Source organism: Anolis sagrei, chromosome 3 (genome assembly GCF_037176765.1).
Source record: "Anolis sagrei isolate rAnoSag1 chromosome 3, rAnoSag1.mat, whole genome shotgun sequence".
NCBI classification, from domain to species: domain Eukaryota; kingdom Metazoa; phylum Chordata; class Lepidosauria; order Squamata; family Dactyloidae; genus Anolis; species Anolis sagrei.
The window spans coordinates 38,452,048-39,574,996 of NC_090023.1; the positions used below are offsets into that span (position 1 = coordinate 38,452,048).

The following is a 1,122,949-nucleotide window of genomic DNA, read 5'->3' on the forward strand; positions in this document are numbered from 1 at the left end:
AACTATGGAAAATTAAAACAGTTGTAAAACCATACTCCAAATCTTCAGGCACTGAGAAAATAAAGCCTTTGCCATTCATAAAACCTACCTCAACTAACCCTCTTATTACTACACTTGGGCTTCAGATAGAAAACAGGTTTTTTGGAGAGATAAGATTGCAAAAATTCCCTTTAAGCCTTAGAGACACAGTTTGCTGCCAATTATTTTTCCTTAAAGAGTCTACAAATTTATATTAGTGTCTGCTAATTTTCATATAAGCACAAACCATCCAACATTCTTTCACACAAGGTTAATGGCAATTCAGGAAAAGACAGTGTAGTTTGCTACAAATAGAACAGATTTAGAAAAATATCCAGTACAAAATTGGAAACACGGGGTGTATGAACATCTGTTCATAGTTGCCTGATCAGGCCCAGTAAGCCACAAGAGACTGAGCAGTTGCTAGAACCTGAATTAGAAGGAGCCTAGAGTCATCTGCATTAAAATTACGGGATTCCTGAAACAAACTTATAGTGGCCATTAAGGCAATGCAGGTGAGGTCAGGTGAGGGATCCATAAAAACACAAATGGGCAACGTTAGTGGTGAGGTCATCCAAGGTTCAAGCCTAGCTCACGCTACTAAAGCAAGAAAGGAGGATGAGGGGAGAGGGATGAGGACAGGCAAGGAGGTATGTAAGGGTGAAGGAAGAGGAGGAGAAGACATTTACTGCCCTTCCTTTTCCCCAACTCCACCTCCTTGCTTGAAAAAAAGTCAAATATTATTTGCACCTTAACCTTCCTACAGAGTTTGGCTTGCAATAGGATGGATCCTCTGTAGCCCTGGATTCAACCATCTACAGCTTGAATATCTATATCTGTACCTCTCAAACCTTGACTGTGCCATTTTACACAGTGGACTTCATTTTTCTATGTCCTTGTACATCATGGGATTTGGGCATCCATGGGTTTTGGTATCCACTGTGGGACCTAGAACCAAATGCCAGCAGGGTTGAGAAGGGTGGGGTATAAATATGGTAAATAAATATATAATAAATACTGATGGCCACTGTATTTTACTTAAAGGAGTTGATTTTTATGTTCTTGGAATTTAGGCATGCCCTAATTGTTACTGCTGTGGTATAATTGGTCTTCCATAGCGACAGATTTAACCATCCAATATTATTTATTTATTTATTGCATGTATATACCACTTTTGTCACCCCTGGGGGGACTCAAAGCAGTTCACAACATAATAATGGCAAAATTCAATGCCTCACATTTTTAAAATAAATCACGTATCTAAAATTACATATAACTATATATTAAAAACCAATTAAACTATGAAACAACACACATAAACATAGACATAGACATAAAACAATTGTAATAGCACCAATCCCAAGGTTTTCATTTAACCAGTTCAACATTACCATCGCTCTCCAAATGCTTGCTTGAATAGCCAAGTTTTCCATTGTTTTTCTGAATGCCAGAAGGGAGGAGACTGATTTAATCTTACTGGGGAAGGAGTTCCACAGCCAACGGGACACCACTAGCAAGGCCTTGTCTCTTATTCCCCCCAAACACACCTGCGAGAGTGATGGGACCAAGAGAAGAACATCCCCAGCTGATCTTAATGCTCTAACTTACTTATAAAGGGAGATATGTTCAGATAAGTAAGCTGGACCAGAACTGTTTAGTGATTTATAGGCCAAAGTCAGCACTTTGAATACTGCTCAGCAGCAGAGTGGCAGCCAGTGGAGCTGACACAATGGAGGGCAGGGGGAGGCTGTATGCTTCCTATACACCACTCCAATGAGCAACCTGGCTGCCACCAGTTGCATACTTGAAGCTTCCGAACAGTCTTCAAAAGCAACTCCACCTACAGCACATTGCAGTAGTCTATTTGAGATCTAGCAAGAGTGTGGACTACTATGGTCAAGTCTGATATTCAACAAAAGTTTGATTTGTATACCTATTTTATAGACTTATTTGCTAGGCTTGTTTGATAAAAATGGTTCAAAATTCATTTCAGATGTAGGCTGGTGGTTTAATTCGGAAGTCACTTCCTTTAAAAAAAATTCAAAACTTTCCGAAACTTCCAAAAATTGCTACAGTGGTAGAACACATGGACCACTGCTAGCTCACCAAATTTCATAACTTTTGACTTATCCATGGATTTCTGATGAATTTTCAAAGTTTTTATAAAAAAGTTTTTAATAAACTGACCCAGCTTCCAACTGCTAAGTAAGAACAAGTTCTGAATGGAAATTTCATATAGATCAGCCCTGGCTCAGGGAGAGTGTGCCAGCCTCATAAGCAGAAGTCTGTGGGTTCAATCCCCTGCTAGGGAATTTTTAAAAATATCTTTTAAAACAATAAAAGAAATATGTTCCTGGTTTGAATTTTGAAAGTGTTATTTCCTGTTTCTTTGGGTTCCTGTTTTCCTTTGAATGTAGTTGTTCTACTCCAGAAACTTTGTGTGGCACAAACTGTGCTAATTTGGGGGAGAACAGAAATCATATAAAGAGCAGACCCCATCAAGGTACATCTAGACTGACCCCCTTCTTTGGGATCAAGAACATGGTTTCCCACCAAAGGGAAGGGAATGGGGTCTCAGGAGCACAAGACAATGAGACAACAGAAGATATGTGAAGCTTTTGTGGCAATTTATATGCATGAGAGATGTAGTTTCCCAAAGTGCCTTAGCAAGCCAGACTCCCCAGTGCATCAATCCTAGGAGACTCTAAAGAGATGGATGAAGGAAGGAATATCTTCAAATTTTGGGTGAATTGGGGCTAGAATTACCCCACTACAGGAAAAAGGAGACCTGGCTTCCTACTGAAGTAGAAATTTTGATTTGGTTTTTTTACAGGGCAAGTGTGGCTCAGGGAGAGTGTGCCAGCCTCATAAGCAGGAAGGTTCGTGGGTTCGATCCCCCTGCCAGGGAAAAATGGGAAAAAGGAAAAGTTGTGGCAAATATGGCAAACAGCAAGGGGCAAGGTATGGGGAGCCAAGACACATGTTTTGCTGAAAAGGAAGGTGTGGAGAGTCATGGAGGCTCCCCTTTGTGGTGAATACATGTACTATCTTTCTTGCAGGGAAAGGGTTAGGGTTGCTTATTTGCTTTGCTGCTTTCTCTCTAGACACCTTTGTAGATTCAGTTTATTTTATATTTAGACTAAGGCTGCTCTACCATTTTGGCTAATGAGCAGCAAGGCAGTGTGGGAAATGTAGATTAACAGCAGGACTTTTTGCAATCTCTACCATTGGGGGCGTGGCCTTCAAGAATGGCTGTGCTTAGCCACGCCCACCTCATCCCTCTTTGCATCATCACTCGCCAAGGAAGGGAAACCATGAGATTTTAAAACTGTTTAGGCTTTACCAAAGTTGCTTAATGGTTCTGAAAATCAAAATAACGTTGGGAGGCATCCAAATATTACAGAATAATTCTGAACAAAATGGGTAAGTGGTTCAAATTCAGATTTTCTCCTCCCTCTTTTCCTGCATGGTTCGAAACTGCTTCAAAAGCCCATATTCGGTAGATTTTTCCAAATTTTGGGTTTTTCCGAACCAAACCTAAACAAGCTTATTATTTACCCTGGAGTAATGTAAAGATTTTTTGAGCAACAAGAGATTGCAAGCTGAAAAGTTTTAAGAAGTTCTGGTATATACAGTTATGAGTTTAACAGGCCAGCACCTCAACTCAATATAAGGAAACTTCTCATATTCCTTCTTCTAATAGTGGGAGGCCTGTTTGAATGGAATGGCACTGAGCTTGAAGAATCAGGTATACAGTTGAGATATGTGATTTGAGAGTTTTACTCATGGATTTCAATATGGCTGTGTTGCCTTCTTTTAGCAGGAGACACTTTGACTGTTCCAGATTATTCTGGATGGGCACAGTAACACACACATTTACAGAATTGAACATCTCCAAGGATGGTTGGCACAGAGCTAACCTCAAAATTTAACTTGGAAATTTCAGTCATCAGCTAGCTGGTTAATATTCTCGTTTGTATAAAGTTACATATAGCTGATAAACAACTGTGTTTTCTACAATGAGGTCAAGATCCTGCATCAAAGTGTGTGGAGCATTATGCTTTTCAAAAGGTAGAGGCATGCTGCTGCCCCCATCCACGATATCACCTGCTTTGAATGTGATTTTCCTGCTTCTTGGCAGGGGCTTGGACTGGATGGCCCACAAGGTCTCTTCCAACGCAATTATTCTATGCCTAGCCGAATATCTGAATGCCCTGAAAATATGTCAATTTGTTTGTTCCTCTTCAGAGGAATAGTTGGGAATAGTTTGGATATAATATCTAGGGTGCGGTCAGCAGAATAACTCACTCCTCCTTCTGTGTTAATGTCAGTGCCCTATATGTATGTAATGCATGAATAGGGCTAAAGGTTATCACTGTGATCTTCTGCCTTTTTAAAGCCTGTGATGAAGATGTTCAATTCTCAAAATGCCCCATTCTTCCTTTAAAAGCACCTTAGTGATTTACCTCAGCATTTTCATGCCAGAGCAACTTTGAGCACTTAAATATGCAGTGCATTGACAGAAGTGCATTTTTCACCTTCAGCTTCTCATCAAGTGTCTCCTCATTTTGCAGTATGAGAAGAACTGAACAGCAGGGGCTATTCCATCACATTATACTAACTTGATATCAGTTATGCAAAATGGCCATCTCATTGTAAGGTGGGAGCTTGAGAAAGATGACTTAAAACCTTTTCAGATACATTCAAGGTAGTGTGATACAACCGGTGCCACCCATAATGTGTTCACAAATCTCACAATTTCAGACTGGGGGACCCACTTATGCATTACTGTTCCAAAAAGACATTCATTTGTATATAAATTATATGTTCTGCTTCAAGTCTACATTTAAAAACTAATCATACTTAAATAGGAATGATCATCCCACCATATCAGAGAAGCCTGTAATAAGAACATTTGTCATGTATACCTGACTTATTGTCGAAGGCTTTCATGGCCGGAATCACTGAGTTGTTGAAGGTTTTTTCGGGCTATATGGACATGTTCTAGAGGCATTCTCTTCTGACGTTTCGCCTGCATCTTTGGCAAGCATCCTCAGAGGTAGTGAGGAGTAGTTCTAAGGATGCTTGCCATAGATGCAGGCGAAACGTCAGGAGAGAATGCCTCTAGAACATGGCCATATAGCCTGAAAAAACCTACAACAACTTATACCTGACTTGTTTGTTCCTCAACTACAAACTGTTGAAGGAAGACTTCAAGGCTTCTGCTTAGGCAGATAGAGATAGAAAAAACACCAGAAAGTCTTAGAAAACAAATGTCAAAATCATGTTTTTAAGCATCAAGAAAATGTCACGTGCACCAGATACTGTTTTCTGTGCAAAACAATCATGTGTGCATTTTGCATAGATCAAGCCCCTAACTGTGGATGGGCTTCAGAAACTGTGTTTTTCAAAGACTTTCTCACAGCAGAGAGAACATTGATAAAATTACTTATTGCTTCCTTTGACAAGAAACATAATGAAGAATAGCATTCTTACTGACAAACCTATGTCACAGGACTATAACAGTCTATCACAGATTTGGTCATTCCATGTTCCCATGCTGAGTGTGGCAACAGCTGACAGGGAGTTCTGGCATGGGCTGGTCCATGAGGTCATGAAGTGTCAGAAGTGACTGAATGAATAAACAGTAACAATATTCTCTTTCATGTCTTTAAAATGGCAGTGTTCAGGTTTTCAAATAATCTTGGGCAGTTTGTGCATAGCAGAGCCTCTTGCCTGAGTAGACCTATCTCTTTACCACTATCCATCTCCTTGCCCTTTCACAACCTGTATCATTGCCCAGAAGAAAAGGATAAAGTACTTTATAACTGCTGCTCCTTGATTTTGTAGTTTCTTGTAGAACTGGAAGAGAGTCATGTACAAAAGCAATGGTAAGCAGAATGAGGAGACAAAGTATGACATTTCTTCTTTTTTGGTGATAGATGTTTAGTTACCATAGAAGACTTCTGAGGTAATGTAAGTTGATTATTGACTGTCAGTCCTTCTTAGAAGTAGGAAATCTAAGATATAATTCTCGTCTTTAGCAGTTACTCAGCTTTCCACATATGCTTGGGTTAGAGGCACAGGGCCTCCACAAACTGAAAAAAACCCCTCAAATAATAAATTCTCTCTCTTTTTTAACTAAAAGAACACCTCTCTAGGAATATCTAGTTTCTCTGGCATGACTCCATTTCCATGAGATCATACTGGAGGACCTAGCAATTCCTAGAGGGGAAATGTTTAATCTTCTCTCGGTCCCATCACCCATTCTTGGTAGAACACAGGAGAGGGCTTTTTCAGTAGCTGCTCCCAGGCTGTGGAACTTCCTAAAAGAGGTCAGGGTGGCCTCATTCCTACTGGCTTTCCTCGAGCAGGTCAAGATCTTCCTCTGCCAACAGTTTTTTGGGGAAGGGAAAGGGAGGCTCTGGGGAGGGAGGTGGGATTTGGAGGATATAAGTTTTAAAGGCCATTTTAATGATTTTGCTTTATTTTAGTTCTGTTTTTAACCACACTGTTATTATTTTTTAAAATATATATTTTAAACTGTTTAGTGTGGAAAGAGTCTTGAGTCCTAATGGGGAGAAAGGCAAGATATAAAGATAATAATAATAATCATCATCATCATCATCATCACCTTTGAATAATCAAATCTGAAAAAGTCAAATCCACAAATGTGGAAGGCCAACTGTATTTGCCAGGCTCAATATTGGCTGACTGGCACCCTGTTTGAGATGTAAGCAGGTTTATAATGAACATATGCTTTTCTATCATTGCAGAGGCTGCAATTCTCCATCTCTCCCATATAATTTACATCCCCAATATTACCTCCACAAACCTACCTTTTTCATATTCCCTTCATAGAGATTTAGCTGCTGATGTAGAACAACTTAAAAGTGTCTGGCTATCTGACTATAACTAGATACACTACAATGGAAGCATCCTCCTGGACATCCTGAGGGTCCTTCACAGCTTCTTGAAGCTGATGGTCATAGGTGGGCTGTAGGAGGAAAGGGGGAGGAGAGATGTAACATAGTTTTGATGCAGAATTTTGATTTATTGTCTCTTGAGATATTTGTATTCAGTCAGCCTTTCGTGATTTGCTGTTCTGATGTGTGATGCTGTTTGATTCTGATTTATTTTAATGGTGCTGCTTGTTTTGTGAATTTATTGTTTTTAGCCATCTTGGAGAACAATATTTAAAGAAGATACCAATCTACTTAAAAATTTGAATGGTTTCCTACAAAAGAAACTAATCATAGAAAACTACTCAGGCTTTCCCTTCTTGCTCAGCAAAGTCAAGAGTGTGAAACATTATTCTACTGAGGTTTCCTTACTTTTCAGAGTGGCATGACACTGACAATTGGTTCACTTATTTTGTTTAGTGATAAGGATGTTGGATCCAATTTCCTCAGACCTCAAGATGTTTGCTAATTATTGCCCGAGGCCCTCCTGGTGAGAAGCATACTCTTCTCTCTCTTCACTCTTTCAGTAGCTCTTCCCCCCTTGGAAGATAATAGGTTCAGTACATTTCTAATTCAAGCTTTCAATGTCCCCACTACAGAAGGCAAGGCAAATTGGTTTCCATGCCAGTGAAGAGGCCTAGGTGATATGCAATGAGAAGCAAGGAAATGGGTCAGACATTGTAACTTGGCAAAATAGCACATTCAATCTCATTATGGAAAGAAGAAAAAGGAAAGAGAAGAACTGAGTAGTTTTCTAATTAGATTTCTTTCAACCAATATATCCATTAGAAGTTTGGAGGATTTGTCTCTTTACAACAAATTCCTTTGTAACAAAGCAACTTAAGAATCAGGCTGATAGCACCTTACTGTTCAGACAAACAATTCCACCTTGCAATCCAATATTTTGGCCTTAATCTACTTTCCTCTGTGGATTAAGAAACTGACATTTAAAATCTTGGTTTGGATAGGAATAATCATGGAATTAGACTATCAAGACAATGTTAAACGTGAAATATTTTAGGATCTAATTACACAGAAGGTGAACTCCATTTCTATATGCTTTAAAGACATCCCATGGATCCCATCAAACAACTTCTTCTATGGGTTGCTCATGGGCCTTCGTCTCTGCAGCATCTAGAAATGGATGGATCTCAAAGATGGACTAGAATTGACTCCACTCATCTCAATGTGCTTAGAAACAAGTGATTTTCCATGCAGTAGGAAGTGGTACATTTGCTGTTTTCATGTCATTTTGTGACGTGTCAGTGTGGGCATGCATTGTGGGAGATCTTTTCATGCTGTTCAATGCTCCCTCTGTTGCCAGTACTCTTTGACACAGAAAAGGACCTTGATAGTTATGGTAAATAATTCAATCATTTTTAAAAAAAATTTTTGCTGTAAATGTGCAATTTTGAACTTTTGTAAATCTGCCGTATTGATAATTTCCTATTTTGTATGCATGTTTAGGTTTCAATGCTTTATTGTTTTGGTCTCTTCCATAATTGTCATTTTTTAAAAAAAAAAAAAAAGCTGTGATATCAGCAATCCATGGATGATCTAATGGGATGAGACAACAGTCATCTGTGTGATGAGGAACAAAGTGCATGGGTTAACTAGAAATGGGCAGAGTTGCATCCTGTGTGATGGGTATGAGTAAATTCTCCATCCTCTTTCAAGATGAAATACCATAGAACACAATGGGAGAAGAAATGCTACTTCCCACTTTTCCCACTTTATGATGAGTTCCTTATAAGATATCTTATTTGATTATGTGATCAGTGATAGTGATCATTTCTCTTTTTAAAAAGAAAGTAAGTTTGGTTTAAAAGAACATTGTCTATAGATGATATTCTTCAAAATCCAGGACACATTCTCTTACAAAAGGAAAGCATGTTATCCTCCCTTTTGGCCATGTTGTCTGCAGGATTCTGGGAGTTGTAGGCAAAAAAGGTAACCTTCCAGGTTCTTTGTCTGAGCCAGGTTTGGTCCCTGCTTAGTACAAAGAAAATTTTAAAAAAGGAAATAAGTGCTGCATAATTATAATAATACATTAACCAAATAGCAGATTTATATTATATGACAGTGTAATGGGCAGCTAGAACTATATTACTCTTGATGCTTTTTAACACCCTGTGTCTCTAATGATCAGACTAGAGAAGCAGTATAAATGACTTGAAGTTCTTCAAAAATGTGTTTACTTTTTTAAAATGACCCATTCATGTTACACAACCATACTATATTCCACTTGTTTTTGTAGTTTAGGAAGAGGCATTTGAAATTCCTTGCTAGAATGCTTGAGTAGTTCACTGAACTCCAACTCCCAAGGTTCTGTTGGAGTTAAAGTAGAATAATAGGACTATGTTTGTGTAGTGTGACTGGACCCAGGATCTGCTGTTAAATGTAACCATGGACCAAGGCCTGTTATAGATAACACATTTACCTCTGTTGAAACACATGAGTTGTTCATTCTGAGAAGCAAAACTTGAAAAATTACTCATCAAACTAATTCTTTGTTTTTACATTTCTCAAATATAATGAAGTTACAGTGTACTTTTGTTTGCTTAGTTTTTAAAACATATGGATGCTTTTCTTTCAGCAGTGTGTGTCAGTATTTGAATCTTTCAACAGTAGTTGAACCACTTCTATTATTATTGAGGCAACATCCCCATGGCTAGAAAACAAAAAAGATAGAGTTATACTTTAAAACATTGAGGTGATATCTTGTTAAATTATTGTTACAATACAATATACCTTCATTACTGAGGAATTGTTAAATTAATCACAGATAACTATTTATTTATTCCAGGTTCAAATGACACTTTTCTACTATACATTGACCTGGATTGCATTTAAGTTGCTGAAAGAGTTCAATTGAAAGGAGAGGTTTGGTTATTTGATTGTTGGTGTCAAAAAAGTTCTTGAATACTTATGCAGTCTTGCTGGGCCTTTTCCATGGCATTTTCTAGGGTGAAGAAATAGCTGAAAGGGTGCTTAAATTACCGGTTTGTGGTTCCTCTAAATTCAGCTGCTGAATTTACTGCATATTTCTTCCAAAAGAACATTCATGGAAGTTATGTTAGAGAGTGGGTGTATAATCCCCTAGAGAGTGAATTGATCCCCTGATGGCTAAAGCAAATATGTTCTCCTCCACATAGCTGGCTTTCCATCTGGCAAGAGGCTGCCAGCATGTCCCAATGAAATGTCCCCATGATGAAATGGCTATATATAGTATGTGTTTGTTTACATATTGTATTTCATGTTTATTTTGCATTGCATTTTATTCCACCATTCCTCCAAGGAGACAAAGCTTTAATATATTAGTTTTTCTCCTTGCTCATTTTATTTTCAGCATAGCTTTGAGAGGTATGTTAAACTGAGATAGTAATTATCAGAAAGTGTCAAGGATTTGAACCTTGCTCATTGTCATTGTAGTCTATTAGTCTCAGCAATATGATGATAGAAATATAAAGTAGTGAAACCAACCATCTATGTCTTTTGAAATCCAGTGCTGGAGGATAGAGTTCTGTATATTCCATGGACTGCCAAAATATCCAATAAATACTCAAGAGCGAATCAAGTCGAAACTCTACCTAGAATTCAAAATTAGCAAACTTAGTATAGAATCCTTTGAACAACATAGTGTACATGAGACAACATGACTACTTAGAAAAGATGATAATGATTAACAGGAACCAATGGGAAAGCAGAAGCCAACATTTTAGGTAGATAACCTCAATCAAGGAAGTCACAACCCTGAGTCTGCAGGACCCGAAAAGGGTTGTTGATGACAGGGTGACTTGGAGGTCTTTCGTTCATAGGACTGCAATAAATTGAAGCTAACTTGACAGAAATTAACAATGATGATCTATCTATGCATATATTTAGCCTAGAAAGCAAATTATGAATTAAATTATTCATTAAATGTGAACAATTATCAAGATCAACAACAATTAAGACTGAGATCATGTTTAAAGTGAATGAAGCATAAAGCATTGTGACAACATACATACACAACTAAGGAAGAAACCAGTTCAAAAGTAGCTTGGCTAGATACTACATGGTCAACCATTGTCCATTCTGTTAATTGGAAATGACCAATATTCTGTCCATCCATCAGCTACCTTGTACATTGGCCAATCTTCCTGCAGGCATACAGGGAACTTCTTGAATGTAGATGTACTGGAGACTTAGTGCACTATAATGAATGTTCCTCTACTATAGATGAGGAACATAGGCTGCATTTGTTGTTCTCAAAGCTTTCTCTTGATCACAATGAGTACTTATAGCCTTTAAACCATGAGAGGAGTTTTGACAGAGAAGTGGAGTTTTAGCAGACAGTGAAGTGTGAAGATACCAGATAAACTACTATAAAGATGTTGATTTATATGATCTCTTCACATTTTTCCAAATATACGAACTTTTTGTAAGATTTCATTTATGCAAAAGAAAAATCTCAGCAACCCTTCATTGTTTTAATATAAAAATAGCATTCTTCACATGGAAAATATGTTTTACACAAATATGCTGGGGGTTGGTTTTTTTTTTTTGGTTTTTTTTTTTGTAAACTGAGGGGGAGAGGAACTTGAATGTATTCAAAATGCACTGAAAATGAAAGATTCTGATCTTTTCATTCTCACTAGAAGAGGAAAAATGTGGTGGTTAATGTATTGTCGAAGGCTTTCATGGGTGGAATCACTTGATTCTTGTGGGTTTTTTCGGGCTATATGGCCATGTTCTAGAGGCATTTCTCCTGATGTTTCGCCTGCATCTATGGCAAGCATCCTCAGAGATAGTGAGGATCCCCAGAGGTACCTCACTACCTCTGAGGATGCTTGCCATAGATGCAGGCAAAACGTCAGGAGAAATGCCTCTAGAACATGGCCCTATAGCCCGAAAAAACCCACAAGAACCTCATGGTGGTTAACATTTTTGCGTGTGATCAATACTTTTTTATTGATTATGAGATAATGTGAGAATCAGCTTTACATCCCTGCATCCTAAGTTCCTCTATGAAATGAAGTGGAGAACATTGTCATAGCACTTGTGGTGAACTAGGGAGGGAGATTTTAAGTTCCATAATGTCATTTATTTCAAATAACTGAAATATTCATATAGTCTTGAGATCTACCATTATGATTTAGAAAACCAAAACATATTGAGGTCTCATTCATTGTAATAAGATGGCTATTGAAGTACATGAATTAGCCCTGGAAAAAGTATACATTGGCATCAAATCATACTTACCAGCAAATCAATCTCTTTAAAACTTCTGACCAACAGATAGTCAGTTGCTAAAAACCTATCTGTATAAAAGGTAGAGAAAGACAGCAGGCATGGAATTAAATATCTATTTGGAAGAGAGTTGAATAATCTATAAGCAAAAACTAAGGTGTCTCTCTCTTGTGCCTGCAGAAAGCATACCTCTTGAGATGAGGGAAATGAGAGAGAAAGAGAGAGAGAGATCTTCCCTGCCTATCCCAAAGGCCATGCAAGTAGATTATGGTACTGAAACATTTTGGTAGTGATGGCAGAGAACCACGAGGAAAGGTCACCCAAAAGAAAGCTATTGAGGGATGTATGAAGCTTGCACGTTGCCCATATCTTATCTAAGGTTTAGAAGAACTTTCCCTGTTACTCTCAATGTAAATTACCTTTTTTTCAGAAATATTATCACTTTTTCTCTTTTGACAGAACAAACCATAAAGAAGTAGAAACTGAAAACTGTGACTGCCTTTGGAAACTATGAGAGTCACTCCAAAAGTAATGCATATCATTTTTAAAAAAGAAAATCCAAATTCTTGTACATCAAGGGATAGGAAAGAAGAGATAAACACAAAATGTACTTGAACTAAAAATATTAATTCATTAGATTCCAAGGTGCACCAGAACTGGAATCTAGTAGCATCTAATTCCAAATAGTGTCTGACTGCCATTTTGAACAATTGTTTGGCATTCACCTATCATTTTGAGTAAACTTTGTGACACATGCATCATTTGCATGTTGATTACATTTCAAATTGATTTTACATGCACAGTTTTATTAATTTTGCACATAAAAATTAAGAATTAGAATTTTGCAAGTCACAGAATTTGTATCTTGACCCATTCTTAAGTTTTATTAAACCAATGAAAGATACATGACAAATCTTGTCAAACTTCTTGTTTCACTGGGGTTCTACAAAGCAGCAAGAGAAATGTATAGGATGTCATTTTAAGGCTACAGGACTAGATTTTAGCTTTTTGCGTTTTCTGCACCAACTGAAAAGAAAATTATAAAAAGTTCCATGATATACAGAGTTAAGGCTCCCCCTCCATCATTCCAGTTCTCCTTCAAAGGCAAATGAGATCAAAGTTTTATCATTTCCTTGTGGTTCAGAGCAACACTTGCCAGGATTAATAGGCCTCAATTTTTCAGAAATATTAAAATTTGTTCTCTATTGTCAGGACAATAAATCTTTTAACCAGCAAAATTGTTCTGCTCTGGGAATGACCAAGCGATTACTGACCCCAATTACACAATTATGCCTCTGAAATAATACTGTTTGATATAAAAGAATTACTTTCCTCATATGAAAATATCACAATGCTCTTACAAGACAAGAGATTATTAATAATGCATCTACACAGGTTCCATTGTCTGTTAATAATGAAAGTTTATTGAAGCGTAATACTTTGTGAAGTCTAATAATCCCATATGATGCTGATATATACTGACAATTACAATTGTTAACTGGTTTAAGAATTTTTAGTAGATTATTTCTCTGGCTCATAACTAACTTATTGATAAAGTTGCTGATTAAAATATTATGACATTCAGTACAGTTAATGTTTGAAGTTATTTTAGCCTTATTCTCAAGCCTTATTGAAGCCCTATCCTAAACAGCTTATTTGAACCCATAAGCATTTGGTGCATAATCCAGCTGCAAATCAGGATAGTTTGCACACATTAATGCTCTTTGCTATTTGCCCTGGTCCCAAAATCTACTTCCTTGTCCAAGTAGAAGTGCTGTTTTCTCCATTAAAGCCCTAATTGGCTTGAGATCCAATGAATACTATTTTCTCCTGTCCTGTTTGTATACTTTTGAATGTTTAGGTCTAATCCTTTGAATCTGAAGGTCCGAGCAGATGAAGCAAGGCTGGTAACTAATAAAGAAAGTGGGTTATGAAATAGCTTCCCCAAACAGCTTCACCATAGTTTTTGATGATAGATGAAGATGGTTTTATACATCTAGAACATTTTAATATTTTATTTCTCAGAGTCTGGTCTTTTCAGAAATCTGTACCTGAATTGTGTTTCAATTTTAAAAGGTTTTACTTGTTTTATACCTTACTTTATTACAATTCAGCCATGCTCTTTTATATTCTCTTGTTCTTGTGTGATGTAGAAGCTTTGTGAAGAGACAGTGTACACCATGATGCCAAAGTCCATTTGCTGCTGTCACACACAAAAAGTCACAAGAATATTGTGCTGTGATAGTGTTTAGCAGAAATGTTCTTGGAAGAGAGGGCCTATGTATCTCACTTCCCTTATCTTTTCCATGGGATGGCACATTTGCCACCAACTCCAACTGTCAAGCAAGTGGCAAAGTGCCTTAGGTTAGTGCCACTGAAATAGTGGCCTAGAACACAGACAGAGTAGATATTAATTCTAATTCTTTCCCTTGGGGCTAGAGCAGATTGACCTAGGCCTTGCCCTAGCCTCATCTGCCATGGAACAAAATAGGCACTCTAAGAACAAAGCTGCCACACCTGTATAAACAGGGACTCTGTTTTATAATTGTTCCAGGGCCCCAGCCCACAAGGGATGAAAAGTAGATGAAAAGTAGACAAGGGATGAAAAGTAGATTCACAACATTACTCATTCTCAGCAGTAGATATTACCAGCAATTGGGAGTATGAGAACAAAACAAGGAACACTGTGCTTTGCCATAGTGTATAATCATGTGCCTGAGGACAGTTTTTCTGCATCTTTTCCTTACATGGTAGGCACAAAAGGATATTCCAAAGGCCATGAACTCATCCAACATTTCTAATTTTTAGCAACACATACAAGAAGGCAACAGCTGTCACAATTTTCCTAAGCAATATGTGCAATGTATGCAGTTTGGAGAATTTATGCACACAACCACAAAAACAAGTTGCATATATTTCTCCTTAACACTATCACAGCACAAGATACCTGTGATAATTTGTGTGTAACCATTGCATGAATTTTCTCACAACCAACAGAAAATATCCTGCTCATGTCACAGACGAGGATTTACACCCCAGAGGAAGTGTTACTAGTATGTATAGTCGATCACTCTGGAAGTCCTGGAAGAACAAAATCCAAATACAGCAAACCAGTTAAATAAGTTGATATGATTAAACAGAAATTTGCAACAAACATAATGACCAGTCCAACTTTCAGTTAATTGGAGGGAGAAGCTTTAGGAATATATGAAACAATTGCTGCCATACTGCCAAAAAGTAGTTCACACATTTAAAAGTTAATCTCTTGTTTGTGTTTTCCTGAGGTCCATTAATATTGCATATGTGTACAAACAAAGTCTATTAATAGTTAATATGAGTTAAGACATATACCCAAAGGACTTTAATAATTACATTTGCTTTTCAGAACCCTCCAGGAAGCTAAAAAGAATGAGCTTCCAAATATGCACCTGATGCAAAAATGAAATCTTTGTGCCTGTAGCCTCCATCATATATCCCTGTAACTTTATAGATGTGATTATTTAGATGCCATAGTGGGGTTTTTACAATAGTACTTTTCTTTTTACTCACTTCATTCCATTGCATCAATACTTCTCTTTTAATCTCACATCATTTTTTTAGCCTAGCTACACTAACAGAATCCTTTATAGTAAAATCCCGTGGTTGACATCTCTCCTTTGCTCTTTGCCTTTCTCCTGGCGCTCCAGCATTGGGAAAGGCAACCCAATTGGTAAAGGCAATGGTTGCCTGACACGATAAATAAAAGCATTGGGAAAGGAAATAAAAAAGGAATGATGCAGGGAAGTATGTTGCAAAATTTCTGAGGAAAGCTATGTATCCAAAGGATTTACATCTCTCCTGGCCATGTTTCAAAATCATCCAATAACATGCTAGTTCTGGAGCGGCCATTATATTTCTCTCTATTTATGTGAGAAAGAATTTGTTAAAAGGAAGAAAAGCCTTGGCTCTTAAGAGACAAAGAAGTAAACATTCTCTCTCTCTCCCCCCCCCCCCCCCCTCAGTCTGTTTCTTTTCACTCAAACATAGCAGTCTGTGGCGATCATAGTATTGGATTGAAACTTTCCAAGATCAGGAATAGAATCAGCTTTCCCATTACTCCTATCATAGTAATAAATGATCTATTTGTGACTGAATGATGTTGGAGTTGTCCACTGCATACACACATGCCCACTGTTAGGAACAAGCAAAGTTTAGCTGATAGTTGATGTCCATAGATGTGGGACATGCATTATTCAAGCAGTGAGGAAGACTAGGGGTGAAGGTTTAAGAAAATTGTTTCTCCAGTTTACTGTTGTAGGCACTAATCGCTGGCAACTCTAAGATTTTCCTGGTAATATTTGCTTTCCTCTGAGCTGAGAGAGTATTTCTTGCCCAAGGTTACCTAGTGGACTTCTATACATGAGCAGAGATTCAGTCTTGGGCTCCAGAGTCACAGTCCAACACCGCACCATCCTGCAGTGTTCCACCCTAAATTAAGTAGAACCATTGGAACAAAGTTCCAGAAGTCTTTCTCTTGGGACTATCCCTTCTTTTTGAGAGCCCTCTTGCTTTTGAGGAACCCTCTTAGTTCCAAGAAGCTGTGTGTCCATCATTTAGTGGCACAATATAGTACTGCAAGCTACAGAGAGTTTTCAATTACTTAAAATTATTCAGTTTTTAAAACATATTGACCTCAAGATGCACTCTCTTTTGGTCCCCTTAATATCAGTGGCAGGTTTAATGTTTCTGAGTGTCAGATTATTGAAGTTATGGCAGAAAATTATACTCCTGTTCTACTATTACTCTCTCTGTGTGTGTGTGTCATTACTACTACAGATGGAAAATCCCTTATCTGGAATTCCAAAACATTCCATTTTTCTTTCTGCTTTCTGATGACTTGATGTACACAAACTTTATGGCATGGATAACATTATTACAAAGATTGTGTATAAAATGCATAGAGGGTGTACATGAAAATATGTGTATATAGTGGATATGAAAAAGAAATTATTTTCATGCTTTGGTTTGGGCCCATTCTCTAAAGTATCTCATTATACACATATATGAAAATTCAGGCATTACAAAATCCTAAAGGCTCCCAAACATCCAAAACATTTTTGGCCTCAACCTTTTTGGATAAAGGATTCAACCAGCACTATTACCATTATTGATACTGTGGTGGTTATGTTGCAATTTATATGGAACCCGCCTGAACTAAAGAATTCAACATCAGAGCAACAAGCAAGTTCTTGTACTGAGGAACCTACAATCTAATTTTTTTTATGACAAAAGTAAATATGGGAGAGGAGAGGTAAAAGAATGTGAGCAAATGCAGTTTTATTAGTCTTTCTGATGATATTCAGAGCTTCTTTTTTTTCTAATACACTAGAACTTCTCATTAAGATGTTATCTTGATGGAGCTCAGCAACTGCTATTTCCTCTGTCCATCCAGAAGAAACATAAATACTTATGAAACTGCCATCCAAGCAACCCTCCTTCTGAGTGGTGCTAACAAGAAATATTCAGAACTAATCATTATTTGGACAGGTGAGTACTTCCCAACTAATCTGATTCCACTTGAGTAGACAGAAATAGGGGCACTCAAAGGTGAGCAAAATGTTTCTGAATGAATGAAAGTTGAAAGATTATAACAGAAACCATGTTAACATCTTTTTACTCTGTTTCCATGAGTTATAGTCCTTCTAAACAAGACTGCACAGGACAGTGTTCACAGGGTCAGCAAATTTTATGTAAGTACTCAACAATATTTGCTACAATATTTGTCCTGTATGAAGGTGCATCAATTGCAGCTCGCAAAATAGCAACAAACAGTCATTTATACCTAAAGGAAATCACAATCACAATGGGTCATACTCACTACCCAGAAAGTGTGCAGAGTGCAATGAACAGGCTGCAGCCAAAGAATTATTTACAGAGTCTGCTCTCCAAACAGTTTCAAAATGCCAAATAAATTTCACAGGCTCACGAGCTGCTTGTGGAGAATTTCTGACAAGAAGCAGCAGCAAAATTAATCAAATAAATTATTCAGAATGGATGAGTCTCTCAGCTCTAATTAAAACCCTATGAGATGTAAATAATAAATGCCCTCAAAAACCTTACAACCAAAAGGTTTTGCTGTGTCTGTACTACAAACTTTTTTTTTCTTCCTGTGACAAAGAAAGCGAATCAGGCATGGGGTACTAATGGACTTGGCGGGTGGGGAAGGATATAGCAAAACTGGTATTTTTTTTTAAAAAAAAAACACATACATCTCAAACATGGTTTCTGCTATCGTGTGGCTGAAAGAACTGGGAAATTGCCAAATTATTTTATAGAAAAGTGGGTATCTTTGAAAACAAGTGCCTACAAAGGATTCTGGCTTTAGATTAAAAGACTTGCATTATTATGGCAGAGACTGAACAAATCACCTGCCAGCAAACTTTTTTTTTAAAAAAACCCAATGGAAATAGCTTCAAACATTGAAAATAATCAACAGAGAAGGACTACAATTCTCTTTCTGTGTAAATTCGCTTGCATGGGGAAGAGAGAAGTGCAAGCTGTTTCTTCATCCAAAGGGGCCGCATTCCTTCTTCTTGAGTTCCCTCTTTGAATTCTTCATTAAAACGAGGATAAGTAGAAATGTGACTCATTTGTTCTTTCTCCTCTAAAGCTTCTTACCTTCTCTTGGATAAAATGTGGGACATATTCAGGACACATTTCTGGGATGTGTGATGCCAACCCCAGCTGGTAGCTGTCAAAAAGAAAGAAACCTCCTGCCAAGCCTACCATTATACAATGGCCACATGCAGCAACTGATAACTGAAAAAGGAACAAATTGTTGAAGATTTGATATTCTTGTACTTTTAGTGATGAGTATAAGGAGGAAAGATTTAGGAATTTTTGCAGACATAAATGAAATAATTTGATCAGATCTGAAGCAATATCTTGGGCCAGGCCCATAGCCAGGATTTTGATTCGGGGGGGGGGGAGGTGTGTGAGTATTTTTCAGGGGGGTGGGGGGGCTGAGTTTCGGGGGGGGGGGGCTGAGTCTGAGTGAAAGAGGGTCTACCCTAGCAAACCTTTTGTATCATTACCCCAATAACCCCATGCATAGATATATTGAGTATGGTGATCAGATCATGATATGAATAAACATAACAGTTTAAATAATGCACCAGTAAGGCCTTTTCATGAACCACCATGAGAATTTGTGGGGGGGGGGGGGGGGGCTGAAGCCCCTCAAGCCCCCCCCCCCCCCCCCCGGCTACATGCCTGTCTTGGGCCATTCTAAAACATAAGCCATTACAAAGGAGCACTCATGTAAAAAGGAGATGAGAGTAACATGGATGTAATGGAAACTGCAGTTGGTGGTTAGACAAAGGAGAAACATTTCTGTTCTTGGTGGTTTTATTAATCCAGAAAGGAAGTACAGTAGAGTCTCACTTACCCAACATAAATGGGCCAGCAGAACATTGGACAAGCAAAAATGTTGGATAATAAGGAGGGATTAAGGAAAAGCTTATTAAACGTCAAATTACATTATTATTTTACAAATTAAGCACCAAAACATCATGTTTTGGATATTCATATGGATTGTGCTTTTCAACACTGATGGCCAATGATCCATACAGGAGAAGGAGGGTACAGCATACTGTGTTGGGATTCTGAACATCATTTTTAACTGCTAGTAAAATATGCTACCCTCAGAGTATGGTGGAGGCTGGATGGCCAGCGGTTGGGAGGGCTTTTATTGTGTGTTCTTGCATGGCAAGGGGTTGAACTGGATAGCCATTGTGCTTTCATCCAATTCTATAAATTTGTAATTCTAAGGCAATTATACTATTTTGTCTTAAATGTAAATTACCAACTTGAGAAAAAAGAAAAAATATATATATCTTCCATCTCTGCATATTTATTATGCTTCCCAATGAAAAAAGCAGGGTAAAGCCTACCGCTTGACAGAGTGAGGGGGAAGATTTAGGGTGTCATAAATGGATAGTAAACTGTAAAGTTTCATTTATTTATTGTTGTCGTGGACAGGATGAGGTATTGTTATGTCATTCTGCCTCATGTGCCAAAATAACATAGCTGACTTTAGGTACTATGCCTTCTGATTTAAATAGGGGAAGGAGAGGTATTTGCTCTTCTGCTGCGGACACCAAAATGTATGAGAAATACCTCAATTTCTAGAAAATGTGTTCATTTAACAGATTTTTAAGCTTCCTTCCCTTTATATAACCCTATATATACAGAATATATATACACACACACACACACTGCCTTATAAAATAAAATCATTCACAGCATCTTTTTATGTAAACTGGCAGAACTTTTTCTCCTTCATCTTCCTCTTATCGAGATTCCAGACTGATGAAAAGAGATAGCATTCAAATCCCCTGTCCCATACCACCTTGACAGAATATATATTGAATGAGACTGGCCATTATAAATCATTTCTATAGCAATTAGGAACACATACCAGGGAATCCAATTGAACTCAGCAGGAGTTATTTCTCAATAAATATGCTTAGGACTGTAATCCTAGATTGTAAAGTGTTCATAAACTTTACTTAGCTCACTTTCATGACTCTTGTAAGGTTGGTTATTAATATTCCCATTTTATAGATTAGGAAATAGAGCTGAATGAAAGGAACGCATTTCCTCATGGCCATCTGATGTGTGGACTCAAGTCACTCCAGCCATTTATATCCTGGTCTTTCAGACATATCTACCATAGCATCCAACAGTGTATTTTCCTTTGGCAGGTCTTGGTTCTCATCCCTCGTTGCTCACCAATAAATCGAGTTTGCTGAGTCAAACATTTTTTACTTCTTGTGGCTTTGATACACATCTTCATTAATCATGCAGTTTTGAGGCCCTTGGAAAGTTGTACCAAATAGTATAGATCTGACGTCCTTCTGATTAGAGAGATGACCATAAAGAGAAAACCAGACCTCAGGTTCATCCCAACCAGACCTGACAATAATGTCCACTGGTCTCACATCCTCTATGTTAATGCTCCAACGAAGTGAGAGAGAAGAAATGGTGCATCAAGGGATGATTTAAATCCAAAGCCCTCCTAGTTTCTGATCTTGCCTTTAATGTTAGCACTGGCAATGCTTGCAGAAGGAAGGAAAATATTCATTTTCAGCCCCCAAAGTCCACACACCGTCCCGTCCCCCCCAAATCTTTCAAACTGATTCTGGACAAAAAAAATGTTCTCAAACAACCCATTGACCTGAGAAAAAAATGTAGTGGTTAGAGTTCCCTTGGTCCCACTGCTCTCACAATTCCAGAAAAAAATATGAACACAAGTTATTAGGTTGATACCTAAGCAAAAAATAAACTGTCATCACTTCTTATTGTTGTCAGGAGCAATAACATGACCTGTTGGAAGAGAGCAGAGGGACGGTTTCTATTGTATTCCTGTTGCCCATCCCAGCCCTAAGAATGTATCCAAGGTTTCATGTTGAAATGCACTGAAGAACACAGCTAATAACCAGAAGTAATAGCCAAAGGTTAAGTGCTACATGGAGATGCAGTTCTCTGGGTGGTGGCTGGGTAGAGATCTATTGCTACCAACCAAACCTAGGAAAAAAAGTTGAATAGTGCAGAATACAACTGAATATGCATGCTTTTCCATGACTTCACACCATCACATTCTCCACCACAACCCCAACAATGTGTTAGAGAGTGTTGATGAGATTGTTGGAAGCTATAGCTGATGCTAAACAAAGTATAGTTGCTTTCCCAACATACTGTCCCCACCCATCCACTTCCTACTTAGTCAAAAGTATCTTAAATCACATTGGAATAATTTAACCCATCCTGTTCTGAATCCTAAATAAACTGATCCAACTCACTCTGGATCTAGTCCTCAATATGTTGGTACAGTCTTGAATTGGAGATTTTTCTTTCAACTCTCCTCTCAAAATTGTAGGGGTATTAATATGCCTTCACTCCTGACTTTGCAGATCTTGCTGGTAGGGATCTGGTTATATTAGAGACTCTGAAATTACACCATTCTGACATTCCAGACAGCTTTGCCATGTCAATAAAACATAAATAAAACATCTGAACATGTGTCACTGAAATCAACGATAGTTCCTTTAACATAAAAGTGACATAGGACTTCATCCCATTGATTCCTGCCTCCATTTCCATGGAGGCCATCACATGATGTAAGGGCACTTCTGGTAGGACAACATGGGACTCTGTTTCTGAAGTGCATAAAAACAGAGCCAAGAATGCATTTTGAGGAGTCAGGTGATACATGACTCCAAATGGAGGAAAGCGTGGGAAAGAAGGACCTTGATGGAGAAAGGATGTGGGATCCCAGAAGATGGGCCTTGAAGAGAGGGAATGGAATAAGACTGTTCACTTTTCCATTTTCCCCCACATTCCCTCAGCTCATGAGATGAGGTCCTAGGAGTAGAGCTTGACAAAATTAATTTTTGAGATACAACTCCCATGATCCTGAGGCATCATGCTTACTAACCATGCTGACTGGAGGATTCTAGAAGTTATCTTCAAAATTACATTTGCCAAGCTCTGGTTATAATAGGATTTCAGAAACTGAAAATATGAGTGAAGGTAGAGACAGCTGCATATGTTTGAAGGCGGCCCATTTATTCCTTGAATAGTCCAGGGAGGTGGAGGTGTCCATATTGTAGAAGTGTGATTTTATTATAACCGTATCTCCGTATGCCTGATAACTCCCAAGAGGCATTCTGACCCTCTCCTGTCATCTCTCTGCTTCATGTAGACAGTGCCAAGTCATTTAGAAAAAAATTCCTTAGTTCCCTTGAGAACATTTGGCCCTTTGTATTCCCATTCATGAGTTTCCTTTCCATGTCTCCCTTCCCCTCATGTGGCTTGCAAGTCCTTTATCTGTCTCAAACCAATCACTCATTCCTCCTTCTTTCTCCTTTTGACGAAAAAGAATCTGAATTTAATAAGAATGTGTTGTGAAATATCAGTGCTAATCCCCTTTGCCTTCCTTCTCCTGCCCTCTGGGGAATGGTGCCAGTAGAGCTCTGGCTGTTTTTATTGGCACAAAATCATATTTGACCCTCTGGAACCCTTCTGATCACATAACAGGTGTCTCAGGCTGACAAGATAAACATATTATCAATTATGTGCTCTCACAAGTTATGCAAGAGCCCATCTTCCTTCTGTTTGTTTCATCTCTTGACATGAATTTGGGAGAGAGAAGAAAATAAAATGCTGGTGCTTACTCTTCTCAAAACTCTGTTAAAAAGCCAAATGACAGATTTTCTTTTTCACTTAAGCCATGAAATGTCATTCCTTCAAATCTACTCATTAATATGCCATGTGTATATTATAGGAATAAAATGTAAGAACTGAAATGTGGCAGAGAGACTTCATGAAGATTGCAAACTTCTGTTATAGGATGAACATAGTTGTGTTTCCTGTCTTTATTGGGATATCTTGATACATATCCTAAGGAATAATATAAGGAAATGTGATGGTGTCACTTTGGAAAGGGAATTAATTAAATAAAAAACACTAATACAGTCATCCGCAAGTCTACACAAAAGTAAATCCCATTGTGTTCAAGGGAATCATAAATATGTCTAGGTGTGTATGCATATTTACTTAGGGATGGGTATCTATTTCTACCCTCTCTGATGTAAGATTTTTATTGTTGCAAGACAGGGAGTTGCAAATACCCATAATGGAATTCCTTTTTGTTAGTGTACAAGGTGTTTTTGTAGCTGTTTTTTAGGTTGTTTGTAGCTTTGAGCAGCAAACCACTTTTTAGGTGTGAAGGTGCCTGGGGAACAGTTCCAAGAAAAAACAGTTCTGAGGAGTTTGCTGTTTGGGAAAAAATCTCAATGGGGACAGAGTGAATGAAGGTCAAGTGGATTTATGGCATCAATAAAAGCTGAATAAGTGCAAAATTGGCCATAATCTGCCCTCAGTTACACCTGAGCAGTGCGAATCTATTGTTTTTAGGTAGGCTCCAAAGGTGTCATTGAGAACAGTGTATGGCACATTATTTATCCTGGATAGCTGAAAGAGAAAAAAATCCTTAATAAGATGGTTAACATGACCACATCAGCAAGTACTGATATGTAGCATTTTACCTAACTCATTTCAAAAATAAGGACATTGTTTTTCATCCCAGGCCTGTTCTAGTGCTCTTGGAAAGGTAGCCAGTGGTAGACAAGCCCATCAGGGCAAGAAATGAATACAAAAATATGGTACAACACACTCCTCCTCTCTTGCATTATTTCATGAATTTGCCTTTCCATTTTAAAAAAATATACTGGAGACAACATACTCTGGAAACCCAAAAGCCATTACAAATGACAATTAGAAACAGAAATCTAAACATAACATATTTGGATTCAGTGTTTGGGTCTTAAACTTTTTTAAAAAAATGTTGAATGATCATCAGCAATGTCATAATAATTGATACTTCATGCTATAACAATTTAGCTGTAATCCTGCCAATTCTTCTAATATTTGAGGTAGAGATTTTATAGTTTTATAGGTTGTTAAAGCTCCAAAATATGTTCACTTCTTTAATTATGATTTATTGGTTCACATTCTTGTGGAATCCCTTTCCCCATTTCATAACTTCAGTTTGAAACTAAGTTGTTTTGATCTGGATTGACACACAGTGGATGCTTACAAGGGTTTTGTATGCCTACCCAGACATACTGGGTGCCCTGTGTTATTCTTCTCAACAGTGTGAATCTGTATTGTTGCTTTGTGCCTTCAAGTCATTATTGACTTAATGCTACCCTAAAGCCGTGTTTTATCACTGGATTCTCTTGACAGTTGGTTCAAAAGGATTTGTCTTTGCCTTCATCTGGGGCTGAAAGTGTGACTATTCCAAGGTCCTGTACTGGGTTTCCATGGCTAAGTGTGGATTTGAACCCTGGTCTCCAGAATCGTAGCCAATGCACATACACTGGCTCTCTACAGTCTTAAATTTATGTGTTCCAGCTGCAACTGCTCTGTCACTTGGCTCTTTGAATTATCTCACTCACCAAATGAATTTTATAGTCCATTGGGGGCTGTCCATGCTTGTTAAGGTGATATTTCCATCTCCAATGTGCCGTGGAATTTCATTCGCCATGCAATTATCCCTTGTGCCTGCCGGCTGCCCATCTCACTCTGAAGGAAACCCTACACCTTGAAGATATTGTTGATGAGTGGTGTAAAAGCACATGCGCATTTTCCAAGGAGTCAGATGAGAAATGTCTCCTGCGTAATAAGGGTGAGAGCCAATTAATCTAGGACCCTTGCTCAAAACAGAATTGTATCTGTCCGACTATAGAGAAGAGTTATGAGGAGAGTAGAAGAGGTGGTTTAGAGCCCTATATTAGCCAATAAAGAGAGAGACCCCTTCTAAATTTCAGTGCAATATTGCTTACTGGTAATTTCTGTAGATAGACATAAAAACCAACATGAGTGCAAGTTTTAACCAGCTGACTAAATCTTAACATGGAAATTTATTTGTGCAGATAGCAAGGGAAATGAAGTAGAGACATAGGGTGCATTATTTGAGCATTTGCTCAAGCAATAGAGTATAATTACTATGTCTCTTCCATTGTTTTCTCTTTCTGCAAGCACTTTATATAAACTGCACAGTTTACATTGCACTGAGATCTGGATTAGAGAATGAAAGCTGCAAAGAAATGTTTGACAGAAAGAACACTGTACAGAGATTCATGGCTTTTGGAGAGGGGTGTTAAAAAAAACACCTCATAGCTCTTGAGGTTTTATATAAATGTGAATATCTCAGCATAATGAGTCTGCATTGCAAGCATTGGGCAACCACCTTGAGAGCTCTTCTCTCTGTCATGATACTGAGATGCAGAGGTTTTTTGTTGCAAACTCTTGTTGTAGAAAACTCCTGCAGGAAAAGAAATACATTTCCCCTTGCTGAATATACAGAGCAAGCATTGTAAAATGGGCTAATCAACTGCTGGTTTTAGTTTATACAACCAGCCAACAAAAACTTCTCCCAAAAAGCATATGCACACCAAACAAAAATTATATATTAGTTTTCTTTAGGATTCCTCTTATAAAATGCATGCTATTTTGCAGTGGCTTACAACAAGGGGGGAAATTAATTTTTCCAATTTCAAGCACAAAAGCTTTCAATAACCCTAGTACTTTTACATCTCATGTTTTTCATTATTCTTAAGCAATTCTTGATTGGATTCCTTTGCAGCTGATAAAAATTTAGCAATCAAGTCACTTCTGTAAGGAAAGAAAGGGATGAATGTTTGTCTCCTCTAGTAGGGCCAATGTGGAAACAAATGGTATATTTTGGTTAATAAAGTGAATATTTTTATAGACATTGCTTTGCTAACCTAACATTTAGTACCAGAGTATTATATATCTGCGAAGGAGATGAAGGACCCCTCAAACTTCCATACTTCTTGTTGGGGTGCTATCAAAATCCTTGTGGCAGAGGCTTGACTGCATCAACTTTCACCTCCCAGTTTAACCTCCTAATATCTCTCAGTGCAGTTGGCTGGATTTTAAATTGGGTTGGGGGAGGCAAATTGGAAGTCAGAGGTCAGATGACTGAATCTTGGCCTATATCTATATTGACTGAGGGTGGATCTAGACAGCCCCTTTATTGCAGGAGTTACTGCAATAAAAGGGGGGTTGTGCAGATGACATCCTGGAGAAACGCGCATTAATCTGCCACAAATCATGAAAATCATGGTTTGCGGTGAATTAATTTGATAGTGGGTTATTACACACCATCTTGGAAGGTGCAGGATAAACCCACTACTTCCAGTGTCTGGTCTGCAGAATACTGCAGTCCAGACAGTATTCCCATGGTTTTCTGAGCTAAATTACCTGGAAAACAGTGGAAATACCAACCCTTTCCCCAGAAGCCCTAAAAAAAGCCTTTAAAAAAGAAAAGTAATTACCTGGCCTCCATTGGAGAGCTGCCACAGCTCTCCTGTCATGTAGAAATGATGTGCCAGGAGAAAGGGGAGGGAGGAAAATTGCTCCTGCAAGGGGAGGCCAGGTAAATACTTTTCTTTTTTAAAAAGACTTTTAAAGGCTTGGGGGGAGGGGTAGAATGTCCCGGTGTTCTCCTGGGCCAGTTCCAGAAGGACATCTGGACATGGACAGGGTCCCAGGAACATTCACGTTTTTCAAGTACGAATGCTCCTGAGATAAAGCCCTGTCTGGAATGGCCCTCATTCAATATGATTTATTTCCTGGAGCAAAAATTATTGCACAAAAGTTTTCCACACCTCATTTTTATTCAAGTAACAATCTTGTATGAAAAGCTATGATTGGCTCAAGGTGATCACATGAATATTATGTTATGGGGTAGCTTGGATTTGATCTGATCTGTAATATGCACTAAGTTGTTATGGGGGGGGGGGGATAACAAAGTTGATGCAATAGAATGGAAAGCTATGGAGTGAGAAAGGCGGGGTATAAATGAAGCAAATAAATAAAATAATTTCAAAAATATATGATAAAGATAAGATATTGATTTTAGAATAGTGTTTCATAACATTTATTGTTAATCATGCTGTGCCAAAATATGCACATACACACAAGGTATTTCACAGGTTGTGTGTATGTGCAATACCTTGTGTGTATGTGGAAGTTTCCTGATCTGAAATTTAAAAATCCTCCAAAATTGAAAATTGTCCATATGGTTGGTTCAGATAGTGACACCTTTGCTTTCTGATAATTCAGCTTACACAAATTTTATTTCATGCAGAAATTTAAAAACTATACAAAATTATATGAAACATACATGAAATTTAGATTTGGGTTCTATCTCCAAGATATCTCATTATGTATATTCAAATGTTCCACACTCCTTAAAATCCAAAATACTTCTGGTTCCAAGGCTTTCTGGTAAGGTATATTAAACCTGCATTAATTTATGTTTATTGATTACATGACCATGGATAAATATGCTGTGTCTTTGTATCAGCATTTTGCATTGCCAAAGGTTTTTTGTTTGTTTGTTTTTTTCAGAAGAGCAAGTGAGAAAGAAGAAAAAGGGAAGAAAGGTTTCACCATCTTTGATCAGGAAAATGTTGATGTTCTCCTATTTCCAGTGTGAAAACAAATTAAGACAGGATTTGCAGCTCTAATTAAGTTGTTCCATAGCACAAGGGTAATTGCAGTAAAGACTTTGCTTCATAGCAGGGAATGATCGTTGCCATAGCCCTGCACAGATGACTAAAATGTGGACATAATCAGCCCTTTGATGCAACATATTTCTTGTCTCATTGCACATAAAGGGGCAGCAATGACGTTTTCTGAAAGCAGACCTTAAAGTTACCCTGCCATAATCACAAGACAAATGGCAAGAAAGGGAGCCGTCAGGAACCTACACTTACCCTATATCAGTTTTATGCCAGCAAAATGACACAGCTTCTCCCAATAGTTCTAGAATTGTAGTTTAGTGACTCTGATGAGACTTCCTCATTAGAGACCCTGCATGCTCCTCACAGATCAACAGACTTCAGGGTATACTAAGAGAGAAGGAGTATTTCTTAAACCATGTTCTATATTTTATACACAATAAATCCTGGATTGTGTTTTGGTACAAACCATCATTGCCCATTAGTTGTGTCATTAGACCAGATCAGACATAACAGAATATTGTGGTTTTCTTATATAAAAAAAACACTGCTGCATCACACTGTTGGGTCATGTTCAACTTGTTGTCCACAAAGACTCCAAGATCTTTCTCACATGTTCTGTTGTTGAGCCAGGCATCACCCATGTAACTTTGCTTTTTGTGATTTCTACCTAAGTGTAGTATCTTACATTTGTCCTTGTTGAAATTCATTTTGTTAGTTTGAGTCCAGATCTCTAATCTGTTAAGATCATTTTGAATTCTGATCCTGTCCTAGAATGTTAGCTATCCCTCCTAATTTGGTGTCATCTGCAAACTTGATAAGAGTGCCCTCTAAACCTTAATCAAGGTCATTAATAAAGATGTTCAACAGTACTGGGCCCAGAACCGAACCCTAGAATCATAGAATCAAAAAGTTGGAAGAGACCTCATGGGCCATCTAGTCCAACCCCCTGCCAAGAAGCAGGAATATTGCATTCAAATCACCCCTGACAGATGGCCATCCAGCCTCTGTTTAAAAACTTCCAAAGAAGGAGCCTCCACCACACTCCGGGGCAGAGAGTGTGGTCTCACAGTCAGGAAGTTCTTCCTCATGTTCAGATGGAATCTCCTTTCTTGTAGTTTGAAGCCATTGTTCCGCGTCCTAGTCTCCAAGGAAGCAGAAAACAAGCTTGCTCCCTCCTCCCTGTGGCTTTCTCTCACACAGTTATACATGGCTATCATATCCCCTCTTAGCCTTCTCTTCTTCAGGCTAAACATGCCCAACTCCTTTAGCCGCTCCTCATAGGGCTTGTTCTCCAGACCCTTGATCATTTTAGTCGCTCTCCTCTGGACACATTCCGGCTTGTCAATATCTCTCTTGAATTGTGGTGCCCAGAATTGGACACAATATTCCAGGTGTGGTCTAACCAAAGCAGAATAGAGGGTTAGCATTACTTCCCTGGACCTAGACACTATGCTCCTATTGATGCAGGCCAAAATCCCATTGGCTTTTTTTGCCGCCACATCACATTGTTGACTCATGTTTAACTTGTTGTCCACGAGGACTCCAAGATCTTTTTCACACGTACTGCTCTCAAGCCAGGCATCCCCCATTTTGTATCTTTGCATTTCGTTTTTCCTGCCAAAGTGGAGTATCTTGCATTTGTCACTGTTGAACGTCATATTTTTTAGTTTTGGCCCATATCTCTAATCTGTTTTGAATTCTGCTCCTGTCCTCTGGAGTATTGGCTATCCCTCCCAATTTGGTGTCGTCTGGTGTCATCCCTGTGGCACAGCATTACCTGCATCTACCAAGCTTGTAACTATCGAAAAAAACAAGAGATAAAATTAGTCTGACATGACTTGTTTTTTTAAAAATCCATGCTGACTTTTAGTAATCATAGCATTCCTTTCTAAGTGATTGCAGACTGCTTCTATAATGATATGCTCCAGAATCTTTCCTGGTATTGGCTGACAGGATGATAATTGTTTGGGTCCTCTTTTTCCCTTCTTGAAGATAGGGACAACATTTGCCCTCCCCCAGTCTGCTGGGACTTCTCCTGTTCTCCAAGAATTCTCAAAGTAAGACCAATGATGAAGCATGGTGGAATTTTCTGTGCCATACCATTTGAATGCCTGTATTTTTCCCAGTTCCAATTTAAAATAAAATTTGATAAAAATATCAGATTTGATAACACAGTTTGATTTTGATATTTAGTGCAAGACAGACAAAACACAGTTCGTGGATGAAGCTATGGGGGAGGGGAGGGGAAGGAGGAGGAGGAAAATGCAGGTACCTCCCTAAACAAGAATCCCTCTGTGAATTTTCATTCACTCCCCCAAATCCTATCATTGCAGACAGTGGGGCATTGAAAAGCATTTATACCTAGAAGTCCTATATTAGCTATATTTTATGACACTACCATGGTAAATTTGCCTCCCCCCCCCCCACTTTTTTTAGGTACCTAAACTGTATTTCTAAATGATTCACTGAAGTTTTAAGTTATTGTAATGTTAGAAGTCTGAGAAGTAAGGTAACATTTCATTAGGGGCACAGAATTCATATCTGGGAGGCAAGTATATACTCTACACTTATGGCACAGTTCTTCAAGGTCAGATATCACAAAGAATATTGTCTAAGTTAAAACAAGTAAACCAGTTAAGAAGAACGTTCCATTTCAGAGGGACTTTCCTTGAAGACACCCCATAAAACTGAACCAGGTGCACTCCCTGTCTCTGTTTTCACAGACACATAGATTATTCACACACACTTCTAATTTCCGTAAAACCCAGTATCACTATATTATGAGAGAAAAAGGGAGAAATGGGGAGGGGAGTTTAAAAGCAGCTGAAAAAGGGAAAAACAAAGGGTTAATTGGGACTGCTAATTAGAGACAGTTGGAGGGTATGGACCAAGCCACCCCAAAATACTGATGATATTAAGAAATACACATAAACAATAAAATATATACGCAATATACAATAGATATTCATAACAATATGTTATATGTGAAGAAATCTATTTTCCCTGCAGTTACTGCAGGACCTTTAGGCAAACTAGTGAATGTGAGGAAAATGTGATGTGGTGTCGCAGTTCCCTTTATGCCCAGCTTCAAGTCTGCAAAGCATGGCTCCATTACACCAAAAAGCACAACTCCTCTATATTGATAAGCATAGTTTGGTCTATAATCCTATAAACTGAAGTGGACAATTCTTGGGGACCTGATTGGTTCCCTTGGGACCCGAGAAGCCTGTAACTTCAAAAAAGAAAAAGGAAAAATACATATGTGTCATGCAAACTAATGCCCAGTGTCTCAGGGGGACTGTGCTTATTCTGGCCCTCTGAGTGATGGCCCCAAGGGTGTTTTTCTTACTATGACTTCAAAATGAACAGGCATACATAGGACTTCAACCTACATATTTACATAAGCAACCAAAACTGGCTAAATTTGTTCCATGATACTTCTGCTTCTATTCACCACAAGTCCATACTTTCTCCATTTTTTGGCATTCATGTATGTGTATGAAAATTTGCATTGAATACAGATTATAGTGTATGTTTTCTCAAGTGCAAAATAAGTATTTCCAAATTCAATTGCTTTCAAAAGAAGCATTCTGAAATGTTTTTAATGCATTTTATTGCCAGCATTTGATAAATGAGAGAGCCAGTGTTTCAGTCTGTACTGTACTTTCCTCCAGAATCTGTGGGTCAAAATGTGCAAAGTCTGCATTTCTTCTAGTGGTACTAGTCCCTCACATTGTATATAAACCAGTTACCTCTTATCATGAGTTTCTCTTTCTTCTACCTCCATTCATTTACACTTCTGTTATGGCTGTCTCTACATCCTACTGTGTCTGTGCATTGGGCACATGCTGGTTTAATGTCCTATTATTACCTATTTTCTCTCCTTTTTTCAACTACTGATCAATGAGGCATGTCAGGTGTTTCTGTGACAAAAGGGTTCCTCCAGCTATCAAAATTGCTAACTGCTCCAGAATTTAAAGTCCCTGTCTTGTATGCACTATGCACTACCAAGCTAGCATCCCACAGACCTTCCTGAATAGCCATTTCAAGATTCAAGGCCAAGGAAGATTCCTTTCCTCCTACAGATTTGAGAAACAATTCTGAGAAGCAGTGTTATTATTGCTTCACTGGATCAGCATTTCTGACATAGCAGTTTAACTGTATCACATTAACTTCATGTAACTTCTGCAGCTATGTGATGCTATGTCACATTTATGGCAAGTTTAGTACCTCTCCTGCAGAGTGCAAATAAAAACAAATTATAAATAAAATAAAACGGGGTGTATGAAAAGAACTTTGTGGAGAGGTACCATGTCAGTCGTTTAGCTAAACTGTATGTTTCTAGTGAGTTTAATCCTCTTCATAATTCAGTTCCTTCAGGTTCTTTGCTGCCACTTCCTTGGAATTAAAAAATAAATAAAGTAAAACTGTTGTAAGGGGAAGATGCTTATGACATGTTTGGAAGGGAGGAAAGAACAGTCTCATCTGGGGAAATAAGCAGCAACAAATAATACCCAGAATGTTTTACAGACCAATAGCTATCTCAAAAGAACTTTGTAAATAAGAGTGAATTAAATAGTACTGTGTCTATTGCTGAAATGGGGGTAACAAATCTTGGGCCAATTATATGGTATTTGTAGCAGCCCATTGAATATCACAGAAATTCATGGAAAGTATGAAAAGAAAGGCTCCAGCCTGATCTTCTTTAGGAAGGACCCGTGAATGAGCCAAAGATGGCCATTGCTGAATCTAACCAAGTGTAGCCTCAAGTCCACTTGGAGGTACCATCTGTGAGATTGGGGGATATACTGTCTCTTGGAGAATATAAGAAGAATTCTAATATATCATAATCAAAAACATATTTGATACAGCATTCTTTTTCTCACAGTGACCTACCAGATACCTCTGGGAAGCCTCCAATCAGGAGGAGAAAATACAATTTGTCTCCCACTTTAATACCACAGCAACTGGGTTTCCAATTTCTGAGACAAGCCCTCTTATCTATATAACCATCCCAGCTCATTTCTGAGAGATTTGCACTCCATGAATAACCCGTGTACAAGCAACCTGCAATTCACAATCCAGTTCAATACTTGGTCTCCTTTACTGTGGGCTGGCATGTGTGCCATGTTTTTCTTGTGTTTTTTTTTTTTTGTCAAATCACCACATTTTGCTGCCATTGTTCTGGACATAACAGGACATGGGGAGCAGGGGGAGTAATAACCAATTTGCTCATTTAAATCATGCTTCCCCTCACCTGCCAAACACTTATTTAAATTTCCCCTTATAAATGAGATTGTGGGAGGAGAGAAAAATGTCATTCTGTGTGTCTGTATGTTCCTATTCACATATTGAATCATGGATTTCGGAGAGACATCATGGGTCATCCAGTCCAATCCCCTGCAAAGAAGCATATAAGAGTAAGGAGATGGAAAAGTATAGTAAGTATAAAAAAGGAAAATTGAGAGGTGCTGAAAGAGTCTTTTCTTCTCTTGTCCTTTCCCAGACTTAGAATTAGGTATAGAATTGATGTGATTTAGTGATTTGAGACAAAGGTTCAAATCCCCACTTAGCCATGGAAACCCACAGGGTGAACTTGGACAAGTCCCACTCTCCCAGTCTCAGAGGAAGGCCAAAGCCCCTGTGAATAAATTTTGACAAGAAAAACCCATAATAGGTTCACTTTCAGGTTGCTATCATATTTCATTTGATCTTAGAGGCTAAGCAAAGTCAGTTCTGGTTAGAACTCGGATAATAAACCATCAATAAACACTAGGTTTATTGCAGGCAGATGGTGTGCAAGCCATATTTCAGAGGAAGGAATTGGTAAAACTACCCTTGAATATTCCATGCAAAAGAAAAAATCTTATAAAACTTGTGGGTTCACCATATGTTGACAGGAGCTTTGAAAACACACACACACACACACACAACCTTTTATTACCACTTCTTGTTGTCTTGATAATATTGGTCGTGATCAGACAGGGCTGGGAGAAATTACTTTTGGACTAAAACCTCTTGAATTCCACAGCCAGCATGATTTGGGGTACGAGGGGTGGGGGTGGGGTCCCAAAGTAACTTCCACAACTTCTGTGAGCATTGCAAATGAATTTGAATATATTGCAGGCAGATGGATACAACATGTTTTTTCTACATGTTTGTTTAGATTGGATTTTTTTCCTCAGCAAAGCTTATTAATACTTGAATCCCTCCTCATAGTGATTTATCTTAGCCATGCAGAGATTAAAAATAGCCTTAGTGACCAACATTCCATTTCATCTTCCTTAAAAAAGAACACCTCCCCATTATCTTTCTGTCCTCAAACTTGAGTCTAAATATTTTCAAAAGAAATTCTTTAATCTTTTTTTAAATTTCTTTGAAAATGACATCTCTTACACCTTTCTCACAACACTGCTTTCTTTGGGGTGGTTTGAATTAAAATGTGATAAGTGTTATATGTGTTGATAAAATATTATGTGTTGATAAAAAGTTGCAACGGCTGCTGTCTGCTGCTTACAAATGATTCAGGGAGTATCTCCGCCTGTTTTAGATAGGAAAACATTCAAAATATGTTGAAATTGGGTGACTGATATTAGAGCCAAGGGAACTTTTTCACCATTCTCTCCATCTCTCATTGTTCCACTCTCTGAAAACGATTGCCAGACTTAAAACTGAAGCATAGAATCTGAGAAAGCATATATATATATATATAGAGAGAGAGAGAGAGAGAGAGAGAGAGAGAGAGAGAGATAGGTATATTCTAGCAGTATTGATTCTATGCTTCAGTTTCATGTCTGCTACTGGACAGAATGACCCTCTCACCAGGAGCAGCCCTAACATTAGACACAATGAGGCAGTTGACTTAGAATATAAATGTAAGATGACAAAGGCCTTGGAAGTAAACATTACTTGCTATCTAGTCTACCTTGCTTCCTTAATGCTTTCTTATTGTCTTCAAGTGCAGCAGTACATGCTGTCCAATCACCAGTGCTGAAGAAGAGATAGACTGCTGGTCCAATCAGTCCTCTTTGGTTAATGGTATGGAAAGGCACCATCTTTATTTTTTTTTCCTGATGCAGCAAATTTTCTTGTGATGTCTCTGTTTTCCATAATTACTTTTTCAGTACTGGAAGAAGCACCAGAAGTTCTGAGTGTTGCCTGAACAATGGAAGCTTAAGTCTGATTGCCATGTAGATGATATATCAGCAACTCTGGGTCAACCAACCAGAAATTGCACACTTTCATGGTATTGGTTGTGACAAACTTTCAACCTCTTACTCTTCTTTATAGTACTAAAAAACAAGTAGTGCTGTAAGGTAAGGAAAATCCTGTAGCTGCTTTAAGGAAAAGGACTTGGCTGCGAAAGAACTGATCTGATTGGGTTACTATGGCGTGCTGAAGTTGAGCCGTTGTGCAACATCATCAGTACTGCTTTTCACCACCGGGACTGAAGGACTTTATTCTTTTATCAAAGAGAATTCATAGCAAACATCTAAACCCCTTTAAAACAGCAAAGTCTTAATCTTCTATGCATTCCAGCTCTTTGATGTGGAATCCCTTCCAGGGACTGGGCACACCAACAGAGCTCTATGGTGTGTGTGTGTGTGTGTGTGTGTGTGTGTGTGTGTGTGTGTGTGTGTGTATTTTCCTGGCCGCCCACTTCCCTTCCATCTTGTGTCATATGAGTTAATAGATGACAGGAGGACTGGAGCATCACTGCACTCAAGGCAATGAATATGAATTGCTTTGATGTAACTTCTTTTCACTGACAACAATCTGGAATCACCTGAATCAGTAATACATAAAAAGGAGGTACATTGTCATGGATTTGCTTACTCTGAATTAGAAATTCCAACTTTAAATAATCACAGGCAATTAAACACTTCAGAAGTCTATCCTGAGTATATTGGATTTGCATATACTCAGGATTTGTATCAAGGCTTGGTTATCTTATTCATGTACAGCCAAAGACTGAAAGGTGATGAAGGTTCTCTCTTGACCCTTGCACTCTTCAGAGTTGTGCAAATAGCAATTCCTTCTGAATGTCTAATAATTGCATAGATATTAGCAAAACATGCCTGAGCATCAGTAAGAGGCTCACGTCAGCCATATGCATTGACATTCCTTTGCTTTTTTTGAGCTAATAAAAATGTTTTGCATTCAGTCTGAGTCAAAGCTATTCAGCTGGACATTGTGTTTTGCCCTGTTCTCTCTTGAGCTTTTTGTTCTGGTGAACAGATCATGATGAAATGTATATAATTGGTTTGGATCTCTTTCAGAGGGAAGGAAATAGAAAAGCCCTTGGAAAGAAGAAGCACATCCTTAGGGGTTGTAATTTTGAGAAGGCAGGCAGAGATGCATCCTTGATCAGCTTTCATGGTTCCAATGAAACCCACATTTTTATTCTTTCTTTGACTTCAGGGCACAGCCATGTCTGAATTTAAAAATAAACACTTCCTTTTTTCCAGTTTCAGTCCAACCAATAAACTCATTATTACTTATTTATAATACAATCTTATTATATCTGATCCGAAGATTTAAATGAAATTGTTTCTCCCAACTATGATATCCTAGCCATGAATATTGCCTTACCAAGCTCTTACCAAACTCAGTGAGTCATCTCTACTTCAAATTAGTGGCAAAACACCGAGAATTTATTCCCAGATAGTATATGCAAAATTGGAGCCTTGGTAATTTTAATTCCAGTTTCTACAAGTACTCACTGATCAGAATTCACACTTGAAGACCTCTCTGATTTTTCTAATTTTCTTATTTCTTTATTTCAAATTTCACTGATTTTCCTTTTTTTCCTATTAGAGTTGGGCAGATGTCAAAAAGTTTGAACTGAAGGGGTCATAATGAGTGGCCTTGTCCAGTGATCACAAAAGCTCAGCTTTTTTTGCATGTCAACACTTTGAGCTTCCATAGAAGGCATGGGTTAATTTATGAGTTGAAACATTTCAGTACATAATGAAAAGAAATTGATAGATTTTCCTATCTCTAGTTAGGAGACTGGAGTTTGCCACTGTTATCTTCCCTTATTTTCCAAATAAATAATTAAAACCTTAGTGTACAGAAAAATAAGCAGCAAAAGAGGTGGGCATTAATGGTAGAAAAGGGATTTTACTGTTATTCTTGGGTACTAGTTCCTCAGATGAATTAAAATAGAAAGAGGATCTTCTTTTTTGCTACTTTTTAAAGTCCCAGAGTGGCGGGCTAGAAACTTCAGTGGGGAGAGCAGAAAATTCAGTTGAGCTTTGTATCTGAACTGACCTTATAAATTCTAAATCTTCCAAGAGTTTTCTCCCTCCTTCCACAAATAAATACTCACAATAAGTGTGTGTGTGTATATATATGTCCCCTTTTGCAGCTCTGCAGCTATCCTTTCCCAGTAGATCCTCCTGCACCCCATATTCTTAAGTAACTCTCACCATGAGGCTAGAAATTCTCATTTCTGGTGGGCATCAATTCTAGGGTAACCACTCTAGGAAATGTGTACATGTCACCTCCTGGCTGGAAGGACCCTCTTCACATGAGGATCATGAGTTTCTAGCCAGTAGTCTAGCCAGTAGTCCCCCATATGAATTAGGAACAAGGAAAGTCTAGCTTCTCAGAAGAGATGCTTGAAAGTCCATTTCTTCACAATGAGAAGATTTTAGCAGCAGACACAGCACCATTTCCATGTTCCAACACCTCAAGAGGCCATCTATGTCTAGAAGTGCTTGACTGAATTTTGGTGGTATTTGACCCTAGAGTGTTATTGGATTTGATTTTTGGCTTCCTTTGACCTGAATTTCTTAACTCTCCTGTAGGATGTAGTTTACTGTAACCTTAGCTCTGTTTTGTGTACCCTGGCTATATATTCTCACTGTCTGATCTGTCTGACAGCTATGCGAACTTTTACTGGTGTTGACTTTGGACTATCTGTCAGTAGAACATGTTCATCTGGAACCAGAACAGCATGCAGTGGAAATGTCCATTTTGGAAAGCCACTGCCAAATCAACATAGAGTGCAAAAGGGAACCTTTGGCCTACCAGAGACTCAAACATCCATCACCCACTCAGCATGCCCAATGGCAGGGGATTTTGAGAACTGAATTCATCTTTGTTGTAGATCACAGTGACCTCGATAGACCCATGTCTTAATCTATTTGAGGTAACTCCCCAGTGTTCCTCTTCTGGAAATGCTGATTTTGCCCCACAAATAGCTTTGAGTTTTGAATATAGATATAGATATAGATATATGCTTTTTACAGCTCAGCTCCAGACTATTTGAAAGCTAGTAACTCCCTATACAAACCTGCTAGAATCTTAAGGAGGGTTTTCTCATTTTCGCCATTGTCACAGGCTTGCATGGCGAAGATATGGGAGACAACTGTCTCAGTGACCACTCCCAACCTCTGCAATTCCCTCCCACATGCGACTATGCTGAAGCCACTCCTATTCTTTTTACCTGCAGTCAATGATCTTTTCTTCTAAGCAGTTTTTTAATATGTAATTGCTCATAGGGAGGGTCTTCATTGGAATGTCCACTTTATATGTGTTTTTCATTTTTGCATGAATTTTCAATAACTGTATACTATTTTAAATGCAATGATTTTATTTTTAAAAATTGTATTGTCAGATATTGACTGATTTCTTTGGTGAGGCAGCATATGAAATAAAGACATAAATAAATAAAAAGACAGCAATAAAAAACCCACCTTTATTAGCACCCAATGTTTGCTGTCTCACTTTGCCCCAGGACAAAGTGGCCTGCATGAAAAAAGAAGGAAAGAAAGAAAGAAAGAAAGAAAGAAAGAAAGAAAGAAAGAAAGAGGAAGGCTTTGACCCAATTCCCAATTGATGGTTTCCTATATAGGTGTCATTTGTTTTGGATAATTAGGCAATAAGTACTAGGGAGTCTAATGTAAACAGAAAAAGTCAACCAATTGACTTATGCAAATCAAAGTCAAATGAGACAGGATGAATAACCCCTTCTTTCTCCAACTCTTGCCGTCTCCTTGTTTGAAAATGTGCATTACAAATATTTCTGCCCACCATTTTATCCTTTACCCAGTTTTGCTACTCTTCCATTTTAAACACATCCACACATACAATTAATTACAAGCTTCAGATTTTCACTTGGGAAATGGGAGGAATAAGGTGAGCAAGCCTTTTAATTACAAGTACCCAGTTCAGAAGGTCAGGAATTTGAGCTGAGGGCAGATGCAGCAGCCTGACTTAATCCCATTTTGCTGAAAAATGTGGATGGAGGAGAATCCATGAAGGAGACATGAATATGCCTATAGAGAGAAATAAATTATAATTTAGGAAATTATTTTCCTCTCTTCTCATCCTCCTCTCTGCTTTAAAAAATATCCTGCTATATCTTTCCTTCCAGTCTTGCCAAATAAAAGATACACATAATTCCAAAGAACGCAATCACTGCAGTTAAGAAGATGAAGCAGAACCATTTAGTGTGACCCTGAAACACACACCATCCAGACTTGGATGCTATGTACAGGCAGACCCCAGGTTACAAACAAGATAGATTCTGCTGGTTTGTTTTTAAGTTGAATTTATTGTAAGTTGGAACAGGTATATTTTTCTCTCCACAAGGAGAGAAAAAGCAGGGTATAAATAAACATAACAACAACAGCAATAGTAACTCCAGCTAATTTGTTTCAGTTTTGGATCACTTAGGGAATGGCTAATATCCCCCCCCCCTTTTTTTCTTTTTTTTCCTTTTTTCTTTTTTCTAGTTATCTAGTTATTTCATCTCACTCTCTGTCCCTGTGACAATTGGACTTCGAAAATTTTGGCTTGTTGTGGAAACAAGGATTGGTGATAAAGCTTCAGTAGAGATACCTTTTTACCGTGATAATTCTTACAGGGATTAATTTCCTTTCCTAGGGGTAGATTTCCTCTCACTTCCTGTTGACTCACCCCATTTATTGTAATATTGATTGTTTACGTTAATTGTTATCAGTGTTATAATTACTGTTGTTACTGATGTTATGTTTTTGATATTATGTTTTTGTAATACAGGCATCGAATTGTGCCTTGTGTGTGTAAGCCGCCCTGAGTCCCCCCGGGTGAGAAGGGCGGGGTATAAGCAACCGCAATAAATAAATAAATAAATAAATTTATAACTGTCACATGTAAGTCAATGTTTGTTACTCAGAAACTGCCTGTACTCCTATGTCTACTTTCTTCAGTTATTGCAAATCACAGTTTTTAATGATATAAAAGTGGTTGAAGTAAGTGCCTCAGTTCACTCATGGACTTGCTCAAATGCTCTCTTTTTGTGTAGCATTTTACCTTGTGTCTCTTCCTTGTTTTCTTATACTATTTTCTACAATGGCATTGTACAACACAGATGGTGACTATGTAAATAATCAATAAAGTCAGAAGACAAAGGTAGACCAGATGTTTTGCACTTCAGCTTCAAGAAGCCCTAATGTGCACACTATTTGTCCCCCCCACACACACACACACATTGTGTTGACCCTGAGGCCAAGGAATCACATAATAACCAGAAAAGGTGGGAGCAAGGTTCCATATTCAGAAAATAGTTTTGATGGATTGCTCCAAAACATGACAGTACAGGAGAGGTAATTTTTGTGTCAATTCAGGGCTATAAAAGCTGAGAAATAATTTTATTTGAAAAACTAAAAGTTTTACAAGTGACCTCCAGTTTGACAGATATTATATGTCCACCCCAACACACCTATTGTTCTACTTATGTTTAAGTTTGATGGTCATTGTCTTTCAGAAAATAGACCACTATATTAGGTGAGCAACAAGATTTAATATCTGCTGTGATTGTAGTACTATAAGGTGTTTGTTGTTTTTATAGTACCCAACATTAATTGGAAGAATCATTAGCCAGCATGAATAACTATTTACTTTCAGCTGCTCTGGAGGATGATTGTCTCTTCTGGTTTTCAAGTATTTTTCCTACTGTCCATTAATCTCTATTGTCCTTGAAGAAGCCTACTTCTCCTTATTAGCTGGTATGCACAGAACTCTGTGTGAATGAAAACTAGGGTGCCCCCTGGAAACTCAAAGTGAATTTTGTGTACACTATTAAGGCAAGCCGTTCCAAACATACCCTCCAAATTTGGTGGCAATCTGCCCAGTCATTTCTGGATTATCTAACTATCATCTGCTTTATATTCTGCCTTTTCTCATAAATTGTGACACAAACAACAGATAATTTTTTTATTTATATAGAAATGTGGGTGGGGTTAGGTTGTGCGGGAAAATGAGAGTGAAGAAAAAAAAACTAACAATGCAACTCTAAGCATGGTAATTCTGATATCTTGTTGCCATCAACAGAACTTCCTGCTCGATCAGTTGCTGCGAATCTTCAGACTGAGTTGCTTAAAATAGGGGTTGTGTTGTTGTTGTGGTGGTGCATTTTTTTTTATTTATTTATTTATTTTTTGCATTTCAAGCAAGACTAAGACATTGTAGGAAGTTGCTTCAACAGAGCCATAATTATTTTTCAAAATTCTTAATTCTGAATGTGACTATGTGTTTTTCAGTAATGGCATTTTAATGCCCAACAACCCCAGGGAATGAAATCGAAGTTAACAGTTGATGGTATCTCACACTTTGCAATCACAATTTCACTGTATATGACAAATGATGTTCCATAAATATTTCACAATGCCATATTGTCAGACCATGTGTTTGTGCAGTCAAGAGCAGGGTGAAACAAATGCAGATGGAAAGGAATAAAGTACCAATGGTAGTGTCACTATTTCACAATAGGCAATTGCTGTTCAGATCAGTGTCAGAAGGAAGTGTGTTTTCATACATTGTACAAATTATGTCATTTTCTTCAACAAGCAGTAATAACTAGATAACTTTAAGGAGAAGTTATAAAAATTCATAATGGATAAAGATACCAATAGATATTAGTATTTTTAACTATAATTCCGAGAGTACTCCAGTCTGCACAGTCACGATAGCTAAAGAATTCTGGTAGTTTTCAAGGTGGAAAGGCAAAGCTCTGTGGAAAAACCAAACTCCTAACTTGTCTAATGTCATCAGTATTATATCTGTTATGGGCCTGACTACAAACACTTACATATGCCCATCAACATTTGACAGCAATTCATAGTAGTCATTCCTATTTCACTTTGATCATCAACCATCTGTTCTTTCATATTTGATAGCTTATAATAAGTAAATGATATATATATACATAATCAAGAAAAATCCCCTTCAATAGGATGCAGGGACACTCAACAGTTAGATCTCAAAATTTACAGTCACATTTTCATTATTTGAATTTGGGGATGAAAATTTGATGTGAATGTCTGAATTCCAATAATGAGAAATTTAGCGAGATTGTGTGACCTCATAATTTGAGGGAAGGTTTTGGAACCAAAATTATAGATTCTGATATGACCAATGGACAAGCTGAGGTTCATTTTGTAAAATGGTTGGATTGGGCATTGTGGTGGTGTTTGTTTTAGGATGTCCTGGGACAAATTAAGATATCACATTTCACCACCCTTTACTCAGAGATTGGTTCTTATTCGAGAAGAATTAATGTACAGTATTTACATTTAGCCATGGATTCTGGGGTAGATTCTAACTAAAAATAGATTTATACATTAAATATAGTCCATTCAAGTTCTGTTTTCATTATACTTAGCCTCCTGTGTCTAGAATATCTCTATTCAATCTTTACTGATGTGTATATGCAACATATGGGGAGGAAGACTATGTTAGTCCCATTACCAGCTATTCCATTACTGTAGTTTGCAACCTTCTGGGAATGAAGAATGATATGTCCAGATAGCCTCTGCTATCTTGAGGGTTCTCCACATAATTTGGAACCTGAAAAACCATGGGTCTAGCTCCCATGGAAAATCTCCATGGGTAGTGCAGATCTATGTTTGTATATAAATGCAAGTAATACTGGATTACTTTTGCATATGAATGCAGTTAATATACATAGATGTCCATTTTGTTGGAGTTTTTCATTTGTTAAATCTTTTATTAATGAACTCTTTCTTAACTTCCTTAGGGAAAATTCTTTCTGAAACTGTTTTAAGAGGAGTGGGTACAGTCACTTATTGACACACTGAAGGATTTGTCCCATTACCAATATTTTTAAGAGGATGTATTTCCAACAGGACTGCAGAAAACAAAAGGATTAAATTTCTCTTCCGTGTCTCCCTAATATTGAGTCCCACTTTTTGCAGATACGTGTGCTCACATACTCATTTTGACCTTTGCACTGCCTGCTCCAAAATAGTGGTCTATCTTTTCACCTACATTGAAAAGCCAAGCGATAATTGCTGCTTCCAGAATTTCTTAAGCTACCCACTTTGACATATTCTTATTAATTTCCATAATGCAGCTACACCTCACTAACCCACTATACCTCCAGCCTTTCACAATGGAGTCACTGACCCAGAGATAGTTGGAACAGTTTAAGGATAGGTTAAGTTTAACCTTAGCAATTTAACAAACATTTTTCTCAGATGATCACCATTCATGCAATTTCATATTACATATTCTTTATAAACAACTGAATCTTGGTATTAAATGGACCTCTTTAATTTATAGACCTCTGGTTGTTTTTTAACTGCTGTCCAATTGTGTTCACTTTATGATGACCCCATGAATGATAGATCTCCAGTCACTCTCTCATCAACACCATTGCTCAGGACTTGCAAGCTCAGGGCCAGAGCATCATGGATTGCATCTACCCATCTGTAATGTGTTCTTCCTCTTTTCCTACTACATTCTACTTTACCAAACATTATTGTATTTTCCAGTGAGTCAGGTCTTCTCATGATATGTCCAAAGTATGATTGTCTCAGTTTAGTCATCTTGGTTTCTAGAGATAGTTCAGGCTTGATTTGCTCTAGGACACAGTTATTTCTCCTTTTAGCACAAATACAATGAAGGTACATCCAGGGCCGTAGCCAGAAAAAAATTTCGGGAGGGGTTTAAATTTTCGGGGGGGGGGGTTGAAAATTTCGCGGGGGGGGGTTGAAACCTGCCTCCTAGCTCACGCTGAAGCAAAGAGCACAGCAGGGGGCAGAGCAGCCTTCAATAGCCTGCAGCTCCGCCCTTGTCAACCACCTCCACCAAGTCTGGCCTCCTTAATGAGAGCATTCAACACCCCCCCCCCCAACTTGGTTGCTTCACTACTGTTCTGTCACGCGTTGGGCCTGTAAATAATTGTCTTTAGAACAGGATGTGCAACCTTTGCCCAGCGGGAAGCCAGGGGGCCTAAAGAGAAGTTCTCAGAGGTTTCCACCACAAACAGTCTTTAGATGGCTTGAGAAGTACAACAAAGTATTTTATTAATGAACAATCAAACAGAAACTTCTCTTGTCTTCAGTAAAGTTAAGCAAATGATTCCAAGCTTTTAGGCAACTGGTGAATTCCTAATCTTGCCCACGAAGGACAGGCAACTGTCTTCAATAACTTCTTCTTTAAAGAAAAATCCCCATTTTAACTTCTCCCAGGCTTATTGTAATCTAACCCTTACTGATGTGGGCTCCGCTACCAGGTCGAACTGCGTCTCGAATGCTGAGTGGACCTACTAGCAAGGCTGTAGATGTTCTCCAGTTGGAGTTCTTTGGTCTTTAGGGCTGTTTTCCTGGAAATTCTTTGGAGACTCTTAAGACCTTTCTCTCCCGGAAGGTCTTAAGGGTTTAAGCTTTTGTACAGGGGAAGCTTGCACACATCCTATACATAAGCTTACATTCCTGAGACTAACTAAAAATGGCTCCCTTCCCTTCCCAATTGCCCTGAGCAAGGGGCGGGACCAAAACTTAACAATGATGGACAGGTGACTTGCCCTATGACTGCAACCAAAGAAGCCACCTATCTGCAGAGTCCCTGAAACCTAGGACTGCAAGCAAACATTTAATACAAAGCAAATAAAGTTGGAGCTCCTGGTATAGCTGTACCAGAACAACTACATTGGCTATTCATATTGCTGCAAGTAATGACAGTGTGAATAAATTGCTAATATTTGCTTGAGATAGTGCTTGCAGTTCTGGAGGGACTCTTGATTTTTTGCATCTCTTAGACTTAGCATGGGGATTTGGTTAACCAGTTAAAATTCATGAGTAAACCAGGTTTTTTTAAAAAAAAATCTGAAACATTTCGGGGGGGGGGGTTGAACCCCTAACCCCCCCCCCCCTCGCTACGGGCCTGGGTACATCTCTTGACAATTTTCTTCCATGGTTACCATTCTCTGTTCTGTTGATGTCTACTTTCTCAACAGTTTAGGTTCTTAGACAACATGCCATGTTACAAAACATTATCACTTAAGTCTTAATTAAGTAAGCGAAGAAACTGAACCATTTACATTAGACTACAGTTGTTCAAGCCAGCCAAAGCACATCCTTAGAAAATCAATTAATATGCAATTGCCATTTTAAAATTGTGAGTGGGTCATGATTGTGATGTCCTTCCTATACACCAGAATAATCTCAAGTCAGCCCTAAGTTAAGGAAAATAAAAGGTATTGAGACATCAGATCTTATATTGCTACAGACATCACACATGATTCTCTGCTGCTAGTGCTTGTGATTTGCTGAAAAACAACAAGGGAAGTATGCTGTGTGAGCAACACATTTCAAACTACTTTTACATAATTCAGACTAAATTCTGAATGACCCCATATTTTTGTAGGTTATGCAGTGAAGCCATCGTTGTTGCTGCTGCGTAAGGAACATGAGTCTAACTCTGAATCCTTTGTCAAAAATCCTTTGGCAATGATCCACTTCCAGTTGTATGATAGAACCTAGAAAATGTTGAGGGAGAAAATGTCCAAGGCCCAGTAATATACCCAGTTCTAAAAACCCTTATTGTAGTAGCCTTTTCAGTTGAAACGAAAGGACAGATATGTGATTAGTTGCTATAACTTGATAACAACTTTGTCTGGAGGAAAAATGCATTTATTATAGACAATTATGATAAAATATTCATTAACACCAATTCCCTCAGTCATTCTCCAGTGCTCTCATGTCTGTACCATCTACCCTCCCTTCTTTTTCCAGAAACAAAGAAGCTTTCAAATACCTTGCTGTGTTGATGTTTCTTCTAAGCATTTTTGAGGCCATTAATGAATCATATTTTTGTGCCTCAAGAGATACATATTTTTCTCCATCCAGTATGTTTGAGAAATCCTAAATTGGAAGATTATACTAAAAGCCAGAAGTTATAAACTATCTTCTTTATAAACACTCACCATACCTGACCTCCATTTAATATTATCTGTAGTTGTTAGCAGTGTTATTGGTTAGTAGATTTTATTTATTTAATAAACTTGACAACTGTTCTTTCTGGCATTTACTGTCAGAGGGAAGCTTATTATTATCAGTACAAATTAGAATGCCCAACAGTGAAATATAAATTATAGAACTAGATAAAATTATACAATCAAAGAAAGTAATTTATGCATAACCCCACAAAATAGAGAAAAACAAAAGTAACAATACAAAATGCTAGGTGAACTGTTGTCCTCAAAGGAAAGAATAGAAAGGGTTTGCTGTATTTCTACGTTCTCACTTTCAAATGAACATCACAAATAGGAAATAAGTTTTGCTAGTTTATACTAACTCTTGTGATAAAGACAACCTGGTGCAGATCCTGGCAAACTCTTGGATGCCTGACAACCTATGTTGTTGTTGTTGTTGTTGTTGTTGTTGTTGTTGTTGTTGATGTTGTTGTTGTTGTTGTAAATGAGCTTAAGCTGACTTAGATTTATGGCAACCCCATCACAGAGTTTTCTTGGAAAGAGTTATTCTAAAACTGAGATAGAATGACTTGCCCAAGGTTGCATAGACTGTCTCCATGGCTGAGTGAAGATTTAATCTGGTCTTCTGGAGTCCCACACTTGAACCACCACACTATGTTGGCTGTCTAACCCTCCAACTTTAACACACACACAGGAGGGAAGAAAGGAGAAGGAACACCACTGTCAACTGAGTCCATGAGTACTGGGTAATACCATTCATGAAATATGAAGATGTTCAAGTTTGCTCTTTAGATAGATAGATAGATAGATAGATAGATAGATAGATAGATAGATAGATGATAGATAGATAGATAGGTATTTCTATTAGCTGCCATAGAACCTCTATGAGAACACAAAAGTGAATAAATACGTTAGCTCACAAAATGATCCACCATGGAGGTAGCCATGGAAGACTTTCTGGAAGCAGCTAGGTTCAGTTCAATTATATTTCTAACTTGTTACATTGCTTTCAGGGGCATTTAAACTTCCTGGATGAGAACAATTATTTTTTAAGAGAAATAAAATAACAGAGTACTAGTGCCTTGACATCCAGACTGCTGTAATATATGAGATTTCTGGCAGCTAAACCCAAAAGCCCTACACCTTTATCAGCACAACACATTTAATAAAGTCCTTTAAGAGCAGAAATGATAGTTGGCAAGACAGGACCATCCCTGTTATTAAACAGAGTGAGGCAGTTGCTTCAAGGTCAGCATATGGTCAGAGTGGGTTTTACAGTGTTGGAAAATAAGAGTCTCTTTATTCCCCCTAAAAGATTGCCCAAAGCTGTCTTGCTGCCTGAGTGCGGTGCATTCGAAGATACTGTTCCTTCACCAGTTGATCCTGGTGAAGGAAAAGTGCCATCTTGACCTTTGCCTCTGGTAGCAGAATGTTTTGGGGAATTCAGCCCTTTTGTTCGGGCAGGCTAGATGGTGACCTTGATACTATGTAACATACTGGGAAATGAATGGAAATAATGAAGTGTTCAAACTTTACTATTGTTTGTGAAAGAAGTCGGATAGTAAGGAAAATAATCAAGCAGAGCCTAGTTAGTTCTTTTCTTTTCTAGGATCCTTACCTTGTGGAAGCCATTCTATAACACTGAAAATACTATTCACAGCATAATTTTAAAAAAGTGAGGAGGAGCAATGTGGTCAGACCTTTCAGAGGAATTGTTTTGTTGTTGTTGTTTAGCATGAACTTTCAAGGGTGTGGACCCATTTCTTCAGATGCAGTATTAAGGCTATACACACATACATACAATTGTGGGAATGGGACAAAATAGAATAGGATCCAACAAGATTTGAGATGACACAGGGGTTTCATATCTGTTATAGTGGACAGTTAGTTTAAATGTGTGAAAGCAATATATACACTTACTGATAGCAGAGGAATCATACATGTAGGTGTTTCTATATCACATACCTTTTTGTCTGCCAACCCCCGAAATAATGAAGCCAGACAACAGTTGCTTGGGTTAAAATATGGGCAACTTTTATTAAATGTTACCTATTTAACTTTTCTAACTAATCTAACTTGGCTATGTTCTTGAACTTGGTGTTGCAAAGCCGAGATATCGTTCGTATCTGGCCTATCCCTCGGCTATTTGGGTGAAACATCTGGGTCCCCTGGTAACCTAAACCCGAACAACCTCTAAGCAAAACATGAAGAGAAGTCTCAAAGATATCTCAAAGATATTGAGACCAGACACTCACCGTTTTAAAGGCCAATTGATTTCACCTCACCCAGTCCAAATGTTCAGCAAGTGAGTGTTTTTTATTGCTGGCCTTCACCCCTAAGGCGGGTGCCTGGGGTGTACACTGACTTTCAGATTTTTCCTATCTATTTACGCTAAAGCATATTTAAATACCACACCATCACAGCTAGCCCCTAGAACAGTATAGGATAGATGAAAAACCTTCCTAGAACATAGGAGAAGGAAAAAATCCTACCCAGCCCCGAATGGCAACGAATGATTATACTTTTAATGGGTGAGCATGGTGGGACATCATGCAGGATCAGAATCATACAATGGGGCTGGGCTATGCTATAAACCTAGCTCCACCCCCTTCTCCTCCCATCTCAATCTTCATGGGAGGAGGCAAATACCCCCCCCCCCCCAGTGCTCCTCTGGGGTTGGAAAGTACCCTTTCATTGCATGATTAGAAGCTCTGAGTGATTCTGTTGAAAAAGCTGTATATGGGGGGAAATTCTTCCTTGGACTGTAGTTCTCAGAATCCCATGTTGACTATGCTAGCTGGGATTCTGGGAGGTATAGATCAAAGCCCAAGCTATGGAAGTGACTCCAGGAATTAAAGCAAGAAGTGAGCATTTTCATGGTCCATATGTCCCTTTCTTGTGCCCCTATCAAGACTATATCCTTAAAAGACTGACATGAGCACAAATAAACAAAATGGTCCTCCTTTACTCCAGAACCCAAAAAGAGAATATCCTGATCTCATGAATACTAACCTTTACTTTTTCTCATTTGACTTTTAGACATCAATCTCATATTTAGAGTATTTGTGGGTTGGGGTTGTAAATTCAGTTCTACTTACACTTTCCATATGGCAGAAAAAGAAGCTTCTTCTTACCCCAAAAATAAATGCTAGTCACAGTAAACAAGAGATGAGTGGAATCTCACCCAGATGTGCAAGCTACAAAATTAAGGGTTTTAAATTAGTCTGCTTGTCTTCCCTATCTCTGAGTTAAAAGCAGTCAGTTAGAAAGGGACTAAAGCCTTAGGGAGATTCATCCTAGCTTTCATAAGGATAATTAAAGAACAGACTAACCAGAATAGACAGAATCCCTCTTTAAGGTGCAAATGATGCATTCTGTGTAAAAGGTATTTGGAGCCGGCGTCAGTTCTTTTCTTTCCTTTTTTCTTACAGATAAACTGCAAGTAATTATTTTTTTAAAAGGGTGGGGGCGGGGGAATACTGCAGTTTTATAACCTCTGTGTTGGTGCAGTACAGTGTTCTGCTGCTTCTCTACCACATACATCCCACCACATTTGTGCTTCATGTCTTGCCTATCTACCAGCCTACCATAGCAGGATTTTTTTGGTAAGGGTCTGTAAACTGTATATTATGTGACCCAGCCAAAATAATCTATTGTAGAGAAAACTTTAGCAGGATAACACCATTTGGTTGGGTTTAGATTCCAGTGGTTTAAGCAATGTGAAGTCCAAGCTGCTCATCTAGATCAGTGGTAACATTTCATAGTTGTTGTCATTTTTCTTTTTCTCATTTCACAATTGAGGGGAGTGGAGGGGAAGAGAAGACCACTTTGCAGAGTTTTACCCAATACTCTTCATTTTACTATTTATTACTTAGTAACACCCTTGTTTGACTCCTACCTTTCTCTATGGACCACAGTGACACCATGGCGATGCAAAATTGTGGCCAGAATATTCAGAAATTTTCAGATTTTTTTTCATAGGGATAGGTTTTCTATTCTTTAGGGAAAGCAGAAAGGCAAGTGTGTGTGTTTTTTTCAGGGGTTTCCATCTAGTTATTTTGTTTCCTAATATCAGATTTTCGGTGTTGTTGAAGGCTTTCATGGCAGGAATCACTGGGTTGCTGTGATTTTTCTGGGCTGTATGGCCATGTTCCAAAAGCATTCTCTCCTGACATTTTGCCCACATCTATGGCAGGCATCTTCAGACATTGTGAGGTTTGTTGGAAACTAGACAAGTTAGGTTTATATATCTGTGAAATGTTCAGGATGAGAGAAAGAATGCTTGCCTGTTAGAGGCAAGTGTAAATGTTACAATTGGCCACCATGATTAGCATTAAATAGCCATGCAGCTTCAAAGCCTGGCTGCTTTCTTCATGGGGAAATTCGTTGTTGGGAGGTGTTAGCTGGCTTCCTGATTGCTTCCTGTCTTGAATTCTCCTGTTTTTTGAGTGTTGCTCTTTATTTACTGTCCTGATTCTAGAGGTTTTTTTTTAATACTGATAGCCAGATTGTGTTCAAGGTTGCCTCCTTTCTGTTGAAATTGTCCACAACCTTGTGGATTTCAGTGGCTTCTCTGTGTAGTCTGATATAGTGGTTGTTAGAGTGGTCCAGAATTTCTGTGTTCTCAAAAAATATTCTGTGTCCAGGTTGGTTCATCAAGTGCTCTGCTATGGCTGACTTCTCTGGTTGAAGTAGTCTACAGTGCCTTTCATGTTCCTTGATTAGTGTTTGGACAATGCTGCATTTGGTGGTTCCTATGTATACTTGTCCACAGGTGCATGGTATACAATAGATTCCTGCAAAGGTGAGAGGATCCCTCTTGTCCTTTGCTGAACATAGCATTTGTTGGATTTTCTTAGTGGGTCTGTAAATAATTTGTATGTTGCATTTCTTCATCAGCTTCCCTATGTGATCAGTGGTTCCCGTGATGTATGATAAGAACACTTTGTCTTTATTCTCTTGGCTGTTCTTGATCTTCAGCAGTTTTTCTGTTCAACATAGTATTCATATAGATAAAATGTATGTGGGACATGCATTCTTTGAATGGGAGGATAGGGCTAGTATTCAGCTGCAAAAGAATTTTTTTATGAAACCATGAAACTACTTTTATTTGATGTCCATTTTTGTGGATGTCAGCCTACCTTAGGTGAACTAGGTTACAGTACATGAAAGCTGATACCAAATAAAACATGTGACTTTGTAATGTCCTGGTAGACTCTTTGGATATCTCCACACATTCTTTTTGCTTCTTGCAAATCGTTGGCTTATATTTAGACTAAAATCATTAGGTGCCACTGAAAAAAATATATCAAAAGTTAGCCATGACTGAATTTTATTGAATTGACTGATAACTATGGACAATGAATTTAGCCTAGGTCCATCCTATGTTTCATTTGCACCTAAGGAAAGATGGGAGAGAACCATTAATGGTCAGCTCTCCAGATTTGTGATGGCTTTGCAGACATAGTCCAGCAATGGATGATTTACTCATCTTGGTTTTTTTTTTTCTGAAACAGTTCCAAAGTCAGAAACATTTCCACATGGATGAATGTACAAGATTTTTAAGATCCAGCAAGGATTAGGTAAAAAATTAAATAATTTGAATTCCTCTAAAGAGGGTCCCAAGTATGAGGAAAATATGAGGAAAGTTTTGCTTCTAATCTAATTCCATTTAGTAATGATGGACTACTGATATTATTAAATATAAGCTTTAGCACAAGATTGGGCAATTTGCAGTGGCCACAGAGTATACCAACCCCGGGACATTGGAAAACCTTGGAGGGGGACTGAACCTATCCTACATATGCCATTCATCTGGTTTTCAAAGAAGTTTTCCCATGTTTGTAACAGGCCCTTGCCTCCTGAAAATATCTCAAAATGGTCAATGCCCCACCCACCTAATGGTTTCTCAGGATACAACTGGACAATTTCAGATCAAAGATGACTTGAGGATGAACATGTGTGGTTTAGCACCATTCAAAACATGCCCCTCTGTGTTCACACTTCAGTTCTTTCCATGTATGTACTGAGCACAGTTCATCAATAAATTCTTCTGTTTTACCACTATTTAAATTAATAGGCTTTGTACAAGATCCCAGACAATTCTGGAGGAGTGTTAAAGTGTTCCATGTAAATCATTCTATGTGGCAACCACTCAAGTAGCCAATTAAACTGCAATCCTGTATCAAGGGGAAGTAGCAGTAAACTTTTGTATTAAAGATCTCTGGGGAATATGTCAGACCCATTTGTACAAAGAGTGGAAAAGCCATTCTCTTACAATATAAGGCTGTGATGCTGCCATGTTGTGAATGATGTTTTGACTTTGAAATCAGTGGGGCTACTCACATGAGGCTGACGAGTAAGATAGCTTTGTAGGAGAAAGAATCCAGCTGTAGATTCAATTTGAACGATCATAATGTAGTATTAAATATAAATGTGTTTATCAAAGATGCTTTTTAATACATTAGGGATATTTGTTTACTTCACTGGCATAATAGAAAAACTTGTTCCCACAGGGTCTAGTAAGAAAGAAATACAATTGCTTTTAGCCTTTTTGTTCCCATTGCTTTTTATTTCTACAAACAATAACATGACCTTTCCAAAAAGTAGTACCATAAAGGGTATATTGTAAGCAAAAAAAAAAAAATCTTTGGTAGAATAAACTGCAGAAATGAAACTCTGCAGATCAGCAACATCCAAATTGCCATTGGGAGTCTCAGCTCAGTGGCTCCTTATCAAGGGTGCCCAAGACATTTTGATGCCTGAAGTGGAGCGCCAAATGACAGTTCTTCCCAAAGGCACCTGAGTTCTCATATGCAAAACAAAAATTCCTCCAGTCTCTTCTCATCCTTAACCATAAAATTACAATAACACAAATAAACAACTAGGAATTTGTGTGTCTTGTCTAGTTCTTCTTCCTTATGCCCCTCTCTAGTTTTTCTTTTTAAAAAGTATTTATTTATTTATCGTGTCAGGGGCAGACCAAACAATTGCATTGCATTTTAACAAACAAACAAACAAACAAACAGAACACAAAGTTTGCAAGCTTAAATTAAATGATTAAATGTCCTTTGACCAGTATCTGGCCACTTGGAGTGCCTCTAGTGTTGCTGCAAGAAGGTCCTCCATTGTGCATGTGGCAGGGCTCAGGTTGCATTGCAGCAGGTGGTCAGTGGTTTGCTCTTCTCCACACTCACATGTTGTGGATTCCACTTTATAGCCCCATTTCTTGAGGTTTATTTTATTATTTATTTATTTATTTAAAACACTTATATTCTGCCCTTCTCACCCCGAAGCTCTGCATCTTGTGGTGCCAGAGCACAGTCTGTTCAGCGCCTTCCAAGTCGCCCACTTTTCTGTGTGCCCAGGGGGGAGTCTCTCATTTGGTACCAGCCATTGATTGAGGTTCTGGGTTTGAGCTTGTGGACTCTCGCTTGCTGAGGTGTTCCAGCGAGTGTCTCTGTAGATTTTAGAAAAAGATTTCTTGATTTAAGTCATTGACATGCTGGCTGATATCCAAACAGGGGATGAGCTGGAGATGTCACTGCCTTGGTCCTTTCACTATTGGTTGCTACTTCCCGGCAGATGTCATGTGGTGCAATACTGGCTAAACAGTGTAATTTCTCCAGTGGTGTAAGGTGCAGACAACCCGTGATAATGTGACATGTCTCATTAAGAGCCACATCTACTGTTTTAGCGTGGTGAGATGTGTTCCACACTGGGCATGCATACTCGGCAGCAGAGTAGTATAGCGCAAGGGCAGATGTCTTCACTGTGTCTGGTTGTGATCCCCAGGTTGAGCCAGTCAGCTTTCGTATGATATTTTTTACTTGATATTCAAGCAGTGCTTCTTGTAGGTCAGAGCACAGTCCAAAGTGACTCCCAGATATTTGGGTGTGCTGCAATGCTCCCAGTGGTATTCCTTCCCAGGTAGTCCTCAGGGCTTGGGATGCTTGTCTGTTCTTAAGGTGAAAAGCACATGTCTGTGTTTTAGATTTATTAGGGATCAGCTGGTTTTCCCTGTAATAGACAGTAAGAGCACCTAGAGCTTCGGAGAGCTTCTGTTAATCCATCTCGAAGCTCCCTGCTTGAGTGGTAATGGCACGATCATCTGCAGTAAATCCAGGCATTGTCTCTCCACTTTGGTATTTTTATCTTTGTTCTTCCTCCCTTCCACAGAGTGTTAAAACAGGCAGGGAGTCCACAATGAACTGTTCATCTGAACATTCAAAAGATAAAATGATTGTAAAATTTCCTTTGGAAACTTTTTGGGAATTAACTTTTTTGCACTATTTGAGAATTAACTCTGAGAGATATATGAGGTGGTTGTAGTTTCTTGGATTTGCCATTCTTGGAATCTTTGAAAGAGGAGGCTTTTACTTTGTCCACTGTTAGGGTAATCTATTAAGATTTGTTCCCGGATGCCTTGGTATCTGCTGGGTTTTGGTTCCAGGTACCTTACGAATATCCTAATCTGTGGGTAATCAAGTTCCACTACATGTGTTTGCGAGTTAGTTTTGCAGATCTGATTATTTATGAATCTGGTTAAAATGTTCTCTTTAGGAATCTCCAGTCCTCCCCCTCCTAGAAATTGACCACAGTCATGCTAGACCTTGAGATTCCTAGAGAGAATGCCTCTCTAGGAATCTTTAAGTTCTCTAGTGTGATTCCATGGTCAACTTCTAGCAGAGGTTGACCATGGAGTCATGTTGGGTATCTAGAGTTTCTTAGAGATGTGTTCTCTCCGGTAAAAAGGAATAGCATTTTTTATTCTTGGTTTTTGACTTGTGGGACTTCCTGTGACCCTATCCTCAGTGAATGTGGAGGGCTAACTGAATATACAGTGATAGAGTAAAATTGTGTTTCCTAAAAATGGCAAACAGCTCAAATGAATGCCAGAGAAAACCTGAGAATATGTGAAATGGTAGGATACTATAGTAGGGTATGCCTACACAATTTCTTCTGTCTATTGTATATTGGATGCCTTGACCATCCACAGTCTAAGCTGTAGTCCCATGGAACACATCAAGTGTTTCTGACTGAAATATAGGTTCCTACTACTGTCCCCCATATACCCTTTCATATAACAGTCTCAGAATCAAGCTCTGAATTCTTCATAATAGTGAAGAGAAAAAGATCAAAAGCAGTGGCAACCACCTGGGTCATATAGTGCTGTTAACCTATCCATTATTCACTAGCACTATCCAGTCACTTCATATTAAAATTTGTGTAGCATAGTATCCTAGATCAATAGCACAAATCAAATCAATGTAACATGAGATTATCACTAACATGATGGGCCAGTTTATTTTTAGAAATTCGTTCGGTAAGAGTGATCCCTGACTTAGCTACCACAGGAAGATCATTACTGCATATATTATGGTAACTAATTGCATCAAGGTTAGTACTTTGTCCACTGTGAAATGGAAAAGAAAACAGTGAATCACATAAGTGAGCAGAGCTTGAGAAAGTCTTTGAACAACGTTTACCAGTATAACATAGACGCCAATGGTGTGCAAGCAGGTCACGATGCTTTTTAAAATATATAGTTAAACCAAATCATTGCTTATAAGAAATCCCATTTCCTCATCATTATGTACAGAATATTGACTTGATATGCAGAATACATTCTCATCTTGGAACATGTCAGTCCATGCCCCCGTTGACCTCTGGACCACAAGATGAACTCCTTTCCAATTAATGGTGTTTTTGAAATGGCAGTAGAAAGTGTACAAAAAACCTGAATTGTAGTAACTGCCTGGCATCCCACTATGCTGCAGTACAAACTTGTGCAAAACAATCCATGAAAGTCTCCACCTCATATTTTCCCCAGGCAGAGCTATAAGCTATCATGGAGTAACAACAACCAGCTCTTCAAAGAAACAGTAGATCCAGCATTTCGCCTCCAGTATCTTTCATCTGACTAACAGCAGGCAGAAATAGTGTGCAGTGTCAGCAAATATACTAACTACTAACAGGCAAAACTTGGTGAGAATAATGAGCTGAAATGCTGTCTTCAGATTATTTATTACAATAGAAGCTCTAACCTGCATGTTATCTGTAAAGATTTTGTAATCACCCAGATTAGCATGGCAAAAGCTTTAAGGTAATTCCTGTGAGTGGTTCCAGACCTTGATTCTACCTGTGGTGTTCCTATATAGAGGGAAGATTATCTAGTGTTTTCTTTTTGTTTCTTGCTCCAGTAAGTTGTCTGAAGATGTAAAAAATTATCTGCCCTCATCACTGTTTCTGACAAAATATACAACTGATTTACATCACTCTCAGTAAAGATGCAGAAAAAAAGATATACTAACTACAAAAATGCAAATTAATAATTATGCACATGTGCTTAAGTAGCTGTGTTTTAAATACTGATTGAGCATCACTTGTCCAGAATTTCAAAATCTGAAATACTCCAAAATCATTTATATGGGTGGCTGAGGTATTGATGCCATTTATTTCTGATGGTTCGGTATAGACCAATTTTGTTCCATGCACAAAATTATTTAAAACATCAGGGCATGTGTTTAAAGTATTATACTTGGGTCCCATTTCCAAGACATCTCATTATGTGTGTATATGTAAATACAGATATTTCCAAATCCGGGGGGGGGGGGGGGGAGTCCAAAATACTTCTGGTCCCAAGCCTTTCAGGTAAGTGATATTCATCCTGTATCATTATAAGAGTGGAAGTGATTCAGAATTGTTTATATGAAAGAGTTAGGTGCATAGAAAATTGGGGCACATATTTGAGCCCCTGAAATAATCTGAAATTTCTTGTTTTCCTGAACATCTCCAGCAACTGAGTAAAGGAGGAAATGGAAAATATATGAGCCTAGGAAACAGGATTTCTCAGCTTGAGAATATGACAGACTTTCACCCCATTGTGCATCAATCTAAGTCTCTACCTCAGCTGGTTATTCCCAAGGAGTAAACATGGCTTGTGGAGAAATATGTGCAAAACTGATGAATGTTGACAGGCAACCATCATCAAAAATTTCCATGTCTTTCATCATCTTTTTTGATACCTTTTTTTCATATTCTTGGAAGGATGGGAAAAGACAGGAATTCAGCATCCATTGCCTTTATGAGCCACAGGCAGATTCAGTCTTCAGAGGAAGCATTCATTGCCTGAGAACAGAATGTGAAATCTCTGTTGGTTCATTCAAAACACATTCTAAGCCTGGGTCATTCAAAATGGGCACGTGGTGATAAACTTCATACTTTAGATATAGAACTAAACACACATAAATATAGTATTAAATGATTCTGAGTACCAAGGATATTCTTACAATCTCCTCTGTGACAGCAACGGTCGCCTTTCCGTAATGATGGGTTTGCGACTTATGTTTATGCAATCATTTTGACAATGTACAAATCAGGCACTCCTATACAATGAGGTTTTGCCTTGGAAGTCTAAGCCTGTAAACAACAGGGTGAAACACTAAAAGGTGCTGCAAGTAAATGATGCTACTGTGCTGTCTGGGAGTCCAAAGTGACACTTCTAAATAAACACCTGCCAGCCTTGATAATACCATATAAATGAATCCTGAACTCTCTAGGTGGATGCAGGAAGATGAGATTTACTTCTGGACAGACTGTTGAGAATCCTAATTATGATCAATCAAGAGAAGAGTCAGTCAAGAATGAAGTGAGGGCCTCACATGGAGAGATAGCAGTGCAGGAGATGCATGACCAGGCAATGCTTCCCCACTTGTCAAATTCGTAGGAAACAATGATTGTCAAAATAGTCTTTTCCACTTTCCCTTGAATTATTATTATTATTATTATTATTATTATTATTATTATTATTTTGTCCATTTTTGTTGATTCTGCCTATACAGTTGTATACAAACTAGTAAAGAAAAGTAGCTTTTCCTTTCTGAGTTATAGTTCTCCTCTTCCTATCAGATATTTTCAGTTAGAGGCAGTGAAAGGATGGCTAATTTCCTTCCATTTAGATGCAGAATCTGGACACAGTTGGGATTCCTAGGATTGAGATTACAGAGCAAATCTATAGGAGCATAAGTCTAGGTCAAAAACAACTGCATTGTGATTTATGATTCCAGAATTCTGAATATCCTGAGTGCAACTGAGAAAAACTGGGGACATCAGTGTGTTAATAAATGGATTATTTTTGCTATTTTTTAATCTCTGAATCAAATTAAGATCCTAAGAAAGATCAGCATTCTTAATATGTACGATATATTTCTGAACTGGATATGTGGTGTTTCTAGGGTAGTCTTTCATTGTTGTTATTGTTATGTTTATTTATACCCCGCTTTATCTCTCTAAAAGGAGAATCAAAGTTACTTATATTAAAAGTATTACTACACAATTTAAAATATACAAATATGCAAACATTAAAAGAGAATTAAACAGAACAGTATTTGAAAATTCATTGTTAAAATCCATTAAAATATATTCAAACCTAAAATTTACAGCACCCCTGACTTGATCTTAACAATCTTCTACTTCATTATATTGTTCTACTTTATTTTACACAGTTCTACATTTGAAGGCCTGTCTGAGTGCAGTTCTGCATCTGCAGGGAAGAAAATAATATCTAAAGGCTCAAGGTGATAGATGAGAAAGAATCTTCTCAGATTTCCAAATACCCTAAGTCTTCCCAAACTCTTTTCTTGTCTCTTCCTATTCCTTTATAAACTGAAGGACTACTTTGACCAACCCAAACCAGCCTTACCTTCATCCTACCCACATGCGCGCATATACACAAAAGTGGGGAGATGGGGGCACCATAGCAAACAGCATTATCTCAGCTATCAGAGAACAGGCAGTGAGAACAATCTTCTTTGCTTGGCTGACCTCCCACATGGCATTGGTAGAAGAGGAAAAATAGAAGGCTATCATTGCTGGGTTCTCCCTATCAGGTGATTGCATGTGGAAGGTGTGGGGATCTGAGTGAGGGATGTAATGTGGATGAATACAGCTTTCCCCTCATCCAGATTCTACCCTAATGATACACTGAAAAAAAAGGATGGAAGATTCAAAAGGGCTCTCATCTCCCTGATCCTTGTTCATTGACCACCACCTTCCAGTGTTCCACAATAGGAGAACTAAGAGAGGATTGTGGAAGGCTATGACCTCCATGATTGTTACTTGGCTTCCCTCTATGCTCTTTCTTTTCCCATGAAAACTTTTTTGAAAATTGCATAGCTTTTGAAGATTTCTGGCAAAAAGGAGAAAATTGATTTAATTTTTTGGTTGTCTTCTGTGAACATAATTTAATACAGCCCATTTCTATTTGAAATTGTCCTGTACATGAAGATTGCCTAGCAGTCCAAGCTTGATTTAAAAAATGAGAACTATAAAGCGAGGGTAAGTAGTGGGGAGGGGGGTCTTCAAGTCAGCTGTCAATAGTTAGCATTTTGGCAGCAGACAGAACAGGTTTTTCATTGGGTATACCATCCCACCACAACAATATTTCTATAAAATATAACATTTCTATTAAATTACTGTATTAGAAATATTTATGCATTTCACTTTTAAGTATAAATATATAAAAATGTGTTTATGTAAATAAGCATATGCAAGTTTTATGTAGCTGTGCATCTTTTGTTATCTTTTGGGGCAATACATTCATTGTAGATTTTCCTCTGCTTTTAAAGGCAGATTTCTGCTGAAGTGTCTTTCTTATTCTGAAACTATGCTTTTCATCTAGAGTGTAAGAATGAGCCTTGTCAGGGTGGGGAAAAATGAAAGTACAAAATATGTAAGCATGAAGAGAAAATGAATAGAAAATTTAAGTTTTCTATGTATTAATATTCTGGCCCTTGTACAATTGTCTCTTGATGAAAGTCTCCCCCTTGGGAGCCCAAATGGAAGCAGCCTAATACAATTCCTAGCATCCAAAACTGTCTTTACTTATTAATTAATCTGCAATTACCTTCTAAGTAATCTAACTCATAGTGGTGTATGTATTGTGGCGATGGGAGGGGCAATCTTTAAATCATTTACTGCCCTGTACAATGCAATAAATAATATATAATGCAGACTACTCTGAATTCTTCTGAGAGACACTGCACTAAAGATCATGACTGAATATTGAAAGTGTGATAGAGTTTATAGAGCATAGAATGAATGGCACTGTGGCGAAAGGAAATTTTTGATAGTTACAAAAGCCTACAAATGTGGTGGTCTTAGCCATAGAAGTTTTTCTAGAAAGTGCTCACTTATAAAGGTACAGTTGTCTTTGCTGTGTACTTAATAGGATAGAAAGCTACCTCTAATTTATATTAGGAAATATTTCCAGATGTTCACATTTTCCTTTTGAACTATCCAGAATTAGTAAGGGAATTTTGTCATCAAACTAACCACTGAGATGTGCTTTTCTTTAGCAGATGATCCAAAATTTTCAGCTGATGCAAAATGGAACTACAAATGTGCTAATTAGACACAGAAAATCTGAAAATAAATAGCTCTGGGTTGTTGTAGGTTTTTTTGGGCTATATGGCCATGGTCTAGAGGCATTCTCTCCTAACATTTCGCCTGCATCTATGGCAAGCATCCTCAGAGGTAGTGAGGTCTGTTGGAACTAGGGAAAAGGGTTTATATATCTGTGGAATGACCAGGGTGAGACAAAGGACTATTGTCTGCTAGAGCTAGGTGTGAATGTTTCAATTGACTACCTTGATTAGCATATAATGGCTTGACAGTGCCTAGAGCAAAATCCATTTTTCGAGTACTGGGGTTTCTAGGGGCTCAAACATTTGGGCAATTTTTATGCGTACAAAATGCCCTCTGGGTATGTGGGAGACTTTTCCACCACATTTAGATGTACCATATACAGGCAGTTCTCGAGTTACAAAGATCCAACTTACAAATAACACATAGTTAAGAACAAGGATGACATAAGAGAAAGTGAGTGAAAACTGCCTCATTTAGAAATGTACCAAAATCATTTGTAATCTCACAAAGTCAGATAAACCTTTGAAACTGGTTGTTTTTATTTGTGAAAATTATTGAAAAGTGAGTTTCATGTTACTTTTTGTAGTGTCTCATGAAAGGTTTTTTATTGATTGTAAGTTCTGATTTTGCATTTAATTCTACTCATATATTTCTATTGATTTGCTATTAATATTGACTATAAACATTATCCTTATTTATTTTAATTATGTTATTTAAATTTTTAAGTAATGTTTTTTGTTATGGTCTTTTCTAATTTGAGAATGAAAAGCACTGTTTTTTCCATCCTTACTAATATTACATGCATCTTCATCTTCATCATCATCTTCATCATCATCATCATCTTTAATTACTTATTAATTGCCCTCCATCTGAGATGCTCCAGGCGATTTACATTGCAGAAATTATACAGGATAAAACGCATACATATAAATATTAAAATTAACATGGGTCAAATGCTCTAGTAAAAAGCCAGGTCTTAAGTGCTAGGATAAAATGCCCTAAGTCCCACATGGCTCTCAAATAGGGAGGCAAGGAATTCCATAAGGAAGGGGAAGAAACAGAGAAGGCCCTGCATCTGGTGCTCTCCAAGTGCACTTCCCTAGGACCCGGCATATAGAGCAAATCGCATTGGGATGGTCATGGTGACCTCCGATGATGGTAGAAGGAGAGACAATCTCTAAGATACAATGTACCCTGGCCAAATAAAGTTTTAAAGGTCAGGACCAGCATCTTATACAAACCACGATACTCAATTGGGAGCCAGTGTAGATGCTGCAGCACTGGTGTTATATGGCATTTCATGGGTGTTTTTGTGAGTAACCTGGCTACAGCATTCTGGACAATACGGAGCTTTTGGGTCGTAGAAATAGGAAGGCCAACATACAAGGCATTACAATAGTCCCATCTAGATGTGACCGTGGCATGGATGACTGTTGCCAGAGCCTCATCCGACAGGTAAGGTGCCAGTTGCCTCGCTTGTCATAGATGGAAAAAGGCCTGTTTGCTGGCAGCAGTGACCTGAGCCTCCATCGTCAGCTGCGAATCCAAAACGACACCTAGGCTCTTAACGGTAGGCGATGGAGATAGAGCAGCACCATCAAAGTTAGGTAACGGATGGGTCGGACCTATCTGGTGGCCATGCCACAGGATCTCGGTCTTCGCCAGATTCACCTTCACTCTGCTAGCACGTAGCCAGTTCAACAGAGCCTCCAGGCATAAGGTGAAATTGTCAGGTATTGATGTTACTCCAGGCTCCAAGCGCAACAGGAGTTGGGTGTCGTCTGCATATTGATAGCAGTCCAGACCGAATCTCCGAGCCAAACTGGCAAGGCGTCTAACGTAGATGTTGAAAAGAAGAGGGGAGAGAATTGCACCTTGGAACTTTTGGAGACTTGGTCCATATATTCCATGCACTGACTCCAATTTCGGAGGAATGAATTGAACCAATTGAGAACCTGACCGCGAACTCCGGACATGGCGAGACGGTGGATCATTAAATCATAGTCAACGGTGTCAAACGCTGCTGTAAGATCGAGAAGTACCAGAAGCGCCGATCCGCCACTATCAGACGACAAAATTCATCTGTAATAGCAACCAGGACCGTCTCCGTCCCATGACCCGGGTGAAAACCTGACTGGAAAGGGTCCAGGCCGGCTGTGTCATCCAAAAATTGCTGCAATTGTCCCAATACAGCCTGCTCTAGCACCTTACCAAAGAATGGAAGATTAGAGACGGGACGATAATTGCAGTTATGTTGCTGGGTATTTTGCTCTTAATATTGCTTTTATGTATTGTTATGGGATGTAGCCTTAGAAAGACAACTAAATATAGTTTGAATAATTAAAATAATTTTCACACACACACACACATATATATATGAGAAAAGCTAGACATGACCAAATTTACTGATGGAGGCAAATGTTTCCACGTAGCTATCTATATCCATGTATCAATAGAACAGACACTGCAAATGAAACAGTTCCCTCATCCTACAGCTTCTCTACATGCCTCTTTATGTTGTGAGCCAGGACTCTCCCAATACCAAGGGCTGAGGAGGTTTATGAAACAAATACAAGGTGAGCCAAGACCATATGTACTTTTAAAGAAAACTAAAATCTCTCAGAGGTCAGCCGAAATAATAGCATTTTAGCACACAGTCAGAGTAGCAATGAACACAAGCCAAACTCAAGAGTCTAATTAATGCAGACAAGCAGAGTACGACAGAGCCATTTCAGGAGCAAGACTAGACAATAGCCAAAGTTACAGTCCAATAGTCAGATGCCAGGAGTCCACTTATCAGAGTTCTTAAAATAATGTTCAAGAATTCAAGAGTACAAATTGAAGCCAGAGTTTCGAAGTCAAGCCAGATAGTCAAGGGTGAAGTTAGTCCATAATTCAGAGTCAAGGACTGAGGACACAACAAGGTTCAGAACAGGATTACAGGAAAAAGGTCAGAGTCTAGAATTCTAACCTAGGGCAGCAGAACCAAAATCTAGGACAAGCATATGATGGCACAAAGTTATCTGATTATCAAAGAGCTATTCTTTTCCAGAACATTTTATCAAGAGATCTCAGTTATTGCTCATTTCAGCAAGCCTTCAATGATAATCCCACAAACATTTGATGTTTTCCTTAAGGCGAAGGTCAGATTAACTCCTCACAAGCTTGCGGCAATTCTGAAAAGAGATCTTCTTTGCTGGAGACCTGCCCCCAGTAGCATCCAAACCATCCCAGACAAAGTGCTGGCCATGACACTTCAGAACCAATTTGAAGTTGAGGATCCAAAATCAGGAGAAGAAGAAGCTTCATAGGATTAGCTTTGGTCTACTCACATGAGCAGTGGATATCACCTCATGAGATGTTTTGTACAAAACATGCTTTCAAAATCCTAACATAGTAAGCACAGTTTTAATGGGAATGTGTTTGGCAGTGTCATAGTTGACTGTATCTCCTGGAAGATTAAAAAAAAAAACCAACCTGAGATCATCTCGGTGCCATCTGGGGGTATTAGATTCCATTACCAACTTATCCTAGAAACTAACGGTGGTACATTCTGTTTATAGCAAACCATCGGTAATTGTGACATTTGAATGCAGACCTTGGTTACAGATGTATTCATAGTCCAGTAGTATGCACTGCTGGAGATAATCTAGAAGAACTCTTGGATATTAGTGGCATTGATAAATTGCAATTTTATATAAATTTGCAAGACTTTATTTGGAATATTGAAATTAATTTCATATCGGTTGTTTAGTTGCCTCCCTTAAGCTCCCTTCCAGAGAATATCACATCTGTTTTTGCCAATGTGCATGTTAATTTCACATTGAGTGAATTCACTCTGTTTCCCCAAATCTACTAGCAATATTGAACAGTTGCATGCAAATATTTTTAAGAAGAATTTTTTTTTGCTTTATCTGTATCAATTATTTTAAATAAACTTCCATTTAGTGAACATTTTTTTCCAAAAATGAACATTCCAAACACTTTCTTTTCACAAAAAGAAAGTCATCTTCAACCTCAGCAAGACGGAGTGAATGAGGGATTTGAGGACATCCAACTCCAAATTGGGAAACAAGTCGTACAGGAATACCTGGCCACTCTAAATGAGTTCAAGTCCCCAGGGCCAGATCAACTACACCCAAGAGTATTGAAGGAACTAGCGGAAGTCATTTCAGAACCATTGGCAACCATCTTTGAGAGTTCTTGGAGAGCAGGAGAAGTTCCAGCAGATTGGAGAAGGGCCAATGTAGTCCCAATCTTCAAGAAGGGAAAAAAGGACGACCCAAACAACTACCGTCCGGTCAGCCTCACGTCGATACCAGGCAAGATTCTGGAAAAGATTGTTAAGGAAGCGGTCTGCAAACACTTAGAAACAAATGCGGTCATTGCTAATAGTCAACATGGATTTATCAAAAACAAGTCATGCCAGACTAATCTGATCTCTTTTTTCGATAGCATTACAAGCTGGGTAGATGCGGGGAATGCCGTGGATGTAGCGTACCTGGATTTCAGTAAGGCCTTCGACAAGGTCCCCCATGACCTTCTGGCAAGGAAACTAGTCCAATGTGGGCTAGGCAAAACTACGGTGAGGTGGATCTGTAATTGGTTAAATGGACGGACCCAGAGGGTGCGCACCAATGCTTCCTCTTCATCCTGGAAAGAAGTGACGAGTGGAGGAGATTCCATCTGAACATGAGGAAAAACTTCCTGACTGTGAGAGTCGTTCAGCAGTGGAACTCTCTGCCCCGGAGTGTGGTGGAGGCTCCTTCTTTGGAAGCTTTTAAGCAGAGGCTGGATGGCCATCTGTCAGGGGTGATTTGAATGCAATATTCCTGCTTCTTGGCAGGGGGTTGGACTGGATGGCCCATGAGGTCTCTTCCAACTCTTTGATTCTATGATTCTATGATTCTATGCTTTATTTGTAAGGAAACCAAATACCCACTCTGCAACCAGCAGGGGGCTGATTACACTCAAGTCACTCCACACACACACACACACACACACAAAGCTGCTAGAACCCTGAAAGCTACCAATCAGAGCGAAGTGGAAAAGAGTGAAGACAACAGGATAATGGATGTTACAAATTACAGAACAGATTCAGTCCTAGGCATATATTTGTCACCAGAATCTGTGAGCAATATTAGAACCAAACTCTTTTAAAATCACTATTGTCCATTCCATCACAACTCAAGTGTGTTGTTTTTCTCGGACAAGAGTAGCTTTTTGGTTGCCAATCATATTATAGAATACTAAATCGGAGACCCTTGTTGATCTACTGCAAAGCCTTCTGGGTCTCCCAAAGATCTTGATCTACTTTCATTCAAAAGATTATCTCAACTTATTTCAATCAAATAATATGTGTGTGTGCTTGTGAGGTGTTTGCTTTGTCATCCCACACCACCTTTCTCTCCCCTTTGATATATTCTTCCATGGCCGCTGATCTCCTAGCTTCATATTTTTAGAGTTGGCTGTGTCATTGAAGAGCCATAAGGATGGTTTTGGATCCAAAATAAACAAACTTCAAGGAAGATAAATACATTGAGAAAATCTCTTGGAATGCCTTTTTGCCACAGCTTGGCCTTATTAAGCCACTGAATCATAATTTATCCCTCCATACTCTACTCAGTTTGTAACTTGATGCAAAATGAATGAAGAATGTCAATAATGAACTGTGGTCTCTTAGACAACACCTGAGTTCTCTCAATTTCTCTTCCATGGAAGATAAAAGAAATGGTTTGGGTCCCTTGGAGAAGTCCATGTGCAATGTGTCCCCTTCTATTTCATTCTGAAATGGTTATCTTTAAATGTTTCCTGAGATGTAGCACATTTCATATTACTGAAGTGACTTCTGGCTACTTCACCAATATTTTGGTATCAGAGTAGATATAGCCCTCAATGCATAGTAGCTAGATGAAGAAATACTAGCAGCACTAAAGAAATAAATTAGCATGAATTCGTTATAAATAAAATAGCAGCAATTAGTACTATTTTGTAACCCAAAAGATAGCTAAAAAGGCAGGTTTGTTGTGTGGCTAATTGGGCATCAGTGAGAGCTTATGTATTCTTTTTATTTTGGTGCATATCCATCACTTAGGCGACTTTCAACAATTTAAAAACCTCTTATCAGACAATCCAAATATTTCTAAAATGCAACAATAAGAATGCATAAAATCTGAAGTTACCAGTAAAGCAATACATAAAACAGAGGATACTTAGCTTTCTGGAATAAAATACCTTTATCTATCAGCTAGCTAGAGGGTCATGTGAGGTCAAGGCACACCATAAAATTGGTGGAAATACTGAGAAGGCCTTTTGTTTATCATAAAGCATGTTTTCATCATAGAAGTTATATACTGCCTATGCCCCCCCCCCCTCTCTTTTTGGATGAGTAATATAAGATGGCTGCCATCATCAAAATGCAAACCATGTATCCCATGATACATGCAAATTACTGCAGAATACTTCATGCTGGAATATTTTCTTCTGGACTGGTCACTTACTCTACAGAATAATTGCATCCTTTGTCAAGAGAGTTTAAGAGGATTTTTAAACCAAAGAAGCCTTGCCACAAGGTGAGCAATCGTCATAATTCTCCAATGTTTACTTGTTCTCATGGCAGTACCTTTTGTATAATACGTATATAACAAGGGAAATTATGTATTTGCACTGTGTCAGTCTTAGATTATTATATTTTTTTATCATCTGCATTTTAAAATAGTAAAAATAGTAGCCTGAGAAAACTCAACAGGGCCCATCTCATCTAGTATTTTGTCTCAAATTATGCCATTTACACTAGACAAACAGAATATAGAACCCATACAGGAAGCTACACACTTTGATCGAAACTGTTTATTTATTTATTTATTGGCGGTATTTGTATACTGCCCTTCTCCACCCCGAAGGGGACTCAGGGCAGTTCACCGTGGTGGCAACAATTCAATGCCTTCGATAAAAACAGTATAAAACATCAAAATTGACCCTCCCCTGATAAAAATTAAACATTATTAAAAACTTCACATAGAATAACATCACATATCACACAAAGACATAGATGTTGTTAAATCAGATATACCAACCATCATTAGGGATAATGCAGCTACCTATCACAGCTGCAAAGCTATCATCTGTTCGTTTAGCTGATTTCAACTACATGCTAGCAACCACTGTCTTGTGCCAATAAGTTCCATATTTAAAATATGAGTTGTCAGTCCCTTGATACTTCCATTTTGTGGTTGCATATATATTTTTTAAAATGTCAATAGAAGTAAAATTCTGGATTATTACTATGTTTATTTCTACCTCACATTTTCTCTCCATAAGGAGACTCAAAATGGTTTATATTAAAAGTGTTTCAATACAATTTAAAATCTACAAATATAAAAACAGTAAGACAGAATTAAATATTAATGGTATTTTAAAAATCACGCTTAAAATCCATAAAAACATATTCAAAGCTAAAAACCACAGGATGTAATGAAGGCCTGTACCACCATGGCCAGATCTTGCTTCATAGCCAGGCCTGAAATCAGATTGAAATAGATCTAGATAATCTGGCAATAGTATGATAGCTGGGACCCTACGCTATGCTGCTTGTGGGTCTCAATTAGGGGAACATGTGTGCGAGTAAGCACGCCGAGTGGGAGACACAGCTGCGGTGGAGTCATTGCAATGGAAGGAAGGATAGAAAGGAGGGGGAAAAGACAACCAATGGAAGGAAAAAAAAGGAGGGGAGAAATACTGTTACATTACCTCATCATTATTCTGTCCCTCCTGAGTTAAATTGCTTCACTGCTATCTTGTCGCAGCTGCATCTCTCACTTGCTCCGCTGTCTCGCGTATGTGTTCCCTTTATTAATTCTGACCTGTGTTGCACAAGTAACATAGGGTCACAGTAATCATACTATTGCCGATAATCCATTTCATCCAGATTATGGACAGCACCAATCATAAATGACTAGCACATTTTGAAACAAAATAGGATTAAATGGATACTAGAAGTAGATAAAAATAAAAACGCCAATGAATCCATATAACAAATATTTGGTTTCCATTCACTTTTTCTAAAGAAATCCTTGCTTCCAAGAAACCTTTTGCAGGTGCCATTACAGAAAAAAGTAAAGGGCATTGAACTGATTCTCTGCTCAGCCCATTTGTCATCCCTGCATCTGTGCCCATTCAATCACTACTGCACATACTCTTACAGAACGTCTTCCATTGGAATTGCGCTTGCCTGTTCTCAGGTCATTGAGCTGCATGTTTCAGTGAATTATTTCTTCTCATTATCTTCTCTAATTGGGAGAAATGGAACTGCTTGGGACAGAAACTGTCAAAACTGTTTCTCTGATGTGTGTATAAGGAGATAAATTGGCAGCTTAGCCTTGACTGGAAATCCTAGGAAAGTTTACCAACTGTAGCTAATTGCTTACTCTATTTGGATCAAGTAAATGGGCCACAATCCCACAAATGAGAAAGCAATGCTCTTGGCAGGAGCTGAGTTATGCTTCTTTGAGGAGTACCAAAAGTGTTTCTGGGGGTACTGATTAGTCAAATTGCAGACCTTGCCTTCTGAGTGAAAAGTTTATTTTTGCTGCATGATATATTCTTGTTGCAGAGTGAGTAGGCAATTCATGAACATGAACATCCATACTGTCCAGAAATTATTCTTTTTATTCACACCAAAGTAAATAATCTATTCTTCATATTTCGTTTAGATTTGTGAATTATCCACAAATTAAAGATTTCTTCAGTGCATTCATTAGAAATTCATGGTCTCCAACTCACTGTTGAAAACACTACATGAGCAGATGAATACAATGAGGGTCATTCAACTCTTCTGACTACATAGGTGTAAATTGAAATATGTAAGGTTTAAAACCATCTACTTTTGTTCTGCTTGTGAATTTGTGGCTTTGCACATCTGTGATAGTTGCTTGATGTTTATTCCAAAAACCAGTATTTTCATAAATGGATTCTATTGGATCATAGCTCTGAGAAAGACATCCACACATTCTTTCAGAAAGTTTGCAGTCGTATGGTTTCATAGGATATTTGGGTGAAAGGAAAGAATAGCCAAATGTTCAAGCATATTCATTAAAGTAAACATTCAAAAAGCAGAAATTATGTTAGGTAATAAAATTGGATAAAGCAGCAATCAGAATATACAACCACAACCAGGAATATAAGAATGTAAAAAAGCATAAAATATAAGTGGCTTCTTATTGTTCCTTTGATCCATTTATCCCATTATTATTAATCCAGCCCTTGAGGATTTCAGACACAATTCTTTCCTAGCCTTTCTGAGAGAGCATTAGAGATCCTTCGTAGTCTTTCATAAAAGTACTAACCATCCTAACTCTGCTTAGCTTCTGAAACCAGATAGACAAGATTCAGTTTTTTAAAGGTGGAATGGTACTTTTAAGATGTAACAGAAAGAGGTAAAGATTGAATATCTTATTCAATCATTTTTTGTTCCCATGTTTCAGAATTTAGAGTTTCTACCTTTAAATCAGATTCTGAAACTCACCTCCATTAAAGCTTTGCTATCAAAACAGCCTGAGGGTAGAAAGAAAAGAACAAATGTATAATTTAGGGCTATTGAATATACACCTGTGAGACCTTTGTTCAAATCTTGGTTAAAATGAAAGCTTACTAAGTTGACCTTTGATGAGGAACCATCTGCCAGCCAAAGACCACAAAGACTTGTTGTGAAAGTAAAGTGAGAGAATCCACCCACTAAGCTCTTTGAGAGTAAGTTACAAGTAGAAATACATGTAAAATCCACTCATAATCGGCGATCCCATATGATTTGAGTGTGAGTGTAGGGTCTTGGTGGTGGGTCCGTACGTGACTGTATACCTATTCTTCATCTTCGTGTTCTTTTACAGTGAAGACATCAGTTTCCAGATAGAAGGCAGTCCCAGTAAAGATTGACTTGATACACCTTCCTCTTGACATGTTTCTCCCTTTCATTCTCCATTCATGCTTCTTCAAATTCCACAGCACTGAGTACTAGGTTTCCCAGTTCTCAGTGTCTATGTCACAGGTTTTAAGGTTAGTTTTAAGCCCATCTTTAAATGTCTTTTGTTGTCCACCAACATTTTGTTTTCCGTTATTGAGTTGAGAGTACAGTAACTGCTTTGGGAGATGGTGATCAGGCATTCAAACAACATGGCCAGTCTGATGAAGGATCATCACTTCAATGCTAGTGGTCTATGCTTCTTCCAGGATGCTGACATTTGTCTTCTCAAGAGATTTGCAGAGGTAAGGCTGTTGGAATTGCTCCAGAAGTTGAGTGTGATGTCTTTATACGGTCCATGTTTCACAGGTGTATAACAGGGTTGGGAGGACAATAGCTTTATAAACAAGCACCTTGGTATCCCTACAGATGTCCTGAACCTCAAACACTCTCTGCTTCATTTGGAAAAATGCGGCACTCACATAGCTCAGACAGTGTTTTATTTCAGTGTCAATGTTGATGATTGAGGGGGATTCAAATATATGGTTAGAGAGTTTGCTGTGTTCACTTCAAAGTATTAAGCAGCCAGTGACATCACAATAGCATTTAGGCCTTAAGAAAGCAAGAAGAAGGTGGGCTTGCCTTCACCAATATGTGGTATACTCCATAGAGTGGAAGACTTCAGATATTTCTTCTTTTCACAACTAGAGCTCTGCCACTCCTGCTTCTCGCAGATCTTCTGCAAATTGGTTGATGAAAGAAAAGGGACCAAAGAATTGGAATGTGGTCTGAAAAAGAGACTGATGTTTCCCCCCATTCCTAGATGTGAAAAATGAAATTGTTTGGCTACACTGCATAAGTCTTCCTGAGAAAAGATCTATTAGAATGAATGAAATTTACAATCTGAGTCATACCTAAACAAATAATTCATTCTTATAAATCTACTTCAAGTGTATCTACTTCAAGTGTATCTACATAGAACTAATTTTAGATGTAGTCCATAGTTAGTAGTAAACATATTTATTTATTTTATTTATTATTTCGAACATTTTTACCCCACCCTTCTCATCCCCTAGGGGGACTCAGGGTGGCTTACAATTGGCAACAATTCAATGTCGTCATAAAATACAATAGCAAAAATAACAATTAAAACCATGAACATTGAAATAAAAATTAAACAGTATACTTATGATCCATTTAGCTATTGCCAGTCTGGTGGCTATTTATCTAGCCATATACTAATGATAACCCCACTTCACTTATCCAAATCCACTTCCAAGCCATAGTCAAATATTATCCATTGTCCTTTAACCTGGTTGCCCGAAGGCCTGGTCCCACAACCACATAGCATATGTACTATTACTAACACTACTGAAATAAAATTAGTATTCAGAGGCAGTTACTCTGTAGCAGTATACAAAGGATTCTTGTAGGACCATTGAAGTTTGCAGCATAACCTTTCATAAATTCAGTCTACTTCATCAGATATATCTGATGCCTGAGGGTTTATCTCCAGCAGGCAGTTTAGCCTAATGTAAATCTTCTTCGGAGCAGCCCCAGATTCAGCACATTGGTGCCAAATTTGGGGCCACTGTCTAGATCAGGAATCCTCAAACTTTTAAAGGGCTGGTTCATGGTCCCTCGGATTGTTGAGGGGAGGGGGGAAGTTATAGATTAAAAAAACACAAACAAATCCATATTCATATTTCACATATTTTATTTCTAATGCAAAAAACATAAAAGAGCAAAAAAAATGAAAATGAAGAACAATTTTAACCAACATAAACTTACCAGTATTTCAGTGGGAAGTATGGACCTGTTTTTGGCTGATGAGATAGTCAAGTTAATTAGGATTGTTGTTGTTGTTGTATGTCTTCAAGACATTTCAGACTTATGAAGACCCTAAGTCTAAAGTTTAAGGCGGGGACTGGGTAAATGACACTGGAGGACCCCATCCGCCCCACAGGCCTTAGTTTTGGGGACACTTGGTCTAAATGGTCTGGATGCACATTCACTCTGCTGGGGCAAACCAGGCACCACATTCTGAGATCAGAAGAGATACTCCCAATGGCCAGGAACTTTTATGGAGCTTCATGGCAAGCTAGGAGCAATGAGGACACAGCCATGATCCATTCACCTTTCTTGTTGAGATGGCATCGGTGTCTAGTCTGCATAGCAGATTAGGCCAAATCAGACCTAACCCCAATGTTTGGGCTGCTCTGAAGCCATAGAATACTCCAGAATTTCCAGCAAACTCCAGAGTAGGGCAAAGTCAGTTTAACAAAATCTCTTGTACTACTCACTGAAAGCCACTGGATATTGAGGGGAAAGCCCATTCAGGATGAGCCTGGGTTTTGATGGCTGTATAGACAAGCCCCGAGTCTTCTTTTTCCAGTTCAGCTCAAAATGTTCCTTTGTATATTGAAATAATTGTAAGTAATGAAAAGGAAGTGATTAACTTGAGCTGATTTCTCTGCAGCAAAGACAAAGCAGAAATGATGCTTGATTGTAGCATATGTAACAATGTCAAACAAAGGTTCAACAAATAAGAACAAAATGTTAGGCTTTAAGAAAATAATCAAAAGGTTAGGCCAAGACATCCTCTTAGCAGCCACAGTATAGGAAAGAATAAGGCATTGAAACAGAGCAACGATTCCCCACCCTCTTCTTGCTCCAGTTCTCCTTGTCACCTAAGTGCTGTACTTACATTAATCAGCCAGTTTCACAATGAAAGGCTGTGTACTTTATGCAATAGCTGCATCGTGGAGTTCCTGTAGGAAATGGAGGCCTAGACCTTCTTGGCTTTTTAATGGGACCTGTCAAGGGAATTCGCTGCTGATGAGGAAATGAGCCTCATTCACTAGAACTCTGGCTTTAACCTCCCAATACCATGGTGAGTTGGGTTAAGTGCACTTTGTGGCTTTTTTCTCCACTGCACCAGCCATCTACTTAATGCAAAAATGCCACTTCCCAGCTTTAACTTGGCGAAGCAAAGTGCAGCATGACAAAAGCACAGTTGGAAGGGAGTGGAATGAGAAGGAACGTGTGCATGTTTATTCGTTCCCATTACAGCCCTGAGTTGTTCTAAACACAGATCGAAAGCTTTCCTTCCAAAAGGCCCCTCGGCACGTGTTTATTAGCACATAAATGACCGCAGGTTATTTATTTATCCCGCACAGCTGGCTTCTGCCAAAGAGGCTGTGGGTTATACCTGCCAATACATTAATACTTCTTTTTACAGTGTTCAGAGAATTCACCATGCCACAGGAGGTCAGAGAATCAAACAGTGTGGTTGGGTCATCTCTCTCTCTCTCAAAAGGGCTGTGATCATTTTATGGTACTTGAAAAGCACTTGTAGCTTCACACTGCTGCCAACTCAATAGAAGCAACTGGATCTCAACATTCTGAGCATTATGGTGATTACAACAGAGTCACAGAATGCATTGTTATCCTGTATCCTCTCTTTCTTATAGTGCATTGTGCAATATTGGATTTCTCTTGGGACACAAAAAAAGGAATGGTTTACTGTTGTCAGAAGGAAGTGCTGGGACATCAAATGATGCTTAAGGCAGAGTACCAGATGGGACAGGCTAATATATTATTCCCTTTCATCATTCCAACCTCCCCATGATGGAAGCTTATCCTGAACCTATTCTGATGCTGTTATTGTTTATTAGGCATTCTGAACCATATGGCCACAATACACGCCAGATCTAGCTCCTGTCAAAGGGTAATCTGCTTATTAAAAACCATTTATCTTGATTTTACTCATTACTGTTGTTTTGAATTGTCACTAGTTTACATAAATTTCTGCTTAAATTGAACTGTCACAGACTCTTTGCATTTCATTAGATTTTCCTGCTTGCTAACTTTTCCATGTTGTCTATCAGAAACTGTGTGTGTACAATTTGTATCCTGTTTTTTTTTCAACGTGGGGTGTTAAAGATGACTAACAGCAGTAACATATGCATTTTATTAATTTCAGTATTTATAAAGTCTTTATGGACCATACCCATCAAAATCAATACATCAAATGGAAGTGCAACTGTAAATATTGGAGCTTTTTTAAACCCCAAAATATATAGAATAGTATAAAATGACAAATGCCTGATAACTAAAAAAAACTCACATGCATTTAATGATGTGGATTCAAGTTCATGAACTGTTGCTGTTAATTCCTGAAAATGACTTAATTTTTTTCAGCTTTTTCTTTATTAATATACTAGCTTGGGGACCCGGCACTGCCCAGGTTATTTGACAAAGGAATTGTGTATCAAGTTTAGTCTTTATCAGTTATTTATATGGCTCGCAGTGGTCTCAGAAAGTTAGTGAAGGTACTGCAAGTCCCATCATCTGTGGTCCATCCTCCTCCAAACTGCACCAGGATGTAGAATGAATTATGGGGGCTCTGTGTGCCAAGTTTGGTCTTGATCAGTCATTGGATGAGGGTCGCAGTGGTCTCAGAAAGTGAGTTATGGTACTGCAAATCCCATCATACATAGTCTGTTCTCCCCCAAACCTCACCAGAATGTTGAGTTAGCCATGGGGGCTCTCTGTGCCAAGTTTGGTCTTTATTGGTATTTGGATGAATGTCACAATGGTCTTAGAAAGTGAGTGATGCTACCGCAAGTCCCATCATCCATAGTCCATCCTCCTCCAAACTGCAGTAGGATGTAGAGTGGCTCATGGGGGCTCTGTGTGCCAAGTTTGGTCTTGATCGGTCATTAGATGAGGGTGCAGCAGTCTTGGGAAGTGAGTGGAGGTACTTGAAGTCCCATTATTCATGGTGCATCCTCCTCCAAACCACACCAGGATGTAGAGTGTGTCATGGAGACTCTACATAATCCCATAATCCATAATCCATAATCTACATAATCCCATAATCCGTGGTTCATCCTCCTCCATGATGTAGAGTGGATCATGGGGGCTCTGTATCCCAAGTTTGGTCTTGATCAGTCATTGGATGAAGGTCACAGCGGTCTCAGAAAGTGAGTGATGGTACTGCAAGTCCCATCATCCATGGCCCATCCTCCTCCAAACTGCAGTATTATGTAGAGTGGGCCATGTGGGCGCTGTGTGCCAAGTTTGGGCTTGATCAGTCATTGGATGAGTGTCACAGTGGTCACAGAAAGTGTGTGAAGGTACTGCAAATCCCTCAGGCCCTTTCCTTTCCCCTGTTATCCACTTGAGAGTGTCAGAATGTTTTTTTCTGGCCAATCAGAAACCTTATACAAATTTCCTTTCCCTTCTCAACCACTTGAGAAGGGTAGAATGTTGTGGCTGGCCAATCAGTGACCATATGCAAATAATACCACAGTGGCAGCCAATCAGAAAGTTGCCACATACACTTCCATCCTTCCTCCCTTCCTCCCTCCGCATACATACATACATACATAGTATTATATACATACATACAAACATTCTCTTTTATTATATAGATATAGATTATCAAGCTGAGGACAATGGCTCCCTATATCAACCAACCTCTATGGCCTTTATGGCAACAGGAGAGGAATCAGACTGAGCATAGTCTGAAGTCCTCAGAAGCAAAGAAGGTGGGTGATGACATATTACAATGGCTGTGAAGGCAAAAAAAATGCTGCAAAAGATGAAAAGTCACTGGTCATCGGGTTAAACATGCCAATGGAAGGGACCCTTTCCTTTCTTCCCTTCAAGGGAACTTGGGTTTGAGGAACGGGGTTAAGGAAGCACCCTTCCTGGGACTCTTTCCTTTCATTGCAGTAAGTGGGGTCTGCGCCAGGAGAGGGGGAAAAGGGGGTCTCTGGGATTTAAAAGAGAGGGCCTTAATGGGGACTGGGGGTGGGGTCTCATCTCCTTAGCTTTGATCCCCATCCAGAGGCTCCTGCAGGGGGGAGATGCCTCCTTTTCCAACTTCCCAGCATCTAGGGTGCTTTTTGCAGACTTTAGTTTCATGTTTAACATAACCCCCCCCCCCCCCCCCCCATAGACTGGTGTCTAAACCTATGGATCTTCGATTGTCATATCCAATCTGTTCCTGGATTATGGACTTCTTGTCTTGATGTTCCCAGAAGGTTAGATTAGGTGATCATACCATGTCAGCTCTCATTTTCAACACTGGAATGCTACAGGGGTATGTGTTGAATGCTTTATACTTTTTACACACATTATTGTACTCCCATCCACCATAGCAATATTATTACCAAATTCACAGATGATACAACCGTGGTGGGGTTTATTTCTGAAGGGGATGTGTCTGCCTATCTGGATGAGGTGGATTGACTGCTCTCGTGGTGCAGGGACAGAAATCTAATTATTAACATCAATAAGACCAAGGAACTCATAGTGAATTATAGAACAGACCAGAAATCCAACCCTTAGTCATAAATGAGGACCAAATGGAGTGGGTGGCCAATTTTAAGTTCCTGGGTGTTACTGTTAAGGATGATCGGGCCTGGGGCATTCATACAGCAGCATTGGTTAAGGAAGTCCAGCAGAGACTGTACTACCTGAGACTTCTAAGGAAACAACAACTGAATGAAAAACTACTGGTGACTTTTTACTACTGTGCTATAGAGTGTCCTAATCTATTGCATATGCTCATGGTTTGGTAACTGCACAGTGACAGACAGGAAGGCACTCCACTTCTGCACAAAGAATCATTGTTTGCCCTCTCCCCTCTTTGGAAGAACTGTATAGGTCCTGCAGGCTTAAGAAAACTCATTATCGGGGATCCATCCCATCCGGCATGTTCTCTTTTTTTCTAAATTATTGCCCTTTGGCAGAAGGTACAGAATAACAAAGGCAAGGGAAAACAGACTGAGAGATAGCTTTTATCTTAGAGTTGTGACTAAGTTGAACTCCATGGCTTTGCATTGATGTGGCATTGGGGTCTGTGCAGTGATGGTTGGAGTGTGGAGGAATTGGTGTGTTCTTTTGTGATGTGTGCTGGGGAAGGCATTTAATTTCATTGTTCAATAGCACAACGACAATACATCTATTCATTCCCAAATGCCATGATAGGAAAAAGCTACTGTAAAAATGAGAAGAAAGGGTTAACTAAATTGGCATGCTAATGACATGTGAGAGATTATTCCCCAAGATACAGGAAAGAAGCAAGGTGAATTCAGAAGCATTTCCATACATTCAGTCATAGCTTTCACTGGCTGATAATTCAGCCATTTGCCCACAGATTGCATGGGTATGAACATGCATAGCTTCCATTACATTGGGTTTCCAATGTCAAATGTATTCACTTCGAATTTCTCTGCCATCCTCTTGGTGGCAAAGATTACTGATAGAGAAAATCCGTATATAGTGACTGCTCTCTTCATTGTTTGCTGTTGAGATGTTGTCAGATAATTTAATCATGACCCTCACAGCTGAAAACTCAGCTCTATTTTCATGAGAATTGGGGAGCAAGGTCCTTGAAAATGCCTCTTGTTTCTGTCTCCTTGTTTAGTCAAGTATCACTCCAGCACCTAGGAAGTTGTTGATGGAAGATGCAGGCCTAAACAGCAAGCTCATTGAAACTCAATGTCACTATGTAGTTTCAATGTTCAACAGCATTCTTTATGGTGCAACTAAATTGTGAAAGTGTGCCACTACACAGCAAATTCTTATGTTGCCATGTCACAAAAATACATTTCATGTCTTTATCCCCATTCCAAGATATAATGGCAACCATGATAGTGGAAAGCAAGTGCCTTTATTATATTTTACACTACAACTTCCACAATCTCTGATAATTCATTACAATCATTAGTTCTCTTATCTGAAGCACATCAAATTGCCCAACCCTTCATTAAGCCACTTTTCTTCTGTTTGGGCCTTTTCAAAGAACAATTATAATCCATTCAAAGACCCATCTCAACAGTGAGCAAAAACATAATCACATGGGGAAAGTGTCATGTGGTTCATAATATATATATATATATAGAAGTAAATTCAATTTAGCAAGTTTGTATAGTCAAAAAATTGCATTGTGGACTGAGTAGCGAGTGAGACCTCAACCCAAAATTAAGCACACAGGCCATAAATATTGACAAGTTATTGTCATAGCTTTATTAATTACAGTTTAATAGACTTGGCACTTACATGAGTCTGAATCCAGACATTCATCAACCTACCTACCAACTAGATGTATCCAGAATGACAGATATGGAAGTCCACAGTAATAGATTACACTACATGGTTTCCATGTTACTTGAGAATGAATGGAATCACCTGCCCACAACCTGGGCAGGATCCTTTTACCCACTCACACCCAAATCCCATAGCAAGTCCCACTATATTTATGGACACATAGACCCCCTTCTCTGCAAAACTGAATCTTAACACATGCCAAACCCTACCAAAATCCCAGAATAACCCAAGATTCCAGAATAATAACAAAATATAATACCACAAGTGCAGCATCTAGAAAAAAATGATAAAGGCAAAGGAGCATCCTAACTTAAATATCCTGAAAATGGGCAAATAGATAAATCCTATGCTTGGTCCAGCTGGTAGCACCCTTTAGCCAAATTTTCTTGTCCTTTCCCAACGCCTGCCAAGGTTACGATGGCCCCAAGGGAAGGGAGTTACCAACTTTGAAGAATCTGGTGACCAGTGTGCAACCAGTCTTAATTTCTCCCATTATTACCTAAGTATAACCTCAGTATCATCTGATCAAGATAGGGCAGCTCTGACCTAGAGCATCTTTAAAAGGCAGAACATTAGCTATTCTATTGTTTTAAATCAGCAATTGAGACTATGGCATGTAGGATTTTCTGTCCCATTTGCCAAAATAAACTAGATGGCTTTTGAGTATTAAATCTCTTGATCTGGGTGAATTATGGGGGGCATTTGCTGTTTTGCCACAGGCAACAATAAGTTTTAAGCTAGCTCTGGATCTTGAGTACTGCATAGTAAGTGAATAGTAAATGATGAAGATATCTTTAAGGAACCACCCATAGAAGGATTGAGGTCCTCAAAGCCATTTCCTCCAGACAGCCTGAAGATCTTTTGCTTTTCACTTCAAAGGTGCCTGAAGACTTTCAAGTGCAAATATTTGTATGCTGCACTTCAATGCGCTCAGAGGCAGTGGCTTCCTTTCTTTTTTAACTTTTCTTTCCCAAAGGTGACTTATCCCTTCTGATATTTTCATAAAGATTTTCAGGAAGGGAGATATGCTTCCATTAAAGAATCTATTTGATAGAACTCTGCTCCATCTCCTCCTCCCGGCCCAACCTTTCACAACAATGTGGCCCTAAATGTTGTGAGCAATTGTGTGTCTAGACCCCATGTTCTCTCAATCAGATATAAAGCAATTCCCATTTTCTATACATACAACAGCTCTTTCTAAGAAACTTTGTTCTATGATCCATTCCAAATGGTTATATCCCTATTAGGACATCCCAAAAGGCACCGCTTTTCTTTAGCAAGCTTTCAAAACATACGTTCCTTCACCAGGCAAAGATGCTTTTAAAATGTGCCCAAAAAAGGTGAGGGGAAAATGATAGTATTAGATCCACATGGCTATCTTCAGAAATGGCTGTCCTTAGACAATAGGAAAGAACAATCAGGCTAGGAGGTTCAAAGAATAGCAAGAATGGGGAGAAGAAACAAAAAGGCCTCTTAAAATTAGGTCAAATTTTATGGCTCTGAAATATGTAGTTTAGGCTCAGTCTCAAAATGAAACACCTAAGGTGCCAGAATATATCTAGCAATGTAAAAACAAATCCCTAATTTCTGAAAACATTTAAGGCCATCTTCAACTCAGATCTGTTTCTGATAAAATGCAGTTTTCTGAGCAGGCCGAAAATGTTAAGAGAAACAAGATGTAAGAGGTTTTTTTAATTCACACCACATTTGTCCTGCTGGATAGTTTCCTTACTTTCCATGCTACCATTACCAAACAGCTACAAAATTTCACGAGAGCTTGCTGCCATTGTAGGCAGCTCATACTATCAGCATCAGAGGTGCCTGTGTGACCAGGAAGAGGTAAGGGATGATCCAGAACTCTGTGGCTGTCTGGCAGTGATAGCATGGGCCTTTTCCATCTTTTTTTCCCCCTGACCTGATGAGCACAGAAAAAAAGGAGAAAGCAATGGTATTTGTATGGACAGTGAACAAGACTGAAGTGGATCCAATCCTGCTGCCACAATGGGTCAGACTCACAGGCTTGCTTTAGAATTTTGGTTAAAATGTAGAACATCCCCTGACTGTTTTCGCTGTGTTATTAGCACTGTTTACATCACAATAAGCACTGGAAGTTCAGGAATATCATGGAAACAGCCAAGAGCGACTAAACAGTGAGTATGGGTTATTAAGCCAATGTAGACAAGCCTTAGGGCACAATCCAATACAGTTAAATCACAGAAAAGGAATTTCCCCTAAATATTAGGAAGAACTTCAAGAGAGCTTTTCAACCCTGAAATATATACCCTTAGAGCCGGGGTCCTCAAACTAAGGCCCGGGGGGGGGGGGGGGGGTACGGCCCTCCAAGGTCATTTACACAGCCCTCACTCAGGGTCAACCAAAGTCTGAAATGACTTGAAAGCGCACAACAACAAAAACAACAACAACAACAATCCTATCTCATCAGCCAAAAGCAGACCCACACTTCCCATTGAAATACTAATAAGTTAATATTTGTTAAAATTGTTCTTCATTCTAATTAATGCATTGTTTTAAAGTGGGGTTTTTTTGCACTACAAATAAGATATGTGCAGTGTGCATAGGAATTCATTCATGCTTTTTTTCAAATTATAATCCAGTCCTCCAACAGTTTGAGGGACTGTGACCTGGTCCTCTGTTTAAAAAGTTTGAAGACCCCTGCCTTAGAGTGTGATTGATTCTTCTTCTTTAGACTACTTTAAATAGAGTGTTTTAGCTTTGAATTCCTGCACTGGCAGGAGTTGGACATATCATCCTTAAAGTGCCTCCCAATTCCATTATCCTATTATTTTGTCTGAGGACACCTTCTTCCTTACACACACATATGCACACACACATGCTTTGCATGCTTTAAAAATACATTTGCTGTTGAAGAAACTTTGGTTTTGAACACTTGAAAAGGAATTTCTGACTGATCTTATAAAAACATTATCAGAAGCTGGAATTTGTTCAGTTGACATAATTATCCATGTTTTTGTTATTTAATGCTTTATTTTATGTTACCCAACAGAAGAAATTGTAATTACCATTGTAAATGTGGATGACACTTTTAAGAGCAAAATAAGAAAAACATATGGTACTTGACCCATGAACAAAGTTTAGCCCAGCTGGTTCCCACCATACAATGCTGGCATGGCACCATGAGTGAAGGAGAGTCAGCACATGCCACTGTGCACTCCATACTCCTCCCCCCCCCCCCATGGCATCAGCTGGAAAAAGGAGCCTGGTGATGCAAGGTGTGATGTGCCAGGTTCCCCACACCCCCAATGAAGCAGAGTGACTCCAGCAGCCATGTGACAAGGTAGCCTGTATCCATTTTGTCAAAAGGAGAAACAGTAGAAAGAGGGAATGGAAACCCAACAGAAATCAGGATTTCAAATAAGAATAGTTGTAAATGAACTAACTCTACTCCTGCACTCATTTTGCAATTTTTAATTTGTTTGAGACCTTTTAAATTCTTTATTCAAGTACAACTATAGATCTCCACACACATTCCAGCCATCTGACCACTCTTCTTCCCCATTGCACCCCTTTACAATAAAGATAATATAACAGAGCACAACCAATAAAAACAGTAAATTCAACCATTTAACCATCAATACTCTGTTTAAGTAAAAGTAGAAAATAAATTTAGGGCCCAGCCTAGCTTCTCATAGCCTGAGAGTGTCCACCAAGGAGTCTCAATGTCCTATCTTTGAAGGAACTGAGAAAGTTTCCCCCTGAGGATGTGAAGAAATATTAGCTTTACAACTATATGCATGACTGCTCAGGAGTAAGCCTAGTTGAGTTCAGTGAGATTTATTGCCAGGTAAGCCTGATTAGTATTGTAACCTAAAATGATTTTTTAAAATCATTAAAAGGCAGGCATCCAGGATGGATTTGTCTCCAATTTCTCCTATGTGGTAAGCTCAATTGCAGAAATAGATTCCCTGCCTAAACTAGTCCTGAATCTTTAACAAAGATTGCGGGTGTCCAGAAAGAAATAAGTACAGGTTGATGCACAGAGTATATCAGACATTGCTGTCATGGGCTAGTGCCACTTTAACTTCCATAGTTCCATCCTATAGTATCCCAGGTGTGGTGCTTTGCGAAGTGCTCAGAATTAGAGATCTCTAATAGGCAGCTCTCGTTTAGGGAAGTTTTACTAGTATCTCTCTAGCAGGATTGTTCCAAACAAAAAAAAAATTGTCAAAATTCTGTAGGAGCAATCCATGACAGTGATATACATCAAATATACATCTGACACTGATCCTGAAGAACGTACCTGACCAGCAGGTACTCCATACCCAAGATTTCAAATGAGAATTATGTATGTCAGTCAAAGACCTTATTTTGTGTGTGTGGTGTGGTGGGAGATAGGTTAAGAAGATAAAGACCAATCTGCCCTTTCCCAGAGCATTTTCTACAATTGTTTCCCACTCAAACTGAACATAGAAAATGAATAATCTGCTATACCTTTGCTTTCAAGATCTATTGTCTTCAAATGTTTCATTTCCTGTCATCTTCTGGTTGTGCACACATGCAATTTGTTATAGGTGTGTCAACACCAACACATACTGATGTCAAACCCAGATAACCTTTTATTGCATCCTTATGAGAGTAGCTTTAAAAGCTGCAAACAGCAAAATAAGTGTGCAAAACAGTTCATCACTCTTACTATAGTATTTCATTTGTATTGAATATAGGCTTGTAATTTAAAGGATTAGAAAATATTGTTAAACATATTTAGCAGAACTTATCCCAACTAAAAAGGTAAAAGATTTTTTTAAAAAAAAAATCTGCCAGAAGCTTCCTTTATTCCTCCCTATGCCATTGTTACCCAGCTGTTTTTTTAAATGGGGTTGACATTTTTTGGCCTATATGTGGCTTATTGGTATCCTAATCAATACACTGCACAATTTCCTAACAAATATGTATGCTAAAAATGGACTGGGGAGTCTGATATTGTCATTGTACTGCCATTTAGACAGAGGTGATCCAACAAATACAGCCAATAGGTGAACTGTTATGGTAGGAGATACCACAGAAAGAAGAGGTGGTTCAGCTTGACAATACTACCTCTTTTGAGGCTTCTTTTAGCTTTTGTGTTTTTATAGAAGCCTGGAAGGCCCGCAAAGGTCACAACTGATTCCGATTTCTTTTTGCCTAGGATGACTTTTGTTCCTTGTATCTTGGCTCTCTTTATTTATGTTTCTCTTGTGCTCTGTTTCTGAAGACATGTTATCAGAGAGCAGAGCTCAAAAGTTTTCTCCAAAACATTTTCCCCACATGTACACCATTCATACAACACTCTCTGCCTTTGACAGCAAAATCAATTAATCATTCTCCTGGCATCTGTGCAGAAACCCTTTCACTTGGCAGACAAAAAAGAACACAGAGAAAAGGGTAAAGCAAATACATTTTCTCTTTCACACTCTCTGACACTCAAATGCTGGCTCTTGGCAACAGCAAAGGATTTCAGTTAGCTGCCCCCCTAGACTAGCATACCAGCTTAGCTACAATGCAGTGTAATAAAAGTTCATGGTTTGTTTGATATTGAAAAGTGTTGTTTCCAAACTGTATTTACTTTGGACTCAACTGTTTTGAGGTCTGCCTGCTTTAACATCTTTTCTACTCTTAATGGAGAGAAACTGACCCTCACTTTATTCAGAGCATGCCCTCTGTAATAATAATAATAATAATAATAATAATAATAATAATAATGCATTTGACTTGTGATTTTGTGATACAAAATCCAGCATATATATCTTGTTTGCTGTGTCATACTGGTTTTTTTTTGTCAGTAAAGCAATAATAACAACAATAACTTTATTTTTGTACCCACCTCCATCTCCCCGAGGGGACTCGGGGTGGCTTACATGGGGACATGCCCAATCAACATAGTTAACATATAACACATTAAAATTCATAAAATAACAACAAGCAAAATAAAACATTAATAAAACAGCAACAAGCAAAACTTTTCAGAGAGGAACCATGGTCTTAATCCAGTTGCTGATGTCCAACCACAAAAGAACTACCTAATCAGACGAATTTACACAGTTTACCAGCCATTAATTCAGTAAACTGTGTAAACTCGGCTATGCAAGCAACTAAACTGAAACAAAGGCCCCATCTACACTGCCATATAATGCATTTTGAAACTGCATTATATGGCAGTATAGATGGACTCTAATGTATCTGTTCATCTGTTTGCCTACATGCCCCATAGTGAATTTGCACTTAGAATTTTAGCATTCAGTAGTCCATATCCATCTACCCATTTACATTCCCTATTTCATTACAGGGCTATGCATAGGGGAAGGGGGAAATCAGTATTCCCCAATGCTCCCATTTGCCAGTCTGGAACATTTTCCCTTGTGTTACAAATTTCTGAGTGATTTAAGAAGACTGTAGGTCATTTCCTAGGTAGAAAGGACTTGTTGTTATTTTGGGGACTGTAAACTGAGTATGGAACAGTAAGAACTGTACAGAACTGTACGAAATAAATAATAGAATAGCAGAAACAAGAATCCTAATTGCTAGATCTCCTGAATGCACCATGTAAAAAGAAAGGAAATTTCACTTCTTCTTCTTCTTCTTATTATTATTATTATTATTATTATTATTATTATTATTAAAAATCTGATTGTGTGATCACAGGGTTTTATTGCATATTTCCCCTGCAACCTCCATTGCCTTCTGCTCCTTAAGCAGTTCTGTCACTTTGGTGTAAGAATGCTCCACCAATAAAGAAACAGACAGCCTGGATAAGGCAGATTGTTCAAGAATCAGAACATGGATGAAAGAGACTGCCTCACTCCTCTATGTGAAGAGCAGTATGAATTCTGAACAATTCTCCAAAAATACAAAACAAAACCATCATCCAACAGCCTTGAACTACCTATAGATTATTCAAACTTAATGCAGAGTAGATTTGATTGGTTAATTTCATCAAGAGACGAATCTCACCAAGAAGACAGGAAAATAATTTGAAGTTGAGTAAAAGAAGAAATAAACAGGGGAGTTAAAATACCAGAGGAAGTAAAAAGGGGGAAGACTGACAACAGTACATTTAGTTGAAAATGATTTTTTTACCAAATTTCTCACCAGCTCTTCAGTAGGCCTGGGTAACAATGGAAAAAATTGTTTCTAAACTTGTTTCATTTTTAGGGGGTCCATTGCATTTCGTTTTTTAAAAGAATTCCGAATTTTTCTTTTAAAAAATTTCGTTATTTACGAAATTTCGTAAATTTCGAATTGATTCGTTAATGGCGGACGTGATTGCGCAATATGCTAAAAAACCCTCCAAATGGGACAGGGGGAACTTCTGAAGCTTCCTTCTCCCTCTGTTGTTGACTGTTGGTGTGATAATTTATTTTTTATCACTGATAAAACAAACAACAACTATAAAACTTGCACCAGACATACGGAAATAATAACGAAACAATTTCGAAACGATTTCGAAACGATTTCGAAACGATTTCGAAACAATTTCGAAACGATTTCGAAACGATTACGAAACAATTACAAAATAAATTGAAAAATTCGTTTTGATTTTTAGTTGCTCCTGCATGGCTCAATATCGGATTGTAAGCTAATTTAAATACAAATCAATAACAAATTACGAAATTAACGAACGAAACTGCCCAGCCCTACTCTTCAGACAAAACCCCTGCAGTTTTGATGAAAACCCAAAATTAAAAGTTGTATATGGATGCATCCGCATGTTCTCCCAAGATTTTATGACCCCGGTTCATAGGGGAAATGTCATATGGGGGTGGGGGGGGGGGACTTTTGCAGATTTCCAAGGGCAATGAAAGTTCTAACTAAGTTTGTGAGGACAGAAGATGCTGGTAAATATAAGCAGATCCTAATTTCTTAGAAATGCTATATTGGGAGCCCATAAATGAGTACCTTGCCATTTTGTGACCTACAAATGTCCTAGACACTGTTATTCTGGAAAATTGCACATGTAAGAGCTGCTTTATTTAACCTGCTGCTTCACAGATGTTTGGGATTTCAGTTACTGTCATCCCCTTGGCATCATAGCTATTTATTGGAAATGATGGCAGTTGTGATCTACAAGATCTGAAGGGTATCAGGCTGGGGAAGTTTAAGGCAGAGAATAGCTCAAAAATATGATTATCTCCCACCTGCAGTTAATACTAATAAATATTTCTACTGCCTGTGATTTTCAAGAGGAGGTAACAAAATGTTAATAAGGTCACTGAAATTTCAAAAGGGTTGAGAGGGATTACCTATTGAAAATCCTCAATATAATTGAACTATGATTTAAACTATGTCTGGTTGGTGATTTGCTTCATCTTCCCACATCTGTTTCCAAGACTAATACAAAGCTTTTCTTCTTTTTTCTGTTGGGCAATATTAGAATAATAAATTATTTATATCAGCAACACATCTATGTAATCTTGAGATACATCACAGTGAAGTCAATGGGATTTTTAATAGGTTGCTATAGGCTTGTATGGAGCCCCCAGTGGCACAGTGGGTTAAACCACTGAGCTGCTGAACTTGCTGATCAAAAGGTTGCAGGTTCAAATCTGGGGAGAGGCATGAGTTCCCGCTGTTAGCCCCAACTTCTGCCAACCTACCAGTTCGAAAACATGCAAATGTGAGTAGATCAATAGGTACCGCTCCAGCAGGAAGGTAACAGCGCTCCATGTGACCATGCTGGCCACATGACCTTGGAGGTGTCTATGGACAATGCTGTCTCTTTGGTTTAGAAATGGAGGTGAACACCAAACCCCTAGAATGGGACATGACTGGAATTAATGCCGGGGGGGGGGGGGACCTTTACCTTTATCTATAGGCCTGTATAGATTTGTCCCAAACAACCCAAACTACCCAAGTAATTTTTTGGACTTGCCTTCTCTGTTTTTAATACTTAAAAAAAATAAAAGCCCACATTGTGCAATTAAGTATTTTAACTATCATTATCTTTAATGCAGCATGTGCTTTTTCTTTATATTCTTTGATTAGATGAACAATTGGGTAATCAAAGACCAACCAATTGTCCTCTTTCAATTGTTGAGTCCTCTACTGTCAATTTACACTCCTTTTCCATCTTTTCAGCAGCTGCCCTGAATCCAGGTAGTTCCAACTCTTAACGTCCAGTTCATAACGCTATGATTTATACCTTCCATATACTTTATTTCTTGATTGCTTCTGTTTTTGCACGGAGACCCTATCCTATGAGTGAAACAGAATCCAGCTTTTTAAATTTAGAAATGGAATTAGCTTTGATGGCAAATTGATTTTCCTTGGATTTGCATGATTTAGTTTCCATTTCTTCTTTAGGTGCCTAAGAAGTTGATAGAGACAGATGGTCTCTGTCATACCTCCCAAATTATAATATTTTTCCTCCCCGATTCCAAAAATAGTGGCATTCTTTCCTATAGCCAGGTGTCTTCAGAAAGAAGCAGCGGAGTCATCATATGGGTAATCACTTCAAACATTTAAAAACAGCCTAGAAACCTATTTATAGATACCAATGCAACCTGCAGTCTCTGCATTTGATATTTTTTACCTAACCCAAAATCAATTGTTCATGTGGCTAGACAAGTACACAGAGCTGCAAGGTGCCTTTCTTCTATGCGCTAAACCTATCTTAATATGCTAAGCACAACTAACAAGGTGATTCCAAAGGATCCTGAATGCACCTACCCTCAGGCAGATTGCTGTATTTTAACATTAACAGCTGGCCTTTGTGAGTGATGATACTATTACAACAGTACTATACAGCTTTGGCATGCCCCAATGAGAAGCCCAGCAAGGCTCGTAGGAAAGTAATCTCTAAGAGCTATAATGGCGGCTGCTACTTTACATCATCTTTTAAAAAGAGCTTCCTTAGTGAGTTCTGAGAGCTAGTAGAAGGTGTTGCACCTCCAACGGTAAAGTAAGTGGTCATGTCACAGCTGGCATCCCTTAGGGTCCCTATCTAGTAGTGCTGAATAGTCTTGTGCATTTGTATAGAATTGCTATCTGTATCTGTTTCATTTGTAAGGCACTGTTTTTGTTTTTGAGTGACTCTCCCAAAAACAGGTCCCTTTCTGAATGAGCTTTTTTTGTTCTAGATTCAAAAGAACGAAATATTTCAGACCATTGACCAACATGGGTGGCTTTCCCGGTCTCCCCTCTCTAGTGCTCAGTTTTAAGCGCTAGAGAGGTGAAAATCACCACACATGAAAGGCACATTTACCACTCTTAGCCCACCAAGTTTTATGACATTTGGTTCATCCTCAATTTTTAGGGATTTTTTTTCTTTCTATTACTAAAATCTCCTTTAAAACATTCACTCCCCCCCCCCACTGGCCCCGCCCTCTAACTTCTCCAGGAGCAGCAGCAGGAAGGAGAGGGAGGGCACTATGTCTTCCTTCCAAATGATGCTCTACACCAGTGGTTCTCAACCTGGGGTCCCCAAATGTTTTTGGCCTACAACTCCCAGAAATCCCAGCTAATTTACCAGCTGTTAACATTTCTAGGAGTTGAAGGCCAAAAACCTCTAGGGACCCACAGGTTGAGAACCACTGAGTTACACACACACCACACACACAGCCCAGAGCCCAGCCCCACTCACTTCTTCTTTAACTGGTGACAATGGGGTGGAATTCTCCTCCCCTACTCATCATTTTTGGCAATGGCATGGTTTGTCTTGGAAAGCTGCCACCTTGGATCCTTGCCTGTTTCTGCTGCACTGGGTGCCCCTCTCCTTCTCCATCTCTCATGCAAGGAATCTGCCTCCAACCCCACTCCTCTTCTTCCTTTATGTTTCTTACCCTCCCTTCCTCCCTCCCTCCCCCTCAGCTCTTGGAGTTGCTGCCTGCATCTTGGGTCACTACTGCTGCTGCTGCCTAGCTTACTCTAGAGTAAGAGGCACTAAGGAGGAGAAGCTGGAGGCACCTTCCTTGCATGAGAGACAGAGGCAGCAGCAACAGCAAGCAACAACCCAAGGTAGCACCAGGGCAGCCAAGGAGGAGGATCCATGCATACACTTTCCAAGGCATTTTAACGAGGTTTCCCACAGAGCGATGACCTCCTGAAAAAGGAGAGTAAATGAGGGTTTACTTTTTACTTGCTGGGAATTAATTAAAAAGATTAAATTGTGCTCATAAAAAGCAGGCACACAAACAGTTACCATTAAAACTTTCCCTTTAGTTTTGTGGTTATTTTCATACTGGAGGAGAGTTTATTGTATTGTGCCATCTGAATGAAAGAAATGGTACAAAAAACATGGATTAAATGGCAGAAATTGATACCGTGCACATGACTAGTGGTGAACTATGCAGCTCTGGCAGTCTAGGGTGCTGGATCAAGCCCTATTCCTTCTTGTGCTATTCTATGGTATATTTTCAGCCATACTACAATACTGTTGAGAAATGAGTCCCAATATCAATGGTGAGGTTTTAAAAAAAACAATAGGAGGATAAGCCAAAGATCAGAGTTTGTTAATAGAGAAACCCAAATTCTTAAGTCCTTGAAAGTCCAGCCAAAATAACAGAAAAAAACTAAAAACAAACCAATAAGGATGAGCTAAGCTGAGTTCCAGAGTCTGATTAGTGAAGTCAAGCCAGAGAAGAATAGAATCAAGTTAGGAACAAATGATAAACAAAGTCATAATCCAGGATCCAAAATTCTGAGAGTCAGGGTTCATCAGTAGCCAAGCTAGACCAGACTGACTGCTGGCAATGACAAGTATAGTCAAAATATAGGGTTTGTTTTTATCTGCAGTTTCAAGAATCTACAGGAGGGGTCTTGCAACATATCCCCAGTGGATGTGGAGCTCATACTGTATCTAGCAAAGTTTTAAGCTGTTGCTGCTTCTCCTCTCTTTTTGAAATTTGGATTCTTTCCCCTTTCAACAGGACAAATTTTGTCCAAATAAATTATAAAAGTTTGAGGATAAAATATTTAACAAAATAAGAAGAATCAATATGCACATTAAGAACACATACATTTGCTAAAGTGTGCAAGTAGATGAACCAGATTTTTAACTCAATTTTTTTTAAAAAATAATCTATTAGGTGCAGATGTGTAGAAATGAGATTTCACAGCTAGAACATTACAACAGAAAATGCCTTATTCCTTGTAGCCATCTACCTAATTTATGAAGATGAAAAAAACTTACAAGGCCTCTGTAGATTATCATGGTCTACAAACAGTTTCATATGGCAGCTCCTTGAAATATGTGGTTCCCTGGCTGCTTAGGCAATGGAAATATTACCACTGAAATCTGTCTAGAAGCAAACTAGAAGCTTGTGAATGGATTCCTTTAAAAAAACAACAACCAATGAAATGTATCTAGCACAGTATGTTCTGGTTAATAATGATGCTGTACTGTTCTGAAGTATCTGAATATAGCTTCTTAAACAGTCCCATGCAAACATAATAGAGTAAACTGGACCGGCCTTTATCAAGGATGGATAACTATGACATGCATATTAATTTCCTTTTCCAGGAGATGATGAAGTTGGGTCAGGGTAATGTTAGATTTACCTTCTGAATTCTAGCTGATGGCTTGTTATAACATTGTGGGGAGAGGGGAGGAAGAGGCTTTCACAAGAGTAGGATATCTAGATTCTTTTGGAAATTATTTGGATGTCAACATTGTAAAAACAATCCGAAATACTCAGTAAATAGCAATGGACCAAAATGTTATATATATTTAAGAGCCCACATTAGAACAATTTGACAGATTTGTCTTAATTCCCTCTTAAATAACCAGGAGGCATGATGGGATATGTCATCTGAAATATGAACATTTGCCCTAATGAAAAAAGCATTATTCTATCAGCTTTGTCTCCAACATAAGCGAATCCTGGCTCACTCGAAAACATGTTGCCACTGGCAATAGATGAATTGTCTTCCTGGGCTGCTGTTACATGAAATTTATTATTTACATCCCAGAAACAAAAGCCCTTTTGGGACCATTTAATTGATTTGGCAGGAGCTCTGCCTACCTTGAAGGAAATAAGGACATCAGGAAATTCAGGTGAGAAAGAACAGCACAAAAGAAAATACTTTTGGACACACTCAGGCTAGAAGTACTGCACCTGCAAAATTGCAGAGCAGAGAGAAAAATTGCTAGTGCTTACTAAGGGTGTGCATGGATGCTTTCTGTCAAACATAATCAAAGTGGTTTGAGAGCATGTATCCCCTCTGGCCTAGCAAGCAACCAATGACAAAGCTACAAGCTGTTGTTACCTACATTGTTTTGTGTGTGAGTGGAGAAAAGGTATTTGTTTTAACAGTCCAAGCTCTTGCCCTGTGGAATAATATCCTGCCCCCAAAATGTTTCTTTAGTTCACAGTATCATGCAAATTTTGTACTTTCTATCCAATACACAAATTAAAACTTATTTTTCCACTGCCAATTGCAGCTCTCCAGTTGTTACGGCAAAGTTCACCATTCAAAAAGACATTCAGTAAGGCAGATATTCAAGGAAAGTGCACACAAAAATGCATATATTCACAGAAATAATGTCCAAATTGGCAGTATATTCAAATCACTTCTTTAAAATGTATGCTAGATTGACCAAATTTAAGAAAGATTGGAACTTGTTTATCACCTTTGCACAGCAACGATGGGGGCAAATTTCTGTTGGATTTATGAAGGAGAGGAATGCTATTTAAAGTAGAAGTGTAGTTATATAGTGTTTTTTAAATGAAGCAAGGTAATAAGGAGTAAAAATAAACAGACATGAGCATTAGGTTTGTAGAAGAGTTTTAGTAGCTGTGTGTTTTATTAATGCAGGTATATTTTAAGTTAAGAGTTGTTTTAAAATGAGTTTTGTTAAATGTAGTTGTAGTGTTATATATTATGAACATCTGCTTTTCTATATTGATTTTGTTTTTTTCTATTTAAAAAAAAAATCTTCATAGAAATAAATTTAAAAATGTATGTTAGACAAAACTGCATGCAAAAATATGTGGAGAAATGTAAAGGCTTACCTGGTCCATCTGTGAATGAACAGCTAGCATGGTTTTGTTTTCTAAACTAACCAGACAAGATTGAACAGAGTTAGATTACAGTAGGCTCTGCAAAACTTAAACTAATTAGAATATTGAAGAAAACAATCGAAGTAATGCTATAATTAATTGAGCAATATCCCTTGTTGACAGTTTCATATATGCAAATGCATTTTGTTATAAAAGAGCCATAATGAAAATAGTATTGGCTTAGAAATCTCCCCCATAACAATCTCCTAATAAAGAGAAATCCAAAAAACTTTATATAATAACACTGAGTCTAACTGTTCTTTTTATTCCTCCAGCAGAATTAGGTGAGGAAATAATGTTGATTAGAGGCTGAAATGCAAATTTTGCAGTATTTGTTTAAATGAAGGGATTGCCTTACATTCTATGTACTGAATTTTGAGTGTGACTTGCAATGACTGATCGGATTAAGCTATGGATGAAGAAGTCTATAACTCAGATTTCACTTTGGCTTGAATTTACTGAGTAACCAGAATAACATTGCACTCTTTCAGCCTTACTATGTGCCCACCACCTGTCATACGAGAGTCAATAATAACGTTATGTAACAAAATTTGAAAAATCTTCTATTCCTGGTTTGAAAGTGTTATTTCCTGTTTAACTGTTCTGTACTTACTTTGAAAGTAGTTATTATACTCCAGAAACTTTGTTTTTGTAGTTGTCATGAACTATTTTGAATTGGCTGAGACTCTATGAGATATTCATTGAAAAACTATAGCAACATGTGCTGCAGGGTGTCCCACAAAAAAGTTTTTAATATATTTTTCCCATGTTTTTATAATAGACCCAGTTACGTAATGACATTTAACCCAGGAACAAAAATCTTGTTACATAGTGTAATGATTCATGTTAAAGATGTGGCAGCTAAACAAGTGTGATATAAGTGCATTTATTCATTTGCTTGCTTACTAGCAAGTTATCCATGGGAAAATATGGATCTGCTGCCTTATCCAGCATAATCACATGTTTTCTTAGTAGTAGTCCCCATTCTAGTCAGTGGGGATTTTCCTAAAAATAGTTGCAGATGTTGCAGTCTCAAAGCTGTGGGCAGCATTGAGAGCCAAACTTAAAGCCCCAGGTATATTTCTTATATGTTTGGATATTTCCCAGGTTTGGATATTTCCCTACCAGTCATACAAAACACAGCTCAATCCATATTTGTTAAAAGCCACAGAGCAATAGTTTCCTTTAGGACAAAGCAGCATTTACTTCCATGGAGGAAATCTGTGGGACTGTGATACCATGCAAAAGATTCCCAGCCTTTTACTGCATTCATACCCCTGATCTCTGATGAATAGTTAGAAACAAGAGCTAAAAAAGAGCTTATCGGCCAAATATGGAACTCCCACAAGGTTTTTTTAGCCTGGGCTCAGATGTTCTGCATTATTGTTTTAAGTTCAATGTTTTAATTTGGCTATTTTTATTATATTGCCTTCTGAATTTATTGTTACAGGGATCATAATATGACACAAAATGTTGTAACTGAAGATTTATTTTGCATAGAATGAGCACATGTTTGTTTTGCATTGAAAATAGAATGCTCTGCACACAAATCAATATTTCTTTAAAAAATACATAATAATTTAAGTATTATTTTCCACACAGAAAATACTGTTTCTTATACATAAAATGCTATTGTCTGCACCAAAAACCAGAATCCATCCTGAATTGGAAATAGCTATTGAAAGCATCCCTAGGAATATACACAACGATCACTCAAGATCAGGTTCAGTAATTGTCACAAAACTGTATTTAAAGATTTCTCTACAATAGTATTGAGATTCATTCTGCATTCCCTATTTCTATATTCTAGTAGCCCTCTGCAAATAACTCTCCTGACCTGAGCTTCTGACCACTGGGATGCTTTGGATGTCCTTCTCCTCCCCATGAAAAGACATAAGAAGCTTCTTTTAATCTTCTTACATGAGCTCTGATTCCTCAGACAATTCAACAAAAGGAACTAGCCAGTTTCCAAAGGGAATAAAGGAGATGAGTCCTAAGAGAGAAATACCTATAATTGTTTTTGCTCATGCTTTAAGCTTTAGCCCTTGAAGCTGCTATATTCAGGTATCCTCCTGAAGGGAACCAATTAAGGACAAAAGAAAGACTATTTTTTGTAATACTGACCCTGATGGGAGTCTGCAGAGACATAGGTTTCCACTCTAGAGAGTGTTCCTGTGAATTTGAAACAATGCTATTTATATTAAAATTTCAGTTGAAAATAGTAGCACGTTTCATTGGAGTTTTCCAATGACAGATGGATTGAACTGGTACAGTAGGCATGGGCAAACTTCGGCCCTTCAGGGGTTTTGGACTTCAACTCCCAGAAATCCCAGTCAGCTTACCAGTTGCTAGGAATTGTGGAAGTTGATGTCCCAAACAATTGGAGGGTCTGTGCTATACTTATCTCGGCACATTCCAAATGTATTGATCACAACTTTTATCCTTCTTAATATGACAGGCTTTGTGAATTTATTTTCTACCATTTTAGGTAACACGTTGCCTTTTGTCAAAACTTGAACCACACATAGTTAAAGTTGGCAAATGTTCTTGGTTTTATCTCTTGACATGATGTCAGTGATTTCTTGCTTGGGTCTATTGCATAGTCCCAACTTCAACCTGTTGTAATGGTCTAGGCCCCCTTCCACACAGCTGTATAAAATCCCACATTATCTGCTTTGAACTGGGTTACATGACATTGTGGACTCAGATAACCCAGTTCAAAGCAGATATTGTGGATTATCTGCCTTGATATTCTGGGTTATATGGCTGTGTGGAAGGGCCCTAGGAAGGGATCAAGAGGGCCATGGGCAGGGGTCCAAGGTCTCAGGGTTTGATCCCTCTTCTCTTGTCTTCGGGGGTAGGCAAGAAATTTCAGGATGATGGTGTATAAATATATCCCTGATTGATAGTCTGTTTAACTGGTTAATACTTTATGTGCTTAATAACATCACATGGAGCTGTCTGATGTGATACCAACAGTATTAGTCTCCTGTGATATAACAACATGCCATCCCAAGGTCTAAGGTTTTGCCATAAAATCCCATGGCCAAGGATAGTTCTGACCTAATAGTATTATCTAACAACAACAACACCACTTTATTTATATGCTGCCCTATCTCCCCAAGAGGGCAGTTTCCAAGAAAAAAAATGACAAACATTCAATGCCAAAATACACTAACAAAGAGAAATAAACACACACACAGAGAGAGAGAGAGATCCCAAAAATGCTAAGGAAGCATTGAGAGTGATAGAAATTGTGGCTACCTTCACTTTAGTTGTTTTTGGAGATATAGGAGAGACCACTGGCTGTCAATCTGGTAATTGCAAGGTTTGGAGAATAAATAGCCCAAAATCCATGACTGAACAAAATTACATACAAAATTACAAAAGTCCCCCACCCCCACCCGCCCTGTCCAAAATTCTGACACAATACTTTTCACATATAGAAATGTGTTTAAGAGTCTGTTTCTAGACTATATACAATATCATTTTCCCTCTATGTAAAAAACTGGTCAATCCTATTAATCCACTTTAAAATATTACATGATTTACTTTTCTGAACACATAGTACACAGTTTGCATTGTTTCTCAGAGTATGCTTTACAAAAATATTAATATTTCATGATGCATTTGGCATATTTCTTGAGCCAAAAATTCCATCACAGTATTTGGGGAAGTGCAATATCTAAAGGATAACTGTCTTCAGATCTGTACATTGGTCCCTTTCCATACTCTTTGTAATAATACTGAAAAAGGAAGGAGGAAGCAGAAATTGTCATCTATCTTCTTTCTGTATTTTTAATAATAAGGTGCGTGTTTTAGAATATGGTTGGTTGTGCTGTGCCCAACATTGCTTGTCCATTTAATCATACATTCTTTTATCAGATCTGTTTCCATTTCCATCTTTAGTAATACTTTATATATTTTACCAATATGATATTTTTCATTAGTACACAGTTCCTTTTCAAATTCTGATTGTTCTTTTTCAAATCTAATATTTTACTGTCTAGTGCAGGGGTTCTCAAACTTTTTCAGCCATGTTGCTGAAAGGGAAGGGGGAAGGGGCTTCCAGCACTTTGGCAGTGGGGGAGCGGCCAGCCGAATGGTGTATCCTTGCCTGCTGCTGCACACTTGAAGGGGAGGAGGGGGAAAGAGGAAGGAAGAGTGGAGCCTCTTACTGTGCTTCGTGGAACCCTAAGGGCTCCACGGAGCACTCTGTGGGAAACACAGGTCTAGTGTAAAGCTGTCTTTCAACATAGAATTAGATAAATAGGAAAAATGTTGACTATTCACTTAAAGAAAATTCTGTATTATGACCTTAGAAAAATGTTTTATAAAATGATGAACAGATGGTACCTCATCCCAGTGAAACGAACTAAAATGTATAAGGGAAGAAACAAGAAGTACTGGAAATATGAAGCACAAGAAGGAAATTTCTTCCACATATGGTAGTCCTGTAAAAAAGCAAGAGAGTTCTCAGGCAAGGTACAAAAACAACTGCAAGATTTTTTTCAATCAAAGATACAATTGCAGCCAAATTATTTTAATGGGGATATCAAATAAACAAACAAAATAATTAAACTATAAAGTATTGCATTATATGATAATAGAAGCAAGGATATTATATGCACAGTTTTGGAAGAAGGCAGACCTTCCAGCAATAGAAGAATGAATGGTTAGGGTTTTAAAAATAGCTGAAAAATGACAAATTAGCAGTGATGAACAAAGAAAAACACCAAAAATCTTTAGTAAGATTGGGAGCCATTTCTAAACTTTCTTTTTAAAAAAGGAAAAGGGAAAGGTTTTTATAGTAGGCTTCATAATTCAATCTGTTAGAATCTGTGTAAGGAATTTATATCAGGTCAGAAGGAAGAATAAAAAAAATGTAATAGGAAGGAAGAATGGAAATATATTAATGTCTCTAACCCAAGGGACGGGAAGTCATCAAGATGAGAGGGATAGGAGGGTGGGAGGGTATAACCAAATACGAATACTGTACAGATGTTAGGTAGTATTGTATTGTTCATATCTGTATGTGTGTGTATGTGTATATATATATATATATATATATATATATATATATATATATATGTTTCAATCCTTTTTATGAATATGTTAATTGAAAATAAAATGCATAGAATTCTAAAAATAAAAATTAAAAGATGGGTGGGAAGACTTTTCATAAATGCTGCACCCTTTCTTGTGCCGTCATTTTGAGTTGAAAAAATTATCCTGGTACTTCTAACTTTGGTGGAAAGGATAGAAGGTTTGAAACATTCCCAAGTTAACATACATAAAACTTTGTGTAAGCGCTAGTTCTGCACTAAGTACTATCTATCCATTTCTATAGGATTCTGGATTGGTCATTTCACTCAAACTAATTGAATTAATTAATTAATTAATTCACATTTACTGTAGTGGGAGAGATATTTTTATCACCGGAGGTGAATATATATAGTAGATTATTCCTTGTCTGGCATTTTAGCTACATATTAAAAGTTATATATTTGTAATTCAAAACAGATCCCTCAGTGCACATCGATATAGCACTTAGCTACCTGCATTAGCAGTTCTCATAGTGTGTTTGCCTTTCAGAATTCCCAAAGGAAAGCATTTCAAAAAAATGAATGTGGTAGAGAAATGAGAGTAAGCCTTGATGTTGTTAGCAAGACTTCCACCACCTTCATATACTTAGCACTTGTGCAGTGATTTCTTTATTCAAAGCACTTAGCAGCACCTACTAAACATCCAATCTTTGAAGTAGGCTAGTTACTATGTTAGCTTTATATCTTAAAGAAACAAGTTTAGGAAATTGTAAGAGAGGAATCATTTCGTTACTTCATCAATTGATCTTTCCCTGCAAATGCAAATGAAGTGTAATTTAACCAATTACAGCAGTGGTTCTCAACCTTCCTAATGCCGCAACCCCTTAATACAGTGCCTCACTTTGTGGTGACCCCCAACCATAAAATTATTATTATTCCTACTTCCTAATTGTAATTGTGTTACTGTTATGAATCATAATGTAAATATCTGAAATGCAGGATGTATTTTCATTCACTGGACCAAATTTGCCACAAATACCCATGGACCTTGGATATGGGCCTAACTTTGCAGAGATACTCAATATGCCCAAATGTGAATACTGGTGGAGTTTGGGGAAAATAGACCTTGGCATTTGGGAGCTACTGGGATGTATAGCTCCCCTGCCATCAAAGAGGGTGTGGAGCGCTGCCCCCACAGCCTTGCCTTGAGGGCAGCCTTTCTGCCCACCCCCCACACTTTTCCAAACTCGGAAAAATGTGGGGGCCAGGCAGAAGGCCATGTGGGCAGCCCTCCACCTCACCCCTGCGCCCTTTTGAATGCGGAAAGGTGCGGGGGGCGGGCAGAAAGGCTGCCCTCAAGGCAAGGCTGTGAGGGCAGCCCTCCGCCTCGCCCCCGCACCCTTTCGAACTTGGAAAGGCGTGGGGGGTGGGCAGTAGAATATTGGTGATTACATAGAATCAACAGTAGAATATTGGTAAATCTCCTTTCTACAAATATAATCTTAAATAGGAGGGCCAATACGAAATATCCTGGGACCTTGTACCATTTAGTCCCCTTCCACACAGCTGAATAAAATCCCACATATTCTGCTTTGAACTGGAATATATGGCAGTGTGGACTCAAATAACCCAGTTCAAAGCAGATATTGTGGGACTTTCTGCCTTTAAATCCTGGGTTATATGGCTGTATGGAAAGGCCCTTAGTTATCATTTTTCATCCTTCTTTTGTATTACTTACAAATCAAGGAAATGAGTTGTCTTCTATCTCAGAAATATAATCTGCAACAACCAAAATACCTCTATGGGAGAAAAGATTGAACAGTGCAAAAGGAACTGTTAGGCCCCATCCACATAACTGAATAAAATCCCACATTATTGATTTGAACTGGAATATATGGCAGTGTGGACTCAGATAACCAAGTTCAAAGCAGATATTGTGGGATTTTCTGCCTCGATATTGAACCATACGTCACCATTGTGTCTAGTTTATCCATTAAAATGTAAGTGAATCAACTTTCTTTGTTCATCTTCAAAAATATTAACTTACACTCATCTACTATATAATTGTGGCAAAAATATGTAAAAACTCTGATATGCATCATTATTTATTCCAAAGCACTCTGCCTGCATGCTTGCAACTATTTGGGACCTACATCGCTAAAGAGGGTTAATCTCACTTCTTGGTGTATAAATCCTACAACCTTATATTTATCTGTTTATATAACCATGACTTGACAATATGCTATTCCTATCAACATTCTAACATAATTGACATTTTCTCGTAATTCGTTGCAACATAATTTCATTTAAATGATGAAAGTTGGCCTCAATGTACAAAAACCTTAAGCTTTTGATTCATTCTTGGAATGAGAAAAAATTCAAGCCTCACCATCTGGGGGACAAACTGCAGCGTGTTCCAGACTATGAGGAAGATTTTGGCCTACAAGTCATGGCACCACTTGAAAAACACAATGGGAGAGGGAAATGAAAGAGCAACAGAGATATGGAGAACACAAATGGCCTGTCCAATATTTATCTACAGATTCATATGCTCAAATACATACTCTCATCATGTCCTTGTGTTCTCTTTTTTCTGTTTTGATTCCTCATGGTAGCATTCCAGCAGCCCTTTACAAGACTGCTGTGCAATTACAATAAGGCATTTTATGCCTTCACCCACTTCACATCTTGAGTGTATCTTGGGCTGCCAACCTCTTCCTAATTTACCCTGAAGCCCAGCTTCTGCTTTCTCCAAAGGCTTTTTCTTTCATTAAGTAAAACAGTTAAAATTGCTCTCCATCCTTCTGCAAAGCAGGCTGACAATGAATTTGCCACAACGCCAAGGGATGTGGTCAATTGATACCTCAAGATAAATATGGGCCAGTGTCTTTCACATATATGGTTTCCTTGAGGCTGCAGTATTTTGACAGATTTGCTGTCAGAGCTTACTAGCATTTTCCTGACCTTTTTGGCTTTGCCCCTTTAAATTTGACTTTTTGAAACAGGAGAAAGTTGCCAGGAGCAATGTTGGTGGTTTTTCTTTTTTGAAAGACATCCCTTTTGATTCTGGGGTGAAGGAGAGGGACCAGAAAGAAGCTGCAATTAACCGGCGGTAGCTGGGAAGCTATGCAAAGAATGATGCATATGCTTAATGCATAAATATAAAATAAAGAAGTTTATAATGTATATAGTATACATCAATATAAAAATGTGTACTTTTTGTGTCTTCTAGATCAATTTCCAGAAAACATTCCTACTTACAGCATTTACATACATTGTTTATTCATTCAGTCACTTCAGACTCTTCGTGACCTCATGGACCAGCCCACGCCAGAGCTCCCTGTCAGCCATGGTCACAACCAGTTCCTTCAAAATCAAGCCAGTCACTTCCAGGATACCATCCATCCATCATGCCCTTGGTCTTCCCCTCTTCCTTTTTCCTTCCATTTCCCCCAGCATTTACATATGAGAGAATCAAATAAGTATTATTACTGTCCTTTCAACCACTATGGTACCATTTCTAGTGGAGTCAGTATAAGAAATGGAGAAAAGGATACTTAGCCACTTCTCAGAAACCTGCTCAGAACTAAACTTATAACTTGAATGTGCTGCATAATAAACTGGAACCTGTATGAAAAGTTAAATTGACACCAGTTTTCAGATACTTTACAAATCATAATGATGAAAGGAGAAAATGGCATTCTAAGACATCTCCAACTCTCCTGCTCTTTATGGTTTCATTCCATAAAGGTAACACATTGACATTTAATCTTCACAGGGTAGTAACTTTCCATAGTCACCATTTTGATTTTGCTGATAAGATGTCACTTCCCTGCCAATTAGCATTCCCAGTGAATTCCTGTGTGTATGGTGGCACCTATTAGATAGTTCCTGTAATAACACTATCCACGGCTGACTAAATTTACTGACACTCCTGATCCATGCCACTTTAAAAAAGTTTTTTTCAAAGAAATGTTCAAAGCTCTCTGTCCCTCTTTATATTTTGTAATCTGACTTAATTCTCCAGGTATGTCACTCCATTCCAGTAGAAGCAGGTAGATAGGCTTTCTCCAGTAATGAAACACATTTGAAATGCTTAAAAATAGTAAGGAAACAGACCATCAAGAACAGATCATCTTGGAGCTTGGAAAAATAACTCTTTGGACTACAATTTCCAAAACCAGTATGTTGAATAGAGTTTGTGTTTTTGTCTGGAAACAAAAACATTTCCACAATGTACACCAATGTATGCACACTGAACTAAAATATGATGTGATTCTCACCTCATCCTCCCTCTATATCTACAGATAGATAACTATTTTGGAGAGTACTAGTTTGGGGTTACAAGAGTAGACTGAAGTAATTTTACCTTCATGCTAACAATTAAATATGCATAATTTTTGTCATCGGGAAAAATCCTAATATATTTTAAAATGAAAATCGATTAGTAAAAGCAACAATATTTCCCAGCCCTTTGTTGTTCTTTATTTGTTCACTTGTTTCCGACTCTTCATGGACCAGCCCACACCAGAGCTCCCTGTTGGCCGTCACCACCACCAGCTACTTCAAGGTCAATCCAGTCACCTCAAGGATGCCATCCATCCATCTTGCCCTTGGCCAGCCTCTCTTCCTTTTTCCTTCCATTTTCTTCCATTTCCCAGCATCATTGTCTTCTCTAAGCTTTCCTTTCTTCTCATGGTGTGGCCAAAGTACTTCATCTTTGCCGCTACTATCCTTCCCTCCAGTGGGCAGTCGGGCTTTATTTCCTGGAGTATGGACTGGTTGGATCTTCTCACAATCCACAGCACTCTCAGAACTTTGAATAGGTTGGGTGAGAGTATACAACCCTGTCGTAAGCCTTTCCCAATCTTGAACCAGTCTGTTGTTGAACCAGCCTTACAGTAGAACAATACATTGACATCTTGGTGAAGTATAGGAAAGCAAATGCTAAAGCTATCCCTAAACCCCTCCATAATAAATAACTATTACGATAGAGGCTACCTTTATTTTTATTACTGTCCTGGCTGTATAGGTCTTTTATTTTGACGTCTAAAGCAACATTGCTTTATTTACTCATAGTGCCCAACCTTCAAGATCCTGGAAAGTGGACTCCAGCAATACATGGAGTGAGAGTTACCAGATGTACAAGCCGGGTTTAGAAAAGGCAGAGGAACAAGGGACCAAATTGCCAATATCCGCTGGCTAATGGAGAAAGGCAGGGAATTTCAGGGAAAAAAATCTATTTCTGTTTTATTGACTATTCTAAAGCCTTTGACTGTGTGGATCATAATAAATTGTGGTAAGTTCTTGGTGGTATGGTGATACCAAGCCACCTTGTCTGTTTCCTGAGGAATCTGTATAACAACCAAGTAGCAACAGTAAGAACAGACCATGGAACAACAGACTGGTTCAAGATTGGGAAAGGAGTATACTCTCACCCAACCTATTCAACTTGTATGCAGAACACATCATGCAATGCACGGGGCTTGACAAATCCAAGGCTGGAGTTAAAACTGCTGGAAGAAACATTAACAACCTTAGATATGCAGGTGACACCATTTTGTTGGCTGAAAGTGAGGAGGAGCTGAGGTGAAAGAAGAAAGTGCAAAAGCTGGATTGCAGTTAAACATAAAAAACAAAATTACGGCAATCAGACTGCTTGATAACTGGCAAATAGAGGGAGAAAATGTGGAGGCAGTGACAGACTTTGTATTTCTAGGCACAAAGCTTACTGCAGATGCAGATGGCAAGCCAGGAAATCAGTAGATAACAGTAGTAAACATGAGTAGATGTTTACTTGTTGGGAGGAGAGCAATCACCAATCTTGATAAAATTCTGAAGAGTAGAGACATCACATTGGCAATAAAGATCTACATAGTTAAATCAATAGTATTCCCATAGCAACCTATGGATGTGAAAGCTGGACCATAAGGAAGACTGAGTGAAGGAATATAGATGCTTTTAAACTGGGGTGCTGGAGGAAAATTCTGAGAGTGCTTTGGACCTCAAGAAGATCAAACCAATCCATACTCCAGGAAATAAAGCCCAACTGCTCACTAGAGCAAAGGATATTAGAGGAAAAAATGAAGTACTTTGGCCAAATCATGAGAAGAAAGGAAAGCTTGGAGAAGGCAAAGATGCTGGGGAAAATGGAAGGAAAAGGAAGAAGGGTAGACCAAGGGCAAGATGGATGGATGGTATCCTTGAAGTGACTGGCTTCACTTTGAAGGAGATGGGAGTGGCCATGGCTGGCATGGGCTGGTCCATGAGGTCCCGAAGAGTTAGAAGTGACTGAACAAATAAACAACAAGTCCAATCTTCCCTTTGAACAAGTTATTAGAGTATGTGGTGGTCTCCCAACTCCAGGGGTTTCTGGATGAAACAGATTAGATAGATCTATTTCAATCCGATTTCAGGCCTGGTTATGGAACCGATACAGCTTTGGTCACCTTGTTGGATGACCTATGCAGAGAACTGAATAGGAGCAGTGTGTACTTGTTGATTCTCTTAGATCTCTCAGCAGCTTTCAATACCATCAACCATGATATCATTCCGATCCATCTTACTAGGATGGGACATGGAGGTACTGTGTGCGCTTTCTTGGAGGGGCACACCTAGAAGGTAGTGCTGTGTGACTCCTGTTAGAACTTCTGGTCACTGACCTGTGGGTTCCCTCAACATTCTGTTGTGTCCCCCATGCTGTTCACCATATACATTAAATTACTAGTAGAGATCATCTGGAGCTTTGGACTGTGCATATAGATGGCAGTATACTCCAAAACTCCAGATGATCTCTACCAGTGGTTTCATGTATATGGTAAGCGGCATAGGGGACAAAACAGAATGCTGAGGGAATCCATGGGGCTTTAAGCAAATTAAAGGGGATTTAAGCAAATTCATGTGAAGAAGGCTGTGAACAGCTGCTAGTATTAGAGACAGTGTCTCAACAACAATGTAGTAAAAATGCAAGGATGATACTGTACTTGGGTTTTCTTGTGGTTTCCCATGCACATCTTGATAAAACTGTGAGAACAGAAGGATGGCCTTGATAGCCCCCAATCTGATCTAACATGGCTCTATTGTGTCTTATGGACTGTTACACATACTGTTACATCCCTCAAAATTGGAGGAACTTCAGGGCTGACAATTTTCATATGTAATTTAGTACACATGAATGGCACACCAACTGCTCCTGTAGAAGTAAATTTATCTATGGGTTGACTTACATGTCTTTTTCACAGGTAAGATGTAAAATTTGGGCTTTTTTCCTAAATATATTTTTCCCCATGAAAGGAAGAAGAGAACAAGGGGAAAGCTGGGAAAAAGAAAGTGATAACCCACAGGAAAGTCAAACTATCTATTTATTTAGTTATGTGTTTTAGGTTGCGTTTTTGCATTAATCGCTGCCATGCACAGAAGCCCTGCAATTTATTATTGGTGATAAGTGTGGACAGTAGCTATTATTTCTGCTCCTGGTTCCACAATGTGGCAAGCAGGGATGCTTAGATTTATAGTACATGCATTATTCAATGCTCTGGGTCTGGACTGCTCAGCATGGATGGTCCCAGCACCCCACCCCCCCACCCACCCAAAGGAAAAAAAAAGCATTTTATTTTTTAAAGAACCCTCTCAAAAACCTTGCAGTTTTTGTCCTTTTACCTTTTTGCTTTGTAATCTCTCACTCTCTTGTTGGCAATGTTGACTAGAACTTTACTGAACAAATTTGGTATCTGCTATTATTCAATTCTTTACTTTTGGGATATCTTTACATTTCCTTACTCCCAAGAACTATTTTCTAAGGTCTTGTCTCCCTACTGAGCATCCTACCTTTTTGTTAAAGAGGAATAATCAAATAGAACATCTGCCTTCTTTTAATATGGTGAGTAGTCTCAGTATCAAGAGCAAGTAGCCCATTTTGTTGCCTATATCATAATGAGAGTGAATGCATTGAGGAGCTTCTTGAGTGGGCTTTCCCATTTCTTTTGTGCTCTTTTTTCTTATACAGAAAGCATTCCACAGTACAAAATACCAACTTTCAGCTAGAAGTGCTATGTATAGCCTAAGACAGTGGTTCTTGAGCTTTGGTCCTCCAGGTGTTTTGGACTTGAGCTTCCACAATTCTTAACAGCTGGCAAGCTGGCTGAGATTTCTAGGACTCGAAGTCCAAAACACTTGGAGGACCAAAGGTTAAGAATCACTGGTTTAAGACATAACTTTTGTCTCCTTGCCAAACCTAAACTGGTCTGGTTCTGTTCAGAACTGATATGGGAAACCCCCTAAGAATGGGTTTAACAATTTATTTATTTCGTATCAAAAGCATTGCATAAATTAGTATAAAACTGATAAAAATAGAAGGTGTGCAGGCAGCTAAATATCTTTTGACCAAAAACGGGCAACAGCAACTGCATTGTCTGTAGCCTCCAACAATTCCATCTCTGTACATGAGGCAGGGCACAATGGACAAGCATACAGATGCAGGGTTGTCTGTTCTGCTCCACAGTCACACAAGCTATGGGATTCTTTTAGGTAGTGCCATTTTGCCAGGTTGCCTTTTGATCTGCCCACTCCGCTTCTGAGTCTGTTCAGGGACTTCCAGGTTGCCCATTCTTGGTTTGCCCCTGGAGGAAGACCCTTGTGGGCGGCCATCCAGTTGGGATTTCCTGGTTTAGCTGCCCAGAGGGATACCCTTGCTGTTGCTGGAGGGATGCCAAGAGGAGTGGTAGCTCTCATAAAGCTTTTCCTTGATTTGAGTCTACTGAGAGGAGGCTGGTAGCCACGTAGTGGATGCCTTTACAGTGTTCAACCTTATTTCTTTCACATTTATCAGCAACTTCCAATCAATCACACATGAGGGGAGGCAATACCAGCTAGCTTGTAGAGTTTATCAACAGGTGTAGGTTTAAGACACCCTGTGATTATTCTATATGTTTTGTTCAATGCTATGTTCACCTGCTTTGCATGGGCAGACCTATGCCAAATAGGGCAGGTACACTCAGCAGTTGAGTAAGACAAAGCTAGGGCTGATGTTCTTATTAATTTTGGGTCTGCACCCCATGTGATGCCAGTAATTTTCGCAGGATGTTATTGTGTGCAGCTACTTTGTGCCTGGTGTTCAAGCAGTGTTTTCTATATGCTAGTGTTCGATCTAAGGTGACACTGAGATATTTAGGATGGAAACAATGTTCAAGTTCTTGACTTTCCCAGGTAACTTTAAATTTCCTGTTGGCTTCATGGTTGCGTAGATGGAAAGCACATACTTGTGTTTTGGCAGGGTTAGGCTTCAGGTGGTTCTCTTTGCAGTAGCTGGAGAGATTTTTCAAGGCATTAGTAAGTTGGATTTCAACTGTTTCAAAGTCTTTTGTTTGTGTTGTTAGGCCAAGGTCATCAGCATATATAAAGCTCTTTGTGAGTGGTGGTTGTGGCTGATCGTTAGTAAAGATATTAAACAAGGTCCGTGCAAGAATGATGCCTTGGGGTAAGCCATTCCTTTGCCTCCTCCATCTAAATGGTTTAACAATCATCATCATCATCATCATCATCATCATCATCATCATCATCATCATCTTTAATTACTTATTAATCGCCCTTCATCCGAGATGCTCCAGGCGATTTACATAGCAGAAATTATACAGGATAAAACACATACATACAAATATTAAAATTAACATGGGTCAAATGCTCTAGTAAAAAGCCAGGTCTTAAGTGCTAGGATAAAATGCCCTGAGTCACGCATGGCTCTCAAATAGGGAGGCAAGGAATTCCATAAGGCAGGGGCAGAAATAGAGAAGGCCCTGCATCTGGTGCTTTCCAAGTGCACTTCCCTAGGACCCGCCATATAGAGCAAATCGTGTTGGGATGGTCTTGGCGACCTCCGATGAAAGGCATATAGAGAAAATAAAGAAATGCAGAGCTAGCTAACAAAAAAAGAGGACTGAAGAAAAGCAAACATTGTCCCTCTCTTCAAAAAAGGCAAAACTACAGGTCAATCAGCCTAACCTCAATACCAGGTTGGAGGAATATTAGAATAATAGTAGAATATAAAGGAGTCACTCTGCAGGTATCTTGGTGATAGTGCAGTGATCATCACTAGGTGGTAATACAGGTTTCTCAAAAGCAAATCCTACCAAACTAATTAATTTTATATGTAGTTTAGTAGATAGTGGGAATTTAGCTGGATTTCAGCAAAGCACTTGATAAGCCCCACCCCCTAATATTTTGATTAGCAAACACATTAAATGTGAGATAGGTGGGAAGATGGGGACACTATCAGATGGATTTGCAATTGGTTGAAAAACCTCTCAAATTTAAAACTTCATAATTAATTGCAGTGCTTCAAACTGGAAGACGGTCACAAATGGAGTATCCCAGACTTCTGCCTTGGGTGTCATCATTAGTCTTCAAAATTTTGATCAATTACTTATATGTTGGGCAGAAGATAATCTTATCAAGATTTCAGATGACACAGAACTGGAAACGGTAGGTAACATCAGAAGACAAAAGCACAATTCAACAAGACCTAACTAAAATAAAAAATGAGCAAAAATTAATACAGTGCAATTTAATAGGGAAGAAAAAAATTCTACATTTAGCCCACACAGAAAAACAAATGCAGATATATAAGATACAGAGCTCAGCAGTACTAAATGCAAAAATGACCTTCAGATTACTGTTGGTCATATGTTTAACACAAGTCAGCATTGTGATGCTGTAGTTATGGATGTACAGTAAATGTTAATTTATCCTGTATTAAAAAAATCATGTTTCCAAGTTATGGAAAGTAATAGTTCCACTATCTTCTGTGCTAGTTAGGCCTCATCTGGAGTACTGCTTTTTAATATGGCTATAGACAAGTTGGAGTAGGTTCAAAGAAGGGCAGTGGTGATGATAAGAGCATGGTGAAGAAAACATATGAGGCAAGTTGAAAGAGTTGGTTATATTCAGTTGGGTCAAGAGAAGACTAAGGACTTACATTTTATTTATCATGTCAGAAGCAGACCAAACAGTTGCATTGCATTTTTAAACAAACAAACAGACAAGGTAGTTGATTAAATGTCCTTTGACTAGTAACTGGCCACTTGGAGTGCCTCTGGTGTTGCTGCAAGAAGGTCCTCCATTGTGCATGTGGCAGGGCTCAAGTTGCATTGCAGCAGGTGGTCTGTAGTTTGTTCTTCTCCACTCTTGCATGTCGTGGATTCCACTTTGTAGCCCTATTTTTTAAGGTTGGCTCTGCACCTCGTGGTGCCAGAGCGCAGTCTGTTCAGCGCCTTCCAAGTCTCCCAGTTTTCTGTGTGCCCAGTGGGGAGTCTCTCATTTGGTATCAGCCATTGATTGAGGTTCTGGGTTTGAGCCTGCCACTTTTGATTCTCGCTTGCTGAGGTGTTCCTGCAAGTGTCTCTGTAGATCTTAGAAAACTATTTCTTGATATAAGTTGTTGACGTGCTGGCTGATATCCAAACAGGGGATGAGCTGGAAATGTCTCTGCCTTGGTCCTTTCACTATTGGCTGCTACTTCCCGGCGGATGTCAGGTGATGCAATACCGGCTAAACAGTGTAATTTCTCCAGAGGTGTAGGGCGCAGACACCCCGTGATAATGTGGCATGTCTCATTAAGAACCACATCTACTGTTTTAGCGTGGTGAGATGTGTTCCACACTGGCCATGCATACTCAGCAGCAGAGTAGCATAGCGCAAGGTCAGATGTCTTCACTGTGTCTGGTTGTGATCCCCAGGTTGTGCCAGTCAGCTTTCGTATGATATTGTTTCTAGTGCCCACTTTTTGCTTGATATTCAGGCAGTGCTTCTTGTAGGTCAGAGCATGGTCCAGAGTGACTCCCAGGTATTTGGGTGTGCTGCAATGCTCCAGTTGGATTCCTTCCCAGGTAATCCTCAGAGCTCGGGATGCTTGTCTGTTCTTAAAGTGGAAAGCACATGTCTGTATTTTAGATGGATTAGGGATCAGCTGTTTTTCCCTGTAATAGGCAGTAAGAGCACCTAGAGTTTCGACCACGACTTACATGACTTGCCCGTTATGTAAGTGGGCAATGGAACCAACTGCCCAGACAAGCTCTGAGCATCTTCGTAAAGAGGCTGAGCAACTATCTGCTGAGGATACTCTAGCTCAGTGGTTCTCAACCTGTGGGTCCCCAGATGTTTTTGGCCTTCAACTCTCATAAATCCTAACAGCTAGTAAACTAGCTAGGTTTTCTGGGAGTTGTAGGCAAAAACACCTGGGGACCCACAGGTTGAGAACCACTGCTCTAGCTGGAGATCCTTTATTGAGAAGGGTGTTTGACTTGAGGGCCAATGAGACCTTTTCCAACTCTATGATTCTGTGAACCTATGATTCTAGTTATAGTACAATCAAATCTATAGAACAATAAAGCTATGTGAAATACTTTTGCCTGAAACAATTCTTTTAAAAATCTGCATTTTTTGTACTAATCAGTAGGTTGAAAAATACAAAGACAATTTATTCAAAAGCTGTAACATGAGAAATAACATTAAGAGCCTAATCCATCTATTTATTTACACAAAAAAGATCCCACCTTTCCAAGTGTGTGTATACAACTCAGGTAACATTACAAACATTCATAAAGAGACATGAATAATATCTTATATTGATTTAGCAGTGATACCATCAGTAGTGAATATTTGCATACCCAACATTAATTGTTGTTTCAGAATAATCTAAATAACAATATATGTGGTGGAAATTATTATTTTTTTACTTTGGATCATAGCAGAGCCTTGACACCTCCTGTAAATTATGCAGAGGCTGCTTCCCATTTATTTATCACCCTCTTTTTATGAATTACACAGAGACATTGTCAGTTTCATGACTTTAGCAGAGGCACTGCTGAGTTTATAAACTGGAGAAAGGGTTTGCTTAATTCACAAATTAAGGAAAGACCTTTATCTACTCCATGAATGCAGTGTTTTATTGTTCCACGAATGATGACCACATCCATAAATTTAGTTGCATTATGATCTCGTTATCTACTGATTTGATATCCACAATTTCACTCATTCATACTCCTAAAATATCACTGCAGAGGTGTTTGTGGGCCTCTCCAGTGTGATTTTATGGAATGCTTTTGGTCCAAGTACAAGCAAAATATTGGGTTTACTATTATCAGTGCTTTCGGTATCATGGTAATATCTCCTGTACACAGAGGATTAATACTGTACTTTTTAATGAGATAGTTAAATTACCCATAACTAATCTATGGTAGAATGTTGCTCTGAGGAACAAATCATCATCTTTCCAGCACTCAGTTACAAATGATTCCAGCATGAAATCATATTTATTTTTCATTTACTTTTCAAGTTCTTGCATGGGTTCTGCTGCTTTTTAGTGGTATACCTGAGGAAGATGTATAATCCATACAGATTATTTGGATGAGGAGAAAGAATTATTTAGTGGTCTGTTATTGTCTGTTTTCAGTCTGTTTCTCACTTATAGATATTCTGGGGTGAACCTATCATGGGAATTTTCTTGGCAAGATTTGCTCAGGAGGGAGGTTGCCTTCTCCTTCCTCTGAGGCCGAAACTGTCCCTTGGCCAAGATCACCCAGTGGGTTTCTGTGGCTGAGAAAATCCTGGTCTCTGGGGTCATAGTCCAATGCTCAATCCACTGCACCATGCCAGCTTACAGGTATATCTTTATGAAAATAATTCTATCCCTAGGCTTTACACCTTTAACAGAAATCTTGGTAGCAAAGGATGAAGTATTGTGGAGAGGATAGGGACAGATTTCTACTTCATGCATACACAAAGGAAGAACAGAATATATTTCTGCAGATATATATTTTTAAGACAACAGAGATACATATGTGACATGAATCAACCAGCTCAGGTAGCATTGCTTGGGTACACAAAAACATTTGGTATCTTTTAGAGACCACTTCAAGTCTTCTTCCAAAATGCATCCAGGGATATATTTTTTCTTTCACTAACCCCTCTTTTAATAATGTATACTTTGATGCTCAAAAGTATAGATCTATGTTTTTTAAAACTTGGAAGGAGGGGTATCTTGGGAGGTTTATCTGCTCTCCCCTTGTCTCTCTGTTTTGCTGTTTATAAATGTTCAGTAATGGATTCCCAAAGCATCTCCTGTCTTCCTTGCCTAGTGTTGGATCAGCTAGATTAGAACCCTGCTCTTTCCCTGTTCAACTTGCATAGTTTACTATATAAATGCTTCTGCAACCAAACACCACATGTTGGTGTTTGAGGCTGCTTTAAAAACCCTCTAGCTAGACAAGGATGAAGGAAGAGCTGGGCAAGCATAAGAAGACTTTGTAAAAAAAAAGAATTTCTTCCCAGAGGTTTTGTTAACCAAGATATTGTCTGTACACTGGATATCTCTGCAGCTGTGTTCCTTAGATTCAGATTAAGATCAGGTTTCTAGTTTAGAAAATTAATGTGTCTGACATTAACATTAAGATTAAATACAATACAATAAGGTTTGCAATCCTCTCTGTGCTATCCCATTTAAAATCAATTCCATGACATAACGTTTAAAGAACACGGGCCATTTGTTAATGGTAATGATTGTTTATGCAAAAGAAAAGTCAGGCCACTGAAAACTCTAGTATTGAGAGAAACATTTTTCTTATTTATTATGGTAGCTGTTACATCAGGCATGGGCACACTTTTTAACTCAGGGGCCGCATGGTGGGCCGGAGCAGGATGGATGGGCCAGGAGGGAGGGGGACCCCCCATGTCCACTCCCTGCCCTTTCCTCCCCTTCCTCTTTTCTTTCGGAGGCCGAAAGTGAACAAAAGACAGAAACGTTTACATTTCAAAAGGATTGGCCTTGGTCAGGATGAGATGGGGAATGGGGGGAGAAAAGGTGTATCCATTAGACCACATATTGCCTACTCTTTATAGAATCTTAGAGCTGGAAAAGAATCTCAAGTGCCATCAAGTCCAACCCCCTGCCATGCAAGGCACGATCAAAGCACAGCCTCTGCAGAAAAGTTTCCAGAGAAGGAGACTACACCACACCCCCAGGCAGCCTATGCCATTCTCCAACAGCTCTTACTCTCAGGAAGCTCTTCCTATTTTTTTCAGTCAACTCTTTTTCCCTGCCATTTGAACCCATTGTGGCTTGTTCTCGGTCTTGCAGCTCTTCTGAGGTGGAGTATCCATTCGCCTGTAGAGCCCAGTTTAGGTGGTTCAGTTCATCTTGGAGGAGGTGGGGTTTGCAGATTCTTTTGAACGGTCTGCCAAGGCTTTAATGGTGCTTCCACAAACGCCAAAAGCAACAGCCAAAACCAGAACTGGATACATCATGGACCATCATCAACCTGACAGACAGACAACTCAGATCCTGATATCATCATTCTCCCAGCAGACAAGGGGAATGCCACAATAATCATGGATACGGAACAATACAAGGAGAAGATCAGAAAACTCCTGGATCCTACTATATACAGAAAACTTAAACAAGACCCAACTTCCAAAATAACCAGAAAAACCAAAACTCTGATTAAGAACTTCTCAATCAACTGAGACATACGACAACAGCTATGTAAATCGGAAGCCCTTCCACCTAGACCAGTGGTTCTCAACCTGGAGTCCCCAGATATTTTTGGCCTATAACTCCCAGAAATCCTAACAGCTGATAAACTGGCTGAGATTTCTGGGAGTTGTAGGCCTAAAACATCTGGGGACCCCAGGTTGAGAACCACTGACTTAGACTTTATGGACTCCCAAAAATCCATAAGGACTCCACCCCACTCAGATCCATTGTGAGTGTCATTGGATCCCCCACATATGACTTAGCAAAATTTCTTGCTGCAGTTACAAAGCCATATTGGGCTCACTACACACTACATCAAGGGCTCAGCCCACTTCATAGAAAAAATCAGCAATCTCAATCTAAATACCAGTGACAAACTGATGAGCTTCGATGTGGTGTCTCTATTTACCATGGTCCCAGTAGCAGACACCATGGCACTAATCAACCAGGAGTTCCCAGAAGACATCACAGCTCTGTTTCACCATTGCCTCACCACCAGCTACTTTCAGTGGGACAATGAATTCTATGAACAGAAATATGGAGTAGCTATGGGGAGCCCTCTCAGCCACCGCAGTCATAGCTAATTTCTACATGGAACACTTTGAAAAACAAGCTCTTGAAACAGCAACCAAAAAGCCCACTATATGGTTCAGATATGTGGATGACACTTTCACCATTCGGAGCCATGGAGAAGAAGAACTAAACAGGTTCGTGGACCATCTTAACAGCATCCACCCAAACATCCAATTCACCATGGAAAAAGAAAATGAAGGAAGACTGCCTTTTCTAGATGTCCTAGTCATCCGCAAACCAGATCAACAATTGGGTCACACCATTTACAGAAAACCCACACACACAGATAGATATCTACATAAAAACTCCAACCATCACCCAAGTCAAAAAAGAAGCACCATTAAAGCCTTGGCAGACCGTGCAAAAAGAATCTGTGAACCCCATCTCCTCCAAGATGAACTGAACCACCTCAACTGGGCTCTACAGGCCAATGGATACTCCACCTCAGACATCAGAAGAGCTGCAAGACTGAGAACAAGCCACGAGAGTCAAGACAAAGATCCACCCAGAGGAAAAGTGTTCTTGCCATACATCAAGGGAACCACTGACCACATAGGGAAGCTGATGAGGAAACACAACATACAAACTATCTGCAGACCCACCAAAAAAATCCAACAAATGCTACATTCAGCAAAGGACAAGAGGGATCCTCTCACTTCTGCAGGAGTCTACCGTATACCATGCAGCTGTGGACAAGTCTACATAGGGACCACCAAACGCAGCATTGCCCAAACATAAATCAAGGAACATGAAAGGCACTGCAGACTACTTCAACCAGAGAAGTCAGCCATAGCAGAGCACCCGATGAATCAACCTGGACACAGCATATTATTTGAGAACACAGAAATGCTGGACCACTCTAACAACCACCATGTCAGGCTACACAGAGAAGCCATTGAAATCCAAAAGCATGTGGACAATATCAACAGAAAGGAAAAACCATGAAAATGAATAAAATCTGGTTACCAGTATTAAAAAATTACAACAGCAAAACAACAGAGAGGAAACAATCTGGGACATCTAATCACCTCTCAACAAAAGATGCCCCAGGCACTGCCAGGCCATCAAATGCTAATCAAGGTGGTCAGTTGAAACTTTCACACCTAGCTCCAGCAGACAAGAATCCTTTGTCCCACCCTGGTCATTCCACAGATATATAAACCTTTTTTTCCTAGTTCCAACAGACCTCACTACTAGGGCTGTGCGGTTTCGTTCGTTAATTTCGTAATTCGTTATTAATTTGTTTTTTTTTATAACGAAGCGATATTGAACCATTCAGGAGCAACTAAAAAACGAAACGAATTTTTCCAATTCGTTTCGTAATTGTTTCGAAATTGTATCGTTATTATTTCGTTATTATTTCCGTATGTCTGGTGCAAGTTTTATAGTCGTTGTTTGTTTTATCAGTGATAAAAAAATAAATTATCACACCAACAGTCAACAACAGAGGGAGAGGGAAGCTTCAGAAGTTCTCCCTGTCCCATTTGGAGGGTTTTTTAGCGTATTGCGCAATCGCGTCCGCCATTAACGAATCGATTCGTTATTGTTTCGAAATTGTTTCGTAATTTCCGAAATTTCGTAAATACCGAGCTTTTTAAAAGAAAAATTTCGGAATTCTTTTAAATAACGAAACGCAAAAACCCCCTAAAAACGAATCGAGTTTAGAAACAAATTTTTCCGTGGTTGGACAGCCCTACTCACTACCTCTGAGGATGCTTGCCATAGATGCAGGTGAAACGTCAGGAGAGAATGCCTCTAGAACATGGCCATGTAGCCCAAAAAAACCTACAACAACCATTTCCTTATAAATTCTACAATCTTCATGGGGTCACCATAAGTCTACAGGTGATTTGATGGCACACACTGACACATGGTTCAGAAAATGAGCAGGGATGAATTTAAGCATTTTGCTACCTGGGGCAGCAGTGGACGTTTTCTAATCTGAACACTTTGCACTATTAACACCTGCAGCTTATTCCAATATCTCAGAGAATCCACTTCAAATCCCATGATGGTTTTCCAAAGCAAAGGCTCATGAGGGCTCTGTTTGCCAAAGAAACATGAGAGCCAATGAGCCATGATTTTTGGTGGTATTCAGATGCTCTTTTTACTGGGAGGGTATAATATCTGTGAGACTACAAAAGAACCCATCCACACCCCTTTCAAAACTTGTCAAAGCAGCACTAGAGCTCAGTGGGAGGGCTCTGGAAAATATGGGTTATGATATGAAGGAAGAAGAATTCTCAGCTGTCTCAGGAGTTACAGCCTTGGGTTTTTATGAATTCAGTACTATAGAAAATATAACAGCTGTGTGCATCTTTGTGCCTTGTTCCTTTTCCTAGTTCTTTTTCCACCTGCTTCATCTCATCATAAATGGTTGAAATCATAGGACAATTTCATTTCTTCATCTGAGATTGTTGTTGTTGTTTTTGTTATATTTATTTATACCCTGTTTTATCTACCCAAAGGGGATTCAAAGCAGCTTGACATAAAAGCATTGGTATCCAATTATAAAGTATACAAATATTCGAACATTAAAACAGAATTAAATACAAACAGCACTAAAAACATAGAGTTAAAATCCGTCAAAACATATTCAAAGTTTAAAACCACAGTATCCCCTGAATAGATCTTAAACACTTTCATGAGTTGTTGCACATGAGTTGAACCATTGTTAGTAAAAAAAAAATTGTTACAACTGTCTTTCTTCAGCCTTGCTGGAGTACTCGATTCTTTTGTCTTTTAATTCTTGATTTCACTTCTTGCTCCCTCTCTATCTCATTCATTTTCTTCCTCGTTCCCTAATCCTTTTGTTTCTCACACTTTGCTTTTATGCACCAAGCTGAACATCTTCTCTTTCCCTTCTTTCTTTCTCCACTTCCAAGTTACATTCTTCTTCTCACTCCTTCTCTACTGCATATTCTCTCTCCCATTCTGTTTTTTTCCTAAAAGTTTTGATCTTTTATTCTTTTCCAATCTTTCTCTTTTTCCCCCTATTTCTCTTTATACTACTTCCTCTTCACCTGACTATACCAATATTCCATTTCCTTTCCTAGCTCATCTTTCTCCAATTCTTTCAGCTTCCCCCTGGCAAAAAAATCCCTTTGAAATATTGATTAGCAGAATTGCTTTGTTATATGGTCTTGCTATTTCAGTCTGTAACCCACATTATAATCTTTCTCTAATAAGAATATTTTGCAATTATTAGCAATATCATTATTATTATGATATCAGGGATGAGAAGGAACTCCAGAATCTGACAAGAAAGAAAGAAAGAAAGAAAGAAAATGTAGTCAGTCACTAAGGAGTAACTAATTAAAAATAGTCTGGAAAACTTTCTTTTTGCTTAGAAATGTCCCTTTGGCAGACTATAAGCCCCTATTCAGTGCTTAGAACAGAACTGAGGAAAATTTTATTTTCCCTCCTGTTCAGTGCAGAGCCTGGAAAACATTCCTTTGTTTCATTACAACTCTCATGTGCCACTAAAAGCAATGTTTGCAAAGGTGCTTAATGGAATACTATTTTTTTCCTTGTTCAGTGGTTGGAAAACCTATTTATTTTCCAATCAGAGAAATATATCCTCATTTGTAAAGCCTTGAACTTTTTTCATTTGAGTAACATAGTCTGAGAAACTGTGGTTGTTTAATGCTTTGTGTACATATAACCAGGACTTCCTGCTGCATAACATCAGACATCACTAAGGCTATTCCAATACCTCAGATTTTGACCCTGAACCAGATATTAGGATGTTTCTGGACACCAGTGAAAGCAGACACTGAAAATCAGAATGTTTTAAAAACCCGGCAATCGCAAAACCCAAGGTTGCTTTGTGAATGAAAACCGTGGATCAAGGAAATAGCTATGTTTACCATGACAGCAAAGCTGCAATGTAACATCATCTGAGTGACCATCACTCAGAGGTTGGGAGCCACAATGGTCCACAAGTAGAACACACTCCCCAGTGAAATTAGGTTAGCTCCATTTCTCCTCTCCTTAAGAAAAAAAAAGCTCAAATCATGGCTATGGTAGCAGGCTTAGCAGTAATAATCGCAATGACTCATGAGAATTGACAATGGACAGGCCTTGGACTGGACTCTGGACACTGAATTGGATTTGGATATTGTTGTATTGTTGTGAATAATGTTTTAATTCATATTTTAACCAATGTTTAACGTGTTTCTATTGCTCTTGTTTGTTTTGTTGTTGGCATCTAATGGTTGCTGGTTGTAAGCCTCCCTCTCCCTACGGGGTTGAGAAGGTCAGGATATACATATTTGTAATAAATAAATAAAATAAAGTGAACATTGCACCCCCAATTTTTGTCCCAAAATGCTTCACATTGCATCCTTCTAGAGATAATTTCAATACATTCTAAGACTTTCCAAGCCATTTTTGGTACACTACATGATTGAAAGTTTTTTTGTATCATCTTTATGGCATTGGCTGTTTACCATCCTTGTTTGGAAACCAATCCGAGATCCTTAGGGAAGATAGGGCAATTTATACATACAGTTATTTATTCATTTATTTATTTATTTATTATTTATTTATTTCCAATTAGGAAATGACATAAATATTCCTTATTGTTGAACAATGATTCCACTTTGGTTAATATTAAATGAAAAATTTGGGGAGAAGAATGTCATAAAAAGACTTTAAGGTTGTCCTATCTTGTTTTTAAAGATTTTTTAAAAAAATATATGTACAAAAAAAGCAAAAGAAAGACAGGACAAAAGAGAAGAGAGCAATTAAAAGCTAATTACAGGTAAAAAAATACAGGATGGTTACAACACATAATTAAAACAAACAAAAACACATATAAAATCAAAATGCCAGGTATATTCAGTACTTCTAATTTTGAGAAATAAAAAATTATAAATAGTCACTTTGTAAATGAATCTGCCAGTAAATAGTTGTCACATTCCTCTTCAGGCTCTGAAATTCTTGCTATAATCTGACTCGGAAGTTCTCTCTCTTCTGTTGCTATTAAAAGGACAGTGTAAAACATAATGTATAATATCTTCCACTTGAATAAGCCCACAGGGAAAAAGTAGCATTCTACAGGGACCTTATTAAATCTGCCCTCAAAATATGCAAAGGGTATACTTTGGAAATATAAACTTGTAAATTCTCATAAGGGGGCTCTAGTAAGGTCAATAAAGTAGCAAGGGATAGATTTATTTATTTTTCTTAAAGACAGAGTACCACCTGGAAAATGTTGGTGTGCTGGAATTGTCATCTTGATTAGCATCCTCAGCAAATAGCTAATCTTGAACTTTTTGAAAATATTTCAAAGTTTAATGACTTCTAGTGGTGAAAAAGAATAAATTTATAAAACAGGCAGCAGCATACTAGCCCACTTATCTCCTGCCTTAAGGTGCCAAAGGCAAATTTTAACTAAATGGTCTCCAGAGAGGCCATCCAGTTTCTTAAAATGCGTTAACAGTTTCAGGAGAATTCTTTCATGACCTAAAAGTAGCCCAACTTCCAATCTTGAAAGGGCAGCAGTAGTACACTAGGAAAGAAACAATATTGTCCTTAAAATTGTTTTAGTCTGCCTCTAACTGGCCAAGCATCTTCTCATTCCATTGCCATATTTCAGCCATATTTAAAAGTTATGAAATAACTACATCCAGGAATATTTTGAGGACAGGAACTATTAGTTAGCCATTAGGGCTGGTCAATTCGTTTCGTTAATTCGTAATTCGTTAAAAAATTCGTTAATTTTTGAATTACGAAACGATTACAAAACTTTTTTTTAACCTGGAAGTGTTTTTAAATATCGAAACGGCAGGCGCCAAAAAATTTTGTATTTCCGTCCATTTCGGAAATACGTAAGATGGCCGCCTGCCGATGCTTGCTGGGAGCTCTCCTCTCTCGGCGCCGGCTGAGCAAGCGAGCGAGAGGGCGAGCGAGAGGGGCGAGCGAGCGGCGAGCGAGAGGGGCGAGCGAGGCATTCTCTCCTGACGTTTTGCCTGCATCTATGGCAAGCATCCTCAGAGGTGAGGTCTGTTGGAAGTAGGAAAAAGGGTTTATATTTATGTGGAATAATGACCAGGGTGGGACAAAGGACTCTTGTCTGCTGGAGCGAGGTGTGAATGTTTCAACTGACCACCTTGATTAGCATTTGATGGCTTGGCAGTGCCTGGAGCAATCTTTTGTTGAGAGGTGATGTCCCTGATTGGGTTGTTGTAGGTTTTTTCAGGCTATATGGCCATGGCCTAGAGGCATTTTCTCCTGACTTTTCGCCTGCATCTATGGCGAGTGAGAGGGGCGAGCGAGCGGCGAGCGAGAGGGGCGAGCGAGCGGCGAGCGAGAGGGGCGAGCGAGGCATTCTCTCCTGACGTTTTGCCTGCATCTATGGCAAGCATCCTCAGAGGTAGTGGTCTGTTGGAAGTAGGAAAAAGGGTTTATATTTATGTGGAATAATGACCAGGGTGGGACAAAGGACACTTGTCTGCTGGAGCGAGGTGTGAATGTTTCAACTGACCACCTTGATTAGAGGGCCCGCCAGAGTGAGTGCCTGCCTTCCCTCCTTAATAATAATTTTAATTTCTCCTCCCTATTCTACTAAATTAATAATTAAATTTAAAAAATATTTAAAAAATATTGAAAAAAAAGGGCGCCATCTTTACAAAATGTTTTGTAAATATTTACGAAATTTCGTAAATACCGAACTTTTTTTTTGGAAAATTTTGTAATTATTTTAAATATCGAAACAAAAAAAAACCCCAATTACAAATCGATTTTAGAAACAAATTTTTGCGTTGTTACCCAGGCCTATTAGCCATCCTTAAGTGGAAAAAATATAATTGCTCCCACTAATCATCATGCATTAATAAAGACTGTTTTAATATATACCTTCCAGTCCATGGATTCTTGAAACAGAATGCCAAGTTATTTGAAAGAGATGCATTGTTGTATTTTCATCAAAGTTAATTCTGAGCTGTCCTTTTCACAATAATCAACCTGTTTCACTATCATCCTTCTAGGCTGAACCTCACCATAGCAGATAAGTACCGTATCATCAGGATATAATATCCATTTAGAGATGTTGGGGGTGTGCTTGGAGGATCATGACTCCATAGTTTGAACAAAATCATTTATGTATAAATTAAATTAGAAAGGTCCCAAATGACACCTGTCCTTCAGGGAACAAGATCAGAGAAAGGCCACTTCCACACAGCCAAAAAGTCTGTGCGGAACCAGGTTTAAAAAACTCATGTTGGGGCAGACTTTAGTCTACACATCAGCCCCAAAAGCCTGTACTTGGTGTCTAGATGCTCTCCTGGTGCCTTCCAGGTGGGCACAGAGATATCCAATACAACCCTCCCCCCTAAAAAAAAACTTTAAAAAATAAAATAACTTACCCGGCCACCATTAAATTTCTGCTGGAGCTCTCCTGGCACATAGAAATTACACACCAGGTGAAGGGGTTGAGGAGGAAAATCCAGTAAAACCACAGGAGCTCCCACATTATGGACCCTGTGTGGAAGGGCCCAGAATTGCAGGTTCATTTTTACCATAACCATTACATTGGTATGCAATTCAATCAGTAACCTCAGAAGCCGCCTATGAATATGTCTTATTTTAGCTATTCTGACAATCTTTGTTTCTCCATAGAATCATGCTGAAGTGAGATCAATAAACTCAGCGTATATCTGTTTGACTCAGTTGTTAACATTTGTCTCAATCAAGGTCTTCAAAGTAAAACAGTGATCAGCTGTACTATGAACCTTCTGGAAGTCCGCTTATTCAGAGTGTAAGAGTTTATCAATTTTGCCCAGTCATTAAATTTGTTCAACAGATAGTGAGGGCATAGCTTTGAGGATATGTTGAATAAACTCATTCAGTGATAGTTTGAAGGCTCCTGTTGATTACCCTTTTTATAAATTGGATAAATTATAATATATTTCCAGCCCTTGTAGCTTGTTTCTGGGATTGACACACATCAGTCAAATGAGGACTTATTAGTAAATATTTCAATATAGTTGGTAGTCTAGCCACATGTTTCAGTTTAAACAAAGATTTGATTTGTCTCCAAGTCAATGCTCCACTTAAGCTGATGTTTGACATCAATAGGACCTATAAAGTTATGCATATTACAGAATGTGCAGTGTATGCAATAAACAATACAATCAATGGCAAACTGTCACTCTCAGATTTATTGTTTATACCAAAAGAACAAATCCTAGCCTAAAGCTATGAAGAAACTAAGAAGTAATTGATGACACATGCATCAATAGTATTTAAATAGGTATAAAAGCCATGTGATTTGTCATAATGAAAACCATGAAGAATATAATGCCCAGATCTGTAAATCAGGTTGGGATATCTGGATTATTTAATGGTTGTTAATTATTATGTTTTTCTAATATTTTATGTCATAATTTGGAGTTATATAATTAATTTTATTTACTTATTTACTTAGATTAAAATAAGTTGACCCATTTTTTTCTTAAGAAAAGAAAAATATAATTCTTAAAGTTAATGTCTGTACAATACAGGTTGCTTACAATTCTTAAAGTTAATGTCTGTACAATACAAGTTGATACATACTTAAATCACTAAGGTCTTTTGTCCAAGGCTTCAGGGAGAAGGTGAACAAAGCTAATTGAATCCTGTCTGTCTCTTGTAAAACTAGCCAAACTATCTCAAGAACAGAAAAGTCTAAGGCATGAATCTAAACCATCACAATGTGAACATCCACCAACTTTGGAAGGACTCAAAATGCATGTTCAAAGCCAATTATTGCAATGAGAAGCGATATCTGTGTATTTTGAAAGGATACAAGCCAATTCAGTGCCATGTGGTTTGCCAGGAAATGGCTTTGGAACAGTCTTTTGGCAGCATCTCAAAGAGAGAGAGAGAGAGAAGAAGAAGCCATCCGCAAATACAGAGCTGTCTTGAAATATAATGATAGTAGATTTTGGATGGGATTTAGGAGATTATGTTCAGGGTAGATTCTGCTTCTGTTGAAGCTTCTGGTTTTGTCATTTGTGTTGTACACCTTTCATCACTTTAAATATCAGGACATTGATTAATATCTGCTACAATTTTATGGTACTTCCTACTGTGAAGATGATATTTTCTCTCATCATGAAATCTCTCCAAAGGGTATTTCTAGCAAAGCCAATGTTTTAAGGTTGCTAAATTGAAGTATGAAGGCCATTTGGGAAGGGTATAAGCAGACTGTGTCCACACAGACTGTAAGGGAGCATATATCACTGGTTATCCTGTAATATATGAATTACAACAAATACACTACTTTTGAAATGTAACACACCTCCATTTCAACACAGCAATTAACAATATGAATCACACTTTGAAATCTTGAAACTACACATATTAGGACATAAGTCTTTGGGAATTTCATTCTTGCAGGCAAGAATTAACCGTTTTTGTCATCTTTCTCCTCACTGCACCATTTAGAAGAATAGTCACGGGCTGGTTCTTATTTGTGCAAAACCATGTACTTTTTAACAGAAAGCTGTGGGTTTTATATGGAAAATAAGTTTCTCAGGCAGAAAATAACATTTTCTGTGCAGAAGACTCACATGTGTTTTTAATGCAGAATTACCTTTGACAGTTTTCAACTATTCCTGACACTCAAGAAACCATTTCCAACATGTTTTTCAGATATTTTCAAATATTCTTTCAATCCCTAATAGACAAATATTTCTAAACTTCATTGTCATACTACAGAATCATAGAGAAATGTTCCTGATTCTTCTTTAGCTCCTGATTGGCTTTGAAAGTTCTCAACACTTTAATCTGTTATTCTGAAGAACTTTCTCCATTTTTCCCAAAATAATACAAAGATTGATGCCATGTATCTATCAGATTTTTGACAAACAGTGGGAGTAGGGGCAGACCCAAGACATGTACATTGGTATACAGAAATTAAAAGGGGAGCTTCGGCCCCATCGATGCTGTATTATGCAGACAGTGAAGACTGATAATACAGTTCAATGCAGTTAAACTGCGCTATATGAGTCAACACTAATCATAATGCAGTATCAAACTGAATTAAATGGCAGTGTAAATAGTGACTAGTGCCTTCACCCCAGAACATCAGATTTCAGGTTCCATAAGTGTGCTTGGATATTGAACTTATATTAGCAAGTAGGGCTTATCAGCATTGTGATAATTTATAAGACGACGATGCTTCTTCCTGAGCTAGAAGAAAGGTTGCTGACTATATGTTCAATGGCAAGGGAGCTTATTTATTTATTTATTTATTTAGAACTTTTATATACCGGTCTTCTCACCTCCAACGAGGGACTCAGGCTGGTTTACAACAAGGGAGTTCATATACAATAGTTTAAAAACATCACATCAACAATACACTAATATAACACATTAAAGTACTATCATATAATTATATAAAGCCAAGTCGTTAGCATAAAAATCACTATTCATCCCCATCCGTCCGTGTGGGCAAAAGCCATTGCCTCACTCATCAAATGCCAGATTCCAAAGCCAGGTTTTCACCAACTTTCTAAAGGTCAGGAGGGAAGGGGCAGTTCTAATCTCCAATGGGAGAGAGTTCCAGAACCGAGGGGCCACCACCGAGAAGGCCCTGTCCCTCGTCCCCACCAGCCGCAATTGCGAAGATGGTGGGACCAAGAGCAGGGCCCCTCCAGAAGATCTTAGTTTATTTTAAAAATAAAAATGGCTACAAATAATAGTAAGTATTCTGGTTGTACCAATTTCAAACCTACAATAGAAAGAATGTTCAGGATTACATTCAAGAGACCCAGGAAAATCACATGTTCCTTTCAAAATCCCTCTGTCTTCAAATTTAATATTTCAGGAAGAGTGTTAGACTACAAGATCTTTTTCTAGCACATAAAGTGTCCACTTGAGATGAGACAAATGATCTCCAATGACCAGTCTAAGAACATATTATCACTTGGAGGACTTAAAGAGTACATACTTGCATGTATAAAAGCAGCCCTTGTTATCATTACTAATCACTTCTATTGCACTTATGTCAAAAGACTCAGTGCTCTTCTCTTTAGAAGAAACAAACAGATAAACAAGCTAATATAGAGAAAACTTGGTGTCAAAAATAAGGTATGTTGGTTTATTTATTTATCGCGTCAGAAGCGAATTGAGAATTCAGAATACGGTGATGTTGATATAAGCATCATTGTAGATAATGATGTATTTTCGAAGGAATTTTGTGACAAAGATATATTCAATCTTATAACTCCCACTTATTTATCTTCAATACAGATTGTTCCAATCCAGACACAGGTTTATGAAATTGATAGAACATGTGGCTATGGTTATATATAAAGTGGACCAGTCATTTTGGATGAGTAAATTCAAAATGGCAAGTTTTGTGTATCCTGGGTGGAAAGGTAATATTCTCTGTGAGTGCTAGATGTTTGACTTTTACTTTTCCCACCCCTCGTTCACTATGTATATGCAAATACAGTATTCTAAAATTCAATAAAATTGGAAATCTGAACATTTCTCATTCCAATCATTTTAGATAATGGAAATTCAACCTACATACAAGGTTTCCTAATCCAATGACTTCTCAGGGTGAAATTCCACTTAATACAGAACCAATGTTTTAAAGGTTTTTTCCATTCTATAGCTATGTTTTTTCCATTCTATAGTTATTGTCCTCAAGTAATTTTTGACATTTTGATCTTAAGGCAAACTTATCATAGAGTTTTCTTGACAAGATTTGTTCTAAGGGGATTTGCCCTTGCATTCCTCTGAGGCAGAGATAATGTGTCTTGTCCAAAGTCGACCAGTGGGTTTTCCATGGCTCAGCAGAAATTGGAACCCTTTTGTCTAGAATCCTAGTCCAACTCCCAAACCACTATGCCATGCTGCTCTCCATAGATACACATACTCAATTTAGCATCTAACTGATATAGCACTGAAATAAACTCCAAAATCTAGATAGAAATGACATTCTGTGATTCAAATTAGCTTTGAAGAAAGGGAAAGGCATAATTCAAAAATTGTTCCAATGTTTTTTCTTATAGCCTCTTACATCCTTTCATACCTGTATCTTCCACTGTCAGTGTGTAGCATCTTTGTCTTGGTTTTGCTATTCTGTCACAGATCCAAACAGGGCAACACAGGATGGTGCTGCTCATAATGGCGAGCATAATAATCATCCTTTTAAACAGAATATCATTAAATCAGTCAGAAAGCACCCTACAGCTTAATGGGAAATTAAGTCATTAGTCAGCAAATAAATGGATATGTCCAGGTACCTTCATTGTCATTCAGTCATGTCACAATCTTTGCCCTGCTTTGAAACTCTGATGTGAGATGGTGTAAAATGAATGGTAATTTTGGATGCTATAAGAGTAATTAAGTACATGCCTAGAACAAAAAGAAAATGGTGCATCTCTTTAACACTCTGTTGTTGTAGATCTTGTCTTTCCATCAATGTGTTCTGTATAATCAATTTCTTGTCCTCTAGCAAATACTGTTAAATGGCACAAAGCAATACCTATCAAAGGAATCCTTATTGCTTGCCTAGCCTGAACAATGACATCTCTCATATTTAGCTACCAAAAAAGAGGTTATGACAAAACTGAGGAATGATCCAATAAATCACTACAAATGAAAAGGGATATTTGCTAAAGAGCATCCATAATAAGGCAGGCTGGAATCCAGTTTCAAAGGAGACAGGTAAACTAAGCAAATTCATATGAACTTTTCTAATCCAATGGCTTCTCAAAGGGAAATCCCACTAGATACTTTAGCAATATTTCATTTGAAGTAATACCTGAACTGAAACCAAGTTTTTTAAAAAAATAAGTGACACCTAGGAAATTTTAAGAGAAGACAGACAAAAGTTTGCTCATTTGTTGCAAAATACAATCCTAAACTTGCACAGCAGCTATAATAGAGAATTGCATGGAAGTATGTGCTACAATTCTCCACAATATATAATACAGCTTCCTCTGTTAAAATAATCAGATCACTAGCCAACTAGACTATTGAATGATCTGCTCTTTGGAGGGAAAGACACATTCTTTCACCTGGAGTTCTCTGCAGTCCAATTTACCTTGGTTAACAAGGCTATTCTACTTAGAGGAAAATATCTCAACCAGAACTCCTTCATGGACTTCATAGAAACAGCAAGTAGTCTAATAATAGGACTGTTGTTAAAAGATATTGTGTTCGAATGAAAGTTTAACCCACCTGCTGCCTCCATTTCCATTTCTCCATGCTCAAAGCAATTGTACTGTAGAGATTTCCAAAAGGCCAAAAGCTTTGTACACGTACGGTATTGTGCATTCTGCCTGATGTTCAATTTCCAAAAAAAAAAAAAAAGAAAGAAAAAATCTCAGTTGCTTATAATTTAAGAGTGCATGAAAGAGTCTGTAGTAATAAGTGGTAGGACCAGTTGGGAAAAAAGGAGATGTGGAAAGATTGCAAAAGAGGAAAATGAATATAAAAATGTTAGTAACATTTTCTTTTGGCCAGCCAGCTAACATTTTCTTCAAAGCCAGTGTGGTATGGTGGTTTCAGTGGTAAACTGGTCATCTGAGAGTTTGAATATGCACTGATCCATGAAAAACTACTGAGCGAGCTTGGGTAAATTTCCCAACCCCAGAGAAAGACAGTGGTAAGCCCTTCTTGCTTGGGGGGGGGGGGTGACAAGGTTGCAATGGACTGGAAACTAATTGAAGGCAATACAATAATAACAACAAACTTTTCACCCAAAATAAGGCATTGTATTCCATCTGATTCTGAGAGATGAGCCAGATCAAATCCAGTTAGTACTTCAAGAGGAAACCACCAAGTAAGACTATTTTGTGTAGATTGTGTTTGTAGACAGGCAATGAAAAACCACTTCTAAGCATTCCTTGTCTAAGAAATTCCTAAATGATTCATATGGTTATCATCAATCAACAGGCAATTTGAAGGTATATCTACACACATTGGTCAATCTGGAAATTTGTTGACATCTGATGGCTTGAAGCTGTGGAAAATAATAGCTGCATGTTGCCATATTTTGACTGTCATAAATGCATTAAAACAAGAGTGCTCCGGTATTTTGAAAACAGAGGACCAGTTTGTTACTGCTCTGATTCTCCAGCCCAAAATTTGGCGGTGGTGACAGTTTTTTTTTGTACTGTTCCCATAGAGCCCGCCAGCTCCCATCACACACATTAAAAGTACTTCTGGAGCAGAATTGTCTCAAAATCTCTGTCAATGCAATAAAAATGCCAGCAGCGGATGATGGGAGGCTTCCTGTCTTTCCAGGAAAGATTAGTTTAGCTGGCTTAAAGAGGCTTCCACCCATGTGATGAGGTAGGGGAAAACCTGGGATGGTGCGGGATGCAGGCCGACAGGTCCCCATGCCTTCTCGGCGGGAGCTGCCAAAATCACCAGGATCTGCTGTGATTTGTGCTAGTTCTGATGGTTCATGTGACAAGATCTCAAGACTCTTCAGCATAGCACAGCATAGCACAGCATAACATAGCATAACAGCATAACACAGCATAGCACAGCATAGCATAGCATAGCATAATTGCCACATCCTTGGGCACTGAGAGAAGATTTACACAACCTGAACATACTGAGTGGAGGGGGTAGTACTTTTTAAATAAAAAGATGCCAGCTAACATTTTATTTTGATACCACAAGATTTCCAAGGATTGGCTGGTAGCATATTGAGAAAATGTCTGGGCGTGCACTGAAAAAAAAGATCAGGGTGTGGGCATACAGTGACTTGTCCCCGTCCCCCCCCCCCCGCCCCCGCTGCACTAGGTCAGTGGTTCCCAACCTTTGGTCCTCCAGGTGGTTTAGACTTCAGCTTCCACAATTCTTAACAGCTGGTAGACTGGGTGGGATTTCTGAGAGTTGAAGTCCAGAACAACTGGAAGACCAATGGTTGGGAACCACTGTGCTAGACAATAATCACTCAGCGGTAAAAATAGTGTCTCACCCTACACCCTCTAATAGAGATTTGACAGACTGAACTCTTTCATTACTTAAGCTTAGTTTAAGAATACTTATTAAACCCAGTGCAATCAGTAAGCACCCACATTAATTTTCCCCAATCCTTGGAATATTAAATGTATAAAACATCATGGAAATTTTTTTTAAAAAAAAAAATCATTATTCACACTGTCTTTTCCCGGAATTCCTGGAATTCCTATTGACATAGAGAGATGTTTCTCAGGACAAATAAGCAAAGCCTGGTTCTCCCCCACTCCTTAAGTTCATGAATGAAATCTGGTGGACTGCCAGTATGTTCTGATTCAAGATGAGAAGCTTATTACTAGACATGACTTCTTTTTATAAATGCTGTTCTTTTCACGTGCATGATTAAAAGGTTAGCTCTAAAAGATGTCATGGTTTTGGCATTTTTCCAACTCCCTGTCAAAAAATACCCCAATCTCTGGAAAAACAATCATATTCATTTTGCACAAAGCACCCAAAAGTGTCAGAGGAAGCATGAGATGATTTTTGGATTATATACCTGGCATTTCAAAGGTAGGCGCACCTAATGCTGGTCTCCTTCTATACAGTAAGAATGGGCAAAGTTTGACCCACATGTTGCATGCCATTTTTGTGGGCCCCAGGGAACCCTTGTGTTGCTCCAAAATGTAGTCAGGGGACTTTGAAGAACATTTTCACAATATTTGGAATTATGGAAAATCTGTTAAATGTCATTTTACATTAAAATCCCTACATGAATCCTGGGGACATTTCCATTGTGTGTGTGTGTGTGTGTGTGTGTGTAGAAGGTTAGAGCAAAGTGAGTTCCTTCTTTAAAATTGGAAGTGAATAGGAAGTGTACTCGGTTTCTATTCTTAAAAAGTTCTCTTTGGTGCATAGAATTTTCAAAAAAACATGATAAAACTGGCTCATGTGCCTCCTAAGGGTTGTTTGTGGGCATCTGAGAGCAAAACCTTTTTTTACAAGAGAGGGTAAATTGGAAGATGTGTTTCTCCAAAGTCTTCTGAAGAGCCCTTTCTTCCACAGTTGTCCACCATCACTGCCCTTATTTCACCAATTCTAAGGCACAAATTCCCCCTTGTTTCAGAGGCCACAAAATGGGGAGCTCCTTACAACTGATGGTGTTTTAGATTTGTGGGGTTACCTCCAAGAGGGGGGAAGAAGGGTTCACATCTCTATCATTCATACTGTAATATGACAGAGATTCCAGTCTTCACTAAAGATGCAGCATTCGGACAGCCTTGTCTAAAATTAGTTTCTCTCTCTTCCCTTGCTTCCATTTTTATAAGTAGAAATAGACATTATCAGCTCTGATTTAGAGAGGATTTATGGGCTTCTCCTTCAACACTAGGTTGTTTTTATTTTGCTGTTGTTTGATTGTTGTTAGGAAGGCATGACTAGGCAAAGTAAGCTAAAGGAACCTCATCCATTTGACCTTGATCAAAAGATCTCCCCTTGAACATATCCCAAGACTGGCTTGAATAATGAGGCTTGTCACAAAGGAGAGCGATAAAGACAGAGTATTTGACATCAGCTACAATAACATTTCATCATTGCTAAAAATGTTCCACCATGGGCCTCATAATGTACCTAGGGATCATGCATGACTTATTCCCATAATGGCAGCAGGTCTCTTTCAGAATGCCTTTCCTGGTCATGGAAAATCAGACTGGTGGAGTGCTTCTGCTTCATCACTTATCCTATCTGGGTGAAAAAGAGAGATTACACTAGACTAGAGACCAAATCTTGCCTTGTTGGCTGGAAAGCTGGGGGTGGAGGAGAGATGAAAAAATGTGTTAGTGGAAAGGAAGATTTGAAAATATGCCAGGAGAAGTAACAATAGAATTGTTTAGAAATATCAATATCAAATTGTTTTGAAAAGCAGTATCATTAAAGCAGCCATACTTTAAAGAGCAGTAACCCACCCTGGTCAATATCCTATTTCCCTTAGCAGCCAATTAAGAGGGTAGAAAAGGCTCCCAGACTGGTTTCCTGGGAAATTTCAATTCCTGAACATATCATAATAAACATAAAGATTTAAGTGGAAGAAAAACAGCTGCATGAATATTCAGCATTAATAACTGTTCAATCTTGTTTTGCTCATCCCTGCACCATCATCTATCAGAGAAGAAGCTGAAGTTCAGGGCTTATTATGCCTTTTAGTCAGCAGAGGCCTTCCAAGTTGCACACCATTCATTAAGGTGGCCTCTTGCAAAAACCCTGCCTGCTGAAATTTAGATCCAAGAGACCTTGTTTCCTTCTACATTTTTCTCTGACAGCATCTATCCTGCAGCTGGTGCTATTTAAAGAACTGCTATCCTATTACAGCTACCTCCCCACCAGGCTTGCTTGCAGGCCCAAAATCCACTTTGAGGATGCCAGGAAGCAATGATGCTCCTTTTATCTTACCAGTTCCACTGTTCTCCAGTGCAGAGATCCCTGATTTTAATTTCTTGCTGAAATGAATTCATCCCAATGAATACTAATCCTTCCCTTGTTCTTTTTTCACTTGGTTGCCTCTCTCTATTCTGTATGCATTGGCCACAGCTGGCATCAATTTTAGAACAAGTCATACTTATCTGTTCACAGCATTGATTATGGTTCTGGTTCAGAAGGTCCTTTCAGCCAAAGCTCCACCTCCTTCGCCTTCTTCAGTCACTTATAAATCTCTCAGACAATGGCCTGTGGGGTTATGATTTATTGGGATTGTTATCAAATCTGAGGAGTGAATCTGAGACAAAATACTTTCATCCATCTGGGAATCAGACATTTGAAAAATGTATTAGTTTTTATACTTCTTTTTATTAAATCACATATTGGGTACAGGTGGAAGCTATAAGGGTGCATCCTCTCTCTAATGAAGCAGTATTTATTTGTTTGTTTGTTTACGACATTTGTACCCTGCCCTTCTCAACCCCGAGGGGGACTCAGAGTGGCTTTACACATTGGCAATAATTAAATGCCATAAAGACATACAACTAAATTAACATTTGCGTTATAAACCAAAGAATTAAAACTTCAAACAATTACATCAATCACATCCAAGATTGTAGTCCAGAGCCATTCCAGTTGCCATTGCACAGATTCTACATTCATTTATTGCACTACAGCTACTCTCTGAAAGCTTGGCCCTATAGCCATGTTTTAACGTACTTTCTGAAGCCTAGGAGAGAAGGACTTGATTGAATATCAGTGGGGAGGGATTTCCACAGACAAGGGGCCACTACTAATAAGGCCCTGTATCTCCGTGTCTGCAAAGGAGGTGGGACTGAGAACAGGGCCTCCCCAGATGATCTTAACCTCCAAGATAGTTTATAGAAGGAAATACATTCAGACAGGTAAGCTGGGCCAGGACAGTTTAGGGTTTTATAGGCTAAAGCTAGAACTTTGAATTGTGCTCGATAGCAGACTGGCAGCTACTGGCAGTAACTATGCATAGGATAAAAACTTCTTTTCAGTCATTGTTTTTCTGATGTATTTCTTGCTGTTCATTACTGCTCGTGGAAGTGTGCAGAATGGGCAAATGTAGTCATAGAAAATGAAAGCCTTCAGTGAAAAAAATACAGTGCCTAATGTAATGATAAGTAAACTATGTGTCAAGTATTAGAAAGTCATGAGAAATTGAAATTTAAATTTTGTTTCTTGCATTTTATTTTTTCTTTCCAAGTGAGTAGATGCTATGGATAACTTACAGTGAAGAAGATAGCAAAGCCATAGGCCACAGAACTGGTGTCACAAAGCAAGTGCAATAGATGTCTAAGAAAAAAAGAAGCTCAGTGAAATGCAATACAAGTCCCATACCCATGAGTCAGTACCTCCAGTTTTACTTACCCACATCCAACAATATATGACCTCCAATGGTGAATTGGCCAGGGTGTCAGCTTGCCCAATGGCATGTGGACCCCCTTAAATAATAATAATAATAATAATAATAATAATAATAATAATAATAATAAAACTTTATTTATACCCCACTGCCATCTCCCCAGGGGACTCGGGCTGGCTTACATGAGGCCAAACTCAAGAACACATCAGTAAACAACAAAGCAATAAGCAAATAAAACAATATAATTAATATAACCCACATAGACAATAATATGCAAAAATTAAAAACATTAGGCAATATGTTAAAAATGTTAATGGCCTTTTATTAGCCTGAAAATCTCATAGAAGTTCCAATATTATTACTGTATGCAACTAAAATTTACATTACATAACTATTTTAATGAAAAAATTAATAAATTCCTTATAGTTGTGCCCCCCCCCCCCCTTTGTATACTAGCAACCAGTATTGTTATACCCAGTATCTCACTGCCTTCATGTGAATTTATGGAATGCTTCAGCAGGAATTTACCATAAAATCACTTTGAAGGACCTCGCAAAACTCTAGAGAAGATATCTCTCTAGGAATTTTCTAGGTCTTTCAGAACAATTCTATGGTAACACCTAGCAGAAGTTGCCATTCATTTCAAGAGACCTTGCTATTATCTGTAATTTCCTGTTTCTACTCTAAATTCAGGAACGTATCTACCAGGGGTACAGGGGTTATAATATAGATTGATTCCCTACATGTAAAAATAGACTGTAACCTCTGCCAGGCTCTGAAAGTTCTGGACCAAAATCTGAGAGCTAGGAATGGCCTTTGGTGATATCACAAAGTGTTTTCAATTAAATACCAATTGCAATTGTTCACTGAATGACATTCATTCAAACACACACAAGCTATGGTATCAATTCAGTGGTACTGTATTTCTTCAACTGTAAGACACACCCTAATTTCAGTACCAACAAGAACAACAAAAATACATAAGATACACCTGCAATTCTAAGACTCTGCTCATTTTTAGAGATGGCTATATAGGGAAAAAGTGTGTCTTGGGCTCCTTCCACACAGCTGAATAAAATCCCACATTATCTGCTTTGAACTGGGATGCATTGCAGTGTGGACTCAGATAATGCAGTTATAAGAAGATATTGTGGGATTTTCTGGCTTGATGTTCTGGGTTATATATGCTGTGTGGAAGGGCCCTTAGAGTTGAAGAAATATAATATATAATGTACATTTTCCTACACAATTTAGAACCCTTATCATATAGGTTTTTGTGGCCATGATTGAGGAGTACAGCTGCCCTCTTTTTGCTTCACTTACCTGTGCTTGAATGAAATGTAATGTCAAAACAGGGATATTGTTTACTGAACATGAAACTGATACAGATTTCCAGCACATATACACTTCCAGTTTTGGGTTACAGCATTGCATTTAGTTAAAAGGGGGGGGGGGATTGGAAAAACATTGGAAATGGCTCTTGATATTTTATCCAAGGTATTTTCTCCTAGGTAAACACCACCATCTTCATACAGTTGGAAAGTCATATTTGTATACACAAAAGTCTGATCTTATGATCATTTTTAAGCAGCAATGTTACAATGCTTCTGGGCTAATGCAAGTCCAAATCTTCAAACAGTTAATAATATACAAGAGAGGCTAGAGTAAAGGTGAAATTCCTCTTTCTGCATATCATTTTTTCCTTATAATGGTTATACTATTTCATATTCCATCACTCAATAGTGCCATCGCAACCCTTCCTTCTTTCTATTTTTCTATAAGAAGAATGCAGAATAAAATTAGAAAGTCATGTTTTCACCATGCTACTGCATTAACAATCTATCTTGAAATGTTTTCCATAACAAACTGCTTCTTCTGTTACCCATAATGCACAGGTATGAGACTTTTTCTCTCCTATGGGATTAAGAGTGCCTGACAGAAAGTGGGACACATCAACAAGGGGAGGAGAATGTGGTTTTTGGAGAACTGGAAGCAAATTAATTGTCATCCTGCTTGCAGATTGTAATAATCATTGCAATTTAATTTTCAGGAATAACTCCACGCAAAAGACAGAAAGTGGGGGAGAAAATTGCTAACCATATGTAAGCAGTTAATTTCCCCCCTCAATTTTCCCCCTTAATATGAGATGTGCATAAAGTCTGTGGTACTTTTCACTTTATTTATATGCAGTACAGATCGGTGACCTTCATCTATAAAAGCCATAAAAGCCTTAAGATAATGTTGATTTTCATATATATAGGTTTAGCCATGAATTTATCGACAACTGTGTGATTAACTTTTCAACCTTAATGTTGCATTAGTCCAACTTCAATTACTTGATTTTTGAACGACTAGGGAAAGACAGTGTCTTTGGGGTTTTCTCTCTGCGTTAACACTTTGCTGATATGATAGTGGATTAATATGAAGATCCCTATCTCCCAATCTCATCCTTCTGTCTGCTAACAGCAGTTCTGCCCTTTGTTACATCACTGGGGTAAAAGAGTTTGGAACTAATTTGCAAGTAAAATGACTTTCAATAGAATGCATAAGCTGTACATGAAGCATAGATACGGATACTGCAATGCTCTCACAGGTTTCAACCAGTAAGAGCTGTTGATGGAAGTTGGGTAGACACTTTTGGATCACAGGTCAATAGGAAATCATATACTGTACATGAAAAAGATTTCAGGTTGAGGTCTACTCATCTTCAGAAATGGTTCTGAAAGACTCCTATCTGACATCATGCAGAGCTGTTATCACTGACAATAGGACTGTTGGGTGTGTTCAGGACAAGGATTGGTGACACTCATTCATCCTACACATTCCATTCCCTCTGGTCTCCAGTACTACTGTGTCCCTTTGTTGACCCATGGCTTCTTTTCCCTCATTTGGCCTCCAGGCCTCACTTTTCCATATACAAAGGATAGACCAGCTATAATTCTATGGTATGTTGTAAAATTGAAGGTTGTATATTATTATGATATTATTACATTTTCTTTTAATGTTTATTTATTTATTTATTTATTTATTTATTAACAGCATTTATATTCTGCCTTTCTCACCCCGAAGGGGATTCTAATACATACATGGCAAACATTCAATGCCATTAAACAGACAGGACAGACAACAGATAGAGGTATTATGTCATTTTTCCCAACTTCAGCATCCTGGAGGTGATGCTTGATTCCAGCCACAGGGCGTGCTGTTGCTCTATCCTCTATGACAAAGCACCCTTGATCACAGACTTCCTCCTCCCTTTGATTGCCAGCATTTTTTCTGGTATTTCCTTTATGGTGCCATAAAATATCTCCCCACTTAAGTGGTTCCTAATTTCTCTACTCACAGCTGTTTTCGAACTGCTTAGGTAGACAGTAAGCTGAGCTGAAGGTCAGGTGCTCACCCCAACCCGGGCTTTGAATTGCCAATCTTTCAACTGGTAAAATCTATTGCTTCTGGTGATTAACCAGTTCTGCTAAAGCCCTGCCTGTGGATGTAAAAAAATGCATAAGGGTATTGAAGCACAAGTCCCCCTTTTGGACCAGTCCTCACACCCTGCCCCTGAGATCCCTGGCTCCTACTATAAAAATGATGCCAAAATAAAGAATCTTAACCCCACCCCAAGCTTTCAGGGAACATAATACTCCATTTTAAAGCAACTTGAGAAGTGTACCTCTTATGGGACTTGAACCAGTCTTCTTTCAAAATCGGAAGTGACTTAGAAGTATAGGCATATGGACCCAGAACCCTCTGTAGTTGTCAAGTTCTGGCCTAGTATCTCTAATTGAAAGGACCTGGTGAATCTTTGATATGGAAAACTTTGCTCAGAGGCCCTGAAGTACTACAGAAGCAATATCCAGTATTTCACACCAAGACAGATGTGTGATTTTAGTGGATCTGCTTCTATACTGTTAGTAACAGTAGAATCTGACTGCTTTCAAACTAAAAAAATGCAATATCATTGTAATGTATGGCAAATGTATCATTTTGTATGTATATATACTTAAGTAAATACATTTTTCTTTCCATCTAAGAATAGCCTGATGATTTATGTGATGGTGAAAAAATGCCAAGTACTACCATTTTACTAGAGTAAATTTGTTATTATTAATTAACATGCATTTGTCATTTATCAAGAAGTCAGAATGATAGCCGGAGTTGAACAATGAAAAATGGAGGAGTTGGAGCCAAGGGTTTTTTGCACTCCACAAACCTGGAGATGATAGGGACAGAATGGTCATTTGATCGCTTTTTCATACTAGTTTATTTCAAAGAGAAACACAAAAGCAAGGCCAGTTTGAGGGGCAGGTGGGAGGATCCTGCATGCTTTGAAAAAATGCAGTAGACTAATGCATTGAATGATTACAGAAGTGAATTTGCTTAGAATTTATGCAGCATTTGTTGAAAACTAGGGATGGAGTTGTTTCTGCTATCTTCTATGGCTTGAGCTAAATAGCGGTGGGGAGGAAACCCCACACCCATCAGGTAATTAAAAAGTATGAGGAAAAGACGAATATGTTTATCTTCCACCTGCAAAGCAGCGGAAACTCCTTGATACACAGGAGGTTTTAGTCTGTGACTTTCAATGTCTTCAGCAGCATCAAACTGATATTTCAAAGAGATTAAGAACTGAAGGGAACATATGATCCCCATTTAAAGCCAAGACTTCAGATTTAATGAGGGCTGTATCAGAATGAGATATGATCCAGATATCAAATTACATTTGTTTAGCCCATCACAGCTTAATAAATCACAGCAAACATTTAATAAATATTTATCTTCTTTTAATCACCATTTAGTACTTTCTCTCTGATCTCCCGTTCCCTTAATGGCTCACTCCCATATTTATTAAATGTGATTTCAATTTCTTAAATAATCAATATATCTTTTTTATTTTTATAATTCAGCCAGCTCCGCTGAACTTTTCCAAGATTTAATTAAGATTAAGTTTTAATCTTTAATTCCAATATATAAATTACCACACATTCACTATTAAGTCATTATTTCGTAACCTCGTTTGGTATTAAATCTCGGTTGGCAACATAGAGAAATTCAACCGCACTTACAGCACAGACATTTATGAACTGCAAGAGAATCATTGGGATGGAGGAGGAACTGGATTGCAATTACATCCAGTGACTGATGGGGATGTGAAATTAATATTATAAAGCAGGCACTAACAAAGGAGGAACTGGAGGAGCTGTGACAAAGCTTTCAACCATGCAGTGATCTTGTGCAATGGTATAGGTCAGAACTCAGTCAATTGCTTCAGCTACAGCAAAACAGGAAAACAGTAAATAAATAAAGGGGGACAAAGGCCCATGCAGGTTCAATGCTGAATCAACCATATGGAATAGCAAATTCTTGAAGAATACCACTCTTTTTAACTCTCTCTAACCTTGCATCTGGAGAAGTATTTTCTGATCCCAATGGGAATTTTATTATAGAGGGTTGGGATTGTGGATAAGGTCAGAGACAATATTATACATTTCTTATTTCCTGACCCCTGTTAGATTTACACTGTGTCCCTAAATGGTGCCAGTTTACCAACAACTATAGATGGTCACACTGACTTCATTGCTTTATGATTTATTGCAAAATGGCATGGTTAGGACAACAAAAGAGGCAGGGGTACTTCAACAGCGCTTCCTTGAAAGTTGTTTTCTTGAGTGTTTGGGGCTTGTAAAAAATTTTTATCCATGGCAATTGACTGACATTTTGAGGCATAATTACTATCAGTTCAGGTAATAATCTCACCAAGCAGCCACATTTTTTGTGTGAATTCTACAACAAATATGGCTCTCAGGAAAGAGAATGTTCTACCTTAGTGCATGAGGGTTAAGTAGAATCTGGTGGGAATATGGTTTCTAGCTGAAATTTCAGCCAAATAATCTTTGCATTTTGTTGACTTTGATGGCAGTCTAATGTGGAAAGATTAAGCAGATAAAGTAACTCTATTTAATCCCCTTTTGCATCCCAAGCACCTGCATTTTGGTTCATTCTTTAGCTAAAGGCACCAAAGAAGCACCGGCTAGTGTTCCCTAGCATGCCATAGAGAACAATTTGTAAATTGTGAAGGAGCGGAGTGAGACACAGGACATCTCCTTCAACACTAGAACTTTCCTTTTCTCAGAAGCCTGTGCAGTTTCTTGGTTAGAGACCATTCCCCTATACTCCCTTCTCTAGTTAGCGGGGAGCTTCATCCCCACCTCACTCTATGCCCTACTGAATCCAGGACCTCCTGAATCACTCACTCAGGATACATCTACACTGTAGAATTAATGCAGTTTGATCTCTTTTTAACTGCCTTAGCTCAATACTATGAGATCATAGAAGTAGTAGCTTTACAAAGTATTTAGTGTTCTCTGCCATAGAATTCTCTACAATTTCTAGCAATCCATAGCAATGAGCTATGGCAGTTAAAATGGTGTCAAGCTGCATTAATTCTACAGTATAGATGCACCCTCTAGCCTCTTCTCAGTGTCTCTTTTAATAGTTATCAGACAATGAACATCCTTTTTGTGGTAATCCATGTGGCCTCAACCTCAGGGGCATTAGAGTTAGAACCGTACCAGACTAGCACGGTTTGAGGGGGGGAAGTGTGGAAGCATTGGTTCTAAATATATTGGAACTAGAGAGAAACTTTGTAAGGTCTGACCTTTTGCAGCCTGCATAGATGGCAAAAATAAAGCAAGTGACACATCTTGATATTCTAGTGATATGCACATCTCTGAGCAATAGTCCACCTTCCCATCCCAAACCTGTCCCTGCAGTTGCAAACAGGGCTCTCTGGGGAATGCATTTTAAACTGGTCAGAAAGAAATGAATGCACACTTATTGACAGTGGAATTCCCAAAAGGAACTCAGGCCTTTTGGCTGCCTAGATTCTGTCAAAAGTATCATGAATCTTGTCAAATGACTGGATTGCTAACCTTTGGCTGCTGGGTTATAATCATCTGTCTTTTTGTTGACTACTTAATTGGGGAATTTTAGATCTCTCCCAGATTTTTTTCTTTAGTTAATTATCTATATATTTGCCCATCAATGAACACTGAAACTGAGTTTATAACAGTAAAATAGACAGCCTTGTAGCAACAATGACTGCAAACTTGGGCTGTGAATAAAAACATAAACCACGTGGCACTGTGCAAATTTTAGCAAATGAAGCCTTCTTCAGCAGTACTGGAGTATAATATTATCCTTCATACAGATGGATTTGTTTTTGCATTGTGTTGGTGCCAGTGTGTTTTCTGATCCCATGAGAATTTCAGTATATTGCAGATAATAAAAATATCCCATGTCCACATGATTGCTTATGGGTACAGAATCAATTCAATGCCAGAACAAGTATTCATTATATGCATACATAAACATTAAAAATATTTATCTCAATATTAAAATACACTGTTTAAAACTGTCTTGGTCATCTATACACACACAAACACAAACACACACACACACACACACAATTGTAGATACCACAATTTTGGCCTTTTTATATAAAAAAATAATTATTTCCACTGATATATGTTTTAAGCCCCAATACGAAATGCACCAAAACCCTAAAGAAGAGTAACTACTGTCATTTATTTGCAGGAAATCATAATGTTAAGAATATCATGAGATAATGTATTACCGCAGAAGCAAAATAGGTTTTTCTACAGAATGGATATCTCTTTGATACTGCTGTGATCCTAGCAAGCAAATCTGCCACATGTGGGGCACCATCTTCTAGTTTTTCTATTCACCGCCCTGCTGAAGTGGTAACAATGTACCCATTGATCTAAATGTTTATTCAGGTACAGGCAGAGGCTAACACTAGGATACATATGACCAATCAGCTACAGCCCTTTTAATGATCTAGTTCAGACTGAGCACATCTATATCCCTCATTATACTGGTTGACCATCCCTAATCCAAAATTCCAAAATACAAAACACTTCTAAATTGTCCGCACTGGTGGCACATTGCTTTATGATGGTTCAATGTGCACAAACTTTGTTTCATGAACTAGATAATTTAAAATTTCACATATAAAATTATCTACAGGCAATGCAGATAATATGTACATGAAACATCAATTTATTTATCTTTACATTTGGATCCCATTTCCAAGATATTTCACTTGCAAATACAAAATATTCTATCCCCCCAAAATATTCTATCCCCCCAAAATCTGATATTTTAAACACTTCTGGTCCCAAACATTTCTGACAAGGAATATTCAACCTATATCTCAAAAAAGAAATCAGCATATGCTAAGATGTATGAGGTGGTAAACTTTATTCCATATAGGAATAGCAGGTGTTCACTAGAAGATGGTCGTGAACATGCAAAATTTTGTGCTCTATACAAAAACTTAGAGGCAGAAAGGCTGAATTACAACAAAACAAAAATATGTAAGAAAACTGTAAATTTCTTTTGGTATAGGATATTTTCTGATTTAGGATCAGAACTTTCCTTACTGAATTTACATTAATTTTGTAACAATTTGGTGTTGTCTACAAACTGAAGTTTGCAGACGTCACCAAATTGGGAGGGATAGACAATACTCAAGAAGACAGGAGCAGAATTCAAACCATCTTAATAGATTAGAGAGATGGGCAAAAACTAACAAAATGAAGTTCAACACTGACAAATGCAAGATACCCCACTTAGGCAGAAAAAATGAAATGCAAAGACACAGAATGGGGGACGCATGGCTCGAGAGCAGTATGTATGAAAAAGATCTTGGGGTCCTCGTGGACAACAAGTTAAACATGAGCCAACAATGTGATGCGGTGGCAAAAAAAAAAGCCAATGGGATTTTGGCCTTTTATCTCAATATTAAAATAGAGTATAGTGCCTAGATCCAGGGAAGTCATGCTACCCCTCTATTCTGCCTTGGTTAGACCACATCTGGAATATTGTGTCCAATTCTGGGCATAACAATTGAAGAGAGATATTGACAAGCTGGAATGTGTCCAGAGGAGGGCAACTAATATGATCAAGGGTCTGGGGAACAAGTCCTATGAGGAACAATTTAAAGAGCTGGGCATGTTTAGCCTGAAGAAGAGAAGGCTGAGACATGATAGCCATGTATAAATATGTGAGAGGAAGTCATAGGGAGGAGGGAGCAAGCTTGTTTTCTGCTGCCTTGGAGACTAGGATGCAGAACAGTGGCTTCAAACTACAAGAAAGGAGATTCCATCTGAACATTAGGAAGAATTTCCTGACTGTGAGAGCTGTTCAGCAGTGGAACTCTCTGCCCCGGAGTGTGGTGGAGGCTCCTTCTTTGGAAGCTTTTAAACAGAGGCTGGATAGCCATTTGTTTGGGGTGCTTTGAATGCAATTTTCCTGCTTTTTGGCAGGGGGTTGGACTGGATGGTGCATGAGGTCTCTTCTTACTCTGTGATTCTATTATTCTACTTCAAAGCATTTCTTCTGCCCCCTGCAGAAGAAATTTTGATTTCCTCCGAATTTGGCCAAATTACTGGAGTGTATCATTTTCTCCTTTCAGTATCACAGTTCCCCAAGAAAGTGTGAGGTTCTTGGGGGAGGGGGAGGGGGATTCAATACTGAAATGTCAAATAGCTTTGTTAAGATTTCTTCCCCAGCTGCTTTTTTGTCCATTAAAAATATACAGCACACGTAGAACTTAGAATCATAGAGTTGGAATAGCTCTTGTGGGACATCCAGTCCAACCCCTGTCATGAAGCAGGGGACATGAAGAATTCTCTAGTCATCAACGTTGTCAAATGCCTATCTTGTAGGTCTGGTGCTAGGTGAATTTGCATTAATTTTGTAACAAAATATGACTCCAGAAGACTAGAATGTCCCATTTGGCTGGATAAGAATTGAAATGACTAAACCTCAATACCACTGGAGTTCAATGGTTTATTTTTTTTAAAAAACTGTATCAGTATCCATTGTCAGTCACTAATTTATTGGCTACAGTAATTCAGATAGCAAATATTTTGTAAGGAAACAGAAAACATACTTCATACATGGTACAAGAGTAAAGCGAAATGTGGTGCAAGTGCTTTAAGCAACAAGTGCTGAGGTTGGATAAGGAAAGGGTATATCATTGCCATTGCTGAAATGAGATTCAGCTGCCAGTTTAGTTTTTTTTTTCTGTACATGAAATGAAAGATGGATGCCATCTTGTTTCTTGCCTCAGGCAACGAATTGTCCATGTGGTATACTTCTAGAGATCATCACCTATAAATAATGTACAGAAAAAAATCTTTCCTTTGATGCTAAGATGTTGCCATTGAGATAATCTGCTCAGAAAATTGTTCCTAAAGCACTGAAAAGTGCTTAAACCATATAAAGCTATCCCAAAGGCAAATTGACCAGGTTTAGAAAAATGCCAACTTTGAACACAGCCAGGATGATTCACAAAACCTCAGGCAACATGACCATTTGTTCTCCTCTCAGAGGTGTTCCCAGAATGGTAGAAGCAAATAATAATTCTGGACTTGCATACTTTGATGCAGATTGTTTGTCCTCCGTGGCAGTTTGCATAGCATGCTGTGTAAGAAGAAAATTTTCTGTGAACAGCAATTCCTGCTCCTAATAATTTTGTTCCTTGCCTATATAAGTGAAATAATACAACATGATTAGGACATGCTGTTTAAGCAAAATATTTATTATATTTGGAGGTGAACCTATCCCAATGATAAGGACAATGGAAGTCACTGGGTGTTTTTGGGCTGTAACTGCCCATGATCCAACATAAACAGCTTCTTAGAGTAAGCCATACCCAGAGAGCCACATATTCCCAAACCTGGCATATATAACAGAATGATCCTTTAATAAAGATTTTGCTAAAGTATAAGACTAATTTGTGGACCTCTATATTGAATGTGGCAGCTCCCACCACTGCTCATGCTAACTTTATGTGCAAATTGCTTCAGCAGTGTATGAGATAATTTCTGATGAAATATACCGAAATACATTTAAATGTGCAGTATCCTGAACTTTCTTGGTGAGAAAAATAGATGGTGGGTGTATGAATGGAAAAATTTACATAAAATTATCTACATTTTATGTATGAGAGGCAGCCTAGAACTGCCTTTATTCAATACCAACTTGTATCCTTGTTTAAAGGTTTGGATTTATAATAAGGCCATAACCACCACTTCAGAGGTTCCCTTCCCTTTCTATTTCTTATGTTGATTATGAGCCATGTGATTTATTTGTGTTTTTTTTTTTTCATTTCTTACATTACCATCTGTATTATCAATTCCCAATACTATATACCATTATGAAAGATGGACAGTGAAGAAAGCTGACAGGAAGAAAAAAAAATCTCATTTAAGATGTGCTGCTGGAGAAGAGCTCTATAGCATATCATTGACCGAGAGAAAGACAAATCAGGCTCAATGTCTCTCTAGAAGCAAGATGTAAATTGAGGCTGTAATACTTTGGCCATAAGAAGACATGACACACTAGAAATGTTTATAATGTTTGGCAAGACTTGGAACAGTAGGAAATGATGGGGATACTGCATTCCAGACGAATAGAGTCAATAAACCATAGCCCTGAGGCTGTAAGACTTTCTGAGGATAGAGCAACCTGAAGGTCTCTCATTCATGAGATCACCATAAGTACAAGATGAGGTGAATGCAATGAAAAACCAACAACAATTTCCACTTCCCACAGTCCTAGGGCATGCTATTTAAAAATAAGCCAAATAAGTTTCCTTATAATTTCCTGCCCCAAAAAACCTACGTTGTTACTGCTTTTTGTCTGAGCTGAAGGCTCTTATAGACCAACTATATGCATGTACCATGTCATTCTACTTCCTAGACCCAATATATAATAGAGCAAGAAACACAAGAGTCCTGTCTAAATGATGAAGGACATTACAACTAATTAATGTACAAGTTCAACCATTAATCAGAACTAAAACAGAGAATTCCCCCATGAGTAGCAAGATGTCAGTATTTATCATCACTCCACTTCTGCAAACATCATGCTTTGTCCTGTGTTTCCTACAGCAGTTGGAAATGTTAAGGAAATTAAAGCAGATTCTTAAAGACAGAATTTTAGATATGGGGGCAGGAAAGACTTATTTTGCCTGAGAAACTTAAAGCATGGTGTCACAGTACTTGTATTAGGGTGAGTTACAGAAAATAGAGAGGGGAAAGTTCTTGGAAGATTTTGAAGTATATGGAAATTTCTGATACCAAACTAGAAGGGGCAGGGTTGGACTGGATGGCCCATGGGGTCTCTTCCAGCTCTTTGATTCTATGATTCTATCCCAGGATCAGGATTCAAAAGGACACTAAACGGTTGGAGAGGAGAACTTGTACTGAGAAAATTAATTTCAATTGGGATAAATGTACGATACTCCATTTAGATAGAAAACAATGAAATGAAGGAATATAGGAGGAGTGAAAATGGACTTATTGCAATACATAGGGGAAGAATCTAGAAGTCTAGACGAGAAGATAAATGTGTGATATGGTTACCAAAACAGCCAATGCAGTACTAAGCTGTATCAGAGTATAGAGTTTAGATCAATGAGGAAAGCAATAGTCCTACGGTATGCTATATAAGCTTTGGTTAGGCTTACCTAAAATACTGTGGCCAGTATTGAGAATTAAGTACATGTCAAAAAGAGGTTGATCAAAATGGTTTGGTGGTGTGCACAACCTAGGTGGATCAATAACTATGAAGCAGCTTGTTGTCCAAGCCTCTCAAAGATAATAAAACTACTGTGACCAATAATGGTCTCCAACTGCCCCCCAATGCCAAGCAGTCTTGTATGACATGCAGCCCACAAGGGGTCATTCTATTCCGCATGCTTTTTAACATTACATGAAACCACTGGGTGAAATCATCTGAAGTCATGGGGTGGGGTGCTATCAGTGCCCTGATGACACCCAAATTTATTTCTTCATGCCTTCAGCTAATGATTCAGTTTCAAAACAAAACGAAACTTCTAGATTAAGATTTTTTGAGGAGGTCCTGCTCTCAGCCCCACCAGCCTCACAGATGCAGCTGGTGGAGATGAGGGACAAGGCCTTCTCACTCCTGAGGAACTCCCTTCCCAGTGAGATCAGGTTGGCCCCCTCCCTCCTGACCTTTAGGAGACAGCTAAAGACCTGGCTATGGAACCAAGCATTCTGTCCATTGTAGGAATATTTAAAGTTAAAGTGAAAGTTGATAGTGTTTATGGACAATTGTTATGTCTTTGTGTGATATGTGATTTTATGTGCTCTGCTTAATAATGTTTAATATTTTATCAGGGGATGGACAATTTTGATGTTTTATACTGTTTTTTATCGATGGCATTGAATTGTTGCCAATACTATGAACCACCCTGAGTCCCCTTCAGGGTTGAGAAGGGCGGTACACAAATACTGCAAATAAATAAATAAATACAAGAAGAAGAAGAAGAACTTTATTTTTCTACCCTGCCTCCATCTCCCTGAAGGAACTCTGGGTGGCTTGCATGGTGCCAAGCCAGGCAACATACAATTAAAAGCAGAGCAATAACAAGACAAAGGTGCTTGCCCTCAAGGTCCTAACTTGTAAGTAAAGTTGTGTCAACCTGTTCTGGATAGGGTTACACTCCCCCTGAAAGACTGTGTTCACAACTTGGGAGTGCTCCTGGATCCATCTCTCCAAATGTCAGCCCAGGCAGATGGAAAGGTCAATAGTGCTTACTTCCACCTTCAGCTGATATTCCAGCTGTGCCCCTTTACAAAATCAGAGGATCTAAAATTGGTAGTAACTGTACTGGTAACTAAGTTTGGAAACTCCAATTAGTTCAAAACATGGCAGCCAGGCTAGATACAAGAACATCCGGGAGTGGGCATATTACAACTATACTGCAGTCACTCCATTGGTTGCCAATTGGTTTCCAGACAAAGTACAGTGTTAATTTTGAACTTTAAATCCTACATGATTTGGGTCAAGGCTACCTACAAAATAGCCATCAACCATTCAATCCACACCAGGCACTGAGGTCCTCTACTCCAGCCGACCAGAACTCGATTGGTAACCATCACACAGAGGACCTTTTCATTGGTTGGCCCAAAACTGTGGAATGACATGCCAAACGAGCTTTGACAGCTAATTGAGCTGTCAGAATTTAAGTGACAATTGAAGACCTATCACTTCCAACAGGCTTATCCAGTCAATTTTTAACTATGAATTTTAAACTCATGTCCTGTGTTAACTGAATTTTAATCTGGGTATTTTAATATATGTATTTCACAAAAATGTTTTAATAGATGTATTTTCCATAATGTTTCATGATGAAATGTTTTAATTATGTTGTGCCCTGCCTCGAGCTGTGAGGAGTGGCGGGTAAGAAATAAAACTATTATTATACTGACACAAAAACACAGTATGACACAGCAAATGAGATCTATATGCTGGATTTCATATTACAAAATCACAACTCGAACACTTCCCAAGCATTTAGCACAGTGTGATGTATTTTTGAGTGATGCACACAGATTCAAGTAAGGTGGCCTTTTGCAGTTAACAGATCATGTTTATTGTTTTCAAATGCCGGCTGAGATCTTTTGGCATGGCATCCAGTGTGCCGATTACCACTGGGACCACCTTTACTGGTTCATGCCAGAGGCTTTGCAGTTCAATTTTGAGGTCCTGAAAATGGCTGAGTTTTTCCTGTTGTTTTTCATCAATTCGACTGTTACCTGATATGGCGACATCAATAATCCAAACTTTTTTATTTTCTACAATTGTGATGTCTGGCATATTGTGTTCCAAAACTTTGTCAGTCTGAATTCGAAAGCCCCACGGTATTTTTGCATGTTCATTTTCTACTACCTTTGCAGGTTTATGATCCTATCAGTTCTTTACTACTGACAGGGTGGTGATATGTGACATAAGTTCCAATGAATAATAATAATAATAATAATAATTATTATTATTATTATTTGGTAGGAACATGCAAAAAGTTTCCTTAGCAATGTTTCAAACCTCTTTGTAATGTTACATGTGATTCATATCCACCAATATTCAGTTTATTCATGTTAGTAAATCAGTTTTAAGCATAGGGGGCATCAAACCTGTACTTTATTGCCCTAGGGAGCACCATGGCTGAAAACCAGAATTTTACAGTATTTTACTGCAGTGTTCTAGGACTGTCCTACAAGATTTTGATACCTAGATGTCAGTGAATATGGCTCTTAGACTATACATGGAGTCCCTAATATTTCCCCTAATATTTCCCCAATAATCTGGTCCACTGCCTATTGATATAGAGAGCAAGAGGGCTGTCTTTTTTTTATACATCTGACTATGCAACTCAAAGTCAGCACATAGGACATGAGTTACCTCACAGTCTACCCAGATCAGAATACAAGTAATGAAAATAGAAAAATGTATTTAATTTCTTATCATCTAGAACCAGACATCGTTTGGGAAAGGATAATAAATGATGTCTTTAATACTAACCCAACACCATTGATTCCCTTCTCTAACAACATCCCTGAGTGACCAGCAGCCCTTTACATCATTATTTCTCTCTCTAGCCATCTCGGATACCACTAACCTCTAAAAGTCTCTCCTCCCCCCCCCCCTTCTGACTTTCTCAGAGGACACTCTTCACCCATTAACTCACCATTCTATCCCATCCACCTGCTGTTAGCTATTAATCCAGTATCAGCCAACATTTCCCACCTGTCCTCTTTCTGACTTATCTACCATTCCTTCTCATTTGTCTGCTGTCATTCATTATTCCACTCATTGCTATATATATGCACGCACACTTATAGTAGTGTGAATATAGTAGTGAAGCTGGTTCATAACGTTTAGAAAAACTACATGAGTCTGGCACCACAAGATCTGGAGGCATTTTTTGAAGACAAGAGGTTGATGAGGGTAGAAGAATCAGAACAGGAGTCTTGTGGAAAGATACACAAATTATTGAAATAAATATCTCTTCCTGCTGGCAATTTGCATACACTTCTCCATAACAATCAGTTTACATTAGAAAAGACTCAGGAAAATATTTGATAGCAGTACTATTTATGTATTTGGGCTCTCCATTTTCATGAGGGTTGGAGTGCAGGAACTCTGCGAAAATGGAAAAACAATTACCATATTGACTTGAATCTAATGCCCACCTTTTTGGCTAAAGTACCTTCCAAAAATTAGGGTATGGATTAGATTTGCATAAGATGGTAATCTTAGTGCTGAGCCAAAGCAAAAGGGAAGGCTACTTCAGGAGCACTTGGAGCACCTGTTAAAGTGGATTCATTCTACAGCACAAATACACCCAAGGCTTTCTTTTCCATTGATGAAAGCTGTGGTGTTCTAACACTTTGATTTTTTAAAAAGGAATTATAAGCATGCAGCCACTGTAATTCACACTTTTTTGTCCAAATTACAGAGTGCACTTTTTGCCACTGCACATTACATTTGCCAGCAAATACTTCCTTTGGTTTCAGGGTTTTGAAAATTAAGGTGCACATTAGATACAAAGACTTATTAGATTCAAGTAAATATGGGTAATTTAAAATCCCCCATTTTTTTTTTACCTCTAAGAACCTCCTACCTCTCTAGGAATCTGTAGGTCCTCCAGTGCAATGGAAGCTGACTCCAGAAAGTTGACTATATGGTCAACATACTTCTGAAGAATCTAAAGATTCCTCAGAGAGACCATATCAATCAAATCTGTGAAAAGGTCATATCCATGTATGTGGAGAGCCAATTGCAAGTGTACGTGTATGTATATCTTAGAAATACTCATAGCAGCGGAGATATGAATTTTAATGTTCACATTAAACACTGATACAGGAGTATAAATTATGCTGTCAGTAGGAATCCCAGGTGGGTCAGTGTTGACCCTCCTTTCCTTCTGTCTTGTCTGGTAGAATATCTCTTCCAATACATTAGGTAACAGGAAATGCCTATTGGAGCTGACTTAATTTGGTTGTGGCTGCACTTTCTTTCTCCCATTCTTCCTAAACTGGGGCATGAGCCAAATCCGGATAAAGTCAATTTTTCAATTAGTGAATACTACACTGCCGGACACAGACAGCAAAAGTGCATATTGGTCATTAAAAGCCAGAAGAAGCAACAGGACTGAAGGGGAAACTGCCCTTACAAAGAATGTACTTCACATGCTCTCTGAATTAAAAGTGGCAATTGGCAGTCAAGTGAACTCACACCACTAGAGTACATCTTTTCACTGGAGAGAGAAAATGACACATGTCCACCAGGTAATTTGAATTAAAAAGCTGTGCCTTGTAGAGCTATAATTTAACTTTTAAAAATGTGGCTGTTTTCCTCAATTATATGCCTCATCACCCATATTCTCAAGATGAAAAAAAGGAAAGAAAGGAAAGGAAACAAAAGCCCAGACCTACATTAGAAGCAAAAATGCATTCTTACGATCCATTTATGAAAATGGTCAGAGCTTACTCAACCTGAAAGGTTTACATTTGTCCAGGTAGCTCTTTCTAATATCATTAAAATTGCTTTGGCATTGTTGATTTGCAAGGATGAATCAAGTGAGGTTGTTACGTTGGATTAAGTAGGTTCATTTTTTAAAAAGCAGGATTGTGCTTAGAAGACCTATTCAAAAGCTTATCGTATATATAAAGATGTTTCTTGTGTCAAATGGGTTTCTTAGACTAGGCTCCCCTACACCGTATTTCTTTTCTTTCCATCCTTCTTCTTGTAATATGTTTTTCACAAGGTTTGTCAGTGTATTATGCCAGCTTTCCTTTTTCACTTTCTGCTTTTTCCCCATTTCTCAAAGACAAATATAAAACCCACATATAAAAGAGATTTTCCATTACTGTACAACCCCCACAAAGGTCTTCTTCACACATCACAATTATAGGACTTTGATCCTAGTTTAACTGCCATGTTTCCATCTGGGGGTATCCTAGGATTTGTAGTTTGAGAGTTACTGGAGCTCTCTGGCAGAAAATGCTAAATGATTCACTAAATGACTGACAAAATTCCAGCATAGTATAAAAGAGATCATACTCAACTCAACATCATGCTGAATTGCATGAACATGTAACAACCAGCAAGAAAATCTGCCATTATCTTGCTGCACCATCTGCAAGAATGCATCCACACTTCAGGCCATCAGAACTAAGTATCCCATGGAGGAAGGAAGCAGCAGAAAACAAGATGAATTACCATATTTACTATCTACTGTAACTGCTGTTTTCATTCTATAAAGATACTGAAACTATACAATAATAAGGAGCAATAGGAGTGCCACAAGTTCTTCTTTACCACAGAGCAATGCTATCCATGGAATCATAGAATCAGAGGGTTGGAAGTGGCCCCATGGACTATTGAGTCAAACTCGCTGCTTAATGCAAGAACCCCACCCTCGCCAACAGGTTGCTGTCCAGCCTCCTTTTGAAGATATCCAGAGAAAAAGATATTGGACCCAGTCCAAATCCAATTTTAAACTAAGGAACTTTAAGAAGGAGGAGCCTCAAATGTGCATGAATAATTAGGACTTGGACAGCAGACTAGGAAGGCACACCCATCACAGGGTTGCAGCTTTCTATAAATAAAACATGGTGACATGCATTTCTATTCTATTTATAGGAATGGTTTCTATAAATTGTCATCCGAACATATGAATTAGCACTCCTCTTTTATGATATAGGTATGTGCTACTCTTTTATGACATAGAGAAAATTACTAATCATTTATTTATTTACAGTATTTATATACCCCTGGGGTTTACACATAAATAATGGCAACATTCAATACATTATATTGGGCACTGATACTATGCTAATACAAACAACTGCAATAGTAAAACCACAATTAAACATAAATTAAATTAAAACAATACATCAACAAGCATTAAAACAATAAGGAACAGCGCTATCTCTGGGGTGGGGTTGGAAGTGTAGGAATCTGATCCTTCCTGGAGACTTTTTGCCATTATAGAAGTATTGAAATTGGTCAATTCCAGTAATACACCAGAGACCCCATTCTAGAAGTCAGCAACTTCAGTCTGACCTTACAGTCAATTCCAAAAATGCCAAAATGCCTTTGTTTTTCTTGAGAACCTTTGTAGTTTCTACATTGCCTACAACATTCAGTGTATTAGCAACTCTGACTCATGTTTTCCATGTAAGGGCTACTGTGACATTCCAAAGGGTCCTTTCTCACTTCACAGTTATAGTGCTATGATTACACTTTAATTACCATGGTTTTAGCATATAGAGTTATGGCACTTGCATTTTAGGGAGAGGTAGCATTCAATACAACCCTGGAGATTAAGGTTCCATTCCCTACTGAACAATGAAAACCCACTGGGTCACCTTGAGTAAGTCACACACAATGCCAAGAACTACCAACCAATCTCTCTCTTATATCATCTATATAAAGTATATGAGAGGGTGGTATTAAATTGATTAGGGTCTGTTATTGAACCCCAGCTTATTGCACAACAAATGGTTTTCAGATCAGGGAAAAACTATGCAGCCCAAATTCTTAATCTGACTGAGTATATAGAGGAAGGATATGAGAAAGGTTGCATTACGAACTGTTTTTGTGGACCTTATGGCAGCCTATGACACGGCGCAACATAGAAAAGTGCTGCATAAAGTCTACCATAATACCTGAGACTATGATTTCGCAAAAACTAACCAGACCCTCCTAGAAAACCACAGCTTCTATGTGGAGTTTCAAGGCAGGAAAAGTAAGTGGAGGAGGCAAAAGAATGGCTGACCCCAAGGCAGTGTTCTTGCACAAAAATTGTTTAGCATCTTTACTAATGATCAGCCACAGCCACCATTCACAAAGAGCTTTATATATGCTGATAACCTTGGCCTAACAAAACAAGCAAAATACTTTGAAGCAGTCAAAAACCAACTTACTAATTCCTTGAAAAATCTCTCTAGCTACTGCAAAGATAACCATCTGAAACCTAACCCTGTCAAGACACAAGTGTGTGTTTTCCATCTATGCAATCGCAAAGCCAACAGGAAATTGGAAGTTACCTGGGAAGGCCAACAGCTCAAACACTTTTTCCATCCTAAATATCTCAGTCTCACCTTAGATCGAACAGTAACATTTAGTAAACACTGCATAAAAACCAAGCACAAAGTAGTTGCATGTAATAGCATCCTGCAGAAACTTACTAGCAGCACATGACCAGCAGACCCAAAATAATTAAGAACATCAGCCCTGGCCTTGTCTTATTCAACTGCTGAGTATGACTGCCCTGTTTGGCATAAGTCTGTTCATGTGAAACAGGTGAACATAGCACTGAACAAAACATGCAGAATAATGACAGGATGTTTCTAACCTACACCTGTTGATAGACTCTACAAGCTAGCTGGCATTGCCCTCCCCCCCCCCCCCCCCCCCCCCGTGCAATGGGAAGTTGCTGCTAACTATGGGAGACATAAGGTTAAACACTGTGAAAACCATCCACTGCATGGCTATCAGCTTCCTTCCACTCGACTCAAATCAAGGAAAAGCTTCATGAGATTCATCACTCCTCTTAATGTTCCCCCAGCAACAGCATCCCTATGGGCAGCTAAACCAGGAATCCCAATTGGATGGTTTTCCACAAGAGTCTGTCTCCAGGGGCAAACCAAGAATCGGCAAGTGGAAGTCCCTGAACGAACTCAGAAGTGGAGTGGACAGATCAAAAGACAACCTGGCAAAATTGCACTACCTAAAAGAATCCTCCATTTTGTGTGACTGTGGAGCAGAACAAACAACTCCACACCTGTATGCTTATCCACAATGCCCTGCCTCTGTACAGAGGAAAAATTGTTTAAAGCTACAGGCAATGTGGACGCTGTTGCCTGGTTTTGGTCAAAAATTATTTAACCACTTGTGCTCCCTCTATTTATTTTTTTCAGTTTTATACTTATATATGTCATGCTTTTGACACAAAATAACTAAAACCTTGGGTAAGTCACACACTCTCAGCCTTTGAGAAAGACAAGCTCCTTCTTAAGAAATCTTGCCAAGAAACCCCATGACTGATTTGCCTTAGAGTTTATGCCAAAAAAAAAAAAACAACCTGAAGACACAATGTTCAGAATTAGAGACAAGTGTCTCTCCAAATTACAAACAATGGGATTGCAAAGGATGCCGATATGGCAGTTAAAGTGGAATCTTGGTATCATGATTATATAGCATGAAAGAGCCATGATCTTCCTTTACAACTGGGATCCCTTGTTAAAGTTGGGCATCCTTGAAGTCTTTTAATTAGTGTATGAAAATAACTTGCCAATCCTGGCTATTTATTCTAGTGAGAAGAGTGTTCTGATCAGAACAGAATTCCTCCATAAATTCCAAAAAAAAAGGGGGGGGGCAACTAATTATTTAGTTCCAGTTGCTGGCATTATAGCCAACAAGAGTATGGACATTTGGGTCCCTTTCTTTTTACAGCTAAGAGGGTCTTTTCATCTTTCCTTGATCTTTATAAATGAGTTTCAGCATATGAATCTTTTGGGGGTTTTTTTTCCCCGAGATACTGCCTGAATATGTGCCAAGTGTTGATGGAATGTATGAAACATTTGCCAATGTTGTAGCGTTGTGTTCTGTTTTGTGGCTGCATAAATTATGTAACTGCTGGCCACATTTTAACAACACTGTGCTGCAAAAATGTTGGTTCTGAATATTCAGTGTTATTTGGTTTGGCAGTTGTGGCCTCTTGCTTCCAAAAGGAAAGAGTGTAATAGTAGCCATAGAGGCCTTGAAGTTGGTGTGCGCAACTGCAAACACCTGCTCAGTAATCTGTTGCTACGAAAAGACAAACAAACAATCAAAGGTTATTATTAAGGCAAATAAGGTATGGATATGTGAAATGAAAATGGTATCATAATGCCTCTATAACAGTCTATAGTGAATTAAACTCACATTGAGCCTTCTGTGTGCTGTATCAGCTGCTCGTCTTTAAATGGGTAATGGAGAAAACTTCATAAAAAGCAAAAACAATGCTATGAATATAAAAGATGTTCTGCTCTATGAATATAAAAGACATTCTACTTTAGAAAATATAAAAACAATAAGAACTGTCTGCTTTTTTAAAAGAAAGTAATAACAGGGAATTAGAACCTGGACATTATGTTTGTTTTTGCAAACATTCCACTTTAAAGAAAGGGGAAACTTGCAGTTAGTTTGTCTTCTAGGTAAGTAGGGCTAGATAAGTTTGGCATTCCAGGGCTTTTGGACTTCAATCCCAAGGTTACTTAACCATTGGTCATGCTGACTGGGATTTTTAGAGATTAAAATCTGAAAATTATCAGGGATCAAGACTGATTACCTGATAAGCATTGGGGAAAGTGAATAATAGGCACTCACTGAAAGTAATAAACATTTTAAAAGTGGGTTGCTGTGAGTTTTCCAGACTGTATAGCCATGTTCCAGAAGCATTCTTTCCTGATGTTTCAACCACATATATGGCAGCCAAACTCAGAGGTTGTGAAACTGTTGGAAACTAGGCAAGTGGAGTTTATATATCTGTGGAACGTCCAGGGTGGGAGAAAGAACTCTTGCTTGTTTGAGGCAAGTGTGAATGTTAGCACTGAATAGTCTTGCAGCTTCAAAACCTGGCTGCTTCCTGCCAGGGGGATCTTTTGTTGGGAGGTGTTATGTGTATGACAATATAGCTGAGGTTCATCTTCAGGTATTTTGGGTGCCAATTGTTTTAAATTGCCAGAACTTGTAATTTCAAATACAAATATTGTACCATATGATTATGGCTACCATCCTACCTCTGGTTACCTTAACAGGACATGCATAAAACTAAGGGGACTTAGTGTTTCTTAAGTAGCTGTATCTGGAAGCAGAAGACAGCTGAACAAACTTATTATATTTCAGTACTGAAGAGAGCCAAATTGGTATAGTGGTTTGAGCACTGGACTACAATTCTGGAGACTAGAGTTCAAATCCCAACTCAGTCATGGAAACCTATTGGATGACCTTATTTATGCCATATTATCTGAGCCACAGAGAGAGGAAAGGGACCTCCATTCCTGAACACATTTTGCCAAGGAAATCCCATGAAAGCCATAGATAGGAAATGACTTGGAGATACACAACAAACAGTTATTTCAATAACCCCATGGTGGTTAAGAGAACAGGAAAATGTATTGTCCTTAATCTAATCTGAATTCCATATCCCTAATATTTATTTATTTATGCCAAAATCTTAAGCATGTTCTTTTGCTTAGTCAGATAGTTACCTTGTCTTAAACACTGGTTACTTCTGTCTTGATCTGATCTTTGGAAACTAGGACATAAAGACTAGTATATAAGAATTATATAATAATAATTTTATTTCTTACCCGCCTCTCCTTACAGCTTGAGGCAGGACACAAAACTTATGTAAAATACATATATTAAAAACACAGGACAAAAGATTAAAATACAGTAAATACACAGGACATGAATTTAAAATTCATAGTTATGAATTCAATTGCATGATCTTTAGATAATAGGGATTCTTTCCACTGAAAATGCTGAATAGTATCTATCTAGGGAAGACTGTTAATATTTCAATCCATTTGCTACAGTATCTTCTTTTCACATATATTATCAAAATAAAGTGACAGATATGCTTTGCCTGTTGCTAGCCCTCAGCAATCCCAATCCTACTATGTTAAAACAGGAAAGCCAGTAAATCACACTTATAGAATACAGTAAGAAATTCTTTGGTTAAGAGCCAAACTAGTCATCACTGCAAATCTTCTGTCACTAGAATCACACAAAGAAGTAGCTCCCTGATCATCCATTATGTCTAGTGAAATGTTCTTCTTGTCATGACATTGCAACATCTTCTATTCCTCATTCCACATTCCCCATCTGTCCATTTCAAACTATGTGTGGTGTAGGAGATTAGCAATTATTTTCTTCCAACATCCCAGAAACCAGTGTTATATTTGTGTCCACTGGCTACAATTGTTTCTTTCTGCCCAGGAAACTTGCCAGGGACCAGCAGCCAATGGCTCGGAGACTGGCATTAGTCCAAGGATTGTCAATTTGAGTGCCACTACTCCACAACATTGGGTTCGGATGGTGAGGGATAGAGAAACACAAACACCATCATAGATTTTTTAGTAACTTCAATTAGACATGATAAAGTGAAGGAGCAAACCATTTTCAGTACCAGCTGCCTAATTGTCATCTCATCTAGTTTGGTCCTGATAAATGGAAGAGATGAAGCTTGAAACGGATGATGGTGAAGAATCATTACATTAAAATGAGTTATTCTATAGCTGGGTTTTGAAAAAGAAAGTATTGTGAGCAAATATGGGAAGGTGCAAACACCTGCATTTTGGGGAGGGGAGCAGCTGGTAAAACAAACAAGGTAAAGGTAAAGGTTTTCCCCTTAAATTAAATCCAGTCATGTCTGACTCTGGGGGTTGGTGCTCACCTCCATTTCTAAGCCGAAGAGCTGGCGACGTCTGTAGACACCTCCAAGGTCATGTGGCTGGCATGACTGCATGGAGTGCTGTTACCTTCCCACAGAAGCAGTACCTATTGATCTACTTACATTTGCATTTTTTCGAACTGCTAAGTTGGCAGAAGCTGGGCCTGCTTCCTGGACACGAAACAGCGACCTTTTGGTCAGAAGTTCAAAAGCTCAGCAGTTTAACCCACTGTGCCTTAAACAAACAAACAAACAAATATACAAATATACAAATAAATAAATTTTACTGGTCTTTCTGAAATACTTTTTGTAGGTTTTTACCTTGTTACCCCCAGATATTTTATTTTTATCCTGCCTTCAGTGAGCAGTGGGGGCTTTCCCTCCCTCCTTGCCCACTTCTCCTCCATTCCTCACAGTTGGTGTCACTCCCTCTGCTAATGTCACTGAGTGTGATCAGTACCCTCCACACAGCCCTAGTAATGCCACTGCAATCAGCAATTTACCTCCAGACCTTATACCCAGTCTGAGGAGTTTTGAACAGGAAACATTTGGGTAAAGGCAAAAGGGTAAAGGCAGAAAAATTGGCAACACAAGAAGTGAAAAACATATACCTCTCCATAAAGTGGCATTAAACCATACAAATGTGAAGAGATAAATTAGGTAATCAGAGCATCAGTGTCTGAATGCACCATAGCATCTCTTGTGCCATCTTTCAAATCTTGCAAAATTCACCAAATTATTCCCCCAACCATAAAGAGAAATTATCTATCCTTCCCAATTCCACTTGAAAAATGCTTCTTTTTTTTAAAATAAAAAACAACAACAGTATTTTGCTATCAGCTATATCTAAAAACAATGAGCTGGTCCTATTTCTATACTACAGTTACCTTCCACGTATTCATTTCGTAACATATATTTTCATATATATGGAAAAACAACACATCCATATAGCAACAATCTGGATTCTTTTGGCAGAGACACAAATGTGTATACAAAGGGTGATAGGTCTGTTCTTGTCTTCTATTGAGTCCAAAACAATCCTTTAACTGCCATACCTGAAATTGCTATTGATGGAACTGGCCACTTAACATCGGCCTATTTGTTTTCTGTAATGAACGAATGTTTAATTAATGTGCAATAACATGTGCAACTAAAAGTGTTCCATTGGAATTTACAGGGGGAGGAGCACCCTGAATATTAGCATAGTCTGCCAGAAGACTACAAATATATTATTAAGGTTTAAATATGTGTACAATGGTTTTTATATCTATTTGCAGAGCTGTTAAATTACAGTAAATATGTCCTTTGCCAATTGGCGGTTAATTACTATCCATTAACTTTCCATTCTCCACAGCAGTGTCTCGTTTAATGTGATTCACAGCTAATAAGGGGGAAAACACTGAAATATATAAACTTTCTTCCAGCGTACTTCTTTGGGCCTAAAGTAAATTGGAGATGTCTGGTAGGAAATATTTCAGTGAAACTGACCCAATAGGCAATACAGAAGATTTAAAATCTTCAGTGTGCCTGCTTTTCAATTATTTTTATTCATTTGCTAAATTTGCTCCAGCAATCTATTCTTGTCATATTTTCCTTTATGCCACAATGTTTGCAGATTGTCTGCAAAATTGGAAGCCTTTCACTCTTCAAAACAGCTTTAAAACTATCTGGTGTTTGCTTGCTGAATTTAGGAGGAATTTCTTTTGTTGCAGATAAAAAACACATTGCTGTTTTGAATGTGGGAAGATTCAAGCTATTTGAGAGCTCTCTTTAGTGCTGAAATGGCTAGCCTCCTTTGGCACGTGCAACAGAGTCTCTTCTTACTGAATTTAAAAATGTCTTCCAGCGACCACAAGGTGACAGTGTTCTAGCATGCTTACTATGAGACTTTTGATACAAGTGTTTAACTCAACCCATTTTAGTGTATTAGTTATGGACAGAACTGATTGTTATTTGTCAATAACTGAAGGTCAGTAATAACTCATGGTCAGTCCAATGTCAGGTTGTACAACAATCATTCAATTTATAGATGATAAAGAAATTCTTAAATCTGACACATTGGCTGAAGGTGTCTAATAATTTGTCACTGGGAGGGAATTTGTCTACAGATATGTAGTCCCAGAAAGCAAATTACAGTCATCATCGGAAACTCTCTAAATAGTTTTGTACAAGCTAAGATTCTGTGCTCATTTCATTATCACTCCTATAATACAAATTATGTTAAAGTTTCAACATTTTGATGAGCCTTTTCTCTCTCCTAGGTTATAGAATCAATGCAGTTTGACACCACTATAACTGCCATGGCTCAATGATATAGATTCTTGGGATTGTTTTTTATGTCAGGAGTGACTTGAGAAACTGCAAGTCGCTTCTGTTGTGAGAGAATTGGCCATCTGCAAGGACATTGCACAAGGGGATGCCTGGATGTTTGGATATTTTGATGTTTTACCATCCTTATGGGCGGCTTCTTTCATTTTCTCATGGGGAGCTGGAGCTGACAGAGGGAGCTCAACCGCTCTCCCCAGATTCGAACTGTTGACGTGTTGGTCAGCAAACCTGCTGGCACAAGGATTTAACCCATTGTGTCACTGGGGTGAGGCACCAACATTCTTTGGCACAGAAAACTAAATGACATATTAAACTACAACTTCCACATCACTGTGGAAGTGATATGAAACTATATTAATTCTACAGTGTAGATGCACCTCTAGTGAAAATGTAATGGCATTCTTTTACCTCGCACTCAGATAATAATTTAGTGTGCTTTGAAGGAAAGTAAAATGCACCACAGACTTTCAAATGCAGGTTAGGTTTGTGCCTTCCCCAGCATGTTTTTCACAAGTTTATTGTTGGATATTTACATCTAGGCTGTAAGTATCTAATTTCTACTTGTTCATATGCAACAATCACATGCTGTTTTCCTATACAATCACATGCTATAGCCTATACAGAGCTATGGCTAAAAACCATGGAGTGTCCACCTCTAACACTAGAAACATAAGAAAAAGGTCCACCTATACTGTAAACACAGTAACCAGTCATTACTTAAAGTCCTATTATTGCACTATGATGGTGTAATTTCTTCAGTAGAGGAAGTACTAGAGGGAGGGAAAAGGCAGTGGGTGGCAGTGCTATGAAGGAAAAAGATACTTGAGAAATATTCTGCTCAGAGCCAGAAGATTTTGCCTTTTCTCACTCCTGTTGTGTTTGGCAGCAACCATAATGCTCTGAACGGATTTACAGCAATCACATCATCATCATCATCATCACCAGCAGCAATAGCAATAGCATTTTTATCATCAATTACCATCATCATCAACAATAACAACTGCACGATGCTTTCCTTGCCAAGCTCTTCTTCAATGTTGATGCTTATCACTCTTGACATCTGTATCTTTCTTACAGAAGCGAAATTGAGATTCAGCATCCAACTTTGGGGAAAGGCATCTGGTTTGTAGATAGGAGGCCCCAGTTCCCATTCCTGAATTTCAATTAGCAAATCATCCCTAAACCACTGTACCCACCTTGTGCCGCAGGGCTAATATATGAAGGTTGAATCATGTAAGTTGCCCTATAATTGGGGTTAGGGTGGGGGCAGGCTCAGAGAAAACATAACACTATTAAAAGAGGAGAAATGAGATTGTTAGCCACCTTGAGTCTGCTAGGGAGAAAGGCAGGGAATAAATATAGTAATAAATAAATGAATAAATTCCTAAATAATGATCTATTTTGCAAAAGGTAAACAAAGAAAATAAAGAAAAATTAGAAGTGTGTGCTAATATTGGAGGAGCTGAGGAGCCTTCTAATCAAGATGAAAGAAGAAAGCGCAAAAGCTGGGTTGCAGCTAAACATAAAAAAACCCCAAGATTATAGCAACACGAATGATTGACAACTGGGAAATAGAGGGAGAAAACGTAGAGGCAGTGGCAGACTTTGTATTTCTAGGTGCAAAGATTACTGCAGATGTAGACTGCAGCCAGGAAATCAGGAGACGCTTACTTCTGGGAAGGAGAGCAATGTCCAATCTCGAAGAGTAGAGACATCACACTGGTAACGAAGATCCGCATAGTTAAAGCAATGGAATTCCCCATAGTCACCAACGGATGTGAGAGCTGGACCATAGGGAAGGCTGAGCGAAGGAAGATGAATGCTTTTGAACTGTGGTGTTGGAGGAAGGTTCTGAGAGTACCTTGGACCACACGAAGATCCAACCAGTTATCAAGCAGTCTGGTTGCCGTAATTTTGTTTTTTATGTTTAACTGCAATCCAGCTTTTGCACTTTTTCCTTTCACCTCAGCTCCTCCTCGCTTTCAGCCAACAAAATGGTGTCACCTGCATATCTACGGTTGTTAATGTTTCTTCCAGCAATTTTAACTCCAGCCTTGGATTTGTCAAGCCCCGTGCATCGCATGATGTGTTCTGCATACAAGTTGAATAGGTTGGGTGAGAGTATACTCCTTTCCCAATCTTGAACCAGTCTGTTGTTCCATAGTCTGTTCTTACTGTTGCTACTTGGTTGTTATACAGATTCCTCAGGAAACAGACAAGGTGGCTTGGTATCACCATACCACCAAGAACTTACCACAATTTATTATGATCCACATAGTCAAAGGCTTTAGAATAGTCAATAAAACAGAAATAGATTTTTTTCCCTGAAATTCCCTGCCTTTCTCCATTATCCAGTGGATATTGGCAATTTGGTCTCTTGTACCTCTGCCTTTTCTAAACCCGGCTTGTACATCTGGTAACTCTCACTCCATGTATTGCTGGAGTCCACCTTGCAGGATCTTGAAGGTTGTGCACTATGAGTAAATAAAGCAATGTTGCTTTAGACGTCAAAATAAAAGACCTATACAGCCAGGACAGTAATAAAAATAAAGGCAGCCTCTATCGTAATAGTTATTTATTATGGAGGGGTTTAGGGATAGCTTTAACATTTGCTTTCCTATACTTCACCAAGATGTCAATGTATTGTTCTACTGTAAGGCTGGTTCAACAACAGACTGGTTCAAGATTGGGAAAGGCGTATGACAGGGTTCTATACTCTCACCCAACCTATTCAAAGTTCTGAGTGTGCTGTGGATTGTGAGAAGATCCAACCAGTCCATACTCCAGGAAATAAAGCCCAACTGCTAATTGGAGGGAAGGATAATAGAGGCAAAGATGAAATACTTTGGAGAAGAAAGGAAAGCTTAGAGAAGACAATGATGCTGGGGGAAAAGGAAGAGGGGCCGACCAAGAGCAAGATGGATTGATGGCATCCTTGAAGTGACTCAATTGACCTTGAAGGAGCTGGGGGTCATGATGGCCAACAGGGAGCTCTGACGTGGGCTGGTCCATGAGGTCACTAAGAGCCGGAATGACTGAATGAATGAACAACAAATTCTAATGTTGTAGCTGATGTAGATCAGAATATAAATCAAAATGTCCTCCATTTTCATATTAAAACTATGTCCTCACTTAGAATTTTGCCTTCAGGGTTTTGAGGGGGATTTTTTTTCTCCTCCTCAGTTTGGAAATTATCCTCTTGTTGGTCTAGTTTACTCCTTAACCTGATAAACTGAAAGCAGAAGATCTCTGTGTGTGTTTTGTATGTGAAAAAAAGAGTTTTCTCTACAGACCTCATCTGAGTGGTGTGGGAGCGCAGAGAAAAGGGTCTGGGCAGCATGGGGGGGCAGAGAAAAAGGTCTGGGTGGCAAGCTACTCTTCTGGTGCTTAACCCTCTCTGTGTCGCTGAAGCACTATGTCTCCACAGACCATTATGAGGCCTGCAGACTCCCTGTCCTGGTCCTGTAAGCACCTTGCTACCTTCCCAAGGGTGTGCACCTACTTCTTGTTTCTCTTTCTCTTTATGTTTGCCTACTGCCTTTCCTTCCTTCCTTCCTTCCTTCCTTCCTTCCTTCCTTCCTTCTTTCCTGGGCTGGCTAGGAATTGTGGCAACCTGGAAAAAGTAAATTATCGACCACCATCGACTTAGATGCATCCCCAGATGTTAGAACAATTTTTAGTCCTTCCTTCAGATTTGGCATAAGTTTTAGATGAGCCCTAACATTAATGCAGTTTGATACCACTTCAACTGCCATAGCTGTTGTAATTTTACAAGGTCTTTTGCCTTCTATGCTGGTGCCTTACCAAACTACATGTCCCATGATTCCACAGCATTGAGTCAGGCAATTAAACTATTGTCAAACTGATGTAAAATTCTACAATATAGAACAAGAGGATTTAGGCCTATATTGCCAACAGTAGGATGTAAGCTAGAGTTATTAAGCTGCATGGATGCAGTCGTAACACTGTAGTAACAGAGAGTAGACTTTAAAATTAACAGTGAAGGAACATATGAGTGACATTCAGAGAAACACCATGTTGAGACAAGTTCACCTTCTTTGTACATATACCCTCAAATTCTTCTGAGTTAATGATTCCATTCACTAAAGAAGAAAAATATCCTGTTCTTGGCTGATTTATTTTAAATGGCATAGGCATTTATTAGTTTACCGGCACTGAGTAATCAATCGGTTGTTTTTGGCCAGTCTCTGGAATCAGTTTAGGCCCTAGAACATCTATCTTTACATATAGCAAACTTGTTCTGCTTTATGACTTCATCACATGTGGGACTGCAAGCATCGTAGGAGCATAGTTGTTCTACGGAGCCCCAAATTGCCCACCCCACGATGCAGGCTCACTTCTGGTGGAGCTCCATAAAAGAACTATGGCAATTGCATCCTATGACAATGTGCCCAGGGCACAGGGGGCTGCCCATGTTCTGTAAGGAACAATGTGGTCAGTGTGGGGGGAAGCCTCACAGTGATGTTTCCCCACATGTGATGGGGAAGTGTCGCTGTGGGCGAGGCAGAGCACAGTGTACCAGGATTGCTCCACTGTCCCACCTATTTGCCATGGGGGCTGGCAAATTGGCCAACAGCACCTCTTTCTCTGCGCTCCCACACCACTCAGACCCTTTTCCCTTCACCCACATGCCATCTAAACCCCTTGCCCATACCTGGTATATATACATGAATATGAAAATTTCTTGGGGCTCCACGATAAACTTTTGCTTCAAAAAGAGTTTAGTGGTTGAAAAAGCTTGAGAGCGCCTGCTGTAGAATTATTGCAGTTTGACACCACTTTAACTGTCATGGTTTACTGCTATGGAATCATAATTTTACAAGATCTTTAATCCTGTCTGCCCAGAAGTGTGGTGCCTCATGAAACTACAATTTCCAGAGATACACAGCATTGAGCCATGGCACTTACAGTGGCATTAATTTTACAGTGTAGGTGGACCCTGAGAGAGAGTGACTTCCCAGGCCACCTACTGTGAACTTCTTGATTTGTAGTTTAGTCTATATACTACCAGAGTAGATCAAGAAAACATGAGCTGTTGGTGATTATCCTGAACTATCAACCAACAATCTGTTTACCAAGTAGAATGGTTATACTGTAACATAGCTTTGCAGCATTCCACAAATTCCAAGTGTTTCCACACATACTACTAAAGCTTTTCTTGAGCATCCCTCAGTTTATGTGCTCATGCACAGGCATCTTTACTGTATAAGGATTTTAATGTTTCCAATTTTATTTAATTGAAGCCAAGCAAGAAAATGGGTGTAGAAATGCTCTAGCTAGCTAAAGTCAATTATTCATCATCTTCCACTACTACCAAAGAGCAATATGCAAATAAGATACTGCCCTTTACATCACTGCCTACAGATGAGGAAAACTTTATGAGTAAATGAAGGAAGGACTAAAGATTGTGATATCCTGAATTATAATTAAAAGAATTGTCAACAGGTTGTTAAAAAGTCCTTAGCCCTGATTTATCTTCTCAGTCGGGTGCTAATGACAAATTTCACTTATAAGCTATTACTGGAAAATGTGCTAATTCAAATTTTAGCACACACTTTTAAAATAGACAGCTGCACCCATCTGACACTCTAAAGCCTAAATTGCTAAATACAAATCTTAAGAATTCTAGGATCGAGTTATGGAAGTTGAAATGGTACCAAAGTGCGATAACTGCAGAGTGTGGAAGTGGCCTTTCCATCTGTTTCTGCCTGTTCTGAACAGCAAAATTGCTCTCTACTGGCTTTCTCTCTCACACACTCACAGTGTTTTGACCAGATACTGTTTTCTACAATGCCCAGAACATCCAAGTGTAGACCACAAAAGTATATTTTTGACTTTTGCTCTCTAACACATATACAGATATAACTGGCTTAGACTAGGGGCCCTTCCACACAGCCATATAACCAAGAATATCAAGGCAGAAAATCGCACAATATCTACTTTGAACTGGGTTATCTGAGTTCAAACTGCCATATATCCCAGTCCAAAGTAGATAATGTGGGATTTTATCCAGCTGTGTGGAAGAGACCTAGGATATCAGTATGTACACCTTTGGAACTGAGACTGGAACTACACTGTCCTATATCCCAGGATCCGATCCCAGGTTATCTTCTTATCCCAGATTACCTGGCAATGTAGACTCAGGCCGCTTTTACACTGCCATATAAAATCCAGACTATCTGTTTTGAACTGGATTATATAATGGGTTAAACCTCTGTGCCAGCAGGACTGAATACAGACAGGTCGCAGGTTCGAATACGGGGAGAGCACGGATGAGCTCTCTCTATCAGCTCCAGCTCCTCATGCGGGGACTTGAGAGAAGCCTCCCATAAGGATGATAAAACATCAAAAACATCCGGGTGTCCCCTGGGCAATGTTCTTGCAGACAGCCAATTTTATCACACCAGAAGTGACTTGTAATCTCTCAAGTCGCTCCTGATATGACAAAAAATGGATTATATGGCAATGTAGACACATATAATCCAGTTCAGAACAGATATTGTGAATTATCTTCTTTGGTAATCTAGATTATATGGCAGTGTAGAAAGGGCTTCACCACCACCCTTTCTCTAGACAAAAGGAACCCAATCCAAAGCCCACAGACACTCTATAGTTTCTTGCATACACAAAAGTATCACATGACAAAAAACTTTGGATACTTACCAGAAGTTTTTATGCATTTTGAAGACTTTCTGTTCCCAATACTGGGTGAGTATGTTTTTTTTTTTCCTGAGATGTTTATGCTGTCAGCTTCATTTTTTCCAGTTAATCTCAAAGGTGCTACCCTTTCCATACTCATACATATACAGGGAGAGGATCACTGCCTTCAAAACACTCAGGAGACCTTTTCAAGGATAAGGAAATGATATCATGAAAAGATATGAGCCTTTTCATACTACACAGTTATATAAGTATGATGTGCTTTAAGTGTCATAGTTCTATCCTATGTCATTCTCCACCAAAGAGCTCTAGTGCCTCACCAAACTACAAGTCCTAGAATACCCTAGGAAGGAGTGATAGCAGTAAAATGGTATCAAGTTGCTGTAATTGTGCAATGTGAAAAAGAACAGAGAAATGTATGTGAATTGGGCTACATAAATTGGGGGTGGGCTGTTGTTGAGTAATTCTCATGGGGTAGAAGACTGGTTGCCTTCTAAACACATCAACTATGTTCAACTTGCACACTTGGAAATTAAAGGAAATACTTTAAAAATAAAACTAACAGGGAAATACATAACTTAGTAATCACAGAAGATAAGGCCTGTTCTCTATACATTAATACAATTGTGCGGATAAACAGAGAAATACTAGATGACAGATAGATAGATAGATAGATAGATAGATAGATAGATAGATAGATAGATAGATAGATAGATGATAGACATATCAGAAGATACAGTGTCCTTTTGGAGACCTTTTGTCTGTACCTCACTTGCCTCTCATGCACAATACAATTTCTGTATCCTACAAATGCTTTTTCCCCCTTTGGCCAGTTGCTGATCATTGGTCAGTTGCTGCACTTCAGAACAGACAAGGAAAGCAGATGTTTCACACTGTCCCTGACCCACAGTAAACAATCATTTTAGACATGCCCCTATTATGGCCCTTTGACCATAGTAATAAGAGTTGTTGGAGCGGCAATTAGAAACGCAGTAAACTTGGGAGAATGCCAAAATGTGCTTCAGTGGTAATTTGGAGAGATATAAACAGTAGGAGGTACGCACAGTGAAGGGCAATTCTGTCTTAATAAATGTAACAGCTTGCACCCGAGAAGAGGAAATAAACAGCAGAGAGCCTGAGAATAAGTAGAGTACAGCCAGCTGTACTAGGCTCCTAAAGTAACTTTATTGTCACCTTTTTTTTCTGAGCAGCCTTTCTTTTTTCATATCACCAAGCCACTTGGAAGTGCTGCATGGAATATAAGTAGGCAAGGGCTATGTGAGAGAACTACCCAAGCAGGAATCTCAATCATTGAAGTGATCTCATTTTAATAAAAATGGAGACCTTGCTTAGTCCTCCCACACTGTTTCAGAGTTTGTATGTCTTCCTGCCTTCTTTGTGCTTGGCTTCCACAAAACAATCATAGGTGGAAGTGTGTGTTACAAAGGACATAGCATTGCTGCCAGCAATGGCAATGTCCATATTGAGGTTCTCCCCTCCCCATATCATTCACCCAATGTCATGATAAGGTGTATGTCTATGCCACAGTCACTAGGTAATTTTGTGGCATAGGGGCAGAGAAATGCACATTTTAGCATCAATGGGGCTTGGGTTCTTTATGATATGGGCCTTTGCCTTCTGTGGGTAGTATTTATAAAGGTCCTGACAATCACACCACTGAATAAAGTTTTAAAACTCTTACAATTCAGAATTAGGTCAAAGAATGGCCATCTAAATTTGTTACCCAGACATTCACTGATTCTGTTCAAGGATGAAATAAACTTCAAATGCTGAACTGTGGTGTATGTGTGCTTTAAGAAATATCTGAATTCAAATGCATGACCTTTGAAAGATTTGTCTCAAATTTAGCAGTGCCTCAATCTAGTATTTGAAACTGCAGCTGTTTTGTTGCTCCCCTTTAGTTGGGTGACTTGATTCCATCAATCAAGCACCTACAAGACTTCAAAAGAAAGAAAGAACATGAGAAATAAATGACAATATCAATGAGGTGGCTGCTAAACCTGAAGTCTTAACTTCGGGCCCTTCCAAACAGGCCCTATATCCCAGAATCTGATCTCAGGTTTTCTGTTTATCCCAGATTATCTGGCAGTGTGGATTCATATAATCCAGTTTAAATCAGAAAACCTGAGAGCAGATCCTGGGATATAGGGCTCCCTGGAAGGGCACTTACTCAGCAAATCTAACATTTGGGTTCTGGAAAACAAATCAATTATTCACCTAAATTCCAACCATGAAAATTTTTATCAGTCCAGATCTTACTGAAATATTCTTTTTCAGTATTGCTTCATATTACTTTGTATAAGTATATAAATATCAACATCAGTGTCAGAAAAGGAAATTATGTAAAGCGTCATTCAAAGGCAATTATGCTCATTTCTATTATACTTCAGACCTAGTACTATGATAGAAACAAGCTAAAACATAGAGTCATGTGGACTGGTAGACAGAATAGGTCACTACTAGTTCATAACAATGTTCTTCACACTACCAGAGAAGAGACATGTGTTTAAATGCTGCCTCTGGCTGATACTCATATTTGTATGTGTAATAAATGTTTTTTATGTGCATATTTCCAATCAAAAGATGTATACTCCCTGTTTGCTCTCAGAAGAGTTATAATACAGAAAACAGTATTACCCATTCTTTCAACATTTCACATACAAAAACTGGGATATGTGTATGGTCAAACTACCTCAGAGTACAGTCAAAATGGCCAAACCTGTAATGAGGAAGATCACACAAACTGAGAGAGGTCATATCAGTTTGCTTTTGCCTGAGTCTGCAGGGAAGGACAAGGTTCCAACTTCTCCCCTATTCCCTTCTCGGCAAAAGTAGGATAGCTGGGACCCTACACATAGCTGGAACCCATACACTGGTTGTGCAACACACGTCAGAATTAATTAAGCGGAGTCCGCTTGAACTGCTTCCAGCTGCTGGGGCTGCTTTCTTCAAAGGGTGGAAAGTGTGCTGGTGGCCAGGGAAGGTTTTTACAAGGCCCTCAAGTGAACAGAGCAGCAGGAACTGGACCCCTTCCCTTCCCCTCTTCTTGTGCTTTCCTCTGCCCACTTTCTGACAGTGGATGAGCCGGGGCCCTGGGAGGGTAGGACGTGTAAGCCATAGACCCCCTCCTCCTTCCTCCCTCACAGCTGTGCTTCTCACTCACTGCACTGTCTCACACACATATTCCCTTCATGAATTCTGTCCCATGGTGCGCAACCAGCTATCATCTTTTTGCCCCCTTCTCAGTTACCTAAGAGCAGGTTTTGCACTTTAAGGTCAATTTGCAGAAACTGAAGAAAGCTAGGCAAAGATAGATTCATGCCACATTAACTGTCATGGCTTGGTGACAGTGGAATTCTGGGATTTGTAGTTTTGTGAGATATTTAGTCATATATGTCTAAGTTCTGGTGCCATAACAAAGTACAAACCCAATAATTCCTTAACATTAAACTATGGCAGTTACAGTGGTGACAAATTTTTCTAATTCTTTAGTCTGGGTGACCTTAAAGATAAAAAGTGGGAGGTAAAAAGAGAAACCAGGACATTTTGAAAGAATCTAAAATGTGGAACAATATATCAGGATTGTCCCTGTCAAATTGGGACAGTTGGAGATGGGGGATGTATTACTTTGCGATTTTCTGCAAATGATGGGAATATCTATACTATGTATTTACGGTAGTTGGATACCACTGTAACTACTAGAGCAGTCTTTTCTGTTCCCCAGAACTATAACTCCCAAGTGTGAGAAGAAGGAAGAAGAATTAGATTCATCTCTTTCTATACTACAGAAATTAAACCGCTTTAATTAAACAGAATTAAACTGATTTATATGCTGTATAATCCAGACAAATACAAGAGGGATGCATAGCTATTTTTGTCAAGGGCTGACCTTTTTGTTCTCCTTTCCATATTACACTGTGACTTAGTATATACTATGGCAAAGTTATCATGTGCTGTGCCAAGCTTACTGTTCTGGAGGGAAAAGACAGGTGCCTAAGAGGCAGAATATATTATTTTTAAAGAGGGACAGGTGGCATTGCAGGAAAACACTAACAATATGACATAATGATGCATGGGCTATGGAAAACTATCCTATGATTTAAAAAACGCACAGAAAGCAAGAGATGTAGGCTAGTTTCTTTCTTTTGTTTATTGAAAGATGATGGCATTAAAAGGAGATAAAAAGGAGTGTAGAAAAACAGAAAAGAAGTTGTTCTTAAATGTAGTTTTTCTGAATTTTCCATGTGAATCATCCTTTGAACTCTTGTTGGTGCTCTGCTATAGTAAGCAACTTTTACACCATAAGATATCTTGTCACCAACCCTTTCAATTGACTTAAGCAATTGATACTTTCATAGAACAAAGCTCATCTGCATTGTCTCCTGTTCTTATAATTTCTTATAAACCTGTCATGTGTTTGGACAGAGGGATGGAGAGATGGATGGTTTTAAGAATACAGGGAGATAGATATCTTTATTGGAAAGATTGCAGTTATGAAGTTAATGAAGCTGTAAGAGCAAATCCAATCAGGAGGTGAATTCTACAGTTTCCCTTGATGTTTTTTAGCCGAGTTGATGAAGACAGCCTGCAGTGGGAGTGGTCTTCAACATTCCCAACACAGGCTTCTCCTTCAATTGAAATACGAGAGATCTCTCTATGCATCTCTGTCTCCATCCATTTCATGTTTATTATTATTTTCTTTGGCAGTCTGTCTTTTTTCTAGAATTTCCCATTTTCCATCTAGCTACTGTAGTGTACTCCATGGAGCCCTTAGGACTTCATAAGTAATCATGAGGGACTCTGAGTCAGGTGGCACCAAGCTGATTTCCTCCTCCTCCTCTTTACTCCTCCTACTCCCACCGTACTGCTTCCCTCCTCTTTTTCCTCCTGCTCCCTGGGCCAAGTTAAGGGCATTCAATGGGCAGCTGCCTTAACAGGAGGAGCCAACAACCCAAGTTACTCAGTCAGGAAATGCATGTGTTTGACAAGAGAGAGAAGAAGGCTGGAAGAAAATGGTAGCGGACCTTCACTAGCTAGAGGAACAATAATAATGAGGGTGCACCAGGCATTAAAATAAGACATGGCAAGGAGGGAGATTTCAGGGAATCTCCACTAAACTCTGACAAACTCTGCTGCAAGAAGCAGGCACATTTTTTACATTAACTTAGGGTGTGCATATAACTAGTTGTTATATCATTTTGTAAATTTAAATAATGGATATTGTCTCCAGTTCTTTTTACTATTATTTCCTTTATTAATATATACCTTATTATTCATACTTCTAAACACATATTGTGTGTAATATGCCTCATAGAACATAGACTGATAAAACTAAACACTAAACATGAGCTCCATGAGAAACTTTTGCTTCAAAAGGGGCTTTGTGGCTGAAAAGGTTTGGGAACACTTATCTTAGAGAGATACAGATGCAATGTTCTCTCTCAGTTAGAACCCAAGATCCTTCAGTTTGAGCTCTTTTGTAAACCATTCCAGAAGGGTAAATGGGAGGATCCTATAAGTGAATAATAATACAAGATTGGGACTATTCCAAATACATCTGAACAAACATGAAGATTCCCCCAGGCAGTAAGAAGCCACACCTTGAAAACTGCTAGGCCATTAAATGCTAATCAAGGTGGCCAATTGAAACATTCAAACCTTAAACAGACAAGAGTTCTTTCTCCCACCTTGGACATTCCACAGATAGATAAACCCCATTTTCCTAGTTTCCAGCAGATCTCACAACCTCTGAGGATGACTTCCATAGATGCAGGTGAAACGTCAGGAGAGAATGCTTCTGTAACATGGACATTCAGCCTGAAAAACTTACAACAACCCTGTGATTCTGGCCATGAAAGCCTTCAACAGCACATTAAACATGAAGATCTCAACTGGATTGCTTTTTATTAAAAGTCCATTCCTGGGCATCACTATTTTAAAAGTATGCCCCATTTGGTGTAAAAGGTCTTCTTGTAAAAAACAGATCTTTAAGATAAGTAAAATTATTATTACAGTGGGAACTTTCACAAATCAAAATACAGTGTTTTCTTTGTATTAACTGGGGAAAACACATGACTCTGAAGAAGTAAATTCTAGTGAATGAAAGCTTATATCATAAGAAATATTCTAATATTTACAGTTTGCAGTTTTCTGAGGGCACTTTGACCACTGACTTCAGTTAAGATCAATGAGGAAATGACTTTTTTCTGTGAGGAAATAGATGGTCCTATGGTGTATTTTAGCTTGATAGTGTCCATCTAATTTAAGCAACCTGTTCTGAATTCTGCCCTCTCATTTATACCAACTGTGCAAACTATAGGTTTTGAAGATATATACTATCTGCAATTGTGAATGCTTTTGTTGATATTGTAAATCCCTCTCAAAAACACATCTGTTCATGCCTTAGCCCCCCTTTGCTAGCTGTCATGAACAGTTAAGCAGAGGCAATAATGCCATTAGATCATGAAGAGGGGATACTGATTAGTGGACAATCAAGACCCCCATCCAAAAAAGTGTGTACAATCACTTTTTATGATTGTAAATAAGTGTATATATTAAAATGGAATATTATATTTTGACAAAATAAAACCTTTTTATAGCATAAACCTATAACCAAAACACATTGCAGGGGAGGGTATGCATGCCCCCTCCCCCGGCCAAACTATCAGAACAGATCTGATGACATTAAATGCCTTGCTGCTCTATACATGAAATGAGAAACCCATTCAAAACTGAGTGATCTCTTCTGAAAGTCTGTTCAGTGTGGCTAGATGGGACACAGGGATCACACCTTGATCCTAATTTCCCCCATTCACATATCTTCAAGCACTGCTTGTGTGAAAAGTAGTATCGTCAGCTGCTAATAGCACTCCTGACTTGACTCCTGGTGTCTGGGTGTTCAATGAGTAATGACAGGAAAAGAGGACTCTTTATAATTACAGCACATTACCTTAGTGAAAGTTTTCCTGGTGAGGCATTATGAGTCCATGCTCTTCCAAAATTGACTGCTGAAGGGACTGTTTAAAATTTAAAGCTTCTCATTGGGTGTCTCTTGTGGAATACAGATTGATCCACATTAGTACTGGAAACTTCATCACTTATTTCTCCCCAACTAGTCACTGATTATAACCATTACCATTCTTTTTCTCACAGCACTTCCTTCCATCGTGTGAATCTCAGTATTTGCTTTCCAGACTCAATGTTTCTGAACTGCTTTGCTTGTGGAAGATATTTTATATAAATGAACAGAACTGTCCCCTCTCGATTCTACATCATATCCTGAACTGAGATAATGGATGGGAATTAGATGGTACATTTTGTTGAATGTTCTCTGGAAGCAGGCAAAATATTCCAGTAGTTGAGGAGGAGGATTCCTAAAAGTCATTTGTCCGAAAATAAGATCAGATAATATGGAACAAAACAATATTATTGGTTTATACAGATGGAACAAGGAAACATTGATAACAGAGGGCCACTTGTGTCCATCTAGATCAGGGGTCCTCAAACTAAGGCCTGGGGGCCAGATATGGCCCTCCAAGGTCATTTACCCAGCCCTCGCTCAGGGACAACATAAGTCTGAAAGGACTTGAAAGCACACAACAACAACAACAACAACAACAACAACAACAACAACAACAATCCTATCTCATCAGCCAAAAGCAGGCCCACACTTCCCATTGAAATACTAATAAGTTTATATTTGTTAAAATTGTTCTTCATTTTAATTATTGTATTGTTGTTAAGTTTTTTTTTTGCACTACAAATAAGATATGTGCAGTGCATAGGAATTCATTCATGTTTTGTTTTTTTCAAATTATAATCCGGCCCTCCAACAGTTTGAGAGACTGTGACCTGACCCTCTGTTTGAAAAGTTTGAGGGTCTCTGATCTAGATCATGTTAGGCTACAATTCCTATCATTCCACATAATTGTCTGCTAGACTTGCACAAAAATTTTGGAAGTTTTGAAAATTGTGTTAAAATTCATTAAATCTGTACTTCCCAAGTGATATCTGACACGTGGCAGTGGCCTGTGCCTAAAATTGAAGAACCAAAACGTACCCAATCCTTTTTCATTTTAACTTTGTAATGCTTGGAAACCTCCTAAAGTCACTTTCATTTTCATAGCAAGCTGCCAAAAAGACATCCATTCCTCCTTAAATTAATGGCCTCTCACCATTAGAAGAGGAAAAGCAGGGAGAAAGCAGACTTCACTGGGAAAGAAAGCACAGAACTCTGGGAAATGTAGTTTGGGAAGCTGAGGAGAGCTACAGAAGAGAAAGGCCCTTCCCTAAACGATTTTCCAGAATTCTGCTCACATCAGAAAGCCCCAATCAGGAGAGGGGAGATATTTGTCCCTTCATAGCAGCAGCCAGTCAGAGTTCCAATGAATGGTTGAATCTGCAAAGAGGAGGACTGGCTAATACTTCTAGTAAGTAAATAAGAAAGTACTACTACTACTACTACTAATAATAATAATAATAATATTAATAATAATTTTATTTAAATCAGTTCTGGGCTGGATGGCCCTTGGGAGTCCCTTCCAAATCAACAGGGGAAGCATATTAATTAGTTTAGAGGCTGGGTGGCTATCTGTCAGGAGAGTTTTGATGGTGTCCTTCTGCCTGGATGAAGAGAGTTGGAGTAGATGGTCCTTGGGGGTCCCCTCTAACTCTAGGATTTAATGAAAATGTAGAATTGGTTGATATTGCTTTCTATTGCTTAATATGGGAAACATTCAATGAGATAGCTGTTGCAGTTTTTTTAAAAAAAATATTTTTGTCAAAACTTTTTTTAAAATCCCTAATATCAGTAGATGTATGAATATTTCTGAAAGCTGGGGGGAATGATCCCCTGTTGTTTTGTGTCATTGTAAAGAGTTAGCTCTGGTTTTTTAAAATGTTGTTTATAAAAACTTTGATAATTCCTCAAAACTCCGTGAATAAGTGAAACATTCTGAAATTTGCTGAGCTAATCGTGGTAAATGTGTTCTACTATTGTAGCGAATTTTACCCCTGTAGCTGTAAAAATGAGGGAGAAAAAAGCTCCTGAATTATAGTGCAACTACTATAAAGAAAAAGTAACCAAGTTTCATTATTCTTGTTATAGTAACAAAATTTTCACCAACTATACTTTAGAAACAAAACACCAATACACCCTAATTTTGTAATGATTTTTGAAACATTTTTATTGATCATACATGCCTTCTGCCTACAATAGCTAACACTGCTTGTAGCTTGTCCAGCTATAACTTGTAGTCTACCAAGCTGCTCAGCCTGGGCTAAGAGGATTGGAAGTAAAAGGGATAAAAGACATTGTGTCCTTTATCAATACCAATTGATTGATTCTATTTGATTTAAGGAGCTGTATTGTTTAGGTAGTTCAAATATAAGCTAAGGTTTGTGTCAGTTTATCAAGCCTGGTCACTGCCATCTCTTTTGTTCTGCCTTCTCCTTTCTTTTTCCCCACATTGGATTTTTTTGTTTTTGTTTATTGCTGTTAAATCCTCTCTTTCCAAGCTGATAATTGAGGAAACCCACAACTATAGACTCATTTTTTACTGAAGTAAAAAAAAAAAAAACCCTTTACTTTCTTTCCATTTTAACCCCCCCCCCCCCCCAATTGACCTACAGTATATGAGCATGAAGCAAATTGAAAGTGAAAGCAGAAAACTTTAGAGCTTCTTCTGACAACACTGTGAGTATGGACAACTGAATAGAACACAATATTAGGCAAGGTTCAAAACAAAAAAAATGCATTACAAACCTATTTTGGTTTGCTACTTATGGCTATTAAGTGGGTTTTGAGTTATGAGAATTCTATGAATGAGAGACTTCCAAATCATCTGTCATCAACAGGCCAAGGCTTATAAATCCAGGGCTGTGGTTTCATTGACTGAGGGCCCATCCAGACAGTACCTGATAAACTGTGTGAATACCTACCCCCTCCCCCAAAGCCCCCTACCCTCCTTCCTCCAAGCCCCCAGACCCCTTAGAAAAGTAATGAAAACTTATCCGGATTCCATTACAGACTTCAGTCAGTTCTCTCAGCATGTAGAAATGAAGTGGCAGGAGAGGGGGGGGGGGAGGGAGGAAAATCGCTTCCCCTCTCCCCCCCCCCCCTCTCCTGGCGTGTCATTTCTATGCACCGGGAGAGCTGGCTGAAGACTGTAATTGAGGTAGGGTAAGTTTTCATTACTTTTCTAAGGGGTCTGGGGGCTTGGAGGGAGGAGGATAAGGCCTCCAGACATTCTCTGGGGCTAGTTCAAAGAGAACATCTGGACACCCACCCCAGGAAGTGCACACCCACCCCAGAACATGGGGTCCGCCCTGAGTTTATCCATTTACATATAGTTTTCTGGTTTTCCTATTGCTTTCTACATCACCATGTCTTCTCATAGTATGTCTACTGTATGACAGACTCATCTTGGCCAAATCATCTAAGGCCTGATTTGCTCTGGAACTCAATTATTTGCCCTTTTGGCAATTCAGAGCCACAAAATTCTCCTTCAGCACCACATCTCAAATGAGTTGATACCTTTCCTATAAGTCTTCCTCACTATCCAGCTTTTTTTAACCACTCCTAGAAACTGGAAATTTATAATACAGTGGTGTTCAATGATATAATTTTACACTTGAGGATCTTGCCTAGTTCCTTTATAGTTGTCCTTCCAAGTCTTAGTTTTCTAATTTGACTCCAGATCCCATTTTGACTTATGACTGGGCCAAGGAATAGGAAATCCTTCATTTTCTCAATGTCTACTTTAAAGTTAAATAATCTACAGTCATTATTTGTTTTGTTTTGTTTTGCTTTAATATTAAATCTTTGCACTTTCTTCCTTGACTGTTCCAAGTATTTGCTATTTTCTGTTAGAAGATGCATATTTCAAATGGTTGATGTTCCTCCAGTTTTCACACCTTTCCCCTCAAAATCTAATCTCTTGCATATGATAGGTTCAGCATACAAGTTAAGCCAATTGGATGATAAATTTCAAGACCTTCTTGTGAATTGAAATCCATACTGCTTTCTAATACCATTTTAAGAGACATTTTTAATGGGAAATTTTCAAATTTTACTGTTAATTTATCACTGTTAAAGTTTCCAATCAAAAGCTAGCAGAATGTAGCAGGAAAGTTATGCACACTGCAACAAGTAATGCAGAAAGTTAACTTTGTTGCCGTAGTAATTACAAACAAGAACAAATGACTTTCCTCCCATATATTACAATAAATCTTGGAAATATATAATTTCTTGTTTCTACTGTTGGTAGGTACAATGGAGGTATTCATGAAGTTCTGTAAAACTCACGTGACCAATGGATTTTGTGGAATCTCTCATAATACCTATTGGAGCTGATATCTATGAGTACATACTCCACAACTTGGGAAATATAACTACTATTTTCTTTGTTGTCTTATCTCATTGTCTGGGGTTTGCAAAGCCAGTCTCAATCCATACTGAATACAGAAAAATCAAAAACAATTGATTGTTCCTATTTTGTTATTGATATAATTTTTAACCCACTTCCACATGGCTTGTTTTTCCTGGCAGAATCCACTTTTCATGACTTCTCAGCTGTAGTGAGTTAACAAAATGGACAACTGTGGCAAAATTTACTGAGTTTGATTCCAGCATATGAAAAAATTGGCCATAAAAATATAGACCTCTGAATCATTCCTGGGCTATAAATGAAAGATTACACTGTTAATACAAAACAGGATGTCCAAATTAAATCCAAAAAGGGGGCAAGAGAGAACACAATCAGTCAGGGGGGAGACTCTTAAGATGGTCCATATAAGAATTACCTTTTCTGGAGGGTTTTTCTCCCTATATTCCAAGATGGGGAAATAATCTCTTATTTGCTTGTTCTTCCTCTTGCTCCAATAAAAATGCCAACCTTGGATAAGTGTCCTGTTTTTCTCCTTGAAAATCAGTTCATCATATAAATGTATTTTCTTTCTTTCAAAAATCATAAACACCATCTGTAGAATTATTGTAAGCTTTTTCAGCATTCAAAATGGAGGTAGGTCATAGTTTCTGTGGGACTGCTCCAATATTTTATGTACAAATTCATCTATCAGGCTGTCATACTTAAGACTTTTTGACAGTTCACTTTCTACTGATACCATTTAAAAAATCCTGAGAGTCATTTTCTTGGCTCATCAGACACCTTGGATTGTTCTGTGGAAGCTACTATAATGGGTCCACCTAGGGAAATGCACAATACTACAGCCTTGCACTGCCTTTTTTCATTCAGAAATGCACATTTTATAGTAGCAAATGAATATATAGGCTGTTTCATTTCAACGAGGTATTGCAGCTTCTTCATCCGTTACTAACAGCCAATATCAAAATAGTCTTTAGGGGTCCATTGGTGTTTGTTAGGAACAGCCAGCCTTAGCAATTTTGAATAGGCCTGTTGAACAATGTTTTGCCAGTATTTGAGAAGTCGTTTCCTTTCTTGCAAGCCCATTATAAATAGCCTATGTAACTAGTTTGTGCAAAAGGAGTGGAGAGAAGAATTTGGCATGCCAAATCTGGAATTGCTTGTTATATATAATATGCAAGGACTACTGGAAGAGTTACTAGAAGGGCATGGGACATTTGCTTCAATCATCTTGGCTCCTTTTTCTGTGCATGAGCATTGTAAAAGCTTCTAGGGGAACTATGGAAATGCTGCAGTGTATAAATGTCTATCCTTGTGTTTTAGGCACTAGCCCTACATATATAAGATTCTATAATCTCTGAAATATTGCAGTCTCCAAGATCAATAACACCACTCTGCTTTACCTGTGAGATCTTCCTATTTGTGTTGGTTTTTAAAGGTCAAGATTAAGCCATGATGGGATGATTTCCCAATATAATAGTCAACCCCCTTATTGGAAATACATTCTCTACTGCACTTTGCAAAGTCTTTGAAACATTGTAGGCTAGAGAACAAAGAATACAAAAATTGAGAATTTTATTGGTGAAGGAGACTCCTAAATTCTGTTTCTAAACAATCAGAAATGTGTTTAGTTTGTTCTTTGTTTGCAGTTTGCTAGTATAGGATTTATCAACCCATTTTCAGATTCTACCAAAACCAGATTGATACATTGTTTTTAGCAAATTCTCAGTATCCTTCTCAACCTACTGAATCACATAGTAAATGTGATATCCTATGCTATGTGGCTTGATCACATATGGCTTTAGAGCCTTCAATAAGGTAGACATGGATGGAAACAAATTTTCCTTTTCAAATAAGTTTTGTGGAAATACGTTATTTTTCACAAGTTGTGAGGATCAGAAAATGAGCCAGGAACAAAATCAAATTATCTCAACTCTCTGAGCTGAGAGTGCATTTACAGTATATCATTATATCAATTTGATGCTATTTTAACTATCATTGAGATTTGTAGTTTGTTGATATACTCATTTTTGTTGCCAGAAAGTTCTAGTATATTTTTCTGAAATATTACACTAGAGCTCACTAGAGTGACATAGTGATGTCAAATTGCTAGAACGGTATAATATAGATACATACTTAGTCCCAACTAGAGAACACCCATTAAATCAATTAAAATTAACAAGCCAAGACAATTATATATAGGTTCTGTTGATTCAATAAGTCTCCTCTAATTAGAACTAACAATGGGGTTTGATATTACTCTGCAAGGAATAAGAGATCATAGAATCATAGAGTTGGAAGAGTCCTTGTGGGACATCCAGTCCAACCCCCTGCCAAGAAGCAGGAAAATCACATTCAAAGCACCCCCAACAGATGGCCATCCAGGTTCTGTTTAAAAGCCTCCATAGAAGGTGCCTTCACCACACTTCAGGATAGAGAGTTCCACTGCTGAACAGCTCTCACATTCAGAAAGTTCTTGTTAATGTTCAGGTATAATCTTCCTTTCATTTGAAGCCATTGCTCCGCATCCTAGTCTCCAGGGCAGCAGAAAGCAAGCTCCCTCCTCCCTATGACTTCCCCTCACATATTTATACATTCATGTCTCCTCGCAGTCTTCTCTTCTGAAGGCTAAACATGCCCCATTCTTTAAGCTGCTCCTCATAGGGCTTGTTCTCCAGACCCTTGATCATTTTAATTGCCCTCCTCTGGACACATTTCAGCTTGTTGAATAAATAGTGGGAGAGAAAATCCTGAAATATAAGAATGTGAGTTTTGGATTAGAACTAATGAGCAGAAGCACCAATGAAAAAGTCAGTAAAAATGCTTACCCTGGCCAATGCAATGAGCAGGATAGATAATCCTAGTTGCGAAGCTCTGATGACCAGAAGAAAGGAGAGAAAGCAAGAGGCCAAGGCAGGATGGATAGTAGTGCCAAAGGAAATTTTCTCTATGATTACCATCATCTGTTTATTTGAAGTCATGATGGCTCTGGCTTGAGTTTGGGTAATAGGTTTGCATTAAAAATCCAGACAAGGTCAGGGCACAGTGTAACAACAACAAGGTCTGAAAAAAAAAAAAAAACCAGGGGAATGGTACCTGCAAACCTAGTCCTTATATGGTCCTTATGGCTCATATTGTTGCCTATCTTTTATTTGTGGTTTCTATTTGCAGCTTTCCCTCTAGCTCAAATTATTTCTGCAATTTCTTACATTAGTGGCGTGAGGGAAGAGGAGCTGAAGGCTTCTACTTCTGGGGATTATTTTGTGACCAAACCAGCAAGGTAATTTTTAGTCTTCTGTCTTCCTCAGAGAGGAGAGAATATTCTTGCCATTTGTATTTCCATCTGGCCTTCAGCAGTTACTGGAACCTGCAGAAAGCTTTTATTGCCTTATTTCATCTTGCAAAACCCTCTCTTATTCTCCATATAAAACATATTTATGCCATTTTCCATGAAGTGCACCCTAAATATATTTAACTAGGCATTAAATTTAGATTTAACAGGATAGTAACTGCATCCTAAGTAAATACTCTAAGATAAGGAAATGTCTAGCCAGATTTAGCAGTTGTGTGGCAGATGCTACTCATATTGCATAATTGTTAATCTCCGACAAATATGTTTTCTTTACTCCACTGCTATTTAATTAACATATAATAACTCTTATTAACTGCAAATGAACAGCTTACATGATGCTGTGGAAAGAGGTATTCACTACTGCCTGTCATAGTTGTGCATTTCAGACTGTATTCAACTGTTTACAGTGGCAAGCTTCATCCCAGCTATGAGTTTCTTCACAATAGTGCCCTTGTCAAGGTCATATTGGACTACAGAGGAGAAAGCTTCATTATCAAATAGCATGTCATTGCACAGAGATCTCCATAGCATGAACTGGTTTCCAGGAGTACCCCTGCTACCTCCACCACAACAACAGTGTGCAAATTGAAATTGTTTTCTTTTTGTGTTTAAGATCTAAATTGGCCACTGGTTCTATATAACTTAAGTCAGTAAATGAGGGGTCAGTGGGAAATTTGGGTTATGTATATCAAGTTCTAGCATGCCAGCTTCCTTTGTGTAATGGATAAATAAGCTGCAAAAAGATGTTGGTGGGGACCTTTTTCTGAAAATTTTGTGGGAGCCTTCTTTTCAAAATCCAAATCAAAGAATGAGGTTTCCTATGCATAAAATACTCAAAGATATAGACAATAAATTCATGTTATTAGGAAAAAGAAATATAAAACCTAAAAACATATGTTTGCAACATATTCCTGTTAATAAAAATAGTTTTATGTTTTGCATAACAAAAGGATTTTTCTAACTCTACTGTTTGCATATTCCCACACCATATATATATAGATTCATTTTCCACTCCAGCATGGGATATCTGCAGGCAGAAATAGACTTAGGCCTGTACAGAAAACACAGATGCACATTTGCATCCACATGGCTGTGCTCCACATGGCTGTGCTCATCTGGTCTTAAGTTGGCTGGATGTGTCTATTGAATTGAACGTGAATTTGTCATTATCTAACAACTTTCGTATATGGCTAAATCTAGATCAGGAACATATCTTTTACAAGCTGGAACAAATGTAGCAACTTCCCTGCATATTCACTGCCACACTTACATGTAGCAGTGTAATAAAACAACTATGTATCACCAGCATTTACACTGTATTGTTTCTTCAACAAAAATGTGTATATAAACAAATTCAGATTTCATACTGATATATGGTGCAGTGGTTAAGATAATGGATCAGAAGTTATTCATATCTTTATTATTTACTTCACTTTTATTCCGCCCATATCAGCCCGAAGGTGACTCAGGGTGGTGTACAAATCGGCATAATTAGATGCCATATAAAAAAGTTGGGAAATTTAAATCCTCATCAAGCCATGAAATTCATTGATTAACCCTGGGCCAGCTTGGCTAATTCCATAGGACTGCTAAATGGGAAAGGGGGAATCTAGTCACATCAGACTATTGTTGGGTTATAACTAAGCATATAATGCATATCTGCATGTTAGTTTTTGTAAAAATTCAGAGCTCTAAATGTCTTCAGCATCTGGAAGCTGGAGTGGATGTTTAGGAACTTGGGACCCTTCCCCACAGCCATATAACCCAGAACATCAAGGCAGACAGTCCACAATATCTGCTTTGAACTGGATTATCCGAATCTACACTGCCATATAATCCAGTTCAATGTGGATTTTATACAGCTGTGAGGAAGGCACCTGAAACAGCCACTTTCCACATTAATCCTTTCTACCAGCACATGCAGTAACGTTGGTTATAGTCCACTTCCAGGCACTGACACCCTCTTAACACAGCATGGCTGCCTCATATATGTGAGCAGTATAAGGAAAGAAGGAGGCTGTCAAGACTGATTGAGCCATCATCACAGGCTGCCCTTCCCTCCTCCCCCGCTTCATTGCTTAATTAAACTCCCTCCTAGCACAGCGATGCTGATGGTGCATGAGCTGCTCTGTGAATGCACTGTGGGTCAAGTTGGCGAAGCTGCTACAAGGATCTGGGGCTCAGCTGCCGGTGCTGGCATTTGGGGAGGACAGACTAAGCATTCACACTTCAGGCAACTCAATGCTATCATTGTCTCCACTCCAATTAGACCCTTGCAGACCAGGGGGCACAGAAGAAAGACAGTGAGCGCCAAAGGAAGGGCTGGTCTGAAGGTGCGGCAGAGACCGTTTTATCTGGGAAAGGAAAATACAAGAGGAAGAAAGGAGCAATATCTGAGCCTGAAATGCTAATTGACCAGAAATATGTTCCCATCTTCATCAAAGGAACTAACCATTTCAGACTTCTCTGTCAAATATTTAGTGATTTCTTTTTTTAAAGAAATCTCCCGAATTCCCCTCCCTCCCCTTTTTATGTTTTTGCCTTCTACCATCTCCTTTCCCTTTTCTCATTTCTTAGGTAATTTCCCCCCTTCATTAAACTTTGAAGACATTACAATAAAGGAAGGTATTCAAATATAGAGATAGCCTTGTGATTACATTTCAGGAAGATTTTTCTGGTGCTTATTAATGGCAGCATAAAGAACAACTGAGCTGAACACAAGGAAAGCCAGAACAGTGGGACTGGGATCTGGGGAAAGAAAGTGCCAAAACGGTGCAAGCTAGTTTGGGATGTAGTTGAAAGGTGAGAGTGCAGTAAGATAGCAATTTAATAAGTAAGAGGGTATCAGTTTCTAGGGAGCGTGAGGGGTTTTGTAATGTTGTAGAAAAGCAATGGCTTACGGAGTTGAAGCACGAGGAGTTTTTGATTATTACGGATAATTTGTCATTTGGCTTTATGTTCCTTCTGTATTTCAGTAGGTGGGTGATAAAGTAGCGGGGGGTGGGGGCTATTAGCAAAATTTACAAAAAATGTTTACAAAAGATGCTAAGTACAAATACCTGCTCAAACTGCTTTGTTGGCATGAGTCAACAGAGCTGCCTGTATTTTGGAACACCATTGGGGCATGGTTGTGGGACTGTAAGCTTAACGTCCTATTCCCCCCCCCCCCAAAAAAAATTATCACAGTATTGCTCTCCATGAAGGCAGAAACAATAAAAAATATGAAGCAAAAATGAGGCATTGTGGTTCTCCAATCTGTAAAATAGCTGTACCACTGTAGTACACATTATATAGATATAGGTTTCCCCTTGACATTAAGTCTATTCATGTCTGACTCTCCATTTATAAGCCAAAGAAACGGTGTTGTCTGTAGATGCCCTCAAGGTCATGTGGCCAGCATGACTGCATGGAGCACCATTATCTTCTGGAGTGGTATCTATTGATCTATTCACATTTGTATGTTTTTGAACTTCTAGGTTGGCAGAAGCTGGGGCTAACAGCAGGAGCTCAGCCTGCTCCCTGGATTCAACCCACTGACCTTTGGTCAGCAAGTTCAGCAGCTCAGTGGTTTAACCCACTGCACCACTGGGGGCTCCATAGTACACATTACACAGAATGAAATAGTAAGACAAGACAGCAGTGTTCTATACTGTACTAGTTCAGGCTGCAGATGAATGGATCATATTTCTGAATATTGCCCTACATTAAAACAGGTATATGTTATGCACACACTGTGAGGAGAGCTAATGCTCAACGTCTTCCTCTCTGATGAAAGAGCTGAAAAGTTTGTTTTGTAGACTAATCTGCTATTGAAGATCACCCATTTACAGTCTAACATAGTACAGTACTGTATTCTGTTGCCTCTGTCTGCTACATCATTCTGAGTCACATGTATACATTTCTGAGCTGTTACATGATGCACTGCACGTACGAATTAAACAATTCATGACTATTACCAAAGTTGAGCAAATGAAGAGTCAATTTCATAGGATGAAAGTCCTAATGAACCCTTCCCTTGGTAAAACCTCAAGTAGAATGGATATCTAGAGTTTACCCTATGTGAAATACCAATGTTTCAGTTTCTTGATTGCATGCAGCTTATTTGTGGTTCTCACATGTGAGATCAATTTTTCCCCAGTTGATGAGTCATACAAATAGGAGTTTGTGTGCATTTGAGTATTGATAAATGTGTCAAGGCCAATAAAGTGCCCCCTCCCCCTCCACACTTTTTCAGTATGAACACTCAGTTGATAAATCCTATCACAGAATCATAGAGTTGGAAGAGACGACCATCTAGCCCAACCCCCTGCCATGCAGGAAAAGCACAATCAAAGTGCTATCATCGTTGCCACTTTCCCACTTTGCTCACATTATGCCCTCTTTTCTTTTATGGACCCTGTTATCTTGACTTAACTCCTACCCTTCTGGCAGGGCCTGCCAGCTTGGCACAGGCAAACCGTTGTTAATTGGCTGGTAGGTTTGCCAAGCTGTCAGCTAGCTCCTTCAGTCACCATGAACCATGGAAAAGTTTTGGAAACCATATGAGCTCCCTGAGTGTGGCAATTGTGAAAGATCAACTTAACCTGTGAAGCCCTCAGCAGTCTATACATCAGGCATGGGCAAATTTGTGCCCTCCAGGTGTCTTGGACTTCAACTCCCACCATCCCTAAGAGCCTCAGGTCCTTTCCTTTCCCCCCTCAGCTGCTATTTAGACTGATGAGGGTTGGAGGTGGCCAAAAAAGAAAGTTCTTCTCCATTGTCCCTTCCTCTCTGGTTTCCCTCCTTTTTTTCTAACTGCCTGAGAGCCCTTCCACACAGACATAACCCAGAATATCAAGGGAGAATAACCCACAATATCAATTTTGAATTAGGTTATCTGAGGCCCCTTTCACACAGTTGAATAAAATCCCACACTATCTGCTTTGAACTGGAATATATGGCAATGTGGACTGAGATAAAGCAGATATTGTGGGATTTTCTGCCTTGATATTCTGGGTTATAGGGCTGTGTGGAAGGACCCCCAGGTCAAAGCAGATATTGTGGGATTTCCTGCCTTGATATTATGAGGGCCCTTCCACACAGCCCTCTATCCCAATTAGCAAGTCAGAAAATCCCACAATATCTGCTTTGATCTGGGTTATATGAGTCCATACTCAGATAACGCAGGATTTCCTGAGTCCACACTCAGATTTTTTTTTCTGTGTCAGGAGCAACTTGAGAAACTCCAAGCCCACTTCTGGTGTGAGAGAATTGGCCGTCTGCAAGGACGTTGCCCAGGGGATGCCTGGATTTTTTTTTTGATGTTTTACCATTCTTGTGGGAGGTTTCTCTCATGTCCCTGCATGGGGAGCCAGAGCTGACAGAGAGCTCATCCACGCTCTCCCCGGATTCGAACCTGCCACCTGTCAGTATTCAGTCCTGCCAGCACAAGGGTTTAATCCACAGTGCACCAGGGGCTTCACACCGAGATAATGTGGGATTTTCTGCTTTGATATTATGGGATTTAGGGCTGTGTGGAAGGGCCATGGATTATATGGCTGTGTGGAAGGGCTCTGAGGGCCCTTCCACAGAGCCCTATATCCCAGGATATCAAGGCAGGAAATCCCACATCACTTACTTTACTTTACTTACTTAGATGATCCCTCGTTGTCCTCGGTGTACTGGACATGGGTCTGTAGGTGACTGTGGAGCCCAATTCTTGACCTGCATGTTCTCCTGCAGTGAGGGCATTGGTATCCAGGTGAAAGGTGGTCCCAGTTGGAGTTGTCTTGACGCACCTTCCTCTTGGCACATTTCTCTCTTTCGTCCTCCATTCATGCCTCTTCAAATTCTACAGCACTGCTGGTCACAGCTGACCTCCAGTTGGAGCGCACAAGGACCAGGGCTTCCCAGATCTCAGTGTCTATACCAGAGTTTTTAAGGTTGGCTTTGAGCCCATCTTTAAATCTCTTTTCCTGCCCACCAACATTCCGTTTTCTGTTCTTGAGTTCGGAGTAGAGCAACTGCTTTGGGAGACAGTGGTCTGGCATCCAGACAATGTGGCCGGTCCAGCAGCATTGATAGCGGAGGACCATCAGTTCAATCTTTGCTTCTTCCAGCACGCTGATATTTGTCTGCTTGCCTTTCCAAGATATTTGCAGGGTTTTTTGGGGGGGCAATGCTGATGGAATCATTCTAGGAGTTGCATGTGATGTCTGTAGACAGTCCATGTTTCGCAGGCATATAGTAGGGTTGGGAGGACAACAGCTTTATAAACAAGAACCTTGGTATCCCTGTGGATGTCCTAGTCTTCAAACACTCTCTGCTTCAGTTGTAAAAATGCTGCACTCGCAGAGCTCAGGCGGTGTTGTATTTTAGTGTCAATTTTGACTTTTGTGGTGAGGTGGCTGCCAAGGTAGTGCAAATGGTCAAGAATTTCTAATGTTACACCATTAAGCTGTATATTACCACATACAGCTTAAGGAGCTGGTCATGTTTAGCCTGAAGAAGAGAAGGCTGAGAGGAGATATGATAGCCATGTATAAATATGTGAGAGGAAGCCACAGGGAGGAGGGAGCAAGCTTGTTTTCTGCTTCCTTGGGGACTAGGACGCGGAACAATGGCTTCAAACTACAAGAGAGGAGATTCCATCTGAACATGAGGAAGAACTTCCTGACTGTGAGAGCCCTTCAGCAGTGGAACTGTCTGCCCGGGAGTGTGGTGGAGGCTCCTTTTTTGGAAGCTTTTAAACAGAGGCTGGATGACCATCTGTCAGGGGTGATTTGAATGCAACATTCCTGCTTCTTGGCAGGGGGTTGGACTGGATGGCCCATGAGGTCTCTTCCAACTCTTTGATTCTATGATTATCTCAGTGTGGACTCAGATCACCCGGTTCATAGCAGATATTGTGGGATTTTCTGCCTTGATATTCTGAGTTACATGGCTGTGTGGCATAAAGGGAGGAGAGAAAGGGTGAAGGGGTCCAGACCTGCAATTGAGCATATGTACTGCGCGCAGGCTGGTGGAGGGGGCCGAGAAAGGACCCTCCCCGCCACTTTCCCTCCTTTTTTGATTACTGTTTTGGGGTGGGAGAGGGGAGGGCACCGGCCGGAGGCGTCCAATGAAGCCGTTGTCGTGACAACCTTAGGGAGCTTGGATCAGTTAGAGGGGGCATTTGGGAATGAGGGAGCCTGAGGGAGAGCCCGGGAGGGGGAGGAAGGGGAGGAGGGAGGCGGGAGCGCGTGAGGGAAGGGGTCCTTCCCCAAGAGGCAGCCTGAGCTGAGGAGACCCTCTCTCTCTTCCTCCTCCTCCTCCTCCTCCGAGGCCGAGCCGCTCGCCCACCCGCCCGCTCCCCTTCCTCCCTTGCTTCCTCCGCTCCTTCTCCCGCTCTCCCTCCTCCTCCCCTCCGCCTGGGAAAGTGGGTTAGGAAGGGAGCCGAGGCTTCAGAGCCCGCTCAGCCCGAGCAGGAGCAGGAGCAAGAGCAGCCGCGCAAGCGGGAGACAGAGACAGAGAGAGGGAGAAAGAGAGCGAGAGAGCGAGAGAGAGGAGGCGGGCAAAGTCCTTCGCCGCCTTTTGAGGGAGACTGGCTTGCTGCCTCTGAGCTCTTTCGGACTTCTGGGCTTCTTGGCTGCCCGCCTCCTCCTCCTCCTCCTCCTCCTCTTTTCCTTCCCTTCCTCTTCCTTCTCTTTTTTCCTCCTCCTCTTCTTCTCTCTCTTCGTCGTTTTGTGAGCTCAGTCCGGATTGCTAGCAGCGAGAGGAGCTGGGGGTCTCTCTTCCGAACGACCACAACAAGAACAGCAAGGGCAACAACGCGAAAGGGAACAGACTTTGAGAGAGAGAGAGAGAGAGAGAGAGAGCGATTGAGAGAGAGCGATTGAGAGGGAGGACGAGACCCGGGAGCTGGGGAGCGCGGCGGAGGGAAAGCGCCCACCCCAGCCGCCTCCTCCTCTTCCTCCTCCGTCCGGCTCCATCGCTGGCCAGCCATGGTGGGAAGGGCTCAGCCCGAGCGGAGGCCGTTCCCGTGGGTCCTACTGAGATTGCTCTGCCTTCTCCCAACAGGGCTGCCGGTCCGCAGCGTGGATTATAACCGAGGCACCGACAACATCACCGTGAGGCAGGGAGACACGGCCATCCTCAGGTAGGGGGCCATCGGCCAACTTTTCCTCCCTTCCTTCTTGCTTCTTGCCTGTTTTGCATTTGTGTTTCTGCCCCGGATTCCTGCGTGTGAGTGATGCCTGTGAAGGTGAGACTGTCGCCACCGTTATGAACCGTCAGGGGATGCTGAAGGCTTGTCGCCCAGGCATGGACAAACTTCGGCCCTCCGGTAGGCTGTTAGGAATGGTGGGAGTTGGAGTCCAAAACCTCTGGAGGGCCAAAGCTTGCCCATGCTTGCTGTAGCCACTGTTATGAACCCTCAGCGGATGCTGAAGGCTTGAGGCTGTAGCCCAGGCATGTGGCAAACTTCGGCCCTCCAGTAGGTTGTTAGGAATGGTGGGAGTTGGAATCCAAAACCTCTGGAGGGCCGAAGTTTGCCCATGTCTGCTGTTGCCACAGTTATGAATCACCAGGGCTTTCTGAAGGCTTAGGGATGGGAGTGTCATCTTCCATTCAGAATCTAACTCTAGGCATGTATCATTGAACTCAGGATGCATCTACACCAGTATGAGTAAACTACGACCCTCCAGGTGTTTTGGACTTCAACTCCCACCATTCCTAACAGCCTCAGGCCCTTTCCGACCCTCTAGGTGTTTTGGACTTCAGCTCCCACCATTCCTAACAGCCTCAGGCCCTTTCCGACCCTCTAGGTGTTTTGGACTTCAGCTCCCACCATTCCTAACAGCCTCAGGCCCTTTCCATTTCCCCCTCAGCCACATATGCAGCTGAGGGGGGAAAGGAAGGGGCCTGAGGCAGTTAGGAATGGTGGGAGCTGAAGTCCACAACACCTAGAGGGTCAAAGTTTGCACATGCCTGCTCTACACCAAAGAGTTAATGCAGTTTGACATTGCCATAATCAAATGCTATGGAATCCTGGGAATTGTAGTTTTACAAGATCTCTGATTGCTGGTGCCTCACCAAACAAGAACTCCCATCATCCCATTGCATTCAGTCATAGCAGTTTAAGTGGGTTTTTCCCCCTGTGGCAGGAGCACCAAGAGGAACTGCAAGTCGTTTCTGGCATGAGAGAATTGGCCTTCTTCAAGGGCATGGCCCCGGGGACACCCAGATGTTTTGATGTTTTACCATCCTTCTGGAAGGCTTCTCTCATGTCCCCACATAGGGAGCTGACAGAGGGAGCTCAACCCATTCTCCCAGGATTCAAACCACTGACCTGTCAGTCAGCGGTCCTGCCAACACAAGGGTTTAACCCATTGCGCCATCGGAGGCTCGAATTTAAGTGGTGTCAAAATGCATCATTTCTACTGTGTAGATAAGGCATGGGCAAATGTTGGTCCTCCAAGGTTTTTTGGACTTTAACTCCCACCATTCCTAACAGCCCACAAGGAGTTGAAGTCCAAAACACCTGGAGGGTCAAAGTTTGCCCATGCTTGGTGTAGATGCTCTCTCAATCTGTGTTTTGGATTCTCTAGTAACCAAAAATATGGCTCTGTCAAAAGACAGTTTATTGTAAGGCAAACAGAACTGAATTTCCAGCCTGCTACAAGATCTAATAGTCACATCTCCCACATGATGCCACTCTCTGCTGATGCCAGCAAAAAACACCCTGGGTTTGACTGTCATTGTCCTTGTTCTGTCCACCCCGCTATCTAATTTCACCAGGACTTGTAGGAGGAAGATAGACAATACTCACCTTGCCCTTCATTGAAAATGGGTACATGGTGGCATATACATTTAGTGGAAGCAGAAAGTACCTGCCCTTCTTCCTCCCATTCCCAAAACTCCAACAGATCACACAGTTTAAAGATGGGCACTAGGAAAAGGACCCATGGAAGTATTTATTTGGTTCCCCCCTTTCTCCCATCCTCCTCTTTTAGATGTTCAGACACAGTGATCAAATGGTTTTCTTGCCATTTGGTTTGGGTTTTGTAACAAAATTATAAAACTCAGACTTTGGGTATTTCTGACTTCAGAATTGTTGGATGGTTTGAAGGGAGTGTCTTAATATGAGTAGTACCCAGTTCATTCCAGGCAATTTCGTTGACTTGTGTCTCTTCTTGGCTCCTTATTCTGCTGGCTTCCACACTTTGTTATGAATGAGTAGAATGTTTTATGAATGCATGTGTGATTTGGTTAGTTGGCAGTGTTGGGATGCCACACCTGAAAGAGTTTTAATTTGTGTTGTCGAAGGCTTTCATGGCTGGAATCACTGGGTTGGTGTGAGTTTTCCAGGCTGTATGACTATGTTCCATAAGCATTCTCTCCTGAGATGTGGGCAAAACATCAGGAGAGAATGCTTCTGGAAAATGGCCATACAGCCCAGAAAACTCACACCAACCCAGTTTTAATGTGTGCTGTCATCTCAAAACGGGGATTGCACTATTCCCAGACTGTTTCAACACTTGAAACCTCTCTCTCATTTATTTCAGTCAAGCCATCTATTGTTATTGTAATATGTTCCCTTCAAAACAGGATAACCGTCTATGCTGAAAACTGTTCTCTGTAGGCAATAAAACTACAGGACATCATTTAAAATAAATGTGTGATCCCTAGGGTGAAGCTAATGACAACAGCAAAGTTTTCATTCTGCCCCTCAAGAATTAGTCCTTGATGCTACCCTGAACTACACATTCCCTAATGGCATCTCCTCTACTTCTCTGTTTAATGATTGGAGAAGAGTTCCTGAATTCATATTAATGAGGGTGGGCTCCTCATGACTCTCAGCGCTTCATCTTCTCCAAAGATGCCAGGTGCAGGAAGACAGAGCATATTGTATTATCGTTATTCTTCATATTTCAAGCATATGATCATGTTAGGGCAGGGGATTGAGTATGCAAAGCTGAGTGTGTGAATTCCCCCTCCCCTTAATATCTCATGAACTGCAGAGTGTTCTGATCCTACAATATCCTTTCAGCAGGATCTTTTCCCCCAGCTCTCCAGACTTGTTAACTTGCATGTAAGGTTTATCCACATGGAGTAATAGGATTTGCTGAATAATTCATCTGCCTTGCATTTGTGATGGAAAGCTTTACCCAAAGCCATAAACACCGAACACTGGTGTTGCCTCTGACTCTTGAGCCTTCTTTCTGTCCTCTTGCCCTGGGGGGATTGGTGTCTTTGTTAACCCCTTTCAGCAAGGTTTCCCTATGCTTATTTATCTTCTTCCATTTTAAAATGCATGGTACCGTAATTGTAGTGGCTTGTTTTCTCCCTTTCCGGCAAAGCTCAGAAGGGGGTATGCTCAGCTCCACTGTGTACATATGGCAGAAGCAAATCATTAAGCTCACTTACCTAGCTAGGGGTCATTGGATTTCTATTTCCCACTTAACCTTGCAGCCCTGGAGTTTATCTAAAGATACCTGGTACTCAAAATGCCTTTGCTCTGAAGATATGTGTTGCTTGCATGGAAGTGATGTGTGGATCTAGATTCTGTCCCCTTGTGCAAGTTGCTAGGATGTGGATCAATGGTTATTTTCTTACTACTTCATCACATTAGAGAATGAATCCACTTTAAATCCTGCAGAATTCTGGGGCTTGTAGTTTAGTGAGGCTGTTAAAGGCTCCTCCCTAAACTACAAACCCCAGAATTCTGCAGGAGGCAGCAACTGGATTTAAAGTGGATTCATTCTCTAGTGTGATTTTTTTTTGTCATGTCAGGAGTGACTTGAGAAACTGCAAGTCGCTTCTGATGTGAGAGAATTGGCCATCTGCAAGGATGTTGCCCAGGGAACACCTGGATGTTTTGATGTTTTATCATCCTTGTGGGAGACTTCTCTCATGTCCCCGCATGAGGAGCTGGAGCTGATAGAGGGAGCTCATTCGCACTCTTCCTGGATTCAAACCTGCGACCTATCGGTCTTCAGTTCTGCCGGCACAGGAGTTTAACCCACTACGCCACTGGGGGCTCCTAGTGTGTTGAGGTCCCTAGAGTGTATATTGGCATAAACTGGCCTATAGTGGCAGGGAGGGAAGGAAAGGGCAACAGAAAAAGAGAAGAACTTTGTAGTTTACAATGGCATCCAGTAGAGAGAGACACAATGAAGAAAAAAGGATAGTACTTTTATCGACTCCTGTTAGGAAAGCATGTGTAAACTTTCAAAACCAACAGTTGAAGTAAGATAACCCACTGATGCAACAACTGTAGGAAACAGAGCTTCAGCATAATGGACTCAGAAAGGACTGCATGCTTTACAGCTTTCACTTTTTTTGCTTGTTTGCATAGCTGGGAAGGATGACCGTATGACTGCTGTGGCTAGTTCTTTTCCAGCTTTGCTCAGATGTTCATTTGAAAATAAATTAATGTGCAAAAAGGGAAGGTGGAGTTCCAGTCACTTCATATGCTCTGGGTATCTAGGAGCTATATTTGTGCATGCACTCCACATTTCTGGTTTGTACCCTGGAAAATGAGGGATATTAATTATTTACATAGAAACTACAGTTGTGGTCATTTGTAGTCTCATTCATGTTGCTTTTTGCAGAAATACCACTGGCATTTTCATTCTACCCCAATTGAAAAAAGGAGGGGCTTAAAGGCAGAAATGTTTCCATATTTTGTATGTTTATCCCCCTCAAATGTACATATGTTTTTGTCTATTAATTAAAGTCTTCTGTGCACATTTTTGAACATACACATATTTTAGCTATGTCTGTCCTTCTCCTTTGAACTTCATTCAAAGTGTTGAAAGGTTTCCGAGTCAAGATATTCTGATATTTTTTTCAAGGAAGAGCAAATAAATTCTTTTTAATTTCTAGCAGAAGCTTATGTCAGCAAACTGCACACAAACTGGACACTTGAATATGTGGATGTTTGGGAATATTATTGATTTCTAACCAACGAAATAGGACATATTCATTCTATTTTTATCTTGATGGAAATATTTGTTTTCTTCACCTCTAGAATTCTAACTGGACTCCTGAATGTGTGAACCAGAAAATTGGACAGTTCACATGTGTATGTTTTGCTAATGTTCTACTGGAAAAGACATGGATAGCTTTAAGCTTCAACTCTATAAAGAGAGCAGTACGTAACCTTCCTTTAGTGGATGAAGGTGAAGGAGGAAATCTATTTCATTGTTACTGTTTTTTTTTTTTTCATTTATGAATGGCAATAGAATCATATAGGAAACAGGCCTGAGGCTTGGCAATTTCCCCACCAGAGGTTTTAAGTGTGGCTGTAGGGTGCTAAGTATTTTGCATAACTCTGGAGTCAGCCTTCTAATGAATATGAGACAGGGGACTTCAAAGGAGAAGTAGATTAGAAGTGGTGGTGGTGGGGGCATATTACAATAGTCCCCTTTACCACAAATCTCGGTGATAGAGGAGTTCCAATAGTCACTCATAGCATTTCTTCTGCAGCCACAGGAGGTTATTTTGTTGTATTGTTTAGGGTTTGAGACCTCCATTTCTGAATCTTCCACAGAGCCAAAGTCCTCTGAGCACCACTGTAAAATGGTCTCAGTTTGGGCCAGTATTCTTTACAATAGAATGAAGCAGAACCAGTTAATTAAGGAGAGGGCAGAGTGAACGATCTTGCACCAAACACTGGGGATGTCCGAAGCCCCTTTCCATGCATTCAACGAACTTCACCATGCAAGGAATGGAACTTGATATAACTGTTTCATATGACTGGGACTATGTGCAAAACATACCAATATTGGTAGAGGAAGTGAGATTTTCTCCAGTATGAATCTACACATTATTTGAGTGATGTGAAAGCAATCCGAATAACTTTTATACCTAGAATGAGTAAATGTGAAGGGTATGGGAACCTGTTTTCCCATTACACCATGTTCCAAAATATGCAAAAGTAAATAAAACAAAAATAACCCCAAAGTAACACTTCTGCTGTCGTTAGAAAGAGAGTGTTTGGATGACTGTGGGCCTTATAAAACTTCTCCAAAAGCTTACATGTGAGGTAAGAAATAGCTTCGGGGTATAGCCATACTTTATCTGCCACTGATTTATAGTAATTCTCAGTGAACTCCAAACCAAGAGGATACATCTGAACCTGCTGACCAAGTTTCCTGGTTCTAACTGGAGCTGTCCAAGGTTCACCCAAACTCTTACAATTCTGCATGGATTTTCAAAACATACCCTTAAGTATGGCCATGAGGAAAGGACTGGAAGTTTCCATTTCTGAACTAATCACAGAAGATGTCAGAATATGACATTGCAGCTTGACTTTTTTTTCTTTTCATAATCCATATTTTTTAAAACAACAATAGCAGCAAGAACAGTCCTCCAAATTTAGATGAGTAATGGGAACCTCTAATTACTACTTCATCACATTAGAGAATGAATCCACTTTAAATGCGGTTGCTGCCTCCTGCAGAATTCTGGGGTTTGTAGTTTATTGAGGCTGTTAAAGGCCCCTCCCTAAACTACAAAGCCCAGAATTTTGGAGGAGGCAGCAACCGGATTCATTCTCTAGTGTGATGAAGTAGTCAGTTCAAGCAGAAGCAAAACATGAAATTCTTCATGTCCATATGTGTGGAGAACATGGGAGGTACACATGAGCCTTACTGCTTTATAAACTCCTGAATATGGTGGCTTCCCATTCTGACCAGACCAATTCAGATTTTTTATTATTTTTTAAACCTTTATATTTATAATTCTAATTTACGCTTGCAGTGTTTGCCAATAAAAACAATATGTATTTCAGTGTTCTTGCAGGAGTTTTTTTTAGACAAAATTTTCATGCAACGCTTTAGTAATTTTTGGCATCAAATACATACACGTAGGTGTTTTTCCACCAATTTGGGAAACCTTACTGGCATATGATGTGGAACATCAAGTTCTGGCCCAGACCTTTGAGATATTAAAAGGGAGTTATATGTGTATGTTTTAAACATGAGTTATTGAATATGGATATAGGTGCAGGGAGTATATGCATCCCTGATTATGCCCATCCACCTACATTTTTATGCTAACAGATTAATATTATTCAGTGCAAAGGATGCATTAATCTAATCTCATTAATTTTCATTGGATGAACTCAAGTTGGTGTTCCATTTGTGAATTTTGCATACCAAGTTTACGAAAGCTCTCTCCAAATTTGTCATCACATTGAATTTCATGAATATGCAAACTGCATTATGTGACTGTATGCAAACATAGCTGAAATGAATGTTAGGGTGGCCACAAATAAAATTCGAATAAAATATATTGTGACAAATAGTGAAATTTGAGCCCAAGGCAGGTATTTTACAGGGACAAATAATATTACGGTTTCTCTAAAATTTGAATTTGAATTCTTCTGTTGGTTATCGATAAAAGTATGATCTTGTGAATCTATAATCTGAATCTTCAAAATATATGATTGGTTCATTCTGTCAAGGCTGCTTCATACAAAATATTGATTATTTAAGTAACAGATACACAAGTATAAAATGATATAGAGAAAATCCAGGTTTTTCACCTTTAAAATACAAATAACAACCACAAAAATAAAGTATTCCTGTTTTGCATGTCTTAATACATCACTCATTTTACTTATCTACATCTTGAAGTTTTCTATACAATAATATAAATTTCTTAATAAAAGTAATAATCTCAGATTATATTTATATGAAATCCAGTTGTCTGTCAATATGATATAAATATATCTGTGTAGACATGCAAATGCAATATGAAAGATGCCATTTGAAAGCATTTTGTTTTTATTTGGATCAGTGGCAGAAATAGTACTTGGGACATGTTGTCTCTCTTAAGCATCTCAGAAGGAAGGACAGCAAAGTGGATTATCAGGCAATGGTTTTATACTAAGGACGTCTAAACATTAATGAAACCTAGAGAGCAATCTGATAGTACTCTCTTAAAGTGGCCGAGGAGCCAAAGAATGCTGCACACCTTCTACAAAGACATCTAGTGTGCTAGCAGAAATTGTCACTGATAATATTCTGATGATAATAATGAGACATTTCTGGGAGGTATTTGGGACATGTTATAGAGACCGCATATCTTTTGGATCCTATATCCCATCACTTCTAGAGTCTAGAATCTATACTTTCTTTGGAGCTAGTTCCATAATTTCCTTCCGTCTCAATTGAATAGAAACAAAATTCCTTCACTCAATGGGAAGATTTAAAATCACGATGTCCCTGTTCTATAGTGGCTAGCATCAGGGGTTGGAAAGTGACATTCCCTCTCCTGCTTACTGTTCACCTCTCTCGTTAAAATCCTGACTGGCAGGAACACAATGAGCAATACTTCTGACAGAAGACTAGCATTGAGTATGTATCCTAGGCATTTATTTAAGCTATTACAGTTTGAATCAAACAAAGCTGAACAACTAACAAGATGATAAAAGTGATGCCAGCTAAACCAATGATGATTTTTGAAGTCAAAGCTGAACTTGATTGTTTATATTCTCGGGAGGACAAATGTGAAAGTGTATAGTATCAAAGGCAACATTTGCACACATTCTTTTAAAACTTAATTATAGTAATTGTGGAAGAAATATAGGTGTTATGTGCCATTAGATAACTTCTTTTACTTGTAGGCACAAAGAAGGAGAAACACTCTAGGTTTAACTGCATTCACACTTATATATAACTTTTATTTGAAGTGGGATGTATAGAAATGTAATAATTTGATAAAAGCAACAGCTGACATTGAATTTCAATTCTGAGATTACAATGCTTAAAACAAAATCTAAGTGTTTGTACTATAAAATAGAAATATGTCAGTCTTTAATTTGGATTAGAGATAAAACATAAATATTGCCCAGAGCAACTGTAATCAGAGAACCAAGTCAAGAGAATATAAGATGTATTATCATTACAGAGATACAGTCTGGCTAACTAATGAACAAGGATTATCCCATGCTTCAAGTGGTGTCTTGAACTTCCTTTTGCTGCTTTGTTCTTTTACAAATGTTGAAGCAACAGCAAGGTGACTTGTTACATTCAGATATTTTTAAAAGCAACTAATTTAATCTTAGTAATGATTTCAGCTCCTTTTTTCAAAGTTACTTCTAATCTCCAGTAGTAATACAATAATAACAACCAAACAACTGAGGTGTGAGAAGTATAGTGGCAACAAATATAATAAATAATAAATATAATATAATAATAAAATCTACAATTGTGTTCTAATTTCACAATAAAATTTTGATTAGAATCAAAGATACAACCTTTTAAAAGATCTCTTGTATATATATTTTCACTTTAAATTGGAATATCTAAAAATCAAGATCTATAAAACTACTGGAAGCTTTAAAGCAAGCACAAATAGTTGTTATATACCTAAAAACATCATAAATTGTATTTAAACTTAAGTTTCCCTTGTGGAACTTAACCTGATATCAGTTTTGGTGGGTTACATCATGTTCATGTCAAAAATGTTGATTAAACATCCACAATGTCAAAACTTGGTCACTTCTACTATGTTGGCTATTGCTGCTACTGCAATGTAAACTGGCAGAAAGATAGGCAATGATAGTGTGAATAAATTATCAAAATTTAGTTGAGATAGTGCTTGCAGTTCTGGAGGGACTCTAATGTTTGCTTCTCATAGACCTAACATGGAGATTTGGTTAACCAGTAAAAATTCATGAGTAAACCAAATTTTTAAAACCTGAAAATGTTTTGGGAGTGTAAATCCATGACCTCCCCCTCCCCCATCCCATGGCTATGGGCTTGAAACATAGCTCTGCTTCCAAAGGAACACATTGAAAGCTTCTCAAGGAACATAAGAAAATCTCAAAGAACTAGCTAATGTTTTAAGCTAGAACTAGCAGTTTCTTAGTTGCAACCAAATGCTTCTGGGAATCCCATAAATTGGGAATGAAAGTTAGGTCCTCTCCCGTTGTTGCTTTTTCGATTATAGGTTCAGTTACTTACTGCCTCTTTACTTGGATTTTCCATATGGAAATTGTGAGCTTTAGTTCAATTTTCTTTCCAGATCTATTACACATAGTGGAATGAATGTAGTACCTATCTATGTATTCTGTAGCATTTTTTCCTGTTTTTAAAAGGTTTGAATACACAAGCAGAGAAATGCAGTGCAGGAAAATGATTAAAAGAGCCGTGTTCATTTCTTGGTTTTTGGCCTTCTGCTATACCTGTTTGGAATTTCGTCCACCACATTCCTCTTAAGGTATCTAAAGAGGGCTGACTTTTCTTCTCATATATCTTGTCTCTGCTCCATAAGGAATATGTCTACAACCTCAGTTACTGAAAACAAACTGTACTAAATTCCAATTCCTTTAACAATTAGTAGCAGTTCAAGGGTTGAAAAAGCATTTATCTGTGAGCTGATAGTGAGTTCAAATTAACTATCTTCGATTACACCATGAAAGCTGTTGATTTATTAGGAAGCATTTTGTTTATAGACAGTATAGACCATAGATAGAATGCTTCTTGGAAAACAGTCATTCCTTTCTTTTGGCAAGTGCCAAATCTGTTTGGGCTGCTATGACTTGTTTGTGAAAGATTACCCATGGAAACCATATTTGAAGAATTTTCCACTGGGCTTTGTAGTCACTAAAGTAACAAAATAATAATAAAAAGAAGGCCAATGATCTTTGGCAAGGAGAAGAAAGTGCAGTAGTTTGGAGTGAGCTGACCAACCACCAAGTCATGTAGCTTACTTAATACCAATAGTTCTTCTCTTTCTCTCCATCTCCCTCTTTCTCTCTCTTGTTCTCCCCTGCCCTGAACTATAATAAGATATAAATGTTAGATAACTACAAAAAAAACAAGATATGAAAGTTACACAGTAGCGTGGTAGCAGAACAATACTATATGACCCTCATATCCATGGGACCAATATGCATTATTTTACTTATAATCCTTTTATTTCCTCTAGGTATTTTCCAGGTGTTCCATTGCAATTCTGTAGTATGCTTCTGCTGGAAGTCGTTCATTTCAATAGACTTCACTTTGTTATCTGGCGTTTTACTTTTTCATGGTAAATCCAGTAGCATATCCCCTACAAATATATAGAATTCCCACTAGAGTAGTCAGTGACCAGGGACATATTTATGTAAGACAGTAGTGCAAATAGCCCATCTGGGATAGGTCCTGGAATGCCTGCTGTACTATAAGAAGAGAGGCACTGAGGAGAGCATGGCAAGTAAAATATAGTGGATGGAAGGAATGTAATACCAATCTACACTGATCTCTATTTTTCTTTATGTTATTTTCTATTTAACAATATGGGCTCTGGCAGTGGGAAAGTTCTTGCTATCTGCTTGTCCACAGTTTTGGGGAAAGCAGATGGGGAGGACAGATGGACATCTTAGTTCATTCAATCTCTCTTTCTTCATTTGTTGTTCTTGTGTGCCTTCGTGTCATTTCTAACTTATGGTGACCCTAAAGTGAACCTATCACGGGATTTTATTGGCAGAATTTGTACGGGGGGTGGGGGGGTTGCCTTTGCCTTCCTCTGAGACTGGCTGTGTCTTACTCAAGGCCACTCTATGGGTTTTGATGGCCAAAACATGGATTCAAACTATAATCTCCAAATGTTCTACCCCAAAACTCAAACCACGACACATGTTGTTTCTCTTTCACTCAGTATTTCTTAAACTAATGGGTCCTTCGTAACCTGTTCTCCAGTACATGCAGAAAAGGTTTGTGGAGAGAAGGCAGTATTGAGCATCTCCTGGAAGATATTTCCTGTCAAGGAGGATACAAAGTCATTTGTTAATGACTTAGATGAAGGGTTAGAAGGCATGATCATCGGGTTTGCAGACAGCACCAAATTGGGAGGCATAGCTAATACTCAAGAAGACAGGAACAAAATTCAAAATGATCTGAACAGATTAGAGAGATGGGCTAAAACTAACAAAATGAAGTTCAACAGTGACAAATGCAAGATACTCCACTTACACAGAAAAAATGAAATGCAAAGAAACAGAATGGGGGATGTCTGGCTCAACAGCAGTATATGTGAAAACGATCTTTGAGTCCTAATGGATAACAAGTTAAACATAAGTCCACAATGTGATGTGGTGGCTAAAAAAGCCAATGGGATTTCAGCCTGCATAAACAGGAGTATAGTGTATAGATCCAGAAAAGTCATGCTACCCCTCTATTATGCCTTGGTCAGACCACACCTGGAATACTGTGTCCAATTCTAGGCACTGCAATTTAAGGGAGATGTTGACAAGCTGGGATGTGTCCAGAGGAGGGCGACTAAAAATCCCTACTAGAAACAGCTTAAATTGCTGGGCATGTTTAGCCTGCAGAAAAGAAAAGGCTGAGATGAAACATAATGGCCATGTATAAATATGGCCTTCCTCTACTGGTGATCCGGAAGCTCAAGTTGGTACAAAATGCAGCTGCTTGGCTTCTTGTGAGAGCTCCGATGAGATGCCACATAACACCAATCTTACTGCAGCTGCATTGGTTACCAATTGAGTACCGGATCACTTTTAAAGTGATGGTACTTACCTTTAAGGCCTTATATGCTCTAGGGCTGATGTACCTGAGAGACCGCCTCACCCCCTACCAACCCCAGAGATCTCTCCATTCTGAGGACCAAGATTTATTGGAAGTTCCCAGTTTTAAAACCTTGTGTCTAACAGCAACTAGACGTAGAGCCTTTACAGTAGTGGCACCATCACTCTGGAACACTCGGCCACCAGAAGTTTGTTCCTTGCGGGATTTATAAGCCTTCCGCAGGGCTTGTAAGACATATTTGTTTTGACAGGCTTTTGACCTTTGATATGTTGTTTTAATTTGTGTTAGATTCCAGTTTGTTTTTGTAAGCCCCTCCGAGCCCTAGGGGAGTGGCGGCATATAATTTTGAATAAAAAAAATGTGAGGGGAAGTCATAAGGAGGAGGGAGGAAGCTTGTTTTCTGCTGCCCTGGAGACTAGGATGCAGAACAATGGCTTCAAACTACAGGAAAGGAGATTCCATCCAAACATGAGGAAGAACTTCATGACTGTGAGAGCTGTTCAGCAGTGGAACTCTATGCCCCGGAGTGTGGTGGAGGCTCCTTCTTTGGAGGCTTTTTAACAGAGGTCATCTTTTGAATGTGATTTTCCTGCTTCTTGGCAGGGAGTTGGACTGGATGGCCCACAAGTTCTCTTCCAACTCAGTGATTCTATAATTCTAGCATCAGAGTCATATGTCTTATCTGTGCTTTATGGTTACTTTTAAAACAAATCAGTTGAAGAAGGAGAGGAAATCCAAATAAAAGGCAGAATTGGCTGTTCTAAGAATGAATGGGCAATTTCTAATTTTAACAAAGATTAAAAATGTGAGGTGGAATATAATTGAGAAATTTCAGCCTAAAGGCATTCATTTTATGAAAGTTGCAAGTGTGCCTTCAAAGAGCGGCTAGGATTAAATTTCCAGTAATAACATGAATGCAGTGCCTTTTGGCCTTCAGATATTTTATTGATATTTTGGAGCTGTGCATGTGGATAAAGCTTCTTCAAGCAGAACAGTAACATGGCATTAAAACAAAGTTTGTGTCCTGCACAATCCAGATAAAGGGAAATGGAGAGCTGCATAGATTATAGCTGTTATTAGCATATACTTTATAACAGGAAATGCAGTGGAGAGCATTTCATTAAAGGGTGGCTGTATACATGCCCAGGTTATAAAACAGCTTAAATTTACTGACATGACTACCAAATAAAAGGTATTTTTATTTGAACAGAATAGGGCAGCCTCAAAACCAGGATTTTATCTACTCTCCACATTCAAGTACAATATACTCCCTAGCTCAGTAAGGATTTTTCTCTATTACATCCGCTTACCTGTCTTTATGCGGCTTTCTCAGTCACAAGACTATGCAATCCTTGGGTGTGTAATACATTCTTCATCTGAATTTGGATTTGTGCAGGTGAGCTGGGGACAATCAGATATGACTCTTGTCCAAAATTGATTTAAAAGTCAGGATCCGCTTTTTAAAGGCCAACCTAAGTTTTCTATTAAATTAATGTTCAATGGGGAGCTGAGCAAAACATGATTCCCTGAGGGGTTTGCTGTTGTGTGCCTTCAAGTCATTTCCAGTTAATGGTGATCTTAAGGTGGGATTATTTTATCAAGCTAAATTCAGAGGAGCATTGCTTTGCCTTCCGCTCAGGCTGAGGGAGTACAATGGCCAAGGTTATATAATGGGCTTCTATGGCTGAGCAGAGATTCACACCTGGTCTCCAGACTCCTAGTCCAACGGCCAGCCATTACATCTAGTTGGCTCTCTCCCTGTCGGATAATAACATATATTTATTACATTTACCTTTTTACCCAACATCTGCAACTCAGAATTTCAAGGTATAATGCAATCATTGCTATACAGTGAAGACATAGCTCCATCATGTCTCCTGAAACGTCACTTGGGAGCCCCTCAGTATATACAATATAGCAATATAAAGAAATAATAACATTGTAATGTAATATTAGTAATATATAAATATAAAATATATTATATCTAATATTAATGTACTCTATTATATATTAATATTGCTGTATAATGGTATAGTACAATATAGTATATAATAATAATATTGTGCTATGCTAATAATATAATACATTTTAAGTATATATAATATAATACACTATAATACTAATATACTAATAATACAATATAATAATATATAATAATATTGTAGTATAATAATACTAATATATTAAATATAATAATACTGATATTATATAATAATATATAATAGTAATACTGCTTTATTATTGTGTATTTGAATAAGTTGTAATGTTTTTAATTATGAGCCGCTTTGAGTCTCCGTATGGAGAGATAAAGCAAGATATAAATAAATAAATAAATACAGGGGCAGGTGGGGGAAGATATTGAAATGGAACGTCTAATATAGTGTTTCAAAAGCCCCCAATGGCACAATGGGTTAAGCCCTTATGCCGGCAGGACCAAAGACCGACAGGTCAGACGTTCGAATCTGAGGAGAGTGCAGATGAGCTCCCTCTGTCAGCTCCAGCTCCCCATGCGAGGCCATCAAAACATCTGGGCATCCCCTGGGCAATGTCCAGAAGTGACGTGCAGTTTCTCAAGTTGCTCCTGACACAGAAAAAAGTGGTTTAGAAAAAGTAACTCTGTGTCTTGCACATTATTAGTAATGCATGTTCCTCAACAGTGCTTCAAAATTGTAATTTGTAAAGTGTGAGTATTTGACTGTGAATTTTTAACATGTTAAACATGGTATCAGGGTGAATCTGGTAAAATTCTAATTGGGAAATGCATATCAGAGGTGATTCCTGTCTATATTGAGCTAACCATAAGCAGCTTGTCTCTCTATCCATTTTCTGTCCAATTATTCATTTAGGAGCCTACTTTTCTCCTCCTGGGTTTTAGAGGTAAAGGACAAGGGGATGAGAGAGAAGCTATAATGCCCTTAAGAAAATGCTCCTGAAAGTCATCAAACCAGTGTAGAAGTGGGGGGAAACCCTTCTAGATATTTTGAAACAGGGAATGTTGTTTACCTTTATCTATTTCTATAACTCTAGCTCTGTAACAGGAGTAATTGAAGATGATACAGTGGAATGTATCATGCAGGAAAAGAAAAGAAAAAAACCTCTGTGAATCTGCATAAATAATAGCATTAACAAAAAAAATCTATCACTTTTTTCATACAACACTATACACAAAAGCTCTTGTGTGAAGCCACTTACAACATAGCTTTTCAGAGTGCAGCAGCGAATAACCATTCGCACTATTCCCTGGGCAGAAGAGAAGAAAAATGGAAGCATCACTTATGTGCTTTGGGGTGCATATTGTGAGGATCAGATAGATAGGAATATGTGCATATGTGCATATGTGCATACATTTGTGTATACATACACACACACACATGCATATATGAGAGGTCATGCTGGAGATCATATTATTATTTTTTTTCTGATGACACCTTATATACCTTTAATACAGTACTAAAACTTTTAGTATGTGTACCAGGGGAGATAGGATGTTTCAAGATATACAGCCCTAGCAGGAGAGAAACTTGTAAAATCTATTTCCTAATGGAGGAGTTGAAAATCGTACCTGCTTGGAATTTGGAATATATGCATGCAAACTGTATGCTTTCAAAGACTTGTATAGGTGAGTTAACAAATCACAAGTGACACTTGCATGGGGAAAGAACAAAAGAGGGCTTCACTGATTGATATATATGCAACATTATAAAACAAAATCTGTACCTTATGTCAAAGAAAGTAAAAGAGGAGAAACTATGTCAGATTGTGTTGGTTGAACCTGTTCCCCTGAGTCTGCATACGCACTTCAATTTGCTGCAAAGTGCCATATGTTTCCCTACTTAGCTGGCATTAAAATTGATATAGCCATGCAAGGTACCCAAAGAGCATTTGAAACTGCATCTCCAATGCTTTACAGATGGGTCCTGAGAACAAAAATGGACTCACATTAGTTTACTTTATGCCTGCATCTGTCCTTTAACCTCAAGGAGTAATTTTTTTGAAGAAATGAGCATAAGCAATACATGCATAGTATATTCTCGCTTATTTCAATTGTGTTCATCAGAATGAGAAACATTGGGATTGTTTCTTTTAATCTACAAAATATATAAGCATTTTCTAGTTCTCAAACATGTTTTTTAATTTGCAAATTGTACAGACTGACACAGATTGCACAGAAATCATTATCTATGTTTGTGGCCTTGTTTCTTGAAATTTTATAAATAAGAAACAGTGGACAAGTTGTTGAAGGCTTTCATGGCCAGTATCATTGGTTTGCCGTGAGTTTTCTGGGCTGTATGGCCATGTTCCAGAAGCATCCTCTCCTGATGTTTCACCCACATCTATGGCAGTCATCCTCAAAGGCTGTGGGGTCTGTTGGAAACTTGGCAAGTGAGGTTTATATACCTGTGAAATGTCCAGAGTGGGAGAAAAAACTCTTGTCTGTTTGAGGGAAGTGTGAATGTTGTGATTGGCCACCTTGATTAGTACTGAATGACCTTGCAGCTTCACATATGTATAAACATCACTTGCATTTCTAACATACCTCACAACCTCTGAAGATGCCTGCCATAGATGTGAGCGGAATGTCAGGAGAGAATGCTTCTGGAACAAGGCCATACAGCCCAGCAAACTCACAGCAACCCAGTGGACAAGTTGCTTGCATCTTTTTTCACCAATCAACCAATCCTGCATTTCACAAAGGAGAAAGTCAAAAATTTTGTGCAGAGTTTTTGCATAAATTAGGTACATTTTGACATGGAAAAAAATTCTCTTCTTATCCTGGAAGTGAGAACTCTCACAGAGACTGATATTTTTTGACAGGCTGTCTTAACATGTTGAGACAGCCCGTCTAATCAAGAATGAGAATATTTTTCATATCCCTAATGCACACGGGCTAATTTATCTTCTGTAATAATAAAAGTCTATGTGTTTATCTTCTGTTTTCACAGTAGCTCTAGTCTGTAAAATACAAGTCCATGGAATTTTGCATACATACTAGGGGACCTTCAAGAGAATCATAGAATCATTGAATTGGAAGAGACCTTGTGGGCCATCCAGTTCAACCCCCTGCCAAGAAGCAGGAAAATTGCATACAAGATACTCACAAAGAACTTTGTGAGTACATTTTTCAAACTGATTAATTAAATTCAACTATCCCTGTGTCCTATTCATTGAGTCAGTAGTGAGAAAACAGCAGGCTTCTAAGAGTAAGGGCCTTCAATTTATCTCCACACTGGAGGGTCCACAGGGGCCATCCAGTTTAACCTTTTACCATGCATTAAACCATAACTAAAGCTATCTAATTTCTGATAAAAGACTTCCAAACAAGGTGTACCTGCTCAGAAAAATCTGGCTACCAGTATTAAAAAACTCTAAAATTACAACAGCAAAACAGCAGAGAGGAAACAACCGGGCACATCTTAACACCTCTCAACAAAAGATTTTCCCAGGCTCAGCCAGGCCTTCAAATGCTAATGAAGGTGGTCAGTTGAAACATTCACACCTAGCTCCAGCAGAGAAGAGCTCTTTGCCCCACCCCAGCCATTCCACAGATATATAAACCCATTGTCCTAATTCCAACAGACCTCACTACCTCTGAGGATGCTTGCCATAGATGCAGGCGAAACGTCAGGAGAAATGCCTCTAGAATATGGCCCTATAGCCCGAAAAAACCCACAAGAATCTAGTGATTCCAGCCATGAAAGCCTTCGACAATACATTAATTGTGTCTATCTGTTCTAGTCTACCTATTCATAATATACCACAAATGTGAAGTATGAGCAAATGATGTGCAGACATGACTGCCCAGTTTAATGGAACTAGAACATGCAAGAGTGAGCAAGCAAGAGATAACCACCTATTGAGTGGATAGTGAGGGATAAGGGGAAGCAAAAATGGTAGAGAGGAAGAAGCAGAAAGCAGGAAAGCAATGAACAAAAAGAAATTTTAGGGAGAAGAGAGAACTTAAATGAAACCTAGCCTCTGGCCCCTTCCACACAGCTGAATAAAATCCCACATTATCTGCTTTGAACTGAAATATATGCCAGTGTGGATTCAGATAAACCAGTTCAAAACAAATATTGTGGGATTTTCTGCCTTGATATTCTGGGTTATATGGCTGTGTGGAAGGGCCCTCTGTATTATCAATTGTTAAAGCCAGCTGAAATAAACATGAAGTAAGTAGCATATGTGTAACTGAGTGGAGATTGGGTGTTCAGCCTTTTCACTTACTATAGCTGGTGAAACAGTGCTTCCATAGATTTCTGATCCAAAGAGCAACAATATTTCTTTAACAAATCTGGACATGTTAGCTTTCCATTCACCCCTGAGTTGCAGCGATGGGATAAATCTGTCTCTGCAGTTCTTAAGCATACAGAAATGTGCATTTTAAATTTAGCATTGGCACTTGTATACTCTTGGTCACCACTGCAACTTAAAGATCTCCCCATCTAGCTAGAATTATGATAGATGACTGCATATGGCATAGGTGAATTCTATTATCTTCCACATCATCTCTTTCCTGCTATGCTTTTTCACACCAATCATTGTATGTAGGAACAGGGCAGAGGAGACAACTCTTTCAAACCCATTCACATTCCTTACTAACTTAGCAAAACAAACCCCATGTTGAAATCCACTGGCAGAAAGCATCCGTGGCTTTGAATAGTAAGTACAAATCTCACTCACCCTCTCCGCTATTAAGCTGACAGGCACTTAGCCAATTATCCAGTCATAGTCTCAGCTGTATTTATGGAGAAAGAAGAAGCATCGCAAACAGCTCCTGTCTTTGGGGCTTCAGCTGAGTCCCTGATGTGCTGTAGCATTTCCTCCCTTGTGTGTTTTCAGCTTGAGGAAAGAAATGAATGAAAACTATGGAGTAGGATTGGTAGTTTGAAAGCAAGTGACACATAGGATAGTATCTTATACAAGATGGAAACCTATTATAGAACATCTTTTCTTTTAAAACTAATGTTGCCTTCTGTGCCAACAGAATGTAAATGCTCCAACTATATAAACAAGAGCTGTAACTCTAAACATTGTGTTTTGTGCTTGGGTACTACAGACCTAGATAACAAATCCTTCTCAGCCACATAGCTTAGTAGCCTTTGGCAAATTACTCTCTCAGGCCTCTTCTACAATGCCATATAACCCAGATTATCAAAGCAGATAATCCACATTATTTGCTTTGAACTGGATTATATGAGTCTACACTGTCATATAATCCAGTTCAAAACAGATTTTTATTTATCGTGTCATCAGCAACCATTGTATTACAATTCTAACAGAGCAAAACAAACACAGAGATTAAAAAGGAAAGGAAAAGAAAAAAAAAGGAAGGAAAAAAAAACCACGCAGATTTTGCAAATTTGGTATTTGGTTAAATGTCCTTTGACCAGTATCTGGCCACTTGGAGTGCCTCTGGGGTTGCCGCAAGAAGGTCCTCCATCGTGCATGTGGCAGGGCACAGGGTGCATTGCAGCTGGTGGTCAGTGGTTTGTTCTTCTCCGCACTCGCATGCCGAGGATTCCACCCTGTAGCCCCATTTCTTAAGATTGGCTCTGCATCTCGTGGTGCCAGAGCGCAATCTGTTCAGTGCCTTCCAAGTCGCCCAGTCTTCTGAGTGCCCAGGGGGGAGTCTCTCATCTGGTATCACCCATGAATTGAGGTGCTGGGTTTGGGCCTGCCACTTTTGGACTCTCGCTTGCTGGGGTGTTCCAGCGAGTGTCTCTGTAGATCTAAGAAAGCTATGTCTTGATTTAAGTCGTTGACGTGCTGGCTGATACCCAAACAGGGGATGAGCTGGAGATGTCTCTGCCTTGATCCTTTCACTATTGGCTGCTACTTGCCGGCGGATGTCAGGTGGTGCAATACCGGCGCTAAGCAGTGTAATTTCTCCAGTGGTGTGGGTCGCAGACACCCTGTGATAATGCGGCATGTCTCATTAAGAGCCACATCTACTGTTTTAGTGTGGTGAGATGTGTTCCACACTGGGCATGCATACTCATCAAAACAGATAATCTGGATTTTATATGCCAGTGTAGAAAGGGCCTCCCTCTACATGCAGGTTTTGGGAGGGAGAGTTGCAGTAATGAGATGTTTTTATTTTGTAAATCTAATGTTCGTGGGGGAAATTCTTGGGTAGTTATCACATTTATATCTTTAATAATTTGTAGTATTTAAATATATATTACACGGAAAGGCTGCATGGTTGAATTGATGTACTGTTGGAGTTAAGCTTGGATTTTAATTTTTGTTTTGCCACACCGTGGCAAAATATGTGTTGTAGTAAGATGGAAAACAATATATTCTTGAGTGCCTGATTTATGGAAGCCCTAAGATAAACCTATCACAGGATTTGCTTGGCAATATTCATCTGGGGGGATTTACCCTTGCCTTTATTTATTTATTTATTTATTTGCTGCATTTGTTGACCGCCGTTCTCAGCCCTAGGGCGACTCACGGCGGTGTACAACATATAAAAACAGTTTACAATAAAGCAATAACACAACAAAATATCAACATAACTATCAATAATACCACAATAATATAATTACACTAAATCATCCGCTCCGTCTCATCGTAGAATCATAAACCAATCTCGTAAATTCTCTGAAACTCTGTACTTCCAGTGGGTTTCCATGACTGATTCTTAAAAACTTAGTTTTCCAGAGTACTCATCCAAAATTCAAACCACTACACCATTCTGGTACAATGAGAAAGTTGGGTTTTTCAAATTTACTCCACATTAATTAAACACCTGGAAAGATCTGGACCTTAAACTAAAGTCCGGATCTTTCCAGGTGTGAGCCCTATGGGGATTGACTCCCAGGACAGCTTCTGAAGTCCTAGGGGTTAATCCCCACAGCCATTCTCGTTCTTTGGCCTCTTTGGGGGGGGGGCGCTGATGGCAATGCAGATTCCTCTGTAATACTCCTGATGCTTGAAAAGGAGGTGGAAGGGGAGTTAAGGAGGGATAACCTACTTCCTTCTGGGTTTTAGGTAAGTGGAGAAGGGTCCTAAAACTACCCATTAGTTCTGACACCAATCAGGTACCACAGTCGGACTAAAATTCCTTCTCACATTCCTCCAGATGTTTCTAGCTCAGTGATTCCCAATCTTTTTTTGACCAGGGACCACTTAACCAGGGGCCATTCTCCAACACTAGTACCAAAAGGGTTATGAATCAGCTTTTGGTCAACTTTAGATTCAGTTTGGGGTGCTGGTTCTGAAAATTGCATTGGATAGACCACATCCGCTTTAGTTTCTGATACAGAAAATACACCATGGTCAGCAACAGGGCAGGAGTGGCAGGTGGCGTGAACGGAGTGGAAATAAAATAATAAAATAAAGAGGAAGGAGGCTCGCGGACCAGATTTTCATCCTCACAGCTCAGTGGTGGTCCACCGCCCACATGTTAAAAACCACTGTTCTAGACTGTGGGTCCCAGTAGCCATAACTAGCATAGCCAATGAAAAATGATGCCAAGAATTGTGACCAAAGAACATCTGAAGGGTTGCATGCTTCCTGTCCCCTAATCAAAAAGCATGACCTGTTGAAGTGGACCATAATGTATGAAAATTACTCTTTGTTGTTTATAAATGGGGAAAATAACATTTACAATGTTTTGCGTGTACATGCACTTCAGGGATTCCTGTTATATGCAGATCCTCCCAGCATACACACCCTAGTTGTCATAATGATGAGCATTTTGCTCATACATAATAACAGTGTTTAGATTACCACAGCTAACAAGTGATATACCACAAATACTTAACAATGTACTTCGAATGGCTGCTATTCACAGTTGTTTGCCATATTACTTGCTCAGAGCCTTTTATTAGAGTGGGGCAAATTCTCCCTCAAAAAGGTTCCATGAATGTATTGCTCCAATATAAAAATGAATTCACTTTGGCTGCAGCTGTGTTTCTTTTGTACGCTTCTGCTTGTTGCCCCCCCCCCCCCCTTGCATCAGGATAATTGAGCAACTGAGTTTTTAACTTGACTAATGTTCATGGAAATCACATTTAAAAACTATCAATAGATGAGTAAACAATCTGACTGTTGTCTTCTGCAGCTGGCATCACACATACATATGCACGTACACAAATGCACACACGGAGAAGTAAATGCTTTCTGTCAGTGACTGCCACTTCCACAACATAAGGGTGTTTTATGATTTTATGGCATATGTATTATTTTAGTATAGTAGGTGATAGCTTTCTTACAATAGTGGTGTCCCCATAAACAAGGCAATTAAATGAGCAAAATGTGGCTCTGATCGCAACTTGGATTGCACACACAATTATTTTATGTGAATGTGACAAGTGAAAATTACCTTCCAAACACTGCACCTAGCCAATGTTATGGTAGCCTGATTTTAATAGGAACAATACCTCAAGCAGGGCCTGTGAACCCCCTGAAAAGGAAAGGTTAATAATTTTAAAGCCCTTATTTGTTTCCACTCCCCAATAGTCACAGCTCCAGGGATTCCCTTAACACCTTCCTCTTGATTATGTCTGTCATCTCTGTCCCAGTCCCCATCCTATGCAATCGATGCATATCCACTAACTTCAGTAGATTTTATAGGAAATCTGGTAAAAAGTTGTTTCACTTGGCCAATCAGGAAATGGAAGTCTTTGATGTACAATACAGCATTGGACTTTTCCTTATTTCCTTTGGGAAAAAATATCACCAATTCTATATCTGTGTGTGCTTCTTTTTAATTGCATCTAGCTGAGCTCTTGGTTTGATTTTTTTTAAATAGGTCAGGAGGATTGATAATAGGCCCAGTGCTAATCTTAAATGTGAGCAAAGATAACTAATCCACTAGAATAGTAAACATTCTGCTATGATATTGAATTGGTTGCCATTGTTAACAAGGAAGAAGAATCACTGCTACTCACAATTATGTTAAGAGAATTCAGATATTGAATTTATATAAGGAAATGGCCACTTGCCCATAAGCATTGTTCAAGTGAACTGAACAGGTATCATTACAAAATTATTTACAAACAGTATCTAGATATACTGCATCCAGAATTAGAGAGATCTACAGGACTCTTGGAGTGCATCTACGCTTTAGAATAAATGCAGTTTGACATCTCTTTAACTGCCATGGAGTTGTAGTTCAGTGAGACACCAGCACCATTTGGTAGGGGAGGCTTAAGATCTCCCAAAACCACAACTCCCATGATTCCATAGCTTTTGGTCATGGCAGTTAACATGGTGCAAAATTGCATTAACTCTACAGAATAGATGCACCCTACACAATGGACTTCAGATAACTTGGTTGATTAATTCTGGGCTGAATCCAGATTTAGTCATGTTTAAAATATATTCACTGAAACGAAGGGAACTAAAGATCTTGTTTTCAGTGGGTTTTCTACAATCATAGCTAAGGCTTGATCATCTGTCCTTGTGGTTGATTCAACTTGCTGTAGGTGCATGAAGTGGTCAGAAATCTAGCATTATTAATAATATGGACTAGAGAACTTAACTAGTAATAGCCTGCAAGTTGAACCTGCCACTAGCTATATCTGCTGAATTTCTTTCTGCCACACAACTATTAAAGATACAGGAAAAGCAATGACAACTTTTCCATTTGGCCACCATTCACTGTAATTGTGAGATGTTCTCCTTTTCTAGTGATCACTCTGATTCACTGAGGTGAAACCAATACTGACATTTACCTTTCTGACATCTGCTGCATCTCATGGAACAGGAAGGTTCTCATCTATCCTCTATGGCTAAAGAAGGGTTTCAAACCCATAGATTCCTCCTCTCAGTTTAGATATAGGAAAGGTAGGGAATAAAATACTTAAACTAACACTGCTTAATTATGCCATGGTGTTAGCTTGCATTTTTCATATTAAGGGAAATAAAGCTGATCTTTAAATTTTGTTTTAAACATAGGCTATCTTCTCCCTCTGGTCATGATCTCTTAACCCTATGAAACTTCCTCAGACTGACTTTGGCTGCTCTGCTCCCAACTGTGTCAGCATAAGGTCATGAGAATATTGACCCTAGCAAACAACTCTATTTGCTTCACCGTTAGGGACTTGTAATAGTGGATATACTCATTGGTTCACCATCAACTCTTGTTTCTCAGAGACATACTAGGTTGTAATATAAACATAGATAAAGCATTAAGAAAAGTTTAACATTGATGCCTAATCAGCAGCCTGACCATATCCTAAGTGGAAAAAAAATGTCTTCCTCTTAAAAGCACATGTCAGTCTCTTTTTGTTTGAATATCTTGTTTAATTAATTTTTTTAAAGAACAATGATTGTTTTTTTACATATCTGACTGGACAAATGAGAGGTAATCTGAATTGGCCCTCACATCTCCATTACACCTTACTGTAAACTAAAATCACTGTACCTTGACACATCATTGTTGTTGTTGTAGGTCTTCATTTCATTTCCAACTTATAGTGACACCCCCGACAAACATACAATGAGGCTCCCTTCCCAAAATTTGTTCAGGGAGGGTTTGCTTTTGATTCCTCTGAGGCTGGGGGGTATGACTTGCCCAGAATGTTTCAATTGCTGGGAAAAGATTTGAATCCTGGACCCCAGGATCATAGTCCAATTTTCAAACCACTCCATTAGGGGTCGTCAACCTTTTTAAACAGAGGAACAGTTCACAATCCCTAAGACTGTTTTGGGGGTGGGGCGGAGGGGGGACTATAGTTTGAACAAAACATTAACAAATTCCTATGCACACTGCACATATTAATATTTATTATTAATTATTCATTTTTATCCCACTTTTCTCCCATGGGTGGGATTCAAAGCAGTGTACAAAGGTTTAAAAAACAAATACACAAAATACATATTCAACTAAAACATCAAATCCAATTAAAACAAATAACCCAATTTGTCTACACCATATACAACAAATTCATAGCCTTTAAAAAATCCCTAACCTCGGGTCTCATATCTTATTTATGGTGTAAAAAAAATGAAAGAACAATGCAGTATTTGACAGATTTAACCAACATAAACTTACTAGTATTTCAATGGGAAGTGTGGGCCTCCTTTTGACTGATGAGGTAGTCAAGTTAATCAGGATTGTTGTTGTGTGCCCTCAAGTCATTTCAGACTTAGGGGGATCCTAAGTCTAAAGTTTAGTTCGGGGGCTGGGTATAATAACCTTGGAAGACTGTATCTGGTCCAAAGGCCTTACTTTGGGGATCCCTGTGCTGCACCATGTTGGGTCTCTCCTGTGTTGTTATCTGTCTCTGTTTTTAAAACTTCTCTTCCCCAACCCCTCTTTCTTCTTTTGCATGTAAATTCATGATGGCTGAAATTTGTCTCTGGCAAGCTCTCTTGTATTATCAAATGTGTTCCTTTAGCTGCAGCTTAAACAAGGCTTGTCACTGCCTAAAGGGAAATGCAGGCAAAAACAAAAACATAATAGTGTACAAATCCTCACTATACGTGTGGGAACTCTAGATATTTTTGTTTGTTTTTTTTGTTTGTTTGTATTCAAAGTTTGTGCTGTTTGTGAAGAGACAGCAGGGAAAAATATTCTAAGCATATTGCTGTTATTCGAAAGCCTGTGGTTCAATTTATTCATGCAGATTGAGGAAGCACTAGTGGATAGCATTGTAAAGGGTGGGATGAGTCTTTTTTAACCATTAAAACCTTGACCTTCATAAAGGAACTTAATCTCATAGAGGCTTTCTAAATTGATATATTCCTGCAATCTGATGCTTTCCCTTTTGTGTGTGTGTGCGCGTGCGCGTGCAAGGGACTCAGGTCAGATTACAATGCACATATGCATGTCAAACATTCAATGTCATTAGACATACAACATATATAGACAGATACAGAGGCAATTTAACATTTCAGCTTTCTGGCTTCATGAGGGTATGCTGGATTTTGGCCACAGGGGTAGCTGCGTCTTCACCGTCCACTTGTGACACCAAGTCCTTGAAAGAGTACTTCCTCATTCTTATGCACACTGCTGGAAGGTTTTATGGTGTCATAAATTAGTTAGATCACATGAAAGAACAAGGTGATGCTGGAACATGCTACTTATCAAAGGAACATGTTCATAAGAGGAATTGTAAAATGCACTCTTTAAGGCAAGGGTCCTCAAACTAAGGCCCAGGGGCCGGATACAGCTCTCCAAGGTCATTTATCTGGACCTTGCTCAGGGTCAACCTAAGTCTGAAACAACTTGAAAGCACACAATTACAACGACAATCCTATCTCATCAGCCAAAAGCAGGCCCACACTTTCCATTGAAATATTGTTTGTATTTGTTAAAATTTTCTTCATTTTAATTATTGTGTTGTTTTAAGTATTTTTTGCACTATAAATAAGATATGTGCAGTGTGCATAACAATTCATTCGTGTTTTTTTCAAATTATAATCTGGCCCTCCAACAGTTTGAGGGACTGTGACCTGGCCCTCTGTTTAAAAGGTTTGAGGCCCCCTGCTTTAATGAGTACCATATTAAAACTACTGGAAACTACCTTATGACAATTCATTACAAGGGTATATCTAGTTTAGTGTTGTTTATGCCAGGATAGGCAAAATCTTGGGTTGGAGATATTGCATTGGACCCCCTGCATCCCACCAGAAATGTACCGTTGCTCACTTTGCTGCTACCATTTCTGAAATATGCAGGTAGCACTGAACTTCAGTGACATTTAAATTCAACAGCAGCTGTGGTGGTTCTATGTGGTGTAGGAAGATGTTAGAGAGCATCCTTCTGTATCGTGGAGTGCTGTGAGACTGCAGGGCATAAAGAAGTTCAGTTGCTTTCCTGCAGTGACAGAGAAGATAGAGTAGGGAAAAGAGTTGGTTAAAATTTTGATGGTGTTGTTGGCAACAGCAGCTGCTGCTGATTTGGCAGCAACAGGATACAGTATAGGCCAGGGGTCCCCAAACTTTTTAAACAGGGGGCCAGATTACTGTCCCTCAGACCATTGGAGGGCCGGACTATTTTTTTTTAAAAAAGTGACCAAATTCCTATGCACACTGCACATGTCTTATTTTGCTACTGTTATGAATCGTAATGTAAATATCTGATATGCATGATGCATTTTTGTTACAATCTGAACATAAAGCATAGTGATTAATCACAAAAACATAAATATAGGAAATAAATCTATATAAATAAAAATGTAACGTTCGTTTCTGGGATTAACAGAACTCAAAATCCACTGGACACCTAACAACCCAATGTATGTCCTTCACTCAAAAAAATGATTTTGTCATTTGGGAGTTGTAGTTGCTGAGATTTATATTTCACCTATAATCAAAGAGCATTCCGAACCCCACCAAGGATGGAATTGAACCAAATTTGGCACACAGTTCTCCCATGACCAACAGAAAATACTAGAAGGGTTTGGTGGGTAGTGTCCTTTGGTTTTGGCGTTGTAGTTCACCTACATCCAAAGATCACTGTGGACTCAAACAATGATGGATTTGGACCAAACTCTAAGAATACTCAATATGTCAAAATGTGTACACTGGTGGAGTTTGGGGAAAATAGAATCTTGACATTTGGTAGTTGTAGATGCTGGGATTTATAGTTCACCTACAATCACAGAGCATTCTGAACCCCACCAACGTATAGAATTGGGCCAAACCTCCCACACAGAACAGCCATGTGGGCCACAGCAACGCATGGCAGGGATGGCTAGTGCGAGCGTCTGGCTCGCACAAGGGCTGCACAAGGTAGGTAAGGGGAAAGCGGGGGAATGCGGGGGAAGGGTCAGGCGGTGCGGCTTCGGGGCAGCGCCGCCCGTCCCTTCCCCGGCCGAGCCTGTCTTCCTGAAGCCAGGGGAAGGTGGGGAGAAGGGGCAGGCGACGCAGCTTCGGAGGAGCGCCGCCTGCCCCTTCCCCGAGCCGAGCCTGTCTTCCCCTGGCTTCCTGAAGCTTGGGGAATGCGGGGGAAGAGGCAGGCGGCGCGTCTTTGGAGCAGCGCCGCCTGTCCCTTCCCCGGGCCGAGCCTGCCTTCCCCTGGCTTCAGAAAGCCGGGGGAAGGCGGGGGAAGGGGCAGGCGGCGCGGTTTCGGTGCAGTGCTGCCTGTCCCTTCCCCGGGCCGAGGAAACCACGGGAAGGCGGGGGGAAGGGGCAGGCGGCGCGGCTTCGGAGCAGCGCCGCCTGTCCCCTCACCGGGCGAGCCTGCCTTCTCCTGGCTTTCTGAAGCCAGGGGAAGGCGGGGGAAGGGGCAGGCGACGCAGCTTCGGAGCAGCGCTGCCTGTCCCTTCCCCGGGCCGTGCCTGTCTTCCCCTGGCTTCCTGGCTTCCACTCCTAGCGCGACTAGGAGTGGAGTGGGAGGCGCCCTGTGGCCGCAGAGAGCAGAGCGGCCGGAGCAGAGCGTTCCCGCGATTAGCGGAGCGGCGCCGGGTGGGCGTGGCCATGCCAGGCCATGCCACGCGGGCCAGAGAAATGCCCTCCGCGGGCCGCATACGGCCCGCGGGCCGTAGTTTGGGGACCCCTGGTATAGGCCATAAATCCACACCTGCTCTACACAAAAAGGTTTCAGGCAGGAGCCTTCCACAGGTTCAAGTGTAGATTCCAGAGATTTGATCTTTTGCAGGATGTTCCCTGCCACTTCATGATGGTCCTTTCCTACATTTGTTTTTCAGGCTTCACTAGCCAAAACCACAGATACAATATACATTTGTCCAAGCATTTGTTTTGTTCTGTATTATTACATGTTGCTTATGGTTGGCCATGATAATGATTTGATTATTAATCTTCAATAACTATGGTCTTGTGGATCCCCATTAGTAATACTGGAGCACTACATAACCGGTTTGTTACTGAACAACAGCCAATAATATTCCACTTTTGGGTTAGGCGCATACTAGATGGTGAGGAAGGTAGGAGCCAAGCATCCATCTTTCATCAATTTTGTGGTCTCCTACAGTTTGGAGACAAAGTCCCTTACACATTACTCCCAAGGAAGAAATACATACTTATCTGAGAACCAAAAAATATTGCATATATTTAAATAGTAATTGTTGATATTAATTTATTCATATAGATAAAAAATTAGAAATAATTACTATTGGGGAAGACTGTGATCTGATGGAATACTTGTCATCCTGGTCTTCTCTTCAAGTGCTGTCAATAGGCAGCTTCAGGGTCTGCTGATCTTCCTTGTTATGGTTCTTTATCTTTAAATTGGATTTAAACCATTTGAACTGATGACTATACCCTGAATGTTGCACACAAGGCTAATGTAGGCCCTGCATAAAAGAACTTCTTGCAACAGTTTATTAAAGAGCATAATTATTCCTCTGATTCTGTTGAGATTCTGTCTCTGTTCTATTCAGGACACAGAGAGTGTGGACCAACACTAGAACTCCTTGTTTACTGTTGCCGTGCTTTACAGGGTTTACGTAAACTTTTGTTTATAACCTTGTACTAAACTGTGCACTACTAAGTTAGGGACAAAAAGAGAAATTTATTTTAAAGTGAAGCATCCTACAGCAATTCACACTTCCCGGACTCATACACAGACTAGAATTCAGTCATTCTTGAAGAATGCACTTTCCTACAAATGACAGAATATAGCTTTTAGCTCAAATAATGTTTATTTTTTTGAGAAATGGATACAATTTAAAAGAAGATTTTCTTACTTTAAAACAAAATTGCATAAAATGGGAGAGAATACAATTATATATGAACATATGCAAACCTGGAAACAGGCTGATCTGATAATCCCTAATTGAAGTAAGTCAGGATGTGAAAGTAAGTAATGTAGTCATGAGTTGCCTATAACAAATGTAAATTAAAGTGTCCCTGGTGTGTAAGTGGAAATGAAAGATCTGTGTATGGGTGAAATTTGGTATTTTATTTTCATGAAACATGGCATTTATTTATTACATCGTATCCTCCCTTAAAGATAATCACAAACAAGCAGAAGTGTCTGCAATGTATGGTTCCACACCTTGGTTATCTGGTGCCATTAGATTGCAATTCAAATAAGGCCAAGTCAAGCTGGCCAGTGGCCAGAGATTTTGCAAACTGTAGCCCAGCAACATCTCAGGACCAAGGCTGGTATTGGCAAAAAAAAGTTTTGTTGTATGTTGTTACACCACAGAGAGCCTGACTGATTCTGTTTTGATTATACTATTGATAGAAGCATGCTTTGAAATAAAGTTTATTAGTCTTGGCCAATATTATGATTAAGAGATCCTTTGACCAATGATTCAATTGCCATTTGTTTGCTTTCCTGCAGATGAGGTGGAGATCATATTTGCAATGAAAACTCCCTTCTCAGTGAAAAATAACCAGTTTGGGTGAATATTAAAAAAGACTTTTCCTTTCTGACACCTGCTTTAGGTTATCAAAGCTTGCTTTGTTTAACAAAAGATTGAATTGTAGTTTTGATGCATACAGTAGGATGAAAGAACTAATCTTTTTCTATAATGTTTCCTATTCTTCAGACTGATACAGACAATGAAGGTTGTTGGTCTGATGACACTGTTTATTTGGACCATGTAGAAGTTCTTATCACTATACTAAGTGAATTTATTTCTTTTGCTTATGCTAAATGCCTAGTACATTTGGCTGGATTTTATCAATGTGTGAATAGAGTAGTAAAAAGCAGGATGGAGCACAGGATAAATATTTTTAATAAAATCCATCCCCACCTCATCCCCCAGTAGGACCACACTGTTTGATATCCATTCCAAATCCCATTTCATTTTTCTTTCCTCCTCATAAGCTCAGCCTTTTTAGGTGAGAAGGGAGGGAGTAGAGGAAAGAGCAAGCCATTTGATAATGTGTTAGTAACGGACATAAAGAAATGCACATCACCTTTCTCTTACTGCTTTAGACTATTTTTCTCCAGATTTAGAAAAGATAGGAAAGAGGTAATTTGCAGGTGCCCCACCCCATTCTCCAGAGGTTTAGGATAACAAGATCAAGCAGCCTTGCAAACTGCTACAGGGGTGGATGATTCAGCCACTTATTTTGCTCATGATGCTTGCAAGCACTTAGGTGTATTTCTGACAAAGGGAACTGATGAGTCTACAAAGTTATGTCAACTGCAGTAAGGAATCATAGTCATATTAACTCATACCTGAGGTCTTTTGGTTCAAGAATGTGTGGAGGTGTAATAAGAACATCCTTTTAAAAAATGAACTGAAGGCAATTCCTTACCAGTTTAATTAATATAGTGACATAACAGCACTACCTTTTACAGTTACAACTGGAAGTTAAAAAGCTGAGCAGAGTCAATCTGATGCCATTAATATAGCTAACGTCTAAAGTGGTGATGATAATCATTGGCCTTCCAAATGTTGGACATTAGATTAGAGCAGCCAAAATGAGCATAGCTAATAGCAACAAAATATTGGGAGCCATCCACCATCTGGAGGGTCACAAGATTTACACTTTAGGTCTGAAACATCCCAGACCTAGCCTCTGTATTCAAACCATGGGGGCTTCAATTCATCTGGTGCTGAGCAATGGGCTTTATCTATTAATATATGGTATAAAGGCAAGGTTCAATAGCCATTCAAAAAAGATATGTTGACCACCCTATCTTTCATGAGTAAAAGCTAGACAGCTGGAGCATGAGGCGTGCAGTACAAGACTTTTCCACATTTCTCGCTGCGAAAGATACGGGGCATAATATAAACTGAATCAAAATAAATTGGAATTGTAAAAGAGCACCTACAGAAGAGTGTCCTCTTGTAATCTCCAATCATTTTAATTTACCTTTTGATGGACAGTACCCAGGAAAGATTACACCTCAAAAGAGAAAGAGGCTTAGTTTGCTGGAGGTGCAACTTGAATTGCTTCATTTTCTCAGTAATAAAAACAATGTCCATTTTATCAACCTCCTTTTTTTGTATATTGCACACACTTAAACAAGTCTGTCTGTACATGTATCTCTATGTTCCAAGAAACTTTCAATCTATATGGAATCTTGGTTCATATGAATTCCCTGCCTTTAGTGACATTTTCTTCTCTTTTCTCTTGCACATTTATTATCTGTTCGGATCTGAGTCAAAATAACACATACTGGGGTCCTTCAAAGGTTTTTTTTTTCTTTGTCTCTGTGTCAGCAATGTATTTGTGAAATGGACAGACTTCTTCTTTACAGACTTCTTCAGCGATCTTAATTTCAATTTGTTGCATTTAGCAGTATTATCATACCAACAGTGCAAAGGACAACAGAAGTTTTTGACCAGCCTGAGCTTCACAGCAGAGAAGATTAAGACAGTTATAACAACTTATAATCTATCACTTTACACCAGAGGCTTTCAAAGATTTCAGAAACATGACTGCAACCAGCAAAATCTCCTTTTGTAACATATTGTTTTAAGTTACCTTATGATAGTTCCAGTTGGAGCTAACCCTTTATACATCTTGTTTCAGTAAACTCATTTGGTTATCTTTTCACCTTGCCTAAAGTGCCTTTGTCTGCTAAGAGTCTTAATCTTAACAGAAGGTATCAGATAGCCCCCGAGTAAAGCAGACAATATAGTTTTCCCGAAGGCTCGGGTGTGCCATCACACTTGCCATAAATCTATGACACATATGAAAAAGCAAAGACAACACAAAAACATATTTAAGAATGATCATCCCTTTCAAACAAAGCCCAAATGTGGCATGGAAAATATAGGGAAGGTGGAGCCATTCCTGAGCAGGAACCTCACTGTCTGGTCTGCTCAGCAAACCCAATCTTCATTTTGTACCAACCAGTATTTTGATTTGCTAGGCTTGACGCAAGTGTTATAGTTGTCTGTGTAAAGCTAAGCTGACCCCTGGAAAGGGACCCATGCTACAACCAACTGATCATTCACTTATGCCCTACTCAACTCCGAATAAGCTGGGATCTTCACTTTACAAGCTGGAGGACAAACAGACAAAGGCTTGGAAAGCTGAAAGCTAATGATATTAGCCAGTCATATAGGAAATTTCTGAAAGTACAGGGACATAAATGTCTTCTCAAAATAACTGTTGGGGCTTCCAAAGGAGCAGAAAAAAACTGAAGTGCTTCATGAAATTGGCATTAGCTTTATAAATTATTTGCATTTTCTTTTTTTATCAGAAAGTTCAGTTCAATGCACTGGGGCTCGTGGTCTCACCACCCCATTTCAGAGTGTAGTTTCCAAAGTAGAGCACTTTTACTGCTTTGATTCAGTGAGTGTTTGAGTCTCTAACTTTCAGAACTATTTCACTGTCATTTTTCATGGTGGCCTTTTGTTTGATGACACTATAAAACAAAATTCTGCCTCATTTAGAATTCAGACTGAAAGGATTTCTGGGATAGAACGAAGCGAAGAAAGACTTGCATCATTCTAGAAGTTGTATGCTGGTTTTGGAAATAGCACATTACCTCTTCTCAGAATTTATTTCACAAGAGATTTATACATGGCCAAGGGTGAATTTTGGAATTGATTGTCAAAATAAGCCATTCCTAATTCTGTAAACATTTCCAAGGATGTAGCAATGAACAAACATTCACTCTATTTGTTTTTAAAAAAGCTTTGGCACACATAAAGACCTAATACCCCTTGCATGTAATACAATTTAAAGAATGTATTTTCTCCTGATTCTTCATTTTAACTCTTCTTGCCCTGATTTTTAGATGAACAACAAAGAAAACCAATATCTCATTTCCATCTCTACCACAACATCCTCCAGGATGAGTTTGATTTAGAACTGGGAACAGCTATGGGGCCAACACAGTGTGAATCTTGGGGGAATTAAGCAATGGCAGAGCTGTGATGTGTTGTTATAGGCTGCTTACGTGCTGCAAGGGATAGCAGCTGATCCTTGCAGATCAAGAAAGTAGCAGTTTAAAATGAAAACAAGACAGCTTTCAGAAACAACAAAACAGCTAAATGGATGCAAAGCTCTCACAATTAGATGTGACAACTGCAAACAAGCATATCTAATGAGAGTGACTTGGGGGGACCAACAGCCCTGCAATCAGAAGAAATCCTGAACATCACAATAGCTACTTTCTATGCAATTTTTGATGATTCTTTGAACTTCAGCTGTATTGGTCGTACACATTTTGGTTGTATGGACTAACCAACCACCCAGACTAAGATTATTATGTTTTAGGGATAATAATCTATCTCCCCTGCCCCCACTCTATTTCATACACACACACAACCATAGGGTTTGAGATATATTACTGTTCTTCAGGATATGAGATACATCAGTGGTTATCAGAATCTGTGATCACAGTGGCTGGTGTTTCTGGAATTTGAAGTCTGGCACTTGGAGAACCGGAACAACCCTATGAGGTAGGTAAAGATGGATTAAGCAACTTGGGTCCCTGAAGCATTTCCAAATACATGGTCCATGTAGCATGAATATATGCGCTATTCCTAGAGTGGCATAATAGAAATTAAATGAAGGAATGAGTATGAAATAAATAAACTATAAAAATATAATAGGGCAACTTAAAAAAAAAAACAGTAGCTGCCCTTCAATTAGATTAACATCCTGATCTTTTGATTCAGTTAGTTTAAAAACACACAATGTTGATTGCCAGAAAAGCAGCAACTCACTACATTAATGGATTCAGAAGCTTACCTACAGAATTTTCTGGGAGGAATACATCCTTTGAAGTACACTGAAAAATGGTCTTTAGAACAGTAGCAAGTTCAGAGAGAATCCAAAATCTGGTCCTTTGCATGTTACTCACAAAAATCCAAATCAACCATAATAATCCCAAATCAATAGAGTTTACACAGAGGCAAGCCAGTAGCCAGGAGGTGGTGAGTGGTGGTTGTGAGTTCAACCCACATTTCAGGTTTAAAAAATCCTGATTCGCTTATGATTTTTAACTAGTTAACCAAAGCCCAATGCTAAGTCTATGAGATTTACTTTAAAAGTTTATGTTTTAATTTCTCTTAAACTATCAAGTATATGTATTTTATGTAGTTTCTAAATTAGTTGCTAAACCATTTGATATAAAGATGGAATACAAGTCTTCTATGGACGTCTTGTGGTTGGCTGAAAATGTCTTGATCTAACCCATCATCACGATAAAGGAAATAAATGCAGAAGAATTGAAACTAAGTAGCTAAAATAGAAATTTGATTTAATTGAGTGTCAATAAAAATATAGAATGAGCCATAGAATTTAAATTATTTTGCATTATGGGCCTAGTCTTCCTGATTTGCTAAAAAATTAAAAATTGTTCCACCTTCTCCCCACCCCATTCTCATTTTTTTCTGACTACTGGCCTCCACAGAGGTATGAGTGAGAGGCAGCACACACCACAAAACTCCTGCTTATTTGTGTCAATATGATAGTAGGAGAAACTAGAGGAAAACATAGTTTTAGGGAATATCCACATGCATTCCACATGCAATAATAATCATAACAGAATAATTCTAACAATTCACAAAAGTTATGCAAAAGTACTCCTCTGTGACTACTTCTCCCTCTCATTTCTGCCAACACTGCGCAAGTAAAGAAACTGAATCAAGACATTAAAATCTTGAGTACAAAATAGTTGGGGTCAGAGAGGAATCTATTTATCCTGAGCAGAAATCTTTTCATCCCACATTTGGTCTCTGTGCTGCACTATTTAGACATACATACACAGCTCCTTTAGAGACTTGTAAAGACTCATTCGCTTCTCATAGAATACATGCACAAACTCTCTCCCACCCATTTCACCTTTTGTGTCTCTGATTCTCTCCATTTACTGAGGATGCTTTTTGTTATTTCACTAGTAAGTGTATTTTTCTTAAAAAAAAAGCTTTTATCATGAGTGACTATGAACAGCTTCGATGTGTGATAATTTCACAAAAGAAAATTCTGGGTCCTGCAATGTTGCAGGAGACTCCTATATATTGAATTATGTAAATCCAGGAAGACAGTTATCTGTAATAGGCTTCCTTTATTTTGCTTTTGGAATCTGGCTGGAAAGCTGGAGAAATCTTCTTGTCCCATTTTTCACCTGTGAAATGTTGCACTGTATGATAAATTGAATCACTAATAATCTGACCTTAGAGATAGGCTGGGCCAGTGTTTCTCAAACTCTGCTCCTCCTGATGTTTTGGACTTTAGCTCCCACAACTCCTAACAACTAGAAAGCTGACTGGGATTTCTGGGAGTTGAAGTCCAAAACACCTGGAGGAGCAGAGTTTGAGAAACAGTGGGCTGGGCTAAAAGAGTAATTGATGCAAAATCATCCAGCAAGCCTCAAGGTTAAGTCATATTTTGAACTTAGGTTAGTTCTACACTGCATTATATGATTGGTATATAGACCCATACAATGCAATTTGAACTGCATTATCTGGCTCTACACTGACAATATAATGTCATTCAAACTGCATTATTTGGCAGTGTAGATCCAGCCTCAGATCTCCTTGATCTTAGTAGTGAACATTAACCATTGCACACAGTGGGCAGTGGAAAAAAGGTGTACTAATCAGCATCATATTCACCCTTACTACATCCCCATCTAAAAGAGATTTAAAGATACTGCCAGCAATCCTCACCAAAGAGACTGCCAGGGCTGTTTCACTCACTTGTCTTGTTGTCTGTTCTCATCCTGTTTCTGATTCAGTTTTCTTGTCAGCATTTCAGTATGCCAGATCACAATTCCTCTCTGGCTTATGCTAGAGATTTTTAAAGCACACACAGAAACTTCATCTTGGCAAGGAGAAGATAATCAAGGTGAATATTACCCATCTCTGAAGTGCAGACAGACCATGGCCTTAGCCAATTGCGTTGTACTGATTTATCACTTTCCTTCCTAAAATGGGGTGATCTCCTGCATAGTGGCCAGAGGAGCCAAATTCAAAGCATTTTCATTCTGTTCAGATTCACCGAAGGGAAAGAGAGAAGCAGGGAGAGAAAAACAGCTGCCCAGTCATAAATCTTCAAACCATTGCCTCATCTACATTTTTGTGTGTGTTAGTAATCTCTTCTATGTTTTAGGACTGTGAATTCTGAAAATCAGGATGCATGTGTCTAGACAACATTGCAGTATATTCAAGATGTTAAAAGTCACTAGTAGGAAAAAACTAGTAGAAATCTCAGCAGTTTGATTTTTCCTAAACTTACAGGGAACGAAAAATGTTTGCTCCTTCTCTCCTTTCCAGTTGAATTAACTAAGTGCATACTACTTTTTGCACTTTGAACTCAGACTAGTTCTGTGTTCACCCTTACAGAACATAAAAGTCTTTCTGATCTCAAAGTTATCAAGTTGTCCCTTCATCTTGGGGAAGCTGATAGGAAACATTCAGATCTCATATTCTCATACTCACAGATGCAAAATAGCAGAGCCATAATTTTCCAGATTTCAAAACAAGGAGTAGCAGCTGCTTGAACAGTGTATGTGTCATTGCATTTTCATTCTGTCATAGGTAGGACAACTGAACAGTTTTCACATCATACGCAGTTTGTTCAGCTGAGAGCAGGCTCTGCAAGAAAAGCTCTTTACTTGGCAACATTTTAAGGGGGGATAATAATTATGCCTCTCCCCATAACAAACTGAAGTTGCCAGGAGGACATATACCAAAGTAATGGGGAGCAGCAAGCAGATAGTTGAGATAAATCAGACCCCAATATTAAGCAAAAGAAAGACACCCAACAAATAAAATAACCCCTAAACTCTCTGTGTGTGCATGTGTACTTACATACAGACACACAGACACACAGACACACACACACATGAATATTATCACACAAAGTGCATTACCTGTATAGATTTCCTGTTTCCAGCATAATGGTCTTTCCGTTATGAACTCTCTGAGGAATCCCCTATTTTATTCCAAATGTATGAGTTCCAGGCCTTTTTCTGACAGAGAGGTGCCTCTAGAGGAATATGTGGGGGATTTACATGTGCTTTATAGACAAAAGCAGAAATAAAAAGAAACCATCTGTGCAATTCAAATATAGTGCATTGTTCTCCCTCCTCCAAATTCCTTCCTTATTACATCGTGTGTTTCCAGTGTTCCCATATTCTCTGATCCTGTCTAAGCTCTTAAAACACCTCTTCTGCTCTCCTGCATCTGCAACATCCGCTGAATTGTATTGTTGATAAATAGATTTTCTGTGCAATTTTACTGAGAGCTGCAGAAGATTTCTTTAGGGCTTACTCTAAAACACACATACAACTCTAGATACTGTTTGGTTAAGTAGATTACTAATACCAACGTTATTTTTCTTTGACAAGTACCTGCTTTCTTGTTGTGGTTGTCTGTCTTCAAGTCATTTCCAGTGTATAGTGACTCTAAGAAAGATTATGGGTACATCTACACCAGTGCTTCTCAATCTGTGGGTCCCCAGATGTTTTGGCCTTCAACTCCCAGAAATCTTAACAGCTGGTAAACTGTCTGGGATTTCTGGGAGTTATAACACACACCTGGGGATCCACAGGTTGAGAACTATTGATCTACACTATAGAATTAATGCTGTTTGGTGCCACTTGAACTGCCTTGACTCAATGCTATGGAATCTTCGGATTTGTAGTTTGGCAAGGCACCTGCATTCTTTGGTAGAGAAATCTACAGGTCTTGTAAAACTATAATTGCCATGATTCCATAGCATTGAACTATGGCAGTTAAAGTGGTGTCAAACCGTATTAATTCTACAATGTAAATGCATCATATGGTTCTGACATTTTGCATCTTTGAGTATGAGAATAAACACATTTTGTACATTCCCATTAGTAATAGTTGCCATTTGGGGGGGGGGGGGTTGGTTCTGGAATGTGCTATTTGATGTTGCTATGCCACATTGTATATATACTTACAGAGTAGGATTATACATTTTACCAATTAATTGGTTATACATGTCTATATATCAAAAAAGCAGAGAACAATAGCTAGGAGTGCTAATTCAGCAGTCGGAATTTCTGTTGCAGATGTATTACTGTGTGAACAATTATCTTGGATCACTCTTTTATCACAGTCTATCCAGTGCACATTTCATTAGGATAAGAAAAATACTGGTTTGATATGCTGTCTTTTTAGGGGCCATGATAACACAGTGAGTTAAACTGCTAAGCTGTAGAACTTGCTGACCAGAAGGTCAGCGGTTCAAATCCGAGAGATGGGGTGAGCTCCCATTGTTAGCCCCAGCTTCTGCCAACCTACTAGTTCAAAAACATGCAAATGTGAGTAGATAAATAGGTACTCCTTTGGCAAGAAGGTAATGGTGCTCCATGCAGTCATGTCAGCCACATAACCTAGGAGGCATCTACAGACAATGCTGGCTCTTTGGCTTAGAAATGAAGATGAGCCCCCAGAGTCGGGTTCCCCAGAGTCGGACCTGACTATACTTAATGTCAAGGGGAAACCTTTACCTTTACCTATGCTGTCGTTTACATAAGCTAGCTAATGGGGAAAAGTTGTGCTTGTACATATAAATACTCAGGTGGTGGACTTGTGGTCCTTCCTACATTGATGATCTGTTACTTCCATGATCATTCATCAGCAATGGGGCTTAAAGGAATTGAAGTTCAGTCAACATTTGAAGAAACACATGTTTCCAAAGCAACACCCAAGTTTGATTGCACATTTGGATATGCATCACACTAAAGTCATGTACAAGATGCATGCCTGCATAGCATACAAATTCACCTCTCAATAGGGGCAAGTGTGTAAGGAAGCAGTTTTCATTCCCATTTGAAGAGTAGGGTAAGCATGTGGACTATGTTTATGCCATCCCTATTGCAGTCTAATATTCATGTGTGAAAAGCACTATTCTTGGCAGTGTCAACCTTAAACCCCTTAAGAATGGCATAGCAATGAACATATGTGTTCATTGCCTCCAGATTCTCCTCCCCCCTATGCACATACACAAACATATTATGTTTCTGAACACATCAATCTTAGCAGAGCTATAACATCCACCTTAGAGAAAATAACCATAACTCAAAAAAGCATCAATTCACCCCCCCCCCCCCCCCCGATATATATGGCAAGTGCCAGCTATGGTTCAGCTGCATTGGTTACGATCTCTATGAAGGAGTAATTTTAAAATAAATGTTCTTTCACCAGAATTTGATAATTGCTTTCCTAGTAGGTTTGATTTATTGCAACAGGATTGCTACATTCAGCATATTGGAGCAACCAGCAGCTCAGTGGAAGAATAATCTCTCTCCGACCCTATGTTAAAATTACCATGTGAATGTCTTTGGGCAGATGATGCTTCTTCTACATCCCTCATTCAGATCAGGTGCTATTTGGTTGGACTACTGGACTATCAACTACTGTATGCCCAACACCAATCTATTGCATCTTGAATTCTGGGTACCTGTACTGCTTCTGGATCGCCCCTTCAAAGTGCTGGTTATGACCTTTAAAACCTCACACAGCTTTGGCCCTGACTATAAAAGACTGTATCTCTCTTTATGAGCTGGTCCAAATTCTAAGATGCTATATATATGAAGGGCTTTCTTCCTGTCCTACCACCTCCACATGGTAACTTCATGATAACATGGGAGAGAGCTTCTTAGTGGTTGCTCCCAGGCTGTGAAACTCCTTTCCACATGATGTCTAATTAGTCTCTTCCCTACCATATTTTCAATAACAGGTTGAGACCTTATTTAGACTGGTATTTCACTGATTTTGAAATTTAATGGTGTGATGTGTTTTTGTCTGTTTGTTTTAAATTATGCTTTAACAGTATTTCAGACAGTTTTAACTTCCTGTTTTAGTAGTCTTATTGTTTAATTGGTTTTTTAAACTTTCATAATGTACATTTCAGCCACTTTTATTTTAAATTTTGTAAGCCATTTTGAGTCTTTTGGTAGAAGAAAGTTAGGGAATGAATAGAATAATATATGGAATATATAAAATAAGGTCCAGAGTATAAGAATGCAATGTTTTCAGTGTGCTTATCAGATAAAGTTCTCCCTAGTAGTTCTAGGGAAGCATCTGGATATTTAAATAAGATTTGCTCATATTCATAGAACCACAGAATGGAGGACCTAAGGGTTTGTCAATAGATTGTACATTGATTGTCTGAGTTGTGGCTGTCAATTGCTGCAGTTCAAAGTGCTCTGTTTACTTTATGATTGAACTCTGTGTTCTGCCAGTATTCTGTAGAGACCTTGACCACCTGTGTCTTGGTTTTCATGCTTATACTGTCCTCTTAGTCTGAGCTTTCATATCTGCTTTTATACTTCTACTTAAAAGAGTTGGTGAATACCCTTTTCTAGCATCTGAGGCATTTACAGAAATCATCTTACATTTGTTCCACTGTAATGTGTGGTATAGGCTTCCAACTTATAATTTAATGAGAATAAAAATGTGTTGATAGAAAAAAATAAATTATTAACCTATTACAAACAGCAAGCTAAAGTGGTAGTGTTGCCTGTTTATTAGGGTATGTTGTTGCTGTTGTCATCATTTTTGTTGTTGTAGTAGTAATGACTCACCTTTCCAACAGAGCTTTACAAATATGAGTGAATGGAGCACCACATACTGATCATATCACATTGTCCACAATCATCATTCATTTAATGATTTGAGAAGACACTGAGATACAGTTATAGCAAATGGCACATTCCAACTATTCAAAGAAATCATTAGTTAAACATGCACATGCATTTTATTCATAATGATGGCACTGGCATCCTGTTGAAGAGTATAAATTATATAATTGTAAAACAAAATGCAACGCAAAAAGGATTTAATTACAAACATGACACACTCTGAAACATTTCAATAAACTAACTTATTCTAAGATGTTTTAGTGCTTCTTATAAATCATAGTTGGGTGATTCATTTCCTTTTTAAAATGCAGCTTAACATTCTGCTTGGTTTGACAACAGCACACTTTGAATTACAGAAGGATGTTTTTGATATATATTTTGGTGTGGGGAATCACACCAAAGAGTATCACTCCTTTAAACTGAAATTGAAACTACTAGACTTGATTTTTCATATAAGGAAATTCCTCAGTCAGAACTATATGCTGACCACAGATGTAATTGCTGGGAAGGTGGGGTAGATAGCAAGGGCTGACTTTACTTTATGAAGGGTGACATGCCATGCCAGGCTTCAGATGCTGAGGTACAGATGAAAGCAGGAAAGTACAGTATATCTGCATGGCATATGTAAGTGAATGGATGGGATTTCAGGCAACAACATTTCAGGGATAGCACTTTGGACAGCTCATTCCAAAATGCATTTTTATTTGCATGCAAATAAATCTGTAGATTTCTTTCATTTCTCATCCTGCCATATCATCTCTTTTTGCTTTCTTTTTTGAATGCACGATAACTGGTGGTACCAGACTCAAGCAGGTCTTGAAAAGTTGTTTTTATGAAGGATGAATATAATAATGTGTTGAAAACATCTTTAACTGAACAATGGTAAGATTATACTTTTGGATCAGGAGGGTCATCATATTACTCAGGCATGAGTGATTTCATCATGTCATTTCAGTTGCTCCTAAAGGAATATTCTAAGTTCTGGAATCAAGCACTGACAAAATATACCATACTTTCAAAGTTCTCTTTGTGTATCCAACTCTGTTTTCCTTCAGAAATATCCGCTTTTTAGCATTCCCTTAATCTTGGCCCATTCTTGCTATTTCCTGTGGTGAGCACCATCTATAAGCCTTCATACAGAGAAATACTCAGGTTATTGTGGGATTTCCTTCAACAAAGACTAAATAATAATGTATTAACAGTACAGGGTTTTCTGATATAAAACAGATGATAGAACTTCCAATATTTGCACATTAACAGATTTTCTTTGTTATAAATTCTAGAAAACAAATTGTCTCTCTAAAAGCATGCTCCCTCTCCTTCCTCTCTGTGTCCTAAAGCTCCAAAATGTTTTACTGGGCCCTTAATTAGACACACTCCCTCTGTTTATTGCCATTTTAAAGGGTAAGTGGTTAATGACTTGTGATTGAAAATGCCTGGTAATTAATTATTAATGCAGTAGCCTGGCTGCTTCTCTAACCTACCTTATCTCCAGTACCATCATGTGGCATTTATACATTAATTCTGAGTAATTCAACGATAAGAAAAAGCGAAGCACTTTTTAGACAGGTCAGGCAATTTAATCAGTTTGCCTCGTAGAGTTACCAACTATTGTTTAATTGCAGATATCCCTGCTTTCATGTCAAAGAACAAACTGACCATAAAACAAAATAATAATTCAGAATTGAACACATAATTGCACATATCACAGTGCAACTACTGAAAGGAATTGATTGCCAGAATTTGATAATGGAAGAGCTTGTTATACATTTGCCAACTGGACAAGGTTCCACACCAATTTCAGGAGTAAGGAAGGCAACAAGTGTGAGAATGTTGGTGCTACACATGTCACTCACCCATGTACTTTTTTTTTTGAGAGAGAGAGAGAAATTGAGAATGAGAGACTGGCCAAGCCATTGGTATTACCAGAAGGCCCAACCAGCCACCTAGGACATCCACATACACACACAGTAGGAGCCTAAGGAAAAAATGGTGAGCTTCCAGTTAAGTATGTGTACTTCTGTAGAATTGCATAGTCACTGCTCTTATCAATTGGAAGAATGCATCTCCCTCTACATTACACCTTGAAATTTAAGATCTTCTGGGGAGACCCTGCTCTCGGCCCTGCCTTTGGCGAAAACATGCTTGGCAGGGACGAGGGACAGGGCCTTCTCGGTGGTGGCCCCCTGCCTGTGGAACTCCCCGTGAAATCAGGTGAGCAGTGTCCCTCCTCGCCTTCAGGAGAAAATTGAAAACATGGTTATGGGACCAGGCCTTCGGATAGCTTGCAGATAATGATCATGTAATGGAAAATGGACTATGGATAGGTTTCCGATTGTGTTGTGTTCGCTGAATTCATTTTTAAACAAGGTTAGACAGCCAGTATTATTTGCATTGTTTATCACTGTACTTTTTTATTTTTAAACTAATTTTAAATTAATTTACTGTGTTTTTATATGTACTACTGTATGTATTATTTATATGCAATGGCATCAAATTGTGCCGGATGTAAGCCGCCCTGAGTCCCCCCCCCCCGGGGGGGGGGTGGTTTGAGAAGGGTGGGGTACAAATGTTTGAAATAAATACATAATAATAAATAAGATATTCACCTGTATTAATGTATATTAGTAATTTTCAGCTATTAGTATTACTCTTTCTGTAAGCAAAGTTAAACAAAAAAATGCCGTTTAACTCTATCTACTTCTGTTTAAACTAGTCAAAAACCCTCTCAGTCCCCATTAAATACCAATCTGTAAATCTGTCATAGCATCTTATATGTCTCTGGAGTCTAAACCATCCACAATTAAAATAACATGGCATACAAAACCAACCAATTACCAAATTTTGAAGACTTACTCTCCTCACATTGCAATGTTTTTTATCCACTTACAAACTTTACTTTCCCTACGTCATTTTTCAGTTTTAGTAAAGTTTCTGATTTCAATCTGGAACATTAAAGATTCTTAAAAAGTAATTCTCAACATCTTTCATATCTATATTAGAGGCAGAAAATCCACTAAATTGTTGATGTTACCACTAGGTTGAAGATTGCCTTTTATTCCTTAAAACCAAATATCAATAATACAAAAAAATAATAAATAAAAGAGGGAGTAATATTTCTTCCTTTGAGTCCATTAAGACTTGCATATAGCAGGATGAGTTTGCTAGATTTATCCCATGGTCTTCCCTCACATGGGCTGAAACAAACCCACAGTTGATTGGGTTTTAAAATCACAGGTCTTACCATAAGTGTTCCATATTTGTCCAGCAACGAAAGTACACATTTCTGTTGCTTGCAGCTGAAGCTGAAATGTGTATATATTTAAACTAGATTAATTTGGAAAATATCTGGTAGCCTTGTAAATCACATTATTCCATAATCACCCATATTCCAAACTAACAAGATGCCTAGTTACATCACCGGAAGTACAGCAGAGTTGTAGACTGAAGAAAAGAAAGTGATGGAACTAGTTCCAGAGCTCTATGGTAGTACAAGGTAGTACCAGGCCTCAGTATTTAAATCCTAAACACTACCATCAGTGTGAATGGTAGTATCCAGAAGTGCCCAGTATCCATGGCAAAATATTTGTATTGATACAAGGATTCTATGAACCATAGACAAAAAATATTCCTTTGGCTGACATATCTATGGATGCTAAACTAAGCCTGACTGTTATCAAGAATCCCTATAAGCTTCATTGCCCATCCCATGGCAACTTGAGAGAGAGATGGGAGGGTATGCCAGTGGAAGTCCCAAATGGCTCAATTAAGGATCATTATGATTCCACAGGTAGTGTAAAACTGCTCCTAAAATTGTCCTTGGAAGGAACACAAGACAACTGGAATTACAGCCCCTCTATTTTTGGACTCTGCCATATTATGACACAATAGACAAAGAAGTGATGCTTAGAAATACCTTTCTGTCATTAGTAATGTATGATAAAAAAACAACATTGGCAATTTAGACATCACTCCATCTTTCAATAATACTTTTATGCATGTTGAGAGATGAGAAATGGACTACTAAATTTTTACTAGCTGTAGATTTGGCATTTGTCTGTGGAATGCTGGATTTATGGAGATCCTTTTGAATGTAGCTACATTAAAGCACTAAGACACAAGATGACATCATTGAGCTTAACCATCTGCAAAATGTTCTTTAGTATGTACATTTGACCTCATGAAACAGATTTAGCACAAACTTGAATCTTTTGGAGTTTAGCATTCAAGTAAGTTGTAGCAAATGTCTTTGGACAGTCAGAGTTGCATAGATACTTTCAAAATAAGCCATCAAATGCTAATCAAGGTGGCCAATTGAAACATTCAGACCTAGCTCCAACAGACAACAGTTCTTTGTTCCACCCTGGGCTTTCTACAGATATATAGACCCAATTTTCCTAGTTTCCAACCGATCTCACAACCTCTGAGGATGCCATAGATGCAGGCAAAACATCAGGAGAAAATGCTTCTAGAAGATGGCCATACAGCCCGAAAAACCTACAACAATCCAGTGATTCCAGCCATGAAAGCCTTCAACAATACAATGGTATCGTTTTTTTGTGTCAAAATGCTGTGAGGATCTATACCATTTGATCCTGCACTGTGAGCCAAAACTGCAGAATCCTTCAAGATAAACATGTCTTAGGATTTTGCACTGCTAGGCTGTTGTATGAAGTGCATTGTTATCATGCTTCTTGGTGACTCAGGCCCCTTCTACACTGCCATATAATCCAGATTATCAAAGCAAATGATCCGCATTATCTGCTTTGAACTGGATTATATGAGTCTACACTGCCATATAATCAAGCTCAAAGCAGATGATCTGGATTTTTATGGAAGTAAAAAAAAGCCTCAGGTTGGTCTCTAGTTCCAGGACTTTTAATTACTGTTTTGGTTTTGTGGGAAAGCCTTTGTGGGTAATAAAACCAAAGCCCACAACTATGAAATCATCTCTCCTGCAAATGATCACTACCTTGTTGCAGTGCAGGAGCTTGAGCACCTCAATGAGGCCCCTTCTGCAGCTGTATAAAATCCAGATTATCTGCTTTGAACTGGATTATATGGCAATGTAAACTCAGATAATCCAGTTAATCTGGGTTATATGGCAGTGTAGAAGGGCCTTAACTTTGAATACAGTGGAATTCCTTGTGAGTAAGAAACCTCCAGATTGTTACTCAAATGTCTCCAGAGATGTTCAGTCTTTGATGCTGTTCATCTTGCCACATTTGTTGGATTAGGTTGCAGATTCATCCTGTATTTATCAGGATCATGATCCAGTTCATCTATTTCAGATGCAGGAATGGCAATAGTGAGGTGCATAAATTAAAGCAACAGCCTATGACCAACAGGAAGAATAGTTCTAGGCATCATTGCTTCTTTCTAGTGTCTGTGCTCCTTCCTTGCCTCTAGCACTTTTAAAGGTATCTGTTGGAGGTTCAGAAAATTATTTTGGACTAACCATGTGCTAAGCATTTTCTTTCCCTTAATGGCAATGTTTGGTTTAATGGGTACCTCATAAACCAGTGAAGTTTTAGTCAAATAGTACTAAGGCAATTTATATAGTGAGCTTGATTTAAGGGCAAATTTCACTTTCTGTTAGTACAATAGAAAATCAACTGTAGTGAAGCAAATCCCAAAGAATGATTAAATGTATGGAGGAACCGTTTCACGCACACTAAGATCACACTGACTCTGGGCAATATTCCCAACCCCTGAAGCAATCACAGTTAGGAAATGTTACACTTTGCTCTAACTTTTCCAAACTCTGCTATCGTCTACCTTCTGCAGGAGCTGCCAATTTGATCTGGCCTATCAGGAAATGGTCTTGTGGCACTTTTAAGACTCGGGTATTTATTTTTTCACAAGTTTACAATTCATTTCCTTAGGCACAGAGAGGCTGAGCTCATCTCACTGTTTTGTCCTTCCTGGGAGAAAGCAGCTGTGTCTTTTCTGTCTTCTGTAGGTTGTCATCCCATCTCCTTTGTTCATTGGCTCAACACACCATACATTTTGTTTGAAACCTGTTGGCCATCATTTATGGTTGTTTGTTTATGACTTCTATTTCCTTCCTGAAAATGGTTGTCAAGAATCAATCTTGTGTCCCCCATGCTAAGTTGATAGATGAGAATGCATCTGGGTCTAGACCGTACTATAGCAACTAAGTGCCTCTTCATACGTGTGCTCCTGTGGCTGTGTGCAAATCATTTTACCCTTCTGTGCTTCAGTCGCTCTGCTTCCTGACATGAAAGCAGAAATAACTTCTACTGGGTCAGTAAAAAGTATTTTTTCCAAATGTTTTCTTTACTATTATTAGTTTTTAATCATGCTGTTCCCCCTCCTTTTACTTTTCCTCCACTGGGGATTACAAGGCTTTGTGGTTTTGAGAGGAGAGTACAGTAAGGTGCTTTAAAAAAAATCAAAACAGTGTTGGAAGAAGAAGGAAAGGCTGTGGTATTTCCTGACAGTAATCCTTATGGTAATACTTGGCCAAATGTCTGTTTTCTCCTTTTGCACCAGTCATTGTGTCAGGAGAAAAACTGATGCAGAGCTATGATGATCAGGTGGGGAGAAGAGGAGGAAGTTGCAGAGAGGATTAGAAGGTTAAGGTAGGATTAGGAGGTCAACATTTCTTTAAAAAGAAGAAGCATGAAAGAAAGCAGAAAAAGTGAGAAAATGAAGTGTGATGTTTATGTCAGTAAATTGAAAAATACAAGTGCTCAGATACTGTAGACAGGGAAGAGAAGCTTTTATTCTTCTCAAATAGGCTGCTGGTTTCTCAAAGGATAACCTGCTGGAGTTAACCTACCAGTCCTTCGGGTGATTTCACAAACAGAATAACACTAGCTTGAAGGATGCTTTTTTCCCCCCCTTTCATTCCTAGATTCACTTGAGCACAAGTCAGACTAGGTTGTACAATAGCTACTCACTGGAAAATAGAATCATGGAGTTTGAAGAGATGGCAAGGGCTACCAAATCAAACCCCCCGCCATGCAGGAAAACACAATCAAAACAGTCCAGACAGATGACAATCAGGCCTCAGTTTTAGAACCTCCAAAAAAGGAGACTCTACCATACTCTGAGGTAGTTTATTACTTTGTCAAACCGACCTTAAATCAAGAGTTTTTTTTCCCTAATGTGTAAGGTGGAATCTCTTTTCCTATCGTTTGCATCCATTCTAGTCTATGGAGCAGCAGAAAGCAATCCTACTCCATCTTCAATATGACTGCTTTTCAAATATTTAAACATTTCTATCATGTCACCTCTTCACTTTCTCTTCTTCACACTAAACATGCCCAGCTCTCTTATCCTCTTTTAATATGGCATAGTTTTCAGGCCTTTTACCAGTATGATCCCCTCCTATGAATGTATTTGTCCTTGACAATATGCTCCTTCAATTATGATATTCCAGGTGAGGTTTGCACAAAGTAAAATAGAGTGGGACCACAGGAAGTCCCCGAGTCACAAACATCTGACTTACAAACAACTCATACTTAAGAACAGGGATGAGGCAACAGGAAGTGAGAGAAATATACCCCTCAGAAGGGAAATTCACTCCTGAAAGAGTTATCATGGGAGAAAGGCGTTGCCATTGAAGCTTTATCATCAATCTTTGTTTCTATGACAACCCAAAATTATCAAAATCCAATTATCACAGGGACAGAAAGTGAGGTGAAATTTTCTGAACAGGAGCACAGACAGCAAAACAAACATCACATGGGTGTTAGTCCTTCCCTGTGTGTGTGTGTGTGTGTGTGTGTGTGTGTGTGTATATCTGGACTTAACACTTTTAAAATGTAGCTATTTTAAATAAATAAATAATATACAAACCTACAGAACTTATATTGTACATAACTTGGGGACTGCCTATATTTCTTTCCTCCATCTTGACACTATGCAATATTAGCTACCTTTCCTAATTTGGTTTCATTTGCAAACTTGATGAGCATAGGCCCTCTATTCTGTCAGGCAAGTCATTTATAAAGATTTGTCTGGCATGACATATTTTTGAGAAACCCATATTGACTTTTAGTGATTGTGGCATTCCTATCTAAATTCTCACAGGCGGTCTGTTTATAATATTTTCCTTCATCTTTGGTACTGGTTTGTTATCAAAATACCAGAATCCCAAAATAGACTCCCAAACCCATGGCTCCAAGGGCGCCCAGAAACAAAGTTCGCAAATGACTTTTCCCCTACTTTCAGGTGACTTCCAAGCAAACTCGCCAAAGTTACACAAGCACATACACATGCCCACATAATGCAAACATAATCTCCTCACAATACACTGGAATGTTATATGGGCTTAAGGAGATCCACAGGGTTTTCCCCAGATACCATCAAGCCTTATTCCTGGGAACACCTTCCAATCCCAACCACCAAGCCGGACCTTCTCTCTGGGAATTCCTTAAGACTGTGCCAACAACCTTAGCACCCACTGTGTGACCAGTCAAAGCCCATTGTCTCATCCCAGGTAGACAAGATCAGAGCCATCAGCTCCATTAACACGGACCCTGCTCTCCCACATGACTCTTATGGGTGGACCAAGAAAATAGCCACACGACCTCTATTCAATCAATGACAGTTTGATGTATTATCAAAGGCTTTCATGGCTGGAATCACTGGGTTGTTGTAAGTTTTTCGGACTGTATGGTCATGTTCCAGAAGCATTCTCTCCTGACATGTCACCTGCTTCTATGGCAGGCATCCTCAGACGTTGTGAGAATGCTTGCCATAGACTGACTTTAATGCTATATTATTTGCACATTCTCTTACAAAATAATACAAGGAAATGAATACATATGAGGAGCTGTACAAAGCCATGAGGCATTTTCATGAATGATTCACTAACAGGAAAATAAGTTATTTCTCTGCTTATGATTCCAAGCCCAATACACACAACTCACAATGTGAATGCTTGCTCTTGCATTGTGATGTCATGGTTTTAAAAGTATATGCCTTCCTATTTTCTATGGCTCCTTATTTTTTTCTGTTTCCAAAACACTTTTATGTGGGGTCTTGGTACATTTTGGTCAGAATCCCCAGATTGTAGCTTCCCAGACTATATTCCCTCTGATAGTTAAGATCTCCAAATAGCTTTTAGGCTTTGTCTAATTTATATCTGCACCCAGACAGTGATACTTCATTTTTTTTATTTATATGTATTAATAAGCTGGTTTCCTCTGCTTTAAGTCATGAACTATGAGACTATTAAACCTTATCAGCAAGATAAATATGTCATCCTGATCAAATCCAGGCCAGTGAATCTGAGTGGCTACTGAGCATGCCAATCCCATGGCAGCAGAAAGGATAATTCACATATAGGCATAGGTGATATATTTCACTAGAGGCCTTGAAAGACATTTCTGATATTATGGGAGCATTCAGATGAATGCCTAAACTACCTTGGCTGTGTATTCATCTTGAATTATTAAACCAGGACAGGTAATTCATAGCCCTTGAGATCTTTATTTCCTGATAGCAGAATTAATGTATGCAAGACTGCTGGGTATCGTAGATTCCAAGTATGGTAGAACGTGGGCAGATAGAGAGTGTGGAGGGGGGAAATAAAGCCAATGGGTGAGAGAAACCAATTTTACATGACAGGAAACCCAATAAAAGAAGGAGCAATATAAGAGCAGCATACTAAGAATATAGAAGGAACTATACCAGATCAGACCAAAACCTTATCTAGTCTAGGATTCTTTTCTCATAGTGGTGAGTTGGTTTCCCAATGGTTGCTTGCCAGTAGCACATGGGTGCAGTAGCACCCTCACACTTGTATTCCCCAGCAGCCAGTACTCAGAGACATTTTGCTCCTGCTTCTTGGCAGAGGGTTGGACTGGATAGCCCACAAGATCTCCAACTCCATGATTCTATGATTCTATACTGAACCTAGTATATACTGTAGCCATTATGACTAGTAGCCATTGGAACACCTGATCTTCAAGAACTTGTCTAAACTCCCATTCAGTTTTTTCCACAAATTCAACGGATTTTATTTGAACAATATGTTGCAAGACAAAGAGTCATCCAAATCTTGCCACCAATCCTTGTGCTTCTGAGATAGAAATGACTAAAGTCTATAGTCACTTGGAAAAAGGTCAACATAGGTGAAATTAAGACTTATTTCTAAGTAGATGTCTCTGACATTTACCAAAGCTCAGTAAAAAGAAAACAATATGATGGCCCTCTTCCATGGATACAAAAATAAAGGCAAATAAAATAAGCTGCTTTGAGTCTCCTTGTGGAGAGAAAAAGCGAGGTATAAATAAACATAAGCAAAACATATTAGCTTAAACTAAATATTTCTGCACTCTATGGGACTTGCTGTTTGTAGTCATAACAACTATGCAGATAAAGTACAGCATTTTAAATTTACTTTGAACAAAACTCTCCCTTATGGAATTAAATGAAGAAAAATAAAAATGCATTGAGGAAGGATTTTAATTTTCAGGGGTGGAGAGAGAATAAGCAATCAGCTCCACATTCACTTGCTGTAGCACTCTTTTACTGTGCACTCCACTCAAAATGCTGGTTCCTAAATTCCATAAACCATTTGAATCATGGATGGTTTGATTAGCCTTTCTCAAACAGCCTGGAGGCATATTATGGAGAGCCATAGAAAGAAATCCAAAATTCTTCAGCTAGATTATCTTGTTATTGTTTGCATCACTCAGTTATAGCATGATGATTCTAATTCATTTTCCATGGCAGCATGCTTCAGAGTCCTTGGGATTGTAGTCTGGTGAGATGCTATTGTACTCTGCTTGCACTCAAGCAGAGTACAATAGCATCTCACTAGGCTGCAAATCATTGAAGTTCATAGTATGATAACTATGTGTAATGTGAACCCTTGGGTGAGGGTTCAATGTTCTGGAACATTTGGTCAACTTCCCACTTATGGATTGATGTTATTTTTCTAAAAAAGTTTTTATTTATAATAAAAAGAGGGGGAACATATCTGTGGTATAGGAAAGTAGGAAATTATGATAGTAGGGGTAGATAAGGAGGGTAAAATCAAGAGATAGGGTGGGGTAATGGTTAAGCATGAGTTATTATTATTATTATTATTATTATTATTATTATCAATCATTATGAATTGATATTGACAGCCTATCTCATTCCTTTTGTTCAGGGAACATCTCTACCTGTTAAATCAGTGTTTCTCAACCTGGGGGTTGGCACCCCTGGGGGGGGGGTCATGAGGGGGTTTCACAGGGGTCAGCAAAGACCATCAGAAAACATATATTTCTGATGGTCTTAGGAACTCCTTTGGCAGAGAAGGCTGAAGATCTCTCCGCCTGTCCTTCTCTTCCATTTTGGAAACAGAAGGCAAATCTTCCCACCAAAATCTCTCCTCCACTGTGATTGGCTGGCCTCTCTGCCAAAGGGAGGGCTGTTTCTGAGACTCCAAGCAGGGAGGGGAGAGTAGGCATGCTCAGCACATGGCAGCATGGTGTGCATGTGCAGGCAAGGGAGAGCATGTGAGGCTGGAGGGAGGCTCACACCACTGAGCTCCTTCAAGGCATGGGGGTTCTGTGTGGGAAGTTTAGCCCAATTCTATTGTTGGTGGGGTTCAGAATGCTCTTTGATTGTAGGTGAACTATAAATCCCAGCAACTACAACTCCCAAATATCAAGATCTATTTTCCTCAAACTCCACCAGTGTTCACATTTGAGCATATTGAGTATCCATGCCAAGTTTTGTCTTGATCTTTGTTTGAGTCCACAGTTCTCTCTGGATGTTGGTGAACTACAGCTTCAAAACGCAAGGTCAATGCCCACCAAACCCTTCCAGTATTTTCTGTTTGTCATGGGTGTTCCGTGTGCCAACCTTGGTTCAATTCCATCAGTGGTGGAATTCAGAATGCTCTTTGATTGTAGGTGAACTATAAATCCAAGCAACTACACCAAAATATCAAAATCAATCCCCCCCTCCCCCCGTTAACCCTACCAGTATTCAAATGTGGGCGTATCAGGTATTTATGTCAGTGAATGAAAATACAGCCTGCATATCAATTATTTACATTGCACTTCATAACAGTAGCAAAATTACAGTTATGAAGTAGCAACATACATAGCTTTATGGTTTGGGGTCACCACAACATGAGGAACTGTTTTAAGGGGTCACAGCATTAGGAAGGTTGAGAAACACCGTGTTAAATCCTACATTTCAAATAACTGATTATTGAATTTTCCCTGTCTTTGTTTATTACTGGCCAAGAAAATCTTCTAGAAAATGTTCAGTCTTGGGTTTTAATGTAAGGAATCATGTAGTCCAAGAGCTTATTCAAAGCTGTTTGACATAGCATGTACTCTCTCTCTCTCTCTCCTTCTCCTTCTTCCTCTCTGTATGAATGAGAATACATGCATGAGGCAGTATTGCTATATAAGATAATGGAGACTATGCAAAATCTGTTATAGGAACATTAGTCATTGCTGGAACTGCTTTACAATAAATGATGAATTTCTCTATATAAGGCAGATTTGCTGTTTTAAAAAATGACTGCTGGGACAGTAAAAAAATAAATAATTGGATAAAATATGCCATCCTATGCATTCACAAAATTAGATATTGGCCACACAAAACACAGTATTCATGATTTTACATGGGTTTTAATAGTTGGTTGTACTAGCCACATAAATGTTTAAATAAATAAATAAGCACACACATAGGTACTTTTATATGCAATGTTCAATGTAATAATAATAATAATAATCATCATCATCATCATCATCATCATCATAAATTTTATTCTTATGCCCTGGCCCACCATCTCCCTGCAAGGACTCGGGCTGGCTTAAAAGGGGGCAAGCCCATGTCACAAATAAAAACAGCATTAAAATCAAACAAATAAAAACATAACACAATCACAAAACATCATCTTAAAACAATAAGGCTGGAATAAAGTTCAAAACTGAGATAGGCTCAATGGGAGTCAGTATCATGTTTGAAAGATGCTTTGCCCACTGTGCTAGCTTCTATGAGCTCATTGTTTGCATGTCATGTCAGTGACCAATTTCTGAGGTTGAATGTTGCCCTTGTGCACAAATGCCACATTTGGGAAGGGCCACTGTGACAAAGTTAGAGCACTCTGATGTATATGCAGCACATAATTATGCTTGTAAGATGATTTTTTTTCACTGAAACTCATCCTTGTATGTAACTAGTTACAAAATGAAGTGGGCAATGCTTACTAAATTATATTGTAATTCTATTTGCTGTTACAGCACACTTTATTCTCGGATACAGCTGTGTTTTTGTTGATTATGGGCAAATTAAACGACTTACACATGTTTGTCAATTTCTTAGTATAGCAGAATGTCATTGTATCTGTTTGTGACTATCATAACACCAACTGAAAAAAATGAGAAGCTTTTCTCACCTCACATTGCACAACAAAAAATGGAGATTCTTTGAGATTTTGGGCTTTATTGCTTGAGGCAGGTAAACCAGCATTGTAGCTGGATCTATTGTTGTGTGCATCTCACTGCTGGTCTGCTTTCTCCCTTATGATCGTACCATACCTAGCTTATTGTGGGTAAAGCACATCGATAGCTCCCAGTTCCACAAATTTCCTGTCAACTATCTTGGTCTGATGGGTCTCTTCTGCTTCTGTTCAAGCATACCAGCAGTAAAGTGGTCAGAGGGGGTATTCTCCTCTTCTTTGTCTTTTCTTCTTGTTAAACCCTTCTGTCCCCCAATGAATCCTTATGTCATAGGATGAGATTCATGTTTTGTAATGGTTAGCATAAATTAACTTGAGTTTACAAGTCTCTTCTATGTGTGACTAAATCCACAGCCAACTCACAAGTCCTCAAGATTCCACAAATCCTAATGTATGTTTCCTGTATTAAGACACATATCAAATCCAAATTTAATCTTTCCATTATAAGCCATATTTTTGGTCAGTACAATATTAGGATAGTCACAGACAGATGCAGTGAAATTCTGCTATACTGGGAAGCTGTGTTACTCATCTCTTTTGCTCACAAACAACAAAAAACCATCTATATCCCAGAATAAAGTGCACTATAATAGCAAATGGAATTAGAGTATATGTAGTAGTCAAAGTGTGTTTGTTTGGGGGAGGGGGTTGTGCCACAAAGGCTCCTACATGTCTTGATGGTTCAGGACCAAACTTAGCACACATACCCTTCATTATTTACTTTAAAATAATTGAGGTGTAAATCCCACAACTTTCAGGATCAGAGCTGAGGGAAAGAAAATGGAGAAAGCAGATTGAATGCTGCTAGGTGATGTGTATAAGGGAAAGGAAGGGATGAAAGGAAAAGGGAGGAAAGAAAAAAAAGTAAATGACAGGAAAGAAAGGGAGGCAGAAAAGGAGGGGAAAAAAGGAAGAGCCAGAAAGAAAATGCAAACCTGGGTATAGTTAAGGTAAAGGTTTCCCCTTGACATTCCTGATCCCACAGCCAAGTTTTTACTTTTATTCTGAAGGCCAGGAGGGAGGGGACTGATCTAATGTCACTAGGGAAGGAATTCCCCGTTCAAGGGGCCACCGCTAAGAATGCCCTGTCTCTCATCCCCACCTTGTGAGGGGAGTGGAACTGAGAGCAACGCCCCCTCCCCCTGACTATCTTAATCTCTGAGGTGGTTCATAGGAGGAGATACGTTCAGACAGGTAGGCTTGGCTCGAACTGTTTAGGACTCTATAAGCTAAAGCCAGCACTTTGAATTGTGATCGGAAGCAGATTGGCAGCCAGTGGAGCTGACATAACAGGGGAGTTGTGTGCGCCCTGTCTGCTGCTCCGGTGAGCAGTCTGGCTGCCACCCATTGGACCAATTGAAGCTTCCAAACAGTCTTCAAAGACAACCACATGTCGAGTGTGTTTCAGTAGTCTATACAGGATGTAACAAGAGCATGGACCACCATGGCCAAATCTGACTCCCCCCTGTGCCACTGGGGGCTCCGGTGGGTATATATAGTAGTATATAACCTGGGCATATACACTAGTAATTTAATAAGTGTTGCCCACTTCATTTTGCAGCTTGTTACATGCAAGCATAATCAACATCTGTATGTAACTTAGTGGGCAAATCATTAGAAAACTTGTGCTACCTGCACTGGACACAAAAGGTATTTCAAGGTTAACAACTTATGTACTACCTGTTATGGGTTTGAGCAATTATGTTGACACATGTCTGACTGCAACAAATGGCTTGGAGAGGTTTGTAGACAGGATAGATTGGTGTTGCCTCAGGGCCAGCACAAAGAGATTGGATTAAATATCACAATTTGCCATTTCAACAGTACGCAGCTTCAGCAATATGTTAAACCTCCCCTTTGCAGGGCTTGTCTCACAGAGACAGCATGTATAATAATGGTTCCCAAGTTACTTTTGTTTCTAAGCTGCTAACAAGGATCTTCTGCTTTATACCTCAAGAACTCCCAATCATGCTTCACCAAACTCTCATAGAGCTGTTCTCATTTATGCATTTCTCTTTCTCATTCTTTCTTTCTCTCAGGAAGCCAACTCTACTTTCCAGAAATGCCTATCATTGGCATGGGGCAGTTGGGAAATGTATTTCCAGATTTCTCTTCTGCATCATATCCTTCTGCCTAAATCAGGGCTGGCCTTGGTGGAGCCCCTCAGATGTTGTAGGTCTAAATGTTCCTCCATTCCTCCCTTCTAGCTATCATGGCTAGGGTGGATGAAAGTTGTAGTCCCAAAGCACCTAAAGATTGGTTGCCATAGAGAGCACAGTCTAAATAGGTTATAGGTCTAAAATATGGGGGCAGTGAAACTGTATTGAGAGAAGACTGAAAGAAATGACCCAACATGAGTAAAGATTTTCACAAAATGTGTTTATCAGCTATTGAGATAGAACGCCTCCTAAAATCAGAGGAGCCCAAACTATAGTCACCAAGCATAGGATGGTATAGCAGGATGTGAAGATATGGGTGACACAGTGGGTGGGAGGTTAGTGTATAGACCAAAATATGTTGCAGTTAAGGGAAGAGGACTATCAGCAGAACTTTAAAAGAACAGTGTGTCTATGAAATGCACTTATGAAGTAGGAAAACAAAACAAAACTGAGAGCAACAATACTTGTTCTATATTGTGGAGCCTTCTGGTAGTTGTATTCCCAAAGGTAATGTTTCAAAACCCTAGATGTCCCCAGTCTTTTTGAACATTTATTGATCCCTTTCATGCTTGATAACATCCAATATCTTATTTTGCCACCACCTGCATATGGGGTGACCTATTTGGGAGAGAGTATTTCAGGTTGCAGCTGAAGGCTGAATTGTTGAGAACTTGTATTTATGGGTTCAAAGACATAGCCATGGTAATCTGGATCAGTGCAAAGGGTCCTTTTAGCACCTTTGGCCCCATCTACACTGCCATATATGCGTTAGTGTATATAATGCAATTCAATTCAGTTGAACTGCTTTATTTGAGTCTACAATGACCACATAATGCAGTTTCATACTGCATTATATGACAGTGTAAATGGGGCCTCAGTCTCAAAAGTGCTGTAAAATCCTGATGGATGGATGGATTTACAGATTGAACATTCCTAATCCATAAATCCAAAATGCTCCAAAATCAGAAATTATGTTTGCCACCAGCTGCTTACTTTTACCTTTGAGGTTGCCGTCTAAATACATATTCTAATGTTTTCCCTGAATAAAATATCAGATCCCTTATATCCTCATCCTTTTGCCAATCTCACATCTCATACATAGCACAAATACTGAATCAACAAGATGCAAAGCTGGAGAGGGATGTGAGGCTAGAGGGAGACATGAGGATCTGTGAAATGACGAGGGGCATGGATTCATGCCGAGCACTGTTTGGATTCCCACCATTTCACAGTCATTCCAAAATTTTAAAAATCCAACAACAGAAACACTTCTGATCCCAAACATTTAGGATAAAGGATAGTCAGCCTGTATTTATTTTGTATCTCACCTTTCTCTCAGCATGGGATTCAAGGCAAAAGACAACATTTGAAAAAGGCAGTACAATTAAAAGTACGTATAGTTGTTTGCTTCCTTGGCACACTCCAGGATAATATACCCTGAAAGCCAGGGCAAAACAAAGCCAAATGCTATGCCTTTTAATGCATGAACCCATATTCATTCAGTTCAAGGGATTTCTTTCTACTACTAATAGTTGGACAGCACTGCTGCTCTAAAGGCAGTTATGGCTGTAACAGAAAGAAAGAAGTATACAGCTCCTTAAGCTCTGTTTGAATATCTGGCTCAGAGTCTCCCCTGGGTCTCAAATGTTTCTGTTAGATTTCTATTAGGCTTTTTGGGGGGAAATGAGAGAGACAAATTTTCTATTGTTTTTCATCAGAGAACCAGCAGAGGTGGAAATGTTTTTCTTGAATTTTGCATCCAATGCTCCTCTGCAGGAGGTTTGGCAGGTTTTGGTATCAATACTGAAGAGTGCTTATTTGTAGCTCTTATATATTCCTCTCTGTACCATCTGTTCATAGAGTGGATTACAGGAGTTGCCAGCTAAAAAGCAGATTGCCTTGGCCCAAGGTTGGCATAGCAGCCCCAATGGTACCAGTGGATTTATAGTTTATGGTTAGAACTTACAGCCTTGCCGTTGCTGATTCATAACAAAACTTTGTTTTGTATCCTCCACTTGTCTACTCTCACACTTTATGCAGTGGTCTGTCTGTCCATCACCTTTCTATGTGTTCATTGCTCAGTTTCAGAAACAGAAAGAAAAGTTCTCACTGTCAGCTTTGATTTACCTTCAGGTGACACCCTGTGCTCAGAGACCTGTCAACACCGCAGTCCCAGTACTCATCTATGCTGATAGGAGGAATACCCTTTTATTAGCCAAGATATGCTGGGGACCTCTTTTGATAGACACTCTGTATGCTTTAATACTCCTGTTTCTGTGGTTGTTTTTTAGTGAGATATTAGGTAGGAGACATATGAGGAGAGAGCAGAGAAATACTGAAAATTAAAAGCCTCCTACTACATTCTGTCTAATCGGTTGAGCACAGGGGGAGAGAGTGGGAAAATTGCCCTTATGCATTATTTCTGTGCATCCTGTTCTGTGAAGCGTGCCCTTTCTTTGGCAAGAAGCAGATGCTTGTTTTTAGTTAAAAGGGATCAAGTAAAAGTTCAGGGGCACCTGCTTTTGTTCCCCACTAGGCAAGGGCAGATCAATACTTCTCTAAGTAACAAAGTATGTGCAAGACCCAAATTCAACTGCTAGGATACTGGGTGAGCACTAGATGACAGATCCCTTTCTTGGCTCAGGGGTCTACAACCTACTTCATTCACCCATTCCTTGAACAGATTATTGTAAAATGGTTGCCTCTTGTTATTATGGTTAATACTAGTCATGTGTGTCTGTTTGAAAAGTTTTCTTTGTGAAGTTAAGAATCATGCCATTGATCCAATGGGTCTAGTTTAGTTGAGGTTAGCAACTGGATTTAGGCCATAACAAAATGTGAGACAGCAGCATGATCCATTATTTGGACTATGGGTCCAATTTCTACCCCATAGTGATGCCACATTTCTGTAAATACCTGTTTTTTGACATTAATATTATGTCACAAAAGAAGTGACATTGTCTGTCAAATTGCAATTGTAATGGAGCTTAGTTATGTTTGAGTTTTTCGAAAAATTCTTGAAGTAAAGGTTTCTTCTTGACATTAAGTCTAGTTGTGTCTGTTTCTGGGGGTGGTGCTCATCTCCATTTCTAAATCTATAGATGCCTCCAAGGTCATGTGGCTGGCATGACTGCATGAAGTGTCGTTACCTTCCTGCCGAAGCAGTACCTATTGATCTGCTTACATTTGTATGTGTCGAACTGCTAGGTTGGCAGAAGCTGGGGCTAACAGTCGGAGCTCACCCTTCTCTGGGAAAAATACTTAGTTATTTGTAAATAGTCACTTGAAAGTTGAATATTAAGTCCACCATGACTGATGGATGTATTTTTGTTGGCTAGAACAATAAGAAAATTTTCAAGTGGAAAACCATTGGAGTACACAAGTGTGTGCATGTGAAAGAGCCAAATAAATATGTTAAAAGAAGGAAAGACAGCTCCATGTTGGAAGTGCTTTGGAGTGCAAGCAGGGAATTCCTCTGCAGATATCCCAGAATTTCTCTTTGATATATCCGATTAAATACCTGAAAGGCATTTATATGTTGCTTTCCACTTCTTCTGCATTTGTAAATAAATCAAATAGTATATAAATCCTGCAAAAATCTATTGTTCCCACCTTCCAAGAAAGCCAATCTTCTGGAAATTCCCCTTTTGAATTAATGGTGTATGCATTAAAATATATTCATTTTCTTGTGATGATTAGTTCCTTTTGCATTCAAATTTTTGAATGCCATGTTTGATAGGACTTCAAAACTGCCATCCACAGTATATTTTGCAGGAAGTTACTTAGAGGGCATTTGCGTTCATTGCTCCAGTTCTTGTGATGTCAGTGTGTAAATAAGGATTACTATTGACCCCTTCCTGTTCCTTTCCATACATCAAGGTTTATGTGATAAGCAACAGAAGTGGTTTCAAAGAAAGGAGCATGTCCTCACTCATATTCATCCCTTCTCCCCCTGTTTCATTTGTTCAGTGCAGTTATGTCCAAAGGCTGTTAGCTTTTGGACTCTGTTTTCTTTGGAGGACCTGAACCTTGGATTGCCCTGTAATCTTGCCATCCCTGCTGAGCACTCAGTATGTGATACCTCAGTAATGTACTTCTTACATTCCTTTCTGCCTTGATATACAGCTTTAAAATGAAAGAAGGAAAAGAAGAACCTCTGATCACACTAACTGTGCAAGACCTTGTTGGATTAGGAAGGCACAATCAGTTGTATAATAGAGTTAAGAGGATTGCTTTACCTTCTCAAACATATGACACAAATGAAATTTGTTGTCTGCATAGTCGGACAGGTGGTGGTGACCTAGAAGGAAAGGAGGGGGAATGAAAAATCCTCTGTCACAAGTCACCTTTTGTTGCTTAGCTTTGTTCTTCTTTCCAGAGGCGCAGTACTGGGATTGACTTCTTTAGTTGAAATAATCCTGCTGACCTGGGTTACTCTACCCTTCTTTTGAACTTGAAATATATACATTTTAAACCCAATTGTGTCTTCAATTGAAAGGTAACAGTACAGCCATCTCAGAACAGAGAATGAACATGCTGTGCTTCTGGATACAGGACCAAGGCAATATATTTTCCTGTCTGAGGCAAAGGACAAAATTGTGCTCTTGTCCATTCAGTGTACAGAATCCAGTTAGATTGGCAGTTGACCCTAAGAATGTTGTGGATAGCATTCCTCATCATGTAGAGGATAGCAAATTAGTCTAAAGGGTAAAAGGCAGGCAAGAGGGCATGCACAGCCTTGTCTTTCAAAGGGGGAAGTAGCATTGAGATTCAGGAGCAGATAGAGGGCTGCCCTTGCTGATCCCCAACACCTGCCAAGTGATGTGATTTGTGCCTGCATATCAGTAGAGCCAGCTTAGACCTAAGATCCCTGGAGCTGCACATGTTAAACTGAGATATCTGCAACTTTGCAAGCTACATGGATCTCTGTTCCAAGGACATGAAGATTCTATGGGAGATCACTCACGGCTTGTGCCAGACATCAGTACGTAGTAAAAACAGAGGAAAGTCTTCCTAGTTTCTCTATTTTTGAGGTTATAATGCGGCTGAGAGAGCAAGTTTTCATCAGAAATAATAGATGTACCACAGAGTGAGGTAGGCTATTATCTTCATTTTTACAGTTCTTAATGTTATCCACCTGCTGTTTCTAAACTACAGATGAAAATGCTTGCTTACTTAATTCTTCCATGCAAGGAAAAATCATTTAAAATGTTTTCTCAGTGCTGATCTTGGTTTAAAAAATTTCTGAGCATTTACCAAGAATTTTTAATATTTTTGACTTTTGATGGCATAAAAGGGTTTGATAAACAAAATCAAACTGAAATTAAATCCAGACAAGACAGAGGTACTCCTGGTCAGTTGCAAGGCCGAGCAGGGTATAGGGTTACAGCCTGTGCTGGATGGGGTCGCACTCCCCTTGAAGGCGCAGGTTCGCAGCTTGGGTGTGACCCTGGACTCATCGCTGAGCCTGGACCCCCAGGTTTCAGCGGTGACCAGGGGAGCTTTTGCACAGCTTCGGCTCGTGCGCCAGCTGCGCCCGTACCTTGGGAAGTCTGACTTGGCCACGGTGGTACATGCTCTGGTCACATCCTGTCTTGACTACTGCAACGCTCTCTACGTGGGGCTGGCCTTAAAGACGGCCCGGAAGCTTCAGCTAGTCCAGCGCGCGGCAGCCATGTTGTTAACAGGAGCAGGACGCAGGGAGCATACAACGCCCCTGTTGTTCCAGCTCCACTGGCTGCCGATTTGCTACCGGGCCCAATTTAAGGTGCTGGTGTTATCCTACAAAGCCCTAAACGGTTCCGGCCCAAAATACCTTGTGGACCGCATCTCGGCCTACGAGCCCACGAGGACCTTGAGATCATCTGGGGAGGCCCTTCTCTCGATCCCGCTTGCCTCACAGGCACGTCTGGCGGGGACGAGAGAGAGGGCCTTCTCAGTGGTGGCCCCCCGGCTGTGGAACTCCCTCCCTGCTGACGTCAGACAGGCCCCCTCCCTCATGGCCTTTCGTAAAGGCCTGAAGACTTGGCTCTTCGAGCAGGCTTTCAACTAAGTGCTATGTTAATGGTATTGACAACCGGAATGAACTATGACTACGAGATTGACTATGATTTCATAATATGACGGAGCGGATGTTTTAGTGTAAGTTAGATGTTATGTATTAGTGATGTTAGTTGTTGTTCTGAGTTCTTTGTAAAGTGTCTTTTTGTACTGTACACCGCCGCGAGTCGCCCTAGGGCTGAGAGCGGCGGTTAATAAATGCAAGAAATAAATAATAAATAAATAATAATTGTTTATTAATGAATTAATTTCCCGCCAAAATGTTCCAAAAGGCAAAATAAAAATAATCTCACATGGTTAACAACTTTCTTGACACAGTGCCTCAGTGTGTCAAAATGCCCCTCTAATCAAGATGAGAAAAATTGTAAATAGTTTTTACATCCGTCTTCTTTACATTTTTACTTAGTTGCCAGCTGAATAAGCTTTCTAGAAAGCCACTCTTAAGCTGCGTTTGGGTCTCCATCTCCCAGAAGCCCTAGTTAGCTTGTTCACTGGTCAGGAATTCTGGGCGTTGGGGGCCCAAACAGCTGGAGAGTTGCAATTTGAGGATGCCTGTTCCAGAATATATTCTAATGCTTTTATTACAGCCAGATGTGGTCTCATAGTGGACTATTGACAGGTGCGGAGAACCTGGAGGAAGCTTCTGCTTCATGCTGAGGTCTTGGTTCTTTGCCAGTTCTAAGTTTAGTTAGTCAAAAGAAGAACTGAAATATCTTCTATAATTTGTTTATAGTAAATCTAGAATTACGTGTTTTCAACCAACAACCACAATAGATTTTCATCTTCCTATTTCCTGTTTAGCAACATTCTATTTTGAACCCAAATTGTCTTCTAATCCTATGTCTGTGTGCTCTCCAAATAAGCTTACTATGGTGAAACTAATTATTTGTGTTTCCTTTCCTCTCTCTTCCATCTGTGGCCTCTACAATACTTTACTTATGGTTGCAGGCACAGGAGTCTCACAGCACAGCTGAGTAGCCTACATTCAGGCAAAGAAATTGAACTTGTAGTACATGTGCATAGCTATTGCCTCAATCACAGCTACAGGCAACAGATTAATGAGGTTCTTCCAGAGCAAGGCAAATGCATCTGGGCACTTCCTTTGATTCAGAAAAGTGTGTGTTTGTTGCTCTGAGTTAAGTGGGTTTGGGAGGTAGCAAAAAAAAGGAGAGCTGCTAGTTAGAAGGGGGCTATTAAAAACTGATAAGCTAATGAGCCAGCAATGGCATGTAATCAATATGTGAAAAATGGGTAATTCTCTCTAAAACCCTGCTAATGTTCTCATAATGATCTGTTGGGGAAGTTCAGGTAATTATTGTCAGGGCAAATCAGTATAGGTGTACCTAAGATGGCATGAGCTTGACAGAAGGCGGAGTGTTGTCTGAGGTTTGGCCTGATGTCCTTCTGCGGCTCTTACTTGACCACCTATAATGCTATTGCCCATTCATCAGTTTTGTTAAATTAACTTCATCACACTGGAGAATGAATCCACTTTAAATCCGTTTTCTGCCTTCTGCAAAATTCTGGAAAGAGCCTTTAACAGTCTCATTAAAGTACAAACCCCAGAATTCTGCAGGAGGCAGAAACCGGATTTAAAGTGAATTCATTCTCTAGTGTGATGAAGTAGCAAGTCAGCTGAATAATTTGTGACCCTGTTTCACTTGTGTGTTTGTAAATAGCTGAGTATTCCATCTTCTGTTATTATTCCTCAAGGTTGACTTCCACAGAGGCTCCATCTAGTCTGCCACATAATGCAATTCTATGGCAGAGGCCAGACCTCAGACAACATTCCACCTTTTGTCAAGCTCATGCTATCTTAGGCAATATATGAGTCTACACTGCCATATAATGCAGTTCAATACTGTTAAACTGCATTATGAAACTGCATTGTATGGCCATGTAGATGGGGCCAGAGTTTGTCACATGTGGGAAGAAGAAGAGATGAGTGATTTGTGCAATGTTTACTGCATTGCGCTTTTATTTAAGTTATAGCTGTTATGTTTAAGTTGTCATTTTATGTTAGGTTATTCTGGGTTATTACATTTGTACTTACTATTATTGAGGCACTGAAGTTTTGCCTTTTGATTGTTGGAATCTGCCATGAGTCCCCCTGGGGAGATAGGGTGGAATATAAATAAAGTATATTATTATTATTATTATTATTATTATTATTATTATTATTAAGTTTTATTATAGTGTTATATTGTGGGAGGAAGCAGAAGAAATTTTGTATAAACATTTAAATCCATTTGAGGCAGTTGTTAAAATGTTTCTTTATTCTTATTCTTCATCTTTTTTTAAAAAAAATCATATGCCTTGTGATTTATTTTGCAATTTTTCAAGCACTTGTCTTCTGCTGGCATGCTGGCTAGCTTTGTGGCATTTCAAATATTCTTACCCACTCAATTGTATATAAGCTGGCTTCAATAGTAACTACCTTGGTTTGTGTTATAGTATTGTTTAACCAGAAACTTGTGTTAATGTTAATGTTCAATGTCATATTTGAGCAAATATCTGACATATGAGATTGCTCAGAGCACATGCTGTTATAGAAGTTACATTTCATTCAAGCCAAAGCTGGAGAATGTATAGTCCTCTAGATGTTATTGAACTCCAGTGTCAAGACCCAGAAGCCTTAAATAGAGCCAAACACAAGGTAGAAGGTTCAAACACAGCTTTATTACACAAAAAGAGTCTTTTAAAGCACTTAACTTCAGTGCAGTGAACTAAGGTAGTAATTTGGCATCAAAAACGAAGCGATACCAGCAACAAAAATATAACCTGGATTATATCGCTGTTTAATCCGGGTTAACAGAAAAGTTCAGCAATCTGCTTGAGAGTTCACACAATTCAAAAATACAGTCACAGGAGAAAAGAAAACGTAGTCCCAGAACGATGCAAAGTCCAAACACGAAGTTAGCAATAGAGAAGTCCAAGAATCAAAAGCGTTGGTCAAACCGGTCCGTAGTCAAGCCGTTGAGTGAAGATAAACACGAGAACACAGCAACACAGGAATCTGTAGGACCCAAGCTCGAGAGTTGGCAGTAACAAAGATTCACATCCCAAAAGAGACACTTTGCCTTCTGCAAAGAGCCATACATTCAAAACCCACTTTTATCCTACAGCTCCTCATTAGAGGATGATGAGCTCCCCACCCTTTTTTCATCGCTCTCAGCTGCCTGCATCCCCGCAGCTGAACCCGAGCGCCCATCCCTCCACCTCGACCAGCATCTGCCAAGACTTAGATCTTGCCAAGTGCTCCCCGGTTGCCAATCCCCTGTGAACCCCTCAAATTTATCACTGGAGGTGGGTTGGTTACAAATGTCCCCAATGTGTTGAACACGGGTCCAATCCAGCTCATCCTCCTCTCCCATATCACTCCCAGACCCATCACTCCTTTCAAACCCCATGAAATCCTCGTCCTCTGTAGAAGCGCTAAGTATTTCCCAGATGTGCTTCCTCTGAAGCTCGCTTTACTCCCCTGCTCTCCTCCCCATCCCCCATTTCACAATCGGAGAAGCCCTCAAACATCTCAGTATCACTTGGGGCCATGATTATCTCCCTAATGCTCTTTTGCTGCTGCTCCTCCTCTAACACCTGCACAGACCTCTTCTCCCTTCTACCAGTAGTAGTAACGTTACCATCACGCTGAACTACAACATCCAGTATTTGTCATCACTAGTAGCCTCGTCTATGGCAAGATACAATAATTATCATTCACTGGACTTGGAAGAGCTAATTGTTTATACCACAGTTCCTGGACCTCTGCAGTACACCAATATTGTAGCATTTTAATGGCTGGGGACAGGGGCCAAGAGAGTTCTAGTGTGAGAAGGTAACTTCTCCAAACCCCAATAGATTAGTCCCCGGAAGGGCAAAGGTTCTGATTTAAACACAGCCATTTGAGATTCTCGGTTCATTTCAGGTGTAGGGCAAATCTATGATGTAATGGGAGATCCTGTAGGACATACTGACAAAGACATGTGTTTAGGACTGCAGCCAAGTTGTTGATGGAACTAATGCCCAAGGACTCCTTTCCCCGCTGGTGCCCGAGTGGCTCCAGTCACGGTAATTTTCTGCAGCCCATTGCTGTTCTGAGCACATAAATCTACAGAGTCTTCTGCATTGAGCCAAGTTTTCTGGTGCATAATTTTAAATTGCCACATGAAACAAGGGACCTTGCCTCTATTTTCATAAATCCTGGATGTGAGTCTCTGCTCATCTTGAAATTCTTCCCCAAATTAATTGGTCTGCTGTGAGATCATTACATTTTTTTAATCTTATTGTATCAGACTGCATTTATTGGTTTGATTTAATTTTCCTGCATAGCTGTTCAGGAGTGCAGAGAATACAGGGGAAAAGCCACATTCAGTGCTGCTGTCAGTGCTCTGCCTTTGAAAGCTATCTCTGTCTATGCCTGCTTTAAATCAGCAACAGTGGGGCTGTGTTGCATTTTAACTTCTTGACAGAGCTCCTTGAAGCTGGGAAGCTGTTGTTATTGTAAAGAAGGCAGCACAGGGATGATATATTTTTGTATAATACATTGTGAATGCCCTGCTGTGCCATATAGTATTCTTTTCTCCATACAGGTTTACACAGTGTCCAGGGCATTGATATATCAGTTCTGGAAAACCCCAAGATGAAAATATAGCTGTAGAGCTAGTTCACTTAAAGGCCAGAATATTATTAATAACTGATATTTATGTAGCATTTCATATCCAAGAGGATCCCAAACCACTTTATTCACCTTTGAAATACAGCCACTTCTGGACAGAATAGGGCAGCCTTTGTGTCCCATCTACACAAAGTTTTGTGTGAGGAAGTGATTCATAACAGGTTGTGCAGATTATGAGAGGAGATTTGGCAAAACAGGATTCTAAGAACGAAAATACAGAACTAGGGCTAGAATAACATCCCCACAGCACCTTTCCAATCACCTGGTAAACTAAGAATGCTTTCTTTGTCCCTTTTATTTTCTCCATCCATCTCTTTCCCCCTGTTCCCACCTTTGTTTCTCTTTGTTTCTTCTCACCATCCTCCAATGTTCTTGTGGAAATGCAGTGTTTCCTGTATTAAAAATCATGGAGGGTAGGCCACTAACAGAATTATTGTGTCAGGTGTGGCAGTATGTTGCCCTCCACATGTTACTAGTCTGCAGTTTTCATCAGTAATCAATTGTAAGACTAGAGAGCCACTACTGTCTAACAATATCTTAATGGCCACACATTTTCCATCCTTGCCTTTTATGATCATCCAATACAAAGTAGCATTCATGACCATAGTGTCCTCTGACATTTTTGCCTAAAGAGGTTTGTAGAAGCATGTTAGTTCTCATCAGAGCAAAACATCATTTGCAGATGAACTAGCTTTACCATCAGTTTTTAGTCAAGAAGCCTAGCCTCCCCCAGACAGTATAGCCCCCAGAACAAAATAGCCCAGCCCTGAAAATAGAACTGTCTGAGCCTGAACTCATTAAATACCTAAAGTGGGTAGAGTTGTAATAGATTATGTTGACATGGTTTGCATTTATGCATTAACTTTGTAGTACATTCCTAAAAAATAAGAAAAAATCCTTAAAGTTAACATGCAGAAAAGATAACAAAAAAGAAAAATATAAATTAATACAGTGAATTTTTAAAACATTCTCATGGAAAGGAATGACATGAGTCTTAATGCAAATCAAAGTGCTGGTATGTTTTTTCTGCACACCTTTGATCTTTGTATTTTTTTTCTATAGTTTGTCATTGTAGGGCATCTGGTTCCATAGTGGGAAAAATAAGGGGTTCACATTTGGCTCCATATTATTAGTTGGCCCCCCTCCCTCCTGACCTTCCGGAGGAAAGTAAAAGCCTGGCTTTTAGAACAAGCCTTTGGAAATGCAGTGCAATAGACAAATATGGAATTATGTGGAACTGATGATGTTTTTGGACAGTGAGATGAACAGTGAAGACATTGGTTTTGTATGTTTTAAATGTTTTTTTTTTTAGTGTGGATTTTATAAATTTATTTTAAATGTTTTAAATTGTATAATATTACGGCATCGAATAGCTGCCGGGTTGTGAGCTACCTTGAGTCACCTTCGGGTTCGAGAAAGGCAGGATAGAAATATCTTAAATAAATAAATAAATAAATGTCATCCCCTGAACTGGACCTATCCTGGAAAGCTGAAAATTATATTGCCAAAAGGCACTATAAAGGACAAAAAAATGATTCTTTTTATGAAAATACAAATTTCAGGCAGGAAATTTTGTAGTCTGTCAGTATGAGGAGTGATCCAATGTTTTAAATAACCTACCCAAGGCTAGAGTTGCACATAAAGACTATCATATAGAGATAGCATGTAAGACACCCCAAATAATTGAGCTAGCTCCACTGAATGACTTTTGAGAGGCAGCAGTGGCAGAAAAGATGAACTGGGTAATGTCCTAGAAGCTGTCTCAATAAATGAAGGAGCCTACTCCTGAAAGTCAAGTGACTGGATTGACTTTGAAGGAACTGGGGGTGGCCACAGCCAATAGGGAACTCTGGCGTTGCCTGGTCTATGAGCTCACGAAGAGTCAGAAGCGACTGAATGAACAACTCCTTAAAAGAGAATGGAGACAACAGAACCACATGGGATTACATAGTCCTTCAAAAGGTATCACAACCCCCAGGAATACAGACTAACTAGAATCTGGCATGGTGGGCTCCGAAACCTCCCATGAGGCCATACAGATTAAACAGAAGGAGTGTTAACATGATGAAATGATTGTCTTCATCTAGCTATGGCATTCCACCCTTCCTGCAGATGCTGAGTATTTTCCAACGGTAACCTTCAATCGAGTTCATTGAGGCTGTGACCATATTAGGTGAAAGATTAGACAGATATACCAACTGAAGGCACAATTGAAACACCAGCCAATGGTGCACAAAAGGACATCTGGCCGCAGTCACAATACTCTGGCATATAAGAACAGGGACACACAAACTACTCGAGTAAAGGAATTCTCCCCTCCTTTCTTAATTTGAAACTATTGTGATTTATTACTCAGGAGTAATAGCCTGTCAACAGTTGGTCACCAAAATTTAAGCATTTCAGGAAAAAAGGACTCAATACCTAAAAACAGAAAGAGGGGAGGGTGGAATGGGTGGGAGTAATGGAGAACTAGATCGGCAATTTTTGACACGTCAAACCAGGAAAGAGTAGAAACATCTTTCGGAATAGTAATGAACTAATCAAGCCAATTGACCAAGATAATTTGTAAGTTATATGATGTTACAAACTATGGGAATTGAAGTTTCCTTCAGTTATCATATATCATTGAATGAGGACTTGTGGGCTAATTCGATCCTCGATGGCTATCAAGATCGCCCCCAAGCGCAGACTCCAAGGAAGGAAGACAAGGCGCAAAATGAACACCCAAGCCCTTCAGGAGCCCTCCAGGCGAGCCCATCTCCAAACAGCACTCAAGGACCATCTACCCACAGAACACCCCGAAAATGTTGAGGAACATTGGAACAAACTGAAGACCTCCATCATCCAAGCCTGCGAAGAAACTATTGGATACCAAGCCAAGAAACTTCAAGACTGGTTTGATGAAAATGACATCGAGATTCAACAGCTAATTGACAAGAAAAGGAAAGCCTTCCAAGCATGGCAGAGAGACATCAACTGTGCTGCTAAGAAAAAGATCTATGCTAGTGCAAAAGCTGAGGTCCAAAGAAGGACAAGAGAACTCAAGAACATCTGGTGGACAAAGAAGGCCGAAGAAATCCAACACCTGGCAGATACCCATAATGCTCAGGGATTCTTCAAAGCCACAAAGGTAATCTATGGACCAAGAAACCATGGCATACAGCCTCTACGCTCATCAGATGGAACCAAACTCCTGAAGGACCAAAACTCAATTGCACTACGTTGGAAAGAACACTACCAAAGCCTCCTGAACCGCAGCTCCAATGTGGCCGAAGAGGTCCTCTCACAAATCCCACAACAACAAACCAGGGATGAGCTTGCAGCACTGCCTAGTTTGGAAGAAGTCAGCAATGCCATCAGCCAACAGAAGAATAACAAAGCCAGTGGACCAGATGGGATCCCTGCTGAAATCTTTAAAGAGGGAGGACCTGAGCTAACACACCAACTCCACCAGCTCATAGAAAAAGTGTGGGTGACCGAGAAAATCCCAGCAGATTTCAAGGACGCCACCATCATCACCCTCTTCAAAAAAGGGGAAAGAACAGACTGCGGAAACTATCGAGGTATCTCCCTTCTAACCTCCGCTGGGAAAATCCTCGCAAGAATCCTTGCAAACCGCCTTCTGCCCCTCTCAGAAGACACCCTCCCAGAATCCCAGAACGGCTTCCGCCCCTCCAGAGGAACCGTGGACATGATCTTCACTGCACGACAACTCCAAGAAAAATGCAGGGAACAAAACCAACCCCTGTACATGGCATTCATCGACCTTGCAAAGGCATTTGACACAGTGAATCGCAGCGCTCTCTGGACCATCCTCCACAAAATCGGGTGCCCTAACAAATTTGTGAACATCCTGCGGCTCCTCCATGATGACATGATGGCAACAGTTTTGGACAGCAGTGGCTCCCAAAGTGACCCATTTAAGGTGGAATCCGGTGTCAAACAGGGATGTGTTATTGCCCCAACCTTATTCTCCATCTTCATCACTATGATACTTCACCTTGTTGATGGGAAGCTTCCCACCGGAGTGGAAATAATCTATCGGACAGATGGCAAGCTATTCAACCTCAGCAGACTGAAAGCCAAAACCAAGGTTACAACAACATCTGTTATAGAACTCCAGTATGCTGATGACAATGTCATCTGTGCGCATTCAGAAGAAGATCTACAAGCCACTCTAAACACCTTCGCAGAAGCATACGAGAAGCTCGGCCTGTCACTGAACACTGAGAAAACCAAGGTGCTGTTCCAGCAGTCACAAGCCAATCCCTCTCCAATGCCAGTAATACAGCTTAATGGTGTAACATTAGAAAATGTCGACCATTTCCGCTACCTTGGCAGCCACCTCTCCACCAAAGTCAACATCGACGCCGAAATACAACACCGCCTGAGCTCTGCAAGTGCAGCATTTTCCAGAATGAAGCAGAGAGTGTTTGAGGACCGGGACATCCGTAGGGAGACCAAGGTGCTTGTCTATAAAGCCATTGTCCTCCCAACCCTTCTCTATGCCTGTGAGACGTGGACAGTCTACAGACGTCATATGCAACTCCTGGAACGATTCCATCAGCGCTGCCTCCGGAAAATCCTGCAAATCTCCTGGGAAGACAAGCGGACAAACGTCAGTGTGCTGGAAGAAGCAAAGACCACCAGCATTGAAGCGATGGTCCTCCAACATCAACTCCGCTGGGCCGGCCACGTTGTCCGGATGCCTGACCACCGTCTCCCAAAGCAGTTGCTTTACTCCGAACTTAAGAACGGAAAACGGAATGTTGGTGGACAGGAAAAGAGATTTAAAGATGGGCTGAAAGCCAACCTTAAAAACTCTGGCATAGACACTGAGAACTGGGAAGCCCTGGCCCTTGAGCGCTCCAGCTGGAGGACAGCTGTGACCAGCAGTGCTGCAGAATTCGAGGAGGCACGAGTGGAGGGTGAAAGAGAGAAACGTGCCAGGAGGAAGGCGCGTCAAGCCAACCCCGACCGGGAACGCCTTCCACCTGGAAACCAATGCCCTCACTGCGGAAGAAGATGCAGAGCAAGAATAGGGCTCCACAGCCACATACGGACCCACAGGGAAATCCATAATGGAAGACCATCTTACTCGTCCAACGAGGGATCGCCTAAGTAAGTAAGTAAGTAAGAATAAATATTTCTTATGAAATGCAAAATTTTTACATAGGAAAGCATAATTAGCAATACAGGTCTGGTAGTGTCAGCAGTTATCCCCACAGGCAGATATTAAGAAAACTGTCATAAGCAAACAAGACAAGAAATTTGCATTTAAATCACACAAAGTTAGATCTGGACATTGGGAGTTACTCACAAGCAGATCCCAAGATGTGTGTCTAAATGTATATAGAGTCATCACAATAAGCACCATGAGTTAGCTTTAATTCAGGTGGCTCCTAAATATTATTAGATAAGCAAAAATAATTTGGGATGGGAAAAAAAGGACTGGGCAGCAACCTAGACACTTTTACAAATTCTGGATTTGCCAAATCCATTTTCTCCTCAACTGAGATTTTCTGCTTGGTTTTCCCTAAGTGTGTTGGCATTATAGGAAGAGTCTATTTGAGGCTCTTCACAATTAGGAGCCCTTCCCCTTTTATGGAATTACAGGTTTTTTTAAAGAACTTGGGAAGAACATGGAAGCAAAAGTCACAAATGACGCTCAGTGCATGATAATACTTAATATTCTAATATAGTATCTAATGTATGTATACATCCAACACCTCTGAACAAGTAAATAGCAAAAACATATTTAACAATACAATGTAAAATGTAAGGCTGCAACAATTTAAATTACTCAAATCAAGACCATATTAACTTCATTATTTTCTATCCCTCCAGGACCTGTTAATACTGTGTTTTACTTTGACACTACAAGAGGAAACATAGCTACTCTGTAAAATAAAGGATTCTACCAAATAAAATAGATAAATAAGAAAAAAGTAAAAAATAAATTAAGGCCACAAACTTACATCCACTAACCTGGACTTAATGGGACCGATTTTTGAGTTAGTGTACATAGCAGAGGTTCTTCAAACATTAAAAGCAGAAGTTCATTTAAAAAAAAAAAAAGGTCCAGGATAAACAACCATTCTATTCGGCTTCATATATGACACTTAATTAATTCGCTGGAATAAACATGCTATTTTAAAAAAACTTCTGGGTACCTGCCCATTTATCTCAAATGTCCTTGTTGCTCTACATCCCATATATGTTGTTTAATGGTGGATTTGGCTTTGCCATGTCCAAGGGTTTTTAAAGCCTGGGGTGAAAACCTCAAGCTTCTCCTGCAACATAGATTTAAAATATATGAAAGCATTTACAATCTATGAAAGCATAGAGAAGATCCCTCTTTTATCAGAGGATATTTTTAACTGGGTGTAGGAGCACTAGCACCTGATCAACCGCTGAACACTCAGCCCTGAAACTTGCTTGTGCTTCAGGTAAAATATGTTCCTGGTTCATCCAATCAACTGTTTCTTTTTTGCAGAGATGGGCCACATATAATTTGTTAATAACACTTAGAAGACCAATAGGTGAATAATTAGATGGATCAGATCTTTTTTCTTTCTTGTATAAAGGTATGATTATAGCTAATTCCCAGTCATCCAGAATACTTCGATCAATGCCTTCAAACAAATCAGCTAGAACTGGAACCCACTATTCAATGTTGGCCCTAAGCAACTCTGGTGGGATACGCCTGAGGCTTTTTCCTGTTTTAGATTTAGAATAAGCCTGCAAATTTCCTCTACATTAATTGGGGGCCACTCTGGGTCAGCACTGCTTGGGGTCAGAGTGAGCAATTAGGCAGGTTGCTTGCTTGCAAATAGGGAATGAGAATGTTCTCTCAGAACTGTGGCTGGAATTACATATTCTATTTCTAGCAGAGCTAGTTTTGCCATCCTTTTGAGACACCTCTCCAGAGGGTGGCAGAATCTCTCCTCCCACAGGCATCTGTTAGATGTTGACATGTTTCCCTTTGGACTTGTTTCTTTTCACTTTAATCATACTTTTGTACTTCCTCTTAAGATCAAACCAATCTGTTGGTAGTGTAGGTAGATTAGCTGACCTGTATAACAGTGTTTCTGGGGAAGTTGTTTTTAATAAGTCATTGTGTAAGCCTTCCTCCTAATGAAGCTTCTTGGTTATTTCTTCATCCAGTTGGCCAGACCATCTAATATGGAAAAAATCTCAGTTCTGCCTCACCAGTTGTTAGGGATTCATACTCACCATTGTACATTATTTCATTTTCTTTCTTCTGGGCTAGACTCAAGGAAAGGTGATCACTATCCATGCAATCTAAATGGGACCTATTTCTGAGTTACTTTGTAGGCCAGCTATACATTGAACCATTAATGACTTTGTTTATAGAAATGGACTTTTCTCTTCCTTTAGAATACAGAATACAGACTACAGTAAATTCTGTAAGAAAGAAAAGGGGGAAGTGAATTCCTTGTGCCTTTGTCTTTTAGTAAACCCCCATCTTATAGTGCTCAACAGAAGAAACGGTTTACATGAATTAAACTTGTCTTTCACTAACACTAAATCTGAATACTTGTTTGACTTAACAATCTTCTCCTCTAAATAAAAAAAAACTCTGGAAGGTTCTTTCTTGAACTTCTGGAAGTGTCTTGTTATCATTCTTATCAAGAGTAAAGGTACCAATACAATTACTATTAGCAGCTGTAATTATTTTCTGTGCTGACTCAGCATCGCTCTTGAGAACAATCCTCCTTGCTTCAATGTGCTTTCCATTTGACATTGTGCAGCCTTCTGCCTCCTTTTAAAATTTAGGTTTCCCATATCCGGAATGAGGAACAGATTTTAAACATATTGCATGCTAGGTAAATTTTTCTCAATACCACCTGGCAGTGACCAGGATGCCTGCTCAAGCTGCTGTTTCTTCAGTGAACAAACCAGAGTGACAAAGATACAAAGGCATACATCTGTTTCCACTTCAATACATCTTTTCCCAGGACTCACTATGTGGAATTGTTGGAGTTGAGCCAGAGATCCACTTTGCCTCTTTTCTCATAGAAACATTTTGTTACAGAAGACAAAACTATATCTTCAGTGTCACCACTCTAAATGTCTCCTTTGCCATATGTTGACCCTTTTAGATATTGTTAGCTGACTGAACTGCATTTGCTTGGTGTTTCCAAAGTAAAGAAGCTTCATAAGTTTGACTAGATTGAATGTTGCTGCAGAACTAGAGGTCCTGGGAAGTTACACGGAGGCACAACCACTTCAAACTAGAGGTCTGCCATTAGAAAGTGAACCATCCATCTGGAGTAACCTGTCCTGAAAAGTAGCATGTATTAGCTGTGCTGCTGCAACGCACATTTAGGAGGCATTAGGTAACAGAGTATCATGGGTGATTTTCAGAGAAATTGCCATGTTAGTCTCTTATAGCATAAAAAGGAGAAAGGAAGGGAATCCTTTCACATTTTCTCCCAGTCCCACAATATAAATACTCATATGTTTTATAACCGAGGCCTTATTGCCACCCAGTACTACATCTGAAGAAGTGGTTTTATATCCATGAAAACTCATGCAAAAATTAAATAAATGTAATTAGTTTTAACTAATTGCCATATTTCAATTTTTCTCCTCCCCCTTCTTTTCTTTTTTTTCTTTTTTTTAAAAAAAATATCATGAGGTTCACTGTGTGGTGGATTGATCTACTATCTGAATTGTATGTTGCACAAAAACTGCAGGCCCATTTAAGCTAGCTAATATCGCAACAGGTATTCCAATCCACCTTTCTGCCCTTGATGTTCCTAGATTATTCATGCTTAATCATGCTGACCCATCTGAGCACAATTTCCCCCCACCCTTCTCATTCTAGAAAGGCTAAGCCACAATCATCACCACAGCTCCTATTAACATATTTTTAAGTTTGTGATGAGAATATACATCAAGTGTAGGAAATCTCACTATGGGTTTCTCTAGAATTTGTCTGTGCACATTAGCCATCCATCACCTCCACCACTGCCAGAGACTGCAACATGTGAGGTGGAGTGGATCCTCCAAGAGCCTTACAAGCAAGCAAAGTTTAATAATTATGCCAAGCACTAATATAATGCTGTGTATCCATAAAAGAAGCAACAAAGAACACAATAAATTGCCAACAACTGATGGGGAAGTAAATCTTTTTAAATACTCCAAAAAATATAAAGCTTCCTTGGTTCAACAGAGTGTACACTGGAGCTACTGCATATATTTTCATATATATACACACACGTGTGTGTGTGTGTGTGTGTGTGTGTGTGTGTGTGTGTATTCTTAAAAGTATCTGTACTACCTTCCATTAAAGATAATAGTTTTCAAGACAAAAAGAGCAAAACTGAAAAACCAAAATGATAAACCATAGAGTTGTAGTCTGTTCATCATAACTTGCTAACCTTGTTGGAGAGGTTTATTATCTGCTGACATTTCTATATGTCATTTCAATATAAATTGCCCCACCCCCAAATAGAGGGAACCATGCAATTTCTCTTCTGAAACCCACTTAATCTCATACATTCTATAGCAGTCATTCAGAAAACATAGCAGAAGGAAAGCTAAGTTATAAAGAGAAAAGAATAAAACAACAATTTGAAGAGTAGGGTGAGAACTAGAGCACACAGTTCCCATTGTGGACAAAATTAGCAGAACATGACTGAATCAGAAAAAAAAAAAACACAATTATACTTTATGGTAGGGGAAGGACAATTCTTTCTGAAATGTATTGTGTGAACAGCCATGGCATAGACAGCTGAAGGGGATGGGACCAAAATAAAATGATGGCAGCATCATCTTGCTTTACTTTATTTCAGGTTAATTCACTCAGCTAACTTGTGTCTTCTTTCTTAAAATATTAAATATAATTTCTTCTTTAATTATTTTAATTTCATTTTCTTTCATTTTATAGTACAGTGCAGCAATTGGTGGGCTATGATTCAGTACATCAGGCGCCCTTAAAATATCCCTCAAGTCTCACTACGTCTTGGAAGTCAGTGTTCACCTGGAGCTTGGTCCAGGACTTTAGTTCCCATCTCTATAAATGTGTATGAAATAACTCAAAGTCCTGTCTCATCTCAGCTGGAACTGTGGTGTAACTTTAGTGTTTACATGACAATGCCGTGATGGAGTAAAAACCCTCACTTACCATGCAAAAACATTTAGGTGTTCAACTCCTGAAGCTTGTATGACAACACCTTACATAGTAGAATTCTTTGCTTGGGCCCATAAATTAATCAACTTATTCCTAGTAAGCCTAAAACGGTGTTAAATTAGGTTTAACAAAATACTTAGGAAGGTAAGTCGCACAACCAGATCTTCTTTCTTTTCTGCCAAAGGACCCCTAGTTCCAGGATAATGGAATCTGAAATGTGAACTTAAAATCTTGGTTCTAATACTGCACAACCTAATCAAGTTAACATTTTGGACGGGTCAGGTCTAGCACTTTCCCCCTGTAAACCTCAATTGCTGGAATCCCTCATGGAACCACAGAGTTGGAATGAAACCCATGGCCATCTGTTCATATCCCATGCCAGTGCAAAAAACCATTGCTAAAGCATCACTGTTCTGTTTATTTGAAGTTGTGTGTGTTACGTGATGAAGCAATGCTGAATTCTTAGGCAAATCTGTATTGGAAAGTTGACCACACCAGCTGAGACCAAAACCCCATTAATTCAAAGCTCCATCTGCTGCAAAATATATAAAATGTTGAAGGTAAAACATGTGGATGCCCACAGGTTGAGAACCACTGTAGCTGGAGAGCTTGTATTGAGCAGTATTGGCCCATGATGCCTCTTCCAACTCTGTGGTTCTAAGAGAGATTATTGTCTACCCTTTCTTTAAAAGCCTTTAATGATGTATAGACAAAAACCATTAATGTAGTGTATTCCAATAAATATTACTCCCTGAATTGCATTCCAAAGAACATTCTATGGTATCTTATCATGGCAGTTAAAGTGGAATCTTCTTACTACTGTAATTGTGACCTGATTCTATCCATGACCGATAAAAATGGAAGCCCAGGTTGCAGCCATTTGGTTTCACTTGTTGGAAAGTGAGAGACAGAATGAAGAGAGACAGAGCAAAGGATGAACACATGAGTGATGAGCAAATGTAAACTTCCAACAGCAGGTCATCCCCTTCCTTTCCTTCCCTGTTCAATTAAAAGTTTGAGAACCACTGACATATAAAATAGATTTAGTAATATGCCTTTGAAATAATAGGTTGAATTTTTTTGCCATTTGCAAACTTTGTGCCTGCAATATTTACCCTTTTCATAGATAATTAAAGGCTCTATGTATTAGACTGGTGAAGATCCTTTGAGTATCCAAATGTTAACATTTTGCTTCTGAAGAAGTGACACATTTCCCATGCTTTTCTATACCACTGAGGCAGCATCGAATCCACAGCAGTACATTTTATCTCACCCCAGAACAGTTTCATTTCATTAATACAGCTTTGCAATTGATTTTGTCAGAGAGACATTTGGGAAAGATAAAGTACTCTATAAAAAAATAAATACACTATCTTCAGTTGCCAAGTCTATGCACTATGAATCTAATCCACAAATTAAAACCATATATGTGCTTATATCTCTCTGTCTCTCATGCACTCAAATATAATAAGGCCCACCTTCCAGTAAAACAATAAGGAACAAGATTGAACCCTTCAAACAATTGTGCTACGAACTGACCAGTTTGCAAGCTGCAACCTTCTTTTCTTTACACACCAGGATAAAGAAATCAGAAAATACTGCAAAGGTGGATTTATAACTATGAGTGGTGAAATAAAAGCAGAGTAAGCAGAAATAGTACTATTTATTATGGTAATTATTGTTGTCTTTAAATGATTTCCTATCTCATAGCAAATTTCAAAGAGTCTATTGCTGTTCATTTTTTCTCACCAGACAGCATGGTGGATTTGTAAAAGGTGTGTAGAAGAGCTTGGATCCCTTTTCTCCCCCATCTTTTGCTTCCTTCCCTTCATTGTTGCTAGAAGCTGATTGCTGTTGCTGTTCCTATGTAGTTTGAGGAGGAAGGAGGGGCAAGGCAGACTTTTTCACAGCGAAGAGAAGCAGACTTCTTGAAGCAGCCAACACCAGGGATACTCTTGAAGGACACTAGTTCACTTTGCCAAAAGAGCTGTGTGGGGTGGTTTTGACTTTCTATTTATTATCGCCCTTGAGAGCACTACAGGAACAAATCCTTTGCCAAAAGCACATATGATCCTGAGTAACAGATTTGACAAGGATTTGTCAGATTCTGCAGCATTTATTTCTTCTCTTTCATAACAAGCAACAAACAGGTGTGGGACATTGTTTCTGTAGAATTACCTATTATTTTTAATATATTTCATTTTTGCCTTCATTGGTAGATCTATGTATGCTTTGCACAGGAGATCATGTTGTTGTGTTTCTTAAATGACCTGTCAAAGCTGATTACCAAAGCTGTGGTAGGTTTGCTTTGGTATTTTTGGAGGCTGATGCTGGAGCCATCATCCAATCGGAAGTCCACCCTCCATGCAGTTCTTAGATCTGGGTTTGATTTGCTGATTGACAAGACTGCCACCCTTTTCTTCATAGATCTGTAAATCATGATTGCAGCAACTAGTCTGAGCACACTAGCAACTGTATTTAGATAACCAAGTATTGGACTCTGAAGCCTTTTGGAAACTGTCTGAGCTAGTTTCAGTTTATCTGCATTCTAATGCAGCCCAAGTCTGGTTTATATTACAGGTTTATGTGGAAAGGGGCCAGGAAGGACATGTCAGTATAATACTGTCAAACTTTATTCAGTAAAGTGATTGGATTAAATTTGTCTTATTTTGCAATCAGAGAGAGAAATTCTGACTATGAAACTTTTGGCTGACTAAAAAAAATCAATTTATTTATTTATCGTGTCAGGAGCAAACCAAAACAGTTGTATTGCATTAAAAACAAACAAACAAAACACAAAGTTTGCAGACTTGGTGTTCTACTAAGTGCCCTTTGACCAGTAGCTGGCCTCTTGGAGAGCCTCTGGTGTTGCTGCAAGAAGGTCCTCCATTGTGCATGTGGCAGGGCTCAGGTTGCTTTGCAGTAGGTGTTCTGTGGTTTGCTCTTCTCCACACTCGCATGTCGTGGATTCCGCATTGTAGCCCTATTTTTTAAGTTGGCTCTGCATCTTGTGCTGCCAGAACGCAGTCTGTTCAGCACCTTCCAAGTCACCCAGTTTTCTGTGTGCCCAGGAGGGAGTCCCTCATTTGGTACCAGCCATTGATTGAGGTTCTGGGTTTGAGCCTGCCACGTTTGGACTCATGCTTGCTGAGGTGTTCCAGCGAGTGTCTCTGTAGATATTAGAAAAAATCAATAAAATCCCATTTATTTGTATTGGAATGGTAACAGGGTGAACACTGAGTTTAGCTACCTCATCAGATAGGCCAATTTGCCTATTGTATGCCACTTCCTCTCCACTTTCATCATGCAGCCCATTAGACAACACACAGAGCCTTCCGGCTGGGCTCTGTGCCAAGAGAGGAGAGGAAGCAGAACACACCACTGCCACAACAACCTTCTCATGTTGCTTTACCAGCAATGGTAGAAGCTAGGCCATAACACTTCCCCTCATGGGATAGAGGTAATGATAAAGGTGGGCGATGCGAGGTGTGACACCATTTATTTATTTATTCACCACATTTATATCTCACCCTTCTCAACTCTGAAGTGGTCTCAGGGTGGCCTTACAAAGGCAACAATTTGATGCCATGTATAAATACATTGGTAAATAAACTAAAACATGAAAACCAAAACCAATGGGTTCCCCCTGCCAGGAGTCCTTGGATTCACCACAATGCATGGTGAATTCATGGGCCTTTGTGATGAGGTCCTAAATGGCTCCGGAATTCCATGTTATTGTGCAGTGAATAAATGGTTGCTGGGCAAGAACTGATGGTCTGCAAACAGACTTAGGGAGTTAGTATTTTCAGTTATGTATATAACTAGTTGGTTGTAGAATTCAAAATATTATTCTGCAATGTTTGTTAAATATCGTGTTTTAATATATATATTTTTGCCTCTCTTGACAGTTTAAAATTTTCAAATTTGCCTAATGAAAGCCTTTTCCTTTATCGTGTTAGTTAACCAGATTTAATCAAAATATGTTGTATAATATTTGAATGCCAAAGCATTTTAATTATGAGTCCCCCTGCAGGAGTGATAAGAGCAGGGTAGAAATGCTGTAAATAAATAAATAAATTATGGGCATGAAATCTGACATGGTCAAACCTTCATGGAAAACTACAAATAGTACAGATCTTTCTTCCATCTAGTTTTCTATATGCAGAGGTTGCCAAGGGTAAGGTTTGTTTGTTTCTTAATGCAGGAAATTCTGCCCTGTGAAGCATCATGATCAATTTGATTTCCTAGGCACAGCTTTTACCAGCTCAGTGAGAACTAGATTATAGTCATCATTTACCAACACCCTTCCATAGACTTGAAATCTGTAGTGGTTTCTTGTTGTCTTCTTAAAGTGATGTTAACATTTGTCTTCAAACCAGCATTTTCCACCTACAAGATTCAATTAAATTGTGCTCCATTTTTAAATCCCCTTGGTTTAAGCAATGACATAATAAATGACTTTTTACTTTGTTTTGTGATGTCCTAAGTGTCTAGATCTTTATAATGTAACTGTGTAACTCATTGGATTGGATACTTGACCCATGGTCTGTCTTAGGCTTTGTTTTGTTTTTGTGACGACAGTCATGGATGTGCCTAAAGAAAAGTCTAGGACTCATAATCAGCAGATGGGAGGTTATTTTAATCTCCAAAAACCTCTACTTGGAATTCATTGTGTGAGATTTATTTAGAGGCAAGTACACAAGAGCAGTTCCAAATATACAAGATGTGAGTTTTGGACTGCACTGTCAATAATTTTCAACCAGCAGGGTAACTGGAATTATAAAAGTTGTAGTCAAAAAGTAAATTTCCAGGTTTTGCTGAGAACAGACTGATCTGTTGCTTAATAGCCTTCTTTGCACTGAATCTTTCAGAACTGATGGCTGTAGTAGCTTGCCTTTCAAAATCAGTAGTGAAGATATACTTTTTGTTTTTGTTAACCAAAGGTAATGTTTAAAATATCTGTAGGGTTTTTAAAGGGGCCTAGTTACTTTATGCATGTCTCTCAGAAGGTTTGGGGTTCACTCTTAGACTTAGTCAACAGAAAGGTAAAGTCTGGTTCTGATTTCCCTATAGCAACAACCTGATGGCCACTTTGGATAAAGTAGTTTTCCTTTCTGTCCTTTTGACATTTCAATTGTCCCTAACATTACTTTACAGAAAAGAGAAATATGAATGTACATACCTTTAAGTAACATTCAAGGTAACACTTCATTCACCAAGTGAAGTGGGCTGTAAGCCACAAAAGCTTATGCCATAACAAATCCATTAGTATTTATAGTTGGTTTGTTCAAGAAACCTCTGGCTTTGCTGGGATTTGAGCCTGTGTTTTTCCGTTCTAAACCCAATTTAGTATTCTATACCATGCTGACCTTTACCATGCATTTCACAATGTATCATTTCCCCCATCACAGTTTATGAAACTGCCTTAATATTTTAAGACCATAGGCCCTACAAGCCAAACATTATTTACTCTGAGGACTTTCAGGTCACTTAGGTTTCAGGCAGTGATGTGTATGCGTTAAATGTGTTTGTTAAATGTTTTGATACAGCCAATGAGTTAATCAATAAAATGTATGTTTCGGGCAGTGGAGTCTTTGCCACCATGGTACCTGTGATCCTTAGGAACAGATTCAAACACATAGACCCCGTCATTTCCTTCCTTATCATCCTAATCGTGTTTCCCAATAGATAATAATAATTGCAGGATTCGTCCCAGAAACAAGAGACTTTTTTTGTTATGTGGAAGAGAGCTAAATCTCCCTTTCTCTTTGACATCAGTTTCCCTTTAAATGAATTGTCTTACTTCCTTCCTTTCAACATTTTCAAATAAAACAGAAAACAAACTTGTCTGTGTAGAATACATTTTAAAAACCACACTGAGTAAGAGTAAGAATGACAGAGAGAAGGCTGTCTTCTTACATAAAATCGAATCCCTCAACACTCCTAAGTGGCACCTCTCTCACCCACACGTACAGAAAATATATACTGCACAGATTCTATTAATGCAGATGTTTGTAACCAGTGACAGTGTGTGTCTTTTTAAAAGACATTTCTACTCACAATCTCTTGAAAAAATAGAGAAACCCTAAACTTGTTCACCTTCCCACCATGACAATGGAATGCAGAGGGACAATCCAATTGTATCACTTTATAATTTAAATATTCATTATAACTGTAGTTGGATAGATTAACTAGTCAAAGCAGGTTTTGTTAATATTTTATTCTGGTCTCCTCATATTAAATATCCCTATTGTCTACATATGGCTGCTTTCAGCACAGATTATGATTGAACAATAATGCAGTTAATGCTCCTCCCTTTTACTTGATTCAACTATTTTCCCCCAAAGAGCTTCTCCTTTTATGTGGGAGGGTAGAAATTTCTGTTTCCTGGTACTCAAATGCAATATATTTCAACTGGGTAAATATAGTCTCTAGGATACTGCAAGGTTGGCTTTGTTGTGCAACAATTTGGTACAGTTTGGATTCCCACGTTGGTGCAGCTGCCACAAGGTGAAATTATGAATGACCACCATATGGTACTTATATTGAAACTATCTTTTCTCTTATCTGCATCTCAGAGATAATGCTATGATAACTAAGGGTGTCCCCTTAACTATAACAAGGTCATATAGTAATATACAACACTTGCATACTACCAGTTCTTGGAAACTACTTCACAGTGATTGAATTTTTTGTTCTTGAAAACTGAACAATATCTGAACACATGGAAGCAATTTATGGCTCTTTGTTTTAAGCTGGCTTACGGGTATGGGAAATGTTTACAAAGTACATGTAACATTTCATATTTTTTTAAAGGAAACTATTGTGTATAGATGTACTCAACTCCTATTTTTTGTACTGTCTGCTTCTTTTATATCCCCTCCCATACCACTTAATAACAGTAATTTTGGATGGTGATTTAAGCAATGAAAATAGGGCCATAGCCCCAAATCACAGCAACCCTCACCCTCAATTCTTCAAACTGAAGCTTGAACAAACACAGTTATGTCAGGAATTAATATCTGAATTTACTTTCAATATTTCTTTTAATATTATTGCTGTTACTTCCATATGTTGTTGTATAATCTGTCAGAAAATGTAGAGAAAAGGTGGAAAAGAAATTCCATGTTTAAACACTCTTATACTTATTTAAGTTCAATACATGTTTAATCAGAACGGACTTTCCTGTTGTGGGAGGTAAGTGCTAAGGATTATATAATGATAAGTTGACAAGTGGTCATGCCCATGCATTTAGGCTTCATCTGGAAGATGGATCACTATTTCTAACTCTTTTAAGGAACATATTGATCAGGATAGATCCAAGCCAAGGTTAATCCATCAGGTTTCCAGATAACAGTGTCAGACAGACAAGTCCTTGATTCTTCTAACACTAACTGAAAGAAACAAATAATTAGCGATTTGTCAATGGCACTACAGCAAAATTTGGTTCTGCACACAGTTTTTGGTGGAAATGCAATGGCACGAGGTCATTATTATTTTCTGATATAATGCCCTGTGACAAATTTGGAGAAAGTGTTGCCCAATTCACATCATGTCTTTTGCTCCCAGGTCAGGAAACACAGATGATAGGGAATGAATTGATGTATTCCATTATTTACTTAGGGTAGTAACAATGTGATAATATGAACTTGAAAAATCATCATAGATATTTGCTTGCTCTTGCTTCTGAGAAATATCTCCCTTGAGGTGGAAGCCATCTCTTGTATCTACTTCACTGTGCCAGATGCAGCAAGGTAAAATGTGACCCCATTCTATTAAATCTATAATCTGAATGGATGTAGGCTTGGTGTAAGTGATTGAGAGGGTGCCTTGCATCTTGTATCAGGAGAACAATTAAATTAATGCATATATTTTGTCTATACTTTGCCACTTCATACAGTTACTACTACAGAGTAAAATTATGTTATAACATGGGATAGGCACATACAATGCTTCTCTGTATCCATATCTGATATGATTAACAATTGTTCTTGTTCTTCATTTTTATGCAATTTAAAGTAATATTGCTCCAATATATTTGTAAATGCTGGTTTGTGTTTCTAGCACACTCACTTTTGCCTTGTCAGTCAAATATAATTGTGGCAGTGTCATAGAGAAGATACAGTTATGCATCTATTTTATTTTAAGATGCATAGCCAAAAAGGTGCATAGAGGCTGGGAGTAACTGGCATGAGTTTTCCTTGACTAATAAGAAAAAATAACTTCTATGCATCACTGTAAATTGGTTACAGCACTCTATGTGATCTATATTCTGTGATGGGACAGGTGCCTAAGAGATGTCTGCCAAGGGACCATTGTGTCATACTATGTTTGCAACGGCCATTCATTCTGTTGTTGTCTCTGTGGAATCAAAAGTTCAGGATGCTGTTGCCATTTCTGATCAAAGAGATATAACGTTTCCAGTAATGCTTCTTTCAGTCGCATGCAAAGACTCCCTTGGGATCAGTCTCATTTAACAAGTAGTCATCTTCCATAAAGTGTATATAATGAATTGCCAATCTGGATATCTGTAATGTCCTGTTAAATGGTGGTGAGGATTTTTCTAGTGCCTTACTCCTCAAAGTTCTAATCACATACACATGTATGACAAAAGGTTCCTCATTACTAATCAGAATTTTACAGGTTATAGATTTACCTATTATCTCCATGTGTGTGGTGAGACCATTGATTACAGACATTTGTCTGTATATTTACTCCGGATTTTTTGACAATGTTTTCATATTGTATTGGAGTGGATAATGTGCAGTCTCAGAGTTGCATATGACCCCAAGGGTGTTTTCTGTGGCCTTAGATTCCTCCAGATTCCCTTGTCTTACGCCATTGACACTGCCATTCCCCTTTTAAACACAATCCAGGGCCGTCATGCACTGCTTTAACATATATTTTTTTCCCCCTAAACCATAAGTAAACTTTAGACCCCCTCCTTTTTTCTTTTTCTTTTGGCCATTTTAAGTGGTTTGTGTGGACATGTTTCCAGATTCATTGCAGTTGTTTATTATTATAATACAGTTGACTAGAATTATAGAATCATAGAGTTAGAAGAGACCTCATGGGCCATCCAGTCCAACCCCCTGCCAAGAAGCAGGGAAATTATATTCAAAGTACCTTCGACGGATGGCCATCCAGTCTCTGTTTAAAAGCCTCCAAAGAAGGAGCCTCCACCACACTCTGGGGAAGAGAGTTCCACTGCTGAACAGCTCTCATAGCTGTATTATCATCACATACAGGCAGTCCCCAAGTTGATTTGTGCTTAAGTTGAAGTTGTATATAAGTTGGAACAGGTACATTTTAAAAGTGTAACTTCAGCTAAAAATATTTGCTTTAGATAGCATAGGAGTTAACACCCCTGAGGTGTTTGTTTTGCTGTCTGTGCCCCTGTTCAGAAGATTTCACTTCACTTTCTGTCTCTGTGACAATTGGATTTTGAAAATAAAGGCTTGCTGTGGAAACAAGGATTGGTGATCAAGCTTCAAATGAGACACCTTTCCCCATGATAATTCTCTTAGGAGTGAATTTCCTTTTTGATGGGTACATTTTGCTCACTTCCGGTTGTTTCACCCTGTTTCCTAACTATGGGACATTTGTAAGTCAGATGTTTGTAACTCAGGGACTGCCTGTGCTATGCTATAACTGATACCTGCATTATAGAATATACAGGCAGTCACCAAATTCAACTTAAGAACAAACCTACAGGACCTATCTTGCTCGTAACTTGGGGACCGCCTGTACTGTATTTCAACTGTAGTTCCAAAAAGCATAGTGTATTATAAGTGCAGTTCTAAAAAATAAAATTCTAAATACCAATATTTTGATACATATTTCAAGAATAGAGTGAGTTTAAAGTTTGAAAGTAAAAGTCTTTTTCAGAGCAAAGAGGATATGATGGAATAATACTGAAGACCTTTGCAGATAGAGACTGTGAATAAACTGGTAAAACCTGGATATATTGTAGCAGCTCCATTCACCCCATTGCAGCATACAAGTCCAGGCATAAAAGAAAGTGGTGGGCAATAAAATGCTGTTCAACAGCCTTTTAAAAACTGGGAGCTCCATCAGCATCAGTGAACCTGAAAAGGTGCAGAGAAGGGCAACAAATGGAATGTAAGATGCTGAGAGTCCTCAGCAAAGAGAGCATTCTAAAAATAAAATCCTAAGCCTGATAACCTATGGAAGAGAGGAGGGAAAAGACCATTACAAGAGGATTTAATTGAGTGTAAAATCCTAAATGGTATTGTTAATGCCATGGCACGTTGCTACTCATGGGCCAGCTCAGAAGAGAAGACAGGTTGGCAGAAAGCAAGGAAATGATTTCAGCATGGCTTACCTGCCAATGCTTGTTTGCTCTCTGATTTTCAGTATGTTGGACAACTACTTGGAAGAGAAGGAATGCATCTAGTAGAAGGTCATATGGCAAAAAGAATCAGTACTGCTAGATGTGGTTTTTGAAAAGGATTGAATTAATACTCTGATTCATCACCAGTGTGATGACTTAGACAATTTGTGAATATATCCACCAGGGTACTTAAAGAGCTGTCTCAACTGTTACAAATAAAATAATGAATGGTCATAGTGTTATGAATCTGAGATCCTTTTAATACTCACAAGCTATACACCTATTATAGATGATTAATAGTTTGCATGTTTGTTTAGGTAAAAGCCTTATCTGAAGTATAGAAGTTGGTAGCAATATAGCATTATGTCTTTATATTTGAAAATATGTATGCTATTTTCCCCCTTGTTTCCTTATTGATGTAAAATTTGGTATCCATGTGGTAAATGTGTTCACCAAAGTGTAAATTATTTCACGGTTTTGCTAAGCAGAGACAATATATCTTTCTAATCCCATAAGAGCATCAAACTAGAAGTTCTGGTTTTCTGGTGGACACTGTCTTTGCTCTTATACTTTTGGATGGGTCACTAAAGGAGGGCAGATACTATACTATTTACACTGTGTCTCTTGCTATTAGGCCAGAGGACATACTTTGCAGGCATGCAGAAGTTCCCAGGTTCAATATCCTGCAGTTACATGTCAGGCTAAGGAAGAAAAAAAAAATCTACCTTCTGAAACGGTTAAGCACTCACCCAGTAACTGTAGACCAGGAAGAATTGTTCAGCCTTCCAGATATCGTTGCACTGAAACTCCCTATAATTCTCTCCATTGGGTATGTGAGTGAGGGCTGCTGGGAGCTGCACTACAATAATATATGGAAGGCTGTTTAATTCCCATCCTGGTGCAAACAAAAATGTTTTGGTTTTTTATAACGAAGCTTCTTCTAGTTCACTTTGACCCCAGTGTTGTGTTCTCAACTGACATAAGATGTACTGATTCATCCATTTTATACAGGGGCCTGTTGGTGTCTTCTATTTGTATGGTGTCTGGAGTGTGGGGTTATTGCTTTTTCCAAGGTCTGAAGGATTTTTTAACCTTCTATTTTCTGATGCTTCAGAACTGCAAAAACAAATATAATATCCAACCAATGTTTTTAAAATAGCCTAGTTAGTGACATGCAAATATATGCCATTTCAAATGAATTCCCAGGTGATCTGGGAAAGAGGACAAAGTCATTAAGAGCTTTGGATTTTGCCTCATCATGAATTTCAAAAAACTTTGAACATAATTCAGATAATTCTTTACAATTTTTAATGGTAGAGCCAAACCCATTCCATGTCTATGAAAATCAATATAATTTGAAAGCTACAGTGCATACTCCATTGAAGCTCTGAAGCTACATTGTAGTGGGATTTAGTTGTACACGGCATGTTAGAAAGTGCCACATCCTGCTTTTGTCACTTTTTGTCACTGTGTGAGCATCAAGTGTCAGATAGCCAGTGTGTTCGGTGAGCTAGTTGCCCTCAAAAATCCTACACAGAGAAGGATTTATATTATTTGTACCTTCCGTGACCAGCTCTTCTTCCCATCAACTCCCTTGCAGCAGAACTATTTTTTTCTCTAGTGTTTATTTGTATGTATGTATGAGGGTACCTAAGCTAGTAAATGAATAAAACAGAGATTCAGCATCTTGTTGCCATTGATGAACAAAAGGGAGTGATTTGAATCGTGAAGATGTGTTTGCCTGTGTTAGTCAGCACTTCCCCTGAGCATTACATTTCTTCTGAAGTTCCCCAAGGCATGTTTACTAACACAGACAAAAACTGTAAATCCTTTGCCATTGGAAACATCTGAGGAGGTTTAATTTGGCTCTAGAAACAGGGCAGGAATGAGAAGGACTAAGCTCACTACAATTTTTTCCACTCAAACTTTTCTCTTCCAAGATAGCAAAGCAGAGACAATCTTTGGATTTTTATATTGGGAAGATGTCTGAAATACTGATGAATGTTGTGCAGGAAATAAGTACAAATGTACTTGTACTAGGCGCAGTTCCTATAAGCAACTAAAAAGTCTTTCTTGTTTGGTGTAGCTGTTTCAGTTTATCCTGTTAACATACGTAGCACTCAATCAGGATGACAAAATGCAAACAATGTAATCTGGATGATGCCTGACTCCTTATCTTACCTGGAATTCATTTATTTAAAAGTATTTTGCAAGATGGGTTCACCTTTGCTCCTACCAATTTTTCATTTCCTCAGATCCCTTTATTTTGTGATACTTTCAAAGCATATGACCTTCAAAGGTTCGAATCATGATCAATGTAGATTAAATTTAATTTATATTCCCAGTTTCTCCCAATATAGGACCCACAGTGGTTCACAACATAGATTAAAAACTGATTTTAATAAGAAATGCATACTGTTAAAACAGTTACATTAACTATTCAAGCATATACAGCAGTAACTTTACATAGATTGAAATCATTAAAACATAAGAAAGCTGTCCTGATCCAAAATGGGTAATGGACTGGATGAAGGCAAACAAATTGAAATTTAATCCAAACAAGACAGAGGTGTTCCTGATCAGTTGAAAAGAAGATCAGAGAATAGGGATCCAGCCTGTGGATCCCTATTCCCAGGGTCCCCTGGTGGCGCACCAGGTTAAACCGCTAAGCTGCTGAACTTGCTGACCGAAGGTTGGCAGTTCAAATCCGGGGAGTGCAGTGAGCTCTCAATGTTAGTCCCAGCTTCTACCAACCTAGAGGTTCGAAAACATGCAAATGTGAGTAGATCGATAGGTACCATTTCTGCGGGAAGGTAACAGCACTCAGTGCAGTTATGCCGGCCACATGAACTTGGAGGCATCTATGGACAATGCCAACCTTTTGGCTTAGAAATGGGAATGAGCACCAATCCCCAGAGTCATATACGACTAGACTTAATGTCAAGGGAAACCTTTACCTTGACCTGTACTGGATGGGGTTAGTGCCAGGGGTTCTATGCAGTTATAAAACTCATTTCTTTCAGAAGTGTCTCTATTTGTTCTGGTTAAGAAAGCAGATATCCAGAAATACAGATGTAGTGGTCTTTTACTCGAACAACAAAACACAGAGATATCTTTCTTCTTTCTCAAATAAGCAGGAAGGCCTTTCTCCTTTGTTGCAACAGTACACAAAATATACAAACTTTACAGCTTCTTCTTTCTCACTATTCACAACAATAATTCTACAACACACTCTCCAAACCACCATCAGTCCCTCAGCAACTCTTAGCAACACTCATCAAATCACCACACCCTAATTACAGTGGCTTAACTCTTTTATAGGTAGTTAGGCCAGAGGTAGTAACTCTGCTATTGCTTAGAAAATGTCAGGTAATTTCCAAATCCTGACAGTTGCATTCCCTCTGAAGACAGAGGCCTGCACTTTGGAGGCCCTCCTGGACTGAGTGTTGAACCTGGATGCCCAGGTATCTGTGGTAGCCAGGAGTACCTTGGCACTTTAAAAACTTATGTACCAACTGTGCTTGTTCCTTGAGAGGCCTGATCTCACCATGATGGTACATGTCTTAGTTACATCCCAACTGGAGTACTGTAACATATTCTACGTGGAACTGCCTTTGAAGAGTGATTGGAAACTTCAACTGGTCTGAAAAGCTGTGGTCAGGTTGCTAATTGGCTGACTACAGAAAGTGGACAACAGTCCTATTGCAGCAGCTCCACTGAATCACTTTTGAAAATAAAAGGGGGGATTGTATTCTTTGGCAATATAGAATGTGAAAATGGACTTTTCAACACTGAATATTTCTGTTGTGAAATATTCAGACTGTAATGCTGTATTACTCTGTTTCCGGGTACAATTCAAAGTGCTGGTTATAACCTTTAAAGTCCAATATGGTTCAGGTCTGGACTATTCGGCAGATTCTTGCTCAGCTGGATTGATCATGTATTTATTTATTTATTTTATTTACAGTATTTATATTCCACCCTTCTCACCCCACAGGGGACTCAGGGTGGATCACAATGCACATAGACATGGCAAACATTCAATGCCATAGACATACAACATATATAGATAGAGACACAGAGGCTATTTAACTTCCCAGCTTCATGAGGGTATGCTTTTTGAATTCTGGCCACCAAGGAACTGTCGCTTCACTATCCACTTGTGACACTGATGGAGTATTTCCTCATTCTTTTACATGCTGCTGGAGAGTTTTTATAACATTGTAAATTAGTTAAATTAGCCTCCCCACATAAGTGGTACCTAAATTTCCTACTTGACAGATGCAGCTGTCTTTTGGGCTGCAAAGCAAGGTAGACAAAGGACTGGAAGCTCACTCCAATCCGGATTGGCTTCAAACTCGATCTCTCAGTCAGTAATGATTTTAATGCAGCTGACTCCAAACCAGCTGTGCCGCAACCCTGTCCTCTTCCATTCAATGTTGGTACTCTGAATGTTCTTAGGCTGGCAGTGCAGGTTTTTCCCCTGTTATGTTCTTCTCAAGACTAGATGACTGGTTTATTACGGCAATATGAACACTCTAGTTTCATATCTTCTATGTCAATACAAAGTTCTGTAGTAGGCTATCCTCTGAGTCCATGTATGACTCGCTAACAAAATACAGTATCCTTTAAATTAATACTTGAAAATGAAACACATTACTTTGAATCTTAATGTTTAAACACTAAAAATATAATGTGACTCTCTCTGTAGTAATATGCAAATTAGAGTAAAAATATTTGATAGAAATTGAAGAAGAGATGTTTTGATAAACTGAAGAAGCTACAAATAGAAATAGGTAGTCACAAAGCAGAACTCGTGCACTATGTGATTAAATAACACTGTTACAAAGCAAATCTTGTTGCTGTTTTAAAATTTGAAATAAGTCTCAATGAACACAGTAAGCCTACTTGTGAGTAAATGTGCATAAAATGTGGCTGAATAACAAGTTGCATAAAACATACTTCCTGTTGTGGTTTCTGCTGCTTTGGCATCTTGTTTAGTTTGTGTGCTCACACTGCCAAGAAATTTCCATTAGAACACACTGTCTTCATTCCTCCCAAGTTCCAAAAATCTGATTTCGCATTCTTACTGCTTTAGCTCTTGAGAGAGTTCCTCACACTTAGAGCAAGTCAGCAGTGTATTTTATTGATTTATCTGAGTAGTGCAGAAGCTGTTTTGAAAATTTGCTTTACCTACATGCAGTGATGTGAATTACAAGACAATAACTGAAGATAAATTAATGAATAAAAACACTCCTGGTTAATAAGAGTTTTTGTTTTGAGAGCGGGAGGTTCTTCGATATGATTTATAACAACATTGCTGCCAAAAAAGACAACACCGATATATTGAGAACTATCTTATTATAATAATTTTGAAAAGTGTTGTGAGCTTATTAGACTACTAGACTATATTCCAGTAGGAATTTCTGCCATATAACTTGTACTGTTTGCTTATATATATACTGAATGTAAAGAAACCTGAGTTTTACCCACTGAGGCTATTCTTGGAGACCTCATTCCAATTCAAGTCCAGGCTTTATTCAACAGATTTGGTCCCAATTCAGTCTGAATTAGTTCTATAATGTTACCATAAAGCAGACTCACGAACCGAGGCAGTAGCAAGAGATGGTTGACTTCTTTTACCATTTTGGTCATTTACATCTGGCAAGCTTGTTAATATTCTTCTTGAATTCTGAAATTTTAAAAACATGACAGAAAATTATCATTGAACCATAATTTTCATTGAACCACTGGCCTTGGGACCAGTGGTTACCATTATATAGCTCACTGTGAGGATGGTATTTACCAGCATCCCTAATCAGGATGACATGTTTGTGGCAAAAACAGATCTGATTTGAGATGTTACACATATATTCTGCAGCTTCAGGCATATATGTGTCCTATACTGCAAGGACCTTATCACAGTTATCTTTTTTAGCATCCTAGGAAATGCCGCTGCTTAGGAGCAGTGCACGGGGTGACAGAGTCATCTCACACTCATGCCATTTCACCACGGAGGCTGGCAAAACGGCACAGGGGAGGTTGTCTATGTGGTGAGGTCATATGTAACCAAGAAACCAGCTGGCTGAAGTGCAAGAGCTGTTAAACAATTCAGTCCAGGTCATTCACAGGTTCAGATGCCTGCCTTTGTGGTATTTACAGGACTTCTATTACAGGCTGAGCATCTCTCAAGCAAAATTCAGAAATCTAAGCTACCGCAAAATCCAACCGTGTCCACAAGGGTGGCTAAAATAGTGACACCTTTCTTTTTGATGGTTCGGTGTACACACACTTTGTTTAATGCACATCATTATTAATAACTAGCATATATACCCAGCATTGCCCAGGTATGCATTTTCTGTTATTTATTAAAAATCCCCATTGTTAGCTTTATGATTTTAGGGATTGTCCAATCAGAGAGGCAAGAGTGTGCCTTAAGAGGGTGCCTTAAGAACTACACATCTAAAGAGGTTAAAGTCGGAGCTCCAAAGGAAGCAACTCCCACCCACTTTCCAACCCCCTCCCCCCACTTTCAACCAGCCTTGCTTCAGACTAAATGTAAGATCTGTAAGTGAGGTAAGGCAGTTCTCCTCCCTTTCTTTCTATGTCACGCCATGCCACCTTGCCATATTCCTGTCATGATGGAGCCACATAATTTGGTTTTACCCCCTTACTGAAATCTGGACCTCTCAGTCTGTTCGAACAGCTTTGGACAATGCTATTCCACTCAAGAAGCAAATTGGGCGAGTCTTTTTGATCTCAAGGTGGTGTGAAGTGATGTGAATTGGCCCATTTTTATTTGAGATCAAGTCAAATAGGATACACAGCTCTAGTCAGTATATCTCCTTCAGCGCAGATACCTTTCTCTAAAGAATTGTAAAACATTTTTGCTACAGAGTAAATATATCCCCAACAACAATGATCTCTTTTTCTAAAGAGTTGTCAAATATTCATAGTGAAAAGTACTTGATTATACGTTTATTTGAATCTTAAGCACACACTCAAGATCCTTTTTGAATAACTTCAATTTAATAATAGTAAAGGTAATAATAGAAAATGGTCACAATTTAAGATTTAAGGATCTCTCTCTTCCCCCCCCCCCCCCCTGTTATACACACACACACTACCCCTACCTCCAGGAATCAGAGACTGATTCATCTAATTTTAGCTGGCATTGCTCTGAACTAAGCTTTTTCACATATTATAAATCCAGAGTCAGGAGGATTACAAGCACCTCTGCTTTTGATTTTTAATAAAAAGTGAACATTTACTTCTGAACTGTAGCCAGGAAGAAAGGAATTAAACCTGAAGAGAACCCACTGACCTTTATAAAGTGTGGATCCAGAGGGAAACACCAAAAATTGCATGCTTTTGCACACAGGCTATGCACACACTGTACTTTTTGATCACAGTAGGCTCTGTTACATGAATTATATATGTTTCCTTCATGAAAATAAACCAGCCAGGCAGAATAATTAATGTTAGAATATATTCTAAATAGGCAGCAGTGCGGGCAGCAGTGCAGTATGTTCTGCATCTACACTGTGTAAGAGATGTAGAATAAACCAAGATGCATTGTTCCAAAGCTTTGAGTTGCATGCAAACATATGGTTGACTGTTCTAAAGTGCAGATTGTATAAACTTTTCCCAATATCCTCTAAATTCTTTGCACTTTAACAGTCATTATAAAAATATTGAAAATTAATCTCAGTGATTATGCAAGCAAAAAAATCAATGGGATTTTCAAAAATCAATTATGTATATAAGAAAGACAGAGCATGTAATTTCTATTTCATGTTTGTGCTCTGTGATCAGGATCCTGCTTTTGGATTTTACTGCATTTGCCAGTGGATTTAGGGATTTCTTTGTCTACAATTCTCCATGTTGCCAAATCTTCTCCCAGCTCTCCATACCAGCTATTTAGGATACATAGAGGTTGCAGGAAGGAGGTGATTGCCTCCTCCCAATTCCACAGGTGTATCTAGTAGAAGCCAATGAAAGTAAATTGTAACATCTTGGCCTTTGTTTTTGTTCTTTTGTGAGATGAAATCCCCCTTTTTGTTATCTCTTTACTGTTTTGGTTACTTTAACATTTCAGTTCCCAAAGTACCATAATAATGGTGATGGCTATCCAATGCAAAGATAAGACAATTCTGAGATAAACTTTTCTAAATAATTTATAAAAAATAATTTGTACAAGTTGGTTAAATAATGCGTTCATGTAAAATCTTGTTTATATACCACATTTAATTGCTGTATAACATCACTAGCATGCATACACACTGAAAAAAATCCCATGAAAAATCAACTATGTTTTGTAGAAATGACAAATGTTTGAATTTGACAGTCTCCTATCTACTCTGTATTAGAAAGGTTGACAGATAGTGGCACGTGAGAACTGTACAATGTAAAAAAATGCAAAATTGATTCAGAATATCAAATGTATAGTGTACACACGCTTGAAGTGTGTATCAGTCATAGCCAAATCTGGTGTCCAAATGTAATTTGCAAATATCTGGACAGAATCAGAATTAAACTGGGTTTAATGTATTGTCAAAGGCTTTCATAGCTGGAATCACTGGGTTTTTGTAGGTTTTTCGGGCTATATGGTCATGTTCTAGAAGCATTCTCTCCTGAGATTTCACCTGCATCTATGGCAGGCAACTTCACAACCTCTGAGGATGCCTGCCATAGATACAGACCAAACATCAGGAGAGAATGTTCTAGAACATGGTCATATAGCCTGAAAAACCTTACAACAACTCAGTAAACTGGGTTTCTTCCCAGAAATCTCTGCCCAGTTTACCAGCTGTTAGGGTTTCTGGGAATTGAAGGCCAAAACATCTGGAGACCCACAGGTTGAGAACCACTGCTTTAAAGCAATCCCATCTAAAGCTAAAAACCACTCATGATTTGTTTAAAGTTCTTCTACGAAATGGATAGATTTTCTGGGTAGCTCTTCAAGTAAGGAAAACTCCAGCATAGGAAAATGGAAGTGGGAGAATATACACAATGTTATCTTTTATCTTATAAATACAGTTCAACCAGGGATCTTCTATGCCAGTGCTTTAGAAGAGAGATTGTGAAGTCATATATAGCAAGAGTCATTCTAGTGCATTTCCTTATCCACCCTCCCCCCCCCCCAACTCAAATTAGGGATGTGAAGAGGTGGTTTTTTAGGGCTTAGGGGGATGTGATTATATTATTTTAAACTATCACACTCCAGCATGCTTACAGCACAGATGTACTCTCAGAGGAAGGCCAACTAGGTGGGTCTCCATGGCAGTTGGAAAGGACATGGACTAAGTTCAGATCCTTTCTTTAAAGGGCAGACCTCTCTTACAGCTTTTGGATGAAGGAGTTTGACAGATCGTGTTGTCCCTGACAGAGTTCATAAATGAAACCTTTTTGGACTACAGTTCCCCAAATCTCTCATTTGGCACAGGTATCAGTCATACCATATGGATTCTGGAGAATCCCTGTGTAATTGTAATCCAAAAAAGTAACTTTTCCAAATTCTGATCCATGGGGACCATAAAATCGCATTTTGTATCTCTTAATTCTTGGAAGCCCACCACTGAATCACCATGAAAAGAACTCGTGGCTGATATTTATTTTGTCAGCTCCTCTACTGCAAAGAAAGTCTATGTCAGATATGTGTTTACGTGCTTTGCTGAGCAGTTTTACAGTCTGGAAAGATTCGTAACTCATGTTGGGCACATATATTTCTGAAGGCTTGAATGATTTGATTTGCATTGACATTTTATGAAGTTGTAACACTGAATTGTTCCATATTTGACAGAAGGAGCATTGTCTCCCCATCTGCAGGGCTACTAACTTCATAGGGAGCTGAGGCACCAGCTACGTGCACTGACCATTTGGAGTACTGGAGTCACTGTTATTTGAATGTGTTCAGCCATATCCGGCATTCCAGTCATTCCATGGTTGCTCATGAAGAAGGAGATGTTTGAGAATGGGCCTCTCTGCCCATTCTCTTTTCACATTTATTGATGAGACAACAGAGAAGGGAGAGAAAAGAAGAGTGAAAGAGATGGAGAGAGGAGAAATAAGAGCATGGGTAATAAAATTAAGCATGTGCTGTAGATCTTGGCACAAATAAGAGAACAGGTTTTGAAGCGTTGTAACACGTACATTCATTTTTATCAAAATTATTTATTTTCTCATAGAGCATCCAAGAAACAATATATTTCTTTTTCTTTTAGAGAACAGCAGCAGAGAGAGCCAGGATGTGCAGCCAATATCACAGTTATAAATTCAACAGTGGTGAACAAACAGAAAGTATTAGCTTAGCGCACAGAATGCTTTGCTTAGACTGCAAAGATAGTCACTGAGTTCAAGTCCCAATGGGGGTTCTGTTTTTATTAGAAATACTTCATATCTTTTATTCACTGTGTCAAATGGATCACCACACTTTCAGTACTTAATTATCTTTATCATCCAAAAATGCACTGCCTCTAATGAAAATAGTTAAATAACTCACTTTGTTCAAGGCAAAACCATAATTAGAGAGGACAATCCTGTCAAGTGCTGAGTGCCTTCCACTTCTAGTTAAAGATGCTTGAGACATTGAATTGCTGCGAATTCCAGTATGAACTGGCCTGATCTACACCGCCCAGACTAAAGTGGAAATCTGAATTCTATTATGCATTTATCACCTCAAAAACAGTATCAAGACACATGCAAAGGTTTGTGAGGAAAAATGTGTCCAGACAGGCATATGTTGAAAAACAATATATTTAGAAATATGTGTTTTGAAAAGCAATGTATTTAGAAATATATGTATAAAAAAGAATAGCATAAGAAAAAGGATTTCAGATGTGTTGGCTACAAGAAAAATGGTTTACAATTTACCTAGATTCTCTTCAAGATGTCTTCAGAAACGGGGATTTTTAAAGGTTCATGTACACTGTAGAATTAATGGAGTCTGACACCAATTTAACTGCTATGGCTCCGTTCTCTGGTATCATGGGAGTTGTAGTTTGGTGAGACATCAGCACACTTTGGTAAAAAAAAAAGGCAAAATACCTCATAAAACTACAACTCCTATGACCCCAAAACATTCCGCCATAGCAGTTAAAGGGGTGTGAAATTCTACCGTGTTGATGCACCCATTTTGTGGAGTGACTATCAAGGACAGCATTGTCCACATTTTTCTTCTCAAAAGTGATGCATTGACATTACTAGCAAAATGTTCTCAGATCATAATCCTACATACACTTATGAGTAAGTGACATTTTGTTCAGAGGAACTTATGTTGGTACTTTTAGTTGGCCTTATATACCAGAACATAATGTAATGAAGAAAGCAGTGCCTGTAGGTGGTTATGTGCTCTGGTTTTACAGCTGCTCACATAGTTATAAAACTAAGTCTCTGAATCAGCAAATGATTTCCATTCTAGTGTCAAATAATGGCGCATCCAGGAAGTAAAGAGCTTCCTAGACACTTCTTTTATTCAAGTTTGATGCTAGAATGTGCATGATTAATGTTTCTGAAGAGCAGGCGTCATCTTGTGAATGGAAAAGCATGTCTTCTGAAATATTGTACTACCTGTTTGGAAATGTTTATTCTTTTGCAAAGTATACTTGATTGGCGTAATACCCTGAAAATGTCTGGGTTCATCTAATTAAGAACAAAATAAGGCCTTAGAATTCTAATTTAGTCCTGCAGTTTTCAGTGTTTCTTTTGTAAGGACAGAACAATGGGAGAACCCTCTTGTGACTAATTTAACACCTGTGATTTCTCCTAAAGGGAAAGAATGATTGTAGAGTGTAATGGGTGATGCACATGTGCCCTAATTGGTGAACAAAGTAAATTCATATTCTGTTGATGATCATTGCCTTTTATTGAAGTTTCTACTAATTTGTTTCCATCTGTGAGGTGATAAATTAATTTCTATCAACTTTCTACAGTTAAAGTAGAAGTAAAGAAACTGTATAATGGAAATATTTCATGTCAGCCCTAAACTATTACAGACCCAGGAGGGTTCTAACTAAGACAGGCAACATCTCAAACTGTTAAAAATGGCCCCATGAAGTTTTTGTGATGTGTGTCTTTAAGAGTGTCATAGGTTAATTTCATTATTATAGTGACAGATCTGATGCTGTGCTAATCACCAGTTTTCATTCAACTCTCCAAAAAGGCAAAAAGGCAACTGGAAGAGACATAATTCCTAAAAGATTGTGAGCAAGTTCTATTCATATGAGTTTAATACATATGCCAAGATCTGTTATGACACAAATGCTGGCTCACCAGCTCTAACAGGTGTCTAGCCATGGCCAGAACAGCAGCGATATCAACTGGACTAGCTAGGACAGGCATCTGGCATCCACGGAACTAGCTGGAAGCTTCTGTCATCCTTTCCTGGGCCATACAGTGGCCTTCCCAGCATATTGGTAGAGAGGACATCTACACTGCACTATGAGAACCATTTGTGTAAAAAGTGTCCAATGTCTCTTTGCACATAAAGTGCTATCGTTGGATCATGGTTGGAGTAGTGGCAGCAATGATTGTGTGGGATGAATCTCCTCAGCCTGCCAATTGGATACTTATGGCACATCTACACTGACTACTAAATGCATTTTCAAGACAGCTTGACAGTGAGACGTTTGGATGATGCATGCTGTGAACGTGTGCAGCAACGCATATTTGGGGCTATTCCTCTGCAGATCCTGAAACTGGTTCAAGGCTTCAAGTACTGCAGAAAGAATCAGCCTGGATTTAGACATAGATAGAGGATGGCTTATGAGAGACACAACAGTGGTGGATTTATAGTCATGGCCCTATACTCTGAACAAATGCTGTCTGTATCTAATGTGCTGTCATTTCTAATGGTGCACCTGGGGCTGGTCCTTGGGATAAAATTCTCTGCAGTATATATAAGGACCATCCAGGCCTTGAACCATTCCAGGGCTTCACATGTAACCACCCACACAGACATACCAAGCTCACACCAATCTAAGTTATCAGTATGAATGTGCCCCTTATCAGATTAAGATGTGAATCCATTCAATATTTACATCTGCCAATGCTTTCATGAATTACCATGCTTGGGGAAAATGTTCTGTTCTAATTCAGAATACACCATTTTTAATTTTGTTAACATAATACTATAATGTATAATTGTGGCAAATTAAGAAATGAATCCAAACATTCATAAGAAATAGTAGCCGATTCTCCTTTCTAGATTTCTTCATTGGAAAGTGTCAAATTCCACCACAAGGAAAAGGGGTGTTAATTATATGGCCTTCATGCAGCCCACAGAAGCATTATTTGTGGTTCCCCAGAGTTTTGCAAGGTATTGTAACCCCTTGTGATTTTTCCTTAAAAAATGAAATAATGACTCCAGGCTGCATGTTTTCAAAGACAGTTCCCACGCTTGTTTTTCTTCCCAGATGACTTTTGCAGAAACATTTTCTCTAATCTCTCGTGATGAACCCTCTGAGGTCCATGGGGGTTGGAATTGGACAAATATGATTTAGAGAATTGGAAAGCAACTTGGAAGGGCAGGAATATCCCAAAACAACTTAGATGATTGTCTGAGAGTAAGGGAATGGGATGGATGAAAAACCCAGCCTTTAGAAATTTGATTATATAAAGCTTTGAATGTACATTAAAATATGCCTTTAACCATTCACAACAACAGTAATTTGTAGCAGTAACAGAGTCATCCTAGCATTAGTAAGTTAATTAACACGTGTATTGGAACAGAAAGCTGTTGTTTTCATACTTGTCCAAATGAATAGAACCAGGCTCCTTTAATATTTGCAACTCAAGATTGAAGGGGAAATGGAATCTCCAAAAACCACCTTTCATTTTGAAACCTAAATATGTGGTGTATGTGTACCTTTAGTAGAGGTCACTGTGCTCTTCTTCCTCAATATTAGACTATTGTCAATTTATAATTATTTGAAGGTAAACAAAAACAGTATTTATCAATACATAGAAACATTTTCTCACTTCTCTCATGATGAATTATAGCAAGAACTAACTCATCATTTCTTATGAGATCGGATACTTTGTTTCAAAGGAAGGAAATTCCATGATGACTGTAATTGCAAGGTGCTCTTGATATTCCTTTGAATTATTCCTTCAAATAATAAAAAATATCAGGAATTAGGTATGTCATTATCAATTATCTACAAGCCTTTCCCTACATTTACTCCACATGTGAACATGGATAATAATGGTGATGATATTTATTTATATTCCATTTGTCACCCAGACTAGAGACTCAGATTTAGGGTGAACTTTTCAGATACAGAATTTTTCATGTCCATACTCTCCATTCTGTAACTTATACCACATTGATCATGAGACTTTGACACAAAGATGAAACATTTTCTTCTTTTTAATTCTTGCCATTGCAAGTAGTGAAGTGAAGGCAAAGTGAATCTTGTCCCTGAAAGAATTTTATTTATCATATCAGGAGTGAACCAAGGGTACATTTGTAATGTATTTTTTAAAAGAAGAAAAAAAAAGGAGGAATAACAAATTGACAAAGGACTGGAGAAAAAGTAAGCCTGGATTTAGACATGGAAAGAGGATGGCTCATGAGAAACACAACAGCATAGTGGTGGATTTATAGTTATGGCCCTATACTCTGAACAAATCCTGACTGTTTCTACTGTGCTGTCATTTCAAATGGTGTGCCTAGGGCTGTACCTTGGGGCAAAAGTCCAGGACTCGAGTTAAGGGGCTTCTTAATGACCACTCAGAGAGGGACAGATGACTGTGACTGTGACAAAGATATCTTCTAGAAGGCGTGAAGACTGGCATATGCATGGTTGCAAGTAGCTGTTGTTTTATTTTTGCTTTGAAATATATTACCATTTTCCGTACAAGAAAAATGAGACCATTAAGTTCAGGATTTAATTTTTTTTCAGCTGAACCCCTGGACATTTCAGCCTGAAAACCTGTAGGTATGTAGGAATCTGCCTGTAGTGTAATACTCAGATCATCATAAGTTGTGGAAATGCAGTAATGTCCTTGCTGTTGTTTTGCTACTGTCTTTCTTGGCCTAAAGTTAGTGAGGCCATAAGCCGCCCCGACTGATAAAATAGAGTTTCTGCTGCGTCTTCATTTCTCTCAGATAGATCAATCCACTCTGTCCTGACCAATTTGCTCTGCTGTCGGATCGCTGCCACCCATGTCCTTGTTGCTGCTTTGCCGGATTAAAAATTAAACTGTGTTAGATGAGAGCAACCGAGATTCTTGCTTGAGTTTATTGACAAGAGTGTATTGACATCCCTCCTGTCCTGTTCCCCGCCCCCTTCCATCTGAGCTAAGGACAGAATGTAAAAGTAGGTCACTTGAATGAGAGTCCTGGGTGTCTTGTCCTCCAGTGACACAGATGTTGTAGGAAGGCTTATTTATCTTTTTCAGTGTTACGCATACATGCACATAAGTATGTGGAAGTGTCCTTATTGGTGAATATATGTCAGAACCCTTGTGGGATTTTCTATATATAGCATTTGAGTACCTGTATCCCTGTTTAAGTTCCAAAATGCTGAGAAACAAATACACCCAACTAAGAAATGCTGTATGCATCTGCTTATGAAATTTTAAAAAGATTTTCACTGAATCACTCAACCAAAATATAAACCATTTTGTCTGTAAATAGAGATTTAGAGGTGCAAAGTGAAAGGGAATATGGCTATCTTAACCCACTGGGGCATCAACTTGTAAGAAACCAAACATTCTACAAATATTTCAGAGTTTAACTCCTACTGTTTTCAGATAGGAATTATCTTCCAACACATATATACCAAAGCTGGTATATTTTAATTTGCTTTTAGGCTGTATATTGTAATGTTTACTCATGTTTTACTCCTTCATGTCTTAGTGGATTGTTCCTGTTTTGATTTTATTTTGATTCTCAATTCCTCCATTGTCAGTTTACTATTGTTACTATGCATTATTCCGCATTATTTTGATGTGTTTGTTTGTACCCATTTCAAAGCATTTAATGTTTGCCTTTTTTTATGTGTAAACCTCACTGAGTTCTTCCAAGGAGAGAGGGCAGTCTAGAAGTAAAGTTTTTTTAATTATTATTTATTATATATTCTATTTGTGTGATGATGCAGAGGCACACAAAGCCTGACAGCAAATGTAAATTCAAGAAAAATATCATAAATCCCAATCTACTGAAAAGCCAGTTTATTTTGTCATTAGCACATGACAAGTGATTCCACAAACGGTCTCTGTGTTCATTTCATTATACTATAGCTGTCATGACAAATGTTGCCTCTGTAAAGAAGATGGTGAAACAAAATATAAAACAAGGCTTTGGCACTTTTACAGTTACACCATGAAACCTTTTTAAAAAGTTGTTGGCCTCAAGCTGCTTCAGCAGATGTGAACATGCATCATTGTAGGTTAACCCCACTATGTTATCTTTCCTTATATGGAAGGACATCTACAGGCAGAAGCTAAAATACAATCTGCCAAGTAATTTTGTCACTCCATGAGGGTATTTTTCCTTACTTTGTTTCTTTCCTTCTGTCTCTCTTTTTCTCATATATTTCTGGCATAATCTAGTAGAATGTAGTTGTTGTTATTTTCCTTCTGGGATTGGAGTAGATTTTAGCAATGTTCAAGAAAGGAGTGTGTTTTGCAAGAGGAACTAAATTCATGATGGACCCTTTTACACAAACATGTTTCATTCTGATTTTGCAGTGCAAGGAACAATAGGAAAGTAATAAGTGCACTACTTTACTTACTTACTTAGGTGATCCTTCATTGGATGAGTAGGATAGTCTTCCATTATCTGTATTCTTGTGGATCTGTAGGTGTCTGTGGAGCCCTATTCTTGACCTGCATCTTCTCCCACAATGAGGGCATTGGTTTCCAGGTGGAAGGCAGTCTCGGTCGGGGTTGGCTTGATGCGCCTTCCTCCTGGCACGTTTCTCTCTTTCACCCTCCATTTGTGCCTCTTCAAATTCTGCAGCACTGCTGGTCACAGCTGACCTCCAGCTGGAGCGCTCAAGGTCCAGGGCTTCCCAGTTCTCAGTGTCTATGGCAGAGATTTTAAGGTTGGCTTTGAGCCCATCTTTAAATCTCTTTTCCTGTCCACCAACATTCCATTTTCTGTTCTTGAGTTCAAAGTAGAGCAACTGCTTTGGGAGACGGTGGTCGGGCATCCAGACAACATTGCTGGTCCAGCGGAGTTGATGGCGGAGGACCACCATCGCTTCAGTGCTGGTGGTCTTTGCTTCTTTCAGCACGCTGACATTTGTCCGCTTGTCTTCCCAAGAGATTTGCAGGATCTTCCGGAGGCAGCATTGATGGAATCGTTCCAGGAGTTGCATGTGACATCTGTAGACAGTCCACGTCTTGCAGGCATATAGCAGGGTCGGGAGGACAATAGCTTTATAAACAAGCACCTTGGTATCCCTACGGATGTCCTGGTCCTCAAACACTCTCTGCTTCATTTGGAAAAATGCTGCACTCGCAGAGCTCAGGCGGTGTTGTATTTCGGTGTCGATGTTGACTTTGGTGGAGAGGTGGTTGCCAAGGTAGTGGAAATGGTCAACATTTTCTAATGTTATACTACTAAGCTGTATCTCTGGCATTGAGGAGGGGTCGGCTGGTGACTGCTGGAACAGCACTTTGGTTTTCTCAATATTCAATGACAGGCCGAGATTCTCGCATGCTTCTGTGAAGGTGTTTAGAGTGGCTTGTAGATCTTCTTCTGAATGCGCACAGACAACATTATCATCAGCATACTGGAGTTCTATAACAGATGTTGTTGTAACCTTGGTTTTGTCTTTCAGTCTGCTGAGGTTAAACAGCTTGCCATCTGTCTGATAGATGATTTCCACTCCGGTGGGAAGCTTCCCATCAACAAGGTGAAGTATCATAGTGATGAAGAATAAAGTTGGGGCAATAACACATCCCTGTTTGACGCCTGATTCTACCTTAAATGGGTCACTTTGTGAACCATTGCTGTCCAAGGCTGTTGCCATCATGTCATGGAGGAGCCGCAGGATGTTCACAAATTTGTTAGGGCACCTGATCTTTTGGAGGATAGTCCAGAGGGCGCTGCAATTCACTGTGTCGAATGCCTTTGCAAGGTTGATGAATGCCATGTACAGAGGTTGATTTTGTTCCCTGCATTTTTCTTGGAGCTGTCTTGCAGTGAAGATCATGTCCACTGTTCCTCTGGAGGGGCGGAAGCCATTCTGGGATTCTGGGAGGGTGTCTTCTGAGGGGGGTAGAAGGCCATTTGCAAGGATTCTTGCGAGGATTTTCCCAGCTGAGTTTAGAAGGGAGATACCTCGATAGTTTCCGCAGTCTGTTCTTTTCCCTTTTTTTGAAGAGGGTGATGATGGTGGCATCCTTGAAATCTGCTGGGATTTTCTCGGTCACCCACAATTTTCTATGAGCTAGTGGAGTTGTGTCAGCTCAGGTCCTCCCTCTTTAAAGATTTCAGCAGAGATCCCATCAGGTCCGCTGGCTTTGTTATTTCTTGTTGGCTGATGGCATTGCTGACTTCTTCCAAGCTAGGCAGTGCTGCAAGCTCATCCCTGGTTTGTTGTTGCGGGATTTGTGAGAGGACCTCTTCGGCCACACTGGAGCTGCGGTTTAGGAGGCTTTGGTAGTGTTCTTTCCAACGTAGTGCAATTGACTTTTGGTCCTTCAGGAGTTTGGTTCCATCTGATGAGTGTAGAGGCTGTATGCCATGGTTTCTTGGTCCATAGATGACCTTTGTGCCTTTGAAAAATCCCTGAGCATCATGGGTATCTGCCAGGTGTTGGATTTCTTCAGCCTTCTTTGTCTACCAGCTGTTCTTGAGTTCTCTTGTCCTTCTTTGGACCTCAGCTTTTGCACTGGCGTAGATCTTTTTGTTAGCAGCACAGTTGATGTCTCTCTGCCATGTTTGGAAGGCTTTCCTTTTCTTGTCAATTAGCTGTTGGATCTCGTTGTCATTTTCGTCAAACCAATCTTGATGTTTCTTGGTTTGATATTCAATAGTTTCTTCACAGGCTTGGATGATGGAGGTCTTCAGTTTGTTCCAATATTCCTCAACATTTTTGGGGTGTTCTTTGGGTAGATGGTCCTTGAGTGCTGTTTGGAGAAGGGCTCGTCTGGAGGGCTCCTGAAGGGGTTGGGTGTTCATTTTGCACCTTGTCTTTCTTCCTTGGAGTCTGCGCTTGGGGGCAATCTTGATAGCCATCGTCTATCAGATTAGCCTGTAGTCTGTCCAGCAGTCATCAGCACCTGTCATGGCTCTTGTGAGGAGCACATCATGGCGGTCTCTGGCATGTGTGATTTCGTAGTCTAAGAGGTAAAATAACAAGAAAGATAGCAGCGTACTCATGCCTGAGTTTAGTAGTAGGCAGAAAGAGCTGCAATTACAATTTTATAACTAGCTTGGATTACAAAAGAATACTACAATTTCTGTTTTGAGTCCAAACCCACTCTTACCCTTGTGGAAAATTGTTGTTTAAGTGAGAGTTTTCCAAACATTTTATGCTGGTAACACATTTTTTAGACATTCATCATTTCATGACACAGTCATCCAGTTTTGCTAGCAAAACGGGTTAAATCAACCCTTTATAAGAGATGTGGACAATTATATAAATAATAATGAAATGTATGGGAACACAACAGATCTCACCAAAATATTTCATTTATATTTTAAAAATATATATTTCCTTGTTCCTTTCACATAAACTCAGAAGGTTCTTGTTTCATTGGCTTATTTCACTTAGACTCAGAAGTTTCTGTTACATTTACACAACACACTGCAGCTGACACACTAATATGTCACAATACACAATTCGGAAAGCTCTGGTCTAAGTATTCGATCTCTGAGGTAGTCATTATAAAAATGAGCCAGGCTCTGAACCTCAAATATGATTCAAATCACATCTGTTCTTGTGTTTATTCTGTTACCATCTTGTTTTAGTAGAGGTAATAGTATTTCAGTAGAATGGAATATCAGAAAGTGCTTGCGGGCCATGATGGATAAGAATCAATAGATGCAAGAAGATGAAGGTCATATACCACTTGGTACATATGCTTTTTCCCTGGGGTCTTTGCCCTCTTCTTTTACAAGAAGGCCATTCAATAGCAAGTATTATTTCTGCAGTTTTTAGTACTGTAACCATTTGCCTTTTTGGCACTTTGGCTCATTTATCATTTAGTCTAGGTGTTGAACTATACTGCTGCCTGGATTTGATGATCTCAAAAGTGTTTAGTGTGTGCATGTATCTCTCTCTATGTCTGTCTGTGTCTGAGAAGAGAAATAATGTGCAGACTAGCCCTGAATAGATAAAGATATTTTACATGATTTACAGGCTGACCTTAAGATGTTCTTGACTGCATCTGAAAGAAAGAGAAGCAAACCTTTCAGATGGACAGAGGTCTTCTTTTTCTTATCAGGGGGGTTAAAATAAATACTATTTCCATGTTGCCCTTCCTTGCCCTTAGTTCTCTTACTGATATAAGGAAGAAATATTTCCTATCAGACTGCATATTATTGAGGCTGGCAGAGATCAAGCATATTCACATAACATAACAGAAAATAAATGAGAAAGGAGGATGTTCTAGGTGATGACTGTGTGCATCAGAGAAAACATAATATGTTTGTGAGATCACAACTGTACATGTATAATTGGAATTTAATCTACAATTCCCTTGTTAATCAATAAAACAGCATATAATCCAAATGCCTTTCTAGAGCAGTGTGGATTCACACCCCTTTGAGCAGATTTCAGATATGAAATTCAGCTGTAAAAGTAAGCCAGCTATAATGGGTGTAAACAGTAAGAACAGATTGGATGAAAGGGACAAACATCTCATGCAGGCAAACTCTATAACTTTGGGAAAAAATTGCACCATGAAGCTGTGTATCTCCATTATTCTGCTTTGTGCCAGAGGGAGACAACCTTAATTCCAACTACAGAACAGCTGCCTGTTCTGTAGTTGGAATTAAGGCTGACTCTTCTGGTGTTATGGAGCTGCAAGGAGCAACTCCATAACACAAACTTCTTTTGGGTGCAATTCCTGTGTAGACATGCCACTTTACAGAAGGATAGTCAGGATAATGCCATTGGCACTTTGGAGCAGAGTAAACTGTGGTGGCCTTAGAGTTCCATTACAGATATTTATGCCTAGCACTGTTTTGAAACACGTTTGTGAGGCATTTGTTTCTCTTTGAATTATTTAGGGAGTTCCACTGGCATTTTGATCTTTTGTCTTCCCTTCTTTAGTCATGTCCGCTGGGTTGATAACACATGGCCACAGTTCTCTGTCTCTGTCTTTCCCTGTCACCAGAGAATTTCAAATGTCGCCCTTGGGTTTGACACTGAAGGGAATGGCCAGACTTTAAAAATCCTCTAGTTCCACAAACTTGCAGAGCCGATAAAAGGGAATTTATCAGTCTGCCCTTTTTTTGGCTAGCTCACATTGATATGTGAGGTAATTTTTTTTCCATTCTTCATGAGAGCAGGTTCAATGATTCCCTAGAGCATTGTTGCCACACAACTTTATTTGACTTATAATCTTGGAGTCTGCCTCTCAAATGCTTATATTCTGAGTGTATAATTCAGCAGAGTATGTGGATAAATTAACCAGTCATATAGACAAAAGCAAAGGGGGAAACAATCAGTATGAGTTTTAAATAGAAATAGCAATAGCAGTAGTAGTAGTAATCTTGTTTTTTTTTTACCTGCCTCTCCCTGTGGTTTGAAAGTAGGGAGTGGCAGATGAAATATCATATTCATATATTTATAGAAATTTTATTTCTATGCATTTATAAGTACTTGTTAGCCACTTTTCAAGTAACATACAAACTAAAGAACACAAGCAGATCCAAGTCATAAGAGTCACAGTCTGTATGGATTGTTATAGTGCTGTACTGTTGTATTGATATTTTGGTGTTAATTAATTGATACTACTGTTTTAATTGATTAATGATTTTGTATTGTGTTGTTGAAACTGGTTGTTAACCGCTCTGAGTCGCCTGAGGGCTGAGAACAGCGGTATACAAATGAAGCAAATAAATACATAAATAAATAAATAAAAATAGAGAATAGTTTGCCAAGTTGCTCTGTCCACACAAGTCCATTACCAATTCAGTTGAAGGCAGATTTAAACTGAGAAATCTTTATTACTTGTCTAAATATCTGCATAGAAGATGTTTGTCACAGAAAAATTAGAAGGGAATTTCAGACCATTGAACCAAGAAGTCCCATCACTTCTGTATGCCGGTCTAACATAATACTGGCCTTCTGAGAAAGATCTGTGACACAGAGCTTAGTATGCAACCAATATTACAAAGAGGAAGAAAGGAGTACTTCAAATAATCCAATCTCACATTTTCTTAAGTGAGTCTGAGCGTATTCACCTGATCTTCCAGGTTCATCATCTTTCAGGCTCACTTCATCCCAGGGGAGGAGCCAAGAAAGTCTTGAAGTTGTGGGAAGTGGTCAGCACTAGTGCCCTGCTTTCTGTTGATTCTCTGCAGCCCTTTCATGCAAAAAAAGAAAAAGAAAAAGAAAAGAAACTAATGCCTTCCAACTGTGAGATGCATGCAAAACACTTTTGACAACTTTTGTGACTTAGTCTGTTTGTGCTAGACATAGGTCAATCACTCCTGTTTTGAGAGCTAAAGCCTCCCCTCAACTTCAGTAGCATCCCCAAGCTAATGAAACAGGTAGCCTATATGACAGTCATGCATCCTTCTCACAATTCACAGTGCTCTGTTTCAAAAACTGCCAGAGGATAGTCATCATCCCCTATGTATAATCTATATTGCACTGTTGTGCTGGTCCCATACAAAGTACACCATAACAGTATCAAACTTTCTGGATTCTCTCAACAAACAAAGTAACATTAATTCTTTCCAGATTCTCTGCTCCCCACACTGCTGTGCAAATAACCTCCATTTCATTCTTCCTATCTGGATCAAGGTTAATTTCTATTTTGCCATATCTCTGACTGGCCTGATCTAACTCTTTTACAAATATCTATACAATTTTTTAAAATGTTAGTCTCCCATACCTCCGCCCCATTCTGTTTTATTGTGACTGGCTGCCTCTATCCAGGCCTGCCCACTTCTCACTTCACACGTTCTAAAAATAATAGCCATGGTACTCTTCATATAATAAGAAATACTACTGCATTCTGTCCAGAATGTCTTTAGGGACAGTCTCCTATGCTCTTCAGATTGTCTGATGCATTCAACTGACAGCTATTTATTTTCAGTGTGCAGAGACCACTGCAATATTTGTGCCCATTGGCTACACGTCTTGGTGGTGGTGTCAGTGTTGTTATTGCTGTTGTTTTTACTTTTAAGGAAACTCTCCACAGATCAGCCTCAAATGGCTCAGGGACCATCTCTGGCTAGGGACCAGAGTAGCACTGCAGTACTGTACAACAGTCAAATCAAAAAGTTATGAGAACATGCGAATATAGCTCTTTTCTAGGAAAGGGTGTAACCAGATAAAGAGATAATGCTGGTAATAGACATGCTTATGGCCATATGCAGGAGCATCCTGAGTGGTAAATCAGTTCCCAGAAGTAAGTGTTTATAGATATATATGTGATAGAGGGACAGAGAGGAGGAAGAAAGAAAGAAAGAGAAGTGTCAAGATGCACACATATTCTAAGTATCCAAGCCCATTAGCTACTGTTCCTTTCCATCTGCTGGACTGGTGTGATCAAAACACACTGGGGACTTGGGTGTCTAAATAATGGTCTTATATTCACTGCGCAGAGCTCAATAATACATAGCAAGCCCAACGGCTTCATTTTCCTCTGTTCTTGCCGCATTAATGACTAGCTTGAGGGAGGGAGAGAAGGAATGAAGGATAGCTGAGAGGGATCCAGCCGACATAGCTAACGAATTGCCTTATTAGAGACACTTTCCTAGGGCCTAAGCGGAGCCTTTCTGTCTGAGTCGGCAAGAAGTGGGTCATTTTCTTGGGCTGTCAGGCCTCAACATTCGCTTGAGAAGTGGTTGCAACATTTCTGCAATGTGCTGGCTTTTCTGTTGTATTTCTTTCATTAGGAAATTAGGCTCCTAAAGTATTGAGGACATTGGGGCATAATAAGAAACTGACTTAAAATCCATAAGGCTAGATATTTCATACATACTAATTTTGAAACTATATGGTATTCCTTCAGATATGAATTTTGCTTGCTAAGCTCAATTGAAACATAATATATTCCTTTGGATGGACATGTAATTTGTTCTTGTTTTTGCAGCTACATTTACATATCTTCCTGATTTGATTTGGCAGGGGCAGTCTTGGATAATTCTCTGTTGTCCCATCTTTTCAACTTCTTTTAAAATGTCCCAGTTTTCTTACCATTTTCTTAAATTTTTTCTAGCTTACTTCCATTGCTTCATTGCACTCCATTAACTAAGCAGTGGGGAGGGGGAATGAAGAGTTGGAGTCTTGCCTTTCCCAGTAGGTTCAGACAAAAGTAAATTGATTCAGCGTCTCTTATTTTGTGCATTCTTCTTAATTAATAACCACACACTGATTTCCTAGTTTTCATCTGTGAAATGTATAAGTTTAACTGGATTGTCTTTGTAGCTACATCTGTAATATTGCTACTGCCTCATTATAATATGAAAAACAATGATAAGAAGAATCATTCTAAAGGATTGAGGACACAACTTATCAGAGAAAAGAAGAAAAGTAAACAATTTTTGTCAAATTGTGGAACTCACTCCCGGGGGAAATCAGAACATCACCATCCCTCCTCTCCTTCAGGAGGAGGGTGAAGACATGGTTGTGGAACCAGGCCTTTGGGCAACCAGGCAATTAAATAAGACAACTAAATAAGACAATCAGATGTGTAAGATCAGCAGGATTGTCGAAGTGGACTCAAAAACAGATCTTTGAGTTAGTGTACACTGATGGGTAGGAGGAAGAATTAGGTTTGTATTGTTTTATTGATTTTATCATTTTATTGATTTTAATGGGATAATGGCCTGAATTGTGGGAACTTGAATTGTTGTACTTTTGTAAGGATTGTTTTGTGTGGCAGGCATCTAAGTGTGCCTTGCAGTTGTAAGCCGCCCTGGGTCCCCTTCGGGGTGAGAAGGGCGGGGTACAAGAACCCCAAATAAATAAATAAATAAATAAATAAATAAGTGTAGACCTGACTCTTAGCCTAATCTATAACCATTCAAGATTTGGGGTTTCTGGTCATGCTTTTTGAAAGGATTTCTGTTTCCATACATAAAACAATACAATTTTCCCCATCTATACCACCCCTGCCTGACTCTAGGAACGGGTAGGGACTACATGGGGTCGTATGAAAACTACATATGAAACTACCAGAACCTGCACAAATGTTGTAACTCTATAATGAATCTACACAATGTTCCAACTCAAAAGTCCCATCTGTCCTTGTTTGTTTATCCATTGGTGACAGTAATACAAGCTGCAGTTCAGCAACATCTGTGGTTACTGGTCACAGTTATAAGTAGGACAACGGTTTGTGTTGCCCTTTGTGGAAGACAGGATTCATATAGTTTGAATGAGCACATTATTCACATTTGGTGATGAAGATCCTCTACTACTAGCACTTCACAAAGCTCTTCTTCAAGGTACAGAATTGTAAACTGATAGTCTCTTTTCTGTTTGCACTGACACTTACCAATGCACTTACCTTTGCTTTTTGCAATAATTTAATTGGGCTGAAGGGTGCAATGGAAAATAATGGAATGAACAAAACAAAAGTGATGGCATAAGCCAACAGAAAGGGTTCTGACAAGAATTCCACTTAGACAGTTCAGGGAAAAGGGAAACCCAACAGGCAAATATTACTAGGGCCTAAACTCCAGAACCTCATTGAAAAGAAGGAGAAAGAAAAGAGGGGGTTTGTAAAGAGTTGGAGTAGCTAGCATGGTGAACTGGTTCAAATGATGAGCTAGGAAGCTTAGAGACCAGGTTGTGAATCCTAACTCAATCAAGAAAACCCATTGGATGAGAGAAAAGCAAAAACAAATCTTCCCTGAATAAATCTTGCCAAGACAACCCTATCACAGGGGTGTCATAAGTTGAAGTTAGCTTTGAGGCACTGAACAGCAACCATTGTCACCTCAGTCTGCTTTATAATCTTATTGTAAAGCTATGCAGAATTTCTTCGAAGCAAGAAGTAATTAATACAAGAATACGCAGGAAAATTCTCCTTGTCTCAGAAACACTTGAAAGAAACTATGTTTATTATTTCTATACTTCACTTCCTGTGTGGAGCATTCAGGGTTACTTAATGGACCTCAAATCCACTCTTGACTTTACTTTTGATCCCCCAGTTTACCTGCATTGAATGGGATTTTCCCCACTGTCTTTTCATAGGTTTGGCACTGTATACGTTTGAGCAGCTACAGGAGGAATAATGGCAAAATCATCAGTGGACTTGCTGACCCTATAGATGTGTTACCTCTAAAGACATGTTTCTTCATCATCGTTGTCATTCTAAAAAGGGACAAACACCTTGTGAAGTAGGTTAGATTGACAGACCTTACCTGATCCAAGGTCACCCAGAGAACTTCACACTTAAAATTTAAGGTTTAGAGTTATTTAGTCCTGAAATCTGCTTGTTGACAATATCTTACAACTTCCCTCCACATGCAGCCAGTATAAAATATGTCACTTATTGAATCTCTTTTAATATCTCTGGAAACTCCAACTTTTGATTCATCAAAATTATTCTAATCTATCTTGAACACTGTCTTAAAACAAATCTAGTGGTTCCTCTAACTCATTGGTTCTCAACAGCTGGTAAACAGGCTGGGATTGCTGGGAGTTTGAGAACCCACAGGTTGAGAACCACAGCTCTAACTGATATACGCACCTCCTTCTCTGGAAGGATGCAGGTTGAAAGAGGAAAAAAACCTATACAGAAATTCCCCTGCTTCTTGGCAGAGGGTTGGACAGGATGGCCCATGAGGTCTCTTCCAACTCTATGATTCTCTGATTCTATTCTATGATTATATGGCTTGATCAGATAGATAAAATTGGGGTTGCACAAATCCATTGATTTCTAATTAGATAATGAAACTGTAATGGCTGGGATAAAAAAGTCAGGTGGTGTGGACACTGTAAGGCAGGCCTGCACAGCCTGTGGCCCTCCAGGTGTTTTGAATTTCAGTTCCCAGAATTCCTGACCATTGGACAAGCTGGCTTCTCGGAGTTGGAGGCCAAAACACCTAGAGGGCCACAGGTTGTGTTGGACTGCTGTAATGGAAACCGGACCAATTAGAACATTACCTGAACAGTGCAGCCCTAGAAATATGACAGGATAAAAGAAAGAGGATGGGTAATAGAGTAATACACTCCTTTGTGGACGTCAAGGCTTTTTCTAACCGCACTAGCTCAGTTCTTTTCAGTTTTATTTTGCATTGTCCACTCTGCCTCATAATGAAACAGTAGCACTATTTTTAGATCTGAGCATATTCTGAAATGCAAAGGCATTATTTAATTATGGTGTAGTGACCTTAGTAAGATGTGGAAAGTGAGCTGAGACATGCATACATGAGAGAGTGGGATAGCTGTTGGAAGGTTGCTTTACAGTAACGGGAACTTTGCCAGTAACATTCATGCCTCATTCAAGGACTTTCATTTCCCAGGAAGGCCTGGGGATTAATATAGCACCTGAAGTCCATCCTGCAGAGAGACGTGTGTGCTGAACTGCTGTATTCTTTGTTAGGTGCCCTGGAGTCGCACATCCTTGTGCTGTCTGTTGAAGATCAATGGAAGTGTGTGTGGTTGCATCAAAAAACATGAGCAGAAGGTTGAGCACTGACAACCCTATCAATATTCTGTAAACCTGTGTGATTTGTGAACTGGCAGCCAGAGCATTACCAAGGAAAATAATATTTGGAGATGAGCATTTGCTTTGAAGGGACTATATATGTATTTAGAATTGGTGTCTAATATATTTTACCGAATATCATTCGAAGTTTAATCCCTGGCATCTAGTGGGATCTCACCGTAACAGCTGAAAAGAAGACCTTGTAGAGCTGGTACTTGCCAAAATAGACACTGAAGTATATGGTCCAGTGGACTGATTTGGTTTAAGGCTGTTCAATATGTAGTGTTTTTAATAAAGTCATTGTGTTTTATTGTTTCACTTCATGGGTAAAAATCCAGAGTATTTTTACAGAATAACTCTTTAAGTCAGTGGAAGGACTGGAAAAAATCTGCTAACAGTATTTTTGAAACTGCATATCCTTAGGCTGAAGATATAAAATCACATTTTAGGAACAGCACAATCATATGATAGGTAAGAATCCATATAGAGTAGTTTCACACATCCAACAACACTAGTAATATTTGAAAATGGTGTAGATAATGAAATATGTGAACTTGCCTAATTCACTACAGCATTAAGGATGGTGCTTCTAGCAAACTGCAGTCCTTAGAAAGGCATGTGTAGAGCTTTAAATGTCATCAGAGGAACCTTGAACAGTGGAAAGACTATTTTATGGATCCTAAGTGAAATCTACAGTCTAGTTCTCCAAGTCATCTTCAAGGGCAGATCCATGTGGAAAGCTTTGTTCTAGTTTAATCAGGAAGTTACCCGTGCATGAACTACTGTGCCTGGGTTTTCTTTCTAGGAAATGACATGACTAGTAGACTAGCCAAAGCTGACACCGAGCACTCTTGGGTATGGTATTTACCTGGGCCTCCAGTAACAAAGATCTAGCAGTATTCCCATACTATACATCTACTCTTTCAAGGGAGTACAGTTCTATCTAAGACATGTGGCTTACCCAGTTCTTACCCTTTATTCTTCTGAAGTCTTGACAGATATTGTTTCTCTGAAGCTACTGTGTGGATTGATGTCAATGTAAGATTTTGTTTACAATGAAGACTGCATAAAAATATAAAAAGGGAAATACTGTGTTCACCTACAGGTATTTCTAATCCAACATTCTGTTCACACACTAGCCAACCAGTTGCCTATAGGGCACCTGCTGGCAGAAGTGAGTGTAATTGCCACTGCCCAGCTTTAAAGAAATGTTTTTGTCAGGACCCCAGGGATCGGGAAAAGGTTAACTTCCTCTACCTGCTGTGATTCTGATAAATAGTGCCATTCTCCCTTCATGGATGCTATTTGCATGTAAAGACATCCAGGTTAGAAACAAATACATATTTTTATCTCTTTGTTCCGAAATCTTTTAAGAAATAATGTAAGCTTCCACCATGCATTAAACAACTTCGCTCCTTCCTAAATGCTATCATTGCTTACCTCAAAAGATTAGCTTGAAAAATCCACTTGGCTTTTGGATGACACACATTTTGTTGAAAAAAGGGAGGTCCCTTTGTTCTATGTCTTCTTAGTGACCCCACTGTGTTAATTGCTAGATAATTAAATTAGATTCAAAGGTTGTGGAGCCTTTAGCTTAAGCACCTTTGTCCAGCACCTGAACCTCACTGCATTGATTTCCTACACAAGACCACTTCAAAAGCTATTTTAAGTTTTCCCTGGCTTGATTATGGTAGCCTTGTTAACCCCCCCCCCCCCCCGAATGTTGGGGGAGAAATAACCCATCTCTATGAACTATTATTAGGAACAAACTAAAGTCTTTTTTGTCTTTTTTTAACCCTGAGATCAATAGGTCATTTTGTCTCAGGAGAATGATAGCTTAATGGCTGCTTCACTATATTTCTCATTGATATTCCTAAGCATACCTAAACTTTCAGGGAATGTTAAAGTATATTTGTTTCAAGTAAAGATTGTTTCCACAATCAGTACAACACAGAGAATCTCCCATGATAGCTTAATGGTTGCTTGACTAAATTTAAGGAAAACACAGGCTGGGTTGACTATATTTGAGGAAAACACAGGCTGGGTTCTCAGGGCCATCTTGCCATGGTAGATTGTATTTAATTTAGGGCATGGATCCATGATGTCCATACTTGGCATTGCTGAGCTGCTACTTTGAGAGTGGTTGCAATATTGAGACACATGCTTAGAAACCATAGGCTAGCTCATCTCCCAGTCAAACTGGTTCTTCCATTTTTCTAGAGGTACATTAACAGGGTACAATAACTGAGATGGAGATCTTGTCACTTTTTTTGCTAGATTTCTTTATATTATATAATATCAGTAGCTTTATTTATTCATTATTTATTTCCAACATTTCTACCTCACCCTTCTCAACCCCCGAGGGGGGACTCAGAGTGGCTTACACGGGCAACAATTTGATGGTGCAACATACAATAGTCTGTATGGGGCCATGGTGGCACAGTGGATTAAACCACTAAGTTGTAGAACTTGCTGACCAGAAGGTCAGTGGTTCGAATTTGTGGATGAAGTGAGCTCTTGTTGTTTGCCCCAGCTTCTGCCAATCTAGCAGTTTGAAAACATGCATTTATTTATTTATATTTATTGTGTCAGGAGCGAACCAAACAGTTGTACTTAAAAAAACACAAAGTTTGCAAACTTGGTATTTTATTAAATGTCCTTTGACCAGTGACTGGCCACTTGGAGTGCCTCTGGTGTCACTATAAGAAGGTCCTCCATTGTGCATGTGGTAGGGCTCAGGTTGCTTTGTAGTCGGTGGTCTGTGGTTTGCTCTTCTCCACACTCGCATGTTCTGGATTCCACTTTGTAGCCCCATTTCTTAAGATTGGCTCTGCATCTCATGGTGCTGGAGCACAGTCTGTTCAGCACTTTCCAAGTCACCCAGTTTTCTGTGTGCCCAGGAGGGAGTCTTTCATGTGGTATCAGCCATTGATTGAGGTTCTGGGTTTTAGCCTTTGGATTTTCGCTTGCTGAGGTGTTCCAGCGAGTGTCTCTGTAGATCTTAGAAAACTATGTCTTGATTTAAGTCAAGAAATATTTCTCGATGGGCTGGATATGTCACTGTCTTGGTCCTTTCACTATGGGTTGCTACTTCCTGGCGGATGTCAGGTGGTGCAATACCAGCTAAAGAGTGTAATTTCTCCAGTGGTATAGGACACAGACACCTCATGATAATGCGGCATGTCTCATTAAGAGCCACATCCACTGTTTTGTGTGGTGATATGTGTTCCACACTGGGTAATGGGTATGCATATTCAGCAGCAGAGTAGCAAAGTGCAAGGGCAGGTGTCTTCATTGTATCTGGTTGTGATCCCCAGGTTGTGCCAGTCAGCTTTTGTATGATATTGTTTCTACCGGAAAATGTGCAAATATGAGATTAATAGGTATCGCTTAGGCAGTAAGATAACGGCGCTCCATTCAGTCATGCCGGCCACATGATTTTGGAGGCGTCTATGGACAACTCCGGCTCTTTGGCTTCAAAATGGAGGTGAGCAGCACCCCGCAGAGTCAGAGTCGACTGGTCTTAATGCCAAGGGGAAACCTTTACCTTTATGGTTCTTTACTATAAGAACCTTCCTTATTTGTGACGAGCCAATCCTTTGGAAATAACATGAATAATCTTAGTCACTGATCCATGAGTGTAACAAAGTTTTATCTACCACTTCTAACCCATGTCAATGACATTTCCTTTACCAGGTTTATCCAGCATTCCTTATTCATTTCCTACTATCTTTAATAATTTCCCTCTTGAATTAGAAACAGTAACTGCTGAATTGTGTGTTAGTTTTATTTGTCACCTTATTTTGATTTCAGACACACAGATCATTCCTTGGGTGATTCTGGGTTGTAATGCTTGCTCTTCAGATTTCTTAAAAGGTGTTCTGGGCACACTACTACAGTTCAGAGTTCAATCTTGTGGGTAGATGGACATATAAATCCCATGGCAGTGTTTCTATTGTGTGCAGCCCAGTCAGACATTTCTTACAGGCAAGTCTCTTATTCAAATACTTGTATTTTTCAGCTTCCTTTTTATGCAAACATTCTCTTCAAATTTACTTGACATATTCCACAAGAACCTGTCCTGTTAAAGCCACACCGATATAAATGGGATTTGTACAAAGCACATTGAAAGAGTGCTGAAAATCATGTCTCTGATTGATTGTAGGAAGGTTCACAAAGATGCATATCCTCAAAGAGACTGCTTTGCAAACACAGTGGCACATAGAGACACAATTTTGCATGTTGCTCTTTCATGTTAGTTACATGTGGTAATCAAAGATAAAGTGGACATCTTGGAAAAGAACATGCCATTATTTATATTTTTAATTTATTATTGGTTTTATGTTTGTCTTTCTGCTGAAATATATTAATAAATAATGGCAGTTTTGTAGAAGAAAAAAATTATGTAAAAGCCAAAGCGAATAAAAATATCCTTGGCACTGAAACGATAATAAGAGGCTCTTTCTATACCAAAAATTCCTCAAACTGAATGCTCCTGATGAGAAGGAATTTATTTTCCCTTTTTGCTTCAAAGACAACGAATGGACAGATACTACCAACAGTAGTTGTATCATAATCAGGTAGATAAGGCGATAACTAGTGTGGTGTGTGTTACAGTATAACCAGAAGATATAAATATAAATCGCCTCCAAAAAAAAATGGAAGATCACCAAATGACTTTGGACCAATTAACATCTCTCATCTTGACCTTACATCATACATTGCTCCAATGATAAAAAGTACTAAGTGCTTTGCCTTGGATTACTTGGAGAAAATGATGAATAATTATGGTAAGGTTAATTGGAAACACATTGACAGCAAAATTTAACCACTGAATTTATAGTCATCTCTCTTCAGTTTCACCAGTAATGGTTTTTACTGTCCAAACCAGTGGTTCTTAACCTGTGGGTCCCCAGATGTTTTGGCCTTCAACTCTCAGAAATTCTAACAGCTGGTAATCTGACTGGGATTACTTGGAGTTGTTGGCCAAAACACCTGGGGACCCAAAGGTTGAGAACCACTGATCTAAACCTTTGATTTAGCTTGCCTCTGCTTTAGCTTAGTACGATATCCAAACAGCATATTAGGAAGAAGCATGGGCTCTCTCATTTGCTACAGCTGTATATTTTGCTATCTCCCACTGAAAACCAAACATGCTCAACTTGTCTGAGGCCTACAATCATTAGTATCTTCTGAGCATTTACCCGTACTACTAATTGAACAGATTGCCCAATGAACACTGTTAGGGATCGTGAGAAGTAAGCTTACATCTAGGTACTATCATTTTAGACTTTGAATTGTACAGAAACCCAGCTTTTCTTGGAAAGAGGTAGAAAGGAATGATACACAAAAACATCCACAAATGCTGCTTCAAACTGTAACTGGTGGAGGAAAGTGGATAGAATTCCACTGATAGCGTCCGAAGGCAATGCCAAGTGTTTATTATCTTCAGAGGACATGCAGGGAGGCATTTATCTTCATCTGCCAGGAAGACTTATTCCTTGCCTATATTGGTCAGTAATTATTCATGCTTCGTTTGAAGCAAAGGGAATTCTGCTTCTCAGAGGGCATACCTAAAGGTTATTTTTGAAATGGGATGGTTATAGAAGATGGCAGCCCCATGCCAGATTCTCCTATTCCCTGTATCATGTTTAAGTCTGCTTATCCATGTCAATTCCTTTCCATCCCCAATTGGCAAACAATTATTTGGAGTGGGTGTGGATAAACAGATAGAGAAGATTCAGTCTACTTATTTTATGCAAAGCTTCAGATTTTTTTAAAAAGAATAACCTTCTTTGCTGAATTGATAGGTAAGGTATATGTGAATTTGAATTAGGCCTATACTTTCATTGGGGATAACATTTGTTTCAGAATCTTGGAAAGTGTCTGTCAAAGACAAATGAACTTGTTGATCTTAAGCATTATTATACTGCTGCTTTAATTTTGTTTCCTAATGTAACAGTATGACTACCTTTGACTTTCTCTTGTGAAATACTCATCTCTGTTTATCTAAATAGTCATTTTTTTCACTGACGTTAACCAAGTTTTAGTTTTATTGGGTTGTGATAGTGCTTGGCTGTAGGAGTCTTTAATATTTAAGTCTTGATTTTCATCTATTGTTGTCTTTAACTTAACACAATAGTGAAAATATTGCAACATGCAAAATTGAGTCCAATATGTTCTAATCATATGCATACATACACAAAGATTAGTAAGCGCCACAATTGATGTAACCTGGAGTCATCTGTGCCTTTTGAACAGAGTCTAGAATGCATCCAAAACAAAATGAAAACTTCAAGTTAAACCAAAGTGTAATGGAATTCTTTAAGTGATTGTCAACGTGGGCCAAAAAAACCCAGACTCACTGCAAATAAGCCACTGACAGGCTTCACTACACACAGCAACTTCCATTGACTATATGGGGGGAGGGGGGGGGAGTTGGCTTTAATCTGACCTTGCCCCATTTTAGGCTAAGTCAAGGGATACTCTGGAGTTGGCTTCATTCCAGAGTATCCTTGGGCTTTTGAACAGTCTCAATCAATTTTAGATTGATCCACTGATGTTTTTTGCTTATAACTCCCAGAAATCCCAGTCAGTTTACAAGCTGTTAGGATTTCTGGGAGTTGAAAGTCAAAAACATCTGGGGACCCCAGGTTGAGAACCAGTGGTCTAGAGAGATAACACTGCCATCACCCTTTTCCTGAGGTAATCAGAGTAGTGGTGGTGGGGGAGGTGGCTCATCCCCATGCCCCCACTGCCACTGATCTCCACAGGCCATAGATCTCCTTGCAAATGGCTGATCATTGTGGACACATCTGCTGGTGTCAAAATGTGGTGCCCACATAACCAGCAAGAAGGAGTGAGATCACCCTTCTTTCACTTGCTGGTTGCACAGGTTCCTTATTCTGATAGTAGCTTGTCTGCAATAGCTAGGTGCTTTGAGAGAACTGTGTGACTGCCTGGGAGTGTCAGTGGAAACATGGAGAAGGTGAGAGCTCTACTGATGCAGTCCTTGCCCATCGGGACAACAGCATATACACTGGACCAACCTGCCCAGTGTAGACACGGTCTAAGTTCAATTACTCTTGTGCCCATGTTACTTTCAGGTCTGAAGGCTTTGTGTAATCTCTATACCTTTTGCTTAGTTTTTAACACAGTACACTGGAATGTTTACTCTGATTCATGGGAGGAAGGAAAATATCATGAGCAAAATACTAAGTAGGAGTATCTCCCATAAATGCACCGAAGACGAGCATTTTCATCTGATAAACTAACCTCTAGATTGATTATCCTTTCTGGCTCCCCTCTAAATATATTGCTTCATTGTAAGTATATTGCTACCTACAGAGCCACATCTATGATGAGTCCATCAAAAGTTTTCTAATGGAAAGAGTTTTCCTTTTTCAAACAATCATTTTTCCAAATAAAAAATTATGAAAGATTTTCCACCCTGATAAAAAATCTTTCAATTTTATATAAAAAAAGAAAGGCAAGTTTTGACAAATGAAAGCAAGACTTGTCAGTACTGGTACATTTTCTTCCTGCTGGAAATCAAACATTTTGGGTTATCAGTTTTTGGGAACCATTTTTTAAAATATGAAACATTGGAAGTGTATGCACATTTGAAAGTCATCAAAGAAAAAACCGCACATCAATTGCATTTTAAAAAAATGCTATCAAAACCCATTGTGATTTTCAGTTAGCTCTCTCTTTATTCTTATTTAAAGAAGTTCATAAATTTGGTTGTATCATGCAATGCACTGTAGAATTAGAGTGCTTTTAAATATTTTTTGTGACCATGGTATCCCCAAAATAATTTGCGTTCTATACAGCCTTTTGCTAAAGAAAGCAGATTGTGCTGAACTGTCTGTCATTAAAATTAGCTAGATTAACCAGGTTAGTTTGTCTGTATATTCTTCATATGGGGTTGGGAAGAGGTTTAATTTTAAATGTTGGGGACAGCAATCAGAGATAAAGGATAATCTTTTATTTTTAACATGAGACACCAAACTTAGTCTTTATATCAGGTATACTACAATTCAGTAGTAACTGGTTAACTCCCTTATTTCTAGAAGTAAGTCCCATTGAAATTCCAAGTTGGTGGAATTGGCCTGGTACCAGTGAGCCTTCTCAGTAAGTCTTTAAATAAAATCCATCATCGTCACATCAGTTTTATCCCCGTTTGTAATGTTGAAGCATCTGTCCTCATGTGCTTTATCATATTTCTGTCTAAGATTGGTAGTACCTGCACCAGCAGTGGTAGAGATGCTTGGAATATCAAATGTCTTCCCCAGAGCCTTCAACAAAGCAGCACCTGCCCATCCCTCACCAAAATCAAATTACACAGTAGCTCAAAGCTTTGATTTGGGACAGAAAATTCCAAAAATACTTTTCCTACCTCTGGTACTAAAACTAGAGCAACAACAAATCAACTTGTTCCTAATTCAAGATGCCTCATGTCTTGCATCTGAGATGGCTGTCTCATTTTGACTAATGAGAAAGCATGCCCTGAACACCTCCTCTTCCACAATTAATGTAGTCAAGAACAAGAGAGAATTTCAATTCTAGAGGGAAGCAATCACACTTTTACAAGAAACAGCTGAGAGAATTGACCCAAATAGTCATTTTGAGCAATAACAGTCTTCTTCTTCAATATGCCATAGTTAATATTTACAAAGGGCTTGCAGCCGCTGCTCAAAATTCAGTGTCCTTACTTAATGTAGATTAAAAATAACAATTAATGATACCTCTATGCCTTTAAAGCAGCAACTCTCCTTGAAAGTGATAATCATTTGAATCCAGGACAAGGACTCCATAAAATCAGACCTAAAATCCCCATTCCACCATTGGATCACATTCTCAGCCTAGGAGGAAGGCAATAGCAAACCAGCTTTGAATAAATCTTGCCTAGAGAACTGTGTGGTAGGGTTGCCAGATATGGGAGTTGATTTGAACACACATAACTTGGGAGGAGAGCAATGACCAATCTTGGTAAAATAGTTAAGAGTAGAGGTATCACACTGGAAATGAAGATCCCCAAAGTAACCTATGGATGCGAGAGCAGGGCCATAAGGAAGACTGAATGAAGATGCTTTTGAAATGAGGTGCTGGAGGAAAATTCTGAGAGTGTCTTGGACCACAAGATCAAACCAGTCCATACTCCTGGAAATAATGGCTAACTGCTCACTGGAGGGAAAGATGTTAGAGGCCAAGATGAAGTACTTTGACCACATAATGAGTAGACGGGAAAGCTTGGAGAAAACAATGGTAGAAAAAAGTAAGAGGGTCCAACCAAGGGCAAGATGGATGGATGTTATCCTTGAAGTGACTGGCTTGACCTTGAAGGAGCTGGGGGTGGCGATGGCTGACAGAGACCTCTGGTGTGGGCTGGTCCATGAGGTTATGAAGAGTGGGAAGAGACTGAATGAATAAACAACAACAAACAAACAAACAACAAAGACCCCTTAAACTCAATTTCACTTACTTATTAGCTTATATGAATAATATTGTTGAGAGTTGTACAAACATCATCAGAGGCATTTTTATATATTCCAGGTCTCTAGTTATCTAATAGGCACATCTCCACAAAAATCCCTTAGCTTTGGGGAGCAAGGAAATTTTGAGGTCGAGGAAACCTTCCTGAGTGAATGAATGAAATCATAATCAGTGTTTCTTTATAAACCCTCCATTTATCCCATGGGACTGATAAGAGCCTGCTCCTTACTCTAATTATATTCACAAGGGCTACAGTTACGCTATAAGCTGTAAAGAAATTCTCAGGGAAATCATGCTTGATTTGTCATATATCCAAACTTTATGAGCTGGACTAATTAATATTCTGAAACAGATAATTAGAACTTCAGTGACATTATTATACTCCAAGTCAAAGGTACGCTATAGCACCAGCACTGGAATACATGCCTTCAGCCCTGTTTCTTGATATATGTCCCTGTGCTTTAAACCGACAATCTTAAAACAATGCATCAGTTCATATAAGTCTCTCTTCTATAGCTAATGCACAAACCAAACAACATTTGTTCAGGTACATAACCACCCATTTTCTGTTCTTCTTCCATGCTCATGTATCAGTTTGACACCCACATTCACACATAGTGAAAGAGACGTACTGTATGTTGTTTATTTTTTTAAAAAAAATAAAGAATGAAAGATGGGGACGGGGATAAGCAGTTGTTATAAAATTAATGAGAAACAGTTTTGTATACTCTGCAAGATTCTGGCCAACATACTCTTCAAAGAGAAAGACATCCTTTTTAAAACTCTGTTTTAAAAGGCAGTAAAAATAGAAAGAACCCCTAGAAGGACAACAAGGATGATTAGAGTCTTTAACAGGCTTCCTCATAAAGAGAGATTAAAAAGATTAGTCGTATTTACTTCAGCAGAGACAAATAAGAGGAGACGTGATAGAAGCGTGAAAATAATGAAGAGAAATGTGAAGGTCAAACTGCAGCTTTCTGTTTACCCTCTTAGCAGAGCAGAAAAGGGGGTCATCAATTAAATTAAAAATGCTTAAAAATGCAACTGCATAAAGGAACTCCTCTTTTGCAATATGCAAACATTTGCATCAGTGGAACTGACAGTCAAAAATGGATTGAGGCTAAATGGTTAATAGGATTCCAAACAGGTTTTGATACATGTTTAGACAATAATATATTTGTTGTTACAATGGGTAAGATGAAAATAGACAAAAACAACTCAGTCACAAGACAATACCCATCAGGGTGCAGATAACATCATTACCAATGGAGACATCATTAAATCATGTTATTATTAGATGATAAGCCATTATTTTAAGTTGTTACATTTTCTTATTAGCCCCTGACAACACAAAGCAAAGCAATTTATTGCTCAGTTTCTAACCCAGTATTGTCCTGGATAGTTCCCTATAGATTTCAGTGTATAAACAGACTTAATTTTTCTATTGGTAATGGGACACCATAGTAAAGTTTCCCATAAACAGGTCTTATGCTCAGTTTGTGTGCTTTGCTTTGTCCCAGCTGGGAGAATACTGTTCCTTTGGGTCACTTTTTAAGCTCCTTTCCCTTCTCTATTTATTTATGTTTACGTCTAGCCCTGCTGTATAGAGATACCTTTTCATGCTACGCATTTACATATTGATTAATTCAACCCTGATGAGCTGGTTCTGCTTGACCTGTTTATTACTTCACAAGAAGTTTGTTGAACCCCTTTGTATGATCAGGCCAAATCTTAAATAGTTTCACCGTTTTGCCCCACACCCAATTTTTCCCTAAATCTTGTAGGCTGAACTGAAGTGATAGATTGCCTTTAAAGAATAATAGGCATGCTTTATATATATATATATATTTGCTTCTGATGTGATTTCTGTACACAGTGACACACATGTTCATTTCTCTCTCAGTGACCCATCTGGCAAGCTTTGTGGCTGTTTTGAGCAAGCTAATTTACAGCTCCTATTAGCCATGCCTCAACTGAAACCAATTTATTTGTTTGAATAAATGGCAGTGTTTTGAAAGTGCCGCTAGTGATGGATTGATATCTAGTCATCTTGGGAAATAAAAATAGTTAACCTTTGGGTAGCAGCACTTTTATTTACTTATTTTTAATTTATATTTGGCGGCTCATGGCAATGGTTGATAGTGCAAAAGAGTTTTTAAAGATAAAAATGGATTAAGAATACAGCTTTCCACTTCATTTCCTTTTCAATCTTTCTTTGTCAATGAATAGTTGGAAACACTAACTTTAATCCTGAAAACACTAGATAAATTGGAGATGGGTGAATGGGTCAATTTCTGGTCCTTGTCAATTTCACATATATCTGCTTAAAGGTATATTACATCCTCTTTTTGTATCTCTTTGAATGAAATTTTGAATACTACTGCTTATTTTGAACCTGTTTTCTTTTAAAAACAGGCATTTATTCCATCTTTATCCATTTATCAGTGTAAACTTTCAAGATTTGCCTCTTAAAATGCATTGCAACATTCTAAGAAGTGCAAAGTTTGATGGATAGTGATGTTCCAATTCACACATTAGTTTGAGAGTTGCAGATCAGGTCAGTTTTGTTACAATTTGCAAAGATCAACTTCATCTGGCATCCCTAAGATGGGTGAGAATATGCAGAGGGATTCCTGCTCAACATGTGAGACTTGATGGTCTGAAAGTTATATAAAGCTTTTGGAAAGAGAATGAACAGCAGGAAAATTAATGTATTCTACGCCAAATTAGAATTTTTTAAGTAGTAGAAGTAATTTGTGTGACTTTGAATCTCTTGTCAGTAGAAATCTACCCATGTTTATTAAAATAAGGGCTTTTGTTCCTGCAGGTAAATCAATCCTGCCAACAGACAAAGAGAGAGGGGGTATTTCTTAAAACCAGGAAAAGAACATTTCGGGGTAAGAATAGCTGCCCAAGTGCCTGACAAATAGCAAGAAGACATCCATCCATCCATTCATTCTTAATGTGGAATCATTAAAGGGGGGAAATGGAATTGTGAAACCCTTTGTCTTCTCTTTTAATTAATTAATTGATTTCTGTATCTGCTATCCTCGTTCACTTAGCAGAAGATGTATTTACCTGCTAGGAATTTATGGAAGGGTGTTCTCCCAATGATATTTTAAAACAACTTTGGTGAAATCTAGGTAAGCATTTCTGCCCAGCTACACATGAAACATCCTATCTCAAGGCCTTCTTCACCTGATTCTAAAGAAAAAAATTACCTGTTAGAGCTATTACAGTTCAATGCTACCATTTCAGTCATGGTCCCATGATCTTACTGTGCAGAGGGAGAAGAAAGCTGTGAATTCAGGATCCAGCTCTAGTAACAATATCTTTAATGTTGATGTGAGCCATTTTATTTTGTGGCACTGCTATAAATATTTGACTTCACATTTGAAGCAAGTGCTGTTCTCTTATGAAATAGTCACAATCTAATTAACAACAGGAAGTTTAATCAAACTTGAAAGATGGTTAAGTTGATTGCCAAGAAAACATTGGTAAAAGCAGGTGTGGTGTGTTTATTTTTCCAGAAGGAATTCTAATGAAGCAGCTCTCACCATCCCCATTTCATTCAAAAATCAGATTATCCCTATTAAGATACCAGGAAGACTAAATGTACTTGGGAAAGTAGGAGGATCACTGCCTCAACCTCTGAGTATTCATCCATTCTTCTCTTCAAAGCTTCCTGTGCATAAGTTGATCATGATGCGTTTCCTTCAAGGAACATATGCTGCATTCTGGTTAATGTGGTATTAAAAACAACTTTCCATTTAAACATTTTTTTATTTAAAAAAATGGAAATTGCTTAAAAGTTTATCTAGATAAGATAGATGAAGGGAAAACATTAACTCTTAAGCCCAATCCAAAGGCAAAGAGGGATCCAGCCATCACATTATACCAAAGCAAATACCAGAATAGGATCAATTTTTCTAAGGACAGCAAGAAGAGATGAAACAGATTAATTCTAATTTATATTTTCTGTTATCATAACCATTATTAGCCACATACACACCATGTATGCTATTTTTAGTGTTCCTCAGCATCTGTCTGCCAGGGAGAGGACAGTACAAGGAAAAATCCAGACACAGTTTTAGGTTAAAGAGGCCACAGCTTTACCGATACAGTATAATTTTGCTATTTTACAAGGGTGCAGTTCCAAGACTCTGATTGACTCGCCTGCAAAACATTACACTTCCCATCCTGCCTGCTGGGAAGAGGAAGGATCTCACTACAGTATACCTCCCCCATGTCCTGAAATTTCAAAAGGCTAATACTTGTTATGGAGGAGGGGGAAAAAAGAACACCCATGCGTAAAGAGACCATTTGATAACATTTCTTCCCAGACCTGGAAATATCAAGACAATGCCTTAGTAGCAGAACACAACTTAATAGTGAGTGCGTGGATGGGAAAAACAACAGCAACATGGTGCCAAGACACTTTGGTGGCAGACTCGAGTGAAGACATCATCTATATCTGTTGGCTACCAGCTCAGGTCATCTGTTTGGCCAGCAGAAAGTGGAGGTCCTAGCATTCAAAGTGGCTGCCTCAGGTGCCAGAAGGAAAAGGGGGCGAGGATCTCAGCCACAGATTAGCTGAATACCTCATCTTTGACTCTATGGTGAAGAGAAGATACTCAGCAAGCAGGGAATAGCGATTACACTATGTAACATGATTTGTTCCTGGGTTATAAATGTCATTTCCTAATTGTATATATCCTTAAAAAATGGAAAATATTTATTAAACCACAAAAACATTGCTTTTGCAGGACATTGCTTTTGCAGGACAAATCTCAAATCCAAGACAAGCTCAAACTACTGTAAATTAAGTGGATCCAGACTGTTATAATGAGTTAAATCAATCCAGGCTCATAGTAAAACATACCTTACAATATTTCACAGATAAAAATCAAGACACGTGGATAAGAAACTATAGCACTTACTTTAAAAGTAGTTGTTATACTCCAAAAACTTTGTTTTTGTGGCTGCCACAAACTATGTTGAATTGGTTGAGACGCTGAGATTTTCATTGAAAAAGTAAATATCAAACCAGGAACAGATTTTTTTAAATGTTGATACATTGTGTTACTTTATAACAGCAATGAGGAGCATACCCATGAAATGCTATAGAACTGCAGCTCCCATTATCTCTCACTATCGACTGTGTCATTTATTACTGATAAGAAATGCAAACCAATTATATGCAGAGGGCTATATTTTTCCACCCTTGTTTTGAGACATGCACATTAAATGCAAAGATATATTTGACATTACGTCTAACTTGGCACTTAGTGAAGAGAGTCCTCTGACTTCAAAATTTTGATTCATGTCCAGTAGTTTATAAATAGCTTATTATTTATTTGCCACATTTATACTGTGTCCCTTTTTCACAAATTAAAGTCTTGGAACAATTCAGTGAGGTGGCTGAAAGATGTGAACTTGTTTAAACCCACTTAGTGAACTGCACAGTGAAGAGGGATTTAAATCTCAAATCCAAGACAAGCTCAAACTACTGTAAATTAAGTGGATCCAGACTGTTATAATGAGTTAAATCAATCCAGGCTCATAGTAAAGCATACCTTACAATATTTCACAGATAAAAATCAAGACACGTGGATAAGAAATGTCACAGTGTGGTCAAGGTGGCAATATTTTATTCATGAGGAAGGACACACAAGCAAGGAGATACTACAACAGTTTTCTTTTGCCTGAGCTTACTGGAAAGGGAATGCCTTTGGCCCCTTCGCTCACCTCTGCTGAGTTAAATGAGTGTAAACTACTTTTCCACATTGAGCCCAGTTTGCACCAATTGAAGTAAACTGATAATAAAGACGGAGAGTGACAATAAAGAGGGAGAGTAGATTGGGGCATTTAAAAGCAATTTGTAAAAGTGGTATGACACAGGATTTATTAAACTGTACCAACCAAATCAAGATAATTATAGGGCATGACAATGTTCAGGTGGTTGCTTTACAAGTGACTTGATCTGAACTGGACAAGGCAAAATTCATTTTTGAATTGTGGGGTGGCCCCAAATCAAAGAAAGGGGTTAAAATTCAATGGTATAGTTAGAATGGGTTGGAAGAGATATGGCTCTTAGGCATCCAGTCAATTTCTGCTATATAACACTGTTATTCTCCAAGCCTAAGTACCCTTGTATGCTTTGTGATTGGATGCCCAAGAATGCTGGTTGAGAGAGGTTTTTCATGCTAGAAATCAAGAATGCTCAACATTAAAGAATTAAACATTAGCTTGCGTAACTACGGGAAAATTTGGTTCTAAACTCGTTTCGTTTTTAGGAGGGCCCTTGCGTTTTGTTTTTTTTAAAGAATTCCGAAATTTTCCTTTAAAAAATTTCGAAATATACAAAATTTCGTAAAATTACTAATCGATTAGTTAATGGCGGACGCGATTGTGCAATATGCTAAAAAACCCTCCAAATGGGACAGGGGGAACTTCTGAAGCTTCCCTCTCCCTCTGTTGTTGACTGTTGGTGTGATAATTTATTTTTTATCACTGATAAAACAAACAACTATAAAAATTGCACCAGACATATGGAAATAATTACGAAACAATTACGAAACAATTTTGAAACAATTTTGGACCAATTACGAAACAATTACGAAACAATACGAAATAAATTGGAAAAATTGTTTCGATTTTTAATTACTCCTCACAGTAGTCCTGCATGGCTCAATATTGGATTGTAAGCTAATTTAAATACGAATTAATAACGAATTACGAAATTAACGAACGAAACCGCCCAAGCCTATTAAACATGTTATAGAGAGAACAAGATATAGTGGAAAGGAATGTTTCAGTGATGTAGTCTCCTCATATCTTATCCATATATTCTGACTTTGCTTACTCCAGTGGTTCTCAACCTGTGGGTCCCCAGATGTTTTGGCCTACAACTCCCAGAAATCCCAGCCAGTTTACCAGCTGTTAGGATTTCTGAGGATTAAAGGCCAAAACATCTGGGGACCCACAAATTGAGAACCACTGGCTTAAACAGACATTCCCAGAGTTAACTCTACCCTTTTTCCCTGCTTTTAGCTTATCTTAGCCTAACACCCTTTTCAGGAGCTTTTCTGTTTCTAGCAGAGTTCCTATATATTTTTTAGTTTAGTTTGCATAGCTATTGCTGTTAATGCTACTTAATAACTAGATCTGTGCATGGATCCATTTTTCAAAATAGGCTCCGGCTGTTTTGACCAGCTGTAGCGGCACAGGTGCCTCTGCCATTTTTTACGGCTGCAACAGACCACGTGGCTGCCGAAAATGGCTGTTGTCTGTTTATTTTGGATATAAATGGAGTGCAGAAAAGCAGCTGCACACCTGCACAGGTTTCCCTGTGAGGCCGTGAGTCCTGCTACTTGCCTGAGCCAATCAGAAGAACAATGCCACTCACATGCTAGCTAGTTCTGTGTTATATCTCAGTGCCGTTGCTGCTCTTAGGATTGCTTCACTTGCTTTTGGACTCAATTCCAATATTTTCCATTGGCAATTTTTTTTATTTTTCCTTAGTTTAATATCTTTAATTTCTTCTTTTTTTACTATTTTGCTAGGAAAGTGAGGGCGGGCATGCATTCGGGGAGCAGTTAAAGGGCATTGGGGGTGTTTGTTTAAATATTGGGGTGTCTTGCTGAAGGGAGAGGATAGCCTGACTCCCTTGAGTCCTCATGGGGAGAATTTAATTCCTCCCCAGGTCTAGTTAGAATCATAGAATCATAGAATCAAAGAGTTGGAAGAGACCTCATGGGCCATCCAGTCCAACCCCCTGCCAAGAAGCAAGAATATTGCATTCAAATCACCCCTGACAAATGGCCATCCAGCCTCTGCTTAAAAGCTTCCAAAGAAGGAGCCTCCACCACACTCCGGGGCAGAGAGTTCCACTGCTGAACGGCTCTCACAGTCAGGAAGTTCTTCCTAATGTTCAGATGGAATCTCCTCTCTTGTAGTTTGAAGCCATTGTTCCGCGTCCTAGTCTCCAAGGAAGCAGAAAACAAGCTTGCTCCCTCTTCCCTGTTGCTTCCTCTCACATATTTATACATGGCTATCATATCTCCTCTCAGCCTTCTCTTCTTCAGGCTAAACATGCCCAGTTCCCTAAGCCGTTCCTCATAGGGCTTGTTCTCCAGACCCTTGATCATTTTAGTCGCCCTCCTCTGGACACATTCCAGCTTGTCAATATCTCTCTTGAATTGTGGTGCCCAGAATTGGACACAATATTCCAGATGTGGTCTAACCAAAGCAGAATAGAGGGGTAGCATTACTTCCTTAGATCTAGACACTATGCTCCTATTGATGCAGGCCAAAATCCCATTGGCTTTTTTGCCGCCACATCACATTGTTGGCTCATGTTTAACTTGTTATCCACGAGGACTCCAAGATCTTTTTCACACGTACTGCTCTCGAGCCAGGCGTCCCCCATTCTGTATCTTTGCATTTCATTTTTTCTGCCAAAGTGGAGTATCTTGCATTTGTCACTGTTGAACTGTTGAAGGATATTAGAGGAAAGGACCACAGAAAAGGTGGTTTCTTAAGACTGATAACCTAAAAATGATGGAAAAGGGGAATCTCGGAAGTTTCCCCATTGTCACCAATGGGCCAGATCTTCCCGGAGTGAACAGACATCTTTCGGCTGCTGGATCAAAGAATTGAATTCCCCCCCCCCCCCCCAACTTCGGGATGCTCCCAAAAAAATGGATCAAGAGGGGGGCATTGAAATTTGAACACCAAGAACAGCATAGGGTTTAACCAAATTGCACACCCCTATTAATAACAGTACCTCACACAGTACACATGCATTCTCTGTCATTTTATATTAATTGGTACATGATCTTCTTTGTCAGATATGTTGAGCAGTGAACCTGGGACCTTCTAGTTGCAAAGCAGATGCTCAGTTCCCTTTCAAAGGATGGTCCATGCATGATCTGAACTGTTGGATATCATGAACATCTTTTGCAAAGTTACCTAGAATCTGCACCCTCTCCTCCTGGATTTTATTTATGATTACACATTTCCTTATGAATTGGTGTAACATATGAAAAGCTTGTGTTTGTTAACACACTGGTTCTCTAGCATTTTCTTAACTTTTCTGCTCTCCCAAAACTAAACTAAAACATTCTCTTTGGTAGACATTCACTATACACATCCTTTAAGGTGCTTTTCTGCTGTTTTATCCTTTCCTTGCTGATTCAGTGGAGATTAGTGCCTTGGTTATTGCTTTTTGCCCCTCTAAGGTCCCCTCAGACATATCTTACTTGCCTACATCTGGTTTGTATTTGTTGAAATTTCAAGCTCACCTTTCTCTTGACCTCCCCATGTTTTTATGCTTTGGTAACTAGAATAAATATCTAAAATTGGCTTTGACTTCAGGGTTCCTAGATATTTTGAAATCAAAGAATATGTTCACCTGCTTCTTGGTTTTGTCGAGAAGGAAGATGGCAGTTTGTTGTAAGCTTGTATTAAAATGTGTGGTTTTTTCCTTGTTGGCAATTGCTTTGAGCATCTTTCTTGTACTGTAGCTCTCACCATTCACTGTTTGCTGCAGGGGATAGAAAAAGCAGGGAGCACACAGAAAATGTCACAGCTGAAAGGTTTTCTCTAATCCTCCAACATATGTTAAACATTAAAGCTCCTTCAGCAAGTCTGATGTGCTCACAGTCATCATGGGACCAGCAGTTAAAGCGCCCCAGCGCTGCCAGGAAAACGTTATCCTGGCCCTAATTGAGAGCGACTTAACTAATGTTTCATTTCCTAATTAGTCCTTGTCAGCCCTGGAAGGCCATGGATGCTGCTGGTGGCATGGGGCCCATCGCTGCTGCAGCTGAAGTTGTTCTGACAGTCGGCAGCTTTGGGAAGACCTGCAAAATAGGTCTCATGGTTTGGGGATGAAATAGATTGTAGTGTGGGGAGCTACAGTCATTCCATAAACAGACTTGCCCTTAAATAAACTAAACTGAATGTAAATATCTAGCAACCATGAAGATGCATATAAATCATGATATGATCACTTCAAAGCTATCCGTTGGCTGTCCATTTATCAGACTGGCCAGAAAAGGACCAAAGCAGGACAAAACATAAAACGCTGAAAATGTCCATTTCAGATAAATATTGGGAATGTTCATTCCACTTAAATTAAAGCTAACTATATTGAACATGTGTTCCCCAATGATACAAACACCTGAAACAAAAAAGTAACATTCATGCATTATTTAAAAATGAAAATCAGGAAACTATCAGGTGAAAATCTGAGCCCACATTATGCTCCTTGTCTAAGCCAATATTGATATTCTTATATCTAAACAAAATGGCACTGGACATCTATTTCTGCATTTCTTGTCGCTCGCGCTCTCTCTCTCTTTGTTGGCAAAAGAAAACACAAAAGTTTGTACCCCATCTATGCCATATATGGTAATGAAGCTTCAAACTGCATTATATGGGCAGTGTAGATGCATATAGTTCAGTTTAACTGCATTGAACTGAATTACAAGATAGCATTCATCATAAAAAACACTGAAAGACTGTGTTCACAGCTTGGAAATGCTCCTGGATCTGTCTCTCCAAATGTCAGTCCAGGTAGATGCAGTGGTCAGGAGTGCTTACTATCATCTTTGGCTGATCCACCAGCTTTGCCCCTTCCTAGATTTGGAGGACCTGAAGTTGGTAGTGCACACACTGATAATCTAAAGGCTGGACTTCTACTCTTGTACCAAATTTGGAAACTCCAGCTGGTTCAAAATACGGCAGCCAGACTGGTTATGGGAACATCTAGCAGTGAGCATATTACACCGATCCTAAAGTCATTCCATTGGCTGCCAATTAGTTTCCAGGCAAATTACAAGGTGTTGATTTTGACCTTTAAAGCCCAAATGGTTTGGGTCCAGGTTACCTACAGGATTGCCTTCACCTGTACAATCCACCCCACACAATGTTCTCTGGGGGGCAATTACTCCAACTAGCCAAAACTTGACTAGCAACTACCACCCAGAGGACCTTTCCATAGTCCACTCCACAATTGTGGAATTACCTGCTGGTAGAGCTCTGACAGCTGAATCATCTTTTGGAATTTAAGATACAAGTGTAGACTTATCTCTTCTGGCAGGCCTACCCAGACTGTTTTAATGGTGAATTTTAAACTCTACTGTATATCTTGTTTATATTTTTTTGTATTTTGATACATATTTTATGGAGGTATGTTTTAATATGTGTATTTTACAGAGTATTTTAAAATGATTATGTGTTTGTTTATGTTTTAGTAATGCTGTAACCCATCTCAATCCATGAGGAGAGACAGGCAAGAAATAATAATAATAATAATAATAATAATAATAATAATAATGCAGTTTCACTCTTATTATATGTCAGTATAGATGGGACCTTGGAGAACACTTTGTTTCATGGCCACAGTACAGTTAGAAAGAAATTGATTATTTTTCACTTTCTCCAGTGCAAATTGTCTTCCCTTTCCAGATTTTTGCTTAAATGCTGGGATACAGGGTTATTAAAAATTAAAAGTACAGTACAAATAGCATTCAGACATACTGTGGTGATCCATATCCTGCAGCTAATTTTGTGGTCAGAGGTCTATTTGCTACACTTGTAGGGCATCTAGGTACCTCATAAATGGTATAAGACTATAAATTACCATTGGAATCCCTAAAGTTACACCAGTCTTTTGTGTTTCATCTTTCTCAGTAGCTGAGAATTTCCAGTGCCAAGTTATATTGGTCATTATTATTTATATTGTGAAGTAAATATCTTTAGACACATGCAATTGTCACATCTCCTTCAGGTGTTCCAGAGCCTGGTTGACTAAAAGTGCTCAATTTTCAATTCCAACAGTAAACACTTTCTTGACCTAATACATTTTACTAACTCTGAGTTTGCCATTTTGTGCACACCAGTATAATTCTAAACTCTCCAAAGATCCTCACTTCTATAAAAAAAACCAGTCAGGAGAACTTGATTCTACTTTTCATTCTTAGTTATCACTGCATCCTCAGCAGTCTTCATGAATTTCCTTACATGGGCCTTGTTCATTCATCTTGTACCATCTATCACTTTTCTACCTGTCCTCACTGCAACTCTGCAATCATGACCACATGAATGGAAATAAAACACCATATTTGTTATGCAGTCCCTCTTCTGATAAGAAGCATGGCTTTGGACAGATAGGCTAAATACTCTGAAGGTCAACAAGATATCCTACCCTTTTGTTTTCTTTTTGGGGAAACAGGGCTGCACATACAATGTTCAAAGACAAACCCCATTATTAGAGAAATCACCACTACTGCCATCACCATTATTGTCACCATCTCACATTTGTATCTCAGAGGATATCTAAGTGCTTTGCAAAGCTACTTCCACATACACAGATGGTTGCATTAATTACACAAATGCCTCCACCTCTAGGGTGAAATCCTGTTTAATTAATATGTATGCAGCAAGCTTGGAATATTCATTTATCTTTCTTAATTGTGCAACTACTTACTCACGTCAGGTGGGTGCTCCTTATACCATTTTAGCTGCTGCCCAAATTAGCACTAAATCTTTACAGATTCCCCCATAAGCTTTGCGACTCTGGGTCCAGAAAGAGAGAAATACACATTTCTCAATGTAACTCTTCTTCATGAAATATGTAGTGGTTTCCCTCCTCCACACTTGGAGTGCTCACAGCTGAAATTCTGTTTCTTATACAGCATTTGACAATATGCTGGCCCAGAGCAAGATACATGAACAAATCAGCTACCTAATTTCAGGGTGCCTTGAGGTGTGCCATCTTCTCTTTAATGACTGTAATATGCTCAAAACCCTCATGAACAGTGAATTGCTTTGAATGGATGCCCCCTTACATCCCATTCGTGCAACCTTGCCTCCAAGGGAAAGGCTGATGGAACCAAGAAAGCAATAATGAAGATGCATCTTGACTTAAATAATGTAGCAGGAAAAGAGAAGAAAGAAGAGTTGACAGACTGCACACAGAGCTGTGGTGCAGCAGAAATGAGAGACAAAGAGATGGGGCCAATAAGCAAAGCTATTTTTCTTGGTATCCCCCAAGGAAGGGCACACTGCAGGGCAGCCCAAGACCCTGGTGCATTATCCTCTGACCCGGTATCAGTTTATAATTTGCAGCATGTAATTAATAATGTTTTAGGGCCATATGCTAGTTACCAAGAATCATTAAAAGGAGCTTCGTGCAAAAAAGTACCTCACTAGAAGCAGAGAAGCAAGGTTTGCTGTCAGCTATGAAACTGAATTGAAGGGAGGGATGCCAAATGGGAAAGCATATGGTGTTTTATTTCCTTTCTGCCAGTCCCATGTTACCAGATGCTGTTAGTACTCTGAATAGAAAACTGTGAGACTGTACCTAATTCTGCCCAGGTTCTGCCCACACCTGAGAACAATTTCACTGGTGCCAGTCTTTTTTTCCTTCTGTGTTAGCTTGTCATGCCAATGTTTCTTTAACTTGTCATGCTGATAATCACTCTCTGAATTAAACTGAATTGCTCCCACCCAGAGGGTTCTCCTGAGCAAACATCAACCTGATTTGGAAAGATGTGCCCCATCATATTTATGTGAGCACTCATGCGCACCCACATGTGCTCTGTTTCACATCACACACACAAACAATATGCACATTGTGATGGAAATCAGAATAATAATTAGAGTTTACGGAGATAAATATTCAATATATTTATTTAAGTGCAATTATTCCAACTCCTTTATATAAATTAGCCTTGCTTAATTAGTGCAAAACAAGACTTTTAACAATTTATTTTAATTAAAGAAATTTTCACTTAGTAGCAATTTTCCAAAAGAAGAAGAAGATATAATCAGTTGGAAATGAATATTACATTACAAGCAAAATATTGCAGTACTTCAGCATGATCATGCAATGAGTGAATTAAGCCAATGTTGGAAGGGTTGAGACACCGTTGGAATATACATATGTATGTGTTTTGAATGCTTTATTTTTTAAAAAAATTACTAAATATGCAGTGACATGAATTAGCATTGCATAATTGTCAGGATGAGGAGAGTAGAAATACTATGAAGAGTTTTGTAATTCCAGGTTTTACCTGTGGCATACATTTCATAAAATTTTCTGGCAGTTGTAATGCAATTCACTAACTTATTAGATCCAAAACTTCAGTTATTTTTGTGCATTAAATATTATCTAAGAATAAGTTATTCTTTTTCAGCACTTTGGCCTGAAGACCATTTTGAGGATTATAGTTCTAATACCAAATCTGTGTGGTAGATGAACAGGTAAAGGAATTTAATCCATGGATGGCTTTCTCTTGATAAGCAATTAGTTAACAATGTAAACATAAATATGAAAGGCTGACAGTACCGAAGTCCCACATTTGTTCCATATACTGTTATAACAATTCCTTGGGGGTATGAGTACAAGTACTTATGTTCTCATGTATAAGTGTAGGAATCTTAATTAAATAATCAACCCAAAAAGTGGGTCTACGTATTCATGGGTAAATGTGGGTACTATGCCTTTACTCTTATTAAAAAAGGAATCATACCCTTCTCTGTGTAGAGTGGTGAAAGGCAAGAGTTTAGTCCACCTCAGGAGAACCTATAAGAAATATCAATAATTTCTACTCTCCTCATCCTGACACTATTTCTGGCTCTTTTGAATGCCAGGGCAGGTAAATGGTGGCAGTGGCCAGAGGTAGCTCACCCCCTGAGGTGGAATTGGTGCTCCCCTCTTCACAAAATGACCATTGACTTATCCACCAGTCATATCAAAATCCATAATTTTGGTCCCCATATCTGCACTTGAGTTATACATATGATTGACACACACAAGGAAATACTGTTAAGTTTTTCTTCACACAGGATGTTGAAGTCTATATTCCAAGGTACAGTATTAGTTATCAATTATATACTTTAAAATGGAGAAACAATAAGGCTCTGAAGAGCTACCAAAATGCCTCTTTCAAGTAGTAGCTAATAAATATAATTGTGATTATGTTCTGATCTTCTTACACATTTCATGGTCCTAACCCTCCCCAAAATTTCTGTTTGTAATGACAGAATGTAACTGATCTGTCTAAACCTTAGTCCAGATCTACCACTAGCAATAACATCATAATATGAATTGGTTTCAAGCTGGTTTGTGTCTCTGTGTTTGCTGTGTCTATTGCCATGAAAGACAGGGGATAATTTGTCATTCTATTTTGTGTGAACACACAGGCAGAGTCAGCTATAACTAATTTTGGGAGATGCTTCCACAGTTCCATCATCCTCCACATGTCTGAAAACAATTTGTATTTAGGTGGTATGCAGGATAGTTCAGTTATTATGCTAATACTGTAGGTAGGCTATTATCTTGGTAGAATAATTTCTTATGTTCTTATAAAGCATTTTCAAATGCATGTATCAGATGGCATTCTAAGCTAATTCTGCTTTAACTGAAATTTTATATTTTCAGAGAAGGGAAAGGGAAAATTACAGAGGCTAGATTTGCGACTTACTTGCTAATTCACATGCCTCAGGAAATCCCTCCTAGCGATTGCTAGATCTGTTAAGATTAGTTTTGCTCAGGTACTGATTTACCCATTGTTAAATTTGTTCCATCCAGTTTTTGTACCAGTTCACAATTTTTCACCTGAGTCATACAAAAATTAATGCATTAATTAATGCATGAATTTTCATCATGTTTTCCATATAAAACATTTTATATTCATTATACAAATTTATCTATTGTTTTATTGAATGCATTGTGCTTATTTGGATTTTTGTACTGCTTGTTTCAAATATATAGACTTGGTACAGCTATTTTTTGAAAAAGTATATATTTTGTACACATTTTGTGAACCACATTAGAAACATTTGAAAAAGAGCAGATTTCAAGATTTAAATGGATTATGGTTCATGTTTAACTTTTCTCCTTCCCATAAGTAGTGCAGTGGTCTACTGAGATGGTGAAAAGGTTATGTGCAGTATACTTGGAAGATGATGGATTTTTTATTCAGTACATGCTCTTGTTAATGTATTAGATCATATCCACATTCCAGATTTAAAACTTAGGATGTAATATTTAATTTATTGCTTGCCTACATTGAGTGATTAAAAGTGAATTTTATCTAAGAAAAGTGCCACAACAGAATTCTTTGTGTTTATATGTGCATGTGTTCAAAGTAATATATATTAAATGCAGACACACAATTACTGTTGGACTTATTTTCTCTCCCTCCAAGGCCAAGGTGGTGGTATTTGGCCTTTAATTTTCTTCTGGGCTTATGCATTATTTCATCATTATGTGTAAAATGATGAAACCCTAAGCAATCTTCTGATAAAATAGAAAAGACAAAATCATCCACATCTAAACCCAAGAAGTTGTATACCAATTACCAGAGAGAAAATCACTTCCTGCAAACTTCCTGTATTCTAAAAACTCTCTGTTTTAACCCTCAAAGACTAATGCCACTGCTTTTCATCATCCATATATTTGTATCTGTGAGAGCTGAGTTCATTATTTGGTTTTACTTTATGAAATGCTGTATAATCCAGTTATATACATCTAAGGAACATGGAAATCCATGTCATCGGAATCCAAACTACCTTGCATTTCTATCTATATCATTACTTTAGTTTTAGGTACTGAGAGGAATTCAATGGAGCTGGTTACATCAACAACACATTCTTATTACAGCCACTTCACCGGCTACTAGCCTGGTTTCTAAGCGCAATACAAAATGACACTTGATGTATGTGTAAAATGCAAGTATTCTTATTCTTCTTGTTGTTGTTGTTTATTTGTTCAGTCGCTTCTGATGCTTTGTGACTCCATGGAGCAGCCCACGCCAGAGCTCTCTGTTGGTTGTCACCACCCCCAACTCCTTCAAGGTCAAGCCAGTCGCTTCAAGGATACCGCCCATTCATCTTGCTCTTGGTTGGCCCTTCTTTCTTTTTTCTTCCATTTTCCCCAGTATCATTCTCTTCTCCAAGGTTTCCTGTCTTCTCATTATGTGGCCAAAGTACTTCATCTTTGCCTCTAATATCCTTCCCTCCAGTGAGCAGTTGGGCATTATTTCCTGGAGTATGGACTGGTTTGTCTTCTTCCAGTCAAAGGCACTCCTAGAATTTTCCTGCAACATCACTTTTTTAAAAGAGTCTATCTTCCTTCTTATTCTTATTACCCTGATTTTCTCAATCAACATATGGGTGTAGTACATATAGCATAGAGACAAGTCTTTGCAACGTGCACTAATACCTTGTATCCTTATGATAAATATTCTATTTTAATAGAGTACACTACCAAGTGCTTTTTATCATATACTGCTGATTTTGCAGCAATTGGATGTCCCTTGGGCATGCTTTCACAATAGCAAGACTATGGGACAGTGACCTAGATTTTTCTCCATAAAATGCAGTTGCAAAGCAATTTGGTAGAAGTCTATATTTCATTCTGTTGAAATGATGCACATGGTACATCTCAAGTAGGTGTACCTCTGCTATAGCATTGTAGAACATTGATATTCTTCTAAAGATAGCACAGCATAAATAAGTGAAAAGAAAAAGATGTCGTATACCTGAATACTTAGTTCCAGTCACTAAATAGTGCATCCTCTAGAAATATATGCAACATATTGTAGCTGGAATATAAGAAAGCTGGAACATTAGACTATTTCTTAGCAATCAGGTTCACTGGTGCTTTGTTATCTAGAAGATCGATAATAGTAAATAATTTACCTTCATGAACAGTGTTGTGCAAATGTTCTGTGTTCATTGTCCATCAGTTTTGAATGAGCTGAGTTATGGTGCCTCTCTGTTCTGCTTTGGTTAGACCTCACCTGTGTCCAACTCTGGGCACCAGAGTTCAAAAGAGATATTGACAAGCTGAAATTCCCAGGGTGGTCCGCGGGAAGGCCTTACTGGTACATTATTTAAACTGTTATGTTTATTCATATCATGATCTGATCACCATGCTCAATATATCCCATATGCATGGGGCTATTGGGATAATGATACAAAAGGTTTTCTAGGGTATATCCTCACCCCCCACTCTTGAATCAAACTCAGCCCCCCCCCCAAATCAAACTCAGCACCCCCCGAATCAAAATCCTGGCTATGGGCCTGACAAGCTGGAAAGTGTCCAGAGGAGGGCGACTAAAATTATCAAAGCTCTGGAGACCAGACCCTATGAGGAGTTTCTTAAAGAACTGGGTAGGTTTAGCCTACAGAAAAGAAGGTTGAGAGGAGACATGATAGCCATGTATAAATATGTGAGAGGGTGTCATAAGGAAAAGTGAGCAGCTTTGTTTTCTGCTGCCCTTGAAAGTAGGACTTCGAGCAATGGGTTAAAATTACAGGAAAGAAGATTCTACCTGAACATTAGGAAGAACTTCCTGACCGTACAAGCTGTTCAACAGTGGAACTCTCTGCCTTGGAGTGTGGTGGAAGTTCCTTCTTAGGGAACTTTTAAACAGAGACTGAATGGCCATCTGTCTGGGATACTTTGATTGTGTTTTTCTTGCATGGCAGGGGTTTGAACTAAATCGGCCACGTGGTCTCTTCCAACTCTCTTATTCTATGATAGTATGATTTATTTCTTTTGGAAATGTTCAAAAATTTATATAATAATTTTATAGTAACTTCAAAACATTTCATATTTACCCATTGTGGATCTATTGCGATAGTTCATTATTTTCATAATTGTTTGATGTGCTCTACACCCCCAAATGTTATCACACAAGTAATTTCAATCCCAGTTGCATGGCATTTTCCTTCAGTTACTGAGGTAACTCTTCCCCCAATGGTAGAAAATATCCTGGGATCCTTTCACCCTAACCCTGAGTTGCTATGGTTAGAAAAAAACAGGTTTTTCCCTATCTATAGCTCAAGGTTAGCTTTGGAGATGAAGTAATGCTCAATAATATTCAATAACTCGTTATCTATCTATAACTCAATTGCTCACTTGCTATCTATCCATCTCAATTAGACCCAATGTTACTCAATCATATCTCAATTGCTATTCTATCTATCTATCATCTATCTATCTATCTATCTATCTATCTATCTATCTATCTATTTATCTATCATCTTTCTCAATTACCTTCTTTATCTATATAACTCAATCGTACTTACAATGATTTTTTCAGAGCTACCTGCCTGATCAACAGCACATCTGAAGCTTTCTTTCTCTAATGAAGGAGGCAGGGAAGATTCCAAAATGGAGATCTCAAACCCTAGGAAAAAGGGCGGTCTTTAAACCCAAAGAGATACTTTCCTAAACCAATAGCTGCAAAAGGGTCTGCAGGCTGGCTTTGCAGACTCTGATACTGTTTAACTTCCAGGGTGCTGCTGGGTCTGTAGCAGCCCTGGGGAAATGCAAAAGAACACTAAAAGGTAATGCAAACTATGCTCCTGGAAGACGGAACAATGGCATACTGGAGAATTTGGGACTACTGCAGGTTAAAGAGTTAAAGCATTAACAGCAATTAAGATGGTTATATGCAAAATAACTAAAATAGTCAGAGAATACAAATATCAAAGAATGTATGGGGCATGATAATAAATACTTCCTCAGCTGTGGTGACTGCACAGTAGATATGTCAAAAGACTTGCAGCATTATTTGTATGCATGTCTGTATACTATAATAATTTTTGAAGCGGAAGTTATTCCGAACTATACTACACGGTCCGCATTCTGCTCCAGAATTCTATACACATCTGGAATTAGACAGAATATTTCCAGGTCAGAGGGCATGATGTACAGACAGGTTTGAGCCCTAGTAATGCTCACCTTTAAAAATAAATAGTTGACCTTTATCCAGAGAGTTTTATATTTCCCATCAGATACTTAAGGAGGAAAATCACCACCCTTCCTTTATAGAACATTAGGAAATAGCTGCTGCTTGTAACTTTCTGCAGTAAAACATTCATCCCCTTGGTTCCTGCCCAGGTGTTTTTCGTCTCCCTCTGCGTCAATGAAGTTGCTTGACCTCCATGGCCTCTTGTAAAAGTTCTGAACAGAAATGCAGCATAATAAATTCCCAACTCATCATGGTTGCCTGTCAGACTGAAGCCCCTGCAGTGAGGTGAAGGGGAGAAGAGGAGGCCTGTGTCTCCTTACCAGAGCATGCTGGATCTCTAATGCCCCATTAGCATACCACACACTAGTGTTCTGCTTTTAATTAGTTACGTGGTGAGATAATTAAGTAGAGTTTCTCTACAATTTGCCTCTTGTTGCTGAACTGAGGGGTGGGAGTTGTTCAGGGAAGGGTGGTAGAAGTTGTTTTAACATTCTGAGTAATTGTGACTCTGGAGAAAAGCAGCGAGCAAAATTCAAACTCTCTGAGGGAAGGGAGGGGGTAGTTTTGTTAGGTGTGTTCCCCCCATTCCAGCATTTATTTCAGATTTACTCTCGCTCCTTGCAAATTCTCAAAGGGTAATGGAAATCTCCCCTGAAATGCAAGATATGCACATTTAAAAATTCTGGCAGGCCAAGGATGAGGTCAGACTTCTCCTAGATTGACAGCTGACTGTAAGAGTATAGAAAGCAAAAAGAAGACTGAAGGTAGGAGGTGTGAAGAATAGACTTTCATGATATTAGAAAACACTGCTTGGAAATGCAAGTAATATTATAACTCAGAAAAAGGAAGTAGTGTGTTAGGTAGGAAAAGTTGCATGGCATTGCACACCATAATTATAGCACCAACATTAGTTGTACTTCAAGGATTTTGCAATGGAAACTACAATTATCAAAAGTTCAAAGTATAAGTATATTGATGGAACAGAGCTATAGTGCTTCAAAATGCATGTCAAGGCTCATGCTTTGAATATGTTTTTGTTTATTCATTCAGTCATTTCTGACTCTTTGCAACCTCATGGACCATCCCATGCCAGAGCTCCCTGTCGGCCATGGCCACCCCCAGTTCCTTCAAAGTCAAGCCAATCACTTCAAGGATGCCATCCATCCATCTTGCCCTTGGTCTGCCCTCTCCCCCTTTCCTTCCATTTTCCCCACCATCATTGTCTTCTCCAAGCTTTCCTGTCTTCTCATGATGTAGCCAAAGTACTTCATCTTTGCCTCTAATATCCTCCCCTCCAGTGAGCAGTTGGATTTTATTTCCTGGAGTGTGGATTGGTTTGATCATTTAAAACCAATGATCAAACCAATCCAAGGCACTCTCAGAATTTTCCTCCAACACCACAGTTCACAGCTTTTGAGTATGTTTCCACATTAAAAAAATCAGAAACAAAACAGCAGCCTGGACATATATAATGGATGTGGGTTTGGTCAGTTGCAGTTATCTGGTGGATGAAGGTAAACAGAAATGGTGAATGAATTTAATCTGGATGAAGCCATGATGATTGTGCAGTAAGGTCAGCTAACAAACCATTGTGTCATTTATACAGCCTGCAGAACTGTGCATTTGGGAAGCAGATGGTGATTCCGTGAGCTTTCCACATCCTGGCACATGTTTGGATTTGAGGAGTTACAGTATCATGGAAGCGGCAGATGTACGTTTGTTAGGATGTAAAAGCAAATGCAATTTCATAATGAACTCGGCAACTACCACTTCCCTTAAATCTGTTCAAAATTGTCTCCATTTAACAGCTCCCCAATTACTTATCAGAAAATCAAGCCAAAAGGAGTCTTTAAATGCTACGGGCAAACTGTCTGTTTTGGTGATGCAGGCACAGATGGCAGCCCTGGGAGAATCCTTTCATAAATCACCTTAATACCCAGGGAAAACTAGAATTATGTTAAGCATTAAGTGTGTGCTTCAAACTAATTTGGTCCATTGCATTATTTGATGTTTGGACATCATACATCATGGGCTTCCTCACTGTCACTGTACTTGTAAATCCATGTTAATAAAGTTAGTACATAGGTGAATTTCATAATGCTCTGCTAAAAAATAATTCATCTTCTTACTTTAGTTTTGGTGGTTCCATCTCATGAGGCCTTTCATGAAAGATGTCAAAAGATTTGTTAGCTATTTCCATTGGTCAACACTTGTTTCAGTAGGTAACCTTTCATTCAACACAAAGGAGCTGGTAAATATGTAGTTAATACAATTGCCTTATGTCTACCTGGGTCAGTAAGAGAAGCATCAATTATTTTCCTATTATTCACTTTCACTTTTTTAATTTTTTCTTTCCAGAAAAATGTGCTATGATTTAATTGCATTTATGATTCTTCTGGATCCCTTCTTATATGTGGTCCCAGTAAGATTTGTTACCTTAAGAGAAAGCAAATTACCAGAAATCAAACAGCGAGAGCTTTATGTCTGACTAGGGATTTGAACCTGCGTCTCTATAGTCCTATTCCAATAGCTCATTCAGACATTCTTGAAAGAAAATGCCAGCAGTCAAGAGGATCATTGTAGAGACTAAGAATGTAAATATTCATAAATTTCAGTTTCATAGACAAGAACAAATAATTTTGCAGTTTTTCTCTTTGCTAAGGTGATGAAAACTATGCTGTTTCTGAAAACCGTTTGCATTGCAGTGTATGTATGTGTCCGTGAATGCATACCTAGAAGTTTCCTGTCTGTTTACGGTGACCCCATAAATTTCTTAATTTTTCCTTAGGTAAGGGATATTCAGAGGTGATTTCTCCAGATGCATCCTTTGAAATATAGCCTAAACTGCATCTGATATTCCTTGGCAGCCTTCCATCCAAGTGCTAACCAGGGTTGATTCTGCTTAGTTCCAAGAACTGATAACATCTAGTGCCATTGGAGTTCCATGTGGGGTTGTTTTGTACAAATGACAGATTTCCAGGTAAAATTTTATGTGCAATAATGTTGTATGCTGTTCTCAAAGTGCTGTTTTCTGGGTAAGAAACATATTTTCTCTGTGTGTGTGCCATCCCCTTGCCAACTATGTTTGCACTTTGAATTCAGTTTTAAGTAACTGAAGTAGTCTGAAAACAAAGAGAGAAAGTGTGAGATGGTGAAAGTGCGAGGCAGAGAAAGAAAGAGGCTGGGACATTTTAAAAGCAGCTGGAAAAGTGAGATGACAGGGGATTAATCTGGTTTTTCCCTGCCAGATAAGAACAGCAGAAACATATGTATGCTCCTTCCTGTTTTAACTACTAAACTATATACTCATGTATAACACAAGAAAGTCAAAAGTCACAACATCAATTCCAAAACCTGGGTCAACATATCCATAGGTCAATGTGAGTACTGTATCTGAACTCTTACACTGACTAACACAAAGTTTGGTGCCTCAAATGTTAGCCCTGTTTCTGGATATATTTGACCTACTGATTCCAGAAATGGCACCAGTTTTCTTCTATCAGCTCTCGTTTTTGAGATACAGAATAAATGCCACCTACCAGTCACCATCTGCTCACCTGTAGAAAATCATAGCTACCATATATTAGAAACTAGAGCCGATATGGTCTATCCAATGCAATCTTCTGAATCAGCACCACAAATAACCCCAGAAATGGGTTAAAACCAAGAAAGTAAGTTTTTTTTGGTTGAGCTGTGTTATCAAACTGTAAGGAAAACAGTGAAAGGCAAGAGCTTAGTCCCTCACAGAACCTAAAAGTATCTTCTCTCTCTACCATGGCACTGCTTCTGGTCCTTTTGAATGCCTAGATTTTGGAATGGTGGCTAGCCATTGACGGCTGCCCTTCTGAACTGGCCTTGTTGCTTTCCTCTCTCTACCATGCTGGGGCTCTTCTGGACGGGACCCTATATTTTTGAGAGAAGTGATGGTAAAAGTATCAGAAACCAATTAACTAATCATTTTATCATATCAATATTACCTTCTCATTTCAACCAGAAATAGCCATTTCAGAATAACTACTCTCAAGACATATATGCATATTCCCTTCACAGCATTACAGTTTTTCTTATACCTGGAGGATTTTTTAAAAAAAAACCCTATCTAATTACAAAAAATACCTTGTCAGCTCCCTTGCCATAGAATCTACTTACTATGCAAACAGGCTCAGTAAGTGTTACGCATGATCCATGAAATTTTGAACTCTGTGTTGGCACACATGGCCAGCTACAAAAGGTGTAGAATAAAAGGCTATTTGACTTCAGTGCACTTACTCTGGGGATTGTGTTCTGTCAGCAAAGAAAAAGTGATAAAACTGAAATAAAAACTCTATAAATTTCAAAATGTTGAGGAACATTGGAACAAACTGAAGACCTCCATCATCCTAGCCTGCGAAGAAACTATTGGATACCAAGCCAAGAAACATCAAGACTGGTTTGACGAAAATGACATCGAGATCCAACAGCTAATCGACAAGAAAAGGAAAGCCTTCCAAGCATGGCAGAGAGACATCAACTGTGCTGCTAAGAAAAAGATCTACGCCAGTGCAAAAGCTGAGGTCCAAAGAAGGACAAGAGAACTCAAGAACATCTGGTGGACAAAGAAGGCTGAAGAAATCCAACACCTGGCAGATACCCATAATGCTCAAGGATTTTTCAAAGCCACAAAGGTCATCTATGGGCCAAGAAACCATGGCATACAGCCTCTACGCTCATCAGATGGAACCAAACTCCTGAAGGACCAAAAGTCAATTGCACTACGTTGGAAAGAACACTACCAAAGCCTCCTAAACCGCAGCTCCAGTGTGGCCGAAGAGGTCCTCTCACAAATCCCGCAACAACAAACCAGGGATGAGCTTGCAGCACTGCCTAGTTTGGAAGAAGTCAGCAATGCCATCAGCCAACAAAAGAACAACAAAGCCAGCGGACCGGATGGGATCCCTGCTGAAATCTTTAAAGAGGGAGGACCTGAGCTGACACACCAACTCCACCAGCTCATAGAAAAAGTGTGGGTGACCGAGAAAATCCCAGCAGACTTCAAGGATGCCACTATCATCACCCTCTTCAAAAAAGGGGAAAGAACAGACTGCGGAAACTATCGAGGTATCTCCCTTCTAACCTCTGCTGGAAAAATCCTCGCAAGAATCCTTGCAAACTGCCTTCTGCCCCTCTCAGAAGACACCCTCCCAGAATCCCAGAACGGTTTCCGCCCCTCCAGAGGAACTGTGGACATGATCTTCACTGCACGACAGCTCCAAGAAAAATGCAGAGAACAAAATCAACCTCTGTACATGGCATTCATCGACCTTGCAAAGGCATTCGACACAGTGAATCGCAGCGCTCTCTGGACCATCCTCCAAAAAATCGGGTGCCCAAGCAAATTCGTGAACATCCTGCGGCTCCTCCACGATGACATGATGGCAACAGTCTTGGACAGCAATGGCTCCCAAAGTGACCCATTTCAGGTGGAATCGGGTGTCAAACAGGGATGTGTTATTGCCCCAACTTTATTCTCCATCTTCATCGCCATGATACTTCACCTTGTTGATGGGAAGCTTCCCACCGGAGTGGAAATCATCTATCGGACAGACGGCAAGCTATTCAACCTCAGCAGACTGAAAGCCAAAACCAAGGTCACAACAACATCTGTTATAGAACTCCAGTATGCTGATGACAATGTCGTCTGTGCACATACAGAAGAAGATCTACAAGCCACTCTCAACACCTTTGCAGAAGCATACACAAAGCTTGGCCTGTCACTGAACATCGAGAAAACCAAAGTGCTGTTCCAGCAGTCACCAGCCGTCCCCTCTCCAATGCCAGAGATACAGCTCAATGGTGTAACATTAGAAAATGTCGACCATTTCCGCTACCTTGGCAGCCACCTCTCCACCAAAGTCAACATCGACGCCGAAATACAACATCGCCTGAGCTCTGCAAGTGCAGCATTTTCCCGAATGAAGCAGAGAGTGTTTGAGGACCGGGACATCCGTAGGGATACTAAGGTGCTTGTCTATAAAGCTATTGTCCTCCCAACCCTGCTATATGCCTGTGAGACGTGGACTGTCTACAGACGTCACATGCAGCTCCTGGAACGATTCCATCAGCGCTGCCTCCGGAAAATCCTGCAAATCTCCTGGGAAGACAAGCGGACAAACATCAGCGTGCTGGAGGAAGCAAAGACCACCAGCATTGAAGCGATGGTCCTCCAACATCAACTCCGCTGGACCGGCCACGTTGTCCGGATGCCTGACCACCGTCTCCCAAAGCAGTTGCTCTACTCTGAACTCAAGAACGGAAAACGGAATGTTGGTGGGCAGGAAAAGAGATTTAAAGACGGGCTCAAAGCCAACCTTAAAAACTCTGGCATAGACACTGAGAACTGGGAGGCCCTGGCTCTTGAGCGCTCCAGCTGGAGGTCAGCTGTGACCAGCAGTGCTGCAGAATTCGAGGAGGCACGAATGGAGGGTGAAAGAGGAGGAAGGCGCGTCAAGCCAACCCCAACCGGGACCGCCTTCCACCTGGAAACCAATGCCCTCACTGCGGAAGAAGATGCAGAGCAAGAATAGGGCTCCACAGCCACCTACGGACCCACAAGGAAACCCATGATGGAAGACCATCTTACTCGTCCAACGAGGGATCGCCTAAGTAAGTAATTCCCTTCACAGCATTACAGTTTTTCTTATACCTGGAGGATTTTTTAAAAAAAAACCCTATCTAATTACAAAAAATACCTTGTCAGCTCCCTTGCCATAGAATCTACTTACTATGCAAACAGGCTCAGTAAGTGTTACGCATGATCCATGAAATTTTGAACTCTGTGTTGGCACACATGGCCAGCTACAAAAGGTGTAGAATAAAAGGCTATTTGACTTCAGTGCACTTACTCTGGGGATTGTGTTCTGTCAGCAAAGAAAAAGTGATAAAACTGAAATAAAAACTCTATAAATTTGAAGTGAAATGACATTTGAATGTCTATGTCATACTTTTATATCTAGATTCATTATTTAGTTTTAAAAATTGTCAAAATCCAGATTTCTTTTTTTTGGGGGGGGGGGATATTTAATTGAACTGTGAATGCTAAGAGTTTTAAGGGATAGTAATCATTCTGTTGGATGTGAAATTATCATAAAGGCAACTGGCAGTACGTGCTTATCAGGGATTTTTTTTTGTGATTTGATAATCCAGAGAGTCACATGAGTTGTAACTCTGTCCATACAAACTAGTAGTCCAATATTCTTGTTCTTCCAGACCAGGATATGAGGGATACATTAGTTGTGTGAACACCTTACCACGTTCTAGCTCTAGCATTAAGTAGTGTTAGGCAACAGATTTGAAGTTTCAAAGGGCACCAAATTTCTAGTTATTTAATTCATTAGCATTTAATTTATTCTGGAGTGGGAGGAAATTGTGGGTATGTATGCATTAAGTTAAAAAAAACTCAAACAGCTTAATATACTATGCATCTTGGAGAAGGAAATCAATGGCCGGTCCACCCCAGACAGTAAAATACCATATTTACTTGAATTTAATGCTCACCTCTTTTGACTAAATTACCTTCCCAAAATTAGGGTTCACATTAGATTTGTGTTATATGGTAAATACTTTTTGGGTTTAGGGGTTTTGAAAATTGAGGTGTACGTTACATTTGATGGTGTATTAGACTCGAGTAAATATGGTTATATTTGGCTGGTCCTTTACTAAAATAGAGTAATTTATTTCAGTATTTACAGTTTACATAATTACCATAAGGATAAAAGAGATGTTATAAAAGTAAGAGCTAAGACCTACATCTGTAGAACTCTAATGGCTTGCTTGACTCATTTTAGTTTAGCTGAAGTTCAGAACGGTAATTCCTGTGGTTGGCAGTCCACCTGTTGCATGACTAGCACTGCTTCCAGCCATTAATGTGGCACAAGGGGAATAGCAATTTGCTCTGGAGATTCCAGAAGGCTTCTAGAAAGTTTCAGAATCATCCCAGTGATTTTGTGGTGTGGACCACTGTGGTGAAGTGTGAATTTTAATCTACAGTTATGTATGATTATAGATAGGTGTTTAAAAGGGTAAGTATTTAAAGTAACATAACTGGGGGGGGGGGTGGTAGCCAGTGCAGCTCACTCTGAGCTGGGTTGCCATGGAAAAGGGGCGGAGCCAACTGCCACTTGGCAAGGGAGCCATTTTAAAACAGTTAGTCTGTAGTCAGCGAACTACAGGGAGGGCTGGTTCTTTTGTGTTGAGGACCAGTAAGGTAGTCTGTAGTCAGCAAACTAAAGGGAAAGGCCGATTCTACTGTGTTGAGAATCAGGAAGGTTTTGGCTTTTAGCCTGTGTAGTTTAGATAGATCAAGTTGACTTATGTATATTATTAGTTAGTGTATGAGCAAAAGGGGGAGAGAACCCTAATAAGAATCTTTACTGCAACAGAAATAATATAAGGAAAGAATAAGCTTGTACCTGAAGTAATTTGTTAAAGAAAGAAACACATTTTAAAGGAAAATAAGTTCAAAACCTGTTTAATGAAAGGAATAGTCCTCTTAAGAGTTGTTTTATAAAATGTTATAAATGTAACCTCTGAAGATATGTGCCTCTAAGAGTTAAGAAACATTGAAACCATCAAGCTTCTTCTATACTTCAATAAACTTTTTACATTTCTTCTAAAGCCAAGTCTCTGTTACAAATACTTTCAAGTTAAGCCACGCTACATATTGAAGAAAGACCAATTCAATATTACAAGCCATTAGTTGTGTTGTCAATTTAGTAAGTCCTTACAAAGTGGTGGCTCCTTTACAAACCGTTACAAACTAGTGGCATCTTTACAAATTGGTGGAATCTTTACAACGACAATCTGGCCGAATCTTGACCGATCCAATCAAGCCAGCCCATTGCTGTATTGCTGGTTAGAAGCAGCTCTCCAGCAGATCATTGCTGCAAGGTCACTTCTGCTGTTCACATGACTGGGCACACTATTGTGACCAAATCAGAAGAAATTTCTCCAGGGAGCTGCTTTAGCCAGTGAAACAATAGCCGCGGCTCAAATGCACTCAGCTTGGCTGGCCTTAAGGACACCAAAGGCAATCTATGTTCCACTGAGTATAGTGAAGTCACTGTATAACAAAACTATAATAAGAAATTTGGGATGCATGAAAATTCATCAAAAGATTCCAATTGCAATATTGTCAGTTGGAGACTCAACACAACCACATGTCAGGGGAAAAGGATAGAACATTATGCAGCTTTAGTAGAACTGGAGATATAATGCTGTTTTCCCTTCTGGGTGCCTTCACAGTGGACAGATGTAGATGAATTGGAAAGAATTCAGAGAACAGCAACAAGGATGATTAAAGGGCTCAAGGGATTGACTTATTAGGGAAGAAGATTAAAGGAACTAAATATGTCTAGGTTGACTAAATGGTAACTTAAGACGGGACATGAATTATAACCACCTAGATGTGTTTGAAGGATGTAATCAGCAAGAAAATAGGCATTTTCCAGGGTGGTTCAAAGGAGAAAGATGTTGGCATTTTAGGGAGTATTGGGAAGCATCTAGCCTAAACATTAGACAAGAAGCATTGTAAAAGCTCTCTGAGAAAATTATGCAATTTTGCTCATTTTATTTTAATATTTATACATAACCGTTAATATATAATTAATGTGATCCTAACTTTGCGTATCTAAGATGATGATTATGATGGCAGCAATGTTGAAAATGTGTAAAACCTGCATGAGAAAACAAGGCCTTTTGGCTTGCTTGACATGAGTTTATGCAAATGTGTAAGTTTTCCTGACTTTTCCTGCATACCTCTTACATTTTAACTCATAATGCTGAATTCAGGTCCATGAGTGTTTAGAGCAATGCATCAAAAAACAATGGTCACTAAAAAAAGATAAGGGAATATATAAGCGTGCTTGAAGGAATGAGACTTACATGAATTTTAAAACAATCAAAATCAAAGGGAATTTTTTAAAAAGCCCTCCGAACAGCCCAATGTGACTTTGATTTCTTAGTATTCACCAAATGTTGAGTGCTTATTATCAATTAATACTAGGATCCTGCTCACACTGCACTATTAATCCACTTTACCTGCCAGCAGTATTTCTTTATTTCTTCACCAAACTACTGTTGGCATAAAGTAAGAATTACGAATTCGGTCTGTTGATTAACTCTTATTTTGACAATACCTGACATCTCACTTGTGGCCTGTATTGTTTTACCAAACTCCATTTATGCTATGTGAGAAATGCTGTAACTGCAGTATCATGTGCCCAGGGCCATCCCATCTGATGTTATGGCTGCAGTAGCAGACCCTAAGAAAATCTTCATAAACAACAATCTCTGCACCCATTCTGTGTAGGTTTCATAAACCTGAGATAAGAATTACCACATACGTGTTAGATATGGCTCATGCACACTTTTCCTTTGTAGCTCTGAAATCTTATAAAATATTGATGCTTAGAATAAGCTCTATCCAAACAGGTATTGTTACTGTGTGGAACTGAAAGCAACACTGTGCTTGGCAGTTCCTTTGGCCGGAGTTATTGTTTGTTATCTATTTGCCTTCTGGTTCAGTTTCATGTCTCTTCCTGGCTTCATGTCCCACCTGGGAGGATACTGTGTGGCTGCTATTTCAGTCTTACTCTTCAGTACAAACCTCAGGATTCCATAACATCTTGCCATGACAGTGAAAATGGAATAGACTGCTATAACTGTGAAGTGAATGGGCCCCACAGGAATGGAACAGTGTATACTGGAGAATGGCTGACAATGCAAGGAACTCCAGCTGATAGTTCATTGCATTCTGTTATACACCCAGCTTGTATGGCTCCTTCCTTTCCATTAGGACTTCTAATGTCTATTTAAAAAAGTCTTCTTTTGTGATATGTATAAACACTCATAAGCATGCTTATGGTGGTATATGTTATTCATATGGAGATTCAGTCTGTTGCTTTTTCTTCTTACAAGTTTTATTTGGTTATATACTGTAAATGAATTATAATGTTATCACAATTCCTTTACCAAAAAAAATGTTACAATTGGTTGTGGAATCTACTTTGGATTTTAGCCTGAACTTTTCTAAAGGCAATGAACACTACTCTCAAAAGAGATTGAGCCTTTCAATAACTCCCTTTTAAATGTTAGAGCAGGATCATCAGAATTGCTGATATGTGAGCTATCATATCACTACACACAAAAGTAGACTGTCTTTACATATATTCCCTTTATGTTAGACCACAAACATGTTGGAATATGGTGCTGGAAATTATGAATAGAATATTTCCCTGAATACAAAACCTGAGATATAGCTTTTATGCCAGAGCTGTGACTATATTGAACTCTATGGTTTCACACTTATGTGGGATTAACGATTGTGCAATAGTGATTAAAATGTGGAAGGGTGGATATTTGTTTTGTAATTCTACACATATAATGTATATTGCGGATGGCATTTAATTTTGTTGTACAGTGTACAATGACAATAAAATTAATCTATTTTATACTGGCAAGAGTGTCTGATGTGCATCAGGGTACTTAATATGCACTGTGGGCCTAATGTGAATTGGGGTTTTTTAACACATCAGACTCAATTCACCACAGTCCCATTATGCATGATTACTAGGTGCAATTTGGGGAAACCATCCACCATTTTTGGTGTCCCGATTTTGGTGTCCTCCTGTATTTTGGGAGCTTCCCGAATTTGGGAGGGCAAAATGCCATTTTTTAATCTGGCCACCAAAGTTCAGTTTTCACTCTGTGGCGATCTGGCCCATTGGCGACAATGAAGGAGCTTCCCAGGCTTCCTTTCCGCCATTTTTAGAAGTATCAGAAAGAATATTCTGGTCAAAAGGCATATTTTTGAGTGGAAACCTGATGATAAGAATATTGTCTGATGAAAAATTTTGGAGATCAGGACTTATTATGATAAATTTGCATATGGCTCTTTCACACAAACAGCAGCCTTCTCAGGAAATGAAACATAATTCTTTGTGTAGAAAATAATATTTCAAGGCAGTAATATAAATTCCTGTGTAGAAATCATTATTTTGTATGCAGGACTTAATATTTCTGTGTTGAAATATTTTCCATGCACAATATTCTGTTTCCTGCACAGAAAAATGTTGCTGCATGTGAATTTTACACATAAAAAAATTCAGTTAGGTTTTTTTGCATAAAAATAGATTTTAATTCACATTTCAGTATTGAAATATTCTTTTCTATTCAAATAATGCTATTTCCTGTCCAGAAAATTCTGTTTTCTTTTCAAAACAACGATGTGTGAAGACCTAAATTGTGAATGGTCTTTGAAAGCAGTATGTCTTTTGAAGGCTTCCTTGCAGGAAAAAGAAAATTGCTGATACACAGTAATAAAGACAGAGACCTTTATATATGGCACACATAACTGCCATCCTATACATAGACTAGATCTACACTGCCATATAATGCAATTTGAAACTGGATTATATGGTCACCCATATAATGTAGTTCAATGCAGTTAATGACAGTGTAGATTCAGCTATAGTCTTACCTTGTAGCAGGCTGAGTTACTTTTGAGGAAACACATACTATTGTCTTCTAAATGTGGGAAAGCTACTGTGTTGCAGTTATAATGTTTTATGAAAGAGCATAAGTCAGCTTTAGAACTAATTTTCCAACTGTTCCAGTACACATGGTACATCCATTTTCTTTCTCTTTCTCTTTTTCCCTCCCTCCCTCCTTCCCCATGTTTGCCTGTGTATATGTATGTGGGAGACCAGAGACAATTTTGAGAAATTACTAGGGAGTGTTGGGGATGGGGAGCAGATTTTGCTAAATGTTTTATAATGTGCCAAAGAACCTTTATCAGACATTTAATCCCAAACCTGGCTTTGAAGCACAGAGGCATACAATTCTGTAATTAATTTTTTTACCTTCTTTTGCTAATCGCTGATAAAAAGCTTAATTCTATTAACAACTCGACTTGACAAATTGTGCTGCTCAACGGAAGCGTTTAGAAATTAATTACGCATTTTATTGCATTAGATCGGATAAACAGGGGAGTGCCAAGTGAGCAGACTGAACTAGAAAATGGCCCGGTGCAAACATTTTTGGAGGGTAACCATTTTTTAAGCAGATATTCCATGTTCGCAGTTTGCATGGCAGGAAAATTGCTGACATAGCTGAAAGGGTTTGTTTATTGGTCAGTTTGTTCGGATCTTTTTACCAATTGGAAACATATCATGTAGGAAGAGTTCTATTTTGTACATGTGAATTGCAAAGCTCAGTGAAATCTCAGCTAAGCAAAAAATTGTATGCAAAGAAGCCCTTATGAGGCATAACCAAACTCTTGCTCACTCCTTCTCTGATGTGTAGAGGGGAAAATACAGGATGTGTATAACATGACTTTTTGTAAGGGACCGATTACTGGAAACAAAACACACTTAAGCAACACAATTTATAAACTAAATTTATGTGAATGTTGCATGTTTTCTTATATTTTCATAGCGAAATACACAAGATTTCTGACATTACCAATGGGACCTATCTGTTAAAGTATTGTTTGAATCTGAATGTTTGAGTTTGAGTTGTAAAGTTGTTTTTTCTCCTTTTTTAACACCTCCATTCTGTATTATTTATTTTAAAAATAATGACATTTATAGTTTGTGTGTTGGCAAGGTAGCCTTTTCTTCTTATTTAGAAATCTATGTGCTTTTCCTTAAACTACACAGTCCTCCCTGTATTTTTTTTCTTGGTGTCTTGGCTTTTAGGCCTGTTCCTGGGGTTATTTAGGACACTGATTCACAAAATTTCATTGAATAGACCATGTTGGTTCTAGTTTGTTAGATGTGGTTATCATGATTTTCCATGAGTAGGCAGATGATGAGTGGTTGATAGCATATGTTCTTCATTTCAAAGACCAAAGTGATAGGGGAAAACTGGTGCCATTTTTGAAGTCAGCAGGTGAAATATACGGAGAAACAGGTCTAACATTTAAGGCACCATAATTTGTGTTGGTCAGTGCTAGATTTTAGTTTGCATTTTAATCTGATTTTATTTTGCTATACAAAGTCTTTCCTTCTATTTTCACTTTAAAATATTGCTTCATATAATGTTGAATTAGGAGCCAACTCTTAATTACTTTTTTACAGATTGAGTTGCACATGAGTTGTGGCTTGCTCAGAATGCTCTTGTTCTAAGCACACTCACACAGTTGGTAGTTTCCATGCGTTTTTCTTCTACAAACAGTTCCTAGGACAAAATGTCCTGAACAGCTAGCTGCTTTACATGTGAACAGGGATGGAAGAATTCTCTTGAATCAAGCCTTTAAAAAATCAAACATGAAAAAATGGCAAATTTGGTAGATTGTTTAGAATGAATCAAAATTCTTCCCCAATGACCCTTGTCAAATGGAATAAGTGTAGCAGTTGAGGAGACCATCTTGCATATGAAAGAATGAGGAATGTTTCTGGGGGAAAAAGGAAATAGTTCTTATTTAGAGCTAAAATGGTTGAATACACAACTATTCTAGTCCAGGGTTTTATAAGCTGTGAAAAAGATGGAATGGAAGTTCGGAGACTGGACGAATAAATGTGACAGTTTGGGTGAGTCCCAAATTTGACTAGTTATTTATCCACTGAATATGAAGAAAATTTCAAATATGTGTAAATTTTTATCCAGAATAAATTAAACCAATTATCTACTTCTGAACAAGTTTGTACTTTACTGCTGGGTTGGTGTTTGAATGGCCACAAGCACTATAGTGCTGCAAAGCACCTATAGCACTGTAGGATATTTATCCGCAGTGATATCGCCAGTTTGACTAACACTGTAGGAATCAAATGTCCCAGGAATATATAGCAATGTAGAAAATACCAGGGATATCCCACCAATATATGGCAATGCAGATAAATAGCAATGAGGATAATTATTTTCTACTTGAAGAATTTTGGTTTTTTTAACTTACTTTTGCAGTGTTTGGCATATAGTAAATATATATCTTTCATATGGAGATGCAAATGCAAAAATAATTACTGAATTCAAAAACAAAAGACTAACATGGCTGGAATGATCCTTTGGTAAGTATTTAATACATATTCTACCCACGTTTTGCAGAGACTAGTGTCTCTCCTTTTTGGCATTTGATTTAGGTACCAGAAACACTTTCAGGATAATGCTTTACATCTCGTTTTCCTTCTTCGACATCTATGAAGAAAAAGTAACTCAACAGAAAGTACAATTTGGTGCAACAGCATGTGGTATTTATTAGATAAATGACAGCCAAACTCATTTTAGAAGTCATTGCACTGATGGAAATAGTAAATAAGAATTTAGCCTTTGTAAATGAGGTTGAAGATACAGCACAATGAAAAGCTAAAAGGATACTATGTGATTCTGGCCCTCTGATTCTCAACATATTATGTGGAAATAAATCCCATTGATTTCTCACAGAGGCTTAGCACATTTTGTGACTTGGAGTAATTTGCTTAAAGCTCTGGTTCCTGCTGTCATTCGATTATTTATTACCTTCTTCTATGTGTTTCTTGGAGAGAGAAAGGGGGGTGCAATGTAACTCATGCGTTTACAGAGGATAGAATAATAGGATTATAGAGTTAGAGGTGGACTTTGAGGGCATTTTGCCAAAACCTTTGCTAGATGCAGGAAATGCAAACCAAGTCAGTTCAACCTCTGCTTAAAGACCTTCAGCAAAGTTACATTAGGACCTCATGATGTTCATCTGAAATCTAAAATCTTACATTTAAACCTGTAACATCTAGTCTTTATCTCTGGACCAACACATAATGGAAAATGTCTATCATGTTATATTCTGTCTTCTTCTTCTTTTTAATCACCATCAATTTTATTTCACACTTCCAAATATACCATTGGTTATTTTCCTCTTAACTCATTACATTCCATCTGTAATTTTCTCAAACATTTCTACGAGACATTTCTACTAGAAATAGACACAGTACTCCAGATAGGGCCTGAATACATGGTCTCTTAGTACATCTTAAAACTGTTTGGGTCTGCTGGCTCATGTTCATCACGTAAATGACTAAAATGTTAAAATTTATTTCTACTCTCTTTGTGCACAAGTCTTCCCCATTCCATACTCATGCATTTTATTCAGGGTTGATGCTCAACTTTGCATTTGTCTCTGTTGAATTTCATTTTGTTAATCCCACCTCCTAACTAAATAGAAGAGGATGCTTCAGAAGAGGTTGCTCAGGACTGCCATGGGGTAAAACAGGTGACATTCCTCCTCCATGCCTGCTGTGATTTCATTATCACAGACATACTCCAGGTCATAATATTTACATGTTTTTAAAATCTGAATGTAAGGTTTAAAGGATACATAACAGCATGTTTGGTCTCTAGTCTTTTACCTGCTAAAATACACTAGCTCCAATCATTCTATTATTTTTTTAAAAAATCTGCTGGATCCATTTAGCTCAACTCAAGAGATGAGAGAAAGAATTTCAATAGACCAAGCCAGACAGAACTTCTGTTGAGAAGTCCAGAAATATGCCCCCAGCAGTGCAATCAGCAACTGTAGAAGTCACCTGCTGTGTTTCTGCCCTGTTCTTTCCTCACTCTGAGAGATCCTTTGGTATGCTCTGATGAGATGTCACATTCTTTCCTTGTCCATCATTTTCCACAGTAACTGGTAGCCAGTATTCAAGATATTTCTGCTTAAATTTTGATTTCATGATATTTAAAATAGTTGTTTCAGCTATTTTTGTTTGTGTCATCTTCACCTCATCCACTTCCTGATCCTCCTCCAGGAGGCAGAACTTTATTGGAAATGCAACTCACAAAGGCATGGTGTGCACACCCAATCCTGACAGGTATCCTTCAACTTTTTAAGCTCTTTTTGGGGCAAACAAATAGCCAACTATCACATACAGAGCACGGAAATAGACAGCTTTGATAGGAATTAGCAATTGTGTTATGCAACTAAGAGGATGCATGAGAAATATTAAATTCCTGGTAATGAACCTTTTTTCATAAAATAAAAGATGTCATATTGTCTCAGCAAATAAGGACAAAACTAGATCTGGCAGGGAACACAAGGCTTCTGCTCAAACCAACAGCCCTTGTTTTAACATGTACAGATAGTGAACATATGGCTTCATATCATCACATTGTAATATTTTTTCAGTTCCCACAAGTGACAACCAGTGAAGTTGAAAAGGCTGTGGGGATCATGTTTTGCAGAATATCAGTAGGTGCTACAAAAGAAGGAAAGATAGCCTGGCTAACCTTGTATGTATGAAGATTTGTATGTATGTATGCATACATACCACTCATTCTGATTACGTCTAAATGTCATTTCCATCTTGGATGAGTTTACTCTGGAGGAAGAATTGGAGCTTGCTAAAACAAACATCATTGAAGAGCTGTCTCATATGGCTTTGAAGAAGAAAGGGGGGGGGGGTTAGTACTATTTGGTACAGACAACTTCTCTGAGTTGTCTAGGAAATATGATTGCAAGTATCCAACCTTGCAATGCCCTGTATAATCTCTGAAATACCACATATGTATTCCACTCATACAGCCAGAAATAGAAAGGACTCTGAGTGAATGGAAACTCCTGTTTTTCATCATACAAATAGCATCTTTTGCTCATTCTGTTGAAACACGAGGACATTTTTCATCTATCCCAATGTATCTCCTTCTATGAACCATCACAAAGCTTAAGATCATCAGGAGAGGCCCTGCTCTCGATCCCACCACTCTCGCAAATGTGGTTGGTGGGGATGAGAGACAGGGCCTTCTTGGCAGTGCCCCCCCCCCCCGGTCTGTGGAACTCTCTCCCTAAGGACATCAGGTTGGCCACCTCCCTCCTGTCCTTTAGAAGACAACTGAAGACCTGGCTCTGGGGCTAGTTGTTTGACTAGGGGATAGCGGAAATAGGAAAAGGAATTTTGGGTTTGTGCGACAATGGATTTCCCTGACTTGGTTCTGGTTTTACTGGCACGTTAATTTATTGTTAAATGAATTTATTGTTGATGTTGTATAATGCTTTAAAAATAAAAATTAACTGTAATTTTTAATGGTGTTATGTTGTTAGCATTATCAGATGCTTATGTGAGGCCGTCCTGAGTCCCCCTGTGGGAAGAAGGGCAGGATAGAAATGTACGAAATAAACAAATAAATAAATAAAATTTAAAACTATGTAGAACTGGGGAGAGTCAGGTATAAACCATCCTCTTTAATTTCCTTCAGATATATTTGACTAGAATTGCACTTGATGCCTAACTCAAATATTCTTCTCACCTTTATCTTCATATGCAGATGAATTTGCCTCTATCATCTCCAGAGAAAACAAACCAGCCAATAGGAACATGGATACAAATAGCCTTAAAAGATATGCAATACCTTCTTTCTAGTGTATACATATAATAATAATAATTTTCTCTGGGCAAGTAATTTCATCCAGCTCCTAAAATGTGCAGCACGGGATAAGTAGAACATCTATAAGGACATGGGATAGGAAAATCTGTCACCTTTCATATTTTTAAAATATGAAATTCTGCTTTGAAAATGAAGAAATTTGCTATTTTTTTGTAAATTCTTCAGTGTTAATTGAAATAATAATAATAATAATAATAATAATAATAATAGCAACAACTTTATTTATAGACCACCCTCTCTCTCCAAGGGGACTCAGGGTGGTTTAAATTTTCCAGAATTGGCACCAATCAAATCCAAACCCTACAGCTATCTTTCCCAGATGTTAAAAATTGGTAACAACTTTAATTCAGTCATAACAGAGTTAGAGAATATTTAGTGTGCAGATGGGGATTTAAATTTATGGGTAAACACTGAAAGTTGCATCCTGGATAAAACAAATGGTCAGCTCTAATTCCGTCATTTAAAATATTTTTATTCTCAAGTTCTTTCCATTTTGAATATGAAAAAGTGGCAAAACCTAACACTCAAATTCTTATCAAAATCAACTACAACTGCATTCTAATCCATCCATAGTTTGAGAGTTGTTTTCCAGTGGATAGCTATGAAACAGCAGCTAGACACATTTTTGGGCTTCTCATATCTTTTGTAATGTTTAAACAAGTGATGAAAAATAATACTGTTTTCCTAATTCTCTTTCATTATTCTGAAAGTCTTTAGTTCATGGAGCTTTGAAGTGGTATTACAATATCTACTTCTGACATGCTGAGGCTATTTTATTCTTATTTACCATTGCTCTAGCAGCTGTAAAGAATACCTTTTATCTCCTTTAAACCTAGCACAATGGTAAGAGGAAATTTCGGCTGATATAAATTAGGTGGTGAAATCAATTAGCAAAGTCACCAAGCCCAAAGCTGTTATACCACTGTCAGCATTTGAACTTGGGTCTCCCAGGAATACCTTCTTCTAACAAGATCACCAAGGTCTAAATCCATCTATCCCTTCCAAATACATCATGCTGTTTTTGATGGTAATGAGATTGTTGCCTCAGCCCTTCTCTCGGTCCCAGAGACAGGTAGAACAAACAGTTTTGCAAGAGAATCCTATCCAGCATTTATGCTTATACAGCCGTCAAACACATTCAAGCGCTGGATGGATTTCTTTTCTCCTTTCCAACTTTTGGCGTTTAAGCCTCTAAGCTTGATGGAGCGTGGCAGAGTCTGATGGCAAATATAAAAATAACAAGCGAAAAATTTCCATCCTTACAGTGCGAGCCTCAGCAAAACAGTCCCTGTCTTGCCCGCGCTGGTCATGTGAGTTATTGACAGAGGAGGCTTATTTTTTCATATCATATTCCTTGTGCATGCTGAACATATGCAAACACTCTCATTCAATTCCCTTCTACTTGTCCAAGTTAAGCATTTTTTGAATGACAATAAAATAAACATGCACACATATTGCACATATCAAAGGCAGCATATTAAAAAATTGTCATCTTAGAAACTCATATTTAATTTGTGATATGATTTACAGACATTGCTGTGTTATTCTGGAATACCAGTGTGCAAAGGGATCTTACAGCATCTTTGAGCTGGGCTAAGATTACATTTACATTGTAGAATTAATGCAGAATGAAACCACTTCAACTGCTATGGCTTAATTCTATGGAATCCTGTTTGTGGTTTATGGTTTGGTGAGGCATCAGCCATCTTTGGAAGAGGAGGCTGAAGACTTTATAGACCTACTAATCCCATATTTCACAGCACTGAGCCATGGCAGTTAAAGTTATATCAACTGTATAGATTAGGCATGAGCAAACTTCAGCTCCCCAAGTGTTTTGGACTTCAATTTCCACAATTCCTAACAGCCAGTATGCTGGATGGGATCTGGGAGTTGAAGTTCAAACCACCAAGAGGGCCGAAGTTTGCCCGTGCCTGGTGTAGATGCACCCTTAGCCTGATTCATCAGATGCAGGGAGTGAAGTCCCCGAAGATGGACATTTACACCTATGTATGACCAGAGTTTTGGAAACATTTTTGTTCTGGCATTATAATTGTACTTTAGCACAGCCAAAGAATGTTGGGTTTTCAAAATAAATATGTATTCTTTTTCAATTCACATCAAATTATAACCATTTGCATATTGCCTTTAATCTCTGGACTTGAAAGAGAAAGCCCTTGTAAATGAACAGCTTTTTATATGCATAGATACATCACTAGAACTTTGGGACAAGGTTGTTTACAACTGTAGCCTCTAATCCTGGTTAGCCTGGGATACATTAACCATAGTTTATGAGTTCAGATGTTTTGCAAAGCAATAAACCAAGAAGGAATTATGTGGCACACAAGGGGAGGATGTTACTGCAAAGAGGGGGAAAAAAACCTTTTTTTTTTTTTTTGCAACTACGGGAATCATGCAACTATGGAGGAATTGCCACTAGTCATACTGGCTGAAAGATTCTGGGAATCACAGTGCAAAATGGATCTTTTACAAACTCCAGGCTCATTCAAATAAAATTCAAAATTATCATCTGATGTTGCATGTGAATGTGTAACATAAGGCTGTTAATGATCAATAATATCAATATTGTAAAAGCATTCTTTATTTGCCTTGTCCCGTGCCCCCCCGTCTCCCCCCCCCCCCAAAAAAGGAAAGAAAATGCCTACAGCTTTAAAATGGCAAGACTAAAATTTGCTCTGTTGGTTGGTATATCAAATAGTAGCACTCTTTTTCCCTCTTGATTGGATGGTTTCCACACATTGAAATGTCTGCATTTTGGTAATTGTTACAGCTTGTATAAATGTGGGGTTTTTTTGTTGTTGAATGTTTATTGATACAAATTACTACAACTCTAGATGTAGTGAAAACCTGGCAATAAAAGACCAATTACAATATGCAAGGTAGTTTGGATGGAGGGACAAATATATTTGCTGCCAAAATATAGCAGTATTATATTTGAGAATTTTGGTCTTCACTAGCTGTAAGAATTTATGTATGTTGTGATAGAGCCAACAGCCATTTTACAGATATTTCCATTTCGGAACGAAGACACCTTTTGCTACTTCGATTCTTACTCTATATACTGAGTCCCAACTGCTAGTAAACCTGAAACTAGATAGCCTGTGTGGTCCCTTCCAACTATTATTATATGATTCTGTGATATAATGTTCACCAATTTTTATGTCACAGAATATAATTGGACTTGAGAACTGGAAACCAATGTGGTGTCCTGGAACCAAACTCCAGCAGACATTGAGGGCCCACTGTAATATAATATTATAAAAGAGTTTCTTCCAGTGCCTAACTGGCCAATTAGAAAGTGATGTGGAGAATTGTTTACAATTCCTTTTTGCAAAAAAATAAAATAAAATAAAAATTGTCTAGTGAGTTTTCCTGGCCCATTATTTTGCCAAGTGGGGTCTAGATCCAGGCCCATTCTACACCCTCATTTAAAATCCTGATTATTTGCTTTGAATCAGTATTTAGCAGTGTATACTCCTATAATCCAATTCAAATCAGATAATGTGGATTATCTGCTTTTATAATTGGATTAAATGGCAGTGTAGAAGGGGCCCTAGTTGCTAGTCTCAACTGCAGTAAGTCAATGTAATTGATGGAGTTTATGTAAGTGTTGGATTACTGAATCCCACTGATTTTGTGAAAAGTTGAGGATTGTAGCCTGTGGTCTCTTCGAGTCTCTAAGGGTATTTCTGAGTTCAACAAGCCCAACAGCAGCAGCAGCAGCAGCAGCAACAACAACAACAACAACAACAACAACAACAACAACAACAGGGGACCAAAAAGCTATCTACTCAGAGTAAGAAGCAATTTCTGGATGAGGGGGGAGTTGAATTTTCCCACCTTGCTCTGTCTTAACTATATAAAAAAGCTAACATAATCCCATTAAGAATTTTGACACCACCACCAAAATTGTTTTCCTTCTGTTCATAGCTGAAAATGAAGCAAAGCATCAGAAGAACTGTACTATGAGTAAATCTAATAACCTACTTGTTTTAAGCGTGACTCTACTTAGACACTTTACAGTAGTCATACTTTCTTGAGGTAAGCAGTGATTTTGGGGGGTGGGTATTCTGTTTAGCCATGCAAAACAATGTTAGACTGAGTTTCAGAGAATGACCAAATATACTATAGCACAGTTATTAGTTTGTCGTGTATGTGTATGTACATACTTGAGTATGCACAAGTTTAGGATGCTTTCATAAGTGATGATAAGACTATTCTTTTACTTCTATTTCTGAATGTGAATCTTACGCTAAGAATTTGGAAAGTATTCATTTTATTTGTTGATGATATCTTTTCACACAGCTGAATAAAATCCCACATTTTCTGCTTTGAACTGGAATATATGGCAGTATGGACTTAGATAAACCAGTTTAAAGCAGATATTGTGGGATTTTCTGCCTTGATGTTCTGGGTTATATGGCTGTGTGGTAGGGCCCTTGGATTGTGAAACTGCATTTTCCCTGTTCCTGTAAATCTTTTCAAACCTGAATAAGTAATGCTTGATCTCAGTTTCTATATTTACATGCAACGTGCCCGCCAGTTCAGTTTTGTACTACAAACCTTCTAGTCCAAGGGCCCTTCAGCACAGCCATATAACTCAGACCCCTTCCACACAGCTGAGTAAAATCCCACTTTATCTGCTTTGAACTAAAATATATGGCAAGGTGGACTCAGATAACCCAGTTCAAAGCATATATTGTGGGATTTTCTTACTTGATATTCTGGGTTATATGGCTGTGTAGTAGGGCCACCAGAATATCAAGGTAGATGATCCACAATATCTGCTTTGAACTGGATTATCTGAGTCCATGCTGCCATATAATCTAGTTCAATGTGTATTTTATAATGCTGTATGGAAGGGGCCTAGTTGTGAGGGTCAGAATTTATGGTGTTTTTTACCAGTACTGCATAGTGTTTTGGGATTGGAATACATCCTAGCTGTGTTGAGCTGAATGTCCAGATTTTGGCTGAGTGTGCCATTGTTCCCTTATATCTTAAAGAACTGGAGTGGCATGCTCACTGACACCATCTCTTTACTATTGTATGAAATAAACTGATGATTGCTAGCACAACAATGCAATGCTATATTTATAGTAAAAAGATCCAAAACCTAAATACATAAAGTATTTACCACAATGAAGTGGTTGTGAGAATCAGCCTGTTCATGGCTGTGTGTAGTTTATTTTCCCCTCTATCTACAATGTTTATGTTTGCCTCTCTGTACTGTGAATGCAGCCTGTATACGCAATGGCCACTGGCCATTGTGTGAGGTGCACAAAAGATGTATTTATCAGGGTGCATGATGCATACACTTGCCTATGTGTGTTATCAGCTTGGGGAGAGGTGCATGTTGTCTTTTGCTTGTGTGAGAACCGTGTGCAGGCTCAGCATGTCTAAGTATATGGCTTGTTAATCCTGTTTACTGCTAGCAGCAAGAGGGGCAGGGAGACACTTAACAAGAGCTGACACATGGTTGTGCATTAAACAATTCATGAGGTTTGAGGTTGAGTAAAACATTTAATGAACATTGGCTTGTTTAAACTACCTACAACTGGCTGCTTCCCAGCAGGGCCAAATACATTTGAAGAAGAATAGAAGATAGGCTTTAAGTTTGAAAGCTTTCTCTAGAACGAGGGGAGGAGGGAGGAGAAGAATGAAATGAACAAACAACATTTTCTGCTTGCTAAAAGGAGATATTGGTAGATAATGGTAGCTCACTGAGTTCGTACCACTGGCACAAACAATGGCAGGTTTGCAAGTGAAGTCACAGCACAGCTGAAGCCTGGAAGTTATTGGTTCTTCCTGTAAAGGCAGGAACGAGAGTGCTTTTTAGGCAGTTAGTTAATTTGCTCTCAGTAGTTCACACAAGATCTTTCTCATGAAGAAAGAGGAGCAAACAGGGAAAATGTTATAGCAATACAAGCAAAGCATACAATCAAATATACAGTCTTTCCTTGTGATGGGAAGTATGCCTGTATGGGGAGGAGTGAGAAAATACAATTGATTCTTCCTTTTCCTTATCTAGGTAAATTCTTCAAAAAGATACTTGGAAGAATGAATATAATCCCGGGTCGTGTGATCATTTTAATGTCAGTGGGACAAAGAATTCATTCTGGGCTGAATTCATTTTTAAGGGAAATATCCAAGGTGCTGAGAGAAGACACTGTGGTATAGTGGTTTGAATACTGGAGGATGCTGGAGGCAAGGTTCAAATCCTTGTTTGGCCATGGAAACCCACTAAGGAAGCTTGGGCAAGTCACATTCTCATGCCCTCAGAAGAAGAACAAAAGCAATTGTCCTTTGAACAAAACTTACAAGGAAAACCTTGTGATAGAGAGTGCTTCTCAAACTGTGCTCCTCCAAGTGTTTTGGAGTTCAGCTCCCAGAAATCCTAGCCATCTTACCAGATGTTAGGAATTATGGGAGCTGAAATCCAAAACATCTGAAGGAGCACAGTTTGAGAAACTCTGCCTTAGGGCATACATTCAAAATAACTTGAAGGCACAGGTAGAAAAGGAAGGAGGACCACCCAAGGTGCTCAACCTATGCCTCAAATAGGCTAAGCCACATAGATGCTTTATTTTAAGTTCAGATGACAACCTGGAGCAGATTCATCATCCTACAAACTTGGAAGTCACCCATACCCCCTAAAGGAAATACCTACTATCTTCTTTTCTTTTCTTCTTTCTTTCTTTGCCTTCAGTCATCAAACTGTGGCTTGTGCATTGTGTCAGGCCCCTGTCCAAAGGGCAATTAGCTTTACTGGAAACATAGAAAGTTTCCTTAAACTAGGTCAGACCATTAGCCTTTGTACAGGTTTGCATTATCAGGACAGAGGACACTGATTGTCAAAACTCTCCAGGGTTTCAGTTAGTGTTCTTTACTAACTTTTCTTAGAGATGTCATGAATTTAACCTGGAATTTTTGGCATACAAAATGTGAACTCTACTACTCAGCTACTACAGATTCAGCTAAATTATATTATTCTATACCGTAACTAGTTTGCATGGCACCTTATAGAACAATAATAAACATAACTATCTATAAAACCTGCAGTCTAAAAACTGATGCAAATAAAGATTACAGAGTCGAGAGCAGCAGGGGGATAAAGATATGAAAAATGTGCATTAACCCAAGTTTTAAGATTTGAGGTAGCCATTGAGCAAGATTCCTTCAGAATAGTATTTTTCTGAGTGAACCAACCTCATAGAGCTGTAAGCTATTTTAACTTGTTGGATGTAAGGTGGCATATACATGTTTTAAAATAGATAGAATATTGTTTGTTTTGTAAAAGAACCCCAATATTTTGGCTGTCATCTCATTGTTGGTTTTCAGATGCTTTTTTATGAATGTGTGTTGTAACTAACAGGATTTGTTAAAAATACTTTTGAGATATTGAATTTTTTGAAAACCATTTTGAAGTTGAAGGTAAGACATGGTATACATGTTTAAAATTATAGCTATGCCCCTAATCAACTTGGAAGTCCATGTTAGGGTAACACATTTATTATCCATATTAGAGTAACACATGTATTAGGCTACCTCAAAGGTTGCAAAATTGTGTACTAGCTTGGGGATTCTGGAGATTGTAGTTCATATAAGCAAATTTTCTCAACTCTTTCTGTTTTAATTTCTGGATGCTTGGATCTCATTTTGTAACACAATACAACAACATTAAGTATTCATAGTGAAGATTCTACATATCATGCAATGGGGAGCAATGCTTAATACTGAGGCTTCCTTCTATGTTTCCACTTCTGTAAAACCAAATGCTGAAGGTTTTTCATCAGAATTTAATATTAATTAGTATAATGTAGCAAATTGTTGTTGAGAAGTTCTTTTTTCCAAGCCAGCAGAAAATGTTCAGGATCTCCAAACTGTTCTGTGCCAGGGTTGATGGACATGCAGCTTTAACTCCTCAAGTTATTGACATTATCATTCTCTTATGCATTTCTCAGCACCACCCCATTATGCCCTGACTTATGCAAGACATTAAGCATGCTCCATCCCATCAGATTTTCAGCTTCAGAATTGTTCAGAAGCTCTGAGAGTGATGCTTAGGGTTCTCTGTCATACGTGCTATAAAAGAAATGAGGATGGCAGCTCTTACTAGAGCAGATGGCATTGTACTCTTGGCATAGGGTAGTGTTGTTGTTTTTAAGCAAACCAGGACCATGAAAATTGGCATTCATGTCGACACATACCAGTGCTACAAAATCCTCTTTGCTTTGCAAAGTACTTGGAAATGTTACATTTTTGGACTGCAGGATTCTCCTCACCTAACTTGGGGAGCTGCAAGGTGTTGTACAACAAAACAGCTTTTCTATGTTATCAAGGAGAAGAACTGGCTCATAAAAAAGCTGATAATGTGATTATAGCACTCCAAAGTGATAATATTATACATGTACATTTATATGACAATGATATCACCCAATACCAGCAAGTGTTGGGCTCAGTATGGAGTTAGGTGCTGCTTTGCTAAGATGGGCATACAAGGAGCTACCAGGATTGCCAGCCACCTGGTTTCTTGGTGTGCTCTCTAGCATTTCTACTTAGCAATAAATTTTATTAATCCAGAAGCAAGCCCAGGCCAGGATAAACAGAAGAATAGCAAAAGACAAAAAGAAAACATACCAGACAAGCCAAATTGATTGGAGGAAGGAAGAGACTTAGAATTCAAAGGAACAAGGCCAAATTATTGACTATGGCTAATCTATGAGTTGCCAGAATATTGGCAGAGCCATCTTGCTTGCCTGGAAACTTCTGTGTCCTGTATATGTGGCTGTCAATCAGGAAACTTGTTAATTTCAGCCCACAGAGACACCCCCTCCTTATTAACACATTACTGATAATTACCATTTTAGACCTGTTTTGACTGTTACAAAATGCTGTTTTTTTCAAAATAAGCTGATTAAAATGGGCTCCTCATTAGCATAAGCTCCTTGCTGTTCAGCCCTCTTCCTAATTAAAAGCACTCATCTGTGGAGGCCTCGATTCTCTCCTGTCCTGAAGGCTGAGTTTTTGTTTTGTCTTGTTCTGGTTTTTTGGACATTTCCCCTTTGTAGTTGGGTTTATTTCACTCTTTCTTCTTCCTACATACACCACCTCCACTCCTCATTTGCTCTACCACTAACAAATGGTAAGGACCAAAATAAAACTCAGCATGACTTCACTCACCATCACCAAACCAAGTCAGGAAATGTGTGACCCACAGCTATAATTCCAATGTAACATTTATTCATTTTATCTCTGGTTAAAGTCTGAAACTTTAGAATTAGAAATATGTAAACTGTCTTTGCTTTTTTTGTCTTAAAATACTACACCTATGTCCTAGCATTGGGCCTTTGGTAGCCTAGAATGTAAGAACAAAACAAAATACAACACGACCTACATACCCACAGGGCTGGTTCCCATGGTTTCATCTACAGCATCCAACAAAGTATATCCTCTCTAGGAATATTTAGGTTCTCCAGGCAGTTCTGTGCTAGGCTTCTTCTGGAAGTTACCATAAAGTTTCCTTGGAGGACCTAACTAATTCCTATCATTGGAAATTTTCTAGATACACCAGGTAAGCTATGGAAGAAGTAATTTTTTTCTGTATGGTTCACTATTATCCACATTCCCCCCCCCCTTTTTTTTACAATAGGTTTAGGAATATATCCCCTACAGATACGGAAGTTGTACTATATAACTAAAATCCTAATAATGAAATGTTTACATACAGTAAAGAAATAATTCAGTTGAAATATATTTTGGCATTAAATCTCTACCCAATGTATTTCAAAAGCAAAAGTGAACTAGACAGTATTGTAAAGTGCTTTCAGTAGGCTTGGGCGGTTTCGTTCGTTAATTTCGTAATCCGTTATTAATTCATATTTAAATTAGCTTACGATCCAGGAATAGTGTGAGGAGTAAATTAGATTTGAAACAATTTTTTCAATTTATTTCGTAATTATTTCGTAATTATGTTCGCATGTCTGGTGCAAGTTTTATAGTTGTTGTTTGTTTTATCACACCAACAGTCAACAACAGAGGGAGAGGGAAGCTTCAGAAGTTCCCCCTGTCCCATTTGGAGGTTTTTTTAGCATATTGTGCAATCGTGTCCACCATTAACGAATCAATTCGTAATTATACGAAATTTCGTATATTTCGAAATTTTTAAAAGGAAAATTTCGGAATTATTTAAAAAAACGAAACGCAAGGGCCCCCTAAAAACAAAACGAGTTTAGAACCAATTTTTTTCTGTGGTTACCCAAGCCTAGCTTTCAGTCCTTCTAGTGTTGTGGAGAATGGGAAAAAAGCTAGAACAATTTGGGAACCAGAACTTACATTTGGTTTCAAGACAAAATCCTTTTATAGACCATATAAAAACATTTGGTAAAATCTGATGTGCATTATGCATGAATAATGGAATAAACTTCTCAGAAGGTAACTAGAATGCAACTAGATTCTACTGGTAAATGCAGCAGAGGGGAGCATTTCTCTCAACATATTTTACTAGTCCTTTCATAATGTGCACAGTTTGTCATCCTGTTCTCAATTACTTGACCTATGGAAAAGGCCAAGGGTTGGGAAAAACTAAGTGATTGGTCTCTACCCTACTTTTCAACAACACTAACAAAACATACATACAGTGAGAGAGAGACAGATGGAGAGAGATATATCTGATAGGGCATACTGGGTGTTGAAGGCTATGATGTCATCTTCTATGTGAATATACATGCCTCTCTTTAATAAACTCATTTTCATTCTGCACCACCTTCTTAGACTGTGATTTTAAGGCAAAGGGTGTGCTTGCTCTTCTTGAATTCCAAAACTTTGGACCGAGATTGTGGATAGCCAAGTTCAGTTGCAAAGGTGCATGCATTTTGAATGGAAAGGAAGGGCCTTGCATCAAAATATAACAAATACTCTGAAATTAATTTTAAAATGTCATGTTGGTTACACACTGTCAAAAGCTATATTTTTCAAGTGATTATTCCATTACATTTTGTATGCATGCAAGTCTACGCTCATAAAAGGATGAGTAAATTCTGTAAGTCTCTGTGTGTGGAACTGTAAAACTGCCTTAAGTCATCACCAATACTCTTACCCTACACGCTTTATAGGCATGACATGATTTATCCTGAACAGCAGAGGAGGATAGATCATATGAGATCTTACAATCAGTGTTTTCATATAACTCATTGTTGGAAAGCCAATGATCCCTGCTAGAACAAAGTGTTCTGCAGAGATTTCCTGATACTGCTCAGTGGACTCAGCTAATTGAGCCGAAATGGTGATGGTGGTATGTATTTTCACAAATATTTGGCTGCCATAGCATGCCTATTGCTTCAGTAATTTTGAAACCCTTTGCAAAAAGCTGTGAAGCTGTTTTCAAGAGGTACATTCTGAAATAATGTAGTTACATATTCCATGGGTACAAACACATTCATCTGTGGAGACCAAAATATTACGGTGTTATGGCATCTTTTTAAAAAACCATGATTTGTTTAGTATAAGCTTTCATGAGTTCCAGTTCAAATGCATATGATACAGTGGGCGACAGTGCATGAAAGGCCATTCCAAATAATACTTCTTTGTTGTTAAGGTAGTACAATATTTATTCTCGTTCCACACTACATAATTATAGCAGTTTGATACCACCTTAGCTTTCTTGACTCCATCTTTGAGAAACTTAAGATTTGTAATTTGGTGATGGACTTAGAATTCCCTAGTCTACCCTCCTAAACTACAAACTTCAACTCAAACATTCTGTATAATTGAACCATGTCAAATAACGTATCAGAGTTCTATAATTGTGCGGTAAGGATGCACATTGACTAGAATGAAAATTCAGGTGTATTCCAAATGCACATCCCACTGAAAGAAATACTATCTGCATTGGTGTGCATTATGAATGTGAATCTTGTCAATCTGCATTGCATTAATGTCATGGGGTTAAGTAGGTTACTTGGTAGAAAACTTCTTCCAGCCTGCAATTCAAATGGTCCAATGCAAAGAAATTATCTTCCATTTTGAAGAAGAAATATTTCTTTATTTCCCAAGAACCTCATACAGATATGGTCATCTAAATGTGGTTTGTTGCATACTACACTAGCTCTTTCCAAATTCAGAAAGAATCAAACTTCAAGAGCCAACTTGTCATTTGTTGTGCAGGCAATATAATGCACTTTGTGGCTTCTTGGCCTTTAGAATAGGGGAACCTCGTGGCTTGTCTTTTGGAAGCATTAGATTCAGTGCCAGTGCAGCTGCAACTGTTATTTACAATGGATGATTTGTCTTTAATAGATATACACTCATTTGCTAAGTAATGTTGTTCCCTACACAAAGAGAAATGCTGTTTCTTGGCAACACTCTGGACAAGCTAACTCAAAGTTTGAGGTTGAACATGTGCTGAACAACCTTCTGAATTATTTTAGACCTGAGGCTTGTATTGTTGTTGTTGTTGTTTTCTTGTTTGAAAATATGTTCTAATATTATTTTTGTTATCTTTATGTCAAGGTGCTAAAATCATGCAAAAAGCCCAGAACAGTAGAAATTATAGTCCCCTATGCCATATCTGAATATGCCATATAGAAAAGGGACATGAATAAACTTGGGACTTGTGTGGGAAGTCTGTTTTTGTATGTATGTAATTATGTAATTAATCAGCAAATGATTGGAAATCTGAAAAACTTCCTTTTTCTTAATGCATGTCTGTTTGCATTTTCTTAAATAGCATCTTTGACTTACCCATAAAGGGGGGTGTAATTTGCAGCATATGAGCAAAATTTGTGTTATTTAATGGTCTCACCTGCTGCAGACAGGCCATATTCCTTCTAGATGAAACAGGGGTCAAAGCTCCCTACTTTTGTCTTCTTAATCTAGTTTTGAGTCAATACTAGGGACCTTATTACACAAGGTCTGGGCTCCACCCTAGAACACTTCCTAGACAGAGCCAGGATGGAGGCCTCCTGAAACCATCACATGATACAAGACTATTTCCGGTGGGGCTCCATCTGGCTCTGTTCTGGAAACATCCTAGGACAGTGTCCTGAGAATATGGGAGGCTTCCCATGTTCTTATTTGGTAATCTGGAAAAAGCATGGGGGGAGAGCCGGGCAGGGACAATTTCCCCCATTGAATGAGGAAAGCGATGATGCTGGATGCAGGGTGATGGTTTACCCCACTGCCCGTCAAATGTGCACCACTGCTGCACAGATGCCCCTGCCTTCCCCCAGCTTGAGGACCTCAATGTGATGAGGTCCTAGGTGTCACGTGTTAATCCTAAAAGTGTGCAACATAATATATGCTTCTGGACTTGTTTTAACACATGCTTGTGTGATTTGTAGTGGTATAATTTCACTTTCATATACTGGATTAGCAGTATAGTTTTCCCTTAACAAAGAAGGAACAATCTTGACCTGTAGTGAATTGGATGTATCACCAAAAAGTATGTAACCCAGATTTGTATTTAGTATAAAGTTTCTGAAGTAGAAACTAAGTTTTTAAAAAATGGTTCAAGGAGCAAAGAATTTTTAATCCTCATGAAAATATGCCAGTCAGCAGTCACCTACAGAGTATTTCCAAAGGAGATTATTCAAACAGACTCCCCTCTCATCCATTTATCTCCAGCTTCATCTCCAACATCCGGTCTGTACTGAGGGCAGCAAATTGGGGCAGGTTGGGATGGGTGTTACAGAATTGGTTTCAGAGTACAGGCATGATTAGTCTCCCAAGGCCTTTTGACCAGGTAGAGCTGGGAAAAGCACGTGAGCCAGGGTTTGGTCAAAATATCTGCTGCTTGAAGTCACAGTTCCTTACACTTAGCCCTGCAGGAGCTGACACAGCTAAGGAGAATGAGCCAGAGTCAGTTTTACTTCATGCATCAGCAGTAAAACTGCCAGCTATGATCCATCTGCAGAATCTTTATTACAAAGGCTGATGTAAGAGGCAAAAAGAACCAGATGGATTTTCTGATCCCAGGAGTTGTTTTCGGGTGCTGGTTGGTTTGAAACACTAATTCTTGTCTCCAGTGTTATTGCAGTAGGTCCCGCAAATTGCTGAAGGGCTTAAAGTCATTTGAATCCAAATCATCCTAAACTGCTTGTTATCATTTTAGTCTTTTTAAGGAATGTAAATACTTGAGACTTAGTTCAGTATGATAATATTCCTCCAAAGAGAAAAAAAAGATGGGGAGAAACAGCATTTAGAGATGTGTGTGAGTGTACACATTAATTTTGCAACAACAGGAACAACAAGAGCTGTAATAAAGTAGAAAGGGCTACAGCTCGCTTGACAGGACATGTGTTTGTGAGCATCTGCACTGTAGACTTAAAATAGTTTGATACCACTTTAACTGCCTTGGCTCAATGCAATGGAATTGAGGGAATTGTAAATTTACAAGGTCTTTAGCCATCTCTGCTGCAGAGTGCTTGTGTTTCATCAAACTATACATCCCATGATTCCATAACATTGAGCCATGACACTTAATCTGCACTAATACTACAGTGTAGGTGCACCCTAAAATTTCATTCCTTGCAAGTGTATAAAAGCAATAGAAATGTTGCTGTCTTAAACCTTGGATAACTGCTGCCAGGCAACATATAGAATGCTGAATTAAATGGACCAATGGCCTATCTTCCTGGCCATAAATCATTTTAGCAAAATTTGCATGGATTTCCCTTTCCATCTCAGGTTATGTTTTCTACATATATTGCTCTTTGCACTAGAATCACCACTAACACTGATTCAGCACAGCTGAACAGTAACAAATGCCTTTCCCCTCTTTCATACATGCGGTGAGCCTCATTCGCTTCTTGATCCTCCTTGCTTGACTTTCCTCTTTGATCACCTGTGCTGGTGAAGGCAGTCTGTAGAATGTGTTCTGCCTCAGGCAAGAGGCTGTACTTCCTCCTTTTTCAGAGATTATTGTAAATAGGGAGTACCACAGACTTCAGTAACATTGCTCCAATTTAAAAACCCAACTGAGATTAGGCCCAGGGTATGCATTCAAATACAATATTGATAATATAGTGGGATATTAAAAAATGACGAACCGTGTTTTTCAGTTCTCCTGTGATATTTTCCACTTGTTCATCTTGCTTCTTTTTCCATAGATCTCCGGCAACATTTGGGTCTAGTAAAATTCATTGGAAGCATTTATGGTTTTTTATGGGTAATATTAATGCAGGACAAATTCTATTGTTATACAACTCCTATGGGACTACCTCAGTATATCCAGATGCTCTTTTCTTTAATCTTGAGCATCTGTTGTCTGTTTTGCCATGATCACTCCCTTGTGGGAATCAGAATATGATGATCTACTGCACCATATATTATTCCTTTTGAAGCCTTTGGATATGGTATCATCTGAAGAGAACAGGTTCCTGGTTGCATGGAGGCTTTCCACATTAACAAAATTCCTGATTTTCCTGGATTTGTGTTTGCTTGGAATGCCTCCATGTGAACTACAGATGCATTGCTTTCAGTGTGAGGAAAACAACAAAATAGGAAGTGAAGCTAGAATCTCACCTACAATCAAAGAGCATTCTGAACTCCACCAATGATGGAATTGAACCAAATATGGCACACAGAATTCCCATGATGAACAGAAAATATATATATCAATGATTGGTTGGGGGGGGGGGGGCAAAATACTGTTTGCTTACCATTAAAAATTACCTAGGGCCGCCTCTGGCTAGGAGCATGGATAAAAGGATCCATGCCTGGTGAGTATGTTTTCCCTTCCCAGAAGGGCCAGGACAGAGTAACAACTCACCAGGATGAAGACAAGCCACAGGGCTTTATTACAATTCGGTCAAAAAGGATGCAAGTACTTTTTGTACAAGCGTAAAGATATAGGGAAATGCAAGACATATTACAGTTCTGACAACTATTAATACCTCCTGCTCCCTCCTCTGAGTGGCTAGAAAAGAGGCTGGCTAGGATCTGTGCTGGAATTGGCCAAAAGCTCAGCTGAGCTTTTGGCATGGATTCCTTTGGCGAGGAGAAGGATGTCTAGGGATTGGTCAGTCAAAGGACAAATCAGCTGTTGGGATGCCACCTGGGATGGCATGAACCAGTAAAAGACACTTTTGATGAGCTTTTGATTAGCTCAGCTGTCCAGATCTGTGTTAGATAAAGATATGGAGCTCAGAAACAAAGGTGTGAGACTTGGATGACAAAGGTGCCAGTTCTGGGCGATCAAGTGTGGCCTGTCAATAAAAGAGTTAATGAATGCAAATACTCTTAAGTTTCTGTTTCCACAGGGGGGAGCAGGCTCTCAGCATCAGGTGAATCACACAAATGTTTTTGGCCTAATGTGGTTGGCACTGGAGGTGACATCTTTAATGAGCCTGATGAGTGCCCTTTGGGGTGGGAAGGGCGGGATATAAATACAGTAAGTAAGTAAATCTGTCTTGGGAAACTCCTTGTCAGAGCGGTCTGCCCAATCTTCCTATTCTCAGGAGATTATTTCAACAGGGTCATGAAGGTTTGACTGTCTCTGGGGATACATTTTGATTGATTCTTATATAGCAGTTCATATATGTATAATTCAGGAAATGGATACAGCATACGGTTAAAAGATACAAGTTACACAAAAATCATAAAATAGACATGATTTATTGAAGAGTTGGATAAAATATAGTTTTCAGTGGTTCCAGCTACTACTGGTTCATTCTCAATCTTCTGATGCTTCAAACCTGTGCAAGTCCAGAAAAGGTCTTTTTAAAAAGGAAAAATGTATCTACTTCTAAGCCCTTGGTGAACTATAAATCTCCTGGGGGGGAGTTTACCGTGGTTCGATCACATAGCATCTGATCAGGACTTAACAGAGTAACTGTGTGGAATACAATGCATTATGAAAACATATAACAGAGAGATACTAGATCCAAGGTTTATCACTCAGCTGTGGACTGCCTTTTCATGAATTTCATACTGCATGACCACATTCTCTACGTATGTAGAAAAATGCTCAGTGGTTAGAGCATTGGTTCTCAACCTGTAGGTGCATAGGTGTTTTGGTCTACAACTCCCAGAAATCCCAGCCAGTTTACCAGCTGTTAGGAGTTCTTGGAGTTGAAGGCCAAAACATCTAAGGATCCACAGGCTGAGAACCACTGGGTTAGAGGACCATACAATGTAACCCTTTCTTTGTCTCTTCTTCTGCTCATGTAGCCAGCACCTCTACCATCAAAGACTTTGAAATACATTGGAAAAGCAGTCCACGTGACCCAAGAAAGATAAGTTCTCATGTAATAGACCTCTCCACAAATCCATCTAGAAGACTTTTGCACATGTACCAACTTTTTTTTACAGTACATTTCAAATGTATGGAAAGGTGGTGTTACTTCTGTTTGAGGGGAGTGTTATGTGTAAACACCTTGGTTATTTGTGGGTTTTGTTGTTTTCATGATCTTAATGCTTCTTCAGGTGCTTACTGGACTCCAACAGTGTATTTCTGGTGCTGGCTGTTAGGCTCTCCTGCTGTTTGCTTCCTCCCCAGTATCCATCCTTTTACATAATTACAATTATTTCAGCTTGCCTCTGAGTAACCTTGAGCTGGCAAAGACAAAATAGCAAGTACAGGCATGCAAATATAAGTAAATAAAATGTCAGGGTCAGGACAGAGGGGTAAGCAGTCAGAAGAAAGCAATGTTACACATCAGACTTGCTGTAAGGCCTCACTCAGTTCACCATTACATTGTGCACAGCAATTCTGCTCCACAGAATGCAAGGCATCTTAGGTCTTGGCATCAGTTTAAACAATTAGCCTTTTTTCTGCTTTAAACAGGAAAGATAAAAACTTGGCATCAGATCTAATTAATAATAATAGAAAAGCTAATTTCACAGCCCATTACCTGACATAGCCAGGTAAAGGGAAGGAAAAGAAAAAGGGAGTGGCTTCAACAAACATGGGCGTTTGTACTTGTGGCTCGCATGATTAGCAGTGGCCAAAGTAGCAGCCACCTCTGATTCACAAAGTCTCTCTGCCAGCCAATATTTTTAGAGTCCATTAACCTGGAACCCAAGAGAAAGGAAGAAGAATTGGAGAACTATCTTCCCAAACCCGACAGCATCATTTTGCTTCATTAGCAGGGGCCTGGTGCCTCTTCACTCATCCCTCCCATCCTCCTCCCTTTCCATTTCATTCAACTCAAAGGCAATTCGTCTCATTTTAATTATTTCTTCCTTGCAGCATTATCACCCCAACTATAAAGGCAAAAAGTTGTGTATTTTTTAATTACAAAGCTAACGGCATTAATTACCAGTACAGTAAATGCATCAATGCACGAGAGCCAAGTGGCGTTCACAAGCACTGAGGCAGTGAGCAGCTATGACAGCTGCAAAGGTTTTCATTGAACAGCTTTTACAATGGGGGAGCCCTTCTTTGGCAAAAGAGCCTGGGAATTTGGAAAGAAAGAGCAGTGAAAGGCTCTCTGACTTGTGTGACTTCTGAAGGCCAGGGTGTATGTGTGTGAGATGGTTATCTTCTGAGTGCCCTATGGGGCAGAGTCCAGAAGGGTGAGTAATTTAGATCACTTTCTCTTTGGAAGTATAGTAACAAAATATCTTTGATTCAGCAGCCTTTGGGTAAGCAGAGGCAGCAGTGATGAAATATAATGGGGTCTTTACAGTAGTCCTAGTTAAGTTTATTGTATTTTGGATCTCTAACTTGAAGCTTCTGTCCCATTCATCAGCACTGGCTCCTTCATCATGAATGAGATACAGCATGATGAACGAGCCAGCGCTGATTTCATTTACGACTTGTGTGCCGATCCTGTTTCTTTTGGTACTCCCAGGAGCTCGTAACGGTAAGGACCCTTCCAGTACAAAAACCCACCCGCAACGAAAGCACACAGGAGCTGATCTCGGCTCCTTCTCTCCGATTTGACGTCACAGTTTTATCTTTTTGATGTTATTTTATTTTCTTGATTCTTTTTATTTAGTAGGACTGACTGGGAGTTGGGGACCTGAGGGATGGTGGGTGGGGTGTGCACATTTGGGGCTTTCGCCCTTTTAGCTTCTTTTTCTCCTTCCCTTCCTTTCCTTCAGAAAATACTTCTAAAAGATAATAATTATTAATAATAGTAATCTCAGGAAAAAAAAACAGAAGCCTAATTCTCCTCTAGAGTAGAAAGTAGAAACTGCTTTAAGGAAGCAAAACCCCAAACAGAACGGAGATTGCAGGCAAGAGAGGGGATTTTTAAGGTAATCCAAGGAGGATAGCTCCACTGAGCTCCAGGTCAGCCCTCTTACTTTCTTGAGTCTCCTTAAAATGCCTAAGTTGGAAAGCTGCATAGCATGTTATGGTGCTGACCCTGGGAGAGAAAGGCACGTACCCGACTCTCCTCTATAGTACAGCACCTTTCAGTAGCATTAAGCCCCATCTCCTTCTCTACAAACAGAAGGGAAAGGCTCCAGAGAGTGGTAACTCTGATGCTTTTAAAAATCCAGGTCTTAATGAAGGATATGGAAGGGGAGCCTGTGGGAAGTACCACCCCCCCCCCCCATAATGGGCTGGATAGGGTGTTTTCTTAATCCAATTGCTGACACTCAGGCTCCCTTGAAGGAAAGAAAGAAAAGGCTCCCAAAGGAAAGGGGAACATCGTAAGTTCCCTATTGCTGCCAATGGGCCAAAAAGAACCTTTTTTTTTTCAGATGCATAACAAAAACGCCCATTCAGCAGTGCTTTTTCTTTGGGAGGTGCTGGAAAATTGATGTTGGACTTCCAGTAACTGGCAAGCAGAAACAGATAGCGATTCACCTGAAATGCACTAGCCTAGCCAGTATGTTGGAGTGGTTTCTGTAGCATTAGCAGAATGCAATGGCAACTCCCTCTGAAAAGTCTTGCCAGTAAAACCTTGTGATGAGTCCTCATTAGGGCTGTCATAAATCAGAAATGACCTTACTATTGCTGGAGACAAATTTTCATCCGTGACCTAGAAGAGGAGAAAGAAGTAGCATTGGTGTCCTACTTGCTTCTGATGTGTGTAAGTGCTATCTCAAGTAAGACTGCAGGTCAAACACGCAAATGCATTCCCAAAATGGAATACATTTGAAATATGTGAAATCTCTATACTTTACAGCAGAAATTTCACTTTCACATTCCCTGCTCATCTATTGTGTTTATAATAAAGACCCTGAGGATAGGTTTGCATGTTGGAAGCAAGTGGCAACACTTGCTTCCAGTCTTCATACAATTTATCTCAGATTTTGTGAAGTCACTGAGAATATGTGAACATGTTGACTTTGTAGGCATGGACAGATAATTATATTTGCAAGGTGTCTGACCAGCTGGCTCATCCTTCATGTGTATGGTTGGCATGTATGGACTAATGAATGGACATGAACCTTCTTCCCAAAATGCATGTTCACCATATGTAACCATAAAAGTTGAGAGAATATATGTAGGATACGAAACAGCGCCAGTTCAGTATATATCTCTTAAGAGACTATAACCCCCTTAGGGCTGATAAGTTTATAATTAGGGGGAAATTGTATATGTTAAGAGCCCATGAGACACTGGAAACTCAAACAATGGTAAAGCAGATGGTATAGCAGTGTTGAAGAACCCTCCATAGGTTTCTGGACTCTAGCTTCTAGAAGTTCAATCAATATAACAGTTGCCAGGGAAGGTGGAAAGTCAGTTTACCCATGCCTGCACCAAAATAAGGTTTTTAGGCATAGAAGTTTTATTTTACCACATACTTCATAGTCAGGAGTATCCATTAAGATTATGTTTTGGACTCAAAGCAGACACAAACCCTCCACCTACAATAAGAGAATGATCCTGTGGTGCTGATAATCCTATAATGTCATGCCTCCAGGGCTATCTGTTAATTCTGTATCTTCAGCATCCTTGACCCCATGATGTTAGCTAACAGTACCTGGTACAAGCTTTTGCTACATTATTACAATGATACTTGAATGATTTGCATCTAGATGAGAGGATGATTGGGAAGAGATATGGGAAGCACACATTGGTCTTGAGTTATTAAAGTGGAACCACTGTGCAGTGTGCATGCTTGGTGAAGAGAAAAAAAATGCTTTCTTGAGATCTATTGTATACATGCAGATAGTTGAACACTTATGGGTTGAATGACTCCCAGGTTCGTTTTGAACTACCTCGAAGGAAAACTCACCAAATTAATGGGAGGTGCAAAAGCTAAGATCAGCAGGCAAGCTGCTTTAAAAATAGCTTATTAAAATCACAGGAGGTAGCACCAGACCCTTGATTTAAAATTAAAAAGGCAGAACAATGGGAGGGGTGAGCGGAGAAAAAAAACTGGAAGTGCTAAGCGCAGTAGATACATGTAACCTAAAAGGGGATCCTTTAAAGATAGATAGTCAAACAAGAGAGCCAAGTAGCATGCAACATAAATTTTGGCAGGTCAAGAAATAAATAAAAATTAAGAAGAAATCTGAAAAAACAACAGCTTGACATAATATAAGCAATAATAATAAATGTTTGCAGTACCAGAAGAAAGAAGCCCAGGGAGAGTTAGTAAAGGGCACAGTCAGAAAAGATAAAGAGATTGTGGGGAGCTAAATGAGTTTTTTTGACTGGCTAGGTCATAACTAAAGAGAATAATGGCCCATATGTGCTCTAGTAATTTATCGTGTGGGAAGGAAAGAAAGACTTTGTCCTCAAACTATGCACATACAATCTCAAAGCCCACCCAGGATGGAGGGGAAATACAATTAACTACCAAGATTTTGCAATGAGACTCCTACCACCCCAAATCATAATCATCCAGGTAATCAGGCACCTCCTATTTAGTTCATTATAAAATGGCCCTTAGAAATAGCACATCAATTTGTCTACAACTCTGATTTGTCCTCTGCATAAATTTGTGGGTGTACCATATAGCAAAACAGCTTTTCTGGTGTCTGGTATGTTGACACCAATGGGTCAGACATGAGTACAGCTATTATACTATATAATACAATGAATTCAAAGAATGTAGAAAAACATAAAGAATGTTGAAAACGTAAAGAATGTTTACCTCACAACCTCCGAGGATGCTTGCCATAGATGCAGGCAAAATGTCAGGAGAGTATGCCTCTAGAACATGGCCATATAGCCCCCCCAAAAAACCTACAACAACCCAATGTTGAAAACATTTAGAACAAGCAGCCTGATGTAGCATACAAGCTTGTGCTGCAATGACTGGTATTTCTTTTAACACGGTTATGGTTGTCTATAACTATAGATCTCCCATTTAACCATCCCCTATTGATTTTAACCTTAACAGCAGAATTATCAGGCAATAATAGTTCTATTAACATTGTAGACACACAAAGGGCTAACACATAAATCATTGGGATCTGATCAAAGGTCTGATTATATGGAAGAGCCTACAAAGACAAAGTCAGTTCTAACTCCAATCCTATACCCTAACTTGTAGGTGTCAAGGAAGGAGACATGCATATATCTATATGTATGTGCACATGCGCTGCTGCACACATGCATAGGAGGAGCTGTGCAAAACTATGGATGATTCCTCGAAATGTTTTCCTTGCTATTCCCTGCATCTCGATATATCATTTTATGTTAGGAGGTGATGGATGGATGAGAAGTTTATGAAGGTCTGATATCTAGTACTTTAGCAAATGTCATTATTCCAGAAACAGTGTGACAAAGAACAATGTATTTAATCTAGATTAAAAATATAATTTCTGCAATATGATTGTTAAAAAATAAAAATGAAAAGTTTTGGATTTAAAATTATAGGGGCAGAATCATTCTAAAAGCAGTAGGACAAAGTCAGGAGGTGGCTATTACTTAAATAGAATCTGTAAAGACATATTGAAATTCTTTTTCTCTAAAATAAATGTTCAGGGCTCAGTAATCCCATATGTGAAGCTGGGGACATTGGCAAAGACCGAGATCGATACAAGAAAAGATGGAAAACATTCTTCAAAGCATTATATGCATGTATTAATAGCATGGGAAATTATCCAGGGGTCATAGCATTTCAGCAGGCTAGGCGTACATGAAAGGAATCAGTTGACACTATTCTGGTTTCTCAGACAGTTTCTTGATTCCTAGTGATATGCATTTATATGACACTCTTATGGCAGGGATGGGCTTATCATCCAGTATATGTAGTATAGTGTATCCTTCCTGTCTTCATTTTCAGTTATGTTACATGATCTACATCATTCATTTAGAGGAGATTTGCCATTGCCTTCCCCTAAGAATGAGAGAGAATGACTTCCCCTAGGACACTTGGTGGATCTTCATGGTGAGCAGCAGGGTTCGATCTGTACATATAACTTATATTCCCATAATGGCTGTGCTCAGACAACATAATAATGGTTTAATAGGACATGAATTAAATTGATTATAATTTTGGATGTACATGTTAGTAGTTATTAAGGGTTTTCCTCTTGTCAACTGAACAGTGACAAGTGACCTACCTTTTTTTTTTTTTTAGCTACCCTGTTGGTTCTGCCACTTTGATTTTGGAGTGCCCTTTCAAAAAATCTCTTTTAGGAGTCATCTTGGGGTCCAGTTTCTGGTCTCCCCTAGGTTCTTGGATTTCTCTGTTGCTCTGAGGATCTCTCATGGATCTGTGGGACTCTTACCACTAGGTCTTCCTAAACCCTAAATCTTCCCAAGAGGGTGACCATGTAATCATCTGTTATAATCACATGGGCATCCAATTCTCAGCAGATGTGATCACAACAATCAGGCTCTCGTAGGGAGCGTCTTGGTGTTCAAGGAGCTGCAATATCAACACAAGGGCAACCCTTCTCTGCACTGATCAGTGCATGAAAAGGGTGGTGGCAATGGTGTGGACAGTGCTTTGGGACAAATGGAGCCCATTCCAGCTGTCCCCATAGTTGCAAACTCCAAGGACACTCCAGAGTTTCCTGCAAACTCTGGAATATACCCCAACTATGCTTACTGAAAAGCAACGTCAAGTTAAGAATGAAAGGTTCAGATTCTTGCCAGAAATGGTTGTGCCTCATGAAGACTGAAAGTGCTGGCTTTGGGTAAATGTGGGATTTTTTTGTCCATGTAGACATGACCATAATCAAGGTTAATCACAGTTCCTCGTGAAGGCAAACAAGAGGCCATCTTTAGCCTTGAGCAAAAGTAAAAGCTTTGGAATTCATCCTTTTGGCTATTGGGAGATAGAAGAGAGAAATGGAGCCTAGGAAGATGCCAATGCCCTCACTGCAGGAGAACATGCAGGCCAAGAATAGGGCTCCACAGTCACCTATGTACCCACCGCCAGTACACCGATCTTGGAAGACAATCCTACTCGGACAACGAGGAATCACCTAAATAAGGAAGATGATAGGCTTATTCTTTTCTCACTAAACTAGTTCAGCACAGCTTCTCATTCAAGTTGTACCAGTTGCCAAAGGGTACTGATTTTGTATCCACTTGTGAAGTTTATATGCAAAATGTTTTCACTAATTATTAAGAAATCAATTTTCCCAGATTTAATAAAGACTGAAATCTGAAGTTCTGAAGCGTTAAGTACTTAGTGACCAAAATATTAATAAAATGTGTAAATTCATGCCATTTTAAAATATACTGAAAATACACTTCTTTCATGGTAAAGAAATGAATAGCTTCAAGTGCATATGAAAGGGAAAGAGGAAGTAAGTTACTCATTTGGTTTACTTACCACCAGATTATATACCCTTTGTGTGCTTAATGTGAAGCACGACTGTTTGCTTTATCCTTTGTTAGAAGATAGGCTTGGAAGAAAAGTGTGCTTTTTTTTTCTTTTTTTTTTACAAAAGAAAGAATTTGAAGTACAGAAGGATGTGAAATGAACAGAAAAGAAAAAAAGGCCTCAGATTAATTATGTTTTGCCAACACTTTGAGTCTCCATACCGGATTTTGTTTTTGAGAGCTGCATCAAATTTTCAACATTAGGGGGTAGTAATTCCAATAGTGCAGTGTTTTAAAATGAATGCAGTATGGCTACCAGCAGTCATCTCGCATTTGTCACGCTCTTAGGAAAAGAGGATATGAAGATTATGTTAATTACATGCACCTAAAAGATGGAAATTAGTAGTGGCCCTTTGGCTCCTTGCATATTTATAATGGGCCCAGATGTGTTGAACCGGTAGCTTACCTCTGTTATGCATTTATATCCCTGCCACCTTTTCAATTTTGTTCCACATCTCTCCTCCTCCCTATCTTTCTCTCTCCTTCTTTTTTTTCCAGAGAAGTACATATGCAAATGAAAAGGGGGGAAATGGAACGAAATTTAATTAAAACGTGTCTGTTTCTTTCCCTTTGAGTGCTTTAGGGTGGAATAGCAAATTGTTAAAAAGGAGAGCACTCAGAATAAGGTTAAAGAGCTGAAAACTGATTACACCCTATTCAAAATGAAAGCAGAGGAGGGGTTGGCTGAGAGGTTGCAAATTTAGATAGGTAAAGGACTCTGGGAGTCTCTTGCTGAAGACAGGGACATTTTTTTTGCTGCAAATGGCATATGCTGATATACTGGAAATGAATATAGGAAAGTCAGCAGCTTTTCCAGAGGAAGGGGAGGCAAGACAGTCAAAGAATCAGGTCACTATGAAAGTGGGGAGGAAGACTATGATAAAAGCCGAGCTTGCGATACATTTACACTGACCACTTCAAGCTGACTCCAAGCTGTGGTGGATAGAAAATTCATGCCGCCAAAGTGTGCTGCAGTGGGAATGAAAGGGTTTAAAGTGCATAAAGCCAAGTTGGTGAAAGGTCTTCATTTTATGTCTTGATGTTCTTCAGAGTGCTTCCAGTGTAAACTTCATTACACAGTGAAGTTGGTTTCACAGAATGTGAAGCACATTGTAGACACCCGCCCATGCTAAAGTGCATGTAAAATTTGGAATGGGGCGATTGTGTGAAAAAATTGATGATGATGATGATGATGATGATGATGACAATAATGATAATGAAAGTATGGATTGTCGATGTTGCAATCCCAGGTGACAGCAGGATTGAAGAGAAACAACTGGAAAAGCTGATAGGATATGAGGATTTAAAGATCGAACTGCAAAGACTGTGGCACAATCCCGTAAAGGTGGTCCCAGTGGTGATCGGCACACTGGGTGCAGTGTCTAAAGAACTTGGCATGCACTCAAACACAATCAGTGCTGACAGAATTACCATCTGCCAGCTGCAGAAGGCCACCTTACTGGGATCTGCACACATTATTCGCCGATACTCACACAGTCCTAGACACTTGGGAAATGTCTGACGTGTGATCCAATACAACAGCCAGAAGAGTGTCTGCTGTGGACTCATCTTGTTGTGCTTCAAATATGGATGTTGCCATCCCAGGCAACAGCAGGATTAAAGAGAAATAACTGGAAAAGCTGACACGATATGAGGATTTAAAGATAAAACTGCAAAGACTCTGGCACAAGCCAGTAAAGGTGGCCCCAGAGATTATCGCCACACTGGGTTCAGTCTCTAAATACCTTGGCTTGCAAGGTAAACTTTGTATTGCCAAAGGCTTTCATGGCTGGAATCATTGGGTTGTTGTAAGTTTTTTGGGCTGTATGGTCATATGCCAGAAGCATTCTCTCCTGATGTTTTACCTGCATCTATGGCAGGCATTGTCAGAGGTTGTGAGATGATGTGAGGTGCTTCTGGAACATGGCCATACAGCCTGAAAAACTTACAATAACCCAATAATTAACTTTATTTGTATACCGCTCTATCTCCCTGAGGGGGCTCAGGGCAGTTTCCAGCATAGGTAAAGTATTAAATTACCAACGCAATGTCATATAGATTAGCCATTATAAAACATAAACATAATACCCAAGGAATAGATTACTCCATGGGACAGGCAAATAATTATCTCAATTTCTGTCACTCCCCCTTTCCTCTTCTTATCCTTTGGAGTGTTGGTGTGCATCTCACCCAGAAATGGGGGGAAATACTGCAGATTCTGAAATTGGTTTGAGGCCACCTTCCATGGATAATGTAATCACTTCCCTGCCTCGAACCTTTTGCAGACATATCAGACTAATAATCTCTGCAGTGAAACTGGTGTCTGCCAACCCAGTTCCAAATTAAGTGGTCATTGTATATGTGCCCTTTGGGCCCTTCCACACAGTCATATAACCCAGAATATCAAGGCAGATAATCCACAATATCTGCTTTGAACTGCATTGTCTGAGTCTGCATTGCCATATAATCCAGTTCAATGTGGCTTCTTTACAGCTGTGTGGAAGGAGCCTTTTTTATGCTGAGAACTGCCATTTCCTCCTTTCATTATCACCTCCTGAGCTTTTTGATACCACAAAACTCTGGTGGTCCATCATGGGGCAGACCTTTTACACTGCAGGACTGTATGCAAGAGAATAAATAGGATGATATATGAGGAGAGGGGCTGCTCTCCTTAGATGCAAAGTTTACTACTGCCTATGGCAGCAGTTTTTGAAAGAGCTGTTTTTCCCCCAGCAATGCTATTTTAATTCTGAATGCGACTTTGTAAAAATAAATCTTTGCATCAGCAACTATTGTGTCATGTGTGCTGCAGTTGCTTAATACCATTTACTTCTCCTTTCAGAGGTTAAAAGCTAGTGCAGAGTCTTTGTAGAGGTACAGGGCTTGTAGAGGTACAGAGGAGAGAAGGGGAAGAGTTAGTCTTGAATTGGCTTGGAAATGAGCTGGGTTTATCCCCTCCAAGCTCATATCCAAAGATTGGAAATTGACTTTATTTTCTGAGTTAAACTGGTATTCAGGGATAAGTATATCCTTAGTATCTTTCCTTTGTTTCCATTCTTCCAAATCCGCCATACTCTTCTCCTACGGACTTGTATCATCCACCAAACACTATCTCTTCTTAACCTACCATCTCTGGTAGGAACAGCATTAATGAGGCAAGGGGAGAGGAAAGGGGAGATTTTTTTTTTACTATGGTGCCACTACAAGAGGTCTGTTTTGGACTGGGGTTTCATATTTGGTGAAATCATGGGGAATGATAAGGCTAAATTTTAAGTTTGTGCTATCCTGAATTGAACTACGGAGACCTTCAAACTGTTCTTGTATTTTATGTTCATTCTATTTGCTTGCTCTTCTGCAATCTGCATTCTTTTAAAAAAAAAGGAACTTAACTTTGAGAGGAAATGTAGCATGTAAATTGAAAATGGAGATCAACTGACCTGTTAGATCTCTGAGCTGAATAGAGCTTTGAGACATCATTTCTGTAGAGGTTTTTTTTTAATGTAATGGTTGGTGTAGATTAAGCTGAGAAGTGTTGGCTTTCCTCCCAGTGTATTTCATGATAGAGCAGGAATTTAAATCTCGTATTCCCATGACATAAACTAACACGCTGTTTAATATATCACACTGACCCACATAACAGTGTTTTTCAGTAGTGAATTGAAACTCACAGATGAAGTGTTCCTTAATGTACTATGTTACAATGTTGTTTAAAAATTTTAAGATCTCTTTAAACTTTTAAAATGCATTATTCAACAACATATAATCCAGAGGTTGCCATTTCTCCCAAGAAATTGATCCTTAAATTTGGAAAAGACAACATTAGGTGCATCTGCACTGTAGAACCAATGCAGTTTGACACCACCTTCACTACTGTGGTTCAATGCTATGGCATCCTGGGACTTTGTAAAACTATAATTCCCACAATTGTATAGTATTGAGCCATTGCACTTAAAGTGGTTTTTAATGGCATTAATTCTACAATATAAAGCAGACATGGACAAACATTTTAGGAAGGGGCCACCCCGCATGGTAGGCAGGGTGGGCTGAGGGTTTGTACAGGGAGGGAGGTTGGAGGGGTGACTGGTGTGAGGGGATGCCAGGGGGGTTGATGTGAGTGGGAAGGGTGACAAAGCATGAGACAGGAGGGAAGGGATGAGAGATTGCAAGGCAGAAGACAAGGGAGGATGAGAGAAAGCATGAGGCACGAGGTAAGGGATGAGATCACGTGAGGCAGGAAGGGAGGGAAGAGGAGAGAGCACACTAGGCAGGGAGGGAGGGAGGCGGAGGAGAGCAAAGGTATGCTCAGCGGTGACAGCGCCTGCTCCCTCCCTGAACTCTTCCTTCTCTCCCCACTTCCCTTCCCCTGAACTGGATACTCTGCTGCCTGTCTTCCCTGCCTCCCTTGCCTTGCTGTTGCTGGGAAATATGGCCCCTTGAGATCGTTCATCCACCCTCTGGAGCCATGTGTCACTCCCTCCTTTCAGCAGGAGTATGTGGTAGCCTGTTGTATACTCCTGCTGAGAACAGGGTGTGACACATGGCTAGCTCCCTGGGCCAAGGCTGGAGGGATGACCCCAAGGGTCCACATCCAACCCATGGGCCTGGGTTTGCCTATGCCTGATACAGATGCACCCTAGGTTATGAACTATTCAAAACCATTTCACAGACATTCTGCAGCTTTCTGAGTCCTGTAATAAATGATATTCAGAGCCACATCTGCAAGCTATCCTAACCTCAAACATTTCCACTAAATGCAGAGGACATGATCCCAAGATTTCCAAGCAAGGTCTACTAAACGCCGTGTATACTGCATATGCAGTGTGTATGTTCTACCATAGATGCAACACCCAAACCCATTGTTGATGTTTTTGGCCTACATTTCCCATCAGATCTGGCTTGCATATTCAAGGATTATGACAGTTGCAGTCTAACCACCTTATAACATGAGCCAGGTAAAGCATCTCACTTTGCTGAAGAAACAGAAAGGCAGCAAAGGGCATCTTGCTTTGCTGAAGAAACAGAAAGGCAGTGAGGTAAATCCATCATCCTGCACACCACTCTCTCATGGAGACACTTCCCGATCACATGTGGGAAGCATGGCCTGAGTAGTGAGGATCCGTCCTGATGCCATTGGAGTTAGCACAACACGTGATGGTAGGGTAGCATCGTACCACTTCCACTCCAATTTTGGACAGGGCCCCTGCGGGAAGTCAAGCATCATCATGGGATGGGCAGCGTGCCCATCCATCACTGGACTGGTGGGAAAAGCATCCTAGGACACTTCCCAAGACCCTTCTGATGTGATTGTTATAAATATAAAATATGACAAAGTTGTTCAACCCTGCCTAAGAGGCTTTGGACAATGAAGGAATAGATAATAAGTCACTAATTTTTGTTTTGTTGAAAGCTTTCATGGCTGGAATCACTGGGTTGTTGTAGGTTTTTTTGGCTATATGGTCATGTTCTAGAGGCATTCTCTCCTGACATTTCTCCTGCATCTATGGCAAGCATCCCCAGAGGTAGTGAGGTCTGTTGGAACTAGGAAAGGGAGTTTATATATCTGTGGAATGACCAGGGTGGGACAAAGGACTCTTGCCTGCTGGAGTTAGGTGTGAATGTCTCAACTGACCACCTTGATTAGCATTTTATGCCCTGGCAGTGCCTGGGGCAATCTTTTGTTGAGAGGTGATTAGATGTCCCAGAATGTTTCCCCTCTGTTGTTTTGCTGTTGTAATTTTAGAGTTTTTTAATACTGGTAGCCAGATTTTGTTTATTTTCATGGTTTTCTCCTTTCTGTTGAAATCGTCCACATGCTTGTGGATTTCAATGGCTCTCTGTGTAGTCTGACATGGTGGTTGTTAGAGTGGTTCAGCATTTCTGTGTTCTCAAATAAAATACTGTGTCCAGGTTGGTTCATCAGGTGCTCTGCTATGGCTGACCTCTCTGGTTGAAGTAGTCTGCAGTGCCTTTCATGTTCCTTGATTCGTGTTTGGGCAATGCTGCGTTTGGTGGTCCCTATGTAGACTTGTCCACAGCTGCATGTTATACAGTAGACTCCTGCAGAAGTGAGAGGATCCCTCTTGTCCTTTGCTGAATGTAACATTTGTTGGATTTTCTTGGTGGGTCTGTAGATAGTTTGTATATTGTGTTTCCTCATCAGCTTCCCTATGCAGTCAGTGGTTCCCTTGATGTATGGCAAGAACACATTTCCTCTGGGTGGATCTTTGTCTTGACTCTCGTGGCTTGTTCTCGGTCTTGCAGCTCTTCTGATGTCTGAGGTGGAGTATCCATTGGCCTGTAGAGTCCAGTTTAGGTGGTTCAGTTCATCTTGGAGGAGGTGGGCTTCGCAGATTCTTTTTGCACAGTCTGCCAAGGCTTTAATGGTGGTTCTTTTTTGACTTGGGTGATGGTTGGAGTTTTTATGTAGATATCTGTGTGGGGGTTTTCTGTAAATGGTGTGACCCAGTTGTTGATCTGGTTTATGGATGACTAGGACATCTAGAAAAGGCAGTCTTCCTTCATTTTCTTTTTCCATGGTGAATTGGATGTTTGGGTGGATGCTGTTAAGATGGTCCAGGAACCTGTTGAGTTCTTCTTCTCCATGGCTCCGAATGGTGAAAGTGTCATCCACATATCTGTACTATATAATGGGCTTTTTTGTTGCTGTTTTCAGGGCTTGTTTTTCAAAGTGTTCCATGCAGAAATTAGCTATGACCGGGCTGAGAGGGCTACCCATAGTTACTCCATCTTTCTGTTCATAGAATTCATTGTCCCACTGAAAGTAGCTGGTAGTGAGGCAATGGTGAAACAGAGCTGTGATGTCTTTTGGGATCTTCTGGTTGATTAGTGCAATTGTGCCTGCTACCAGGACCATGGTAAATAGAGACACCATATCGAAGCTGATCAGTTTGTCACTGATATTTAGATTGAGATTGCTGATTTTTTTCTATGAAGTGGGCTGAGTCCTTGATGTAGTGTGTAGTGAGCCCAATATGGCTTTGTAACTGTGCAGCAAGAAATTTTGCTAAGTCATATGTGGGGAATCCAATGGCACTCACGATGGGTCTGAGCGGGGTGGAGTCCTTACGGATATTTGAGAGTCCATAAAGCCTAGGTGGAAGGGCTTCCGATTTATATAGCTGTTGTCGTATATCAAAGTTGATTGAAGAGTTCTTAATCAGAGTGTTGGTTTTTCTGGTTATTTTGGAAGTTTGGTCTTGTTTAAGTTTTCTGTATATAATAGGATCTAGGAGTTTTCTGATTTTCTCCTTGTATTGTTCTGTATCCATATTTACTGTGTCATTCCTCTTGTCTGCTGGGAGAATGATGATATGAGGATCTGAGTTGAGGTCTCTGGTGGCTTGTCTTTCCCTCCTTGTTATGTTACTGGAGGGAAGTTTTGCCTTTTTCAGGATCCTTGCTGTTTCCCCTAATTTTTCAGAATCCTTGCTGTTTCACTAATTTTTGTAATTGCAAGATTAAGTTATGCCACATCTTACCGCAAAACTAGGAGATAGGCACAACTCTTTTACTTCTTTCTTTATAGAGGTTTTATACACAAGCACGCATACACACCTCAGCTCTCTCCACATCCATGCAAGAGTTTCTTAGGGACCAATTTGATTTCAACTTCACATACCTATAATAGGAAAATCCCTTTGCTGTGATCTGGCATAATCTCCCTAGTTTTGACGTTCGCAATCGCTCTCACACACTGTCTTTTTCCCCCTCTTCTCATTATCCTTCTGATTTGCTTCCTCTTATACTCATCTTTTCCCTGCTCATGTTCATCCTCTGGGTCTTTCCATATATTCTTAAACTCCTTCTACCCACACTGTTGCTACTATATGAGAGAGAAAAATAGGAGAAAGAGAGAGAGAGAGGAAGAGGAAAAACACATTTTATTTTCGTTCTTTCTCCTTCATTTCCTTTTTGGCTCTGAGATGGAGGATGATTTTCATTATTAGCACCAACATTATCTCATTCACTTTGCCACAGCACACTTCACGGTACGCAGCTGGATCTCTTTTGACATCTGGGGTTTGTAGCCTTTGACCCTCCTCTAATGTACTCACTTCCCTAGCTTTCTGAGATTGCCCCCGACTTCTTTCAAATCTTTGTACATTTTTGCTATCAATGACTTCTACTCTGTACAAATTTCTGCATCTTTAAGCCCTCTTTATCAGACAAGCTACATGATTCATTTTTTCCCAGGTGTACCAGACTGGAAATAGCCTCTGGCTGTATCACACCTCTTCAGCAGACTATGTCAAGAAGAAGCAAAATCCTGCCTCTGGGAATGTGTTCCTTTCCTTAGTTTTATTCTACTTAGTTACAATCTCAATCACTTTTTTTTTACAGAAATCATTCTAGCAGCTCATGTTCTATTTCCTCACCCTCATCACATTGACATGGACTTTATTATTTGGCTTCCAAATTTAATCTCTTTGCAAGGATTGTTTGTGTCTGTTCAGGGGTGTATACAGCTCTTACAAAGGTATTTCTGTTTGCAATCTCATACTCTCAAACTGTCCTGATCTAGCAGTCCCAATTAATCTTCTACCATAACACTATTTTTTAAAATTTCCACATTTCTCTTTACCCTTCTAATTCCTCCCTTTGTCCTCAGTTCACTTCACCTATTGTAAACTGGTTTCAAAGTGCAAAAGTAGTTTGCATTCAATTAATTTAGCGGAATGGAAGGGGAGAGTAGAGTCAGAAGGCTCAGTCAAAATCAAACCACTGCAGTTTCTCCTAGCTTTTATTATCTTTCTCATTGGTTATTGTTGCCATGATGACCACACTCCAATATTGTTTGGTGACTGAGTCCTGGTTTTATCTGTAGCATGTTGGAGAATATCTATTTGGAGTCTAGGGAAAAGATACTCAGGAGCTCATGGTTTTCATGAAGTCAGACATAAATCAGGAGCAGCCTTTCCTTCTGTTTCAAAAATTCAGAAGAGTGTGTTCTAAGAGGAAGTGTTTCCCTGAAATCCTAACTTTGTACTCCAGCACCTTTATTTTGCTTAACTTGTAACAGAAGCACACAACCCCCCTATTGGGTTGGCTCCACTGGCTGCCAGTTTGCTACCGAGCACAATTCAAAGTGCTGGCTTTAGCCTATAAAGTCCTAAATGGTTCCAGCCCAGGCTACCTGTCCAAACATATAATCCCCTACAAACCAGCATGGAGACTAAGATAATCTGGGGAGAATCTGCTCAAGAGCCTCACAATTGCAGCTGACAGGGTCGAGAAGCAGGGCCTTCTCAGTGGTGGCCCCTTGGTTGTGGAACTCCCTCCCTAGTGACATCAGAGCAGCCCCTTCCCTATTAGCCTTCAGGAAAAGAGTCAAAACCTGGCGCTGTGAGCAGGCTTTTGCAAACTAGGGCAATGCAGTATTCTGAATCGAAACATTATGCAATTTGACCTTGGAATGGACTCAGGCCATGAACTTTGGATAGTGTGTTTTTAATTTTAATTCTGTTTTAACTCTGTTTAATATGTTGCAATTTAAAATGTTTAGGTAATTGTTGTTGAGGCATGATGTTTGTGCCACTGTAAACCACCCTGAGTCCCCCTGTTGTTCCCCTGATGGGGTACAAGTATGGCAAATAAATAAATAAATAACCGAGATTAAGGGAGACAAATGACACATCTGTTTCTTTAGGAAGCATGTTGTACCACAGTTTTCTTCAGCTTCCTGCCAGAACTTGAAAACAATAAGTTACAAGTAACAGTTGCCTATAACTAAGTTTGGGAGCAACAAGTTTGTATCAAATTACCTTTTGGTAGTCATATATTTAATACGCTATTGATCTAACAAGTAGTGTAATAGTTTATGGCTATTTTTTAAAAAAAGAAATCAGGTCCTTTAAAAGATATTTTGAAAGGAATTATTTATAGTACTTTCCTGAAGTTTTCTCAAAAAAGTGAGTAGAAAGTGAAGAAAAATATCAAAAAAGAAATAATGTAACAAATTGCTGTTTCAGCATTGCCATGAACGATAGCATTTGATGAATTGGTTGTGGACTGAGTTCTGTACTAAATCTGTGAGAGACTAGTGTTCAAATCTCTGCTTAGCCATGAAAACCCATTAGCAGATCTTGAGCAAATCACCCTCTCTCAGCCTCAGAGTAAGGCAATGGCAATCTCTTCTGAATAAATCTTATGAAGAAAACCCTATGATATGTTGAAGTCTGTTTGAAGGCAGTTAACAATCACAACAATGAAAGTACATCAGACTGTTTTTGAAATACTGTAGTGAGTAGCAGAATTACTTTCAAAAAGTAAATGTCCCAGTTGCCAGATGTCATCTGGATCTGTTAACCTCCAACTTGACCATCTCCATCCAGGATTACTAGAGATGTTGAATGGCCTGAGGCCACCCCTAGTCCCCCCTCAAGGGTGAGAAGGGTGGGGTACAAGTGTATGAAACAAACAAACAAACAAACAAACAAACGTTCAGCTCCAGCACATCTGGAAGGCCACAGGCTGGGAAGGCTTCTCTACACACTCTTATGGCTGTAAGAGACAATGCCTAGAAACAATGCTTTCTGAATGAACTGTATACTTTCCTTGGATGAGATCACATCTTTTGAAGAAAGTTTAAAATAAATTTCAAGTAGTGGGACATGAGATGTATGTGCATATTAGGGTTGCTCAAAGCTTCAGAGGTCAGTTTCATAATTCAGAGATTTGTATGATTCGTTAATACAAATCTTCTAATTACTAATCAGAACAGGACCCCTCTGAAGCATTATGAAATAAAATGGAAGCCTCCAAAACGCTTCAGAGAGATTTGTTGTGTTTCAAGCTGTGTTTGTTTAAAAATGTAACATATTCTACAATTGCCTAGGGTGGGAGGGAGCGAGGAAGCTGATGTGATTGACAACAGCAGCTTCATGCTATTTTTTTTTCTTTGTCAGCCAATCTCATGGCTTTCTGCAAAGCTAGTCTCCTCCTCTCAGCATCTATGTTACTTTGTGGCATTAGTAGAAGAGAAAAAAAAAACACTTTTAAAAATTCATAAAAATCCATAGATGAACAAATTGTTCTGAAACTTTGCAGGATTGTTGCCATGCTTGTCTTGTCTCATTGTGCAGAAACTAATGGGGATACCTCTTAGAGTGTGTCCTTTATTTAATCTCTGTTTTGTATATTTTAATACATATTTTAAAGAAATGTGATGTAATATGTATCTTTTATAGAAATACATTTTAATATATGCATTTGTAGTATTTTTACAATGTGTATGTGTTTTAATTATTCTGTAACCTGCCTCGAGCCATGAGGAGAAGCGGATAATAATAATAATAATAATAATAATAATAATAATAATAATTAGAAACACAACAAGATGAATCCACAGCAAACAAGATCACTCTGCTGGCTGTTGTATTGGATCACACATCAGATACTTCCCAAGTGTCTAGGACTGTGTGATGCATCGGCGAATAATGTGTGCAGATCCCAGTAAGGTGGCCTTTTGCAGCTGGCAGATGGTAATTTTGTCAGTGCTGATAGTGTTTAAGTGCAGTCCAAAGTCTTTAGGCACTGCACCCAGTGTGCCACTCACCTCAGGGACCACCTTTATGGGCTTGTGCCAGAGTCTTTGCAGTTTGATCTTTAAATCCTCATATCCTATCAGCTTTTCCAGTTGTTTCTCTTCAATCCTGCTGTCACCTGGGACTGCAACATCGATGATTACGTTTTCAGATGGTGATTTTTTTGTCATGTCAGGAGTGACTTGAGAAACTGCAAGTCACTTCTGGTGTGAGAGAATTGGCCGTCTGCAAGGACGTTGCCCAGGGGACACCCAGATATTTTGATGTTTTATCATCCTTGTGGGAGGCTTCTCTCATGTCCCCCCGCATGAGGAGCTGGAACTGATAGAGGGAGCCCATTCGCTCTCTTCCTGGATTCGAACCTGCAACCTGTCGGTCTTCAGTCCTGCTGGCACAGGGGTTTAACCCACTCCGCCACCAGGGGCTCCTATTGGTGATAAAAGCATGTTTTATAGGCATGTCCTTCTTCATTCTCTCATTTTCTGCCTGATCATATAGTGTTCCAAACATGGGTGACACCATTTTGTAGCAGGGTGAGCACCCATGGGATTCTCTATTTCTTTCACTAGGTGTTTGATGATGAGTACATGTGATGTATAGATGTGTAAATGAACTTGACAACATCCCTGTCAGAATATTAGGGCTGCATCCTAATAGTCTGCTTATTGTTTCAATTCCTTCTATCTTTTATTCAGGATGGCTCCTGAATAAAAGGAGCAACTTCTATGTGGCAAAAAGTGTATGTGACTGTATATAATGTACTATAATGAGGACCACCACTAGAGGGCACCCAAAACACCACATATTCATCCATGCTATATGCTCTGGGAAATAAACCCAGAAAATATTTTTTTATGTAGAATAAGGAATGCTAAAGCAAGCAAGATGACTGAGCCAGTAGAATTGCTGATCCAAGAACTGCTCCCCATTTCCACCATCCCAAATGCAAAAGCCTGGCAGGTTGCATCCGGAGCTTGTTAATCTTCTCTTTCCATCCTGGTTTTGGAGGCTGTCAAGCTGCCGTATTATGCAAATAGGACTTAAGCAATTAAGGCGATAATGTTTCCCTTGAAGAGCTTGACAAAGCAGAGAGAACATGGGCTGCTTTACAGACAAGACTTCAGTTGTATATTTACCTGAAAACAAAAGAGAGTTAGAGAAAGAGAAAGTGAAGGAGATACACATGTGTGCACTAGAAATCCAGCCTGGTCACATTTCCCTACTATAGAGTCTTCCCTCTCAGTCTTGTCCATGCTATAAGTATCTGTTCGCAGATTCAACATATGCAACAATCAATTCTTGGGTGTAGATTTATCGACAGAATCCAGATCTGGTTTGGCCAATATGTGTTCTATGTACTGTAGTTGACAATACATAGAACAATCAGTTATTACAGTCAGTAACCTATTGGGATCCAGGAAAGAATGACAGAGATGACCTAAATACCCTAAAGCACACAGTAAGGCCTGCAGGACAGATCTGGTCCATCACATCATTTTATGTGGGTCACGAGGTTTTCACTGTCAGGGCAACATAATTATATTTCTACAATCTTACAATTACAACCAACCATTTAAAGGCAACTATAAGGCTGATGTGGCTGCTGGTAAAAATGAGTTTGACAACCCTGCTCTAGAAGAACCAGATCCTGTCTGATCCTGAAGCTAAAGGGTCGGTTCTTGTTCGTACTTGGCTTGGAAACTGCCAATTAATACCAGATGCTGTGGGCCATATTTCAAAACCGTCTCTAAGTATTTCTTGCCTAAGAAAACTCTATGGAATTCACAGGGTCACTGTGAGTCAACAAGCAACTTGAAGGCTCATACACACAAAAAGAAATTCACCAGAATTATGAAGGGATTGAAGTATATATACATTACATAGAAGTCACTGGCATCTTCAAGTATGATCTGGGTAGGGAAGCCTGGATTTCAGTGTGCCTGTGTTTTATTGTCTTCTTTGAACTGAGCAAGAACAGAAGGCTCACTATCAGGATTCTGGACACTGGTTCATTTATCCCTGAGCTGAGAAAAACAGAGTTTCTAACATTTTTCTTTTCAATGTGAATAAGTCAGAGTTCTGCTTTGAAATCGTCACTCCCCTATGCAAGGCAAAGCAGAAACAACCTGAGGTGAACATACGGGTGAAGTCTGACAGATCCTCTGCTGCTGGTCACTCTAGGGAGGATGACATGAATGAGCCTAGTGTTCCAGTCTGGGAGCCTGTTGCTAAGATGCCTAATAACAGAAAGACTTCACAACTTAAGTAACTGTAGACTCGGATGGGTGATTCTACAGCCGTTGCATGTGTTGAGAATTATGAAGGATTCAGGCTGCCAGTGGGGATCACTGAAACTAATGGAATGGGTTGCAGGTAGAGTTCCTGGATTACTGGTTGCTGTCACCTGAGCTTGGATAACTAGTTTCAAAAGTAGCTTGGTTCTGTTAGTTATTACAGTGTGGTTGTAGACTTGTATCTTGAGAACAAAGCAGACTAATGATAAAAAACCATGCAAAAGTCTGTATCCTAGATACAGTATACACATGAGGATTCAGAACAAGGTCCATTTGCCATTTCCAAAATGCAAATGTTCCAAGATCCAAATGTTCATATTTCTCTTAAACCAACGCAGACAGTTGTTTTATATCCTTGTGTACTTGTCTTCAAGTTCCCTGTTGACTTATGGCAACCCATGGATTTCATAGGGTTTTGTTAGGAATGCATACTCAGGTACTTTTGCCAGTTCCTTCCTCTGAAATACAGCCTCTACAGCACTTTGTATTCATTGTTTTTTTCCATCCAAGTAATACCAAAGCTGATCCTACCTAGCTAGCAAGATCAGATGTAATCTGGTGCCTCTAAGAAATCTGGATTTGAATCTGTGTGTTCACAAGTCACATTAGAGCTGAATTATATTAAGTTTTGGGGAGAGCAACTCTTTTTCAGCATCTACAGGTACATCGACGGGTACAATGTAGGCTCCTACCTTCTGGAAATAACTGCATCTGTTTGGATTTGGCTGCTGCAAATGGTAGAGAATTTAATGTTGCTTTGTTATTGAAGCATTTTCACAAACTTATTATGTGTTCCCATGCTTGGGATAGAGAAAACTAGAAGTCTAATAAACAGAAGTTTTGGAGGAAAAGAAACAGGTTTCTTTATCTCCATCTATGCCCCATGTCCTTTCATAAAAATCAGAATTGACAGGTATAGATGGCCAATGAAACATTTGCTACAAGCCCTCTTTATTCCCCTTTCTCTATATTTTTTCACTCCCTCATGGGGGTAAGGGAATGTAAAATAATGAGATTTCCTTACATGCCCATTATTGAACTACATTACTATATTCAGCAAGAGAAGAGGATACATATTCAAACATTTGCTATGCTGTAGTTACCAGCTTTGGATTCTTTTCACCCTATTCCCTTTTTTCCCACCCTTCTTGTTCACACACCTTGATTTGATTCAGTGGCTGTTATCTACTGATTTGCTGCTGAAATGCTTCCACTTTTGACTATAAGCTCTTGCTTCAAAAAAGGGGGGGGGGGCTGCCAGCTGAGCATTTGTTTGAGCTTGCCACCCTTCCCTTCTTTCTGGGTTGCCCCCTCCCTCTCCCCTTAGAGACAATGTGGACAGTCTGACAGCTGTGTAATGAGCTTACATTTTCACAAAAGGCCAGATCTGATCGTGACTTGAATGGCAGCTGCCAAACAGGTATAGGAATACATTTTTCAAAAGCCTTCAAAATTCAGCAATCAATTGCCACTGGAGTATAACCCAAGCTCACTCGAGGCTCGATCCTATGAGGTGCTAAGCATTGCTCATAAATAAACTTTTGCCACTTCAGTTCATTGGAAATCATGAACCATCTCCATCTCTTCTGATATGCTTAATGTTTCTTGGGAAAAGCTCCTGTGTGTATATGTTTAAACTAGCATCAGCGAGATTAGATGTGCACACTGGGTAGAGAGTGGCTCAGATTTCAGTCCCTCAAGAGTTTTGTTGTTGTTGTTGTTGTTCCTATTTCTGTTGGATTGTTAGATTCTTTCCCCTCAACCCCACCTCTCCTCCTTTGCTTGAGATATTTATTTTACAAGAGTTGCATTTTGTATTCCCCTACAAAGGATTTCCTATTTTCTGCATGCCTGCCAGATCTTCCCTATGCAGCACATGCAAGCCACTGGGGACTGCAAGGATTTCAAGGGTAAATACTGAGCACTGGAAATTGCTTAAGGTGGCACACAATGCAACATCATTAGGAAGTAAAGGATATCATAAAGGAAACGAAAAGTATGGGGAACCACACTTCTGTCAGTGTTGCAACATAGTTCTCCGTCTTTCCCTAAATGAAGGAACAGGAACATGTAGTTTTTGAAAAACCTATTATTGAGCAAACAGGGCAGAGTTGTGCAGTGCAATTTATATATTCAGTTTGATATAGTTATAGTCCTCAATGTTTTTCTGTTGAAAACTATGATATATGTGTCCAACAAACTTCAGATTTTCCCATACAGCAGGGATTATTGGAGCTATCATCCCAAATGTAGCTCTTAAAATATCTGTTCGCAGCAAGCAGTGATGTAGTTTTATTGTATTTCAGTCATTATAGATTATGCTTGTTTAATAAGGAACCACTATGTTGTGGACTAGTAGATGACAAAATCTGTTCACTTTGATTCAGAATGGGTAGAAATGATGAGCATTTTTTGAAATTTTCAAGAAGTTCCTCCACCACCATCTGATAAAGCAAATATTTATTTCACCATGTCCACTGCACCCTTCACAGTTACTTAACATTCCAATTTGTCTTGCAATATAATATGTAAAATTGGTTAAGACATATTTCTTTATCATTAAATGTCATCTGTTCATTGTCCAAGTCCCAAATACCTATTGCTGCTCATACAGAGTTAAATAACCACCTTGCTGGGTTGTTGCAGGTTTTTTCGGGCTATATGACCATGTTCTAGAGGCATTCTCTCCTGACATTTCACCTGCATCTATGGCAAGCATCCTCAGAGGTGGTGAGGTCAACCACCTTGTTTCTTATTGTTTTGCTTCATTCCACATTAAAACTGAAAGAATTCCCCAATTAGCATGTCTGGTGGTTTCCGGGGGGAGGGGGGATTCTGGATTTTGGATTATAATCTTAAAATATAGATTTTCCAAACTTTGGTTCTGTAAGGTTTCAAGACTAGTGAGCAAGACACGGCTATTCCCAAGACATGTGGGAAAGACTTGGTCCCCAAGTCTATTTTAAGAACCCCTAAAATTTGCCTTCATAGGATGTCATCTCTGAAATTATATTTCATGTGTAAGTGTGGTATATACAGTCCTATGGTGAGTTTGCCAGAATCATATTGCAAGTCAGGAAATGGTGAAAGCTGAAGACATCTATGTTACGAATCTTGCTGTATCCAGTTATTTGTGTCATGAGAAAGGCAGGGAAGTGGCTTCCCTATTTGAAATTTTGAAATGAATGAATATATATATATATATATATATATATATTCTTTTAAGAAACTTCCTGCTTTAACTCTGTCAGCTAAAGAGTGGAGAACTGTCATGTTTTGTGAGAAATGTTTTCATTTTCATTTTAAAAATAAAGAATGAAATACAATATGTGAGAGAACCTAATTTCAGAAGATTCTGGCACAGAGAGAGAAGAGGAGATAGGGTTCATGGGCCACATCAGTTTCAAATGAAATATTTTATTTTTATTTTTATGCTGATTCGAAACCAGAAGAAAGAGGGGGAGAGATAAAAGTAGCCACTACTCATGGGGTGGGGTGGGGTGGGGGGGGGGTCTATAGGTTCATGTATATGAAAATGAAGAACCCTTCAACAGCATCTTTATCTTTCTCTGCCAAATGGTGCAGGTGCCCCAACAAACTACAGCTTCCATGATTCCATAGCATTGAGCCATGGCAATTAGAGAGGTGTCAAACTAAATTAATTTAATAGTGTAGATACATTCTTGGTCCAAGGAGAAGGTGGGTTCTTTATCCCAAAGTGGTGAGATGTACCCACTGCTAAGCCTATGAGCTCCTAGCATTGTATAGTCTGGATTTATCAGCCTTGGAAGAGACTGCAGGCCACTCTGCCTTATCTCAGCAACAGAGGCAGAGTGAAGTTACATTATTAATGCTTACAAAGTGTTCTGAATGGAAGGCATCCGAAAAGGACAGAGCACCGTTATTATCCCAAGATCTAGTGTTTCCATTTAAAGGAACACGAAGAAAGAAATGTAATACAAAAAATCACCAATACATGAATCTGAATATCAGATAGCAGACACAAGCCAAGAAGAAAATACACTGAAAGGAGTGCTGAGAATTTTTGGGGGTAGAGGAAAAATCATGTTCCTCAAACACTACAAACACAAGTTGCTAGAGAATCTACAAAATTATTGAAACGAAATGCAAACCAGTCTCAGCTTTTACAAAGGCAGTCAATGGCCCTATGGAGATATGTGAAACACAAGGTATGTCTCTATGCATTTCTTCTACACTTTTCATGGAGACAAGGAATACCTAGCAGGCATCACACCCATGGCTGTAACAATAAAATATGGTTGTTAATTAAACAATCTTATAATGTATGAGCAAGATTTGCCCTTTCTTCTTTGACTAGAGTCAGGCATAAGATAAAAATCTTCCCATTATGAGTAATTATACACCACTGAGACAAACATGAGAGAGAGTTACATTCCACAGATCTTACCAGAATCAACCCCTAGAGCCTGTTCCTCCTCCTTGGTTTGTTCTCAGGAGGGGATAAACAAAGAGGGATTAATACAATAAATCCACAAAAAAATGATACCTTTATTGGTGAGCCAAAATACACAAAATACATCCCATAAGCGTTCAAAGCTACACTGACAAAACAACATCTGATACAAAATATACTAATATACGTCTGTGACTTTTTCTTCTGTATTTAAAAATGTTTTGCCTATTGAAGAAACCAGGAGAGCTTCAAAAGCTTGCCTGATGTATTTTGTGCATTGTGCTACATGGCCAATGTGACCATCACTGAAGAAGTATCACCGGGCTGAAGACTTTCATAATTAGATTGACAGCCTTGCAGGACCACATGCAGTCCATGGGCAGTTGATCAGCACCCACTTGTTGTAAAGTTTACTCCTTATGTAGTTTGAAAACTACAATCCATAGCAGGTGTAGGCAAAATAAAGTCCTCCAGATGTTGGCAAGTTGACTATGCTCATTTGTTCTAGTAGAGTTGTAATTTGGCAACAGCCAGAAAATTTCCTATTGCCCATCCTGGGCTAGGGCACATCTACACACATATATTAAAATCAGAAGCCTGGCCAGAGTAGCAATACGCAGTGCTCATCTTGGGGACAACTACACTGTTCAGTTCCATCCCACTGCATCAGGATGAAGTTGACACCATCCACTGGGCAGTCATTTTACATTGGCTATCAGAACTGTCACTACCAGATGACCATAGAACTCCAGGAGAGCTCCTGGCATCAACAAAGATACCCACATATTTTAGGTTGCACTGGTACCCTTCTTGATATCTTCAGAGCTCTGTGGTTGTCTGCTACCATGACAGGAGTGTGACATCTCCTTTTCCCTACACTCTGCAGTGCAGGGGAAAGGGTTGGCATTGGATAGTGGACCAGTTCAGATTAGAGTCAATCCATCTGTCCACTCTCACCCCAAAATGTGAAACAGCTATGGAGTTTGAGCAAAATGTATAATGCAGGATAAAACAGGGGAAACCCTATTTGTTGTGTGCTGTGGACTAGAAGTCTTTGGACAACATTTCATCATCCAGGAGTGACTTCTGATCCAATGTGGGGTTTGGAGCCTGTTTCATCAAGCCCTTATAGGCACCAATTTAAAAAAGTTTTAAGTGAGAGACACCAACAAAAAATGCATCAATGTATTGTCGAAGGCTTTCATGGCCAGAATCACTGGGTTGTTGTAGGTTTTTTCAGGCTATATGGCCATGTTCTAGAGGCATTCTCTCCTGATGTTTCACCTGCATCTATGGCAAGCATCCTCAGAGGTAGTGAGACCTCTGAGGTCTAATCTGAACTGGTCCACTAATCTGAACTAATCTGAACTGGTCCACTATAGATGCAGGCGAAATGTCAGGAGAGAATGCCTCTAGAACATGGCCATATAGCCAGAAAAAACCTACAACAACCCAATAAATACATCACTGAGTTTCGATTTTTAGACCTATGACCAGTGTTGAGGACTTTTTTACATGTACTGTACACCTAACACACAGAGTATGAATGTGACAAACATATTTTTGCAAACAGATATATCATGTACTTCATGGAGAGCTGGGCTTGGCTGCAACTCCCTTTAGAATCATTGGTTGGTGGCAAACCCTGCTTTATTGCCCTGCAGGGTCTTACATGGCCATAAGATTAGGGAATGTTAGGAAAAAAGGGCATCCTTTATAGAATCTTAGTAGAAGGCATCATGAGAAACCTTCAGTGTTCCTTCCAATGACGCTGTCTTCTGAAACAGGCACTTAATCAAACCTGTAGAATCATTGGATAGTGACAAACCCTGTTTTCTTGTCCTGCAGGGTTTGCCACAGGCCACTAACCAAAAACAACAACAACAACAACAACAACTGCATTGTTTGAATGTTGTTAATTTAGTGGTAGTGAATTTGGCTTATTTTCCTTTTAATCTTTTTGCTGAATTACGTAGACTGAGGTTGTTCCAGGTCTTGGAAATAGAAGCCTCTTGCCCTGCCCAACAGATCTTTTGTGACTGTGAATGACCAGTGGCCCTTCCCCTGGATGGAAATCTGGGCTCAGCATACTATGCTTATTTGAATGCAGGAAGGAGGCTAAATTCTTTGCAGTTAGATGGAATTTGCCAAGTCGCCTTTTTTGGATTATCGGTTGCCTGCAAGAAAGGATTGATCTACCCGCCTCAGGGTTTATTTACCTTCATAATACTTTTGGATCATATCTGACACCTTGAAATTTCCTTTTGTTCTCATCAGTTTCCCCTACTGTTACACTGAGCAAACCGGATAAAGTTAACACAGCTAATTCCCATTGATATCAAAAGGAATTAAATACTTAACCGGGTGCATAAATCCCCAATGTGAATTACAGATATTTACATTTCTGTGTGTTATGATCCTGAAGACTATAAGTGAGCATGATTTTCTTAGTCAGATCTAAAATGGGTCGCTTTGAAATCCTTCTTCTTCCATGGCTGACTATGAGACCACTCATTGTCAAATTACACAAGACAAACTTTATCATGTTTGACAGCAATCTTTGTGGATATATTGCTGGGCTAAATTAATTTACATTAACATAAATAAGGTGTGTTTTCGTGTTTTCAGAATAAGGAAAAGTTGCATTTTGATATTTGGACTTTTATTATATAACTCTTAGCAGTGGAAAAGCTATAGCTTAATTGGCCTTATTTTCAATATATGCTAGAAAAGAATCCTTGGTCATTTTGCTTTGGTCAAGATACCCCTTTCTGGAGATCAGTTTCAAAATAATCCTTAGGCACAAGGGAGCAAATGAGAAAACACACATTTGTGCCACTGTGTTGTGGGCGGGGAGTAGCAACAGCAAAATAGAGCTTCTAATTAAGGAAAAAATAGGTAAAAGATGAAAAGGACTCACAGAGCTTTATTTCCCTTACATGAAGGCATCTGTCTATCAGCTGGATTGCCTTAATGTTTCCACTAACAAGACTTTGCCAATCCACACATGGTCTTTTTCTTTGATAACAGCCACGTGCTCTTTATTTTCTAGCACGTTACACTTTTTTGTCTGTGCCTTTAAACTCTAAGGATTAAAGAATCAGGCTATATATATATATATATATATATATATATATATATATATATATATATGAATGAGCTGATATTTCATGCAGTTGCTGCTGCTTTTGATTTACCTCCAGAACAAGATCATTATTCGCTTTTCAAAAAAAGAGAGAGAAAATAAGTAGTCTATTTCTATCTAACTTTCTTCTGCAAGATGTTCTGTATCTTTGGTGAAGGTATATATAAGAGAAGAAGAACTATGTCCCCTAGAAAGGGGAAGAGCATGCCCTCCAGCTATCCCAGTTTGGCAGAGGCAGCTCTGATTAACCTCCTGACATCCCATTTTTCTACTGGTTTTAAAATGTCCTAGTTTCTGTCTACTCCTCTCACTTTCTCCTTTTTGTCCTCAGCCTACTTCTATTGCTCAAATTGAGTTCAATATGCCAAAGTAGCTTATACTCATTTAACTCAATGAAGGGAGAATAATGGGTGAAAACTTGTTGTTCTCTGTAAATTCACATGAAAGCAAACTACTCTCCTTGTTTGTGTATCCTTTCTCATTAATATATTTTGCCATCTTAACAACATTCTGATGTTGCTTGGCTCCACGTGTACCAGTTTGCATCTGTGAGAAATTGGAAGGTTAGAAATGCTACTTTTACACACCACTGATTTTCCATATCACCTTTGTCCCAGTTCAGTGTTACTCTATTCTGTCATGAACAGACAAAGGAATCTATAATGTAGCAATCAGATAATGGTGTCCTATGCAATAACATGAAAAGTATTCATCTGGAATCGTTTTCTTTATTCCTTAAAAAAACTATGAGCAGAGGTCTACAAATTGTGGCTGGATTTGGGAGATAACCACCATTTTTTAGTAAACTACTCATGATGTCCAATGTCACCATGACACTAGAACAATGTTCTTTGTACTTGTCAAATCCAATTTTATCTGTTCAGACTCAGTGAAGACACATAGGCTTTGTTTAGGTTAATGATAATATGCCATCTTTTTTTTTCCTTTTATGTTATTCAATGTATTTTTGTCCTTCTTTATAAAAGTTTCAAAAACAGTCCAAGGAAACTTATTTTCTGGCATACAATCCAAAATACTGAGGAATTGTGGATTTGAGCACTAAGATGCTTACCATAATTCCCTGATTAAGACATCTTCATTATAGAAAGGAATGAGGAATGGCAGACTTCTCAAGCTGTAAAAGTCCTGTAGCACCTTGAAGAAGAGCAGGGTTTTGTTTTTTTTTTGTCATGGGTATGATGAACCCATCATGAGTAACTAACTAACATTAATTCAACAGTGGTTACAAATCCTAATGCATAGTAGCCACTTTTGCAACTATGTTGTGTACAAGTTTCTTTCTACATATTACAAACTGCCCATCTCAAAGTGGGACATTACAAGTCTTAAGAGCCTTCTTCTACTAAGAGTTTCAAGAGCAAAGCTCAGGAACTGTGGCAAAATGCTCTGCAAATTATAATTGTGAATGGACTTCCTGAAAGATTTTTGGCTGGCCTAATACAATGCAAAAATGTTGCTGTAATCCAACACAAAAAAGAGACTTTTTTGTCTATCCTATTTTACTGCCTTCCCAGTGACAATCCTGCAAAAAACAAAAACAAAAAAACCCAAAACCCAAACATACCCATAACCCTTCAATATAAGCAGACAAGAAAATCCAGGCTAGTTACACATAGGTCATCTGGAATTGTGGATCTAGGTCAAATTTAGCACCTTTATAAGATCAGGTAGAATTGGAATTGCCCAAAGTTTAGCCAAACTAACAATTTCAACATCTGCCTCAAACATTTTGCAGATATAAACTGAGACATATGCAGCAAAGCATCATCAGAATGTGGTCAAGATGTCAACAGTTATTTATGAGGAAGAACACACAAGCTAGTAGAGTCTGCAGCAGGATTAATCTTGAAATGTCCTGAAAAATCAGGGTATGCTCCACTTGTGTTATTGAAGCATAGCAGAGAGCAAGTCTGGCTTTGGGGCGAACATCACTGGGCCTGTCATGAGCTCTGGAGCCAAGCACAGCTAATCTCCAGAGCTCCCTAGCTTTCCTTCTTATTACTAGTCTTAATTCACTTTCTGTCTTCGCACTGGTGAGTAGTGATAAGAGCATTCGCTTTACTGTTGCCTTCTGAGTAGTGGTATGGATTGAGGCCAAAGTCAGATAGCCAACAGTGTCAGAGGCCAGGCCAATAACTCTATCCTGCTATCGTTTTCACATCACTCAACTTTCCAAGTTTCTCATCACTTAAGACAGTGGTTCTCAACCTGTGGGTCCCCAGGTGTTTTGGCCTACAACTCACAGAAATCCCAGTCAGTTTACCAGCTGTTAGGATTTCTGGGAGTTGAAACACATCTTGGGACACAGGTTGAGAACCACTGATTTAAGACCTCTCTCAGATGGTGGTACAGTAGACCTACAGCACACTTTGTAGTGATTCTTTCTCTCACTGATATCTGAATGTTTCTGCTCTAGCTTTCTCGGATGGTTGGTTTTTGGAAAATACAGATAAAACTTTTTTTCCAAGCATGTGACATCACTTTGTAATAGGAGGAACTACACAACACTAGGCAGGGACAATATGAAATGTCTGCATTTTATGTGGCATAATTGCTGTGACTTAGAAGTTGGTGCAAGGTTCATAATTAGAATGGACAGCTAATACTGATGAGACAATCTTAAAACATCAGGCTGATTTTATAGGAGCTGTCCAAACTTGTGCCAAGAAGATCTCATGGTTTGTGCTGCCACAATTATAGCAAGAATCACACACAGCAAGCATTTGCTGTTTTTCCTTCCACCTGGGCTCACGCATGTTATGCAGCTGTTGCCCCAGCTACCAACAGAAATATAATTAGGTTAACATGACCTCCAAAAGTACAGCCTTTTAAAGGACAAAGCTGTAGTACAACATAATCTAAGAAAAGTTTGATGTGACCCTTTTATTTCTACAAAGCAATCCCAAGTAAAGTTATCTCAATTTAGAGCTTTATTCCTTTCTGTTCTTGCTTATGTTGTGCATTTTCTTAGTTTACCGATAGAAGGATCATGAAAGATAGCACAGTGCACATGGTCTATCCCAAAAGTAATGATAATGTTTCTTTTTTTATTAAACATACATGCAATTGCAGATTATCCCCTTCAAATCCTGCTTCTTGTGATTGAATCCAGTGATTCTAGCATTTCTGCAACTCTTCACAGTAGGGGAAGTCTTGACTTGAGATGTTGTTCAAAGCCTTAATTTCAACCACCTGGACATTTTCAACTGCCCCAAAATGATGTCCTTTGATGTGGGTTTTGAGCTTGAGGAAAGGAATCACATGGAGTGAAGTTAGGGCTGTACGATGGGTGGGGAAACCTTCAGAACAGCCTTTATTATTATTATTATTATTATTATTATTATTATTATTATTATTATTTCTTGCATTTGTTAACCGCCGCTCTCAGCCCTAGGGCGACTCGCGGCGGTGTACAGTACAAAAAAGACACTTTACAAAAGAATCAAACAACAATTAACATCACTAATACATACATCTACCTTACACTAAAAATCCGCTTTACATAAATAACAGGGACACTGCTCCAGATTCCTCTCCATTTTTGCCTGTGACAAGACACAAAAACTACTATGCACTTTGCCAATGTACCAAAAGCTACAAAGGCACAGACTCAAGTGAGGAAGGTCAAGATATATCCTCCACTTTCATTCTTTCCTGCTCAATCTGCGCTGTGCAAAAAAAAAAAAAAAACAAACCCTCATTACTCTTGGGACATATATTTAAAAAGGAAAACCCTTTTGTAATCACATTTTATACTAGCTGGTAAACTGTAAGTGGTGTTATAGTCAACATTTTATAGATTGTTATCTGCAAGAATTAGCCTGAATCGGCATGAAATGTATGATGAATAGCAGAATCCAAAGGTATTTTTTCCAGCTTATGAAGACATGTGTCTTAATAAGCTGGTGTGTTTATTAAGATATGTGTCTTAATAAACACATCAACTACACATATTCATATCCCATCTGTGCCTTGCTTTCAATTGACTTAGCAGTTCTTCGGCACATTCAATGTCTTAAATATGGTTCGGATGTATTTGGAGAGGACCCATAGATATAGATGGAACACATGTTTTGAATGCAGATTACAGGTTCAGTTCTTAGCATTTCCAATAAAAATTAAACTTAACAAGCATGGCTGAAAAAATTCATTGCCCTGGAGAAGGCTTGCCAGTTAGAGTGGTCCACAATGGGCCAAACAAAATGATAGTCTGAATCCATTTTAATTCAGCTTTGTGTGTTTATCTGTATGATTGGCAGGTGACAATATTAATTGATATTGAACTCTAAATTTTAGATAATCCTGTGTTAAATGCAAGCTATCTGATATCTGTTTCTAAATAGCAACTAAATTATAAATAGCAACTAAATTATACTTTCCACTGTTTCTATTAAAAAAGAGGAAAATGTTAGCCAGACATTAATAAAATGAAATTCAGTAGAGACAAATGGGAAAAAATATACCATATAAAACAAATGTACAGCTACAGGATGGAAACTTTTAAACAGAGGCTGGATGGCCATCTGTCAGGGGGTATTTGAATGCAATATCCCTGCTTCTTGGCAGGGGGTTGGACTGGATGGCCCATGAGGTCTCTTCCAACTCTTTAATTCTATGATTCTACCAGAAGTTCATGGCTCAGTAGAGCTACATGCACAAAAGACTAAGGGAATATTACTAATTATAAATTAAACATGAGCTAGCAGTGTGAGGCTGCTGCAAAGAAGGTAGATGCTACTTTAGTCTGCATAGTTTGGGAGTCAAGGGAAGTAAGAGTTCTACTGTATCAATGTTTCTCTACCTGGGGGTTGGGACTCCTGTGGGGGTATTGAGGGAGTTTCAGAGGAGTCGCCAAAGACCATCAGGAAACACATATTTCTGATGGTCTTTGGTATCCCTTTGGCAGAGGAGGCTGAAGATCTCTACAACAGCCCTTCTCTTCCTTTTTGGAAACAGGCAGTGAATCCTCTCACCAAGAGCCCTCCTCTGCTGTGATTGGCTGGCCTCTCAACCAAGGGAAGGACTGTTTATGAGACTCCAATCAGGGAGAGAGCAGGCATGCTCAATGCATGGCAGCATGGTGCACATGTGCAGGCAATGTAGAGCGTGCAAGGCTGGAGGGAGGCTTCCAACAGTGAGTGCCTTCAAAGGTTTCTGTGTGGGATGTTTGACCCAATTCTATCACTTGTGGGGTTCAAAATGCTCTTTGATATTAGATTAACTATAAATCCCAGCAATGACAACTTCCAAATGTCAAGGTCTATTTTTCCCAAACTCCATCAATGTTCACATTTGGACATACTGAGTATCCGTGCCAAGTTTTGTGTAGATCCATCATTGTTTGAGTCCACAGTGCTCTCTGAATATAGGTGAACTACAACTCCAAAACTCAAGGTCAATGCCCACCAAACCCTTCCAGTATTTTCTCTTTGTCATGGGAATTCTGTGTGCCAAGTTTGGTTCAATTCCATCATTGGTGGAGTTCAGAATGCTATTTGATTATAGGTTAACTATAAATCCCAGCAACTACAACTCCCAAATGACAAAATCAATCCGCTCCCCCAACCCCCATCAGTATTCATATTTGGGCATATCGGGTATTTGTGCCAAATTTGGTCCAGTGAATGAAAATACATCCTGCATATCAGATATTTACATTACAATTCATAACAGTAACAAAATTACAGTTCTGAAGTAGCAACAAAATAATTTTATGGTTGGGGGTCACTACAACATGAGGAACTTCATTATACAGCATTTGGAAGGTTGATAACCACTGCACTTTATTCTTGTGCTGGTCAAGTCCTATCTGGAGTACTGTATTTGGTTCTGGATGCTTCCTTTTAAGGAGGATTTAGGCAGTTGGAGCAGATTCGGTGAAGGGCACCAAAGATGATAGGAGCTTTGAAGAACCAAATGTATGATGAAAGGTTGAAATAGCTGGGCCCAGGCATGTAGCCGGGGGGGGGGGGGGGGGGCTTGAGGGGCTTCAGCCCCCCCCCCCCCCGAAATTCTCATGGTGGTTTGCGAAAAGGCCTTACTGGTGCATTATTTAAACTGTTATGTTTATTCATATCATAATCTGATCACCATACACAATATATCCCATATGCATGGGGGTATTGGGGTAATGATACAAAGGGTTTGCTTGGGTAGACCCTCTTTCACTCAGACTGCCCCCCCGAAACCCCCCCTGAAAAAAATTCAGCCCCCCCCCCCCAAACAAAATCCTGGCTACGGGCCTGGCTGGGCCTGCTCAGTTTGGTGAAGAGAATCCTGAAAGGTGTCATGACTGTACTCTTCAAATACCTCAAGGACTGTCACAAGAGGGTAGGGACAGGACTGTTCTCTGCTATCCCTCAGGTTAGGACCTGGTGTAATGATATAAAATAATAGAATAGATTGCAATTAGAATGAACTTCTTGACTTTAAGACCAGTTCAGCTATGGAAACAATTACCTAGGGTAGTGGTAGAGACTCCTTCTCTGGATATCTTCAAAAGAGGCTAGACAGCTACCTGCTGGGGATGCTTTTACTGGAGACTCTGCATTAAGCAGGGGAAGGGGTTGAAGCTGATGGCCCATGAGGCCCCTTCCAACTCTACAATTCTATGATTCCTTCTTCCTTTATGGTTGGACTAATCTTTCCCTTCATCTCTATATCTGCTGATACAACAAATTTACAGGTGCACATATTTATGCTTGTTCTGGCCCACTCCAGGTGAGCTGCTCAAAGGAAAATCTGTGTAGTATAATTGCATTTGACTTGGGCACTCAGGATGGGTTTGAGTCTTTGTTCAGTCATGACTTACTCTTTGCTGCCACTATAGAGAGCTAGAATCTGCTCTTTACAGATTCATGCTTTATCACTAGAGGTGCCCTTCCAGGAGTAATTGACAACTCTCTAAAAGCACTGTCTAATGACAAAGTCTGATAACATGTATTCTGTGTCAATGGTGTTTTGGTGATTTTGCTGACTAGATTATCAGTATTCTGATTTTTTTTTTTGTTTCCCTTGCCACTGTTTGATGATAAGCAACTGTTCTTGAGCTGTGATCTGTCTGCATTTGTAAAGGAGCAAAATTGGCACCGTTTCCACTTAGAAAAACTCCCTGACAATTTTATCATAGTATTGGACTCCAATTTGGCAAGAACCATTCTCTGGGATTTATTTAATAGTTAATGCAGTTTTGCAGCCTGAAACAAACTCAAGCATACAACTCACTGACCCAGCTAGAGAGAGCCATCAATATACATTCCCTAATCAATATGTATTTGCTCACACATATAGTAATACTGGCAGCACACTCAACAAACACCTAGGAACAGAAATAAACATTAAAACACATCCCTGTGAACAGATGTATTCGCTCACTTAGATGTGGATGTGCCATAGAATAGCAGCTTTATTTGTAGGTACTTTGTGATTTGGTCCTTGCCAGCATAGTGAGGGGAAAGTGGAAGCAGACATTGCAAGTTCTCATAATCTTAGCCAAACATTTGGTATAATACCTAGAAATCATAGAGAGTTGAGTTGGGCTATTTTAAAAAATGGAAATTAATGCATGCTCTTTAACCATAAGGTATAATGATGAAGTTCCAATTTGAATGGCAGTTCCCAAGTTATGAACAACATAGGTTCTGTAGGTTTGTTCTTTCATTGAATTTGTATGTAAGTTGGAATGGGTACATTTTAAAAGTGTAACTCCAGCAGTGTGTGTGTGTGTGCATGCTTTGGATAGCATAACAAAGTGTTAACACCCCTGCGGTACCTGTTTTGTTAGTTCTTCCCCTGTTCAGAAGATTCCACCTCAGTTTCTGTCCCTGTTTGGCTTGTTGTGTAAACAAGAATTGGTGATAAAGCTTCAGTTGAGACACCTTTTCCTCATAATATCTCTTTCAGGAATGAATTTCCCTTCTGAGAAGCAGATTTCTATCACTTCCTTTTGTTTCATCCCTGTTCTTCACTCTGAGTCATTTGTAAGTCTGATGTTTGTAACTTGAAGACTGCCCGTATATCAATGCACGTGTATATTCCATTTAATGGATCAATAGGTTCATTCTTTACCTAGTGCAAACAGGCAAATAGAAGAGGACTGTGTCATACTGTACCACCTAAAATCAAATTAACTCAGATTTAAAGATTACTATGTTGCTCTTTATTTCTGTCTCCAAGTGACATCATGTGGTTCTCTTGGTATACCTCTAAGTTTTATATTTTCAATAAAATAAAAAATACACGTGGAACAATTGTCATTATTGTATCTACTTCTTCATAATCTTTAGTGCAAAACCAAATTTGTTTCCCTGCAAGCAAAATCTAATCTAGTCAAGTTTGTACACCTTTATCGACTCTTAAAGCTGTTACAAGCGGCAGAAACTGGAGCTTTAACAGCACGTTCTGCTTTTTCTTTCTTCTATCTTTTTCCAGGCTCAATAACTCAAAATCTTTCTCATACATTTGTTACATTTTGTTTGGTCTCAGTACAGAAGGGATAGGAACCATTCAGCACCCAAGACATTATTAGACTGCAAGAACTTATGGGTTTTGTAGTCCAATACCTGGAGAATCCTGCCACCATTGTATGGCATCCTTACTCTACTTAACCTAGCATTAAGTTCTTTAGCTCTGTACTAGGATTGTTAGCAATAATGATTGACATCACTATTTTGTGCAGGTCTGAGATCCAGAGGGCAGGACAGAAAGGGCTGGTGTCAATGTTCTCTTTGTTACCCCTCTATTTTTTTTTAAAAAAAGCAAACATATGAGATGTTTGAGAGCAGTGAGCCATGCATAGAGGTCATACTACAGGGAACAATGAACCCAGAGCTGCTGTCGGAGAAGTGCTTTTATGAACTAGTAAAAGCTTGGTAGCTTGCTCATTCTTTGGAGGCATCAGGGCACAGAGCTTTTACATGCAGCATAAAGAGATTAAAAGCTGGTTTAATAAAATTCCAAGGACTGTGACGGCCAGAGGATGATGAAGGAGATGGGGAGGGAGCCACAGAGTTCTCTCTGAGGCTTCCATCACGATGCCTTATTACAGAAGGGCACACTGTCTTATCTGAAGGGCAAAGCTTTATTTCTTCTTCCATGGTCACAGATTTTGCTCTCCTGTTTGAATGCAAGCTGTCATCCATATTGCTTGTGCCAAGTTATTTCATTCAAAAGTGTAGTGAGGGGCAAAACAAGCATAGCATCATACACAGAGGATCTGAGCTCTGCCTTAACACTGACAGGGTTTAGAGTTTAGGTGCCCATTTCAACATTTGCTAGCAAGAGTACCATGTTAGCATTTATACTGTCTGAAATTTGAAATTTAGATTTTAAAATGTTTATATATAAATGAGCATGAATTTCAGTATTTCAGTATGCAAAGCTGTTTTTGTTTTTGTTTTTTTTACTATTATATGACGGTAAGATTGTCCATAAAACAGAAAAAGACATCCTGTTGTTATGTGATGTGATTTCAGCTTCTGCAAGTACTGCATGGTTGGGGCCTGGTGTGTTGAGCTTCCAAAAGCTAAACACACCAGATGAGTTGTAGGCAAAATCAGAGGTTTATTCTCAATGGCCAAAGAGGATGTCAGTGGAGACAGCACTCCAAAGAACTGACATACTTCAACTGCAAGTACAAAGTATATTTGTTTCACTTGACAACTATTGAAGATACCCATGCTAGCTCCTGATTGTGTCAGAAACTTTCCAGCTAGGATCCACTTCAAATTGGTCTGGGATTCCCTCAGACATCATCATTGTTTGGTCCCTGCCATAGTGGGAAACTCAAATAAACCAAAATTGGATTATTTTGAAGAGGCTATCCATTTATTGATCCATTGTTGAAAGGGATGTGATCAGAAAGGAATTTGATGTGGCCACTGATGATGGTTTTAATATCTGGGCTCCAGTGAAATCAATGGTGTTCATCCTGATATACAATGGGTGCTTTAGGGTGATGATCATCTCAATAGGTGTCACAAAGGATTAATCTGGCTTGGGGCATGAAAAAAGGAAATGTTCCCAGATAATATTGGGTGAAAACAGGATAAAGGACCAGGCTCTAATGCACATTCATTGTGTCTCCCCATGTCTCCCAGTTCATTGTGAAAGGATTATGATCATTTGAGAAAATTATCCTAGACTTCAGGATAAGTGTGTTGGACAACATTCCAGAGCAATTCATGAAGTGTTAATACAGGACAAGAGTCTGCATACTGGCTGTATGTCTCAATAGAGCCATGTCTAGAAATCCATATAATTCATAATTTAGGATAACTCTGGAACAATACAACTGATGGCTTCCTTATATATTATACCTTGTTCATCCTTACCTCCCATGTATCCATTTTTTAAAAACAGGTCATGCAATAAATTCAAGAGTCCTGGAAACGGTTAACACAAAATTTTATTTTAAAAACTACTGCACCATCCCCGCTTTTCTGTTCCACATATATTCAGTATCTTATTGTGATAGAAAGTCAACACCTCTTTGTGTGCTGAAACCATTAAATTGTAAGATTATACTTCTGCTGCTACTAGAAATGTATTTCTGTCTGCATATTCATTTTGCAAAGCCTTGCCTTCTGAAGCTTCAGTTGAAATCTAGAATGAAAAGTTGGACAATTACTCTTCAAATCCCTTGGGCCATAATTGATGGTAGATTCAAATAACCAACTTTCCCAGCCTTAATCCAAACATAGACAGGAAAAACTGGGATTTTCCAATGACTCACCAAACTGAACCCAGTGAACTACCACCAGATGCCTACATATTCCTCTGTTTTTATCTATCTATCTATCTATCTATCTATCTATCTATAGATATATATAGTGGTTTCTTTCATTTGTTTGGTTTTTCAGTTTTCTAGACAAGCTACGGAATAAATGTTTCATTGAACTGCTAACCCCATTAAGCTCAAGTTGGTGATGTTAATTGCGATCAAGTTGCTTTGACTTATGATGACCCTATGAATGAAGGAGTCAATGTGATGCAGTGATTTGAATGTTGCTCCATGATTCTGCAAACTAGCATTTGAATCCTTTTTTAGCCATGGAAACTCACTGGATGATCTGGGCAAATCAGATTCTTTCAGTCTCAGGGAAAGGCAAAGACAAATTTCCTCTCAACAAATCCCACCAAGGGTTTGTCTTAGGTTCACCATAAATTGAAAACAACTTGAAGGTACCCAATACCCTATTATTAGCAAAACAAATCTTGCAAAATCAGGCCTTCTTTGTTTGAGTGTATATACCTATAGTGTAACCTTCCTCTTTTCATTTTCTTTTTGTCCAATGTGAAAGTTTAATCAGTTCGACTTCCAGGAGGAGTTTAGGCTTGATTTGCTCTTGGACCCATTTATTTGTGACACTAACAACAACAATATAATTGCAGTTCTCACACAACTGAAGTTACTGTTCCAGATTTTGCTTTTGTTTTATGTCCTGCTTTTCCTTTCTTCCCTACCAGTTCCCTACCAAATATTTGGATACTGGCTTCTTTTTTCGAAACAGTGGATGTGTTCTTTTAACCGGATGCACAAATGACTGGTGAAAAAACCTATAAACTTAAATGTTTGTCCTTTAAAATCCAGTGCTAATGTTAATTGCTGATTTTACCAAAAATGTATGAAGTAATCATTTTTATTTTTATTTTTTCCCTCCACACATCTGCATCACCTTAGTACCTCATACAATGTAAGGATTCTCTGTACTTTTGTCTAATATATGCAACCATGCAAAATAAGGATAGGAATGTGATGAAATATTCCATCATCACTGCTGGGGAAGGGTGGTAATTTCCAAAAAGGAAAAAGCATTCCAAATGGTGATGTGGCAGCAGGATCTATCAGTCTATCAATCACATCATAATCTTTCCACTTATGGAAACATTTCATTGTTGTTTGTCAGAGTCAGCTTTTAAATGTCTATCATTCTACATGGATGGCAATAGTTACTAGTTGGTTACCTGTAATATGGAATTATATCTTCAAGTGAATAACAATTTAAGTTCCATAAACCCCACTTTTTTCAGTGCATGGATAAATTTGTGATTCAAGTACTATTGACAAAGTTCCAAGATAGTGGTAAACTGGAACTAAACACAACTTTAAATCTACAATAGCAAGCCATACCACACCATACCCATGTTGCCTAAGTATCTTAAATGGCTGAAACTTTCTGGCATTTTGGAGCTTGTGTGAATATTGCCCGACCTAACATTATGTGTTAGACTTAAAGAAAGAAAAAAAGAAACCCTGCAAATCTTCCTAGTACCAGTTTGTTGAATACTTGTCTGAGTTAGCACAAGGTGCTTGTCTTTCATGTCAAGCTGTACATGCTCCTCTTCCTTCGAAGTGTAGTCTAGCCTAATAGGCTGACATCAAACCAGAGATGGAATGCTAGTCACCTGTGCCCCTCCAGCCTCTAGAGGATTCATCCATTTGTCATGTTGCTGTGCAACTCTTTAGCTGCCTCGTATCCTTCAAATATGTCTTGTCACAGGAAACTCATGGGAGAGCAATGTTATTGCCTGCCTTTAAATCACTTTGGCTAAAATACCTGATGGATTGCATATGTCGTATCCTTCTTTCCTCCATGTTGGCTTTACACCAATGCCCCGGTGTCAGAAATAAGGTACCCTCCCTACTTTACTATTGATTGCAAAGAATCGTGTAGAATGCAGATATAAGTAGACAGGATACATCCTGGGCCTCAGGCGTTATATTCCCAATGTGTTGCTCATCCAGGACAGTGGAAAGGAAAAGAGGGAAGGGACATGGTTTGCTTCATTCCCTCAGCACCACTGCTGCTTTTTCCAGCAACACTCACCAGAGAAGAAGAGGCTTGTTTTGGGGAAGGCAGTAACAGCCAGGACTTGAAGGCCCCTCAGGAAGGAAGCTGAGAATTCTTCTCTGGCTCAGAATTTTATCTTAGCCATTGAAAAATCTGAGTACATTGCAATCTCATCTGCCATTTGAACTGGGCTTTTATGAATTCTTATTTGGAATGAGGGACAAAACTAGAAGGACTTATATTCCAACTAAGCACCAAATGATGTGAATACCAAAACGAAATTGAATAGCATGCTTGCTTTTTAAGGAGGGCAAAGTTGAAAAAATTGACTCTAAATGTCAGCTTTTACAAAACCTTCTGTTCTAAATAATCATACAACAACACCTACCATATACCCTACAACACAAGCATTCTTATATTTTACACAAATACAATTCCAGTTTGCAGTTCCTCTTCCCCCAACCACACACACACACATCCTTGCACTAAACCATTGGGTCTAATTTGTTTTATACAGATTCACACATGTGCTTGGTTTTGAATTGGTTTTGGCTTCCTTTGAAGTTGTTAAATAATTTAATATGTTTTAGCTGTCAAAATCATTTTACTGTTTACATTGTTTAAAATGTACATTGTTTGATTTTATTGTACACTGCCTTGAGATACAGGATGGGATTTCAATATTTTGATTGATAAAAAAATAGAGTTCCTAGGATTGATTCAGAAGAGGGAATCGTTGTTCAGCTGTGTTTACTACTGTTAGTGAATACCATCCATGTCTACATTCTGTTTGATCTAATAGCTTCCTTCTCACCCATTTTATCTGGATCTGTGGTTTGTTAAGCCCCCATTGATCCTCGTTCAGGACCTTTCATTCCTATAATGGTGCTACCTGTTGCCTCTTCCTTATCCAATAATATTAAACTTTTATGTTCATACCTAGCAAAACCTAACCTCTCACTAATGTTAAATAAATGCTGCATGTTCAGCCTCATCTTGGGACTACGGTGCTTACCAGTTGACTTCTCTCACATGATAACTCATCAGGCCCTCTGATTGATCCTGTGTAGTTTTTGAGATTTTTCTAACCAATACATATTGATATTGGGCACCAAGGCGGAAAACTCTTGCACATGGTTAAATGTTCCTTACAGGGACTTGTTACTGAATAGGGGTCTAAATAATTTGGCATGGTTGTGGCTCTGTACATTCTAGTTCAGGCTTGGGAGACTGATACTCTTCAGATGTTGATGAGCAACTAAAATCATCACCACTAGTTTTGTGCCACGCTGGCTTGGCTAATGGGAAATACTGTCCTACTTAATCCAGAGGGCTGAAGTTCCCAAATTCTTTAATATATTATGTTTTGCAGCCTCTGTAAAGAAAAGACCAAAGGGGCATTTCTGCTGAGAGCTACAGTTCTCAAACTTTTTCAGATGCAGAGCCCTTTTTGAAGCAAAAGTTTCTCATGGAGCCACAAGAAATGTTTACGTATTGTATTATATTATATATAATGTGTGTGTGTCTGTGTGTGTGTGTGTGTGTGTGTATATATATATATATATATATATATATATATATATATCAGATATGAGCAAACTTTTTGACACACTGCGTTTTAAAATTTGACAGATGGGTTGAACCAGCGGCAGATGGATGCAGAGTGTTCATGTGAACTAATTGAAAAAAATGAACAAATTCCTATGCACACTTGTTTGTAGTACAAAAAGAAAGAAAGAAAGAAAGAACAATACATTATTTAAAATGAACAACAATTTAACCACCATTGTATTTCACTGGAAGACCCCAGGGGCCATCCACTCCAACCTCCTTCTGCAATACAGGAAAAGCACAATCAAAGCATCCCTGATAGAAAGCCCTCCAGCCTTTGTAGTAATAAATATAGTAATAGGAACAACCAATCTTGTTTGTAACTTGGGGACTGCCTGTAGTAGGCAACAAGAGTGACTCTGGGTATGGCAGGCAGGCAGGTGCTTTCACAGATGGGCAGATGAGCAGCTGCAGTCAAAGCAGCAACCCCCTTCTGCTTCACCCTCCTCCCTCACTTCTGTTCCAGCTCCTTCCCTGCACTTTTGCTCCCAAGGGTGGTTGCATCAAAGCCAGAACATGGTGGCAGTGGAGCAGGCCATCAGAAAGATGGACACCCACCCACCCTGACCTTCCTCCTCTGAAACCTCAGGAAAGGCCCTGCTGGGCCCAATCCCAACTCCCCATGGGCAGACCCAGTTAGAACTTCCTAAAGAAAAGGCACTTTACTTCTTGAAGCTCCTCTGGGCCAAAAAGAAGAGACCCCCTCCTGTCTGCGTTTCTAAGGAGGGCAGGCCAGAGCCCATCAGGATACTTCATGGAGCTCCAAAGTCTCACTGGAGCACAGTTTAATAAGTGCTGGTCTAAGCTATTTGATCCTCATTCAGCAGCATTGTGCAGCTGAACAAGTCATCAAATACACAATTGAATGCTTATCATTGCCGAATTCAGCAAGGACAGATAGATACCAATGACCAAAAATGTTCATGTACAATAATACCATATACAGTATGTAACTCCATTTCTGCAACCTTGAAATAAATGCAGATATTGTGTGTGGTTCAAAAATGCCCTTCTGATTCCATAGAGGAAACATATGCAATCATAAGACACTGACAGGACTTTGGCTTAAGTGTACTACTTGAAATGTTTCACATAGATTATGTCAATTGTCCTTTAAAGAAAATCCTGTGTCAGCAGTATTATTATCAAAGTGGAGAGGACAGGATTAAGGTCATCTAGCAAATCCATGGTTAAAAGGACATATGAATCAAGGTCTTCTTCAGCTCCCAAACTACTGTCTCTGACATGAGTCTGGCATGATTATGTACAAGCCACATCTTTACACTTCTTTGGTAGCTTCCAATAGTTAAGCCTTTTGATTTCCTTTGTACAAAAGAGTTTTGGATGATACTGTTCGATGCTATTCTTTTCCATCTCCAAAAAAGCATTGCGGCAGTAGTGTGTGAAGCAAATGCTTTAATATAAAACCTGTAAGACGATTTCAAAATCCCTTCGAATGGAGCAATGCTTTGTAAATGAAAGAACTGTAATGATTTTTATTATTATTTAATTACCGAGAATGTGCCTGTGCCATAGACAGTGAGAATTTATATACTGCAGCCTTTGCTGTCTTAGATACTGAGAAATAATCTTTGGAGAACTAATAAAAGGGGGGAAGTCTTCAGACAGCTAACCTGCTGTGGGAAATAAATGGAAGCACTTTGATTTTTACCTGTGACAATGCAGAAAACTGGCATTTTTTGATTCTGAAAAGTTTTCAGTCTGGAAATTAAACTGTCAAAACTGAAAAGTATGGGACACTGAAGTCCAAAAGGGGTTTAATCAAAGTGTCCAGCTTTTTTTCCTTCCAAAAGGGCAGGAGACAGATTGTCCAAAATATAATTGTGGTATTAGGACTAAGGAAACACAAGAGACAAGGGAGAGCAGTGAGAGGACATAATGCAAACTGAATGTTGCTTACATTGTTTGGCCCAACATTTTGACCTCTATCCATGCAGATGAATTTTTTTCATATATAATACATGTCATACATCATATTAAGAACACAATGAACTACAAATAATTCTATGGATGGATTGCTTTAGCTGGACATGCTATATAGTCATTAACACAGCTTGGAAATGTTACATCAATGCCTATGCTTAGTTACACATTCTGCAAGTTATAGTTCCAAGAATAACTTTCCCAACCTCTTGCCATAAGACCTCCCTGCCTACTTTCTATAACATTTCTTTTCATGGCTGCCCTAAATATGTTTTCTGGATTTGATGATATTAAATTTGCCACAGCAAGGAACATTTTAACAAAAAGATTCTTTGAGGTTTTTATCTCCAACAAAGGCAGAACTCTTTCATTTTTATCATCATTGCCTCATGAAAAAGCAATTGAATCTTCTAAAGCTTGACAGTGCATTTTTTTTTTGCTGTTTGTTTGGTCAACAAAGTGATCACTGTTTTGTGGATTTTGTTGTATTTGGCTGATTACTTACTACTACTTAGGTGATCCCTTGTTGTCCAAGTATGATGGCCTTCCAAGTGTAGTGTCCTGGTGGTGGATACATAGGTGACTGTAGAGCCCTATTCTTGACCTGCATGTTCTTCCACAGTGAGGACATCAGTTTCCAGGTGGAAGGCAGTACCGATCAGGGTTGGCCTGATGAGCCTTACTCTTGGTACGTTTCTTCCTTCCACAGCACTGCTGCTCACAGCTGACCTCCAGCTAAAGCACTCAAGGGTCAGGTCTTCCCAGTTCTCAGTGTCTATGCCACAGATTTTAAGTCAGCTTTAAGCCCATCTTTAAATCTCTATTCCTGTCCACTAACATTCCATTTTCTAAGTTCTTCTGGGTTTTTTTGGGCTATATGGCCATGTTCTAGAGGCATTTCTCCTGACGTTTCGCCTGCATCTATGGCAAGCATCCTCAGAGGTGAGGTCTGTTGGAACTGGGAAAAGGGGCTTATATATCTGTGGAATGACCAGGGTGAGACAAAGGGCTTTTGTAAGTTGGGCTATTTTTTCCCTCAGTTCTTGTGGGTTTTTTCGGGCTATATGGCCATGTTCTAGAGGCATTTCTCCTGACGTTTCGCCTGCATCTATGGCAAGCATCCTCAGAGGTGAGGTCTGCTGGAGCTGGGAAAAAAGGGGTTTATATATCTGTGGAATGACCAGGGTGAGACAAAGGGCTTTTGTAAGTTGGGCTAGGTGTGGATCTTTCAACTGACCACCTTGATTAGCATACAATGGGCTGACTTTGCCTGGAGCAAACTCTTCTTGAAAGGTGATTAGATGTCCCTGTCTGTTTTTCTCTCTGCTGTTTTTGCTGTTGCAATTTTAGAATTTTTTAATACTGGTAGCCAGATTTTGTTCATTTTCATGGTTTCTTCCTTTCTGTTGAAATTGTCCACATGTTTGTGGATTTCAATGGCTTCTCTGTGTAGTCTGACATGGTGGTTGTGAGAGTGGTCCAGCATTTTTGTGTTCTCAAATAAAATGCTGTGTCCAGGTTGGTTCATCAGGTGCTCTACTATGGCTGATTTCTCTGGTTGGAGTAGTTTGCAGTGCATTTCATGTTCCTTGATGCGTGTCTGGGCGCTGCGTTTGGTGGTCCCTATGTAGACTTGTCCACAGCGGTACATGGTACATCTACCGTGTACCATATAGCCCGAAAAAACCCACAAGAACTTAGTGATTCCAGCCATGAAAGCCTTCGACAATACATTCCATTTTCTGTTTTTGAGTTAGTTGGGAGACGGTGATCAGGCATTCATACAATGTGGCCAGTCCAGCGGAGTTGCTTCTATGCTGCATGGCCATCACTGCGACACCTGAATATATATTTTTACACAAGTATCCTTAACATTGTTGTATATTTTCGTGTCTAACTGCCCACAGTGTATGCACAGCATGCATGCCATAACTGGACTGGTAGAGTGAGGAGTGTGTAGAATCCAAAGGGTAATTGTATTCTACATTGCATGTTTCTCCAAGAAATGCAAGTTTGCTCCATTTACTTTAAAATATGGATGAAGCAAAATTCTCTAGCATCTGTAGCATGTGGATGAAAACTGTGGATGAAACACAGTATTCCAGCATCTTTTGGTCTGAAAAGTGCTGGTTGTGAATTTTAGAATGCAAAAAGGAGACATTATGTTTGTTTATTGCTATATAGTTTTCATTCAAATTTCCGAAGATGGGGAACTGTTCTATGTTTCACTTGTAAAAATACGCTTAGTCCAGGTGATTTTTAAGTCTCCTACCAGTTCCTCCTTCAATTTAAGTCCAGTTTTCAGGCTGCTAGCACGAGTTCTGCTCTAATAACTACCACTCTACCTCCCTGTACATTTGTTGCATTACAGGGTAATAAGGATGTCTGATTGTACCCCTGAGCCAGAAGCACATTATCAACCTAATTTCATTGCTGAGTATTTGCAATGAGCCAGAAACATTGTTGCATATTGTTGTTCTGACATTGACCTCATTTTGGGAGGAGGATAAAATCACTTTGTTCTTTTTGCAATCCCTTTGTGTTAAGCAAATTCAAAGAATCAGAATGGGAAAAAAGCCTTGCCTCTGAGACCTTAAATAAACAAGGCAGAGGAAATAAGACACAAGGGCATAAAACGTATTGGAGCAAAGCAGTAATGGCTGACAAAAAAAGCAAAGACATAACCCATGATCACCTTTTGGACAGCAAATTCAAATTGCCCCCTCCTTGCCTGAAACTAAGCACATAGTTAATTGTGCATTTAACTTCTTTGGAAATTGGTAGACAGTTATATTCGCTTGATGGTACCTGAACTATGTCCTTCTAGCCAGTTTTAATGGCTGCTCTTGGGATATATCTATGAAATAAACATGTCACCTTTATGCCACATTTGCTGTCATTGTTTACCACAAAATACTCTAGCAACTGTAATCAAATAAACATGCACAGCTTTTTCTAACTTTCCTGAAGGAAGGGAAGTCCACAGGGCAGCTGATGCAACTGCACTGGGAGCAACCAGGCTACCTTTAAATTGCAGCCCAACCTGTCTTTTAAAGATATTTCCAGTAAAATCATACTAGAGAGATCTTTCAGGGAAAATAAGTATGATCCTGTTTAGTTATCCTTCTGAATGTGAGGAAATATATTTTTGCATATGAAATGGTTTTGCATATGAGATGCTTACTTATTTAGGCGATCCCTCATTGTCCAATTAGGATAGTCTTCCAGGGTCAGTGTGCAGTGTGTGGTGGGTCCATAGGTGACTGTGGAGCCCTATTCTTGATCTGCATGTTCTCCCACAGAGAGGGCATTGGTTTCCAGATGGAAGGCGGTCCCGGTCGGGGTTGGCTTGACGCGCCTTCCTCTTGGCATGTTTCTCTCTTTCGCCCTCCATTCATGCCTCTTCAAATTCTACAGCACTGCTGATGACGGCTGACCTCCAGCTGGAGCACTCAAGGGCCAGGGCCTCCCAGTTCGCCATGTCTATGCCAGAGTTGTTAAGGTTGGCTTTGAGATCATCTTTAAGTCTCTTTTCCTGTCCACCAACATTCTGTTTTCCATTCTTGAGTTCAGAGTAGAGCAACTGCTTTGGGAGATGGTGGTCGAGCATCCGGACAATGTGGCCGGTCCAGCGGAGTTGATGGTGGAGGACCATCACTTCAGTGCTGGTGGTCTTTGCTTCTTCCAGCACGCTGACATTTGTCCGATTGTCTACCAAGAGATTTTCAGGATTTGCTGGCAGCGCTGATGGGATCGTTCCAGGAGTTGCATGTGACGTCTGTAGACAATCCACGTTTCGCAGGCATATAGCAGGTTTGGGAGGGCAATAGCTTTATAAACAAGCACCATCGTATCCCTATGTATGTCCCAGTCCTCAAACACTCTCTGCTTCATTTAGAAGAATGCTGCACTCGCTGAGCTCAGGCGGTGTTGTATTTTGGTGTCAATGTTGACTTTGGTGGAGAGGTGGATGCCAAGGTAGCGGAAATGGTCAACATTTTCTAATGTTACAGCTGCATCTCTGGCACTGAAGAGGGACCGGCCGGCGACCACTGGAAGAGCACTCTGGTTCTCTCGATGTTCAATGACAGGCCGAGCTTCTTGTATGCTTATGCGAAGGGGTCCAGAGTTACATTAATGTTTGTTTTAAAGCTATGGGCTTAATTACAATTTGAGGCTCAATACAGTAGCAAAGTGCAGCCCAAAGATTACCTAAAGCCCCTGGAGGCATTGATTTTTTTCCCCAAAATGCCACAAAAAACTCTCTAGTGGGTGTGGAAGAGCATTTTCATCATGTTTGGAGCCCTTCTAAGCCCCAAGAATCAAAATAATCTTTGGAAAAACTTTTCAAATGTTTTTGTTTTGCCTTAATTTGTCCCCTAAATAACCCCTAAAAAGGGCCATGAACAGGCAAAAGCATGACAAGAATGCCCCCTTTTCACCTACATTGTATTTGAGGTTCAATTTTTTTATTTTGTTTTTGACAGAACCAGATATAGTGGGAGTGCAGCTCTCCAAGGAGTTCTTGCTATCTACAGTTGCTCATTCTTGGCCTAATATGTGTATTTTCTGAATGATGGTTTTCTAGATACTCCTCCTCCTTGTCATGGTCAGCTCCGACAGTGAGGATGAGGAGTGGCTAGAAGGGCCAGTAGTGGAGGTGGAGGCCAGCAGCTTCCAGAATCTCTCCAGCTTAGTTCAGTCACTGCGGAGGATGACACACTGTGCTGTCACGCGCTGGGCCTATAGCAGTTGGCTTTTGAACAGGACATGCTCTTTGTGCCCAGCGGGAAGCCGGGGTGCCTCGAGTGAGAGGCCCTAAGGATTTTCCTATGCAGAGTCTTTAGAAACTTGAAATGTTTAACAAAGTCCCTTGATATTGCTTAAGCCTTCAACAAACAATCAAATACTTCTTGGATCTTCAACAAATTAAACAAATGCTTTAAGGCTTCGAATCAACTGGTGGCTTTCTTAATCTTGTCCACAAGGGACAGGCAACTGGCTTCATGAACTTTTTCTTTTTTTTAAAGAGGAAAACCCTTTTTAGCTCCTCCTTGGGCAATCTACTTTCTAAAATTTGCTGGTGTGGGCTCTACTCCCGGCTCCAAACTGCTTCTTGGGTCCCTAGTAGACCTACCAGTCAAGGCTTTGTAGATTCTCCAGCTGGAATCCTTTGGGACTGTTTCCCCCCGGAATTTCCCCCGGATGCTGTGAGAAACGAAGCTTCTCTACAGGTGGAGCTAATCCACTCCCTGTAGCTAAGCTTTCCAATGCAAGACTGACCTAAAATGGCTCCCTCTGCTCCCAGAGCCCTGGGGAAAGGGGCGGAACCAAAACTTAACAATGATTGATGGGTCATTGGCCCTATAATTGCAAACTAAAGGAAACCACCTTATTGCAAAATGCATTGAACTTTGGAATACATGCAAACTCTCAAAGAAAGAAAAGTTGGAGCTTTTGGTACAGCCATACCAGCACACACTCCCCAGCAGTCTGAGCAAGCTGAGGCAAATTTAACAGAACCATCTTTTTTTATTTAGTTATATTTACTTACTTTATTTACTTCATTTCTACTCCACCTTTCTCGACCCCAGAGAAGACTCAAGGCGGCTGACAAATCTGGAAAAATAGTGAATGCCCACAGGCAACAATAAAACACATTTTCTAAAAATATAAACAATCTAAGCCTATAAAAAATTAATATTCATAACAATCTATCAAACAAATTTAAAACTATATATTAAATGCTGAGTCATGGTCTCATATCCTAATCGTTTTCCAAAATCCATTGTCCATTATTCAAGCTGTTAAAGTCTTATTCCGCAGTTTCCTGTTCACTGAACACCTGCATAAAAAGCCAGTTCTTAACTTTCTTTTTAAAAACCAGGAGGGATGGGGCCTTCCTGATGTCACTGGGAAGGGAGCTCCACAGCCTAGAGACCACCACTGAGAAGGCCCTGTTTCTTGTCCCAACCAACTGTGCTTGAGCAGTTAGGACAGAGTGCAGGGCCTCCCCAGCCGATCTTCAAGCTCTTATAGGCTCATAGAGGGAGATTTCCATTTTCCACAAGTAGAGTGCCACCACTGAGAAGATCTTCTCCCACTTCCTCCCCCAGCAGATCTCTCTCACAAAAGAAGACCCCTAATAACTCGGCTCCTATTTTCTTGCCACCATTATGCCCTGGTATTTGGACATTGGCCTTGATGTACATGGAGATCTGGGAGGGGCAAACATCATGTAGTGCTATGCCTCTCTGTGCACCAATGTACAAGCACTCAAAAAAAACAAAACAAGGGAAAGTCGGACTTCGTCATGACCTGTAGGTGACCCTCCACATCCCAATGCTGTGCCAGCATTGGCTATTTCTGTGTATTTTTTTCTCCCTTAGGATAACTTTTAAGAAGAAACTAAGACTATATTCAGACGCCAAGACTTGCAATTTTATCCTGACATTTCTTCTCCTCCTGCCATTTCCCCTTCACAGTGATACTGTGTGGTATAAATAGGCTGAAAGTGACTTTCCCAATGTAGTCTTCATGGCTGAGTGGGGATTTGAATCTGAGACTCACTCTTCAGTTGCATATGAGTGATGTATATATTATGCCCAGTGGGTACTTGAGTCTAGTGTGTCATAAATGTGGCTTTCAGAGTTCAGCATATTAAAAGAAAATTGTGTTTGAAAGAGAATGGGTTTCATGGGTGGGTGAGGGAGAGATGTCAAGTCTATCTCACACTGTCTGTTATGGTTGTCACCTTTCACAAGAAGAGGAAAATGTCCTTACATCTGCAGTTCTTGTGCCTTGGTTTTATGTGGAGATGAGGCAAAACAACATTTGGAGAACTGCACATTTTCCCTCCTGAAATTCACATTTGGGAAGGTTTGGAGAATGACCGATTACTTATTTACTTAATTATGCATTTCTATTTCTACAGATTTGCAGAGTGGGAAAGCATAGTACAAAGTTGATTGGAGTCAAACAGCCTGAAGTTGTATAGGGTCTCCTGCATGTTACATTATACTTGGATTTGGCCCCATGGTTCCAAAGTTCCAAGGAAAAGATTAATCACTTGGTAGCTTTCCAAGTTTTTGTCTATTGTTGTTAATGCTCTAAAAGCAATAGTTGATACACCATGTGGTAAAAACTTCAGGGAAATAATCTTTCTGCCAGAACCTGAACAAATTCATTTTAGTACTGCAACTCCTTGAGATCTGCTTACAATTGTACAAATACAATATTTTGTAAAGTATTGCTCATTTTCCACTTATGCTCTAATCCTGAAATTTTAGATCCTGACATCAGTATTATCTGTAATACTTTTATCAGTATAATAGGTACATTCTTCAGTACAGTAGCCAATATTGTAGTCTTTAAGTGTTCAATTGTGTGTTTCTACTCCATTTTAATGTTGGGGTGAAAATTGCTGGAAGAAACATTAACAACCTCAGATATGCAGATGACACCACTCTGATGGCCAAAAGCGAGGAGGAGCTGAGGAGCCTTCTAATCAAGGTGAAAGAAGAAAGCGCAAAAGCCGGGTTGCAGCTAAACGTCAAAAAAACCAAGATTATGGCAACAAGAATGATTGACAACTGGAAAATAGAGGGAGAAACCGTGGAGGCCGTGACAGACTTTGTATTTCTAGGGGCAAAGATTACTGCAGATGCAGACTGTAGCCAGGAAATCAGAAGACGCTTACTTCTTGGGAGGAGAGCAATGTCCAGTCTCGATAAAATAGTGAAGAGTAGAGACATCAGACTGGCAACAAAGATCCGCCTAGTCAAAGCCATGGTATTCCCTGTAGTAACCTATGGATGTTAAAGCTGGACCTTAGGGAAGGCCGAGTGAAGGAAGATCGATGCTTTTGAGCTGTGGTGTTGGAGGAAAGTGCTGAGAGTGCCTTGGACTGCGAGAAGATCCAACCAGTCCATCCTCCAGGAAATAAAGCCCGGCTGCTCACTGGAGGGAAAGATACTAGAGACAAAGTTGAAGTACTTTGGCCACATCATGAGGAGACAGGAAAGCCTAGAGAAGACAATTATGCTGGGGAAAGTGGAAGGCAAAAGGAAGAGGGGCCGACCAAGGGCAAGATGGATGGATGGCATCCTTGAAGTAACTGGACTGACCTTGAGGGAGCTGGGGGTGGTAACGGCCGACAGGGAGCTCTGGCGTGGGCTGGTCCATGAGGTCACGAAGAATCGGAGACAACTGAACGAATGAACAACAACAACACTCCATTTTACTGTGCTTAAGGTTGCACCTCTACTTATTCTTAATATGGGTAAGGAATTGTTTTATGGGTGATGGTTCATACACCAGAAGCCGTAATTCACAGGACTTAAGCTAAACAGGCTTTTAGTAAAGTAAAACTCACAAGATCTGTTTTGTGGGGAGCAATACCTGCTCCAAAAACAAAACTAATAAGTATAAGAAGTCCCTGTTCTTACACAAACCTCCTCTTCAGAGTGAAGCCTTGGACTTTTCACAGACAAAATGTAATGCTAGAAACAACACAACATGTAGTTTTGTCCTGAAGAAATCTGGTGAGCTCTTATCTTTGCTGCTCAGATATTGTGCTTTCGGATGTGATCCCATGATATAAAAGCATTGTTGATGATGCAAGAGAAAATGATGCTCCATTGACCCAGAAAAGAGGAGAGCAGAACAAAAAGGACCAAAAAGAAACAACCAGTAATAAAAAAAAAATCTAAACTAAACTTTCCTCCATGGAAGTAGAAAGTGTTTAATCTGGTGCTTGGAGGGAGCATGTGAATCTAGGGTTTGTTTCACATTACTCCCTTATTTAACTGCTACAGTTGCATCCTTGGGTTTGCAATTGCAGCAAGCACTAGCCTTATGGCTGATAGTTCCAATCACTTCCCTCTAAATTGCAAATCCCAGAATTGCATGTGGTCTTTCAATGGCAGTTGAAAATAGAATCAAAATGCTATGTATTATATAATATGAAAAATTTCCTGATGTAGGGGACCCCCTGCTTGGGGTCCTTGCTGAGTCCGTCACAGAGGGCAGCAAAATGAAGAGAGTCTAGTCTCCAGAGGTAAAGCAGAAATCTCTTTATTTCAAGTGTGGCCACACAGGGAGAAACAACCAAGACAAACCAGTGTCTTCAAAAAAGGCTGTCTCTCATATTTGGATATTTCAGTCACCTTATATACATGTCTTTTCACTGTGTCATGGGCACACACCTCTCTTATCGGATCAACCATTCAAAAACATGTTTTTCTCATATTTTGCCACTTCAGTGTCTTTCACTGCTAACCTTCTACAAACTACGTAAACACACACATTATTGTTACAGATAAGCATTTTGGGTGTTAACCCACCCTGAGTACTCCCTAGGCGAACTTGACAATACAGTATCTTGTGTCTTCCAGATTCATTATCTCCTCTTAGCTTTTGGTCTTCTGCAGGCCAGAGGAGAGGGACAAGCCTCTCTTTAGGTTTGCATTTCAGCACTTAAACACTTCTAAGTTCTGTTAACCCTTTCACTCCTCCCTTTTCTTTTTGCGAAAGCTGATCATACAGAAGCTGAAGCAATATCAATATCTAGTTATAACATTTTTACAATACCCTGGCATTTGGGAACCGCACTTGTGGTGAACTTATAACACATCCTCATGATGATGGGAAAACACATCACAATTATAAAAAATACAATAATCAACAGGACAATACCCAGGAACAATCCCTTTAGCCATCCGAAATCTGGTAACCCTGAGGTTAGCCAATTCCACCAACTTTCACCTGTTGGGGAGTAGATAAATTGTACCATAGCAACAATCTTCTCACAGGTGGGGTAATGTCCTAAATGTGTACTAACGGCAACTGTAGTATTTAGAGTCACACAAGTTTCTTCTTGGCACAGGTATGGCATCAGGATGCTACAGCCTAAGTCATAGAATCATATCAGAATCACATCAAGGAGAGCTCTCGTGCACACACACATTCATTCATACTCATGCACACACAGGCCTCCTCCGGCGAAGATGATCAGTCTTTTCCGAGGAAGCGTGGACGCTCTGTTGCTGCAGTTCAGGAAGCATGGAGATTGTCAGGGGTCCCCTGCATTTATAGGCCAAAATCCATTTTTCTTCATTTCAACAGTCAGGTTGCTCTGTCCTCTTACTAAAGGACAACATGTCTTTGTTCTCTCCAAAGTTCAAGACATTCGCATTCCAGGCCTCATGACTTATGGGGTACCTCCTGCACTCCTTACATGCTCGGCCGCACACCTCATTGTCCATTGTTGTTCAGTTATGCCTTACTGCCTCCTCGCTTCGACTGCCAAGTTCGTCCCATATCATAACTCCACGTTGGTTTTTCTTCAGGCCTGTTTCTTCTCTTTTCCATGCATTCAAACATTCATTCCTCACATATTCCTCCCCTTGATACATAAATGCTAATTTATCGTATCACATACATGATCCATACATGATAAGCAATTCAGTGTTGGTTATACTTATAATCAAACTAGATTAAGTGTAGAGTATATATGTTTAGGTTAATATTGAACTTGTATGATTAATCAAACATCATAGTTCATAATTGTGTTTCTAAACACGTTAACTTGTTTTCAAATATAGATAATCGATTTGTCAATCCTGTCATTCGTCTAAGAGGCCATAAGATCCAAATGATTAGCAGCAATATAAGTATCCCTATACATACTATTGGATGTATCCTGTGAAGATATCATACCAGTGGTGTTCTGTTTGTGTTTCCCCATCAGACCAATATAAATCATTAGGTGATATAGCACATAGGCATTACATTCCATTGTCATATACCATGGTTTTGGGCTTTAGCTTTTGTAACCTGCAGATTGCATCTGCCATTTCCAATGCACATGGTTCAACTTGTTTTACTGTTAAAGGACATACATATCCCATTTCTCATTTATTGCATCTATCAATATCAATTGTTTCATTCAAATTTGTATATTTGGACCTTGTGCATATGGTTTTCTTGGATAACAAATATGGAACCCAGAACCATTTCCCCACATGCACAGGCATAGGAACTATATCACAAACCAAATTTTCTTCAATATTGACCATTTTTCCCAAGGTTTCCAGTTCCAATCTTAGTATATCATCTTCCCAAGAACATTTGACGAGCTTACTTCATCCTTTATAATCTGTTCTTAACCAATAATGTAATTTTGTTAATTCTAGGAAGGCTTCTGAGTGTCCTCCCATTATTAACATCAACATTTTTCTCTCCAATCTCTCAAATTTATTTCCATAGTCAAACAACTCATAGACTTACTTATTTGTTGTAAGGTTTCATTTTTAGCTTTCATTAAAGCAACCAAGGATGATTCAGCTGGTCAAATATACTTAATTGCAATCCGGCAGTAATCCCATGAGTCCTGAATGTTCCCACAAACATTTGCTGGGGGACATGAGAGAAGCCTCCTCGCAGGATTGCAAGACATCCGGGCGTCCCCTGGGCAACGTCTTCGTAGACGGCCGATTCTCTCAACCCAGAAGCAACCAGAGACGACCAGGATTACCACCTCACCCGCCTCATAGGAAACCTGCTACAAAACAGGAGCTTCTTTGTTGAGTTCCAGGGCCAGAGAAGCAAATGGCGGAAACAGAAGAACGGCCTGCCTCAGGGGAGCGTGCTTGCTCCATCCATGTTCAACATCTACACAAATGACCAGCCACTGCCAGAAGGGACAGAAAGTTTCATCTATGCTGATGATCGTGCCATTACTGCTCAAACAGGGAGCTTTGAGATGGTAGAACAGAAGCTTTCCGAAGCTCTAGGTGCTCTTACTGCCTATTACAGGGAAAACCAACTGATCCCTAATCCATCTAAAACACAGACATGCGCCTTTCACCTTAAGAACAGACAAGCTTCCCGAGCTCTGAGGATTACCTGGGAAGGAATCCCACTGGAGCATTGCAGCACACCCAAATACCTGGGAGTCACTTTGGACCGTGCTCTGACCTACAAGAAGCACTGCCTGAACATCAAACAAAAAGTGGGTGCTAGAAACAACATCATACGAAAGCTGACTGGCACAACCTGGGGATCACAACCAGACACAGTGAAGACATCTGCCCTTGCGCTATGCTACTCTGCTGCTGAGTATGCATGCCCAGTGTGGAACACATCTCTCCACACTAAAACAGTAGATGTGGCTCTTAATGAGACATGCCGTATTATCACAGGGTGTCTGCACCCCACACCACTGGAGAAATTACACTGCTTAGCCGGTATTGCACCACCTGACATCCACCGGGAAGTAGCAGCCAATAGTGAAAGGACCAAGGCAGAGACATCTCCAGCTCATCCCCTATTTGGCTATCAGCCAGCACGTCAAGGACTTAAATCAAGACATAGTTTTCTTAGATCTACAGAGACACTCGCTGGAACACCCCAGCAAGCGAGAGTCGAAAAGTGGCAGGCCCAAATCCAGCACCTCAATTCATGGGTGATACCAGATGAGAGACTCCCCCCTGGGCACTCAGAAGACTGGGCGACTTGGAAGGCACTGAACAGATTGCGCTCTGGCACCACGAGAAATGGGGCTACAGGGTGGAATCCTCAGCATGCGAGTGCGAAGAACAAACCACTGACCACCTGCTGCAATGCACCCTGAGCCCTGCCACATGCACGATGGAGGACCTTCTTGCGGCAACCCCAGAGGCACTCCAAGTGGCCAGATACTGGTCAAAGGACATTTAACCAAATACCAAATTTGCAAAATCTGTGTGGTTTTTTTCTCTTTCTTTCTTTCTTTCTTTCTTTCTTTCTTTTCTTTTTCTTTTTAATCTCTGTGTTTGTTTTGCTCTGTTAGAATTGTAATACAATGGTTGCTGATGACACGATAAATAAATAAAATCACATTTGCTATTTGAAAAATCCCATATACCAAAGCTGTACTTCTCTATTTGAAGCTCAATATTTTCCATCCATTGTATTCTCTGTCTTTCCTTCTATCACTTGGTTGATCTGATTCAAAACATAATTTCATCCTTATTTTTTTTCTATACCCTTTATACAATAAATCTTATACTTTATACCATATATTGCTTTCATTTGTGTTAGAGCAATTGTTCTTTACAAGTCATGTAAACCAATCTTAGCAAATTCTGCACTTTGATATCTCATTTGCTTTGTTTTTCAAAAAGGTCTGATGCTGAATAGCTCTGGCCTCTAGAAAAACAATTGCCAATAGGTTCTGGTACCAGATAATAATATGAGTCACCATTATTATTATTATTATTATTATTATTATTGCACTCCTTAAAAACTATAAAACACAAACAATACATATATTTACTGTTCCAATTAATAGTCCAATTGCAATTTTTTTTCATAAGCTTTGCATCCTTTTAATTGGTGGCCAGTTGCATTCCTGTTTAGAAACCAAATAAAGGGGGATATGATAGCCATGTATAAATATGTGAGAGGAAGCCACAGGGAGGAGGGAGCAAGCTTGTTTTCTGCTTCCCTGGAGACTAGGACACGGAACAATGGCTTCAAACTACAAGAAAGGAGATTCCATCTGAACATGAGGAAGAACTTACTGACTGTGAGAGCCGTTCAGCAGTGGAACTCTCTGCCCCGGAGTGTGGTGGAGGCTCCTTCTTTGGAGGCTTTTAAGCAGAGGCTGGATGGCCATCTGTCAGGGGTGATTTGAATGCAATATTCCTGCTTCTTGGCAGGGGGTTGGACTGGATGGCCCATGAGGTCTCTTCCAACTCTTTGATTCTATGATTCTATGATTCTATGAAAACTGTTAATTAACTTGCACAGCTTTCCAAGTTTTTCCTGGTTCGGATGAACCCACTTCTGTTTGTCATTAGCCTGTAATCAATAAGGATGAGGGTCTTCTGCTCAAAACTGCAAACACTTTATGAAAACTATCATCAATAAGAGTGAGACTAAATAAAATCTAAAATTACATATGTCATGAATGACTTTTCAATGATTTTAAAGCATAGGTTCTTTTTAGTGCAATTTCCAGTGTGAGAAGGTATATAAGATTACAGAAAACATTTAGACAAAGAATGACATTGGACATACAGACATACAGATTCTATGCAACTACATTGGATTCACAATTACATTGGTTAACAAACAAACAAAGGGGAATTATATTTTCACTCAACATTCATACACATGTACACGCATTCATCCACATGCATCCAAATATTACCATATCCTTTTCTCCCTCCTTGGAGAAGCACCTGTAAGGCCAGACCCTGCTTTCCTGCAGCCTGCCAATGCACAGTTCCATAACTTCCATAATGCCATAACTTCAAAACACTGAAATGCCAAAACTTCTTTCCCTAAGCACAATGCCAAGGACCAGACCTCTGTTTTCCATACAGCAGAACCTGACTTCCTGCACAAAATCTAAGACTCCAAAAGCGCACTTCTTCCTCTTCCCTTGAGAAAGAAGCCCCAAAGTGTCCAGAATCATGCTTTCCCATAGCATATCTGATACTCTCTAAATACACTACCTCTGTCCTTCCCATGGAGCAGAGCATGTAAGTACTGGAGTCTGTGTCTATTTTTTCTCTGAAAGTGCCTAATGCAACCTGTCTCACTAAAAGCGGAATAAAAGAACCTATTTAATGTTTTTAAAAGTACTTATGACACATATGGTCCCTTTCTGTATCCAATTCATCCTGCCTTTCCTTCGGTTAAAACCTTACATACATTCTTGAATCTAGATGGTTGGCAGCTATGTAACGAAGGCATTGCCTTACTATTTTCAAATCATAAGTTCCGGTTTCTGGCCATCTGGGATTTGAATTAAATTTCAGCCATTCCACCTGACACAGAAATTGCAATTTCTGGGCATTGTTACATCCTGGCATCTGTTGCCTAAACTTAGAGAAATTCTTAACCATACATTCCAATGGGCTTGAGCATTTCTTACTCCCTTTTTGCCCCATTTTCCTAAGGGTGGTGCCTATTCAGTTGTATCACACTCCCAAACAGACAATACTTTCCAACCTTCCACCCTTCTGGCGCCTGTTTACTAGTCTAGACTTTCCCTTTCCCCAAGAAAAACTCTACTCGCCTGGTCACGATGACTTGCGTTCCCTGACATTCCTGGGGATGAGATTTCCAACTTTCCTCTCAAGTAGAGCGTTCCTGCTGACGAGGGCACCCAACAAAGATGAACAAAAGGATCGGTCTGTTGTTTTGGGATCCCTTCTCGACCTCTGTTGATACATCCCAATTGGGCAGCCTTCGCCTTCAGGAATGGGTTGCCAACAACCTCTAGAAACTCATCAAACCGGCACCTCTGCTATATCTCGGCGGAACCTCCAGAAATGTAGGGGACCCCCTGCTTGGGGTCCTTGCTGAGTCCGTCACAGAGGGCAGCAAAATGAAGAGAGTCTAGTCTCCAGAGGTAAAGCAGAAATCTCTTTATTTCAAGTGTGGCCACACAGGGAGAAACAACCAAGACAAACCAGTGTCTTCAAAAAAGGCTGTCTCTCATATTTGGATATTTCAGTCACCTTATATACATGTCTTTTCACTGTGTCATGGGCACACACCTCTCTTATCGGATCAACCATTCAAAAACATGTTTTTCTCATATTTTGCCACTTCAGTGTCTTTCACTGCTAACCTTCTACAAACTACGTAAACACACACATTATTGTTACAGATAAGCATTTTGGGTGTTAACCCACCCTGAGTACTCCCTAGGCGAACTTGACAATACAGTATCTTGTGTCTTCCAGATTCATTATCTCCTCTTAGCTTTTGGTCTTCTGCAGGCCAGAGGAGAGGGACAAGCCTCTCTTTAGGTTTGCATTTCAGCACTTAAACACTTCTAAGTTCTGTTAACCCTTTCACTGAAGCCAGTTGGGTTGCCCTTTTTCACTGATTTTATTATTGAAGGGGGCAATATGTAATTTTAGGAATTTTCTTCTTGCTATTTTTAGAAAGCTATTCACGGTTGGGAATTTAATCTGCAGGAAATTCATACATGGTATTTTTGCCCAGAAACAGCTTTTTTTTTCAGCTAGAAAAATACTAGTTCCCTGTAGAAAAGAATTAAGTGCTAATTTTGCATAGAATGTACAAAATCCTCTGAACACTGAAGATTCTCAGTAATCTGCATTTATTTTTGCTGGCTTTCCTTTACCCCAGAAAGCATGTTTTTCAGGCATTGTCCAAATGCTTTAAATATATATATATATATTCAGATCCTAGGAATCCACAGCTACCTGCAAGTACTAGTCAAGAGTAGTGACCTTATGTACAAGTCTCCTTCCAGAGTGCATAGACCAATAGCACACAAGAATCATGGCTATTTTCTACTCACAACAATAATTACTCTCCGCCACTCCCTATAGTCTACCATGGCCTAGTTCTCTCTACACCATGCAGACCAATTTGGGCCTAAAGCAATAGAATGCCTATTCTCAAATAAAATTATGTTTGTTTTCTGAAACATACTTAACATTTTATAATGGGAACATATACAGAGATCAATATTATCGCTCCAGGGCATTTACTTGGCTCAATAAAGGGTGGGATGAACTGCTTTCCTATTTCCAGCTTGAGTTCCATGACCTGAAAATTTCCTCAGGATTTACCAAGAAGATTGTTAGATGTTTCATGGCTTCATCCATTGCTTGAACACAGGTGGAAGTGATATCTCTTGGACCAATTGAGAACACTGTGAAAGTTGCATTCTGTTTCTAGAGTCAGAGATAACATGTCTCTGAAAGCAAGTGCCAAGAAACAAGAATGGAAAATGAGTCTTTTTTCTTCATGCCTCACTGGCAGGCTTCTCTTAGGAACTGGTTGGTCACTCACAAGAGACAGGCCACTGGACTTATTCCACCATCAGAAATCTGCAGATTTCCTCCATTCTATAACTAAATTTGCAAGTGGCAGTGCAAGAATGCACACAGAGACACACACATAGAACTTTTCTAGTCATTTTAGAACTCTTGGGGAAGAAAGAGGGTGTTTGAAAATTGAATGACAATGCTCACATTCTGCAACATAATTGATTTGAGCTTAGGGGAATTTTCACATCACTACTACAGTGTTTATTTAGGGATATTACAGCGGCTTTATCACCTTAGAAACAGAAGTTGGTGAATGTAGGTCCTTGGCTCTGGAATGGTGAACCCATGCCAGATTTAGGTGTCAAGTTATTGATTTGGTCCAACTCATTATGGAGACAATTGCTACCTGCAAACAGAAACCTCAGGTGCGAATCCCCTCACTTTTGTGGTCTGGCTACTATTTTCAAGTTCTTGTTTGGCAAATGCAAAAACATGTGCACTACAAGAGCTAGGTGGGATTCCATTATTTCTCAGGCATATCCCTGCAGCCCTCACCTTTTGTCAATGGAAAAGAAAAGTCACAGGTTTTATCCAGTTTTCCTAAGGAGATGTTGTTGCTCTGCCTCTGCGCTTACTGCTATATATATACATATATACTCACACACAAATGGCACAATGCTATCTTTAGCTGAGCAGCTGATTAATCCAGCATTAATCCACCTCCTTAATTGCACTTTGCTATTTTCTCTTTCTTTATCCTTCAATTGCTCGACTGGGCAGGGGGTCTGGAGGGCAAACATATTCATTATGTTCCCAGCAAACAAGATATGAATCACACTGCAGGGGACAAAATTAAATTTACAGTTTCCCCTTGTACATGTCATAAACTATTGATTTAAAACAAGAGAGGAGAGCAGCAGTAAGGGAGAACACCACTGCAGTTTTCCCTTGTTATTTTGGGAGGGCTGCTGGTCACTGGCAGCTGAGACACAGATGGTGGGGAGCCATTGAATCCGTTGTTTTTCCTCTCCTGCTGAAGAACAATAGGGGATTTACAAATTAGCTAAGGGGAAATGGGTACTGTAGTCCCATTTACTGATAATCTTCCATGCTGTGGGGTATCTCATGGAACTGTCTGTGCTAACACAAACTATGGTAGATTTCTGACAAAATAAAGCTGTTCCCTGGTATTATTTGCATCCTTTCTTATTCAGTATTCCCGGGCTTCCTTCTAGCATCAAACCTGTATTTTGTCCTTTTTAAAAATCTGTCTAAACCAAGCTCTTCCTTCTTAAGTCTAAAGTGCTTTTCAGAATTGGCATCATTTGCTGAGCCTGCCATTGGCTCCCCCTGTGGCCTTGGTTAGGTTATTTTAACCTCATTTTTGTTCCTATATTTTTGACTGCATTTCGGTGATGTTTTGAGCCTTTTATATAATTTGTTTTTTAGAACACAAGAAGTATTGACTACCAGTAGGTCCAAAGAGAGCAGCAAGTAGCACTGAAGGCAGCAAACCACATTGAATTATTATTATTCCCTATGGCATATGTGCCAGGGAGAACCATGAGTTACGGACTTGTCTCCAATTCAATTCAGCATCTATAAGAAGCTCTTAGGCTCAATCACTAGTTATTGAGGCTGAAACCCCACTGAATGCAAACTTATTCTGTTGAACTTGAAATCAGAAGAATTTTACTTAGTTGTGACTAATTTTACAGTGGTCTGGATCCTATCAGCATTCCTAAGTAGAGTAGGATCTGCCTATTTCTATCTCATGAACAATCCAGAGGTCCACTCGCATTAGGACAAACCAATGAAATTAAGGCTTTAGGGTCAGGGTCCCTGTAAGTGTTTTTAAGATGGCTGGAATCAGTCAAGACAGGCACATTATTATTAATTTCACATACTTGCAGGCAAAGATCAGGTTACTTTTCCAATCCATTATCACTGAAAATCCTTAAATGTGAAGATGCTTGCAAGTATAATGCATACACAGAAGCACCATCTGTTACAATGTGGTTTATTTCCATTTATGTTTACATGAAATAGGAGAGCTGGAATGGTATAATAGTTTGAGTGTTGGACTAGATTGGCTCTCTCCCTCCTGGTATTCAGGAAAAAAAACAAAGACCTGGCTCTGGAACCAGGCATTTGGGGAGTAGTGTAATATGGAATTCAACTGAAACGCAGCACAATGAATAAGGATGACACTAGGTATTGTTTTAATCTGTTTTAATCTGTTTTAATTTTATTTATATGCTTTACTGGTTTTATTGCTCATTGTATTTTTGTTTTTTGTACTTATAAGGCAGCATTGAATTTTGCCATAACTGTAAGCCGCACTGAGTTCCCTTCAGGGTGAGAAGAGTGGGGTAGAAATGTAGTAAATAAACAAACAAACAAACTAGGACTCTAAATACCAGGGTTCAAATTCTCATCAGTCGTGGAAACTCACTGTTTGATCTTGGGCAAGTCATACTCTATCAACCATAGAGGAAATGAAGACCAAACACTTTAGGGTTGTCATGAGTTGAAAATGACTTGACATCACATAACAACACTTTGCAGTCAGCTTTTATTATAACTACACTCAGGCAGAATGACAACAACTGACTTCATATTTCTTAGTGCTTGATCTTTTAATATACTTCTGACTGATAACTCCTAAAGTGCAACTACATAGGAGTTTGGGTGGAGGCATTTTGGAGGCATTCATCCCAGCAATCTAGCCTTCTCTGAGTAGTATAATAATAATAAAATATTTTTTATTTATATCCCATCCTATCTCCCCATGAGGACTCAGGGCACTTCATGCTTAGATTTCAGTATCATAAGTATGTTGATTTACATCACTGTGATGACAGTCACCTCTGTTTCCCTGAACTGAGAGAGACCATCCCAGTCTAAACTCCAGACCCTGCAGTGGGATGGAAACCGAATCCTAGCAATAAATGGTGGTTCTCTGTGGGGGTGGTTCCTGTTTCCAGGATTTACAAAGATTGTCTGTTCTGAATAGTGCTGCACTTCCATTTAAAGAGTGAGCATGTAGTTTGGGGATACTTAGATTACAGTGGCATCACTGTCACTGGAGACTCAATCTGCTGTAGTAACAAGAAGAATCTTTCACCAACTTTGTGCTGTGCCTCAGCTACAGCTGTTTTCAGACTGTGATAACTCAATACTGTGACCTGTTCGCTGGTAACCTCATGACTAAACTATTGCAATGCAGTCTTAGTGGGCCTACCCTTTGGAAAGTGATAGCCAATCTATAAGGTTATAAGGAGCTTGTAACTGATACGCTTGATGTGATACTTTCTCCTTTATAGTAGACCTCCTTGACTGCTGCAATTGCCAAGTAAGGATATATCAATCCAGTAGATTCCATCTATATTCTGGAAGAAGTTCTTTTTGTAGTTGCAGCCACTCTTTGGAATACTCTCCCCCCAGAAATAATATACATGCCAGTTTTGATTCAGTTTAGGAACTCAATTTTTTTTATTTCCATCCATATTCGATTATTTGTGCTCTAGGAGTTTCCTACTGCACACAAATTGGCACACAACTTTGGTATGTTGATTTAAAGATGAATTAACTTAAGGAAATTGTGAGACCATCTATAATGGGTTAGTGTGATAAGAAGATGGCTTGGCTCCTACAACATCATATTTTCTGGACAGATATAAAAAGGGTTCCTTGTGCTGTTATGTTCATTCTAACTTCCCAGGTTCTGAAACTGAAATATGTTTCATGTAAATTTATCTCTCCATCTATATTTTAATTCCACCATCCCTGCAAAGAGCACAGGTTGGTAAGCATGGCTTCCCCAAGAATTTGCTTCACACGACCCTGTGATATTATTTATATAGGATGTGAACCCATCTCCCTCCAGTTCTAATCTCTATTCTATCAGGTTGAGAAACTTGGCATTTTCTGATTATAATTCATTGCCACAGTAATGTTGGTGGGTTGTTGTTGTGTGCCTTTAAGTCATGGCAGCCTTATTGTGAACCGAAGCCACAAGTATCGTGGGGTTTTCTTGGCAAGATTTGTTCGGTGAGTTTTGTCATTTTCCTTCCTTCAAATCTGAAAGAGTATGATTTTTATCAAGGTTCTTATGACTGAGCAGAGATTTGAATCCTAGTTTCCAGAATGATAGTTCAGTGTCTGAATACTATATATTGCAATAGCTCAATGCTGATGGTAAAATATGCAAATCTTAGATTGAATCACCATGCTCAGTCCTAAATCAAAGGATTTATCAAAAGTCCCTCCCCCTTCCTTGTTTTTCTGATATCCATGGATTAATGGGAAAGAAAAAAAGACCAATGTTGGCTGTACAATATCTGAGGTGAACCTGTATTTCCTTTCCTGTTGTATTTCTTTTGGATAATGGAGATTCTTTTAGCATATTTTTTCACATTCCTCACTTCTGTTATCCATCATATTACAGTAACCCAGTACTCATCCTTAATACAGACAGGGAGAATAGTTGGCCAGCATCTGTCCTATGGATAGCTCATCTTTCTCTCTGTAATTGGTTTCACAGATATTGCTCTTATGAAGAGGCTATCTCCCAATAAGCTGGCAACAACTGCAAGCAGAAATGGAGGGATGCTATAATCCATTGAGAGCAGGAATAGGATGAGGGGGTGAAAACAATATTAGTGAAAACAATAGCAGGGACATTATCACTGATAATAACTAACAAAAACACATCACTGGTTTGGATTAAAGCAGTGGCATAGTTTATTTATTTATTTATTATTTGAACTTATATGCCCCCACTCCCCTGGGGCTCGGAGCAGCTTACAAGAATGGCTAAAATCTAACAAAATTTAAAAGCAATTTAAAACAATTTAAAAACAGCAATATCAAACATTAAAAGCCTGTCGAAACATGTATGTCTTACATGCCCTGCAGAAAGCTGGTAAGTCCCGCAAGGCACGGACTTCAGGTGGCAGAATATTCCAGAGTGATGGTGCCACTGCTGTGAAGGCTCTGCGTCTGGTTGCTGTTAGATGCAAGGTCTTGACACTGGGAATTTCCAATAGATCTTGGTCCTCAGAATGGAGGGATCTCTGGGGTTGGTAGGGGGTGAGGCAGTCCCTCAGATACATCAGCCCCAGACCATGCAAGGCCTTAAAGGTGAGTACCATCACATTGAAAGTGATCCGGTGCTCAGTTTAGTACAAGGAATAGGAACTAAGCAGTTTATTTGTTTGAGAGCATCTTCAACTACAAAAGGTATCAAGTCCAAGTCTATTGGAGATTAGGAGTGTGTGACTCAGCAAAAAAGTACAATTTTTGGTCCTGTTTTGGCTGCCCCCCCCCCCTCCCCCAGTTCCATTTACTAGGAAATTCCCAAAATCGGTAGGGGAATTTCATTTTTGTTCCAGTAAGTTTCAGAACATTTCACGAATCCACTGATTTTTTTGGGAAATTATTAAAGTTTTTACCATAACATTTTTATTTGAAAAAGCTGTAAGAGGAGATTCTAGGAACTGAAGTCCTAACCAGCATGCACCACAAGTGGGCAGGAGAATAGACATGAGAAAAAAACATGGGAAACAGCAAGTGAAAGAAAACTCAACTCTCATCATGCCCCGGGAGAGAGCAAAGAGGCTCCTTTACTGTGGAAAGTGCTGCTGAAAAATCAAGTTTCCAGCGGGGCCCTCTCTGTTGGAAAGGCCTAGGGAAACCTGTCTCTCTCCTCGGCCTTATTTGCCTCAAGCGGGCACTTCACCAAGGGGGGGGGGGTGTCCGAAAGGGAAATAGAAGGCTACAGGGGAAGAAAAGAAGAGGAGGAGCCACCGGCTCCAAGCACCTGATTTTACCTGATTTGCGAAGCCACCCAAATGCCACAGACTGCCTCAGATAGAGTGCTGCTCAGCCCCATTAGTCCCCATTAGCTGAAAGATCTGGCTGCTAGTGATCCCTTTCTGCTGGCCTTCAGCTGTTCCCTGTCCGGTCTTTTTTCAGAGGTCCAGCAACAAGATCAAATAATTTTCCCAAATCCAGTATTGACAAATGGAATCGTGCACACCCCAAGTAGGGACATAAAGAACGACACTACAAGAAGGCAGAGCGAATGACATGGGTTTGTGAATTGATTGGTTGATCCATTGGTTACTTACTTATTATTTATTAATCTTTTTTTAAAAAAAAATGCCGAAACAATGATGCCAAAATGGTGTACAGAAATCAAAATAATGCCATGCAGTGCAATGCAACACAATGCAATGCAATACAGCACTTCAGTGGAATTAGTAGTGTCATTCTATTCTGCTTTGGTCAGATCTCCCCTGGAATATTGTGCACAGTTCTAGGCTAGGCACCACATTTCAAGAGTGGTATTAAAAAGCTGGAATATGTCCAAAGGAGGGTAACTAAGATGAAAAAAGTCTGGAAACTAAGCCTTATGAGAAACAATTTAGGGAATGGGTGTGTTTGGCTGGAGAAGACTGAGAGATGTCATGAAAACTACTTTTGAATATTTGAAAGGATGTCATATGAAAAGATGGAGTAAGCTTATTTTCTCCTGGTCCAGATCTTAAAACATGAAGCAGTGGTTTCAGATTTTTTTTAAAAAAGATTCAACTTAAACATTAGGAAGACTCTTTTCACTGTAGCTCTATTTGACAATGGAACTAATTTCCTTGGAGGTGGAGTGGGCTCTCCAACTGTGAATGCCTTTGAACAGATATTGGATGGGCATCTTTGGAAGCTGCCTTAGTTCTGTATTCCTGCATGTCTGAAGATGGCCCTTGTAATCCCTTCCAACTAAAATTCTTGAATTTTAATATAAAACAGTACATGCAATCGGTATACAATGTGTACATTAAAATCCACTTAGAAGGCTTCATAGATAGGCATGTATGTTTTCAACAAGTACCTCATGTTTCACCATTCTGATAGATGAAGGTACCACCACACAAAATACTCAGTTCTTAATGTTCATGCAATAAACAAGGCACATAGGTCACTTAGTCACAGAAGTATGCTGTACTTCTATCTAAATGAGAATAATTATTTCTAAATTTGTATCTATACATCGAAATCACCATATGCAAATTTTATGCAAATTGAGTCCTCTCCTGCCATCCTTCCTGCTGATGCACTTCCTCATTTTTAGAAATGCATAACTGCCCTCCCTTTTGTATGTACTCCCCAAAAAGATTCTGCACAAACCCCTCCCAATGAGTTCATTATGACGGATGCTTATTTCAGACATTAATTGTATGTGTGAATGCCAGAAACGTGACTCACAATTCCTATTTTCTAACTTTCATTCATCTCTGAAGCTATGCTATCATTCACATAAATGACCTTGAGGTAAATTCATACACTAGAGTTTTTCTGATTCAATAAAATTAGAGTTCCGGTATGTGGAATGATTGTGACTGACTGTTAATAATTTCAAATATATTGGTGCCTGATAACATAATTAAGTCTTGCTAAAAAAAAAGTGTGCTAGTCCTACCATCTTGTGATCGTTATTAGAAATGTATTTTTATATACTGATTAGGCGTCAGAGTGATTCCAGTCCACAGAAACATTCAATTACTAATCCCCCCCCCCCCAAAAAAAAAGGTTTCATTACAAAGATGTCAATCTAGGTGTCATATGGAAAAGCAAAAACATCCTAAGTAATACTTTTTCTTACTAGAGCAATAAAATAGAAACGTGTGTTAAGAATGATGTATATTTAAAAAGAGCACTATTAATATGTTTATTACCTTTTCTACCATTTGCAACATCTCTGGGAAGATTTATTGGATGGGTTATAAGGCAAAAGATCTCATATTTTGTATAGAACAGTGGTTCCCAACCTTTGGTCCTCCAGGTGTTTGGGACTTCCGCTCCCAAAATTCCTAACACCTGATAAGAAATATAGAGATATACTAGCTTTGGGTTCCTTGGGAAAATAACACCCCATCCATTCCACAAATAGCATATTGCAATATAACAAATAACAGCAGATGGCAGCATGTGGGTGAACTTGTCCATAAGATTGTGAATCAGTTTACTCCCCTCTAAACGTTATGACCTCATTTGCCCTTAGGCTCCTCTGCCAGGCCCCACCTCCAAAATATGGCTCACTGTTTTTGTGTTTTGACTACCACCGTCCTTTTACTTTTTGAAATGCAGCACATGTATATTATAAACCAAGCATCCTGTTCAGACAAGCTGTTCTGGTTCTTGCTAATGGCATGAATTATGGGGATACTTGCCTATTATTCCTGTGGTGCAAAGCGTACATGCTGCAAGGGATGCCATGGCAAAGGTCTTTGCTTTGAGGAGCTTACAACAAGCCTCCCACCTTGCCTATCAGAGAGCAAAGTGATGTGGATTTTAGTACGCTGCAGAGATTAGGGAAGCCGTAAAACTTACCGGTGCAATAATAATAATTAATAATAATAATAACAGGTGCATTTAATGTACTTGAGGATGATTTATTGTGTACAGAATGACACAGGCGTGCATGAGGCATTGCAGGCAGGAATAAAAAGACAAGGTGACTGAGCTTTCAATTGCACATCTGGGCATGATTTGAAGAGGTAATTTGCTGACATCATAAATGAAGGCTTTTTAGAGCAGCTTGTTTGGGTGCCTATGAGGGAGAACTCTTGATTTAGGGCACCATTCAACAGTACTTACTTTTCCTGCAGAACTACTGGAGTGTCTCTTATGGCAGAGGAGAGATGGGACACAGAAAGCAATGTACAGAAGGGATGTTTAATGAGAGGGATGATGATAGAAAGCAGGATAAAGGGCTACTTTAGGTACATACATTCCATGTTTGCCTTTGCTGAGAAGATTTGTAGGGTTTAGATTATTTCCAAAGCCTGCAAATGTCTACTCTCCAACATTTCACAGATGAAATCCAAGACATATGTAGCCAAGCAACATCAAAGTGTGGTCACGACGGCAAATGTTATAAATGATGAGGATCATGCAAACAGTTGGTTTTTGTCGCTTCCTCTTGGAAAGAGCGAGATTCCCATTTTCCCTGCTGACTTAATTAAGTGGAAATACTTTTGCACTTCAAACTTGGAGCCCTTCCAGGCAGTACCCAAAATATTGGACCTGTCAGACTTTTACTGGAGGCATCCAAATGCCTCAGGTAAACCCTGCTTTGTCCCAAATTAATTTGATGCCCCATTGGATCTGAGCCTTCTGAAAGGCCCAGAAGTAATGGAGTATGGGCCCTGTGGGGACTGACTACTGACTACCCAGGGAACAGTACCCATAGCCCATCTTGGTTCTTCAGGCCCCATGAGCCTGGAGAACCATGGGTGCTAATTCTTTTTGCATACACACCCCTTCCTGGCACAGGACCACATGTTCCATGTTTTGTAATCTTCAAAGAGTTTTCAGAGTTTCATGCCTCCTGACCTTACTTTATTAAGAAATTCTCCTGGGAATTAGTTAGAAAACATGTATTATATATTTACTTATAAGAAACAGGGCAACAAGATTCAATAAATATACACTTGAAAAGTAAGAAGAGAGAATAAAGTTAACTTTATTGCAGTAATAACTAACAGTTTCTGGTTACACTTAGTTTTCCACCTATCCTTCTAAGCAATGGGGAAGTATCCAGCCACAAAACAAAGTCATATAATGAATTAGTTTTTCTGCATTACAATGACTAATGGCAGCAAGTTTTCAAACACTATTATGAGCAATAGGAATTAAATACTTAAAAAATATTTCCAAGCCCACTGTGTGTAGCTCTTTAAACATGCTGGTATGCATCGTGTTACAACTGTCACAGAACTACTGGTAGGTATAAACAAGGGTTGTTGCCGCCATGGTTATTAGTACCCAAATTCTGCCCCCTGAGAAAGCTTATTGTTAGACACTTCAGGCAGTGGGAAGCTTCAAGCCAAATGAGTGATAAAACAGACCTCTTGAAAAACAAGAGACAGCCATTGGCAGCTGGACTCTGCTGATCCTGCAAGACACATTATGCTACAAAGTATTGCAGTAAATGGATTTCCACAGCTTTTGCTCCTAAATCTTCTGCCTGGCTCTGTATTTTGCACAAGTTCATCCACTATTAGTTACCTCTGTTTCGCTCTTCCGCACCCATGCAATTATTTTTGTAAATGAAGAATCGAACTGGCATTTCAGGCTCCCCGATTCTTTTATAGTGGTTCTGCCACTTAGCCATTGTGCATCCTCTGCCTTCACTCGATACTCTCTTTGACCATTTGTGTCATGTAAAAAGACAAGATGAGAAATTTCTCCCCTTTCAAGACATAAGTTGCTATTACAAATTCAATGGAGATCCTTGAATACAAAAGGTAATGTATTTTCAATATAGTGTCACTCCTATTTCAGGAAACAAAACACAAAGATTGTGGGAGCTACAAAACCTGTAAGGGTTGTTTGTCACATGCTGTCCATCTGAAGGAAATGTGAATTTAACAAATTCATTAACAATTAATTAGTCAATGCAAGTAAATAAGCAATACGGCTAATTAATACAACATATGGTAAAAGATGATAGCAGGCAGGTGTGTGTGCATGCATAGTCACTGGGGAGATTTTTTTTTTCTCAATGTAGGTTTTAAAAATCAGTTTCTTATGTTAATCAAAGGAACTGCTTTTGAATACATAGGTACTTCACTCCTAAGTATCACACTGGGGTCACTTAGAGATATGAACACAGAGAAACTCTGTGTATGTGGTTGAACAATTGTTTGGAGAGGGAAAATGTACTCCATTGCCTTTTCAAATTATTGGAGGTATATCATCCAGAGAAGGGCTGTTTCTCTGGGTTGCCATGTTTATGCTACCAATCTGTATTCTATCTGCAGGTTCTTTTGCTCCATTCTTCTTGAGACAAGAGCCCACAACCTAGACTGTCTTGTTGACTGCCAGTTTTCACAAGAGACAAGCTCACAAACAGCAATGTACCTATACCATATCTAGCATAGTCTAGAGCAGGCCTGCACAACCTGTGACCCTCTAGGTGTTTTAGACATCAGAATTCCTGACAAGATAGCTAGGGCTCCGGGGGGTTGGAGTCCCAAATGCCTAGAAAGCCACAGGTTGTGCAGGACTGGTCTAGAGCAATCCACTGATATTTTTATTATCTGAAAGGACAATGGAGGAGGTTCACTATTAGTGGAAGAACATAAGACAATGGAAAAGACTATGAAGCATGATATGGGTTGTTGTAGGTTTTTCGGGCTATATGGCCATGTTCTAGAACAGTGGTTCTCAACCTGGAGTCCCCAGATTTTTTTGTCCTACAACTCCCAGAAATCCCAGCCAGTTTACCAGCTGTTAGGATTTCTGGGTGTTGAAAGCCAAAAACATCTGGGGACCCCAGGTTGAGAACCACTGTTCTAGAAGCATTCTCTCCTGATGTTTCACCTGCATCTGTGGCAAGCATCCCCAGAGGTTGTGAGGTCCATAGATTGCCTTAGATGCAGGTGAAACATCAGGAGAAAATGCTTCTAGAACATGGTCATATCGCCTGAAAAACCTACAACAACCCAGTGATTCCAGCCATGAAAGCCTTCGACAAAGCATGATATGCCATCATAGTTGAACAAGAGCTCATTATAAAGTGTTAATCATAGCTTAATTTACCTCATATAAAACAATGTGTACCCCTCTCCCCGCGCACATACATGTCCGTCACTTTCTGTAAAAAGTCTTGGTGTCTTATTGGACCCTCTGTTCACAATGGAGGCCCAGATCTCTGCTGTGAGCAGATCTGCGTTTTTTCCATCTGCGTCAGGCTAGGCGACTGGCTCCCTACCTATCTAGGAACGGCCTGGCTACGGTGATCCAGGCAATGGTCATCTCAAGGCTTGACTACTGTAATGCCCTCTACATTGGCCTTCCTTTGTCAGTGATCCAGAAACCGAAGCTGGTGCAAAATGCAGCGGCTCGTCTTCTCATAGAGGTGCCGGCGAGGTGTCGTATCACCCCAATTCTACAACAGCTGCACTGGCTACCAATTGAGTACTGGATTACTTTCAAGGTGCTGGTACTAACCTTTAAGGCCTTATATGGTCTGGGGCCGGCGTACGTGAGGGCCCGCTTATCCCCCTACCAACCCCAGAGATTACTTCGGTCCGAAGACCAAAATTTGCTTGAAGTCCCCAACATCCGGACTTATCATCTGTCCTCTACTAGGCAGAGAGCCTTCTCGATTGTGGCCCCTTATTTATGGAATGCCTTGCCAGTTGAAACCTGAACTATCCGAGACCTACTTGCTTTTCGGAAAGCCTGTAAAACCTTTCTCTTCCGACAAGCTTTCGATGGGTGAATAACTCGGGACTATGTCTATTCTTGTTTTATTGTATTTTAAAGTTAATTGTGTTGTTTTAATCTGCTGCTATAAAACGCTCCGAGCCAAATTGAGAGTAGCAGTATACAAGTCAAATAAATAAATAAACAAATAAATAAATAAAGCAGGTTGTCTGTGAAATTCACACTTCCTAAGGAAATCAGGGAGTGGGAGTTACTGTAAAGAGTGTTTTTAAAGGACTATTTAGCTTGAGAAAAATAATGTGAATTTTATAACAGAGCATTCCAAAAAGTCTACCAGTCTTACAATTTTCACTGAAGTGCACTCTGTAGAAGTCCAATCAGGAGCCATAAAACATATCAATGGCATACAGGTCAAAATGGCACTTAGAGCCTGGTAGAAATGTGGACAATGAAATATCTACAGTATATTAATATAGAGATACATATATAGTATGACCCACATAGCAGCGCTGCTTTAACTAAGAGCTGCCCCAATCTATTTTTATTTCTTGAGGCAAAGGTTCACCTATCCATACATCCACAGTTCATTTAACATAAGCAATTGGACTGCCAGTTAACATTTTTCATTACATCTCAGAAGAAATAGTTTAAAGGGTCCAGGACAAATGCAAAAAGATGGTAATGGTCAGTAGGCTTCTCCTGTTACCCATCACATTCAGTCTGGTTCTGTTACCTCCTTCCAACTAATGGTAGAATCAATCTTGCTTTGACTATTTTCTCTCAACCCCTCAATCATAGAATCAAGAAACCACATGGGCCATCCAGGCCACCCCCCCCCCCCCGCTGCCGCCATGCAGGAACACAGATTCAAAGGACCCCTGACAGCTAGCCATCTAGTCTCAACCAATTGGCATAATAAGTCAATTGCCTTCCTTCCCTCCATTATAACAATGCAGTTATAAACCACTTTGCCACTATCTCCTCTTGCAAGGTTTTGCTTCCCTTCATGATACCACTGTAATTATAAACCACTTTGCCACAATCTCGCCTTGCAAGGCTTTGCTTCCTTCCTTTATTTATTTATTTATTTATTCTTTAAACTTATATGCCGCCACTCCCCTGGGGCTCGGAGCGGCTTACAAGAATACCTGAAATCTAACAAAATGTAAAAGCAATTTAAAACCATTTAAAAACAACACTATCAAATAGGCCTGGGTAACAATGGAAAAATTTGTTTCTAAAATCGATTTGTATTTGGGGGATTTTTTTTTGTTTCGATATTTAAAATAATTACAAAATTTTCCTTTTAAAAAGTTCGATATTTACAAAATTTCGTAAATGGTAAAAAATTAACGAATCGATTTCCGAAACAATAACGAATCGATTCGTTAATGGCGGACGCGACCGCGAAATACGCTAAAAAGCCTCCAAAACCTTCTGAAGCTTCCCTCTCCCTCTGTTGTTGACTGTTGGTGTGATATTATAATTTTTTTCACTAATTAAACCATAAAACTGGCCCAGACATGCGGAAATAATAACGAAACAACCTCAAAACAATAACGAAACAAATACAATATCGAAATACCCTAAAATAACATACAAAACAGCCCTTTTTCTATTCAAAGCAACACAGTTGAGAATTGCACATTTAGAATCAATTGGGGTAAACTGTGGAGGTGACACAGACATTTGATCTGAACGAGATCCTGTTGACAGCTTGTTTATTTTAACTCCTTTTATACCGAGGGTTGTATGTTGTATGTATGACTATGTATGACTATGTGTTAATTGTGTTATGTGTTAAATGTTTTGATACGGCCAATAGGCCAATCAATAAAACGTATCTATCTATCGAAATACGAAGCATTTACAAAACGTTTTTGAAAATTCTTTTTTTTAATAATTGCTCTAGAATGGTTCGTTATCGTTTTGTAATTGAAAAAATTAACGAATTATTAACGAATTATGAATTAATGAAACGAAACCACCCAGCCCTACTATCAAACATTAAAAAGCCATAATTATGCCAGTGAAATTATAAACCACTTTGCCTACTATTAAGGAGAAAATACAGTGGAAGCAAAATGGTGAGGAATGCCCATTTCTCCACATCAAAGAAATGATTCAACAAGGGTGAATCTGTGAATCTGTCAGATCCCATCACACGTGCTTTTGGCACTTAAGAAATGGAATACATGCATTCTAGGCTCCTGACACAATTTCAGATCGTCTTTCTCCCCCTCACTTTTTTGAGACTGTTTTAAACATTTAGATTACACAGCTTGACGGGCACAGAGAGGCAGTCCTCCTGCGTCTTGGGATGGGCTCTGCTGCTTCCCATTCCCCAAATGGATTGAAATTGTTTTAAAATGGGGGGAGGGGTTGTGGGATAAGTTCCCCAAGACAGCATGTTTATATCCCCATTGATATGGAAGCCTGTTGGGGAACGAAGATTTATGGCTTCTTTCAAAGAAGGAATTTTGATGTGATGTTTGGGGGTCCAGAGTAATGAATAGACCTTATAACAGTGGTTCTCAACCTGGGGTCCCCAGATGTTTCTGGCTTACAACTCCCAGAAATCCCAGCCAGTTTACCAGTTGTTAGGATTTCTGGGAGTTGAAGGCCAAACACATCTGGGGACCCTAGATTGGGAACCACTGCCTTATAAGAATAAGTACAATCAGAAAGATTTGTTGTGAGAGATTAACATAAGAGTGAACCTTATATAGAGCTTGTTTCTGGTTTTTGATGGGTATCTGACTCCACTCTAGTGTGTTTAATTGGGAATATGTTTTTCCAAGATGTTTTCGCATGATTTTTTTAAAAACTTTTTTGGTTTGTTTGGATTTTTTTTACAATCTGAAACTATATAATTTCAGTGGTTACTCTCAGATAACTATGCAGGACTGTGTATTCATAATGATCCTAACAAATATGCTATGTTTGTGAGTTCATACTTGTCTATGTAGCCATACAGACCCTCATAATGAGCTACAAAATTCCCCATTACATCATTGATGTGAGATGTAGGCACTCCAAAATCCACCTCATAAAGACATCAGGAGAGTTCTACTGAATTGAAGGAAGAATCCCTTTGATCCTAGATTCTGTTTCTGTTGATAGTCAACCAGATGCTTTGGGGGGAGGGAGTTTGTAAGCAAGGCTTAATGACAACAACTTTAAGCAGGCTTTTAATGCATCAGCAAGGGAGTATTTATTTTATTTGGAAATTTGTTTTTGATATTTGTATTTTTGTATGTTTATAAATTGATTTTAAAATGTTTATATCATTATTTTAGTTGTCTTTGAAATTGTACTGTCAATGTTTTTAATGTATTGTGATTGAAGTTGCTTTGGAATGGATTAGGCTTCTTATTGAGTTTTTTTTTTTTGTAGTATCCATTCATGATTTACATATTGAGGTTGACTTTACAAAAACACAAATATTTTCCTATATAGTAAGTCTATTCAATTATAAGTAATTATGGATAGGTGAATTATTTGATAGTTGTTATGGGTTCTCCAAACTATATGGAAAACTCACAGCAACCTAGTGATTCTGGCTATGAAAGCCTTCAACAATACATTTGATCGTTGTTAGTAAATTGGAGTCTCATTAGTATATAGTAGGGTTGGTTAGGTTCACTAAGGTTTGGCATAATTCAGAATAAATTTGGATGTTTTTGCCTTTTGACTTCTGCCATGTTTCTGCGAGGGTGTAGTCCCTTATAGTTTCTAATCGCCTTGTGCAATAGATTTCAGGGATGCGGAAGTGAGTCAGAACTATGATGAAGCATTTTTAATGCAACTAAGCCTGCTTGGAGGTGAAGCCTAATCTGCTTCCCTCCCGGCCAATCAGGGATTATGTTTTGGGGAGGAGAGGGGTTTGCAGTGTCCGGCACCATTGCTGTATATAAACCTAAGCACATGGCTGGAAGGCTCATTGGCAGCCAGGGAAGAGAGAGAGGTGGTTAGACTATTGTTGCTGATTCTGCTTTTTGCTGTTGGGTGTGGGGTGAAAGAAAGGATTTGGAGCCAGCAGAAAGGTGTTTTTGAAAATGGAGGAAGGCAAAGGAGAAGGGAAGGGCTTGGAGCCAGAGAAGAGAAGAGAAGAGAAAAGTTTGTTTGGGAGGTGGGGAGAGGGTGAAATTAATAAAGTCATTTTTGGAAAATTATTTTTTGCTCACCACGAAAGCTTTGCTATTTTTTATTGGGGTCTCTCCCTTTTTTCTGGGGTGTGTTTTGAGGACTTGACACTACATTTCCCAACCTTGCTGGGCCTCAGCTGCACAAACGGTGAATTCCAACAGTATGAATGTGTCTGAAAGTTGGGGGGAAGTGATCCCCTATAATCCTTTGTCGTTTCCTTAAAAATTCAAGGAGGTAGCTCTTTTATTTTTTAAATAAATTATTTCTAAAATTGTTTTAAAAATTCTTAAAAATGGTGGATTGTCTGAACATGATGAAATTTGGTGTGTTAACAGAGGATTATGTGTTGTAGCAGTATATCAAGTTTCATCAATATTGGTGTACAAATGAGGGAGAGAGAAGGCTCTGGAGTTTCCCCAGTGCCAGTGCTGTTTTCCGCGTATTGCGCAATCATGTCCGCCATTAACAAATCGATTCAGAAGTTTTGGAAAGTTCTGACCTTTTTAGGAAAAATTTGGAAGTGACTTTAGAACTGAACCACCAGCACTCCCTAGATCCGAAAAGAGTTTTGAAACATTTTTTAATCAACCAAGTCTAGTATATAGTGCTGGTCAGCCTGGATTCTTTTTTCATTAATATTAGCCTGTCAGTACCTTGTATTTTTTCTTAAGCTCGTATTATGAAGGTGCCTTGGGTCCTATTCTGGGAGATAGAAGCAGTGGAAATAAAATAAAACTAGTGAGTAAACTTTCTCTCTCTCTTACTGTCTCTGAGCATGGAAGTTCTGGATAAAATAGTACATAGCAAACTTGAGCATTCAGGTTTTTCTCTAGCAAACTATCCAATGCTATCAATGTTAGATGAATGCAATTACTCACACAGCTACACTCAATTTTTTAAAGGAAAAAATCTACAGAAAACATGAGTCCACAATTCAGAGAGAAGAAATCATGGGAAGTTGCAGTGGCATACAGTATTTCAGTAAAATAAGCGACTTCCTATTCTTTTCTCAAAGCTACAATAAAATGGGGTAAAAAGATGCAAGTCTGACCACCCAAAGAATATATCGATCAGTTGGAGATAGTTATGACATCAGTATCAGTTTGCCTTATCTTTTAGGAATATTTAGTTCTGTGTTATTTGTGGACAGTGCTTTTAGGATGACGGTCTAAAAGGTATTATTCTTAGCAATCTTTAGAAGGCAACAGAATGATGCTGTGTATGTGCACCTTAAGCAAATCACAAGGGATTGAGCTTTCCTATCTCTCTCTCTGTAAAGTAAAAAACATTGATCCATTTTTAGACAAACTTCTATTGCATTTTCAGTAAGATCTTGAGTTAGGTGACCTAATGACACTGGTGGAGGCTACATGACTACCGTCAGATGTTTGTACAAGCTGTCTATTCAACTTACACACCTTTCCCACAGACTGCATCAGTTTTGAAAACATTTTAAATGGCATGCATGCTTCCTCCCTCTTGTTATTTTCTATTGCTGTCTACTTTTGGCAAGGTCAGCAATCACTAGTGCAAGAAAGAAGTTTCTGCAGTAACCCAGGACTTATTTATCTTTCAGTCCCCCTCCCACTCATTTTTTTCTCCCACAACAAATCTTTACTGGAATGGGGAGTTCATCAACTATCATAGAAATTGGTTCTCTCATTCCTATATACACAGTAACACACAGCTCTGAATATATTTTTCAGAGCTATATGTTCCGGCAATACACTGCCATCTTATCTTGGTAGCAAGTGGAAAATGAGCTTTCCTCATTATTCCCTTGTTCCCCATATGAACTAAATCCAGGCAGAAATGTCAGATTCTTGCCTCAGTGTTTTTAAAGTAGCATACTATTGCATAGCCTATGAATTAGGCTATAAAAGACCTTGGTATTCTCTTTATAATCTACAGTAGTATATCTCAATCTCTTTGTAGAGGCATAACTGTTTGCTACACATGTAAATATTATTTAAATAATTATTAAAAGTGCATCCCAGCATATCACCATCATACACACAGCTTTTGGTTTGCCTCTTCCAATCAGGTTTTAATTTATGTATTTATTGTTTATTCCATCTTTCTCTAAATAAAAGACCCAAAGCAACCTATAGAACTTATAGGAGATACTTACTTAGGTGATCCCTCATTGGACGAGTAAGATGGTCTTCCTTGATTACTATTTTTGTGGGTTTGTAGGTGGCTGTGGAGCCCTATTCTTGACCCGCATCTTCTCCCACAGTGAAGGCATTGGTTTCCAGGTGGAAGGCGGTCCCGGTCGGGGTTGGCTAGATGCGCCTTCCTCCTGGCACGTTTCACTCTTTCCCCCTCCACTCGTGCCTCCTCAAATTCTGCAGCACTGCTGGTCACAGCTGACCTCCAGCTGGAGCGGTCAAGGGCCAGGGCTTCCCAGTTCTCAGTGTCTATGCCAGAGTTTTTAAGGTTGGCTTTGAGGCCATCTTTAAATCTCTTTTCCTGTCCACCAACATTCCGTTTTCCATTCTTAAGTTCAGAGTAGAGCAACTGCTTTGGGAGACGGTGGTCAGGCATCCGGACAACGTGGCCGGTCCAGCGGAGTTGATGGCAGAGGACCATCGCTTCAGTGCTGGTGGTCTTTGCTTCTTCCAGCACGCTGATGTTTGTCCGCTTGTCTTCCCAAGATATTTGCAGGATTTTCCAGAGGCAACGCTGATGGAATCGTTCCAGGAGTTGCATGTGACGTCTGTAGACAGTCCACGTTTCGCAGGCATAGAGCAGGGTTGGGAGGACAATAGCTTTATAGACAAGCACCTTGGTATCCCTACGGATGTCCCGGTCCTCAAACACTCTCTGCTTCATTCGGGAAAATGCTGCACTCGCAGAGCTCAGGCGGTGTTGTATTTCGGTGCCGATGTTGGTTTTGGTGGAGAGGTGGCTGCCAAGGTAGCGGAAATGGTCAACATTTTCTAATGCTACACCATTAAGCTGTATCTCTGGCATTGGGAGGGGATGGCTGGTGACTGCTGGAACAGCACTTTGGTTTTCTTGATATTCAGTGACAGGCCAAGCTTCAAGTATGCTTCTGCGAAGGTGTTTAGAGTGGCTTGTAGATCTTCTTCTGAATGCGCACAGACAACATTGTCATCAGCATAATGGAGTTCTATAACAGATGTTGTTGTAACCTTGGTTTTGGCTTTCAGTCTGCTGAGGTTAAATAGCTTGCCATCTGTCCGATAGATGATTTCCACTCCGGTGGGAAGCTTCCCGTCAACAAGGTGAAGTATCATAGTGATGAAGATGGAGAATAAACTTGGGGCAATAACACATCCCTGTTTGACACCCGATTCCACCTTAAATGGGTCACTTTGTGAGCCATTGCTGTCCAAGACTGTTGCCATCATGTCATCATGGAGGAGCCACAGGATGTTCACAAATTTGCTTGGGCACCCGATTTTTTGGAAGATAGTCCAGAGAGCGCTGCGGTTCACTGTGTCAAATGCCTTTGCAAGGTCGATGAAGGAGATAGTAAAGTCTTGCCAAACTCAGCATCAAGTATGCATGGACAAAATTCCAACATTATTCTATTAGACTTGTCAGCATAACTGAGCTAAATTCTTAACACTTCCCTTTCTTGACATAGCATTGCTTTCACTTAATAAATTTCTCTACAAATGCCTTGTCCCCATTAATGCTATTGGCTTCACAAAGAGACACAAAACTGTCTTGACTTATAATTCGTGCTCTCTCAGTAAAGAAGTATCTTTATGTTAGTTGGCCCAAGTAACCCCCTATGTTTTGTACTGGTGCATCAATCAAAAGGAGTTTATTGTGGAAGCATTTCATGTTCTCCATTAATGAGCATCTCAGTTATGTTCTGCCATTTTGTAATTCTCCAAATCAATACCCAATCCAAACAGAAAACATTTTCAAAGTGTAACCCATTAAGTTTTGGTGCTACTTAAGAGAAGGACCATGCATGTTTGAGGCCATCAAGCACCAATATTGACTCTCCAGGACATGCATTTTTGTCATAAGTTGTATCAAATTTGTTAAATTCATACTTATGATGTGATATCCAACGTGCAGTCATGGCCCGTGCCAAAAACTTAAGAATCAAAACTTATCCAATACTTTTTTTGTTTGCATTTTTAAAGTACCTGAAACCTCTCAAAGTGAGTTTCATTTTCAGCACAAGGAAACAAAACAAAGCCAAAAAGTCTGGCTTTCCACTTTTAATTCATGGCCTCTCATCATTAGCAGAGGAAAGCAGCACAGAGAAAGCAGAGTTCACTGGGAAAGAAAGCACAGAATTCTGGGAAATGTAGTTTGGGGAGGCGAGAAGCCGTATGACAGAGATTTCAAAAGCCCCTGCCCTAAACTACATTTCCTGGAATTCTGTTCAGCATCAGAAAGCTCCAATAAGGATAGGGGAGAGTTATTTTAGCAGGAACCAGCCAGAGTTCCAATAAATTGTTAAATCTGCAAAGAGGAGGACTGACTGATAATTCTAGTAAGTAAATCTCTGTAGTTGGCTTGGAAGAAATCCCTAAATGGAGGTTCTGTTGGTTAATGTGAGAGACATTCAATAAGATCGCTGCTGTGGCTTTTTTTAAAAAAAAGATTTTGTCGAAACTTTTTAAAATTCCCTAAAATCAGTAGATGTATGAACATTTCAGAAGGTTGGGGGGGGGGGGGTGATCCCCTCTTATCTTGTGTCATTGTATAGAAAATTCAAGGAGATAGCTCTTGTAGTTTTCTTTTTCAATTTTTTTTATTATTATTATTATGAAAAAATCAATGGATAAGTGAAATGTTTTGAAATTTGATGGACTAACTTGATGGGTAAATGTGCTCTACCACTGTAGCAAGTTTCAATAGCTGGGAGAAGAGAGCCCCTGAAGTTTTGCCACTTGCTCAATTACTATAATGAAAAAGTAATGAAATGTTGTTTCTCTCGTTAAAATAATGAAAGTTTTACTAATGACACTTTAGAAACAGTTTAAACATGAAATGCCAGCACCCCCTAATTTTATAATGTCTTTTGAAACATTTTTATTGATCACACATGCCTACTATTTCTATCATAATAACCCCTGTTCATTAATCCTATCAATCAAGAAAAGACCATTTTTGGCCTGGAAATGACTTTGTCTTGGTCTTAGCAAAGCAGGAGCATGGAAAATCAGAAGACATATTAAATTTCATCTCATTTGAGCAAATCTAATTGAAATCATAGGTGAGAGTTTATGGGTGCTATAATAAATGAAAGAGTAATTCATACTGCATGGATGGTAAATACAAACTTTTAGCTGAGAAATGATTTTTTTTCTTGTAAACCAATGTGATCTGATAGCTCACAGCTGTGCCCCCAAACCCCTATCTCTTTTATCTCAGGGACTAAAGGTTATCTATCTAGAGTTCTCTAATCACCTTCTAGTTACATGTGCTCCAGTATATGAAAGTAATAGGCAGGTTAGCACCAACACTCCCCTGAAGTAATCTTAAGCATTGGAATTACAAGATATTTAACAAGGGAGACTTAACATGTAGCCTTATAGTCTTTTATACTGTTTACAATATCAAATCTATAACAGGCACACCTATCTATCTATTAGGGCTGGGCGGTTTCATTTCGTTAATTCGTAATTCGTTAATAATTCGTTAATTTTTTCAATTACAAAACAATAACGAACCATTCTGGAGCAATTTTTTTAAAAAACGAATTTTTAAACACGTTTTGTAAATGCTTCGTATTTCGTTATTGTATTCGTTTCGTTATTGTTCTGAGGTCGTTTCGTTATTATTTCCGCATGGCTGGGGCAAGTTTTTTGTTTAATTAGTGAAAAAAAATTATAATATCACACCAACAGTCAACAACAGAGGGAGAGGGAAGCTTCAGAAGTTTTTGGAGGTTTTTTAGCGTATTTCGCGGTCGCGTCCGCCATTAACGAATCGATTCGTTATTGTTTCGGAAATCGATTCATTAATGTTTTGTAATTTTTTTCACATTTACGAAATTTCGTAAATATCGAACTTTTTAAAAGGAAAATTTTGTAATTATTTTAAATATCAAAAAAAAAAAACCCCAAATACAAATCGATTTTAGAAACAATTTTTTCCGTTGTTACCCAGGCCTACTATCTATCTTTCTAAACTCCTTTGGGGCAGAAACATAGACATGGTATGTAATATATACTGATATTTCAGAGCCTAGATGTATATCTTAAATAGACTTTACATTGACAAGGATTTTTATATCTTATAACACAATCAATCATAGTCTTCTGTTGAGGAATTCTATATGTGTCAAACAGGCATTTTAGATGCCTATAGATATTTTTCTATAGGCATCTGAAAACAGGGGCATTATTTATCTATTTATTTATTTACTATATTTCTATCCCATTCTATCTCACCCTGAGGACGACTTAGAGCAGCTTACAATGTGTCAAAATTGATTGCCACATGATACATAAAAAAAGCAAATACATAACTTAGTTAGCTAAAATCAATAAACATATAAATACAAATAAAAATAATTAAAAAATATTAAGCATATTAAAATATTGTAAAAACATATTTTATATCTTTTTAATAAGTCATTTTATTACAGTGCAGTATCTAATAGCCTATCTAGCATTATCAGGTAGAGCAGTTGCCTTAGAAACAGTATAGTGGGCTGTTGTTAGCCACTGCTGCCACAGTTCAAGCAGCCGAGAAGCCACTTACCTTATCTGGTCTGACTTCAGCTTATATGATACCTTAAGGCCTTCATTATCTCCACACCTACCAATCCAAGAGTGACTATTAACAGGTTTTGTGTTGTCAGCCAATTAATTACAAGTTTTACTGGCAATTAGGACTTCTAATAGTCTGTTTATTCAAGCTCACCTATCATCCAATTGAAAATGACATTTTACTGGCCATTTATACAAGGCCACTAAAAACCCAATTACAGAAGACCATAACTGGTCACTATTATTCCTCTACCTTCCAGAAGGTGATAGCATCATATATGGTTCAGCATGATTAAGGACTATCGTACCAAATCAGTTTTTGGCTTTTTCTCTTATGCCAGCATTCTCAATCTACATCACATATTTATTATTTTATTCATCAGCTATTTCTATCATCTTCTTTATTTTAAGTAAAGTGAATGAATGTCCAGAACTAAATTGTAAGCCTGTACTTTTATTTTATTTTTTGTTTGATCCACAGATACTTGACTTTATACTGTGGAAAGATACTTGTCACCACCTATTTTCATTTTTTTTCAGTATGCATGCTTCAGAACCTTCAATTTTTGCAAAATATACACAAAATCTAGCTTCTAGTCTGTAATAGAGAAAGCACTGTATAAGGTGATTTGATGTTCATAAGCCAGCTCACCAACAAAGCTACTTGTCAGTTACTTCCTCTCACCCTGATCTATACCTTGGATATGTGTGCAGATAAGATGTAATGACCTTATAGATGCTGCTCTTTTGCATCTTGAAAACAAGAATACAAATATGAAGGTACATGTTTGAGATAGAGTTATTCTTGTGTCCTTTTCAAGTCCAGATAGTGCTATATGTCAACAAGTTAACTGGGTTCATATATACAACTAAAATGAGAAAGGTTAAATCTGATTTTTTTTTCCTTGCTGAGATGTTTTGGTTTAGGAAAGTATAAATGATGTAAGTCTGAAGAATTCCACAATTCAGGTGACTTCTAAGCCGACAGATGACTTGTAGGCGCACACACATACACAAAGTCCATTGTAGGTGCTGTGTGAACCCTGCATGTGCGGGGGGATACATTCCCAGACTTCATGTAGATATGTGAAACCATAGATAATAGGGAACCATATTGAAATGAAAGACCTCTGGACCAAGAATACTATAGAGTCACACTGCAGGAACTTTTATTATTGTCAACATTTATTGCCACCAAATGTTCATGGTTCTTTACAATAAAACAAGCAAAAGCAATGGGCCTGGCAGGGGTGTACAATTTAAAATTATACTGAAAAAATGTCTAGCGATAGCATATTTTGTTAGACACGTCTAAATGGAACTGATCCCGCAAATATAGGGGTCATGCTGTAATTAACTGCTGGATCAAAAACCATGGCTTCTTGGACAGTTCAGTGTTTTATGCAATATTTGTATACAGAAAAATGTCTAATACTAAGTTACCACATTGGCCCATTGTTCTCAGTGCAAACTACACAATAGCTGGGGGTTGATCGATATATAGCATTTTAGATAGGAGCATTTCCTAGACTCTGTGGGCCCTTCCAGACATGCCGAAATCCCAAGAAAAGCTGGGATTTAAAATCCGTGTTTCTCTCAGGATTTAGGACACACAGTGGGCCCAAAACCCAGAATTGTGTGTGTGTGGGGGGGGGGGATTTTTTCAGGGTCAGAGATCGACCTGGTAGGGCATTTAGCCAGCCCACAGCCCCCTGTTTTCCTCCTAAATTTAGCAAAGAGGCCTGTTTTGGTCTGCGGCCCCTTGGAGTAAGCTCCCATCACATGAAAATGACATGTTAGGAGCCTTCAAGAGGGGAGGGGAGGCCTCTTTGATACATTTAAGGGGGAAACAGGGGGTTGGAAGAGGATATTGCAGTGGGGATTGACCCTTGGGTTCATGGAAGGCAATTCCAAGTCTCAGTCCCACAGGGTCCACACCTGCAAAAATCCGGACCTTATTGAAAGGTTTGGATCTTTGCAGGTGTTTTTTTTTAAACTCAGAGTAATCCTGGCAATCCAGGTTTACTCTAGGTTAATCCAGATTAGCCTGAGACATCATTTGGACACCTCAGGCTAATCTGGAACCCATAGAAGGGCCTTGAGAGTTTAGTAGATCAGGAAAAGGCCTGATTTCCAGATATTTTGAACTATGTTTCCACAATCTCTAACTTTTGGCCATGCCATCTAGCATGGAGGAAACGTTTTGCCCAAAAATATCTGGAGAATCCAGAATCCAAAACTTGTTAGAGAATAATTTTGGCACATTTGCATACCATCGAAAACAGTGGGTGAATTCCAAGGCATATGTTGAAAGGTACAATACATTGTAATGATGACCTGGTTTCCTTTAGGGATAGTGCCACTTGCTTTTAGCATTGCCTTCAGTCAGCATCCATGTCTGGTATGCATGCTGTCATTTGTAAATGTCTATATTAGAATTTGTTGCATCTTGATTAAGATGTGATATTGAGCTGCCGTTGCCCAGCAGTTCCTCTCAAATCCAGCAGAATATATTTATTAATATTCTCATCACGTAGCTTCAATTTTCTCCTCTCTTTTTTCTTTCCTCCTTGGAAATTTCACACCTCAGGCTTCTCTTACTTAGGAGTAGTCTAATAACAGTAGTTGCTCAGGTAAAGAGACAGCAGGTTGGCATGTCTCACAGGGGCCTCAGAGATTAAGCAATAATGCCAGAGCTTTAAAGTAGTTAAAGATATTTGATAACTAATTGGTTGGGAAATCAATTTATTTTAATTACACCAGTTAAATAAAGCAGGGAGATAAAAGGACTTTGAATTTCTGTGGTGCTAAACTACTGTCAAGGGGGAATGTGAGTGTGTGAGAAACCATTATACCACTGCTTTTATACCATCAAGGGCTTTAAAGTTGCTGAGCAGGCTTCTTATGCATGTAGCTATATTTTTATCTCCCTGAAGTCACAGCAGAATGGATTAGAAATGCATGCAGATTATTTCTGTAGCCTGTTACAAACACTCCAAGTGAGGAGTGGAAAGGCGAGATTACCACAGCTTCATATTTCACCTTGACCCACTCCCCTGCCCCTTGACTTGAATCTTTAAAAAAACAAAATAGACTGCTATCCTGTGGTCCCTGGGAGGCATCAGAAATAGCAAAACATCATATCTAGTTGTGAAGAGGAAGATCCAAGGGCAGTGGTGCTGATGAAGATATTTTTGCTATCTGGGGTAAACGGCGCTCATAACCATGCACAAATGTTGACTGAATTGGCAATTTAAAGCTTTATGTCTTCTAGACAAAATGTGCCATTATACCCAAGTGTAATAAGTATGTGGCACACATCTCTTAATTTAAAACAACAACTTTTTGGCAACTCCCTGAATTTTTCACCCAGCATGACCCTCAAATATTTTTTTCAAAGTTCTGCTTTCTGGGGCCTCCCGGTATTTCCCACTTGGGAATAGGGTTTGCCTTCACAAACCTCTTTTTGTAGCATGAAGGCTGGCATTGCAAGGAATAATTCTGCCAGGGATCTAGCTATGGAAGTGTGGAGAAAATGATAATATTGTCCCCTTCTACAGGGATACCAGAACACATTTTTTTAGGATCCTGTGTGTTAAAGTCTATAGTTTAGGCACCCAAAGAAAAGGAGCAGGTATATTTATGAAGAGAATGTAAGTGTAGCAAAAATAAGCATTCTCTGTGTGAACAACAATGTTCAACGTCTCACTGTCTAGAATACCCTGAGTCCCTTTGGGGAGATAGAGCAGAATATAAATAAATTATTATTATTATTATTATTACTGCTGGAAATTTGGGATCTGAAAACAATTCCATTGGGGTGGATGAATTTTTATGTGGGGGACAACATCCTCATTTGGCCACCCCTATAGCTATGCTTCCAAGTTCGGCCACTGCAAATCCTTCCTCACCTGTCCCCTTTGGAGTCTTCTTCATAACCCTAAAATGGAACCATTTAACAGTTATCAATATGCAAAAAACCACCCATTTTTCTAGGGACAACTTGTAAGCTGTTCCACAGGTCAAAGTGGAAACCCTTTAATAATGATAAAAATTGTTATAATAATGGATTGTTTTTATTTAGATGGAAACAAAGCCTGATATCAGAAAAAGGTATCATCCATGTTCCCCTCTGAGGAATCAATTGATCCTCAGCTTCTGCTTCCTTCTCCATAACATCAGCTATAAATCAGTTCTTAACTTTCATGCTGACAGCCAAAAAAATATAAGAAAATGAAAAGGTACCCCTCCCAAGGCTTCCATCAAATAAGTCCTGCCATTTCTTTTCTTCTTCTTCTTTTCTCACTTCTCCTTATTTATTTATAACAGCATCTTCCTTTGGAAAGATTCATTATGGGTGCAGGGATGAAGGTGAGTTCTGATCAAAGCTCCCATGAGGCCTCATTCCCAGCATTCTTTCTCTCGCCTTTTGTGCCTCAAGCCCTTTTCAAATATCTCCCTCTCACAGTCCACAGTGGACAGAAATGACACATCCATGACATGCAGAAAACTCAGAAGATGTTTGGAAAGGAAGAAAAGTTTTAGTTTCCCACAGGCGCTGAATCATTTGTTTTATACCCTGTTTGCTAAGAAATATTAATGAGTTTAGATATGAAGAAATCTCTGCAGTATCTGTCTTTTGAACTATCTATTTAGATACAGAGATATCCATTATCTAATTTTGTGATTGTTGTAACAGACAAAAGTTACCAGATGTTTTGAAACAATTGATGTATTTTCTAGACACAATGCATCTACATACCTATAGAAAGGCAGACAGGTCTTTATATGTGGGCTGAATGGAGATGTGATAGAAAGACTACTGATTATGGATGGAGAATGCATGAAGCTAAAACATGCAAGCAATTTCCCTCTATCTGAACACTATACATTTGGTACAGTCCAGATTTGCATTGATCGTTTTATAATAGCTGCATTATACTGTTGTTGACTCCTATTTTGCATATAACCTATTAAGACTCCTGATCCTTTTTCATAATTAGTCCTGTCAACCCAGGTGTCACCCACATTACATTTGTTCATCTGATTTTTCCCCTGTCTAATGTTGGCAGGGAAACTCCAGCTGAATTTAATTTTGTTAGTTTGGGCCGAGTTCTCAAGTCTGCTAAGATTATGCTGAATCTAGATTCTGTCTTCTGAATCTGAGGTATTAGCTATATCTATTATTAGAGTTTTCTGATTTGATAAGTATGTCCTCTATTTGTTCATCCCTCCAATATACAAAGGTGTCAAAAAACCCTTGATCCATGGATGAGCATAATTTGGCTTCAGAGAAACTAAAGACAAGTCATTCTGAAATGCATTTGACTTAGAACAAAATATCTGCATTCAAATAATTTAACCAAATCTGTTTAATGCTGTAGATGTGTGTGTGTGTGTGTGTAATTTGTTGATAGGCTTGATTATACCAGGATATTTCTGAATAAGCTTTTGGATTAGTATTTTGTAATATTTAGCTACTCCAATTTATGAAAACTTGTTTTGAATTTCTGTAGGCCTACCGAATATACTCATGTATAAGTTGACCTCATATAAGTTGAGGGCAAGTGGGGTGACCAAAATGATGGATTTTAATATGACCTGTGGATAAGTCAAAGGTCATTCCACAGAGAGTCGAAAGCACTCATTCCAACTCAGGGGCCAGCCATCCTTGGACACCACTATTTTAGTTCCAAAGCATTTACAAAGGTCAGAGGCAGTGCTGCAAGAAAGAGAAAAAATGAAGTCAGTCTGTCTTTTAGTTACCCCTAGGATGGGCAAAGCTTTTGCCTTTTGCACCCTTCTCAGATAAGGGAATGGTTTCTTTTTTATAAGAGTTAAGGTATAGTACACTCATTGACCTGTAGGTAAATTAACCCAGGTTGTTGATTTTTGGACTAAAATGTCTAGACTTATACAAGAGGTTTATTCAGTTGTTGTTTTTCATTGCATTGATAAACATAGTGTTTCATCTTATGCTGTATGTTTCCCTAACATGCTTTGTTTTCTTAGTTAATACTTCTGAAGTCAAATTTATCCCCGTGTCTTTTGCTTAGTCTCAGTGAATTACAAATATTCCTCATTTGTGACAGAGCACTGTATGACAGATACTATTCAAATTTGGCCAAATTCCCTTGCACAAAAGGCATTTTATGCCACAAGAATCTTTTCTCCTCTCTGGCAGTAAAAATATGATGATAATAAATGAGTAATACTTTGACTTTTCATAACACTCAATATCATCTACAAACAAGCACATGCTCAGTTGTGCTTTGGCCTGTTTCTGCATTCATATTCCTTTTCTCTCTCTCCGTGGCCTTCACAGTTATGGGTATGGTTGCTTCAAGTTTTGCTTGGCAAATCCTGCACATAACTTAAACTTTCTTTTTATGTCAGCCTCTTCCAGATTCTTCATGCTCCCTCATCTCTTGCCCTTTGTGTGTTCCTTCAGAGAAGGAAAAAGCAAAAATACCTCATTTGACTCTTTCTTTTGGGAAACGAGGGACCCTAAATTGAACTGAGGTATTGTGGGTACTTTTGTGGCAATCATTATTGTTCACATGAATAGAAGTAGAACAGCTGAAAGTGAATCTGCCACTTGGTCTCTTTCTCTGAGAACATCATTTGCTGATGGTATTGCAGAACAGGCCTTAGATATGGAAATGAGAGAGTGTGTGTCTCCCTCAGAAGCTGTTCTCTGCTTTCAAGTGTGTGAGAGAGAGATGGGAAGCAAAAAGGGGTAAGTTAAGCTCCTCAAAGGGTTTGTCAGTGCTAGACTTTTCCCCACATGCTGTTGTGCTGCGAGCACTAGAGCACCACAGCCAATGAGAACAATGGCTTGTATTAGCACTATTGTGTCACCTGCAGCACCTCTCTTCCATTTACAACAGTTAAAATTAGATGTGCTACTGTCAAAATTAACATGAAAGAAAGGGAGGGAAGGATAAATGATTAGGTAGATTAGAAAATAGAGATAGATAGATGGATGGGTGGGTGGGTGGTTCAGACACAGGGCAGCATCCCAGTTATTGTCCTTGCTGTTAATGTCCAAGAGTTTGAAAAAGTTACTTTCTGAAGTACTGTACAACTCTCAGAAGCCACCAAACTGTTTGAATGTTGACCTGTTGACCATTCTGGTAGATGGTTCTATGAGCTGTATTCCAAATAAGTTACTTTTCTTGTCTTTGTCATGAACATGGAAATTGTAGGCCATGTTTATTTAATTGGGACCCCACCTGTCCATCTAAAATTGTACTCAAAGTGACCAACAATATAACACATGTGAAATATGAAACAATAATATAGTTCAGCATACATCCAGTAAAGCTCCAATACTCAATGGAGTATACAGTTTAGCAAAAAACACCCCCCCCCCCAAATTCCCACAATTATTATTAAAAGAGCTGAATTTCACATAGGGAAGAGTGAAGAGCCTTGAGCAATGTGGCATGCCCATGTTCTGATAACTGCCTATCTCACCATAGAATATACCTTTCTTTACCTCTAGCCACATATTCCTTTTATTGTTTTGAGTTGCTGCTAGTAGCTTCTGGTTTGTTTTCCAGCAAGCCTCAATATCAACCTCCTTCCTCCATGTCATGACAGCAATAGTGCTTCTTTTATTGTCCCAGCAGCAACTCAGCAGTGACCAAGGGTGATGGGAAGAGAAAAACATTCAGGTGTTGAAATATTTCCTATTGCTTGTGCTCAGAGTGATAAGATCTTGGTCAAGATGTAGATGCTCAGCCTTGGTAGGATGGTAAAGAACCCGCTGCCTTTCTCTTGCACAGTTCATGTGTGCCCTGTCAGTTTCGGTGAGTTATAAGGTGGGAGTTCCTAATCTATTAGCCATGACAGGCTGAGACACAGCTGAATCTGGCAGCAGATTTATAGAAAAAGTTTACTGGTTCAAGACATCTGCTTGTGACTCGTGGCAATAGGTTTACCACCAGCTTTTCTAATCCTGCAGGGCCACTGTGTTTCTTACAGTTTTATGCTTGGCAGTAGATTCATTGGTGCAACTTTCCTCAGAGCATCCCTTTGCCTGATATTTTTTTTTTTAAAAAAAATTATCTTTATTAGTTTTCTTAAAATACACAAATGACTTGCAAAAGGAAAAGAGAGAGAAAGAGAGAAGGAGAAAGAAAAAAAAAACCGAAAAAATCCAGCCAAGAAGAAAAGAAAACAAAAAAAAAGAAAGAAGAAAAAAAAACAAAAAAAAAACAAACAAGACAAAAACAAAACAAAAAAAAACCATAAAAATTTGACCTCCTGGTGTCTTTCAAGAGTCTTCTGTCAAGTATTGTCCATGATTTTTCTTGATTGTTTTAAGTTCTTCTCTTTTCTCTCCCTAAGTCTTTATGGGTTTCAGTCTTCATTTATCTGTCTCAGATCCGGGTTTCTTTTTTCTTTTTTCTTAAGTATTCCAAGACTTCTCGCCTTTGCCTGATATTTCTATAGCTACTGTCTTCTATGCACCCCAGAAAAACATTCACGTAATTGTGCCACTAACCACAGCACAAAAAAAGGTTTTATGTATACACCTGAACACTACATGTGAACGTTTTTATAGCATTATGCATAAAATGTTGGCTAAGTGCTTATTTTTAATATGTGTACAGTTGCTATTCTACATACTCAGTGGCTTGCAAATCTTGGCATGCTGTACATATGACAGTGTGTATGCCCATATTCTTGAGATTATTTTTGGGAAGGAAAAGTGTTGGCACAGAAAGATGAAGCAACCTTCATTTGTGGGTTGCATGAGAAGCAAACCCGTTAATGTCATCTGTCGGTGTGTATCATCGTTGATGAATTAATTTGGGATGCTAAGCTTTGCTTTGCTGATGTCATTCATCATTTATAATTCCGATGTTTGTAGGATGGTGTTTGGGCAGAGGAGAAAGTCAGCAGGAGGCTCTGAATGTGTTCACGCTTGCTCTCTGCTCCCCGCCACCCATTGCCTTACCCATTCAACGTTTCTGTCTTGCCCACCATTATCCTTCTTTTCCTCCCAATGTCTTTCAGAGTTTCTCTTTGCATAACTAATCTTTCACGTTAACTCATTCTTCAGTGACTGCATCAGGGGTGCCTTGATATCTCTCACCTCCTCCTCATTCTCTCTGATCTGTTACTGTTTTCCTCCATCTGCCTGATTGTCATCTTGCATTTTATCTGGGTTTAAGGGTGCCAGGTGCTGCAATTGTCTGATATAGTGCAGAATGCTTCAGATTGCCTGGGCATGCTTGATAATTAGCAGCATGTAGGGTTTCCAGCAAGAGTTTTTAATTTTCTTTTACCTCTTTTCTTCTTCCATGTCCCCTCCAAATTATGACTTAAAATTCAAGATCATTCTAAAAAGAAAAACCCAAGAGTTTCTAAAATGGGCCTGTTGTTTTAATTATTAAATATTGTGCAGCCCAATTCTATTCAGGTTTGCTCAGGCAAAAGTCCTGCTGCGTTCAAAGAGGCAGCTTACTCTCCGGCACATGACAATGCACTACAGCCTGATTTTTGCCATCACAATCATATTCATCTTTGCAAACTCTGAAAAGAAACATAACCAAGTTTGTCCAGTTGTTAATGTTTATAAGCAACCTTCCTACCACAAAGATACCAAAGATGATGTAATGATTGCTATGAATCTGGCTTTAAGTGTGGGGAATAATGCTCAGTTATATTTTCCCCAAAGATACACAAATCAGATAATGGAGGTTCAGGCATTTTGAGCACAAGAGGGTTTTTTAAACTCTTTGTTTCAGATATACCAGATTTTTTTTTGGGGGGGGATATGAAAACACATCTGAAAAATATCAAGTGTCTAATAAGACTTATACATTTATAACTGTTTGGTATTCATGTTTATGATTGTCATATCATTGCCATAATCTTAAATCCCCTCTGCCCAAACCTACCTAAACAGTCAGCAGATGCACCAAGCAATGAAATTCTGTTTAGATGGCAATTGAGGTACTGTAGGATGATGTTTCTGGCCCCTTAATGCTAGTGATGTGCTATGTGGCAATCAGACGTTGGAGTCCTGTTGTGAATCCTCATCATACTGCAGCTCACTGGCAGGAGGAAGCTGGAAATATCATCCTGTAGTGCCCTAGTTGCCGGAAAAACAGACAAACCTCTGTCACTCTGTGTAGCTTCTAGCTGTGAAGATAGGTTTGACAAGTTGGATTGGGAGACAATATGTAGCTACACATTCATTCCTATATTTTTGTGATATAGGTTGGCTTTCTTCTTTTTCAAATAGCAATACATTCTCTTGGTTATTTTAAGCAACTCTCTGGATATTACAGTCTGATGGCATGGGATCAGCTTGTAATATCTGCCCCATCCTGTCATGAAAGATCAGTATGAGCTATTGCTTACTGTTGTGGATTGGATCCAGAGTAATCCACCACAATAACACATATTTACGAGTAATCAAGCTGAGACAAAGCCAGTGCTTCAAGTAACCCTTATTTATAATTAGTGTATGTAGCAGATGTTTCCCTAGCAGTTACAGTCATCTACATGTCTTGATAAGAAACCAAAATCCCTTCACTACAGATGGTGGGTCATCGTCCCTAGACAACAGACTATCCAAGGGAAGCAAGACTGGTGTGTATGCTTGCCAAAATAAAGGTGTTTTCCCAAGGATCTATACAAAGAAATTCCTTCTGCACAAGTTCAACCTTTCTCCTCCTTCCCTTTTCAAAATTTGGACAGATATCTATAAAGAGTGAAGTAAAAATACTCTGGTGCATCTTTCCTGATTCAGTTGAATATTCTGACAAGAAAGCAGGTGCTGAGCTTATCCCCTTATGCCCTAGAATGCCCTACCAGGATGAACTGTGATGCCAATTCTAGCACGTACAAAATAACTCCTTCCATGCTGCTGCACAGTAGTGAAGTATATGTCTCGGATGCTGAGAACTATTGCAGCCCCTTGGTAGCAAATGCTATATTTTCAACACTTGAGTTGCGTGTTTTTATTCTTCCACTGAGTGAAGGTACATACCCATCATTATAAAACAATTTAGAAGGTGCAGTTACACTGCAAAAATACAAAAAGCCCTCCACATTTGCTGGGGTCAGGGGTACAGCCCCCCTGCGGAAGTGGCAAAACCATGAATGAAGAAAATACTAATTATTTTCACCTGAATGAATAATGTTCCAGGAACCCCACAATTATTCAGCAAAACATTATGGTCAATTTCTACCTGAGGTTGACTATACAATCCGAGTGGCGAACCTAGAAATGCCTATAAAAGTGTTCTCTCTAAGAATCTCTAGGACCTCCAGCACCACTTCTGGTGAAGGTTGACCATAATAGAGTTACACCATAGGATCTAGAGATCCCTAGAGGGAACATATTAATCAAATACAGAGAAGTCAGTGCCCCAGATGTGGGCTACCTTTTTATTTACTTCAAGAAAAGTTTTAAAAGTTATAAATTCACTTTATTCATTTATCCTAGCACTTTATGGGCACGTGGGAATTTTAGCAGGATTTTAATGTAATTTAATTTAAACTATTTACAACAGGGGTCCTCAAACTTTTTTAAACAGAGGGCCAGGTCACAGTCCCTCAAACTGTTGGAGGGTCAGATTATTATTTTTTTTTTGGGGGGGGGGGAACCATGAATGAATACCTATGCACACTGCACATATCTTATTTGTAGTGCAAAAAACACTTTAAAACAATACAATAATTAAAATAAAGAATGGTTTTAATAAATATAAATTTATTAGTATTTCTATGGGAAATGTGGGCCTGCTTTTGGCTGTTGAGATAGGATTGTTGTTGTTGTTGTTGTTGTTGTTGTTGTGTGCTTTCAAGTCGTTTCAGACTTAGGTTAACCCTGAGCGAGGGCCGGGTAAATAACCTTGGAGGGTCGTATCCGGCCCCTGGGCCTTAGTTTGAGGACCCCTGGTTTACAAGATGGATGATGCTATGGAGTATCATGCAACTTTTTTGGTTTGTAAAATTTTAGCTAACGGTTTTATGGTTTTATATTACTTTGTATATTTTGATGATGTTGTGAGCTGCCTCGAGTCTGCTGGGAGAAAGGCAGCATAGAAATTCCTGAAATAATAAATACATAAATACATAAATGTTAATTACTGTGGTTATGCCATACTTTGACTTTGTTGGGAAAAATAATTAATTACTGGTACTTGTTTGGAATGACATTATCTCAAAGTTCTTACTTCTTAGATCAGTGTTTTTCAACCTCCCTAATGCAGCACCACTTCTGGTTGGGTGACTCCCAACCATAAAATGGGAGATCCCCAACCATAAAATTATTTTCATTGCTACTTCATCACTATAATTTTGCTTCTGTTATGAATTGTCATGTAAATATCTGATATGCAGGATGTATTTTCATTCACTGGGCCAAATTGGGCACAAATACCCAATATGCCCAAATTTGAATACTGCTGGGGTTGAGGGGGGGGATTGATTTTGTCATTTGGGAGTTGTAGTTGCTGGGATTTATAGTTCAACTACAATAAAAGAGCATTCTGAACATCAACGATGGAATTGAACCAAACTTGGCACACAGAACTCTCATGACTGACAGAAAATACTGGAAGGGTTTGGTGGACATTGACCTTGAGTTCTGGAGTTGTAGTCCACCTACATCCAGAGAGCACTGCTAATTCAAGCAATGATAGATCTGGACCAAACTTGGCACAGATTCCCAATATGCCCAAACATGAACACTGGTGGAGTTTGAGGAAAATAGAACTTTACATTAGGGAGTTGTAGTAGCTGAGATTTATAGTTCACCTACAATCAAAGAGTATTCTGAACCCCACCAATGATAGAATTGGGCCAAACTTCCCACACAGAAGCCCCATGACCAACAGAAAATCCTGGGTTTTCTGATGGTCTTTGGTGAACCCTCTGGCATCCCCTCGTGACCCCCCCCCCCCCCCAAGGGTCCCATCCCCCAGGTTGAGAAACACTGTCTTAGATGTTTAACTCATGTATCACCTGTCCTATACAATGATTGCCACTATATTTATTATATATGAAATATAGTGTTTTAGATTAAATACTGTATTTATACTTTATAATGACTGTACATTTATATCTGTATTTGGCTTAATGGTGACCTTGCTTTCACTATTCATTTTTTCCTTTCATTTTCCAAGTCGTATGGAATTGATGTCATTTATTTTCCAAAACTTTGTCAAATCCTTGTGGACTGATTGTCTATAATGCAAGAATAAGGACAAACATTGCATGGCAATATGTTTTGTTTTGTTTTTTCTTGGTTTCAGTATTACTTGGCCACTTTTGTATAGCTATTTAAGACAGCACAGGAACCCCATGGGGAAGCTTAATAGATGTCAGTAATGTAATGAGTATAACAAGTCCTTCTAGGCAGGGTATACTAAAACTGAATAAGAAGATGTTTCAAATGTTTTTGAAATGTCAGAATTCAAACAGGAGTCATGAAACAAGTTCAGAAATGACACACTGTCCCCTGTTGGATGTGCAATTGTCAATCCAGAACACATGTTTTCACTGAAGAGATAAAAATCAATGGTGAGGTAATGTTTTGGACAGCTTCCTTCTAGGAATGCTCTAGCTGGAGATCCTGTATTGAGCAGAAGATTGGATCTGATGGTCAAATTGCCCACTTCCAACTCTATAGTTCTATATGGATAATGGATTCAGCTGATGTGATAGAAGTTGATTATGATTCCAAGATCATTCAAGATCAATGTCAGTTTCCAGAGTAGACGGAAAATGGAAACCAACGAATCCTCTGTTGATCTAAAAATCAGAAGGAATCTATGCTTTGTTTTCAGTGAAACCATGTCCACTCTGGGAATGAGATATTGAAAGGAGCCATCAGTGGAGAGTATATGGCAGGTGTATAAACAACCCAAATCAAACTGTTTTATGTTCAGCTTAACAGAGGCCAGGCAAGCACAAGTAGAAGATATGTGCATGTCACCTACATGAACCATGTTGGAATGAGCTGCTCTGTTATCAGAGAGAAAGCTTATCTACAGGTAATATATCTCACCACACAATAAGCAGAGTGTGGTGAGATATATATGGTTTGCTGATAGAAGTACAGGCTGCTGCAATTAGATTGACCCTCACAGGGCAGAACAAACTTCAGGTCTGTTCACACAGCACTTTTTCTATAAATATGAGCAGGGATTAATTTTGTTTATGGCACAGACTTGTGTGAACAAATGTATTGCATGAATTCAGTTAATAGGACTGTGGCTGTTAACAAATGCTATTTGTGCCATTTGATTGGTTGATTGAGTATATAAATCATATTGCTTATCAGACCACCCAAGGCAATGTAAAACAAATATATATGCTATTAAAGTCCTCATAAAACCAAGGTACACAGAAGTAAAGCAACAACATTAATAACTCATAGAGTAAAATTGGAAGACATACAGTAATTATAAATAAAAATTGAACAGCAGTGTTTTGACATTATATACCATTCAAAGTCTAATGGAATGGAACTGTTTTTACTATAAAAAATAGAGTCAGGAGGGAGACCATCTCAACTGCTTTGGGAAAGAGTTCCAGAAACAAAGATGTTGGTAATTTTTAAAAAATGAGGTATAGGCATAGAAAAAGTACTGCAGCAATTATAGATTTAGTATTGGGAATCATATAGTGATGTAAAATCATAATGAAAGAAACTCTCAAGAGAAATGATAAGAGCACAAGAAGTTATAGCTATCTTGAGAGCCAAACCAGGAAACAACACATTGTTTTCTTCATAAGAAATGGAAGGCTAATGGATTCACTCCACATCTTACCTTGAGGATAGCTTTACGCTGAAACAGTTTTATTGGCTCTGACTGCATTAGCACTTTCTATGTGTCCCAAATAGATTCCCTAACAAATGTTGCTAAACTGCAACTTCACTATTCTGCATCCTTCACTATTGGCTATGTTGGCTAAGGCCAATGGGCATTGCAGTCTGTTGATATTTGGAGAGCTTCACAATTCTCTACCTTGTCTTAGAAATTCCCCTCAGCCTTTCAGTCATTGCAAACATTTGTTCGAAGAAAAGCAACAGTCCCACTTGGTTTAGAGATTGAAACTCAGGCCGGTTCCACACATAACTTTAACCCATGCCCAACCAGGTTTGGGCATGGGTTAAAGTCCACACACCTCCCCCCAAAACCCACTTTTTGGGGGGTGGGAGTGTCTAGATGCCCTGTCAGATCTTCTGGCAGGACACCCACCCACCCCTTCCAGAAAAGGTCTCAAAATTAAAAATCACTTACCAGCTGCCATTACCATACTGCTGGAGCTCTCCTAGCATGTAAAAATGACATGCCAGGAGAAGCTCCCTTCCCCTGGCACATCATTTCTACATGTCAGGAGAGCAGCTGCAACATGGTAATGGTGGCTGGGTGAATAATTTTTAATTTTGAGGCCTTTTTCTGGGGGGTTTCTGGGGAGGGTGTGTGCAATCTCTGGGCCCAATCAGCACAGGGCCCACACCTGGGTCTTTCCAGGTGTCAAATTAATGTGGGGACAAATTAGGGTTTTCATTTGTATGCCTCAGGTAAAAGCGTGTGAGCTTATGCATTTTGGGAACTGTGTGGATGCACCCCCAAGTGACCCAGACTCAAGGTCTTTAGCAATTCATTTCTCTGGTATCTCTGTGGAGATCCTACAGATGTTTTCCCTGAGCTTTCCACAATGCAAGCATCCACAGATGGCTAATTCTGAAACATAAGACTAATTGCCCTATATTCTGGGCCCTGTATAGGTCCAGAAATTTAGTCAAAAAAATCAACCCCAAAAACCCGGATTGGCGTATTCATGGGGCAATGTGAGTACTGTGATTTAACTCTTATTTTAAAAAAGGAACCATCCCCTTCTTTGAGTTGAGTAGTGAAAAGCACTAGCTTAACTCATTCTGGGAGAACCAGAAAGATGTGCTGACTCTTTCTTTGCCATAGTTCCACTCCTGGCCCTTTTCAATGTCTAGGCCAAGAAATGGAGGTGGTGGCACAGGGCAGGTAGCTCCTGGGAGCAGTATTAGTGTATTCCCCTCCTTAAGTAATGACCCTTGACTTATCCACGGGCAATATCAAAATTTACAATTTTGGTCCAAATACTGCCCTTGGCTGATACATGAAATTATCATATACATATATACTATAGACAGCATCAGGGTGGATCTTGCTGTCTGACTCCAATACAGAATGCTAATATGGATTCCTGAATCTGCACATGACATACTAAAAAGATTTCTGGATTCTTGTTTTCCTTTCCTTTTACCAATGAAATTCTACATTCAATCACTCAGGAAAGAAAACTAAGTAAAATAAGAAGCCTCAATAAAAGCCTTTTTTCTATCATATGCTACAATGGTTGGTCTCACCTGTTCCGTGCCTCTATCCTCACCCCTGCCCCAATCTGTATTGTGTCAGGCAACAGCATTTCCTATCTGGGATCATACTTCACAACACATTAGAGAATTTGCTTGGCTTGTTTACACTTGCTACTGGGGAGAAAAGTGTTGTTTTGCATTGAACAGGCAGCATTTGATACCATTTTATTTCCATTCCTGCCATTTTGCTTCTGGCACCAAAGGTAGCAGGGGGCTGCATTGGGTGGCAAGGGAAGTTGTTAGCAGAATCCTGCAAACGCTTGTGAAATGCCAAGATTACAGCTGGCTCATCAGCACTTGTGGCGGTGTGATTCTTAAGGGAAAGCAGGCTTTGTGTGGAGGCATAAGCAGTTGCAGCACTCTCAGAAGGAGGCAGCTTGTGCTCATAGGAGAAGAGTGCACTGCATTCATTCCAGACTTCTTTTAATGCATTTTTCAATCCTGTTTTCTTTTGTTGCAAAGACTTGGAGTGCTGTTTAGAAAAGAGGAAGGAAAAAATAATATCTGAAGTATACTTCCCAGTTCTACCTATTTATTAGATATAGGATCAAGTGTCCATTATGACAAGCACATTCAACACTAGCCCTGTTCAAGTTTTTTAAAAGTGTTCATCAAATGCATAAGAGGAGAGAATTCTAGCTCTCCTCTACCCCCCGCTTAAACGCTACCATTTCCATTGCCCTCAACACATGAGACAGAGGCCCCTCCCACATAGACATATAAAATCCACATTGAACTCAGTTGTATGGCAGTGTGGGCTCAGATAATCCACTATTGTGGATTATCTGCATTGATATTCTGGGTTATATGGCTGTGTGGAAGGGCAGAGAGAGAGAGAGATGTTTGCGGGAGACACGAGCTTCTGTCACCGAGGCATTACAGTCAGCCCTTCACATTTGCTAGAGTTAGGGGCACAGGACCACAGTGAAAGTGAAATAAATAAATAAATAAATAAATAAATTGCTGATGCTTTACCTGAAAGAACATCTCTCTAGTAATGTCTTGGTCTTTTAACACAACTTTCTAGTCAACTCCTGCTGGTTATAGAATCACATTGAAGGATCTAGCGATTAGACAGACGTCCTCTCTAGAACTCTATAGATCCTCCAGCAACACTGTTGATCATAAATTCACACTGGAGGACATAGAGATTACTAGAAATAATATTTTAAATCAAATCCATGAATAATAAAATCTGCCAAAATCAAAACTGCAAATGTGGAAGTACAACTGTACACGATTTGGAATCTTACTTTTTTCAGAGTTCTTGGTGCCTTGGAGACTGTGTACAAACTCAAGAAGCTAGTTGCTTTTAGAGGAGAATGGCAATGAATTTGGTACTTTCTTTTTTCTTGTACACATGTTTTAAAAGACTTAATTGGGTTTGTTTCTTGGACTGATTTTTAGTAACTGAGCAACACTATTTACTAACCTGCTCATCTGTCCCTCTTAAGGGAAGCAACAAGTCAAACTTTGCCCCCCACTCCTTCTATTCCTGGAAACAGTGTTTGTTTCTACAGTTTGTTGTCATTATTGGCAACATGATTCTTCTTGACAGTATACACATCTGTTTGCCAGAGGAACGAAGAGGAATGTGTGTTGAAAAAAACTGGCTGGAGCTGTAGAAACAACACGGAATTGACTTAATATGATTTCCCTTGAATTTGTAAAGGAGAAGATGTAAAACAAGAATGCATACAGAATGAGAAAAGTGCTGAAGGGGAAGGATTGTTTGTCCGAGCGGGGCAAACACTGGATTTGGAGCATAAGAGAAGTCATTATAATTACTCTTGAATGATGGCACTGTAAGATGCACATTGATTCTATCAGTAAGATGCATATTAAGGCTTTAAAGTGTAATAGATTAACTTTCCTAAGGGTGTATCTCCTCTGTAGAACTAATTTGATGCCACTTTAGCTGTCGTGGCTCAATACTATAAAATCCTGAAAATTGTAGTTTGGTGAGGCAACAGCACTCTTTGGTAGAAAAGTCTACAACTACCATGATTCCCTGGCATTAAGTTATGGAAGTTGAAATGTTGCCAAACTGCATTAATTCTAGAGTGTAAATGCATCCCAAATAAACTACAATGTAGGTACCATCATTTTACAAAAAGAAAAATGGAATTCGTTTTGAACACAGATAAAAACTGCAGGTGTGCTTACATTCAGGATTCAGTGTATTGTAAATGCCTGACCTCCCCACCTTCAGCCCCACCCTAGAAACTATTTGAAACCCTGCTGCCAAATACTTGTCTTATCTTTAGACTCTAATCTTACTCCTTTTTGTCTCAAAATACACTTGTGTGAGTACAGCTGACAAAAGGTGAGAGAGCAACAGCCCCGGAGACTGGAGGCTTTTATTTAGTTACACAGAACAAGAAACACAGAGCAAGTGAAATGTCGCTTCTTATTCTGTTCATCATTAAAAAATTGAAAGCTGGTTTTTAAATGAGCTTATGAAACTCTTCACAAGGCTCAAAGCAAAAAAATAAATAAAACCCTTTAAAAAATAATGAAACGGAAGTGTTATATGTCTGGACCTTTATGCCTATCTGGTTAAATCTGCCTGCTTTTTAGAAGAAATGAATGCAAAAATGACCAGATTCCCCTACTTACAAATAATAGACCCTTGATCAGAGAAAGGGCTAAAGGACCAGGTCTTCCAGAGACAAAAATATGTAGTGAAAATATAATGACTGCAGGGTATGGCTTCTGTTCCTTTCAAGCCAAATAGGCCTCTGAGAACCCTGCTAATGCTGAAGTACCTTTAGGGCTGACCTACATATTTTACTGATCACATAAAAAAGAATAGCCATCACATAACTCCTGCTGTCAGCTTGTAATTGCTCCTGCGCATCCAGTTGTGAAAGGTGCTGAAGTTTTCTCTCTGTATCCTTTGAACCAGGAAGTTCTGGAAACTGTCTGTAATATATTTTGTTATCTAAGGACTTCATCACATTAGGTACCCTAATGCAGATGACAGGAGGTGGGTTTGCTGGGCATTGCGGTGACTCTGTGGGGGAGCAGGGTAATCCGTTGTGCCCTGCATCACCACCTTTCCCATCACATGCTCCCCAGCTTCCTCCCGTTCCTCCTGTTCTGTTGTAAGCATGATCTACCACTTCATCACACAAGCAAAGTGATCCATGATAGGATGCTTTTAGCACAGTTTGGGGACAGAGCTTCGTCGGAAGTAGGTGTGTGTCGTTTGATGCGATATGAGCAGGCTCTGTCCCCAAGCTGTGCTAAAAGCATCCTATCATGGGTCAGTTTGCTCGTGTGATGAAGTGGTAGATCATTCTTATGTTTTAGGGGTAATGATAATGTTTATTTAGGCATGATTTTCCAAATAATCAAACACCTATATCAGAGCTCTCAAAACATTTCATGTTAGTAACACACTTTTTAGACCTGCATCCTTTTGCAATACAGTAATTCAGTTTAACTAGCAAACTGATGGTTAAATCAACCCTGTTATAAGAGATATGAACACATACATAAATTGTCATGATGAAATGTATGGGAACACAACATGTCTCATGAAAACCTTTCATTTATATTTTTAAAATGAATGATTTGTTATATCACATTGATTCAGAGATTTCTTGTGATGTTCGTATGGCACACCTACATACTGCAACTAACACACTAACATGTCATGACGAAGGTTGGAAAGTTCTGTTCTACAAGTTCTATTCTTCCTAATGACAATGGATTCCACCTATTATCTTTTTGCCCTTAAGCTTCTAGTCTTTTACGCTTCAGGTTTCTATTGTTACCACTCATTGCCTCTCCTTCTACCAAAGAAAGTCTAGGACAGGCTAATAGCCTCAAAGTATCCCAAGTTTTGGGGTACAGTCCCAATAAATCCTCTGTTGTCCCACTTTTTAGGTGCTTTTAAAAAGTCCAAGGTTGTCACCCCCTTCTCTCACTTTTCTCTTCATCTCCAGCTTACTTCGTTTGCTACAGTTGGAGTTCAAACAGCAGAAGTAATTTGCAATTAATTTATTCATTGGGAGAAAAGAAGTGATGAAATTTTACCCTTTCCAGTACACATGGGCAAAAACAAACTGCTGCAGCATCCCCTAGCTAGTGTGTTCTTCCTTATGAAGAGTTTTTGCCATCTTACCTGATATTTCTTGACATGAGTATCCCAATTTTCCTGTGAAATGTTAAAGGGTATGAAGGCTTTTGGAAATTGACTACATATAGGGAAAAGGCCCCTCCAATATTCCCTGTTGCTCCTGGGAGTTCTGTGTGCCAAGTTTGCTTCAGTTCCCTTGCTGTTGGAGTTCAGAATGCTCATTGATTGCATGTGAACTATAAATCTCAGCAGCTCCCAAATGCTAAGGTCAGTTTTCTCCAGACCCCTCCAGTATTCTCTGTTGCTCCTGGGAGTTCTGAGTGCCAAGTTTGCTTCAGTTCCATTGCTGTTGGGAGTTCAGAATGCACGCTGCTTGCATGTGAACTATAAATCCCAGCAGCTCCCAAATGCCAAGGTCAGTTTTCCCCAGACCCCTCCAGTATTCCCTGTTGCATAATGCAGAGTTTATGCACTATTAAATAAACAATGTTGTTAAACACATTAATTTGCAGCCATTTTAAAAGTAGTGAACACACCATATGGTCAATAGAAAATAAAGCAGTCACAAAACTTTGTGCAATGGACAGTTAACCATCAAATGCCTGGTTAAATACAACTACACCACTTTTACCATCCATGACTGAAATATTTCTCAAGTGAGGTATGTTTTCTTCTCTTCATTTTTGAAAAAAGATATCCTCAATTAAAGAGCCAGTGTGTTCTGGTTCAAAGGCAAATATATTGATAATGATGATATGGCTGCAGATTCATCAGTGTGATCATTTGGAGATATATATTGCAAGCCAAGAATGTCTGAGATGGCATGGTTCAGGCAGAAGATCTGCTCTATCCATGGGAATCTCAACATACTTTTTCCAGATACCATTCAGTGTCAGTACAAATTCAATTGTAATTCAACCTTATCCAAATTAATTTGGACTGTGATTATTCCTCTCCAAACAAGTTCACATGCCATTTCTGTAGGTCATGACTATAACTATTCATCACATGACTGGTCAATCTGCATGGATAACATCTATATTAGTGTAATACTTGGTTATCTCTCTGCCTTCTGTGTCTGCTATTATTATAAACAGACAAGGACTAATGTCTTGCCATACTGTATCTGTATAGTGTGGAAACAAATGTTCAAAAATTAAAGCAGCAGCAGCAATGCTAGTAATAATAGATAAGGCATAAAATCATAGTCATCATTATTTCATTTCATTTCATTTATTCAGTTTCTGTCTCAGTGCATCCCAAAGGCTCTGTGTGACTTACAACAAATAATTAAAATTTATATTAAAATAGGGAAAACAACAACAACATTAAAATGAATTTCTCTTCCTCTGTCTTCAGTGGAAGAGGAAAGACTAAACTTCCAATGGCTTTCCTCTTTTGGCTGCTGACTTGGGCCAAAGTGTGCTCCAAAATTTTATTTTTTAAAGAAGGATTGAATGTTCAACTCAAGAAAACAGCAGGGAACCTCGATATGTAGAGGAAGCAATGTTTTATTTATTTATAGGAGCACTCAAATTGAATAATGTGTTTTGAGTACAGCATATTCTTCCTTGGAGGCAATATTTTAAATGAAATTTTGGTTTGGTTTTTCGGTGAAAGTATGCACACACCCCAGGACTCACTTTGAAACACACTTTGCCTTAGGAATTCACACAGGTTCTAGGCTTCAAGTGCATTTCAGAGAAAAATATATATGCAAAAACAATAGGTATATTTTCTGAAATAAAGTGAATGACAAAATTTATATAATTTCAAAATATGGAAAAACATCCATTAGTAATTAGGAAAAATGCATACCAAGAGGACATATATTAGGAAAATGCACAGGGAAAAAATACAAGCTTTAGGGAGCATGAGCATCTGCGTGTGTGTGCCTACAAGTCACTTGCCAATTTATGGCAACCCCAGGAATTTCATAGGGCTTTCTTTGGCAAGGAATACTCAGAAGTGGTTTTGGTAGTTCTTTCCTGTGGAATACAGCCTACAGCACCTGGTTTTCACTAGCAATCTTTCATCCAATCGTACCTTTAGCTCCTTAATCAGCTTAAAAAACCCTCCTTTTTAATAATATGCCTCCTTGAAAGTTCTTTCTATCCTATTGCTTCCTTTCTGCAGGTACTAGCTGATTAATCTTTGGCTCATATGAACAATAAACTTGTTGTCCCATTATGTTCATGAGGGTTTGTTTGTGCATGCCTTCAGGTTGCCTATGGACTCATGGAGACCCCATGAATTTCATATGGTTTTCTTCAGCAAGGTATACTCAAAGATGGTTCCACCAGTTCCTTCATCTGAAATTTAGTCTGCACCATTCATTGGTGTTCCCCCATCCAAGTACAAGCCAGCACTGATCCTGCTTAGCTTCCAGAATTATACAGGGTGTGGTGACTTTATGGTATTTAGGTTGGCAGCTAAATGTAGCTAATGGTATATACGAGTATTTATAAATTTCTGTGCAGGAAGGGAAAAGAAAGTAGTAGTATTGCAGTCTGATAAAAGACAAGAATGCAGGTGGGATTTAGGGATACACAACGTTTGAAAACCACTATATCATTTTCAGAGACTGAAAAATAACATGAAATCTGAGATTTTTTCCCCTCACATTTTTTTCAAGCTTTGCCCACAATTTCTGAAAGCAGAGAGAAATATTAACAAAGTACAGTCTTGTTTGAATATATAAAGTAGAGACAGCATCCAACGCAAATTTGATGGAGCTGAGCCAGCATCCAACAGTTAGTCCAGATTAATTAATCTGGAGTAAAGCTCCGCAGGGTTGTGTGTATACACTCTCTTGGGTTGATTTCATCATTTAGATACAGCTGGTCTGACTTTGTGAGAGCTTCTTTATGCTTTCACATAAAAGGACTGAATGACTAATGTAGCCTGCAAGGGCTGTCAGTCCATCCTTGAGCTAGCAGACACCCCACTGTTATTGACAGCTGCAACTAGGGACATGCCAGGTGGCAACCCATACTGTGTGGTGCTGTTCTGCCCTCCTTCCTGACCCAATCTCCCCCTCACCACTGTCATCTGGTTTCCTAAGCATGTTAAGCAACCAACATGGAACTGGTAAAATCTCCACAGAATTATTGCACTGTTTGGGCAACTGACACATAGGATGAAGATTTGATGTTGGCTGGAGGGCAGGCAGCATCTAGTTTTCAGGAGAAGATAAAAGCCGTCTATAGTGGGTGGGCGGGGGATAAACAGCCCACAAATCTAATGCCAAAAGGAGCTGGTGAGAGCTGGGGCTAGCGAGTAAATGCATAATGTAACAGCTGCATTCCTGAACAAACTGAAAATACAGTTCACTGCCCTGACCCTCACACTTTAAGCTGGCAGGGGGCTGGGAATATTTTAAGTCTGTTCAGCATCTAGCATTTGGGTACATAAGAGAGACAGAGAAGCCTAAAAAGCATTTCACTGTATGTCCACACTGTTGGCTGTTTCAGAAGACATTTTGAAGCATGAAGACAAAACTATATTAAAATGTAGGATATTTGAAGCCTCATCCAAGTGGTAAAAACAGAATAGAAAAGCAACCCTTTATTCATTTTGTGGTCCTGACAATTGCATTACATAAAATGGTCAGTAACCTTTTCACACTATTAGGGCCCACATGTAAGCATTGCAGAAGAGAGCATGGTGTCAATTTAAATAGCTTAGACTAAGGTTACACAACTGAGCAAGTCAATTAACAATGCAAATATTTTAGACAGCATAATGTATGGTTAGCAAGGTGAACAAATCGGTGAGAATCTGGTGTTTAACCATTTCTTTGTGTAAATCATTGGGCACAATGCTTATCTCACTCTAGTTCCATATTCAGTAAAATTGGCTTTTCTTTTGATTTCTTATCCAGAAAGGGACAGTTGTGATGGTAAATTCAAAATTGACTGAGAAAGTACCTGGAAAGAGTATTATTTTTATGTGTCTTCAAGTCATGGTGATCCTATGGCTAATCTGTCATGGGATTTTCTTTCTTTTCTTTGTTCACCTTTGCCTTCCATGGAGATTGAAAGAATGTGACTTGCCCAAGATCATCCTGTTGGCTTCCATGGCCAAGTAAGGATTCGAGCCCTGCTCTCAAACTACCACCCTGACTCACAACAAGCAAAGTATAGACATGCACACTTACCACGGATTGGAAAGCGGATGTGATTGTGCTTCAGGCAAAGTTTGTCAGCATATTTTAAGCTCTACATGGAAATGGCTCCAGTCCAACTTCCCTGTCAGAACATATCTCCCTCTATGAACCTGTTCGTAGATTAAGATCATCCATGGAGGTCCTGCTCTCGGCCCCACCGGCCTCAGGTGTGGCTGGTGGGGATGAGGGACAGGGCATTCTCGGTGGTGGCCCCACAGCTGTGGAACTCCCTCTTGAGTGAGATCAAGTCAGCCCCCTCCCTCCTGACCTTTAGGAGACAGCTAAAGATCTGGCTGTGGAACCAAGCATTCAGCCCATCATAGGGATATTTAAAGTTAAAATGAAAGTTGAAAGTACAATGACCCAGGACTATTTACGAGAATGGCTATGTCTCTGTGTGATAGGTGATATTATTTTATGTGATGTGTTTAATAATGTTTAATGTTTTATTATGGGAGGGTCAATTTTAATGTTTTATACTGTTTTATCGATGGCACTGAATCGTTGCCAACACTATGAACTGCCCTGAGTCCCCTTCGGGGTTGTGAAGGGCAATATACAAATATCGCAAATAAATAAATAGATAAATAAATAATAATAAATGAATAAAAGATACCAAAAATGTCCTTTTTTCATCTTATGCAGGTGTTTTATAGAAGACAAAAGCTCCAAGGTGGCCTGGTTAAATCGTTCTGGCATCATTTTTGCTGGTCAGGACAAATGGTCCCTGGACCCTCGAGTAGAGCTCCAACAACTTTCTCTTCTGGAATACAGCCTTCGGATCCAGAAAGTGGATGTCTATGACGAAGGATCATACACATGTTCAGTGCAGACACTGCATCATCCCAAGACTTCCCAGGTTTATTTGATCGTTCAAGGTAAGAAATCATGGCTAGAGGAAGAAGGTAGATTTTTTGAGAAAATCCAGCTGCTAGTAATCATAGTCAAGATTTCAGTGTTGTCTATGTTCATCCAACAGAGCTTCAAATTATATGTATGTTGCTATTGTGTTGAATTGTGAGCTTATTCGCAATTTTGATTACCTGTTACTAAAAGATGAGCAGTTGCATATAGGAATGTCATGCAAACCAACACTTGTCTACCTAGAAATTAAAACAAAACAAAATAGAGGACTGAATTTGTTTTACTTACAGATAAGTATGTATAGAAGTACTACCTATACTGATACACATGAAGTCAATTGTTTGTCCCAGTCAGTGCTGACCCATTGCCTCAACTGCTGAATAATAAGTGAAAATATTTAAATTCCATTGCTTGAGTGGATTAATTATATTTGGGACTACTGAAAGGATTCACACTTGAATTCAACATATAAAGTTAGCCATGCCAATATATGATCTTACTGAACAGTTAGTGAAATTCAACTAAATTAGCCAGGAATGACAAACTAGAAAAACTAGCTTTGGTCCAGGATGGCAGTTCCTAGGGCCCTTCTATACATGCTGCAAAACCCAGAAGTAAAAGGGATGGCGGTTAAATGACATTTATCTAAAGTGTGCGAGGTATCGGATTAAGAGGTAAAAAGCACATGTTAAAAAGGTGCACGTAAAACCGTATTCAGTCTGGGAAAAAACCCGCTCCTTTGCAAGACTGTATATCCTTGTAGCCATTCAAAACACATACTTTCCTTCCCTCCCCACTGTCTACATGTGCTTTTTAAAAAGCCCCAAACAGCTTATCAGTTGATCAAGCTATATGGACACACAGGAGTCCCATTTAGAAAGTACAAATTCACGGCAATTAGAACTCTCTAAAACTCTTTATTTTTCACTTTATAATCTTAAATAGAGGTTGAATTAAGAATTGGGGGAAGAGAGAGATCACACTGAAGTGTTTTTTTTTAAAAAAAAAAATTCTGCGAATCTGCTTGTGTTTATCTTAAGATATTTGCTTGTGTGCATATACAGTCCAGCACATAACAAGGTGATTTTTTTTTTTAAAAAAAACTTCTGCCAAATGTTCCCTGACTGCCCTCCATCTTGATCTGCTGCAAAGGAAGGCTATGAGAACAGGGGGGCCGTATCCCTGGACTGACAGGACTGTGTGTGGACCTGCTGTCAGGTCCTGAGATTTTTTGCCTTACATTTAAAACATAGATTTTGGTGCTGTCTGGAAGAGCCCATAGTTCCATAAAAAGGCTATTTAGCTACAGGGCTTTGTTTTATTAATAACGAATTAGTGATCAATGGCATAATCATTTTCCTGCATATGTGGAGAGGGAGGCTTACGCAAAATAAAAGAATGCACTTTCCATCCCCAAACTCCAGTCTCAGAAAATGCAAAGAACCATCAATTTGTGTTTCCCTGCAGCATTATTGGTATCGTATCAAAAAGGGAATTCTGAGTCATCCAAATGTCCTTTCTCCATCCAAGAATTTCTACATTTTAAAAAGGGAGGGGGCTTTAAAAATTAAGCTGCCAATAAGCTCAATACACATTTCTGTTTTTGCTTGGGGTATCTTCCAACAGAGATCTGAGATTTATCAGAATTCAGTTCCCCTTTCAGTGAAAAAGTAGCAATTTTAGCATCCTGGGAAGTTGTCAGTGAGGTCAATGTAGCAATGATGCAAATTATCTCCCTCTCCTCCACAGCATAATGCTATATTGATCACACATCTTCTTTTCTGTGACCTTGATTAGTCAGATGTGAGTGGTACAAATGACAGTAGCTTTTGGGTAATGAGTGAAGCAAGGCAATTTGACAAGATTTGTCTGATGCAACTAATTCAGTCATTCATTTATTTTTATTTTAGAATGTCAAGTGTAAAAATAGCATTTATACCAACCTTTTGTGTTTCTTGACAAGTAAACTAAAAGTACAGCCTGCTTCACAGAAGAAAAACATACTTCAATGGTAGAGCTGAAGTCCCCCATTTTGGGAGAACTACAATTGTCAGAAGACCTTAGCTAGCTAGGCCACTAGCCACAGTAACTGGAAATACTTGGAATTGTAGTCCCCAATGTAACTTTCCATAACTGGATCTCTTCCATACATATTGTGGCAACATCTGGGAGACATATACCATAGAATTGCTAGGAGGACCTGGCAAATTCTTAAAGAGAGAGCTCTTTCCCTGGGTGTAGCAGATAAGGGCTCTGTGGTTATGGAGATCTTATGGTTCTTCTGTGCCTCAGGTTCTAGAGAACCTCTGCCAGTGTAAAAACCATTTTATACATGAAACCAAATAAAGAACCAGCCTGGTTTGGCATAAGGCAATTTGTTTTATTTTTTAAAAAACTGCCAAATTAAAAAAAAAACTTTTTTCAACAAACGTTGTAAATTTGTAAATCTGAAATTCTGTCTCATCTTGTTCAACATTTAGAGAGGGAGCATCATTATATGTATTGGAAGCATTTAAAAATAATAATACAAATAATAAACTTGATTTATACCCGGTCACATCTCCCAGAAAGACTCGGGGTAGCTTAAAATATGAATAAATACAATAAATAATATATGCAAAATAAAATAAAACAGATAGTAACAAAACAAGTAAATAAAAAGACAGAACATGATAAAACAAAATAATAAACAAACAGCAAGGAGTATAAAACATTAGTTAAACATATACTGAAATATGAGTTGCTACTAAGAACTGAGTAACTTTTCACAATGTTCTTAGAATTGTTATGGTGAGAAACTCAGAGCATGATGAAGATCCACATTGAAAAAGCTTGGAAGAGCCATGTTTATGAACTACAACTCAGTGGTTTTTGCATTGTAACTGGCTGTGATGGCTGGGGGATTCTGGGCATTGTCCAAAAAATAACTTCACTGAACTCAGTGGCAAAGTATAAAGGCCAGTACAAATGGATTAAGATGGCATTCATCAACTTTTAAACCAATTCCAGAACAATTTCATTCTTATTTATACTAAGAAAGCTATAACCTTGATTGGTAATTTTCCATGGCACTTCCACACAGGCTAGCAAATATAAGATAGTTGATGTTAGCATGGGATAAATGAATTCTGGCTCATGAATACAACTGGTAATCTCTGCACAGCATTCTGCCTTTTTCTTGATGGCCTAGCATTCCCACTTCAGTGCTTTCTAGATTTATTCACAACTTTATTAAAAAGGAAACAGTAATTGGCAGTGCAAGATATGCTGGGACTAAAGTGCCATAAAAGGAAGATGAATTTGAAATGAAAGAGTGAAATGAGAATTTTTTTCCAGCAGGCTTTCAGTCATACCTCAGCTGCAGCAGCTCTGGCCCATAGAAGCTTTTCACAATCAAAGTTCCCTTTGAACACATCTGAATAATGCCTTTTGTGAAGGCTGTTCTACTAATTGCAGAGATAAAATTACCATCAGCGGAAAAGATGATATAGTTTTATTTTCTCTCATGCTAACCAGCTGTCTCAGTTTGGAGACCTTATGCCCTTGACTTGTCTGCAAATCCAATAGCAAATTTAGGGATTGTAAATTCGTATATAAAAAGCACAGCCACTCAGCCAGCCACTTTGCTCCATAAGAAAAATCCCCAAATCCACAGTTGGCAACACCTTTATTAGGATCTTTCAAAATACCTCCATAAAAAGGAACAAGCTTTTTGCATTATCCAAAACTCTCCATTGAACTAGATGTGATACTGAACAGAGAATGGGTAAAGCAGGGTGAGAAGCAGAATTGGAAGAAGCCACAAGGGCCATCCAATCTAACCTCCAGTCATGCAGGAATATGCAATCAAAACACTCACAACAGATGGCCATCTGTTAAAAAGCTTTGAAAGATGGAGACTCCACCACACTCTGAGGCATCCTGTTCCACTGTGGAATAATACCATCAGGAAGTTGGCTTGATATTGTAGCCATGCTATCTTCATCCTAGTGATTCATTCTGAAGATAGAGACACTAGGATGATTTGATTACTCTTTATGTGTACTGCAGGGTACTCCTGACAGATCCTGACCTTGACTCAGTGAGAACTGGGCAAATCACATATCTGAATGGCAGTAAATCTGTCATTCCTCTGATGAGCAAGGCAACACTTTTTTCCCAGTGACTAAAATTGGAAAGAACGTCCCTGGCCATGTCTGTGACCATCTGGCTCACATTTGATGTTTGTACATATGAAAATATACCTGAGAATCATAAGGATTTTACTTGTACATTTTTTTAAAAAACAAAACATGTCAATGTTAAGATAGACAAGAAGAAAAAAAGGAACCTTGCACAAGAGCTTAAGATATCGGAGTTATTACAGAATAGGAGCTGGCTAATATACTTTTGATTCTTCTGCTGGTGGATACAATTGATGCTATAACAATACTAGCCCAATACTGACATTAACATTTCCTTTACAATTGCAAAGGAAGGTGACTCTCACAATGACTCTTGGCAAGTTAAGGTGCTATCACATTAAACTGTTATAATGCTATATTCTACTTTAAGTGCCATGGAAAAATTGTATGGAAGCATGGGATTTACAGTTTAGGGAGGAGCAATTAGAAATCTCAGCCAGAGTGTCATTAGGCCTAAGAATGGTAACATCATAGAGTCATAGAGTTGGAAGAGACCACATGGGCCATGCGGTCCAACCCCCTACCATGCAGGAAAAGCACAATCAAAGCACCTCTTACCAGGTTACAAACCCCAGAATTCCACAGGATGATTCCATGGCACTTAAAGTGAAATACATAGCAACGTATTGGGATAAGACACTTATTCTGTAGCTTAATATTAATTGTTTGTATGCACTTTGGTTGAAACTATGTGTTTCTTCCTGTCCTCACCCTTGGTAGATTTTATGAGCAGTCTCTGTTTCATTGATTTTAAAATCTTTTGGACTCACATTGATCTCTTCCTAATGTTTCTGTTTGTAAATAATAAATATTTATTATGCCAATCTGGTTAAAATGACACATGTTTCTAACAAATCACTACCAATTTGTTAAATAATTTTCTTGCACAATATGGATATTCATCTTACGACCTTTTCACATGGCAATTTCAGGCCATGCCATTGCATCGACAATTGCCGACAAAAGGGAAGGTGCATGGGGCAGCTTGTGATGCCCCTGTGTGTCCTCCCCTCCCCCTCATCATATAGAGGGGGTAGGAAAGGGTGCTTTGGCACCCTTTCCCTCCTCACATCAGATGGCAGAAAGTGTGGCAGTGCACGTTTTTCTGCCCTTTCTGCCATCACATGGCAAAAAGGAGAGGAAAGTGTGGGTATCTCTATTGGAGCTACCCAAACTACACTTTCCTTCCTGTAGTGGAAAAGGAAGCACCATCTGGCGCTTCTCCTCCACTTTGGGAGGAATGTGGGTGGTGCCTGTTGTACATCATGTGATGGTATTTATTTTATTTATTTATTTAAAACTTTTATATCCCGATCTTCTCACCTCCATAGAGGGACTCAGACCGGCTTTACACGGCAGGCTCCATCCTCAGCGTGATAAAAAAATGGCAAAACGGGGAAAAAATCCCCCATGTGAAGAGGATCTTAATTATGTTAGTGTTAGATTGTAAATTCCGAATGTGAATAATCTGTTTTTTCTTGGGAACTTCTTGGGATGTTTTTGCTATACAAATTGCTTTGGAATCAATGCATATAAGGCACCCACCTGTGCCTCTTTCATCAGAAGGAATCAATACATCAAATTGATTGAATGCCTGGTTAGAATTATCCAGGCTGCATTCTAAAGGGTCACCCACAAGTTCCTCACTGAAGTGGGCTTCTAATTCATTAGCTTGTGAGGCTTGGCTGTTGTTTCCTATCCACATTAATATGACCTTTCTCATCCTAATTTTCCTATAATAATTAGTGAAGCCATATTAAATGATATAATATGCCCTCAAATTCCTTCCCAAGCCTTCCAGGTATACAAGTATATTTTGTCACATTTTTTGCATGCATAGACCTTTTTATCAAACAGAAATGTACCAGAAGTGACTATGTACAAAAAAAAAAGGCTTTTCCTGAGTCTAAAATAGACTTCAGTGGGAGGTGGGGTCAGCAATCCACCCAGAGGGCATTTCAGGTGGAAATTGCAAGAGGTGCAGGTGTATTGAAGCCCTTCACGGTTTTCTGGTGGATCAGTGCAGCCTTGCATTATTGACTTCTAAGGCTGTTCAATATCCTGGCATTCTGTCTAACTGAAGACTTGTAGCAAAATGTAGTCTTTCCTCCTAACAGGATTGTTTAGGCTTCTGGTTAGCAATGTCTTCCTCCATCTCCCATTCCAACATTACCACTAGTTTTTCTTTACTAGCACATAGTTTTTCATGGCTAAACAGAATGACCTTTCTTCATAGTAGGGGAAATCTCCTTAGGCTCCTTTCAAAAAGTTTATTTTTGATCCCTTTATCTGTGTATGTTTCCTTTGACTGCCATCTTAGCTCACTTTTAGAATCGGAAACTTCCAGAATTTCCAGATATAATGACCAGATTTACTTTAGCATCTCAAGAATCTCTCTGGATCATTGGCTGAAAAAAGTTCACTTCCATTTAGTGCAGGTTATAGTATTAAAAGATGAAATGGATCCAGATAGCTTAGGATTTGACCCACAACCAATTTGGCAGGGACCAGAATCTGTTAACAGTTTGCTTATGTTTATAGCCGAAAGCATTTTCCTCTCCATGACAATTTCTACTGTTGATAGCTATATATATAGCTATATAGTATTTTGATGTGTCGATATTAATTCAAAAGGTGCTGTATTGCTCAGATCTTGTGATCCTGTCATTTCTGTATGCACGTCAGGAAAATGAGACTGAAAGAATCATTTAGCCTGACTTAACAGGAACTAGTCCAATTCGAATTCAGTGAACCAGAATAGTATACCATATCTGCAATTCTTGATGCCAGATACAGGTGACAAAGGTATATTAGATATTTCACTATTAATATTTGTGTCACGTTATATTTTGTGCCTTACGTAATGAAGCTTTGATGTAGATAGCCTTGAAATATGGTTATCTACATCAAAGTACATCAAATGTACATATTATCACTTGTTTATTTCCTACATTATAACAGAAGTGTATAATGTTGGAAAACTGCACTAGTTTTCTGAGTACCTGCGACATGCAGGTATATAGAGTACAAGTGTATATGTGGTATATGTTGAGGCCTGTGAAGTATCTAAGGATGAAGTAGCGGACATTTTGGATTCGCAGAGATGTTACCATTGAAGAGTAACTGGTCACCTGGGCCAGTTATGGCCCTAAGGAACATTCATGGGAAGATGCTTGGGATGTTCATGACCCTGACTTGGTTGCTCATTTTCACCACTCTTACCCTGATAAAACTAGGCCTTGGGGGCAGGCCGGGGGGGGGGGCGGCTTGGCGGGGGGAGTAGTGCTGAGGCTTGTGAAGTCTATGAGGATGAGAAGGGGGACTTTTTGGTGGAGTCTGAGGTTTTTACTTCTGAGCCTGTTACTTCTGTGGGGAAAAATGAAAGTGTTCCTCCTGATGATGAGAATGTTTCAGTTAGATTTGTTGTTAGGGAAACAGAAAGTAGTTATCGTGAGAATCTGCCAGGAATTGAGTCTGAAAGGAATGTGGAGGAGACAGGAGCTCTGCCTATAACTCAACAATTACAGTTAGGAAGGGATAGTGCAAAGCAGAGATAAATTTGTTGTTCCCAGAGGCTGAAACATAAGCAAATGGAACCTAGGTGTAAGAAAAAGTAATGTCATGGGTAAGTATTAGAATTCCTTAGTATTTCGAGATAATGTTTGTTGTTAGATCAACACAGGTTTTCATGAGTCAAGTCGCCAGTCTTGGGAGCTCCGAGTTTGCAGTTCTTGTCTTTGGTTCTGTATCTTGCTTTCCTGTTTAAGATCAATGCAACTTGACTGGATTACAATTCTTGGTTCAAGTTTTCAAGCCTTTGGATACAATTTTGGTTTAAGTGTTAAAACCCCTGGATTACAGTTTCTTGTTTTTTCTTTTGAGATTTTGGATTCATATTCAAAGTTGGTCACTGCTATTTCTTATGCGCAAGAATATCAAATGTATGGATATAACTTTGAAAATGTTTTACAGTCTGATTTTTATTGTACCTTAGTGATTGCTTAGTCTGCCGATTTTGTAATGATTTTTGGATTATTGTCTACTCATTTTTGAAACTGCCTTTTCTATTATATGCTCTTTTCTTAATAAAGTTATTACTTATTGTTGAGCTGTGTGGTGTTTGGGTGAAAAAGACTATGGAAGACCTGAACAGGGCTGTTGACCATGTAGGTATGTCATTCATAGGGTTACCATAGGTCAAAGCTGATGAGGATAAATTTTAAAAAATCACACTTGAATAAGAGTTTTGGGGGATAAAAACTGCAATGTCAGACATCTATATGCATGGATCCATTGTAAAGTTCTGCCTCACTTCATTTCTCTTAATACTGTACACTCAGCATGGCAACAACTCCACATATACATTGGTGTTTCCAGATTTCAAACCTTTAATAACAAATGGGTATGCCCCAAGAAACTTTATAATGTAATAAATGTGTTAGCCTTAAAGGTGCTTCCAGGAGCTTGGTTTGCATTGCTTTTTAACTGCATGGGACAGCATTCCTTTGCATTTACCCAGGGTTGCTACAGACCCAGCAGCACCCTGGAAGTTAAACAGTATCAGAGTCTGGAAAGCCAGGCTGCAGGCCCTCTGCAGTTATTGGTGTAGAAAGTATCTCTTTGGGTTAGGAGTCCGCCCTTTTTCCTGGGGTTGAGATCTCCATTTTGGAATCTCCCTACCTCTTTCAGTAGAGAAAAAGGCCTCAGATGTGCTGTTGGTCAGACAGGTAGCTCTGAAAAGCCATCGTGAGTACAATTGAGATATTGAGATAGATAGATAGATAGATAGATAGATAGATAGATAGATAGATAAGTAATTGAGTTATTGGGTTATTTAGACAGAGAAAGAAATTGAGTTATTAAGAAAGGCAATTGAGATAGAGAAGCCGATTGGGTTATAGATAGATATTGAGAAATAGTGAGAAATAGTTATTGAGTACTATTGAACATTACTTCATCTCCAAAACGAACCTTGTGCTTAGGTAGGGGAAGACCTGTTCTTTCTAACCATAGCAGCTCAGGGTTAGGGTGAAAGATCCCAGGATTTTTTTCTACCATTTGGGGAAAAGTTACTTCAGTAATTGAAGGAAAAGGAAAGAACATCTCTATGGTTTCCCAAATTGACTGTTTGTGTTGTAACTTTATTAAGCTGTGCCAAGTCTGCCAGGGACTTTGGAAATAAATATTTTGTTGATGTTCATATTTTGACTGCCATCAGTTGCTGAAAATATTGAGTTATTGCTTCGAAGAAAGACCCCCAGCGGTTCACCCAGATAAAGAGAGAAGCACATCTTAGTTTTAATGTTATAGGGTCTGGGTGTGACGGCACAGGTGCCGCACAACTCTTTGATCAATCCTATAGTTATTCTGCCTTTATAGACCACTTTGGTAAATAACTTCATTTCCTGATCTTTGAGACAGAGTTCAAGATACCTTTCTGCTATTATGTTATTCTGCTAGGATTGTCATTGAAAAACATCTTGACAAAAAGAATGCCTTCAAATCTAGTGCTAGATATTTCCCTTCATTTTTCCAGTTTTATTATCTTGTTGGGTGACTCAGTTTTCAGAATACTGGTAAACAGAAGGGAATATACAGGAGACTAGACAGATGGGATTTTTCCTGTGCACCACAGAATGTTGTAGGAGTTCCAGATTTCTTTCTTCCATATTTTTTTTCATACAATATCATACCCTATTCCATAATGCTGGTGGGAGGAGCATTAAAACAAAAACAGTTAAATCGCTTCCTTCCCTTCTCTTTTCATTATCAGGTAGCATTAATCCCTTGAATTTCTCTGTTCTGCTTTATACGTTATGGTAAAGAAGAGAATCATACTAAGGACTTCTCATTTATGCTTTACACTTTCTCACACAACACTTTGAAACTGCTAAACAGAAGTGGGAAGAAATCCGCTTTCCTCCAGACTATTCTGTCAGTTGCTCTTAATGTTAGAAACTGTAAGCTATCCTGAGTTCAAATGAACTTAAGATGTGAGGTTACATTTTTTTAAAAGTGAAATCATTTGCAAAAACAAATCTAAAATAACAAACAGCCCTGTTAATAGCTGATTTCTGATGAGTTGATCATTACTCATCTTGAGTAAATGGCACTCCAGCAAATGCCTTGGAATGATTCCAGCCTCAAAATATCTTTTAAGAATCACACCTCCTTCCTTTAGTTACAGTGGCTAGACTTCTCACTTGAACAGGTGAACATTTTTACACTGCTGTTAAGTGAGAAAAAAAAATCACATTCTTAGATTTTTGGTGACCCAATGTGAACTTGTCACTCTCTCATTAAAACCCACGATTTCTAAGAAACTATAGTGTAGCAGAGCTATAATCCTTCAGGTTTTCCCCCTTTTTCTCAAACTCATGCCCAAAACATTTGTTATAAACTGTTGCCAAAAATCTTTTGCATTTACTAATGAAAAATTCCAGTAGTTCACTATCACATGAATTTCAATAGTAGAATTTTTTTAGTGCTGTACTATTAGAGAGGCATTTTTAGAAGAAAATATAAAGTGGCATCTGATTTGCATCCCTTCAGAGATTAAATTAGTGGCTATACTATATATCTTTGTGTTAAACAAGGATGTTGAGCGCATCTAAGACTAGTGAGTTGTTTTGGTCATCTCATTAAATAACAACTTCATTCATAGTCCCAAAGATAGCTGAATGTTGGTGTTATGGTTCACATTTGTGCTTTAATATAATAATTTTATCCATTTTCTTTTTAATAATTTTCTAAAATTATAAAAAAGGTTTCATAGTATAGAACATAAAAGACACATCAGAAAACAAAGATATTCTATTGAGAGGTTTTATCCACATTGCCAAAGTACAAGAAGTAGACCCTGGATTCCTTGCTAGAGATTTCTTTGGTAACCTCCAAAGCAGTGATTCCCAACCTGCGGGCCTCCAGGTGTTTTGGACTTCAGCTCCCTTGGTTCCTAACAGCTGGTAAACTGGCTGGAATTTCTGGGTCCAAAACGCCTGGAGGCCCAAAGGTTGGGAACCACTGTTCCAAAGGAAGGACAACCAGACTACACACAATATTCGGCCATTACACCAATGAGACAGAATAAGACTTTCATTTACACTCAAACCATAGTGGGAAACAAAATTATTAAAAGATCATTTCCAGCATGAAAGCATCCAGTTCCTAACAACTCTATGCTGGGAGAATCAGGTGGTCATTTGATAGGACTTAGGCAAAGCATAACAGTGTTACATCATCATGTGACAAGTACTTAAGTTTGGCTAGTACTGGAGTGTGGTTGGAGTCCCTGTAAGAATCCTGTATATACCTGCTGGAAGGAAGGTAGATTAGCAAAGTAATGGTAGTTAGCTGCAACAGTGTGTTTTCACTTCAAATTATAGTTGATCTTAACCACCTAACAGGAATACTCCTGTGCCAGATTCCAGGCAGATCTTCCAGACAGGTGTTGATCCTCTTGAAGTGTAGTCCCCAACAGCTTTCACCAGCACAGCTAGAGGGGAATAGCAGTCAAGACAAACTAGACGACTACATTCTCTTCACCCCTGCTGTAAAAACAGCATTTCACTCTACTTCTTCCATCTGAAGTCCAGTCTTATGAAATACCTCTATACATAGTTTGCTCATTTTAATGCCATGTTCCTTGCTGGAGCTTGGAAAAGAGTCTTTTGGGGACATTTTAGGATAAATGTCCACTTAAATAGATATGGACTGACGAAGAAAATGAAGGAAAAGAGCAAATTAAATCATATGCAAAAATATCCTTGATAACAACATTCAGAATGAATGCATACCCCCCAAAAGTACTACAGATAAAAGTTTCATATAATTTCAAGCGCCAATGGCTTCCTACTGCATTGGTTCAGATGTTTAGTTGCCAGTCACCACACTGAAACACAATCAGCTGTAGAAAAACAGAGCCCATGTTGTTTCAAGAATAGGTGGGATCAATTGCTAAAACCCTTGCCATGAAACTACACATAAATAAATTCCCAAGCACAACTTGTGGAACAGAAATTGATCTAAACTTTAGCCATTTTCTCTTCTGTCCACGCTCATCTGAAGTTTGAGGTTTGTGTATCCATACATAGTAGACAAGACTGATAAAACATCATGTCACAATACTGCTCATATCAACCATCTGTGCGCTTTGGTTCAGTGAATTCCTGGCAACTGTGGATACAAAAGCTGTGTTTTGACTCCACAATAAGTTATTTCTTATACCTGCAAGTTATGTGCAATGGTGGAATTTAATTTCATAAAGGGCAGCAAAGTACTGACAGCAGGGACAGCCCAAAGGGCAACACAGAGAAATAGAAAAAAGCAATTAGTCTATGTTGGCCCAGGGATTTGGGCTATGTGACCAAACCAATCCAAGGGGAGAGCTTTGGAACTTTCTCCACATTTATCTGGGACATCCTATATATAATATGTTATAACCTAAACAATCTATGCTTTTTACTCTTTCCACATGAGCAATTTGTCCATAATAACAGGAAACCTATGTCTGCATACTATTTTTATTTTTACACCCACACCATAATTATGATAGCATGACAAACTCATAACTATGCACATTTACACACCACTTAACTAATTTCATGTAGAACCATTTATGAACTCAAACATCAATAAGAAAGGGGGCTAGCTGGTGTCTAAGCTGGTAGAGAGAAAGTCCAATGTTAAGCATTATCTAAAAGCAACTATTGTACATGGTATTTGCCCTGGTGAAAGATCATGTGAGGGAAGCCCACTCTGTCATTTTTAGGAATCTTGGGTGTGTCACCAAACTTAAAAGTACTAGATGTTTGAAGCTGACTAAATTTAATTTGTTCCTACATGCAGAATTTCTTTGCCACTGTTGTTCATTGGAAATTTTCACTATTAGAATAACAAAAAAGTCAGCTAGTTTTTTTCCTTCATTTTTATTTTGTTTAATGAGTGGGGCACCGTCTTCAAAAATAATCATCTTAGGATACTGATTGAGAGAAACAACAGAACATGCATAAATCAGATCTTGGTCAGTTACCTAATGAGATGTGAAATAGATTCCAGAATAGATTGTACTGTATTTGCTATGTGGAGTAATGTTCCCTCTGTGTAACTGAACCGTGATGCCTTATAATTCCTATCTAATGAAAGTTCTCCCCACCTTTTAATCGAGGTTAAATTATTTAGATCAATTTTACTGAATAGTTTGTCTTTTGCATGCTGAACATTCTCATTGCCTTCATTTCATATTACTTCCCTTCTATATTTCTTCAGAGCTTTGACTACTGTATCATTTTTTTGTTGGACAATAAAGAATTCTAGTTTGATTGCTCCTAGTTCCTTCCCATGGTTATCTATCCTCTTCCCATTTGAGCTCTTCTCTTCTGAAAAATATAGCTATCATTGCCCCGAAATATTGCTCCTGGAAATTGTGTTTCCTGATTTATTATTATTTAAAGCATATTATCCATCCTTCTGGTAGCACTTGCTAAGGACCAATCAGTTGGTCCCTGTAGCACTCATGTGTGGTTCTGGCCTATGTTTTTCAAAGTTTATGCTGGCTAGGAAGCCATTGAGATGTAACCAACCTGGGAGGTCACATGTCTTTATTCAGACCCAACATCCAATGTAAATCAAAGAGCAGGATTTCCTATTACTACCACAAGTAAGATTCAATGCTAAACTTCAGGGGCAGCCCTGCTGCCATTATTGCACCAGTAAACTGATTGCATGGGAACATAGCAAGATTTTTATGCTTTATGAACACCTTTAATACCATTAGTACTCATTTCTAGCTCACTGGCATCCTGAGTTTGCAAGTAACCATTTGACTACTACAACTCTAGGCTGAGGCAAAATCCATCATCCATTTGCTTAACTTTGCATATTTAGGAAACAAGTGCAAATGAGTTTTGTTCTAATTGCTACCCCCTGCTGCAGTGTTCCCAGCATGTATTCACAGTTTGCATCCAGGTATTCTTTAGAGGGCCAAAAGCTTGAAGATGTTTGGGAAGGTCATCAAGACATTACAAGTGCGGAAGGGAAGACAAAGGTTTTCTTTTTGCTATTCAATTTGTTCACTGGATATTTTTATGTCATATTTCATCATTTTTGGAAGAGTAGGGACAACTTCAAAGGAATACACTATTCAAAATTTAAGAATGCAGGACAAAAATTGGAAAAGGCTTATTCCTAATAGAGTCTATTGCCCATTTAAATTAAAAGACTATGTCCTTGAAAACTGGTGAGGGTTTTTTAAAGGATGGGGAGGGAGCTGTGTTAAAAGGCAATAGGGGATTGAATTAGAGCAGACATTTTTGAACACCCAGAAATTAGATTAAATCTTAGTCAAGAATGAGCTTTTTGGGGAAAACAGACCAAACTTTATCATGTAACTATTAATATACAGATGAAGGAAAAGAGCTGCATTCCGTCTTGCTTTTGCATCAGTATTCAAAGCATTTCTAGCCCCATCTACATCTGGTCAACTAAGATCAGACTGTTTGAAAACAGAAACTGTCTTCGTAGCTATAAGGTGTCATCTGGAGGTCACCAGCAAAAGTGTCACCCAATTGGATCTTTTTGCCTTCTCATTGGTTGTAACTGACCATGGACCGCATCACATGGATGAAGTTCCCCTGTCCAATTCTCCAGCTTCTGTAGCAAATCACCATGGGAGCAGGGCAATCCTGGTACTTCCACCTCACCCACAGTGACCCTTCCCCATCCTACATAGGGAAGCGTCTCCATGTGGCTTCCCCCTGTGCTGGCCCCACTTTTTTGAACAGAACACTGGAAGACCTCCTGTGTTCCAAGGCAGGAGAGATAGAGGGGTATCATTATTCAGTGTGAGAATATAGGTTTTGTATGCAGAATTCCTGATGTATTCAGTGCAGTGTAGCTGAGATAGCAATTTATGGGTAGTGGAGGTCTTGCCCCTCCCTTGGGACTCTACTGAGCCACTGCCAATCAAAAGAGACAATACTTTGCTAGATGGATAAGTAGTCTGAGCTGATATAAAGCACTTTCCTCAGTAAATGACTGTTTTGTGTGTAGTATGCACAATCCTCAAGACTGATACGTGTTCTTGTTCATCTGGAAGCAAATTATCCCTGGACTACATTAGTCTAATAGATGAATGTGTGACTTAGGAGCATCTAAGCTTATCTATGCCTCCCCTTCTCCTCTTGCCAGTTATAATATTATCGCACAAACATCTCCTCCCTGTTGTTGTTCTTCCTGCCTGCTCTCACCTCCCCAAACACCAGGCCTTTGAGCTTTGCCCCTGTGAGTTAAACTGTGCTTCCCTATTTAATGACATACACTAATGTGTGTTAACAGATGTCTGAGGGAAAATTAGCTACGGTGTCCGGATCAATTAGAGTTGAGCTGCTGTGCAGAAATAATTCCTAATAGGCTGTGGCGGTTTTGGAAGGCAGGGGTGGAAAGGGTGGCAATTTCTTCCTTACCCAGGTGAAATTATGCCAGCCCAGTTTGAGCCTACCAGCTCCCATGAACTCCTCTTCCATACAATCCTTCTTTTTATTTAATAAATTCTGATCTCTCTACCAGATGGAGGCAGTTCTGACAGCTGCAGGCAAACAACAGCACCATCCACAAAATGGCAAAAGCAAGATAGCTACATATTCTTCGAGAACAACTATTCAGGGCTGAACAACACCTTATGCAGACAGTCTGTGGTCTGAACCTTTCTTTCTTCCTTCCCCTTTCCTTTTTTAATGTAGCTATTATCTGAAGGGATTGTTTTTTTTTTCTCTCCTTGCATATTTTTCACAGCCTCAAACAGCCCCTTCTTCCCAAATCAAGAATGGGGAAAGTTAATTAGGTTCACATTATAAGAACCAACCTAATCTGCACTTCCAAAATTAAAAGAGGAACAAGAACACACCTATGTTTTGGGTTTGGGCTTCTCTCTGAATGTTGTGATACATATACCTGATTTTAAAAGTGCACAAAAATATTGTACTGAGGAAACGGCATACAAATTGTGCTTGCTATAGGAAACAATACAGAAGATACCTGATAAATTAATTTTTACAAGAATAAAAAAATATATAGACCCTATTCGTATTTTTAAGCATTACAAAAATGAGCACAAAAGTACGTGTGAACCTTTGGGCAGACTTTGACAAAACCATTTGCAAACTGATGCAGATATATAATAGTATGTAGTAAATCTTTACACAAACCACCTGCTCCAATACAGAACCCTGTTCAGTGGATCTGGACTCAGTTAAAATCAGATCTGTCTGAATCAATTATGTTCTGATTTGGATGTTGAATCTAAGGGATCCTCTCCCATTGGCTTACATTGGGAAAACAAAACATATGTGAACAGAGTTTGTGCATTCTGTCTACTGTACAAAGTAATAAACATGTTCCTTTCTGAAAAAAAGGAATTTCCATAAACATCTTGAAAGTGTCCATCCCCTTTTAAAATAGGGTCTTGCAATTCCTAAACCATACTTTCTTGTATATTGAGATATTAACAGATTTGTAATATGCATGTACATTAAATGACCTTTTTCTCCACATTTTTCAAACTCTGAGAATATTTTAATATTCTCTAGTGATAACTTTGGGTATGTCAATATAATTACAAGTAGCTTATGACAAGTATATTGTATCTCATGGCCTTCTACGCCCCCATTGCCCTTGTCATTACCCTAAAACTCCATGTTGCATTCTACTTTCAATTGTGTACCCTTTGATATAGGTAGAAATGGGCAATGAATGTACACACTTTGTTCTAGACTCTTTTTAGATCAGCTTCTGAGTCACATTTATCAAAATTATTCCACAGTCCCTTGCAACAGGGGATATTAATGGTGTTCATTTGAAATCAAGAGTGTTGCTAATGATGTTGCCCATGTGCTAAATCAAAGGAAACAAGAATAACCTAAACATGTTCTAAAACAAAGCTGTTGAGATTAGTTAACAAAGCAATGAAAATAGGCTCTAAGTCAGCACACAATGCCTGAGTGAATGGTCTCCAGTGTGGCATTGTAGCAGGCCTTATGGCATTTGATCTTGAAGATCTAAAGACAGCATTACTTTTGCTGCTTAGAATTTGAACAGCAGTACATTTTTTTCTGGCCTCTACTGAGATGGGGAAATGATGATTTGTAGAGAAGGGAAGTATAAACAGATCACAAACTGATCAGTTTTGGGTTGTCTTGTGACTCTAACCCTCTCACATTAATTTTCTGTCCCCAGAGATTGATGGGTTCTGAGTGGTGAACCTGAAAAATTCCTACTGTCCCTGGGAGATTTCTTTACCAATTATTCTGACAGTCCTGCTGAGTTCCTAGTTGACTCTTGGAACTGGAAGTAGACTAGGGTCATCAACACAAGTGCTTCTGGATGTATGCAGTCAAGATATAGAGGCAATTTGGCTTGTTGGTATTCCGTGGAGCTATGAATGATGAACTGGGAAAGTCAATGATTGGAGTACAGATGACAGAAAACTGAGACTGGATATGACTGAACATAAATTAGAGTGCCTTATAGTGTATACTTTTTGATCGTGATAGTTACAAAGAAAACTCATTTCTCAGCTGCAACTGCAGCTGCAATTTGTCATTCTATGAAACTGCTAACTTTTAAAAGTAATGAGAAAATTTACATACATGTATATACATCAGAACATATTCAGTAATGCATATATTCTAAAATCTGAATTTTCTCACTGCAGAATATATAGTGAATATATATAGAGAGAATATATAATGCCATTACAAAAATTTAAATAATCTGATCATGGTCTACATTAAGTGGTTAGATTTGCCCCTGAGAAGCAACGATTCAGAAAAGAACCAGGGATTATTGTAGATAACATCCTCCACATGAGCTCAAAGTTTAATGACATGGCAAACAAGTCTAATATGGACATTCTATGTGTAAAATGGATAGGAAGCAGAATTTATATTGCTTTAACACAGAGCACTGGTAGGCCCACTGCTGCAAAATTGTGTTCAGCCCTAGCAGTCACATATTTTAAAGCAGAACAGGAGCATATCAGGAAAAAGTCACAGAGAGATCAAAAATGTCCTCTGGTGTACAGCAATCTTATGATGCAGGATTCAAGGATGGAAAGCCACTTTATCACTATACATATTCATACAGCAAAGACACCCAAATCAAAGCAAGTTGAAGATGTAGCTACAGGAAGAGGCTGTAGGCTGCAATATACTATGGGGAAAAATTCTAAACAACACTTGTGAAACTTGTTATCTAGAACAGCCCTCAATATTGTGCCAAGTGATTGGCCCCAAAGAGGCAAAGAGCAGCATCTTATCAGTTCAGCTCTAAACAAGGGACCATGTTCAGCACAATACTTGAGCTAGAAAAAAATGTTTTTAGTAGAATTGAGCAAGATGTGCTATAAAAAGGGCCAAATAAAATAAATATTATTTAGCATAGCTTTCCCTTGAATGAAGGAATGAATTGGTCTTTCAAAAGACATGGCTCCTGGCCATGCTGGCTAGAAGCTTTAGGGAATGATAATCCAAAATGTTGCTTTTCCAAGCTCTGTGATCATATTAAAAACTGCACTGGTTTCAGTGAAGGCTGTGCACTTTACAGCAGTAACTAGAAAACTCTACAGTTTTCCTTTAAGCTGTACAACTTTCATGGAAAAGCTGCAAGTTTCCTGTTGTGGTGTGGGGATTTGAAAGAATCTTGAAGTAATGGGATGAAAAATGGTTTTATTGTTCTCAACATCTATTGTGACTTGCAAAAATGGAGACTGGCCATCCCTGCCTTGAAGATGAAGGCAGTAGAAGTGCTATAAATTGATAACCCAACAAACTTCACATATTGTATGCCTTCTCTTTGCTGAAATTATTTGATGATTTTATTTAACGCTCCCCCCCCTTTCTTTTTTTCTTTTTTTCTTTTTGCAAAATAAAATAAATCCAATTTCATCTCAAGGCATTCTGTATTTTCCTATTTGTCATTTTCCTAGTCAGATCCAAAGAGAGAGAGATGAGAGGGCGGGACAGTCTCCCTGTTTTGCCCATTGCACATTTTGAATGCTGGCATTGCAGGCCAACCACTCTTGTTCACTCTGGTTTTCCTATCATGGAAATTATCAAACTGTGTTTTGCTGTGCAGTCCTGGGTGCAAAAGGTTGTCACAGGATGAAAAGTAATTGTACGTTAGTCATAAGGATGAGCTTTACTCTGGATTAAAAGTACAGGTTTTCTTGTAGGTCCCCCATATTTTGACTCAAGTTATTACATGGTGAAGGTAATGTATCTTCTTACATCTAGAGTGGCTCACCAAGCAAATAGGAGGGATAGGACGAGATATATGGATAGATGTAGGTTGTAAGGCCAGGCAGGCCTTATATCCCGGGATCTGATCCCAGGTTTTCTGCTTCAACCTGGATTATATGAGTTCACACTGCCAGATAATCTGAGATAAACAGAAAACCTGGGATCAGGCCCTGGGATGTATGGCCTGTCTGGAAGGGCACCAAAACCCTTCCGCCCAGCCCTGTGTCCCAGAGTGTCGGGGCGGAAAATCCCACAATATCTGCTTTGAAATGGGTTATCTGAGTCCACACTCAGATAGTGTGGGATTTTCTGCCTTGATGTTCTGGGATATGGGGCTGTGTGGAAGGACCTTAGATAGTACCAGTGAAGGATTCCTGTTGTACTATAGTGTGTTTCTCTCACTCTTGATGCACTTGAAATGAAGGAAGGTATCCCAACTAATTCTTTCTTTGGTTCAATTCACAAAGCTCAGCATTCCTAGTTCAGGTAAAATTCAGTAACTTGTACACAAATTGCACTTACTGATGGCCCCCTCGATGGACTGTCACCTTGTCGTGGTGAGGGGGCTTGCGTGTTCCGATGAACCTGTGGGCACAACAACTGGAGTCGTGCACTCCCAGGAGTGGCCGCGGGGGGGGGGGGGGTCCCAGACCAAGCACAGTCCGAAGACCCAAAGACCTCAACGGCGGAGCAGGCGGAGGATAACATGGCACATGTTACAACGGCTGCGAAGGCGGAAGAAGGCTGCAACAGACTGAGAAGCCACGGTCATTGTGTTAAACTACATCACCAGTGGAACCTCATCTGTGAAGACTGTGTGTTGTTCAGTTGTGCACTGACCTCCACACATTAAAAAAACCCACGCACAGGCGTCTTCCAAAGAAAATAAAAACCAAGGAACCAAAGTCCCATGGCGATCAGCGAGTGGCGACGGGGGCAGGACTGTGAAATCTGGAAGCCCCTAGTCACAGACTGGCACATGGGCGGTGGGTACGGACTCAGTCGTTCTACCTCAAGGTCCGAGGCAGTTGAGTAGTTCGGCAGCTGTATCCGCGACTGAGCAGCCCTTTTTAGGACCCACTCTGCTCACCCCACACGGGGAGGGGGCTAGAAAAGGTGCCCTAAACATAGTCTGCCTCACTTATCCCTGACTGGACTGCCGCGTCCAGTGGGGTCACCATCCTGCGGTCAAAAAAGAAAAATGAACTTCGGTACGTGGAACGTACGGACACTGATGGACAACAGTGACAGTGAACGCCCCGAACGCAGAACTGCCATCATCGCAAGGGAGCTGGGACGCTTCAACATCGACATAGCAGCCCTTCAGGAGACCCGGAGAGCAGGAGAGGGACAGCTGAAGGAAGAAAAAGGAGGCTACACCTTCTTCTGGAAGGGACTGCCCGAAGAAGACCAAAGAATGCACGGAGTTGGTTTTGCTATCAGGAATGATCTGGTGAAACATCTGTCCGAAGCACCCACTGGCATCAACGAACGACTCTCCACCCTCCGAATTGATCTTGCCAAAAACCAACGGGCAACCATCATAAGTGCCTATGCACCAACACTAGACGCTGATGAAGACATCAAGGAGAAATTCTACTATCAGCTGGACACTGTCCTATCGGGGATACCTAAGGAGGACAAAATCATTCTCCTGGGGGACTTCAATGCAAGAGTCGGGCGAGACTTCGACCTGTGGCCAGGCACCATAGGAAAAGACGGGGTTGGAAACAGCAACTCGAATGGCATCCTGCTTCTCACCAAATGTGCGGAGCACAACCTTGTCATCACCAACACGCTCTTCCGCCAGAAAAACAAGTTCAAGACATCATGGAAGCACCCCCGGTCAAAGCATTGGCACCTCTTAGACTATGTAATCACACGTGCCAGAGACCGCCGTGACGTACTTCTCACAAGAGCCATGACAGGTGCTGACGACTGCTGGACCGACCACAGGCTAATCCGATCCACGATGGCTATCAAGATCGCCCCCAAGCGCAGACTCCAAGGAAGAAAGACAAGGCGCAAAATGAACACCCAAGCCCTTCAGGAGCCCTCCAGGCGAGCCCATCTCCAAACCGCACTCAAGGACCATCTACCCACAGTACACCCTGAAAATGTTGAGGAACATTGGAACAAACTGAAGACCTCCATCATCCAAGCCTGCGAAGAAACTATTGGATACCAAGCCAAGAAACATCAAGACTGGTTTGACGAAAATGACATCGAGATCCAACAGCTAATCGACAAGAAAAGGAAAGCCTTCCAAACATGGCAGAGAGACATCAACTGTGCTGCTAAGAAAAAGATCTACGCCAGTGCAAAAGCTGAGGTCCAAAGAAGGACAAGAGAACTCAAGAACATCTGGTGGACAAAGAAGGCTGAAGAAATCCAACACCTGGCAGATACCCATAATGCTCAAGGATTTTTCAAAGCCACAAAGGTCATCTATGGGCCAAGAAACCATGGCATACAGCCTCTACGCTCATCAGACGGAACCAAACTCCTGAAGGACCAAAAGTCAATTGCACTACGTTGGAAAGAACACTACCAAAGCCTCCTAAACCGCAGCTCCAGTGTGGCCGAAGAGGTCCTCTCACAAATCCCGCAACAACAAACCAGGGATGAGCTTGCAGCACTGCCTAGTTTGGAAGAAGTCAGCAATGCCATCAGCCAACAAAAGAACAACAAAGCCAGCGGACCAGATGGGATCCCTGCTGAAATCTTTAAAGAGGGAGGACCTGCGCTGACACACCAACTCCACCAGCTCATAGAAAAAGTGTGGGTGACCGAGAAAATCCCAGCAGACTTCAAGGATGCCACCATCATCACCCTCTTCAAAAAAGGGGAAAGAACAGACTGCGGAAACTATCGAGGTATCTCCCTTCTAACCTCTGCTGGAAAAATCCTCGCAAGAATCCTTGCAAACCGCCTTCTGCCCCTCTCAGAAGACACCCTCCCAGAATCCCAGAACGGCTTCCGCCCCTCCAGAGGAACTGTGGACATGATCTTCACTGCACGACAGCTCCAAGAAAAATGCAGGGAACAAAACCAACCTCTGTACATGGCATTCATCGACCTTGCAAAGGCATTCGACACAGTGAATCGCAGCGCTCTCTGGACCATCCTCCAAAAAATCGGGTGCCCAAGCAAATTTGTGAACATCCTGCGGCTCCTCCACGATGACATGATGGCAACAGTCTTGGACAGCAATGGCTCCCAAAGTGACCCATTTAAGGTGGAATCGGGCGTCAAACAGGGATGTGTTATTGCCCCAACTTTATTCTCCATCTTCATCGCCATGATACTACACCTTGTTGATGGGAAGCTTCCCACCGGAGTGGAAATCATCTATCGGACAGACGGCAAGCTATTTAACCTCAGCAGACTGAAAGCCAAAACCAAGGTCACAACAACATCTGTTATAGAACTCCAGTATGCTGATGACAATGTCGTCTGTGCGCATACAGAAGAAGATCTACAAGCCACTCTCAACACCTTTGCAGAAGCATACACAAAGCTTGGCCTGTCACTGAACATCGAGAAAACCAAAGTGCTGTTCCAGCAGTCGCCAGCCCATCCCTCTCCAATGCCAGAGATACAGCTTAATGGTGTAACATTAGAAAATGTCGACCATTTCCGCTACCTTGGCAGCCACCTCTCCACCAAAGTCAACATCGACGCCGAAATACAACACCGCCTGAGCTCTGCAAGTGCAGCATTTTCCCGAATGAAGCAGAGTGTTTGAGGACCGGGACATCCGTAGGGATACTAAGGTGCTTGTCTATAAAGCTATTGTCCTCCCAACCCTGCTATATGCCTGTGAGACGTGGACTGTCTACAGACGTCACATGCAGCTCCTGGAACGATTCCATCAGCGCTGCCTCCGGAAAATCCTGCAAATCTCCTGGGAAGACAAGCGGACAAACGTCAGCGTGCTGGAGGAAGCAAAGACCACCAGCATTGAAGCAATGGTCCTCCAACATCAACTCCGCTGGACAGGCCACGTTGTCCGGATGCCTGACCACCGTCTCCCAAAGCAGTTGCTCTACTCCGAACTCAAGAATGGAAAACGGAATGTTGGTGGACAGGAAAAGAGATTTAAAGATGGGCTCAAAGCCAACCTTAAAAACTCTGGCATAGACACTGAGAACTGGGAGGCCCTGGCCCTTGAGCGCTCCAGCTGGAGGTCAGCTGTGACCAGCAGTGCTGCAGAATTCGAGGAGGCACGAGTGGAGGGTGAGAGAGAGAAACGTGCCAGGAGGAAGGCGCGTCAAGCCAACCCCGACCGGGACCGCCTTCCACCTGGAAACCAATGCCCTCACTGCGGAAGAAGATGCAGAGCAAGAATAGGGCTCCACAGCCACATGCGGACCCACAAGGAAACCCATGATGGAAGACCATCTTACTCGTCCAACGAGGGATCGCCTAAGTAAGTAAGTAAGGTTGTATGTGTTTGATTTGTACAGTTTTATTTATTTATTTATTTACTTCATTTATATACCGCTTTTCTCAGCACTCAGGCGACTCAAAGCGGTTAACAACAGCAAAATTCAATGCAAAAACATCACAAAATGAATATGGGACAGTTAAAAACAGTAGCATCATCAACGATTAAACATCAATATAACAATCATTAGCGTCTCATCAGTAAAATCAGAATCCAATCTCATCATCCATTATTCCGTATTCCTATATGCAATTACACTGCTTAATCGAATGCTGTAAGTCGTCTCTGGTTGCTTCTGGAAACAGAAGAACGGCCTGCCTCAGGGGAGCGTGCTCGCTCCATCCATGTTCAACATCTACACAAATGACCAGCCACTGCCAGAAGGGACAGAGAGTTTCATCTATGCTGATGATTGTGCCATTACTGCTCAAGCAGGGAGCTTTGAGATGGTTGAGCAGAAGCTCTCCGAAGCTGTAGGTGCTCTAACTGCCTATTACAGGGAAAACCAACTGATCCCTAATCCATCTAAAACACAGACATGTGCCTTTCACCTCAAGAACAGAGAAGCATCCCGTCTCTGAGGATTACCTGGGAAGGAATCCCACTGGAGCATTGCTGTGCACCCAAATACCTGGGAGTCACTCTGGACCGTGCTCTGACCTACAAGAAGCACTGCCTGAACATCAAACAAAAAGTGGGTGCTAGAAACAATATCATACGAAAGCTGACTGGCACAACCTGGGGATCACAACCAGATACAGTGAAGACATCTGCCCTTGCGCTATGCTACTCTGCTGCTGAGTATGCATGCCCAGTGTGGAACACATCTCACCGCACTAAAACAGTGGATGTGGCTCTAAATGAGACATGCCGCATTATCACGGGGTGTCTGCGCCCTACACCACTGGAGAAATTACACTGTTTAGCTGGTATTGCACCACCTGACATCCACCGGGAAGTTGCAGCCAATAGTGAAAGGACCAAGGCAGAGACATCTCCAGTTCATCCCTTGTTTGGGTATCAGCCAGCACGTCAACGACTTAAATCAAGAAATAGTTTTCTTAGATCTACAGTGACACTTGCTGGAACACCCCAGCAAGTGAGAGTCCAAAAGTGGCAGGCTCAAACCCAGCACCTCAATCCGTGGGTGATACCAGATGAGAGACTCCCTCCTGGGCACACAGAAGACTGGGCGACTTGGAAGGTGCTGAACAGACTGCACTCTGGCACCACGAGATGCAGAGCCAACCTTCAGAAATGGGGCTACAAAGTGGAATCCACGACATGCGAGTGTGAAGAAGAGCAAACCACTGACCACCTGCTGCAATGCAATCTGAGCCCTGCCACATGCACGATGGAGGACCTCCTTGCAGCAACACCAGAGGCACTCCAAGTGGCCAGATACTGGTCAAAAAACATTTAATCAGCTACCAAGTTTGCAAAATTTGTGTTGTTTTTTTTATCTGTTCGTTTGTTTTGTTCTGTTAGAAATGTAATACAATGTTCTGGTTGCGGATGACACGATAAATAAATAAATTGAATGCTTGTTCGAACAGCCAGGTCTTCACTTTCCTCCGAAACGCCAACAGGAAGGGGGAAGATCTGATATCTGTAGGAAGGGCATTCCACAGCTGAGGGGCCACCACTGAGAAGGCCCTGTCTCTCGTCCCCGCCAGGCGCACCTGTGATGCAGGCGGGACCGAGAGCAGGGCCTCCCCAGATGATCTTAATGTCCTAGTTGGTTCATAGGAGGAGATGCGTTCGGAGAGGTAAGTAGGGCCAGAACCGTTTAGGGCTTTATAGGCTAACGCCAGCACTTTGAGTTGTGCCTGGTAGCAGACTGGCAGCCAGTGGAGCTGGCGCAACAGAGGAGTTGTATGCTCCCTGAGTGCCGCTCCTGTTAGCAACCTGGCTGCTGTTTGTTGTACTAGTTGAAGCTTCCGGACCATCTTCAAAGGCAACCCCACGTAGAGAGTGTTGCAGTAGTCTATACGGGATGTAACCAGAGCGTGGACTACCGTGGCCAAGTCAAACTTCCCAAGGTACAGGCGCAGTTGGCGCACAAGTTTTAACTGTGCGAATGCTTCCCTGGTCACCGCTGAAACCTGAGGTTCCAGGCTCAGCGATGAGTCCAAGATCACACCCAAGCTGCAAACCTGCGTCTTCAGGGGGAGTGTAACCCCATCCAACACAGGCTGTAATCCTATGCCTTGTTCGGCCTTGCGACTGACCAAGAGTACCTCTGTCTTGTCTGGATTCAATTTCAATTTGTTCACCCTCATCCAGACCATTACAGCAACCAAGCACCGGTTCAGGACCTGAACAGCCTCCTTATTAGCAGGTGGGAAGGAGTGACAGAGTTGGACATCATCCGCGTACAGATAACATCGTACCCCAAAACTCTGGATGATCTCCCCCAGCGGCTTCATGTAGATGTTAAACAACATGGGAGACAATATTGAACCCCGTGGAACCTCACAAGACAATGGTTGTGGGGTAGAACAGGTATCCCCCAATAACACCTTCTGAGGTCGACCCTCTAGGAAGGACTGGAGCCACTGCAGAACAGTGCCTCCAAGGCCCATTTCTGCGAGGCGTCCCAGAAGGATACCATGGTCGACGGTATCAAAGGCTGCTGAGAGGTCCAGCAGAACCAACAGGGACACACTCCCCCTATCTAGTTACCAGCGTAGATCATCCACTAAGGCAACCAAGACTGTTTCAATTCCATGTCCCAGCCTAAAGCCAGACTGTGCCGAATCCAGATAATCCGTGTCTTCCAAGAATACCTGGAGTTGTGAAGCCACCACACGTTCCTCAACTTTGCCCAAAAAGGGGAGATTGGAAACTGGCCAATAGTTGTCGAATTGAGTGGGGTCCAGTAATGGTTTTTTCAACAGCGGTTTTATTATAGCTTGTTTTAAGCTTGTTGGAATGCTGCCTTCCCGATGGGAGGCATTAACCACCACCTTTACCCACTCGGCCAATCCCTCTCTGGCTTCCTTCAAAAGCCAGGATGGGCAGTTTTGTGATAACTCATTAGATATAACAGCATACAATCCTGGTGTGAGGTGCTCTCCCAATTGAGAAAATTGAAACTTGGGAATCCATCCTGCTTTGTTTGTTTGGTTTTTTTTAATTTCTGGAATTCACAACCCACATCTCCTCTGATGGGGGAAGGATTGTGGTAAACAAAGTCAAGCCAAAACAAGTGCCATCTGAAATAATGCTCTGGAAATTGGCAGTTGGATCATAGGGTAGTTTCACAGTATTTTTGCATATGATGCTTGGGTGTGGGAAACCTGCTTTACCTCACGCAGCCAAGGAAAGCCAACATGCAGTGAAGTCCACACCCCTGTGACCAAGGTAAGATGCTCTAGCAGTTGGTACTTGCATGGCATTTCTGTAGTTGTGATTCACAGCCTTTGCCATCACCATCCAGGTCACCCATCCCCAAAGGTTCCCCATCTCTGATCTAGAAACATCGCAGCCTTTGTTTTAATCTATACTTTTAAAATATTTACCTGTATGAGACAGCTGATGTAATAAGCCATTAATCTTAAACTGTATAATGTAATTGGGCAAATTAACAGATAGATAAAATGAATATGTGCAATTTGAACAAAGGTATGTGAGTGGTATGACATATATTTCAAAGTTTTAAAAATGATTCTGAGCCTCACTGATAACTTAAGAATCACAGCTTGGTCAGATTCTCTCTTGGGGAACATGGTTGTCATTTTGGAACCTGGCGAGCAGCTATTTTAACACCAAGGGAATGCCTATTCTTTAAGCACAACACTATTTCCAATTTATAATACTCTACTTTGGGGCTTAGATAGAAATGTCCAGTGGCTATTTTGACCAACCAAACATGGAAAAGAAAGAGAGTGCAGGAACTTCCCTGCTGAGCCTTTTCTCAGAAGCAGAGAAATTAATTGGAAAGTGAATTGTGGAGGTCAGGATGGCAGGACTGTGTGAGGAGGGTAACTACAGTGATAATAAATATAATGCCCTTCATCCAGGGAGAGGAAATAAGCTGCAAAGATAGAGGGCAAACTGGGTGGTATGATGACACCAAGCAGACCCCTTTCATTCACGTTTATAACTTCACTCGATTTTGATTTGACTGTTCTACTAAAAGCTTTAGGGCATTCTAGGCTAGGCTGTTTCTGAAAAAGCTTGGAAAGATGTCTCTTTTTGATGAATACTCCAAGAATCTCCCAACTGTCATGGCCAGTTGTCTCCCCAAAAGTACCTTTCCAAGTTTTTACCATAGACAGAAACTGCCCTTCCAGAGACCCTGTTCTAAAACAGACTACCTATAGCATATAAAAATGCATTAAAACTGGGCTTAGTCTTCAAAACATAGCATGGAGGATGTTCCTAGAAAAACTGGATCTTTCAGATCATAGAATCATAGAATCAAAGAGTTGGAAGAGACCTCATGGGCCATCCAGTCCAACCCCCTGCCAAGAAGCAGGAATATTGCATTCAAATCATCCCTGACAGATGGCCATCCAGCCCCTGTTTAAAAGCTTCCAAAGAAGGAGCCTCCATCACACTTCAGGGCAGAGAGTTCAACTGCTGAACGGCTCTCACAGTCAGGAAGTTCTTCCTCATGTTCAGATGGAATCTCCTCTCTTGTAGTTTGAAGCCATTGTTCTGCGTCCTAGTCTCCAAGGAAGCAGAAAACAAGCTTGCTCCCTCCTCCCTGTGGCTTTCTCTCACATATTTATACATGGCTATCATATCTCCTCTCAGCCTTCTCTTCTTCAGGCTAAACATGCCCAGCTCCTTAAGCCACTCCTCATAGGGCTTGTTCTCCAGACCCTTGATCATTTTAGTCGCCCTCCTCTGGACACATTCCAGCTTGTCAATATCTCTCTTGAATTGTGGTGCCCAGAATTGGACACAATATTCCAGGTGTGGTCTAATCACAGCAGAATAGAGGGGTAGCATTACTTCCCTAGATCTAGACACTATGCTCCTATTAATGCAGGCCAAAATCCCATTGGCTTTTTTTGCTGCCACATCACATTGTTGGCTCATGTTTAACTTGTCCACGAGGACTCCCAAGATCTTTTTCACACGTAGTGCTCTCGAGCCAGGCATCCCCCATTCTGTATCTTTGCATTTCATTTTTCCTGCCAAAGTGGAGTATCTTGCATTTGTCACTGTTGAACTTCATTTTGTTAGTTTTGGCCCATCTCTCTAATCTGTCAAGATCATTTTGAATCCTGCTCCTGTCCTCTGGAGTATTAGCTATCCCGCCCAATTTGATGATATTCCTCTTTGCTTTCCAGATATGAATGAAACTGTCCTTGGGAAACTGAACAAGAATCAGAATCCAATGAGTCTTCCCCATGTAGCATTGCTATCCCTTTCCTGTTAGTGAACCCAAAATAATAAGATGGAAGTCCCTGGGATTTGTCTTTTGACATTTATTTGAAAGTAGTTAGAATCTTGTTTATTGTTTGCTTCATTATGACCAAATAGAACACATGGTTCTGCAAATAGCTGAGACCAGTGTTGCAGACCTTAGAAAGGTTTCTTTTTAGAATAATAATAATAATAATAATAATAATAATAATAATAATAATAATAATATAATACTTTATTTATATTCTTCTATATCTCCCTGAGGGGACTCAGAGTGGATTACAGAACACATATAGCAAACACTCAAACTAACAAAGACAAACTGTACATAGACAGAGGCAAGGCTTCCCTCTTTTTTTCCCCATTTCCAGCATCTGGAGGCTGTGCTCGACTCAGCCATGGGGAGGCACTGCTATTCTATCCCTCCATGCCTGAGGAGCCTGCTGTCCATGGAAACCTTACTGGTAGGTCTTCAGGGACACCCTCCACCTCCCCACGAAAGTGGTACCTATTTACCTACTCATACCGCTGTTTTCAAACTGCTAGGTAAGCAGAAGCAGAAGAGTTAGGGCTGATGATGGGAGCTTACCCCACCTATCATTCTGCCAATATTCTGGTTGGCAAGATTTTCTGTAGCTGGCAGTTTAACCTGCTGCGCTAATCATGGCCCCTAGAATACAGTAGGCCCACATATTACACAAGAGATCAGTTCCAAACCCCTTTGTATATGTTTTCATACATAATCTGGTAACCTTTTTGCATGTGTGCCAGAAATGAGTGTCTTGGGCATTCAGTAGAATTGTGCTGGAGCATCTACTGTTCCCTCTAGGCCTTCAGTATGATTTTTGGTTAGCTTCCAGTGGAACTTCTGGCAGAACTTCACCATGAAATCACACTGGAGGCCTTGAGATAACATTTATCTTGCTCTGCCTGCAAAATTCTATGGTATTCAAAGATCTTTATTTATAACTGAAGCCTCTTTCTGTGAGATCATGTAATAGATGGGCCTGCTGTAATTCTTGCAGAATCCCCCACTGAGTTGTAGTACTGGCTGGAGAACTGTAGCAGTTGTAGTCAAAAATGTATTTTCCCTCTTAAGTTCTGTCATTTTGACAGAATCAGTTTTCTGATCCAGAGATGGCAGGAGGCTATCCCATAGCAACATTGTGAAAAGCAGCCAATCAGGCTTTGGCTCAGCAAAACTAATAGCCAGCCTGCCCATGTCAGCAAGTGGCTTCAATTGTGCCACTGGAAACAGTGAAGTGTGCCAGAGTCATTCATCTTGTTGATCAGTTATATGTGGAGAAACACAGACTACTCCGGTCCTACCACTCAATTCTGTACATGCTACAGAAACACAATGCTCCCTAAGCTCCTTTGACTGTTTTGTCCCAAATGAGATGGTATTCTGCCAGGCACGTTTCTATTACATAGTACAGCAATTAGGCTTCTTAAAACATTCTCCATTGGCACAAGTTTTAATGTTTAATTGCTGTACATGGGAGGGCAATTTTGGAAAGCAGGAGATCTGCATCATGCAGGGAAGAGAGCTAGCCCTTCCCTTCCTAGAATTATCCCCTGCATATCCTTCCCCCTCCCTACCATTAGGTTTTACAACTATCAACATGGGCATTGTACAGGCTGTTTAAATGCCTTAATTGATGCAAAGGAGTGGTGATGGAAAACCATGGGATGGACACATAAGTTCTTAAGGGTGAGAGGATCCATGCCTCTAGGCTAGTGAGTAAAACATTCCTCCTGATGCAGAAGCAATACATCCTTTTAAAATTTGGTGTATCTGCAAAGTTAACACATCTGGCTTATAGAAAATCACTAACACTGGTGATAAAAAAAAACATGCCATTAGAAAGAGTGGGAAGAAATACATTAAATCATTTTGGCTGCAGACAAGCCAGACTGCTTAAGTAGTGGGGGAAACCATTCATCTTCACCTGGGATGCCATCAAAACTAAGTTGGGCTCTTTGTCTTTATTTTTTTTAAAAACATCCTGTATGACTCCTGCAGGCAGAATCTACATGAGAGCAATGGCTCACTTCAAGCCAGCTGCAACACCATTCTACTCACCCCATTGCAGTGAAGTCAGTCACAAATAATAGTAATATCATTCCTACCCAGTCAGTGATCTTTCCTCATATTTGCTTGCAAAACCTCATCTCTAATGTTACTGACTAGCATGGACATTAATCATAACTGGGACCAGCACAATTCAAAGTGATGGCTTTAGCCTATAAAGTCCTAAACGGTTCCGACACAGTTTACCTATCTGAACATATCTATGAGCCAGCTGGGAGGTTAAGATTTTCTGGGGAGGCCCTGCTCTTGGTCCCACCTGCTTGGCAGGTTCGGTTGGTGGGAACGAAAGACAGGGCCTTCTCAGTGGTTGCCCTTTGGCTATGGAACTCCCTCCCAAGCCCCCTCCCTCCTGACCTTCAAGAAAAAGCTAAAGATGTGGATGTGGGGCCAAGCTTTCAGTCAGTAACAGTGCAATAAGAGGATACAGAATGGTACAATGACAATTAGAATGGCCTCAGATCATGATATCGGATTGCAAGATTTTAAATAAGTGGTATTAATGCTTGATATGTTTTTACTGATTGTTTTAATGTATATGTTTTGTTTTGTTTTATGTATGTTCATGTTGGCATTGAATTGCACCCTATATATGTAAGCAGCTCTGAGTCCCCTAAGGGGTAAGAAGGGCGGGGTATAAATATGGTAAATCATTTATTAATAAATAAGTTTATTTTTAGTGATAGAGGGCAGCACTTTGGGAATGAAATCAAAGGTTAAGGGCTGAATAACCCCTTTTGATCACCCACGGGGCAGCTTTCTGCCCTTGCCCTCCAAATGTGTCCCCAGGTCTGTTTTTTCCTCTTCTTGCATAGTAAATAATGGTGCTGTTTAGTGGGAAAAGTTTCTGCAAAAGCAAAATTTTAGGGTAGCAGCTCCATGGAGCTGTCAGACCTTATAATCCAACCCCTCTCCCAAAGATCTTTCCTTGTGAAACAACATAAATAGAATAAGCCCCCTCTGAGCAGCAGATCAAGGAATGAAACTTCTTCTGTTCCTTTTTTTTTGGTGTTTAACAGAGCTGCTCTGTGTGGTCTGTTCTTTTGTTTCTCAAACTGAGAAGTTTGCTGCTTTTCAGTTCCTAATCTCTATTTATTTCCACCATGCTACTCCTGCTGCTGGGAAGGTGGAATAATAATAGCTCTTGGTTGCTTTACATACAAAGGGTAAAATGCAGAGAAAGGATAAGTGCACTTGTGCCACATGGAAATTTACAACATTTAAGAGTTCCACTGTGTATTTGATTTTGATAGAACATGAGTGTGAGCACCCACACATACTCACTTCCTGAAGTACACCTAAAAACATAAACAATTAGTTTGAACCTCATGCAGACTTCTTTTTTCCTCCATGTAGTGGAAAACACAGGTTTTCCATTGCAATTCGTAAACACGGGTCTTTCATTTTAATGGCCAGCAGAGCTGCAATTCATTTTTCACACTTTTTGAGATACTGTACTGACGTTTTGCCCATATCTTCTTTTTGCCAGGTTCCATTCACACATGAAGGTGTGATGGAAGCATGGTGGGTGAAAACAGAGAAGATCACCATAACCTTTATAGTGACTGCCATTTTATCCCCCCATCGTCTTTTTAAAAGTCAGTATTTTAATTAATGCTGAATACTTTTTAGTTATAAATGTATCATACTATAAACCATCGTTCCTAATGTTGTTAAAATGCCAATCCCTGCCATTTTAACAATGTGATTTTTAGCATCCTGTCTGTTATGTCACTACCCACATCAAAAACTTAATTAAAGGAAACGACATTCTCCCGTTTTCTGTGGGGAAACAAGAAAGCTGACTTTCCATGTTTTGAGGAAATGCAGAACTACCATACAGAAAATGCAAGGTGGTGAAAACTCAATGGAAGATGTATAGAAAAAAACATATATAATGAAAGTTCCAAAGATCCTATTCTTGCCTACTATACATAGAAAAGAACCATACACCAAAAACTTGATTTTTTAAAATCATTTTTTCTCAAGTCAGAGATTGGTTTATAATTAGAAGAGTTACAGACTGAGGGAGACGGGTAAAACTTCTGTTTGCCAAAAAAAAAAAAAAGGCATTCGGGGAATGTAGCCTAAGGGAGAATTCTTAAATCCCCATTTCCTCTTTGTTCCATTTTTTAAAACTAGCTTTATTTATGAAATGGCTGTTTCCTCTTACAAAAAGCCTCATTATCCCATCACCATGCTAGCAACAGAAATACGTTTGTATGCTCACTAGAAAATATCGACATGCTCCTGTAACTACACCAGAGCTGCTTCCATTGTAAGTGCAGATGTTTTAGCATCTGTCACCAGCCTGCCTGGCAATTGTTACTCCTCTCCTTCCTTCCTATGGGCAGAAGGGATTGCTTTTCTTTATGGTTTGGCAGGGTGGCAGGCTTTTGCTTCTCTGGATTAGAGCTACCTGTACTAAATTGGTCAGTTGCCTGTGGTCCTCAGAGATCACTGGGACCAAGCCTTTGACAAGCTGTAGACGCCGGCACTATTTACACAGCTTTCCAAGCCAAATGTCATCAATTTGATGGGCCTCTGGGAGTTTGCAGGCTCTACAGCAGGCTCGTTTCTAGAAAGAGAGAGAGAGTCTGAAGTGTCTGTTCCCTGTCCACCCAGATATAAAATGCGCCCAGAGATGGTTGAAAAGGAATAGTCTCAGTCCTCATTTTGTGTGTATCCAGGTGGAACAAAACCATCCATGCAGAATGCCATCACATTTTCTTGACCCCTTTTCATTTGTGTTGCCCAATGGCACGAGCGTTAATGTTTATCAGAGACTAAGCCTTTGCTTTGTTTACCTGTACAATAGTAGTCTGAGAAAGGAAAGAAAATGTCCCCTCCTCTTTTGATAGTGGAGCAAAAGGTGTCCATAGCTGAAAGCGTAACATGTCAGTGAAGGAATTGTGTAACATACTGGGGGTGAACACTGAGAGCAGAAGCAAAACAATCGCAAACTGAACTTCTTCTTAGAAATAGACTGGTAACTCAAAACAAATTGCTAGCTTGCCTTCAGGTGAGGAGGTACACCTGTCAATCCCACTATAGCCAAAGTGTTGTTCCTTTAATAAGCCATGTTCAGCACTATCTCTTGGCAAGCTGAAAGCAGCAGGTCATTTCAACCTCTGGCATAGGATAGTGCTAAAGTAAGAGAAGACAGCTGAGACTCATTACTGAGCAGAAGACGAATTTGAAATGAATATCACTTGTCTAGTGGTATCCATTCCCTTGGGGCATTTGCACTCAGGATGCCAAAAGTCCTTGTCACATTTCCTATACTTGTAACAGAAATAGTAACTTGCTCTGGTTTCCAACAAATATTACTCGTTTTCAAATGTTCACTTTTTAATCCCATTTTTCATAGCTGAGAGGATGGACTTTTTTCTGCTGTTCTTGAGCTACTGTCCTTTTCACCATTAACTATGGCTGCTAGCACTGATGGGAGCTACAGTCCAGCAACACCTGGAAGGCATGTTTCTCACCCTTGCCATATGCTCAATGTTCTCATGTGTATAAAGAACTCAAGAAAGTTTCAAATGATCTGCAGTTTAGTTTATTTTAAAACCATGAGATGGTAAAAAGTGCCAAGGTTTTACTCTTTTAGACCTCAGATGTGACTTACATAATCGAATCTCCTTGCCCCTACTTATAGAAAGCTCAAAAGCAAAAACTTTACCATGATTTGAGGAATTCTTAGTGTGCTCAGGAAAACATGAATGTTTACTCTCTATGAAAACCAATACCTACTCTGTAACTCATTCTTTGACATCAACAGGCCTACCTAATAAAGCCTCAAAGTAAACATATGGTCTTTAAATTCATCATTATGAGTTCTAAATTAGCAGTATTAATTTGGGATTACTTTTTAGCCACAGGTAATGCTCCATTAACATAAATCAGCATGTAGAGAGAAAAAACCTAAAATTAACTTCTTTCAATGGGAAAAAATAAGCATGTGAGATTTAAAAGTGCCTATAATTTGACTGAATTTAGGTACTGTTGGAATGAATTTTTGGTCCTTTTGCACAAGGGAAAAATATTTCTAAAAAAACTGAATGATTTCTTTCCTCAAGCCATATACACACATGATAAAATATTGGCAAAGTGATATCTTTGAGCTATCTGAACAAAGGATTTTAACATAAATACACCTTATATTCTGCTTTATCTTCCCGGAGGGACTCAGAGTGGATTACAATACACATATGCGGCAAACATTAAACATTTGTGCACACAGTGAACAATGACATACAACACAAAGGTGAAGGATTTCCACTTTTTCCATCTCTGGCATCTGGGGGCGATGCTCAACTCTGACCATGGGGAAGTGCTGTTGTTCCATTTTTTCCATGCCGAGTAGGCTGTTGTCCATGGACATCTCTGATTGTGTTGCCAGCATATCTGCATATCTGCATGGGGTGCCCTTTTACCTTCTCACCGAGGTGGTACCTATTGATCTACTAGCATTGCATGCTTTCAAACTGCTAGGTTAGCAGGAGCTAGGTCTGACAGTTGAGAGCTCACCCCGACTCACGGCTTTGAACTGCCTACCTTTGAGCCAGCATCTTTCTGCAGCTAGAGGTTTACAAAAGGTGTGATTGTATGCATATCTATGTGGAACTAATTCCTGTTGGATTCACGTTCAGTCTTAAGTCAACATCCAGAGTTCCATAGCAAACTAATTCTGTGGGACCTGGCATATATCCAAATAATGATTGATTTCAGCCAACACCTGAATGAGAAATTTTAAAATAAATATAATATTATGCAAGGATACTTCCACATCTTACATGTCAAGAATCTGTATGCCTCTATTTAAAAATCTACCTTGTGGGGGCTTTAAACAGGGCTTAGTGGCCATCCGTCAGGAGTGTTTTGGTTGGGTATTCCTGCATGATAGAGGGTTGGACTCAAAGTCCAAATCTGAACATCTACTAATCTTTTAGTCTCCTGGAAATAAGTGTTTCTTACTGCAACATATTTCAGCAATATGTTTTATTTGATTCCCACCTTCTATATGCACTGTTTTATGTTATATAGCTGTACTATAATATTCTTATGCAGCAGCACTTAAAGCTTGTTGTGTCCTATGAATCAAAATGAATGCATATATAAATAATATGTATCTTCCCAGAAATGTCCAATGCCTCTGGGATGCAGTAATGTCAACCCTCCCTGCGATCCCTAATCCTTCCTGCATCACAGCTGGATGCTGATGCACAAAATATTGAGTCAAAAATGTAACAAAAATTCCTTTACTGCAGTTCTGTCATCCACTTTTAACAGAGGTATTATTTGAATCCTCAGTGCTGGCTTGAATTAAATTTTCCAAGCAGGGGTTCATAGAGTTTCCTATAATTCAGTGTTTGATATAATGCAGTGTTTTACCCTTTGACCATCATTTTTATAATTCATTCCAGAAGCACCACATGGTGTTCTGCACTCAACACAGTTGGCTCACATCCTGAGAAGTTAAGATTCTAACCTTTAAAGGCATAAACTGCCCCAAGACTATCCTTGTCAAGCTCAGAAATGTATATTTGGGTTTACCTTTAGAGACTTGTTTTGGTTTCTGAGAAGAAATAACTGAGTATGTTCTGCTGGTTAGTAATTTAGGTGTACATCCAATTGCTAATCCTAACTGGAATAGGCCAATTGAATCAACTGGATTGATAGAAGAGTTGAATTATCACATTTCTATTGATTTAACAAGTCTTTTCTAGATGAAACAAACAGATAGATTTAGGACCTCCTTATGTTTGATTTAAACGCTTGCAAGAACACATGTCTAGAATTCAAGGCTCCCACCATACTTTCATGAATCTGAGATTCCTTGAACTATTTAACTCTGTCTTCTGCTCCAGACAGGAGTGAATGGAACAAGGGGTAGAACTAGAACATGAACTAGATGTGAAATGGGGTTGTTGAATGTACATAGAGTGTATCTGTGCATGCTGTTGCTGTTTATTCATTCAGTCACTTCCGACTCTTCGTGACCTCATGGACTAGCCCACGTCAGAGCTCCCTGTCAGCCATCACCACCCCCAGTTCCTTCAGAGTCAAGCCAGTCACTTCAAGGATACCATCCATCCATCTTGCCCTTGGTCGGCCCCTCTTTCTTTTTCCTTCAATTTTCCCCAGCATCATTGTCAAAGCTTTCTTGTCTTCTCATGACATGGCCAAAGTACTTCATCTTTGCCTCTAATATCCTCCCCTCCAATGAACAGTCAGGTTTTATTTCCTGAAGTATGGACTGGTTGGATCTTCTCATGATCCAAGGCACTCTCAGAATTTTCCTCTAGCACTACAGTTCAAAAGCATCTATCTTCCTTTGCTCAGCCTTCCTTATGGTCCAGCTCTCACATCCATAGGTTACTAGGGGGAATACGATTGCTCTGACTATGCGGATCTTCGTTGCCAGTGTGATGTCTCTACTCCTCACTATTATATTGAGATTGGTCATTCCTCTCCTCCCAAGAAGTAAATGTCTACTGATTTCCTGGCTGCAGTCTGCATCTGCAGTAATCTTTGTGCCTAGAAATACAAAGTCTGTAACTGCCTCCACGATTTCTCCCTCTGTTTGCCAGTTAGCAATCAGTCTTGTTGCCATAATCTAATCTTTTTTAATGTTTAACTGTACGTATCTGTGCATAGCCGGCTTTATCTCTCTAACTTGGAGCTCTGCAACTTGGAGCTCTGTGCATAGCCAGCCTTGTCTCTGTAACTTGGAACTCTAAAACACAAATTGTTGCAACATAGTAGCATCATTAGAAACCCTTTTCGAGTTTTAAAAGAAGAAACTTGGACTCCTAGTTGGTCATTATCATTGTTTGAATATTCCACTTTTCTCTATGGAACTATTAAGGAATGGATTATTTGTTTAGATTTTGTGACTTCAGTAGGTTGATGACATCTCGCAGAGCAATGCAGGAAGGAATAACAGTGGGTCAGTGTCAATGATAAGTACCTTAGGCACATTTATGATGATATGGATCCCTTGCACGGGCCAAGGTGTGACCAGCACTTGGTGCCCCAGGCAAACTGCTGTATCGTCACCTAGCTCGCATATTATTTCTTATTAATAACTTTTTCATTCTTGATCACACTCTGATGTTGCCTGTTGACATGCATCTTAGGCTCATTCTACACTGCCATATAAAATCCAGATTATCCGCTTTGAACTGGATTATATGGCAGTGTGCACTCATATAATGCAGTTCAAACATATATTGTGGACAATCTGGTTTAATAATCTGGATTATATGGCAGTATAGAAGGAACCCCTTCTATACTGCCATATAGAGGCAGTATGAAATGGAGCTGTCCTTACCCAGTGCTCATACTCTTTGCATTAGTTGCAAGGGCCCTACAAGAATGTAGCTGGATTTGGAGTAATTCTCTGCATCTTAACAGAACTTTTGTGTTATATACCCTGTGTGTGTGTGTGCAAAGCACTTGCTTAAAAAATGCCATGCAGATCATTCTAATTCCAAGAAAGTAGCAATCTAAAATTATTTGGGATTATAGGAGATTTAGATACATGCATACACTGCTGTCCCAGATTTGCAATGATCTAGGTACTTGAGCTCCTTCCACTTTGGAATAATATCCTCTTTTGAATGTAAATTGCAAGAATGACATTATCTAAAAACGCATCCGTATATGGAGATTTTTCTCTTCCCAAGCTGACTGCTGGTTTTTGTTTTCTCTCATTTGATATTATTGTTGGTTTCTGGATGGTTTTTAAAATTGCAAGTAAGATTCCCTTTACAAAGAAATCAATTCAATATAAACCAATTTGGGCCACATGTTTGGAGGAGGGTTCTTACCACTGTCCTCAAGTATGGTTTTATTTTTTAGGAACTGGCCTGTGAACAGATAATATTATTGATTTGAAGTCTGAGCAAAACAGTAGGCTGAAATCGAGCTATAGCTAATTCAAGTTCAATAGACAAAGGATAGTGAGGTAGAAATGCAAGGATAACCTTGGTCAGAAACTGGGGTTACATCTGTTTGAATGTGAATCTTGTCCATGCCCCCCTTTTTTTGAAGTTATTTGATTTTTTTCTTCTGTTCTCTCCTTTGTCCTTTATATTTACATAGGCAAACCATGAATGCCTTATTATTTTAAGTGTTGTGCGAGCATTCTTTCCCCTTAACTACACTAATTGGGCAACCATTAAACTTGACAGCTATCAAATATGACATGCAGTAGAAAATACACTCCTGTCAATATTGTTGCTTAACTATTTTCCTATATGGACATAATGTCTGTGTAGTAGTCATAGAAAAAAATCAAGTGTACAGATTTGTCCTCAGGCTACCATAAGAGAGGCCCTCAAAGCAGAAACGAGAATGGATTAACAGTACTGCATTGACAAATACTCTACAATGACCTATATGCAGTTCTTTCTAATTAGAGTTTCAACATGTGACAGGTGCTTTTTCAATTACTTGTATCATTGACAAAAGTGGTTTTTTCTTCTTCTATACTAATGTTGCCCTCTCTTGTCCCTGATCCAAACAATGTTCACCTGGGAAGAATTGTCCAAAGTGATCTTGCATGTATGATTTTGCGAAATTTAAGTTACTGGATTCATAGAATCATAGAGTTGGAAGAGTCCTTGTGGGCCATCCAGTCCAACTCCCTGCCAAGAAGCAGGAAAATCACGTTCAAAGCACCCCTGACAGATGACCATCCAGCTTCTGTTTAAAAGCCTCCAAAGAAGGAGCCGCCACCACACTCCGGGGCAGAGAGTTCCACTGCTGAATAGCTCAGACTTCAGGTGGAATCTCCTTTCCTGTAGCTTGAAGCCATTGTTCCACATTCTAGTCTCCAGGGCAGCATAAAACAAGCCTGCTCCCTCCTCCCCAAGACTTCTCCTCACATATTTATGTTGTCTCCTCTCAGCCTTTTCTTCTGCGGGCTAAACATGCCCAGCTCTTTAAGCTGCTCCTCACAGGGCTTGTTCTCCAGACCCTTGATCATTTTAGTTGCCCTAAATGTTGAATCACAATCCGAGTATCAGTACAAGTACTGTGAACACAAGATGTGCATCACAGAAGCAAGGAATGTTACACTAGATGTTGACAAGGACTTGGTGATCTAAAACTAATGATAACCATTGTACTTTTGTATTGCTCTGTTCTCTGTAGAGGAGGAGTTCTCAAACTTTTTCAGCTGTGGAGCCCTTTCTGAAGCATAAAATTCTTGTCGAGCCCCAAGAAATATATTATATATTACATTATATATTATATTATATATAATGTATATATATCAGGCATTGACCGGACCAGTGGCGGATGGAGAGTGTTTGTATGAACTAATTCGCGTAGTGTAAAAAAGAAAGAACAATACAACATTTAATGTGAAGAACTATTTTAACCAACATAAACTTAACAGTATTTTAGAGGAAGACCCCAGGGGACATCAATCCAACCCCTTTCTGCCTTCATGCAGGAAGAGCAAAATCAAAGCACCCCCAAAAGATGACCACCCAACCTTTGTAATAATAATAATAATAATAATAATAATAGCAGACGTCACTGAGGCCATGCAATCCAACCCCCTTCTGCCATGCAGGAAAAACACAATCAAAGCACCCTGTGAGCAGTGGGAGGGGAAAGGGGTTTTGGAAGCAAAGAAAGCAGGAGGGGAGGGTTGGGGTGGTGAGAAGAAGAGTCTGGGCAGCAAGGAAGATGTGTGGAAAAGGTCTGGGCAGCCAGGAAAAGTGTCTAGGTGGTGGGGGAGGAGGGGAAAAGGGTCTGTATACCAGGAGGGTGTTGCTGCTGCCGTTTCCCTGTATTTCTCAGAAGGAGGAAAAAGGAGGCGACAGGAAGCAGCATAGTGCCATGGAGCCCCTCACTGTCATCCATGGAGCTCCAAGGGATCCACAGAGCACGGTTTGAGAACTCCTGCTCTAAAGGAATGAGGGCCTTATGGTCCACAGCAGTTTAATAGGCTGGATGTTGTAAGTTTGCCTGTCTACAGGTGGTCCAGTGCATAGAGGGAAAGGAATATGTTCCATTATGTGACACACTGTCTCTACTTCTGTTGTTTCTGCCTATATGTTCAGGAACAAAATGCCCTAATCGTGTTGAGATCATATCATTGGTTTAATTAGCAACTTAAATAATCAGCCACCTGAGTGTGAAGATTGGAGGCAATCACATAGTGAATCCTCGTGTGTGGTGGGTGGGCATGGAGGAGCTGTTGTAGGTGGTTGTGAATATTTTTCTTCTCCTTTATATTTATAGCAATGGTACTTTCAGTGGCAGCTCATGGTTTCTGTGTCAGTGAGTCAGTAAATCTGGAGCTCTCTGAAGTGTAAACCCTACCTCCCAAATAAGTTCAGCATCTTGAATATGTATTTTAAAGCCCATACTAAAACCAGAAACAGATTCACTGCCGTACTGGCATGGACATTGAATTTAATAAGAGTTCAGCAGAGAACTCAGGGGGCTATAACACCTTTTTTCCAAAATTGTGCCGCAGCAACATCTCTATCCTGTATGTCTTAAAAGCATAAAAAAAGACTTATAGACTTGTTTCACATTTGCTTTCCTTTAGTTCTTCACTTCCTCGTAATTTCTCCCTAAGATATAATTAGCAGTTGTTGAATGAATTGATCAGCTAATTTCCTTTTCACTCCTGGATGCATTTAATCCATTAGTTGATTTGTAGAAGCTTCGGCTTTTCTCCCCTCAAAACATTTCCTTGCCTGCACTACATCAATAATTATATTTACTAAATCACCATCATTTCCTGATTGTCCACCTCACTTTATTTCCCTGGTAAAGGTTGCACAGTATTTTTAATAAGCAGTTTTGCTTCTTGGTTGTTTAAAAATCATCTTTAATGTCACCTCTCTTTCATTTGTTAACAGGCATATGTTCTAACTAGTGATTTTGCCCCTTCTTGGTAAAAGCTCCTTGGAGAATATTGAGTTGTTCTGATATTTTGATGTTATTATTTATTCCTTGCTCTAAAATTGGTTTGAAATCTTTCTAAAAATCTGTGCCAACCTGATTGCCTTTATCTTTACTCTCAGTGGGGGTGAATCTACACTGTAGAATTAATGCAGCTCAACACCAGTTTAATTGCCATGGGTCAATGCTATAAAAAATTTAGTGGACAGATCAAAAGACAAAATGGAATCCTCCACATTGTGCGACTGTGGAGCGGAAAAACAACTCTGCATATTTAAACCCCCAGCACCAACAGCCACTCTGGGCCAGAGTGAAGCGAGGGGGGGGGGGGGGCAGGGAATAGTTCCACCTTGTGTCCTGTGCTATGCTAATAATATAATATAATATAATATAATATAATATATATTGTATATACATATAATATTTATAATATTTATAATATTATAATATAATGCAATATAATACTACTAATAATAATATGATATTATAATTATATGTTTATATTACATGTAATATTACTAATAATATTACAATATAATGGTATAGTACAATATAGTAATATTTAATACTGGTGAGTAATATTTAATACTGGTGAGAAGGGCGGCATAGAAATGTTGTAAATAAATAAATAAATAAATATGTATGCTTGTCCACAATGCCCTGCCTCATGCACAGAGGAAGAATTGTTTAAGTTACCGGCAATGAGGTTGCTATTGCCTGTTTTTGGTCAAAAAATATTTATTTGTTTGTTTGTTTGTTTATTTATTTATTTACTGTATTTGTATACCGCCTTTCTCAGCCCACAGGCAACTCAAGGTGGTTTACAGGGTAAAATTCAATGCTTACAATATCATAATTACAGTCAAGACATTACATATAATAAAAACTAAACAGAATCAATAAAATATAAATCCATAGTATGTCCTTGTTAAAAACGTTTTCTGGTCTCATTGTCTAGTCGTTCCATTGTCCTATGTCAATTACTAAGTCATCACTTGAATCGTGTGGAGTTTTTTTCCACAATTAGTGAAATCAACACACAGCAATAGTAAAAATAATCAAGTTAAAGCTATATCACAAAGAATGGAGTTATTCCATGTTAAGGTTATTTATTTATTTATTTATCTTGACAGTGAATGGTTTGGCAATTAACTCAATTGCCTAGAGAGGTGATGAGATCTCCTTCTCTGGGTGTCTTCAAAAGGGGACTGAAGAGATACCTGTTGGGAATGCTTTAGCTGGAAATCCTGCATTGAGTAGGGAGTTGAACTAGATGGTCCATGAGGCCCCTTCCAACTGTATGATTCTATTTCTCTATAGTTCTATAATATTTCTTCTGCACTGAGAAATGTCAATGTACAAAACTCTATAAAATAATAAAAACCAACCCAACACAACAAACAAAAGCAGCGAAAGCAATAAAATAGAAAGAGCCAATTAATCTGGAAAGGATTTGCTAGTATAATGCAGTGTGCTTCATTAGAGGTCTTCCTAAGGACCTTATCAGATGCAGTCTTCTCTGTGTCTTCTCCCTGTTTCTCTGGCTGCTGAAACGGAGTCCCATGGAGGCCATCAAATGATGCAAGGCCACTTCTTGTGGGGCTCCATGGGGCTCCATTTCTGCAGCACCGAGAAATGGAGCCCAAAATGCCCTTTGAGTGCTACATGCTTCCAAACAGAAAAGAAGAAGGTGGGGAATGGATCTCAATGGGGAAAGGACGTGGGATGGCAAAGGATGGACCTCAAAAGGAGGGAACAGAGTAAGACTATTCCCTCTGCTGTCCCTCACTTTCCCTCAGCTCATGTGATGAGGTCCTTAGTTAACAAAGTAGATGTGTTCCTGGGCATTATACATTTAACAGAAAATTTGGTACCAAATTGTGGAAAAGTATTGCCATTGATGGGATACTAGATCTTTATGAACAGAACAGTGTTTTTCTCTTTGTCCAAGAGATACAAATGTCCAAGGAGATGCAAGGCTATTCATAGAAATGTAGTGCAAATATTCATGGAATATTTTGTGAGCCATCCTGAATTAACCAATGATAACATACACACAACCAGAACAAAGATCTTCTTACACGAGCCAACATAATCACCTCGGATCACCTAAAATCGCAGTGATTGTGATGGCTTCCACCCAGGGGGCATGGGAACGTGTCACCCCACTAACTGCACTGTCCTGGCTTACCCATTATCAAATGGGGGAGTATCAGGCAACTGGCTCAACCAGTAAAATTCTGTGGAAAAACAGGATGTCTTCTGTTTTTTGCTGCTGGCTATTTTTCAGTGGTGGCAGGGGTTTTTTTTGTTTTGTTTTTTTTGCAGTTTTGCCACAAATCTACCACAGAAAGATTTCTCTGGGCTGTACTAGGAGCCAGTGGGCTCTTGGCAAAACTGCTAAAAACCATCACCGCCGATGAAAAATAATCCATGTGAAGAGGTCCCAAGTTTCATTTTTTATCTGACAAGATGTGTCCTCTCAGCCTGTCGAGTGACAGTACTAATCTGCTTCAACTTCAGAGGTGCCCAAGGAATAGCAGACATCAGTCCTTTTAATTTCTCTTTCTCTTATTAAATGGCCTATAAAAACACTGTCCCATTGAGAGCAAGACACATTTATCTAAGAAAATTAAATCTTAAAGGTAAATTACTGTAATTAAACACTGTCTATGGCTCATATGTTTTTTAATGTTCCTAGATTAATTTGGAATGTTCATTTAGTCTGAAAAATATGCACATTGGAATTTGCAGACCATTGAGAACTCGGATTTCAGCTTCATTGTTCATTCATGCAAGCAAACATCAAACTTTGAGCATTCCTTGCTTGTCTTCTTGTTGTTAAAAGTTAAGGCAACCATTTTGCATGACTGCTAGTCTAGATGCTGGAAGGAGGGACATAAAGAGTCCTGTAATCCAGAAGTGATATGAACATTGCATGGTAGGAGGTTCCTATTCTGACACTGAATAACAAACTCTAACATTGTATTGTCGAAGGCTTTCATGGCCAGAATCACTGGGTTTCATGGCCAGAATCACTGGCCTAGACACGCGGCCCATATCACACCAACATTACGGGGAGGCTCAATAGAACAGCACCTCAGATGTGGACAACCCTCAGGCTTGGAGAAATGTCACCCTTAGAAGGACACATAGGACCCAGAAGCCTCCTCAGAATACTTCCGCTCAGCTGCAGTTACACAATAAATTCCAAATTCTCACACAACTAGCACCTGACCAAGAAACACAACATATTGGGGAAGACCAGAATGGCTTAGATACTGATCAGTGGCTCATCCTTGATCAGTGTGCAGGGGATAGCCCTGACTGGGACAACACTTCACAACATTCACACTTGCACAATCGTGCAGGGGTACCATCCCCAACCATAGACCAGGAGCAACAGGAACACATACAGGAGAACCATAGGCTCTTGGACGAATCTCAATGGATTGTCCTTGACGAATGCACCGGGGATGTCGAGGAGGAGGACAACACTTTTCACCTACACAATTCACACCAACAGGATCACTTTTCTGGAGACCTACACACTACATTGCACAAAAGGGGCCCTGTCATTCCTGAAAGTAAACAGGTCTTGGTAGTAGGCGACTCCCTCCTTAGAGGAACGGAAGCTGTCATTTCCAGACCAGATGGGATGGCTCGAGAAATATGCTGCCTACCGGGGGCAAAAATACACCATATCACTCAGAGGCTCACCAGGCTCCTCAAGCCCTATCACCGTCCTCCCCTCATGTTGATTCATGTAGGAACCAATGATACTGCAAGGCATACGTTTCAAAAGATCACAAATGATTTTCGAGCTCTAGGAGCAATGCTAAAAGAATGTAATGTACAGGTGGTCTTTTCATCCCTCCTCCCTGTTGTAAGACACGGACCCACAAGAGCCAGAAAAATAGTACAGGTCAATGACTGGCTTAGAAAATGGTGTCAGGAGGAACGCTTTGGCTTCCTCGACCATGGCCTGCTATTCCAGGAGGATGGCCTACTGGCAAGGGATGGGGTGCATCTCACACAAGTAGGAAAACACCTTTTTGCTCACAGACTCGCAAACCTCATTAGACGCACTTTAAACTAGGTCCACCGGGGGAGGGGGACAACAGCCTTGCGAACACTACTTTACCCATAATGTCTGGGAATCGCCAGAAGGCTAAACGGAGGGCTGCACAAACACAACAAGGACCAAGGACCAAAAGCACAATAATCCCAATTAAACAGCTCAAGGGAAGATCCCAGGGGCTCACATGTCTTTATACTAATGCACAGAGCATGGGAAATAAACAAGACGAACTCCAACTTCTAGCACTACACCACAAATATGATATCATAGGGATCACTGAAACCTGGTGGGATGACTCCTATCGCTGGAATGTAGATATCGAGGGGTATAACCTCTTTCACAGAAACCGAACAAAGGGGAGAGGAGGCGGAGTAGCCTTATATATCAAAAACTCTTATGCTGCAGAAGAAATTCAAGACAGCAATCTGGGAAACCAGCTTGAAATCATCTGGATAAGAATCAAGGGAACTGGGACTCAAAAAAATGTCGTTGTAGGCGTCTACTACAGACCCCCAAGCCAGGAGGAAGATCTTGATGAAGTCTTCTGCCAACAGTTGACCAAACAGGCACAGAAAAGAGATGTAGTAGTCATGGGCGATTTCAACTATCCCAATATTTGCTGGAAAACAAACTCGGCCAAGAGTACAAGGTCCAACAAATTCCTCGCTTGCCTTGCAGACAATTTCATGGTCCAGAAGGTAGAAGAGGCAACAAGGGGATTGGCTACTCTTGATCTCATCCTAACAAATTTGGAGGACCTGATCGATGCGGTCGAAGTGGTAGGATCCTTAGGGGCAAGTGACCATGTGCTCCTGCAATTTGAGGTACAAAGGAAGGCCGAAACTAAGACAGGTCAAACCCGCATTTTGGACTTTAGGAGAGCTGATTTCCAAAAAATGAAGGAAACGCTGAGCAGCATTCCGTGGACACAGATACTAAAAGACAAGGGAGCTACGGATGGATGGGAATTTCTCAAGAGTGAAATACTCAAGGCGCAATTGCAAACCGTGCCAACAAAGAGAAAAAATAGGACAAGTGCAAAGAAGCCAGAATGGATGTCCAAAGAACTTCTAACTGTGCTAAGACACAAAAGAGACATGCACAAGAAGTGGAAAAAGGGAGAAATCACCAAAGAAGAATTCAAACAAATAGCCAACACCTGTAGGGAAAAGGTCCGCAAAGCTAAAGCAAAAAACGAGCTCAGACTTGCCAGGGACATTAAAAACAATAAAAAGGGCTTCTATTCTTATGTCAGTAGAAAAAGGAAAAACAAGGAGGCGATAGGACCTCTTCGAGGAGAAGATGGGGCAATGCTGACAGGGGACAAGGAAAAGGCAGAACTACTTAATGCCTTCTTTGCCTCGGTCTTCTCACAAAAAGAGAGTCTTCAACCTCAGCAAGATGGAGTGGATGAGGGATTGGAGGACATCCAACCCCAAATTGGGAAAGAAGTCGTCCAGGAATACCTGGCCGCTCTTAATGAGTTCAAGTCCCCAGGGCCAGATCAACTACACCCCAGAGTATTGAAGGAACTTGCGGAAGTCATTTCGGAACCATTGGCAACCATCTTTGAGAGTTCTTGGAGAACGGGAGAAGTTCCAGCAGATTGGAGGAGGGCCAATGTGGTCCCAATCTTCAAGAAGGGAAAAAAGGACGACCCAAACAACTACCGTCCGGTCAGCCTCACGTCGATACCGGGCAAGATTCTGGAAAAGATTGTTAAGGAAGCGGTCTGCAAACACTTAGAAACAAATGCAGTCATCGCTAATAGTCAACATGGATTTATCAAAAACAAGTCATGCCAGACTAATCTGATCTCTTTCTTTGATAGAGCTACAAGCTGGGTAGATGCGGGGAATGCCGTGGATGTAGCGTACCTGGATTTCAGTAAGGCCTTCGACAAGGTCCCCCATGACCTTCTGGCAAGGAAACTAGTCCAATGTGGGCTAGGCAAAACTACGGTGAGGTGGATCTGTAATTGGTTAAGTGGACGAACACAGAGAGTGCTCACTAATGCTTCCTCTTCATCTTGGAAAGAAGTGACGAGCGGAGTGCCGCAGGGTTCCGTCCTGGGCCCGGTCCTGTTCAACATCTTCATTAATGACTTAGATGAAGGGCTAGAAGGCATGATCATCAAGTTTGCAGATGACACCAAATTGGGAGGGATAGCCAATAGTCCAGAGGACAGGAGCAGAATTCAAAACGATCTTGACAGATTAGAGAGATGGGCCAAAACTAACAAAATGAAGTTCAACAGTGACAAATGCAAGATACTCCACTTTGGCAGAAAAAACGAAATGCAAAGATACAGAATGGGGGACGCCTGGCTCGAGAGCAGTACGTGTGAAAAAGATCTTGGAGTCCTCGTGGACAACAAGTTAAACATGAGCCAGCAATGTGATGTGGCAGCAAAAAAAGCCAATGGGATTTTGGCCTGCATCAATAGGAGCATAGTGTCTAGATCTAAGGAAGTAATGCTACCCCTCTATTCTGCTTTGGTTAGACCACACCTGGAATATTGTGTCCAATTCTGGGCACCACAATTCAAGAAAGATATTGACAAGCTGGAATGTGTCCAGAGGAGGGTGACTAAAATGATCAAGGGTCTGGAGAACAAGCCCTATGAGGAGCTGGGCATGTTTAGCCTGAAGAAGAGAAGGCTGAGAGGAGATATGATAGCCATGTATAAATATGTGAGAGGAAGCCACAGGGAGGAGGGAGCAAGCTTGTTTTCTGCTTCCTTGGAGACTAGGACGCGGAACAATGGCTTCAAACTACAAGAGAGGAGATTCCATCTGAACATGAGGAAGAACTTCCTGACTGTGAGAGCCGTTCAGCAGTGGAACTCTCTGCCACGGAGTGTGGTGGAGGCTCCTTCTTTGGAAGCTTTTAAGCAGAGGCTGGATGGCTATTTGTCAGGGGTGATTTGAATGCAATATTCCTGCTTCTTGGCAGGGGGTTGGACTGGATGGCCCATGAGGTCTCTTCCAACTCTTTGATTCTATGATTCTATGATTCTATGATTCTATGTTGTTGTAGGTTTTTTTGGGCTGTATGGCCATGTTCTAGAAGCATTCTCTCCTGACATTTTACCTGCATTTGTGGCAATCATCCTCAGAGGTTGTGAGATTTAACCTCACAAACTCTGAGGATGCTTGCTACAAATGCAGGCAAAATGTCAGGAGAGAATGCTTACAGTCCGAAAAACTTACAACCCAAAAATAACATGCCTATTAAGAATGTTTTCTACCATGCCATCTGTAAACATGGTTGATTTCATGACTGATTTATCCTGAATATATACTAAAGAGAAGGGAAACACTAAAAAGTCTGCTGTTTTTCTTTACGATATCCTGGACCACTTTTGCAGTACTTTCAACACTAGTTCATTTGGAGAAAAAATATGTTCAATGTATTGTCGAAGGCTTTCATGGCTGGAATCACTCAGTTCTTGTGGGTTTTTTCGGGCTATATGGCCATGTTCTAGAGGCATTTCTCCTGACATTTCGCCTGCATCTATGGCAAGCATCCTCAGAGGTGAGGTCTGCTGGAGCTGGGAAAAAAGGGGGTTTATATATCTGTGGAATGACCAGGGTGAGACAAAGGGCTTTTGTAAGTTGGGCTAGGTGTGAATCTTTCAACTGACCACCTTGATTAGCATACAATGGGCTGACTGTGCCTGGAGCAAACTCTTCTAGAAAGGTGATTAGATGTCCCTGCCTGTTTTTCTCTCTGCTGTTTTTGCTGTTGCAATTTTAGAATTTTTTTAATACTGGTAGCCAGATTTTGTTCATTTTCATGGTTTCTTCCTTTCTGTTGAAATTGTCCACATGTTTGTGGATTTCAATGGCTTCTCTGTGTAGTCTGACATGGTGGTTGTGAGAGTGGTCCAGCATTTTTGTGTTTTCAGATAAAATGCTGTGTCCAGGTTGGTTCATCAGGTGCTCTGCTATGGCTGATTTCTCTGGTTGGAGTAGTCTGCAGTGCCTTTCATGTTCCTGGATTCTTGTTTGGGCACTGCGTTTGGTGGTCCCTATGTAGACTTGTCCCTATGTAGACTTGTCCACAGCTGCATGGTATACAGCTGCATGGTATGCAGCTGTGGGCAAGTCTACATAGGGACCACCAAACGCAGTGCCCAAATAAGAAGAGAAATGCCTCTAGAACATGGCCATACAGCCCAAAAAAACCCACAAGAACTGAGGGAAAAATATGTTGTTTCTGAGTTTTAGTGTGCTTATTTAGCAAAGGGACTTTCAAGTTAAGAAATGGATCAAACTTTATATTTGATTTTCTCTACATTTATTCCTTTCTTCCCATTTTTCCTCCTTTCCTTACCTCTTTTTAGTTTTCTTTCAGTCTCTGCTACTAATAGTCTCCCCAAGTGATAGTTAGCTATCTCAAATTCAAGACAAGCTGTCTCTGCTGACAAACACAGACGTCAGTCATGCTGCTTACCAGAAGAGGAAAGACAATCGGGTCTCTACAGCACACATCGGATGGCTCCATTCTTTTTCCAGGGGTTAGGAATAAATCTGTCTGCCTTCAAACTTTCTTAAGCTATTTGATTTACATTTACTATGTGTGACCCAAGGTGAATGAAAGCAAAGCAGTGGAGGATTAGGTACTCCACTATATTGTACACCCTTAAATTGAAGACTGTAGGTGTGATTCTATGACCAATCATAAAGTTTGAAGCAGCCTCAATGTGTCATACCTTCCTCCCCTCTAGCAGCACTTCAGTTAATTGTTTTCCTCCTTCTAATCTAATAGAACTTAAGTACTGTTGTTTCAAGTGGGACTTTTAACTCTTTTCTAGTTAAATTCTAGAGTTCAGCTCTAATAATAATAATAATAATAATAATTTGTAACACAATACACCAGACATCACAATTGTGGAAAAGAAAAAAGTCTGGATTATTGATGTTGCCATACCAGATGACAGTCTCATTGAGGAAAAACAAAAGGAAAAACTCAGCCGCTATCAAGTCCTCAAAATCGAACTGCAAAGGCTCTGGCATAAACCAGTACAGGTGGTCCCAGTGGTCATTGGCGCACTGGGTGCCGTGCCAAAAGATCTCAGTTGGCATTTGGAAACAATAAACATCGACAAAATAACGATCTGTCAACTGCAAAAGGCCACCTTACTTGGATCTGCACGGATCATTCGAAAATACATCACACAGTCCTAGACGCTTGGGAAGTGTTCGACTTGTAATTTTGTGATACGAAATCCAGCATATAGATCTCATTTGCTGTGACATACTGTGCTTTTGTGTCATATATATATATATATATATATATATATATATATATATATTCCACTCTATCTCCCCGGAGGGACTCAGGGCAGATTCCAAACAGAAAAGGCAAACATTCAATACCTGAATTCAACAACAATACATCTATACTAACAAAATTTAGCAACCCAACATATAAACATGAATTATAACTTAACAACTAAAATTAAATTAAAAATGCTGCCTGTTATAACAGACATAAGACAAAACATCAAACATTGAACAGAAGCAACCTCTATTTCTATTTCATATATTTATTTATTTCATATATTTATATCCCGCCCTGTGCTGTCGTGCGCTGGGCCTATGACAATGTCTGTTTATAGGACGTGCTATCTGTATGCCCAGCAGGATGCCGGGGTGCCTCAGTTAAATGGTCCCACAGGTTTCCCAACACAAAGTTCTGTAGAGGCTCAAAATAAGCCCAACTAAGTTCTGTATTAAGGCTTAAATCTTCGAACAAGTGAATAAAATGCCATATAATCTTGAAAAACTTGTAGCTTTCTCGATCTGCTGACAAGGGACAGGCAACTGCTTGATAAACTCTTTCTTAAGCCTGCTGGCGTGCGGCCCCAACTCCTGGCTCCAAGCTGCATTATGGATAGCCCAAGTGGTCCCTTACCAGGCAATGGTTGCTGCAGATCTGCCAAGCTGGTGTCCTTTTAGTTTCTCCATGAAGGCTGTGGAACTGTAACTTTACTCTCCAGCAGAGCTGTAGAGGTTTTCTTTTCTCCCCAGCAAAAGCTGGCTGTAGATCTATTCCTTTAACCCCAGCAGAGCTGTAAGAAGCAAAGCTTTTTACAGGTGGGGTAGAGAAAAGCCCACACGTCCTACTGTAAGGCTTTAAACTGTGAGACTGAACTGAAAGTCCCCTTTTCCCTCCAAAACCCTGGAAAGGGGTGGATCTAAAGGCTCTAATGATGATTGATAGGTTGTTGGTCCTATGATTGCAACCTGGGGAAACCACCTGATTGCAAAAAAGCATAGCTTGAATAGATTCATGCAAACTAACAGTGCAAGAAAAATAATAAAATCTCCTGGCACAGCCGTGCCAGCACACGCCCTTCTCCCCACAAGGGGGACTCAGCGCGGCCTCACATGAGCATGAGAGTATGCTAACAGCATAAATACCATAAAAATTACAATTCACAATAAAATCATTTTAAAACATTGTACATCATCAGTAAAATTTAACAATAAATTAATAGATTAACGTGCCAGTAAAAACCAAGCCGAGCCGGGAGAAAATCAAAATTTCCTTTTCCTATTGCCGCTGGCCTCTAATCGAACGCCTGGCCCGAGAGCCAGGTCTTCAGTTGTCTTCTAAAGGATGAGAGGGAGGTGGCCAACCTGATGTCCTTAGGGAGAGAGTTCCACAGACAGGGGGCCACTGCAGAGAAGGCCCTGTCTCTCGTCCCCACCAACCGCGTTTGCGAGAGTGGTGGAACCGAGAGCAGGGCCTCTCCTGATGATCTTAAGCTTCGTGATGGTTCATAGCAGGTGATACTATTCCGTTGCTCTTTGTAACCAAAATAATTTTGCATCCTTTACCAAAATGGCATTAGAGGGAACTTCTAGATTAGTCATGACTATGGATTCATATATCTTTGTAATGCTCATCTGTCCCAAAGGTGACAGCAAGAAATAATCTATGTGAGCAACTTGCTCCCACAAAGGCTGAGATTTCATTAAGTCAGTGCCAAAATGGACTCTGCTTCTTTCCTTAGGATAAAAAGGTGTTAAAGTAGTAGGTTTCTGACTTGGATCCTAGGACTCTTGATTAATACTTCATGAAAGAACTCAACTATGACTCATGGATAGAAGTCCTGATGGTCCAATGTACCTAATCATTTCAGACCTTCTAGCCTAATTTGAGGTGGAGTGGTTAAGCCCTACAATTCCACCCCTACCATTGGCCCATGTGAACACAAGCTCTAAAGAGTACACATTCATTCAAAAGTAATCTGTGTGATGGGTTCCAGATTCTCTTTATCAAGTTGATGATAAGCTTCCAGGATCTGACTGTTATCTAGGGATGAACTTTCTGAAACTATCTCAGCAAAAAGGAAATGCAGTTATATCCTGTTTCATATTCATTAATATTAATTGAATCCCATACTGGGAGATAAGTATGATATCAATCCCTCCATCCATCAATGTGCTCCTGAAAAAAACCCCGCTTGCTTCCCTGGAGAACCATCACTAAATTTGCTTGAAATTTCTGACTCCTATTTTGCATTAAGAAAACTGCAAATTTTAACTTAAATCAAGTTTTTAATAGATTTCAACAAGAAGTGAAGCAATATTTCATCTCATCTTAAATGGCAATAATTCACAAGCTGTGTGATTTAATTTACTGTAAACCTTCTTGACCATAGTTACATAGTACTTGCAACTATTAAATTATTTTATTATCTCAATTCTGACCAGAATGAGGAAAAACTGTGATGCTCTGCAGCCATCATTACTGGAGCTGGCTTTTGTACATTTGCAAAGCTTTAGCCACATGATTGATGCACTGGTTTTGCTTCATTCAGTTTAGCAATCTATGCATTTTTCAACCTTTCTAATCAAGTTTCTACCTTTCTACAGATGGCGTTTTCCTTTCTTAACTGTCTCCTGAAATCCTGAGGTACTATGACACATAAGTCATTGGAAGTTACCCATGTGCATCTGATGATTTGATTTCTGTCTGGTGCCTGGAGGCAGATGATAATATTAAAAATGTGCAGACTAAATGGCCAAAATTATTCATCCTTAGGTTCACAGCAAAGTCTTCTATTGATTTCAGTGGAAGATGAACTGAGTCCTAAATAAGACTTAGAAGAGTACAGGATAATATTAACTATAGTGTGGTCATTTTTGTATTCTCACTCCCAAAAGTAGAAATATATTGATAAAAGGGAGGACAAAAGAGGTCACACAATTTCAGAAATTATCCACATGCTAATTTATATGTGTAAATGCACATTTAGAAAAAATACAGTAATTTAAATAGGAGAGATGTCTGCAAGTTGATTTATTTATTTATTTATTTATTTATTTAGAACTTTTATATACCAGTCTTCTCACCTTCATAGAGGGAATCAGGCCGGTTTCCAACAACAATATCACAAACAATTGTTTAAAAACATCACATTCCATAATACACTAAAACATTAAAATACCAAAAAATACAATCATATAATTACAGTGGCCAAGTCGTCACAATAAAATCGTTGTTCATCACCATCCATCCATATAGCCATGAGTTATTGACTCACTCGTCAAATGCCAGTTTCCAGAGCCAGGTTTTCACCTGTTTTCTAAAAGTCAGGAGAGAAGGGGCAGTTCTAATCTCCAATGGGAGATAGTTCCAGAGCTGAGGGGACACCACCGAGAAGGCCCTGTCCCTCGTCCCCACCAGACGCGCTTGTGAGGATGGTGGGACCGAGAACAGAGCCCCTCCAGACAATCTTAACAATCTTGATGGTTCATAGGGGAGAATCCATTCAGACAGGTAAACGGGGCCGGAGTTGTTTAGGGATTTATAGGTTAACACCAGCACTTTGAATTGTACTCGGAAGCTAATTGGCAGCCAGTGGAGCTGGCGCAACAGAGGAGTAGTAGGCTCCCTGTACCTTGCTCCTGTTAGTAATCTGGCTGCCACTCGTTGGACGAATTGGAGCTTCCGGGCAGTCTTCAGAGGCAACCCCATGTAGAGAGCGTTGCAGTAATCTAAATGGGATGAAACCAGAGCGTGGACCACCGTGGCCAAGTCAGACTTCCCAAGGTATGGGCGCAGCTGCCACACTAGTTTTAATTGTGCAAAAGCTCCCCTGACCACCGCCGAGACTGGGGTTCCAGGTTCAGCGATGAGTCCAGGATCACTCCCAAGCTGCAAACCTGCACCTTCAGGGGGAGTGTAACCCTGTCGAGCACAGGCTGTAACCCTATGCCCTGTTCGGCCTTTCAACTGACCAGAAGTACCTCTGTCTTGTCTGGATTTAGTTTCAATCCGTTGTCCCTCATCCAGTCCGTTACAGCGGCCAAGTACCGGTTCAGGACTTGGACAGCCTCCTTAGTAGCAGGTGGGAAGGAGTAACAGAGTTGGACATCATCTGCATACAGATGACATCGCACCCCGAAACTCCGGATGATCTCTCCCAGTTTAAGGGTTGTTAAAGTCCCTTTCGCATGGTTCTTTGTCTTTAAATTAAATTAAATACAGCCAATATATCCCTTCAAAAATGGAAAATCTTATAAATGAAGTCATCTTACAGTCCTTCAAAGCATGGCACTATCCTCTCTGAAGGAATATTTCTGTAGGGGTCCTGAGCCCCTATTTTCCCATGAATGAGGAGGGACGGCTCTGTATCTTAAATTTGGTCTATTGGATAGGATAGGGAATTCTGCATCAAATTCCTACTCAGCTACAAAGATCAACCAGTCACGATCTTTCATTTTTATTTCTTTTACAGAGATGTTGTGAAATAATGAGCGTGCAGAAAACAAGTAAAATACAAATAAAATGAGCTTCTCATCTCTTCTTTTTGAGATACAACTTTCTGCATTGTGAAGTTAGATAATATTAGAATCCCAACTGTCAACATGTATAAACTTTGTTCTACTTGAGTGTTTCTAATCAGCAATGTCATTACAGCTGAGAAAAGGAAGAAGACAATGAGTAAAAAATAACGGAACACTCTAATGAGGTGGTGCCCAACCTTTGATCCTCCAGGTGTTTTGGACTTCAACTCCCAGAAATCCCAGCCATCCTACTAGGTGTTAGGAATTGTGGGAGCTAAAGTCCAAAACACCTGGGGCACCAAAGGTTGGGAACCATTGCTCCAAAGTTAGAAGATTGTGAGTCAAAAATAGCATAACACCAGACTATGTATTTTTTCCTTGGAAGGTTGAAAGAAGTTGAATGTCAGGCTTTTATTTATGGGATGTTGATTAGAAACGGGACTTTTGGTCAGCATAAGTTGATTGTAACTGGAAAAAAATGTGTTGCAAGCAGCCATAGTTCTGTCTTCTTCATTGTTCATAACTGAGTCCTAAATTGTAAAAGTCTGCTCCTTCATGTTCTCCACTGCAAAAAAACAGGATGTAGAAATGTGAGTGAAGTAGAAGAATCAACATGCACTATTATTGATGTTTACATTGCTCCTCAGCATGAACATCCATGTGTTTTATTTTTCAAGATCTGCTACTATTTTATTAATTAACAATACAAGCTGTACTAAAATTTTGAGGTTTTTATTTCTAAATATGTTAAGGTTGTTTGTTTCCACTTTCCTATTTATGCTTGGAGTGCCAAAAAGTTATTGCATTCATAGTCATGGTAACTGTTGACACATATATAAGAATATAATGTTGAAATATTCAGGCTCTGAGTCTGAATACAATTTTATTGAAAATTAGGCATATTTTGGGTTGAAGACACATTTCATCAAGACTTGTTTTCTTACTACATTTGAGTGAATGGCGGCATCTCCTATATTCATCTATATTCCATATGAAACTAGATAAGAAAAAAATATTTTATCCAATAAAAAATATGAACCCTGATTTTTTTGTTTAACTAATTTCTCACAGCGAGGAACTCTGATCTTCTCATCTAATGCTTGTCACACTCAGTTCATCTGAACTTTATGGTCATCCATGGACTTCTTTTAAAAAAACATATGTTGGGAAACAAATACCAAGCACACATCTTTTCCTCTTGTTTTTCACCAGGAAATTTTGATTGGGCTCCACAGGGGAGCTTTTGATTACTAATAAGCTGATAAGATTTTCAATTGTAAAATTTGGACCTTAATAAGCCTAGCTATTTTGTGGGTTGCTTATGTGTTTCTCCCCCATTCATTCAGTAGCCTGGATTAAAGTATATGCTAACACTCACCACAGGGATATTGTTATAAAGGTCCTACTGTAGATGAGTCCTTCTTGGCCTCATCAGAACATATGTAACTACTTGTGGCATGGATTTCTGCCATTATTTCCTGAATCTCCACGTCCCCTGGATGTGGTCTAGATTGAAAGCTCTTTTTCATGGCCATAATACCATATAACCTAACTAAATATGGGCTCTGGCAGATATGAATCGGATTATGTTTCTTTGTTTAGCTAAGTTACTGTGGAAAAATGTTAGAAAACATAGCCCACTTTTTTCTTTATGCATTGGTCTCAAAAGAGAAATAAATTATTTCTCTCAAAGTCAAAGAGCTAAAAAGAATATCTTTACAAAAACCCCAGTGTTTAGGTAGTAGTTAAGTGGACAAAGCTATCTTTTTTGTACAGATTCTTGAATCGAAAATGCATTTATCTACTACAGTGATCTGTTCCCATTGCTAGTATCAGCACTGCGTGCCAAATAACCACAACCTCTTTTAACATGAATGCTGTTCTACACATATATTTGCATTTGTGTTTTTTAATTGTTTAACCCATTGGATTAGTCAGTTTCCCAGGGATTAATCTTTAGGATTTAGCAGAGTAAACATTTTTAATGCAATTTAAAATGCAGTAAAGAGGGTACTACACACTATTTGCAGCGTACCTTGTCAAGTATATTAATAAAAAAAATCTACCTTTTATTGCATTTCTCGCCCAAAAGCATCCACATACTATTCCTAGTAACCTTGCTTAGCTTTTTCGTTCTGCACACAGAATACTCTCCATTGGATTTTTTTTTTAAAAAATCCAAATTATAATAATTCACTTGTGCATTTTTATTGGCTCCCACTGTTTCCACACAGAAGCAGCCATTCCATCCAACAGCTTGCTGTGCAACCTAAATGTTTGCTCTGTAATTCTGGGAAACAACAACCTTCAGTGGAGATCATAGTTTGGGGTGTCACATAGAGCTGGAGCAGGAATGGTTGAGAAGTCCCAATTCTGCTGCTGTTGAATTAAGAAATATGACGTTGGATCTTGGCCGACAACTTCACGGTTAGGGTATACTTTAACCTGCTTCTTCTCACAAGTCCTACCACAGGTATATTGCAATATAGTTCTTTTTCTATTCAATAGTTTGGATCAGTTAGCCTCCTGTTATTTATTGGGTCAGCAGAAGTTACATTGAGATCCATTGGCGAATTTCTTAAGTGTTCAACTACACCAGGACTTCTCAAACATTTTAAGCTGAGGGCCAGTTTATGGTCCCTCAGAGCTTTGGGGGAGGGGGAATAAGTTTGGGGAAAGCAGATGAATGAAGGGACCTTCCAGGTAGGCCCAGGTTTTCTGCTTTAAATTGGATTATATGAGTCTGCACTGCTAGATAATGGGGGATAAACAAAAAATCTGGGATGAGATCCTGGGATATAGGGCCTGTCTGGAAGGGCCCATATTCTTATATACACTACACATTAGGCTTGTACAATTTGCTGGTATCTGAATTTCATTGGGTACCCAGATCCATTTTCAGGAGCCTCTCAAAAATCAACTAATAGAAAAATCTGTTCTTGGCTAGGCAGCGGAAAGATCCAGGAAGATCCGGTGAATTGGCAGCAATGGGGAACTTACAAGGCCCCCCTTTCCATTCTTGGATTTGGACAATGGGGTTAAGGAAGCACTCTTCCTGGGACCCTTTCCTTTTTTCCCTTCAAGAGAGCCTGGATTTGAGGAATGGGGTTAAGGAAGCATGTGCCACGTTCTCCTGAAAAGAAGGGAAGAAGATGCGCCCAGCAGCCACATGGGTCATTTAGGTAAAAAAAAAAAAACCAAGGTGACTAAGCCCTTACTGTTATGGCCAGCCGAACAAGCCAGATTGGCCAAAGGGAACCAAGCAAACTGAATCTGTGCACAAGCCTACTACATATATCTTATTTTTAGTGCAAAAAAATATGAAGGAACAATACAATATTTAAAATTAAGAAGAATTTTACCCAACATAAACTTACCAGTCTTTCAATGGGAAGTGTGGGCCTGGCTTTGTCTTATGAGATAGCCAAGTTAATTAGGATTGTTGTTGTTGTGTGCCTTCAAGTCATTTCAGACTCTAAAGTTTGGGGCTGGGGCTGGGTAAATGACCTTGGGCCATAGTTTGGGAACCCCTATTCTACACTGAAGAATTAATGCAGTTTTACACCAGTTAAACTGACATGGCTCAATGCTATGGGTTCATGAGAGTTGTGGTTTTACACACTATTAAGCTTTCCCTGCCAAAGAGTATGGGTGCCTCACCAAGTTACAACTTCCGTGATTCCCCATGGAAGCCAAAATGGTGTCAAAGTTCAATAATTCAAAAGTAGACACACTCTTAAGTAGTTTGCATCACAGCAAGAGTTGCTGAATCCTATTAGTTTAATAACAGCAATAACAATTGACTTTGTTTCTCCCACCATTTGTTGAACCAAAAAGGATTGGTGTATATTCTTCTGTATCAGAAGCACAATTTTCTCCAATTCTAGGTCTGCCTTTTTAAGCCATTATTTCACCTTGTCTCCCATTGGTAGAATTCAGGACTATAATGTGGAAAGAAATTTCATATGCCTAAAGTCTGTTCACTTCTTTCTACCTGAATGAAATAAAATGTCATTCTATTAAATCATCACTATTATTGTCGGAATTGTTTCTCAAATATTAAGCACAGTACAAAGAAAATGAGAACAGTATAGGCTCAACACAGCTATTTTACTGTTTGTGGAAACACATACATTGGACATTAGTGTAAGTGAGGCAAAACATTGTCACTGGGGCCCCTTCCACGCAACTGAATAAAATCCCACATTTTCTGCTTTGATCTGGAATATATGGCAGCGTGGACTCAGATAACCCAGTTCAAAGCAGATATTGTGGATCATCTCCTTTGATATTCTGGGTTATATGGCTGTGTGGAAGGGCATTGGAACAATTGTAGATCTCAAGTTGAAAGGATCTCCATGAGCTTGAATGAGTAAATCTTCTGACTTGAAGGTAAAGAAAATAGCAGCTATTTATAGTACAAATAGTATAGCTGTTTCACTATATAATATTTACCACTGTATCTGTCCCCTACTCTGAATACAGTAGGAAGGACAAGTTACATTTAACAAAAAAAATCCTCCTTTAAAACCCTCAAAGCACCATATCCAATAGGAGAGAGATACTGTTGGCTTCTGATATATTTTTCCCAACAGAATTTTGCTTGATCCAGACTGCTTCTTCCCATAAAGGCTGTCCTGAAGTTACGAAAAAGATAGGTTCTGTAGGTTTGCTCTTAAGTTGAAATTGTCTTAGTCACCTCTAGACTGGATTACTGCAATGCGCTCTACGTGGGGCTGCCCTTGAAAACGGCTCGGAAATTCCAACTGGTCTAACGGGCGGCAGCCAGGATGTTAACTGGGGCCCATTACAGAGAGAGGTCAACCCTCCTGTTTAAGGAGCTCCACTGGCTGCCATTTATTTTCCGAGCCCAATTTAAGGTGCAGGTGCTTACCTACAAAGCCCTGAACGGTTTGGGACCACCCTACCTGCGTGACCGTATCGCTGTCTACGAAACCACACACTCACTCCGGTCATCTGGAGAGGCCCTGCTCGTGATCCCGCCTGCTTGGTGGGGACGCGAGACAGGGCCTTCTCCGTGGTCGCCCCCCGCCTCTGGAACACCCTCCCGAAAGATCTCAGACAAGCCCCTACACTGGCAGTTTTCAGAAAGAATTTGAAAACCTGGCTGTTCCAATGTGCCCTTTCAGATTAGGAATACCCCAGGACCAAATCCCAGAAGCACTTTAGTTACCAAGATCACCGCACACTGCACACCGCACTTTTATTATAATCCCACACCCCTCCGACACATTAGCACTTTTAACCCTGTACCCTACTTCGGCCGACTCAGTTTTTAATAATGTCTTGTCGTGTTGCTACTGTCATTGTTTTTGCTTGACTGTTTTATTTGCTATGTATTGTATTGCTGTATTGTTTTGGGCTTCGGCCTGCTGTAAGCCACATCGAATCCTTCGGGAGATGCTAGCGGGGTACAAATAAAGTTATAATATAATAATAATAATAATAATAATTGTATGTAGATCAGAACAGGCAAATGTTTAAATGTAACTTCAGCTCTCTCTCTCTCTCTCTCTCTATCTATCTATCTATCTATCTATCTATCTATATGAGAGCTTTGGATACAATAGGGAAGGGCTAACACTCCCATAGTGCTTGTCCTGCTGTCTGTGCCCCTGTTCAAAATACTTCAAATCACTTTCTGTACCTGTGATAATTGGATTTTGAAAAATTTGGCTCATTGTGGAAACAAGAATTGGTGGGAAAGCTTCAGTGTAGACACCTTTTCTCTATGATCACTCTTTTGTTAGTGAATGTCCCTCCCAAGACATAGATTTTTTGCCCTGTTGTTTCACAAATGACTCATAGTTTAGAACAGGGGTAAGTCAGATGATTTTAACTGGGATACTGCCTGGATTTGCTAATTGCATTATGTTCTAAGTCAAGTAACCTCACTGAACATGGTTTAATGAGGATTCTGAGTTTAGTTATGAACAGATTCTTGGTTATGTTTGCAGATCTCTGTGGCATCATTAATATAAGAAGTTGTAGAACCTTTCTGCCCTTCTTCAATGAATGTTGAACTCCTTAAAACTAATAAAAGGATTTTGGTTTTGTGTGAGATTCAGGCCAGTCCTCTTTTCCTCATCTAATCAGGAAACTAAATGATCTTACTTCAAAGGTAGTCTTTGAAGAATGCCTACTTGATTACGGAGTGTGAATGGGAGGGAAGCTAATAAAATATTTACACTGATAGACCCAAGCTTTCAGATGCCTATCTGAGCTTTTTCAAAGGTTCAAGGTTATTAAGTCTGAAAAGGGTTTGGCTTTGCACCTCCCCTGCTCTTGTGAAGTATTTGCTGCACATTTCCATGTAGATTAAAAGCCAGCTGACTTTATTATAGTCTGTGATGCAGACAAATGTATTAAACCAGGCTGAGCTGGCTGACAGTGGGCAGTTCAGAACCTTAAAGCACACCTGTCATAATATTTAGAGAGTGTTGATGAGGCACCCACATCTCCTCCTCAAACCAAGTAGGATAGGTGGGGACACTGGGCCCTTCCCTTCCAAAGTTGGTGAAGCTAGACCTATTAAGTTGCCTAAAGGAAAAAGGAGCAATGTAGGATCCATGTCACAGAGAGAACCAAGCTGGATTAAGAGACCTTGGGAATAAATAATAATGTAGTTTCTATCTCTACTTTAAAACATTCACACATACTTTTATAATGTACTGGCTGTTTGAGAATCAGATCTTGTCCTATATGAGACAAAGTGAAATGACAATCTAAGGAAGAGAAGAGTAGTGCATTGGGAACTGGAGTTCTCAAGCTCACTAACTAGCCAGCTACTCTTTTTCCTGACTGGCTGCAGCTGTGTTTGTTTTGGGATTAAGACTTTTAAAGATCAGCTAGTATGGAGGCATTTCTTGGACTCTGCCATTTGTTCTCTCCCTCCATCAGGCAATTATATAATACCACTGCCCACCCCCTAACTCTAGGACAGCCAGTAAAGGGGAGGGGGTCATGCTGTCCTGTCTGGAATGGGGAGGGAAATAATGTGGTTCAGGAAAGTGGTGATAGCTATGAAACTAAAGGATGGCTCTTGTGTGGGCATGCTGCAATGTGGGATGATATAGTAGTGGTGGGAAATTGTTTCTTTCTCAGGGTGGAGTGCTGGTTCATCTCCTCTTACATAACTAAATGGTTCAGAAACTCTGCTGACAAAAGGATGGGAATGGGTGACTTGTTCTCAACAGGCAATTCAAGGTTGTTTCTAAAGATAACCAGCAAATAGCAACAGAAGATTAGTCTTTCCCTTTCCCTGGAAGTTCAAACCAAAATAGTTACTCGTAAAAGCTGAAACAGTCAAACAGCCCATGATCCAAACTAGGGGTTAAATCAAGACCTCCATCTGGGCAGGGCAAAAGAATAGCGGTATCAGGTCAAAATCACAAGGAGCACAGAAGCTATCTGCTAGAGACACAAAGCCAAAAGAGATGCAGATCAGTTGTCAGCAACAGAGAGTTGGAAAAGCACCTGCTAGATTTATAGCCCAGTCTTATCTTACGCTGTTCCTTGATTGCCAAGTGTTTGTTATAAAGGCTCGGGATCTTCTGATGCCCTTTTTTTCTTGCCTGCATTCCAATAAGGTTGATATCTCTGAGCTTTCCTCCTAAGATTGCTGGAAGCTCCTACTCTCAGTTTCCGCCACTGATATTTCCAACTGCTCTTCCCCTTTGCTGTTTGAAAGCAGAGGGCATGACAAAAGGGAATAGCAACCCGAATGTTCTCATCTTCCTAATCCATTTCTTCTACTTCCATCTATAGCATAGATTGCTTTGGCAATATGCAGGCCCGTGGTTCCAGTTGAGCATGTGTCCCATTCTGCCATTAGGAGGATTTTATTTTATTTTTATTGCCTAGAATGGTGTGGGACAAGTATCCATAACTGTTATACAGCCACTAAAATGGAATCTTTTTCTTTCTCTGTTTATATTGTGCACAGAACAAGCAAATATGCACATTAACGAGAACATTTTTCTCAATGTGTCATCAATTACTTCTGTAATCTTATGGAGGGATTTCTGGGAAGGAAAGGCATTCTCCCTTTACTCTGAGCATACATTCAAGTACCGACATTATAATCCTACGTGTTCTTATTCAGTGATAAGTCCCATTAAGTCCAAGAAGGCCTCTTTCTTATTGAGCCTGCACTGCTTGTTCTTTTTTAAGTTATGCTTTCTAGTAGATTCATTGTGTGTGTGTGTTTAATAAGTATATGCATTTGAGGTTATATGTGGCCTCCTTCTCCTTCTCATGTTCTACTCACTTCCAGATCACAATGTTTTCCTTACCATCAATACTCTTCAAAAGCAAACCACCTGGGAGCAGACTTTGGATTTCCTGAAAGGACCACTATTATTTCTGCTGTTGGAATTTTACAGAGATATGGACAGGTTATTTTGAAACTTTAAGCCTCAAGGGCCAAATCTGTTTGTCTGTGCACCTTGACTTTGGGTGTTTCATGAAGAATAAGATTTTCCTGTTCAGTTCAGCAGCAATATGAGTTGGGCTAGCCTAGTGATTAGGAAGCATTCCACTATATTTAACAGAAAGGTCAGGTCATAAAGCCTCACCCATCAGCTCAGCTAGACATAACACTTGCATTTTCCAGGTGGTTAAGATAGTCAGAAGACAAACTTCAGCAGTAGTTGGAATTCAGACACAGGGAAAACTTTGAAAAATTTTCCAAAAGGGCTACTTGTTGCTTTAGCAACAGTCTGGAATTCACTAAGGCCTCATTTACACTGCCATATACTGTAATTTCAGGATGCAATTTAACCGCATTGAAGAAGATTATATGAGTCTACACTGCCATATAATGCAGTTCAATGAGTTAAATTGCATTCTGAAACTGCATTATATGGCAGTGTAGATGGGGCCTCTGATTTCTCATGAATTGCAGCTCAATATAAATGAAGAAAGCCTCCTACGTTAAAGAAACCTAGGCTGCTATTGTTAAGTTTTGACTCCAGTGGCATGTCACGAGTGGTGGTAAAGACCTTGGGACCCAGTGAGGAAAGCTCCTTCATGGTCGAGCAAGAAGAATACATTGAGGATGACTCCCATCTTTACTTTTACAGGCTATATTCCTATCCCCTGTGCATAAGGAACTTGATCCTAGGTGGCAAGTAGTTACCCCCAAAACTACATCAATAGCCATTTCACATGTTCGTATAATTTGGGAAGGTGAGGTAGTTGCACTCTTTTCATTGACTAAATGGGCCATCTGTGATTTGGTTCTTCCTGTCCCAGAACTGTCTTTTGTTAGCAACCATTTCACCTGGCTGTAACAGATGAAGATGTGCGATAGCAATGACAGCTTCATGAGCTTGGCTAGAACTAGTTGTCATTTGGCTTCTACACAACCATCTATGGCTATTCTACTTTGTTACTCTGCAGCTTCATTGTGTAACAATATAAAACAGCTGGTAGTTTCCCATGGCTATTTTCTCTTCCCTTCCCATTTCTTTCCTATCTTGTCTGATGTCTGTTAAGCTGTAAAATGCAAATCACTATGCGTGTTTCAGGAAAATGCAATATATAACATTACAAGTTTATAATATAATATAAATAATATGATATAACACAACACCCTGGTGAATTGCAGCATCTGCTACAGAAACAAATCAAGATAAAAACATTGTCAGCATTGATGCTGTTTTCCCAACTCAAGGCTGCCTTGCGCTGTCTTTTTCATATTTCCACTTGTTGCTAGGACAGAATGCCCTGGTCTAGAAGTGGTTGTTGTTGGGGGCCTTCAAATTGTTTCAGACTTATAGTGAGCCTAAGGTGATTTTCTCAGCAAGATTTTTTCAGCGGGATTTGCCACTGCCTTCCTCTGAAAGAGTGTGACTTGCCCAAGGTAACCCATGGCCCTTTCATGACAGTAGGGATTCAAACCTTGTTCTCCCATAATCCTAGTTCAACACTCAAACTTGGTGATGCTCGCTTACCTCCCATTTTGCTCCAACCGAATGGTTTCCTTTTCGTTATAGCATGGTTGGAATCATATAGCATACTGCTTCTTAAACTGTGTGTCCCAATCCCAAATTGGGCCCCCTTAGTTGAAAAATCTGGCTGTTGGGTTTCATCCCTGTGTCATCAAGTTTCTAGTCCTCAATGAGCAGCTAGCCTAGAGTTAGGGCCAAGCTCAGGGATTCCTTTCTCCACATTTCTATGTACGTTTTCCTAAAAGGCTTCGTCTTTTGTATTTACTGCTAGCCAATGTCTCCTCCTCTTTTGATGACATAGTAATGGAATTCTGTGAGGGAACTTCCTCTTAAGTTAAAATTGCCGAGGGAAGGCCATGTGGTCTCCACCATTGTTACTTCTGCTTTTCTTTCTTCTTGTAAAGACTCATTTTGCTTCTCTGTAGCAAAATGTAGCTGCATTGACTGTTTTTTTCCCTTTTACCTTCTTTAGAAGATGAGATTTAGCTAGACTTCATTTTTTTTTATTTACTTCATTTCTACTGCTCCTTTCTTGACTTGGGAGGGGACTCAAGACAGCTTACAAGTCCAGCAGAAATTCAATGCCACGCAGGTAAACAATAAAGCACATCTCATAAAAATACAAGCAGCCTAAACATATAAGCAATTAAAACACATAACAATCTATCAAACAGATTAAAACCACATATAAACGCCAAGTCATGATCTCATATCCAAATCATTTTCCAAAATCCATAGTCCATTATTCAAGCTGTTGAAGATAGCTCCAAGACATTTTTCTATCAAGCATGTATTTCTTTTTTACTTTAATAAATCTTTTTGAACCTAAGCTTCTGACTCTGTAATCCTAGGCCGTCCTAAATAATGGAAGGCTATCCCTTCTCACCACATGTAAGCTTCTGCTGCTTATGGCGTTTACTCCTGGTAAGTAAAGCAGAGGTTTTCCCCTGACATCAAGTCCAGTCGTGTCTGACTCTGGGGGTTGGCGCTCATCTCCATTTCTAAGCCAAAGAGCTGGCGTTGTCCATAGACACCTCCAAGGTCATGTGGCTAGCATGACTGCATAGAGCGCTATTACCTTTCCACCAGAGCGGTACCTAGTAATCTACTCACATTTGCATGTTTTCAAACTGCTAGGTTGGCAGAAGCTGGGCCTGACAGTGGAAGCTCACACTGCTCCCTGGATTCGAACCTGCGACCTTTTGATCAACAAACTCAGCAGCTCAGTGGTTTAACCCATTGTTCCACCAGGGCTTTGCTATATTTTAGTGGAATCACCCTAACCGAGGGTTATTTTTGAGCCTAACAGCTCAGATTCCCCAACATTGGCAACACTAAAAGTTTTTTGAGTGTCACACCTAGTTGCTGTATTAAAAACTTTACATGAATCTCTTGTGCTGTGTTTACAGTGGACTCTGTAGAAAATGCTTCATCTGTATTTCATAAAATGGAAAATTAGCCTAGTGTAAGCTTTGCAAATGCTGATTTGTTATGAGTAAATGTTTGGTTTTTATATGTATTTTATATTTCTATAAAATATAAAATACATTTGACTGTAAGTCCCCTAATGAGTTATTCCAGCTAGGGCTGCTAGAACTTGCAGTCCAACAACTTTTGAACATCTGCATGATTCTTATCCCTGCTTTAAAGTATAATTTTAAACCGGGTAGCTGCAATTATAGTGCCATAAAACCACTGAATATTTTCCACTGAGAACTAACTCAGATAGTTGCTGCTCAGGTCCTTGTGAACCGATTTTAGCCATCATCCTCCTAAAAAAGAGAGAGGAAGCTATTCTTCCTCAAATTGAAGTGAATGCTTATGTAGCACTTTGCATCTTCAAAGTGATTCATGGACATTAAGGTGCCTTGTCCTAAAGGGCTTGAGAGTTGGCTTTCGATTGTTACCCAGGTGGATGGAAATGGCATCATGCAGTTTCTTGTTACAGGTGTAAAGAGCAGTGATTAGTCTGCAGTGTAGAGAAGAGGAAATTAGCCACTCAGTCCTATTTACCAGTTCAACCCGCTCTTAAATCCCCTCTCCTCTGTCTTCACACTCCTCTCATTCACTTTAACTTAACAATGACTAATGAGGCCAATTTGCTGCCAATTAGTTGCCCTAGGAAAGGACTGCTAATTGTAGCAGGCAAAGTGTCAGCTCCAAAAAGCTCAAGGTGTATGTATGCATGTGATGGCCAGAATGTCCTCTCTCTTTAATCTTCACCTGGGGGCTGATTAGTTTCTTTGTATTTGTTGCAAAATGTTATTAATTAGGAGCCAGGGACAAGGAAATTACAAGCCTCCGGGCTTAATTGGGAAGCTCCTGTGGAGCCCTTTTATGGCGATAAACTCCCCCCCTTTTCAAATGAAGGTTTAATGGTTTACTTTTCACCCTTAGAGCTGAGGACTACAAAGTAGTTGCTTGCAGGTTTTCCCTATTCAGGGACTGGGCAGTTTGTAACCTCAAAAAGAATGGCAAATGACCAAAATCCCAATTGGTAGTTTAGTTAGGGAACAGAGTGTGAATCAGCAGGTTTTGGTTTGGAAGAAATTAATTTTCAAATTGTGCATTCTTTAATGACTCATAACTGAATGATGTGTACAATGACTCATTTGAAAATCGGTGTGTTGGAGCTGATAGAAATATCTAACCATTAGGTTTTGATGTAAAGTGACTCATTCCCACAAGCAGTTATTGCCATTAATTCTGATAAATATGCATGTGTGAACCAGCCTCATTTTCTCTGGAAAAAAGAAAATCTTGCAAAAGGTTGTATGTAAAGCAGTTGTTCTCAACTTTCCTAATGTCAGAACCCCTTAATACAGTTCCTCATGTTGTGGTAACCCCCAACCATAAAGTTATTTTCATTGCTACTTCATAACTGTAATTTTGCTACTGTTATGAATCTCAATGTAAATATGAGGTATGCACAATGTATTTTCATTCACTGCACCAAATTTATCACAAATACCTGATACACCCAAATATGAATACTGGTGAGGTTAGGCAGGATTGATTTTATAATTTGGGAGTTGTCATTACTGGGATTTATAGTTCACCTACAATCAAAGAGCATTCCGAACTCCACAAATGATGGAATTGAACCAAATTTGGCACACAGAATTCCCACGACCAATGGAAAATGCTGGAAGGGTTTGGTGGACATTGACCTTGAGTTTTAGAGTTGTAGTTCACTTACATCAGAGGGCACTGTGGACTCAAACAATGATAGATCTGGACCAAACTTGAAACAAATCCTCAAGATGCCCAAATGTGAACACTGTTGGAGTTTGGGGAAAATATACCTTGACATTTGGCAGTTGTAGTTTCTGGGATTTATAGTTCACCTAAATCAAAGAGCATTCTGAACTTCACCAATAATGGAAATGGGCCAAACTCCTCACACAGAAACCCCATGAACAACAGAAAACACTGTGTTTTCTGATAGTCTTTGGCACCTCCTCTGATACCCCCTCATGATCTCCCCAGGGGTCCCAACTCCCAGGTTGAGAAATGCTGATGTAAAGAGTTCAGGCAGTGGAGCCTGCATTAACAGTTCACAGAATGTTAACCTGGGCAAAAGCAAGGATTCTCTCCTGCTCTCTTTGGGCACATCTGAGCACATAGATCACTTGGGTCCTGGATCTGCACCGTGATAGTCAAACATAACATGGAGCTGATCCAGGGTAACGCAGAACCTTTCACAACTGTTCTCACTGCCATTCCATGTTTTCCAGGATCAGGAGGCCCAGGGACATAGGATGGTAATTCCTGTCCCCTCCCATCTTGCAGTGGTCTCATATTGCAACATGAATGCACCTGTTGGCTATATTCTGAAGTAATGTTGGATGGAGTGATCTTGGAAGGGAATAAAGGGGAGATGAGTTGGATTCCTTCCTTCCTTCCTTCCTTCCTTCCTTCCTTCCTTCCTTCTTTCTTTCTTTCTCTCTCTCTCTCTCTTTCTTAACCCTGTTGCCCCAGCTAATATCAGGTGACAGCCAATAGATAGGATTTGTGCCATACCCATAGAATGCTGTGACATGGAGGATGGGAGGGGATGATAAAAGTGGCTATCCAGTTGCACTGAGCTAACTTCAGCGGTAATGGATGTCAGGACTTTCTCCCACCACAACAACTGGGGGAGTTGCCGTCTGACTGATATCAAAATCCATCTGGTCAGTGCAAATCTGCCCTTTGCCCCCTTTCATTCACTTCCACCTTTTTCCTTTGCCACTGTCCAAACGTAAAAGAAAGATGATAGTAACGAAGGCAGATTTGTATGGGAGGCTGGCTAGAGGAAGGAGACAGGTAATTTGAAGGAATAAGAAGAAAGAAGCACAGAGCTTGAAATGGAAGAGGAAAGTACTTTACCTCGAACTGGCACCAGTGTTCGGAGCAAATTTATCTTGTAGTACAGATCTCCTATCTTAGTGCTCATTTAGAAACTTTTGCATTTGTGCTCAACCAGGAACTGCCAAAAAGCCATTCAGAAGTTAATGCCCTTGTTGAGAAAGGACATGTGTTTTAGAACAGATGTTCTGCCTGTATGTGTTTTTGAAGATGTTTTCTCCCACCCCTTTGTTGTAAGTGAAGTTGGTGCTTAAGATGCGTGCTAATGTTTTGTGGAAACAAATCGCTTGCTTTCATCTTGAGAGCAATTCTGATTGCACAAGGGTATTTAGTATGTTTTCATGTCTCAGTCTTTTCATCATTTACATCAACATGAGATTTTCCCTGTCATGAAAATGGGAGCTTGAAGAATCACTAGGGCTAAATGTGATGCATGAGGAACAGATTGACTGCAAGTTTATGTAAAGCCCTGTCAACAGACTTTTAACTACTCTCACTACAATTCTGTACTCTGTTCCATGCCCATAAAGCTGTTGGCACATGACTCAGCTTCCCTCACAATCCTTATCTTATCATATATAGAATACTCAACCTATTATTATTATTATTATTATTATTATTATTATTATTTGAAACACAACAAGATGAGTCCACAGCAGACAAGATCACTCTGCTGGCTGTTGTATTGGATCACACATCGGACACTTCTCAAGTGTCTACGACTGTGTGATATATCGGCAAATAATGTGTGCAGATCCCAGTAAGATGGCCTTTTGCATCTGGCAGATGGTAATTTTGTCAGTGCCGATTGTGTTTAAGTGCAGGCTGCCAATCCAATTCCGAGCACAATTCAAAGTGCTGGTTTTGACCAACAAAACCCTATACGGTTCCAGCCCAGCGTATCTGTCCGAACGGATCTCCCTCTACGTGCCACCTCGGAGTTTAAGATCTTCTGGGGAGGCCCTGCTCTCGGCCCCGCCTCTATCACAAGTGAGATTGGCAGGGACGAGGAGCAGGGCCTTCTCAGTGGTGGCCCCTCACCTATGGAATTCACTCCCCGGGGAAATTAGATCAGCGACATTCCTCCTTTCCTTTAGAAGGAAATTAAAAACATGGATTTGGGACCAGGCGTTTGGGCAATCTGGCAGATAAATAAAGGACTACGATGACGGATAGGAATAGACAATGTGGAATGAAGTATGGACTCTGAGTTGGTGAATGCTGAGCATGAGATTGGTTTATTGATTGTGATATATATTGATTGTTTTAATTGTTATAACTGTTTAACTGCTGTTTTTATACATTTTTTGTATTATTGTGTAGGCATTGAATTGTGCCTTTTTGTAAGCCGCCCTGAGTCCCCCCTCGGGGGTTGTGAAGGGTGGGGTAAAAGTACACGAAATAAATAAATAAATAAATAAATAAATTTAGGCGCTGCACCCAGTGTGCCAATCACCACTGGAACTACCTTTACTGGCTTGTTCCAGAATCTTTGCAGTTCGATCTTTAAATCCTCATATTGTGTAAGCTTTTGCAGTTGTTTCTCTTCAATCCTGCTGTCATCTGGGATTGCAACATCGACAATCCATACTTTGCTTTTAACACAAAGTTAATATAAGAAGCTGTGGTTGTGCAGTGTGTACTGCAGGTGTCATTTTTGTACAGTCAACATTGCTGGGCTTTCAGAAGCAGAAGGCTAAAAGAACCCTGTAAGCCAAGCCTCTAGTTGGAACTTGCTAGCCAAGACACCCATCCTTACAACGGACCAGCTACAAAATCACACTGTGCCTCAGGCTGGATCTATATGCCAAGATCTGATCCCAGATTATCTGCTGATTCCAGATTATCTGGCAGTGTAGACTCATTTAATCCAGTTTAAAGCAAATAATCTTGTATCGGATCCTGACATATAGGGCCATTGTAGATTCACCCTTAAGAAGGTAGATTGGTGGAAAACCCATGGATTAGCACTGCCAGATACAGCTTCCATTTACCCAGAAATAGGTCAATTAAATTTTCAGGGTGATGAGCCACTGAAAAGATGGAAGCTATGTAAAGTTAGATGAAAGCTTACTTTGAAATATGCAGAATGCTTCCAGTCTTCTGCAGTCCCTAGCTTGCAGTCCCTAATGCCTACAAATTGTGCAAACATGTGGGTCAACTGGAGAAATCCTAGGGTCAGTGGGGACTAAGATGTGTAAGTCCATAGAAAATGAGCTGATTGGATAACTATCTTGTCTATTATTTTATAATAGAGGTTGAAAGAAAGCAGACTGCTGAGTTCATTTGCCTGACCAACAACTCTTGGCATGTAAACTGATGATTTTTTTTTCAGGTCAGAAGCTACTTGAAAACTGCAAGTTCTTCTGGTGTGAGAGAATTGGCTGTCTACAGGGACGTTGCTCAGGGGATGTCCAGATGTTTTGCCATCATATGGGAGGTTTCTCTTATGTCCCTGCATAGGAAGTTGTAGCTGACAGATAGGAGCTCACCCCATCTCACGGATTTGAACCGCCAACCTTCAGGTTCAGCCTTTGCACCTCTGTGGCTCTTTTCATAGAACCGTGGTGACTCTATGAAATCATAATATCATATCATATTATAATATTTCATAATATCATAGAGGTTTTTGGGCACGAAATGCAGTTGCACTATTGGAAATTCCGGTAAATCAGTAGAATATACTCACTGTATGCATATTTGTTCTGGGCCAAGACCTACTAATTCCATACATAGTGAATTTCCAAAGACTGAGGGAGATCTATGTAATTCCATTCAGCAAGGGACTTTGGTTAGAAACAGTCCACTTATTAGATGTCTCCGCCTAAATCTACCTGGGATTTTTTTTTACATAACTACTACTATTATCTTATTTATCATAAACAATACTTGTTATCTGTGTTTTCTCTCTGATGAATTATGATCTCTATTTTTTCTCTTTTTAATCCTTTCAGGATGCCTCATTAATTTGTTATTAGCATGAATGGCTAAATATGCCCATTTTCAGGTTATAACCATAATCCCAGTTCTAAATTAAGTTTCTGCATTTGTAAAAATGCCTCTTTTTACTCATTTGCATCCATGCATATGCAATCTTTTGATCCTTGAAGTACCATTTAGTACACTGCTTGTAGTACACACAAAACAAGGCTAGTTTTGAATTGCTGACAACAAACTATCGACAAAATCATATTCTTCCAACATATTTTAACTGAAAGTACAAACATCTTATTTTTCAAAGCAGCGCAATTCAAGCTGTTCCATGCTAAATTAATATGACATATGGTAGGTGAAGAAGGGCATTCGGCAACATGCAATTGAATACCCACAGATGTGTGATAGAATATAATTTTGACATGAACATTTCAAAAACGAGGGTAAAGAGGATAGAAATCTGTATAAAATGTATATAAAATAATGTGGAGATATGAATGCAAATTTGGTAATAACGTCTATAATCTGAAGAGAAATAATATATTTCACCATAGTAGAGAATACCATGATCATCTACCCCTGCTGCTGTGTGCCAGCTGCTCAGTCTATATAAAAATTACTTGGTGACCCCTTGCTTTTCCGTGTTACTGTCCTTTATCTTTGATTGAACTTGGATTCAGTAAAAAGAAAAAAGAAACCTCTTTCAAGCAGGTGCTGGTAAGCCCTACAAATACTGTCCTCTGTAAGGTAGGATACAGGGCCACTCTTAGATCATGTTAGGGCATAGCTTCATGCCTTAACATTTGGCATAAGAATAGATGACTTACATATGTGTTTCAATTTTTATTTGAAATGGTTGATGGTATGATTCTCCTAACTTTCATTCTCATTCTTCCTCTTTATATTGTCATTCCATCATTTCTTCAGGCCTTGTTGTACTCAGGGGCTCACATGTCTTTACACTAATGCACAGAGCATGGGAAATAAACAAGACGAACTCCAACTTTTAGCACAACACCACAAATATGATATCATAGGGATCACTGAAACCTGGTGGGATGACTCCTATCGCTGGAATGTAGATATCGAGGGGTATAACCTCTTTCACAGAAACCGAACAAAGGGGAGAGGAGGCGGAGTAGCCTTATATGTCAAAAACTCTTATGCTGCAGAAGAAATTCAAGACAGCAATCTGGGAAACCAGCTTGAAATCATCTGGATAAGAATCAAGGGAACTGGGACTCAAAAAGATGTCGTTGTAGGCGTCTACTACAGACCCCCAAGCCAGGAGGAAGAACTTGATGAAGTCTTCTGCCAACAGTTGACCAAACAGGCACAGAGAAGAGATGTAGTAGTCATGGGCGATTTCAACTATCCTGATATTTGCTGGAAAACAAACTCGGCCAAGAGTACAAGGTCCAACAAATTTCTCGCTTGCCTTGCAGACAATTTCATGGTCCAGAAGGTAGAAGAAGCAACAAGGGGATTGACTACTCTTGATCTCATCTTAACAAATGCGGAGGACCTGATCGAGGCGGTCGAAGTGGTAGGATCCTTAGGGGCAAGTGACCATGTGCTCCTGCAATTTGAGGTACAAAGGAAGGCCGAAACTAAGACAAGTCAAACCCGCATTTTGGACTTTAGGAGAGCTGATTTCCAAAAAATGAAGGAAACGCTGAGCAGCATTCCGTGGACACAGATACTAAAAGACAAGGGAGTTACGGATGGATGGGAATTTCTCAAGAGTGAAATACTCAAGGCGCAATTGCAAACTGTGCCAACAAAGAGAAAAAATAGGACAAGTGCAAAGAAGCCAGAATGGATGTCCAAAGAACTTCTAACTGTGCTAAGACACAAAAGAGACATGCACAAGAAGTGGAAAAAAGGAGAAATCACCAAAGAAGAATTCAAACAAATAGCCAACACCTGTAGGGAAAAGGTCCGCAAGGCTAAAGCAAAAAACGAGCTCAGACTTGCCAGGGACATTAAAAACAATAAAAAGGGCTTCTATTCTTATGTCAGTAGAAAAAGGAAAAGCAAGGAGGCGATAGGACCTCTTCGAGGAGAAGATGGGGCAATGATGACAGAGGATAGGGAAAAGGCAGAACTACTTAATGCCTTCTTTGCCTCGGTCTTCTCACAAAAAGAGAGTTTTCAACCTCAGCAAGATGGAGTGGATGAGGGTTTGGAGGACATCCAACCCCAAATTGGGAAAGAAGTCGTTCAGGAATACCTGGCCGCTCTTAATGAGTTCAAGTCCCCAGGGCCAGATCAACTACACCCCAGAGTATTGAAGGAACTAGCGGAAGTCATTTCGGAACCATTGGCAACCATCTTCGAGAGTTCTTGGAGAACGGGAGAAGTTCCAGCAGATTGGAGGAGGGCCAATGTGGTCCCAATCTTCAAGAAGGGAAAAAAGGATGACCCAAACAACTACCGTCCGGTCAGCCTCACGTCGATACCGGGCAAGATTCTGGAAAAGATTGTTAAGGAAGTGGTCTGCAAACACTTAGAAACAAAAGCAGTCATCGCTAATAGTCAACATGGATTTATCAAAAACAAGTCATGTCAGACTAATCTGATCTCTTTCTTCGATAGAGCTACAAGCTGGGTAGATGCAGGGAATGCCGTGGATGTAGCGTACCTGGATTTCAGTAAGGCCTTCGACAAGGTCCCCCATGACCTTCTGGCAAGGAAACTAGTCCAATGTGGGCTAGGCAAAACTACGGTGAGGTGGATCTGGAATTGGTTAAGTGGACGAACACAGAGAGTGCTCACTAATGCTTCCTCTTCATCTTGGAAAGAAGTGACAAGTGGAGTGCCGCAGGGTTCCGTCCTGGGCCCGGTCCTGTTCAACATCTTTATTAATGACTTAGATGAAGGGCTAGAAGGCATGATCATCAAGTTTGCAGACGACACCAAATTGGGAGGGATAGCCAATAGTCCAGAGGACAGGAGCAGAATTCAAAACGATCTTGACAGATTAGAGAGATGGGCCAAAACTAACAAAATGAAGTTCAACAGTGACAAATGCAAGATACTCCACTTTGGCAGAAAAAACGAAATGCAAAGATACAGAATGGGTGACGCCTGGCTCGAGAGCAGTACGTGTGAAAAAGATCTTGGAGTCCTCGTGGACAACAAGTTAAACATGAGCCAACAATGTGACGTGGCGGCAAAAAAAGCCAATGGGATTTTGGCCTGCATCAAGAGGGGCATAGTGTCTAGATCTAAGGAAGTAATGCTACCCCTCTATTCTGCTCTGGTTAGACCACACCTGGAATATTGTGTCCAATTCTGGGCGCCACAATTCAAGAGAGATATTGACAAGCTGGAATGTGTCCAGAGGAGGGCGACTAAAATGATCAAGGGTCTGGAGAACAAGCCCTATGAGGAGCGGCTTAGGGAACTGGGCATGTTTAGCCTGAAGAAGAGAAGGCTGAGAGGAGATATGATAGCCATGTATAAATATGTGAGAGGAAGCCACAGGGAGGAGGGAGCAAGCTTGTTTTCTGCTTCCTTGGAGACTAGGACGCGGAACAATGGCTTCAAACTACAAGAGAGGAGATTCCATCTGAACATGAGGAAGAACTTCCTGACTGTGAGAGCCGTTCAGCAGTGGAACTCTCTGCCCCGGAATGTGGTGGAGGCTCCTTCTTTGGAAGCTTTTAAACAGAGGCTGGATGGCCATTTGTCAGGGGTGATTTGAATGCAATATTCCTGCTTCTTGGCAGGGGGTTGGACTGGATGGCCCATGAGGTCTCTTCCAACTCTTTGATTCTATGATTCTATGATTCTACTGTCAAATATTTTCCATCTGTTGGCTTTATCCTCTATCTGCTGCTGGTTCATAATAGTTGAGAAGGTATTCTGCTTTGAAATGGATTTTGGAAAGAAGTGATTTCTTCCATATTTGTGTCTGCTGTATTTCCAAGATTGAATAAGGAGCTGCATATAAAGGAGAAACAACCACCATGGCATAATATTGCATGATGCATTAATACCTATGATTTCTTACTCATGTTGGGCCCTGAAAATAAAAGCTTTGAATTTTATGTAACCATTAGGCTTGTGCACAGACTCATTTTGGATGTTTGCCTTAGGATGGTTTGGAAGCCTGTAAAAGCATGGGCCTGCTCTTCTTTTTTTTTACTGGCCACAATGGAACAGGGGCTGTAGAAAACCAACTGCTTTTAGTTTGCTTTGGTTACACATTGAGTGTGGGGAGAGTGGCAGCTGCTAGAAGGAAAAAGATCCCAGGAAGTCGGGCTTCTTAAGCCCTTTCTTAAAACCTATGTCTCCTCTAAAGACAGAAGGAAAAGGATCCCTGCAAGTGAGGTTTCTTGAGCCCTTTATTAAACCCAGGTTTCCTTTAAAGACAGAAGGGAAAGGATCCCAGGAAGCAAGGTTTCTTAAGCCCTTAATTAAACCCAGGCCTCCTCTATAGACAGAAGGGAATAGATTGCAAAAGAGTGATATCTTAACTCTGATGCATTTAATCCAGGTCTTAATGAAGGATATAAGGACAAACAATGCCTAAAATGACAGGAAGGGGAGCCTGGGAAGTCCCTCCCATTGCCGCCAATAATCCAGATAGAAAACGAATCTTTTGGCTTCCCAGTTCGAAAACGGATTTCTGCCCTCCCAAATTTGGGAGGCTCCCAAAAATGGATCAGGATTCCCACCAAAATCTGGGACACCAAAAGAGATTGCAGTTCATCAGGATTGCACAAGTCTAGTAATCATGTTTAGAAGGATGCTGTTTTTGTTTTTTTACGAAAATTCTGCTCAGAAATTTGAACATACATGCCTGGGATTTCTATATTCCAATACAGTTTTGTTCGCAAAAGTCCGTCAAGAGAGGCAGAGTTCTTTAGGCTGCTTGCCAGGAGTAAGAGTGCCATCTGGAGAGAATTCTATAAGCCTGAGGCATTCAAGGCAATTAACCTATGATACCAAAGAGTTGGGGATTGAGGAGGTGGAGAGATAGTAATCATGATAAGTAGAAAGATACATGTGCAGGCAGTCCCTGAGTTACAAACATCTGACTTAAAACAGGAAATGAGAGAATTCTACCCTTTGAAAGGGAAATTCACTCCTGAAAGAGATGGGAGAGAAGTGTCTCCATTGAAGCTTTATCACTAATCTTTGTTTCCACAACAAGCCAAATTTTTCAAAATCTAATCATCACAGTGGCAAATGTGAGCAGGATCTGCCTGTATGTTCCCCCTAAATTTTAAGGGTTTACCAAAGACTTGCATTTCCAGCAAGAGACGCTGCACTGAGATTTTTGTGTATTTTGATAGGCTTAACAAACATATTACCACAATCTGGATTTCAAAAAATGACGTGTACTTGGTGGTTCAACATTTTTCCTTCAGTCATTTACTTTGTTTCCTCTTTGTCTTTCTTCACTGATAACCTCTATGTTTCCATACTTACTATTTCCTTGGGTCTTTGATTTTTAGGCCACTCCCTGGTATCTTTTTATGAGTCAAGTACTGGCTCACTCTGGGGAAATTGAGCAAGTCCTGCTATAGTACAAATAGCATTTGGAAGATTTTGTTTTGCTAGGAAAGTACCAAATGAGCATAAGGCTCATCTAAGTTGTTGCTGCTGAATATGACTCAACACCATGTGGCTATTTTTTGCTACATGGTGCATCAAAACCATTTGATTCCTTCTGTGCTCCTGAGTTGAGTTCCTAACCAGTGCTCTGGAAGCTGACTCATGGATCTGCAAAAGGAAAAAAAACCCAAGCAAATATTATATACATTTTCTTTACTCAGCTGTACTTTTGCAGCTAAATATAGTTCTGGCACGATACACTGCATTGGTTTGCACATGGTTCACATTTCTAGGATTATTTACAGAATCACAAGGACTCTTTGAAGTGAAAGCTCAAATTCTCAAGCAAAAATATGCATCGTAAGGGGAATTTCACAGCAAATTCAGCTTCCTGTCATACTGAGAAGGACATCACAAGTATATTTTCAAATGGAAGCTGTGCGGTAAAGGGAGAGATTATTAAGTTCCTTGGAGCAACTGCCCCTCCCGTTCATGGTTCAAGCACTTTGACTTCTGACTGGGGAAAGGAGGCAAACTAAATGTTACAGTTAAATACAGGGCCAGCCAGATCATTAGATGGCGTGAAATGGTTGCCTTAGATAGATGACTTGGAATGGATGGAAAGACAGCAAATTGTTCTTTCATGTGTTGTTTTTGTACTTTTATTACTTTGGAATGGGTCTTAATCTGGAGGTGGCTTAACCTGGATGGAGGTAGGAATGTGGAAAGCAATATTTACTATTTTGTTTCAAGCAGCAAAATTTCTTGCCCTGGCTCTGGCATAAAGCACTAAAAGATTAGGGACGATGATTTCAGGAGTAGAACAGGAAAGTGTCTACCTGTCAACTGTTTTTTTACTATCTCACATACACCCACTGGCATTTCACATCATCCACTTTTCTCTCACCTAGTTAAAGAGATTGGGGACACATTTACACTGACCATTTAGGTTAGTGTGCAGATCAGCCCCACAGCAGCTAAATGCCATACAGGACTGATCCGGCTTAACCCGGGGAAACATAAACTTAATGCAGATATTCCCTGGGTTAAGCTAATTGAGGCGAAACCTGGATCCTGCAGAAGGATTCAGATTCCCCCTCAAGTTAGGAGCAGTCCAGTGTGCTGGGGTATTTCCTAACCAAAACTGGCAGCAGTTGTCTTGACTACCATCCCATGTTCCCTGACCTCAGGCTGCCCATGGACATGGACTGACACTCTCCTGTCATCCCCTCCCCTGTGCCATGGCTGTTACCGGCTGAAAAATTCCACCTACCTCCTTGTGAGCACTCTTGCTGACATCAATCAGGAAGCCATCTCATTGAGTGGGATGGGAGGGAGAGATGGGGTCTTTCTCTCACCACTTCTCCACTTCCTTAGTAACACAATGATTTGCCCCCTGACATGGGGTGGAAGTGGTGCTCTCGAAGCTGAGCAGTCAGGACTCTCTGCTGTCTCCAAGGCAATTCAGGGAGCCCCAATTGGGGCCATGCAGGACCAGGCTGGCACCCAGGATGACCGATCAGTCCTGAATTACCGGTTGGTGTAGAACCACCCAGGGTGAAAACTAGGTGGGAAACAGCATGTAAATTGTGGGTCCATCCTCGTCCTCTCTCCTGCAAATTATAACTGTTACTGTGAAACAGAGTACCCTAGTCCTTTACAATGATTTGGTGTAATCCATGCCTTTTCCTATGGATTGTTGGCCTATTCTGTTTTGGCTTCAGGAGACAATTCAAATGAATGCAATCATTGCATTCATTTGAACAAATATAAGTTAGCCTAATTTTCATTGATGTGTTCGGCATCTAAAGTTAATTACTCTTATTATTTTAATCAGAGTTTAAGAGTTTTTAATGGATTTAATATGTTAAATGTGTTAAATGTATTGTGTCATGTTTATTTAAGCTGTTTTTATTTGTTACATGTTTCACTGGCATTGAATATTTGCCATTGCATTTTATATTGTTGTATTTATTTATTATTTAGACCATTTCTACCCCCCTCCCCCCTTCTCACCCTCGAGGGGGGACTCAGGGCAGCTAACACAGGCAACAATTCAATGCCAACAGTATCAAAACAACAATATAAAACAGCAATATAAAATCAATTACATAACAATTAAACAGTGATATTAATTAAAATTACATAGTCACATAGAACAAATCACATAATCACAGGTCATAAAGCCATTTCCAATTTTCAAACAATCCTATTGTCCGAGTTCAGTGCCTAAAGTCCTGCTGTAAACTGCCTTGAGTCCCCTTGGGGAGATAGGGCAGGCTATAAATAAAGATGATGATGATGATGATGATGATGATGAAATGTTGAGTGTTCTGTCTATCTGCCTCTCTGTCATCTTCCTTAGCTTTTGACTATATAATGTGGAATTTGCATCTAAATAAATATTCAGACAGCTGGGAAGCATTACAGCATGACTTTCACAACTGAAGTTGTACTTTTTTCAACATGTTTTAAAAATAACTCTTAGCCTGGGGCATTAAGAAGGGCAGTCACTGCGACAATAGAATAGAGTTCCTCTAACCATGATAAAATGAACACCCTAGAACTAAAGTTTAGCAATCTTCTTTTGTTTCCATAGTTCCACCAAAGATCTCCAACATCTCTTCAGATGTCACTGTGAATGAAGGCAGCAATGTGACCTTGGTGTGTATGGCAAATGGGCGCCCTGAACCTGTGATCACTTGGCGACACCTCACCCCTACAGGTAGGAAAGTTGACCTGTATCTGTGTGCCTCATATTGTTGTTATCTAGCAAAAGAGCTGTTTTAGTGTAAAAACAGGTGAGCTTATTAAATCAACGAAGTTTTCAAATCTTTCTTTATGAGCCCTTTAGGGCTCTACAACCATATGGAAAGATCCTTTTCTCTACCCTCCACATTCTCAGACCTGTTTGATGTAAACAAGGGAGAGACCTTTCTTGGGAGGCTGCTTTGTAAGGCCAAAGTGGCCCCATCATTGCTGTCCTTCCATAAGCAAGTGAAAAGATTTTAATGTTGCCAGGCTTTTTAAAACAGGGTGGGTTGGGCTTTTAATACAGTATGGTGTTTTGTTTTTTTAAGGTTTGTACATTGCCTTTTAATGAGTTTAATGTTGAATGTTTTAACTTCACGAACTATTTAATTACTATTAAAATAAGTTTTATTAATACTTTTATCAATGACTTTGTATAGCTGTAATCTGTATTGTTTTTAAATATCATAGTTGCTAGCTGCTTTGAATGCCATTATTGAGAGAAAAGGAGGATGTAAATGAAAAAAATAAATACCATAAGTATTGTGAATTGGGCCCTTAGTATATGTTCATGTTTGGTTCCTGGACCATGAATACCAAAGTTCATGAATAACAAAATCCCTGGATGCTCAAATCCCATTAAATACAGTGGTGACAAAATTGTGTCCTTATATAAAATGGAAAAATGAAGGTTTGTTTTTTGGATGGGTGAGGGGAGAGGGGATATTTTCAAGCAGTGGATGCTCAATCCAGGAAAGCAGAAGTGGATACAGGAGTCACACTGTCTCAGTGTCAAGCCTCTTGGTTTACATATTTTATCCAATAATCAGTATTTTTATCCCAAGATATGATAACAAAGAAATTCATTCTACAATAAGCTCAGAGTATTCATTTTAAAGTCACATAAATTGCCCAAGAGTCTCTTCTTATCTGATCTGTTATGTTTCATACCTATACCTTTTACAGAAAGTCCAAATATGAGTTGAGTTTTCTTTCCCCCTCTTCCGCTGGGCTGTAAAAGGGATTGCTGCCAGTAAGAATTCGATGAATGTGAACAGCTTGGCCCACTGACCATTTAATTGCACCTTTGGTAGTTTAATGCTTGGTTGCCTTGTAAAGGGCACTGTTATTAGCCTGACCTGCAGGGTCACATGGAAGGAAACTCTCCGGTAATTTATTCCTGTTAGAATTTATTTTGTTATCAACCAGTGACCAAATCAAACGTGTCTTGAAAAATACTCTCGGGAGGAAGACACACAGCTAATTTCTAATAAATTTATCTGTAGATTCATTCAAATAGTTGTTTGTTATATCCATATTTTACATTCTGACAGTTGTACTTCCAGAAAGAAATCTTAAACACATCAAAAATGGCATTTGTGAAGTAGCTTAAAGATGCACAGTATTATTTCAGAAGGTTTGCACCACCTTTGTGTTCATTTTGACCATCCATATAGAAAAACATACTTATTCAGGGGGTTTCTCTCCCTCTTTGCCTCCCCCATAGAAATTATGTAATAATAAATATTTTATAAATAAATGTTCCTAGAAAACCATACAGAAAAATGTGCAAAATAGGCACCACAACTGAACAAAACAAAACAAAACAGCAACTATAGATTAGGGCAAATAAGACATAACATGCACAGGACAAGAATCAGGTGAATAAAAAAGGTCATGTTTAGGATTTATTTAAATTTTATTTCTGTTTGTGAGGCAATATCAGTATTGAATGTATAGGGGGGTAGGCTAGTGAATATTTGTCTTTTAGCAATTTACATATATGTTTTAAGAAAGTACTAAGACTCACTATTTACAATTGTATTTCCTCAAAAGTAAACCTGGTGGCATAACAGGTTAAACTGCTGAGCTGCTGAACTTGCTGACTGAACGGTTGGCGGTTCGAATCTGGGGAGTGGGGTGAGCTCTCACAGTTAGCCCCAGCTTCTGCCAATCTAGCAGTTCGAAAACATGAAAATGTGAGTAGATCAATAGGTACCACTCTTGATGGAAGGTAACAGAACTCCATGGTGATGTCTACGGACAACGCCTGCTCTGTGGATTAGAAATTGAGATGAACACCACCCCCCAGAGTCGTACACAACTAGACTTAATGTCAAGGGGAAACCTTTACCTTCACATTAAATGCATGTAGCTTTTTTGCAATTTGATTAAATGTAGACTTTGGGATATGGAGGGAAGACCCCTTGGAACATTCACATTGATTTGGTATGGTTTTTTTCTGAATAAGACTATGCCTCAATTTAACACTAAATCAGCATAGGACGACCCCCTGTTGTAGCAGCTCCTGTGGCTGCCAGCCTGTTTCTGGGCACAATTCAAAGTACTGGTTATGACCTTTAAAGCTTTAGATGGTTCAGGTCCAGGCTATTTGGCTGACCGCATCCCCTTGTACAAACCTGCCTGGGCCCTGACATCTTCAGGAGAGGCATTTCTCTCAGTCCCACCTCCATCTCAAGCTCGGTCAATGAGAGCGAGAGTGGGCCTTCTTGGTGGCTGCCCATTGACTCTGGAACTCCTTGTCTAGGGAAGGCAGAATGGCCTCTTCTCTGCTGTCCTTCTGGTGGCAGGCTAAAACCTTTTTATTCAAGAAGACTTTTAAAGATAAGGTGTTTAAGTCATGGGATGCTGTGGTTTTATATGCTTTTATAGTTTTAACTTGAATTATTAATGTTTAATATTAATGAAGTTTAATACTGTTTTAATATTTGTATATTGTATATTTTAAGTTGTAATACTTTTAGGTCTGAGCCTTTTTAGTCCTCCCTATGGAGAGAGAAGATGGGATGATGATGGTGGTGATGACGATGATGATGATGATGATGATGATGTTGATGATGATGATGATGATGATAACAACAGCATAAAAATAGTGTGGACAATAAGTCACACAGAAAAATACCATACAATAATATGATTTTATGAAGGTATTCAAAGCATTGTACCAGGATAAGCAGCTCACAGACATGCTCACTATTAAAAATACTCCGAGCAGTAACTTTTTTCCAATTCAAACCAGATGTAAAAGCTTGCTGAAACAGCCAAAGCATCACTTATGGTGAACAGGACAGAGGAGCTCGACAGATGGATGTATCTGAGAGCTCTTTCCATTTCTATATTTGCATTGGTAAAAACACTTTCATGTTTATGTTCCAGGTGGCAAAGGAGTAGTATATAATTTTAATTTATCTGATTTTATTACTACATCTCTAGGCTCATTCAGCTTAACGATCGTCTCCAAAATAGCCTGGTCTAAAGATGTTTTTGTAGCAAGATTGCCATATTTGGCACACTACAGCCTTACCATAAAAGGGCAATGCATAATATTGCATTGATCAGTGAATACTTCTTCTTCTTCTTGTGTACCTTCAAGTCATTTCTGACTTATAACATCCCCAATAGCAACTATCAGGATTTTCTTGGCAAGATTGGTTCAGGAGTATTTTTGCCTTCCACTGAGGCTGGGAAAGTGTGACTTGTCTAAAATCACCAAGTAAATGTTTTTGACCATCTGGGAATTCAAACCCTGGCCTTCAAGGTTGTAGTCCAATGCTCAAACTACTACATCACTGCTAGCCATCCATAAGTACTATTTTCAAAATGCATCTGGGAATGAGGTTCCCTATCAAAATTACTTCCAAATTCTCAGATCACCATAGTCACATTTTGATAATCACTATTTATCTCTAAAAGGCTATAATTTTAGGACAGTGCAGTCCCACATGTAAACAAAGCTACAATTTTCTATATGGGTACCAGCATGTAAGTATGATTTAAAACAGTGTGGCCTTCTTCTGTATAGGCTCTGTAAGCATCTTTTAAACAACAGATTTTCCAGCATTTTCCCTGAGCTGCACCACTAATTTTACCCAGTTTTCAAGAGATTTAAGTTTCTTATACATTTAAATATATTAAAAAGGTACGTAACATTTTTGAAAGTATATAAGTGAGTGTATATAAATCCATCTTCTGAAAATGGATCCTCCCTGATATTTTCAGTTTTGACAGTCCAAGTTCAATTCAGCAATGATCTCAGATAGATTCAGATGTCATTTCCATCAGAGATGGATTCCAGTTTTATTCTATTTAATGAGGAGCACAGAATCAAGTCCAGTCTGTTCATTCCGGGTGGGATTCCATCCTCTTAACAAGAAGACATTTGACAATATACTTATGAGCAGAGGTGTTAAAGAAGCTCAATGCTGTCAAGAGGAGAAATTTCCAGAGCAAGAAATACTGTGAATTTAAGCAGCAGGCATGGATCAGAACTGAAGGGGACAGAGCCGGGAATAGATGAGTGGAATGGAAAAGTCGGAGATAAAACTTCAGCCCAGTCACCCTTAAATCAGAGGGAGAATTGTCAAAATATGAACCAAGCCATTCATATTATCCCTAGAGCTGAGATAAGTGAAGTTTCTATAATGTCTGAACTTGGCATACAAGAATGCACAGCTTTTAGTGTCTTTGTTATTGCATTTTCATGAATTGAGCGGTGTATCCATGCATATTGGCTTGAGTGTTGGACTAGGACACTGGGAAACCAGGATTTCAAAACATTCATGATATATTCACTTTATTATCACCATAATTCCTAAATGACTTAAAGACATACAACAAACATCAACCCGCCATGAAATTGTTAAAGGCGCCGAACCCCTACCCCTTGAAGGAAAGATTCTTTGTTGTGGAGCAAAGGCTGTGTTTTGGTCCCAACCACAGTGAAAAAATCTTTATTATAAGCAAGAAAGAAAAATACTGCCAAGAAGAAATAGAGGTGGGAGGTGGGAAGGAAGCCAATAAAATAAATGTGAACAGAGCCAGGCATGTTTCCTCCAGTGATTTTTGAAGTGCCGAGCCAGTCCCTTCTGTTGTTGTCAGTACTAGGTGTAAATGTGCCAGCCATGGAAATATGTTAAGAAATGTGTTATATTTTACCCCTTTAATTAAGTCATATACTGGTAATCTGCTCACTTCTAAAACGTAATTTTAACACAAAGCAAAATTATCAAATGTTTTAATTTCTTCCTTATTGGAATCTCAGTTTCACTGCCATGTAGTTAGCTCTTCTAATATTATCAGGATGGTCATCCCATACTGTTTCTAAACCACTCCAGCTCCTCCTGCTGATGCTTCTAATGTTCTAGAGGGCAATTCTCCTTTTCATAACTGTACTGAACTGGGCCTCTTCCACAAGATAAACAGGGTTAGGAGTCCTTGTTTGTGTCATGGCTAAATTTTAGCAGTTGACTAGTTGCATCCCAAGTGTTATTTGTGTTAGGCCCCTTCTGAACAGCTGAAAAAAATCCCACATTATCTGCATTGAACTGGGATATATGGCATTGTGGACACAGATAACCTAGTTCAAAACAGATATTGTGGGATTTTCTGTCTTAACTACTCTGGGTTATATGACTGCGTGGAAAGGCTCTTAGTGACCATAGATGATACTTTATTGGCATTCACTTTGAAGTTTGAATTGGGGAAAAACATAAAGGCTAGAAAAGGATGCATTTTCTTCTGTCACTAACCTACTTGCACAGTTCTCATAGTTAATGGGATAGAGGTATAGAGAAAGATCATGCTTGCACACTCTCATTTTCTTTGTTTGGTTCTGCTCTATATAACACGTGGGAGTCTATTTTCCATTCCAGCTGAATGACTCTCCATTTAGCCAACCAGAGAACTGGATGACCAGAAATTGATATTATGAGTAGAATTCCTTCTTAGAGTCCCATTCTTCCTTTGACAGTGGGACAGTGTTGCACTTCATCAGCAAAAGAGCTGGAATGCTTCTCCATTGTATACCATCTGCTACATCATTTAATACCAATAACTTATATGAAGAATATATGTCAATGCTCGGTACCAAACCAAGTCTTAGGAACACCAGGCAGTATACTCAGTTCTAGCCCAGAGCAATAATGGTGTTCAAGTTATATGTGAACATACAAAGTACAGAATGGTTGGACAACTGTAAGGACTCTTTGGGAGTGGTTTTCTGCCATGGGACCCCCTAAGAGTCCAAAAATGTCTCTCCAACCCAAAGCCTAGATGTAACTAGAAATCTGTTCCCTTTTTTTTTTAAAAAAGAGAGTTTTTATATTAGTGGGTTGTAGGACTGCAAGTTATATAATAACTGAATTTTGTCTCCTGCTGGCTTCCAGGAGGCAATTCATTTTCTTTGATGAGCAGAAAATGAGGGGCAGTCTGGAAGAGCAAAAGCCCACAAAAGACCCACCCTGGGTTTACACTTTGCCTCCCCCCTACTGAGTGCTCTACAGCATGGAGGGCATTTTGTCCTGGAACTGATGAGATGAATGCATAGCTGCAGAACTCTTTCAGGCACATAGATAAGCTATAGATAGATATCTAGATACAGATACAGAGAAATGTCCTAGTTTGCAGACCTGTTTTTCAGTCTGGCAACAGTCTAGTGTCATGTAAGAGAGAATACAAACAAGATTTTGCTCCTATCCCTTTGAACATTTTAGTGCAATTCTTTAGTTAATGATGAAGCTTGTACAATTTGGTTATAATGAATTTTCTGCAAGGTGACCCCTTTGCAGTCTGGCTTAGTTTCTTGATAACCACTCCTACTGCACCTCCCATCCTTTTCAAGTCATGTGCAAATTTCATTTGCCAATATTTGCTTCTTCTCTGCTAGCAGTTATGTCCTTGGAAGTGATTTGCAAATGAAGCTTTGAGAGTCAACCCTTTCACAATGGCTGCTGCTTTTCTAACTTATCTTGCCACTTGAAAATAAACCAGCACCCGCATGTATTCCGCATGTAGACCCTAGTACAAAAATGAGAAACACTCTTGTTTTTTGTGTTCAATACTTAATTGGTCCATCCTTTTAGAATTATGAACAGCGGTTCAGTACTGGATGAAGTTATTTTCCTAGTGCTTTACTTCTAAAAGGAAAATTATTTTTCCACTGTGACATATATGTGAAAAGCTTAGCAGTCTAGCTATGCAGGAGAAGAGGACATTGCTCATCAAGTAAGAATTTTGCCCCCTCCCCAAAATTTTCATTATTTCCCCAAATTTCTAGCATTGCAATTACTCAAATCCTCAGTTGAGCATTTAGAGGTATAGTTTAGACAGCAAAGGAAAGTAGCAATTAAAAAGTGACCAAGGGAATGCAACTGCATCAAATCTTTCTGAATCTTGCATTCTTCTTTGGGGGCCTTGCTGTCATTTCCTTCCACATACCTACACCTTGGTGCATTTCTATCCAAAAGCTACCTTGCATTTTCTTCTCTTGCCTTCTGTTCTGCCAGATATGCAGAAATATCAGGCATTTTTCTCACATCAGCCACAAACCCATGAGCTGCCTGTAGCAAGCCCGTTTCCTCCCTGGTGAGATGGCTAAATTGTCACAGTAGCTGTCAACTATAGCACTGAAGCCTGGGGAAAGAGAGCTGAGCTATGAGGAGAGAGACCCTTTAATAATTCAGATGCCAAATATCAATGCAAATCAGCTTTAATTCTTGGAGGTATTCTGGTAATGAAAGCTGAAATGCCATTTCTTAGAATGACATCAACTCCTGATTCATTCTTCATGAATGTTCTGCCACCATAGCACTGTTAACAGATGGGTTTGGGATGAGCCAGCAGAGAGAAAAACAACATTACCTTCTCAGCACAGTCCTTGGACTCTTTGAAATCCAAGCCAGCACACCACTAAACTGTGATGACCATCTATTGTAGCATGTTCAGGGAATGCATACGTGGAGTTTGTTTCTAAAAGAAACCCAATTCATCTGAATACATTTTACAGGAATAAAAAAATATGCTGAGGATATGCATTCTTTTCCTATAAAATACAATCTAACAGCACTCCATAAAGTCATGCTAGCCACATGACCTTGAAGGTGTCTACGGACAACTCTGGCTCTCCGGTTTAGAAATGGAGATGACCACCAACTCCCAGAGTTGGACACAATTGGACTTAATGTCCAATTTGAAGTAGGGTTGTTTCTTAGGTTAGTAGGCTGAGACGTGTTCATCATTTTCATGATAATCTGTTAATCTGTTAACTCTAGATTTGCTGGCATTTTCAGGATTAAAACTGGTACTTCTATTGGTGTGTGTGTATGTGTGTGTATGTATATGTGTGTGTGTGTGTGATATATATATATATATATATATATATATATATATATATATATAAGGATCTGCCTCTTGAGGGCAATATTTTCTTTTATGCAGATCACTTTTTCAGTTACAAGTTGAGTGTTCCTTATGAGGAATTCAAAATCCAAAATAATTTAAAATTGTATATTTAGACTTGAGTCCCATCATCAAGATATCTCATAATGTGCACATATGCAAATATTGGTATTCCAAAATATAAAAAAATTACAAAACTCTTCTGGTGTCAGACATTTCATAAAAGGGATACTCAAGCTCTATGTGATAATAATAAGATGTGGTAAAAATGGTCCTATGTAACTTTGTAGTGTCATCAGGTGCAACTAAGATTTAAAGTAATGTGAGAATGTGCTTGAAGAAATCTATTGAATGCATAGATAAGTGCCAGATTACCATCTATCACAAGACAGCATTCAGCCTCAGTAACATGAGAAGTAATGTGAGAAGTTCACATGTGTGCTGTATATACTGGATAATGAAATTCAAAGCCTCTTCTTCTATTTGCCCACAATATAATGGCCAGATGCTGCATTTTTCCCTGTTGAATTATGAGTTGCCATTCCCGTTCTTGACTGCAGTTTCTTTTCATCAACAAGAGGGCACAAGATGGGTCTCATTGCCTAGAAAAGGAAATGCAGGGCAAACCAAACTATTTTGCTTAAGTAGACTTTTCCTGTCTCAACTAACGAGGCAAAATCAGTAAGGAAGGGAAAGAATTGTCTTGTCGGTAGGAAATTATTTTCTGCCAGAAGACCACATTATCTTTTCAGGAACTTCTTAGAAGTCATATGCTGAATGTGGGCAAAGCCTCTAGGAAACAGCAGGGAACATTACAAGCTACAGTGAGCAGGGCCACCTATTCTCATATGCATACTCAAATCCAGATTGTTTTTAAATTATAGTTTTTTAAACTATAGAATATAATATGTATTGCTTTTTATATGCTCTTTCTACTGATGTGATGTGTGATGTTTTAATTTTTTTTGCATTATTCCCCATTTCAATTTGCAGAAAATGGTGGATAATATTTTTTTTAGTTTTAGAAATAGTATTAGCATTATTGTTATACCTGTGCATACATCCAGACATATTATCTTATAGAACACACCTTCTCAATCCAGAATATAGGGACACATAAACATATTTATACATTCAATTGTATTATTATACAGAACACTCCTTCTAAATCCATGATATAGGCACATGTAATATCAACCATTTTAACATATAACAAATACAGTATATCCAAAGAGCCATGTGATGCTAGGTCAAGAATTGGGAAGCCATGTGACAAGTAATCAATGATTAAAATAAACGTATGCTTGCATGTTTATAGGCACATCCCAATCCCAGCCCTCAATGGGAAAAGAGTGGAAAGTCTTCAGTTCCTCCCTTAGAGATCCTGACACAGATAACTTTTTTCACAGCAGAAAAGATGCTACCCCCAACTATGATCAATTCATTGCATTGATGGGATGTTGTCAGAGGATGTCAGGGACCTCCACACCAGAAGCCTTATCCTCCACAGCTTCTCAAAGACTGGGGATTCTGCCAGCTACTTGGTTGACCAATGATGATAATATAGCACACAAGTCTTTTATGGAGATGCTGGAAAAGGGAGGAAGTCTTGTTTCCAATGGGAAAATCTGTCACAGACTGAGGCTAAAGAAAATGGACAAGAAATGCCAACTACTTTCCAAAGAGTTAAAGGCTTGCCACTTCCACACAGCTGTATAAAATCCACATTGATCTAGATTATATGGCAGTGTGGATTCAGATAATCCAGTTAAAAGCTGATATTGTGAATTATCTGCCTTGATATTCTGTGTTAAATGGAAGTGTGAAAGAGACCCCAGTGAGAAGATGAGGAAACCGAGGTGGGGCTCTGCAACAGCATCTTCCTAGGAGTTTAGTTTCAAGATGAGCCTTTTTTAACACTTCAAAACAGTTCCAAAGTGATTAGGTTAAAACACCTTCAGTGGTGAGGGATCAAGAGGGTCTGAACCTTTCTGAACTTACTGTATTCCATAGACCTGACCATAGAGATCAAATGGAAAGAAGGCTGATTTTAAAGAATTTAACCTCAAAGCAATTGATCCTAATGTGAAAAGACAGCTTTTCTGGCCCATCGCCTTAGAGGACACAGTTTGGACATTCTTGTTTTGTCTTCATGGCATAATGAGGGATGGAAGATGGGGGGTTTTCTGATACCTAAAAATTTGGAGCCAATAGATCCACTTATTGGGATAATTCTGGGTTGTACCTCTTTAGTAGCTAAATGGAGGCTGAGAGCTAGGTGTGTTTCTCCACATGGAGGGGGTGGGCCAATTCACAGATATGAATTGGCCCACGGTCAATTGGCCCATGGTGAATAGGCTCACGGTAACTTCTCAGTTGATTCAGCGATTCCACTCTACTTTGGACTATCAACTGGATTAGGCCAGCATGCACACATTGAATGGTGGTAAAGATTGTAGGCTGTTTAATGTTGACGTAGTATGCTCAGCAGGCATTTCCTTGTATTTCTGTAGTTTAAGCAACGTGTTACTTGGCAATGTTTATTTATTTATTTATTTATTTTGGGGACATGGTTCTATACAAACTTGCTCTGTTATATCCAGGATTTTTTTACTTAGCACATAAAATGCATTCATTTTTTTAATCACTTGCCCTAGGGATCAAATTAAGAAAAGCAGAAGACACCCTCTGTATTTAACACCTTCAATTTAAACACATTTCCATGGGCTCTAATAAAATTAAATGGTGAGGCTGTATTCCCCCCACTACTCATCCCATATCCTTAAATGTATCCTCTTTTGCTTGAACTTAGCAGGCTTTCTTTTCACAGCAGGAAGGAGAAGATGAGCCTTAGTTACAATAGGAAGGAAATGTTAAGAATAGAAGCTTTGGGCATATTTGAAAGGTGTTTTTTTTTTGTAAGTTTCATTTTTATTTCATTTTCCGTCGCATCAGTTCTCCATGTATCAAAACAGGACAGGGTCTTTCTTTGCCTTTTTCTCCTTTTTCCCAGGAAACATAGAAAGCAGTGCCAGCTTTGTCGCAGTAAGTGCCAGTATGTATGACTTCCTCAAGTTACCCAGAGAACTTCATAAGCAGCCCTAAAAACCGGCAGCTGTGTGCTTCTTTCACACAATTCCCCGCCCCCCCCATTACCACCCTTAGCACCCCAGGTTCTGAAGCTCTATGGCATTTGCCTGCTAGGCTGTGTTGGCTAGAAAACATGCTGGCAGGCAATTCTTTTGTTGTTGATGGTGAACACATGCAGGATTCAGAAATAATTGAGCTGGACTCTGAAGTCTCCAAGGTAGAGAGAGAGAAGAAAGACAGAAAGATTAATTCCCCTCCTATTGGAGAACTAAGGCTGCGTTCTGATTTATGACCTACCGGCTTCCCAATCCCACTCTAAACTGAGCTCTTAAATATGCCCTCATTTCAGGATGCTTCAGTCTGTTATAGGAAACTAATGAGAAATAGAACTTTATTTGTCACATAGGGCAGCTTGTAGGAGCCCAGAGAGATGAACTGCACTTTCGTTTTCGTTGCTGAGACCTTGATCAGAAAAATACTTCAATGCCTGCCCAATATGAGGCACATCTGTACAACCATGTTTCATGGGATGAAATCCACATGAGCTAGCCAGTTGTTTCAAGGGCTATGGCTTATTGAGGGCAGGCTAAAGGAAGAAATAAGTGTGATATAGCTATTCCAAATACACAATAAACAATTAAAGTGATTATTTCTATAAAACATAGAATAAACACATACATTCAAATATGTGCGTATATATATATATATGTAATTCTGTGATGTGATGCTTATAAATCAGATACAACTGGTAGTGGGATGACGGGCATAAAAGTAATAATGTATTAAGATCACAATCCAGATCTCAGTGGGTACTTGTAGTGGGTTGCTAATGGTTCAGGCAAAAGGTATGGAACAAGTTTGTTTCAGATGGTTCAAGTAACCAAATCGAGCTGCACACTGAATAGAAGTGAAAAACATTTACTGTTTTCTTTATTCGGTCCCCACAGATAGACTTTCCTATATTACCTTTTATTATTGCTTCACATTTTACAGACTCTCCTGTAAAATGCAGGATTTGTAGAAGGCTTGCAGGCAATTTTGTATGATTTCTATAGGGCCTATTATAAATGGGTATTGCAGCACATTTGCAATTTGAGTTCAATTTCAGCAATATAAAAACATTACATATGAAATCATATATGAAATTTCATACAAAATTATATACAACAAAGTAAGTACAAAATCAAATTATATACAGTATGTGGGTGGTATGATTCAGTTTAGCCTGCAGTTATGTGAAACCACAGATACAACCGAATACCATTGAATTAGCCAAAGACCCTCCTATAAATCCTCACAAATTCCTAGAAAGACCATTTTTCTCCAGGCACAAGTAAGGTAAAGCAAGGAGATGGTTGCCATGGCTAAGTTATATACAAACCATATAAAAAATTCTAAGGGGAAAATTAAAAATAAGCATTGCAACACAACCACAATTTAAGTCAACTTTTTAACAATATAATTAAATATATGCTAAAATGAACACAAATAAATTATCTCAAAAATTCCATGAGATGCCACTGAAATGCTTGGTGGTAGGATACGTCTATTTATGTTGCTCAGCACTATTGCACCCACTACTGGATGCAAACCATAAAACCCTCTAAAATATATATCTAGTACATATAATAATTCTACTATGAGGATTTTCCCCGAATAGGAAATCTCCAATACCAAGTCCCAGAAGCACTTTATTAGAATTAAGATTGCCACACACTGCACACTGCACTAGCCTTATAATCCTTACACATCACCTGTCACATCAGCACTTTTAATCCTGTACCCTTTACTCTGGCCGACCCAGTTCTTATTGTATTTTGGTGTATTGTTTACTGCTGTTGTTGTGTTGTTTTTAATATTGCTTTAATTGTTTAATTTTACTTTAGGTGTATTGTTATATTGTGTATTGAGGCCTTGGCCTTTGTAAGCCGCATCGAGTCCTTCGGGAGATGCTAGTGGGGTACAAATAAAGTTTAATAATAATAATTTTCCCTTTCTAAATATATAATGGAAAATCCTATTACCTTATTTAAAGTTAAAAAGAATCTAATTCTTTTCCCTGGCAACTACATCTGCTGTCCTCTCCAGTTCTCCCTCTCTTTCTAGATCTAGAAAGGACAGCCTTGCCTTTAGGATTTCTCCATCCACTGGGCCAAACCAATAATTCATAAGAACTGTAGTAATTTAATGGCATAGCACATCTCTTGTATGCAAAAGGCAGAAACAGTTCTCCAAAGAGGTCACAGGTTCAATCTTGAGCATCTCTGGGTAGGACTGAAAATCTTTCTGCTTGGCTAAAACCCTGGATAACTCCTGCTTTCATTGAAGATAAAATGGAACTAGGTGTGCTTGTAGTCTGACTCAGTATAAAACAGTTCAACTATTCCTCTGATCTGAAGTGAGGATTACAACAGAATACCTGGATTTGTTTAGGGTTTTCCCCAACTTCATTCTTTCATTCATTCATCCTTATAAATTTGTATTTACAGTTTTCAAGCTTTGTAGCTCATGAAATCTGTTTAGTTTGTTGACTCTATCCACATTTTATGTTATCTCATTGTTTTATCCTTTCTCAAAAAGAGAAAATCACCTGTATCTTCCTATTGGCACCTTTGCTTTCAATCAGAGATCTCTCAAGTTCACAGAAGTCTAGAGAAAAATAGTAATTATTCCCATGTGAACATTGCCATTTCTTTAGTTCTCTGGTTCACTGTTGTAATAGCCAGACCCAGAATTACCACCTCAGTACGTTAAAAAGAATCAGACATTCACTAAATATAAAGTTATTTATGGCAGCTACTTATAATTACAATGCATTATTTTCAGCATTGGACACAATGTCCCTCTGAAAATTAGTTGCTAGAACAACTACGAAAATAAGATGTCAATGCCTTTGTGTTCCTGTTTTGGGTTTTCCATATGTGTTTCGTTGGCCACTCTAGGAAGAGTGCTCAAATAGATAGGCCTTTGATCTGATGTGATATGATTATGTTCTTAGAACTACAGCAAAACCACAGGAGTAGTAAAAAGAAGTTTTCATTGCAGGGCTAGGAAGCAAAGCACGCAAGAGCTGTTGTTAATGCTGGTAATGGAGACCTTGGAAGAACTAATCTATTGATCATGAGTGAGTTCAATTATTCTACTATTGACCAGACTCATGGGAGAGTAGCTGGCAAAGGCAAACGGGTCCTGGAGGCAAGACTTCCCTCTTTCCTGTGCTTGTTTTTCTGGGCCTTTCACAAAATCAATTACATGTCCTGAGTTTTCTTCTTTGGACAAAAGCCAAGGAGAGGCAGGTAAGTTTAAACAAGAAGCTAGAGAAAACAAGGAGATTCATTGGGTCGTAAAAGTACTTCATCAAAGTACTTGTTTGTGCATGCATGTAATGTATCACAATGTATACTCTTGTTCTTACCACATTACTATACAGATCTGGAGTTGTTAGTTTCATTTTTTAGAAGTCTTTGGAATGGTAGGGAACATCCTGGAAGCCAAAGGAATCAACCGTAATACGACAGAAAGAGGAAGCAGGTGGCCATAGCAATTCAAACAGAAAATACAGAAGTAGAAGTATCTGTATATCACCTCTTGAAGAACACAAGTGGGAGCATGATATTGTATGTTATCATTCATGTGTTCAATCATGGGCTTCCTATAGCTAACACTTGGGCACCATGTTGAAGAATACTAGATTGTAATGGCCTTTGATCCATACTAGCATGGGGGTTCTTGTATTCTTATAATAAATCCATCCAATGATAGGTACATGGAAACAAATGAAAGAGCAGCAGGAGCAGAAAATGGGTTCCAGGTCCAAAAATAAAAATAACTGTGAGGAAGATTGAAGTTTAAGCAACCATGAGCATAGGTTTTTATGACTGGAAGGTACGGTCGCTTCTTAGTATCAGTGGTGTTTGTGTATCTTGCATACAGTAGCCTATAATTGCCAGGACACCTGCTGAAATTTCAGGAATCTGAGACTAATATAGGACAAGCAGTGCTGAAGGTGGAGAAAGGATGACATTAACGTATATAGTTGCTTTAAAGCCCAGGCTGCATGTACCAACTTCCAAATGGCAACCATTCTTACTTGCTGAATGCAAAAGCGTTTTATGTATGCTGGACTTTCACAGTGTTGATATGCAACCCCCTCCCCCCAAAAAAACCAAACAAACTCAGGAGCAAGTGGGAGGGAAGCTGATGGGTGCTTGGACTTGGGTGCATGCATCTGTGAATATAATTGGGGTTAAGTCATATAACATTTTAATTTAGATATGAAAAACTAAGTATACCCAAATGTACTCTTGAATCTCTCTAATTTATTTGTGGGTAAATAATAGTGGGAATTTCACAGTTTTCCCCAGATGATACATTGTCTAGCAGTTTCCAGGAGCAGAGCTTGCCTCGAGTAGTGACAGTGGCACAGACCTTTTCTTCTCCTTTCCCAAGCTGCCTCCTTCTATCACTGCATACAACTGCATTGTATACACTGCATTATGCATTCTCCATCATTCCAGGTGATTCTGGTACTGGAGAGCATTTGAAGAGAATTTTGCAAAACAATCTCCATTTTTCAGAGAAGTGGTAGGAGGAATTTTTCACAGCTCGGATTTTGACATAGCCTGCAGATTTCATTGTTATCCACATTACTCATCTGTTCTGGTGCTTGAGGGTGCTCCCATCTCCAAAGTTCATTTTGATCAACTGTTTTATCATAATGGATAGAAGTTGTAGTCCAAATAAAGGAACTTTCCCAAGCTGTGCTATTTCAGAAAGGACAACGGATGAGTCACAAATATTGAGCAAAGATGTCTGAAATGAACTGGAAGATCCAAATAACTTGGGTAAAAGACAGCTCAGGAAGGCAAATGTAATTAAGGGAAGGAAGAGGAATTACTGAGCAGCCAATATCAAGGGAGCTGCTTAATTATCAGCCAAAGGAGTGGGATTTTTCTCTCTCTCCTTGTGTGCTAACTTGTCAGGGGAATGAAGAATAAGAGCAAAAGAATATTCTTCCATTTTCTGATGTGGAAAAAAGAACTAAAAGCTAATAGCACCAAGCACATGTCTGAAGTTATCAAATTCTCTCTCTGATGTTATTTAAGAGTGAGATGTGGTAATGGATTCAATGATCAAAACCCTGCTGGTTTAAGACCAGAGTGAAGGCTGTCCCATGCTGGCTCAGGGTCTAGAAATGCAGAAAATTGGAAGCTAAGGTTGATTCCGTCACAGATGTGGAGAGATAGAACTTTACCTGCTGGGATTCTGTTTGTGGAATATGAAAACAGTGCCACATGTACCAGTGCAAAGAACGCAATCCACTCAGGAGCATAACAAAAGTAAAATGGGCATCAGTTTAAGAAAATCTGGATGTTCTCCCCATGTTTACATTTCCCCCTGCTACTAACTGGTGCTAGGAAGTCTTATGGGTATGAATAATATTGCTTTACCATAACAATTCCATAATATTTATTGTATTGCATTATAGCAACCCTTCAGCAGGAGATGAGTTTTAACAATCATGCTGACATGTCACTAACAAATTGGTGGGCTCAATAAACAGGGTAGGAAGGTTGCAGCTTCCTGAATCAAAATTGGATTAGTTCGCCAATAGGTTAGACCTTCCTTTTCAAGGGCTTTCCCATAGGCTCAACTTGTATAGCAAAACCCAGAATAACCTTTATCTCCTGACTGCTAATAAGGATTATCCTGTTTCATTCCTGAGTTCCCTACTGGAGTTTCTTAACAAACCACAGTTTTAGGCTTTCTTTTAGTCCCTAGTCTCTGTGTTAATCATCTCCCTCTCTTCCCTCATAGGAAATCAATGTTCTTCCCAAAGTGAGAGACACAGATCATACCAGGGCTGTTGGTAAATGTATTCCCAAGATTCCAGAGTTCTATTGCAATACATATTGTCTGAAAGTATTCCAGTTTATAGTATTCAATTACAATCTAGTATTCTTCAACACGGTGCCCAAGTGTTAGCTATAGGAAGCCCATGATTGAACACATGAATGATAACATACAAGTGTAATTCCCCTCCAGTATGAGAATTATAACTTTCTTTGGATATCCTGGCATTTTCATCAGAGAATCTAGGGAAATGTTTATGGCTATATTTTCAAGATAAAGGAAATTAAAGGGAGAAACAATGGGTTATATATCCAAACCATTTTTGCACTGCCTTGCCATATAGTTCATGCTTTGTTTAATTATGGCTAGCCATTGCTTAAGCCAGCAAGGTTTGGTGTGTTGGAGATGAGGGTTCAAATCCCCACTTAGCTATGGACATATGATAAATGGCCTTGGGCAAGTTGAATTCCCTTAACCTTGGAAGAAGGAAATTGCAAACCAATCCCTCTCTGAACATCTAGCCACAAAAACCCTGTTCACTTTAGAGTAGTCATAAGCCAGAAATGTCTTTAAGGCACACCATAAAACAAATTGCTCAGGGCAAATTAAAAAGCATTGAGGCAGAAGAGCACAAAGAAACTGGCCTGCTGGATCCATTCAAAGGCCAAGTGATTTGGCATCCCAGTTACAGCAATAACCCTACAGAGTATTCAGATATACTTGGCACTCTGGATTCAAAACAAGCTTGATTGTTTTCTACATACTGTCTTCTCCACAGCAAGTGCATGCTAGATGTTGGACTGCAGCTCCCAACATCTTTGGCTATTTCTTATGCTGCCTGGTAGAACAGCCCAAAAAGTTCTGGGGAGCAACATTATCTTAATCCCTTCCCAAATGATGCCCAGTTTTCCAGACTCATGGCATTTTATGCATGGTGGTTTCCTCCACCATGTTTCCTGAAAGAAGATGAAACACAACAGACAGTGGTTAAGAGTTTTTCTCTGGGAGGCTGCAACTATCTCATGACATGAAGATGATTAATGGAAGAGTACAACCAGCCTGGCCATATCCATTGTTAGCTACACATAGTAGTTGCAAGGAATTTGTTTCCCCTTTCATGCTAGGAAAAAGTGTGTGCACACACACAAAATACACAGTCACAATGGTATTCTCCCCTGAATTGGCATAGCTGAAGCAAAGCATACTTTGTCCCAGCTATTTGTTGAAGGGCTTCTGGTCTATGTAGTTTTGCAACATGTGAGTATTATTACAATCTGTTGAAAGCCACTCAATCAAAAAGCCAATAGAAGTCTTCTAGATTTTTTTAAAAAAAAGAAGCAAAAGGCTACAGCAGTAGCATGTCAGATAAGAATATAATCTGGAAAGTTCTAGATTCAGAATAGCTATCACCTTTCTTTGTGCTCCTTGCAAGGCCACTCTACCCTTGGTCACTCATTAAGTGCAGTAAACATGTAAGAATAGAATTATTCAAATAATGTATCTAAACACTTTAGAACATCGTATAAAGGGATATAGCCGGCCTTCTCCATTCACTGATGTTAGGAATATAGTGCCCCTGCAAAAGTGGAATCTATGAATTAAATAAACTTTTTTTTTCTAAACTGAGCCACCTCTCTACAAATTTCTGGGTCCTCTAGTGCATCTCTAAGGTCAACATACTGATCTAGATATTCCTAGATAGACTGTATTGATCGAATCCAAAAATGTTATCCTTTCTCTCATTAAAACTCATTTTAATGTCAAGAGTGGTGGTTGTTGAACTAAGTAATGTGTGCTTAGCCAATGAGAAAAAATGTAAATGCCGAATATCAGAGCATAGTTAACTAGGATGTTTTAGAATGCCATATAAATTTGATTACTGGAGTCAGAAGCTAGTGTATTGAGAAGATTCTTCAAAATTTCTAGACAGTTGTCTAAACAGGAAGTAAAGTGTGATATGACAGTATTAAAGAAGTCCATAGAATGTCAGTGGCAATCAAACCCAGCTGATGACATACACACAGCAAAGCGAGGTTATGATTTCCTTGGAGATCTCTGGGATCAATGAATGGAGTTTGTTTTAAAGGAATTAGCTTTGTGCAGGAGGTTTTGCAACTTGTGCTAATGAGAGGCTGCCTATCAAACTTAAGTGGCATCAAGTGGCTCAGAACAAGTGCTCTTGGGCGTTAAATGGTTCCTACCAAATACCAAACCCATTATCATGATTGGCTGTTATGGCCCTCTAAACAGCAAACGTGATTAAATTGGTCGTTATGAAACCCCGAAGATGCATAATTATGAAAAATATGGCACATTTCATCTCTTGGCTGCTTTCTGTCTCAAAAAGGAAGACAGGCCAGTTCCAAAAAGCAGAAGTCGGATTTTTCAGATGTCGAAGAATCAGAATATGGTTTGCACCTTGATCATAACAGGAGGTTTGGGGAAAGAAAGAAAATGAAGTTCCTTCACAACACAAGTCATCTTCCTATGAACAGTAGATCTTCTTTGGATAGTGGTTTTGTTTCTATGCATTTACTTTTTTTGGAACTTCTAATATGGTTATCCAGAATGCCATATCTGTACCATTGAAGCAGGTGTGGATATACATGCAGCACATCTTTCCTTTACAGCAGTGCTTCCCAACCTTTGGGCCTCCAGGTGTTTGGACTTCAGCTCCCACAGTTCCTAACAGCTGATAAGCTGGCTGGGATTTCTGGGAGTTGAAGTCTAAAACACCTGGAGACCCAAAGGTTGGAACCACTGCTTTACAGGTTGCTATCTGTCAGACTGTCTCCCAGGCCAGATTCTGAGGTCATAAGGGAAGGCTCATATTTCTATCCCACCACTGTCCCAGTCCTTGTTGTTGGGAATGCAAATACCTTCTCAGTGGCTGCCCCTTAATTCAGGAACCTCCTTCTCAGAGAGGCTAGAATGCCCCCACCCACCAGATATCCTTCTATCAGCAAAGATGTTTTTATTCCAGCAAGTCTTTAAAGTGGAAAGCGTTGAAAGAATTGGCTAAAAGTGTTGCATTGTTTTAGACTGAAATATTTTTATATATGTTTATTCCCTCCAAGGTTCTCTCCAAGATCTAGAAGGTTGATACATTATGTCAATAACAGTGGAGTTTTCTCAGGATTGATAATAAGAGAATGTCACCAATTGTTAGCTGCCTTGAGTCCCTATGGGGAGAAGGGCGGGGTAAAAATAAAGTAAATAAATGTGTGGGTTATAAATTAGAAAGATGGGAAATTGCTATGCCAAGCTGGTGAATTCTAGAAATTTTGGTTCAAAGTATTTTTCCCAAGCTTTGACAACTGTGATTAGCAGTGGTTCTCCAGGTGGTCAAGCATAACATAATGCAAGGCCAGTGAGGTTAATTCCACTGGTTTTGGAATATTTTATCTGCCGGTACTCTCCTGGGGGCAATATCAAGAATGCTAAAAATAAGAAGCCTGCTGTTTTTATTTTTTTAATGGACATGTTTGATATAGGTGACTGCTGTCTTCAAAGCATTCTATACACCAGTGGATGCACCCATAAAACCTGATACAATGTGAAAATGGGATCTGTGTTAATACCTATGATGGGCAATCTGAAATCCCCATGAACAGTGCAGGGAAAAGGGAATATCTCAGGCATGCAGATAGGGCTTTGTTCTAGAGATTGCTAACAGTGACACCATTAATTGGAGCCTACTAGCAAAATCAAAAGACACACACGCATACCTCTTTCCAGTGATGGCACTTGCTCAACAGGAATGCCATAGCAATCCCCTTTGTTACTTGAAGCAACAGCTTTTCTTTTACTTTCAAAGAGATGTGTCTGTTCCTGGAAACCAGTGTTGGGGACTGTTAAAGAAGCCCCACTGTGGTCCCCTGTAAACCAATTTGGGAAAATGTGACATCATCATCTTTTAAATGTTCAGACAGTGAGACATTCTGAAGCTGTCATTCCATTTGTATCTCTCATTGTAGTTTCTGTCTCCAAGCTGGAAGCTGCTATTCCAACACTTCCTGCATTCAAGGCTTTTTCTTCATTGTAATTGGATTCTTCTGTGTGTGTATTAATTGAAAGGAATTTCTGCCAGACCAAAAGATGTCAGGAAACTGAGGGAGGCATGTTCTTCTAAAGTTAGGTTTGATCTGCAGCATCTGGGGCACCAAGAAAGTTTCATGCTGTGTCTGTGAGGAATTTAACAAGGGTGTCATTCTTTTTTTGCTTTTTTGCTTTTTACCCTTTCAGCACAGCTCCTGGTTTCCTTATCTTGACGTATGCTGCAGTGAGATGTCAGTGTTTCTTCCCCATTTGCCCCTTGCTGCTGAATCACTGCCATTTTTATTCTTCTCATCCCAAACTCATTGTTGACCATTTCTTCCTGGAGTGGATAATAACAACAATAATCTCAACTGAAAATGATGGGGTGAGACAGTGAAAGGAGATAATGAGCAACTGGCTGTGGGAGACAAAGACAGGAAAATTAAGTGACAGCAGAAATTGGATTTATTTTATTTTATTTTATTGAAACAATGGCATCAGTAAAATAGACAAGGAACAATGAAGCTGAGTCACATAGAAGTGAAACAGGGAGAAAAGTGAGGACAAAAGGAAAGGCAGAAAAGTAATAAAGATTAATCCATTAACTAGAGCATCATGTGGAAACCAGCAGAAAAGGGGAGAGATAACATAGAGAAATAAAATCATGGCAGACAAGAGCAGGGATGGAGTAGTGAGAAAAAGTAGAACCTATGAGAATCAGAAGTCATGAGTCATACAAAAGAACAAAACCAGAAAACTACTTCGGGCTCTTTATTTTTTTTTCTTTATAGTCTACATGCATATGTAAGTCTATAAGACCAGTATATTGGTTATGTACAGATGCTCTACCAGTAGTCAATAATCTGCACCACTAATTCATGGTGGAGCATCTAGGACTTCATCATATATGTTGATCTACTGATCCCCACACCGCCCATCATAGCACGCACATAAACTTCTAGTGTGGCTCCGTCAATCAACTATGGCACAAGCATCCTACGATGCTTTGACCAGAACATGGGAAACTTCCCATGTTCCTTTGGGAATAACCGGGTCAGCGCAAGGGGGGAGCTGTTTACATCACTATGCTTCCCCATGTGTGGTGGCGAAGTGTCACTGCGGGGAAAGCAGGCCACTGAGATTGTCGTACTTCCCCGTGGATTTGCCATAGAGGTTAGCAAATTCCCCTGTGCAATTTCATCAATGTGATGAGGTTCCTATACTCAGGCCACCAATATTGTCAAATGAGGTAATGATCCTATGTTCGTACAGAAGTTAAAACAATGACAAATTAAGTACCTTGATGCCTCCTCTTCCTATATCAGTAGATGTCCAAAACATTCTGAAACTTGCCATGCCTAAATGTTGCCTACCAGTGTGCCAAGCTTCATCCTGATAGCCATATAGATGCTGGAGAAATGTGCCTCAAAATTTTCCCCATTGCAGCTAATAAAACAAATCTCAACAAAGCAATTATGAAGCTTCAGAGATTCAAATTACGAATTGGAATGGGATCCCTGCAAAACTTTATGAAACAAAGCAGTGGCCATCCAAATCTCCAAAAGGAATTACTAATCAGATTTCAGCTGTTTTGCACATCTCTAGTTGCTATGTGGCAAGAGTCACAAGCTGTCTAGTTGTTCATATAAAGTAGGGTAATCTTGACATGTTAGGAAGTGTATCCTTGTGATGCCTGAGCCAGGAACATTTATACCTACCATTTGCAACATCAAATAGTTTATATTTTGAGTTTAAGCTGTGCAAATCTAGGCTGACTAAAAAGTCCCAGATTTCGTTCCTGTACTTTTCTATTTTATACTGAGTTCTGGATAGCTGGCATAAAAAAATATCTCGCTTCATTTAGAACTGAATGAAAATATTTTGGAATAAAAAAACATGTATTGATATATAGCCAGAAATAACAGGGACAAAACTTGGGACTTTCTGGTCACTTTAATCAATCTGGATACACTCCATTTTAAGGAGTTTTAAGAGTTAGAGATGTAAACACAAAGTTGATGATGTGTGTGTGCAAAAGAGAATGCTCAAAGGAAAAAAATATAGAAGATAGACAAGATGAAATGCTATGTGAAGGAAAGAAGAAAGAGGCCACTGCCTTCCATTAAGTTCTTCAGAGAAGCATGAAAAAAGAGGCTTTGAGACATTGAGTTCCTGATGGCTCCTGGCTTTCTAGTACTCCAGAAGCCCCCATCATCTATGGAATATATTTTGTTTTGTTTGCAGTTTTCATTTTCTTCTTACAAACAAAATGTTTAACCTGAGGTGAAACCTTAGCACTCCATGATACTGTCACATGGTCTACTAAACAAAGATGACTGAAGGCAAGCATTAACATTTCAGCTGATCTTAATATGCAACAGAGGAATCACAGTGTTGGGGTCTTCTTTCAAACAAATGAGTAATTTCCTTGCTGGGTAAGTAGCTCTGTTTTCCCAGGTCTCTGGATTAGATAATGTTTCTCTATGTAAGTAAAGTAGTTAAATGTTGATATCACATGGTTTAAGAAAGTTTTCTATCAGCAGAAACAGTCACTGATGCCTTGGGCACTCATCAATAACCAATTATGAGATTGTATGGATATGCATTTATTTATTTATTTATTTATTTTGCTTTCAATGTTTACCCTTTTCACAGAGCTAAACCAAGAAAGGGGGGGGGGGGTGTTACATTTATTTCTACAATGTGTTCCTCTCGTAGCCAAAGTTGAAAAGGTTGAGCAATTGAAATTTATGAGACATATATCACATCTTTGGAACAGGAATACATAGCCAGAAGTAGGCATGATGGTGGAAGAGCACTTGAAGAAGGTCTAATTTCAGTACCTGGTGTAACCAGTAAGAAAGAGCAGGTGATGACAATATTGATTACAATAGCATGATCTCATATGGAAATACTATTGTTGGTGTGCCCTTTGAGGCATTCACCAACCATTTGGATGACTTCTTAAGATCTTGAGCATCCACCAGCAGTGTTTTGTATTCATAGTGTGAGATTTAACAGCTTGTGACTAATCTGAATTCTTTATTTCATATTCTATAAATGATGGGATATCTGTTAATAAAGGCGTGGCTTTTCATTTGTGTGGCATGTTCTCAATCTTTTGTTTTGGCCAAGTTGTTCAACCTTGTTGTCTTGAACTTTCCCATCTCTCAGTCAGGATGATACCATTGAGATGAATATGTAGCATTAAATGAAGCAAAACATTTTGCCTGGAAAGTGTATGAAGGGACATGACCTTAAAGAACGAATCTGGTTGAGACTTTAATAAATAACAACAACAATAAGAACAACAACAACAACTTTCTTTATATCCCACCATCATCTCCCAAAAAGGGCCTCAGGGCAGCTTACATTACAAAAGTGCAATACAGTACATATAAAGTACACAAAAGTTTGCCCAATCAATGAGCAAATAAAATAAAGTAGCAACTTATAATAATTAACACAATACGACTCAAATTCAAATAAACTTAATTGGTTACAACACCACCAATTGAAGTTAAAACAAATTGAAGTTAAAAATGAGCTATATAAACCAGCCACAACCCAGTTTAAAAATCAACATTAAAATGACAGGGATAAAACTTAATTCTATTTAGGTCATCCAATTTAGGTGATGCCTAACCATTATCAAAGGCCTATTTGTCTAGCTATGTCTTCAGCTCCTTCCAAAAGGATTGAATTGTAGGGGCCTTCCTGATTTGCCTTGGGAGAGTATTCCAAAGCCATAACCAAGAAGGTCCTCTCTCTCATCCCCACCAACCATGCTTGAGACAGAGGTGGTACCGAGAGGAGGACCTCTCCGTCAGATCTTAAAGCTTGTGCAGGTTCATAAGGAGGAATGCAGTCACATAAATAGACTGCACCCAAACCGTATAGGACTTTGTATGTGATAACCTACACTTTTGAATTGGGACTGGAATCTTATCGGCAGCCAGTGGAGCTTCTTTAGTAGGGATGTGGTATGTTCTTTATAGCTAGCCCTAGTCAGTAGCCTGGCTGCCAATCTTTGCACTAGTTGTGATTTCCAGACTGTCTTCGAAAGCAGCTCCATGTAGAGTGCATTGCAGTAATCCATTCTAGATGTAACTAAGGCATGGGCCATCATGGTCAAGACTGACTTTGAGAGGTGTGGTGGCAGCTGGTGCACAGGTTTTAACTGTGTAAAGACCCTGCCAGCCAGGAAGACCCCCAGACTGCAGACCTGCACCCTCAGGGGGAGTGTAACCCCATCCAGCACAGGTTGCTACCCTAGATCCTGATCAGCCTTGTGAATGACCAGGAGGACCTCTGTCTTGTCTGGGTTTAGTTCCAGCTTGTTAACCTTCATCCAGCCCATCACAGTTGTCAGGCACTGGTTCAGGATTCAGGGAGCTTCCTTGGATTGGGATGTAAATAAGTAATAGTTGTGTGTCATCTGTGTACAGATGACACCTAACTCCAAGACTCCAGGTGACTTCAGCAGTTTCATAAATATTGAAAAGCATAGGGGATAGAATGGAACCTTGCAGGACCCCATAGGTCAATGGTCAGGGGTCCGAGCAGTTGCCCCCCAGCATCTGGGTACAATCCTCCAGGAAGGAGTGGAGCCACTCATTGTGTTTTAGTCATTTATTGACTTTGGGCCAGTGTATGTCACATGGTCACTGCTTCTGAGTTCCTGCTTTATGAAAGTATAGTGTTTTCCATACTGGAGGGAAACACATGTATGCATTTGTATAAAAACAGTAACAAAATATTGTGACAATTGGGTTTAAAAAAAACAGCTTCAGGGAACACTCCTGCTGAGAAACATCCAGGGAGTCTGATAGCAATAGGTGAGAAAAGAAACCAAACGGCAATCATGTTGGCTCAAAACAGACATTACTTTATAGTTACTGTTCAATGTCCACAATAATGATGCTCATTGCTCATTCATATTATTTTTATATAAGATCTTATGGGCTTAAAAAAGGTTATGGCAGAAGGATGATAATATAAGTTTCAAGCCAAGAAAACCAATACTTCTTGTTATTGTTAGCATGGTTCATGGCTGGCATTCTGATGCAAGGATTTGGTTTTCAATGAGATAAATCTCTCCAAAACATGGAAGCAGAAACACATGGGACAATATTGACTAAACACAAAACAATTCAGCGAGTGACCTTCATGCTCTTGAGCAAACAGCCAATGGGAATTCATCACATGTAGATGCCAGCAAATCAGTATTCATCTTATGTGAGTAGCTACCAATCGGTGTCATGGAACAGATGAAAGATAGCATCCAGGTGTGTAATATGATTATAAGATAACAGATCAGGTGTTGAATCTATAAAGCTACAGGGTCAATAGGGCTAGTACCATCCATAAAGATAGATTTACTAAGATTATTGAATCTTCAGTGTCAGAGGGAAAGCAGCCAACAATACAAATCACATACTATATCCTTCCATGCATGTCATTCAAACACAATCTCACATACACATTTCTGTCTACTTACGGCTGTAAGCTTAAGCAAAAGCAGTTCTTTCTGAAGCAGGATAATTCAAATTCTGACCAAATTACTCCATGCAGTTATTGTAGTTTACAACAAAAATGCTACATTAAAATTGAAGGTAGTTACTTCCTGCCCTTAAAAGAGAAGATAGATGTGATACTGGGGGAAAAATTATCAATGAATATCAGAAACAGTGCTCAAATTATGAAAGGGGCTCTAATCAAGCCATTCTGATCCCTCCCAATTTTAGTCAAATCAGGCCCTCCTGTAACCTAAATAAAGCATCTCTCATAGAAAGAAAGGGAGATAGCCTTTCCTGGCACAAGTGCTTCCAGGAAAGGGTGATAGATTCCCTGGATGAGGAAAGCAATTCAGAGTCTGGAGTCCAGTCAGCCATACGAGCTTAAAACAAGCTATTATAAAACCGCTGTTGAAGAAACCATCATTGGACCCCACTACATTTGACAACTTTCGGCCTGTTTCCAATCTCCCCTTTTTGGGCAAAGTCATGGAAAGCGTGGTGGCCTCACAACTCCAGGTATTCTTGAGAGACACGGATTATCTGGATTCAGCACAGTCTGGTTTCAGACCGGGACATGGAACCGAGACGGTCTTGGTCGCCTTAGTGGATGATCTGCGCCGGGAGCTAGACAGGGGGAGTGTGTCCCTGTTGGTGCTCCTGGACCTCTCAGCGGCCTTCGATACCGTCGACCACGGTATCCTTCTGGGGCGCCTTGTGGAAATGGGTCTTGGGGGCACTGCTCTGCAGTGGCTCCAGTCATTTCTGGAGGGCCGTACCCAGAAGGTGTTATTGGGGGACTCCTGTTCAACACCACAGCCTTTGACCTGTGGGGTTCCACGGGGCTCTATACTGTCCCCCATGCTGTTTAATATCTACATGAAGCCGCTGGGTGAGATCATCCGGAGTTTCGGGGTGCGGTGTCATCTGTACGCAGATGATGTCCAACTCTGTCACTCCTTCCCACCTGCTACTAAGTAGGCTGTCGAGGTCCTGAACCGGTGCCTGGCCGCTGTAATGGTCTGGATGAGGGCGAACAAACTGAAATTAAATCCAGACAAGACAGAGGTACTCCTGGTCAGTCGCAAGGCCGAACAGGGTATAGGGTTACAGCCTGTGCTGGATGGGGTCGCACTCCCCTTGAAGGCGCAGGTTCGCAGCTTGGGTGTGATCCTGGATTCATCGTTGAGCCTGGATCCCCAGGTTTCAGCGGTGGCCAGGGGAGCATTTGCACAGCTTAGGCTCGTGCGCCAGCTGCGCCCGTACCTCGGGAAGTCTGACTTGGCCATGGTAGTACACGCTCTGGTCACATCCCGCCTTGACTACTGCAACGCTCTCTACGTGGGGCTGCCCTTGAAGACGGCCCGGAAGCTTCAGCTAGTCCAGTGCGCGGCAGCCATGTTACTAACAGGAGCGGGACGCAGGGAGCATACAACGCCCTTGTTGTTCCAGCTCCACTGGCTGCCGATCTGCTACCGGGCCCAATTTAAGGTGCTGGTGTTATCCTACAAAGCCCTAAACGGTTCTGGCCCAAAATACCTTTCGGACCGCATCTCGGCCTATGAGCCCACGAGGGCCTTGAGATCGTCTGGGGAGGCCCTTCTCTCGATCCCGCCTGCCTCACAGGCACGTCTGGCGGGGACGAGAGAGAGGGCCTTCTCGGTGGTGGCCCCCCGGCTGTGGAACACCCTCCCTGTTGACATCAGACAGGCGCCCTCCCTTATGTCTTTCCGTAAGAGCCTAAAGACATGGCTATTTGAGAAGGCATTTAACTGAGTGCTACATTAATTGGTAATGACAACTGGAACGGAATATGGATTACGAGATTGGTTATGATTCTACGATGAGACGGAGCGGATTATTTAATGTAATTATATTAGTGTGTATTAGTGATATGTTGATTTTTCGTTATTGTTTTATTGTAAATTGTCTTTTATATGTTGTACACCGCCGGGAGTCGCCCTAGGGCTGAGAATGGCGGTCAACAAATGCAGCAAATAAATAAATAAATAAATACTCATGTTGACAGGGAGGAAAATTTGAGTACAGCAACAAAAGAGAGCTTGAAGGTCATAGTGGAAAGCTTGTTAAAGATTGCAACATAGTGTGAAACACCAGTGAAAGCTACAAATGCAAGACTGGGAATGTGTGGAAAAGCTGAAAATAAAACATTAAGGAATATCAGATGATGATAACAGACTGGATTGGATGGAGCTGTGGTACCATATCTCACCTTGATGATGGAAGACAGGAGCATCAGCAAAAATGAAATTGGTTTAGCTGGCAAGCATTGCTGGCACCCACTGGTTTAATTACCTCACAGTATTTCTGGGAGCCTGATCTAGTACTGTTCTGGAGTGTTGCTTCATTTGAATCCAAGAGACATTTTAATTTAATTCAAACGTTAATTGTAGTGCTACACCCAAGTGGCAATAACAAGCATTTGGGGTCCACAGAAAAAAAACCCCATTGGATTGATATTTGGGAACCCTCTAATCCTTCCAGATGTTTTACCGTAGTCCATTAGATACTGAACCCTTGTTCCTTTGAGTGGTAAAATATTATTACCTTGATGTAATGCAAGAGAATAGGGTGATAACAGTGAGACTATTTCTTTTAGAATATAGGTGTTTCGGCACCTTTCATAAGCCTTGTAATTATTTCATCGTTATCATATTGCATACTTCAAACTGCAGTACTAGATTATTTCTTGCGTATTTATTTATTTAAAAAAAAACAAGGCTGATCATATGGTGGAAGTCTGCCAAACTGACATATAAGAAAGTATAAAACTAATATAGTTCAATATAAATTCAATAAAATAGTAGGGCTCATCAGTAAAACCAGCAACCCTCAAAAGCTAAGAGAAGAAGAGACAGAGGTGACATGATAGCTGTCTTAAAATATCTGAAGGGATGTCATACAGAAGATGGAGCAAGCATGTTTTTTATGGCCCAGAGACTAGAACACCAACTAGTGAATTCAAATTACAAGACAAAAATTAGGAAGAGCTATTCAACACTGGAATGGGATGGTTCAGTGGCTGATTGATGCTCCTTCTTTGGAGGCTGGATTAGAGTTTTGTGCTACTACAAGGCAGGGTTTGGTTTGCATATGCTCTTTGTGGTCCCTTCCAACTCTATGATTCTATGAAATGTAAATAGGAGAATCTCAGTATTGCTGAGGATAAACAAGGAAGATGCCTGATGAGTTCCTTGTACCCACGAATCTTTGATGGCAATCAAATGCAAAGATGATCTGAAGCCTGTGGATGTGGTAAGGATCATTGGCGAAGTGAGAGCCATCACATGTGTACTTGGCCCCCCTGACTATAAAATGAAGTTGGAGAGGGGTACTGGATGAGTGAGTAAGGTGAATACAACAGAAGTTTCCATTCTGCCTACAAAATATGGTTGTGGCTATTAATTTAAAAGAAAACCCTCTCCCTGGATTCCACCATTCTTGATGATTATCAACCTAATATTCCATTTGGGGGCAAGGATGTGGAATATGTGTTGGCCTCCACACTCAATTTGTTTCTAGATGAGACAGACTGTCTTGATCCATTTCAATTACTGGTTATGGGGAAAACGGCTTTCATTACCTTAATGAAAGTCTGTGAAGACAATTGGATAGAGGAGAGAGCATTGGTTCTGTTGAACCTCAGCAGCTTTCAGTGCCATCAGCTGTGGAATCCTTCAGGGCCATCTCTCTACATTGATTCTGTTCCTTCCTGTTGTGTCAAATTCAGATGGTGAGGCTGTGAGGTCCCTCAGAGTTCAGTTTTCCTCCATGCATGAGGACAAGCAAATTGCATGAGGACAAGCAAATTGAACCTTAACCTAGTCAAAAACAAAGGTGCTCCTGGTTAGTTGAAAGGCACATGAGTGAATAGGGACTCCACCTGTGCTGAATGGGGTAACACCCCCTTGAAATAACAGGGTCATAGCTTGCATGTTTTCCTGGACTTATCTCTAAAACCAGATGTCAAGGTTTTCAGCAGGGGGCTGCTTTTAGAAACTGTTGAGAAACTTCATCAGATCCAAAATGCTGTTGCCAGAATGTTGACTGGGGAAGTTTCACAGAGTGTATAATTAGTTTGTTAAAACAGCTTCACTCGCTACCTGTTTGTTTCCACTGCTGCCCATGACCTATAAATCTGTATACATCTTAGCTCCAGACTATTTGAAAGACTATCTATCTATATGAAGCTATCAGAATCTTAAGATCTATTGAAGAGGGCTTTTCCTCGGTCCCACCACTATCTCAAATTAGTTTGGTGAGGACATAAGAGAGAGAGTCTTCTCAGTGGCTGCTCCTGCCTTTCTCTGGGAAGCTAAGCTGCCCACACCCCCAGCTTTCCTTTTGCTTAAATATGTTTTTAATATATATTGATTTGCAGGGAGGCTTTCTTATTGATGTGTATACTTTTAAAATTGCTTAAAATAAATCTATACTACTTTAAATGCAGAATTGTTTTAAAAATTGTATTGTCTGGTTTTAATTGTATTCTTTTATGTAGCATGTTCGGTTCCACTCTGGAAAAAAGGGAGCATGTGAAATAAAATAGTCCGGATGTCACCAGAGGGCAAGTAACCAAGGAAAGATCTGCTTATTCCACTGTGCTGCACCTGTCAGGGGTTAGCAAACCTCAGATGGTCTCTCATAACCCAATCCCAAATCACTTCTAGACTTGAATTCTGGACTTAAGCAGTCTCCTTCAGGAATTCACTAGCCTTCTTAGGATCCTTAGATGGAAATAAGACTGGAGCTAAATACCAACCACATTGTACTAATGGCACCTAAAACCAAATCACTTCACTCAGTGGTCCTAGTAATTGGTCAAAGTTGGTCAAAGTCCTAGTAATTGGTCAGAGGAAAATGTAACTTTATAGCACTCTGTAAGTCTGTGGCCAAGGAGTGAAGCAGAGGTCTCCAAGCGCCACTTTCTGAGGACTTCTAGGGGGGAAAAACAGAACAACCTCATCACTGTAACTACTATGCCCAATCTAGACAATGAATCTGGATCACCCCCTCATTCATTCCAAGAGGAAACCTGGATCAGTAAAGCTGCTGGTTAAGTCTGTCTGAAAAGTGTTCATTTCAATCATGAATAAGTAGAGTTCCAGTAGAGAATTCACAGTCGCAAACCTTCTTTAAGATTCTTTGCCATATATATGAATACTTAAACACCCTGTCATCTCAAGCACACAGCTGTTCATAAGAAGACCCCATTTAAATCACCAGGGCTCCATTCCATATAAATGTGTTTAGAGTCATGGATTCAAGTAGAGAATTCTCCAACTAAGAAAATGACAGTTTAAGATATGGATATTAAGGCAACCAAAACATTTAAAAGAGAAAATGTTCCAGAAGGATTGGTGTGTGTGTGTGTATGAGAGAGAGAGAGAGAGAGAGAGAGAGATGATTTTCATATAGCATTGGTATGCATTAGAATACTTTTCAAAGCATGCAGGAAATCAGACTCAGTTTTACGTTACCAATTTACCTGAGCCCAATCGTGCAATATTCTTTGAATTAAAAGTAGCATAAACTGTCTGAAAGGCCATATCTCCCAATGTGAGTTTGCCAGAGTTTTAAGACTTCTTGGATCCATTGTCACCACAGATGTGCTTGATGAGGCAAAAGCTTTTATGGCCTCTGTTTTAAGCCTATGGAATTGCCTTTGGAGGCAAAGTCTGACCTCTCCTGTATTTTGCTTACATTTATATTATGAGCTATTTCAGGTGCCATTTTGGGAGAAAGATGGGATGAAAAGTAAGGAAATCAGTGAGTTCTTGTTATCTGTTAGAGTTTGGCTCCAAGACCCCCATGGATACCAAAACCTGCAAAAATTTATTATTATTTATTTATTTCAGACATTTGTATCCCGTCCTATCTCAACCTCCGCAGAGGGACTCAGGGCGGCTAACAACCAGCATACCATGGTGCCCACAACCAAAAGCATAAATATATAATTTAAATAAAAACAATATAAAAACAGTATAAAAATATTCAAACAGTAAAATCCCATTATGTATAATGGCATAGAGAAATGGTGTCCATTATTTAAAATGGTCTAATCAAGTTTTGCTGTTTGAACTTTTATTTTAATACTTTCAAAACATGGATGGTGGAAATCACAGGTGCAGAATATGTGAATATGGGGAGTGCGGATTGTAAATATGTTTGGAATTTTTGCACCTGTCAAAGATCTTAATGTAGCTGAGGAAGATTATGATCAAGCTCAGGCAAAAGAATTCTTCTCAGTACATGAAATGAACTATTATCCAAAAGCTCTTGCAGCACATAGAATTCAGGACACTGCTGATAGTCTTTCTAAAATAAAGATCAAATAAAAGAAAAAAAACAAGAGCAATGATATGCTGCAGAGAAGATTGAGTTCAATACCATCACTTTTGTCATAAAGTTTTTTTTCACTGAGTTACCATTTAGCTGTTCCAATTTTGCAAATATTCTACTAAGATTATATAAATTCATAGGTTTCACTGGAATCAGAAGATGATTAAATAACTTGTTCTTTATCAGGACCATTTGCAGACCCAGGAATACTACCCTAGTCACATTATCAGAAGTAAGTTCTTAATATAATCAATGAAATTTACTTCCAGGTAAGTGTTATAGTGTTGCAGCCTTCACATAGCTGGACCTTAATTATTTTTCATTTCTTTTTTCAATGTTGTTTGCATGAGCAAAGCGATATATTCTTTAGGAATGGAAGGAATGGCCTTCCAGTGGGAGAACATCTCTGATCTTAAAGACGGATCCACATTTCTTATCATATTGGACTTTTATTGCGTCAGAAGCAAATTGAGAATGGCTAGAAGTCAGCTGCATTAAATCACCACTGACTGAAAGGTCATGAGTTCGAAGCCAGCCCGGGTCATAGTAAGCTCCCGACCATTTGTCTAGCTTGCTGTTGACTTTTGCAGACTGAAAGACAGTTGCATCTGTCAAGTCGGAAATTTAGGTATCGCTTATGCAGGGAGGCGAATTTAACTAATTTAGGATGCCATAAAAATTCCTACCAGTGGGCAAAAGAATGGAGAAGCACTCCATCAAGGACTCGGTACCACAAGTGGACCATGATGTGGCAGCTCCCCCGGTGGCCAGAATTTGAATATACCCTCATGAAGCTTAAATTGCCTCTGTGCTTGTCTATATATGTTGTGTGTCTATGGCATATAATGTTTGTAATGTATATATTCACTGTAATCTACCCTGAGTCCCCTGCGGGGTGAAAAGGGCGGAATATAAATACTGTAAATAAATAAATAAATAAAATATAGTTATAGTTATAGTGTATAAGAAAACACAAACAAAGTTTTAAATCTTGACATTATACTAGATTTCCTTTGACCAGAAGCTGGACACTTCGAATGTCTCAGGTGTTGCTGGAAGAAGGTATTCTGTTATGCATGTAGTAGGGCTCAGACTGCATTGTAATAAGTGGTCTGTGGTTTGCTCTTCTCCACATTCTCATGTTGTGGACTCCATTTTATTCCCTCATTTCTTAAGATTAACTCTGCATTCTGTGGTACTAGAGCACAGTCTATTCAGCACCTTCCAAATCACCCAGTCTTCTATGTTCCCAGGAGGGAGTTTATCCAGCATCAGTCACTAATTGAGGTTCTGGGTTTTAGCCTGCCACTTTTGGACTCTTGCTTGCTGAGGTGTTCCTGCGAGTATCTCTGCAGATCTTAGGAAGCTATTTCTTGATTTAAGTCATTGGCATGCTGGTTGATATCTGAACATCACATGGGCCAGAGATGTCACTGCCTCAGTCCTTTCAGTGCTGTCTGCTACTTCCCAGTGGGTATCAGGTGGTGCAATACCAGCTAAACAATATAATTTCTCCAGCGGTGTTGGGCATAGACATCCTGTGATAATGTGGTATGTCTCATCTTGGTCTGATGATACAGTAAATCTTCATATTTAGTGGGCTAGATAGCTGACCTTTAAATGAAAAACAGAGTAGATTTTATAGGATTCTGGGCTTCTTGTTATTGTTTATTAAAATCTGATCACAAATAGAAAGATATTATAGATAGCATGAAGTAAGCAATGTATGAATAGGTAAATAAAATAGCAAGGCTTACTACACTTTTCATCTGAGAATCTTAAAAAAACTTTATTTTTGAAAATGTGTTTACGTTGTTAGAACTTGCTATCAAGGTGGCCTTTGTCAAATCACCACAGCATATGAGTAATGACTCCTGAGTTTTATTCTCATCTTCGTCTTTGACACACCATCATTTTTATTCATCTGTAAAAATAGAATTTATACTCCAAGGTATTCTGAAGCATCGTATCTTGCATATAAGTCATAACATTAATTTGCTGACTTGTGGCTTAGCCATTCCTGTACTTGTTCAATTCTCTTTGAGCTCATCAACTGTATATAATACGTACATGACACAAGTGATACTGTGGAATTTTCAAGTTTACCTTGTCAAATTTTATGCATTCTCGTTATTCTTAGAGCTGATTTTCATTTTCAGCAATGAGGCTTAAAAGAAACCTCAATGTAATATTGTAGGGACCTCATCCATTGTGCTGACTTCAGAATTTAGGGGATATTCATCCAACTTAAGCATCTCATGCAGGAGCCTTTCAGCTGAAGGATGTTACCTTTTGGTATCATCATTTATTAACTTCACTCAAAAAGATTAAAAATTCAGATCAAAGAAACACAGCACTTGCTTTAACAAGTGATGATGTGTCAGTATATTGCTATAACTCTTTCTTGTGAAAAGTGCAAAACCACTTTTCTAATATTCATATATACAACTATTTTAAGATATTCTTATTAGAACCTCTTAAGGACTGGGTACACTGAGTCCTCGAACATCTTTACACAAGTAAAATGATATAAGCATCCTATAATCTCTAATTCCCCCAGAAAAGCAGGACACTTGAAAGCATTCAGATGGCTGGAATATGTTATGGCATTTGGATGGCTGAGATCCTTTATCATGGATTACAAAGCATAACTTTACAGTGATAGAGCTACACCATTGACACAATATGCAGCTATGTTAGAGAACTATGACAATGCTCAGTAGGACATTGTGCAAGATGTCCCATTACACAGCAGGGACTCCCACCAGACAGCATGGCACTGCAAAATGACCTCTGAGGATGCTTGCCATAGATGCAGGCGAAACGTCAGGAGAAATGCCTCTAGAACATGGCCATGTAGCCCGAAAAAACCCAAAAGAACTGAGATAAGGACATTGTTTTTAGCTGGACACATGGAACACATGACTTTCCAGGACCATGGATTATCTATAACCTGTGGCTTGTTGAAACTACTATCTCCACATTTTTTTTGTGCTTCCTTAGCTCAAGGAGAGCCTGCCCCATGAAATGCTGTGCCATTCTGAAACCATCCAGCTGCTTTCTCTGGCCGTCTGTCGGGGGTGCTTTGAATACAATTTCCCTGCTTCTTGGCAGGGGATTGGACTGGATGGCCCTTAAAGTCTTTTCCAACTCTATGATTCTATTATTCTACTTGTCCAGTGTTTTAATGGACATCATTATTACAGTGCTTACTTCCTGGGAGTATGACACATTACCATAACTCTAAACTCTGGAAAAATAAGTTGGTTTATAAAGTAAAAATCCCCAAAAGATGCCAGACAAAACTTTTATATAAACACATTCAAAAAGGAATTTATAAGTATTTTATTACAGCAATATTATAAAGCTATTATAAAGGGAGTGCTTCCTCCAGTCTTGAGGTTACGGAGAGATGCAACTAGAACCCAGTTTCACTGTTTGAAAAAATAGAATTCAGTGCTGCAAGGAAAAAGGTTTGGGAGAACACTAAAAGTTTTATCAAAGTAGAATGAGTCATAGCGTGAGAATTACGAGGGTATTAAATCAAAGCCTCACCATGACATCGAAGACTGCTGAAAAGATAGGACACCAAGAGAGAGTGCATTCTTCCCGAAGACCTTTAAAGTGGAACAATTCTTTTTAATGGTCACCTTGCCTACAGGTTCTAACAATAGTTCAGCGTGCAGCATGCAGTTTGTACCTTTTTCTGACAGGTGTCACCAATAACTTTGGCACATAAATTTTTCCTCACAGCATTTAAAATCTGGAGCAACATATAAGACATATATTATTTTGATTGGCTAAGTCGTCTATTTTTTTTTTAAAAAAACTCTCTATTTTCTTACCCCACTTAGATGTTCTTGGCAACTACGTGCCTAAAAAATGATTGTCAGTGATAAGGAGGTGATGAGTGACAAGTATTGAAGATGAGAAGGTAGCAAATATAGTTTTTAAAAAGTTGGAATTGTGCCATGATAGGAAAAAAAAGAAGAAAGGGATATAGGAAGAATGCCCATTTTTATATGATCATGGACGATTGTATAGAATATTTTTTATGAAGATAGGGATGAAACTGTTATCACATCTTTAGTCCAGTCCATTTTAAATTCTAGAGAAGAAAAGGAAGTAAACCTGGCATGTACTTATAATCTATATAAATAAAAATGTAATGTTGCAGGATTAACATAACTCAAAAACCACTAGATGAATTGCTGCCAAATATGGCCACAAGATGCCTACTAGCCCAAGAAGTGACCATCACTCATAAAAAATGATTTTGTCATTTGGGAGTTGTAGTTGCTGGGATTTATAGTTCACCAGCAATCAAAGAGCATTCTGAACTCCACCAACGATGAAATTGAACCAAATGTGGCACACAGGACTCCCATGAACAACAGCAAACACTAGAAGGGTTTGGTGGGCATTGACCTTGAGTTTGGGAGTTGTAGTTCATCTACATCCAGAGAACACTGTGGACTCAAACAATGATGGATCTGGACCAAACTTGGCGCAAATATTCCATATGCCCAAATATGAACACAGATGGAGTTTGAGGAAATAGACCTTGATAATTTGAGGTTGTAGTTACTGGGATTTATAGTTCATCTACAATCAAAGAGCATTCTGAACCCCAGCAACGATGGATTTGGGGCAAAATTCCCACACAGAACCCCCATGACCAACAGAAAATACTTAAGGCCATCCATTCATCTGGGAAAGAAAACGTAATCAAAGCCCTCCTGAGAAAGAGCCATCCAACCATAGATATAGATAGATAGATATGATTCACACAGAGAGAGAGATGCAGTATCATAGATTTGAAAGGGTCCCCTAAAGAAGGACAATGAAATGTTGCATGTTCCAGAGTAGACAAACCATAAAATTTCCACATCAACACTGACACAGAAACAGCATACTGTTTACCGTTAAGTATAAAGGCATTACATATATTAGAAACCAACACTTTCTCATTACTTTATTTTCCAGATCACCAGACTGGGTCACAGCAATGCGTGGCAGGGGATGGCTAGTAAATAATAAACCTTTATTTGTATACCACCCTTTCTTCCCGCGAGGACTCAGAGCAGTTTCGAGCATGGTAAAGCATTGCAATTACCAGCATAATAACATACAAAAAGTCATTATAAAAAGTATAAACATAGTACTATATAACAGTCATACATATTTAAAATTTGAAAGCCAGTTCAGTACTAATTACATCAGGCAGCTCAGCTTCCAACGGCCAAGATTCCAAAGTGGGCCTCGACAACTATGGGCATAGACTAGGGCCCAAAGAGCGGGTAAAGTTCAAGCATGGCCTACCTAATGATCCAGGTGGGACCTGGAGCTATTTATTTCCAAGGTCTGCCGCATAACCACAAGAAGGCTAGGCCAACGGGGAAAACATAGGCCTAGGGAAGTGGGTAAAGGGCCAGGGTGGCGCTTGGAGCTTTTTATTTCCAGGGCCTGCTGAATAGCTATAATAGGGCTAGACCAGGGGTAGTAGCAAAGGCCCAGGGAAGTGTGTAGAGTACAGAGCGGGGACCTAACTAATAGCCAGGGTTGGGCCTGGGATTAATCATTTCCAAAAGCCTGCTGGAACCACCAGGTTTTCAGGTCCTTGTGGAAGGAGGCAAGTGACAGGGCTTGTCTTATCTCTCTGGGAAGGGTGTTCCAGAGGCAGGGAGCTACCACCGAGAAGGCCCTCTCCCTCATCCCCACCAGCCGCACTTAAGATGGTGCTGGGAGTGAGAGAAGTACCTCCTCAGCAGACCAAAGAGTCCACACTGGTTCATAGGGGGAGATTCAGTCACGGAAATAGGCGGGGCCTGAACCATTTAGGGCTTTATAGGTCATAACCTTCACCTTGAATTGGGTCCGGCAGTTTATCGGCCGCCAGTGGAGCTGCTTTAACAGGGGTGTACACTCCCTATAATTGGCTCCAGTTAGAAGCCTTGCCTCCGATCTTTGCACCAGTTGGAATTTCCGGATTGTCATCAAAGATATTTGTGAATATCTTTGTAGAAGGCTATAGAAACAAAAAGCATTCTAGATCTAACACCAAATTGCTAATGTCTCAATGTAGTATTATCCCTCCTTCCATCACACTATTTGATTTGGAGTGTAAATAGCTACAGCTTCAAGCCTAGATGTGTAGAAACGGGGCTACAAATGATACTTGAAAGGATATATAGCCCAGTAACTAGGGCATTGGAAGTGGAGCAGGGAGAAGGAAGCAGCATAAATTCTTTTGCTTCATCTGTCCAGCGGTTTGTGAGACCTTTGACAAGTCACTTGCTTTCTCTTGATCCCTTATTGCTCAGCCATGAAATGTTCATAATTTATCAGTTTATCTTTTTACATCATTGTGTCACATAGGGATTAAGGTAACTGAATCTATAAATTAAAAAGCAATATTCATTTGGATGACTTGATTCTACATTCACAACACTGTTTGTTTCTTAACCTGATTTGTAACTCAATGCCAATTCTTTGAACTTGTGCAGTAGAAAGATATTATGCACCCTAGCGCATTGGTACAATATATGGTTGGTGACACATTCCCATCAAGAAGTATATGACCACAGTCTGTGTCTACTGAAACCTCAGGGGTGGATCCCATATTTTTAAAGTTATAGCGGAATGAGTGAACATGGCCAGGTCTTGATCTAATTGAAGAGGTCAGTTTCTTACCAGGTTAAAAAGTAATGCAGGCAATCTTTGTAACTGCATGTAAATACAGCAATGCACCAAAAATGCCCCAAACACAGCTAGGCTAAGTAATGTGAAATGACCAAATGCCATCAATGACTAATGAAACTATTCCCTCGAGGCCATGGGGCCTGCCAACCATCATTAATCTAGTCATGCCTAGATTTAGCATCAATCAGTAGTCAAAGCATGTTTTTAAAATTGGTCTTCAGACTATCTCATACTAAAGTCTAATGGCATCATCTTCAATCTTCCTTTGCTCAATCTTGTACAATTAGTTAATCATTGCATTAAGGAAAAAGGATCACATGAGAGATATTTGGATCATTATCAAGTTTCAAAAGGGCACTAGGGGTTTGGCACAAGTTTGGCAAAGCAGCTTTTGACCATTCTTTTAGACAGCAGAAGGGCATTAATATTTATGGGTGTATCCATTGGGAGGGGAATATATTTTAATATATAATGGGGCCCATTTCTTAGCATCTCTGTAGTGAGCACATGATTGAATGAAGAGCATGGAGATTTAGGGTACATCTACACCACAGAATTAATGTAGTTTGACATCACTTTAACTGCCATGGTTCAGTACTATAGAATCCGAAATGTCTAGCTACCAGTACTCCAACAGAGAAAGCTAAATATCTTGTAAAGCTACAATCATCATCATCATCTTTATTTATATTTTGCCCTTTCTCTCCAAGGGGACTAAGGGTGGATCCCACAATTCCCACAATTCCAGGATATTGAACCATGGCAGTTAAAGTGATGTCATACTGCATTAATTTTGCAGTATAGATGCACCCTCAAGTTCAAATGTTTGCTCAGCTGGGAAATTCCAAAGTAATTCTAAGACAATATGTGTTTCTCAACCTGATCCATCTGGTAATTGAAAATGTGTTGCTGTAAAGAAGGGTGGAGTTAAAATGTAACTGAATGTATAAATGTTCAAGATAATTTTTAAAAAGCATGGTGTCATCTGAAAGAACTATTCCATTATCAAATTTAGCAATCACAAAATCGCCCTGAGTCCTTTCCCATTCTGTCATCTATGCTACAGAGAGTTCCCTTCTTAACACTTCATCATTCCACCAACTTTGACCTAGCATCTACCACCATCCCTATATCCAGTAGAAATATGAGAGATAAGTGGAGTGGAATCAAATATGTAAAGAAATATTCCTGAAGAATTGAAGACCTTCCCTGCTAAAGATGCTATTTTGTGGGAGGATCCCATCTTAGCTACTGAATGACATCCTTCAATAAATGACAGCTCCCTTCTTAGGAAATGTAGGAGCAATGGACATGTTCCAAATGAAAGAAAAAGTTTGAAGAATATAATAATTTCTTAGAATAGCAAGAAGCTGGGCAGATTAAGGGTGTTTATATGTGAATGTATGACCTACATTAATCATTTGTGTTTAAGAATACCTAGAATATCAGAAGGGAGGTTTGTTTTTGTTAGTATAAAAATAAAGATGTTGCTAGATATCCATTTGTATTCTCTGAATTCCTTCTTGGCTTAGTAAAAAGGTGATCTTTTCAACAAGCCTATGGTTATTCCACCTACTGTACCTCATAAACCTAGAACAGATACTGGAAACTCTGGTTTGTAGACAATATACCAATAGGTTGTTGTGAGTTTTCCAGGTTGTATGGCCATGTTCCAGAAGCATTCTCTCCTGATGTTTCACCTGCATCTATGGCAGGCATCCTCAGAGGTTGTGAGGTCTATTGGAAACTAGGAAAATTGAGTTTATATATATATATGGAATGTTCAGGGTGGGAGAAAGAACTCTTGTATGTTGGAGGTAGGTGTGAATGTTTCAGTTGGCCACCTTGATTAGCATTTGATGTGCCAGCAGTTTCAAGGTCTGGCTTTTTACTAACTGGGGGAATCCTTTGTTGGGAAGTTATTAGCTGGAGCTGATTGTTTTTTGTCTGGAATTCCCTTGTTTTTTAGTGTTGTTCTTTATTTACTGTTATGATTTTTGGAGTTTTTTAATACTGGTAGCCAGATTTTGTTCATTTTCATGGTTTCTTCCTTTCAGTTGAAATTATCCCCATGCTTGGGTATTTCAGTGGCTTCTCTGTGTAGTCTGGCATGGTAGTTGTTCGAGTGGTCCAGCATTTCCGTGTTCTCAAATAATATGCTGTGTCCAGGTTGGTTCATCAAGTGCTATGCTATGACTGACTTGACTGGTTGAAGTAGTCTGCAGTAGTCTGCAGTGCCTTTCATGTTTCTTGATTTGTGTTTGGGCGCTAACTACTCTTAACAACTACCATGTCAGAAGCCATTGAAATCCACAAGCATGTGGACAATTTCATCAGAAAGGAAGAAACCATGAAAATGAACTGGCTACCAGTATTTTTTTTTAAAAACCCTCTAAAATCATAACCGTAAATTAAGAACAAAACTCAAAAACAGGGGAATTCTAGACAAGAAACAATCAGTGCCAGCTAATCACCTCCTAACAAAGGATTCCCCTTGGCAGTAAGAAACCAGACCTTGAAAACTGCTAGGCCATTAAATGCTAAGATGGCCAATTGCTACATTCACAGCTACCTCAAAAAGACAAGAAATCTTTCTCTCACCCTGGACATTCCACAGATATATAAACCCCATTTTCCTAGTTTCCAACAGACCTCACAACCTTTGAGGGTGCTTGCCATAGAGACAGGCAAAACGTCAGGAGAGAATGCTTCTGAAACATGGCCTTACAGCCCAGAAAATTCACAACAACCCAGTGATTCTGGCCCTGAAAGCCTTCTACAATACAGTAATAGGAACATTTTTGATGATTACATGTGAAAGAGCAGTGTTATTTGAGTAAATACCTCTAGGCAGAGGCAACTTAATATGTTCAGTTCAGTTTGTTGAGCTAGTACAACTGCATTTTGAGAAGAGAAATAATTTCCTAGTTCTTGTTGTATTTCTCTTTTCTCTGGTTTCTGCTGTTCACTCAGTTTTATTCATTTGATATAATGAGGCACACTTTTAATGGTGGTACAAAGAGTTAGCATAAACAGGAAGTTGGTGTGAGTGGAGCCTCTGCATGTGAAAGATCAATAAGTAGATAATATGAGAAACCAACAGTTTGATGTGTCCCATATGGTTGGAAGGAAGGGCTCCAGAAGGTTAAGGACTAGCTTTGAACCATTTATAATGCAACCTGACAAAAGAAGTACAAGACTCTATTGTGCTCACACACAGAAGTTGAACCTAGGAGTTAGGCAGTAAAGAAGAAGTAGGGTGTGTATGTTACAAATAGAAGCCCAACTCCAATGCAGAACTCTCTGCATCTCCTTGCGAAGGTCAAGCACACACGTAGACAGCTATAGGTCAAGCTTGTCTAGACAACAATTCTTAGTCTTTTTGAGAAATCACCTATCAATCCCAACCTTTGACCAGAAAGTGAAAGCCCTGTAATTTCTGCTCTTTTTATCTCCCCACAACCTCAATGCTAGCAGGGTTACCATCACATTCTCCATACCAACTGATGGGTTCTAAAGTAACTTAGTTATCTTCCTATTTTTAATCCAGAAAGTGAAGGGAAGGTATTGGATATAAGTTATTCTTGTACTAGTTCCACAATTAAAGATAGAATAGGGTGGTGTGCTATTTTTGTTGTTTGGTACTTCTGGAATATCTTGAACTGTTGTTGTTCAGATTAATGCAGTTCTCCCTCAGACCCACAATAAAGGCTGGGTGAGTTGAATGCTGCCTTTATGCATTCTGCAATGAAGCCTATATGAGGAGGAAAGCTGTTTTCCTCAGCAGGAGGGTGGTTTGGTGTATTAATTTAGAGGAAATTGCCGGCTCTGATTGAGATGGATTTAGAAGAGGATAGACAAGTTTAATGATGATGGCTTGGGAAAAAAAGAAGAAAGAAATGGTTTAAATGGTTCTAAAGGTGGATACAGATTTAAAGAAAATTGTTCAGCTTTTCCCGTGTACGCAAAGGTCCTAATTAACATTGTTTTTCTAAATGTCTCCTTCCTTTTCAGCAGGAGTTCCTCTGTGTTTTTATAGCTCTGTATTTGTAGAAATAGTGAGAAAAACACCTTCATTTCCAAGTCAATACATTTTAAAATTCAGTATGTAACTCATGGGCACAACCTTTCATAGGTGAAGATTAATAGTTTTTCCATGGTGTTCAACGTCAGTCCAAACATATAAGATTCTATGGTTAAGATCTTGCATAGTTGTGCCTAATGAAAAAGTTATGCACAACTGTGCTATATTACCACTCCAAGGACTTGGTATTACAGTACCAAAGCTTCCACACATATATGAAGGAGTGTGTGTGGGGTGGTGGTATCAGAGAAGCTGATGGAAAGGAGAGGTCAGAGAGGTATCTGACTGTGTTTTCATAGCAGACCAAGACATCTTCTGCAAATATCTGCCAGGATCTTCAGGAAGTCTCAGCAGATGGTATTATTGGTTTGTATCTGACTTCTGTGATTCCCTGTGGCTTCCACCTGCAATGTTATGTGGAGGGGAAGATGCTGTTGCGTGCAAGATGAGGCCTCTATTGTGGTACAAAGAGAATATCAGCATCAGCAAACTACAAACACAAACAGAATGTGAACTTGCACCTGATTATGGCACTAACAAAATGCTGGCCTGTGTGTTCTTTTTGTAATTATTGATGCAGTGTGAAAAAGATGAGACCTTTATGCTAGAAGCAAAGAGAACCTAAATTAAAACCCACTAGACATAAAAGTAATTCAGGTATTGAGGAAAACCTCAGAAGCAATTCATATATTGACAATGATGCTTTCTCATGGAAGAGATTTATGTGTAGTATTTGTTTAATTGATATATTTAAAAGTCACATGAGGACTGCACAGTAATATCCACATGGGAATTGCTTCTGTGGAGTTTTGGAGAATATATACAGTGGAGTCTGCTACTGGCTTTGAAAATTAAAACATCTCAGCATCCCTGATCTTTGTGTGGAGAGATTCTTTAAAAGAAATCAGATCAAGACTAATTTAAACACTTTAGAATTCAGGTACATTGCCCCATTCTTTACTTTCCCGTGCAGGGAAAATATCCATGGCTTAATGATAACTATCTGGAAATAAAGATGCCATTCATGTCAAGCAAACAATTTTGTAAGATGAATTAACATTGCATTGTGCCCCTTTGTGTTCACTGCCAGAAACCCAATTATTGTTTATGGTACCACCACAGGAACATGACTTTTCAATGTGCCAATATCTAAATTATTGTTAGGAAGAAGGTAGGATAAACATATAAAATATTTTTCTCCCATAGAACAGTTTTTATAGACCAGGTGATTCATTCTACCTGTTCTATTGGTGATCCTATTAAAGCTGCTGAATTTCACAGAAGTGTCCTTCAAATATGAGAACACTTTCTCCCAGTTGTTCATCTGAAACATTTTGATGGTTGTCTTCAAAGCCACCTTGAGTCTCCTCAGGGAGAAAGACAGGGTATAAATAAAGGAAATAATAATATAATTTCCCTTTTTATGTTTTTTTTTTATCTTCAGAATTATTGTAGATGAATCTAGATGGTAATCATAAAATTAGTTTGATACACAGGATCAGAGAGCCAACATGGTGTAGTGGGTTGAGTGTTGGATTATTACTGTAGAGATCAGGATTTGAATCCGCAGTCAGCCATGGAAACTAACAAACCATGTCATTCTCAGAGGAAGGAAAATGCAAACCTACTTTGAACAAATCTTAGCAATAAAATCTCATGTTAGGTTTGTCTGAGGTTCACAATAGTCAGAAATTGTGCAAAGGCAATCAGCAAATAATGTAGGATCAACCAATCACTCTAGGGAACATTTTGAAGTAATTTTTCACACACAATTATTTCAAAAGATGGTCTGTCTATGGAAAAAAAAGTGTGCAGATAGATGCATGTTATTTTCAGTTTCTGCACACAAACAAAAGAATCTTGTAGCACCTTTGAGACTGACAGAAATAAGTTGCTAACATAAGCTTTTGTAGACTTTGGTCTACTTTATCTAAGTAGACCAAAGCCTATGAAAGTTTATGCTACCAACTTTTTTCTCACAGTCTCAAAGGTGCTGCAAGATCCATTCGCATACTGACCCAAACCAATATGGCCATGTCTTTGAATTGAAAAGCAGAAGGCAGTGAAACAAAACAACAAGACATGTGTAAATAATTGCATATGGTACTTTTCCAATTGGTTCATTAAAAGGTTCTTATGCAAATTACTCTTGTTATCTATGCAATCTACTATAAATATTAAGATAATCTCAATTTGGCTGAATTGTGGAGGGAGAAGTGTTTTATACCCAGACAGATCTAGAGGCCCACTCTATATGTGTGTATGTGTTTGCTTTGTGTGTGTGTATGTGTGCATGTGTGTGTGTGTGTGAGAGAGAGAGAGAGAGAGAGAGAATATATTTTAAGAATAAGTATTTATTCCCCCAGCCATCCTATATAAATAAAAATTCAAACGTATACCATTAGTTCTATAATTACACTTGGAAGTCTGGAAGATAACTCTTATCAGGAAACAAAGCAAGAGAAACAGCATTTCAGAGATATGTTATCATGGCTGGAATTCCAAGAGGAAAATCCAAGGAGAATTTTAAATGCATACCACTCATAGTTGTCACTTAGATTATTAATGTATTGTTGCAACAATGCAGAGTCATTAGCTACTGTCATTGTGATTGTATGGGTAGATAAATCCGGCTTCAGGTTACTGAGTGCAGGTTTAAGCAAGGATGTAGACTCAGCTTTAGATGTTGGATACCAGGAATGTAGTGCACTCAACAGTATGTAGACAATGGCATTCTATCTGTACAGCAGTACTGTTTTTTCATGACACAATGTATAATTCCAAATCTACAATGAGCAACTATGAGGGTCTCTGCAAACTAGTGCCTCAGTTGTTACCTTTTCTTCCTGCACACCTGCAGAGCTACCATATGTCCCCATTGTTTTGAGTTCATGGAGCTAAGACATGAAACTGAGAGAGAGAACTCTCCAAGCCCAGATGGGCAATGAAGTTTTGAAAGAGGTCAAACATTCTATTGTGTTCTTAAATTGCACTCACAAAGGGGAAAAGACCATCATGAGTTCCCATACACTATCTTAGCGGTTATTAACTTTGCACTGTGAGAATACATTAAATGCTAGAGATAATTTTCTTTGCAAAGTGAAGATAAGAAAATATTTGCCCTCTATTAAATGGCATAACCCCCTGTCCAGTTTCCAATGCAAAGTAAGAAACAGCAGGGGGAGAAATAGTTCTGTTCCATCTGGTATAGTTCATTGTTCATTTAGCAACACATCAATCTTGTGACTTAAAAATAAGTGTGGAAAAGACCAACTGACCCAGATATACTTATTACTTCATCACACTAGAGAAAAAATCCACTTAAAATCCAGTTTCTGCCTCCTGCAGAATTCTGGGGTTTGTAGTTTATTTTTGAAGATGCTGTTAAAGCAGGGGTAGGGAACCTTCGGCTCTCCAGGTGTGGTGGACTTCAACTCCCACAATTCCTTGAGGCTCGGCATTCACCCCAAAGGCTTACACGAGCCTCAAGGAATTGTGGGAGTTGAAGTCCACCACACCTGGAGAGCCGAAGGTTCCCTACCCCTGTGTTAAAGGCTCCTTCCTAAACTACAAACCCCAAAATTCTGCAGGAGGCAGAAACTGGATTTTAAGTTATTTTTTCCTCTAGTGTGTGGTAATACTGCAAGTTCAGATATATAAACATTCTCCCAGTGTCAGAACACATCCTTGTGTCCCTGGCTTCTACGGGTAAAACTGGGAAAAACCAAAGCCTGAAGAATTATTGCCAGTCTCTGCAGATAATACTGAGCTAAGTGGGCCAATTAAGCTATTATGATGCAGATACCTATGAAAGCTCTTCATGGATAAGCAGCTCCCATATGATACCATTAATTCAATAAAGGACACTAGTACTTGCAAATAATGGTACACTCTTCTTTGGCAACAATTAATTTGGATGCAGAGAAAGAGGAAAGGCCCCCTTAAATAGATGTTAGAAATGCTGGAAAAATGCCTTTATTCCTCTTCTATTCACTGATTTTTGGAAGGCAAAGATCAATGTTTGAGAAAAACCTTGACCTATATGTCTTTAAATTCTTGTCAACCAAGCAGTAATAACACAATGAGATAAAGGCAGAGCAGGTTCATGTAGTTATGCACTGTATGTCTCTAGAGCAGATAATCCTCCAGATGTTGTTGGACTTCCAGTACATCTAGCCAGCATTTGATGATGAAGCATTTCAGGTGAGTCCCAGGATTGGTCCTGAGGAGCAGACTAACGTTCAACCCAATTCGCTTGAGACAAATCCTAGAGATCAGTTGTAGAAAAGACATCACACGTCCCTTTTTTATATCCATGTGCATGGCCTTCCATCATGAGAGATTTCTGCTGGGCCACACTTTCCTTTTTATGAGCTCTAGAATAGAGTAGAAGAGAATGGAATAGCTTTATTGTTATACGTCTTCCCCAGCACACAGCACAAAACAACACACTTGTCCCTCCACACCCCAACCACCACTACACAGCCCCCAATGCCACATCAATGCAAAACCATAGAGTCCAACATAGCCACAGATCTAGGATAAAAGCTATCTCTCAGTCTGTTTATCCTTGTCTTCATCATCCTGTACCATCTGCCAGATGGCAGTAATTCAAAAAAACAATATGCCGAGTAAGATGAACCCCCAAGAATGCTCTGAGCTTTCTTAAGGGTTAGTTCTGCTGGACCTCTCAGCAGCCTTTGATACCGTTGACCACGGTATCCTTCTGGGATGCCTCAAGGATATGGGACTTGGGGGTACTGCTTTGCAGTGGCTCTGATCCTTTCTTGAGGGACAGTCCCAGAAGGTGTTACTGGGTGACACCTGTTCGGCCCCACAACCGTTGTTGTGTGGAGTCCCACATGGTTCAATTCTGTTCCCGATGTTGTTTAACATCTACATAAAGCCACTGGGAGAGATCATCCAGAGTTTTGGATTGAGGTGTTATCTCTACACAGATGATGTCCAAATCTGTCACCCCTTCTCACCTGTTACCAAGGAGGCTGTCCAGACCTTGAACCGGTGCTTGGCCGCTGTGTCGGACTGGATGAGAGCTAACAAATTGAAACTGAATCCAGACAAGACAGAGGTCCTACTGGTCAGTCGTAAGACCGAACAGGGAATAGGGTTACAACCTGTGTTAGACGGGGTTACACTCCCCCTGAAGATGCAGGTTCGCAGCTTGGGAGTGATCCTGGACTCATCGCTGAGCCTGGAACCCCAGGTCTCGGCGGTGGCTGGGAGAGCTTTTGCACAATTAAAACTTGTGCACTAGCTGCGCCCGTACCTTGGGAAGTCGGATCTGGCCATGGTGGTCCACGCTCTTGTTACATCCCAAATAGATTACTGCAACCCACTCTGTGTGGGGTTGCCTTTGAAGACTGTTCGGAAACTTCAATAAGTTCAATGGGCGGCAGCTAGATTACTCACCGGAGCATCATACAGGGAGCACACCACCCCCATTATGTCAGCTCCACTGGCTGCCGATCCAGTTCCGAGCACAATTCAAAGTGCTGGTTTTGACCTACAAAACCCTTTACGGCTCTGGCCCAGCGTACCTGTCCGGCCGTATCTCCTTCTACATCCCACCTCGGAGTTTAAGATCTTCCGGGGAGGTCCTGCTCTCGGTCCCCACCTTTATCACAAGTCAGACAGGTGGGGACGAGGGACAGGGCCTTCTCGGTGGTGGCCCCTCGCCTGTGGAATGCGCTCCCCGGGGAAATTAGGTCATCAACATCCCTCCTCTCCTTCAGGAGGAAGTTAAAAACCTGGATTTGGGACCAGGCCTTTGGGTAAGCTGGCAGATGGACAAAAGACAATGTTGACCAAAGTAGGAAAGGACAATGACAATGCTGGATGGATTATGGATTTATAAATCAGTGAACATTGACCACAAAATGATTTCATTGCTGTTATTGTATTGATTTGATTGTTTTAACTAGTAATAACTGTTGATGTTAAATTGTATATTATATTGTGAATTGTTGGGCATCGAATTGTAAGCCGCCCTGAGTCCTCCCTAGGGGGTTGAGAAGGGCGGGGTAGAAGCTCTCCAAATAAATAAATAAATAAATAAATAAGGCTAGGAGACCTATAAAGTTCTTCCAAAATGGGGAGAGGGCAACCAATGACTCTCTGTGCAGAAGCAATGACCTCTTCCTATCTGTCACTGTGCAGTTGCCAAACTACGTGCAGATGAATTAGGTTAGGACACTACAGCACAGAGGTAGAAAGTCAACTGCAGTTTTTTATTCTATTGTTGGTTCCTTAGAAGCCTCAGGTAGTACAGTCTGTGCTGGGCCCTCTTAACCAATGCTTAAGGTAGTTATCCAAGGTACTGAACAATTTCTCCCCCATTTGAGTCAGTCCCTTGGATAGCTGCTTTCAATGCATGAAATTAACCCCAGAGCAGATTGCCTATATTCCTAACATAAAAGCTATCATCCACATTGCTACTCTGGATAGCTAACATGAACTAAAATACATTGCAAAGAGTACTGAATTTTAGAAATAACAACACTAGTATAATAGAAACAGAGTGATGTAGTATTGTTTCTTCTTGTACCTTTTACCCAATGCTCAAAAAACCCTTTCCTAATATTAAGATGGCACAGTTTGACACAACCTTTAGGCTTACATGTATTTTGGAGCTTGGACAAAATAACTTGCAAAGTTTTACCCAGATAGATTCAGAAGTAAGTTGCACTAAGTTTATTGGAACTTACTCAGGTTAACTTTTATAGAATACCAGTCTAAGACTAGTCAACTTTCCAGCTTTTATTTGCAGCATGGTTTTCCCCAGCTCATATTTATGTTATAATGTTAAAAAGGTTATGTTATATATTTGTTACAATGTTAAAAGTGTAATCAATTATTTCAAGGAGGAGGGGGCTTTCAGGACTGATCAACTCAGTATAATAAATATATTTCTTTATGCTTGTGGCTAAACAGTATTTCTTGCTGTTTGTCTACTCTGCAACATGCAATATCCTTCTTTAGGGGTCCCTTTCAAATCTATGATATTATATCTGTGTGTGTGTGTGTGTGTGTGTGTGTGTGTGTGTGTGTGTGAATTATATCTATCTATATATATATCTATGGCTGGTTGGTCTTTTTCAGAAGGGCTTTGATTATGTTTTCTTGGCCTGGTGAAGGGTGTTCGACTGGATGGCCTTAAGGCAGCATTTCTCAACCTGAGGGAGAACGGGAGAAGTTCTAGCAGATTGGAGGAGGGCCAATGTGGTCCCAATCTTCAAGAAGGGAAAAAAGGATGACTCAAACAACTACCGTCCGGTAGGCCTCAAGTCGATACCAGGCAAGATTCTGGAAAAGATTGTTAAGGAAGCGGTCTGCAAACACTTAGAAACAAATGCGGTCATTTCTAATAGTCAACATGGATTTGTCAAAAACAAGTCATGCCAGACTAATCAGGAAGTTCTTCCTCATGTTCAGATGGAATCTCCTCTCTTGTAGTTTGAAGCCATTGTTCCGCGTCCTAGTCTCCAAGGAAGCAGAAAACAAGCTTGCTCCCTCCTCCCTGTGACTTCCTCTCACATATGTATACATGGCTATCATATCCCCTCTCAGCCTTCTTCAGGCTAAACATGCCCAGCTCCTTAAGCCGCTCCTCATAGGGCTTGTTCTCCAGACCCTTTATGATTTTAGTCGCTTTCCTCTGGACACATTCCAGCTTGTCAATATCTCTCTTGAATTGTGGTGCCCAGAATTGGACACAATATTCCAGGTGTGGTCTAACCAAAGCAGAATAGAGGGGTAGCATTACTTCTCTGGACCTAGACACTATGCTCCTATTGATGCAGGCCAAAATCCCATTGGCTTTTTTTGCTGCCACATCACATTGTTGGCTCAATTTTAACTTGTTGTCCACGAGGACTCCAAGATCTTTTTCACACGTACTGCTCTCAAGCCAGGCATCCCCCATTCTGTATCTTTGCCTTTCATTTTTCCTGCCAAAGTGGAGTATCTTGCATTTGAACTTCATTTTGTTAGTTTTGGCCCATCTCTCTAATCTGTCAAGATCGTTTTGAATCCTGCTCCTGTCCTCTGGAGTATTGGCTATCCCTCCCAATTTGGTGTCGTCTGCAAACTTGATGATCCTGCCTTCTAACCCTTCATCTAAGTCATTAATAAAGATGTTGAACAGAACCGGGCCCAGGACGGAACCCTGCGGCACTCCGCTCGTCACTTCTTTCCAGGATGAAGAAGAAGCATTGGTGAGCACCCTCTGGGTTCGTCCATTTAACCAATTACAGATCCACCTCACCGTAGTTTTGCCTAGCCCACATTGGACTAGTTTCCTTGCCAGAAGGTCATGGGGGAACTTGTCGAAGGCCTTACTGAAATCCAGGTACGCTACATCCACGGCATTTCCCGCATCTACCCAGCTTGTAACTCTATTGAAAAAAGATATCAGATTAGTCTGGCATGACTTGTTTTTGATAAATCCATGTTGACTATTAGCGATGACCGCATTTGTTTCTAAGTGTTTGCAGACCACTTCCTTAACAATCTTTTCCAGAATCTTGCCTGGTATCAATGTGAGGCTGACCGGATGGTAGTTGTTTGGGTCATCCTTTTTTCCCTTCTTGAAGATTGGGACCACGTTGGCCCTCCTCCAATCTGCTGGAACTTCTCCCGTTCTCCAAGAACTCTCAAAGATGGTTGCCAATGGTTCCGAAATGACTTCCGCTAGTTCCTTCAATACTCTTGGGTGTAGTTGATCTGGCCCTGGGGACTTGAACTCATTTAGAGTGGCCAGGTATTCCTGTATGACTTGTTTCCCAATTTGGAGTTGGATGTCCTCAAATCCCTCATCCACTCCGTCTTGCTGAGGTTGAAGATGACTTTCTTTTTTTGAAAAGACCGAGGCAAAGAAGGTATTAAGTAGTTCTGCCTTTTCCCTATCCCCTGTCAGCATTGCCCCATCTTCTCCTCGAAGAGGCCCTATCGCCTCCTTGTTTTTCCTTTTTCTACTGACATAAGAAAAGAATCCCTTTTTATTGTTTTTAATAATAAAACAAGCCTGAGCTCGTTTTGTGCTTTAGCCTTGTGGACCTTTTCCCTACAGGTGTTGGCTATTTGTTTGAATTCTTCTTTGGTGATTTCTCCCTTTTTCCACTTCTTGTGCATGTCTCTTTTGTGTCTTAGCACAGTTAGAAGTTCTTTGGACATCCATTCTGGCTTCTTTGCACTTGTCCTATTTTTTCTCTTTGTTGGCACGGATTGCAATTGTGCCTTGAGTATTTCACTCTTGAGAAACTCCCATCCATCCGTAACTCCCTTGTCCTTTAGTATCTGTGTCCATGGAATGCTGCTCAATGTTTCCTTCATTTTTTGGAAATCAGCTCTCCTAAAGTCCAAAATGCGGGTTTGACTTGTCTTAGTTTCGGCCTTCCTTTGTACCTCAAATTGCAGGAGCACATGGTCACTTGCCCCTAAGGATCCTACAACCTTTGATAGTAGATAAACTATAAATCCCAAATGCCAAGGTCTATTTTCCCCAAACTCCATCTGTGTTTCTATTTGGGCATATGGAGTATTCATGCCAAGTTTAAAATAGATCCTTCATTGTTTGAGTCCACAGTGTTCTCTGGATGTAGGTGAACTCCAAAACTCAAGGTCAATGCCCACAAAACCCTTCTAGTGTTTTCTGTTGGTCATCGCAGTCCTGTGTGCCAAGTTTGGTTCAATTCCATTGGTGGTCGTGTTCAGGAATGTTATTTGATTGTAGGTTAGCTATGAATCCCAGAAACTACAACTCCCAAATGACAAAATCAGGTTTTTTTGAGTGATGGTCACTCCTTGGATTAGTACATGTCTTATGGCCAAATTTGGCGGCAATCCCTTAAGCAATTGGATAGATACTATATAAACAGATCAAATAGGATGGACTAGATTATTCTTAAATTCTCAAAGAAAGATATTACCAAGTGAATTTCCACTCTTTCCATATCTTTTTTTTTTCTAGAGATTGTATGTTTCAGTCCCTTGGCAGCTTCTTGTCTTGGAGCAGTATATAATCTGCTAACCAGATAATGGATCTCTTTCCCTCCTATTATCACAGATTCTCTATTCCATAATGTTTCCATAAACCATATGTCCATGCAGTCTGTGTGTATTCATACATATATATGTGTGTTTGTATGCAGACAAAGAAGAATGTGGATGAGCCCTCTGAGATTTCAAAGAAAGCATAGTAAATTGAACCAGATACTCAACTGATGTAAATTGGTGTTGTTCATTCTGCCTTTAGGCTAATCTGACATCTGGCTAGCTCTAACCCATAAAAACGAGGATGCTAAACCTAGGAAGCAGACCTCTTTGGCAACTGAAATCTCTTGGGAAACTTAAAAGAGTCAGAATTTGGTTATAGTCACTGACATAAGGAATTAACACTACTTTTATAACAGAATCTCTATTTACTCTTTTGATGGCAATCTCTTGTTAATAAAATTACAGATATTCATATCTGGCTGAAATCATGCCAAGTAACTATGCAATTTTTCATCATTAATTCTCATTCCATGTGAACCTTTGTGGTTCTAACACATTCCAACACAGGTTAAAATACCCTGTAATCATTTTGCATGTTTTATAGGGTGAAATCTTTCATGAAAACAACCTTTTAAGATTGGTTCTTCCCTCATGATGATGCTGGCTTTTTTAATGCATTCTCCAAGGAAGCATATTGTTTTGATGCATATTATCTTAGATACCATGTCACCTGCTTGGAGAGAAATGTCTTCATCTGCCAGTAAAGGGGAAAACAGGGAGGGTTCACCCTAGATTTCCATGGAAGGGAATTCCAGAGTGTGTAAGCACCCATTGAGAAGGATCTTTCTTCTTTCCTCACCAAGGGAGCCTGTGATGGTGGTGGGACCAAAGGAACCACTTCTTCTGTAGATCATAGGTTCTGGCAGGTTTATATAGGACAGTGGTTCTAAACTTATGGTGTTTTTGGCCTACAACACCCAGAAATCCTAACAGCTGGTAAACTGGCTGAGATTTCTGGGAGTTGCAGGCCAAAACACCCAGAAACCCATAGGCTGAGAACCATTGATATTGGGGGATATGGGCTTTCCATTAGTCTGGATCTAAATTATAAATGGTTTTATAGGTTTGAATTGAATTGAACCATCACTTTGAATTGTTCCTGGAAACAAACAGGTAGCAAGAAGAAACTGTGTAAACAAGCAAGTTATATTCTCCATGTAACTGGGTCCAATCACCATTCTGGCTGCAGCACTCTGGGCCTGCTGTAGTTTCCAGTTTCCCAAGGCAGCTCCATATAGAGTGTGTTACAGTAATCTCCATGCTATAGTGGCCTCATGTGCACCTACAACAACATTGCCAAGCATTCGGCTGTATGGACAGTTAATTGTTCATGTGCCCATGTGCATCCAGCAAGATTTTGTCAGGAATTTCACGTGCACACTAAAGTCTTTTTTAAACTACATTGGCCCCATAAACAAAGCTCTTTTAAATTGCATAGCATTATCATAGTTTCTCCAAAGAATGGAATTCTTATTCAGAAACTATTAAGTATTCTTATAGCCCAGGAATCCCAAGGGTTCCCTCAGGCAAAGCAATGACTGAGCACCTTGTTCAATTTTATAGTCTAGCCCTACAATTCCATTTCTTATACTGCCTTTTGCTTTGTTTAAATTGCGGAGCTGGTGCTCAGTAGATAAGAAATAATTTATACAAGTGTGGGTAAATACAGTTAGACTCATGCATTTTCAGTACTGTTATCTTCCAAGATAAATCACAATACAGCTAGAAAACTTTTGTCAGTTTTTCAGTCCACTACTTTCATTACTAAATCACTGCATCACCCTGAAATATCTATGGAAAAATACCAAGAGCAGGATCCAACTGTTGCCAGCTTTTCAACTAGCCACTTCTCATGATGTGTGAGCATGTGTAAAGTAATCCTGCATAATGCTATGGTTCAATTGAAAGAGTCATGTGTTTATTTCTACATGTAAAGCTGCCCTTAAAGCCCACCTTGGCTGGGTTTGTGTTTTTCTGGCCAGGAATTTAGCCATTCTGAAAGATGCTGGCAATGGCCAATGCTACTTGAAAAATAATACAATTGCAAAGGCTTCCTTTCTCCACATGATGGAGCAAAGAGAGAATCCTAAGAATATACTGTCACTTTGGTATGCTTCATTTTTGCAATAAAAAGGTCCCCTGTAAGCAAATCAATATACCTCCCACTAAACCCGCCCCTCTTGCAAATCTAACCCTGACTATTGCAATAGTTTGATATGAACAAATTAAGCAGGTAATGGGTGTTTTCTCTCTCACACCCCTCCCCCAGTTTGTGGAGACAAATCTATGTCAGTAGTGTTCTCATCACCACTTGCTTCTTTAAAATGGCAAAACACAACTTCTTATAAGCTAGGGGGCAATTTCCAGACAAAACTCAGAGGGGAAATGTTCCACTAATATCTGAAGGAAGCAAGCAAATTGGCTAAACATGCAAAAAGGAAACCTTAAACATTTTAATCACACTGTCTTAACACTGGACTGGTTGATTTATTTCAAAAAAATGTTTTTAGCAATCTGGTCAGAATAAACAGGAGGGGATTGCTCAAAACCGTAACCCAAACCAACATTTAGAAATGACATTATCTGTATGTTCTGGGGAAAAAAGTGATAATAATAACAACAACAACAACAACAACAACAACAACTTTATTTTTGTACCCCACCTCCATCTCCGTGGAGGGACTTGGGGCATCTTACATGGGGACGAGCCATATCAACATAGTTAAAATATAACACACGAAAATACATAAACAACAGCATAAAACAAAACAAGACAACATTATAACAGAATATAAAAGCAACCATCAAACCAACAACCAATGGACCTGATATGATATGATAATCAGTTTCTGATATGATAATCAGTTTCTGGGCACAGTGGGCGGAGTGGTGCAAATCATTTGTGGGGATAGAGTTGATGGATAAAGTATGTAAGTCAAATGGCAAAATTAGGGATAGAGGGCAATATAAAATAGGGCATTATATCTTTGGGTAGAGAACAGTAATAAAGTGAAAGGATGGATCATAGCTGGAGCCAAAATTGTCTGGGGAGTTGTCTAGTCAAAAGCATAGTGAGCAACCTCAGCTGGAGAAAGCACTTTACATCTCCAATGATTAGCTGTGCCCTGTCTGCCATCATTCATTTGGCACAGTGTCATTTGGTAGTTTCCATGTGTATATGACAAGTGAATCTACTCTGTTTTTAGCGGAAACTTTAAAGTTATTTGTGGTGCTGAATCTGTGTCAGACTTATAGTTCAGCCATCAAATATCTTGACTTTCATAGGGCATTCTTAGGCAAGGAATATTTTGAAATGGTTTTGCCAGTTTCTTCTTCTGAAATATAGCCAAATAATAATAATAATAATAATAATAATAATAATAATAATAACAATAATAATCTTTAATTTCTATCATGCCCTATCTCCCAAAAGGGACTCAGGTGGTGTACAACAAAAATTGGCAAACATTCAATGCCAAAAAAAGAACATAACACAATAAAACATAATAATAAATACTCAAATAGACAACATCAGGATATACTTATAAAACAACTCAAAATAAGTGAGAAATTTAAATATATAAGATAAAATAATTGGGACACAGTATTAATTGATGGTTTTCTATCCAATTACTAAGCAGGACTGACCCTGCTTAGCTTCCAAGATCAGACAAAATCCAGTGCTTTTGGGGCATATGACCTTTTGGTTAATATTCAGTAAGAGTGGATTTATCGCCCTATTTGTACCATCCCACGGACAGCTGGAAGTCACAAGCTGCCACTAGACATAATTTTATACAGTCTGGGAATCCCCATGGAGATGAAGGTGCTGAGACCTTGGTCTCCACTTCTTGTTAAAATGACCTCTTTGATAAATTAGTCACTACTAGCTGTATTAGAATCACCCTAGTAACAGTAGATTGGGTGCTTCTATAATAGGAACAGGCCATACACATGCTGTGTACACCAAGTGGCCACTGAACCTCTTTTTGAAGCCCTTGCAGCCATGTCAAACTTATGGCCCTCCAGATGTTTTGGACATCAGATCCCAGAATTCCTGGCCATTGGACAAGCTGACTAGGGCTTCTAGCCAGAGATCTAAACATCTGGAGGACCATAAGTTCAACACCTCTGTCTTACAGAATCCTGGTTGCTGCAAAATCAGTCACCACCACTATTACTACCACAAAAATCGCAGTAGAATGTCCTTCCTTCATTTTATTTTAAATTGCAAGTAGAAAAGATGTTCTACTCTGAAATGTAACAAGAGCCTGTGTCCATGTTGCAGCAGGGCATTGTCATCTTCCTGTATCAGAGTTGCCACTAGATTTCACTGGGTTAATGAAGGGTGCAGGTGCCAAATGAGGGGAGCAGTGCACACATGGACACATCATGAGATTGCTAGCCTGGATTAATATAGGATTATGAAAACAGTGCTGTAAAATATTATTTAATACCTATCTTTTTTCCTATAATTTGATATCATGCTAAATTTCCATCTTAAGTGTATGAAAGTGAAACTGGGCGTAGATTATTTTCAAGACATGTCAAAGGGTGCCCCAAGAGAGGTCAGTGTGCTGCACTGAATAAGAGGGTAGTCATGAAGGATCAGAGGCTTAGGGCAGAATGTGAAGCATATACATACAAGCAGGCTATATCAGCTGGTGGGAACAGGTTGCCATCACTACCTATTATGCAACATCTCAACCATTCCAAAATCAATCATGTCACAATAAACAAAGCTTAAAGAAAAAGATGATGTCTATAACTGAAAGCTTGTCCAACTAATCTAAGTATGGGAAGTATATCTGGAAAAAAAGTTGGGAAATGGTTTGAAAATATGTTTCTCAAATGTTGAGAAATTCCAAAAAGAATAAACTTTGACTGACAAGAACCTTCATAATTTGGAACTTATTATACTGTATTCAAAACCCACACATGATTGTTCTGTTCAGAAAACAGCACTTTCTGTATCAGAAATAGACATTTTGTGTGAGAAATCCCATATGTGATTTTTTTCACAGAATATTTCAAATTGTTTAGTTTTCAAAGATTTCCTCACAGCAAGAAAATAATTAATATACATGTTTCTCTGTCAGATAAATTATTTAAAAAATTTACATCACTGCTGTGCCTCTCTTCAACTCATAAGTACTCTGCAGAGTAAACGTGTATAACTTCGACTGAACTGACTCGCATGAAGTTGCTTTATTTTGACATTCCTTTTATTCTACTAGTCCATCTTTCCCACCACTTTTTGCCGCCAGGCATAGGACAATTAAGTATGCCTTGTGTTCTTTCATCCATTTTTTATAAAGATGTTTAACAATACCAATCCTAGGACAGAACTACTAGTACCTTTCCTCAAGGAAGAAGGGAAACCATTCTCTGTGTTTAGTCCATTGAACTGTTAAAAATCCACAATAACATTGTTGAAGGCCTTATTGAAATCAAGATACTGTATACTTCATACTACTACTGATCTATCAAGTTTGTAGTTTTATCAACAAAAAAGAAGATAAAATTAACCTAGTTGTTTTTGAGAAATCTGTGCAGGCTTTTAGTGATCAAAACATTTTTTTTATGTGCTCCCAAACTGATGGTTCAATGATCTGTTCTAGAATCTTTCCTGTATTGATGCTGACTGGTCAGTAGTTGCTCTGGTCCTCTTCCCCCTCCCTCTTTTAAAGATGAGAACAAAAATTGCCTTTTTAAAGTCTAGTGAGACCATTACTATTTTACAAGAATTCTCAAAGTTTATTAATGAAGTCTCCGAGATTATGTCTTCAGGTTTCTGCAGTACTTGTAGATACATTTCATTTGGCCATGGAGACTTGAATTAATTTGCTGCCTTTTCACCTATTCTGGGCTGCAGCTCCCTTACCTCATTCTTTGTTCTATTTTCACCAGGTACAGCACTGTTTTCCTTTTGGGAGAACACAGGAAAAGTAGCTATTGAGCAGTTCACCCCTGTCCCTATCTTTCATTATCATTTCATCATTTTTTTCAATGTTATTGCTCAATCTTTTTTTCTTGTTTCTTTTGCTATAAACACAGCTCTAACCTACTTTTTTCTTATTTTTAATCTTGCCAGCAAATTCTGAGCTTTTGCTCTTCTTGATTATTTCCTACATCTACTGGCTATTATTATTTATATTCCTCTTTTGTGATTTCCCCTTACCTCCTTTCTTGTGCATGCACCTCTAAAATTGGCTATGTCTTTCTTTTACATGCCCTTCTAAGTTCACAGAATTCAGCCTTCTTAAAGTACAGAACATGAGTTCAAATATGGCTTTCTTGTCCTCTATAGACCCTGTCCCAAGATAACATGATCCAAGTACATTCCTCTTGGTATGGTCACATCAGTTGATTGATTTCTTGCTTCTTCCACATTCTGAATAATGAAGTTGTCAGCAATACAAGTGAGGAATTTTTTGGACCTTGAACTTTTGTAAGAGTTTGCATACCAAAAAATTATCATGGTAGCTGTTGTCTCTCATTACTATATCGACAATTTTTGAATGCTTGATCCTTTGTACTAGGGAAGTTATCATCCACGTTTTGAGCCTAGCTTGGGAGTCTATAACAGAGCCTCATAATGGCAAGTATATATAGCATTGATATAAAATGCTCCTCTTACTCCTCCCCCTTTCTTATTTGGCCTATTTTACATTTCAGCAATAAATACTATATCACATTTGCTTCCTGCATTCAGTTCTCTTACTGGTTTATTTTCCTTGCTCTGTGTATAAAGACAGTACTTGTATTATCATTTTAGTTTTCCGATATCATTGATGATATTGTTCTCAGTAAGTGGGATCCCTTGCACAACTCTGTTTAAACTCTCCTGTTCAAGTTTCCAAGACGCACAGCAAATACATTCCTGGCTTATTTGCCCAGATATATAATCAATAGAGAGAAATCTAAATTGAGCAAACACACTGCCCCCAAAATGTACCCTGCTATTCCTTTTTATTATGAGCCAGATGAAAATTCATACTATTTGTGGTATTTTCCAGTACCACTACCCAAGACACACTTACACTTGAGATATGCCCAGCACAATAACCTGGATCAGTACATTAGCATTACTGAAGGGTTTCTGTTCAAACTGTTTGCTTTTAGTGAAAGGTTAAATTTTCAAAACAGGTTGTGGTATTGCTGTAAGAATGTGTATCCTGGGAGGGAAGGGCCATCCTTTATTTCATTTTATTATTCTCTAGTATTCACTTGTTCTGTATTTTCATTGAATCTTTACTCCCTTCATTCTAACACCTCCTCTTCCTTACTCATTTAGTTAAACATTAGGTGAACCCATTCTTATGGTTGCACTTGCAGCATTTTGTCACCTTGAATTCTGTACTGGGAGACAGGTGGGTTATTAATTAATTAATTAAATGCAGATCTGTAGCTGCAGGAATTAGGATTTCCTTACTCTTTATTTTATTATTACAGTATTTTGTCCTTGAATGTAAAATGTTTGTTTAAATCCTGTCATTATAGCAATGTTCAATCTGTTTCTGTAAAATAAACAGACAAAAGAGTATTGGGGCACCACATAGCCTCATCTTCACCATATTTATTCTGAATAGAGTCTGTCTGTCAGACATAGTCATAGGTAAGAGTTTTGGAAGTATACAGATATTTCATTGAATACCAAAGTTAGGGTTGTCTATGCCATTGTATTTCCCATTTCTATATATGGTTGTGAAAGCTGAAGAGTGAAGAATGCTTATAGGAAGAAAATCAACTCATTTGAAATGTGATGCTGAATAAGAGTTCTGCAGATATTGTTGACTGCTAAAATGAAATAAACTAATATTACTGTCCCTTAGAAGTCAGGATGATTAGACTGAGACTGTTGTGCTTTGGCTTTATCATGAGAAGACATGACTTACTATAAAAGACAATCATGCTTGGCAAGATAGAAGGCAGTAGATAAAGAGGTAACCTGCATTATAGATGGATGGATTCAATAAAGAAAGCCACAATCTGGAATCTGGTTAGTGCTGTTTACTCTAAAGCCTACTCCATGACAATGAAGGCAGCAAAAAAATCCTATAGTGCTGCCAACATTGCGTCTGCAGACAACTGTCCAACTGAGCTGTTTTTCATGGCCAGAGGACTTTTGAATCCTAATTCTTTGACATCTGCATAGAATGACCTTCGATTTATCCATGAGTCCCAAAACCATGTGCCATTGTCCTATACATGAGGTTGACTTACACATGAGTATTTACAGTAATATTCAATATAAAAAAGAGTCTTTTGATACCCTTTATATCAATCAATTTATTAAAAATAGGTTTGCACAGGTTTCAACACATTTCTTTAATGGCAAAAAAAGTGCATCTGAACTGGTAATTACTATACACAAAGGCTAAAATTAAAATGAGTAATTGAGCCTTAAAGGTGCCACATGTCTCCTTTTATATTTATTCTGAAGGATTCTGACACACTTTTGTATATGTTGTTGTTCTTATTGCCATTTCATTTCTAGTCTATCCTTCAGCCAATACATATAATCACATTCCCATTTCTAGTTGGAAGGATGGGAAACAGATTATGTGAGGCTCCAGCTTACATATATGTGATATGATTCAAGTTCCCTGAGCACTTGATCCCTGTGTCTCTGATGTTGTCTCTGAATTACAGCAGAATGAAAAATATCCAGAACTATTGGAAAATGAGTAGTTTTAAGTGAATAGGAATACAGCTTGATGCCTAAGGGTGAACATTTTCTATCTGAATTATTTTCTGAGCTGTGGTAGCCTTTATTGAAGTTGCACTGTGATACATATTGGTGCAGAATTATGACTCATATGTTAGTAAGTACTACATATTGCCTTTAAAGAGGCGATATTCTTCCTCACTATGAATTAGTCACAAACAGAAGAGTTTTTTCATTGTGAGAGGAGACAGTTTGCTTCAAGATAAGTCTGATGGCAAGCATTCTTTCTCTGTCACCAAGGACTGGCTTTCTGTGTGTTTATGCTGAATGCAATCTTATTATCAAACAAGTACATTAATATTGACACTTGGTGTGTAATTCAACCATATAACTTGTGGGTCATAGATTAACTAAACATGTGCAAGTGACAGAAATGTTGCTTCTTTTTTGCCCCAAAGTTAACAAGTCTTATGGCACCTTGAAGACCAAAAAATGTATAAGTTTGTGTACAGTAGAGTCCACATTATCTGATGTGTGGTGTGATATCTCATTCTAGGGATAAACATATATGTCCACACATGCACTAATTGAGGTGGACAAAATGACAGCATGGTGAAAGGAAAATAAAATGCAGAAAGTTTAATTTTATTAATGGTGGCCTTTCAGAAGCATAGTCATCCTGACACTGGGCAAACTAATTAATAAATATAGCATGGCATTAAAAAATCTTAATTTTGATTCTTACATCACACTCTTTCTGCTCAGCTAGTCAAGAAAGTAAGTATCTCTTCTTTGAGACAGTGAGTGAAATTCCAAACATGCTTATTTCTACTATTTGTATGTAAAAATAAAGAAATCTTAGAAACTGCCCAAGAAAAAAACAGACAGATCTTCAACATACAAGTCTCTATCCATCAGTTGTCAAGACTCCTCTGTATTTATTTTGATTTCTATGTTGTAGACATTCATACAAAAAAGAGCATTACTTCTGCAGAAACCATCGCTTTCATGAATAGGCTTTCCACTATATGCTGTGTTAGATAGTTCCTGAAACACACACAAAAAAAAACATTGTCGTGCCAATTCAATCACCTTGCAACTTGATACTCATAGTTTTGGAACATTCGTATACTGATACAGCATTTCATATCTAATAAGCAGATTAGTGATTTCATTTTAATCAATATATATAATCCCATGTTTCCTATCACACTATAGTTTCATTGAAATATATTTTCATATAATTTTTCAATTGAGTCTTACTTTGGAAGTTAGGAAATAATAAATCAAAATGAAAATATTATCTAGTAACAGGAAAATAGCAGGTCTGTAGATGTAACACACATGCATACCAATTTCCTCCAGTGTGGAGAATAATTTCCTGAAGTGGTAATTTACAATTAAACTCAATCTTTTCTTCAATAACACAAAGCAGCATGCACGATTCTCTTCCTTTTATACTTACTTTATACTTCATTTTGACAATAAGGTTTTGAAACCAAGCCCTATAAGGAACTGTTGAGAGAGTTGGGTGTGTCTAGATTGAAGAAAAGAAGGCTAAGAAGATACATAATGGCCATGTTTAAGTATCTGATAGGATGTCACATTGAGGAGGAAGCAAGCTTGTTTTCTGCTGCTCTGAAGACTAGGACTTGGTGCAGTGGATTCAAATTGCAGGAAAAAAGTTTCCATCTAAACATTAGAAAGAACTTCCTGAGGATAAAAGCAGTTTGGCAGTGGAATATGCTGCCTCGGGATGTGGTGGATTCCCTTTCTCTTGAGGTTTTTAAAGCAGAGGCTGGATGGCCATCTATCAGAAATATTATATTTGTGCTTTTTCTTCATTGCATGTATTTAGACTGGATGGCCCTGGGGGTCTCTTCCAACTCTATGATTCTATAAACCCTGTGGGTTAAGCCATGTTAAGAGAAAGTGAGTGGCCTAAAGTTACCCAGTGGGTTTCTGGCTTAGTGGGGACTAAAACCTGAATCTTATACATCTCTGAGCAATAATCTCTATAACACACTGTTCAAATTTAGACCCTTGCTGTAGGGTTGCTATAATTTCTCTAAATATATAATTTTAAAGGTCTGTTTAAAAGCATTTGAAAACTGTACTGTATAACTGAACTTCGGCAGAATTGCCTACCCAGGACTCCCAAGCAAACAAATCGCTATATTTGTAATAAAAATATAATTCATTTTATGGATAGTTAAAGCTGGTTAAAGAACAAGATGCAGTTAGTAGTAATAGATGGTAAGTTAATACAATTGAGGGCTAATTCCCACCCCACAGGGATCTATATTGAAACTAGTGATTATTAACTGAAATTAGGAATGATAGCAAAGTTAGTTGGTAACACTGAAATTAGCTATAACAAAGCCAAAAAAAAAAGAACTAAAGAAAAAAAGCAAATATCATACAGCAATGAAAAGAACCTCTCCAAAGTGGAGGAATGAACATTAGTACAGAAAATATAGCTCAATGTAAGTAAAGAGTCAGAAGTCTTAACTTTGGGAACATGTTGAAGGGGTCTGAGTGAACAGTAAATGGCCAGAAAAGAGCTGGAGTTGTGGTTGATAGCTCAATTAACATGTTGGTTGAGAGTGAAGCTGCTGTAAGAAAGGTGACTTTCGTGTTAAGAATGTTTCAGAAAGGGAATGAAGATAAAACTCCCATGATTATTTGGCATAATATGCATACTACTATTCAATGCACTTCAAAGGGGGTATTGTGAAACTGGAAAGGGGGCAGAAGAGGGCAACCCTAATATGCAGGAGACTGGAGCAAATCCGCCATGAAAAGAGATGCATAAAATGATGTGTTGTGCGAAAGAAGTGGATAGGGAGATATTTTTCTTCCTCATTCACATTCATAATGCCATGAAATTCAATGAAACTCAGTGGTGGGATATTCAGAAAAGACAATGGGGATACTAACTGTTTCATGCACTGCATAGCTGAACTCCAGGAAACAATACCACAAGACATTAGAATTACTATCAATCTGGATTTTTTTTTGTTAAAAAAAGAAGGATATTACTCCTTCCAGAACTGAGGCTATGACTGTGACTCAGTGACTCTGCAAAGCAAGGCCCAGCAAGAACACCTGTTTGCCTCCAGAGGCTGGGACATAAAGGGGTCATGCCTGTGGGGGCAGGGTCGCCACCGAAGGGACCCATTTCAGGGGTGGCATGAGGTCGAGAGCCTGTGGCTCTGCCTGGTTTTTAACATCTTGTGTTTAACCTTTGTTTTAACATCTACTTATCTGTTTTGTATAAGGTATTTTGTTTGGTTTATTTACTTATTTATTTATTGTTCGTATACACCACTACCATCTCCCCCAGGACTTGGTGCGGCTTACAGGAGGGCAAGCCCAAAAACATCATAAAAACAACAACAGCAACAATAACTCAAAAAGCAAAAACAATACAATAATAACACGACACAGTTTAAAAATACGAGGCAGGGCCAAATGTAAAGATTTAAAGTTAAAAGCTGGGAAGTTCACAGGGGATAGGAGGAATGTTTTGGGATAGGAGAAAGTGCAGACAGTTCTAACTCTCATAAAGTGCATTAAGGACATATTGCTTAGGATTCCTTATTCTGAGAAGGCAAGCCATTTGTTAGCTTTCCCATATTGGAAGGATGTGTTTTTCTAAGTAGGAAGGGCGTCCCCAGTTTCATGGAGTAGCAATTGTAGTCATACAGGGCAGGAGGGGATTTGGCAAGGAGAGACAATTTCACTACCAACAAAATGGGGAGAGAAATCGAGTGCTCATTGCTCCAAAACTGTCTCCTATATCTTATAGCCTGGATAACCAGGGTGACAGTCTCCTTAGGTTGAAAATGCTGCTGTTGAATGCCAGGTTAGTAAATGGAAAAACAACTACCACCCAGGACAATTCTAGATGAGCATGCTGATCTGGTCTGTATCACAGAAACTAGGCTGGATGAGGCTGTGGGGTTAATCTTTCTCAGCTCTGCCCACCAGGATTGTCTGTGCAGCAGCAGGTGAGGCTTGGAGATGGGGAGGTGGAGTTGCAGTGGTCTATCATGATTTCATCCCCCTGACCAGGTTCCCCATTCCACTGTCAACAGCATTTGAGTGTATTTACCTAAATTCTGACCAGGACAAAATAGGGATTCTATTGGTGTACTGCCCACCTCACTCCTCAACAGTCTCCCTTTCTGAGCTTGTCAGGGTGGTCTCAGGGTTGGCATTGGCTAATCGTGCTGGGAGACTTCGACATCCATGCTGAGACTGCCCTGTTGGGAGTGGCTTAGAATTTCATGGACTCCATGACAACCATGGGGCTATCCCAAGTGGTGTCTTGCCCTGCCCATGCTGCCGGACATACTTTGGGTCTTGTTTTCTGTGCAGGATGGGATGATGGCGATGATGGTTTGGAGGAACTGGTCACAGTTCTGTTGTCATGGACCAATTAGTACCAGGTCAGGTTTAGACTCACTGGGACTTCAAGCCTCTGCATATTTGAAAGCCTACTCCATGGCATTGGAGGCAGCAGAGAAATTGTTCCTTGCTGCCACCATTGCATATGCAAAGAACCATCCAGCACTGCTGTTTTGAGTGGTCAGAGGGCTACTATATACTGGTCTTCAAGGAGAAATCCCTCACCATTTGGCAGCCCACTGTGAGGAATTTGTACAGCATTTTGCATTCCGACTTGGATGCTGTTTTTGATACAATTCCAATGGATATAACTTTGTCTCCTGCTTGTCCAGTGTTGATGGATGCCTTTCAATTTGTGTAGCCTGAGGATTTGGACAGAATCCTCAGAGAGGTGAGAGCTACCACATGTATTTTAGATCCTTGCCCTTCCTGGGTGATCAAACAGGCCAGAGAGGGACTGGCAGAGTGGGTGAAGAGGGTGGTCAATACCTCCCTGGTACAAGGCAAAGTTCTAACTTGCTTAAACAAGGCAGTTGTGAGGACTATATTTTAAAAGCTACCCCTGAACCCCCCCTATAATGGATAATTATCGGCCAGTGTCCAATCTCCTCTTTCAGAGTAAGGTCTTGGAGTGTGTGGTGGCCTCCCAACTTCAGGGATTTCTGGATGAGATGGAATATCTAGATCCATTTCCATCTGGTCTCAGGCCTGGCTATGAAACAGAGACAGCTTTGGTCGCCTTGGGGGATGACCTACACAGAGAGCTAGACTGGGGAGTGTGTCCCTGTTGGTTCTTCTGGATCTCTCAGTAGCTTACAATACCATTGACCATGGTATCCTTCTGGGTCATCTCGCTGGGATGGGACTGAGAGGCACTGTTTTACAGTGGCTCCAGTCTTTCCTAGAAAGCTCTACCCAGAAGTTGGTACTGGGGGACTCCTGTTTGAACCCCTGGCCGTTGTACTGTGAGGTTCTTCAGGGTTCCATTTTGTCCCCCATGCTGTTCAACAAATACATAAAACTGCAGGGAGAGGTCATCCAGAGTTTTAGAGTCTGGTGCCACCTATATGCAGATGACACCCAACTCTCTTACTCTTTTCCATCTTAAGCCAAGAAAGCTGTCCTGACCCTAAACCAGTGCCTGTCAGCAGTAATGAACTGGACGAGGGCAAACAAATTGAAACTTAATCCAGACAAGACAGAGGTACTCCTGGTCAGTCGGAAGGCAGACCAGGGAATAGGGATTCAGCCTGTGCTGAATGGGGTCACACTCCCCTTGAAGACAAAGGTCCACAGTTTGAGAATCCTCCTGGATTCAGCATTGAACTTCAAAGCCCAGGCATCAGTGGTGGCAGGAGGGCCTTTGCACAATTAAAACTTGTGCTTGCTCCTTGAGAAGCCAGATCTGGCCATAGTGGTACATGCCTTAGTTACATCCCATCTGGATTACTGTAATGCATTCTACATGGGACTACCTCTGAAAAGTGCTCAGGAACTTCACCTGGTTTAAAGAGCTGCAGAAAGGTTTCTAACTGGGGCTGGCTACAGGAAGTGGACAACCTCCCTGTTGCAGCAGCTCCACTGGCTGCCAGTCTGTTACCAGGCACAATTCAAAGTGCTGGTTATGACTTTTAAGACCCTAGATGGTTCAGGTCCAGGATATTTGGCCAAATGCTTCCTCTTGTACAAAGTTGCCCAGGCCCAGAGATCTTCAGGAGAAGCCCTTCTCTCAGTCGACCTCCATCTCACGTGAGGAGGACAATCATACACCCTGACTCTGTATTACAAACTTAAGTTGTTGTGTGGATTTTACATTCATTCTCAGCAGTCAGTTGTCTTTATCTGTTCTATTATACCTCTGCTTTCCTAATGCATTACTTCTGGAGATCATCACACCAGCTAAGTTGTGGCACTGTGACATTATCAGGGGCTTTTGTCATGGTTTTTTTTTTTCCCCAGGGGATGAGTTTGTAATGGGGAGGTGGCAGACAGCAATGGGTTAAATGCAGCATCATGCTAAAGAAAACATCATTGTAAGTGACCTTTTGCCACCTTTTGTGTTATAAAATCCAAAGAATATTAGAATGGATGCTCTTTGGCCAACCCAAGGCATATCCTGTAGGAGCAAATTTGCATTCATTAATTTAAATGCATAGGAAGTTAGATTAAGAATTTGGTGTTACATTTTGTGAAGACTAAAGTTGGAATGAGAATTATGAATAAGTGGAAATGAAGTTTGCAGAGGATTTTCGTGTTCTGCTGTGGAGAATTCCATGTTTGCCATTGTTCAGAAAAAGGTTATTAGCAGGCTGTGGTACAAACGGTCTTGAAGTGCTGGTGCTGCCTTTGTCTGACTGCAGGATTTTTACAAGCCCTATTTTCTTTGAGAGCTGACAGCATAATGGTCTTGGACAATGCCATATTATCATCTGCATGTTCACTGGGGGAGGGGGCAGGTTCTTTTATAGGAGAGACAAGATAAAAGCAATTCACTTGAAGCTGAGCAGCAGTAACAACAGCTTAATAAGGGGAAAAGAAAGTAAAAGAGAGACAGAGACAGAGAGAGCAGCATGCATGATAAAGAAAAAGAGAAAGTAAACATTGTTTGCAGAGCTATTTTCTCTTCCTCCCTCTCCCTTTAGTTTCTTTCACCTTTCCATTCTCTCCTCTCAGTTTCATTTTTGAGCTGGCTAGAATATTTTGTGAGTCTTTGTTGTCAGATTGTCCCAGCATATACTGTAGAAGGCACTCTTCCTGCCTTCTATGAATCTATCACCTGAAATTCAGTCTTATAAAAATTACACTTAGCATTTGTATAGTTTTTAATGGCTTCTTTACATTATCTCTTTGTGATTATTACAACAACTCTGTGAGGTGAGTTAATATCATTATCACATGGGAGATGAAACAGAAGAGAGACAGTGAGAAAACAGCTTGCCAAAACCCCTATGAATTCATAGCACAAAGAAAATAGATAATACGGACTTTCTGATATGTAAACCAGACTTTGAGCCATCTTGCTACATCTTTGTTTTGTTCTTGTTGCCCTTAAATCAACTTTGACATATGGCAAATTTTATTCAGAGGAGAGTTGCCAGATGCTTTGTCTAAGGCTGAAAGTGTGTGACTTGCCCAGAATCAACCAGTGGATTTCCATGACTCAGTGGCGATTGAAACCCTGTCTCCTAGAATCCTAGTTCAACACTCAAAACACCACACTGGCTCTCATCCATGGGAACTTCATGGCAATGAAATACTATCTTTGTCAAACACTGTCATATTTTTTACTTTGTGATAAACAAAACCATTTAAAGAGTTGTCCAGTAGACAGACATCAAGAAGTGAAAAGCCAATTCAGGCTAGGACTAATACCTTTAACTTGAAAATAGCAAAATGAATTAGGTTAATTCAGATAAATTTGCAAAGGAATCTTGTTGCACCTTAGAGAGTAACTGAGGGCCCATTTACACTGCCATACAATGTCGCATAGCAATTGCATTAGCCTGGGGTGTCCAAATGACGCACCAGGCTAATGAGTTGTAACCTGGAGCAAACTTGTTCATCCAGATTTAATCCAGATATAAAAAGTACCTGCAAATGTTCAGATCTTCCAGTTCCATCTGGACCATTGCAGGCCTGGTGGCTCTGATGACTGCCTCCTGGGATTGGCACCTGCAATCCCAGGAGGCAGCCCCACCACCATCCCATGCTCAATATCAACAGTTTATCCACTTCTGATAAAATAGACAAAGCCATGGAAAAAAGTGAACTCACTTTGGATAAAATATCAGGAGTAGGTTCACCTTCTTCCATAGCTCTGTCTATCCAGCGAAAGTTCAGAAATATAACCCCTGCAAATACATTGTATAAAGAAAATATTAAGTTGGTTTGATATGGAGGGAGAGAAGTAGAGGTGTGATTTGCTCACTAACAGCTCTATTGTGCATTTTGGCAAGAATCTCTTCAGTGTTCTCTCACCATAGTGCTCACATGGAGGGATTATGTTAGGTGATTGAAGTTTGGATAGATAGATCACATTTTCAAGGATCTTTGAAACCTACCTAAAAAGAAGAAGTGACCCTCTTGGAAGGGTTCTTGTTTGGTTTAGGGTTGCCGGTCATCCTTCTAAGACCTCAGTTGCTCTCATTACTTTGTATGAACCATCCAGAACCTGACCGTTTACCAGTTAACAATAATCTGAAAATCCCATCCTTCCTTTTTTCATTAGTAAATTCCTCCATTTCTTTATTGCGTTATTTTGTTCCATTTGTTTAATTTTTCCAATTGTGTCAACACATTTGAGAATTTTCTTCCTTAACATCAAAAAAATCTCAATTGGAAAAGAATATGCAATAAGTAATTCAGCAGGTGAACCTGTCTGACTCTGTATTCCTCTAACTTGTTTAACTTGTGTTTTCCATTCATTTTCAGCACTCAATTTGTCTTTATCTGTTGTATTATACTTATATTTTCCTAATGCATTCATCAACTTGCATCTAGACAGACAGGCCTGAGATTTATTTGAAAGTGAAATGTTTTCAGTAACATTTGGTCTGTTGGGCTTTAGGAACCATCAAATATCTGTTTGTAAACTGAACAGGCCTGCTTGTGTAGCAACATGAAAAAAGGGTGTGTGACACCACTTCAGACAATTAGTCATTCCTGATGGAAACCTTGTGCTGCTCTGTGGTGACCTCTTCTTGTGAGATAATCTTTCCTCTTTTAATTATTATTCATGTGCTTGAGAGCCATACAGCTTGCAAATACACTTAATATTGCTAAGTCTATCGCATACAAAGAGCTTATTAAAAGTCATTAAAGGTAACCATATAATTATTATTATGTTAAACCACATGTTGACTTCTGATATGAGCTGAGACACTGGTGTTCAGATTTTTAAAAGATGAAGAATCAAAGCTTCAATACTGGAGTATTTCAGTCATGTAGCAGTGACTTACCATAGAGGCTTATGCTGATTCTGGAGCTACCAACATCATTAGCTTCCACTAAGTCAAATGCCCAGGAATGGACCTATATTCAACCTTGGCCATTTCCAAGGAGATACAAGCAGAGTCCCACAGAGATATGAGAGGAGTGGTTTTGGTTTCCCCAAACCATTTGCCAAATGACATGCTAGGCTTGCCATTCCCCAAACCATTTGTGAAATGTGATGCAGGCATCTGGCTACGTATTAACTATGGATCTGAGAGAAATCTATGATTTTAACAAGAATCCATCAGCCCCACCTGCTGCTATGGACTATATTGTATGAGGAGGCCCATGGGTAACTCAGCCCCCTTCTACACTGTCATATAATCAAGATTATCAAAACAGATAATCCTCATTATCTGTTTTGAACTAGATTATATGAGTCTACACAGCAGTATAATCCAATTCAAAGCAGATAATCTAGATTTTATAAGGCAGTGTAGAAGGCCCCTCTGGTAAAAGATAGGTTCTCATAGATAACACATATTTTTCTAAATTCAGCAGATACATTACAGTTTTTTCTACAAAAAATAGTAGCTTTGTGCGTTGTTTCTCATGAATAACTTCAGCACTTGACCACAAACTATGGCATCTTTTTGCCAGTTGTGACACTATAAAATTTAATCTAAAGATTGCCAGATGATAAGAATCAATTTGTTCTTGGGATAGATAATACTGTAGATGGAATTTCTTTATATGCTAGAATATGTATAACCATACCTTCCCCATCCACATCCGCGGCAATACAATAGGCTCCTGTGTAATTTAATTTACTAACAAACTCCGTAACCTAATATTATACTTTTCTTTATATATCATGCTTTATTTTTCTTTTTTTCCTCTTTCCTTTATGTTATAAAACTGTGAAAATGAAATAAAAAAACTTGTAAGGTTAAACTGCCTTACTGGGATTATAAAGAGTAGGGGTGAATTCCATAGTCAATGTGATCACTGTTAATATGCACTGCAACCTGCATTTGTCGTATTGGTAAAATACCATGGGTTAGAATTGTATTGACCAACTGACAGATAAAATAAAAATGTGTTATTAGCATAGCTGAACACAACGGCATATCTAGTTTTATGATCAGTGGACCATTTCCAAAATGGAAGAAACGAATGAGCAAATTTCTGTAGAGTGAAACAGCCTCAGATGGTAAACTGGATTCTATTCTTAATCCATTTTATTGCAGTATTCATTGAATGTACTGCTGAGAATGTGATCTTTAGCAATCTTGAAGAACACGTTTGCCAACATGATGAAACACCATTGTGACATGGGGTATGAATGGAAAACTCTGACCTGTCATATAATAGATCATTAAGTTGTAGGCCATAACTGGAGTGCATCATTAGCAAGCCTGGCCACTCAGGCAAGGGGAAGTGAACATCTTTGCATTATTCTTCCACTGACCACAGGTTTCTATGATTTTGATTAAGTGTCTTCTCTTTGCAGTGTTACATATGTAATTTTTGTATTGTCCTGGTTTCAGTGTCACTCAAGAGTCATCTAATTAGAGCATTAATGCAGAGCAAAAACATTATGTGGACTGTCATGTGCCAGACTAGGCATATAGACGCCTCACTTACAGACACTTGAGGAAGGTTAATGCAGGAGCCAGTGAAAGAACTAATAAAAGTCCCCTCAGAGTCACAATGGGTATCTTAAAAGTAGAAGAACAGGTATTTATTTCTTTGTATAGAGTATTTATTTATTTATTTATTTACCTTACTTATATACCGCTGTTCCCAGCCTGAAGGCAACTCACAGCAATTCACAACAAATACGAACAGCAAAAATTCAGTGCTACAGTATAAAAACAGTTAACAACCTAACACATTACACAATTAATAAACAGTTACTACAATACCCATTCACTGTCGTCTTGTCATCAAAAACATGTTCCAGATTCGTTATCCATTGTTCCATTCCAGTGTTCATTAACCAATCATTGCACTAATTATTCGAACGCCTGCTCAAAGAGCCAGGTCTTCACTTTTTTGCAGAATACCATTAGAGATGGTGCTAGTCTAATGTCCATAGGAAGGGCGTTCCACAGCCGAGGAGCCACCACCGAGAAGGCCCTATCTCTCGTCCCCGCCAGCCGTGCTTGAGAAGCAGGCGGGATCGAGAGCAGGGCCTCCCCGGAAGATCTCAAAGTCCTGGTGGGTTCATAGGCAGAGAAGCGGTAGATAGATAGATAGATAGATAGATAGATAGATAGATAGATAGATAGCTTGGGCCGGAACCATTTAGGGCTTTAAAGGCCAACGCCAGCACTTTGAATTGAGCCCAGTAGCAGATCGGTAGCCATTGGAGTTGGCGCAACAGGGGGGTTGTAATCTCCCTGCGCTCTTCTCTTTAGCCACAAAGGCTCTCAAAGCATCTTACAAATTGTTAATTTGACATTTCCCCTGCATTCAGGCTTTCAATCTTAAATAGACATGGCTCACAGGCTGGATGTACACTGTTTTATAATCCAGATTATCAAATCAGATAATCCACATTATCTGATTTGAATTGGATTATATGAGTCTACAATGCCATATAATCCAGTTCAAAGCAGATAATCTGGATTTTATATGGCAGTGTAGATGGGGCCACAAAGAAAAGGAAACATGAAATCATTTTTAAAGAGCTGTAGCAAAGATCTGAAGAAGGTAAATCACAGTAGACGTAGATGGCAGAAACCAGCAACAACTTTTGAGGTACAGAATACTGACTGACATAGTATTCCCTTCCCATGGACTATAGGAATCATGTTCCATAAAATTCTACAGATGAAAAGATTTACATACTAGAAACAACCTTTAAAAAAATACCAAGAATCATTTAGGTCCTCAGGGTTTTTACTAGGCCTGGGCGGTTTCGTTCGTTAATTTTGTAATTCGTTAAATATTCGTTATTTTTAGCAATTACAAAACGATTACAAAACATATTTTCAAACCCGGAAGTGTTTTTAAATATCGAAACGGCATCCTCCATCTTTTTTACGGGCTTCCGCCCATTTCGGAAATGATGTTTTAGGGATGGAGGATGCTGGGTGCGCTGGGAGCCAATCCTGCGCTCCCAAGCACCGTGGCTGATTGTGATTGGGCGGGCTGCCCTTTAAAAGCGGCTCCGCGTGGCCGCATTGCTCATTGCTGGGGAAGGCGAGGAGACGGGAGGTTCGGGAGGGAGGCTTGGCTTGCATTCATTCATTGCTTGCATTCATTCATTCCCTGGGCTGGGAGCAGCGGGGAGGCTTTGCCGTTCGCTCCACAACAGGGCAAGCATTTTTAAATATTTCTGAAAAATATCTTTCTTTTATTCTTAAAAAAATTCAAACAATATTCTAAAAAAAGAAAAGACCCTTGTGTGCCTGTGTGTGTGAGTTTGTCCCTGTCCTGTGGCTGTGTTCGCTCCACAACAGGGCAAGCATTGTTAATTTTCCATTTTTAAATATTTCTGAAAAATATCTTTCTTTTATTCTTAAAAAAATTCAAAAAATATTCTAAAAAAAGAAAAGACCCATGTGTGCTTGTGTGTGTGAGTTTGTCCCTGTCCTGTGGCTGTGTTCGCTCCACAACAGGGCAAGCATTGTTAATTTTCAATTTTTAAATATTTCTGATAAATATTTCTTTTCTAACGAATCGATTCGTTGCCACCTTAACGAATCGACCCCCGTCTTCATAAAGAAGTTTCAGAGGTGATTTGCGCATGCGCGGGGGGTCTGCCATCTTAACGAATCGATTCGTTAATATTAACGAAATTTCGTAAATACTGAACTTTTTTAAAGGAAAGTTTTGTAATTGTTTTAAATATCGAAATGCAAAAACCCCCCAAATACAAATCGATTTTAGAAACAAATTTTTGCGTTGTTACCCAGGCCTAGTTTTTACTGGAATTCTATAGATGCTGGGGCATGAGAGTCCTGAGTCGAATACACAGTAGGAAAGTGATGCTCTCTAGAGCACAAATAAACTCATAATTTGAAATATTCCTCATATTTGAGAACAAGATTGTATGGTCTTGGAGCATGAAAAGAGACAGTGGGTTGTTTGTTTGTTTCTTTTTGTCATGTCAGGTGTGACTTGAGAAACTGCAAGTCGCTTCTGGTGTGAGAGAATTGGCCGTCTGCAAGGATGTTATCCAAGGGATGCCCGGATGTTTTGATCTTTTACCATCCTTGAGGGAGGAGCTGAAGCTGATAGATAGTGGTGACAGCTGCTACAGTCAGAGCAAACACAGCATTGATGTTTCTCACAAGAATTTAATTGTGAATGCAGATATAGGCTTGTTTTGTTGCCTTCCTAGGAAGGGAGCTGAACTGAAAGGAAGGCCAATTCCTGCCATTTGCACCAACAGAGGACAAAGATATGGGTGAAATAATCACTGTGATTTAGTAGAAAAATAGGAATTGTTTCTTGCATATTGCATGTACAGGCAGTTCCCAAGTTAAAAACAAGATAGGTTCTTTAATTTTGTTCTTAAGTTGAATTTGTACATTTTTACATGTAACTCCAGCCAATATTATACACACACACATACACACACACACACATTTTGAATGGCATAGAGGGTTAACACCCCTGTGATGTTTGTTTTGCTGTCTGTGCCCCTGTTCAGAAGATTTCAGCTCACTTTCTATTCCTGTGATAATTGGATAATTGGATTTTGAAGAATATGGCTTCTTGCTGTGAATTGGTGAGAAAGCTTCTGTGGAGACCCCTTTCTCCCATGATAACTCTTCCAGGAAAGAATTTCCTTACCTAGGGATAGGTTTCCCTCACTTCCTGTTGTTTCACCCCTGTTCTTAACTCTGAGTCATTTGTAAGTTGGGTGTTTGGAACTCGATAACTGCCTGTAGTGGGACTATATGGACAATATTAAAACTTGCTGTGGCAATGCTTGAAAAAGTTATTTTTGGACCACTACCTCCAGTCAGCATAACCTAATGGATTCTGGCTGTTGGAACCCAAAAAGGAAACTTTCTAAATATGGGTCTGTGGCTAATTTCTACTTATCTATGTGTGCATGTGTGAGATGCTTTATTATTCCAGGCAACACACAAGCCTGCCCTCCCCAGAGTGTCTTGGTGCCCCGTAATCCCTTCCCAGCTGCTGTTGAATCCTCTTACTTGGGAGTCACCTTCACTGTCTGCTTTGTCTTAAGTTTTTCTAAGTCTCTAGCTGACAACTCTGCCTTTCAGGACCATCAGGGCTTTTCTTCTCTTTGCCCTCTCCTCTCTGTTCACTTTACTTTGCCAACAACCTCCTGCATGCAATCAAGTACCTGGCACAATTATTGCAAGCAGTGGGGATCTCACAAGGGAAGCATACCAGTTGAGATGTTAAACCAAAAAGAAACAGCAGGCCAGAGTGTTCCATGCTTTGGCATAAAAAATGGATGATCTAATATTTTATTCATAAAATTCTTCTCCTTCTTCCTTTTCCTTTCATTTCCCCCTCCCCCAAGATCACGCTACAGCTCCTGTCATGCTTCTTTCCCCTTGTTCTCGGTAATGATGACTGTATTATGCAGCTTTCCTTTAAGATGCCTTCTGGCCTCCCCCTTTTAAATGGAACCATTGAATCATTCACTCCTGGCGGACTGTTTTCTAATCTCTGCTGATTTCTACAGCACCGCCTTCCTTTGGTTGGGCGGGCCATATGCAAATCCATTCCCATATGGAATTAGAAACATTATGAAGATATATAAGCTCTTTGAAATTTTTATTCGCTCACTCAGCAACAGCAACGCTATTGCTGCTGCATTTGGAGGCACATAAATGGATGCTTAGCTATCAAAATGAACAGGGATGTCTTTGAAAAGGCTAAGATGAAATAAAGACATGCAGGAGATTGTTGGCAAAGCTGTTCATTCACATAGTATCATTCATTTAGCTTCATTTCAATGTTTTAAAAAGGCACAGAAGAGGCAGCATTGGCCAAAGGAAATCCAATAGCTATCTCAATGTATTATTACAAATTCAGGATGCAGCTAAAGCAGAGGTAGGAACCATGAGGTCTTTTGGGTATTCAACTTCCAGCATTGCACTGCTGGTAGATGCAATCCATCAACACCTGAAGGGCTACATTTTCACCCTTGAACCAGAGCACCCCTGGAAAATGGCTATCTGACCTTTAAGCACTTTTGAGTGAGGGAGAGCATACCAAAATCACTCTGATCTTCTGCTGAGAACCAAATTATATGTAATGCTTAAGCACATTATTGGCATTATTGGTCAAGCAAATCAGGTTAAGATGTAGAACCACACATGACATCACATACAAGCAGTAGAAATGTTCTACTTCCTTTCTGGTTGAATAATGACAGAGTTGATAAAGACATGTATTAAGATAGGATGTTTCAGAGCAATATTCTGTATTCTACTAACACCAGAAGATATCTGTGGTCAGATAATTTGGACCACTTTTACTGCCACCATAATTGAATTTGGGACTATCTTATAGTAATAGCACCATTGCTTTGACAATATGTCATTCACACCTGTTATGACTATCTTCCCATCATCACTTAAATGTGGGCAAATCAGTCTTTTTCATCTATATGCATTTCATATATGTTCTCCTATAGATGCATTATTTCCCATATGTCTGCTCCATTTCAATACAAAGAACAACCTTTCCTCTTTTCCCAAAAAATCTCTGCATGGCAATTCTTTCAAACCGCTTCTCTAAATATGTTTTTCAACCATATATTGAGTTCAAACTATGCATTTCTTATCAGATTTTTAATGTTTTGAACAAACAGAATAAAAGAGGAACCCAAGAAGATGGCAAAGCAAGTTTATTAATACTACGAAATGTATACTCAAAAATGTATTTCACATGGCTGTTCCTAAAAATAGATCTTTCACTTTTAAAATGAGTTGGGTTGCAATAATTGTTCATTGCCATTTCTCAGAACTATTTCCCTTTCCTCCAATGTTTTCTTGAGTCATAGACAAGGGATCTCTTTACACAGCCCATGGGGACTATGCCGTTGCACCAGCAGTCGCCAGCTAAAGGGAAGGTGAGCAGGGTACCTCATGGCACCCCCATGTGCCCTCCCTCCTTCCCCCATCACATGGTGAGGATGGGACAGGGCACTTTGGCACCCTGTCCCTGTCCCCATCAGATGGGAGAAAGGGCAGCAAAGTACATTGCCCCACCACCTTTTCCCCCGTTATATGAGGAAAAAGGAAGGAAAGTGTGGGTAGCTCCATGGGAGCTACCAAAAAAATACTTTCCTTCCCATGGTGAAGGAGGAAGCACCTTTTGAAGCTTGCCCTCCACTTTAAGAGGAATGTGGGCAGGGTCTGCTGTGCATCATCTGATGGTGCTTGGCAGGCCCCACCCAATCACCAGCTGAAAGAGGCCAAATGGAGCTATTTTGCCCCATATGAAGAGGCCTTACATTGGAACATATGTTGGAACTGTATGTTGGAACATACAGGAAATACAAATGTGGAATTCCAAGCAGGTAAATAACTTGATTTAGGAGATCAGGTTAATTCATACTGGAATTCAGAGGGTTTTTTTTTCAAGAATCTCAAATTAGAAGCTAGACATATCTGATCAAAAGCTTGCTTTTGAGCTGTAAATTCACCAATGCTATTTACATTTATAAGTTAACATGTCAGCTAATTCTGTTGAAATTTGTTTTACAGAGCATGCTAAAAAGCAGACTTTAAAATTGACACTCACACATAAGTAAAATATTGCATATTTGGGTGTAATATAAGGTTGTATTCTAGGAAAAACAATTGGGCTGGACATAGACTTAGAATAAGATTTTATTCTACCATAACATCAATTTAATATTGACAGTATTTGACCTTAGCTATGCAAATATCCATTTCAATATTCATGTCTTATGATATTTTTTCTGTTGAGTCATGAGAATATCTAATGTGCTAATTTATTTAAAAACTAGTCGTTGAAGTTGGGTGCCTTTAAGTAATTTCTGACTCACAGTGACTCTAAGGCTAAGATCTATCACGGGTTTGTTTTTGTTTGTTTGTTTGTTTTTTTTGGCAAGATTTGTTCAGAAGTTTTTTGCCTTTGCCTTCCCTTGAGACTGAGAAAATAAGTATTGCCGAAGATCAGTGCAGGAATTTGAACTCTGGTCTTCCAGAGTTGTAGTCCAATGCTCAAACCATTACACCATGCTAGTTCTCAAAAATACTTATACCTTGCTCTATACTATGGAGTCTATATCATAAGATCACATGGCAGCATACAATGAAGTCACAGTATTTGGTGGTGGAGGCTCTCTTTTTTGGAAGCTTTTAAACAGAGGCTGGATGGCCATCTGTCAGGGGTGCTTTGAATGCAATTTTCCTGCTTCTTGGCAGGGGGTTGGACTGGATGGTCCATGAGGTCTCTTCCAACTCTATGACTATATGACTCTATGATTCCTTTTAAAACAATATAAATATTTTAAATAAATAAAAAATGTAAAGAACTAAAAAGATTATTAAATATCGTAACAAATATAAAGAATTTTTAAAAATATATACTTGAGCCCTATATTGGGAGAAAGACAAAATAAATAAACAAACAAACATAACTATAGGCAAATTTACACTGAAGCATTAGATACTAAGAGCCTAACTTGGCAGTAGTACAACACCGGTTGGGCTTCCAAACAGGAGGACATTCCAAAAGAAATAAAGGCCTCCACCATATGTCCCTACACTGTATTTCTCCTACTGCTAGGAGATGAAGGAGAGTCCCTCCATTAGACCTGATTCCTCAGAAAGGAGTATGTAGTGAGAAACACTCCTTTCAGAGCACTAAACCATTTAGGATTGTATATATCATCCCAAACAATTTGAACTCAGCCCAGAAATGCTCTGGCAACCAGTAGACATCAATTAAAATCAGTGATCCTATAAGATGTTCCACTAAGCAATCCAGCTGCTGCATTTTGCACTGGATACAAAGTCAAATGAGTGCATTGCAGTTGTTTAATTCCCCTTCTCCCCACCTGATGCTACCAGCAGTAGATAAACATTACCTTCAGAAACTGAGGTACAATGTTTTCCTTTTTTTGAAGCTCAACTTCATTCATTTCAAGGAGAGTGTGGGGAGTACCACTGGCGTCAGGAATGGCATAGGGAACATGCAAGAGCTGCATGCAGCCCAGCAGTTGCAAATGCCCAATCGCACATCTTCTTCCTTTCTTAACAAATAATTGCAACATTGACAGTGTCTATTATTCTAGTCATTAGTGCACTCATTTACTTATTTAAAAATTAATAATCTGCTTTTCAGCTAAAATAGAATGCAATAAAATTATAATAAGCATTTAAACCCCAATTTTCCAGTCATTTGAGCAAAGAGATTTGTCATGAGACTTCAGGTTTCTGCCATTTCAAATCATTTACAGTGCATGCCATACTGTGGCAGTGTCTTTCTTTGTGACATGCCACAATGGAAGGATTTTGTACAGTGATACATAGTTCAATGGTATAAAAGTCACAGTGAAAAGATATCTGTAGAGTTTGTATTCTGACATTTTTACTCACAATCTATTAAAAGAGGTACTGTTTAATGTTTCCTCTTTACAGGCAACCTCTGCACCATGAACCTCTGAAGTTCTCACCATCAGTTGCCTTTTTGTCAATCCAAAGAAACCTAACATTCTTCCAGCACTGGCACCATAGTAGTAGGGCAAACACATATTCATCAATGTGATATATGCTTTTAGGTTTCAAAAAACCTCAGCATGGTTGATGTTCTCTAGGGCATTATGCAATCATTACATCTCTTTCTGTGTTTTCTATATTTGAAATGAAAAGAACACATAGTCCACGTTGGTCTTGACCCTTAGCAATTTCCTGTTTAGTTTATTACCCTTTCCCCCATCCTCATACTGTGAAATGGATCTAGTTTTCCAGTAGGAAAACATGACTGGAAAAAAAAAATCCTAGTAGAAATGTTGAGATGCCACTACCAGTTGGAATGGATCGGTGGTCCCCAGATGTTTTGGCCTTCAACTCTCAGAAACCCTAATAGCTGGTAAACTGGCTAGGATTTCTAGAAGTTTTAGGCCAAAACATCTGGTGAACCACTGGAGTGATTCTGGAGTGATTCATTTAAGACGCCTACATTTGTTTGTAATTGATTTTTGTGAGGACTTCTCTCATTGTGATGTCTCCTTTTTTCCGCTTGCAAGTAATGCTATGCACTACAAACACAATGGCTAACTTTCCATATATCCTTATTTGCATCCATCTGTATTTTGGGGTGAATGATAGATATTAATTCACATTCCATAATAATTTCCTAATTTCACACATGCTTAGAAGAAATAAACAAGCACAATGATGGTATTCTGTTACACATAGTAATCATGCACACTTGCACACAACTCTCAAGAATCCTCTCCAGGTCACTGTTTTAGACCTCTATAGATTGAATTCCGAATTGCTACCATACCCTAATATGCCATGGAATCTTATTTGAATTTGTCAAAGAACATGTCACACTGCATAGTAACACAGACATTTCTCTGTATGCATAAATCTTTCATCATTTGATCTTATTCAGCTTCTCCACCTTTTGATGTTCCCTCTGCTGTAGCTTGTGATAAGATTTTTTTTACTTCTTGACTGAGATAATCTTGTCAAGTATAGGGTCAAAAGGAAATGGGCAATGAGTTAAAATCTCCCTCTGAAGAATCTACCAATGCTGTAAAGGGTCATGATGCCTTTTGAGACCTGCCAGTAACAAAAGTATTGTTTCCTCTTCACTGCATTACTAAGTTCGATTTCTTTCGAGTCCCTTGTACATAACTCCCTTAATGAAACAGCATCACTGGCTGCTTGTTCATTTCTGGGTATAATTCAGAGTGCTGTTATGACCTATACATCCTCATATGGCTTATCTCTAGACAGAAATACCATATTTCCACATTTGAACTTATCTAAATTTTCAGTATCCTAGGGGAGGGCTTTGTTTCAGACCTACTGATAAGAGCAGTGCCTGGGTTTTCTGGTTTGGGGAAAACCTCCCCAGACACTAACTCTCGGCAGGATCTTTCAGGCTAAAGGTTTTTAACAGAGAGAATTAACCCAAAGTTACTCAAAAAGAAAAAGGAGTCAGGACAAAGACAAGGTTATTTCAAAGCAAAACTAATTATTTCTTTATTAAGAAGACAGAAAAAGGTAGCAGTAGAAACCCAGCAGAATAGCCTGTGTTTAGTATAAGCTGTTTCTCAAAGGGAAAAAACAAGTGCTAAACCCCCCACTTCTGGAGACTAAGGAGACTACCTTCTTCATTACACTAGAGAAAACATCCAATTAAAATCTGGTTTCTGCCTCCTGTCTAATTCTGAGGTTTGTAGTTTAGTGAGGCTGTTAAAGGCTCCTCCCTAAACTACAAACCCTAGAATTCTGCAGGAGGCAGAAACCAGATTTTAAGTGGATTTTTTCTCTAGTGTGATGAAGTAGTTTGAGTTGTGCAACTAAGCTTAAAGGGGATTCAGAGTAATAACACACACATGGATTTTCTCACCCTCTGATGTGAAGGAAAGTCCAAACAATGCAGAAAAGCAGGTTCTGAATGAAAGGTACTTTGGAGATTTCTGTTGCTCTTGCTTAAGGAATCTTTATTTTCTTCTCTTCTTCCTTTTGTGTTGCTTCTGGAGAAATCTGTAAATCCTCTCTGCTTTTGCTTTGCCCCTCTGCCTATATTTAACCTTTTGCTAAATGGAGGGATGGCTTCCACAGTGAAGGAAACATCAGTGAAGGGCGAGGCAAAAGATAACCTGAAAGTTATTTTGTGGAAAGTTCAAAAGAAAAGGCTCTTTGTGCTAAAGTGATGTCTGCAAAAAAAAGGTCTATGTTTAAAAGTCATATATGACCTTTGTCACCCTCTTAGATGGTCCTCTAAGACAAACAAGGAAAGTCCTAAACAGTTATGGCCCAGGGCTTACTGGTACATTATTTAAACTGTTATGTTTATTCATATGATGATCTGATCACCATGCTCAATATATCCCATATGCATGGGGGTATTGGGGTAATGATACAAAAGGTTTGCTAGGGTAGACCCTCTTTCACTCAGACTCAGCCCCTCCCCCCCCCCCGAACCAAACTCACCCCCTCCCCCCAAAAACAAAATCCTAGCTACGGGCCTGCCCAGCTTACCTATCCGAATGTATCTCTCCTTTCTCTCCTTTTTAACAGTTTTGTATGGATTTTTATAATGCTGTTTTAATTGTTTTTATTGTATTTTATGACTTTTATGGCATCAAATTGCTGCCAATTTGTAAACCACCTTGAGTTGCCTTCGGGTTGAGAAAGGCGAGATAGAAATATCGTAAATAAATAAATAATACCATAGTTTGGGAGACTTTTCTGGCCTCCTCTTTGCTCTCCTTTTGCCATGAGGAATTTTTTTTCTTTCAATATGCACTGGATGTTAAATTGGATGCAAGAAGTGTTTTTATGTAATATGTAAGGTGTATTTTTATCTTTACTCTTATGCGCTTAAATTATTTTTCAGCTTTGTAAAATTAACAACATTTAACTATGATAACTTATTTAATTGTATTTCAATTGTTTACATCAACTTCTTAGCTTTATTTTGTTAAATGCCACATTGGTCCCATGTCAGGAGAAAGGCAAGATAATAAACAAACAAACCAGATTGCAAACTTTTTGTCATTGATTTGTGTTTCACAAAGTGGATGGCAGATGGGTTTTTTCCAGGAGGAATACAGTGATGTACTATTTCCAATTTCCAAAATTACAGTTAACTCAGTCCTAATCTCAGAAAGTAAACCATTATGTTTGCTAGGGGATGTGGGGTGACAAGTGTTTCCATACTCTGTACACGTGTGTGTAGACATGAGAGTGAAAACCTCTTTGCTAAAAGATGATGCAGATAAATATATGCTATACCCCCAAAACATAATGAAGTGCAACTTGTTTCACTGGCACAGATATGCTTGGAATAATGTCCCAACCCCTGCCCTAAACTTAACCCTAAGTCTGGAGCGCCTTGAAGGCACACAACAATAACAATCCTCATTAACTTGACTATCTCACCAGTCAAAAACAGGCCCACACTTCCCATTGGAAATAGTGGTATGTTTATGTTGGTGAAAATTGTTCCCCATTTTAAATGCATGGTTTTCATAATGTATTTTAATCTTTATATGATTTTAAATCCATGTTTTAATGTATATATTTATTTTATTATTTATTTATTTAAAACTTTTATATCCCAATCTTCTCTACCTCCGTAGAGGGACTCAGACCGGCTATGTCTGTTTTATGTCTGCTGTGTATATGTCTGTTGTGTATATGGCATTGATTTGTTGCCTTTGCAAGGCCACTCTGAGTCCCCTTTGAGGTTGAGAAAGTCAGGATATTAATATTGTAAACAAATAAATAAATAAATTAATAAGGTATAGTTCCTTCATAGTTTTAGAAATAAGATATGTGCAGTGTGCATAGGATTTTTTTTCATTTTTTCCCAAACTATAGTTTGCCCCCCACCCCTCCCACCAGTCCAAGGGACCATGAACTCTGTTTAGAAAGTTTGAAGACCTCAGGCCTATATGATGATGTTGTTCCGTTGCTGTTATTTATATCCCACCTTTCCCTCAAGACTGGAGTTGAAAGCAGCTTGCATACTGAAAGGATTACAATTAAAAACATATAAAACCCAATCTTAAAACTGAATTAAACTAAGGACCATATTAGAAGTATACACTTTACAGTTTAAGGAATATAGCAATAATAATCATTTTTCAATTGTAAGTCTGTCTGGATAAATAAATTCAACAGAAGGTCAGCAGGGAGGTAATGACTCCAGTCTTGCTAGAGTTCCCAAGCTCTGGAAAGGCCCTCTCCTGTGTCCCCACCAGATACACTTGTGATTGTGGTTGACATAAAAGAAGAGTCTCTCCTTTGGATTTCAGATTCCTAGTCAGTTTATATTGGGAGATGCAGTCTATCAGATAGCTTGGGCCTAAGCCATAAAGACTTTGATTGTCCTGTAGCAATTGTATGGCCTTCTCATTCAAGATAAATTTATCATCTGGATGGAGATTGGGTTGTCCTAGGTTTTTCAGGCTATATGGCCATGTTCTAGAAGCATTCTCTCCTGACGTTTCATCCTCGGAGGTCCACACAACCTCTGAGGATGCCTGCCATAGATGTAGGTGAAGCATCAGAAGAAAATGCTTCTAGAACATGGCCATATAGCCTGAAAAACCTACAACAACCCAGTGATTACAGCCATGAAAGCCTTCGACAAAACATTGGATGGAGATTATTCCTTGGGATTTTTGGTGGAGGGAGGGGAGGATTAAAAACAGAATTTCTATTGGCTGGTGGACAGGGCCAATGTGGTATATTCTTCTCGTCCCAGGTGAAGATCTATTGTTCATTTCAGAGTGTTTCTAAGAGTCACTAATAATTTTTTAAAAATACTTTAATGAAGACAGTTAATTTCCTATTCTGAAAATATGTTGAGAAAGCACTTTTGTCATATTAGCATATTTGCCAGGTTAATGTAGTGTACTTAATAAGATAAATAAAGCTTGTCATGATATTTTAGGCAAAATTTAATAGGAGAATTCAAAGCCATTTTGAAAACCTTAATCTTTAAGCATTTGCCCTGCCATATTAAAACATTAACCCCTTAAGCTCCCATAAGAATGTAGATCATCATCACAACAAAAGAAGAGATGTTGCAAGCTGGTGTTGAAGAATTAAAATCAGAGATGCTGGGAGAGGGAAATGGTTTGCTATTGGCACTATTCTGATATTACGAACATTTGTTTGTGAAATTGGTTGCAGGAGGACTGCCAAAATAAAGGCAGGACAATCTGTCTATTTCTCATCCTTGATAGTTTTGCATGTATTTATGTTTTTCCATCCTGTTCTGTGAATTGTAGAAGGAAGGAAGATCATGAAATTTCACATTTAAATATGAATTTAAAATTATCTTTCTTTCAAAATATGCTTTTAAAATAAATTATATATTTGATAGTCTTAGGAGCCAAGAACTATATCTTAATATTCAGGAAATACAAACATTGGTAGATTGATGGATATTTACAACAACACTGGTATTAAGATATAACTTATATTGAGAGAGGCCTTATGTGAATAGTACATATAACCATTTTGTAACAGACTTGTTGTGTGTGCATGCCTGATGGCAAATCAAAGGCAAATCATACTGTCTGTAAAAATGAAATGGAGATCCTATGCACATATATAAACAAGGAAAGAAGGAGGGAGGGAATGTTCAACAGTGGAACTCTCTGCCCCAGAATGTGGTGGTGGCTCCATCTTTGGAGGCTTTTAAACAGAGGCTAGATGGCCATCTGTCAGGGGTGCTTTGAATGCTATTTTCCTGCTTCTTAGCAGGGGTAGGACTAAATGGCCTATGAGGTATTTTCCAACTCTATGATTCCATGAATGAAAGCCATTTTTCTTGAGTGTAATTTTGTGCTGGTAGGACCTGTATGCAGAAGAGAAAGGACAAGGTTTGTATTTTTATAGACACTGAATATTATTGCCATGCAAATAGGGACAATGAGCATGGGTCTCTCCCACAAGATATATGCTTAAGAAACTAGACAACCGGTATTCATCTTCCAGAAGCCTAGCCATGTTAGGCTCCTGGAACCAAAGCAAGAAAAAGCTCTTACGACTAACATGTAGCATAGATTTCATGCACCAGAGGATAACATGGCAATCTATATCTGTCATTTCTGTGATAATTCTTGAGTTGATAGCAATAGGATGCAACAGCATGCATAACAGCCAGAAGAGTGATATGTGGAAAGCATTGCCAGAATGGCAAATTGTGCACCAAAACTACACGAAAGTGCAATGCCTCTGTTTCCATTGTAGTTAGATGCACTGGGCCAATGTAGAATGATACATGGCAGATAAGAGAGATTATATTTATAACCCACCCATAGCCATTCCAGATGCAGTCCCAACATGACATTCCATGCATAGGTGCCCTCCAGCAACAAAGCGAGAGCAAAATGTAATAGTATTAAACAATCAGGTAGAGTGGTTGCGCCTAAGGTTTGATGAGTGCTTGTGATGGATGTTGATGAATTTCAATTTCATATAGGCAGCGAGAATGTCTTATTTGACCCATTGGCTCAATGTTTTATTCTCTTGTAAAAGTCCATAAACAGGGAAGCATTTTAAAAATCCACATATAAGACATTTAGGGCCATGGGAGGCAATCATAAACCCACTTCCTGACTGCCATCCATGGGTAACTGATAGGTAATCATTAGCAGAGAGCCCTTGTGTTTGTAATACAGGATGGTCGGTGTCTGGATCATCTTAATATCATATCCTAAAGACAGCTGCATTCTCAAGTAAATGAGGCCCCAGCTGGTAAGATGAGGAAACAAGTAAACTTCCCAGGGAGACATAGGTCAGCTTGCTCATTCACAAGGCCACAAATAGGGCAGCCAGCACATTATTGCACATACTGATGAAGGTCGGATCGAAGAGCAGTGGGCACTGGTGGGCAGAGAAGCTAGCTACTCAGGAGAAAGCAGAAAGATTGCATGGGCAGCTAACCATTACAACAGAAGGATGGGGGAACAGATCAATGCAAGAGATGGAGGAATGGATCAATATGAGAGGGAGGCAGGTACAATTGAAAGATGGAAAGAAAGATACTGAAGAGGGGTGGAGGAACAGATAAAGCAGGACAAACCCAGAGAGAAAGGATGGAGAGGCAGATAAGAGGCTGAAAAAAGAGGAGTGGTGGCACTAACAGGCTAGCACTGTAGTGAAACAGACCATAGGTGGCAAGTGTGGGAATGACAGAATAGATTGCTACAGTCAGTAGATTGATTTTGTTGTTAGATATATTGCAGGTCAAATGCTGCCCTCACACCCCATTGCCTTCACATCTGTTTTTTCCCTTCCACCTGCCTGTCAGCCCCCTGCTGTGTCCTCAATTTTTATTTCAGTCAAAGCCCCGCATGTTTCAATGCAGCAAGTCTCCCAGCTCTGGAGGGGAGGGAGGGAAAAGCAACAGGTGACTCAGCTTTCATCCTTTGTATCCTGCTGTCTCCATGATCCTTTGTTACAGGATTATTATTATTTTTTCAAAAAAAAAGCTCTCCATTGCAAGACTTGTTAGTTCACCTGCAATTTACTCATTGTGAAATTCATGATCAATACTCCAGGTGATACAGGCCTGCAAGAAGACTACCAGTTCAGTGGGCAAATGTTTCAGCTGGCTTGAAACTCCTCACACTCAAGACCATCTCGAGGAATTTTAATGAGCTGCCAACATTCAAAGCGGAGTTGCCTGAAAGGTTCGCTGTAGATGCTGAAAGTTTTACATATACACTATGACTGTCAGAAGAAATGGGAAAACATGTACTTTTCTTGAGCCTAGTTCCCCACTAAGGAACTAATCAGAAGCCAAGAATAGTTTCACAATAATCCCCAACCTGCTCTCTACACCACACTTGATCAACACATTCTCTGTTGGTGCAGCAGCTACCATCAAGCCTCAGAAGGAAATCCCTCTCTGGACTGCTTCGGATATAATGGGAAACTGCTTCCCCAATACATTTATGTGGATAAGCTGTGTCATAATGAGAGCTTGCGAGATTGTTTAATTCATTCCTGTTCCTCCAACTAGAGCTTTAAAAAGTTATATGTGGCTGCCATTCACTGCAACATTGCTGTTCACTGGGGCTTTATAAAAGTACCCAGTGTTACTTCTTGTGTTTCAGATTATTTCCAATTTTAAAAAAGAAAACCCTTAGGCTTGTGGCATGGTGTTTCCTCTGTCCTTGGGCAAAAAAGAAAGAGCTAGACATACAGGAGCATCCCACCCCTCCACATGTGTTCCCCAGTGCAGCCTTCTCCGCCTTTCCCAATAGAAGGCAGATAAAATAAAAGCTGTTTTCCGTCCGCTCCCTGAGAAAAGAAAGGAACTTGTGTGTGTGTGTGTGTGTGTGTGTGTGTGTGTGTGTGGAATAGCCAAAAGCACTCTGAGGATTATCAGAGTAATTTTCTAAGTAAGACGGATTACATCAGGTTTCTGGGTATCATCTCTTGGAGTATACTTCTCCAGGCATAGCTTAGAAAGTTGCAAAGTTAGAGAAACCGATTACCTTCCAAAAATACCTTGTAAACAAAACCAACAAGGGAAACACAGTTCCAAATGCCCTCCAAATAAAATGTCCCCTTGCCACTTACAAAAAAGTAGATCTTATGTTCTTAGGTATACTCATGTTTAAGGTACCAGGAGTCTGATCCTTTTGGGATCAGCTTCAACTAGCCTTCCTCAAGCCAATGATCAGCATGCCAATAGGAGAACTTGGAAGAACAGATCAACAAGCACAAGAAAAAAGGCAGTTTATGCCCTGATCTCTGAAGGTTCTAGATAAGGGGTCCTCAAACTAAGGTCCGGGTGCCAGATACTGCCCTCCAAGATCATTTACCCACCCTCACTCAGGCTCAACATAAGTCTGAAACTACTTGAAAGCACACAACCACAACAACAATCGTATCTCATCAGTCAAAAGCAGACCCACACTTCCCATTGAAATACTAATAAGTTTATATTTGTTAAAGGTGTTCATCATTTTAATTATTGCATTGTTTTTAAGGTTTTTTTTTTTTCATTACAAATAAAATATGTGCAGTGTGCACAGGAATTCATTCATTTTTTTTTTCAAATTATAATCTGGTCCTCCGACAGTTTGAGGGACTGTGACCTGGCCCTCTGTTTAAAAAGTTTGAGGACTCCTGTTCTAGATGTTAGTACCTCTATACCCACAGGTAGCTTGACTGGCAGTGTGTGTCTCTTGTGATCTTACAGAGTCCTCTGCCATCCTAAGTGGCAAATTAACCCCTGTTAGCCGGGTATTGCTAGGTTCATAGTGACTAGATAAAATATTGCTAAAATGAGTTAAATTTGAAAAATTTCTGTCAAAATGTAAATTAAAATGTCTACCTTTTAAAAGACACTTTGAAGGCAACATTCAAAAAAGAAAGGCTGGTTACTCTGCTTTCCAGTTTAAAACAATATAAAAAGATGTAAAGCACCTTTATAGTTGACTTATTTATATAATAACATATATTAGGCAAGCTTTTGAAGCTTCCTTTTTTTCATCAGGCAAAGATGTTAAAAAATCATACAGGAGAAAAATGCTGATGGATGTTAGAATCACAGGGGTTTGTTCTATCTAAAATGTTGTCAGTTAATGGATGGTATTAACTTCCCCTGCCTCATTTTGATGGTCTGTGCAAACTTAGAGGATACAAGGCTTTGAAAACCTGGACTTAGGAGACATGGTTTTTAATTTTTTTATTGTTTCCTGTTTTTATGGTTTTAAATGTACTGTAATGTTTCTTTTTTCTGCTTTTTATCAATGTATGTATTTTATATATGGCATCGAATTGTGCCAACTTTGTACGCCACCCTGAGTTGCCTTCGGGCTGATATGGGCGGGATAGAAAATGTCACTAAATAAATAAGACTTCCCAAAAATGCCAAAAATTTGTCTACTCTCAGACTGGAGGATTTTGAGGATAGCAAGGAATTTGGTCATTTAATTTAATCTCAGTGAGTCCTAAATTCAATGAGCTTGCTCTGAATCCAGTCCTATAATTTTATGACCGATGTTATGCTGTAACCATGCTGAGTTGTATGAATAGTTTCCCATAGGGACAAATTAATCTTATCCAGTATATCTCTCTTTCTCTGCTAAAATAAACCACAGCTCTCTTTTTCAGATAGAATGCATGATTATATATTCTATTTAAATGCAAGAATTAATCTTCCTGTTGTGTCTAGAAGAGAATAGAAAGGAGTATTTGCAAGGCAGGGGCTTGCCAGGGATCAATCAGATAGTAGGTAAATGTGACACCTCATTTTGTGTACATGGCCCTCACGTTCCTAGTTTCCTTTTCTGCACAATGTAGGAATCTAGATAATTTTAATTTAATTTAATTTATAGTATTTATACCCTGCTCTTCAGCCTCAAAGATTCTCAGAGCATCTTACAAGATGTTAATTTGCCCTCAGGCTTACACTCTAAATAAGATGTAATAATAAATAAGAGGTAATAAAGATCTGTGATAGATAAAAGCTGCAATTTACCACATTTTAAGACCTCCTGAACTGTGCGGGATAGGACCATAGGGTGATGAGAAAGACAGTAGTTGGCCCAAATTGGATGTCACTGTCAAGATAATTGAACTTAAGGAAAATCATGGAAAGTAATGCAAACATTTATCCTTTCTTCCCCACAGCAGTGCCCTGCTCACTATTATACAGTGTTGTGTGTGTGTGTGAATTTTTATTTAATGAGACAAACATACAATTATACAAAGAAACAAATTACATTATATAGTGATTTAAAGAATCTTCTAAATGCTACTGAGCAGTTTCCACTTCAGAGAAACGTTTTGGGAACTACAAATGGCTGCAGCTTGAAGATAGGTTTTTACCCCCATGCAAAATTCTTTTGCAAACTTATTGTAGGTTCAAAACCATTGATTTCAAAGGGAATTAAGTTCAATACACTATAAGGCATTCACATGGCTCTGGATTTAACTCGTGAGAGTTGAAAGAGACTCTGGAGGTCAACTAGTGCATACCCATTCAATACAAAAACCTTCAAGTTAGAGCATTTCTAAGGGATGGTAGTCCAGTATCTACTGAAATAACTGGAGCTGTTCAGCCCACAGTCTCACCTTTTCTGCAGGTGTCCATGTTCTTTTTTCAAGTAAAGAGGAGCAGGACAAGCATAAAATAAAAGAAGGATCTTATGAAATACATTAATTTTGTAGGTGGTGTTTTGAAATTTTCGATTAACAGCATACAATGATATTTTTAAAAGATCATTCCCAATAGGAAACCTTTCTGTACCATAGTTTCAGCACTTGAAGCTAAAATGTCATTGTTCCTTCAAACTGGAAAACGTGTGTGTGTGTGTGTGTGTGTGTGTGTGTGTGTGTGTGTAAATGTTGTAAAGGATTGGCATCTTTAGAAATCTTCCTAGGTTCCAGAGACCTGAGTCCTATAGGGTACTCCCAAGTTGAGTAGATGTATTTAATCAAATATTGAATGGTGGGTTATTTTGTAAGTAAATTCCATCAATGTAATGGACCTACTCTTCTTGGGACTTGCAACAGAATTCCAGCCACACTTTGCAGAGGAATGATGGTAGGTTTGCCCCTGGCATCACCAAGTATGACTGGGAAACACTGCTACTAAAAAGTAGAGAGATGCTGTCAGTTGAAGAAAATCGGATCTTATAAGTAATGAGTTGCATATAACATTGGTACCTGTATCTAGTAACTTTTCAATCTAAAATGGGAAAAGTGACCCATGGACAACTGGTGCCCCTTAATGCCAGTTTGCAGCTCTGAAGCCCCCTTCCAATCCCTGACAGGCCGCACTCCCTTTATAAAATTAGCATCATTCTAGGTATTTTCCTAACTAAATAGAAAGGACCCCAAATATGCAACAATGCTGCGAGAAAATCCAACCAGTCCATATTTAAGTAAATAAAACCTGACTGCTCACTGGAGGGAAGGATATTAGAGGCAAAGATGAAGTACTTTGGCCACATCATGAGAAGAAAGGAAAGCTTAGAGAAGACATTTATGCTAGGGAAAATGGAAGGAAAAAGGAAGAGGGGCCGACCAAGGGCAAGATGGATGGATGGGATCCTTGAAGTGACTGGATTGACCTTGAAGGAGCTGGGGTGGTGATGGCCGACAGGGAGCTCTGGCGTGGGCTAGTCCATGAGGTCACGAAGAGTCGGAAATGACTGAACGAATGAACAATAAGGAAAAATGCTCTCAGATCTGCACAACACCCCTAAAGTGCCAAATATCTCTTATTTCAACTGAATTATTAAAACAGTGTCAGAAGGTGTGGGGCATCACTTTCAGTCGGCATTTTTCAAAAGGATACTGATTAAGGCAAAAGTATTGGGAGCACTGTGATGGGGTACAGACCATGGGGATGTTGGGGTTTCTATGCAGCCATAAAGCGGTTAGGTAACAATGGTAACATTTTAAAAGGAACTCAACAAGCAAGAGCAGACTTACTTTGCTGGTGTAATGGATCCAAAAGTTTCTAGTACTATTTTAAGAGACATGTTGACAGAAGTTGTCATGTTTCATGCCATTTTCTTAGCAGTGTCAATGTTCCCTCTGCAAGAGGAATAAAAAGTAATGCAAAATTGCTTTTTACTTATTTTAAGTAATTCAACTTGTTGACTTTTTCATCAGTGTACTGAATAACAAGGATGGGTCACTTAATGTAACTGAGAAGAGCAGTTACATGAAATACTTTTGAAAAGAAACTCCCCAAACACTGAAGGGAATGATATGGGTCTATATGGATGAGGTTTAGCATAGCTGGTAAATCATCAGCAATTATAAGATCTATCAATCAAAAGGTTGCAAGTTCAAAGCCCCAGGTTGGCGTGAGCTGCCAACTGTCAGCCTAACTCATTGTTTACCTAAGCAATTTAAAACCAGCTTTAGCTGTGGTTATAGAAATTAGGTACTGCTAAATAGCGGGGAGGTGTTTTACGATGCCATAAAGAAAGAAGATCAGAAAATTCTGGGTGACCAAAAGGAAGGAGGAAGTCCTGACAGCTCTTCGTCATAGAGGAAAGAGCAACAGCACCCCCTGGACTTGAGCCCAATCTTCCATGGCACCCCCTTCTGTTCTGTGTATTGTCTATACAAAGTGGCATTGAATGTTTGCCGTGTATGTGTACTGTGATCTGTCCTGAGTCCCCTTTGGGGTGAGAAGGGCAGAATATAAATAAGGTGTTATTGTTGTTGTTGTTCTTAAAGTCTGATTTGGTATAAACCAACTAGATTGTATGAGTCTAGACTGCCATAAAATCTGGGATAAACAAATAACCTGGGAGCAGGTTCCGGGATATAGGGCAGTGTAGATCCAGCCTGGGAAGGGACCTTTTTGAGTTTAGCTCCCAGAATTCTATAGAAGTGGCAGTACAGGCTGGGCATAGCAAAAAAGATACTTTTGTACACTCTGTCTATAAAACTGCATGCTATGTGTTTGCTATAGTGTCTGCTAGAATAACATAATTGGCTTTTATGGGCCAATACCTTCCAACCTTACTCTGAGTGGGTCCTTTAGGAGTAAAGATTCAGCCAGCACAGCAACTGCAGTGTACTAGCGGCCTCCACAGCAGAGCTTTGTCCTTGTCAGGCATGCTCCTCATGACCGAGATATAGTTGTTAACCTCCAATGTGATGGGGACTTCCTATTAACAGGAGACTCTTGTGCCGTTCTGTACAGCAGCCCATTATTGCCTTGTAGCATCCAATTAAAGAATAGAAACAAAACAAGCCGCCTTCTCCTTTGGAGCTGATTGTTCTCTTGCCTCCTGGGGTGCTTGAAACAAACAGCATTTGCCATTTGAAACTTGTTTGCTTTCCAGCCCAGAACTCCCCGCTCTTCCTACCTCCCTTCCAATTCTCAGCAGTCTCTACAAGGGAAAGGGGGTGCAGGAAGATATTACTCTGCCAACCTGGGTGACAGCCAAATTTGGAAATGTGGCAAGAGCCCCATTCCCGATGCTGGAGAGGCAGGGTTTTTTATCAGCTCTCTAGCAAAGAAGGGATGCAGAGATGGATGTCATTCTGTGTCATTGTTTTGTCATGTGAGGGACGAGCGCCCTCTTTCTGCATTATATAGATCTGTTTTGCCACATATCTTATCTCTCTTCGGCATTATATTATGCTTGAGTTTATTATTCTAAACTCCCCTCTTTATGCCTGCTTTCTTTCTTCTCCTTGTTTCTTCCATCTTCCTTTCTGCCTCTTTGCTCACCAATCTGACTCTGCGTTTTCCTTTTCTCCCATATTCCTGTCACACTCTAATGTTTGCTTGCAATGAGTTCGGTAGACCATAGCAAATGCCTCAGGCAATGAGCCAGGGATCTAAAGTGTGTGCATGCATTCAGGTAAAGTGTCATTTTCAAAACTGTGACTCTCTTTGTTATTCAGAGTTACTAAGTAGCAGTGTGTACTGCTTCTGTCCCTGTTCCATTCTTCTCACATGTAGAAAGGAAGTACTAAAGTGCATTTGGATAAATGAGGTTATATTTTATCTGAACTCCAATATGTGCTTCATCAACTACTTGCTCCAAGAAACAAACAAAATCTGATTGGGTTTTTTTTTCCAAAACATGGACAACATCCATCCTGGGGATTGCATGTGGTCACTAAGTTTTGATCTGATTTGATTTTAGCAGCATTTGATGCCATCCTTCCAGGGATGACCCCACATCTTCACAAGTATGTAACAAATATCCTATCAGCTAATTATAACTTTAGGAATGGCTATATATGTCTTTATGCATGAAGTATTATCTAGCCATGCTTGAAGCTTTGTTAGCCTAAAGCAGGCACATAATTTCTATAAAAAGTTTTAGCTGGAAGTCTGTCTGGAAATATCAAATCTCTAATGAAATATCAAATCTCTGCAGAAGAAATGTACTCAGTGTGTAGTCAGAAGCATTTTTTTCCATTCTTTCTTTGGGGGGGGGGATAATTCTTCACTAAGTTTGCTCTCAGAGGTAGTGATGAGTAATTTAACTATGAGAAAGCCTTCATAAATTGTCCAGTTTTTAAGACTGTTATTTCGGACTGTGCAAAAAAATCTCACATGGTATTTTTTGCACACAAAATACAATTCTACACAGGCAATAGTATTTATTCACAGTTATTATGTAGAAAATGCTTTAGTTGAGGATTTATTCTGAACAGAAACATTTCTTTCACTCCATTTCCTGTATAGAAAATAATATTTCTGCACAGAAATGTTATATTCTGCTCAAAAAATGCTGTTACCTGCACAATACAAACCATATGCACATTTTGTACAGAGCAGATACTCACCAGTGAAGATTAGCAGGTGTTCAGGATTTTTTTCATCAAGGTGTACCAACACTCATGAAACACATTTTGACTATTTTTTTTACAAATTTTGCTGAATATTGTTTCCAGCTTTGTTCTTTCTGTAACATGTCCCATGATATAACAGTGGCACTGCAAAAAAGAGAGGCCAGAACTTTGCTCTGTAACATTGGAATCCATTCCTTGATGAGAAAGGGTTCAATATCCCTGGTGGAGGGTATCCTAAACCTTGAGATTGAACAAAACCAATAGTAACTGTTCCTTTGGGGATTGTTTTTCCAGTTTCAATTGGCATTTCCTTTCACAAAATAGTATATTTATGCAAAAAGTAACCATATTTAAAATCATTCATTCTTTCATGTAAGAAAGATATAAGCAAATATTTTCATGCCTACCTAACTCAAACTAAGGACTACATGGGGGTTTCTAATAGGTAGAATACATTGAAAAAGTCAGTACACTAAAAGGCAGTGAATTGGAATGTAAAGGAATATGCAGGGGAAATAAAGACCAACAAGTGGGCAGTGAAAGTTAGAGGAGGTTGCTAGACTGGAGAAACATAAATCCTCAATGCAGAGATAAATGTTTTTGGGTTCATCAGATGCCTGTCGATAAAATCATTCTCCCTGGATGAGTCATTTTAACAGCTCCAGTAGACTATTACCTTGGCTGGCCTCAGAACACCAGTAGAATTGTGGGAGTGTCAGAGCAGTTCTTGTCTGCCTTGCACATCAACAATAGAAATGACAATGTCTAGGCAGCACAGTATTTATTGCTGGTGATGATGGACAAGAAGTAAAACATAGAAGTACAAAACTAAAGGTCCAAAACTAAAGATCCTTAGTAATGTATGTGCATATATAGATAATGTATGGGTATAGATATAGATACAGATAGGAATGCAGATAGCCAAATGATTAGAAATTAATTAGATAATAAGTGTACATGTCTACATCCCCGATCACAAAAGTGAGCATGTGTTGCTAGTTTCTTAAAAAAATAATATACAGCTTCGTAATTTGTGGAATCCGCCAAATTACAATTTCCCCCCAAAATCATTTCAAATCATTTAGCCTTTTGTTGTGTTGTTCATTCGTTCAGTCGTCTCCAACTCTTCGTGACCTCATGGACCAGCCCACGCCAGAGCTCCCTGTCGGCCGTCACCACCCCCAGCTCCTTCAAGGTCAGTCCAGTCACTTCAAGGATGCCATCCATCCATCTTGCCTTTGGTCGGCCCCTCTTCCTTTTACCTTCTACTTTCCCCAACATGATTGTCTTCTCTAGGCTTTGCTGTCTCCTCATGATGTGGCCAAAGTACTTCAACTTTGTCTCTAGTATCCTTCCCTCCAATGAGCAGTCGGGCTTTATTTCCTGGAGGATGGACTGGTTGGATCTTCTCGCAGTCCAAGGCACTCTCAGCACTTTCCTCCAACACCACAGTTCAAAAGCATCTATCCTCCTTCGCTCAGCCTTCCCTAAGGTCCAGCTCTCACATCCGTAGGTGACTACAGGGAATACCATGGCTTTGACTAGGCGGATCTTTTTTGCCAGTCTGATGTCTCTACTCTTTACTATTTTGTCGAGACTGGACATTGCTCTCCTCCCAAGAAGTAAGCGTCTTCTGATTTCCTGGCCACAGTCTGCGTCTGCAGTAATCTTTGCGCCTAGAAATACAAAGTCTGTCACGGCCTCCACATTTTCTCCCTCTATTTCCCAGTTGTCAATCATTCTTGTTGCCATAATCTTGGTTTTTTTGATGTTTAGCTGCAACCCAGCTTTTGTGCTTTCTTCTTTCACCTTGATTAAAAGGCTCCTCAGCTCCTCCTCGCTTTCGGCCATCAGAGTGGTGTCATCTGCATATCTAAGGTTGTTAATGTTTCTTCCAGCAATTTTCACCCCAGCTTTGCATTCATCAAGCCCCGCACATCGCATGATGTGTTCTGCATACAAGTTAAAAAGGTTGGGTGAGAGTATGCAGCCTTGCCGTACGCCTTTCCCAATCTTTAGCCTTAGCAGGTCTTTAAAAAAAGTCCAGTGTTGTTCCTTCAGTTAGTGGTGAGCATGCATGAGAATTAAGTACCCTAACTGAAGAGCCTATTACAATTGTTCCCACTTTTAAAATCATAAATATAGTACAAACCCTTATCCACAAATTCAATATTCATAATTTCATTAGCCCATGTTCCACCCCATTCCCCTGAAGTGTTTGTAGGCTTCTCTAGGTCTTCTAGTGTGGTTCTATAGTATGCTTCAGGCCCAAGTATAATCACTACAGACAGTCCCCAAGTTACAAACAAAATAGGGTCTGTAGGTTTGTTCTTAAGTTGAATATGTATGTAAATCAGAATAGGTACATTTTAGAGTGTAACTCCACACACACACACACACATACACACACGCACGCAAGTATGCATGCCTGCTTTGGATAGCATGGGAAAGAGTTAACAACCCTGTGGTGGTTGTTTTGCTATCTGTGCCCCTGTTCAGAAGATTTCACTTCACTTTCTAGCCTTGTGATAATTGGATTTTTGAAAAAAACTGGCTTAATTTGAGACACCTTTTCCCCATAATTCAAAAGGGGAATTTCCCTGCCTAGAATTCCTAGAGGTAGATTTCTCTCACCTCTTGTTGTCTCATCCCCATTCTTAACTATGAGTAGTAGTTTGTAAGTAGGATGTTTATAACTCAAGGGCTGCCTGCATTATCCATGATTTCCGGTGTCTATGGAGCATTTTGGAATGTATCTCCTGTGGATACAGGAGCTATACTGTGTGTTCTGTTTATTATCTGACCATTGTCATTTCTGGTCTTTGTCATTTCTTACATTAATCTTCCAACAAGTCCTAATGAAAATAATAGAATGATGAATGGCAGCAAAGATTTGGCCGATTGTCCCCATAAAATACAAATATCATATTATTTTCACAAAAATACATTTGCAAAGCACCAATTTATTGTCGAAGGCTTTCATGGCTGGAATCACTCAGTTCTTGTGGGTTTTTTCGGGCTATATGGCCATGTTCTAGAGGCATTTCTCCTGACGTTTCGCCTGCATCTATGGCAAGCATCCTCAGAGGTGAGGTCTGCTGGAACTGGGAAAAAAGGGGTTTATATATCTGTGGAATGACCAGGGTGAGACAAAGGGCTTTTGTAAGTTGGGCTAGGTGTAAATCTTTCAACTGACCACCTTGATTAGCATACAATGGGCTGACTGTGCCTGGAGCAAACTCTTCTTGAAAGGTGATTAGATGTCCCTGCCTGATTAAATGTCCCAGGCAGGGACATCTAATCACCTTTCAAGAAGAGTTTGCTCCAGGCACAGTCAGCCCATTGTATGCTAATCAAGGTGGTCAGTTAAAAGATTCACACCTAGCCCAACTTACAAAAGCCCTTTGTCTCACCCTGGTCATTCCACAGATATATAAACCCCTTTTTTCCCAGTTCCAGTAGACCTCACCTCTGAGGGTGCTTGCCATAGATGCAGGCGAAATGTCAGGAGAAATGCCTCTAGAACATGGCCATATAGCCCAAAAAACCCACAAGAACTGAAAGCACCAATTGGTTACAAACTATATGTTTGTGGAACACACTCAGCTAATTCTATCAAACTACAAGAGGTGGGAGAAAGTGCCATCATCATGCTAAAATCACAATAATAATTCTAAACTCCCACAACAACTGTTTAATGAGATGCGTTTTGACATATTTTCTTTTTGCCTGCTGTCATTACCAATTGGGTCAATACTTGAAATCACCATTCTACATCAGTGAAGCAGGCAATCGAAGTAAGTCCATCAGGTTGAAAGCAAGACAATTTTTTGTAAGATGATCCTAAAACACACACTCACATTTTCTGTTTCAATTTACTCTAGAAGCAAAAAAAAACAAGAAACAAGATAGAGCACTTGGGAATTTTCTGACCACGTTGTGGGTAATGAATGGCCCTAAAATATGTTCTACAGTATATGCAGCAATGCATATAGAACATTGATCCAAGAGAAGAGCTGTTGATTCAATAAAATGTATGTGCTGTAGAACAAATTTCTACTGAGTACTATAAAAACTCCTGTGTTTGTGAAGTAAAATTGGCTGGATTATTGAAATCTTGCTTCCAAATGTAATATAAACTAAGAGGTATAATAAATTCTTGTAATCTTTCCCAAAACCATTAGAAAGATCATTTGTATGCAGATCAACCCTCTGGAAAGGGTTTTGATCATGACCAGTATTTTTCTATTATCTCAGTTTTGTCTTGTTGCTGAGTGTCAGTTTCAGTTTGCTGTAGTTTGGTGCAAGTTCTTTCCACTGTCTGCTAAATATTATGATAATAGGAAGGCCATCGTGCTTCCAATAAAGATCCAGTGATGCATTCAGTCATTACTATTGTTATCATTTATATTTTAGTTGCCTTTTTCAAAAAGACTCAATACAATATAAAAGATTTAAGTCATTATAAAATAAAATATGTCAATTGTATCACATAATAGTTCCCATAAAGTAACGAAACCACTGCTGACAACTATAGACAATTAAACTATGCAATTTAGGTGATGCAACAGCTGTCGTAAATCACCAAATGTCTGGAATAGAAAAAACCTCAATCTATTTAACTACTCTATAACAATGTAAGTTCCCTGCTGAACTTTCTGGGGAGGACATTTCATAATCAGGAAGCTGATGGTCAGAGAAACCGCTTCCCTTGTAACTGCTTTCTGAATTACTCTCAGAGGAAAGCATCAGATGTTGAGCCACAGATATAGGCAGGTACATAGTGGCATTGTAATTATCAGACCCCTTCCGCCCTGCTCCTATATCCCAGTATCCAATCCCAGATTATCTGCCAGTGGAGACTCATATGATCCAGTTTAAAGCACATATTCCGGATCAGATGCTTGGATATAGGGCAGTGTAGAATGGGCCTGAGTTTTATATGGTTTTCTAGCCAGCTATCAAGAGAATTTGTCTGATATCCTATTGGTGATTTTGAGGTGTACCAAGTAAATCTAATCAAATAATCAGGGCCAGCTAACACCTCTCAACAAAGGATGCCCCAGGCAGCAATTAGCCAACTACAAGGTCATTAAATGCTAGTCAAGGAGGCCAATTGCAACATTCAGACTTGCCTCAGGCAGACAAGAGTTCTTTTTCCCACCCTGGACTTTCCAAAGATATATAAACCTCACTTGCCTAGTTTCCAACAGACCTCACAACCTCTGAGGATGCCTGCCATTGATATGGGTGAAACATCAGGAGAGAATGTCTCTGGACCATGGCCATACAGCCCGGAAAACTCACAGCAACCTAGTGATTCCGGCCATGAAAGTCTTCGACAACACATCACATGGTTCTATGGATACATTGCCTGGTTTGCTTGCTATAAGACTGGAGTCTAGAAATCCCAATGGACGAGAAGAATTTAATCCTGAGAATGTCTCACAAACAAGTCACAGTGAGAATCTGATAGTTCTACAAAATCCTTAGAGTCAGCATTTAAGAGATCTGAAGCTACCTTTAAAAGGACAGCCTGAAGAAAGTACCATAGCAGTTGAGGAGCAACATTTTTTTCATTTCCTTCACCATGGCTGAAGTCACCACAGGCTGTTTTCCATCTTCCATCAAACCCTCCCCATCTTTCTTTATTGTACTCTGCTGTCTGAACCTGAGATACGATCAGAAATCTCTCCAGCACCACTAAATTATCTAACCTCTTAAGCCAGAGAGAAACCCAGGAACAATCAAATCAATTGCTCGGGCTGTTTCTGCATTTTATGTTTTGACCACAATTTGACCACACCAGCTCGTTAACTATTGTAATTAACAAATCAGTAAAACATAAACAAAAATCAAAAGGAACAGAGAGTGAGAGAAGGATAAACATTCATTATTTAATCATAAAGAATGATGAGGCACTACTGTTTCTTTATTTCAGACTCCTGAAATCTAGATGACACAATATGCAAATTTAATATGCAGCTTGGGTGCAGTAAATTAATTTACCTGTTAGATGTAATAACTGACAGGCAATCCAGATCTACTCATCCTAATATTCGCTGGCACATGATCTCTAGTGGCCTTCCAAAAATGAGTCTTGTTGAGTTCTGGCAATTTTAAAGTAAGAAACATACTGGTGTATCAGCAGCATGTAACTGCTTTGTGAGATAGGCTAATTGAAGTGCCAGAGCTATTAAAGAAAAACAAAAACAGAGGTTCCCTTTCTTCAAGTTTTATCTACTCAGCAGTCTTCTCTTATCAATCCTTGTTTAAATGATGTAGGTTTAGAGATGCAATGACTGAAAACTGACCAAAACTTCTGATATCAAAGCTTCTGCAAGCTCTTGTCAGCATGGTGGATGTTAGAATTGAGATGTCCCCTACCTTTTGAGGACATAAAAATATATTTTGAGCAAGGCTGAGAAAATAAGCCATGCCAGCTCTAGAACACACTGTAACATTTGCTTCCTGCCAAGCACAGATCTGCCAGCTGAGAAGGCTATTAGTCTTTGGGATCAACAGTCCTTTCTTCTTCCCTACCCTGGCTCACCCCTGAAGTACTTTTCCCCACTAGAGGCTAGAGTTGTGCCCTTCTTGAGGAGGACCTCGTAGTGGTTTCCAACCTTTAAGATCAAGTCCAAGTTTGGATTCTCCCCTCCACGTTCTTCTTTGTCCTTCAACATGGAGGGGAATCAATTGAATCATATAGCCCCCCTGATTACTTCCCACAGATGATCAGATTCTTGCCCTGTCCCTACTGAAAACATAGCTAAAGAGGTTCACCTGTATCTAGTGGATAAGGTTTTACTCATACCTGTGTGTTGGAAACTGATCTGCTTAGCTTTCAGGCCTCTTTTGCTGCATGTACACCAAACCACATTAAAAACGTATCAGAAATCAGAAAGTGGGGTATGAATGTGGAGTAATGTCAGGAAGGAAGATTAGGAGATGCTGCTTCCAATCTTGCATATATAAAATTTTCACTTGACTATTTTTAGATCATTCTGAGAAGGGTTTTGTGTTGTGGCTAGTTATGGCTCCCTGGCTCACCCTCCATATTGGCCAATATGCAAACATAAATATGGCCAATTAAATAATGTAATGTAATTAGAATTCTCATGCAAACAAAAGCCAGGGCTGCTTCCCCTCCCTTCTTTCTTTCTGTTGGTGCTAAAAGGAAGGCATCCTGGTTTTCTCAAGTCAAGGACAAAAGCCACATTAATGCACAATTATCTTGGCAGTCAGTGATAATGGCTTCAGAGTGTGACAGTTGATTGAGATTTGTAAAAATTCTGAGATATTTCTATATAAAGCATATTTCACAAAAGCTTGGCAGCACGTTAACCCTTTCTGTATATACTTTTATTTGACTTATTTTGTCTTCCTTTTTTGTCAGCATGTATTTGTCTTGAAAAGAATTTGAAAAGCTTTTGAGATTTGTGACAGCAAGCTACAAACAGAATTATTCAAAACACATTTCTTTTAAATATTTTAAATATAAAGAAGATTGGTTACTGATATATATAGTGCACAGGGATGGGGGATGTAGAACAGCCTCATTTGCCCCCCCCCCCCCCAAATTCTGACATTTTTAGGCTTATATTGGACTGATTGGGTTATGCAGATTTACAGACTAGAGGTGAAGAAATACTTGCCTTGCAAAATCATTTTATAGAAAACTACCACACCAAAGGAGAATCTAGGGTAGGACCCCTCTCCCTATAATTTCAATTCCTGTGTGTAGGAATGTTTTGGGGAGAGGAAGATACAGGAGGCCTAGTTCAGGTGAGACCTAAAAAAAGGTTTGTGTGGGCTGGGAATGAGATTTAATGGTATAGGTACAATAAAAGCAAGATTTACATTTTTGGCAGAAGATGATATTGATTTGCATGGAATATATGTGCAATAAATTGTTCAAATAGTTAAAAATTTCTTCATAATTATTGACATTGAAGCAGAAATACAGTTTGCCATAATGGTGAAAACTCAGATGATCTGTTTGCCAGCTTTTGTTAGGCAGTAGCTTGTTTTTGCTATAGTTCTATGTGTGTTCATCTCATGTCCATGTAGATGAGACCTATTGTAACTAGGTATTTGGAAGAAAAGAAGGAAATGATCCTTAATGGTTCCCGCATGAGAATGCAGGCATGAATACCTTACAGAAAGAAACAACAAAAGGTCAGGCAGCTACGATTCTTGGTGTGCAATGTAATCAAATAGTTATTAGGCTTCTTAGTCTCTGAGGACTCCCCCCAAAGTCCAACTAATTAGAGTACACTATTTTTTGAACAATCACATATGCCTTATCATCAGCACAAGATCCATCTGGATTTTCTTTTTTAAAACCCAAATGAAGGGCTGATTGTGTCTGGGGGGTGGGGGGAGGACTAGTTTGTAAAGAAGCAGTGGCAATAACTTTAACTGAAGTCCATGTGATAATTCTGTGGTTCCTACCTGGAGAAAAGTGTCTGCTGCTTTTCAAGAGGTCACATTCATATTGTTTTCTCCTCTTCCACTCCTCTTTGTTAGGTTCCAAATGCCAGCTATTGCTGCTATTTGAATATGGCCATGACTGTCACAATAGTCTGACTTTATCAGCATACTTACTGCATACTGTCCCATCAGTGATCTATTTGGCAGATGAGTATGACATCAAATGTTTCTCCAGACACAGTCTACTTTTGGTTTAATGGTAAAGAAGATATCTGGCCACCATTTGCTTCTTCTACCATGAAACTGAAAGTAGGCTGTCTCCCATCTAAGCACAGGCCACATCCAGACTCCATTCTCTTTGTAATATAGGCTCTTGGAAGAGGCTACTTGGATCAAACCTTTGAGTTAATCATAATTGACTGAACTACATAAACACGTAAGTTAAAGGAATACTGTATTTATGTAGCTTCTTCCAAGTTCCTGAATCATAATGCAATCTGGTTAGTAGGGTCAGGAAGACCTGGGTTGCCATGGAGTTTTCACAGAGACATGAATATTTCACGGACACAATGATATTTTTGTAGCAGACATTGCATTTGATTAAGTACGGGAGGCATGGCTGCATTCTCAAATAACACTAGTTTTAGAAGAAGAAGAAGAAGAAGAAGAAGAAGAAGAAGAGCTTTATTTTTCTACCCCATCTCCCCAAAGGGACTCGGGGTGGCTTACATGGGGCCAAGCCCAAAAAACATACAGTTAAAACAAGGCAAATAAAAATTAAAACAGTGTACAACCAACATCATAAGCAATAATAAAACAGACATCATAAGCAACAACCAGAAATACTTCTCATTTGGAGGGGGGGGGGGGGGGGCTTGTGTACAAACAAGTTGAAGAATAGGCTGGTCAAAAGATGGATAGAACAAATCACAATATAGGAATAGAGCAATTATAATAGGATCATTTTAACTTAAGAATAGAGTAATCAAATACAGTAACTTGATTTTAGGCCATGGTTAGGGATCATCTGACAAAGAGATCATCAATCGAATGCATAACTAAACATCCGCCTCTTTAATTCCTTACAAAATGTGGATAGGGAGAGAATTCCAGAGACGATCTCCCTGGGGAGGGAATTCCAGAGACAAGGGGCCACCACTGAGAATGCCCTTTCTCTCATCCCCACCAACCGCGCCTGAGACGGGGGTGGGAGCGAGAGAATAATAATACTCGGGGACTCGGAACAGCTTACATGGGGCCAAGCCCAGACAACATAATACAGCAATAAAAACAAAGCATATACAATAAGCAACAACAACATTATCAAAATGACATTAAAATAATAATAAAGTAGTAATAATAAAATAAACATTCCAATAGAGAAGAGCCTCCCCAGAAGATCTTAGAGCCTGTGTGGGCTCGCAGGGGAAGATAAGGTCACGAAGATAGGCAGGTCCTGAACTATTCAGAACTTTATAAGTAATAACCTGCACCTTGAATTGGGACTGGAAACTTATTGGCAGCCAGTGGGGGTTTGACCACTTCTAGCTATATTACTAACCAAACAGAATGCAACATCTAACCATTATATAGTCTGAGGTCTGGCCTAACATAATGAGTTCAATTACATTCCACTATAGTAACATGTGGCTGCCTTTCCATAGGCCTCTAGAAATTTTAGCTGGATCAAAATGCTGTTGTTTTTATACTGTTGGCCAGAGTCACTGTTACAATAGTTTTACTGGCTATCAGTTATGCTTTCAGGCACACTACAGCCAGGCATCTGGCCACTTGTAATACCACATTTTCCCATATAAATCTGGTCATTTTTAGAAACTCTCCCAGACCTACTGCCTTCATGGGTTTATCTGAACATCCTTCACCTTCTATGAACCTCCTGCCAAGGGAATCTATGTCCCCTTCTACATAGCTGAATAAATCCCACATTATCTGCTTTGAACTGGAATATATGGCAGCGTGAACTCAAACCAGTTCAAAGCAGATATTATGGTGTTTTCTGCCTTGATATTCTGGATTATATGGCTGTACAAAAGGGCCCTAAGTTTGCTTTCTTCCTGTTGTCCTTCTACTGGCAGGTAAAGGTCGCTTCATTCAACTGGGTCTCTGCTATGTAAATTGGTCTGTTGCTGAAGGGGGCTTAACACTTGGATAGTAGTTCTCCCATTTATTGTTGCGCTTTTAGTTATGTTCTTAATTGGTTGGCTTTTATGTTATGCTTTAATCAAGATTTTGTTTTCAGGGTTGTATTTTAAGGTTGTTAATCTCCTTGAGGGACTCCTTTAGCAGAAAGCTGGAGGAATAAATGTAATTAATTAATAAATATTCATTAGAATACCCTTCCTCGGCTTGAAAGGACCCCTCCAAATGTTCTTAATTTCAGCTGCCATCAGTTTCAGACAACATGTTCAGTGGCCAGGAATTATGGGAATTGTATCAAAAGCACCTGAAGGGTTTAACTATAAGGAGTGAACCTCTAGAGATTCTCTTATAGTGAGTTTTTTTTATCAACACCACTCTGATTTAAGACCTTGCGTAGGAGGTCAGCTGTGTTTAGGATGGCACCCATCTCACAGAAATTATCCCCATCTATCACTTGAACAAAAAGTGCCCACGTATGCCAGTGAAAATTATATGTGCAGCATTTTGTTTGACTACATTTCTTATGTTTGGGTGTTCACTGAAATTAGAACACAAAGAGGCAGGTGATAGTTGCCAAGATGAAACAAAAGGATTGCCTGAACTTAACTCAAAAGAACTGCTTTTTCAGTGTTGATGATGGATGTATACAAATAGCACAGTGACTTTGCAGAAGGTCTCTGGACTACATCCAGGCAGAGGCTTACTCATCCTGTTGTCCTGTTGGCTTGCTTTTACTTACTTTTCGAGCATACAGGTCTTTTAACTTTGTCCACAAGTGTATAGATGACTGGACTAGAAACCTAGAAAATTGTGCAAACTAATACTTCCTCAGTTTTTGTTTGAAGAACAATCACTTTAATAAAATTATTATATCACTCATTTCAGAATAGGGCATCAGAACCCACTGTAACCCAAACACCATTCTGAAACCCTCCCAACTAGAAATCATTTTACTTTGCCCATAAATGCCAGCTTTTACTTTATCTATAGACACCAATATGAAGAAGAATGAGCCATGCTCTTGACTGATCAGGAATTAAAAGAAGGCTTTTCTTTGTAGTCATATAAAAGTAGATTTTGGTTTGCTTGCTTAAATTATGCTAGTTCTTACACAAAATAAAGTCATATCTGCTCAAAGACAAGAAACATATGCAAGGCCACAGTGTTTGAATGTCAAGGTTTTTAATATCAAATAAGGCAGTACCTTTCAGTGGAGCAGATTCTTCTGTTGTGGTTATAAACACAAGGTAGCGTTCCTTCAAGGGTTGAATGAATGTCTTACTATTCTTGATTTTTAACTTCACCAAGAGCACTTCTACACTCAGGCCCCATCTACACTGCCATATAAAATCCAGATTATCTGCTTTGAACTGGATTATCTGACAGCATAGACTCGGTCCCCTTCTACACTACACTGCCACTTCCAGGATCAGATCCCAGATTATCTGCTTTAAATTGGATTATATGAGTCTCCACTGCTAGATAATCTGGGATAAACAAATAATATGGGATCATATAATAGGATATAGGGGAAGTGTGGAAGGGGTCTCAGGTTCAAAGCAGATAATCTGGATTTTATATGGCAGTGCAGAAGCAGCTTCAGACAGTTTAGTCTGATCCATCCCTGTTCATTAAACTTATGAATACAAGGAAAGGGTCTGAACAGCAAATAGAGCCTGATTTCACTATCAATGCTGTTCTGAACCCTTGGGGTACTTCTGAGGCCCCATCTACATTGCCATATAAAATACAGATTACCTGCTTTGAAGTGGATTATATGTCAATGTAGACTCACACAATCCATTTTAAATCATATAATCTGGGTTATCTGCTTGCATAATCTGGATTATATGTCAGTGTACAAGGGGCCAGAGTTTCCAGAAAACTGTAGGATATTTCTCAACCTTGCTAAAAAAAGAAAAAAAACCAGGGCGAAGTCAGTACAAATGGAAAAATCCTATGATGTTCTGCTATGCATCATAGAGACAACCAGTAATCCATTTGGGGTGAGTCTGAGTTGTGCAGACAAGCCCCAAATTGTGGTTGAGAGTACAACCAAACAAAGGATTACTCAAAATATTTGAAGCAATGGCTCATGGTGTGCTACTGGATTTCAAAATAGCTCATTCTCTCCTGAGTATACCTTCTTATGGATCAATCACCCTATTCTCAGTCTCCTTATGATAAGGAGGCTTATCCATGCAGTTAAGTCCAGATAGTAGGAAACATCTGAAGATAGGTCTGAACTGATTGCATTATAGGGAAGCAGATGCCTGCTTATTAACAGTGAAATGATACGTTAGCTGTATTGGCTGAACACCAAGATCGGTTTACTTTTCTGTGTCTTGTGGGACCCTCCAAGTCAAGCATGACATACAAGAATTGCAATATAAAAGAAATCTTTGACTTAGGACTTCTTCACACGGCCCTGTGGCCACACCATTTCAGCAGCAGTCACCAGCAAAAGGATAAGCATGCAAGGCACCCTGTGGCACCATGTGCGCCCTCCCTCCTTCCCCTATCACAAATTGGGGGTGGGATAAGATGCATTGGCGCCCTGGATGAAAAAGTGGCCTGTGTTGCCCTTTCCCCAATCAGATGGAGGAAAGGGCAACAAAATGTGGGTAGATCCATTGGAGTTACCCAAATACACTCTTCTTTCCATGGTGGCAGAGGTAGAATCTTGCAACGCTTCCCCTCCACTTCAAGAGAAATGGGGGCAGGACCAAACCAGCATCATCTAGTTGTGCTCATCAGGCCCCGTCCAAAAGAGGCAAAAGGAACCATTTAAACCCCAAAGTGATGAGGTCCTTAGGACCCTTCTACACTGCCATATAATCCAGATTATCAAAGCAGATAATCCATGTTGAAATGGATTATATCTGTCTACACTGCCATATAATCTAGTTCAAAGCAGATAATCTGGATTTTATATGTCAGTGTCGAAGGGGCCATTGTGTGGTGATCATTTTCAGGATAGAAGTCTAAGAACTGGCCTAAAGCAACACATAGATGTAACTGAAATTGCAACAAAACTATGTTTTGCAGTACTTTTATGAATACTAAGTTTATTTTAACATGAACTGTCACCAATAACTTGCCAAGGGTGACTACTGGCTATGCAGCTGTACAAAATGACATGGACCTGGACCAACCCAGCAGGTGCCTTACCATAGTTAATAACAACCAAAGCTCACCACCAAATAACCTTCCCTGTCAAGAAATGCTACATCTCTAGAATGTTTTGCTTCACTGATAGAAGTAATTTCTACTGCTATTCCATCCACGTCATGCCATCCAGTTAATGTAAATGTTTATGAAAGGGATGGGGGCAGGATTGGTGAGGAGAAGGAAAGCCAGGCTCTTCAATTTGAAACATTCTGTCAGTATATAAAGTATGTCGATGTATATGAGAGTTAGACTGACATCGAAACCATAAATCCAAGATAAATAATTTATCTTCTGTGAACACATTTCATTGGATTTTTTTTTCTTTTTACACATCCATTTGTTTCTCAAATTTAGTGAAGTGGGACTGGCACTTGCTGACAAGTCTCTCCAGTCGTGCCTTTTTTTAGCAATGGTGTTGACAACACACAGCTCCAGTTGGGGTATGCCCCCCCCTTTTGCCATCACTCCATAAATGGTGAATTAGACTATTGGAAACAAACAAATGGAAGAGTCTGCCTAAATCTGGCATCTCATCACTACCACTTAACACACACACACACACATCACTGATCAGATTAAGCAAGCAAGCTCTATTTTTAAATGTTTAATGAGAAATGTGTTACTCATTAACAATAATAATGTTATGTTAGTCTAATGGTTCTGCCTTCTGCCTAGTAGCTAGAAAGAGGAAATAATGATACAAACTTGTGAGTGAGAAAAGAGATTGTAAATTAAAAATATTTCTTCAACTAGAGAAAAGAAATAGTGAAATCCTTTTGAAATAATGACTCGCTATTAAAGATGCTGAACAATGAAGTCCTTAAATATAACAGCTGTCATCATGCATGAAAAAAAGGAAGGGGGTTGAGGGAGAGAAAAAGACTGGAAGAAGAAATGAAAATTACAGCCTGAACAAAACCATATAAGAGGGTACTGTTAATTTTTCTACTTCAATATGAGGGTGTTTATACTATTGCTTCCATGTATAGAAATTGACCTGGCTCAAAGCAAGAGGGGGGGGGGGGAATCATGGTTGGATTTCTCCTCTTCACATCCTCAAATCTGATCTAAGACATAAGCTTGTAATGCATTTATCAAGAGTATAAAGCTCAATAGGTTACTTGTCCCAAGTTAGCATGAAAATTGTATTCTGGTATTTGTCTTTGTTCAGCGTATCTATTATGTCTTTTATTCTCTTCAAGCGGAATGACCCACCTCTTTAGTGATTATGCATAGATGTTATTTTAGCAAAGTTTGCAGAGTGGCTTTGATTTTGAAAAAGCACAAAATGTGTGTGTGCATGTGCATGCATGTGCAGGCATCAGCAATCTTCTCTTGCCACTTCCCTTGCTGTCCCTAAAATATTAACTAGGCCATTATGGTGGTGATATAATATGCACACTTCTAAAATGCTTCAAGTAATTTACAATATAAATATTTCCACATGGCTCCTACATAGCATTGCGGTACTCCAGCATTCTCAATGTTGTTGTTGAATGCCTATAGTTGTACAAGGAGAGAAATCCAAAATCCATGCACTCTGTCAGGGTATCAGGCTAATGCAGGCATTAAAGCACCTATATGTAAGCTAGTAGCCTCCGACTAGGAGCATTTATTCCTCAGAGGCACTGGTAGAAGCTTGTTTTCTTCTCCTTGCAGGTGCTAACACTGGAAGTGGATTGTCCTCCTTGACATGACTGCTGGCCTCTCATGGGTCAGGGGCAAGATAGCCAGGAATGCAGCCCAAACAATTGTTACAAATAGGCTTGAACTTACAATTAGGCAACGAACAGTTCCCTTGGTTATATTCCCAACACACAAAGACTATTTCTGAAGCCTTGAAATCTCACCTTTCCCTTTTATGTGGTAGAAAACTGTGGCAAGCCAAATCTTGTCGCTGAGGAGGTCCTATCTGGCATACTCTAGCTGTTGTATCTCCAGGCAATGTGTGTGTCCAGAGGCATTCCTGAAATAGTTGCAGAGGTGGCATTTTTAGTCAGGGTATGCAGACTGAAGTACACCCATAAAGTCTATATATCCAACCAAACAATGGTTCAATGACACCTCCATCCCTTCCTTATTGTCCTCCCCTGCCCATTTTTATATAGGACAACCCGTGACCTTCCTCTTTCTCAGAGTTCAAAAGTCTACATAACATCCAACCAGGACTCTTTTCCTAATTTTCTTGGGTCGATGAAACAAAGATGGATATTCTTTGTTGTTAAAAATAAATATATTGGAACAGCTGCCCTATTGTTATCCTGCACACTCGAGCCTGATGGTTCTCCCTTTGGGTTCCTCTTTAGGAATATTCATGGTAAACCACGACAGGTGCTGTCACTCTCTAGTAACCACTCACAGAGGAAGCCTGGTCACCTCAGGACATACCAGAGATTCAGCTCCTATCTTCCCTGCTCTGCCCATCCTTCTGAAATCTGTTCCTTTGTTTCCTGGCTTGTTCTTCTTTTTCCTTGCTGAATGATCATGGAGAAGATCATGGCCTTGTTTCTCTTCTCAGCTTGCTTGGCTCATTTTCTATCAAAAGAAGGGGAGCTACCCTGGGTAGATGGTACCAGCTCAGCTTGGGATCCCAGGAACAGTACTTTCTCCATTATCATAACAACAACAACAACAACAACAACAACAACAACAACAACAACAACAATTTTATTTGTATTCCAGGGGACATATAGACAATCTTCTCAATTGTTGAGGTACTACTTCACTGCTTCCTTCTAGTCAAGCTACTGTCTTGGCTGCTGCCCCTTTGCCTTGAAATTCTGTTTACACTTAGCCTTCTCAGTGACTTTTTGCTGTAGCATTTAGAGGCCAACTCCTTGTGAGGAAGTGTGATTGGCTTCAAGCTCTCAGCCCTAGCAAAAGACTTCCTGTTATTATGGCAACTCTCCTTTCCTCAGTAAGGCAGTGACAGAGTGAGCTGGAAAGGCAGAGAGCTGATTCAACAACAAGCCCTATTTAGAAGCAAAAATACTGGCTGTAAGTACGGTGGTGAGTGCCTAATTAAAAAAAAGGCAGCTCCCTGTTCAAAAGCCTGGGAGTGAGGTACTCATGCTTGTAAGTCTACGCAGCCCTAAAAAGGTCTATTTAAATTATCTCAGCCTTGCTGCAAATTGTAGCTCTCATATAATTCTGAATAATAAAACACAGTATACATCTTGAAAATCTGAAGTTGGCCCCACACTAAAGTGCCTAGCAAGAAACATGAGCTAGGTACCATTTGGGGACATGCCTGCATATGAAAGAGTAGGAAGAGGGTAAAAATGAGGCCAAAATAGGAATTCATTTAAATAAGTAAATATATGAGCAGGAAAATACTTTTAAATTGTGTGCGTGTCAGAAAATGTGCATGGCAGAAACTTGTAAAATACAGCTTAACCTTGGTGCACAGTCCTACATTTCTAAGTATAGAAAGACACAGAGTAACAAAGGTTTATTTTAAATCCTAGTGAATAAAGGTTAAAATTACTTTTGATATACACATTCTGGCCTCTAGGACTAAAGCAGCTGTGGCCTCTGTGTGTGTGTCAGAAGGCTTGTTTTTTTTTTGATGTTGAAAGTATACGTGTGATACTGTTTAATTGCTTTTTCCTTCTGAAGGGACCAAGAGAGTTGTGTAATATACAGGTCTGTGATCAGTGCTTTTGCAGAAGCAAAGGAAATGCCCTGGGCCATTTCCCTTTTTGAGACGAACAAAGTGCTGCACCATGAATCTGATGTTAAATCTAGGAGAAGTTCCAGAAGTTCCAGTTGTCTAAACATAGCAACACATTTCCTGCTAAAGCAGAATGGGTAATGACACAGGAAAAGATGGGCCCTTTGTTTATCCCCGAGAAGAACCCTGTATTAGTGGCAGGAAACCTAACTGCAGAGTCATGCATGATGCTGAGATTTTTTTCACCAAAAGCCATGTGAAGTATTATAGAGTCCATGTTATATTGCGGGAAGCTTTCCAATTGGTGAGACCCAAATCTCCAGTTTTTGAAAACTGGGTTCTGCTGTAGTAATATCTACTTTCCATTCAGCCATTTGGGCATATCCTTATGGCAGAACTAAATATTATCTTGCACTGCTGTTACATCTTTTTTCAATAGAGTTCATCTTTGGTAGGTGAAGAGAATGCTGTGAATGTAGCGTACCTTGATTTTAGTAAGGCCTTTGACAAGTTCCTCATGATATTCTTGCAAACAATGTAGTAAAAAGTGAGGTAGACAATGCTATTGTTAGGGGTATTTGTAATTGGTTAACCAGCCAAACCAAAAGGCTTCTCACCAACTGCTCTTCCTCATTCTAGAGAAAAGTGACTAATGGAGTGATGCAGGGTTCTCTCCTGGGCCCAGTTCTATTCAACATCAATCACTGCCTAGGGACTTCATCAGATGGGTAGGGAGAAAGCAGAGGGAACTGTCTAATAATAATAATAATAATAATAATAATAATAATAATATAATAACTTTATTTTTATACCCCGTCAACCATCTCCCCTAGGGGACTCAGGGAGGCTTACAAGGGACACGCCCAAGATTACAATTAAAACACACATGTAAAACACTTTAACCAATTAAAACATCAGATAAAGCAAATAACAACACAATAGAAAGCAATATAAAAACAAAGAAACATAGCTGAGGTATAGATTCAATGAGTGCAATACATTTTTACAGGAGCGCAGGAAAGTGCAAGAATACGGTAAACTGGGCAGGAAACACTGTCATAACACATATTGAGGTAGAACGTATGCCAGTGTACAGTGTGGGCCGGTGTAAAGTGCGGAACTTCAAGTTATCCCATTCCTTAGCATCTTTCCCCTTCTTCTGCTATGGCCATCCATCCCATGTCCTTTCCCTGTCTTTTACCAGCCTCCCACTTTCTCAGGTTTGGAGTTGGGTAACACCCAACTCCTGAAGTTTCTACAGCACTTCCATGCACTGCAGAAACTGAGCTCCAGAAAGTCCCACCAAAAGTGCCCATAAATCATGTGCTTCCACATTGTCCCTATGCCCCAGGATCTGATCCCAGATGATATTCTTCTTCCTGATTTTCTGGCAGTGGAGACTCATATAATCCAGTTTAAAGCAGATAATCTGGGATCAGATCCTAGGATATAGGACAGTATAGAAGGGGCTATAGTCCCACTATAGTCCCATAAAAATTCTGCTTTGGTCAGACCTCATCTGCAATACTTGAACTACTGTGTCCCAGTTCAGGGGCACAGCAATTCAAGAAGGATATTGACAAGCTGGAGCATTTCCAGAAGAGGGTGAGAAAAATAGTAAAAGTTCTTAAAGTGGCTTAGGAAGCTATGTTTAGCCTGGAGAAGACAAGATGAACAGGTAACATGATAGCTGTGTTTAAATGTTTAAAAGGATGTCATATTGAAGATGGCACTAGCTTATTTTCTCCTGCAGTACAAACTTGGACACAGAGCAGTAGATTGAAAGTATAGGAAAAGAGATTGCATATAAACATATTGACAATAAGAACTGTTCACTGGTGCTTTAAGGTGTAGTGTGGTGGTTCTCAACCTTTGGTTCTCCAGGTGTTTGGGACTTCAATTCCCACAATTCTTAACAGCTCTTTCTTTGATTTTTTTTAACTATATGGCCATCTGTGGAGAGTGCTTTGGCAGTGTATTTCTGCATGACAGAAGATTGGACTGGATGGTTCTTGAAGTCTCTTCAAACTCTATGTTTCTGTGATTATAATAAACACAAAACTCCACTCCAAATTGTAACCATTGTCAACTTGCACCTTCCACTTCTGCAGTCTGCTATAACTTACCCTGTTATAATTACTGTCTGTATATTTTAAACTAGCTGGCCAGTGATTGGATGGGGCAGATTCTGAAATGCTCTGCATCTCAGAAGACAACATGTGCTAAAAGCTATTTTAGAAATTGATACCATTAATCTTCAGCCACCTTGTTCAGCCTAACAGTTCATTTGGCCCAGAGATTTTCTTAAATGTGGCTGCCTATTTACAGAAGTTTCCAGTTTTGCATTTTCACTACAACAAAACGAAAAGAGGGAAAATAGAATGTTAAATCAGAATTTTAATTAATTCTGCAATCTTGAACATGTTTACTTGGTTGCCAGTCTTAATGGCAACAGTATTACCTGTTTCAGAATAAGACTGTTTAGGATAAGAATAGTAATATAAATGGCACTTCATCCTCTCCATGGAATGACACATGACACCCACGGGTTACATCAAAATCCAGAATTTTCGCCCCAAAAGCTGCCCTAGACCTACCCATGAGGTCAACTTGTACATGAATGTATACAGTACGCACTGCCTCGCGTAATTAACTCTCTGTTGCTCCTGCCACAATTTTCCTACACAGGCATTCAAAATGGCCAGTAGTGATGCCACAATGGAGGAAGTAGAGTGCTTCTTTTAGGTTCTCCTGAGGCAAACTAAAATCTTGTCTTTGGCCACTCTACTCAAAAAAGATGGTTTCTCTTTCGATGAGTGGTAAGGTAGAGTTCGTACCATTGACAGGTTTTTGAGGGAGGGTTTTGACTGAAATTTCTAGACTTACCCATGAGTATATAAACTATTTTGATAGACAAGCACTCTCAAGTTCACATGACAGCAAGCATCACAGTTTGAAGAGCTGTACACATGTACATATGTGTATACAAATGCAGAAATATGGATGTTGTATGTACTCTTCAATACTTTCAGTTGTACAATACAATTTTCATCAGTAGATCTGCCCAACACCTGGATATTAGGCCTGGGTAACAACGGAAAAATTTGTTTCTAAAATCGATTCGTTTTTTGGGGGTTTTTGCGTTTCGATATTTAAAATAATTACAAAATTTTCCTTTTAAAAAGTTCGATATTTACAAAATTTCGTAAATGGTAAAAAAATAACGAATCGATTTCCGAAACAATAATGAATCGATTCGTTAATGGCGGACGCGACCACGAAATACGCTAAAAAACCTCCAAAAACTTCTGAAGCTTCCCTCTCCCTCTGTTGTTGACTGTTGGTGTGATATTATATTTTTTTTTCACTAATTAAACCATAAAACTGGCCCAGACATGCGGAAATAATAACGAAACGACCTCGGAACAATAACGAAACAAATACAATAACGAAATACGAAGCATTTACAAAACGTCTTTAAAAATTCGTTTTTTAAAAAAATTGCTCCAGAATGGTTCGTTATCACTTCGTAATCAACAAAATTAACGAATTATTAACGAATTATGAATTAACGAAATGAAACCGCCCAGCCCTACTGGATATACTTAGTTATGTTGGGGTTTTTTGGAAGTACCATAGGAACCCACAAGTTGGAAGTTCAGCAGCAATAAATTTCACCACACATCTGTATAATAGGCTGGGTAACAACGCAAAAATTTGTTTCTAAAATCGATTTGTTTTTGGGGGGTTTTTGCGTTTCGTTATTTAAAAGAATTACAAAATTTTCCTTTAAAAAAGTTCGGTATTTACGAAATTTCGTTATTATTAACGAATCGATTCGTTAAGATGGCGGACCCCCGCACATGCGCAAATCACTTCCGAAACTTCGTTATTAAAACGGGGGTCGATTCGTTAATGTAATAACGAATTGATTCGTTAAAATGGCGGACGCGATTTGCGCATGCGCAAAACGACTGTTGTGGAGCGAACACAGCCACAGGACAGGGACAAACACACACACAGGCACACAAGTGTTTTTTCTTTTTTTAGAATATTTTTTGAATTTTTTTAAGAATAAAAGAAATATTTATCAGAAATATTTAAAAATGGAAAATTAACAAAATGCTTGCCCTGTTGTGGTGCGAACACAGCCACAGGACAGGGACAAACACACACACAGGCACACAAGTTTTTTTCTTTTTTTTTAGAATATTTTTTGAATTTTTTTAAGAATAAAAGAAATATTTATCAGAAATATTTAAAAATGGAAAATTAACAAAATGCTTGCCCTGCCCTGTTGTGGGGCGAAAACAGGGCAAAGCCTCCCCACTGCTCCCAGCCCAGGTCCTTAAACCGCCCTCGCTCTCCCAACAATGAATGTGAATGAATGAATGAATGCAAGCAATGAATGAATGCAAGCAAGCTAAGCCTCCCTCCCGCACCTCCCGTCTCCTCGCCTTCGCAATGAGCAATGCGGCCACGCGGAGTCGCTTTTAAAGGGCAGCCCGCCCAATCACAATGAGCCACGGTGCTTGGGAGCGCCGGATTGGCTCCCGGCACACCCAGCATCCTCCATTCCTAAAACGTCATTTCCGAAACGGGCGGAAGCTCATAAAAAAGATGGAGGATGCCGTTTTGATATTTAAAAACACTTCCGGGTTTGAAAATAAGTTTTGTAATCATTTTGTAATTGTTAAAAATAACGAATATTTAACGAATTACAAAATTAACGAACGAAACTGCCCAGGCCTACTGTATAACTCAATGGGACATAACACTGTATTCCAAGCTCAGCAAATCATACTGTACTAATCCATGAACATCTACATGGCCTAAGGAAGCTTTTAAAAAGTGATTAGTAAAGGATGTGCCCAAGAGTGGGCAAAGTATATTAAATATTAGGCCTGGGTAACAACGGAAAAATTTGTTTCTAAAATTGATTTGTATTTGGGGGTTTTTTTTGTTTCGATATTTAAAATAATTACAAAATTTTCCTTTTAAAAAGTTCGATATTTATGAAATTTTGTAAATGGTAAAAAATTAATGAATCGATTTCCGAAACAATAACGAATCGATTCGTTAATGGCGGGCGCGACCGCGAAATATGCTAAAAAACCTCCAAAACCTTCTGAAGCTTCCCTCTCCCTCTGTTGTTGACTGTTGGTGTGATATTATAATTTTTTTTCACTAATTAAACCATAAACTGGCCCAGACATGCAGAAATAATAACGAAACGACCTCAAAACAATAACGAAACGAATACAATATCGAAATACGAAGCATTTACAAAACGTTTTTGAAAATTTGTTTTTTTAATAATTGCTCCAGAATGGTTCGTTATCGTTTTGTAATTGAAAAAAATTAACAAATTATTAACGAATTACGAATTAACGAAACGAAACCGCCCAGCCCTATTAAATATGTATGTTTTAGTTGGTAAGGAACTAATTCATAAGACACTGGAAAAACAGAGGCTGCCTTATCTAGTGTTCGCCACAGAACACATGAACAATAAGAGGTTACAGAAACTGTAATAGTAAATGTTGTATGGAACACCATCAGAAGACTTCCATGGAGAAATTCATTCTGGAAGTCTTGTGAAGTCAGAAGAATTATATTATCCCAGAGCTACTATGAGTTGATGTTGCAAATGACAGAAAAGATTACAGAAGTAGTTAACACTATCTAGCAGGCTTCCACAAAAGTTCCCTAGAGATTCCACAAGATATTGTGATTGGGAAAAAAACATTTTTGAGCAGTAGTGTTATAATATTTTATCTAGGGTAAGCAGGTTTAGAAAGGTTGTTATAGAGAGTCTAGATATACAGCAATCATACTTACTAGTGTATGTACTGGTCTGAAACTAATATGTTTGGGGAGATGTTATGCCACTGCACAAATTTCCTTGCCTTAGCATTAAGAGGAAAGAAGTTGCAGAAAGTGGTGCATTTGTGGCCCCTCCTCCCCTCACAACTTATAGATATGAAGGCTGTACAAAATTGTGCTCCAGAAGATTGCATGCTACGTGTCAAACATTTAGAAAAGGGTGCTTTATTAAGCACTTGGCTTGTACCAGGCTTTGGTCTTTTATGCACTTTTAGCAGTTGGCTTTCTTGTTCATCAGTTGCCATCATACTTTCCAGTAAGGACAGTCTTCTTTAGTTAAGTGTCTTTGTAACTCAACCCCTCATTTTCATGTTCTTGTCATGTCATTTTGTAGAAATTTAGATATAAAACAGATAAGAAACTATCTGGATGCCCATAATCTATCGGAAATACAGGTCATTTGAATCATAGTATATATAGCAGATGTACAACTCTATGTGGAGTAGAATTGTGGCTAGATTCGAAAAGCACAGGATTGGAGTTTTTCATATTTAATTTGCAAATCTTGGGCCCCAATCAGTTTGGGGATAGTGCTGACGACTGCTGGACCGACCACAGGCTAATCCGATCCACGATGGCTATCAAGATCGCACCCAAGCGCAGACTCCAAGGAAGAAAGACAAGGCGCAAAATGAACACCCAAGCCCTTCAGGAGCCCTCCAGGCGAGCCCATCTCCAAACAGCACTCAAGGACCATCTACCCACAGTACACCCCGAAAATGTTGAGGAACATTGGAACAAACTGAAGACCTCCATCATCCAAGCCTGCGAAGAAGCTATTGGATACCAAGCCAAGAAACATCAAGACTGGTTTGACGAAAATGACATCGAGATCCAACAGCTAATCGACAAGAAAAGGAAAGCCTTCCAAACATGGCAGAGAGACATCAACTGTGCTGCTAAGAAAAAGATCTACGCCAGTGCAAAAGCTGAGGTCCAAAGAAGGACAAGAGAACTCAAGAACATCTGGTGGACAAAGAAGGCTGAAGAAATCCAACACCTGGCAGATACCCATAATGCTCAAGGATTTTTCAAAGCCACAAAGGTCATCTATGGGCCAAGAAACCATGGCATACAGCCTCTACGCTCATCAGACGGAACCAAACTCCTGAAGGACCAAAAGTCAATTGCACTACGTTGGAAAGAACACTACCAAAGCCTCCTAAACCGCAGCTCCAGTGTGGCCGAAGAGGTCCTCTCACAAATCCCGCAACAACAAACCAGGGATGAGCTTGCAGCACTGCCTAGTTTGGAAGAAGTCAGCAATGCCATCAGCCAACAAAAGAACAACAAAGCCAGCGGACCGGATGGGATCCCTGCTGAAATCTTTAAAGAGGGAGGACCTGCGCTGACACACCAACTCCACCAGCTCATAGAAAAAGTGTGGGTGACCGAGAAAATCCCAGCAGACTTCAAGGATGCCACCATCATCACCCTCTTCAAAAAAGGGGAAAGAACAGACTGCGGAAACTATCGAGGTATCTCCCTTCTAACCTCTGCTGGAAAAATCCTTGCAAGAATCCTTGCAAACCGCCTTCTGCCCCTCTCAGAAGACACCCTCCCAGAATCCCAGAACGGCTTCCGCCCCTCCAGAGGAACCGTGGACATGATCTTCACTGCACGACAGCTCCAAGAAAAATGCAGGGAACAAAACCAACCTCTGTACATGGCATTCATCGACCTTGCAAAGGCATTCGACACAGTGAATCGCAGCGCTCTCTGGACCATCCTCCAAAAAATCGGGTGCCCAAGCAAATTTGTGAACATCCTGCGGCTCCTCCACGATGACATGATGGCAACAGTCTTGGACAGCAATGGCTCCCAAAGTGACCCATTTAAGGTGGAATCGGGTGTCAAACAGGGATGTGTTATTGCCCCAACTTTATTCTCCATCTTCATCGCCATGATACTGCACCTTGTTGATGGGAAGCTTCCCACCGGAGTGGAAATCATCTATCGGACAGACGGCAAGCTATTTAACCTCAGCAGACTGAAAGCCAAAACCAAGGTCACAACAACATCTGTTATAGAACTCCAGTATGCTGATGACAATGTCGTCTGTGCGCATACAGAAGAAGATCTACAAGCCACTCTTAACACCTTTGCAGAAGCATACAGAAAGCTTGGCCTGTCACTGAACATCGAGAAAACCAAAGTGCTGTTCCAGCAGTCACCAGCCGCCCCCTCTCCAATGCCAGAGATACAGCTTAATGGTGTAACATTAGAAAATGTCGACCATTTCCGCTACCTTGGCAGCCACCTCTCCACCAAAGTCAACATCGACGCCGAAATACAACACCGCCTGAGCTCTGCAAGTGCAGCATTTTCCCGAATGAAGCAGAGAGTGTTTGAGGACCGGGACATCCGTAGGGATACTAAGGTGCTTGTCTATAAAGCTATTGTCCTCCCAACCCTGCTCTATGCCTGTGAGACGTGGACTGTCTACAGACGTCACATGCAGCTCCTGGAACGATTCCATCAGCGCTGCCTCCGGAAAATCCTGCAAATCTCCTGGGAAGACAAACGGACAAACGTCAGCGTGCTGGAGGAAGCAAAGACCACCAGCATTGAAGCAATGGTCCTCCAACATCAACTCCGCTGGACAGGCCACGTTGTCCGGATGCCTGACCACCGTCTCCCAAAGCAGTTGCTCTACTCCGAACTCAAGAACGGAAAACGGAATGTTGGTGGACAGGAAAAGAGATTTAAAGATGGGCTCAAAGCCAACCTTAAAAACTCTGGCATAGACACTGAGAACTGGGAGGCCCTGGCCCTTGAGCGCTCCAGCTGGAGGTCAGCTGTGACCAGCAGTGCTGCAGGATTCGAGGAGGCACGAGTGGAGGGTGAAAGAGAGAAACGTGCCAGGAGGAAGGCGCGTCAAGCCAACCCCGACCGGGACCGCCTCCCACCTGGAAACCAATGCCCTCACTGCGGAAGAAGATGCAGAGCAAGAATAGGGCTCCACAGCCACATGCGGACCCACAAGGAAACCCATGATGGAAGACCATCTTACTCGTCCAACGAGGGATCGCCTAAGAGAAGAGTAACAATTGCTAGTTCTAGCAACTTCCAGTTATCTCAGAGGCTACTGGTTCCTTTCTCTTTACTTATTGGCTGGCCCTACTCAACTGCGTGACAACATGACATGGCAGGATTTATACCTTCGCCTTCACCCGCCAGAACAGATTAGTGAGTGAGTGCAGTGGAACTACAAAGAGGCCAGCAAGAGGCAACTAGAGAGCCCCCCTCTGTGATCCTATCTGTCTTGAGCCTCCTGGCAGTCACGCTCTCATCCCCTTTCTTCAGTGAGAACAAGGGCTTGCATATGGAAGGAGCCTAGAGGGAGAAAATTAAGAGAAAGGCATAGGAAATCTGACAAGGATACACGGAAAGATAGGATGGTAGGATTCCTGCTGTGCTGAAATGTATTTTTTAGGTCTAGGTGTGCACTGACGTTTGCCCTCTCTCTTTCTCTCTCACTCTTTTTCATTCTCAAAATAATCAGTCTACAAGCTGTCAAACAATTTCCGTGCAATGGGTCATATTTAAAATAAAAGTGACCTAGTATTGGCTCATATCTCCATCCTATCCCCAATTGTAACATAGTTATTCCTAGGGAAATATGCAGACAAACTTGGTAAGAATATGTTTGGGTCTGTACGCTCACTTGATACAGAGAGTGTTTGTAAATCTCAAGGCCTACACTTGCTTCTCCATCTCAGGAAAAAAGAAGGAATGTCAGAGTGAGAGTACTGCCTTGAAAAGAAAAGAAATATTTATTTGAATTGTGTGCTGCTGATCATCCCTTTTGCAGCCTGCTTCAGAGGAAGTGTTACAGACTTTACAGTATATGATCTGTTCCTATTCTCCCTCCCTCTTCTCTCTCCTCAAAACCTATCAAACTCTGCCTTGCACAAGGGCTCAGTGCAAGAGAGCCATTATCAGAAGGAAATATTGAACTGCCTAAACTATTTGCTATCATAGGAGTCACTGAATATGGCACTAGCAGGAATGGACAAACTTCGGCCCTCCAATTGTTTTGAACTTCAACTCCTAATAAGCCAGTAGACTGCTAAGAATTGTGGGAGTTGAAGTCCAAAACATCAGGAGGGCTGAAGTTTGCCCATGCCTGCTGAAGTGCCATATTCATCATCTGTGTATTTCCGCTTCTTCAAGCCATTCTCATCATTTTTCTTCTTCTTACTACCCTCTCCCTGTGTCCCTCTCCCCTCTCTCTCGCCTTTAACCCCCCCCCCCCCTTGAGACCATCACTGTGATATGTTAAATTCTTAGCATTTTAAAGTAGAACCCTATTAAAAACAGAGTTTGGGAAAATTTCTTTTACCTTAGAAAAGTGTTTTTGGTTGGATTACAGTCCCCCATGTGTTCCAATTGTTGCTTGCAACAGTGTTAAAAGCAGAACATGAAAGATTTGGATTGGGGTTTTTTGTTCAAAGCATTCCAACCAAGGCATTTCTTCTTTATTACGCCTGGATCTTTTTTCTTTTTTTTTAATGAATGGCATGCTGCAATCTGGGGTTAATGTATCAGACTTAATCACATCATCAGGGCCTGTCCCCTGTCATATCATCAGGACCTTTTTCTATGTCTAAGATTGTGGGCTTGAAATCTATAGCTTCAGATGTGCTTGACCTTGCAACCCTAGGAGCATGAATAACTGTGTTGACCGTAAAAGAAATTCTGAAGTACACGTTGTGGTGCCAAAAAAGACAGTAAATGCATTGTGCTTGCTTTCAAATTTTACAGGATCCTTCAGCAGGCAAAAATTATACAAAGCTTGAGGAAGTGGAAAATGACAATGTTTGAGTAATAAAGGATACATCCTGCTTTGAGGTGGTGTAAGGAAAGGCTTGTGTAGATTATAAAATTAAGCTCCACACCAAAGTGGTCATGGAAGAGTGAGCCAAGTCCACTATAAATTGAAGCCTGTAAAACAAAGTCCACAGTCCATGACAAGCCACCAAAATGACACATGTGCAAAAAAAAAGCCCTTTGCATTTGTATGCTTATTTGTTGTAAAACGTTTATTCATCTGGGTTGTTGTGAGTTTTTCAGACTGTATGGCCATATTCCAGAAGCATTCTCTCCTGACATTTCACCTGCATCTATGGCAGACATCCTCAGAGTTTGTGAGGTCTCACAACCTCTGAGGATGCTTGCCATAGATGAAGGTGAAACTTCAGGAGAGCATGCTTCCGGAACATGGCCATACAGTCAGAAAAACTCACAACAATCCAGTGATTCTGGCCATGAAAGCATTCGCCATTACGTTTATTGATTGTTAGGAGCAGAGAGGAAAAGACTTTGGAGAGAGATGGAATGAGGTACTCATCAAAGATATAACTGACAAACTAAAATATTGGTCAGGAGCAATTGATATGGGGACATTTGGTTGCAGATCTCACTGATATAGATTGCGTATCCCTTATGCTAAATGCTTGGGACCAGAAGTGTTCTGAATTTTGGATGGTTAGGAGGGCTGGGATACTTCCATATACATAATGAGATATCTTGGATACACAAAATTCATATATGTTTCATATGCACCTTATGCACATAGCATTATTTGTAATAATGTTCTGCATGAAATGTAATTTTTGTACATTGAACCATCAGAAAGGAAAGGTGTCACCATCTCAGCAACACATGTGACCAATTTTAGAGTACAGTATCTTGGATTTTGGAATTCCAGATAAGAGATACAACAAGCTGTACATATGCCTAAATTGTAGTAGCAATACTTTTTTCTGTTGACTTTCTGGTCATTCTCATGCAGCCTGCTTTCTTTGCTGACTTTCTTCATGTTTACTCCCTCCTCACTATTTGTTTACTCTCCTTATCCTAAAATGTTATTTTCTTTCTCTTCATATTTCATGTTTACATTCTTTTGCAATTTTTCTTTCCCTTCTTCCAGTTTCCTGCTGTTTTCCATGCTCTTATCTTACTCACTCACTCTTTCCCTTGGCTCACTGCATGACCAGGGCTGCATTTACTAAAATTGCCTAGGAAAGTACTCTACAGAGCAGAGCAAAAATGATACAATCTATTTGTAAATTTGCCACTTTTAATGTATATAATGACTCTTGCTCCACCTCTTCGAAAACTGCAAACTGTTGAGAGTGATGACATAAGATCCCACCAGGATATTGGCATAACTTCTAAGCCAGAAAGTTGTTTTTAATCAAACTCAGCATCCTATTTGAATTTTGGACACAGAATCACAAGGTCAGCAATTTTGAAAACTCCCAGTAAGTGATCTGGAGAAAGGGGCTTCCAATCAGTTCAGTATTTTGATGCAAAGCTGAGAGTAATCATTTTTTCCAGCACCAAAGTGCACAATGAAAGAAAAAAATTCTCAACAGCAAGCATTTGGGGCTTTTTGATCAAGTGTTGAATTGGAAGAATAGTTCTGAAAGTATACTTAATCACACTAGAGAATGAATCCACTTTAAATCCAGTTGCTGCCTCCTGCAATATTCTGGGGCTTGTAGTTTAGGGTGGAGCCTTTGAAAGCCTCACTAAACTACAAACCCCAGAAATCTGCAGGAGACAGAAACTGGATTTAAAGTGGATTCATTCTCTAGTGTGATTAAGTTTATGAAATCTGATAAAGTGATAGCATTTTCCCTCTGTTGGAAAGAAAATACTTAATATACATTATTAGGGATTGAGCAGGGTATTCAATTTTTACAATCAATACAATAGTCTGTGTACATATATACAAAGGTGTTTGACCTATATGCTTATACATTTATTCACATGGAATATAATGTGTTCATAAGATGTACTGACAGCATGTTCATACAGTACTGGTATGCTCATTCAAAAGTTGTAAGTATCTGGCACATGTCTTCCATGTAGCAAGGAGAAATTGATCCTAAACAAGTATCATTAAATCATCTTTGAGTCACACCCCAGGAGTAGATGCCTAAGTTTGAAATATGCAATATACTGTACTTTCATTCCATGCCCTGTCTGGTAGCAACTAAGAAATCAACCATAGCGAGTCATACCAGCAGTGATTAGGTGACTCAGAGTTCTTGCTGTGGGTAAGCAGGTTTAGAAGTCCTTCTGATTTACTAAACTCCATATGATAGAGGCTTAAACTGCACAAGAAAAATATGCCAGGGCTCAAAAACACAACCGCTTCCCTCCAGGCAAAAGTCTTGCCCAGCCCATAATTCCTGCCTTTGCTTACTCTGCTTACTGCTCTGTGATATGCACATAGAAATCTCAAATTGACTTTGGAAAAGGTGCAAATACTTCCATGCATGTTTAGCATTGATCTGGAAAGCTGACATCCATGCCAAAACATGGCAGGAATAAGCGGTACATGCACAGTGCATCGGCTCTTGAATATATTAATGAAAAGACACGTTATAGGGATGGGGTGGGAGAAAGATAGGAAAACAGTTAACATTCATTCTTTCATTCTTCATATTTTCTGAAGGAGTGCTTTTCCGTAATGGCCCTGTTTGTCAAGTATCATTCTTGAAATAGCAGACAAAAAAAGGCTTGAAACCACAACACTTAAATCGTGCCATTCTATCCCCCATGATGATGACAAAGAGCAAAGATCTATGTTGGTCCAACCCAGACAGCTTATGATGAGCAGAATCTCTGAAGCATGAGAATTTATAGACTTTGTCATTATTCACTGTCTCAGGTAACATATCCATTGATCTAAACTACAAGAACCTTTGCCCAAGATCATCAGTGAAATGAGTGAGCATAGGCATTTTTTTGGATGCACTCAGCAGGACCCATTACAGCTGGAGTTATAAACCTCGTATGTATGTGGGTGTTAGAGAAACTGTTGCATTTGTTGGAGCAAATGCTATAAAGAACACTGAGATCCAATATACTGTATATGGATGTGCTGAAACAAGAGAGGTCTAGTAAAGAGATTGTAAGAGCTGTTTATCTCTGGGATTCTTCGTATATTTGGTACAAATCTATCAAAATCTTCATGGGCTGTACTTTTCCCTTGTTAAAAAAGAAAAAAACAGTTCAAGTGAACGCAAATGTGACAGGGATCTACACCAATTGTGTAGATCCCTGTCACATTTGATCTAAATTAATTATTGATTGACGCAGAAGCCACTTTACTTGGTTGGTTTTGTTCTCTAGTGACATCTTCTTGCTTTAAGCTGGTAGAGATCTGTTAGACTGCTACCACTGAAAGAAATCTGTGAATTTTGGTTGTCCTTCCTGATAAAGCCTTTTTTTCTTCATAACACAATGCAATTCCTTTCTTCCCATGTATATATTATGCACTTTTCCTTGACTTATTTTACATGTCTTTATATACTAAAATGTAGCTAGGCAAGCCTCAGAAGAGCCAACCAAAGGATTATAGTCATGAGGGGAGGATAAAAAAATATTAAACTAGAGACATGTCTGCTTACTGTTAGATAGGATCAGTTAGCAATACGGTCCATTAGAAGGAGATTAATTGAAGAGGGCTTGTGGGATCTGAGAGTGTGAAAATCACTCATGCAGAAGTGTATAGAACCAGTATGAAATGAGAAGGTTATTGTATTTCTTATAAAATACATCTCGAGATTCAGTGTGCTATAGTGGTTTAAATGCTGGACTAGACAGTGGTGGCAAACCTATGGCATGCTTGCAGAAGGGGCACGCAATGCCCTTTCTCCTGCTTGCCCATAAACCCCCCCCTCTCCTTGCCCCCCCCCCCACTTGCCCACTTTCTTGCATTGCATCTCCAAATAGTTCTGCCTTGATTCCAGCAACCTCCTGCCTAAAATCTTGTGTCATATCTTCCGCAATCTACAGTATCTTCATTATACTTGGAAATTCCTGATTTTTCAGTGAGCAAATCTCCATCAACAACTCTTATAGAAAATCCTGAGGAAATTCCACCTTTCTTTGATTCAGTAATTGCAGGCTTGTTTTCTGCTGCCCTGGAAACTAGGACTCACAACAATATGTTCAAATTACAGGAAAGGAGATTTCACCTGAACATTAGGAAGATCTTCCTGACGGTAAGAGCTGTTCAGCAATGGAACTCTCTGCCTCAGAGTGTGGTAGAAGCTCCTTCCTTGGAAGCTTATAAACAGAGGCTGGATGGCCATCTGTCGGGGGTGCTTTCAATGCAATTTTCCTGTTTCTTGGCAAGGGATTGCACTGGATGTGGTCTCTTCAAACTCTATTATTATTCTGTGATTCAAATCACACAGTTAACCATTAAACCATTCTCTCCTCACAACATGGTTACAACCAGACTTACCAGCATCAAGGAAATAATGCCCTTGCCACAATGCCACAATGTAATTTCTCCTTACTAGGAACCAGTTCTGTTATATGTTTAAAAAGAGTCCAGTCCCACCTCCAAAATTACATAGAATCATAGAATCATAGAATCAAAGAGTTGGAAGAGACCTCATGGGCCATCCAGTCCAACCCCCTGCCAAGAAGCAGGAATATTGCATTCAAATAACCCCTGACAAATGGCCATCCAGCCTCTGCTTAAAAGCTTCCAAAGAAGGAGCGTCCACCACACTCCGGGGCAGAGAGTTCCACTGCTGAACGGCTCTCACAGTCAGGAAGTTCTTCCTAATGTTCAGATGGAATCTCCTCTCTTGTAGTTTGAAGCCATTGTTCCGTGTCCTAGTCTCCAAGGAAGCAGAAAACAAGCTTGCTCCCTCCTCCCTGTGGCTTCCTCTCACATATTTATACATGGCTATCATATCTCCTCTCAGCCTTCTCTTCTTCAGGCTAAACATGCCCAGTTCCCTAAGCCGCTCCTCGTAGGGCTTGTTCTCCAGACCCTTGATCATTTTAGTGCTCTTAAATGCCTTCATATATTTCCCTAAGCATGTTTAACTCATGATCTTATAGAGTAAACAAACAGATACTCAGTTCTGGGTTACAAAAAGAAAGCAGCTTGCTTAGGTTTCTATTCAACTAGTTTAATCAAAAGAGTTGTATTGTAGCAGCATTTGAAGGAGAGATGCTATCAAGATAGATCCTTCCAGGAGATAGAAAAGTACATTTATTTCCAGCTGGGACTCTGGAGTGGAACTGTGTCCAAAAGCAACCAGAGTACCCGATAAATCGTTGACTGCCTTTTATACACTTCAGATGCAGGCAAACAAAGAAACATGCTTCTACATACATTGACATCATTCTCTGCGTCACTTTAGCATCATAGGAATATCAAATTCTATCTTCCAACATACAAAGGCATGTCTCTGTATTTCTTTCTAAAGAGCAGCATACAGCTTACAGCTTACATTCATCAATCAAGGGGCCTACTTTTTGACTTGTCATGAGGGAAAGATATGCTTCTTACTTAGAAGGAAGAGGCTGGGCTATGTTGTACCAGTCTCTCTCTCTGGAATGTTCACCTCCCTCCTCCTTGGACACAGATCTCCTTCAGCATTCTTTCTAATACAGAGAGAGAGAACCTAATTTTTCTATACATTTCAGTTCTTGTAAAGTACATACAATATATGCATGAAAAAATATCTCCCCATCAGTATAATCCCAATGTTTTATTTCAGGATTTTAAGAAAGCAGGTTGCCATCTTGATGTCCATCAGATTGTTCAGATTAGAACAGCTGTGTTTCAATGTCTGGGCAAAAATGTAGCTGCCTCGGTCTTTCCTTCATTCATGGAGTCTTCTATTCAGCTTCTCTCACCTCCACAGGGCAGCAGATGAGAGGGGAGGAGGTATATTTTCACTGTACCCTGTACAGTGGTTTCAGCTTTCAGGAGTATGCTGGTCAAGTAGAAAGAGAGTGCTTTCAAAAGTACATGTCCAGTTCAGTGTCTGGATTAGTACACAAGAAGTTTGAAGAAAAAAACCTCTTCCTCCCATGTATTGAAAACATTTTTCTTTCTCCTACCCACTGCCACCTTGTGTATGCTGGAAATTATGCCTCCTGCTCTACCCAGCATAGCAAATAGTTAGAAATACTCACAGTAGCAGTCCAGTCATTTCTGGAGGGATAGGTATATACAGTTCCCACACCTGGCATAGACCTGGCTTGAACACACCTTGGTTAAACACAAATAATCCACTTATAAGATAATGAATAAGTCCAACAGATAGGTAAATTGTGAAACTTAGACTGTTCAATTCACAGTAATCACAAAATTAAGATACTCGCAATTAGAATCAAACTCAGAAGCAGAGTATCTTATCCCATTGCAAAAAACTTAAGTATCTCTTATGAGAACATATGTAAAAGACTGAACTTTATCCCATTACAAAAAACTTGAGTATCTCTTATGAGAACATATGTAAAAGACTGAACTTTACCACCCGAAGAAGGCCTGAAGCTAAGGCCGAAACCGGTCGTGGGAGGCTGATTTATGAACATACAACGACATCACTAAAAGACTGTACACAACTTATTTCATATTGCTTTGTACAGAACTTATTGCATATTGCTTAATTTTGTGATTACTGTGAATTGAACAGTCTAAGTTTCACAATTTACCTATCTGTTGGACTTATTCATTATCTTATAAGTGGATTATTTGTGTTTAACCTGTCTACCAAGGAACCCATTCATATTGTATTGAACACACCTTGCCCATCCCCCTGTTTTATATATTTGGTGTTCAATCTTCAGTTACAACCAGGCCTTTTTCCATGCATGGATAGCTCCACAAGCATGCAGATTCAAACAAAGAGCCCTAATTGAAGCCATATTATGGAATAGTCATAGCAGGTCAGCCTTAGAAACTCACACCAGGAGGGGATTTGTTTAAGTGTGTAAAACAATCATCTCTATCCCACACCCAGTTATATGTTTTGTTTTTTGTATTTAAACAGCAGCCATGAGGAGAGCGGCCCCCAGGCTTTTAAATGAAGTGACTTGTCAAGTGCATGGCTGTGGCAAGGATCTAGAAGGCAGTAAATTTAGCAGCTTTCTCTTCTGCTGACAGCCTGTCAGGTGCTTGAAACATAAATAGTGGTGGAGACAAATCGGTGCTGTTTTCCTATTAAGCTTTGGCCCACTGGCCTTCTGGCAACATTTCCACCCACCTTCCTGGTTTGCCTTGTTGCAAGGGACTGATGTGTTCTCCTCCCAAAGGCGGCAAGAGGAGGGAGGGAAGAAGGAGTCCGGATTATTGGGCCTTTTTTTTTTTTGCTAGTGTGCCCTTGGTCTTGTGCTACCATTAGTCACTTGGAAGAATAGCCCCTTTCCTAAAAGTGTGCTCTCATGTGAAGAATCTTGAGAAACCAGGACAAGTTCTTGAGAAGCAATAGGCCACATTCATCGTCCCCCTTGCCATCCTTCAATGTCCATTCTTCATTGCAGTTCACCTGTTTTACAAGTTTGTAAATAAGAACCAAATCAGACACAATGCTGAAAAGCAGGAATCGGCATCTTTTATTTTTTAAAAAATAAGTCCTAATTTAGCCCTAAATAAAACCCTTGTCCACCATGCCACTACTCTATGGTGGAAATTGGGGTCATATACTTGTGTGGGCTAGCAGGGCATGGGGAATCCGTTGCCCCACACCTCGCATACTCCGATCCGTGGGAAGGTCAGCACATGGGGGAAGCATGAACGTGTGCCTTTCCCTTTAGAGTTAATGGCAACACGGGAGCCGGCACACCATGGTCTGATTGGAGCCGGCCAGCTAGTTGGCGTATGCTGCCAATTTTAGCCCGTATGATGAGGACGATAGAGATATATATGCAGTATATATGCAGTATATACATATCTGTCTCTCTATCATTCTGTCTCTATCTAGCTATAGACCAGCAATAACAGAATCCACAATAGCTGAAAAGGGCATAAAAATAAGCAAAATACCCGAAGAAATGGGATCAAACAAAGGGAGCTAGGTTTTCTGAAGAAGGGAGCGACATAATCTGAATGCTGCCACTAAGTGGGCACAATCCTCACTTCTTTGAATTCTTTCTATCAAATGTATGAAGTATTTATGGGCTTGCCAAAAATTGGCAGACGACTTGAAGGCACATGTGCACAGACATAGTTCAACTCAATAATTTTTGTATCAGCTTCTCGTTTCTTCTTGATAAAAAGGAATTAATTATTTTATGTTTGATTTCAGATCTTCTCTTTTCACAAGCTTCTCCTTTCAAGTGCATTCTTTTCCTTTAATTTTCCCAATGGGAAATAAAGCCATGCTAAGGATGAAGATGGCATATCCTCTGTTGCCTTGTTTTGTGTTCCCAGTTCATTCATCCAGCTGTAGTGTTGCAAATCTCTCAGAGGGGCATGCAACAAAGACATTTTACCAAAATCCTCTCCTCCCCATAGGCATAGACTTGCAAAGGTATTGCTACTCTCTTGGGCCCACACTGACAAAGGCCATAACAAAACCACAACTCTCAGACTTACAAGGAGAATACTGCCTGAAACTAAAGTATTTTAACAGTTCTTTGGGGTGCCACTATTCTGTGCATTCAACAACACTGATAAGTGGTGCATGGCAGAACAGGGTGCTTATCTGTTCCCTGGAGACACATGGGTCTCTCCAACACAACTTCTTTTCTGTTGGTCTTTGGAATCACTTATTTGATTTATTCTCTCTGCTTCATTCCTCTTTTCTTTATCTCTCACTGAGCTTATATTTTTTCACTGTTCCCTTTTTTATCGCATTTGCACTCTTTCTCCCATTTATTTCTCTTAATCAGCATTCTGGGTTGTGTTTTTTTTGGGGGGGAGGGAGGGTTGCATCACCTTTCAGTTAATAATTTTCTTCCCTCACTCTTCTGTTTTCCTGCATTATAACCTGGTATTTTCTTCTGCAGCATTTCTCTTATTTGTTTTTCTAATTGTGCCAGGCAGTTACCCATTCCACCCTGACTCTGCACATGTATTAAACAATAGCAACATGCATTTCAACTAGTACTTTAGTACAGCACTAGAGAACACAATTTCCCTGGTTATATACAATACCTTTTTTTTTTTGCACTGAAATTACTGAAATCTTAGCAACTGTCGGGGATTACTATTTCCCAGTTGTGCTCTCTTGGAGATTTCCCTCTGGAAGCAACTGAATAAATTGGAGGGTTAGAAAGAGCAGCTCAAGAAGGCCTACAGAAATTCTCTCTCTAGGCTTCCTGTTCACCTCAAAGCATGTGGAGGTAGGTTTGTACTTGTTGGACACCTGGGGCAGACTAAGGATTCTGCTAGTCTTCTGTCCATCTAGCTATTCACCTGTCTCCATGTCTCACCTGATGTAGTATTTATCTTGGTGTTCAGGATTCAGTCATAGGTTTTCAGTACTACAGGTGTTGAATGATACTTCAGCCTGCAGTAATAGAACTATAGTTTCCAAGTCAAGGGAAATAACAATTCCATTATATTCTGCATTAGTCAAGCCTCATCTGACATACTATGTTTAGTTCCGAGACCTCATTTTAGGAAAGATATAGACAAATTGGAGCAGAGAAAGTCAAGGATTATATGTGGTTGATATCTTGAGGTATCTGGAGTTAGTGAAAGTCCAAATTATAATAGTATTCTATTATTGCATTATTTTCCATTTTTTAGAACCAATGATGTGGTCAAGATGTTTGGTCAGATTCATCCAACCATTTGTATTCTTAATCTTTCTTGGCTTATTTATGTAGAAATGTAGAAATGTCATTTATATAGAAATTGAGTCTAGGAGACTGATAATATCAATTTAATTAATAGTATGGTCCCAGTCTTTGTGAAAGAGTCAGTTCTGAAAGCTGTTTCTAGGCTTAATCTATGTAAATATAGAATGCCCTATTCATGACTAAAATGTTTGACCATGAGGCCATCAAACATTTTTTGAATTAATTTGTTTCTACAGATCCTTTTCTATGTGGTTTCAGATCCAGATTGGGCACTGATTTTCACTGCACTTTCTCTAACTCTCCTTCTTTTCATGTACTCTTTGCTATGACATATGGAGAATAAGAAAGCTGGATGTTTGTGGTGTTTCAATCATCTTTCAAATGTCTTCACAGCAAGCTATAAACCTCCTCCCCCCAATCGAGAGTTACACAGTTCTGCAGAACATCCAATGTTTTCCTGAAAATAAGTTGTTGTTCATTCGTTCAGTCGTTTCTGAATTTTCGTGACTTCATGGACCAGTCCACGCCAGCGCTCCCTGTCGGCCATCACCACCCCCAGCTCCTTCAAGGTCAATCCAGTCACTTCAAGGATACCATCCATCCATCCATCTTGCCCTTGGTCGGCCCCTCTTCCTTTTTCCTTCCATTTTCCCCAGCATCATTGTCTTCTCTAAGCTTTCCTTTCTTCTCATGATGTGGTCAAAGTACTTCATCTTGGCCTCTACTATTCTTCCCTCCAATGAGCAGTCAGGCTTTATTTCCTGGAGGATGGACTGGTTGGATCTTCTCGCTGTCCAAGGCACTCTCAGAACTTTCCTCCAGCACCACAGTTCAAAAGCATCTACCTTCCTTCGCTCAGCCTTCCCTATGGTCCAGCTCTCACATCCGTAGGTGACTATGGGGAATTCCATTGCTTTAACTATGCGGATCTTTGTTGCCAGGATGATATCTCTACTCTTCCCAAAAATAAGACATACCCATAAAATAAGGTGTAGCAGGATTTCTAGGCATTTGGGTTGTCACCGTTGGTCCCAGCTCTCGTAGCCTCCTCCGACCAGGCCCAACGAGGCCGATCTCTCTCCCCAACACCAACCAGCAACAGTTCCAGAAGAAGATGACTTAACTATATTTGAATAAATGTAGATTGTTGTACCATACTTGATAAAAAATAAGACATCTCCTGAAAATAAGCCATAATGTGTCTTCTTGAGGAAAAAGAGAAGTCTAGATCTGTTAGTGGTGTATTTCTCTCTTTAAGGTTCTTATTAGTAGAACAATTCAGCAATGTTAACAAGCAAATTAGAATTGTGTTTGCTTTTATGCCTAGAAGTACTTATCCTTCTATAAAACTTAAGACTATTAGTCATTCATTTATATATTTGTTTTTCAAATCCACTCTATCCTAAATGAGCAGGAAAATAGCATTTTATATGTGAGCATGCATAGCATGCATGCACACACACACACACACACACTGCAATTGATAAAATATAAAATACCAATTTATTAAACATTGCTCAATCCTGGCCATAAATCAATATCCAATGAAGCTGTTTATAAAGTAAAATACATAAATACATTACTAAACATCTTTCAGACTGTCTTCCTATACCTCAATTTATCATTTTTATTTAGTCCCTATGTATTCCTCTCCTCCAAATAAGTCCTTTCAATTTATTACATCTTTGTATGTGCCATCTAAATCGTGAACTGGATGTAAAACTGATACACATCTAACTTCCAGGATTTACCGAGCAACTCTCACCCATTCTGCTCTCATCTATAGGATGGGCAGGGTCAGTGTGGCAGCAGTTTAAACTACAGCTGTCATGACAGGATAATAGTAAGGTGTCGTGATGATATGATATTCTGTGTGTGTGTGAGACTGTGTGCAGAGACGCACATGTCTCTTGTCTATATTTAGACAGCAAAGCCAAAAGTTTTTTCATTGACTGTTAACCAGACCTAGGCCAAAATCAAGGCAGCAAATTCCAAAAAGCTTTTATTTGAAGGAATTTGAAATAACACTTTTGGGAGGATAAAAAAATCTATGGGTGACTTGTCAGGCACCATACAGAAACCAAAGTGCAGTACATCGAGAGCATTCCTCTGATCTACCATATTTATAGTACAGTGGAAACTTAAGAGAATTTTGAGTTAAGAGCTGATGCTTGGCCCTGATTTCACTTTGACATAAGAGCAGCATTTTGAGTTAAGAACTAGTGTGAGAGAGGGTGATAGCATGAGAGTACAGGACTTTCGGGCTTCAAAGGAGCAGCTTCCATGCCTTATGCTCTTGTCCACTTTGGGAGATTGCTGTCTGCTTTACACTTGTCTGCTTTGAGGAACTTTGGGTTAATTGATTTTGTGTGGTTTTTATTTCTAGTGTGTTTGGCTTCATGAAGAGAGGAGGGGGAAGAGAGCAAGAGAGGGAGGGAGGCTAGAATGAGTACAGTGTGAAGGAAATAATGCTTCTGCCTCTTCACTTTGTGCTTTGTGCTTCCTTGCCACAACATTATGCTTCTCCCAATTTAAAGTTGATCTTTACTTTTTATTGTTCCATGTGAATGTGCATTTATACAATATTTGTTATTTATAAAGTACATTTTCTTATTTAAAAGTATGTAACAAAAACATTAGGTGGGGTGTTCAGGGGCTGAAGTTTATTAATAGTATTTCAGTGCACCTCAGTGAGAACATTTGCTTTGAGATAAGAGAATTTTGAGTTAACAGCTCAGTCGTGGAATGAATTAAACTCTTAAGTCAAGGTATCACTTTACTAGCATAGCTCTATCAAGCTCCCAAGTGTGACTCACCAACCCCAATAATATCTTCTTTGGGCCCATTTTACTACATTTCTCCAACTCTTTGCTTGCTTGTCGAATCACCTCTATTTTGTACTCACCTTTCTTTCTTTTCCCCCCTAAGTTGCCTGTTACTTTCCAGCACATTACACCTTTTACTCATTTACCATCTGTCACTTTCTACTCATTTTGTTTGTTTGTGTATACTTTAAAATGGGTCTCTTCAACTAGCGGACAGATAAAAATGCCAAGCGCCTAGAAATCTGTAGTGGGTGAAGAAGAAAAGATTGATAAATGAAGGCTTCAAAGTTGCAAGTGAAAAATAAAATTTAAAAATCCCCCAGCTGGAGGTAAAACATGAAAATGATGCCAAAGGCTCCCTCAGCTATTTTGTTTTTCTGAAGTAACATCATGGGGAATGCAAGGTGGCAAGCTGGGAAAAGAATGAGGTGAGCAAGACCTTCGAGTAGGCATGAAAAGTGCAGAAAGAACATAACAAAACAAAACAAAAAAGGCTCTCGCATACAACAATGAAAGCTGCCATATAAAACTTCAAGGCATCATTTGATTGGCAAACTTTTCATCCCTTTGCATCTTGTTTTAAGCAAAAATTGCCCGACATGGCCCCTTCTGCTCTCCACACATCTATAAAAGAGGTTTTGAAGAAAACAAACAAGCCGGTGGGTATGAGGATAAGAGCTCTGTACACAAACAAGAGCTGGGGAATGTGGTTTTGGGAGCACCATTCCGTAATTAACACCTAATATGTTTGTCAGAGCTTTGAAAAGTTACTTTTTGTACAATAAGTAACTTTCCAAAGCTCTGATATAACCATAAACTAAACTTTATTTTAATATAAGTACATAACAAATAGGGAGAGTCAAAAATACCAGGTAACTGGTTATTGGTTGTTGATGAGTTTATGTTTTATAATGTTTTATACTTTTTTCTTTATGTGTTTAATTTAGTGTAATGCAATTTATTTTGTTGCTAGATTTTAATTTTCTTTTACTGGGCCTGGTCCCCATGTAAGCTGCTTTGAGTCCCTTCAGGGAGATGGGGCAGGATACGTATAAGAATAAGAATAAAGTTATTGAAATGAGGAGATGTTGAAGCGTGTGCCAAATAAAAGTAGATCACCGTGAGATAAATGGGAGTGAGTAGGAAAGGATTTCATTAATGATAGCATGTAGGAAATTTTGCATGTGAGAAAAAATATATTTTGAGAGGGGACATATTTATGTGTGCATATGCAAGAATATGTGGATGTGAAAAGAAGAGTGAAACTGTGTAGAGTAGCTATGTATGTGCAATAAAGAGCTGGTTTTTGTGTACTTTTATGTATGGTCATTGAGTCAGAGGAAAGGAGTATGGGCAAGAGAAAGGAAAAGTGCATGCATTTGTGTTTGCATATGCAAGGAAGCAAGAAAATGTGTGCATGTGTGTGTCCCCTCAACCTATTTCATTAAAGTGAACATGAAATGGCTGCCTCCATCTGTAGCTGATTCTCTTATCTTTACCTGCAGATAGGGGTGTTACCCCTTGATTACTCCTCTGGCAAAAATTGTGCTTTAATTTAGACTTACAGAATTGCTTTCATGACAAGCTGTGTGTATTCAGAACCTTAAAAGATCAAAACCCATAAGAGAAGCATAGCTGTTAAACACAAATTAATTCCAATATTTTCCACCACTGGACAAATGCTCAAATTGGGTGCATAGATGTGCATGGATTTAACATATATTGGAAGGAAAGAACATTCACAAATATTTTTAATACCCAAGAAAAGTGTTCCTCATGTTTTGGGAGAGTCGGTAGAGAAAACCCAGGAATAATGAGAATATTCATAGTCCTGGAATTATTCTGCACAAAATGCCTTTTTGCACAGATTAAATTCCTAATTACAGCATTATCTGCAAAGAAAATAATATTCCCAAACAGAAAATGCTGGTTTCTGCACATACGAGAAATGTGTGGCTTTGGCACAGAACAAGTCCCTGTCAAAAATTGTGCACTTTTTAAAGACTCATTGCTTCTTTTGAGAACAAAATTAACAAAGACTTATATCCCTATAATTTGGGCACATATGCTTCTGTGTTTCCCAGGTTAAGTGTTTTCTGTCAAATTAAAAGACTATGCGTATATATAAAAAGCATGGAGTAAAAATGAACCCAGAAACCTTAACCAATTAAGTCTTCCTGAAGCAAAGCTGTGCTGTGTTTTCAGATGTGAAAACGTCCATCAAATTTGCAAAACAGGATTGGTTTAACCTGGAGCAGCACTCCTCAAAGTGGTGATATGTGGACAGGTAGCAGAACGTGAATCATCAGCTGCCAGCTAATGGTGTGTTTTCCTGAAGGAAAGCGTACAATAACAATATGGCACAAATATGTTATTAGCCCTTAGTACATTGGGGGGAAAGTGCTAGCCTGCCACATCAGATAGTTTGAAAGCATTTCCCTAGAGGACTTGTTCACACCCCTAAGATTTCCATTAAAAAGTGAATACAACTATTTATTTCAATTTTTTAAAATAAAGGCCATCTGGAGTTTCTCCTCAAGTATGGAGTACTGAAGAATCGATTGAGTAGTCTGTAAACCATGCTAGAAATTGTGAGAACATATGCGATATTAAAGGTCTTGTCTACATTAAATCTGTCAACTGGTGAAGTTTGTTCAGTCCCTGTCAACTGAAAGCCACATGATGGATTGGTTTTTTATTGCTAAGCCTGACTGCTTTCTACTGTGTGTGTATCTTGATCCTGTAAGGCAGTGGTTCCCAAACTTACATTCTAGGATGTTGTTAGACTGCAAATCTCAAAAGCTCCTTTTAGCATGATCAGTAATACTAAAAGACAATATTGTGAGAGCCAAGTTTTGGAGCCACTTCTTTAGTGTAAGATAGAAGATACGGTCTTTTTTAAAACATTAACCAGAAGAAAATATTTTAGGGGACCACATTCTTTTTGGTGTGATCTGTCAGAAGCTGTATTGGAAGGTGAATGTGGAAACATTCAATCAGCAAGGCCAAAATCAAAAGTGGGGCAGGAAGGATCACCATTTCTTTCTTTGCCTGTTTTTCTCCCACTTATTGTCTTCTCCTTTCAGGCCAGTTCTTTGTATGGGGTGGACAAATCACTCTTTTCAGAAAATAAGTTGCAAAGAACTTTGGAAAGTACATGGATCTAGGAATTTGATAGTCCTAGATCCAGAGGTTGCCCAGCCTTTTGTTAGAGAGACGGGAACTATGACTTAAGGAGGACTTCGCATAAAGGACTTAAGGAAGGTTGTAATAATTATCAATCTGCAGTTCTCTGAAGGGTATGTTCCCCAAGGCAAAGAAGTGTGGTATAGCCAGGATTTATGGGATGTTACAAAGCAAAGGTCAGTTTTGCAAAGGTCAACTGTATTTATATGCTAGATAGTCATGCCTTAGGAAAGTCTTGAAGAAATACCCACCACTTGGGATAAATAAAACTAAGCTAAGAAAACAATGGGAGAATATACAATGAGAAGACATCTTGAATTATAATGATGGTGAATGCCAGTAAGTAGGTAGTATTCCCGACTTGCTTATAAAACAATACAAACATAGAGATTTTCTCTAAAAATCATTCAAGACATCCCCCATCTTCCAGCTGATTTAGTACAATAAAATAAACTGTTGGTTCTCTATGAGTCTGATAATGTAATGCCTTCCTGCAGGTAGATTATATTTTTCTTCTTATTCTTTTCTGTCTTCCTCAAAAATAGCCTCTGAAAACTTTAAAACACTTCACACAAGAGCAGAATTCTGAGGTTTGTAGTTTAGTGCAGCTCAGGACCTGTCTGGCTGAGCATTTTAAAGGCCCCACCGCTAAACTACAAGCACCAGAATTCTACAGGAGGCAGAAACTGGATTTAAAGTGGATCCATACTCTAATGTGATGAGGTCCTTAGACTAGAACTAGCAAAATCTACATTATCTGTTTGCTGACCTGAAGTGGCACAAATAGCAAAGAGATCCAGTTAAAATGCCCAACAGTGTCAATTTTGTTTCTTATTATTACCATGAACTGACATCATACTTTCATGAACGCTAAAACTAAAAATCCTCTCCACACACACACACTTCCCGAAGAAATAACAGCTAAGACTGCAACCTTATGTACACTCAGAGCTTAACATCTTTACTGCAAAAGCTAACAGACTAATATCAAGGAATCCTCAGACTCATTTTCATTGTGTGTTACTGAAGAACAGGAGTTACAAATTTGCAATGCATTACTTTAGTCACTGAAGATCTGGGGAGAGTGTTCCTTTTATCCTTAATAATTTATACGGAAGCTTCTGCAGTGCTGTGTTGGTATCCAGATGGTCCAGCCAGGTCAAGGGTACATTGGGCCTGCTAAACCATCCCCTTGTCCTATTGCCACCACTCCCTGACCATCATGGAGCTTTCTGTGAGTTCCCACCCATCCACTGAAATAATCATGGGGCACCTACAACATCAACAAGGAGAGGGGATGGCGACCCCCTCCTTCTTGCTGGTTGCATTCTTCTTTATTTTTTATTTTTTTAGATTTATGTGTTGCCTTTCTCATAGAGTGGGACACAAGGTGACTTCCAAAATTATAAGTTGAAAACATTTTCCACACAATCTAAAGACAATTAAGATAATGTTAAATTGAAAACATACAAAACATGAAATATATATAAAATATGTTCCCCAAAAGCCATATTGTTACATATATATGAAACATTTCCATATATACCATAAATCTCCTGTGCTTTCATTCAAACCTAATGGCATTTCACCTCAAATTTCTCTCACCTTTATTTAATCAAGGAATGTAAATATAATGCAAGTTACTTGGGGGGGGGGGGTGTCCAAGACCCATTTCACTTCATTTAAATAAGGAATATAAATAAAGTGAAAAGAGTCTTGTACCCACCCTCCCTGCCCCAAAAAACAGCAAGAACACAAATAGCCTAATGACTTTACCCCGTTCCTCCTTTGAACATTCAAAGCTCAACTTCTGTAGTGAACATACCCTACCATGCAGAGAACGTATAAGACACCCTTTCATATTCAGAGAGCTCTTGAATATTGGAAAGGAGATCTGTGTAATAGGGAAATAATTTTCTCAATTATTTATTTTTCAACTGGAAAAAAATGAGAAAATAATAGGGAAGACTGAGGAAAAATAATTTAATTGGAAGACTTTTATGAGTCTGCATTTGCATGTCCCAATTTATCTGCAGAAGATAACATAGCCCTACTTATTGTCAGCAAGCACCAGACTGATGAGAAATGCAAGCCTGTCTCAAGTCACATGAGAGAATGGTCTCTCCAGAGCTCTCCAAACTTCCATGAGATCTCAAATCCCCAAACCCATACTAATCTCACAATGAGAGGTCAGACATTGTAAGATAAATAGTTTACTCCTGGAGTGAATTCCTTGATCAGACCAGAGAGAGGAGATAATAGGTAGAATGCCAGCCACACTCACTATAAATGGATCCCTAGCATTTGGTACATAATAGTCAAATACTTGAAGATGGTAAGTTGTGAGTGCATCTGGCTCCCACCCATCCTTCTCTCTGTCAGGCTGAATAGCTTATGCTATCTGGATAAACTGGATCAACAAATATTTATCTGTGAAAAATCAACCCAAATATGGGATTTCAAATATGGAGAGAATCTTGCAGAGACTTCCACGTTGGTGAGAATGATGTTACTTATTTGTCCTTGCTTGCAGGGGCAAAATAGTCACAGATTAGCATCCATAGTCTCTTCCTGTAAGTGCCATGAGCCCCAGTCTAGGAGAAAGATGAGATATAAATGAAGTAATGATTGGATAGATGGATGGCATAGTATGTAAACAGCATTAGTGGCTGGTAGTGTCTCTGCCAATCCGAACCTTAAAGGAGGTGTCCAAATTGCTGGACCTATTTTGGGCACATGATTCAGTCCCATGGGTAGCTCCTTTGAAGTTCTAGCCCAACCCCAGAATAGATCCATCACCCCACTAACATGAAAGCCACCATCTGCTAGTGGTAAACAGGCTGCATCAAGAATGTTGCAAAGGTTGTGGAACCTCCAAAACTGCCAGCTTTGTAAGCAGTTGTTCTGGTATTAATGAGATGACAGCCCCAAAGCTCACACCCTTCTGAAGTCCAATATTTATCTCCAAGAGCAGGGATGCTTTGAATATCAGGCCTGGGCATTTGAAACAGGTGTTAGAAGATGAAGCACAAGTTACTCCCTTCAAAGAGGCTGTGTGAGTGTTTCCATTTATCCCAACAGAACAGCCTTTCCTTAAATCCTCAAGCAACACAGTTCAAATGGTATCTTTGCATAGCAGTAGTCTTCTACCTCCACAGAGTGGGCACAGTATCTCAGTGCTTGTTTACAGTTTATATCAATCCTGTTAGCTTTTGCAATCAAAAATGCAGGTCAGTGTATAATCCAATCCAGCTTTGGAAGAAGGTCAACTAGTTGATCTGGATGAAAATGCTTCCAAATCCAGAAACGTTTCTGGGTTTTGCCTGTTTCTGTCCATTTTCAGAAATGAAAGCAGTCCTTTAACTGTAAATGTATTTGTGGTCTATTTTTAGTCTTAGTGGGTTTTTATAATGTTCTGCCATACAGGCTGAGAATAACAATTCTGATCAAACTTTTGTCATTCCATATTAATTTGTTGTTGTTGTTCATTTCTTCAGTCATTTCCAACTCTTCATGACCTCATGGACCAGTCCATGCCAGAGCTCCATATTAAGAGGGTAAAGCAAATAGATTTTAACTAAGCCATCACATATACGCTCTGCTACATTCAGCTAGTTTGAGCAGGCTGATGTACTACAGTGTACATTTGACAAGAAACCCATGCCAATCAAATGAATAGAATTTCATATATAATTATGTCACTGTAAGGAATGCAGTAGAACAGAGTGTTTCATAGGGAACATTATCAAAATTCAGCTTTAGTCAGGCTTCATCTATTACATGTACCACCCTGCCTAGTAGACTACCCTAGCTGAAAAATTGAAAATAAAAGGTTGGCAAGGAGAGAGATAGCAAAATACAATTTGGAGAAAATATGGAATCCATTTATAGCCTATGTTCTGAGCTTATTATTATTATTATTATTATTATTATTATTAATACCCTGCCTTTCTCCCCAAGGGTACTCAAGGCAGCTAATAGTCATACCCTCCCCAAAGACATCAGATTAGCACCCACGTTGGCAGGCTTTAGGAAGAGCTTGAAGACCTGGCTGTTCCGATGTGCCTTCCCGGAATAGGAAACTTCAGCACTATGTCCCAGAAGCACTTTATTAGAGATTTAAGATCCTCTGAACATTGCACATGCCCTGAAATCCAACATGCTGCCTATCACACCTAGCACTTTTAAATCTGTACCCACTACTCGGCCCAGCCTTGGTTTTACTGTGTTTATGGTGTAATGTTTGGTTGATATTGCTTTATGTTTTCGATTTTCTTTGAGTTGTATTGTTTTATGTTGTTGTGATGTTGAGGCCTCGGCCTTTGTAAGCCACATCGAGTCCTTCGGGAGATACTAGCGGGGTACAAATAAAGTTTATTATTATTATTATTATTATTATTATTATTATTAGATCAATTAAAACAAAGCCAATAAAAATAAAGCAATAAACAGTATTGTGTGTGTTAGGTTAAAAATAGTTAAAATATAATAAATAGAATTAAAATGTATTTTAAAACACCTAATTCATCCTTTTTCCAGTGATGGAAAAGAAACTGGGTTTATATATATATATATATATATATATATATATATATATATGTAGAAATGTGGAAAACATTTCAAGGCAATGCTCTTGGGTAAAGTTTTTGGTCTTGATAACCAAGGGCTATGTATGAGAGTGTCACTGCAGAATAAGAGAAGATATACATACTAGAATGTAAGTATTTTTGTTCAATTCTCAAATTTTCTCCACAATTTAACTGGGAGGATGAATTTCCCTCCATGAGATTTCCCCAGCCACTCACTACACAATTCGACAGAATTATGCTAAGTATGCAGAATGGTGAAGAATAAAAAATATGGTCTGGCCTGTGAGCACATTTGGTTAAAAAAAAAAAAAGAAATGGAGAGGGGTGAGCTGTGCTAATAGTAAACCCTACCTTTAAAAGAACTGCTAGAGAACTTATCTTTCCTCTGGAGATATTTGGTAAAATCACTCCACATATCTCTATCTCCAAAAATATTGTGAAGAATTTTGACAATCTGTTTGCCCACAAAAATATGGTAGATATTTGAGCACCAGATCAGGTCCCTAGTAGCCTAGGGATCAAATGCAGGCATGTAAACCCACCATAACACCTTAGACAGATAACACTCTCCCAACCTTAGAGGAGGCAAAATAAATCTTGCCTAGAAAGCTGTATGCTAGTGTCATCATGGATTGGAGTCAATTAGAGAACAAATTATGATGTGGTAGTCTGAGTGTTGGACTTAGACTCTAGAAGATCAAGGTTCAAATCTCCATTCAATCATGGAAACATACGGAGTGACTTTGGGACACCACACAGTCTCTATATGAGAAGAATGACATAGCCAATCCCCTCTGAACAAATCTTGACCCCCATGATAGGGTCATCTTATGGTCACCATTTTGTAAAAAAGAAACACTGTGTTGCTGCAGCAGCTGTGGAGGCCTCTATCCTAACACCAACTGCAATCCAGGTAGCCATTGCAAGGGATGAAATCACCCAGCCAAATATGCCATCAACAATTTGTTGCTGGACTAGCAACAAATTGACATGTGTATGTGTTTTGTTTTGTTTTTAGTTTTTTTTTAATAGAATGAAAATGGAAGTCGGCAATACAAGTCATACAGGGCAGAGGGAGATATGGTGATGGCTGGGTCACTTGTCCTTATAGAGGAAGGAGAAAAAGACATTTAGTACCTATCTCACCTTCCAGTCACCCTGCCAGCCTGGGGAACTTGGAGAGTGAGCCAGTCAACCCACCAAACCTCACCTTGCTCTTAAGTAATGCCTGGTCAGTAAAAAATAAGACACATATCATCTATAATCTCCTTGAAGATGAGGGATAAGATCTGGCACATTTCACTGAAACTTGATTGGGAGGAGATAGTGCTCCAACCTGCACCCAGGCCCTCCCAGCTGGATACTGTGTCTGTGAGCAGGTGAGGGAAAGTGGGCAAACCTGCCCGGATTGCCTACTAGGAAGCTGAATCATATTGAGTGTGTACCTGAGTCTGAAAACCAAGAATAGACTAGGGATTATGTTATTGTACCATCCACCCTGCTGTCTAACAGTGTCCCTGGCCAAGTTCATAGAACTGGTCATGGAGGAGTTATTGGAGTTGTTCAGACTTTTGTTTCTGAATGACTTCAACATACCACTGGAGGCCAGTTTGTCAGATGCAGCTCAGGAGTTCATGGTATCCATGACAAACATGGACCTATCCCAATTGGTTTCCAGACAAATTCACTTGGCAAATCATATCCTTGATGTGATTTTCAGCTCGGAACATACGGATCTATGGGTGAAGGTGACCAGTTCCTCTGAGTTGTCATGGATAGATCTCTTTCTGTTCAGAGCTAGTATCGCAGCTACAACCTACCCCCTACAGGGGTGGAGAATCTACTAAAATGGTCCATCCTTTGAGATTTCAGAAGGCCTTACAGCAGTGCGTTTCAACCTGTGGGTCCTGAGGTGTTTTGGCCTACAACTCAGCCACTTTATCAGGTGTTAGGATTTCTGGCATCAGTTTCAGTTGGTGATTATTGCTGATGTGGACAGTCCACTGGAGCAAGTAAGGATGACAATCTGATGTGGACAATCCACTGGAGCAAGTAAGGATGACAATTACATCCAGGGAGATGTAATAAGATATCAAAAACAGCAGATTATCAATAAATCTTTAAGAGGGGGGGGGGCATTTACCATCCTGTCTTTAAAAAGCAGTAGTTAGGCTTTTTAGGGAGAGATGAAAAAGCTCTCCCTAGATCCCCTGAACCTTGATAACTAAAGACCAGCATCTAACCTCCCTTTTTGGAGAAAGTAATTGAGAAGGCAGTTACACTCCAATTCCAGGCAGTTTGGATAATACACACTTCCTTGACTCATTTCAAACCAGCTTCAGAACAGGATATATAACAATAAATAAACAGCAGCAGACAGCCAATATCCTCTTTTCACAGACAACTGGTTAGTTGCTTTGGAGGAAAGGATGCTAGATAGATAGGTCTTTATTCTGATTCATCAGGTCTTCTCGTATGTTCTGTTCTTATCTTATGAAGTAGATAGGTTTCTAAGGTGTACAGCAATCATTATATGTCATTCAAACTATTTTTAGAACCCTTCTTTATTAAAAACAGAACAAAAGACAAATGTGTTGTATAATTTGCTCAGCTTTATGAGTTTCTTCTAAAATTATACTGTTGTGAATGGCAGCTGGAAAAAATGTTCCCAGTTTTTATTCCTAGAATGTTAATGAAAAACTTCCTAAAAACCTAAAGAAGTGTTTCTGGAAGAGCTAGATGTGGAAATAAAGACAAAAGCAGATACATTAGGATCAAAGTTTTGTCTACTTTGAGAAAAGAGCAATGAGCATGATAAAAGTGCCTTTTAACTTTCTAGAAAAATTACTTGCAGTCAATATTTCATTTTAAGTTGACTCGTGTATTCACCTGTGAAAAAGGATGAAGCAGGAGCTTTGAAGCTTTGTGGTTGCATTTGCTTCTGTGCATGTGTATACCTTTCTAGGAGTTCAGCCCAAGATTGGTTATGGATTTGTCAATCTGTCTACTTCAGGTCTTTGTCACTTCTGCATGCTTTTACAGTTTCATTTTGTTCCATGCCTGCTCTTTTTTTAAAGGGTTCTTAAAATATTAGAGATCTGCCCAAAAACATCTGTTTAATGCATTGTCGAAGGCTTTCATGGCTGGAATCACTGGGTTGTTGTAGGTTTTTTGGGCTATATGGCCATGTTCTAGAAGCATTCTCTCCTGATGTTTTGCCTGCTAGGCCTGTCGATTTTAGTTCGTTAATTCGTTAATTCGTTATTAAATCGTTATTTTTACCATATCCGACGCGATATCAAAACATATTTTCAAACCCGGAAGGGTTTAAAAATATCGAAACAGCAGCCCCATTTTTTTAACGAGCTTCAGCTCCGCTCGTTAATGGGATGGAGGCTGCTTTGCTGCTGGTGCCTGGATTGGCTCACCCATCGCCTGAAGTGTAGATCCAACCCAGGACGACCCTCTCCACGGCTCCCATCCGACTCCAAGCCCTTCCCTGCCCCGACTGAGCAAGAAACGGAGCGGCTCCCCGCAGCGCCTGGGTTGGGCTGAGCCCTCCTGATTCTCAAGCCTCCAAAGCCCGGCGCGCTCTTCCCATTCGTGGAGAAGCACGTCGCTCAAAAGGAAGAGGATTTGCCCCGCCCTGGAAGACTGAGGCATGCTGGGAGGTGTAGTTCCTCTAAGAGACCAATGCATGCCTCTTCCTTTTGAGCGACGTGCTTCTCCACGAATGGGAAGAGCGCACCGGGCTTTGGAGGCTTGAGAATCAGGAGGGCTCAGCCCAACCCAGGCGCTGCGGGGAGCCGCTCCGTTTCTTGCTCAGTCGGGGCAGGGAAGGGCTTGGAGTCGGATGGGAGCCGTGGAGAGGGTCGTCCTGGGTTGGATCTACACTTCAGGCGATGGGTGAGCCAATCCACCGGCAAAGAGCGGTGCTTTTCGGGCTTGGATGTTGGGTACCGTGCGCCTTTGCCGTTGCGCCCTCGCCGTGCGCTTTTACGCACGGAGTTTGGGAACTTGTTTTTGGCACGGCTTTCCTGGCACCGTGGAAGGAGCCTGTGAACGGGAAATGGATCGGGTGTGGAGTGAGCATTGCCCCCAACGCTTATCAGCTCTGACACTAGTGTTTGATCTCGTGTGTGTCGCGTACAAAGTTGGGAAAAGTTCCTCTTTATCCGAGCGCGCGCGCGTTGGAAAGCCTTGCTGAGGCGAGGAAGGTATGCGGTTGCTTGGCATTCTCGACATGCCTCTTGGCTCCCTGTTTGATCAAGAAAAAATTTGTTTCTAAAATGTTTTGTAAATATTTACGAAATTTCGTAAATAACAAAACATTTTTTTGGAAAGTTTTGTAAATATTTTAAATATCGAAACAAAAAAACACCCCAATTAAGAATCGAATTTAGAAACAATTTTTTTCTTGATCAAACAGGCCTATTGCCTGCATCTATGGCAAGCATCCTCAGAGGTAGCGAGGTCACCATAGATGCTTGCCATAGATGCAGGTGAAATGTCAGGAGAGAATGCTTATAGAACATGACCATATAGCCCGAAACACCTACAACAACCCACATCTGTTTAATTTGATGCATATAATATTTCCTTTAAAATACACATTAACAATGTATTTTTCATGCACAAGGGAAGTGTAGCTACTTTGTGCACTTTTATTAGAAGAATTAAAACACTATAGAAGGCAGGCATTTATTTATTGTGTCAGAAGCGAATTGAGGGTACAGTTATAATGTATTTAAAAACACGAACAAAGTTAAAAACTTGGCATTGTACTAAATGTCCATTGACCAGAAGCTGGTCACTTGGAGTGCCTCTGGTGTCACTGTAAGAATGTCCTCCATTGTGCATGTGGCAGGGATCAGGCTGCATTGTACTAAGTGGTCTATGGTTTGCTCTTCTCCACACTCACATGTTGTGAACTCCACTTTGTAGCTCCATTTCTTAAGGTTGGCTCTGCATCTTTTGGTGCCAGAGCGCAGTCTGCTTTGCAACTTCCAAGTCACCCAGTCTTCTGTGTGCCCAGAGGGAAGTCTCTCATTTTGTATCGGCCATGGCTTGAAGTTCTGTGTTTTAGCCTGCCACTTTTGGACTCTCGCTTGCTGAGGTGTTTATTTAAATCATTTATATTCTGCCCTTGTCATCCTGAAGAGGACTCAGTGCAGAGCACAACGTATAAACAGCAAACATTCAATGTTGCTGCAAGTATTTCTGTAGATATTAGAAAGCTATTTCTTGATTTAAGATGTTGGCGTGTTGGCTGATATCAAAACAGGGAATGGCCAGAGATGTCACTGCCTTGGTCCTTTCATTATTGGCTGCTACTTCCCGACAGGTGTCATGTGGTGCAATACTGGCTAAACAGTATAATTCCTCCAGTGGTGTTGGGTGTAAACACCCTGTGGTAATGCAGCTTATCTCATTAAGAGCCACATCCACTGGTTTAACGTGGTGAGATGTCTTCCACACTGGGCATGCATATTCAGCAGCAGTGTAGCAAGGCACAAGGGCAGATGTCTTCGCTGTTTCTCGTTGTGATCCCCAGATTGTGCCAGTCAGCTTTTGTATGATATTATTTCTCACACCCACTTTTTGCTTGATAGTCAAGCAGTGCTTCTTATAAGTCAGGGTAACTCCAAGGTATTTTTGTTTTCTGCAATGCTCCAGTGAGATTCCTTCCAAAGTAATCCTCAGAAGCTTGAGAAGCTTGCCTGTTCTTAGGGTGAAACACACATGTCTGCATTTTAGATGGATTAGGAATCATCTGGTTTTCCCTGTAATAGGTAGGAAGAGCAGCTTCAGAGAGCTTCTGTTTAACCATTTCAAAGCTCCCTGCTTGAGCGGTGATGGCACAATTGTCAGCATAAATGAAACTCTCTATCCCTTCTGGCGGTGGCTGATCATTTGTGTAAATGTTAAACATTGATAGAGCAAGCATGCTCCCCTGAGGCAAGCCGTTCTTCTGCTTTCGCCATCTGCTTCTCTGGCCCTGGAACTCAACAAAAAAAGCTCCTGTTTTGTAGCAGATTTCCTATGAAGCGAGTGACATTATACATTTTTCTCAGGAGAAGGTGATGACTTAACAGTGTGAGAAGCTGCTGACAGGTCTATGAAGACAGCTTCTGTAATCTGCTGCCTTTCAAAACCATCTTCTATGTGCTGAGTCAGGTTCAAAACTTGTGATGTGCAACTTTTGCAGGTAGCTTCCCATTAAAAATGGGGCAGTAAAATCTTTCTTTTTTTTTCCTTAAGAAAAGAGTTTTTAGTACTTCTGGTGATGACATAGTGGCCCAAATTAGAAAACTGTTCCAAATTGGAAAACAACGTCTCAATTTCCAATGGGAATTTTTTCTTCTTTGGGACAGAATGGTCCAATAATAATGCTACATCCTGGAGTCACGTCATCCCCAGGAATGTTCTATGGAGATGAAATACTGCTGCTCCATTAGTCAGTGAAGTTAAGGTTCTTTTTCTGCAAGAATATGCATCAGAACTATGTTATGTTATGTTGCAGCACAGTTCCCATTTTATCATCCCTTGTGATCCAAAATGAATAGGAATCTCTTTGGGCTGCCCAGGGCTATAAAATTGATTCTTGCATTGGATGCCAATTCTTTTGTGTAAGGATAAAGATTAATCTTTAATGATAAGCCAGGTATTCCACAAAATCACCTCTCCTTTTTTACATTTTGCTCATTCCCCAAAGATTATTCCAATTAAAAATCAAGGCCATTTTTACTCAGAAACCCAATATTTCAGCCCAGGGCTCATTTAAATGCGCATTCTTATAGGATTACATTGCCAAGAACTGTTCCAACATTCAGAGAGGTATGAAATCCCAATGACTCTGAGGTTTTCATCTGTACAGTAGTCCTAGGGATGTGGATCAGATCATTTCCTAGAAGAATATACGAACATCAAATTCCTCAAGTATCCATCAGATTGATCCCCAATGGAATGCTTAGAATGAAATATTTTCAACAGCAAAAACTAGATGTCATGATATCATTTCAGTGCATTCTTAGACAATCACTTTCTCCACAATCTAATGCATAGAAAACACTCATTAGAATTCGCATAACCAAGAAGCTGACAGTCTTAACCATCATCCAAGGAGACAAAATATTTCAGTCCCCCAGAGTCACATTTTGTTGAAAAATTCACATAGGTTCAGACCTACAAGGTAGATATTTTACAAATAGATCAGCTAAAGAGTACCCCTGGTTTGCAGCCTTTTTGTTTGGTAGGACAACGAAATAACAGCTGCTTATAACATGTGTACATGTCCTTTCTGGTTGTGGATTTCTGGATATTGTAAAATACCTTCACATATTTCTGAAGAGATATGTGGAATTGTTGTACCCCACAATACACTGGCATTTTCACAGGGGTCAGAAAATATTTCTACTTAAAGGGCTCAAGAAAAGTGTTGTATTTTTTAATGAAGTTTTCAAAGCCCTATCATTCCTGAATACAGTATATACTATCTTGAGCCTTGTTGTTCTTCTTGTAATCATATTTGTTCCACACTGCCATCTATCACTAGGTAGCAAGGTAAGGAGGTTTCACCTAAAATAACTTTTACAATGAACTTGGGGTGTCTAAGTCAGGCGCAGGAGATATTTCAAAAGAAGCCAACAATAACTTTTGATATAAAAAGGCTGTCTTCGTACATATTTAGGTAGATCTCATACTTCTTTTCCAAGATATTGATGATCTTTGCTTTTATGATTATCTGGTCATGGCTATTGTTGAAGGCTTTCATGGCCAGAATCACTGGAAAACTGTACGTTTTTCTGGCTGTATGGCCATGTTCCAGAAGCATTCTCTCCTGATGTTTCACCTGCATCTATAGCAGGCATCCTCAGAGGTTGTGAGATCTGTTGGAAACTAGAAAAAATGGGTCTATATATTTAAGGAATGTCCAGGGTGGGAGAAGGAACTCTTGTTTGTTGGATATAGGTGAATGTTTCAATTGGCCACATTGATTAGCATTTAATAGCCTAACCGTTTTCAAGGTGTGGCTTCTTGCTTCCTGGGGGAATCCTTTGTTGAAATGTGATTAGCTGTCCCTGATTCCCCCAGGCAGCAAGAAGCCACACTTGAAAACTGCTAGGCCATTAAATGCTGATCAAGGTGGCCAATTGAAACATCCACACCTACCTCCAACAGACAAGAGTTCTTTCTCTCACCCTGGACATACAGCCCAAAAAACTTACAGTAACACATTCCTCTGGCTGTTTCTTACTCAGAGCTATTTTGTTTATAGTTTAACTAAGAAGAAATAAACCTGTCCTTTGCAAATATTGCAATAATTACAGTATAACTAAGGGTTTTATTCTTTTCTTTTTCTTTTTACATAAAAGTTAGTTTTATACCAGCATTAGCTTTTCTGAATGACTAGCCTTTGGGATTTCAACTTATGAATAAAGTCTGAAGCTAGCTGGAGGAAAATGTAACAGTTAATTTCTCAGCACAGAAAATAAATCTACTTTTATAAAGATATACTTTCTTCTTTTGTGAAGCAAACTTTTCTTTAGTTTTTTTGGTGTATCATGATTGTTAATGGGGACAGTGAGTACTGATAGATCACTGATTGTTCCATGTTCTTGGAACACAAGGCATACCTTCCCACTGTGTGTACTATATTATTTTTGTTCCATGTGTACAAGAGATGAAAAGATCCTGTCAGATACTTGGATGTGTAAAATCTATAGCATTCTTTATTTCACTCTTTGATTCTATGCCCTATAAACCCATTCATCCTGGATATGTATAAATGAATACAAATACCCTAATTGTTTTGATAATGGACTTTCTGTAAAGAAAACCAGAGAACAAGTCATGAAATAAATGTACTATGAGTCCAAGTTCCAAAGTTGTCCTATAGCCAATACTCTCCAAAACTTCACAGATGAAAACCAGGGCACATGTGACCAAGCAACATCTGAGTGTCATCAAGTTAGTCAAAGTTATTAATGAGGAAGAACGCACAAGCTAGGAGAGCTTGCAATAGTTTCCTATTATTATTATTATTATTATTATTATTATTATTATTAGATACAAAACAGGATTAGTACACAGCAAACAAGAGCACTATGCTGGCTTTTGTACTGGATCACATTTCGGACACTTCCCAAGTGTCTAGGACTATGTGATGTATCAGTGAATATTGTGTGCAGATCCAAGTAGGGTGACCGTTTGCAGCTGACAGATGGTGATTTTGTCAGCTCTGATTGTTTTTAAGTGCTGGCCAATGTCTTTAGGCATTGCATCCAGTGTGCCAGTCACCACTGGGACCACCTTTACTGACTTGTGCCAGAGTCTTTGCAGTTTGATCTTTATATCCTCGTCTTGTGGAAGCTTTTCCAGTTGCTTCTCATCAATCCTGCTGTTGCCAGGGATTGCAGCATTGACAATCCATACTTTGTTTTTTTCCACTATCATGAAGTCAGGAGTATTGTGCTACAAAACTCTGTCAGTCTGAATTCAGAAGTCCTAGAGTAGTTTGACGTGTTCATTTTCTCTAACTTTTTTAGGCTTGTGATCTCACCAATTATTATTATATTTATTTATACCCTTGTTTCTCTCTCCTGAAGGGGACTCAAGGTGGCTCAACATAAAAGCATTAGTACACAATTTAAAATATACAAATTTACAAAAAAATAAAACTGAATTAAATATAAACAAATTCACAGTTAAAAACCATTCAACACATTCAATTCATTTTCAAGTTAAAACCACAGCACCTCCTGACTTGATCTTAAAAACCTTCATTTTTAAAAGCCTGCTTGAATAAAAAGGTTTTAGCCTGCCACCAGAAGGGACAACAGGGAGAGGGCTATGTTGGCTTCCCTGGGCAGGGAGTTACCGAGTCAAGGAGCAGCCACTGAAAAGGCCCTCTCTTTCATTCCCATCAACCGACCTTGAGATGGAGGTGGGACCAAGAGAAGGGCCTCTCTTGAAAATCTCAAGGCCAGACTGCATACAAAGGGATGCAGTCAGCCAAATAAACTGGACCCGAACTGTCTAGACTCTAGAGCTTTAAAGTAGTCTTTTACCTAAGACTACTAGGAAGGGCAAGATTTTGCCCTTTCTCTCCACTGCTTTCCCCTGCTAAGTTTATTGAGTAAGAACTATGTCTGTACTTTGAATTCAATTGAAATAATCTGAGGACAAAATAGGAAAGTGAGAAGAAGACTGAGAAACTGAAACATTTAAGCAGCTGAAAAAGTGGGATGACAGAAAATGAAGCAGGACTGTATCATTTGCCTGAAGAGATGAAACAAAGCAATATTTTGCTTATTTGCATGAAAACATTTCAATTATTGGGCCCAAACGTTTCCACAAAACATCTCAAATTAATGCTCTCCTTCTCATACACAAGGTGCTACTACGTTCAATGTTCTCTGAACTAACTGAATTGTGGTTTTGTCTCCTCACAGGCAGGGAATTTGAAGGTGAGGAAGAATTCCTGGAGATCCTGGGGATAACGCGAGAGCAGTCAGGCAAATATGAGTGCAAAGCTGCAAATGAAGTTTCCACGGCAGATGTCAAGCAAGTCCGAGTCACTGTGAACTGTGAGTACATTTATTATTGACAGATTAGGGTGCAGAAAAAATATATAACCGTAGTATGTAAGCAATAAGTTGGGAAGCCTGTCATATCTGACTGATAAAATTATCCTACTCCTCATGGAATTGCTTTGGGTGAGCCATAAAATGTCAGTGTGGTCTGGGGAAAAAGAGAAGACTTAGAGCTGGTTGATGTAGTTTGAAATCTCTGCAGAGCCATGAACTAGCTTGGTGGAAGCCTCGTTAGTTTCCCTCATAAAATGAAAATGTATACACTTACTTCTTTTTGCATTTACCTTTTTAATATAGCATTTCCTTACATTATAATGAGATCTCTAATTGCTAGGAGGAAGGAAACTCACAATTTATAGTTCCGAGCATGTCATAAGTGTGTGAGAGAGAGAGAAAGAGAGGGAGGGAGAGAGGAGGGGGGTGTAATTGCACATTTGCAGATAAATTCTTAGCTCTAAGGTTGGGACTCAGCCACCACTTCAAAACAGAAAACACATGGTTTTTCTCCTTCTTTTTCCCATTATAGAATTTTCTTGCTTGGATTTGGGATCATGGAGATTCAAGGCCATTCCAAGCTGGGTTTCAGTCACTCCAAACAATTATAACATATTAACTCCCATGGCAATATCCCATGGAACCTTACAATTGTCCACCAGAGAGCTCTAACACAGTGTTTGTTTATTTATTTATTTATTTGCCATATTTATATACCACCCCTCTCAGCCCAGAGGTAACCTGAGGCAGTTTACAGTTGGCAGTCAATGCCCCCAAACAACATAAAATACAGTTAAAAACATTACGTATAATATGAACCATATAAAAGCAATAAAACAATAAAAAACATAACTTTGGTCCTTTGGATGTTTTCAACTTCAACTTACAAAAGCCAGCTTAGCTAGCAGTGAGGAAGTCAGGAAGCCCTGAGTCGCCTAAGGGCTGAGAAGAGCGGTATACAAATAAAGTAAATAAATAAATAAAAATAAGTGAAGTCCAAAACTCTCAGAGGTCCAAACTTTGGGAACATGCTCTGGTGCCTCATGAAATTACAAACCCCAGGATTCCATAGGATGGCAAATAAAGCAGAATCAAGGTGCTATATTGGTTTAGCATGAATGGGCCTCAGAATTTACACCTTCCATGAGCCAAGATGTCCCCCACAACCACCACCACTGCAGGGCATTAATGAAGATGAATCCCTTTTATTTTATTTACAATACCTAATCATATTCTTTACCATACTAGTATGACAACACAGAGCAGTTGCCAAGCTTGTGAAATATGCTTTGTTTGGGGTCCACAGGACCCAGAATGGATAGATTGATTTTTAAATACAAGAACTAAACGCATCTTGCAGTCTGTCCTGGACTTTGCCAGTGACAAATCATAAATAATGCCGTTACTGTAATTGGTACAACAAAGGTGCAAAAAGTTAAATTTTAAAATAAACAACGAGCAAGAATACATAGTCAGTCATATGAGGGGTTTTTGCTATTTTTTCTATCAATCCTAAATTTATCTTTGCCTCAGTAACTGGACAGATATTAATGGAAAACCAACAAGCAGTGCAACAAAGAAAATAATGAGTAGCTTTTTTCAGTGGTGCATCAAGTAATGTCAATGTGGCATTATTCAAGCACTGCCGTACATACTGGGAATTGATCTTTAGTCTTTCCATTCCACCCAACAGCCTTGTGGCGCAGTGGGTTAAACACTTGTGCCAGCAGGACTGAAGACCAACAGGTCATAGGTTCGAATTTGGGGAGAGCATGGATGAGTTCCCTCTGGCAGCTCCAGCTCCCCATGCAGGGACATGAGAGAAGCCTCCCGCAAGGATGGTAAAACATCAAAACATCTGGACGTCCCCTGGGCAACGTCCTTGCAGACAGCTTATTTTCTCACACTTTCTGCAGTTTCTCAAGTCACTTCTGACACGAAAAAACCCAACAGCTTCCTTTAATTTATCTAGAATGGGCATGGGGCAGAGCCATTTTGTTGTTACTCTTCTTAAGCAAATGGTAGTCAGAGAGCCTGGCTGATCTACTCAAGATAATTCAGAGATCTACCACTAGACCCCTATTTATGTTCTGTCCATCCTTGCAGTAGGAGGCCCATTAAAGTGGGTGAGGTTCATAGCTGTTACTATTACTACATGCCATTAATACAGTCCTGATTTCTGCCTATATGTGAAAATTTCAGTTATTCACTAGTAGTGCTGCAATTATATGCACTCTTACAACACAGTTGTAAGATTTAAAGCTCGGTAATTTCATACAGGATTGCATTGTAAATCATTGTAGCCCTTCTACAGACCCTTGCATTGCATCTGGATAATTTTAATTAAAGCACTCATATAGGAAAAGACTTATTCTGTGACATTCAAAGAGAAAGGAGAAAACAAAATGCAAAAAGGAAATAAGTAAATGTGAAGTGTTGTAATTGCTGTCTTCTGAGTGACCATATTCGTATGCAAATGTGTGCCACGTTTTGTTTTTTATTTTCTCCTAATGGCTTTTGTTTGCCATCTTTTCAGAGGTGAAGTGCCCCCTTTTTTTTAAATAGCCTCAGTCTAATGAAGCCATTATTTAAAAACCCATCCTGTATTCTCTTTTCCACTGTAGGAGAACTAAAAACAGCAGGGAGTTCTAAGATCCAAAATACTAGTTTCATAACAATAATAATATAATATCAGGAACAGAATAACTTATTATAAAAGATTTCCCCACATCTTGGGGGACTTGTCACAAGACAATATTTATGTGGAGACAATTGTATTTTCTATGTCTTCGCATAAATTCCTGCATGCATATTATGCACACACAGGGATGAGTGAGAAATATGTTGGGTGCAGATGCTTGTGCATGTGTGTGATCCTTCAAGTCACTTACAAATTTATGGTGACCTCATGAACTTCAAAGAGTTTTCTTAGGCAAGGGATACTTCGAGGTGGTTTTGCCACTTCCTTCTTCTGAAATGGTCTCCCCTCCAAGTGGCCTCCCATCCAAGTACGAACAAGAACCAACCATTCTAAGCCAACAAGATCACGAAGGATCTTGTACCTGTAGAATATTTAGACCCCTTCTAGGATCTCTACCCTATATATCAATATGAGGTTTGCTGCTAAAGTGTGCATGTACAGCAAATGTACACACGGTACATGATATAGTACATAATAGGTGCACATAAGATGCATATCTTCCAGAAAAGTCAACTTTGATTCCCTAAATCCAATAATGTTTGTTTATTGTGGAGGTGCTAGACTCTAGCACTCTACATCCTCCTGTACTAGCATTGAGGTGGTATAAATAATTCCTAACATAGGTTTCCAGGTGGGAGGAAATACTAAAATCCATTCTGTTCGACTTCTGGTCTGTCAGTATAAGATAAAAAGACATTTTTATTGGATCGTTGACACACCAAGACTTGTCTTTTAATTTCTCTTGGAGTTCCTGTACTATCATTGAGGTAGTATAAATAATTCCTACCATAGGTTTCCAGGTGGAAGGAAATACTAAAAATCTCAATGTTCAAAATGCATATGTTCACTCTAATATCATATATTAAAAGTTGCTATTCAACAATGCATGGGTTAGCTTTCTAGGCCAGGCACCCATACTGGCCTTGTACAAGCTCCTTCCATATAAACAAAGCAGTCCTTTTCCTTCTTTCCAAGGAAAGCCCTTAACATGTGTTGGGGGTAATCTCATATTCTGGGTCTAATCTTTGCTGTGTCTACCATTTTCACTAGAGTAACGGCTGTGGAATCAAAGGCACATCCTTCAATAGCTATTTTTTAATTTAGCCCATGCAAAACCATATTAACTTTCTCATTCAGAGCAATGGAAGAAAGCGTAAGATCATTTGAGACAGTAGGAAGAATTTCATGCCTCTCAGGACATTGCCGGAGAGGCACAATTTATTCCAAGGATTTATCAGGAAATGAAAGGAGAGCGTTTTGGAAGATGAGACCAAAGAATTTGTCATGGACATGAAACTAGATGAATGAAGATGAGATGTCAGTAAACAGAGCTGACTGACTGTGACTGTTGAAATGCATGGCTGATTTTGGTATCTGAGTTCTAGGTAGCAGTGAAGCAGCTAAGCTGTGATAATGCTAAACCAGAAAGGTACTGTGGTCAAGGTGGGAGATTACCCCCCCCCATGGTATAACCCCCCCCCCCCTCCCATGATATAAACCTGCTTCCTCCACAGGATACAGGATCCACAGGATTTGTATCAGCAATTTCATTTATCCATGTTTAATAAAATATGTCCTCTTTAGGCATTTTAGGTTATCCAGCACAACTCTATGGTATTTTGGGGCCAAAATATCTGGGATAGTTTCCCCTGCAGATTCATTGAATCATAGAATCATAGAGTTGGGAGAGACCACATGGTGCATCTAGTCCAACACCTCCCCCCCCCCCCGGCCATGTGGGAAAAGCATAATCAAATTACACCTTAGAAATGGCCATCCAGCTTCTATTTAAAAACCTCCAAGGAAGGAGCTTCCACAACACTCCAAGTCAGAGAGTTCCACTGCTGAACAGCTCTTACAGTCAATTTATCCTGAGAAGAAAGCAAAGAAGAAGGGCTACATTTTGCGGAATAGATAGAAGAAAGAATATCAACTTGGCAAGAGGCCTCTTTGTACCTGAGTAGGATGAGTAATAAGTTCAGTCTTCAATGTGTGTAAAATTAATGGTGTAAAATTCAGATAGAAGTGTCAGAAAGGAATTTTGAGATATACATTTCATGAAAATATTGGGGCACAGGGAGAGAGAGCTGATTATCATACATTAAAAACCCTACAATTTGAGGAGATCACTAAGGGGCAGCATATCTCAAGAACACAGCACAGTGGGAGCTCAGGAAGTCCATACAACAACTATTCATTTTTGCTAATGATGGTCCAGTGCTAGTGGGATTTCAATAAATATTGTAAAGTGTAGCTACTTATTTGCAATTTTAGGGCAGATAATGAGGCCCAAAATATACTAGCTTAGAACATATCCCTTAGTGTCTAATTGAAGTTTCAATAAGGATTGAAATGGAGAGGTTTATGTTAAAATAGACTCAAAATACACACATTTTTAGTCTCACTAATAGCTTTTGTTTGTTTCAAGATGTCATTGCACATTTTACTTAAAGGGGCTGGTGATTTTGAAAAGTGCAACACTAAACATAACACCACAGATTGTAGATCTAGCACATAGCTGGCTTTTTGTGAGAGACTGAAGCAAAACTCGGGATGTGAATAATCTGCCATCTGTGGGAAAGACATTAGAGATAATTCCTTTAATTTTACCTACAGTAAGTTTCTCATAGGCAAGAATGGGTCTGGTAAAGTCCCTCATATGATTATTTAATCTTCATCTGTTTTGTGAACAACTAGAATGTTTTGTGTGACAGCTGTTATACAATTGCATCTCATACCATGTGGGACCAGTACTTTTTCCCCATCAGGGAACTGTACTATTTTAGCTGTATTTTTGGTTACTTTTTCTTCATTCCTGGGAGCTGACCAATGGCTAGGAGTTGATACTCACTCTGGGACCACCACTTTGAGCCAAGTTCAAACAGTACTGAGAGCAATGGAAGGAGACTTGCGGCTCTTCCAAAAATTGTTGGGTCAAGGAGACCGGCCCCTGAATTCCCCCAAGGTCCTCTAACTAGGCTTTTTTAGTTATGTTTCCTTTTCCTCTGTCTCTCCACTTTATCTCAGAAGATTGTTGACTGAGACCTTGCATCAGATATGTAGCCATGATCACATAGCTTCACTTTAATTCTCATTTGACTCATAAACTCCAACTTAAAAGCCAGTCAGCTGTCCAAAGCAACAGAACTCTGTGTTCAAGTCCCTGCCTCTTCTCCCCACAATGTTGCTCACTGGTAGGACACTGATCATGTCATTAAGTGATGCCCTGCTTGGCAACACCAAAGACCTCCATCACTTGAGATCAGTGGTTCTCAACCTGTGGGTCCCCAGGTGTTTTGGCCTACAACTCCCAGAAATCCCAGCCAGTTTACCAGCTGTTTGGATTTCTGGGAGTTGAAGGCCAAAGCATCTGGAGACCCACAGGTTGAGAACCACTGCTCTAGATGGTTTACTAGCAATACTCTCAGCCTTCCACATTTATGAGTTTGACTTTTATGGATTTGATTATTCCTAGATTTGATTAATATGTGCTCTCTGGGAATTTTTAGATCTTCCAACTGCCTCCAGACCAGTCATATTAGGAGACCTAAAAATTCCCAGAAAGATTTTTTTTTACATAAAAAGTGGTTTTTTTTTTCATTCATGGGTTTATTTTTCACTTTCCTAGGGTTTCCTGCATCCCTATCTCCAGTGAATGTGCAGAACCTACAAATGGGAATATGAAGCCATTAGGATAGCCTAAAGTAGACTTAGGACATTGAAACTCACAGTATGACCATCATTGATTCTTAATTTGCCACTCTGAAAAAGAGCTATGGGAGTCATAGTGCAAAGAATATGAATGAAATCGATTTAATATGCCGTAGCAAAAAGAATTGTTTGAGAAAGGAAATTTAAAAACAGTGATTAATGCATTTATGCAAATATTACTTCTGCTATACATTTCAACAAATACAGAAACAGTATTACAGTTCAAAATAATTCAGTAGCACAGCAATAATTACACCAGAAAGTAGAGAGGATAGGGTAAAAAAACCCCCTTTAAATCAGTTTGTTTCTACAATAGCTTAAAAAGTTATAATTTTTTACATGTAGGTTGCACATACAAAATTAGCAACCTTTGTTGTTTTGTAAGCTGCAGCGCTACTTAGAAGGAACTGAGATTTAACAAAAGGTATTTGCCCTTTTCCCCAGACAAACACAAAAGGCTAGCATAGCATCTTCAGAGGCAAAGAAGAATGGGTAATACATTTTAGTGGCTTGTCTGGACATCCAGAGATACAGGTTCATATATCTATATAATCAAAACTAAATACAGACATCTTTTAGACCCAGGTGGGCTTTTGTAACTTTCACTACAACATCTTTTCAATGAAGAACTATTTCTCCCCCCCCCCCCCTCCTTTTTTTTTTTTTTTTTTTTTTTTTTTTTTAGAATCACAAATTAGTTGGCCTGGAGTTACTTAAATAGAACGATGGCCAATCGGGATTAAAGCTCTCATGGAGTGTGGCTGATATACTGAGGGAAACTGAAAGGGAGGGAGAGTCTGTTGCTCTGCAGAGATTTCTAGGCCTGATGGTATAGTCTTCAATCCATAGAAAAGGATTTTGTGACTTGTACTGCACATTAGGTCCAATGGAGTGGAAACCATTTGTCCCACTGCAGATGGCAAGGAGATTTATGACTGATTGTGAAAAATCACACAGCAAGATTTTTGAGCACCTTCTTTATCCTCAGCTCCAGTTTTGTGCACCTATTTTGCAACAAGGTCTAATTTTCGAAATAAATATACATTATTGTTTCCCCTCACATGCCATATATGTAAAATATTTTTACTGGTATTTTACATATATGACATATGAGTGGAAACATAACGTTCTTGTACTAGTTCTTCTCTTCTAGCATGGTGAACTGGTTTATCTCCTATCCTGCGCATTGCTCACAATATTGGGCATCTTTCATTAAGACATACTTTTGACAGACTATCCAAAGTTTACATAAGCTGAACTTTCATTGAAGATGCCCTGAACTCTGCAGCCAGCATGTCACTTGTCTTAAGGAACTCGTCACATGTACCTTATTTTCAGAAGCGCAACGGTTTTTTTTTCCTTCAGCCACAGAGCCCGATGGCTCCCATCACACCCCGGATAACATGGGTTGGCTCCATGGCTAAAGTGCTACTGCCGCCAAAAAAAAATAAAAATGGTGACATCAGACAACAGCAGGCTCCCTGTCTTTCCATAAGGAAAGATGGGTTGAGCATTCGAAAAAAGGCTTCCCCCCATATGATGAGGCAGGGGGGAAGTCAGAATGGAATGGGGCATGGAGTGACAGGTCCCCACGCCCCTTGCCCAACCACCGCTGGGATGCAGCAGTTCTCTCCAATTTCAGCGGCACATCTGACAAGGTCCTTGAAAGTGATTGGAAATAATCTGTCAAAAGTCTGGGCTATTCTGTGCCTGCGGTGGAAAAAATGCATGGAGTTATGATGCAGAATTTCCACACATCTTCTGTTTATCTGAAGACAGATGCTAAAATAAGAAATGATTGCATTGTTATTAGAAATCTCTCAGTGGCATTTTCTAACAAATTTGCTTACTTTGATAATACTTGGTCACTCTGAGGACATCAATACACAAAATATTTATATTGTGTATTTCCGAAGTCCTGCATTGTTGTCATAATTTTCACAAGGCCACTTGGTCATGGCTTTGCAGCCTGTCCACACCCCAGATGAAGCATTTCCAAGCTTCTGGAGTTTGAGGTAATGGGAAATTATGTTCATAGCGTTGTCCCAGTCCCAGTGGTCTGAAAACAGGCAGTTGGAGTGTCTAGGATTATACCATGGATGTCATTTCCCAGCTAATTAATCTCCAACACCTCGGATGCTGTTTCATTGGAGCTCTGTCAGGCTGCAAGTAAGTTTGGGGAGTCTTGCCCATAAATATATATCTCCAGTGGTCCTGATATTCTAATTCCATCTGAAGAGATCATAACTGCTGAGCCTCTCTCTTTAAGTTTACATCAGTGGTTCTCTCTCTCTCTCTCTCTCTCTCTCTCTCTCTCTCCTTGCAAACTTATATATAGTCTATTGAATGAGCTTTTGTATTTCATATTGATGCCTGGATATGAACTACCATATTACTACCATATTTACTTGAGTCTAATGATCCCCTTTCTTGTCTATATTACATTGATTTTGAAGGGATTGTGGATGAGGCCTGATGGAGGGTCATGACTTCCCAAATTCATACTACCTTCCTCCCTGACATGCTATGACTGCACTGTTGGGTGCATTACATTTGAGAGTAAATTCATATTTTGTAATATGCACCTTCAAAATTGAGGTGCACATTACATTCAATGGTGCATTATACTCAAGTAAATATGTTACAAGGAAATGGCTTTGCTTATCCCATTATGAACTGCTTGTAGAAGACAATAATGTGAGTCAATATTTCTCTCCTATAGACCCCCCAACTATTACAGAATACAAGAGCAATGAATCTGCTACAGGACGGCCAGTTTCACTGAAGTGTGCAGCCTCTGCGGTTCCTACGCCTGATTTTGAGTGGTACAGAGATGATACTAGGTAATTATTCTATTTATTGTCAATCTATTGCATATGGTGACAGCTGTTGTCCAATTCACAGCCATTTCATCACAAATCGTTTTCTTACTCATCAGTTAACTGACCATGTTATAGACCTATATTTGCAAGAAGCAAAGGACTAATGGTTGTGTGTTGGCTATTGAACTTTTCTGTACAATGAAAGACATTTATGAAAAAAACTAGGCTGTTAATACCGAGCTGCAGAAAGATTTCTGTCAGACGAAGGGAAGAAAGGGAAGGGTTAGGGTTGATGACCCACTTTTTCAGAGTAAAATATACTAGTAGGGTAGGCAGCTAGAATAGGAAAGAGGTGGTTATAGGCCCCTCCCACATCCTACTTCATTAACAAAATTTGAAATCCCATTGTACAGATGAAAGCAACCCAGCAGTACCTGGAATTAAAAATACATGATCAAGGGCTGATTATTATTGTCCTCATTCTCCTAGTGTAGAACTCAAGGCATCTTACACCAAAAAATTTAAACTACTTCGGTGATTCTCAACCTGCCTAATGCCGCTACCCCTTAAAACAGTTCCTCATGTTGTGGTGACTCCCAACCATAAAATTATTTCTGTTGCTACTTCACAACTGTTATTTTGCTACTGTTATGAATCGTAATGTAAATATCTGATATGCAGGATATTTTCATTCACTAGACCAAATTTGACAGAAATACCCAATTGATTTTGTCATTTGGGTGTTGTAGTTGCTGGGATTTATAGTTAACCTACAATCAAAGAGCATTCTGAACACCAGCAATGATGGAATGAACCAAACTTGTCACACAGAAGTCCTTGACCAACAGAAAATACTGGAAGGGTTTGGTGGGCATTGACCTTGGGTTTTGGAGTTGTAATTCACCTACATCCAGAAAGCATTGTAGACTCAAACAATGATGGAGCTGGGCCAAACTTGGCACAAATACTCAATATGCCCAAATGTGAACAGTGGTGGATCTTGAGGAAAATAGACCTTGATATTTGGGAGTTGTAGTTGCTGGGATTTATAGTTCACCTACAATCAAAGGGCATTCTGAACCCCACAAACATTCAAATTGGGCCAAACTTCCCACACAGAACCCCCATGACATGGAAACAAAGTGATTTTGATGATGTATGGAGAAAATTTATTGGAAAAGGATTTAAAAATAAAGAAGGAAAGAAAGTTACCTCCACAAGAAGAATTGAAATTTTGGGCAGATGACATGTAAAAGCTATGGCTTGAGAGGAGGGAGGGGAGCACAGTGGTGAGGGACAGAAAATATGTATAAGGAGAAAAATAACACGAGATGCCAAAAGTATGTTAGGTTGTATTGAATAATATGTATCTGCTGTAAAACAATGTATAACAAATGTTATACATTTTATCAATGTATAACTATGATAAAATAATAAAAAATATATTTTTTAAAAAGAACCCCCATGACCAACAGAAAATACTGTGCTTTCTTATGGTCTTTGACGACCCCTCTGACACCCCCCTCACAACTCCCAGGGGTCCCAACCCCCAGTTTGAGAAATGCTGAACTAGCTAAAAATACAAGTCATGAAAATTACACGGCACAACAAAAGGATCAAAAGTCTATTACAATTACAGAAATACAGAAGACTCTATCTTAACTCATACAGGCATCATTGATAACCTTCCCATCCATGGAACTATGAAGTACATCACACTTGCTAGATCCACATATTGTTTTGATACGTCAGCACCATGGTTAAGATGTTGCCCTTTAGCTCACTTTTATTTCTTGGTTTGTGTTTCCTGATACATTTACAAACATCACTGAAGTTTTTATTATATTTATTCTAGGGGTAATAAAAATATGTATTATTTGAGAAGCACCTAAAAGCAAACATGCAAAGCACTAGGAAAAACACACAAAGATAACTCCTGCCCAAGGGTTTGCAGTCTGATGTAGACAACAAAGCAGGGATTTAAATCCTCACGTTTTTCTTTCTTATATGCAAGAACAAAAAATTAAGCTCCCTTCCTACTTGGCAAGATTACATGACTTTGCACATTTTTGATTATTTTTCTTACTTCAGGACATTTTTACACAAAAATGTTTGCTTATAAAACTTCGCTTTTCTTTACAAGATACTTATTTTATGAAAAGAACAATGGCTTATATTCTACATACATAACTACCTTTCTCAAACCCGAGAGAAACATCATTGATTCATGCTCCAATCACCAGATGAATAGACCTCCTCTCTCCCTATCTGGAGGCGGGGGAGGGGATTATGAATATGGAAATAGCGTCAAAATCATAGCTAAGTAGTGTCCATGAATATGAAACAGCTTAAATTCACACATTCCACTGCAAATAGGTACACAGGTGAATGAAGTTTCAATTAGTTTTGGGGCAGGAATGGGGGTGGGTGGTCAGGACAATAGAGGCATTTATCATATATAGTCAAGTATAAGCTGACCCAAATATAAACCAAGCCATCTAATTTTACCACAACAAACTGGGAAAACGTATTGACTTGAGTATAAGCCAATGGTGGGAAATACAGCAGCTACCAGTAAATTTCAATATTTTTTTTTAAAAAAAAGCTACCAATAAAATTATGTTAGTAGAGGCATCAGATTACCTACAAAGCCCTAAACGGTTCAGGACCTGCCTATCTTCACGATCGCATCTTCCCCTATAAACTAACACAAGCCCTAAAATCATCCAGGGAGGCTCGTCTCAAGCACGGTTGGTGTGGACGAAGGAGAGGGCCTTCTCGGTGGTAGCCCCCTGGCTCTGGAACTCTCTTCCTAGGGAGATTAGACTGGCAACTCTGATTAAACCATTATTCTAACCTTCTTCAATGTAAACGTGCTTATATATCCTTCCAATAATAATAAAAAGATTAAAATAATAAATGTAATAACTATTTATTTATTTATTTATTTATTTGCAGTATTTATATTCCGCCCTTCTCATCCCGCAGGGAACTCAGGGCGAATTACAATGTACACATTTATAGCAAACATTCAATGCCAAAGACACACAACACATATAGACAGACAGTCAGAGGCTATTTAACATACCACTTTTCTGGCCAATATACAATAATAAAGTAAAATAATAAATATAATAATAATAATAGTAATAATAATAATAGAGTAAAATAAAAATGCAATAAAAGTAATAGTAGAGTAAAATAATGTAAATGTAATAATAACAATAAATAGATTAAATAATAAATGTAATATAATAATAATAATAATAATAATAACAGATTAAAATAAAAAATAACTTTGACTCAAGTATAAACCGGGGGGGGGGGGGGGGGGTTTGGCTTTAAAAAAGGGCTGAAAAACTCGACATACTCAAGTATATACAGTAATTAGTATAGTTAACTTCATAACTCAGGCAGAATAGTAGCAAATATATTTTATTAAACTAATAACACCATTGTGTATTCTGTTATTTTTTTACATTTGATTTAAAATGTTTTAGCTTTGTGTTTCCAACAGAATTGTTTTGTTCAATTGTTTCTTTAATCTTTCTACTTTTTTCATGTCAGGAGTGACTTGAGAAACTGCAAGTTGCTTCTGGTGTGAGAGAATTAGCTGTCTGCAAGGATGTTGCCCAGGGGACACCCGGATGTTTTACCATCCTTGTGGGAGGCTTCTCCCATGTCCCCGCAAAGGGAGCTGGAGCTGATGGAGCTCATCTGCCCTCTCCCCAGAGTCAAACTTTCAACCTGTCAGTCTTCGGTCCTGTCGACACAAGGGCTTAACCTATTGCACCACCTTTTTAAAAAAATGTGTTGTTTTAATTTGTATATGTGTCACCTTGGGTCCTATGCAAGGAAAAATACATGATTTTTTTAAAAAAGAAACATCCAAAACTAGGTGTCTCAGTATTTCAGGATACACTGTCTCATCAAGATCAAGAAATGTATTTTTTTTAATTTTTCTTAAAACTTGAAATCAAGCTTAATAACATTTCATATTTATGATCTGTATTTTTTAAGTAATCCACTTTGGGTTTTTTGCCTCCTCCTTCCTCACCCAGTCTCTGGTCCCCAGCATACACCATTTTTATTTGTTGGCTTATCTGTATCCAGCTCTATATGAACTCTATATGAACCCATTCTTTTTAATTGTCATATAGGAAAATGAAGCTCCGAGGTCGAGAAAGGCAGTGTAGAAATGAAGTAAATAAATAAATAATGTATCTCTTTCTTTTTTTTGTTCTCAGGATAAATAATGCCAATGGCCTGGAGATCAGGAGCACAGGGAGCCAATCCTTCCTGACAGTGGCCAATGTCACTGAAGAACATTATGGCAACTATACCTGTGTGGCCACCAACAAACTGGGAATCACAAATGCTAGCCTATTTCTTTACAGTAAGTATGGAAGTAGATGGAAAATTCCTAATTCCGTTTCATAAAACACTTCACATTTACAGAGTATAAGGAAGCCTAATAGGCAGGACAACCACAGACTTGAACACCATAACACAGGAGAGTTTTGAGTGAGAGGGAATGACATGAAATTGGACAAAATGCCCTTTTTGTCAGCAGCTCATCCGTCATTGTCCAGAAGGGCCCCTCAATCCCAGGAAACAGGGGGAAATGGAAGCTTTCCTTCTATAATTATTCTTAAGTTAACTTGTTTGAGGTAGCATGATAGAGTATTTTATGCAAAACCAGGCAATTGTGTTAATGAGGTGCAATTCCTTTATAAGACATGTGGAAGGGAATGTGTATTCAGATGTACAACTCAATCAAAATGGTAATAGAACACAATATGTTAGTCTTCTGTTGTTTTTTTGAAGAAGATGGAAACACCTTTATCATCACCACCACTATGTAACATGATAATGATACCAATAGTTTCTCTGGCAAATTGAAAGACATTTTGAATACTTGGTATGACATAGGTTGACAATAGGAGACAAAAAGCAGGAGGCAGAAGTAAAGTGAAGAAAGTGCAGAAAAGAGAAAGGGGGAGATCACAAACCAAAACATAACTAGTTCAGGAAGATGTTACAGACATAAAATGGGAGATGAATCTTAATATAAAGCAAATGCAAAAGCGAGAAAATCAATGCTAGCTATAGTTGTAAATATTTTTCTACATAGAATTTTCTACATGAAATCGCAAACAAGATGTATTTGTTTCACTAAAAATTTATATCATTCCTTATACTAGAGATTTAAATAATATTACAATATTTAAAGTGCTCTGAGTTTAACTTTCCATCAGTCTAATGCACATTTTTTAAAAATAAAGCCAAATGGCCAAATAATGCCCCCTAAGTACCACAAATGACCTGTCAATATGTCAAAGTAGTATTACTCATAATGTGCTTGTCATTACAATGCTAAAAGTAATGACGTTGGCAGGCATTACTAAAAAGAAAAACAATGTAATGTATAAACTTTATATAATTTTCCCTGTCATTACATTTTCCAACCCCCCCCCCCCCCACACACACACACACACATTCACATCATATACATTGCTTTTCCTACTGCTAGTGTCCTATTCTCTCCATCTCAACCAGCATCGCATGTAGCCCTTAGGGAGAAAAGTGGTTGCATATCCATGGTACAAAAGACCAAAGTGAAAGGTGAACTTTTTTCCAGGTATAGATATACCATATATCATCCAACCTGTTTTCCTTTTAAGGGGCAAAAGCCTGAGTTGAGTAATCTCATTGCTATTTATGTATTTGTATCTACTGGATTCTATTTTATGACTCTTCTTCTCATGATTCGAGATAAAACCGATTAAAAGAGTAAAAGAAATCAACAAGATTTTTAAAAACTAAACTGAACTTGTTTTATAGACCTTTCTAGGCAATCCCATCAAACCTTCATATCACATCTGAAATATGGAAGCTTTACTCCAGCTTATAATTTCTCTTGGGCATTATATATAGGGCATGGGGTATTTCTTTTTCTATCAGTAGTTTTTAAAATAAACTGAAGCACCCCTCAGGGCAAACTCAGTTAACACAAATAATTTCAATGGGCCAAGTACATATCACCTCTGATAATCTCAAAAATTGTCAACAAATGAAACATATGAACTCATAAATGGTTAGGAGATGGATGAACATTATAGATACAGATGGGTAAACTGCAGTATGATGCATGAATCAGCCAGTCCCAAGGTTATATAGAAAGTCAGTTGTGGGTATCCTGGGACCAAATAAAAAGAAATCCATAGCCATTTGGGTTTCCCCTCCTTTTTTATTTTGTGATTACTATTTCAACAATTGGATGTTTTAGACAACATCTCATCATCCCCAGGCAGTACATTGGCCAGGGTCAAGCTACTAATATATGAGCAATTGTGTAAATGTCTCTTTCTTTCATACACTGTTTCCTTTCACATTGCTCCAATGGATATGTTGTAATTTTAGAAGAGTTTTACAAGTTATTTGGAATAATCAAAGGAACTCTTAAACACGAATATGAAAAGAAAATATATTTCTAAGAGTTTGAGCACAGTGCAGTTTTGCCAGAGCACTATAGTACTAGGATAGGAGTGAACTCTCTTGTGTTGATGCCTGACAAAGTTATGAAAGGTTGAACACCTCAGATTATATGCTAATGAAAAAGCAACAAGCAGCCCACATAAATTAGGAAATCAGTCCCAAGTAGAGCAGGACTGAAGGAAGAAGCTGGCATTATTTTCTCAACCATTGCCATATCAGCCTGCCCTGTTTGAGGCAAAAGGTAGGAAAGTATGGTTTCCTTTCCTATTTTTCTACACAAAGGAAGGATTCTAGAATTTTCCTGTTTGTTGGTTGCAACAGGATGGAATTTTGAACAATACACTCCAGGTTGGATTAAATAAGACTTCTAGGTCAGGATTCTCACAAGGGAATAGAGTTGCTTTAGAACTAGTGACTCCAAAGCCATTTCTATATTGCTGTTTGGTTTTCTATTTAATCCAAAATTCATACATGGTGTGTTTTGTACAAAATGCTGTTTTCAGCGCAAAACAACAATGTGTGAATTTTGAATGGAATAATTCTCAAATTGTGACTAGCCTTTAAAAATGGAAGTTTTCAAAGACTTCCTTGCAGCAAAAAAGAAATGCCAAAATTACTCATAGCTTCCATTGAGAAGAAAGTTGGTCAAAATTACATCCCTACTGTGAAAGTAAATGCAGCTTTATTTGTTACCACTAATATGAGAGGCAAGAGTGAATAGCTTTCTTCCCATAAGACATGCCACAGATCTGCGGAAGACAGAAGCAAATAGAGATGCCACTACATTAGATCCTAGTATTGCATCCTGGCCCTCTGCTATAGGCCCTCTCTGTAAGGAGTTAAGATCAAGGGATTTGGACTGTACTCTTAGATCTCAAATATCTACTGTGAGCAACAGGTCGCACTGGGTCCTTGTGATCCCTGCTGCCTTCATCTCTGTGTAGTACCCAATGCCATTGAAATTGTTTTTTGTTGTACTTAGCATCAGCATCCAATTAACTGTGCATATAATGTAAATCGTTATTTAAAACAAAACACATATCCCTTGTGACTCAGGATGCACACTTCTCTCTGAACTTTCAAATAAGGTGGAAAAAACTTTGAACAAATCTCACTCGTAGTCCACAGAGACTAGAGGAGTTTAGTATTGCTATGTTAAAGAAGCCTATAATTGGAATCCTGGTAGTCTATAATTGGCTATCATTAAGCTTCAGAAAGAAGCAAAAAGAAGCACAAGCCAGTTTGAAAAACCCCTCCAAGCCTGCTTGGCTTCATATCCAAGAACAAACTAGAGCAAGGGATATGGCCCTCCCCTTCTGAGTGGTTTCTTTTCCCCGGAAATCAAAGGGATAGGAGCATCAGGGAAAGACATTTCATGCTCTTTAACAGAGAACAAATTTGTTCAAAGATACCTTCCCTTTTAAGAGTCGAATGGGATGTCAATGCCAGAAGGTTCTGTACTAGTTTTTAAAGAAGACAGAAACTAAGACTGAAACTACAGAGTAAGGAGAAAGTGCAATATTTGTGGCTTGGCCTATCACAAAGAGAAGGGGGAAGTCAGATTTATGGCAGCCAAACCTGATGCAGTCCTCTGCCTAAGCTGTGGCACCACTAGGGTTGGTGTCACCCAGTGCAGTAACTTATGTGTCATCCCCTTTGGACCACCTTCTGTATCAGACTATACCGAATCCTGTTCCTTCCTTTGAAATGTATTCTTTAACACCTGGCATTCATTTGTGGTGTCCCATCCAAGTACTAACAAGACTGAACCTGCATAGCTTCCAACATAAAATGTGATGTTATGTTTTTTGGGTATTTACCTGAACTGTATTGTCTGATTCCCTCTGTGTATGGTAGTTTTGGAACAACAACAACAAAACTTTATTTATATTCCGCCCTATCTCCCCAAGGGGGACTCAGGGCAGATTAATAGTAAAGAGAAGCTCTCTCAGGTATCAACTTGGTGGTGTAGTGCAAGGGGCAGAGGCAACATTTCAATGATGGAGGGAGTGGGGAGTTTTCCCCTTTCATAGCTACAGTGGGAAATGGGTTGCTTTGTTGTACTATCTGCACCAGCAACCCCCCCTTACAATTTATTTATTATTTATTTATTTTGGACATTTGTATTCCATCCTATCTTGACCTCCGCAGAAGGACTCAGGGCAGCTAACAACCAGCACACCATGGTGCCCACAACCAAAAGCATAAATAAACAATTTAAATAAAACAATATTAAAAACAGTATAAAAACATTGAAACAGTCAAACAGTCACTGATTTAAGTCATCGTCCTAAAAACAGTCCGTAAGTCCATTAAAGCTGTCGCTTTGTCAGCAAGTCAGCCTAGTCTGCAAAAGCCTGATCCTGTAGCCACAATTTCACTTGTTTCAGAATGATCAGGGGAGATGGAGCAGATCTAATTTTGCTTGGGAGGAAGTTCCACAGCCGAGGGGCCACCACAGAAAAGGCCCTGTCCATTCTCCCCACCAAACGTGATTGCGATGATGGGGAGATAATTAGCAGGGCCTCCCCAGATGATCGTACAAGTGGCTATGAGGAAATTCCTGCAAAAGACACTGTACTAGAGGAAAATGTGATCCAGTGTATTTTCAGTTTCAACAGAGGATCTGCCACCAACCAATAAGATTTGTTTTGCTCCCTGTTGCTTGCTCTTTCCACAGCATCAGCAAGAACAGAAGTAGTTATGGTACTTGACCCAGAGAAAGGGACAAGCAAATTCCTCCTCAGCCAACTCCTCTCACTGCTGCCTTTTTCACCTCTTATTGTCAGTCATATTTTTGTGTAACCCTCTCAGATATTATCACTCACTATGGTCTATGCTACCTGCATCTCCTTAGTGTTGCCACTGTCCTTAATTAACTCTTTATGGACTATAGGCTGCCAAAAATGAATCAATATAAAACAGAAAGAAAAGCAACAATCCAGAAGTGATCAGTAATCCATTTCTGAGTTTGAAATATTGGGTTTTTATAATGTTAGAGTGCATAGAGGGACTACAACCATTTAAAAGGTTAACTGCCTTTTGCAAGAGAGACAATTCATTCCTTTTTTTCTGGAATAGTTAAGGAACAGAAAAACAATCTTGCAATTTATGTGCAGGCTCAAAGCCGAAATTTGCCCAACCTTGGCTTATGGCTTCTGAAAATTATTTGAAAATGCAGCCTAGAAAAAAAGAAAACTGAGTGATTGCTCCCATCTCTTAGGAACAGGGCTAATAGGCAGCACAACTACAAAGAAATGACACTTTGATAAGTAAGAGACTCGACTCAAAGGAGATGGAAATATCTATTCTCTGCTGAGATTTATACCTGTCACTTCTTTGGCCTTTTAGAAACAGGAGGAGCCATCCCTCCATCCCACAAAATGAAATAAAGCTAGGCAGGGAAGGAAAAGAGATTGACCTCACAGCTACAGACAATAACAAACTGCAGGAGGAGAGCAATAGCTTGAAATTGATCAGAAAGGCCCAAGCGCTATCATTGCCACAGAATATAGTGATCAACACATCAAAGTTAGTTCCTATAAATACAACATGAAAGAGAGCACATGTTTTGACAGCTTCTTGTCTCCTGGAGAGATATCAACTCCCAATAGGTGCCATAATGTATATAATTCTATCAATTGGTTGATGATTTAGTGGTAGCTTCATTTATCAAATTTGGTTCCTTTCAATGACATCAATGGAATGAGTTCCAGAGACAACAGAAGAAAAATTGGGGTCTTTATATGTAGCCCCTGAACACATTAAGTAATAGCAACACGGCAGACAATTGGTAGAGAAGTGGAAGGCTTAGCAAGCATATCTTTCTAAAAATATTTTTTGGGAATATTTCAAAAGGAGAACAAACATTAAAGAAAACAAACTGCTGAGGTTTCATAAAAAGACATGAGCCTATATAAGTTTGTATGTCCCAAATATTGGATCCTCTTTTCTGTACTATGTTTTTGTTAAACTAATTTGTAAGATAAAAGCCACTTCATAGCAGGAGTCTACGGGCATTAATGCAGTGTCAAGTGAGCAGAGTTCTAACCAGAGAGCATTTACTTTACATCAGTGATTCCCAACCTATGGGTCCCCAAGTGTTTTTGCCTACAGCTCCCAGAAATCCCAACCAGTTTACCAGTTGTTAGAATTTCTGGGAATTGAAGACCAAAACATCTGGGGACCACAGGTTGAGAACCACTGTATTAGACTGAATCTTTTCAACTAAGATTGCTCCTACTGCACATTCCTACATCATACAGCCACTTAGAGAAGCTTAGAGAAGCTTGGAGAAGACAATGATGCTTGGGAAAAGGAAAGGCAAAAGAAAAAGGGGCCGACCAAGGGCAAGATGGATGGATGGTATCCTTGAAATGACCGGCTTGACTCTGAAGGAGCTAGGGGTGGTGACAGCCAACAGGGAGCTCTGGCGTGGGCTGGTCCATGAGATCACGAAGAGTGAGAAGTGACTGAACGAATAAACAACAACAACAGCCACAAGAGTTGAAAGCACTCCACAACGTCTCTGTAATCACATGATAAGTGTAACTCACCGCAAAAACTGGGTTTTTAACACGCCTTCTACAGATACACAGTCGTATGGAGAGATTCAGATCCTGACATTACATGACAATAATTCAGCTCATAGAGAGGTTGGGGCCATGTGGGGCAATTGTAAGCAGACTCATAACAGTTGAGATTTAATAAGTGGACTGTGAGCCAGACCCGTGGCTAACCTGCTTTTCATTTCATGCATTCCTTAACATAAAAAGCTATAGTATCACAGAGAGTAACAAGGGAAAGGAACATTATTAGGATTGTAATGGTGGGGTGTAAGACGGGTGTTGCACAGCAGGCAGGGGGAAGACACTGCTGCTTCCTACAAAGCAATGCAATAATCAGGCCAGAACACTTTAGAAAAACTGCTTGAGAAGAAGTATCTTGCCAACTGCATGAGAGAAAGGTAATGGGCTTATGTTATTTAAGAACACTAAATAACAAGGAAACTCTGTCACTTCAGCTGACTGTTTTCCCTTAACAATAGGCCCCCATTGCTACATAAACACAAAGTTCCTGCCCAACTGTGTATTTTCCAAGCAAAAAGACAATATCTTCCAATACCTGCTGTGACTTAAAACACTCCTATTAAGGCAGCTAGTGCAGGGAGATCTGTCATTAGTCACAAGGATGTACTTGACCTTCTGTACTCTGATTGGCTTATAGAGTTTCCAACAATCCCAACTATAATAATATGGAGTGCTCTGACTAAGCCATTAGTAACTGAAGGAGCTTATAAGCAAATAATGATTGGCTGGCTCCCTAAAAGATCAGTCAAGAACTGCTTTAACCTATAATGAGCTCAGTGCCAGTCGCAATACCACAGAATGGAGATAAGGAATTTAATTTTCTTTACTGCTAAATGGGATATATACAACTGGCAGCATGATAGGACACATTTGTACATCCATGCAGCATACACACAAGAAGGAATGTGCAGTAGTAGCACCCTTAGTTGAAAAGATTCAGTCTAATACAGTGGTTCTCAACCTGTGGGTCCCCAGATATTTTGACCTTCAGCTCCCAGAAATCCTAACAGCTGGTAAACTTGCTGGGATAACTGGGAGTTGTAGGCCAAAACACCTGGGAACCCACAGGTTGAGGACCACTGGTCTAATATGATCTAAGAGTACTTGCATGTTGAGGCTTGAGGACTGGATGGCTTTGGAAACCAGGGTTCAACTCCCAGCTCAACCATGGAAAGTGACTGGGGTGACTCTTGGTGAATCACACATTTTCACCATCAGAAAAACTTGTGATATGTTCAATTGAGGGTCTCCATGATTTAGAAATGACTTGAAGGCACACAACAACCTGAGCCTAGGCCCAGCTTCACGTTTTCGCATGGCCCAGCTTTAAACTTGCTCCACTGGGGTAGAAGAAACTGTCTGAAAGCTATATCCCCTGTACAAACATGCTAGAACATTAAAATGTCTTCTCTAGGTCCTGCCACCATCACAAGCCCACTTGATTGACAGCCTTCTCAATGGCTGCTCCCGACCTCCCCTCCCTGCTTCTCTTTCATCAATAGGTTTTTAACATATAAGCAAGAGATATTTTATGGGGTTATTTTATTGTTTTTTTTATACATTTGTGTATTTTTTAAAAAAAGTTTTATATTGTTTTATCAGATTTTTTTTTTGAAATCTTATTGTGTTGTTAATTGTTTTGGAAGCCACCTAGATACCTACTCTGGGAGAAAGATGGCATACAAATGCTACAAGAAAACAAATAAATATTTGAAAACATCCTACTGGAAGATCCTTCTAGCTCAGGATCTTATATCCTGCAGAAGTCAACCAGGTTTCTCTGGGAAGTCCACAAGCAAGACATGAGAACACTGTGCTTCTCCTCCAGTGTCTGGTACTAAAATAAAAGCTCCTTCTGAGTTGAAGGTAGCATACAGCCATCATGATAGAAGCTACTGATAGTCTGATCCTAAAGCAAAAACAGTGATATAATAAGAGTAGTGACTAAGCAGCACCATGGTCTCTCTGGAAGTCACTGAGCTACTAAGTATTTTTCCCTGACACCCAGCATACAGTGGATTTGATCTAGTCTTTGAACCAGAGTTCTTCAAGCAACTGGCTCTGAACTATATACGCAGATACCAAGGAGAATGACATTTTGCAGAATTTTACAGTTGAAATAAATCAGGAGGGACAGATAAATGCACTGCAGAAATTTGGCCTCTGTCTTTATCCCACCATTTGAGAAAGGAAAACTCATTTTGACTCATGGATATGAGATTTGCCCCCAAGGACATTCTTAGGTGTGACTTGTGGATTACATTCAAACGTCCCAAGTTAAATGATGCAAAATTTGCATCATAACCAGGCACACAGAACTGATCAGCCCCAAGTTGAATGTTGCTTACCTTGCTGAATTACCTGTTGCCTCCTTTTCCTTAATGCAATATCTAGTTCTGTAAAGTAAGGATTACATGATTCAAACAATGAAAAAGTAAATCAAGCCAATTGCTCATGAAAACACTGTCTGTATCATTTGGTAGTGCTTCTTATAAGGTCTGCTATTTAAAAAGAAATCTTAAGACAACCGAAGATGCGAGGTAGAGTGCCACCACTCAAAAGACATTGTGCAAACATTAGGTCTTTTCTTTGTTAACAAACTGTCTATGAGAAGAGAAAAAGCTGGAAGAGACAACTGTTAATAAGGTTGCAAGTGAAAGAAAAGTGTCTGGGCCACAAAATTATCAAATGAGCACATGCTTTTTGCACAGAAAATGTTCATCTTATTAAAATCAAAATGCTTGTTTCCTGGGCACACAAAAAACTCTGATTATTTTATTTAGCTGTTCTGTTTCCTCTGCAAAATATTGATTTTTGCAAAGGAATTGAGATGGTTTTTTTTAAAAAAAATCATATTTTTAATGCAACTAAGCATATTTTCCCTGGAATTAATGTTTTACAAAAAGTTCCAGCATATAAATTGTCATTGAAAATGTTGCAGAAACTTGTGTTCTCATGAAGCAGAAGAAAATTGTTGATATTATTCATTGCATACAAGAATGATATAAGTGAAAATATACATCCCTAGTTCAATGTATGAGCAATACAAATCCCACCACAATTCAAGTTAGGCAAAATATACACTCAACGTATGTGATGTGACAATCTGGACTCCAATAAGCCTTTCTATAGGTATCATAATTCCATTGTTTACTGAGCTTTCTGTCTCCTGTGATCATTCCCCAACTCCCCATTACAATATGTGATGTTGCAAACTGAGATACTTTGTATAGAAAAATTGTTCTTTGAACCAAAGGCATTTCAGGTTGGGAGTCCCTTCAGGTTTGTAACTGCTGCCTGCTGGATGTGGAAAGTGCATGATGCTCATTGTTTTGTTTTGTTGTTTTTCTCACTCCTTAGAGAAAATATTACCCACACTCCCCAATCCTTTTCCAGGTCAGTATATGTTTTATGTCACAGTAACTAGCGAGCTGGGTCATTCTCCATCAATTCCATAAGCAAGATGAACAGGGAAAGTAAAGCAATTTAGATGGTCTTTGAAAAAGTCCTCCCATCAAGTCTAATTCTCCACTTGTTTCTAACCTTATATGTCCAACCCAACACTAACAAGATGAATCAGTTCTTAAACCTATGCATGTGCCAGTTGAAGAATGGGACCCTTCAATACATCAAGTTTTTTTTCATTTTCTTCTTGGTAAATGTCAGTCAAAATTGCAGAAAGCCATATAGTACAAGGTTTCACAAACAAATACCAACTTTTTCAAATTTCATCATTAACCAAGGACAGGAGGCCATGATAGTGAGAGCTTTTTTAAAAAAATCTGCCCAATATATAAATATTGGTGAATAAAAAAATTCTATGTTAGATCACACATGAAAAATTAAAAAGATCTACATTAGATCAAACCAAAGGTATATCTATTTCTCATGCTGTTCATGCAGTAACCAATCAGTTGCTTGTGAAAAGCCCAACTGCAGGGCTGAAGTCCAGCTTGATTCATAAAAGCATGCTTGCCTTTAAACTGGAACTGACAAATAATCATCTTGGCTAATAGCCATTGGTGGGTTCATTCTCCAATATTCCTTATGAAGAATTTAAGTGGGCATTTCGTTCTTAAAAATGGATCTCCAGTAGGTGCTCCAATGTTTTACAATCCTGTGAGAGAATTATATCACATGCTTCCCAAGGAGCTACCTAATGTGAAGAGGTCATAATTAGCCTATCTCCTGATAATTGGTCTGAAAGCTAATGCAATTATTTCCAAATTTGGTTTCCCCAGATGTTTTGGACTTTAGCTCCCAAACAGCTTGCCCAACAGTCAGGAATTCTGGGAACTGAAGTCCCAAACATCTGGAGGACCAAAGTTTGGGATCCATTGCTCTAATTCAGTTTCTCAAACTGTGCTCCTCCAGATGTTTTCGACTTCAGCTCCCACAATTCCTAACAGCTGTAAGCTGACTGGGATTTTTGGGAGCTGGAGGAGCACAGTTTGAGAAACACTGCTCTAATGGATGGCAACCAAAAAGTGAAGCCATTACAACGCTACATCCTGGATCACAATACATTGCAATAAATTTTCAGGAAATATAGAATACCATACTTTGTCTCTAATATGCTGAAACATTCAAATAAATCTACTAAAAAATAAAGAAATCATTTTGTGTTCATCTTTTAGTGGCATATGTTGAGTGGGCTCATATTTTTTTCAAAAAACAACCTGAGTGCCCAATAGAGAACTCCATGTGTTATTTTACCTAGACCCTTTTCACTCTACATAATTATAGTGCTGTATTCTATTTTAAAGGCCATGGCAATTTCATATAGAGCCATGGACAGAGAATTCGAATTCCCTCACGAAAGTACAAGTGCTGGGATCCCATAGGATGTTACTAGGGCTGTGAAAGTGGTATATAATTATATAACTGTCATGTGAAAACATCCCAAGTAGGGACAGCCCATTTAAAATTATGTGCAGTTAGCTAACTAGAAAGAAACTCTGGTTATACCTTGATTACCACTTGGCTACAAAAGGAAGACCAAAAGGGAGTGGAGTCTAGAAAGTCAGTATGGTGTAGTGATTTAAGCATTGGACTACAACTCTGGAGACCAGAGTTTGAATCCCCACACAGCCATGGGAAACAAAGTCACATCCCTTAGCCTCAGCCAAAGACAACCTCCCCCCCCCCCCGACACACACACACACCCCTCTGAAAAAAAATTGCCAAGAAAATCCCATGATAGGTTTGTTGTAGGGTCTCTATAAGTCAAAGACCATAAAATAACAATAAACAGATAAGATCCAAAGATAAACCCTTGCAACCTCTTGTCTGGGACACCCATTCATATTAGGTTACGAACATGATCTATAGGACTAAGGGCCATCTTTTTTCAATTTTGTATGTGATTCTTTACTTCTTGAATCTCTGTCATAAGTTGTTAATCACTATTCAAGATAGGACACTACATAAGAGTTGAGTCAATAATGTATTTGTTTTCTGAGTTTTCAACTAAAAATTTGCATACCTACTTAGAAATAAGTTTTATTCAATTAAATAAACCTTATTCCCAAGCAATGTCCTCTGCTTACTTTCCCAACTTAATGCAAGAGCATTTACGTTTGAGTTAATATATGTTTAAGATCACACGGCTAGTGCCTTACTTTTGCATCTTTCAGTGCAAACTGACTAAACCAGATGCTGCCTTTAATTTCACAACATTTGTTCCAGAAAAGCTCCACTAATTTCAGTGAGAAATCTTTACAAACACTAGATTGTTGTTGCAGCTATAGACTACAAATGGGTAAATAAAAGCCATATCTATGCATTAGTTAAAAAGAAAGCACATACAAAAAGAAGTAACTCCCAACTTAAATCCTTCGCAGGTATTTTCAAATAACCGGAAAATGCACAAAGTAGGCCATTGGGAGACAAGAGTTAGAAAAATAAATCCAATTAAATATGATTACCACACAAAGCAGAAATTAAACTGTAGACAGATAACAAGAATAAAAAATTGAAAAGGCTGCTTTGGGTTTAGGATTTGCATCTTAAATTATTTAAATGTTGGGGTTATTCTTGACAAGGAGTTCTTCTTAAATTCATAAGCCCCATTGTGTCTCTTTTTTAAAATATACACACACAAGTACACTTTTTTTGTTCATTGTTTGTTTGTTTATACCAGAGGTGGGAATTGTGGAGATTGATGGATGTTGTTAAAATTGCAACTAATTGAAACCCTGGGCCTAAATAATATTGTTAGCCCCAGCAGGAATAGACCCATTGAATCAATGTGTTGACTCACCATTTAATAATTGTTTCTGTGAGTCCTCTTTTGTTAAGACTAATCAAAGTTTCAGGCTCTAGGTAACTAATTCAGAGTGAGGAATTCTGGGAGCTACAGTTCAAAAAGACCTGGAGGGTCTCACAACTGGTTCATATACTTTTAGTTATCTATGAAGACAGTCACCAATGAAATGAAGGGATAAAAAGAGATCCTGCCTGCAAGTTGTCCATTGATGATTGATTGGCTCCTCTGTGAGCAGAATGCTGCAAACCAATAAAACCTTTCATGTCTTCACATGAGATATCAACAAAGCAGTAATAATATAACTTTTATTTGTATTGTCAAAGGCTTTCATGGCTGGAATCACTGAGTTCTTGTGGGTTTTTTCGGGCTATATGGCCATGTTCTAGAGGCATTTCTCCTGACGTTTCGCCTGCATCTATGGCAAGCATCCTCCGAGGATGCTTGCCATAGATGCAGGCGAAACGTCAGGAGAAATGCCTCTAGAACATGGCCATATAGCCCGAAAAAACCCACAAGAACTGAGTAACTTTTATTTGTATAACTCTATCTCCCCAAGGCTACTCAGGGCAGTTTCCAACACAGGCAAAACTTTCAATTGCCGAATGACACAAAAACCATACAAAAATAAACATGATAAAAAACATCAACATAAATCCTACAAAAAGCAATCACAAACATTTAAAACCAGTTTCAGTTTTCTCCATCAACAGGAATTCAGTTATCAATGGCCAGGGATTTCAAAGTGGACCTAGTAAGCTATGAAAGGTCTGGGCAAGGACTAGTGTAATGAAGTAGCATAGGGCCAGGGAAAATGATAAAGTATAGGGCAGGGTCCAAGCTGATGGTCAAGGAAGGGCCTGAGACTAATAATTTCCAAAGGCCAGTGGAAACCACCATGTTTTCAGGACCCTGTGAAAGGAGGACAGTGATGGGGCTTGTCTTATCTCTCTGGGGAGGGCATTCCAGAGTTGGGGGGCCACCACCGAGAAGGCCCTCTCCCTCATCCCTGCCAATCGTGCTTGTGATGGTGGGGAGAGCAAGAGAAGGGCTGCCATGGCAGATCATAAACCTGGCGCTGGTTCATAGGGGGAGATGCGATCGCAGAGATAGGCAGGGACCATATCATTTAGGGCTTTGTAGTTTATTACCTGCACCTTGAATTGGGCCCAACAACTTATCAGCAGCCAGTGGAGCTGCTTTAGTAGGGGTGATGTACCTTCCCAGTAAAAATCCAGATCAAAGCAACATATATGAGACATGTTAAGCACAATTTAACATTAACGTGTCCTTGTTGAAATGTGAATGTTCTTAATTGTATTGACAGATGAATAAAGGAGGAGGTATGGCAATGTCCTCTGGGCTGTTATTTCAGAGCTTTGGTGCCACCACTAAGAACATCTGGTTTCATGTTCATTCCTGTCTGTTTTTCTGCATTGGACTGATAAGAGCCAACTTCCCAAAGCTGATCTAAAAGCTCAGGAATTTAATTAAATTATATTATAAATTTGTAGTTTAGCTAGCTAAAGCTACATGGGTGGCACTTCAACAAAAGGCAATTGTAATTTCCCATTTCAGAGATTTGTAGGGCTAAAATACTAAATTCCTTACTGAAGAACACAATAAGACTTATTTCTGAGTAGTTTCATGCAATCCCATTCTAAGAATAAAGTCTATAGGAAACAGCTAGGATCCACCTTTGAATAAACGTATCTAGAAATGCATTGCACCCTTCTTTGAACCAGGATTTTTAACCATTCACCAGTCATAGAAGATGATCACTAATTGTGCATACATGAATTGTGTATTCAAACTGTCAGGACTATTACAGTGAGAGAAGAAATATATTGTGAGCTATATGTCTAAAAGTTTAACTCCTCCATAAAGGTTCCTGCTACTTTGCCTTATATTTATAATATTTAATATGACACATTCCATGCTTGAGTTAATGTTCAAGTTCCCTTGCTTTTCATTCACATAAGTTATATCTCAGTATTACTTCAGTGCACCCAGGGTTATTATAAGAATTTCACTGAGCAAATCTATAATTTTAATATGTAGGGCCTTTATTTCTCTGCCAAATGTTCCCAGCAGTTTCTTTGCCATGGGCAATTAGCACAGGCATTGGTGCTTTACTAACTGTTCAATCTACCTTTGCAATTCACCTTTCATTGAGCCTCAGGAAAAATATTATTGAATGTCTAAACTATGTAGACATGGTTCTGTCCTCAGACAGAAATGAATTCCTTTGAAATCATATCCGATCACCCCTGCTTTGTAAGGATTAGGACATAGATATAGTGCTTGGTTGTTGTTGTTTTTCAACAAATTAGCATTTCTTGATCAAAAGGGCATTTTACAAAAGCACATTCATTAGTGAGTTGCTAGGATATTAAGTCCACTACTCATTTTGAAGACTTAAAAAAAAACATTACAATCAGTTATCTTTCTTGTAAAACAGCCTATTTTCTTTATAACTTCTGAGCTATCTCATCGCTCAGAGAATGTCAGTAATATGCAGTAATCAGATCTCATGGTGACCAGATAAGTTATTCTCAGAATATTTAAAAGGTTTCCAGGATAAATAACATCGTGGTTTCCAGAATTACCTATGAAAAATTGATCTTCTAACAAACTAAATTTCAGTGATTTTAAAGATCCAGCATTCTTTGAAGTTATTCCCCACCCCCACCCCACCCCCACCCTGCCTGCTAAATGTGCTGCAGGATTCCAGCTGCTTCTGTACATGAATTACTCCTGCTTACCATACTCATTTTGAAATGGGGATCATAGAAAAAAATCTCCCTAAGCATAAGATAATGGTAGGGCAGGTAGTAGCCTCAGTGCTTATGACTAAGGAAATGAGTGCAGACTAAACAAAAATACTTGTGTCCCTATATTGGGAGAAAAATATTGGGATATAACATAATATAATATAATAATACTGTATAGATTACAAAAAATAAGTGTGCAGAAAGTGACCAATGTAGATGCTCCACACAAATATACCTTTAATGAGAATGGCTGTTCTGAACTATATGTTTTAAAGTACACACAGGTTCAACCTGTCATTGTCCAAGTATCCTGATATAACAACCTCAGTGACCAAGATCCTATGCCAGCCCAATATTCACCAATAGAGTTACTCAACACTAGCATTACCAGTATATACTGAATACCACCATAGTGCATTGTGTGGGCAATGTGCATGGCTGTCAGCTCATTGCACAACGTGCAATTCACAGAGGTAGTACAATGCACAATGTGCACTGCCGCACTGCTCTAGGTGCACACTTGCACATCTGTGTCACATTCAGAAATTACATTCTTTTTCTTTGTGTCGTCTTTGCCAACACCAGCACAGTTATACTAGAATAGTACACCACAGGATAGGAGCCCCCAGTGGTGCAGTGGGTTAAAGCACTGAGCTGCTGAACTTGTTGACCAAAAGGTTGCAGGTTCAAATCCAGAGAGCAGGCTGAGCTCCCGCTGTTAGCCCCAGCTTCTGCCAACCTAGCAGTTTGAAAACATGCAAACTTGAGTAGATCAATAGGTGCTCCTCAGGCAGGAAGGTAACGGCGTTCAATGCAATCATGCTGGCCATGTGACCTTGGAGGGGTGTACGGACAACACCAGCTCTTCGGCTTATAAATTGAGATGAGCACCAATCCCCAGAGCCGGACCCGACTGGACTTAATGTCAGGGGAAAACCTTTAGCTTTACCAGTATACCACAATCTGGAAACTACTAGAGCACTTTTCCACTAGCTGCTTGGAACCTCAACCACTTCATAGTCCAACTCATCACCTTCTCAATGTACTTCACCTCAAGTGCCCTGTATCCCTTTCTGGCTTAAAGCCAGATTGCTTCCACTCTAGTTAGGTAGCTGTTCCTTAATTTTTGTTTGTGGACGAAGAAGTAGAGTTCACTGACTTCAAAATGGACCCACCAACCATTCATTTCATGTCCCAGAACAAAACAGGGGAATCTGTGTAAATGAGAATGGTGGGGTTGGAGTGAAAAGTTCTCATTCTACAAAGCAGACACTGATTGGAGAATGGCCCTGCGTTGACAATAGAGTGTAGCTAGTTTCCTTTTAGATGTAGTTATTACACTAGTTTGTACTAACCCTTTTGTTTGCAGGATGTATGCAATGTTGGGAGTAAGACCGGTTGTTTGGATCCAGTAAATAGGTGTGACTTGTTTATATAACTATAGCCTTATTTGCTTTTGTTTCCACTGGCCAGGAACTCTGTAAATGGGGCTACCTGTTCTATCCTTGCATGCTTTTCCTATGTTCATTCTGCAAATGTACTCCCCTTGCTGGCTTTATGCTCACAAGAGATTGGATACCTTCTCTCAGGAACTTGTAGAAATAATTCCTCCATCTGCTAGAACTAACCAGTTTAGATCTGCTGGTGGGCCTACACCTTTTATTAATCCATCCTTTTGAATAGAGTGAAGGTATGTGTGGCCCTTCGTAGATTGCTGGACTGCAATTCCTGTCAGTGCTAAGCAACATGGTAAATTATAGGGGATGATGGACAACCATACATTCCCTGTTCCTGCCTCACCATGATTGCATGGTTACCATGAGAAACTGGTGGGATCTGTACACAATTGTATATAATCAGAAAGGAATCTCTAACCTCAGTGAAAGATTAGCTTTTCAGTTACAGATAGCACGGCTAAAGTTACAAAATGTATATCATTTTATTTATATCCTGGATTGTTGTTATTTCTTATGACATGAGAAAGTTTGGCTATGAAGAGTCAAAACTCAGGCAGCTAATTGTTTGGATTGAAATTAATGCAATTTGTTAATTCTTATTGTTATTGTTTCTTAATGGCAGGGAGGGGGAAAGTGTTCCTTGGATTCACTGTTACAGAAGACAAAGTATGTTTTTCAGGCTATATGTTCATGTTCCAGAAGCATTCTCTCCTGATGTTTCACCTGCATCTATGGCAGGCATCCTCAGAGGTTGTGAGGTTTGTTGGAGCTAGGTGTGAATGTTTCAGTTGGCCATTTTGATTAGGATTTGATGGTCTTCTCAAGGTGTGGCTTCTTACTGCCTGGGGGCATCCTTTTTTGAGAAGTGATTAGCTGTTCCTGATTGTTTCTTGTCTGGATTTCCCCTGTTTTTGAGTGTTGTTCTTTATTTACTGTTATGATTTCAGATTTTTTTAAAATAGTGGTAACCAGATTTTGTTCATTTTCATGGTTTCTTCCTTTCTGTTGAAATTCTCCACATGCCTGTGAATGTCAATGGCATATCTGTCTAGTCTGACATGGTAGTTCTTAGAGTGGTCCAGATTAGTTCATGAGATGCTTTGCTATTGCTGACTTCTCTGGTTGAAGTAGTCTGCAGTGCCTTTTATATTCCTTGATTTGTGTTTGGGCGCTGCATTTGGTGGTCCCTATCAGGGGCGGCTCATCCATTATGCAAAGTAAGCGGCCGCGGAACACTTTTGTTTTGCCAGGGGCGCAGAGGCACCTCTGTAAATGCCCCTCGACCAGGAGCGGCTCAACACAGTAAACAGATTACACGAATGCGTAGGGCGCTAGGACCCAGAGGCGCCCGGGCATGGCAGCCTAGGAAATACTGCGCCTGCGCATGGGGCTCTCAGTGAGAGAGCACGAAGCTGCACGTGGAGCGCGCGAGGGCTCTGCAGCACACTGATAGAAGTTCGCCAGTTGAAAGACAGAGGTATGAAGGCCACCTCTGGCCTCCTTCCTTAGCTACCTCCTTCCTTCCTTCCAACAGAGTACCTGGCCCACGCTGTGCCGCTGCTGCTCCTGGTGGGGGCCACCTTAGGCCTCCTTCCCTGGGCCTCCGTTCTCCAACCCCAGTGAAGCGACTGGCTCACTGAATGGAGCAAGGAGGGAGGAGGAGGAGGAGCCCCCCAGCCTCCTTCCTTCTGCTGCTTCGTTCCTTCTTGGACCCACGGAGCTACACAAACCTGCCTGCCGTTTGCCTGTTTTATGCAACCAATTTGCATCTCACGTATAGTTTCCTTTTTAATGTTTTAGTTTATGTGCAGAGCCCAAATAAGCAGAGGAATTTAGATAACTATTTCTTCTGGGAGATGGAGCTCAAGAGGAATAGTTATAATATAATATAATAACAACGAAATAACAACAATAATAGAACGAGGGCAGTTAAAGAGATTTTGCCCAACTGCATCCCTTCTTGTAGATAGACCTTAAGAAGAAGTATAATAATAATAATAATAATCCAGCAGATAGATCTTGTTTGCTGTGACATAACTGTGCTTTTGTATCAGTAAACTAACCCAGTCGAGCCATGCCAGTTGAAGGGATTGTGCCCAACTGCATCCCTTCTTGCTCACCTCTCATTTGTAGGGTCCTGAAAGGGTTAACCAGGCCTGTGAGAAGCCCCGCCTCCCTCCTTCCCTTCTTGCTCCATTCAGTGTTTATATCGCCCCAGCGAACTTCTGCTCGCCCTGCAGCCAAGCTGCGAACACCTCTCCGCCCCAATGACGCCAGTGAGAAGAGAGGGAGGCAGCTAGCTGCACAACCCTCTGTCGGGTGGGACAGTGGGTGGTTCTTCTTGCGAGGCAGGCTGTTATAGCACACATGGGCAAACTTTGGCCCTCCAGGTGTTTTAGACTTCAACTCCCACAATTCCCAAAACACCTGGAGGGCCCAAGTTTGCCCATTCCTTCTTCTCTCTCTCCCTCCCTTCCTTCCTTCCCCCTCCCTTGCAAAGCTTTGCAGGGATCTTTACTGGGATTTTTTTTTTTTGTAAAATGAGTTATTACTAATAATAGAAAAACCACAATAAAAGCCCAACATGTGGCAATCCAGCTTCAATAATAATAAGAGTTGGGAGGGACCTCAAGGGCCATCCAGTCCAACCTCCTTCAGCTTTAATACAGGAAAACCCTGCCAAGAAGCAAGAAAAGCACATTCGAATCATCTCAACAGATGTCCATCCAGCCTCTTTTTCAAAGCCTTCAAAGAAAGGAACCTCCAACACACTCCAGGGCAGAGAAGGAGAGTTCCACTGCTGAACAGCTCTCCTTACAGCCAGGAAGTTCTTCCTCATGTTCATCTGGAATCTCCTTTCTTTCCTGTAGTTTGAAGCCATTGTTCCAGTGTGTCCTAGTCTCTCAAGGCAGGAGAAAACAAGCCTGCTCCCTCTTCTTTAGGACTTCCCCTCATATATTGATCCATGGCCCTCACCATGTTTCCCCTCAGCCTTCTGTTTTGCAGGCTAAATATGCCCAGCCCTTTAAGCCACTCCTCATTGGGCTTGTTCTCCAGACCTTTGATTGTTTTAGTTGCCCTCCTCTGAACACTTCCCATCTTAGAGTCAACCTCTCCCTTCAATGGTGGTGCCCAGAATTAGACACAGTGATTCCAGGTGTAGTTTGACCAAGGCAAAATAATAATAATAATAATACTTTATTTATTCCCCGCTACCATCTCCCCAGGGGACTCGGTGCAGCTTACATGAGGCCGAGCCCACAACACATCAATAATAAAAGCAATAACAGTAATACAAAACAATAAAATAAAAGTCATAACAGAGAATAGAACAGAGGGGTAGCATTACTTCCCTGGATCTAGACACTAGACTCCTATTTATGCAGGCCAAAAACACATTGGCACAGAAAATTCTGGAAGGGTTTGGTGGGCCTTGAGTTTGGGAGTTGTAGTTCACCCACATCCAGAGAGCACTGTGGACTCAAACAATGATGGATCTGGACCAAACTTGGCATGAATACTCCATATGCCCAAATGTGAACACAGATAGAGTGTGGGGGAAAAAAACCTTGACATTTGAGAGTTGTAGTTAATCAAAGAGCATTCTGAAACCAAACAAAGATAGAATTGGGCCACAGAGCACGTGGGTGTTCTGTGTTGCCACACAGAACACCCATGACCAACAGAAAATACTGTGTTTTCTGGTGGTTGTTGGCGACCCTTCTGACACTCCCTTGCAACTCTCCAGGGCTCCCGACCCCTAGGTTGAGAAATGCTGCCTTAAGGCCATCCAGTCCAATGCCCTTCACCAGGGCAAGAAAACATAATCAAAGCCCTCCTGACAAAGAGCCATACAGCCATGGAGATAGATAGATAGATAGATAGATAGATAGATAGATAGATAGATAGATAGAGGTATGATTCACACACACACACATACATATGTATATGACAAATATGATATTGATTTCAAAGGGACCCCTAAAGAAGGACAATAATACGTTGCATGTTCCAGAGTAGGCAAACCAGATAATCTCTACATCAACACTGACAAAGAAACAACAAGGAATACTGTTTACCCACAAGCATCAAGACATTACATCTATTAGAAACCAACACTTTTTCATTACTTTATTTTCCAGATCACCAGACTGGGCCACAGCAATGCGTGGCAGGGGACAGCTAGTGTGTGTGTGTGTGTATGGATGGCATGGGCCAACTTCGGCCCTCCATGTGTTTTGGACTTCAACTCCCACAATTCCAAACAGCCAGTAGGAAGTCCAAAGTACTTGGAGGGCCAAAATGTGTCCATGCCCCCCATATATATACACATACATATATATATATATATATATATATATATATATATATATATATATATAATTTTTCAATAATTGGTTTGGGGGGGGGGGGCGCCAAAATGCTGTTTGCTTACCATTGAAAATTACCTAGGGCCGCCTCTGGTCCCTATGTAGACTTGTTCGCAACTGCATGGATCTCTCTCACCTCTGCAGGAGTTTACCGTATACCATGTAGTTGTGGACAAGTCTACATAGGGACCACCAAATGCAGCGCCCAAACACAAAGGTGAAACATCGGGAGAGAATGCTTCTGGAAGATGGCCATACAGCCCAAAAAACTAATAACAACCCTGTGATTCCAGCCATTAAAGCCTTGACAATACGTTGACTCACTTTGGATATCATGTACTTTGATAAGCAAAATCAGGGTGTTGATTCATCTGCTGCTGGTAGTAAAATGTTTGGTTTATTTAAAAATAATTGAATACTGAGATATTCATAAAGTTTTAAATATCTCTCAGAGAAACACACACTCCTCATTTATACCACCCTGAGAGCCTTAGATAAAGGGCACAGTACCAGTGTATAAATTAGGGCTACAGTCCAGGTGAATTTATAAATTCTGTTAAGTTTTAATTAACTAACTAATTAAATTTGCACAAAAACATGAAGAAAGAAGCAGAGCTTGATAATGTACTTGTATCATCTTCGATACATCCTTCTTCCGTGCAAGAGAGGACAGACTTTTATTTTATAATGAAAAGCAACCATGAGCCAAATGGCTTCTAGCAGATAGCCAAGTTTGTTATTGCGTCAGCGTCCTTGATCAGAGATGTAAAGAATGATTGCAAACGTTCTGGTCCCTATCAAGAAAATTGCCACCTGCCATAAGATTTTATTCCAGACATTTCTGCAGAAAATAATTAATTTGTATTTTTAAAAGAAAGATTTGCTATGATGCTGCACCAGGAGATGTATGTATAATCATGCAGCTAGAAAAAGTATGCAGTGCAAATGTGCATAAATTAAGACTATGGTCCAGTTATATCTATTTACCTAGAAAGATATTCCATTTAAAGTGTTTGCCTTGAACGCAATGCAAACTTCACCTGCCCCCCAGACATACATAGACATACAGGAGTATTCAACTGTACAGCTATGTACCTCCAGCTCAGAATAATGGCTCATGTATCTGATAAAAAAGATTGTGTACTGTGAAAGATTAAATCATTATACATTGAACATACCACAAAACTCTGATACTTTGGATGCAAAATGTTAAACAATGGAGTTTGATATCCATAAGTGTTATAGGAACTTGTATTAATAATAACATTTTTATTGAAATTAGTTATAATCTTAGAAAAGCTGCTAAAGTAGAGAGTAATTAGAGGTATAATTATAATCACTACCAGTATTTTAACTGGTGGATATAACTTTACACTTTATTAATTGGTAGCCATAATATACATATTTAGATAAGAATGTTAATATAAAGTTTACATAAAAGAGAATTGTGTTTGCTTTGTCTTTCCCTTCATTTTCTTTTCACATAAGAGACTGTTCTAAAAAGGTAAATATTAAATATAAAAGAATAGTAGTGGGGGAGAAAATAAAAGAGCTGTCAGTCCTTATTCTAATCTCTGAACTGGGGGAGAAAAACCTCCTTCTCCAGGATAATGGCAGCCAAAGAGCAACCCAGCGTCACCCGTCACCATTTCCACACATCAAAGATCATCAAGGAATTTTACACAAAAAAAACTCTTGGCTTCTCATCTGGTTATCCTCCCAAGCAAATTGCCTTCAGTTTGCTAATCCATAGTGGTGAAGTCAAATTGGAAAGAACTGGTTTTATCTTCTGGACTCAGGCAAGGAAAGGAGCCTGTTGGTGAAGTGGTTGCCATTCAAGCTCAACTTTGCCAACATTTCACATGGCTGGCTTGCATGATTAATTCCACTGTCTGAGTACTCTTGTTAATAGCAAAGGCAGAGAGGGGAAAATCCTTTCCAAACAAAATGGTCTCATATAAAAACAGATAGGAACAAACTAAAAAACCAACAGGAAAACTTCCCAGTTCTCCCCATTACTGTGTTAGAGAACACCTCGCAGCAAAGTTGTCAGGTGAAATAAGGAAAAGGACTCCTTTACTTTTTAGTTGCTATATAAAAAAAGGAATATCAGCAGCTTTTGCTAGTTATATGAAACAATCCTTCCCCACGGTTACCCTATATGCTCATGTGTAAGTCTAGTAATGTTAGTCAAAAATCAACCTAAAAATCTGGATTGAGCCAGAGTACTGTTAAGTTAGCTCTGAGCAAAAAAATGAGATTTCCTCTCTCTGAATGGAGTGATAAAATGCAAGATCTTAGTCTGTGCCATGATAACGTAAAGGAAGCATGGCCCCTTCTACTTTCTTTGATGCTGCCTCCAGCCTTTTTGAATGCTTGGCCCCAAGGTAGCATTGGTGCTTTTCCCTCTCCACAAAATGACCCTCGCCTTTTCCATGACTCATTTCAAAATCGTACTTTTGCCCCCCAAACCTGCTCTCAATTTATACTTACTTTCTTATGTGATCCCTCACAGCTTAAGAATAATTGTCCTCCAGTTGTTGTGTCTTGGCAGTGGGTCTGTAGGTGGCTGTGGAGCCCTATTCTTGATCTGCATGTTCTCCCGCAGTGAGGACATCAGTTTCCAGATGGAAGGCAGTCCCGGACAGGGTTGGCTTGATGTGCCTTCCTCTTGGCATGTTTCTCCCATTCACACTCCATTTGTGCCTCTTCGAATTCTGCAACACTGCTGGTCACAGCTGACCTTCAGTTAGAGTGCTGAAGGGCCAGGGCTTCCCAGTTCTTGGTGTCTATGCCACAGTTTTTGAGGTTGGCTTTAAGACCATCTTTAAATCTCTTTTCCTGTCCACCAACATTCCATTTTCCATTCTTGAGTTCGGAGTAGAGTAACTGCTTTGGGAGATGGTGATAAGGCATTTGGATAATGTGGCCAGTCCAGCAGAGTTGATGGTGGAGCAGTATTGCTTCAATGCTGGTGGTCTTTGCTTCTTCCAGCACATTGACATTTGTTTGCCTGTCTTCCCAAGAGATTTGCAGGATTTTTCAGAGGCAGTGCTGGTGGAATTAGAAATCACTTAGGCAGAAAAAACAAAATGCAAAGATACAGAATGGGGGACAATACCTGGCTCGAGAGCAGTACGTGTGAAAAAGATTTTGTAGTCCTCGTGGACAACAAGTTAAACATGAGCCAACAATGTGATGTGGCGGCAAAAAAAGCCAATGGGATTTTGGCCTGCATCAATAGGAGCATAGTGTCGAGATCTAGGGAATTAATGCTACCCCACACCTGGAATATTGTGTCCAATTCTGGGCACCAGAATTGAAGAGAGATGTTGACAAGCTGGAATGTGTTCAGAGGAGGGCGACTAAAATGCTCAAAGGTCAGGAGAAAAAGCCCCACGAGGAGCGGCTTAAGGAGCTGGGCATGTTTAGCCTGAAGAAGAGAAGACTGTGAGGAGATATGATAGCCATGTATAAATATGTAAGAGGAAGTCACAGGGAGGAGGGAGCAAGCTTGTTTTCTGCTTCCCTGGAGACTCGGACGCGGAACAATGATTTCAAAATACAGGAAAGGAGATTCCATCTGAACATGAGGAAGAACTTCCTGACTGTGAGAGCCGTTCAGCAGTGGAACTCTCTGCCCCGGAGTGTGGTGGAGGCTCCTTCCTTGGAGGTTTTTAAACAGAGGCTAGATGGCCATCTGTCAGGGGTGCTTTGAATGCAATATTCCTGCTTCTTGGCAGGAAGTTGGACTGGATGGCCCATGAGGTCTCTTCCAACTCTATGATTCTATGCTTCTGTGAATTGTTCCAGGAGTTCACAGGTGTATAGCATGGTTGGGAGGACAATAGCTTTATAAACAAGCACCTTGGTATCCCTATGGATGTTCCGGTCCTCAAGATCTCTCTGCTTCATTCAGAAGAATGCTGCACTTGCAGAGCTCAGGCAGTGTTGTATTTCAGTGTCAATGTTGACTTTTTATACATAAGGTTGACTTACAAATGTGTATATATAGTATTAAAGACATGTGTTGTCGAAGGTTTTCATGGCTGGAATCACTGATTTGCTGTGAGTTTTCCCAGCTGTATGGCCATGTTCGAGAAACAGGAGATAATGCTTTTGGAATGGACCATACAGCCTGGAAAACTCACAGCAACCCATTAAAGACACAATTATTATTTTAACTTAAGATGTGGAAATGTAAGGTATTTTGGCCCATAAGAAACCAGAGCACAGGAAATAACATCATAACCATAAGAAATAGGGCTGCTGCCAAAACGGTAGTTCAGGATCCTTCCAGTTCCTCTGGAACATATAGTCTACCTTACCTTCTGTTATCCTGCTCAGTATTTATTTCCTTCTGTCACTAGTGAGTAATGATAGATAATGGTGACAGGACATAAGGTAGGTTTTACTACTCCATATCAAGAAGACTGCTATTTTCTATAACATAATGTGTGGAGTGCTAAATCCCTGTGCATAGCAAGTGTGCTGTTTATCACATTTCATTGAGGCTTTCTATGACATTCTTTAAAATCAGGATTTCAAATCTTGTGGAAAGCCTCTCTGAATAAAGGAGTTAAGTCAAAGGCCCCTTCTACACTGCCATATAATTCAGATTATCCAAGGAGATAATCCACATTATTTGCTTTAGACTGGATTATATGAGTCTATTCTGCCATATAATCTGGATCACTTTTCATAGAAATGGTGACGTAGAAGGGCTACCACACTACTTCTTCCACCTTTATTTTCTGAAGCTTTTTAATACAGTACCCGAGTAGGGAATGGCAAGTAAGGCCCCTGTGCTAAAGCTGAGGAAGCATTGGAGTGTGGGATCATTTATTCTGAAGTCGTACCATCCTCTGCTTTGCCCTTGAGAAAAGTTAAAGTAGTCTCAAAGCTGTTGAAAATGTTCTCCCACTCAGAGACTCACCAAGGAGCAAGTTGTTCTTGCAGAGTGGAGAAATTTTATCATTCTCAGAATTCTGTCATGCTCTTTGAACAAGAGAACGGGAGCTTAATGTAAGAGAGAAGCAGCACCAAGACAAATTTCTTCAGCAAAACCTTACAGAATGACATGACCGGTCAAGTAACCAGAACACAGTATGATAGGGAGATACAACAGTGATCACAAAAGGGGTAGAAGGGGCAGACATGTTCTTGTCAGTCTCGTTGTGTGGGCCATTAGGTAACTAATTAGCAGAAACACAGTGTACCCTTTCAAAGGTACTGAATGCTTTAATGGTCCAATGAAGTCTCCAGCTGTGTTTACTACTCTAAGTTTGCTTAGTATGCTGTAAAATTGAGAGTTCCTATGGGTGTTTCTCCCACAGTGAGGTTACAGATAATAGAGATCCATAAGTATTCTGATAGGAATAAAATCTGATAAAGAGCAAGAAGATCAAGGCAAACAGAAAAAAAGGGATTTTGTTAAAGCCCAGAGAAGCACACAGGAATAACAATGTCCTAGCACAATTATGGATGTCCACTCTTCCCTTCTGAGTTTGAATATACAGGATATGATATGGTGCACACAAGCGCTCTTCCCAATTTCCTCTCTCTACCAGCCTATCTTCAATCTTTATGCAGTATGAAGATATAAGGAAGAGTACAACTGGGTTGTTGGAGGTATTTTGGGCTGTATGGCCTTGTTCTAGAAGCATTCTTTCCTGACGTTTCACCTGCATCTTTGGCAGGCATCCTCAGAAGTTGTGAGGACACAACCTCTGAGGAAGCCTGCCAAAGATGCAGGTGAAACGTCAGGAGAGAATGCTTCTAGAACATGGCCATACAGCCCAAAATACCTCCAACAACCCAGTGATTCTGGCCATGAAAGCCTTTGACAATACAAGAGTACAACTCTTTGCAATTGGACATACTTAGAATCCTCCTTGTGATAAGGAACTAGAACAAGGCATGTTTTCTACTCGAGAGGAAATTTTTAAATATGTTTCAGTAGAATGTGCTTAAGACTCTCCATTAATTTTTTTAAAAATCAGTTCATGGTTGTCTCAAGCTTCCTCCTCGTAAGAATGTGGATGTAGAAGGTGGGATAAAATACGTACACCCACTATAAAGGTTTTGAAGAAAACCACCAAAATCACCTTTAAATGTCTTTTTGTGGCAAAAAGGGATTTCGAAATTGAGGATCATTCTCCCACACTTGCTCTCAGCTACCAGTTCATGGAGGTCCTGCTCCATGTATCACAATTAATAGAGGTATGATTAATTGATATATAAGGAGCCCGGGTGATGCAATGGGTTACACCCTTGTGCCGGCAGGACTGAAGATTAACAGGTTGGAGGTTCGAATTCAGGGAGAGCACGGGTGAGCTACCTCTGTCAGCTCCAGCTCCCCATGGGGGACATGAGAGAAGCCTCCCACCAGGATGGTAAAACATCAAAACATCCGGGCATCCCTGGGCAATGTCCTCGCAGATGGCCAATTCTCTCACACCAGAAGTGACTTGCAGTTTCTCAAGTTGCTCCTGACATGAAAAAAAAATACAGAAAGGGGATTTTTAAAAAATGAAATATTATGATTCAGGAGATTAGATACTAGGTAAACACAATTTCCTTCTATTGTCAAAGGCTTTCATGGCTGGAATCACTGGATTGTTGTAGGTTTTTCGGGCTATATGGCCATGTTCTTGAAGCATTCTCTCCTGACGTTTCACCTGCATCTATGGCAGGCATCCTCAGAAATTGTGAGGTTTCATTTCATTATTATTATTATTTGGATGTTTGACTTGTGTATATATAGAGAGAGTGGGGATGCTTTTACTTTAATTTGGTTGTTCATATTCTTAGGGTTTTTGTTGATGAAACAGGAAGGTTCTTGTTGATGTAATCATTCCTTTTCATAAAAGAAATATCACACAGAGAATGAATAAAAAAGTGCAAGTCTCGAGTGTCAATTGCTTTTAGTAATGAAGGAGTATCACGACTCTCCCCATTAGAAATGGCAACGTGATCTGCAGATCTTGCTGGATTACAATTCCCATCAGCTCTAGTTGCCAAAGCCCAATGGTAATAACTTCTGGAAGTTATAGTCTAACAAGATCTGAAAGGATGAGCTCTGTCCATTCCTTCTCCCAACAAATATACAGGTAATACCTAAAGAGCAGAGTTAAAATGAGTGGAGTCTTCCATGTTTGCTTACCCATTGACATCATAGTCAGGATGGCATAACAATAACCAACAGATGATGGAAATTTTCAGTCATGTAACCCACTGGTTCTTCTCAACCTGTGGGTCCCCAGGTGTTTTGGCCTACAACTCCCAGAAATTCCAGCCAGTTTACCAGCTTTTAGGATTTCTGGAAGTTGAAGACCAAAACATCTGGGGACCAACAGGTTGAGACCCACTGATGTAACCCAACATTTGTATTTATTGCTGAATAACTGTCCAACCAATTGGATTGCAATTAATACATAATACAATACATAAAATATATTAAATAAAATATATAATAAAAAAACAGATACAATAGGAATAAAGACACCTGTAAGATTTGTTTGTTTCACATTTCCACTTCTTTGGATTCCACGGGACATACCTTGTTCAACTAGAAATAGATAACAATATTCCCCAAACTATACACCAAAGCATAGCATCATAAAACTCTATTCTCATCTTTTTCCGGGGACCAAAAAGACGTGGGAGAAAGTGGGACAGACGGCATAAGCTACGATCAGGAAAATAGCCTAAATATGCCTGTAACAAAATTCCCACACTTAACTGCTTGAAAATCGCAATGATTATTTTGTCAAAACAATGGCCTGGGCCTGTCAAGACAATGGCCTAACTCTAAAACACAAGCATAGCAGAGATCACTATCTGAAATGTTGTAGGACGATAATGTTCTTTAAAAAGCTCTGCCTCACCAACAGAAAAAAAGCTTTCCCCACTTTGAGGAGTTAGTAGTATGTTTATTGCAAATATTTACATCCAGTGTTGTTCTCTGACATTGTTGCTGAGCTGGAGCTCCCATTGACCTCAGCAGTGTTGATTGGGACATCTTCAACATTAGTTTACACAATGTGTCTGGTGCAGCAACACTGTTTTACTCCAATGCTGATAGATATGTATATCAGCATTTTTTTTATTTTTATCCCATTATTTTTCCATGTGATTACTGATATACCTTTAAATTCCTTCATAAAGTGCAGTAGAGTTATTTAGCATCATCCATCAACATTGGTAGAATGGCATGATGTTGTTATGCTTCTAACCTGAAGAAGGCCATTTATTGTTTGCAGAGAAGAACAGCATGACCTCAGCCATTACCCCAATTTAAAAAGAGCTGGCAGGAGTCCTGCGAAAATTACTGTTCATGGAACAAAATTTATTGTTAACTTACAGTCAGAATGAGGTATGAGTTGTATGTTATAAACTCGTCTCTTCTAGCAACAAAATCGGGGACCTTTTTCATATACCAAAGAGACATGATGGAAAAATCCCTAAATGTAGCCGAGTAAGTACCAGCTGCAAATCCCCAAAGCCTTGAAACTGTGCACAGAGCCTTGGAAGAGAGAAATTAATAACTTTCAAAGTATGACCTTGAAAATGGAATTAACAGTATTCCTCCCTTTTAAGCCTCCCTGATAATAAAGATTTCATCTTCAGAAACTCGGACAAAGAAAGTCAACAGACTAGAAAAATGACTTCCTGCTGAGGAGCTTGGGATGTGTAAAACCCCAGGCTCTCTAAGCCATTCGGGGAGGAAGAATGTGACTAAATATATCCCTTGTCCTCCATGTTGGTTTACCTTGAGACCTTGTTTTTCTTCCCCTGCTTTTGCTTTGACCTACAAGCATCACAAGCTATTATTGTAAGCATTTTCCCACACAGTAGAAGTCATGTGCCTTTAGGTACAAAGCTGTCTCCAACAGCGTAAGAGCCCATGTTCAAATATCTCAGGTGTTCTCCATTTTCTTATCAGCACAGATAGAGCTTTCATTAGGTTCTTGTGGGTTTTTTTCGGGCTATAGAGCCATGTTCTAGAGGCATTTCTCCTGACGTCAGGAGAAATGCCTCTAGAACATGGCTCTATAGCCCAAAAAAACCCACAAGAACCTAGTGATTCCAGCCATGAAAGCCTTCGACAATACAGAGCTTTCATTCTCCACCTCCTATTTCCACATTGAAATTCTGTACTACTGAGAGAAATTAATGGGCAAGGGCTCAGTAGATAGTGGACTGAGTAGATAGTGAATATTATGGATGAGTGTACATCCATAATATTCCTTCTCAGGGAAGAACTAGGACCTGTTGCTTTCATTCACAATGTTCTATGTCTGTGTGTATGTGCTCTCAAGTCATCTGTTGACTGATGATGACCCCATGAATTTCCTAGAGTTTAAAAATTATTTACATAGCCAAAAATGAGAAGTGCATTATATTTAGGCGGACTTCAAAACTGAGAGTAAGGTTTTGAAGATCTTGTGAATGAGGCCAGTTGGGAACAACGTGAAACTGATGAAGGGGCTTGGCTTCCCCTGTCAGCCTTTCTGCTGCCTGCCTCAGTCAGACAAGCAGTGAAAAGGCTGACAAGCAAAGAGAAGTGAAGCCCCTTTATCTATACATTACATTCAGCAGCAAATGTCCTTTTGGTAATGTGTGCCTCAAAATTGAGGTGTGCATTTTGTTTTTATGCCACACCACACTCAAGTAAATACGGTATTTTACCAAGATCTTTGTATATCTCTGTCTACAACTGAGAAGTAGGCAGTGTGGCCTATGGGCTGCCTAAGGATCCCCAGAACCATTTTTGTGGTTGCAGGGTTGCTCAGGGATCAAAATTTCCCCCAAGTGCCCGCAAATAACTTCTAGGTGAAGTGAGGGCATATTTGCCACTTTTTCCCACTTGGGCCATTTTAAACCCAGAGCTTTGTTTAAAACAAGAAGTTAACAGGAAGTGACTTATAGATCACTCCCTGCTGTTAAAAAAGGCAACCTTTGGTCTACAATTATTGTTTTTACTGATATTGTTGTTTTTAAATTGTTTTTAAATTGTGTTAGATTTTAGCCTGTTCTTGTAAGCCTCTCCGAGCCCCAGGGGAGTGGCGGCATATACGTTTGAATAATAAATAAATAAATAAAAATAAGCTGGAGATAAGAACATAGTTAAAATGAACCTCATAGCCCATAGAGGGCATTACAGGAGAAAGGGGGTCTCTTGGAAAGTCAATGTGCACACTTAGGTGCTGATAATTGCCCAATCCAAACATCAACCCCAATTTAATAAATGCATGGGCTTTGCTTAAGTGAATGAGATGATCTTCAGTACAAGAGGAAAAGAGACATTTGTGAGATTTTTAAAAACCCAAAACTTTGATACAACTACAAAGCAGAGGTCTAAATCTTTGCTTATTAGATTCTCCCACACAAGGACAAAATTCCTTAAATTCCATCCCCACTGTATGATATTTTTGGTCCCACAGAATCGCATAGGCTTCTACAGAAAACTATATTTTCAATGCACACCAATGTCCAAAACATAAAAGAAATCTCATGACAGTTTATGTTTGCTTTTGTTTTTATTAATTTGAGGATCTTGGACAGTTTTCCTTGCTGCGTCCTGTGCAAGTATTCTTTACATCTCTAATGCAGAAATTTGGTTGGATTTACTAGATTCACTAAATTAATACAGATGGTGATTATCCAGGAACACCTTAATCAGAGAAGAGGCCACTAGATCTTTTAACTTGTGAAACGACAGTATTTGTACATTAGTCCTTAAATGCTCTGGAGTTCCTTCAATGTGTTTAAACACCACCTTGTGGCCAGATAGAGTGTGTTCTAACTAATCTGCAATATCATCACCATTGTGCCACTAGATGGCAGGAACTAGCTAACTATGCAACAAAAGTACAAAAAGACAGATTGAAATTACATTGACTCACCAATATACGTAGCATAAGATAGGTCTTTATATTGATTTCTGTGTGGGAAAAGAAGAATAAAGATTGCTAGCTTAGTGACTGGTCAAGGAGACCTGAAAAAATAGGTTGACAGACTCCTTCTGAATACCATACATGAAATACTTTGGAGACACCTTCTCCCAGCCCCACTGTAAATACATACAAATATGATTTAAATACTTAATTGCTAATTGCTTTACAGGAATTTTCCCTTTTTTATTTAAAAAGGCAGGATTTATGGAAGCAAATGCCTTTTTTTAAACTGTTTTAGAAGGGCGCATTCAGGAACTCCTTGCACAATACCCCTCTGGAAAATAGTGTCCTGGCACCTATGCACAATGTCATGGCTATTTATTGACTAGGGCTAGGTAGAAAGTGACTGGCTGGAGACCTGCGTGGGTGATGACCAGCTTCAGAACTGCTACCCTCAAGCTTCCCACATTCATTCTTTACATTTATTTATTTATTTATTTACATTATTTATATCCCGCCCATATCAGCCCGCAGGTGACTCAGGGCGGTCTACATATCGGCACAATTCGATGCCATCAATACATACATTCAAAAAGCAAAAACAATTAAGTGCATTTAGACAAAAAAGACAATGCAATAACAATTTAAAAAGAGCTATATCCTCTCATTCCAATCCTCATCCGTTTCATCGTCTTGGCATGGTCATGGCAGTATGCTTTCATCCTTTAAAGCTGTTTTCACAAGGAGAGGAACAGTGTATTCGTTAATAATTACCATTGCCATTGGTATTCAGATGTAAATGGACCTTCAACCATATCCAAACTACCAGAGCAAGGCTTCCCCTTAATGGTGTGCTGTTTGTGTGCAGACTCCATTGTCCTTCCAGTAACCCTGTAAAGAAGTATTCCATAGAGGTAGTAATCCACAAGTGGGAGTGAAACTCATTTTTTGTGTGAAACATTATTTTTAAGAAGAATAAATATGGACCAAGATACCACATTGCACGAAGTGAGTCTTTGCAGCTCTGGATGGATACACAAACCTTAGCCAGGTGGTAGCCAGAGAAGTATATAGGATGCTCAGGAACTGTCTGACTGTACCCCTGCAGCTGTGAGCAAATGGTAGCTGTCTCTCATCTGCATCTCCAACAATGTATATCTATCTGGAAAAGTGATGCCTGCATTTTCCCCCCAGCTGCAGTCAGTTGGTTCCTGGGCACCCCATACTGATGTTAGGTGTGTGAAATGGTAAAGTGAACACTGTTTGTCTTATAGTCTTCTTTTGGTTTAATGCTGCCACCAACCCAAGCTGCCTTAGGATTTTTTAAAATGAGTTTCTGAGGTAAACCTTTCCCACTTCCACCAATATTGCTCTCCCCCTAGCTCCCGAAATGACTGTTTGGATAAGAGACCTTTTTGTGGTATTAGGATGTCAAAAAGGCTAGAATTATCACAAAGGATTACTGATAGATTGAGGAACGATAAAGACCTTTTTGAAAGTTAAATAGAAAAAGATTTATTTATAAAAACAACAGACAACTAACTTCTTCTTCCCCGCCTCTGGAACGCCCTTCCAAGAGAAATAAGACAGTCCCCATCCCTCCCTTTCGTAAGAGCTTGAAGACCTGGGGGTTTCAACAAGCCTTTGAAAATGACCAGTTCTAACTCAGTCTTACACATTGTCAAATACGGCCTTATTCTTCCTACCAATTACCCAGATCACTTTCTCTAATCGGCCCTGGAATGAACAGCCACTAAAAGTCACTAAAAGGCCTTTGGCAGAAAGTTTGTGGGTCAGACAGGGAAAGGCATTATGCAAGAAGCTAAGGGCTTAGGCAGCTCCTAAGCTATTGAATAACTCTTTGCACATAAAAGATGGTACACATGTGTAAAGTATATGTCATCAACAGGATTCTGGGCATAACTGATGCTATCCAAAACTAAACTATGATAGGATGAAGTTCTGCATCTGAATCCTTGAGTCTCTTTTTCCACACCTCCAATGTTTATTTTTCTACCACCTGTTAACACAGATATTTTTTGCCTCATTTTGTCATTTTTTCACAGCAATGATGGGGCCTGCCATGCGCCATCACACAATGCACAGCAGGCCCTGCTGAAAGGTGCTTTCTCCACCACTATGGAGAGGAAAGTATTTTCCTCTCCATAAGAAAATACACTTTCAGAGCTACCCACACTTTCTTCCCCCTTTCCCTGTATGATGGGCAAAAGGGCACTGGGGCAATGCACATCTGATGGGGACAGGGGCCCTATTTTTGTACCAAAAATGTGTAGTGGTGAATAGCCCCTGAATTATTACTCCTTGGTTGAAGATATCTTTTCTATTTGGAGAGGAGATAACATAGGTTGCCACTCAGTCCTCTAGCCAATGGATTATGGACAACGTGGAGGGTAAGGGTAAAGATGTAAAAATCTTTTAATCCCACCTTTCCCCTCATCATTGTTGTTTTATATCACATTGTTAGAATTTGACTTTTTCCCCACCCACACTGAAATATGTGCAATTTTAATGCATCTTTTCCAAATTTGTGCATTTATTTACAAAACTTACATAACTTTCACATTACTTGTCCACCACTGACCAAAGTATGTTTCAGCATTTTCCCTATTTATGTGCACTTTGACTTCTCACATTGGCACATTGTTTGTTGCACATGTCATTTCTTTCAACTTCCATATACTATTTGCAAATATATGACTACTGGGGGTGAGATGTGCATATGTTGCCTTTAAAATTGGGGGAACATGCCTCTGCCTACTAGTTGCAAGAGAGCATAAAAGGAAAGTGCTACTAAGTTTAGGCTCTGCTTATGAGCTTGCCATGAGCTTTGGGCTCTCCCTTCCAATCTCGCTTCCAATCTAGCATGCCAGACACAGAGTAACAACATTTTCTACCAAGATCCACCACACTCCATTCCTTACAATCTCCATTAGCTATGCAATGGCTGGTTTTGTGTTTTGTTGGGTTTTGGAGAGGGGGGGGGGTTATATCACAACAAAACTGTAACCATAGAAGGGACAGATTTTGATAATTAGACCGGATGGAAGATAATACGTAGAATCGTAGAATCATAGATTTGGAAGAGGCCACATGGGCTATCAAGTTCAGCCCCTGGCCATGCAGGAAAAGCACAATCAAAACAACCCCACAGATGGTCATCCAGCCTCTGCTTAAAAGCCTCCAAGGAAGGGGCTTCCTCCACACTTCGACGTAGGGAGTTCCACTCTTGGACAGCTCTTATGGTCAGCAAGTTCTTCCTAACATTCAGGTGGAATCTCCTTTCCTGTAATTTCAACTCATTGCTCCAAGTTCTAGTCAGGGCCACAGAAAACAAGCCTGCTCCCTTTTCCTTATGACATCCTGCAGGCCAAACACACTTCTTCAGTGACCATATGCACAAAAATGTAAGGAAGACGTAAACTTGCATATGGCACTAATGTTATTCTGACAATCTGACAAGTATTGTTTGTATCATTCCTCCTACAGGAGTTCTAATATCAATCCTATGGCAATCCTAGTCTCAAATAGTTTCAGTACCCTGGATAGCTCCTGTAAAGTCTAGAGAAAAACTTAGGGAAGATGTACTGCATCTTCCACTGCCACTGAAAGTCACCCATCCTCTTCCGTTCTTGGAGGAGAACTAATCCAGAACAAAAGCTGCTCTGTAGCATCTGACATTTTCATCCATATTCAACATACATTTCCTAATGTTGCTTATGTTTAATGGCTTTTCATTATCCTCTTGATGCAATGGGAACAGCTAACCAGAAGGTGGCACCAAAGTCCACAATATTGGCTGCATAAAGTCTTCCTTTCTGTCACACACCTTTTGATAATGAACCCTAACAGTATATAGAAGAGGGAAACCTACCATTAATAGAATGCAAAAGGAATATCTTACTATCTTGGGAAATTTATATAGATTGTGTGTGTGTGTGTAGATTTTCATGATTACAGAATTTGAAGAGTAGACATTATCAAACATTCAGATAATTTGAAGACAAGGCCTACTATAGTAGCAAACAATTATTTAAATCATAAAGTAGTTTACTTCAATGAATTTTTCTTTGCTATGATTTTAGCAAGCTGATCAATGAAATTGCCAAAAGATACTTTTATGACAAGCATACTTTCTGCTCAGAGTATAATCAGCTGGTCCTATTATATATGTCCCATTAGATATTTTCAATGAGATTTTATGGGTTTGTTATAGATATGTTTAGTTGATGTGCAACCCATAGTGGAATGCAAGCAATCATTCTTAAATTCTGCATTCTGTCTGCCCTGGGAAGAGATTTAGAAAGGAATACCCTATTAGGTGATGGAGCATCTATTCATAAATGTTGGAAGTGTAGACTTAGGCTTATTTATTTATAGATGTATTTATTTATTTATTTTATTGCCTTTTTATTTTTATCCTGCTCCTCAACCAAAAAAGCCCACATAAAACCTTGCACAGATCCCCCTGGAAAAAGTGAGGGAAGTCTGTATGTATGGCTAACTAATTTTTAGCATAATTGGACAATGCAAACTTCTATCAAGGTAGCAGTGCAAGAGAGTAGCTCTTTCACATAGAATTCTGACCATAATTTTTATATTTATCTCAATAAGCTACCAAGGTATAGGTCAAAGGTGAACAATCAGACCAGAGTAACCTTATTTAGCCACTAATCTTATGTGGCAAAACTAATCTTGTTTGGCTACTAATCTTAACCAGTGTGTTGGTGGCCCATGGCCTTATTTGGCCCTAAGGGACATGGCCATATTGCCCCTAACCCAACACCCCTGCATCCACCAATATTTTGACTGATAAAAATCTACAAATACAACAGATGCACACTTTGCAATCAGTGATGTGTGAAAGACACTGTAACTTTGCTATCTCAGTTCCCTCCTCCTCTCTCTTTGCAATTGATCTATGCCATATAATACATGGCACAGATCCATGTGTGTCCTCCATTTTTTTCTTTTAAAAATCCTGAAATACATTGTATAATCTTTTTATGTCAGTGCATAGTTTCCCTTTTAAGTGAAAGGGAAATCACACAGCCTTTAGAGGTTGTTTGTTTTCAGGTCCCAGGAGCTCCAGCCCACATAACTAAACATGAGTCCAGCATTGTATGAAGGACCATGTGATTCTCATTCTCATAATTGTTTAAATGCAGATTTCTGATCCACTGTAAGTGTTCATTATGAAAATCATAGATTCGAAGACACAAAAAACAACACACGGCTCAAATATGCAACTTCTAAAGCACACTGATGACCAGCACAAAAAATCTGTAATGTGGGATTATTATTATATTTATTTATACCCCACTTTATCTCCACCGAAGGGGTTAATCCAGTACAATGAATTAGCTGAAACCCTGCAAAGAGTGGTTGCATGTTTATATTACTTTTTACTGTTTTATTTTGTAATACGTCTAAATTTCATTTTAAGTTCCCCCGAGACATGAAACAGAGAAGGATTATGATAATAATAATAATAATAATAATAATAATAATAATTTATATGCCATCCTGTCTCCCCAAAGGGACTCAGGGTGGTGAACAACAAAATCAGCAGACATTCAATGCCATACAACAAACATAAGTAAATACCCATCCCACTCAAATCCCATGGTGGCGCAATGGGTTAAATCCTTTTGCCAGCAGGACTGCTGACCAAAAGGTCAGTGGTTCAAATCTGGTGAGCTCCTGTCTTTCAGCTTGAGCTTCACATGCATGGACATGAGAGAAGCTTCCCATAGAATGATAAAACATCTTGCAGATGGCCAATTCTCTCACACCAGAAGCGATTTGCAGTTGCTCAATTCACTCCTGACACAGAATAGAAAACCCCAAATCCCAAAACAAATGCACATTTATACCAAAAGAATCATTAAAACAGATGACAGCATATAAAATTTACTAGTAATTTTCTCAAGAGCTCAGATCTTTTTCTATGTACTTTGCTTTTCCATTCAGAGATAGGATTTATTTCAGCAATCAGAAGGAGGCTAATCTACTGTCTCAATGTACTTTGGACCAGAAAGGGACCCCAAAGTTTTCTGGTCCAAACTGCTGCCAGGAATGTGTTAGTAAAGTACTCCAAGAGGCAGTCACCTAACATGTGTTTAAAAACAGAAGGAGACACCACTTCCTTGTTAGGTAGTCTGCTTCAGTGTCAAATACCTTTGCCAGGTTTAGGCTTACTCGGTTTAGCTAACAACATTATCGAGAGGTAGTAAAATTTCATTTAAGATAACCAAGCAAAAAGCTATAACACAGATGTTGTCAGATCTGATTATTATCACTGGCTCCATATATTTATAGGCAGCATAGTTCAAATAATATGTAAGTTTTCACCTCATTTGTCAAGGTGCAGCTTTCAGTACCTCTTTCCCCACATTGGCCTGTTAATCATAATACCCCCTGCACTGGATATTATTTTAGTTTTGCAAGTCAGGTGTCAATCTTTAAGCTTCATCTTAGGTTCTTGAACCTAGCAAGAATCTATTTAAATACTTTATTAAACTTGAAGGAGTTATAATATAGTTGCCCAAAATGGTGCTACCAGAAGCTGCTAAGCCGCAGGTGTTTATATATCTATTTCTAAGAAGCTCAAGTCTGAAAAACATTGACTTTACTACCAAGCTTGTAAAGTTACTTTGAAAAAGTAATCAACTTTGTAACTCCAAAAGCTATATCTCAAAAAGTAATTTACTTTTAGTGTGGTCTAATAATAACAACTAGTTTATTAGTTGTGGCATTTCTTGCTAGTTTTCCATTAATCTTTTCGTTCTTTTTTAAAATGACTTGTTTACGCCTAACCGTTTATGAGAAACATCCCAATTTTAATGCTTCCAAAGTATTTTCAAACTTAAAAAGTAAGAAAAAAAGTTTTTGTTTCCACTGAAAAAGTAACAACATTACAAAGCATTACAATTACAAATGGGACACTATGCCCCCATTACAACAAAAAATATTAATGCCATATGGCTTCTATTTCTGCTTGCAGTGTTCTCTACTTTTCTATCTCCTGGTCCCAAAGGATCCATTTGAGCAAAACCGCCCCTTCATGAAATAGTGGCACTTCAGGAGAAAGGTTTTGATTTCAGGTGTGCCCTGTGCAGTGGCTCCTAAATTCCCTCTGCTTATAAAACTGCTAACATCAAACAACTACCAACATGAAAATGATATGGCAAAATCAATACTCTGAATTCACTGGTTCCACTTCATGCACACCTTATCATGTGAGGCAGGAGATGAGCAATGCTCTCATTGGCATTTCCATTTCTGCTACATGAACTCACTAAATGACTATGAAAAAAGATTACAACTTAGGAGACCTTGTTACCATATCTCTGTGACTCAAAACAGTCATTAAAAGAGTCAAAAATATATTTCAAGGTATGAGGTAGAACAAGTGAATGGGGCCAAATATCTGACATGAAGATATCTAAACCGTTCATAGAATCACAGAATCATAGAGTTGAAAGAGACCGTATGGGCCATCCAGACCAACCCCCTGCCAAGAAGCAGAAAAAATCACATTCAAAGCACCCCCGGCAGATGGCCATACAGCCTCTGTTTAAAACCTTCAAAGAAGTTTTGTATTTACTGTATAGAAGTTCAGTTGTAACATGTGCCACACTTTTTTTCAAATAGCAAGTTTTCTTGTTGCCTAAAGGGAGTACAATTTATACAGGTTTTGGTTTATAAGAGGGGTTGGCACAGAATCTGTATGTCTAAATACTGGAACCTAGAAGAGGTGTTTATGCCCCTATCAGATTATCAGCAATCAGACTACTTACTCTATATACTCGTGTATAGGTCTAGAAATGTTAGTAAAAAGCCAATCTCAAAAAACCTAGGTTGATTTATCCACAGGTCAATATTAGTAATCTATCTTTTAAAAAAAGAACCATCCCTTCTCATGCATTGGTTTCTTTTAATACCAAGTTTTGTGCAAGGTGGGTACATATTGTTTTAGTTCTTTGAACTTTGCTTATTGTCCTGGAAGTTCTTAATGAGGGATGGTATAAAAATATTTTTAAAAATAAAAGACCTATTCATATAGCAATTGTTTGTATTCAGATTTCATTACCAAATAGAGATATACTGCAGTGCACAGGAGTTTTCAAGATCTTACAGAGATTCAAATTGTATACACAAGGTATAACGTTGGCTAAATCACAGTAACATATTGTGTGTTGTAGAGTGTCACCACCGCAGGGAACTCTTATATAGAATCTCTATCTAGAGATTATCCCAGGCAGGAGAGCAGTAAACAGGTGGCTGAATGAAAGACCGTCCATCGTGTGAGCACTTAATATTCCTGTTGCAGCCCTGTATTATTTGTTGCTGCGGCAGTGAGTGGCTTTCATTCTCCACCCGTGTGAAAATCAAAGCTTGGCTGGCATTCCTGTTGCTCCTCCCCGCAGGCCTTGCGCTGTAGGTCCATAAATGTTACATTGAAATCGTTCCCCTTCCCAATTGCCAAATAAATAATTATGCAGCCTCCCTTGAGACGGAAGGGCGTTTGCTGATTGGTTCCATGTTTTATTGATTTGAGTGCTGTGATGAATCAGCCCCTGAGGAGAGAACGTTTGGCTGCAAGCAGACTTTTGTCAATGTGCAGAATTGGAATGAGTTCTGGCATTCAAGGGCCACAACATGAGAGAGGGAGGGAGTAAACAGGTGGGTGACACTGGTTCAACAGGGGATGGGGAGGAAGGCAGAGAAAGAAAGCTCAGCCAAAGCTCACGTTCAGACCATCCCACCAGCGTGGTCTGAAAAGAAATGACAAGAACAGCCAACCAAAGCTTTTCCTGTGAATGACAGTGTCTTGAGTAGTAGAATGAATTGCACTGTTAATAAGAACAAGGACAGTCACTTTCTACAATGTTTATTATGAAAGCGAGAGGGATAGAAAATAATGGAAAGACTGCCCGAGGCAATGAGTAATATTGCAGCACTTACATACTAAGCTAGAATGTGTTTACTGGCAGGAACTTTTTCTTACACAAAAGACTTATCCAAAAATGATATTCCCCTTCTGCAGTCTGAAGTGATGCAATCTATTTTACCACTTTCAATTCCCATCAACTGTTTCTTCTGCATGGAACGGCTAGCCCCACTGTTGAAACAGATCTCTGCTCCCGTTATCCATGTAGAGTTCCCTCATGGCTTAGCTTTCTCTATCACTTTGCCATGAGGGTAAAAACAATTGTTCCACACATTTGCCTTGTTGTTGTCCTAGAAACTTAAGCAGGTGGGACAGCTTTGTGTAATGATTATATTCTACATGTGTTTTTATAGGGTGGTTGTTGTTGTTTAAATGACAGGTAAGTGAAATAATACCTATCTTTTCACAAGAACACTCTTTGTTAAGATGAGTCTATGATCTAGAGGTGGATGACCTTCATTCCTTAGATTAAACACTTAAAGTAATTTCATCTGGCCCTCAGCCTACTTTTGAAGGCTTTCTGTGATAAGGGGGCTATTTATACTACAGAGTTATAATACTATTGTTCCATTTTAACTACCATCATTCCATCGTATGAAATCCTTGGATCGTCAGGATTTCAAATTCCTAGCCAGTATGCTCTAGCACAGTGGTTTTCAACCTGTGGGTCCCCAGATGTTTTGGCCTTCAACTCCCAGAAATCCTAACAGGTGGTAAACTAGCTGGGATTTCTGGGAGTTGTAGGCCATAACACCTGGGGACCCACAGGTTGAGAAGCACTGCTCTAGCATCTCCCCGGACTATAAATCTCAAGATCCCATAGCAGTTAAAAATGGAATCATAGTGCTATACTTCTGTAGTGTTAATGGACTCCAGGTAGACCTATTTTGACTTTCCATCTGCCAATAGTCAAAAAGAAGTGGAGTGAAGAGAGAATATAAAAGAGAATGGCAGAAAAAAAGAGAAAAACAGCGTCTCTGCTAATTTTTACTCTGAAACACTACCCTTTTGCAGTGTGGGGCAAAACCAACCAATGACATGCACCTTTGAAAAATTGAAAAAAGGATATGAGGCACTTGACAGGAAAAAGGGTTGCCACCCAATAATAATTGCAGTCATCACTTTATCTTAGCAGGAGACAACAATATGTGGGGACTTCATAGAGTAATGACTACGGTTTTCATTGTGCATTCTGGATTGTATATCTAATTATATGCTTTGTTTTGTTTTTGTCTCCTGTTTCTCTCTCATCTTCTAGGACCTGGTACAGGGATAGCAGGCAAAGGATCAATGTGTCTGGCCGTTCCACTGTGGCTGTTGGCAGCATCCCTGCTCTGCCTACTCAGCAAATGTTAATAACATCCGAATTTTAAAACAAGGGGAAAAAATTAAAAACCCAGCAACAACAACAAGAACAACACACAAAGCAAAACAAACAAAAATGTCATACAGGAGACAGAGCAAGAGAAAGAGGGGGAGGGAAAGGACAGCTTCTTTCACAACTTTTGTGTGTACCGCAACGGAGGGGGAATTTTTCAATGAAGAAGAATCAGCAACATTTATTATAACTAACTGTCAAGTCACTGACCATCCAGGAGTATGAGAGATGGGACGGATCACTCTGTTGAGGCTGGATCCTGCCAAGGATGCTGAGATGCTGGGGAAAAAAGAAATATCAACAGTGAAATTGATGTTTAATCTCTCCGATCCCTCATATCATTTTCTCCCTTTCTTCCTCCAGCCTCCCTCCCTCCTACCTTCCCTCCCTCATGGAAAGAGATGGCCTTTGTTTTGGAATTGATAGCCACAACCTCTCAATTGGCTTGTTCATTTCTTAAACTGATACTTAGCTTTTCTTCAAATATCTGGCAAACAATGATGCAGATTTCTCTAGCATACTGGTGTCCCATTAGGATATTCCATGCAGCCCCCACCTTGCTGCCTATCCTCTTAGGCTGCCCCCTATATTCCTGTGCACTCTTAGCCCATGATGCTTTGATTATGCTAAAACATACCAGTTTTACTCACCTATCCTCTTGTTCTTGCCAGCCTAGCTCACCTCTCTCCCTTTCTCTCTCTCAATCTCTCTCTCTTTTACATGTGTGTCAGTGTGTGTGCACATGTGTGTATGTCTGTGTGGCTCTCTCCTTCTCTCTCGCTCTCTCTTTCTTTCAAAAGCATGCAAAGGGAACTGTCCCTGTGTACATAAGCTCATCAAACCTGTAGATAATAACTTGCATTGTACATGAGGTTGAACGTTGGCTTGGATGTGAATTCAGGGTGATAAATGAACAATGCATTTCCCTTAGCCTTTTCTTGCCTCCCATCACTAGGTTAGCTCATTTGGGTAGTGTTCAAATGAAGTATATATGTGTTGACTCAAATACTCTTCAGTTTGTCCTCATCCAAGCTGGAGTATCTGTAGCCAGGGTAACAAATTGTTGAACCTCAAGGAGGCTGCTAAATTATAGGAAACTCTGTAAGCATAGGGATCTGGAATGAGTGTGATTTAAACAGATTAGAATAATTGTACCTTAAGTCTTAAAAAAATGCTTGGTAAATATATTGTAGCAGAAGAGCTCACTGTACTACTGTTGATTTGCGAAATTTGCAGGAGTGATTTAGCCAAGGTGAAGCAGTTATATGTAAGGAATAATTATTGCCCCAGAATTAAAGTGAGGAACATAAATATTAAATAAAATCAGTGAAAGATCCAGAAGATTAGGGAGTAACCTGAATGTTTCTGAACAAGGAGAAGATGGAAAATATGGCCATGTAAAGTAAATAGTTCCTGAAGGTTGTAGAGTGTAGAATAGTTGTGCCAGTATTACACAACACTGGTCTTCAATGTACAGAAATCTGTTGCGGCTCTATTTCTTAATATTGGTCATGATAATGAAACTATTTAGTAATGTTTTACCTGCATTTGGATACTTTCAAATCCTCCCAGTTTGGCAGGGACAGTCCTGATTAATCACCTTCATTTCACTGTTTCATCTGCTCCACTTTCTATTTCATGCCACCTTCCCTCCTCATCCTGACTTACTTCAGTTGTTGCCCACTGAGTTAAATATGCAATAGTAGTTTGCACTCAGTTGGCTCAGTTGTGGAGAGGAGAGGCAAACGCTTACCCTTCCCTGTAAGCTCATGTAAAGGCAAACTACTGCAGTCTACCTTGTGTGTTCTTTCTCACTAATAACCTTTGACATCTTGATTACACTCTGATGTTGCTTGGCTATGTATATCCTGGATTCATCTGTTAAATGCATAGGTGTGTGGTTTGTGATTTTCGGAGGGTATGCAGTTGTGGCCATCTTTTCTATGTCTGAACTCAAATGGGAAGGGCAGAAGCATCACTGACAGTTTCACAGGCCCATAAATTTTGTTTAGAAGAATGTCCATTGCAGAAAGCATGATAGCACCAAAAGGATGCACTAAGATGTGCAAAGAGAATGTGATGGGGATTTCTCCATTATTTTTTAAAGTACTGAAGTTACTCTAATGCTACTGATTCTGTGACTAGAGACCCTTCTGTTTCCTCAACCTAACCAATTTTCCAGAAAGAAGTAATTCCACTACTGAGGAAAAGGTGAAAATCCCTCCAAAATCACAAGATGGCAGACTATACTAATCAATTGGTAATTCATGGACTTCTTATGAAAATAAGGCAAATTTTCTCATGGCTATAGTAAAATCAAATTTTGAGAAATTTACATTTTAAGGTGATATCCTACACATTCTCCAGCCAGCAATGCCAGGGATAGATAAAAACTTCAGATCCAAATGTAATTTCCCCAACTTCTGACTAAAACACAATTCTTCCAAGATAATAACAAAATTCTTCTAAGACATTGCTTCAGTTTTATACCCTGTAAATCACTCAGTTTTCTAGTTTGAAACTTAACCATCTCTGAAAGGCTGAGCAGAGGACCATTTGCAAAAGAAAGAAAGAAAGAAAGAAAGAAAGAAAGAAAGAAAGAAAGAAAGAAAGAAATTTTCCAGTTATATTTTGAGTCTGCATTTTAATGACTTTCCTTCTGGCTCATGGCATTCTTCTCACGTAAGCAATCCAAGTGCCAGAGATTGATTGGACACCTACAGATGGAGATTGGGTTAAGATTCCACATTTCAAGCCAGGTCACTAAGAGGGGTCTATCCACCTATGTGACCTAAACCTTGATGTTTTGGTAACTCTGGGTTCCCCCTCTTCACGATGGACTCACATTGACATGTTAAACTATAAACAAATTTATTTGACTCCCACTTGCTCTGTTGGGCATCCCAAACAGGGACAAGCTGAATTAATTAGCTTTATAAAAATGTGCCCTGGCTATATTTATAAAAAATGTGCCCTGGCTATATTTTTAGAAATTGCATGCAGTCCTGTTTTAATGTTGGCGTGAGAAAAGAAAACTTTTTTTTCAAATACATTCTCATCTCATGTCACTGTCAAAGTTTCCTTTACTTTCAGTTTCTCAAACTCCTACCCATCAATGCCAGATACACAAGAGCAATCCAGTTGCATACCTACCTAGCCATGAATTGCATAGGTTCTAAAAACAAGACCTAGATTGTTGGGATTGCTAGTTTTCTTTTAGAGGAACTGTTGGTTCCTTATCCTTATGATGAAGAGAAAGGGGTTCAGAAAGAGCAAAAGAGAAATTGCTTGAAAATTCATCAATGACTTTTATCCCACTGAAAAAATCTCTCCACCCCAAAGCCTTGTAATTCCTATTAAATGTGGCAACTGGCTGGTGTTAATCTATAATGTAGTTCTGCATTTTAGGAAAAAGGCCTGGAAATACAAATGCATTTGGGTGTGTGAATGTCTGGGTGTATGTTTATGTGCATCAGAGCCTTCCTTTTGGTCTAATGATTCCCAACCCCTTACAAACGGCTCCCTGTGGCTCCGTGCCAGCCCAGCAAGACAGCTCTCACCTTGATCAAGTGCCCGGTTGCATCTCTCCCTGCTGCTTTAGCGATTTATTGTTGCTGAGGTCTGCAATTTGGGGCAGATTCTGGCAGTCAATTAAGCAGGCAGCCAGGGTTCTCAATACCATCCTTCCAAGGCTGACAAGTTACTCCTGGACAGATCATAACCATAAAGGCAGGAAGTGGAACAGAGAAATGAAGGGAGATGTGTGTGTGTGTGTGTGTGTGTGTGTGAGAGAGAGAGAGAGAGAGAGAGAGAGAGAGAGAGAGAACAAGAACAGTCAGGAGAGGAAATAATATTCATCTCAAATTTACAATATATTCTCCCACCATCACTACCACATTCAAACATGTGCATGTAGGCATTTTGAAAGAACAGAAACTGCTGCTCAAAATATAAAGAGCCTGCATCAAAGGTGTTGGGAAGTTACAGTATTTGTTGTGCTACTTCTGGAGTTGTTGGGTTGGAAAAAATCCAACAGACATTCTATGGTCCCAGCACCAGCTGCATTATTTTATTCCCACTATCAAGTGGGTTATTTTTATATTGAAAGACACTTTGGAACAATATGTCTCCTTCCCGTTAAAAAAATTGTTATCCATCTATGCTGCCACAGTGATGCATTCTAATTCTATAACTCTAAATTTAAAAATTCAAAGAGGAGAAAACGAAAGGACCACATCAGCAAATATGCCCCACTTAAAAATAAAAATAAAAACAACACTTGAAGGACATGTTTCAGAAATCACTCTCAGCAGCCCTGCCTTTGACAAAGAATAGAACAAGTAGAATTAGAGGTGGCAAAAATTGGCAAAACCCAAAGAGCCCTATCAGAAGAACTCACACTTTAGAACAATCTGGAAGAGCCTACTACAGACTCTTAGTTCAACAACTTAGTAATTATCTGAAACAGTAAGAACACAACCCGGTGGCCTTGATAGAGCATTCTTTATCATGGAACAGCATCAGATATTAAGGAACATTTCCAGTTTCTGTAAAATGTCCAGCCATTCAGGGAGACCACTGCTGATGTGGCCAAAATGGGAAATCACAGAGAATACTTTATTACATAGGAAGCAAACAATGTGAAACAGGATTGGTAGGATTTGACAGACAAAGAGCTTTGGTTGCTGTGAGTTTTCCAGGCTGTATGGCCATGTTCCAGAAGCATTCTCTCCTGGCGTTTCACCCACATCTATGGCAGTCATCCTCAGAGGTTGTGAGGTCTGTTGGAAACTAGGCAAGTGAGGTTTATATATCTGTGGAATGTCCAGGGTAGGAGAAGAACTCTTGTCTATTTGAGGCAAGTGTGAATGTTACAATTGGCAACTTTGATTAGCATTACCTGGCCTTGCAGCTTCAAAGACTGACTGCTTTCTGCCTCAGGGAATCCTTTGTTGGGAAGTGTTAGTTGGTCCTGATTGTTTCATGTCTGGAATTCCCCAGTTGCTTGAGTGTTGCTCTTTATCTACCATCTTGATTTTAGAGTTTTTTAATACTGGTAACCTGGCTTAAATTGTAAATTCTCCAGATTTGTTCACTGGTCATGACTTCTGATAGAATGCTATTATATTGAAACATATAATCCAAACATTTAGTATACAGCAGCAAGTGACAGGTGTTGGGGTTTTCTTTGCTTTGCTTACCAATTTGTATTTAACTAAATGGGTGAAATGGTATCCTCCCAGACATGTGGATGTTCATGCAGGCAGACACAGATATGGAACCCTACAGAAGGAAATGCAATTGTGATTAAGATTTTTTAAAGAAAAAGCAGTGAGGGAATGTTGAGCAGTCCTGCAATGCTCCCTCTTTACATCCCCATCAGATACAATTAACGCCTTACAATACAATTATATTACAGTTCCTTCAATGTTGACAATAGCAATGGATTTGAATTGGGGAAATGTTAAATCAGACAGTCAGTGAGAGTTCTATAAGGGTGTGTGTGTGTGTGTGTGTGTACGCATGCGTTTGCCATTGAGGCTTGGACCCTAATCAGTGGTTGCAAGTTCTGTTTTCACATTCCTTGGACATAATTCAAAATATCACTGGTTCTCCCCCCCCTCCCCCCACCGCTTTGTCCTAGCAAAATGGACTTCTAAAGAAAGTTTTAGTTTTGCTATTAGCATGTTTTCAATTGCTCTTTCACGTAGACATTATGGCCATCTAAAACTGAAGGGAAAATTCACCTCCTGGCAATTTTCCCAAACCAAATTGGTTTGTGCAAATAACGTTATCACCAATTTTTCCTCAGGTTTATGGCTCTGACCCTATACTCATTGAGGAGAGCAAGCCCACCTGAGGCCAATGGAATTTACTACTGGTAAATGTATAGCAGTGGATTGTAAATACACATAACTGGTATTTATTTTTTGAAAAATGTTAGCCTTGGGATCAACCTTAGGACAGATAAATTGACTCGAGCCTCCATCAAGCTCCCAAATCTTCCTTGGGGTATATTCAACAATCCCATTCAAATGTGAAATAGAGGGTGCTGGGAAATAAGTTTCTCAAATGAACATTCCCTCCGCAATAATATTAAGGAACATATTGGAATATCTGGAAGTGATTGAGAGGAAAACAGTAATGAATAGAAGTTTCTTCTATGAAAAAAATAAAAAAGAGGTTAGGAACTGAGAAGAATGTGTTGCGGTGAATCTAGTATTTCAATTTCTGGCTAGACAATGAGTACACTACAAAAGCAACTACATCCATATATGTTAGATATCATCTGGAAGTAGCCATCGAATGCGGAAATTACTTGATGTGGTAAATGAAAACCAAGGCCGAGCAAACTGCTATCTAGAAGTGGCTTGAGTCCCACAGGCCATATACTGGCTTCCAGAATGGAGCCAAGCTTTACTTTGGTAATGCTTCTGAGTGTTGATATCCTCTATTCCTTAACTAGGATGTGGCCACACAATCCAATAGCTCTTCTGATACTTTGGGAACCGAGCTAAATTCTATTCCCCTCCCCTGCATATTACATTTCCCATCACTAACACTGCTCCTTGTCCATGTCATATCTGCTCTTTGCTTTGTTGTGGTAGGGTCATTCACAAATGTTGGCTGAATGCACTGCTTTGTTATTGTAGGGTTGCTGAAAAACACTGTGCTAATGGCAACAATTTTTTTTAGAAAAAAATGACTAAAATCTTATGTTTTTTAAAGTATACTTGTAAAATAACAAAAAAATAAAAATAAAAAACCAACAGGGTTTTCCTTAGACAGGATGAGATGGGCTGAACGAGGAAACAGGACAAAATGTCATGGTTGGAGGAGATGAGTGTGAACCAAAGTTCCCTTGATACTCTGCCACTGACTCTTTATAGGACCTTGATCAATACCTTTATCTATTTGATGCCCAAGCTTCTCCTCTATATCATGGGGAGGTATACTTAGGCACTTTAAAGAAAAAAATGCATGCGAGTCACAATTTTGTAAAGTTTTTGCAATCTCTATTTAATAAGAGACTTGTGGGTGGCATTTGGTTTGAAGGAATAATAATTCTTTAATTTGCTGTCAGCATCCAGAGAGTCAGATGTTGTCTTTGTGCTTCCTGAGAGGTGCTGTAACACACCCTCAGTTCTCATTGGTCCCTGAACATTTTGTTTATGCTTGCCACTGAGGCCAGTCGGTCTTCCTGGGAGGTAAAAGAGTAACTACGATGGTGCATTCATGTGAAGGTGTTCATATTCTGTTTCCACTCTTTCCCCTCATGCTCTCCCTGTTTTCCTGCTTCCCTTTCCCACCCAGGACCCTAAAATGCTACAGCCTATCGCCATGCCAGAGTGGTGAATCAGAAGGGGACACCAGTTTCTCCAGACTGTAGGTGTAATTGTGTTTGATTGATGGAAGTTTAACATTTAGTGTTATAAAAACAAAAATACAAAAAAAAGATTGTATTTCTTCTAAAAGTTTGTAAATATATGGGAGTGACATGCAATGTCCACTAACGTCCATGCAGCAGAAGAAAAACTTAGATACAAAGATGACTTCTTGTCAGGTCGCTAACTTTTTTCCCAAATGACTGGAGCTTGAGGGGATGGGGAGGCACGCCTCTTTCATACTACCCAGGAAGCATGGAAGCACCTTCTTGGAACACATGAACTCTAAGCATGATCAGAGTGCTTTGCCTTGTATGTGACTTGCTCTTTGGCAAATGGGATAGCTACAAATGCCTGCAAATTACCAAGAAGACAAGTGTGTGAGTCACTGTGTACCTTGACAGCTTGATTATTTTCTACCTTACAGCCTTGAGGTTCTTAGATCGGAAATTAGACATTGATCCCCCAAACGAAATTGCGTATTATTTGGTCTATTCAGTGATAGCCTCTTCAAAAGACAGAGATACAGTCTTGAATCCAGTAAAAGCATTGGGATTTTGGTCAAAAAAATCAATGGAGTTAACACAGTATGCCAATAGTTAGCTAAACAGATATCACCGTCATCATCCTTCTAAGTCACTTCAAAAGCCTGCCTATAACATTCTGAAGCTACACCAGTTTTTTTCCAAGGGATGGTGGACATGTAATAAAGAGGACAGAGATAGCCCAAGCTACCTTTTCTTTCAACCACACCAAAGGAGACCTCCATACAACATGTACTGTAATTTCTTTCCACTTTTTCATGAAAGAATCCAACTGAATGGAGATGAAATTACTCCTCCTATACTATTGTGAACAGTGTCCTTCATCATCTCTGTCTTGAATGAGCAACTATTGGTGTTATCATAACATTACAGCAAATAACTATATATCATTTCAGCATAAATCCTGTGAAGCTCCAGGCAGGCTGTGACAGACAGATGCTTTCACTCTCATTTGAGAAGAAATATTTCTACTGATTCAGATTCACGCCAAATATGGATTCTTTCCCACAACTTTCCAGAATAGTGAATGGATTTTCTTGTTGGAATGCATTTTGTTCCTGGGTGATAAAGAATTGATCTGTTGTGCAGCAATTAAAAAAACTATGCAAGACTGTAATCCTTGCGTGCACATTTATAAGCGGATCAATAGGTAAGAGGAAGAGGATATGGATGTACAGTGCTGTAGTTTTTTATAGAGATGTGTAAGATGCCTTCTGTTTGCAGGCTTCATCAAGACACACTTCACCTTCCTGCAAGGCAGATATATTGATACTAGGAGGGCTGTAGTCTCTATAAGAACCTACACTTACCAAGGATACACAGTCATCATAATGGAATGTGTGCTAATCTTTTAATGCTTCGTTACTGCTGTGGGTGTTCATCTTAGCAAATAAACCAGAACTAGTGAAAGGCATCTACCACTCTACCTCCAGTCTTGAAAATGTAATAGTAGGAGGTGATAGAGCAGGAAGGTATTAGATTCGAAATGGCATCAGCCAATCCTAGGCAAAATTGTCAACTAAACCAGTTTCTCATGCAGGCAAAGAAAGTGTGACCATATGGAACCCAGTAGTTACTTTAAATAATGTAATACCACCACTTTCCTAAAATGAAGTCCTTCAGGAATTCACAGAGAGAAACTTCATAAGTGATGCTGAAGAATCTATGTTTATTCTGATTAACCCCTGTCCCCATGTTTAGGATGGTACAACAAATGGTAAAGTTGAATTCAAAAATGATAATTCCTTTAAATGTAGAGATATTACTAAATGCACAGAACTATTGCCATCTTACCATGTTGTGTACATTGCTGTCATGAAGTACACTGGGAACAACTCTTGGGGGGGGGGGGTATAATTAATAATGTAATCAAATGACTTAGAAATACAATTCAGTATGAGAACATCATCAAAGAGATGAAGGAAATGCAAACAGTCATTTTGTCAAATGTCTTTTGTGAAATTGACTTGTGTGATAACCAATGGCTTCCTATATAAACACATTCTCTGTCTTGGTTGCTTCCGTAATTTCTGATATCTCAATAGATTTGAGTGGTTGGAGCCAGATTAAACCAGTTACACATAGCTGTTGAAATTGAAATCGGTGGGACTTAAATTATGATTAATTCAACCAAAATGTTTCAACAGGACTTAAGTGAAACAGATTTAGTCTGGATCCAACCCTACATGAAATGTAACTATATGCAAGGAGCACAACCATTTAACTATAAGCTTTTATTGAAAAGCTGTTTCAAATGGGAATATTTACTTTCTCCAAAATGTCATTTGCTCCCAGTCCTGGTCACAGGAAGACAAGCACTTACATACAGGCACACTGAAATGCCGCCACTCAGTATCTTCTGCTGTTTCCCAAATGTCAGCACCCCACTCCTTTGCCACACTCATCTTCTCCAGCTTCCCCCATGACACATGAAACCCAACAGACTTACTCAATGTGCTTTTAAAACTATATAATAAAAGTCATAAGCTTTGTGGCTTGCGGTGAGCTCCTGTTAACAAGGAAAGGGTTATGTTGACAAGAACAGGGAGAGGATGGCAAACTCATCTCCAGCAACTCTTGACCCTTTCTATTTCACCAGCGGCAGTCAATTTTATTCCTCCAGGCCTTTGGGAGGATATCCAGTCTCGTCTTGCTGCACTGCTGGGCAGTTAGAATTCTCCTCATTAACAGTGTTATATACATATAAATATATATATATATCTATATCTTTATATATATTTTTCCCCAGCACCGTAGACATGATCTGAACTTCTCTTTAACGAAATGAGAACGCGGCCATTCTATTTTTATTTTTATTTTTTTCTGTCGATTTTTCAAAAACTAGCTCTGTGGAAGAACATTTTAAAAGCGCAGTGTGTGTGTGTAAAAGAAAAAAATGACAAAAGCTTTTTTCTTTTCTTTTTTTTCTTTTCTCAATGTATTTAACTTCTGTTTCTGTGTCTCTGTTTATTTACATCTATGAATGCTCTGCTCTTCTGTGGTCTAAAAAAACCCACAAAAAAACAAAAATGAAATAAACGTGAAAAGGAGGAGCTAAGTCTTCATTTCTTGTCCTGTCTATTTCCTTTGGCTTGGGTAGAGAGGGAGAGAAACTGAGAATCATTAATATCAATGCTTAGAATTAAAAAATGCAGAATCTATCAGCTGTTAAAGTTACAGGCCATCCTGGAAGGGGATTCTGGGGTCGAGGTGCCAATTAAATGTTTTTCCAAGGTCCGATCCATGCTCCTTTAATTGTTTGCAACTGGAACTGCTAAATATCATGTTTTAATATTTGAAAGAATGGCATACAAGACAAGGGAGCAGGTTTGTTTTCTGCTGCCCTGGAGACTAAGGACTTCATTAGATGGGCAGGAGGGAAGCAGGGGAAAGTGGCAGGAAGAGTGGGAAAAACATCTTACTCCATTATCTCCCAACAGGATTCATCTTCAGGGATGGCCAGCCATCCCACAACCTTTCCCCATCTGTATCATCCATTCAATTTTCCCATTAGTGTCATGCTGGTCCAGGTCTGAAGTTTTCTGGAATTTTTTTTGCCTTTTTTTGACTAGAGGGAAAATGTTTGTCTTTTGGCATCTTTCTGGCACCTTACCTGTTCAAGATTTCTCAAAAAGAATGGCAAGTGGTTCAGATATTACATCTGCAAGCCCCTTCTGTATTCTGGGATGCAGTTCATCTGGCCGCAGATTTGCACTCACTTAGGTTACCTAGGTGATTTTTTACTAATGCCCTATCAATCTTGATTTACAATCCAGATCTATTGCCAAGGTCTCTACTGCTACATGGAAGCACACAGCTCTCATTGGGGGGGGGGGGGGGGGGGCTGAAGCAAAATAAGTAGTGCCTTCCCTTCCAGGTACAGATGCCTATTGGCATTTCAGTGAATTCAGTTTTCTTCCAATAAGGGGAGAAGTTAGCCAGAACATTCCAGAGCTTGAAGAAACTGTTTGTATGTACTACAATACCCAGAATATTTTTTGACATCAATGTAAAAAAGCCAGTCAGATTAATGGTGGAATCCTTCAGCAGCAGCACTGCTAATGGCGTACCTGTCCAGTGTACCTGACCGAACATATTTCCTTCTACATCCCAACTCAGAGTTTAAGATCTTCTGAGGAGGACCTGATCTCAGCCCTGCCTCTGTCTCAAACACGCTTGGTGGGGACAAGGGAGGGGCCTTCTCAGTTACCCCCCCCCCCCCCCCCGCCTGTGAAACTCACTCCCTGGGGAAATTAGATCATCTTCCCTCCTCACCTTTAGAAAAAAAGTTAAAAACGTGAATGTGGGACCAGGCCTTCAGCTAATTAAGTGGACAATGACAATAACAATGTTGATAATGGCTTGGAAATGGATTATGGATAAGTTTGATGGAGCATCCAACCACAGTTTTCAGCTTATAATGGCAACCAGAGTGGTAATTCTTAGTAGATTTTAATTGTATTATTTTAATGTTTTAACTATTTATAATTATTGACTGTTTGTTTTATTATGTATATATTGAGGCATCGAATTGCTGCTGATTGAAAGCTGCCCTGAGTCCCCCCCCCCCCTCAGGGGGTTGAGAAGAGCAGGATACAAATATTCAAAATGAATTAAATAAATAAATAAATAAATAATGGGATACCATTCTCCCAGACTAGTTTAGAGGATGTAAGCAAGCCAACTGGCTCACACAGTTCTGTCCTCCAACTTTAAGTTCGTTTCTGCCTTCAGCTTCTGCTGCCAACATCTAATACAACTGCTTCACTTTTTTTCTTAATGTTAAAACCATCCCTGAAACTGTACTCAAAGAAAGATGAGGATACATCTACATTAAAGAATTGATGCAATTTGATACCACTTTCGACCTCATCATATGGGGCTAGATTCACCCACAGAGCCAGCTGGCTACCATCAAATGATGCCATACTGACTCTGTAGGTCCAGAAGGGTGGAACCAGTGTGCTGCTGCCACTGCCCTGGCAACGTGGGAGGCTTCCCGTGTTGCCCAATCTATGGAAAGAAGCTGCACGTAGCATACATGCTCCACACATCCCCCCCCCCCCCATGTGACTGTCCTTCTGACCAGGCAGGTGATGCAAGGCATGGGATGCTGATTTTCCCACGCTTTGTGGCGAAGCAGACCGCCGCCTCTTTCTGCCACCAGCCATCTGTTGAGGTAGTAACTGCCATAGCTCAATGCTATGAAATTATAGGAGTTGTAACTTTATCCTTCTATGTCAAAGAGAACTGGTGCTTCGCCAAATAACAACTCCCATGACTCCATAGCATTCAGGGCATGGCACTTAAAGTGGTATCAAACTGCAATTCCACAAGTGTATCCTGAGACTTGAATCTGGATTCCAGCATAACATGGATAAGTGTGAAGTCTAGAGGAACAGGCACCCATCCGAGGGAAACCTGCAGTTCTCAAAACCAGACCTGATCATTACCCCTGAACATATGAACAGCTGAAAATGAATGGAATGCTAATATTTGAAATTGCCATTAAGCATAGGTCAAGTCCTGGGAGATCTGCATTTACTCCCAGCCTCACTTTCCTGGTGCTTTGGATCACTCAAGCACAGACCACTGGGTCAAAGTCACATTCTTAGATTGCAGTAGAGTGATAGAGTTAACAAAGCAAGACATGCTAAGAAGACTGCCGGAGGGAAGGATATGAGGGAGGGCAGGCACTTTATGACCCTAATGATCACTGGGATGAGGCATTTGAAGGGAGATTAATACAAGACAGACAAATGGAAATGATTTTCAAGAGGCACTGAGGGTAACAGGGAGAGAGAAGAGCATTAGAAAAAGAAAATGCTGGAGATTAACTTCAAGTTAATGATATTGTTATGAGATGTGGCCTCTCTCATGATCTGAGTACGTACATATCAGGGATCTTGGCCAAGAGTGCATTTTAGGCATATTGAACTCAATGACTATATTCACAGAGAACTTTTTAAAAAGGGGATTTTGTTGAACACAGAAATTTCCAGAATATACAATAGTTGCTCTGGAAAACAACAAATACTGAAGAGCTTCATAATTGGCAAACAATACACACAAAATTCAAATAGGTGCCTGATGGGACCAAGTTGCTTTCAGATGAAATGAGTAAAATTGCAAGGCTGTGAAAGGTTTATGTTGCCAAACTGTTGCTACTGTGTGCGCCTGCACAACCCTAGAATGGACAGAAAGAGCAAGTGAGCACAAAAAATCAGCTTGCTGTCTTGTTTGCTTGCTTGCTTGCACACACACACATACACACATTGCCCTCACTGTCTGAGCAGCCTAGGAAAGATTATAGGAGACAGCTTCTGGCAATTAGGCAATACTGCGAAGCTTTGATTAGATTAGAATCTGGAGGAAGATGGAGCATTTACAATCCCAGATGATCCCATGCTAAACTGAATTGCTTAGTGTCCACATTTTAAGAGGGTTCTGGTGGCAAATTTACATTTTCAAGCATTGTTTGTCTTCATTATCTCAATTTTCTCTACCTCAGGATTGACTAACCTTTCTCCTGTAGTCCAATGTTTTAAATTCTAGTTTGTTTCCATCAAAACTATGGATATATTTGTGATTTTTCTAAAGTTCTTAGCAAAATCTGAAGCACATCTCAATTTCTCATGTTGTCTAGCTTTCCTTCCAAACCAATGTAGTAATGAAAGACGTACTCCTGGTCAGTCACAAAACTGAAAGGGCATAGGGTTACACCCTATGCTGTATGGGGTTACACTCCCCAATAAGACACAGGTTTGCAGCTTGGGACTGATCCTGGGCTCATTGCAGAACCTGGAACCTCAGGTTTTGGAGGTGGCCAGAGGAGATTCGCACAGTTAAAACTTGGGCACCAGCTTCCCTGTACCTTGGGAAGTCAGACGTAGCCACAGTGGTCCACACACTCGATACATCTTGAATAGATTACTGCAATGCACTCTATGTGGGGTTACCTTTGAAGACTGTTCAGAAGCTCCAAATAGTCCAACAGGCAGCAGACAAGTGTCTTAACTGGAGCGGCATACAGGGACCATACAACCCCCCCACCCCCACCCCCGGTTGCGTCTGCACCACTGGCTGCCAGTCTGCTACCAAGCACAATTTAATGTGCTGGCTTTCACCTATAAATCCCTAAATGGCTCCAGTTCAGCTTACCTATCCAAATGCATCTCCTTTGATGAGCCAGTTAGAGCATTAAAATCGGCTGGGAAGATCCTGCTCTTGGTCCCGTTGCCCTCACAGGTGCAATTGGTGGGAATGAGAGACAGGGCCTTCTCAGTGGTGGCCCCTCATCTGTGGAATTCCCTCCTCAGCAAGATTAGATTGCCCCCTCTTGGCATTTAGAAATCAACTAAAAACTTAGGTATTCAAGCAAGCATTCAGGAAGTGAGAGCAATGTTGAAGTGGTTAAATGTCAACCTCGGGATTGGTGCTAGGTCAATTGTTTTATGACTATGTCCATGTGTGATGCTTTATAGTTTAATTGGTTTTAATATATAGTTAGATGTATTTTAGATATGTGATTTATTTTTAAATATGTGAGGCATTGAATGTTGCCATTACTACATTGTGAACTGCTTGGAGTCCCCCCAGGGGTGAGAAAAGCGGTATATAAGTGCAATAAATAAATAAACTAACAAAATGAATATAGAATTTTGCTACCCAGCACCAATCTGTTTGAAGGAGAGAATGGTTTTCCTTCCCTGCAAAACACCAATCAAAGGCCTTGTGAACCATATGTATGAACAGACATTTCATTTTCTTTTGTTATGTGTGTACTTGCTTTTCATGGTGGTTCTCAGGCAGTTTCCCACCCATTCACTAAACAGACCTAGACTACACAATAAGGTCAGGTTGGAAGGGATGGATGTTTTGTTGCATTATAACATCATGACAAATTGGATTAGACTTGGAGCCATGTAACAAAAACAACAATAACATTGTGATTCTCACAATGTCTCTAGATAATGTAAGTGTGAAAGGAGAGAACGCAGCATATTTTCCCTGTTCTCTAAATTTCATCTTTCATAAATATGTCCACAGAGCTAAAGAAAGAAACATTATTGAACCTAAGCAAGTATAGCTTTGTTCAGTTCATGGATGGGAGACCTTGGACATTATCCTGAGTAAAAATTAAACCCTGTCCCCCAGACACATAGAGTGGATCTACACCAAATAATTAATGCAATTTGACACTACTTTGACTGTCATGGCTCCATGCTATGGGGTAATTGGAGTGCTGGAGAACTCCAGGATTCCATAGTATTGAACCTTCACAGTTAAAATGGTGTCAAATTAATTACACTGCATTGATTCCACAGTGCAGATGCAATTATAGTTCAGTACACAAACCATTATACCATACTAGCTTCTGAGAATCACAAAACAACTGTGCAAAGCACTGAGAGTTGATTCTAGAACCATATAAAAAGTGTAGCTAATTTAAACATAGTACCTTTCACAATTGGTGACCCAATTATGATATGATTGGAGAGGAATTTGTGCATTGCTAATTTCCCGAGATCTGTTTGGATAAAGCATTTGAGGACACAGTTCGTGACACAGCCCTCCTTCCCTCACTTTTCTGTTGTAAATCCACCTCCGGTTTACACATCTATGCCTGTTAAAAAAAAAAACAGAGGCTGTAAATGCTTGATTATCTGTGCTCAGTGGCAACAAACTGAAAACCTGCAGACTCATTCCCTGACACATTATGCAGAACTGCGTTGGAGGAACATGTGGGCGGTGTTGAATACCTGGTAATTAGGATGATTCTGGGCATGTCAATAGTGAATTTTATGAATATGGTGTACATTCAAGAGGAAACACTTCTATAAACATTCTCCTCCCAGGGCGGTTATGTGTAGGGGAAGCAAGATTAATACTTGCAGCTCACTGGCTGACAATATAGCTTTTTAAAACCCTTCTGTGGGTTTTAGAAAAGGAAGAAAACTGCATCTGTAGACCAAGCACACAGGCAGAGACCAAGTCAAAACTGAAAGCAACTTGTAAAAACCGAGTGGTAATTTCTTTCACCATCACTCACAAGTCTCTCTTCATGAGGGAAAAATAGATTAATTGAGGGACTTTTCAGGATATGAATCTGTTCATGAGTATAAAGTCACTTTATTCACTTTATGAAAATCATGACAGGGTTTCTCCAATATCAGGATGTGAGCTCTCTAACCAAGAAGGGAATACTAAAGTCACACACCAGAACTTGGCAAATCTATTTCCTTGAACTTTTGGACATAATTTAGGGTCCTAGAAATACCTAGAAATACCTATTTTAAAAATAACTGTTATAATCACAGGAAGACTTTTTTGCATTAATGCAGTCAGGCAACACAAGCTTCTTCATGCTTGGAACACTGGCCCATCCAACTCAGTACTGTCTGCATAGATGGGCAGCAGTTCTTCAGTGTTTCAGACAACAGATTTCCCCACTTCTTCTTGGAGTTGCAGATGACTGAAGCTGAGAAAGTACACATACAAAGTATGATCTATGACTAAGATACTGCCCTTCTCTTGAATTATATTAGCTTTTGCAACTTAAACTCATTGTATTAACAATGATATGACACTATAGATGGCATCCGGTTTGTGATTTACAATGGTATAAGACATATCTTGACAATTCACTCTTATGATGCAGGTTGGAATTTTCTTCCAATGATACGATCACTCAAAGGACCTCATCATATTGAGTTCCTTGAGGTGGGGGACAGCAAGGAGCAGGGTAGGGCAGCGGGGCAAATCATGGAACAGTGGGATGAATCTTTTACCTGGTGCCATGCATCACCAGGACCTTTCTGGCATGTGTGCATGTTGTCCCCATCACTCCTAACCTGAACACAGGTAATCTCCCATGTTTAGTCCCCCGTCCCACCATGCTTCCTCAATGCAGCTGGCACAGAGCCCCGCCAGAAGTAGATGTATGCTGTGGGATGAGATCCGGCGGGCTCCATGCCGGCTGCATCAAGGAAGTGTCCTATGACAGGGATTTTTGGCAATGTGATGAGGTTGAAAGTCACTTCAAAACATATGTTTCAAATAGTGGAGCACAATAAATTTGTCTCTAGCCCCATCTACACTGACCATTTAATGTAGTTTGACATTAGTTTCAAACTGTGGTGGCTAAATAACAAACTCCAACAAAGGCTTTTAAACAGAGGCTGGATGGCCATCTGTCAGGGGTGATTTGAATGCAATATTCCTGCTTCTTGGCAGGGGGTTGGACTGGATGGCCCATGAGGTCTCTTCCAACTCTTTGATTCTATGATTCTATGATTCTAGGTGCATCACAGAAAGACCTTAATGCACATCAATCCTCTGTGGTCTGTGGAATCACCCACTGTAATCTTCTGTACAGCCACTTCCTTCCCTTTTGAAACTACATTCAATGGTCAGTTTAGATGGGTCCTCTGTGTTGCTGCAAAGCAAGTAGGAAGCATCGGAATGTGTCCAGTACTGATTTCTTTAACTGAAAGCTAAAGATTTCTTTAGCTGAAAGCAGTACGAAAGGCCAGTTGCAGCAAGTTCAGCTACAGGTAAAGAACTGGATATGTCCTCAGTCAACCCTCTGTTTTCCAGAATAATGGAAATGTCCATATTTGGAGGGCCAAACTGCTTGAAAAATAGGCTTGTGGGAGTACATCTGGAGGTATAGTTATAACCTACATCTGGAGGTATAGTTATAGCAAAATACATCTATTTTGATAAAGTAGTAACTAAAATCAGGTAAGTCACCATAAATAACGACAAATGGGAGTTGTTACATGAAGCCAAATAGCAATGAGAGATGAAATAGTTCAAAACAGCAGCTAGAAAAACATTTTCCTCACAAAATGTTTTCTGATAGGATTAGTGTTTATTTACAGCTAATTCTTCAGATGCACTGAGTGCAACTTGAGCCAGAGGTCAAGTATCCTTATCCAAAATGGTTGGGACCAGGAGTGTCTTGATTTTTTAATTTTGGGTGAGATATTGGAACACCTGTATTTACACACACACACACACACACATATAATGAGATATCATGGCAATGGGAAGTCTAAGCATGACATTCATTTGTGTATCTTATGCACCTTATACACAATATTTCCAAAAATCTTCTGTATGAAACAAAGTTTATGTTCACTGAACCATCAGGAAGCAAAGGTGTCACTATATCAGCCAGCTATGTGAGCATTTTGACTTTTGGAGTATTTGGGACTCCTAAATTCAACATAAGAGATGATCAAACTGTATTGACATTTGCGACTGCATATTGCAACCTTATTCAAGATACTTAAAGGTCAAATCTAGTCAAAGAGGCAAGCCATGGAAAGGCAAGCTCTCATTAAATGTACTCAGTCAGATGATACATTGATCACAGTCTATGTAAGAGGAAACCATTCCCACCTATTTAGGTTTCTAAATAACATTTATAGCAGTCTCTTGTTTGCATAAATTACATAATACTATGGTCAGCATCCTGTTTGTGGCATGTGGACACATAAGTGCAGTTGACATGTGCATATGTCTCCTTTTGGTAAAGTGGAAGCGACAAGCCTCTTGCTCTTGTGCTCCATCAAAAAATCCCCCCCCCCCCAAGGTTGCCAGAGTTAATGGTTGTATAGAAAAGGGAACTTTGATTATTGCTTGTTTCTTAGTAGCCTGCTCAGATCAAAACATGCTGGAATATTTTCTTGTGCATAGCTATGAAAGATACAGGAGCATTCTCCGATTTCCATTGTGGCATGTTATACTGAAAGTACTTTGTTTCGGTATTTCTCCGTCTTTGTAGCAGTTTGCACAGAAAAACCTAGCCCTTTGCAGAAAAAAGGAATTAGTGCACAAAGTGGGAGGACTTTCCTTTTCTTTCCAGCCTGATTGGCCATGGTAATTGTCTAATTACTGCTTCAGGGCTGAAAGTCAGTCTCATCACATTTCCAAAGAATATGAATAGATATTCTGCCACATATTCTTAATTTTTCAAGAATGCCATTCTACCAATTAACTTATTTCCTCATTTCTCCCAGATATTAAATGTCAAAAATGCATAATAAAGATAGTGTAAATGAGACAGTGTTGAGAATGGCAACATTCCATTGACATTAATGAAGCTATAGTGTAAATGTCAAATATGCAAGAAAAAGAACCAGTAAGCTTCAACTGTACAAAAATAAACTTCAGCTCATCTACTTTGCTAATGTATTACACTATAATACTGTACTATTTAACTGCCTTGATAGGTCATAGTTAAAATAATAAGCTGGTGAATTTTCTAGTACCCATGTAAATCCATAGTTTCGCTTACCTTTGCCCAAGGAAAAATTGTCTCCTTAAGTATTTGATATACCTCCAACCAATTTTATGGTAGTCTCCCCTTGAACATTACATGTCCACTCCTTTAAAAAGAACAGCATTGACAGAAGGATAGTTATTGTTTTGTACATTACTTTCCACTCCTGTGTTGTGGTTCCTCCTGGAGGTAATTTTTTGAAAGGCCTACCACCGAAAGTCCTTGAAAAGGCAGCATTATTGTCCAAGGTCCAGGGTGTCTAGATGGTTTTTGTGAATACTTCTATTTATTGTCGAAGGCTTTCATCACCGGAATCACTGGGTTGCTGTGAGTTTTCTGGGCTGTGTGGCCATGTTCCAGAACATGGCCACACAGCAGTACTGGAACATGGCCATACAGCCCGGAAAACTCACAGGAACCCAATAATTCTATTACTGTTAGTATTCTTCTCTGCCTTTGTTTCTGGAGAACAATAAGGATCAACAAGTCTTCCTTACAGTCAGTTTCATATTTTTCCAAACTCACCATTCCATCTTTCTGAACTCAGAGCTTTTCAACATGTTTGTGCAAAGATGTATGCTTATTTTTGTGTGCACTTACAAAAGCACAAATCCACTTAAGATGCCACACTGGCTTATACAGGCTAGACCACAAGTCACAAAGGAGTTTTACTATTTAATAACCTTTTTTTCCATCAACAGTATCATAGCACCAAATACAGTATTTATGGGAAATAAAATTATATTACATCACATGCAAAACCGTTTCAACCCCCCCCTCCCCCCAAAAAAACAATGTTATTAAGACATCAGATACCTTTGTGACTTTTGGCCCACCTTATACAAACTTTTTATATGAACAATTCTTCTAATGCAAAGCATTGTAATGTTGTATTCATTAATAGTAGCATTTCCCACTGGCATTCCCATATATATTTCTGCAGCATTTTTTTAAAATGGAGAGATTCATTGTGAATTGTACAGAAAAACTAAGTTTATGTCTGGGTCTGAATGTACAAAATTCTATAAGTTAGAATTAGAATGAAAAAAAATGAATCCCCCCCCCCCCCCCACACACACACACATATGGGAAGACACTTTCCAGGTGTTTAATTGGAACCTCAGCTACTCAGGCAACCTGCCAGATGGCAATCAAACATCACTAATGGTTAATACCATGTCAGGGTACCAATGGGGGTTGCTGAATGCTCACTGTGCGTGTTTTTAAAAGACCTATAACAACAGAAATTAAGACCTCAAATAATATGTTGAGCCAGATGTATCTCACTTGTAAGGAGTGGATGTAGGAAATTATTCAAAAGTGCAACTTTCCTGAATTCTGAAGAAGTGCAAACTGCTCTAATACTATGAGGTTCTTCCAGTGCATCCTACTACTGGGGCAAAACTTGTCAGTGTGTACAAAATCTTTCCTCCTCCTCTTCCTCCTCCTCTTCTTTTTCTTCTTCTCCTCCTCCTCCTTCTCCTCCTCCTCCTTCTATCTCTTTATCTCTCTTAAAACCAGCCATAACTACATCTAGACCTTATCTCCCAAATATAACTTGGGAAGTGTGTTATTTCTTACCATTCTTGCTAATTTCATGGTGGTATTTATGACACCAAAACTGCAAACATATTACTGATGACTCCACCACATATTCCACTGTTGAACAACTCTTACCATCAGGAAGTTCTTCCTAATGTTTAAATGGAATCTCTTGCTCTATTTCCTAGGCCCTTTCCACACAGCTAAATAAAACTCCACATTATCTGGTTTGAAATGGAATTTATGGCAGTGTGGATTCAGATAACCCAGTTCAAACCAGATATTGTGGGATTCTGCCTTGATATTCTTGGTTATAGGACTGTGTGGAAGGGCCCCTAGTCTCTAGAACATAATTTCATTCTTCCCAGTAGGCTAAAGCAAAGCAAACTACTGCAGCCTTTTCCAACTCATCTGTTTCTTATTTATAACATTTGTCACCATGAGCACACTTGACATTGCTTAGCCACACATGTCTCAGTTTTCATCTGTAAAATGTATGCCAAAGATCTTTTCTACAAAAAAATGTCATCAACATCCACAATTTGGAACAACATTCTCCAACATGCAGCACTCCAGCTGCCCTTGCCCACCTTTCCAACCACTTTATTTTTTGATAGAGTCAGTGAATAAGAACAGCAGCAGTAGTTTTAAGACAAGGAAGTAGGCAGCACTACTTGCAGGCTCGTGTTTCAGCAGACAGAGTTCCTCCCTCTAATAGGTCCAGAGGGGCATAGCTTTTAAAGAATGCAGTGCAAAGTGACAGGCTCGAAAGCCTTATTAATGGCCTCTCTCCCAACAAGGACCACAGAGGCGAAGATGGCAAACCACCCATGCCGCTGCTACTTAATGACTATATAGATGGATCAGCGAGCCCTCTGACTTTGTAGGCAAGGCTTCATATAAGCATACACACAGAGAGAAAGACTGATATAAACACTGGAGTTGCATACTAATACATTTTTACATCCTAATATAGGGTTCATTCACATTTGTTTCATTTTTCTTCCTGGGAATGTAAAATACTTATTTTTAAAAGATAAGGCTGGAACGAGTGCTAAGCCTATGCAGGGCCAGTGCCATTAACAGGCACCCTGAAGGGCAACTGCCAGGTGTGCAAAGACCTTAGCAGGGCTCCCTTATAGCACTTTCCTGGAGATCTTTTTCCTCCAGTTCTCTCCTAGTTCAGTTCTCAAAGAAGCTGAATCCATCTGCCAATTTAACTTACTCTCCAACATAATATCAAAATGGAACATTTCAAAATAAAATGGCAATCCTCAACCACCCAGAGTTGTCCAGAGCACTGCTGGCACTTGCCACTGCTGCCAATTAATCGCCAGCTATGAAATAATGAGTCAGTCAAAAAGGCTTGGATTAAGTAAAGGCAATTTATTTGACCTAAAATTATTCCTACCCAGTTCTTCAAGGCAGCCAGTTAAACAAATATTGGACAGAGGATGGGAGGGTAGGTACAAATTTGGAATTGCAATGAAGCATGGGATGGTCATAAATAGCCTCCAGGCTCCCCCTCACATGCTCTGTGTTCTAGTAAGCATGCCAAGCATTTTTGCCCATCCTGAACTCTATTCAAGGAGTTCTGGGTATGAACAAACCTTTCTGAGATCCCACTTTGGAGAGAGGCCATCAGAGGGTACTTTGTGAAGGCCCTCCTCAGATGTGGAACCATCATTTCCTCTCAGATACATGTTTCTCCAACTACCAGGTTTGAATGCTATAAGGCTTTCTTTGTAACGTTTTTGAGCACATGTGAAAAACCTCTAAAGCCTTTTGGAGCTACAGCTCCCAGAATCTCCTAGTGGGACAGTCAGCAGATATAGGAATCCCGAGAGCTGTCATCCAAACAAATATGTTTTCTGAGCTCTGTCCTGGAAACACTCGGCAGAAAGCTCGCCTCTGACCTCTACTTTTTAGAGGCTGTCTGCTTCCTTTTGACCTCCCTGGGGAACAAAAAATATATCAATTTTTGGACTCTAAATGCTAATTTGGTCTTAGAGATACCCTAATTATGGGATTCCCTGTTCACAGAAGTTTTAAATAAAAAGGAGGGAAAATATTTCTATTCTATACATGCATTGAGAGCCAATGATTATTTGTTGTGGTGTCTGCTGTGGTTGCTCATTTAAATGTAAATATTTATGTGCTAAGTAGGAAAAGGGTTTCATTATTGTTGCTGTTGTTGATAATGTGGGCTTATTGAGATAGCTGGTTTTATCAAATGCTCTTTATTTCTTTTATTTGTGTTTTGATGTACTTTATTGCTTTTGTTATGGCTACATTGCAATTAGGTAAATTATTTGCAAGAGTTGTGACAGGGTGAATCTTCTACAAATGAATGCATTAATGAGTTCACTGGCAAATGTGACCCATGGACAACTTTGCAGTACTGTAGGATTGTTTTTAAAAATCCAAGATGCCTTTCAGAAAAGCACAAAAATGGTGAAGGAACTTAACAGATACAGAATTGTGAGACCAGGAAAGAAACTAATATCAAGGAAGTCCTCAGACACCATTCAAAACAGTGATCCTAGCTTAGAATTTCCATTACACTTTCTTTATCTGTGCTGTCAGTCTGAAAGTCCTTTCATGAGGTATGGTGTTTAAGAAATTTATATAATCCTCTGGAAAGCTGGGCTTTGACAAGAACTGCAATGCTTCCATAAATATTTTTTTTTACAGAGGCAAATCATAGAACCTTTAATACTATCATAAGCCCTAAATGAAAGATGGATGGAAGGAGAGGATGGAAGGAATGAACTATTCAACAAGAGTATATTCAATATTGTGTAGTAGGGAAACAGCCGAGAGGCCATTTTTAATAGGAATTTAATTATAGGTTGCTTAATGAGCCCTAAATATTTAAGGGCATCAGCTTCCATCTGATCTTGGAAGCTAAGAATGGTCAGTCCTGATTAGTACTTGGATGGGAGAACGTCAGTGAATACTAGGCTCTGTAGACTGTGTTTCAGAGGAAGGAACTGGGAAGAACACTTCTGAGTATTCTTAGATTTGCCATAAGTTGAAAGCACATACATACATGAAGCCTTTAAGTTGTTTAAGGTGGCAATTTGTGTACACATAAGAAAATTTCACTATATTTATTGAGTTTTAATTTTGCATGAACTTGTCTACAAGGACCTCATTCATGCCTGCATGCATTTATTCATCTAATATCCTACTTTTCTCCCAGAATGGTATACAGGCTAGCCAACTATTTATTGTTGTGCTGTAACAATTCATTAACTTGCTAATGTCTAACTGAAAATTAGATTCTTCCTTCTATAGTGTTCCATAAAGCACCACAACTACTACCACTTCTTCTTCTTCTTCTTCTTCTTCTTCTTCTTCTTCTTCTTCTTCTTCTTCTTCTTCTTCTTCTTCTCCTCCTCCTCCTCCTCCTCATTATTATTATTATTATTATTATTATTATTATTATTATTATCCTTATTTATATCCTGCCCCCCTCCCTGAAGGGACTTGGGTGCGCTCTAAATGAATTCAAGTCCCCAGAGCTTGATCAACTACAGAGTAGTGGAGGAACTAGCGGAAGTCATCTCAGAACAATTGGCAATCATCTTTGAGAGTTCTTGGAGAACGGGAGAAGTCCCAGCAGATTGGACGAGGGCAAATGTGGTCCCTATCTTCAAGAAGGGAAAAAAGGATGACCCAAACAATTACCATCCGGTCAGCCTCATGGCGATACCAGGGAAGATTCTGGAAAAGATCACTAAGGAAGTGGTCTACAAACACTTAGAAACAAATGTGGTAATCGCTGATAGTCAACAATGATTTCTCAAAAACAAGTCATGCCAGACAAATCCAATGTCTTTTTTCAATAGAGTTACAAGCTGGGTAGATGCAGGGAATGTCATGGATGTAGCATACCTGGATTTCAGTAAGGCCTTCGTCAAAGTCCCCCATGACCTTCTGGCAAACAAACTAGTCCAGTGTGGGCTAGGCAAAACTACGCTTAGATCGATCTGTAATTGGTTAAATGGACGAACCCAGAGGGTGCTTACCAATGCTTCCTCTTCATCCTGGAAAGAAGTGATGAGCGGAGTGCCGCAGGGTTCCGTCCTGGGCCCGGTCCTGTTCAACATCTTTATTAATGACTTAGATGAAGAGTTAGAAGGCATGATCATCAAGTTTGCAGATGACACCAAATTGGGAGGGATATCCAATACTCCAGAGGACAGGAGCAGGATTCAAAATGATCTTGACAGATTAGAGAGATGGGCCAAAACTAACAAAACAAAGTTCAACAGTGACAAATGCAAGATATTCCACTTAGGCAAAAAAAAAAAAGAAATGTAAAGATACAGAACGGGGGACGCCTGACTCGAGAAAATTATGCGTGAAAAAGATCTTGGAGTCCTTGTGGACAACAAGTTAAACATGAGCCAACAATCTGATGCTGTAGCTAAAAAAGCCAATGGGATTTTGGCCTGCATCAATAATATAGTGTCTAGATCCAGGGTAGTCATGCTACCCCTCTATTCTGCCTTGGCTAGATCACACCTGGAATACTGTGTCCAGTTCTGGGCACCGCAACTGAAGAGAGATAATGACAAGCTGGAATGTGTACAGAGGAGAGTAGCTAAAATGATCAAGGGTCTGAGGAACAAGTTCTATGAGGAGCGGCTTAAAGAGCTGGGCATGTTTAGCCTGCAGAAGAGAAGACTGAGAGGAAACATGATGGCCATGTATAAATATGTGAGAGAAAGTCATAGGGAGGAAGGAGCAAGCTTGTTTTCTGCTTCCATGGAGACTAAGATGCAGAGCAATGGCTTCAAACTACAGGAAAGGAGATTCCACCTGAACATTAGGAAGAACTTCCTGACTGTGAGAGCTGTTCAGCAGTGTTCTACCCCAGAGTGTGGTCGAGGCTCCTTCTGTGGAGGCTTTTAAACAGAGGCTGGATGGCCATATGTTGGGGGTGCTTTGAACATGATTTTCCTGCTACTTGGCAGGGGGTTGGACTGGATGGCCCATGAAGTCTCTTCCAACTCTGTGATTCTATGGAGCTACTTAAAACAATTCACAGATACAGAAAATAATATAAACAAACAACAACAGTAAGCAATTATCACTACATAAAATTAAAAATACATACTAATAAAAACATTAATCAATAACAATTTAAAAAGCTATTTGCCCTCAAACAATTTGAAATATAAACATCATTTAAACCAGTCAATTTCTGTTTTCAGAATATCCAGCTTTATATTCTAATAGTAATTCAAGTCCTGACCAAGAATTTAGTAATACTCTAGCCATTATCAAAAATTTGCTTAAATAGCCAGGTTTTAAATTAATTTTTGAATGTTAAAAGAGTAGGTGCTTGTCTTATTTCCTTGGGGAGAGCATTCCAGAGTTGAAGGGCCAATACCAAGAAGGCCTTCTCCTTGTTGCCACCAACCTTGCTTGTGAGGAGGGCGGGATGGAGAGGAGGGCCTCCACAGCTGATCTTAAGGTCCACACAGGTTCATAGGGAGAGATGCAATCAAGTAAATAGGCAGGACCCATGCCATATAGAACTTTGTAGGTAATAACCTGCATTTTGAATGCCTGGAAGCAAATGGAGCTGCGTCGTATGTTCCCTACAACCTGCTCCTGTAAGCAGTCTGTCTGCAGATCTTTGCACTGTTTGAAGCTTCCGGACTGTCTCCAACGGCAGCCCCAAATAGAGTGCATTGCATTAAGCTATATAAGATGTAAGTAAGGCATGCACCACTATGGCCAAATCTGGCATTTCAAGGTACAATCCCAGCTGGTGCACAAGTTTTAATTGTGTGAAGGCCCTCCCAGCCACTTCCAACACCTGAGCTTCAGGTGTCAGCGTTGAGTCCAGGAGGACCCTCAGACTGCGGACCTGTGTAGATGTAGCTGTCCATATAGATAACCACTTTGTTGTGTGTTCTCCCACAATGATAACCTTGGCCATATTGGCCACACTCTAGTGTTGTTTGGTTGCAGTTGTCAGTCCTGCTTCTCTCCCTCAAAGCATTCAGATTAGAGAACACTAGTAAATAAATTCACTGTGATTCAATAGAATGTACACACACCACCTCATTCCCCTTGTGCAGTGACTGTGGAACGACAGAACAGTTCTTGCTGACATGATGTGGAGCTTTCTGACTCAGAGTGTGGTGGAGGCTTCTTCTTTGGAGGCTTTTAAACAGAGGGTGGCTGACCATTTGTTAGGGATGCTTAGATTGTGCGTCTTCTGCATGACAGGGGAGTTGGACTGAATGGCTTTGTGGTTTTTCCAACTATATGATTCTCTGTTTCCATGATATCTGGATCTCTGGATCAAAATTTCAAATGATTCTCCTGGATAGTACTAATCCACTTCATAGAAGCCCTATTTCAGAATATTTCCTGAATATCTCAGTCCTGAATCACCCGGTTCATTTTAAATCTCATGGGCTCTGCATACAGTTATGTGTTCATCTTCCACTAGATGGAACTGTTGTCTCCAAGTTAATACAATCTTTTCAAGTGTGTCTCAAATTATAAATCTTGGTGTTGCTTACTTGTAGTGCTCCCTGGAAATATTCCCCAAGAAAGCTAATGTAAGTTATGGTAAACTGTACAGAAGAACCCTGGGGACTGTTTATAAAACTGTATATAAGACAACTAATGTCAGAACTTTATGATTAATTAGATTTTTAAAGTACATGCTGAGCTTTCTTTGTACTGGCTATGTCTAGATACTTGGGAGACTGTAGAAAAAGGAGAGAAGGAGAGAGTGGCAGAATTATTACTGTAAAATGTGTCAGTTGAGAAAAATGAGCAAAACTCAATTCAATAGCACATGTTTTGCATGCAGAAAGTTCTTACTGTTTCCAATTAGGAAGGACTTGTTTCACACACGAATGAAAGCCCCCTTTTTTTAATAAACACAAATATATTAGATGGATGTGTGGAGGACGAAGACAACTTATGCTTATTGGTCATAATTTCACCTGCAGATACACAGTGGAAATGGCAATGGCCATACAAATAGCAAATTATGTGAGTACCATCTTGATAATGCAATGAGGTGCCATGTTAATTCATTTTATAGTTATTTCTACTGTTTGTAGGGGACTTTATAACATGAGGCAAGCAAGTTGGTATTAAAACTGGAGCATCAATTTTGGTCCATCACAATGCCATGCGTATCCTGCTGCTGATTTGTCTCCTCCCCATAATTAGCCCATAATGGGCAAAACCTTTCAATAGCTCACAATCCCTCAATATTCCCACCAGATACACTCACTTACAACAGCTTTGTTCTAAATCATCTCTATGAACTGGTAATTAGGACAAGTTTCATGCTCACCAAGATTAAAACACTAAGTGGTTATATCTTTGCATCATCAGATGAGTTCCATATTGTCACAAATCACAATTTTTCCCCAAGTGTTTTTGATGGGAAAGTTTTTGAGAACAGCTGTAAATAAATTTGCAACAAGGGGGTATCACTCCACTCAGCCTCTACACACCATCTGAATCAGGGGAGGGCTATACAGTACCTGATTGAGACTGTGGTCCTTTCCAAACAGGCTGAAAATTTAAGAGGAACTGGGATTTTAAATCCCACTTCCTCTTGGGATGAGGGTCACACAGCTGGCCTAAACCCCATGCTTTTGCAGGAGTGGGCAGATGCACTGCCAACCTCCCCATCCTTGCCCTCCATTTTTCCCTACACCTACCAGAAGAAAGGCCAGTTTGAGACCTGAAGGCTTTTCCCTTCGCTCCCCCCCCCCCCCTTTGGAAGAGCTGAAGGAGGGTGGGGGAGAGTAGTGTTTTCTATGATTGCAGGGATACACAGGCATGGAATGGTGCATGGTTCTCAGGAGGAATCGGGTTTAAAGAGCCCCTTTTAAACACATGTTTTCCAGCCTTTAATCCAATTACTCCTTATTCCTCCCAAACTTTGGCTAAACATCATTTAGCTACCTCCTTTTCAACTGGAGTTATAATGCATGTGTAGAAGGGCCCTGTGTCTACACTTAACTAGATATCCCATGGTAGACTGCTCTGGAGCTGCCCTAATGCAGTCCTTTAGGATCCCTGAAGCCCTTTTGATGCCTAGATGGATGGAAGAGCCAAGAGCACATAGAACTGCTGCCACCATAGCTGCATCGCCAGCTACAAGCAACTCACACAGAGATTGGCTAGCAATGTCGCTTTGCCTACTCACATGGCTAGCATCCTGTTGTGGCTTCACCAAAGGTATCATCCCCAGCATGCTTCTGAGTGAGCTGCTTACATGGACACTGCATCATGCCAGATCCAACCTGATTCAATACTTCACACACACACACACACACACACACACACACACACACAAAACACCAGGAACACTTCAGAGCTTCCTGGAAGCTCCATAGTAAATCCCATCCCCCTCTGTGCCAGTTTAACAACTGCCTGGAGCACTTCTGCTGTGAATCCAACCATACATGATATGGACTCCTCGCACTAGCTGAAAGGTGAGTCCCCTTTATTTAGCCCATGCAGTCATGTCCATAATTATGTGCTCAATATATATAATCTTTATTTAGTTAAAACATTTAGTTACATTGAAAAAGAAAAAAATGTGAAAAGCTAGAGAGTAGCGAGGAGAGAAACTATAGAGACAAAGGAGGGGTGGGCAGGATGGGGATAGGGAGATGGGGGTAGGGACAGAGATAGAGGTGTGATACATAGAAAAGAATATAGTGGCAAGATAGAATAAATAGAGTAGATTAGAATAAAAGTATTTCTTGGCTTCCTGATATCTTCTATGAAGTTGTTTCCGTTGCTTCTTTTTTTTACTCTCATCTTTTTCTTTTCTCCCTCCTTCTATTTTTTCAATGCCCATAATTATGTACTCAATGAAGGGTAGAAGACTGAAGCCAAATGAGATAAATTGAGTTTTTATGCAATAGATTCCCAACCTTTGTCCCTACAGGTATTTTGAACTTCAGTTCCCACAATTCCTGACAACTGGTAAGCTGGCAGAGATTTCTGGGAGATAAAGTCCAAAACAACTGGAGGACCAAAAGTTGGAAATTACTGTTTTATTGTTTGTTTCTAAGATTGACTATTGGTCTCTTTATTTGTTTTGCATGAGGATGTTTAAATGGATTTCTGAAGTAACAGCTGTAGAGCCACTCTAGAGCCATTTATTTCCATTACCAGAAGCCCACATGATCTTGGTGGCCTGCAGCATTCCTCCAAGCTAAAATGTTTCTTGAACCTGATATAAGGTGCACATATGTCATCCTGTAAGTGACACTATTGATTAGGGTCCTTAATGTAAAGCATGTTTATGAGGATTGTTTTGCCAGTCAGTCTTCCATTTTCATGCTCTGATTTGAAAACTAGTTTTATTAACCAACACTGGAATTGTATAAAACAGCATTCAGTCTAAACTTTTAAAATTACAATGATAGGGATGTATCTGTAATATTACTTTTAAAATATTTCTATACTGTATCTTTAGTTTTAATTCTGGGGTCTTCCATTTTAATTAGCATCCAATTCAAAAATTCCATTCCATATATGAGATCCAGCTAGAGATACATGAATTAACCCAAGCTTGCTTATTATTTTTATACGTCAACCTATGAACTTCCAAAAATGCCACTCTTAGCCTAGGAGTAGCCCAAGGTGTTTGGCTGCTTGACATGAAGGAAAAGAGGGCAGTCATCCAGTATTTTGGGCTTAAAAAGTGATGGCAATGCAATTGTTTTTCCACCATAGCTCTCGCCACTGTACCTGGGGGCAACAGGCTAGTTAGAGGGCACAGAGTAGTTGTAAACAACCCTTTTCTAGTTTTATGTAGATGTACATATATTTTTGCCCTCAAATATCTCATGTCACCTCCCAGAATTTAGTACCTGAGGTGCCTTAGCTAGTGTCTATCCCTTATATTATCTCAAAGATCTCCCTGCGAAATGAACCCCACAAAAGACATGTTCTCTTTCCTTCCCTTGCAAGAGTTGTGAGTGAGCTGCAAGGGCACACCAGAAAAAGAAGACAACATGTTGTTTCTGGGGTCTCCTTTTCACTGCCTGGGGGTGTTGGGTACTAGCAAATTGGACCATAAAACTCATGGTTTCATACTAGATAATATTCTCTTGTGAGATTTTGCCACTCCTTTGAAGGAGGATAAACTCTGAAATTATTTCCTGAATCCAAACTCAGAACTCCACTGGCATCGTGAAGATATAACCCCTTTTTTTAGCATTTCAACTATAGGGCTACATCCTATTGTATCAAGTGTGCCTTGTATATTAATATTTCTTAGATCACCCAAACTATTGTTTCCAGCCTTACTGAGAATAAAGCATATTAAAAAGGCTCGCAGACAACCCAGTGACATCAATCAGGGCAGTGAAAGGGCACCGTTTGGAGGATTGATGGTCTTAAGAGATCTTTTACAGGAGAAACCTTAAAAATGGCTTTCCAGTAATACAATTAAACTGTTTGCTCTCACAACTAATAAAGAGAACAGCAGACACAGACAGCTATACATGCCGGGGGCTATTGCTCCTGTCAGGTCTCATCAGATAAGGAGAAGCTGGTTCTTGCGTGTATTCAAAATTGCAAACACTAAAGAAAAAGTGGAAATTGTAGATAACAGTGACTCACACCAGGTGGCTGTCAGCTAGAGTGGTGTTTTGGATGCTGTTTTGCTCTTAACTTGAGATTAGCTTAAAGTTACAAACAGTCAGTCCTCCATATCTACATATTCTTTATCCATGCATTACCTGTCCATAACCATCCATGACTTGAACATTTTCAAAATTAATTCCAAAAAGCAAATTATATAAAATTTTGCCATTTTATATAAGAGATACCATTTTGGTCCAATGGGACTTGGACCAAATCCACAGGTACTACACTTGATCTTAGCCAAAAGGCCAAGAAGCACGGCTGCGATTAAAATTCGGCGGATGATGATTGAGGGTTAAAAGACCTAAGCTTCATCTTGGGAATATAGATGGGAAATCAGATATAGACTGATATTTATAGTGTTGGATATTCCCCCCTCCCTGGTGCCATCCCCACTACCTCTCTTTAGACTGCCTTCAGGTGATCTCATGGGTTGAGTTAAGTTTTAATAACTACTTGTATTGGTTTTTAGCTTAGATTTTAAAATTTGTTGAAGTTTGAAGTATATAACCCCTTGGGTTTGATGTGGATGTACGGGGTTGGGTCCCCCCTTTTATGATCTGGTCATCGACTGTAATAAAGTTTACTTACTTACTGGTATCCACAGGGGATCCTGAAACCAAACACCAGTGGTTATCAAGTGCTCTCTGTATTAGAAATATATTTATTTATTTATTTATTTATTTATTTATTCAACTTGTATACCGCTACTCCCAATTTGGCTCGGAGCGGTTTACAGAAACAGATTAAAACAATACAATTAGCTTTAAAATGACCATAACATAACAATAGGCAGCGAGAACAGGCATAGCCCGGATTGTTCCAGGCATAGCCCGGAAATATTGTTGCTACTACATGCCTTCAAGTTGACTCAGACATATAAGGACTCTAACATAGAGCTTTCTTGGCAAAGTCTGTTCAAAGGAACTTTTATCATTACCTTCTTCTACGGTTGAGAGAGCGAGTCTTCTCCAAGATCACCCAGAAGGTTTCAAAAGATTTGGGGGGGGGGGGTGTTCTAGAGTCCTAATCCAACATTCAAATCTGGCTCAATGTGGAGGCATGTGTGTGTGTGTGACAGAGAGAGGGGGGAATAGAAGATATATTTTGTACCTTACTAAATTTCATCACGTAATAGTCTCACATTTATGTCTTTTTTATTAGGAAAAAGGGGAGTGCAATTATTATGCGGCATACCAATATAATTTGAATGAAATAGATGTTTGACTAATAGTGCCTACATGTGTCTCATAAAAAATTCTATTGCAAATGGACTAAAGTATCAATTTGCATGTGGAAAGCAGAATTTGCCAAACTTTGGCCCAGATATTTGGGATGTCAACCTAAAGGCAGATATATAATCTGATCATTCCAAAGTAGGAAAAGAAAACAGAAATATATAATATTTTTTCAGGAAGTTCCAAAAGTTCATTGGTGGAACAAGTCCAAAATCTTGCACTCATATTGGTTTCATTAAATGACAGACCAAATTTGATAATTCAGTGGTCAAGTTTCTCAAATATACAGCATATCAGACAAATATTTGAAATTCTAGCATAGTATGCTTGATAGATTCTTCAGGAAACATTATAATCAATGTTGGCTTTCCCCTCAGATGATCTGAATGTATCTCATTGCATCATTACTGCACAATTTTATACCAGCTACCGGAAAAGCAACTATCAAATTTTGTTGGAATACCAAACAAAATGGACATAGATCCAAACAGTTGAATTGGAACTGACCAATATTTCTGCAGGCCATACGGACCCATTTTCACCTGAAAACCAGCTTCTAGATGCTATTTGAAGATTTTGAGGCCTCCAGAAACATTAACTTTTGGGAAGTTTTTTTACCCCTAAATTTGGAAGATTCGTGGGCTTAAAAGAGTTTCCAGACACATGCAGCCTATGAGCTGCATTTTTCACACCTGTGCTACTTAGACTGATAGGTGAATACTTACAGGCGAATGACCATTACTTGGCCTAACCTATTCACATGGTTTTCCTGCATGCATGCCAATCCAAGTTCCCTGAGATGGAAAGCATTAAATACATTAATGTAATTGTCATGCAATATAGTTCAAGTCCACTGTTTGCATTATGTTTAATGTATGTGGTTTAAATATTTGCTAGAGCTCTCTCCCTTTGCTCATTCTCAGATTACTGGAGCCATGAGAGCCTTCTCAAGACTATTGTGCATTAACAGATTAAACCTTGAAACTGCAATCAAGTGACTGGCTGTTTTTATACATAGCAGCCTGGCAGATGACCAAGTGGTATTAATTCCCAGAGGAATGTGCCAGGGCTACCAAAATAAAATCAGTTATATTTGTGTTGAATGAAAAAACATTCAACATGGCAGTGTTATTGCTAATATGTGTATGGATACCCAATTGCCATAATTGTCAGGTCAAATAAAGTTGAGGAGAGGGGCATCTGCATAGTACTTTTCCCAGTCTTAAAGTAAACTTCTGAGTAGTATCAGCCCAACTCCAATCTGGCCTGTCTCATAGCCTCAAGAAGCCTGTTAAAACTAAAATTCATGGCATAAGATATAATGCTGTGTTTTTCATGCTTAATGCACTTAAGGTCCTTGCAACCCCTATGCCATATATCATATCTTTGAGGAATCTAGCACCTAGTGAACACATTTATTTACTTCTCATTGTGTTATTCTTTTACTGTAAGTGATGTCTTAAAAGAGTCCTTCGTCCCAGTAGCCATCTGACAATGATGGCAAAATAGTATTTAGCCATAACTCTCTACCCTGCTCTAAATGAATTACTACTCTGAAATAAACATCCATGGGAGAAACAATCCCCAGACTTACCTGGGAATCCATTTGCGACCTTCTTTGGGGAGAGCATGCCTCCAGCTTTCTCTCAGCACTGATGTTTCTTTTCCAGGAGCCCACATACTTTCATGAGCTTCCTGCTGCCAAGAAACCCAACAAATCAGGGTGCAAACATATCAGCTAGACAGGAAAGGCTTTTTTGATAAGACCTCAATCCATAGGTATTTCCCCGGGCTCTCTAAAGAAATGTAAAGACATTCCCCAGCAGACTCCTAATTTGGTGTTTCCCTTGAGCACAACAGAGAGGAAGCTGCAAAGCAGACAATCAGCAAGCAAGTGATGGTAGCAAGTGGGTGAAGCAGTGGAGAACAACAAGCTAGAAGCAAAGGCCACAGAAATAAAGCCGCAAAGTAGAATCGGCTTCATTTTCCTTGGCATGTATAGTTCTACTTGGCTGTCATAATTTTTAAAAAACAGCCCTTTCAAGAACTATGGAAGTTGAAAAGAACAGGTGGGGGCAATTCAAGAGCAGCAACATGTTCTGATCTTATTTGCTCTCAGAATAGAGTGTCCAGTTTAGTACTAGGAGTGAACAGAAAAGAGCAGTAGCAAATCAGTATTTAGATAGGGTTTTGCGGAGTGAAGTGTTAGACCTGCTAGCTCCAGCAACCTTCATCCTCACACTTATGTCAGGGTCAAGCAAAGGGTTATGAAAACAAGCACATAACAAGGATGTTTTAACAATTATAATCTCTCTCTTTAGGTGGAATTATGGGTGTGTGTGTTTTGTGTGGAGGAGTGTTTTACGGGAGCACTGTTTTTTCTTTATATGCATCAATTATTCTATCTTATAACAAGAAGAAGCAGAACTCAGTGTGTAGAACACTAATTTTGCATCAAGTAGACTAGACACCAGATTTAGCACTGTTTAGCGTCTCTATTTCTGCCGCCTCCACCCTTGTTTCATTTTCAAGACCATGCTTCGAAAATGCAGAGTAACAAACACCAGTCTGAAACACCCAAGATGATAAGATAAGTTGTGGGCATATCTGGGACCAGCCAGGAATCCATACAAAGCTCAGCACCGGAGGAAGCCAGTGATCAAGCATTCATGGTCAGTGGAACTGTCAGAGAAGACTAGAGCAATTGAGACATTAGAGTAGTTCTGGGTTCAGTGGACCTCACAGCAGTTAGGGGTCTACAGGAAGGTCTACAGCAGCAATGTCACCTTCACTGGAATGCTCAGACATCAAGGAACCACAAGGCAGGCTAGCTAGGAAGAGAAAGGCGTCAGCCGGAGTCCCTCCAGTGAGATGACCACTGCTCATGTAATCCTCTTAGATTACATGAGCAGTGTTAGCTAAGGAATAGCTAAACAGGAGGGGAAAAGGTGGAGTGGGGAAACAACACATGCATGAGAAAGCAGTGATGGAATAAGAGGAGACAGATAGCACTAGGACTTCCAGTGAGTCCTCAGAAGGTGGTTTCTCATATTCTGCAGTGGGGTACTGGGTGAGCACACATTCTAGGATTGATTTGGGCTCAGAACAGAAAAGCTCAGCAGGGGTGGTTAGGCATGAGTATTAATTATAAACTCCAAAAAATAGACCAAAAAAATAGACCATGAAAAGGGAGATCAATGACCTAGGCTGGTTATCCTGGATTATGGGTCAATGGCCAGAGGGTCCAGATAGGCTGGAATTGCATCAGCCATGCTGGGACATTACCATGTCTTCTGTTTTACTGCTACTACTCCCCACAAGACACTGAGTACTGTGCAAGTACTTGTCCATTCCCTGTAGCTTTTGCTGATGGTGGAATAGGGCACACATGCAACCAGCAAGAAGGAGGAAGTCAATTGTTAATGGCAGTAGTATCCATCTGAACAGCGAATCAGGTCAAAGTGGACCCAATCCAGCTATCCAGACTACTAACAGCCTCACAATACTCTTGAGTTTCCTGTAAACTCTCGATTATTCTACAACTTTGCCTAAAACCAGGCAAAGTTGGGTCAGAGCCAGAAAATGAAATATTCATCGTAAGTCCCAATACTTTGTGGAGGCAGTAGTTGATTAGAGGTGATTCCAGGTTTTTTCGTTAGTGCAGACAAGTCCTTCAAAAAGTTTAAGTCAATTGCTTGTGCAACAACACTCTTAAACATAAATGCTTTAATGAAATAATGGCTGCACAAATGTGCAATATTTTAATATCACAATGAGCATGAAAAATGTGATGTGATGTTCAGTTGGTGTATATAGATGGCTATTCTTATTTAATACAGCAAGTGAAACAAACACATGCCCCCTTTTGTAAAATGCCATAAAGATCACCATTGTAGAGAATTTCTACCCAGAACCCCACTGGAATTCATTGGAGCACAACCTGTCACAGAAATGCATCACAGTGTTATCATTATAATGTTTTTCTTTAATTGTCATTCTTCAATTTGAAAAAGGAGCCAGGAGTCACAAGTAACGCTAATTGGCACATTTGCTTTATTTATTTAATTATTTATTTAATTATTTATTTAAAACAAACTGGGGTTGTATTCTCATTCTGTGTTTTTCTCTTTTTTCCTTTTTTTTCTTGCCTCGTTTGTCTTGTCTCCTATAGTTCATTCCATCATCACATTGAAAAAGGGAGAAAAGAAAATGGTTTGTTCTGTTTTTTTCTTAACTCACTCAATAGGTTTGGACTCCTCAGATGAACGCAACATTGCACACACACTTGGAACAGAGAGAAAGGGAGGGAGGAAAGCGGGAGAAAGAGAGAGAGAGAGCGCACTCATGGTGGGCAGACAAACACACGCACGCGCAGATCAAACAATTCTGATACAGTGCAAGAATTTTCCCAAAATGATTGGATCATCATTACCAAAAAACTCGCCATAACAACACCAAGAAACAAAATGTTTAAGCCACACTGTTTGACTGGGATTTTTCCTGCTTTTTTTTCTTTAAATGTTTGCCACACAGAGAGAAAAGAGGTTAAGTGGGGAGTAGAAGGGACAAGGAAGGTAGACAGACTCACAGGCGTGAGTAGGAGAAGGGTCAGATTGGAACAAGGAAGGGAGGGAAAGTATGGGAAAGTGGGGAGAGGGAAGGGCAACAGGGAGTCATTTCTGAATGTTCAGGCATTTTCTTGGTCCGCCTTGCTCTCGGTGTCTTTCACTTCTTCCTGCTGGGCACTTTCAGAAGGTTTGGTTTCTTCTACAGCATCTAGGAAAGACAAACACATAAGCGTAAAGAAGTGTGTGACTTAATGTTAATGCTTCTTGTTATAAAGAAATGGAGACTGGTATATTCCCTGTGGGGAGCATGGCTTTTGAGCCACATTGCTGTTTCAAATTTTCTGCTTTCTGAATGCCTTCTTTCCTCCTATCTCTATGAACTCCACACCTCATTTTCTACCTTGTCCTTCTCAAGGTACATTTACAGGTGAAATGGGAATTCTGATAGAAGCTGATGATTGTGAGAAAGAAACTGGGAGTGATAGCTATACTGAATTAATTACACTGAGTTAAATTAAATAGAGTTCAGGGTCTGAATACACAAGGTATCTGCAATACAATAGATAAATTAAGTAATTAGCATTTGAGCCATCTTGAAACAGAAAAAATGGAAGCAATTGGGAATAAAATTAAAATGTAATGTGTTATATAGTCAGAAAAGCAAAGATGTATGAGATTAAAGTGGAAAAATTCAAGATTCTCTGAACAGCTGTTGTTGTGTGTCTTCAAGTCATTTCTGACTTGTGACCCTAAAGCAGTGGTTCTCAACCTGTGGGTCCCCAGGTGTTTTGACCTACAACTCCCAGAAATCTCAGCCAGTTTACCAGCTGTTAGGATTTCTGGGAGTTGAGGGCCAAAACATCTGGGGACCCACAGGTTGTGAACCACTGCCCTAAAGCAAACCTATCATGGGGTGTTTGGCTAGGTTTGCTCAAATGAAATTTCCTTTATCTTTCTTCTGATGATGAGAGTGCATAACTTTCCCAAGGTCACCCAGTGGGTTTCCATAGCTAAGAAGGGATTCAAACTCTTGATTCTTCACAGTCAGTCCAGGATGCAGACCGGTACACAATGCAAATGATATTTCTTATACTAGTTCTAATTAGAGCTCTACCAATAATGGAGCCCCTGGTGGCACAGTAGGTTAAAGCACTGAGCTGCTGAACTTGCTGACTGAAAGGTCGCACGTTCAAATCTGGAAAGCAGCGTGAGCTTCCGCTGTTAGCCCCAGTTTCTGCCAATCTAACAGTTCGAAAACATGCAGATGTTAATAGATCAATAGGTACCGCTCCAGCAGGAAGGTAACAGCGCTCCATGCAGTCATGTCGGTCACATGACCTTGGAGATGCCTACGGACAATGCTGGCTCTTTGGCTTAGAAATGGAAATGAGCACCAACTTCCAGAGTTGGACATGACTGGATTAATGTCAGGGGAAAACTTTTTAACCTACCAATATATCTTATGCTGTGGCATGCAGAATTCATTTGCTGCCACTAATATGAAAATTTTACTCAAACAGATTCTTTGCATTTTAGTTAACAATGTGTAAAATTTATGTATTGTGGGCACATCTTTTTGTGTATTTAAAGAAGAAGCAAACTGGCTTTCCTTTGTTTTAAATGACAACATGGTCTGAATTTGCCAAAAAGAAATGTTCTCCTATGGTTGGATTCAGGATGCTGGAGGTGACAAACCCGATTTGTTCCAGGAAAGTCGTCCTTATGGTTTTCTGATTTAATAGTGTTTCCCCAAAAGGGAAACTTGTGGTAGAAATGGAAATGCATTATGAGGGAGCTATTGATCCTGAGATGCTTCTTCTTGAAGAAGCAAAATAATCTACATTTAATTCCACTGCCTGCTTCTGCCTCTTCCTCCCACGTCCAGTTACAGCATGATGTATGTTGTTGCTCTGTTCTTGTGGCATTATCAAATCATGGAACAACATAGCTAAAACCAAAGATGTATTTGATCCTCTTGAGCAAATCTGCTCTGGTGTTACGCACCTCCAAGCACCTACACTCTCCCTCCATCAGAGAATCAATTCTATTGTAATGTAGATGTAGAGGCCTTGGTACAATTTCTTAAGAATATTTGCTTCTTAGCACACTTTTTAGAGGAAATATAAAGGACAAGGGTGTTGTGCAGGACCATACATCAGTAAACGAATGACTGTTATGAATAAATACAGCATTGATTGCTATCAAACAAAGCCAAGTAGGAGGGGTAGTGTTTCCAAGGTAGAACAGTATTCCCATCTGTCTTTACGTACATTATGTGATAATGGTTTGTAGGCTTTGCTCCAAGTTCTTCTACTGCCCTACATTGGTGAAATTAGGTTGAGTGGGTTTCCGGGTAAAATGCACTCTCTTGGGACCTGCCAAGCTCTCTATGATTTGCCAGAATTAATTAAATTTGAGCACACAACAGAATATTGCCTCAAATACCTTTGTCTCTCTTTTTCAATCTCTCTTCCTTCCACCTATTCACTATCTTTTGATTTTGAATTGGAGAGCGATCTTGAAATGGCCGATCAGAGTGCTCGTAGAAATAAATCATATCAATACTGTGGACTCCTCACAATAACCTCAAGAGATCTGTCCTTCCGGGCTTTTGTATTTACTGTGGATACTTCTCACTCAGAACCAAACATTTCCTTAGCAGTCTGCATCAGCTACTTGACAGACTTACATCCACCTTGATCTTTACTCTGACCATTAAGGAAGAAGAATATTGCCTTTATACTTGTATCTAAGAAATGGCAAGCTGAAGGCACGCTGAGTTCACTTCTCTGTAAATTACAATTTTTGAATCAACGTATAACTTTGTTCATGAAAAATCCACAGGCTGGATATAAATTCCACCGCCATTTATTAGGTGACCATTTATTTAAAATATGGCTTGCCTTTGGCTAGGACTCATAAAAAATAATGTCTTGTTGGAGACAACCTTGTCAATCACTTGTCTGGAAAATTTTCTCCCTCCTTCTCTCACACTAAATATGTGTGTGTGTGTGTAAATATATTCCATCTCTAGTGCAGAAAATCTTCCATTTCCCGATATGTGTTAAAACATGAAATTCAGTAAAAGAACAATGACTAAAACCACCTGACTAAAACCACCTGGAGAACAATAGCAACATGACAATTCACCAAATGCCTCCTTTAAAAAAAAAGTTTTAGTAGCCTTGTTAAACTCATTCTATGAAATACTGTACCACATTAATCTCTTTAAATCCTCCCCCCCCCCCCGGTGTTTTTGCTTCCGTCTCCCAGAATTCTTGGCCTTTGGACAAGCTGGCTAGGGCTTCTAGGAGTTGGTGTCTGAAAAACTGGGAGGGCCACAGGTTGTGCAGGGCTTCTCTATAGTGAACACAGATTGGAAGTAGGGAGGCCTAGAAACATCCTCATAACAAGCCACCCTCCTGAATAACAGTAGCATCTGGAGTACTGCTTTTTTAAGGGGACCACCAAATTGGGGAAGTGTTGCCAGTTCAGGATGATCCCAGACCTGAGGTTTCCAAAGATAACCACTGGCGATGTCATTACACATTGTTCACTAAGAACCAACTCCTTGCTCCTACTTAGAGACGAGGGAGAAGAAACATTTGATCTAACCTATGTGCTTCTAGCCAGAAGATGAATGTATAGCAGAGTAGAAGGTAAATGTAGGTGATACAACTGGTAGAGAAAAAAGAAGCAAAGTACATCAATACATAGACCCCACAGAGAGTTGATTGCAACAAATCAATTGAGCCCTGCAAATTGTTACAAGCTACTACTCTGCTAGCTGAGCTGGAAATATGCACAGTCCTTTTTTTTTCTTGCGCAGAGATGAGCATCCAAATTTGGAGAATTTGCATTCTTATCTCTGACTTGGTGGTGACCTGCAAAAACTGAAGACTCAAGTCTGAGAACCCTAAATTAGGATGAAGATGGGAAATATACAGGAGATGCCATGCCCCCAACTACTTTCATCTTTGTTGCTTATTTGTTCAGTTGTTTCTGACTCTTTGTGACCTCATGGACCAGCCCACACCAGAACTCTCTGTTGGCCATCGCCTCCTCCAGCTCCTTTAAGCAGGGTATAAACTTCCATGTTTATACCCTGCTTAAAATAAATGTTTTCACGCACTCATAATTTTGTAGTAGTATAAGTTGAGAAAAAATGTAATAAGAAAGATTGTTGAATATCTTACAAATAAAAGATAACAGTAGAGCACCTGATGGCAACCCAGGTAAAAGAGTCCAAAGAACATGCAGCAGTACACAACTGCCTTTATGTCAACTGCAGAACAGCAGACTCTTGTCAGGGGTTTTCAATGCTACAGAGTTAAATAATGAGTTGGGTTACATGCACTATTATCAAAATTCTAATTCCTTTAATGCAGTTTAATGAATGTAGCTTTAGCTATTTATTTATTTCCTATAGTTATACACCAGTTTTCTCACCTCAAATGGGGCTCAAAGTGGCTTACAGTTGACCACCTTAGTGGCACATTACACATACAGTGTCTAAAATATAACACATTAAAACAACAAAAAATAAACATATAAATACAATAAAGCCATTAAAATTTTCTGCAGTTCATGAAAATGAGGATATTACTGGAAGACACTCTTCCTTCAGGACCCTTCAGACAGAGGTAAAACAGCATCTTGGGACTTTAAAAACACTTCTTGCTGGTTACATTTTCCTGGACAGGAAGGCTCTCTTTCCCATCAAGAGCAACTGGGGTCTTCAGCAGCTCTGGATTTATTGCTACCACATCATTAAAGTCAATCTCCTTCCCTTGTTGTGTTTCAAATCATAATCATAATCATCTTTATTTATACCGCACCACCGTCTCCCCATAGGGGACTCGGGGTGGCTAACATGAGGCCAAGCCTGAAAATACAATATAGCAAAATAAAATACAAACAACAAAAGAAAAATTACATCACCATAACATACATAAAGTAACAAAACAAAATAAGCAGTGCAAAATAACATAGTAAAAAAAATAGAACACAATGGGCAGGCCAAATGCACAAGATAAAATGATAAAACCCTGGATGATATAGGAGTGGAAAAGTGTATTTGTGAGGAAGGAACTCAAAGGGATGAACAGTGAGGTGAGGGCTTCATTAAAGACAGCGGGGAAGTGCATCATGAAGACAACTCTATAGATGGAGCAGACAGAAATGGGATATGTGGTCACTCTCCAAAGGCACATCGGAAAAGCCAAGTTTTTAGATCTTTCTTAAAGGCTGCTAGGATGGGGCCTTGCCTAATCTTACCAGGTAGCAAGTTTCAGAGCCGAGGGGCCACAGCGGAGAAGGCTCTCTCCCTCGTTCCTACAAGTCATACTTGTAATGGAGAAAGGGGCAAATCTGACTTATGACTCTAAAGCAAACCTATCATGGGGTTTTCTTGTTGGAATAACTGTATTTATAGAAGCAAAACAAAACAAAGAAAGGAAAAGTTCAACCCTTTCAATAATTCAGTAGAATTGCTGTGGAATTGGACTAACAGTACTTCAGGTATACACCATCCAATGACTTTTCATGACCGTTTGTATGAAAATCTGGATGCCCGAAACAGGATGTTTCCTTCCCCGTATGCAAAGCCCATCATGTCGTTAACAATTGTTCTCCAGTGGACCAATTTTCCTCTATCTAATGGAAACAAGTATGATGGCAGGGGAGCACTTTGTGTCATCTGAAGTGATGCTTGCTGTTTTCTGACCCAATTAAGTGGCCTTCTGATTCACCTCCCTGCTTCTTTAATCTGAACGAGCAAAGGCTCTGTTTGAGATGCTTTCTGACACCAGCACCCCTATTCTGTATGGAACGGAAATGCCCCCACGTTCCCCGGATGCTTGTGTGTACACACTCGCATGCATGTGTAGTAAATGGAAAGGAAGAAGGAGGTGACGCAAGGCTTTTTCCTTCTTCCTTTTTTTTCAATGTAAAGGTTTGTGCAGGGAAATGAGAATCACGGCTCTGTTGCTTGCAAGGCATCTCTCACTGTGTCTAGACACCAGCTGCCTGGTTGCCATGGAAACCCTCCAGCTTTGGCGGATGGGCAAAAGCTCTAATGTGTCTCCAGAGAAATCATTCAAGAGGGTGGAAGGGAGGGAAGGAAGGGATTGAGAGGGAGATGCGATTTGTGAATATAATACATTGACCTTGCTATAACTACATTCATGTTCCCGGAAAAGACAGGTTTCCTCACTTCTTTTCAGAGCCACCTTTCACACAACAACGGTCCTGGAAGTTGTGCAAAATGCCTTTTCCTCCTCCACCCTGATGCTCCACCCTACCACCGTCACCATCACAACACTCTCGCTACCTCTCTGAGTGCTCCTTCCTCCATCAGTGCAGACACCATAATTGCCCCAAAAGAAATACCCCAGGGAAGAAGTGATGGCAGACAGACTGTCAGGTGTGCTTAGTGCTATTCGGAGGAAATTCTCTCCCTTATGAATGCCAGTCTCGCCCTACCCATTTGCAGAAAATAACATACCACTCAGCCGACAGGAGCTCTGTCATCTTGAAAACATATTTCATCAGCATACTGTCTGTAGTGAGAACATGTAAATGTATTGAGTGGATTAACCAGTGAACCATGACCTGAAACTGCTTTGGCTGAAATCCAATGGTCTATCTATCCCAACCTGAAAAGATCCATTGAATCAATGGAACATATAAATGTACTGGCCTATAAAGTTCCCACTTATTTATTTGTCATGTCAGGGCAACCAGTCAATTGTATTACATTTCTAACAGAACAAAACAAACAAGCAAGCAAAATGCGAGTTTGGTAGTTGATTAAATGTCCCTTGACCAGTATCTGGCCACTTGGAGTGCTTCTGGTGTTGCCGCAGGAAGGTCCTCCATTGTGCATGTGGCAGGGCTCAGGGTGCATTGCAGCAGGTGGTCAGTGGTTTGCTCTTCTCCACACTCGCATGTCGTGGATTCCACTTTGTCGCCCCATTTCTTGAGGTAAGCTCTGCATCTCGTGGTGCCAGAGCGCAGTTTGTTCAGTGCCTTCCAAGTTGCCCAGTCCTCTGTGTGCCCAGGGGGGAGTCTCTCATTTGGTATCAGCCATTGGTTGAGGTTCTGGGTTTGAGCCTGCCACTTTTGGACTCTCGCTTGCTGAGGTGTTCCAGCGAGTGTCTCTGTAGATCTCAGAAAACTATTTCTAGATTTAGGTCGTTGACGTGCTGGCTGATACCCAAACAGGGGATGAGCTGGAGATGTCTCCGCATTGTTCCTTTCACTATTGGTGGCTACTTCCCAGCGGATGTCAGGTGGTGCAATACCGGCTAAGCAGTGTAATTTCTCCAGTGGTGTAGGGCTCAGACACCCCGTGATAATGCGGCATGTCTCATTAGGAGCCACATCTACTGTTTTAATGTGGTGAGATGTGTTCCACACTGGGCATGCGTACTCAGAAGCAGAGTAACATAGCGCAAGGGCAGATGTCTTCACTGTGTCTGGTTGTGATCCCCAGGTTATGCCAGTCAGCTTTCATATGATATTGTTTCTAGCACCCACTTTTTGCTTGATGTTCAGGCAGTGCTTCTTGTAGGGAAGAGCATGGTCCAGAGTGACTCCCAGGTATTTGGGTGCGCTGCAGTGCTCCAGTGGGATTCCATCCCAGGTGATCTTCAGAGCTCGGGATGCTTGTCTGTTCTTGAGATGAAAGGCACATGTCTGTGTTTTAGATGGGTTGGGGATCAGCTGGTTTTCCCTGTTATAGGCAGTAAGAGCACCTGATTTAAGGAGTCTAGTGTAGTTGGAACTAGCAGAGGAATTTTGGTTACTGTATTCATGGTAGAATGTGCAAAGGAAGATAGATACTTCTGTGGTGTTGAAGGAAAATTCTGAGAGTGCCTTGGACCATGAGAAGATCTAACCAGTCCGTACTTCAGGAAATAAAGCCCAACTGCTCATTGGAGGGAAGGATATTAGAGGTAAAGATGAAGTACTTTGGGCACATTATTAGAAGACAGGAAAGCTTAGAGAAAACAATGATGCTTGGGAAAATGGAAAGAAAAAGGAAGAGGAGACGACCAAGGGCAAGATGGATGGATGGTATCCTTGAAGTGACTGGCTTGACTCTGAAGGAGCTGGGGATGGTGACAGCTGACAGGGAGCTCTGGCATGGGCTGGTCCATGAGGTCACAAAGAGTCGGAAGCAATTGAACAAATAAACAACAACAAATTCAGATACCGAAATAGCATGAGGGGCTCATACAGGAGAAGTAGAGCCAGTGTGGTATAGTGTCAGAAAAGGACTTCAAGATCTCTTATACTCGATTCACAATGTGAACAGACTATAAAAATCAAGGGAATCATTTTGGTTAACCCAGTAAATCTAATAGTCAACCAGGGCTATATATGCTCTAAAGCTTTTTTTAGAAATCAGGAAAACATATCTAGGTAAAAAAAAACTATCCCAAAAGAGCAAAATCTGATTTGTATAGTGACTTAGGGTGCATTTACACTGTAGAATCAATGCAGTTTGATACTACTTTAACTGTCATAACTCAGTGCTATGGACCTATGGGAGTTATAGTTTGCTAGGGCACCCCCTCTCTTTGGCAGCAAAGGTTTGGTATCTTCCAAAACTGCAATTTCCAGAATTCCATAGCATTGAGCCATGTCAGTTAAAGTGATGTTGGAGTCCATCAATTCTACAGGCACCCTGGTTTTCATTATGAGAAAATTAGCTTTTTAACTAATTATCACCCTGATATAAAGTTTGTAAGAAAGAGCATATTGTATTTGGGGCATCATTTCCATTTCCTTCAAAATTTCACAGTTGAAAATTGGAGCACATATAACCAAACACCATCAGAGTATGGTCAGGATGGCAAACATTATTTATTGCGATGAACACACAACACAGAAAAGGAGATGCTAGTTTCCTCTTTCCCAAGCAAACTAGGAAGACCAAGAGTCTCTCACCTAACTCTCCTTCCACCCCATTTGGTTAATGGTGACAAACTAATTTTGCATTTGAACTCAGTTTACAGCAACTGATGTAAGCTGAAGACAATGGCTGAGGAGAGAAACTGGGACATTTGAAAAGCAACAGGAAAAGTGGGATGGCAAAGGCATAACTTGTGCGCCAACTGCACCTGTACCTAAAGTCTGACTTGGCCACGGTGGTCCACGCTCTGGTTACATCCTGAATAGATTACTGCAACACACTCTATGTGGGGTTGCCGCTGAAGACTGCCCGGAAGTTCCAACTAGTCCAACACTCAGCAGACAAGTTGCTCATTGGAGCGCACAACTCTCCTGTTACATCAGCTCCACTGGCTGCTGATTAGCTTCAGAGCTCAATTCAAAGTGCTGGTTTTAACCTATAAATCCCTACACGGTTCTGGCCCAGTTTACCTGTCCGAACGTATCTTCCCCTATAAACCATCAAGGACTTTAAGATTTTCCAGAGAGGCCCTGCTCTCGGTCCCAACACCTTCGCAGTTGTGCTTGGTGAGAACGAAAGACAGGGCCTTCTCTGTGGTGGCCCCCCAGCTATGGAATTCTCTCCCAATGAGGTTCTTGACATTCAGGAAGAAACTGAAATCCTGGCTTTGGAATCAGGCATTTGCAGATTGATGGACTGAACCAGTAAAGACTAAGAGTTATTGGACCACCATGTTTGGATTAAGTTGGATGATGTTTTTAACTCGGCGAACTATCTTTTATGTGTATTTCATAACTTATTTATTAAATATGTTGTTTTTATAATGTTATTTATTGTGTAGCATTGAATTTTTGCTGTTGTTAGCCATTTTGAGTCCCTCCACGGAGGTAGAGAAGAACAGGATAGAAAAGTTCTAAATCAATCAATCAATCAATCAATCAATGGAATAATCTGCTGGTATGGTATTCCTTCCACAAACTCAAACAAAAATAATTGATGACCAAAAGAGTTCTGAATTCCAAAGAAGAAGTTGAAGACAAAGAAAAATCATAGACTCATAGACTTGGAAGAGACCTCGTGGGAAATCCAGTCCAACCCCTGCCATAACATTCAAATGGTGGACAACAAGATTTATTGGGGGCGGGGGGGCTGTCTTCTGGGCAAGAACTATAAAAATAACTTGTTTGATTCACCAAGCACCTGGCTTTAAGTCATAATACTCTCATTTTATAGTGTATAATTCACCTTTAATGATATCGTCATTTGAGAAGGGTTTTTTTGTCCACGCCAAACAGTGTAATAAACCTCACATACATTATTTGAATATTGTATCATAATAAGCTGTATTACCAGTCAAAATAGTATTTCTATCTCTTGTACTTTGATGTAAGATGGTTGAAAGGATTAGGGACATCGGATAACCTGTCCCTCAAACACCTACATAATATTTCTGGCGAGAACAGAATGTGATTTTACCACAGCCACAGCTGTGGAGTCTTTTTCACAGCTTGACTATATAGGCTTGGATACGTTTCCAGCTGGGAGCTGACATCTGGCAGTTGGCAAGAAGTTGTTGCTTCTACAAGGGTTTGAAAAACTATTATTTCCCTTTGTGGCTGCTTCACACAGGCTTTCTTCCTAACCTTTGGAGTGTTCCAAAATTAAATGCGTCTAAGCCCAAGTCTTTTCATTCTTTCTTTCATACAACTTTAATAGCCAGACGAAGCTAAGATTAGAGATTTAATTATTCAAAGTTTCCTCTCAAGGGCAGCAAAGAGTAATTTCCACAGTTTTCTTCCTATTGTAAGAAGGTACTATGCAGTAGTTTTCATAATAAATCCCAAACTGTGAATAGCTTTCAACAACTATGCAGTTTTTAAAGGCTGTTTACAATTTTGGACCAATTATGTACATATGGTTGTTTCACATGTAAACAGCATTTTCTGCATGGATAATAATATTTCTGTGAAGAAATTTAAATTTTGTGCATAAAATGTTGTTCCCTGTACAGAAAACACTGTTTCTGCATAAAAGAACCACATATGGATTTTGCATAGAGTAAATCCCAAGCTGTGAAGGTTTTCATCAAGAATCCTCTTCTCAAGGCTTCTAAATATTTGACTATGTGTTTTTCTGTCATTTTCAAATATTTTTGAATGCTATATTTCATCATGTAATAGTAACATTATATGCCTTTTTTCAGAAAAACGGAGGATGCGACCATTACATGAGGAAAAAGTGTGCCATTATCATGTCTTATTGGACCCATGACAGCTTCACTTATCTGCCGGTTTTCCTTGCATCTATGGCTCTTTACTGGGTTGCGTTCGAGAGCACTGGGTTGAAGAGATTTACAATACCTGCTTTTGAACACAACCCAGTGAAGAGTCATAGCTGCAAGGTGAACTGGCAGGTAGGTGAAGCTGTTTTGGGCACAGTGAGTCATGTGATGTAGAAAACCTGGGTTCTTCCCATGCTAGCTAAATTGTACAATTGGGCAGCAATACATTGGTGTGGCTCACAAGGCATGATAGAATAGAATCATAGAGTCATAGAGTTGGAATAATCCTTATGGGCAATCCAGTTCAAATCCCTACCAAGAAGCAAGAAAATCACATTCAAACCACCCCTGACAGATGGCCATCCAGCCTGATGATTCAAAGTATGCAACGGTTATGTGAAGGGAAAACAAGAAAAGGGGGATGTGGCTGTTATGCAACTATTACAGAGTGAAATGTATTTTTTCCATCCTTAAATAAGATGGATGCATGATGTTCTCCCTCATTTTAATATAATATAGTAATATAGTAATATAACTGTTAACTAGTCCAGTCCAGGAAGCATAGTATTCTTTCTAAATGTATGAATCAGACCTCACCAATGGGGCAGAAAGAAATCCTTTGGATTATTTTTTTAAAACAAAATAGAAATGAATTTTCTTTGTCCAGATCCTCAATCAATGTGGGTCTTCTCAGTAGTAGTCCTATACCCCACTATGGTATGCCCTTTCCAGAGGAATCCCCCAATTCCCTCTCTAATAGATGTTTTGTGCCAAGCAAAAGCATTTGTTTAATTTGAATGTTACTAATACATGCCTAGGGTGCTACTGTTTGGTGGGAAAGTGAGGCATGAATTTCATGAATTCCACCAAAAGTTTTTTCAGATTGCTAAATATTGTTGCTGTTTGGTTTGCATGTCAATATTATTATTTCATATGAAATATTTTTGCCACGCAAGCCCCACAAATGAAGAGACAACACACATGGATGGGTTAACTATGGGCAACGTTACTTGATGATACCTAATTAATCTTTATAACTTTGTAACTTTATCACTTGCAGTCAGGACTAAAATGTCTAATAAACTTGGCAATGAACTTGATAATGAACTTGACAATGTACTTGGTAAGGGTAAAGCCTACCCCTCGGCTGCTAAGGGGATCTTGACAAAGTATTATTTATTTATTTATTTATTTAGTTATCTGAAACATTTATATTTCACCCTTCTCACCCCAGCAGGGGACTCATGGCAGAGTACAACATATATATGGCAAACATTCAATGCCAGGACATAAAACCATAAATACATTGTTGTTCATGTTCATTCATTCAGTCATCTCCGACTCTTCGTGACCTCATGGACCAGCCGACGACAGAGCTCCCTGTCGGCCGTCACCATCCCCAGCTCCTTCAAGGTCAGTCCAGTCACTTCAAGGATGCCATCCATCCATCTTGCCCTTGGTCGGCCCCTCTTCCTTTTAACTTCCACTTTCCCCAGCATAATTGTCTTCTCTAGGCTTTGCTGTCTCCTCATGATGTGGCCAAAGTACTTCACCATAAATACATACAAACATTAAAATCACTTACATCCACATTAAAAGTTGCTTAAAAACCATTCTGTCCTGAGAATTTATTGATGTCATATTCTCCAGTTTCTAGGCCTTTATTTACACTGTAGATGAGGTTTCTCACTCTTGGCCTACACTGAAAAGGGGTGCTTTGGGTGTGCACCAAATTGAGATCCCCTGCTGTTTTGAGGTATGCCTATTTAATAGCCTGCACCTCCTAATTTGCCCTGCTAAAACAGTATAGGGTAGCTGAACTCCCCCCCCCCCCCTTAGAACATAAGGGAAAAAAATCCTACCCGGTCCCCCATGGGCAACCACTTCAGCTATAATGTTAATAGGCGGGAGGTGCAGAACCTCCGACAAGATGTTCTTCCTCTTCCAACATGGCAGCAGAATAAAGAAGAGGGCAGACCTCCTGCCGAAACTCTGACACCCCCCACCCGTAGAAATTAGTCCCTTGAGGGACTGCTTTCTGTTAGCCTCCTTCACAGGGGAGGCAGCAAACCTCTCTCCAGCCCCAGCTGAATGGGGATCAGAAACTCCTTCTCTTAGTTGTTGCTGTTGCTGTCTAAAATGTCCACTAGTTAAATGCATGTTTTTGTGCTGCTTTTGCTGTTAATTATATATATATATATATATATATATATATATATATATATACACATACATACACACACACACACACACACAGATAGATAGATAAGAGATAGAGATATAGACACATACACACAGAGGGGTTTTTATTTGAGTTTTATCTGTATTTTTATAAGCTACTGACAGCAATTTGTTACAGAGAGATCAATATACTGAAATAGGATATCATATAATATAAAAATGTTGGTGTTTTAATGCATTACTTAAAATAATTATGAAATAGCCCTCATTTCAGTGACAGTGAAGCAAGCTGTTGCACTTTGTCTTCAAAATAACACTTCCAGTTGTTCTCTGATAATAAAACAGGTACATGCCATTTATGAGTCACCTGAGCACCTATGGACACTTCTCCAAAAGCCTGACTATAAGATATTGCCATGGTAACAGGATCCATCTCTAGTATAAAAGGATATTGATCTCCACCGCATACAAAAATGACATGCTGGGATACATGATAAAATGACTCTTTTCCTCTATTTTCTTTCTAATATTTATTACTGGAGTCACTGAAGGTCCTTTAATGACACCACAGTGTAATTTTGTCATTCTCTGTACAAAAGAACGGGGAGAATAATGCCATCCTCACAATTTCAACGTAATTGTTATAGTTTTCCCCTCTGTCTCTTTAATCAAAAGCTTGCGAGTACTCAAACATTTTGCTGCAATCATTGGGTATTTCTGGGATTCTCGCCCACCTCGCTGATAAATGACCTAGTTGGGAATACATCCAACCTCACTAGAGCATTATATCAAATATATTGGAGATAGGGAGCCATTTTCAGCCAAGGGACCAATTTCCAATTTAGGAAAGCTCTCATGGGTCACGTTTTGTACAAAAGGGGAGGAGGTGTTACAATTACAGCACACAGGGCAGGTCCAAGGGCAGAGTAGGCAAGTGAGCAGGGCTAGATGTATTTCCTTCCAATGTGGATATTTCTTACCAAACAATACAGCTCTATTATAAGGAGATATAAGCCCTGTCCCTTAGGCTTGCTCAGTTCAGCACAAGTTTTAAAGGTACACCAACATTTGCAGAAGTGGATCTAGAAGAAGTGGCTCTTATGCAGCTTTTGGACCCTAATTTTGCATCTGTTAAAACCTCTTGCTAGCCCCGCTTCCAGTTCACAACCCTCCATTTTACTCAAATTTTAAGTGGTTTTCAGTCCAAAACTATACACCACATCACTCCACTCGCACTAACTCCACCCCCAATATCTTTGCTTTCAATAATGTCTAGTAGCAAAATCACATCCCTTCTGGCTGACATTTTGGCCATGGTAAAGGGGTTTTCATGTGCTGTTAGAAAGGTGTTTCACAAGAGAAGTTTGGGAAAATTGGGTTTCATCCCCCAGACAATTGCTGTTTTTCATTTAAAAAACACATGTGCAGACCAAATCCAGCCTGCCATGTCATTTTATATGGCCTTCCAGATGCTGAGACACAACTCCTGCATTCCTTATTGTTAGACATCCTGACTAGAACTGATGAAGAAGAATAAGAATTTTATTTTTCTACTCCGCCTCCATCTCCCCGAAAGGACTCGGGGCAGCTTACATGGGACCAAGCCCAGGGAGAATACAATTAAAACAGAACAATAGCGAATTTCAAATTAAAAATAGCATAAAACAGCATAACAGCACTAAACAAGCATCAAGCAACAACAGACTAATTTTGGAGGGGGGAAGGAGGCCAGTATGCGAAACTGGTTAAAGGGTAAGTGGTTCAATAAAGTGGATGAAAACGTATAATAGCATAGGAAATAGCATGGAAACAGAGCAATTAAACAGTATCAAGATTAATTTAACTTAACCTACAGATATGAGTAGTAATGTAATATAGAAATTCAGATTAAATCATGATTACGGTCACGAAACAGGTCGTTGTCATAGGAATCATCAGTTGAATGCAGGACATCCACATCTTTAATTCCTTGTGGATGTGGAAAGTGAGGGTGCCACCCTAATCTCCCTGGGGAGGAAGTTCCAGAGATAAGGGGCCACCACTGAGAATGCCCTTTCTCTCATCCCCACCAACAGCACCTGAGACGGGGGGTGGGAGCAAACAAAGAACATCCCCAGAAGGTCTTACGGACCATGTGGACTCATAGGGGAGGATACGGTCACGCAGATAGGCAGGTCCTGAACTGTTTCGAGCTTTATAGGTAATAACCTTCACCTTGAATTGGGATTGGAAACTTGTGATATAGGAGTATCTGGAAGGCTGAAGTGTGTTCTGTTCAGTCAAGATAGTGGGATTTGAATTTAGATACAAGGCTTGTGGATATGATGCCCACTGTTAAAATGTCCTTAAACCTTACTCATTACCCATTATCCCCATTCCATGTGTGATTAGAGATGCGTCCCCAGTCCTCCCCTCCCCACCCCACACACACACACACATGCATGCAGACTTCCACACATAACCACCAGCCTTTATTGGAAGGAATCAGAATTTTAGCACCAAACTAAAAAAAAAACCATGTCTGTATGTGAAACTCATTTGCAATCAGTGTCATGGTCTTGTCAGCAGCAGAACTGACAGGCTACCATACCTACACTACACTAAATAACATACCAAGTGGCACCTGCCTTACTATTGTAGCGATAATAATAATAATAATAATAATTATTATTATTATTATTATTATTATTATTATTATTATTATTTATTTATTTATATCCTGCACCATCTCTCATCAGAACTCGGGGTGGCTTACAAATACACAAAGATACCTGACATAAAATACATAACACCTTAGTCCATACCTTAATTGCCACACAGGCTTCCAACAATAAACATTTAGTTAAGTGGCTGATAAGTTTGGTGTATACATGGAGAGCCCTAGAAGACTCAAACAAGTGTACTGATGGCTCCAATTCCCTAATTATCAAATGAGTTGAGACATTTCTTCCAAAATCCCCAAAACTCTATTTTGGGAATGCCAAACAGCAGAGGGCACTGTGTTGCTATTCTCATAAGAAATAAATGTCTATCACTGTGGTCCCTAACACCACACTGAAACATCATGTTTCTAATAACTTATACCTTTTAACATTTTCAGGATATGGGGCTCCAGCACCAAACAAAATCATATTCACTTCAGGTAAAGGAGACAACCACTTTGTATGACATAACATGGGAAGGGTGGGTGGCTGCTACTGTCAAGCAACCAGTAGTCCAAGTAGTGAGAGTAATCAAGCCTTCTTTTGTTTATGCAAAAATTACTTATTTTAGAAAGGACTTAAGCATCAACAAATCTGAAGTATCAGATTTTCCCAGACCATTAGCACAGCTAATGTCCCCATAGGGACTAGACCTTGCTATTGAGGGTCATATACATCTGACTCAAAGACAATCTACAGAGTCTGCTAATCCATACTTCTGAGAAAAAGGCTCATTGTCATTACATAATAGAAATCAGAAATATGTGGCCCTATTCTTTTTGGCAGTCCCACTATACAATAAAATGTATAATCTTGGGTTGTTCGGCACATGGAAATTGTATACAGACAGTCCCTAAGTTACAAACACCCAATTTACAAATGACTCATAGTTACAAACAGGGGTGAGACAACAGGATGTGAGAGAAATCCATCCCTTGGAAGGAAAATTCAATCCTGAAAGAGTTATAATGGCGAAAAGATGTCCCTACTGAACCTTTATCACCAATGCTTTTCACAACAAGCCAAATTTTTCAAAAGCCAATTATCACAGAGAGAGAAAGTGAGATAAAATCTTCTGAACAGGGGCACAAACAGAAAACAAACACCACAGGGGTGTTAACACTTTCCTATGCTATCCAAAGTGTGTGTGTGTGAACAATGAACTTATACTTTAAAAATGTGTCTGCTCCAACTTACATAAAAATTGAGCTTAAGAAAAAAAATTACAGAACTTATCTTGTTTATAACTTGAGAACTGCCTGTACCCAGAAGTATCTAGCAACCATTTTAGCTAAAATATGATATATATTTTTTGTATTCTTGAAAAATGGGGTGGGGAATGGTTCTGATCACTTACATTTTGTTAAGAATCCCTCCATATTTTGGTGTGCTCCAGTCACAGTGGGATCCAGAAGAGTAAAAATGAACTCAAGAATCACCAAAGCTGCCCTCTTCTATTATATAGAATAATTAGAGGAAGAGAATATATTTTTATCTTTCTGGCCTTGGCAACATGTTGAGCTATTTTAACATGAAACCCTTATTAAGATACAGCGAGCATTTAGAAGTTCAGCTAATAATAATTTAAACTTTGGTATATTTAATCTGCAAAATGCTCTCTAGACAACACATGAGTTTGCTAAATTTATGGATCTATTTTATTTAAACTCCCTTAAAATGTAAATACCGTATTTCATTGCATAATTGTTGCCACCGAATAATAGTGGCATCCCCCTTTTGGAGTCCTGGTTTTGGTTTTATGGGATTCCTCACATAGTTCACAGATGTTACTATTATGCGAAGGGACAGCACCAGCCCAATTGGCTCTTCCATCCAACCTTTAGAGCAGTGATTCCCAAAGTGGGCGTTACCGCTCCCTGGTGGGTGCTGCAGCGATCCAGGGGGGAGCGGTAATGGCCACAGGTGCATTTGGGGGTGATGAATAACTGTAAGGGGGTGGTGAAAGCATAAAAGAAAGAAGAGAAGAATTAGAAAATTGATTTCCAGGGGGTAGGCCAAATAAGTTTGGGAACCACAGCCCTCCATAGCTCAGAGGGAAGAGCGATCGGGCAGGTGAGTTCACCTTGTAGATCTAACCAATTGGTAGCCAAGGGAAGCCCCATAGCTGCAAAAATGTTCCTCATGTAAAAGTTGCACCCCCTCCCTCCAAAAGGAAATGAAATGTGACTATGTGATGAAATTTTGTAGTTGCCAATATCTGGAACAGATCAACCAGCCTCAGTTTGTGTATTAAAAATATTGTCGTTGTAAAGGGGACAAAATTAATATAATCAGCAACAAATGAGGGGTGAGGGTGGGATCAGTTCTGTGGCAGCTGCATGATGTGCAGAGTTGATTTGGGTTAAAAGAACTTTGAGCCACACATTAACAAAAGACACAGGTTTCTCTGGAATTTACTCCAAATCTGGAGCAAACCACAACTTTGGGTCCAAGACTAAGGCTCAGGCAGTCTAGGGACACAGGTTGGCACCTATTTTCCTCCAGCTGGCCACCCTGCTGCTTCAACTCCCAGTGATCCTTCCTCAGAGACAGGTTTGACATCAAACAAAGCACTGGAGAAAAGGGTGAGAAAAGAAGGGGTAATTCCTTTCTTCCCCCTCCCTTCAGCCTGTCATCCAGGAAGAACCACCAGCCATTTAGAGGTTGAGCCTCACAGCAATGGGATGGATGTCCAGGGGAAGTAAGGGCAGCCATCTAGCAGTACCAATGATTAGACTCCCTTCTACCTCTGAAGCAGCCCATGGGCCATCCTGGGGCCGATCCAGAGTTGAACCATCTGAATCTGGCCCAGGATATTGTACATGTAGAACTAGCCACAGTGTCTTTATTGTGAGAGCCAGTATAAAGCAGTGGTTTGAGTATTATTTATTTATTTATTTCAAACATTTGTATCCTGTCCTTCTCAACCCGGGGGTGGGGGGTGGGGGGGACTCAGGGCAGTTTACAGCCAGCAACAATTCAATGCCAACACATACAAACAAAAAACAAGGTAACACGAACTAAACATTAGTTAAAACATTAATTTATCTTGTCATGATTCTGAAGACCAGGGTTTGAATCCACATTTGACCTTATTTACTGACTCAGGAACCTTGGGCAAGTCATACTTTCTCAGCCTCAGAAGGAGATAAATCTGATAACTCTTGCCAGAAAATGCCATGATATGTTTGCTTTGGTGTCAAGGCACACAACAACAACAAAAATGTCTCAATAGCACTTTCCAGGATTGCTGCACTGAAGACATGAGTTTTGCAAGTATTGCATTAGGAGACATATGCAGCAATTCATACATTTCCTAATACAAAGTCTTGGCTTGTGTTTTAGTGATGGCACTGGTTTAAAAAATTATATCAGTTCTTTGATAGCACTGGCATCACCTGGGGTGCATGGGTATGTGTGAAATCTGCCAAGATACACCATCACACCATCAGAGAGGGTGACACCAAAATGACTGTCTATAGATTGTTTGTACAGCGTGTGTGTGTGTGTGTGTGTGTGTGTATCCTTGAAGGTGATAATAACCACAAAAACAATTTCCAATATACCTACAAGACTAAACCTATGCTCACTTTGATCCTTCTAATGTGTATGTGCTTTAGTAAGAGCTGTCATTATTATCCACTTAAAATTGTGTGGTTTTGTCTCCACATGCTGTAAGCATGCACTGGTTTTTGTTTTTTGTTTTTTAGATAGTCACTGACTTTGTCAAATTTTCTGGTATTTTTACTGCAATGGTCTGGTGCAGGACATACCATCAAAGAACACCATTAGCAGAAAAGGGACAGAATTCTGATTGGTAAAGGATTGCATGTGTTATTAGCTTTTGCTTATCAATACAGGTTTAAAATGAAGGCACAAATATGTTTTCTTTCCCCTTGTTAATTCTGTGTGGGTGTGCCCTCTTTAAAAAGTGTCATATCTTAAGTTTGAAATCTGTTGTATAATTTAAAAAAATGCTTTCTCACACTGATCTTGACATTACATGTTCCCTTGCTTCTCTGTTGGGAGCAAAAGCAAACAAGCACCTTGGTGATTTGTGCAAAGTGAAAATTTAGACTGTTAGCTAAGAAATATTCGTGTAATTCTAATTGGTAAACTTTCAAAAAATTGCTTTTAAACATTATAGTTCTTCACATCTCCTTGCCAGCACGGCCTGTTACTGGGGGCTATAAACCAAAAAGTAACATTAGCTGATTCCAATAATGGATGTAAAGCACCAAATCACAGAAAGGTAATGAGAAAGTCCACTTAAAAACACCACTACTTTGATACATTTCAGTCTTCTACTTGCTAACATGCATGGATGATTTCTAGCTACTTTTCTCCTGGATGTATTTATATTGCAATTCTGAAATGCTCATTCAGAAGTAAGTTCCATTAAGTTCAATGCTGACAATTGTGCCATCACCGCCCAAGCAGGGAGCTTTGAACAGAAGCTCTATAAAGCTTCAGGTGCTCTTACTGTCTGTTACAGGGGAAACCAGCTGATTCCTAATCCATCTATAACCCAGACACGTGCTTTTCAGCTCAAGAACAGACAAGCATCTTGAGCTCTGAGGATTATCTGGGAAGAAATTCCACTGGAGCATTGCAGCACACCAAAATATTTGAGAGTGACCCTGGACTGTGCTCTGACTTACAAGAAACACTGCTTGACTATCAAGCAAAAAGTGGGTGCTAGAAATAATATCATAATATCGTATCGCAACCAGACACAGTGAAGACATCTGCCCTTGCGCTTTGCTACTCTGCTGTTGAATACACATACCCAGTGTTGAACACATCTCACCACATTAAACAGTGGATGTGGCTCTTAATGCGAAATGTCGCATTTTCACAGGATGTCTACACCCCACACCACTGGAGAAATTATACTGTTTAGCCAATATTGCACCACCTGACATCCACTGGGAAGCAGCAGTCAACTATGAAAGGACTGAGGCAGTGACATCTTTGGCCCATTGCCTGTTTGGATATCACCCAGCACACCAATGCCTTTAATCAAGAAATAGTTTTCTAAGACCTACAGTGATATTCACAGGGACACCTTAGCAAGTGAGAGTCCAAAAGTGGCAGGCTAAAACCCAGAACCTCAAGTCATGGCTGATATCAAATGAGAGACTCCCTTCAGGGCACACAGAAGACTGGGCAAATTGGAAGGCACTGAACAGACTGTGCTCTGGGATCACAAGATGCAGAGACAACCTTAACAAATGGGGCCACAAAGTGGAGTCTACAACATAAAAGTGTGGAGAAGAGCAAACCACAGACCACCTATTACAATGCAGTCCGAGCCCTGCCACATGCACAATGGAGGATGTTCTTATAGCAACACCAGGGGCACTTCAAGTGGCCAGCTACTGGTCAAAAGACACTTAGTATAATGTCAAGTTTTTAAACTTTGTTTGTGTTTCTAAATACATTACAACTGTACTCTTGGTTCACTACTGACACATTAAATAAATAAATGGCTTTTTACTCCTTGTGAAACTGTGAAACTTCGGCTGTTTGGGACTTCAAGTCTGAGAATTGTTTAGCACTGCATCTTGTTGAGGGGTTAAGTCCAAATATCTGACATATACTATGCAATTATAAGGATGCCTAAAATCATATGGTTACATCTACATGCACTGCAAGAATGAACTGTTATTTTAGTTGCCGCTGGTTTTCCATAGTTGCTGATTTTGTCAAATTTTCTAGGGTTTTAGCTACAATATTATGGTATGGTCTGTTGCAGGAAGAGGTCAATGAGGGTGACACTATGGCTTAATGCACAGAATGACACCAACCCAAGTGACACCACTGGGTCACCCATCTTTCCATTGCAACAAAATGCAGAGGTGTGACTTTTAATGCTTTCTCATTAACACCCCAATGAAAGTCAACTATTCTATTCCTCACTGGAAGCTACTATTAGCCCCAGGAGTCCAACAATCAGAATTCTTGCTTCGTGTAATATCGTTACAGACCAATCCATATCCCTCACTAGAAGTAAGTCTCATCAAAATCAGTGAGACTTACACCCTTGAAAATGGGTGTAGTATTTCTTTTTAACCACATTGCATCTCACCACCCACACCTCCCTTGCCATCAAACACATTCACTTGAAATACAAAAATGCATGCAATTTAATATACACCAAGTAAAAATCTACATATAATTCAGCATGAAAGTACATCTCAGAAAATGTACCTTTGCCCTCTAAGATTGCAGCGAGAAGTGATGGAAACATATAATGACACATGTAGCTTAAAGCTCCTTCTCACTCCAATTTTCTGCTTCTGGTAATTCACCCAGTAAAACAAGATGTCCTTTAAGGACTAAAAGCAAAAACATGAAAGGTACAGGGAATTCAAAATGGATGAACTTACACTGTCCTTTCATCCTCCCAAGGTGATGATGCAAAAGGAAGACACATGCAGCTCTGATAAAATGCAGGCCCCTTTTGAACGGCTGTCATCAAAAGAAGCAAACCTGCATCTCGGCTTCCGCTCTCCCTCGCAACATTGAGGAAGGTGAGACATGAAGAATGAGATCATTCCATTGTGAGTCCTCCAGCACCAGCAAGCAGTGCAGCAGCCAATGAAGGGAAGCAGCCTAGGCACAGACTTTTCCTGTGATGTCACACTTTCATCACATGTTTTGTCTCAACACAGCACTATGGAAGACAAACAGTGCTCTTACTGGCATCCTTCTATTGCAGCACACTGCCCAGGTGCCGGTTTGTGTTATGTTTTGAGGTTTTTGTAATTTTTACCCTTAGGAACACACACGTGCAACTTTTTCCATAGAAACATAAACATTTGCAAAGTATGTCAAATTATTATTATTATTATTATTATTATTATTATTAATTTCATGCACAACAAGATTGGTACACAGGAAGCAAGATCACTATGCTGGCTTTTGTATTTGATCACACATTGGACATTTCCCAAGTGTCTAGGACTGTGATGTATCGGCAAATGATGTGTACAGATTTAAGCAGGATGGCCTTTTGCAGCTGATAGATACAAATTTTGTCAGCACCAGTTGTTTTTAAATGCTGGCCAAGGTCTTTTCGCACTGCACCTAGTGTGCCACACTGGGACCACCTTTACTGGCTTGTGTCAGAGACCTAGCATTATTATTATTATTTTACTGACACAAAAACACAGTATGTCACAGCAAATGAGATCTATATGCTGGATTTTGTATCACAAAATCACAAGTTGAACAATTCCCAAGTGTCTGGGACTGTGTAATATATTTTCAAATGATGCATGCAGATCCAAGTAAGGTGGCCTTTTGCAGTTGACAGATCATGATTTTGTCAATGTTTATTGTTTCCAAATGCCGGCTGAGATCTTTTGGCATGACAACTGGTGTGCCGACTACCACTGGGTCTACCTATACTGATTTATACCAGAGCCTTTGCCAGTCAATTTTGAGGTCCTGATAATGGCTAAGTTTTTCCTGTTGTTTTTCCTCAATGCGACTGTAACCTGGTATGGCGACATCAATAATCCAAACTTTTTTCTTTTCCACAATCATGATGTCTGATGTATTGTGTTCCAAAACTTTGACAAGTCCCACAGTATTTTTGCATGTTCATTTTCCACTACCTTTGCAGGTTTATGATCCCACCAGTTCTTTACTACTGGCAAGTGGTACTTGTGACATGAGTTACTATTATTATTATTTCCCTTGCATTTTAAAAACAGGGGAGCTCCTAATGTAACACTCTAGCAGTTCTCTACAGATTATTATTATTATTATTATTAGTATTATTATTATTATTATTATTATTATAGCTGAAAAGTCACTATGAAAATTTTGCAAGGGAGAGGCAAGGGATCAATATGAATATTTCTAGAATAGTTTGTCCCTAAACATTTAAAACATAAAAGGAAATACTTATCATTTATGTTACACAGAATTTTTACATAGGACTTTCCCCCAAATAAGTAAATCTATCTGAGCTGAAATATTTGTTTAAGAAGCAAAGTCAGTTCAGTATGTTTACAGTACAATTATTCAGCAAGACTAATTGATTTTAATTAAATTTACTTTCAGGTAAGTTATAGGAGTTTGACTTTAATGAGACTTACAGTGTCGGCTTGGTGAAAATCCTCACTGGGTGCAAAATAACTGTGTGTGGGATAATTTATTTAAATAAATTCAAAACTGAACAGAAAATATTGTTTTCTTGACAAAACAAATCATCTGCCAAATCCACACAAAACGGTTGCATTGTCTTCACAAACTACACAATTTTCAATTGTTTTTTACAGAAAAGGAGGGAAATTGCTAAAGTTACACAGTGCTTTCTTCAAGAAAAAGCAGATAAAGAATTACATATCTACCGGCATCATATCTGAAAGATGTAAGACAGAGGGCAGAGAGCAGTCCATGGGCACTTCCATACAGACATTTAATGTGGGTGAAAATGGGTTAAAGTAACCAGTTGTTGCCTGCATTCCTGTTCCCATACCTTTCCCCAAAACCCGGCTTTTCAGGATATGTGTCCCCATGCCATCCTAAGCCACCCAACCTCCCCCAAAGCCTTAAAAATAACTTAAAACTTACCAGGCCACCATTAAGCCTCTCTGGAAGCCTCCTGGTGCATAAAAATGATGTGCCAGGAGGCGGGGGGGGGTGTGATTCCCCCCTCATGAACTGCACAGATCATGAACTGCTCATATACAAAATTGTAGTAAAGCTAAATCATTTTATGACATCAATTGTTATGAAAAATATAATCTGGCATGTAGCCGGTGGGGGGGGGGCTTGAGGGGTTTCAGCCCCCCCCCCCCCCCGAAATTCTCATGGTGGTTCGCGAAAAGGCCTTACTGGTGCATTATTTAAACTGTTATGTTTATTCATATCATGATCTGATCACCATACTCAATATATCCCATATGCATGGGGGTATTGGGGTATTGGGGTAACAATACAAAAGGTTTGCTAGGGTAGACCCTCTTTCACTCAGACTCACCCCCCCCCCCCAATTGAAATCCTGGCTATGGGCCTGTCCCTATAGAATGTAAAGATTAGCTTAATTGACTACAAACTGGAAAGACTGTAAGCTGAAACCAGGTGTATCAAGGAATAATGCAAAACAAACTATCTGCAGACAAAAAGAAAGAGAAGCTTCATTTGAGAAAACATAAAACTCCTCAAATGATTAAAAAAACAAAAAAGCCAAATTTCAAGGTCACAGAAATAGGATCAAAATCCTCAATATGGCTAATTTGAGATATAGTGATAGAGTTCCTTGCGTACTATGGACTTCCAGAAAAATATGGATTTGAGGGCCCAACAAGCCTGAATTCTCCCTAGAATTTGTAAATACTACATTGAGATTATAATACCTTGAACACACTGGTAGTCTACTTTGAACACATCATGAGACAACATGGCTCATAGGAAAAGTAGTAATGCTTAGTAAAGTGAAAAACTGCAGGAAAAGAGGAAAGTATTGAATAAATAAAAAAAAATTGCAGCTCCAAGTTTGCAATATCTCAGTAAAGGTGTTAATAACAGGGTCTCTTGGAGGTCTGTTATGGACAGGGTCACCATAAGTCAAAGACAACTTGACAGCAAATTAAAAACAAAATAAAAAGCTCTGTTAACATTCTGCAACAAGGCAAAAATGCTATCAAGCATGTCAATTTTTTTGTTGTCATCCCAGATTGGTCTCACCACAGAGGAAGGCAACCTTGTAGGCATCTCTGTCATTTAGGAAAACTTCCTTGCAAGCTTTCCTCATTGCTATTTTTAACTATGTGTCCCTCCTTTTAAATACTGAAAGACAGGCATGCTTGGCCATAAAAATGCAGATCATTTGTGTGACCCTGGAATATGATACTCAGCAAGTCTATGCCTATGTTATTCTTGTGTGCCTTCGAGCTGTTTTTGACTTAGACAGTAAGTCTAAGACCATCAGATTTGTTGTGAACAAATCCTCTGATGCTGGAAGAGTGTGACTTAACCAAAGTCACCCAGTGGATTGTCATGGCAGAGTGAGGATTTGAACTGTGATCTAGTCTGCCACCCAAATCACACTGGCTTTCAAAGTGGTTTCAGCTTTTCTTAAGACTTTCTTAAGTGTTACCATAAATCAGAAACAACTTGAAGCACAAAACAGCCAACCTCTACATGAAGATTTGGGAAGAAATTCAAAGGACAAGATTCCATCTGAGCACAGAAGGCAAATACATTTCCCCTTACTCTGACAATGGCCAAGGTTGAGGAGACTAATTGAGGAATTCAGGACACTTCTATGTGGGTGAAGTACACTCATCTAACTGAAGTGATCCTGCAACAATATCAGCATCCAATTCAGATGATATTTTAATATCCCCGGGTGTCCCCTGAAATGCTGCAGGTTCCTATAATCTCATAGATATTTTGGAAACATGAATACTGAACATCAGAGGCCATAATTATTATTCTCCATAAACCAAACCATGTCTGCTATGGTGGCTAATTTATGATGGCTCCATTATTCACCATTGCTGGAGATGCTTTGGGTCCCAAACCTGGAAAAGTTATTTGGAATGCATGAATGAGTAGCTTCCCTAACTTTCCCAAGTTATAATTTCAAAGACACACAAAGAGACAACCAAGCCATCTTTGACTGCCCAGGGGAAACATTGCCCCAGTCATTAAAGCAAATCCAGGCACTTGTGAAGGCACTTGTAAAGCCATGGTTAGGACTTACAGGCTAATCATGTTTACTGAAAAGAAATCTCACATCCATGAAGTCCCTTGGAAAAAGACAGTAACACAACAGAATTCCCCATCCAATATTATCAATGTTGTGTTGCAAGGGCATGTTGTGTGCATGTTTGCGTATGCATGCGTGTAAGAAAGAGAGGGACAAAGAGAAAACAAGCAAGATGGCCAGCTTTGCATGTACACCCAGTCTCTCACCTTTTCTCTCCATTCTAATATCTCATGCATGGACAGTTTGGCAACAGGATGTCTGGAGTGAGACATTTAGAGTCAGCTGATGAGCAGATGGACCACTCAAGTAGTGGCACACTTAAATGCAATCCCTATTATTTCACCCCGGCAGACTGCATATACTGCTCCATGCTTAGTTTGCCACTACTGGGGGATATGTGCTGCAGTAGTGCCTCATCCTTCCTGTCCTCCCCATATTGATAGGAAATGGCTAAAAGGGAGTTTGTAATTGCTGTGAGTTGAACATATTAAGATATTTGGAAGACCCTTTGTCTGTTGTTTTCTTTTCTTTAATTTGTCTTTATTTTGTTTTCTGGCTCATCACAATTTAGAATTGCTAGTCTTGGAGTATTTTTATCAGATGTTCTTAGTATGGTTGAACTTAGTGCTTGTCATGAAGTAAGCTACTAACCAGATATTCTTATGCACTTCATAGGGATGCTCTGGTAGATATCCTGAAATAGGTAAACCCAGGGGCCTTTCCATACAGCCCAGAATACATGCTGGGTGAAGCTGTACTGAATATCTGCTTTGAACTGGGTTATCAGAGCCCATACTGCCATATATTCCAGTTCAATGCAGAAAATATGGGATTTTATTCAGCTATGTGGAAGGGGGCCAGATTACAAGGTGCAGCTTTCATAATCTTGTCTGTTTTCTAAAGGATTTTCTCCTCTAAACACAAAATCCTAATAGATACTATATCAGCTTAGAGTTTTTAGCAGGAGAGTTCAGCCTATTAGATCCTAGTATTGAAGGATTGTATAAACACTGTGTACTACACAGCTATCATAAAACTGTAACCAACAGGCTGTCACGATCTGCACAAGTTGTTAATTTTGCTGCCTTCTGAAAGCCTGTACTTAAAATTCTATACTTTTAAGTACACAGTTCATCAAGTCTGCAAGTATGATAGATATCATAACAAATTTCATAATATATCATAATATCTAATAATATCTAACTATGCCTTACAGACTGAGAGAATAAAATTGGTAATGTTACCTTTCATAGATAAAATCTACTTCCTACATCTGAGGAAGTAGATCCAGCCTGCATCTACACCAGCAAATACACTCCAAAGTACTCTGCTCTGAAGCTGCCCTGGATCCAGCATGGGAGCATCCCAGAGCTGTTCTGTTGCCCAGATAATTGGACAGTCCTTCTTCAGGTCTGATTAAGGAAAGAAGTTAAAGTGCTCCTATAAATTAAAGATAGGGAACTTTTTGACCTCAAGGGTTTTGTACTGCAATCCCTTAGTCCCATGCAATGCTGTTGGCTTGATGGAAACTATAGCCTGGTAAATCCAAAGCGGCAAAGTTTCCCTATGCCTGGTCTAAATATATACCCCCTAGTTCTCATGTTGAATGCTTTCAAGTAAAGGAAAGGCAGCAATTTCATTCTCCTGCTAAAAATAGGTGGTTTTCTGGCATTATTGACCATTAGAGGGTGTAAATCAATCTATTGCAAAACTGGGAATCCTTCTGAAAATTCTCACTCTTCCTATTATAATGTGTTACTGAAATTCTGCTGTTGATCTGAAAACGACTATTCGGTAACTATAACTAGCATGTGGTAATAACAGTGTATTTCCATCAGTTCAACAACTGCCCGAAGGGCTTTTTAAAACAAGGTTACCCAACTGATATGTCACCTACACCAGAGGCAAATAGAGCCTGTTGACAGCCACTCAGATCTAAATACAGATTTAATTAAGGAAAGCTTGTCTTTGTCAATTAACACACTCAGGAGAAAGTGTTTAAACAAGAAAGAAAATGGAAGAACTGCTTCTTAACTGATGGAATGCTTTTAATTCAGAAAAGGTTAGAATTATCTTGTGTTCTGTCACTGAGCGTAAGTGATTTCTAAGAAGTTAGAAATCAATTTCCCTTCAAGAATTCTAGGGAGATTATTGCTTAACATTAACAATTACTTCCATTGTAGCAGTATTTACAGAGAAAGCCATGGAACCCAATAGCATCTTTGAGACTAACTATGGAAAAGACACTTCCAGCCTAAGAATTCATGGACTGTAGTTGAAAAAAGCTTATAGTAAATATTTCTTTCACCCATTTCGTCTCAAAGATGTAGTAGATTCCTTTATATCTATTAATAATTACCCCATGTTTGTCTGCTCCTATCCTGATTTTTTAAAACCAAGATGGGGGCATTGTATGGATGTAGATATCTTCCAAAAACACATACTAAGCCAGGAAACAAATATTTTTCATGTAGTGGTTGGTTTTTATGTAGTTGGTGCATCTATATTATAGAATGAATTAATGCACTTTGGCACTACTTTAACTGCCATGGCTCAATGCTATGAAATCCTTGAAGTTATTGTTGTACAAGGTCTTTCAGTTTCTCTGCCAGAGTGTGTTGGCATCTCACCAAACTTCAACTCCCAGGATTCCGTCGCACTGAGCCATGACAATTAAAGTGGTATTAAACTGCACTAATTCTACACTGTAGATGGACAGGTAGTACTATTGTGTCTCCTTATCCAAATGCACTACTGGGGAGGGAATTAAAGAAGCTCATATTTCCCCCTAAACAAACAGCATATCACTGGGGATGCCCACTTTCCAGATATCCTAAACCTACTACTGTATGTGTGTATGTATGTATATGTGTATGTGTGTGTATATATATATATATATATATATATATATATATATATACTTTGAGGAGGTACGTTATCACCCTTTGGTATTAAGTATGAGGATGCATTCTAGGAGTGTAATACATAATACTGATATTGCACTAGGTTAATAATATAATATATTGTATGAAAATATATCTTGTAAGCCTCTCTGAGTCCCCTTCAGGGTGAGAAGGGCGGCATATAAATGCCGTAAATAAATAAATAAATAAATAAATAATAGGAGTAGGTGGAAATATTACCAAAACCTTCCTAGTTAATAATAAAATCTGAGATCAGAACATAGACCTGTCAGGGTGCATGAAACGCATCTTGCATTTCTCTGACCATGTAACTTGATTTAAAGTATGGATACACATGTAGCCACTCTGATACAGGGCTCAAGGAAAAGGAAATTAGAGTGAATAATTAGATTGCATGTTATATCGAATCCTCCATTACCGTCACTGGAAAGAGAGCCAGTATTTGCTCACTACATAAATTTCTTTCTGTATCTAAGGCTTAAATTTACTCAGTGTGATAGCAGCGACATACTGCTTTTTTAGCATTCAAATGTAAGGACCATGTTATCTAATTCTCAGATCTAGATTTCTTTATATGTTATTTTACATTGTAAAAGGCAATACTCACCCTATACAATTCTGCATGTACAAGTTAATTTTGTCACTTTAGCATTTTTCTGTTTTATCTAAAACAGAGACTTTTAAGCATTTTTTAAAAAACGACCCTTGGAAATAGTTTCCTCAGGCAAACTTTTAGGAGAAGGGAAAGCCAATACTTGATTGCAACTTCTGGAGGGCCACAACTGTACCATAGGGTAAAACTGCTCATTGACCAGTTCAAATTCTTTTCCTTTCATTTTAGATAGTTTCAGTTTGTTGATTTTTAATTACGTGTGAAGTAGCACACTTTTTTCTTAATTAAAAACCATGTTCTTTAAATGTTTTCATTGTTTTAAACTATTTTAATCGTGTTTTAATAATAGTGTTTTGTTCTTTTTTAAACTTCTGTAAGTTAATGTTTTCACTTGATCTTATCAAGTTATTGTAAGCTGTCTTGAATCCCATGGGAGAAAGATGGGATACAAATTTGATAAATAAATAAATAAATGATAGACTCTTGGGATAAAAACATGCTGACAGGCCTGCAGTCATAAATAGAGTCTAAAACTGAAATAGGTTCCATGTAGAAAGGCCTTAAAATGACTGAGAATTGAGCCTTTGACATTTCCCATTGTAGCCAATGGGCCGAATCTTTGCTGAATGAAAACGGAAACACCCCTCCAAATTTGAGTAACTTCTGAGTAAACAGAATAAGGGGGGCCAGCTGACAATGGAGCCCAAAACAACAATCCTTTTGGCCAAATTGTACATCTCTTACTTCATTCTTTCAATATCTACAATAGTCCTGTGATCATTGTCACATGATTGTAATAGCTTATAGCAATCAACTCACATTTCAGCAAACTAGTGAAGTTATTTTTAAGATTAATTATTTCATATTATACTAAGTCCACGCACATCTGATCAGTGTTACAATGATGTTCCAGGATCCTGAGCAATAGGTTTTCCCATTCAGGTATGATAGATGTCCCTAAATGCACATAGTCCTTTGGAATATTTCCTTCCCTCACCATGAAATCTATTTGATTGAACATTATATATAACTTCTTGATGGTAAGAGCTGTTTAGCAATGGGACCAATTGCATTTAGAGGTGGTGGGCTGTCTTCTCTGGACGTGTTCAAAAAGAGGGTAGATAGCTACCTGCTTTGGATGTTGTAGCTAGAGATCCTGCACTGAGGTTCACAGTTGGACTTGATGACCCATGAATCCTCCTCCATGATTCTACGATTCTATGACTGAAACTCTCTCTTCTTATCTTACCTTTTTGACAGTGTCCATTTCTATTACTCTATCAATGCCAGCATTTCATTTTTCATTTCTTCTCTATCTAATGCAGATTGCAGAACCTATAGGCAGCAACTGTTTTCTCTGCAACACCTAACATAGTGAATGTGAAGGCATGAGAATGTGTAGCCCTCCAGATGTTGTTCTCATGATTGTTCCTTGTTGGCTATGCTGACAGATGTGCAGTCTAACCTCTGGAATGCTACAGATCTTATGAAACTCATAAGGAAGAGAAGAATTTCAGTGAACCCATTAGCCTTTTCTAAAGCACACATCAGAAAATTATATTTTTTAAAAGCAAATTAAAACATAACATTTTCCGAAAGGAAACAATCAATAAAGTAAGGCTCATTAACAGAAAAATGAAGAGGAAGAAAATTCGCTTTAATCATGTTTGTATTTATTTGCTTCCCACCTTCCTGGATATAGAAGGAGGTACTGTGTGAATTGAGCTGTAATTGAGGTGAGCAGAAAACAGGATGCCATTAAACTGTGGTGGCTGTGGCTTTCATATCAGTGGCTTAATGAATCCCCTTCAGGTTTTAGCTTATTTATTTATTATCCCCCCTGTCTCTTGATATAGGGACTAAATGCTTGCATTTCAAAGGGGCTATCCATGGTGCTGAATCTGTTTGTGGGATAGAATACAGTTGACTTCTTTAAAGTTATGGCTAACACTTGGATCAGATTCACAGTCCAGATTAAATGGAAACCACTAGTTGCTATTGCATTCAAACTTTTCTTTAAACTAAAAGAAATACACTAAAAGTTTTTTTAAAGCTAATGCTGTGTTAAATGGGACTCTCAAAACAGTCAAAGAAACAAGCAGTCACAATATCCACAATGAGAACAACCATGAGAACAACCAATAGCGTTCAGGCAGCCTCAACTTGCAATCCACCAAGTATGCAAGCCATGTACCTTATTGATAAGTGGTTTTCAACCTGTGGGTCCCCAGATGTTTTGGCCTTCAACTCCCAGAAATTCTAACAGCTGTTAAACTGGCTGGGAATTCAGGGAGTTGTAAGCCAAAACATCTGGGGATCCACAAGTTCAGAACTACTGTTATAGTCTGACTTCCATATCAAAGAAACACAGATATCTATAATCAATAACAAAACGAAAGTTGCAAACTGTTATCCACACCGTGCTGTGTTATCATTAACTGTGTTAATCATTTTAAACTGAAAATAAAACACAAGAAAAAATACATAAGGTATAAGCCTAAAAGTTACTTGGTCATTTCCCTCCAGAGTTTTCTCAAGACTTGAGAGTTATAAATTAACTATTCCAAATTATATATATTCTTCCTCGTGACGGAGGTGACTTTTTGTAGCCAGAGTTTCTATCTTCACTTTCATTTGAACTCTCAAAACAGAGGATAAGTATTGAGAAAATATTTACACAGTCTTTGAAATAATGAATTAAACACTGGAATAGTCCTTGAAAAAGTCAACTATAGTCCAAAATAATGTCCATATAGTTCAGAATACTGTCTGACAAGGGTCCCCGGGTTGAGATGCCTTGTTTTGGGGAACTTCCCCTTCTTCAGGATTTCTATAACTTCTTCATAAGAGGGTGTGATTCACAATAAATCCCTGAATGGGTGATAACAAACAACATAATAGATATGCCAAAAAAGGAATCCAAAGAAAACATTCAATGATAATAAAGTAATTATATACATTCCAATAAGATAGATTTACACACATATTATTACTTAAAAAACAAGGCATCTCAATCCAGGGACCCTTGTCGGAGAAGAAGTTGACTATAATAACTGCATGTACTGAAATATCTTGATAGTTGCAGACATTTGGTAAACTGGATAATTCCTTCATTCCTGTCCTTCTTTGTATGACATCATGTTTCCTGAAACAAAGGACAAATAAAGGGAGGGCCAAGAAAGTCATCCTCAGTCAATGTCACCGATGAGCTCATGTCCTTGGATTTAAAAAATGAGGTAATAACTACAGTAAAATTCATTGCAGATGAACATCGCTGCCAAAAAATGCAAGCTGACCTGCATTTACTATTTGTAATAGCAGTAGCCAAGTGTGCCTTGGAAATTGGCCATCTAGTGATACTGGCTGGTAGCCAACTGGATCAATTTATTTTTTGGCAGACTTCCATTGCCAGTAATAGTGCTGGCCTTCACTCAGTGAAATGATAATGTGATTTTTTTTTCTTTTTTAAAAGCAAGAGTCAGCCTTCTCTATGAAGTTCAGAGAAATTTTGTTTTTCACACATCAAGTGATCCAGAGAAAGTGTTTCCTTTCCCAAAGCACTTTCAAGGAAGATGCAGAAAAGAGTAGATAGTGGATGGAATGGAGAAAACTGAGAACTTCTCTTCAGAGTTATGATGACCATTTGGAAAAAAGTGCTCCAAAAATATGAATGCTCCTTTTTGACTGCCTGCATTCAGTGAACATGGTCCTGTTTGTAGCCTGCTGCAAATGCAATTGATCAAGATCCTGATCATTCTGTCCTTCCCTGAATGCCATCCTGTTTATTTTTTTTTTAAAAAAAAACAAACCCAAACTCAAGATAAGTCTTCCACATTTGCTTTGGTTAGGAAAAAAACTACCAATTAAAAAAATACTCTTGTTTACCTCTAGGAAACTCTAGGGGCCTCATCACACTAGAGAATGAATCCACCTTAAATCCAGTTGTTGCCTCCTGCAATATTCTAGGGTTTGTAGTTTAGGGAGGAGCCTTTAACAGCCTCATTAAACTACAAACCTCAGAATTCTGCAGGAGGCAGAAACCTGATTTAAAGTGGATTCATCCTCTAGTGTGATGAAGTTGTAGGTCTTTCAGCATGACTCTACTATCAGAGGTTAATGATAGAAACACAGTGGAAGACCAGGAAATTCCAGAAGAGGTAGAAGTACATAGAGTTAGGGTGGAAGGCCGAGAAATAACTAAAGAGAACATTTAAATCAAATCCACAAACAATCAAATCTGTAATGTGGAGGGCCATTTATGATGGAAACTAAGAACATGAAACTAAAATGTTGCAATTCCAGAATAAGTGGCTGGCCTGAGCATAAAGGGCAGAGGAGGTCACAAACATTTTAGAAATAAGTAATTAATAATCTTTCCTTTTTATTTTTACCCTACATCTGTTTCACAAAAGATGTTACCATTAGTAAATACAGATCATTTTGCTCATGTTTCAATAATTCTGTGAAATGTTCAGCCCATGTTAGTTTAGAGCTAATTAAGCTAGGCAAATATTCATTTGCTCAGATTCATTCCAAGCAAAAATGAAATTCATCACTAATAGCTCAATCATATTTATCAATGTTACACTAATACTGAAAAATGTGTTTTAATATAATCATCCCACTTTTATAATATTATATTTTTAATGTTGGTTTTTCTCATGGCATTTTTTTTTTTTACCATTCACTTGTTAGAGCAGACGTCTCATTCTTTTTTCCTCACTATTCAGTGGATACATTTTAAAGTGTCCAGTTTAGGCATGAATGACTTGTTGAATGGTAGTTTCTCGCAGTTTCTGAAGCTCATTTCAACCCATTTATAAATAATTTTGTGGGGTTTTTTTAACATTCTGTGAGAAATTTCGCTTAAAATATATATTTCAAACACATTTGTTTAACATATGCATTTTTGTAATCATGTCCTTATATATCATTAACCTTTTTACATTCTTTCCATAAAGAATGGTTCCAGCCCAGCTTACCTGTCCAAACATATCTCCCTTTATAAGCCAGCTAGAGAGTTAAGATCTTCTGAGAAGGCCCTTCTCTTGGTCCTTCTTCCTTTGCAGGCACAACTGGTTGGGATGAGAGACAGGGACGTCTCAGTAGCGGCCCCTTGGGTATGGAACTCCCTCTCTAGTGAAATCAGATCAGCCCCCTCTCTCCTAACCTTTAGGAAAAAGCTACAAACATGGATGTGGGACTAAGCTTTTGGTTAGTAATTTACCAGTGCAATAAGAGAACACAGAATAGTGCAATGACAACTGGAATGGCCCCAGACTATAATATTGAATTGCATGATTTTAAATAAGTGGTTTAAATGTTTGATATGTTGTTAGTAGTTGTTTTAATGTATATGTTTATTTTGTTGGATGTATGTTTGTTTGGCATTGAATTGCTGGCTATATGTGAGCTGCTCTGAGTCCCTTATTGGGTGAGAAGGGTGGGGTCTAAATATGGTAAATCTAGATAAATAATCGTTTGTGGGACTAACATAACTCAAAAACCACTGGACGAATTGACACCAAATTTTGACACTATACTCCTAACAGACCAACAAGTAACCATAACTCATAAGTAACCCCCCCCCCAAAAGAAAACAGCAGAAAGAACTTAACCCCCCCCCCCCCCCAAAAAAAGCTAAATGACATACAGAAAAAAGGGAAAGAAGAGGGAGGGAAGGAAGGGGAGAAAGAAAGAAAGAAAGAAAGAAAGAAAGAAAGAAAGAAAGAAAGAAAGAGAGGGAGGGAGGGAGGGTAAGAAAGGAGGAAAGAGAGAAGGAAGCATGGAAGCAAAGAGCAAAGGAAGGAAGGAAAGAGGTAGAGAGGGAAGGAAGGAGAGAAAGTAGTAGGAAAAGAAAAAGCGGGAAGGAAGGAATGAGGTAGAAAGGAAAAGGAGAGAAAGAAAGAAAGAAAGAAAGAAAGAAAGAAAGAAAGAAAGAAGGAGGGAGGGGGGGAGGGAAGGAAGGAAGGAAGGAAGGAAGGAAGGAGGGAAAGAAGGAGAGAAAGAGGGAGGGAAGGAAAGAAGGAAAGAGAAAAGGAAGGGTGGAAGCAAAAAGCGAAGGAAGGAAGGAAAGAGGTAGAGAAGGAAGGAAGGAGAGAAGGAAAGAAGAAAGGGAAGGAAGAAAGGAAAGAAGGAGCAAAGGAAGAAGGAAAAGAAGGAGAGAAAAGGGGAGGGAAGGTTGGCCACAGCAACACATGGTGGGTACAGCTAATAAATAAATAAATAAATAGTATGATCCTCATATCTGTAGAACTGTTACCTATGTTTTCATTTATCCTCTTCTGGCAAAATATGGTACCTCTAGGCATCTCTATGGTACTTGTGGACCAGCAGTCCTTCATTTCAACAGGATTCTGTTATCTACTGTTTTTGCATATCCACACAAAGTTTGATAATATATCCCCAATTATTCGGGAGTTGTACTGCACACTTTTGTCTGCTCTTCTCCCAATATAGGCATTTTAACATTATTTTAAAATTGGAAAATTCTGCAACATTTCACATTCTACAGACATATACAGCATGGCAACTGCATTTTGTTCCAGACATCAGTGCAGGAAATGTAAATTCACATTCATATAAAAATATAAACCAGATAAATCTCTCTGCTTTTCCCTAATTCAGAAATCACTAGTTAGTGTTAGCTGAACAGTTATATGAAGTGGAATGTTAAGCTGCTGAATCAGCTACATGAATTTGGTGTGATCTCCGGCTTGACATGTGCTCTGTTCAGAGAGCCTGCAATACAGGAAGAGCTTGTTAGCATTAAATAGAGCCATGGAAATTGATCTTAAAATATCTGTGATTATTTTGCCTTCCCAGAACCCACAAAATTGACCGCTGTTTCCGTTAGCTCTTCATTTTCCGTGGTCTCAGCTGAGCTGAATATTTTTGTGAACCAATTCTAACCAATAATGCAAAGACTCATTACTCAACTTCTGGCTTTTAATTTATGTTTATCCCTTTGTTGATCTTGTTTATTTTAGATATCCTGTCAATTATTAAAAGATAATTCTTTTAAAAAGAAAAAAATCACATGAAGTTAGTGCCATATCATACTTTGCTAAGGCCCTTCACTCACTACACAGTGTGTTGTGTTAGTGTGATGTTTCCTGTTGTTGTTGCTATGTGCTTGGAAGTCAACTTCAATCCTGTCCTAGCATTTTCCTGGCAAGTGTATTCAGAGGACATTTGCAACTGCCTTCGTGCAAGCCTAATAGACTGTGATTTACAGGAGATTGCATGGTTGACCAGAGACCCTGGTTTCCTGCAGTCCTAGTTGCACGACTTACGCCAATCCTAAGGCAAACCTATCATAGGGTTTTCTAGGCAAACTTTGTTCAGAGGGGGTTTCGCTTTGCCTTCCCCTGAGGCTGAGAGTGTGATTTGACAAGATCATCCAAACGGTGTCCGTGGCTATGCGGCGATTTGAATGCTAGGCTCCAGAGTTTTCAGTCCAACACAAAAACAACTATGCCAGTCTGGATTGTGATAGTGATATAACACGCTCAAGTCTAAAATCTTTCAATAATTTAAAATACAAATACTTCTAATGTGACTACTACATAGCAATGGATTGCATCAATGCTCTCACTTTGGTGTTGTTGAATGGCTTCAAGTCATTTCTGACTTATGGTGATATGAAAGTGAATCTAAGACAGGGTTTTCTTAGCAAGAATTGTTCATATGGGGGCTGCCTTTGCCTTCCTCTGAAGCTGAGAAGTGTGACTTGCCTTAGATCACCTAATGGATTTCCTTGGCTGAATGGGGATTCAGATCTTTGTCTCCAGAGTCATAGTTCAATACTCAAATACTTACACCATGCTGGCTCTCAGTCCAACCACAGTCCAGTATTTCACAGATAAAATCTGGAGTGCATGAAGCCATGTAACAAATTGTTTGGATTGTCTACTTGTCGTGGTGCGTCAAGGACCAGACTAAATACGATCATCTCACACCAGAAGACAGCAAACAATATTAATGAAGATGGATACATGTCAGGTTAGGCTGCAAGAGTTTGCTTTGCATGAGCCCATGGGCAAGGGCAATTTCTGCTAATTTAGTTGAATGGAATCTATGTTTGGATTCTGAGCTCAGTTTCCAACAATAGGGGGCAATGAGAAGAGAGAAAAATGAGAACATTTTAAAAGCAGCTGAAAAAGTGAGATGATAGAAGATTGATCAAAACTGTTCTGCCATATCAGGACTGATATGAGGACATGGTCTAATACCATCATACTGGCTCAAAAATGTGAGATATTTACACTTGACTTACATGGAATTTATATTTGATGCTACACATCATAACTGGCACTCATAGGATCTTCTATGACTGCTTATAATGCCACTGTAATAGTTATAGATCAAACCTCTTTATGTCCATTTGCCCATTTTAAAAAAATCACAATGAAACACTGAAATCATGCAAGCCTTGATGTGCTTGAGGAGGGTGAATCATTAACAATGTTTCCTTGGAGGCCATATTTTACATCCCATTTGTTTAGCACAATTGCACTGTTTAATGGGAATGCACAGAGATAATGGGAATTACAGCTTCTGTCATCATGAAAATTTATTATAATAGTCCCAAGCATCTTTGTCACAATGTCCTCCTTTCCTTTCCCTGTACAATCCAAGAGAATCCCAAAATCTTCTTAAAACAAGTGTTTCCAGAAACAGAATTGTCAATACAATTATACATACAACATATAGATTCCAATTACTAGATTAGTCCAACTGAATCAATGATATTTACATAAGGGTTGTCATACCATTTCACCACTGAATCAATTGGACTATTATAGTAAGAGCTAGCAAACTGGATGGAGGCCCAAATGCCATATCTTAATCAGCTCATCCCAAAGTTTTAGATTCCTACTTTTATGTTAGAGGAGACATGACTCTCTCATGAGATTTACAGACCCTTTTGGCAGAAACTGATTCAAAATCATTCCTGGCCCATCTCCACCAAAGTCATTTGAAATAAAGCCAAAGAAAGCGTCATCCACAGAGAATGCATCATTCTCAGTTTTTGGCTACTCTTCAATTGCCTGAGAACTCCAGATCTTTCATGGTTTGATTATCACTATTTGGCATTAGTATACCCTAAATCCAGGGTACATAAATGTTTATAAATGAAGAGGCCAGAAGCATAGGATATGTAGTCTGAGAGTCATAATCTATCTATACAGACATATATCTATATGGTCATGAGTTCCATATCTATGAATTAAACATAAAAGCAAACCTTAATTTTTCTGTGTGCTGAGCACTATGCTAAGATTAGACATATTCTGCCTTCTGCCATTTCACAGATCCTCAAGCTCTCTCTGGCACTCATTTGAGTTGTTTGTTATTCTATATATTTTACTATGCCATGTATATACTGGGATTTGGGCTTCCAATAAATTTAGTATCCATGGTGCAGAGTCCTGGAACCAGACCCCAGTGGATAGTAATGGTTGACTATATATTGTTTTTACTTCAGTTTGATTTTCATGTTTCAACCTTATTTCTTGTCATTGTAGGTGGTACTGAAAACCCTGTTAGAATGTTTGGATGTCCACTTCCTCACCCTGAATATAATTGTTTCTGGAGAAAGGTAATGACTAATATTTAAGCTACTACTGAAGATCTCTCACACATACATACCCACACAGAAGATTCCCATTTTCAGCTCAGGTTTTGTATTTTTTTTTCCACATTATCTCACACTAAAGCCTTTGGGCCTGTCCCACCCTTTCATGGTAATACCCTCTCACTATAATACCTTCTCCTTACTTTTTGCTCCTATTAATTGCACAACCTCACATTGCAAGAATGGTGGTCAGGCAATTTCCTTGGTCAGGAATGGTGAATTTGTGTGTTCTCTAATCATTTTACTCATTTTAAAGTGCAGCTAGGTGGCCAGAAATGTACTTTGACAGCCAGCATACCTTGCCATAGATAACCAGACTCTAATCAAATCTCTCATTGTCAGAACATAATGTACAAAGAAGAAGAAAAAAATCCCTTACAGAATTTGAAATACATTTCTCACAATGTTTAAACATAAGTTTTCTTTTCTTATGAATGACATCTGCTTATGAATTCTACAATAAGTGTAGAGTACCCAAAATGGTTGATCCCATCACATACAGATGATTGTTTTTAAGATAATAGATCTATTCCTATCTTTCATTTATAATAGGTGGTTGCTTATCCTACCCCCGCCCAAAGCCACCCCTGCACCATTTCCATACAACCCCCCCCCCCCAAATAAAAAACAGTGGGTTTCCTTACTCCACATCTCCCAGCTTACCCTCACTAGTCTAGATCCATGCTAAGGCCCCTTTCCTCCTCAATAATATTATCATACCTGTCTTCTCTTCAGTTTGGCTACTCTCTGCTGACTCTGTTTGGGGTTGCGCTGTTGCCTTGGCAGTAGCATCCTCTGCAGCAGTGGGTGTAACGGCAGTGGTGGCAGTGTCAGGCACATCGGCTTGTTTAGGTTCCTCCTTGACTTGGGCTTCCTCGGCCTTCAAGGATGGTGAATTATCAGTGGAAGCTTTAGTGGCACTTTCCGTTTCTGCAGCAGTGGGAGTGGGCTTTTCCTCTGATGGGGCAGCAGGACTAGTGGCCTTTGGGGCAGGTTTTTCTGAACCAGTGTCAGCCTTGCCCTCTCCCTGCTTCTCATCCGCTGGGGTGCTTCCCCCTTTGCTGCCATCTGCAGGCAGTGCATTCTCAGTTGGAGCAGCTTCTGTAATAGCAGCTTTGCCATCGGGCAGACCATTGGCAAGGAGCTCCTCCTTCTTCTCACCAGCTTCAACATCATTAGTTTGGGCATCTCCCTTCTTCTCTCCCTTGAGCTTTTTCCTTGTTATGTGTCCACGGAAGCTAGCTTGAATTTTGATGGCTGCCTTATGAGCTTTATCTTCCGGTTTGATGCCATCTTGTTCAATCTTTTGGTCAATGTCATCATTTTTTTCAACCTTTCAAGGGGAAAAATAGAAGGGAGGAAATTAAAAATCTCTCAAGCAAACATATCCATTGTAAGCTAGTTAGGTGTCTGGGAGAGCAACTTGCAAGGGAGACATTGGTGTAATGAGAAGAAAAGAGTCATCCAGACTTTCATATTTCTTGTTTGTTGGACTGAGTGCAACAATCAAAGTTCATAAGTATGCAAACCTCCTACTAGCTCAAGATAAAATAAAATATCAAAGTCAGATGTGTCACTTCTATCTCATATTTAATACGCTAAGTCAACTTCATACATATAAATGCTTGACAATTTAAACTATGTAAAAATCCAAACTGAAAATTTCATAAATAAGGATTGAGATGTATTTCTATCACATTGATATAAAGAAGTAGGATACCAATACTTTATAAGCTGCAATCCTATACACACTTACCTGGGAGAAAGTCACAGCAATGTCTATAGAGCTTAATCCTGAGCAGACATACGTTGAATTATGCTGTTATTCTCCTAAATATAGCAGTGATGGTATTCATTGCAACTTACTCTAAACACATGTGCCTAAGAGTGTGATCTGACAGAACAAAGGATACTTAAAAAATGGGACAGTCACCTGAATAAACATAAGACTGTTCCCACTGATTTCTGAAATATCACACTGTAGCTTAAAGGTGTGAGATTGCAGAAATCAATGGGATTTCTGCATTATGACCAAGTTATGATGAAATTAAATTTTAAAGTGTCATTCTCTTGTTTGATACATATTTTATGAAGCCATATATTGCTCTAGCATAGGATACTGGCTAGATAAGTGCCAACTCTTGTAGTTTATATTAAGAAGCTTTATCACCTAACATCAAGGTACAATCCACGATGCATGATTCTTTAAAAGTAAGCGCAGTTGAACTATGGGGCCACATACACTGACCATTTAATGTAGTTTCAAACCAGTATTGCATAAAGTGCTTTCAATGTGCAGATGATTATATAGGAAATCCTGGATTCCCAGATGGCGTTTGCACAAACCACAGAGCACTGATGTGCATTACAGGTTTTCTTTCACTCGATATCATGGGCATTTGAAGTCTAGCCATCACAGTTTGAAGCTAGGTAGCTTCAAACTGTATTAAATGGTCAGTGTAGATTACATTTACACAAGCACAATGAGCCAATATACTACCAAATTTTCTTTGCACTCACAACAACACAGTTTCTTTGCACTCTCATGGATGTGATAGATGGAAGAGTTTCTTAATTGTGACAGATGAAAGAATTCCTATTAGTGTTGGCATCTTATTTCTTAACTTTGTGGCTAACAAATAAGACGATTTTACTTCAACAAAATTACTTTCTGAACGTATTTATTCATTTTCCACCTCAGACTATAATCTCATATGCATTTACTTGAAATGAAGTCACATTGAATGGGGAAGGGGAGCAAAATTGTTTAGGAATGCACTGTATGAATGCTCATATTTCAAAGATGTTCTGTGTTATTTCTCAGTACAACTTCATTAAGTTTTGTTTGTTGCAACAGAAAAATATTGTGGAGAAGACACATAAGGATTTGCAAATATTGTGCAGTGGTTTTTTTCCCCCTTGCCAGCGAACCCTGTCAAAATGATTTGTAGGAAACCTCCCCCACAGTCATCTTATTCCTTGGCTTTTCTTAGTTCTAAAATACTAACAGCTCACATAGGGGAAAACCCCACAAAGATTATTATAAATTTATGAAATGATTTCCTCATCTTCTCCCATCACCATCTTGATGCATCCTGTAACTGACATTTTTGAAAATCACAAAAGATGATTTCACCATAGCCCCAGAGAGCTAGTCCACAATTTCCAAATGTTTCTTATTAAATGTATTACAATTTTATTTACCAATCTTGAAGCATGGGAAGTTTCATTTTACAGGAACATAACACACAAAGACAGAGAGTAAATATTTGTTATTATTCACATGTACCTTTTATCATACATGTCAATTGTAAATATATTGCAAACAAAATCTCAATGTCCAGATTATTTTTAAAAAATACAAGGGATTAAATAATTAATGGAAAACTTGTCAAATTTCTTTCAGTTACTTGTATGCAATGAGGTTCCAATGTGGGACTTGGTTGTAAAACTGTCCTAGATCTGTTTCTCAACATTATAGATATCTCAGTAATATGGGAGGCAAACCTTAAAGCTTCAATTAGGTGGACATGCATAACATAAATTCGATTCTAACAATTTACCATTTTGTCCACCTTTAAATACATAAATCAAAATCCTACTAACTTATTTAAGATGAAAAGGGCCTAATTCTTACCTCTGGCAACTCCAGTTCCTCTCCTTTCCTGCTCTCTCTCTCTTTCTGAACTCAACTAGTAAGAAAATCCCCATCTGTAGAGTCTTCCCACCCACTGGACCAAACCATAATATGTAGGGCTTATATATAGACTGCATGCTATTTGTCAGATAGCATTATTTACTTTTGGTGTTTTTAGCATATTTCATGACATAATAGTCTGATTGTATACTTTTTGGCTGAAAAAAAGGGGTGTGACTATTATGTGATGAAAAATATACTGCTCGCAGATTATTTGCATACAGTATAGCCAACGAAGAAAACAGCTTCCCTGATGCAAACAGTCTAGCTATCACAGAAAAGTCTCACATGTCTTGTAGTGCTATTCAAACAACAGCTTCACCCCCGCATGCCCCTCCTTCCACCTGTGGTGTTTCACTCACTCATGCACCTACTCCACTTTCAGCTACCTCTACAGCCCTTCACATGGCTCAGTCCAGAAGTGATAGGTTGAAGAGATTGCCAATACTGGCTCTCTTCAACCCAGTGTTTCTGACTTAGCCTTGTGAGGTGTTCTCAATGGAAATGCAGTGATGAGAAGATGGCATTTGCAGGCAGGAGAAATGTGATATTAGAAAAATCAGCTCAGATAGAACTTTTAACTCTGGAAAAAGGACATGCTTAGGAAAAGGAGCACGCTTGATAATCCTTCTCCATTCTGTTTTGGCACCAGGAGAGCAGGCACACACAGGTCTCCTGATTACAGTATTTGTCACTAGGGCAAAATGTACTCTTTTCTGTTCTAATTATAAAAATTATTTCTCAAGATGAACTTTTACCTCTAAATTAGCACATTCAAATATAACACATCTGCTCTCTCTGCTAACCATGATTAAGTAGCCTCCTTAACCCATCCAATTGTATATAATTGGCCATCAAATTTAGGCAGTGTGTTTCATTCTTCTCAACCTCTGGAATTCCACTTTCACACCTGTTCCATTTACATTCATTGACTGATAGAATCATAGAATCATAGAGTTGGAAGGGAACGCATGGGTCATCCAGTCCAACCCCCTGCCAAGAAGCAGGAATATTGCATTCAAAGCACCCCTGACAGATGGCCATCTAGCCTCTGTTTAAAAACCTCCAAAGAAGGAGCCTCCATCACACTCTGGGGCAGATGGTTGATAATATCTCACAAGAGAACTAGAGTGAACTTGTAGTTGGACCAAGGGAGTCTCTGCACAGAATTAATGTAGTTTGACACCACTACAATAGCTCAATGCTATAGGATCCTGGAATTTGTAGCTTGGGGAAGTGTCAGCACTCTTTGGCAGGCGTCACTGTTGTAAAATGGCTGAAGACCTTGTCAAACTACAACTGATAGCATAACATTGAGGCATGGCAAATAAAGTGATGTCATGGTGCATTAATTTTACAGTGCAGATGCACTCTCAGACACTTGGAACAAGGGTTCAATTTCCTTCTCAGCCATGAAAATGCACCTCTGACAAGTTACACCCTCCTAGCCTAAGAGCAAAGAAATGGTAAACCTTCTCTGGACAGATCTTTCCAGGCAAAGCCTTTGACAAGGATGTCATAAGTCAGAGTCAACCTGAAGACACATTACAACAATGATGCCTGACCTGGGTCACATTGCCTTCTGAAATGTGGTGGATGCTGACACAAAGTCTTGTAGCGCTGTCAGTCTCAGAAATTCCACTTCCAGGAAAGGTGCACCTGGCTGCATCCTTGTTCCTTTTCTCACCAGGTGAAACCATGTTTTTTTCCCAAGAGGTTTTAGACTGATGAACAATGTTTATACTGTCATTGCAATTCATTTTGTAGTTCCACTATGTCTTGCTGTACTGAGATTTTGATGGCTCACAGTTGTAACTGTAGATTTTTAAATTTTATTCTACATCACTCTACAAGCACCGCTGAAGAGAGACTTTAAAGATGCAAAATAAATTAAATGACCAGAATATATTTCCCCCAGTAATGTGCTAATGCCTTGAAATGTGTCCTTTCTACAGTCAAGAGATTTATTTATCAAAGAAGTGCCTTAAGTTTAGATTAAACTGACCTATAGTAGGCAGTGACAGCACATGTCTAGAGCAAGGCATAAGCTATCTTCAAGCACTAAATCGATTTAAGGGTCTCCTGGCTAGAGCTTAAATGCCAGATAAGCTCTGTTCTGACTTTTACTCAGAGATATATGCCATTTTAAGGTTTCGTTTTTAGTTGATATAAGTATTTCTTTTCTCTTAATAATTCACAAGCCTTTGGGTAAGACATGCTGATGAAAGTGCATCTTCCTATTAATATTATAATCAGGTTTAATATTTAATATTAATATTGTAATCAGGTTTTGTAATACTGCAAAAACTCATGGCAAAGCTGAAGCAGGCTTTGGACAAGCTAAGAATCATAGAGTTGGAAGAGACTTCATGGGCCATCTAGTCCAACCCGCTGCCAATAAGCAGCAAAATAGCATTCAAAGGAAGGAACACATGCAGCAAGAAAACTAGTTTCCAGTCTCAGTAGTGTCTGCTTACTAAGCATTTTTCTTTTTGTCAGTCCACAGTATCCATAGAACTTTCCTCCAGCACCATATTTCAAATGATTTTATTTGCTTCCCCTTTCTTTAATCTTCAGCCCACCTTCCGCACCCTGGGTCACAATTGTTCCAGGTGGAAAAAATAGTGAATGGGAGCCTCCGAGAGTGTTAATTCACCTTTTAAACACAGGCAGGAGAGACCGGAAACATTGAACATCTTCTGGCAGGCCTATCCGGATGCATTTAAATTAGGAATTTTTAAGAATGGACTGATGATTTCAAAATGTATTTGTTTTATATGTTCTTTTAAATTTATGTGTTTAAACAGATGCTATGTGTTCTTTTTTAATCTGTTGTTATTCTTCACCTTGTTCTATTAAGAGAGGTATAACAACAACAACAACAACAACAACAACAACAACAGAGGTCTATGGGCCACAAGTTCTTTTTCTTTCTTTTTTTAAGAAAGATTGAGGGCAGTCAATACAGCCACAATAGAGTATAAGGGGCAGAAAATTAAATGCTCATTTGCAGTAGTTGCTCATCTATAACATAGAAGTTAAAAAGCACCGATAACCTCAAAACCCTTGAAGCACCACAGCTCAAATACAATGGGGCTGAACAGAAATCTTCCAACCTACTTTCTGGAACTGACTCCTGCTGATAAGAGTAAAACCATCCCAGATGGTGTGTCAGCAGGTATATTCATGCTGACCTTCTCAGTCCACACTTTAATGTTGCTTCACAGCAAGGACATGGTTCTGCATTTCTCCCTCAATCATTGCTGACTTAGGGGCAGTCAACTGCTACCTGCCAGTATTTCTGGATCAGACACTGTTAAATCTGGCAAATTTATCTCAGAGTGACTGTTTCTTCCACTGTCTGAAAAGCGTGTAATGCTCTTTAGTGTTGGTGGTATGACATTGGTGGAAAAAACAGAGAAGGGATACAGATCAGTCTTTTTCAAAGCCTTCTCAAGTCATTCTCCCTGAACAAGCAATGTCTTCTTTTCCCTTACTGAGAAGTTTAAGGGAAGCAAAGGACCAGAGCTGCCTTCATGTAGTAAAGGAAAATATATTTAAAAGTATTTGAAAAGTGTCTGAAAAACCTGTTTCTTGAAGATGAAAGAAAGCTCTGTTCAGCAAGTAGGACTATTACTATTACCAGGTTTCAGCGGTGACCAGGGGAGCATTTGCACAGCTTAGGCTCGTGCGCCAGCTGCGCCCGTACCTTCGGAGGTCTGACTTGGCCACGGTGGTACACGCTTTGGTCACATCCCGCCTCGACTACTGCAACGCTCTCTACGTGGGGCTGCCCTTGAAGACGGCCCGGAAGCTGCAGCTAGTCCAACGCGCGGCAGCCATGTTGTTAACGGGAGCAGGACGCAGAGAGCATACAACGCCCCTGCTGTCCCAGCTCCACTGGCTGCCGATTCGCTACCGGGCCCAATTTAAGGTGCTGGTGCTATCCTACAAAGCCCTAAACGGTTCCGGCCCAAAATACCTTGCAGACCGCATCTCGGCCTACGAGCCCACGAGGGCCTTGAGATCATCCGGGGAGGCCCTTCTCTCGGTCCCGCCTGCCTCACAGGCACGTCTGGCGGGGACGAGAGAGCGGGCCTTCTCGGTGGTGGCCCCCCGGCTGTGGAACTCCCTCCCTGCTGATGTCAGACAGGCCCCCTCCCTCATGGCCTTTCGTAAGGGCCTGAAGACCTGGCTCTTCGAGCAGGCTTTCAACTAAGTGCTATGCTACGGATAATGACAACCGGATTGAACTACGACGACGAGATTGACTATGATTCCATAAATATGACGCAGCGGATTTTTAGTATGTTGATGTATGTATTGTGTTGTTAATTGTTGTTTGATCCTTTTGTAAAGTGTCCTTTTGGTACTGTACGCCGCCGCGAGTCGCCCTAGGGCTGAGAGCGGCGGCTAACAAATGAAAGAAATAAATAAATAATAAATAAATAAATAATAAATACTATGCCTTGGAACATATTGTTACCTACAGAAGTGATTATGTTTTCCACACAAAAAATAAGGTGCGGATTTTGTACATAAGTCCCCATTACAGCATTTTCTCCTTAGGGAACACTATTGTTGATGCAGGGAAACAGCATGCTCTACACAGAAAATAATATTCAATTATACTATTATGTTCAATGAAGGAAATGTTGCTTTTTGCACAGAAAGATGTTGTTTTCTGCAGAAAAATACTTGTGTAAATGCTCATGTATAGATCAACATCTTGTCTAAGCCATGGGCAAGTTTTGGGGCAATGGATTTATGTATCACCTATTGATAAGTCAAGGATCATTCCACACAGGGAAAAGTGTCGTTGCTGCTTCAGGGGGCTAGCCATTACTGTTCACCCCCAATTTCCCACCCAGGCATTCAAAAAGGGCAGAAATTGTGCTTCTTTTAGGATCTTCTGGGACAGCCTATGCTCACATCTTTCACCACTCCACTCAGAGGAGATGGTTACCTTTTTTTGATAAAAGTTATGGTAGAGTACTTACACTGACCTGTGGATATGTCAACCCAGATTTTGGGGGGCAATATTTTGACCAAACGTTTTTAATTTATACATGAAAATTTTGCACTGAATAAGTCCCAAATTATGAAAGGTCTTAGCAAAAAGGATTGTTTTCAAAAAATAGTTTTGCTGCTTCCTTCTAGAATCAAATTATTGGAGAGTAAAATCTCTAGTTAGTGTAGAAGGGATTTTCAAAAGTTTTGCCTCATTAGCCTGTTCTATCCATGCATATACGTGCATACACATGCATTGTCTTGAAGCCTAGCATTTATTTCAGTATGAGCTCTAATTTGTACAACACTCAACTTTCTCAGATGCTTCAAGATTATTAGTCTTAGAAAGACAAGAGTATCCTTCCCTGCTTTCTTTTTTTAATTACCTAGGGAAAAAATGCTGTAGTTCTCAATTTCAGAATAGAATTCAGCTAGATGAAAATAAAGCTAGTGATATCTGGGGATCTTGGGAGAAGGAGGAGTGGTATAGCAACAGAAAAGAAATCAGAGCAGAGTTAATCACACTTCTCAAATCAAATCATGAACCAGAATATAATTATGTTTGATTTTTTTCTGATGTATTTCTCTGACTTTAAAAAGAAAGCATATAAAATGCATATTTTAGGAGAAATGACATAAAAAGACATATGCTAGGGGGAAATAGTGACAAAAATATGCATTGTGGAAATAGCATATAAAATGTGTTAGGACTTTGTGAGAACTACTTTTTTAAATAAAATAACACATAGAGACAGAAACAGATGGAAAGAATTTGTGCTTTAAAATATGAACATTACTAAAATCAAAGCATCTTAGATTAGTGAACCACACATTATCTCCTCAGATTTAGCTTATTATTTGGCCCATTGGAACTCTAAAGAACTGGTACTGAAGAAATCAAGATCACATATTTTCATGTTTTGGAAACTGATTTAGCAGAGTCATGAAAATAGAACATCAATTGAATCATCTCAGATGTAAGACAAAGGGAATTAAATACTGGTCGGTATGTACTCCATATTTAGTACACCAGAGGACTTCTCAGTACAAAAATTGTGAGTCATACTCCCCACTCAACACCTTTTCTTTAAATAGTCATTCGCTTGAGGCTTTCAAAAATAATCTTTTTGAACTTTTAAGGTTATACTTTATGAGCCTGAAGTGTAAAATAAAGTTAAAGTAAAACTAGAGAAAAAAAAGGAAAACACTAGAGTGGCAAAATCTGCAGTTTCATATACTGAGTTTTGGAAGCCCTCAAAGGGAAGGTTACTATTGATCTTTGAGACAAAAACACATTACATATATTCTCCAGAGTCCTTTCTGCTCTCCATTGAAAAGAAAATTCTTCTTGTATATAATTCCCTATATCTCTACCAAAACAACTTATTCTTTGTTGGCCAAGGTACTGGATTTGCACAATTCATCCAGTTCCCTGACCTACACTGTATAATTACTGTCATCTTATTTTTTTCCCCTCCTTCTTGTTCATGGAATATGTGTATCAAAGTCAATAATTACTTGTCAAAAATTCCCCAGTTGCAGTCTCCATTCTGCCATCATCCCTTCCACATCATAGTCTCTTGGGTGTACCTGCATTGTTCCACATACTGAAATGCAGCAATAATTTCCAGTCTATTTCCATTGTCTTCCCTACATTGCGTTAAGAATGCCCAGGGCACTGGAGCATGACATCTTTGCAATCAGTGGTTAATTCAGGGTCAGTGGGGGAAGGCATCAATGTGTTTCAATCCCAAGTAGTACTAGAGGGAATTGAAGATAATCAGGACCATCTTCCCTTGAATTAGGAGTGGAGGACAATGTCAAGTTGTATATATCATTCCTTGAATATAAAGAAGAATGAATCTCTTATTGCCATCACTAAGGGAGGTAGACATAGTCTAGTTACTCTTTCTCCATTTCAGTAGGGAAAAAATGATTATGCCAATACTGCACAGCCACTTTCAGCTACTGTTAGAGGACTGGCTTTCTAGTTTCAGTCTTTTAGATTTTATAAAACTTCAGTGCAGAGGTAGGACTCTTAAGGCTCTTCACACGTTGTTGGTTGACATCTTTTTTCACAAGTATGATGAGAGTTCTAGTCCATTAACATAAGGAGAGCCAGAGATTCCCCAGACTTGCTTTAGTACGATTTTTAGGGGAAATGTTAGATATAGATAAAAGAATGTGAGGGTACCAGGTGCTTTGAAACAACAGGATCGTTAAATTGCAAGTTTTGAGAAAATAAGAAACCTGATCAGATAAAGAAGACAATGTGGGAATTTCTAAGAATTATTTTGGATTTAGTTTCTACAGTGTGTGTGTGTGTGTGAACCTTCATATATGATGCAATATTCCAAAATAGTTCTAGAAAATACTTCAGATGCCTTATAGCTGAGGAGGACAAATAATGGCCCACCATTTTTGTGGCTCCATCCTCCCACAGACTCCTATGTATGCCACCCCCCATAATTTTATTTTATGAATTTTCTTTGTTTAGTAAATAAAAAATAGGTTTTTAAATAGGTAACACACATATAACCTTTTTCCTTCTATTTTTTTTTTTTGCTCAGTTTCAATTTTGTTGGGTTATACAAGTTTTTTTTTAATGATATGCTATAGTCAAAGTAGCTAGATGCAGAAAACTGGCCACCCATGCCATGTGGTCCCTGGTTTGTTTATGTGTGAAAAAAGGAGTAATGTATATCCTTATATTTTAGTCTAAAAATATCAATTTAAAAATAGTCCAAAAACTGAGGTTGACTTATCCACAGGTCAATGTAAGTAGTGTACAATAACTATTTATTTTTTTAAAAAAAGAACTATCTTCTTCCCTAAATAGAGTTGGTAAGAGCTTAGTACATCTTGGGAGAAACTAAAAGAGGCAGTGACCACCTCTAACTCTCTCCACTGTGGTATCACATTTGGTCTTGCTGGAGTTGGAAAACGGTTGTGGTGATGACCAGAGGTGGTTGTCCCACTGAACTGCTTTCTCCTCTATGTGGAATAACATATCCATGGATCATATCAAAATTTGTAATTATGGAACCAAAATCTGCCTTTGATTTATACATAGGGTAATCGATTTAGGCAGCAATCCTATAAACATTTATCTGGGAGTCAATGTAAGAACTTGTTGGTATAAGTAGCTTTGTGTGGAATGTGGCTCTATTTTCTGTATCCCTCCATTTCTATGCAGAGTCTTACATTTAAATACAGAAAGAACCATATGTCAGTAGATGACTATGTGTTTTGCACTGAAATGACTCTAGGCTCAATTCCTGTCACAGGTGTACCCCTGTTAACAAGCTTCTGATAGAAAGCTTCTTTCTACAAAATCTTTTTATGCCTACCCATCCTCTGTTTGGCTAGAAGGGTTTTTATCATCAACATTAAGAGACTAGTGAAGAAGGGCAAGGAGAAAGCATGGCTTACAGTGTCAGGTTGCTGCAAAACAAACTGCAGCAAAGAGTGCAATAAAGCTTGAGCTGGGAAATAATGAGATTCAACTCAACCTGTGTGTCTGCCTTCAGCAGGCAAGATAAACAGCAGCTGCCTTCAGAATTGTTTGCTGAGCATGTGTGAACAGGAAAACAGAGAGATAAGGCAACTTCACCAGCTACCCTCCAAGCTTATAAGTTTCACCTCCAAAACTGAAATCATAAGAAAACTATGTTGGCAGGGGGGAAAATCTTTCTCTGAAAGCATTTTGAAAGCTGCCTTCAAGTGGTTTCTAAAAAGTTCAAAATGATTTTGTTCAATTCTGCAAGGCATATCTAATTTGGTTGTTTCATTTCCCATGGGCATGTTTTTAATTTTGGATTTTAAAAAGTCTGCTACATGTTAAGCTGCTCTTCTTTTATGCTGGAAGAACATATCCCTTTTATTTCCACTTAAATCTAGCTCTGGTAACAAGTTTTCTGTTTTAAAAAAAGGAATACTCAGGAACAACACACCACTTCACATAGTGTCACTCAATGTAGTAAGTCATGGTGTCATCACCCACTGCTAAGCGGGTGAGATTGGTCATCCTGCAACAAGAAAGAATAGAAAAGGGAGATGCAGTGAGCACATATTGTCAAAATGATGGAGTCGGAGATGGAGAAGGGAGAAAAAGTGGCTGGCCCCCATCCCATTCACCACTGCAGTGACCAGGCTGTCTTTGTGGGTCACCATGTTGCCCACCCTGGTAGTGTTTGATGATGCAGCTGCCACTAGACCAACCAGAACCGAACCTGTCAAGTGGGAAAAAGGCAGGAAAACCCTCAAGCCGATCTATGATGTGGCTTTGTGCATACACTGGGGACAACTGCTGCCTCCTTCCCCTCTCCTCTGGGTCTGTCAATACACATAGCAGATGCCAGTGTTGGAGAGAGAAATGTTCTTTTGCAACCAAAAAGCTGGGAGAATCATTTTGGGTGTTATTTTCTCTGATAGTGTCACCCAGTATGGTCCACACATTCCTAATAATGCCACTTCCCAGGGACACATCTATTTCATTAACTGTGATATACCTGTATTTCCATTAAGTGCAATTGGGTAGCAGTTGATGATAAAAGTGTAAATCAGAATGTCTCCAGACCAGCTAGTTTTTATTCTTAGTGCTTAATATTTAAAAGTTTGTTTATGTTGAGTTAAAAAAAATGAAGTTAAATTTCTGTATATTTTGGTATTTTTGTAATAAAACAGAGATGCATATAACATTAAGTTGCCTGCAAAGGTCTCTAGAATGTCTCCATTTTTTGTCATAATTTTTGTCACTGTTTTTTTGTGATCTGTTTTAATACTGGATAATTGCCTGCAAGAAGCCAGAATTCGATGCAACTTGTTGGGATGAATTCCTGAATTGGCAGTTCATTCACTCTGGTAAACAGTAGGAAAAGGCTGGCTACTTATGCAAAACCAAAAATTAGGCAATGTATTGCAGAAACAGAGGACAAAAGAGAACACAGATGTGGACAAAATTAACTTATGCTAATTTATTTTGATAGGGACATATTCAGAAATAATTGTTATAATTTGTTTGTTTTTATTTGTATTCTGCCTTTCTCTGAATACGAGACCCAAATTGGCTTATAATGATTTCAATGGAAATACAACATAGCCCACTAAAGTTAGGCTTCGGTGTTTCTACATTGTAGAATTAATGCAGTTTGACACCACTTTGACTGCCATAGCTCAATACTGTGGAATCATGGGTGTTGTAGTGTTAGAAGGTATTTAGCCTTCTGTGCCAAAGAGTTCCTGTGTCGCAACAAACTACAAATCTCAGGATTCCATCACAGTTAAGTGATATCAAAGTGCAATCCAGGCAGTCCCCAGGTTGTGAATAAAATAAGTCCTGTAGTTTGTTCTTAAGTTTAATTTTGATGTAAATTGGAACAGGTACATTTTTAAGTGTAACTCCAGCCATTTTTAAAAAAGTTTTGGAAAGCATAGGGAAAGATTAACACACCCTAAAGTGTTTGTTTTGCTGTCTGTGCCCCTGATCACATGATTTCTCTTCACTTTCTGTCCCTGTGACAATTGGATTTTGATTATTTTGGGTTGTCATAGAAACAAAGATTGATGATAAAGCTTCATAATAACTCTTAAAGGAGTGAATTTCTCTTCCTAGGAGTAGATTTCCTTTCACTTTCTGGTGCCATCTATGGTCCCTGTTCTTATTTTTATGTTTTGTTTTGGGTTTTTTGTTTTTTTTGCAGCTGAACTTGGATAGGACAACCATTCAAATATAAGACTCCTTCAAACATGAGACAGCCTTAGACAAGCAAGCTGTTAATGTAAGGGAAGAACATTATATAATCTGTGCAGAGTCTATCTTCTCCTTGAATAAGAAATCTATCCCTTTTTATCTGCCTGAAATGCTGCAAAGATGCTGTCAGTCAATAAATTAGATGGACTCATAGTTTTACTTGTTATAAGGCCAAATTTATTTAAGATTAAAGATCAAACTTGTATGGGTAGACTAAATTTACCATCCTTGTTTGGACCCTTGACACAGCTTCACATCAAAGTAATCTATGCAAAGAAAAGTTGTGCACCTTCTCTGATGGCCATACCAGCAAGACATAAAAGAACAAAGACAATAGTTAACTCAAGTTTATGATCTCATTTATTTAAATATGTTTATATGTCTGATACACATGATCAGACATATAAACAAACCACTGGCCCAGTAGTAGGGTGAGCGACAAGTGGTTTGTGGAAGAACTGCATTTTTTTCCACTCCAGGCATAAATTCCCCCATATCAGGTATGTAAGAGAAAATCAAAGAGGTGATGTGTAAAGCCTAGAGACAACTGAAATTTAATGGCTCAGAAATGCAAAGGAAGAATAGTCTGTCAACTATACCTACCAAGCTAGCAGGACACGGGCATGTGAAGTGGGGCCAGGGGGAATTTTCACACTTTCTGAGGTGTGGAAACAATTTAGCACCAAAAACAGTTTCACTTAACCCAGCTAAATAGTGTGAAGGCACCAGGACAGAAGAAAATAGCAGCTTCTATCCCTGCCATTCTGCAGTGCAATAACAGGATTCTTGTATGTTAAAGTGTGTGTAGTTTACAAAATGGGGAAAATCAGTTGTCCTCCCAAAGGCACAACCATCTCTGGAAATTCTGCTTTTTGTTTTCAATGCTTCAAAGTTAAAATTAGGGAAAAGGGCCTCAGTCCATAAGATACTCAAGGCAACTTTTCCCCTTTAAAATTTTTTGTCCATTATGGAATAAGTACCTGATGCAAAGATTTCATTATTGATTATGCATCATTGCAAAGTCACTCGCAGTAACATGTTCTGTCTCAGATGTTACAACAGAGTAACATCTGAGACAGAATGTAGGCCTGCTGAATCTAAGATCTTCACTTTTTTCTATTCTATGATTTTAACATCTTTGTCCAATCAAGAAGCCAGTAAAGCTTCAAAAGCTTGTAAGATAAATTTTCTGTATTTTGGTTGGCCACTAATGGTATTGCTCTTTTGAAGAGTTTGGATTTTGTTGTATTTTGTTGTATTATGACAGTTCTCACCATAGATTTTTGGGTGCTGTTTTGAGCTTAAATTATTGTTTTATATGCTATTGGTTTTATCTTATATTGTATTGTGTGTATATTCTATGTGCTGTTTTAGGAACATTGTGCCGTATATAAGCTGCCCTGAGTCCCTTTAGGGAAATGGAGGCAGGATACAAAAATAAAGTTATTATTATTATTCTTAGTAGTAGTAGTAGTAGTAGTAGTAGTAGTATTTTGCTGTATAGCCAACATTGTTACTCTGAATGAATTTCACTGGAACATATATTTTACAGTTCTTCACTTTTGGAGTCATATGAGAAGATACTGGGTCCATATGACGTTGCTTTTTTCAATACAAGACAATGAAACCAAGCTGACAGTTTTATTAAGAGATCCAGAATGTGAATATCTTAATAAAACTGTCAGTCTGGAAGACAATAACAAGTCTTAGTGAAAGTTGTGGTTTGAGCGAGAAATTTAGGATAGAATTTTGTCACATATAGGCACCAAACTCACCAGAATAGTACTGTTGAGAGAAAATGACTCAAAAAGCTACTTATTTATTTGTATGTGTGTAGTGTCTTGAAGTCACTTGTCCAGCTATGGCAAATTTCATAGGGTTTTCTCAGGCAAGGACTCCCCAAAGGTGGGTGTGTCAATTCCTTCCCCTAAAATATAGCTCACAGCACTTGGTATTTGTTGGCAGGGTGCCATCCAAGTACTAACCAGAGCTAGCCCTAGTTAACTTTAAAAATCAGCCAGGATCTAGTGCAGTCATGGGCAAACTTTTGCCCATACCTACACTAGATTCTGACTATCCTGCACTAGATCCTGAAGTCCAAAATACCTGGAGTGCCAAGGTTTGCCCGTGCCTAATCTAATGCCTTGAGATCCAGGTAGATAGTACTGTTGGTTTGACTGAAGAGACCCAAGAAAAATGTGTAGACATGCCCTCCGTATCCACTGATTCTTCATCTATGGATTCTACTATCCACAACTGGAAATTATTCCTCCCTCCCCATCCAAAAGCCTTGATTATGCCATTTTTGCATAAGGGACAGCCTTTTACTATGCCACTGTATATAATGGAACTGGAGCATCTAGGGATTTGGTTATCCACAGCAAGTCCTGGAATGAAATCCCAGCGAGACCGAGGGTCCACTGTATGAGAAAATGAGTGAGGCTTCTGGTTTTCCACATGAATAGAAGAATTGACACAAGATCCCAAGGGAAAGGAATGGTGCCTGAAAAGCATTTCTCGGTGTGATTCATGTATAATTGACATACATACATGCCATACTTCTATGTCTCACTATGAATACAAATCAAGCAGCCAGAAACATAAAGAGCTCAGACAAAGGAAACTGAATCAAAAAGTAAAGGGCATAAAACAATCCATCTTTCTTTTTTTTTCTGACAAAACATACAAAGCCTTTAGAACAGTCAAGGTAAGGCGGTCTACATAGAAAGTTGATACTAGACAGACGTGCGGAAATTCTTCTTGGGCACTAAACCCAGTTAGGTTGCTTTCACCTTGAACCTTGTTTGGTACAGTAGAGTGTATGTGACCATTGCTGAAGGCATTACTATAAATTCACCCCATCTAATGAACTGAAGATGCTGAGTGCAGCAAAGCATCTCCCCAGCTCCTGCTTTATGCGTGCTTTTCTTTATTATTTATGTCACTGGAAATAGGAGCAATTAACTTCTGAGGTGGTGTTTACGGGTTCGTTAAAATCAAGCAAACATCCCAAGTAATTAAAGAAAGAGGAGGCTGGTTAATTCCCAATGGCTGAGGAAGCAGAAGATTGGTTGGACTCAGCCAGTGCAGCCGGTTCTTTTGCTCTATGTATGCAACAACCATAATCTGTGAGAAGTTTTTATCTTCTGTCATGGATTCATAAAAGCAATTGCCACACCCTGATTTTCCTCCTTGTTTGCAAAGGCTGCACTTAGCTGAAATCAAGGCCTGAACAAGGAAAAAGAAAGAATGACAGAGGAAGTGGTGTGGTTACAGGGAGAAACACCAGAAACAAAAGAAGGTAAAATCAGAATAAAGGAAAAGAATGAAAGGGAAAGATAAAAAGGGAAAAGGGATAATGAAAGAGAGAACAGACCAAAGCAAAGTTGCTAGAAAAGAGACTTAAAAACATTATTAAAAGATTAAAAATATAAAAAGGGGAGAAGATACAAACACTCTGAAGCAAGATAATGCCTTCTCTATTTTTTTTTAAATTGAACATACCAGGGCATGTTTTCCAATGAGTCCTAAACACAGGAAGCATTAATCCCTGGACTGCTATGGTCCTGTGGACCTCCATAACAATGTTTCCCCTTAACTGGCCAGGTTTTCCCTTCTAGCATGGCTGGCGGCATTATGTCCCCATGGAATTAGCCTTGTCAGAGAGGATATTGATTTGGATGCTGATGTGTTAATACATTGCTACTTTAGGCAACATTTATTTCCATTCTCCAGTCCAGGCAATAGTCTGGATGACCACCCTGTCACTACCCGGCCAGGAGTGTGTCTATGGCCAAATATACTGAGCAAGGGGGAAAGGTAGGCTGTAGAGAACAAACCTTCTATATATCCCCTTCCATGCTCCAAACTAATTCAAACAATTGATATGACAAAAAATGAAAAAAAAAGCTTTATGAGTAATATAGCTAAGACATGGGCATAAAATATTATAGTATCATTGATAATTTACAGGAGTAACAGGAATATAGGACTGTTGGGCGAGTCTACACTGGCTGCTTAAACCATGAACAATCCAGAACATGTGCTGGGAACAAACAATGTTCTGGATTGTTCCCAGCACAACCATACTGGCAGACACATACACCAGGCCAAACCCACTATGACACTGCATTGGCATTCATATCTTCCAGCCAAAATGAAACATCACCTCATTCTCCATGTCACCACCGCAGCTTCTTGCTAGCCATAGAGCTCTGACCAAGCTCCAGACTATTGCATGTCATGTCTCTGAAGTCATAATGGGGCACCCATACGACCAGCAAGGGGGAGTACATCTGGTGACCCCATTCATACTAATCTCCACAGTTGGTAGGAGCGAGCCATCCCCTTCCCATGTGCTGATCAAATCAGATAAAGATGTGTCCATCAGGACAGGAGATTGGTCCAAACAGGTTACAATCTAGCTGAAAGGACTTCTGCAGAGCCCCAGGATGCTATGGAATTTCCAGCAAACTCGAGTACCAACAGCTTTGCCTAAAGCTGGGCAAAGTCAGATTAAAACAGGAAATCCCAGGGTGCCCACTAGAAGTTAGTCTATGTCATGAGGACAGCCAGCATTGGATTTGAGATGTGTCCACTTCTTGTTTGTGTAGACTTGTCCATTGACTACAATGTGGCATCCTTGACTTTTGCCTGGGCTGGTTAATTAATTAAATAGTTTTCAGCCTCTTTATTTTCAGGATAGTCTAAAATATATTTTCTTTTATAATACAATTGACTTGCCAGGGTCTAAATAACCTAAAGGCACTAGATCTCATCTAATTTTAGAAGCTAAGCAGGGTCAGCCCTTGTTAGTACTTTGATAGGAAACCACCAATGAATACCAGGTGTGGTAGATGCTATATTTCAGAGGAAGGAACTGACAAAGGGAGTGATCCTGGACTCATCGCTGAGCCTGGAACCCCAGGTCTCGGCGGTGACTGGGAGAGCTTTTGCACAATTAAAACTTGTTCGCCAGCTGCACCTGTACCTTGGGAAGTCTGATCTGGCCACAGTGGTCCACGCTCTTGTTACATCCCAAATAGATTACTGCAATGCGCTCTACGTGGGGTTGCTTTTGAAGACTGTTCAGAAACTTCAATTAGTCCAACGGGCGGCGGCTAGATTACTCACCGGAGCATCATACAGGGAGCATACCACCCCCCTGTTATGTCAGCTTCACTGGCTGCCAATCGAGTTCTGAGCACAATTCAAAGTGCTGGTTTTGACCTACAAAACCCTATACAGCTCTGGCCCAGCGTACCTGTCTGAACGTATCTCCTTCTACGTCCCATCTCGGAGTTTAAGATCTTCTGGGGAGGCCCTGCTCTCGGCCCCGCCTTTATCACAAGTGAGACTGGCGGGGACAAGGGACAGGGCCTTCTCGATGGTGGCCCCTCGCCTGTGGAATGTGCTCCCCAGGGAAATTAGGTCATCAACATCCCTCCTCTCTTTCAGAAGGAAACTAAAGACCTGGATATGGGACCAGGCCTTTGGGTAAGCTGGCAGATGGATAAAAGACAATGGCGACCAAAGTAGGAAAGGACAATGACAATGCTGGATGGATTATGGATTTATGAATTGACGAACGTTGACCACAAGATGATTTTATTGCTGCTGTTGTTTTAATTTGACTGTTTTAATTAGTTATAACTGTCGTCGTTATATTGTAAATTGTATATTGTATTTTGAGAACTGTTGGGCATCAAATTGTGCCTTTTGTAAGCCGCCCTGAGTCCCCCCCTAGGGGGTTGAGAAGGGCGGGGTAGAAGCACTCTAAATAAAGCCACCTCAGAATATTCCTTCCCTAAGAAAATCCTATTATATTCATAGGTTCGCCATAAGCCGTCAGGCAATTTGAAAGCACATACATAGTGACTTGCCAAACTACGCATAGATAGGATGTTCATATTACCATAATTGCATGTCTTAAATATAATTGCACATCTGTACAAATGCAGAAAAACAAGTATGGCAAAGTTGGACAGTTTAAATTAGTGAGTGCAGGATAGTTCAGTAAGATAGTCCCTGTATCAAATCACTGGAGGGGTGGTGTCAAAATGTGCAAGCAGTTGTGTTGATATTAGAGCCGTCGCAAACTAAGTTCCTGCAGGAGAAAACCTTGCTAGCAAGTCCCTGACGTCATGAGCCTGCGCCTCTCTCCCCGCCCCTTTCTCCGCCCCTTTCTCTTTGCCAGCGTGGTTTTTCTTTTGCTAGGGCAGCATTGCCCGCATTTTCTCTCAGTTGAATTCTGCCAACTGAGAGAAAATGCGGGCAATGCTGCCCTAGCAAAGGAAAAACCACGCTGGCAAAGAGAAAGGGGCGGAGAAAGGGGTGGGGAGAGAGGCGGAGTCTCGTGACGTCAGGGACTTGCTAGCAAGGTTTTCTCCCGCAGGAACAGAGTTTGCGACGGGCCTTAGCAAGCCAGATCCAGTAGGTCTCATTTCCATTTGGTGCAGGTCTTTTGCAAAGCAAATGGAACTTCATTGGCCATCAAGTCACCCCAAAATAGTTTTCATTGCAACAGGATTGCTCACAATAATATATTACTACTTGGGAAGTCAACCCCATCCCTCCAGCTACTCTCTGGATTGGATAGTAGATGTTCAGGTGGAATCTCCTTTCTTGAAGCCATTGTTCTGCATCCTAGTCTCCAGGGCAACAGAAAACAAGCTTCCTCCCTCCTCCCTATGACTTCTCCTCACATATTGATAGATTACCCTAATCATGACTCCTCTCAGCCTTCTCTTCTTCAGGCTAAACATGACGAGCTCTTTAAGATGCTCCTCATAGGGCTTGTTCTCCAGACCCTTGATCATTTTAGTCACCCTCCTCTGGACACATTCCAGCTTCTCAACTTCTCCCTTCAATGCTATTTTTTAACGAGTAGCATGAGGGGATCCAAAGACATTCCTGGATCCCTCATGCTACTAATTTATAAATAGCATATATTCAACTCGCTGTACAAATGATTCTGCATCTAGGATTCAACCATTAATAGTTTGGATTCAACCATTAATAGTTGAAGGATTCAACCATTAATAGGATTCAACCATTAATAGTTTGAAAATACCACACACACACCCCCCCAAAAAAAATTCCAAAAAGCAAAACTTTAGCATTCGTGGATTTTGGTATTCATGAGAGGGCCTGGAACCAAACCTCAGCAAATACCAAGTTTCACTGTGATCTGAATGTATTTGCTGGTTCACTAACATAAACAAAAGCAATGGCAAACAAGCATTTTCAGAAACAGTTTGTTCTGTGTATAAGAAAAGAGTAAGCAGTGCCTTTTAGTCTTTTAGTCTCAACTTCCAGCATAACTGAGACCACTACCTATTTTTAACTAGAAGGGACATCAAGATCACCTAACTGAATCTTCTTGCTCTCTATAAGGGTTCTCATTCTCTGGAATGAGAATATAGCCTTTAAAATAAAGGAAAGGTGAGAGAAGCAAGTAAAGCAACCAGCCTGTACTAAGGATCCAGTTCAAAAGGCAGTGACAAAAAGCAGAAGTGTTCCCATCCCACAACATAGGCTTTTACAAATGGCCACCAAAATCTCTTTGCAGAGAAGCTTATGCATGAAGCCCTTATCAAAAATGGCTACTACTACTCTGTTCTGCCTCAAATGACCTAAGTGGCTCTCCCTCATTGCTGTTAAACTCTGCTCAGGCCAAAAAAGAAGGAGGAAAAGAGGGAAGAAGGAAGAACTTTCTTTCTTTCTCTGGTTTGGGCAAGGGAAGAGTAGTGGGGTGAGATAGCTTCTTTGCTTCTACTTCTTGTCACTGCTTTCATGCTGGATTGCAGCACTGAACCATGTATAATGCAACCCAGATTTGTGGGAGGAGTAGTGGGGGTTGACACAAGTACAAGTACATATATATGTTAATTTCATAAGGAGTAAGTTATGTTGTGTATACCTCCTCTTCTGAGGAGAAGGTGGAACAGGAGGCTGAAGATGTAGGAGTTGGGGATTTGGGAGCAAGTGTTGAGGAGGAAGAAGAGGGTGAGGAAAACATACTGCCGGTTCCTATGGTTCAGAAATGCCAAAGGGCAAAAGAAGAAATGAGAAGGTCAGCTAGAATTGCTGCAAGGACGCTGAGCAATCTGACCTCAGCCTAGGAACACCTGTGCTGGGAACTGAGGGCTGGTCTGAGTCCCTCTACGGAGGTAGAGAAGATCAGGATATAAAAGTTTTAAATAAATAAATAATATAATAAATAGATCAGCAGTAAACCAAGTGGTTAATGCTAGCAGCAACCATTCCACTTAGTACTTCTTGCTCTGGTTTCCTTGCTTGCAGCTCCAGTGTCTGTGAACTGCCTTACTTTTTGTCAAAGACTCTTGTTTCATGTCTGATGTAAGACTTCTGCTTTGTTTTGGGGATTTTCCTTCTGTTCCTTGGTTGCTGTTTGTTACAGTATTATCATTTTGCTGAAGTAAAGCTTTTTTTAGTTGCTTTAACCCTTGTTATATGGCTGTTTCTGAGGGAAACCCAGGCATATTGCACCAAAAGGATTGTAATATCCCCGATATACTGATAGGGCTTGAAGTGATCAATCAGGAAAGAGGTTTGGATGATAGTTCAGCGAAAACAAGTCAAAGTGTGCATGTGGTTCAGGTATGGGTGGGTTCCCCTGGGAACCTTTCCTAAGAGCAAAAAAGGGATAGAAAATGGAAAGTGCAATAATGCCCCTGTATAAATCTATTCTACTGACTTATTTGGAATGCCATGAATACTACTGCTCACACCATCAAATAAAATATATCGTAGGGGTGGAAATAATGCAGGAAACGGGCAACAAAAGTAATCAACAGAAGTTTGTAAAATTATGCATAGTTTCAAAGAAGCAAAGAGAGATAGAATTATAGAAACACAAAGCTGGAAAAGACCTGAAGGGCCATTCAGTCTAGCTCCCTACTATACAAGACTCAAAGAGATTTCATCCTTGTTTCATAGCACTTGGACCTAGGATTTTTGCTGGATAAGATTTTTGCGGGATAGACTCCTGCATATATCTCCTGAACAACTTGGCCAAGACACTGTTTTAGGAGACAAAGCTGTGTATAACACACAGTCTGTCCAAATCCCCTGAACTAACCAGCTTTCCTCAGGTTTAATGGAAGATGCTCTCCCATTACCAATAGAGGAATAAACCAGGTGGTAGTCCACTTCAGAATATGCAATAGGAAAGGGGTGCCAGCTCATCCTCTGTCTTTGGCAGCCAAATGGTGTGATAGCCATACACAGGGTAACCAGGGACTTGCTGCTTATCAAACCAAATGAAGCTGGAAGTGACAAGAAATCAATATCCACTTTTTAAATGTTCTTAACAAAACAAGGCAATGAATGGTCCTGTTTTTCTTTTAAATCAGATTTATGCTTCCTAAAAGTTTTCAGGAATTATTTAGGAACATCATCCTCCTTCTGAAGATTGGGAGAAAGGAAACAAAGATGGGGGTTGTATCCAGACCCCATCAGATGCTTCTCCAATTATTAATAGAAAAGTTTTGGTTTCCCTCTGATAGTTTGCTTGGAGTCATTCAGTTTTACTGAATATGGTTCTAATTTTGCTCCCTACATGAGTGCATTGTGACACATGTGGAAGGTGCTTACTTTTGCTACAGTTTATTGTCCAGGCCTGTAGCCAGGATTTTGATTTGGGGGGGGGGGCTGAGTTTGATTGGAGGGGCTGAGTTTGAGTGAAAACCTTTTGTATTGTTACCCCAATACCCCCATGCATATGGGATATATTGAGTATGGTGATCAGATCATGATATGAATAAACATAACAGTTTAAATAATGCACCAGTACGGCCTTCTCGCAGACCCTCAAGCCCCCCCCCCCCCCCCCCAGCTACATGCCTGCATCCAAACCATTTCTGCTGAATGCTTCCTTTTGAATTGAATGAGGGTATATGCAGGGCATGGCATTAAAAAAATCTCCAGTTCTAGGATTCACAAGCAGAGCCAAATCAAAGATAACATCTCAATTAGTATGTTCTTTTCTTTAAAATAAGTTGTAAAATTTTAATTTATCCTAGAGATGAAATTTATTTTATATTTAATATTTATAGTGTGTGTATGTGTGTGTGTGCACTATTTGTTCTCTTGTTCTTCTGTTAAATTGTTTATGTGTAAATGTTGCCTAACAAAAGGAAGAAGTGCTCTAGGATAAACATGATAAAGCCTGCATGACATCATATGCTTTCACATTGTCTTATGTTTCAGTAGGATATAATATGTATTTGTCAGTCTGATTATGCTCCCGACTCTTAATCTGCCTTCAGAGATCCTATTTCGATTTTGAAGCCATACAAAAATGTAAGAACAATTATTCAACCAGAAGGAACTAACAAAACACAAGATACTTACAGTAAGAATAATTAGGCATGTTGTCAATTTATTTGGAATATGGATGTGTAAAGAAATGTAGACTACAATAATGTCAGTGGCAAATATAAGTAGAAATGGTAAACATGAGACCTAAACAAAAACATTTCAGTATTTGCAACAAAAATAGCAATTCCTTAAAATGTTTTAGATCAATAACTTTCCTTCATTTCAGTGGAAAAATAAATGGCATATCAACCCATAGTGTATCAAGCCAAGGGCCTATTTAAAACTTTTATATCTCGATCTTCTCCACCTCTGTAGAGGGACTCAGACCGGCTCACAGCAAGGATTCAATGCAATAATATAATCTAAAACATCATATAACGACAACAACAAAAAATACACATAGCATAAAATATATATAAGCCAAATCACCAAAATAAAATCATATCCAACTCAGTCTGCATGTGGTCGATAACTTAGTCTGTAACGAGTCTCAACCATTATTCTGGAAATGCTTCATTCCATAGCCAGGTTTTCACTAGCCTCCTGAAGGACAGGAGAGAGGGGGCAGATCTGATCTCAATCGGGAGAGAATTCCATAGTCAAGGGGCTGCCACAGAAAAGGCCCTGTCTCTCGTTCCCACCAGACACGATTGCAAAAGTGGTGGGACCGAGAGCAGGGCCCCACCAGAAGATCTTAACAGCCTTGATGGTTCATAGGGGAGAATACGTTCGGACAGGTAAACCAGCCCCGCTCAGTTCCACATTCTTTCCAACTATGGGCAACCATAGAATAATAGTGCTATATAAGCATGTAGTGAAAAGGTACCCCATGGCATCAGTAGTATGTGGTATAAAGGGTTCTAGCTGCGTATCCTTTGCTATATTTTTTGAAACACACATAAAAGACTGAGTGAAGGTCATACTTTTATCAGAGCTTGACTAAAACCTTAAAAAAGTTGCCTTCTTACTCCTGTTCTCTCTTAGTGATGTGAAGATATTGGAAATATAGATATTAATACATATATTTGTATGTATATTACAAGCACTGAAATATAGAAAAATCAGGTTCTCTCTGTATTAGGAAGCCAAGCTGACAGGCCAGAAAGAATGCTGAAGGAGATTTGTGTTGAAAGGGGGAGGAGAAGGGGAGCATGTTATCTATACAGAGACTGGTAAAGCTGAGCCCAGGCCATACCTTCTTACTTCTAACAAGTAAGGAATCTCTCCCTGACAGGTCAAAGTAGGCCCCTTGATGGATTGGTATAAGCTGTAAACTGCTCTTAGACAAAATATAGATACATGGATCTTGCTTGTAGAAGATATAATTTGATATTTCTATGATGCTAAAGGTGGTGTAGTGATGTTAACGTATATAGAAGCATGTTTCTTTGTTTGCCTGCATTTGAAGATGTATAAAAGGGAAAAAACAACGCCTTTATCATTATTTTGGTTCACTTTTGGATGAGATTCCACACCAGAAGCTCAGCTGAAAATAAACGTATTTTTCTGTCTCCCAGAAGGGATCACTCTTGGTATTATCTCTCCTATCTGCTGCCACATTAGGAGCCACTGTCAGCCATAGTAATGTTAGTATTGCCTGTCTTTCCTCCAGGATACAAAAAGACACAAGAGCTTTCAATGTGTGAGACCATTTGGGACCACTGCAAAAAGTAGACAGGCAGCTAGGAATGGAAATGAATGGGCACATGCTGTAGAGAAATATTTTTGTCTGGCTGCCAAATTGGACAGGACAGAACCATAAATAAAAGTAAGTAAATATTAAGAAATAAAGGGATCATCAACAGAGAATAACAACTTTCATTCTGTTTGTTGTTCTAAATAAAGAGTGGGTAATTTTTCTTTATGAATGTTGTAATGTATAGTGGCACATGTAAATTATTAGATGATTATAACAAACAACATAGTCTAATGGCCTCTGTTTCCATTTGGATGGCCATTTTGCATACTCGGGCAATACATAATTGCAGGAAGGGTGGGCCTAAGTGAGGCAAGCACTCTTCAGATATAAGGGATCTATAGTAACACAAACATTTCCATTACAAAATGGAAAATCAGCAATTGTGTGAAAAAAATTGCTATTACTTGAGGCTATTGGCTTCCACATCAGTAGGGCAGTGAATCAGCTTTGGATTTAATTCTGAATTCTAAAGGAGCCATTCAAGGTGCTGAATTCTAACACCAGCATATTGGCCATCTCCTTTAACTGTTCAGATCAAAAAGTGGGGCATAACTTAAATAAATAAAAAAAAAGAAAATTGGCAATCACACATTTTGAGTTGATCTATTTTCATCTCTTGTGGTATTCTGTTGACCTTAAATAAGTAGCGATGACGTATCATGAGAGTTCTTTGTCAACACAGTTGAGAACGTTGCAGTGATTCAGAAGGGACTGACAACAAATTTCTTGGAAAAGATTCAAATCTCAAACAAGTCAGAGGAGATCTCTCCCATGCTTGATATAGATACGATCATGTAGCCTGAAAAACTACCTATTGGTAAATCTCATCTGATTCACAATAAGGCACAAGATCTCATAACAGAACAAAATGATACGAAAGACTTCTAATCAGCACATTAGAAGAAAGACTTCTAATCAGCCAGCTTCACTGGCTGCCAGTCTGGTACTGAACACAATTCAAAGTGCTGGCTTTAGCCTATAAACTAGTTTAGCCTAAACTATTCTATCCCATGTATTGTCGAAGGCTTTCATGGCTGGAATCACTAGGTTCTTGTAGGACAAGTCTACATAGGGACCACCAAACGCAGCATTGCCCAAACACGAATCAAGGAACATGAAAGGCACTGCAGACTACTTCAACCAGAGAAGTCAGCCATAGCAGAGCACCTGATGAACCAGCCTGGACACAGCATATTATTTGAGAACACATAAATGCTGGACCACTCCAACAACCACCATGTCAGACTACACAGAGAAGCCATTGAAATCCACAAGCATGTGGACAATTTCAACAGAAAGGAAGAGACCATGAAAATGAACAAAATCTGGCTACCAGTATTAAAAAACTCTAAAAATTACTACAGCAAAACGGCAGAGAGGAAACAACCAGGCACATCTTAACACCTCTCAACAGAACATTTTCCCAGGCTCAGCCAAGCCTTCAAATGCTAATGAAGGTGGTCAGCTGAAACATTCACACCTAGCTTCAGCAGAGAGCTCTTTGCCCCACCCCAGTCATTCCACAGATATATAAACCCATTTTCCTATTTCCAGCAGACCTCACTACCTCTGAGGATGCTTGCCATAGATGCAGGCGAAACGTCAGGAGAAATGCCTCTAGAACATGGCCCTATAGCCCAAAAAAACCAACAAGAACATATTCTATGCCAGCTTACCTGTCTGAACTTATCTCCTTCTATGATCCACCTTGGAATTAAGATCTTCTGGGAAGGCCCTGATCTCAATTTCACCTTCCTTGCAAGTGTGACAGGTGGGGACAAGAACAGGGTCTTCTCAGTGGTGGCTCCTCAGTTATGGAACTCCCTCCCCAGTGAAATTAGAACAGCCCCCTCCCTCCTGACATTCAGGAAGAAAGTGGAAACATAGTTATGTGACCAAGCTTTTGGACAGCAAAGCTCATAGTGCAATAAAATAATAAGGAATAGTGGAACAACTACGGACATGACTTTGGATGGCGTGATTTTAGTAACTGTTTTTAAATCGAGTTGTTTATTGGTAGGTTTAAATATAAATGTTATTGTATTATAAATGTTTACATTTTTTACACTTTATATCTAAATGTATTTGTTTGTGTTTTAATCTGGTTAGGTTAATTTATATGTTATTGTCTTATTATTTTTTGGTTTTCACATGTATGTACGGCATTGAATTTTTGCCTTTATAATGTTGGAAACCGCTTTGAGTTCCCTTAGGGGGAAAAAAGCAGTATATAAAAGTAGTAAATACATAAATAATAAAAATATGAGCAACCAGTGTGTGTAATTTATTTATTTGCCATATTTCTACCCCGCTTTTCTCTACCCCAGCAGGGGGCTCAAGGCGGCTTGCAATGACACATACACAGTGCCTCTAAACAACAAATTCACCTAAAATAATTTAAAATTACAACATATTAGACATGAATAAAATACATTCGAAGTTAAACCAGTGGAACCATTTGAAACATATATATATCTGCTCAGTTTAATTTGTTGTCACCTATAGTCCTGGGAAATAGATACGACAGAGCATTTAGACCCTGCACTTGACATGAAGGTTGTGATTTGCACTATTTTCTGTCAAATTGCCCAATTTATTTAACTATAAGGAAACAATATCTGGACAAACTCTGTACAAAGGAACTGAGGTTACCACCCCACAGAGTATTGATCTATTTGGGAACAGTCTGAGATCAGACTATCACTACAAAGGCAGCCCCATTTTTGACTTTACTTATTCTTATTAAACTAAAGCATCTCAAACAGCATGTTGTCTTGGTGATGCCAATTTATGAATATACAAGTTCTGATTGGTGATCTTCTCTTTTGGTATATGTTGTGTTGCAATGACTGATTACCTACATATAGATAAAACCTGCTTGCTAAATTGGTCATGTTTATACTTATAACCCTTTTTAGTAAATAGCATGTCTGCTAAGATGATGCACTTAACTATGTGCACCCAGTGTTCATAAAGTATTGACATTAGACTAATTGCCGTAATTTGAAACAAAGATTCAGTGGTCACAAATCAGATGTAAAGATGAAGATTTTTTTTAAAAAAAAACCTGTAAGTTACCATTTTAACCTCTGGGACACAATGTTGCAGACCTCCATGTTATTGTTTAGATGGTAAATCTTGTAGGTATACTTGAACATGAGGCAGTTTAAGAAGAGATTATAAGGTAATGTAAGAGTATTAATCTGGGATACAAATTAAGATTTCTTTGCACCCTAGGCTGCCTCTCACTGTAGTATTAATGTACTTTGAAACCATTTTAAGTGCCATGGCTCAATGCTATGGAATCCTGGGAATTATAGTTTAATGAGGCAGAGGAGGCTCAAGGCCTTGTCAGAGTACAACTCTCACAATTCCATATAATCAAGCCACAGCAATTAAAGTGATGTCAGGCTGCATTAATGTGATAGTGTAGATACACATCTATATGGAGTCCCAGTGGCGCAGTGGGTTAAACCGCTGAACCACTGAACTTTCTGACCGAAAGGCCAGTGGTTCGAATCCAGAGAGCAGGGTGAGCGTCCACTGTTAGCCCCAGATTCCGCCAAGCTAGCAGTTTGAAAACATGCAAAAGTGAGTAGACTAATAGGTACCAGTTCAGCACTCCATGCAGTCATGCTGGTCACATGATCTTGGAGGTGGCTATCGACAATGCTGGCTCTTTGGCTTAGAAACTGAGATGAGCACCATCCTCCAGAGTCAGACAAAACTATGCTTAATGTCAAGGGGAAACTTTTATACACCTCTATACAGATTCATTGCCCAATTTAGAATAAAACTAAAGAGATCAGGGAAAATACACAGACCAGTTAGATATGATCTCACTAACATTCCTAGCGAATATACAGTGGAAGTGAAGAACAGATTTGAAGGACTAGACTTAGTAAACAGAGTCCCAGAAGAACTATGGACAGAAGTCCGCGACATTGTTCAGGAGGCGGCAACAAAGTACGTTCCAAAGAAAAAGAAAACCAAGAAGGCAAAATGGTTGTCTGCTGAGACACTGGAAGTAGTCCAAGAAAGGAGGAAAGCAAAAGGAAACAGTGATAAGAGGAGATATGCCCAGTTAAATGCGCAATTCCAGAGGTTAGCCAGAAGAGATAAGGAACTATTTTTAAATAAGCAATGCATGGAAGTGGAAGAAGACAACAGATTAGGAAGGACAAGAGACCTCTTCCAGAAAATTAGAAACATTGGAGGCAAATTTCAGGCAAAAATTGGTATGATAAGAAACAAAGATGGCAGGGACCTAACAGAAGCTGAAGAGATCAAGAGAAGGTGGCGAGACTATACAGAAGATCTGTATAGGAAGGATAATAATATCGAGGATACTTTTGATGGTGTGGTGAATGAATTAGAACCAGACATCCTGAGGAGTGAGGTTGAATGGGCCTTAAGAAGCATTGCTAACAACAAGGCAGCAGGAGATGACGGGATCCCAACTGAACTGTTTAAAATCTTAAAAGATGATGCTGTCAAGGTGATGCATGCCATTTGCCAGCAAATATGGAAAACACAAGAATGGCCATCAGACTGGAAAAAATCCACTTATATCCCCATACCAAAAAAGGGAAATGCGAAAGACTGCTCAAACTTCCGTACAGTGGCCCTTATTTCTCATGCCAGTAAGGTAATGCTCAAGATCCTGCAAGGAAGACTCCAGCAACACATGGAGCGAGAGTTGCCAGACGTTCAAGCTGGGTTTAGAAAAGGCAGAGGAACGAGAGACCAGATTGCCAATATCCGCTGGATAATGGAGAAAGGCAGGGAGTTTCAGAAAAACATCTACTTCTGCTTCATTGACTATTCTAAAGCCTTTGACTGTGTGGATCATAATAAATTGTGGCAAGTTCTTAGTGGGATGGGCATACCAAGCCACCTTGTCTCTCTCCTGAGGAATCTGTACAAGGACCAAGTAGCAACAGTCAGAACTGACCACGGAACAACAGACTGGTTCAGGATTGGGAAAGGCGTTCGGCAAGGCTGCATACTCTCACCCAACCTTTTTAACTTGTATGCAGAACACATCATGCGATGTGCGGGGCTGGATGAATGCAAAGCTGGGGTGAAAATTGCTGGAAGAAACATTAACAATCTCAGATATGCAGATGACACCACTCTGATGGCTGAAAGTGAGGAGGAGCTGAGGAGCCTTCTAATCAAGGTGAAAGAAGAAAGCGCAAAAGCCGGGTTGCAGCTAAACGTCAAAAAAACCAAGATTATGGCAACAAGAATGATTGACAACTGGAAAATAGAGGGAGAAACCGTGGAGGCCGTGACAGACTTTGTATTTCTAGGTGCAAAGATTACTGCAGATGCAGACTGTGGCCAGGAAATCAGAAGACGCTTACTTCTTGGGAGGAGAGCAATGTCCAGTCTCGACAAAATAGTAAAGAGTAGAGACATCAGACTGGCAACAAAGATCCGCCTAGTCAAAGCCATGGTCTTCCCTGTAGTAACCTACGGATGTGAGAGCTGGACCTTAGGGAAGGCTGAGCGAAGGAAGATTGATGCTTTTGAACTGTGGTGCTGGAGGAAAGTTCTGAGAGTGCCTTGGACTGCGAGAAGATCCAACCAGTCCATCCTCCAGGAAATAAAGCCCGACTGCTCACTGGAGGGAAAGATACTAGAGACAAAATTGAAATACTTTGGCCACATCATGAGGAGACAGGAAAGCCTAGAGAAGACAATTATGCTGGGGAAAGTGGAAGGAAAAAGGAAGAGGGGCCGACCAAGGGCAAGATGGATGGATGGCATCCTTGAAGTGACTGGACTGACCTTGAGGGAGCTGGGGGTGGTGACGGCCGACAGGGAGCTCTGGCGTGGGCTGGTCCATGAGGTCACGAAGAGTCGGAGACGACTGAACGAATGAACAACAACAACAACATACAGATTCAACATAACACCACCTTGTAGTTTTCTCTTGCTCATTTTTTCACAATGAATGCCCCAGTTCAATCTCAGCTTCTGAAGAATTAGCTTGCCACCAATGAAAGTGTATGCCATATTAGAATAAAACAGTGATCGAACCAAAACAACTTCACTTATTCATAGAAGACTTAACAGGGCTTTCATTTTATATGAGACCAAAATGGATAAAAATAGCCTAGAAGTCATATAGTGAACACTGTATTGCTATCTCTCAGTGTGATATCTTATTTTATCATGTCCTGCAATTATTTAGCTTCTCACTTCTGAATTAGGTTATATACTGCTATTATCCAACAAGTTCTTAAATCCTCAGAAATGTATTCCACAAATTGGAAGGTAATTTTTAGAATAACATGGGGTATAAACCCCTTAAACAGATAGTAAAAAGATGGACAGCTTTTCAGGGTTAGAAAACCACAGTGACTTGCAGCTTGACATATCTGGGACTACTCCCTTTAGCCCCCATGCCAAATTCTGGTGATGCTATAGAAAAAGACACTTTTTTTTCTTTTAAAGAAAGGTGCATGTGGAACCATTGCACACTAATGCCTTTATGCTTGCACAAATCAAGGATAATCTAGGGGAAGTCCATGAAAATTGTTAAATTGGCTTTGCCTTATGGCAACCTTATAAATAACAGAACTCCAGGACCCCTTCCACACTGCTGTACACATTGAAATGGATTGTGTGACAGTGTGGATTCAAATAATCCAGTTCAAAGCAGATACTGTGAATGATCTGACTTGATTTTTTTGGGTTGTATGGCTTTGTGGAAGTGCCCCAAGTCACCCTATCCTCATTGGCTCTGCCCAGATCTTTCAGACTCAGGACAGTTATGGCTTCTTTCAGTGAGGGCCCTTCCACACAGCTGTATATCCCAGAATATCATGGCAGAAAAATCCACATTATCTGAGTGTGGACTCAGATAACACAGCTCTAAGCAGATATTGTGGGATTTTCTGCCTTGATATTCTGGGATATACGGCTGTGTGGAAGGGCCCTGAATCTATCCCTCTGGAATGTGGTCATCCTCTTTTCCCATTGCCTTTTACCTTAATTAACCATTATTGCCTTCTTCAGTGAGTCATGTGTTCTCAAGATATGGCCAAAATACGACAGTCTTAATTTAGTAATCATGACTTCTAGGGAGAGTTGTGGTTTAATTTGTTTTACTCATTGATTTGTCTTTTTAGCAGTCCATCTCTCCTCTAGCACCACATTTCCAAATTGGTTGATTTTCTTCCTATCTGTTTTTTTTTTCTTTCACTTTTCAGCTTTCACAACCACATAAACATGGGGAATATTATGGACACTCCTAACTTTAGTGTTTGATGGAATAGCTTTACATTTCAGGATCTTGTCTAGATTTTTCATGCCTGTCCTTCCAAGTCCTAGCCCCATAATGACCAAACCTCAATGTAAATACGTGGTCACACTTAAATAGTCCAAAATTGGCTGAAGAGTTTTCACTAGACATGATCAGCCAGCAGTCCATACCAGTGACCAATCTGATAGAGCCAAGAGTGCTGATGAGAGAACACGGAGAGAGGTAGTTCTGAGATTTACTAGAGAAACAATTGCAAAATTGAACAAGCCTGGTCATGCTTTTAAAAAAATGAGGAAAGCACATGAGTTCAGGGAAACAATCATAGCTCTCCTGCTTGGACACAAGGAAGCAATGAGAAAAGGCAGAGTGGAGGTTTTACAAAAACATAATTGGTATGAAGAAAGTAAATATGGGGGAATAATCACACAATAAAAAAAGCCTAAGGGCACACACTGTAGATGCAAGACAAACAAAAGGAACAATTTCCACTCTCAACATATAATTAACCTTGGGGACTCATTTTCACAGGTCATGGTTGCTTTTAACAGATAAAATAAGTATACCAAAATAGGTCAACAGATGACTACAACAGTCATGTATCCAAATTGCAACTTCCATGTTCACAAAATACAGTCCTCTGGCTATCAGAAGTTAGCAGTAAACAACAATGAATATCACCATCATGCTGTGTTTATATCTGGCTTAGAGAAAAACACACCACTGAATACTGTGTTCAATCATCATGTAACCTTAGGCTACCACAGCACAGTAAGTCTCACCTTTATCGAGCCTTATCACCTAGAGACCATGAGATGCAGAGCCAACCTTAAGAAATGGGGCCACAAAGTGATGTCCACAACATGTGAGTGTGGACAAGAGCAAACTGCTTCTTGGCAGGGGGTTGGACTGGATGGCCCATGAGGTCTCTTCCAACTCTTTGATTCTATGATTCTATTAAACCACAGACGTCCTATTACAATGCAGTCTGAGCCCTGCCACATGCACAATGATTATTTATTTATCGTGTCATCAGCAATCACACATTTGTATTACATTTTTAACAAAAACAAACAAACAAACAAACAGACAAAACACAGAATTTGCAAGCTTGGTAGTTGATTAAATGTCCTAAGACCAATAGCTGGCCACTTGGAGTGCCTCTGATGTTGCCGCAAGGAGGTCCTCCATTGTGCATGCACAATGGTAAGGTAAAGGTAAAGGTTTTCCCCTGACATTAAGTCCAGTCATGTCCGACTCTGGGGGTTGGTGTTCATGCTTGGAGCCGGCATTGTCAGTAGACACCTCCAAGGTCATGTGGCTGGCATGACTGCATGGAGCACCGTTACCTTCCCGCCAGAGCAATACCTATTGATCCACTCACATTTGCATGTTTTCAAACTGCTAGGTTGGCAGAAGCTGGAGCTAACAGCAGGAGCTCACCCCGCTCACCCCTTTTGCTCAGCCAGTTCAGCAGCTCAGTGGTTTAACCCAATGTGCCACCGGGGGCTCCATGCACAATGGAGGGCCTTCTTAAAGCAACACCAGAGGCACTACAAGTGGCCAGCTACTGGTCAAAGGACCTTTAGTATAATGCCAAATTTTTAAACTCTGTTGTTTTTTTAATACATTACAACTGTACCCTCGGTTTGCTTCTGATACGATAAATAAATAAATGCCTAGAGACCACCATTTGGAAGTCATTTCTAATAGCTGTGTTCCTTTCTTCATAGCTATCTGAGCTTTTGGCCATGAATGCATCCTATTTGCAAAACAGAAACAAAATGAACCCTTTGGCATAATGCAAAATTTGAAGACACAGCGTCATCCATAATTTTAGAACAAATAATGATGCAAGTGGAGAAAGGGGGTTTTAAAACTAGTAGAAAGGGAGCAAAGGAAAATGCTGGCTGTGAAGTATGAGCAAGATACACAAGAGAGAGTAGCAGCCTGGAAACATGAATCACACACATGGGGGGGAAATAAGAAGAAGAACAGATGGGCATGCAAAGGGAAATTAAGAACAGGGGAAACAGTGGAATTAACATTATCAAAAAGAGCAAAACCTTTGCTGCACTGACAACAGTTCTAATTAATATATCCCTAATGTTATTTTTCCACATAAGTTAATTGGTGTATTTATCTACAGGGAGGCTGAATGGTCAGGGATGAGAATGAATTGTCTTTCATTGGAAATATGGCTTAGGGTAGGAGTAAAGAGAATTGTTACATGTGACTCATAGTAAGAGGTCACTGATACAGCTCATGCATATTATCTGCCTGACCATACCACTAGAAATTGGCATGATACTCTGATTTGAATAAATCTGTCTCTAAAAGAACAAAGAGCATATATGCCAATCAGCAATATACTCAGGGGAATGATGATGATGACTTTCTATAAAAGCAGGTAATCTTTATTCAGCAAGCATCATGATAAGGAAGACACACACATATACAGAATAAATGCATCCTTACTCCAACTCCCATGTGATCTGTATCTTGGAATTTATTTTTCACACACACACACACACACACACACACCATTGCTGATCATTTGCACCACCTTTTGCACACCTTTTCCTCACTAACTAGAATGCCATTTGTCTGGCAATGAGCTGTATCCTGTAATTAATGTTTTCTCAGATTTCTGAGAAGCAAAATTATGGGCTTTCCCCCCTTCATGAAAGACTGCCAGTGTAAACATACACAACCCTGCATCTGAGAATTTAAAAAAGTTATGCAAATGTTTAACCAGTGAAAGCCCAGATTCCCCATGGAAAGCACAGAAATATTATCTCCAATTCCAACAATGTCATGCAGCAGCTTAAAAAGCCAATGGGATTTTGCCCTGCATAAATAGAGTCTAGTGTCTAGATCCAGGGAAGTCATGCTACCTCTCTATTGTGCCTTGGTCAGACCACATCTGGAATACTGTGTCCAATTCTGGGCACCACAATTCAAGAGAGATATTGACAAGCTGGAATGTGTCCAGAGGAGAGCGACTAAAATGAACAAGCCCCACGATGAACAGCTTAAAGAGCTGGGCAGTTTTAGCCTGCACAAGAGAAGGTTGAGAGGAGACATCATAGCCATGTATCAAGATGTGAGGGGAAGTCACAGGGAAGAGGGAGCAGGCTTGTTTTCTGTTGCACTGGAGACTAGGATGCAGAACAATGGCTTCAGGCTACAGGAAAGGAAATACCACCTGAACATTAGGAAGAATGTCATAACTGTGAGAGCTGTTCAGCAGTGGAACTCTCTGTCCTGGAGCGTGGTAGAAGCTCCTTCTTTGGAGGCTTTTAAACAGAGGCTGAATGGCCATCTGTCAGGGGTGCTTTGAATGAATTTTTCCTGCTTCTTAGCAGGGGGTTGGACTGAATGGCCCACAAGGTCTCTTCCAACTCTATTTTTATTTATCGTGTCATCAGCAACCATTGTGTTACAATTCTAACAGAGCAAAACAAACACAGAGTTTAAAAAGAAAAGGAAAAAAAGAAAGAAAAAAAAACCACACAGATTTTGTAAATTTGGTATTTGGTTAAATGTCCTTTGACCAGTATCTGGCCACTTGGAGTGCCTCTGGGGTTGCCCCAAGAAGGTCCTCCATCGTGCATGTGGCAGGGCTCAGGGTGCATTGCAGCAGGTGGTCAGTGGTTTGTTCTTCTCCGCACTCGCATGCCGAGGATTCCACCCTGTAGCCCCATTTCTTAAGATTGGCTCTGCATCTCGTGGTGCCAGAGCGCAATCTGTTCAGCGCCTTCCAAGTCGCCCAGTCTTCTGAGTGCCCAGGGGGGAGTCTCTCATCTGGTATCACCCATGAATTGAGGTGCTGGGTTTGGGCCTGCCACTTTTGGACTCTCGCTTGCTGGGGTGTTCCAGCGAGTGTCTCTGTAGATCTAAGAAAGCTATGTCTTGATTTAAGTCGTTGACGTGCTGGCTGATACCCAAACAGGGGATGAGCTGGAGATGTCTCTGCCTTGGTCCTTTCACTATTGGCTGCTACTTCCCGGCGGATGTCAGGTGGTGCAATACCGGCTAAGCAGTGTAATTTCTCCAGTGGTGTGGGGCGCAGACACCCCGTGATAATGCGGCATGTCTCATTAAGAGCCACATCCACTGTTTTAGTGTGATGAGATGTGTTCCACACTGGGCATGCATACTCAGCAGCAGAGTAGCATAGCGCAAGGGCAGATGTCTTCACTGTGTCTGGTTGTGATCCCCAGGTTGTGCCAGTCAGCTTTCGTATGATGTTGTTTCTAGCGCCCACTCATCCATGATAGCAAGCTCCCACCATCCTACAACAGCGGGAGATGGCACCGAGGTTATAACCCAGACCTCTTATTTGTGAGCGACAGCATCGTACAGCAATGCACCAAATCAGTGGGACCACCAATCCCAAACACACAGCACCGACCAATAATATGCCAACTGTTCCCAACAATAAGGCCTCAGGAAGTTCGATTTAAACAAAGATACAACTTCAGAAAGGCAGATTGGACTAAATTCTCAGACATGTTAGACGACATGATCACATCGGTCGCGCCAATCCCTGAGGAATACGAACATTTTATTGAAATAGTGAAAACCTGCTCATGGGCCTCTATACCGAGAGGCTGCAGAACCCACTACCTCCAGGGCATTACTCCTGAAACAGCTGCCTTGTTGGAAAACTATTACAGGCTCCACAACGAAGACCCATTCAGTGAGCAGACTCTTCAGGCAGCGCAGAGCATTGTATCCTCCATCTCTGAAGCCAAGAAAGAACAGTGGATCAAGTTGATCACAGAGGTCGACATGGGTAGGAGCAGCCAGAAGGCGTGGAGGCTGCTGAGACGGCTGAGCAACGATCCCTCACAAACTAATACCCATGCCAACATAAAGGCAGATCAGATAGCACACCAACTCTTGAAGAATGGGAAACCCAACCTTGCCACCAAAGTAGGAAAGAAACCAATAGCCAGACAACCAGAGATCGAGAACAACAACCTCCATGAACCCTTTACATCTACTGAATTGGACATGGCTCTCAACAAATGTAAGAATGGCAAAGCAGCTGGCCTGGATGATCTACGGATGGAACAAATCAAGAACTTTGGTCCAAAAGCAAGGTGCTGGCTGCTGGAGCTGATGAACAACTGCACTGCATCCTGTCAGATCCCCAAAATCTGGAGGAAAGCAAGAGTCATCGCCATCTTGAAGCCAGGCAAAGACCGTAATGACCCAAAAAGCTACAGACCAATCTCCCTGTTGTGCCACCTCTACAAAGTTCTGGAAAGACTTATTTTGCATAGAATTATGGAAAATATAGACCCCTGTCTGATCCCACAGCAAGCTGGCTTCAGAAAAGGCAAAAGCTGCACATCGCAAGTGCTGAACCTGACCCAACACATAGAAGATGGCTTTGAAAGGCAGCAGATCACAGGAGCTGTCTTCATAGACTTGTCAGCAGCCTATGATACTGTGAACCACCGCCTCCTCCTGAGAAAAATGTATAATATCACAAAGGACTACCACCTCACCCGCCTCATAGGAAATCTGCTACAAAACAGGAGCTTTTTTTGTTGAGTTCCAGGGCCAGAGAAGCAGATGGCGGAAACAGAAGAACGGCCTGCCTCAGGGGAGTGTGCTTGCTCCATCCATGTTCAACATCTACACAAATGACCAGCCACTGCCAGAAGGGACAGAGAGTTTCATCTATGCTGATGATCGTGCCATTACTGCTCAAGCAGGGAGCTTTGAGATGGTAGAACAGAAGCTCTCCGAAGCTCTAGGTGCTCTTACTGCCTATTACAGGGAAAACCAGCTGATCCCTAATCCATCTAAAACACAGACATGCGCCTTTCACCTTAAGAACAGACAAGCATCCCGAGCTTTGAGGATTACCTGGGAAGGAATCCCACTGGAGCATTGCAGCGCACCCAAATACCTGGGAGTAACTTTGGACCGTGCTCTGACCTACAAGAAGCACTGCCTGAACATCAAACAAAAAGTGGGCTTCCAACTCTATGATTCTATGATTCATATAAGGAGAGATTGGCAGGCTGGTATAAATTAGTTCAGTGGAGATCCATAAGGACCATGATGAACCAGAATACACATCTCGCTCTCTCAGTACCTAAGGTTATAAGTATATTGAGGCCATTAGTTCAAAAGAATTAAAAAGCAGCATATAAAAGAAGAAGAGAAACTAATAGTTTTCCATTCATGTTCACCTACTTTAAGGTGCAGTAGTAAGGTGATCACCTTCATAGTATTAACAACACATCTGAATTTCATTACATTATTTAGTCATCTCTAGAGTTTGGAATCATGACTACCAATAGCAATGATGTTATATTTTTGCCCCACGTTTTATCCGTAGAGCTAAAGGCAGTGTGATTTTTCTTACTTTATCCTCGCAGTAACCCTATGAAATGAACCAATCTGGGCTGGAGCCACCTAATGAGTTCATGGCTTACTGGGTAGAATCCAGGACCCTTTGCCAGCAAAGGTTATACCACTGTATTTGAGTTTGTAGTTTGGGGAGGCCCTCGGGTTCTCTGGCTAAGAATTCTAAATATTCCTCACTAAACTGCACATTCCAAAATCCCATCAGAAGTTCCCATGATAGTTAAAGCATTACACAGCATTATAGTTGTGTAGTGTGAAAGGACTACAGACCTGCCAAGTTCCAGTCATACCAATTCTCCTTACAGACTACCCTATTGCACAGTTCTTTTCTCTACCTTTCTATACCCTCCACAGAATCCTTTTACAGTCCTGGGAAATAATTATGTAGCTTCCTTGAATGCATACCCTCCAACTGTCCCAATTTGTTTTTTTATATATATAATATAAAAACAATAAATTCAGCTCAGCAGGGGGAAGAGAAGACGGTGGAGCAGAATCTTGCCCTTCCCAGCAGAATCGGGCAAACGCAAACAACTGCAGCCTTTCTTAGCTTATCTATTCTTTTTCATTAATAACTTAACCATTTTATCCAAATGCTAATAATGTTGAGTCGCCAATTGGCTGAGAAAGGCAGTATACAAATACAGCCTCAAATGCCACCAGTTTTCATCTCTGAAAGGTATGGATGTGTCCACGTGCAAATAGCTATTGATCAAGAGTGTTCCTCTATGTGTTCCTCTATGACATGGGGTTGGACCAGATGGCACATATCATCTCTATCATTGCAATAATTCTATGATTCTAATAGAGTTCCTTTTTTAGGGGTGCCATAACCCATTCCTCCATGAATCTAAACATCAAGTCCCCTATTTTATTGACATAGAGTGATTGAATCAATTTCTGAATGGTGAGTCAACACTTACTAAATCCTGATGGGTCTACTTTACTTGCCTTGGTCAGACCACACCTGGAATACTGTGTCCAATTCTGGACACCACAATTTAAGGGAGATATTGATAGGCTGGAATATGTCCTGAGGAGGGTGACTAAAATGATCAAGGACATGGAGAACAAACTGTATGAGGAGTGGCTAAAAGAGCTGGGCATGTTTGGCCTGCAGAAGAGAAGGCTGAGAGGAGACATGATGGGGGCCATGAATCAATATGTGAGGAGAAGTCATAGGTAGGAGGGAGCAAGCTTGTTTTCTGCTGCCCTGGAGACTAGGGCATAGAGCAATGGCTTCAAACTACAGGAGATTCCACCTGAACATGAGGAAGAACTTCCTGTGAGAGCTGTTCAGTAGTGGAACTTTCTGCTACAGAGTGTGGTGAAGGCTTCTTCTTTGAAGGCTTTCAAACAGAGGCTAGGCGGCCATCTGTCAGGAGTGCTTTGAATGTGCTTTTCCTGCTTCTTGGCAGGGGGTTGGACTGGATGGCCCGTGAGGTCTCTTCCAATTCTATGATTCTATGATTCTATTTGGGACTAATATAGCTGCATCTTATATCAGCCATCTGTAAATCTGCATACATGCATTTTAAATGGATTGCTATATAATCAACATGTCTGATAACAAAAAAATGTGGGGCCATGAAATCCAGAGCTCTACAGAAGTTAGGCAGAAGGTACCTAGTGCTCAATGCACCATCTTGTCTGGAAAACTTTACAGACAGTGAAGGACTGCAAAACCAATTCAAAGTACACTGCCAGAAACTCTCAACTGACACATACAGCAGCAGGAAAGAGCCGCAAGTGATAAACTCACACATCATTGGGGACTTTGGGAGGGGGAGTACAGATGCTTTGATAATTTATGCCTCTAAGGCCATGGGACAAAACATCCCCAGTGTTTGTGCATAAACATCACTCGGTGGGGCACTAAGATCGTACCCATGCTGGAAACATCCTCCTCGCAGCAGGAGACATTTGGAACCTGCAGCTTTTATACACATGCCCACTGCTTGACAGAAAAAAAACCATTTAATACAGACACATTTGGCAGAGGGGAGAGGAAAAAAGATGAGGAAAGGCTTTGGGTCATCCACACCATTCAGCATAAAGAGGGCACAGCAAACAGATCAGAGAGGCAGCTTGACAGCACATGACCAGCAGGCAGAGATACTGGAGAATGTGTGTTTTACACACTAATCACTGCAACAACCAAAAAAGGATGGGGAATCTTTGCATTCCACAGGCCTAGAGTGGAAAAAAATGTCTGCAGCCAAGGGAGTGTACTCTGAACTCATAATCTGTGAACACTGCCTTTGGGAAAATCACATAATCTTATCCTTGCACGGGAGGGCAGCCTCAGGTTATACACATCATCTCTATATGGGATTGACTCATGTTTTCACTGTGAAGGAGTGGTGGCAGAGCTGTTGAATTTTTGAAATCTTCCTAGCAGGCAGGAAAAATATTTCACTTTCATTTGGAAGACTTATTTCTTTCACTCGCACAAATACGTGTTCTGCCTAAGAACAAAGCTTCCCCACCCCTATCCATAAAGTGGTGATTTTTAGTTGTTTCTCAAGAAACACTAAAGCACAATAGGTGTATAGTGTCTAGATCCAGGAAAGTCCTGCTACCCCTTTATCCTGCCTTGGTCAGACCACACCTGGAATACTGTGCCCAATTCTAGGCACCGCGATTTAAGGGAGATGTTGACAAGCTGGAATGTGTTCACAGAAGGGTGACTCAAATGATCAAGGGTCTGGAGAACAAGCCCTATGAAGATTGGCTGAAAGAGCTGGGCGTATTTAGCCTGCAGAAGAGAAGGCTGGGAGAAGACATGATGGTCATGTATAAATATGTAAGGGGAAGTCATAGGGAGGAGGGAGCAAGCTTGTTTTCTGCTGCCCTGGAGACTTCAAACTACAAGAAAGGAAATTCCACCTGAACATTAGGAAGAACTTCCTAACTGTGAGAGCTGTTCAACAGTGGAACTCTCTGCTCCGGAGTGTGGTAGAGGCTCCTTCTTTGGAGGCTTTTAAACAGAAGCCAGATGGCCATCTGTCTGGGATACTTTGCAATTTTCCTGCTTTTTGGCAGGGGGTTGGACTGGATGGTCCATGAGGTCTCTTCCAACTCTGTGATTCTATGATTCTATTGTGGTTAGTATTGTGGAGATTTTTGCTTTTCCTAGAAGATCCCAATAAGTATGTTAATGATTTCTTCCAGTAATAGTCTTGGTTGTCTTTCCTTTTACAGAAAAATTGCTCTCAGTTAATCCTCTTGGGAAGCCCACACTTGCAATGAGAGGATGGTTTTCACTAAATTACTTATGAAAAAAACCCATTTCTGTAATAAACAAGAAGTGCAGAAAATTGTAGGGACAGAAAAAGAAAAAAAATGCTAAGTGAATGCCTCCATGTGGGCATGTGTTTTATTAGAAATCTGCAAAGAAAATAGCTATTGAAGGAACACAGTATCCTCAAAAAACCTTTAGCCACAAAAATATGTTAATGAAATCCTAAGTTTTGAAAAGCCACATGACATCCATCTCTAAAGGAAAAACTGTACCTGAGATTAGTGTTCAATGCCAGCTGAAAGCATTTTCATAGAATCATAGAGTTGGAAGAGACCTCATGGGCCATCTAGTCCTACCCTCTGTCAAGAAGCAGGAAAATTGCACTCAAAGCATCTTTATGGCTATGGAATTGTGCATTGCACTGTACCAGAACATAATCAACCTTAAATGCTTCTTTCCTCAAACAAAGAAAAAGAAAAATCCTCACATCCTCCTTCATTCTCTCCTTCCTACCTGAGCACAAGCATGCCTTGCAATATGCAACATTAGTGTAATGCAACATAATCAAAATATTTTCAATGAGATTTGTGATATCCCAAAGCAATAAAACCAAGGTTGTTGTGAGTTTTCCAGGCTGTATGACCATGTTTCGGAAGCATTCTCTCCTGACGTTTTGCCTGCATTTATAGCAGGCATCCTCAGAGGTTGTGAGGTCTGTTGGCAACTAGACCTCACAACCTCTGAGGATGTCTGCCATAGATGTGGAAAAACGTCAGAAGAGAATGCTTCTGGAACATGACCATACAGCCCGGAAAACTCACAATAACCCAGTGATTCCAGCCATGAAGGCCTTCGACAATACAATAAAACCTGCTTTCAGAGCTTACTCCTCTTTCTTCCCATCGTCCCTTTTAGCTTTTTGGTTTTAAAAGGCATGGCACTATCTGGGTTTAATCACTGGAATGGCCCCTAATACTTGCTTCCTATCCAGTTGCATTGGATAGACAGAGCCAGCCTTGCTTCTCCATGCGGCTCATGTGGAAGAGGAAAGAAATGCAGGCTCTCTCTCTTTGTAGCCCTCCCCTTCTTTTGATTTCATGGGTGTGGCAGGGTTCAAGCCGCTTTCTCTCAAGCACAAGTACACTGAGCCAGGAATTCACACTGACAAGTGGAAAATGTGGGCTTCTGTTTAATCACCTTTTCAATTCATTACTGAGCACTCACCCACATCGTATCTGTCTGCTCCAACCTATAGTACAATTTCGAAGACATGCAGCTATTACTTTGCTATGAAATGCATTCAGTCTGCAGCACATTTTCCAAGAAGACAGGATCAGGTTGAAGATTTCTTCCCAAATAGTGTGTGTGTGTGGTGGGGGGGGGGGGGGGGTAAATAGATAACACTTTGCAGCAGTTTAGGGATCTGTTTTTAAAGGCATCATCTTTACAGCTGCAGGTGTTTTAACAATCTGGATAGCGCCTCTGAAAGGCCACCAAGGTATTAAATGTCATTCTCTATATTCTGACTACAGGCAGTATTTTTTCAGGGGGTGAGGAGATAACTTAAAAAGCACCAACACGGTACTTTAAAATGTTTTTACCCTTATTCATCCTCATAGGATGCCATGTATAAGAAATACAAATACACTTGTCAACACATGACCAACACAGATGCATGAAACGATACACAGATATATATTAACCATGTCCTCATCCAATTCCTCTTACTTGTTCTTCTGGAGGCAAACATACATGGGGGAACCCCCCAGAGTAATAAGGAAACCTGCTTATATTTTGAAAACACCCCACATTAGAACATGATGATTTGTTGGAAGTCTTATTTGGCTCCCTTGTCAGAATGACTGTGAGGTTATGGGAAAAGAGGATCAAGTTGGGGGGGGGGGGGTATATTCTTTCCTACGTAAAGGTTTTAAGGAATTGATTCCAACTTTCAGTGAAACATTTTATTTCAGTCGATTTGCATTCTCCTTTTCTGTACGAAGGGGGGAGAGAGAAAATAAAGCACAATTTTAAGATCTAAATAGGGATATATATAAGAGTGTGGGTGTGTCTGGATGGAGGTTTGTACCTGTGTGCACCAAAGTGCAGTTGTATCCATGTGCAATATCAGTGCCCATGCATTGGGTGTGTCTCTTTGTGTCTGCAAAAGTATGTGCATTGAATTGTATGATCTTAAGCATAGTGCAAGGTTTGGGAAAACTGGACTTTTCCTTGCTTCGATGAAAAGCCTATAGGAGTGTATAAAGGGGTGTGGCTGGTATTTTTGCTGGTGGTGGATGAGGGGGTTTCAAGTATATATGAATCAAGCAGCCTGCCCATCACAGATTTATAAATACAGCTACAAAACCTTTTACATGTTTAATTTAAAAAACCCAGAAATACGGGGTTGTAAGATGTGAGTTGGGCAGGCTATTAACCATGTGTTCTATACCTTAGAGAAGAGGGTGAACATAATCAGGGTCTGTGGATTTTGAAATTTCATCTCGAAGCCTATCCATTAATAAAATCTAAAACGGAGTTTTAAAAAAAACCACAAAGAGTGCAAGCATGTAAGGTGTGAGGCAGGCAAGGCATTAACCCTGTCTTGCCTAGTTCAGAAATGATAGTGAACATGGCTTTCACAGCCTATCATCCCCAAAACAGCCAAAAGCCTTTACCTTATTTGAAAACGTGCTAAGCTTCCCCACTCAGCCTGTATCCCCCCTTCTCTCTCCCTCACCCCACACTTCCCATCTCACATATGACTCCTGAACATGCTCTATTGCCTGACTGCAACATATTCCATGTCAACTTTGCTTGAGGTTTTAGAGAATGTATCTTCAATTGGAGAATGCTTAAAACACGGCTAGGGAGCAGATGTGAGCACCAGTAGGGTTTCCCCGTTCACCAGCCCCACCCATGTGATCTTCCAGACCAGCTTCCCAGCACATATGTTGCCTCCAAAATGCATATTCCACATCATCTTTTCAAACACGACTGTTTCAACTACAAGCAGGGCCACCTTTTCTTCCTGCCCCCACTCCCACCTCCCCAAGAAACACTGCATTAGGGAAAGCTGTATCAGACACATTGGGCAAGACAAAAATGTATGGTGAGATTGAGTAGAAGGTATTTCCCCAGCACAGAGAGCAATAGCACACCCTTTGAACAAGAATCAGAGGCCAAAAACCTTCTTCCAGTTGGACTCAATCAAAAGAATAATCAACATGAAATCAGATGTCACTGGTCACAAAGAAAGGTTGAGGGCTGAAGGTCCACTCTGAAGAGGGGATTGTCATGGAAGGTGTACTAGGGGAGTGGCAGCAAGTATGGAAGAGGGCTACGCTCCCCATTTTCCCCATTTTTAGAAATGGGAAATATTAAGAGGAAAGCACCTTCTCCACCTTTCCATAACCTCTTCCCCTATCCAATTTATACATACATATATATACCAATCCATGAACCAGCTCCCACCAAGTTCACACACTGCTCCATCTTTTCCCATCCCATTGGAGCTGACAGAGGCGTGGTTCGCTGTCTCTTTCCCAGCTGAAGCACTCTTGCCCAAGTGCACTGGGTGCCAAAAAGGATGGCAGAAGGGGGAACCCTAACCCTATTTCCCCACCCCCACCCCAGTGTATCCCAACAGCAATATACCTCCATAATTATCATTTCTAGATATTTTATTATTTGAGATCATCCCATCTTTCCTGCTTTCTGGAAGCACATTCCTTTCCACTCAGTCAAAAACAGAATGCATCCTTCCACCCATCAATTCAAGATCTACTGAATATCTTGAGGGAGGGGGGATTTTGAAACAGACATTTCAAGAAAGAATTGGGTTTCTCCCCCTCCTCCAAGCCATATTCACACCCTCAAATACCAAGATAAGGCAAACCCAAGCAGACTTCCCATTCACCCCACACCCACCTTCCCAAAAAAAAAGGTGTGCCTAAGGAGGAGGGGGGTTCTCTCTCTCACACACCCCTGGCTTTTCCCCCAATTCGGATCCTTAGGAAGCCTCCCACTCCCCCCCCCCCCGACTTCTCAGGCATGGCAACACACCCACACACCCCACTGCCTTCACCAGAGGGGTGTGCGAGGCTGAGCCTTCCTTCCCTGGGAAGATGCTCAACCCAACACCGGCAAACCAGCAATCCCAAATCCCGGAGACTAGCAACCAGAGGGTTGAGGGATGCACAAACAAGGGACATCACAGCCCAGGAATGCTTCCGACAGAAAGAAGTAGAAAAAAATATATATAAATCTCCAGCTCTACCTGTTTTGTTCTTCTCATACAGCACAGCATGATTGTATTGTCCCCTTTCTTCCTTGTTGTTCCTTCCTTCCTTCCTTCTCTCTCCTTTTTTCCTCCTCTCTCTCCCTCTCTCTCTTATCTCTCCCCCCACCCTCTCCACTCCTCCCCTCCCTCTTTCTCTCTCTCACTCACTCTCTCTCTCACACACACACACACTCACAGACACACACACACACACCAGGGCAGTTAGCAGCAGCAACTGTAAGGTCCACAGTTATTGCTCATTTCACATGCTCTTGCTCTCGCTCGCTGTCTCTTTCCCAGAATTGTGCCTTGGCAGCTCTCGGTGACTAGTCACTTCTCCTCCTCCTCCTCCCTCACCCCCCCCCCCCCAGCAGCCCCCACCCCACTCGGAGAGGCAGCCACCCCCTCGCAGCCCTCTGCCAGCCTCATGAATATTTAAACGTATCCAATCTGGACCCAATTACCGGGCGACTTCCCCACTGTACAGAAATTGCTCTTGCAGGGGGACGGCTGGCATTGGGGTTTTTTTTGGGGGGGGGGGCACACGAGGAGAAGCCTTGCAGATTGTTCAGAGGGGTGTGGCAAGGTATGGATGTCTCAAGGCAGGCTTAGACCTAAGGAGCTCCTTTTTAGAAGAAGAAGAGGAAGATAGGGAGGAGGAATCATCATCATCACTGATTCACCCCAGGAGGACTAGGAACTAGGGGTGCACTCTTATCTGAAGAGGTTACTTATTTATATGTTAAATTCAGTGTTCACTAGGAAGCCAGTTTCCAAGGCACACCAAAAGCTTCCAGCATGAAGCAGAGATTGGGACACAAGTTAGCAAAGTAAGATTAGATCAGCATTTCTCAACTTGAGGGTCAGAACCATTGAGAGGGTCGCGAAAGGGTGTCAGAAAAGTCGCGAAAGACCATCAGAAAACACAGTATTTTCTATTGGTCATGAGGGTTCTGTGTGGGAAGTTTGGCCCAATTCTATCGTCAATGGGGTTCAGAATGCTCTTTGATTGTAGGTGAACTATAAATCCCAGCAACCACACCTCCCAAATGTCAAGGTTTATTTCCCCAAACTCCACCGGTGTTCACATTTGGGTATATTGCGTATCCGTGTGAAGTTTGGTCCAGATCCATCATTATTTGAATCAACAGTGCTTTCTGGATGTAGATGGACTACAACTCAAGGCCAATGCCTACCAAACCCTTCCAGTATTTTCTGTTGGTCATGGGAGTTCTGTGTGCCAAGTTTGGTTCAATTCCATCGTTGGTGGAGTTCAGAATGCTCTTTGATTGGAGGTGAACTATAAATACCAGCAACTACAACTCCCAAATATTAAGGTATATTTTCCTCAAACTCCACCAGTGTTCACCTTTGGGTATATTGAGTATCTGTGCGAAATTCGATCCAGATCCATCATTGTTTGAATCCACAGTGCTCTCTGGATATAGGTGAACTACAACTCCCAAACTCAATGTCAATGTCCACCAAACCCTTCCAGAATTTTCTGTTGGTCATGGTAGCTCTATGTGCCAAGTTTGGTTCAATTCCATCCTTGGAGTTCAGAATGCACTTTGACCAGAAATCCCAGCAACTACAACTCCCAAATAACAAAATCAACCCCCCCCCCCCTCACCATTAGGTATCTGGGTGCATTAGGGTGCATTAGGTATTTGTGCCAAATTTGGTCCAGTGAACGAAAACACATCCTGCACATCAGATATTTACATTATGATTTATAACAGTAGCAAAATTACAGTTATGAAGTAAAAAAATGTTAATGTTATGGTTGGAAGTCACCACTACATGAAGAACTGTATTAAAGGGTCATGGCATTAGGAAGGTTGAGAACCCCTGGACAGTCTGCTAGTCTTCGGACTCAGGTTCACATACCAAAGGCCAAGCAAATGTCCCCAGCAAAGACATTATCAGTGACATATTTTAAATGTTCATGTATTTATTTGCTCCACCACACATCTCAAAAAGCACTTGTTGTGCAAATAGTCACATATCTCACATCTGGAATGCTTGTGTCCAGATGTGTACTCAACTGAGATTGTGCTCTGTTGAACACAGGAATAATAATAAGACTTTATATTCCGCCCTATCTCCCCAACTGACTCCCATTCTAGGTGAATAATTCAATTGCCAAAGTTCTCTAGCCATTAAGATGCTCCACCAGAAATCTACCTTTCTATAATGTAAGTCTATTAGAACTAATTTTGACGAGCAATACAGAATCAGATTATGCCTTTGTTTTATTTCAAGTGTGGTATTTCAAGTTTTTGAAGAGCACCATCATCCACACACTCCCTCCAGGAGTACAGTTGAGTGGGACAAATGAAGGCATGGCAGCGCCGAAGAAAAATTCAGCCCCACTCAATGAAATTCTCATTTCATCCATAAATTTCTAGCATTTTATGCTTGTTGTGTTCACATTCCCTTAGTAATGTTTTCTACTCCTTTTCAGGAACAATACTTCTAAGTTAGGAGTGGTCAAAGTGCAGTCTGTGGACCACTGATGTTTCTTTGGACTCTTAAATGTGGCCTATTGCACCCTCTTCGGAAATTTATCAAAGTCATTCAGATCCCTTGTGGAGTGATTTTTTTTGCCCCCAAATCTTCTAAAGCAGTCTGCTCCCTTCACTTTTTGACACCCATAATTTCCCTTAAAACAGACAAAAGGAGGGTGGGGGGAAGATGAAAATCAGCCAAAAAGGCAGCTAGAAGAAGCCACATTAGTTCAGACATACTGAAAAGTGTTGCTGTGACTCACTGGGCAAGTACAACAACAAGAAGAAGAAAATGCAAGGCAGAAGCCTGAGAGTCATTGCTTTCATTTTGCCCCCTTCCCCTGAGCTGCACTCCTATCTCCCTCAACCTTCTCTTCTACATTCTGAAGATACCATCCTGAAGGTGTTTCATCCTTGCTTTATGGGATTTGTTTTCCATATCCCTAAGCTTGGATTTGAAAAAAATGACTCTTCTAGATGACAGCTTCCCAGTATCATCTACCCTACACCGGTATTGGCCATATTGTCTAGAGATCCTGAAATTATACTCCTAAATAATAATAATAATAATAATAATAATAATAATAACAACAACAACAACAACAACAACAACAACAACAACTTTATTTTTATACCCCACCTCCATCTTCCCGAAGGGACTCAGGGTGGTTTACAAAGGAAAAAGCCTGGAGAGCACTGAGTTAAAACATCATGCAGTAAAATAAAAACAAAAACAAACCAAATAGGAACATATCATAACAAAGCATATCACATAAAAGCAGTGCCATGGGAGCAATAAAAATGCTGAGTTCAAAGGGCTCTTAGTTTGTGCAAAATTCCTAGATAGAGCTAAGGGAAAGTGCAAAATTCAGTCGCAGGGATGGGAGAGTAATGTCCTTGGGCATTAAAATGTCAGGATTATAGAGCGGAGGGCCATGCTAAAGTGCCAGAACTTAGGTATTAAAGAGCCAATTCTCCGGAACTGCCTAGTCAATGGCACAATGGAACATCCATGTTTTTAGGTTCTTGTGGAAGGAGGACAGAGTAGGGGACACTCTAATCTCCCTAGGAAGAGAGTTCCAGAGCTGGGGTGGGGGGAAGGGCACCACTGAGAAGGCCCTCTCCCTCATCCCACCAACCGCACTTGAGACGGAGGCGGAAGCGAGAGGAGGGCCTCCCCGGGTAATCTTAGGGCTCATGTTGGTTAATAAGGGAAGATGCGATTAAGAAGATAGGCAGTTCCTGAACCATTTAGAGCTTTGTAGGTAATCACCTGCATTTTAATTGGGACCGAAAACTCATTGGCAGCTAGTGGAGCTGTTTAAACAGAGGGATTGACTGCTCCCTGTAACTTGCTCCAGTTAGTAATCTAAAAACAAGGTTTTTGAAATTTGCCCTCCTCTCAATCACTTCCAGTTTATCTACATCATTCTCAAAGTGACCCATACCCATATGTGGACACAGTTCTCCAGATGAGAGTAATCCAGAATAAAGCAGAAGCTTCTCTTCTTGTGACTTGGAGACTAGAATAACATTAATTAAAGTTGTGATTGATCAACTTAAATATATGGTCATTATTACATACACTATTGCCAAGTCAAATAGTCCCATCCTATGCCTGTGGTGTAGTGGTCTCAATGTTGACTATAACCATGTAGACAATTGTTCAAATCCCTGCTCAACCTTGAAATGCATTGGGCAAATCACACTCTCTGTCTCAAAGGAAGGTAAAGGCAAATTCACTCTGAACAAATCTTTCTAATAAAACCTTGATACAGGGTCACCATTAGAATCATAGAGTTGGAAGGGACCTCATGGGCAATCCAGTCCAACCCCCTGCCAAAGCAACCCCGACAGATGTCCATCCAGCCTCTATTTAAAAGCTTCCAAAGAAGGAGCCTCCACCACACTCCAGAATAGAGAGTTCCACTGCTGAACAGTTCTCACAGTTAGGAAGTTCTTCCTTATGTTCAGGTGGAATCTCCTTTTCTGTAGTTTGAAGTCATTGATCTGCATCCTAGTTACAAAGGCAGCAGAAAACAAGCTTGCTCCCTCCTCCCTATGACTTCCCCTTACATATTGATACATGGCCTTCATCATGTCTCCTCTCAGCCTTCTCTTCTGCCCTGCTTTTTAAGCTGCTCCTCATAGGGCTTGTTCTCCAGACCCTTGATCATTTATGTCACCCATCTGTGGACCCATTCCAGTCTGTCAACATCTCCTTTCAATTGCGGTGCCCAGAATTGGACACAGTATTCCAGGTGTGGTCTGACCAGGGCAGAATAGAGGGGTAGCATGACTTCCCTGGATCTAGACACTATGCTCCTATTTATGCAGGCCAAAATCCCATTGGCTTTTTTAGCTGCTGGATGACATTGTTGGCTCACGTTTCACTTGTTGTCCACGAAATGACTTGAAGTCACACAACAACAATGCTTGTTCATAGGAACATGCTGCAACTTCTTTTTGTAAGAGACACAGTTTTTAAACTGGAGATCAGAAGTGTTGTCTTAGCATTCAGTTTATCAAGGTTACTGTTTGAAGAGCTTTTTACATAAGCCATATGCAGAAAAGTATCTGAACATTTTTCCACAGAATATGTATGTATGCATGCATTAATATACTTATAGATGCAATGTGAATATATTACCAATGGCACTTGCAGAAAAATAATCACAGCACATAGTTACGTGTGCCTTCTGAGAATCTGAGGCAGAGTGACTAACTCTGAAAATGTGGAAATGCATGGACCTGTGCCAGGAAATTCATGGATCTGAGCCACTTCAAAGTTACTGAAATGAAAGTTCAAATAAAATTAATCTTTTTTTCTCCAATGGATAGGCTTCTTCAATTTTCTTTGCCAACAATCTGTCCACATCTGTCATTGAGAATCTCATATATTCATGTGTTCATTCTTTTTAACTGCAGTTGCCATTGCCCCCAAATATGAAGATATATTAACCCCACTAGGATTTGTTCAATGCAAATTTAGATGCAGTGAAATCAATACAAATCTTGGGGCTACACATCTGTAGAGAATTAGCATGGTGTAATGATGTGGGTGCTGGACTAAACTCTGAGAGACCAGGTTCCAATCTCTGCTCATTTTTGAGAACTCACTGGGAGACCTTAAATAAACCCAAATTCCTTAGTCTAAGAGGAAAGAAACCATAAGCCCCCTCTGAATAAATCTTCCCAAGAAAATGCTATAGGAGGGTTTACCTAAGTTGGAATGGACTTAAGGCACATCAAACCAATGTATACGTGCCAGGGGTTTAGGTTGTCATTTCTGTCAGGTGCTTGAATCATAGTATGTATCTGCTTTACGGATTTGCATTATTTATAGAATTCTGCACTTTGCTATGTAATTAACAGTTACAGCGCAACATCTTAGTCAAAACCTCTGATCCATTTAGCCCAGTGCTGTCAAATCTGATTAGCAGTAGCTTTCCAACGATTAGGAAGGATTCATTCCTTTTCCTACACAGAGATCTCTGGTTTCCGCTTGTGGTCATGCATCTAATTATTAAGCAGACCTAACCCTGACATCAAACATTAGTTTGTTCAGAACCAGGGTGTCTCCAAGAATCGCAAAAATCCAAGAAACAAGAATCTAAGAGAATTCTAGCTACTTTTTTCTTGGTTATCACAGAACCAGTGAAACAAACCATGAATCAATGTTCTGTTTATTTGGATGTGATATCCCTGTTATAGATGGTTTTTTTGGCTGGCTTCCCTCCCAATGAACCAGGTAATTAAATATAGAACAAGCCCTGGATTAATGTATGGTTTCATGCTTGTTCAGCCAGACCCACTACAAATAGGAAAAAAAAACAGCAATGTACATTATTGTGCTCTCGGCTAAATTTCAGGGGAAATAACTGGCAAAATCAACTCTGAGTATTTCTTGCTTAAGAAAACTCTGTGAAATTCATGGGGTTTCCATAGGTCAAAAGATGATGTGAAGGCACATACAAATAAAGCTTGCTCTCCATCCCAAAGAGTGTTTGTTTATTTTGGAATCCAGAAATGGTTCCCAATGAGTTTTAGCTTATTGTTAAATCCAGATATGCCCATCCTCTCTCCCTAGTAGAGACATCTGATTAGCCCCCTTTTCATCCAAAAAGAAAGGATTTTTCCATCATTTTGTGAAATACTAAAAAAAAAACTTAGGGGACAAGGGTTACATGCAGATAGTTTGCCTTCTCCCTACCTCTACCAAAAATGGGAAATGCTGCTACTGAACATGCTTGAAAGTGTGATTTTTATTTTTTTTTACTTTTTCAGATAGGACTATCAGCCAGCGAGGCACTTTCCTGAGGAATGAGCAAGTCTCCATTCTCCATCTGGCTAATCAACTCCTTATTAAATTGGCTTTCCTGCTTTCAAAGTTTAAGGTCTGGAATAGGGAGGAAAAGACTCTAAATTTTAAATATTTTTGTAGTTAGGACTAGAAGATCAATATATATTCAGTTACATTTTTCCAGAGTGGAGGGACTTTCCACTCATACCCCCTTTGAATATTTAGTCTATCCTTAATAGGAAAGATGTATGAAAATGATATTGATCTTTTCTTAAAGTTCTGGGACTGGGAAGATGGTGATAGGAGAAGTCATGATGGTTAGTTGTCATACAAATGAATGCAAGTATCTTCTGTGGATTCCCACTCACAGTATGAAGACCAGTGATTCCAACCAAAGTAAAGCCAGTTAGAAAATGCAGACAATGAAGCTTCTTCTTAGTCTTGTGCTTTCTGCTGAAGCTGTTTATAATTCCATGCTTCCTCAGGGTATTAAGTAGTGAAAACCAGCACATATTCATATTAATGTTGTGATTTTACTGGGGGTAAATAATGAAGCAGGTGGAATATACAGGGAAGGATCTTCATCCTTTAGCTAATGGGGTCCAGCATTTCTTCACAGCAAGTTGTAGAACTGGTCCAAAAAACTAACTTTATCCAGACCAACCTATGGTCAGCATTCAAGATTCCCCTGGCTGGCTACAGATTTTTTGAATTGGGGTGCCTTCCTCCCCTCAGGAAATTCTAATGGAAAAATGATGCCCCATGCTTATATAATGCAGAAACAAACAGAGGAAACCAAACCATGCAGTCACCCATATAGCTATGACAACTACAGTATCCAAGCAGGCTGCTAACAGAAAAAATTGCTCCCTAGTTCATTCTCAGCTTTATATCCTTTTCCAGTTTTAAGCTGCCAAGCTAAAAACCAAACTTTAATGAGAGCTTCCACTAAATACAAAATAACTCTTTCTGTATCACTGCACAGCTGGTAATGTTTGGTCATAATACTATCAGAATACTACAAACAAACACAAATATCTAAAATCCATCTATATGGTGGCAGAAGTCATGCTCATTACACCATTTTTAATTAATAATTAAGCATTTTTAAATATTATTTTTATTCCCAGTTATTTCCATTTTTTCATTTTTGTAAATGTCCACTGGTTGTTGTGTGCCTTCAAGTTATTTCCAACTTAAGGCAACATGAAAATGAATCTATCCAGCAGTTTTGTTGGCAGGATTTGTTCAAAGAGGGGTTGCTCTGGCCTTCCTCTGAGAGTGTGTGACTTGCCAAGGTTACCTAGTGACTCTCCATGGTTTGGCGGGGATTCCAAGCCTGGTCTTCAAAGTCCTATTCCAACATCAAAACCTCTACTATAGTGATATATATTCCTTTCTGAACACAAGTTTGCCAAGGTTACCTAGTGGGCTTTTATGGTTTAGTGGAGATTCCAAGACTAGTCTTCAGAGTCCTGTTTCAACACCAAAACCACTACTCCACACGGACACTCGGCTATCCACTATAATGATATATATTCTTTTCTGAACCCATGTTTGACACAGGGTTTAAATTTTACAGTGTTTCAACTTTTCATGCCATGCCTTCAAATCCACTAATCTCCCAAGTCTCTTGTCAGTGTTAATTGAAAAAGCAGGTACCTGTTGATTAAAAGTTTTCTTCATTTTTCAGCATTAAAGCTTTATCTACAATTCCAAGTGTTCCCTTGCTGCATCCCATTAACCTTTACTTTAAATGGATTTGCTTATCTCCCCTTCCGCCATGTGCACTACCCTTCCATAGTGCTATAAAGCAAAAAAGAAAAGAAGTAACCTTGTTGACTTGTGTGTGTGTGTGTGTGTGCTTTCAGGTCCCTGTCAACTTATGGTGATCCTATGAATTCTTTAGCATTTTCTTATGCAAGGAATACTCACTCAGGTGTTGTTTTGCCAGCTCCTTCTTCTGAAATATAACCTAAAGCACTTGGTATTTATTGGTTTTCCAACCAAGCATTAACCAGAGCTGACCCTGGTAAGCTTCTAATATTAAACAGGATTTGGTGCCTTTGGGGTATACCCTTTCTTGAAAACTTAAGCAGAAAGTTTACTAGAAAGACAAAAACATACCTGACATAGTTGGGTCCCAGGCCCACTTCCAGACTGCCAGGCCCTAGTAATATGTGTCCATTCTTCATTGGCCCAGAATGTGGACTCAAGAACAAAAAAAAAAATCATCAGTCCATAAATGCACAACTCATATATAACCATCAGTGGCAGGCTTCTAATGCTGCCACTGACCCCAAAGAAAGAATGAGATAGGGCTAAAGAAAATGGAATGTACAACTTCCATGTTGCTGTGTGCCTCCAAGTGGTTTCTGACCCATAGTGAACCTGTCAGGAGAATTTCTTGGTAAGATAGTGTCAGAGGGGTTTTGCCATTGCCTTCCTCTGATGCTTAAAGAGTGCAACTCACCCAAGGTTATCCAGTGGGCTCCTATGGCTGAGCAGGAATTCAAATCTTGGTCTCCAGAGTCAAAATCCAATGCTCACAATGACTAAATCATACTGGATTTCTTAGTAATCTCATACACAATTATTTTTCACTAGCAGCACAGTTAGAAATCATTGAAGATTTGTACATTGAAGTAGACCTGTCAAGTAATAAATGACATTGATCGTACCCACGCTTTTAGTTAATTCCATTAACATTTCTAACCTGAAAAATATTTTATCATTTGTTAAACTATGCTTTCTTCGATTGATTGGCATGTTCTGAACAGTTGCAGTTGATGGTTAAATTGTCATGTCTTGTGACAGCAGCAGGGCTGGTCCCTGGTGATATAACCAGGGGTTTTGTCCAGGGGCTTATCTACATGGGCCAAAAAAACCCATACTCATAACAAATGCACACTGGCAGTCTTCATAATACAAAATGACTTCTGATAAATATGCCAAGGTGGGGGGTTTTTGCCTTTAAACAGACTTTGCTTTGCATTAGGACAAAGTTGGGTATATTATAGAGCAGGTCTGCACAACCTGCACAACCTGTGGCCCTCCAGCTGTTTTGGCCTCCAACTCCCAACCATTCAACAAGCTGGCTAGGACTTCTGGGAATTGGAGGCCAAGACAGCAGATTGTGTAGGCCTGCTGTAGAGTTTGCTTGAAACTTCCGGCTTCAAGACAGTCTGGATCTGAATCAAGTCTGATTCAATCTAAATCCCTGTCTAGATGAACAATGACATCATCAACCTTTCCCTGCACTGATCGGCACAAGGAAAGCAGATGACTCGTCCCTGTGTTGTCACTGTTCCTAACTGGCCACAGAGCTCTGTCCAAGTGCTTGGCCCTTGCCTATCATGTCTCTGATGTCAGAATGGGGCACCTGCATTACCATCAAGGAAAGAAAGTAACCCCCTCTTTCTTGCTGATCACATTGACACTGTTTGGACAGAAAACAATACTGCAGCAACTAGGAACTTATGCAGAGCTCTATGGCCGAATGGTGATATTATCAGAAAGGCCAGGCGAAGCATCCCGCTTCACCTGGCTTCTGGTGAGGAAAAAGGGAGTGGTGGGCCAAATCCATCACCTACGTGCAGCTCTTTCTCCATGATGCTTTCCCCATTGAATGGGGAAAGTGTTGCCCTTGTGAGAAGGTCCTGTGCTAACTCTGTTGGAACCAGCACAACACAGGAAGCCTCTCGTATTGGGGTGAAAGCGTTGAGCGATGCTTTCACCATGGTTAGGGGTGGGGCCTACTTCAGGAGTCACACGACATCGTGTGATGTACAGCATCAGCCTCCATCCTCAAGACAGGGTGAAAGTATCCTAGGACACTGATTTCACCCCGTCTGATAAGGTCATAGGAGGAGCAGCAGGGGCAACACAGGAACGGATAGATAGCATATTAGAGTTGATACAGTCCATTCAAATCTGGACAATGGTTTCTACATGCTGGATCAGGGATTACTCCAGACCAGATGTACACTGAGCTAACCTACCCAAGCCTAGACAAGCTCTAGCTCTCAACATTTGGTCCTGAAATTTCAAGGCATGAATGCTTTTGACCAGGCAACACTAATAGTAAGAAAATCTAAAAATCCCTTTCCAGACGTAAGATCATAGCAGCTTATTCACATATACTAACAAGAATAAAATTTGTGGCAAGAGTTGTAACATGGATAGAAAGACAGAAAGACATGGATAAAAATACAGACAGACAGATCTTTTCCTTCCCACAGCCACCCTCCCCTAAATGCTCACACTTCATTCTGCTTTCCATACCTGATTGATGAAGAGCTTGCCATGTGAACTAATGTCTTGGAAACAAAAGCAATTTTAATGTATGCCTCTGGCCATTTTTCTGTTGTTTGGAAACACTTAATCTGAAAAAACAACTAACCTATTTTGCAGCAGTTTTAGCACTTTCTGTTCTGAACAAATTAAATGAGATCAAAATAGGTCATTTCGGGGGAAATAATTACCTTAAAGTGAGTCAGATTTTCCGTTTTTTGTCTGCTACACTGGCTGATAGTGGTTCCCCAGGATTTCAAACAGAAATCTTTTTGGACCACCTAAAGATGCCGAGAATTGCATGTTAGACTTTCTGCATGCAGGACATATGGTTGTCAGTCTATACTACAGAGCAACTATTCCAGAACTATATCTGATTACAGATAGCATATTTATGGATATGTAGGTGAGCAGATTTTAATGCCAAAGTACTACTGCATAACGGCTGTAACCAATCTAATATGTGCGTATGTGTAGCTCGTTGGGCCTTATATAAAACAGGGGATTTGTGCAGGAGAGTAATTGGGAAATATACCATGCAGAGAAGTATCCCTGGCCTCATTTCTTCCTTTTCAAGTGGGGTAGACAATGTGTTGTCTGCTAGATGTTGTTAGACTACCATTAGGCTTAGACAGCAGACCCAATGTTGACAGATGGTGTGAGTTGCAATTGTATCAAGAGTAAATTTAGTCTTTACATTATTAAAAGTATAGCAGTCCTAGACCTATTTGCAACCCTACCTGCATGCTATACTCAGCATTGTTTTAACAGAAATGTAATTCATAAACTGCAGCCTTATGCAATATGTTTAGGAAATTTTGAAATGGCTTCCAAAATGAGGAAATCGGCTCAAGCAACCTAAGTCTGTGAGCACAAACTGTGTTGTTAATGAATGTAATAATAATAATAATAATAATAATAATAATAATGTATTGTCGAAGGCTTTCATGGCCGGAATCACCTCTGAGGATGCTTGCCATAGATGCAGGCGAAACGTCAGGAGAAATGCCTCTAGAACATGGCCATATAGCCCGAAAAAACCCACAAGAACTGAATAATAATAATAATAATAATAATAATAATAATAATAATTTATTTCTTACCTCCTTTCCTCACAGCTCAAGACAGGTTACAACATTGCTAAAACACATAATCAAAACATAATCTTTTTAAAACACTCTGCAGAATACACATATTAAAGCATGTATCCATAAAATATATATTAAACTACACAAAACAAAAATCAGACATAGAATGGAAGTTTAAAATTAGTCATTAAGACTGTCTGGGTAGGCCTAGCAGAAGAGATAAGTCTTTACTTGTGTCTTAAATTCCAACAGCTGATCAAGCTGTCAGAGCTCTACCGACACAGTCCTGGGCTGGCTGATGAAAAGGTCCTCTGGGTAGTGGTTGTTGAGTTCTGGCAGATTGAAGCAGACACTCCTCAGAGGACCTCATATAATGCAATAAAAAGAGGGAAAATGTTGCATAGCCTCCTAGCATATAGGCCAATATAAAGACAGGGAAGTATTGTTGAGATGAGTATCTGACAAATAAAAACTGAAGATAGGCTCAATAAAAATGGTGGGCTGAGTGCAACTCATGGGAGGGATTTGACTCTTGGACCCCTACAGTGTGGCCCCTGAAAGCAAAGGCCCCAGATCCTTCCCTGACAAATTCATTTTTTTAATGTCAATCTTTGGGTGATGTTTCTCCTCAAATCTGACCACTCATCTAAAACTGGCTGAAAATATAGCCACTTACATCACCCATCCCCAGAACCCCCTCCAAAAACCCAAGCCCTGAAAAAAAAGTCTAAAAAGGAGTCATAATGGTGACATATTGGTGCAGCCCACTAGGGAAGGAGAGGGAAATGGCCCAAACTGCTTCATTGGTTGCCCATCTTGCTCTATGGATATAGCAAAGCAGAAAATTGGGAGACTATGGATTCACAAAATACTTGACTTCTGGCGAGCATTAGAGGAAGGGAAATGAATACATCCAGGAGGAATAGAGCAGAAATGCAGCATGCATGTTTATTTTTTCCTGGCTTAAAATAGAATTTTATTTTCTGGTTTATATATATGCTTTGGATCACTTATGGAAGGGTTAACATCCCTGCATTCTTTGTTTTGCTGTCTGTACCCCTGTTCAGAAGATTTCACCCCACTTTCTGTCCCTGTATGATCATTGGATTTTGAAACATTTGGCTTGTTGTGGAAACAAGGCTTGGTAATAGTGTTTCAGTGGAGACACTTTTTTCCCCATGATAACTCTTTCAGGAGTGAATTTCTCTTCCTAGAGGTAGATTTATCTTGATTCCTGTTGTTTCAACCCAGTTCTTACCTATGAGTCATTTGTGAGTTGGATGTATGTGATTCGGGGACTGCCTATAGGACTAAAATACCTGAACATCATAATTGCTAAAAGAGTAAAAATTGTTTTTAAATAGGTTATGCAGATTAGACTCAATATTTGTATTCCCATTGGATTTATTTATTCATCCACTTGGTCATGGCCATAAACTTTGCTGAACAACCACAAGCACAGTCTTTTGCTGTGATGTGTATTTTACCGTGAAATGAATATATGGCTCTGAGCTAGAAATGCAATCACTTAGATCACTATACCACAGCTTCTGAGGTAAACCTCCTATTGATTCCACTTAACCTACATGGAACTTTATGCACCAAATTCAAGTAAATAAGCGTGTTTCTTCTTTCTCTGCCAAAGTCCAGAACAATATAAAAATCATATCTCCTTTTCAGATCATCTAGCTTGCATTTTGCAAAGAGTGGGACATCTTCTGTTATGCTGGGGCTATTGACCTTCCCTAGAATCTGTGCCCTTCCAAGCTCACTAAAAACAATCAGAGGTATGGACTTTATTGCACATAAGGACCTCATCTGATGAGGCTTGGGAAGCATCCTAGGATGCTTCCCCGCCATCCCAGCAATGGCTGAGTATGCTGCCCATCCCACAATGTCACTGGACGTCCAACAGAGGCCCCACCCAGAACTGGAATGGAAGCATCGTACGATGGTTGTCTTCTAACACAGGAGCCTGCCCATGTTGTGCTAGCTCCAATGGAGCCAGCACAGATCCTCACCATTCAGCCAACACTTCCCACCCTTGGCTGATGCTTCCCTCTGTTTCTTTGGTGAAGCAGGATGCTTCACCAGACTTATGTAATAAGGTCATAAGAGGGAAACTGGCATTGTAGAAGGGCCTGCATTTGGAAGACATTCCTTGTCACATGATACTATTCACATCCTATTGATGATCTGCCTCCTTTCTGTGATTAAACCATATCTTGATCGGAAATGATAGCTGTAGATGTTCCCATCATCTACTTGTGCAATGGGGCCATTCCACTTCTGTTCCATGGGCCATGACTACACTGCCAAAATGAACCAGACTCATGGTTCAGCTGATGTGGGGAGACTAGACAATGCACAATTGGATTTCCATAAGGTGGGTCAAGAAGACATGGGTTTTACTCCCGAGTTTTCTGAAAGCTATGGAGTGATTCCAGAGTTTTGAAAGTGGGGATGCTGGATTAAATTGGATCCAGCTCCATTTGCTGTCTACACCTCCAATGGATACAGTGTGTTGCAGCCAACAAGCATTTCCGTGACACTGCCTTTGGTGATGTTACACAAGGCTGCCCAAACATATGAACAGAAATGCTATGTCACCAGCAAGATTCTGAAAGTGAAATGCTTGCTGGTGGAAATACTTCAGCAATGGTGGTGGCCCCAATATACTCTCAGCCTGGATAGCCATGTGGACAGCCAAGCCACTCCTCAACTGCATCAGAATACCTCCAGAGCACTTTAAAATGCAGATTACTTAGGTAAGTATAAATTCAGTCCAAGTTACATCCTATTTGGATTACTGTAACACATTGTATGTTGTTTACTTTTTTAAATAGTCCATAAACTTAAGGCAAACCTCTAACCAGGACTCATTACAGACAATATATCACTCTGTAGTGGCAACAACTACATTATACATCATTTTTCCCAGAACAAATTCAAAGTAAAGATTATGACCTATGAGGTTATATGTAACTTGTGTCCAGACCTTCAGAAAGATCTTGCCTCCCTATATCAACCTATATAAGATTTGAGGGTGGATCCCTTTCTTTTTCCTTTAGACAGGCTTTTGGTTATTTCTTGAAACTGTGTGTTTAAACTGAGGTGGTGCTGTATTTTTATTCAAAATGCTTTGTTTTAAATATTGAAAACTGATTAAAGTGATGTGGTCTTTATTTAATGTTTTTGTATTTTGTTGTAACTTTTTATTTGACAAGGAGAGTCTGATCCAGTCTTGGGAGGAAAGCAGGATATTAATTTAAGTAAGCACACAATGAAAAATATACTCTTTCCACATACTCTAGATTTCAGGGGTTAACTATCAGAGATACTGATTTTTACATGCCTACATCCAGTAACTTAGTTAGCATGGAGCCATATATTTGGGATAACTTCTTTTTTCACCTGTTTCACATCTTCTTTATTTTTGTCATATTGGGACACTAACACTATACTATACTGGCTCAAAAATGTGTCAGCTTTACACACGATGAACACATGATTTCTATATGATTCTGCTGCACATCATAATAGATACCTATCAGAGCTACAATGCTTGCGTATGATGCCACTGTAATGATTACATGTCAAATCTCTTTCTATCCATTTGCCAATTTAGAAAACAATCACAATGAAATACTGAAATCATGCATGCCTTGATGTATTTGAGGATGGGAATTTGTCCTTGGTGTCTTTTTGGAGACCGCATTCCACGTCTCACTTGCTTTAGCACCATTTTACCATTTAACAGGAATGCATGGAGTTAATGGGACCTGCAGCTTTTATCATAACAAAATGGGTTATAAATATCCCAGTACCCCATTCTGCTCTTTCTTTTTCCTAGATATACCAAGAAAAGGTTTATTGAAGGGTATGGACTTCTATAGTTTAGTTTAGTATGGACTTCTATAGAGCAGCTGTAAACATCATATTCTATGTATTGTCGAAGGCTTTCATGGCTGGAATCACTGGGTTGTTGTAGGTTTTTCCGGGTTATATGGCCATGTTTTAGAGGCATTTTCTCCTGACGTTCACCTGCATCTATGGCAAGCATCCTCAGAGGTAGTGAGGTCTGTTGGAAGTACGAAAAAGGGTTTATATATCTGTGGAATGACCAGGGTGGGACAAAGGACTCTTGTCTGCTGGAGCTAGGGGTGAATGTTTCAACTGAACACCTTGATTAGCATATAATGGCCTGATAGTGCCTGGAGCAAACTTTTGTTGGAAGGTGTTGGGTGCCTGATTGTTTACTCTCTGTTGTTTTGCTGTTTTAATTTTATAATTTTTTTTAATATTGGTAGCCAGATTTTGTTCATTTTCATGGTTTCCTCCTTTCTGTTGCAATTGTCCACATGCTTGTGGATTTCAATGGCTTCTCTGTGTAGTCTGACATGATAGTTGTGAGAGTGGTCCAGCATTTCTGTGTTCTCAAATAATATGCTGTGTCCAGGTTGGTTCATCGGGTGCTCTGCTATGGCTGACTTCATCAGAACAGAAAGGAGGAAACCATGAAAATTGCATTGGATAGACCACATCAGCTCTAGTATCTGATACAGAACATATGCCATCCAGTAGTCACCATCTGCTCACCCACAGAAAACCATATTTAATCATCTAGAGCTGATGTGGTAGTAGAAATCTTTTGTGGGTAGTCGGCCTCTCCCCTCCTGACATCCCTGTTGCCTCAGCACTAAAAGAGGGTTTTTTGCGAGACCAGCCACTCTTGTTGCCATGTGGGTTTGAGGCAACAGTGTAGTAATGGTGAGGCTGCAGACCATATTTTCATTATTCTCATATTTTCATATTTCCGTGACCACAGGTTGGGAACCACTGTACCACATATTATAGGTCATAACCAGCACATTGCATAGTGTGAACTGGGCTATAGAAGAAGAAAAAAGATAACACTTCTTTTCTATTCCTGTGCACACTGTTCAATATAAATGCCACCATTTTCCCTCATTCCTTTTTCTCTCTTATTTCTTACTGATGACCATTAAACAGTAGGTACTCTTTCTCTTTCTATTCCCTTTCTCCTATCCCAACCATCACCTCACCCCATGTTCCTTCTTCTGTTCAGGAGCTGTCAGTAATGCCTTTTTTGCACAGGGCATTCAAGTAGTGTTTTTTAAATAGCATGCAAGGCAAAAGGCAAGCACCAGGAAGCCAATAAGAAAAGCTTAAAAAAACAAAAGAACAGGAAAGGAAAAAGAGCAGTTGGGGAAATATTTGTACAACATTTATTTGAAAGGGCAGATTACTGAATCATTGGGGCCTTCCAATGTAAGCCATGCTTCATAAATATTAAATTGAAATTATCTTTCTGGAATCAGCTGGTTTGGTTGGTGATGGAGTGGGTATATGTAACAATTTTCACTGAATAAATGTTTGCTGTGCACATGCATTTTGTTCATGCATTTTAGTTTGTGGCTAACGCTTAATATACCACATTTGCCCCTGGGCCTTTTTTACCCCTATAGAAAAGCCCAGGGTGGCTTGTTGAGTTCACTCTCTTTCTGTTCCTCGTTTATTTTTTGAATTGTTTTATTAAGAAAAATGCATATGCAGTTATTTTCTTAAAAGAAAAAATAATATTCTCAAAGGTAAAGGTTTCTCCTTGACATTAAGTCTAGTCATGTCTGACTCTGGGGGTTGGTGCTCATCTCCAGCCGGCATTGTCTGTGGACGCCTCCATGTGGCTGGCATGACTATATGGAGCACAGTTACCTTCCCGCTGGAGTGGTACCTATTAATCTATTCACATTTACATGTTTTCAAACTGCTATATTGGCAAAAGCTGGGACTAACAGCGGGAGCTCACCTCGCTCCCCAGATTTGAACCACCAACCTTTTGGTCAGCATGTTCAGCAGCTCAGCAGTTTAGCCCACTGTGCCACCGGGGGCTCCTCAAAGGTTGTTAGGAACACCCAAAATCCAATAAAATCACGATGAACCATTAAAAAAATCAGAAGAAAAATGCAAAAGTGTGATGGATAATTAAAACATAAGAGTGGTCCTTAAAATCAAGATTAATAAACAGTCCCCATAAACAGAATTTATGAACTTGATGAAAAAGAGGATGGGCATAGAATGCAAGGGTTTTTATGTGATAGTGGGCTGGTAAAAAGTTAACTTGGAAATCATTCAGCAAGAACTTCATTTCTGACTTGAAATTTCTTCCCACATGAGGGAAAGAGAGGCTGAGATGGATCATTCTAATTTTAACCACCATTTGTAATATCAGGCACAAAAATGTGATCACTTAAAATTGATTGCAAAGAAAAAGTATTTTAGGATGGGGGAAAACAAAATCCAGAAATATCCAGTTTCCGTTGCTTTTTGTTTAGATTTTTTTTACCAGCTATTTCCAGTTTTGTCTTTTCTTGAAATATTCCAGATTTCCCTCTTTCCTTTCTCTTTTATACCTTTCATCTCCCCTTTTTTTTAATCACAACTCATCCCTAGATTCAGGGAACATTTCAGACACTGATATTTTTTTGCCTATTTCCACTGAACCTTCTTTCTTATTATTATCCAAAAGTTACAGTCAAAGTGCTAAAGTGACATTACACTAGTTAAACATTGGAATCACCCAGAGGGTTTTGTTGGCTGAGTGGGAATTCAAAACATGGTCTCCAGAGTCATCATCCAACACTCAAACCACTACACCACTCTGGCTCTCTCACAACACTTAGAGTTGCCATGTTCCTCATCTTCAGATCTGAGAATCTAATTAGGAATATTATGCAAATTATTTTCATTATGCAAATAACTCTAATTTGCACTCTAATATGCAAATGCAGCACACCTTAACATTTCTCCTCCTTACTTCTTGCACCCACACCAGTCATTCTCTCTTTCCTACCATACATCTGAGGGCCCTTCCATAAAGCCCTATATCCCAGAATATCAAGGCAGAAAATCCCACATTTTCTTAGAGTGGACTTAGATAACCCAGTTCAAAGAAGATAATGTGGGATTATCTACATTGATAATCTTGGATATAGGACTGTGTGAAAGGGCCTTCAGCTTATGCCTTAGCAATGCCTCTCTTTGCAGGTCATTTCTCATGCTGTTCCCTTGCTCTTTTCTCCTATTCCTTCCCCTAATTTTTCTCCCATTCCCTCCTTCCCCTAATTTTGTGTTCTTGCAATGAACCCTTGTTTGTTTCTTCCAGTCTGCTACATGCACTGCTCTCTTTCTCTCATACCTGAAACTGGGCAGTGCTTATAGAGCAATTTGATTGTATGGTTCCTGCATATTTTGGCCTATATCTGTCTTACAAGAACTAGGGACTTACTTTTAAAAGAAAAAAACTTGGAATCCAGTGGATGGCCCAAACAGACACCATGTTGCATGTCTAAAGTGTGGGTAAAGTCAAGCCAAATTGGGGATATGGATGCCCTAAGAACACCACTATTTCTGAAATTCTTTCATGTGACTTTTTACTGATCTTATCTGTATCATTTCTTCGTAGCTCCATAATGGCAATCACACTGGCCTGACACTTTTTTTGCCCTTAACCCCAGGGAATGTGGAGAGCTGACATTGACCATATCAAGCATCCTAGAATGCTTCTTGCCTGCTTCGGAGACAGAGCCTTATGGCTGCCATCACATGATTTATGTGCAACTGGGGTGGAAGTGTCCTTGGACACTTCCTTCTACACATGGAATCCTTCCTGTTTCTGTTCCATTTGGACAATGCTGATAGAGGAAGTGTCGCCACGCTGGAGCAGCACATAGGGTGATGGAGTCACACCTCATGCCTGTCTATTTGTCATGCTTGTTAGTGAAACAGCACAAGGGATGGGGGCTCCCTCGTGTGATAAGGTCATAAATGTTAACACAAGAAAACCTTTAATATTTCATGCATACAATATTAAATACATGGAGAAAATCTCATATTCAGATCATGACATCCAGGTAGGATTTTCCTCCTGTCTGAAACTGAGTATACAATACGGAGACAAAAGTAGTATATAGCAGCCTCCTATAAATTATGATTTCACTAAAACCTATTAATATTACTTTATGAAGAAAACATGCCATGCAGATGGTATTACCCTACTTTGCTTAACCACTTACCCAGTTTTTCAATCCGGATAGGTCCTATGTATTAAGCCCAAACCTTCTAACTGCTATGCCCCACCATTTGGCTTCAGGCAGCTTACCTGCTTCCAGCACAGGTTAGTAGTCAGGCACTGAGGAGACCTGGATGATTAACACACCCACTCTTTCTACAGGAATCTGCAGAATCTTTTCCATTCTTTTCTTCTGAAGGAAATACTGTTGAATGAATGGCAGAAATCGGAAGAAAAGCTTGAGTGGGTTGTTGCTGCTACCTCTAGTTGCAAATTGGCAACTCACAAAACAATATTATGGCTATTCTCCACAGGAATCTGGTGCTGTTGTTTTTCTTTGAAAAGGGTTCCAATATTTTCTTTCGGGGGTTCCTCCTGCATATCTTTCTTTCTTGGTGTAGCACAAATGAAACATGCTCTTGAGGGTGCTGATCCCTAGAACAGTGCTTTACAAAAGTGATTACAATTTTTTTAAGAAGCCATGTCACGTTGCAGGTTTCACAGTTAATCCTTTAATTGGCCTTTCTGATTGAGGAGAATTTCATGCTGAGTATTAGCACTGATTGGCCAAGAATCTGAGTAAATTTCACTGTGACTACTTTGTACTCATTTGGCAAATGAAAAATCCTAGAAAAAAATCTCTTTAAAACCTTCCTAAAGGGCTCAGGAATTGCCAAGGAAAATGTGAAATCTGCTCTGAGTGATATGTTCTGCTATCTGTGGCAAAAGCAGCCCAACTGAGCCCTAAGAACTGGCACTTCATGTATGTTGTTTGGAAAATTCTTTCTAGAGCTATTTTATTTATTTATTTATCGTGTCATCAGCAACCATTGTATTACAATTCTAACAGAGCAAAACAAACACAGAGATTAAAAAGAAAAAGAAAAAAAGGAAGAAAAAAACCCACACAGATTTTGCAAATTTGGTATTTGGTTAAATGTCCTTTGACCAGTATCTGGCCACTTGGAGTGCCTCTGGGGTTGCCGCAAGAAGGTCCTCCATCATGCATGTGGCAGGGCACAGGGTGCATTGCAGCAGGTGGTCAGTGGTTTGTTCTTCTCCGCACTCGCATGCCGAGGATTCCACCCTGTAGCCCCATTTCTTAAGATTGGCTCTGCATCTCGTGGTGCCAGAGCGCAATCTGTTCAGCGCCTTCCAAGTCGCCCAGTCTTCTGAGTGCCCAGGGGGGAGTCTCTCATCTGGTATCACCCATGAATTGAGGTGCTGGGTTTGGGCCTGCCACTTTTGGACTCTCGCTTGCTGGGGTGTTCCAGCGAGTGTCTCTGTAGATCTAAGAAAGCTATGTCTTGATTTAAGTCGTTGACGTGCTGGCTGATACCCAAACAGGGGATGAGCTGGAGATGTCTCTGCCTTGATCCTTTCACTATTGGCTGCTACTTCCCGGCGGATGTCAGGCGGATGTAATTGATAACTTCTAGAGCTTGGAAGTTATCAATTACAAATAACTAATGGCTTGTAATCAGCTGCTTTGCCCACTAAGAAAGGTATAGCTACTTTCCATTACAAGTGTAATAAAAGATAGGATCATTTTCCTCCTTTTGTGCTGCAGCTGTACCTTTTGGTCACAAATTTGACTAGAGCAAAGTTATACCAAATACCATTTTGGAGCTCAGAGTGAAATATATGTAACATGTGAACTTATTATCTGGATAGTCTGGGTTCATCTGGGCCAGACATACCGTTAGAAAGAGCACTGGCTGCTAAGACACTTTCCAACTGGATTCAAAGTGGTGGTAGTGACATTTGAAGCCCTAAATAGCTTGAGATTTGAAGGAGCATCTCTCCCGTATGCCTGAGGTTTATCCAACCAAGTCTCCCACTAGACACAACATTTTATCTATCTACCTCACCTATGGGTTTTACCATTTTTACCCTTCACATTTGGCCAAGCTCGCCCTGGTTTAATCCTTGTAGCATTTTACACTCATTTTTATTGTGTTATTGTCACTATGTTTGTGTTATTGTCACTATGTTATTGTATAGCATTTTAACTTGATGTTATCATCTGTCTTGTATTTATTTTATTTTGCCTTAATGTAATTGCTTGGGCTTGGTCCCATGTTAGCCACTCCAAGTCCCTTCAGGGAGATGGTGGTGGGGTACAAATAAAGTTATTATTGTCAAAGGCTTTCATGTCCAGAATCACTGGGTTGTTGTAGGTTTTTTCAGGCTATATGACCATGTTCTAGAGGCATTCTCTCCTGATGTTTCGCCTGCATCTGTGGCAAGCATCCTCAGAGGTTGTGAGGTCATTATTATTTATTATTAAGTTATTATTTATTATTATTCTCTGTGATCCATCCTTAAGGAGACTTCCTGTACAAAATCTGTGGTTCCTTAGAACATGACTTCATCCTTGAGATGCTATGAACTTCACCTATACATGTTCCATCCTCTTCATTTCCACAGGTTGCAGGGAACTCTTGAAGCAGGATAGGACATCAATGTTTTCACAAATTAAATAAATCAAGGGTGTAGAACTCCGAGTTCTGGGGCCAAATCCAACTCTCCTGGGGCCCCAGTTGTGTCTTCTCCAAATGAGCTTCTCTCTTCTCCATGACACTCTCCACATACCCCAGCCATTGCCATAATAACAAGTCCCTTCGCCTAGGATTTCTCAAGCAACAGAAGTAAACCCATCCCTAAAAGGCAACCCAGGGTTTTCTCTGAAATTTAATGTGGTCCTCAGATCAACAGCATTTCTCCATGCTAGAAGTTTACCTGAATGTATCTACAGGAGGCACCTGCCTTGAGCATCTTAAACTGAGAGAAAGCAATAAGGTGTCAGTGGAAAGTGCTGTGCATCTCATGGTTTGATGTTTCCCCCCTAAACCAGCCATGCCTTCAGATAGGATGGGGAATGTTCTCCCCATGAAAGTGTTAGTCAGTTGCCAACCCAGCCAGAGGGAATGGTAAGGGCATTGCGACAGATACCCATTAAAGGGTAATCCTACAATTCAAGCATTTGATTCCTATCACCCGCCTTGCCCCTCTTAATTCCTCCCTGGATTTGACACATGGGTCTCAAATTGACTTCAGTGTGGACCAATGGATGTGTTGATCCCTGAGTTCACTTATGACCAGACTCTTTATCAAACTTAATAGAAACACTGGGTTGCTGTAAATTTTTCGGCCTGTATGGCCATGTTCCAGAAGCATTCTCTTCTATAGCAACCCTGTGATTCTGGCCAGGAAAGCCTTTGACAATACATTAATAGAAGCAGTCTGATACAATTGAATAAAAGAAAAATAACCAATTAGAAATTTATAAGGACACATTTAAATAACATATTAACCCCTGAACTATTCAATAATTCATGCTTCCCCAAGGCTCTGTTCAGTTCTTCATCTTTGTTGACTGTCCTATCTCTAGTCCACATTTCCTCTATTTCTAGGACATCTTTTCCCAATCTCTATGCCATATTTCCATTATCTGCCTTCTGTCAGAGATAAGCCTTAATTTTTCATCATTTATCCCTGTGACACCCCATCACATCATTCTTTGAGCTGTGATTGAACACCCGCTAGGCTTGTCCACCACCTCTATTTACAGACACCATCGTGTTCTTTGCAAAATGTTTGGGGTTGTCCCTGTAGAAACTCTGCTTATATAGACCCAATCATTTTGATGAGGTTATGCAAGTACTCGTTGCAAATTAACAGGGAGCATTTATCAGATATGTATAGGTTTACACATAAGCAAACTAGACAGGAGGGCTACACCATGCTCTCGTTCTTTCACACACACACATCTATCAAACATATATATTATTATTTACTCTGTAAACTCACATATTTAAAGAGGATTTCAATTTCAGCTTGTTTAAATGGCCATGTATCCACAAAACCCATGATCTCACTATGCCAGTTTCTCACACGAAGTGTCTTCGTAGAACATATTCCAGGCTTTTAGTGCTATTAGGTAGCATTATATACTTATGACAGGGAATAACTTAATTGAAAAGACAACTCGTTGGCAGATCATTTAATCAATAATGAGCAACAATCAATACATGCATGCTAACAGCAGTTCTACCAATTTAAGGGCAATGTAAACAGATTATTCTTGTTATGCAGTGGAAATTATGATGCATATAAATTACCAAATATATTCAAAGTCAGATGGTAGATCTGCGGTATAAAACAATAAAATTTAAAGTACTTCATGATCCTGGTTTTGTTTAAATATTTCATTGACTGCCTGACTGATTTCTTTGGAGCAATACGAAAACACTGTAAGCGATTGAGGCATATTCCCTTACCTTCGGCACATCCACACTGATCATTTAATGCAGCTTCAGGTAACTGCAAGCTGCCGCCAAAGTGCACTGCAGTGCAAATTAAATTGTTTAAAGGGGAAATCCAAGTTAAACCCTTTAATGTGCATAAGCAAGCCCCAATGGTAAACTACATGGCATGTCAGAATGTGAAGCATACAGGAGCACTTTGTTAAATTCAGAAGGAGGAGATGGGGAAGCTGCTGAAGAACACCCCAAGGATATAGCTGGGCAGCAGTGGTCCGACTGACCCCCTGGGACAGGTAATTTATTACTTCTACTGTTAAATAACACTTTTCCTCCCTCCATATTCCCACCTCTTATGGCCCCAGAGTACTGGTGTGCATCTTGGCTGGAAATGGGGGGAAATACTGTGGATTCTGGAACCGATTTGAGGTCACCTTCCATGGTAATCACACATCTCGCTTCAAACCTGTTCCAGATATGTCATAGAGTCGTAGAATAATAGAGTTGGAAGAGATCACATGGGCCATCTAGTCCAACCCCCTGTCATGCAGGAAAAGCACAATTAAAGCAGCCCCATCAATCTAGTTATCTCCACAGTGAAGTCCCAAACTGACTTAAGTGGTCAGTATAGATTTGCCTTTAGATGTGCTTAGCACAATTCCACATGTTTGGAGGTTTGTTTAATTTCCCAGTGATCCAGAGTGCCATTCCATTCTTGTTCACTCTAGATATTACAGGAATGGCATCAAGATCTTAGCCACAAGAAGTGAGAGAATAACCCAGGAGAACAGCTACCAGAAAACTCCATGAGATGTTTACCTGAAGTATAAAGCCATAGAGGTTTAACCAGCACCTACACAGCTGGGTGAGGACACATATCCTTCCCCTCATACAACTGAACTAGGTTCTCAATCATAGTATTTATATGGAAATGCTCAATCTCATGCTTTGACTAAAGACCTAATGGAACACAGAGCTGTGGAGCTGGGAATTCAGACCTCCATTCTAGCCAATTTCCCTGTCCCAGGCATACAGAAAAAAGCTGACAGGGAAGAAAGAGCTCAGGCTGCCCTGAAACATGTCAGAGCATCTTATGCAACTTTCCCCTAAATACAGATTCTTGTATGTAATTTGTTTTAGAGGAGAGATGCATTATAAAATCCATAAAAATGTAAATTCAGAAAAGCCGTTTTCTCCAATGATATCTACAGTTATTTTTTATTAATTTTTATTTGAGAAAAAATACAGTTATACATATACTATACATTTTCTCCAATGATGATGATGATTTATATCTCACTTTTTATCTCTAAAAAGAGACCCAAGTACCCATTGGATCAATTTATCAAAAAAATAGGCCTGGCTAAATTCTCCTCCCCATCTTTAGAAATAAAGACATATATATTACACTCATCAATGTTTTAGCCCAATAGATAATAGTCCCATATTAATCTTGAAACAGCTAGAGTTAGAGCGGAAATTAGGAAGATGAGCTCTGAATTGGGGATCCCTAGTTCCAATCTTCTCTCTGCAGTGACCTTAACCTTGGGCAAATTATACTAATCCAATTTACAATGGCTGGATCTACACTGCCCTCTATCCCAGGGGCTGATCCCAGATTATCTGCTTATCCCGGATTATGTGGCAGTGTAGACTCATATAATCCAGTTCAAAGCAGATAATCTGGGATCAAATCCTGAGATATATGGTGGTGGAGATCCAGTCAGTGTTACTGTTGTTTCCTAAACATATGAGGCATTCTGATTCCCTTGAAATGTTGTATAAATGGTAAATATGCCTCTTGTGACTGTGATGTAATTACTGAGATCTAAAGGTCTGAAGACTCGGTGTCTTGTTAGTAAACATGGTGAAAATAAATAAAATTAACACCTATCTGGCTAATAAAAACAATAATATAAAGTCATTTCTTCTTTCTCATTTAATACATACATACAAAGGGGAGGGGCTGGCCAAGCTTTAGGCCCATTGTAATTACAACGGTACACCCACGCCAGCATCTCTGCAGAGACACAGCGTATTTCTAGGTGAAGCATCACCAACCTGTTGCCAAGGAAACAGGCGATGCAAAATCTCAATGACATTCCATTCTGAAGCATTCAAGAAACCCCTGAAAGGGATTTTTAAAAGTGCCTGAAAAGGAAGCGGAAATTGGGCTTCTAATTACAGATTCTCAACCAGCTCTGTTTGATTCCCTGGTTATTCTGTCTGCTCACGTCACTGTCTTCCTGCCATACTCTGTCTGTTGAGGCGCAAACAGTGAAAGCCAAACTTTCTTGGACTGCAGAGATGGAGAGAGAGGAAAGCAGCAGGAGTTTGAGGATAAGATTGAAAAGCTGCTTGCATTCATAATGTGGGTGACTCTGAGGCAGAGTGACTATGTGGGTGCGTAAACAGCACAAAGTGGGTGTTGAGACAAAAAGAGATAAGTATATTTTCTCTGAGTACATGGACACACACCACACAGCAAATATGCACAATGAAAATACATGTGTCTGTACCAATATATATATACTTATTGGGAGGAGAGCAATGACCAAACTTGATAAAATAGTGAAGAGTAGAAACATCGCTGGCAACAAAGATCCGCATAGTTAAAGCAATGGTATTCCCCGTAGTAACCTACGGATATGAGAGCTGGACCACAGGGAAGGCTGAGCAAAGGAAGATAGATGCTTTTGAACTGTGGTGTTGGAGGAAAGTTCTAAGAGTGCCATGGACCATGAGAAGATCCAACCAGTCCATACTTCAGGAAATAAAGCCCGACTGCTCATTGGAGGGAAGGATATTAGAGGCAAAGATGAAGTACTTTGGCCACATAATGAGAAGACAGGAAAGCTTAGAGAAGACAATGATGCTGGGGAAAATGGAAGGAAAAAGGAAGAGGGGCCGACCAAGAGTAAGATGGATGGATGGTATCCTTGAAGTAACTGGCTTGACCTTGAAGGAGCTGGGGGTGGTGACAGCCAACAGGGAGCTCTGGTGTGGGCTGATCCATGAGTTCACAAAGAGTTGGAAACGACTGAATGAATAAACAACAACATACCAATATATACTCTGCAGTGACCTATACACAGTATTATGGAGACATTTCCTAACCAAAGATTCAGTTACATTTTTTGAACATGGGAATTTGGTAACAAATGAATATTACCATAGGTTAACAAAAAAACATGCAGTCTTTGCAAATTGCAAAAATCAGTATGGACATTTTTTCTTATTTTTTCTCAGCTTTTCTTTGTTTGTCTTTAAAAGAGCTTCTAAGTAGTTTTGTCTTCAGTCAATGGAGAACTTCCATTGGGAGGGCATATGATACACTTCTGCCAGCTTGTAAAATAGAATGGATCTGCCTACAAGGAAAGCAGAGAGTACAAGGGTGTTTTCTCAAAGTGGTTTCTTCCACTTTGAGCATCAAATGGGGAATCATACTTCTGAATGATCTCTTTTGTGAAAAACTAAAAAAAACTAGCACATCTAGTGCGACGCTCTGAGTCCCCTTCTGGATGAGACAAGTGGGATATAAATATGGTAAACAAACAAACAAAAAACAAATAGGAGGAACAAGCTTCTATCATCAGAAATGGTCCAGTGAAATAGTTTCCTTGCATTGTCTTCTGGAGCATGTGGAGATCAGTCTAAATCTGGGATTGCATCAAATGACATATGAAAGTCTGAGGGAATTCAGTTTTATGTAGAAAATTTAGACCTGTTGTGCGTGATCTATTGCATAGCTTATAATACTCCCGCTCTAATTCCTTTGAGACATTTATTAACTTCTGGATCTTACAAAACAACATCCAGGGTGTCCTTAAAGATTGCTAGGAAAATCCAGCTAGCACCATTGGGCATTTAAAATCTCTCTAATTTCAGAGGAAAATATTCAAGCAAAGTGATACAACATCTATCCTTCTACATCACTCCATTATTTGCGAAATTTGGTAAGGATGAGATTGCTGTTTTTAAAAGCTTGTAGTAGAATGTTCTCCTGGCCTTGTTATTTTGGTGATGTGTACCACTAACTAAGGGCAACCCTTGGTTTAAATAGGGACCACATCACCCTATTCTTTGATGTAATTGTTTATATTGTGTTTTTTATTAATTGCAGCATGTGCTCTTGTGTAAACTGTTCTGGGAAGGGAAATAAATACATTAACTTTGAAATGTCAGGAGAAGAACCCAGGATGAAACCAATGATCCATCTAATCCAACCTCTTGTTTCCAATACTGATCATTCAGAGCCTTCTGGAAAGTCCTCAAGTGGAGCATAGAAACCATACATTATAGTAAAATAAACTTTGAAGGGGAAGGCTTTTGTTTAGGCCAGGCATATGTGACTATGATACATTCCAATTGTCAGCAGCATCTCCATAATACATGAGAATGCTGTTGGCCATTTTACATTTTCATCCATCCCCCCACCCCATGTAGGTTTGTACAAAACATTTTAATTAACTCAAGAAAAAGATCAGACTGTCTTCTCTGGTACTTCCTGTTTTGAAGAAAGGTTTGTAGTGGCTGAAGGAAGTAGTCATGAGAGCAGCTTTGGTTCAATCTGGAAAGTAGTTCCTTGTGTTTTTGCTCTTTATACTTTCTTGCAATATCGACCAACCTTTCAAAATTACACTGAGAAACTTTTGATTTACATTTGACCCAAGATCACAACTTATATTGGTGCTTATGACTCCCCTCTGAGGGGTGGGAGGTCTCGTCAGAAAGTTGAATTACCAAGGGAACCCAAGTTCATGAACAGAGCCGAGTTCAACAGCTACAGATTATAATCTTTCTCCTTGGAAAAGAGAGCATAATGTTTGGAAGGCAGATGCAATACAACTGGGAGATGCTACTGAGATATGTCTGGTCACCACCAGCCCTGTTTTTCTTTTGAGTTCTGAAGAAGTAGTCCTACATTTGTGACACTGAACAGTCCAAAGCAGAAGGGATCAATTGCATGGAGAAGTTAAATAAATCAAGTTTCCATAAACAAAAAACAACCTTTTGTGTCACCAAAATCTAGTATCTGAGGCCAGCACTTTCTATTAGTGCATTTGCCACTATGTTTTAAAGGTGATTAATATATGAATTCTGTCACTTGATTGTGCTGGTTCTTTCAGTTGCTATAGGAGATATATCTTGAGTAGTAAAAGCTGACCTCCCATTGTGCATAGACAGGATGGTTACATGAGCAGTTTATCATTGAACTCATGGAAAAAGTGATTGTCAAAAACAAAAGAATAAGAAAAAAATGTCAACATTGTCAGAAAATGTTGCAAACTAGTACAATTCAAAACACATTGCAGAATCTATTCCTTGATTATGATTTTGCCACTTTTGAAGTTATTCAAACATTGATAATGTCTGTCCCAAGCCTCCTTGCATCAGTACAGGGTGTTGCTATAAGTAGGGAATGAGGATCTTATCCCTTAATTAAGAATTCTGCCCTGATATCCCAGGATCTGATCCCAGATTATCTGTTTACCCCATGTTATCTGACATTAGGGACGAATATAATTCAGTCAAAAGCAGACAATCTGGGATCAGATCCTGAGGTATAGGGAATTGTGGAAGAAGTCTAAGTTGGAAATGTCCGGAGACTTGCAATGGTTGAAAGCAGTTGGTGCTAAAGACAAAAGAAGACACTGGGACCATTTAATTATGCGGTGATTCTTAGTACACTTGATCCGGTGGCAGCAGTGGAAACTAAGGAAGTGACAGCAGTAGAAGCTAGTGTGCAAATTGGTGGTTTGGGGTGAGGTGCATTCTTCAGCTCAGCTTGTCTTGTGCTGTAGCTAATAAGTGACTTGAGAGACAGATAGTTGTAAGGCAAAAACTGTAGGATAATCACTCCAGTACAAGTCATCCACAGATAATCCAGAAAAATTAAGAGAAGAACAAGAACAAGGTCTTGAGAAACCACAGGAATACCAAGACAGTAGCCTATATAAACAAAGCCAAAAAGACACATTGTTAATTGTATCCTGTCCAAACTCAAGAACATATGAGTGCTAAGAGCACTGGGAGTCACAGAGATGGAACTGTTGGAAGTTCACAGCAGGGAGCTGCTAGGAGATTTATAGGTAGCTGCCACAAGATGCCAGGTGATTGATACGTAGTTCAGCACTTCCTATGAATTACTACTGTATCTTCTTTCTGGATGTTTGGTCATCTGTTCAAGGAAGGCTTCATTCAGATCTTCAGTCTGGCTTCCACAACTGCACAGTAGTAGCACAGTAGACTTCCACAACTGCATCTTTTTTAGTTTTCACTCCCTTAATTCTTATCCAGATGCTCTCAATCTGGTTGCCAGGATTGAAGTCATGCAACCATTTAAATGATCTACACTGGGTACAGTCTAGCAGGGCTGAGTTCCATATATATACAAGCCATATCCTTTAACTTTTTTTTCAAGCACAACATTGAGAAATAAACTTTCCACTTTCTAGATTGGTTAGGGTTGAAACTTTTCTCACATCTTCTATAAACCTTTCTAGAACGTTTTGAAGATCTGCAGTTTAGGATTGACTCTTCTGAGACCCAGCTGGAAAGCATGGTGTGGCAAGAAGCCAACAAGGCACTCATGCACATAGAAGTTAATTAGTGCTAAATTACAGAAAGAATCCTGTTGAATGACACTAGGATATGCATAATTATGCAAAGAGATATCCACCCAAGCTGAATTCTGGCAGAATTAATGATTTCTGCCATTCAGAGTAAAAGCTAACAAGCATGAGATCTGGAATACTTCCCATCTAGAGGTAAACTTGAGTAGGTAAATGGTTGCAGTTCCTTTCTCCCATTCTGTCCCTTGGAGGAACAACTGTATCGATCTGAAAATGCAACATCTTAACACTTGGGTAGATTTATTGTGCTTTATGTGATCACAATCAGTAGAAATAAATAAATAAACAAAGCACAGCACTGTGTTGTTTTCCTGACATGCTTTTTAAAAGGTCTGTGCCTCAGGTTTCTTTGGCTCTGTAACATTTCATTCCAGATCTGTAATCTCCCAAAGGGAGCACTTAGTGGAATGATATCAGAGAAAGAAAAACTAGAAGGAGATGGGTATTGCTGCAGAAAGCAAAGATTAGATACAGACACTGGGCAGTAAAATACACATGAATATGTAATTTGCAACCTTCCAGATCAGCTTTACTCAAAGGTCACCACACAGACACACACCTTTCTCAAAGTTTGCTTGGTCACAAGAAGGAAAAACACTTAAGAGGAACAAAATTGATAATGCAGCCCAAACCAGATATGAGTTCAGTTCTTACAATCGTTGCATTTAGTCAAGTGTATCGGGACAGTTATGGTATAAAGAAATAAAGAGCTTTATCCAATTCCAGGAAAAGCGAATAGTATTTATTCATGAGAACACATGACTAGCAATGATGAATTGCTCCAGTACATGTCATAATAATGTTCCTGTTTGATGTTTTCTGAAACTAGAACTATGAAACATTTTAAAATTCATTTGGATACCCACACAGATCACACAAAATATAATCTTAACTTGAAGCTTGGATTCCACGTCTGAAGTGTACATTCATTCAAATTTCATATTGATACAATATCTACTCTGACACATAATCCTTCCATCTGTAACACATGTTGGTATAGTGATTTGAGCATTAGGCTATGACTCTGGAGACCAGCATTCAATCCTCACTCAGTCAAGGAAATCCTATAGGTGATCTTAGATAAGTGGAAGGCAAAGGCAAACTCCATTTGAACAAACCTTGCCAAGGAAACCACGTGATAGGGTGATCATAAGTTGGAAAAGTCTTGGAAGGCAAGTCTCTGTGTGTTTCTGTCTTTGTTCTTATTTTAGAAATTGAGCTATACATTCTTTTATACTTTTGTAAACAGCTATATCTGAGCCATCTGCCATTCATTTAGTCTTTCCTGTGGGGTGCAAAGATTAAAAATCATGACTGCACATTATGTTAATGGACTCCCAGCACTATAAAGAAACAATAAATTGCATTACGGTGTTACTGCATACAATAATTTTAAGCCCAGCATTGTTTTATAGTATATATGCATTCTTCTGCCCTGTCATCCCACAGTCTCCTGTTTTTTAACACTCTAAAATCCCCTTCTCTCACATGTAGGGAAAAGGTATTTTGAGAGCTATGGACTCAGGGCTTTAACACAAAGGAAGCAAGCTATCATTGATGGTCCATATCACGCAACATCATATTAATTCCATTGCTGGTCTCCCTCCCAGTGATAAACCTATGAATCCAGTTTGGAGGATATAGAATTTTTCTTCATGGTGTAGGCTACAGCCTTCTATTTCTCTTGGAGAAAACACCACTGAACTCAATAGAATTTATTTCTAAGTAGACCTGAATAAGAATGTGGTGCCAATTTTAATGCTCTGACTAAAGATAGCAGTGTCTATAGGTAGTCTAAATGATGTTTTGTGCTCTGTATTAAATCTTCTTTGAACTGTGTCTGCTATTAGCAAGCATTTATCAGGTGGCACATGGCAGGAGACTCAAAAGATATGCAGTTTAAAAAAATAGATTAGTGGTTATATTATTACCATTGTCAAGCATTTTATCGACATGTCAGAATAGGAGCAAATCACAACGTACAGTTATACTGCTATTTTCTGCGAGACATAATAAGCTCTTTCCAAACCTAGGGGAGCCAAAGAAAAGGGGAAAAAAAACATATAGCATACCTAGCATATTTCTTCAGAAATACTGTCACACAGAAGCAATTATAAATGGTGTAGCTTGGTGTCCTGCGGATGGCTACATTGTTTTAGATAAAGTTTTGGTTTTAGCCAAATTATATCCAGAACTTGGGGAAAGTTACTTTGAGGGTGACAGCTCCTGGGAATCCAAATCCAGAAAAGGAATTTTCAAATCTTTGACTTTAGTCAGATAAAAGGCTCTCCTCCATCCCGACTTCTCTAAATGCCTTTGAGTAACATTCCTCAACCTGGGGATTGGGACCCTGAGGGGTGTTGTGGGGGGGGGGGGGTCAGAGGGGTCACCAAAGATGATCAGAAAACCCAGTATTTTCTGTTGGTCGTAGGGGTTCTGTGTGGGCATAGAATTATAGAATCAAAGAGTTGGAAGAGACCTCATGGGCCATCCAGTCCAACCCCCTGCCAAAAAGCAAGAATATTGCATTCAAAGCACCCCTGACAGATGGCCATCCAGTCCAACCCCCTGCCAAAAAGCAAGAATATTGCATTCAAAGCACCCCTGACAGATGGCCATCCAGCCTCTGTTTAAAAGCTTCTAAAGAAGAAGTCTCCACCACACTCCGGGGCAGAGTGTTCCACTGCTGAATGGCTCTCACAGTCAGGAAGTTCTTCCTCATGTTCAGATGGAATCTCCTTTCTTGTAGTTTGAAGCCATTGTTCCGCATCCTAGTCCAGGGAAGCAGAAAACAAGCTTGCTCCCTCCTCCCTGTGGCTTCCTCTCACATATTTATACATGGCTATCATATCTGGGCAGTTTGGCTCAATTCTATCATTGGTAGAGTTCAGAATGCTCTTTGATTGATACTGAAGACGAGACGACATTTCAGTTTCCCAGGGAAAGGAATGTTGTTTTAGAAGATGGTCATGATTTGAGTGAAACTTCACAGCTGCAGGTGGAGGAGTCGACCGCTCCATCTGTGAGCTCAGTGCCTGTCAATTCCCAAGCTGGCCAGTCCCAGGATAATGCGTTATTTGGCCTTGAAGGTGATGGGGATTTAGTTAGGGAGGACCATTTGCAATTAAGGGTACGCCGAAGTGCTCGGCTTGCTAACAAATGGGAAGTTTGAGGTCAATGCAATGCTTTCATGCTAGGAAAACATATTTAACAATCTGATTGAAGTCAACCCTTTGTCAGTGCAACTTTGCTTACACCCTGTTAACTTCTCTGGAATTGCCTCAGCTTTTGGGGAAAGCTTTTGGCTCTTTGGGACTTTGGTTTTGATCTTGGTTTCTGGGAGCTTTGTCATGCTGCCATGGATTCTTGTTTGACCAATGCTTGTGGCTTATACTTCATGTTATTTGCCTTTGGACCTTGGAAACTCTGCCTTTGCATTTAAAACTCTGTTTTGGCTATTGAACTTTTGCAACCTTATTTCTATGTTTATGATTTTTTTTTCTTCAATAAACTACAAAACCTACAGCCTTGGTGTGTGATGATCAGGGGCTGCTCAACCCATTTCACAAAGTAAGCATTTGCAGTATAGTTGATTTTGCCCAGGGGCTCTCTTGATGCACTCTTGGAAGAAAATAGACCTTGACACATGCAAGTTGTAGTTACTGGGATGTATAGTTCACCTGCAATCAAAGAGCATTCTGAACTCCACCAATGATGGAATTGAACCAAATATGGCACACAGAACTCCCATGACGAACAGAAAATATATATCAGTGATTGGTTGGGGGTGCCAAAATACTGTTTGCTTACCATTGAAAATTACCTAGGGCCGCCTCTGGTGGTGGTGTTCTGAGCAAGGTGAATCTATCCTGATTTGAGACACCTGCCTGATCTTGGAAGCTAAGCAGTTGGAAATCTCAGTTAGTATTGGATAAGAGACTGTCAATGAATACTAGATGAAGTAGGCTTTATTTCAGAGGAAGGAACTGACAAAACCATCTCAGAGTATTCCTTGCCTAAGAAAACCCTATGAAATCCATGGAGTTGTCATAGGTTAACAAGTGACTTGAAGGCACATATACACACACATCATTATGTCCTTAGTAAGGTAAAGGTTTCCCCTTGATGTTAAGGCTAGTTGTGTCCGACTCTGGGTGGTGGTGCTAATCTTTTCTAAGTCAGTGTTATCCGTAGACACTTCCAAAGTCATTATGTCCTTATTACCCTTATGACATGTTAGAGATGACATTGTTTCTTGAAATACGTTACCACCAAGCTCTGGAATGTCCATACTTGTATAATACTAATTTCTGAGATCATCCAGGTCTCTTTATAACAGGGCAATGCCTCAACAAGAAACATATGAACTCTGATACTACCCCTTGGACCAGCTCATCTGAAATTACTCACACATTACAATTGCTGAAGAACTGTTCTTCCAAGTCATGTTATCAGAGTTGTGTGTGATTTACTATGTTGTGAGCTGCTTTGAGTCCCCCTAGGGGTGAGAAAAGCGGTATATAAATGAAATATAAATGTTGGAGGAAAATTCTGAGAGTGCCTTGAACCGCAAGAAGATCAAACTAGATGAGCCGTTCAGCAGTGGAACTCTCTGCCCCGGAGTGCAGTAGAGGTTTCTTCTTTAGAAGTGTTTAAACAGAGGCTGGATGGCCATCTGTCAGGGTTGCTTTGAATACAATTTTTCTGTTTCTTGGCAGGGGGTTGGACTGGATGACCCATGAGGTCTCTTCCAACTCTTTGATTCTATGAAACCTGTCCATTCTCCAGGAAATAAAGCCCGACTGCTCACTGGAGGGAAGGATATTAGAGGCAAAGATGAAGTACTTTGGCCACATAATAAGACAGGAAAGCTTATTATGTTGGGGAAAATGGAAGGGAAAAGAAAGAGGGGCTGACCAAGGTCAAGATGGATAGATGATATCCTTGAAGTGACTGGCTTGATTATGAAGGAGCTGGAGGTGGCGACAGCCGATAGGGAGCTCTTTCATAGGCTGGTCCATGAGGTCAGGAAGAGTCGGAAGCGACTGAACGAATAAACAACAACAAATGAAATAAATAAATTTTGTTGTAATTTAGTGACTCCTAAATTCTTCATGGAATTTTAGCTGCCTCTCCCGATGCCTTTATTGAACACATTCATATTTTTTTAAAACATGTTATCTTGATTGGATATGTTTCAATTCTGTCTTACAGTTGTCGTGATTTTTTCTTTAAAAATAGAGAAGTGTGATACAATTTTCCCAAATTAATAAATACTGCTAAACATTTGCATGCATAAATTGGGAGTAGTGATTTTGAATGTCAATGATCTCACTGTCAATACCTTCCGTTTATAAAATATTAAGATATTTGTTGAAGGCTTTCATGGTCAGAATCACTGGGTTGTTGTAGGTTTTTCGGGCTGTATGGCCATGCTCTCCTGATGTTTCACCTGCATCTATGGCAGGCATCCTCAGAATCTACAACAACCCATTAAGATATTTGTGTGGTATTGCTGAGGTATTTAGAGCTGGGACCCTGATAATGAACAGAGCATTTGTGGAGAACATAGAAAAGGAAGCAGTCATTAATTTAACCACATCACAAATGTTTAGAGTTTTTGTTAAAAAGAAATAGCAAGACATTGAATTACACAAGAAAAAACCCTCAAATTGTTCCTTAGGCTATTGAATTCGTTCATCTATGCCTATGGCACAGTGACAAAATGAACAGTTGCTTTTCGAATGATGAATGCTCATGAACATTCTTGCTTCTGTGATAAAATGTTGACTTTAACTCTATTAGAATCCCTAACCTATCTATAAAAAATCTACTTTTCTGAAAACATTTAAAAAAAAACAACTGTAATCTGTTCACTCTTTTCTAATGCATTTCAATCAGCACATACTAGCATTAGCATTAGGGTCAGTGATCCTGCATAGCAACTGTATAACTAAAGCTGTTTGCTTGAATTCATTTGAAGCTGGTCACTAAAATATTCCAAATAGAAGGACTAGAGTACATTTCTTTTTCTCCACAGTTACCTTTGGCCTATCTCATTTGCTATAATATGGGGGAGTTTGGCTAGAACATCAAGCTATACTTGAACATTGTGGGAACATTCCACTTTGATTTTTGATTGTATTTCTGCAGTTCTCCCATTGTTATCTCTAATGAGATTGACCTATGGATGCTTTTGCATTTAGCATCGAGGGAAAGCTACTTATCACAATGACGAGACTACATTATTTGCTTTTGTCCACATTCACCTCCTTCTTATGCTTTTTGTTTGATTTTTCTTCTATCTGTAGTCATTTATTCCAGAAAGAATATGATGATTTTAATTTAATTGGAATAAAGGAAAAATCTTGGAGTAAGTATAGAAATTTGTAGTAAGCCCATCGGGGGCTGAAGAATTTATTTTTAAGTTTTTTATTACCTCCTCTATTTCATCGCTAGTTATGTTCCTATCCAGTGTTGCTTGGGATAGAGGGTCTAGTTGTTGTTGTTGTTGTTGTTGTTGTTGTTGTTGTTGTTGTTGTTGTTTTGGAGTAGTCCTTCCAATCTCACTGTATCCTTACTCGTGTAAAGCTTTTCGTAATAATTGGCCATTATTTCCTTTAGGTCTTCCTCGCTTGTTTTTTATTTGGCCCATCTAATCTTTCAATTTAAAGATTTTTGTTTACCCTTGTTTCTTTTTTAAGAGATTTGCTAATTTCTTTGTGTTATTTAAGGAGTTTGTCTGAAAGTCATTCTTGACCCAGATATATTTCTTTGTACTTTCAATTTTCTCCAGGTTTTCTAGTTGTTGTTTTTTAACTCTTTCCATTTCTCTTTTTTCCCCACAGTTTGGAATGCTTCTTCTTCTTCAGACCTCAATTTCCTTAATCTTTCATTTTCCCTTTTATTTATACCCTTCACAATTGTAATACATTTTCCTCCAATTACTGCCTTGAAAGCATCCCAAACGATGCTTTCTTTCATTCCAGGGGTTCTGTTTAAGTTAAAATATTGGATAATTTGTTCATTTCTCTCTTTTCTGGCTGTCTCTTTATAAGCAACTTTTGGGTTATATCTCCATTTTTCACTTTGTTTATGGTATAATTTCCTAATTTTAAGTAGAAAGGTGAGTGGTGTCCTGGCCAATGATTGCCCACCAAAAGGAAGTTACCCCTAACTTACTAATACTATATAATATTATATAATGAAATCATGGAAAATAAATTAATTCCAGAGACATGGAAAACATCCGAAATTGTGGAAAATACTGGTATTTTGAATGTTAATTTCAAAGATGGTATGTTTCTATGTATTATACAATAAAAAAAACTTGGAGTAATGTTGCAGGTTGTGCGAGAGCAAACACATTAGCATTATCCCTCTAAAATTAAAATAAGTTTGATTAAAACTTATTTAAAAAACTAAATAAGTACAACATATAAATTAAAACTGACTCCTGGACAAGTTTCCTACTACGCTTATTCATCTACTACCACCTCCTCCTACCGGGAGGAGCCCCTAGTTGCGCAATGGGTTAAACCCTTGTGCCAGCAGGACAGAATCCAAGGAGAGCACGGATGAGCTCCCTCTATCAGCTCCAGCTCCCCATGGATGGTTAAACATCAAAACATCCAGGTGACCCTTAGACAACATCTTTGCAGATGGCCAATTTTCCTATACCAGAAGCAACTTACATTTTCTCAAGTCACTCCTGACACAAAAAAAAACTGCCTACACAAAATAGGTCCATTGCATATGATATTGAGGGGAGGGGAGAAGTAGATGGTGGCACTATTGCTATTATTCAGATGGAAACAGTTTTTCCTAAAACATAGTAACCAATGTATTGTCGAAGGCTTTCATGGCTGGAATCACTGGGTTGTTGTAGGTTTTTTCAGGCTATATGGCCATGTTCTAGAGGCATTCTCTCCTGACGTTTCGCCTGCATCTATGGCAAGCATGCTCAGAGGTTGTGAGGTCTGTATAGTAACCATTAATTCTAGTTAGGAATAGTTTACATGGATTTTGCTTTGAAAATGTCTTAAATTCGAGTGAATGGTAAAGTATGTTATACCTATTTTGCACAAGTTGCCATTTGAATACAGATCTAGACATGTTTCATTATTTTTGAATGTATAGTTTCTGATTATATATTAGATTTTTGTTTCAAATAAGTAATAAAATAACAGTTAACAGTGCCTACTCCCTGACAAAGTACAGGATGAAAAAGAAAGATAACACAGAAAATTTGCAAGGTGTGAGAGAGAAGATGTAGACGTGTTAACCTCCACAAAGAGAGCTTCTTTATTGGCTGCTGACAAGCTCTGGAACTGCCTGCCCGGAGCACCTTCTCTAGTCTCAGTCTACTGCCAAAGGGCCTTTAAAAAGCCAAACAAGGCCTTTCGTGACTAAGATGGTGAACCCTCCCCTCCTCCCTTCCTCCCTCCCTCCCTCCTTTGATGTGTTTTCAAATTTTATTGTAAATATCTTCTTTGATGTTAGTTTATATACCGTTTACTGTTGTTTTATTTCATTATATTGGGTTTTTTTATTATTTTGTTGATGCGTATTTTAATGTGTTGTGTTTTAACTTTTCTGTTGGGCCGGGCTCCATTTAAGCCATCCCAAGTCCCTTCGGGGAAATAGAGGCAGAATATAAAAATAAATTTATTATTATTATTATTATTATTATTATGTTATTATAATGCTTCCATTATATTTGTTTTTGTTTGAAATTGATTAAGGTTAGCCATGCTGGGTGCCATGTCTTGGCAAAAAGATGGGGTATAAAATTTAAAATTTACACTCATAAAAATAATACAAAATTCCTTCAGACATGTCTGTTTGACATGAAGCAGAATTGAATCAGAAATATAAAAGGGCATCTATCATAAGCTAAGTGTAGGGTCTAGGTGGTGGGTCTGTAGGTGACTGTAGAGACCTATGCTTAATCTGCATGTTCTGTCTCAGTGGAGACATTGATTTCCAGATGGAAGGCGGTCCTGACAAGGTTGGCGTGACACACCTTCCTCTTGACACATTTCTCCCTTTCACCCTCTATTTACGCCTCTTCAAATTTCGCTGCACTTTGCTAACAACTGACCTCCAGTTAGAATGCTCAAGGGCCAGGGCTTTCCAGTTCCCAGTGTCTATGCCACAATTTTTAAAGTTAGCTTTAAGCCCATTTTTAAATCTCTAAAAAGGCATCTATAGATCAACGATAGCATGTGGCACTTGCAGGCAGCTACTATCGTAGGTAAGCCAAGTTCCAGCTGTCCTAGGTACACCCATCAGTGATTTATTTTTCATCCCCCACAGTCTCTCGGGCAAAATGTTGTTGTTTCATGTCTTCAAACGGTTTCTCTTATGGTGACACTAAGGCAAACCTATCATGCAGTTTTCTAGGCAAGATTTGGTAAGAAAATGTTTGCCATTCCCTCCTTTGAGACTGAAAGAATGTGACCTGCCAATTTCATCTGCTATGTATTTCATGACTTGAGTGAGGATTCAAACTCTGCTGTCCAAAGTCATAATCCAATGCTCAGACTACTACGCCATGCAAGCTATCAAATACTGAGATTTTTTTTTAAAAAAAACTCACAATTATTTGTCAAAGATTCTCTAACAAGAAGTCACCTTGTAGTGCAGTGCTGACAATCCAAGGTTTTTTCTTTCTTATTTCTAAAAATAATTTGTAAAGAGTGTCTCTGCCCAACCCCCCCCCCCCCATAGCTAGCTCAACATACACAGCAAGAGTGATAGGATGATTGACAAAAGGGGGGGGGGCAACAGATCACAATGCTTTGTTGTTATTCTTGCTGTGTACCTTCAGTTCAGTTATGACATATGACAACTTTATCCTAGGGCCTTCATAGAAAAAATAATTCAAATAAGTTTTACTATTGCTGTTCTTTTAAGCTGATAGAACATGATTTGCCCAGCACTACTGTGATGGCATGCCCAAGACTTTGAGAAAAATTATAATGTCTGGCTTTACTCAGGGGCTATCTGACACCTTCTGTTAAGATTAAGACCCTTAGCAGACAGAGGCACTTTAGGAAAGGAGAAAAAATAACCAAAATGAGTTTATTGAAACAAGATGTATAAAGGATTAACTCCACCCGGGACTATTATAGGATAAGTCAAAACAATACATTACAAAAGGAGATTTTTGCTGGTTACAGTTATTTCCCTGGAGTCTTTGAAAGTCTCTTGCCTCTGATGCATAGCAATGGTTATAAACTGTTTCAGTCTTCTTCCTTGTGAAGTTTAAGCTGGACAAAAGCTTCTGTTGTCTCTTGGACTGATGGTATATGGATACTGCTGAATGCAGATGCTAAGGATACCAGGTTTTTTCTTATTGCTTTGGCCTAGGATTAGACAATTTTCAAGCCTCTATTCTCTGTAGCTCTGTTGCAAAAAAGGAGGAATCCAGCAAAGGAGCTCTACACAGGCAAATGGAATAGAACAACTGACACTGGTCTCAAGGTGTTTTTATGCTCCACCCAAAACTAATACAAAGGAAGGTATCTGCATCATTGGGGAAACCTATAAGCAGGGGGAACTGAAGCAGAGGAGAGGAAAATGCAGAGCTAAGACTTCACAATTACTCTGTTGGTTTCCATAGCTGAACACTTGTCTCTCACTTAGTATTCAAACCATTATTTATTTATTTATTTATTTATTTATTTCTAGACTGCTGTCTCTTCCCATGGGGACTCAGGGTGGTTTACATAAATATAAAAGGCAAACATTTATTTGTCATCATTAGGATCACACAACATCAAAAATGTAAAATAGACAGTAAAAACGTATTACCAAAGATTAAGATTAAAGAAATTAAATAAAGCATAATTGCACTAAAACACAATTGCACAAAAATATATATAGTATACAATTAAATGGCAAAAATGTAAACAGTGCCTGACATTAATTGTGGAGTAAAATAGACCGAAGCAGCCATAAAGTGCTAATTAAATTGTGCTAGTCCACCTCCTCTCCGTATGCTAAACTGCATAAGTGTATTTTCAGAAGTTTTGTGAAGGAGAGGAGGATGGGGGCATTTTTATTTATTTGGGATGGGACTTCCCGAGGCTGGTAGTGATCATGAAGAAGGCCCGTTCTCTTTTTCCCACCAGCCGTGCTTGAGACGGGGGCGGAACCGAGAGCAGGGCCTCCTCCACTGACCACAGTGCGTGAGGTGGTCTATATAGGGAGATGTGGTTAGACATATAGCCTGGCCCAAAACATTTAGGGCTTTATAGGTAACAACCAGCACTTTGTATTTAGCCTGGAAGCTGACGGGACATGGTAACAGTGCAGTAATAGTTACCAGTTTTGAATTTTCCAGAAAAATGTGGAAATCAGACTTGGATATATACACAATCTTTCCAAAATCAGCAAAAGGATTCCTCAGTGTCTCATGACGAAGAAGTTTTTTGCTTACAATGTTCACTGACAATGTATTTCCATATCAGGATTTTTCTTACTAGCATAGTGTCTTTCTAGAATATTAAAATACACAAGTCAGGACTGATGCCAGCACCAGCCAAAAATAAAAGTCCAAAAAAAAAATCCTGAAAAGTATCATTTTCCTATGGGAGTAAGAAAAAGATGAACAATGTCAGTTCAAGACTAATTAAAGTACTGAAGAAATGTGTCAGAGGCAATTACTCTAAATTATGAATATCCCAAATGCTTTCTGCTTTCTCGGTGAGGCTCCTGTTTGCTGCCAGATAAAAGACTTTGCTTGACCATTTTTTAAGAGAGCTCCTTTTACATGTTTGTGCCTTGTAAAGACAGAAGGAACATTTCTCCAGCTTTCAACCTCAAATTAAGTAACAAGGCTTCCTTGGTGTTTCCTAAAAGCTATCCCATTTGTTAAGCCCTTCTGGCAATATGCAGTGCCTTGCTCACCAGAAAACTGAGATAGGTGAAATGAGAATTGTCAATCAATTACAATTTTCTAAACAGGTTAAACAAATTAATCCCAAAAAGATTACTTAACAGTGATATTTATGGCCATGTCTGGCCTTGGCTCTGTAGTCAAAAGGCAATAAAAGCTTCAGGAATTAAATTAGTAAGGGCCACCATGAGAGCAATAATTTATTATTATCTAATATTCCTAATTTAGAATGAGAACTTCATTTTCCAGCTAGATTCAACAAGATTCTTTTTTAAACAATCTTTTCAATAATTCTCTTCATGCTGATTTATTGCCTTCTGCATCGAGTGCAGGAAAAAATAACACCCCAGAGAAGGAGGCAACCCTTTAAATGGAACAGAAAAGCAGCAGTATTTTCCATATTCACATTCTCAAACTCACCAGCTCCTTATATTTTGTGGCAGCAAAAGGATGTAGCATCCAACACCACCAACTTCCAGTTAAATACCACTTCACAGGAATGTAATTTATTAGTGAATATATTTATTATAGAATCAAACTGAATAATAAAAACATAGATTTGGAAGAGATCCCAAGGGCCATCAAGTCCAACCCCATTCAGCAATGCAGGAATATCCAATAAAAGCATTATTGAGATATGGTCAATCAGCCTGTTTAAAGACCTCCAGAGAAGGAGACATCATTACAGTATTCCGTTGTCAAACCAGTATTTATTTTTTACTACATTACGAATAAACTACATTATCCTCCAACAAGCTTCTTACATCCAACCACTAGGAGTGTGCAATTTGGTTAAACTCCATTCTGGTTTCAGTATCTGAATTTCATGGAACCGTTTTTTGAGAGCCTCTCAAATTCAGTCAGGGAAAATATCTGTTTTTTGATCAGGCAACTGAAAGATCCAGGAAGATCCAGCCCATTAGCGGCAATGGAGAACTTACAAGGATTCCCTTTCCATCATTTTAGGCCATCAGTCTTAAGAAACCCCCCTTTCTGGGACCCTTTCTCTTTATATCCTTCAATAAGACCAGGATTAAAAGACCTGGATTAAAAGAATCAGGCTTGAGAAACCACACTCAACACTCTTTCAATGAATCTGAGAAACCACTCTTATTTCATTGGGAGCCATGCCACCTGAAGGAGCATTAGCCATTCTTTAAAAATATATATAAATTGCATCCTCATTTTATGGTAGCTTTAGAAATGGTTAAGATACCTCTATCCCACATTTGAAGCTTGACTCATGTGAAGGACACCATTAGTGGCAGTTTCTTAAGTATTCAGAAACTGCTTATTTATTGCTATTTGAGTCAAAACACAAGCCAAGCCATGTAGAGCTGCAAGCGACACTGAGAATTTAGATCACCGATCTCTCTCTCTCTCTCTCTCTCTCTCTCAAAAGCCTGCTCACAACAGAAAAATGGAAGCCTATCTTGGCTAAAAGACACATCATGGCTTTCTTTTGTTCTGATTGGCTCAACAGGCAGGACTCACAGGAAAACCTGTGTGCCCAACCATGGCTGTCTCTCTGCGCACCACGTGTAGCCAAAAGAAACCAAAAGCAGTCATTTTCAATAGCCACAGGGTCTGTTGCAGAAAAAAAAAAGCAATGGAGCATGTGCCATGATGGCTGGCTGAACCAGCCAAATCTGCCAGAGTCTGTTTTTCAAAATTGATCTGTGCACAGCTCTTCTAACAACTACCATGAGAAAAGAAATAATACATTCCATTCTGAGACACTAAAAATTGAGAAATCCTCCCTTTCCCATATACACACATGTTGAAAAGTTTTTAAATGGAAGGGAAAATTGAATTCCTACCCTCTCAAGCATAGGCATCTATCAAATCACTATACTGAACTTTTATTTCCACTTAATTGCATTTAAACTTCTGCTATAAAAAAAACCTCATATCAAAAATCAACTTTCATATCTTCCGAGGAATATTAGTGGAAATATCCATCTAAGCAAAGCTTCAAATATTGGCAATCAATTCTTCTTTATACAGAAAATCAATATTTTCTCCTTTTAAAGTAAAATAGTCTTGTCTTTTATCTTGTAGCACCATACTTTCTCTCAGTTTGTTTATTCCTTAAAATTTCAATAATTCCAGATTTAATTAAATGTTTATTCTGCTGAAATAAATCTTATTTTTTTCTATATCTGAATCCATTTTCTTTTCTTCCTAGAACTAGGTGGAATCTCTTTTCCTGTAGTTTGAATCTAATGCTCTGTGACCCAGAGGAGCAAAAAGCAAACTGGCTCCATCTTCAATGTGACATCATTTCAAATATTTACACATATATTTGACTGTCACATACCTTTTCAACCTTCTTTTCTCCAAGCTAAACATATCCAACTCCCTAAGCCACTTCTCGTAGAGCTTGGTTTCCAAACATTTGATCATTTCAGTCCCCTTCTCTGGACATGTTCCAGCTTCTCAATATCCTCCCTGAATTGTTGTGCCTGAAGATTGTTGTTGTTGTTGTTGTTGTTGTTGTTTATACTCCACTTTCTTTGGTTGCATGCTGCAAGTCACTTGTGGTCGCTTCTGGTGTGAGAGAATCAGCAGTCTACAAAGACATTGCCCAGGGGACACCCAGATGTGTTGCAATCCTGTGAGGAGGCTTCTCTCATGTCCTGCATTATCACAGGATGGTTACACCCCACAACACTGGAGAAATTATACTATTTAGCTGGTATTGCACCACCTAACATCTGCTGGGAAGTATCAGCCATTAATGAAAGGACCAAGGCAGTTACATCTCTGGCCCATCCTCTGTTCAGATAACAACCAGCACATCAATGCCTTAAATCAATAAATAGCTTTCTAAGATCTACATAGATACTCGCAGGAACACCTCAGCCAGCAAGAGTCCAAAAGTGGCAAGCTAAAACCCAGAACCCCAAGCCATGACTGATACTGGATGAGAGACACCCCCCTGGGCATACAGAAGACTGGTCAACTTCGAAGGCGCTAAACAGACTGAGCTCTGGAACCACAAGATGCAAAGCCAACCTTAAGAAATAGGGCCACAAAGTGGAGTCCACAACATGCATGTGTGAAGAAGAGCGAGCCACAGACCACCTATTACAATGCAGTCTGAGCCCTGCCACATGTACAATGGAGGACCTTCTTATAACAACACCAGAGACACTCCAAGTGGCCAGCTACTGGTCAAAGGACATTTCATATAATGCCAAGTTTTTAAAACTATATGTCTTTTAAATACATTACAACTGTACCCTCGGTTCATTTTTGATACAGTAAATAAATAAATAAATAAATAAACTGACTTTATCTCCCCAAAGGGGACTCCAAGTGACTTGACATAAAAGCATTAATATACAATTTAAAATATTCAAAAATGCAAACATTAAAATAGAATTAAACACATTATGGACACACTATTCCAGATGAGACCTTTACCGAGCCCAGAGTAGTATGAGATCTTTGAAAACCCATTCCCCCAACACTTAATTCTGATGCTTTTATACATTTTAATGTGCTTTTGATACCATTCACAAGGAATAAGTTGGCAACCACTGCTTTTTTTAATAATATGGATCTATGCTTGATGTAACTTCTTGAAAATGTCTTCATTATTCCTTAACTCTTATTTCTTAACTTTTCCTTAACTTTTTTTAAAAACTATTTCATCTAGAGTTTTTTGTTTGTTTATTTTTATTTTAAGCAAACATCATTGCAATGCAACTCAGTGGTATCAGGTTTTCTTTCTCAATGTGAAAGAAAAAGATACTGATTTTCTTTTATTCAGATGACGCAGTTCTTTCATCTCACAGCCTAGTAAGATTCCGCAGACTGCTGGCTTCCTTCGTTTTTTCTCTCTGCAAAAGTCATTGAATATTAAACACAATAATTATAAAGTCATGATGATCTGCTTTGTATTCACAATCATAAATCCTATTACTGGTCAAGTGACACATCTTCTCTAGAGTCTAGATAATTTTTTTCTGGAGAAGAAGAGCAAGATAGAGGAATGGTCCTTTGCTCCACAAAAATCTGAGAACCTTGTGGACCAAGCCCACCCAATTATATTTAATATTCAAGTTCCATATAAAACGGCAACTATGATTGAAGGGAAACATTTTTCTAAGGGTGCATCTACATTGTTGAATAACAGCAGCAGCAGCAGCAACAACCAACAACAACAACAATGGCTTGTGGCTCGAGGTGGGTTACAACCTGGCTAAAAACACATGATGATTATATAAAATATACATATTAAAACGTGTTTCTACAAAATACAAATATTAAATGCACAGAATAATTATTAAAATATAGTGGCACAAGGGTGATTAACATTTATGATTAAACATATGACTCAATGCAGTGGAATCACAGGAGTTATAGCTTTACAAGGTTTTTAGCCTGTTCTGTCAAAGAGTGCTGGTGCCTCACACAACTACAAATCCCAGGATTCCATAGCATTGAGCTGTGGCAATTCAAGTGATCCCAACTGCATTCATTCTCCAGTATAGGTGCACCTTTACTTGTTTTTATATTGGTAAAATAATTCTGGCATGTCATTTCCCCCACCTCCTGATTCATTGAACAGGCAAACTTGAAAATAAAAGTAGTTAAATAAAGTGTTATTGTAATTCTAAGCTGTTCCCTTCTCATCAATGAAAAATTAATCCAAGTATGATGTAGACTCTTACATGAGTATATCTGAGAAATGCAGATTTTACATCCAACCAAACTAATTTGCAAAAGAAAACGAGAAGCTACAATTTCCAAACAGCTAAAATGAAGCAATAGTTTCATCACATGTCTTGGTTGTCCTCTACAAGTTTGTAAGCTTGGACAAATAAAAAAAACAGAGACAGAAGTGTTGGTTATGCTGGAATAGCCCTCCAAGTTGATCATTCTGTGTTTTGGATCATTCTCAAGAAAGGTCTGGATCTTCTTGTCTAAGACTATGACAAAAAGATTCAGAAATAATCATTCAGAATAGATAGGTTTTACCTTAGCCAAATAAATGGGAATGAAATTTGTTCATTGAAATGCTGTATAGCTTGTTTTTTGTCTCTTCCTTGCTCAGCAATCCTCTGGACAACACACAAGTTCTGTTTTGTTATTTCAACTTTGGGAGAAACAGGGTTTTTAAAACTTCTCCTGCTGATTTCAGTAGGCCTGGTTATTTTAACCTTAAATCAGTGGCTCTGGTGTCTCCAGACTCAATGTCATTATGAATTCTTTCTGGGTTTTGGCCTAAACTTCAAAGGAGTTATTGAAGCTGTGGAATTATATCCCCAAAACAGATTCAGCAACTGTCTGCACAAAAGCAAACAAGTGAAATGCTATGACAGACAAAGTTTGTAAAGTTTACAAAAAAGAAATAACCCAAATGAACTGAAGTACAAACTATTTCCAAAACACAGGGTGTATTCATCATATGACCAGACCACCCAACCTCATTTACAAAATAGTATAAGGATATAGACACTATCTGGGCTTGTATCCTTTCCATATTTCCCCACTGTTTCATTTGTTTTTGTCCTTTCTGGTAACTGTAATCCAAACAGCAACTTTTCCAAACTTAGAGCACCCCAAGGAATCACCCATCTAGATGTATCCCTGCTTTACCTACTAGTTTTATTCATTTGTCCAAGGGTTTTCTTGGAAATGTGAAGAATGTTCACAAAATACTACAGAAAGCTACTTGAGAAGGTAGATAAATATTTAAGATTATCTCCCACCCAACCAGAAATAAATCAGAATCTGGCAATTGTGCAGAGCTAGTTTATCACAGTTATACCTGTGTCCCTCAGAGAGCAACACAGAATATTGGGGGGGGGGGGGGATCCAAAGTCTACTTCTAGTTTTTAATAAGAGGTATATTTTAGTATTAAACAGCATGGTGAGGTCTTGCAACCTATTTAAAAAAGTAAATTGATGTACCTGGAACCTTCCAGAAGGAGTAATTTATTCTACATTTTTGGACAGGGAAAGGTTGGTCTGGAAGAGACCTCATGGGAAGAGTCTAACCCCTGGGAAGTCTAACCCCTGGAAAAAAACAGGAAAATCGCATTCAAAGCACCCCTGATAGATGGCCATCCAGCCTCTGCTTCAAAGTCTCCAAAGAAGGAGCCTTCACTACACTCTGGGGCAGAGAGTCTGACTGCTGAATAGCTCTCACAGTTGCAAAGACCTCACAACCTCTAAGGATGCTTGCCATAGATGCAGGTGTAACGTCAGGAGAGAATGCCTCTAGAACATGGCCATATAGCTTGAAAAAACCTATAACAACCCAGTGATTCCAGTCATGAAAGACTTCGGCAATACAAGTTCTTCCTAATGTTCAAGTAGTTTGAAGCCATTGTTCCACATCCTAGTTTCCAGTGCAGCAAAAAACAAGGTTGCCCCCTCCTCCCTTTGACTTCCCCTTAAATATTTACACATGGCTATCATGTCTCCTCTCAGACTTTTCTTCAAGCTAAACATCTCCAGCTCTTTAAGCCATTTCTCATAGGCTCCAGACCCTTGATCATTTTAGTCACCCTCCTCTGGACACATTCCAGCTTGTCAACATCTTCCTTAAATTGTGGTGCCCAGAATTGGACACAGTATTCCAGGTGTGGTCTGACCAAGTCAGAATAGAAGTGTAGCATGAATTCCCTGGCTCTAGACACTATATTTCTATTTATGCAGGCCAAAATCCCATTGGCTTTTTTAGCTGCCACATGACATTGTTGGCTCATGTTTAACTTGTTGTCCATGAAGACTCCAAGATCGTTTTCACACGTACTGCTCTCAAGCCACGCATCCCGCTTTCTGTATCTTTGCATTTCATTTTTTCTGCCTAAGTGGACTATCTTGCATTTGTACCTGTTGAACTTCATTTTGTTAGTTTTGGTCAACCACTCTAATTTGTTAAGATTGTTTTGAATTCTGCTCCTGCCTTCTGCAGTATTGGCTATCCCTCCCAATTTGGTGTCATCTGCAAACTTGATAATCAAGCCATCTAACCCTTCATCTAAGTCATGTTTAATGGAACCAGGCCCATATTTGACTAGTTATTTTCCCAGAAGGTCATGGGGTACCTTGTCGAAGGCCTTACTTAAATCCAGATAGGCTACATCCGCAGCTTTCCTTGCATCTACCCAGATGTAACTCTATCGAAAAAAGATATTAGATTAATCTGGCATGACTTGTTTTTGATAAATCCATGTTGACTATTAGCTATGACCGCAGTTGTTTCTAAGTGTGTAAGCTTGAAGGCTATTTCATAAAGCATGTTTTATAATTAGAAACTAGATTCAGACTGTAGAATAAAATGAATCATATTTGAAATGAATGTAGACTTTTTTTGCTATGTTTGTTCAACTCATTGAAGAAGAAACCATTATTCCATGCTAACTCCCTATTCCTGACTTCCAAAAAGTTCATTTGATAGTCAAAACAGAGACAATATCTAAGAATCTACTGTTTGTTGGAAGAAAACTTGTCTTCGTGTATTTATATCACTCCTTTCCTCCAATGAGGTCAAGGCAGTGTGTCTATATTTCTAATCTCCTGTACTTTATTGTCACAATAATCTGTGTACCAGATTAAACTGAAAGAGAGAGTGACCCACCTAGCTTTCAAAAGCTCATTCTTTGGTTCCCAGAAACCTTTTGTCAGTATACATATGACCATGCTATCTCAGGGATGATGGAAATTGTATTATCATTAAAATAATGTACTTTTCTAAGCTCAGGCTAGGACAGGGTTATGAAGTACGTTTTCAGTTGAGACTACAACCTGGATCGATGATGATGATGATGATGACGATGATGATGATGACGACGACGACGACGATGATGATGATGATGATGATTATGGGATCATAAACCTGCAAAGGTAGTGGAAAATGAACACACTAAAATACTGTGGGACTTTCGAATCTAGACTGACAAAGTTTTGGAACACAATACACCAGACATCACGATTGTGGAAAAGAAAAAAGTTTGGATTATTGATATCGCAATACCAGGTGACAGCTGCATTGAGGAAAAACCAACAGGAAAAACTCAGCCGTTATCAGGACCTCAAAATCGAAATGCGAAGGCTCTGGCATAAACCAGTCCAGGTGGTTCTGGTGGTCATTGGCACACTGGCTGCCATGCCAAAAGATCTCAGCTGGTATTTGGAAACAATAAACATTGACAAAATCACAATCTGTCAACTGCAAAAAGGCCACCTTACTTGGATCTGCGCCCATCATTCAAAAATACATCACACAGTCCTAGACGCTTGGGAAGTGTGATACAAAATCCAGCATATAGATCTTGTTTGCTGTGACATACTGTGTTTTTTGTGAAATAATAATAATAATAATAATAATAATAATAATAATACCCTGCCTCCATCTCCCCAAAGGGACTTGGGCGGCTTGTATAAGTACCCATCAAGTACTCTCACTGCACTGGCTCTAAATGCATCTTAGACCCTGCATGAGTTTTCAGAAAAGATTGAGAACAGAGGTTCTCTACACACAATCCCACTCTTTCCATGTTGGAAGGATTCCTGAAAGGAGCTCACCTCCATTTGCAGCTTTTGAAATGAAGCCTACAAGAGTCACAGACCGGCACTGAGGGAAACTGGATTTGAAAGCATCTCCAGGTCAGCTGTAAACACTACCACATAGCCTCAAAGTGATCTCTTAAATCCAAAGTGTTGAGTTGGATTTATCTGTCTTCCTCAACTCAAACTAAATAGAGATACAGATTGAAATGTTTCATCTCCTTATCTTTATAATAGCAACTGCCATCATAGGGCTATAAGGATTAAAAATGGCATTTCCACAGCAAGGAGAGAGGCCTTGAACACCAGTAAGTCAGCCCTGAGATATCTCTCTAATTCAGGGAAACCTGGCAATAGGGCACCATACCTCCACAAACACGAAAGCAAGTTGTATACTATTCAAATCCAGCCAAGTTATGAGAAAAGAAATTCCAAAAGCAACAGTCCAATGATAACAGCAATTTGCTGCCCTTTCATGACACTTAAATTTTTGTGCCCATGGCAGCTGCTTTTTCATGACAACTGCTCAATGGGAGGACCAGCCCTAAATATTACAAGATGCCTCGCCTCCCACTCAGAAAACCTCAATCTATATTCTGATTCTGAAGGGTAAATGTAGTGCATTTCACATCCATGATGAGAAAAAGAGTCACAACACATCCAGGCACCCCCCCCCCCCCCAAAACTCAAGTGTGCGCAGTTCATTTTTCATTTGTGGAATTTTTTTCAATGAATGAGGTTTTTTATGCAAATGAAATGTGAACGAAAAAGGGACCCCAAATGACTGGGGAAATGAACACAAGCCTTCTTAAGCTAGATAATGGGGATCGTATTTCTGTTCCTGAAGGAATGAAAGGAGGAGGCAGGCTACTGCTGCCCCTTCTCTGATAACAGCAGAACCGGTGTAAGACAGCTAATTAAATGAAAGCTTTGTCAATATGGGAATATAGTGTATTTCTTGATTTCTCAAGTAGCAACTGTAATTGGGCCTCCAGCATCAGCTTGTTCTGCAGCTAACAATGTTTGTTTCCTTTAATAAATATTTCTTTCCATGTTGCACTTGCTGATATCTGTAGATCTAACTTCTATTAAGCAAACAATAGCATGGCTTCTCTCCACACGAACACTAGCAAATCCAAGTATATTACAATGCTGTATGGTGAATTTGTAACTATGAGAATTCTAGTGGGTCATGGATAATGGAAGTTGCGGTCCCATGTAACTGCATGGCAGGGGCTCAGTGAAAACTGCTAAATAGTGACTTGGGTGAATTTTTATCCCAGTTACAACTATTGGCCATTTTAACCCATCAATTTGCCAGCTTCATATTTCGAAGGATATTCTATCTCAGTAAGACAAGATATGCAATGCTCTCCTAAGCCCATTTTATTCATGAAGTGCGACTACAGAGTTCAGTGGGACATATGGCTCATGGCTTCACACCATGCAATCCAATCCTGTGTGCATACTAGATTTCAATATAAACACCAAAGAGTTGTGCCAAATGATGTCCCTTCTGCCAGCAGTATGGACACTACTAGCAGACTGAATCTTCTCTCACCTCTGCCACCTCCTCCCCTAATATGTAGCAGAGAGCTATGGAAGCGTCTAAAACAGAATTGATTGTACGCTGATAAAAGAAATGCAAATTTCCATTGCATGACTGTCCTCACATAACACTGACTTTCATTCACTATGCTGATTGGGACTTAGTCCCAGGTAAAAGTCTTTAATTAATATATTTAATTAATATATATACATTACATATATATAGTACAGAGCATACATTTTGTCATGCTCAGCTGTATTATGACTCATTTCTCACTAATGCCAGAAGTATTTATTCTCTGAGAATGTAAAGTGAAATAAAGGGCTATGGTCCTGCACTGCATTGGTGGAATGTAACATTCTACCAGGTGTAGTTACATCCCTCCCACCCATCACATTATGCTTGATTTAGCTATCTACAGGCTGGTCAGCCCTTTAGAAGTCCAGGAGGATACTATCATCTACCTGGCAGCAATAAAGAAGAGGAAGAGTAGCTGTCCCACTGAATGGCCATGGGGAGTTCTCAGCCTTCAGACCAATAGGCAGCTAAGGGAAATGGGCATAGTAGATGAAGGTCCTAAATTCCTCCATCATCATGACAAAAAGGTGTCATATGCAGAAAGAACATTCAGTTAGTCATGCATATGTCACTCACCAGAGGCAGTCCAAATATATCCGTGCAATCAGCATTTGTCAGACCTAGACATCAAAGTTACCAATACTATAGAACTGTGCTCAAAAGTTTCATAATGTCATATCTATTGTTTTCCTTTGAATTCCGACCAATTGCTGTGAAAATGTGAACTACCTTACTCTCATTGCATCTCTGGGTATAAACTTTGAACTTCATTACCAGACTACAGTGATCAAGCAACATATTGTGTGTGGTTATGCCAACCAAATGTCAATTAAAACAACTTTTTGGGAGAGGAAGATAGATTTCTCTTGTATAGCTAAACTATAATTCAAATAAGTCAAAATAAAATGATGTAGAAGATGGGGTAGGGAACTTTGACCCCTGGGATTCAATCTGGCCCTTCTGGGAAGCTCCTGCCCCTTCCTGTGTCATAGAATGGATAGTAAATGTCATAGAATGGATAGTAAACAAGAATGACTACAACTGGTAGAAACAAATTGGGATGAATTGGTAGGTGATAAAGGAACAATTACTATTTCCTGTTTGTGTGTGTGTGTGTGTGTGCGTGACAGAAAGAACAAGAAATGGAACCAATAAGATAATATATGCTAACCTGGGCAAAACATGTTGGAAGGGAAAGAGCTTGGAAAGACATGCTGAGTTTGATTGTTCTAGCGATCTTAAAGTAATTTTTTGTAAAGTCCACTATCAGTGGTAATCCCACAGATACTAGCTAAAATATATAAAACAAGGAAAGACTTATGCTGGAAATGTGAAAAAGAAAAAGGTAATTGTAAAAGAGTTAAGAACTATTGGAAGAAGATTCATACAATTAATAGTATTTTAGAATTTGAATTTACATCACAACTGTATCTTCTTAACATGATATATGTACAAATCAATAAACCTACAAGGAGAATAATTATGTATATGATTACAATAGCAAGGATAGTATTGGCAAAAAAAGTGGAAAACAACTGAAGTACCTTCCATCCATGATTGGCCACCGAAATTAAGAGAAAGCATGGAAATAGAAACATTAACTAACATAACGAAGGAGAGCTCTCTAAGCAAGGAGCATAAAATGTGGGAGAAAGTAGAAAAATATTTTAAGGAGTAAGTAGTCTCTGTAGACAAAAATAAACATTGAGTATTTAAGTTTCTCTTTTTCACAAATAGAACTCAAGAATACTTAGAAAGAACCTCTATCTCGAAGGCTTTCATGGCCGGAATCACTGGGTTGTTGTAGGTGTTTTCGGGCTATATGGCCATGTCTCTAGAACATGGCCATATAGTCCGAAAAAACCTACAACAACCCACGGATTATGTTATGTTTGCTTGGTTTGTATGTGTTTTTTCCTTTATCTTATGGTGTTTTTTTTTTCTTTCTAAAAAGCAATTTAAAATATATAGTTTTTAAAAGGTTGAAATGTCTGACAATCAGACCTTAAAACTCAAATATGCAGTCATTTTGGTCTCATCTTTTTACCTTTAACAACGCCCACAATTGGAATATGGCTCCCAAGAACATCTCTGAAATTCAGTTCTGACCATGGACCTAAAGAAAGGCTCCATGCTTGATTTTGAAATTTCATGTTTTCTTTTGCAAAATAATAACAAAATAATAGCAAATAACACATTGCATTTTCTCCTCCCAAAGCAAGAAGAGGTAACAGAGAAAAGAAGAAAGGAAGAAAGGAAGGTGAGCAATTGCTTTGGCATCATTCTTACTCATACAGTTCTGTTAATTGGATTACAGATGAGCTCATTCCCAGATGTGGGTCACATTCCATTAAAGGAAGGCTGAGTGCCAAGTGAAAGTGGTGCAACGATGACAGCAATGATTGAAGCTCCACAACGTCACTTACTGTTGCTGGTGGTGATCTAAGCATCTCCTTCTAATCCCCAAGATTTCTCACCCCACCCAATCAGGTTGTGGAAAATGCATCAATCATTTTCAATCAATTCTGACTCCAAGAGTCAAGGAGTGTAGCAAAGTTTGACATGGAAGTTAGCATGCTGCCCTTATCTACCAGAAGTATAATAATAATAATAATAATAATAATAATAATAATAATAATAAACTTTATAAAACCATCTCCCCAAGGGGACTCAGAGCAGTTCCCAAGTAATATGAAAAAAACATACAGAGTAAAAACAACATAACCATAAGATTAACAAACAAAATATAAACATAAAAATTACCACCATAACACACATATTAAAAATAATCCTGCCTGTTCAAGGCAATTTAAAATTTAAAAGGCCGGGCCAAGATTTGTGAAAGCCCAAAAATTCTAGGGGGCCCGGGAATTAAGTGCAATGTTATGGCAGGCAACAATAATATTAGGTCTGTGGCTGTCCATTCCTGGGTCGATTAGAGGAAAGAATTTGGGTAACTAGTAGGAAGAATAAGAACGTATTAGACAATGTGTGGGGCTGAGTTAGAACTGGTCATTTTCAAAGGTTTGTTGAAACCACCAGGTCTTCAAGCTCTTACGAAAGGAGGGGAGAGATGGGGCCTGTCTATTTCCTTTGGAAGGGTGTTCCAGAGATGGGGGCCACCACTGAGAAGGCCCTCTTTCTCGTCCCCACCAACTGCGCTTGAGACGGTAGTGGGACTGAGAGGAGGGCCTCCCCCGAAAATCTTAGAACTCGCACAGGTTCATAGAAGGAGATGCGATAGTGGATATAGGCGGGGCCTGAACCATTTAGGGCTTTATAGGTCATGACCTGCACCTTAAATTTGGCTCGGCGACTTATCGGCAGCCAATGAAGCTGTTTTAATAGGTGTGTTGTATGCTCCCTATAGTTTGCTCCAGTAAGGAGCCTGGCTGCCGCCCGCTGTACCAGATGAAACTTCCGGGCTGTCTTCAAGGGCAGCCCCACGTAGAGCGCATTGCAATAGTCCAGTTTGGATGTAACCAAGGCATGGACCACCCTGGCCAAGTCAGACTTCACGAGGTATGGTCGCAGCTGGTGCACAAGTTTGTTTTGTGCAAAGGCCCTCCCGGTCACTGCTGACACCTGAGCATCAAGCAACAGCGTTGAGTCCAGGAGGACCCCCAAGCTACAGACCTGTGCCTTCAGGGAGAGTGTAACCCCGTCGAGCACAGGTTGCCACCCAATACCCCGGTCAGTCCCACAACTGACCACCATTTCATTAAAGCCTTATTCATCCTGAACTGAGAAAAACTGAGAAAATGGGCAAAAGGTGCAAAAGAAAGGGCAAAATGAAGGAAAACAGATGAAGAAAAGAGAGGAATCAGAGTTAGGCAATATTTGTGTGGAATCTGGTCAATGGGCTACATGTGACAAGGAATATGAAATAGAGACAAAATGTGAGTGATACAGAAGAATGTTGTAATCCAGTAAGGTTTCAGAAATAAGTTCTATTGAGTTCAGTGATGCTTACCTCGGGCCAATCAGTCTCAGATAATTCAAATATTGACATATACATTAGTCCTTTCATGATGTTTTTGATATATGTTCTTATGGCATCAAATCGCTACCTATATCTGTGAGCCGCCCTGAGTCCCCTATAGGGTGAGAAGGGTGGGGTATAAATATGGTAAATGTTAAGTGTGCAGGGCCTTTGTAAAAGAAGGAAAACTCTGAATAAAAATAACTATTTTATTTAATCCAAGAAAACACTTCTTTGGGAACCTATATGAGCTTCAGGATGATTCTGTTCAACATCTGGCATAGAATCACCTTGAAGGACCTAATAATTACTAGAGAGAATTAAACAAATATGCAAATACTCAAAACTACAAAAGTTAAACCTAAAAATGTGAAAGGTCAAGTGTACATTTTTTTAAAACCACGTTCTTCATTATTCATTTTCAACAATGTTACAACATATGAAATTTTTTGTTGTTGTTATATTTATACCTCGCTTTATTTCTCCTGAAGGGGACTCAAAACAGCTTAACATAAAAGCATTAGTACACCATTTAAAATATACAAATATAAGAACATTTTAACAGAATTAAATACAAACAGTATTTAAAAATCACAGTTAAAAACAATTCAACATATTCAATGCATATTCAAGTTAAAACCACAGCACCAAAATCAAAGCATCAGTTCACCAAAACCATTTTTTGTTTACAAAACTTGATGTGACTCTCTCAACCCTATCTGGAGATTACAAAGACTGAAGCTGCCAATGAGCTAAATCCCTTGCCAATAGCTACCCATGATCTGGAATGTAACCCTAAGTTCTAGCTGAACCCATTAGGATATATGCAAATCTTAATGGTATATACACATTTAATTTGCTTTAAGTTGGAATGCCATATGTGCAGATTCTTTGATTTCTTTTTAATACAATTCTGAGTTCCACCAACCAGAGCCAGGTGCATTTTAATAACACAGACAGACAAACATGTGCCAAGAATTACCAAACAGGATGCTGCTAAGCATATGTTCAGCCTACAAAATATGTTATCATTGCCAGAGCCAAGGTCACAAATCATTTCCCACCAACCCCCCCCCCCCAAATAATTCCTGGTTTCTCCACAGAAATCTAATTTGAGGGTGGAGAGAATTTTTATTCCTGTTGTTAATCACTTGTTAGCAAGGAAGCCTTGTAGATCTACTAACACTATCAATAGATCTTTCAGTTTAATTCAGATCTACCTTGTGAACAAAAGAATGTGAATTCATGTTTGAGAGTGACGTTGAAAGTAAGAAGGGAGAAAAATATGAGTGACTATCTTTACACTGCACAATGTATCAACTACATGGGCAAGAGGAGCTGGACTCACCTTGAACTGGCTCTTGGCTGTTCTTACAACTTTCCTGTACGTCCACAGAGTAATATGGGTTATCCTGTGTTAAGGTGATTTTACCTCACCTCAGGCAAAATCAGGATGTTCCAGAGTTTGCTTGAAATTCCAGTATATCCTACGATGTAGACAACTGGATCAGGGTTGTTTAGGACCAGTCCTCTGTCCATTTCTCTGCTCTTTTCAGTGCAGAGAATGATGATGATGATGATGATGATGATGATGATGATGATGGGTGGACTGTGCCCTTGTTGCCACCACCATCACTTCTAGCTGGTCACAGAGTTTTGTGTGAACTTCTGACCATCATATGCATGCAGTTCTGACATCAATAGAGACACCCACACAACTAGGGAGAAGGTGGGGAGATGTGCCTCCTCTTTTCTTCTGGATGTGCACATATCTCTGCCAATGTACATGATGGCTAGTTGCTCACACAGAGCTCTGTGGTTGGCTAGGAGCAGTGACGGTGACATTGAAGGTAAGGTGACTATCCAAGGAACTGAAGCAATCTTTGCCCATATGGACCATGTGGACACCAACCCAATGCCACACTGGGTTCATCTGGTTACTTGCCTCTGGGGCCAGTCTGGGATTTACCAATCACTCTGAGTGCTTTCTGAGGCTGCTCCTCATTGTGACTATACATTAGTTCCAGTTTTAGAGACAGTACTATCAGCTGGAGAATATGTCCTGTGACTTGAACATTACATAAATAATGTACTAGGATTCCACTTCAGATTTCATGTCTCCTTTCTCTAAGATCCCAGGATTTCCATTTTAGAGTGGGGTGATTCGAATTCATAGCCAGAGAACTATGGTTCCTCATCAAACTACAAACCCAGAATTCCATAGAATGCTGCCATTGTAGTTGTAGTAGCATATTACCATAATTGTATAGTATGGAAATACCCCAGAAGAGAGCTATTATATTCACAGTCTGCTAGCTGCTCTTCTATCATTATCTGGTTGACCACTGTGAGACAAGAATACTGGAATAGACAGGCTTTTGATAGTCTTCGCCAGGTATCTACCTGTGTTTTTATGACTACTTACCTTATGACTAAAATATTAGCACACTGGTGCCTTCTCAGCTCTCCCTATTTTGAAGAGAATCACTACAGCAAGGAAATTCTAGGATATTGCATGAGTAATAATATTGTAGAATTTTCATAGAATAGTTATTAATTGGTGATGATTTTGAGGGGAAAGTCAATTACATGTTTTCTCTTGTTAATTGTGACCCTACTCTCTAGGAATATAGCATGAAAGTTAAACTCTAAATCTTTGTTCAATGAAAACATGGTATCTTCTTTGTACACAATGATTATGAATTAAATTCAGTTATTACTTCCAACAAAAGTTTACTCACAGACTCAACTTCGGAATGAAACAAGACATGTGTAAATCCCACTGATCCAAAGGGTCAGCTCTAGTTGGGACTAGTAATTGGATTTAAAACTATGTGAGCAGGCATTGCCTTCTGAAAAACTACAGAAATGCATCAATTATTTCCAAATTGTCAAGGCTGGCATTAAACTGATTTAATCTAAGCCTTTCCATTTAATGTGATTGACACATGGAACAGCCCTGGATTATGATTTGGATTGCATGATTTTAATTGATGTTTTAAATGCTTGGATTTTAATTGTAATTGTTTATTTGATGGACATAAATGTGTATGGCATTGAATTGTTGCCTGTTGTAAGGCCACTCTGAGTCCCCTTTGGGGTGAGAAGGGTGAGGTACAAATGTGGTAAATAAATAAATAAATTACCAGACTTTCATTATTCTTCAGGTCCTTAAATTGGCCAATCTGAACTCTGAAGAATGCTGGACACAAATCTATGTAAGTTAACAAATAGAAACTGCTCTTTTAGAATGCAATGCTTCCAAGCAGACAGGATATATGGTAACCAGGATAAAACATACTCTTATAGTTTGACTGCAAGAGGGGGGATTTTTCCCCAAAAATATGGTCAAGATAGAAGAATGTTGTGGAGGATGTTTGGGGTGGAATTGACAGCTCTTCTGTTTATTTATGAGGTAGATGAGCCTAGGGTTGCCAGAGCAGCACTACATTTCTAGATTCAGGGCCAAAGCTGAAAGCCTCCATTGAGGTGGGGCAGGTAAGGGCTGAGAAAGAATTATAACTACTTTGCAGCAGCTAATTGTAGAAATAGGCATATCCAGGTAAATGGACTGATAATCCATGTAAAACCACCACCTAAAGATGAGGGAGGGGCATTATGAACCCCAAGGAAGCCACAAAAAGCACACTGCTACTGCACTGTTTGCCACCATTCTTACTAAGGCTTGCACCCAATGCTGCTTTGCCTACAACACTTATGACTTGTCCAGATTTAATAGATTGTGAGATGTGCATGGCCAGAAGTGGTTTAAAAGATTGTGGGCTTCCCATTGAAATAAGTGGTTTAAACAGTATAAGAGTTCCATTTCTCTACATTTACTGTTTCCCTTTTTTTGTTATTATTATGTTTATTTTTTAAAGAACTATTATACCGGAATCTTTTAAAAATGTGTCTAGATTGAGGGAAGTCATTGTGTCTCTCTCGTCATTGTATCTCTCTGTTCTGCTTTGATTAGACCTCACCTGGAACGCTATGTCCAATTCTGGGCACCACAATTTAAAAGATATATTGATAAGCTGGAAGGTGTCCAATGGAGGGTAACTAAAATGATCAAAGCTCTGGAGACGATGCCTTATGAGGAGCGTCTTAAAGGGTTGGATATGTTTAGCCTGGAAAAGATTAAGAAAAGACATGATAGCCATATATAAATATGTGAAAGGATATCATAAGGAAGAAGGAGCAGGCTTGTTTTCTGCTGCGCTGGAAACTAAGACGCAGAGTTCGGGTTCAAATTACAGGAAAGGAGATTCCACCTGAACATTAGGAATAACTTCCTGACTATAAGAGTTTTTCAGCAGTGGAATTTTCTACCTCAGAGTGTGATGGAAGCCCCTTCCTTGGAAGCTTTTAAACAGAGGCTGGATGGTCATCTGATGTCAGGAATACTTTGATTGTGCTTTTCCTACATGGCAGGGTGTTGGACAAGATGGCCCATGTGGTCTCTTCCAACTCTATTATTCTATGATTCTATCCTCCCCCATGATTGTTCCCTTTAAAATAAATTAAAATATTTTTGGAACTACACAGCTCCGCAGGACTAAAAATATGCTGTTATGTTTCTCCATCTGGATGGAGGTTACAAACTTGTGTGGTTGTGCAATATCTGCCAAAACAAATAAAAGAAGGAAGTCAGTGATGTGGGAGAACATCCAACAGATTGGGAGGAGTCATTCCTCTGCTGTGTGATAAGTAAAAGGTGCATTATTGAAGTGGTTATGGAAAGGAGCAATACGGGTGTGACGGGGCGGGTATGTATCCAAGTATATATCAAGTCCTCATTTAACCTTCCTAAACCATGGGTTGCCTACTTAAAAGGCATTTTCTCTGGTGCTTGTGATATGGTTCCTGATCCAAGACTTAAACCAGTATCCTAACAAATCAGCTGGCTATCTTTTCTCCCAATATACAGCCAAATCAGCTAAAAACATAAGTTAAAACACAATAGCTAAAACAATATACGGTGCAGATGTTTTTTTAAAAAAAAACATCCATAGCAAAGTAAGTAATTTTAAAAGGCATAAGTTGCCAAGGGTCCCTATTTGCAAACCTTTCTTTTCTGTCTTTTTATAGCTCAGGCATAGTAAAATGATTCAAGGAGCACTTGCCTTGCCAGTTCCTAGCTTATATAATATTACCGTATGTCAGAGTATCTTATCTGGGATATTACCTGCCTCAGTAAATAACTATATGTCTGGAGTCCTGTTGGTTAGTCCCAATTGGATGAGAACCTTTGAATCAATTGACCGAATCAATGATTCAATGGTGAGTGAATGCAATTGACTCAGTGGCTTTTCTCTGGTTTGAATTAATGGTATGATTTAGGTCTTTATGTGTAAAAAGCTTGTGTTTGAAATATGAAAGTGCAACTACATTTTTTTGGTTTATAAAAATGTATATATATTGCTCTTTCTTTAAGGAGCATTAGAGCAATGCACAACAAAATAAGGCACAGCTAGGGAAATCAATAGATTCATTTTTGCAAATGGACAGAAAATCAGAAGTGTAAAGCCAACAGCAGCAGTCTTTTCTTGATCAATTTCTTCTTAATCCCTGAAAGCACCACCTCCCTCTCCAAAAGGGCAGTCAACAGAAAAGATCTGGCATGCTGTGAAATAGGTTGAAAGAAGCAGACACATTTCCCTGAATCTTTTTAAGCAGCAGGGACTTTACACCATCTGGTGCTTCTGTGTGTTGTATCTCTCCCAGGCTCAAACTACACATTACACAGGGTCCTGTCATTCTTTAATTTGCTTTTTTTCAAACTAAAATAGTCTGAGCAAGCTGCATCTGAGTAAAGAAGGGTGAGTTGCTTATCTTCTTTCCCTCTTGTAGCCTTTCAGCTCCAAAGATGAGCAATTATCTCTAGGGGATAGACCACAGGTCAATGAGAAAACATATGTTTGTTTTTTTTGAAGACTTTTCTTTTCTGTCTTTCTTTCTTACTTACTTTCTTTCTTTTTATTTATTTATTTTTGCTTGAGACTTTATAGTGCTTTCTCCAGTCAAATAAGACAGAACTGGCTGCATAGACAAAATAGTCTGATCTAATAAAAGGTAGTTTCCTAAGTTCTCATTACCCTCTCTTGGTTGCTTCTGGATCCAAATCTGTTTCTGGGCACCCAATTGGGATTTCCTACACTGAACTTTTAATGCAGTTTCAAACTGATATTGAAGAAAGTTTGAAAGTAGATTATAAAGAAAATTTTGGAAATGTCATTCTTTCGCATTCCTTTGCAAGAGTTTGTTGTCTGGTTGCCATAATTCAAAGCTAGCTTCAAACAGCATTAAATGGTCAATGTAGATGAGTCCCTAGACAAGGATGATCTAGCCATGGTGGTTCATGCACTGGTAACTTCCACACTAGACTACCATAATGCACTCAGTGTTGGACTGCCCTTGACTTAAAAGCTGCAGATGGTACAACGCATATCAGCTAGGTTGCTGACCAGAATATTGCATGCAAACTCCATGAAAGAAAAGCCATCAGAATGCTTCTAGCCATAAATCAAAATATTTTATGGTGATATGGGTTAGGACCTGGATATCTGAAGGAGCATTATTCCCTATATATACCTACCTGAAGACTACAGATTGATTCTTCCTCTGTGTCTCTCCAGTGTGGTACATCATTGGAGGATATGGGAAAGGGTATTCTCAGCTTTGGCAGCCCAGTTGTGAAATTCTCTCCTCTTTAAGATATGGTGTGACTGTATGGCTTTTTATTAAATCCTTTGCAGCCTAACGACCTCATCACATTGAAATGGGAAAGCTATCCCTTTTTACCACTCAGGTTAAAACCATTGCTTTCCATGGGATCCTATTTATCTGCATTGAACCCCATAGGATACAACATACTGCTGACAGTTAGGAAATGAAAAGGACGGGAAACTTTGATGGTTCCCATCACACCTGTTTTTCAGTTGTAAAGATGTGAGTAAAGTGTGATAACAGGTAGGAGCTCTGAACACAATTACTGGCCCATGTCCAGAATTCCCTCCTTTCAGAACATTCAGCCTCTTTTCAACTCTGGAATATCTGATGAGCCCTCTGCCTCTCCATGCTAGAAAAGAGGCCTAAGTGCCCTATGAGGGGGAGATTTCTCAACCTGATGAGGTTGATTGCTGGAGTTCCCTCCTTTCAGGACACTTCTGCCCCTTTTCAACCAAGGAGGACTATGCATGATGGTCAGAAGTAGTTTAACTCATGTGATGAGCTCAGTGCTTCTTCATCTCTGAATAGAGGCTGAAGTGTCCTATGACTGGGAAATTTCTCAGCATGATAAGATGGTAAATTATATTATTCAAATCTACACATGCAGTATGGTTTAAATTGTGTTAAATGGTTTTGCCTTTGCTTTCTCTTATTGGCCTTTCCCATCTAACCATATTACAGCAACAATTACTTTTAGAATCTTTACATTTAGAGGAAATTATCAATGAGCTTGGTGTGTTTCAAATTTTATTTCCAGGACCAAGAGCATGCATTATGAGTAATGTTTTCTCATTTTTTTCACACTGAATTGAGGTTCAAGACATGGATATTCACTGTCTCCTTCAAAATTCATTTTTTATTTAGAACTCTTAATTTGTGTTATTAGGCAAAACTCCAGGATCATTGGATTTGAACATGCCAGTTTAGATTTTTTTTAAAAAAAAAGTTGCAGATGATCTTTTGTTGTTCATTCCAAAGTCCTATCAGTTTTGATCCCTGTTGTGATGCAATTGATTAATAGTTTTGTTAAAATATCTGGTTATTGAATTAACTACTGCATGTCAGAAATACTGTCACAGTTAGAGACTAGAATATTTAAAAGATAGCAGTTTCAATGTTGCTGAATTTTTATTACTTATTTGAATATAATTATCCTTAGAGACTTACTTCAGATTATTAATCTTAATATAGGTTAAAAGATATTGGACAAGACTTAAAGAGATGCTTAATCTTAAAGATAAGTTTGTGGGTTAATGTAAACATGACCAAAATGAATGCTATACCTAGAATTGTTTGTGTTATTTGTGGAATGGCCTCCAAGTATTTTGAAAAGCAAAATGTATTGTTTAGGAGATAAATCGATCATCTTCTCCTAGAATTCAATGAAAATGATAGAGATTGCAATCAAATAGGAAGGGTTCTTTTACCGTCCAGATTTTCTTACATACCAGCAGACATAAATTATTTTGTATTTATTTGGGCATCTCCATTTAAAATAAATAATGCATTGTAGTCTACATTGGAGTCTTCATTTCTGGCATCTTCATTTTGGACAGTGCTTGATCCCCCCCCCCCCCCCACACACACACACATCTCTATCTCATTGCTAACAATTTAAGAATATTTTGGAGTTGTACCACAGTGGCTACATTTTGGGAAGGAGTAAACCCACAAGTAAATTACTTTTGGAAAGCTTGTTGACATTCAATAAGGTACATGTTCTTTTGAATCATTCACCAGCTCCTTCTTTGGAGGCTTTTAAGCAAAGGCTAGATGGCCATCTATCAAGGATGTTTTGATTGTGCTTTTCCTACATGGCAGGGGGTTAGACCGAGTGGTCCATGTGGTGTCTTTCAAGTCTACAATTCTATTAAATTAACAAATGGACAATGGAAATGGATTTTTTGCATCCTTTTGACTGCAAAAAAATGATCAAAAATATCATTTTTCATGTCAAAAATATCATTTTTCTCCACCTATGTTCCAATGAATAGAAATCTAAGACCTGCATTCCAACAGATAGAGGTCTAACTACAGCATGTACATTGCAACAGTTAAAATAATTATTATAGACATCATTTACTTATGTTGGACATTTGATCATCTTTTATAGAATTTTACAACTACTATGGTTATTTATCCTCATGTTGAGTTTTCCTATTTTCCTGCTTTTGTTATATTGGAGCATTATAATATGTAACTGAGATCCCCTTTGAATGTAAATAAAACTTTTGTTAAAAATGTTGGTGTAATGCCCAGTACTGCCTATGCTCTCAATGATACACACATATTCCACAACATGCAAAGCTTTATGCTTTATATTTTATGCTTTATAAACCTGCCATTTACATTTCTGAGTCTTGTACTTCACAAACTATAGCCCAAGTCACTATACAGCCTTTACCACTAGGATCTGATTTTCTTTCCCTTGGTTTCTTTTATTCTTTCCACACAACTCCAAGGTGGGATTCAGTAGTAACTGAACATTCTCAGTTCTTATTAAGCTGTTTTTGCAGTGGGAGGCGGTTCTGATAGTTTGGGTGCTGCTGTTTTTAACTCTTCTGTTCCTCAAACCTTGCTTTCTCTTCTTCCAGATGTATGGTTGGTACCATTTTGTTTTTCCTTATAGGAAACAATACCCAGGTAGCCTGTTCATTAATAGTAAACGAGCTGAGCAACATGTGGCTGTCCAGATGCTTTTGCTCTGTATCTCCCATTATTCTAAGCCAGCACAACCCATGGTTGAAGGTGATGTTTAGGGTAATGAGAGTTTCAATCCAATGGTAGGAAATGAGAAGATATACATTCCTCATTTCCAATATATAACACCAAGATCTGTCAGGCTACATTTTCTGTATAATAGAACATTATTTCAATCCTTAGAGTTCTCTCTTTCTCTCTTTCCCTTCTATCTCTAGTCAAGTCATTCTATTTTATGATGTATTCCAGGTCATGGCATATGTGAAAGGCCTTTGTGAAATATGTATTGGTGTTGCTTTATGCTCTTCCCAATGAAGGAGGACAGCCAAAAAGACTGTCAGTTCTGACAGCAAAGCTCACATTCAATTATACTCAGTGTCAAGTAAATCTGTCTGTCTCTACCATTCTTTTCCCTGGAAAATGTTTTCTAGATAGAAACTGAGCAATCAAGCCATTCCAATCCATTGAAAACAAAAGTGAATATCTGTGTGTATGTGTGTGTGTGTGTGAGAGAGAGAGAGAGAGAGAGAAACCACACACACATATAAAATCCAAACATTTTGCATACCTGTCATGTTACTGAAAGAACTAACAATGGAAATAATATTTTAAAAATTCAGAAAATTCTTTTAAAACCATGTTTTTCAAGTGTTGAAAACCCCTTGTGAGAAGAATCATGAACAAAATCTTCGCATTTGTATTTGTGTAAAATTTGCATATGGTTGTTTTGTGTAGAAAACAGCATTTTCTGCAAAGAAAATATTTTGTGTGCAGAAAAATCTGGCCCCTGTTCACTTGTGGATGATTTGCATAGAAAACACTCTTTTCTATGCTGTTTCCTATGGAGGGAATGCTGTTTTTTGTGCAAAACCATAATGTGTGAATTTTGTGTAGGGTAAGTTCTTAACTGCAAATAGACTTTGAAAACAGCATTGTTTTTGAAGCTTTCTTACAACAGAAGGAAATTGCAGTTCCCAATTTTCTTTCTGTTGTGAAAAAGCTTCAAAAACCATGTGATTTTCAAAGCATATTTGCAATTTAGGACTTATCCTACACAAAATTCACATCATGTCCTACCTATGGCCTCGATCATCTTTTGTTTTGCATTGTATTTTCAGGTATAACCTTGACAATGAACTTTGCTGCCCCAGAAAGTACTACCCAAAGATTTCCTACCTCTTTCTCAGAAAAAACCTTGTCAGTTCTCTGTTGCTGTTCCTTATGTCTTGAATTTGTTCAAAGAACATTATGTTGTATTTTTTCTTCTCCTTTACATTTTTCATCAGTCTCTTCATTTAAATAATGCCTTTGGCTTAAGCCATCACTTTTCACTTCTTGGAGAACCTGACCCTATGAATGTGTAACTGTTCTATTCCCATTTTCTTCTTTCCAAATCCTACTCTGAGAAATTTGGATTAGAAGCTCCTTGAGATAAACACATAACTTTTTTGCATGTCTTACTCTGTTAAATGCTTAAACAATGGTGTTTACCACCATAATTTCTCTCTGAAATGGTTGTTGACATTTGAGCTTCTTTTCTCTCCTCCATTAGATCTTGGAGAACATATTTTCGAAAAAGGTCTAGAAGAAAAAATACCTGTCACCCAGTGAGAGGAACTAAAATGGAAGCTTCTAGAAATAATCTGGACAATATGACATGCTGTAATATTTTTTAAAGCATTTCATCTCTCTTGGATTTATTCTTGGATTTGTGGGTCTTAAAATTACACTTTGGTATTTATGATATGACACATAAGGGAACTTGCTCAACCTCTTTCCCTGTCTCTATTTTCTTCTCTCGTCCTCCTCCTCTTCCTTGACCTCCTCCCTTCACCCATTCATTCACATGCAGAGAAACCCTCTCACGTCTTTCCTCCCACTCTTCCCATCATCACCACCACGACCACCTTTACATCATGCTCCAGTCGCCATGGAAACCATAACACAGGCAGCTGGCTGCTGGGCTGAGGATGCCAAGATTTCACAGAGAAAAGTCTTTGGCAGCAAGGCAACAGCAGCAGTAATAGCAGCAGCAACAAAAAGGGCATGAGACCTTCTGCAATGGGAGCTATTTTCTACCCTTTCAGAAATGTTGCTGGATTCAAAGATACAAGAAGGGAAAACAAGGCTTGGATGAGTAACATCCAAGCCTTTTTCAGAACACAGCAGCAACACTGGATGGCCTTCCATGTCTTGGCCAGAACCAGTGTGTGCATGGTCACTTGCATGGACTAAAAATGGGAAGGGAATGGGGGGGGGGGAGTCTATATAAAAACCCTGCCCCCAGTGACTCCATCTTCACTTCCCAGTGCTTTTAACTTGGGTTCAGCATAATTAATATAGTTTGACACCACTGGCTCAATATTATGGAATCATGGGAGTTGCAGTTTGGTGAGGCATCAGCACTATGTATCAGACAACGCTAAAGATCTTATACAACTAGAACTCTCATGATCCTATACCATTGCGCCATGGCAGTTAAAGTGATGTCAACAACGGAGAAAAAATTGATGTTTCAGTTGCTTTCATTTGAATGCTTTGCCCCAAGTAGAAGGTGTGCTTTATCTGTCTGGCAATAATAATACAATCACCAAGAAACAACCAGTAACTGAACCCAACAGCAAAACCCTTCAAAAGGCAGCACCATTACAACCAAATTCAGTAATGCAGTATTTCATAGATCAAACTCCTTTCTGAAAAGGGAGTTTTTGATACAAAATCTTTCTTGTTCACAGGCCAAGGCTCCTGTACCTTTAATGGTTGTGTAGAAAATGGAATTTCAGCAGATAAAGCTTGTGTGACCAGAAACACCTGCTGGAATCTCCTTGTCATGCCCCATGGAGATCCTCACTGTTTACCCCTAGCTAAGCCCTTTTTGTTAGAGAGATAAATATTTAATGCACAGTTTCTGGGGGGTCAGTCTAGATAACCTCTTTGCATTTGAAGCCTCCGTCACCCTGTCCCTTTAAGAATCCCCTCAGGGGCAGAGCCTCAGGCAAGGCTCTTCTGTTTCTTGAAAGAGTCAGCCCTTTCATGACTGGAGGGAGAAGAAGGCAGAAGGTCTACAAATAGCATGTTCAGTTGGAGCTGTATTCAACTCCAGTCAGAGTTGTATTCAAGTCCAGTCAGAGTTAAATATGAGACCATCTAGAGACAGTTAAACACCATACAAGAAAGAGAAAATAAGAAGAAACAAAGAACTGCCAAAACTGTATCAATCTCTCAAAGACTTTACCTCTCCCCATAAAGACTTTGTAGTGAGACTCAGGAGGAGAGAAAGTCTAAAATTCTTGTCAGTTAATAATTTTTTGTTTGATTCAACTATATAGTCTCCAATCTGTTCCATGTGTAGCCAGTCCACCTTCCAAGTAGTTAAGATATCGTGGGGGTGGAACACTCCTCTTCTGCCCAACTGTTAAAAGGAGCAGGAATCCAATCACTTATTACTGGTTTTGACCAACTTGCTGCAGATCAAGATAAGATTGGCTTCCGTACCTTGAAAAGGAAAGATTTTGCCAGGTAACATGTGTAGATAGTAGGCCTGGGCGGTTTCGTTTCGTTAATTCGTAATTCGTTAATAATTCGTTAATTTTTCCAATTACAAAACGATAACAAACCATTCTGGAGCAATCATTAAAAAAAACAAATTTTTAAACACGTTTTGTAAATGCTTCGTATTTCGTTATTGTATTCATTTCGTTATTGTTCTGAGGTCGTTTCGTTATTATTTCCGCATGTCTGGGCCAGTTTTATGGTTTAATTAGTGAAAAAAAATTATAATATCACACCAACAGTCAAGAACAGAGGGAGAGGGAAGCTTCAGAAGTTTTTGGAGGTTTTTTAGCGTATTTCGCGTCGCGTCCGCCATTAACGAATTGATTCGTTATTGTTTCGGAAATCGATTCGTTAATTTTTTACCATTTACGAAATTTCGTAAATATCGAACTTTTTAAAAGGAAAATTTGGTAATTATTTTAAATATCGAAACAAAAAAAAACCCCAAATACAAATCGATTTTAGAAACAAATTTTTGCGTTGTTACCCAGGCCTAGTAGATAGCATTGGAGGATTCCAAAAATGATGTCATTAAGACATGTCACCATAGTCAGCTCTTCATCTTTCAATAATAAGCATACTAACCTCTGTGGGATAAAGGCACACCTAGCCACAACAAAGACATCACCCAAGGCTAAATTTAAAATAATATCCAAAATATGAACCTGTTCTATTCTGGTTCTCTACATTCAGGCATACATCTGTATCAAACCAGTGGTTAGAAAATGAGTTACAGTTTGTTGAAATTACATTGAAAAGACCCAAGCCCATGATTATTTACTTTCCAAAATATTTTTTAAAATAACCAAAGTTAACATTTCTGATTTTAAAAGACTGATTGTTACAAGATGGTGGTTCATAATGCTGACATTTGCAGAGACAGATGCAGGAGCACTCCCAAGCTGCAAACACAGTCCTTCAGGAGAAGTGTAACCCCATCCAGAACTGGTTGCCATATCTTTATCCCCAGATTAGGACCCTTGATGGCAAGCACCTCTGTTTTGTCTGAATTCAGTTTCAATTTGCTTTTCTTCATCCAGCTCATTACCTCTTCAAGGCATTCATTCAGAGGAGACATGCTATCCTTAGATGAAGCTGTTTTGGAAGGCATGAAGAAATGTATTTGGGTGTCATCAGCATACTGATAACACCCCACACTCTCCCAGTGGCATCATGTAAATATTAAAGAGCATTGAGGATAGAATGGCGCCTTGTGGGACACCATATAGCTCCTTTTTTGAAGAGCAGCTATCCCCAAGTACCACCATCTGGAACCTCCCTGAAAGGTATGACCAGAACCACTGCAGAACAGTGCCTCTGATTCCCAGCCCCTCCAGGCATTCCAGAAAGATACTAGCAGCTTTGACCTGCATTAACCCAGATCAGTTTCATGCATCATTTAGTTGTCATGGCGCTGATTTTCCAATCCTTTGTGCTAAGTGGTCAGTGCAGATGTGCCCATGTTACATCAAAAAATTACTTATGCTTTACTTTATATTAATTGCTATAAAGCACTTTACTTTTAAAAGGGCATTCATGACCTCAACACAGCCAAATTAGTACAATACCATCGGAAAAATAATGTAGTGAATAAGTAATTTACAGCATGAATAAATAAGTTTACTAACAATGATAGTACAATCTAAACATAAATGTATACATACATATGAGATCATAGGAGCTAACTCACAGCAGACCACATCATTATTCCAATATTGTTTGCATCAGGGCTTCCCAAGCTATCTAATATGCCAGGGACTGCTACCATATTTGTGACCATTGACTGCAAAAATACTCCAGGGACAAGCAGCCAATGGTTCAGGGAATATCTTTCCAAGTAGCATTAGTTTGCACTGATTAGGTTTCACAAAACCTTATTTGCCAGCTCTACTTACAGATGCCTAGGTATTGACCCTGGGACTTTTTCCATGCAAAGTCTATGCTCTCTCACTGAGCTATAGCTATTTTCTGCCGTGTGCTTGATTTACTAACTGACACAGCTAATTGGACTATTATATCTCTCCAAGAAAAAAAAATTGAGACATTTATATAAGACTTTCTATAAAAGGGTTTTGTCAGATTAGTATTTAGAAAACAGACCCTAACCCAGTGGCAGATAATGCATTTTGTATGCGCACAGTCACGGTTTCAGTGTGTGGTGTTTCTGACTTAAAGGTTGGACTAGCAAGTCCTGTAAAGATCTCTGCCTAATGTACTGAACATAACTGCCAATGGTAGGTTACATACCTGTGACCATCTTTCTTCGAGTGGTGCTCTGCGAATTCACACTTGTGGAGAGACTGCGCCCACGCAGGCTCCAACGGAAACTTCTACAGTTTAAACTTTTCAAGTTTTGGCGGTAACCCCGCCCAGCCCCGGCAGGGGATAAAAGGGCGCCCCGCGCATACCGACACAATTCCTACGCCGCTACGGCAGCAAGAAATTGGAGGTTTGACTGAGGGGAGGCTGGGCGGGTTAGTGTGAATTCGCAGAGCACCACTCGAAGAAAGATGGTCACAGGTATGTAACCTACCATTTTTCTTCGTGGTCTCTGCGAATGCACACTTGTGGAGACTAGCAAGCTTAGGTCCCGGAGGCGGGAAGAAGGCAAACCGACCAATAAAGCCAAGGGCCAAACAATTTTATTAAGTGGAAACAGTTACCAAACAAGAGATTGCAATCACTTCTGAAGAAGGGCACAGTGCATAAACTTATGGGATTACGTGTTCCTCCCGGCCACGTGAGGGTGGCCAATTCACAGTGAAAGACACTCGACGATCGAGGGCATTCTTGAACAATTATATAAACTTCGACCCTTAGAAACACACAACACAGTGATTGTCGAAAACACTCATTGCAATGAGGGCACTTTAAGTAGTTACACAAAAACACTATTGTTAACGAGTGCAAAAACACATTTGCAAGGCAAAATGGTCAATAGCGAAACAAAGCGCTACCCGTAATGAGCCTAACGAGGCTATAGTGCAAGGTTGCCTGCGCCTTAGGCAGGAAAGACATCAAGTACAACAGGTGCATTTACATTCACCATCATTGGTAAACAGCTCAAATCGAGCAAACACATGGTAATAAAATTCACAACAATGTACGGTACCGAAAAAGGTTCACGGTACCGATGCAACAAAATACTTTTAAAGGGTCCTAATGCAGACACGACTCCAGAATTGCCCTCCCAAAGGCCATGTCAGGTGTATACCTGGTATTCAGTCTGTAATGTGAAACAAATGTCTGAGGATTCTTCCAAATGGCCGCCTTACAAATAGCGTCCAGAGGAATTCCCTTAAGGAAGGCTGTCGATGCCGCCATAGCCCTGGTTGACCGAGCCCGGACAACCGAGGGACGTTGTTGTCGAGCCAGCTGGTAACAAAGTTCGATGGTCGAGGTGATCCAATGAGACAAGCGTTGTGCCGTAATCGGCAACAGTCGTTGGGTTCTTCGAGACTGAGCAGTTCTGTCTCTGTAACACAGTAATGCTCTCCGCACATCGAGCATATGAAGTCTTTTCTCCGTCGGGGTAGAGGGAGATTGACACAACGAGGGAAGGACAATGTCCTCATTAACATGGAAAGGGGATACAACTTTAGGGAGGAATGTCACGTCTGTGCGGAGAACTATCCTGTCCTCGTGGACAACAAAGTACGGTTCGTCCACACGCAGTGCCGCGAGTTCCGACGGCCGACAGGCCGAGGTGATAGCAACCAGAAAGGCTACCTTCCACGACAGCAGCCGAAGGTCGATCGATGCCAAAGGTTCAAAGGGCGCTTGAGCGAGCCGAGCCAGCACGAGGTCGAGGTCCCAGCCTGGAGTTGGGGAACGGACCGGGGGTGCAGGTTGTTGAAACCCCGCAGGAAAGACTTCACGGAGCTATCCTTGAACAAGGAAGCTTCTCCTGTCCGTTGAAGCTGCCAAGAGATGGCGGCTAGGTGAGACTTGAGCGACGATAGCGACAAGCCCCGTTCGGTAAGGTGCAGTAAGAACAAGAGAATTGACGGTACCGAAGGCCGATGATCGTCTAGTCCCTTCTCAGAGAGGAAGGCCTGGAAGCGGTTGAGGCACGCCGAGTAGCATTTCTTGGTTGCTGGCTTGTGAGCTGCAGCCAGGATTGGGAGAACCCCTGGACACAGGGACCTCAGAACTGGATCCTCCACGCTGAGAGATGAAGAGAAGCGAGGTCGGGGTGGAGTAGCTGACCGTCTTCCCTGGAAAGCAGATCCTGCCGAAGTGGAAGGCGTCTCATCCGTCCCTCGGACAACTGGAGGAGGACCGAGAACCACGGTTGTCGTGGCCATTCCGGCGCTATTAAGATGCAGTTGGTTTGCGCCGATTGGACCCTCTCAATCACCCTCGGAATGAGCAGGAAGGGTGGGAAGAGGTAGAGCAGATGCCTCGACCAATCTAGAAGGAATGCGTCTCCGAGACACCCCGGTACCGTGTTCGGAGCAAGTCGAGCACCGAACTGCGGGAGCTGAGCGTATTGCGGCGATGCGAAGAGGTCTGCAGCCGGAAGGCCCCAATCCCTGAAGATCTCGGCCAGTTCGTCGGGGTTCAACCTCCACTCGTGTGAGGTCGACTTGGTTCTGCTGAGTGCGTCCGCCTCGACATTGGTCTTGCCCGGAAGGTGCAGAGCTGTTATCGACACCGACCTGGCTACACACCACTCCCATAGTTCCAGTGACAGTTTGAGGAGTTTTCTCGAGCCCGTTCCGCCCTGCTTGTTCACATAGAACATCGCCACCATGTTGTCCGTAAGAATCTGGACAGACTTCCCGGTGACCAGGAGGGCGAATGCCCTCAGGGCTTTGAAGATTGCCAACAATTCCAAGTAATTTATGTGGCACTGTCTGTCTTGTGGAGACCAGAGGTTGTGCACCGAGAGTTCTCCTGTATGGCATCCCCATGCGAACATCGAGGCGTCCGTCGTGATCGTGACGGCTGGGGGCTCTGGGTGAAAGGGAATGCCCTTGCAGACATGCTGGCGGTTCATCCACCAGTTTAAGGAGTCCTTCACCGACCTCGGTATCAACAAGCGTTTTGCGGCACTGTCCCGCATGGGGTTGTAGTGGTCCAGAAACCATCTCTGGAGGGGACGGAAGCGGAGTCTCGCCAACGGTGTCACCATCACCGTGGAGGCCATGTGCCCGAGGAGGACCTGTATCTGCTTCGCTGGAACTACTCGGGATCGACGAACTTTGAGCGCCTCGGCACGAAGAGCCCTGAATCTCTCCTCCGGGAGGAACACCGACTGGGAGAGAGAATAGAACATGGCGCCTATGAACTTTATGCAAGTGGTGGGTTCCAGATGAGATTTCTCCTCGTTCAGCTGGAGGCCCAGATCTTCGAGGAGGGAGAGTGTCCTTGCGACCTGAATCCGCAGGAGGTCTGGGGAACGTGCCACCAACAACCAATCGTCTAGGTATGGGAAAATGCGGATTTTTTTCCCTTCTGAGGGCTGCTGCGACCACCGACATGCATTTGGTGAAACTTCTCGGTGCCGTTATGAGCCCGAACGGAAGCACGTTGAAGGCATAAACTGTCCCGCTACCCTGAAAGCCAGGAAGCGCCTGTGGTGTTTTCTGACTGATAGATGAAAATAAGCGTCCCGGAGATCGACGGACGCGAAGAAGTCCCCGTATCTGAGGAGAGGGAGTATGGACGATACCGTCACCATCCAGAACTTTTGGGGTTCGATGAAGGAGTTTAAGTCTCTGAGATCGAGGATTGGGCGGAGGGAGCCATCCGGCTTTGGGACAGTAAAGTATCTGGAAAAGAAGGCTCGATGGTTTTGAGAGTCCGGTAGAGGGGAAATGGCCCCTTTCAGAAGCAAAGTCTCGACTTCTGCCAGGATTGCCGAAGATGGTTAGGTATCGACAAACTGCCCTGTTGTTGGGAGCTCTTCGAACTCCATTGCATAGCCTTCATCGACAATCTTTAAAACCCATGCATCTGAGGTGATATTTTCCCATGCAGGGAGGAAGTTTGTCAGGCGATCCCCGAACGGTGTCGAGCCGGATGGAAGGATGAGGGCGGGTACCATTGGGAGGGACATGGGAACAACATCGGTAACGGAACTGTAAACGGTATCGTCCGCAAGGGCGTCAAATGCGGTGCCTGGCCTGGTTGCCTCCTGAGGCCTGGCGAGATCGTGAACGCTGCTGCTGGTGCTGCCTCCGTTGTTGTTGGGTTTGTTGAGGGTGGGTTTGTTGGGAAGCATGCAGAGGACGGGTTGGCTGCCGATACTGGATGGTACGGTACGGGACCGTGTGCCGACGCTTGTACTGGAACCATCTGGTTCTCTGTGCCTGGTTCTGGTGCTCGAATCCGCACTTGGCAGCTAAAGTCTTGAAGTCATGATTTGCCTTTAGCTTGTCGTCCGTCCCAGCGTTAAAGAGTCCCAAGGTATCGAACGGAAGGTCCTCGATGACCTGTCTCGATGATGTGGAGAGGCCAGAGGATCTGAGCCAAGCATGCCTCCTGATTGCCACGGCGTGGGCGATCATCTTGCCCGCAGTGTCTCCTGTGTGTTTGGCCATCTGCATCTGGTGATGCGCCAGCGAGTTCGCCTCCTGAGCCAGGGTGGAAAGGGCAGTGCAATCCTCATCAGACATCCTTTGGAAAAACGGAGCCGCTTTTTCCCAAAGGATTTGCTGGTATGCGCCCATACAAGCACCATAGTTGGCCATGTGGGCCAATAAGAGGGCACCAGAGTAGAGCTTTCGGCCCACAGCGTCAAATCTCTTTCCCTCCCGATCGGACGGCGTCGACGATTGCCTCTCAAACGCCTGAGCCGCCTTCACGACCACCGAGTTGGGATCGGGGTGATGTTTCAGCCACTCCAAACCCTCATTGTCCGTTCTGTACCATGATTCAATTTTCTTAGAGGTTGGAGGGATGGAGAAAGGGGTCTTCCAAGAGCCCTGGATCACTTCAAGGAGATAGGGAAGAAAGGGTAGAAGAGGAGCAGGTGGAGATTCCGATTGCACCCTCTTAAACACCGGGTCTTGCACTGCCTTGGAAGTCTGCTTGACCTCCAAGCCTAGGGCATCAGCCATGCGAGCCATTTGATCCGCAAAGGCTCGGACATTGTCCGTGGGAGATGGTGGATCAGCCTCATAAGCATCGTGAGTGGGTGATCTCTCGATCCCGAGAGATAACACCGATCCCGAGTGTACCGATCCCGGTAACTCGCCATCTTCCTCTTCATCATCGTCAGTGACAGACTGGGGAGGAGGGGATGAGGAAACATCCCGACTCGGACGTTGCGGTGGAGCCGTTGGAGGGGCTTTTGAGGCTGAGGCCTGAATGGCACGGGCCAATCTCATAGTCTGTCTGCCCCTTTCCGGAGTCTCCGTCACTGGAGAAGTCTCCTGTCTTGCCGTCACAGTTGTCAAGGCCGACACAGACAGGAAGAGCTCCTGTCTGGCTGTCACATGTCGAGTTGGTGCCTCGATCACCGTGTCCACCGAAATCACCGGGGACGCGAGCTGTTCCAACGGCGGCTCTGGCAACGGCTGTGGTTCCCGAGCGGGCTGAATGGCTGGCTGGGGTTGAGCAGGCTGCAGCGGCGATGACCTCGCTGACGAGGTGGCCGAGGAGGCGGTAGTCTGCTTTCGGGAAGAAGAAGAAGACGAGGATGGAGGCAGCATCGTCTTCTTCTTCTTCGCCAGCGGCTGTGCTGTCTTCGACAGAGACTTGCCCGGGGTGGGCAGGATGGAGGATGAGGTGGAAGCACGCCGAGATTCTTCTTGAGACCGGCGAAAGGCGATGCGAACCGCCGTGGAAGATGGCGGAGTCGCCGATGTCGATCTCGTGGACCTAATCGATCTCACCGACGCCACCGAGCTGGTCGAGGAGTGTCGAATGCGTACAGTCTCAGTCATGACCGTGCATGGAGCCTTCTGCTTCGTAGGCTTTGCGGCCTTAGAAGCTGTCGACACCGAGGCCTTAGAGGCTGTCGACATAGCTGCTCTCGGTCTTTTCTGTGCCACCTTTTTCGCCCTTGTCTGGCGAGGCTCGGCCTCAGTCGAGGGATCGACGGATTTTGATGTCGATGCCTCCTTCGACGTCGATGTAGATGTCGATGGCCTGGATACCACGGCTGACGTCGACGCCGATGTCGATGTTGAAGGTACCAGAGCCAACGTCTGCTGGTACAAGAGGTATTGAAGCCAATGAACCCGGTTCTTACGGGACTGTGCCATCAACGATTGACAATGACGACACGAAGAGGTGATATGTGCCTCACCGAGACACAAAAGGCAAAGAGCGTGCTTGTCCGAATCAGGGATCTTCCTCGGACAATTCGCGCATCTTTTGAAGCGAGTTGTTGACATAATATTGTCGAACAACTCAAAGAAGCTTTATTCAAATCGCTGTAGAATCTCAATCCAGTAGAAGTATCGAAGCGAGCCGTGCAGCGGAAAAAAAGGAATTGTGTCGGTATGCGCGGGGCACCCTTTTATCCCCTGCCGGGGCTGAGCGGGGTTACCGCCAAAACTTGAAAAGTTTAAACTGTAGAAGTTTCCGTTGGAGCCCGCGCAGGCGCAGTCTCTCCACAACAGTGCATTCGCAGAGACCACGAAGAAAAATTACAGTTTGCAGCATTGCCTAGATCAGGCATGGGCAAACTTTTTTGCCTACATTTTGAGTCTGACCGAGAGGGCTGGGCCAGGAGGGAGGGTGGCCGGGCACATGCTGGATGTGATGGACCAGGAGGCACAGGGCTTGTGAGAGAGTGGGGCTGGGAGTGGGCAGGACAGGGTATGACCCAGGTCATCCTCATGTTGTCCTCCTAGCATAAGGATGGGGCTACTGACCCCATCCTTATGCCAGGAGGAAAACAAGACATGCGGCGACTGCCCCAATTCTTTTGCCTCAATCTTTGGGCTGTCCTCTCAGCATTATGTTGGGCAGAGGGTGAGATAGGCGATAGCTGAAAGCACTCCAGCAGGCTCCCAGCCACTGTGTGCCTTCCTCAGGCCATTCTCTCAGCATAAGGACAGGGCTGCTCGCACCATCTTTACGCCAGGAAGAGGGTGAGGTGTGGTGGCTGAGAATGCTCCAGAGGGCTCTCAGCTGTTGTGTGCCTTCCTCCCACCTTTCTGCATAAGGATGTGGTGGGCCTCCATGTCCTTATGCCAGGTGGACAGGAAAAATGAGGAGGGCCTGAGGTAAGCACTAGATGGACAAATAGTCTTTTAGGTTGATACTAAGTTTGCTTTGAATGCGATTTTCCTGCTTCTTGGCAGGGGGTTGGACTGGATGGCCCACAAGGCCTCTTCCAACTCTATGATTCTATGATTCTAAGTTAATGGAAATAATTTCATCAAATTTCATAATCATGACACCTGTCTTTCTTTCTCCAACTTGAAACTCAATATAATAGGGATTTTTGTTTGTGACATTCTAACATGTATATGCTGATCTACAAAACTTGTAATTCATTATTTTATCTGGTATAAAGTAGCTACCTGTGTAGTGAAAAGCCACGTTTTTGGAACATGAAGGCACCCAAGAAGATGCACTGATTCCATCAGATACTACACACATTTATTTAAAACAGCTACTAGATATCATCATCTATATCAGTAATCAGTAATACACATGAACAATATTTTCATGTGTATTAATTTAGTTCAATTTTTCTCTGAAGGCCCGACATAGTTTCTTATCCAATCCTGGTTTTTTAAGTGACAAGAGGACTTTGATTCGCCCTGTTATTTTGAAGATTTTTATTATTTCTATAATAATTAGGCTCTGTATTCCTCTTCCTCCTCTATCTGTTCACCTTAATGAAGAATAACATAGGAGCCTAGCTGTCTCCCATAGCAAGGTTGTTCCCTAGCCAATTGGGCTGATGATATTGGAGGATGCTGGAATAACCGGCTGATGGCACACTTCTTGCTCATGTAGAATGACCAATAGATTTTCCTCATCTTCCCTCAGCTTTTTAAATCACTCTAGCCTTGCATTCCCAGAACTTGACCGCTGGATCATTCCCTACTGCACATAAATGTTGATGATGTTTTAGTTGCTGCTGCCTGATGTCAGTCTGTAAATGTTTATCACTCAAAGCCATTAGTTAATTACAAGATTGCAATCTAATAAGCATGGCTATTAAGCAAGAAAATACATCTAAAAATTGTGTCAGCTGAAAAATGCCAGCCATTGCTGCTTGCAAGCTCCATATTCCATTCAATCACCTATATGATATTTTATATATTTGTTATACAAAGTTAATATGAACATTCTGATTAAAAACCTCGTGTCCACCAGAGTCTTACTTCTTCTTTTTTTATCATGACAGAAGCAACTTGAGAAACTGCAAGTCACTTCTGGTGTGAGAGAATTTGCTATCTGCAGAGACTAGCTCAGGGGATGTCCGGATGTGTTACCATCCTGTGGGAGGCTTCTCTCATGTCCCTGCATGGGAAGCTGGGGTTGACAGACAGGAGCTCACCCCGTCTCACAGATTTGAATAGCCAACCTTCAGGTCAGCAGTTCAGCGAGCACAAGGGTTTAACCCATTGCACCACTGCGGCTCCATAGAGTCTTAGTTACATCATGTATATTTAATATGAGCATGCCACTGAACATCAGTGCTTGTCTTGCTTTCATTCAAGCACTGAGTACCAAAAGCAAAATATGAAGCTATCCTATCTAGTGTTAAAATATGTCTTCTACGATCACCATTCTTACTGAGGTCTGAACTCATATCAGATTGATCCTGGTGTCCCAAGAGGCCCTCGTCATTCAAGCATCTACTGAGCAATCCCATGACTTTGACGGATCAGGAAACTATTCTTTACCACTTCCAATTAATATCTTAATACAGTAGTGATTTCCAAGCGTGCATATGGAAATCAGCAAAACCATTAATTATCTTATAATGAAATATCTCTGAGCAATGCAAACCTTCGAGAGTTAGCAATTCTATTTTTCCACTATCCGCAATTGTTCACAGTGCTATTAGAAGGCTTTCCCCACCTATGACTAGGAATTTGCAAAGAATGAACATATTGTAATTGCTGAACTATTTTCTTCAAGTCATTACAATGACGGTATTACTTATCTCTTCTGAGAACAAAATAAAAAAATATTTTGGCTCATTTTCTGATAAGGCAGAGAGAGAAATAGGAAGACAAAGTGAATTTAATGCTGACATATATTAAATCACTTGTTTCAATTTACTGAATATTATAAATGCAGTATGCCTTTCACACACACACACAATACACATATACCTTCACCCTGCACAGACATATGCTAGCACTAAGTTCTTGTGGGTTTTCTCGGGCTATATGGCCATGTTCTAGAGGCATTTCTCCTGACGTTTCGCCTGCATCTATGGCAAGCATCCTCAGAGATGAGGATGCTTGCCATAGATGCAGGCGAAACGTCAGGAGAAATGCCTCTAGAACATGGCCATATAGCCCGAAAAAACCCACAAGAACCTAGTGATTCCAGCCATGAAAGCCTTCGACTATACGCTAGCACTATTTAGATTTTAAACACAAGCAGACCAGGACATGTTTAGAGCTATGCAAACTTATTCCAAACCCCACATTCCAGTTCATGGTGGAATTCTGGGGACAAAATATGACAAGGCCCAAATTAAATTTTAACACTTGTTGTATTGAATGTGTCAAGATCAGGCAAATATAAGTAGGACTGTTGTGACCTTATCTCTTAGATGTGTCAAGATCAGAGCTGTGGAGAATGATGGTATCCAAGGAACAAAGGAAGCCAGGCAATCGTGACCTGCAGAGTTAGAAGACATTTGAATCCAGAGTTTGAGACTCAAGGGCACAATCAGGAAAGAGTGATAAAATAGCCATAAATCCAACCTATAAAAGATAAATATTTTCAAGAATGAACTGGGTTCACTCAAGTATATGTCCATATTCAGGCACTGGCAGGAACAAGGAATAGCATGAAGACAAAGGAATAGCATGAAGACCCTTCGCTGATGGTATTTCGAAAAAGGTTGAAGACATGGATGTTTAAACAAGCATTCGATTAATCTGGTGCAACGAAACTGATGAACAAGGATTGGTTAATCACAGACGACGAAATTGGATTGCGACTACAATTAAGAGATGCATTGGATTATTATTGGTGGCCCAATAATATTGTGTATTGTGTATGTGTTTTTATGCTTTTTAATGGAATATTGCTGCTTGTTGTTGTGTTGTAAACCGCGTTGAGTCGCCGATTTAGGCTGAGAAACGGCGGTATATAAGCACAGTAATAAATAATAAATAAATAAAGGGGCAAAAGCCAAAATACAGGGAGGTAAACACCAAAGCATCTACTACAGTTGAGGAGTAACACAGCTAGGTTATTGCTCAGAAGGAAACTCAATCATGGAATATTGGTGGTTAATTCCAAGTAGAACGTATCAACTGAATAAGTTCTTTAATGGTGACTCAAGTAGTGGATAACTTCAACTCATTTAGTGGCTCTACTGTAGTTAGGACTAATAGTAGGATTTAGAGCAGGGATCCTCAAACATTTTACACAGAGGTCACAGTCCCTCAAACTGTTGGAGGGCCAGATTATAATTTGAAAAAAAACATGAATAAATTCTTATGCACACTGCACATATCTTATTTGTAGTTCAAAAACACTTAAAACAATATAATAATTAAAATGATGAACAATCTTAACAAACATAAACTTATTAGTATTTCAGTGGGAAGTGTGGGCCTGCTTTTGGCTGATGAGATAGGATTGTTGTTGTTGTGTGCTTTCAAGTAGTTTCAGACTTAGGTTGACCCTGAGCGAGGGCCGGGTAAATGACCTTGGAGGGCCGTATCTGGCCCCCAGGCCTTAGTTTGAGGATCCCTGATTTAGAGAGAGAGATTTGAGTCTCTCTCTCTCACACACACACACACACACACACCCCTCCTCTAAGAGTTAGTGTAGAGTTAGTGTATCTAGCAGGTGCCACCAAGAGATAATATTTGTTTTAATATGAAACCAAGTCAAAGTGGCAATCTCAGAGAGGTTTCCATTGGATAGTCTGGGTGAAGTAGTGAAGAAATGAATGAGGCTCAGATTCAACTGGATGCTACTGGATCAGAAAAAACACACTGCTCTCTTCATGTGTGTGTCTTCACAACTTATGGTGATGCTATAAATTTCACAGGGTTGGGGTATGCATGCAAGGGATACTTTCCTTCCTCTGAAATGTAACCTACAGCACGTGGTATTCATTGGCGGTCTTCCATTCAAGTAGTAATTAGTGTTGATGCTGCTTAGATACTAAGATCAGGCAGTGCCTAGTGCCTTTGAGCATTTAGGCCTCCAGTGCTATATTTACGCAATATTCAGACAGCATTGACAGGAAGGAGAAGGCATCCAGCCAGCAAAGTGGGTTGTTCCTGCTTTGGCGACACATGGTCCTTGCTTTTGGCAACAAATGCAATGCCAAAAGTAAGCACAAGAACGTTTGGGCTGTATCTTTACACAAGCATGGAAAATTTGCAATCATCTGTGCAACTGGGAGTGGTAAAAGCTTTATGTCAGCACTAGATTCAGTCCTATATTTGGAATTATACATGGAGATTAGCTGCTCACACTTTATCCTGGTCTTTTTATAATAAATAGTAATCTCAGTCAGACCTGGATTTCTCATTTGAGATTGGAAATCGGTAAACACCGAAGAACAGAGAATCAGCATCTAATTATTTATACATAACTCACGTGTCAAATCCTTTGGAAACTTAAAATGTTTTTCCTTCTGTGTTTGGATATGAGTTCAAATAATTTCTGCTTTTTTTCAATGTACCAGCCAAAGCCAGGTGGGGATTTTTTAAAACTAATTTCCTGGTCAGGAACACATTAATTGCAGTTATCAATAGGGACAGAAAAGAATGTCAGGGTTGTTGAAATTGTCCATTTTTGTTCTTATCATGTGTCTGCTAAGCAGGATCAGGCCTGGTTAGTACTCGGAATAAGAAATAATTGGATATATTAATATTAATACGCAAATAATTGCATATATTAGAACATGCATACATCACAAGGAATATATGCAGAAAATGTGTACAAATATGTACAGTGTCCATAAAAACAGAACCATAGAAGCATAAAATCATAGAATTGGAATAGAGTTGGAAAATACCTCGTGGGCCATCCAGTCCAACCCACTTCCAAGAAGCAGGAAAACTGCATTCAAAGCACCCTGACAGAGGACCATCCAGCCTCTATTTAAAAGCCTCCAAAGAAGGAACCTCCACCACACAGAGCTGGGCAAAGAGTTCCACTGCTGAACAGGAAGTTCTTCCTAATGTTCAGGTGGAATCTCCTTTCCTGTAATTCTGCTTCCTTGGAGACTAGGACGCGGAACAATGGCTTCAAACTACAAGAGAGGAGATTCCATCTGAACATTAGGAAGAACTTCCTGACTGTGAGAGCCGTTCAGCAGTGGAACTCTCTGCCCCGGAGTGTGGTGGAGGCTCCTTCTTTAGAAGCTTTTAAACAGAGGCTGGATGGCCATTTGTCAGGGGTGATTTGAATGCAATATTCCTGCTTCTTGGCAGGGGGTTGGACTGGATGGCCCATGAGGTCTCTTCCAACTCTTTGATTCTATGATTCTATGATTCTATAATTCGAAGCCATTGTTCCATGTCCTAGTCTCCAGGGCAGCAGAAAACAAGCTTGCTCCCTCCTCCCTATGACTTCCCCTCATATATTTATACATGGCTATCATGTCTCCTCTCAGCCTTCTCTTCTGAAGGCTAAACATGCCCAGCTCTTTAAGCTGCTCCTCATAGGGCTTGTTCTCCAGACCCTTTGTCATTTTAATTGCCCTCCTCTGGGCACATTCCATCTAACATCTCCCTTCAATTGCGGTGCCCAAAATAAGACACAGTATTCCAGGTGTGGTCTGACCATTTTAAACAATATTTGGCAGGATCAGTTTTACCACATATATTCTTTCCCCTTGGGTTTACCAGTTATTCAGAAAGAAAGAGAACTCACCACCAAAGGTATTCAAGTAAATATATTTATGTTCACTAATTGAGAGTCAGGGGTGCAGAAGACCTTGAATGAGTAAACAAAGAAGACTTTATTTCTGATGTCTTATTCATCTTCCTCAGCACAAACACTCAAAATGTCCAAACTAGTAGGAACCTAATTTTAACATAATTTTGCTCCACATCTAAGGGCACAATGATTTTTAATCCATAAATAGATCTTTATTTTAACAAATATATGCAATGCTTCATTAAAGGGAGCTTTTTAGCTATGATTTTGCATAGGATGAAGCTGAAGTGCTGCATGGTCCCATGTCTATTCCGAGGAAACGCTATGACCTATGCATTTGCCCCTGACCTTTACTCCAATCAATAAAACTACAAATTGGTCTTTTCTTATCCTTGGCACTTTAGTAATAAAATTGGTGTTGAAATGAAATGAGACTCTGAACTTTATCTCTCCATGTTGTTGTGAACATAGTTGAAAGTTGGGGAAAAGATTGGCAGCATTTCAGGCAGTAGGCTGAAGGGCCGTACTCTATTCACAGTATCCCCAGAGTTTATATTCAGTCCCTGTAGCACATCATTATCAGCTGGGTATCTGCACAGTGTGCCAGCACTTTCAGAACTAAGAAAGGCAGGAAAACCTATTTCGGTGCCTGTCTAAAGCACACCTTCTCTCACCAGTCTTCCCTTCTGAGTGGTCATGCCCCCATTCACACTATAGACTTCAGGTTATTTTCGAGTGCTGAGGACCATTTTCTGTTTCAATGTAACTCAGAGCTATAACATGGCCGCAAACTATTAGGATAATCATCTTGGTACATACTACTAAGATTACCAGCATGTACACTTTGCACCAATGCTTTGCATTTCAAGTTGTGTTATCTATTTCTTTATCAGAGCCTAAATATAATTGCTAGTCTAACTAGAACAGACCCATTGAATTGATAGTATTAACCAAAGAGTTGATTTATCATTAAACAATTGATGAGATGACCATTCTCTAGCTGATACAAGTAGTTGAATTTAGACCTGTGTTGTTATGTTCCTTTTAATCCAAAGAGTTCAAAACTGGGTTTATCATCACAACAGGCCCAGTGAGATTGGTTAGCTAACAGATTGTGGCCAGTCTACAGTCATGGACTTGAGCCCCATCTATACTGCCATATAATGCAATTGAAATGGTATCACATGCTCAGTGTAGACTCACATAATGCATTGAACCTATAATGCAGTTCAATGCCATATACTTTGCACTGAACTGGATTATATTGTAGTGTGGACTCCTATAATCTGGTTCAATGTGGTTCAATCTACATTACATGATTCTACACTGACCACTCTAATACATTTCCAAGTGGATTACCATATATGGCAGTGTAGATGGGCCTTAGTTTCATGGCTCATGGATATTTCAAACTGGACCTACTTAAGTTCTAATGTAAGGAGTGCAATGAATCCATCACTTCACAGAGGAAAGAATTGAATGTTGTTATATATACATATTTGTGTGGAAATGTACAATCAAGGTACACAAATTAGTTTACTGACAAAAGCAGACCTGAGTTCATCTTTGGAAGTTATTAATGCAATGTTGTTTCAAGTCGAAGTTGTCTTCAAGGGGAATTAAAGAGGAGGGTGCAGGAATGTTTGTTCATATGACAAAACTCTGCAGTTCTTGGATTTCAATATACAATTGGGATGTGGACCAACTCTTGTCACATTCCTTTCACCTGTATTTGTCAGTATGCACTACTATGAGAGTTAGTATGCTATAGTGCTTTGAATGTTGGGCTGTGACTCTGAAGACCGAGGTTCAAATTCCCACTCAGCCATGGAAACCCACTGTGTGAACTTGGGCAAGCCAGATTTCTTCAGTCTCAGAGAAGGGCAAAGACAATCCCCCTTTGAACAAATTTTGTCAAGAAAAGCTCATACTAGCTCCAACTCAGGGTTGCCTTAAGTCATAAAAGACTTGAAGAAACACAGCAGCACACTACTGTTAATGAGGCAGTCCACTTTCCACTTAGCTGCACACCCTGAATATTTTTGTCATCCTGCATGACAGCATCTAGCTTTTGCTTCAAATATCTAGTTGAAGTTCTTTTTTTTTCTTGCTGGAGAGGGTCAAAAAGGTAACATCAGGCCAGGACTCCTGACAAGAAAAATTGAAGCCCTGTCAGACAAACGTTTCACTAAACAAGGAGGAAAGGCAGGGATATTTTATAGCTTTTCAATTCCATAATAACAGACATGTAATATGGCTTTGAAATATTGTACATACTTTCTTGTTGAAAGAGAAACTATGAGTACATCTACATTGTAGAATTAATGTAGTTTTACTCCACTTTAACTGTCATGGATCAGTGCTATGGAATAGGAGCCCCTGGTGGTGCAATGGGTTAAACCCTTGTGCTGGAAGGACTGAAGACCAACAAGTCAGAGGTTCAAATCTGGGGAGAGCACAGATGAGCTCCCTCTGTCAGCTCCAGCTCCCCATGCGGGGACATGAGAGAAGCCTCCCACAAAGATGGTAAAACATCAAAACACCTGGACATCTCCTGGGCAACGTCCTTGCAGATGGCCAATTCTCTCACACCAAAAGCAACTTGCAGTTTCTCAAGTCGCTTCTGACACAAAAAAGTGCGATGGAATCATGTGTATTGTAGCTTGACCTTGTAAAAATACAGCTCCCATGATCCCATAGCTTTGAGCCATGGCAGTTAAACTGGAGTCAAATTGCACTAATTCTATTATGTTATAAACCTCTGTCTCAAGCAGATCCCACACCAAAAAAGTGTAAAAGAGTGAGAAACTGCTGAAAACCTATTGAACCTCAACTTCATTTTTCAAATGACCTGTTCCTGAAAGTGGGAAGCAAAATGTGTCTTCACCATATGAATTTTGACATTGCAAACTATAATATTATTCTATTTCTATTCTACCCTTTTTGTGTTGAAGCATCCCCATTATATTGGAAAAGGGATTCCACCTAAACACTAGGAAGGACTTCTTGATGGTAAGACTTCTTCCACAGTGAAATACATTGCTTTGGAGAGTAATGGAGTCACCTCCTCTAGAGATTTTTAAGCAGAGCTGGATGGGCATCTGTCAGAAGTGCTTTGATTGTATTTTCCTGCATGGCTGGGGCTTGGACTGGATAGACCTTGTGGTTTCTTTCAATTCTACAATTCTATTATTATGACACATCGATATTTTCCAATAGGAAATATGTCTTATGCACCCTGAAATGCATATTAACCATAATGCAGAGTGTATACAACTCAAGAAACTGATTATAGAACCTAAAAATGAGCAATCCTTGATGCAATACAAGTCTAGTTAGAACGCATAACAGTGATTGTACTAAAGCAAGGGTTGAAAATATGTCTATGCTGGGTACGGCTGCTGGGAATTACTGTCCAAAAATATGAGCTAGACCACATCTTTCCCAGTTTTAGTGAAAGCACTCAATTTTGTGTATTGCATTACGTGACCTAATCTGAAGAGAAATTGAATAGTAAACTATATCATAGAATCATAGTGTTGGAAGAGACCACAAGAGCCATCCAGTCCAAACCCCAGCCATGCAGGAAATACAATGACAGATGGCCATTGTAAAGATCTCTTACCTTTCCAGACTGGGTGGCAGGGCCTAGGAGAAGCAGGCCAGTTAGTTGCAGCTTTAGAAGGCCTGGCAGAGGGCAGCAGTAGCCATTTTAGTTCAGGGAAAACACCATTTTAGAGGGGGGGAGTGTCCTAGGCCTGAGTTAGCATTAGAACAGCCAGGATTGGTTTAGAAAAGGGGGCGGAGTTTAGAAAGGTTTGGAGGGAAAGAAGAGGCTTTTTCAGTCAGTCTGTTGTTGTTAGCGATTAGAGTAGGAAGGCAGTTTAGGAGTTCGTGTTTTGAGATTAGTTTAGAGAAGGAAGTTTGCCTTAGGTTTGCCAGCGAATAGAAGCTGTAGCAAACTGGTACAGCTATCAGGGAGAGATAGCTGGAGTGTAGTTAGCTAGGCCACAGTTGAGGGTAGCTAAGCTACAGATGTATCTTGACAGAGATTCAGCTCCTGTCAAGTGCAGTTGGTTTTAAAGAGAAGAAAATCTCTGTATTGTACCAAAGAAAGAACCATTTACATATAACCATTACGCTTTAAAGACAAGAACATTTTCTCTGTAACAGCCAAGCTTATTAAACAGCATTTACTTTCTCTGTATTTTCATCAATAAACTTTCCTTGTTTATTTTAAAACTCAAAAAGCCTGAGTCCAGTGTGCCTTTGTGGCTATAGTTCTTTTCCAACAACCTCACCTGTTTTCCTTTAAACAAATAAGACACAGTGCTTGGTGGTCTTAAAAAGCATTTTTAATATTTTAAAGCAGCTAGAGTGTTCCTGTACATTTATTATGGTGGCAGCGGAAGGTTAATTAGAGAGTCATCCCCTCATAGCGTTATATAGAGTGGTGTGAATTCTCATAACATTTATATTGGTGCCACAGTGGTGTGAATTGTATATTGATGTCAGATGGTGGTATTGATCGTATTGCCATCCACGTGTCTTTATAGCCATCCACCTTCTGCTTAAAAACCTCCAGAGAAGAAGACCCTACCAGGCTCCACGGCAGCATATTCCACTGCTGAACAGCTCTTACAATCAGGAAATTCTTCCTAAGGTGGAATATAGTTTGCAGAATTGAGAAGCGGGGGGGGGGGGGGGGGGGCTATCATTAATTATCATGTACTTTCTTCCCCAGTGATTACAAGATGATGAGGATAAGAGTGATAACAGAACATAGTAAAGAGAACAAAAAAGCTTGAAAGGGGTGTGTAAAATCTTGTGAGATAATACATAAGGACTGAGGGGTGGGATACTTTATTAAAATTCTTGAGTTCATAAGTTCATGAGAAAATTGGAAACTGGTTTGTATCCAGAATAGCTTAATTATGCTTACTTCCTACTGAGATGTTAAATGATGACGAACAGTAATATTTATTTATGTAAGAAATTAATTTATATCTTGCTTGCGTCTAAATGCAACTTAGTAATGTTTAAGGTGGGAAATTTTGATTTTCAGCTTTTGAAGTCCACATGAACATTCACATGCATATTTATATTTACTAAAATTATATTGGTGCCCCCAGTAGCACAGTGGGTTAAACTGCTGAGCTGTTGAACTTGCTGAGCAAAAGATCACCAGTTAAATGTGGGAGTGGTAGCCCCAGCTTCTGCCAACCTAGCAATTCAAAAACGTGCAAATGTGAGTAGATCAATAGATACCGCTCTGGCAGGAAGATAATGGAGCTCCATGCAGTCATGCTGGCCACATGACCTTAAAGATGTCTACAGACAACACCGGATCTTCAACTTAGAAATGGAGATGAGCACCAACCCACAGAGTCGGACACAACTAGACTTAATGTCATAGGAAAATCTTTACCTTTACCTAAAATTACATACAGTGAAGTCATTTTTGCATTCATTATATAATTCTGTGTACCCATTTTTGCAAACACTTCATTATAATTTGTATGTACCATTTCTCCCAATTGATACATTTTATATTAATTTCTTCAACAGAAATCTGAATCACAAACCTTAGGAGCTCATCAGACTGGCAGGGGGAAAGAGTGGGGAAATGGAGGGAACTGTCTTCCTTTGTTCCCTACCTGCTTTCCCTGTCTTCTGGTATAGCTTCCCATCCCATGTGATTTCCTGTCCTTTCCTCGTCCTTTCCACACTTCCTCTTTGCATTCCTCAATGAGGAATCAGGTAACACCAACTCCTCCAAAGCCTTTCTGGGCTCCGTTTCTGCATGTTGGTGAAATGGAGTCCCATGTCCCACTGAAAGTTGCCCTGTGTCATGTGATGAACTCTGCAGGACTCAGTCTTATGAACATGCAGAAATGAGAAGAGGCAGTCTTCACTGCATCTGACAAGGCCCTTTAAAAAGTCCAAAAATTGAAGCTGTTTCCTACATTGAGAGGGAAAAACAGGATGTTAAATGAAAAAAAGAGAGAGAGGGCTTTATTAATATCAAGTCTGAACTCTCACAAGAGAGAATGATTAAATTCAGGCCATCATACTTCAAACACATCATGAGATGACTTGAATCATTGGAAAAGGAGGTAATGCTTGCCAAAGCGGATGTTGCAATTAGAAAGGACTTCCTTTAACTCAACAAAGAAGGTGCTCACCTATGCAGGACTGTTGATAACCAAGGCTCTTGGGGGGCTTTCATTCATTGGGTCAGCATTTGTTAAAGGTGATTTGATAACAACAGCAATGAAATCATATTCCACTTCATGCATTAATTTGAAAAATATAGACAGTAGATTGGGAACTTAGATATACTGAATTTTGTTCACTATGCAATATTTTTGGCATATACATTTTTTGTCTGCATGTTACAATTCTATTTATTTATTTATTTACTTATTTATTTATTTATTTATACCTTGATGATACATTCCCTTTATTGGGTGCATCTTTCACATCTATTGACAGCTTCCATGGCTGTTCCTGAGCTTGTTTCTTGGAAATTCTCCTGCAAATCTAATTATCTACCTTCTTCTTTCCTTCTGTCCTTATTTCCACCAAGAAATATGGTTACTGAGTGAAAAGAATTACTACTAAGGTTGAGAGATTGACAGAAAACATCTTTAGCATCCTCCAAAACCCACTACTGTGTCTTGTGCCATGTTTATTTCCTGAACTATTCTCCAGCATGAACTTTTTCTCAAGTCGATTGGCTCATTAATGTTCTTCTTAACAACGATGCATGCATATGGCCCACAAAAACTTGTACTACAATATATTTTTTGCTTTCTAACCAACTGCTTTTGCTGAATAACAGGACCACACTTCTGGTAACTGGCCTACATCCCAGTTTGAGTACATGTAGCTGGGATGGTTATAATGGACTTCTTCGATACCCTGAAAATGCTACATAGGGGTGCAATAAGGGGTGCAATAAGGCAGTTTAAGGGTATTTTTAAAAATCTGATAGAAACAGGTTCTGCTGGCAGATTACTTCTATCCCCTGAAGGTAAACAGTGTTTACTTTTAGGAGACACCCATTAGAAAAAGTAATAAAACACACAAAGCTTAAAAGAAAATGACCACTGGTTGCTATATTCCCTAATATGGAGGATGAAGAACCAGCATCCACAGATTGCTTCTGAAAATAAGCAAGTACGCAAGGTCCAATTGGTAAGGAAATAGGGGGAAAATACAAATGGAAAGCCAGTGTGTGATTAATGATGTACCCAAGGGAGGAAGGGCTAGACATAGCTGTGCTAAACTCCATATTTATCTAGAATATGTTGATGAGAGCAATAGAAAGAGTTGTTTCATTTGCATTAAGAATTGCTGAGGATTTTCTACTCTCCGTTCAAGTGCTCTGAATATCTGCTGACTTCAACAAGTAATGAAGTCACACCATTTTTTGGTGTGTCGACTGGAAAAGGTTTTCAGATGGGAATGATTTTTGCATTTTGGGAAGAGAATCATGTGGCTGATGAAGGCAAAGAAGAAGAAGCAATAGAGTGTGGGAGAAGCATGACATATAGATGTTCATATATTTGTGCACAAGAGTGTGTAAGTGAGAAAATAACATTGTAAAAATTGAAGCAATAAATCATACCTGAGACCTCCCTGGAGGTCTATAAATAGGAAACCCAAAGCATTTCCTTCTATTTATTTTATAAGTGCAATAAACTTTATCAGCTTTTAGTATTGGAAACTCTTGCAATATTGATGTGCTCTTTACTTTAGAAGTTATTTGGAGGTTGGCATCTAGAGGCTAATGAAAAAAAGGAAGTGGTAACAGAGGAAAGAAGGCTTTTTCGCCCTTCCTCCTTTGTAATAAAATGTGCAGCTTTGCAAATACTGTTTCCAGGGTTTCCTTGGCATCTGACAAAAACAACTGCCTTAATATATTGTCCAAAGTTCTTTACTTCACAGAAGGCCCATGGTTTCTCTTTTTGCTTATATGAAAGCATTCACATATACGTATCTACTATGATGTAAATCCCATTGTTTAATTGTTTGTTTTACTTAGATAGTCATAAAGTCCTTGAGTCAATGATTTAACAGAATATACTCTTGGTTTCTGTGAGTTTTCCGGGCTGTATGGCCATGTTTCAGAAGCCTTCTCTCCATAAAGGAAACAATCAGGGCCAGCTAACATCTCCCAACAAAGGATTCCACCAGGCAGGAAGCAGCCAGGCTTTGAAGTTGCAAGACCATTAAATGTTAATCAAGGTGGCCAATTGCAACATTCACACTTGCCTCAAGCAGACAAGAGTTCTTTCTCCCACCGGGTACATTCCACCGATATATAAACCTCACTTGGCTAGTTTCCAACAGACCTTACAACCTCTGAGGATGCCTGCCATATATGTGGGTGAAACATCAGGAGATAATGCTTTTGGAACATGGCCATACAGCCTGGAAAACTCACAGTAACCCAGTGATTCTGGCCATGAAAGCTTTCAACAACACAGAATACACTCTGTTGGATCCTGGGTTCTTTGTCTTTAATTACTATGTGGAATATGAAATTTCAACAGTTGTTGCTTGTGACACAGAGAGGTAACAAGCAAAACATGGTGAAACAATCTTTTCTACACAGCAGTTACATAGCATCTACAATCCCACCTGAAGTTCTTCCTGATAGTAAGAGCTGCTTGACAGGGGAATATGCTGCCTCGCAGTATGGTGAAGTCTCCTTCTTTGGATGTTTTTATACTGGCACTGAATATACATTTGTTGGGAGTGTTTTGATTGTGTGTTCTTGCATGGCAAAATAAGATTAGACTGGATGGCCATTAGGGTCTCTTCCAACTCTATGATTCTGTGATTATAAATTATTGTATTGGGCTAAAGACTAAGTACAGATTGAAGACTAATACACTTTTGAGGGCACCTGTTTCATTTAATCTAATGGACTTTACTTCTAAAATGTAACTTTTCACATTCAACAAGAATGCCAACTTCATAGACACATACAAGAATTAGAGGTGGAACTATAGATATATCTTTTCAGTTGATATATTTGTTCAGTGGGAACCATTACAATGATTTGTATACATCAGAGCCAGATATAAGCTTACTGTCAAATTCCAAAACATGAATTGGGTTTTGGGTTAGCTGTAGTTGCACTAACAATAAAAGGAAGGTAGTTCAGCTAGTTCAGAAATATGAAAAACTCCTCAGACTTTGAAAATACCCTTTGAGCACACAGTGTTCTTTAATTTCCGTATGAAAAATGTCAGATATTCCACAGGAGAGATGCAATAATGTATCCTTGATCTGTTATCTCTCAGCATCACACGGGACCTCTAGCTCAAGTGCAGAACTCTTTAAAATGAATTAAAGAAAAGAAAAGGAATCAAAGTTCATGTTATGTTCTCGCAATGAGTAGGTTTTTGTCATTGCAGACTTAGTTCTGAAAATGTTAGCAGATAAACCTGCATAATTTAAATTCATAACAGAACTCAGATTAAAAGTAGCTTTCACTAAAAAAAATGATGCATATGAAACAATGATAAATTTTAAATCATAAAAATCAAATTAAGAGAAGAATCCAGTATTATAAACTAGTAATGGTACATGAAATGAAAGAACTATGACTTTCTCCATGAAAATATTGTTTGAGGAAGGAGTATAGCAAATAAGCCAGCCCGTGTGGACCAGTGGGCTAGATTGGGACTCTGGGAGACCAAGATTCAGCTGTCCACTCCTCTTGGAAACTCACTGGTGAACAGGAACTAGTCCCAACCCATTAATATGTAAATCTTGCATTTCTACTAATGGGCCTGAACATGTGGGGAATTGACATAAGATGGGAGTCTAATTTTTTTTTTAAAAAAATCCTCCTGTTTTTGTGGGTATGGGAAATATCCTTTTCCCATCTGTCATTTAATCATTATCAACAACCATGTCTGGGTTTTGCATTTGTTTTTGTTTTTTTATTTTAGTCCAAAACTAAGATAGTTTCATGAAGACTACAGAGCACATAGCAAAATTTTAATTTTTCCTCTTATTCAGTTCTCAAAAATTTTAATACACTAAAACCTCAAATCGGAAGGGTTGGTACCCATAGTTTCATTGATGCACATCTGGCAATATATGTCCTCTTTAGGCATGTCCTAGGTCCTCCAGTGTGACTCTATGGTATGTTTACACCAGAAGGTTTACACCAGAATAGGGTTTGATATCATCTGTGTGTTTCATTAATCTATGTAATTCCAAGAACATATATATTGTGGATACAGGGGTCCTCCAAGGAAGGAGCTTCCACCACACTCCAAGGCAGTGAATTCCACCGTTGATCTGGTCTTACTGTCAAAAAGTTCTTCCTAATGTCAGACAGAATATCATTTCCTGTAATTTGAACCCATTGCTCTAGTCTCCATTGTCCTAGTCTCCAGGGCAGAAGAAAACAAGTTCTTTTAACACTGGAGAAACATTTTTAGCATTTCTCAAAATTCCTAGTAGAAAGTTCCAAGTGCAAATGGTCAATCAGTAGTATTTTCTATTGAAGCAGTGACTCCAATATCAGCCAAACCACACTTCAGGTTCAGCACCTTTGATAGCTCCCATAAAAACAGAAATAGCTCCTGTAAAATCCCATTGTGGACGTACTATCTTGTAGATTCAGAGCTTGCAGCTATCACTGATATTTCCAGCTAGAAAGATCTCCTGGAAAGACTTTTTCTCTGAGAAATTAGTTAATGACTAGCATTTGATGCTAGACAAGATGGACCAATAGCCTGACACTGTGCAGCAGTTTCTTTCATCAGTCATCACATTAGAGCCAACTCAGAAAAAGCCGACCCATTTAAAATTGTTTTTTAGTCTGGTTTGAAGACTGATATCATTCTTGTTGCCCTAGAATGCTAAATAATGAACATGTTCAGTGCACCTCTTCCAAGTAGAACAGGAGTGTTTCTATTGGTGGCTTTTGATATAATTGTTTCTTTATGTCCTCTTCTGCTATGATCAGGAGGGCAATATGGTTCACTGGCTTTTGGAGTCATTTCCATCAGCTGCTAAATCCAGAAGCAGCCCACAGCAGTATGGCATTGGTCCAGCTGGACCAAGACTGCTTTGACCTCACTAATCTGCCCCCTTGTTCTCTGTGTCACTACCACTGCTCCCCACCAGCCATAGAGCTTTCCTGCCACTGCTTGGGTGTCACCTGGAAAATCAGCCAGGAAGAGATAGAGTGACCCCCCTACTTCTTGCATATCATGTGGGTGTCTCATTCTGATCTCAGTATATGTGACTTGCAAGGAGCTCCATGGCTGGAGGTTAGCATGTAGAGTAGATATGAACTATTTCTATAGACAAGTCCTGTATGAAGGTGGCCCTAGAGCAATAGTTTTCAAGCTGTGGGTCTCCAGGTGTTTTGGCCTACAACTCCCAGAAATCCCAGCCAGTTTACCAGCTGTTAGGACTCATGGGAGTTGAAGGCCAAAATATCTGGGGACCCACAGGTTAATAATTGCTAGAGAATAATTGTTCCATTCCATGGACACTTTCATTTTGTGCACAATAAGAAATCTAATCTTGTCCTTTATGTTCTTTTATATCTACAAGAAACTAGTCGGAAATTATTATGCTGCTAATACTTAATCTGGATTTTACCTATGTATATTTGTTATATATATTTTAATATTGTTCTGTTTTATCATATTGTACCCTGTCTCAAGCCACGACGCAAGGCTGGTAATCAATTTACTAATACTATTACTACTACTACTACTACTCTTATTATTACCTTTAAAGTCCTAAACAGCTTGTAATAAAATTCTTGTCAGGGATATCTCTTTATTGCAGTGTCTTTCCAGCAAAGATTTCCTTTCACAAGGTTTGCTAGCCAGACAATTTAAGTCCATTACTTCTGATTCTATCGTCCCCGCCTTGCCAGAGACACTCAGTATTTCCCCACCTGTATAATCTCCAATGAGATGCTAAAGGCGTCTCCTAATTAAAGTTTGTGCAATTCCCCGTTGACCCTGTGGCGCCAAAGATCAAAAATCTCCCATTCCCACATCCTCCAGGGACAGCCGTGGCAGATTCAGATACCTGACAGCTTCTTCCGTGACAGACTCCCCCATGTTCGCTTCAATGCCTTTGTTATTTGTGTTTTCGCCTGTGTTAATTTTTTCTTCAAGACTGTAGGTGAAGAGAAGGAGGGAATGAAGCAGAAGAGGTCATTCTTCAGCTGAGGTGAACCTGGCCCCAAAGGAACTGAAATGGAGGCAGGGAGCGCCAGCAAGTACTGAGAGAAGAGTACGCACTATCCCAGGAGGCAGAAAGACATCTTCCATTTGAGTTGTGCTTGTCACTCATAGAAACTAAGTATGCTATACCACACTCAGACACACTGCACTGCATTACTGATCACACTAATACCACAAAAAGCAATATCCTCCCACACAAATCCCTTTCACTAAGCATGTTCAAACATCTATGCATGTTCTTCAGAGCTCATCTGAACTCATGTTAGGTGTCTATAATTACTTCTATAAAACATGTTTTCTTTCTATAAGAAATCTATTTCTCTCTTACCAAATATTTCCAAATCACAGATGTAAATGGCATATATTCAGAAAGCAAAGCTTTCCCTTCACTTTTTTGTATTTTTCCCCAGTCTGAAACATGACTGGAATTCTGCTGTGACACCCCTCTTGTTTCCCACTAATGAGTATATAGGGATACATTCTGCTGTTCTACAGTTTTTATAATAAAAGGGTACTTTCTAATCCTTTATCAGTTCCCTTTCAAACTCAAGAAATCCTCTCAAGTATTACCTTCAACAAAACATTATTCCCCCCCCCCCCAATTCAGCCTGTAATGCTTCTTCAATGATATCTTAATTTTTGAATTAATCAATGATAGTAACACATTAATTTACCTTTTCTTCTCCATAGTAGTTTCCAATCAGTAGAATGTATTTATTTATTTATTTATTTATTTACAGTATTTATATACCACTTTTCTCACCCCTGAGGGGACTCAAAGAGGTTTACACAGAAGTAGTGGCAAAATTAAAGGCCTTACAAACATACACCAAATTACAATCAACACCATAATGAAGTATAAAATGAATGGCACAATTCATCATATGATACAATAAAAATACATTTAAAACACGAGATATAAGAATTAAAACACCTAATAAAAACATTAAAATTACATAATCCAAGTACATAGACCGGGCCATTACAAATGTTGACTGCACATATTCCATATTTGCTTCTTGTACTGCGTTACTTCACTAGTCAAAAGCTTGGTTCCATAACCATGTCTTTGTTCTCTTTCTAAAGTCCAGGAAAGAGGCTGCTGATCTAATCTGACTGGGGAGAGAGTTCCAGAGCCAAGGAGCTACCACTGAGAAGGCCCTGTGTCTTGTCCTCACCAACCACACTTACGAAGCAGATGGGACCAAGAGAAGGGCCTCTCCAGAAGATCTTAACCTCCTTGATGGTTTATAGAGGGAGATACGTTCCGACAGGTAAGCTGGGCCAGAACTGTTTAGGGCTTTATAGACTAAAACCAGAACTTTGAATTCTTCTCAGAAGCAGACTAGCAGCCAGTGGAGTTGGCGTAACAGAGGAGTTGTGTGCTCCCTGTATGCCGCTCCAGTGAGAAACCTGGCTGCCATCCATTGGACCATTTGAAGCTTCTGAACAGTCTTCAAATGCAACTACATGTGAAGTAAACATCTAGTGATGTTAATGTTTTAGGAATCAGGAGTTTTGAGAGTGTTGACTGTGTGTCTACTTTGTTTTTCTTTCTAGAATCCAGTTAGGCTAATGTATTGCATATTTATATCTTCATCATAACCATTTTTCCTTACCAAGAAAAAAATAATAATTCCATCTTAATGGACAACAGTGCAACTGGCAGAAAAAAATCTGTCACAGAATAAACCCAGGATGACTCCCCATTGTTTATCAATTGTTATACAGTGGTAAGGGCCTATTAGATATAAGATCAAATAACAAAATGAAACATTCAACTTAATCTGTACAAATCCTTTTAAAAACAATGCAAAGTATTGAGGGATATGCAAAGAAGAGAATTAGGCTTTCAACTTGATCTAAAAATCCTTTAGAGAACACAATGAACACACAACCTGGAAAACAAAGTAAAAAATTACACCCTTTGCATGATATCATACATACCGCTCCTATAGGATTAAATAACAAGTACACATGGGGATTGGTAAGGCACCAAATATATATTTCACTAGTGACAAACATGCTGAAAATGCATATAGTTCTATTATGCACAGAAGTATACATGCATCAGTCTGAAGACCTACAGGCCAGGTTTAAGACATCTTCCTGCCTTAAGCAAAGCCCAAATATTGTCCCCTCCTTGTGCTAGGACCAACATTTTAAAAATATAATGGTGAACCATTCAGATGCTAATTTTTGTCTTCATCTTTCCTCCAGTGTACTAGTCTCAAATGGCTCAGATTCAGACTACTTGAGAGACTGTATACTTCCACATAAGCCAGCCCAAGCTGTAAGATCCACTTTTGGTGTAAATGCCAAAGAGCACTTCTGTGACTGTTCCCAGACTCTGGGATGCTCTTTCTAGGAAACACAGCTGGCTCCCTTCTTGCTGGTCTTTCAACACCAGGTGAAGACTTTCCTATTACAACATGTGTTTGGGGACTGATTGTTTTACTCATAAAGGGCATTCTGTTTTAATATATTGTGCTATTTTTATTCTATGCTTTTAATGTTTTAAATGGTTTTAATTGTAATGAGATCCCTATGCCAGAAGGGGATATGTTATTGAATTTACCATGGAAACAGAAAACGGATAATCATGAACTCTACAGAACTGAGTGGTTTCCCCTGGAAATTACCATGGAATTATCCTTGGGAGCCTTGAAAGGAATTAGCTAAATTCTCCAACACAACTTGATGGTACCTTTGAGTGAATGTATACCATAATATCACATATAGGACCTAGAAAATTCCCAAACAGGACATATTTTGTCAGGTGCACGTAGGTGAAACTGAGTTTCGGTTCTGTGTTTATGGCAGTCATATTGTAATGTCATTTTGATTTCTGAATGTTTAAACTACATGTCATTTTTCATGTGTTTCTCTTTAATTATAATCTATCTTGTATTCTAGACATGGGGAAAAGACAGGCTATCAATAAAGAGATAGATTAACACAAACACCATCTTAGCTACATACATCTGAAGCACTCACTAAAATATTGTAATTAGAAACTGAAATCAAAAGTGTTTACTCTCTGATCCAGATACTGTATTAGGATCTGCTTGGCAGTCAGATCATCAAGTTCATCTCTGCTTGTTTACATTTCAAACAGTACAGAAAATACCACTGGAGTGACATAAATACCCATATAACTTCAACAGGGGCAGACCATCTTTAGCCCTTTGACCATATGTAGTCTTTGGTCTAATTGCTGCCTAAGTTCATGCAGTTTTTGTCCCAGTAGAAAAGAAATCTGTTCAAACAATAAGACTATTGGCAAGAGTAATGTATATTGGCAAGAGTAATGTATCTCCCAACACCCCAATGACCAGGCAGGAAAAGGAGAGAGAGATGTCTGAAAGAGTGGGGGAAGATCCCAAAAAGTGGGGTTGATCTGCACATCTGATGCTCTGAACTTGCCCACTGTGGCCTTTTGCCTACTCCCAATGATTGTATTTCTCCCCTACAGAAATACAATCATTGATTGGAAATTGGTTCCCAAGCCTGTGCATGTCATAGCAAACATAGCTTGTTTTCTGTTCTTCCAGAATGAAAGACCTAAATCCATTGATTTAAATCACAAGAAAGAAAAATATGAAGTTCCACCGTTTGGTACCGCAACAGACTTCATAGGAAGGTGATGGATCCTTCTTCACTGGAGATGTTTAAACTGAGATTGGATGTTCTGGATATTATATATGTTATGATAACTTTTTTCTGAGATAGCTGAAAGAGTGACATGTTCAGACTCAGTTCAGAAGATGGGCTGCTAGTGCATTGTAACAAAAGTAAGTAGAGAGGAAAAAGCTTCATGGTAAGATTTCCTGCATGCTCACCCCAAAATGCTTCAAGTTGTCTCTGGTTGCTTCTGGGTTGAGAGAATCGGCCATCTATGAAGACATTGCCCAGGGGACGCCCGGATGTCTTGCAATCCTGCGAGGAGGCTTCTCTCATGTCCCCCTTCTTGCGGCAACCCCAGAGGCACTCCAAGTGGCCAGATACTGGTCAAAGGACATTTAACCAAATACCAAATTTACAAAATCTGTGTGGTTTTTTTCTTTTTTTTCTTTTTCTTTTTAATCTCTGTGTTTGTTTTGCTCTGTTAGAATTGTAATACAATGGTTGCTGATGACACGATAAATAAATATCCCAAAATGCAGGAGCAGTAATTCCAAGTTAAAAGCTATCATAATTATGGATCTAAAGATCGGTATTACTTGGTCAACAATGCTGTAAGTTATGAGTAAATGGCTTGGGGTCTCTATGTCAAAACCCTAGAGTTTCAATTAGATTACATTTTAGTAAATCCCATCTGGGAATGTTGAAGAGGAATTTTACCTAGAATTTCTGCATATCTAGGCATTTTTCAACCATAAACATTCAATGTGCTTATGCTATTGGCCAGCAGATTTATGTGCACATTTTAGAGACATGCAATTTGGTTGAGTGAATTTATCTGTGTGTAGTTCAAAAGGGAAGGGGGAAATCTTGTGGGATCTTCCCAGTGATAGAAAACCCCACAATACAGAACATGGATACATGTGTCCTTGTTTATTTTTATTTGAAAAGCTCATGGTGAATTTCTTTTTGATTGCAGTCTGAGATTGCATGTTGTTCTTTAAATTGCCAAATGAAGTAAATATCACACTGGGAAATGCTTCAGTGGGAAACATCCAAAGAACATCACAAAACCGAAAGGACACCACAATATGAGTATAATCATTTGGTTATTACCTTGATATCACATCTATTCTGAAATTATGGTAACTACACCTTTGAAGTAGATTATGCTTTTGCTTATAGGGTATTACAACAAACTTGTTTTTTTAGTTTGCCTTTGTATACAGTCTTTGTTCTACACAACACATTTTTGTTTCTTGATGGTCATAACCCAAATCATAGTGATGTATAGGCCAACAAATGAGAAATGTTTGCATGTCAGGAATCACGTATTGGTATAATAGTAAGACCTGATAACACATACATCATTTCAGATCCAGAATCCTATGCTATGACTTCATATTCTGACCCATGAGTTACCTATTTTTAATTTTAAGATTAAACAGACATATTTTAGGAGAGGACGAGAGCCACATTTTCCTCAAAACTCCAGAAGTTGCATGGCGCTGGCCCCACTGCTTGGTGGCTTTGCCTCCTCTTGATCCCCCAGGGGCTTCTCGGGCTCCAGAGGGCCAGGAAAAAGTGTTGGACCCCCTCTGTCAGAAAGCCGGACTTCAGATTTTTTGTCCTCCTTCACATTCTTGCCAGGATGGGATTGGTCCTTCTGATTGATGTTCAAACCTCCGACCAGTAATATTTTATATTCTTAAGCATGAATCCCCTTTGGAACAAAAACTAAGAAAACTTAGACAAGAAACTCAGATGTAGAATCAACGGTTCTGGTCAAACCAGAATATAGCCTTTAGAAAAGGAAAAGAAGAATTTATTTGCTCCAGGTTGAAAGCCAAAGTTCTACAGCTCAGAGATGGAAAAGACCAAAAAGCTACCTTGAGTGTTGAGGAAATTGCAGAATTTTACAGAGTTTTTCTGAGTAAAAACTTTTAAAAACATATATGTTACAACAGGGATTGGTACAAACCGAATTTTACCATCATGTTTCTGATGAAACAAGTGACATTTGTGAAAGCTTTGAAGTGGCTTTGGCCGCAAAAAGACTAAAGCGGAAAACTAGCCAATCAGAGCAATGGCTATACAGTATAGATAAACCAAATCCAGTTGGGTCTTCCTCTGTAACGTCAATTGATGCTTTTTAATGGTTTTAATGTTAATTTTAAGATGTTTTATTTTTTATAATTTTAATTTAAATGTGTATGTTAATTGACATTCTGTTTAATATGGCATGGAATTGCCGCATGTAAGCAGCCCTGAGCCCCCGTCAGGTTGAAGAGGGCGGGATATAAATATGGCAAATAAATGTGTGTTCAGTGTGATTGATTATTTGTAAACATGTACACTTCAGTGTCATTAGATTTTAGGACTAAACTAGAACCAAAGTATGATGCTGCAGGTTTAATAAATGTGATTTTCACAGAAACACAAGTTAAGCACAAGCTTTGTCAGTGACATCCTTCTAGGATACTACCCCATGAGATTTGAAAGGACAGGATCTTGCTTCTGAAAAGGTCAAAGGGCAAGCAAGAAGAGGTGGAAGATAAATAAATAAATAAATGTAAGATACAACCACAATACACACCATACCAAAAGGCCAAGAGTACCTCTTTCATTTGTATATTCTACAATTATCTCCTGACACAATCTGACCTTCCTTTTCTGACCTTTCATCCTTTCATGGTCAAAGGGCAAATTCACCCATTCTAAAGAGACATATGGTCATATGGGATTTTACTGACTGTCAGGCTTGCACCGATAGCCACAGAAAAAGAGCAGACTAATTCTATACATATCAGTCTTCTGAAGACTTGATTCCTTTCATTTTTTTAAATTGTGAAAACCTAGAATTTATAGATTATAATATTGGAGAAACAAATGATAATTAATACAATTATTACGAAATTGTAATTTTGTTTGTATTTTTGCATTTGTAAAAAAATAACAGGCAGGCATTTTAGGTATCATTCTAGTTGGGTAAATAAAATGAAAATGACCATATAGCCCAAAAAATCCTACAACAACCAATGAAAATGTGGTTTGTACAAGATTATGGTTCTGCCAATCATCTTCTTTTAACTTGGCGTTTTGCTAATCCACAGTGAAATAGGGCAGATGGGATAAAACTGACCAAACTCTCCTCTTAAGCATGGAGTTCAATCTTATCAGAATTCTTTGTAAACAGTGGCTGGTTGGACTGTATTCCCTCTGGGTCTCAGTCTGTCTCAGAAGAGAAAGAGAAAGCAAGAGATCAGGGATGCAAAACTGAAATGGATGTCTTACCTCCCACTGATTCATCCCCTAATTTGCAATTCAATTTGAGAAGAGATGGAAACGGTTACCACCATGCTTCTAAAGGGTCACCAGGTTGCAAGGCAAGGAAAGAAAATACAAGGGTGTTGTGAGGGAAATCAGGAATGGATGGGAGGAAAAGTCAGTGCTGTCCTTAATCATTGCCTTAGGGACATTGTCAAGATCACATCTCTAGCAAGCCTGACAAAGTGGCAGAATCCCGCATGTCTGACATCAGCCCCATTTACTTGTCTGTTGAAATGGTCTACTGATGTGAACACATTTTATTCAAAGGAAATGAGACCCAATTGTGTAATCAAAGGCTCACACAAGGGAAACCTACAGCTCTATGTTGAAAGAGTTTATTCTACATTCTGAACTGAGTTTTTCCATGTACATATAATAGTGTGGCATATCATGCAGATATGTCATGCTTTGTAGATATCTAAATGTCTTCTGCTGGGCTGGCAAATATTGGGAAATTTTATAATATGCTATATTTCAGAAATATCCTAAAGGCACCCAATCACTTCTGATCATGAAAGCTAAAGAAGATCAGCCCTGGTCAGTACTTGGATGGAGGACCACTAATGAATATTAAGTGCTTTAGGCTCACCTCTGAGTATTCCTCGCCTACGAAAAAGCTATGCAATTCATGGGGATGCAACACATCGTTCAAGAAGCTCTGACCCAAATAGAAATGAGATCAAAAGCTATTTAAATTAAAAGAGCTGTTGCATGGTGTTTTAGAAATTAGAAAGGTTTAAATCCAATGTCCCAACAGTGTAGCTAAATATCCATATGCCATGACCTATGCCATGCTAAGCAATAACCAGAAGACATTGAATGGAAGGTAGGAAGAATCTACTGCCACAAAGCAGCAAGAAAAGAAGATACAAGGACTGCTCTTTTCAGGCCCCATCTACACTGTGATATAAAATCTACATTATCTGCTTTGAACTGAATTATATGAGTCTACACTGCCATATAATCCAATAATCTGAATTTTATGGTGGTGTAGAAGGGTCCATAGTGCTACACAATGGAAGCCAGACATCGGAGTATCCCCTAGAGAACTTTACCTGGATGCTATTCAGATGACACTTCAAATTGGGGGCGGGGACAGGAGTGGGGGTGGGTGAGGATAGGAGACGGTAGACTTCATTTCATTGACTTTCAGTTATGCAACACAGTTCTACCTCCCTGAGCATTGACAATCTGTCTATTATGGTCTAGCTGGGACAGAAGAAGTTGCCTTTGTCCTCTAGACATCCAACACAAGTAAACTACTGCAGTGGTGCTTTATGCTCTGCTACTGTTTAATAGGAACTTGGCCTAAGACTCTATTTAGAGTGACAAATTTGAGATGGTTTGTGTCTCTACTATCACAGGCACAACTTTTCCTGCAGCCAAAGAAAAATCTGTGTGGAAAGAGGTACTGGATTCCTCCATCCACAATGCCTGAAAAGGTTGGCTACCTCCAGTTAGGCCAGCATAAGCCATCAAAATAATGCTGGCCTTAGTGCTCCATAAGAAGGACTCTGTTGAAATGCACAGAGAGTAGAAACCAGAAACATAGTTTGCAGTGGTGGCCCAAAACATTTTGTTTTCTGAAGTGAGCAAACATTCATGCAAACCAGGTTACAAACCAGGTTACATGGTGCCCCAAACCAACCTACTGATCTGGCATATGAGACACAAAATTGCTTAAGTAGATATCACCCTAAAAGTAGAAATGCAATAATAGTAAAGCAAATAAGTAAGCCTTTGCTACCCTTTCATGATATCCAAAATTTGCTTCCTGAGGCAACTGCTTCACTTTAACCTAAGGCAGAGCTGGCTCTGCTTCCTTTGTTTGTTTTTTCTTAGTAAAAAGGTTCCTGGCCTTTTTTGAGGAAAGCTTTGTCTTCACAGGATAATGGACCTGCTTATTACAGTTTGTGTGCATCCATCCATTCATTCTGCTTTACTGGTTGTTCACATTTTATCCAATAGTAATTGCAGTTTTTCTTTCACCATCTGTTCCTTTATTTATCACACTTCCAGTGCAATATCAAAACCTGTTAGATTTTGCATTTGAACTAAGCTGCATTTGAATGATGCATTGGCAGCCCAGTTTCAGTACATGTTTTAAAATAGATGTTGTCCCAGTATATTGTGAGGGTATCACTATTTAAGGTGCAATTGCCTGATTCCAAACTATGATGGGATCTAAAACAGAATATAGGGACTATCAATTCCTATGAACAGCCAAGAAACAAACACAAATGGGTCATGCTAAGGACAGGCGTAAGGAAGCCCCTTCTTAAATGTGGCATCTTAAATTAATTTTGGCTACTATAGAACCATTTGTGTCAGTGCAACCATATATATCTAATAGTTGGCATTAATCTTTCATAATGTGATTACATCCCCTAGGCAGCATATCACTAAGTGCCAAACATCACTGTAGTTATGCAGAACCAGCCACATGCTGCGAGGTTGTCTTTTGCTTGTGTAAGGGTACAATTTCAGAATGCTAGCCCGGTCCTTTAGCTATTAAATTTACCCAAATTTTACACATGGATCTATTAAATAATGAAAATATGAGATATGGGTTTCGTTTTGTTTGCTTTTAAAAGGCTAGTACTTTCTCTTCTTGTTGTTTATAATCATGAAAAGTCTTATCTCTGTTTATATTTTAAAGTGCTGTAGATATTTTTTAAAACCTCTGTATTTGGATTACAGCTCCCAGGGTTCTCCACCCTGCAGAAGATTCTGGCAAAGTTAGACCAAAACGAAGCAACTTTCCCAAGCTCTGCAATCTTGTCATAATTCATAGGATGCTCAGTTGAGATAAGATGAGATTCATAGGCTACGTCTTTTCAGTCAATCATGTTCTTGAAAGGTGACATGTCCAATATTATTTGGCTTTGTGAACATCAATAATCGCATGTGCTTTTAGTTTCCAGATACTACTAGTGGGGATTCAAAGGCTTTGTTTAAATTTACGTTTTTGCTACAAAATTCATTTGTATGGTTTATATTTCAGTTATCAAAATAGCTATCTAGTTCTAGCAGCTTCTTATTACCTATGAAAGTAAGGAAACCATTTTGCTATGGTGTGATCATGTGAACTATTGTGTGCAAAGCTTCTCTACTTAACAGAGCAACAATCAGGTGAGAAAACCTCTAATCAGCCTGGACTTAATATTAATATACAAGTGAATAAAAGAATCAGGTGAATAGAATCAATTGCAGGAGTCAATCTGATTTCATTTTTACCCCCCTCCTAGTCAAGCAATGTTTAGCCCCATGGCCATTGCAACTGTAGTCATTGTTGTCCAACAGTAGAGATGGAAAAATATTCCATTTTCAATGTGTTGTTGAAATTGGGTTTTAGGGTTGTTGTATAGAATAACAATAGCGGTGAGTTTGGGGTTTTTTTCCTATGGGAAATCAACTATGCCAAAATATGTGGGGGTTTCCACAAAATACTTTTTGTCTTATACATTTGTTTTCTGTGCAGGGGACAGTGCATTTGCACAGGAAGGATTCCTGGCAAAATGATAAGTAAGACTGTACAAAATGCTTCCCTTTTCCAAAGGGTCAATAGTGTTCTAAGACTGTGGGAGATTGCAATATAGATGGGGGTCTGTGTCTGAATACAAACACATTTCTTCTCTGTAGAAAACTCAACAGAGAATATTGCTATCATTATGATCTTTGGAATGGCACAACCTTGTTAGAAGTCATAACCTTTTGGAAAAATGATGCCATTATGAACCGCCCTCAGTCCCCTTTGGGGTTGAGAAGGGTAGTATACAAATACTGCAAATAAATACATTAAATATATAACCTTTTGAGAAATGGCATTCAAAACCATTCTGGGAAAATCAGGAATCACCCTAAGAAGAGTTTAAAACTCTCTTGAGTCAGGCTTCTCCTTAGTGGTAAATATCCACTAATATTCATGCAAGGCAATTAGGTCTCTTAGCTGTTAAGCTGATATACCTAGATATCTATTAGGGACAAAGATATGCCAGTGCACAATGGAGAAAAAGAGGAGTTTCAGAAGTGTTTTTTCAGTTGTTAAAAAAATCTACTCCTCCTTAAAACATATTGGTTTAAATCATGCTCTCTACCAAAGTCTACCAAAAAAAGTAGACTTCTTTAAAAATAACACAGTTGGTTTACTCACAAACTTCATGTATTCAGCATACATGTACATTGCTTTATCAGTCCACTTACAGATAGCAGTTGAAGTTGTTTCTCTGTGTAGGTAACACAGGGCATCTTTCTTAGAATCTTAACAGTACATAGTCGAAAGCATCTCTCTGTTCTGAGAGTCTAGTGGAATCTCTGTCTATTCTAAAAGTCCAATGGAGTCTGAGATCTTAAAATGGAGTCTGAGATGAAGAAGTCCCAGATTTGAATCAAGGAAAACTACATACCAATATACAGGGTTAGTCAAAATGAATAGGCCAATAAGAAAATTAATTGTAGCCGAATGTATGTTTACTGTAACCAAACCACAGCTACGTAGCGACAGATAAACTATCAAAGTTTTTTTTGAGCAACACACATGTACGTTAATGCCGCTAGGCGTCGCTAGGAGTCGCTGTTTTCAAAATGGCGGAATCAGGCAAAGAGAAGGCGTTATGTGTGATGACATTTGCTAAAACAATGTCAGTAATTACGGTCCAGCGAGAATTTCGAGCCAAGTATGGCAAGGAACCACCTCATCGACATTCCATTGCGAGGTGGGTAAAGCAATTTGAGGAGACGGGCTGCTTATGCAAGGGTAAAACCACAGGACGACCGCGTGTCTCCGAAGACACAGTGGAATCCATTCGTGCATCCTTTCAACGAAGTCCCCAGAAGTCGACAAATCGTGTTGCCATGGAATTGAACGTTCCGCAAAAAACTGTGTGGCGCGTGTTACGCAAACGTTTGCAGTTCAAGCCGTATACATTGCAAATGGTGCAGGCTTTGAAAAAAGGTGACTATTCGAAACGACACGATTTTTGCGAATCAATGCAGCGAAGACTAGAGGAGGAAGGCTTTGCCAACAGACTGGTCTTCAGTGACGAGGCAACGTTTCACCTGTGCGGGAAGGTCAATAGGCATAATCTCCGCTTTTAGGGATCTGAAAATCCTCATGCCGTATTGGAACATGTAAGGGATTCGCCGAAGGTAAACGTTTTCTGTGCAATAACCAACCGTCACGTGTTTGGCCCATTCTTTTTCGCGGAGAAAACCGTAATAGGCATAGTGTACGCTGACATGTTGTCTGAATGGTTGATGCCACAGTTAGAAGAGAAAGTGCCCGATTTCGTATTCCAACAGGACGGTGCCCCTCCGCATTGGCACAACAGTGTACGCGAGTACCTCAACGAACACCTTCCCAGACGTTGGATTGGCCGTGCTGGAGTGACTGATCTTCCATTCCTCCTGTGGCCCCCCAGGTCCCCCGACCTCACACCATGCGACTTTTCTCTCTGGGGGTATGTGTAAGACACTGTGTTCCGACCTCCATTACCGCTGACCTTGGACGACTTAAAACAGCGCATATGTGCTGCATTCGATGCCATTACGTCGGATGTGCTGCAACGGATGTGGAATGAACTGGACTATCGCTTGGACATCTGCCGTGTCACACGAGGCGCCCATATCGAACATCTCTGAAGGTGAGACAAAACTTTGATAATTTATCTGTCGATACGTAGCTGTAGTTTGGTTACAATAAACATACATTCGTCTAAAATTAATTTTCTTATTGGCCTATTCATTTTGACTAACCCTGTATAATACAGTAAGCAATCTGAATTATATACATAACAACTTACTAGTGGAGGCTTGAAGAAAGTTGCTGTTTCCAACATATTGCTACCATTTTTTCTGTCCCTTTCTGTCCTTCACAATCTAAGAATGGGGGTTATTACCAATCCCTGTGTATCAGCCCTAAGTTTCACCATGTTCAGCTTCAAGAAGCATGACAATGGAACAGCTATAAATCAGTAGGCATCTGTATTGGACTCAATCTGAAAGCAGTCCCTTTGATGTCAACATGAGAAGAAAGGTATGAAAGCAGTCTAGTGTCTGCATCTGTGTAATTCAGTGACTAACTTGCATATCATGAAACATGCAATACTGGGAAACAATGGAAAGAATTTAATCCTGTGTGTTGAAACAAAAACAAAAAACCTAAATCCAAAGGTTTTTAAGCTGAGTCTTCCTAGCTTTATTTCGAGAACTAATGGTCATCAATACAGCCTCTGGAATTCCTTTACTTCTGGAAAATAACTCTCTACTTTGGCCCTTTCTACAAAGCTGAATAAAATCCCACACTTTTTGCTTTGAACTGGAATATATGGCAGTGTGGACTCAGATATCACAGTTCAAAGCCGATATTGTGGGATTTTCTGCCTTGATATTCTAGATTATATGGCTGTGTGGAAGGACCATTTGATGAGAACTTTACAAGGCAGGTAACTTTTTAAAAGTTGAAATAGTTAGATCTTCGATTCAAACAGAACGGCAGGCTCTATAAGCACTCACTATCTGAGTTTGCTTTTAGAAGGAATGCCAAAAGACTAAACTTTACCCTCCCCCCAAAAAGTATTAATCAGTACTCAGGTTTTGGAGTAAGAGAAAGAAGCATATGCAAATCTTCTTATGAACCATAAAAATAATAAGGAGAAATCAAAGTAAAGATGTTTTATGAAAAACACATAAAGAAATACCACTGATGACTCATTCAGCAAAATTTGCTGGAGGCTGGGATAGCTCACTCCTTTCATCTTTCTAATGCAATGGTACAGCTTTCAGTTTTTCCTTTGGCAGAACATTTTTTTCTACCTTTCTTCCCAAGGAAAGAAAATTTAAACATGAGTTAAATTACAGTCTGAAGGTAAAAGCACTGTGAGCTCAAATAGTTCTCTGTGTGTGTGGGTACCTAGAGAGTTCCACAAAAGCAGAAATGTGAGGTTAGACTAGCTCTTCCCTGCAATTTTGTTCACAAATTACTGTCTTGAATTTCACATGTATCTTTTTTGAAGCCATTAATGAAATCTTCCTCTTGCAAGATATACCAAATGAGCTCTCTTGTGCAGTATGGTATTCCAAACAATGACAGGCAACTCCTCACTAATCACTACCCCACACACTAGATACACAACCCCAGACAAGTGCTCTTTTTAATCAATGAAATACCAATAACACTATCTTAACCAAGCACACCTTTCCTATGAAAAGTACCTGTATCTTTGGGTTAGACAGAAAATGAGTTGTAGAGATGGAATCGACTATGTCTAAGGGCACATCTACACAAAGATTATACCCAGAAGGGACTGAGGATCAAGTCCATGATGTTTACATGGTGTGTGTGAGGATTAATGAATTTTATTGTGATAGTCACAGACCAAAAGTACAAAGCATTAAAGCATTAAAATTAGAGGGGGGGTTTTAAAAAAAGAAATGCATTAACATTAAGATTTCAAAACACTGAAAGAAGAAGGTCCCCAACATGGTGAGACAGAAATGGAACCTACCATGAGTTGTAGAAATTGAACTTACCATGTCTAAAGGCACATCTACACAAGCACTATACCCAGAAAGGACTGTGTTACATGACGCAGGTGGCCATTTTGCCCTAAATGCATAAAAGGCCACCTAAAATGGTTTTTCCCCGCATTAGGGAACGTTGGGGAATGGTCTGAAGCATCTCTGCACTTCAGGACATGTGTGAACAGCTGAGCCAGTTCTGATTTTCCTGCTTTTTCTCCTCTCTGTGGCACATGGAAAACAGGATAATATTGATCTGTGTTGTTGTTTCATCACCATAACGGTGACCTTGGAGCTCCGTAGAGCTCTTAGCCTTCACTAGGCACCTTTGCTGATGTCATCAAGGGTGCCCGTATGACTCAGAGAGGGGAAGAGGATTCACCTCTTCTTTCCCCTTGCCACACTTAGGTTCATTCCCATGATATGTAGATGTAGATGAGCCTGAGATAGCAACCAATGTTACAATCTGCCATGAGATTGCTATATCTCCGTGGAAGATGCAATTGGTCTGTCATGGGGAACAACTAGATGCTTCTTCCCCTTCTCCTAAAGGACCTGTCGATAGACAAGGACAATGGAATGGAATGGATATATGGACTCTGATATATGGACTCTGACATGAGATAGTTTTTATGATTATTTTATTAGGTATTGATGTTTTATTTTAATTGTTGAATTGTTATATTTTGTATTGTTTGTTGTGTGATTTGGGCATCTAATTGTGCCTTTCCTGTAAGCCGCCATGAGTCCCCCCCGGGGTGAGAAGGGCGGGGTATAAGTAGATGAAATAAATAAATAAATAAATACAGTTCCATATATGGAATTCTTACCCAAGTTGAGCATTTTGGTGCAATATTTCAATTATATTGTATAATATAGGATACAGTATCAAGTCTAAATGTTTCCTATTACAAAATAAATAAAATGAACAATTTTCCATTCTTTTTAAAGTAAAAGCTTTGCACAGCTGGTACACACACACACACACACACACACACACTGGCAGTCCACTAGTTACAAACAAGATAGGTTTAGTAGGTTTATTCTTAAATTGAATTTGTTTGTATGTCAGAACAGGTACATTTTTAAGTGTAATTCCAGATAGCTATTCAAAGCTCCTAGCTAGCACAGGGAAGGGTTAACACCCCCATAGTATTTGCTTTGCTATCTGTGCCCCTATTCAGAAGATTTCAATTCAGGAGTGAGCCCCCAGAGGTGCAATGGGTTAAACTCTTGTGCTGGCAGGACTGCTGACCAAAAGGTCGGCGGTTCAAATCCAGATAGTGGGGTGAGCTCCCGTCTGTCAGCTCCAAGCTTCTCATGCAGGGACATAAGAGAAGACTCCCACAAGATGGTAAAACACTCAGGCATCACCTGGGCAACATCCTTGCAGATGGCAAATTCTCTCACATCAGAAGTGACGTGCAGTTTCTCAAGTTGCTTTTGGCACAAAAATAAAAAGTGAATTCAACTGCGCTATTAACTATGTGTCATTTGTAGGTCAGATGATTGCAACTCAGGGACTGCCTATGTGCGTGTGTCCCCACAACCTACAGCTAAAATAGAAAATTGAAGATTTTATTTGAAGATTTATTGAAAACATTTAGGTGTTTCTGACACAGTAAAGAGTTGTTATTATTGTTTTTATTAAATTATTGCTTCAGAAGCAACATTCTCAGATAATTTTGGTGTTTTCATATTTAAGTTATACAGACTATCACTTGCCAAAACATATTTGTGTGACTTGTTAAAATGAGAGACTGCCTCAGTTTCAATACTTCAGTATCAGAGCTTGGGAAAGTTACTTTTCTGGGCTATAATTTTCTCCAACCCCTCACCACCCTACTCCACTAACATGACTAGATGATGCTAGAATTGTACTCTCAAAACTTAACTTTTTATTACCAAGGTATCAAAATCTACAGCAAGAAAGAATGAGTGCTTTTTCCTATTCCTCTGAGGGCCCTTCCACACTGGGATCAGATCCCAGGATCTGATCCCAGATTATCTGCTTTAAACTGGAATATATGAGTCCCCACAGCCAAATAACCTGGGGGAAAATATAATCTGGGATCAGATCCTGGGAGATAGGGGCAGTGTGGAAGGGCACTAAGTACACAATGCTTCCCCTTTGTTCATACAATGTGGTTCTTGAATTCTCTTCACATTTTATATTGCTAGAATATATATCTAGCAGCTTTTGTTCACATGCAGTAAGGTGAAATCCATCTGTAATATTGGAATAATATGATGCCTTTTGAACATTAATTAAAGTCTGTCTGGGCAGACAATAGCGGGCCATGTAGAAAGTCAAAGGGTATACTGCTTTGGGGGGAATGGCTTTCAGACTGGCTGGGAACATCCCCCACCCTGGCTTGTCTGTGAATTATCTGAATGGATCACAGCAGCACATTTGATCTCATTGTTGGTTTTTATCTCCTTGCTGATTCTGCTCTCCAAACATAGTCAAGGAGCGTGTCTGAAAGGGAAGGAGGGGACGCCAACCAAGCGGAGATGTGCTTAATGCAGATGCCATTAATAAATCACTGATAGTTAAGATATAGATTGGGTGATGGGCAGCAGATGGGAAGGAGGAATGTCAAATTGCTTTTCTCATATAGATTATTGGATTAACAAGGAAGCAGCGGGTGTGTGGCAAACCGGTGTAACAAATTACCATCATAAAAAAAATGGAGCTCATTGCAAGCTGGTAATAATGCCATGTCGGCCATTAGCTCTCTGGAGAGGTACTCAGAGTATAAACATCTATCTTCAGGAAAAGAGATGGCCACTGGCACATTAGGATATATGAGATGCAGAAGGGCTCTAGTTTAACCCCTCTCCACCACACCACACTACATGCCTGCATGGGATGTTGAAAATATGGTGGCAAATAGCAAACATGTTTCTTCCTCTCAGTGCCTTAGAAAGTGCAATGTAGCAGATAAAACAAGTAGCAGATGGAAGGATGGATGAATGAACCCAGTTCATTTGATATCTCTATTTTACCCTGGGAAATCTTTGGCTTAAACAGACTGGTATTAGAAGTTGCACTCTAATAGTCAAACCAACATTCCAGGTTTTATTATCATTATAATTGATAGAAAACTTAGAAAATCCAGAAATGAAACCCCTGGAAGAATTGAACCAAATAAGCCTTAACTGCAATTAGCTTCTAATATAGACAGTTGTGTGAGAAATTTAAAGAACAACTTAGAACCTTGGACTTTCAGACTGCAAAAATATGGTTTGATGTGGCGATGTTCCAGAAACTGAAAGGACTTATATTTATTTTATTTACTATTTATTTACAGTATTTATATTCTGCCCTTCTCATACCACAGGGGACTCAAGGCAGATCACAATACACATATACATGGCATTCAATGCCATAGACACACAACATATATAGACAGACACACAGGTGTACCCTGGGCAACATCCTTGCACATGGCCAATTCTCTCACACCAGAAGCAACTTGCAGTTTCTCAAGTTGCTCCTGGCATGAAAGAAAGTAAATTCAACTGAGTTATTAACTATGTGTCATTTGTAAGTCAGATGATTGTAACTCAGGGACTGCCTGTGTGTGTGTATCTCCACAGCATACAGCTGAAATAGAAAATTGAAGATTTTATTTGAAGATTTATTGTAAACGTTGACTCATGATTCAACAATACATTCAATATAGCCACTGTAATGGAACTTCCTAGAGAATTTGATCCTAAAAATCCCTCTAATTTAAGGGAAATGCATGAAACTGTGGTAATGTAGCGGGTTAAACCGCTAGCTGCAGAAAATCTGCTGACCGGAAAGTTGGCAGTTTGAAGCCATGAGTTGGGGTAAGCTCCCGACTGTGAGCCCTAGCTTCTGCCAACCTAGCACTTTGATAGCATGCAATGCGAATAAATCAATAGGTACTGCCTCGGTGAGAAGATAAAAGAGCACCCCATGCAGACATGCAGGCAACACAATTGGAGATGTCCATAGACAACAGGCTCCTCGGTATGGAAAGATGGAAGAAGAGCAACCCCCCCCCCCCCATGGCTGGAGTTAAGCATCACCTCCAGATGCCAGAGATAAAAAAAGAGGGAGGCCTTTACCTTTGCTTGTGTTTTATGTCATTGTTTAGTGTGTGTAAAAGGCATTGAATGTTTGCCTCATAATGTGTATATTGTAATCCGCTCTGAATCCCTTGGGTGAGATAAAGCAGAATATAAATAAAGTGTGTTGTTGTTGTTGTTGTTCTAATCTAATATGTTCAGAAATTTGTGGGTTTTAAAAGTGTACATAAATATCTGCATATTACAAAAATACAGGCAAAAGTACTTGCTTCTTATTTTAAAATTACAGGTTTATATGGAAACATGATCTTAAATCCTGACAGCTCTTAGACCAGACTTGACCTTAAACTCTTAGACCAGACTTGACCAACAATCTTAGCAAGATGAGAATCAATGGAGCCATCCATCCCTGATAACCATATGCAGTGTTAGCCTATCCGATATCCACAAAATGCCTCTAATTTAGGGGATATGCATGAAACTACGGTAGCGCAGCGGTGTTAAACCACTAGCTGCAGAAAATCTGCTGACCGGAAGATTGGCAGTTTGAAGCTGTTAGTCGGAGCAAGCTCCTGACTAAGCCCTAGCTTCTGCCAACTTAGCAGTTTGAAAGCATGCAATGTGAGGAAATCAACAGGTACTGCCTCAGTGAGAAGATAAAAGGGAGCCCCATGCAGACATGCAGGCAACACAATTGGAGATGTCCATGGACAACAGGCTCCTCGGTATAGAAAGATGGAACAAAATCACACACACCCCCTCCCATGGCTGGAGTTGAGCATCACCTCCAGACACTAGAGATGGAAAAAGAGGAAGGCCTTTACCTTTGTCTGTGTTTTATGTCATTGTTTATTGTGTGTGAAAGGCATTGAATGTTTGCCTCATAATGTGTATATTGTAATCCACTCTGAGGCCATTGGGGGAGATAAAGCAGAATATAAATAAAGTGTATTATTATTATCATCATCATCATCATCATCATCATTATCATCATTCTATGGAGCCCCGGATGGTGCAGTAGGTTGCAGGTTCAAATCCCGGGAGAGGCGGATGAGCTCCCTCTATCAGTTCCAGCTCCTCATGCGGGGACATGAGAGAAGCCTCCCACAAGGATGATAAAACATCAAATCATCTGGGCGTCCCCTGGGCAACATCCTTGCAGACGGCCAATTCTCTCACACCAGAAGCGACTTGCAGTTTCTCAAGTCGCTCCTGACACAACAACATCATTCTATGCTAATATGTTTAGAAGTTTGTGGATTTTAAAAGTGTACATAAATACATATATATTAGAAAAATGCACACAAAAGTACTTGCTTCTTATTTCAAAATTGCAGGTTTGTATGGAAACATGATCTTAAATCCTGACAACTCTTAGTCCAGACTTGACTTTAAATCCAACAATTTTAGCAAGATGAGAATTGATTGAGCCATCCATCCCTGATAACCATATCCAGCAATAGCCTATCAGATATCCGGACAGTGTCTTCTAACAACATTACTGGTATGGTAAATATAAGGCCCATTCTAATCATACTGTATTTCAGTCTTACCAACATTTTAGAAAGCAGTGCACACTTATAACTTTGTTTGATGTAATTTGCAAGTGAGGGATAATCCTCCTGACTGTTTTTCTGAACTTACTTTATATAGAGATGACTTCCTTTATCAATCTGGCCTGCATTAGCATGTGTCTTTGACTTTTTCCAGACACTTCCCTCTTTGCATTTTAAGAGTGTAATTACTTCTTCTTAATGTGGAACATAATCCTAAAATCCATTGCTGAATCGACAGTTTCCAATGTTTTTTCCAGCAGGGCCTTTGTAGTTTCCTTGATGAACGTCAGCAATTGCACTGTTGCTATGTAATGTCCCTGGCCAGTATGCCAGAGCTCTTATCTGCCTATATGTTGAAGTCTCTTGGCTGCCCAGAGGCAATTAGGGTGCTGAAGTAGCCTGTGTGTAAACATGTGATATTTGTAAGCCTAATGCAGGCTTCCTGCCAAACTTCTGGTCTCCTTGATGTGAATTATTGCATTCTTCTAGTAATTATTGATAATGTTCCTGGCTGAATTACAGACCTTTAAAAATGAATTAGACAGTAGACATGTATAGCTATCTTCCTTTCCACTACATACCGATCCATGCTATGTAATCCAATGATGTGTAGTATTGGTAGACAATAGACATTCATTATAGCTTTTAAGAGTTGATAGGCTTAGTTTGAAAAAATGCAATGCGTCAAGGCATACCAATGGAAGAGCAGGAGGTTACAATGTATATGTTGGGCAAAGCACTTACAGGGAAGCTCAAATGTATTACGTCTTCGGCTTTCATGATTCATGAGATGTGAGCATAATTATGAGGTTGACGCAATGAGCTCAAATATGCTTAAGTCTGCATTGGACTCTGACTGTTAGAATTAACCGAAGCTCTTGGGTAGCTCAGATTATATACTCAACGTATTACAATTTCCAAAATATCCAGAATCTTAATTTTAAAAGTACACAAATACCAAGTAATGGTTCTCATTGAGAATTTCCATCTGGAATGAGATAATATTTTCTCTCTCTTAGAATAAAAACCCGGCTTTCTTATCCTTTATGAGTCCTTCCTCTTTGATACCTGAGGAAATTAAAGTACAGCTACAGCTGGTGCTGAATGAAAGTGGAATGGCTAGGAAATTGTTAATGATAACTACCCAGAGAAGTACTGGAGTTCTGCCAAGGTTTGGACAGACTAAAACATGTTTACATGGGCAATATGCTCTAAGCTCTCGTCTTTCTTTGGCAATATATGCATTTGTAAGGAAACATTTTGATTGCTGGTTTATCAGCTGGGGATCCTCTCCAAAGCATCGCTAGGAGGAACTGCTTGTTCTCTTTTTCTGAAAATTCTGCACAAGCCATAGCAGAGATATAAAATGTCTGCCAGCCCTAGCAACAGAAAATATTTTGTGTGGAGAAACATTGGCCCTATTGAATTTTTGGATTACAGTTCCTACCATCCCTTGTGATTGAATATATATATATATATATAGAGAGAGAGAGAGAGAGAGAGAGAGAGTGGCACTAAGGGGAACTGACCACTGAGCAGGACTGTAAACCAAAACTCCCCATCTTATGCTTGAATAAACACACAAAAATATTAAAATGATGTGTGGTCTTCCAATGCCTCAGGTCTTTCTGATGATGTATCTGCCACCTCTGAACAAGTTGACTCCTACCCTTGTTGATTTATGTTGTTCCCTCCTGAGCAATTCCACTGGGTTACATGTAACTGCTAGAAATGGATTAGCAGTTGTATTGTACACATTGCAGAACAGAGCTATGACATACTAGCCCTACTATTGAGTAAAGTGAGGTGGATGCCTCAGGCAACTCACGAAAGGGCAACAAATTGCTTGATATATTGTCATAGTTTTGTTGTCAGGGATAGAGGAAAGGAATTTGGGAGATTATAGTCTCCCCAAATAATTCAGACAGCCTTGGTTACTATCTTATTTTATCAAAGAAAGGGGTAATTCACTTCTCTCCTTTGTGATAATTACTTGGGCTAACCCCTGCTGTTATGGCATTATCTCAAGGCAAGTAATTTTTCTAAAATCTGAAATAGTTTCTTTAATATTCTTTGTAACTCAGAGCATATCAGCTATTTCAAATATCAATGCCAGAGGAAAAAATACAATAATGCTAAAATAGACCTAATGACAGCAAACATTTAAATGTTAAGTACATGAGTTTTGGAGCAATAGTTTATTTAAGGTTTTGGGTTTTATTTATAAAGTTATTATGATGTATTTAAAATGTGGTCACTTTAAATTCACATACAATGATGATGAAGATGTATCACAATTTTATGTAGGGGTGTTCAAATTGGCTTCTCCAAGCCAGGGGAGTGGTTGTAGAATACTGGCCATTATTTCTTGGTCAAATATTTTTATATTTGAATTTTAAATTGACATTTTTATTGGTATGCTTGTATAATGATTTAAGTTTTAATCTGATATTGATGTGTTTAAATTATTTATTGATTTTACCCACCCCCCACTTCCACCAGTAGTTAAAAGATATATAGCTGGGGGTGTGGGAGATCAGCTCTATGTTGCCTTCATGACACATGACATTGATTCGGATTAAGGCTTGAACCATGTTAACAAAAGTCCTGAGTTGCTCTGAATTCCCCGTGAGAATCCCGAGAAAACCATGACTTTGTCAACGTGTAAGCAATTGGACCTGTCCTAAGATGGAATCAACTGCCATTGTTTTCACAGCCATCCCGTATTCCCTGGGATCAATTCCTCCTCTCCTCTCTCCCCTCTTTCACGTCACTGCAGCCAATATTGTTCCAGACAACAAACGATGGATACTAGACATGTCTTCCCCATTGGCTGTCACTATGATAAGAATGGGAGGGAGACAGCAAGGGTGATTTCAGACCACTGGGTGGTCAGGACTCCTTTCTACCTCCACAATGCCCAGGGGACAGGCACTCAAAACCATCTCAAGGCTGATCCATAATTCGACATGCTGGAACTGCCCCGGAATAAAGAGTCAGTGTAGATGGGCTCATTGATAACAATGCTGAAGATTGTGAAGTTCTCTCCTATCAATTCAGTTCATCATTCCAGAATCTGTCTAACAGTTCAAAAAACCAAACTAACTATTGTTTTCTCGAAGAACATGGATCACAATAGAATAGCATCAATTTTGGCTTCCATCTTCCTCTTTGGGGCCCTTTGGAAAGGGGAAGATAAAATTATCTCATAACACTTATAGAATTCCCAAAGTTTCAGGGGATGGTGCTGGAAGCATGAGAGAAACTGTCCTCTAAATTAAGACCATGTGGCATCAGGATGGCAAGTCTGTAGATCTACAATTTTCCACAACATAATTGGGCCCTGGGGTTTCTTACTACCATGTTAGAAAGGCTGTATTCCTCAGAAATAAAATGAATAGCAACTAGCTTTGGAGATGATTACTGACTTATGGTTCCTGAATTTTGTTTGCAGATCAATAATGGATTTTCCTGCATATTTCATGTTGCCTCCAGCATGCTGGCATTTAATCATATGACACTGGTGGAATTGCAAGTCAGATTATATTTAATTCGATTGATTTTACCCATGCGTCTACTATTAAATGTTGTTGTTTCATCCAGATATCTATAAGTGATGCAATGCTTGGATGCACATTGATGTGGTCTAGGATTTTCATTTGGTATTTTAATTGTATCTCTTACCAGCAGCTTCTTTGGAGTAGGTGGTTGATGGAAAGCAGCAATAGGAGACTTATTAATAGCATTCGCAAGATGTGGTGAATTAGATATCATCAGGTAGTTCTCTTTAACTGCCAACTGTTTATTTGGACTTGACGCATAGAAGCCAACCACAAAAGGCATGTGACTGTTTCGTGTGTGTGTGTGTGTTCTCAGTGCTCTTGATCCCTTATGCTCAAATTTTCTATTCTCAGAGCAGTGCACACACACACACAAAAAGGGGGGGGGGGGTGACCAGATTATACCACTTGTATTTTCTAAAAAACTAATATTTTCCCTTTTTTCATGGTTAATTAAAAATTGAACATATTGAGATCTTGGCTAGAATCCTATAAGAGGGAACCATACAATGAATACCCACTGACTAGGAAGCAGCCATTGCGATCAATGATGATCTGATTGCCCTCTCTCTGGGGAAGGAAAGTAGCTGACTGCTTGTTCCCACTTCTTGGCTCAATCTATACCATTGTTTCTCAACCTGTGGATCCCCAGGTATTTTGGCCTACCAGCTGTTCGGATTTCTGGGAGTTGAAGGTCAAAACACCTGGGGACCCACAGGTTGAGAACCACTGATCTATACTGTCACATAATGCAGTTTAAAACTGCATTATATGACCAGTGTAGACTGATATAATGCAGTTTAGCTGCATTGAACTGTATTATGAGTCTACACTCACCATATAATTTGGTTTGAAATGTGGCAGTGTATGTAAGGCTCCTCTCACGAGTGATCTTCAGTGCAAAAGGCAGAAGCAGGACTCTTGTCACGATTCTCTCTCATCACAGAGATCATTCACATGACAAGTAGGTTGGAACATCAAACAGCTGCTTTCCAACCCGCATGGAAACAGACTTCCATCAGTTGCAGCAGCTGCTACCTGATAAGTAGAGACTGGGGGACTTTCACAGGGGCTGTTTAGAGATCGTGAATATATAACAATTACAAGTCCATAACTCTAGATTACATATTCATAATTGCCATAGAGGATTCCAGCAGGTTTGTTGTTGTTGTTATGCCTTCAAGTCATTTCTGACCTATGATGACCCTAAAACAAACCTATCACAAGATTTGTTCAAAGGGGAGGTCATCATTGCCTTCCTTTGAAACTGAGAAGATATGAGTTGCTTAAGGTCACCCAATGTGTTTCTTGGCCAAGTGGAGATTTGAACACATACCTAAATGTTATCCATATTTATATTTTGAATAAGTGTTATTTAAACACTTACGATATTTAACAATCTAATTGTTTCCAGGTTTTATTCTAAATAGCATTGCTTTCATTAGGTATTTCTTGCATCACCCCCTTTACAGTCCAAGCTCTAGAGAGTGTTTTTCATTTCCCAGACAGGTAGGCTAATTGCTGGCCATTTATTCTAAAGGATTCTATAAGAAGCATCCATCCTTGTGATGTGACTCTTTGCTCATTTTGTCTGGTTGTTCTGGCTTCAAATTCCACTCATTTCATTATTTTGAGGGTGATTTCTAGTGACTGGATTTTTTTTAAAAAAAGCATTAAAACTCTTCCAAAGGTGTTTTTAAAACAGTGGGGTGGTTTCGGGGGGGGGGGGGGGGGGATTGAAGCGTACACTTTCTCCTTGCTTTACTGAAAAAATGTCATTTCACCAATGCACTGTCTTCACTGTATCTGGTTGTGACTGGCACAACCTGGGGATCACAACCAGATACAGTGAAGACATCTGCCCTTGCGCTGTGCTATTCTGCTGCTGAGTATGCATGCCCAGTGTGGAACACATCTCACCATACTAAAACAGTGGATGTGGCTCTTAATGAGACATGCCGCATTATCACGGGGTGTCTGCGCCCTACACCACTGGAGAAATTACACTGCTTAGCCGGTATTGCACCACCTGACATCCGACGGGAAGTAGCAGCCAATAGTGAAAGGACCAAGGCAGAGACATCCCCAACTCATCCCCTGTTTGGGTATCAGCCAGCACGCCAACGACTTAAATCTAGACATAGTTTTCTAAGATCTACAGAGACACTCGCTGGAACACCTCAGCAAGCGAGAGTCCAAACATGGCAGGCTCAAACCCAGCACCTCAACCAATGGCTGATACCAAATGAGAGACTCCCTCCTGGGCACACAGAAGACTGGGCGACTTGGAAGGCATTGAACAGACTGCGCTCTGGCACCACGAGATGCAGAGCCAACATTCAGAAATGGGGCTACAAAGTAGAATCCTCGACATGCAAGTGTGGAGAAGAGCAGACCACCTGCTGCAATGCAACCTTGGCCACGGTAGTCCACGCACTGGTTACATCCCGTATAGATTACTGCAACGCTCTCTACGTGGGGTTGCCTTTGAAGACGGCTCGGAAGCTACAAATGGTCCAATGATAGGCAGCCAGGTTGTTAACAGGAGCGGCACTCAGGGAGCACACCACTCCTCTGCTGCGCCAGCTCCACTGGCTGCCAATTTGCTACCGGGCACAATTCAAAGTGCTGGCTTTAGCCTTTAAAGCCCTAAACGGTTCTGGCCCGACCTATCTGTCCGAACACATCACCCCTTATGAACCAGTTAGGACATTAAGATCGTCCGGGGAGGCCCTGCTCTCGATCCCGCCAGCCTCACAAGCACGGCTGGCGGGGACGAGAGACAGGGCCTTCTCAGTGGTGGCCCCTCGGCTGTGGAACGCCCTTCCCGCAGACGTTAGATTGGCTCCCTCCCTGCTGGTGTTCAGGAGAAGAGTGAAGACCTGGCTCTTTGTTTGTTTTTTTAAAGATATTTTTATTGAATTTTGTTTTAAACAGACAGTGCAGGTAAAAAGGGAGGACGAAGGGAGCTGAGGGGTAGGGAGTGTGGATGAGGGGGGTTTGGGGAGAGGGTGGTGATGGGAGGGGGGGAATTCAGAAAAGAAAGAAAAGAAAGAAAGAAAAAAGTCCGTGGTGTGACTTCCCAGGGTCTTCCAGGAATCTTATCCATTCCGTATCTTCATTCTTCTGCTTGCCGACAGATTTCCTTTTCTCCTATTCATTTAGATATAAGTCAGGTCGATTATGATAGGTATCTCTTTTGATTTTATAAAGTCCTTAAAGTCTGTCCAGTCCGTTCTTTTAGTTGCGCCATTTATTCTCTGAGATAAATTGTCCATTTGTATAATATCAAATGCCTTCAGAATCCAGTCTTCCTGAGTGGGTACTTCTTTTTGCTTCCACCTCTTTGCTAAAACTATTCTAGCCGCTGTGCATAACAGAAATAAGATTTTTTCTTGATTCTTATTCATTTTAGATTCTTTTTGTATGCCTAACAGGTATGTTTCCGGTGCTTGTGGGAAATTTATCTTTAATATTTTTTGGGTGGTGTGGTGTATTTTTTTCCAATATTTTTTGATTTTTCCACATGCCCACCATTGATGGTAGAATGTGCCTGTTTTTCTTTCGCATTTCCAGCATTTATCAGAAATGCTTTTGTTGAACTTTGCTATTTTCTCTGGCGAGTAATGCCAGCGGAAGAACATTTTATACCAGTTCTCTTTGAGATCACTGGCTATAGTATATTTAATTTTTGTTGTCCAAATTTCTTCCCACTGACTCATCAGGATATTGTAGCCAAAATCTTTTGCCCATTTTATTTGGCATTCCTTAACTTGTTCCTCCTCTGTGTTCCATGTGAGTAATTGTTTATATAGTATTTTTATTAGTTTTTTGTTTTTCTCCATAATAATGTCCCAGATCACTTTTTCCTGTTCGAAACCTAATTTTTCATCCTTCCTAAAGCCCTCCCGTATTTGAAAATAATTGAGCCATGTAATTTTCTTATTTAACTTTTTTAGTTCTTCATAAGATCTTAATACCTTTTTTCCCTCTTCATCTTTCCTGAGTATTTGATGGTATGTTAGCCAACTTTCTTCTGCCAATTCTCTTTTATGGTTTGCTTCTATCACTGAAATCCATAGTGGGGTATTCCTAAAAAATCTATTTTTGTATTTCTCCCAAGTTTTTATTAGGGCAGCTCTTATGTAATGGTCACTGAAACTTTTCTCTGTCTTTCTACGGTCGTACCACAAATAGCTATGCCACCCGGCTCTTAGATCGTGGCCTTCTAAAGTTAGTATTTGGTTATTTTTAAGTGTTGCCCACTCTTTAATTGCTACTAAGTTACAGGCCTCGTAGTAGACTCTAATAGTAGTAGACCTGGCTCTTTGAACAGGCGTTCAATTAAGCAGTGCAATCAATTGACTGAGTTTGGAACTGGAATAATGGACGAGGAGATCGGATTATGACTTTACTGATGAGACGTGATGGATTAGTTATTTAGATGTATTGATGTTGGGTTGATTTACTGATGTATTGTTGTATTGTTTTAACTGCTTTAGTGACTGTTTAAACGTTAATGCTAATGCTATGCACTTTGTATATTGACCTGTTGTAAACCGCACTGAGTTGCCTACGGGCTGAGATAGTGCGGTATACAAATAAAGTAAATAAATAAATAAATAAATAAACCTGAGCCCTGCCACATGCACAATGGAGGACCTTCTTGCAGCAACACCGGAAGCACTCCAAGTGGCCAGATACTGGTCAAAGGACATTTAACCAGCTACCAAACTCACAAGTTGTGTATTTTTCTGTTTGTTTGCTTTGTTCTGTTAGAAATGTAATATAATGGACTGGTTGCTCTGACATGACAAATAACAAAATATAACCAATGCACTGAAATACAATAGCATCATAACTTATAGTAAAGGTAAAGGTTTTCCCCTGACATTAAGTCCAGTCATGTCTGACTCTGGGCGTTGGTGCTCATCTCCATTTTTAAGCTGAAGAGCCGGAGTTGTCCGTAGACACCTCCAAGGTCATGTGGCTGGCATGACTGCATGGAGCACCATTACCTTCGTGCCAGAGCGATACTTATTAAAAGGATGAGAATGAAATGTTGCAGCTGGTACTGGAAATTGAAAAAAGCAGAATATTTTTGGATTTCTTAAATGAAAATTACAGCCAGAAATATTGCAGACTGCTAGCATATTTGCCCTGGAGAAGTCCTATTATTAGTTTATTTTTAGACAGGAAAATCTGACATTTTGAAATCAGTTTTTGGTTGCTATGGATAGCTGTTCTGTTGATTTATTTTCTTCTACCTTGAGGCACCACACTCTGATTCACTGTCCACCACTCAGTTATGAGACCTTATATTACAAGTGGTGGATCACATTCCAAATAATATATTGTATGAGCATTTTGACCAAACGTAAACCCTTTTGATTTCACATCTTCTAGAAATACATTGGCAAGAATTTCTGATTAATTCTAGTTGTTGGGGTTTTGTTTTTTTCAAAAATAAGTCAAGTACGAAACATATTTCGGAACAACCAGAATACAATTGTTTTTTCTTATGAAATTATCATTAATGTTATACCCTCTAGTGGTGGCACTTAGTCTTACTGAACTCATGTAGCTGATGTTTTTAATCTTTTAATCTTTTGACAACTATAGTGTAATGATTGTACTAAATTTGACGGAGTCAGCATTGCTCTCCTATTGGGCAAAGTGACTCGGTAAAGAACTGGTTGGGTATCAAAGAGCTCAAGAAGAATTTAGAAGTCCAATCTTCTGTCTTATTGTTATAGCAGACATCATTTAGAATAGCTTTGTCTGTGCCATTCTTCTAGCATTCCAGCATCATTGCTTATTCTAAGCTGCAAGAAGCCAAGACTTTTTCCCCTCTGGGTCAGGGATATTGTCAGGAGCAGTTAGTGTATCCTATGCAGGGGTGAAGATAAGGTTGGGAGTCCATTCAAGTATAATTGAGCAGGTTCAAGAAGCTGTGCAAAGATTAACCACTGGACCAATAGGCTACAGCAGGAGGACCCACATCTAAAATTAGAGACACGAGTAGTAAAGTCAGATAAAGTTAAGTACACTGAACATGGGCCGAGAGAGACAGAAAGGAAGGACACTAGGAATGTCCAAGGCTACTTTTTGACCTCACTGACGAGAGAGATAAGAGGGCGGGGAAAAGAAACTGGCTACTTATAGCTCAGATCCAAGATATCTAAGGGACTGATTGTAAGATCATTCCGGGAGAATGTTCTCTCAATCCCATTAACTTCCTATGCACAGTTGGTGAGAAGAAGAAAGAGGGCTTCTTCGTGACTGCTCCCAAACTTTGGAACACCACCCTATTATGGTTCTCTCCAAGTTCTACTTCTGTAGGCAAGTGAAAACTTTCTTATTCCACCAAGATTATTGTGCTGTTTTGGGTTTTTTTAATATTCTATCTTTAAATGATTTTTATTTTTTTCCTAGTTTTAATCAAGAATTTAAATAAGTAATGTTGATATTTCATTGATATTTTTATGTTTTCAATCTGTTCTCAAAGCAGGAAGCTTTGAGATGTTTGAACAGAAGCTATCCGAAGCTCTAGGTGCTCTTACTGCCTATTACAGGGAAAACCAGCTGATCCACAACCCATCCAAAACACAGACATGTGCCTTTCATCTCAAGAACAAAGAAGTATCCCGAGCTTTGAAGATCACCTGGGAAGGAATACCACTGGAGCATTGCAGCACCATGAGATGCAGAGCCAACCTTCAGAAGTGGGGCTACAAGGTGGAATCCTTGACATGCGAGTGTGGAGAAGAGTAAACCACTGACCATCTGCTGCAATGCAGCCTGAGCCCTGCCACATGCACAAGGGAGGACCTTCTTGCAGCAACACCAGAAGCACTCCAAGTGGCCAGATACTGGTCAACTACCAAACTCAGAAGTTTTGTATTCTGTCTGTTTGTTTGCTTGCTTTGTTCTGTTAGAAATGTAATATAATTTGACTGGTTGTCCTGACATGACAAATAAATAAAATAAACCTGTTCTTGTTTTAATTTTCTGTAAGCTGTATTGGGTCCCAGTACTGGTGAAAAGGTGGGATATAAATGAATTTTTAAAAATTGTGTCAGGAGTGACTTGAGAAAATGCAAGTTGCTTCTGGTGTGAGAGAATTTGCTGTCTGCAAGTATGTTGCCCAGGGTATGCCCGGATGTTTTACCATCCTATGGAAAGCTTCTCTCATGTCCCCACATGGGAAGCTGGAGCTGACAGACAGGAGCTCACCCCGCTCCCCAGATTGAAATCACCAATCTTTCAGTCAGCAGTCCTGCTGACAGAAGGGTATAACCCACTGCACCACCGAGGGCTCCTCAATGAATAAAATAATAATAATGATGATAGTGATGATGATGATGATAACCCTGTGCAAACATCATTTCTATGATAGTGTTATTTCTCCATTAAAGATGAAACAGTGCTTCCATATGTCATTAAAATGGCACAGTTAAGATCAGTAGTAAGTTTTTCAAATCCAATATCTTTATGTAGAAAACATTAAATAGGGAAAAGTGGCAATCAAGTGGCATGGAATGTTATTTATATTCAAAATATAATTAAATTTCGCACATGAGTCTTGGGGTTAAACCAATCAAGGCTCAACTAATAGTGTGGTATTTTATTTAAACAAGCTGATGTACTTTCATACATGATCAGCTTCACAGATTGCATCCTAATCCAATTCATAGTTAAGCATATTTGAAACAACATTCAAATTAACGTGCTGTATTCATCCCTACATTTCAATGAACATCTACTTAAGAAATGAATTCAAACGGCATTTAATCTATTATTATCATCATTGTCATTATTAACATTGTTATTGTTGTTATTTCATACCCATCTCTCACTATGGATCAAAGAAACAATGGATTAAAATACAGGAACAAAAAGATATAACACACACACACAAAAATATGAACACCAATTTAAAATACGTACATAAAGAGTTAAAAGATCATAACCACAGTATAAAAAACAATAATTTAAAACCATCTGGATAGGCCTCTTGGAAAATAGTGATCTTTTGTGCAGTTTTGAACCAAGACAGCATGTCAAGATGTCAAAATTTCTTCTGGCAGGCCATTCTACAATTTTGGGAATGGTAGATGAAAACATTCTAGTTAACCGTCTTGTCCTGGCTGAATGAAGAAAATGTCCCCCAGAAGCATGAATGGCCAGGGCAGATTACATTGGAGAAGGCTTTTTATATGGGAGGGGGATTCTGTTAGTGCCCTAGATCCACTTTAAGGTTTTCTTGAACCCTGAAGGACTGAAAGCTCCATTAACCTTCTCCTCTGTCAAAGGTGTGACCTGCTGACTGTATGGAGGCTCCGAGGCCCCTTCCACACAGCTGTATAAAATCCACATTGAACTGAATTATATGGCAATGTGAACTCAGATAACCCAGTTCAAAGCAGATATTGTTGGTTATCTGCCTTGATATTCTGGGTTCTATGGCTGCGTGGAAGGGCTATGAGATGAATTGGGATAGGCCCATGTTTATTCTGGATGCCATAAACTCCCAAGTTGCACCAAATAGCCTAGTTTCAAATAGAATAATGACATGATCCAAGACTAAGAACGTCATCATACGAGAAAATTTCAGTGTCCTAGGATGCTTTTACTGAGCACCATGATGCCAATCAGACAATGCAGGCTCACTTGCAGCAGGGCTCCATGGCTCAACTGGGGTTCAAGCATCCTATGATGCTGTGCTGGCAAACCAGGATCCTCCTTGTGTTCCATTAGGAACAATGGGGCTAGAACCGTGGGAAGCCACAAAGCAATGCTTCCCCATGTGTGATGGGGAAGCATCGCTGCTGGTATGGTGGGGATTGGGGTGCTGGAATTGCTTTGCCAATTTACCATGGAGGCTGGCAAAATATTACTTGATTGGTAAGAAGAGGGGCATTCGCCGAGAAAGAAGCCACTTTCAGGACCTCATCAATGTGATAAGATCCTAAAAGTCTGAATGACTCCAAGCACCAAGAATAGTTCCATGAGCTCAGCTGGGCATCTATAGCTATCAAGATGGCTGGTATACTAGCAGAAATGGTGCCTGTAGGAAAGTAGCTTCTTTCTCGGCTAATGCTGCTCTTCTTACCAATCAAGTAGTATCAATAGGACTCAAAACTGTATCACAACTTATCTTCTTCAATTGGTTAAGGACAGGAAGCAAGTTATGTCAATGAAGACCTTGTCTTTTTTATTTCTATCCTTAAACGTATGTGGTGTTGCATTACTGCTAATATGGTAGATGTGTATAATTGTTCTATAAACAGTTTGGTTCTTTGAGTAGACACCAAAGATGTGTTATACCTTTTACCAGAACACATACTTTTCATGATGAAAGTAACTTGCACAATGTTTGCTGCTCCATTCCAGGTTTTTATTTCTCACCCATTGCTCACCAGAGAAGCATTGTATTTTTGGGTCCAAAACCTAACATGCTCCACCCTTGCCACATCTCCAACATCCCCTTTGATTCCTCTCTGATATTGGGAATGTGAGAGCTGCAAAACTTTTCATGGATTAAGATCTAGTGTCAAATGTAATATCAGTTGTTCTTATCTGAAGTTTCAACTGTCTTTTCAACCTTTGCTGTGTGCCCTGGTGTCTCATGCTAGAAAACACAAGATTGCACTGTAGTTTGTTTAAAAGATTTACATATTATTTTTTCAGACATGGATTCAAAGCAGTCACCAAGAGGGAAAAAAATAAAACTGATGTCACATAAAATACAAAACAGGAAATATTTCCCGTGACTGGACAATGCTGCAGATTAATAATATTCCATCACACTCTGTAAAAGTTTTAGTCATTGAAATCAGTAAGATTCTCATGAGACCCTATTTTGTTGTTCAGATCACTGTGTGGGATTAGTATTTTAATTTCATTTAGTCTAACAATAAAATAGTAAAACAGCTTATTTCCTACTACAATTGTTGCTTGTTTTTAAGAAAATGCTGGATATAGATACTAATCCCACTCAGATTCCATGGTATTTTTTTCTCTCTCTTTCATAGCATAACATAAAAAACATCATGTGAGTAATAGGAGACAAGACAATTCTGCAACAGCTGGTATTAAAGAGTGCCACAGAGGACATAACTACTTAAATTTAGATTTCAAGGAGCATCCGGTCCCTGGGATTTACTCTTAATAATGATTTCCATTCATCATCTCTCTGGAAAAAACAATATCACTCACTACCTGTCTGGACAGATGAAATTAGGTGTTTATGAAGCAGGCGACTACACATACCCCACTCACCCTTGGGGGTTGCAGGAAAGCAATTAAATAGCTCTTTGGGTTATAAAATGGCTGCCAGTCAAAGACATCCCCACCTACCTTTTCTTCAGAGTTTATTTTCTATTTTGTAAAATTAACCTTGCAACCTCTGGGGTGGGGTGGAGTGGGGATTCTCTCTCACATGCATAGACAAAGCCTGTCTTGTAATCGGCTGTCACTGGCAACTGATACCATGAAGAGTCACTCTGAGACTTAGCTTCCTTGTTCATTTTTAAACAGAAAGAAATGTGCTATGGCTGATTAAGAATGCAGAATATTCTACAAAAATAATTTTTAAAAGTAATGGATGGCTCGAAAGCTGAGATACCTCACCAAAAAAAACATGGGGAACAGCCACATAAGCCTTTGCACTTCGATTTGTTATTCTACTGCAAATTATGCTACTGATGGTGTGGGTACCGTGTTGCTTTTGCACTAAAAACAAGTTTTCTTCACAAAAATAATATTTTATAATCAATAAATACCGGTCAGGATGCTACATGGGAATTAAAGCAGACATATGTATGTGGGAATTAGAATTGATCAGTTCAAAGTATCTGATCTGTATTACATGCTAATGTGCTGATGCGTATTGGTCCTGATACACATTGAGCATTCTTTCCAGTGTTGCAATAGTCATTGGACTCCACTAGCATCTCTGCTTCTTAACTAAATATGTGTAAAAGTACATTAAGAAAAGGGGCAATCTAGGGAAAAGGTGAATAAAAAACATGTACTGCAGAGTTGCAGAAAGTTTTTTTTTTTCAGATCAAGTCTCAACGTTGGCATTTGGTATACAAAATTTGTTCAGAAAGGGTTTGAAATTGCCTTCCTCAAAAATATGTAGAAACACTTGCATTCTTGTATCGTGGGGAGAGATTCATTGAAATGTCTTATATAACAGAATTACCAGCACCTTGGATTGTGCCCAGAAACAGAATGGCAGCTAGTGGAGCCCTTGGATCAGGAGAGTTTTATTCCTTTAACCTGCCTCAGTTAATATCTTGGCCGGAGCTCTTTGCAACAAATGGATGTTTCCTAATATGCTTCCAAAGTAACACCTCCTAGAGAATGTCCCAGTGATTCAGATGAGATTTCACTAAAGCAGGTGAGAGAACAGGCACTTCCAGGAATGAGCCACAATGTTTTGAGAACCATGGCCTTTCATGTTAGGGTACATCGGCACTTAAACTAGCCTTCTCCAGACTCATACTCTCCAGATGTTTAGATTTATGGATCAAACTAGAATGATACATTGAACACTCAGCATGAAGTTGAAGGTCCTTCTTTTGTTTTGCTCTAAAGCAGCCCTACACAACCTGTGGGCTCCTAGGTGTTTGGAACTCATACTTCTAGAAGGCCTATCCAACCAGTCCAAAGGTCAGTAATTCTGGGGACTGAAATCCAAAACAACAGAGGGCTTCAGGTTGTGCACGCCTGCTCTAAAGTAAACATGATCAGCCCCAATCTGGACTGGGGCCTGCTCTTATGTGTAGATTATTGTTATCTCATCCCCATCTATTTTGTTTCATTTTATTTTTGACTGCCATGCTTTTGAACTGTGGTATTGGAGGAAAATTATGAGAGTGCCTTGGACCATGCGAAGATCCAACCAGTCCATACTTCAGGAAATAAGGCCCGACTGCTCATTAGAGGGAAGGATTTTAGAGGCAAAGATGAAGTACTTTGGCCACATAGTGAGGAAACAGGAAAGCTTAGAGAAGACATTGATACTGGGGAAATGGTAGGAAAAAGGAAGAAGGGCCAACCAAGGGCGAGATAGATGGATGGTATCCTTGAAGTGACTGGCTTGACTCTGAAGGAGCTGGGGGTGGTGACGGCTGACAGAGAGCCCTGGCGTGGGCTGGTCCGTTAGGTCACGAAGAGTCAGAAGCGACTGAACGAATAAACAACAACAAAACTACCCTATTATTAACATTATAGCTACACACCAGGGCACCAGACCTGGGACATCTACTGTAAATGCTTCTGGTGGATTTTAGTTCTATTTTTTCATATGAAGACTGACCTTCCCTATAAAAGAGACACCCCAGTGGCATCAGCATGTAACTGAACCCCAGAATACAGCTCTGTTGAACATGTAGATTGCAGGAATGGACTCTAACCTTTTTTTTTTTTCATGTCAGAAGCGACTTGAAAAACTGCAAGTCGCTTCAGGTCTGAGGGAATTGGCTGTCTGCAGGTACATTGTGCAGGGGACACCTGGATATTTTACCATCCTGTGGGAGGCTTCTCTCATGTCCCCACTTGGGAAGCTGAAGCTGACAGATGGGAGTTCACCCCATCTCGCAGATTCGAACCACCGAGCTTCAGCTCAGCAGTTCAGCCGGCACAAGAGTTTAATCCATTGCACCATTCGACCATTTAGTCTACTGGTGCTATAGGCTATATTTCAGAAGGGAGAACTGGCAAAACCACCTCTGAGAATTTCTTGCCAAAGAAAATCTTATGAAATGCATGTTGTTGCCATAAGTTGGCCAGCAACCTGAAGGGATACACATGCACAAAGAGACAAACACTGTAACAAGCTGTAAACAACGAGATGAATTTTCCCAGGGCCTCTAGCCACATGATACTCCTCCTCAGTTACTTTCCCAAGAGACAAGATGATAGATGGATGGATGGATGTAGGGCAGGGGTCCTCAAACTAAGGCCCGGGGGCCGAATGCGGCCCTCCAAGGTCATTTACCTGGCCCTCACTTAGGGTCAACCTAAGTCTGAAATGACTTGACAGCACACAATAACAACAATCCTATCTCATCAGGCAAAAGTAGGCCCACACTTCCCAATGAAATACTAATAAGTTTATATTTGTTAAAAAATTTCTTGATTTTAATTATTGTATTGTTTTTAAGTGTCTTTTGCAGTACATATAAGATATGTGCAGTGTGCATAGGAATTCATTCATGCTTTTTTTTTTTTCAAATTATAATCCGGCCCTCCAACAGTTTGAGGGACTGTGGCCTGGCCCTTTGTTTTAAAAGTTTGAGCACTCCTGATATAGGGGCTGTTATTTGTACTTCTTCTTCTTAGGGCCCCTGGGCAATAAGCTATGCCTTGATAATGAGTGGGCAATTGTATAACAACCAAACTAATTGTGTAAGCACGCAAGTGAATGTATCCCTGATCATTCCTGTAACAGGATGCCAGCAAATACTTCCTGCACATGGAAAGGAACCCTAGTCAATCAGTTTTCCTGTCCCTGTGGAAGAAATCTTATATGTACAGGCAGTCCCCAACTTATAAACAAGATAGGTTCTGTCGGCTTCTTCTTAAGTTGAATGTGTTTGTAAGTCAGAACAGGTACATTTTTTTTAAGATAGATGATAGATAGATGAAAGACAGACAGACAGACAGACAGATAGATGAATGGACAGACAGACAGACAAGCTTTGGGTAATAAAGTGTCAACACCCCCGTGGTGTTTGTATTGTTGAAACAGCAGTTCAAAATCACTTTTGGTTTAAAATTATTTAAAATTATCTATGTTCTCTATATTCTGACCTGAGATGTTTCCTATAAAATGAGACATAACTACTTAAATAACATAAATAATTGTCAAATTAAAAGGTGCCAAAGGAGAAATTCTGGTTTAAATGCAAGAGTGGGTAGATTACAAATGAGACAGAAACAAAAATTATCAAAATGTTCATAGGAATGGGAAGACGTGTATATCAGACATTAACATGACAGTTGTGGTAATTCTTTCCTTTAAAAAAAGTCAACTGCTGCTACATTTTTGACAGATAGCAGCTGGTAAATTCCGCTTTCTCTCTCACCACAGAAAGACAGAGAGAGCTGGACGGATGCTGTGTAGTTCAGCAGAATAAGAAAGGTGCCCTCTTCAATGCCAGTAGAGCTTTAAAAATGCTATCTGTTTGATAGGAGCTTGGCAACTCATCGCAAAGGATAATGAATTTGGAAGAAGGGTTTTGATCTATAGTAAGGACTATTTTTGTTCTACTTCCAGTCCACTCAAAACTACCCTAAGAAGTTTTGAGTTGATTGGAGACAGCAGTAGCACCAAGATTGTGCTTAGTCTGATATAGTTCTTTTGTGCTGTTTTGTGGAAATTCCAAGAACTTTGACAGTGGGCCAATGAGAAAATGACTCATTAAGCCAAGTAGGCAGGGATTCAAAATGTCAATCAATGTGTTCTTCTAAAAGAGAAAGCGAAAGGCTTAGAAACACATTTTTCTCAGTATGCACTGATGTCTCTGACATTGTGTTCGCCTTCTTAATCTTTCTACATGAAATGTGAAGCCAGTAAAATCATCTAACTTGCTTTTTTCTTAAGAAATTAAGTTTGAAGACTTTCTGAAAAAGGGCACACAAACATTCCAACAGCTGTCATCTATTTCAAAGCTTAGTGATCGATATTTACCATTCAGTACAAAGGTTCTCATTAGTGAGGGAAGCAATGATACACAGTTGTAAAGGTTGATCTTAATAAGATGCACTTGAAAGCTGGTGGCACTGGAAGGCCAACTCTCATGTTCCTTGTGTTACTGAGTTCAGTTACAGGGCATATTATTGTTTCACCCTTTGAATGCTACAGCGTTTTGAGGATAATGTACTGTACTACCGGGGTGTGTGTGTGTGTGTGTGTGTGTGTGCATTTTTGAGTCTTTGAATTGTCACCAAGCATAAGAAATCCTTTTTGTAACTTATTTGCAAAAGAGTTGTTCAGGCATCTTGTATGGTGTCATTTTGTCCTGAAGGAAAATGATTGGTAGATCTGTTGAGGAAGTTCAGTTGTCATCAACATGCCTGGGCACCACAGTTCTGGGCACCACAATTCAAGAGAGATATTGACAAGCTGGAATGTGTCCAGAGGAGAGCGACTAAAATGATAAAAGGTCTGGAGAACAAGCCCTATGAGGAGCGGCTTAACGAGCTGGGCATGTTTAGCCTGAAGAAGAGAAGGCTGAGAGGGGATATGATAGCCATGTATAAATATGTGAGAGGAAGCCACAGGGAGGAGGGAGCTAGCTTGTTTTCTGCTTCCCTGGAGACTAGGACGTGGAACAATGGCTTCAAACTACAAGAGAGGAGATTCCATCTGAACATGAGGAAGAACTTCCTGACTGTGAGAGCCGTTCAGCAGTGGAACTCTCTGCCCCGGAGTGTGGTGGAGGCTCCTTCTTTGGAAGCTTTTAAACAGAGGCTGGATGGCCATCTGTCAGGGCTGATTTGAATGCAATATTCCTGCTTCTTGGCAGGGGGTTGGACTGGATGACCCATGAGGTCTCTTCCAACTCTTTGATTCTATGATTCTATGATTCCCACAATATCCAGGACACAGTTTTAACTATGTGCTGGATGGCAAGTGTTAGGTTAGAACATAAGATTCTTCTGTCTTCAGAAATGCCTTTTCACCAGTGGAATTCTCTTCTGGCAGCTGATTTGAAACATCTACTAATGGCCCTACCACACAGCCATATAACCCAGAATATCAAGGCAAATAATCCACAATATCTGCTTTGAACTAGATTATCTGAGTCCACACTGTCATATAATCCAGTTCAATGTGGATTTTATATAGCTGTGTGGAAGGGACTTCTCTGTTGCCTAAGATCTGCTAGGATTGAGAAAATGACTTATACTAGATTCAAACATCATCCAACTCACTGATAGAGCCACAGTTTCAGAAAGAAGTAAGACAAGGATGAATATAGTCATAAGTAATTTTCAACAGCTGTAGATTGGCATAGGTTTGGATTCAGTATAAGTTCAGTTGGCCCAGTATTGGCTCAACTGACCCTTGAACATCTTGCATTCTTTCTCTCTTATATATTTGCTAATATAATACAGTTATAAACTCTTCCATAGCCATTTGCAAAAAGGTCGCAGCATTAGTCTTTTCAATATAAAAAGAGGGAGGGAATACTAAAGCACCTTTATCCAATTTATTTCAGCACAGGTTTTTGTAGGCTACATTCCATTTCTTTAGATGCAACCATTCTGCATAGTGATCTTAACATATGACAAATTCTTAAACTTGTTACACATTTTTTAAATGGGCATATGTGGCTAACAAGGATATCCAAGTGTAGCAAAGCAGATAATTACATGTATGTTAGTAAAAAGCCTTTGTTAAAGCATACTGAAAAGGTGATGTTCAGAGCTAAAGGATCATAATTCCAGGTCAATCATGAATGTGTTAGGATGTGTAAAGTGGACATTAGTCCCCAATCAGAGTCAGTACCAATATTGCTTATGGCCAACCTAAAAGGGTTCACTGTTTACTAAACATATAGTGATGGGATTGAGTAGTCATTGTTCTGCCCTTCCTTTCCAGATCAGGCATAGAATTGACAATAATCCATTCTAAGATCATGGTTGTGCTACTTGACTGAATATTTACACCCTTTGGAGAATGTGGAGCCTTTGTAATAATATAGTTACTACTATTACACCTCACTTATTTTTAATTATTTATTGCATCCCACAAAGCAGCAAACCAGCACTGAAGCAAGACCTAAAGTCACCTAAGATCATCATCATGCTATTGCAGGACATCACGTGCATCCCACTGCTGGTGTACCTCCACCCTGCAATTTATGCATCCTTTGGTTTTGATGGGGGGAAACACATCAATAGCTTCCAATCCTGCAGTATTCCAGACACCTCCCTTGTGTGATGGGTATGCTTCTCTTCAGTGCCAGCATTCTGGTAGTAAATGAGATTCTCCAACTGTTCTGCCTTTCTTTTGCTATTCTGAAGGTCTCTGTTTTGTGCTTTAATTAAATATTTTTGTTATATCTGCCTATTTTTTGTTAACCATTAGTAAATCTGTGAAATTGCTTTTTAAAACTAATAAGTCAGCAAGGTGGGATTAGGAAGCCGTGCTGAAGTATAATTGAGAAACCATGAATTGGTGATTTGGTGCAGTTATGTAAATGAAAAGTGGTGTAATAATGAAGGTGCTCATTCCAGTATGCATCCAGTATCAATGATCTGCCATTGAATAGCAGTTTCTTCCAATAAATCTCTATGTAGACCAGGTTACATATACTACTCAGATCATGATAAAGGACCTGGCTACAGGCCCGATATTGGAAAAGGTTAATAAATTGATATGAAACCTTGATTTTGAGTCTCATTTAAGTGAAATAATCAGCATATACATATATAAATATGATGTTAGGTTAATATTAACTATAATTAAATCATCGACTCTGAAGGAGCTGGGGGTTGTGACGGCCAACAGGGAGCTCTGGCGTGAGCCAGTCCATGAGGTCACAAAGAGTCAGAAGTGACTGAACAAATAAATAACAACAAATAATTAAATCAGTGCCTAAGTTTTCTCGTGCTTAAGATGGACGAAGAGATTTCATCTGAAAGTGACAGATGCTGAGTAGTAGTAGTGTAAAATCTCAGAATGATCTGCTTTTTCTGTGTCTGGTAACAATGAAGCAGCTGGTCCCAGGTAAGGAATGATGAACCTACTCAATTATGAGCCTCTCTTTCCAGTTCCCTGTCAACTATGCTTCACTCATTTACTTCTTACAGAGCCACTTGGTTTGGGAAAAGGTGCCTTTTCTCCAGTTGGTGGTTCTATATCTGGCAATTTCCTGCACAGTTAGACGGGTGTGGCAACGTCAGAGACACCTGCCTCCTGAAGTTCATGAAAAGATGTGTGATGGGGAATCCCACCTTAAGATCCACAGTGTCAGTGGGAGAAGTCTGATCCAGCTTTTCAAACACTGACTTTGCAAATCTGGAGCCATTACATTCAGATCATATACCATATTTAAACTAGAAATAAAATATTCCCAATATATATCTCCAACAGCCCTGGAAGATCCAGTAAGATCTTCAGGTATGAGTTCATACTGCATTCTTAGTGGTAGGAATGGAGAAATCCATTTATTTCCAGCCTGTTATAGTTTAAGCATGTGATTAGTCCATTCTATCCTATTTCTCTATTAATGTTTAATACACATGGCAATTCACATTTAAATATATGTATTTTACTTAGAGATGAGCCAGAACCTTATTGACTTTACGGGGTTCCTTTTTTCATAAGAACCTTTTTTGAAACTTACTTCTAAGTGAAGGAGAGAGAACTTCAGTTGTAACAAATTCAAGAAGGACTCTGCTCTTCAGATTCATATATCCCCATTTCAAGCGCATCTTTTTATGGCATACTCTACATTTCAGAATGCATTTTAAATATACACTAATGTGTTTTGTGAGCTGAGAAGTACACCCCACAGTCACAGAGGTGTGAAATCCAATGGACAGTTGCCTTAGATCTGTAGTTCAGGAGGTGCTTATCAAGTCACTTCATATTGACATTTGCAAGATCACATTTTTCAGGAACTTGAGTTGGTGGCAAATCAAAAATCACCTGCTGTTAGCAGCAAGGAATGTTGATATTTCTTCAGTGAGATGTTCCCTGATATCCTGTTAGTGAAGTTAGTGGCATTAGACCAACATATGCTGTCATAACCTACTTTTTTGGTTGTTACAGAGATTGGAATTTTTTACTTACTGCACAGCAACAAAAGTCTTTCTCTGAAATCCATCTTTTAAGTGATACAGCTCCCTCTCAACACAGCCATTGGAGGGCAGGGGGATCAGTAGAGATGGCACCACAAGATGTAGAACTAACCCTAAGAAATGGGGCCACAAAGTGGAGCCCACGGCATGTGAGTGTAGAGAAGACCAAACCACAGACTACCTACTACAATGCAGTCTGAGCCCTGCCACGTGCACAATCATGGAGGACCTTCTCACAGCAACACCAGAAGCACTCCAAGTGGCCAGCTTCTGGTCAAAGGAAATCTAGTATAATGCCAAGTTTTAACTTGTTTATGTTTTCTTAAATGCATTATAACTGTGCCCTCAATTTGCTTCTGATACAATAAATAAAGTAGAGATGGGTCCAGCTATTTTCCATTACCTGTATGTGCTGAAAGAGGCATTCATTCAAGAGTTCTCAGGAGACACCTGTACTTGCACCATGTCTGACAATAAGAAAATAGCTGGCTGCATCTCCATTAGACCTTCTCCTCTCTAACAACACAGCTATGTTGAAAAGGGCTGCATGGTTCGACAGGTGGGTTTAGGGAAATAAAGACACATAGCTACATGCCAGATGTTCATCTCTCAAAGCAAGATATCAGCCAATAGCACTCTGTTGGAGTAATATAGGCAGATATTGAAGGAAGATTCTTCTGCATGAAAACAAAGGGCTTGCTTTCCCTTTTACTAATTATTTGGAAGACTTTGAACATGCACATCAATATTACCAAATGGTGAACTATAGGATTAGATATATAATCAACATCAAAATAAAGATTTTAAAAAATGTGGGTTTCTTACTTTCCCAACTAACTGAAACTGTGAACAATCCTTCCTGGGCTTAAAGTACACTGGATTCAACATGACTCTTCTCATGTGCCAGCTACAATTCTTCAGCCCTGGTCTTCTCTTCTACATGGCTATTTCCTGTCTGTTGGGCAGATTTAGCAGCTGGCTCCTCAGGCTCATAGGAAAGTGCTTTTGGACTTTGCTGATTTGGCTCAGTGTCAGAACAATCTGCTAGCTTCTCCTCCTACACTTGACTTTAAAGCTTGGATCCAGGTGATTTGAATGATTATATCACCCTGTGTGAGCCCAGTAGTAATCTAGGATCATCTGGAGAAGGCCTTCTCTCTGTCCTACCACCTTTGAAAGTTTGTCTGGTGGGAACAAGGGAGAGGGCTTCCTTGATGGCTGGTCCCAGACTTTATTCTCTTTCCAGCAGCAGGTCAAACATTTTTGCGATTTCAAGCTTTCACAGACTGATGACATTGGACTTTTGATGTTGTGGGTTACTATTTTTAAGATTATTAAAAGATTATATATGTAATGTTTTTAAAATACATTTCAATGTTTAATGTTTTGTGTTTTAACTTATATGGCTTAATTAATTTTTCAGCCTTATATTTGTAATTTAATTTTTATTTGTATTACTTTTATTAAATTGTATTACTTGTATTCTTTAGCTGCCTTGGGTCCCATTCTCCAGAGAAAGGTGGGATATCTATACACATAATAAAAGTGAAAAGTATTTATGTGGCAGAGGTGTCCACTTACACAGCCAACCTCTCACCTCCTATCATACCAAGTGCCGAGAAGCCTCCAAAGGCACTCCCTTAACTCACATTGTAGGTTATAGCGAGCTCCACGAGCATGTAGCCCAAATGCTGCCAATGTCGTCTCCAAACACTAACCACCCAAGGAATGCTTTCATTCGGGTACAATTTTATCCTAGATTTGATGTATTTCCCAGAGTTCCTTGTGTGGAATTTGCATGACCTCGCCCACTGACACTTCCTTAACCCTCTCCTACACTTTCCTATGGCACACAGCAAACAGAGAGAAATTGATCAGCAACTGAACAGACTGGAGGGGTTTGGGGGACTGACTCAACAGGATGGAAGTTGTTGTTCACCCTGCATCGTGGCAGAACACTCTGACCCCCTTTGATAATGGACCTGGACCATGTTTGACATGCAGAACCCCCATGAACAGGTTTGGGGGAACTGATTTTGATTTATAGGAGTTATAGTTCACCTCATCCAAAGAGAACTAAGAACCCAACCAACGGATCTGGACCACACTTGGCACACAGACCCAACATTGCCAATTTTCAATTGTAGTTCACCTATATCCTTAAGCATTTTCTATAGGGAGCATTCATAAAAAACTAAAGGAAAGACTGGCTTTTTTTCTAATACATAGTGTTAGACATTACCAAACTGATATTACCAAACTTCAGAAAACAAACAATGCCTTTCTCAAAGAAGCCGGGTACCACCGGGTCCCCAAGCTAGTAAATGAATAAAAGATGGAGATTGAGGAGGAGAAAGGAGGAAGGAATCTGTGGCCATGGCACACTGATACTTGTCTGGTAAGCATACTGATCGGGGATTATGGTAGCTGCAGTTTAACAACAGCTGAGTGTTTGTATAACCCTTATTGGACAGAGAGCTTCCATCTTGACCTGTGTTGATAAATGACCTGTGACTACCATATGACAGATCTTCCAACATAGGTTAAATCTGCATGGCTTGAGTCAAAAACAAATGAAAGAAAGAACCATAGATTATGTGTGGTAGGTGAGGTTGCCTGTCATAACTGCCATGGCTATCTTATCTGTGTGTGTCCAAGATGCCCCCCTTTTAAAAAAGATACCAGAGAGAAGTGCTTCCACCAGATCAGCAGTCTTGTACTTTTCTCACAAATCACATCAGTCACAGAGAGTCCCTGGGGACGGCAAATGCTTTTCTTTGTGCTTTCATCATTGAAACCAGAAGCATTTTCTCCTCATGAATGAGCAGTGGGTTTCCTCCTCTCTAAAGAGAAAGAGGGGGGGGGGTGGAAGGAGCACTTCAGAAATGCAGCTGGGCACCGAATTAAAGCAAAGATTTTCTAATCTAATTTCTACAATCTTTCTAATCATGATTTAATATGGCTGACTTCAGGTGTCTTGTACGCCTAGCACAGCATGTTCAATATATGCCACTTGATTTCTAGATAGTATAGATTATTTTACTTTCCTTCAAGACTACAATACGCCCTCCAATATTAGGCAAAACTGGCTAGCTTTATTGTGTCAAATGAGAAAACAGCAAGCTACTTGCTTTTTATTTTAAAGAAAACCCTTTTTGTATTCTTTTTTATCTTGAATGTCTGCAATGGATAACCTTTTATTAAATACTAAAGTAAACCTAAAAAGTGGGAAATCATTTTTAAAATTTGAAAAAAAAACTGGGCGACTTGGAAGGCACTGAACAGACTGTGCTCTGGCACCTTGAGGTGCAGGGTCAATCTTCAGAAATGGGGCTACAAAGTGGAGTCCACGACATGTGACTGTGGAGAAGAGCAAACCACAGACCACTTACTCCAATGCAGTCTGAGCCCTGCCACATGCACAATGGAGGATCTCCTTACAGTGACACCAGAGGCATTCCAATTGGTCACCTTCTGGTCAAAGGACATTTAGTATAATGCCAAGTTTTTAACTTTGTGTTTTTAAATGCATTATACCCTCAACCTGCTTCTGACATGATAAATAAATAAAAATCCTTACCTAAAAAAAAGCAAAGTAAAGCAATGGAACTGAATGGTGGAAAGCTACAGATAGAGAAATCTCAGTCAGATTTCATAGGTACACAGATCAATTTTGCTGAACCTCCTAAGTGCTTTAAATGGCCCAAAAATAAAGCCAATTATTTAATTTACTGTACAGACTCTATGGGTCAATAATATCTATCATTCACATTCTATCTTTCCCAGCCTAAGGCTTCAAAGGGCAGAGGTGTAAATCGCAGATGAGAAAATAAGGCCATGCTTCACTTAATAGCACCATGGGGTGGCTACTAGGGATGCCATACTTCTGATGAGACATTAAATCAAACCAAACACTGATCCTATGTGCAATCCTGTCTGGGAAGCACACGCAGTTGTAGTACAACTCGGAGAAAGGTTGGGTCTTAAAAGGGACAACCTTGGATACTATGATATCAAAAGTATAAAAGAATTTCCAGAGAGCTTGGGAAGTTCATTTGTAAGAGGAATTATTCATTTGGAAGCAATTAAGCCCACAAACACACTTAGCAAAGGCACTAGTTAAATAAAGTTATATATGTATTTTATTTTAATGGGTTTAACAGCACATATATTTTATTTAACAGAAAATCTTTATTTTTGCTATTTTTTATTTAAAGAACAAACTTTGAATGTTACAATCCACGGAGAACACACTGCAGTAGTGACGCTACAAACACTCAGTAATATAAAAGTAACTAAAACAACTACAGTTGCATTACAAAATAATTTGTTCAGTTCTTGTGGGTTTTTTCAGGCTATATGGCCATGCAGCTGGCCATCCGCAACGACGAGGAGCTCAACAAGCTGCTGGGCAGAGTCACCATCGCCCAGGGAGGCGTCCTGCCCAACATCCAGGCCGTGCTCCTCCCCAAGAAGACCGAGAGCCACAAGGCCAAGTAGAGCCCGACACTCTGCTCCCAAACACTTGCTGGACTTGGAATTCGATTCAGAACCCATAAATTTCTGAAGATTGAACCTGCACCTCAAGGTGCCAGAGCACAGTCTGTTCAGTGCCTTCCAAGTCGCCCAGTTTTTTTTTTCAAATTTTAAAATTTGAAAAAACCCACAAGAACTGAGTGATTCCGGCCATGAAAGCCTTCGACAATAAAATAATTTGTTGTTTATAATACCGCCCTTGGGGGCTGAGAATTGCGGTATATAAGCACAGTAAATAAATAAATAAATAAATAATATGTTACTTCCAAAATATTTTCTGGTCAACTCTTCTTCCTGCTCTTTGCTTCTACTACATTGTGTGTGTGTGTGTGTGTGTGTGTGTGTGTGTGTGAGAGAGAGAGAGAGAGAGAGAGAGAGAGAGGAGTGATTTAAGAAACTGCAAGTTGCTTCTGGTGTGAAAGAATTGGCAATCTGGAAGGACATTGCCCAGGGGATGCCTAGATGTTTGATGTTTTACCATCTTTGTAGGAGGCGTCTCTGGTCAGCGGTTCAAATCTGGGGAGAGCGGGTTGAGCTTCCTCTGTCAGTTCCAGCTTCTGATATGAACTGACTGAATACTTCTCTGTTAGTTGGCATTTACAGTCAATGTTTTTCTCTCTGTTCTTCAAGCCACGATGCCCCAAACCTCTCAACTCAGTCATGACTGATGTTTCCCCCTTGAACCAGTTATTCAACACATCTCAGCACTTTCCTTTTTAGGAAATCTTGTAGACTTTCTGAAGTTTTTTTTTTTTCTTGAGTCCATCTTCAGGGGACCAGTATGCCATAGTTCTTAGAGTGATGGATCAAGGCTGGGAGATCTAAGTTCAAATCCCAAGACTGCCTTGATGCCTGTGAGAGAGCATCAAGCCAGTCCAGGGATTTGAACTAAGGTCACTCCAGTTTTGATACATGTGTGATATATATATATATATATATATATATATATATATATATATATATATTACAGCCCTCAAGAACTGTTAACCACCCCCTAGCAATCAGTCTCACACATAGATTGCTCCACCATTCCTTACTGGTTTGAATTTGCTTTCTCTGTCCTTCAATTCTGTAGCTCTGCTTGTTTCTTTTTAGAATCTTTTTCAGCAATCAGTCCAATGTATTGCTGTAGCACCAAGTCTTGCCCAACAACAAAACAGTACAATGCTATGTAGTAAAATATGCCAAAATTTCCATAGCATGTTAATATGTCTCACATAAATTTCCAATACATTGAACAACATATTAAGACAATGAAATATAAACCAGTCCAAGGCAATTTGAAGGACTGCCTCTTCCCATATGCACCTGCTTGACTTTTAAGATCTTCAAAGGAGGCGCTTCTTTCTGGCCCCCAGTCTTCATGGCAGGGTTGGTGGAAACATGAGAGAAAGACTTCTCTGTAGCTTCTCTCTAGGAGCAGGTTAAGACCTTTCTTTTCCAGAAAACCTTTAGAAATTGATTTTTAACAAAAAGTTTTTTTATGGTGCAAATTGTAGTATTATGAGTTGATCTAGTACACTGTAGGACCAGGGTTCAAGCCATGGTCCCCACTCAGCCATGGACATCCACTGGGTAGCCTTGAGAAAGTCACACACTCTCAGCATCAAAGGAAAGCAATGGAAAACTCAATCTTGCCCTCCCCCCCCCCCCCAAAAAAAATAACACTTGATGGGATTTATATCCCATTTTCTCCCAGAATGAGAGAAAAATGTGATAGGTTTTCCTTAAGGTCACCCTAGGTTGGAAACAACTTGAAGACACATACCAGCAACAACGGTTTTTAAATTTTTAAATAATAGAATTTAATACCATTTTAACCTTAAATGTTGTATTTTAACTGTATTTATTTTTAATTGCATTTTATTCTTTTTGTAAGCTGCCTTGAATGATATTCAGAGAGAAAGTAGGATTTTTTTAAAGGAATGGAGGGGAGGGAAAGAACAAAAAATGTCAGAATAAAAGCTTATCTTAGCTTCATGACTCAGTATCTAATAAAAGAAAGTCTAGCATGAGGTACTTGGTCTAGTTGTCAGTTTTGTGTGTCATGGACATTTTGAATTTTCACTTTCACTTAGACTTAATAACCAGAGCAGTAAATCTTGCCATTCAAAATGTAACTAATATATCTTTTATCAGATACTAATATAATTCATTTGTACTGATCTGTTTTTCCCAGCAATTTTCTTAAAATTGGCTGCATAATTTTTTACCTGCTCAGCCAGAAATGTAGGACATCGAAATATCACATGTGCTAGGTCTCCAAGAGACAGTGGTCACAAAGACAATTTCTTTCATTAGAAAGAGAAAAGTTCCATCATACCCATATTATATTCATTGTGGCAATAATTTTTCAACCATATTTTAAAAAGTAATTGCATTCCATTTAGCTTCTAGAAAATAAATGTATTGTACATTTTTCTCTCCTTTGTTTTTATTATAGGAAAAACCCTGTAAAATTGGTTAGGCTGAGAGGGGGACTGATAGGTTTAAAGTAACCACGTAAGTGTTTGTGGAAATTGGGGTGTAAGATATTTATAATGTGCATTGCGCTGGGACAGTGATTACGCTGAGCACAGAGTCCATGTAATGGCCATGGAATACAGAAAAAGCTATAATTTTGAGTAGGATATATAAAAGCATTTTAAATTTAAAGTAATGTGTTATATATTACTGTGGTTGGCATCTTCTCAGTTATGACATTGTATACTAGGTTCAAGACATCAAAACTGCTTTGTATTTTCATTTGCAATTGTGATACTATTGCCGAGATTACAGATGTTCCTAAACTCAAAATTCACCTCAAAAACCAGGTAGACATCCTCACAAGGTTTAAATGTGTGTAGAGGTTAAAGTCCAAGACACAAATACAAAGCAGACATTATCTGCTTCTAGACCCCTTATTTCTCCAAAGATCACAGCTGTTCCTCATTTTATCAAGCATGTACAGATCATTATAGAAGCCTGTGCTGCATTCCTCAAGGAGGAAGGTCAGACTGACTCAAAAAAACCCTGGTCATATTAATCCCTTCCAAGCAACCAGCATCAGCTGAGGCAGGCCAGGCAAACTGCTGACCATACAAAAACATTGCATGCTGCTTGCTGGGATATTCTACTCATGGTCTGGAATCTCAGTAGGTTTAGACAATCACCACTGCTGCTATGAGTACGTGCTCTGTTTTCAGGGGTTGCTACATGTTCAAACAATATTTTAAGATGAGGAAGAAATGTTTGGTTATGGTAATAATGATTCCGACAAGAATGGGCCAATGGTCAGTTTTTGTGGAAACACATTAAATGAGAAATACTTATTGAAAACCATGCTGCATGTCAGCATGATTACATCAATACACAAAATATTATATTTGTCAATTTGAGATTTTTGAAAAGGTAGTTATGTATGTTAACTTCCACCTCATGGGCACACTCAGTTGTCATTTAGTCATATTATGCATCCCAGTTTTCACCTATGAAATGTTGACAAGTATGTGATTCCTGAGCCAACAAAAATTTCTAGGAATTCTCCAGTTTCCAAATCTTCCCTTTGATGCCATCAGATGTGTCACACAGAGCCATTACCAGCCAAGGTACTGTTGTAAGGAAAGTGGATGATATCAGCTGATGGAGAAATATGGAGAAAGAGAAGACAAAAGCAGCTGTGAATAGTATATAACGGATAAGAGAGGTGGGAACAGATGGGATGCTGGGCATGGAGAAAAAAGTATGGCTCAGTACAAAAAAGGAACAAACTAAGGACGGAAAAGAGGAAAGGGTAATAGGGAGGAGGGGGAGTAAAAAAATCACTCTATAGTGCCCTTTTAGTATATTCATGGCCATACTGCAAGAATTAGATCCAGATAATTAGAATCTCCCTTCCCATAGATTTTCTATTTTCCCCATGTTCAGGAGAGAGGGATTACATGCACCAGCTCCAGAATTCTGTTATTATTGAGTTTCAATTAATTAATTAGCTGTGTAGCAATGTTAGTGTTTATTATTACTTAGAATATTAATATGAATTTCTTCATAAGGGTTGTGATTGTCAGATGTATCTCAAACATTTGGTAATCCATAGCTCAGATGGTGTGGAAGAGTTCTTAGGCTGAAACTTTACTCATTCCTGTTGGATAATCTACCTTTTCGAGGTGACCTCACTCTCACTACAGTCTGTGCCTTGGTCCCAGATGAGATGCTGGTGTGAGTCACTGAGTTGTGCATGGCAAACTCACCACTGACAGAATTTACTTTGTGTTTTTAAGCATCTGAAAATAACCTTAAATAACCCTTTCAAAGCCCTACCTAGTACTCTCATTCCAAATTGTGATTCCAACCTATTTCTAGAAATAAAACAAGACATTTTTTTTCCTGTAGAAAAATCTGTTTATGACAAGAGAGTTTGCAGACATAGAGTTTCATTTTTTAAAAAAATCAACAAGTACACTGATAAAATATTTTTTGCACTTTGAAGAATAACAGATTTTGTCATCTTCTGTTTTTATTTCTTTTCCTGCCACCTGAAACCACTTTGCCTAATTCTAATAAGAAAAAAAAACATATTTCAAGGCAGCATATTCCACTGTCTAACAGCTTTTACTATTACACGTTCTTTCAACTATTTTATCAGAACTTCCTTTTAAAATATATATAGATGAATTCCAAGATTCAGGTCCTGTTCTCTGGATCAGCAGAAAGCAAGCTGGCTATATTTTGCATCTAGTTACCTTGATTTTTTAATGTAACTCAACCAATATATTTATAACTTAAAATACCGTAATCACACAAGCCTCCTCTAGATGCCATACCTTCTCTGTTGTCTCTGATATGATAGGCAGCTTATTTATTTCATGTTAAAGCATTCCATAAATAAATAAGATTAATCCCAATAAAATAAAGGGATCACAGGCAGCTAAATGGTTTTAGACCCAAAATGGGCAACAGCGACTGCATTGTCTGTAGCTTTAAAAAGTTCTTCCTCTGTGCATAAGGCAGGGCCTTGTGGGCAAGCATACAGAAGCTGAGTTGTTTGTTCTGCTCCACAGTTGCATGAAGTGGAGGATTCTTCTAGGTACTACCATTTTGCCAGGTTGCCTTTTGATCTGCCAGCTCTATTTCTGAGTCTGTTCAGGGACTTCCAAGTTGCCCATTCTTGGTTTGCCCCTGGAGGAAGACTCTCGTGGTGGGAATCCAGTTGGAATTACTTGATTTTGCTGCCCACAGGGATATTTTTGCTGTCGCTAGAGGAACATTTAAAGGAGTGGTGGTTCTCATGAAACTTCTCCTTGATTGAAGTCTACTGGAACAAAGCTGATAGTCATGCAGTGGGTGGCTTTCACAGTGTTCAATCTTATTTTTATCTCAATTGGCAGCAACTTCCCGTCACACATCCGGGAGGGGGGGGGTTGCCAGCTAGCTTGTAGAGTCTATCAACAAGTGTAGGTTTAAGACATCTTGTGATTATTCTACATGTCTCATTCAATACTATATGCACCTGCTTCGTGCGGGCAGATTTATGCCAGATGGGCAGGCATACTCAGCAGTTGAGTAAGACAAGACCAGGGCTGATGTTCTTATTAATTTTGGATGATAGGTGGTAAGCCCTTGGAACAGGGACCTGTCTTCTTCGATTCTCTAAAGTGCCATATACATATACACTAACAGTATACATATAAGAACATCCAAATGTTTTCTATTGCATTCCAACACTGGCTTTGACAGCAAGTTCACAGAAAGCATAGAGTAGAGAGAGAGAGTTTGCTGCATTTCCTGAGCTCTTCTCAAACCCTTCTGGGGGTCTTCTCCACCCCACCACAAGCACAGGAAAATACACTTCCTCTTTTACCATGGTCACACTCTCCTGAAATATGTGAAGTCACAAAATTGGTTCCCAGTTTGAAAGAATCCTGTGGAAATGGAATTCTTCCACAGACCAAAGTTGTGGCAGCACTGGATGGCAAGTGGCTTTCATTTTATGTCCTCACAATGTTGCAAAATGACATTACATCACAGGCACTGGGGAGATTGGAAATGGCAGCTAGAATCCAGCAAATGTGGATCTCCAAGCAAGAGTATGATGAAGGAAGAAAGCAATGTACGGAAAGCAAATGCCCACAAATCCCATACTGCAAGAATCCACCTTTTCTAGTGCTGCAAATATTTGATAGCTTAAATATACCCAGGAATTAAGGTTTAGTCTCCTTTGAAGGAAATCTATACTATTGTGTGCCTTCTTAGATAAGCCTCTGTGGGGCTGGTTTACAAGCAATCCAGAGCAGTCATGAGTAGTGACTGTAATCAGTCCTACCATTTGGATGGCAGCAAGCACTTAATTATTGTTGGATTATATATATATATATATATATATATATATATATATATATATATTGCCAGAAATGGGAGAGATATTTCTGTGATTTCTTTGCCCCATGGGCTTTTGGGAAATGTGCACTTTAATTGGGATGAATTTAGAGAGGGGGGTTGTGCCATTTTCTGTCTGCGTCAAGCAGCAGTGTTTGAGTAGGCAATGGGCACTGACAGGTGTTGAGGACTAACACTTTCTTCAGTGATGGTGGTGGTGATTTGCCCCATTTTTTTTTACTCTGGTCCAATAGCCAAAGTGGCCCTGAACCAACCCTGAATGTCCACAGACACGAGGCATTTACTTATATCATGCTTCCTGCACTTATTTTCAAGAAACAACACAACCACCATCATTCTCGCTCTCATAGGTAATAACAACAACAACAACAACAACAACAACCTTTATTTATATCCCACCACCATCTCCCTGAAGGGATTTGAGGTGGCTTACAAGGCACTCCAGTGTACACATATAACATGCAACAGGTGAAAATGGTACAAAAGATTTAAAAAGTCACATAAAAATATAACAACTCCCATCAACACATGTAGCATAAAATAAAAATAATACAGTTTTAAAACAGCAGTAAATAAAACTAATTGCCGTCAATTCACAAGGTGCCAAGTATCAGCTTCATATGGGCCCATTCAGCCTATTCAAGATCAAAGGCCTGTCTGAAAATCCATATTTTCAGGTTAGAATGAAAGGAGTGAAGGGTAGGGGTTGATCTAATCTCTTTTGAGAGGATATTCCAGAGGGGCACCACAGAGAAGGCCCTCTCTCTCGTCCCCATCAAGATGGTGGTGGGACTGAGATGGTGGTGGGACTGAGAGAAGGGCCTCCCCTGTTGATCTCAGAGCCCATGCTGGTTTGTAGAAAGAGATGCAGTCATGAAGATAGGTTGGAGCCGAAGGGTGTAGGGCTTTATACTTGCACCTTGAGCCTGGAAATTTGTCAGAAGCCAGTGGAGCTGCTTCAGCAGGGGCATGGTATGTTCCCTGTAGCTAGCTTCAGATAGTAATCTGGCAGCCGACCTTTGCACTAACTGCAGTTTCCAAACCATCTTCAAAGGCAGCCCCATATAGAGTAGTCCATTCTGAATGGAACTTAGGTGTGGACTTCTGTAGCCAGGTCAGATATGTGTAGAATTACTTGCCAGCCCAGGCATGGGCAAACTTCAGCCCTCCAGGTGTTTTGGACTTCAACTCCCACAATTGCTAACAGCCTCAAGTCCTTTCCTTTTTCCCCTCAGCCACTTAAGCCAGGCTCAATTCAAGGTGCAAGTATAAAGCTTAAGTGGCTGAGGGGGGAAAGGAAGGGGCCTGAGGCTCTTAGGAATTGTGGGAGTTGAAGTCCAAAACAACTGGAGGGCCAAAGTTTACCCATGCTTGGATTAGCACAAATAGCTATTCAGTTCCTCTTGTACAGAAATGGATGTCAACACACTGGATGGATAAATAGACAGATAAAATACATTCACTTAAATATAGAACTTGAAAGAAAAAAACATGATTTTAGCCAATATTCGACTAATCTATGGTTGGTTAGATCGCAACAGGTCTGTCTGGATTTTAAATGCAGCTTATATATTCCTAGATTTACCGACTGCAGCTGTGGTGGTCAGAGGAAGAAATAAAAGTGATTTGTTTTCTACAATGCAGTATTTGTTATTGTCATATTATAACGTGTCCTTTTAAAATTCGACATCCTAGTACTAGGGGGGGGGGGGGATAATCCTGGGGACTAGAACTGCATAAATTAGCAGATAGCATCCCTGTGGTGAATTTGACGCTCAGGGAAAACATTTATGCCGTCAGGTAGCAATTCTGTTTCTTCAGCACAAGATCAAAAAGTGAATACCCGCCAGTCTGTGAATAATGAAAGAGCCTTGAAAGCTTAGTCACTGCAGTGCAGCAAGTAGCAAACAGGATGGGGCTTTAGAGTCTTTTTTTTCTATCAGAAAAAAAGAAAGGAAGAAGAAGAAGCCTGTACCACCTCCCAGGAGCTATGGATGCAGTTTCCATGACAACCTCACATCTGACTCAGAACTATTAAAGATCACCATGGCAACAAGTGTCTCACTTGCCATTTCCAGAAATCCGGCAGTGTTTGGACTGGAATCATCATCACACCACATAGGAGGGATAGGGCTGGGGCTGCACCAGGAATCACCTCTCGGACTCAGCCAATTCTGGGGTGTGGCTGCCATTGGGATAAAGAGGACCTGAATGCTCTAGCTGGTGGGATTAGGCTAAGGATTTGTTTGGTTTTTTTAAGATTAATAAATCCTGAAAATCTCTTCTCAACTGCAGCTCTCAGACTGCAGGTGGAAGGAAGCCGGGATCCAAAGGGGTGATGAGGTGATTGCTGATGTCAAATCATTGACACCAAATACAAGGCAAATAGGAAGTCAGCTCATGAACTCTGTAGATTTCCTTTATCTACTGCTTATGCTATGATCCCACTGGGTAGCAACAGAATGGGGTTATTTCAAACTTTTCTGGAAAGAAACAGAAGTGGAAATTTAATGGGGAAACGTATACATAACAGTTAGAGCAGCATCCATGCAAAGCTTTCGTTCATAAGGTGTTTTTCCAATTAGTTTCTGTCCGCATCTCATCATATGGTCACCTTAGGGTCCCATAAGTCAGAACTTGAGGGCACATTGGAACACGCAAGCTCCCTCACCACGACAAGGTGACAGTCCATCGAGGGGCACACAGCAACAAGAACAAAAAACTATAGCCCCCAATTATTCCAGTACAGCCTCCTGCACTCTAGCACTGAAACACTTTTCACCCAGCACCACACCAGAGTCCAGTAATTCTATTAAGAAATATTAAAGAAATTAGATTAAAAGGGCGGAGAAGGGCAATTCCAAAAGGATCTGTAGACTTGGAAATACAAAATAGCAGTAATCCAAAAATGACAAGGAACATAAAGCCAAGTAAACCAAAATCCACAGCAGTACTTCAAGCATAAATCCATGAACATGAAAACAAGAACTTTCTCAAGGTAAAGTCTTCAAGGAAACAAAGGCACGAACAAGAACAGGAAACCTGAGAATACTTGAACCAAGAACTTGGGAGCAGAGACAGGAGAATAATCTCATATAGCAACATTGTCTCCTCTGAGAGGCCTAAAGCCAAATCACTTAATTTAAGCTCTCCCATGACATCATACCTGACACATCTGGACTTCAAGGTCTTATCTCGAATTATCTGAGAATATCTAGTTTGCCTGTTTTTCACTCCCTGTGTTCTCAGGCCTAATTTAGTTTTAATTCTCCATCTGCCCAAGGCCTTTTCTCAAGGGAATTGGAACTTTCACTTTCCTCTGTTTCACAGGAATTCAAAACATTGGCCTCATCTGTCTGCAATTCTCTCCGAGCACTCACAGACTTTGAAAACCATCATTCCCCTCATCCTCTGAATCATAAGAAAAATCCTCTGATGCTTTCTGGACTACAACACTCGCTTCCCTTCTGCTGCGGATGCCCTTTGGAATTGTTCTGTGTACTTCACAATACAATTGCAGTGCCTGCAATCATTAGAAAGAGATTTTTGTTTCATTTTGCTTCTGATAAGAATTTATCAGAATCTGCAAACCTCTTCATATTTGATAGGGGAAGCTTTTAAAAAAGAGATAAACTGAAACTGGAAGATTTGCCCATCTATACTATTACTCTCCACTAGAAGACAGGGTTGGATGCACAACCCAGTTTGCCTTACATCCTCAAATGAGTCTGCTGTCTTCAAGCACAGTGGTGGTCCTATGTGACATAAAATTCATCAGCAGTCCAGTTTGCCTCCGTACATGGAAAGTGGATGGTATATTATCCATTGCTTCCAGTAGAAAGGGATCTTGGGCTGGGCCTTTCTCTTCTAATGTATTTCACACCTGCAGTTATTGTTGAAAGAAACAGGCAGATCCTAACTGCTCCCAGCATCTGCTGAATCAGTAAGCCTTAAGGGAACTCAGCACTGAAGCAACTGTATTCCTACAGCTTGGTTCTGACTACATGTTTTACTATTAGAATTACTCTAGGCAGTGATAAGCTGCTGGGAAATTGTAATAGCATGGTTCTTATCTCGCCAGACATCTACCCTATTGTAAATTCACCACAGTCAGTCAGTCACATGACATCTCATCTCTGCTACAGAGCCTTGAGGCAGAAAGTCTAAGCGCTGGCTGCTGCAGGAGTTCTGCTTGTATCCAGCTTCTTCAATACTAAACCCCTCAGGAGTACAAGGCAGTGCAGCCAGGGGAGGAAAGGAGAGGAGAAAAGAGCAAAGGAGCATGTGCTGTGTAGACCTGCTCTCCACACCATGTACACCATGTTCTTTCATGACTCACATATTTCACAACTAGAAGCTACTGTCATGTAACAAATAGTAGCAGGAACTGCCTTATACCAGGTCTGCCTGCTTGTTTATCTAGCACCAAAATCCCTATGCCTGATACCAGTTTTCCAGAGTCTCAGGGATAAAAGTATCATTCTCATTACCTGCTGCCCAGTCTTTCAGCTGAATATGCCAAGGAATGAATCAGGAATCTTTAGCATCCCATGACTGTGTTCAACTTTCTCTGATATATGTTAGACAATAGTATTACAGTACTCATGGTTATAGACGTAAGCACCTCTTTATGCAACAGGTTTCAAAGGTAAATTATTCATTCTCAGCATGAACCATCTGGGATAAAAACACCTGTTACATAAATTAAGAAACCACAACACATCTGTTTTTGGGGAAAGATTTGGAGGAAACTGAAAGAACAGCAGCTCACTTGTTTGGGGGTAAGTTTACTGTTTTACATCAATATCTTGACAGCAAAACCAGCTGAAACTAGAGGGAAAATAACATCATACTAATGATTGGGGAAGTTTTCTCAGTCATGATAGTTGGATCTACAGCCTTTTCATGGATGTAGAAATATTCAGTAAAACCCTAAAACCTCTTGGAACTTCATCTTTTTTGTTTTGACTGTGAACATTTTTGCCCTTGTTTCATCAGAGCAGACTACTAAACAACATGTTATGTTAAAAACAGGACATGCAGATTTTCTTTCTCCATAGTAAATCCATATGGACAAAATTTGGAATAGGACAATGATGTCCATGCAGAAGCAGTTTAAAGCTTTTTCTACTATCAATCTTTTTCTGCTATGGTTAGACCTCACCTGGAATACTGTATCCAATTCTGGGCACCACATTTCAAAAGAGGCAAGCTGGAAGGTGTACAGAGGAGAGGAGGACAACTAAAATGATCAAAGGTATGGACATCATGCCCTATGAGAATCCTCTTAAAGAACTGGGTATGTTTAGCAGCAGAAAAGAAGGCTGAGAGGAGACATGATATCCATGTTTAAATATGTGAAAGTATGCTATATGGAAGAGAGAGCAGGCTTATTTTCTGCTGCTTTGGAAACTAGAACTAGGAGTAGTGGGTTCAAATTACAGGAAAGGAGATTCCACCTGAGCATAAGAAAGAACTTCCTGACTGTAAGAGCTATTCAGCAATGGAACCCTCTGCCTCAGGGTGTGGTGGAAGCCAGGCCTGTAGCGAGGGGGGGGGGGTTAGGGGTTCAACCCCCCCCCCCGAAATGTTTCAGATTTTTTTAAAAACCTGGTTTACTCATGAATTTTAACTGCTTAACCAAATCCCCATGCTAAGTTTATGAGATGCAAAAGATTAAGAGTCCCTCCAGAACTGCAAGCACTATCTCAGGCAAATATTGACAATTTATTCACACTGTTTGGAACCCACCTACCTGCGTGACCGCATCTCTGTGTACGAACCCACACGATCTCTTCATTCATCTGGAGAGGCCCTACTCACGATCCCACCTGCATCACAAGTGCAATTGGCGGGGATGAGGGATAGGGCTTTCTCGGTGGTGGCCTCTCGACTCTGGAATTCTCTCCCTAAGGACATCAGGCAAGCCACAGCCAGGATAACTGCATGCCCATCCCCCTCCAAACACCTACCCTTTTCACCTGGTCATGCCCAGCACTTTTTAATTTTAATTATTACATTTGGCCCTGCCACAGATTTTAATTGCATCATGGTGTGTTGTTAATGTTATTGCCTTGTTTTTGAGTTATTTTGCTGTATTGTTGTTCTTGTTTTTACTGTTGTATTTGGGCTCGGCCTCTTGTAAGCCACACCGAGTCCTCCGGGAGATGGTAGCGGGGTTATTATTATTATTATTATTATTATTATTATTATTATTATTGTCATTGTGGGGTGTGTGTTGAATGTTCTCATTAAGGAGGCCAGACTTGGTGGAGGTGGTTGACAGGGGCGGAGCTGCAGACTATTGAAGGTTGCTCTGCCCCCTGCTGTGCTCTTTGCTTCAGCGTGAGCTAGGAAGCAGGTTTCAACCCCCCCCCTGTGAAATTTTCAACCCCCCCCCCCAAAAGAAATTCAACCCCTCCCAAAAAAACTTTCTGGCTACGGCCCTGGTGTAAGCTCCTTCCTTAGAAGCTCTTAATCAAAGGCTGCTTGGCCATCTGTCAGGGGTACTTTGATGGGGCTTTTCTTGCATGGCACAGGGTTGAACTAGCTAGCCCATTCTCTTCCATCTCTATTATTCTATGATTCTGTGATTCAGTTTCTTCTTTATATTCACCCCCACTGTCCATGAAGGCAAAAAAGGAAGGAGGATACCATTGTATCAGTGGGTCAGAATTTCACTGCAAGGATATGGTTGCAGAAGGAAGAATTCATATTCCCCTAGCCCATCATGGCACAATGATCCCAATCCAGATCAGGACCAGGACCCTTATTTTAGATGAAAAGAGAAACTAAGGCTTGACTACACACTTCTTATATAACATGGTATGTGCTTTGGCCCAAGGTTGAATCCTAAAGAGTATTTTCATATGCTAAAGACATTCCACAATACATGCACACACTGCCAAAAATATATTGACAAGGCAGTATGCTCAGTTCACTTGGCCCCCATGGCCACATTTAAAGGGACATACAAGAGTCATTAGCTCTGGTCCAATTAGCCTATTTCTGCAATGCCAAGCACAGCTTTCCATTAAAAATAACAAGCACTTAGAGGCAGCATCTTTAGCCTAGAAACATTTTGACAGTACTTTTCATTCTAAAAAAGAATGCCCTGGTTTGTTTATGGGACCATTTTCAATGAATCAGGAGTGGGAATCATGCAGCTATTCAGAAGTTGTTAAGCTGTCTCTTCTAGCATCCCTCAGCCCTGACTGTGCTGAATAGGACTAATGCCAATTGTTGTCCTGTATCTCCAGGAGAATTACATGATTCCACAAAAACACATGCACATACTTGCAGATGATATATTTCTTATTTCTTATTTTGGCTCACAATGACACCATGGCTGGTGAAATTTAGGATCCTTGAGGTATTGGTGCCATGATGGCATCGGAGTTATACTAGAGTTATAGCAGGTTTACATTGACAAAATGATTGTTTGCATCACCCTCCTAGGCCAGTATTTAAAAGCAGTGTTGGGAAAATATACTTGGGACAGTTTATAGAATCTGAGAATTCCAGCCTCTAATGCTACTTTGCTAAGTTCTGCAAAAATGATCAGTGTCAGAAGCAAGTTTGGAGAAGAGTGGAGCTTACTCAGCATCTTAAGCAGGGTCATACTTCAGTTCTTCATCTCAATATCACATAATGTTCTGGGGGAAACAAGAGGTTTGTATTAAAAGTTTTATTTCAAATACTCTCAAGATGATGACTACAATCTCAATCACTGATTCCGATGTCCAGGGTCAATAGAAATTGCAACCCATAACATTTAGAAAGCATCACATTGCCAAACAGCCTGTGTTATTTCCAAAGAAACAATGACTTAATGGATATTTTCCCCTTTTATCTATTACTCAATTTGCTCATTGATGAATATTTGGCACTTCCTCTTCTTTCCATTTTTGTATAACCCCTAGCTTATCCTTAGCCAATAAGAGCTTTATACATTATTTTTAACTTTTGGGGCTTTGGTTTCATGTTCAATAAAACTTGCTCGAGAGTAAGTGACATGCTTACTTCTTGGGAGGAGAGCAATGACCAATCTTGATAAAACAGTGAAGAATAGAGACATCACACTGGCAACGAAGATCCACATAGTTAAAGCAATGGTATTCCCTGTAGAAACCTATGGATGTGAGAGCTGGACCATAAGGAAGACTGAACGAACGAAGATCGATGCTTTTGAAGGAAAATTCTGAGAATGCCTTGGACCGCAAGATCAAACCAGTATATCCTCCAGGAAATAATGCCTGGCTGCTCAGTGGAGGGAAGGATATTAGAGGCAAAGATAAAGTACTTTGGTCACATAATGAGAAGACAAGAAGGCTTGGAGAACATAATGATGCTGGGAAAAATGGAAGGAAAAAGGAAGAGGGGCCTACCAAGGGCAAGATGGATAGATGTTATCCTTGAAGTGACTGGCTTGATTTTGAAGGAGCTGGGGGTGGCCACGCCGACAGGGAGCTCTGGCATGGGCTGGTCCACGAGATCACGAAGAGTCGGAAACAACTGAATGAATGAACAACAAGTGGCATGCTTTCTGTTTCCCAAAATGATCAGGAGACTTACAGACTTACAGTATTTATATGTTATAATTTTTCATAAAAATAGCTAACAAGAAATCTGACCATGTCTGAACTCAACTGATTTGTCTTCATTTAAAGAAGACACACACACACAGTTCTAAAGTTTGTGTCTGTGTTTCATATTTTGAATATAGTTTTCCTTTCCAGTTCTAATAGTACTTTTGTGAACTGATAAATCAAACATTAATAGGAAATGTGTTGATTATTTCCAGAATAACATTGTCAAAAATGAATAGAAAAAGTAGGAATCCTAGTACCTGAAAATGGTTTTTGAATGTATTAAAGAACATGAATATGAGTTGTAAACACTTACCGCATCTGGTAGGAGGAGAATAGGGAACAACAAGAGGCATCTGAAGAGGCACTAAGATCTTTTTATTATTACTCTGGAATGCTTTTCAGAAGCATTCAGAAGAATCTGCAGCAGGAAGATAATGTACTAACTATTATATAATTAAACTTCCACATTAAAAAAGACATTCATAATAGCCAGGTTGTTTTGACATCAAGCCTTTAATTCATAGATATTTTTGAAGCACAAATCATATTTCAACCTAAATAAAAGCATCTCTTAGCTTTCAGAAAAGCAACTCTGTCACAGTACGGATCACACAATTGCAGCTACTCAGGGATGGCAAAGATGGGAGGTTCACTCTTAAACAGCAGTTATATGTTGTGTAATTGAATTTATATTTAATAGGATACATTTAATATATATTTCATATGAGTGATATTTAATAGATATCCAGCCTCAAGCAGCCTCATAAGGCCACACATACATTTCCTCTCCTTGGATTACTTCCATATTTGGTCAATATCAAGAGAAGGTTTCTAATTAACCAAACAAGGTGGGCAATATATGGTAAAAGATGGAATGGGAACCAATGGCGTTAATAGAATTGGTGCCATCTGGAGACACCAAGGACCTCCTCCCATAATTCAGTATTGTCACTAAAATGCCAGAAAATTTGACAAAACTAATTACTATTTTTTAAAAACAGCAACAATGAAAACAACATGTGTTTGCAGCAAATGCAGATGAAACCATGTTGCAATCGAGTAAAAATAGTAGTTTTGACGAATGCACCTATGCATTAGACGGTTGAAAAAGTAAATTAGTATAGAGTTTTAATCTTGTTACTATATCGCTATAGTGGCTAAATTTTGAGAAAAGTTTCAGAAGCTAGACTAAAGCCGTTGGCAGAACTGAGGACACAGAAGGCAACGTAGGTAGGATCCAGTGCAATCCTTGCTAGCTTGGGCAAATGTATGGAGATCAGTGTAAATTACTATCACTCATATTGCCTAAACATTACTCATGTGTCAGAGACAGGTTACCATGTGTCAGAAGGCAGGGTACCTTCATATAACCAGTTGCTTTGAAACAGAAATGGGAAGATGTTACTGCATCCCACTCATGAATATTAGCTTCCAATAGTGGGGACAGACCACTAGACCAAATAGGCTCTCGGTATGATCTAAAAGGATGCTTTTTAAAAATGGACCTCACATTATTTTAGTTCATTTTGTCCCATGTGCCTATTTAATTTCAAATAGATAACAAGTTTAAAGAGAAATCATGCAAATATGTTTTCAAGTATTCACCGCTAAGAGAATATCAGCCTCTGAAAACCTCACATGGGACAGTCTGGAGATGATACACATTATTTCATTGTAAAGATGAGATATGAGAGAGAGGATTTGGATATATACAGTGCCTTTCAGGACCCTGGACAATTCCCTTATTGTTTGGATTATACCCATGATTCTCAACTAACTGGGCTTCAGCTGTTGTTCAACTTAACATTCCAGAAGCCTTAGTGAAAGGTTCTAGGGGTGGCCAATAGTGAAAGGTTCTAGGAGTGGAAGTCCATCAACATCTTAAGCTTCCCTCATTGAAAATTATGCATAGTATATGATTTCCCTTTCTTCTGCCACTTCCCTACACTGCGTGGAAATAAGAGCAAAAATGCAGAAGTCCTAAATGGGGGTAAATATGAGTTTACTTTATGGCCATTTACAATGAAAGGACTGGTTTTTAGATACCTTCAGTATGTCCAGTTTTTCATCAAACATTGAGCAAACCAAACTGTTCTACGAGCAGGCACCAACCAAGCCCTCTGCAATGCCAGCAATACATCTTAATGATGTAACACTAGAAAATGTTGACCATTTCTGCTACCTAGGCAGCCACCTCTCCATAAAAGTCGACATCAGCACTGAAATACCATACCATCTCAGCTATGTGAGTGCAGCATTTTACTAAATGAACACCTTGAAGAAATTTGTAGAGATATCAAGACGCTTGTTTATAGAGTTATTGCCCTTCCAACTCTATTATATGCCTGAGAAACATGGATTGTCTACGAACTTCACTCTCAACTTCTGGAATAATTCCATCAGTGTTGCCTTCAATAAATCCTGAAAATCTCTTGGGAAGACATCAGCATTTTGGAAGAAGCAAAGACCATCAGCATCGAAGCCATGATTCTCCATCATCAGATTCTGTCTCCCAAAGCAGTTACATTATTCTCAGCTCAAGAACCTAGAATGGAATGCCAGTGGACAGCTTAAACCCAACCTTAAAAATGTGGAATAAACACCAAGGACCAGGAAGCTCTGGCCCTTGAGCACCCTAACTGGAGGTGAACTGTTAACAATAGTGCTATGGATTTTGACAAGCCATGAATAGGGAGCAAAAAGGAGAAACATGCCAAGAGGAAAGCACATCAAGTTAAGCCTTGTTAGGACCACCTTCCATCTGGAAATGTATGTCTTCATTGTGATAGACCATGCAAATCCAGAATAGGTCCTTATGGTCACTCATGCCAAGACTCTCATGTCCATGGAAGACAATCATACTCAGCCACACATTTTGTTTTGTGCATGTGTGTGTCAGGAGCAACCTGAGAAACTGCAAGTCGCTTCTGGTGTGAGAGAATTGGCCATCTGCAAGGATGTTGCCAAGGGGACACCTGCATGTTTTTTTTTATGTTTTACCATCCTTGTGGGAGTCTTCTCTCATGTCCCTGCATGGAGATCTGGAGCTGACAGAGGGAGCTCATCTATGCTCCCTTCCCAGATTTGAACCTTTGACCTATTACTCTTTAGTTCTGCTGGCACAAGGGTTTAACCCATTGTGCCACCGGTGGCTTTTAGCCATGAGTGATAGCTTGATAGCTTGATAGCTTATGCTGTACAGCCATGAGTGATAGCTTATGCTGTACTCAATGGTTCTTAGATCCTGTTCCCTGAATTCTTCCAAGGAATTTTAGAATTCACAGGTAATTTGGCCAGGTGTCAAGATAATTGGGATATTCTTCCAAATATGTTAAGTTCTTTTTTGTGGAAATAGTAGCTGTGTGTTTGGGGGCTTGCCCATCCAAAGCTATTAATAACGATAGGGGATGAGCTATGACAAGAGGTGACGTGATGTAAAACAGCCAGCGGATATTGTATAAAACCACTGGCAAAAAGAAAGCATTGAGAAGTGCTGAAGAAGACTAGTGAAGGCAGCATGCATAGCTAAATGGAGGGCTCTATGGAACACAGAGATACCGGAAGAGTTGAAATAGGCAGCACAGGGATACTAGCAGGGGAAACAGAAAGATGCTGAGAGAGCAGGGCTGGAAAAACTAATAAACCTTGTCTGTCAGAGGAACTGTATGACAGACAGAAAGCTAGAGGGACACGGATGGAGGAACATTTCTCTTAAATCCATAGACCCATAACTGGCTTATACAGCTATGTAATCCACTCAAGCTTTAAAACTCTCTGGCTTTCCTCCCTTCTGCAGTGACCTGATGCTCTAGCAATTCCAGTTCAAGTAATATAGGAGTCCCCCAAAGCATCACAGGAGATCTTGAAAAGTACAAAACTGAGCTACTATCAAGACATGCTATGATGATCAGGGGGATGGGGGCTTTTTTTACTCAAGCTGGAGGGATTGGTTGAGGGAGGTAAAACACCTGATAGTTTCTAAGATTTTCTCCCCTCGAGCCATCTTGACACAATAAGACTGATACAAGGCCCATTGGGAAGAAACACAGGCTATAAATCAAACAAACAAATGAATTCAGAAACTTCCTCAACTTTATCAAGAGATCTCAACTTTATCATCTGACTGGATGATAAATTCTTTTTTGTCCCATTGTGTTTTCCATAATTTCTGTAAATTATAAATACAGTTTGTGCAAAACTCATTGCTCTAAGTACAAACTGCCTATTTGTTTAGGAGTTAATGTTGGAGTTATACATCTATAACATGGCTTTCAAAGTCTGGGATTGCAGGGCACACAGAAAACTGGGCGACTTGGAAGGCGCTGAACAGACTGCGCTTTGGCACCACGAGATGCAGAGCCAACCTCAGGAAATGGGGCTACAAAGTGGAATCCACAACATGCGAGTGTGGAGAAGAGCAAACCACAGACCACCTGCTGCAATGCAACCTGAGCCCCACCACATGTACAATGGAGGACCTCCTTGCAGCAACACCAGAGGCACTCCAAGTGGCCAGACACTGGTCAAAGGACATTTAATCATCTACCAAGCTTGCAAACTCTGTTTTGTCTGTTTCTTAAAAAAAAATTAAAAATGTAATACAATTGTCTGGTTGATACTGACACGATAAATAAATAAATCACATTCTGTTAGATCCTGGGGTATTGTCTAATTCTGCCTTCCCTCCCTCCTTTCTTATTCTCTTCCAGGACCTTTCTGCTTCTTCTCTTCTGCCATCCTCTTCCTTTCCAACCTTTAGCAATCAACCTTGCCCTTTTCCAGCTTGCTTTGCCTTCTTCTTTACCTGTTGATATTTTGCATTAATGCCTAGCAACATATTTTGCACTCTGGACACATTTGCCTGTTTACATTATTTATACACCACACTTCAATTTTTTTTCTAAAACAGTCTGCATTTTATTTATACGTGCAATTGGATGTTTACTGTCCAATAAACTGGAATGTGAAAATAAATATCACAAATTAAAAGCATATGACAGAATTAAACTCTAGCCACAATCCCCCCACCCCCAATAAATAAATAAATAAATAAATAATAAATAAATAAATAAAAGGAGCTCTCAAAAGGAAAACAGAGGGAGGGATAACCTGCTGAGCAATACTTGGGATAGCAAAGGTGAGTTCAATGTATTTTTAGGATAAGGCATTTACAAACGGCCGAAAAACAGAGCATGAATAGTTCTGGAACATGGCCATACAGCCCAAAAAACTCACAGCAACCCAATTAAAAAAATTAAAGCAATTTAAAACAGAGCAAACAGGTTACAAAGATTTAAAAACATACACAAGTTTAGAAAAAATGCAATAATCCTACAAAAAGATGCACATTTTCATGACATTTACTTATTGATTGTAAACAGAAATAACGTAGCAATATATACATTTTTAAATGCTACATTTCTATCATAAACAATAGCAATCCCTTTCTGTTTGCTCAGTGAGCTATTCAATGTTGTTGACAGACAACTGCTGTACCTTTGGATGGTTCATTTTCTTTACATTAGATTTTGACTGGATGTCTTCACACAAAGGACCGGTTTCATTATAAAGTACACCACATAAGTACCCTAAAACTATTTCTAACCCTATGAATCAATAAAACATATCCATTTTGGCAACACGGCAAAATATGCCAACTGCAAAATCCACAAAATGGTAATACCTTTATTGGACCAACCAAAATATACAAAATACTAGTGTGTAAGCTTTTAAGGTTCCACTGACTTCTTCATCTGACACAAAGTTGTTTTAAATCATTCAGGTGAAGAAAAACATTCAGATATGGGCATCACAACTACATTTTTTTCAAAATGTTGTTTTTGGGATCCATTAAGATGATCTGAAGGGATATAAATGCAGATAAAAACAACTTCCTGTATTGATATCTCTTCAGGCCATCTTAATTGACAACAAAAGCAACATATTGAAAAATATCGGTGGACCCTTTGTCTCCCAATGCTGTGTGAGCATTGGGAGACAAAGGGTTCACCTATACCAGTGGTTCCCAGCCTGTGGTCCGTAGACCACCAGCAGTTCCCAAGAACTAAAATATGGTCCACGGCCTTACCATTACTACACCGTTGCAACTAGAGCAACTGGTCTTGTGAAACCCTTTTATAGTGCCGAAGTAATGGGTATGTTAGGAGGGGTGAAGTTGACTACCCATGAAAGAAGTGACAACAAGACTCCTGACTTCTACTTCTCCTCCTTCTCCCTCCCCCTGAGCGGAGCCATTCCATGTGGTGCCTGGAAGTGGGGGCACCTTGATGTATTTGTTTTTAGGCCTGTTAATAATATTATTTGGGGTGCTGATTCAGAAGATTGCATTGGATAGACCACATCAGCTCTAGATTATTAAATATGGTTTTCTGTGGGTGAGCAGATGGTGACTACTGGATGGCATATGTTCTGTATCGGAAACTAGAGCTGATGTGGTCTATCCAGTGCAATTTTCTGAATCAGCATCCCAAATAACCAAACCAATTATAAAGTTGACCAAAAAGTGATTCGTAACACTTTTAGTACTAATGTTGGCAAGTGGTCTGTGGTCAAAGTCATCCCTGGTCAGGTGGTGGCTGGTCAAAGTGGTCTGTGGTCAAGTTGTCCCTGGTCAAAGTGATCCCTGCTTAAAAAAAGGTTTGGAACCACTGACCTATATTGTAGAATTAATGCAGCTTGACATTACTTTCACTGCCATGGCTCATTGCTTTGAAATCATGGGAATTGTAGTTCTATAAAGGCATCCACCTACTTTGCCAAAGAGTGCTGGTTCCTAACCAAACCACAGATTCTAGGATTCCATAGCATTAGCCATAGCAGTTAAAGGGGTGTCAAACTATATTAATTCTACAGATGTTCCTATTTCTTCCTTGCTCTTTTCTTCCATCTGGTTTATTGTGTGTCTTCAACACAAAAAAGAGGAAGGAAGGGAGAGGGGGGAAAGAAATATGGCAGCACCTTTAGAACTAACTGATTTTTTTTTTTTTTGCATGAACTTTAATGATATAAAGCCAATTCATCAGATATGGTACTGAGTAGTATTAAAGCCTTGGGTATAAAGCATATTTATGTGAGTGGAACAGAATTTACTAAGACCCAAAATATTTAAATCATGTCCCCTGTCCTAAATTTTCAAAGGACAGAGTATTGATATGTGAAAATAATAGATCTTCTTACCAAAAGTCAGTTTCCCATTGTCAGATTTGCATGCATTGATCCTCTTGTGTAGAGACTGGTTTGGTTTGTCCAATGCAGAGTGTAGAAGTGCATTGTTGGCATTGGATGGCATATATTACAAGAGAAAGGTTTTGTGAGTTTTGTTTTTGGCCCCGGTAATTTGCTCCCAGAGTAGATGCCTTGTCGCCCTTTAAAGACAACCAATGTTATTATAAAAACAAGGTTCAATGGGCTAAAGCCCACTTTATCTTATGCACAAACTGTAATCCTCAAATGTAGACATTTGAGGTAGAATGGGAGGAAAATTAAATCCAGCTATAAAAGTTTACACCTTAGTAAATGGGTTAGTTTTTAAGATAACATGAGACTCCTTTGTTCCTGTTTTTACCTTGTTTCTCTCTCCCCTCCCCAGCCCCCCCCCCCCCCCCCCTCTGTAGTTATCTATCTGGATAAAAAATGGAATAATTCACCTGTGGATAAAAAATAGAATAATTCACAATAATTCATAAAACTATTGGATGGTTGTCAAATGTATTACAAAGCTTCAAAAATGCTGGAAACATATGACAGAAATCTTTGGGGCATTGACAAATATGCACGCAATATATCATGCACCCGTCCAGAAGAAGAGTTCTCAATGACCTGGGGGTTTAACTCCCAATACAGCAAGTCTAAATAAAATGTGTTTGGAATTTACTCCCTTAAGTCCATTTATTATTACTGCCTCTTGCTGATTCAGTGGCAGATTGGTATGTAATACAATGCAGCTATCTCTGTCATCTTCACCATGTGCTGGGGATAGGCACAATTTTGTTTCATTGCCTTTTAATGGAAAGCAGTTTATCATTTATAATAATTTTTAAATACATATATGTATATCTCACGCTCAGCTGTACACCAGACAATGAATGAGTGAGAGTATCTATTTCAGGTTTTCCCAGTCATGTAAATGCCACAAGTCACTCCATCTCTTGGTTTTGACACCCATGGTCTTTGTTCAGTGAGATTTTGCACTGTGCCAGAGATGGAGCTGAAGGGAATTGGTAGAAGTATAGTATTTATTTGTTACACATTTATCTAACCATATTGCCAAAAGAAAAGAAAGCTTGACTGGAGGAGGCTGACAAACATATATAAAAACAAATTTGAATATGGAATGACCACAATAGAGAATAAATATAAAAATAGTTTAAAAAGCAAGACTGAAGATATTCCTCACAAAACCTGTGAAAATGGAAATAAATGACAGAGATAGGAATGTTTTTCACATTTTGATAGAAACATCCTTTTTTGTGTGCCCATCAAGGCACCCTTCAGGATCTCCTGGGAAGGTAATGTGGCCCACTAACCTGTTCAGTTCTGCAATAGGTCCTTCAATGTGCTATGTTGTTTGTATATAGGGCCCCAAAGGGGAATTTGCACTATGGCCAGCCTTTCTCATTCTTGGGCAGCCCACACAGAAGGCTTCCCAAAACCATGCTTTCATGCCAAAGATTATCCAATTTCCCAGAGAAGGACTCAAAGGTGTCCCAAAATTATTACCGCCATCTGGAGCTTGTAAAGTTGCTTAAGATGTATAATAGTATGCCCGGATCTACCCCAACTCAACTGTACCTAACAATGATATCCAAAAACAATGCATTGAAATGTTTTTAACAGTGAAAAAATTCATTACAAATGCTCTTTCTAAACTTTTTGGCATTTTTTCCTCTAAAATTTGTACTGAAAATTAAATTGTTCCAAAACTTAAATTGCTGACCATCTGCGGTCTCTTCAGAAGAGTTATTCAAAGCACCTGTGAGACAAGAACTGTCTTTTTCACAATCTTAACATTGCCACCTATAATGAACAGGTATTAAGCTGAAGCACTTGAAAGCATGACTGCTGCTTCTCCTTCTCCTCCCTCCCTCTGAGTGGAGCCGCTCCATGCGGCACCTGAGAGCGGCACCTGGGAGTGGGGGCACCATGGTGTCTTCATTTTAGGCCTGTTCCTGGGATTATTTGGGGTGCTGATTCAGAAAATTGCACTTGACAGACCACATCAGCTCTAGATTATTAAATATGTGGGCAAGCAGATGGAGACTACTGGATAGAATGTGTGCTGTACCAGAAACTAGAGCTGATGTGGTCTATCCAATGCAATTTTCTGAATCAGCCCCCCAAATAACCAAAATGAATCTAAAGTTGACCCAAAACTTATTCATAACCCTTTTGGTACTAATGTTAGAGAGTGGTCCCTGGTTAAAGTAGTCCCTGGTCAAAGTGGTCCCTGATTAAAAAAAAAAAAGGTTGGGAACCACTGATATAGAGATGTATAGTTATGATTAAAGGATATTCTTTGCCCACTTTACTTGATGGGAGGGAAGTTTATGCTAGAGTGAGAAGACAATGGTGCATGCATGCCTATCCAAGTAAAGCAAACAAACGGAAAAGATCTATAGTTGGCTAATTATTGATTACATTATGAAATATGAACTTTTTTTTGTCAAATTGTCCTCTCAGATTCCTTTATCCTCCCTCCTTTCCATGTTGTGAGGTCTATGGAAATCCCAACCATTAATAAATGAAGATTTCTGTTGCAAGAGCTTTTGCTTTTCTACAAATAAAGGGATTTCTCGTCTCCCCATTGGCAGACACACAATTCACTCCCTTATTTCCTGCATGCAGAATGAACTACTTGCAACACCTGGCTCTTGCTATAATAATAAAGAAGAGGCTTGGCTGATACATATTGAGTGTGCAGATTGATTTAAGAAACCCTGCATGCCTAGCTATTGCCATCAAATGGCTTCTTAAGTCAGTGTCTCTGTTGCTGTAGCAAGTGTCAGCCACAGCCAGTTGAAAATTGAAATCTAGAATGCTACAAAAATGAAATGGCTCTATGAGGGCTGCATGCATGAGCAGGACAATATGGGAAAACAGCAGCCCATCACAGCTAGATGACTGCAAATACTATTTCACAAGAAATAAAACCTGGAAAAGGAAAAGATTTGGAGATGAAGGTTAATTCTGCAGATCATGAATGAAAAAAGGGACTAACACAACCAAAATAAAATATAACAGTGTCTGATTGATATCTGACAACATGTATTGTCAGTTGCCTTTCATCCTGGGATCAATGTTCTTTTCCTTCTCCATCAGAGGAGGAAGGTGAAAACAACTAGAAGTGTGGAAAATGCAAACAGATTGGTTATTCTGAAAAAAAAACATGCATGATGATAACACTCATGTCCTGAGAGTATTTGAAGACACAGATAACCTTTGAGGAGCATTGATTTGGCAGGCTGGCTGGCACTTAAAGGGTTCTTGACAGGAAAATTATGGATTTCACTTCATTCTATGGGCAAACCATGATGGGCTGGTTCATCTTGTCCTACCAAAACATCTTACTATTATGAGTGCCAAGACTTTGGGAGATGGAACATAGAAGAAAACAATCAGTTTTTAGGAAACCCTTGAAAAACAGGTGATTGTGAGAGCATACAGATCAACCATCAAAGATAGTAGGGCCACTAGAAGGGAAAAAAATTAAAAGCAATAACCCAGTGGATCATGATGAATTTAGGGTCCTGATTTATAAGCACCTGAAAGGATACCACATGATGTCCTTGCAAACTGTTCTATGTGACCTTTGAATTCGCCCCATATTCCAAAAGGAAAGGAAGAGCTAATACAGAAGGAGTCATTTCCCTAAAGCTTAATTGGGGAGGATCAATTACAACATCTATATATTGGATTTGATGGACCTTAATTGGGGGCGAGGAACTTCATCGGGGAACTTAATTGGGGAGGATCAAATCCAACACCTATATGTTGTTCCTGTGACTTCATCACGTTGATCTCACTGAAAATCAACCACAAAATTGTGAGGTCAAATGCAGAAGGATGAGTTAAATAAGGCCATTTTATTTTATCTATAGCGTGGTTAATTTGGAAAGGACCAAGAAGAGGCAACAACCTGGTGCAGTTCCAACTGAGGCCAGATGGCAAAAATTGACAATCGCCTTGCCTTTTTCTTGGGTGAAACATCTCAACTCTGATTACAATTCTCCAATTGGGTTGCTCCCCAACCAGCCATTTACCAGAAGATCAACCTATTCAAGTTCCAGGACTCTATAAGTGGGAGCAAATCTCCATGTTAGCCTCAAGTGTGGATTCCTCCCACTCCTGGGTCCCAGGATCTAAAGAGGTCATTCCAGAGCCCTACCCTTCACCAAAGGGGTGATAAGGCATACAATGAAGTCATATATCTTCCCTCTGCTACATTCCATAAACTGCCAATCAGACCAGCCAACATGGCCCATGCTCCCTGTTGCAAAGAACAACATGTTACGTCTTCTAATAGATTAATGCTATCTGTCATGTAGAGCTCTAGCTACTGAAAAACTATGGTAGGATTTGGGAAAAAATGGCCCAACCCTTTATTTAGGGCATTCCAGACTTTCTAGTATGCCTTAAATAAGCAAGCTCAAGGCATCAAGACTATTTATTTATTTATTTATTTATTTATTTAAAGGTTTTGTATACCGACCTTCTCACCTCTCTTACAATCAATAAAACATCATAATACATATTACAGTAAAACATTAAAACAGCAATTACAATCAATAACTATAACGGTCAGTCGTCACACTAAAATCGTTGCTCATCATCCTCCATCCATATCTCAGGGTGTTGGCTCACTCGTCGAATGCCTGTCTCCATAACCAAGTCTTCACCTCTTTCCTAAATGTCAGGATAGAAGGGGTGGTTCTGATCTCCAGTGGAAGAGAGTTCCAGAGTCGAGGGGCCACCACCGAGAAGGCCCTGTCCCTCGTCCCCAGATAGAATGCTGAAGGGCCAGGGCTTCCCAGTTCTTGGCAGCGCTTGCGAGGCCAGTGGGACCGAGAGCAGGGCCTCTCCAGACAATCTTAATAATCTTGATGGTTCATAGGGGAGAATATGTTCGGAAAGGTAAACAGGGCCGGAGTCGTTTAGGGCTTTATAGGTTAACACCAGCACTTTGAATTGTGCTCGGAAGCTAATTGGCAGCCAGTGGAGCTGGTATAACAGCGGAGTGGTGTGCTCCCTGTACCCAGCACCCGTTAGTTGTCCGTGCCGTGCCAACTTGATGTAGCAAAATAGCTGATCATACCCGGTTTACACTTGGCCATCTACTCTGTATGATCCAAAAATCCTATATGCTGTAATAATTAGAGCATTGCCCCTCAGAGAGTCAAAGTCATTCCCACTGAGGTGATTAACTAAATCATGAGGAGGAGCTCCGGTGCACTCCTCAACAAAAGAGACAACAATCCATTCCCACAAAGGCCTCTTTTCCCAAGCCCTTCTACTGTGGTATACACTAGCTCAACTCCAGCTGAGTCCCATCATGGCAAATTCAGGCTTGACATGCCACCCAGTAAACCATACTATAACCACAGATGAGGACCTATCTCCTCTCCAAACAGCATCTAGAATGTAATTGAAAAAGTTAATAACAATCAAAACTTGAGAGTATGAGCATACTTTTTGAAAGCCAAAGTTCTTCAGTGCTCAGTATGTTAGATACACTGAGCACCAAAATCCCATTGCATACATTATAGAGGCAGCTCAAATTCTAAGTGAATGGGTGCCAAACATAACCCCTTTTAGATTACAGGTATATTAATCTAGTAATACACAAGGCAATCATCCATGCCATCAATGGCATCTTTTCTTTTGAGCCACTCCACTGTGGCCAGATTGCTCAACCTCAGTTGAACTTCAAAATGGCAGTTCCAGGCCTGACAGTAAAGCATACTATTAGCCCACCACATCTTCAGACAAAATCTAGACTCTGGGAAAGATAACAACATGGAAACAACAAAATACAGTTCAATACTTAAGAGGCTGAACCTATATTTTGAATAACCTGGCATATTCTCCAGACATCTGTAGAAACTGGAAATGATAACATTACTAATCATTTCAGGAGTTAAGAGACTGAACATACCTCTTGCATGCCAAGGGTCATCAATGCTCGATACTTTGGATTCACTCAGGCTTATAGCAAAAGTTGTAGAAGTTCTCCAATCCAGAATGAATGTGTTTCACATTTTACACCGTGCAGACCCATATGTTGAAAATCCTTGGAAGTAACACCCTAAAACTGGAACTTTGAAAGGGGTAAACATTCTGCCTGACAAAATGCACAAGGAAATCATCCATGCCATCAGTGGCATCTTTTTCTGAGCCACTCCACAGAGGACATGGTCTAGCCCTTCCTTGCCTTCATGAACATCAGGCCTGGTTGTGACAAGCTGGGCACAAAACCAGACATAAAGACTGATCATGCCAAAGCACTAACATTACCTTTGCTCATAACCTCATCCCCCAGGCATAGATCAGAATTAGGGGCTCAGATCAGTAATGCAGAATGTTACTCACCACCTCTTCAATACCTTGTGAATTTCGAAGTCACTTGTGTTATCCTGGTATTCCTACTGGGACATTTTAAAAGCCACTGAAAAAAGCAGAACAACCAGAGATTAATCTGGACTGTCCCTGTCAAATCTGGACAGTTGGAGGGCATGCTGCCATAGTCACAGACTGCATGGTCAGGAGGAATCTAATCTTCCACCCATTTCTTTAAATCTAAAGTGTACTATGTGCCCAAACAACAAACGGAGAATACTAGCTGTTTACTCTCATCTCCATTTCTTTCCACTTGACTTTATCTACACTACTACATAATAATAGATGTTTAATCCCATTTACTATAAATTCTACTTTCTCTGCCTATACACTGCAACTCTTGCTTCTATGCTGACAAAGCATAAGGAAGTGCTGCACAAGATGCAACAGAAGGCAGTAACTGTGATATTTCTCTTCAAACATTGTTTAGCGAGGTTATATTCCCATAGTCTTTATTTAAATTTAAATAAAGGTGTTATCATTCTGTTGCTGTTCTACTGCAAGTGGCATAAAGTTATCCCTTGTACATTAGACTCAGAATGTAATGCCATTATATCCTTGATGTAAGGCAGGAGGAGCTAATTATACGCAACCCGTTGTTTGTAATGTATCCTTTCCAAGCTGCCTTGGTCCCACATCAATTAGACTTTGTCTGCAGTGCACCAAGGACTTTTATTCCTAAAAAGGAGGATTATTTGGGGCATGAACAATAGCAGTAACATTCTTTCCTATTGTCATATGAAAACGCATAGTGGATTTGTAGTAAATATATGTATGTGTGAGATTAGCTGTCATCTTCCCTTTCCTCTGCTTCCAAAGCAGTGACTCACATCTATATTACCCTTGCCATAAGCATTTCACATCAGACCATACAACCATAATTATGTCTGCTACATTACCTCTTTTTTATACAAAAATCAAAGGCATGAAATGCAGAACATGGTGAGTAATGCACAATGACTACATAGTGCATATTCACACAACACTATGAGCCCAACATAGCTGGATCTGGATTTTTTAAATATTCAGCCCATATTGTTTTCATTCCACCTTCCCTATGGCAAGTCAAAGTATGTTGGTGGGAACAGTAGATGTGAACTTGTGATAGTCATTTGCAACATTTAGAATAGGCAAAAGAATTTCTGGTATTGCACTACTCTGGCAAAAGTGAGTTTATTGTGCTGCTTTGGAAAACATGATTTTATGTTGCTGTCGGAAACGGTTGGTGTTACAAAGTCTCATGCCTGCACCTGATGATTGCCAGCTCTGTAAGACATTCACCATCATACTTTAAAATAGTGCTTGAGATGGAGATGGGGCCAAGAGAAGGGCCTCTCCTGAAGATCTCAGGACCCAGGCAGGTTCATACAAGAGGATGCAGTTGGCCAAATAACCAGGATCTGAACCGTCTAGGGCTTTAAATGTCATAACCAGCACTTTGAATTGTGCCCGGAAACAGTCTGGCAGCGAGTGGAACTGTATCAATAATCACATCCAAGTCGGATCAGAGCAACTATCTGCAAAGTGCCATGCAAATTCTTCACAGAGGGCTGCTGAATAGTCAGGGATTTCTCCTTGAGGACCAGTATGTAATAGCCCTCTGATCACTCAAAACAGCTCAGCCCCTGTGGTGCCTTGAAAAGTAGTGGTCTTTACTTTCTTTGGAGTGCTGTAAACAGAGGTTGGAGATCCATCTTTCAGATGTAGCCTGTGGTGGAATAGATGTCTCTTGCATTCCTTTCCAATCCATGATTCTATAATTCTTAAGTCTACATGAAATCCTACTCCTGTCTCTGCCTTTAATCTATCAAAACCTAACCATTTCTCTCATCTCATTGCATTCTAACTGGAGTTAGAAAATACTCCATTAATTGATGTACATTAGTTTTCAAAAGCTGACCCATAAACATTAAAAACAAATAAAAGTCTTGTAACACATAAATGAACATAAATTTAGTGGCATCAGCACTTCCACATCAGAACTTGTTATTCAGATTCTTCATTTCCCTGATCATGGGAATCAGAGGCCATGGAATCAGTGGATTTACAGGGAAAGCCATGCAAATTGTTACTGGTAATACCCACAATTATCTTTCTGGCATTTGGCTGATTGTCATTATTAAGGAATAGGACAGAAGAAACCTCCTTCCATTCATGGAAAACATACTGAAGATTCCTGCCAATGAGTGGCTATCAAAGGTCTGGAAAGCATGCCCTATGAAGAACAGCTTAAAGCACTCAGAATGTTTAGTCTTCAGAAGTGAAGGTTGAATGGAGGCATAATCATCATGTTTAAATATTTGTAAAGATGCCATAAGAAAAAGGGAGCAGGCATTTTTTTTCTGCTGCCCTGGAAGCTAGGACTCAGAAAGGTGATTCCACCTGAACACTAGGAAGAACTTCCTGAGGGTAAGAACTGTTTGACATTGGAAGAGCCTCCACCAACATTTGTGATGGAGGCTTTTTCTATGGAGGGTTTTTAACAGAGGCTGGATGGCCATATGTTGGGAGTGCTTTGATTGTGCTTTTCCTGCATGGCAGGGGGTTGTATCAGATGGCTCCTACAGTGTCTTCCAACTCTGATTCTATGATCTGAATTATTCGCAGGCACAATTGAGGTGATATTTTAATAATAGCAGTGTTAAATGTAACTCTGAGTTCCCTTCGAGGTTGAGAAGGGCGGGATATAAATATGGCAAATAAATAAATAAATAAAGACAGATAACTCTTCAGGACAATCATCAATAATATGCTGGACAACTGGAAGTATGCTTTCTCTTTATCTCTAAAGTTTTCATGCTGCTGCTTGACTCAGTCACCCATTATTCTAGGCTTCAAAGGAAATCCTAATTGAATGCTTTTTGTATGTAGCCCAGAATCTCTTCAATGCACTAACCTCCCCCGCTCCCCCACCCAAGCCTTTGAATTTATGTTCTGCATTCTTATCTGCTTCTCCTAGATGCCCATCTTTCTCTGCCTATAGATCTGGCTAATCTATTGCCTACCTGCCTCCTTGGGTTTGTGTTCCTTATAATGTCACTTTGATTCATCCATTTTTACTTCAGCTGTCACAGTCATTGATCAATCTGGAAGTTCTGCATCTCCATTAAAACCCTTCAGTTCAGCTTTTCAAGGAACAGTTGTTAACGCTTGTACATCTGTGCTGTAAATGGACATTCACTTCATAGAAATAACTATGATATTTGCTTCCACATCCAGAGAAACTATAGCACATGGGGAAAAGTAGAGAGTTGTTCACATCCACATAGATCATCAGTTGTTGGTTCAGTAGAGCCTTTTAGGTCTATTATAGGGACTATGTTTCATTCTTATGCCTTTTTATAAAAATACACAATTGTGATACCTCCTTAGGGACCCCCATTTCAACTATACTAGTTTGCTTTTTCAACCAAGAATGTGAAGTATACACGTATCTTCATATAAAATGTTTTAGAAGCCACAGACAATGCAGTTGCTGTTGCCCGTTTTTGGTCAAAAGATATTTAGCCGCTTATGCTCCTTCTATTTTTATCAGCTTCATACTAATTTATGCAATGCTTTGATACAAAATAAGTAAAATAAATCTTCGTATACCCAGAATAACAACAATACTACATATGGTGAATATTTCTTACCTCAGTCCTATGCAAAGTGATAGTTCATGGACCTATGCTGATAATTGTATTGGTATGCATTCTACGATTGCTAATAGTGGTTTCACTATTAATTGAGTTCTCCCTCATTCCCTTGTACAATGGACCCAGAACATTTTCCAAGCATTTGTCCCTCACTTATGATTCTAAATTTTTAATAAAACATGATTGATTAACATTTAAATGCAAACACAAAAGCCTCTATCGACCTACACTTATACTAATCAATGTTTCCAAGAAACCAAAAGTCTCATCCAGTAAGAATGGATTGCACAATTGCATGTTTACACTCTTAACGTCTTTGGCTTAAAACCTTCAAGTGATAGATTGGCATAATCTGACAAAAGATTCAATATGATTAAGTGTCAGAGCCATTTCCAAGCCTTGCTTCAAAGTTTTGGAATGCTGGGCAATGTAGTATTACAAAGCCTTGAGCCTTCTCTGCCAAAGAGTGTGGATTCCTCAACAAACTACAAATCCAAGGATTACATAGCATTAAACTATGACAATTAAATTACATGTGACATCCCTCAAATAAAAGCTCCAGGTACTCTTGAAGCAGGAACATTAATATTCCTGTATTTCACAAATCTAATGTACACCTAATTTTGGCAAGGTGATTAAGCCAAAAAAGGTGAGTGTTTGATTTGAGTAAATACAGTATGTAATGAATAAACTATCTAATGTTTATAAACATGCCTAAAGGACATGCACCCTATATAATAATATACCTAAACAACGTAAAACCTATGTGATACAGATGGCCCTCTCTATCCACTGATTCTGCATCCACAGATTCAACCTTCTACAGCTTGAAAATATTTGTTTTTAAATCTAAAATGCAAATGTTCATTTTGCCATTTTTCTTTACCATTGTAATATAATGGGACTTGAGCCTCCTTGGATTTTGGTATTCACAGGGTGTTTGGAACCAAACCCCAGCAAACATCAAAAGCCCACTCTATAACAATTCTCCTCTCAGTAGAAATACATACCACTGGTTTGCTAAATAGCTGAAAATATGACAAAGAAATTTGCTAATTCTCCCATTGCAAATTCATCCTGAATGTCCAAACTCCAGGAGGGTTTCAAGCTCTTTCAAGATGCAATGAAGTTTGTCTCCTTATTAGTTGAAAATCAGATAAGGAGATAACAAAATTATAATACCTGTCTTAAGTGAGATAGACACAAGAGGTCTAATACACTACTTCCTACCACTGGGATTATATAGAATTGTGTTTACTTCAAGGTTAATGTGCAAAATATATTCTTCATTGTAGTCGCAATCTTTATGTCAGTACAGAAGTTGACCTTTGGTCTGAATGCTCTTGTGGGAAAGGGAGGGATGCTTTCAATCAAAGTTTTTTTTTTTCTCGTAAACTGAAGTATTTCTCTTTTGGGCAGGGATTAAATCTCTATATGCCTCAATTTGTAGAGCAAAGTTGAGCTGTCCTAAGTGCCCAAGATATTAATTTCCCCTAACACCCTGGACTCCAACACACTGGTGTATGCAGCCTGATTTAAAAAACCAAAAGTGTCCAGATACTCCACCTCAGACATCAGAAGAGCTGCAAGACTGAGAACAATCCACGAGAGTAAAGACAAAGATCCACCCAGAGGAAAAGTGTTTTTGCCATACATCAAGGGAACCACTGATCTCATTGGGAAGCAAATTATCTACAGACCTACTAAGAAAATCCAACAAATGCTATATTCAGCAAAGGACAAGAGGGATCTTCTCACTTCTGCAGGAGTCCACCATATACCATGCAGCAGTGGACAAGTCTACATAGGGACCATCAAACACAGCATTGCCCAAAAACATAACAAGGAACATGAATGGCACTGCAGACTAGTTCAACCAGAGAAGTCAGCCATAGCAGAGCACATGATGAACCACATAGCATATTATTTGAGAACACAGAAATGCTGGACCACTCTCACAACTAACCTGTCAGGCTACACAGAGAAGCCATTGAAATCCACAAGCATGTGGACAATTTCAACAGAAAGGAAGAAACCATGGAAATGAACAAAATCTGGCTACCAGTATTAAAAAAAACTCTAAAATCAGGAAAGTAAATTAAAAGGAACACTCAAAAACCAGGGGAATAAATAAGTAAATAAAGAACAATACTCAAACACAGGGGAACTCCAGACAAGAAACAATCAGGAACACCTAATCACCTCTGAACAAAGGATTCTCCCAGGCAGTACAAGTCACACCTAAAAATTGTCAGGCCATCAAATGCTAATCAAGGTGGCCAATTGAAACATTTACACCTAGTTCCAATAGAAAAGAGTTCTTTCTCCCACCCTGGACTTTCTACAAATACATAAACTCAATTTTCCTAGTTTTCAACAGACCTCACAACCTCTGAGGATGCCTGCCACAGATGCAGGGGAAACGACAGGAGAGAATGCTTCTAGAACATGGCCATACAGCCCGAAAACCCTACAACAACCCTGTCCAAATTTTGTTCCTTTACTTTACAGTTTTATTTTGGGGACCCATTTTGTTTATCCTAAAACAGTTTCTGTTAGCTCCCAATATGATCAGAGAATTTTTAGACCACCTCCCTAGATTGGTTTATTTTAACCCAATATAGAATTAGAAAGAACAGGAATAAAATCTGGGACTTTTCAATCAGTATTGAAACACCCACTGTTTCTCTGATATGCTTAAGGAGGTATTGTAGGAAAAATAAAATGGTGACCCTACCTTGTCTCCCACGGTTAGGGGAAATAACTATCAATTGATAACCACTTTGTATTGTCGAAGGCACTCATGGCTGGAATCACTGGGTTGTTGTAGGTTTTTTGGGCTATATGGAAAGAATGCTTCTAGAACATGGCCATATAGCCCAAAAAACCTACAACAACCTGATAACTACTTTGTTTGTTATCTTTGTATTTTTACTACCTTACATAAACAGAGGCAGTTATAATACCCTGAGTGGTTTCATGAACTATGCATCTTGACAGGAGAAAGGAAGACACATACCTTGGGCCATCTCATAAGGACCATTGTGTTGAATCTTGACTACTGACTTCAGGCTCTGTGTCTGTGACTGTTAACAAAGCAAACGTAACTACCTGGGCTCCTAAACCAGTTAGTTATCTAATTTGGTTCCTAATTTTAGAGATGGAAGGGGAAGGAACTAAGGGGGCAAAGTTTTGCGTAAGGAGATAAAACACTGCTAATCGTGCAGTGGACACAAAATATAAAGGGGTTGTACATCAGTGGTACTGTGAAACCTTTGTGAGAGGAAAGTACTTGGCATCACTAATTAAACAGATATCAAATGACAGGGAAAATGAATGTTTGAGACTCTAGGGAGTTGGTGCCAATCAAAAGAAATAATAGCAGGCTAACAGGATAAATAGCCTGACCTGATATAAGGCAGATTCCTAATTTGGTGGTCAGAACACTTTTGAGCAGGAGTGGACAACTGCAGCAGAGACCAATTTTCATCCCTTAGCTGGCTATATTGCTACAATTAAGTTCGGAAATCAGTCGAAAATGGGAACTGGAAATGTCTGGATGTGCTTTATGGTTTGAATTTCTGGATTTTTTTTTTGTTTGCAGTTTTCAGATTGCAAGCTCCCCTCTCCCCGTTGCAGAGTAGGGATTAGAAAATGTTAAACAGCCCAGCTAACATTTGGAGATAATGTAGATGATCTGGGGACATTTAGATTGTTGTGTACCTAACAAAATTTTAGTTGATTGGCTCAGAGGATAGGGAAAAACAGAGCTGAAATGGAGGGTTGGAGGTTGCTTGAAGCCTGCAGACACATTCTCCCAACTTGCTACAAATCTTTCTTGTTCTAATTCCCCAGTAATTTTTTTAATTAACAAAAAAAAATTCAGGGTTTTCTTTGTTATCACCCCATTCTATTCAAATACCTATTATCCAAAAATCCTTCATCCATCCAATTATCAATCCACCTATCTATATGCAAAATATCTAATCTTATTTATTTATTTATTTATTTGCTGTACTTATACCCTGCCCTTCTGATGCCTGAAGGTAGTTACGTTTGCTTTGTTAATAGTCACACACAGAGCCTGAAGTCAGTAGTCAAGATTCAGCACAATGGTCCTTGTGAGATGGCCCAAGGTATTTGTTTTCCTTACTCCTGTCAAGTAAGGAATTCAATACCAGATAATTCAATGCCAGATTCTGATAACAATATCAGTAAAACACAATATTATAAAACTGTAAAAACATATACATATCAATTAATATAGTCTTTCAAATAATTAAAACATATCAAACATATCAAAAGTCTAGCATATATCTTCACAAAATACTACAGCACTGAATTTACTGAATATTTCTCATGGAAATGAAAATTATGGAGTTTCTAACAGCAAACACCACAACACAAAATGGAGCAGAACTAACATATTTACTGTACTATTCTGTCTTATTATTCCTCAGGGATGTGTGCCTTTAAAAAAGCGTATTTATGCCACCTGACAAGATAAATATTCTTTTGTTCTTGCCATTCAAAGAAACCTGTGCAGAGTAAACTTCAGAGCTCTCCATCAAGTACTTGCCAGATATTCTTATCACTGCTTTATAACTTAAAAGCCAGATGGAGATATTTCACTATACATTTCCATTCCCTTCACAATACTCGTACTGACACATTATTTTGTATATTTCTGAACAGCACTTTAGAATACTCAAGGGAAAACTCCATCTCAGATTATCTATCTCAATTCAATTCAACACAATGTATATTAGAGAAGGATTTTGAAAATTACAATTTCAAATTTTGAGGGTTTCTAATGTAGTCTTGAATTCTTCAAAGATCATTCATTCCATGAAATGGGAAAAATCACTTCAAATGAAGCAAATCATCATCCTCATCAAAATATTTAATCCAGTTCAAAGAATATAATGTGGATTATCTGCTTTGGTAACCTGGATTATATGGCAGTGTAGAAGGAGGCTGAGTTTTCCATAGGGGTGGGCTCACATACAGTGCACTAAAGCAGTTCAAGCCCCCTTCTACACTGCTATATTATCCAGATTATCAAAGCAGATAATCCACATTATGTTCTTTGCACTGGATTAAATATTTTATGATTATGATGATGATGATTTGCTTTGTTTGAAGTGATAGCTCCCATTCTATGGAATGATTGATCTTTGAAGAATTCAAGACTATATTAGAATCTTTTAGCAGTATAAAGAAATCCTTAAAAGCATATAATCCACATTGTGTGCTTTGAACTGGATTATATGAGTCTACACTGCCATATAATTAATCAAGTTCAAAGCAAATAATCTGGATTTTATATTGCAGTGTAAAAGGGGCCTTCGTAGGAGATTATCAGTTACCAGTGCTTTTCCATAAAATCTTGCAAATATCAACTTTAGTTCCAAGTGAAAATGATGCTGGTGTTAAGCCTAAGTCGTAGCTGCTCAAGCTTAGTTCTAGTGATGACAGCAATGCAGTCACAAAAAGTGAAAAAACTGGAGAGCTTCCAGAAGAAACCATCTATGGAAGGGAGATATTTCAAGGTGTTACTAAAAAGCCTTTTATGTACTGTGGGATTTTGAATAATAAAAATCATCTCATAGCATTTTGAAACTATCCCTTTCAACAGTGTAGCAAAAACACCTGTAGATACTTGGGGATGTACGCTTCCCAAGCTGGGGTTCAACTCCAAAGCTGCCTTGACTCCCCGAAATGTGTGAGAACGGCAGGGTACAAATAAAGCAAATAATAAAGAAATTGCTATCAGCCTAGCCAGAATGAAGAGTAATAAGGTATGATAGGAATAGTTGTTCATTAAATATTTGATGAGATATCTTATGGAAAATGGAGCAGGCTCGTTTGTTGCGGCTTTAGAGATTAGGACATGAAGCAATGGATTCAAAACGAAGAGCTATTCCACCTAGATATTAGGAAGAACTTCCTGACAGTAAGAACTATTTGGAGTGTGGTGGAGTCTCCTTTTCTGGAGGTTTTTAAACAGAGACTGGTTGGCTATCTTCCAGAAGTATTTGATTATATATTGCCACATAGCAGAGGATTGGACTGGATGGCCCTTGTGGTCTCTCCCAACTATATGATTCCATGGTCCAATGTTAGATTCACCACACCTAATGAAGATTCTAGTTTTCTGCTGGTATATACCTGCCATGCTGGTCTGCCCATCAATCTATCATCTATCTAATTTAATTATTTTTTGTATGTCTAGCTCACCTTCTAAGAAAAGTATAAGCAATATTCATAGCAGTAGTGTAGTAGTAGTAACAACAAAATGTTAGATTCACCATCCCTGCTGAAGATTCTAGTTTTGTGCTGGTATATACCTGCCATGTTGGTCTACCCATCTATCTATTTATCATCTATCGTAGTAATAGTAGAAGTAGAAGTAACAACAACAGTATTACAAGTTGTAATGTATATCCCTCTTTATCTTTGGCAGGGATAAATTCAAAGCAGCTCACATTATAAAAGCTAAGTACATCATATAAATACAATAAAAGCAATGAATAAACAGTAAAGACATAGATCTGATCCTTTATTATTTTGCTAACTCTGTCTGCTGCAGGGAGTTTAGTCAATTCTTTTTAACCAGAGCCATAAGGCTGTTGATCAGGGCTCATTAAAGAGAGAGCTCCAGTGAGAATACTTGCCCAAAATAATGACCAATAAACATCACACCTCAGCCTCTACACACAAACACACACAGCGCCAAGGATGTAATCACTGATTATAACAGCATGATCCATATGGTAGAAATTGGATTATGCCAAATACTTATAAAATGTGGAAGACAGTGAAAGCATTGAAATCACAAAAGTAGTGGGTGGGAGGGCATGGTAAACTCACCCATGCTTTTTCCCACTAAAGCCACTCTGAAACTGGATAACATAGTATCTAGTCCATTTGTGTCATTTAAACAAATGTAGAGAGATCTAGGGTCAAATTTTCTTTCATTCATGAAGCTCATATTGTTGCCTTGTGGATGGTGTGCAGAGGAATCAAACATGATTCCTTGCTAGAACATACCTTTCAGGGATCGTACTGAAAATACAAGGTGCTAGAGTTATCGGCTTCATGGTCAAATATTTGCAGTTGACCAGCAGCATTGAATCTTTAATTTGTATTTAGCACACAGATACCATACTTCCATTTTAGCGTAATAGTTCAAAAATAGAAACAGATTTGGAACTAGAGTAAATGTTTTCTTCTGCAACTTTCTTATGCATTTGTCCCAGCTATGAGGGATGGATGGTAGAAGGATCAATTGCTTTGGTATCGGTTGCCCTATACCACCTTCCATTTTCACTGCCCTTGCCTGGGAAATCTGCTAGGGGATCTGCTATTCAGCCACAGAGTGTTGGCCCTAGAATAAGCTGAGTAGAATTCATTATTTCAGTTGCCAAGTTATAAACTTGCTACAAAACAATGCTGAAAGTAATCAGCTAAAGGACTGTGATGCTTTCTCTGCTGTAAACCATCTGTTATCTATACATATAATAAAAGTATAAATATGTATGTGTGTGTGGCTGGGTTGTCCACCTACATAGACAAGCTCTTGCCTCCACAAACAGCTATAGCTCCCACTACTCAGGTGAAACCAATGACCCTCCCTCCAATGACATTGCAGTTCATAGTGAGAACGATGAACATGTACAAGAGCCCTGCCAATGTCCTCCACAAAACATACTAGAGAGGTTTGGGAGAATTCACCATGATGTATAGGAGTTGTGGGTACTGGGAAGTATAGTTCACCTGCAATCTAAGAACACTCTGAATTCTCCCAATGATGGACCTGGAACTAACTTGGCACACAGAACTCCCATAATCAACAAAAATACTGGAGGTCTTTGGAGGGATTTACTGGAAGGGTTTGAGGGGATCGACGCACCATGGTGGGAGTTGTAGTTTGCCCTACAGCAGAGAGCACACTGAACCCCACCGTGAATGCACCTAGAGCAAATTTGCCCAACATAACAAACTTTAAGTACTAATAGAATTTTTCAGTATTAACCTGGCATGATGTGAGTTGTAGTTCACCCACAACTTTATGCATTTTGTACAGTTAAAATTTGACTTTGCCTGATACCCAAGCTAATATCATATAAATCTTACTTTATAGCAATGATGTATTTATTGCAACTTTCACTACCAAACCAAATCTTAGGGGAAACTCGAAGTGCAGCTAGCTCAAGTTCAGAACATTATGGTGAAACAGAAACCTAATAAATATCTATACAAAAACATCCTTCAGATGATGAACATGTAGCTTATAGAAAAAGACAGCCCCCTAGCATTATGATGCTTTTTCTCAATATTTGCTCTGTCAAAATACCAGCTAAGCAAATCTCAGTAGTATGACAGGTAGTTCAAAACGTGGTTGGACAAACTGTCCTTGACCTCATTCAAAACATGCTCAGTACTCTTTGTGAGAGTTCAGAAAAGGCACATCTATTTTCAAGAGTACTTTACTGCCTCCTAATAGAGGAGCTTGTGAGCTTTTGGTGTGCCTTATCGTACTGTCGCCTTGAATTATATTTCCTAGCACAAACCGTGGCTTTGAGCCATTTGGAAATTGCCATGCCAAGATAATCACACCCAGGAACAAGAAAGAATTTAGGTCTGGATCAAGGACAGCAATTACATAAAACGTTTGCAACAGCCAATGAAGAGAATGACCTTAATGGGAAGAACACATTCAACCAACAAAAGGCTCTTTCATTGGGTGGTCTGGTGTCACATAGTTCACATCAATCAATAAGGATTTTATCAAGAGTGAAGGAGTTGATAATAAATAACAGTCTATACATGCACCAAAGCAGCTCCCTTGGCAATTCATGTAATTCAATCATAGTCAACAAGAATTTCTTTTAACAAGTTTCTTTGAGAGTAGAAGGCTAACATTAAAGAACATTTGTCCATAGACTTACAAAGGGGCCTTGATAGTATGAATGTTGACTTAGCACATGCAGAATTTCATTTCCTAATATGAGCCAGAGAGCAACTTCTAAGAGAAATGCCATTTGAGTCTTAAGACATCTGAGGACTGGGGGAAAAATCATATTCTTTAACAGGAAAAAATTGACTTTAGTAGTACATCTAATAAAAAGGGAATGGACCAATGCTCTCAGGGCAATCTTTCCAAACCCAAGGTTTCCATATCATACCATACATCTAATCTGGAAGTCTGGCTGCAATACATAACTATGCCATTTGAAGTAACACAGTGCCAAAAACAAATGGCTTATAGTAGGCAACTGGGATTTTATTTACTGTAGGGCCCCTAATGGGTCTTAAAAGATTATCTTAATTTTTAATAAGTTAGATTTTATTTTAGAGTAAGAGAATGAGTGCGACTTCCTGAACTTTAATAAACACTTTTGGATTGAAGCTTTAAATTACAGAGTACTCCACTGGCTTTAAACTGAAGTGTATGCTCATCCATTATTTATAACCACTCACAAAATTTAAGTAATCTACTGAGTCATTATCTAACACTTGCTCTTTGCTGTCCAAAATATGTTTGTTGCGTTGATGCACACACGTGTATGTTCATGTGCACTCCTACATTCGAAACTCTTCTGTACAGATTATAAACTATTCCCAACACTAGGGATTTTACTTCATCTTCATGTCTCCTTGGTTCTTCCACTATAGCACCAGATGGCTTCTTTGGTGATATATAGATCTCTATTTATACCTTCTTCCTGAAATGAAGCAATGAAGTAATTTTGCTAGTATATTTATAGGCGCAAATTGAGTGTGCTTCTTCTGTGCCAAAAAGAGTCGTGTCCATAGGCTAGATTCATTCTTGCATCGTGGGACCTCAATTGTCCTTATTCTTAACATCAAAGGGCTCATGAAATCCAACAGTTTTGTACTGATGTCCCATTCTTGCAAAAAGGCAAGATATAGATTAAGTGGTTAATTGGTCAATTGATGTGAGATTAAAAGACATTTTTCAGTGGGCCAAAGCACTTAATAGACCAATATGAATAGCTTGATGCAAAGCTTGAAAAAAATACTATTTTGATACTATATTCTCCCTGGTGGTGCAGCAGGTTGAACTGCTGAGCCGCTGAACTTGCTGACCAAAAGGTTGATGGTTCAGATCCAGGGAACAGAGTGAGCTCCCTCTGTTAGGCCCAGCTTCTGCCAACTTAGCAGTTCGAAAACATGCAAAGGGGGATAGATTGATAGGTACCACCATAGCAGGAAGGTAACGGTGCTCCATGGAGTCATGCTGGCCACATGATCTTGGAGGTGTCTATGGACAACGCTGACTTTTTGGCTTAGAAATGGAGATGAGCACCAACCCCCAGAGTTGGATACGACTAGACTTAATGTCAGGGGAAACCTTTACCTTGGCCTACACTTCAAGAATCTGTACATGTGTGATCTAAGAAATAAATTTATAGTTTCTGTCTTGATGTCTTTTGGACCTCACCTTCCATCAGCCCCAGTCAGAACAGCTGGTGAAGGGGCGGTAGTCTAAAAACCACTGCAAGGATGAAGGGAATTGACATCCAAAACTATCTGGAGAGCCACAAGTTGTGGTTCTACTACTTTACACCATTCACATTTTTAAGTGTATTATAACCAGATTATGATTGACTTCAGTGGACACTGAATTGAACAGGCTGATTTATGTTATGGCTCATTCATTGAAATTTAATGTTGTATCTGAATAAATGAGCTGCAGTCCAATTTTATTTTTTCACTTAAAAGTTTGGGCTGAATAAAGCTTGTTAAGGCCTTTAAGGGCCACAAGGCTGATTATTCATTTTGGCATACTAACATAACTTCACACAGAAACATGCCAAAATACTAAAAAGATGTCCACTGTGCTAGTTTCACAGCAGTATCATTCTGGCAAATCTGCAGGATGTATTTCTTCCATTTGGCTCTGAATACCAGTTGCTGGATAACTCTAGGAAGACTGTTGTTTTGGAATCGCTTTGGATTTCCTATGTCATCTGCATATTGAAGAAAACGAGACACTTAATATATATACATGTTTGCTGCCTATAATTGCACTTCATGCACCTGATAAAATGTGTTGCAATCCAGGGAAGCTTAAACCATGTAAAATCTTTTAGTTTTCAAAGCACCAAAATAATTTGTAATACAAGCCAGTGCTACTTAACGTGATAGTCCATGGATTAGTGCCAGTCCCCAAGCCATCTGCTGCCTATTCTGATCTTACATTGCTGTTTTGTAAAGAAGGTATTCTTCTCACCTGTTTTAAAAAAAACACAGCTCCTGCTAATCCTCTCTGCAGATAAATTGCAGGAACTCTTGGCAGCATCAACAGATCCTTGTTGTAATCAACTACCTAACAACAGAATTACTTAATGTCTTTGCAGTCAACTTGTTTTAGAGGAATTAAGACTAAGGTCCCTTCCACACAGCTGCACAAAATCCACATTAAACTGGATTATATGGCAGTGTGGACTCAGATAACCCAATTCAAAGCAGATATTGTGGATTATCTGCCCTGATATTCTGGGTTATATGGCTGTGTGGAAGAGTCCTAAAATCCAGCCAGAATTTAAAGGTGGTAGTAGAGGAGGGAGGCAACTATCACTCACCCAACTTAATGTTTAACATTTCCTCCCCAGCCCAAACACTAGTGAACCCCCCCCCCCAAATAAATTAGTCTTGGGAGGGGAAGCATCAGTTGATATAAGCATGTACTTTTTTAAAACTAAAAACAATAGACATACGGATGGAAGGAAAGTTTTTTTAGCACCACAACTGGGGAGAAAGGCTTAAATGTCTTCCCTTCCCGCATTGCATTCCTGATTAAAATAACAACAACAACAACAACAACAACAACAACAATGTTATTTGTATCCCATCACCATCTCCCAAAAGGACTCATGGCGGCTTACAAAACAGCACTTAGTAGTGCCATAATACACATAAAATACAGGTAAAATTACATCAACACATGTTAAACAATAACAATATCAATTAACTTAAAACAACATATGTAAAAATAAAAAGCACAACCTCAATTTAAAACAATAATTGGTAAAACACAGCAATGCCTACTATTAAAATGGATAGTACAACATCCCAGCCACAACCGAAATGAATGAAGGAGGATCATACCTAAGATGTTAAACCCCTAAACATAGTTCATAATCATATTGCCAAAGCAAAGGATATATCCACGTTATGCAATTATGGCCATTTGATCCCACTTTAAATGTCATGGTTCCATCCTATGGAATCATGGGATAGATTGGTGAAGTGATTAAAATATTCAGCCAGTGCTGTATCATGAGAGAGTTCTAAGTACACAAACAAACTACAAATCCCAGATTCCATGAGATGGAGCCATGACAGTTAAAGTGAGATCAAACAATTACATTCCTGCAGTGTAGATTCTCCTACATGTCTGGTTTGGCTCCGTATAGCCTGGCAGGGTAATACAAAAAAAAGGACAGCCAAAAGAGCTAAGGCATTTCTTTGTACTGCTCAGCTTTGCTATCTGTTTGCTATTCATCATATCCTGTCCGATATTTCATTACAGAGCTTCTGGAGAGTCTGTGCTTTGGCTTTTCTCAGTCCCCCTGCCTGTTCCTCATCTTTAAGCAGTGTGCTGCAAATCCTCATCACATTGCTGGGTACACCCACTTTTCTTCTTGTTCTCTGATCTGAAGCTCTCTCGGTCATGCTTGGCTGAAGCACAAATGAGGATTGTGACAGCATTTTGGAAACTGAAATGCAAATCAAACAAGTCTATGGAAAACTGGCTGCTTTCAGCATGCTGAACTGTACTGGCAATTCTTATTTTCTTTTAAAATATCACTTATCGCTTGATATCCTCCAAATAATTAATTTATCTGTAGTGCATGGTGACCTGGGAAAATCACCAATTGCCAGTAAGCCATCTCCTGAATTGAAGCTGGTCTTTCATCCCACTGCACAGAAATTTATATATTTTTGTGCATATTTTTCCAAAGTGTGTATTTTTGTGCTCTTATACAGAAAAGTATAGTTGGGAATCGCAGTGTCTTCAGATATTGTCAAATTCCCCACAGCTCTAGCCAGCAAAAGTCAAAGTGAGGAACTTATGGTGAAATAATATATGCCAACCTCTTCCTCTGCTAAATGAATTTAACCTTTGGCTGGGCGCTGGCCTTTTTATATTATTACAAATATTCCAGTAAATAACTTCTCCATAGGATTTTGAATGTATTTCAATATAACATTTCAATAAAAGGTAGAAAGGTGCCAGATCAGGTAACCTTATTTTAGTGGTTCTCAACCTGTGGATCCCCAGATGTTTTAGACTTCAACTCCCAGAAATCCTAACAGCTGGTAAACTGGCTGGGATTTCTGGGAGTTGTAGGCCAAAAACATCTGGGGACCCACAACTTGAGAACCACTGCCTTATTTAGAGCATTGGAAAACTTTCTGGAAATTTTCTACTTTTTCCAGACAACGCATGTTTTATGTTTTGTCTACTCCCAATGTGCAACACAAAATATCAGGCAGCAATGTTAGTAACATATAATTGCAAAGTTGTTCCAGGTAGCTCTAGTTGCCTTCCAAGTATTTCACCATTAAATTTAAAGACAGCTCTATGTAATTACGATGCAAAGAATGTTAATATACAGAGCAAATATCAGAATTAAAGTCCACATAGCCTCCAAATATTGTTGGACTTCATCCTCCTTTGGCTAGTCTTGATGGAAGATGTAGTCCAAAAATATCTAGAAGGTCAAAAGTATGGCATATATAATATATATGAACACATTTGTTTTATAATTCTTAGGATGGTCCAGAGCTAATTAACAAGAAAAGGAAAGCCTTCCAAACATGGCAGAGAGACATCAACTGTGCTGCTAAGAAAAAGATCTACGCCAGTGCAAAAGCTGAGGTCCAAAGCAGGACATGAGAACTCAAGAACATCTGGTGGACAAAGAAGGATGAAGAAATCCAACACCTGGCAGATACCCATGATGCTCAGGCATTTTTCAAAGCCACAAAGGTCGTCTATGGATCAAGAAACCATGGCATACAACCTCTACGCTCATCAGATGGAACCAAACTTCTGAAGGAGAAAAAATCAATTGCACTACATTGGAAAGAACACTACCAAAGCCTCCTGAATCGCAGCTCCAACATGGCCGAAGAGGTTCTCTCACAAATCCGGCAACAACAAACCAGGGATGAGCTTGCAGCACTATCTAGTGTGGAAGAAGTCAGCAATGCCATCAGCCAACAAAATAATAATAATAATAATAATAATAATAATAATACTTTACCCCGCTACCATCTCCCCAAGGGACTCGGTGCGGCTTACATGAGGCCAAGCCCACAGCACATCAATTAACAAAAGCAATATCAATAATCAATACAAAACAGTTAAAATAAACTCAAAAAACAGAAAATACACAATAAGCAATAAACAATAACAATATCAAAACATACAGCATTTAAAAACCTATGGCCAGGCCAAATGTAATAATTCAGTTTTAAAATCAAAAAGTGCTGGACATGAAGGAAAGGCAAATTAAAATAGGGTTTTCAGAGAAAGATGAGGGTGCAGAGACAATCCTAAGTCAATATTAAAGTACATTTGAGGACATATTGCTAAGAGTTTTCTAAAATAACAAAGCCAGCGAACCTGATGGAATCCCTGCTCAAATCTTTAAAGATGGAGGACCTGAGCTGACACAACAACTCCACCAGTTCATAGAAAATTGTGGGTGACCGAGGAAACCCCAGCAGATTTCAAGGATGCCACCATCATCACCCTCTTCAAAAAAGGGGAAAGAACAGACTGCAGAAACTATCAAGGTATCTCCCTTCTAACCTCCGCTGGGAAAATCCTCACAAGAATCCTTGCAAACCGCCTTCTACCCCTCTCAGAAGACACCCTCCCAGAATCCCAGAATGGATCTGCCCCTCCAGAGGAACAGTGGACTTGATCTTCACTGCACGACAGCTCCAAGAAAAATGTAGAGAACAAAATGTACATGGCATTCATTGAGCTTGCAAAGGCATTTGACACAGTGAATCGCAGTGCTCTCTGGACAATCCTCCAAAAAATTGGATGCCCTAACAAATTTGTGAATGTCCTGCGGCTCCTCCATGATGACAGGATGGCAACAGTCTTGGACAGCAATGGCTCCCAAAGTGACCCATTTAAGGTGGAATGAGGTGTCAAACAGGGATGTGTTATTGCCCCAACTTTATTTTCCATCTTCATTGCTGTGATACTTCAACTTGTTGACGGGAAGTTTCCCACTGGAGTGGAAATCAGCTATCAGACAGATGGCAAGCTATTTAACCTCAGCAGACTGAAATCCAAAACCAAGGTTCAAACAACATATGTTATAGAACTCCAGTATGCTAATGACAACGTCGTCTGTGCGCATTCAGAAGAAGACCTACAAGCCACTCTAAACACCTTCGCAGAAGCATATGAGAAGCTCGGCCTGTCATTGAACATCGAGAAAACCAAAGTGCTCTTCCAACAGTCACCAGCCAATCCCTCTCCAATGCCAGAAATACAGTTTAATGGTGTAACATTAGAAAATGTTGATCATTTCCGCTACCTTGGCAGCCACCTCTCCACAAAAGTCAACATTGACACTGAAATACAACACCGGCTGAATTCTGCGAGTGCAGCTTTTTTTTTTTGAATGAAGCAGAGAGTGTTTTAGGACCGGGATATCTGTAGGGATACCAAGGTGCTTTTTTTATAAAGCTAGTGTCCTTCCAACCCTGCTCTATGCCTGTGAGATGTGGACTGTCTACAGACGTCACATGCAACTCCTGGAACGATTCCATCAGCACTGCCTCAGGAAAATCCTGCAAATCTCTTGGGAAGACAAGCGGATAAATGTCAGCATGCTGGAAGAAGCAAAGACCTCCGCTATCAACTCCGCTGGACTGGCCATGTTGTCCGGATGCCCGACCACCGTCTCCCAAAGCAGTTGCTCTACTCTGAACTCAAGAACAGAAAATGGAATGTTAGTGGGCAGAAAAAGAGATTTAAAGATGGGCTCTCCCCTCTCTCCTACCCTATTCGCAATAGTCATAGAATTGCTAGCAAATATGATACGAGAGGATAAACATATAAAGGGGATAGGGAAGGAGGGAAGATACAAGATATGTTTATTTGCAGATGATACACTACTAACCTTCAGAAAGCCATTAGAACAAATAAAAAGAATAGAAGCATATTTAACAGAGTTTGGAGAAATTACAGGCCTTAAAGTTAATTGGGATAAATCGGAAATCTTATTATTTAACCACACTAAAGAAGAGGAAGAAAAATTAAGAGAAGGGAGATTGGGCAGATTAAAAATAAAGAACTCAATAAAGTATCTAGGAATTAATATTTCTAAAGAAATTGATAAACTAGAAGAGGAGAATCTAATTAAATTAAGGAAAAATGTCAAGGATACTCTGGCTAAATTTGCAAAGCTCAAATTGTCATGGTTTGGCAGAATAGCTCTAATAAAGATGAAAATTTTACCTAAAATAAACTTTTTGTTTAGGATGCTACCTATTAAAATCTCAGCTGGAGAAATTTCAAAGTGGCAGAATATGATAAACACCTTCTGCAACGAGAACAAAAGAGTTAGAATTAACAAAGCAAAATGGTATAAACTACAAAAGAAGGGAGGTCTGGGAATACCAAACTTAAAACTATACTATATAGCAAACCAGTTAAGATATGTTGTTGAAGGGATTATTGGTCAAAAGGATTTAGAATGGTTAGAAGAAGAGAGTGAAGACATAGACATGAAACTAGAATATATTTTCTTTATAGGGAAAACTAGGAATCTAGACAAGAAATGGTATAACAAAATAGAGAACCCTTTTCTAAAAAACATATTGGGAATATGGTCTAAATATGAAGAAAAATTAATACCCTCGATATCCCCATTAACACCGGTGCTGATTACAAATAATTTCCCCATAAATCTCAAAAAGGAGTTGGAAAGTGAATTCAAGGAAAAAGGAATAACGAAATTAAAAGATTGGGAATCAAAGATGAAAAATATAGATGAGATAAAGGTCCAGTTAGGAGGGAACATTGGATGGTTTAAAGTACTACAACTTGAAAGATGGTTAAGGGAAATAAGAAAGAAATATAAAGGAGAGAGAGAATTTACCAAATTTGAAGAAATGATTAGCCAAAGGGGGAGTAAGGAAGGAAAAGAAAGAACAAAAGGTATAACAAGTGATATCTACAAAATGTTGTTGGAAGGGGTCCAGGAGGAGGACCACCTTAAAAGAATGTGGGAGTTAGATTGTAATAAAGTAATACACCCACAAAACTGGAAAGGAATGTGGAATATGCATATATTAAAAAATATGTCAGTAAGAATAAAAGAGAACTATTACAAAGTGGTGTGGAGATGGTACCTCACACCAATCAGATTAAATCAAATTGACAAGAAACATTCTAAGCAGTGCTGGAGGGGCTGTCAAGAAACTGGCACATATATACACATGTGGTGGTCTTGCAAATATGTTCAAAAAATTTGGGAAAATGTATTTCAAGAAATAAGAAGAATCACCCAAATAGAGATAACAGGAACACCAGAGATAGCACTGCTGTCATTTATTGACAATGTTAAAATACCAAAAGAACTAAAAGAATTAATTGCCAATCTGGTAACAGCAGCAAGATTATTAATAGCTAAAAAATGGAAAGAAGGAGGGGAGTGCCAATTGGAAGAGTGGTATAGGGAGATTTGGGACATCGCAATAAACGATAAACTGACAGGAAACATTAAGGTTAAAAGTGGATTATCAAAAAAAGATGATTTTGGGAAGATTTGGGGGAAAATGATAGAATATGTATATATAGAAGGTAAGGGGACCAAACCTGTAATAGAAACAACTGATTTTTGGAAATAAGTATTGTAATTGGCTGGTCGGGGGTGAAGGGTTAGCACTGGGTGATTGGATGTAATAAAGCAGGAGAATGAAATATTATAGGTATCAAGACATACGTGTTCTGTACAATTGTTAATGGAAAGTGATAAGTATAAGAATGTTTAAATACCGAATATGTTAAAGCTACAATAAATAAAAAAAATTAATTGAAAAAAAAATAAAGATGGGCTCAAAGCCAACCTTTAAAACTCTGGCATAGACACTGAGAACTGGAAAGCCCTGGCCTGTGAGTGTTCCAGTTGGAGGTCATGGGTGCATCTACAGTGTAGAATGAATTCAGATTGACACCACTTTAACTGCAGTGGCTGAAAGCTATAGAATCATAAGTTATAGTTTTACAAAGCCCTTAACCTTCTCTCCCAAGGATTGCAAGTGCCTCACCAAACTAGCATTGAGCTATAGCAGTTAAAATAGTATCAAAATGTATTAATTCTACAGTGTAGCTGCACTCAAGGACTAACAGTCAAATAAGATGTAGTGATTTGCAGTGGCTTCATAGGTAGGTAGACAAAGTGCAAACCATACCAGTTAACACCCTGGGAGGGAGTGACACCCAAATATTTTTGCAACATTTCAGCAAAAAAAAATCATTTAAAAATATTCCTTCAGTTACATATAACCACAATTTTCTTTGAAAGCTTAGCTTACACGTGTAGTATCTATATACCCATAAGACTCTGTGCGAATTTCTGAATCTTCTAATAATGCACATACAATCAGAGCTATCATTATTATCCAGTTACAATTATGCTTCAAATCAAGTGGTTTTGTCTCTTTGCACCACAACAAGCCCACATTGTTGTTTCAGTTGCTGCTGTGTGAACATGAGAAGGCACCTGTTACTGTACTGGGTAATAACAACCCAAGTGATGCCAATATGGTTTGAGTATTGCACTCCAATTCTGGGAAACCAGAGTCAAATCCCAACTCAGCCACTGAAACCCACTAAGCACCATTGTCCAAATTACACTCTTTCAACCTCATAGAAAGACAGTGGCCAATCCCTCTGATGAAATTTTGCCAAGAAAGTCCTGTGATAGGATCACATTACAGTTAATATAAATCCCAAATGAATTGAAGACTCACAGCAATACACAACAATAGGAGTAATGAAGTCGAGGAGGAATTTAAAAGGGTCTCGCCCTGAAGGAGAGACCCTGCGGACCCACCAAAGAGGGCTCGCTACTTTGGTGAGCAAAAGAAAGGAGAAGCCGCAATTAAAAGATTTCCCTAAGTTCCCAAAAGAATCTCACCAAAGTTGAAGGAAGCACCACCGAGTTGATTTTATTGCGATCCAGCTGGAAAGGATGCAAAGCTGCAATAATTCGTCAAGCAAAGCATACCGTGTACATAAAATAAAGCCTTTTTAATACAAAAACAGAGCGGTCAGATTTGGATTTCCCGCTCCCCGCCCCTCTGCCGGCTCGGCGATGATTGTCTGGTGCTCTACAGCTGGGAGGAGGCTTGGCCGCCTCCTGAGCGCCTTGGCCAATCACTGAGCTTCTGCCACCTCAGCTTCCCAACCAATCAGGAGAGAGGGAGGCGGGACGAGAGGGAAACAATGAATTCTTTAGTGGATTATGGAGATATGTAGTGTCCAAATGGCCGACGAGTCCTCGGGGGGCCTTCTAGCCAGCCAGCCTATTGTCTTTGATTGGTGGCAATAAATGCTGAGGTCTGGCAAGCCTGCCAAAATCCGGATTTTCCTGGTGCCGAGATATGGGAACAATGAAGTGATTTATGATTAGCAAACTGTATAGCATTATGAAATCTGGATATCTATTGGCCAAATTGTCTACCCATCTTCTTTCATCCTCTCCCCATGTGGACCAGCAATGCTTTTCCAGGAAGACCTGACTGGTAATAAATTGGGCTTTGTATTGTGAAAGATCACTCTTTTTTGCCATAGTTTGGATAGACCCAGTAACATCTTTTCAGGGTCATTTCTTGGCACTTTTAAAATACTGTCGAGAAAATGCATAGAATGCTCCAACATTTGCCAGAAGCTGTCATGTGTTCATTCCTATTAAGAAAGAAAAGAAGTGTACAAGTATCAAATAAGCACTTTTACTTCACTTCCATTATGAAATAAGTCAAAGACATTTGCATGCCCTAATTATCCAGCCATGGTAATGCATTTCAAGGAACAGAGCTGGCCTTTGCTCTGACCTTTGCCTTGATATTTACAAAAGTTGATTACTGACTTTGTCAGGTGTGCTCCATCTTCCTGTTAAATCTGGTTAGGATCAAACCTTTTTATTTGGGACACTGAGGTCAATGGATGGCCCCACTTTTGTGAGATGCTGTAATGATCTCTCGAAATTCCACACAGAAGTTCTTTTTGTGAACCATTTTACTGTATTTGAAGCAAGCACCAAAGCATTACATGTAGCACAACATGATGTCAGCCTTTTAAAAAAGTAAATAATGCATCAGACTAATAAAGTTATTTTTGTGTCCAGACAGCTTCCAAACCCAGAAGCTAATTGATCCGCTTGATTTGCATACTGGGAGATAATGTAGCCTTCTCTTTCCTATAGAAAGCTGTTTTATTTGCTAATTTGTTACCATGAGCTGTTTGTCATGGAATTTCTTCTGTGTCTTAGGTCCCTTCCATACAGCTGTATAAGATCCACATTGAACTGGATTATGTGGTAGTGTGGACTCAGATAATCCAATTCAAAGCAGATATTGTGGATTATCTACCTTGATATTCTGGGTTATATGGCTGCGTGGAAGGGCCCCCAGAGATGCAATGTTCAATGATAATGAGCATGCAATTAAAATCTGAAGTGTAGCAGCTAATTAGGACAGAGTTCAAAGCCATGGCCCCAGAGCTTGGACAAGTAACTTGGGGAGTCCACCAGGCTAGCTGGGGGATTCTGACAGATGCAATCCTCCAAAGTTACTCTTCAAATGCCTTATGTGAAATACTTTGGCTCTGGAAACACATGGATTTTGATATATTTTCCCAAGTAAATGAAATAAATCAGAAACTTTGAATTTGTAGTTACATTGTGTCCTGATTAGCATCCTGATTAGCCACAGCATTTGGGGAAGTGGCAATTTTGTCTTCATTGTAACACGTTTGATGCAACATGGTGTTTGCCACATAATATGTTTAACAATAAATGAAATAAAAGTTTGGCAATTTCTTTAGTTATTTGTTCTTAAACTGTTATTTCAACACCAACAATTTTGCTTTATTGTGAGATATGCGTACAGTCAAAATGTCAGATAGCTTTGCCGTTTCTGAATGCTCAGTTTGAGATAGATCTCTGTTAAGGCTTCATCATTTTCTGAGGATTGTGACTAACATTATATTCAACATCTGGACCATTTTGAGATGAACCTTTGATTTCAGAGCTCTAGCTTGTTAAAGGCACCAATTAGGTCTTTTAAGATTCTGCTACAAGATTATTATAGCCAGTTGATCTTTAAGGACAATTCCTGCAATTAGGCATCATAAATCTCTTGGCTTTCCATGAGAATAAAGAACTTTCTCATTAGTTAGCCATGATGGACACAATTATGGGACTCATTTATTATTTTCTGGATATTGGTTGCACATTGTTATGAACATGAGCAATGCCATAAAGATCTAAGGCAGGATAGGCATGGACTGCAAGTTTTAGAGCAGGATAGCATCTGATGGGACCTGACCTCTCATACATAGAGCTGGGTTTGAAGAGTGTTCAGAACGTCTTTTGATACAAGAGCTGGGGCTGGTTATAGGAAGCATAGGACTTCCTTAATGCAACAACTTCATTGGCTGCCAACCCATTTCTAAGCATAATTCAAATGTTGATGATGACATACAAAGCCTGGGTTCAGGCTATTTGAAAAACTGTATCTTCTGATATGGCTCTTCCATATAGGCCTTCTCATCAGCTGTTTCAGGATTCTGAAATTATCTTTCTGGGAAAGATAGAATGACTCCCTTCTTGTTATCCATCTATCAGTAGAATCCTGCCTCACTATACTTCTTTCATAGAATCATAGAATCATAGAATCAAAGAGTTGGAAGAGACCTCATGGGCCATCCAGTCCAACCCCCTGCCAAGAAGCAGGAATATTGCATTCAAATCACCCCTGACAGATGGCCATCCAGCCTCTGTTTAAAAGCTTCCAAAGAAGGAGCCTCCACCACATTCCGGGGCAGAGAGTTCCACTGCTGAACGGCTCTCACAGTCAGGAAGTTCTTCCTCATGTTCAGATGGAATCTCCTCTCTTGTAGTTTGAAGCCATTGTTCCGCGTCCTAGTCTCCAAGGAAGCAGAAAACAAGCTTGCTCCCTCCTCCCTGTGGCTTCCTCTCACATATTTATACATGGCTATCATATCTCCTCTCAGCCTTCTCTTCTTCAGGCTAAACATGCCCAGTTCCCTAAGCCGCTCCTCATAGGGCTTGTTCTCCAGACCCTTGATCATTTTAGTCGCCCTCCTCTGGACACATTCCAGCTTGTCAATATCTCTCTTGAATTGTGGCGCCCAGAATTGGACACAATATTCCAGGTGTGGTCTAACCAGAGCAGAATAGAGGGGTAGCATTACTTCCTTAGATCTAGACACTATGCCCCTCTTGATGCAGGCCAAAATCCCATTGGCTTTTTTTGCCGCCACGTCACATTGTTGGCTCATGTTTAACTTGTTGTCCACGAGGACTCCAAGATCTTTTTCACACGTACTGCTCTCGAGCCAGGCGTCACCCATTCTGTATCTTTGCATTTCGTTTTTTCTGCCAAAGTGGAGTATCTTGCATTTGTCACTGTTGAACTTCATTTTGTTAGTTTTGGCCCATCTCTCTAATCTGTCAAGATCGTTTTGAATTCTGCTCCTGTCCTCTGGACTATTGGCTATCCCTCCCAATTTGGTGTCGTCTGCAAACTTGATGATCATGCCTTCTAGCCCTTCATCTAAGTCATTAATAAAGATGTTGAACAGGACCGGGCCCAGGACGGAACCCTGCGGCACTCCGCTCGTCACTTCTTTCCAAGATGAAGAGGAAGCATTAGTGAGCACTCTCTGTGTTCGTCCACTTAACCAATTCCAGATCCACCTCACCGTAGTTTTGCCTAGCCCACATTGGACTAGTTTCCTTGCCAGAAGGTCATGGGGGACCTTGTCGAAGGCCTTACTGAAATCCAGGTACGCTACATCCACGGCATTCCCTGCATCTACCCAGCTTGTAGCTCTATCGAAGAAAGAGATCAGATTAGTCTGACATGACTTGTTTTTGATAAATCCATGTTGACTATTAGCGATGACTGCTTTTGTTTTTAAGTGTTTGCAGACCACTTCCTTAACAATCTTTTCCAGAATCTTGCCCGGTATCGACGTGAGGCTGACCGGACGGTAGTTGTTTGGGTCATCCTTTTTTCCCTTCTTGAAGATTGGGACCACATTGGCCCTCCTCCAATCTGCTGGAACTTCTCCCGTTCTCCAAGAACTCTCGAAGATGGTTGCCAATGGTTCCGAAATGACTTCCGCTAGTTCCTTCAATACTCTGGGGTGTAGTTGATCTGGCCCTGGGGACTTGAACTCATTAAGAGCGGCCAGGTATTCCTGAACGACTTCTTTCCCAATTTGGGGTTGGATGTCCTCCAAACCCTCATCCACTCCATCTTGCTGAGGTTGAAGACTCTCTTTTTGTGAGAAGACCGAGGCAAAGAAGGCATTAAGTAGTTCTGCCTTTTCCCTATCCCCTGTCATCATTGCCCCATCTTCAGTAGAAAGGCAACTTGAAGATATATACATTTGCAGGCTTCAAACCAATTTGGAAACATATCCATTAAGAAACAACAAATATAGAAAACAGACCACATTATTAGCTCTTTCTCCATAAACAATCTTTTCCCAAGGGCAAGTCATATAATGGACAAAGTGGAAGGAGGCAGTCTAGGATTTTCTAGAGAAAGGAAACCCCAGAAATTGGAAACAACGATGAATAAGATGCAGATTTGGAGCCTGGGCAGGTTCATACTGTGAAATGCAATCTGCCAAACAGCCTAGACCAGAGTCATACAGGGCTTTATAGGTCATAACCTGCACTTTGAATTGTGCTGTGTCCTCCCTGTACCCAGCCTTGGTTAGCAATCTGGCTCTTTGGACCAGTTGAAGTTTCCAAACAGTCTCCAAAGCTAGTCCCACATAGAGCACTTTACAGTGACCCAAATGGGATGTGACTAAGGAATGTATATGTGAGGGTGATAGGACTGAGAGAAGTCCTAACTCTAAGCTAGTATAGATGAGTATTATGGGACTTATCCTTCAAATAAGAGCCAGTGTGGTATATTTGTTTGAACACTGAGCTGGGATTCTAAGAGTCCAGGTTCAAATCCCTGCTCAGCCATAGACACCAACTGGGTGGCTTTTGGCAAGTCATATTCTCTCAACATCAGAGGAAGGCAGGTAATTCCCCTGTGAATAATAGTCCTGTGATAAGGTTGACTTGCCATGAGTTAGAAACAACATGAAGGTACACAACAACAAATTCAGTTAATTTGAAGTACAGCAGGCAATGGGAGACTGATCTACTCTGTTTGAAAACATAAATGCTGACTTCCTTCACATTTCTGTCTCACTTTCTATCTGGTAATCACTGAACTACACAAATCACAACTCAAGAAGTCCACAGCTCATCAGCAGAGCTCAGCCTTTGCATGCCAAAGATCACAAGTCCAATCACTGGTAAATCCAAATAAGGCTAAGAAATTCTTCCGACAATAATTGTACATCACCATTGAAGACCATGGGGGAAGCATTTTCTTACTGCCATGATGTACACTTCCTAAAAATAGCCCAACAAGAGACCAAAAACTAAATTGGAAGACTAGTTTTCAGATTATTTCATCTGATTTCCAGGGAGGGGGTGTTGCTTAGGAAGCATTTGGTTCCAGTTTAGGATTATTTTAATCACATTTTGGAAGTGAGTAAAATGGATTGGGAGGGCTTAGAGGGGTCTGGAAGAAATCCGGGGAATACACAATAAACATGGGGGCTGTGTTCAGTCTGTGGGATTCAGCAGATGTATTGATTTTCTAATTTGATATTAAGCAGCATTTTGTATTCTATTTTTGATGCAAATGAGTCAACCAGTAGTAAGCTGGCTGAATAAAGTCCAAGTTGTAAAGCCTCAGTACCTCCATAATCAAGGTGTGAAATATCGCCATTCTTTTGTTTGCACTCCTTAAAGTGAAAAGATCCTAAAAAAACAGATTTTTTTAATGAACCAGGCCCTGTTTAGTAAATTACACAGCACTTTGGTATCTACTTCCATTAACTGATTGCCTTTCCTGCAGGCCATTTTTTAATGCTACAAAAATAACTTATCCACCCAGAGTCTTCCCATCCCTATTCCCTGTTCAGTAAACACAGCATTGGTTTGTACCTTTCCAGTGTATTTAAATATTTCACATGTCAACAGAAACACAGATCTGGGCTTTAGCCTTGTTTCCCCCAGTCATTACCTTAGAGCTCTCTTGTCTTTTCTAAAGGAAAACTGCCACACCCATTAGCTGGTACAAAAGCCAGACCTGGAATCATGAGTTGGCATAGCAAGAAGGTGCGTCATTTATAGGTGTGTGATAAATTGTCCCTAGCAAGTCAAAGGTGTAAATTAGCCTCTATCGCTATAAACAGACACATTAAAAAGAGGGCTTGAAAACGAATGTCTCTTATAAAATGCCATCTGATTAGTGCATGTTTTTTCCTAGAAAGAAAAGGCCTGTGTGATTACACAGCTCACATTTTTATCCCAGTTAAGGTAGAATGTTGCCCCCTCTTGACCAAGAACTGAAATGTTATAAACATGAAAATTATCCTCACCATTCAAACGCATAAGTGCCTTTATGCATAAAATGTGCTCTGTCAAATAGCCTGATCCTTTCAGGATGGTCAGGACTGACAAACTCAAATGTGTTGGAGAGTCAAATTTCTACACAAAAAATACCAAAGGCTACACATATCTATTTTTTCTTTTAAAAATAAACCCAATTCCATCGTCTTTATTACTTTAATTCAGTGGTTCTCAACCTGTGGGTCCCCAGGGGTTTTGGCCGACAACTCCCAAAAATCTCAGCCAATTTACCAGCTGTTAAGATTTCTGGGAGCTGAAGGTAAAACATCTAGGGACCCACAGGTTGAGAACTACTGCTTTAACTGGTCTCAAAAAAACAAGGCTGAGAGTCATGTGGTCCTCCAAATGTTCTTGAAATCCAACTGTCCTCTAACAACCATAGTCAATGGTGAGGAACCTCAAGAAATGCTTGTAATTGTGGCCCAACAACATCTGGAGAGCTTATGTGATTTCCAGACCCATAACAAAATATGATATTGCTATAAATCAGGGTTCTCCCTCCCCTGTACTCAATGTATTACTATTTAAAATGGGTGAATAAATTGAGAAAAGGGTGCATTGTTGTGTGCCTTCAAACTATTTCTGATTTCCAGTGGCCCAAAGGAACAACTATCATGGGATTGCCCTTGCCTTTCTTTGAAGTTCCAAGAGTGTGATTTGCCCAAAGTTACTCATTGTGGGTAGCTAAGTAGGGATTTGAACCCTGGTTTCCCAGAGTCCCAGTCCAATACATAAACCACTACATCATGCTGATTGTCAGAGGGTATATGCATACAGGCAGCATTGATTGGGAACCCTTAAATGAATCCTCAAGTCTTTTGTTTGGTTTTCCTGCTTTAGACTTTACTCCACCAAGTGCCTTTTCATTTTTATAATGAAATACTTTGGTCGTATTTTTAAGCAATAACATTATTGAACAGAAATATCAGCATTGCTAATATACTCTTCCAAGGGGATAGCTCAGGCCTCTTCCACACAGCTGAATAAAACCCCACATTTTCTGCTTTGAACTGGAATATATGGCAGTGTCAACTCAGATAACACAGTCCAAAGCAGATATTGTGGGATTTTCTGCCTTGATATTCTGGGATATATGGCTGTGTGGAAGGGCCCTCAGTGGTACAGCCAGGCACGGATGAGAGATTCATTTTAGTTGTTCCCTATTAGAATTTTTCCATTTCTAATATGTTGGACCTGAGACTATACCAGAATGCATTTTCCAGTGGAAAATCTGCACATTTACAAACTTCCACTACAACCTTCATGACAACAAAGTATATCTAAACAACACAGAGAGCTGAAAAAACCATATAAAATGTGCATTTTTATAAAATGCCTACAAATATCAGAGGGAGAAAATGTCTGCAAGAAATGTGTCACTTTTGGAAATTGTGTTCATATATCAATTTATTCCAGGGTTTAGGAGTATATGGCTTTTTGGATATGAGATGAAACCTTACATAATCCCTCATAATTTGTTATGTTGACTAAAGCTGATGGGAATTGCAATCCAACAACAATAGGAGAGCATGTGTTCTTTGCTAGTTCAAGGTATGACTCATAGTAAGGAGATTTTGTTTCAACAACTACCAACCCACCCACCCCTCCCAGCCTACACCAGTCTTTCTACTAGTCCAAGGAAAACTGGATCAACAGTTGTATAGGCAGTGGTGAAGGATAATGGGAGACAGAATTTCTTTCCTTCCTGCTTCCCACTGCTGACAGACCACAGTGGTAAATTAGGTGGGAAGGTGGATATTTAGTAGGGATGCAGAAGAATGTTGAAGAGATAGAAGTAGAGATTTTGAGGTCAATAGTAAATAAGGAGCTACTTGCTTCTGTGGCTCATATTTCAAGCAAGGGATATCCCAATATCTCATCTTGAAGGAGTACTTCACAAGCGACCAAAATTTAGAATCTGAGAATTAAATACTTAAGCAATATCTCTAGAAAAAATGCTTTGGAGTTTAACTTCAATATTCTTAGCACTATGAAAATTAAGGATTCTTTACTGGAATCTATTATTTTCAACTACCAAAGAATATGATGTTTTGTCAAAGGCTTTCATGGCTGGAATCACTGGGTTCTTGCAAGTCTAATCACCCCAGATTACCAAGGAAATTTAAGGGGGGATGAGAACTTCAGCGCAATTTCATACTTTCCAGTCCTGTGTTTGCTCTGTCCATGGTACCACTCCCTGGGATTAAGAAACATAGCCATGCTATCTGAAATAGAAGGCCTTTCATGTAAAACAGCATGTTCTAGTGCAGTGGTTCTCAACCTGTGGGTCGCCAGGTGTTTTGGCCTACAACTCCCAGAAATCCCAGTCAGTTTCCCAGCTGATAGGATTTCTGGGAGTTGAAGGCCAAAATATATGGGGACCCACAGATTGAGAACCACTGTTCTAGTGAGACTTGCTTTCTCGGGCCCTTTCCACACAGCTGAATAAAATCCCATATATTCTGCTTTGAACTGAAATATATGGTAGCGTGGATTCAGATAATCCAATTCAAAGCAGATATTGTCAGATTTTCTGCCTTGATATTCTGGATTATATGACTGTGTGGAAGGACCCTCAGGTTTATATCTGTTTTAACTGAATCCTGAAATATTTAAAATATATATTTATTTTACATCTCCTTTTCAGATGTGCAAGCTAGCAATTAGCAAAGTGACACTGCCATAATTCATTATTTGTTCACCAGTTGTGAATTCAGCATTACAGATTCTAATAGAAACCTCTTGTGATTACAAGTTATTAAATTGCCTTTGAAACTGTGTACCAGCAACATGTATTTGGGTGTTAGGCGTAATATAGTATTATTTTCCACCCCATCCACTGCAGCAATATGAAGCCAATAATAAAGGCATTGGCAATAGAAACAAAAACATGGAAAACAGCAATAATAATGTCTGTTTTTCAAAGGTGCTGGACTGTGCTTGTTGTTCACACAGCCAAGGAGAAGAGATCAGAGTTTTGTTGCTTAGTCATGGCCTAACTTGCAGAAATATAAATTGAACTCATATTCCATTTTGGTCCAATCAAAACCAGAGTTCATTGTATATTTGAGAATTATAGCTAAAAAAAATTAGATGCACATACCAACTAATTCTATTTTTAATGATTTCATTACTTGTAGGTCTCCAAAACGAAGAGTCATGATATGCAGGAAACCTTTTAACAGATTGCAAAGAAAAAGAACCTGCATATGTAATCATGTGGAACTAGACAATATCCGCAAGTGTAGAGACATATCAATGAATACCAACATCAGAATTCTCAGTGCCATCGTTTTTCTGATTTCCAAGTATTGTTGTAAAAGCTGGACAGCAAGGAAAGCTGATAGAGGAAAGTTGTTGTTGGAGAAAAGTTTTGTGGCCTCTCAAAAAGATGAATGATTGGGTCCTAGAGCAAATCAAGCCTGAATTCCCCTAGAAGCCAAAATGACTACACTGAGACTATTGTACTGAGACAATATGGCTCATTAGAAAAGCCAATATTTGGCAGAGTAGATGACTGCATCATGGATGGTTAGACTCTGTCAAGGAAGCGACAGCCTTGGATTTGCAGGGCTATTGATGACAGGGTTACCTGGAGGCCTCTCATGTATAAGGGTGATATAAGTCAAATCAATGTAATAGCAATTGACAACAACGAAACAAGACATACACTGTTCAGTAGGTATCCTGTATCAGTATCCAAATGATGGAAATTGTGCAGCCTTATTAATAACTCTATTGAAGTATCATACTGGAACCCTATTATACGCCTGTGAAATGTGGGCTGTCTACAGACGTCACATTTGACTCCTGGAATTATTCCATCAGCCTTGCCTCCAAAAAATCTTGCAAATCTCTTGGGAAGACAGGTGGATAAATGTCAGCATGCTGGAAGAAGCAAAGACTACCAACATTGAAGCGATGTTCCCATGCCATCAACTCTGCTGGACTGGCTATGTTGTCTGAATGCTCAATCACCATCTCCCAAAGCAGTTACTATACTCCCAACTCAATAATGGAAAATAGAATGTTGGTGGACAGGAAAAGAGCTTAAAACTAACCTCAAAAACCATAGCATAGAGAATGGGAAGCCCTGGCTCTAGAGCTCTCTAAACGGAGGTCAGCTGTGACTAGCAGTGCTGTGGAATTTGAAGAGGCATGAATGGAGAGCAAAAGGGAGAAATGTGCCAAGAGGAAGACATGTCAAGCTGGAGCGCGGTGAGTGGGCTGGGAGGGGGGTTCTCCCCTAGTCCCCTCCCTACTCTTTCCTCTCCTTTCTCTTACCTTTCAGAGGCAGAAAGCGAAGGAAAGAAAGGAAACGTTTGGATCCCAAAAGGATTAGCCTTAGTTAGGATGAGATGTCGGATGGGAGAGAAAAAGTGTATCCATGTGATTCCTGATATATAATCATAGAATCCTAGAGCTGGAAGAGACCCCCCAAGGGCCATCTAGTCCAACCTCCTACCATGCAAGAAGGCACAATCACAGCACTCCCAATAGATAGCTGCTGTGGAAAAGCCTCTAGAGAAGGAGAGTCCACCACACTCCCAGACAGCCTGTGCCACTCTCCAACAGCTCTTACTCTCAGGAAGTTCTTCCTAATCATTTTATTCAAATCTCTTTCCCTGCCATTTGAAAACATTGTTCCCTTGTGCCCTAGTCTCTAAAGCAGCAGAAAGTCAGTTTTCTCCCTTCTCCTCAATGGGACACCCTTTAATATCTTAAAACATGGTTCTTATGTTCACTCTACCTTCTCTTATCCTAGCTAAACATCCCCCAGGAGGAAAGGAGGATAGGAAAAGAGAAGGAAGAAAGGGTGGAAGAGCAGGATGGAAGGAAGGAAGGGTGGAAGGGAATGGTGAGAGGGCAGGGAGGGAGGGAAGGAGGAAAAGGAGGAAGGAGTGACAAAAGGGAAGGAAGAAAGGAGAAAAAGAGAGGGGGGAGGCATTAAAGAGGGAAGGAAGGAAGGATGAAAGGGTGGAAGGGAAGGAGGGAGGGGAAAAGAGGGAGGGAAGGGAAGGAAGGAAAGAGAAAAGATTGATGTAAAAGGAGGCTGAAAAAAGAGCCCAAGGGCTGCATCCAACCCCCGGGCGTGGATTTGCCCATACCTGGTGTAGACACACCTCCTGATGATGTCCAAAATCTTGGGGTTTGCCTGGCATGCCAAGCTCCAATTGATTCCAATGAAGACATGCAGAGTATTGATGACAGAGTCAGCTATCATTTTATTTTCCCTATTGGCCAAGGAAGGACAGGGAGCCCCCGATGGCACAGTGGGTTAAAGTGCTGAGCTGCTGAGCTTGTTGACCAAAAGGTCCCAGGTTTGATTCCAGGGAGCGGCGTGAGCTTCCGCTGTCAGCCCTAACTTCTGCCAACCTAGCAGTTTGAAAACATGCAAATGTGAGTAGATCAATAGGTACTGCTCCGGCGGGAAGATAACGGCGCTCCATGCAGTCATGCCAGCCACATGACCTTGGAGGTGTTTATGGACAATGCTGGCTCTTCGGCTTAGAAATGGAGATGAGCACCACACCCCAGAGTCAGACATGACTGGACTTAATGTCAGGGGACAACCTTTTAAGGAAGGACACTAGGGAAATTCTCCCAGATCTGACATGCCTCATGTCCACAGACATGGGCATTTTATAGACATGGGTAAATAACAGACATTGCTTTGATTGGTGCAAATTAGGATCTGAAGTTTCATCAGTTCAAAGCACATTTATTGTTGTCATGTTTACAGCTTGTAATTGGTGCACAGTATGGTGGGAAATTTAATATGTTATTTTATTGGAAAAATCTGGAGTCAGTCTTCTGTATCCATGCCAGCTTCCTTCTGCCCAAAGGGACTTCTTGGAAGGAAAGTGAATATTTGAGGGGAACAATAGTCTCTGATAGTTGCTGGAAAGTGGAGAGTTCCTTGAGTGAACAATAGATAGCAATCTTGGGATGAAGAGCTTGGGATTCCTTTGGGGAGAATTCATTGTGTTCCTGTGAGATCGGAAAACCTCCTGAATGAATCTGGTATTGAGCCATGGCACTCTCCTTCCCAAAGGCTTGTGGACAATAAGAAGACTTCAAGCAAGATATATGCTTTTTTCTTTATTTTTTAAACATTTTCTGCAGTTTCAAAGTATCGCAATGTCGAAGTCACTGGAGGTTCCGATAGGACCCAGCAGCAGCTGTACTCTGAACTCTTATCAAATCTAAACCCTTTAATAAATATATAAATTTGATATTTCTGTGTAACTTGTTTGGCTTGTGTACTGTAAATTTCTAAATGTATAAACTTGTATCAAATGTATCCATGTCCCCCGTTGCATAAGCAATTGCTACATAATTAACAAAAAGGTCCTTCTAGTGATCTCTGCAGCCAGATAATATCAAATCTTTTGTGTGTATATGTGAGATAGATTATCGTTTTGTCACCTACATAAACTTAAGCTGTTTACCTGTTTGTGTCTAAAATTGAGTGTTGCCATTCCCATGGAAGTAAAGGCTAAACAAATATGAACACATTAGTCTTCTGAATGGGTAGCCAACCCCCTGTCACCTTTGTCTCTCTGAGTCTTACCCTTTATCTTAATGGAACTGGACACTTAAGTTAACCAAGAGATCAGCTGCATACCCATGTCATCACTTCCCTCTGTTTCACACCCTTCATGTGTGTGTCTCTTCAATGGACTGTGTCTTTAAACTGACCAACCACCAGCTGTTCTTCTTCCCACCACTGGAATCACTTCCTTCTGTTAGTGATGTCAGGAGAACTTCCTGTCAATCCCTGCGTGGTTCCTAGCTGACCCTGCTTTTCAGCCAATCAGGAGAGGGGCAGGAAGCCTGAATAGCTGTCAAAACTGCTTGAATGGCTTATCTTTTTGCCATGGAGGTATACCTGTACATTTGAAGCTTTTGCTGGTACTTGCTTCCCTTTTGTTCAAACTAAATACATCTCTGTAGTTTTGCCTTCAACCAAGGGGGTTGCTCTCAGTCCTGGCTGATATGATGTAGTAGAAGCTCACCAGGCACGGACGTCTCTATCCATAGTTCTAGCTGAAATCTCAACAAATCTGCATTCTGTTCTGTTTTGAGTCCAAGGCTTGGCTGAAGATTATTATTTGAACTTATAATATGTTGGGGAAAAGAAAGGGGAAGTTGTCAGTGCCACTCAGCTGGGGTTTTTTTCCCCCACTTCTGAAGCCAAGTGGGGTAACCAGAAGTAACAGTGTAGGAACCCAAAGTAAAGTAACCTGGACCATAGAGTCTCTGCCCACAAATTGCCATTGGAGGAGAATCCACCAGCTTCCATCTGCAGAACACAGGCAGAAAGGACTTACATTAATATGCTATGCATCAGCTCTAAGTTTTTTCAAATTCATCTCAGGTACTGTATTCATTTTTATCATCTGCTCAATCATCACAGAAACAATCTGTAATGGCAACAAGTTCCCAAGAACTCCAAAATGAGAGAACCAAATGGATTGCAGGAAGTTTGGATGCTATACATACACTGTATAAATAAGCAAGAGGTGCCCTTTTCATTTTTTCCCATTGATTCTGTACTCATCATAACTTTCTGAGCATTTAGAAGAGAAGCAGTTTCTAATTTCAGAAAATACCTAGCAGCATCAATAGCAGTTCTGGCAAATGTTCAATTGGTAATTATCATTGGTGAGCAAGGAACTGCCGCTGCTTTTTTTTTTTTTTTTTTTTTTGCAAATAGAACCAGATAGAGATTTTTCTGTCCCATTTCAGAAATTCTTTTAAAATCTCACAGAAGTTCCCCTTGTTCTTCAACCTTAGGGCAGATTGAAGAGAGGGAAATGGCTCCGGTTTTCACCAAGGAACTGCCTCTGCTACTGCAGATGACACAGAGCCACTCTGAATGGTAGCCATAGTTGGACCAACTTCCAAGATTTGGTCCAGTCCTTTTAAAGCAACCCAGGTTAGCCTTCTTTGCTATATCCTATCAAAGGGAACTCTATTTTTTTAAGTCTGCAACTATAGCTATATAAATCAACACAGAAGCTGTATATAACACCAACAAATACCTAGCAGAATCAGTAGGTGTTGCAGGAAACATCAGTGGAGTACAAAGGCTCTACATTGATGACCAACCTGAATTCAGAGTTGCGTATTTGTCCTTCCAATTTTCTGACTTAAGAACAGAAGAACCTCCAAAATGAATGAGACTGAGGAAACTACCTCCAGTACTGGGATGACTAACTTGTAGCCACTGATGGGCTGCCCTCCATGAATTTATCCAGACTTATTTTAAAATTATACAAGCTGGCAATCATCACTGCATCCTGTGGCAGGAAAACCCATGTTCTTACTTTTATCCCCCTTCAGTTTCCCACTATTCACCTAAGGGGCTTCTAGGATTCACCTGTCACCCTTTTCTTCTTCTTTTCTTAAATTCAAATGACCCAAACCTACAGTCTGCCTTCACATGTGAGTTGCTAAATTCTTCTGGTTACTTTGGCTGTCCTTTTCTCCAATTTCTCCATTTTCACTGTGGCCTTTTTAAATGCAGTGCATTCTATGTAATATTCCTGATGGGATCACACTGTGGATCTATGTAGTCCCAAATTATATTAGGAGTTTTATTTATGATTCCTTTTCCAGTTAGACTCAACTCAGAAATCTACACACACACTCATTCATTCTTTTAAAAAAGAAACTACACAGTGGGCTATTTTTTTCAGAGATTATTGATCCAGAACCAAATACTGATCACAGTCATACTATCAAGGCCTGTAATATAGTCCTCTGCTTTAATACTTATTTGCAAAGTTCTGTGGCTCCGTTTTGTGTTTCTTCCATTAGGTGGAGCTCTATGGTTTACTTTGTGCTCACAGTTCAGAATGAAATTACTTTAGAAAGCTTGCAATTGTTCCCTACCAAGATCAAGATTATATGTTTTCCCTTCACTGCATTTGAGCCTTTCAGCTGAATGATAGCGACAAAGTAAAAGAGAAAGTAGTACTTTATAACTGTGGGAAATGAATGTGTAGATTTCACATCAATCCATTCAATAGAATGGATCATGTTTTAGGCATTATATGAAACAGAATGTGATGTTTCTATGTTAAAATGTAATTTATTTACATCTTTAGCGATCCACCAGCTATAGCTTTATCAATCAACACAGAAGCTGTGTATAATACTAACAAACACCTAGCAGTATTAATAGGTATTGTAGGAAATGTCACTTGAGTAGAAAGATCCACTAGTTCCTCACTTGAATGAGAGAAAGGACTCTCCTACTGAAATAATTGGGATAGGAAACTTTAAAAGAACACAAAAAGGAGCACAAAAATACAACCCACTGGTCAAAACAAACAAGCCCCCTTGCAGGTATAGTTGTAGCTGTACCTCCATCGCCAAAGTTCAAGTAATATTATTTGCATTCCCTGACTTATCTCTCTCCCACTCTTCTTGATCTCTTTGTATATCTAAGCACATCAAAAGTGAGGGTAAGGATAGGTGACAAAACCTCTATCACTAGAATTGTGGCTCTTCCTCTCACTAGAGATCAAAATGTCTGGAGGAGTTGGAACAGCCTTGCTATTCTGTTATAATCTGCCAGTTATATTACATATCCCGCCTTCTCCGAAAACATAGATGCATGAACTGCTGGCTAAGTGAAAAACATAGCAAGTTGTTGTGGCCAAAATCAGCAACAAAAAAAAAGTAGAAATAAGGGTGAGGCAGCCTGTATGAAATAAACAAGAGCCGTATTAGATTTTCTTAGTTTCATGACTTGTTTGTTTGCATATGTCGCTGGTGCAGCTTCAGTTTTATTTTATTTTTCCCATGAGACAACACGGAGGGAATGTGGCATAGTCTCCTTAAGAAGAGCTTTTTTAAAAACCCTGAACAGCTTTCATAGGAAATACCTTGAGGTCCTACAATTATTTCACAAAGTCGGCATGCACTATTACATGTATGGCTAGTTCTTTCAAGCTTCTTCATTTTCTTTTCTTAGTTATATTAGTGAGCCGTGTTTCGAAAATCTGGAGTTTTGACAGGGATTCTAGGAACCCCTCCACACAGCCCTATATCCCAGAATATCAAGGCAAAAAATCCCACATTATTTGAGTAAGCCAGTTCAAAACAGATATTGTGGGATTTACTGCCTTGATATTATGGAATATAGGGCTGTGAGGAAGGGCCCTAAGTTTCTTAATAGTGATTTAGAAAGAGTCTTGCATAATAGGAATGGATATGAGATGGAACTGAGATTTTCCCCATCCAATATTGCAAATGTACCTGTATGCATATTCCTGACCATTGACCAAGACTGCTGGGATTTGCAGTTCACCATCACCAGGAGAACTGCATGATTTCCACTCTTGGTGTATACTGTCCTACTGCCTTTAAATGTTAATTTATTTTCTGTGCTGCCTTTCTTCTTGTATAGGATCCAAGGCTGCTTTCAAGGAAATGGTATAAACCAAAAAGTATCTGAAATTGTTTCATCCTCTCTCTTACCTCCAATTAGGTTTGTGGTTATCATATTTATGGACAAAAACACAAGCACACACACCTTTTGTGCTGATTTAATTTGCCTTCCTTTTCAAGGTGTTGTTCCAGAAGCCTCATACTTGCAGTGGTGATTTAGCTTCATTAAACACAGCTATTCTTTATTTTGGATATGTATTCACAAAGTGACCCTCAAGTTTCCAGTAAATTCAAGTTAGCTCCACTAGATGCAGTTATTTTTTTGTTCTGGTTTATCTGTCCTCACTTTCATGCTTTCTTTCCTCAGTCTATAATTTTTAAGGTAGCGTTTTTCAGTATGGTTTATTCAGAGGAGGAAATTAAGGCTTCCAATTCTTCCAATCCTACTCTATTTGGGAGAGAGAGAAAGTAGAGCGACGTTTCCGTCGGACACACGGTGGTATAGCAATTAACATGTGAGTGCATGAGCCGCTATATTGATGTGAATACTGTGAAGTGATGGCAGATTTGCAAACCAGCTTCTGGGCACAAAAAGTTTCTTTTACGCTTGGCTCCTTGGCCAAAGGATGGAGCACACAGCACACACTGTAATAAAATTAGAGATGAGTTCATAGCCTGAGTTCCACTGGGTCACGCTGCCCTCTTTAAAGAAGGAAACAATTATGTGTCCTTCCTGCCCACAGATTTACTGGAATCTTGATGGTCATTTTTGAGCAAATCAGGCCTCAGCATGGCCAATGGCTGGCAGGTGCTCTGAGCCATGGCTCGGCCACTTGTGATCTTTGGCTTTGAAATGGAGCGTCATTTTTCCTCTCGCTTTTAATTGAAAATATTGAGGTTGCCTCTCATTTTGCAAAGATTCAAGCAACTTAGGACTGATAATGTTTATGGACTCCTATTCTATACTGTCTACAGCCAAACTGTAGTTTTCTGAATACATTTTAAGGCATGTAGCAAATTAGAGCATTGACTCCCAATTTGGGAAGTTTCTTGCCAGCCAATGCAGAGCTTGAGGATTTTTTTGAAGGGCTGCAGGAATCTTTCTTGTCAAGCTGTTGTAGGTTGCCTCTACACTGTAGAATTAATGCTGTTTGACACAAGTTTAACTGCCAGGGCTCAATGCTAAGGAATCCTGGGATTTGTAGCTTTACAAGAACTGTACTTGTCTCTTGTCAAAGAGTGCTGGTGCCTCATGAAACTATAAATTCTTGGATTCCATAGCATTGAGCCATGGCAGTTAAAGTGGTGTCATACTGCATTCATTCTGCAGTGTAGATGCAGCCAGTTACTGGTGAGGAGGTATTCTGTTAATGGTATTTTTATTTGATAATTACTTATTTTAATCTTGATTAATGCCCTCAACTTTCAGAGATGACGTGTATTATACATATGAGTCAATAAAAAACATAAAGACATGCTTCCAGGCACTTCCATTAAAAAAAAGATAAAGGAAGGCTAAATCTGGTTGATGTGATAGGTCCACTAAATGCTTGAAAGTTCAAAATGTACAAATGGAAATGATACCATACATTTGGACAAATGTTCGTTTTGAATGACATGGTCTCTAACAAAAAACCCTCAATATACCATATGCCATCGGTTCTCATTTGGCACGCAGTCTAATATTTAATTTGCAAATGGCCTGTAATCTGGACCTTATCTCTATAAAAAATCTTCCTTTCCACAGTGGCCATTCTCTTTTTTCATTCTCTCCCTCTTTCATTAAATACGGAAAACACTAGTCACAATGGTTCTAATTGAGAAGGCATCTACACTGTTGAATTAATGTTGTTTGACACCACTTTAACTGCAATGGCTCAACAAATTGTGCTATTTGAACCCATTGCTCTCTTGTGCCCTGGTCTTGAGAACAGCAGAAAGTCAATTTTCCCCCTCCGTCCTCCTCAATGGGACACCCTTGTAAATCTTGAAACATGGTTCTCATGGTCCCTCTCTACCTTCTCCTCTCCCAGCTAAACATCCCCCAGGAGGAAAGGAGGAAGGAAAAAGAGAAAGAAGGGAGGGAGGGAGGAAGGAAGAGAAGGGTGGAAGGAAGAATGGAAGGGAATGGAAGGATGGAGAGAGGGAGGGAGGGAGGAAAGAGAAGGAAGGAAGGACAAAAGAAAGGGAATGAAGAGAGGAGAAAGAGAGAGGGGGAAGGAAAGAGAGAGGGGGAAGGAAGGAGGGAGGAAAGGGAAGAAATAAAAAGGTGGAAGGGAAGGAAGGGGGAGAAAGAGGGAGTTAAGGAAGGAAGGGGGGAAGGAAGGAAGGAAGGAAGGAAGGAAGGAAGGAAGGAAGGAAGGAAGAAAAGAGGGAAGAGAAAGATGAAATGATGGTGTTACAGCAGTGGTTCTCAACCTTGGGTCCCTAGGTGTTTTGGCCTACAACTCCCAGAAATCCCAGCCAGTTTACCAGCTGTTAGTATTTTTGGGAGTTGAAGGCCAAAAACATCTGGGGACCCCAGGTTGAGAACCACTGTTTTAGAGAATCAAAGGAGGGCGGGGAGAAGGAAGGAACCAACGGAAGGAAGGAAGGAAGGAAGGACGGAAGGTAGGAAAGAAGGAAGGAAAGAAGGAAGGAGAAAGAGAGAGAGGGAAGGACGGAGGAAAGAGGGAAGGAAGGAAGGAGAAAAGGGTGGGAGAGAGGGAAGGAGAAAGGAAAAAAGAAAATTAAGGAAGGATAGGATGGTGAGAGATAGGAGGACCTTAGAAAAGAGCCCAAGGGGCCACATCCCTACTTACATGTATTTGAACACTTATTTCTAGGGAAGAACAGTAGGAGAGGACTATTGCCTATGGTCTGCTTATGGGCTTCCTTCAGAAATAGGATTTGAATCAGTTAGGCTGTTGATCTGATCCAGCAGGATTCATATTACATTCTTATTATCTCTTATAGACTGTTTCTATTCTCAGGTTCATCTCATATTAAGGACAGTACTGCAAGTATTCTACTCCCTTCTAAATATGAAAGTAAGTAACCCTCCCACAAAACCATTAAAGCCTTCATACATATGGGATGATGGTCTCCAGACTGCACTGGCTCTCAACTTGGGTGCTAATCATGGTGCATTCCTCTTCTCTGTCAGGTACGACCAACACTCCTCCAAAGAAAAGAATGTTAATTATCAGCCATTCCGTTCAAGCACATAAGGCACAAATCCTTCACTCAGAGTACAAGATGTACAAAGAGTAGTCTGTAATGAACCAGAATAGCCTTTTAACTAAAAATAAATAAATAAATGCAAAGTTACAAAGTAGATACTACTGTGGCCAAATAAATAATCCAGAATGTTTGGTTTCAAGGAAGGCCTGGTTATTCTGTGTCTCAAATCAAACACACCTACACAAAAAACACAATTACTTAAAAAATAGGTTATGTATACATAACAAGTCCCTTTCAAGCCTCAGGATAAACTGATTTAAAAAGAGAAGTGTGTTTGGGTTCTAAACAGTAGATGCATGTTTTTTCATCAACTTAAACTTTCCTTCTGTGACCTTCAGCCCATCTTCTCTCTCAATTGCCGAGCCAATTATTCCATTTCAGCCCCGTCCATTTCTCTCATTAACAAATGTCATTTTTTGTGACGTACACAAAAGTCAATACTCGGTGTTCTATCTGTGCCTTCCGTTATGCGTAACCAATGCTTGTTTGTATTTTTATGTACTGTATAAATATTATAAAATCTCAATAACCATTTGTTTTTTTCTGACGAAGGCTAATGTCCAGTATGGGAAAGTAAGATCAAGCCTGACCTTTGCAGAAATGGGAAAGAATGACCAGAATGCCATTTTAGGACAAAAAACTTGTTTATTGTGTATGTCTTTATTTATTATTTAAAGAATTTTTACCAAGCTCTTGAGCCAAAAAAAAAAGTTCCCAGAGCAGCTTATGCGAGAGCAGCAACAAATGAAAGTGTCAGTACACACAGAAGGACAATTAAAAAGACAGGGCACTAGAAGGAATGGAATTGTAAAGCAAGTAGGGGGAAAGCTGTGTGAGAAGACAATTTAAAGAAGAGTCTCATCTTTTAGCACAGCCGATAAGTCCTGCAATTCCCTCACTTTTCCTTCTCTAGCCAGAAAAATAAATGGCTTCTGGTAGATGACAGCTGGGAGAAGAATGCAGCCTTAGAGAACTAGTGTTTTGGCAAGGCCATGTAGTTCCTTCCTCTGTTATAGCCTGATCACAGCTTGAAATGTTATTTTTCTAATGAATTGGTTATTATTTCAATTACTTTGATCTCCCCTTCATATATGCCTATCCAATGGGCACAAGAAAGGAAACCATGCAATTGCCTTATGTATTACAAACAGATGCTTTAAGTAGGTGCACAAAAGTAGTAACTTAAGCCCCTTCCACACAGCTGAATAAAATCCCAAATTATCTGCTTTGAACTGGAATATATGGGAGTGTGGACTCAGATAGCACAATTGAAAGCAGATATACTGCCTCGATATTCTGGGATATAAGGACTTAAAGATGTGGATGTTCCGTTGTGCTTTTAACTAGGCAATTCTCTTGACAGCTGGCCCCAGTTAGGACCCAAAAATCTTGTCCTCGAGCACTTTATGATAGCTATATCCAAATCCTTAATGGTAAATCATTCTTACCCTCATCGCTGCTATATATTTGCACTTTACCCATTGGCTTGATTCTGTGATGCTGTGGCACCAGATTGCCCACCCATGATGAGACACTGAATTTTGCTATTGGTTGTAGGTTTTGATGTTCATTTTATACACTGTTTAATGTTGTTTTTGTTATATTCCTTTTTGTTATTATTTTGTCGATATGCATTTCAATGTGTTTGTTTTAACTGTTCTGTTGGGCTTGGCCCCATAAAAACCGCCCTGAGTCCCTTCGGGGAGATGGAGGTGGGGTTTAAAAATTAAGTTGTTGTTGTTGTTGTTGTTGTTGTTGTAAGGGTTTTCCCCTTTCACACAGCCTTATAACCCAGAATATCAAGGCAGAAAATCCCACAATATCTACTTTGAACTGAGTTATCTGAATCCACACTGCCATATAATCCAGTTCAAAGCAGAAAATGTGGGGTTTTCTGCCTTGATATTCTAGATTGTATAGCTGTGTGGAAGATCCCTAGCTCAGTTCCTCATCTTTCTTTTAAATAATTGCTCTAAATTTTATGGCTGAACCTGCCTCTGCTGAACAGGGCAACATCATCTCCTAATAAAATACACTCAGCGCTCCATATTTGATGGGTTTAGGAGCACAAGACCTCCTATGAAAGTGAAAAACTGTAAATAGAGAAACTGCTATTTTTAAACCTGAGAAAACATCTTTCTAGAAATTTCTACCTCTTTCAGGGACTTGTTCTACTAAAAGCAGTCATTGACTATAGAGCCATTCCAGAAAGCCATAAAACCTTACTGGAGGACATAGTTGTCCATAGCGTTACACCAGAGGACCTAGAGATTTTTTAAAGAGAACATTTTAATGAAACCAGTGAATAATAAAATCCACAAAAGTCAAAATCACAAATGTGATGGTTCTGTAACACTTTATCTTTCTCACCTTGGTGTCATAATCAGATGTTCTGTAAACTTTTAGAGTGTTCTGTACCAGAGCACATAATTCATTATTAATATATTTCATTTTGATTCCCCCCTCCCCTTGTCCCTCATTGCTGTGTTTATATAAGCACAGAAGAACAATGTGGGACGAAAGAGGCAAAGAAATGGGGAAAGTGTCATCACAAGTAGGCACTTCTCCTTGCTATTTCAGGCTGCAATAACAATACTTAATATTTAGGTAGCACCTTTTGATGGGTGCTCAGAGTACTTTGTTCTATAATAACCAGAGCATATGTAGGATGTGCCAACAAAGTTGTATGTGGAAAAAAAGAAAATGATGTGTTAGAAGAGGAGGGAAATAATTTTGGGGTCAAATGTGTGGATGTGGAGAAAACAAAAAATAAAGTTGGAGCGGATATAGTATTCTGCAGCTGTTCAGAGCCAAAGCATTAAAAATGCTAGTTTCCCACAGTTTTCTTTATGTTGAACAGCAACTAACTTTGGAAACAGCTGGCCCTGAGCCCATTCATGTCATAAAGTACTCATTTTGTATTTGTCTATCAGTTTCAGTCCCATTGTTAACCATCTATAAAACATGAAGATTTTGCTGAACAACAAGGCTCTTGTGGTATCTTTTTTCTGTGACATTTTCAGTAAGGTTTTTCAGACATGTTTTTAACAGTTTTAATTGTATTTATTGTATGTATATGTTTTATTTGTTGTATTGTCAATGTAATTGTGTTTTATTGCATTGTATATTTGCTTTGTTTATGCTGCACTTAATATTGCCATACTGTAAGCCACTCTGAGTCCCCTTCGAGGTGAGTTAGATCGGGATAGAATATAGTAAATAAATAAATAAGGTAAAAAGAATGCTTCTAAGATGGGATATTAAGGTATTTTGAGTTGCTAATGCTTTGAAAGGAACGGTTTAAATAAACAGGAAAACGGTACACTTTTCAGTACATAAAGGTTTCTAGGGAAGACTTCCTTCATATAAGGGGAGTAATAGTTGCCATTTATTTTGTTTTCTCTTTGATTAGCCCATCTTTTTTTGAATCAGATGCTCCTGATTTGTTGAACTCTTAGAGAAATTCCCTTCTTTATTATTTAAAGAAAAGGTTGTGTCAATCAATGGGAATTGGTGGCTTCCACATCAACAGTGTTTTCTGTTTTGTATCCATTCAGACTTTTAGTCCAAAGGAGTTATAAAAGGTGCTTAGCCTTGTAAAGGAATTGGTTTCAGCACTGTGGACAACTCCTTTGAAGTTTAGACTAAACCTCAGAGCAAATTCTAACCATCTAAAATGTATATATTAGAAACATTTGATCTCATTAGTATGTTACTGTTTTATTTATGCTATTAGGCATACATATATAATACACATACATACCATTGGTCAACATAATAAGTTAGATGCAATAGTAAAGGTAAAGGTTTCCCCTACAATAAGTCAGGGGAAACAATATACTCTGGAGGGTGGTGCTCATCTCCATTTCTAAGCCGAAGAGCTGGCATTATCCGTAGACATCTCCAAGATCATGACTGCATGGCGCATTGTTACCTTCCCGCAGAAGCAGTACCTATTGATCTACTAACATTTGCATGTTTTCAAACTGCTAGTTTGGCAGAAGTTGGGGCTAACAGCAGGAGCTCACTCTGCTCCTCGGATTCGATCCGCCAACCTTTTGGTCAGCAAGTTCAGCAGCTCAGTGGGGCCCTGAGATACAATAGCTTCTGTTAAAACAGGCATGGGCAAACATGGGCGCTCCAGGTGTTTTGGACTTTAACTCCTACCGGCTGTTAGGAATTGTGGAAGTTGAAGTCCAAAACACCTGGAGGGCCCACGGTTGCCTATGCCTGTGTTTAAACTATAAAGATGGGTATCCTGAAAGCATTATGTTTTTACCACAAAGTATAACAACTTCCGTATGGACAAGAGATACATCACTCTCACAACCACCATGTCAGACTACACAGAGAAGCCATTGAAATACACAAGCATATGGACAATTTCAACAGAAAGGAGGAAACAATGAAAATGAACAAAATGAACAAAATCTGGCTACCAGTATTAAACAGCACAACAACAGAGAGGAAACAAACAAGGACATCGAATCACCTCTCAGCAAAAGTTTGCTCCAGGCACTGTCAGGCCATTATATGCTAATCAAGGTGTTCAGTTGAAACATTCACACCTAGCTCCAGCAGACAAGAGTCCTTTGTCCCACCCTGGTCATTCCACAGATATATAAACCCTTTTTCCTAGTTACAACAGACCTAACTACCTCTGAGGATGCTTGCCATAGATGCTGGCGAAACGTCAGGAGGGAATGCTTCTAGAACATGACCATATAGCCCGAAAAAACATACAACAACCCAGTGATTCTGGCCATGAAAGCCTTCGATGATACATCATTTTTGATCATGGCTACATAATTATCCCACATTATAATAGTTTTGACATAGCAACTTATGTTTGCTAAATAGGATGAGGCAAAAATGACTGCATAGAAGAAGCCCTTTGCCCAATTTGCTCTGAGATGATCACAACATCAGTGATAATGCCAATTAATGACACCCCATCATATACTATGACAGAGGGCCCTTGCATATCAAGGCAGAATATAAAGGCAGAAAATCCCATAATATCTGCTTTGAACTGGGGCCCCTTTCACACAGTTGAATAAAATCCCACATTATCTGCATTGAATTGGGATAATATGGCAGTGTGGACTCAGATAACCCAATTCAAAGCAGATATTGTGGGATTTTCTGCCTTGATATTCTGTGATATAGGGCTGTGTGGAAGGACTCTCAGATAACCCAGTTCAAATCAGATATTGTGGGGGGTGCAGGATAGCAGCAAGAGGAGGAATGAGAAGGAGAGAGGGAAGAGGAAAAAGAGGGGAAGGAGGAAGAGATGGAGGATGAGGACCCAGAACTTCCTCCTTAATTAAGAAGGAAAGGAGCCTGTCTGCTCTGGACACTGTGACAATATTTGGGCAACCATTATCAACACAAAAGTATTTCAGGCTAACCACTTCACCAGCAATCCTTTATTTCACTGGGCTATATTCCTGTGCTTTTTTGTTTACTTTTCAACATACGCATCCCCATAATTTGGGAATGGGAAACTTCACTCCCTCCTTTTTCTCTCAACATCCCCCCCCCCTTTTTGATCTGCGAATGGTACAGTCCATTTCATCGCCAAAGCCAGACAGTGATTAACGCCCGTCGCCGCCACCCGCTGCTGCCGGGAGCTGCAAAAATCCGATTGGTTGGCAAATTGCTAACGCTCCGTTGCCATTGGCCGACGCCCCTCCGGGCCCCGCCCCCGGCTCGGCCTGCTATTGGTCAGCGGACCTCAGCGAGACTTCCCTTCGCCCTCCCCCTCCGAGGTCATTTAAGTTTATGAGGGAAATAAATAAATAAAGGGAGAAATAGAAATGCGTGGAGACGCAACCTAAAATGCTAGGCGGCGTGAAAAGGA

The 1,122,949-nt window shown here is 39.6% G+C and overlaps 2 protein-coding genes and 2 pseudogenes across 3 annotated transcripts; 2 read left to right on the plus strand and 2 right to left on the minus strand.

The window, feature by feature from the left end:
• Window positions 1–188,439: 188,439 nt before the first annotated feature.
• On the plus strand, window positions 188,440–785,996 carry LSAMP (limbic system associated membrane protein). Of its 2 annotated transcripts, XM_060770789.2 has the most exons (8): window positions 188,440–189,212; window positions 481,031–481,263; window positions 562,901–563,026; window positions 718,928–719,062; window positions 728,197–728,317; window positions 732,544–732,692; window positions 742,744–742,779; window positions 775,383–785,996. In XM_060770789.2, the coding sequence occupies exons 1-8, from the start codon at window positions 189,058–189,060 to the stop codon at window positions 775,478–775,480; spliced, it is 1,053 nt and encodes a 350-aa protein (XP_060626772.1). In that variant the 5' UTR covers window positions 188,440–189,057; the 3' UTR covers window positions 775,481–785,996. The 2 variants fall into 2 exon arrangements, with proteins under 2 accessions (XP_060626772.1, XP_060626774.1); XM_060770791.2 differs by lacking the exon at window positions 742,744–742,779 and having other exon boundaries at window positions 188,447–189,212.
• Window positions 785,997–807,519: 21,523 nt separating this feature from the next.
• On the minus strand, window positions 807,520–807,690 carry LOC132772402 (U2 spliceosomal RNA; annotated as a pseudogene).
• Window positions 807,691–812,698: 5,008 nt separating this feature from the next.
• GAP43 (growth associated protein 43) lies at window positions 812,699–901,270 on the minus strand. The gene is made up of 3 exons (XM_060770788.2): window positions 900,921–901,270; window positions 853,950–854,562; window positions 812,699–813,444 (listed from the first exon to the last, which is right to left on the minus strand). Exons 1-3 carry the CDS (start codon window positions 900,948–900,950, stop codon window positions 813,356–813,358), a joined length of 732 nt encoding a protein of 243 aa, XP_060626771.2. The 5' UTR covers window positions 900,951–901,270; the 3' UTR covers window positions 812,699–813,355.
• Window positions 901,271–979,032: 77,762 nt separating this feature from the next.
• On the plus strand, window positions 979,033–1,004,075 carry LOC137096553 (uncharacterized; annotated as a pseudogene).
• Window positions 1,004,076–1,122,949: the final 118,874 nt, after the last annotated feature.

Bases quoted from the DNA above. Each gene is read 5' to 3' on its own strand.
- LSAMP (XM_060770789.2), top strand. From the start codon at position 189,058: ATGGTGGGAAGGGCTCAGCCCGAGCGGAGGCCGTTCCCGTGGGTCCTA. The intron at 563,027-718,927 runs GTAGGAAAGTTG...GTCTCCTCACAG, and splicing joins GCGACACCTCACCCCTACAG to GCAGGGAATTTGAAGGTGAG. The intron at 732,693-742,743 runs GTAAGTATGGAA...CTCACTCCTTAG, and splicing joins TGCTAGCCTATTTCTTTACA to AGAAAATATTACCCACACTC.
- GAP43 (XM_060770788.2), bottom strand. From the start codon at position 900,950: ATGCTGTGCTGTATGAGAAGAACAAAACAG. The intron at 854,563-900,920 runs GTAGAGCTGGAG...TCCCCTTGAAAG, and splicing joins GTATGAGAAGAACAAAACAG to GTTGAAAAAAATGATGACAT. The intron at 813,445-853,949 runs GTATGATAATAT...TGTCTTTCCTAG, and splicing joins CCAAACTGAAGAGAAGACAG to ATGCTGTAGAAGAAACCAAA.